At 47.5% G+C, this 1153433-nt stretch overlaps 3 protein-coding genes across 6 annotated transcripts in view; 1 reads left to right on the top strand and 2 right to left on the bottom strand.

The window, feature by feature from the left end:
* Positions 1 to 326473, bottom strand: part of TRAPPC9 (trafficking protein particle complex subunit 9) — a 2424721-nt gene extending 2098248 nt beyond the window's left edge. Inside the window, exons 1-9 of the mRNA XM_078686702.1 lie at positions 325734 to 326473; positions 226191 to 226788; positions 180406 to 180551; positions 179819 to 179947; positions 178666 to 178692; positions 177988 to 178109; positions 175186 to 175311; positions 108543 to 108759; positions 41033 to 41176 (exon numbers count right to left, since the gene is read on the bottom strand). Of these exons, the coding sequence (XP_078542828.1) occupies positions 41033 to 41176; positions 108543 to 108759; positions 175186 to 175311; positions 177988 to 178109; positions 178666 to 178692; positions 179819 to 179947; positions 180406 to 180551; positions 226191 to 226771 (1492 nt within the window). The 5' untranslated portion in view covers positions 226772 to 226788; positions 325734 to 326473. The remainder of the gene's footprint in view (positions 1 to 41032; positions 41177 to 108542; positions 108760 to 175185; positions 175312 to 177987; positions 178110 to 178665; positions 178693 to 179818; positions 179948 to 180405; positions 180552 to 226190; positions 226789 to 325733) is intronic.
* A 77-nt stretch (positions 326474 to 326550) lies between these two features.
* CHRAC1 (chromatin accessibility complex subunit 1) lies at positions 326551 to 448911 on the top strand. The gene is made up of 3 exons (XM_078686703.1): positions 326551 to 326729; positions 405845 to 405971; positions 448025 to 448911. The coding sequence occupies exons 1-3, from the start codon at positions 326601 to 326603 to the stop codon at positions 448255 to 448257; spliced, it is 489 nt and encodes a 162-aa protein (XP_078542829.1). The 5' UTR covers positions 326551 to 326600; the 3' UTR covers positions 448258 to 448911.
* A 215973-nt stretch (positions 448912 to 664884) lies between these two features.
* Positions 664885 to 1137787, bottom strand: AGO2 (argonaute RISC catalytic component 2). 4 transcript variants are annotated; one of them, XM_078686698.1, is made up of 19 exons: positions 1137517 to 1137787; positions 1069536 to 1069728; positions 1030500 to 1030620; positions 1014833 to 1015014; positions 995418 to 995554; positions 995120 to 995254; positions 992977 to 993064; positions 990880 to 991027; positions 958863 to 958982; positions 916047 to 916196; positions 878544 to 878677; positions 808790 to 808974; positions 777140 to 777299; positions 758625 to 758715; positions 757245 to 757439; positions 731484 to 731618; positions 707172 to 707273; positions 675466 to 675665; positions 664885 to 667864 (listed from the first exon to the last, which is right to left on the bottom strand). In XM_078686698.1, exons 1-19 carry the CDS (start codon positions 1137536 to 1137538, stop codon positions 667756 to 667758), a joined length of 2607 nt encoding a protein of 868 aa, XP_078542824.1. In that variant the 5' UTR covers positions 1137539 to 1137787; the 3' UTR covers positions 664885 to 667755. The 4 variants fall into 4 exon arrangements, with proteins under 4 accessions (XP_078542824.1, XP_078542827.1, XP_078542823.1 ...); XM_078686701.1 differs by having other exon boundaries at positions 916074 to 916196; XM_078686697.1 differs by having other exon boundaries at positions 1014833 to 1015017; positions 1137517 to 1137687.
* Between the last annotated feature and the right edge of the window lie 15646 nt (positions 1137788 to 1153433).

Below are 1153433 nucleotides of genomic sequence, written 5' to 3'. Positions count from 1 at the left end.
ATGGCTTTTGAGATGCTATCAGAAGAGTCTGCAGCTAACGCTTCGCAGAATTATTACAAGTCTTTCTAAGAACCGACTTCATTATTTCGCCCAGAATGGCTCGTTGAGCCACATCAAATCAAATCGTTTGGCTTCCCAGGGCCACCAAGGGGAATTGCTAATGCGACATAGCCCGGTAGCGGATACAATTTAACTAACTACGCATGGTTTATTGTACTAGGGTCCGGCAGTGGAATATCAAAAGGGATTACTCGCCAACTGTGCTGTCATTTGGAGAGGGAATATGTCTTACACACTCTATAGGGTTGTGTGGTTTTCCAAGTTTCCTGGAATTTTCTCAAGTTCTGTCTGATGGGCTGGGTTAGAGGCTCACAAGACTCGTACACTAGCTGTTCTGTTTGCTGACCTGGATAAAGAGAGAAGTGGAAATATGTTTATGCAACCGGGGCTGCTGATCACCAAAAGAGACAATGCACAGAAATGGAAGGATGCATGTTTGCATTAAAGGCATGTATATCTGCCTGGTCGTGCAGGTGCCTATATATCGTTTCTGGAGCAGGACCAACATACTTGAGTGATTCTGGGGACCGAGGATGTCTCCCTTCAATGTCAATGTGTCAAGAATATAGGTGGGACCTGGCGAGTGGTCTACCAGTCACATCTCCATGTCTCAATCCCATCAATCCAAAAACCTGGCAGTGTGCCAGATTGATAGTGATGCATTCTAATAGAATTTCAACTATGGATGTGAGGGGATGTATCACCATATACATTTATCTTGAATGCAAGATTTGAAATGCTAATAGAAAATGTTTAAAACAGTTTCCTTTCGCCAATCTGCTTTTTGCAAAAAGTGAACATTTGAAGCACTGGGAGTCAGGAAACAAATGTAAACTTAAATACAATTTAAGATAAAGTGAAATTCTTCCAGGAACGAAATAAGGTGGCTTCATGCAGCTTTTTCAGACAGAGACTGAGGACACCCGAGGTTGCTAAGTCTGAAAATGAAAGTATATTTTCAGATGACAATGGCCCGAAGGAAGTTTTCAGTGAACCACATTTTATGGGGAAATTTCATAGTTTAACGGCACTAAACAACAAAGTTGGTTTTATATGGGCACATTTCTTTTTGCCTGTGGCGCGAGTGCTGCCCTCATTCTACATTTGCTGAAGACGATACAGGAAATGCAGATCTTTGCATTTTTAAGTCAAATTCTTGAGCGCCCAGATGCTCAGTGGATCTCCACCAGCTTCAAAGACTCACCCAGTGCTTCTAGCCTCAACTGCTTTCTTCTCTTTATCCAGGCATGGGCTTCAGCTGCCATCTTGCAAACACGGTCACTGGCTTAATTATGAGCACTTATCACCTCCGAGGAGTCATTCTGCTCGCCAAGATAACCGTTTACATCTGTGAGGACATTTATGCTAATTGTGGTCAAGGTATTTTATTTAAGTTACAAAGCACTGTTAATCTAGGGGCCTGATTTAGATTGAGCTGCAGATGTCCTGTCGTTCACCCTATTTAGAGAAAAAAAGCAGCGGATGACCCGTTTACCTCATTTCGAGACAAAAACAGTGGATGACCAATTTACCCTATTTAGAGAAAAAAGCAGTAGATGACCCGTTTACCCGATTTAGATAAAAAAGCAGCGGGTGTCCCGTCCACCATATCTAGAAACAAAAGCAGCGGATGACCCGTTCACCCGCGGATGACCAGTTTACCCTATTTAAAGAAAAAAGCAGCGGATGACCCATTTACCCTATTTAGAGAAAAAAGCAGTGGATGACCCGTTTACCCTATTTACAGAAAAAAAGCAGTGGATGACCCGTTAACCCTATTTAGAGAAAAAAGCAGTGGATGTCCCGTCCACCATATCTAGAGACAAAAGCAGCAGATTAGCCGTTTACCCTATTCAGAGAAAAAGCGGCGGATTACCCGTCCACCATATCTAGAGACAAAAGCAGCGGATTAGCCGTTTACCCTATTTAGAAACAAAAGCAGCGGTTGACCCGTTTACTCTATTTAGAGAGAAAAGCAGCCGATGACCAGTTTACCCTATTTAGAGACAAAAGAAGCAGATGTCCGGTCCACCCTTTTTAGAGACAAAAGCAGGGGATGAACAGTTTACCCCATTTAGAGAAAAAAGCAGCGGATGCATACCTAAATGGGAACTGTATTTGAGATAAAAATGTAAATTTTCAGAACTCATTCGCTGAGGTTCCAAGAAAAAAGGCTACATTTTCAAAACATATTTAAAGCATGCCATTGGCCAAACGTATTACTATTATCATAACCTTGGTTTCAGGGGCATTCCAGCTATCGCTGCTATGTCATACTCTGGTTGAGGCACTTAAAATTGATAAAGCCTTGCTTACAATACTGCTGGCAATCCTGCCTGATGCACTGAGGGGATCACAGCTTGTAATCTTGTATACAGTGACCACTAATGGAATCTTGCCGGATATGGTCACTAATACAATGCAAATACTATGAGGAGCTTGGGATGATATTCTTTGCACCTAAGTAGCTCTTGTTACAGAAAAGGTTGAAGACCCTTGAGTTCGACAATAGTACTAGTGAACTTTGCATTGACGAACCGCCACAATGGTAGCTTACCCTGATTGACGATTATCGTCACATCATATTGGGGTGTGGGAGTTTTAACACAATACCTGGTGGATTTAGAAATGTTCAAAGAAGATGGGCGCCTGCTGTCTGATTCTCCTGCTCAATGTACATTTAGGAATTGGGATAGCCTCATCGACTATTTGTTTATAAATCTGGAATCTCAGCAGTTGGTTGGTGACATTCATGTTCAGAGAAGATTTCTTCAAGGAGCACTAGACAAGGAACAGGCCCAGAGTATTGATAAATCATAAACTGTATGTTTCAAGAAACAGGAAAACCACTGCTTGGCAATGTACTGACATCAAGATACTGATCATCAACTATCCTATAATCACTGAGATCTGGGGTGCAAAGAATATCTAGAGATTAGAGATATCTGTGGTGCAGAGATAACTCCGAAGCTTGAAAATTAATAGAGACAACTCATAGGCTAGGTACCTCTTGATCCACTCCATCATGTAGCCCCATTGATAATTAGAATTCTTTGAGGATTAACTGGTTCGGTGGGGAATGCCATAAGCTGGAGCAATTCTTAGCAACTACTCTGAAGCACAGGCACTTAGAGCCAGATGGCAAATTAAAACTGAAATCATTAAGGCATGGGGTGCAAACGTCTCATCAAACACAAGAGAAGGTGTCTTCACATAAATGCATGACTGGCCCTCAGGGATTCACTAAGAACCAGGAACACCAAGAGATTTCTGTAACTGGTTAGATGGGGCTCCAAAGGCAGCATGAGTAATCTACACACATGTATTCCTGGTATAATTATTTATCGACTCTGTACAGTACAGCTTGCTTGAACACTTAACCATCTGAGGCAAATCCTGGCCTGGTCTTCAATAAATAACATCAGTGTGGCAGCTCAATGCCTCTTTTCATTACAGCACCAGCTGCCACTGAACACTGCACAGAATTGACAGAAGATGAGGGCCAAGAAGTCAATTTCAGCCAAAAGCTACAGAAGGCTTCTGTCCCTGATGGAGTACCAGCTGACACTTTTTGGTCTAATCTATCAGTCTGGGTACCCATCTTAACTATTGCTTACAACACAATTTGGCTCCTCGGAAGGCAGCAATTATTATATTACTTCACAAAAAAGGCTTGCAGAATGATCCTGCCAACTACCTACCGATTTCTTTGCTCGACTGAGTCAGAAGGATCTATGCCAAACTGTTACTTACTCGTTTGGAAAACAGACTGGACCAGGGACAATAAGATTATTTCATCATCACAAGCAGCCTTTAGAAAAGGCCAAGGCACAAGTGATCAGGGAAAGAGATTTTATAATATAGGTCTGAAATACACAAATAATAAGCCCAAGGTTACACTTAACATGTATTGACCTTAAAACAGTTTTTGATTCTGTTGATCAACAATTGCTGTGGTGGAATCTACTAAGCTTGGGGTGCGCAGAGACTGGTGTCTGCAACAAAACTTCTCTACAAGGAGAATTTGTCATCAGTTAGATATGGACGCAGAGACAACCCCAAATTCTGTAATAAATGTTAGCCGTGAGACAGGGCTGTGTCTTGGCCCCAGCTTTGTTTAATATTTTCATCAAAGACATTGGCAAATTCTTGCTTGCCATGAATGTTTAAATACCAGCCTGTGGTGGGCAAAACACTATCATCTTGTTATTTGCCAATTGCGAAGTTCTTCTGTCTCACACCGAACTTGCAATGCATAAACTCCTTAGAGGATTATTGCAAATTAAAGAACCTCTCATTCAACACCTCAAAAACAAAGTATATGATACTACATTACAGACACAACCCAAGCAACACATTTAAAATATATGGAACGCCATTGGATCGTGTGAATTTTGATGATTATTTGGGGGCCAGATTTGAAGCAAAAATGGCTTGGTCTCCTCAATTATCGAAAAGTTAGATAATCTCGAGTCAATACGACAACTCTGTCCGATGACTGTCAAATAATTGTGGCACCAGGTTAATGGCCCCTGCTCTCGAGGCATATCAAGTAACGGCAGCAGCAGCAGTAATCTATGGGACTGAGTTGTGCAGGCACAAGAAAGATACTGGCCTGGTGATATCTGAGAACAGCTTTCTATGTCGCTTCCTTCATCGTGCTACCTGGTCTCCTATCGATGCTCTCAGGTCGGGGCTGGGCATAGTTTCTGCTGACCAGAGTGGATCAATTGCATTGGGATCAGAATTTGGACAAAGCCCTACCTGAGCAGCTACTTGAAAATCTTGTGCTTGCTTTGGTCAAATGCTAAGTCAACCAAATTACCTTGGAATAATCATGGTGCTGCCATTTTGAATTCTTGAGGCTGCTCCAAGTTCTTATCCAACCCGTAGAGTATGTCCTCTACAAGTGTGCAGTTCTAGGATTACAATATCGCACTATCGCACATCAAATTGGCAAACTAGCAATGCGTCACCAAGTTTTTAAACCTTTCCCTGTCTATGAACATTTCTTGGACCAGTTAAACCCCGAAAGGAAAATATCATTGCATCCAAGTTTCAGGTTAGGTACAAGGCCACTAATGACAAACACAAGCAAGAGGCCAGATGAACTTAGAAGTACTGCTCTTAGCAGCTGTGAATTGGGGGAGAAAAATCCATTACACATTTTATGTTGCTTTTCACCAACTCGCTGCAGGCTAGGAGAAAACATCTTCATCCTCTTTTTAACAGCAATAACATTAGACATTGCAAGGATGCACTGACCTTTTGCATGCGCACAGACACTAAACTAACTTTTAACCAGGTATTCTCATATACCGATGCTGCTTGAGATGTTAATAGGCCTCTTCTCAATTTTAAACATACTAGTCTCCACATATGATTCCACAGGTGGTACTCGTTAGAAAGTCATTCTTTTTGCGTTGCTCACCCCCATTTGTTGAATGATACTGGTGGTAACTGACTTTGACTGTGCCCCAGACTCTGCTAACCAGGTCCAGGTCCAGGACCAGTGCTCTGATGAAAATGTTATATGATAATTAGGTATAATTACAATTGGAAATGACAGACCCCTGTAAGTCCCTAGTATATAATAAAGCAAGAGAGATTCAAACTACCTACATGTCCCTAGTATATAATAAGGCAGAGTGGTTTAGAGTCACAGTAGATTTCCTGCACGGGAGTGTGCACTGCTGTGTTCCCTGCAGTCATTTTTAAAGGTAGCCCTGCTTTGCAGACTGTCTTTAAAAGTAAATTATATGCAAATTCGATTTTGGAATTAAAGCTATTTCCCAAGTGGTAATCTAGCTTATTTTTACATATAAGTCACCCTAAGGTCTCCCCTAGAAGGAAACAATGCCAATTTAGTTCTTCCCATTGTAGATTAGTAGCTCCATAGGCTAACATTGGAATACTTTAATTAAGTATAAATATTGCTGGGAAGAAATTAAAATGTCATTCAAAGACTTAAAAGATTGGTAATGATGAAACCAACAACGTGTCTTTGTTGAATTGTTGAATTTATCATAACTAGTACAGAAAATAAGATGTAGACTTATTTTTCCTGTGAGCCAAAATCCAGCCTTCTAGCTGTGAGAAGTTAGCCTGGCATATGATGTCCACTATTCTAGTGGGCACCTTGCACCAGTCTAATCGACCCTTATTGATGGTGGTTGTAAAGTCAACCTTATAGACAAGCTATCCTAGTGGCAGCATGGACCAGCAGTCATAGGCTAAGACTTCAGAGAGCATGTGAAGCCAGCTGTTTTACCAATTATAATCCCTTGAATACCAAATGAAAGGACACCACACAAGGTATATATCAAATATATATGTATTTATTCTAAACACAACCCCTCTGCACTCTTTATGAGGTCAGAGGTAAAAGTACATCACAAGTTACTCAATTAGCATACGATAAGTTGACAAATACAGTTATGCCCTAGGGGCCTCACAAACCATATACTAAAGAAGTGGTATAAGAACCACGTGAGAGTTAGACAGCAGCCCTAGGGCCTGTAGAATCGCTGGGACTACACTAAACAACCAAAGGTTAGGAAGTAGGAGGCCCACGGGAGATGCGTGCAGTGTCTAAACACAGTCGCGAGTTACCATTGACTTATAATGGGAAACTAAGAAGTTACAAAGTTACTGTTTAAGGGCACTTCCGTTTGGACTACGATAAAACCTCTTTAGACTAGGACACTTCGGGAGTCAAGACCCACGGGAGCACCGGAGTACTCGTGTTACCTCACCCAGGGAAGCCGGGTGCATAGGTGCCTTTTGGTGTCGGGTTTCGTCTTCGTTTTCTATGGAGATCTGCAAAGAAGTGCTGCAGGCGACCAGAGGAAAAGTGTCCGGGTGGATCCAAGGGTGGATCGACGATGTGAAGAACCTGAAAGCAGCGGGGACAGAGTCTGGGTCACTAGCCAGTGACCAGGAAGGAACCAGGAAGGAACCAGGCGATGTAGCGTGCTTGAAGGTGAAGAAGGTGAGCTTGTCTCTTCAGCCACGAGGTCCAGGAGGCATTGACGATGACCAGGCGCTGGATTCGAGCTGTCCCACGAAGGATCTAGTTGACTGCGGTGTCGATATCCAGATTGGACCCAACAAGCCTTGGCAACCGCAACCCTCGCAGGATGTCGAGATTGGCTCTGTTGCAGACCAGCAAGGTCTGTGGCGCTTCTCCTTTGAAGGGAAGCTGGAGCAAACCTGGAGCAACCAGGAAAGCAGTTTAGTTCAAAAGGAAAGTCTTCAGGGGGCTCACTAGCCAACGGGCAAGGAACTGGGAAGACGTGTCAAGCTGAAATGCAAGAGCGGGCCCCACGCGGCACTCGTGGAGTGTGGAGGGCTGAGCTTCGGTGCAAATGGTGCTCAGGTCTGGGGATTCTCTTACCTCAATGCACAACTGCGAGGGTACCTCGGTAGTCGAGCAGTTAGCAAAATGCAGGATGTCCAGGGTGTCAGGTCCCACGTCTCTCGTGTCCGTCACGGGTCTCAGCTTTGCTGTGGATTTGGGTCGGAGTGAGAGAAGTCTGAGAGTCCTGTTCCTGCATCTCTGAGTCTTCGGGTTCCAGCGGGAGCGTCGACAAAGGAGACCGGCAAGTTACTGGTGGTGCCTGTTTGCACAGGGTGGTCACTCCTTAACCACAAGGGAGATGTCTTCCGTCCTCTAGTCAGAATAGAAAGTCGAAGGTCCAAGAGTTCTGTATCAAAGTTTCTTTCCAGGATAATCTAAAGTCCTGGGGACACAGCTCCTATACTTATACTAAGCTAAGGGGCTGGATTACCTGCCTAGGTCCCTCCTATGGGTGGACCTGAGAAGGGGGTGGTTACACCCCTTTCCCTTTGTCCAGATTCGCGCTGGGGCTGGAGTGCGCCAGCAACTGGTTTGAACCGGGCTATGCATGGAGCACCTTGTGTGCCCCAGGCAGTGTCTAGATGCATTCACTGAATGCAACCCTCCCTGCCCCAATACACAAAACCCTTGTCTGGGGAGGTGCTGGCACCTCCCTGGACAGGAAACCTATTGTCCTAGGCCACCCTTGCTGGAGTTTCCCCCAGCAACAGGAGGTCAGACTCGTGTCTATGGCAGCAGCATCCATTTTGTGATGCTGAGGTTCTGTTTAACTTTAACTGGGTAAAGCAGTAACATACGTGTCTTTTCCCTCTAGAAGGGTGGAATGCTAGCCCCGCTGCCAGAATTGGCGGGGGGGGGTAGTATTCCAAAGCATATGTCACCTTACACGACATGTTTTGATAAAGCCAAACCAAAGTTAGCATTAACCGCGAGGATTATAATGCACTTAAGAGTATATGGTATGGCTATATCATAGAACAGCTATAAGGAGATGGTTCCGAAGACTGCAGAGGGGCTCAGCTCATGCTAGGGCACCCTCTCACATAAAACCAAGCACTCTGCTTCCAGGATTGTCGAGGCGGCCTACCATAGGAGTGACTTATAGGTGCATATGTGTCTATATATAAGGTAGATATAGGTATACTTTACCTAAGTAGGGTTTGATTACACCACTTTACCCAAGCTGAGTGATCAGCCTGTGGTGTCAGTTTGGAGGGCCAGCCTAGGGTGGCATAATACGTGCTGCAGCCCCTGGTAGGCCTTGGATGCACCTATGCCTTGGGTACCTATGGTACAAAGGTGACCCAATACCCAATCTGGTATGTACCTAAAGTACATGGCATCAATTTAGAGAGAGAACAGCTGGGCTGTGGGTCTGATTAGCAGGCCCACAGCCACACTAGAGTCGAAAAACCAGAAAATCACAGCAAAAAGTGGGGGTGGCCATAGGAAGCAGACCCTACTCTCCTACACTAGAAGCCTCTCCTGATTGGTCAGCCTTAACAGGCTTAACCCAGTCGTTTTTCTGAGGTGATAAGTGGCTTGCATACAGCACAGGTTATCTGATGGGTGGGGGAGCTCTGCAGCTGCAGAGAACAGGTCAGGAGCTGCAGAGAACAGGTCAGGATGAGGGCTGGGTAAATCAAACTGGGCTTCAAAGAGAGCAGAACAGTAAGGAATGTCAGCCAGGCCTACGCCCTCTTCCTGTACCCCAGGACTGGAATTTTTAGGCAGTCTGGAAAGGGAGTGTTAAGGGGAATGAGCCACACCAGTGGGTTGGTTAAGCCAGCTCTTCCTCCAAAAGAGAGACTATCTCCATATTGAATTTTAAATTCAGTGCTTTGTGGGACAACCATATGCCACACTTTGGAGGAAGTCGTCATGCTTTTGGGTGGCACCCTGCACCTCATTGGACAGGCCCCCCCTGCTTGTCGTCCCAGATCACTGAATAAATATGTGAGAGTTGCCTAGCAACTCTGATTTGCTGCCTGAAAATACAAGGAAAAAAGGACTGCCAAGATGGAACTCTGGTCTGCACTCCCAAAGGATTGCAATCTGAAGGACTGCTCCTGCTGCACACTTGGAACTACAGCCCTGAGGACTTTGCCTTGCTTCAAAAAGGATTAAGGAGTGGAGTCCATGAAAGCAACAGGTTAACAGAGCTTCCCTGCACCATCTCACTCTAAAAGTCCCCAGCTTGGAGTGCGTCCAGTGGACTTTTAAGGATCTGGCCAGGTGCAGTGTGGGAATTGTAGTCCCAAAATTCCAAGGGCTATCTTAGAGCTTCAATGCCAGTGGAATTATGTTTTGGACATTTTGAACCCTCAAGAGGAACTTCAGGAAGAAGTTCTAGGAATCTGGAGACGTTTGGTACAACTTTTGGAAAAAGCTCCATAAGTGGACCGACCCGACGTCGCGAGTCAAGCAGACTACCTTCAACCGCGACCCGGCCTGGGTTTAAGGTTCATCCTGCTGAAAGCTTCGGAGTGAAAGACTTCCAGGAGCTGACCGGGAGCTCCTGCGGAAAAAAGCCAGTGAACTGCAGCGATTCCGGCCTAATGAAATGCCTTGCTCACCGTTGAGAGAAAATCCTCCAGAAAAGTTTCTAAGTATGAAGGTAACATTTTTACCTCAAACTTTGACTTTGTCCTGGTCAATTGTGAAAAGATTTCCAAAGATGGTGCTATATGTTTTAAGCACCAGAAAGTGTAAAGTTTGTGTGACCCAACACTAGGAATACCATTGAGCCAGATCTGGCTAAACTCAACAAACTCAACGTGGCTGAGCTTAGGGTTCAGTGTGTTTTCAGGGGGCTACCTAATAGCAACAAGATCAGGAAGTCAGAGTTGATTAAGTCCCTTAAGGCCTGGGCACAAACAGTTCCAGAGAAGGAAGGGGAGGATGACCCCTTCAACCACCTCCAGGAGGTGGATGATGATAACTTTTCCATTTCTTCTAGCACCAGGTTTATACATCCAGCTCATGGGGGAGGGGGAGGGGGGAGTGGGGAGGATGGACAGGCCCAACTGATCTCTATTAGAAAGATTGAGCTTGTGGCTCGGTTAGCTTTCAAAGCTTTGGAAGAGAGGATGGTGGCCCTAGAGGAAAAGAAGTGGGCAAGGAAGAAAGAGAAGAGAAGTGGAGGCAGCAACAATGAAGAAGATGTTGAGATGCCGAGGAGTGGTGGGTTTAATCCCAGGCTTTACGAGGGAATAGTTTCCATCTACACGGATGGGGGTGATATTGACAAATGGCTGACGGCATTTGAAAAGGCCCTTGAAATGAGAGTGGTCCATTCTAAGTATTGGGGTTCGCTCCTGTGGGAAGTGTTCCAGTAGCTGGGAGGGATAGGCTCCTGACCCTGCAGGGGATGAGGAAAAATCTTACTCCCATATGAGGCAATGTTTATTCAGAAAATTTGGTCTGACCCCAGAGCAGTACAGGGTGAAGCACAGGGACACCAAGAAAGGTAACACACAGTCCATGAGTGGTCTTTGTGGACATCTCAGTGAAGGCACTATAAGTCTGGATTAGTGGCAACCAGGTGAGCACTTATAAGGGGCTGTACAATTTATTGTTGAAAGAGCACATCCTGACTCATTGTGCACAAGAGATGTTACGCCAGTAGCCAGTGAAGTGATGAGTGGTTCAGAACGCAGGCTTCCAATCAGCAATAGGTTGTTACCAGAAGGGAGGACAGTCCACCCCTGTTATATTTCATGTCATATTTCGTTGTACAGTGTAGCTTTAAGTGAATTGTCATGCTCAGCTGTCATTTACTTTATGATGTCATCTGCATCTTGTACATGGTGGAATGTTATGTTTCAAGACTTAAGAAACTGGTGAAGCTCAGATGACACTGGCAGATGAAGAGCTGTGTAGGTTTTAACTGAATAAATCTCATCTACTCATATTACTGAGTCATGGATCTACTACATAATTTGGCGACGAGGGCCTACACAGCTGAACCCACGCATCCAACTTCAACTCGACATAAAGATTTTTTATCAACTTCAAGCCATCTGCCTCAACTGTCATACTCCTCAAAGACATTTTCAAATCTTCAGGAGAACTTTCTACCCTTCAAAGAAATCTTCAACTTCTTTTTGTCAATTTCAACCATCTTTGAAGATCGTCTCCTTTTTCAAAACGAACTTTCAATTTATGGAACATTTCGACATCTCCAGATAAGTGACTCTTATATTATTTCTATATCTCCCAGCTAACTAATCTCCAGCATGTCATTCCTCGTTAACTTCACTGCAGCGTGTCAATTTCTAATGCCGTGTATGTGTTAAACTGTTGGCATTTTCTCTTCTAAAAACGGAGCGATATTTCTCCTCTAACTCGCACTCATGTGTACTGGATCCTGGCATTATTATTAATAAATAAAAATAAAAAAAAGGAGTTATATCTTATTATGCCCTGCGCTTCTGCCCATCGTTCATTCATTTTTATTCAACCTGAGTGAACGACTGTGACGTTTACTTAGTGTATTTTAAAGATATACACTTCACCCTCACCAGTAACGTCTCAGGGCAAGCCTTGGAGCGAGACCTCTGCACAAGTGTCTGGAGTGCGAACGAACAGGAACGAGCTGTGCGCGAGTGCCTGGAGCGCAGAGAAGCAAGGACGAGTGTCTCGAGCGCTTAAGAAATAATCCTTTGTTCAAGACATTCTCGGCTAACCACGTCATTACGCACGCAGGCATACTACGTCTGCTCTCTTCCTGTTCCTGTTACGCTTGCTCTTTTGTTTTGCCAATCACTTGTCTGCCAACCACGCAATGATTCGAGGAAACATTCTTTGTTTTCAACCACGCTGATTAAATTTTTCTCACGCTTTTCATTTTATCAAAGGAGGATATTGTGACATCATTACTTCTTCTATACTAATTCTTTTCTTGAATAGTCGAGTTCTACATTCATTTTTTGAGATTCCATCAACAATGCCTAACATTATTTCTCAAATGATGCTTTGTTTCTTTAGTCTTTGACAATTATTTCTGAAGGAAAGCATTATTTTCAAAGACTTTGGAAGGATTCTTTGATCTTAACACAGATATTCTGTCTACCACAAAGGAGAACACATCTGAGAGTTCATTTCATCTATAAGACATTGTATTTCCGTTTACAGGTTTTTCTTTGTTTAAATTTTTAATGTCTTCTTTACAGTCTATCAATGCTCCTCCTTCTTTCCTTGACACTCCGGGTGATCCTCCCGTGAAGTGGGACATCTGGTTTGACGCTTTTGAAACATATTTAGGTGCCATTGGAGCTTCAAGGTACCGTCCTGAGAGAAAGAAATGTTTATTATTGCATTCTCTTGGTTTTGAAGGCAGATCAATTTTTAAACACTTACCTGATCCTCCTGCAGACAATGAAGTCATTGATGAGTATCAAACTACTATCACTAAACTAAAACTTAGGTTTGATAAGAAACCCAATTTAATTGTCCTTAGGCATACATTTTTTATGAGGAAGCAGTCTGAAAGTGAGGATGTTGATTCTTATTTTTCTACTCTCAGGAAGCTGGCTTCTGTCTGTCTTTTTGAAAACTTTACAGAACAATTAATTTGTGATCAATTTGTTGGTCATTGTAAAGACAAACAGACTAGACAGAAGTTACTCACCATGGACAATCCCACTCTTGATGAAACTATTAAAGTTGCAAAAAGCATAGAAACTTCTCATATTTCGCTTAAAGAATTAGAAGACAAACCAGTAGATAGTATCAATTTTGTTGGTAGTTCCAAGAAAGTCAGGAATAAATCCACTAAAACTGTGAATAATTTCTCTCAAAAATTCAAAGATGGTGTTTTTGTACCTAACAATATTTGTTTACGATGTGGAAGTTCAATTCATAGTAAAGGTGCGAAATGTCCAGCGATAAATTCTACGTGTAACTACTGTAAAAAAGTAGGACATTTTGCCACTGTTTGTTTAAAGAGAAAATTTCAAAAGAAAACCATAGCATGTGTCATAGAATCAGATAATGACTCAGACACTGAAACCATCTCTATGGTCACTGACCATATAGAGACTGACGACACATCAATACCTCTCACAGGTGATCCCTCGACCTGTGTGGATCCTGTTGTTGAGATACTCGTTGGTGATAAGAAACTTGATCTTTTAGTAGATTCAGGTGCAAGGATCACCATGATTACTGAGGAACTGTTTCAGGAAACATGGGGTGAGAGAGTTTTGTTTCCTCCTGACAGAAAACCTATTTCCTATGAGAAACGTAGAATTGCTCTGTTAGGATTTTTCGAGGATTATTTAGAGTTCAAGGGTAGGAGAATTAGGGGAAAAGTTTACGTAGCTGTCAAAGGACTTAATATTTAAGATTGGTTTCATCAAGGTCTTTTTGGCATGCAGCTTAGACCAGGCATGAAGGAACAGGTTTTACTTGTTTCTTGCGAAGAAGAAAGCACAAGGTGGGTCAATGAATTTCCTTCAGTGTTTAGTGATCAACTTGGTAAGATCACTGGTTTCAAACACAAAATTATTGTTAAGGATGGTGCAACTCCTATTAAACACAAACTCAGGAGTGTTCCTTTTAGCATTAAGGAAGACCTTAATAAAGAAATAACGATGTTATGTGAGAAAGGAATAATAGAACCTACTGACTCTTCATTGTGGTTATCTCCCCTTGTTGTCGCACAGAAGAGAGATGAGAAACTCAGAGTTTGTGTGGATCTCAGATCCTTAAACAAGGAGATCTGGGTTGCCTCCCATCCTTTACCCAAAATTACAGACCTGTTTACTAGCATCAAAGGTGCGAACACCTTTTCGAAATTAGACCTAGCTAGTGCCTATCATCAAATAGAACTTCACCCTGAATCACGATCATTAACTGCTTTTGTGTCCCCACTTGGTACGTTCCGCTACAAAAGGATGCCTTTTGGGCTTGCTTCAGCGGCTTCTGTCTTTCAGAGGGTGATGCAAAATTTATTAAGAGATGTTGAGGGGGTTCTTGTTTTTCAAGATGATGTTTTGATTTATGCCAAGGATGATGAAACTCATGATAATATTGTTAGGAAAGTCTTAGAAATTTTTAAGAAAAGTGGAGTTGTACTAAAAAAAGAGAAGTGCAAGTTTAGTTGCAGTGAGATAGAATACCTTGGTCACTTACTCTCTTTTAAAGGAATCAAACCAGGGCAAGGACTAATTGATGCTATCATGAAGGCACCTATACCTAAGGACAGGTCTGGAGTTAAGTCTTTGCTTGGGTTGTTGGAATACTATTCGAGATTTGTCCCTGGGTATGCGTCAATAGTTAAACTCATTAGTAATCTGCTCAAATTTTCTACAAAGTTTTCTTGGACAGGTGACTGTGATCGTGCTTTCATGGAAGTGAAAGATATTTTGAAGAAAAGTGATGCCCTTACTCCATTTGACCCAGATTTGCCTTGTTTTATAACTGTAGATGCGAGCAAAGTGGGTCTGGGAGCTATTCTTACTCAACGTTCAGGTGAAAAAGAATATACAGTTGCTTTTGCCTCCAGGGTTCTTAGGAATGCTGAAATTCAATACTCTGTAATAAAGAAAGAACTGTTAGCCTGTGTATGGGCTATTGACAAGTATCGACCTTATATTTGGGGTAGGCATTTCAATTTGATTACTGACCACAAACCATTAGTGTCTATTTTGTCTGCTGGTCCTAGCAAATGTTGTACACCTAGGATCACTAGAATGGTAACTAAATTACTTCAATATCAGTTTGATGTCACACATATTTCTTTTTTTTTTCCTTTTTTTTGGCAGAGGCAAAAAAAAACCATACAAAAACAAAGCAGTATCTGATCAACAACAATCATTCACATTATTTCTAGTACATTATCGGTATAAAAAAAATATCATTACAATAAACGATAATTATTAGATTTATATCCAATTTTCAATAGGGAACCATAAATTCCTAGCGAAGATCTTCTTTTTCTGTCCCTTCAGTTTATAAACTGCTTTGTCCATTCTATATATATTTAGCAACTTTCCCAGCCATTGTTCAAATGTGGGCGAATCTATATCCAGCCATCTAGAAGTAATGCAAAAACGATATACAGCCATTCCAATAAACAGAAAATATTCCTGATTAACAGTTAGGTTTTCAGAAGGAAAATAGATACCAAAAATTATCAAAGAAGGGCATAGCTTAATATTGACATTGAGCAAATTAGTCAAGAATTTTTCAATCTTATCTATATATAACGCCAATTTGAGACAGCTATAAAACATATGACATGAGTCCGCTGCTAAGATTCCACAACGGCTACAATTAATACCCTTCGTTGCCTTCCATTTGGCTAGTTTCGCGGGTGTGTAGTATAGGTCCAGGGTAGCCATATAGTGTTGGCTCTTAAGAGAGCTATTAATTAGTACCTTCTTACTCATCTCAAAGGCCCTTGCCAAATCTATTCCTTCTGTGCCCAATTTTCTTTGCCATTTCTGGGCCTGCTGATCTAGATCATCATGCAACCTATTAACCATTAATTGATAAATCGTACCAATACGGCTATTCGTCCTGCAACTTTCTAAAATATCAACAGTCTCCATAGCATCATTATGTAACAGATTTTTTTTTCTCCAAAAAGCTACGGATCTGTAAATATTTAAAGAATTCATTCCTAGAGAGGCCAAATGTTTCTTGGAGTTCAGAAAAGGACACAAAAATCCCGCTTTGATACAGTTGCCCCAGTAGATAAATCTGTCTCATTTGCCATCGATATATTGGCGTATCTTGAAAAATCCCCGATAATGACATATTACCAGAAATAGGTGTATAAAAATTGAGCTTTGAGATTATCCGCAGGGTTTTATTGATTTGTCTCCAAACTAAAAAAGCGGACAAAAACACCTTGAATTTTGTTCTCTTATAATAGCTTGGTTCCATGAACTTCAGTAGACATTGACGAGCTTCTGTGCCCATTAGCATTTCAAAAATAGAGGGTGCCATAGAAGGTTCGGTAACATGATCATGGAATAATAGCACCCTAATTGCTTTAAGAGTAATAGCCCAATAATACAATCTAAAATTCGGAAATCCCAACCCAGCACGTTCTTGTGGAAGAGTACACCACTTTAAAGATCTTCTTGAGCGACGGTACCCCCACAAGAATCTGGACAGCATCCTATCAATCTTGTTAAAAAGAGACATCGAAAAAAATAAAGGAATAGTTCGGAAAAAATAAAGAAATTTTGGGAAAATCATCATCTTGATGACATTGGTACGACCGTGTAAAGATAAGTGTAAATTGTTTACCCTTTCTAAAGTTCTGTTAGTTGATATAAGCAAAGGATCCAGATTTAATCCAACAATGTCATCAATTTTAGAAGAAATAGTTACGCCAAGATATGTACCAGTAGAATTTAATGGAATATCAGTAGGTATACCAGTCTCAGAATGTATAATCTGGGTCTTTAAAATATTAAGTCTGTAACCAGAGAATTTGCCATATTCTTGAGCTACTTCAATTATTTTAGGTAGCGCAGTGGTAGCATCGGAAGTTACAATGGCCACATCATCTGCGTACGCGAAAACTTTATGATCTACCTCGTGAAGTTGAACTGGTGGAATGTCAGGTTCCATAATTAATCTGTCCAAATAGGGTTCTAAGTAAAGAGCGAATAAAAGCAGGGAGCAAGGGCAACCCTGTCTGGTCCCCCTAGTAATTGAAAAAGGTTTAGAAGTATCAGTGCCTAATCTTATTACACCCTTGGGGTTAGAATAGAGTGCTTGTATCTCTCTAATAAATTGTGGCGGAAAACCCTTCCATTGTAGCACCGTCCAAAGGAACCCCCAGTCGACCCTATCGAATGCTTTTTCAGCATCAAGTAGAATCACCCCGACTGGAGATTCCTTTGCCTGAGCCCAGTCCAATAATGTGATAACCCGTTTAAAGTGATCTGTAGTATCCCTGTGTCTAATAAAGCCGTGTTGAATATGGGAGACCAGGCCTGCCATTACATCATTTAATCTGTTTGCAAGGATTTTGGAATAAATCTTGCTATCTGCGGTGATAAGGGAGATAGGGCGATAGGACCCTAATTCTTTTGAGTCCTTATTCTTTTTTACAAAGACAACTATAGTGGCCATAGACCAAGAATCGGGAGATTTACCTTGAAACGCTAAATTAAAAAATTTTAACAGCTCGGGTTTAAGCATATGTCTAAATGTCCGATAAAATTCAAGAGGTATCTGGTCTGGCCCCATCGCTTTACCTGCCGCAAGACTCATAATGGCTTTCTCAATCTCGTCCCAGCTTATTGGCCTTATAAATGAGTCTGCCTCTTCAGGACACAGTGAGAGCTGGTTAGCACATCTAAGATAATCTACAGGATCAAGAGTCTTGTCAACTTCGTTATTGAGATCATTATACAGTGTCTTATAAAAATCATGGAATGCCTCTAATATTTCTTCCCTACGTTCATGAAAAACACCATTCATGTCTTTAATACACTGTATTTCATTGGCTGAGGCTTTTTGTCGCAGGCGTTGAGCTAAGACTTGTCCGGTGCATTCACTGTATTCATACCGTTCAGTTTTATATTGCTTAAATTTCGCGGCTACTTCATCAGCGATATGGGTACAGAGACCAGAGCGCTCAGTAACTAGATGTAATTGTGCGTCCTCTATTCCTACGTTGTTTTTACAGGCAATAGCTAAATTCATCTCGGCTATCCTAATCTTATTTAGCCTCTCCTTAAAATCTGTTTGGATTTTCTTCCTCTTATAATTTGCAAAGCTGATTGTCTCTCCCCGTACAATGGATTTAAATGAGTCCCACACTATTTGTGGAGAGGCAGTATCATTATTTATTAAGAAATAATCTTCAATAATTATAGCCATGGATTGAAGATATTCTTCATCTAGTAGCAGATTTCTCTGAAATGACCACAGTCTAATTGGATTTGGACAATCAGTGGGAAACTGAATCTCAGCGATCATAGGATTATGATCTGAGATAACTTGAGGTAGTATTTCAATATGAATTTTCTCTAAAAATATAGAGGATACAAAAAAATAGTCTAAACGGACGAATTTCCGATGAGAAATCGAGAAAAAAGTATATCCTGGATCTTTAAAATAACATTTATTCCATGCATCAGTTAGCCCATTACTTAACACCAAATCTCTAAGTGCTCTATAAGTTCTAGCCTTGCGGCCCGTGTATCTCATCCCTAATTTAATATTCCAATCAGCTGCCAAGTGGATATTTAAGTCCCCACATACTATTATTGGCTGCGTCCATGTAGCTAGCTCTGCATTCATAGTGTTAAATACTTCGGCGTCATCTAGATTAGGGCCATAAATACAGCATATAGTAAATTTGCAGCTTCCAATAATTAATTCAGCGAGCCCCCATCTACCCCATTTATCAGCTAATGTTTTCGAGCACTTCCCAACTCCCTTTCGCATACATATTGCTACGCCTCTTTTTATACCCATTTGTTTTGACGTGACCAAGACTTCTAATCCCAGATTATTCAAAAGAGAACGCTTGTCCCATGAAATATGCGTTTCCTGAATACATAGTAGATCAATATATAAAGTGGAGTTGTACTAAAAAAAGAGAAGTGCAAGTTTAGTTGCAGTGAGATAGAATACCTTGGTCACTTACTCTCTTTTAAAGGAATCAAACCAGGGCAAGGACTAATTGATGCTATCATGAAGGCACCTATACCTAAGGACAGGTCTGGAGTTAAGTCTTTGCTTGGGTTGTTGGAATACTATTCGAGATTTGTCCCTGGGTATGCGTCAATAGTTAAACTCATTAGTAATCTGCTCAAATTTTCTACAAAGTTTTCTTGGACAGGTGACTGTGATCGTGCTTTCATGGAAGTGAAAGATATTTTGAAGAAAAGTGATGCCCTTACTCCATTTGACCCAGATTTGCCTTGTTTTATAACTGTAGATGCGAGCAAAGTGGGTCTGGGAGCTATTCTTACTCAACGTTCAGGTGAAAAAGAATATACAGTTGCTTTTGCCTCCAGGGTTCTTAGGAGTGCTGAAATTCAATACTCTGTAATAGAGAAAGAACTGTTAGCCTGTGTATGGGCTATTGACAAGTATTGACCTTATATTTGGGGTAGGCATTTCAATTTGATAACTGACCACAAACCATTAGTGTCTATTTTGTCTGCTGGTCCTAGCAAATGTTGTACACCTAGGATCACTAGAATGGTAACTAAATTACTTCAATATCAGTTTGATGTCACACATATTTCTGGTGGTAAAAACACACGTGCTGACTTTTTGTCACGATATCCCCAGAATAATGATATGAGTGAAGGTACAAGTTTCCAGGATTTGAATGATGAAGATGAGGAGGATTGTTTCGTGGCGTCAATAGATGTGCCCATTTTAGCTGTAGGGTCTGAGGAAAATTGGAGAGAATGTTTATTAAAGGACAAGGTGTTACAAGAAGTGTTCAATTTTGTCAAGAATGGGTGGCCCAAGGAGAAGTCCTTGTCTTCTGTGTTACAACCTTATTGGAAAGTGGAGTCTGAAATTTCGATTGAAGATGGTTTAATACTGAGATGTGAGAAACTTATTCCACCTCATTGTCTCAGACCCACTATCATGAAGGAAGCCAATGAGGGGCATTTAGGGATTTCTCTTACAATTCGTCGAGTGCGACAGGATTTTTGGTGGCCAAGCATGGACAATGAGATCCGAATGTTTGTTGAGAATTGTCCAGTGTGTTCTTCATCTGAAAAATCACTCAAGGTTGTTGTTCCACCTTTGTCTCCCATTGAATGTCCTACAAGTCCTTGGGTTAAAGTGGGAATTGACATAATGGGTCCTTATGAAGTTTTACCTTTGGGAATGAGATTCATTATTGTCTTGATGGATTATACATCGAAATGGCCTGAAGTTAAGGTTGTAAAGGAGGCCAATTCTTCTAGTGTTATCAAATTTCTCAAGGAAGCATTTTTGAGAGAAGGGTTTCCTGAATTTATCATTTCTGACAATGGGACTCAGTTTGTTAGTGTAGAGTTCCAATCCTTTCTTAAATCTTGTGGAGTCAAACACCTTAGCAGCTCACTTTATTATCCGCAAACAAACGGTCTTGTGGAAAGGATGAACCGTGTTGTGGGTGATTGTGTTAAGTGGGCAGTTGGGGGAAGACATGATGTTTTTGCATCCATTGAAAGTATGCTTTGGTTTTATAGGACAACGCCACACTCCTCCACGAAGGTCTCACCTTTTGAAGTGTTAAGGGGGAGGAAAGCTAATACCAGTTTTCGACCAGGATGGATGTCTAAATGGTCTCATCCTTTAGTTGATGTTGAGTCTGTTTTGGAAACAGTTAAGACTAATTCCACTTTAGCGCAGAATAAGGAGAAAATGTGGTTTGATCAAAAGAAGAATGCCAAGATGGTCTTGTTGAATGTGGGGGACTTTGTTAAAATTTAAGAATTCCACACATACGAAGAAAGGGAAGAATAAATATAGTGAACCTATTAAAATTGTGAGAATTGGTGGAAATGGTGTTCAAGTAGAAGGTGGGTGTTGGTGGAATATTTCGAAAGTTGTAAAAGTGAAAGAAAGTGTTGCTTCTAGAAAACGTGATGTACATGTAAGCAATACGAACTCCTCTCGTAGGAAGAGTACTAGACTCATTAATTTGCCGTGTAGATTTCGTGATTAAACACTGCTTAATACTGCTCTTTATTGTACACTTAAATTGTTTTCCTTTCCTCCATGAAATGTTTAATTTTGTTTTCTCTGATTGTTCTTTTTATTTTGTTTTCTTTCAAGAAGAAAAGGAGGTATGTTATATTTCATGTCATATTTAGTTGTACACTGTAGCTTTAAGTGAATTGTCATGCTCAGCTGTCATTTACTTTATGATGTCATCTGCATCTTGTACATGGTGGAATGTTATGTTTCAAGACTTAAGAAACTGGTGAAGCTCAGATGACACTGGCAGATGAAGAGCTGTGTAGGTTGTAACTGAATAAATCTCATCTACTCATATTACTGAGTCATGGATCTACTACAACCCCCTCTAGGGGAAAGCCCAGGAGAAAGAAGGTCAAAAACAGAAAGAGTTCACAAGATCCACAAAAACGTGCGCAGGGGGAGGGATCCCGAGCCAAGCCTCTTTCAAGAAGAGGGGATATCAGGGGAAGTCCTTTGATCATGCAAAGGCAGGAAAATTCTGTGACCTTATGAAGGAAGGTCAGTATTTTGGTTGTTTTCAGTCAGGACACAATAGAGGAGATGCTATCTGTACAAAGAAGCACCCACTGGTGGGCAGTCCCAGGGGATTGGCAGCAGAGGTGTAGGGGGTGCAGACTTTACCAGAGCTGGGGAAGGGGTTGACAGAGTCTACTTTCAGAAGCATCATCTGTGCTGACTCTTGTGACTAGCTGCGAGAATGTGAATGTCTGGGATGTCCCAACCTTGGTGACGCAATCTAATGAGGACTCTCGTCCATCTGTCTCAGATTACTACTATTTAGGTGCTCTCTGCGTAAGCCCTGACGAAGTTCTCGTGGCACTAGGGGAACGAAACGCGTTGGCTGTGCCGTTTTTATGAAAAGAATGATTACGAATAAAGAGAAGAACTTTCAAATAAACCTTTCGCACAACTGATTTTATTGGAGTGCACCTTCCTTTTCCTATGAACATTTTGTTTCTTACACATCCTCTGGCAGCGGGTGTTGGGAGAAGTTGCACCAACGTATAATTGAAACTGACGGAATTGATGTGCTTGACCTTGGTCTGCTGCTGTGCTTTTTGTACCGTACTCCCTTGAGTAAATCAAACATCACATTTCACTTAAATGCCAAGTACACCCAAGTATACGTGAAAGTCACCGCCCACAATGACATAATTGCACTGAGAAGAGTGATGAAAGAGCTACAGTCATGGGTGACCCAACATCACCTCCAACTAAATTATCAGAAGACAGAATTCCTTCAGATCTCACCACCTCAATGGAACACTCCAGTACAAACTTGATTAGAAGCCTCAAGCGCTCTCAACTGTAGGAATGCTACTGTCGAGACAGCAAAATCCCTGGGCTTCACCCATGACAAGACAGAGTATGTATGCGAATGTCAATGCAATAGCAAGGAAGATGCAGCACCAAATCAGATTACTTTAAAACGTAAAACTTTTCATTGCAACCGCCGATTTCTCTTGCCCTCACAAAATTGACTAAAGAAATGTTGTTTTGACCATCATTGCCAAAATTCACCTAGCTCCTCAACAGCTTTGACAACCAACCCGGAAGGCAACCCACCCTACCATCAGCTGACCATCTTCCCCCCGTTAACACCCTTAACGCCTGGAACCCAATCTCCACTGAGGACACCATCCGCCTGATGAACTCCATCCACTCTGGATCCCCCACAGACCCATGCCCCCACCACATCTTCAACAAAGCAGACTCCGTCATAGCTCCGCACCTCCGAGACGTCATCAACTGCTCCTTCAACTCCGCTACCTTCCCAGAAGACTGGAAACACGCTGAACTCACCGCCCTTCTGAAAAAACCAACAGCAGACCCCACCGAACTCAAAAACTACCGCCCCATCTCACTTCTTCCATTCCCGGCCAAAGTCATCGAGAAAGCTGTCAACAACCAGCTCTCCGCCTTCCTCGAAGCCAACAAATCACTCGACCCCTCACAATCTGGCTTCCGAGCCAAACACAGCACTGAGACCGCACTCATGGCAGCAACAGACGACATTCGAACTCTACTGGACAATGGAGACACAGTCGCCCTCATCCTCCTCGACCTCTCTGCAGCCTTCGACACAGTCTGCCACAGCACCCTTTTACAACGCCTCAGAAACATCGGAATCCAAGGAAAGGCACTGGAATGGATCACCTCGTTCCTCACCGGAAGAACCCAGAGAGTCCGCCTCCCACCATTCAAGTCCGAGGCCTCTGAAATCATCTGCGGCGTACCACAAGGATCCTCACTCAGTCCCACCCTCTTCAACGTATACATGAGCCCCCTCGCGGCCATCGCCCGCCAACACAACCTCAACATCATCTCTTACGCGGATGACACTCAACTGATCCTATCTCTTACCAAGGACCCCAGCACCGCCAAAACTAACCTACACGAAGGAATGAAAGAAGTCTCCGAATGGATGAAACAAAGCCGTCTGAAACTGAACTCAGACAAAACAGAAGTCCTCATCTTAGGTAAATCCCCCTCTGCATGGGACGATTCCTGGTGGCCGAAAGCCCTCGGGAATGCACCCATCCCGACAGACCACGCACGGAACCTTGGCGTCATCCTGGATTCTTCACTCTCAATGAACAGACAAGTCAGCGCCGTATCCTCTTCCTGCTTTAACATTCTTCGCATGCTCAGAAAAACATTTCGCTGGATCCCCTCCGAAACAAGGAAAACAGTCACCCACGCTCTAGTCACGAGCCGACTGGACTACGGAAACACCCTCTACGCAGGTACCACCGCTAAACTCCAGAAGAAACTACAACGAATCCAAAACGCCTCAGCCAGGCTCATATTAGACATCCCACGCAACGAACACATCTCTGGTCACCTTAAAGACCTCCACTGGCTACCCGTCAATAAGAGGATTACTTTCCGACTGCTTACCCACGCACACAAATCACTCTACGACATCGGACCAGATTGCCTCAACTCTCGACTGTCCTTCTACTCCCCCTCCCGCCAACTTCGCTCTTCCAGCCAAGCCTTCGCCACTGTACCTCGCATCAACAAGACCACCATGGGAGGCAGATCCTTCTCATACCTGGCTGCCAAAACATGGAATTCACTCCCCACTTACCTTCGCCTCACCCAGAATCACCTAGCGTTCAGAAAGCAGCTTAAAACGTGGATATTTGACAAATAATCCACCTCCCCTTCCTAAGCGCCTTGAAACCCTCTGGGTATGTAGTGCGCTATATAAATGTTATGACTTGACTTGACTTGACTCCTCTAGGAGGGGAAACGGCCACTACAACGCGGCCGTTTCCACGAAATCCTTTACCACGCATGCATTACAACGCATGCGTGGTTACAACAAGAGGTTTTACCACGCATACCTTTACTACGAAATACGTAGTAAAGGCATGTGTGGTAAATGAAAAGAAAAAAAAGGGGGGGTTTGTGGGGTCTCCCCATAAAAAAAAAAAATAAAGCGTAGGAATAAAAAGGGGGGCTGGGGGGGTCTCCCCCCCAAAAACAAAACTAACCTGAAGAGCCGAAGCTGATGCAATCAACGTCGTTAGAGAGGAAACGGAAAGTAACTTCCGCTTCCTCTTAACGACGTACGATCGACGTAACCAAAGAAGATGGAGAGAAGGCGAGTTAAAAGGTAAGGGGCATTTTAGTAAAAAAAAATATATATATATTAAGGGTGAAGGGCAGGGGTAAATATAAGGAGTGGAGGCTGGGGGCATGTAAGGGGAGAGTTATAACCTTTATCGAGAGTATGCCCTCACCATGCATAAATTTACAACGAAAAACGTTGAAAATGTATGCGTGGTAAAGGAATATTCGAGGTAAATGTTATGCGTGGAAAACGAATTCCGTTGTAACGCATGCGTGGTAAAGGCATGCGTTGCAACGGAATTCGTTGTAACGTCATACAATCCTCTAGGAGCGGCTCTTAAGCCTGCAGTCCACTTGGTAACAGGAGACAACAAACTGGCTCCAATCCACGCCAGAAGTCAATTGAAACTAGCCTGTATTACCCACAGGACTCTACATAGAGGGACAGCAAGCTACCTAGCCTATATAATTATTATTTGGGGGGGAAGAGAATCCAAAATCTCAGAAGTATAGACTTTGTATCAAAAACCCTCTCTCCGAACAATCCCGCACACAGATCTAATCCTTTTTAGACATTGCGTCAAAGACCTGAAACTATTCCTCCAGCTATAAGAACCAACTTCTCTTTCGCCACATTTAATAAATAACTTGAACACCTTCTATTTGCTCAGTATTTTCAGTCATAATATGCTGTCATCTGGTTACACTTAGCTGGGTATTCACCGTAGACAAAGAAGAAGTCAAGTCGAATACAATAAAGTGTCTTAGGAGACTGCGTCTAACACACTACATTAAAGACAGCTCTTCGACCTGCATCCGGCCTACCTACACCAGCATCACCATTTTGCAACAGACAAATACAAATCTCCTCCTATTTACTCCTGTCACCTCTCACCATACATCCTTCTTATGTAAACATATATGTTCTTTATAAATATCTACCTTTTCTCCACATACTTCATGTACATCAAGCCTACCCTCAATATGGACATGCAGAACCATATACTCTTTAGGTTTAACACCATTACACCTTAATCCTATGCTGGAAAGTACTTTGATACCCAAGTAGGTCTGGTTAGCACTATATACAACCGTAAAAAATAAACTACTGTTGCAAATTTAGCCACAAGGACAAAACTTCGAAATTCAGAGGTACATTTTGCAGCTTCTGTTTGCAATGTGCTTTGTGGAGGGCATAGTTAATTGGCTACTTCAGGCCTACTGCAAGAGGCTACCTCTGGTAGTATTTTGCTTGTGAGAGCACTCTTCTACGGTAAGGGCTGAAAGGTGAGCAGTAGGTAAGGCCTCTTTCACTGTACCTCCAGGCATGGCCATGCACTGAAATCGTCTCTCAATGCACAGATTAACCCTTTCTACTCATGTTTGGCTAACTTCTCAGCCACAGTGTCTGTGAGAATTGAATTGTTAAATTTGGGCCTTGCTCCTTTATACAAAACAGACATTTTATTAAACCTGCTCAATTAACGGTGTCCAGCCGTAGGTCACACGTTTGAATATCCAGGCAGTGCCAACTCTGCTTTTAGTGATTTGCATGTTCTTAAAATATGTATCCTGAGTGGACTAAACATTGCACCAATCTACACACTGCATGGATGCTGAGTTTGGCTGAAACAGAAAACTTAAAATGCTATCATTAACTACTGTTTGTCTGCTTTCTATGTTTAGTGACAGTGTGAAGAAGGGAGGACAGAAACCAGACACAGACAGCTGAGTGGACAGACGGGTGCCAAGAGCCTTTTTTAGGTCTTGCCAAGGCAGCGCTTGCGCTGTCTGTTCAAGACATTCTGTATTCAGGATACGGGCTTTAAGCTCCATCCACTGCCTGCCCATGTTTTTAATTGGCTCTTGTGACTGTCTTTTATAAATGCTTTTTTCTTTGGTCAGTTTGCTCAGTAGTCACTCCTTACTCCTTCCTTTTCTACTCTTGTAACCTCCGATAATGACTGGCCCTCTTGCATGTGCTCTTAATCTGTGTGTTTCATTTACAATTGCAGAGCACTACTTTCTTAATAACCTGGAGTTGCAGGCACAAAGCTACCACTTCCTGACCGCATTTCCCAGACCCTAATAGTATTTTTAATGTATTTTATTTGTTTTGGTGCAGTCCGGCATGCTACGCTTTATCTTGAAGTATGGCGGACACGCCTTTCTCTTGTTCTGCACAGCGCGGGTCGCCCAAATCCTTTTTTTAAGTAAAGAACTGAAAACATATTTTTACTGTCAGCGCGTGGCCTGTTTCATGAGCATCACGCTTTATCTTTTAGTTGCTGCTCCAGTGCCGACCTCCATTTTTAAAATAAAGAATTTTAAACATACTTTTACTCCAGCACTGCATCTCTTTAATTTCAGCCGGCCAGTGTGCTTGCTTGTTTTGTTGCAGCGTGGCATGTTTGCAGAAACATATCTAATGGCATTTTTTATTTACTTTCTTTTGTCGCTGAGCATGATACATCCTAGGGTGCAGTACCTTATGTGACCAAAAGGTGTCCCCAAGGTACAACTAGTGATATCCTGGGACATTGCACCCTTTTACTGCTTCGTGCACATGAAATAGTTGTCGCCCTGTCAGCGCGGCACCCATTTCACACCCGCTGCGCTTTATCTTTTAGCTGCAGCTTGGGCGCGCTCGCCAATCTTAATTTTAAATAATAAAGAACTTAAAACATACTTTTACACCAGCGACACATCTCTTTCACCTCAGCCGCCCGCCATACTTGTGTCTTTTGTTGCAGCACGGCATGTTTGCAGAAACGTATCTAATGCCATTTTTTAATTATTTATTCATTTTCTTTTGTCGCATAGCATGATCCCTCACAGAGTGCAGTACCTTATGTGGGCAAAAGGTGTCCCAAGGGACACCTAGTGGTAACTTGTGGTACTGCATCCTTTCACTGCTTGTGCACATTAAACAAACGTTGCAGTACCCAGAAAACTGTGCTGCATAGCTAAATACTTATAAGATCCCAAAGGCGAGACCTAATGCTTTGCAAACACTTGCTGTTCACATGTTGTCGGGCAGTAACAGCTGTTAATTATCTTTCTTGTCTTTGGGCGCATGCGACATCGGCTCAAGGCCCTTAGCTGCGGGCCAGGCATGTTAATGTCCGCTGAAATGGAATTTGACAACTGTTAGCACCCTGAACAAAGGGCAATAATGTTTAATTATTTACATGTGTGGAGTAATATTGTGCTTGTCACTATATTAATAGCCTGTTACAGTTAACATTATCATTTTAGCCAATGGGATTCAGCAGTGAGCAATACCGATAAAAAAGGAACAGTCTGTCTGGTTTCCAAATAAACTTAAACTGCGTCTTTTAAACATACAACAAATATGATTCCACTGCATGCCAGCTCACCAGCAATGCTTAGAACATTTATGATACAGAGAAGATGGTTCTTAACAAGTGATAATGAGTCAAGAGAAAACATGCTGGCGCCAATAAGAAGCTGGTCACCCTTTTATGAGATGCTTACAAGGCGCTTAATCGTGGAGCTATTCCTGAAGGCTCCGTGGGAGCACTTCTGATGGTTTCTGACAGAGCGCATAAACTCCCGCCAAACTGATACGTCAATGTGTGTTGTGCCAACAGCGGATGCGTAACAGAGACTCGTATGGGAGATAGGCTGCTATTAACAGACGCGCCAGAGTTTGAGGAGGTCATGATATTTCTTAATGGCCCAACAAAGACCAAGTAGTAATGAAAAGGGGACTTGTATACAGACCCAGCTGCGCCAAAAGACAAGGAGGAAGCAGTATTAGTAGGCTACCAATCAGTTGCGCAAATTTAATGCATACAGCCTAAAAATGACCATTATGGTGTATGAAAAGCGCTCCAGGCAGCAAAAGTTGGTTTTTGGCCAAAACATCCGGCTAGTTCCTGCTGGATAGCCTTGAAGGCAGATGTAATGCAATATTTCTGCACACTCTTTCTTCAATCAATCAAACAGGAGTTTTAAAGCGCTGCTTATCACCCGTAAGGGGGTCCAGGCGCTAGGGGTATTCTGCTGCTGGATGTCGTCAGTTGAACAGCCAGGTCTTTGGGCCATTTGTGAATTCTTGCAGTGTGGGGGAAGCCTTGAAGGGGAGGCTGTTCCAGGCTTTGGCTGCCAGGTAGAAGAAGGAGTGGCCACCTATCCCGCTGCGGCGGTACTGAGGAGTGTGGGCGGGGGCAGTTGTCTGGTGGAAGTTCAGGCTTTCTTAAACCAAAAACATATTTTAAACTTCAGTTATTTACATAGCCTTCATACTGGCCTTTAGCCTATTTCTAAATGCTTAACAAAGTACAAAGAGATTAAAATAATGTGTCCAAGATCACAGAATGTGGTTAGCTGATGAAGCAGAGGAGGAGTGCTCTGGTCTCTTGGATCCAAAGCCAAGGACTTGGCCCTGAGAACCCATTTGTGTCAATTCAGTACACACAACACCATAACTCTGTTCTATCTTACTGTGAAGGGTTGATTTTAGTTTGAGTTAATTACCAAACAGATGGCATTTCATAATCCCCTTTCCGAGCTGGATTGATCAATCTTGAAAACGGTGTGACGATAAAAGGCTCAAATTGTACGTTACGCCGACATGACAGCTACTGAAAGTATTGGGGAAATTGAATATCACGCTAGCACTGTATAACATGTTCTTAATGGGTTTATGGGTACATGTTGAGATAGTGTGCCACATAATGCTTTCCTAAATAGAATGTTGCAATACGTAATGTACAGTGCTGGTAACATGTCTGTTCACTTGCCTATATGATAAATGCCAATAAAAATGTTTTTAAAAAAAAACCTCTGTTCTACAACAGAGTAAACAAACACAAACCCACAAGAAATCGTCCTAAAAAGACCAATGAAAAGAATTCCTTAACCAAAATATTCTGTGTTATAAGGACATGTGCTGCTGTGCAACATGGCTTAATGTAAATAAAAACAAAGTGCTATGGCGCAGACAGAGTTCACAGAGTCATAGCCCTTTTTGTTTACTTTAAGCCATGTTGCATAGCAACCTGTGCTACTTTGCAACATCTTTAAAAACATTACCAAAGCCAAATAGCTCTTTGAGGGCTATTATATTGTATTGTTTTTTTTCACAACACATTTTATTTGTTTTTAAAGATACAAAATGGGCAAATTGCATTACATATAATGAATAAGACATAGCGTACCAAGTTTTAGAGTTCCATAACAATTTGGCCTGTAGAACATCAGACCTGTCAACTAATAAACTGCACCGAACCCTACTAATTGTTTGTAACTGCAAGTGTTTAGGAGTGTGTCTTTTATTATTCAAAGTTACATGTCTATGACGTACAGATGTGCCACACATGTTTCTAGGGGAATTATGGAAAGTCTGAATGCGGCAGTGGGGGTAGATCAATGCCTCGATATATCGCCCAGCGGGACCAGATCTTTCTGTGCTTCTGTGGGCCACCCCATGCTTGAAAGACTACAATTTCGGTCCCCATGCACCTATCCATTGCTTTTTTCCATCCCCCTAAACTCGGCGGAGAAGTAGCTTTCCATTTCTGAGCTATGTCCCTTTTGTCCAGGGTTAGGTCCAGGAACAGGAGGTGCTGTTTATAGCGGTTTCCTCCAATCTTCTCCATGCTGTGAGCAGCAGCAGTCTGGGGTCCTGTGGAATGGTCCAGGCCAGGGCCCGACCCAGACAGGACGCAACATTCCTCAAGAATGGCTGTATCGTTTCGCAACTCCACACCGTGTGCAGAAAAGTGTCCTCATCATCTGTACAGCGGAGACACTCGGGGGACTGGATGACTCCTATTCTCCACAACCGGGATCGAGTGTAATATGCACAATGGAGATACTTAGATTGTATGAGGCGGTATCACGAGGAGATCACCGCGTGCCGGCGACTAGCTAGGGCCTCGGTCGAGTCATCATCTGTCAAGGTCGGCACATCGACCTCCCAACCTGCTCTGGTCTTGTGTAGTGTGTTGCGTGTGTGAGTGATCAAAGTCTGATAAATTTGTTTTTATCTTGTGCGCCCCCCAGGTCCATCATTAATAAACGACCTTCGAGGGGGTGGAATTCTCGTATAGCCTCAAATTGGAGGATATGAGGGTTTAAAGCATGTCGCATTTGTAGGAACGGCAATTTGCGCAAATGAAACTCGTTTTGTAATTGCTGAAAGGATTTAAGGATACAGTCATTATTATATTATGATGTAATTGCATTTATATAGCGCTTACTACCCCTGTCGAAGAGTCAAAGCATTTTTTCGGCAAGTAGCACGCTACTCCGGAACCCAGAGAGGATTAGTGGTGAATTAGTATAGGGAGGTATTAAATTAATTTGAGCGGTAGACATGTGAGTTGGTTATTTGGATTGAAAAAAGATAGTGGAGGAATAGAAGAGGGAAGGATTTGCATTTATTTGGAGCTTGCTACCCTTGATGTTGAAGTGCTTTTCTGCGAGTAGCAGTCTACTCTGGAGCCCAAACAGGATTAGTGGGGAATTAGAATAGGGGAATATGAAACAAATTTGAGCGGTGGACATGTTAGTCAGTTAGCTGGATGGAAAAGGATAGTGAAGGGATAAAAGAAGGAAGGGTCTAGAAGTTCTTTTTTGGGGGGGCTCAGCTACGTTACTGTTTATTTGTGGTAGAAGGGAGGGCCAGAGGGGGCATTACAAGACAATACAGAAAACAAGCCAAACAAGGGAGTTGTGGGATGGTGGGGAGGGAGGGCGCCCGAACAATGGTCAGTGATGGGATGTCATATTTAAAACCAGTTATTTACATAGCGCTTCAGACTGGCCTTTATCCTATTTTTAAATGCTTCACAAAGTACAGAGAGATTAAAATAATGAGAGTGACGGAGCACTAACAATGGTCAGTGGTCGGGGTGGGAGAGTTTAAAGCAACACCAGGGAGAAGGAGGAGAGCGGCACATGGACTGCAGAGATATGCGTTCTTCAAGAGTTGATGTCCAGTGCCTGCTGGAGCCTGAGGCCAGTGGACGGACACTGGCAGCAGACAGGAAGCTGTACTAGGTCCATGCTCTATGGCAGACACTATGCGGAAGTTCCGGTAGGAAGCAGAAAGGAGCAGGAGGGGAAGACCAATCAGAAGCAAGGATACAAGAGTGAAGTGTAAGCCAACCAATGGTAAGTAATAGGTAGGTTCTAAGCCCCTTTTCAGTTTTGTATTTTCGTTTACAAGAGAATTTGCAAGGGCTATGGACGCGAAACCTAAAAAGGGAAGTCTAGGGGTGGGTCTAGTTGTCCGGCAAGGAATGGCAATACCGCGGGCCCATGTCAATGGAAGATGCAGGGCATGGTTCTTTAGTTTCTTCTCAGAATAAAAAAGAGCCGGGTTTTGAAAGTAAATAGAGTAATCAAGAGTCCAACCCTGGCTATGCAAAACGAGGTAACAAATGCTGCAGCGCCGGACTGGAGGTGTAGCGTTGTAAATACATGTGTTTACTAGAGCTTGACAAATCCACTTGAGAGAAACTTTGGATGCAAAAAGCCTCAGTAATGCAGGCCGGAAAACAAGTCCGAATTAATTTAGAGCACACACTCCCAAAAAGGGAGCAGTTTTAAGTCTGTTTTTCTGCATTAATGATCAATCTGCGTAAAGCTCTCTCCCAGCCAAGGATGTATGAACCAATAGTCGCACAATGAGGCTCTCTTCTCTGTCACTAACCCTCGTCCTCCGAGAGTTTCTGCTGAATTCCCCGTGGATCAACTTTGATACCTGGCTGCTCCATCTTCTTCTGCAGTATTTAATGACCAGACGTCAGTGCTGCATAAAATGCGTCATTTTAATTTGTTTTGACACAAAGACACCGCGGTTGTTCCGCGTTGTCTTCAACATCAAACTTTATTTGGGTTAATATAACCATAAAAGTACACAGAAAATTATGTGAAAAACCACAAAATAGACAGTTCATAAAAGTACAAAATGCAGAAATATGATTTGCTAAATCCATACAACATCCTAGGCATGTTGATTTAAATGAAAAATAAAAGAGAGAAAATACTAGATAGATTTACTAAACAAGTATAAAACCAGTCTGCAAAAACCTCAAAAGTGTCCGCTATGCTCACCGGAAAAACATTGAAAAACACACAAGTATACTATTTGATCATTTGCTGGGCTTTGGCCCAGACAATTAGCTAGCAACCAATTCTCTCTTATAAGTTCATACTATTTAAAAATGCAAACAGCAAAACCCTATTATGTAGGGGGAATTCACTGCTGAGAAAACCTATGTAAAAATTAATTCAGATAATAATATCTAAAGTGCTCTGTGCTTTTGAGGTATGTCTAGAAATCATAATATAATACAAGGAGATGATGGACGGCGCGCGGAAACTTTTCAGACACTCGCCCCAAGTCACAGATCTGGGTTGAATCCATCATCGTTCTGATAGATCAGCTCGCGGCAGTACTTCGAACGGTGGTACTCCTGGACTATCCACTATGCTTCCTTCTCGGGAATCTTTCATTGGCTTTCCTGGATCCACTTCAAGCTCAGCATGAAAAATAACAGCAACCTGGTCCCGAAGATGACCAGAACACTTTAAAGGTCGAAACGCTGTTGTCCTTCCAGCGCAATCCTTGGCTTAAATCTACTGTTCACGAAATTGTGTATCCCTTGTAAAACAACTTTTACTAAAATCAATCGTGAAACAGAAAGTATCTTGTATATATTATTAATTGTTTTCACTCTGCGCTGTTCCTCGCTGTGTCACTTGTCACATGCGCCACTCACCATTTGTTCCACGAGCACTTGTGCACAAGTCTTTTCGGGTTACACCCACATTTATTGTAAACAGTGTTGATACTGTTCTCTTGCTTACAATTTGTCTTTAATACAGATTGCTCCTTGTTAGATTTGGGGGTCTCTAGTTGGCACAGGTAGGTACTTGTGACAAGAAGGGACCCTCTCCTCTAGTCAGGGTAAGGGGGATTACACTCCTAAATTAACCCCTGCTCTCCCTCTAGGTTGCGTGGCGCGAGCAGTCAAGGCTTATTTCAGAGGCGTTGTAAATTAAGTAGTTGTGACCACATACAGTAACCCAGTGACAACACTACAAATGGACACCACACAGGTTTTATATAAACAAATAAGTAGACTTTATATAGAGTTACCACAAGACCATTAAACGACAAAAAAACACACTATGATTACTTTAAGATGGTAGATTTAAGCTTAGTTCAGCTCAGTTCTTAGATGCGACACTCTGCGTCACTGTACCTTAAGTTGCGTTGAGCTTCCATGCCAAGCAATGTCGCAGCGATGGGGAATGCGGCAAAGTCAGGTGCAAAGAAATAAAGACGTGAAGAACTTCCAGATGCGGCGCGCTTTTCGGGGATGCGAGAAACTCTCGGTTCGATGCGTGGACTGTAGCGGCGACACCCTTACGATGCGACAGCAACAGCTCCAGCGGCGACGCTCTTCTCTACGATGCGTGAAGTTTCCGCTCGATGCGACAACTACAGCGGCGACATCCAAGATGCGACGGCAGCAGCTCAGACGGCGGCGCGCTTCTCGGGGATGCGAGGTGCTCTTGGTCGATGTGGTGCAATTTGACAGTTCCAGCGGCGACACCTTCCGGCTTGCGACAGCAGGCACAGCGACGGCGACACGCTCCAAACTCGTTGCGAGATTATTCTCCTGATGTGGTGCAGTGCGACAGCTCCAGCGGCGACACCCTCCTTCTTCGGAGTTGCGACGGCAGCAGCAGCGACGGCAACACGCTTCCTCTTAGTTGCGGCACGCTTCTCTCCGATGCGGTGCAGTGCGACAGTTCCAGCGACGACACCCTCCTTTCTCCGGAGTTGCGACGACAGGCACAGCGACGGCGACACGCTTCTTCTTGTTGAGTGACGCTTCCAGCTCCTTGCGACACGCAGTTCCTCAGAAGGCCCAAAACAGCAGCAGGCACTTCCACAAGAGCTCTTGGGAGCTGGGGGGTGAAGTCTGTTGTCCCTGAGACTTCAGCAGGAGGCAAGCTATTTTACAAGTCCTTGGACATCCTTCACAAGTTGAAAGCAAAGTACTCAAAGTTCCTTTCTCCTTCCTTTGGCAGTAAGGCAACCACTGCAGGCCAACCCCCCAAGCAGCACTTCAGCTTGGGAATAGTCTCTCCTCCGTTTCTTCAGGTTCCTCTCCTCAGTAAAGGTTTCTTTTTGTAGTCTATAAGTGATCTAATTTCATAGGATCAGGGTCCCAATATTTATACCCAGAAATCCTTTGTTCTCTGAGGGGAGAGGGACCTTTGCCCAGTCCAAACCAGTTGGCAGTCTGTTTACGAGACTTCTCCTTTCCTTTCACAGTGCAGGGCATGCACATCAGACGCCCCACAGGAGGTGGATCCAGCATTGTGGAAGGCAAGTACAGTCCTGGAGCACTCTGTTGACAGGACTCCTTCTCTTCTTTCAGTGTGCAGGGGAAAGACATCAGCCGCTCCCCAGGGGGTGGAGCCAGCATTGTGGAAGGCAGGCACAGCCCTATTCAGAGTTCAGGTGTACTCCTCCCTCCCATCAAGATGCAGATCTCTCTATTCACCACTGGGTGACTCAGCCTGTCTCTTGGAATTCCCCAGCCCCGTCACTCACAGAAACCAGACATAGGAATACACAAACTAGCAGAGGCAGGTTTGAATACCTACTTTCTAAAAGTGGTATTTGCAAACACAGAATATTAAAATAAACTTTACTAAAAGATGTATTTTATTATTCTGAGTTCAGGCATACTAAACTCGAATTTCTACCATGTTCTCTGAGCCTGTTAGGATTTTAAAATGTAACAGTTCTAACAGCCCATTCTGGCCTATGGAGAACAGGTAGCCTTGCAATAGTGAAAAACGAAAATGGCTGTAATTCACTATTAGGACATGCCACACACATCAGGGCTTGTCCTACCTAATACTTACAATGCACCCTGCCCTTGGGCCTACCATAGGGGTGACTGATATGAAGAAAAGGGAAGGTTTAGGGACTGGGAAATGGGTGCACTTGCCCAGTCAGCATGACAGTACCAGACTGCACGTAGGCTCTGCAATGGCAGACCGTAGACACATTTTACAAGGCTGCTTCTGTGGGTGGCAACCAGTGCTGCAGGCCCACCAGCAGCATTTGGATTTACACGCCCTAGGCACACTCAGTGCACTAGACTAGGGTCTGATAAGTAAACCAAATAGCCAAACATGGAACCACTGATTAGTACATCAATTTACAGTAGGGAGCACTTGCACTGTGGCATTAAATAGCAGTGGCACAGTGCCCAAAGCATCTAACACCAGCAAAAACACATGAGGCAACAGCAAAAATGAGAGGGAGACCCACGCGAATGGTGCCAGGTCTAACACTCCTTGCATCTCTTACCTACCTTGGAGTCTCTCTTTTCTTTTTTTGCAACTTTATGTGCATATTGTATTGAACGGCCTTACAAACATTACCTGTTGAGACACTGTTTATTGTTATATAAAGCTCAATTACATCACAGCCGGAGGAGGCATCAAGGTCAAGTCATAGCAGTGACACCTGCTACTGGCGCAGGAAAGGTATTTCAATTTTATAATGTGTACATAAGGATTAAATTAACCTGGCTCAGAAATAGACTGCACTTGTAAAGCACCTGCCGCAGTTCCACCGTGTGACCCTCCAGTCCCAAATAAAATGGCTCAATAGGTAAATGATGCAAGTTAATTACTGCATGGTCCTTTCTCCACCCCCACCTGGGTATCAGGTCCGCGGCAGATCACCGGTCAGATCACCCTTTCCAGGCCTCCCTCTGAAGTTTGTCAAAGCAGGCATTAAAGGAACAGGCAAGGGACTTATCCATATGCCATTTACCCAAAATGCCTAAGTGCCACTAAACCAACAGCTAGAAGTGAGCAAAATACTTTTAAAAAAATCTCTTTGTTGGATGGGGTCCGCCCGGTATGGGAGTATGTTGTCTGCATGTAGAGATATTGGGTCTACCCAGTCCAGGTCCCGGTTTTGGGTATCTCTGCATCCAGCACGCAAGCCGCTCAAGAGCAATGGCAAACAGCAACATGAGGCAGCAAACAACCCTGCCTGACAACCCATCCTATCGGTATTTCCTCGAACAGCATATCATTCACTTTTACCCGGCCACAGGATTTCGATATAGCAATTTGACCGACCACATGAAAGACATGAATCCCATTTTCCTCAGGACCGCCCTTAAGTATGGCCATTTCATGGAGTCAAATGCCTTTTCGGCGTCCAGTAATAAGAGCATCACTGGATCCCCAATCATCCCACTGCACAGCAGGCAGCCAAACAAGCAGCTGAGATTTTGTTTTTTAAATATATGTTTGGGGGCATTTAACCATAGTAATACAAAAATGCATACAGGAGCAAAATTCAGTACATGAGACACTCATTTGGATATTTCAGACTACACCCTGTTGCCATGCCAGTTCAGCTGTTAACATGCAACACATGATGACATCCTAACGTCCGATTAAACAAGGATCATAACTTATTATTCACATTTTATTCATAACACTCAGGTTCAGAGGGGCCACTTGTGTTACATAATGATGAATACCATGGGAAGGAATCAGTGTTCTTGTCTATTCCTATGTCCACATGTAATATCTGATGGGAGTTATAGATCTGGGCCCATTCATGCCAGAGTGCAAATAAGTAAAATCGTTCAATTTTAAAGAAAAGCAACTAAAGAGATAACAAAACAGCTATGAGGGTCTGAACACCAGGGAGACCTTTTGGGGCCCATTTTAGTTCCTATGGCTCCCAGGGTCCCGAGGTGCATGTGTCGGTATGTTGGGGATAAGAGAGGGGGAGGGGAGGATGTTTCGGAGGTAACTCGACTATCTAATCAAGCAAGCAAATATTCAGGGTGTTCCATGGCAACCGCCCCCTTGCTGCGTCGTATATTTTTTATTAGCCCCCTGTACAGCACCTCTTGGGACTCAATTTCTGTATATCTCAATCAAAAAGCCTTCTCCTGATCATCCAGACCACCTGGGGGGTCCACAGTGCCCCCATCTCATGAGGGGCCATCCCCAGGCTGTCCCTCAGTACCATCTCTTCTGCTATCCCATGCTCCAGGTACTTCTGCCCAAGGGCCTGCCAATGGGCGACGTCGTAACCCTTGTGCATTGTCTCTAATCAGAGTTCCTCTTCTGCTCTAGTCCATATGTCAACATCCCTCTCCCATGTCTCAATCGCTGGGGCCATCCTGGCCTGCCACAGCATTGCCATCTCTATGAGGCAAACCTCCATTGTACAGGGTACTGTGCGGTCTTGTACTCAATTAAGTGTGGCAACAACTGTATCCCAAAATTCCTGCAACCCTGACAGCTCCACGCCATGGTCTAAAATCCGCCTCAAGCTCCATGCACCGCCTCAGCTCTCCCCCATACATGCCCTGTAATCTATTGGGGGGGGTCAGATAGGTCATGTGTACATGAGTAAATTGGACATATTTAAATCTAGTATTCCTAGAAATAAGCTTAGGGCTGTCCATAATCTTACCCCAGCCTGAGACCGACAAGTCTCTACTCAGTAACGCTCCCCACTTTTCCCGGATCTTTACCAACGGTTTCGTAATCATCTCCAGCTGTGCCCTATAAAACCACTGCCCCAGCTGGCGTGCAGAGCCTAAGATCATCATCACCTGAAGAACAGCATGGGTCTCAGTCTCCTGCCTGCCCTCGGACCACAGGTCTCAAACGTCCTTATTAAAGCATGGTAGATCAGGAATTGTCTCGGAGGCAGCGCACATTGTGACATTAAGTCATCTAGTGGGATGAGTTTTCCCACATGGTAGCAATCACACAACGTAATCAAGCACACCATCATCCAGTCGGATAGCTGTTGTCTCGTAAAGGGAAAAGGGGGTCAAGTCTGGGGCATATAAAGTGGTCCCAGTCATTCTCTCAGACATGTCCGCCAGCACAGCAGTGCTACTAATGTTCCCTGTTGTGGAATTACCACTTTCGGATCAAGGAGTTTTGCGAACAGAAGCCACTGGTTGCCAACCAATCCAACTGAACCCAACGTCTCAAGGCCCTCGCCATCCAACCACTGGGCCAACCATTGAAGTTGGGCAGCCAAATAGTATAATTCAAAATCGGTGGCTCCAGGTCCGCTCTGTCCCGGATCTCTCCGGAGAATTGTCAGGGAGACTCTGTTGCACTCTCCATCCCATATCAACTCTGAGATTAAAGTATCTAAGTGGTTGAACCATGAGCGCGTTATTGTGATAAGGAGGTTGGCAAATTAGTATAAAAGTCGAGGCAGAATAATAATCTTGGATAAAGAAATGCGAGCCATCACCGGCAGTTTCAAAAGCGTCAGAACTGGACGCTGAACTTAAGAGAACAAACCGCTGGCCCTAAGTTACCTTCTTTAAGATCATCTAAGGCATGGAATACTTGAATTTCCAAGTATTCGCTTTTTCCCTGGACAAACGGTTGTTGTTTTCATGTTTAATGTTCCCTTGTTCTGCTAGGGGCAGCAGTGTGTGACCTAGTTGGCCTGACAGGTAGTCAGATATAGAAACTCTCTGGGATTTGAGAGCCCGTGTGCTTTTCCACTTATAAGGTCATGTCCCTCTTTACATCCAGCAGCTGTTGTCTGCTCTCTGGCATCTGTCAACTCTATATACACAAACCTTGAGACACTTTCTTCTTCTCTCGCAAGTACCACTGACACTTTAGTCGCCATTTTGTTTGCTCATTGCTCTTTTAATCTTTGCAACCCTCTTGGGTGGCAAACTGTAATCAATACTGAAAATATAAAAATGATCCATCTTGGTCAAACATTTGAGTTCTTCCATTTAGCTACAGTGTCTATTTCACACTTCATGAACATTATGGAACCTCATGCTTCTGTCTCTGTACTAAATTGTGTTGGTTTTGTGTTTCTTACATTCTAGGTGATGCCAGAGTTCTGTGTACATTAGAGATTCATGAACATTAAAGAATATTACACAAAGCTTATAGCCAGGGGTCAGTGCTTCACTGCCGTAAAGTGTATTACAATGTGCTTAGCTGTTATCATTTTCTACCTAGGATTACCTTTCTTAACATATAATTGCTTGCTCTGTGCACCGTACGGAGTTACATTTTATAATGTATTTTTAATATGATTTCAATTAGCTATTTTCAGCTGTAGATTGTACTGTAAATGTCTACTAGGAGAGTGAGAGGCATGGGGGGGTCCATTTTCTGTTGCTGACTTGGTGAACACTGGTTAAGCAGGGGCCCTAAGCCTTCTCTCTTACAGACAACTCAGTGGTCCGTGTGCCTGCGTGCTTCTCAGAACCCGGCTTGACAGAAATCATCAATGCAATGCATCACAGTTAAGGTATTGACAGCAGGGCCGGCCAATCCCCATACAGCAACACTGAGGAAATTAAATTTGGCACCCATTATGACCCTCCTCTTGACATCTTACCCATCTGCACCTCCCATTGGAAACCCTAGTAGGGGCTATGTGTGCTCACCAGTCATACCCTGCAGAGTATCTCAGAGCAAAGACCGGCCTATAAACAAACATCTGAAACTGATCTCCTTAACTGAATCACCCATTGAGTTGCTAAACTGGAGCTGAGAGTCAATGGGAGGGGGCGAGAGGGAGAAAGAAGGGCAAGTGGGGACAAAGGGGAATTAAAGCATTATATAATGTGGCTCGTGAAGTCAGCTGCATGTGTGCCCCTCTAAATCTAGGTGTCCTGGGAGCAGCTCAATCTTACAAAACCCAGTCCTGATTGACAGATACCCATATACAGTCATAAGCCTGTGTTTAATATGAAAAGACACATGTTAATAGGATGGGCGGTGATAACTTATCTTTTTATTTTAGGACCATTTAAAATAATATTAAATTGAAAAATAAAGCAGGTCAATGACCAAATCAATAGAAATACTACTTTTGGTAGTCACCAACTAACACTCAGTCCTAAACACTTAAAATTGCACTCAGAGAGAGATTTGGCAACACCACACACAACACACACCAGAATTCAATGATTTACAAATGATTAAGACATGCTTACTGAAAATAGTAATAAACCCACCATCTCGCCACTAATTATACAGCGGCACAAGACAAAACAGACTCTGGTCTGACCTGGAATTCTCAAAACCGAGGTTGGAAGATACCCAGACTCCATCAGCGATACAAGTTCATACTTACGATACAAAGCATACAATATAAACGGCTTACATAACATTTACTTTATCTTTTACTTAATATTCAAACCAGTAACAAAGCGATCTAACATGCATGTACATTGAGATAAAAAAAAAACACACAAAAAACCTTCACTGTAATTTGCAACAGACCTTGATCAGAGAGGAAATCCAACATGGTCTGCAAGAGAAAGGACAGATGCCGCACGGAGAGAGCAGGGTTTCCCATCCTTCTGGAGGCATACACCAACTCGTGAAGCAGGCGCATCTGCACTGCAGCCCATCCTTTGTGTGACCCTGCCAAAAAAAGAAATCCATGTCAAAATCTGATGCTGAATTGGAAACACAAAGAATTTCACTGAATCAATTCTGAAATAGAACTTTGGGATTCGAGGATGGAAAATTGAAAGGTAAGCTAAAGCTCTCAACAGAAGTTTCAAGGCGGTATCGTTGACCACCCGTAGACCCGTCCGTCTGCAGCTTTAGATCAGTTTTTAGGCTGCTGCTCCTCTAAACATCAGCTTTCATCGTCCACAGACGGCTTTTTTTTTTTATTTCAAGTCATTTTTATTGAATTTTCCAAAAATGAACAGATAAGTAAATAAATACAGTGATAATGATAGACAATAAGAAAACACAATGATAATGATAGAACAATAAGAAATACAAAGAAAATAAAAATAGACCCAACAAATATCAGGTTGCTCAAGTGCCTTACCAAGGGAGTTGCCGTGATGCTGTAATGACATACCGGTGGTCAAACAATGACAGTTACAGCCGAATAATAGTGTAAAATACAATACATTACAGGGTTATCGTGTAAGCACAATTACCCCATAGTAACAATAGAATACATAATAAAATACATTACAGGTGCCGCACATTTGAAATTGCGTTCGGTATGCATTATCTTGTGTGAAGTGTTAGACAGTTTTCACGGTGGGTCATATGAGAAAGAGAAGGCATCTAGGGAATCCAAAGCTTCCTGTGTGACTTGCGCCAAGGAAAGGCATGGCGTGTAACGTTAGCAGCTCCTCTTAGGAAGGATAACCATTCTTGCCACATCCTAAAGGAGACTTCTTTGGAATTTTTTCACTTACTCAAAACAATTTTACAGGCTACAGTAAGCATGAGATCTAATAAGTACCGATCATTCACATCTTTAATCTTAGGGTCAAGGGCACCTATAAGAATGTAGGAAAATTCCCTTGGGGGGGCAATGTTGAAAGTATTATTTATACATTCGTAGATCTTATCCCAATATGGTTTTAAGATAGGGCATTGGAAGAGCATGTGGCCAAGATAACCAACTTGAGACTTACAATTCCAGCAAGTGGGCCTTTCGCTGAGTTTAAGTTTAAAGATCTTCTCTGGGGTCCAATATGTCCTATAAGCATAAGCTTTGTTTGCGATAATATTGGGGACATTTTATTAGAAAAGGGGGTTATATGGATTTTCTCCCAGTCGAATGATATGTTGCTAGAGTTAGTCATGGCTTCCCATTTTGCATCATATTTCCTGTGGGATTTGCGAGGCTTAGGGGATAGGAGTTTATAAACTATAGATGCGGTATGACCTGACTTTAGAAGCTGATGCATCTTTGAGAGAATCAACGGATCGGAAGGCTTAATAGAGCGCAACGTGAGGAGTGATTTTAGTTTTAGAAATTTATCAAAATCTATTGGATGTAAACCGTGTTGAGACTGAAACTCGGCGAAAGGTTGGGGAGGGTCCCTTAAAAAGATTTTTGAATAGATTTATGACGCTTTTGGACCAGTGTTCCCAATAGAGCGTCTCTCCATCGACCTTCAGGTTCGGGTTGTGCGAGAGAGGTCTAGTTGGATTTGTTAGTTTTTAGTACGGATAAGTGTTCTAAACGTAGAAGGGCTCTTTTAGTGTCAAGCTAAATATATTTAGAATGGGGGATGGAAGATATATCCATGGTTAGGAGAGCAGACAAAGGCATATCGTTGATGATTGATCTTTCTATGTCCACACCAGGCAGGTGTGGACATAGAAAGGGGGAGTAGCCAGTTAGATCCCTGTTTACAAAGAAATGCAGTTTGATAGTTCCTAAAGTTTTGGAAGGCCCAGAGCACCTTTATCTTTGGGCAATTTAAGTTTTTTCATAGATATTCTGGGTCTCTTACGTTGCCAGAGGAACGTGTTAAAAAGCTTATAGATCCTATTCAGGAAATCATTTGAGAGTGTCATTGGTAGCATGCTGGCCAGATAGTTAACAAGAGGAGTAATTATCATTTTTAATGTCTTGGCTCTTCCCCACCAAGATAAAAATGTAGGTGACCAACCATCTAGTAATGAAGAGATTTTCTTGAAGAAAGCATTTTCATGGAGGGTGGTGATCAGATCTCTCGTAAAGTCTAAGCCAGGATATTTGAAGCAGTTAGGTTGCCACAGGAGACCCGAGTTGCCAATAATTTCTTTCCCTCCTCGGTTGTTCAGGCTTTTTACTTCTTTTCCTTATTTAATTCTTAGCCTGATACTGCAGCAAATTCATCTATTGAAGACATAAGAGCAGGGATAGCAGCCTCCGCATTCTGAAACAACTAATATGTCGTCTACGTAAGCAGTTATCTTGACCGTGCAGTTGTTGAAGCGTATCCCTGTGATCTGATTATTGTTCCTGAGCTGATAGAGGAAGGGATCAATTGTAAGAAGGAATAGAGACGGAGAGAGAGGGCAGCCTTGTCTAGTTCCCTGTTCTAACTTCAAGGAAGATGAGAGGCAACCTCCCGCTCAGACTCTGGCCGAGGGGTTTGAGTAAAGAGACATAATCATCCATGTAAAGTACTCACCCAGGTTGAATTTATCTAGTGTTGCTTTCATGTAGGTCCAATCAACATTGTCAAAAGCCTTTATGGCATCCAAAGTGATAGCAACTGTTGGTGAGTCAGTAAGTTAGGCTTTCTCAAGGACATGCGCTAGAATACGAGTATTATCACTAGAAAGTCTGTTTTTTTAAAAAGCCAACTTGTGAAGGGTGGATGAGTTTGAGTAAAAAATTTTTGGAGGCGCTTAGCGAGGATCATTGCGTAAATTTTGCAGTCTAAATTAATTAGAGATATCGGTCTATAGTTTTAAGGGGGGGATGGGTCTTTTCCCTCTTTGGGAATTACTGCTATAATAGCTTCTGCTGGCGTCCCAGTGATCTGACCAGAGTCACTGAATTAGTTGAACACATCTAGAAGTGGGAGAATCAGTGTCGAGGATAAGTACTTGTAGAATTTAGCGTTAAACCCATCAGGGCCCGGGGCCTTCCCTACTTTAAGGGCATTAATCATGTCTTTTAATTCTATAGTGGAAATTGGGCTGTTAATTTCAGTTTTTTCTTTCTTGCTCTGAGAGGGAGGGCAGAGTACATTTATTGAGATAGTCCTCTATTTTTGTGTTGTCCAGATCCTGGTTCTTACTATATAGTGTACTATAGGAATCTTCAAAAACATCTGAATTTTATTGGGGACAGAATGGGCTAAACCTTTTTGGTCAAATAGATTTTTAATCGTGATCTTCTGATGTTTGAATTTTAAGTATGACTCTTCCTCGCATTGTTGGATTCACAAAGCTTAATGCTTTTTTGTTTGTTCAAATCCCTGCCCTGTCACTAACTATTTTATTATACTCATATTTCTTTTTCACTATTTCATTTAAGACTGATGTGACTCTGGATATTAGATGCTTCTCTTCCACAGATGGCTTTAACTGCAATAAATTATTTCAGTTCAGAGAGCTTCATATTCACATACTATATTTAAGGGCTGCCTTTACCTTTTGGTGGAAGTCCTTTAGCATGAGGTCAATAAATTACCTTAAGACCATGTCAATGGGAATCAAGACCAACAAATTTCCCCTTGTCCTCTATAATAAAGGACACAAACCTAGTGTGTGTTCAACTATTTCATTTCTATTTACGTACAATCCGTGCAGATGTTGCTCTTTCAAAAAGGGATTTCAACTACCTTCAGATTGAACAAGCACTGGGAAACCCAGCAGGTCTGCGATTAATCTCTTACCGAACATTGAGTTAGCACATTAGAATGAGACACACAAGAGGGAGCCTGCAGGAGAGGACAGTAAAGGCTATAGTTGTAAAGCAGTACCTTATGCAGTTGAATGCAAGCGCTAGAGTGGAGGAGGAAGAATGCTTCCAAATAACCAATATTATTAGGTGAAAGTAAATACTGCAGTGGGATAAGCTATGATGTGATTGACACATTTTCTAGCCAATGGTATAAAGAGACTTGTCGAACAGACACAATAATTAAAAGTGGTGTACACAGAGATCATTCTGTGTATATTTCTAGCAACAGATCATTTTGACAGATGTGTTGTCATAACGCTGACTAAAATAGCTCATAGATAAGAAACAAATATTCAGGCAGGGTTAAATTCGAATCTATATCTCGTTCTCTTTAGGATATAAAAACGTAGCGCATATCTATTATTTCCCCCCGTTTGATACACTGTTACATCTGCCACAAACAACTGCTCTGCTACTTTTTCTCAATAATGGTTTAAGCTCCTGCAGGGTGGGAATTAAGAGTAGTCTTGGACCCACTGATCCATAATTACAAGTTGTGGGCTCCACTGCGCCCCCGCAGGCACTGGTGTCGCCTCATTACATTTCACATTTGTTGATGTTAAGAAGAAATGTGGAGAGTGCAAGAGCAGACTCTGGTTAGAGATCTACAGGTCTGTGTTGTTCAGCAGTCCTTGCAGTGCTCTGTGTGCGTTTTGGTGCACATACACAAAGGGGGGTGTACGGTTTTAAGCAGCCAAGCAAATCTTAACCTATAGTGAATAACAGTGGAAAAGGATGGCCTTTTTTTTTTTAACTTATGTTCTCCCGGCAGAGCTCTTAAGTGGCGGCTGGCATATAAGGAGGGTGCGTGAGCACAAAAATAAAAGTAAAAAATAAGTGAGGAAAAAATAATTCCACTTACCTTCCTGGCACGACGTCCTCCTCCTCGCTCGGGTCTTCTCCAGGCAGACAGGCAGGCTCAGGAAACTGCATGAACCAATCATGGCGCTGCTCTCATGCTGCATGAGAGCAGCACCAGGATTGGATGGAGCAGCCTCTCTCGCCGCTCCCGAGGACCCTGGAGCCCTAGGCTGTCTCTATGCAGGGCTTGGCAGAGGGAGGGTGCAGGGCTTGGCAGAGGGAGGGTGCAGAGCTTGGCAGAGGGAGGGTGGAAAGCATTGCAGAGGGTTTGTGCAAAGTATGGTGGCAGAGGGTTTGTGCAAAGCATGGTGGCAGAGGGTGTAGGCAAAGCATGGTGGCAGAGGGTGTAGGCAGAGGGTGTGTGCAGGGCTTGGCAGAGGGTGTGTGTGCATGGCTTGCCAGAGGGTGTGTGCGCAGGGCTTGGTAGAGGGGGTGTGTGCAGGGCTTGGCAGAGGGGGTGTGTGCAGGGCTTGGCAGAGGGGGTGTGTGCATGGCTTGGCAGAGGGGTTGTGTACAGGGCTTGGCTGCAGAGGGTGGGTGCAAAGCATGGCAGAGGGTTTGTGCAAAGCATGGCGGCAGAGTGTTTGTGCAAAGCATGGTGGCAGAGGGTGTAGGCAGAGGGTGTAGGTAGAGGGTGTGTGCAGGGCTTGGGATAGGGTGTGTGTGCAGGCGTGGTAGAGGGTGAGTGTGCAGGGCTTGGCAGAGGGGGTGTGTGCAGGGCTTGGCAGAGGGGGGTGTGCAGGACTTGGCAGAGGGGGGTGTGCAGGGCTTGGCAGAGGGAGTGTGCAGGGCTTGGCAGAGGGGCTGTGCAGGGCTTAGCAGAGGGTGTGTGCAGGGCTTGGCAGAGGGTGTGTGCAGGGCTTGGCAGAGGGTGTGTGCAGGGCTTGGCAGAGGGTGTGTGCAGGGCTTGGCAGAGGGTGTGTGCAGGGCTTGGCAGAGGGGTTGTGCAGGGCTTGGCAGAGGGGTTGTGCAGGGCTTGGCAGAGGGTGTGTGCAGGGCTTGGCAGAGGGTGTGTGCAGGGCTTGGCAGAGGGTGTGTGCAGGGCTTGGCAGAGGGTGTGTGCAGGGCTTGGCAGAGGGTGTGTGCAGGGCTTGGCAGAGGGCGTGTGCACATCACGGCAGAGGGTGTGAGGAGAGTTTGAATAGGTGTGCTTAGACAGTAGTAGGAGTTAGGGGGTGCAGAGCATTACTATGTTTGACTATGGCATGTGGAAAGTATGTCTCAGAGTGTGTGCGGTGCTTGTCTAGCGATTTGACAGTAGCGAGGGTGATGAGGGGGTGAGAAGGAGCAGAGTATGACTATGTGTATGGTTGTAGTCTGCGTTGGGCAGGATGTGCAGCGCATGGCTAAAAGTGAGGACATAGAGGATGTGCAGTGATTGACAAGGATCTGCCTAGAGTGTCAAACACACAAAAGCTGATGGGAAATGCTTACAATTTGTCTAACTAATGACAATCGCTCTGTTTAGCATTCCAACCTATTGTTCATTTGCTCTCTATGTCATTTCAGTTTGATGCAAATCAGTCTTGATCCTGCTCCAATAGGAACAGTCCAGCTTCAACTGCAAGGACAAGTCCTTGAACCAGAACACAAGCAACCCAAGACCAGTTTCACCCTGATCAGGGCAAATCAGTCAAGTATAGCATGGTTCTGTTGCAGGGATTCTGCACATACACAGAACTATGCGCAGGATTAGGAGACCTCTGTGTATAGGGGCTTAGCCTTCCTACCACCTTAGTGCCCACGAGCCCAGGACTGCCTACTATTGTGTCTCACTCGCTCTCCTACTCACAAACGGAGAAACCAATGATTAGACATCTCAGAACACTACTCTCCCAGGTCACTCAGGAATCGCTGTAACAAGACACACCTTTTCGCTCACAATCTCGTACTTGTCCACAATAAGATCTGACAGAGAAACGAAGATAGTTTAAAATATTTATTTTAACTAACGTGCTCTAAAATGCAGTATACGTGCCACAACAAGCATAAAGATGCATAACACCAATATTGTTAGCATTGCAGTAATGCCATATATCATAAAGGGAGACGTCATTAAACTAAGACTATGGCGAAAGGACTATAGTGCCTATGCTCCCTCCCCTTGGTAAACAGAAGTATTATTATATAATAGAAGAACTCTGGGCTTTGTCAGCAGACCCCATACCCCAGGCAATAGATCATATTTCTACATCACAGGTGCGTGTTGCTCTTCTCACTGTAAAGGTCCCTTTCCAAGTGTGTGTTACCTAAACATGCATCCCATAATATCAAGGTACGAGTCTCCAGCAAAAACAGCTGCATTGGTATATCTTGTCTAAGTGCTAGGGCCTGACCAGAACAGAATAACAAGAGGCAGTTCTTATCGACCTTGCTCACAATGTTCAGATTAAACTCCAGGAACAGGCAGAGAACGAGCACAGCAGAGAGTTCTCATGTGAAAGGCATCAACAGAGTTTTGCAAAAATAAAGACATTTAGTATTATGCGCAAAAGCAGCATCATGCTACCAGGCTCATGCTAACTTAAAGATGTCGACACTGCCCCTAGCAACCAGGTGACAGTTCCAGTGCCATAGTGAGTACCCATGTCTGAGCATACCCTTACCACTTAGTACATCCAACACAAACCAAGATGAGAGGATGGCTTGCAATTTGTCTAACCACTGGCTATAGCTTGGGGCAACATCCCAACCCCTCGTTTTATAGGCGTTGTTAGAAATGGGGGTCTCTAGCTGGCAGAGGTAGGTACCTTTGTCCAAATAGGGACACTTCCTTCTAGTCAGGGTAAGGGGGATACACTTCTAAAATAACCCCTGCTCACCCCCTTGGTAGATTGGCACGAACAGGCTTATCTCAGAGGCAGTGTGTAAAGCATTTGTGAACACACACAGTAATACAGTGAAAACACTACAAATGGACACCACACCAGTTTAGAAAAATAAGTAATCTTTATCTAAAAAAAACAAGACCAAATGACAAAAATCCACAATATAGTACTAAAAATATGACTTCCAACAGTTCAGTTCCAAGAAATTGTGTGATGGAACACTTTTTACACAAAGTACCTTGGGACACAAAAGCAAATATGTCGCCGTCTGGAAAGGAGGTGGAGATCATCACTCGACCCAGAAATTAAAGCTAATTATAAATCTGCTTTACTGGAGTATAAAAAACTCATTTTTAAAGAAAAAACTATTTCACAACGGCCATATTGACAGCAAAAAACTCATCAAAAGAACTGTTTTTCACAGTCAATCGATTAGCCAAAGGCGCTGAGGCCGCTGAATCGCCAAAAACTCAGGCATATTGCGACAAGGTGGCTACGTTCTTTCAAGATAAAGTGAAGGCGGTCTACAGCTGTTGCTCCAAAACTATAGATCAAGAAATAGCTGTTATTCCCGACATATTAGTTAAACCTCGGTTTGCCCGAACCACTTCCAGGATTGACTCTGAACTTAGGGATTCTCCTGAATTATCTACTTTTCCGACGCTCACAATGGAAGCAACAATTGACCTGCTAAGATCTATTAAATCAGGCTCTTCTTTGGATTTATATCCTCCAAAAATGCTTCATCTTTATTCTGAGACTTTTACGTCTCACCTGTTGCCTATTCTTAATCAAATATTTTCCGCTGGCACTTTACCCACCAGCTGGAAGTTGGCCTCTGTGCTCCCCCTTTTAAAGAAACCAAATCTGGACTATACTGATCCCAATAATTACTGTCCAATCTCTAGACTGCCGTTACCAGCGAAAATGGATGAGAACTCAATGAATAGTATCCTGTCTGAATACATTGAAAGGAATGATTTTTTAGATGACACTCAGTTCGGGTTTCAAAGCACCACAGCACCGAATTAGCATTGATCAGAGCATTGGAAATGATTAGGCAAACAGTTGATGCAGGAGGCAGTGTAGCACTTGTGCTGCTTGACCCGTCGGCCGCGTTTGACACGGTGAACCATCAGAAGCTCTTGGAAGTTCTAAGGAGTATTAGCATCAAAGGGAAGGCACTTACCCTACTTAACTCTTTAGTGTCAGACAGGGAACAATTTGTGGCGTTAGATAACCTTAGGTCGCCCAATTTTACATTGCCATGTGGGGTGCCACAGGGCTCTTCCCTGAGCCCGACCCTTTTTAACATTTATGTTGTTCCATTGGCAAAGTTGATCAGGTCCTTGGGCTTTTCGGCTGTTTTTTATGCAGACGATACGCAGATTATCATCTCTATATCAGGATTCCCCACTGACACTTTGAAACTATTCCACGCTTGCCTTCATCAGGTTGGAGAATGGATGACCTCTAATTGTTTGAAACTTAACTCTAGCAAGACAGAGGTCCTACTCTTCGGTGCACATACTAACTTCTGGTCACCGGATATTTGGCCCCTGGAATTTGAGCCATTACTGATGCCGGTGACCAAGGTTAAGAACCTGGGAGTCATCTTTGAATCCAAACTTTCATTCGAAAATCATGTAAACCAGGTTACCTCCTTCTCTTTCTATATGCTAAAACTTCTATGAAAAATCCTCCCTTTCATTCCGGTTGAGCTTTGTGAATTAGTGGTCTCAGCACTTGTCCTTCCCAGGGCCGACTACTGCAATGGGTTCTTTATCAACCTGCGGAAATAATGTCTAGCGTAACTGCAGGTTGTGCAGAATGCAGCGGCTAGGCTCTTGCTGAATATCCCAAGACACAAATCTGTGTTAAAGATACTCAAGGACCTACATTGGTTGCTAATAAGCAAACCTATTGAGTTTAAGGCTTTGTGTATGGTCTTTAAAACCACACAGGGAATAGGACCAAGTTTTTAAAAACGGAACTGGATACCCTACATCCCAGCACGCAATCTTTGTTCATCCTCTGCACATGATCTTATTGTTCCCAGGTTGAAAAAATGTTCCTGGGGGGGAAGAAGCTTTGTGTTAGGCGCAACTAAATTGTGGAATTCTCTACCTATAAAATTGAAACAGGAGACACATCTGTCAGCCTTCAGAGAAGCGCTAAAGACCTGGTTGTTTATTCATTAAAGCGCCTGTGAACTCTTCAGTCAAATTCAATGAGTAAGCGCCTTGACACCCTAGGGTGATTGTTTCGCGTTCTATAAATCACCATTTTATTTCATGCATCGAAAAATGCAAGCAAAATGGGTCACAATGAATTTGATGAGTCAGTTCCTTACACTCAGGAAAGTGATGATTCGGTTCCTTGCTCCAGGAGAGGTGATGCGTCGGTTCCTTACTACTGCACAGAGGAGGTGATGCGTCAGTTCGTTACTGGAGAGGAGGTGATGCGTTGGTTTCTTACTGCGTGGGAAGGGGATGCGTCGGTTTCTTACTGCATCCCCCAACGATGCGACAGACTTGGAGCTTTGACGCGATGCGTGACGATCCGTTGCGATGCATTGGTACTTCTCCAACCGGGTCTGCTTCAGAATCAGTGCGGTGATCTCGGACGTCTGTGCACAGGATTCGTCGCATGGCAGACACTTCAGCTGCGAGCAGGCGCTTCGCAGAAATCTTCTCTTGCACCACTGCAATGCGTTGCAAACAGGCGAGGCGTCAATTTTCACAGTTCTTGTAGTCTCCAGTCCCAAAACAACCTCCAGAGGCCCAGAACACTGGCAGGCACCACTCAGCAAGTCAGAACTCCCAATAGAAGAGTTCAGGGGCCTGGGGTGAAGTCTTTGTGTCCCTGAGACTTCAGAACAGGCGGCAAGCTCGATTCAAGACCTTGGAGATCTTCCTAAAGCAGGGGACACAGCAAACAGAAAAGTACTTTCTCCTTTCCTTGGCAGGAAGTAGCCACTGCTGGCCAACCCCAGACAGCAAACAGCACAGGGGCAGTATTCCTCCTCAGCTTCTCCTTGGCAAAGGTTCCTCTTGATTCCCAGAAGTGATGTAAAGTTCTGGGCCCCAATATTTATACAGCAAAATCATTTGTCTTATGGTGTCAGAGAAGCAGTGAGCTCAGTCAAAACCAGTTCTGTCATCTCTGGTGCAGCTTCCTGGCAGGAGGTGGAGACAGCATTGTGGAAGGCAGACCAGACCCATTCAGGTGAAAGGAAATCTCCTCCCCCTACTCTAAATGCAGCCCAGGTCTATTCTGCCCAGCCCTGACCCATCCAGACTCTTTAGAGCCACTGCACCTCCCCAGCCCCTGTCACTCCAAAGCCAGACATTCAATACACATCCTAGCAGAGGCACACTGTATGACCTACTTTCTAAATACCTACTTTCTAAAAGTGGTATTTTCAAACACAGAATGTAAAAATCACCCTCACTAAAAGATGCATTTTAATATTCTGAGTTCAGGCATACTCCACTGTATTTGCCTGCCTTGTTCCCAGGGATAGTTATGTTTATAAGGTATTATAAGCAAACTCCGCATTCTATCCTATGGGAACAGGTAGCCTTGCAACAAAATTGGCAGTATTTCACTATCAGGACATGCCACACACATCAGGGCATGTCCTATCTTTCACATACACTACAGCCTGCCCACAGGGGTACCGTGGGCCTACCTTAGGAGTGACTAACATGTAAGAAAAGGGAAGGTTAGGGCCTGGCAAGTGGGTACATTACCAGGTCGACATGGCAGTACTAGACAGCAAATAGTTTCTGCAATGGCAGGTCTGAGTTACATTTACAGGCTGCGTCTGTGGGTGGCACATTCAGTGCTGCAGCCCATTAGCAGCATTTGATTTACAGGCCCTGGGCACACACAGTGCACTGTACTAGGGACTGACTAGTAAATCAAATATGCCAATCATGGAATCACCAATCCATAACAATAATTTACAAAGGGAGCACTTGCACTTTGGCACTGAACAGCATAGAGAAAGTGCCCAAAGCATCTAGACTAGCAAAATGGAGTCCAACCCACAGCAAAAACACAGGAGGTAAAGGCAAAAAAATACAGGGGAAACCCACGTCAATGTTGCAAAGTCTAACCGGAGTGATTAGAGTGTAGCAGGGGTAAAAGAGGGAAGAGAGGGTGCAGAACTTAAGGATGTGTTTTGCATTGGGCAGGATGTGGCTGAGGGTGGTAAGGGGAGTACAGGAGTGCAGAACATATGGAGGATGCTTCATGCATGGGACGGGGCATGCAAAGTATGGCTCAAAGTGTTTGTCATTTAGTTTTTGGGTGCTTAAGTGTAAAAGGGAGTGCCGACCGGCGGGCTTGAGGGAGCTGCCGACAGGCCGTCTGGGGCTGAAGCCAGAGACCGCAATGCAGGCCCGCAGGTCTTGGCAGCCAGGAGGTGAACGGTGGTGCACTACCCCAGCCCAAAAAACTATATATGGGGCAGTTCTTCCTCCTGTTGGCTTGACCGCAGCACTGCCGCTAACCCCCCTAGACTTGGGCTTAAGCAGGGGCACCCTACACTCAACAGAGGCCACAAGGGTGTGAGTGGCACCGTCTGGAGCCCCATGTTTTGATGAGAGCAGCAGAAAGGTGCCTATCACTTAAAGGAGGCCCCAAACGTCCAGGATAGGAGTTACTAGGAGCAGACGGCGAGAGCATGGGGCTGTTGGCCCTAGGCTGCGTCATAGGGCAATCGACATCCGCAGGCTCCCGCTGCTTGTGCCGTCCACACCTTGGTCAAGGCAAGGCTGGCGGGCTGGAGTCTGAGCGTTCTACACCTTGCCGTCCTCTTGGGGTTACTGGGAGCCCAACCAGTGAGATCAAGATCTGGTGAAGCACCATGGGTCAAGACAGACCTTCATCCACTACAATGAAGGAGTGGAGGGCAGGCATGGACCACTCTGCAAAATTGGAGGAACCAATTTATCTAGATTGTGGTTGCCTCAGGAAGCACCAAAAGATATGGGGGAAATGGTGGGAGCATTACAGAGTAGAGACTGCTTTTGGTGAAGTAGGTTGAACGAGGGTCATTATCCTGCAATGTATTGCAGAGTCTCTGCTGGGCTTTGTGTTGGGTGGGAAAATTATGTGCCTACAATAAAACTAATTAAGTGTTGTTATAGGAGAAACAAAGTATGAACCAGTCTTCTTTAGAACACAATACTAATCCCAATATTAAACAATGACCACTAACCTTGGGGTCTGAATAGTGCTTAATTTGAGCTGGTGGTTTCCGGTGCTCAACACCTGCGCTTTTCATGTGCACCAGTTAAAGACACATTCACATTCATGTATGGTAGGCACGGAGAGATGAAGTGATTTGCCCAGAATCACAGGATGTTGAGCGACGACGAGAATCGAACCTGTTTCCACAGCTCCAAAGTCGAGCTCTTTCGTGATTGGTAGTTGGCTCTGTTTTAGGTGGAGCTAACAGGAGAAATGGGCTGGTGCAAGCTGTCGCCTGATCGGAGCCCCGGCACTTCTTTTTTTTTTTTTTTTACAAATTAAGCACTGGTTCTGAAGCACTTTATAAGTGCAATTACAATTACTCCTGGAGCGCTAGTGCTGATCTGACAAGTACCCAGGGCTTTATGTGGGCCGGGTCTCACCGGATCTGGGCACCGGCAGTTTTTTAAAGGGGGCCTCGAAACGGGTCTCTACCGGGCTCCATTTTGTGCCCTGGCACAGGCAGTCCGTGTTGTTTCCGGACTGCAGTGACTGTAGGCACATCGATGTGCGCTGCTCACACTGCTCACTTCTAACTAGTGGAGAAGTTACAGCATGACGTCATGCCAGGTGAGCTCTGTAAGGGGAAGGAAAATCCTTTAAAGAGAGTCATTTTCTCTCTGGATTTCCCTTCTCTTTTTGAAACTCAGGAGCAGCAACATTGTCATGGTGTCACATGCAACTAACAACCATTGACAAAGCCAATAGTCCTGACTTGTTGTAGGTATGATGTTACTTGCATAATATATCTGGATCAGAGCACAAGTCCTAAAAAAATAAGTGGGGGGACGCTGTCACCGGAAGGGACGTCACGAAAGGAAGTAACGTCACAAAAGGTGGCTTGCACCATTGGGCTCATTGCCTCCCCTCGCTCACCCCTCTGTTCATTTTTTTTTTTAACAAAATGTATTGAGTTTTGCCGGCCAGTACAATATATATTCTACCTCCGTTCATGGCACCATCTTTTTGGTAGTTCCTCCTGTACTTTTATGGCTCGAGCATGGATGGTAGTCGTTCTTCTGTGTTTAGCGCGCCAGTTCTTGGTCATCTCCTTTCTATGCCTGTGGCTCCACAGTTTGTTGCGGTTGCATCTGAGAAGCCAGCGCGTGAGCAGCGCGCTGTGAGCTTCGATCTCGCCCCTGAGAGGCCAAAGAGTGAAGTCCAGCTGTTTGGCTGGGGGGACAGCGTCCACCCAGTAAAATAAGTGGGGGGGGACGCCGTCCACCCGCGTGGTACCCCGACTCGAGCCCTGATCTGGATGCAATGACAGAAGCAGCACAGTACAAGTCTGGCGGCACTCTTTGCTAAACACAGATTTTTAGCTTACGTGTTTTAAGCCACGCCCTAATTACATTGGCCACGCCCCCTTTGAGAGACCCTCCCGTTTTTTCATCCCACTTAAAGCCCTGCACTCAAACTGACCGAAAGCATCGATTCCGCCTGGGCCTCGATACGGCCGGTTCCAGCGCGTCACCGCCCTAAGACCCAGACACCGAAGTTTGAACCGTGTCGACTGCCCATAAACCACCGCGCGGCTCCGTGAATTTCGGACTGCAGATGCGCACGTTACACACCGAAATGGAAGAAATAATCACAACGCGAGCTTAACGAGCCTCCATTTGCAATAATGTCCACTCTGCTCCGAGTCATAAGTGCTTTTTAATGCGCCTAAACATGCGCGCACAGACGGTAATGTTGCTCGCGCGCTTCCGCGCCGTTTGTGGCTCTTACCACATCATTAGTCAGTGACAAACTTGCAAATTAGAGCAAACAGAATTAACTTCATTTCAACAGCATGATCTTTTAATAACTGGTGCGCACACACTGACATCAGTTATAAGCAAGGACGCCGGGGGTTACACAGTGAGACAGCCCAAGAGAAGGAAGGGGCTTCATTCCAAGGTTCTGATATAAATAACAATATATTCGGTAGCTCCTTAGTTCCTGAGGGTGCCTCTTTCTTCTAGCCATCCCAGCCTCAAATATACCACATTAGGTTGTGCAGGAGACGCCGTCCCTCCGGAAGAGCACAGTCACATTTCCAAAATTCAACAGAAATTGAACTACCCTGAGAAATTACTCTTTCTGCAAATTTATGGCTGGGCGCAATAACTCGATACATGGTATAACACCCACAAGCATTGAATCCGCCAGAGTTGAGGTTGTCCAGCACCCCATAAAAATACCACCACCCATAAGAGAGTGGTAAACATTTGGTACCATCAAAAAAACCAACATCTAAGCACATACATCCGATGTATAAAGTGCTGCTGAGAGGCAAATGATGCTGTACATCTTTCCTGAATAGATAGTGAACATTTCTTTATATGCAAAGAATTGAGGACTAATGTGTCTTTGACCAGCGGCCCAAGAAGAAGCCCCTCGCTGTCACGTTGTCTAGCCATTTGGGGCCGCAGCAGTTTATCACTGCGGCGGTGCAAACATGGGTGCCAAGTCACGGAACATTAGTGTTATAGTTTTCAAGCATGTTTAACCGCTGCTCTTCTTATACGTTTTTTTCCCCACAACACTTTTTATTAGTCTGCACAAATATAAATGCAAAGCCCCGGTCACTGGGTTCTGTTGCATACATCAATGAAGCAAGCACAGTAGTGTCAGACATTTTTATGAAATACAAACACCCTCCCCACCCCCACCCCCCCCCCCCCACCCCGGTTGTGCTGCTACTATGTCCCAGTCTCTTCTTATACGTTTTTAATACAGGTTTAAGTAGGCTCCGAATGCGGTAATACTAGCACGAGGAGATATTTTTAAGTAAGTAGCACCAGATTGGGGTACGATTCAGAACTTGTTGCATTGGTAAGTTGAATTTGGGTGCCTAAAAAGGCCCCTTAAAAACACAAATTCCCAATCCCAAGACGTAAATTAACAAAAAAAGGATTTATTAATGTATTAATTCCGCATGTACTGCAGCATTTGCTGGATTCGAGACGGGTCATGGTGAGTTTCTGAGTTGACATACCAGTGAAGGGTTCCCTCTCTGGAATTGCATTAATAATTGCTAACAAATTCAGGAGTAAATGTTTATAAAGGGGGCAGAGGGGCAGGGGAAGAAACTCATATAATAGTTAATGAGGGTACAGGGGAGTTCCATAGAATAAAAAGTGTTAGCCATACACTGTATTTTCCACTTGATGGACTTCTGCATGTGTTACCGACTGACTTAGTCAAGGATAGCTATGAAGAAATGTGCTCCAAACATAAGTCAGTTAACCTTCTGCATTTATATTCATTCATTTATTGCATTCGGGCCTCAGAGTTTAAATAATGTAGCTTAAATGGCCGGTCAAAATGTTCCTATCATTTCTCAAGAATGAACGGAGTGCATTGAATGCATTGCTAACATGTCCATCAATAGATCTTTTTGCATTCGTCACCCAGAGTGGGACGGGTATGCTCAGACGTGATGAGTCCCTTGCGCTCCACACCACTAGAATCAAGCTATCCTGGCTGAAGAGGGGTGAAACCCCGAAACCGGTCTTAGGATGCTTGTTTCTGATCAAGGGAAGACCTGGCCTGGCAGTTCGGGCTGGACTGTTCCCATTGAGAGCAGGGTCAAGACTGATTTGTGTATGGCTGGGTCCAAACTGGAATGGCATGGTGAGCAAAAAAACGATGGATTTAGGCCCAGATCTCTGTACTGGGGTGAATGTATGACATAGTTCTGCATTCTGTCTATTAATAGTTCTTTTTGCACATGTTTGCAGCATTACAGCAAGTGTGCGGGTTTCACAACTCTGCTGAAGACGCTATGCACAGCTCCCATCAGCTCTGGGGGTGATCCCAGCTCTGCAGCTCGCCTGCGAAGGTGGGAAACTTTGTTCAGTGCAATACAGGCAACTGTGCCCGAGCTACACCCAACACTTCTTCTGCACAACATGGGCAGGACATCTGACAGCGGGAGGAAAAGATAGGGGTACAAAGTTATATCGATCATAGCGGCTTATTGATGATCAATCATTGCGCCTACAGTGATGAAGTCTAAAAAATCGAAAGCAACAAAAATATAACAGGTAATAATAAGAAGAAGCAAAGAAACCCTAGCCCCCTCTCTCCCCGCCCCCACTGACCGAACAACATAAGATCCGACTGGACGTTTCCTTCGGCTTCATCCACTCTGGGGTGTCCTGCACCCTTTATTTTTCTCGGGTCCTTGGAATCTGAGTTAGTTCTAAAAAGAGGAGTATAATCCAAGCTCTGTGTCTGAACTCTCAGCCTTAATGAGTAAAATGAATCATAAATGTTCCAGGAGCTTAACGCAGGCGTGGTATCCCCACACTCCAGAGCTTCATCTCCAGACTGCCCAGGTTGCGTGTTACTTTGTCCATTGCCATGACTTGCATGCAGAAAACCACTGCATGCATCTAGTGGCTCCATTGCTTTCCAGGGTAATGCAATCGACACGTTAGCAGCCACTTCCAGCATTTGTAACAAAAGTGTGCAATTTGCTCTGTTCGTACTCTCAAACTGATGCCTCACCCCATTTACAGACCTACGTCCTCTGGCAAGCTCTTGATATGAATTTCATTCCAGTACATCTGTATGCATGAACATTTTCACAACCTATGTGGGAAGGTTCCCTGGCCTGCTCAATACCTCAAACATGTATCGGGTACATGGTGAAACACTGTGCAGGGACATTGCACCATGTCCTGTACGCAGATTCCCTGGATGTAGTTACTGGTGAAAGGGTTGTAAGGCAGGTTGGATACTACAGTCACTACTCAGGGGCTTACCCTCCTGTACAGATCCTCCGTAGCTTCTATGACGACATCTGTGCCATGGCATTACCCACTTTGGAGCAACACAAGCATGGGCGCCCTTACAAAGGGGTGTTGAAGGTAGGCTTCGTAGTCACAGCAATGGTCAATTAAGAACATTGCTTCCATGAGAACAGCTAATGTCACAAAAACCCATCTGTTCAAAGGGCTTCTGTGTTAGGCGCCACAGGACAAGGTTGAGCTCTTATCTGGTAGTGGATATTCTCAACGGAGGGAGTAAATGCGCGAGATCAGTCAGATGACGTCCAATAGTATTGCTGGAGGTAGTAAACAATCCTTGGGCCTAATTCTTTGTCTCCGATACGATGGATATTTTACAAGCACCTACTTGGATACTGCACGCCACCACGTTTCAGAAGAATGATATCAAGTCATCAGTCAAACAAGTTAATCCAGTGGCAATAATTCCAACCACTGTTTTGGGCATTGAAACACAGCAGTGGATTTCTTGGCAGAGTTCAAGGTGATCAGAGAAGAATAGGTGGGCAAAGACTAGTTCATTAAGAACAAGGCAATCAATCTGCTAGTTCGTAAAGAACCCTCCCTCATTCATGGACAAAAAGTCTTGCACGAGAATAAGCTGGATGACTCATTCAGAATGAGGTGCAGGAAATACAAGAATTCTACTTGAGGGGCAAGGTTGTGGCCACTAAGAAGGCCAATGACCATGCCTATCTTTTTGTTCTTAAGGACTCCTGAAATCAGATTTGTTGGGGGAAAGGCATACACAAACCTCTGTGGCCAGACTGTCAGATGCAGTTGCATTTTGTGTTCAGATGAGCAACACACTTGTTTATGTCTCACTGCTGCAGATCCTCGAAGATGGAGTCATGGCCTCCCCAGTTCAGCTCCCAGTTATAGGGTGCAAATACACACTCTTTAGGCTGTCTGGCCTCAGCCTGATAATCCCTACTATGTGGGAGGCTGTTTGCATAAGTCCTTGTTTTAACACATAATAGATGACTGTGATGTTGTTGTGTGTATCACACCCATGGTAAACCTGACCCCTGGGAGGAATGCCTTAAAGGCCAGAAACACTAAATTTAACAAGTTTGCATATTGGAAGTAAAATGTTAATGAACAGGCCTCAGTGCTGGCCCTCCATACATTGTGGGGTGAGCTTTCTTGACCAGGAGCTGTAGACAGAAAAGAAACCCAACCAACAGCTAAGGAGCTGGAAACACACTGAGCTGGTGTGTTCTAGAGAGAGATCCAGTGTCTTTTGATGAAGGTCACACTTTCTAGGGCAGGGAAGGCTCTCACAATACACAGGTCCAGAATGACCCAGATGAACTGAATTCTCTTGGTGGCACCAAAATACATGTTTGTATGTTCACAGTGAACCCACCATCGAGGAGGTTTAGGAGAACTAAAGAGGGCATGCAGCCACAAATGTACATTATTGGCTGTTCCAGATAGGAGATACAATGGCAGTTTGCAGTCTCTATAATATTAGTAAATACTTGTGAGGAAGCGCTCAGGCAAAAAGGCAAAGTTCTGCACCCGTAACACTAGGGCTCCATTCTGAGCGGACTCAACATAATGCGATTTTAATTGCGGGCACATAAAACTATCCTCTGGGGAGCATAACCATTTATTTTAAACTGCAGGCAGGACCAGGGACACAACCTCTTGAAACTCTGGAGAGGGAGAATGAAAAGAGGACTGATGATTTCATGATGATCCGTCAAACAGAACACATGACAAAGTACATGAGATCAGCAATTTGGTACTAGAATATTCTATGCATTGCATGGAGTCTTGTCCTAGAGCAGTACACAGTATCTATATACTACAGAGATTCAATACAACCTAGCAAAGCATAGCACCTGACTTCTTTCCTTATATTAAAATGTAGGCACAACGCCAGGACAGTTTCTGCACTAAAATGGTGGAAGGAATTAGAATGCCCAAGCCATCAATGGAAGAACCGGAATCAGAGGTTTTCCAAATTACACTCTCTATGAAGTTCCAATGACTGGGCTTCTGGGAATGTTAGCAAAGCTTTCTGGAGTCCTCTCGGAAGCTGAGAGATCCTACTACCGGTCAGTTAAACCCAGCATAAAACCTCTGATTACAACAGGGAGACAAGTGGAATGCAACTTGTAGGCACTCTGAGTAATCTCCAGACAAGAGCAGGGAAATCAAAGCAGGACCTCAGGTATAAAATACAAGGCCAAATGGTACCTTACGAGAAATATAACATCTGGCCACCACAGGACCTGCTTTCTGATCAAAAGACTCTGTACCGGAATGACTTCCGGGGAAATATTTGTGAACCGCCATGTGAGGCCCTGACCCCCGAGAGTAGCCCATGAGTATAGGAAGACCTGACAATCTGTAGGTACCCGGAGCTGGTGTAAGGGGAAGGGGGGAGGAAGAAGAAGGGAGGTGGGGTAAGAATCATGGGACTTGAAGAATGTTGCTATGTATGGTGTCTACAAAGTGTATTCGATGAAATAGTACTATGTCTAAACTTACAATGGAGATGACTGTAGTTAATGGTTGTATGTAAACTCCTGAAACTAGAATGGAAATAATAAAAAAAAATTCTTTAAACAAAAAAAAAAAAAGACTCTGTACCGGGGCTAAGAAACAGAAGTTACCTTTCGTCTTGTTGTTACTTAAGAAACCCCTGCTTTCTTCTACAGAGCTCCAAAGTGCCTAGATTCCATTTTTCAGGCACTAAAGAGATGAGCTCATCCTGGCACATTATTGTGAAACGTGCAGTACTGAGCTCGGGATTGCCTGGTCATTTGGTGAACAGTTCTTAAGGTTATCTTGAATAGTGCCGTGCAATGTTCGACGTCAGGCAAACTTTTCTTTTTTTGAGTTGAAGAATCACCACTTGGGTAACTAGGCCTTAGGGAATCCTACGGTGGGACCACTCCTCCAACTTTGATCACCAAAGCTATTAAAACCCACCTGAAAATTTCACTGTCTACTTTTCTGTCTCACCGAGAGTGCCCGTCAGATCCATGGCACTCTTTGGCAAATCTCTACCATCTACTGCAGCTGGAGATATTTCTGCTTCAGAGGAGAAAGAGAAAGGTTCCTTAACAGTTATCAGAACCCTGCTTTAGGCCAACCAGGTGCCCCCAAAGCCATACTGTGTAGCGTATGGCCCATCTGTAAGTCCATAAGATTTTTTCAGTACCTATCCATCTTCTTGGACTTGAAACAGTAAGCTAACTTTAGGAGAGATCAGTAAACACTCAGTTTTTAACATCACCTTCCACCTTTCTTCACACACAGTTTTAAGAAATCCAATCATCTTTTAATAAATACCATTACACGAGCCTGGTCTTCGATCGAACTTAACTGTGATTTTTCTTCTTGCTTTCTATATCCACGCACCTCTAAAAGAGTAAGCCTTCTCAGCTGCACACCCAAGGGTGAGTCAACGAATACACCTAAAAGGTCTAAACTACCGGATGTGGGTGATGCGGGAGATCAGCTAGAGTATGTTTCAAAGTCCTTGCTCAGCCATGTCGTTTCTCACAACCAGATCCTGTGAAATGCATCCACTCAGCGTGCTGCAGAGGTACAAACACAGCTCTCTCAAACTTGCTTATTTGTTACCTTAGTAATCTGCAGCTCCATACAGCTCATTGCCCAAATCCCCTTCGAGGAGACAGGAGCTCAATAACAAAATAGTGCTAGCATGCTAGTTTATAATACACACGACTGGAGCAGCCCTGAATACCTGCACCAGGGGCAAATCATACTGAATCCTAACAAAGGTTCAAGACATCACTACATAAATCAAACATAGTTACATCCGACAAAATGTAATATCTGAAAACATCAGTGCAAAGAAAAAAAGAGAAGAAAGAGAAAGAACAAGCATTTGCAATGCAATAGGTGTCGCATTAGGAAAGTTTGAGCTATTGGTATTGTAAATGACACATTTTTTATTTATGTGTTGGTTTTGAAAATAGCAAAATTAATAGCTTTGCCATTTACAATGCCAACAGTTATAACTTTTGCAAATGTGACACCTATAGCATTTGTAATGCAATATGTGTTGTATTTACGTGACTTACATGTATTGATATTACAAATGTTATGTTATGTTCTGTTATAAGCTGTTTTGTAACGCGCTTAATTACTACCAGAGTATCCTGGCGCGGTATACCGCTGGGGAACCCGTCCTGGCTTTCCCTGTGGGATGGTCCCTACTGGGAGTCCCCAAGGTGAAGCCAGGCATCCCCGGCGTTGATGGGGCCGTTGTGGAGATTAGGCAAGCTAATGCCCAGAGTTGCCGAGTGGGACCCTTGGTTAGAGTAGGCACCGAGACGAGAATTATCGAGTCCGCTGACCCTGGTCCACGACCCTGCCGTGTCGGAAATTGAACCCTGGTCCCGGGCCGACTCCTGCTTCTGGGTCTGCCGCCTCTAACCAGTGAGCCACACCACTCCACACCAAATAACAATGGCTTTTATTTGTTTTTAATAATTAATACAAATTAAAGTTATTGTAATTTATAATGGCAATAGCTTAATCTTTTGTAAATAACTTTTGTGAAGATTATGTTCAGTGTATTTTATTGTGATGAAAATCCAAGAACAGAAGTGAAATATTAACATCTTTTTGTGACATTTGTAATAAAGCTTGAAACATTGAGAGAACATATTTGAACCAGTTGTTGTTGAATGGTTGCACAGATTGAATTCTGTGGTGGCACTGAGTGATGTTGTGGTGGTGAACGAGTGATGCTGTGGCGTTCAGTGATGCCATGGTAGCGCATAGTGATGTTGTGGTACCCCTGAGTGATGATGTGGTGGTGCTGAGTGATGCCGTATGCTATGTTTTGTTATCCTATGTTTTGTTTTGTTATGCTATGCTATGTTTTGCTATCCTATGCTTTGATTTGTTATGCTATGCTATGCTGTCTTTTGTTATGCTATGCTATGTTTTGTTATGCTATGCTATGTTTTGCTATGCAATGTAATGCAATGTTCTGTTTTGTTATGCTATGCTATGTTTTGTTGTGTTGTGTTTTGTTATGCTATGCTATGCTTTGTTATGTTGTGCTATGTTTTGTACTGCTATGTTTTGTTGTGTTTTGTTATTCTATGCTATGTTTTGTTATGCTATGCTATGTTTTGTTTTGCTATGCTTTGTTATGTTGTGCTATGCGTTGTTTTGTTATGCTATGTTTTGTTATGCTATGTTTTGTTGTGTTTTGTTATGCTATGTTTTGTTTTGTTATGCTATGTTTTGTTTTGCTATCCTATGCTTTTTTTGTTATGCTATGCTATGTTTTGCTATCCTATGCTTTGTTTTGTTATGCTATGCTATGCTATGTTTTGTGATGCTATGCTATGTTTTGTTATGCTATGCTATACTGTGTTTTGCTATGCTATGCTTTGTTATGTTATGCTATGCTATGTTTTGTTGTGCTTTATTATGCTATGCTTTGTTTTGCTATGCTATGTTTTGTTATTCTATGCTATGTTTTGTTATGCTATGCTATGTTTTGTTGTGTTTTATTATGCTTTGCTTTGTTTTGCTATGCTATGTTTTGGTATGTTATGCTTTCTTATGCTATCTTTTGTTATATTTTGCTTTGTTTTACTATGTTTTTTTATCAGTAGAAATCAAGACTGTCAATTCATTACAAAAAAGTGAAAACATGAAATAACAATAGTGCATCGGATAATTCTGTACAGAAAATACAAAAAAAAGCAGGAAAGAAAGCATTGTTAACCAATAAAAACTACATGAATAAAGTCAAATCAAATCAATTCAGATCAGATCAAGAGGGACATCTTACATTAGAGTACCAATCTGAAATTGGGGCCCAGATCTGCTTTGCTTTGTTTTGCTATGCTATGCTATGTTTTGTTGTGTTTTATTATGCTATGTTTTGTTTTGCTATGCTATGTTTTGTTATGCTATACTATGTTTTGTTATGCTATGCTATGTTTTGTTATGCTATGTTTTGTTATGCTATGCTATGTTTTGTTTTGCTATGCTATGTTTTGCTATCCTGGTGTTGTGTGTGTGGTTGTGTGTGTGTGAGGCTGACTGTGTGGGGTTGTGTATATGTGGGGTTGTGTGTATATGTGGGGTTGTGTGTGTGGGGGGTTCTGTGTGTGGGGTTGTGTGTGTGTGGGGTTGTGTGTGTGTGTAGTTTTGCACGTGTGTGTGGTTTTGTGTGTGTGTTGTGTGTGTGTGTGTAGGGTTTTGTGTGTGTGGTTGTGTAATTGTGTGTCTGGGGAGTTGTGTGTGTGGGGGGTGTGTGTGAGTGGTCTGTGTGTGAGTGGTCTGTGTGTGAGTGGGCAGTGTGTGAGTGGGCAGTGTGTGAGTGGTTTTGTGTGGGTGTGTGGGGCTGTGTGTGTGGGGGTTTGTGTGTGTGTGTGGTTGTGTGTGTGTGAGGTTGTGTGTGCGTGGGGTTGTGTGTGTGTGGGGTTATTTGTGTGTGGGGTTGTGTGTGGGGGGGTTGTGCATGTGTGTGGGGTTGTGTGTGTGGTTGTATCTTTGTGTGTGTGGGGGGTTGTGTGTGGGGGGGTGTGAGGGGCAGTGTGTGAGGGGCAGTGTGAGAGTGGGTTGTGTGTGAGTGCGCAGTGTGTGAGGGGGCAGTATTTGTAAGCAAGCTGGATGGAAGGGTGATGGAGCAGAGTTCATCTGCAGTCAGGCATTGTTTTATTTTTGTGCTACAGACAGACTGCATTGAAATTGCCACGCACATTTTGGTGCTAATTAAAAACATGGCACATGAAAAATATGAAAGTGAGGCCTAGCCAGTCTGAAATGCTTGTGCTGAATTAACATGTGTTTTTTTTTACAGTCTAGAGAAAAGTGGCCTTTTTAGCTTTGAAGATTAATAGAATGTGTTTCTCTCTTCCCAGCTCATCCCATGCAATCTAAATTCACTATTTCTGTCTTAAAAGACTTTGCCTTGTTGCATATTTTGATAAATATTTTCAGTTCATAACACCTCTTTTTATAATGTGTGTGAATTAATAATGTACAAAACACTATTTAGGGGGCTAAATGCTTTTTTGCATGAAAAGCTATCTAAAACACTAAAGCATGTTGCTGTGTGTGTTGTATTAACTGTGTGCGCTATATTAACTGTGTGTGCTTTTAAAATTTACACTAAAGCATGAAAACGCTATGTTGCACATTGCACATTTATTTTGCATGTTGTCATAAATAATAGAAAAGCCGTTTGAAACTAATAGCTTGGCTAGGTAAACATTTATAAGGGGTATTAGTATGGAGTTGGGAAACATAATGGGCTGATTTACATGAAATTAATATTATCTTTGTGTTTGTTTTATTTTTGGGGCCTACAATTAAATGGCTGCCTGTGAATCCAGCAAGGCTATGACTTGTAAAGAGAAGGGTGCATGCGCAGACTGAGCCAGCTTTCCTCATGACAAGAAGTCAAGGACATCTTGAACTATACATTCTTGTGACTGTGCCAATGTACCAGTTAGTTAAAAGTGTCCATCTGACTGCACTGTGGAAGGAAGGAAGGACGAAATAGAATGAAACATTTTTCCTAGTAAATGTTGCAAATGTTTATAAATGTAGTTATTCATGTATGCTTCTCTTGTTAAAACTGGTAAAGTCAGGTTTTTAGAATGAGTGAGAACTCATGCAATCATGACTGACCAATCACGTACAAGTTTTCCTTAAGATGCTACATCTTTGTGTAGACTGCCAAGGTTTAGAGTATAAATACTGACCTCTCCGGAGGAGGGGCTGGCTTTCTCAGCTCAGCAGGCTTCTAGGCTCATTAGGGGGGTGTGTGAGCTCTTGAGAGAAGGAACAGATTAGGCCAGACATCCTATAGGTTAGGTACGAGAAACGTCCCGGGAGATTGCTGAAGGGCAGAGTTGCGTCCGAGGAGAGTCAGGGGGAGGTTTCTTGCTTCCACGTCATATATTGGCACTGCAGGCCACATTCCTTTGAGGCCTGTGAAGGGCGGGCTGCTTTCCTCTTTAGACACAGATGCACAGAGCAGCAACAGATAGAAAGGCTCTTTAGATTTAGATGCTAAACGTTAGGTTTATGTTTTGACCAATTACTTAGGTCTAAAAAGATTTATTTGTTTTATGCATTTATTTCTCTTAATGGGAGATTTTTGCCAACTATTTCATTATTGATTAGCTTTGCAAGACTATTTTTGTTACAAACTTTTTAAGAATTTTGCGCCACATTTTCTTTCCTACATGTAATGCTTATATGCAGACTGTAATGTGTTCTGTATTAATGCTATTTTTCCTGTTATCCAAATTCTGTAACCTGATTGATATTTTACTAATGAATAAAGGGTCAGAGAAAAATTAACTTTTGACTAGAAAATAAAACCCTTTAAAATACTCAACAACTCTCTTTATTGGCTTGAATAATAATTGCAGTTTTTACTGTTCATGGTTATTTAAAATCTCCTGAAGGTAATACATGGTGTGAAGGGCCCAACACCTTTTGAGCGGTAAATTAGAGGTAGCATGAAGGTTTTACATTGAGAAACTACCAGAAGAAATTACCGCTCCATCAAGGGTGAAAAGTTTGCCAGGTGAAAAGGTGAATAGATGCAACGACAGAAGAATGGACAGATGGGAAACAGTGAATGAGAGGATATATATATGAAAGGATGAATGGACGGAGGAATGAAAAAGGTTGGATGGGGCAGCGAATGGGCTGTTAGAAATGTGAAGCGATGGCAAATATATTAATAGATCAAAGGGTGAAAGCATTGATGGATGAAAGGAGTGACAGCCTTCCTCGCATTCCACACTCGGTAATATTAGACAAGTGTTTCAAGTGGGCTGGGATATTTATTTTCTGACTAGAAAGGCACCCAAAGCTGCATTTAAGATAAAATATGTAATATTTTGATATCTGCATATCTGATACTTTTCTGTTCTAAGACAGCGCATTCCAGTTTTCACACTAGGAATACGATTTGCTAAAGGGAAAACAATATCTTGGATGCAAACGGAAAACAAGGGGATCCGAGTTGCAATGCACACATATCCGATTCCCTGCAATGCACTGTGAGGTTGGTGGTGGACGGGACCCAAGAAAAATACACGATGTGGGCTTGAAAGCTACAATATCAGGACTCACCACACTGAGAACACCATGCCACAAAGACATGGATGGACACTAGCTCAGATGAAAGATGCTGCTGAAGTAATGCAGAGAATTGTGGACAAATGAGTGGACGACGCAGCAGCTGTACAGTGCGTGACAAGTAGAGCAAGAGGGGGGGGGAAGTCGAGCCAGAGTGATATGAAGCAGACAGACGAAGATGGGAGGCACCTGAAAAGAAAGTGACTAATGATGTGCAAACACGCGAGAGGGATAAAGGAGGAATATTTGAAAAAGAATAAAGTGACAAAGTTATCAAATGGCAAGCTTTGCAGAGCCAATGAGTCCGTGTAGAATATCGTGACACGTGGCGTAAGCACACAGTAGCATGTCACACAGAAGGAGCAAGTAGAGGCTGGCAGGGAGGGCTAGAGTTGTAAAGTAGACCTTTATGCAATTCATTGCAAACACTTAAGTGGATATAGAAGGATGCACCCAAATAACCACAAGCATTAGGTGAAAGATGAATGCTCCACTCGGCTGACCCCGTATGTAATTGGCATAGTCTCAAGCCGATGGCTAAACGAGGTTGGTTGAAGAAAGCCAGTGGTTAAATTTGGCATACCCAAAGCCCCCTCTTTTTATTTTGTTAGCCACAGGTCTGTTCGACAGCCGCGTTGTCCAAGCATTTACAATGCAATGGTTTCGCCTTTGGAAAAGTTAGAGCCATTGGCATTGCTCACACACAGAGCCCCACACACAAATACACACACACACACACACAGAGCCGGACACACACACACAGATCCAGACACACACACACAGATCCAGACACACACACACAGATCCAGACACACACACACAGATCCAGACACACACACACAGATCCAGACACACACACACAGATCCAGACACACACACACAGATCCAGACACACACACACAGATCCAGACACACACACACACAGAGCCAGACACACACACACACAGAGCCAGACACACACACACAGAGCCAGACACACACACACACACACACAGAGCCAGACACACACACACAGAGCCAGACACACACACACAGAGCCAGACACACACACACAGAGCCAGACACACACACACACACAGAGCCAGACACACACACACAGAGCCAGACACACACACAGAGCCAGACACACACACACACAGAGCCACACACACACACACAGAGCCAGACACACACACACAGAGCCAGACACACACACACAGAGCCAGACACACACAGAGCCAGACACACACACACAGAGCCAGACACACACACACAGAGCCAGACACACACACACATACAGCCAGACACACACACACAGCCAGACACACACACACACACACAGAGCCAGACACACACACACACAGAGCCAGACACACACACACACACACAGAGCCAGACACACACACACACAGAGCCAGACACACACACACACACAGAGCCAGACACACATACACAGAGGCAGACACACACACAGAGCCAGACACACACACACACAGAGCCAGACACACACACACAGAGCCAGACACACACACACACACACAGAGCCAGACAGACACACACACACAGAGCCAGACACACACACAGAGCCAGACACACACACACAGAGCCAGACACACACACACACACAGAGCCAGACACACACACACAGAGCCAGACACACACACACAGAGCCAGACACACACACACACACAGAGCCAGACACACACAGAGCCAGACACACACACACACACACAGAGCCAGACACACACACACACACACACAGAGCCAGACACACACACAGAGCCAGACACACACACACACAGAGCCAGACACACACACACAGAGCCAGACACACACACACAGAGCCAGACACACACACACAGAGCCAGACACACACACACAGAGCCAGACACACACACACATACAGCCAGACACACACACACAGCCAGACACACACACACACAGAGCCAGACACACACACACACAGAGCCAGACACACACACACACACAGAGCCAGACACACATACACACAGAGCCAGACACACACACACACACAGAGCCAGACACACATACACAGAGGCAGACACACACACAGAGCCAGACACACACACACACAGAGCCAGACACACACACACAGAGCCAGACACACACACACACACACAGAGCCAGACACACACACACACACACAGAGCCAGACAGACACACACACACAGAGCCAGACACACACACACACACACACAGAGCCAGACAGACACACACACACAGAGCCAGACACACACACACACACAGAGCCAGACACACACACACAGAGCCAGACACACACACACACAGCCAGACACACACACACAGAGCCAGACACACACACACAGAGCCAGACACACACACAGAGCCAGACACACACACACAGAGCCAGACACACACACACAGAGCCAGACACACACACACAGAGCCACACACACACACACAGAGCCAGACACACACACACAGAGCCAGACACACACACACAGAGCCAGACACACACACACAGAGCCAGACACACACACACAGAGCCAGACACACACACACAGAGCCAGACACACACACACAGAGCCAGACACACACACACACAGAGCCAGACACACACACAGAGCCAGACACACACACACAGAGCCAGACACACACACACAGAGCCAGACACACACACACAGAGCCAGACACACACACACACAGAGCCAGACACACACACACACAGAGCCAGACACACACACACACAGAGCCAGACACACACACACACAGAGCCAGACACACACACACACAGAGCCAGACACACACACACACAGCCAGACACACACACACACAGAGCCAGACACACACACACACAGAGCCAGACACACACACACACAGAGCCAGACACACACACACACAGAGCCAGACACACACACACAGAGCCAGACACACACACACACAGAGCCAGACACACACACACACAGAGCCAGACACACACACACACAGAGCCAGACACACACACACACACAGAGCCAGACACACACACACACACAGAGCCAGACACACACACACACAGAGCCAGACACACACACAGAGCCAGACACACACACACAGAGCCAGACACACACAGAGCCAGACACACACACACAGAGCCAGACACACACACACAGAGCCAGACACACACACACAGAGCCAGACACACACACACAGAGCCAGACACACACACACAGAGCCAGACACACACACACAGAGCCATATACACACACAGAGCCAGACACACACACAGAGCCAGACACACACACACACAGAGCCAGACACACACACACAGAGCCAGACACACACACACAGAGCCAGACACACACACACAGAGCCAGACACACACACACAGATCCAGACACACACACACAGATCCAGACACACACACACAGATCCAGACACACACACACAGATCCAGACACACACACACAGATCCAGACACACACACACAGATCCAGACACACACACACACACACAGAGCCAGACACACACACACACACAGAGCCAGACACACACACACAGAGCCAGACACACACACACAGAGCCAGACACACACACACACACACAGAGCCAGACACACACACACACACACAGAGCCAGACACACACACACAGAGCCAGACACACACACACACACACAGAGCCAGACACACACACACACACAGAGCCAGACACACACACAGAGCCAGACACACACACACACAGAGCCACACACACACACACAGAGCCAGACACACACACACAGAGCCAGACACACACACACAGAGCCAGACACACACACACAGAGCCAGACACACACACACAGAGCCAGACACACACACACACATACAGCCAGACACACACACACAGCCAGACACACACACACACAGAGCCAGACACACACACACACAGAGCCAGACACACACACACACACAGAGCCAGACACACACACACACAGAGCCAGACACACACACACACACAGAGCCAGACACACATACACAGAGGCAGACACACACACAGAGCCAGACACACACACACACAGAGCCAGACACACACACACAGAGCCAGACACACACACACACACACAGAGCCAGACAGACACACACACACAGAGCCAGACACACACACAGAGCCAGACACACACACACAGAGCCAGACACACACACAGAGCCAGACACACACACACAGAGCCAGACACACACACACAGAGCCAGACACACACACACAGAGCCAGACACACACACACACACAGAGCCAGACACACACAGAGCCAGACACACACACACACACACAGAGCCAGACACACACACACACACACACAGAGCCAAACACACACACAGAGCCAGACACACACACACACAGAGCCAGACACACACACACAGAGCCAGACACACACACACAGAGCCAGACACACACACACAGAGCCAGACACACACACACAGAGCCAGACACACACACACGGAGCCAGACACACACACACATACAGCCAGACACACACACACAGCCAGACACACACACACACAGAGCCAGACACACACACACACAGAGCCAGACACACACACACACACAGAGCCAGACACACATACACAGAGGCAGACACACACACAGAGCCAGACACACACACACACAGAGCCAGACACACACACACACAGAGCCAGACACACACACACAGAGCCAGACACACACACACACACACAGAGCCAGACAGACACACACACACAGAGCCAGACACACACACACACACACAGAGCCAGACAGACACACACACACAGAGCCAGACACACACACACAGAGCCAGACACACACACACACAGAGCCAGACACACACACACAGAGCCAGACACACACACACAGAGCCAGACACACACACAGATCCAGACACACACACACAGAGCCAGACACACACACACAGAGACAGACACACACACACAGAGCCAGACACACACACACAGAGCCAGACACACACACACAGAGCCAGACACACACACACAGAGCCAGACACACACACACAGAGCCAGACACACACACACAGAGCCAGACACACACACACAGAGCCAGACACACACACACAGAGCCAGACACACACACACAGAGCCAGACACACACACACAGAGCCAGACACACACACACACAGAGCCAGACACACACACACACAGAGCCAGACACACACACACAGAGCCAGACACACACACACACAGAGCCAGACACACACACACACAGAGCCAGACACACACACACACAGAGCCAGACACACACACACACAGAGCCAGACACACACACACAGAGCCAGACACACACACACACAGAGCCAGACACACACACACACAGAGCCAGACACACACACACACAGAGCCAGACACACACACACACAGAGCCAGACACACACACACACAGAGCAAGACACACACACACAGAGCCAGACACACACACACAGAGCCAGACACACACACACACAGAGCCAGACACACACACACACAGAGCCAGACACACACACACACACACAGAGCCAGACACACACACACACACAGAGCCAGACACACACACACACACAGAGCCAGACACACACACACAGAGCCAGACACACACAGAGCCAGACACACACACACAGAGCCAGACACACACACACAGAGCCAGACACACACACACAGAGCCAGACACACACACACAGAGCCAGACACACACACACAGAGCCATATACACACACAGAGCCAGACACACACACAGAGCCAGACACACACACACACAGAGCCAGACACACACACACAGAGCCAGACACACACACACAGAGCCAGACACACACACACAGAGCCAGACACACACACACAGAGCCAGACACACACACACAGAGCCAGACACACACACACAGAGCCAGACACACACACACAGAGCCAGACACACACACAGAGCCAGACACACACACACAGAGCCAGACACACACACACACAGAGCCAGACACACACACACACAGAGCCAGACACACACACACAGAGCCAGACACACACACACAGAGCCAGACACACACACACAGAGCCAGACACACACACAGAGCCAGACACACACACAGAGCCAGACACACACACAGAGCCAGACACACACACACAGAGCCAGACACACACACACAGAGCCAGACACACACACACAGAGCCAGACACACACACACAGAGCCAGACACCCATTCCTAAATATAATATTTCTACCATGAATAGTTTGCAGGTTTTGCTCTGAAGCATCTGGACGCGACATACTATATTTTTCGTGAAATTGTAAAATAAAGGTTGATCGGGTTGTGATGCGAGTTCTTCCCATTAATAGTGCTACCCGTTCACAGCAGTCTAGCGGAGGAACAGGCGACCTTTCTGCAGCATCCGTCTGGTATTTAACTCCTGCCGCTCTGAAGCACAGCAAAAAGAAAAGAAAGGGAGCGGGTGCGGCGTAACAACCAGAGCTGGCGACTTTAGAACGGAGGAACCAGGTTGCAATCTCGGCGTGGGCTGAACATCCTGGGACTCTGGACAAATCACGTAATCTCCCCGTGCTTACAAAAATTAACGAGTCCTTGTGTAAGGTAACTGGTGCTCGTGTAAAGCGCTCCAATACCGTCGGGTCGAGTTCATGCTATTTAAAACAGCAACAACAAAAAACGAAAAAGCTGCCCAAGTATACAAACGAATGAACATTAATTAAAACAAGTGAGCTATTGAGGAGGGTGGGGGCAGTTGTAGCCTACACTGCATCAAACAACGAATTTCACCACGGATCTCCTCCACTCTGTGCCCGGCAAAGCGCTTTAATTGCCAAGTCGGGCTGAGCGGATTCTGTGGCCGACTGAAGGATCCGAGTTTTCAAGCAGGGAGGGTTAGTGCACGAGGGGCAGAAGACTCATCGGATGAGGGACAGTGAAGAAGAAATCGTGGGTAAGTGATGGTACGTAAACAAACCACACGTGATTCGCAAGTGCGGAGGAGCAAGGTGAATGGGAGGGTACCCATTGATGCGTAGGGAGGGCACCGTGAACCAGTGAAGATACGATAATGTAGGCGAGTGACAAGAGGCCACCACGGGTGAAAAGCTGTTGATGTGGAAGACGCCACAAGTAGAGAAGCAGAGACCAACAAGAGATTGGCAGGTGACGGCTCGGAGGCCAGTTTCGATTGGCTATCAGGTGCTTGAGGGGCACAACATCGATATGGGTGAGGGTTCAACCGTGGCTAGGAACAACTGCTCCGTCACTTTCCGTCCTGCTGTAACAGTTTGTGCTGCCCTATGCTATGCATGGAGACGAGTGGCGCATCTCTAAGTACACACCGCAGACTGAGAAGCAGCTGCAGAGGGAGATATATAGATTGTACACGCGGTCCGGTTGAGTCAGCGTGGGGAGTAGAGGGAGGCTGAAGTGGGGCTGTTTTCCCGCGCAGCCGGGTTAGGTGCTGTCAGATGGCGGGAGCTCTGCAGCGCCTTCTTGTTCCACGCCCTCCAAGCCAGCCCTACAGCTGCAAACACCGCTATCCGAAAGCGACCAGTCTTTTAAAGGATCAAGGTTGCCGCGAGAACGGTGCCTTCTGTTTCCCACAACAGGAACTTACCCGCCATTTGAGCGCCTTGGTAGCAACTAAACCAGAGCCAGCAGGAAGAGCGAATCAGCCACGCGCGCTCCGTTTCAGACGCCACCTGACGTACTTCCGGCGGTGTTGGGAAAAACAAACGCCTCCTAAAGCTCAGCATCAGAATGAGAGTGCAGGAAAGAGGCGAGAGAGCCGAGCCTGCTAGGCGCGATTGCACGTTTTGGAAAGAACACATGACTTTTGCGCGCTTTGGCATAGATCGTTTACAAAGCTTTCGGAAATGTTGTTCTCCCTTTGGTACTATACATTTGCAACCGCACGCAACTTTGGGGAAAACGAAGGCGAAAACTCGTCCGAAAGCATGCCAACAAGTAGTTAACCTCCGAATGTTTCCGAGGAGGCTGTGATGTAAGGTGCCGAGCGATGGGCCAATCCCAGCGCGGCCCTGAGGCGAGCCCCCCCGATGACGTCAGAGCTCCTTGACCAATCGGTGCGCGGCTCCCGCGTGCCAGCAGCCTATCAGAGCACGGCTCCTGCGTGCCAGCCACCAATAAGCTAGCTGCCCCTTCGGTTTGGTCTCCGTGGCTCTGGGGGCATTTTTGGTCGTTTAATAACATAACACGAACAAAAAATGAGTTCTAAACTCTTTTTTCAATATGCGCTATCGAAGCCTGCTTAAAAACAAGCACCTACGGGCACACGGGGAGGGGGGGCGGGTACGGACAGCGGGATGGGGGGGGTGGGAACGGTGCATGGACAGCGGGAGGGAGGGGGACTGCGCATGGACAGCGGGAGGGGGGCGGGAAAGAAACGGACAGCGGGAGGGGGGGGGCGGGAACGAAACGGACAGCGGGAGGGGGGGGCGGGAAAGGAACGCACTCACCTGGACTTCTTCCGGCGGCCGTGGTCGGCATAATGACGGACAAAAACACCCCAAAAAAAAAACGAAACTCCGCCCACCGCCCGATGACTACACAGAGGGAACGCCCAGGGAAAAAATCTCGGGAACGCCCCCGAATCTGGTCCGGCCTTGACGGACAGATCTCTGTTCCAATGGCTAGCCTCCATTTATGGAGCTAGCCAATGGAACAGAGGGCGTATTCCAAGAGTCCCTTACTGAAGACTAGAGATTTCTCTGGGGGCGGAGCTAACGCTCCGTGCCCCAGGCGAAACCTAAAAAGGGGTGAAGACCATGTACAAATGATTATAAAAGTATAACAAATGTGTTCAGTTCATTAAATACTAAAACATATAAGACAAATGTGTTGGTTCAGTTTTGTCCTGAACTCCCCATGTTTGCATAATTCCTTCCGTCAGCCATCTGTCTGGTTATACACTGTATTGTTTATTTATTCTTTGTTACCAGTCTATTGTTTTGAGCACCCTTTGTCTTATATGTTTCAGTATTTAATTAACTGAATACATTTGTTATACTTTTATAATCAATTGTACATGGGTTTCACCCTCTTTCTTTCTCTTTCTTCTCTTGTTTTTTTTTGCACTGATGTTTTCAGATGTTACATTTTGTCGGTAGCAACTATGTTTGTTGTATGTAGTGATATCTTGAACCTTTGTTAGGATTCAGGCTTAAGGATAACGGCTTAAAGTGCATCACAGGGACGCTAACTACAGGTTTGTCCTTATAAATCAATACAAAACAACACAGATAAACTGACATTTACAGCATAAAACATAATCCCAGGAAGGTCGATTTTACTCTTAGAGAAAAAGCATATATCATTGTATAGTAGAGCTTTTGTTTGCAGGGTCAATTTTCAGCCAGGGCTGCAGTGCATAGGTGCCACATGTCAACTAAGGTTGAAAAATAAAGAAAAAAAATTCGCAAGCAGATGATTCTCACTTTTTTTTAAAAAGGGATACGTGATCACGAACAATGCGGCAACTACAGAAGGCCCTTCATTTCTTAAGTAGAAATGTTACAGAGCCTGTGAGATCATTAGAAGTAAAGAGACATCACATCATTATTTTACTGCATGCAGCACCTTGTCTTGGCCTGTCTCTGAACACTGGATTGTTTCCTAAGGTGTCAAGTAATGAGGTTTCAACGTACGCCACTAACAAGGTACATACACGGCACATACCTCTCACAGACCCACAGGCAAAACCGTGGAATGGCAGATTTACATAAGGTCTGGAAGCATTTTGTTTGGTACCAGATAATTACAAAAAAGACACCGTGGTGATAATAGCATCTTCTCACACAAGCAATCCTCAAAAACACAGAAATGTCATTAAAGGGGAGCCAGTGAATAACTGTTGGATGAAAGGAAGAAGGTGCAATATAGCGGAGTCTAGGCATCTAAGCAAAGAAAGTACAGTATGGCGTATTCTAAGTAATGAAAGTACACTATGACAGACTAAGCAAAGAAAGTACAGTATGGCGTATTCTAAGTAATGAAAGTACACTATGGCTGACTAAGCAAAGAAAGTACAGTATGGCGTATTCTAAGTAATGAAAGTACACTATGGCTGACTAAGCAAAGAAAGTACAGTATGGCGTATTCTAAGTAATGAAAGTACACTATGGCTGACTAAGCAAAGAAAGTACAGTATGGCGTATTCTAAGTAATGAAAGTACACTATGGCTGACTCTAAGCAAAGAAAGTACAGTATGGCGTATTCTAAGTAATGAAAGTACACTATGGCTGACTCTAAGCAAAGAAAGTACAGTATGGCGTATTCTAAGTAATGAAAGTACACTATGGCTGACTCTAAGCAAAGAAAGTACAGTATGGCTGATTCTAAGTAATGAAAGTACACAATGGCTGATTCTAAGCAAAAGAAGAACAGTACGGCTGATTATAAGCAAAGGAAGTACTGTATGGCTGATTATAAGCAAAGAAAGTACAATAGGGCTGATTCTAAGTAATTAAAATACAGTATGGCTAATTCTATGCAAAGGAAAAACAGCCTGGCTGATTCTAAGCAAAGAAAGTACAATATGGGAGGAGCTTTGCGCGCATCCGAGATGGCCGCGTGAGCACAGGGCTCCCGAGACCCTCACCACCTCCCGCATCTATCCTGAATTTTATCCTGATTACAACGATGGGTTATTGAAGACGCAACCCAGCTGATATAATAGCTGCTTTCAGAAATCGAATTGGACTCCGGGAACCGCAACTACGATACTTTGAACTTTTGTGGCCCACTCCACGGAGCTGCCCGGGGCTCGAGTCATTGTGGTGCCCAGGCAGTAGTTAAACAACATCGGCCTGCGGGGCTCTGTCCACAACCTTGGAGTTAACTTTCAGTTTCGTTTTTGGTTCCTTGGCCTCCTCCCATCTCAGGACCGCACTGGTAGCCCGGAGTACGGCCGGACCTCGCAACCTCACCGTGTGCCAACTGCTGAGTGTTTATGGTTGTGGTGATATCCTGCTGAAATTCGCTTTTGGAGATCCCGGTGGGTGAATTGTGTTGAGCCATTTTTACCAGGTCTCAAAGGCCCCTCCGGGGCGCAATACCTACTATGGCGGGCAAACCCGATAGCGAGAAACGAAAGACCAAGACCATTCATCGGGGGGGCACTATTCAATTGAATGTTATGGATCGCTATACCCATCCTAAGGGGTCCCCCGGTGGTGCGAGTAGGTCTCTGGAAGTGGCGGGTGACGGCCCAGCTGCGTCGGATGATTTGACTCTACAGGATGTCATGGGCGCCATTGCTAGTATGAAGACTTCCATTGGCCAGCAATATGAGGCTCTGGCCCTTAAGCTTGACACTGTGGCAATTGACGTCAATCTGATCAGGGTGGACTTATCAAAGACTAACGAAAAGGTAAAATCCTTAGATTTGAGGACCTCCAGCCTTACGACTGATGTGTCCGAGTTACAGACTGAGGTTCGCAACCTACGATCCTCCAATGATCTCTTTGCTCGTCGGCTGGCGGATTTTGAAAGTCGGGCCAGACGCAATAATGTACGTATTATTGGGGTCCCTGAAAAATCGGAAGAACCAGCTGCGGATCTCCTTGTCGAGGACCTCATCCTAAATCATCTCGCCCCCAAAGGCCTGAGCAACTTCTTTGCAGTGGAACGTGCACACAGAGTGCCGGGTGGGAAGCCGAAGCAGGGTGCCCCTCCGCGGCCTATCATCGCCAGAATTTTCAACTTCAGAGATAGAGACGCTATCCTGCAGGCATCTTGGGTGGGCGGCCCCACGAAGTTCGAAAACACTACGGTGAGCTTCTACCCAGACTTCACCCAGTTCGTTCAGAAGCAAAGGATGGGGTTCCAGGGGGTGAAGCGACGACTGAGAGACATGGGTATGAAATATGCGATGCTTTTCCCAACTCGGCTACGTGTTGAATACAAGGATCGGACGTTTTTCTTTGATCGCCCTGAGGGAGTGAGTGACTGGCTTGATACATTGCCTACGCAGCGTGATCGCACGGAACAATCTGGAGGAGCTGAGGGTGGCCCGATGGAGCAAGAATGAGAAGTGGTTTCTGGTTTCCGGACTTTGAGTATAACTTGCAGCTGTGGTTCGCTGACTTTTACACTTGCGTTATTTATGGTGGGATACCCAGGGGTGGCGGGGGGAGTGGGACTCTTTCCTCCTCCTGGTTTCTTTTTGTAGACTAGTTTAATGTTAGGGCGACAGGCACACTGCAAGTTGGGGTGGCTTTTGAGTCTAACGCAGGGGTGCAGGGTGGGGGGTTGTATCGGGTACTTGTTGGGGGTTGGGGGAGGGGGTTTGGGTGTGTTGCATGTTTTCTCAAGGCAACGTATTGTTCTACTTCTGGATCTGGGTGTTGTGTTCGCTATGGGGTGGGTTCTGCATTCACTTCTGGGATGGGGGTAGGGGGTTGAAGTTACTGTGTTGGAATGTTAACGGGTTGGGGGATAGGATAAAACGTGGGGTAGTGTTGCAACTACTGAGACGCCTCTCCCCTGATATAGTTTTACTGCAAGAGACACATCTGATTGGAAACACATGCCATGCTATGAATCGGCGAGGATATCGTCTTGTTGCACACTCCGGATTCACTACTGGTTCTAGGGGGGTGGGTATTCTAGTTAAGAGCTCCCTCCCCCTGGAGGTAGACGACATAATCCTCGACGACAGGAGGCGCTATGCTGCTCTCACTGGTAGGTGGGAGGGGAAGACCGTCTCATTGCATTCTGTATACGTCCCACCTGGTCTGCAGACCACGACTTTTGCTGATTTGGGGAGAGTAGTTCTGGGACTTCCAGATGGCATTCTGGTGATGGGTGGAGACTTTAATTCTGTCGTCTCTGGCAGGGAGGACCGCTACCCCCCCAGGGACCTCATGAGATCGCAGTCATGGCTGAGTGGCTTTCTGGAGACGCTGGGACTGGTAGATTGTTGGAGGCTGCTTTTTGGAGGCTGCTCCATCCGGGACAGGCGCAATACACCTTCCACTCTGGTGCTCACGGTAGTCACTCTAGATTTGACTATGTCTTGATGCCAGCAGCACAGGCCTTGTCAGTTAGGGAAGTTCGACACCTGGCTCGGGGTATTTCAGATCACTCCCCACTGTGGCTTTTGATGGACACGAGGTTGGGGGCTGAGGGTCGAGTGACGCCGATTAATCCTTGGTATCTTCGTAACCCCAAAACCCGGGCAGAGTTGGTCAAGTCTCTGGATCAGTATTTTACTGAGAATGTGGGATCTGTGTCCTCTTCTGTTTCACTGTGGGAGGCTTTCAAGACGGTTATCCGTGGACAGGCGCTATCGTTAATCGCTGGTGCCAAAAAAAGCAAAAATGAAGCAGTGGTCCGCCTTGAGACCGAATTAGCTGAGTTGGAAGGGGATTTGGAATTGGGTATCACTCATGATAGGGTTCATGTCCTCAGTCTCAAACAACTTGATTATAGGGCGTTGGTAACGGACGCTGCCAGAGTTATGAGTAGAGAGCAGCAGGGACAGCTATATGATGTGGGAGACAAGGCTGGGAAACTGATTGCTTGGTTAGACAGAAAGGAGAGGGCGAGTCGTGTGGTCCCTGTGATTGAGGGAACAGATGGAGTGCGAGTGACTGACCCTGTTGAGAATGTTGAGTGTTTTGCTGAACATTTTCGAAAAGTGTATTCCCCAGTTTCCGACAGACCAGAGGAAGATTCACATCAGCTGTTACGAGACATCGCGTTGCCTTGCTTGTTGGATTCAGACAGGGACCTGATGGATGCAGCACTTTCAGTTGACGAGGTGGCTCTCGCTATTCGTTCCATCCGTTCGGGAAAAGCTATGGGTCCTAATGGTCTCCCCATTGAGCTTTACAAGCTGCGTCCTGACAAAATGGCACCGTATCTTCGTGATATGTTTCTGGAATCGCGAGACATCGGCTCCCTCCCCCGTGATCAGCGACTTGCGACCATTGTGGTTATTCATAAGGAAGGGAAGCCGCGGGATCGCTGTGCTTCTTATAGGCCTATTTCGCTTCTAAATGCGGAGCCCAAGATCCTCGCAAAGTTGCTTGCTAACCGCTTGATAAAAGTAATCAGTGACCTGATCCATCCGGATCAATCTGGTTTCATTCCACATCGTAATACAGCATTGAACTTGCGGCGCTTGCATGGCGTTCTCGCGAGAGTAGCGTCACTGCGTGAACCGGCCATCTTGGCTTCCTTGGATGCTACGATGGGCTTTGATACAGTGGAATGGCCGTATCTTTGGGCTGCCCTTGCAAAGTTTGGTTTTGGTCCTGGTTTCATTGGCTGGGTGAAACTTTTGTATAAGGGACCATTGGCTCAGATTGTGGTGAATGGTCGAGTTTCTGAGTCCATTGTTCTTGGGAGGGGCACGCAGCAGGGATGTCCGTTGTCCCCGCTTCTTTTTGCCCTCGCCTTGGAACCTCTTGCGGCCTGGCTGCGGTGGGAGCCATCGATGAGGGGTATTCAGTGGACCCCAGACTTTGAGGATCGAATATCACTCTATGCAGACGACATCACATCGCCTCGAAAGTCGCTGATTGTACTGTTTGATGTGCTGAACTCCGGCCTTGTGATTCATTGGGCCAGGTTTTGTGTCTACGTCCTCTCTGGTGACGCTCCCTCTTTGCTGCGCGGTTGCCCCATACAGGTGACGCAGAAGGGATTTAAGTATTTGGGGGTCTTTATTACATTAGACCTAGGGGTCCGTTATGATCGTAATCTGCTTCCTCCGCTCGAACGGTTAAAATCTGACGTTGTGGCCTGGCGCAAACTGCCACTGTCCCCCCTCGGGCGTGCGGCTCTTTTTAAAATGATGTCCTTGCCGCCGTTTTTATACGTTTGAGGTCATTCCGGCGAGTTATTTCCGGGAGGTGGAGAGTCTGCAGAGGCGGTTGATATGGGATGGGCGTTCACGTATCGCCCTCGCCAAACTGACGCTTCCCTGGTATGACTGCGGTATCGCACTTCCGGATATTAGGCGATACTATTGGGCCTCGCAGCTGGGGGCGATTAACCATGCAATGTACGGTCCTGCGTTAAATCCTGCGTTTGCGATGGATAAGTGGCTGCTACTGGGTGGTGATTATAACAGGGCGCTTTATTCCAAATCTGCTGGACGGATGCTTTCGGGACCCACTAAGATAGCGGTGCGAGTGTGGCAATGTGCGAATGCGGCAATGGGATGGAGGGATCGACTGACCCGGGTGACTCCGCTCTATGTGTCTGACAGACTGGGCAGCTTGAGGCAGACGAAAGGTTTTGAGAAGTGGGATATGATCGGTATTTGCAAGGTGAGTGATCTCTGGGCCAAGGGTAGGATTAAGACCTTTGAAAAGTTGAAGGTAGAATACGAGCTGAGTGACAAGGAGTTCTTCCGTTATTTACAGATTCGCCACGCGTTAAGTTCGGTTTTTCCTGAAGGTACTGTTATCCCGGAATCATCTCCACTCGAAGATCGGGTGCTTGACGGATATGTTCCCGACAGCACCATTTCTTTGATATATAAGAAATTGATTAACGATCGGGTTGACCTGTTGGTGCAACTCAGAGAGGTTTGGACCAGTGACGGTTTAGAGTTGGATGACGAGGACTGGCAATCGGCATCCTCACCTAAGGAGGTCGCGTTTCCGGCCCGTCTCCGGCTCGTACAGCTTAAGATCCTGCATCGGATTTATGTGACCGGCCCTCGCCTGATTCGTATGGGTTATTCTGTGGATGGGTTGTGTAAGCGTGGATGCGGTTTAATTGGTACTTTCCTCCACATAATTTGGGAGTGTCCGGAAGTGGTAGTGTTTTGGAATCGAGTGCATGCTGTGATGGAGGAGGTCACGGGTATTGCGCTGTTGCCTGAAGCCAGGCGTTGTTTGTTGAATGTTTGGGGACCGACTGATTATGATGTGGCGCAGACTCAGTGGGCGACCCTTGGGAATATGGTTGCCAAGAGAGATATTGCGCAGTTGTGGGGTTCCCTGAGACCGCCCACGGTCTTGGCATAGAAGGAGAACATGGACTGGTGTATGTTTAGAGAGAAGACGGTCTATGTGGCGCGCGGCAGACCTAAAAAGTGGGGTAAAATCTGGGGCCAATGGAACTCCTACCGGGGTGATATATGTACACCTCCCCTCGCTGATATACCGGATGTTCCTCTTTCCCCCTGACCCGACATTCCTAGTGTTGTTTAAGCCTCAATGTGTAATGACTCTGATTTCCCCTCTGCCCCCCCTTGCATTGATGATTTCTATTACATTGTAATGCACTTTCCTTCCTCCCTGAACGCATATCCAGCTGTATTGCTTTTATTGCCTTGTTTGTTTATGTTTTATTAATAATAAAAAGAGTTACAAAAAAAAAGAAAGTACAATATGGATGATTATCAGCAAAGGAAGTACAGTATGGCTGATTCTAAGCAAAGAAAGTAAAGAATGGCTGATTCTAAGTAATTAAAGTATAGTATGGCTGATTCTAAGCAAAGGAAGTACAGCCTGGCTGATTCTAAGCAAAGAAAGTACAATATGGATGATTTTAAGCAAATAAAGTACAGCCTGGCTGATTCTAAGCAAATAAAGTACAATATGGATGATTCTAAACACTGGAAGTACAGCCTGGCTGATTCTAAGCAAAGAAAGTACAATATGGATGATTCTAAGCAAAGGAAGTACAGTGTGGCTGATTCTAATCAAAGGAAGTACAGTCTGGCTGATTCTTTGCCCTTTTCACAGGTTCATGCAAGAATCTATTTTAAAATCTGCTGTTGGATCTTTTAAAGCTTACAATGTCTGGCATGTAAACACTTGAAACATAAAATCGAAAATACACTTCAAAAACAGCACTGGGATCTAGGACCAAGACCGTGTGCAGCCACAATCACATTATGTGGGGAGATGTGACAGAAGACAATTCATTTTGTACCCAACTTGACTGGTCAATGCATAGAACATTTGCTTTGTGTGAGAAAGTTATTTATTAGTTGGGGTGGATTGGTATCCATCACAGGTGAAAAAGGTCACTATCCTGTTAGGTTTGGTCAAAGTTTTCACTAATTTAAACTTGAGCCCAATTCCTGGTAGCTATGGCACAGAGTAGACAGGCTTAACTTAATGAAAATGTGTGAAAAGCATTTAGAAGCTCTAAAACAGTTAAAAAGTAAAAAAATACAACACAATAAAAATCTAACTCCAACTTATAAAAATATAGTAAAATTCAATGAACACAATTGTGCCAAAACAACAAAAATCCAATAAGGGAATCGGGGAGATAAATTATTTAAAGATTTAAGAGAAAATTGTACTTAGAAGCGCACATCACAAAGTGTGGTCAGTGGTTGTGGTAGACCAGGGCCTAGGTGCAATTTGAAGCTGACCATAATATAGCTAGGGGTTGGATACACCCAGCAGATTAGCCCCGCCTTGAAGGCCATTGAAGTGGCGAAGTTCAAATTCCTAATCTGAAAAAAGACTCTGTAGTTTCTCTGAAAAAAAACTCTTCTCCACATGGTGACCAGAAATTCAGTCCCAAGAAACGGAACTGCCAATTGGATAATTGTCGCAGCTGGTACCCTTGAAACTCTAAAGCAAACATTTTGAAAAGGTCCCCAAACTTCTGTTGGTACCAAAATGAATACAGAAGTATACTTCCAAAGTCTCCAGGACCTCAGAGGGAGCCTTTCGAGACTATCAGGGTGTCAGACAGAAGGCAACAGCAAAATACAGTCCAGGCCCAGTTGTCACTGATTAACTGGGATTTTTCACAGGAATGCCCTCTTCAGCTTTTTCCTGTTCATGGAGCCACCCAAAGGTTCAGCTTTATGAGCCCTGGAGATCTTTCTGTCCTTGGATTCAAAGTGGAAGGGGCCTCCACCGGTCTTTCTCACAGGCCACAGCTGTCAAGTGTAGCCTGTTCAGTCAACGTGGTATTGAGCAAGTCAGGCAGTGTTCTCAGAAAAGCTGGGTGAGGGTCCAGCTTTATAGAGCCTAGCAGCCTCTGAGCAAGGGACATCCATATACACTCATTGTCCTACTCTGAGTAATTTAGTAAATGTTCCCAGGCTCGAACTACCTACATAGGCAGTAGTTCCTGTATGCTCTATTGCAAACAGTCCCAAAAATGCATTGTATCAGGACAAATCCAAGATGGCCATTGTCTTCAACCACATTAAACTTCAGCTCGGAGGCTAGGTGTGTGCGTGAGGAGGGTACTATGGTAATTGTCTTCCCAAACCTACCACTAAAATCCTGTTTGAAGCAGGCACTGTACCCACAACAAATTCAGAGACAGAATGAAGTCTGGTAAGTCCAAAGCAGGGACTTTTCAGCATAAATTCGAAGATACACAAGAATTGCCCTGACATACTGTTTGATCTCTTTGAGAGGCACAACACTTGTACATGTGCTTCAGATCAGACACACCTGTCATGCAGATTTGATAGCGTGGTTTCACTCAGTGTGGCATAAACCCCATCCTGCATATTCTATTGAGCTCAGTGGAGTCATCTCTCCACATTCAGGTCAGCCTATTGTGTGCTCCTGGAAGGAATTTCAAACTTCCTTCTAGGCTGAACACAAGTTGGGGGTTGACAGAGGTTAATGTGTATTAGCATTCTGATAGTTCTGGCAGGTAAAGGGAAACTTTCTAAAAGTAAATTTTCCTTAATATTTATTATATTTGCCATGAATGTAACTTCATAAATGAATTGGATTTTCAATAACTAATAAACATAGTGGTTTAATTATTTTCTAGCTGGTAATCTTCCCAAGATACAGTATTAAAATTTTAATTTGCACTCTGGTTTTCTACATAGGGTAGCTTGGCATGCCACAGGGAAAATAGCATTTAGGGCCCGGTCACTGTAGGGACATAACTTTAATTTTCTACATCTTCTTTTAAATATCATAAGCCCTACCTTGTGGTCTACAAAGCTTCTACAGAGGTGGCGTAGTACTATTGAAACGGGAGTCTTTTACCTGTTAAAAAGTATTATTTTAATAGTTATTTTAACAAGTTGCACTCTAGGTTTAAGCTCCAGCAGTCAAGCTACAATGTTGAAAAATATCTTGAATATCACAGGTGGATTGAGTTTTTTCCACTCTATGAAGGACTTTCCACCTTAGCCCTAATAAAAGCTTGTAAGGCAAAAATTATACTTTTGGCCTCATATCGCTTCCCTGCATTGTTTCTGGGTCTGTAGTTTAATTATGAATGCCTCAAAGGTAGATTTTTGAAACATGCATCATTCCTTCCTCACTCTGCAATTGTCCAGGTGTCTCATGCTGAACTAGCATGGTTTTATTCACACACTGATGCCCAGACCATATTTTGTTATGCTAATTAAATAAAAGCAAATATCAATTGATGGGGCATGTTTGTCGTATCTTATCTCTGTGTGGATATTTACACATGGAGAAGCTCCTACAATCACCTGATTGATAATCAATTACCACGTATGCCCTTGATTTTGTATCAAAGATTAGATCCAACTTTAGACTGAACAAGAAACTTTTAAAATAAACTGCTTTCATCGAGTTCATGGTCAGAGCTGGAACTATGCCTCGGGTAAAAAGGGTTTGCAACTATGGGCACACTTTAAAACCTTTGTAGGAGTCAGTCAATATTTAACATCTAACATCTTAACCCTAACCATAGGTTCTTATTATTTGAGGATGTGGCTTGGCCTAAGTATATGTGGTATATGGAGTGATGGTACTTCTGACTGTGATCTAAGCAATATTTCTAATCTTACCCAAGTACTGTTTATTTGTTAAAAGTTTTAGGGCACAAGGAGGGCTATTCTATGATATTTGTACAATCGTAATTCTATGAGAACTACTAAAGCTGCAATAGTCCCCACTAATCATAACTCAATTTGTTTTGTCTGTAGGATTTTATCTGAGACAGCTAAAAACAATTTTATAATGTAGATGTATTTTTAATATTAGTTACTATATTCTGTCTGAGACCTTTTTCTCAATGTTTACATTAACATTATAGTACAGTGGTTCTTAACCTGTGGTCCGGGAACACCACGGCCTTCATGAGCCGACTTAGAAGGTACGCGACTGCTTAGGAAATTAACCAATTTATAACAGATTAATAAAGTGTATATAAATAAAGATAAATAAAGAAGCAAAATGTACAACAGAATTTTTGTTTTAATAATGTGAATGCATTTCAAATTGGAAGATAACATTTAAGTTAGTCCCCTCAAATTGATTTGTGGGAGCAGTGCATGTGCATCAAACAGAATATACTGTAGACAGGTGAGTGGCCTCAACTTAATTTAGAAAAGCTCCAACCTTTCTATTAAATTTACAATTTTGTTTTTATATTTGTTTGCAAATTATATAAAATATTTAATAATTTATGAATTTGTTTGGTGAATGCTTGTTTCTGTATTTTTTTGTATACTGTTTTGCAGTTTAAATCATTGAAAATACTTAGGCCGGAGTCCCCGACTGCCAGTAATGACTCAGTGGGGGTCCCCAGATTCCAATAATGTTTAAGTGGGGGTCCACAGAAGTCAAAAGGTTAAGAACCAAAGTAGTGACTTTTGATGTTGATGGGCAAGAAAAAATAGAGCCCATCTAGTAGTTGAACTACACAACGTAAAACCAAAAAATCTGGGGTCAATCCCGCTTTCTCGCTTGAACAAATTCTGTGATTCTAGGCAAATATGTTATGTCATCGAGTCTCTGTTTTCTTCACTTTTTTGTTTGAATCTGTTTATTGTAGTTTTTGTCTTACATTTTCGTACAATACAGCAGCAGGGCAAGAACACCATGCTTTATTATCACAAATGAAGATAAATTCAAATGCCTGCTTGTGTTTGACTTAACAGACTATAATGTTGCTCCATTATAATAAGAATCTACGACACATATGGGGCGCACACAGCTGAACAGTCTCTGAAGTCACTAGAGGAATTGCCATGGGGAGAAAATAATATTTGTAAGTTTATGTTTTAAAGTTACCACTTAGGGATCAACTGGCAACTCGTAAAGGGTGGACGACCTTCCCCTCGCCCATGACACCAATAGTGGACAACCCCGCCTTCCCTCCTGGGCTTGCTTCTCCGGTCTTTCATCGCTGCCGCGAGAAAGACTGTAAGAGGGTGGGCATGCTTTTTGATCTGGAGGGGCTTGTCCCCTTTGCGGAGCTTCGGGCTGAGCATTCCCTAACGGATGTAGCAGACAGCTTCGCCTATGCGCAGGTGGCTCACTGGGTGTCCAGCCTGGCCAATATGGCGCTGATGCCGCGCTCCCTCACGGCATTCGAGCAATGGCTTATGCGTAAAAAGAACGATCGGAGTCTCATCTCTGAAATATATGCCATGATTCGACGCGATACACAGCGGCCCCGCACAAAGGCGCAGGTGCGATGGGAGGTGGAGTTGGGGAGGCCGCTTTCGCAGAAGGAGTGGGAACAGGCATTTTATCGCGCACACCAAACGACAGTCAACACAACGGGCTCGGAGTCGGCCTACAAGCTTACGACTTACTGGTACTACACACCATCTCGCGTTGCGTCTTGGGATAAGGCCAAGTCTAGTCTTTGCTGGAGGGGATGCGGCATGTCGGGCACCCTTCTGCACTTGTTATGGCACTGCCCCAAACTGGAACGATATTGGAAAACAGTTCTTGATTAACTAGATGCGGCGTTCCAGATCACACTACCCAGACTACCTGAGCACACACTGCTAGGCCTCCCGCACTCGGCTTGCTTCCCTCTTCGCACTCCACTAGGGCGACAAATAGCAATGGGTTTGCTGAATGCACGTCCGGTCCTGCTAGCGCGCTGGGGCTCCCCGGATGTCCCAGATATACGCGATTGGTTGATGCGTCTGTGGCATGCCCTGGCGATGGAACGGCTTACCCTGAATGTAGACGGGAGAGGGTCTGAATATGCCACCCTGAGGGCTCCGTTCTTGAGTCTTCTATCTAAAGAATTCAGAGAAATTACGTGCCCAAAGTATTTGCAGGTCCTTCAGCTTATTCCTTTGGATCCAAGGGGAGCTGTCCCAGGGACCTGAATTCCTGGATTCTAGGGTGGGTCTGGCTGAGTTGGAACGTTGTGAGTGAGATATGGACGTGGGCTGATGGTGGATGCGGAGTTGGGAGGGGGGATGGAGGGTCTTGGGGGGGTTTCCTAGGGGAGGAGGGGCGGGGGGTTTGTTCTTGGGTTTTCTTTCTTTGTTTTGGCCGACGTTCTTACTTTTGAAAACTGCGGACTTGGCTATGCCGGTGGAGACTGTTCATGGACTTTATTGCACAGGACCGCCCTCCGGGTTGTAGGTCCAAATGCTGTGTTTAACTGTTGCCTGTTTACGCCCTGCCGACGAATCGATGTAGGCAGCTGGGCTGTGTATGGAATTTGACGCACAATAAAATGTTTGATTCTAAAGCTACCACTTGTATTAAATGCCTCTCAATGTAGTGACGTAATCTGAAGTATAAAGGTAAAATACATCCACAAGTAAAAGAAATGCTTTCAAAAGCAACGTTATCAATTTTGTATATGATGTATATTGCATTATATACAGGCCACATATTTTTATCTCTCAGCGTGAAAACAGACTTATAGAGTCAACTCGACCTTGCTTGGTTCTGGCTCCACTCTCCCTGTTGCTATGTTAGCTTCCCACCTCTACCCAGTCTGCAGGAACAGTGACTTGTCACTGTTTATACTATCAGACCAATAACGACTAAGAACGTATAAGGGGGTGCCCCACCCCATACACCCGCCTCCCCCCCTCAGCTACATTCCCTGTTTTGTGTTCACTATTCTACTGATGGGTTTACTCTCAACTGGTACACTTCCTGTGTGCAGATTATTCACCTCATGAACTATTTTTGCTTTCACATTGTGCCAATTTCCTCAATTAAGTACTGTCCTTTTCAATTTTGATCAATGCATGCTCAGATTTGAGTCACAATATCACTGTAACCGAAGACGGCATGGTCATTGTAATATGGAAGTTTTCACCTACTCAAGGACGGTCCACACAGATCATCAGCTGCTATATTAGACGCCTCAGGTCCTCCTCATATCTGTATCCACGTACAGTTAGGCAGTACTTTCAATGGCATCCCACACAGGCTGGATGTCAAAAGTTTGAAAACATATGTGCTTGTCCCTGCAGTAATACTCATTTGCCTACCCTGGCACAACTTCACAAGACTATTAGACTATTAGTACGCTTAAATTCGGACCGCATACAGTGGCTTTCTGTTGGTGGGGTGATATGCTCCACATTTTAGAGACTTCTGGCGAACATAATATGGGTGTTACCCTTTCGTTGAAAGGAACAATGGAACTGTACGTGTTCGGTTTGAATATAAAACCAGGATTGCCTTCAGTAACATATAAATGGGATACATCAAGGAAGGGACTACATGAGCCGTGTGGCTGCTGTTAAGTAGGAAAATTGGATGTACTGTAAGGTTCGAATAGGTGTAATGACTTATTCTTCCGTATTTTTGACAGCAATTGGATGGAATACAGCCCAGAACAATAGAGGGTTCGATAACCTTTGGCAGAGACGGAATAAAAATATACCGTCAAAAGAAAGAAAAAGATTTTAAGGTACCTATATAATGGCCTAAACAGATAAATGAAGGATTCATGTGAACTTCGCTAGAGTACCCTCTGAGACAGTCGTATTGGTTTTCATATTTTGTATGGAATATGCTACTTACCAGTATGCATCTGTTCTTGGCATGTAGGGCTGCTGATATTCATATCTTGTGCATAGATCGCCGCCTAGTGTTGGGTCCGGATGATTGCACATTGTTGTCCTGGAAGAGTCTTCGAAGTATCACGAGATAAGTGGCTCCTCCCCTGGACTACAGTGCGCATGGGCATCCTCTCCATCCTCAGATTGTTTTTGCCATTGTGGCAGGGATGGAGTATGATACAGTAAGTGATGTCCATGCTAGAGATTAATTCTGAGAGCTACAGCTGCGACAGGCACCGGGGAGGAGGGAGGGCGATATGAATATCAGCAGCCCTACATGCCAAGAACAGATGCATACTGGTAAGTAGCATATTCCGTTCAAGGCATGTGGGCTGCTGAATTCATATCTTGTGCATAGAATGTATAGCAGTCTCCCTGTTAGCGGTGGTTGCCCGTTCCAGCTGCGGCAGTCTGAAAAAGAGTCTTGAGAACAGCCTGCCCTACAGCTGCTTGCTGTTTGGAGTGTACATCTACGCAGTAGTGTTTGGTAAATGTGTGTATGGTAGTCCATGTGGCTGCTCTACATAGGTCTTCTAGAGGAATGTTCCCTAGGAAAGCCATGGATGCCCCTAATTTGCGTGTTGAATGCGCTCTTGGGGGTACTGTTAATGTGCGTTTAGCTTTTTGATAACAAATTTGTATGCACTTAACAATTCACCTGGCTTTACCTGATTTGGAAATGAGGTTGCCTTTGTGCTGTGGTGAAAAGGCAACAAACAGTTGCTTAGTTTTTCTGAAAAGTTTTGTCCTGTCTATATAGTACAGGAGAGCTCGTTTAACGTCTAAGGTATGCAGAGCTCTTTCTGCCACTGAATCTGGATTTGGGAAGAACACTGGCAGTTCTATAGCTTGATTGATGTGAAACTGAGATACCACCTTTGGCATAAATTTAGGGTTTGTTCGTAGCACAACCCTATTTGCGTGAATTTGTATGAATGGCTCCTGAATAGTTAGAGCTTGTAGCTCACTAACTCTTCTAAGGGATGTAATTGCCACTAGAAAGGCTACTTTCCACATTAGGAACTGTATCTCACATGAGTGTAGCGGTTCAAAAGGGGGTCCCATCAGTCTGGTGAGAACAATGTTCAAGTTCCAGACAGGTGAAGGTGGGTGTCTAGGAGGAATTACTCGTTTGAGTCCCTCCATGAAAGCTTTAATAGCAGGCACTCTGAAGAGCGAAAGGTGCTGCCTGTTCTGAAGATAAGCTGCCACAGCAGCTAAATGTATGCGTATGGAACTGTAAGCCAGATTGCATCTGTGTAAATGCAACAGGTAGCATATGATGTTTTGAGTAGATGTGTCGAGCGGATTTATGTCATTATTGGTACAATAGATGACAAACCGTTTCCACTTCGCCGCATAGCATGCCCTGGTAGTAGGTCTTCTTGCCTCTTTGATAATATTCATACAGTCAGGAGGCAAGTTCAGGTAACCAAACTGACTTCAGGAGCCAGATCGCAAGGTTCAACTGTCGCGGATCTGGGTGCTGAATGTCGCCATGGCTCTGCGTTAAAAGACTGGGTGTTTATTTTAGCTTTTGATGAGGCACCACGGCAAGTTCTAGGAACGTGGTGTACCATGGTTGCCTTGCCCACGTTGGAGCAACTAGGATGAGTGTCATGGAGTGTTGTCGCAGTTTCCGTGCCACTAGTGGTATGAGCGGGTCTGGTGGAAAAGCATACGCAAATCTGCCTGACCAGTTCATCCATATCGCATTGCCCTGAGACTGCGGATGTGGAAATCTGGCGTCGAAGCTTTGGCATTTTGAGTTTTCCTTTGTGGCGAACAGGTCTATCTCTGGGCGACCCCACTGCTGGAAGTACGGGTGCAGCACTGAGGGATGTATCTCCCACTCGTGCATTTGGTGGCTGTGTCTGCTGAGCAGATCCGCCATCTGGTTGTCCTTGCCTGGGAGGTGTTCCGCCATGAGGAAGATGTTCCTCTGAATGGCCCACTTCCACATGCTTTGCGCTAGATGTGACAATTGTGGAGAGTGTGTCCCTCCCTGCTTCTGTATGTAGTACATGGCAGTCATGTTGTCCGTCCGGATCAGCACGACTTTGTTGCACAAATGTACTTTGAACGCCTTCATTGCCATGAAGATTGCCATCAGTTCCGGCAGGTTGATGTGCATCTTCTTCTGTTGGGTTGTCCACAGCCCCTGGACAGTGTAATGGAGGACATGCGCTCCCCAAACAGGAGAGATGCGTCCGTCGTCAGCACTATTTGTGGTACAGGCTCTTGGAACGGTCGACCCTTGCAAAGGTTTTGTGGGTTCCACCAATGCAGAGAGTTGTATGAGCGACCGGTCACCAACACTAGGTCTTTCAATTGTCCGTGAGCCTGGTTCCACTGTTGTGCTAAGCACTCCTGAAGCGGACGCATGTGTAGTCTGGCGTGGGGGACTATGAAGATGCAGGAGGCCATCATGCCTATCAACTGCATAAACACCCATGCCGGGAGCGAGTGTTGGGGTCGGAATCCCTGGATCAGCGATTGAATGCTGTTGATTCTTGCTGAGTTTGGCTGAGCCTTTGCTGCCAGAGTGTCTATTGTCGCTCCCAGGTACTGTTGTACGTGTGCGGGTTGGAGATGAGACTTTGTGTAGTTTAATGAGAATCCGAGGCTGTGCAGGAGGTGAATAGTGCGGGACATGTGGTCGGCACATTGCTGGGCTGACTTTGCTTGGATAAGCCAGTCGTCCAGATAGGGGTAGACGTGAAAATGGTGCCTCCACAGGTGCGCCGCTACTGTCGCTAGGCACTTGGTAAACACCCTTGGGGCAGTTGTCACCCCGAAAGGCAGTACCTTGAACTGGTAGTGCTGATTTAGTATGGTAAACCTGAGATACTTCCGGTGTGCTGGATGTATTGGTATGTGGAAATACGCATCCTTCAGGTCTAATGTTGCGAGGAAGTCTCCCTGACGGAGTAATGGTAGAACCTGCTGTAAAGTGAGCATGTGAAAGTGTTCTGACAAGATGTATTGGTTTAGGGGCCTGAGGTCCAGTATTGGCCTGAGAGACCCGACCTTTTTGGGGGGATAAGAAGTACAGCGAGTACACCCCGGTACCCTGTTGCTCTATAGGGACGAGTTCTATGGCCCCTTTTTGCAGCATGCTGATGACTTCCTGCTGCAATAAGTGTATTTGCTCTACGGACATAGGACGGTGTCTTGGGGGTATGTTGGGTGGAGTGGACGTTAGCTCTAGACAATAGCCGTACTGAATAAGTTGCCTCACCCACCTGTCTGTGGTAATGCTCTCCCAGACTGGGTGGAACTGTTGTAATCGTCCCCCGACCGGTGTTATATGGTCTGGGGGCAGTGACAGGGCGTCACTGTTTAGTATTGGCGGAGGATCTGGTGTTGTTATTCCCTCGTCCTCTGCCCTTGTTGCTGTTGCCACGGTAACCACCTCTATTGTTCTTATTATAGGCGGTTGGCGTGCTCCCTTTACTGTATGGAGTTTGCTGTGATGCCTGGCCTCTTGTAGCTCCTCTGTTACCGGAGCGACGAAAGGAACCGCCTCTGAATTGTTGTGACTGCGAGGCACCCATGGATTTGGCTGTCTCTGTGTCCTTTTTAATTTTTTCTAAGATTATGTCCACATCAGGACTAAATAGAAAATCTGGGTTTACAGGCTGATTTAATAATGTGGTTTGAATCTCTTGTTTGAACCCTGAAATGCGCAACCAAGCATGCCTTCTGAACATGACACTTGTGTTGATGGCCCTGGCTGCAGTGTCTGCTAGATCCAGAGCACATTTAATGGATGCGTTGGATATCAGTTTCCCTTCCTGTATTAGAGTTTCCGCCCCTTCCTTGTAGGCATCAGGCAAATGTTGTAGCAGTTGCTCTAATGTGTCATAATGTGCCATAATGTGCCCTATCTTATCTGGCTAATAGGTGTGTTGGAAATTCTCCAGATGTTAGCTGCTTGAGCAGCCACCCTTTTTCCAGAAGCTTCTAATACTTTAGACTCTTTGTCTGGAGGGGGAGCATCACCCGTAATTTGGGAGTTGGCACGTTTACGAGCATTGGATACCACCAAAGAGTCCAACGGCAGCTGTCCCCGAATGTATGTAGGGTCCACAGGCGCCGGTCTCTATTTTCGTTCAATTCTGGGGTTAACAACCCTTGCTCTTGAGGTTTCCTTGAAAATGTCTCCAGCGTGTTTGAGGACTCCCTTTAATAGTGGCAATGTCTTAACTGATTTTTCAGAAGTGGAGAAAGTGTCAAACAAGAAATCCTCCTCAATTGGGTCAGCATGCATGTCCACATCATGATTTTGTGCTGCCCTCTCTATTAACGCGTTAAACGTGGCTGTATCCTCTGCTGGCGAAGTTTTTACAGGGTAAGAAGGAGTTTCAGGGATAGGTTGTGACTCCCCCTGGTCAATAGGGTCTGTCCAGGTGTGCGTCTGGTCCTCCTGCTCATCGCCTGCAGGGTAACTATATTGTTCATCATAGTCATACCCCATATCCTCATTAGAGCGTGTGGGTGAGCCTGCAGAAGTGTCCTGGCTATAGTACCTTACAGCTTCAAAATGGACAGGTGAGGTTGAAGAATCCCTTTTCTTCTTCAGTGGGATTTTATATGACTCCAGAGGATTTTCCGACCTGATCTTTCTTTGATAAACCATAAGTTTACCTATGTCGGCGTCGATATGGAGTTTCGACTGATTATCATAGGAGGGCTCCTGGTACAGAACATCCTCTTCTAGTGGATGACTCCTTTTCCCAAGTGACACCGATTTGGTCGGTTCGATCCTTGTCTTCGGATCGATCACCTTAGGCCGTGCTGTTGGGGGCAGTCCGAACTTTATCGGCGGCTTTGTGCCCGATGTCGATATCGGACTGACGGACTTCACCTTGTCGTTATGCTTTTGGGGACTTCGGTGTCTGTTGCGTCGGAGGCGCGCTCTTTTTCTTCGGTTCGACTTGCTCCTTCGAGGCGCCTTTAGGTTTCAGCTCGGGTGTTTTGCCGAGCTGTTGTTGTTCGACTCGGTGCCTCGGGCGAGGGCTTTCCGAGACTCGAGTCCTTTGTTTGTGTCGCTGTCCGTGGACACCGACCTCGTCGGTTCGACGTACTTGGCTTTAGCGATGGACTTTAGCGCACCAATCTTTGTCTTGACACCCTTTGTGGTCGACCCCGCAGGGTCGTCGACACTTGTCTTCGGCGTCGAGACTGATGTGGTCGCACTCTTCGATCCGAGGACTGTTTTCAGCAGTTTCGGTTTCGTTATTGTCTCGATAGCTTTCGGTTTCGCTTTCTGTAGGGCAACCGATGGCTCGTGTGAGATATTCTTAGCCGGGCCGAGACGCGGGGCTATAGAATGTTTGTCAAGATCTTGGCTAAGGCCTTGTGGCGATGCCTCGACCTGAGCCTTTGAAAGTCTTTGAGTGTCTTTTTGAGGCCCAGTACCCACTGTTGGGCCTGGTTCATCACTCGAGTCGTCATCGAGGGCTCCGATGGGGGACACGTCGTCCCTTACCTCTTCGACGTGTTGTTCCTCGACGCGTTCTTCTTCGTCTTCATAGTAGGTGGAGTCGTGCTCCGAACCTGGATCCGACGCTTGTTCCGGATCCTCAGTCTCGACGACCTCATCGTCGTCTTCATCGAAGATATTCACCGGGTCGGGCGCTGGCTTCGTCATCGTTTGTCTTGCTGCACATCGGAACCGAAGCGTCTTCTTCGACCGGAATCGAGCACAAGCTAGACAGTTGTCCTCGTTGTGGTCAGGTGATAAGCACTTGTTGCACACCGGGTGGACATCGATGTGCGGGTATTTCGAGTTACAAAGGGGGCATCGTTTGAACGGGCTCCGTTCCATCGACGATCGGGCCTCTGGTGTCGAAAAGGCCACGCGGCTCTCCTCGACGTCCTGCTTCGAAAAGAACTGGAACAAGAACTCGGCACCGATCGAATTAACAATACCGACGACCCCGAAAGCCTTTTGGCCTCATAGAAAAGTTTCCGAACTTGAGTAAAGAAAAGTACATCCGAACCCAATGGCGGAAAAAAACAATCTGAGGATGGAGAGGATGGAGAGGATGCCCATGCGCACTGTATTCCAGGGGAGGAGCCACCTATCTCGTGATACTTCGAAGACTCTTCCAGGACAACAATGTGCAATCATCCAGCCCCAACACTAGGCGGCGATCTATGCACAAGATATGAATTCAGCAGCCCACATGCCTCGAACATACAGGTTCCTTATCTTACGCAGGATAAATCTGCTAGCAACGGACATAAGCGAACTACAGATGTCATGGTCGTTGGGGACAATCAAAGGTAATGTCCTCAGATACAACGTTTGTAGGCTGAATGACCTACCCTCTCTGCCAGGGTAGAGATGTAACCTTTCCTCGTCAGGGAAAGATCGTGATGATGTTTCACAAACATAACTTTGAATTCTAGGGTAGAAGAATACATTTATTACACAATCTTTCCTAGACAAATCTTACAAAAATAAAAGATTTTAAGCCATGCCAAAATGTGAGCTCTTAAACCTATCCTCAACCATTTGGCTAGAGTAAATTGTATTACAGCTGGAATTTTTCTGCCGGCTAGCTTTTGACATTTGCAACAATCATACTGATGGCTGAAAAAGGGTAAATATTTTACATTTGAACGCTGAAGTGGATGATGTATCCGTGGGGATATAAAGGGCACTGGAAGAGCATAGTACTGGTGCCCATCACCTTTTAGAAGAAGCTGCCCAGAGCAAATACTGGTGACTAAAGACATATTGTGGGACCAGTGAACGAGGATCAATCACAAGAAGCCAAATTGATAGTCATCTAATCTACCTGGCTGAACACCAGCAGAGGGTGAGGCTTAGAGGGGAGAGCTACACATAGGAACAGTTCCTTCATGAACACATTGAAACACCCTCTTATTTATATTTTCTATGCCAAATGTTACTTGACACAATATTCAGACCCCAGTACAATACCATGAATTGGACTTAAGAAGAGGAGATAATTCCACATACCACACTTTATGCACCTCATAAGGTAATTGAACACATCAGATGTTCTTAGGGGTTATATAGTTTTGTTGGGGATATCTGAGGAGGCATTCAGTAAAAGGACTAGGGGTAAACTAGTGTTTACTTCTTGGGATGACTATCTTGTGGTACTATATTGCACCCCCTAAATTGTTCCAATTCCGATACACACACACACTATGAGGTACTGCACCCTAAACCCTAGCAATATCCTTGACTGTGACAATGTGATCTATGAGAGATCTTCAATAAAAGCTGTTGCTGAGCAGAGAAAAGATAAGTCAAAGTGTGTCTTAATCTCAAGAAATAAACACTTTTTCTCCTTCATATAAGTCAATGACCTTGTAACTGGTTTCTCTCTTTCTACTTCACGCTAAGGCTGGCATGATCCTTTAGTACTTGGAAGTACATTCAGGGGTTCTTAAAACTATGCTATTTTATGGTGTAAATGTTTAAATCCAAGACCCAAATTAAATTTGTGTTTAAGATTTGTGACAGTGAAAGCACTCACCTAGTTGCACACAACTAAAAAACAACAATGAATGCAGCAACTTAACCACGTTCTTGCACTCTGATCAATCAGGATATGATGTAAGACCTCTACATACCAAAGAATCCACTTTGTGTCGTTATTGGGAAAAGCATCACTTTATAAAATGATTACCCTCCCCAAATGTCTTTATATGTTTCAAAATACACCGTACGAAATATTAGAGACTTATTCAGGGCAACGGATGCGGTGACAAACCAGCTACTAAGGACGGGAGAGTCTCCTAAAATATCTTTGTCAACCATGACCAGGAACCCATATGACGGGGCATAGCACTCCCAGATCTGAAACTGTATTTCTGGGCAGCAGCTTCAGGTAGTGAACGACTGGTCAGAAGGAGGAAATGAAATTCAAGGACATCACGCTACTGCAGACATTAGTAAAGAGCAATGCAGAGCGGCAAGTGGTTAAAGATCAATATATGCCTTGGTTTCATAAAGATGCAATATAGGTTAAAGTTCATCAGAAAGCAAAAACACGAGTTCAGCAGGTTTTTTGTTAAATAGAAAAATATGTTTACAAGCCTTGAAGAGATTATAATCACAGCACACAAGTCCATTCTCGTTTTTAATTGAAACATGGTTAAAAAAATGTTGGTCAAAGGGGACTTTAGTCTAAAGCATACAGAGTCAGATACGTAGTCTTGGGAACAGAGCATTAAACTGTACACACTCAGAGAAAGGTGGTAAAGGTTTCATAAAAAGGTTGTTAGAATTATCTTCAATCTTCAATTGATCTTTATTTCGACTTTTTCAGCCATAAAAGATACATGTAAAACAGAACAGCCTAACACACAACATATATATAGCATATCCAATTTAAAATACATCTTATTATAAAATACTAAGATCATTTCCAATAAAAAAATAAAAATACATAATACATAATAAAAGAGTTATGTCACCAATTGCATTATTCCTCAAAGGGCAAAGTCATACACCATATTAGTTGGCGGAGTATTTACATAGTTTAGCTACTCATAACGGTTGACCAACCTTCCTTCTTGAATAATAAACTGATAGGAGAAATCTGCTAATACTAAATACGACAATTTGTAGGGTATTTGTCTTTGCAATCCTATACGCCTGAGAGCATGTTCTTATTCCTAGGATATTGCACAAGGCTTTAACCCATTTTTTTCTTGCTTTGTCGTACGCTGAGCAGAAGAAAAGGATATGTCTCTCGTCTTCCATATACGAGCCTGGGCACATCACACACTTCCCCCGTATAGAGTCAACCCCGTCCCCATTTTTCTTAGACCAGCGTTCAACATTACTGCTTGTCATAAGATTCCCGTACCTAAACTTCAGGAATAGAGACTTTGCGAGCGGAGGCTCAATCTCGTCCAGAAAAGACTCGAAAAAAGGCTCTTCCTTAAACTTTAGGAAGCTTTGGGTAAGGGATCCATTACTGTTACCGGTTACTAGACGGGTTGAGATGAAAGACCAAAATATGTGTTTCACCATGAGTTTTGCATTAAATGGTAACCCTTCCGGGCATTCCCAAAACTGTGATAGGCCCAGGATAAAGAACCATTTTTTTTATATGTTTGAGCCATACAATGGAATGTAGAGAATCAAGACCCAATATCTCCTGGAGTCCTTTCCTATAATCAATTAGTTCAGGGGTGGACCATAGACGTACCCAGAACATTAGTGGTCTTAAGGTTGCATAATTATCAGTTCTTTTAAAGTTCAAATCCATTTGGAGTGGAATCAAGGGGGTGCTTTTAGGGACCCTTACGATTGATCTCATGAATCTGTTATCCGGTCCATAAAAGCTATCTTTCGACCACGCTCCCCAGATCTCGGCCCCATAAAGGGCAGCAGACTGTGTTTTGAATTTGAATAGCTCAAGTGCAGGAGTAATACTTTTACTTGAGCAGTTTTTTAGTTTGCTGATAATTGGTCTAACATTATGGGCATATGACATCTTGCTTTTCTCAATTTGGTCTTTCCAGGTTAGGTTCGAATCTAACACTACACCCAGATAGGAAAAGTTATCCACTATTTCTAAGGTTTGGCCATCCAAACTTAGGGTCCCCCTATCAGGCTTGGGTGGGTTTAGAGCCATACATTTGGTTTTATTAATGTTTATCTCTAAGCCCTTCTTCATACAGTATATGCTAAAGGAATTCAGAAGGGTTTGCAGACCCTTCTTTGTTTGTGATACCAAAATGGTGTCGTCCGCGAAAAGTAACGCCGGCACCAACTCCCCATTAAGTTTTGGTGAATCGCTGGAACTACTGCTCAAATAATCAGGGATATCATTAACAAAGAGCGAAAATAAAGTAGGTGCCAGGACGCATCCTTGGCGTACTCCACGCTCTATGGGGATATCACGTGTCAGTTCTCCACATGGTCCCAACCTAATATTGGCATGATTCCCATCATGTAGATGGATTAGTTGGGCCAGGAGACATCCAGGAAGACCAGCTTCACTGAGTGACCTCCAGAGCAGATTACGAGGAACGAGGTCGAAAGCCGCCCTCAAATCCACGAAGGCGACGTACAAACGACCCTTCCTGATAAGCACATACTTCCAATATATACAGCAAAATCTAAACACCTGGTCTATGGTGCTGATCTTACCTCTAAAACCAGCTTGTAATTTGGTAAGTATGGCGTTTTCCTCAATCCACTCATTCATTCGAAACAATAAGTGTTTGGAATAAAGCTTTTGCAAAATGTCCATCAAGCTAATCGGTCTGTAGTTCGACGGAACCGACCTACTGCCCTTTTTAAATATAAGAACAACCTCTGCAGCACGCCAACTGCCTGGGAATTGGCAATTGCTAGACAGGGCATTGAACAGGTGATTTATATAAGGAGCCCAAACTTCGACCTCATGTTTATACAAATCACCTGGTATTTTGTCTGGGCCTGGGGCTTTGCTGCTTTTTAGGTCAGCAATGGCTCTTTCTGTCTCATTGATTGTAAAATTCATGCACTCGATTGGTGGGGAGGACCAGGGGGTGACATCAGACCCATTGTCATACTGTTTGTAGAGAGATGTAAAGTGATTTACCCAGGTCAGCTCATCTAAAAAAACATCCTTCACAACTCTACCTGCATGGGACCCATTAGCCACCAACCTCCAGAACCCCACATTATCTTTTGCTTTAGCTGCAGTCAGCATCTCTGCCCAAATCGACTCCTCCCAACTTCTTCTTGAGTTGTTTTGGGTAGACTTATAGAATTCCCTAGCCACTCTAACATCCTCCTTTGATTTGTTTTTTATTGCCATCAATAGATCCCTCTTGGCTGCTCTACAAGACTTGTCATACCATAGTTTTCCATGACACCCCATTCTCACATTTTGTTGGTTTTTTTTCGGCATTTTTGTCAAACATATTTTTAGTTTTTCAAAGAATACATGGTGGAGTTCAATAAAACTATCATAACATTCGGGTGAAAGAGAGTGATCATCTAGGGACCCAAAGATTGAGTCAAAGATTGAGTATACATTTGCCAGTGCATTTTCATGTTCAAGTACTTGGCACCATTTCAGCGCACGCCTATTATTACTGATATGATGCTCATCACATGAATTTAGGTTTGAAACCTCAGTTGTTACTTGGGAAGGGGTTTCACTGAACAAAGTACCATCAACCAATAGTTCCAGTGGGTAATGATCACTCGCACCCCTAATAGACACCACGAAATCCAACATATGTTGCCAAATGCACAATGAAACAAATATAAAGTCCAGATTGCTTGTCATATTGGACCTTACAAACGTGGGACATTTTAAGAGATCAGAGGGGAAACGACCATTGCATGCTCTAAGACTGTGGTCGATTGTTAATCTTACCAATTGTACGACCAATACAGAGCAATTGACAAATTTTGTGCTCTCAAGTTGGGGGATATTATTTGCAAGGTCTTCCTCCTCAAGAATGTCCGCGAATCCCAGGACGGGTTCGAAATTACAATTAATATCTCCGCCCATAATTACTGGGACCTCACTAACCACCCTTTTTAAAAAGTCATCTAAAACTTCAATAGTGGGAGATTTTTTAGAGTGCATGGAAGGTCTATTATAGATATTGATCAGATAACATTCTTCATTTTTTACAGATGTAATTCTCAACGCCAGGATGTCCAATGAGCCTGTGTCAATTATTTTGATCTTAATCTTTAACGTGACTTTGGCCCATATGATAAGACCCCCCGAGGGTCTTCCCCTACTTGCTTGGACAGCCTCAGTACCATAGGTTTTGTATCTCATCCTATGGGGTATATCTATTGCCCAAGTTTCTTGTAAGAAGCAAAAATCACAGGAATCTATGTATTCTGCCCATTCCGGGTCCCTCAGATTTTTACATACCCCCGCAATATTCCAGGAGATAATAAGCAAAGATGATTTTGCCCCGTTTGCAGTGCAGATGGGATTTACAATCAATTCTGGTCCCATCGTTGGGTCTTTGACTGTTTCATCACCATGGTACGGAACTAAATCAAATGGCCGGTCCACTACACAGTTAGGTACAACATCAACTGAACCAATCTGATTTTCCCCTCGATTATTCATACTTGGCGCAGTACCATGCTGCATATCTAAGGCCCCTTTTTTAGCTTGACAATCCTTAACACCCTCTCCAACTCGAGTCATTGTTTTTGAATTGACAGATTTACTGGAGATACCCTCAGTATCAACTAGGCGATCACTGGCGTGTCCACTAGGGGGCCCAATTCTCTGTATAGGGAGTCAATCAACTCCATCCAGGGGACTGAACCTATTGTAGGTAGAAACACCATTCCACCCAATGCCAGTGCCATGTCTGCCATGTCGCGTACCAGGCATGGAACGGTAATTAACCGTAGTCCAATTGCCTCCATTGTTCGCATGCCTCAAAGGAGGATAAAAGAATGACAGGGGCCTTACTTCGGGCGTGGAACGGTAATTAACCGTAGTCCAGTTGCCTCCGTTGTTCGCATGCCTCAAAGGAGGATAGAAGAATGTCAGGGGCCTTACTTCAATGGGGGATGTGCCTGCATAAGCAGTTTGTGAGCAAATATGTTGGGCGGTAAGAGAACCTTCAAAAGAAACGACAATACAGTCTCCCACGATGGTTTTATGTGTAGGACCGATCCACGGTACCCTTCTTACCATGAGGATTTTACTTTTAGTATCATTTGAAATGGGCTTATTCTCATTTAACCAATATATTTTTCAGGGACAAAAATGTTTCCTCATATTGGTTATCTAGCTCGGGAACCCCAGTTAGTACAATTACAAAGGGGCTTGCATCAGGTGGAAGATCTATAAATCCCCCCCTGGGAATTTTGCTAGATTGGGAAGTCTGGTCGTTTTGTATAGTCTTTTCCAATTTTTTGTTTAAAGGGGTCACCCTAGGGGTAGATGCTACACATACAGGGGGTTTGGGAACAATCAATTTGATAGGGCACGCATTTTTGGTACCCGCAGATCCTGCATTTGCTACAAAGGCAGGACCTTTGCCATTCTGGTTAATTGCATTATTACCTTTTGGAGGGACCAAGGGAGTAGCAGAAAAAGTATAAACTTGGGTCGCTCCACGATCAGCTACTTGGGGAACACTCATTATAGTAGTTTGTTTAACACCCATATTTGTTGTAGTAGGCACGGGGCAAGTGGAAACATGAGAGCTGCTAAGGGCAGCGTCTGGAGGCTGTGGTTTTATGCCACAAGTGTCTAAGCTAATACTGGACAGGGTGATAATACTTTTCTCCAATTCCAATAGTTGGTTTTCGATACTAGATAACCTAACTTCGAGTGGCTTTAATAGCTTTTTTAGAGTCTCCCATACAGTTTTAACAAAATCCTCCTTCCCCCCTTCCAATTCTAGCAGAGATGTACCTGTTTTCTCTACCATTGGGGCATCATGCACATCAATAATAGCGACATCGGCTGTACTATTAGTTTCCATCACATTATCTTTTTTAGACAACTCTATGCTGGGTAATGACTGAGAAAATAGATTGTTCGTACCCCCCTTCGGATTTGACCAAGCTGTTAAACACTGGCTTTTTGCCACTTTAGTTTTTTTCCTAAGGTACGCTGACCCAAACTTACATTTTCTCTTTAGTGTTAGCATTACCTTAGTGGGATACAAAACTTTGTTGATGCCCTCAGTGTCTTTGGTTTCATTGTCCTTCAGTGTCATATACATATTAGGAGATGGTACAGGTAACGTCCTCTCGTGCGTTTTCTCAGAATGATCCGGTGAGACATTAACAAATGGCAAAATTTCCTCGGGAGCTGGATGAACTTCGACCGGTATAACAAAAGATTTAGTAGCAGCAGAGCGTTCCGGAGTCTTAGCTAAGGCAATGCTACCTAAGGAAGATTTTTTGGCCAATCCTAAATCAATAGATAGTCTCCTTGCTTCCTCCAGCTCCAAGGAAACTCTGTGCTGGAGTTTGGAGATCTCATTATCAATGCTTGTGTTGGTCCTTGTTATAAAATCATCCAGAGTTCCCGTGACTTTTTTAACATTCTTAGCCGTGTGACGAGTTACACGTGTAGACATTGTTCGAAAAGTTACCCTGGTCAAGAAGATGGGGCAGTAAAGGATAATACAAACAGATAAATCAGCCACTCAGCCAAGAGGAATGGCCCGGTCCGGTCTCTCTCGGTCTAGAACGGGCCCGCCCTTGTCCCGGGCTTCTCCCGGCGCCCTCCCGCGCGCTCCCGCGCAGCGGGTTGAGTCACTTGTTTATGTTTGTTGCTTGTGAGAGGGGCGGAGCGTGCAGGGAGAGCGGCCCAGGTGCTTACAATTGGGTCTGGCGGGCGCTCCTGGGACTTGAAGTCCTGCGCCCGCACTCGCTCGCAGCCCTGCACGTGTCCCCGCTGTCCCTACCTCCCAGATGAAACACTGGCCCACGGGTGCTGTTCTTTGGCTGGCAAGCCCCCAAGGGCGAAGCGGGACCCGCGGAGCGGGTACCGCGAGCTGTGGCAGAAAGTCCGGTGAGGAAGCAGGAAAGCAGTTGCTAGAAGCGCTATGCCTTGAAATAAACACGAAGTGGTGACACGGCGGTATCAGGCAGTGTTGAGGCATAAATACTGATGAATGGGAATGGTGGGGCGGAGCGTGCAGGGAGAGCGGCCCAGGTGCTTACAATTGGGTCTGGCGGGCGCTCCTGGGACTTGAAGTCCTGCGCCCGCACTCGCTCGCAGCCCTGCACGCGTCCCCGCTGTCCCTACCTCCCAGATGAAACACTGGCCCACGGGTGCTGTTCTTTGGCTGGCAAGCCCCCAAGGGCGGAGCGGGTACCGCGAGCTGTGGCAGAAAGTCCGGTGAGGAAGCAGGAAAGCAGTTGCTAGAAGCGCTATGCCTTGAAATAAACACGAAGTGGTGAATTATGATAAAGAGAATGTAGAGAAAATGTTACAAGTTTAAAGGACACAGATGAGGATGTTTTTGTAAAAGTATATTATTAACTTTTGAACCGGTCTTGACGTGTTATTGACTTTTTATGACAATCGTGCGTAAGTCATTAATTTTTCAGCTATATAAACAGATGCCAGCATGCGGCAAACTAAGATCAGCTTTCAAAGCTCCACGGAGGCGACTGATCTGCTGGCTGTAATAAGTAAACCTACTTCTGCTTGCCAAGAGAAGTCTTGTCTCTTTTATTCCAGTTTTCCTTCAACACTGGGCATGTGCCTCCCAACAGGATCCGAGCCAATGGGCAGATAGGCACAGTACGGTACTAAGGTGTCTACGCAAGCCAGCTCTATGGTAGCGGCAAAATCAGGGGAGATCTGACCCTGACGAAGGCAGTTGTTCAAATATGGAGGAAATCCATGTGAGCAATGGGATGGGAGGGAGAGGTGATATTAAAAAAAACCTTATTGGGATCGCCCGTTTTGGCACATCTGCAGGGCATAAATGGCAGAAGGCAGTGGACATACTGAGCATTTTGAAGCTGCGGGACATATGGGACTCCCTGGGAGTACTCCCATTCAAAGAACTGAAATAACAGTACGAACAGTCAAAAACACAGCATTACTGGTACACCCAGGGGGAATATGTCCTGAGGAAATACATAGACAGGTTCATGGATGTGCTTGAGCAAATGCCATTGGAATTTGGTATATTGGCAACACCTCTCCACAAAAATGTCATATCCCAGATTTACCATCCACTTGTGAGTAATACTCACCTGCCGACATGGCATTCAGGAACACGTGGAAGAGCGATTTAGATAGCTTTCAAGACAAAGACTGCGTGGAGGTGTGTCTATACCCATGGGAGGTAGCCATTAGAGCTGGGTTCCATTAAATGCAGTACAAGATTTTACAATGTGCATATGACTCAAGGAACAGGTTGCATCGCATGGGGAGGACAAACACAGACTGTTGCCTTAGAGGCTGCGGTAAATTGGGCACACTTCTCCATAGACTTTGGGAATGTCCATGCATACAGCTCGTTTGGTAAATGGTGAGCCATAGAATTTCCTCAGCAATGAGGTAAGACCGGTCACTGGGCTCCCATGGCTACATGTGGTATTTGGAGGGGGCAGACCAGGTCAAAAAGTAATTTACTATGGTGCAATGTGACCTTTGAGGTGGCCAGGAGAGGTATTGTTAGACTGTGGGGCAGCCCGGAGATTCCGGGAGTGGAACGGTGGACTAGATATATCGGGTACATGGCTGACCCAGAAAGTTTGATAAGGTGTGGAGCCCCAAGCGGCCATTACGAAACATAGACAAATCTAATTCACCAGATGGATGGCATGGAAATGGTCACTTTGTGGCCATGGATTGTAAAGGTTGGCATTCCGATGGGTTGAGAGGTGGGGAAATGTGTTCTGTCCAGTATGCTGTTCAAAATGAAAGATTTCCCTTTTTATTTCGAACTCTCCTTTAAAAACTTTGTGTTATGTAAAACCTCATGTCGGACAGTTGCTCACTTTGAATTGTTTATTATCATTGCAATCTCGAACAAAGATTAATAAAAAATAGTAAAAAATAAATAAAAAAAGAAAATGCTTTGCGTACTTAACCTTTTATTATGTAACCAAAATTCAGGATATTCAATTACTTGCTATATATGGTCTTGACAGTGTATGTTTGGAATTCGATTAGCAATCTATATAATCTATACATTTATTCTTAAAACCTTTATTTATGCAGTTTCATATTTCAACCTAAAGTGCAACGTTAACAAGTGCCATCATCACATTCAAAGAAGAAACTTAGGTATGTAACTACCCATCAGTAAATCAAAATAATTTTCCAGCGGTCAAGACATATCATAAAATATAAATATTAAATTTGCAATCAAAACGCACTTGATATATAAACTATATTAACGCACAATTTCATTGTTGTCCTAGGTATAGCTAAATACAAAGATATAAGCGTTCCCACACTGATCAATATTAAAAGATACAAAGTCAAACAATCTGACACAATTGTTCCATAGCTCAGGATGTCACTAAGGTGAAATAGAGGCCTGTGTTACTTGTTTTGGTGTATAGCACACCAATGCCCTCATGCTTACCCTTACTGAAATCTTTGGGATCGAGGGAGAGGCTGTAACCAGGAAGAGTCTCCAGGAGAAGTTTATAGCAGGCCCTCCAGCCCGGGTCGGATATGCTTGGCGCCACGCACTGCATCGCTGCCACGCGTTTGAAGAAGGCGGACTTTCTGTGGAAGCCAATGAGCTCATAGAGCTCAGACAGGATGCTGTACCGCTGGATCTTCTCCTCTTCTGAAAGCTTCAGCACAGAAAAATAAAGAGGGAACAAGTTAAACCTTCTTATTGCATCTACACATCTCATAATAAGTCTTCAAAGGAGGTTAGACTATTAGTTGAAAACGGTATAAGACACTTCATTTATCAGTACCTCTGTAGAACTACAAATCTCCAGACTGAAACACTTCTTAAAACAAAGTTGGATTTGTGTTGCAAGAATTAGAACTATCCAACAACAGAAGACCCACCATAATCATGCATAATCAACCATGCCTTGCATTTGTTGGTGCTACATCCATTGTGCAATTCACCTTCACAACAGGAAACCTAGGTTGTATAGTCACTTTCTCCAGTGACACTCTTCTATTCACTATTTTATAACTATATGCTATATTACAAGGTATAGGGCCACATATACTGCATCAAATGTTGCTCCATTTCTACAATGTCATGAGAAAAACCCCAAGTATTTTCTTTAACGGAAGACCAAATTAACTAAACATCTTCTGTGCTTTGTTTGCAATCACAATGTGACACACCAAACTAATACCAAAGGAACTATCTTATAATTGAGATTTTAATTTATTGAAAGGTACCGCAGTTGCCCAGAAGCACAATAGCGGATGGGCAGCATGCTACACGATAGGGTGTGCTTGGTTGTTCGACTGTTGAATTGTAGTGCGGCCTATGTAAGAAATGCATCGGTGCCTTGCGTGAGGACCAGAGTGAGGTGACATTGCTTGCTGCGCTTCAGCGTGTACTGGAGTGACGACTGAGGGAAAGAACACCCAAGCTTTATATGAATGTATTGTTTCAAGTGGTTGGTAGGGTGTGGGTTATAACTGCAGCCTATTGTAGGGCTGTAAAGTAAATCTGATTTATTCTGGCATGTGAGCACGATAACACAAAATTACGTTTCTTAAACGTAAAGTGTGGCCAGTCGTACCACATGTGATTGACTTGTGGAGTACAAATGTGTGAAGTTCTACGTAGTCACATGAAACTAACTTACTACAATTTTATACTCCATGATTAAGAAAAAAACTCACCACAAGGCAATAATGTGTTTAATGGCCTAATTGCCCCCTCGGTTACATTGACAGCGATATCAGACAGAACAACTGTCTTGGGGAGATGGGGAAATGGACATTCTGCAATTAGCTCCAACTGAAAACTCAAAAGGTAGCAGATTTTGTGGCTTCCCAAACTAAGGTGCAGTCTTGTGTCCTTCACTGGTTCAAACCAAACGCCTGCACACAGAATTTGCCAAAGAGTTAATTCAAGACATCTTATTCTGTAAATAAATAACTGCCCGAGTGAAAAAAGATCCTTTACAAGTTCATGAACAACTGAAAAATTGGCATCTCAAATCAAGCCACTTAGAGATTTAAAAAAAAATTGTTTATTATTATTAATTTTCTAGGAAAACGATACAAAAAGGAAAAACAACACGGCACAGTACACTGCATCATTGAGGCACATAATCACGGTTACATCATTCCTTCGCATTATGTAGTACAATAGAAGGGATCTTAGATCCGAAAGGCACAGTGTCTAAACCTGGGTACCCAGGAAGAAGTTAAGGTGGGGGTTGTTCGGGGAGCGGGGGGGGGCAAGTGCAATAGACAGTAGGGCCAGCAGTGGCGCTATCGCTAATGGCCGGTGTGTCTCCTACGGGGGAACTCGAAGAAGCCACTTACATAAATTTGCTCTAAATTCAGCCATAAGACTGGGTGTACCATTAATGACTCTAATGTGACTGGTTCTCACAAACCAAATCTTTTCCCTTAGAGATTTTATGACAAAACTGTCCAGGCCCACCAGGAATGACAGTGATCGTGCATTGCACCAAAGACAGGGATTTAAACAAGTACTGAAGATCATAATGTAAACATATTTAACTACACGCCAACTAGCACTGCCACACCTCCTCAGATACATTTCAAACATGATGAAATCAATACAAAGAGCTGAACTGTGATATATAAGATCCACAATGCAACGCAAAACTAAATAGAGAGGAAGGGCTAGTAATGCCCTGGCACACACCCATAAGACATTGATGCTGGCATGTAGGGGCAACCTATGCGTTTAGATTGGTGGATACGGGGGCACCGCCTTCACCTTACAACCAGGATACTGAGCAGGAGGCTGGCTTCATTAATCACGTGGGATGACAAGTCAGAAGATTTCAGGATTGCTATCCTTAAGAAGGTCTGGATTTCTGGACTTCGGTCAAGATTGCCTTCCAGAATCTGATCAGTTTTAGACCGCTGATGATCATATACTATGGCGCGCAAGTAGCACTCTTACAGTGTCAGCAGGCAGGAGAGGCGAGAAGGTTGTTTTTAATGTCTTTTCTTGCATCCATATATGAAGTGCTGAAGGGAGCATGGAGGGCTCTTTAATGGGACTCTCCTTATCATGCCAGTTAACTTTTGTTGTTTTGGAGTTTGCAAATTTGTTGGTTTAGGGATTCGTAAATTATTAATGCTTTTTAAGGGTGTGTGTGTAGGTGTGTAGGAGTGTAGGAGTGTAGGTGTGTGTGTGTAGGAGTGTAGGTGTGTGTGTGTAGGAGTGTAGGAGTGTAGGTGTGTAGGTGTGTAGGTGTGTGTGTGTAGGAGTGTAGGTGTGTGTGTGTAGGAGTGTAGGTGTGTGTGTGTGTGTAGGAGTGTGTGTGTGTGTGTGTGTGTGTGTGTGCGTGTGTGTGTAGGTGTATGTGTGTGTAGGTGTGTAGGTGTGTGTAGATATATATATATATACATCCAATATGCTAAAACATACATATAAATAAAGGAGTGGGCAGCAGCCCAGGCACACCTGTGACTGTAGGACACATATATATATATATTTTTTTTTTATTGCCGACATGCCAAGACCAGACCAACTGGCTTTGCCAGTGCTTGATTAGTATTAGGCCCAATGTCAAAATCTTTTTTTGTAGGTATGCTCTTTATGGTCCGTCAATGGTCCTATCTCTTTTATTCAGCGTTTCGAACGATCACTTGAATGTGCGACTTTGGCGCTAAGCATCTCCTTTCTTACCTTAAATAATGTACTACTCCTTCAAGTTATTCATAATAATGAGTGTTACTTACTTAGTAGCCACACTAAGTTATAGCAAAACCAGGGAAGATACATATGTCCTCTCGCTTTCTGAGTTCAGATGATGCGCTGCTTTAACAGGATCTCTTTTGTTACCCAGGAACTGGATTATTTTATTCCACGAATAGGGTAGCAAATACATGGAATACCCTCCCAGCAAAAAAGGATAAGGCTTATTTATTTTTCAGGTCTCCTTCGACCCCGCAGTATATATTAATTTTTTTGTGCTACGAGCCACTCGGGTTAGCCTCGGTGTGCTATGTATGAGAAATATTGGTAGAGGGATTAAGGGCCTGACTTCGATCTTGGCAAACGGGTTACTCCATCACAACGGTGACTGATATATCATCTACCGATATAAAAATCCCATTATATTCTATGGGATTTATATTTCGGTGGTTGGGATATCGGATCGCAGTTGTGACGCAGTAACCCATCCTCCAAGTCTAAATCAGGCCCTAAATAATTGTATAGTTTGCAAAGATAGCAATTATGGCAAATAATCCGAGACGAAGATGTAAAAGTCTTAGGTAGAGTCAGAAGATGGGCCTCGGGTGGAGTGGCTTGTTTTATGGCTTAACTCGGTTTAATTTGAGTTATATAGCTACATGTACACTCACCTACAGCCAGAGGCTGGTGGGCTACATCAATGCTGCAACAGTAAGACATATAGAAAATCAAAAAACACATCTCTACCCCCAACTCCATCACCTATACTCCAGCGACCACTGCTAAGAAGAGACATGACAATAAACAAAATAGTCCAGCCAGCAATGGGAAATGGTGGAGTCCATCTCAAGGCGAACCCTCTCCCTGGTAGCTCCGGGCAGGGCTCGTTCGTTACTCCGCGCCATAGGATTGTGTGATACGGGTAAGCTCCCTAAACTCATGAACCAAGAAAGTTATGCTTTGGTTCCAAACTTTCTCACAATGACCCTCTCTCCCCTCCAAGCCAGCTGAGGTTTTGTCCATTCCCAGCAGTTCCCACATTCAAGTGAGCCATGCTCTGTATTTCAGGGCCTTCTCCTTCCCCCATACTGCAGTGGAGTGGCCAATCAGCAGGCCCAGGTCTTCGGGAGTCAGGCGGCCAGCTGCTTGATGCTAGCATAGGTCTAAGCAGAGTTAAACAGGACAGAAAGTAATTTAGAATATGTAGGCGGACTGTCCTTTTTTACTACCAAAACCTGTTTTGGCCTTGCTTTGGCTGAATATTAAAATATCTCATCCAGTGGTGAATTTGTATAAAACACAAGTGCCAGGGCTCTCGCCAGGAGGCAGCTTGCACCAGGCCATTTCTCCTGAAACACCACCGCCTCAAACATGAAAGTGGGGTGAGGATGTGGCGTAATGGTGGTGCCGCCTTCAGTGCTGGGGAACGAGGTTCTAGTCTTGACATCAGGTCAACATCTGTGACTCAGCGCAAATCACTTAATCTCACCGTGCCTACCAAAAATGAGTATGTCCTTGAATTGGTGCTCATGAAACTATAGTGTTGTGTTGACGATTAAGTGCCGGTGCTGAGCCCCAGAAACCCCTGGCTCAAATTAAGCGCTGATCTCATCACTTGAACACATTTTTAATGAATTGGACAAAACTTCCTCCTGAATCCCACTTCCAGCAGTAGTAAAGCATACAAAAAGATGTGAAGGGTACGCCAATGTTACCTGGAACTAGGAAACTGGGGATTGCTGGAGACCAGATCTGAAGTACCGCAGACTGGGACTCCACATGCCAGGTATGCTACCTTGAAATGCCAGGTGTGATCACTCAGGTTCTGTGGATGGCGCTCAGACTATTACTGGTCTTAAGCGCCACCTGTCCTTGCTGAGCACCCAGAATACTTTGCTTGCATGCTCACAAAGCAAGCGGCTGCAGACTGTACATCAATGGTCCACGTCATGGGCGGCTCTGCTGGATAGTGGTCCCTGCTCATGCTTGGGTGCTACGTGTGGACATATAGTAGACAGTCTGGGTGTCACCACAGCTACCAACAGAGAAATGCGATCACTGGCCGAAATGCGGCCTATTCTATATATTGTTGGAATTCTAGTGTAATGATGACCAGCCTTAATGCAATGCTTCCACTGACATAACAATGGCAACTCGCAGCATCTCTATAATATTATCATACTGTTGTCTGAGGACTTAGCCTATAGAACTTGTGGATCTGACTGCATCTATTCATGCATGCACTCACCCATTCATCCAGCCACATATTGTATTGTAATTGCTTTTTTATAGCACTTACTACCCTTGACGAGGCGTTGAAGCGCTTTTTCGGCGTGTAGCACTCTACTCCGGAACCCATAATGGATTAGTGGTGCATTAGTATAGTAAAATATGAAAATCCAATTGAGTGGTGAATAGGTTAGTCAATTATTTGCACTGAGAAGGATAGTGGAGGGATAGAAGAGGGGAAAAGGTTTGCATTTATATAGCGCTCAACACCCCTGATGGGGTGTTGAAGCGTTTTTTTGGCGAGTAGCACGCTACTCCGGAACCCATAAAGGATTAGTGGTGAATTAGTATAGTGAAATATGAAATTCATTTGAAGGGTTTCAATGCATGCATCCACTTCTTCAGTCAATCACCCATTCATCAATCTATCCACTCATCCATTCACTAATGGCTCATTCCCACATCCACACATAAATCTGTGAAGAACCGCTACTTCTTACAAAATAGCCAGAATTATTGTGTCTGAATATGGTTGATAAAAGTATCAGCAGGCATAAATATTTACTTGAATATTGTTTACAAAATATCCCGTATGAGGTTAAATATCAGTTTTTACCTTGAATGGAGAAATAATGTTTTGTAAAAGATACTGAGGACACAATATTTTTGTCAGACGATATTTAGCTCAAGTTAGCCACATATCCCAGAGCCCTTGGCTTTCCCAATGCTTGTTCTTTACAGCCGGAACTCCCCATTCATAAGTGCTCTGGCGGCCCGGTTTCAATTGTGCTACGGTTATTTCATTAAAAGAATTAATAGCGCAAATATGGCCGATCAAATTGTTTACTGCATCTGTGCCAGCCTCGAATGTGCAGCCGGCCAGCCGCGTGGGAGTTGCATTAGTCGGGAAAGAAGAAAACAACATAAAAAATAAGCAGAGATGTGCGTTTGTTAACGTGGAATCAGGCACAAGCGATCTAGGCAGAGGGAAAATAACCGAACTTGAGGCAAACTTAAAGGACTTCCTAACCTAGTATACTACGCGCAGCGCAGTAGAATGGGTGTTTTTTTTTGCCTGTCGCAAAGCTTCAAACGTTTCCAAGTTTATCTTGGTCTTTGTGAAGTTATCCTCTGTACTGAGAGACCCTTTTCACTGCACAGCGAGGTCCTTTTCACGCTAGACGAAGCCAGCCATGTTGGAAAATGCGTCCAGACGGTTTTCAGCGAGTTTACATGTTCACACCTGCCAACTCACACGGTGGTACCGTGTGACACACGAGAACGGCACCCAGTCCCATCACACGGTCTCTCCCTGTGTGGAGTCGATATCACACGTTAATAGAGAAAATTATCTGAAAACCACTGCAAATAGTGGTTTCCCAGCTCGTTGTCCGAGGCTTTGAACTGCCAGTACACCTGCAACAGCAAGCTTTTTTGGGGGGGAGGGAGGGTGTTCAAAAGTGCCTCGTAGATACTTCTCGGCACGCGGCGTCGCCCCTTTCAATACCCCACCATTCCTCACAAAGGATAACGAAAGACCGTAACTAAAAGTAACGGGAAGCAGGACTAGGGTGAGAACGGGGTTCGTACTTTAATAAGGATTCCCAGATGTGGATTACTGCGCCACGCAGAGTTTCCCGACATGAGTTATGCGTGCCCAGTAAAAAAGGTTTGGGAGGGGGGTGGGGCGAGGGAAGAGAGAGACAGTGAGAGTGAAGAGAGAGTTTTTGCGAGTGTGCATGTGTGTGTGTTTCACATTCTGAGATCCTCTCCTCGACGGGTAAAAACACACATTACTGAGTTATTCCCCATTCCAGCAATGAACATACGCAAAGATCACACCTCAGTGTCTGTATTTCCCAGGTGCGATATTTCTGCACCAAAGAAGCAGTAAAAAATAATCTCCTATCTACTGTTTGGAAGATATATTGTTTCCATTTTAATTTTACTCAAACATGCCGTCGATTACGAACAAAATACGCTTTAAAAAAGTGTGCATGTTTCTTGCGTGAGCTATTTGAAGCTGAACTATGGTCTCACAGCTAGACTGCCGACTTTGGAGCTGGGAAACCAAGGTTCGAGCCTTGGGGACGCGTCCACATCCTGTGATTCTGGGCAAATCACTTAATCTCCCCGTGCCTACCAACAAGCATTTGCAATGCAATAGGTCTCGCATTAGGAAAGTTTGAGCTGTTGGTATTGTAAATGACAAATTTTATATTTATGTGTTGGTTTTAAAAATAGCGAAATTAATAGCTTTGTTATTTACAATGCCAATAGTTTTAACTTTCGCAAATGTGACACCTATAGCATTTGTAATGCAATATGTGTTGTATTTACGTGACTTAAATGTATTGATATTACTAATAACAATGTAGGATAATTATGTGGCAATGAGTGGTATTGTGTGGAGTGTGTTGCATTCAGTACAGTGTAATTATGTGGTGTGTAATTATGTGGCACTGAGTGGTATTTGGAGTGTATGTTGCATCAAGTGCAGTGTAATTATGTGGCATGTAATTATGTGGCACTGAGTGGTATTTGGAGTGTATGTTGCATTGAGGGCAGTGTAATTATGTGGCGTGTAATTATGTGGCACTGAGTGGTATTTGGAGTGTATGTTGCATTGAGTGTAGTGTAATTATGGGGTGTGTAATTATGTGGCACTGAGAGGTATTTGGAGTGTATGTTGCATTGAGCGCAGTCTAATTATTTAGCATATAATTATGTGACACTGAGTGGTATTGTCTGGAGTGTATTTTGTATTCAGTAGAGTCTAAATATGTGGCATGTAATTATGTGGCACTGAGTGGTATTGTTTGGAGTGTATGTTGCATTGAGTGCAGTGTAGTTATGAAGCATAATTATGTGGCACTGAGTGGTATTGTGTGGTGTGTTGCATTCAGTAGAGTGTAATTATGTGGTGTGTAATTATGTGGCACTGAGTGGTATTTGGAGTGTATTTTGCATTGAGTGCAATGTAATTATGTGGCGTGTAATTATGTGGCACTGAGTGGTATTTGGAGTGTATGTTGCATTGAGTGCAATGTAGTTATGAAGCATAATTATGTGGCACTGAGTGGTATTGTGTGGAGTGTGTTGCATTCAGTAGAGTGTAATTATGTGGCGTGTAATTATGTGACACAGTGGTATTTGGAGTGTATGTTGCGTTGAGTGCAGTGTAATTATGTGGCGTGTAATTATGTGGCACTGATTGGTATTTGGAGTGTATGTTGCATTGAGTGCAGTGTAATTATGTGGCTTGTAATGTGGCACAGAGTGGTATTTGGAGTGTACGTTGCATTGAGTGCAGTGTAATTATGTGGCGTGTAATTGTGGCACTGAGTGGTATTCTGTGGAGTGTGTGTTGCATTCAGTAGAGTGTAATTATGTGGCGTGTAATTATGTGGCACAGAGTGGTATTTGGAATGTATGTTGCATTGAGTGCAGTGTAATTATGTGACGTGTAATTATGTGGTGCGGAGTGGTATTTGGAGTGTATGTTGCGTTGAGCACAGTGGAATTACGTATTATGTGGAGTGTATGTTGTATTCAGTAGAGTGTAATTGTGTGGCGTGTAATTATGTGTTGCTCTGACTTGTTACAACCATGGCAAATCAATGTCAAGCTATGAAAAATTGAATCCTTTCTTTGTCTAAAACATTTTAAAGGATGTGCTTTTAGTGAGACAACCAACTTATACTAATTTTACTTTTAGCTACATAACAATGTACAGTTATCGTCCGGGCTTTTCTTTAGAGACGGACTTGTCACTTTTTGCAGCTCTATTTACATATGTTGATTAACTATTTGTTGCTTTCTTCAAGCTCCCGAACTCACAATACCATGTGAATGGGTGCCTTTAGAAACGGGCTCCACTCAGCCACTAATGCCGCAAACGTTTATCATGCCGGGTGGAGGGCCGTGGGCACAACTATTGCAGTAACAGAGTGTGGATCTAACCACTGCCACTTACACCCAAGGTCAGTACATGCTACACAGATACCTAGTAAGCGTTAGAGAACGCCCACCGCGTGCCCGGGCTACCCAAATTGCGTCCCATATGACAGCTAACTAACTGGCCTGCTGTCTAAAGGAAACAGATAACTCCAACCACACGCGGAGGCCCTGACGGGTCCAACCAGCGTTCCCTCCACGGATCCTTCATGCTGTCACGGTGTCACCCCCAAACCCCGGGTTAGCTTCCAAATTCGAAGGCGGGCAGCCCTTTTCGGCTGAGACGTGTAAAGCTAGCACACGTACCTGCACAACACCTTTGAAGCGCTACCTGGCAATCTATATTTCCCCCAACTCACTTAAACAACACCAGAAACGGCGTTGTGTCCTTTCCACGGACGACTTTTCTTGAGCATTCTTTCTAAGATGAGCACTGCCATCTGCAGAAATGGAGGGAACATCTGGAAGATATTCTGTGCTCCGTGACGCGAATGGGAGAAAGATGATGTTTTTTTAAGCAGAGAAATGGTGGGGAAATCCTAATAACTGTGAAAAACGCGAACAAAGCAACAAATACTCTCTAGCTACCTCAAAATATTGTGTATTCCGCACAAAAAGCCCGTGTTTCATTTTGCAAAGGCCCGCTCCTTCATTTGGCCAAATCAACTCGGCATAAAAAAAAAGGCACAAGGTCCTCTAAAAAAATTGCTAAACTCTGGCCGGTGGCTCCTGCCCAAAGAAACACAAAGTTTAAAGGCTGGCACAAGGTTATCTACAAAAATAAGATTTTGAAAACAGGGATCAAAGCTGCCTAAAAATGCACACAAAAAAAAAGTCCCTGTCCCAAAGAAGAAATTGTTAGAAACGCAGGCAAATAAAATTCCTTAATGGAGGTTCCTTCCTACGAATCAGGTTTAAACCCGCGTGCCAGCCAGTCCCGAATACCCCTGGACGAAAAGTGATGCCTCTGTCCATTCACAACTTATACACTATGATGTGAGAGCATAACAAGACGTTCCTTTTAAACATGAATAACTGCCAAGTGAGAGTTAAAAAAACACAGCTTTCTTCCACCAGGTGAGAGTAAAAAAAAAATAGCTTTCTTCCACTCCACGAGGAAACCAGCTTGCCACCTTTAAGCCCTCACACTCCGTCTAGACGGGAGCAGGGGTGTAAACATTGCACAATATCCCGGAGCCGCGCGGGGCTGGTGGCAGACAATCACTGGAGGCCGTGCCATCCTTCCCTGCTCTGAGGGAGGGGGATCAGCAACAGTTGGCATCGCTTGCCCGGTGCCAGGCACGCCCACAGCTGACAAACCTACCGGGGGTCCCTGGTGTCCAGTCTGCGCTGGGGGGGTCCAGGGGCTGCCGTGACGTGCCGGGGCTTGGAGCGGGCGTCCTCTTCGCGCTGCTGGAGCTGAGTGTTGTTTTCAGAGCGAGTCCTCTCTCTCTCGCACCACTCCCGTCCCTCCCCCGCCCTCTCCTGCTGAAGGGTGAGGTCACAGGCGGAGGGTGTGGAAAGAAAATAAAGAGCGCTCCCTGGAACTTAAAACAAGCCGTGAGCGTGCACTCTCCCGAACTTCCGGTCTTGGGATGTGCACGCTCACGGCAGTCGTGGGGCGGGACTTCCGACTTTGCGAGAAGCCCGCGCCCACAGAGTGGATGGCAGCAGAAATAAGGAGAGGCGGCTGAGGCGGTAAGTGGGGCTTGGCACCTGTGTGTGAGCGTGTGTGTATGCAGTGTGTGTGTGTGTGCGATGGCGGCGGCGGGGGGTCTTTGTATGTGTGCGTCGTGCGTGAGTGTAGGTGCGCTGGTGTATGTGTGGGGGGTCTCTGTGTGTGCGTGTAGGTGCGCTAGTGTGTGTGTGTGTGTGTAGGTGCGGGGGCGATGCGGGGGGTGTGCCTGTGTATGCGTGTGGCTGTGATGTGCGCATGCATGAATGTGGGTGCGCGTGCGCGCAGTGTAATCCAGCCGAAGAGAAGCTCGTGGCAGTTTCTTGTCCTTCATTCCCCCGAGTCAGCTAGCTATAAGTCTCCACCTGGACGCATCCTTTGGATGCGAATTCCAGGCTCGACCTAAAAATGAATGTGTCCTTGTGTAAAGTAACTGGTGCTCATGTAAAGCGCTCCAATACCTTCGGGTCGAGTTCGGGTTATATAAATCTGCCAAAAAAGACCGTAAGTCCTCGAATTGCATTCACCAATGCCTGTTGCGGAGAGGGGCGCCTACTCTGCGTGGTCAGGGTCAGCCTCAGCCACTTCGGGGAAGGGAGAGCTCCTGGACCGCCCCTACTGGTTACAACTCACGAGTCAGACTACACCAAGGAGTCAACTTGAAGTATCTGCTTGGGGCAGAGGTGGGTACAGAGGAGAGTAGGGGCTCAAAGAAGAGGCTATGGAGAGTAGGAGAGGGCCTCCTGGCTGGCTCGCCCTACTGACGGTGAGCGTGGCTGAACCTGTGAAATAGAGGCAGTAAGAGGGAGGCAAGGTGGGGGAGGGGAGGAGTGGACGATAGTGGAGTGCAGTAGATAGGGGACAAGTAAGGTGTGCAGGTGGAGAACGTGTCCTCCAGTTCGTTCATCAGTCTGCAAGTCCTTAATTCCAGTCAAAGCGGTACAAAAGGGGGTGATGATGGACGGAGCATCTGAACCAATCAAACACTCACACCCAGTCAACAGATCTGGGTTTAATCCATCACCGTTCTTTAGCCCACTCTGCCACCCCAGTTCAGACATGGTCATATGCAAATCAGTCTGACCCTGTGCCTCATGGGAACAGTTCAGCCCGAACTGCCAAGCCATGCCTTCCCTGGACCGGAAACAAGCTTCCTAGGATCGGTTTCTGGCATTTCAGCCGTCTTCAGCCAGGCTTGCTTGAATCCAGTGGCAAAGTGAGCAAGGGACTCACGTCTGAGCATACCCTGCCACACTTATGGCGAATAAAGCGGTACAAAAGGGTAGTCCCTTGCTCACTTTGAGTGTGGATGTGTTAGGCAAACCAGAGTTTGGTTCTAGACGCATCCTCCCTCCACCCAACACCACTTCACAAACTGGTTTGTATCTAGCATCCCTACTTAAGGTACAAACACAGGCTTAACCTGTTTCCACACATGACATACCGCAGAGCATGCCACTAGCTCAAGGCGGTGCTTGGAAATGGCTTTGCTATTAGAGGTGCACACTTCACCAACAGTGCTGGAAAACCATCTCCCCAACACATAGATCCAGACATCTCAGTGCACACAAAGCAGTGCATCATCTATAGGTCGCCAACCGACAATTTACTCTCTGGGCCATCCGGTCATCCAGGAAGTTGAAGGAAGAGGGCTGGCACCTTTACAGTGGTTTTGTTTGTCAACAAGGCTATAACTCGTCACCAAAACTGGAAGGATGACAACTCATTTATGGCAAGTCCTTTATTGCAGTTCAGGTGCAAAACACCCTCCTTCATCAAAAGCAAGCTTTCTAGTGTGATGTAAAAGAATACACTGTTGGGCATATGCGGCCATCAACACACCAGCTCTTCAGGTTACTTCAGAAGTTGGAGGTGTTTTTTAATAAACATTACTAGGGGCCCTCATTGGTCTCGAGTAATCCTCTAGAGTCTAACTGGTTAACTCAAGCTGATGCCACCAATTTGATTCCGCACACTCTGTGTAATTTGCAGACACCCACCCGCACGGTTGGAGCACAGCATGTTCTCCTCTAGGTGTGCCACTCCTCAGTCATAGACGTGGCCCACTCTCACCAGCCTTCACCAGCAATGAGATTCCCAAGTGGCCATAACAGCTTTCCCCTCCCTATTTCTTTTGCAGCAAGAAGGTCTCCCCCTTGAGGGGGATGTATGATGTATGACGTTACAACGCATGCATTTACAACGCATGCCATCACAACGTAACTTTTACCCCGCAGATTCCATTACAACGCATGGCATTACAACGTAGGTGCTTTTACAACGCATGCCATTACAACGTAAGTATAGGTAAGTATTTTTTTTATATTAATTTAATTTTAATTAAATTACAAAAATTATTCAATAAATAATTGTAATTAATTTTAATTTGTAAATATATTTTTTAATTATTAATTTTAACTCCTTGGGTTTGTAATAGTAGGGTAAGTGGTGGATAATGTAGGGGTAAAATTTACTATTCTAACTCCAGGGGGTGTAATAGTAGGGTAAGTGTTGGATAGTGTAGGGGTAAAAATTACTATTCTAACTCCAGGGGGGTGTAATAGTAGGGTAAGTGTTGGATAGTGTAGGGGTAAAAATTACTATTTTAACTCCAGGGGGGTGTAATAGTAGGTTAAGTGTTGGATAGTGTAGGGGTAAAAATTACTATTCTAACTCCGGGGGGGTGTAATAGTAGGGTAAGTGTTGGATAGTGTAGGGGTAAAAATTACTATTCTAAAAAAAAATGTAATACAAAAATTAAAAATTAATAAAAAAAATTAAATATAATTTAAAAAAAAATTAAATATATTAAAAATGTTATAATTATTTTAAATACATTAATACTTACCTTACCTATACTTACGTTGTAATGGCATGCGTTGTAAAAGCGCCTACGTTGTAATGCCATGCGTTGTAATGGAATGCGTTGTAATGGCACCTGCGGGGTAAAAGTTGCGTTGTGATGGTACTTCGTTGTAAAAGTTGCGTTGTAAAGGTCGTTCCCCCTTGAGGGTTGTAGATCCTCAAGACAGAAATGTTGATCTTCTCCCCATCACATCAAACTTACAAGTATCCCACCTATTACTGATGGAGCTAGGACTCGCAGAAAAGAGACTTGCTTGTACTTGATCCACTCCTTTACCTCACTAACATGGTATTAAATGCGTTTTGTGAATAAGTAATGTGCACCATACAAACACACAGGTTAGTGAAGCTTGCATATGTGTTTGCTAACATTAACAACTTGAACGAATTACTAAAACCGCTTTAATGGGGAAATCTTTACTGTGCATGCGTGAACTGCATCTACGCAGTGTGACGAAATAACGCTTGGAGGGAAATTCTTGCGCATGAGCAGAAGGCACTACAATGGAGTCTTAAAGTCTCGCGTGCATGGCACCGGCTTAGCTAAAGCAAAGATTAACTATTTTACTAATGCTAATGCGGGGAAAGTATTAATAAATAAAGGGGAATAGAGTGGAGATGGGTGGTATACAGTGAAACCATTCATTTTTCAAATTAACATTTGTCTTTCTGAATTTATCAATAGTGCGCATTCGGGCCTATCGTGTATAGCTGAAGTAAGCCGAGTCATATGACAGCTGCGCATGACTATTGAGTGTGGACCAGGAAGGATGACACAGACGGTCGGAAGAGAGACAAAGTCACAGAATGTCCGAGACTGAGAACAGGCAGTGAAAAGTTCAAATGAATGGGTCTACATGTTAGATTTTTAACAAATGTTGCAGATGAAATGTGAATGCGGGTGGGAAATAAAGATCATGAATAAAAATTAAGGGGATGGGTCTGTGAACAATGGGCTAACTGAAAAAGGGATCTGTAAGCATGGTGTGATGACCTCCCCCTCCCGACCAATTAGATTTCGTATTTTTACAATACTGAAACTTTAGTGGGTTGTACATGAAGAACGAAAGGCATAATTGAGATAGTTTTAGTTAGTCAGATGAAGATTTGCTGAATGCTGCAGAGCTCAGGATGCTGTTGGTGTAGCGGGTGATGCTGATGTCAGGAGAGATGCTGTGAGATGCTGATGAAGAATTGAATGCCAAGCCTGAAGCAAAACTTTCTATCCTAATTAAATTGGGTTAGTTAAGAAGATCGTGGAAGAATCTCGTGGAGGAAGAGAGCGTCAGAGAGGGGTGCGGCGCAATCGTCGGTTCTAGAGAGGTCAACTATCCTGTCCTGAATCCTGTCCTGAAGTCTTTGTCTCCTGAACTGTCCCAGGGGACCCTTACCAGCCCTTTGGCCAGGGGGTTGGTCTTCACACCATTCTTGGTAAATATGGTAAATATAACTTTGTGCATTTGCAGATGTTCTTTTCTCTCTGACCTCTCCCTTTCTGAGCATAAGTCATTGCAAGAGTTCAAAGTATGTGTTTGATGATTATTTAATTGAATTTTCTCTCCGAGTGATGGTGTCTGTACTGTGTTTTAGAAATGGTTCACATGCATTTAATGTAGATAAAAACTTAAAATTTTCATGAGTCAGTGGTTATTTATTTCAAGGTATAGAAAAGAAAGTTAGAATTATGTTCATTATCACCATCAATTAGTTCAACTAATGGTCCATCGACCAGAGGAAAGAACTTTTTGATCAGTGAAAGGTTAGTTAAGGATAGTCAATAACTAATCCTGATATTGTGATCACACATAAAACTTTGACTCCAGCGGTTTACTCAATTGTGTGTTTTATGGGCCCAGGTGAGTGTACGGTAGTAGATTATCTGTTGTTGGTACGCTGCTGGATCAGTATATCGGGTGTAATCACTTCTAGATGGGGAAAGAGAAAGGGGGGTACATAACGTATCCCCTGTGGCTCCGCGCTATTCAGTGCGGTGAAGGAAAAAAATATTTTTTTTATATTTAACCCTCACAAACTCTAGTAGTGTCATGCTTCATTATCAGGTTCACCAAGACTCATTTTTTTTTAAACAGAGTTTATTAGTTTTTTGCAAGAAAGCCATTTAAACCACAGTAAACAAGGCCGCCATTGCGCAGATGGCTCGTGCTGCCACAGGATAAAAGCAAACATCGAATACTCATCCCTCTCCCCAAAACGCCCCTCCCCCTGCCCCTACCCTCCCCCCGCCAGTGTGCCCCACTTAGGTCGATCATAGGAATAGCAGCCAACTACCCATCTACACAGCCGTGTAAACCACCTAGAATCAGATGTAGCAACATGGTAAAGTGCCTTCACAAGATAATCAGAGCCCTGCAGCCCCATCTAAGGTCGCAAGCGCAATCAATCCTGGATCACCGTCAGGTGCCCCTCCAATTCACACGCACGTCTCAGTCCCACTCAACGCGCTCTCCACCTGTCTGGCTCTGGCAATCAGACCCCCCGACTAGTCTCAGCATTCTCCCCACCATCCTCCTCCCCGGTATCTGCAGATGGGGTCTGCAGTTCGGTCACCAGTGCCACCCACGCTCTCGCTGTTTCTAACGCCTTCTCATTAGACGAGCGTCTAGCCAACTGCAGGCGGAGGGTGCCTTCGCTGCCCGCCCAGGTCAAGAAGCTCGTCCGCCATCTCTGATAGTTAGGGCCCGTCCTAGACTTCCAATGCATGATGAGTTCCCTTTTTGCCATGATCAGCCCCAAGTCGTAGAATTTACTAGTAACTTTGGTACAGGAGGTATGTGGAAACCAGAGCAGCAGGCAAGTAGCCATCTCAGCCTCCAGTGCCCGCCCCGTCACACGATTCAGGCACGTCACCACCTCTTCCCAATAGGATCCCAACCCCGCGCAGGTCCAGAACATGTGCAGGAAATCGGCACCGTCCGCGGTGAATCTCGGACACGTTGAGTGGGGAACCCCAAAATACCTCAGAATCTTGGCCGGAGTCAGGTACGCCCTATGGAGCGTGAAAAACTGTACCAACTGGAACCGGGCATTACGCGTACCCTTCCAGGTTCGCCGCAGTAGGTGGGGCCACGTCGTCTCCGGTATGGGCCTGCCGATGTCCGTCTCCCACTTACCTTTTAAGGTATCTAGTAACGATAAGTGCTCAGTCGACAGGCGTCGGTAGAGGCAAGTGACGGCTTTAAAAGTGCCCGCCGCCATGGTGACATACTGGCAACCCAGCGAGGACGGAGGTTCCTGCAGCCCCGCCTTCCAGCAGCGCTGCAGTCCCACCACCAACGCAGCATGTAATAAATAGTCTCCTCTTGGCAACCCAAACGTGTCTTGTAAATCCTGAAAGGACAGCAACACGCCATCTCTATACAGATCTCCCACCATATGGAGGCCCAGCTCCTCCCAAACTGCCAGCGCAGTTCAGTTACCCCCGTGGGGGAGGGCCGTACACATGCCCAACGGTATCTCCGGGGCATACGGGAAGGAGCAACCAACCCTGACTCCGATTCCAGCACAAGCGAAGAGTGCGCTCTTCAAGAGTGAGCTGGCTAAGATCGATCTTTTGTTGGAGGACTATGAAAGACAAAACGTGTCGAGGGATCACTCTGCCACAGAGTCCCTCAGGTCCCCGAAACTCCCGAGCCACCGCCAGCGTAAGCCACTGAGGCTGCGTCGCCAGGTAGTACCATTCAAAATCAGGTACCGCCAGTCCCCCATCAGTCCGTGGACGCATCAGGGTGGTAAGCGCAACACGCCGCCTACCCGCGCCCCAAAGGAAACCCGTGGTCATAGCCCGAAGTGTCCGGAAGACCGAGGTCGAGATCCACACAGGCAATGTGCGGAAAAAGTAAAGCAAGCGCTGCAGCGCCACCATCTTTAAGAGTGCCACTCGGCCCGCAACCAACAGAGGAAGAGAGCTCCAAAAAGCCATACTGCCCCTCAGGCCCCTTATCGCCTTGTGCACGTTACCTTCCAAGAGATCAGACTGTGTATGATAAATACGGGTGCCCAGATAAGGCAGGCAGCAGGGCTCCCACCTCAAGTCCTCCCCTGCGGGGGGTTGCCGTCCAGTCGGGGTCAAAGGGAATAGGCAGGTTTTGTTCCAATTCACACACAGGCCTGACAGTCGACCAAACTGCTGAAGCAGCGCTCTGGCACCCCGTAGTGCCTCGTTTTCTCCTGACAAGAACATCAGGAGATTATCAGCGTATAGAGAAATGTAATGGGCCTCTCCACGCAACGACAGGCCATCATACGACCTCCCCAACCTAGCATGTGCAGCCAGCGGCTCGATCGCGAGTGCAAATAATAGCGGGGATAATGAGCAGCCCTGCCGGGTGCCCCTCCCCACCTGTCAACCAGCTGATATGGTCGGCCCCGTTTTGACCCTGGCGGAGGCTGAGTTGTACAGTAACGCTGTCCACTGCACAAACTGATCTCCCAAGCCGAGTTCTCTTAAGACCTGAAACATATAAGGCCATTCCACGCTATCAAAGGCCTTCTCAATATCTACTGAAAGCACAGCAGCGTTCGGAACATCCTGGCAACCCCCCTCCATAACTCGGAGCAATCGACGTATACACGTCACCGTGTTCCTGGTAGGGATAAAGCCTGTCTGATCTGGATGCACCAAAGTCGTCATGTGCTCCAGAAGCCGGGTCGTGAGGATTTCACTGAGTATTTTATAATCCACCGTAAGCATAGAGAGCGGACGGTACGCTGAGCGCAAGCTGGCATCTCTGCCCTTCTTCAGCAACTGTATAATAATTGCCTCTCTGGCAGATGCAGGCAGCATTCCCAGATCCCAAGCTTCCCTATATACCAAGAGCAGTCTTTGCGCTAGGAGGTCCAAATGTTATGTTATGTTATGTTATGCACTTTTGTATTGCGCACAGCTGCCCCAGCTAAGGGGCGTCCTGGCGCATGGCAGGCAAAGTGCAACAGGTAGCAGAAACACAACACCGATAAAAAAAATTATTTAAAAAGAAAAGTTTTCAGGGCTTTGCGAAAGGCCAAGAGGTCAGCCAGTAGCCGCAAGTCCACTGGGAGGGAATTCCAGAGTTCAGCCGCCCTCACCCGAAAAGAGCGACCACCAACCCGACACAGCCTGTATCGGGGAACCACCGCGAGCGCCTGGCTTCCCGATCTCAGAGCGCGGGAAGGAACATACCACGACAGGAGATCAGCAAGAATTGGCGGACCTACTCCCCTCAAGATCTTAAACGCCAAGCACAACACCTTAAACTGAATGCGTGATTTAATGGGGAGCCAATGCAAAGATCTCAAGACTCCTGAAACAGAGCTCCTTCGGGGTAGGCCAACAATGGCTCTCGCCGCGGCATTCTGCACTCGTTGGAGGCGGGTAGTCTCCGCCACATTGGTCCCTACCAAAAGCGAGCTGGCATAGTCCAGGCGAGATAATACCGTGGCCTGGACTATCAGCTGCCTGGTACCACGGTCGAAGAACTTAAGAATGGGCCTCAGCGACCGCAAGATGCCAAAACAGCAGGCCGCGATTTTCTTCGAGTGGCCCTCGTAACTGAGAGCGGGATCCATCCACACCCCCAGGTTCCTAAGTTCAGTGACCGGGAGAGGGACCGGCCCCAGTTCAACTGGCCACCACTTGTCCCCCCACAGTTCCGCCCTCCTGCCAACGATCATGATCTCAGTTTTCTTCGCGTTGAGCTGGAGACAGTTGTTCTTCATCCAGCTTGCCACCGCCCTAAGTCCACTCTGAAACCTGGGGGCATCCCGGTCCGCATCCCCGCTGATAGTAACCGCTAGCTGAGTATCGTCAGCATACGAGACCATAGTCATGTCCCATTGCTTGACGATCTCAGCCAGCGGTCTCACATACAGATTGAACAGCGTGGGACTCAGCGAGGAGCCTTGCGGGACCCCCTGTCTCAGAGGAAGGAATTGGGACTGGTACGGTGGCAACGCAACGCTAAAGAAACGATCGTTCAGGAAGGAGCGGAACCACTGGAGGGCAGCGCCACCCAGCCCGACCTCCTCCAGGCGATGCAACAGGATAGGATGGGACACAGTGTCGAACGCGGCGCTCAGATCTAATAAAACGAGCGCCGCTGTCTGCCCGCATCCATCACTGTGAGAAGGTATTCAGCCATGGAGAGAAGGGCGGACTCCGTGCTGTGACCAGCTCGGAAGCCATTTTGGGTGGGATCCAAGATGTTAAACTGGATAAAGTGCGCCGAAAGAACTTTGTTAACATGGGCCTCCATTACTTTGGTAGGCCAGGGAAGCAAAGAGATAGGCCGATAGTTTTCAGGCTTGTCTGGGTCCAGTGAGGGTTTTTTTAAGATGGGGGAAACCATCGCCCGCTTCCAACTACGGGGGACCGTGCCCGACTCCAACGAGATGTTGATCAGGGAGTGTACCACGGTCTGACCCACGAACGACTCATCTCTAAAGAGAGCCGAGCTAAGAGGGTCGGCGGGGGACCCAGATTTCACCTGCTTTGCCAAGATGTTAAACCCTTCCAATGTCAACAGGGGCAGCGAGTGCAGGGGCGTGTCTCCACAGATGGAAATCGGAGACTCAACAGGAGGTGCTGTGGATGGAAAGGTCATGTAGATGTTTTGGACCTTTTCCTGAAAGAACGCCGCAAGGGCCTCACAATGAGCAGTAGAGCCCGTTGTCGGAGCATCAGGGCGCTTAGCTAGAAGGTCCTTCATCAATTTGAAAATAGTTTTCGAGGGGTTAGAGCTGTTGCCGACTTCGGCAGTATAATACGTTGCCCGAGCACGGCACACAGCCCGATGGTATACTTTGACGGAGGCGAGATAGATAGCTTTTTTCCCTGAATCGTACGCCTTCCGCCAAGCCCTCTCTGCACGCCTACAACTGCCCTTGAGCGCACGTAGGGCGCCATCGTACCATGGGCTAGATTCTCTAGCACTGGTCTTACAGGCGGTGAGTGGAATAAGCGCATCTAGCGCCTTGGAGATCCACGCGCAGAACCCATCGTAACCTGAATCAACAGTTACAAGCGGATCTAATGGCTCTGCAGCGAGGACACGGTGCAGATCTTCCAACCGTAATTTGCCCCAATGCCGCCTTACGACCAGCTTGGCAGGAGGGATGACAGTCCTATCTGGTAAAGGGGTACTAATGGCGACCAACGAGTGGTCAGTCCAACCCAGGGGCGAGACGGCAGTGACAGAGGCATCTGTCAAATTAGTGAAGAAGGGATCTAGCGTGTGGCCACCACTGTGGGTGGACTGCTGCACAAGCTGCAACAACTGTAAGGCCTCCAGATCCGCGAGAATGCCACTGACCACAGGTAGATTAGGTCTATCGAAATGGAGATTAAGGTCCCCCAAAATCGAAAAATTGGGACACCCCACCACCAAGGAGCTGACCACATCAGGGAAAGCAGCGCGAAACGCCACCTCGCTCCCTGGGGGACGATAGACCACCATCCCCGAGAGTGAAAAGTGAGGAGTAACCAGAATCTTAAACAGCGCACTTTCACATCCCGCAATGGTCAGTGCGGTCCAGGAGCAAGTGAAACTAGAACGGATAGCCAGGGCAATTCCACCTCCCCTAGAAGATCGATTAAGGGTACGGACTATATAGTCCGGGGGGAATGCCAGATTAATGATGGCTGCGTCCTCGTCTTTCAGCCATGTTTCAGTGATAGCCACGATGTCCGGGCTTTCCTCCTGCAACAGGTCAAATACTGCCTGATAGTGCGACACCAGAGACCTAGCATTGAAACTAAAAATGCGGAGCACATGCTCCGAGCGAGTATTGCAAACGGCTGCCACCGGAGGTGTGGAAGCGATGGAAGTAGCTCGCTCCAAAAGCCACTGACAGCCAGCGCAATAATAAGGACCATCCAATGGGTGTAGGAGAGGTAAACCACAGCCAGCAGTCCGGCGTCCCAGGTCACGCAGGGTGTCACCGGAGTATGTCAACATGGCTGTGAAAAGACCACCCGCACACCGCACCAGCAGGGCCCTGCCCGAGTCCTGCACGTCCTTAGCGCGGACGGGCGCAGACGGGCAGGACTCAGGCACGACTCCGGCTAAGCGACGGCGTCCCAGCTGCGCGTTCCCGCTGCGCGGAGAGGACGACTTTAAATAGGCGTCCCCTGGACTGAAATATTTTGTGTAAAACTCTACCGGGAGACCATCAGCCCCGGCGTCTTCCGTCGCGCCATATGCTTGATCGTAGTTCGAATTTCACTCAGGGAAATAGCTTCCCCCAACTTGTCTCCCTGAACAGGGTCCAATCGTGGGAGCTGGGCCGCTAAGAGGAAGTCCTGGGTCTCCCCCGGTAGGTCCGGCACCGCGCTCCGATAGAGCGCAGTGTAGTAGCTAAAGAACTGATCATTGATCTCCGTCTGCGATTACACAAGGTCCCCAGCAGCCGCGCTCAAGGACAAAATCGGTGTGCCCCGGGCCGCCGGGTTCGCTAGCCATGCTAATAAAGAACCCACTTTGTTCTTTTCTGCATGGGCCCTCACCAGATATTCCTTGTAGTCAAGACAACGCAGGCCCTTCACCTGAGTGGCCACCGCCTCACGTGCCTCCAGCACTGCCGTCCTGCCCGCCGCATCAGTATGGCTAGCCCTTTCAGCGTGACGTAGCCGGTCTTCCTCCCGCGTGATATCCCGCAACAACATCTTGCGGGCTCCCGCCATGGCCGAGATGCACACCCCTCTCATCACCACCTTAAACGCGTCCCACTCATGGGCTCTACTAGACGCCGTTCCTGCATTTTCAGTGAAATAATGTTCTATGCTATCGTTAACCTCAGCACTAAAAACAGGGTCTTCCAAGGCCATGGGATTCAACCGCCACGTGGGTATCGCCTGGTGCTGCCACGTCCACCGCACCGCAATTAGGCAAGGGCTGTGATCCGATAGCATCCTTGCCAGATACTCACTGTGATAGACCATGCCCTGGGCTTCCGGTGAACACAGGATACCATCTATTCGCACATGTAAATCATGCGGTACGGAGTAGAACGAGTAGTCCTAATCCGTTGGGTGATGGGCCCGCCACGCGTCCACCAGGCCCCATGTACTCTGCCAGTCCCGCCGCATCCTCGCTATCCTATGTACCGGCGACTGGGCCAGTGGAGGATGGGAGCGATCCAAGCCCACATCAGCGACCGAATTGAAATCGCCCCCCAAAAACACCGTGCCAGTCAGGAGGGTCGCCAGCTTTCCAGACAGGCGCGAGAAAAAGGCCGACTGTTCTACATTTGGAGCATACACACTGCACAGGGCCACCTCCCTTCCATCCATACGCCCCTGCACTGCTACAAACCTCCCCTCGGGGTCAATCACTGTGGTCAAAGGCTGGAAAGGCACACCCGCACGCACCCAAATCAATGCACCTCGCGCGTACGCAGAATATGTAGAATAAAACAATTGACCCCGCCATCTACGCTGCAGCGCCCGACCTTCAGATTGAACAATATGGGTCTCCTGCAGGAAAGCTACCTGGATCCTCCTGCGCACTAGATATGCATGCACCTTACACCGTTTCCTCATGGAGTTCAGCCCTCGTACGTTCCAGGAAATGCATTTCAATTCAAGGTGGGTCCCCATAGTGGAGCACGTCAAGGCACGACTTCTCCCTCTCCCAAGAGGGCACACTGGCAACACCCCAATACCCCAAACATCCCCAACCAACCCCCCTCCCTCCCTTCCCCAGAACAGGCGCTAAACTGCAGTTACCCATCCAAACTTGGTCCCAAGAGCGGGAACTCTCTGGCAACTACCAGAGTCTCACACCTAGCGTGAGTATGGGGGGGTGTCTCTACACCTGAACGGGCAAGGCGAAAATAACACCCTACGCTATCAGCGCTCAGCCTTTAACATAAATCCCCTAGGTCCTCAGCACCCCGCCCCGAAGGGACTCCCCAGCAAACTCCGACAGCGGCCATCCCCTCCTAACACAAATAAAACAATAGGAATATTCACCCATCCAGACGACAGTCCCCCCCGGCTCTCATCCCAACAGGGCATCCCAAGTCCAGGTTAACACCCCCTTACTGTACACAAGCTGGGCAGAGAGGAGTCACTCGTCCATGAGGCCATCAGCAGTTCCCGGCGTGACATGCGGCAGGGCCCGACCGTCCACATCAGAACCCTCAGTTATTAGGTCCTCCGACCCCTGCTGGGAGCCCGAGTCCACCACAGGCTCTACGACCACTGCCCCCGAAATGGCGGAAACCGCCTGGAGGGCCGCCCGGCGGTCCAGTTCCGTCTGTGATTGTGATGGCGTTCGGGTAGATGGCTTCGGGCTGGTCTCCGCCGTCTTCTCCACTGCCTTCTCCGTCACTTCGTCGCCATCTCTGCCAGCCCTATATGTTTCCAGCCAACACCAAGCATCCTCAGGAGAGTCAAAAAAGTACGTTTTCCCATCCACCAGTAGCCTCAGCCGTGCAGGGAAAAGGAGAGAGTACCGTATGCCCTCCTCGCGAAGGGCCTTCTTGACCGCCAGGAAAGTGGACGGCTACGCTGGACATCATATGAATAGTCAGGATAAATGGACACAGATGCATTATCCACCCGGTAAGGACCCAGTGCTCGCGCCTTCTGCAGTATGACATCCCGGTCTTTAAAATGTAACAGCCGTGCCACCACAGGCCGGGGAGGGCGGCCGACGGCTGGTGGGCGGGCAGGCACTCGGTGGGCTCGCTCCAGAGTGTAAAACTGCGACAGACCCTCAGGGGCCACCACCTCACGCAGCCAGGCCTCCAGGTAGGCGACCATGTCGTTCCCCTCGATTTTTTCCGGCAGGCCCACCACCCGGACAATGTTCCGCCTGTTGCGGCCTTCAGCATCCTCCGCCCTATTCTCCAGGTGTTGCACCCTGCGCAGCAGGTCTCCCACCGCTGTATCAGTCGCTTTGTGCGCTGGCTCCAGGACCTCCAAAGTCAGTTCTGTGGCCTTAACTCTGTCGGCCAGCTTGCCATGATCCGCCCTCAACAGGCCCAAGTTCGTGGACACCTGCGTGATGTTGTGATGCAACGCCTCTCTCGTGGCTGTGATAGCTTGTAGGATCTGCTCCAGCTGTTGCTGTTGTAGTCCCGGATTCCTGATCCTGGCCCACCGACATCTCCTCTACGGGATCGGGAGGTGGCACCCCTGGTTTTGCCTTCGGCTTCCCCATGTCCCCCCGGTGCCCGTGCACCTCTCAAGGCCGTTCAAGCGGTGGCCACACAATGCGCTCTTATCCGTGGCAACAAGAGAAGTACAAGGTCAGGCCCTCGCCCCACACCAGGCCAAAGTCACAAGCCCCTACCAGCCGCCTCACCACTAGGCCGCCCCTGGGACAGATGGGTATCACAGGCGCGAGGCGCGGCCTCCCAGCGTCCGCCCTCCCCGGCGGTGTCTCCATCCCCAAATTGTTAGGTTAGCGCTATCGTGGGGCAGCCGCCGTCGCTCCACGCAGTCCTGAGGTGGTGTCACTAGTTCCCCAGGCGACCATAATCCGGGGCCGCTCCGCCACTCCAGGCCTCCCCTACGTGGCCCCAGCCGGGTCATGCTCCTCACCGTCGCCGCCAGGACCAGGCAGCAGGGCTATCACTCCCACCGGGGTGCCCCTCACAGACCCCAACGTAGGGTCCCCGTTTGCAGATGAGGTAGGGTCCGGTCACACCCACGGCGAAGCGCCGCCGCCGTCCGCCACCCGGCCGCCGAGCAGGCCGTCAGACAGCCAAGGCCCAACCTTGAAGCCCCAATGCGGGCAAATCCGCAGATAATGAGGAGCCTCCGGCTCAGGCTTGACCCATGACCACCATTTAGGGGCCCCGCTCAGTATCGGGCACAGGAATCAACCAGTGATGCATGCAATCCTAGTCCCAAGGCCCAGCTGGAGCAAGCGTCGTAAAGTGCTTTCCTCGACGTCACAGGGCCACGGTGGGAGGCCCCACAGCCATCCGGGTCCGCCACCAAGGAGGGCGATCCCCGCGGTAGCAGCCCCGCTGTCTCTCCACCGCTGCCGCCGGCCGCGGCAGGAAAAGTCCGATTCGGCCGCAAGATGGCCGCTCCACCTCCGCGACGGCCTCCTGAGCACGCGAGGCCGGGGATGAAGTGCTGGGAACAGGCCCCACCAAGATGGCCGATCGTCCGACTGCAGGTCCACGACAGTTTTCGCTCCGGTGGCGGCAGTGGGCTTCGTCGGCCCCCTCCGGTCAGCGCAGCGGCATCCCTACAGCTTAGGGAGCCCCTCCAGGACCCAGGCGCCGCACCCCAGGTATGATGACAGGATAAATCCACCGAGGCATGCGCGGAGCTCCGAGCTCAAGCAGCCATGCCCGTCGATGGTCAAGCCACTCCCCCAGGTTCACCAAGACTCAAAGGTAAGGGTGGGCTCAACCGTCTTCCAGGGAGCTCTCAAATATCTTGTTTTAAGCAATCCCACTATATTGCAATTATTCATTTTGTTTTTTTCATATTGAACCATCTGACAGGACCAGGAAAAATGAGATATTTCACTCCATTTGCCATAATGCGATTCATGTACCATGACCCAAAGTTTACAGACCACACACGACAAAACCTTTGGGACATCATTCTGTGTTAGGGCGAGCAGGTCTCGGCATTCGTGCCAATGGGGATGAAAGAACAGTCGGGGGGGGGGGGGCTACAATGTCGTTAGTACCAAAAATCTGAAAATGCCACAAAGTTCTAGAACATGGGTGCGAGATTTGTAAAACCGTGTCAATGGCGATTAGAAAGTCAAAAAGGTTTACAAACATAGCCCTGAACCAATCATGGTCGTCAAATCACGTCTTTTTCACTGACCATGATCAATCACATTTCATCAAACACAAAAACCCATTCACAAAGCGAAACTCCTTAAATGAGCAAAGCTCCCAAAGCACTCGCCCCGCTCCAGAAACTTCTAAACAATGACAAAACATGGGAAACAGATTTTACAAACCAGTTTCGATCACAGACACTACAGTGTGTGAGCGCTCTAGGTGTCTGTCTGTCTGGAGGATGTATGAGAACCAGTGCCCTGGAGACCTCTGTAGGCGTGACTTGCTGGAATGTAAGGTTAGAAGAATGTGGACATGGGTCTGGAGTACAATATGCAACAGTTTCACAAAAATTCCAACTGTAACCAGTTTTATGAAGACTGTATAGCTGGGTCTGGTGGCTTACTGGACTAATGCGTCCACTGCAGGGGCCTGTGGTCACAGGTTCAAATCCCAGCGGGTCCACTCAGCCTTTCATCTGTCTGAGGTCGATAAAATGAGTACCATTGAGTTGGGTAACAATAAACATCTGTTATGCAGCGTCTAGATGCCCTTCTAGGTGGAAGTGTGTGTTACAAATGCACGCGTGTTACAAATGCGCACGTTATGTAATTACACATGCGCTTCCGTGCTCAGGGTGAATGAGTGCAGCGTAGGTGGTGGGAACGTTCTGTGATTGGTAGAGCACCACTGGAATGAGATGAAGAGTGAGAATGGAGATGGACTGATCAGTGCATTCCTGCTAGCTGCTGATGGGGTGCTCATAAGAAACTTGCGAAGATGCAACTGGTATTGCAGGCACAACACACTGATATTCATAAAAAGCAGCACACCTCCCTCCAGCCCTTCCAATGCCAGCCCAGGAGAGGAACAAAGGCAGCCGGTTGTTGAGTGAGAGAAGCTCCAGGCCAGGAGAGGGACAGACAGTAGGGAGCTGCAGAAGCGCAAACCTTCAAAAAAGGCTTTGCCAGCTACTCCCACGAGATGATGTTGCTGCTCCAGAAGGGAACTGAGGCAGCTTTAGCAATAGTCAGCAGAGATGTTTTAAGGCATGGGCATAGTGGGTTCTGGCCCAAGGCCTCAGCCATCCAGGGAGGTCCCCTAATAGAGCCAACTATGTTCTGCAGACAGTCTTGCCCTGATTACCTTGAATTATTTATTAAACAGATTGTTGTAAATAGCGTTTTTCTATCATTCATTTTTTATGTGTGAGAGTCTATTACAGACATTTTGCAGACAAAAGGTTTGTTTCATGCAACATCCATATACATTTTTTTTCTTTTAGATCAGTATAGGACCCGACATGAGAAATGGGATGGGGTCACAGAGAATATTTGCAGTAATATTAGTGAGCTGCTGCTGTGTTACAATACTGAGAATACACATCACTATCCCTGAATATCCGATGTACACACATTTAGAATTTGACCAAAGAGGGCATGAAAGAGCTGAAACTGGATCATAAAATCTAAATTGTTCCCAACAGGGACCCCAAAATTACATTTGGCCCAGTGTTGTGTTTACTGTTCTCAGTACCATGCAATGCACCAGCACGCTCCTCGTGCTGGATGGTTCATGACGTCAGTGTGTTCTGATGTGGAACGCTGGCAATGTTATGACAGTTGGGGTGATGACAGTTACTGGAGGGCTCTTAGCAGATGATACGTCCCTGGGTGTCAGTGCGCTTCATGAATAAAGCTTTTACCAACTTACCTGTCTCACGGGACATCTCTACAATTTGGCGACGATATGGGATCACTGACACCGCGACAAACTCACGTGTGGTCAGCTGTTCAACATTTTCATCAGAGGACGTCTTTGTGTTGCTGACTCCTGCCATTCTTGCTTTCCTTCTTAATCGTCAGGGAGTTACACGCTCTGTGATACTTTCTGTCTTCTATGGCAAGTTCTTCATGGTAGCTATCCAGTCGTCCTGTACTGTGTGACGGCCATCCCTGCAAGCAAGATATGGTCATCATTCCTGTCAGCGATTGTTGAGCCGGTGAGTGTTGCTGCTGCCGGACAGCTGAGGGAGGACTCTGCGTGCTGTCGGAGTCCCTAGTTCCGTGCTCACCGATTGCCAAACTGGTGAGTGTTTCTCCTGCCGGACAGTTGAGGGAAGATTCTGCGCGCTGTCAGAGTCCCTGGTCCTGTGGTCGGAGACCCGAGGTGAGGGTGCTGTCGCCTTAATGGGGACCTGTGTTGGCCATATCTGACCAGTGTGAAAATTTTGTTGGGTAACTTCACTCGCTGCCCGTTCCTGTCAGGGCTCCTGGCGTACCTCAGGCGAATGGCGCATTTCCCTCAGGACGAGCTATGACGTCAGTGGAACGCATACGCTGATCGACGTCTGGCGGCCATTTTGGGAAGGGAGTTCTATCTCAGAGTGTCTCCCACTACGGTGACACGCACACCAATCCTTTTAGGAATTTTAAAGCGCAATTCCTACGGTGCAGTTTGTGCACGTTGCAACGGTGACACGCACACCTGTTATGGCATAATTTAGCGTGTCTATAATTTAGCGTGTCTCCAGCGGTGATACGCACACCTGTGGCTAACATAATCTGTGGTTGTTCCTACATCGGTGACACGCACACCAATTCCTGTAATTATTTCATGGAACTAATATAGGCATCAGAGACATACACTCTCCTGGGTTACTTTTTATTTACATCCATTTAGAAACCCATCTACAGATTCACACTTATATAATTCTGATTGGGCCATTAAGGAACTATTGGAGGCGTTACCTAACTGGGATACACATAGTGGAGGATTGCTCACACGCTATTCACAAAGTTAGCGAACCAAAGTACTTTATCTTCTGTTTCTACAGTCATGGCTTCTGGGAATGTGTGGAATCTGTCTCCGCCGCTACCTTTCATTCCTTCAACGGGTGATGATGCACTTAAATGGGAAGAGTGGCGGGAATATTTCGAGAACTACATGTCTACTTTCGAGGATGAAGAAGAATTGACTCCTGAAAAGAAGAAAAACATTATTTTTCATTGTTTAGGAGCTAAAGCTATGAAAATTTACAATCGTATTAACAAAAAACCTAGAGTAGGTTATGTATATACAATCGCGTTGGAAGATTTAACTATGTATTTCAAGCCCACTATTTCTATTTCAGTTAACAGGTTTAAGTTTTTTCAACGTAAACAGGGCCCAGAAGAGTCGGTAGAAGATTATGTGGCAGCGTTGAAAAACTTAGCGCTTACTTGCAGGTTTGGGGCATTACATGATGAATTAATTTGCGACCAAGTTGTCATGAGGTCCTCTAATAAACATGTTCAAGAGAAATTGTGGGCTAAAGGCGAATTGCCTTTAGAGGAAGTAGTGGAAATTGTTAAATGTACTGAGCTCACTGGAAGATGTGCCAAAGCTGTGTTGAAGGAAGAACAATCTTCCACGGAAGACAAATCCACTGTTGCAAAAGTAATAGCTTCTAAAAATACTAACAGCAAACCCGGTGCTAGTTATGTACAAAGAAAAGATTCAAATTATAAGGTTAAACTTTCTGATGATAGGAAATGATTTAGATGTGGTAGCAGATACCATTTGGCAAATGACAAATCTTGTCCAGCTTTGAGGCAAAAGTGTTCAAATTGTGGGGGAGTTGGGCATTTCATTGCAATGTGTCCGAAGAAACAGAAAGGAGGAAGAAATGTAAAAGCAATTGTGCTTGATGAACAAGAAGATAGCATCTTTTCGGATGAGGATGATATCAATTTATTTGTGTTGAATGTTGATGATGGAGGAAGCAAAAGGAAGAAATCGATTTGTCACATGAATATTGGTGGGGTGGACATTTCAATAGTAGCTGATTCGGGTTCACCTCATACCATCGTTAACGAAATGGTGTGGTTGGAAAAATGTGTTCCTGTTATAGGCAGAGAATTACAAAGTCCTGACATTTTTCCTAAATCTTTTACATACGAACCTATCGAAATGTTGGGTTTCAGAGAGTTACAATTTCAATTTAAGTCCCGTCAAATACTAGGAAAACTGTATATCTCCAAGGTTGGTCTGTCTGTATGAGGATGGATCGATCAAGGAGAATTAGGAATAATTCTGGATCCTAATAGCCCAGATCCTGTCCTGATTTTACAAACTGAGGAAGAGTGTAACAATTTCTTTATGAAAAGATATCCCAAGGTGTTTTCAGAGAAAGTTGGAAAACTTAAAGGTTTTGCTCATGAGATCAAACTCAAAGAAAATGCGGTCCCTTGCATACACAAATCTAGGAACATACCGTTTTCCATCATTGGTGAAGTAGAAGATGAATTAAAGAGATTACAAAAAGAGGGTATTATTGAGCCGGTAGAATCAGCGGAATTGGTTTCGCCTTTGGTTATCGCGAAGAAATCCAATGGCAAACTTCGTCTATGTGTTGATCTACGCGATCTCAATAAGAACATCTTGGTTGACCAATTTCCCTTGTCGAAGATTAGTGAGATGCTTTCCCACACTAATGGAGCAAAGTGGTTTTCCACGATTGATTTGAGCTCAGCCTACCACCAAGTGGCTTTGCATCCTAGAAGTAGGAGTCTCACCACGTTTGTAACGCCTTTGGGATGTTTTAGGTTTAAGAGGGTACCTTTCGGACTGGCTTTGGCTGCGGCCATGTTCCAAAGGTTAATGAGCACACTCTTTAAGGAAGAGAAGGATCTCTTAATTTTTCAGGATGACATTATGGTAACAGGCGCCACCAGAAGAGAACATGATGAGAAATTGAACAGAGTCTTAGGGGTACTAGAACACCATGGCCTTACGGCCGATTTGTGTAAGTGTAAATTTGCTACAAATAAGGTTACTTATTTGGGACACGAAATTGATGGCAGTGGCATAAAACCTAAGAAATAACTGTTGTCGGCCATTAGGGAAGCTCCCTCACCCAAGAACAAGGAGGAATTTTATGCCAAATTTGTGCGTAATTTTTCTGCAAAGACTTTTCACTTAAGAGAACTTATGAAACAAAAAAACAAATTTGAATGGGGTGCCACGTGTGAGGAATCCTTTATAAGGATTAAAGATGATATTTGCAAAGCTCCATCCCTCCAGGGGTTTAATCCCTCTTTCCACAGCGTGGTCACCACAGATGCGAGTAATAAAGGGCTGGGAGCTGTATTGTCAAAGATAACTGAAGAGGGAAAGGAGGTGACTGTAGCCTTTGCCTCACGATCGATCACACCCACAGAAGAAAGGTATTCTGTGATTGAGAGAGAGGCACTGGCGTGTGCTTGGGGTTTGGATCATTTTAGGCAGTACATTTGGGGTTACAAGTTCACCCTAAGGAGTGATCATAAACCTCTTATTAAGGTACTTTCTACAAAAGGTCTCCAAATTGCATCCCCCCGCTTAGCTCGCATCTCCATGAAGCTGCTTGAGTTTAACTATGAGGTTGAGTATCTCGCTGGGATTAAAAATAAGGTTGCTTACTGTCTAAGTCGTTTACCTTTACCCAACAATAATGGCCAGGTCTCGGACATTGATACTTTTTGCATAGCCAACATTGTAGATGAGATACCATGCATTTCGGGTGCAGATTGGTCTGCAGCTATGGAGGAAGACGTTGTTCTCCTTAAATATATAAGAGCTGGTTGGCCGGCAACGAAAAGAGTTCCGGAACATTTACGTTCATTTTGGGAACTCAAGGATGAACTGTCTGTGGAAGGAGATTTGGTACTGAGGAATGGCAAGGTTGTTCCTCCCAAGTGTTTACGTGCCAAACTTCTAGAGATTTGTCATGAGGGGCACCTGGGAATAGGTAAAACCAAGAGTAGAGTCAGAAACTCGTACTGGTGGCCCGGGTATGACATCGAAATTGAAAGGAGTGTCAGGAATTGTGTGGCATGTGAGAATTCGGACAAATCTAAACACACATTGAGGCCACCCCTTCAACCCCTTTCTTGTCCATCCATGCCCTGGGTTAGACTAGGTATTAACATTTGTGGCCCATTCGAGAACACGATGAACTTTTGTACCTTATTGTGTTGGTAGACCATTTTTCGAAGTGGCCAGAGGTAGAAGTGGTCCAGAACGCTGAGGCCAAAAGTGTGGTAGGATTCTTACGCAAGTTATTCCTTAGAGAAGGCCTCCCAAATTGTATAGTATCGGACAATGGTCCACAATTTACGTCTGCAGTATTTAAAGAATTCATTTCTAAACATGGAATCAAACATAAAACCACTTCTGTGTACCATCCTGCAGGTAATGGCGCAGTTGAGAGGTTCAATCGAGTGATTAAAGGAGTCATTCAACTGGCTAACCAAAATGACCTGTCATGGAGAAAGCAACAGGCCCGGACTGGGAATGCCGGGCACCGGGCAATCCCCCGGTCGGCTGGAGGGGGTGGGGGCCGGTTTTCAAAAAGGGGGGGCCGGTTTTGTGGCTGGGGGCCGATTTTCAGTCCGCCCGTCACAGCCTGTGACGGTCGGACTGAAAATCGGCCCCCAGCAGAGTCACGTCAGTCACTCACTTAGAAGAAGCCACAAGACTCTCTCTCTCAGCCAGACTTCCAAGTTAGTTACAGACAGTTCCGATGCAGGCCTGCCTGCCCCGGCCCCCGAATAGTAGCGCCGCCGGCGCCGCCAGCAAGCCTGATTGACCGGTGCATGTGTGCACTGTACTCAATGTGCAACCTAACCTAAATTAAACAAACAGAGCGAGGAGGAGGAGGTGCCTGTGCGCAGCGCGCAGAATTCCATTTCCGGCCCCTGCATAATTTTATTCCTACAGTGGCTACTGGCAGTGGCTAGGAAGCGCCGCCGCCTACCCCCGACCCCCCTGTGTCTGCCATAGTGCCAGTGCCACCCCGTCCCGTGACCCCACCAACAGCAGGCTTCAAGACGGCAAACGCGGTATAAAACCAGCAAGGTAAATGTCCGGTTGGACGTTAAAAGACTTTCATAATGGCAGACTCACTATAGGGTGGAAAAGCAGTGTATGAATTACCTGATTGCTGCCAGTGCATAAGGGCTGGAAGAGAACGAGTACTCCACCAGCTTGCTTTTTCATGAGCTGGGACTGAAGCTCTTCGGTTAGGCTGGGGAGGGGGGCCATGGACTGCAGCAGCAAATGGCAGTTTAAGGATGACCCAAGTGTCTGAATATAATTTGGACAGATATGAGTCACAGGCAGCTCCTCGACCAGAGCTCCTCAGCCGGCAGCAGGGAAACTAATTATTTGAATAATTCCTACGTGAGATAGTCACATCGCAATTTCAAATTGTGATGTGACTTGTTGAAAGAAATTATTTAAATATTTTAGCACCTCTGCTGCCAGCCAACCCGCTTCCAGTGTTTACAGGCTCCCCATGCATGTCAGAGGTTTCTTGGGGTGGAAATCTGCTTCTGTGTTCCTTTCGCCAAGATGCCACCCACGCCAGCAAAAGACCCCAACTTCCATAACTCACAACTTAGCCGCCTGACCGTGCTAGATGGGAAGCAGCTAGACGTGCGTGTCAGAGGGGGCACTGGCTGGGGCCGCAGAGGGAGCACAGTTTGTTTTTGTGGGGAATGTAAAATAATGTATCCTACTGTGCCGATCCACGTCACCATAACAACGAGTCGGTGTGAATAGATTTAGCGCTGTGCTCCAGTTTTGTTTTTCTGAGCGACACATTAGCCCCAAAGCATGTCAGAGTGCTCTCTATGCGTGGCAATACATTTTCATGCAGTGATGTCGACACCAACATCAAAATGCAATTTGTCTAATTCCTGATGTGTGGTACTTGTTAGAGTTGTGTGATGATGTACTTGACTATTTATTGTCTGTCGCAAATTAAAGGTGCGCATTAACATTTACAGGAGGTGTGGTGCAGCCGCCACGGTGACTGGACGCTAGGGATCACGGTTCGATCCCCGGCTCCGGTAGGGATCTGCCCCGCACCATGTGACTCTGGGCAATAGCAGTCGCTTAATCTTCCCAACAGCCCCCAGCGCCTTGACACCTTCGAGTAATGGTTCGCGCTTTACAAATACTGGACATGGACACATAGCTGCCAAGTTTTCAGGTTGCTTATGTGTGACATTTCCGTGGTTTCAGTGTACCTATGAGAGGCATTCTACAACCGACAATTTGAGTGACCCTTTCTCGCCAGTAGAATTAAATAACAAAGCCCATATAAAGTGCTAAATACAGACATTACCAACCTTTCTGCAATGAGAAGCACTAGCCTGACTATATATGGTCCATTCTAGCCCCATTAACACACGTTGGAATTAGCCTTAACAATCCCAGTCCATTCTAAAACTCCATTAACGCTCATCAGAGTGTTTGAGTTTTAAGTATGCATTGAGAGGAGCTTTACGTGAGTTTCCTTTATTTGTGTGCCAACCAGGGTATTCAAGTACTGGTCAGGCAGGTAAAAAATCACAGCCATGTTGCAACCCAGTGGTAATACTCGATAGATATGGGGCTAGAATGGTGTGAGCTGGTATTTGAACACACAGGGTGGGGATGGCTGTCTTAGATGGGAATGGGGCTTCTAGTGGGGACTGGACAGGACCACACTAATTTGTATAAAAGAATTTTAGTAAGAACAACATTGTATGTCCAACCGTATGAGTATAGATAATCCGTTTCACAACTGTTTCTATGACGAAATATATTTTATGTTTTCTCCTAGTTTTAATTCATTTATTTGTCCTGAAGAATGTGGGATAAAGCTCAAGGTCCCACTGAAACACTGCGTCTACACAATAACTTTTTTTGTGTTTTTATTGTATACACTTGTATTCTAAGTTATTTTTGGACCACATATTTTTGATAATGTATTTGGTCCAATGCATGATGAACTATATTAACAAATGTAGTATTTTATGTGTATTTTGGGAGAATTATTGGTTATTTTTTTACTTTGAAGTTCTGTTCTTCTTATGTTGATAAGCATCCACATAGCAAAAATCTGGATTTTAACAAGTCCAGGGGAAAAACTTTTGTATTGGTTTAGCTGAATCCTATCCCTTGTGCCTTTATAAAATGGGGTTCTCTCTAAATTGTTGATAAAGAGTTGTATGTCGGCCATACCCATCACCCCCATTGTGCACTGAGAGGCGACATTTATCCATACCAATGCGAGGCTGTTGGCCTGCACAGAGAAAGGAGTGGATCCCAAACTTTAGGTTTTTTTAAACCATGTGCTGGGTATCATCAGTGGGAAGATTTGGAGTACATATAGGAATCGCAGGAGTATCATCATTTTAATAAGGACTACTCAGCCAAGTATGTTTAGCAGCTGGAGTGCCCTTCGCTGGAGAATTCTTTTCGTTTTTGCCCGGAGGGGAATAAGGTTGAGGCTCCATATAAGGCCTGGTCCCCAAGATGTAGCGAGGCCCAGGTATTGGAAGATAATGCACCTAATAGGAATCGAGGAATGCCATTCAAGATCTTGCTGTTCCCCTGAGTGGAGACCAGCAGGGATTTACTTTTGTTCACTTTGAGGCGAGAGGCCTTCTTGTAGAGTTATAAGAGGGAAAGGCAGTGGGGTCTGGACGCCATCTGTGTATAGCACGATTCTGTCCTCATCCCCACCCTTCCATTGGCAGTCGTGATTTTGAGCATCACAGCCTACCAGTCTGGTCAGGGATGATGGCTTGCACCAAAAGGAGTGGGGAGAGCGGGCATCCTTGTCAGGTACCACAACGAATAGGAAAAGAGGCCAACAACACACCATTTATTTGCACCCGTTCAAGGGTTGGAAATAGAGTAGTTTAGCATACCTACGAAAACATGGGCCTAAGCCCATACGTTCGAGAACCCCACCCAAAAAGCTGCAGTCTATTCAATGAAACTCCTCCTCAAAGTCAACTAGAAGAAGGGCACACGGGTCTTGACATTTCTGTAGTCCGGCCAGCGCTATATGCACCGCTGAATACAGTAGCAGATTCTAGGGCCAGGCATAAAGCTGCATTGATCCGGGTGGACAAGATCGGGCAGAATGTATTTAAGCCTTTTTGCAAAGATTTTTGAGCTCAGTGTTTATTACGGAAATGGAACAACATGCCGCGCAATGGTGGCGACTTAGGGATGACGGCAATTGTGGCCGAATCCAGGTCCACCAGTAAGGCTCCAGTCACGAACGCTTCTTAATAAAGGGCAAGTAAATGAAGGGAGAGGATATCACGGAATCTATGGTAATTCTCAATTAGGAAGCCACTGGGTCAGGTGTCTTACTGTGTTCATCCAGAGGACTGTGTGCTCTATGTCTTCAACAGCGAGGGGTGCATCTAGGTGAAATCTAGATGCTATGGAGAGTACAGGGAGTGGGATCATTGAGAGCAAGGGTTGGTGGTGTTCACAGGATGGCCTTGGGTGGTATGCAAAAAGGTTACAGTAGTAGTTGAAAAGGACTGCTACTATTTCGGTGGAGTGACTAGTGGTGTCGCCCGCAAAGTCTCAGATCGCAAGGATAAATCTGAAGGTCAGATGCCTTGTGACCAGTCTGTATAATAGTTTGCCAGTCTTGTCCCTGTTTTCATATACCTTATTTGTTGAGGATCTCTAACACTGCTGGGCCTAGTCATTAGCGATTTGGCGCAGGGAGATTCTTGCAAGTTCTAGCCAGCAGTGAAGGTTTTCTGTTTCGCCCTCTTGACACTGAGGTTTCAGCTGTAATATTTGAATTTTGTGGGTGGTAATGTGGTATAATCTGTCGCTCTCTTGGTGCCAGATGTACCCTTACACAACACCTCTCATGGTGGCTTTACCTGCCACCTATAGTTTATTAGGAGAGGTGACTGTGCCCAGGTTGTCTGCTGATTCTCCTCCTGAATGTTCAAATTGGTAGATATTTGGAATACAGGCTCTGTTCACTGTGGCCTTTCCGAATTTCGCCACCACTTTCCCCAATACCCTTGTCAAAAACATTTGATAAGGCACAATCCCACAGCTACATCGGTCTCAATTTATACTAGCCTATTATTAGTATGATCGCACTTTCCCTGGCTTCAAGAGCAAAGGGAAACACCCTACTTTTCTGGAGTGCCTGTCAACTATTCCCCTTGTAATTTGACCACCCAATTTGAATATGTGATGAAAATGTGCTGTAAAATTCACCATTTTGGTCTGTCGTTTTCCAAAAATTTCCCCCAAACCCCCCTAGTAATAGTCGGGCTCGCTCGCTGCGCTCACTCGCTACGCGCCGGACGGGGGCTGGATAGCTACGTGCCGGATGGGGGCTGGTCTGACAAAATTTGCCAGGGCTGCTTTCAGTTCCCAGTCCGGCCCTGGAAAGCAACTCATCAACAACCTTTGGGCTTTCCGAGTAACTCCTTGTGAATCCACGGGTGCCAGTCCTTTTGTGCTCTTGAGAGGGAGGACCCCTATAACTAAGGACAATGTGGGTTGGGCTATCCCCAAAAGAGAGTGTTGGTCCCCCGATGAAGTTCAAAGAAATTTGCGGGAGTCACAAATGGTGGGGAAAAGATACTATGACTCCAAACATGCTTGCAAAGAGGTTTCCATCCAGGTGGAAGACAAAGTTAGAGTGAAGAAATCGAAGTGCTCAAGCAAAGGGCAGAATCACTACTCACAACCTATGAAAGTGAAGAAAGTTTTTTGTAATTCGGCGCTACTGAGTGATGGTAAAACATGGCATTTTTCCTCATTGTCAATGTGTAAAGAAGGGGTGGCCACGTCTCATCCTCAGTGTGTACCTGTTGACCGAGATGGTTCCTATGCTCAAGACTACGATTGGATTCTGGATCGTGAGGTGTGTGGAGGCTCTCACCCACATGGTACAAATGATGTATCTTCGGGCACAATTGATGTATCTTCTGGGTGCGAGCATACTTCTGACAGTTCACTGATTCGTGTGGACAGTAGTAGTAGATTGAGCAAGGAGTTATCGGAAGTGTACAAAGGATATCAGACCACTAGTGATACCAATGTTGATTTAGAGGATTCCGTTGATGAAGATCTTACGGCTCGTGACATCAGTTTAAATGGCGAGCCTACTGTGAGCAGATTTGGGAGAGTGGTCAAACCGCCAGCTAAGTTACACGATTTTGTGTGCGACTAGTGTTGGTCTCATCTCTGTTCCAAGCGGTCTCACATGTTGATTCCACACAGTCCTGTTCTGTTTTATTGATAAGGAGATGTGTTGTGTTTACTGTTCTCAGTACCATGCAATGCACCAGCACGCTCCTCGTGCTGGATGGTTTATGACGTCAGTGTGTTCTGATGTGGAACGCTGGCAATGTTATGACAGTTGGGGTGATGACAGTTACTGTTGGGCTCTTGGCAGATGAGACGTCCCTGGGTGTTGTTGTGTTCTTGGTGGCTGCTGATCGGGGAACCCTAGGGGCTGTAGCTGGGACCCTACTCTCAGGGGGCACCTGGAGTGATTACAGGCCTCACACCTGGCCTAGAAATAACACAGGCGGACACTAATAGACTGCTTGCTGGCTCTCTGCTCCGCACCCGAATGAACGTGCGTGCGTGCGTGCCCCTTTTATTATAGGAGGTCACATGACCTAACGTTGTGCGCTGGGGGCGTCATGAGCGCATAATAAACAGGAACACAACATTCCTCCTAAAACATGAAAAACAAAACAAAGTGCTTCTTCGGTTCAACAGTTCAAACTTGATCAGGCACAATTGGCATCCTTTGTATATCATGATTTAGCTTAAACAGTAGCAACATGTCCCGGGTGACACCACGATGCCACACTGGTCTATGAAACAAATTGGAACAGTCTTACGTGAAATAATTTCGCAGCCGACAGGAAGGCTCTGGATTTCTTCTCAGGCGGTACTGCGAACTCTCCCGCCCGGTGACAGTTCCTTCACTGGTCCCATCGGTGAGTGGATGACTGTTCGGTATCTCATCGGACGCCTCCTGAGCTCCAGTATCACTGACCATTTCTTCTCCTTCACTGCCAGAGTCATCAGAAGGAACGTCTCTCCAAGAGTCCTCCGAGCTGGCCATGGGATCTGCACAGACTGACCCATCCTTCGCCTTTTGCACCGTGTCCTCATGGGGGCTCACCATTGGATTCAGTTCCGTGTGAAAATGCTTGAAGTGCGACACATTCCTAGTTACTGTTTCTCGTCCTCTGGTGGCCATTATGCGGGTACCCTTCACACTGATCACCCGCCAGGGACCTTTTTCATAAGTTAGCCTGAACTTGCCACTGGTCACTCTGTTCTTCAATAGCACCACATCTCCTATACGGAATTTCACTGCGGTGGCTCTCCGTCTTTGGCTGACCTGGGCATACGCTCTTCTCCGGCTGTTCGCAATCTTATCTTCATCCGTCTGCTCCGGCATCCAGCTGGGGTGATGAGGAATGGAGTCCCTTACCACACGTCCCATGAGGATGTGCGCCGGAGCCACTCCAGTGGTAGTGTGAGGTGTTTGGCGGTAACTTCGGAGAAATGTGAATATAGCCATTTCCACTGACTGCCCTTTATCATGCGCAATCCTTATCACCTTGTTAAGGGTTCTCATGAACCGTTCCGCTTCTCCGTTCGCCTGCGGCCAGCGGGGAGTTATCCGACGATGTCGCACACCGAGAGAGTTCAGATAGGTGGCTAGTTCCTGGCCTTGAAACGGGGGTCCATTGTCAGTGCGCAATTCTCTCATTACTCCATGAGCAGCTATTATCTTTTCTAGTTTGGGGATTACTTCCGCAGCACTTGTATTGGCTATGATTTCAACCTCCGGGTACTTGGAGTGATCGTCAATCACCACCATGGTGTGTCGTCCATCTGGAAGACTGCCAAAGTCCATGCTGACCTGCTTCCACGGTTGTTGCGGACGGGGCTCCACTATGACCGGTGCTTCCCGCGGTACATCCCCCGTGACCTGGCAGGCAGTGCAGGATCTTACCATCTTCTCCACTAATTCATCCATGAGAGGGAACCACACCTTGGCTCTCAGACGTGTCTTGGTCTTGACAATTCCTTGGTGACCAACGTGGGCCAGTTGAACGACCTGTTCCGTTAGTGCTGAAGGTATTACCAACCGATGTCCTCTAAGTATACAACCAGTGTTATCTTCATTCAGATCATCCTTCACATGGTAGAGACTCTCCATGATTCGTTGAGCTTCTGGTGTGAGTGTCTTCCAGCTCTCCTTGACTCTGTGCCAGTTTCGCTTCTGCATTGCTTCCCTGGCCCTTTGGAGGCAAGTGTCTTGGGTGGTGGCCTCTGCCACTTCACTGACAGAGATGGAGCGGGGACACGACCTGGCCATTACGCACTTGACATACGCTTCAGTTTCTTCAGCCTCTTCTATCTCTTCAGGCGTTGCAGCCCGAGGGTGTCGTGAAAGATAGTCAGCCGGATTCTTGACTCCTGGTTGATATTCAATGTTACAGTTGTACTCTTGTAGTTGCAGCATCCACTATTCTATGCGGGGTGGTGGTTTCGTTGAGGTCCCCGAGAACAGGGCCACCAGCGGTTTGTGATCTGTTATGATAGTAAATGGTTTTCCATACAGATAGAGATGAAAATGTCTGCAACCCCAATGTATGGCTATGGCCTCCTTTTCAATTTGGGAATAACGTTGCTCAGTGTCCGTGAGTGAACGACTCGCAAAAGCCACCGGCATCCAGTCCAACTCATCCCGCTGTTTCTGCATGAGTACTGCGCCCAAACCTGCGGGACCGGCATCTACGGCCACCAGGGTGAGATTTCGGGGGTCAAAGAAAGCGAGAGTGGTGTTATCCGACAGCGCCGCCTTGATACTCTCGAATGCCTTTTCTTGTTCCGGTCCCCATGTCCAGGGAGTGGAGTCCTTCGTAAGTTCTCTCAAAGGAAGTGTTAGATTGGCAAGATCTCTAATGAATCTTCCACAGTAGTTGACCATTCCTAGAAAACTACGGACTTCGGTGACCGTGGAGGGAGGTTTGGCATCCTTAACATCTTTGACTTTCTCCGGGTCCGGTTGAACTCCATCGACCGAGAACGTGTATCCAAAGAACCCTATTTTCCGCCTCAGGAACTCACATTTTTCTCGATGTAGGGTTAGTCCAGCCTCTCTTAATCTTCTGAACACTTGTGCCAGTCGCTGATTGTGTTCCCCAATGGTTCTCGCGTGTACCATGATGTCATCACTGACATTGATCACCCTAGGTATGTCTGCAATCAGTTCCTGGATCACATTTTGAAATACTTCAGCCGCACTGGATATTCCAAAACTGAGTCTGGTGTATCTTCTGAGGCCTACATGTGTTGAGAACGTCGTGATGTTCCTCGACTCTTTGTCCAACACCAGTTGATGGTACCCCGACCGAAGGTCCAGTTTTGAGAACCAACAGGCCCCGGCCATTTCTCCGATGAGGTCATCGATTGTGGGTGTGATGTGTCTTTCTCGTTTGATGGCAGCATTAGGGAGGCGCATGTCTACACAGATCCGAACAGCTCCTGGTTGCTTCGGCTTCCTTGTTACCACGATGGGTGACACCCAGGGAGTGGGGCCTGTGACTTTTTCAATGATGCCTGCTGCCTCCAGTTTTCTGAGTTCCTCTTCCACCAGAGGCCTGAGATGGAAGGCTATGCGGCGGTGTCGCAATGCGACTGGCTGCACTGTCGGGTCCACGTGAAGATGTATCTCACGCCCTGTGAAGCGTCCTATGCCGTGGAAGATATCGGAGAAGTCCATTATAAGTTGCTGCACCGATTCTTCATGGACTCCAAACGCAAAGGTGATGACGCCTAAATCTTCAGCCGCTCGGCATCCCAGTAGCATGCCCTGCCCATCTTCCGAGACAAATACGTTGGTATTGATGGTTTTATCCCCATGAGTAATGGATGTCCGGAACTTTCCCCTTATTCTGAGGGGTGTCTCCTGACCATATGCAAAGACCGTGATGGGTGAGGGATGTAGATCCGGAGGGCGAGCCAATGTTCTGTACAGAGCGGCACTCATGAGATTGATGGTGGCCCCTGTGTCTACCACGGCCATTATTTCCTGCTCCGCCACTCTGAGTGAGCATTGTGGCAGTTTCCTGGTACGACGTGCAGCTGTTCCTATCATGTGTACCTTGTGCACCGCCCTTTCTTCCTCCTCATCATCATCCATATCACTTTGACTCTGATCCCCTTCCGGCAGTGCGTTTACTCTTTGTCGGGGCTTGCGAAACTTCTTCGAGCGGCACACTTTTTCAAAATGGTTGAGTTTGCCACATCCTGAGCACCGCTTCCCTCGAGCTGGACATTCTTGTGCTGGATGAGTCGGGCCTCCACAGTACCCACACGGGGAACCAGAGGCGCCTGCCTGTGTCCTCGCAGGTTTCTTGGTCCACTTGGCCGGCGCTCGCACTTGGAGCTTATTGACTGGTTCAGCCTTGACCGGTGCTTGTAGGGCTGCCTCCATGTGGGCGGCTCGTGCTTTGGACAGTTCCTTGGTACGCCCAAGGGTCAGGATGTCAGCTAGCGGCTTACCCGACTCTTCCAAAATCCGTTCTCTCAGCTTGGCCGATGCGCAGCCTTGAATGATTTGACCCCGTATCTCCTCGGTGGCATCCGCAAACCCACAGGACAGCGCCAGTCTCTTAAGCCTGGTGTGGTACGTGTCCAACGACTCCTCGGGCAATTGCCTCGCTTGCCTGAACACAAATCTTTCATAGTCCTGATTAGCCATGGGTTAAAAATGAGCATTCAGGGCATTGATGAGTGTGTGATGAGTTTTGGGAGTAGCTTCTACCAGCGTTCTGGCAATGGAGTGCACGTCCTTGCCGCCTAGGTGGAGCATCATGGCCCGCTTCTGTTCTTTGTGGACTTTCGCGGCTTCAAAAAATACCAAGAGTCGATCCACCCATTCCTTCCACTTGGGGGCTAATGACGACGGCGATCCCTCTACCACAAACGGTTCGATCGGCGGAATTGTGGCCATGTCGTGACTGGTGAACGGTAGGGCCCTTCGTGACAGGTGGGGCGGTGAGCGTTACTCGTAGGCCTCGTGATGGACCCCACAACCCGTTGCCTCGCGTGTGGGTGGGTGGGTGGGTGTACCCCCTTGTCAGGATCGTCCACAGTATTGGGGTGTCTTGTGCACAGGTCCTTCTTTCCTTCCACGAGGAGCCCCCCCCAACAGAGCACGGCGACGCAGCAGCGGCCAGACGCCGAACACCGCGTCCGCACGATGCGTGGGAGACGGCAGGGCGCGGCCCCGTGGAGGAGCGTCGGCCGGACGGGGCCAGACAAGAGCGCGCTTCACGCACCAGCAGGGAAGCCGAGTGCGGCGCTGATTCAGGAGCACCGTGGCCCCACCAGGCAGCCCACGGACCAAGGGAGCACGGGGCGCATGCCACGTAGGGCACCAAGACGGAATGAGAGCGCGGCAGGCCTTAAACGGGGGCGGCGATCCAGCTCACCTGCACGCCCAACCGGCGAAAGTCCGTGGATGTGTGTGCGCACAGCGTGTGGGCAGCAGTGTGGCACGAGCACCGCGAGCGGAAACACACGCTCGCGGCCGCCGCACAAAGGGGCTGGCACCACCCACACGTGGCGAGGGTTCGATCAACCACCCTCGTCGCCAATTGTTGTGTTCTTGGTGGCTGCTGATCGGGGAACCCTAGGGGCTGTAGCTGGGACCCTACTCTCAGGGGGCACCTGGAGTGATTACAGGCCTCACACCTGGCCTAGAAATAACACAGGCGGACACTAATAGACTGCTTGCTGGCTCTCTGCTCCGCACCCGAATGAACGTGCGTGCGTGCCCCTTTTATTATAGGAGGTCACATGACCTAACGTTGTGCGCTGGGGGCGTCATGAGCGCATAATAAACAGGAACACAACAGGTGTCAGTGCGCTTCATGAATAAAGCTTTTACCAACTTACCTGTCTCACGGGTCATCTCTACACCCAGGGCCCCCAAAATCCTTAAAACGTCCCTGACAGTCAGTTCTGAGGCTGCTGAAGAAGAAGAGGGGTAAGCTCTGGTGGAACAGCTGGACAGGAGAGTGCACTCCAAGAAAGGACAGATTTCGGTCCTGGGTAGGGCAACAAGAGAAGCCGCGGTGTGTTAAAAAGTCTTCTATGAAACTAGCTACAAGAGATGGAGGCATGGCGTCCTAACGATGCTGGTGTGTGTTACGCACGCAGCGCCATGGCAGGGCGTCAGCAGGAGTTTACGTGAACGTAGGAGCGCGGTGACGTCACCTGCCCTTCACTTTTAGGCTACACCAGAGCCTCCTGTGGTCACAAAGGTGCCTTGAGGAGCGAATTACTGCTCTGTGCCTTGTGAGGCAAGCTGACAGCAATAGTTGGGTGTCTGAGCCTCACCGGTTCAATATCATGTTGGGGCAGCCCGCTACTGTGACGCGGTTGGGGGACTTTGGAAGCCATGGTTGTGAGCTGCACAGTGCATTTTGAGTGTGCGTCAGGATAGGTAAGCGATGGAAGTGGTCAGTATTTCAACAATTACTGCCTTCTAGTGAAACTATTTGTCTAGAAACATGGAACTACGAAAGAAACTCTGCTTTCAGGAAAAACGTTTATTTTGCGACAGTTTCAGAGAAAATTCCACAAATGTTTCGTCTTTTGAAAATTTAATGCACTTGTAGATTTTACACAGTACTTTATAGAAGTTTACGATTTTTGATGTTGAGAATTACAACACACTGACATGCATTTATTACCCTAGCGATTAGAAACATGTGATACAAAGCCAAAAGCGGAGTCCTGCAGGCTTCAAAAGTCAAACATAGTCATAAACACTATTTATTTTTCTATAATTCTTACATGCAAAAAAACTGTCAAAAAAAATGTAGCCCATGTATTCTGCCACGCGTGAAGTTTTTTCCGTGGCAAGAGTCACAAATGTCCCATCACTTTTTATGCATATTGACGTCATTTGGCCTCTTCAACAATAATTGATGTATTACATTCAATTTCGCCGTTAGATTAAAAATAAACTCTTATATTACGATAATACAGTATATTACATATAAAGACTTCACCGGATTTTAGTCTTTAAGTATTACTTTAAACGCATCGTCCCAGCCCCCTTATTCAATTTAATTCCCTTCTAACTTGGACGTGTCTCTGAACAAGTAAACGTAGCATGGAAATAGGCAGTTCTATAGCGCCACCCAGTGGACATTTTCTTGTTGACACTACGCATGCTTCTTTTGTAGCTCCGATACACAGCTAGGATTAGCGGTACACCGAAGCGAGGGACCCGCGAGCTAATTTCAGATAATTTCGGGATAATTTCAGAGAAGCTGTAATTTTCCTTCAGTCTGAGTCTGCAGCTCCCTGCTGCCATTCAGTCTTATTAACCTTTAGCTGTCTCGTGTTCCATCTCTTCCCACAAAACAAATGTTGTCCTCACTGGCCCTATCCTGTCCTCATCCCGCTATTACTGTAGCTGCCATATTTCTGGACTGCTTGTGTGTGGCATTTTCATGTTTTCAGCGGGGGTAGACGTGGCATTTCATCCTTTATGACTGACACTTTATCACTAATAGCCTTTGCTAAACACAGATAAAAAATCTCAGAACTTACAAAAGAGCAACGTTCTTAAACTTTGAGGCCAAGCAGGAGTGGGGCAGGAATTCTAGGAGGCTGCAACCTCTGTTGACTCCTCTGACAAATAACCGTGCCATATCTGGGCGGGATTATTACCTTTGTATTACTAAATACTTATACTTTATTTGTTACTTTTTTTCTCTAATGAACTTTCTGGCTGAATTCAGATTCTGTACAGTGGTCATTTTTGTAAAACTGTAAGTGCCAGGGCCCTCATCAGCAGGACACAGCAGGTTGTACCATCCATTGCCCCTACCAGCGCGGCCAATCACAGTACCAACACAACTACTAACATCACACTCCTACAAGTGTAACAATTCAGACTATTCCAGGCCCTCAAAGCTGTAAGAATGACTTGGGTGGCACGTATTAGGGATTTTTAATATATATTACATTAATAAACAGTTGTAGCTGTGCTCATACCCAAGTTTGGCTAGACAGCGCCATTCCTCTAGCCCAGACCAACACCCCCCTGCCCGATCCCAAGCTCTGGCCTCTTTTCCGACAATCGGCAAAGAACATACAATACTATTATTAGGTCAAATAAAGTCTGGCTCTCCACTTAATCCTGCTCCCCCTCACATTTTACCGCAGGGCAGAGAGACCCTATTCTCTCGACTATGGCAGAACTTATCTCACTATCACTGAGCCACTAGGATAGTCCCCAAGACGTGGAAACACGCCATTGTGAAGCCTCTGTTGAAAAACCCCAACTGGATCCAGGTGAGTATAAGGTAGTAGAGTATCTGTTTTGGGGAACTTTCGCCCCATATCATTACTACCCATTCTGGGGAAAGTCACAGAAAAGCATTTCAAAAGCATCATCTCACAGTTCCTGGAGGAAAACAAAATCCTGCACCAGACACAAATGAGGTTCTGTCCAGGACATAGCACAGAGTCAGTACTTTTAATTACAACCAATAAATTGAAAATGATACTGGACCAAGGGGGCTCCGCCGCCGTTCTACTTCTGGACCGAGTGCGGCGTTTGACACCGTGGACCACAATATCCTAATTCAGAGATTAGGCGAAATTGGCATCCAGGAAACAGCCAAAAAATGGCTTACATCCTTCCTAAGCGACAAGTCATTGCATAGAATCGGCAAATTTCTCCAAAACTGTTATGGCTCCCCATGGTGTACCTAAAGGCTTGGCACTCAGCCGGACCCTGTTCAATGTCTACCTGACTCCTCTAGTTCAAATTGTTCAGGAGCTTGGACTTACCAGTGTGTCCTACACTGCCCGAAAAAGATAGCCAAATGGATGGCTAACCCCTATCTAAAACTGAACGGGGACCAAACTGACCTGAAGTTCCTGGGCAACTCCCAGGGCTTTGGTCAAGGATCAGCTGACCAAAGGACTGGGGTGCAACTCCTACCCCAAAGTGCTCCATAAAAAACTGGGGATGTGGCTGTACCACAACCTTTCGATGGAAACCCAAGCAAACAAGACTTTCCTCAGTTTGTTTCATTATCATGCAGATGATCGGCAAGATCCTGAGCCTCTTACCAGAATAGGCATGGAGAACAGTGGTCCAGGCCCTAGTGATATCAAGACTGGATTACGGCAACTCTCTGTATCTGGGTTCCCCTAAATACGTGACCAACAGGCTACAAGTTGTTCAGAACGCCGCAGCAAGGATGCTCCTGAAGATCCCTAGACAGGAGTCAGCAAGATCCTCACTGAAAAAACTGCACTGGCTCCCCCATTCAGTCAAGGGTCAGGTTCAAAGCTCTATGCCTAGCTCACAGAGCAATGTCTGACAAGGGCCTAGCTCTGATAAAAACCATTGTCACCCCATATGTCCCCAACAGAACTCTCAGGTCCTCATCCGACCACCTTTTGAACACCATAAGGATAAAGAGATGTAGATGGGGAGGGAGATCCCTCTCACACCTTACTCTAAAGTTATGGTACTCTATGACCAAGGAACTGAGACTGACCAGAGATGAGAGAAGTTTCAGGAAAAAACTCAAGATGTAGTTGGTTCCTTAAGCTCCCTCCTCTACACTAAGTCTCTACACTGTGCCCTCTCTCGGTAGCGCTAGGAAGCCCCTGGGCAGCCATGAGCTCTATAAATCTCACAAACATAAACATGTGGCAGACTGTCACAAACGCCGGTGCGAAGAATTAAGTGCTGGCGCCGAGCACCAGAAACCACCGGCTCAAATTAAGCAGAGAGTAACATTTAGAATTTGATGTGGTTTAAAACATGAGAAAAAAACATCATGAGCAATGTAATACCTCGTTTACATAATTAAACAGATCTGTTTTTTTCTGTGTGAGCTCGATTACACATTTAATTGACACCGGATTTGAGTTACATATCAGAATGAAGGTTAAGTACCAAGTGGACTTGGGGGCGTGGCTTGGTGGCCGATGGAGGAAGACGTGTGAGCGCTGAGCTCCACAGCGGCCTTCCCCCATTAATCCTGTCGTGGCTGATCCTGGAGGCCCTGGCGCCCTGAGACTGCCCGTGTCTCCTCCCGCACTCCTGGGGACCTGACCGGAGGCAGCGGAGGCGAGCCCCCGGCTGCGTGGAGCCCGCGCCGCACCGACGGGCTGGTGGGCGGCGCCGGCCATATTGCGGCCTTGCAGATCAGCCGCGTCCCCGGCCTCGGGTACTCCGGCGGCCGACCTGCGACGTTACTTGGCCGGCCACTGACTGCCGAGTGACCTGGAGTTCTGGGCGAGGATTTCACCGCAGTGGCGGAATTTGACCCGCTTCCTTGTGGGGTGCCTGCGAGGACCCGTCGGGGGTTCCTGCACGCGGGGGATCCAGGTGAGGCGCCCGGCCCGGGGGGGGCCCTACTGCTGCCCGACCGGGAGGCTCACGCTTGGAATCGGACCTCTTCCTGCACGGCCCACCAGGGAAGCGGCGACCGGCGCTGCCCCCTCCCGGCTTGCTTTGGGGCCCCCGCTGTGCACCGCCTGTGGAGCGCAGGCTTGGAGTGCGGACCGGCCCGGTGACAGCAGGAGGAGTGGAGTGCTGCGGGCCCCGGGATTGTGGTGCATCCGGACTGTGAGGCCGCCGACCTAGGGGGGGATGCCCCTGCGCGACCCCTGGTCATCCTAAGTTGAGGGACCCTACCACCACTGACTGGCAAACTGGTGCCCGGCGCCTGAGGACGCCCGGGGGCTCCTCTCTTGGGGCCCGGGCACGCTATACCTTGGCCCTCGTGCACTTGGGTCCCTGCAGGGCCGCCCTGCCGCCATTTTGGACTGCCGGAACTGCATGTCGCAGTTGGATTTGAGGGAGTGCTGCCGCTAGGGGGGCCCTTGGTGGCCGGCGGACTGGATTGTTTCGAGGGGGTCCCGGGCATCGTCGGAGAGTGGCTGGCTTTGAGGACCGGCGGACCCGGAGGGAGTGCCGCACGTCAAGAGGCCCCGTGGATTGCGATCTGGCGAGCTGTACGCGGGGTAAGGCGTTGACCCTGGTGCTGCGGGGGAGAGACGCGGCTGCCCCCATGGGGAAGCGCCCCTTGAAGCCCCCCCCGGAGGCTGCTGGGGGGCCTGTGGTTGATGGGGGCCCCACACCGGACGCTAACCCGGCGGCGGGTCTGCCGCAAAGTCAGCTGGAGCAGATCCTGAAGGCCATCGCTGATACCAGGGAGGCCTTGCATCGTGATATCGGGCAGGTGTCCACGAGCCTGGGCCTACTACGTGCAGACCACGGCAAACTGGCAGATCGGGTCAAAGTGACCGAAACCCGGATTGAGGCGCTGGAACCTTCATCGAAAGCGGCTGGCGCCTTGCTGGGGGAGCTGCAGCAGCGGGTGCACCTGCTGGAACAGAGGGCGGAGGACGCAGAAGGGCGAAACCGCCGCAATAACATTCGCGTGGTGGGCCTGCCGGAGAAAATCGAGGGGGCCGACATGCTGGGCTACCTGGAGGTCTGGCTACGGGACGTGGTTGTCCCGGAGGGGCTGTCGCAGTTCTACACCCTAGAGCGTGCCCACCGCGTGCCAGCTCGCCCCCCGGCCGAGGGCAGGCCTCCCCGCCCGGTGGTGGCGCGATTGCTGCATTACAGAGATCGGGACCTCATTCTGCAAAGGGCGCGAGCTTTGGGACCCTATAAAGTGGACAACGCCCAGGTCTCCATTTATCCTGATTACTCCTTGGAGGTCCAGCGGCAGCGATCTACTTTTCTGGCGGTCAAGAAGGCGCTTCGGGAGGAGGGCGTCCGCTACTCTCTCTTGTTCCCAGCCCGCCTCCGGATCATGCTTGATGGCAAATCCTCCTTCTATGACAACCCCGGTGATGTCTGGGACTGGCTGGAGCTCTACAAGACCGGTGCGGATGCACATCACGCGCCTGGGGAACAGCGGCGGGCGCCACCGAGACCTAGACGGGGCAGGCGACGCAAGAAACGACCGCCGAAGGTTCGGACTCCCACGGTCTCACAGACTGAGCAGGAACGCAGGGATGCCCTCCAGGCGGTCTCCGACATCTCCCAGGCGTTGGACTCCGCGACGGCGGTGGAGTCGGGGTCTCGAGGTGGCACTGATGGGGGGACCTCGGAGGAATCGGTGATTGGGGACCCCGCACCGCCGCATGTCACGCCTGGGACTGCAGATGGTCTGATGGACGAGTGAAGCTACTGCTCTCCTGAACTGGTATCGTATGACCTGCTGTGTTCGTGCCCTGGGATGGCTACACTGGCCTACTGGGCCTGGGACTGGAATTGGGCAGCCACCACCTGTAGTGTTGATTGTTTTACTTGTGGAGGGGATGCGGGCGGCGTGGGGCGCGTAGGGGAGGCCTCACTGACTCGGGGGAGTGTGCTGCTGGCGGTCTGGCGAGAGAGGCAACAGGCCACCCCCTCATTTTTTCCCACACTTACTGTGGGACTCTGGTAGTTACCAGGGATTGTTGCTGTTGGGTGCTACTTATTTGGATGGGTTTCTGCTGTTGGGGACCTATTCTGGGGAGGGGTGGGATCTGGGGCTGTTGGGGTGTGTCGGGGTTCATTTCATGGGGAGTAGCCAGTGTGCGTGCGGAAGTTGCCTTCTTTGGGGTTGTGCTTGTTCTGAGATATGGGGACCCTCCTTGACCTGAAGTGTGTGACCTGGAATGTGAGGTGTCTGAATTCCATGTTGAAACGCCACAGGGTCCATGCACATCTTGTCCGCAGGGGGGTGCAGATCGCCTTCCTGCAGGAAACTCACATTGATCAATCTGAGGGGCGGGCCCTACAGCGCAGGTGGCGGGGGCATGTGTTTTGTACCACTTACTCGGCGTTTGCACGGGGGGCTCTGATATGGGTTCGGGCGGGGGTTCCCTTTCAGCCTCTGGTGACGATAATTGATCCTGAGGGAAGGTTTGTTGCTGTACAGGGCCGCCTGGATGGGAGGGACGTGACACTCTGCAGTATCTACGCTCTGAATGTGGACCAGCTTGCCTTCTTTGCGCGACTGTCTGGGAAACTGGCGACTGTTCTGGCCGGCACGGTCCTGCTTGGGGGGGATTTTAACTCTGTGTTGGACGTGGAACTGGATCGATCACACCCGCCACTGGCGCAGGCTGCGGCTCACAAGTTAGCGCAGGGTAGGAGGGATTGGCAGGGTAGCTGGGGCCTACTCGATGCGTGGCGGACCCACCACCCGTCGGAAAGAGATTACTCCTTTTATCCCCCCCCGCACGATCTACATGTTCGCTTAGACAGCATTCTGTGCTCACTGGACATCCAGAGCCTGATCCGCCATAGCGAGTATTTGACTAGAACGGTGTCTGACCACAACCCTTGCCTGGTGTCGGTACAGTGGATGCGACGACGCCAAGCTATTCCAACGTGGCGGTTGAACCCACTGACGCTGGAGGACCCGGCATTTAAGGCAAGTGTGCGTAGTGGGGTGGAGGGGTATTTTGACACCAATGTGGACACGGCCTCCAGCAGAGCTGTGGAGTGGGACGCCTTTAAGGCGGTGGTTAGGGGCGTCTGCATCTCGGCCACCGCGGGTGTCCGCAAGACCCTGCTGCAGGATGTGGAACGCAGTGAGGACCGCTTGCGTGCGGAGGAACGGCGCAACCACTCGGACCCCGAGGCTGGTGGCGCGGTGTCGGAGGCGCGAGAGGTGGTGGCGACGGCGTTGGAAAAGCTGCGCTGCTTTGATTATAAGGAGTTCCTGGTCCGAGCTCACGCTGAGCGGGACAAAGTGGGTTCGTTACTGGCGTGGTTGGCCAGTCCTGGGGCCCGTGGCTCCCCTATAGTGGCGCTTGCCACCCCGGAGGGGCGCATGGTCTACACGCAGTTAGACATTAACGACCAATTCCTTCAGTATTATGAACACCTTTACGTGAGCAGGATGCCGGGCCTCCCGGCAGGGCTGGAGGAGTTCCTGGTGTCGGCGCAGTTACCCAAGCTCGACCCGGAGCACGTGACGCAGCTGGGCGGAGATGTCTCCGAGGGTGAGATCAGGGTGGCCATCAAACACATGGCTCGCCGAAAGACTCCGGGTACGGATGGCCTCCCGATAGAATTTTATGCGGCCTACGCGGATGTGCTGGTCCCCCGACTGCGGGCGGTTTACCAAGAGGCCTGGGATCTGGGGCGCCTGCCGGCGTCTACTCGCGAGGCCTTGGTGATACCCTTACTGAAGAGAGGGGGTGAGGCGAGCTGCCGTTGGGCGTACCGCCCGCTCTCAATGCTCACCACGGATTATAAGATCCTCAGCCGGGCTCTCGCGACGCGGCTTTTGACCCACATGCGCTCCCTGGTGCATAGCGACCAAGCGGGCTTTATTCCTCAGCGCACCACTGCCACCTGTGTGCGCCGGCTGCTCAGGATCATGGGGGGTGAGGCCGCCAGCTTTCCGGATGCCGCAATCCTCTCAATTGACATCGAGAAGGCGTTCGACAGCGTCGAATGGCCATACCTGCTCCGTGTCCTGGAGACATTTGGGCTGGGTGAACGCTTTGTGAAGTGGACTGCTTTGCTCTATGCTGCGGCCACAGCCCGGGTCAAAACGGGGTCCACCATTTCGGCCTCGTATGTGGTGGGGAGAGGAACCCGACAGGGGTGCTCTCTGTCACCCCTGTTATTTGCACTGGCCATAGAACCGCTGGCGGCGCATGCCCGGCTGGGACGGGCGTATGCAGGGCTCCCGCTGAGGGGCGACGCCCACTACATCTCTCTCTATGCGGATGATTGCCTGTTGTTCTTGGCAGACGCGGACGATTCTCTACGCGGGGCCGAACAGCTCCTGTCGGACTTTGGTCACCTCTCGGGGCTGCGAATCAACTGGGGGAAGTCTTGCCTCTTCCCGTTGATTCCGAGGGCCGATGACACCCAGCTGGAGGGTGTCTTGCAGTGGGAGCACCACTGTCTCCCCTATCTGGGCACACACATCTATCACTCGCCTGCGGCCCTCCTAGACGGTAACATCAACAGGGCAATTCGGAACCTACGGGGTTGCATGGGCTTCTGGCAGACGCTGCCGCTCTCGGCCGCGGGTCGAGTCGCGCTGCTGAAGATGGTAGCGCTTCCCCGATTGCTATATCTATTCCGCACTCTGCCGGTCTCGATACCCGTATCGGTTTTCAGTGGACTCCGTTCCCTGATGACGGGGTTCATCTGGGGCTCGGGCAGGAGGCGGGTTGCGCTGACCACGCTGATGCGCCCCAGGGCGGACGGGGGCCTTGCAGCCCCGGACTTCGAGTGGTACTATCTGGCAGCGCAGTTGCAGTGGCTGACCCAGGCAGTGGCTTTGGAGTTCCGTGGACCGGAGGACGCGCCAGGCAAAGTGTTCCCGAGACATTTCATCTCTTTTACTGTTTTGGGACAGAAACTGGACCTTGCTCTGCTTACGTTGGAGGAGCGGACGATCCGCAGCTGCTGGCTTCGGGCGCACAAGCGCTCCGGTGCTGTTCGCCCTTACGCCCCAGACATCCCGCTCGGGATGTGCACTGCCCTCCCTCATGGTGGCGACTGGTCCGCCCTAGCAGTCTGGGAGGAACTCGGCCTGCATGTGGTCGGCGACCTCTACAGGGACAGCTCGCTGCTCCCGTTTCAGGAGCTGCGGGACTCCTACGGTCTGCCGAGGGGTGGATACCTGCTGCATGCTGCGTTGGTGGCAGGTATTCGTCGATATTGGAGGAGTGGGCTCACTGAACCCCCGACCTCGGAGTGCTGCCAGTACGTGGTGACGGCCGCTGGCACTTATAAGGCCGTCACGTGCCTTTACCGGCGGCTGACATCTACGGCCTTGCGACCCTTAGACGGGCTGCGAGCCAAATGGGAAGGGGACATCGGGCGTCCTATCCCTGACACGGTGTGGCCACAGTTACTGCGCAGAGCATGGAAGGGCACAAGGAACGCTAGGTTTCAAATGGTCCAGTTTTTCACTCTACACCGAGCGTACCTGACACCGACGAAGCTCTCGCAGTATTTCGAGGGGGCTTCCTCGCTTTGCCCCAGATGTGGGACCGCGGATGCGGACTTCGCCCACATGTTCTGGACTTGCACCAAGCTAGCGGATTACTGGGAGGCGGTAATGTCTTGCCTGAATGCTGTCACGGACCGGCAGATCGATCTTGACATGGGCGTATGCCTTTTGTTGTGGTTCCCTCACACCCCACGCAACCGAGTTACCAGCAAATTTTGCGACCTGGGTTTAATACTGGCTAAGCGGGAGATCTCCATGCATTGGAAGTCAATTCAAGGCCCCAGCTACCTGCGCTGGAAGACCACACTAGAGCGCTGGGCGAAAGCGGAGAGTACATTGCGGCTGCGACAGGCTAGGAGTCTTGACAATGACAATGCGCTGGAGGTGGCCAGGGCGTGGGAGGCCCTGGTGGTAGCGCTCCAATTGCCGGATGGCGACCAGAGCGAGGATGAGGGGGGGACCCCGAGGTGAGGGCACCGAACTTGGGATTCTCTACACTCCCCAAGGTGCACACACTAATTACACTCACTGCTGACTGATCTGGGGGGCGGGACTCTCCGTTGAGGGGGGCCTCTTACCCTCCACTGTGGGCCTTATTTAGGACGAGTGCTGTTAACACGTCATCGACTGGAAGGGGAGAGCACGACACACTGGCTACAGGGGGGGGGGAATATGGGAGAGGGGGGGATTAGTTGGGGACTGTTCATCATAAAAGGTGTCTTGTTGGAGCTGTGCCGTTTTATCGCATCGTTACCTGATGCCTGCATTGCTTTATCCTGTAATGTATCTTTCCACCTGATTGCCAATAAAAACCGTTTTTGCAAAAAAAAAGTACCAAGTGGACTTAAACATGAAATTAACCATATTTATTTCTTATTTAACCTTCACATCACTAATATAGCCACAGACACCACAAAAAAGGCAAAGAGAAAAGTAACGTGAGCAAAGAAATAAAACCTCCACATGGTGCTATCCAATAATAATGTTTCTGACCTTGATGTGCCATACATTATGATGCCTCGACACTCTGTGTGCTTCCAGCCAATTAAACTAACAGCGCTGGCAGCGCATGGAAACTCAGTCACAGCTATAGGGCACTGAGATTAGCTTTCCCCTGGTTCATAGAAGTGTCTCTGCAACTGCTCCCATGGCTTTTCCTTCCCTGCATCTCGTCCTTACCCACATCTCCGAAGGAGCGAATTAAGCTGCCCCTTTGAATCTCATGTGCAGCATATGTAGCTACCTATCCCCTACAACTGTGTTTTAGGTTGGTGACAAATGCAAAAATAACTATTGATGGACAGAATGCAGAACAATGTCATACATTCACCCCAGTACAGAGATCTGGGCCAAAATCCATCTTTTTTTTTGCTCACCATGCCATTCCAGTTTGAACTCAGCCATATGCAAATCAGTCTTGACTCTGCGCCCAATGGGAACAGTCCAGCCCAAACTGATGAGCAAAAGAATGATGGATTAAACCCAGATCCTTGTGACTGGGGTGAATGCTTGCATTGTCCAGCATTCTGCCCATCAATTGTTCCTTTCTCACTTTGCCACTGGATTCAAGATAGCCTGGCTGATGAGGGTTATGAACCCGAAACCGGTCCCAGGATGCTTGTTTCCGGTCCAGGGAAGACATTGCTTGGCAGTTCGGGCTGGACTTTTCCCATGAGGCACAGGGTCAGACTGATTTGCATATGGCCATGTCTGAACTGGGGTGGCAGAGCGAGCTAAAGAATGATGATGGAATAAACCCAGATCAGTTGACTGGGGGTGAGTGCTTGCATTGTTCAACACTCCGTCCATCATCCCCTTTGGTTATGCTTTGTTCGCCCTAAGTTGGCAGGGTATGCCCAGACGTGGGTCCCTTGCTCACTTTGCCACTGGATTCATGCTAGCCTGGCTGATTAGCCAGAAACCGGTTCCACAATGTTTGTTTCCGGTCCTGGGAGGACATGGCTTGGCAGTTCGGGCTGGACTGTTCCCATGAGGCCCAGGGTCAGACTGATTTGCATACGGCTGTGTCTGAACTGGGGTGGCGGAGTGAGCTAAAGAATGATGATGGAATAAACCCAGATCAGTTGACTGGGGGTGAGTGCTTGCATTGTTCAACACTCCGTCCATCATCCCCTTTGGTTTTGCTTAGGTTGGTGAGGCGGAGCTACCCACCATGCCATGAGGATGTGGATGGTGCGAGTTCTTTGCGGACTGTGAACTCCTGGCATCTTGGAGCCACAGCACACACCTGCTAGGCCCAGCGGCATGCCCCTAGTCTGCTGTGAACACAGCAGGGCCTGCAGAGGACTGACCAGCATTCTGGACTCATCGCTCTCAATGACCCAGCAAGTCAATGCCATCTTCTCCTCCTCCTGCTTCAACACCCTCCGCATGCGCTGCAAGATCTACAGATGGATCCCCACCGGAACCAGCAGGACGGTCACACATGCCCTCGTGAGCAGCAGACTAGACTACTGCAACGCCCTCTACGCAGGGACCACAATCAAACTCTAGAAGAGGCTCCAACACAAACAAAACGCCTCTACATGCCTCATCCTCGACCTTCCACGCCACACCCACATCACTGCCCCCCTGAAAGACCTGCACTGGCTCCCAGTCAAGAAGAGGATCACCTTCAAGCTCCTCACCCACAAAGCACTACACAACGCCGGACCAGCATACCTCAACAAGCGTCTCACCTTCTACACCCCGAAAAACCAGCTTCGCTCCACCGTTCTCGTCTTCGCCACTGTCCCACGCATCCACAGGACCTCCATCGGTGGCAGATCCTTCTCCTACCTCGCTGCCAAGACATGGAACACCCTCCCCACACAGCTGCGACAGACCCAGGACCTGCTGACCTTCAGGAGACTTCTCAAGACCTGGCTGTTCGAGTAGTAGCTGCATCCCCACCCCGCTAAGTGCGACCTCACGGGCGATTAGTGCGCTCTACAAATAATTGACTGATTGATTGCTGTGGGAGACGACGGAACCTGCTCCGCTGCGGCGCCGCCCGCTCTCAAGATGGCAGCCTGTGACAATTGCGAGGGCCGGGAAGAAGATGGCACAGCACTCTTACGATCCCTACTCGTGTCCCTCTGAACACTTGTTGCTCGAAGGGTTCTTTCTACTTCAGCTCATACCCCGCTCTCTCGCATTGCACTACTGGTGTCTGGGTAGAGAGGATAAACCGGTCACCTGAGGTCTTGGGAAACTGGATAGTAGACAACTCCGTAGCTAACCCCAGCCTCCACTTGTTGCTGCTAGGGCTTCCCTCACTACCACTGCCATTAAAGATCCTCTGTTGGATGATTGTGACTGGTTGGCCGATATCTCAGGGCCCTGATACTGTTGACGATCACTGCTGTTATTCTCTTGCAGTTGCCCCCTGTGTGTCCAAAGCTGCCATGGGTCGACCTCAGCGAGCCAAGGAGGCTATTTTGGCCGGCACCTCCCAAAAGGTGGATCAAGCAGGGCGCGATTGATACCGCTCACACTGACCGTAATTTTGACAAATTCCTGCCCGTGATCGATGCCCCTGGGGCTGTCTGGAGGGTCAGATATTTTTAATTGCAGTGGAACTGGGTCAAATCCGAGAGGACTCCAGAAAATTATCTGAGAGCGTCACCGCTTTAGAGTTCTCTCTGCAGACGTTAGCACCTGCAGCCTAAAACACGTAACGTCGCCTCAGAGAACTAAAGGCCCATACACAAAGGTTGGCTGCTAGGCTGAATGATCAAGAGGGGAGAGCCTGCCAGAACAACATCCAGGTTCTGGGGCTATCGAAGGAAATTGAGGGTGGCTCTATGCTGGGCTTACTGGAAACTTGGCTCCAGGAGGTGGTGGCCTAAGTTCTGTGCCCTGGAACAGGTTCATGCGGTGCCTGCAAATCCACCTCACTATAGTGGACCACCTTCTATATTTTCGGTACAGAGACCATCTGCTGCAGCAGGCCCGTAATCATGGACCCTTAATCATGGCACCTTTGTGGTTAACAATGTACCCAGACTTCACCCTCCAGGTCCATACCCAGAGGGCCTTGTTCCTTCCAGTTAAGAGGAAGCTGCACAAACTGGGATGCTCTGCTCTTTGTTGTTTCCGGCATGGTTGAGGATTTAGAGGTGATCAGGAACAATTCTACACAGAACCAGCTGCAGCATTGGATTTAAAAAAAAACTTTTGTTTATTGTTTTACAGCTCTTAACTTTACATTGACAGTACAACAGTATTCTCTCCCTTCTAAAGTAATGTCAGCAGTATGATGCTCGCAACAATAGTTGCCATATTACGTAACAGTGCATTCAGTTGTCGTAATAGGTAACATATAATGCAACTCTTAATCAGATTCCCAACATTAAGATAAATCTGATGTGCTCATCTATTCTTGCATTACATTTCCCACCCCATGCATTTACGTGCATCCTTGCCCCTCCCACCTTTGATCCAATGTTCCACCGTGATTACTGGACACCCTCCTCACAAGCCCTGCTACGCAAATAGTCTCTCAGAGGTTGCCAAATGTCTCTGGGTCTTGACGTAGGGGGTGGTGGGGGGTTGCACCTTGGCATATAGTTCACTATTGGTATCACAGTACGTCAAACTTTTAAGCCACTGTGCTACCATTGGCATGCTCTACTAACCCCAGTGTATGGTCAACTCTCTCTTTGCCATGAGCAAAGCAATTCCAACATACCTGCGCATCGCCTTGGGAATGTCCGCAGCATACCCCCAACAGGGCCAGTAAAGGAGACTGCCCAATCTGTAAACTAGTCATGTGTTGTAGTGCACGAAAACTTTGTTCCCAATATTCTGCTATCCTACTGCATGCCAACGTCATGTGAATAAAGTCTGCTGCTGGGGCCTGGCATTTAGGGCATTGTGCCATGCGGGATGGTTCTATGCGTGCCATCTTTACCGGTGTCATGTAGATCCTACGTAAGTATTTGTAATGTAAACGTTTATGACTGTGATTGCAGGACACTGTGCAGGTGAATTTGCAGCATTCCTGCCACATCTAATCTGTGAGTGGGTGTCCCAGGTCTGTTGTCCATATAGTTCTTACTTTGGCGTCATGCGTGGGCATTACCTCCAGACAGCGCAATACAATTTCGAGATTAGCCTGTCCCCCTCACTGTCTGATATAAGCAGCGTGAAGGTGTCAGGCTCTAGTGGATAAGAAGGCATAGGGCCCATATTGCATTCTGGAGTCTGGCTAATACGAAATGGTCTAGATGCGGGGCATCTACGAAACTGGTGCCCTCGGTGCGCGAAAATATGTGACCCCTGGGAAGGCATCCCCAAATGTATATAGTCCATACCATTGCAACATGCGCTTTACTAATGGTCGTGACGTAGTAGGCAACCATGAGTTATCAATCACTTTTCCGTTGACATCCACCCACAGCTGTAGATCATTCCTTAGCGTAAACCAAGATTGCGTAGCGTTGCCTTCACACCTGCATACTTTCGTCGAGCCCCCTGCACTACTATGGTGAAGTCTGGGATTAAGGATAATGCAGATCCTTGCCAAGTTAATGGACCTTTTTACCTCGCCAATCTCAGGGCGGTTTCACGGTCTCTGAAGTTTAACAGTCTTGCAATGATTGGCCGGGACGGAAGGTCCGGATTAGGATACGGTCCAAAAGCCCGATGAGCGCGTCCCACACGAATGCAGAAGTGAAGGATTCTGCGCTGAACAATTCAGTCAGCAACCGCTCAACAAACTGGTCCATGCGTCCGCGGTTTGTGGACTCTGGTACCCCAAGGATGTGTATATTATTTCTCCTGCCCCTCGCTTCCGAGTCTTTGCTCTTCATAGCTAGCGTCTTGACTTCTTTCTCAAATTTTTCCACCCTTTTTGCCGTTTGAGCCGCCCCATCCTCCAGGTCTGCCACTCTGCTCTCTGCCACAACTAATGTCTTCTCATGGCTGTCCAGGTGCTCATGCATCTTGTCTAATCTTTTGTCGAGTGGATCAAATCTACCATCTAGCGCTTTGAAGCCACTTCGCAGTTCTGTCAGAAGCACTTCTGCACTCAACAGCGCCACTTCCCCAGCTAGCCCAGAGGCCGCAGTCTCAGCACAAGATAACATTGACTTTTTTTTTATAGCATTGAAGGGCGGCTTACGCTGTTTTGGGTCTTTTCGAGCCATATCTTCTCTCATTGAGGTGTCGGGCCCGCCCACCGGTCCAGTCGTAACACACCAGCATGAACACTGCTGGTAACCACCAAGTAGGGGGCTGTCCCCTTTGTCCAGCTATGCAGGCTCAGTTGAGGGCCCGCAGCACCACAGCCCCAACCGCGGATAACAGCTGGCAGAGACCAGAATCAGGTAAGCCGGACGGCCCACCTGCTAAGGCCGGGAACCAATCTCCTGCCACCTCTTGCCTACCGGCAAGCGCCACTTCTTCGTGCTCCCTCTCGCCTCAGCCCAACCTTTCAGATATCTTGTCTTCAGCCACACAATGGCCTATGCCCTGGCGTGGAGGGAGCGCAAGGGTATAGGCAGTCTCTCTCTGCACCCACGCACTAAGCAGTCCGCTGGACCCCACAGGCAAAGCACAGAGATGAGGCAAGCCTGCACCAGCGCCTCAAGTATATATTGAGCTGCACCCACCTTGCCGGTGCACACCGCCGCAGATCGCTGGCCCGCACCACTCATCAGCTCTGTTCCGGTGCCAGAGCAGCACCTCACTGCAGTGCCACCCCACTCAGGCCTCGGCCGGCTGTCCACTGATTCTTCTGACCCGAGTATATCCGACGGGCGGAAGACCCACACAGGAGCAGCAGCTCTTCCTTTCATGCACTGATCCTATGAACGTCTCAGGCCAGCTTCCAGGACGCGGGCAGGGTGCACATATTCCATAGCTTCTCTTCAGTGGCGTCAACACAAGCTCAAAGCAGGCCGCAGCCAGACACCGCCTCCTCACCCCGGGGTCCAGCTCTCACTAATCACATTCCGTCCCTCAAAAGGCATCGGTTTTCTTACAGGCCATGTTTGGGCATACTTGCTAGGGCATTCGCACAAGTGCAGCTGCGTTACATGCCCCTGGGGGCCCGGATTCGCAGGATGGCCGACGGAGCTTCAACTCCACGTCTGCCACGCCCCTCCGCTGCAGCATTGGAATAGACGGAGTTGCATGAAAAAGACATTGTAAAACCAGAACTGGCAGAACAATGGAGACTACCACTCCAGCGGCGGCAGTGTTCTTGCTGCAGAGGGGCACACAGGCCTACTTGATCACAGGTGACACTAGAATGGATGAGGGCAGTGGAGACTGCTGCGTCTATAGGGGCTAGTGAAGGCTCCTCACGGTGTGCATCATCTGTCCGTCGAAGCTCTACCATTAGCTCGGAAGACTCAGTGGTGCTGAGACATATTTCCAGGGGTTACCCCGGGCACAGCAGACAACCTCATTGGACACTTGGCTTGGTGTCGATAGCTGATAATGAGCTCACTACCTTGACTGTGGTAGGGTGTTAGGTGACAGCAATTCTTACAGTAATATCGATTTCTCTAGTATAGTCATTTTTATGGGCTGTGGGGAGCTGGACAGGGGGTTTGTACTGAGTGTCCTGTTATACTGTTCTCCTTTCCTCGACTACATCATTCAGTTATAGAACTAGTTAGCTCCTTTGTTGGGCTTTAGTTAGCTGGTTGGTGAGCTTTTCACCATCCATTGTTTGGACAGGATGTCTCTATATCACATTTTGGGTGGGGGGGTATTGGGATATTGTTGTTTGAGTTTACTTATCCGTTTTATATTTTGCTCTCTTTTAGTGGGGTCTGTATGGCAGAGGGAGTTGAGCTGTGTGACTGATGAAAGTGGCTCAGATCAATTGGTGGGCGCAGTGTGGAGTGACCCACAGGTCTATGAATGGTACTGGCTAATTGGCGGACCAGATTAGATTGATTACTTGGAATGTGCAGGGCCTATTAACTCCCTCCAAACATTATAATGTCAAGGCGCACTTAAAGCATAGAGGGGCGCAGGTTGCATTTTTAAAGAAACCCATCTGACTGAAACCGAGGGTCGAGCCCTTGATAAGCTGTGAAGGGGGCAGCTATATAACATTACTCATTCCACTTTTCCATGGGGAGCCTTGGTATGGATTAGACCTGAAGTGCCCTTTCAATTGCAAAGGGCAGTAATTGACCCTGATTGTTATGTGTTGGTTCTGGGCTGACTGGATTGTAGAGATGTTGCGCTGTTGAATGTATATGCCCCGAATGTGTACCAGTTGGCTTTCCTGTTCAGCTTGACCCCTCTCCTCCCACTGATGCTTCCTTATTTATGTATAGTGGGAGGTGACTTTAGTTGTGTAGCAGACCTTGACTTGGATAGATCAAATCCCCCACTACGCACTGCACCAGCGCATAGTTTGGCGGAGGCTTTCCATGCCTGGGCTGCGCAGTGGGCCTTCAATGATTGCTGGAGGGTGTGGAACCCAGAAGCACGGGTGTATTCCTACTGCTCTAGATTACATTACTTGGAAGGGAGACTAGATGGAATCTTAATCTGCACAGGGATGTGTGAAAGAGTGTTAGATGTAGAGTATTTGGCGAGAACGCATTTCCACCATTCCTCCCTGCTGTGTTCCTTTAGATGGTCCTCACATAGTCCAAGTGTCCCCACTTGGCACCTAGACCCGACCCTGCTTGGCAACCAGGCCTTTCTGGCGTCTCTGGGTGATCAAATTGCCCGTTATTGGCTTGATAACACAGGTTTGGTCTCGTCAGTGGGGATGGAACGGGAGGCCATGAAGGTGGTGATACGGTGTTACTGCCTCTCTAACAAGATTGGGGTACGCCCCCAGTTACACTATAACATTAAATGTCAGGAAGCGGATCTTGATGAACTCGCCCATGCCATAGAGGTGACCCCAGAGGGTAGGGAATGCATTCTAGATGAAATGGAGAAATGATTCAATATGGAGGAATGCCTGCAGCAATAAAACTATAGAATATATGTTACCAGGGCACATGCTGAGCGAGAGAAATCTGTGAGAATGATTGCTTGGCTCTCACTTGGCTTGGTGTGATGTCTTTACTCAGTAAGAGATTACTACTGCAAAGTGAGGAAGGGACCAACTTAGGGCAAACAAAGCAAACACAAGGAGATGATGAACGGAGCGCTGAAACTTTTCAGACACTCACCCCCAGTCACAGATCTGAGTTGAATCCATCATCGTTTCTTTAGCTCACTATGCCACCCCAGTTCAGACACAGTCTGGATTTGGGATTTCCCATAGCTAGTTTTCATTTATTGTTTCTGCACCTATGTTCACTTGTGATCCCATACTGTTTCTACTTACGTGTTGTATTGTCTCCCCCCTCCCTTTTGCTCCACCTCCAGCGTTGGTCTGCACAAAGGTGTGTTAGCAGCCCTATGATGAAGCATGACACAGGTTTCTGTGTGTGAGGGCAGTTTTAAAATGCTTCAGCGTTCCCCACCAACCTTAGATCACAGCGATCATTAACACAAAGTCCCCCTTCTATTTGTGTGCATAATCCTACAATTAGGTCCGATTGGAAGTTCAAACTGCTTGGTCATCGTTGCCACACTAACCCTTGTTTCTGATGTCACCAGATAGTAACTTAGTGCAGATGAGGAATGATGACATCAAAGGAAATATCTTCCCCAGTCTACTAGGTATCCTTATTAGCGAGGATCTCTCGCTAAAAAGACAGGTTGGAGCGGTGGTATCCTCCAGTATCTTCCAACTGAAGAAAATAAAAAAAATCGCTCGTTTTTTTTCCTCAGCAGCCCTCGCACAGATTGTCATCTCCTTGGTTCTGTCCAGGCTTGACTTTTCTAACAGCCTCTATCTTGGCCTACAAATTGGAGAGCTCAAACGTCTCCAGCTTGTTCAGAACCAAGCCGCCAGGCTTCTTTTGAATATACCTAGGAGGCAATCTATTAGACCTGGCCTTAAACAGCTTCACTGGTTGCCAGTTGAGCAGCGTGTGGCCTTCAAGGCCGGGTGCATACTGTTCAGGTCTCTGAATGACTCTGGCCCTTTATTCATCAGAGATCTATTCAAAAAATACTGCCCTTCCCGTCATCTCCGTTCGACCTATAAATCACTTCTGATCGTACCCCCATTTAAAAGGAAACGCCTTGGAGGCAGTTGTTTCGACCACCTTGCTGCAGGTCTTTGGAACTCTCTCCCCCTCCATATAAAACTCAACGATAACATCCTCAGTTTCAGACACTCTCTGAAAACCTGGCTTTTCACTCAAGCTCACTATTGATAGCACAGTTCCTTCTATTGTCTGCCTGCTTAGTTCATTTTCTATAGCGCCATGAAGCCTCCGGGCGTACGAGCGCTCAATAAATTTCCAATTAACATTAACATTAACTCATGGGGCACCCGCTGCGTTGTATCTGTGATATGTTTTCCTACTATTTTCTGTTTCATTTTGTGACTCCCAGAGTTTTACAGTTTTCTCTCTCTGACCGTCTCATTTTGCCGACAACAGCGGGCTTAGACTCATGTGCAGAGGTTGAAAGACAAGTAAGTGTGTATGACGCACTGCACTAGTTATGGGGCCCGCCAGTGGTGACGGGTAGCAGTGAAAAGGGGCGCTGTGGTCAGCAGCCAGGTGCTCTCCTCACTCGGTCTGCCTTCGGTCCTCACAGAGGTCTGAACTCCCTGAGGCCACATTCGCCATACAAGCACAGCAACAGCATGTTAGAGCACACGTGTAAGGCAGGCCTAGCCAAACTCAACCAATCACACAGCGCCGTGAGCAGGATATGAGGCGCTCAGCGGGGATGACCTATCAGCAGGGCCACTGGAATTATTATGCTGGGAAAGGTCAAATAATGAGGCAGGCGAGGGTAAATTTTTGAATATTTGAACCGTTTGAGCTAAAAACAATTTTTTTGTCAAATCTGCAGATTATGCAAATTCAGCAAATCTACAAGTATGCGAAAATCTGCTCACTGTCACATAATTCCAATGGCCCTGCCTATCAGATACACAGATGTAAACTTTTTTCTGTTTGGCTATCTGCACCACGGCGAGGAAGAAAACGTTCAAGGACCGAAAAACAGGATTTTTAAAGAACACATAATTCTCGAATTTCCATGAGACATCTGAACTGTTGCGTTAATGCATGCAAGTACAAAGAATGAGTTTCTCTAACCCTCAATGAGTAAGACTTGGCAGGGTTGTATCATTTCCACTCATGGACACATCTTACACATGCCTGCTCGCTGCGCCCCCTGCCTGCTCTTCCCTTGACTACAGGGGCGACTACACAAGGACCAGAGGCATTATTTATGTCTGTCTCTCAAAGGGATGTAGCTTAAATCCCTTTAACTCATTAAGGTTGGTGGATTTATACATATCACTTTTACAACATAGTGATTAGTGTTTCTTGACATAGTATTAGAAAAGATGTCTGATATAAACATTAAGTTCTGTAATATCCAATTAAAGTGTCTTTTGCACATCTACTTACTGACAATACACTGTAGACATGCTACTTGCTTCCAAAAATGTTGCAAGAGTGATATATGTGCACGAGCGCACAACCACCGAATGTTCTTTGCTATTGTCTCACCTGTGAATGAGTCTCACTGACACCTAGTTATGCACCAAAAACAATAACTAGCCAGACCTTTGAAACTGCATGAATTTAGACCTTGATGAGCTGCTTAAAACTAATGGCAAGAGCTTCCTGGGTTAGTTTTGCTTACATGAGTATGTACCTAAAATCAAGGTTTGTATGTGCAGAAGAAAATTCACTGAAACATTCTTTTTGTATCTTTTTGTTTCAAGCTCTGCAAAATCAAACTTTGTAAAGATTAAAAATGAGTGTGGAAAGGTTCTAATTGCCATTTACCTTATGTATGCATCCAGTATTCAAGGATGGGTTCCCTGCTGAGCAGGAGTGACACTGAGGGGATACTACAGTACTATAGAAAAGGGCCTGAGGAATTGAATGATCATACTGAAGAGAGACACGCGTGAACCAAGAGAGTTGTTTATCTTCCACTGCTTGAGAAAGGCTGGTATGTGTTGCACACTTACCTGTCGGAGGTTGATGTAAACTGCGTTCTGCAAGAACTCCGAAGCCTCCATGCTTCTCTTTTGTATCGCTAGAACCCTCACGGCTTTAACACAAGCTTCCAGCTCGATCACTCCAGCATTCTTGTACTGTTGAATAACAAAAGTTACAGTGTAACAGATGCAGCAAATTGACTTTTTCACTACTGAAGAAGTAACAACTCTGATAGCAAACCAAGAGTAGACATTTTGACTTCAATTCCCCCTTTTCGCTAATTCAGCAAGTAATGATATAGTTTGATGGGCATCTGGTGGTTATGTCTAGATGTCTTGGACAGATCAAACCCTTCAGAAACAAGACTTATCATAACTGAACATGTTCAACTGACGTCACTGGCCCTCGTGTCTTCTTGAGAAGTCTAGCATGACATTCTCATCACCCGCAGCGGGTGGAATTGTTCTTAATGTGAACGTCTTGTCAAAAGCCCGACATTTAATACAGACATAGTCGCATTTTTGTCCGACATTTACAATGGAAACCTATTGATTATAAATAGTTGGTTGGTTATATATATATATATATATATACACATATAGAGTAGGTGAGTATATTGAGTAGGTGGTTGGAGCAAACTATTTCCTCAGCTAATGAGGTTCAGAAAGGAGTTTTTTCAAAACATTTCTTAACAATAATTTGCAGCCTTCACCCAAGAACTGAACAGTGGCAGCCTTAGTCACAATAACTGTATTAAACAAGAAGTGAGCCAATGTTGGCATGTAATACAGAGTGGCACTGTTCATTTGGTGATTAGATCTCACATGAAGGACTGAACTAATAGCCTCATGTAGGTAATTCTTTGCAATCACAACGCTTGCGAATCACACAAAAAACAGGCTCTGTGACCACATCAGAGCGTTTTTTATCATGTACAAACCCCATTTTATGAGCCAGAAAAGTCTTTCTGACTTGTAGGCGGGGATTTGTCAATGAAAGGGACACCCCATCCTATTTGGGAGATGCAATGCAATGTATTAATGCTTTGAGACCACATTCACGGTCATAAACCAATAATTACATACCTCAAAGGGGATGGTTGTCTGATTTGGAAAGGGAAAGCTGTCCTGCTCCGACAGCTTACCCTTTTGGAAATTGTGTACGGTAGCCTTGGGAGGAGCAGGTAGTGATGGTTCCCTGGTGTATTCCCAAATGTAGAACATTTATTTTGTAAAAGCAGCACTGATCCATTCAATAAACACTGATTGCTTCAAAAGAAAAAGTCTACTGTTTGGAAAAGCCAATACAAGGATGATGGTCTGCTTTCCCTTGCAGGCCAGCAACCATGCTTGTGAAGCCATTCACAAGTGATTACCTAATGGCGACCTACCTATTAATATTTGTTTGGGAGGTTGGTTTGCATCCATCCTCCCCCCTAGAATGTACAATGTGTGACATGACCTTTTAATATACAAGTCACATCGTAAACTGCATTACCATTTACAAACCAGTTGGTGAGCTAATTGCACAGCGTGGTTTGTGGATGGATATTTGTACCTCAGGGCCTATATGTATCTAACCTTGATCCATTAGCGGTCAATGAAATTTGAGGATTGCAACTGTTTCGGTCTCAAAATTATGAAAAACTCTCAGATGACTGCATAGTGCACCTTTCGTAAACCGCACAGGAGTACCATTACTGAACTGCATGCCAGGTAACCACCTGCAGGTTGATGCACCACAGGGAACTCCAAAATACAATAATTATCCTAGAGGTCTCTATGGTCCATGAGCAGCAGAGCATGGGAAAGAATTCCCCAGTGGTCAAGCTTAAGCAGAACTTCTTTTCAGTTCACCGCACCGGGCCAGTTTGACAGCATGCTTTTGATTGAACTCAGTGTTCATTTCCTAGGGAGAGCTCTACATGAAATAAGTTAGATTTCCTGTTGTGCATTTGTGAGGTGTGACAGCAGTGTAAAACAGCATACAAGGATGCATCGACATCACGCAAAAAATATATATTATATGGTTTTTCTTAAAGACTTTGTGGGAAGCAGTTTCCGTAAAGCCATCTGAAAAGAACATCTTTCAGATATCTTTCTAAGGGATGCACGTTCTTCCTACCCATTGCATTTTAATCTCATCGGTACTGGGTACCTATTCATGCCTCGACAAAGTTCAGTTCTGAACAGAGAATAAAATGTGTGATAAGTTGCTTTGTGTCATTCCAGGGTAGCTAGAATTCCATTTCCCTAGAGGTGTATGATCTGCATGGGATGATGAATGTTTAAGTCATGTTCTTCCTTGATATGAGTTCAGTAATTTAAGAAGGCAAAACAGAGAGTCTCAAATAAACTGGTGTGTTTCGCTTGTGTTGCTTACTCCCTGGAAAGGGATTCTCCCAAAACTCTAGGAGCACCAATGGTTAAGTCTTTCATCATCTTCAAAAAGGAAAGCACTCCAAGTACACTAAAAATAAAATGGATGCTGCACGTCTTAAAGCCTAAAAGTTCTAATGTCTATTCTTTATCGGTACATGAGGTGTACCATTCAGGAAGATGGTGCATATCTGTACTAAAATACTACAAGAGAAGAGCAGCTCCTTCCAGGTAAGAGTTTGTGGGCAAGGGAGCAGCAATATTTATAGAAAAAAGGCTTTTGAAAAGTATTAAAGACCAGCAAAGGTGAGAAAATAAAAGAAAGCACTTATTTCCCCTATTTTCTTGACAAAATGTCAAGTAATTTAAGCATTGTATTCAAAGCATCATAGCATGAAAGAATGAGAGCACAAGCCAGGATTTGCCCTTTCATTCGCCAGTCCTTGGTCTTACCTTGCCGTAGTAGGAGATTGCCTCTTTGTATTTATCAATGATATCTTCAGGGCTCAGGCAGTTCTTTGCACGCCCTATTTCGGTGCTAGTGTCTGCATTTATTCCATTGGACGTCAGAGCACCTAGGAAAGGAAAACACATTTTAAGAATCCCACTAGTTGCCCAACTGAATGATATTCTATCACTCATACAGATTCTATTTTGCAAAGATGTGACACAGATCCTGAAATCTCTTAGGAAACAGGAAGCTCACACTCATTGAGCTTGACTTATGAAGGTAGAAGCCTGAAGGCGGCTTTTAACCTGACAATCCCTAGATTTTATCAGTGATGTGTCGATTAGGGTTCACTTTCAAACAAGGCTCCAACCACTGAGGCAGAAATCCATCGATTACTCCATACTGGGTCAGGCAGGCTACCATGATGATGTGAATCATCCCTTAAGCACCACAGGCTATTTAATAGAACAAATGTAATCCAATCACTGATGCTATTACACCGTGACGAAGGCTAACACTTTAGATCAGAGACAATCAGCAAAATTTGGGAGCACTGTATCACTTAACACACCTGGCGGAAGCTCCTTGCCATAGGGACACAAGCATCGAGTATCTCCATTTTGGGAAAAACACAATTTTGGAACATTTCAACTAAATCATATTGCTGTAATGATGATTACCTGGATCAATGAGAACTTCCTGAGCACCTAGAAAAAGAAACAAACGGATCATTGAGGTTACACAAGGTTACAGTCACATATAAAAAAGACATGATGTACAAATTCTTTATTGCATTTGTCTATAGTGTTCTATATTGCTCTGCATGCGGGAGAAGTCACCGCAGAGACCTTGCCTACAAGGTGCACAGTCTTTTTTTTAGCAACATTTAATTAATTTGTCTTTGGCTATGATTTTCCCTTGACAGGCTGTTAGTGATTACCTAATTGCTTTACCATATATTAGCTTTATGACAAACGATGTGTCCTTGCAAGCGCACTTGAATGTATGTTTGGCTGAAGAAAATTTGAGGCAATTCATAAGAATATGTAAATCTTTCACTGAAGTGCTGACGATAAGTGTCTATTCTGTGGTCATTCCTAGTAGCCGTGCACCAATTCATTACGAATCTAGTATCCTGAAAATGCATCAAAGAAATGACGATTTCCAACTCGAGTTTTCATCAACACATAGAATAGCAGTGCAGAGGTCTGTACCGATAGTGGCATCAAACAACTTCATGAAAACATAGTCCAAAAGTCTTTATTTGTTGCAGGACATGGACCAAGTTCATGACTGGTTCATTTTGAAAAGTGTTAGTTGAATGCTCAAGTCATGGACATTTTGTGATGGGATTGGGCGATGTAGTCAATGTGATGTTAGGGGAGGCTGTACCAATAGTGGAGAGCTTGAAGATAGAAATACATGACTCGAGAAGAGGCACTGGAGATGTTCAGGGACAGGGAGGCACTGGGTGGTTGTGACCAGAGAGAGTAAATGGTGTTGTTGGGGTGAGGGTTAAGCATCGGATAGAAAGTTGAAGGACATGAAGACTAAGGTTAAAAACTTGAAAATTGATCAACTAGTCTATAGGGCTCAGTTTCCAAACTTTAGTACTTTGTGGATGGACTTAAAGAGTAAATATGGATTCGAAGAATGAGACTGATATAGTATGTGTTTAATGCAAATCCAAATGTTGACACAGATTTCAGCTGCCTCAGAGGCGAGTAGAGATTTTGCAGATGTTTAGTACTAGACATGGGACTAAAAACAAAACTCAAATTGGTTTTGCCTAAGCTTACATACTTTATTATCAATCCAATATACTGCACGTACCTGGTCTGTGCCTCTTTCCAGCTTCTGCAGGGACCGGGGCTCCTGACGCATTTCTAGCTCCAGCTTTGCCACCTGTACCACCAGGGTAGAGTGAAATGACCGAAACAGAGCATAATCCTTCCAGGGCAGCTGAGGATGATGAAGTATGAGGGAAGAAATCAGAATTTCACGTCAAAGGAATTGTGATACCAGATTAATTCCCGCAAACAATTACACCCACTCCTGGGGGAATAATATCACATATTACTAAAGTACATTTTATCAATTAATACCATAAAAGAAAAGGGCATCGGAAAAAATCTTGCCTCATGGAAGCATTGACTAAACAGCATTTCTAAGAGCCAGGAAGTCCCAAATTCAATCTGTCTGTTCAGAATAAAGACCCTAACTTAGTAGTGAAGACTTGGAGTATGCAAGGAAAATAAGAGGCTTAGGCTAGTTGCGGAAGTTAGTGCCTTCTGCTTGATAAATCACTTTATTTTAAATGAAAAACCTGGGTGGGGGAATTGGAGAAGAGTACTGCACTAGTCACATAGAAATTTAAAGAATTGGTGCCTTTGGAAAAAATTTCTGTCACCCAAAATTACCTCCAAGCCATAAAAAGTCATTGACAGCCCGAAGAAGCTCAACAGCCATGTGATAATGTACCAGGGCATCCTGCAGCATCCCCGCCTGGAGACACAGGTCACCAACATGTTTCCGCATACGACCTTGGCACCGCTTTTTATAATGTCTGAAAAGCAAGAAACACGCTATGAATCATCCTGGCTGCAAGAAAACAGCATGATTTAACACACTAGAAAATCCACAATATTTTCTCAAGATGAGGGCAGTTTGTGAACAAATGGGTTATATTTGGCCACATATTCATGTACTACCATTTGTCAATAAAAGGTACAGCTTGGAAAAAAACTTCCTCTCAAACATTAACATGGAGGGCCATGGGCCAAGTGGCCAGCCTGTAATTCCCATCCAATCTCGGAGTACATCAGACAAGCAACACAGCAGCACAACCCCACAAGTACAATTCCTTCTACCCTCAAACTGTTTTTTTACACAACCGATATATTTCTTCCTTGTTTCATCAGGTCAAGATCAACTGAATGCTTCATTGAGTTGAAATGAAAATTCAGTCTTCCCTCCTGGACGCATCTCCAGATAAAATCCAGAAAGTGTACAAGGGCTATCACTGGTTATCAACAATTCCCTTTGTTGAGGCTGAAAGTGGTTATTTCTCCCCTGCTAAAAAATCCCTCTCTCAAATTTTAAACATTACTGCCAATTTCAAATAACCAAATTGTAGCCAACATGCAAGACAATGTTATGATAACTGTTCCTTCATCACCCTACAGGATAATTGCCAGCTAGGTCGAGGTAAAAAATTGCTCATGGTATAATGATTATTGGCATACGCAGTATGGTGGTGGTGTGTCTACATTTTGATCCATGTGTCTGTCTAAGCAACCATTGACATTTCCAACCTTGGCGTTTTGGAGACTGACGGTCTACAGATGTTGGACTCAAAAATTAACTTCAGTGTTCCTGGTATTCGTTAATACTGATAAATGTAGAATTCACTTGATTTAAGAGCACCTTCATTCCATTCGATCAATATCAATATTCTTTGACAGATAATATGTGGACCATATTTACATTTTATATGTATGCTAATATACAAGAGGTTGAACAGAGGTCGGAGAGCAACACAAAATCAATGCTGGCCAGTGTTTCCATGCTGCTGATAAAGCAAATAAAGCAAAACTGCAAGCACGGGCAGTGCCATTATGTCTGGCTTATAACTGAAAGTGCCTCTTCAGTCACTGTTAAGTCTAGGGTAGGGGTCTCCAAACTTTTGTGTAATTAGAGCGACTTATGTTCAGTGAAAATCATCGTGAGCTACTAATATTAGTGTTGTAATAGTGACCACATTAGACAAGATCATATTAGTAGGCGACCATATGCAAGATGACGAACAGTGGGGGAGATGTCGAGCAGGCTAAGATGGCAGTGATGCCTCGCTGACCTCCTCAACCCAACCTGCACAATCGGTCAATATCCTATTCTTCGATGGCTGTCCAGTCATGAAGAACGAAGCCTCTGACGCTGATGACTGATTCCTAGTCGACAGCCACCCCAGTGGAGAGAGCTGCAGTGAGCGTGTCCATGACACGAAGGTGTGCTCGGCACCAGTGTCAGAAAGAGGAAGGTGACAGACTACCCGTAGGAGAAAGACACTTGAGCGGGTCCCCCTTTAGAAACAACGGCGGCATGCACCGAAGACCATGGGGAGCACCCTACCCACACAGATGGCAGGGAGCAGCAAAGGGAGAGTCACGAGGTGCGGTGCACGGTTCGATGTGCTGTGGCAGGCGGGCACTGATTAGGGGTCCCAGTGTGGTCGAATGCTAAACCACCCAAAGCTATGAGGCAGAGGAGAGGCGCAGCCGGCAATACCTGTGAAGCTGAGGAGTTCAGACATAACATGGTGTGGAAACATGTGCCTTTCTAATGCCCCTCTGGCCCAGCCTGAGCAGGGAAGCCAGGCTTCATGCAACAGGCACTGTGAGCCTGGAGACAGCCCCTCTGTGAACCTGGCTGCAGGAAGGACCGATTTGCAAACTGGCCTGGTCTGATTTTCCTGGTCCCCTAGAGAACAGGGCCACAGCGGGCAGTTGGCAACAACTGGCAAAGAGATGACAACGCAGTGGTACACATCTGACCGTCCCATGAGCCCACTGTGTAGGGACACGCATACAATCAAGTGTAAGTTAGCATGACTCAAGCACTAACTTTAATGATGTGAACATCAATGGGCTGTTGAACAAAATTAAGAGCGGATTTGTCTCTAGGATGCCAACACAATCCAAACCGGATGTGGTCTCCTGCAGGAAGCACGCCTCATTGGAACATGTTATGTTATATTGATTTGTATGGCGCACTAATTTCCAGAGAGGGCAACCAGGGTGCTATGCCACTGCGGGTTCACATCAGTCTTCAGAGGGGAGGCAATACTAATCAGGAAATCAGTTAATTTTTACCCCTCACAAGTATAGATAGACCACAGCGGTAATTGGGCATTGGAAGGAGACTCGCCTATTGCTAATGTGCATTTACGTGCACCAAGGCCTGCAGACAGACACACTACAGACACCGACACAGCTACTGTCTCCATAAATGGATCTAAGGATGCGCAGGAGGTAAAGAAATGGTTGATTCTTAAGTGGGAGTTATGCGCAGTTGAGTAATAGGAATCACATCATTCCTTTGGGTGTGGTGTTCTACATAGGTCAGCCATACCCATTGCCGGTAGGAAACCCTTCCAGTTTTCCCATCGTATTTTGGATTGGATGACTGGATCCAGTCCGATCTAGCTGTGGGTGGACTACCATGTTGAAATACCCTCCCAGGACTGTCAGAGAACGAAGACAAACTCACTGAGGAGGAGATAGGAAAGTCAATCGCACAATTGCAAACGGAGAAAATTCCTGGACGTGATGGTCTATTCATTATTTTTTTTATTATTTTTAAATGGCAACTAAGGTGATTAAGCCACTACACGATATGCATAAGAAAGTATTTCAGTCACAGATATTCACAACGGACTTATGAACAGCAAAAATAGAGCTGATCCACAAAGAGGGTAAACCCAGGAACGCCTTCTGTTGGGCTTAGCCCTTTCGGCAGGGCATGTACTTTTTGGGTATTTATAAGGCACACCCTCATCCCAAAGGTGATATTCTGGCGCTAGATCATACTTTGCTGGTTCCAATCAAGACCTTAACGCGAGTACAACCAGGTCTTCCATGGTCTCCGAAATGCTAGTAAATCTGGCACTGTACGTTAATTCTGGGGAAGATTATTCCAGTGTGTTGCTACCAGAAAGTTAAAACTGTGGCCACCCATCTTGGATTTCATAATTCTTTTGCAAGCTATTAAGGCTTGATTAGAGGATTGAAGGTTTCAAGCAGACTTGTAAAAAGTGACTCTAGTCAATAAAATTGCTGGGCCATTATTATGGAGAGCTTTGGCATATTAGCTTAAATACAGCTCTTTTTCAAACTGGCAGCCAGTGCAACTGATTGCAACAGGCTGAGGTCCTGTTTGTTGAAAGCCAATTTTGCTGCCATATTCTGAATAATGGAGCCGTGTAAACAGGTACTCTGCCATGCCAACATACAGCACGTTTTCGAAGTCCAGCCTACTCAAATAAGGCTTGGACGACATTCATTCTCCATGCCACTGAAATCCACTGAAATAATTTCCAACGGGTACGTAAAAGACCGAAACTGGTCCCGCATACCCTAGTTACTGGTTTCAACAATCAAAGATTCCTTAACACCTTTTTGGTACTGGAGCAGAGTCTTGCAAAGCCAGCCACCACAAGTCATTCCAGACTCCCTCAAGATCAGCATTTCTGTGTTATCTGCATTAAGTTTTAGGCAATGCGTCCGTAGCCAGTTGGCCACGTCTGAAAGGCAATCATTTTAGATTTTCCTGAATCTCCGCCTGCTTGTCATCAATGGAGATAATCAGCTGGGTATTATCGGCGTACATAATAATCTCGAAGCCCCATGCCCTTACAATGCTTGACAAGGGTGCCAAATAGATATTACAATAAGTGGAGCTTAATGAAAATCCCTGAGGCACCCCGCAATGCAGATTACGAGGGCTTGATCGAAAAGGGGGTATCTGCACCGTAAAGGATCTATTGTGCAGGAATTAACTAAACCACTGCAAAGTGGAAGAGTGAAAACCACCTTCATGCATCTTTAAAAGCAAATGCTGGTGAGACGCTGTGTTGAGAGCTGCCAACAGATTTAAAAGAATTAGTGCAGCAGCTTTGCCTTGGTCTACTAGGGATCTAACACTGTCCATCATCGTCAATAAGGTGGACTATGTACAATTTCTAGCCTTTAAACTATGTGCGAGAGGGATCTAACAAATTATTGCACTCCAGATATTGGGTCAATTGGCGATTGATTAATCTTTCCAATACTTTAGTCAAATAAGGCAACATGGAGATGGGACGATAATTTGATAGAGTATAGGCGTCCTCGTGAGTTTTCTTTGCCAATGGTACCAATAAAGCTGGTTTGCAAGCTGCTGGACACTTTGCCCCCTGCAGGGATTTGTTCAAAAGAGCTGTTTCATGTGGTGCAAGTATGGTGGTTAAGAGGGAATAAATGAAGTGTGGACAAGGATCCAATGAGGATCCTGATGTCACCTCCACTGAAAAATCGGCAAACATACTCCAGCTGGAAGAGGCTTCAAGGTGTGGTCTGATATTTTCAAGCTATTCCTCCTCCATTGGAGGGTTGATCCTCAAATGTTGTATAGATGTTCATAATTTTGTTTACATAGAAAGTAGCCAGTTCCTCACTAAAGGAAGCGGAGACTTTAGTTGACTGATCCAGGGCCAGTGGATATTCTAACTCTTACTATTTTGAACAGTTCTCTGGATGAGTTACTGTTTTCTTTAAGTCAGTTTACACAATATTGTCTCTTGGCTAGTCTCAATTGTTTATAGTAATCTTTCAAACGATTTTCATAGTTCACTCAGTCCTCTATTCTTAGTACATCTTCACTTGCGTTCAAGGCCTTTGTAATTTCTTTTTATACCCTTCAATTCACTGGCCCATCCCCAGACTGTTTGCCTTCCTCCTCCTATTTTTTGCTGAATTCATTTTTGTTGGCCTTAGGACTCTGTGCATTTTACCACTGCTGACCAGTGCTAAAGTGCTTGTGCTCTCTTCTTTAAACATGGTAGCATTGGCTTACACCCAATTGGCATATATAATTTACTTATAAGCCTCTAGTAAAGTGGTACTACATGTACAGGTGTGGCTACAGCACTGATTGTGCAACGCACTTAAGTAGCACTTTAAACATGTCTCATTCCTACCATTGCAGCTTTTGTGTGCAGTTTTAAACTGCTGTGTCAACCTGGCAAACTAAACTATTTGCCAAGCCCAAACCTTCCTTATTAAACCATAAAAGTCGCCCTTCGTGCAAGCCCTGGACATACCCAGGGCAGGGTGCATTGTATTTAAAAAGCTCGACATGTACTTTTAAGTTTTACACGTCCTGGTACTGAAAAACTCTTCGATTTGCGCTTCACTACTTCAAGGTCTTCCATCTCCCATAGGACACTATTGGGATTAACTGAATACATTTAATAAAGACTAATTTACAAATGTTTACCATTTCAACAAAGTGTTTCTTGGGAATACTTGCAAGGGTGTGTTTTAAAATTAGACTTAGGGACATAGTTAGATAAGACTGAGGTCTTGTTTTGTAGTCAGGCACCCCCCGTTCGTGCCTCTGGTGGCCCATGAGTTCATACGGACTCAGCAAGAAACCTTGGCATCAGGTAGGAGACAGATCTATCTTTTACGGCACATGTTTGACAGGTTTCGTCAGCATGTTTTGGGACGCTGAGAATCATTAGGTAATTCTTACATTTGCTGCCGGAGGAGAGCCGCAGGATCACGGTTCATGCCCAATTCATAGACTTCGGATGGTCCAGAACACGGAGGTGAGGCTAATTCGCCGGGTCCCCTTTTGTCATCATATCTCCCCCCACCTGAGACGGTTGCATTGGATCCCGGTGGCTAGGAAGATCGAAATTAAGGCACTGACCCTTGCTTTTCGAGCAATGTGCGGCATGTGCCCAGGCTATCTTAAGCTAAGGGCTCAGACCATATCGATAGGAGCGGGCTTTGAGATCCAACTACCAGCGACTGATTTTTGTTCCACGATACTCCAAGACCCGACAATGTGGCAGGTCCTTTTCGGTTAGGTCTGCAAATTTGTGGAACTCTTGCCAACCCAGTTACGCCAGAACATGAGTTTAGGAGTGCCCTAAAAACCTGGCTCTTTAGGCAAGGGTAGTATTATTGGCTATTCTCTCACTGTAGTCTGCGTAGTGCTGGGACACCTCTGATGGAGGTCGCTGCGCTTTATAAATGACGATTGATTGATATATATATTACTAAAGCATGGTGTGGTTGCGCACTGTCCATTACATACAGAACATTTTCCATTAAAATGGCCACTAATTTTGCACAGTCATTCCGTTTCACTGATAAAACTATATAGCACACAAATATATGTGGAAATCGGGTTTCTGTGAATATTTATTATTTGTACATCACCAAGTGTCTTGATTTGTTTCTGATCCTATCAACATTCCATCACAATTCAGAACGCAAAAAAACATTTGTTTAATTTTTGCTTTCCAGATTGCAGGTATACTCTGAAATATGTGCACTTATCATTTACAAGTATTTACATTTTGTCTGTTACAAACACCGATAACCTGCAGCCTTCCCTTTGACACTCCTTGTCCTCCAGGAAGATTGATACATATTTCAAATAACAGACTCCTCTCACTTTGCAGTCAGAGCCAAAAAGTAAACACCCATCTCCATGTTAAAAGAGTAGGTAGCAATTTGCCTGTCATTTGACCTCTGTCTTTGGTAGCACATCATGTATGACAAAATGTAATGGCCTCTTCATTTATTCTCTTTCGCATCCCATCAGAAATGGGCTAGGAACCCACCAGTGAGTTGTGACCCACAGTTTGGGAAACACTGCCTTGCAAATGGCCGCATGCTACTTCATAGCTGCCTTCTCTCATTCAGGTAGGTGAATAATACTCAAATGGGCTCAACCAAAGATGGGAGCCCAATATAAGATATTTTCCTGGGCATGTGCATGGTTCCGATTGTATACAACTGACTATGGGTAAACCAAGATTTCTCTTTTTTCATTAATTGGGTACCCATGTCACAATAAAAAGCAAGGGACTCATTACGATGTCGGGCAGAAGGCCATCCGACAACTCATTGGTGGCGGTCCGCCGAACATCTGAGGCATCAGTCCAACCCCGTGTTACAATACAGGCGGTCCAACCAATCCCTGCAGGAGGGAATCCACTCTGCCTCCGATAGGCTACAGGAGCCCGTTGGAGCTGCGGGTGGATCGTAATCTCCAAAATGGAGGCGGTGCCTGCTCAAGCACTGCCATGGAGATTACGATGCACCTTTCGACAGCCTTTTCATGTTGGTTCTGTCACCATGAAAAGACTGGTGGAAAGGGTCTTTTGGGGCCCTAGCAGGGCCCTTGTCCCCTGTGGCCCTCTGCTATGGGCCCTGGGTTACTCATGTGGTGCCCCCTAAATATCCATGCATCGTGTGGCAGGCACCGCATGGTGTCTGCACACGGTACATGGATGTTGCAACAGTGTATTTTACATGACAGTCCACTCTGCTGTACGACACATCACTTCACTGTATGATCCGCCACTCAACTGTACAACACGCCATTCCACTCTTTGGCAAACTACTCTACTCTACATCCCTACACTCTACTCTATGACATACCACTCTACTTCACTGTATGACACGCCACACCACTCTACTCTACAACACGTCATTTCATTCTAAAACACACCACTCTATAACACACTAATCCAATCTACGACACGCCACTCCACTCTACGACATGCCACTCCACTCCATGACATGCCTATAACACGCCATTCCACTCTACGACAAGCCCCTCCACGACACTCCAAACATATATTAAAAAAATATATAAAACCATATAAATACTTTTCCGTGCCTATACAGACTTTGCTAAAGTCCCTCATTTCTTCCTCTAGCTTAGAACAACAGTAATCATTCAGTACTTGTAGAGCGTAGCTTGTCACTCGTGAGGTTTTCCAGGCCTGGATTTGGTCAAAAAGCCAGGTCTTGAGTAACTAACTGAAGTCCATCAGCAAGGGTGATGTTCAGAGGTGGAGAGGGAGGGCGTTCCAAGACTTGGCGGAGAGGTGGGAGAAGGAGCGGTCTCCGCTGGGGCTATGATGGATGCATGGTGTCTGTGCAAGGGTGAGGTAGGCGGAGTGAAGGCTTCTGAATGATTGGTGGAAGTTCAGGCGGTGGGTCGTGTATGCTGGTCCTTGGTCGTGGAGGGCTTTGTAGGCGTGTGATAGTAATTTCAATTGCAATCTTTTCTGGACGGGGAGCCAGTGGTAGTTCCTCAGATGCTGGGTGATGTTGGTCCATTTGGGCAGGTTGAGGATCAGTCTGGCCGCTGAATTCTGTATTGTCTGGAGCCTTCTCATGAGTTAGGTGGTGGTTCCTGCATACAGTGCATTGCCATAGTCCAGAAGGCTTGCGATTAGGGCTTGGGTTTTTCTCGTGCTTATGGAGAATCAATTGAAGATTCTTCAGAGCATGTGAAGGGTGTGGAAACAGGCAGAGGAGACTGTGTTTATCTATTGTTTCATGGTGAGTTTGTTGTCCAGGATGATGGCGAGGTTGTGGGCGTTGTCTTTTGGTGTGGAGGTGGGTCCGGGTTTAGTGAGCTACCAGATGTCGTTACAGAGGGAGGTATGGCTGCCAAAAATCAGGACTTCTGGCTTGCCTCCGTGTTGAACTTCAGAAAGTTGTCCTTCATCCATGCAGTGACGTTCTTTTTTTAAAAACATTTTTATTCATGATTTTAAAGAGACCGCAGTGAAAAATAAGAGACAGTTACATGCACCTTATGCCATACCACAAATATGTCAGTACATAAGATATTCGCAATGTCCACAGATGGTGTAGAGACATGACAAAAAAAAATACAACAAGTTACAAAGTACAAAAAGTTGGAAGGCAAAATGTCATATACGCAAATCCATTCAGGGCACTACCTCTGAGGATATTGTAGCAAAACCTGAAGCAAAGGCTCAGCAAAAGGGTTTCATATGATCTGTTCATTAGCGACCTACCAATGTGAAGTGTAAACCAAACCCCTACGAGGCGGAGGCCTGTGAGCCAGCAGATGGCATTGGTCGAACAGCATTGTTCACAGAGGTGTCCCTCGTCCTAAGCCAGATCGTGAAAGGCTTCCAAATGTCTTTAGGGCAAGATACCAAAGGCATGAGGTCCTAGTAATTCGCCAGTTGTTCCTACCAATAAACACGTGGGCAGCTAGGGGCACCCCAGTTTAAAGTGAATCTTCGCCGTGGGAGTACCAATAACATTGCAGTTAGACAACGTATCTCAGGTGGGGCCTGCTCCACATATCCCAGCAGCATCACTAGCGGAGAACACTCAAGGGTCTGACCTGTGATGACCTGTATGATGTCACACACCACCCCCCAGTAGCGAAAGACAACAGGGCATTCCCATGCAATGTGTAAAAAGGCAGCACCCTCTCTTCTGCAATTCCAACAATTGTAGTCCGCTCTCAACTTCAACTTAAATAATTGTAAAGGAGTACGATAGTAGCGATGATGAACTTTAAAGTGTATGAGCTTTAACTTGTAGTTGGGGGATAAGTTCTTCATTTGTGAGCAGCAAAACGCCCATTGCTCGTCCGTGGGCTGATCCGAAAGTTCCGATCTTCACTGTCCACGCCCTCGGATCCGCCCACGGAGTGTGTGCCGACGTATGAACATATAGCCTGGTAACTAATTTATTGGGGGAGGGTGTGACTAATAAGTGTTCTAGCGGGTGCAAGGTGTCTGGGGAAAGCGGAAAAGCAGGGTGTAACACCCTGCAGGAGGCCTTGAGTTGGTGGTATAATAACCATTCCAGTACTGGTGTCCGTTCCCCGGCCTGCTTCAAAAAATTACCTTGTGGGTAAAGATCACCTAATATCCCAATGCCCATTTTAAGTGCCTGATCAATGGTGCCCTTGTCATGTAAAAAGGGAAAATGTGGGTGAAATGCAATTAGTATGGAGGGAGCGCAAAGCAGCGGGGTCTGTATATGCTTTCCTAAGCCATCCCATGCCCATCTCACAGTTTCAACAGTATTAATTTCGTTTGGAGTCCTATGGTAGGGCTGATACACAGCCATGTACAAAGGAGTAGGGTCCGCTATATCTTTCTCAGTGGCCACGTGGGGTTGAAAAGGGACTGGGTAGATCCAGTAATGTAAAAATTGAGCTGCGCACTCAGAGCATAGCGTTCGAAGTCTGGTGCGCCCAGACCGCTCCTTGACAGAGGACTAGTCAACAAATCCCAGCTGATTCTGGGTTGGCCTCCAGCGCAAACCATTGCGATAGCAGTAGAATGCAAAGCTTGGGTGAGTGGTATGGGTATATTTACAAATCGATACAACAACTTAGGGAGGACAATCATTTTCAATATGGCAATCCTACCCACCAGTGACAAGGGCAGTGCAGACCAAAATTAGATTTTATCTACGAACCAGGATTGTAGACATCCAAAGTTTAAGCGCCAGATGTGCTGGAAGTCTCTGCATAGCCAGATGCCCAAATATTTGACAGCGTCATCAGCCCATGACAGCTGAAAGTCCAATGAAGTATCTAATGGGGCATCGGTAAGGGGCAGTACAGAAGACTTGGTCCAGTTTATGTTAATACCAGACATTCCACCAAATCGTAGCACCTCCCGCAGAACCGGGTTTAGATTATCATCTGGATGTCTAACATACAATGTGATATCGTCGGCTTACATGGAAATGTTAAATTTCTATCCGTAAAAACCAAGCCTCGGGTGGAGTGATACTGGCGAATTCTAGCAGCCAGTGGCTCCATAGCCACAGCAAATAAAAGGGGTGACGAAGGACACCCCTGCCTGGTACCACGAGAGATGGAGAAGGCATCCGATATCAGACCATTGGCCTGAAGACAGGCAGTGGGTTTGGTATACAGCAACTGTATCAATTTAACTAAATTGGGACTAAACCCTAATCTGGGAAGCATAGTGAAAAGAAAGAGCCATTCCTGAGAATCAACAGCCTTAGAGGCGTCAAGAAAAACTGCGACAGTGGGGAGTTTAGAGTCAATCTGGTGGAGTATGGAGAAAAAGGTGCACAAATTGTGGGCCGTCGACCTGCCCGGTATAAAACCGGACTGGCCAGGTCAGGCAATAAGGGGCATCAACGGCTGTAATCCATTTGCTATTAATTTGGCTAATATTTTGGCATCCACATTTATTAGGGATAGGGGTCTGTAGGGATCACAGAGGCAGTGACGTTCTTCATGCAGTTGTGGAAGCTGGTCTAGGTGGTGGCAGGGTCTGCTGAGAGCGAGAGGATGAACTCGGTGTCATTGGCATAGAATATGATGCTGATATTGGGATGATAGAGGGTGGGCTGAGGGATGAGCCTTGAGCCTTGAGGGATGCTGCAGATGGTGCTCGTGGGTACCGAGGTGAAGGGGAGGCAGATTCGCTGCATGTGTCCCATAAGGAATGATGCAATCCATCTGAGTGTGTCTCCCTTGATTCTAATCTGGTGCAGTCTTTTGATGAGTGTGTGTTGTGGGAAATGGCCTTGAAGGGTGCGGAGAGGTCTAGAAGGATCAGGGCAGCCGATTCTCCTATGTCTTACTCGATGTCGAACAAGGTGGACTCGGTGCTGAGTTTGGCTCAGAAGCCGAATTGGGAGGCATCTAGCAGGTTGTTTCTCTCTAGGTATTTGGTGAGCTGACATTTGATGGACGTCTCCAGGACTTTGGTGGGAAACGGAAGGAGCAAGATGGGGCAATAGTTCTGGAGTTTCCTGGGGTCTGTGGAAGGTTTCTTGTGGTGAGGTCTGACGTCTACGTGTTTCCATGCACCAGGAAAGGTGGATGTGGTGGTGGATGCGTTGAGGAAGGTAGTGAGTTGGTGGCTGATATCGTTACTTACTAGGTTGACGAAGTGGTGGGGGGCAGGGGTTGGTGAGTGCTCCAGTGTGGATAGAGTTCATTATGGCTGTGGTTTCCGGTGTGGTGAACTGTTCCCCTGCAGTGAGATGTTGGTTGGGGGAGGCTTCCGTTGAAGTGAGGAAGCAGAGGATGTCAGTGGGCTGTGGCTGAAGTTCATGTAGATGGTGGATTTCTTGTTATGGAAGTGGTTCGCTGGAGCATCGCAGAGGATCGTGTTGTGTTCTCGGTTGCTGTTGGGCAGGGGAGCTCTCTGACGATGGTGAAGAGTTCCTTGTTGTGGTTGGCGCTAGCCTTGATGTGGTCCTTTTTCATTGTTTTGAGGCGTTGGTGGTATTTCTTGAGGGCTAACTGGAAGGTGGCTTGGTCTGTATAGTCTCTGCTGGTGCACCATCTTGTCTCCAGTTGTTTGCAGCAGTGTTACATTGTGCTGAGTTCCGGTGTGTACCAGCTGGCTTGTTTGGTGGATTGGCGGGTTTTGGCTGGTTTGATGAGGGCAACTCGGTCAGCGGCATTGGCGATCCAGGTGTTGCCGTTTTCGACTGCCTGTTTCAGGTTGGTTGCGTCATCAGGCTGGGTGGTGTTGAGGGCGTCCGTCCATTGGTTCTGTGCCACTTCGGTCCAGCTGTGGTAGGAGGTGCTTGAAGGGTTGGGGTGGTGCGAGGTGGTCCTGTGATGGTGAAGTGGACGATGAAGTGGTCGGTCCAGGTGAGTTCCGTTGTGTGGCTGTATTTGACTCTATTGCTGGACGAGAATATAGGGTCCAGTATGTGTCCTAGTAATAAGCTATATATCACATTCAAACACAGAACAAACACAAGTGTGGTCTGAACATTATGGTTGGATTTTTATTTTGCAGGGGCTTCCATTAACTAATAATATTGTGTTTCGTCACTGCTATGTATCATAATATACTGCGCAATTACTGCAGTATACCGCGGCCCAATATATCACAAACATTTTGGCCCTTAGGAATTAAAGCCTAATGAACTAATTTGGATTAAATACAAAAACGACCCTTTCCACACCATAATCCAATATTTCTGCAAAATTTCATAAAAATCCATTCCACCATTTTGCCACTACATGTGTTTAAAAGGTCTATGAAGATGCCACACCACTGCACTCTACGCTACTCTGATCTTATCATCACCACTCTAGTGTACGCCACTGCCCTGTATCCCACTGCACTCTATGCCACTCTGCTCAACACTACTGCACTCTACTCTGCACCACTCAATTGTACGCTACTGCACTCCATGACACTCTACTGCACTGTAAACAATTGCACTCTACTATACTCTGCACCACTGTACTCTACGCCACTGCACTCTAATCAGCACCAATGTACATCACTGTACTCTACGCCACTGGACTCTACTGTACACTACTACACTCTATGCCTCTGCACTATATGCCACTGCACTGTACTCTGCACCTCTCTACGCTACTGCACTCTAATGGATGCCACTGCACTCTACACCACTGTAGACTGCACCACTCTACTGTACGTCACTCTACGCCACTCCACACAGTATCACTTACCCCACTCCACAGAATGCCACTCTACTCTAAGCCACTGCACTGTACGCCAATCTACTCTACGCCACTCTACAGCACCAGACTCTATGCCAGTGCACTCTACTTGGCACCACTCTACTGTAACCCATTGCACTCTGATCTACAACACTACACTCTACACCACTATACTACATTCTGCATCACTGCACTCTATGGTACTCTACTCTACTACACTGTAAACCATTTCTTTCTACTATACTTGGACAATTGTACTCTATACCACTGCACTCTTCTCGGCACCACTCTTCTTTACACTACTGCACTCTACACCACTGTACTCTGCGCCGACCTACTGTACACTATTGCACTATATAGCGCTGCAAACAACTGCACTCTACTATACTCTGCATCACTGAATTCAGCGCCACTACACTCTAATCGGCACCACTGTACATCACTGAACTCTACACCACTGTACTCTATGCCACTGTACACTACTGCACTCCATGCCACTGCACTCAACACCATTGCACTCTACGCCACTGCACTGTACTCTGCACCACTCTACACCACTGCACTCTATTGTACGCCATTCCACGCTAATCTACTCTACAACACTTTATTCCATGCCACTGCACTGTACTCTGCACCACTCCACTGAATGCCACAGAACTCTATTGTACACCACTCCACGCCACTCTCTAATGCTCCACTCTTCGCCATGCTCTCCATCCTATGCCTCGTCACTCCACAGAAAACCACTCGACTCTCAAAAGGGATCCTGCTTTGCATCATATAATTAATACGGTGAGCCACACTTGAGGATAAACATCACTAACATCCACTCCAGCATTGCAGAATGTTCTTTTCAATGTTAGCACTATTTACCCATAAATCTTCTCACATTGCGATGTTCATGAGAAAACTGCTTCCGTCAAGCACAGCCTGAAGCTCGATACTTCTTGGTATATGTATACAAACGTTACTTTATGTTTTCTTGACCTAGTCATAGCCCAGCAGTGGACAAACAGTTCTTCTGATTCTAGTGCCCATCAAAAGAATCACTATCATCATTTACAAATTATGCTCTTTCTTCCTACAACCTGCATCCTCAAATTGCATGCAATTTCAAAAAGCAACATCTATATTTCTAAATCCAGAATACAAACTAACCCAACTTTTGACTGTTGCCTCTCCTTTTTTAGGTCCAGCCTGGAAGATATGATGTATGTACTTTGTGGGATCTGGGGATCAGCCCTAGGACTTGTATGCCTCCACCTTTGCTTAGGGACTTTTTTCTGTTCAACTGCCTCTATTTAACTGTCTTGATAGGAAACGACCAGAAGAGGTCAGTAAAATACTGGAATTGCTTCCTGCTTGTTCAATTGCCTCTAATTAACTCTCTAATTAACTCTCTTGATTGAAAATGACCAGTAGAGGTCGGTAAAATACCAGAATTGCTTTCTACATAAGGGATTTTCTTTTTTTTTTTTTTCAGGCAACTGCCTCTATTTTACTTTCTTGATAAAAAACGACCCGCAGAGGTCAGTAAAATACCAGAATCACTTTAGCATTCCCTAGATTCCAGGCCACAGAAACTTGTACGAGCACCCATAGATAATAATATTTTTTTTATTCTTGTATTTTCAGTGATACGACCACTGATGGGGTGGATTTTATATTAAAAACTGAGCTTTGGACAATACAATTTCCCGTTGATAGGCAGTATTTCTCTCCATGTATTCCCATATCTGGCGTTTTCCACAGTTTGGTGCTTACTTTCCCTCCAAGTTAAAGAACAGTAGATGTTTCAGCACCCAGGCTAATGTGCTGCAATGCTAAATACATATAAGATCCCATAGGTGAGACCAATTGCATTGCAAATGCTTGTTCTTTCAAATTGTCCTCTCCTTACTTCCCAGCCTCTGCAAGCCTCCTTCCTCGGAGCACAATCTGCTCTTAGTCACATTCATTTTTGCCTTAATCTCCATGATTACATCTCTGAAAACTGCCCACAACTCATATCAAAGATCACAACCTCCCCTTCTTTCGAAGTCATACCCATGCAACCTAACAATACCTTAAGTCCTCAAGCTCATCCACTGGCCCCACCGACCATCTGCATGAACTCACATACTCCCAGAACCCTAATGATCCCTTCTAACTACAGTTAATGCAATCTATCACTAAGAGACTGCAATAAATGCATGGAATGGTTGCTGAGCAGACAAGACTAATCCCAATAACTAACAATACTAAACTTAGCACCACTGTACACTATGCCATTGTAGTCTGCTCTGCACCACTCTACTGTACGCCACTGCACTCTACTCTGCACCATTGCACTGTACTCTACGCCACTGCACTCTACTGTGCACACCTGTACTTTATGGCGCATCACTCTACTCAGCACTACTCTGCTGCACTCTACGCCACTGCACTCTACACCACTGCACCACTCAACTGTACGCCACTCCACTCTACTCTGCACCATTGCACTGTAAACCACTGCCATACTCAGCTCTAGCGTACTCTATGCCACTGTACTTTACTCAACACCACTGTACGTCACTGCACTGTACTCTGCACACCTGTACTTTGCGCCACTGGACTCTTTTCAGCACCACTCTACAGTACACACCTGCACTCTACTCCACTGCACTCTATGCCACTGCACTGTACTCCGTATCACTCCACGCCACTCTACTCTATGATGCTCCAATTTATGCCACTCTACTGTACGCACTCTAATCCGCACTCTATTCCACGCTACCCCACTCCACACAATGCAACTCTACTCTGCCCCATTTCACTGTACACCACTGAACTGTACACAACTGTACTGTACGCCAATCTACTGGACTCTAACCCACTCTACTGGATTCTAGACCACTGGACTCAATTCCAGTCCACTCTAAGCCACTGTAGTCTGCACTACTAAACACCACTGCACTGTACACAACACTACTGTATGCCACTACAGTGTACACCAGTGCACTCTGCGCCACTGTGCTCTTCTTTGCACCACTCTACTATAAACCACTGCACTCTATGCCACTCTACACAATTGGGGTGATTGTATGACATTGCTCTGCATTCTGTCCATTAATTGTTCTTTTTAGGTCTCGCCTGGCGTTAGCAGCGTGCATGTGCTGCTCTCGCCATGTGAGGGCTTCTTGGAATCAATACGGTTTCAGAAGTCGTGTCTCTGCTCCGCCTGCAATTTTCATTTGTGCGCGTCGTTTGACGTCATGGATTATGCAAAACATAGTGTAATGATTGCACCGGAGGCATTTTAATCCTTCTGGTTGCCACCCTGTCCGCTTTTGGCCCTGCTCACCGGGATTTGATCTTTTACTTGCGGCGGGAGACAGTGTCTCTTAATTAGCCACTAAGCATTTTTTTTTACTATTACCGCATTTATCTTCAACAATGGCTGCCACGCCTTTCATTTCTCAGGCGCGGCTTGTTTTTTAAACCAGCCCCACACGTCTGATGTTTCTTTTCTCTGAAGAGGCAGCATGGGATGCGAGGGGCCGTAGTATATGTCAACCTTTTTTTTCTTCAATAAGGTGCTAGCATGGCACCCTGGTGCATTTCTGTGAACGCAGACAACAATGGCAGCCGCAGCTTAAAGACACCCATCCCGCTCCCGGACACCGCACTTTAGCTTTAACATGAGCGCCGCGCACTTTGCAGCATTCCAGGCCTTTTAGTACTTGGCACAGCAGGTGCCCTCATTTTCGCACTTTATTTCTACATCCTTTTTTTACCCCTACCATATCTGGATTGTCAGTAGTGGGTCCACAAATAAGGCTGCCAGTGTGCTTGTAACCCTTTTATTTAACATCCGTTTCCCTACGATATCAGTGCCAGGGGGCTGCAAACGAGAGCGTCGTTCATGCCCGATCAGAATGACTCGCAGACTGAGGTAAGACGAGTGAGCGGCTTCGAGTGGTACAGCTCTTGGGCTCTAAGGAAAGTGCCTTCTACATGGGCCGGCTATTACTGTGAGTGTGATAAAGGCCGAGCATGAAGTGTGGCTTTGAAGCTACTGTGCGGCTGTTATGACTTGGAGTTGTGCTTTGGGGGTTCCTTCCAGAAGAGCCCCTCCAGTACCATCCTGTCTGCACCTTAACTTTGTACGCTAGGTCCTTTTTGGCCTCTTTTTTTCAGTCCAAGCTGTGAATGTTGTTGCCCCACCTCTGCCGTGGAGTGGTAGTTCCGAGTATTTATCATTGCCAGTTGTTTGTGGCCACGAAGTTGTGTTTTTTTTCTGATGAATGATGTTACACTGCTGCCAGAGGAATTAAGCCCGTTGGACGGGGCTTTCTTTTACACTTCATATGAAGTAGCGGGATTACGGAACCCGGAAAGCCTTTGCAGAATGGCACCCCTAAAGCCGACTCTGAAAAGGGCCTTCGTCCCCCCCTGCCACGGGGTCGTCCTCACACCAAGAGCAGAAGCGGGCCCAAAGTGATGATGAAAATTGCGCTTTGTGTAAAGTAAAACAAGCATTAAAAATGCAACAGGTCTCGCCCTTCATTAAGTTAAAACCATTTGCTTTGCTACACAATACCATTAGCAACGCAAATGGCTTTAACTTAATCAAAGGCAAGACCTATTGCATATTCAATGCTTGTTACATTTGTTACCCCAAATGGGACAGGTATGCCCAGACGGGGGCCCCGTGCCACTGGAGTCAAGCTAGCCTGGATGATGATGGGTGAACCCCTAAAACAGGTCCTAGGATGCTTGTTTTCAGTATAGGGAGGACCTGGCCTGGCAGATCGGGCTGGACTGTTCACATTGGGAGCAGGGTCAAGCCTGATTTGCATATAGCTGGGTTCAAACTGGAATGACATGGGGAGCAAAAATACAATAGACTTAGGTCCCGATCTTTGTACTGGCATGAATGTATGACATTGTTCTGCATTCTGTCCATTAACTCCATTAACTGTTCTTTTTGCATTTGTCACCCAGAGTGGGACGGGTATGCCCAGACGTGGGTCACATACTCTCCATGCCACTGGAGTCAAGCTAGCCTGGCTGATGAGGTGTGAAACCCCAAAACCGGTCCTAGGATGCTTGTTTCCAGTATAGGGAGGACTTGGCCTGGCAGATCGGGCTGGACTGTTCACATTGGGAGCAGGGTCAAGCCTGATTGCATATGGCTGGGTTGAAACTGGAATGACATGGGGAGCAAAGAAAGAATGGATTTAGGTCCAGATCTTTGTACTGGCGTGAATATATGAAATTGTTTTGCATTCTGTCCATTAATTGTTCTTTTTGCATTTGTCACCCAGAGTGGGACGGGTATGCCCAGATGTGGGTCCCATGCTCTCCATGCCACTTGTGTCTAGCTAGCCTGGCTGATGAGGGGTGAAACCCCAAAACCGGTCCTAGGATGCTTGTTTCCAGTCCAGGGAGGACCTGGCCTGGCAGTTAGGGGTGGACTGTCCCCATTGGGAGCAGGGTCAAACTGATTTGCATATGGCTAGGTTCAAACTAGAATGGCATGGGGAGCAAAAAAACTATGGATTTATGCCCTGATCTTTGAACTTGGGTGGATGTATGACATTTTCTGCATTCTGACCATTAATTGTTCTTTTTGCATTTGTCACCCAGAGTGGAACGGGTATGCCCAAACTTGGGTCCCGTGCTCTCCATGTCTCTGGAGTCAAGCTAGCCTGGCTGATGAGGGGTGAAAACCAGAAGCTGGTGCTAGGATGCTTGTTTCCAGTCCAGGAAGGACCTGGCCTTGCAGCTCGGGCTGGACTGTTCCCATTAGGCACAGGGTCAAGACTGACTTACATACGACTGGGTTCAAACTGGAATGGCATAGGGAGCAAAACAACAATAGATTTAGGCCCAGATCTTTGCACTAGGGTGAATGTTTGACATTGCTCTGCGTTCTGTACGTTAATTGTTCTTTTTGCACTCTACAAAATTCAGTACCAATGCACTCTATGTCACTCTACCATATAATGCACAACTGCACTCTACGCCACTACACTTTATGCCACTGCTCTCTACAAAACTGCACTGTGCACCAATCTACACCACTGCACTCTACTCTACACCACTCTACTGTACGCCCCTACACTCTACTTTGCGCTACTGCACTCTGCGCCACTCTACTGTGCATCACTCTACACCACTGCACTGTATGCCACTGCAAGCCAGAGCACTCTACTCTGCACCACTCTACTGTACGCCACTGTGCTCTACGCTAATGTACTCTACACCACTGTATTGTATGACACTGCACTCTATGCCACTGTAGTCTATGCCAGTGGACTGTACTACGCACAACTGCACTGTATGCCACTCTACTCTACTAAACCCCATGCCACTCTACATCACTGTACTCTATGGCACTGCACTCTATGCCACTAGAGTCTGCACCACTGCTGTGTATAGCACTCTACTGTACTCTACGTCACTGTACTCCACTGCACTCTCCCCCAGCGCACTATATATATATATATATATATATATATATATATATATATATATATATATATATATATATGTATATATATATATGTATATATATATATATATATATATATATGCATTTGATTTAATCCCACGGGCACTGCTGTGGGAATCATTGAAGCAACAATTGGTCCCTAACAACCTGCTTGACTTAATAGTAAGACTGCATAATGATAATTATGCGAAAGTAAGGTGGTGGATGAGGGGCAAACTAACTGAAGCAATACCCATAAAAAGGGGGGTTCACCAAGGACGTGTACTGGCCCCCACATTATTCTCATTGTATGTAAACAATATACCAGACTTTTTAAATATATATGAGAATGATGCACCTAAGTTGGAGGGTGAGAGGGTGCCTGTCCTTTTATTCGCAGACAACACCATACTAATATCCCAAACCCCAATGGGGCTGCAATGCCTAGTTAACACATTCGACAAATATTGTAAAACCAAGGGCCTCGAAATCAAGATTAGTAAAACAAAATATATGGCCATAAATCCCGACAAAACATTCCAGGAAAATTTAGCCCTGAATGGTCAAAAGCTGGAGTATATACAGAGCTTTAGTTATTTGGGTATATCTTTAGATGCAAAATTGTCTTGGAAGGCCCAAATAAAGAAAAGTAAGCTAGCTCTCGTTCAAACTTCATTCCCAATAATGACACTGTTTGGACACTTTTTTGTTTCTTGAGATAAATTGACTACCGATGATGAGAACAGTGGGCTTATCTGGCCAGTACCTGCCAGTTACCCCCTTGGTGGTTCGTCCGTGAGGGGTCACTTTGTCTTCTCACATTTTTTCACCAAGAGATGGTGTGTTTTGCTTATTGAGAAGCTGATTGGTGTACTTAGTAGATTGAGAAATGTGTATAAATCAGTCACCATTTTTTCCTTCTGGAGGACTGTCAGTGGAAAGAGAGTTTTAAAATATTAGGCAAGAGAATGTTGCTAATAACCATAAGAAAGAAGGGGGTTTTTGCTTTAGAAAATAAAAAAATAAAATATGAGGTGATGTACACACCGCGCTGAGTAGGAAACCAAAGCGATTGACACACTTTACACTTTGCCTTAGAGAACGAGTTTTGTTCTTTTTGTGATTTATGAGTGGAGGGCAACCCGTAATCTCTTCCACCCTCTGGGCTCCTTTTTTGAAGATATAGCATTCATAACAAGACAAATGACATGTTTAATGACATGTATCATGAGAATACTGTGCATGGTAGAGTGCCGAGTTACAGTTTCATCGAATTTAGGTTTTCAGGAACTGAACGTTGGGGAACTGCTTAAGGGAACTGGACAGGTGGATGGCTGGGTTCTGTTGACTGCAATGGGCCGGCGTGCAATAGAGAAAATCAAAAGCAGTATTTGAGTAGTCAGTCCACACCCTCTGACCTTGGAAGGTTTGGTGTATTGAAACAGATGAATTCCAGTATGTCTCCCTTTATGTGTGCTGGGAGAGTGGCTTTCAAGCTACTTTTGGCATTACTGTGTTCCCTACTGGAAACAATCCCACAGTGCCCCTCACTCACTAAATCCAAGCTGGGGAAACCCTTGTACAGCTCCTGTACATCCAGCCAGAGGTGTGGCCAGGGTAATGAGCTGCCCTATCTCGGTTGTCACACCAGTTCAGTTAGGGGGACAGCTTTCCCCCGCTGGGTTTAGAGCCTGTCTTACTGGGAGGACAATGCAACGGACCTTTGCAGATGTTATTTGGTAATCGATTCTGAAAGTAAATTAATTCCTAGGCACAGCCCAACTGTTCTTCCTGCCAGAAGAACAAAAACTCCTCCTCACACCAGGGCTATTGTCTCTGCTCTGGGTGCAGTTTTCACACCTCATCAGGGCTATTAACCAGCTGGGTGACAGTGGGAGGTAAATACATATTAGCCTCCTGGAGCTTCGGGCAAGAAAAGGTTAACTTTCTAAAAGTCGATTTCCTTAATATTTATTAAAAAGCCGACTTCACCGTTAAGTTGGGCTTTTAATCAATATTAAAAATAGTTGGTTCATGATTTTTCTAGTTGGCCCCTAGACTGAGCTAGTAGAATTAAAATGTAATATTGCTTCTGAGTGTCTTCTATGGGCCTGCCAACCTTCCTACAGTAAAAATTGATTTTGGGTGCTAATCACTGTAAGGACGTCACCTTTAAATTTCTACATGTCTTACTTTTAAATACCATACACCCTGCCTTGTGGGCTACAAGGCATACATAGGTGTGACCTATTAATATATAAACGGGTGGTTTTCTCCTGTCAAAAGGGTTGACTTTAATAGGCTGGGTTGCAGTTTTAATACCTCAGCTGCCAGGCTACAGTGGTAGGCCTGGTGTCATGTCATACTAAATGGTATTTCATACGTGCCATTTAACTTTCGATACCATGTGTGTACTTGGGCAGCATAAACTATCGCCTTTTAGCCAATGTTAATGTGTTTTGGGGGTTAGAGCACATACACTGAGCATTGGACAGCAATGCCCAGAGTGCAGAGTCTAAAAAACAGCAAAACAATTAAGCCACAAATGGGGATGACTACACAAAAAGGAGCAATGCTGAAAAGCCTTCTCACTACATGCATGCAGACAGCTCATCAACACAGCCAAGGCTAAATAGTACACTAACTCCATCAGCAAAGACTACAACACCAGAAAAAATCAGCAACATGTTCAAACATTGTATGAAGCACACCTCATATCGCACAAGCCCCAAAAAAAAATTCAACCTCATTGCTATTTTGGATACTTTGTGGAAACTCTTTGCAAGACACTTAGGTATACTATAAATAAATTGGTACTTGCGGAAAACTGGCAACTTTGGTCCCCAGTAGACTTTAGACTTGGCATGAGCACCATTTATAGGTTTATGTCCTTGGTAATATCATCATTTCGAACATTTGAAAAAACACAGTGCTCCCAGCCTATAGTTCTACATTTGGTAATGTGGATCAGAGTAGACTGTGAAACAAGTTGTATACTTTTGGGATTGTTTACGTTGCGGATGATTAGGAGTCTCAATGCACCGACCGGTGTAATGGAACAGGTTAGGAACAAATATTCAATGTAACGAGAGAATTAGCAAACATAATGGCTGCTTGCTTTTTCACCTTATTTTTATATGATTTGCCTCAGAAAAACAAAGGACCTCATTTGGTTGAACTACAAATCCTACAATTTCTGGATTGAGCAGAATCAATCGGCTACATTTCTTCCATCATAAGGGATGATATTGCAAAGGAAATTCACCCGGTGGATTCTATTTATATTTAAGAATTCCCTCCAAAATTGGAGGACTTTCAGTTGACTCCCCAAAATTAGGCAAGAAATTGATAACTGATTTCTCTACATATCTATATTAAAAAATAACTATTTGGGGAGGAACTTGTTAAAAGAGAAAGATCTGTGCTGTAGCATCAAAGTGTAATACAGCTTGTTCTTGGGTAGTGGAGGGAATTCAGATCAAAATGGCCACTGAATAGGACTATTCGGGAATTAGTTTTAATTCAGCATTGTCTCAGGGCCCCAAAACTCAAATTATCTGCAAATAAATGTTCTGGAGATCTGCAATCTGTAAATTACAGTCCTTTCGATGGCAGTGTACGTGACTACTGCCTTGTGTTTATTCTTAGCTATTGAACTATCAATCCCATCCTATGGTGGATACAGTGCTATAGAGTGGGCTTTGTAGGAAAAAATTTAGATCAACTTCAGCAGAAGTGCTTTAATCAATAATGAAATTCAGGAAAAGGTCTCCTCGAGTGGTAAATCGTCTGAGGTTGGCCCATACAACTATAAGAAATAAGGTGTTGAAATATCTCTCAAATACGTCTATGCTACCCCTGCTCCTTAAATGACATGGGTCACATGATATAAAAAGTATCTTTGAGGATGATTTCTGTTACGTACAAGTGAGGGCATTCCCAATAACTGGATTTCCTTTTGAAAAAGATATGAGCTAGAAACATTATCACTTAGAAATTCTTTTATAACACAGGAGCACTCCTACATTATCAATATGCGTTTTAGCGCAGTTTTACATGCGGATGGTCATGCAAACTTTTGAAGCAGCAGTGGCAATTAGCTACAACTGTCCTGCTGCTCAAACTTAATTGTAAATCGCTGTATGTTCAGTATGTCATAAAATATTTTGATTTAGACTACAATATACACTGCAAGCTATTGTTGGGGCCCACTGGCCCCATCTAGCAAGCTGGCAAGGTACAGGTGTGCTACTCACTGAGAAAGTGAATGAGCAATAAAGATGCCTTTAAATCTTTAACTTATGTTGTCACATTTGCTCTGGATTTAAAGATGGAGGGCAATGTCAGGTTATGTCGTCTGACATTTTATCCTAGAGATTGGCGTTTTGTTTGAGTAAAAAGTCAGAGGATTTTGCAATGTGAACAATCATACTGGGCTCACAGCATTTAAATAGATTGTAAATGAACAGTACAAATGTTTCAAAATATATTTCAGTTCTCAGGAAAGCATTTTTTTGTAAATCTGATGTGCGATGGAAACAAAGATTTTAATATCAGAATACATTATTTGGTGATGTACAAATGATAAATATTTCAGAAACCCGATTGCCCCACATTATTGTTTGTACCTATATGCTTTCATCAATAGAACTGCATGTCACTGGGAAAGTTTGTGGTTATTTCAATGTCAAATTTTGTCTGTACATGACAGTGTGCTACTACACCATACTTTAGTGATATATTTGTTAAATGTGAGAGTTTTTAAATATAAACTGAGACACATTCCTGCCCTCGCCCTGATGACAATTCTATTACTGAACTACGAGGCAAGTCTGGGGCCATGTGCACAGTATATGTGGGCTAGGTTTTTATTATACATACAACAAAGGTTTAGCCAATTAAATCAAACAAAAAGAGGTGTTTTGTACAGCAGACATGCTGAACTCACATATTTGAAGGTGGTCTTGTATGTGGTAATAAAAAAGTGACTCAGTGAAATAAAATATTTGCCTAGGATCACACAATTTGAGACGAGTTCATGGGTCATGCGCATTACAGTTAGGTCAAGTAGATTATTCAATTCACTAGACATGCAGGCCTGGTAAAAAAAATTCTGATTTTTGAGGCCTGAAGAAGAAAAAATAAAAACAACCATAGGCAGACATGTATCTTATTTTAGTTTTCCACCTTTTATATGAATTAAATGCTGTTTCCATTTGATGGCGAGAGAAAAATAGCAACCACTAAACAAGTTTTTTTGTAATTTGTTTATGCTGCTTTTCTAATAACATGTTTATTTTTGGGGCGTGGCTTAAGGGACAATGACGATGGTCGTGTGAGCTAAGAGCTCCGCGCCAACCCCGGCATTTCTCCTGCTTAGGGACCGACTCAGTCCCAGCAAAACGGAGCTGGCGGTGTGCTGCGCCTCCCTCGTGTTGACTGCGGTGCCTACAGGGGACGAGATCGTTGCAGAGGGAAACCGGAGGCGATATGATGCCGGGATCCCGGGCGCTCAAGATGGCGGCGGTCAAGGAGGAGCTCTGAGCCAATCTCGGGTGGAAGCAGCTGGTAAGAAGGAGAGCCGGACTGCTGTAAGCTGCCCACTGGGTGGAGGAGCCTGAGGAGTGGTCCCGGCAACTAGCGGTAGCGGAGGTACCGGGGCGGCGGCGGCTGCCGCAGAGCTCTCCCTTCCCCCACCCCTCTGGCCTCGGTTCTCCTGGAGCAGCGCGGGGAGGCTAGAGCGGCTGCGGCAAGAGAAGCACAGTGCGGTGGAGCGCAGAAAGCCAGAGATGCCCTGCGGGGTAGCGCTGCAACACGCATGGACTGGGAGGTTCCCAATAAAAAAAAAATATATATATATATTTTTTTTTAAGTGCAACCGCAACTGTATGATTACGTGGAATACATGCCGCAGTCAGTGAATCAACCCTATATTTTTTCTACCAGACTCAGTCCAGAGGTTTGTTTGTTTGTTTTTACAATGGACCGTTGTCGTGGAGCAACACGGGGAGGCTAGGGCAGCTGCAACAAGAGAGGCACAGTGCAGCGGAGTGCAGAAGGGCAGGGACGCCCTGAAATGGTAGCGCTGCAGCATACACAGTCCGGGAGTGGAGGTGGGTGCAGAAAGTTTATGGCGAGCGTGCGGCCATCATTGAATGAATAAAGAATTGTGACACCATTGAGGGCCAGGAGGCAGGTGTGAGTTCGGCGCTTGCCCTGGAGGCATAAAAGTAGGGGGTGAACCCCCTGTGGGAGAATACTGCCTCAGATGGACCCTGAGATGCGATGGGACTCGCATGGAGACTCATTGAGAAGCCTGGGGTGATGGCTAGTTGAGCTGCTGACTTGGAGACTGAGGGGGTGCGAAGAGGCGGCGGAATGTTATGTTATGTTATATGAATCTTTTATAGCGCACGGCTACTCCAAGGAGTGTCCCGGCGCTTTTATTGTAAACCTGTAGCAGATAACACAACAAGGAAAATAAGAGGCCCCGACAACCGAAAAAAAGAGTGTAGCTAAAGAGCAAAAAGCCAAGTTTTAAGGCCCTTCCTAAAAGTCAACAGATTGGGAGTACTACGCAATGCCAAGGGCAGAGTATTCCAGAGCTGTGGCGCCAACAGCCTGAAGGACCGGCCCCCAATGCGAGCCCTTTTTACTCGAGGGACGACGGCAAGGAACAGAGACTCAGATCTCAGAGATCGGGCAGGATGGTAGAAGGCTAACCTCTTTTGGAGATATTTCGCTCCAGAAGCGTGAAGAGCCTTGTGGGCCAAGGCCAAGGCCTTAAAAACTATCCGCTTCCGGATAGGCAGCCAGTGAAGTGACTGCAGAAGGCCAGAAGCTCTAGCTCGCCTGTAAAGGCCAAAAATGGCCCGTGCAGCCGAGTTCTGAACCACCTGCAGCCGTTGCAGGAGATACTCCGGCAGGCCGAGATAAAGGACATTCGAATAGTCCAGTCTCGAGCCAATTAAGGCCTGCACCGTAATCTTCCTATGATCTTCCGAAAGCAAAGGAAGAAACTTACGGAGCATCCTGAGGAGGCCAAAGCATGTACCCGTTAGACCCAGGATCTGTGATCTCAACGTCAGGCCATTATCGATCTTAATCCCCAGATTCTTGGCTAGCTGGGAAGAGCCCGCTGGAGGAAACATGTTGATAGGCCACCATTCCTGCCAGTCTGGGTCAGACCGGCAGCCGAAGAAGAGTACCTCAGATTTATCTGAGTTGCACTTGAGGCTGTTAAGCTAGAACCAGTTAAAAACAGCCCCAAGGCACCCGCGAATACTCTCTCCATCAAAATCTGCTCCTTTCCCACACGTAAAGAGGAGCTGGGTATCATCGGCATAGGATACGATCTGGGCCCCAAAAGACTCCGCCAGTGCCGCCAGAGGGGTCATAAAGATGTTAAACAGAGTCGGGCTCAACACTGAGCCCTGCGGGACTCCGACTCCCAATGGCGGCATCACGGCAGAGCTAGGAGAGGCCCAGACCGTTTGTCGGCGGCCAGCCAAAAACGATCTAAACCAGCTGAACACCGTCCCCCTCAGACCGATCTCATGAAGTCTAGCGAGGAGACCCTCATGGGGGACGGTGTCAAAAGCCGCCGACAGGTCAAGCATCACAAGCATAGCTTTGCCTCCTGAATCCAGTACTTCCTTGATAGCTTCCGACACCTCCAAAAGCGTCGTCTCGGTGCTTAGGTTGGTGCGGAAGCCGGATTGGGTGGAATGCAGCAAATTGTGGGACTCCAAAAAGTTGGAGAGCACAATATGCGCATGCTTCTCCAAGATCTGAGCAAGCGCAGGCAGGAGAGAGATGGGCCTGTAATTGGCCAAAACCTCAGGATCTAGACCAGGCTTCTTGAGAAGGGGAATGATCATCGCCTGCTTCCAGGCCTGCGGGACCACCCCCCCACTCAAGGAAAGATTCAGAATTGGATTCACCAAAGGATTAATGACTTCCGCCATTTTCGCCAAAAATTTGGCAGGGCACGGGTCAAGAGGCGACCCATATTTAAGTTTGGCCATAAGTGCCAGAGACGAGGAAACTGAGAGTGGCGGAAAGTCTGCCAGGACCGGATCCAGACAGGCCGTTAGATCTGGCCCACCCTCAGTACTGGGAAACACTCCAGCCACCCTCAGGGGGAAAGAGTCCTGGATCAATTTTATCTTGGTGGTGAAAAAGTTGGCAAGGGCACTTACCCACGGCTCAGAAGGAGCTGCCTGGGTCGAATTAGAGCGTGGGGCCGTAAATTCCCTCACGATAGTAAAAATCTCTTTGCACAAATTAGAGGCAGTCTCAATCCTCTTTGCAAAATAACCTTTTTTTTCAAGGAGGATGTCACGTTGGTAAGCTATCACAGCCATCCTGTAAGCAAACCTGGCCACGGAATCATACTGTGAGCGCCAGGCCCTCTCAGCCACTTTGCACTGCCGTCGAGATGCCGCCAGTGCTTCAGTAAACGAAGGGGCAGAAACCCGTTTGGCTGTTTTTCGGGGGGCCATCACAGGGGCAAGGTCGTTCAGCCTGTCCGTCAGCCACGCCTGCAGAGACTCTAGATCCCTTTCCAGGTCTCCTGTCAGAGGACAGGGATGATCCAGACATGCCTGTGCCATCATTTCTGGAGTCACCCGATGATACGCCCTAGGTGCTTGACCCTGCTGCCAAAGAGCAGCACTCGATGGTTTCTTTGTACCCAACACATGAAATTTGATCAGCCTGTGATCCGACCAGAGCACCGGCAAAGGTGCCAGCACCTCTATAAGAGTCGTAGAGAAGACCTGATCCAGGGTATGCCTCTTTCATGCGTCGGTCCAAAGAGATAAGGGGAGAGGCCTAGAGGAGCCATAACATCAATCATTTAAATCGTGTCAGGGTCCAAACCCTCGTCCATATGGAAATTAAAGTCCCTGGCCAATACACAATGCTCGGACCTCAACACCAAAGCAGAAACTGCCGACTGGAGCTCTTCAAAACAAGGAGCCTATCGGGCCTGTAGACTACAAGCCCTTTAAAGGATTGGTGAGGCGTTAATGCTATGGAAAAGGCAAGAGATTCAGATCCTGTGATAACATCCATAGGGATAGTGGAACATGTGGCGAGTTTATTCACCACAAGTGCCACACCACCGCCCCTCCCCTTCAATCCATCTTGCCTGAAGATATTATACTCAGGGGGAATTGCTGTAGTAATATCGGGATTAGACGACTCCCCTAACCACGTCTCTGTCAACATCAGACATAGAGGCTTTTCCGTGACCAGGAGATCGTAAATATCCTGAGCATGTCTGCTCAGTGATCGAGTATTTAAGAGCAGGCAGAGATGCTTCACACTGTCTACCTCCCTGTCAGATATAGTAGCCGGGGCATTGCCTGGCAACCACCCACAGCCAGGGCACCGCCTCTTACCCCTATATCGACCCGGAAAAACTTTATAACAGGAGCACGCAACCTTTTGCAGGGACCGAAGCTCCAGCGATGTATAGCAGACCATAGTGGCGGCAGGAGTAGATATCCCCAAATAGACCACCCTGCGGGTGCTACCCGGATCGGTTGCCTGAGCTGACCTGGGGCAGTGGAAAGCTGTGAGTGGAGGTTACCCGGGTGCCCCAGTGCTTAAAAGGCCTGCATCTGACGGCGAGAGAGAGCACATTGATGGGCTGCCATTGACGTTGCGGCAAGGAGGCTTAAATCTGTGGGGACGGCACGGCGAGCAGGGACTGAGCCCTGGGCGACGGTGTGCGCCAGAACAACGGTGGGCATGCTTGTGGTTGCTGACCGTGTGCCCAGGATTTGAGGTGGGGCAGCCAGAGACTGTTGGTCTGGGACCCAGACCATGGTGATGTACACTCAGGAAAGTGATGGCCTAGGGGACCAAGTGGACAGTTGAGCGCCACACTGTGTAGCACCACGAGCTGAGAGGAGCAACCAGGGGAGTGACCTGGGCATATTGAGGGCTGACTGGCAGCTGGCCCTCTACGGCGGAGGACGAGCGGGGCACTTCGAGGCGTGGACCATTGCGAAGACTCTCCGGTGGCGGAGGAGGATGGGGGAAGATGAAGAACGGCACCGGCTTGGAGTTTTTAGACTGCAAGGAGGACGACCATGGGCAAGCCACGGGGCAAACAGGGGCGGGGGGTGTACCCCTGGAACAAGAGGAAGAGGCGGTGGAACACCGCAAAACGGAGGCATCGGAGTCTCACCCAGAGAGGGATGTTGCAGCAACAGGTGGAGGTGATACTTAAAGCCATCCCGGACACTAGAGAAGCTCTTCAGAAGGATACGATACAGAAAAGGGGGGTGGTGATGAACAGAGTGTCTGAATTAAGCAGACCACTCTTACCCAGTCCAAAGATCAGGGCTTGATCCATCACCGTTATTTAGCTCACTGCCCCATCCCAGCTCAGAACCTGGCTATATGCAAATTAGTCTGTCCCTGGCCCAGTGCATCATGGGAACAGGGCAGACCAAACTACCAAGCCAATTCTTCACCAGAAAGGAAACAAGCTACCGGGGACCGGTTTCTGGCATTTCAGCCTCGTCGGCCCGGCTTGCTTGAATCCTGATGGAGCAGTGAGCAAGGGACTCATGTCTGAGTATACCCTGCCACACCTATAGTGGCCAAAAACGATACAGAAAAGGGGGTGGTGATGAACAGAGTGTCTGAATTAAGCAGACCACTCTTACCCAGTCCAAAGATCAGGGCTTGATCCTTCACCGTTATTTAGCTCACTGCCCCATCCCAGCTCAGAACCTGGCTATATGCAAATTAGTCTGTCCCTGGCCCAGTGCATCATGGGAACAGGGCAGACCAAACTACCAAGCCAATTCTTCACCAGAAAGAAGACAAGCTACCGGGGACCGGTTTCTGGCATTTCAGCCTCGTCGGCCCGGCTTGCTTGAATCCTGATGGAGCAGTGAGCAAGGGACTCATGTCTGAGTATACCCTGCCGCACCTATAGTGGCCAAAAACGATACAGAAAAGGGGGTGGTGATGAACAGAGTGTCTGAATTAAGCATACCACTCTTACCCAGTCCAAAGATCAGGGCTTGATCCACCCCTAGTTGTTAAATATTTTGTCCATCCCAAGCAAGCCGGGCCGACGACGGCTGAAATGCCAGAAACCGGTCCCCGGAAGCTTGTTTCCTTCCCAGTGTAAGAATTGGCTTGGTAGTTTGGTTTGCCCTGTTCCCATCATGCACTGGGACAGGAACAGACTAATTTGCATATAGCCAGGTTCTGAACTGGGATGGTGCAGTGAGCTAAAAAACGGTGTTGGATCTAGCCCTGATCTCTTGACTGGGTGAGAGTATTCTGCTTAATTCAGAAACTCTGTCCATCACCACCCCTTGTTGTTAAATATTTAGTCCACCCTAAGCGTGGAAGGGTATACTCAGATGTGAGTCCCTTGCTCATTGCACCATCAGGATTCAAGCAAGCCGGGCCGACGACGGCTGAAATGCCAGAAACCGGTCCCCGGAAGCTTGTTTCCTTCCCAGTGTAAGAATTGGCTTGGTAGTTTGGTTTGCCCTGTTCCCATCATGCACTGGGACAGGAACAGACTAATTTGCATATAGCCAGGTTCTGAACTGGGATGGTGCAGTGAGCTAAAAAATGGTGTTGGATCTAGCCCTGATCTCTTGACTGGGTGAGATTATTCTGCTTGATTCAGAAACTCTGTCCATCACCACCCCTTGTTGTTAAATATTTTGTCCACCCTAAGCGTGGAAGGGTATACTCAGATGTGAGTCCCTTGCTCATTGCACCATCAGGATTCAAGCAAGCCGGGCTGACGACGGCTGAAATGCCAGAAACCGGTCCCCGGAAGCTTGTTTCCTTCCCAGTGTAAGAATTGGCTTGGTAGTTTGGTTTGCCCTGTTCCCATCATGCACTGGGACAGGAACAGACTAATTTGCATATAGCCAGGTTCTGAACTGGGATGGTGCAGTGAGCTAAAAAACGGTGTTGGTTCTAGCCCTGATCTCTTGACTGGGTGAGAGTATTCTGCTTAATTCAGAAACTCTGTCCATCACCACCCCTTGTTGTTAAATATTTTGTCCACCCTAAGCGTGGAAGGGTATACTCAGATGTGAGTCCCTTGCTCATTGCACCATCAGGATTCAAGCAAGCCGGGCCGACGACGGCTGAAATGCCAGAAACCGGTCCCCGGAAGCTTGTTTCCTTCCCAGTGTAAGAATTGGCTTGGTAGTTTGGTTTGCCCTGTTCCCATCATGCACTGGGACAGGAACAGACTAATTTGCATATAGCCAGGTTCTGAACTGGGATGGTGCAGTGAGCTAAAAAACGGTGTTGGATCTAGCCCTGAACTCTTGACTGGGTGAGAGTATTCTGCTTAATTCAGAAACTCTGTCCATCACCACCCCTTGTTGTTAAATACTTTGTCCACCCTAAGCGTGGAAGGGTATACTCAGATGTGAGTCCCTTGCTCATTGCACCATCAGGATTCAAGCAAGCCGGGCCGACGACGGCTGAAATGCCAGAAACCGGTCCCCGGAAGCTTGTTTCCTTCCCAGTGTAAGAATTGGCTTGGTAGTTTGGTTTGCCCTGTTCCCATCATGCACTGGGACAGGAACAGACTAATTTGCATATAGCCAGGTTCTGAACTGGGATGGTGCAGTGAGCTAAAAAATGGTGTTGGATCTAGCCCTGATCTCTTGACTGGGTGAGAGTATTTTGCTTAATTCAGAAACTCTGTCCATCACCACCCCTTGTTGTTAAATATTTTGTCCACCCTAAGCGTGGAAGGGTATACTCAGATGTGAGTCCCTTGCTCATTGCACCATCAGGATTCAAGCAAGCCGGGCCGACGACGGCTGAAATGCCAGTAACTGGTCCCCGGAAGCTTGTTTCCTTCCCAGTGTAAGAATTGGCTTGGTAGTTTAGTTTGCCCTGTTCCCATCATGCACTGGGACAGGAACAGACTAATTTGCATATAGCCAGGTTCTGAACTGGAATGGTGCAGTGAGCTAAAAAACGGTGTTGGATCTAGCCCTGATCTCTTGACTGGGTGAGAGTATTCTGCTTAATTCAGAAACTCTGTCCATCACCACCCCTTGTTGTTAAATATTTTGTCCACCCTAAGCGTGGAAGGGTATACTCAGATGTGAGTCCCTTGCTCATTGCACCATCAGGATTCAAGCAAGCCGGGCCGACGACGGCTGAAATGCCAGAAACCGGTCCCCGGAAGCTTGTTTCTTTCCCAGTGTAAGAATTGGCTTGGTAGTTTGGTTTGCCCTGTTCCCATCATGCACTGGGACAGGAACAGACTAATTTGCATATAGCCAGGTTCTGAACTGGGATGGTGCAGTGAGCTAAAAAACGGTGTTGGATCTAGCCCTGATCTCTTGACTGGGTGAGAGTATTCTGCTTAACTCAGAAACTCTGTCCATCACCACCCCTTGTTGTTAAATATTTTGTCCACCCTAAGCGTGGAAGGGTATACTCAGATGTGAGTCCCTTGCTCATTGCACCATCAGGATTCAAGCAAGCCGGGCTGACGACGGCTGAAATGCCAGAAACCGGTCCCCGGAAGCTTGTTTCCTTCCCAGTGTAAGAATTGGCTTGGTAGTTTGGTTTGCCCTGTTCCCATCATGCACTGGGACAGGAACAGACTAATTTGCATATAGCCAGGTTCTGAACTGGGATGGTGCAGTGAGCTAAAAAACGGTGTTGGATCTAGCCCTGATCTCTTGACTGGGTGAGAGTATTCTGCTTAATTCAGAAACTCTGTCCATCACCACCCCTTGTTGTTAAATATTTTGTCCACCCTAAGCGTGGAAGGGTATACTCAGATGTGAGTCCCTTGCTCATTGCACCATCAGGATTCAAGCAAGCCGGGCCGACGACGGCTGAAATGCCAGAAACCGGTCCCCGGAAGCTTGTTTCCTTCCCATTGTAAGAATTGGCTTGGTAGTTTGGTTTGCCCTGTTCCCATCATGCACTGGGACAGGAACAGACTAATTTGCATATAGCCAGGTTCTGAACTGGGATGGTGCAGTGAGCTAAAAAACGGCGTTGGATCTAGCCCTGATCTTTTGACTGGGTGAGAGTATTCTGCTTAATTCAGAAACTCTGTCCATCACCACCCCTTGTTGTTAAATACTTCAGAAGGATATAGCATAGGTGTCCCTGGGGCTGGGCATTCTCCGTGCTGATCACACAAAACTAATTAATTCAAAAGGTAATTACCTGGTCTTGATTAATTAAAGGCTGTTCTTTATTTAAAGCAGACGGTATACCTCGATACATCTATTCGTAGGTACTGACGTGTTTATCATCAACAATTTTTTACACATGTCAATTTCCACAATTGTTACTTTCAAAATGATTAAGTTGTCCTACCTGGTCGTGTAAGGACAAGACCCCCCTTCGGTTACGGATCACACAAAACTGGCAGACCGGGTGAAAATAACCGAAGTCACGCTGGGAGATCTGGAGCCGGCGCACAAAGCTCTTGAGGCATAGATGGGGGACGTGCGCCGACGCCTGCAAGCCTTGGAGAAGAGGGCGGAGGATGCCGAGGGGAGGAACAGAAGGAATAATGTAGGCGTGGTGGGCCTGCCTGAAGGAGTGGAAGGAGACAGTATGGTGGACTATCTGGAGGCCGCGTTGAAGACGGAAGTTGCGCCAGAGGGACTATCCTCTTTCTTTGCCCTGGAGAGGGCGCATAGGGTGCCGGCGCGCCCATTAAACCCTGGGAGTCCGCCCAGACCTGTTGTGGCATGCCTATTACACTACAGAGATAGAGACCTGCTTCTGAACAGAACGCGCACCGTGGGCCCCTTCAGGGTGGAAAATGGCCCTGTGACGTTGTTTCCTGACTATACGTTCGAGGTGCAGCAGGCCTCCTTCCTGGAAATATAGAAGGCACTCCACACAGAAGGGTTACAATAATCCCTGATGTTTCCAGCGCGATTGAGGGAGGCCTTGGACAACAAGACCTTTTTCTTTAGCACCCCTGAGGAAGCATGGGACTGGCTGGAATCCTACAGGACAGGACAGGGAGAGGCTGGCCGTGGCTCGGAGGCTGCCTGGGGGGCCCCGCGCCCTCCCCGACCAAGGCGCACTGGAAGGCGGAGGCTCAGATCCCAGAAGCCGACGGTCTCTCAGACGGAGACAGAACGCTTAGCAGCGCTGAAAGCAGTGACAGAGATATCTCATGAACAGGAGCCGGAACAGGGGGGCGCGACTGACCCCGAGAAGGGATCGGCCGGGTCGGCGTCTGAAGAATCGGACTCGGCGAGTGTTACTATGCGTCATGTCACTCCAGGGACTGCTGATGAGATTGCTGATGCATAGTACAGTAAGACCCTTTCCAACACTGGAGGGTGCTGTTGGTTACAAACATTATTCCTCTTTTCTTTTTGTTGTTGTATTATAGGATGTGATGTGGTGGAGGTGGGGGGGTGGATAGGGAGGAGTTCCCTTAATTCGGGGGTCTACAGTGGTGCTGTAGCATTAGCGGGGATGGGGGTAAGGCGTGAGATGGTTGACAGAGTTGGAATCGGGCCGTGTGGTACTTGGCCACTTCCCCTCTATTGTGAGTAGAGATCCATGGTAGCTACCGGGGAAACGGTTTAGTTGAGAGTTTGGATGGGTCCTGCTTTGTTGGGACCTGTTCTGGGGTGGGGCTGTTGGGGACAGTTAAATGGTTTGATTGGAGTTGTGGGGGCTGCCGCTGTGTCAGTGGGGAAAGTGCAGAGGTACTGAGGGATAACGGATCAACATGGGGACAATACTTGATTTTAAATGCCGGACGTGGAACGTGAGAGCGATGTATACGATGAGAAAGTGCCACAGGGTACACGCTTATTTGATATTGAGAGGGGTGCCGTGGCCTTTCTGTAGGAAACCCACATTAATAAAGCGGAGGGCAGCGCATTGCAACTTAGATAGCGTCGCAAGTTTATTGTACAACATATTCGTGTTTGCGAGGGGGTCGCTCATATGGGTTACGGCAGAAGTAGCCTTCCAGATGACCCGCCAATTTGTTGACCCGGACGGGAGGTTTGTGGTGGTGGGGGGGCATCTGAACGGCCTGGATGTAACATTGTGTAGCATATACGCCCCTAATGTTGAGCAGGTGGCCTTTTTTGAACGGTTGTCGGGAAAACTGGCGCCTTACCTGACCGGATCTGTGATATTGGGAGGGGACTTTAATTCGATAGCTGATGTTGTTATGGATCGGTCACACCCATTATTGCCGGAGGCTCCGACACACAGGATTGCTAGCGCCAGGAGGGATTGGCAGGAGAAGTGGGGGCTTGTAGACACATGGCGAATGCAACACCTAGACGACCATGACTATTATTTCTTCTCAGCCTTGCACGACTTGCATGTGCGCCTGGATGCAATATTATGCACTCCGGATGTACATGCAAAAGTTCTTAACAGTGAGTATTTGGCGAGAACGCTCTCGGATCATAATCCGCTATTGCTAACGATTAGCTGGGTTCGAGAGAGACCTGCGATACCACTGTGGCGACTACGCCCAGAGGTGCTGGAGGACGTGGCCTTCCGTAAGGATATAGACGCGGGCATTAAACAGTTTTTACAGAAAATGGGGGGACGGCATCTAATATAGCGATGGAGTGAGACGCCTTCAACGTGGTGACGAGAGGATTGTGCATTTCTAAATCGGCGGGAGTCCGGAGGACGGTGCTAAATGAGGTGGAAGCAGCAGAAAACAGGTTGCACAAAGTTGAGAGGGAGAGGCCAGAGCACCCCGAGCAGCAGGAAGAAATGGTGGGGGCCAGGGAAGAGGTGGCGACTCAGATAGAGAGATTACGATGCTATGATCACAGGGCTTATCTGGCACGGGCGCATGCAGAGCGGGACAAGGCGAGCACGTTGCTTGCTTGGTTGGCTAATCCGGCGCCTCGGGCACACCTATCTTGGCGTTAAATTAATCGTTGGGAACACCGTTCTACACCCACAGAGGGATTAACGATTTGTTCTTAGAGTATTGCGAGGGCTTATATAGGAGTCGGTTGGAGGGCACTGGCGAAGTCCCGGAAGACTTCATGGCCGATATTACCCTGCCCCAGCTGGAAGAGGAACAAGCGCAATCGTTGGGGCAAGACGTTAAATACATGGCTCGTAATAAAACACCGGGTACTGACAGTCTGCCCATTGACTTTTATTCCACTTATATTGATTTACTTGCTCCGCAATTGGTGGTGGTTTATAAAGAGGCGCGGGCCAAGGGGAGGCTCCCAGCTTCCATGAGCAAGGCCATTGTTATCCCACTTCCGAAACCAGGAAGGGACCCATTAGACAGATCGTCGTATCGCCCGTTATCTATGCTGACATCTGACTATAAGATATTAAGCAGAATTCTGGCGACTCGGCTCTTACCCTACATGGTACAACGGTCCACTGTGACCAGGCGGGCTTTATCCCGACCTGGTGTATGGCTGTTAATGTGCGACGCTTACTTCCCATACTGGACGCAGATCATAGGGATGCTCCAAATGCTTCAGTATTGTCGGCGGACATAGAGAAGGCATTTGATAGCCTGGAGTGGCCTTATTTGTACCGAGTAATGCGTGCATTCGGCCTTGGGGTGGCATTTGTGGGATGGGCGGGATTATTGTATAGGGCGGCTACTGATAGGGTGCAGACGGGGATGGTGATATCCTCCCCCTGCTCAGTAGAAAGAAGAAGGCAACAGGGATGTCCATTGTCCCCACTGCTGTTTGCATTGGCCATCGAACCGTTGGCTGAGCATGCTAGGAGGGGGTGGTACTATAGGGGCCTGACCTTGCAAGGCGAGGAACTGTGGAAAATTAGTACGATTTTGGTAAACATTATCTGCGCCATCTTGCCTTTCCCCCTGATGCCACACTTTTTGTCGTGCGCGCCCGCCATTTTAGGTGCCTCGATCAGAACAGCCCTTTTGCATGCCACAGGCCCCCGACATAGCCCTTCGCCCTCACCAAGCCTGCACGCTGACCAACCCCCCTTGCTCGCACCTGCCTTGAGTCATAAACCCCTCTTCAGCGCAGCTCTGCCTCAAAGCCCCATCCTGTTCCCAGCGCGACACCTCCCTTCGTTCCTTTCATAGTCCCAGATCCTTTGATGCAAAGACCCCTTTCCTGTGCCCGCTTGTCTTCCTCGTTCCCAGGCTAACACCTAGCCCTGCCGATACTGTTTGTTGCCCCTCCCCGTACAGTAGAAAGCTTCCCTCGTCAAAGGACCCCCGAGTTGATCAAAGCCCCCACCCTATGAGATCCGATCGAACCCCCACATTCCGCGAATCGGCGGAATATCCAGCTGCGCGATAATCAGCACCTGTTGTGACCGGGGTGGGGACTTCAACTGTAAATATGTGTGGGAACGGGCTTGGAGCGGGGATTCCGAGAAAGTCTTTCCGTACATCAAAGTATTTCCAAGAATGTGTTATATGTAATAAAGCTATAAACCTGTATATAAGAGGCCAGTCCTCAGAGATGTAGTTAGAGCACCTCGTGACGATATTTGCTGTCCGAACCGATGTGTTCTCCTCCGGAGAGAATAAACCTTGTTTCCTGACTTCCCGTCTCCAGCGCCTGCCTCTTCATTGGTTAATATTCTGTGGGTTCAAGTGGCGACACCGCCGGGCAATACTTAAGGATCTTGTTCACCAGTTGTCCGTGACCCTTTTTTACAGAACTGTATATATCTCTGTAAGGCTGACGATCTACTTGTCTTCTTGGCTGACACTGGAGAGGCACTGGAGGGGACGACGAGCCTGCTGAGGATATTTGGGGGGATTTCGGGGCACCTGCTGATTTACTGGACGGGAACGTGGGAAGGGCTTCACGGGGACTGCCAGGTAACTTGGCCTTTTGGAGCACTCTCCCACTGTGTGGCTGGCAGGGTGGCACTCCCGAAGATGGTGGCGCTCCCCCGCTTGCTATATTATTTTAAGACATTGCCATTGTGGATACCAGGGGCCATCTTCAAGCAGATCAGATCCATAGTTAGCGGTTTCATAAGGGGACACGGGAGACGGCGGGTGGGTTTGCCTACAATGATGAGGCCGCGGTCGGATGGGGGTTTAGCGGTACCGGACTTTCAATTTTATTACTGGACGGCTCAGCTGCAATGGCTTACTCAGGCGGTGGTTCTGAAGTTCAGGGGTCCAGAGGTCCGGTGGATACAGCTCCACGTGCTATTGTTTACAATATTACAGCAGGGTCTGCATGCCGGGTCACTAACCGCGGAAGAGCGGACACTGAGACAGTGTTGGAACCAGAGCCAGCGTAGAGCGGGCATTAGTCGCCCGTATGCTCCGGAGATACCCCTGGACATGTGTACTGCCCTACCGCATGGAGGGGATTGGTCGGCACTGGCAGACTGGGAGACGATGGGAGTCCAGGTGCTGGGGGATTTGTATGACGATGGGGTATTATTGCCTTTTCAAACGCTACACGAAAGGTACGACCTGCCGCGAGGGGATTATTTATTGCATGCAGCCCTGGTCTCAGCGATACAATGCCACTGGAAGGGAGGGCTATTGGAACCACAGACCTCTATAGCATGTCAATATGTAGTGATGGCGGCGGGAATGTTTAAGCGGTCACTTGTATTTACAGGCGACTGGTCACTGAAGGCCTGCAACCTTTGCAAGACCTGCAGAGAAAGTGGGAGGTGGACCTTGAGAAGGAAATACCGGATGCTATGTGGGCGCAGTTGACCCGGAGGGCTTGGAAGAGTTCTAGAAACGCTAGGTTTCAATTAATACATTTCTTTATACTGCATAGGGCCTATTTGACGCCGGCCAAGATTAATCGGTATTTCCAGATAGAAACGGCCCATTGCCCGCGCTGTAACCTGGAGGGGGCAGAGCAGCACCATATGTTGTGGAGCTGCGGACAGTTAGAAATGTACAGGCAGGTGGTTGGCCTGCTATGTGGAGTCACATAGCGACAAATAGAGGCTGACATAGGCACCTGTATTTTGCATTGGTTTCCTCATACTCCCAAAACGAAAATCACTAGCAAGTTTATAGATCTAGGTCTGCTACTGGCTAAGAGAGAGATCACGGCCCAATGGAAGTCACGGCGACGGTCTAGCATAGGGAAGTGGAAATCAGAACTACTTACGTGGGCTAGGAGTGAGGGCACAGTTAGATTGCAGCAGGCTATACGCACTAATAATGAGAAGGCGATGCAGGCAGCAAGGGCGTGGGAGGCACTAGTGATAACGCTGCAGATTCCAGAGACTGGCTCGGAAGGGGATCCAGTTGGGGAGAGTCTGATGGCTCCCCATGAGGAACCAAGAACTGAGATAGGAATATAGATCTAGCCCTGTGACAATGGAATGGGGGGTTCAGAGGAGTACCGGGACCAAGAGGTACTGTCCACCCACCGTCCCGAATCAACACGAGAAGGAACGTATGTTGTTACTATAATAGGTGATTAGGGGTTCGGACACACTGGCGGCAGTGGGATGGGGGAGGGTGTTTGATTGTGATGGCTTATTGTAAATTATACGACTTGTATTGGTAATTGAAGGCATTTAAGAACCTAACACCCTGTTTTATTACAGCACTCATGAGCTCTTTGGGAAGATTATCGCGGATGGGATAATACTGTATTAACATTGTAAAATAATAGTGGCTTAGTGAGGAAGGTCATTAGGGTGCTGGGATGGATAATATGATGAGAATTATGGAAGGTGATCATTGTTGTACACTGGCCATGTGCTGATTTGTAACTTAATAAAAAATAAAAAAAATAGATTAAAAAAAATATATATATGTTTATTTTTCTTACTAACAATTGCTGGATGAAAGCCAACTGTAGAACCCTCTACACCAGGTTCACCAACCATCCAGAACTCTGCAACCAGACTCATTCTCAACCTCCACACAGAACTCGCATCACGCCACACCACAGGGAGCTCCACTGGCTCCAGGTAAACAAACATGCTCATTTCAAAAGTCCTCACATACATATTCAAGCCACTACAAAACTGAACCCCCATCTATCTGAACAGTCGCACCCCCATCTCTACCCACCCAGGCTCCTCGGCACAGCAGGACTCTTACTTACACACATCCCACGCATAAACGGAACCAGGTCAGGAGGATGGGCGTTCTCTTACATCGCTTCTAAAGCGTGAAATCCACATCAGAGCCTGTTCCTCGCTTCTTGAATCTTGCAAAACCTGGCTTTTCAATTAATGTTATGTTATATAGAATTTATAAAGTGCAGCTTTCACTCCGAGGAGCATCATGGCTCTATTCGGGTCCCCACATAAAGTAAAGGCATAGCTCAGAGAGCTCAGATAAGTGAGACGCATAAAGCGTCGGGAGCACCAAAAATCCAAGTTTACAGGGCTTTTCTGAAGTTAGTCTCTGTTTCAATGAAACGAAGTTGACTAGGAAGAAGGTTCCAGGCTTTGGTCCCTAGGACGGCAACTGATTGGCCACCCTTGGTGATGCACCTTAAGCTAGGGGGCTTAAGGAGGTTGGATGACGAGGATCTGAGGGGGCCCTGCGTCACATAGGGAGTGAGCCTGGACCTTAGGTATTTAGGTTCCGAGGATCTGAAAGCTCTATCAGTAATTACCATGATCTTGAACAGGACGCTTTTGTGGATAGGCAGCCAGTGTAATGATTCTAGGGCAGCTGAGGCTAGGGACACACACGCTTAGCGGCAGGATTACCCTCGTGGGAGACAGTGCACTTTAAAAATACACTTGACATAACAATTGCTTCCTTGCAACAAGTCACTGTAATGCGAGGATGATGCAACACAGATCCCATCTTCAATGCCGAGGACGTTGCCATCAACAAGTGAGCAGTGATACGGCTCGTCCTGCAATCAGAGGACATTGATAAGACTTACTCAGCTATCACAACTAATTTCTGCTTCAATGCGCTTTATGTTCAAGCGGCGCTTGATTTTTAATAGTGTCTGGGGGTCACCAATGAAAACAACAACTGGATTTAGACGTAAAAACGTTAAACAAGCACAAAGCCACTCTTCCTTACACAATCTCAAAGCAATTCTACATGCCAATCCCCAGTCTATTCGTGTGTGACACATGTAATAATTTACCATCGATGGCGTAAATCCCATTAAGTTAATTATGCTGAGGTACAGATCTGTATCACAGCCACACACATCAGATCAGCGTCAGATCAGCATCAGCTGGTGAAAACACAATTTCACACTGAAAATCTACTCCACGACCACGGGAGGTCGCTATCCTTCCAAATATTAATGTCGCTCGAATAGGTCCTTAATTCTCTCACACCGAATAGGAGTGGAATGCATTGTATTTCTTCTCTTCATCTCCTTGAGTGTCTGGAACAAATGACGGCAGAGGCAGAAAACCATGTATCATTGCGATTAGGCCGAACAATTCGGCAAGCTGAGAGGTTGAAAATACCCATGGATACATATGTTTAATAAAGAAGACTCCTGTGTGTGGGAGAGAGTGAGAGAGTGTTGCAAGAGTGACAGAGGTTATTCTAAACATTGAGACACCTTATATTATATTTTGTTTTTATCACAGGAACACACCACCTCCTATTAGTCAACCACCATCAACGCGGTATACTACAAGTCATTTTATCGTGATGCTGTAAAAATGTATGATCAGGTAAAAGCTACAATTCTCCAGACCTTATACCTTTAGGTTTTACCTTTGCGATTATATATTGATACCAACAGTCCTCTTTGCATTATATCGTTCATTCAGGATTGATTTTACTCATCAATTGTTCACATATGAACAACACCATACGCATAGAGGTGGTTACTACGGCGCCATATCTCCTCATTAGGCGTGCATAATTTTGAGGTAACAATGACATATCAAATAAACCTTACTTAGATTATCTGGTTGTTCTGTTTGCGGTTTACCACGTCATTATTCTTGTGATTTCACAGGTTTACTTATCCCACAGAGGAATGTAACCGGAAACATCTTTTTCCGACAATTTTAATATACTGATCCTAAAAAGTATAAATGAAACATTTGCATAGGCACTTTTCATCACCTCTGTTGTCATAGGAACAACAATGGGAATTTTGGCTTTTTTCTTTCCCTTGGTTCGAATTCACTTTCTCATTATTCTTTATTTTTCTGTTCTTTTCTTAATGTTTTAAAAAATAAGGTTATCAATGAAGGTATATAAATAATTATCTGTATAGTGAATCTTGGTCAGTATGTGTATTTCTTTAGAGAGTAACGTACCATAGTTGTTTTAATTGAATGCAAAATTATCAACACATGTACTGTTACTTAGCGTAATCTTTTTTATCAATTTCAGGTGTTGTGTGGCTATTCCTGACGAAGGCGTGTTTCACGCCGAAACACACGAAGACTTATTATTCATTTGCCAAAGTATTGTGTTTTTATATTACATTTTCAGCTTAGCAATATTATGTGTATAGCATAAGTTTAGAGAAATAATTGTGTCAATAAACTTGTGTTTTTAATCTGTACAATGAAATCATATGATCTAAATTTTGAAGAATTTTTCATTAAAATTTTGCATTTTTTATAGTTGGGTCGCTACATTGTCTCTATTTTCAGTACATTCAGAATGAGGAATGTTGTTTAATTATATTGCCTAGGAATGTATTTTTCATTGTATATGGCTAAATTATAACATTTTAGTATACTAGGAAAACGGCACTACACGTACTAATGGGGAAACCATGTTAAAGTTCAGATGTACATCAGAGTTGATGTTGTTTTTGTCCTTGTTCACATGAACTCAGAAAGAGTCCTTTCTGTAGTACAGTGGTAGAGTAGAAGGAGTCTGTCCAGTTAGGTAGCGGACAGAGAGACCATCCTGGGCTTCCTCTTGCACATTAAGGTACCATTAGCCAAATAGTTTCAACGCCTCGGAGCCAGCTAACACATGCTAGCCTAGATGACCCCCATCTTCTTTAAACTCAGTCCAACCAAGTCCAAATGCGTCTTGATCAAAGACCGCACACTTGAACCACAGATCCCGGAACTGCTAAAGTGCGTGGACATCAGTGGCTTTTCATCTGCCCTTATATCCTTTCAGTTTACAAACCCAAACCAAGTTAAGATCATTTTGCCAGTATAATACTCAATCCTGGAACCTTTAGCCAGGATGGACTCTTTAAGTAAAGACTTCAGAGTATTTTTAGATTAAGAATGTAGTTCTTAGAAAGGTTTAAATTAAGATTTGTGACTGATAGAACATATTTTGCTTTAATCATGCTGCTCCTTAAAAAGTGATGCAATGTTCTAGGGTTTTTCTAATAATGCCAGGGAAAAAACTAAGAAAAAAAAAAATATATATTTACCTTATTGAACTAGGTCACTGAACTGGCCTGAATTAAGAGGCAGACAGCCCGAAGCATAAACGGCCTTGAATCTAAAGCAGCCAGTTGTTGAGAATGGATCACAAAATGCAGTTTAAGTTAGAAGTTAGCAGACTTAGTGTCAGAAAAAGAAGGGTGTTCACTGGCAGCGACTGCCATTACATTAGAATTTTTTTTATTGGAACGTATGGTGCCAATAGAGATTAACGCATGCAAATGGATGCAGACGGGTGTGGGCAAAGCAAAGGAATAAAGGAGAGAAAAGAGTGAATATTGTGGATTGGCTCATTCTGTTGAGGATCATTTTAAAGAGGAGAACGTAAACCCCCCTTGATATGGTACTGAGAAAGCCTACCCTCTTTCAAATGTCAGGCAGTCAAACACCATTAACCTACATAGAGTGTATTGTGTCATTTAGGCACAGAATAACCATCTAGGAAACATGTCAACATGTGTAATTTGTCCAAAACCACCTAGCACATACAAACCATTATCTGAGCATCAGCCTTTCAAGAGATTCTCTAGACTGTCTTTAGGCAGTCTCTAATCAACAACCTGGAAGGAGGGAGCTCCACTATTGAGCCTGGAAAAATATGACAATAATTCTCTGAACTCTTGAGTATACATTGTTCTTTTCATCATTTATTGTCCCATCAGTCCAAAAAGTTGCTAATTACAGACAGGTCATTCAAGTGAGGACACCATCTCAATAAAAATGGTTGTACAAGCCCATGTTCTATAGCCCAGAGTGGATCACAGCAGATACACCATACCAAGCAATGAGCGACTCCCACTGGCCAACATCTACCTTCACAGCCCCTCACCGGATTACACAACGTAAATAAAAGTATGGGTTATGTCTGCCCTCTTTTAACTCTACAGAACCATAGCTACATAGGGGTGTACAACACTACCTACCTTTAATAATAATCCACATTTGTAAAGCGCACAATCACCCGTAAGGGTCTCTAGGCGCTGGGGGCCGTCGGGAAGATTAAGCAAGCTATTGCCCAGAGTCACATGGTGCTGGGCTAATCTGCCGCCGGTGCCGGGGATCGAACCGTGATCCCCAGATTCCGGAGTCAGTCGCCCTGGCCGCGGCGCCACACCTCTTCCACCTTTGGTAAAATGACTCCTCTGCCCCGCTGGCGATACCGCAGATTTACAAAAATGATGCCATAAACCACATAGATCAGCAGGCAGAGTCCATCACAGATAGTTAGTAACTGCATGGAATTTCCTTTTCATGTGTTTAAGCTAATCAACATATGTACAAACCAGAATAAATATCAACACAAAAAACAAATATATTTAAAAATGCTACAAACAAGTCCCACGTATCCTCAGAAACTGAAAGAACGACATTTATAGAATGACTCACCTATTATCAGTGTCAAGACCTACGAAGTCTTTCTTTTCAAAAGGAACACAAAGCAGAATCTTATCTCCAGACTTGTCGGTTGCCCGGTCGAGACGCTTGGATTCCAGCACGATGAAAAGAGATTCGATGAAATCTTCCACTCGCTTCTCTATGTTGTCGCATTCTTCATAGCTCGGGTAGAAAGCTACGTCGGTGCGGGGCTGGTCTGCGATCTCCCCCTGTAGCCCAAAGACGAAGAGCCGCGAGTCATACAGCGTGGAGCCATAGATCTCCTTCTGCAGGTGGAACTTCTCAAAGGTTTGGGGCCAGTCTTTGGTGTGGCTGCAGTCCGTGATGGTAATGAGTCCCACAACTTTACGGTGAGCTTGGAAATCGCCCCAGTCATTGTTTTCTGGAGGATAATGGTGGCGGTAGCGGATGTAGAGGACACGTTGGTTGTCACGGACACTGACCTGGGAAACAGTGGAAATTCTCTTAAATATCTTGAAGAAGCTCTCCTCTGGGATAACCCCAACAGGCTGAACTGCCACTAAGAGTGTTTGGTGGTCTTCAGCACACTGCAGATAATCTGGCACACTCATGGTCAAACCAGTGCAAGCTGAAAAATAGAGACAAAAGTGAGATGTTAAATGACATTTTGATACTAGACTCAACGAACAATCAATGCAAAGGATCGCAAGACTCCTTCAACATACGTATGAATCAATGTATTACTTACTTGACCTATATTCCCTGCCCTTTCCCTGCATGATATAGAGTCTGGTTCCCCTGCCATGAATGTGTGTACCTAGTATGCTGATTTTGTATGTTGACCTGGCCATGAAACTAATCTAATATACTAAGAGGCCTAGGAATGACCTATGACATGAGTAGGTCCTGGGTCTGTCCTGAAGGTGCGCACCAAGCACGCCCTCAAAAACTGTCCCTGGGGGGGCGTGGCCGAGACTGCGATGTGAGCAGACGCGTCTCGTGTGAGCTCCGTCGCCCCGCTGCTCCGCTAAGCCTGTTTAAGCGAAGTCCCGGGGGGCAACTGCTCCTGGGGATCCCCTGACCGCTGCCGCCCTGCTAGCGATCCCCTCCAGTGGCGGACTGCAGCCGTTGAGATCCACGCCACCGGAGATCAGAGCCCGGAGACCTCCGAGATCGGCCTCTGGCCGCCATCTTGCCGCGGGGTTTGCTGGCGGGACGCCTGTCCCGATCCCTGCGGAGTGGGTTGGAGTGACGGTCTGCGGGAGACACCGGAGGCCCCCTAACCCCTTCAGCGGCTGTGTCCCTGCAGCGGACCCCCATCGGCTGCCTGCACGGCTAATCTGGGGCTGCGGGTGCCGGACTGCCTCCAGCGACGGACGCAGCGACCGCCCGGACGCCACTGCTACGTGAGGCCCCGGCTTTGGCGGGAACACCAGGCCTGACCCGGAGAGATCACCGGAGGACCCTCCCGCGAGTGCCGACCACGACCTCCACACCCGTCGAGGGATCTCCCGGTGAGCTGCAGAGCGCCGCCCCCCCCTCCCCCTGTCTTTCCCTGGAGGGGCCCGGCGGTGGGGGGCCTGATCGCGGATCTGCCCGCCATCTTTGCCCCTAGGTGAGCTCTTGGCTGCAACGAATCTGGGCATCTGGGGAAAGTGACTTGGCTCCCCTGTACACGCGATCCCTGCCTGCGCTCCTTGCTACCCTGGACTCATCGGCGGCGGGCTGAGGGGCTGTTTGGGGATCGAGTGTGGGTGAGGCCCGGGCCTTGAGGGCCCCAGCGCTATAAGCCTCTGCTCCTGGCCGTTTCTCCCACACAGCCCTACCGGACCATTGCCTCAGCCACCTTCTGCCTAGCAGCCTGACGCCCCCGCCTATCGTTGGGTCGGTGGCGCTTTTGGGGGACCCCCTTGGCCGCACTCTCCGGTTACAGCCGCAGGACCACGCTGGCCCTGCCTCAGGCAGAACCAGGAGGCTGAGCCCCGCCGCAAGCCTTCGGTGGCTCTCTGCCTGTGGGCCCTGGACACAACTCATCGCGGGACATCCGCCGGCGGCGGCCCTCCGCCGCCCCCCCTGCCAGCGTACTTCCCTGCCTCCCCGGCTGGGCCGCCTTGCCTGCACAAGCGACCCCCCAGCGTCCTGGACCCCTGCTGCTCGGGCGAGCCTAACCTGCCACCAACGAGCCGGGCCTGCCCTACCTCGGGCTTGTGGAGGTTGTCCCTCGCCGTCTCCGGATTCCCGGCCTTGAACCCCTGATTGTAGGACCGGGACTGCTTGACCACCGGGGCGCCGGTGCGGCCTCCCTTGAACTTTTCTTCTTCACGACCCGGAGGCTCCACGCAGCAGCCTGCCCTACCTCTCACTATCCCTGGTTACTCTGAGTAGATCATGACTCGGGGCAGAGGGACCAAGCCGGAACCCCCCCCAGCGACGACCAGGGGTACATCCGTGGCTTCCATGTGGGGTAAGGCGGGTTCGTCGCCATCTTCTGGGGGTCCCCCGTCATCGGGGGGAAGCCTCTGCCGCCGGCCGACTCCCCTCCGGTGACCCAGGCCTTCATGTCCTCCTTCATGGCAGATCTTAAGTCCGAAATTGGGTCCCTCAGGACGGAGGTTCACACATGCGTCAAGGAACTGCGCAAGGAGGTCACCGATCTCGGCGACCGGGTTGATGGCCTGGAGAAGACGGTCGATTCCCGCACCGACGACCTCGAGCAGCTCTGGCAGAGAGTGGCGACCCTCGAAGAGCAACACATCCAGCTCCAGATCAAGCAGGAGGATTTGGAAAACAGGGGGCGCCGCAACAACCTCCGCATACGGGGTGTGCCACTCGGAGAAGAGGGGACTAATACCATGGCCTATGTGGCGCTACTCCTGCAAGCGGTGTGGGGCGAAGAGGACGCACCCCCGCCGCGTCTTGACCGCGCGCACCGAGTCTTTGGAGCGGGGGGCAAAGCCGGCCTCCTCCCAGACATTGTCGCCAGACTTCATTACTTCACGGAGAAGGAGGCCATACTCAAGGCGGCTAGGGACGCCCCTGACCTGCGGTACGAAGGCCACAAGATCCAGATCTACCAGGACCTGGCCCCCACAACGCTCCACAGGAGGAAAGTCTTCCGCCCGATCACGGAGAAGCTCCGGACCCTCAACATTTCCTATCAATGGGGCCATCCTTTTGCTCTCATCTTCAAATGGGAGGGCAAACGAAGGGCCCTCCGGTCCTACCAGGAAGCGGCGCAATTGCTTGAAATGCCGGAGTCCCCGGATCACAGCCCAGCCCGCTCCCACTACCCAGAGAAGGCTCCTCCGCGCCCCGACTGGTCCACTGTGCGTAAACGTCGCCGGTCCCCCCCTGTGGACGCCCTCTCTGCCTCGCAGACCAAGCAGGACATTATTGCTCACATTCGCTCCCTCGAGGGCGACTGCGGGGAGCAGAACTCACAGCTTCCCGCTTCTGGCGCTGAGGGCGGGGACCGTCCTATGACACCAGAAGACCACTGATTGTGACCACTGAGGCCCGAGCTGCCTTAAGCCTCCACTCGCCCCTTGGGCACACGGACTTACCCTATCGCGCCACGGCGGCCTGTTCCTACTGCTTTTGGGGGGGGACCTCCCCTTCTCTCTAGCGGGCCGCCCCTGTGGCTTCCCCCCCCTGTGGGGGTCGGGAACATCTGGCACTGGACAACACCTCTCCTGGGTCTTGCACCACACCACTGAGCTTCGATGCCCTCTCGGCAGCGGGTCTGCGCATGCGGGCCCATGACTCACCCCCGGACTACCTAGCGGCAGCGGGGTGGACGAGCTGCGAGACGACTGGACTTCACTTCATCTACCCAGATCTCTGCTCCCTCCCTTTGTCCCATAGGAAGTGACATTCCTGAGTTCATCCAAACCCTCGGGTGGAGGATGCCTGGTACCTGGGACAATGTACACTGGCCCTGTTGGCCTGTTTTGGTTATGCCTCTTCCCTGTGCCCTTTATATTCCTTCTCTCTCATCTCTTCCTACTTTTCTCTTGCTCTGCCTTCTCTTACTGTTCTCTCCCCGCGCCTGCGGAGGGATGGCATGGTGGGTCTTACGGGGGTTGGCACGCTGGGGGCGAGGTGAGGCTGCCCCTACCCTGACTGCGGGGGGTTTTGCTACACTGGGTCTTGCGCTGCTCCACTCCCCCTTGGCACTATGACAGCGAACATCCCTACACCCTTGAGGGTCCTCTCACTCAATGTCAAAGGGCTCAACTCCCCCAACAAGCGGAATCAGATATGGCGCTACCTCCTACACCACTCCCCTGACATTATCCTCCTCCAGGAGACGCACCTTCTCAAGGGGGACACCAAACGCATGGCACACCCTAGATACCCCACACAGTTCTGGGCATCCTCTGACACCAAGACAGCGGGGGTGGCAATTCTCTGCAGGGCTGGCATTAGGCGGGGACCCACGAAACCCTTCAAGAGTGCTGACGGGCGTTTCCTCCGAGCCACGGTACAGGTGGGTCGTATGCAGCTCACCCTCGGATGTGTATATGCGCCCAACCAGTCGCAGGACAAATACCTCCAGACACTCCTGCGGGATCAGTTCCCTTCGGGTGACCCCAACGTGATCCTGGGTGGAGACTTCAATCTTGTCTGGGACCCTGAGTTGGATCGTGCGGGGGCCTCCTTCAATGGCACGGGAGCGATGTCCGCTACCCTTAGAACGCAGCTTACAGACCTGGGACTCGTGGATGTGTGGCGCTACCACAACCCGGGGACCCGGGACTACTCCTTCTATTCACACTCCCATCGGACATACTCCCGAATCGACTATCTCTTCACATCCCTTGAATTGGCCCGAGACTCCTTGGCTGCCGCTATATCCGACATTTCCCTGTCAGACCACGCCCACGTGGAACTTTTGTAGCAGGACCCCCTGGCCCGTGCCACTCGTGAGCGCCGGTGGGTGCTCCCGCCGAGAGTCCTTCGGGACCCAGAGGACGTCGCCAGCATCCGTGACGCCATAGACTCGTATTTCGCCGTTAATGACACCCCTGACCTGCCCTTTCATACGATCTGGGATGCCTTCAAGGCCACCATTCGGGGTCATATCACCTCCCTGGCGGTGGCGCGGAGGAAGGAGGCGTTCAGGATGGAAACCGACCTGGCTAGCGAGATCAAACAAGCGGAGGCCCGGGACCGGGACTCCCCTTCACGGGCGTCGAGGAGAACTCTCGCCAACCTCAGGGGGCAACTCCGCGCTCTGCGCACCAACAAGGCGGAACACTCCCTACTGGCGCTCAAACAACGCTACTACGAGGGCGGGGACAAAGTTGGCCGTCTGCTGGCCGGCAGGCTGCGGGCACGTGCTGCTAGGGCCCACATCGCCAATGTCAGGCGGCTAGACGGCACCTGCGCCACCACTGAGAAAGCCAAGCAGGCCGCCTTTGTTGCTTACTACACTTCTCTATATGCTGAGGAGCCTACCTCCGAGGAGGCACGGGAGGCCGTTCTTGCGGATTTCGAGGGGTCTCCACTGTCTCCGGCGTGTGCAGCTACACTAGAGGGCCCCCTGCAGGAGGAGGAAGTAACGGAAGCTGTTAAAGACCTTCCCACTGGGAAAACCCCGGGACCGGACGGCCTGCCGTTGGCCTTCTATCGCCTGTTCCTGACCCAGCTCCGCCCGCACCTGCTGCGGCTCTACGGTTCCTTCTCGGACACCACCGGCCCGTCCCCTGACATGGGCCTGGCGGAAATCGCCCTGATCCCCAAGCCTGGGAAGGACCCCACCTTATGTGCCTCTTATCGCCCCATCGCCCTCCTGAACACTGATCTTAAGATTTACACTAAGATCCTGGCTAAACGGCTGGACCCGTACATGCCGGGTTTGGTAAACCCGGATCAGGTTGGTTTTATACGGGATCGTCAGGGGGCCGACAATGTTCGCAGGCTGGCACATTTAGTGGGGAAGGTGTGGCATTGGGATATCCCGGCCTGCCTCCTCTCCCTAGACGCGGAAAAGGCCTTCGACCGGGTAGATTGGTCCTTCCTGCGGGCGGTCCTCCGGAAACTAGGCCTAGGCCCTACCATGATATCTAGGTGCATGGCCCCGTACCTCGGGCCGCAGGCCAGAATTCGGGTCAACGGCCAACTGACATCGCCGCTCTCGATCCACAGGGGCACGAGGCAAGGATGCCCGCTTTCACCGCTCCTGTTCGCCCTAGCGGTGGAACCCCTGGCGGAGCTGATTAGGCGCACTCCTGACATTCACGGGATCCCCCACGGGGGGCGCTCCAACAAGGTAGCACTGTTCGCGGACGATCTGATCCTTACTCTTACGCGCCCTCGGGACTCTCTCCCAGCGGTGCATAAAGCCCTCACACTATTTGAACAAGCGTCCGGCCTTAAGGTTAACCACACCAAATCTTGGGCACTTAACCTTACCATCCCCGAGGAGGAGGTCTCTTTCCTGAAGGGGGTCGCGCCCTACCGTTGGGCGGAAGACCACATTAAATACCTGGGTCTGGACCTCACGCCCCACCTCGACTCGTGGTCCTCGAGGAACTGGGCCTCTTGCCGCAAGGAGGTTCTGGCGGACCTGCGGAAATGGAAGCCCTTGATGATTTCTTGGCTGGGGCGACTAAATGCGGTCAAGATGTCGGTCCTCCCCCGTATTCTATATGTTTTCCAGTGCCTACCCACCCCGATCCCGCTCCACTGCATTAGGAATCTCCAACGTGACCTCACATCCTTCATATGGGGTGGCAAGCGACCCCGGTTCTCGCAGAAGGTCCTCATGGAACCGAGAGACAGGGGCGGTCTCGCCTGCCCAAATCTCCTCCACTACTACTGGGCGGCGCATCTCCGGTTCGTGATAGAATGGGGTGCACGCGAAAGCGACAAGCACTGGTTCCACATGGACCGAGTAGTCACGGGGCGCACCATATGGGATCTCCCTTGGCTGCCGCGTGTGGCGCGCTCCAGAAGTGCATACATGGCGGTCCCGACGAAGACGGTTCTTGACGTGTGGGACAGCGTGGCAGTGCCCAAGGGCCTAACCACGTTCCCCTCTCCGCACACCCCCATTGCAGGTAATCCGCACTTCCCTCCTGCTGCCCGGACCCGGGCTTTTGAGAGCTGGACACAAGGGGACTGCAGGGTTGCAGGGGACCTCTTTCTTGGAGGGTTGCCTAAGTCATGGCCAGACTGCAGGGAAGAATTTAACCTCCCTTTAACGGGCAGCTTACAGTATGCGCAACTGCGCCACTGGACTTCGGGCGACGACATGTATCGGGCTGCTACCAGGGCATACACTCCATTCGAGAAGTTGGCACGCTCCCTAGGGGGACTGAAGCGGCTCATCTCCCAGATCTACAACATCCTGCAGCACCCCACCGCTCCGCCCGCACACCCCTACCAAAGGCAGTGGCAATCGGCAACTGGCGCCGATATCACACCTTCTCAGTGGGCTAGGCTGTGGACTGACATTCCCAGAACCTATCGCAGCATCCCGCAGAGGGAAAACGCATACAAGATGCTCACGCAATGGTACTACACCCCCCTGCGACTCAGCAAAATGTTCCCCACTTCCTCCCCACTGTGCTGGAGGTGCGGCACTGCGACTGGCGACTTCGTACACATCTGGTGGTCGTGCTCTACCCTGGCTGTCTTCTGGAAAGAGGTCCTTAGTCACATCAAGAAGGTGTTGGGTTTCCCCCTCCCTGAGGAGGTTTCCACGCTCCTGCTGGGCATTCGACCCCCCACACTTAGGGCCCTCACGCGCAGCGACTGGATCCTCACCCTTCACATGTTAGGCGCTGCCAAACAACTCATTGCTCTGTACTGGAAGCGGGCTGAGGCACCGCCGATAGCTTCCTGGTTTGTGCGCCTCTGGCAGGTCCTGACTATGGAGCTGCTCACGGCGCGGATACAATCGAGGGGGGTGCGCTTCAAGGCGGTGTGGGAACCTCTTGTGCGCCATCTGTGCTCCATCAGCTATGCCCGCCATCTGCCTCCCAGACTTCGTGCCCTGCAGTTATTTGAGGACGCCCTCATCCCTGCTGATCCGAGCAGACTTGGCTCTTAGCCGCTTCCCCCGGAGCAGGCTTGCGTCCCCTGTCCCCGACCGGCGACTGCAGTTTCTCCCCCTAGACCCCTCTCCGTCTTGCTACTGCTCAATCCTCTTCCGACTTTTTCTTCTTTCCTACTTGCCTCTCTGGCTTCCGCCCCTCTATGGGGCAGTTTGGGCCCCGTTAGGCCTTTTGAAAATGTGACATCACTGCTCTCCCTTCTATACGCGCCTCCCCCGCACAACGATGCATCGCCAGCGTATGGCCGCCTCTTGCCATCATTGCCCCTAAGCCATGCAGCCGGCCCCCTCTAGGGGTTGTAGGCAGGGCGCTGTGTTAATGCTTCATCCTCCCCTGGCTACATGAGTCTACACACTCTTTTTTGCGCGGCCGGCCCCGACATGGGGTTGTAGGCTTATCGCTGTGTTCACAATAAAACAGTTTTGAACAAAAAAAACTGTCCCTGTCACTGGTTTTGCATACAGCACTGCTGGCAGCGTATAACAGTCTATTGAGATTCCATAATGTCACCTGACCTAGTTATTTACAACAGAGGAAGGAGGCCTACTGCCTCACTCTTTTAAAGTTCCACTTCTGTGTGCTTAGCCAGTTCCTACTGCTGACATCCCTAGTATATGTCGTGTGTGCTTATGTGTGGGTAGATTGCATGATACATGCATGGTGATTGAGCCAGAGTAATAGAGGCCTGTGGGCCCTTTTCTGGACACCCCAGGCCTGGCCTTTGCACAAGATGGAGATGAGGCTGTTTCCCTGACAGGTAAAGTGCATTGCTTGCATTCTTGAAGCGGAGGGAAACCTAAACACTGAGGTGAGGGAAGTGGAGGCAGGGCAACTTTGATTACGCTTTTTACTAGAAAGGAACTGATTAGTCTTGCTGAATACTCCAATTTGCTGGATGGTAGGAGAGAGGAGTGGGACTGTAGACATTGCTATGGCAAAGTGAGGAAACCTTTAGGTGAGTCCCAGGCCTTTTGTCTCTGCCTGATTACTCTTTCAGTTGGCGGTTGTGAGCCAGGAGCAGGAAGCTCATACCTATTTGTGTCTCTGATGGGGCGCTCTAAGATGGAGACTACCCTGCTCTGTGAAACATCACTCTACACAAAAGCGGTGTCTGGAGAGCAGCTTGGAAAGAACACTTAAAGGAGAAAGACCTCATAGTGGTTCTACAGTTGCAGACACACCTTTCCTGTCTGATTAAAAGTGGGACCCCTCTACTCCAATTGTTTTAGTTCCAATTCCTCTATGGCCAAGCAAGGGCGTGTTTCAAAAAGTACTCAGAGGACAGGTGTGCAGCCAGCACTAGTGTCTGCATGCTAGTCAGCTTCCCATAGGGGAGGAAACAAGACCCAATTTGGATCTCTTGCTGGATGGGCTATATACCAGTCCCGAAGAGCCTAAAAGCCTGCCTGCTTGCGTGCTGGGAGAGGATAGGAGCCTGCTAACCCAGCAGAAGGAGTGAGTGCATAAGGTGGTTGAGCAACAACAGCAGAGTGGCCCAAACGGAGATTTGAGATGGACAGCTCCCAAGAATGAACTGGAGCTATTGAATCCAAAGTATTTCGGTCTAAGGCACAGGAAAAACTTGCCACAGTGATTACACATATGAGCTCAGATTATATTATTTGATTAATCATATAAGTACATTGTTGTGATCAGAAAGTCACACATGATGCTTTGAGGATCTTTGGGCAGGAAGGGAGGGCCGACTAGCTCACAGGGAAGAACAGATCATAACCGACATAGAGCAATACCTGAAGTATGTTTGGATCGACCATCTCAAACAATATGGTTTGAATTATCCGAACAGACATATTTTAGTTCAATGTTCATTTCTTATGTTTACAAGGAGGAGACTGCTTTAGTCGCTTCTTTGGCAGGGCAGTTGATAATTGTTTCATGGGTGCTGGAGCTAATGCAACATGCTCTGCTGCAGAAATGGAATGTTGCATTAATGTGTTACATAGCAATGCTGGTATTGATACTACCATGGGGGACAGGTCTTTCCAGTTCTTGCTACATATGCAGGGCTAAAAAAAATCCACTCGCTATGGCGAACCAGATTTAATCAGGATGAGCTATTTTTAGGGACTATGCGCCCATTTTGGCGAGCTGACAACAGGTATTCTGCTTGCTCACAAAGTGAATGAGCAATAAAGATGCTGTTAAACCTTGTTATCTTGCCACATTTGCTCTGCTTTCAGAGACAGAGGTCAAAAGTCAGTTGTGTTCCTACATTTACTTTTCTTTCTGTGACTGAAGTTAAAGGATTTAGTAAAGTGAACTGTGTGACAATCGCGCGCGGTGCAAAGCATGTGAAATGAAAGGCTGTAAGATTTCAGGCTTTTTTTAACACAACACTAAAATAGCTAATAAGTGAACTATTCAAACAGTTGTTATATTTCACTAGTTATGAAGACACATTTTTGTAATTATGTGGTAAAAAAAGGTTTTTGTAGGATCAAAACAAATCAGAACACTTTACTTGGTGATATGCAAATTTAAAATATTTTTGCTGAAACCCAATTTCCAAAAATTGTTTATGCTCAATATAGTTTTATCAGTAAAACTACATGTTAGGGGGAATGTTTTGTGGCCATTATAATGGAAAATATGCTGTCTGTAAAACATGAACTGGGCAACATTCCTGCCCCTGTCAGATGACAATGTAGTGAACTAAGAGGCAAGCCAGAGATCATGTTTATATGTGAGCTTGATTCTTATTATAAATGGAGCACATTTGGTCTAGCAAATATAGTTTTTTGTACAGTAGAAATTGTGAACTTGCTTATTTGAAGGTGCTCTCTTATATGATAATGAAGAAAAAGGCGGCTCCATTAGACAAAATATTTGCCTAGTATCACACAATTTTAAACAAGTTCACGGGTCAATTACATTACAGTCGAGTAGATTATTAACGTTACTGCAGGTCTAGGAACATGTTTATGATTTTTCAAGCCCTGATTTGATATCTACTTGTGGCAAGCCACGTACTTATAGAATTTTGACTTGAAATGGGAGGGGAATAGGAGCGGATAGCAAACGGCACCAGATATTTGCCAATCTGACAAGGCATCATGTAGATATATCTTATATCCAAGTAACACCTAAACACGATAGAACTAATTAGACTAGCTAAGAGATGGAGGGGCCAGATTGTTGAAACAACCTATTTGTTATATTCCAGAAGCACACTGATATGGGTGACCCCAGGAGTGCCAAATGTCATGAGTCACATGACAGCAGACAGCGAGGGCAGGTATGCGGTCCTTAAAGGAAGTTTACACAGAAGCCTTAGCGTCAGCTTGTACATATGCCCCAGACACTAAACATGCAGCATATTTGGACACACTAAATCGAAATAATTTTGCAATCCCTGCACAAATTGTATATGGGCTGGGGATTTCCACTGGGGTTTCTGATTCAACTTATATCACTCATTCCCACAATTACAAAGAGCATTGTTCAAAGGATTATAGAAAATTTCAATGCATCAGGAACACATAGACTTTTGAAAGAAATATGGATTATCATGCACCGAACAGCAAAACAGCAAGAGAGTACTCCTTCTCCACCGGTACACCAATAAAACACAATAACTAAAATTGATTATAAATAGGGCTCCCGGTTTCATGGTATTTATTTTTTGGCCATTTCCGCCTGTTTTTATCCATTTGTATTTGTTGCTAATTTAATCAGTATTTATCCATATTTATGTGGGGTTTGTGGAAAAATTAAGCTGAAATTAGTATATTTCCACATTTATTTAACATATAAATATGCACTCATGCTTGACTGTCTGGCAAGTTTCAGTGCTGTGAATACCTGCAAAAGATAAATCAGTGCACTTATATGAAGATATGCAAATTTCAGTATCAACCTTGTGCATGTCTACTGCTCTTAAAGCCTCTGTTTGTTTGTGTCCCAGGGCATGAGTGCTATGCTCTGGCGTCCTGCTTGAATTTGCTGCTAAAAACTGACCGCCCATACTGCTGCTAAATTGTTCGCTCTCATAACGATTTTAATTGCATTTCTTTGCGGCGTGTTTTAAACAAACATTATTGTTTTTAAACTCACTTGTGTACTGTACTACCTTCCTGTCTGTGCCCCGTTCCACCACGGGTTCTCCCGTTTGAGTGGAGGGCACGTTGACAGACATCGGGTCCCCGCTCCCATTGGCTGGTGGCAGTCAGGTGGGATGCGAGAGCTGACTCTTGAAAAACTGGGCGAGTCTGAAGCCTCGGCTTGTTTGTGTCCCAGGGCATGAGTGCTATGCTCTGGCGTCCTGCTTGAACTTGCTGCTAAAAACTGACCGCCCCTACTGCTGCTAAATTGTTCGCTCTAATAACGATTTTAATTGCATTTCTTTGCGGCGTGTTTTAAACAAACATTATTGTTTTTAAACTCACTTGTGTACTGTACTACCTTCCTGTCTGTGCCCCGTTCCACCACGGGTTCTCCCGTTTGAGTGGAGGGCACGTTGACAGACATCGGGTCCCCGCTCCCATTGGCTGGTGGCAGTCAGGTGCGACGCGAGAGCTGACTCTTGAAAAACTGGGCGAGTCTGAAGCCTCGGCTTGTTTGTGTCCCAGGGCATGAGTTCTATGCTCTGGCGTCCCGCTTGAATTTGCTGCTAAAAACGGACCGCCCATACTGCTGCTAAATTGTTCGCTCTCAAAACGATTTTAATTGCATTTCTTTGCAGCGTGTTTTAAACAAACATTATTGTTTTTAAACTCACTTGTGTACTGTACTACCTTCCTGTCTGTGCCCCGTTCCACCACGGGTTCTCCCGTTTGAGTGGAGGGCACGTTGACAGACATCGGGTCCCCGCTCCCATTGGCTGGTGGCAGTCAGGTGGGACGCGAGAGCTGACTCAACTCACTTATCTAGGATGACGTTATTCGCGTACAGCGAATGCGCACAGCGAATATGCGCCGAAGTTGCGCCTAAGTAAAGCCCGTCTGCGCCCGTCCGCGCTGAGGACGGGCTGCAGGACGGGCTGCACAGGGAGGAAACCCCGACATCGCTGGGCAGCCAGGTAACGTGGTCCTATGCCTATAGGGATATAGTCACACTTAAACCCCCCTTCCTACCCTGCCACCACAGTCTCACCCCGGAAGCTTTCCTTTTCTTTCCCCCATGTTTCTGCTTTCTTAGCCACACGGAGCCCTCTTACTCTCAATGCCTGAACAGAAGCACTACGGTAAAAACGTCTTTCATGCCTACTGCTCATACTGAAAAAGGTTTTCTTATCAATGCTAGGTCATTGATCAAAAACAATATCGCGTTTCACGACTTTGTCACTGCCGGAACCCCTCATGGGTTTTTATCACCGAAACCTGGGCATCTGATTCCTCTGGTCCAGACCTCTTGCATGCAATCCCTGAGGGCTATGCGTTACATAGATTGGATAGAGTAGGTCGCAGGGGTGGAGGGTTGGCGATTCTTTACAAGGTCTCTGATGTCTGTCGTATTACAACTCTTTCCTCCCCATCAGATCCTTTTCAGGCTATTCATTTCGTTATATCCTCCTCTCCCTCTGCTTCTTTTTCCGGTCTTCTTATCTACAGACCCCCTGGCCCTAGATCCAGTTTTAGTCATAAACTCCTTAAAATCTTGGAACCGTATTTTGGCAAATCTCATCTTACGGTTATGGGGGACTTAAACTTTCATCTAGATGATCGTTGTTCGAAGGACACCCTCTCCTTAGTGGATCTTATGGCCGCTTGCGGCCTTCACCAGTTGGTGAATAGTTCTACTCATCTGGCCGGCCACATTCTAGACGGGGTGTTCTCCAACGACCCCCATCTCTCTACGGGCCAGCCCATTCCTCTGGCATGGTCTGACCATCTGGCGGTACCTTTGGAACTTGAACTCCCCCTCTCCCCTTCTCTGTGCCATGGGTTCACTAACAGGGCACTTAAACGGAACTATAGGGGCATTACGAACGACTCCCTTTCCCCTCTTGTAGCGCAGACTACCACGTTAGCTGCAACGGATGCCAGTGATGCTGCGCGGGAGTTTGCTTATTCTATCTCCAGAGCAGTTGATCTTCTGGCCCCTGCCTCCTATCGCTATTCAGTGAGGCGGAAACCTTCAGCCCCCTGGTTCACTGAGCCTCTTAGGCTCCTAAGACAGAGCTGTAGGAGGCAGGAAAAGCTATGGCGGACAACTTGGAACTCCAAAGACAGAGAAAGACATAAGCTCCCGCTGGTAGATGTCAAAATAAGGGTTATCAAAGAAAAACAGGCTTACTTCTCTAAGCTCACAACGTCCCTTACCTCCTCTAGGGATCTATTCAAGACCGTTGACTCTCTCTGCTCCTTATAAACCCCTGATCCTATCATAGGCTCCCAAGAATTGCAGTTCTTCCACACTAAAATTGCTGACATTTACTCCACTCTTGAAGCACAGAGAGCCCTAATGAGCCCTCCTCCTCTTCCGACTCAACCTGCCTTAGAATGTTGGGGAAAAGTTCCTTCAAAGATCCTGTCCGGCTTCCCACCCCTTACCCTTGAGCAACTAGATTCTCTCCTAAATAGGATCAAGTCAGGCTCGCCACTGGATCCCTGCCCTCTGAAGATCCTGAAAGAATGTAGGGAAACCTTGTTGCCCCCTATTTTGGAGATAATGAATTGCGCTATGATTCAGGGCACCTTCCCAGCTGTTTAGAAAAAGGCCATAGTAAAGCCACTGCTTAAAAAGCCGACTCTGGATCCTGAACTTCTTAAACATTTTAGACCAATATCGCTGCTGCCTGCCCCTGCTAAAATGCTTGAACTCCATCTTAATCAGCATCTGACCTCTTTCCTGGAGGTCTCTGGGTTTTTGGACCAATCTCAGCACGGCTTTCGAAAGCTCCATAGTACGGAGTCGGCCCTTACGGTGGTGGTCAACAATATTCGATCTAAGGTTGACCAAGGCAAGACTATTCTGCTGGTCCTACTCGACCGGACTGCAGCTTTTGACACCCTATCTCCCCTGACCTTAACAGCTCGGCTAAGGGAGATAGGGGTGGAAGGCCCAGCACAGAGCCTCTTGTCCTCCTTTCTCAGTCAAAGAGAGCAGAGGGTCGAGCTAGGAGAGTTCCTCTCCCCTGCTAAACCTGTGCAGTGTGGGGTTCCACAGGGGTCGGCCTTGAGCCCGACCCTTTTCAACATCTATGTGGCCCCACTTGTCAGGTTAGTAAGATCGCACGGTATGGAGGTGGTGTCATACGCCGATGACACGCAGATCATGGTGTCCCTCTCCCACTCGGTGAGTACCTCCGCTTTCAGCTTCAGGAACTGCATGCAGGCAGTCTCCGAATGGATGATTTTAAACTCACTGAAGCTGAACGGAGAGAAAACCGAGGTCCTGATCTTCGGCAAAGATCTGGACATATGGTCCAGTGACTGGTGGCCCCCTTCTCTGGGAGTATGTCCTGTGCCTGTAAAATCAGCCCGCAATTTGGGCGTGATTATTGATACGTCACTGGACATGACGCAGCAGGTTAATCGAACTGTGTCCACCTGTTGGGGAGTCATTAAGATTCTAAGGAAAATAGCCCATTATCTTTCCCCTCAAGCCCGTAAACAGACCGTGGTTGGCTTGGTGACATCACGGCTGGATTACTGTAACGCACTGTATGCGGAAATAAATAAGAGCCTCATTTTACGCCTTCAGTCCGTTCAGAACGCAGCTGCTAAATTTGTCCTGGCCGTTCCCTACACCTCTTCTGCCACCACCGCCAGGAAGAGTCTGCACTGGCTCCCGGTCCATCTTATGGAACACTGTTAAAATTCTATGCCTGGTTTTCAGTGCTTTATCAGGTGGAGGCTCAGAAGCCATTAGTTCCCTTCTTGTCCCTTACACCCCCAGCAGAAGCCTTCGTTCTGCCTCCAAGAATCTCCTATCTACCCCTCGAATAAACAGAGTCAGATGGGGTGGAAGGACCTTCTCCTTTATGGCACCCAGACTATGGAATGACCTCCCTCCCGAGTTGAAAGCACAAACCTCTATGGCCCTCTTTAAAAAAGCTCTAAAAACTCGGCTCTTCATTGAGGCCTATCAGTAGCATGCTCTCTGACTCTGGACTATGTTTGGTTAGGCGCCTTGACGCCCGTTGGGCAAAGTTGCGCGATATAAGTTATGTTTCATTTCATTTACTAAAATTCCTTTCTTTTTTAAATGGCCTTATCTATCAATCCACACATCAATTGTCTTGACCGTCATGGCAGACAGTATTTAGAATTACTCAAAAAGCAAACCAATTTCCGCTTTTATCCACATTTTAAAATAAATACAGACAAGAAAATGAATGTTTTCTGTCTGTATTTATCTGTAAAAAAACAGTAAAAACGGAAAACAGGGAGCCTTAATTATAAAGCATACACAGGTAGAAGTCTCACAGAAGGAGCCAGGGCTGTCAAGATGCTTACCCGACTCCCAAAGTCGGTAGCCCCTAGAACCCCATATCCTCAATTCGAACAAAAACAAGTGATATATGCTACATACAGACTGACAGAATGACACCACATTTGCTTACAAATTTTACACCACATTTTACACAAATATACCCCTGAAAGTTCAGGTGCCCAGACAGAAGTATATGTAGAGGCCATTACCATGAAGACCCTCACCTCAAAACAATGCAGTTGGTGGAAGCAAAAATGATGGTCGAAGAACTTAACTAAGCAATTGATCAATTCGCAAGATGGTTTCCTGGTAATTGTATACTTGCTACAAATCCAAAATAACATCCAAATTATTGAAAGTATATCAGATAACTGAGCTACAGGGGGCCATACTAAACTAGTCCATGAGGGAAGCAGTTCTAACCATCCTACCGAAGGCGGGATGAGATCCCTCTAATTTTGTCTAGGATCACCCTTTATCCTTTTTAAACTTAGATTATAAGATTCTGGGAAAGTCACTGGCAATTAGAATAATGGTAATAGCAGAAGACATTACACACCTTTACCAGACCAGATTTATTGACAGAAAAAATGTCTCAACCTGAGGAGACTGTTTCATGTCATGGGCAGGTTCTCAATGGGAGAATGGTCTAAGTGGCCTCCCTAGATATAGAGAAGGCCTTTGATACACTACATTGGCCTTACCTACTGACAGTACTTTAAGAAAACCGGTGTGGTTCCCACCTTCCTGTAGCTGTAACGTTATTATACATAGGATTTGTAGGAGTCTGGCTTAGTATATGGTGCACACTTATTTACGTGAAGCACCTTGCACTAATCCAGGCAACCCTTGTGGTGATTTTAATGGTCTTATACAACCTTGGAGAGCTCTCTAAGTGGTAGCTGTGGAGAGCAGCCTTCAGGCTTATCCAGAAGGAGTGTTAAGCAGCTTGTTTTACCAATTCTAATCATGCAGTGTAGGTTAAACAAAAAAAGAACCACACTGAATATATATATAAAAAGATGACTATTTGTTACACAACACTCACTAACAAATTGGTATATCTCCTATCCGCAGATATCACTACAAATACATAACAATACTTCAATTGAAAGAGGCAAGTAAGCACAATACACAGTGGTCTCCATGGGGAGACCAAACCATATACTAAAAAAGTGAAATGCGAACTGTGACCGAAGTCGGGACTTGGACCAGTGTTATGAGCCCCAATGTACCCCAATAAAGGCCAAGGTAGTTGCACAACCTTTTACCTACATTTGTCCCACCCTGCTCTACATAACAGCTCTGGCGCTGACCTTTTACCTAGTTAGGTGCCGAATAAATGTTGTAGGGTTTTCTTCAAAAACTAACCTAATTTATTATGCATGAGGATTCTTAGTTTTACAGCAGAATTACCATCTTCTGCATAATAACTCTATACAAAAGTCACTGCTACAGTCATCCTTGCCCGACATGCCCACAGTACTATGACACATCAAGGTAGATCCCCTGAGCTCCCGGCCGGGCAGTTCCTACTCCATGCGTCGGTACTGCGGGCATACACTGACTCCTGGGGTGACATCCAGGTTGAGCCGCCGATGCACCACCTGGTCCAATATCTACATGTAATGGGCAGAGGATCGCACATCACGCATTGGTTAGCGCAGGCGCTTCTCATCCACACGCAAACACCCACACAGCAGATCAGGGCTAAGTGGGCGGCGCACCGTGGGAGGGATTGGACGGATAAGGAGTGGAACATGGTACTAGCTAGCCCCGTAAACATCCCCCGCAACTCCCGCTTCCGCATCATCCAACTGTACATATTGCACCAGGCATACCTAACGCCAGATAGAATAAACAGATACTTCGCGATCGACACTGCCGTTTGTCCCAGATGCGACCTGTTGGGCGCAGATATCCTGCACATGCTTTGGCACTGCCCAACCCTGACCACGTACTGGGGGGAGGTGACCTCACTCCTGAATCACAGCACGGGCCCGGGCCTGCCAGACACGTGGGAGGCGTGCATTCTCGGACTCTATAACAGAACCAAACTGAACAAACCACAGGCACGATTCTGGGATTTGGGCCTCATCACGGCCAAACGGCTGCTTACGCGACACTGGAAACGGCGGGAACCGCCTACCCCAAAACACTGGTTCGCATCCTTTACAAACTGGGCCAGGGCGGAAGGCACGGCGCTCCACCGGGAAGAAATAGCGGGTCTGCGGCAGTTCCCGATAGCACAGCTCTGGGATGGCATCCTGGGGACCATGCAGGGGGAGGGCACTGCCAGAGGGCTCACGTAGAATAAGTGAAACCGGAGGTGGGTCACAGAGGCTAATGCTGTATCGCAGGAACCACCGCAAGCGACGCCCCCCCCCCCCTCCTGACACAGACAAGAATCAGCCAGCGCGTAGACCTCGGATACGACCCAACGCCAATGCGGGCGCCCATCAGCAGCCATTGCCCAGCAGCGCGCCCCAAGCACAGAGTTGCTGACATCGCCCCCGCAAGCACACTCCACCCCCCCCCCCCACCCACTTTCACATATATGTTTACATGTTTACAGTATCGGACCCCTGCTCACAGACGGTGGCCTCCCTGACCCCCCCGTGTTGAAGTGGGTAGGAGCCACTGGCGGCACTACAGACGGCGACTGCAGGCGTAGACGCCGATAACCACACTGACAGCGAGGCTCCTCCACCTGATTGCAACATGCTCCACTAACAAGGCCGGCGACCGATGACACATCATGGCCCACAGGGGCTGTCCCACTCTAAGTTCAGGCACACTTGCGCACACACACCTCTGACCTCCAGTTGCACTGTAACAGCATCGGCAAACAACACACCGGTCAGAGGTGGTTCCTACTAACACCGTTCTTCGAGTGGGGAAGTCGCGAAAGGAACATTGGGACATACCGATACGAACTGTTTTGTTTAGTTTGCCGATTTCATGGCTAAGTTCTAGGAAAAAAAAGAAAAACAAGGCGTCATTTATGGACTTTTCCTTTCTAGACTTACGAAAATGTGACTATCTTATCCATGTCCTAGCACACCGGGGACACGAGGGACGCAATGACATGCCCTTTTATGATGACCCACACCCTCACGATTCACCGTTCATTTGCAGCCGGCCCGCAGGGTTGTAGGCTTTGCTATATGTACTGTACCTTTGAACACTAATAAACGTCTTAAAAAAAAAAAATAAAAAAAATAAAAAAAAAGGTAGATCCCCTGACAGTACCTTTCAGTTATACAAGTACCGCATCTTCGCTGGGCAAACCACAGAAGCTTCCATGCTGAAACGCTGACATGAGACACTGACGTTTCTGCACGCAGACACTCCAGCACACAGTGGTCTGACATCCCTTGCGGGGTGTGCAACTCGACACCAGAACGGGGTCCATCGCTCTCTCACATCAAGTAATAGGGTTGGTTCTTTCCTAGGCGGATTCTTGGCTATACACCTACATACATGCGAGGTACACTTAGGTACACCCATTTAGGGTTTGCTTCATAGGTGTACTTATAATTACTGCCATGTATCTATATGCCTGCTTATATTCAGTTTCAGCACCATGGTAGAATTCTACCTTTTTTTTACTCAGTTGATGCTTATACTCAAAGGTTCAAAATATGCTTTATTCGATATTCAGCAATGAAATATCATATAAGCGAATAGTTTCATAAAATATCATACAAACATACAATTACAAAAATAATTTAAAACAAAGAATTTGGTCAATTCATTAAAATGAGTAAATGGTAACCAATTAAAAAGCAAGATCTGGAAAACCAAACTTAGAGTGATAACTAAAAAAGGAGCAATCAATTAGGCCTTGATGCATAAAGACAAAATGACATAGCATGTACAACAGGATACATATATACAATTATTAAGAACAAAATGGGCTTTTTCCATTTTACATGTCTGAGTAAAACACATGGTGGCCAGAGTCCCCTTTCACCAATTGTTATTATTCATTACTCTGGGACCCGGGTAAAAATCGAACAAGTCCCAAGTAGAAATAGGGGCATCACCGGGTTTTGGTTGAGAAAGTCTTAAAAAGGGGACAATGTTCCTGTGTTTAAATCTGATCAATATCAGATCTCCCGAGATGTCTTTAGGCAGTCTGCCTAACCACCCCACCCTCCTGACGCTCACAATTCCGCCATCTAGGGCGGGCGGCAGCGGTCTATTGTTGTGAAGCCAAAAGATGGTCTTATTTAGCAGCTCCTCGGTTGTTTCATGATTTCCCTGACCAAGTTCAGGCACCCCGGAAAGAACGTACACGTAGGGGGCAGCTTCAGGGGGTAAATTAATTCTATGCCTTCTTGGCTGAGGATATCTAGGGGCTTTAAAAGGGGCACTAGTGGGGTTAGGAGCGTTATTATGGCCCCTTGGGAAGGGTATACTCAGGGCAGGGTCAATTGTTCGTGCTTTTCTGAGTTCAATAGGTTCAATAGGCTTGTCCGGGTTTATACAGAGCGTGGAACGTGGGGAAACAGCAGAATTTACAGTAGGTGGATAAGACCTTTTTACTATTAGTTCAACACTGGTCAACCTGTCTCCCAACTCCTTAATTTTAGTGACCAGGGGTAACAAAGCAACATTCAACAATCGCTCAAATTCGGCCAATAGGGTCGATTGAAAGGGGGAAACAGGATTATTTAATGTAGACCCTGCTTTATGTGGCGTTAACACATTTGGATTGGCAGGGAGGGATGGGGAGCTACGACACATTAGATTAACATTTAATGGAATTTCCTCATTGTGGAATTGGATTAAATCAGGGGATACAGGCACAATCTGGGTGGTACAGTTTATGAGATCATTGTCTTTGCCCAGTCTGGGGGGAGTTAATATATCAGGGACATAGTTAGTGCCGCACACGACATTGAGCTCTTCCCAAAAAGACATCATGGGAGGACTATGTATGGCCCGTCGACGACACTGGACAATGGAACATAGATAAGTAAACTGTATGGTGTCTCTGTACCTCTTATGTTAGGACCAAGTGGGGTGGCCCGCCCCGGCCTCCTCTGGCCTCCGAGGGCCACAGAGGGCCCGCCCTTTGCCCGGGCTTAGCCCGGCGCCCGCGCGCGTCCCGCGACGCGGGGGGAGTGTCCTCTTCAAGTAGCGCCTCCGGGCGCGCTGTGGGCGGAGTCAGGAAGTGGGCGCTAAGCTCCCTGGGAGCTGTAGTCTCAAGCCGCGAGGTGGAAAGCGGTGGCGGCGAGACTGCAGCGTCAGGGACCCAGGAGCTACTGTGCCAGCGTGTACCCTCCGGTAAGAAGCCCTCCGGCTGGATTAACACCCCCGCTCCACCGAGGGAGCGTCCTCTTCAAGTAGCGCCTCCGGGCGTGCTGTGGGCGGAGTCAGGAAGTGGGCGCTAAGCTCCCTGGGAGCTGTAGTCTCAAGCCGCGAGGTGGAAAGCGGTGGCGGCGAGACTGCAGCGTCAGGGACCCAGGAGCTACTGTGCCAGCGTGTACCCTCCGGTAAGAAGCCCTCCGGCTGGATTAACACCCCCGCTCCACCGAGGGAGCGTCCTCTTCAAGTAGCGCCTCCGGGCGCGCTGTGGGCGGAGTCAGGAAGTGGGCGCTAAGCTCCCTGGGAGCTGTAGTCTCAAGCCGCGAGGTGGAAAGCGGTGGCGGCGAGACTGCAGCGTCAGGGACCCAGGAGCTACTGTGCCAGCGTGTACCCTCCGGTAAGAAGCCCTCCGGCTGGATTAACATGCTTATACTCATATATCTCTGTTTCTGTCTAATGGTTGTCGCAGCACACGTATTTTATACTAGAATAAAGCTGGATCAATAAATACTTACTGAAGAAAAAAAAATGTTTATTCTGTGTATCTCTCTGAGAAACAGTGAGCACGAGTGACTGAGCGAAAAGTACTGTAGCCACGATGCCTGAGGGGTCAGGGTTGTCATATTCGATAGTTGCCAGAAACTATTCGCTCCTTGGTAAGGTTGTGGGGCTTATAGTGGCACTTTGAGCTAGCTGGTCTACAGGCGAACATATCCTCTGTGGGTGTTTGGAATCAGTCTGGTCACCAATGCTGTAGTTTATGTTGTTTAAACGAGCAGATTCTATATAGATTTGTAGGAACTATATGACACCAGGAGACTCAGAAGAGCTGGGCACACAAGGAAAGGCCCAAGGTAAGTACCCAGGAACCCCACTGAGGCTGTGTGAAGAGTGGAAACACAGCTGCGTACTCAATAGAAGTCAACTGGAAAGTCGCAGTTGCAGTTTTAAAGAAGAAGGACCCTTCCCAGTGGACCTTGATGAAACCCTGTGGAAAACAGAAGGTTGGAGAGTCACCCCACCCGAGGTAACCCCAGGATCTAGAAAACCTACACCAGGGAAGGCGGGTGCATAGGTGCGAAGTGACGTTGGGAACCGCCGTAGACCACAATGGAGGACTTCAGTAAAGATGTCGCTGGCGAAGACTGTGTAAGAGTCCGGTGGAATCAAAGGATGAATTCTTGAAATGAAGAACCTGCAAGCAGTGGGGACAGTGTCTATGCCACTCGGAGGTGACCAGGAGGCACGGAAGAGCAATGCCCACCAATGTCGGAAGATGCAGGAGTAATGATGGTGACCTTGTCGCTGCAGCTGTGAGGAGCAGACAACGCTGAGGAAGACCAGGAGCTGTGCTCAAGCTGTCCCACATCGGAAGTCAGGAATCAGGTGGTTGTTGTCCAGCGGGAGCACCAACAAGCCTTGGAAGCTGCAAGAGGCGTGTAAGGCAAAGGAGCAACTTTGGAACAAGCAAGGTCAAAGTGACTCAACACAAGCAGGGGAATCAGAGCAGGCCCCAAGCAAGCAGGGGAGCCCACAGAAGCAGGAGAAGACCCTCAGGACGAACCATAAGCCAAAGGCACAGGAGTGGCAAGAGGACCTCAAGCATCTCACCAAAGATGAAGGCCCACGGTGCAGAGGATGCAGTGAGGATGCTGATCTTGGCAGTAAGAGATGCTGGAGACTGGAGCTTCTAGTAGCCCGAAAATCTCTGCAGTGCAGAACCAACAACTTGGCAACGGCAAGTCAAAGCAGTATTCAGGGGTTCATCTCCACCTGTTCTAACAAGGGATACTGGCCTCAAAATTGCAGAGGGGAGAGGTCAGGCCTCGAGGGAGTTGCAGAACCACCACCTGTGTTGCTCAGCAAGTCGAAGTCCGTGGGACATCAGGACCAGCAGAACGGTCAGCTTTGGTGCGGTGCCTGCAGATGCAGGGTAGGGACTCCTTCACTTCAAGGGAGATTACTTTGGGTGTCCTTGATGCCCACAGGTCTGTTGAAGATCCTGGAAGAAGCACAGACACAGATGATGAAGAAGACTTGCATAACAGCGAGACCAGGAGCAGCATGTGTCTTCCTTGATGCAGTCTCAGTTCCAGGCGAAGTCCAGCAAAGTCCAAGTGTCCAGACTGTTGAAGAGTGACGTGGTTTCATGCTTGAGTCCGGTCCCACTACGAGGGATACTGGCCTCAAAATTGCAGAGAGGACAGGTCAGGCCTCGAGGGAGTTGCAGAACCACCACCTGTGTTGCTCAGCAAGTCGAAGTCCGTGGGACGTCAGGACCAGCAGAACGGTCAGCTTTGGTGCAGTGCCTGCAGATGCAGGGTAGGGACTCCTTCACTCCAAGGGAGATTACTTTGGGTGTCCTTGATGCCCACAGGTCAGTTGAAGATCCTGGAAGAAGCACAGACACAGATGATGAAGAAGATTTGCAGAACAGCGAGACCAGGAGCAGCAGGTGTCTTCCTTGATGCAGTCTCAGTTCCAGGTGAAGTCCAGCAAAGTCCAATTGTCCAGACGGTCGAAGAGTGATGTGGTTTCATGCTTGAGTCCTGTCCCACTACGAATCTGAGGACCCACCCACAGGTAAGCCCTTTTACACCCTAAGAAAGGGGTTATGATGACTCCGGGGTCCCTCCCAGAGGAGGGGCGGGACAGAGGGGAGGATACTCCCATGTCCTTTGTTCAGTTTGGCGCCTGAGCAGGAGCCAAGGACTCCCTGAGCTGGCTCAAGCTGGAGTATGCAAGGAAAGCACCAAATGTGCCCTTCAAAACAGTCTGGTTGCCCTGGCAAGCACCTCCACCCCAGTCCAATACAATAAGTCCCGTCTGGGAGGTGGTCACACCTCCCTGTGACAGGAAACCTATTGTTCTACTTTCCCCTGCTCAAGTTCAGCAGGAGGAGGACATAATCATGTCTGGGGTCGGTAGCAGCACTAGCTTGCTGGCAGACCCTGGAAGGCTGTTACCGGGAGTACTGGGGGCTGCCCGGAGGAGGCCCCCAGTGCATGCAATCCTACCTCCAACACCGATAAAGGTGTTGGGGTATGATTCCAACATGTTTGATACCCAACTTGCCTATGGTCGGCGCAGTCACTTTATAGTTAGCCATTGTCTAATGACGGATGGCCACTATATGTATAAAAAATGCTGACCTCACTTACAAAGCTTGGAGAATCGACTCTGGGGTGTGTAGGGGTGTCCTGCTCATGCAAGGGCACCCACACACATATAACCCAGCACATTACTATCAGGATTGAAAGGCCTGTCTTTTTTAAGTTTTAAGTGTAGTGACCTCATATATAAGAAACCTTATTTATGTCGTAAGTGGGGCTAGCAACAGCTTACACAGGCTGCCATGGCTGGCCTGTAGTCACAGTTTGAGAGGTCTCTCAGCAGCAGCACAATACATGCTGCAGTCCATGGGAAACCCATGGTGTACCTATGCCCTGGTTACCTCAATGCCATATGCTAAGGACGTATAGGGGTCCAGCAGTAGCCAATTGTGTAAGGTACAGAAGTACTTACCATGTCAAATTTAGGGAGGAAGCACGGTGACTGGGGTCATAATTAGCAGGATCCCTGTCAGACTTGTCAAATCAAATCAAAAGTGAGCTTTATTCGATTGTTGACAGGCAATCATAAAAGCGCATAAAGCATATAATTACTACAACATTACATGTGTGTTACAAAAACAAATTCATTACATTAAGAAATGTTTAGCATTCCATGGGGAATAAGTCATTATTAAATTGTTAGTTCACCTCAAGTTAAAAGGTAATAACGATACTATCTATGAAACAGGTTCATATTAAAATCATTAAAACAAATTTTTATGTTCCCACTGTAATTTAAAAGTACATTTTGATAAGGATTTATTTCCCTAAACTAAGAACCTTTTTCAGGAAAAAAAGTCATCCTATAAACGCTGTGTACATTATCTGGATATTGCAATGCCAAAAGGGCGGTACGACAAGGACGGAAACCCAAGACTTTTCAGCACAGGGAGCAGACACAATTTCCTCACGGGAGAATAACATTTACAAACAAGCATTGGCATAGCCAATAGGTCTCGCCTTTGGGACCCTATAAGTGTTCAGCCATGCAGCAGTTGATGTTGTTGCACCAAGGATATTGTGCTGCATAACTAAATACTTATAAGGTCCCAAAAGCGAGACCTATTGGCTATGCCAATGCTTGGTGGTATTGGTAGTATTGGTGGTGGTATTGGTAGTGTTGGTGGTGGTGGTGGTACTGGTAGTACTGGTGGTGGTGGTACTGGTAGTATTGGTGGTGGTACTGGTAGTGGTAGTATTGGTGGTGGTGGTACTGGTAGTGGTAGTACTGGTGGTGGTGGTACTGATAGTGGCAGTATTGGTGGTGGTGGTACTGGTAGTAGTATTAGTGGTAGTGGTGGTACTGGTGGTGGTGGTACTGGTGGTGGTGGTACTGGTGGTGGTAGTACTGGTAGTGGTAGTATTGGTAGTGGTAGTACTGGTGGTGGTGGTACTGGTGGTGGTAGTACTGGTGGTGGTGGTACTGGTGGTGGTGGAACAGGTGGTGGTGGTACTGGTGGTGGTGGTACTGGTAGTACTGGTGGTAGTGGTAGTACTGGTGGCTGTAGTACTGGTAGTACTGGTGGTGGTGGTACTGGTAGTGGTAGTACTGGTGGTGGTACTGGTAGTACTGGTGGTGGTAGTACTGGTGGTGGTGGTACTGGTACTGGTGGTGGTGGTGGTAGTGGTACTGGTAGTACTGGTAGTGGTAGTACTGGTAGTGGTAGTACTGGTAGTGGTAGTACTGGTGGTGGTGGTACTGGTTGTACTGGTGGTGGTGGTAGTACTGGTGGTGGTGGTAGTGGTAGTACTGGTGGCTGTAGTAGTGGTAGTACTGGTGGTGGTAGTACTGGTGGTGGTAGTACTGGTAGTACTGGTGGTGGTAGTACTGGTAGTACTGGTGGTGGTGGTGGTGGTACTGGTAGTGGTAGTACTGGTGGTGGTGGTAGTGGTAGTACTGGTGGTGGTGGTACTGGTAGTACTGGTGGTGGTGGTACTGGTAGTACTGGTGGTGGTGGTACTGGTAGTGGTAGTAGTGGTAGTACTGGAGGTGGTGGTACTGGTGGTGGTAGCACTGGTGGTGGTAGTACTGGTGGTGGTGGTACTGGTGGTGGTGGTACTGGTGGTGGTAGTACTGGTGGTGGTAGTACTGGTGGTGGTAGTACTGGCGGTGGTGGTACTGGCGGTGGTAGTACTGGTAGTGGTGGTACTGGTGGTGGTGGTACTGGTGGTGGTGGTACTGGTAGTGGTAGTACTGGTGGTAGTGGTGGTACTGGTGGTGGTGGTACTGGTGGTGGTGGTACTGGTGGTGGTAGTACTGGTAGTGGTAGTATTGGTAGTGGTAGTACTGGTGGTGGTGGTACTGGTGGTGGTAGTACTGGTGGTGGTGGTACTGGTAGTGGTAGTACTGGTAGTGGTAGTACTGGTGGTGGTGGTAGTGGTAGTACTGGTGGCTGTAGTACTGGTAGTAATGGTGGTGGTGGTACTGGTAGTGGTAGTACTGGTGGTGGTGGTGGTACTGGTAGTACTGGTGGCGGTAGTACTGGTGGTGGTGGTGGTACTGGTAGTACTGGTAGTTGTAGTGCTGGTAGTGGTAGTACTGGTAGTGGTAGTACTGGTGGTGGTAGTAGTGGTAGTACTGGTGGCTGTAGTAGTGGTAGTACTGGTGGCTGTAGTAGTGGTAGTACTGGTGGTGGTAGTTCTGGTGGTGGTAGTACTGGTAGTACTGGTGGTGGTAGTACTGGTAGTACTGGTGGTGGTGGTGGTGGTACTGGTAGTGGTAGTACTGGTGGTGGTGGTACTGGTAGTGGTAGTACTGGTGGTCGTGGTACTGGTGGTGGTGGTAGTACTGGTGGCTGTAGTACTGGTAGTACTGGTGGCTGTAGTACTGGTAGTACTGGTGGTGGTGGTGGTACTGGTAGTACTGGTAGTACTGGTGGTGGTGGTGGTACTGGTAGTACTGGTGGTGGTAGTGATGTAGCAAGATTTCGCATATTACGCGACTTGCTTGAATTCATGAACCTCGAATAACATATAATAAAATAACTCAACCTGTACGTCTTACTAATATCCCTTTTATTTTACACTTGGGGTGTCCTAGCGACGCTTGCCTATGTGTTTTACTAACTCCATAACCCTTGTTCCTAAAATGGCTGCTGCTTGGCGGGTTTCTACTGCGCATGCGTTAGTCACACTCACGTGACGTGACGTAGTTGCAGTTCTGGTGGGAATCTTTGCACCTGCGTAATTACTTCCAAGATGGCTGTTGGTGTCCTAACGAGGTGAAGCTTGCGCAGATGCTTTCGTGTTATTGTCTGTTTGCACTAATCACACACGCAATAGTATATTATGGAGTAAGGGGTATAGAGTAGCTAATCATGGTATACAGTGAATCATTTATTTCTATGTTTTTAATTTGTTCTCGCTTACTTTTCATGTACCGCGATATTGGGGGTCTGAGTGAGACGGGAACCATCTTGAAAGTCCCTACTGCGCATGTCGCGCGGCCAGGGAGAAGACAACCTTGAGCAGTGGAACTCTGCCAGCTGGCAGTCACAGTCAAGATGCTCCTGTGAACACAACCTCTGACCCAGAGGGATGGGGTTGAACAGTTCCTAACTCGCAACAATTGTTATTTTCTATTGTATTCTGTCAAAATCTCTCATGGGAACCCCAAACCTGCTAGGCTGTTCCATAAAATGTTAATTTAGGCTTGTAGAAGCTTGTTCTGATTGGTGTGTAGACATGGCCTACTTGGGAACCAATCGAAAATTGGGGATTCTGACACTTGCAACATTTTGGGGGTGGTACACTGACCCGAAAACAGTATAACTAGCCTAGGTTTAGCTAGAGAAATTGTCCGACTTGTCTGAATAGCTGACCTGTCACTGACCCAACGCACTCAATAGGTGACTGATACAGAGGTGCTGCGGAGCACTCTGTCCGAAATATAACATAGACTCTGGAGGTCTTACTGAACCTTAAGTGCTGGCGGAGCACTTTGCTGGGGAATTCGCTAACCCAATCGGGGTTCTGGCTGATAGCTGCAGAGAGGGTGGAGCGCAGGCGTTGCTTCCAAACTGCGGGTGCTGGTCGTTCCTTGGTGTCCTGTCCTGATCCTAATCTGGTTTCCCTGTCCTGTCCTGGGGTGTCCATTCTGCACCTGCTGTCCCATTGATGACGGTCCTTCCTTGGGGTATTTCATGTCCTTTGACTGATCCGTGGCCAGGGTTGGTCTTCACACCATTCTAGGTAAATATATATAGTGCTGAGAACTCTATACTGCACCTTTCTATTTTTCTGTCTTTGCTTTAATAAAGACATACCTTTGCGCATAATTGATTTTCCTTGCTTTTGCAAAGCTACTGACTGAAAGCACACATGTTATTGCGGTTTTCTTAGCATGTTCCTATGTTACCCTTCCTTTATGCACCTTTCTCTATACTGTTCATGACATATAGATGTGGTTTATAATTTTCTCTTTTGTTCCAAGCTGATTGAAGTAAAGTTGCTAGAACCTAGCGTGTTCCATTTCCCCCCCTACCTATAGATGCATAGGATTTTCCAAAACTTTATTCAACCTTTGTAGTATTTCCCAGTAGTACATTTCTAGTACATGCATGAATTTGCCCTTTATAGATATTCATTATCGAATTCCAAATTCCTGAAATCTGTTTAGCATATTTCTCATGTTCTTACCCTCTTTAGACTCATAAATGGTTGCCCTGATATATTTTCTATATGGTTATGTGCTTTTCGTTATCTTGATTATCGATTGCCTTTTGACTGTAAACTTGATGCTTTCCGAATCTGATTTCTAGATAAACCTTTAAAACTTCCCAGTTGTCTGTGGTTATTTGATGAATACAGAAGAAATAAAAGTCGGTATTGTATTTTGCCTGCCTTTCTTTTACAGCTAGCTCCCTGATCCATTGTGGTCATAGGTACCCGTAACGGTGGATTGGTAAGTCGGGTACACTAGAAATAAATAGAAGGAATCAGGGTTACTGGTAGTAGAAAGTAAGGTCACCTGATTAATGTATATATGGTGAATTGAAGTTGTATGGGCCCGAAACGCATATGGTAAAATTGTTGGTCGGGTGACCTGCGATGTCTATCAGTAATTTTCTGGTTGCAGAGCTATGGTTAGGGACTAGTTAAAGTTAGGTAGGACTAGTTAAGCTAGATAAATTGGATGCTGCTAGAATTTATTGCTGCTAGTCGGAAAAAAAAATTATTGCTGCTAAAAAGGTAAACATTTTGGTGAACTGATCACTCACGTGAAATGCTTTGCTTTGAAAAATTATGAAATGTTTTAAACTGTTTTTCTTATTGATATACTGATATATGTATTAACCTACTCGTTAGTAAAGAGTTTTTTATGTTTGTTGGGAATCCCCGGGGAATTGAATAGTGAGTGGTGAAGAGAATCCACTTGCTTTGAGGTCACTGGCTCAAGAAAAGTTGGTGCAGGTTAGGCAGAACTGGAAGCACTGATTAGGGTTTTTCTGAATGAATAGTTGAATAAATGATAGCAACGAGTTCGCTGGCAAAACTTCTATTGTGATATAAACCTACTAAGGGTCGCACCGGAAGGAGTAGCAGGTTCGTCGGAGCTTGGGTGATAGCAAAGGGGTTCGCTGGTGAAACTTTAGACTTAGTATATGTCCCGGAAAGAAGTGGATAAGTCTAATAAGTAGCAGGTTCCCTAATGTTTGAGTGAAGGGTAGGCAGAAGAGATCTATCCGTAGTGTGTGAAAAGTAAATGGAAGTAGTTTACTTGCAGTGAAACAAATCTTTACTGTCTAGACACTTGAGTACAGTGGCGAATGTGTTTATGTTGTTAAAATACTAAAGCACTTGCACTTTAAAAGAGAAATCAAGTTTCCGTTACCTTGTAAAGGAGGGAGTCAGTTGCGAAGCTGCTCTGACGTCACTCTGTGCCGCGCTGGGATAGGTCGAGACAGCGGGTGTGTAGCGGAGCTGAAATTGTAAAGGAGGGGTGAGTGCCGAAGCGTGAGAACTGTCTCACAAAAAGGCCGCTCACCCATTGGTCGAGATTATTTAAACCGTGCACTTCATTGGTCGCACAAAAATAAAAGACGCATTTAGATTGGAAGTGATTTTGTAAACAAAGTCACTCGCAGTAATCGTATGTGGCACACGTATAGACCGCATACTAGACCTGATCCAAGACAGTTAGGGTTCGAGAAAGATCAGTTTAAAGGTCATAACACTAGCATAATGTACGGAAATAAGAGAAAATTGTCTCTTGTAAACAAAGTGAAGAATTATTTCAAGAAAGACAAGCCTATTAGAACTCGAGAAGGTGTTGTCATTCCGCCACCGAATACTCCCGCATCTTTCATGATGTTTGATAAAGGGTACCACTCGTATGTATGGTTGGAAAACTGGGCGGAATACACCAAGGATGACGGAATTTTGGCTTTTCCGTTAGAAGGTACATTTAATGGCAGGATTCTATTTAATTTGAGAACCCGGATGAATGATTTACATCCCAGACCTAGATTAACGCAGTACGAAGCACTAGAGGAATGGGAGATTGAGGCTTTTGAAAGAGACAAGCCCCGCATGGATAAAGGTTTAACAAAATGGTATCCGAAACTGAAACAAGAGACCCGAGACAAAAAGATGAAACAGTGGAGACAGAATATGATTGTAGAAGGACTGTTTCCAATGATGCCAATGGGTGGTCCTCCGGCGGGGGAGAAGAAAACAGAAAAGTGCAAACATTGGGTGCCCATTGGGGAGTCGGATGATGAATTATTAGATGACCTGTTTATGAGAAGTCCGCCTCTTTATAATGAAAGAAATAAACCCTCTAGTGTAGGGAATACTTCCCAACAACCTCCGTGTCAGGAAGGGAATAGATCTGTAAACCCAAGAGACAGTTGCCCAAGGCCTGCTTATAATGAGGGCCTAGGACCCATAGGTGCTAAAGATACCTGTTCAAGACTACCATTTAGTGGGGAATCAGGATACTCAGGTGAGAGAGATTTCAGTCCCAGACCACCCTATGAAGGTGAGGCAAGACCCCCAAATACAGGGAATCCGTTCTCAAGACCTCCATATACGGAAGAACCAAGATCCTTAAGCACAGGAAGTTTGTTCCCGAAACCCAATTATGGTGAAGGATCTAGTATGACGCACCCAACTGCCCCAACATTGACTCCGCAAATAGTACCTGAAATAAGCCTGGATAGACTACTGCAGGAAAGAGAGCGAGAAGCTCTAGCTCAACAAAGAACTGAGATAATTCAGAAAATTTCCCAGTTAAATACAAGTCCTGAAGCATTGACAATTCCGGTAACTATCGGACCAGTGGTTCCGTTGTATGGGGACCGACAAGGGAGTCCAAAAACTCCAGTTATTACCCCAGTTATAGCACAGCTGAGACCAGAGCCCTTGATAGTGGATGACCAGACCAGTGAATGCGAATCTGAGGTCTCGCTAATGGATCTACCCATTAGGAATGCAGGGAAAAGATTACAGAAAAGACATAATCCTTTCGATACAAGGGAGATTCAAATGGAATCAACTTCGGGTACTAAGAGTGTCACGTTAGTGACTCCTGAAGAAATTGAAAGATGGAGTCGCGAATTAGAAAAACAGGCTCCTCAGACGAAACCTTTATATATCTACAAACTGAGAGTAGAAATAGAAGAACTGATGGCAGGAAACGTAGGTTTAGATAGATTAAATACCTATTCTGAAGAAGAGCTGCTGTTTATAGTTAAGAGTCTTACCCGAAATGCCCGAGTGCTTCATGAGAAACTAACAGACACTGCAGCTAGTATGGGAATAGATATTTCAAAATCAAAACCCTTGCAAAAACCATACAGAGCAGATTTTTCGGACAAAGATTTGGAAAACCTGAATGTGTCAGGAAAAAAGGCACAGGTCAAAGAATTATTGACAGTGCTGCAAAAATGGGGAGATGCAGAAAGATGGAAAGCCAGATGGGCCAAGAAAAAAGATGAGGCTAGATCCAAACAGGCAACTCCTGAATTCGTTCTAAAAGAAGCTGACAAACCAGAGCAGTTATACCCTATGCGCAAAGTGCCAGGTGGAAAATATGTGCACGTTCCATGGTCCAGACAGGATATTGTGTCCTTTACCAATGACTTTCCAAAATTACGAGGGAAGCCTGTGGACTGGTACAGGCAGGTGGAAAGGTTTGTAAAGGTGCAAAAATGCCTATGGAAAGACCTGGATGTTTTTTTCGATATAGTAGTTCCTGTGGATTTATGGACCGAGTGTAAGGTTGCCATTGGTTGGCCTAGTGAGGAATACCCGAGGGACCCTATTACAGGAGCTCCTTCCAATGAGGTAATGAAAAAATACGAACAGGTAATGTTACACCTGAAGGGAAAGGTGCCTGCAAAGGAAACTGATTGGACCAAGATAGATAGAACCACGCAGGAAAGGGACGAAACTGTGCACTCCTTTTATGAGAGACTGTTACAAGTGTTTAAAACGTACAGTGGTATAGATAACATCGAGATGAAGGATATGACCCACTTCATTTACAGGTTTGTAAACGGTTTAAGACCCGAAATTTGTCAGTGGATCAAAGACAATAAAATCTGTTGGCAGTCTAAGAAAATGGATGAGGTCTTGCGATATGCAAAGTATTGCGAGGATGAGATGGCAGACAAGCGAAAGGCTCTAAAGGAGAAGGTTATGTGGGCACAGGTGAAGTTGGCAGAACAACAGGAAAAACAATTGAATAAAATGAATAAGAATACCCAAAATCAAGGCTCTGGGGGTGGAGGGAAGCCCAAAGTAAAAATGAGCAGAGAAGAAGCTAAAAAGAAATTTCCCTGCCACCAGTGCGGAGAAATTGGGCATTGGAGAGACGAGTGTCCATATTTACAGCCTGATAATACCCAAACCCCTGATTTAACTCCACAGACGCAGAATGAGAAACCAAGAAAGACCCAGCATCAGGTAAAGGCAAGTCAATTGCCCCGTGCGCCAAAACCGAATTATAAGGGAAAATCACCGCAGGGTGATGACATAGAAATCTGGGGAGGCAATGAGAATAGGAATGCAGCAACTTCACAGTTTCTGTTGAATGACACTTTTTTCTGTAACGATCAATACTGACGGGGCCTGAGAGGGGAGGACGAGGAGTGCGTGCTTGTCGCCTCCTTGCCGGTAGACCAGTCAGGGCCATACATTGAAGGAAGGGTTGATGGAAATGATGTCACCTTTCTATTCGACACTGGTGCTACCCGTTCTACTGTGAGAACAGCAGACGTTCCAAACCTACCCCTCTCGGGAGAAGCAATCCAAGTAGTGGGTGTGTCTAATCAATTGATTAGTACTCCAGTTACTGAGCCCATGGAGATCACAATAGGGAATTTCAAAGAAATGCATAGATTTGTAGTTTGTGATACCAGTCCAGTAAACTTACTGGGACGTGATTTGTTGTGCAAAATGAACTGTACCATCTTTTGCACACCAAAGGGCGTCGAAATTCAAACCCCTGACGAGGATGGCATATACAAATTAATGTTAATCAGACCTGACTCAGAAATTAAACAAATGACTATACAAGACTTACCCGAAGAACTCCAAAAGACAGTGAAACCAGAGGTATGGGACTTTACTGGAAAGGATGTAGGATTAATGGCAAATGTAGACCCAATCCAAATAGCTATGAAAGAAAATGCAGTTCACCCCAATACCAAGCCTTACAAAATGAGTGCAGAAGTGAGAGCAGGAGTTGCCATTGAAATAAAAAGATTGCTAGAAGCAAACATCATACAAGAAGTGATGAGTAGCCCATGTAACTCACCCATACTTGGAATCAAGAAACCTAGTGGCAAGTACATGGTAGTGCAGGACCTGAGAAAGGTAAACAAGATCGTTGTTCCTTGCTGTCCTATTGTCCCAAACCCAGCAGTGATCCTGTATCAGATCCCCTGGGATGCTGAGTGGTTCACCGTGATTGACTTGTGTCACGCATTCTTTACGATCCCATTGCATCCAGACAGCAAATTTCTTTTCTCATTTGCTTTCGACAGTCACGTGTTCGTTTGGAATCGCGTCCCTCAAGGGTATACTGAAAGCCCTTCTATCTTTAATCAGATCCTGAAAAAGTGCCTTGAATCTCTACTCTTACCGGGAAAATCAGTTTTGGTGCAATATATAGACGACCTCTTGGTGGCATCTAAAAGTCAGAGAGATTGTGTTGTTGACACCATTGCCTTACTGAATCACCTAGGTGAAAAAGGACATAAAGTGTCACCTGACAAATTGCAGTTCTGTACAAAGTCAGTGAAATATCTGGGGCACCAGATAGAAAAGGGCATCAGAAAGGTTACCTCAGAGAGAGTCAAGATAATTCGGAACATGCAGTTACCCCGTACTCAGAAAGAAGTCAGAATGTTCCTTGGAGTTGTAGGTTATTGCAGGCAATGGATTGTGGGATTTGCAGTCCTAGCAAAGCCTTTGATAAAAATGACCAAGAAAGGAGCAAAGGATCCCGTGGAATGGGATGATGAAAGCTTAACCGCCTTTACTAAATTACGAGAATGTCTGTGTACAGCCCCTGCATTAGGGATGCCTGATTATTCTAAAGAATTTGCTCTATTCTGTGACACACGAGATAATTGTGCACTATCAGTCTTAACTCAGGAGCATGGTTTGACTAGACGTCCAGTGGCATATTTTTCTGCCACATTGGATCCAGTGGCTGCTGGATTACCTGGATGTCTGAAAGCAGTAGCTGCAACTTGCACGAGTCTAGAACAGAGTGAATCTATTGTTATGGGACATCCTGTAACTGTGTATGTTCCACATGCCGTTGTAATTTTACTGACCAGAACTAAAACCCAGTATCTCACCCCTAGTCGGCTGACTAAATACGAGAGGATTCTCGTGGGTGCTGCAAATGTAGTCATTACTCGGTGCAATATTCTGAATCCAGCCACCCTGCTCCCTGACTCCATGATTGTAGAAGCTCAGGGAGAGGACGAGCATGACTGCATTGACCTGACCGAATTCAGTACTAAACCACGCCCAGACATTAAGGAGGTGCCTTTGTCTGTGGAAGATGAAGAATTTTTTGTGGACGGCTCATGTATGAGACACAAACTTGTAGGCCTAAGTGCTGCTTATGCTGTAGTCTCACTAAACCGCATTGAAGAAGCATCTTGTCTATATGGAGTAAAGTCTGCACAAGTAGCCGAATTAATTGCGTTGACAAGGGCCTGTAAAATTGGGAAAAACAAAAGAATAACAGTATATACTGATAGTCAATACTGTTATGGGGTTGTGCATGACTTCGGCCAATTGTGGCTGCAGAGGGAGTTTCTGACTTCTTCAGGTACTCCCATTAGAAATGGAAAAGTTGTACAAGACTTACTGGAGGCAATCCAATTACCAAAAGAATTGGCAGTGGTCAAATGTGCTGCTCACAAATCTGGCACTGATCCTGTAACCTTAGGAAATGGATTTGCTGATGAAGTGGCCCAGCATTGTGCCAGAAATCGCATGTCTGTAAATATCAAATTGGGGGGACCTGGAAACAGCTGCCAACTTATGATGTTTGAGGATGTGCCTACCTGGGATGAGTTGAGAGATTGGCAGCATGCTGTGCCATCAAAGGAAAAGGAAAAATGGAGGAAACTTGGTTGTCGACCGAGAAGTGAGGATGGTGTCATTGTGGGCCCAAATGGTATGCCTGTGTTGCCTAGACATCTGCTTGCTTCAATGGCCAGGTTGATACATGGAGATTCACACATTGGTAGGGACGCCATGGTTCTGGTTTTCCAACAAACATGGTATAATCCGAAGTTCAGGAAGGTAGCAGAGTCACTCTGCCAGAGGTGCTTGACATGTCAGCAGTTCAACGCTGGGAAAAGAACAGTAGTTGAATTAGGGAAAATTGGGAAATCAGGGGGTCCCTTTGTAAGAGTACAGATTGATTTCATCACCCTGCCCTGCTGTGAGGGAATGAGATATGTCCTTGTCATTGTCTGCCTATTTTCAAAATGGGTGGAAGCCTACCCTGCCAAAAAGAATGACGCCATAACGGTAGCCAAATTATTGCTGCGAGAATTGATACCTAGATTCGGGGTGCCAGTCACAATTGAATCAGATAGAGGCGGACATTTCCAGAATGAGGTAATCGATCAGCTTTGTAAAGCATTCAAGATCACACAAATACTGCACTATGCATATCGTCCAGAGGCTTCTGGAGTGGTGGAACAAATAAATGGCACTATAAAATCAAGATTAGGAAAGATGTGTGAATCTACTGGCATGAACTGGATAAATGCTTTACCTCTTGTTCAGATGGGACTCAGAAGTATTCCAGACCGAAAAACAGGCCTGAGCCCTCATGAAATCCTGATGGGAAGAGTAATGAGACAGGCATGGGTACCAGGATACAAACTGTTAAGCATTTCTGATGATTTAGTACTTGAGTACTGCAAGCAACTGGGTGACCAAGTGCGTTCTATCTCTCGCCAGATTGGGGAAGACGCCGTCGCCAATCCAACAACCCCAGTCCACAAATTGGTTCCTGGCGACTGGGTTGTACTCAAGAAACATACTCGTTCAAGTTGCCTTGCACCGAGGTGGGGAAAGCAACGCCAGGTGATACTGGTGACCACGACAGCGGTGAAGTGTGCCGGCGTTCCAAAGTGGATCCATGCCAGCCATACACAGAAGGCGATTCCAGACGAGAAAACTGACGCTGAAGGTTGTCCAGCTGAGGGGTCTCCAGACGATGGTCCTGAAGTAGCTGACGACGAACAACCGAGCACCAGTCGAGATGAGTGGATACCCATAATCGACCTGACTGACGACCCCATCAGAACAAGAAGTCGAACACAAGCAGATAGAGAGTGGGATAGAGAGGAAGAGACAGGCACAGGCGAAGACTATCAGATTATCGAAATCAATGTAAAATCTGAAAACGAAGAAGGTCAGACAGGGACAGAGCAAGTGATTGATACACCTCCACAAACTCCTGAAGTTGAAAAGGGACAGTCTAGAACTAGTGAAAAGGTTCAAGCAGAAGAAAATCAAGGAATCGCAGTGCTTGAACAGGATCAGACAGAACTAGAAGAACGTGTTCAGGACACAGAAACCGAAACACCCAAAAGCCAAAATCAGAATACACCTGAACAAGGCCAGCTTAGTGATCAGGCAGAAGACACTGAAGTAAGACCTGAAACTAGTCAGACAGGAAGGGAAGAAACAGAAGCAAAAGTGCCACAAACCAATGAAAATAAAAGAGCATTAGAAGAAAGCCAAACCACAGTGCCAGCTAAAAGACTAAAGAAAAAGAAGCATATCGAACCAAGATATATTAAAAGATTGAGGCTGAGAATAAAAACAGTAGAAGAAAAACTTGAAGAAAAAAGGAGAAGTTCGCGTATAGCAGAAAAAACTGAGGAGAGCTCCAAAAGGAGAAGTGATCGAATAAAAAGACTGAACGAAAAGTACCAAGACCCTGAATGGACGTATCTGATATTGGAGGAGTTTGAGGATCTTGATATAACTGACCAAAGTGACGAAGAACAGATTGCTGATCAGTCTGCTGAAGAAGAAGAACCAACTTGAAGTTGCTCAGTGTAAGCTACCTGTGCAAAGTTACAAAGAGGGGTTGAAAACTTCTTCTGTGCGAAAATGTCTGATTCAAGTGTGAATGGAAGACCTAAACGTAGTTGTTGTAAAACATGCTGCCAAGTATGTTTATGTAGTGTAGCAATAGTACTGATCCTTTGGATAGGACTAACTGTAACCCTTCTTTCCCTGATGAGTAAAAACCCAAGTTTGTACCCGAATAATAACTTACCTGACGACACTGTAGAAACACATACTAAGAATGCACCACGAAGAATAGACACCTTGGACAAACCCCTGAGCCTGAAACGGAGACAGTTAACTTTAGAAGCACCAGATGAGGAAGCATTACACTTCAATAAGATTAAGAACAAGACTCATTTAAACGTTTTCGCAAACCTATTATTGCATTATGTAGAGACCATGGAAATAGACGACTGTTATGTCTGCATGAAGCTACCTACTTCTGTAGCTGAAGGCGTGACCTATCATCACTTACCCTTAACATGGAATTTCCTGTAGTATACTGACTAGCTTATTTTACAAAAAAGGACCCCTACAGTATCTCTATTCAAATCATGACGTCACTTTTTCTGAACTTCCTGTTCAAAGAACTCTAACCCCTGTAAAGACAACTAGAAATGTAGCTAAGTTCATGAGTGATTATTTTCTACATGAAAAGGAAAAGGAGTTCCTGGACATGGTAGAGAAGAGAAGAGAGAGTTTTCAAAAGAAAGCCAAAGACAGGAACCATAAAGTTCCTAAATGGTCCGAAAATATAGAGAGTACCTCAGATGGTGGAGCTACTGCTGCTATACTCCTTGACTTCGAGAAAAAGGGGAAACTCTGTCTTAAAAGGGAAATGACTAGTTATTATAACAATGTTTTCATCGGTTCCAGTGAGTGCGAACATAATTACAAGGTAATTGGGGGTTGGGGGTTTCAAAGATGGGACCGAGCCTGTGTTTCCTGGAATCTATTTTATTTGTGGGAACAAGGCTTACTTCAAATTGCCCGACCATTGGTACGGGAGTTGCTACTTTGGTATTGTCTTCCCAAAGATATACCATGTGGGAAAAATCACTGGAAGCAATGAAGAAACTAACCCATTAGTACGCAATAGAAGAGAAACTGCTGGAGAGATTGTAGGAGATATTTTTAGCGCAATAATACCTGCAGTGGGAGTGGTTCTGAACTCAAACAAACTTTGCAAATTGTCTACAGTAGTAGATCGGTTATCTACCGACACTGCTGGGGGTTTCCTGATGGTCAATACCGAAATGGTTGCGATCAGATCAATGGTTTTACAGAACAGACTTGCGCTTGACACCTTATTAGCAAAAGAGGGCGGAGTCTGCAGAATATTGAAAATGCAACATTGTTGCACTTACATACCTGACAAAAGTGTAGGAATTCAAAGGTATGTGAGGAACATTACAAATTTGGAGCAAGAACTTAAACCACTGGAGGTTGACAGTGCCTGGAAAAGACTCACTGATGGTCTCTCTGCTGTAGGACATTGGTTTGCCCAATTAGGTAGAGGTTTGTTGTTTAAAGTACTGATGCCAATTGCCATAATAGGTTTCGTCATAGTCCTTATATTTGTCTGTTGCAAATGTCGTAAGCACACCAAAAGGTACACTGTAAATAAGAGAGGTGTGAAACGAAGTGTGGATGAACTTGAATTGGAAGAACTGAATAATCAGATTTACAAAAAGGTGAAAAATGCTCACCCTAACAAAGATGTGAAAGAGAAATTGAATCGAATGCTGGAAGAGATTGAGATGAACAAAGTGTGAGAGAAGTTGGCATCTGATTCCATTAGTTTGTGATGATAGTAAATATCATCAAAGAGGGGATTGATGAAGCAAGATTTCGCATATTACGCGACTTGCTTGAATTCATGAACCTCGAATAACATATAATAAAATAACTCAACCTGTACGTCTTACTAATATCCCTTTTATTTTACACTTGGGGTGTCCTAGCGACGCTTGCCTATGTGTTTTACTAACTCCATAACCCTTGTTCCTAAAATGGCCGCTGCTTGGCGGGTTTCTACTGCGCATGCGTTAGTCACACTCACGTGACGTGACGTAGTTGCAGTTCTGGTGGGAATCTTTGCGCCTGCGTAATTACTTCCAAGATGGCTGTTGGTGTCCTAACGAGGTGAAGCTTGCGCAGATGCTTTCGTGTTATTGTCTGTTTGCACTAATCACACACGCAATAGTATATTATGGAGTAAGGGGTATAGAGTAGCTAATCATGGTATACAGTGAATCATTTATTTCTATGTTTTTAATTTGTTCTCGCTTACTTTTCATGTACCGCGATATTGGGGGTCTGAGTGAGACGGGAACCATCTTGAAAGTCCCTACTGCGCATGTCGCGCGGCCAGGGAGAAGACAACCTTGAGCAGTGGAACTCCGCCAGCTGGCAGTCACAGTCAAGATGCTCCTGTGAACACAACCTCTGACCCAGAGGGATGGGGTTGAACAGTTCCTAACTCGCAACAATTGTTATTTTCTATTGTATTCTGTCAAAATCTCTCATGGGAACCCCAAACCTGCAAGGCGGTTCCATAAAATGTTAATTTAGGCTTGTAGAAGCTTGTTCTGATTGGTGTGTAGACCTGGCCTACTTGGGAACCAATCGAAATTGGGGATTCTGACACTTGCAACATTTTGGGGGTGGTACACTGACCCGAAAACAGTATAACTAGCCTAGGTTTAGCTAGAGAAATTGTCCGACTTGTCTGAATAGCTGACCTGTCACTGACCCAACGCACTCAATAGGTGACTGATACAGAGGTGCTGCGGAGCACTCTGTCCGAAATATACCATAGACTCTGGAGGTTTTACTGAACCTTAAGTGCTGGCGGAGCACTTTGCTGGGGAATTCGCTAACCCAATCGGGGTTCTGGCTGATAGCTGCAGAGAGGGTGGAGCGCAGGCGTTGCTTCCAAACTGCGGGTGCTGGTCGTTCCTTGGTGGTCCTGTCCTGATCCTAATCTGGTTTCCCTGTCCTGTCCTGGGGTGTCCATTCTGCACCTGCTGTCCCATTGATGACGGTCCTTCCTTGGGGTATTTCCTGTCCTTGACTGATCCGTGGCCAGGGTTGGTCTTCACACCATTCTAGGTAAATATATATAGTGCTGAGAACTCTATACTGCACCTTTCTATTTTTCTGTCTTTGCTTTAATAAAGACATACCTTTGCGCATAATTGATTTTCCTTGCTTTTGCAAGGCTACTGACTGAAAGCACACATGTTATTGCGGTTTTCTTAGCATGTTCCTATGTTACCCTTCCTTTATGCACCTTTCTCCATACTGTTCATGACATATAGATGTGGTTTATAATTTTCTCTTTTGTTCCAAGCTGATTGAAGTAAAGTTGCTAGAACCTAGCGTGTTCCATTTTCCCCCCCTACCTATAGATGCATAGGATTTTCCAAAACTTTATTCAACCTTTGTAGTATTTCCCAGTAGTACATTTCTAGTACATGCATGAATTTGCCCTTTATAGATATTCATTATCGAATTCCAAATTCCTGAAATCTGTTTAGCATATTTCTCATGTTCTTACCCTCTTTAGACTCATAAATGGTTGCCCTGATATATTTTCTATATGGTTATGTGCTTTTCGTTATCTTGATTATCGATTGCCTTTTGACTGTAAACTTGATGCTTTCCGAATCTGATTTCTAGATAAACCTTTAAAACTTCCCAGTTGTCTGTGGTTATTTGATGAATACAGAAGAAATAAAAGTCGGTATTGTATTTTGCCTGCCTTTCTTTTACAGCTAGCTCCCTGATCCATTGTGGTCATAGGTACCCGTAACGGTGGATTGGTAAGTCGGGTACACTAGAAATAAATAGGAAGGAATCAGGGTTACTGGTAGTAGAAAGTAAGGTCACCTGATTAATGTATATATGGTGAATTGAAGTTGTATGGGCCCGAAACGCATATGGTAAAATTGTTGGTCGGGTGACCTGCGATCTCTATCAGTAGTACTGGTGGTGGTAGTAGTGGTACTGGTAGTACTGGTAGTGGTAGTACTGGTAGTGCTAGTACTGGTAGTGGTAGTACTGGTAGTGGTAGTACTGGTAGTGGTAGTACTGGTGGTGTTGGTGGTAGTAGTGGTGGTGGTAGTGGTAGTACTGGTGGCTGTAGTAGTGGTAGTACTGGTGGCTGTAGTAGTGGTAGTACTGGTGGTGGTAGTACTGGTGGTGGTAGTACTGGTAGTACTGTGGTAAATAAATAATTACCAGTACTATTTTTCTATGCATTAACTGAAACAGATAGCTCAATAAATAAGAGGCAGGATCCGTGATATCTGAGTCAGAATGGGCTTTAATCAGATGGCTCGAGCCAATGGACCATCGTGTTCCATCACCTGCAAAGGTTCAGGAAGGGACAGACACAAGAAAAGGGGACTGGCATGGAATGGCAGCTGCAGCAACAGGAACGGGACAGCTAGCATCTCATTAACATTATACAGTATATATAGTAAAACAGTACAATTACATTGAGTACAGTAGGCGTAACAAGTGACAAACGAAAGATAAGAACACATGGGCGTGAAAAGAAGGCGTGCACAGGGCGTGCACGGAGACATGTGATGTAAACGTCACAGAAGTGTCATAAATGGGTGGATACATGGAGGGGGCTACCTGGGCAGCTGGAACCTTTAACCTACTGGTGCGCGCAAACGGGCCATGACGTGTAACTAGGGAGAGCTGGGGGCTCTGACTTCTGGCACTAGAAGAGGAGACTAAAGTCTGGGATGTCAAGACGACATGTACCTATAGCATATCTGATATCTCGTGTTTGGAGAACATGTTGATAGAATCTAAAAGTCATCAGGGTACAGGCTACTGGACACTAAGGCTGGTGCATGCATATATTTCTTACTGTATTGCGTGTGCTATGAATCTTCTATGGATATTAATTCAGCAATTCTCTTGTATGGAGACAGGAAGACTAGACTATAGCTGAAGATGTTTATGCGGTTCGTTAGCTTAGGAATGTGAAGCCGGGGAGCTGAACTGATAACTAGAGGCATAACATATTCTTGGCAGACAGGCAGGCAGGCCAGGCCGGGCACCGCGCTGCTTGGCAGAAAGTAAGTGAAGGGTCAGGGATGCGGGAGGGGCTGCATCGCTCCTCAGAGTGGTTTCAGGAGACTGGAGCTTGAATCTGGTGTACGGGCCTTATGAGGCCTAGAAACGGGGACAACTCGATGAATTAACGTGCACAATGTGAAACGTTGGCAACATAGGCCTAATACTTGTTGCTTTCACGAGAACTGGATAACTGGCATACTAACGTTGGACACAACTATAATTGCGTCTTTATTCGGGCAAGGGGGTAAATATGCATATCGATCACGCACATATAACATATAATGGGGAACACGTAGGGACACATGACAGGGCAAAATTCAATTTTCCTCATTCCCTCCTTGTTCCCTACGTTTCCTTCAAGAAACATCAATATTCATGATACCATCTATCTGTTCATAGAGCATCATTTGCTCGTCTCTTATCTTCCTGGAATGGGACTTAGGACTTGGAATACAAGAGGTAGCGCACAAGCCGCAAATCGCAGGGCCACATTGTAAACATAGGCAACAACTGAATATGATCATTACTACTATTCCTAGGAATGACAATACTTTCCATCCCCAGGCAGATATTATACTCCAGAGCCAACCGGACCATGTCCAGGTGCCTGGATTCTGGTGCAACTGATGGGCTATTTTATGAAGTCTGGTTATAGCTGAATAAACAGACGGTGCATTATTAGGAATGAAAATGCAACAACTAGATCCGATGACTCTACAAGCTCCGCCCCTATCGGCCAGTATGACGTCAAGAACAAGGCGGTTTTGAAGAACGACAAATCTGATAGCAGATTGTTCTTCTGTTAAGTTACCTAGAGCGGAAGTAGTCTCATTCACTACTGCTTCAAGGGTTCTGGTTAACCTACGTATTAGCTTACTATTCTGGACAGGTCCTATGAAGAAAAAGAAACCTTTATTGAAATCTGTATACTGTTCTAATGCAGTTTCAGTTTGATCGACAATTGGGGACTCGATCTCCCTTCTATGTCTGACGTGTACTAGATGTGTATTCCTGTGATAATCAGATGGGGCTAGGAAGACTGGTAGCAGTAGGAAGGCAATGTAACATGTTCCATCCCAATCCAGGGGCAGACGTACATATGCGGTCTGACCACATACAAAATACGAATGACGTGAGGCTTTGAAAGTAGACTTCCCACTGTCACTATACTCGACCACAGTATTACAATCACTGTGTCCTAGATGTACTGAACCATTCTTTCTGACACATAATTCGCCTTTCACTGGTAGAACTGTAATAGCAGGTAAGTCTGGAGTTGTCTCGGACTGAAAATTCAAAACCATGAAATTAGAGGAAAAGTTACCTAGATCATATACTTCATTTTCTAGATCTAACCCTGTTCTATGGGAAAGACCCTCCTTGTCTGGGAAACATGTTCTATTCAAAAGGGACTTATCGTCTGAGGATGATGTTAACGTAAACCATGCTCCACACGAACCATTGTGTGAAAACGGATAGGGAAAGAGTGGCAGAACTCCCTTCGGTGTCTGGAAAGGGGGGAGTCGACCACACACCCAACAATTAGTGGCATTGCTGGTCTGGTGTGAATAGTGTAGCATACGGATAAAAGTATTGTTGCGCATGGCAAGTCGGTAGGATAACTCGTGAGGAGGTAGTTCACTAAAAGTATGCTCTACTGTATCATTAGAGGACAAATGTACATGTGAATCAATAGGAGGAAAAAATACATGTAAAGCATAACTTATGCATGTAATCGTAAGACTCAGAAATAACATAAACAATAAGGTAATCGCACATCTGCTGCGCAGATTTTTACAATAACGTATTTTCTTGGAGTTTCGACTAACTCTCTCACTATGGGGGTCTATCTCATACATGTCAGGAACCTGTCTAACCGCTTCACCCGAGAGGGACTTAAACAATTAAACTGTCTGACTTGCTAGACCGGAGCTTAAGTTTATACTCCTGCTGCGGAGTTTTCTCTAACAGGGGAAGTTTAGAGTCAGTATCGGGGCAGTCCTTGAAAAAAGTCTTTGGACGGAGTCCACGAAAACGTTTGACGTGACTGGAGTGAAGCCAGCCCTTGCGGCCCTCCACTTTGACGGCGGTCCTTGTGGTCATCAGAACGAGTTTCGGCTCCTTCCAGCGGGGCTCCAGCGGGCTTGAACGATCAAAGTTCCTAATCAGAACGAGGTCGCCTGGAATGACCTCGTGCGGTTTCACTTGGGTGTTGTCTGGAAAGGCAGCCGCGACCTGTGAACGACAAGAGAGTAGTGCAGACATCAAGGAAGCCAGGTAATCTGTCAGCATAGTACTGTCAACATCAGTAATTTTACGTGGCATCGGTGTACCCCACATGTTCGGGGGACGACTGAAAACAACCTCAAAAGGGGACAGACCTGAACGGGAGTGAGCGACCATTCTCATGTAAAAAAGGGCGACTGGCAGTGCTACCATCCAATCTACGCCTTTCTCGGCACAGACCTTTGCAATGCGGATTTTCAGAGTTTGATTATGTCTCTCGACGAGGCCAGCTGCCTCGGGGTGTCGTACACAGTGGAACTTCCACTGGTACCCTAACAGAAGAGATACTGGTTTCATAAGTTCGGATGAGAATGGCTGGCCGTTGTCTGAATACACGACCCTGGGCAAACCATAGCGGGGAAAATACTCACGAACCAACTGCCTGGCAGTGGTCGCGGCAGTGTAATCTGGAACTGGATATGCTTCTGTCCATCTGGACAAAGCGCATACAACTACGAGGACATACTTGAAACCTCGACATCGATCCATCTGAATATAATCCATCTGAAGGACTTCGAAAGGGTGGTCAGGAGGATGGAATCCACCTTGTTCCACCGGAACACCTTTACCTGGATTGAATTGACAACAGATCATGCAGGTACGCACTTTCTGCTTCGCTGCTGCTCGTAAATGCTTGTTAAACCAGAGGTTCTGGATGCTGTCTAACATGGCTTTTTCTCCTAAATGTGCTGGGCTATGTGCGGTATTGATAATAACTTGAACCATAGAGTCGGGGAGAAACCATGTGGCTTTTCCCTTCGTCAACCATCCCTGATCTGTCTGGACCCCTCCTTGTTCAGACCATTTCTTGATTTCATCGGGAGTAGCATGTGTCTGTATGTCTAGTACGTCTTGTGTAGGGTCCTTAACTGTCATACAAGTAGTCTGATCGAGAACACCTGTCTTTGTCGTGTTAACTGGAATGTCTGGAGTCTGAGCTGTAAGCTTGGCTGTTCGATCTGCTAGATCGTTACCTTGGGAAATGGTGTCAGTGGCTTTCGTATGTGCTTTGCACTTCATAATGGCAATGGCTGTCGGTAAATGTATTGCTTCTAACAGAGCTTGAATGAGGGGGCCATGCTGAATCTTGGCTCCATGAGAGGTCATGAAACCTCTTTCTTGCCAGAGGACTCCAAAGTCGTGAACGACTCCGAATGCATAACGTGAATCTGTATATATGTTTACTTTCAGGTTCTTAGCTCGTATGCAGGCTTGGGTCAGAGCGATGAGCTCTGCTGCTTGAGCAGACAAGGTGTCAATACGATGTGTTTCTATAACTTCAGTTTCAGTAGTCACTGCATACGCGGCTACTAACTTTCCTGTACTTGTTCTCATACATGAACCATCCACGTAAAGTGTCAGGTCTGGATCAGGTAATGCAATATCCGTCAAGTCTTGTCTTGGCTTTGTCATAATGTTAACAACTTCCACACATTTTTGAAAAAGCACACACCCAGGCAGACTTAGGCTACAAGGAACTGGCTAAATCACAACACATTTGTGTGAACACATTATGATAAATACACAAAAAGAACAATTAGTACAACAGACTGTTATGATATCAAAAAATATATTTTTAATTTCGATTTCTTTTAAAACATTATAAAAAGAAGAGTTAGTGAGTATCACTTGATTATATATGGTGTATATAGTTATGAATTTGATACATTGATAATGAATAACAATTCCATGGTATATTGATAAAATCAGAACAGAAAAGAAAACAGTTAAAATTCAGTTTCAGAGTTATTTCTCCAAATTTTTGGCAGACTTGGGCTGTGTCAACGCGTTTCGACAATCTTTTGTCTTCATCAGGACTTTTTAGAATATGCAGCCACTTTTTCTCTAAACAGAATAAAACAATATTTTTTTTTTTTTTTTTTTTTTTTTTTTTTGGTAAGACATTTATTGTGCATTGTCAAAGAAAAATTACAGTCAATCTCGCCTACAACCTTAAGAGGCCGGCTTTGCAAAGTACGCAAGAATAAATGCACAGTTCATCCATACACAGCCCATCAGCCGACAACCATAGGTCCGGCGGCGCATGTTCTGTAGTAGCGTAGGCGGTGGTTTCGACAGTGCATCCGCATGGTAAATTTGCCTTAACAGTCTTACATTTTGTGGTATTTTTACAAAATCCCCCATAACCTAGTGGGGACAAAACAAACAACAAAGCAATAACCCCCTGTAAATCTTAAAGCACTGTGTCACAGCATTCTCCCCCCCTCATATGCCTAACAAGTGTAGCTCATAGCGGCAACATGTCTTTAAAAAAAGGAGCGCTCAGCCCTCATTATCAGCAGATGCCATTGACACCATATATTGTTGAAAGGGCTCCCAAAAGTCTCTGGGGCGGGATCCCATAGGCAACTCTTCCTCATACGTGACTAAGGTGTCTCTACAATAGGTCAGATCTTCCAGCCAAGTTCTCACTTTAGGCTTTCGCCTACTGTTCCAGTGTAGGGATATTCGTCTCTTCGCCATTAATAACGCAATCACACAAAGTTTGCGCCGTCTCGCTCGCAAGTGCGGCACCAATCCCAGGAGACAAACTTTAGCAGTACACGGCAATTGGGCTCCCAACATAGCGTTGAGTGTCCGTATCACCTGGTCCCAGTATTGTGTTACAGCCTCACAGTGCCACGCCAAGTGTATGAAGTCCGCGTGTTCCCGCCCACACCTAGTGCAATTAGAGTTGTCTCTCAGCCCATATCTGTGCAGTCGTGCAGGGGTGTGGTACATCTGGTGCAAATATTTGTAATGGATCAGTCTAAGGTTCCCGTTGGGTGTTAGCATCCCCGTGAGCATGCAGGAGGCCTCCCAGTCCTCTTCCGTAAGATCCTCCCCCAGTACCGCTTGCCATTTCTCCCTGGCTCTTGCAGTGTCACCACCATTGCTAGCTTGTGCGCAGCGGTACAGTCGGGATACCAGGTGTGCAGCTGAGGGGGTGTTGATCATGAGTGTCAGTGGCTCTAGTGCCTGCGGTTCTGCTGGGAAAGACACAAAGTGTTTCTTCACCGCCCTCTGGAGCCTATAATAGGTGAAGCTAAACAACAGAGTTGGATTCTGGATATATGTGAGTTGGTTCAGCTGCACAAAGTGCCCTTCCCTGTACAAATCCCCAAGGGTGTCTATGCCAGCCCGTTTAAGGAGGTCCATCCCTACCTGTTCTTGCGTGACAGACAGCGCCGGGTGGTGAGCCAACGGGAGTGTCGGTGCATAGAGTGGTGTGCAACGCGCCATCCTACTGAGTGTCTTCCATGCTTCCACCGTGGTGTTCACTGGGTTAATGTCGTGGGCGTGTAATCTGGGACGTTTGTGTGTCAATATACTCGTTAGTGGGATGGGGTCAGCATCTCCATGCTCGACAGCCACATGGGTGAGGAAAGGTATCTCGTGAAACCAGTAATGCGCGTATTGCGCCTGAGCACACTGATAGTATAGATAGATGTCTGGCACCTTGAATCCCCCTCTAGCGTATGGGAGCGTCAGAGTCTGCAGGTCTAGTCTAGCCTGTTTACCCGCCCAGATTAAGGAGAGCATGAGAGATTTAATGTTACGAAACACCTCCGCCGGGGGCTTGATAGGGATATTATTAAAAAGATATAAAAATTTGGGCAGGAGCACCATCTTCACAATGGCAAGTCTGTCCGCCAGAGAGAGCGGTAGTCGTATCCATCTCTTGACCTTGTCCTCCAAAGCAGAGACAGCCCTCCCGTAGTTGGTGCGGATGACTAGCTCTGGGTCCCTGTGGAACCAGACTCCTAGATATTTCGTCGGCTCCTCCTGCCATTCCAGGGGATAGTCCAGAGGCGCGGGTTGGGTGCTATCCGTCAGTGGGAGTATGAGGGATTTGTTCCAGTTAATTTGGAGCCCTGCATATTGACCGAATCTAATGTATTCCCGCATTAGGGCGTTGAGGTTTGACTCCGGGTTTTTCACATATAAGACCATGTCGTCCGCATACAGGGCAATGTGTATGGGCCGCGTAGGTAACTGAATGGCTGAGTAGTGGTGGTGCTGTCTTATTTTGCACGCCAAGGGTTCCAATATAAGGGCAAAAAGCATAGGCGATAGAGGGCACCCTTGTCTGGTGCCGCGTCGGATGTCAATCGGGGATGAGAGATGTTTGTTCACCCGTATGCGGGCCGTCAGGCCCGAGTACAGCATCGTGATCCAGCCAATGAATAAGGGGGGGAATCCCATCCGGAGCAGAACTGCGTGCAGGAACGGCCAGTCAATCGTATCGAATGCCTTAGCCGCGTCCAGCAAGACAGCAACCGCCTTGATATCCGGGGCCAAGTAGTGCGCCAAGGCAAAGAGGGTGCGAGTGTTGTGTGCGGTCGACCGGTCTGGGATGAACCCCGCCTGGTCTGGTCTTATTAACATCGGCATTAATGGCTTCAGTCGGTCCGCCAGTATGCTGGCTAGGATCTTGGTGTCAACGTTTATCAATGAGAGAGGACGGTAGGAGTCGCACTGTTCTTCATCCTTACCAGGTTTCAGAATGGCGATAATCAACGCCTCTCTCATAGACGGTGGCAGAGTCTGGGCTTCATGAGCGGCCTCGTATAGATTCACCAGATGTGGTGCTAGCGTGCTAGCGTATGTTTTATAGAATTCTATAACGAAGCCATCCGGGCCCGGTGCCTTGCCTTTGGGGAGCCTTTTGATGGTGTCCATGATTTCTTGTGTCGTGAGGGGCCTAGCTAGGTATTCCCTGTGCCCGTCTGCCAGCCAGGCAATCTCTACGTCAGCCATGTATTCCAGTATCTCCTCCCGTGGCACCTGTGGTCTGGCCTCGTATAGAGCCCCGTAGGTTTCCCTGAATTCGCCCATAATGGTCGGTATGTCGTGCGCGCGTGTGCCTTGTTTGGTGCGTATAGATGCTATATGTTGCGGTGCCCTTCCCGAGCAAATCTTTTCTGCTAGGGCCCTGCCCGGCCTACCCCCTTCCCCATATCTCCTGGCCGTAGTCCTCTTAAATATGTATTTGAGTTCGTCATCAGCAAACGTGTTGTACTCCAACAGTATGGATTGTATGTCGCTTAGTAGCGCCGTGTCCCCAGTGTTTGTGTAGCGCTGTTCCAGATCTCGGAGCATCTCCTCCCTCCTGGTAAGTTGGTGGCGAATATCTTTCAGTATACCAGCAGACGTGGTAATGCACACGCCCCGTATTGTCGCTTTAAATGCTTCCCATAGAAGGCACGGGTCCTCTGTGGTAGGGGCATTTAGCTCGAAGTAGTCAGTGATCGCCGTTTGGAGGGTATCTACATAAAGCGGGTCGCGCAAGGCCTGTGCGTTGAAGCGCCATGTGTAGGGTGGTGGGACATAGTGTGGGATCCGTACCCGTAGGAGCACGGGACTGTGATCTGACAGTGTTCTAGGGAGATGTGTAATCTGCTCCACCCAGGCAAGGACGTCCTGTGTGGCTAGCCAAAAGTCTAGTCTGGACCAGCTCCTATTTACAGCATTGATGTGTGTGGCTGCCTGTTCCCCCGGATGCAGTAACCTCCACAGGTCACCGACGTGCAAATCAGACATTGCGTCAAGCAGCATTTCTCTCGCCTTGGTATGGTGCTCAGGCGTGTGTGCTGCCCTGTCAAGCCCGTCCCTGAGTGTGACGTTGAAGTCCCCTCCCCAGAGAACATTGTCCGCACGTACATCAGCTACAATATGCCATAGCCTTTCAAAGAAGTCTGCATCGTCCACGTTCGGACCATATACATTAACAAGAGCCAGTCTATGATGCCTCGTCTCGCCTACTACTATTACATATCGGCCCCCCGGGTCAGTGTGCGTGTCTGTGATTTTGAAATGAGTGCCTTTTTTTACCAGTATACTAACGCCACGGGAGTATGATGAGTAGTATGAGCCAGTTGTGGATTCTGCCCATTTGTTACCCAGCCCGTGCGTGGAATTGGGTGCAAGGTGAGTTTCTTGTAGGAAGGCCACATCGACCTTGAGCCTGTCAAAGTACGCAAACATTTGCCGTTTCTTTTTCGGGTTCCCCAGCCCCCTGACATTCCACGTGATGAGGTTGAGTGTGTCAAAGCGCGCCATTAGCGTGTGGTCCGGCGGAAATGTGTATCGCGTGATCTGTGTGGCCACCTATGAAACAGCACAATCCTAACATTCGCTATGCAGGCAACAACGGAGTTCGCAATGCTTCTCAGACACAGTGCAAATACAGTAACTTCAATCAGCTTCCCCATCCCCCCACCACCCACTTTAGCACCCAAACTTCGCCAAAGCCATTCCCCCCCGAACTTCAGAACAGTGAGTAAACTTTTTGTGGGGAACACCCTCCTGGGGGTGCCGCCCGGAACACACATCTCCATCCACATAGTGGATGTGGACGGGCGCGATTAGCGTGCTATAACATCATCAATACGAACTTCCTATCCCCCCCACCCCATCCCCGATCCCCCGCAGGCACGTAGTGACCTCAACAATTTTCCAAACTCCCCCCCCCAAAGTACAAGACCACTCTTAGGTAGTGTCGAGCACCCTCAATGCCAGTGTCTCAGGGCTACACAGTGAAAGGCAGGTAGCGTACCTAGTTAGTTTTCTGTCAATAGTTAGTGGAGGCCCAGTGCTCCTGTGCTGGTTCTGTATTAACAGTTCCCCATATTACTCACTGCGCTACCGCCAAGTACGATTCCCATCCAGGGTCCGCCAGCAGTGGGTGTCACAGTCTCGTGGCTCGCCACGCGAAGCTTCACCCAATTTGTAGTGTCCGTCGTGTGTCGTCCACAGTGCTGAATTAGTCCGAAGAGGCACACGTTGAGCCATCGCGCTTTCAGTCGTTGTCGCTCATTCTGCTCGCATTCTCCTGATTCTTCCGACGTTTGGTGAGGGTCTTGACGTACTCTTGTGCAGCTTGCACCGTCGTGAGGACCACCGGCTTACCATCCGTCAGGATTTTGAGTTTTGCAGGGTACAGCATCGCGTACCCAATGTCCAGCTCGCGGAGCTTCTTCTTGACTGTAGCAAATTCCTTCCTGGCCTGTTGCACCGCCATGGTGTGGTCAGGGTAGAACTCCAGCGAGTTGCCCTGATGGTTAATGGCGCCTTTTTCCCTCGCAAGCCGGAGTATAGTGTCTCTGTCCCTGTAGTTGAGTACCCGGGCGATGATTATTCGAGGCGGAGCCCCTGGTTTCGGAACGGGGGCCAGAGAGCGATGAGCGCGCTCAATCAGGAAGACGTCAGAGAAGCAGTCAGCCCCGAAGATGTCCTTCAGCATATTTTCCACGTACGTCTCCATCTTGCCCGTGTTGGTGGATTCCGGCAGGCCCGAGATGCGCACGTTGTTGCGGCGGGACCTCGCTTCCTGGTCCTCCACCTTCGCCTTCAGGGTTGCCAGGGTCCCCTCAAGGGCGCTGTGCGTTTTTGCGATGTCTCTGGAGTGATCCTCCACTGAGGAGATCCTGCGCTCCGCCTCCACCAGCCTCTCCTCGTGGTTTTCCAGCTTGTTAGACAGGGAGTCCACCCGCGCCACGACACTGTCCATCTTGCCATTCATGTCATGGAGACTCTGTTGGATAGCCCGCAGTACCGCCTCCATGCCGGCGCCCTCCTCCAGTACCTGGTCTCCAGCAGCGTCCTGAGCAGCGCCTGATTTCGTCGCTTGCTTCCTTGCTTCAAAGGGCAGCCTTGACTGTTGTTTGTCCGGCTTGCCCATCGCGCTCGGGGAGCCAACTGGGCTAGTGAGTTGCGGGCTCGTAGGTAGTGCTGTCGCAGTCGCTGTCCGTGCGCGTCGCAGCCGTGTTCCAGACGTCCTCCACGTCTGGGCCCTGCTCATTGGGCCATGTGGCGGGCTCTACGGAGGTGCGGGTCTGCTCAGTGCGCCACGCAGGAGTGTCATGTGCCAATGCGTGCAGTGCAGGGCGCTGACCGTGTCCCCCTATCTCCCCGGCCGTGTGGAGCGGACTCGCTGGTGATAGCGGGTCAAGTTCGCGCCGTCAAGGCAGCGGTCAGCATCAGAAAGCAGCTTCTGACGTGCACGCCCCTCTCCAGCTCACCTCCGGTCGATACTCCTCCCAAGGCACCGCAGTGGCCGCACAAAGTGTCACGGTAGGGAGCTGGCAGTGTCCGGCGCAGGGTCGCCGAGTGTGCGTGTCACCGCCGTCGCCATTTTGGCCGCCGTGGAACGCATACAGTCCGCCGCGATTCCTGCAGGTTGTACAGGTACACCGTACCTGCAAGCCGCCGATATTAGTGTTCCACAGCTAGCGCGTTGAGGGGGGGTTTGTCCAGTGGTCGTCTAAAGGCGGCACCGTGTGGTTTCATCCGCGGTCCCTGCAGTCGCGCGCCGCCATTTTGGGCAGTCGGCCCGCTTCATGGGAAGTCATGCCGGTTCTCTGCGGCGTGCGGTCCGTTTCCCAGCCGAGATCGCCACAGAGTGAAGGCGAGTCTCTCAGCCGTCCATTCCGCCGTTTTTCGCTGGAATCGGGGCAGGTTTAGGGCCAGGGGTTCCGAGGAGACGCGCCCGTCCGGCGGAGCCGACTTAGAAGTCAGCCATCTCGCAGTGCGCCCTCTAGCGCCCCCCCAATAAAACAATATTTTTAGATAAATATTTGGCCAACACTTTCTAGGTTACAGTCAGCAACTCTTATTTTAAATAACCGAGGGTGACTAGCAAAATACAACAGTTCATAACAGTCCATTGATAATTAAAAATATTATACATCCGCTCTAAAAGAGTCAAAAATAAATTCATTTTCTTAGCCAGACTTGTATTTGTATATACGTGATAATACAGAATCGAAGAAACCAACAGAGCGCATTCATTTTATTAATAATGACTACATTATTCTATATCTGAGTTCTAGAGAAACCAGATGGCAGAAACCAACAGAGCGCATTCATTTTATTAATAATGACTACATTATTCTATATTTGAGTTCTAGAGAAACCAGATGGGTAACCATTGTCTCAAGATGATAGATGAAACAGAGGGAAGATAGGTATATGGCGAGGCGGGAGTTTTTTAAAAAAAAAATTTTGTCTACATATGTTATCTAACCATTAGGGGCTTATTTTTCTTAGACAAGATCAAAAGTCATTGAGAGAATTGTCATCCCAGTATTGTTATAATACATTATTAAGTAACCAAGCAAATCGCAGTATATATTCACCATTATTTTGTTGCAGCTATTCGAAAAACTGCAGTTGGGAGTGAGGCACCTTCTCTATACTAGATGTGGACGGTATGTGATATCTGTTTAATAAAGAGACAAACCATATTGGAATTTAAGGTTCTTAATGCATATTTTAATTTTACTAAGTCACACGAGTTTCCAACTTTGACCCCTATTTTTTTATATTCATTGGAGGTTTTACCTGATATAGCAGTATTCACTGCAAGCTTCTCACCCCCTCCTCTGTTAACTTCTCATGAGTCTTCAGCATTAAATAAGGCCACGACTCGATTTCTGTAGCCGTAGGTAAAGTAGCGGTCCACTTAATCGTTACAAGTGGGAAAGTTCCTGTGCAAATACAACATGAATAGACTCAAATCTATTTATTCCGTTAATATTGCTATTTATTAGTCTTAGGTAATGTTCACTGTTATTATTCTCTACTTCTTCATAATTTACCTTATTTGTTGGATATAGTTGTTCTAAATCAGAGAGTGCGTGTTGAAGACTCGGTATCTGTCAGGAGCTGCGATTTTTAGGGGCGTGGTTCAGCCTCGCCGTACCCGGCGTCTTACGAATAATTTTGGTCGAAGTTAGGGCTACTGATTGTTATACTCTTCCAAGATCATTCTAAAATAAGGGAGAGGGAAAGAGTAACAGTCATTTGTTGTTTATCCCTTAGGTTTGGTCGATGGTCGGTCCAGTTAATTAGAATCCTTTCGCCCTAGTCCTTTAGTGTTTTGTTTACCTGGCGGATTCAATCCGATTTGATGAACGGAGACGGAGGCGTTCTTATGTTTATTTGCTTTCCAGGGTCCTATCGCTGTACGGTGTCCCCGCAAAGGTATCAAATGCGTTATGCCGGGTGCCCGTTACGTTGTGGTATTGGCCCAAGATTCTGGGGGAGATATAAAAAAGAAGAATATACTGTCCTTAGTGACTATTTTATGGTTACTAATCATTAAGTCCCCAAGATGGAGCCTCACTAAAGCGGCTTCCAGTCCAAATAGAACACGGTAATCTGCAGAGGGGCAGGTATAGCGCGGAGTTGAGTCGGCTCTTACCGTGTTCGGGATAGCAAGATTCGGCGCGTCTCCTTCCGTCAGGGCTTCAAGCGAATGAATGAAAGATCACGAGAAGTCCTTCTTCTACTTCTTTAAATATAATTCCAAAGGAGGAGGCGGGCTCAGAATTTAAAAGGATATTACCTGATTCACAGTATAGGTTAATCCACAAGATTGAGGAGGGCGGGTCTCAAGATTTAAACGCATATGCCCCAATTCTGCGACCAATAATTAAATATTCAAATATTAGATATTTGAAGTTAGGTCGTTTGAAGTTAGGTCGTGGGGAATGCGCTTAATAACGATTAACTATGTTTTTAGATTATTGCGTTCTCCCAGGGTAGATCTTGGTTCAAACCCTGGTCAAACGTCCCAAGGGTGAAGATCCAAAAGACCTCACGTTTCTTTCGAATTTGATTGCCACCTTGGTTTTCTTGCAAATGTATTTTCTCCAAGATGCGCCATCTTATGTCCTCCGGTTTATGTTTATACTCCACAAAATGACTCACAAGTGGGGCTGCCAGTCGTTTTGTTTTCACTGCTGACCTATGTTCGGTAAGTCTTGTTTTAATCATGCGTGAAGTCTACCCGACATAGCCCAAATTGCAGGGGCATATGATCAGATATATCACGTTTTTCGTGTTACAGTTCCATAGCTCCTTTGCTCGAATGGTTGTCCCATTAAATTGCATGCTGTCACCAGTTATAATGCTATCACATGAGTGACAAGACCCACACCGTGAGGTACCTCTCACTGCGTTTGTTCCAGTAATCGATTTCTGGATAAATGTGGTATTCTGTGTTTTGAACTTGTGTCGAGAATGAACTATCTGATCCTTTAGATTCCGATTGCGTCTATGTGCATACATAGGTTTCTGGATTTTCTCTTGGTCATCTGAGGAGTTTAGTAGATGCCAATTGGAGTTGATTATTTGTCTTATTGTTGAATCCATCGTTGAATGTTTTGTTATGCACACTAATTTGGGATCAGTTTTTTGTTTTTGGGAATTCAATAAAGTGTCTCGATCGTAGAAACGAGCTCTTTTGTAGGCTGTTCTTACTAAACGGTGCGGATAGCCTCTCTGTATGAATTTCTCTTTCATTTTTACTGCTTGGGCATCAAAATCTTTGATGTTTGTGCAGTTCCGTCTGACTCTCAAAAATTGAGAGAACGGTATACTATCTTTCTGACACCGCGGGTGGTAACTGCTGAAGTGTAAGAGTGTGTTCCGGGCAGTAGGCTTAGAGTATAGGTTGACCTCAAGGGAGCCCCCATTGTTTTGTATATAGATGTCCAAAAATTCAACTTTTGACTCGTCTATATGTGCGGTAAAATGTAGGTTATTATCGGTGAGGTTCAACCAGAGGAGGAATTCCTTCAGAGTCTGTTCCCCATCGGTCCATCCAAAAAAGATGTCGTCTATGTACCGGGACCAATGGGAAACAGACTCGAAGAATGGTGCCATTTCATTATAGATGAATTTGCTCTCAAAAAAAATCATGTAGATATTGGCTATCGAGGGCGCCATTGAAGCACCCATGCTTACGCCCTTGGTTTGCAAGAATAGATCACTGCCAAATTCAAAGAAATTTTCTTTTAAAACCATAGTTAGACATTCTTCAATGAATGTCTTGCAGCAAGGGATCTGATGTAAGTCAATAAACCATGAGGTGGCTTCAATGGCTTCTTTCTGAGGTATATTGCTATACAATGACTCTATGTCTAGGGTCACAAGTAGATCTCTGCCCTCATTGAATGGCAAATTCTCCACTTTTTTAATGATGTCGCCTGTATCTCTCACGTAAGATGGTGACAATGAGATATACGGTCGTAGAACCTGATCTAAAAACTTGGAAATTGCTTCCAACGGAGTCCCAATTGTTGAAACAATTGGCCTGTAGGGTGGATTTGTTTGATCCTTGTGGATCTTGGGTAATCCATATATGCAAGAGGTTTTTCTTTCCGAATTATTTAGATATTCGAATTCCTTTTTGTTTATGATACCCTCATTTAAAGCTTTTGTCGTTAGTTTGTTTATGGTTTTGACTATTCTTTCCGTAGGATTCGAGTGGATCCTTTTATAGAAATTTGTGTCATTAAGCATCTTTCGCATATTTTCCTCATATATGGTACAGTCCAAAAGGACTATCCCTCCACCCTTGTCACTACTCTTTACTATTATCGTGTTGTCATTTTTCAATTTTTCAAGGGAGTCATGCTCATCTTTGGATATATTGTATTTTGGTTTAGGGATAAACTTAAGGGCCTGTTCTAGTCTTTCGAATTATCCCAGGACTCTTTGTAGACATCAAGTCCTTTCTAATAAAGTGGAGCATGATAGCGAGCCGCTGCTCAAGAGACCTGATGATTTTAATCATCTCCACATCAAAAGAATTAGCAGCTGATATTAGGAAGGAAATAGAGGTACTTGAGGATAAACTAAAAAAGTCTACTACCCTAGATGAAGCAGATAAACAGCTGGACTCTATCAAAAAAGATATACATCTTACGTGAGAGATACAGGCGACATCATTAAAAAAGTGGAGAATTTGCCATTCAATGAGGGCAGAGATCTACTTGTGACCCTAGACATAGAGTCATTGTATAGCAATATACCTCAGAAAGAAGCCATTGAAGCCACCTCATGGTTTATTGACTTACATCAGATCCCTTGCTGCAAGACATTCATTGAAGAATGTCTAACTATGGTTTTAAAAGAAAATTTCTTTGAATTTGGCAGTGATCTATTCTTGCAAACCAAGGGCGTAAGCATGGGTGCTTCAATGGCGCCCTCGATAGCCAATATCTACATGATTTTTTTTGAGAGCAAATTCATCTATAATGAAATGGCACCATTCTTCGAGTCTGTTTCCCATTGGTCCCGGTACATAGACGACATCTTTTTTGTATGGACCGATGGGGAACAGACTCTGAAGGAATTCCTCCTCTGGTTGAACCTCACTGATAATAACCTACATTTTACCGCACATATAGACGAGTCAAAAGTTGAATTTTTGGACATCTATATACAAAACAATGGGGGCTCCCTTGAGGTCAACCTATACTCTAAGCCTACTGCCCGGAACACACTCTTACACTTTAGCAGTTACCACCCGCGGTGTCAGAAAGATAGTATACCGTTCTCTCAATTTTTGAGAGTCAGACGGAACTGCACAAACATCAAAGATTTTGATGCCCAAGCAGTAAAAATGAAAGAGAAATTCATACAGAGAGGCTATCCGCACCGTTTAGTAAGAACAGCCTACAAAAGAGCTCGTTTCTACGATCGAGACACTTTATTGAATTCCCAAAAACAAAAAACTGATCCCAAATTAGTGTGCATAACAAAACATTCAACGATGGATTCAACAATAAGACAAATAATCAACTCCAATTGGCATCTACTAAACTCCTCAGATGACCAAGAGAAAATCCAGAAACCTATGTATGCACATAGACGCAATTGGAATCTAAAGGATCAGATAGTTCATTCTCGACACAAGTTCAAAACACAGAATACCACATTTATCCAGAAATCAATTACTGGAACAAACGCAGTGAGAGGTACCTCACGGTGTGGGTCTTGTCACTCATGTGATAGCATTATAACTGGTGACAGCATGCAATTTAATGGGACAACCATTCGAGCAAAGGAGCTATGGAACTGTAACACGAAAAACGTGATATATCTGATCATATGCCCCTGCAATTTGGGCTATGTCGGGGAGACTTCACGCATGATTAAAACAAGACTTACCGAACATAGGTCAGCAGTGAAAACAAAACGACTGGCAGCCCCACTTGTGAGTCATTTTGTGGAGTATAAACATAAACCGGAGGACATAAGATGGCGCATCTTGGAGAAAATACATTTGCAAGAAAACCAAGGTGGCAATCAAATTCGAAAGAAACGTGAGGTCTTTTGGATCTTCACCCTTGGGACGTTTGACCAGGGTTTGAACCAAGATCTACCCTGGGAGAACGTAATAATCTAAAAACATAGTTAATCGTTATTAAGCGCATTCCCCACGACCTAACTTCAAACGACCTAACTTCAAATATCTAATATTTGCATATTTAATTATTGGTCGCAGAATTGGGGCATATGCGTTTAAATCTTGAGACCCGCCCTCCTCAATCTTGTGGATTAACCTATACTGTGAATCAGGTAATATCCTTTTAAATTCTGAGCCCGCCTCCTCCTTTGGAATTATATTTAAAGAAGTAGAAGAAGGACTTCTCGTGATCTTTCATTCATTCGCTTGAAGCCCTGACGGAAGGAGACGCGCCGAATCTTGCTATCCCGAACACGGTAAGAGCCGACTCAACTCCGCGCTATACCTGCCCCTCTGCAGATTACCGTGTTCTATTTGGACTGGAAGCCGCTTTAGTGAGGCTCCATCTTGGGGACTTAATGATTAGTAACCATAAAATAGTCACTAAGGACAGTATATTCTTCTTTTTTATATCTCCCCCAGAATCTTGGGCCAATACCACAACGTAACGGGCACCCGGCATAACGCATTTGATACCTTTGCGGGGACACCGTACAGCGATAGGACCCTGGAAAGCAAATAAACATAAGAACGCCTCCGTCTCCGTTCATCAAATCGGATTGAATCCGCCAGGTAAACAAAACACTAAAGGACTAGGGCGAAAGGATTCTAATTAACTGGACCGACCATCGACCAAACCTAAGGGATAAACAACAAATGACTGTTACTCTTTCCCTCTCCCTTATTTTAGAATGATCTTGGAAGAGTATAACAATCAGTAGCCCTAACTTCGACCAAAATTATTCGTAAGACGCCGGGTACGGCGAGGCTGAACCACGCCCCTAAAAATCGCAGCTCCTGACAGATACCGAGTCTTCAACACGCACTCTCTGATTTAGAACAACTATATCCAACAAATAAGGTAAATTATGAAGAAGTAGAGAATAATAACAGTGAACATTACCTAAGACTAATAAATAGCAATATTAACGGAATAAATAGATTTGAGTCTATTCATGTTGTATTTGCACAGGAACTTTCCCACTTGTAACGATTAAGTGGACCGCTACTTTACCTACGGCTACAGAAATCGAGTCGTGGCCTTATTTAATGCTGAAGACTCATGAGAAGTTAACAGAGGAGGGGGTGAGAAGCTTGCAGTGAATACTGCTATATCAGGTAAAACCTCCAATGAATATAAAAAAATAGGGGTCAAAGTTGGAAACTCGTGTGACTTAGTAAAATTAAAATATGCATTAAGAACCTTAAATTCCAATATGGTTTGTCTCTTTATTAAACAGATATCACATACCGTCCACATCTAGTATAGAGAAGGTGCCTCACTCCCAACTGCAGTTTTTCGAATAGCTGCAACAAAATAATGGTGAATATATACTGCGATTTGCTTGGTTACTTAATAATGTATTATAACAATACTGGGATGACAATTCTCTCAATGACTTTTGATCTTGTCTAAGAAAAATAAGCCCCTAATGGTTAGATAACATATGTAGACAAAATTTTTTTTTTTAAAAACTCCCGCCTCGCCATATACCTATCTTCCCTCTGTTTCATCTATCATCTTGAGACAATGGTTACCCATCTGGTTTCTCTAGAACTCAAATATAGAATAATGTAGTCATTATTAATAAAATGAATGCGCTCTGTTGGTTTCTGCCATCTGGTTTCTCTAGAACTCAGATATAGAATAATGTAGTCATTATTAATAAAATGAATGCGCTCTGTTGGTTTCTTCGATTCTGTATTATCACGTATATACAAATACAAGTCTGGCTAAGAAAATGAATTTATTTTTGACTCTTTTAGAGCGGATGTATAATATTTTTAATTATCAATGGACTGTTATGAACTGTTGTATTTTGCTGGTCACCATCGGTTATTTAAAATAAGAGTTGCTGACTGTAACCTAGAAAGTGTTGGCCAAATATTTATCTAAAAATATTGTTTTATTCTGTTTAGAGAAAAAGTGGCTGCATATTCTAAAAAGTCCTGATGAAGACAAAAGATTGTCGAAACGCGTTGACACAGCCCAAGTCTGACAAAAATTTGGAGAAATAACTCTGAAACTGAATTTTAACTGTTTTCTTTTCTGTTCTGATTTTATCAATATACCATGGAATTGTTATTCATTATCAATGTATCAAATTCATAACTATATACACCATATATAATCAAGTGATACTCACTAACTCTTCTTTTTATAATGTTTTAAAAGAAATCGAAATTAAAAATATATTTTTTGATATCATAACAGTCTGTTGTACTAATTGTTCTTTTTGTGTATTTATCATAATGTGTTCACACAAATGTGTTGTGATTTAGCCAGTTCCTTGTAGCCTAAGTCTGCCTGGGTGTGTGCTTTTTCAAAATTGTTGTTTCCCTGACCCAGGAGTCGATCCTTAACAGGGGGTCCCTGATACTTACCTTAAAAAAACAACTTCCACACAGTCATGTGTGGCAGGGTTTGATGTAATTGAGGGTAACAGTGTAGCAGGATTTAAAATGTTGCAGCGTCTGATTTCTATGTGTGGCTGAAACAGTGTCAGTTCATATCCTGTTAAACGTGCAATTGTCAGGTGTTGAGTCTGCGTTCGGTTTAAAAGAACTTCCACGGAGTGTGGAACTTGAACTGTCAGGGAGTGTCCTAACACTATGGAATCACTTTGTCTGATAGCTAGAGCTGTGGCTGCAACTGACTTGAGGCACGCAGGCAGAGCCTGGGCTACTGGATCTAATGTGCTAGAAAAATAAGCACAAGGCTTGTGTTGTCCTGCTTGATCTTGCGTGAGGACAGACAATGCTGTACCATCACGCTCAGTGACAAAAAGTGTAAAAGGCTTACTGTAGTTTGGTGTCGCTAATACAGGTGCATTACATAAAGCTTTCTTTAACTTATTGAAAACAAGTGTATGTTCCTGGGTCCAAGGGAGGACAGTCGATGTGGCTGCCTCCTGTGTCGTTAACTGTATCAGTGGTTTGGCTAGACATGCATACTGAGGAATCCATTGTCTGCAGTAAGAAGTGAGGCCGATAAAAGCTCGCACCTCCTTCTGTGTCTTGGGCTGTGGAAGATGTGCTATTAACTGGATACGGTCAGGTGTCAACTGTCTACCCCTCTTGGACAGTAAGTGTCCTAGGTATACCACTTGCTGGACACAGAATTGCAGTTTCGAAGGGGACACCTTGTGCCCCATGTCTGCCAGGAAATACAAGACTGTCAGTGACGCACGTTCGCAGTCACGTTCTGTACGGGCTGTGATCAATAAATCATCGACATACTGGAGCAGGGCAGTGTCAGTTGGCATGTGAATACTGTCTAGTTGTCTTTTAAGTGCTTGACTGTAAATACTAGGACTTTCTGTGAAACCTTGAGGAGCTCGTGTAAATTTATAGCTTCTTCCATTTAAACAGAATCCGAAAAGAAACTGGCTGTCTGGATGAATGGGGACACTAAAGAATGCGTTCTTGAGATCAATAACAGTAAAGAACGTAGCTTCAGAATCAATGGCAGTTAATAGAGAAGAGATATCTGGAACCACTGGGTACTGGGGTATGATACATTTATTAAGTTCTCGGAGATCAATCACTAATCGATAAACTGGAGGTGCATTTGGATCAGTACGTTTAAGAATCGGAATGATAGGAGAATTACATACATTGGAGTCAGTTTCTACAACTACTCCTTGGGCAATGAGCTCGTCAATAATTTTCGATAAGGCTGCTACAGCCTCAGGTGGCAATTTGTACTGTCTGATTCGTGGTAATACAACACCTTGTTTCAGAGTGACACGATAGGGTGTAATATGCATACAACCTACATCAGTTGGACCTTGCGCCCATAAATGCTGTGGTACATTCAATAATCTTGGATCAAAATCACGTAACACATAATGACCTTTAAAATCACGTAAAAACAAGCTCACTCCTTCCGGAGAACAGCATATGACTGCACCTAATTCTTTCAATGTTTTAATACCTAGTAAATTTTCAGGACATGATTTCGTAAGTAACAAGTCTGTAGTTCGGGACAATGGACCAACTTCTAGGGAAACTGGTTTCGATATTTCATTAACAATAGGCTTTCCTGAAAATCCCAGGGAAACATTTCTTGAGCCTGAGAGTGGAGCCCCTGGAACCTCGTCATGACTGATGGTAGTCCTACTTGCCCCTGTATCAATCAGAAACTTTCTGTCTTTCCCTAATACTTGACTGTGTACATAGGGACCCTCTTGATCTACAGGAACCTCGATGAGAGGCAAGCCAACCTCCCTCTCTAGGCTGTTTCATGAATACTGCTGATATTCTGGATAATCTGACTGTGCGTACTGGTACATCTGTTGTGTAACGTGTTGTGTGGCAGCTATAGGCTGCGGTACTGTAACTGTCTGTTGTGCGTTCTGCGGTGGTTGCGTATTCTGCGGAACATGTTCTTGTCTAGGAGGACGCAGTCTCTCTTTCATCTTACCAGTAGCTATGTTGTGTTTCAGAACTGCACATTCATTTATATAATGACCTGGCTGTTTACAGTAATTGCATGTCCCTTTAACGGGAGCTGCAGAATGACTAGTTTGATTCGTACCCCTCTTCTGACCATCTGCTGGAACAGACTGTGCAACTAGTACTTTCATTTTCGTGTCTTTCATACGTCTCTTTTCGTGTTCCTGCTCTTCCCTGATTCTGTTCTGGTGATACTGTAGCATCTGGAGCATCTGTGACGGGGTATTAGCTTGCCATGTACTCTCGACTTTCAATACTCGATTTTTAACTTGTGGTAAAGAATTATCAACTAGTTTGGTAACAAAGAGATGTGGATACGACTCACTACTTGTTTTCAGACCGCTATTAATAATGAAACATTTCTCAAATCTGGAATAAAAATCACTAGTGTCTTCGTCTTGTTTCCGTTTACAGGCTGAGATGGCATCCCAATCTTCCTTTTTCGTGGCTAGTAATCTTGGCAAGACTTGTATTAACAGTTCGGGCAACGCTTTAGCTTTTTCCCCAAGACCAGTACCTGGGACTCGTGTATTATCTTCGTTTTCTAACGCGGTCCAGTCAATCTTTTTCTCTCCCACCTCCCATTCTTTTTCCTTAAGTTTTTCATATATGCCCGCGGGCAACAGGACCTTTAACATTTTGATGATATCAGGATACGTGTATTCTCCCATACGGAGCATGTCTTTTAACTCCCGGTGGAACCCTGCTGGATCTTTATCGTGACAGGGCACTAACTTTTTCATTTCTAGTAGTTCTATTTTCGTTATAGGGGTGTAAACAAATACTCGTTCGAGCTCACCCCCCGTTCCCTTAACAGGATGCACTTCTCGCAACGGATTCTGTCTATCTATGTAGAATGGGGGTGAAACAGGAACAAAATGCGGAGTCAGGAACGTTCTGTATTTGTGGCGCTGTTCTAAAATGACACTAATTAAATCGGTACCTAGACCTCTCCATCTGTTTAGGAGTAACTCGTTTAGTACATTATATAACGGACCTGGATCAGAATGTTGACTCTCATACAGTGTAATGAGGTGCTGGATCATGTACATACCCACCAGTCGCTGCTCGGCTGGGGGCAGTTTCAGAAACATTTGAGCCACTACTTCGTCCGGAAACGTGGTAGAATCACTAGTCCATCGAACTGCTGATCGGGCTAGTTCTTGTTCATGCATGGTACTAAGCTCACTATACCTATTCGTAATTTCAGAACTTTATCGGTAGCCTGGAATAATTGTTCAAGAGAACACTGTTCTGGTACGGGAGAAGGAAAAGCTTTCTTGTAATCTAGGCGTGTGTGTCTATCAGAAGGTCTCGTCCTACCTACATACGCTATTCTGGTGGGATTCTCGTTGTCTACATCTTCGTCTGAAGATTCATTCTCTTTCTCTGCTACTATTCTTGCTTTCTCCCTCTCGTGTATGCCTATAATTTCTTTACGAATCTTTCTGTACATGGTTTCTATACTATTTTGTGTCTTGTGTTTTCCTTCGGCTATATTGTCGCTCCATCTTGTCAGGACTTTCATCTCGTCTTTTTCTTTATCAGGATGATCTTGCTCTCTTATTAAACAATTTATCAAGAACTGTAAAATCATGCTTTGAATCTCGACCTTTCTGTGTGCCATAGCTTCGTGAATACTTTCTGGATTCTCCCCTGTTCGGATAAAATGATATATTCTGTCTAGATGTTCTTTCATATCTGATATAGTCATCAAGAAGTTTGCAACTCGTCGTAAACGTACGGAATACAAGATCATGTGATCTTCACCTGGCACTGGATCATATCTACAATCATATTTACTATCAGTAAGGAACTTTTTGAGGGCTTCGTACGTAGCTACGTTTGGTGTGTGTTGTAACGCTGCGTCTCTCAGCGTCAGTCGTTTTGTTTGAGGCGGGGTGATAGGAGTACCTCCCCCTGCTCCTCCTGAACTGGAATCGTCAGTTAATACTGAATGTGCTGATGAAGTGACCGGTAAAGTAGGCATACGTAATGTGGGTTGGTCCTGGGGTACTGGCGGATTAACGGGATTCCCTGGACCAATGGCTGGAGGCACAGTAATTACATTATTAACAGGAGGTGGAAGTTGAACAGGTGGAGTAGGATTCGTATTAGCATATTCTGGGACCGTGTCATCTAAATAGGAAGAAAGGAAAATTTCAGCTGCAGTCGGTTTATGACGTAGCTTAGTCGGGACCAATGGTGGCGGTAAATTACAGGGCGTTTCCGGGGTCGCCTTCGGCAAACCCTCGGCGAGAAGAGGATACATACCTTTAATAAGGGCATTTCTCTGTCTGTCTGACTGTTCTGCTCTAACTCGTTCACCTTCTTCTAGTAATTCCCTTTCTTGGGCTTTTTCGGAGGATTCCCTACTTAATTCTGCTTTTCTGAATTCTTTTTCTGTTCTTTTATGAGATTCTTTACGCCATAATTCTATGGCATCTTTCTGGGATTGTCTGGCTTTCTTTTTCCATAATGCTTCTTCTACTCTCATGATGCACTCGGCATCCCATGTTCCTGAAACAGGCCATCTATATTTCTCTTCGAGATGCTTGGTGTAATCAACCCATAAATCTAGATACAGTATGGCATCTAAGCCATGCTTATGATACATGAAATGTCCAGGTGACAGGAACTGATTCTTCGAGTAACCCTTTTCTGGTTTTTATCTGACGTAACTTAGAAAACAGCGGCATATTTGAACCGTACTTGAACTTGAACACAATACACAATAAACACAGTAATGAATAGCAAAACAATCATTCATACCACGACATCAAGAACACATAAATAACAGTTCGAACAGAATACTACCTGATACATTAAAAACACAATACTTGAATTTCTCGAGAACAGACTTACTAGAATTACTGGATGCACTGCTAAAACAGTACAGAACATACCGGTCTCCTACAGAGACACGTCATACCGTATCCACCTAGGTGAACACGTCGGACCGGATCTGTGTACCCAAACCCGTCGGACCGGGGACAAATTAATGAACCCGTCTAGATACCCCCAGCAACGGTACTCACCGGGAAGCAAACTGAAGGCCTCGGACTGGACTGGACTGCTACGACGTCTGGTTACTACGCACTACGCATGCGCCTCGGGCTTCGGGCTTCGGTTACAGGTGGGCCTCCGGATACCTCGGACCTTGCTTGCTCTCTCAGCTTGGGCTCTGGTCGGGACGACCCGCCTTCCTCACCGCCTCGTCTGGATGCCGGACCGCAGTCTCCGTCTCCTCCGTGGGCCTGAGGGAGACTTAAAGCAGAAATATCTGCAGGTGCGCAGTAGGGGTCCGTCACGGCTGTAGAAGGGTCAGGGGGCCTGCGTTACATCGCCGGCGCATGGGGAAGGGGCTCGTCCCTGTTCGGGCGCCATTTATGTGGTAAATAAATAAATAATTACCGGTACTATTTTTCTATGCATTAACTGAAACAGATAGCTCAATAAATAAGAGGCAGGATCCGTGATATCTGAGTCAGAATGGGCTTTAATCAGATGGCTCGAGCCAATGGACCATCGTGTTCCATCACCTGCAAAGGTTCAGGAAGGGACAGACACAAGAAAAGGGGACTGGCATGGAATGGCAGCTGCAGCAACAGGAACGGGACAGCTAGCATCTCATTAACATTATACAGTATATATAGTAAAACAGTACAATTACATTGAGTACAGTAGGCGTAACAAGTGACAAACGAAAGATAAGAACACATGGGCGTGAAAAGAAGGCGTGCACAGGGCGTGCACGGAGACATGTGATGTAAACGTCACAGAAGTGTCATAAATGGGTGGATACATGGAGGGGGCTACCTGGGCAGCTGGAACCTTTAACCTACTGGTGCGCGCAAACGGGCCATGACGTGTAACTAGGGAGAGCTGGGGGCTCTGACTTCTGGCACTAGAAGAGGAGACTAAAGTCTGGGATGTCAAGACGACATGTACCTATAGCATATCTGATATCTTGTGTTTGGAGAACATGTTGATAGAATCTAAAAGTCATCAGGGTACAGGCTACTGGACACTAAGGCTGGTGCATGCATATATTTCTTACTGTATTGCGTGTGCTATGAATCTTCTATGGATATTAATTCAGCAATTCTCTTGTATGGAGACAGGAAGACTAGACTAGACTATAGCTGAAGATGTTTATGCGGTTCGTTAGCTTAGGAATGTGAAGCCGGGGAGCTGAACTGATAACTAGAGGCATAACATATTCTTGGCAGACAGGCAGGCAGGCCAGGCCGGGCACCGCGCTGCTTGGCAGAAAGTAAGTGAAGGGTCAGGGATGCGGGAGGGGCTGCATCGCTCCTCATAGTGGTTTAAGGAGACTGGAGCTTGAATCTGGTGTCCGGGCCTTATGAGGCCTAGAAACGGGGACAACTCGATGAATTAACGTGCACAATGTGAAACGTTGGCAACATAGGCCTAATACTTGTTGCTTTCACGAGAACTGGATAACTGGCATACTAACGTTGGACACAACTATAATTGCGTCTTTATTCGGGCAAGGGGGTAAATATGCATATCGATCACGCACATAGAACATATAATGGGGAACACGTAGGGACACATGACAGGGCAAAATTCAATTTTCCTCAGTACTGGTGGTGGTAGTACTGGTAGTACTGCTGGTGGTGGTGGTGGTACTGGTAGTGGTAGTACTGGTGGTGGTGGTACTGGTAGTGGTGGTACTGGTAGTGGTAGTACTGGTGTGGTGGTAATGGTAGCACTGGTGGTGGTACTGGTAGTGGTAGTACTGGAGGTGGTGGTACTGGTGGTGGTAGTACTGGTGGTGGTAGTACTGGTAGTGGTGGTACTGGTGGTGGTACTGGTAGTGGTAGTACTGGTGGTAGTGGTAGTACTGGTGGTGGTGGTACTGGTAGTACTGGTGGTAGTGGTAGTACTGGTGGTGGTGGTACTGGTAGTACTGGTGGTGGTGGTACTGGTAGTGGTAGTAGTGGTAGTACTGGAGGTGGTGGTACTGGTGGTGGTAGTACTGGTGGTGGTAGTACTGGTGGTGGTGGTACTGGTGGTGGTGGTACTGGTGGAGGTAGTACTGGTAGTGGTAGTACTGGTAGTGGTAGTACTGGTAGTGGTGGTAGTGGTAGTACTGGTAGTGGTAGTACTGGTGGTGGTGGTAGTGGTAGTACTGGTGGTGGTAGTATTGGTAGTACTGGTGGTGGTGGTGGTACTGGTAGTGGTAGTACTGGTGGTGGTGGTACTGGTAGTGGTAGTACTGGTGGTGGTGGTACTGGTGGTACTGGTGGTGGTGGTACTGGTACTAGTGGTAGTACTGGAGGTGGTGGTACTGGTGGTGGTAGTACTGGTGGTGGTAGTACTGGTGGTGGTAGTACTGGTGGTGGTAGTACTGGTGGTGGTAGTACTGGTGGTGGTGGTACTGGTGGTGGTGGTAGTGGTACTGGTAGTACTGGTAGTGGTAGTACTGGTAGAGGTGGTAGTGGTAGTACTGGTGGTGGTGGTACTGGTAGTACTGGTGGTGGTGGTAGTGGTAGTACTGGTGGCTGTAGTAGTGGTAGTACTGGTGGCTGTAGTAGTGGTAGTACTGGTGGTGGTAGTACTTGTGGTGGTAGTACTGGTAGTACTGGTGGTGGTAGTATTGGTAGTACTGGTGGTGGTGGTGGTACTGGTAGTGGTAGTACTGGTGGTGGTGGTACTGGTAGTGGTAGTACTGGTGGTGGTGGTACTGGTAGTACTGGTGGTGGTGGTACTGGTAGTGGTAGTAGTGGTAGTACTGGAGGTGGTGGTACTGGTGGTGGTAGTACTGGTGGTGGTAGTACTGGTAGTACTGATGGTGGTGGTGGTGGTACTGGTAGTACTGGTGGTGGTGGTACTGGTAGTGGTAGTACTGGTGGTCGTGGTACTGGTAGTACTGGTGGTGGTAGTACTGGTGGCTGTAGTACTGGTAGTACTGGTGGTGGTGGTGGTACTGGTAGTGGTAGTACTGGTGCTGGTGGTGGTACTGGTGGTGGTGGTACTGGTGGTGGTAGTACTGGTGGTGGTGGTAGTGGTACTGGTAGTACTGGTAGTGGTAGTACTGGTGGTGGTGGTGGTGGTAGTAGTGGTGGTGGTGGTAGTGGTAGTACTGGTGGCTGTAGTGGTAGTACTGGTGGCTGTAGTAGTGGTAGTACTGGTGGTGGTAGTACTGGTGGTGGTAGTACTGGTAGTACTGGTGGTGGTAGTACTGGTAGTACTGGTGGTGGTGGTGGTACTGGTAGTGGTAGTACTGGTGATGGTGGTAGTGGTAGTACTGATGGTGGTGGTACTGGTAGTAGTGGTGGTGGTGGTACTGGTAGTGGTAGTACTGGAGGTGGTGGTACTGGTGGTGGTAGTACTGGTGGTGGTAGTACTGGTGGTGGTAGTACTGGTGGTGGTAGTGGTACTGTTGGTACTGGTAGTGGTAGTACTGGTGGTAGTGGTGGTACTGGTGGTGGTGGTACTGGTGGTGGTAGTACTGGTGGTGGTACTGGTAGTGGTAGTACTGGTAGTGGTAGTACTGGTGGTCGCGGTACTAGTAGTACTGGTGGTGGTGGTACTGGTGGTGGTAGTACTGGTGGTGGTGGTGGTAGTAGTGGTAGTGGTAGTACTGGTGGCTGTAGTAGTGGTAGTACTGGTGGCTGTAGTAGTGGTAGTACTGGTGGTGGTAGTACTAGTGGTGGTAGTACTGGTAGTACTGGTGGTGGTAGTACTGGTAGTACTGGTGGTGGTGGTGGTGGTACTGGTAGTGGTAGTACTCGTGGTGGTGGTACTGGTAGTGGTAGTACTGGTGGTAGTGGTGGTGGTAGTGGTAGTACTGGTGGCTGTAGTAGTGGTAGTACTGGTGGCTGTAGTAGTGGTAGTACTGGTGGTGGTAGTATTGGTGGTGGTAGTACTGGTAGTACTGGTGGTGGTAGTACTGGTGGTGGTGGTGGTACTGGTAGTGGTAGTACTGGTGTTGGTGGTACTGGTAGTGGTAGTACTGTTGGTCGTGGTACTGGTAGTACTGGTGGTGGTAGTGGTAGTACTGGTGGCTGTAGTACTGGTGGTGGTGGTGGTACTGGTAGTGGTGGTGGTACTGGTAGTACTGGTGGTGGTAGTACTGGTGGTGGTGGTGGTAGTGGTACTGGTAGTGGTAGTACTGGTAGTGGTAGTACTGGTGGTGGTAGTGGTAGTACTGGTGGCTGTAGTAGTGGTAGTACTGGTGGTGGTAGTACTGGTGGTGGTAGTACTGGTAGTACTGGTGGTGGTAGTACTGGTGGTGGTGGTACTGGTAGTGGTAGTACTGGTGGTGGTGGTACTGGTAGTACTGGTGGTGGTGGTACTGGTAGTACTGGTGGTGGTGGTACTGGTAGTACTGGTGGTACTGGTAGTGGTAGTACTGGTGGTGGTAGTACTGGTAGTGGTGGTACTGGTAGTGGTAGTACTGGTGGTAGTGGTACTGGTGGTGGTGGTACTGGTGGTGGTAGTACTGGTAGTGGTAGAACTGGTGGTGGTGGTACTGGTGGTGGTGGTACTGGTGGTGGTAGTACTGGTGGTGGTGGTACTGGTAGTGGTAGTAGTGGTAGTACTGGTGGTCGTGGTACTGGTAGTACTGGTGGTGGTGGTAGTGGTAGTACTGGTGGCTGTAGTACTGGTAGTACTGGTGGTGGTACTGGTAGAGGTAGTACTGGTGGTGGTACTGGTAGTACTGGTGGTGGTAGTACTGGTGGTGGTGGTAGTGGTACTGGTAGTACTGGTAGTGGTAGTACTGGTAGTGGTAGTACTGGTAGTGGTAGTACTGGTGGTGGTGGTACTGGTGGTGGTGGTAGTACTGGTGGTGGTGGTGGTAGTACTGGTGGTGGTAGTACTGGTGGTGGTGGTACTGGTACTGGTGGTGGTGGTAGTGGTACTGGTAGTACTGGTAGTGGTAGTACTGGTAGTGGTAGTACTGGTAGTGGTAGTACTGGTGGTGGTGGTACTGGTAGTACTGGTGGTAGTACTGGTGGTGGTGGTAGTGGTAGTACTGGTGGCTGTAGTAGAGGTAGTACTGGTGGCTGTAGTAGTGGTAGTACTGGTGGTGGTAGTACTGGTGGTGGTAGTACTGGTGGTGGTACTGGTAGTGGTAGTACTGGTGGTGGTGGTAGTGGTAGTACTGGTGGTGGTGGTACTGGTAGTACTGGTGGTGGTGGTACTGGTAGTGGTAGTAGTGGTAGTACTGGAGGTGGTGGTACTGGTGGTGGTAGTACTGGTGGTGGTGGTAGTGGTGGAGGTAGTACTGGTAGTGGTAGTACTGGTAGTGGTGGTAGTAGTAGTACTGGTAGTGGTAGTACTGGTGGTGGTGGTAGTACTGGTGGCTGTAGTAGTGGTAGTACTGGTGGCTGTAGTAGTGGTAGTACTGGTGGTGGTAGTACTGGTAGTACTGGTGGTGGTAGTATTGGTAGTACTGGTGGTGGTGGTGGTACTGGTAGTGGTAGTACTGGTGGTGGTGGTACTGGTAGTGGTAGTACTGGTGGTGGTGGTACTGGTAGTACTGGTGGTGGTGGTACTGGTAGTGGTAGTAGTGGTAGTACTGGAGGTGGTGGTACTGGTGGTGGTAGTACTGGTGGTGGTAGTACTGGTGGTGTAGTACTGGTGGTGGTGGTACTGGTAGTACTGGTGGGGGTAGTATTGGTAGTACTGGTGGTGGTGGTGGTAGTGGTAGTACTGGTGGTGGTGGTACTGGTAGTGGTAGTACTGGTGGTGGTGGTACTGGTAGTACTGGTGGTGGTGGTACTGGTAGTGGTAGTAGTGGTAGTACTGGAGGTGGTGGTACTGGTGGTGGTAGTACTGGTGGTGGTGGTAGTACTGGTAGTACTGGTGGTGGTGGTACTGGTAGTACTGGTGGTGGTGGTACTGGTAGTGGTAGTACTGGTGGTCGTGGTACTGGTGGTGGTAGTACTGGTGGCTGTAGTACTGGTAGTACTGGTGGTGGTGGTGGTGGTACTGGTAGTTGTAGTACTGGTGGTGGTGGTGGTACTGGTAGTACTGGTGGTGGTAGTACTGGTGGTGATGGTAGTGGTACTGGTAGTACTGGTAGTGGTAGTACTGGTAGTGGTAGTACTGGTAGTGGTAGTACTGGTGGTGGTGGTGGTAGTAGTGGTGGTGGCGGTAGTGGTAGTACTGGTGGCTGTAGTGGTAGTACTGGTGGCTGTAGTTGTGGTAGTACTGGTGGTGGTAGTACTGGTAGTGGTAGTACTGGTGGTGGTGGTACTGGTAGTGGTAGTACTGATGGTGGTGGTACTGGTAGTACTGGTGGTGGTGGTACTGGTAGTGGTAGTACTGGAGGTGGTGGTACTGGTGGTGGTAGTACTGGTGGTGGTAGTACTGGTGGTGGTAGTGGTACTGGTGGTGGTGGTACTGGTAGTGGTAGTACTGGTGGTAGTGGTGGTACTGGTGGTGGTGGTACTGGTGGTGGTAGTGGTGGTACTGGTAGTGGTAGTACTGGTAGTGGTAGTACTGGTAGTCGCGGTACTAGTAGTACTGGTGGTGGTGGTACTGGTGGTGGTAGTACTGGTGGTGGTAGTACTGGTGGTGGTGGTGGTGGTAGTACTGGTGGCTGTAGTAGTGGTAGTACTGGTGGTGGTAGTACTGGTGGTGGTAGTAATGGTAGTGGTAGTACTGGTAGTACTGGTGGTGGTAGTACTGGTAGTACTGGTGGTGGTGGTGGTACTGGTAGTGGTAGTACTGGTGGTGGTGGTACTGGTAGTGGTAGTACTGGTGGTAGTGGTGGTGGTAGTGGTAGTACTGGTGGCTGTAGTAGTGGTAGTACTGGTGGCTGTAGTAGTGGTATTACTGGTGGTGGTAGTACTGGTGGTGGTAGTACTGGTAGTACTGGTGGTGGTAGTACTGGTAGTACTGGTAGTACTGGTGGTGGTGGTTGTGGTACTGGTGGTGCTAGTACTGGTGGTGGTAGTACTGGTGGTGGTAGTACTGGTGGTGGTGGTACTGATGGTGGTAGTACTGGTAGTACTGGTGGTGGTACTGGTAGTGGTAGTACTGGTGGTGGTGGTACTGGTAGTGGTAGAAGTGGTAGTACTGGAGGTGGTGGTACTGGTGGTGGCAGTACTGGTGGTGGCAGTACTGGTGGTGGTAGTACTGGTGGTTGTGGTACTGGTGGTTGTGGTACTGGTGGTGGTAGTACTGGTGGTGGTAGTACTGGTAGTGGTAGTACTGGTAGTGGTAGTACTGGTGGTGGTGGTACTGGTGGTGGTGGTACTGGTAGTACTGGTGGCTGTAGTACTGGTGGTGGTGGTGGTACTGGTAGTGGTGGTGGTACTGGTAGTACTGGTGGTGGTAGTACTGGTGGTGGTAGTGGTACTGGTAGTGGTAGTACTGGTAGTGGTAGTAGTGGTGGTGGTGGTAGTAGTGGTGGTGGTAGTAGTGGTAGTACTGGTGGCTGTAGTAGTGGTAGTACTGGTGGTGGTAGTACTGGTAGTACTGGTGGTGGTAGTACTGGTGGTGGTGGTACTGGTAGTGGTAGTACTGGTGGTGGTGGTACTGGTAGTACTGGTGGTGGTGGTACTGGTAGTACTGGTGGTGGTGGTACTGGTAGTGGTAGTACTGGAGGTGGTGGTACTGGTGGTGGTAGTACTGGTGGTGGTAGTACTGGTGGTGGTAGTACTGGTGGTGGTAGTACTGGTGGTGGTGGTACTGGTGGTGGTAGTACTGGTGGTGGTGGTACTGGTGGTGGTGGTACTGGTAGTGGTAGTAGTGGTAGTACTGGTAGTCGTGGTACTGGTAGTACTGGTGGTGGTGGTAGTGGTAGTACTGGTGGCTGTAGTATTGGTAGTACTGGTGGTGGTACTGGTAGTGGTAGTACTGGTGGTGGTACTGGTAGTACTGGTGGTGGTAGTACTGGTGGTGGTGGTAGTGGTAGTACTGGTAGTGGTAGTACTGGTGGTGGTGGTGGTACTGGTAGTACTGGTGGTGGTGGTAGTACTGGTGGTGGTGGTGGTACTGGTAGTACTGGTGGTGGTAGTACTGGTGGTGGTGGTACTGGTGGTGGTGGTAGTGGTACTGGTAGTACTGGTAGTGGTAGTACTGATAGTGGTAGTACTGGTGGTGGTGGTACTGGTAGTACTGGCGGTGGTGGTAGTACTGGTGGTGGTGGTAGTGGTAGTACTGGTGGCTGTAGTAGTGGTAGTACTGTTGGCTGTAATAGTGGTAGTACTGGTGGTGGTAGTACTGGTGGTGGTAGTACTGGTAGTACTGGTGGTGGTATTACTGGTAGTACTGGTGGTGGTAGTGGTGGTACTGGCAGTGGTAGTACTGGTGGTGGTGGTGGTGGTACTACTGGTAGTGGTAGTATTGGTGGTGGTGGTACTGGTAGTACTGGTGGTGGTGGTACTGGTAGTGGTGGTACTGGAGGTGGTGGTACTGGTGGTGCTAGTACTGGTGGTGGTGGTAGTACTGGTGGTGGTAGTACTGGTAGTACTGGTGGTGGTACTGGTAGTGGTAGTACTGGTGGTGGTGGTACTGGTAGTACTGGTGGTGGTGGTACTGGTGGTGGTGGTACTGGTAGTGGTAGTAGTGGTAGTACTGGAGGTGGTGGTACTGGTGGTGCTAGTACTGGTGGTGGTAGTACTGGTGGTGGTAGTACTGGTGGTTGTGGTACTGGTGGTTGTGGTACTGGTGGTGGTGGTACTGGTGGTGGTAGTACTGGTGGTGGTAGTACTGGTGGTGGTAGTACTGGTGGTGGTGGTACTGGCGGTGGTAGTACTGGTAGTGGTGGTACTGGTGGAGGTGGTACTGGTAGTGGTAGTACTGGTGGTAGTGGTGGTACTGGTGGTGGTGGTACTGGTGGTGGTGGTACTGGTGGTGGTAGTACTGGTAGTGGTAGTATTGGTAGTGGTAGTACTGGTGGTGGTGGTAGTACTGGTGGTGGTGGCACTGGTAGTGGTAGTACTGGTAGTGGTAGTACTGGTAGTGGTAGTACTGGTGGTCGTGGTACTGATAGTACTGGTGGTGGTGGTAGTGGTAGTACTGGTGGCTGTAGTACTGGTAGTACTGGTGGTGGTGGTGGTACTGGTAGTGGTAGTACTGGTGGTGGTGGTGGTACTGGTAGTACTGGTGGTGGTAGTACTGGTGGTGGTGGTAGTGGTACTGGTAGTACTGGTAGTGGTAGTACTGGTAGTGGTAGTACTGGTGGTGGTAGTAGTGGTAGTACTAGTGGCTGTAGTAGTGGTAGTACTGGTGGCGGTAGTAGTGGTAGTACTAGTGGCTGTAGTAGTGGTAGTACTGGTGGCTGTAGTAGTGGTAGTACTGGTGGTGGTAGTACTGGTGGTGGTGGTACTGGTGGTGGTAGTACTGGTGGTGGTGGTGGTGGTGGTGGTGGTACTGGTGGTACTGGTGGTAGTACTGGTGGTCGTGGTACTGGTAGTACTGGTGGTGGTGGTAGTGGTAGTACTGGTGGCTGTAGTACTGGTAGTACTGGTGGTGGTGGTGGTGGTACTGGTAGTACTGGTGGTGGTACTGGTAGTACTGGTGGTGGTAGTACTGGTGGTGGTGGTAGTGGTACTGGTAGTACTGGCAGTGGTAGTACTGGTAGTGCTAGTACTGGTAGTGCTAGTACTGGTAGTGCTAGTACTGGTAGTGCTAGTACTGGTAGTGCTGGTAGTGGTAGTACTGGTGGTGGTGGTGGTAGTGGTGGTAGTGATAGTACTGGTGGCTGTAGTACTGGTAGTACTGGTGGCTGTAGTAGTGGTAGTACTAGTAGTGGTAGTACTGGTGGTGGTAGTACTGGTAGTACTGGTGGTGGTAGTACTGGTAGTACTGGTGGTGGTAGTACTGGTAGTACTGGTGGTGCTGGCAGTGGTAGTACTGGTGGTGGTGGTACTGGTAGTGGTAGTACTGGTGGTGGTGGTACTGGTAGTGGTGGTAGTGGTAGTGGTGGTAGTGGTAGTGCTGGTGGTAGTGGTGGTACTGGTGGTGGTGGTACTGGTGGTCGTGGTACTGGTGGTGGCAGTATTGGTAGTGGTAGTATTGGTAGTGGTAGTACTGGTGGTGGTGGTACTTGTGGTGGTAGTACTGGTAGTACTGGTAGTGGTAGTGGTAGTACTGGTGGCTGTAGTACTGGTGGTGGTGGTACTGGTAGTGGTAGTACTGGTGGTGGTGGTGGTGGTGGTACTGGTAGTACTGGTGGTGGTAGTACTGGTGGTGGTGGTAGTGGTACTGGTAGTACTGGTAGTGGTAGTACTGGTAGTGGTAGCGGTGGTGGTACTGGTAGTACTGGTGGTGGTGGTAGTACTGGTGGTGGTGGTGGTGGTGGTGGTACTGGTGGTGGTGGTGGTACTGTTAGTACTGGTGGTGGTAGTACTGGTGGTGGTGGTACTGGTACTGGTGGTGGTGGTACTGGTAGTGGTAGTACTGGTGGTCATGGTACTGGTAGTACTGGTGGTAGTGGTAGTACTGGTGGCTGTAGTACTGGTAGTACTGGTGGTGGTGGTGGTGGTACTGGTAGTGGAAGTACTGGTGGTGGTGGTACTGGTAGTACTGGTGGTGGTAGTACTGGTGGTGGTGGTAGTGGTACTGGTAGTACTGGTAGTGGTAGTACTGGTAGTGGTAGCACTGGTGGTGGTGGTACTGGTAGTGGTAGTACTGGTAGTGGTAGTTCTGGTGGTGGTGGTACTGGTAGTACTGGTGGTGGTGGTAGTACTGGTGGTGGTGGTAGTACTGGTGGCTGTAGTAGTGGTAGTACTGGTGGCTGTAGTAGTGGTAGTACTGGTGGTGGTAGTACTGGTGGTGGTAGTACTGGTAGTACTGGTGGTGGTAGTACTGGTAGTACTGGTGGTGGTGGTACTGGTAGTGGTAGTACTGGTGGTGGTACTGGTAGTGGTAGTACTGGTGGTGGTGGTACTGGTAGTACTGGTGGTGGTGGTACTGGTAGTGGTAGTAGTGGTAGTACTGGAGGTGGTGGGACTGGTGGTGCTAGTACTGGTGGTGGTAGTACTGGTGGTGGTGGTACTGGTGGTGGTGGTACTGGTGGTGGTGGTACTGGTGGTGGTGGTGGTGGTACTGGTAGTGGTAGTACTGGTGGTCGTGGTACTGCTAGTACTGGTGGTGGTAGTACTGGTGGCTGAGTACTGGTAGTACTGGTGGTGGTGGTACTGGTATTGGTAGTACTGGTGGTGGTACTGGTAGTACTGGTGGTGGTGGTAGTGGTACTGGTAGTACTGGTAGTGGTGGTACTGGTAGTGGTAGTACTGGTGGTGGTGGTAGTAGTGGTGGTGGTAGTGGTAGTACTGGTGGCTGTAGTAGTGGTAGTACTGGTGGCTGTAGTAGTGGTAGTACTGGTAGTACTGGTGGTGGTAATACTGGTAGTACTGTTGGTGGTAGTACTGGTAGTACTGGTGGTGGTGGTGGTGGTACTGGTAGTGGTAGTACTGGTGGTGGTGGTAGTGGTAGTACTGGTGGTGGTGGTACTGGTAGTACTGGTGGTGGTAGTACTGGTGGTGGTGGTAGTAGTGGTAGTACTGGTAGTGGTAGCACTGGTGGTGGTGGTACTGGTAGTACTGGTGGTGGTGGTAGTACTGGTGGTGGTACTGGTGGTGGTACGGGTAGTACGGGTGGTGGTAGTACTGGTGGTGGTAGTACTGGTGGTGGTGGTAGTGGTACTGGTGGTGGTGGTAGTGGTAGTACTGGTAGTACTGGTAGTGGTAGTACTGGTAGTGGTGGTACTGGTAGTACTGGTGGTGGTGGTACTGGTAGTGGTAGTACGGGAGGTGATGGTACTGGTGGTGGTAGTACTGGTGGTGGTAGTACTGGTGGTGGTGGTGGTACTGGTAGTGCTAGTACTGGTGGTAGTGGTGGTACTGGTGGTGGTGGTACTGGTGGTGGTGGTACTGGTGGTGGTGGTACTGGTGGTGGTGGTACTGGTATTGGTAGTATTGGTAGTGGTAGTACTGGTGGTGGTGGTACTGGTAGTGGTAGTACTGGTAGTGGTAGTACTGGTGGTCGTGGTACTGGTAGTACTGGTGGTGGTGGTAGTGGTAGTATTGGTGGCTGTAGTACTGGTAGTACTGGTGGTGGTGGTACTGGTAGTGGTAGTACTGGTGGTGGTACTGGTAGTAATGGTGGTGGTAGTACTGGTGGTGGTAGTACTGGTAGTGGTAGTACTGGTAGTGGTAGTACTGGTGTTACTGGTAGTACTGGTGGTGGTGGTAGTACTGGTGGTGGTACTGGTAGTACTGGTGGTGGTAGTACTGGTGGTGGTGGTACTGGTACTGATGGTGGTGGTAGAGGTACTGGTAGTACTGGTAGTGGTAGTACTGGTAGTGGTAGTACTGGTAGTGGTACTGGTAGTACTGGTGGTGGTGGTAGTACTGGTGGTGGTGGTAGTGGTAGTACTGGTGGCTGTAGTAGTGGTAGTACTGGTGGCTCTAGTAGTGGTAGTACTGGTACTGGTAGTACTGGTAGTACTGTGGGTACTGGTGGTGGTAGTACTGGTAGTACTGGTGGTGGTGGTACTGGTAGTGGTAGTATTGGTGGTGGTGGTACTGGTAGTGGTAGTACTGGTGGTGGTGGTACTGGTAGTACTGGTGGTGGTGGTACTGGTAGTGGTAGTAGTGGTAGTACTGGAGGTGGTGGTACTGGTGGTGCTAGTACTGGTGGTGGTAGTACTGGTGGTGGTGGTACTGGTGGTGGTAGTACTGGTGGTGGTGGTGGTGGTACTGGTAGTGGTAGTACTGGTGGTCGTGGTACTGCTAGTACTGGTGGTGGTAGTACTGGTGGCCGTAGTACTGGTAGTACTGGTGGTGGTGGTACTGGTAGTGGTAGTACTGGTGGTGGTACTGGTAGTACTGGTGGTGGTGGTGGTAGTGGTACTGGTAGTACTGGTAGTGGTGGTACTGGTAGTGGTAGTACTGGTGGTGGTGGTGGTAGTAGTGGTGGTGGTAGTGGTAGTACTGGTGGCTGTAGTAGTGGTAGTACTGGTGGCTGTAGTAGTGGTAGTACTGGTAGTACTGGTGGTGGTAATACTGGTAGTACTGGTGGTGGTAGTACTGGTAGTACTGGTGGTGGTGGTGGTGGTACTGGTAGTGGTAGTACTGGTGGTGGTGGTACTGGTAGTGGTAGTACTGGTGGTGGTGGTACTGGTAGTACTGGTGGTGGTAGTACTGGTGGTAGTGGTAGTACTGGTAGTGGTAGCACTGGTGGTGGAGGTACTGGTAGTACTGGTGGTGGTGGTAGTACTGGTGGTGGTGGTACTGGTGGTGGTACTGGTAGTACGGGTGGTGGTAGTACTGGTGGTGGTAGTACTGGTGGTGGTGGTACTGGTACTGGTGGTGGTGGTAGTGGTAGTACTGGTAGTGGTAGTACTGGTAGTGGTAGTACTGGTAGTGGTGGTACTGGTAGTACTGGTGGTACTGGTAGTACTGGTGGTGGTGGTACTGGTAGTGGTAGTACTGGAGGTGGTGGTACTGGTGGTGGTAGTACTGGTGGTGGTAGTACTGGTGGTGGTGGTGGTGGTACTGGTAGTGATAGTACTGGTGGTAGTGGTGGTAATGGTGGTGGTGGTGGTGGTACTGGTGGTGGTGGTACTGGTATTGGTAGTATTGGTAGTGGTAGTACTGGTGGTGGTGGTACTGGTGGTACTGGTAGTGGTAGTACTGGTAGTGGTAGTACTGGTGGTCGTGGTACTGGTAGTACTGGTGGTGGTGGTAGTGGTAGTATTGGTGGCTGTAGTACTGGTAGTACTGGTGGTGGTGGTGGTACTGGTAGTGGTAGTACTGGTGGTGGTGGTACTGGTAGTGGTAGTACTGGTGGTAGTGGTGGTGGTAGTGGTAGTACTGGTGGCTGTAGTAGTGGTAGTACTGGTGGCTGTAGTAGTGGTATTACTGGTGGTGGTAGTACTGGTGGTGGTAGTACTGGTAGTACTGGTGGTGGTAGTACTGGTAGTACTGGTGGTGGTGGTTGTGGTACTGGTGGTGCTAGTACTGGTGGTGGTAGTACTGGTGGTGGTAGTACTGGTGGTGGTGGTACTGATGGTGGTAGTACTGGTAGTACTGGTGGTGGTACTGGTAGTGGTAGTACTGGTGGTGGTGGTACTGGTAGTGGTAGAAGTGGTAGTACTGGAGGTGGTGGTACTGGTGGTGGCAGTACTGGTGGTGGTAGTACTGGTGGTTGTGGTACTGGTGGTGGTGGTACTGGTGGTGGTAGTACTGGTAGTGGTAGTACTGGTAGTGGTAGTACTGGTGGTGGTGGTACTGGTGGTCGTGGTACTGGTAGTACTGGTGGCTGTAGTACTGGTGGTGGTGGTGGTACTGGTAGTGGTGGTGGTACTGGTAGTACTGGTGGTGGTAGTACTGGTGGTGGTAGTGGTACTGGTAGTGGTAGTACTGGTAGTGGTAGTAGTGGTGGTGGTGGTAGTAGTGGTGGTGGTAGTAGTGGTAGTACTGGTGGCTGTAGTAGTGGTAGTACTGGTGGTGGTAGTACTGGTGGTGGTAGTACTGGTAGTACTGGTGGTGGTAGTACTGGTGGTGGTGGTACTGGTAGTGGTAGTACTGGTGGTGGTGGTACTGGTAGTACTGGTGGTGGTGGTACTGGTAGTACTGGTGGTGGTGGTACTGGTAGTGGTAGTACTGGAGGTGGTGGTACTGGTGGTGGTAGTACTGGTGGTGGTAGTACTGGTGGTGGTAGTACTGGTGGTGGTAGTACTGGTGGTACTGGTGGTGGTAGTACTGGTGGTGGTGGTACTGGTGGTGGTGGTACTGGTAGTGGTAGTAGTGGTAGTACTGGTAGTCGTGGTACTGGTAGTACTGGTGGTGGTGGTAGTGGTAGTACTGGTGGCTGTAGTATTGGTAGTACTGGTGGTGGTACTGGTAGTGGTAGTACTGGTGGTGGTACTGGTAGTACTGGTGGTGGTAGTACTGGTGGTGGTGGTAGTGGTAGTACTGGTAGTGGTAGTACTGGTGGTGGTGGTGGTACTGGTAGTACTGGTGGTGGTGGTAGTACTGGTGGTGGTGGTGGTACTGGTAGTACTGGTGGTGGTAGTACTGGTGGTGGTGGTACTGGTACTGGTGGTGGTGGTAGTGGTACTGGTAGTACTGGTAGTGGTAGTACTGATAGTGGTAGTACTGGTGGTGGTGGTACTGGTAGTACTGGCGGTGGTGGTAGTACTGGTGGTGGTGGTAGTGGTAGTACTGGTGGCTGTAGTAGTGGTAGTACTGGTGGCTGTAATAGTGGTAGTACTGGTGGTGGTAGTACTGGTGGTGGTAGTACTGGTAGTACTGGTGGTGGTATTACTGGTAGTACTGGTGGTGGTAGTGGTGGTACTGGCAGTGGTAGTACTGGTGGTGGTGGTGGTGGTGGTACTGGTAGTGGTAGTATTGGTGGTGGTGGTACTGGTAGTACTGGTGGTGGTGGTACTGGTAGTGGTGGTACTGGAGGTGGTGGTACTGGTGGTGCTAGTACTGGTGGTGGTGGTACTGGTGGTGGTAGTACTGGTGGTGGTAGTACTGGTAGTACTGGTGGTGGTACTGGTAGTGGTAGTACTGGTGGTGGTGGTACTGGTAGTACTGGTGGTGGTGGTACTGGTGGTGGTGGTACTGGTAGTGGTAGTAGTGGTAGTACTGGAGGTGGTGGTACTGGTGGTGCTAGTACTGGTGGTGGTAGTACTGGTGGTGGTGGTACTGGTGGTGGTAGTACTGGTGGTGGTAGTACTGGTGGTGGTAGTACTGGTGGTGGTGGTACTGGCGGTGGTAGTACTGGTAGTGGTGGTACTGGTGGAGGTGGTACTGGTAGTGGTAGTACTGGTGGTAGTGGTGGTACTGGTGGTGGTGGTACTGGTGGTGGTAGTACTGGTAGTGGTAGTATTGGTAGTGGTAGTACTGGTGATGGTGGTACTGGTGGTGGTAGTACTGGTGGTGGTGGCACTGGTAGTGGTAGTACTGGTAGTGGTAGTACTGGTAGTGGTAGTACTGGTGGTCGTGGTACTGGTAGTACTGGTGGTGGTGGTAGTGGTAGTACTGGTGGCTGTAGTACTGGTAGTACTGGTGGTGGTGGTGGTACTGGTAGTGGTAGTACTGGTGGTGGTACTGGTAGTACTGGTGGTGGTAGTACTGGTGGTGGTGGTAGTGGTACTGGTAGTACTGGTAGTGGTAGTACTGGTAGTGGTAGTACTGGTGGTGGTAGTAGTGGTAGTACTAGTGGCTGTAGTAGTGGTAGTACTGGTGGCGGTAGTAGTGGTAGTACTAGTGGCTGTAGTAGTGGTAGTACTGGTGGCTGTAGTAGTGGTAGTACTGGTGGTGGTGGTAGTGGTAGTACTGGTAGTGGTAGTACTGGTAGTGGTAGTACTGGTAGTGGTGGTACTGGTAGTACTGGTGGTACTGGTAGTACTGGTGGTGGTGGTACTGGTAGTGGTAGTACTGGAGGTGGTGGTACTGGTGGTGGTAGTACTGGTGGTGGTAGTACTGGTGGTGGTGGTGGTGGTACTGGTAGTGATAGTACTGGTGGTAGTGGTGGTAATGGTGGTGGTGGTACTGGTGGTGGTGGTACTGGTGGTGGTGGTACTGGTATTGGTAGTATTGGTAGTGGTAGTACTGGTGGTGGTGGTACTGGTGGTACTGGTAGTGGTAGTACTGGTAGTGGTAGTACTGGTGGTCGTGGTACTGGTAGTACTGGTGGTGGTGGTAGTGGTAGTATTGGTGGCTGTAGTACTGGTAGTACTGGTGGTGGTGGTGGTACTGGTAGTGGTAGTACTGGTGGTGGTGGTGGTGGTACTGGTAGTACTGGTGGTGGTAGTACTGGTGGTGGTAGTACTGGTAGTGGTAATACTGGCAGTGGTAGTACTGGTGTTACTGGTAGTACTGGTGGTGGTGGTGGTAGTACTGGTGGTGGTGGTAGTACTGGTGGTGGTACTGGTAGTACTGGTGGTGGTAGTACTGGTGGTGGTGGTACTGGTACTGATGGTGGTGGTAGAGGTACTGGTGGTAGAGGTACTGGTAGTGGTAGTACTGGTAGTGGTAGTACTGGTAGTGGTACTGGTAGTACTGGTGGTGGTGGTAGTAGTGGTAGTACTGGTGGCTCTAGTAGTGGTAGTACTGGTACTGGTAGTACTGGTGGTGGTAGTACTGGTAGTACTGGTGGTGGTGGTACTGGTAGTGGTAGTACTGGTGGTGGTGGTACTGGTAGTGGTAGTACTGGTGGTGGTGGTACTGGTAGTACTGGTGGTGGTGGTACTGGTAGTACTGGTGGTGGTGGCACTGGTAGTGGTGGTAGTACTGAAGGTGGTGGTACTGGTGGTGCTAGTACTGGTGGTGGTAGTACTGGTGGTGGCAGTACTGGTGGTGGTAGTACTGGTGGTGGTGGTACTGGTGGTGGTAGTACTGGTGTTGGTAGTACTGGTGTTGGTAGTACTGGTGGTGGTAGTACTGGTGGTGGTACTGGTAGTGGTAGTAGTGCAGTTCAGTTCATCTAACAAAGAAGAAGAAGGTACCTTTGGGAGAGGCGGGGCAAGGGAAGCTCAGTAGGACGTGTCTCCGATAGGTCGAGTGAATAGGCGTTTATATTTGATATTTAGTGGAGTAACATTTGTCACCCAACAGTTAAAGACATGTTATGATAAATCAATGCGTAAAGACACTGAAGCAAAAGGGGGTGACAGAAGGGGAAACCGAATGATCAAACAAGACGGAGGGCATTGCTGTGGGGAGGGGGGAGGAGAAATGCGACACGGCGGGCCGGGGAGGGGGCTGAGCGGGGAGAGCGGCATGAGGGTGTGAAGCAGCAGGGGCCTGAGACGCGCCGCCTTTGATGTGGTAATGCGAGGCAGACAGGCAAGCGGCTGGTGGCATTGTGCATGCGCTCTTTAGGGCTTGCGCTTGCGCAATGACCTAAAAAGCACATGCACTGCAACAAATCGCCAATGGAATCGCCAGTTAGGTAAACTCTTGATAAGCCCCTTTATATCTCGCTAGGTCGCTCGACCTAAAAAGGATAACATGGAACAAAGTTTGTTCAGAAATGTTATCACAAGGGCACAGCTGGAGGTTTTGAGACCAGTCATTTACGATGGGAAAAGTGACTAGCCTATGGAAAACCCCCAACCGAAATCGGATTAGAAGGACCTATTGTATGCCCCCAGGACATAAGTAAGATAGGGTTGAATATTAAAAGTAATTAAAATTGTCTGATTGTGTAGGACAGTGTGCTTTACTATCTCAGATGTCAATCTGATAGTATCCAACATAGATAAGGCCATTTTTAGGTCTCGCCTGTCGATGCGCATGCGCATCGAGCAAGCGAGACTATAGGGGCTCATCGACTCTTTATCTAACTTGCAAGGAATCGTGGCGATTCCTTGCAGTGCCCGTGACTTTTAAGCTCAATGCGCATGTGCATTGAGCTTAAAAGCGCGTGCACAGCCGCCCGCATTCCTCCGACACCTTTGAAGTGAAGCTTAGCTTCACTTCAAAGGCCCGGCTTCTTCACACCCACATGCCGCTCTGCCCCGCTCCGCCCCCTCCCCTGAGTCATCCTGCCTGCCCTCGACGTTCCCCCCGCCCCCTCCCGCCACGCAATGCCGAGAGCTTGTTTGTGTAACTGTCACCATCACAATCACCACGACCTACTGAGGCCCAATAGAAGACAAATACCCTCATGCAATATATTTCTTCCCATAGATGCAGCGTATTTACGTAAGCAATCTCCTGATTACTGGCGTCTTTTGCTTTTTTTCTTGCGGCCACGTTTAAAGCATATTTGCTGCCGCATCGAATGTATACTCGCGGCCGCGTTTCATGTTTAATTGCGGCCGCGTTTAGTGTTAAGTCTCGTGGCCGGCGTTTGATGTTTAATTGCGGCCGCGTTTAATGTTAAGTCTCGCGCCGCATTCATTGTTTATATTTCTCTTTTTTTCAACACTATTTTCTATCTTTGCCTTCTTATTGTCTTACTTTTCTGCTTCTCACTGGGTCAAAGTTTAGTGACGAGAAACAAGTTTACAGACATGGGAGCCGGCGTTCACTACCTGCACATACAGAACTGCTCCGTGTGCATACTGTGTAATATATTAACTGCCGCGTTTAGTGTTAAGTCTCGTGGCCGGCGTTTGATGTTTAATTGCGGCCGCGTTTAATGTGAAGTCTCGCGCCGCATTCATTGTTTATATTTCTCTTTTTTTCAGCACTATTTTCTATCTTTGCCTTCTTATTGTCTTACTTTTCTGCTTCTCACTGGGTCAAAGTTTAGTGACGAGAAACAAGTTTACAGACATGGGAGCCGGCGTTCACTACCTGCACAAACAGAACTGCTCCGTGTGCATACTGTGTAATATATTAACTGCCGCGTTTAGTGTTAAGTCTCGTGGCCGGCGTTTGATGTTTAATTGCGGCCGCGTTTAATGTGAAGTCTCGCGCCGCATTCATTGTTTATATTTCTCTTTTTTTCAGCACTATTTTCTATCTTTGCCTTCTTATTGTCTTACTTTTCTGCTTCTCACTGGGTCAAAGTTTAGTGACGAGAAACAAGTTTACAGACATGGGAGCCGGCGTTCACTACCTGCACATACAGAACTGCTCCGTGTGCATACTGTGTAATATATTAACTGCCGCGTTTAGTGTTAAGTCTCGTGGCCGGCGTTTGATGTTTAATTGCGGCCGCGTTTAATGTTAAGTCTCGCGCCGCATTCATTGTTTATATTTCTCTTTTTTTCAGCACTATTTTCTATCTTTGCCTTCTTATTGTCTTACTTTTCTGCTTCTCACTGGGTCAAAGTTTAGTGACGAGAAACAAGTTTACAGACATGGGAGCCAGCGTTCATTACCTGCACATACAGAACTGCTCCGTGTGCATACTGTGTAATATATTAACTCAGAACTTAAAGTGCTAAGGAAAACCGAACGGTGAACAATACCTACGAACGCTATAGAACACCTAAGCATTTGAGAGTCAGGGGAATAAATGGCAAGACTGCATTTAGAAGGGATAGCACTGCTCCGATGCTTTTAATGAGAGAGTACTGACACATCTCAGTACCAAATAGGTACTCTGTAACAAGGAGTACCTGTACTTCAAAATTTCGATTTCAATCACTGGGCACCACATTTTATTGTAAACCTTGTACTTCCCCTCACCCCGGCCTTCAAACATCGTTTCATAGCGTAGAAACCTCTTCAGCTAGTTAACTGAACAACTCATAACTTCTGGTCCATACCCTTCCCAAGAGAAAAACAAACACTAGATTCCAGTGTGCTCAATGATCCCTCGAAGACTTCCCTGAGTGCTCCCTCGTTTATTCTTTAGCAGAATATCTGTAGCAGGTCCCCGTCTGGTAGGATCGTAGTACCTATGGCTCACACTCACCCTCACTCACCCTCACCCTCACCCTCACCCTTACTCACCCTCACTCACCCTCACCCTCAACCCCTCACCCTCACTCACCCTCACCCACCCTCACTCACCCTCACTCACCCTCAACCCCTCACCCTCACACAGTGGAATAGGTCTCGGAGCATTTGAGTTAGAGCTTTTAGAAATGTTTATGGGTTTTTTTTTTTAATTCTTTAGCATTGGCTACAGGAAACAAAAATGCTAAAGATTTACAAAAAAACCCATAAACAATTCTAAAAGCACTAACTCTAATGCTGCGAGACCTATTGCATTTCCAATGCTTGTTTTTAGATCCTTCCTAGTTATGTTCCCAATGGAGCTAGGATTAGTAAAATACTCTGGGTGGCCAAGATCTTGTAGAAAGTTACGAACGTAATTTAGCCATGGGATCCTCAGGGCCCCTTCCAAACTCAAGACATCCAGGAGTATATCTCTGCTTAATTTTACCTCTTCTTTTGTCCAGAGTCTGTGCCATAACAGCACAGGCTAAAGTTTAATCAAATCGGAAATAAAAGTGAGGCCCAGCTCCGCATGACATATGTATGTTGAGGAACCATTTGGAACGGATATAATATATTTTTAAAAATAATTTTCTACTTTTTGAATGGGAAGCAGGTCAACTGGCGCCCATACCCCAGTCCCGTAAACAGCTGCAGAGACACATTTTGCTTTATAAATCTTAATAAGTTCCTCCGGAGGCCTCTTGCCTGGTTTTTTAGCAAAGGAACTAATAGCAGATGTACTACGTTATAATACTAGTTTTTTTGCAGCCACAGCCTGTGTCCATAAATCATTGTTGGCAAAAAGAATGCCCAAATAAGAAAATGTTTTAGTAGGCCTTATCTTTTGTCCAGATACAAACATGTCTTTGGATTTTATGTTGCCAGAACCGCAATGTATTATAAAAGTTTTTGAGGAGTTAACTCTTAACCCTAAATCATTCATAAAATTGGTGAAATTATTTAGTACCTTCTGAAGTCCTACTTGAGTGCGGGACATAAGCACCGCCTCATCTGCATACAAGAGGGCTGGATTCGGGCGTCTCGAAACTTGGGGAGGGTCATAATTATCGTTTAAAAGGGCCTCCCCGGGGGAGGAGCCTAGACGGCGGCCAAAATGGCCGCATAGACGCCCGGCTCCGCCGCGCGCCCTCACCTCCCATGCCATCCTGGCGTCGATCCTGCATCCCGATTGCGGCCAAGTGTGTATGAATGCCCGTGGAGCCCGGCTGTGTTATTCCGGCACGAAATCTGCCTCTGATGGCCGAGATACATCGTCTCAAACTTCCCGGCCCTTGCGCTGAGTGAGCTGGGACCTCGAGTGACGCTGCATCCGGTGCGCGACTGAACAACATCGGCTCCGACCGGCCGGCTTCGCCCGGTTGCCCAGACCGGGACCTGTGATTAGACGCGGCCAGAGACGGCTGGTCGGAGATTGGCGCTGGCACCCCTGAACAGCCCAACAAAGGTTTATGCCGGTGCCTGCTATCGATCATACACTCGGCTACACCCACCGACATACGGCCAGGCTTTGCCCTGTCCCGGGAACTGCCGGCGACCGATGGATCTCCTTGCAATTCTGTTTTAAGGGAGGAATCGGATGCGCCTGGTAAGCGACTTCTACAGTGGTGGGGGATCGTGGTCTTGAGTGTGCCTGCTAAGACCCGCTATTTTGCTGTGGGCGGCGGTTGACTTTCTGGCTACCGGTGGTGCTTGCTTCCCCTTCTGCCCTGGGGTTCCTTGGACGAGAGGTGCACTACAGTGACCTGTGGAGTGGCGATGGAACCCACACTGCGAGACGTCCTACTGGCTCTCACGAATTTGCACTCCTTTTTGAGCTGCCGCTGGATGCTCGTTGATGACCCGCAGGCGGCGGCGAGTTGTACAATGGCGGACGGCCAAAGTATCGATCCGGAGCCCGACCTTCCCCGGTCTGCCGATGCTGAGGACCCCTTGAAGTGCGTGGAACTGGACAGTGGACTTGGTGGATCATGCGGCTGAGCCTATGTGTCTGCTGACTTTCTCACCCTCCAACTGGCTATCACCGCTCCTGACTTGCATTACCCTGTTTTCTTGCCGGCTGGTGTGTCATGGAGTCGCACTATCGCATTTACTTTTTTGCTTTTACCTACTGCCACATTAGTTCCAAAAGGGACTGTGGACTCATTGAACCTGCCTTCCCTTGCTGTGCGACGCCTTACTACCTCAACTCGGACCGGACAAGGCTGAACCTGAACTGTTTAAGTATTTGCTGGATGTTCTTGGTGCCGGACTGTGACATGGCTTTTGATGGTATCTTGGGGTGATTCGGATGACCCTACATTGCTGTTTGCCCTCCGTTATGGTGGGCTTACTTGTTTTTCAGGATGGGTGGGGGGGCGTGTCTGGGGCTGGAGCTGGGGCCCTCCTCCTCTTTTTCGGGGTTTCCTGGGGCGATAGGCATGCCTATGGGGGGGGGTGGGCCGTGGCCTTCCGCTGCATGCAGGGTGGGGGGTGGGGGTGGGACGTGTGTTTGCTTCTTCTTTGTCTCTATGGCCCACTTTTTCTCCTTTCTTTTCTTGGTCCTTCTTGGTAAATCTTCCTTTTTTATGTTTTTTGTGGTTGGAGTCGGGGGGTTGGGTTCCTTGGGAGGATCATTGCTTGTGTCCTTGTATGTTACAAAATACTGTTAACATTGCTCGATTCGTGAGCGGGTCACTATGGTTCGGTGGGATTGTTCTCAGACTTATGTTTTCCTGTTGTTCTTTCAATGGTACGCTCGATTGCATGCTGTTGTCCTGTCCTGTGATTAGCTTGGTAACCGGTGTCGTCCTGTGGGTCAGGTTTTGTTTTTTGGGAAGAATTTTGCATTTTGTGCTCATGTTTTTTCGCATTGTTTATTGATTCTCTGGATGTGCCTCTCGTGCTTAGCCACTGAATGCTTACATGTCCTGCTTTTTACTTCCCACTTCTACTTCTATTTGAGGGCGATTAGCTTGTTACATGACTTGCTCCACGTAAGGTTTTGCTTTATTGTATGTCACTGGATCCTTCCATCTCTGCTATAGACTGAACCCTCTCACATCCTATTATACGTGGACAGACTGAACTGTAACTCCTACGGTGTTATACCGATTGGGCGGGCACTGACTGGTGCGTACTGCAATTCCGCGCTTGGGTATCCTGCTTGCGATATCTCACGCCAGTATCCCGATTATTGTCGTTCCACTAGTGGATATCCTGTTATATGGCTCGCCCTATTGGCTCTCTGGCCTGACTCTGTGACACTTCCGCAAAATTATAAAATTAAACCTACGTTCTCCTTTTCCTGCCATTTTGTACCACTGCATCGTAATGTTATTATTTTTAGCTTTTTCCGCAGCGCAAGGTGGCCTGAAATGTTGTTATTTGTCATAGCGGCCGGCCCGCAGTGGTTGTAGGCAGAAGCTGTGTACTGTGCATACGATAAATAAAGGTTTTAATAAAAAAATAAAAGGGCCTCCCCAAGTCCGTTTAAGTACAAGTTAAAAAGAAACGGAGCAAGAACACACCCTTGCCTAACACCACTTCTTATATGTAGGGCGCTGATCGTTCACCCTTTAGACCACAGCGCACTCGCGCATTAGCGTTGCAGTAAAAATGTTTAAGAAAATAAATAATCTGTTTATCAACCCGCATTGCTTCTAAAATTGACCAGAGTTTGTTGTGGATCACGCAATCAAATGCGGCTGTAAGGTCAACAAATGCTAAAAATTGGTGCCCCTTCTTTGCCCTTGTGTATTTACCTACCAGGAGAGACAGATTTACTCCCTGCTCCACGGTTCCTACACCAGCTCGGAAACCATATTGCAGGTCTGACAGGATGGAATTTTCGTCTGCCCAGTCCTGGATAGGCTCCAATATTATTCTACGCGCAATTTTCGTTATGGCGTCTAATAAGGAAATTGGCCTATAGCACGCCGGATCTTGTCTGTCCCCCTTTTTAAAAACGGGCACAATTGTTGATTCTACCCAGGTAGGTGGAAAAGCTGCACTACAGCTAGAGTTTAAAACTTGCGTTAAAAGAGGGGCCCACAGAGGAATATTAGATTTGAACAGGTCTACAGGGACCCCATCGGGGCCAGACGCTTTACCAGCCTTACTTACAGAGAGAGCCCGCTCTACCTCCTCTAACCTGAATAACAGGGCGGAGTGTTGAATAAAAGAGCTAGAGTTGTGATCATCCAATGCACAACTATTTGACCTGTCTAGATTACCCTCGCCCTGATATACTTTTGCAAAGTGGGCTATCCATTGGTCTTCTGCTGTTGCTATTTCAAGCGAAGGACCAACTTCTGAAGACAAGAAAGGGGCCCTGATAATTTTCCAGAAAACCGTACTATCATTGGCCAGGGAGGCAGAGTGCAAAGCATCCCACGCCTCCTGCTTTAGTGTGGTTATCTGTCCCTGATTGCGAGTTTGTAGGCTTCTCTAGCCATCCTCACGTTACTTATATTTCTCAGATTATTATGTAACTCAGATTTTAAATAAGAGTAAGCTTTAGTGCATCTAGTGTCAAACCAGCCCTTCTGCCGTCCCTTACCGCGATTCTGTCTAGTAAGTGACTCATTAATCATGCTAGTTATTACCTTAAATGAGGCTAGAATTTTTTCTGGGGTGTCAGACTCGCTTAAACATGTTTCAATAGCTGGGTTACATTTCCCCACCACAGTTTTAACCAGTTTAGCTTGATCCACTAAAGACCAGCGTAAAGAGTAACCATTGGTATTTCCTATGGCTATATTTTCTATCTGTTGATTTTTCTTGTTATTTCTTAACATTGTGGTGGACGGAAGAAAAAAGCTAGACTTGTCAAAAAAACATACTGACACCAGCAAAAAGTGGGGGTAACCATGAAAGCAGATCCGACCTTCCTACAGGACCCACAGGCAGGGTTCAGAAACATAAATTCTCAGGCGGAAACCAGTACTGGGTTGCTTATGTTGCAAGAGTGATTGCCAGTGGTCAGACTTATTGCATGCATTTGTCCTATTACCTCTTGTGTGAATCAAATAATCTCTACAACATGGGACCTGAAAAGGGAACTAGACAGGGCGAACCCCTCCCTCCTATATTGCTCACTGTGGCCATTGAACCATTGGCCTGCATGGTGCAGCAAATTAATCCAGAATTGGGGATCCGAGTGGACAACCGCTGGCATGCTATCTCTTTATATGCGAATTATGCATATTGTACCTGCAAGAAGAAAATCCGGCTTAAAGTAGTTGATGAACTTACTAGATGAGTTTGGTGTGATGTCAGGAATGTCTTTTCCCACTTCACTCACTGTCTGAGACTGAACATATGCGCAACACGCCTAACTGCCTGGAGTTAAGTTTTGGTATCTTTAAGTATATAGGTGTCCGGATTTACTATTCTTCAGACCACTTTATTAAAGGTAAATTTGGAAAGGTCATCAACATGACTAAACAACTGATTCCACTTTTTACCAAACATCCATCGTCTCCAATGGGTAGGGTAGCAATAGCCAAAATGTTAGTGCTGCCCAGATTACAGTTTTGTAGGTCTTGCCTAGCGACGCAGCGCATGCGCTGCCCGCCTTGGCAAGATCTATTGTTGTCGTTTTAGTTGCAGAAGGGGGACAGGACATGTGCACGTGTGCAGAGGACAGGAGTTGTGCACACGAGCAGAGGACAGGAGCTGTGCACGCATACGCACATCTCCTGCCCCGCGCTTTCACTCTCACTGCGACAGCTTGTTCACACTGGGGGCGCTTTCATTTTGCAAGTGTGCAACAGTGCTCTTTGTACCTCCCTAACTTGGCAGCTCTGAAATCAGTTAACCATTTCTGTTGTGGGAGTTCTGTACATATCACTCACCCTATCGCTTGGAGTCCCCGTAGTCCCCACTTATTTGGGGCAGATGTTTAGTAATCCCACCTTCTCTAACACTACAAAATGAGAGGTCCTGGGATATAAACCCTTGCCTGAAAGTTTATGGCTGACGGGCGGCTGTCATACCGCCTACCCCTCAATGTACAATTCTGACGGGTTCGGACACTGTATCATTTTTAAACCATCCTCTCATTTAAAAATAAAGGAATGTGACCAGGGGTATGTCAACACCCTCCACATGTTTATTTCCATCTCACCCCAGAATCTTTTTTTTCTCTATTTCCATGGTCAGATACAGTGATAACAATAGAGAACGGACCATCGTTTTTCGAGGTAGCACCGCCTCCTCCTCCCTGATTACTTCAGCTAGTTCTTTGCGGCGCACGCGCGCCCACCTTTCGCCTGCGTGCCTCTAGCAACGTACAGAGCGTCAGTCGCCTCGTAACATAGGGACGGGGTCTGGTTCTGCCTGGACTGAGGAGGGAGCCCTCAGAAACTGGATGCTGGAATAACAAGCATTTGCAATGCAATAGGTCTTACATCTGCAAGAGTTTGATCTATTGGCATTGTAAATGAAAATGCCTTTAATTTATGTTTTTTGTAAACCTGCAAGCGGTGGGTAAACACGCACTTTGTTCTTATAGTCCTTACTTACGGGAAGCAAGAATAGCAGTTAAGAGGTGCAGTTACTGCCAGCCTTGCTTCTCGTAAGCAACGACTATAAGTACAAAGTGTGTGTCTACACACTGCTGGATCAAAAAACATAAATAAAAGGCATTGTAATTTACAATGCCAATCTCTCAAACTCTTGCAAATGCGAGACCTATTGCATTGCAAATGCTTGTTTCTTCAGCATTGCCAGTGATATTAAATGCAGTCTTCTTTCTCGAATTATATGGGATGCTGTTGGACTTGATAGGCACACAGATAGACCTCCCATCACGTTTTACAAGACACAGTGGACTATTCAAGGAGGAGCACTGGGTGCCCCTATTTATAAAGTTTACTTCCTGGCAAGCCATTTGCAATGGATGATGAGATGGGTGGGAGATCACAGTAACTAAGAGTAAGACAACATACAAGCGGCACTACCTAGGGGCATGAAACTGGGCTGGCTACTGAGTGCTACAAGACTTCCACCCTCTCGCCAGATCTTGTTCCGAATAGCTAGAACCTGTTGGCATTGTTTTCTATAGTGGGTGGGTAAAACTGTGCTGTACTCGCTGGACATCCCTCATTAGTGTCTACCCATGTTTCACAAGATCACAAGCACAGGATAACAGACTGGGCTAGAAGCAGGCCTTACAATAATGGGGGACATATTCGACCAGGGACAGTGCTTAATTTGTAAAAGGGTATGTGCCAGGGCCCTTCTCTGGAGGCCACTGCATCTTGCACCACCCATTGCCTCTGCCAGTGCTGCCAATGACAGACCCAACACAACTACTAAACCCCACACTCCAACAAGTGTGACTGTTCAGACTTTTCCAGCAACCCAAAAGGTATGAGAATGGTGTGGGTGCAGGTAAAAGTCATTTTAAATGTATAGTGACTGATTAAACAAAAGTTGTTGTGCACATCTCAAAATAAGACAGCTGCGCCACCATGTGGCAGACTGTCATAAAAGCTGGTGCTGAGAATTAAGTGCTGGTGCCAAGCACCAGAAAACACCGGCTCACATTGAACTATGAGCAGGGATCTCTACGCATGTTTGATAATGTGCTAGTGATCACATATTGACAGAGCACCCACTGGAACTATTCTACGCGCATCTACTTTCTGCTCACACATGGACAGAGTAAAAAGTTCATTATTGTACTATGCACCGCGATACTATCTCAATACCTGCATGGAAACTGAAGTCTGAAATTGAAATGGGAAATGAAGGCTGGCTACACGATGTAGGAAAGCTAATCGATTAAACGTCTAGATACACCAAAACTGTTTCCACAAATCCATGGTTGAAGTACACTCAGTTTAACTACCCCCATCATATATTCTTTTCACACAAATGCATTAGTCAATGCATGAGGGAGCGAACTAGGAATGTTTTAGGTATAGAACAGCGGATGCAGACTTCTACCATACAGTATGGGCATTCCCTGCTATTATAAAATATTGGGAGTAAATACTTAAGTAGTGTTGGAAATAACAGACAAGAATATAATATTCAACCCACTAATACTAAATCTTGCAATTGAAAGAAACTAAATATATATATAAATTGGTTGACCTTATTATAGTATAAAGGATAATAGTAATGACTTGCAAAGTAACTTATAGAAGAAGGATGTTAAAAATGGGCTAAAGCTGAAGACAGACATGCTAAAGCGTATTCACAATCGAGAAGGCAAACATGTGGCATACAACCCCTGGGATGTGCTGATGATTAAATTAGAAGCAAAGTCAAAAAAACGCCCTCAATTAGCGTGTAAGTAAAATTGGATTCTTGATATATTAATTATTCCGGTGATGAGGAAGAATGAGTATGCATATATAAATTGCACTCAGTTTTTTTTTCTTCTTGCTCACACATGATAATCTTGGAATATAATAATGTAAACATGGCTAAGCATGTGCATATTAAATTATAGGAAGATCATAGCCGTATACTTGGTGCCTCGGCGGTGGCTAGAGTTCGGTCGGGCCCGCTGATTTCCCAATGATACCCAGTGGAACGGGGCACGAGACAGGGATGCTCGCTGTCCCCGCTGCTGTTTGCCCTTGCGGTGGAACCTTTGGCGCTATCGGTCCGCACCGGGGCCTATTACAGGGGACTACGGGCCTTGTCGGGACAACAATACATTTCCCTCTATGCTGACGACCTGCTGCTTTTCCTTGAGGATGCTGATGCAGCCTTGGCCGGGGCCGACGCAGTACTCACTGCTTTCGGCGAGGTGTCAGGCCTCAGAGTGAATTGGGCGAAAACTTGCCTGTTCCCGGTTCGCAGAGATGAACCCCAACCGGACACTCCCAGGGCGATCAGATGGGAACCGAGCTGTTTTAAATATCTAGGGGTGTACGTTTATCATAGCCCTGCTGACATCCTTGAGGGCAACATTGCCAGATGTGTCCGGGCATTGAAGGGTAGTATGTCCTTTTGGGCCACCCTGCCGCTGTCGGTGGCAGGACGGATCGCACTGTTGAAAATGGTGGCGCTCCCTCGGCTATTATATTACTTTAGGACACTTCCGGTCTGGATTCCACCGGCTGTCTTTCGGAACCTGGATTCCTTGATTGTGGCGTTCCTTTGGGGATTGGGCCGCCGCAGAGTGGCGCTCAAGACCCTGATGAGACCAAAAGCGGAGGGGGGGTTGGCCGTACCCGACTTTGAAACATATTTTATGGCTGCCCAACTGCAGACTTACACTCAGGAGATAGCGCGGCAGTTTCGAGGCCCGGAGGAGGCACGGGGGCGTGGTATACCCAGGCACGTTCTATCCTATATCGCGCTGCAACAAAGACTAGCTTTGAGGGACCTCACTCAAGAAGAACGCACGATACGATCGTGCTGGAACCGGGTACACCGCAGGTTGGGAGTGACACGTCCTTATGCCCCGGAGATTCCGCTAGGGATGCTCACTGCACTACCGCATGGCGGCGACTGGTCGCAGCTGCGGGTTTGGGAGGACGCGGGCATACAGCTCATGGGCGACCTTTATGAGGATGGAGTGCTGCTGCCTTTTCCGGTGCTTCTGGACCGCTTTGACATCCCCCAGGGCGACTTCTTGCTTCACGCGGCGATCACGAGGGCACTCCAAGCACACTGGAAGAATGGTCCTGAGGAACCGCAGTTGTCAGCGGCGTGTCAGTACGTCATGATCAAGTTTTTTTTTTTTTTTTTTTTTTTAGTACGTCATGATGACGGCAGGGACGGTCAAAGCAGTAACGTGCTTGTATTCCAGGATGGTCAGCGAGAGGCTATCCCCCCTGGACACACTCAGGACCCGATGGGGGGTAGACATAGGGAAGGACATCCCGGAGACCACATGGGCCCAGCTGATACGCCGGGCCTGGAAAAGTACGCGTAATGCTCGATTCCAATTGGTCCACTTTTATATACTGCATCGGGCCTACTTGACCCCGGAGAAAATACAGAAATACTTCGCCTCGGACACGGCAGCCTGCCCTAGATGCCGGACGCTCGGGCCGACCTCATTCATATGTTATGGTCCTGCTCCGCGTTGACCTTATATTGGACGTTCATAGGGAACACGCTTAACAGGGTAACTGAAAGGTCCCTGCAGTTTGACGACGCAGTGGGGATTCTGCACTGGTTCCCGCATACCCCCAAAAATAAACTTTCTAGTAAGTTCATCGACTTGGGGCTGCTCCTGGCGAAGCGGGAAATAACCAGACACTGGAAGGCACGGCTTGGTCCAACAGGCACTAAATGGCGCAATGAACTTCTTAAGTGGGCAGGGGGGCGAGAGTACCTTGCGATACCAGCTGGCGAGGCGGCAACAGAACGAGCAGGCGCTAGAGGCGGCGCAGGCGTGGGAGGCATTGGTGCATGCCCTGCGCGATCATGACACACCCACTGACACTGATAGTGTTGATGGTGACCAGCCTCCGTCCCTGTAGAGTAACACGGATGTGGTGTTCCCGTCAGAAAGGATAATGTCTCTTACCACACGCTCTTTGAACTTATACTAGGTCACCGATGGCGGGGTGGGAGGGGGAGGTGGATAGAGGGAGGGGGAGCGTTATCAGCTTCCGTGAGCACTGGAGACTCATGGCACTGAAGATTTGGAACTTAGCCCTCTGAGGGGGTCTGTTTATTTGGGAGGGGAAGGGAGTTTTGTTTTGTTTTTCCTTTTTATTTATTTTTTCAGGTTGTTTAGAAAAGCAGAAGAGAACCTTTCATTTTCACCTGTTCAATATTGACGGACCGCTGGGCCCTTATGCAACGATTCGATGTAAACGCCGCCCGACCTCCGGGTTGTGGGCTGAATGGCCGTGTTTGGGTGTTATTACATTGTCGATGCTTACATCGCAGATTACTATACGGGTGACCAATTTGTACCTTTGACTGATTCCTGCAATAAAATATATTTTAAAAAAAAAATCATAGCCGTATACTTGGGACCGAGTGTTTGGTGTTATAGAAAAGGGTTTGTTGAACATGGTGATGTATGGCTTTCGAACATGTAACAAGTGGAGTCACATTTGGGCAAGAGAGTAGAACTTGCTATGTGTGCTATAAACGTACAAAAATGAATAAAGAGCTGTGAAACAAAAAAAACGTAAGTGACTGAGGGAAAACGGCCTGATTATGTACCGTTAATCTTCATTACTCTAAATCCTACTTCCACTCGTCCCAATCATTACCTTTTGTCCACATCCTTACTATGTGAGGCATACCAAAGCAATAAAGGACTTTGATTTAAAAGAATCGTTCTCACCAATATAATGCAACAAACATAATTTTAATACACAAAGGTGAAACGACATGTGAAACAATTAAAAGAGCAAAATCAATCATATTTCCAGCTCTTAATAAACAAGCGTGCAAACCATATTAAGCTGCTGTATAATGGAAACACCATGCCCAAGTTCTCCCCAATAAACAAACGTGCAAACTAGATTAAGCTACTGCATAATGCAAACCCCACGCCAAAGTTCTCCTCAATATTACAAATATTCTGCAGGGAATGTTATGTCCTATACAGCGTCTAGCTTAGGTTTAAGTTCAATAATCCATCAGAGAACAACTGTCACAAGCTCCAAACAGCAGCATAGTAAGGGGCAACTGTCTACGAGAGTATAGCGTGTGCATCTCACCTATCTCAGTTCTTGTCCCTTCCGATCCACTGGCACCGGCTGCAGAAACCAGCTGCTCCCGCGTCTGACCCAAACAGACAGCACAGGTCCCCCTCACCAGTCACGTGATAAAAAGTAAGCCATCTTTGAATGGTACATATATTTCATTCTGTGTGATAAAATGTTCATACAAATAGGATTTAGAGAAAGAACTGCTCAAAAGTTAATTTTGATAGGTTTGTAAAGTACTTTTAAATCTAAGCATAAAAAATCCACGTAAAAATGTGAATACAGCCAAGGTACGGAATTCGATCTAAATGTCCACGAAAACGTTGATGTTTTCCTTCACCGTCAACTAAGCAGTGTGTCCATTCTATCGCACAGCATGCCACACTTCACAGCAAACTTGCTCCCTTCAGTGAAAAGCGGCCGCAAGGATTTGCGCAACCTACACAATAGTTGCACATTTCAGTCCCCTTTTAGTTTCTATTTTCCTCTTCTTTCTTCATTGAAAGATCTGTCCACAATTTCTTACTTCCGGATTTGTAGAGACCAAAACAAACCACCTCTTCCTCGTTTACGGGCTGGAAACACCAGCCGTTCCAGAAATCTAGGCCGCAAGTCACAAATTCTGTGACGCCATATTGCATGTGTAACCTGGCCTCAATTTACCATTCATACGTTTCCCAAACACCAAAGATGGTCGTAATAACGGTTAGCGCTCTAGTTTATAACGTGACGGGTTTTAACTGTAGAGCGCGTAGCCCATAGAGTTTGTTCTATTGTGTTGATGAGCTCACAATGCTCCCGGTATTCTGCTGATTGGCTAAGCTGTGATGTTTCGACCACTGTACTGCGCCTGCTCGCTTTACTGGTCAAAGGAAGAAGATGGCGGGTACCGGTGGCGAGAACCGGCTGATGTCGCTACCAATGTCCCGCATTCGTGTCATCATGAAAAGTTCCCCAGATGTGTCCAACATCAACCAGGACGCGTTGCTTCTCACCACAAAAGCCACGGTGAGGGTGGCAGGTGAGGGAGGGACGGGACGTGGGGTAGAACGGTCCCTGAAGTTTATAGACATGATTCGGAATGGGGTGGCCAGAAACGATGCGTCCAAGGTGCTGGAGAAAGGGTGTGGGAGACAATAGATGGGGGGTACCGTAAACTCTGACCGTTTATCAACCACTCTAATTAAGGGCTACACAATGATAACCTGTCTCGGGAGGTAAAGATCACTCACTCCAATACTCTCTGTGCAATTCTTCAGTGGGGATTGGACGCAGAAATGAGGACAATTTCCTATGTGAGCTAAATGAGAGATCTCTTGTTTTCCTATTTACCTCTTTTTTTTCCCCATAGTACTGATTATCTCAAAACGTGTTATTCCGTAAATTATTTAAGTAGGCTGATTGCCAAGTTTTTTTTCTTCAAAGTATTTTTACGGGGTCAAAAGTTATAGATAGTTAAAAAAAATGCTTTTCAACGGAAACGCTGTCCAAACCTTAATTGCACAGTGGCGAATGCCATTCTGGCAGAGGTATAATGTCTGTATAACAAAATAAGGAGTACCACCAAAGACAAGGCTTGGAAACCAATATCGGTGGGATGAGACTCTAATGTAAAAAAAGAAGAAGTCCTTCTTTGTTTTTAAGGAACCCCTCACTCACCGACCTGGTCGGTGACATGCTTCATCATCGGGGCCACCCTGACAGCCGAGTGCCGTCAAGGTGTGCTGCAACACCTGAGATACAGTGGAGCGGGTATGTGAGTGATGAATGTAATGAAAAAAAGTCAGTGAATTAAAAATTGTCCTGGTATGACTTATCCAAAGATTATTTATTCTAAGACTACTGGACAATGTTAAAAAAAGGTGTATGTCGATACAGTGAAGGCTTAATTAGGACCTAATGTATCTGTGGTATGTGTTAGGTCTACATGTTTCAAACCAACAAGGGGAATTTACCGGTTTTTCTTCAGGACCAAAAAATTAAAAGGAGTTGGGTGGTCAGGGTACACTAACACCCTGCCATACCTGCAATCCTTTTTAGACCCAAACTAGCAATTTGCCAAGTGGGTAGAGAAAAAAGTAACCCAGAAGTGGTTACATTTAAAATGCAAAAAACCTGTGAAGAAAGAGAGGATCATAAGTCATAAAAACTGGTTACATGCCTGCAACGTAGTGAAGTGACGTAGTCCGCTCTATCTGTGAATCATCCCACATTCAATTAATGCGAATTATCCATAGTGCGGTGTATCAGCATTGCTTCTGAGTGGAAGTTTTTTAGATTCTACCAGAACACACATATCAATATAAGTGTGAAGGTGAACACGCATAGATATATTTTTTAGCCAGTTTGTTACAAGCTAGATAGTGCGTGACTAAGTCATAACTATATATTAATAGTGCCAGGGATTACCGACGTGATAATAGTACAACTTGATCCAAAGTTACATACAATACAAGACAGACGACACATTAGACACACATTGCCAAATAATGAAAGAAGTGCTCACTCCTCAATGGGGGAATGTTGGCTGCACGGGGATTGAGGGGAGAGATCACAAAGCTCGAAACGTATTCTGTGAATTCAAAGAGAGAGGGGAGCAAATCAGTTTGCAATCCGGCAGAGAATACCTCATTGTACTCCTTCTGTTCGAAAGAAAAGGCAAGGAAACGAACGCGTTTCCTACTGTTACAATCTCTACTTACAGTTTCTGATGTTCAACATCGACCATCAACCTATGCCGCCCCTCCGCGCACCCGTGAGGAAACGAAGGCAGCGCCAAAGGTAAAGGCGGCCGCCATTGGGGGCGTGGTGGGCGTGGTTAGCGATGCGTGCTGTAGTCACGTGGTAGTAGTACGGGAGCCCGTTTGGAAAAAAGGGGGAGGGTTGCCAAAGGAACGCAGGTAAACAAACCTCCGTTCCGCGTGAAACTACGGGCAAATCCAAATGAATATTTCACAAGACCATGCAAGAAGTATTCTACAAAAGATTATGCAAGGAGTATTTCACAGAAGGGAAAAGGGGCCCCATTAATATAAATGACTGCTCAACTGGTATAGATCGGGGCAAGCAGTAAGAATCATGGCAAAGAACTGGAGTTGGGGTGTTTATTTAAGAGAATGGGGCGAACCCGTAAAAATGTCTCCGACTGCTCAGCGACACGAGAAACTATCAAGTTTTAAACACTGATCCCACGAGTGATTTGAAAGCTGAAATCTGTCAATTAGTTGAAATTGCAGAATCCAATGGTGCAATATCTAAACAAGAAGCGGATTATCTATGTACTACTGAAGGAAAAATCCCCTATTTTTACATCTCACCTAAGATGCATAAGGGTAGATTACCCCCCCCCCCAGGACGTCCTATTGTTTCTGGTATTGGCTCCTTGTTAGAACCTCTCTCTAGGTTCTGTGATTTTTTTCCCTAAGACTATTGTACAAAAATCAACCACCTATTTGCAAGATACAAAGAGCTTACTAAACCTGTTACAGAATGTGGAGGTTGATGAAAATACTGTGTTACTAAGTTTTGATATTGAGAGCTTATACACAAGCATACCCCAGGACGATACCATCCGAGTCCTGGGCAACACCCTAGAGAATGCAGACTGGCCTTTTCACACTCCTAGGGCCTTTATTTTGGAATGTGCCACTTTGGCCCTGAAACGCAATTACTTCGAATTTGAGGGAACACTGTTTCTACAGACCGGGGGCACTTCAATGGGCAGCGTTTTTGCCCCCAGCATAGCTGGTATGTACGTGTATGACTTCGAAAGCAAATTTGTTCTGAACAACACAAATCCATATCGCGAAAATTTGACTTTTTGGAGACGTTACATTGATGACGTCCTTGCCATCTGGCAAGGACCGACTGAACTCCTTGAGCAATTCATAGCTTGGATTAACACCTGTGACAACAACCTCAGGTTCACTAATTGCTACGACAAAGAGGAAATTGTTTTTCTCGACGTAGTAATAAGCAAAGAAGGCAATCATCTGGAGACCAGAACTCATTACAAACCGACCTCAAAAAACAATCTCTTAAGGTTCGAAAGTTTCCACCCTCGACCACTAAGGGAGAATCTACCATATGGGCAATTTTTAAGACTGCGCAGAAACTGCAGCAAACTGTCTGAATACAAAAGACAGGCGGAGGACCTATCTTTGAAATTAGGGAACCGTGGATATCCTAATAAGATAGTGAAAAAATGCCAAAAGAGGGCCAGGAACCAGCCCAGAGATGCACTCCTTGAAGAAAAGACCAGCACCGATGAGGAAATACCTCTAACATGTGTGACAACGTTCAACTCAATATCAAACCAGGTGACCAGAAGTATAAACAAACATTGGAATATCATAAACACTGGCAATCTACACTGGGAAAAACCTTTGTTTTCTTTCAAGAAGTCACAGAGCTTAAAAGACACTCTTGTCAACACCAGACCAAAAATAAAGATGGCTCCTACCACACAATCCATTACCAAAATTTGGGGTCTACCTGATGTAACCGGTCATTATCGCTGCGGAGATTGCAGTGTGTGCCATTTAACTAGGAATACAAAAACTCTGGACTTAGAAATTGGGAAAACCTGGAGGCAAATTTCACATACTAACTGCAACAGTGAAAATGTAGTATACTTGATCGAATGCACTTGTAAGAAACGGTACATCGGGATGACAACTCGAAAGGTCAAACAGAGGATATGTGAACATCGCAGCACCATACGCTGCAAGAAAAATGCAACCCGATTGACTGACCATTTTCTTGAGAAAGGCCACACACCTAATGATATGTTTTGGACTATCATTGAGCAAGTAACTCCGGGACCAAACATACAGAAACGCCTATATGAGAAGGAGCAGAGATGGGTATACAGACTATCTACCCACAAACATGGTCTGAATGACAATATACCCTGGGCAACTGTGCTTTCTTGAACATCCCACCCAACCCTCATGGTCTGTGTTTGCCCAGCTAGATAATGATAAACAGTCCCTTCATGATATTACAATGCTGTACAGAATCCACTTGGTTCTGCTCTGGACACAGCCCCTTTGTCCACTAGTTTTAATACACCTCTTCACTTAGACTTATTCCAGTCTGTTGCTAAGCCCCGGATTTATAGAGAATTCCTCTATTTTTACGGGTTCGCCCCATTCTCTTAAATAAACACCCCAACTCCAGTTCTTTGCCATGATTCTTACTGCTTGCCCCGATCTATACCAGTTGAGCAGTCATTTATATTAATGGGGCCCCTTTTCCCTTCTGTGAAATACTCCTTGCATGATCTTTTGTAGAATACTTCTTGCATGGTCTTGTGAAATATTCATTTGGATTTGCCCGTAGTTTCACGCGGAACTGAGGTTTGTTTACCTGCGTTCCTTTGGCAACCCTCCCCCTATTTTCCAAACGGGCTCCCGTACTACTATCACGTGACTACGTGACGACAGCACGCATCGCTAACCACGCCCCCAATGGCGGCCGCCTTTACCTTCGGCGCTGCCTTCGTTTCCTCACGGGTGCGCGGAGGGGCGGCATAGGTTGATGGTCGATGTTGAACATCAGAAACTGTAAGTAGAGATTGTAACAGTAGGAAACGCGTTCGTTTCCTTGCCTTTTCTTTCGAACAGAAGGAGTACAATGCGGTATTCTCTGCCGGATTGCGAACTGATTTGCTCCCCTCTCTCTTTGAATTCACAGAATACGTTTCGAGCTTTGTGATCTCTCCCCTCAATCCCCATGCAGCCAACATTCCCCCATTGAGGAGTGAGCACTTCTTTCATTATTTGGCAATGTGTGTCTAATGTGTCGTCTGTCTTGTATTGTATGTAACTTTGGATCAAGTTGTACTATTATCACGTCGGTAATCCCTGGCACTATTAATATATAGTTATGACTTAGTCACGCACTATCTAGCTTGTAACAAACTGGCTAAAAAATATATCTATGCGTGTTCACCTTCACACTTATATTGATATGTGTGTTCTGGTAGAATCTAAAAAACTTCCACTCAGAAGCAATGCTGATACACCGCACTATGGATAATTCGCATTAATTGAATGTGGGATGATTCACAGATAGAGCGGACTACGTCACTTCACTACGTTGCAGGCATGTAACCAGTTTTTATGACTTATGATCCTCTCTTTCTTCACAGGTTTTTTGCATTTTAAATGTAACCACTTCAGGGTTACTTTTTTCTCTACCCACTTGGCAAATTGCTAGTTTGGGTCTAAAAAGGATGGCAGGTATGGCAGGGTGTTAGTGTACCCTGACCACCCAACTCCTTTTAATTTTTTGGTCCTGAAGAAAAACCGGTAAATTCCCCTTGTTGGTTTGAAACATGTAGACCTAACACATACCACAGATACATTAGGTCCTAATTGAGCCTTCACTGTATCGACATACACCTTTTTTTAACATTGTCCAGTAGTCTTAGAATAAATAATCTTTGGATAAGTCATACCAGGACAATTTTTAATTCACTGACTTTTTTTCATTACATTCATCACTCACATACCCGCTCCACTGTATCTCAGGTGTTGCAGCACACCTTGACGGCACTCGGCTGTCAGGGTGGCCCCGATGATGAAGCATGTCACCGACCAGGTCGGTGAGTGAGGGGTTCCTTAAAAACAAAGAAGGACTTCTTCTTTTTTTACATTAGAGTCTCATCCCACCGATATTGGTTTCCAAGCCTTGTCTTTGGTGGTACTCCTTATTTTGTTATACAGCTACCTAACCAGGGGATCGGGAGTACCCTTCCGTCCACCTAGGTGGATAAAAATCCCTTTGCTCTCTAATTTTGTTTAATACAGAGGTATAATGTCTGCATCGCATCACACTCTCCAAGGTCGCCTGCACTGCAAACCAGATTCTAGCATCTGTAACCAAGACCACTGTGTTCATTGATGTCATCAAGATTAGCAATATCTGCACTGGCTCTCGAGCCACTGGCGGTCTGGATCTAGGGGGGAATTAAAAGGGGGGGGGGGGCTGATACATGGCCTTAGCTGGTCGGCAGACTGAGGAGATAGAATATTAATTTTTTGCCGATGATATCCTCCTGTTTGTGTCTTCGCCCAGAGCCTCCATCGCCAGAATCCTAAATGTCTTCGTCACCTACCGAAAGTTCTCTGGATACACGAACAACTGGTAAAAATCGGTGGTCCTCATTCTACACGGGCAGGCACAGAGAGTGCCAAAAGATTGCGAGGCACAGGTGGTGACAGATGGGTTCCGATACCTGGGCATTTTTGTTACAGCCAACCGTGAACCGTTTATGGCTAAAAAATCTACACTCTTTCTTACCCCCCCCCCAATTCCGATTGAAGGAAGACGTGCACCACTGGGGAGCACTTCCTCTCTCCCTGTTGGGAGAGAGGAAGTGCCATCAAAATGATGGCACTGCCACGCTTTCTCTATGTCCTTCAAAACACTCATTTCCCGGTGCCGGAAGACTATTTCAAATCCATACAGGGCGAGATAAGAAAGTTGTGGTGGGATGGGGGGGGGAGGGTCTCCAAGAATAGCACTGAATAAACTCACTAAGGGATGGTATGACTGGGGGATAGTTCTCCCTGATATTCGGAACTACCACAGAGCAGCACAAGTAATGGTAGTTAATCATTGGGCCCACATGCCCATGACCGAAACGGCATACCAGATGGACCGGCTAACCCTGGGTCCCCGAGGGTACCTCCGTGCTATACACCCTGCCGAAAAAACTCCAACTATTGGTACCTACGGCTCTCACATTCCAGACTTGGCACTCGACATTGGGGGAGATGTGATGGAAAAAGAAAATCATGCAAGTGACACCCTTGTGGGAATCCCAACTCCTTGACAGCCTGAGAGAGAGAGACAGGGGTACGACAAGTGGGACCTTCTGGGCAGTGAGAGAAGTGTGGAGGGGAGGGAGAATAAAACCATTCACAGAACTACAGAAGGAGTGCAACCTAGCTCCCACTGAGGCGTTCCGCTACTTACGATTCCGACACGCCCTGCAGACAGTCCTGCCAAAGGGTGTGCCTCTCCCAGAATCCTCCCCTCTTGCAAACAGATTATTGGAGGAACATATCACAAAAAAGGCGATCTTACTAACATATCGGAAATTGATGAATCATGCACCAGAGCAGTTAACCAACTTAAGTGGGAAATGGGAGAAAGACATCCCAGATATGCAAGATGAGCAGTGGCTGGAGGCACTTGGTTCCCCTCGGGAGGTGGCTATAGAGCCCATTTTCGCCTGGTGCATCTTAAAATCCTCCATAGGGCCTACATCTCATGCACCACATTGGTAAAGATGGAGAAACTAACCAATGCTTTCTGTCGTAGGGGCTCTAGATTGGAAGGGACATTCTTTCATATAATATGGGCTTGCCCTAAAATTCAAGAGTATTGGATGGCAATAATTCAATGTTTAAATGAAGTGTAAAGGGGTGAGTTGCTAATTTCGTCAAAATGGTGTCTCCTCAATGTATGTGAGTCAACGGATTTGGGGAGTGGAGACCAAACAGGGGTGACTTGCACAGATGATTGCCAAAAGAAATATAGCACATGCCTGGGGTTCTGATGTGACTCCCTCCTTGAGGGACTGGAAGAGGGATATGGACTGTTGTATGGTTGTGGAGAAGGAGGTGTATACCAATAAAGGATGCCACCGCAAATGAGGGAAGGTCTGGAATAAATGGAATGACTTTAGAGGCAACCCATGTACGGCTCCAGAGCCACACAGGAGGTGGGAGGAAATGCAGGAGGGAATTGATTAAGGAGGAAACAACGGAGGACACCTTGCATAGTGGGGTTGTAAAGATCGTTGAGAATGTTAAAGTTGTAACCAGGAGAAGTGACAGTATATTACATTTGTGGTGAATGTAACTGCTTTGTTAGTTTTTGAAATAAAGATATGATACATAAAAAAAGATTAGCAATAGCTATCTTTTTTTACCCTGTGATCTCGGCAACAAAACAAATTCCAAAACCTGGCCTAACGCACTACCCCCTTCAGAGCTTGTAAAATTGCCTTTAATTTTGTAATCCTAGCCATGCCATTTATTTTGAAATCCTAGAGAACAAAAGCTGATCTCACACCTACTTAAATAGTATTAGAGGGTCGAAACTATCATATTTGTGGTCCCACTAACTTGAAAAAATAGATCACGTGACTAACCTAATGCAGCAGTTTACGACAACAGTTGAACGTGGCTTTTATGAAAGATCCGACCACATTGGTTGAAGTCACATAGGTTTAGTCTCAGGGGCAAGGTAGGTCTTGTCGCTGTCTGTCTCAACCGTCCCCTTCCCCCCCCCCCGCCCCCCATCCATCTTCCCACATTCAGTTCTATCACAGAGTATTCTAAGACTGACCTAACACACACACCCCTTTCTTTTGTTTTTCATTCTTTTGAAACGTATGCCCTACCCCAAAAATACCATAAAATGAACACCTGTAATTCTGCAAAATAACACGTAATTTCTTCCCACAAGAACTTTTTCAAATAAATTACACGCTACAAAGGAAAATTATCAGAGATATAATCTTCCAACCATACTGGTGGTAGCTTTTAACGTTTTATTTGTTCTCCTCAAATTAAGTGCATCCTTCAGACAAATGTTCCTTTTCTCTATCCTCTTGGGAAGAAAATTCACGGACAGTAACCTCTCTAAATGCATTAACATCCTCCTGTACAGGTATAGTAACTTCAGGAACATTTCTGTCGGCATTTTTGTCAACTCTGTTCTCATCAAATACACAATCCATTACACACCCCTTATCTGCAGTAACATTTCCCGTGGATGACGGAATAGAGCGTTTAGCAATCCTTTCCAAATTCCATACCTTTCCATTACTTAGTTGTACTGCATTATTCAATTCTTCTGCAACCTCCATAGGCTCATAAAACCTACTTTCCTCTTTTGGGACCTTTCCATGTTTTATTCTCTCACCCATTGTCCAACAACAATCTTACATTGTTTAGTTAAATGCATATTATCATACTACTTTATTTTAGATTGCATTGATTCCAGCCTCTCTTTTTAATGAATCCTCTGGCCATTGTACAATACGGGATTTGAATAACCATCCTGGTGCATACTTTTTCCTTGGGTTTCTCCCTCTCATAAAAGTAAAAGAAAAATACCCTGTAACTTCGCATACCGATACCCTGTAAGCCCAAACCATTTTATCGAGCTGCACTTCCCAATCTCAATTTCTTTTGTACAGCATACTGAATGGTGTTTTTTAATGACACGATTAAAGCGCTCAACCATGCCAATACTATTGGGATTGTACAAAGCTGTTGTCCTGTGTTTAATTCCTAATCCTTTCAAAATATTCTCTGCCCTTGACCAATGTCAATTGCACCTCATTATCACTGATAAGACTTGCCGGAATTCCTTGTACCAAAAATACATGATCCAAAAATGTCAACACTTAAGTGGTATCCACTTTCTCTTAGATCCTAAAGATGAGCCATCTAGAATACATGTCAATTAGTACAGTGATGTACTTGTGATTTGTACCAATCGGTCCCATAACATAAATTGTCACACAGAATGTTGGGTACTTGACTTGCTTTCATTGGAGGCCTCAAAGTGACTTAAAGATTTATCAGCTGTTGTACATACTTCACAATTCCGAACATATCTTTCAATTTCCACGTTCCTACCAGGCCACCAAAATGATGCTTTTACAATTTGTTTAGTTCTAACAATGACAAAATGTGCTTCATGACATAGGTTTACCATTGAATCTCCAAAACTTGTTGGTGGAACCACTCTCTCTCCTCTCAAAACATATTCTGCCCGCACACCTAGTTCATATCTCACTTCCCAAAACAATTAGCACATTTTCCAATCTGACTTTACCTGCCCATCCTTTTTAGGTTTCGCTGGAGGGCGGAGCTCTTAGCTCCGCCTCCAGAGAAATCTCTTGATTCCAGTAAGGAAAATGGAATACGCCCCCCTGTCCCATTGGCTAGCTCCATAAATGGAGGCTAGCCATTGGAACAGAGATCTGTCCGTCAAGGCCGGACCAGATTCGGGGGAGTTCCCGAGATTTTTTCCCAGGGCGGAGTTACGTTTTTTCCCGTTCCCTCCCCTTTCACTGAAAGTCTGTCCATTCCCGCCCCCTCCGTGTGCCTTTCCGCCCCCCCCTCGCTGTCCTGTGCACGTTTCCCGCCGTCCGTGTCCTCTCCCGCCCCCTCCCGCCGTCCGTGTCCACTCCCGCCCTAATAATGATTGCTAACATTGAAAAGACTAACGAGATGATTACAAAATGAGTATAAGGGATACAATAGTAATTTAATTGTGAAACCGCTATTGGAAACTATTAATTAAATGTGGTGTTTGGCAAACAATCAAAATAAGACTAAGTTTCAAATGGGATTTTTTGTAAACAATATATATTTGTGAAAATCCTTGACAGTGCAAGATGGCCGCTCCTGTAACTCCGATCGAAAAGAAAGCACGCTTGGTAAATGCCTAGGCAACCAGACAACAGGTCTGCGTAATAAAGTGGCCATTATGAAACAGAAGTAGGGTCTGCATAAGTGGTAATTTAAATAAAACATGCACAAAGAATCAATAATTAATCAATAACAAAACATGCTCCTAATACTTACTCGTTCCTTAAATAATTGCCGTTTTCTAACAGTATTGCTTTCTTGATATTGATAAGTAATACAGTTATAGTCATATGTTATTTCCTTGTCAAGTGATGCTGAAACAAATTGACTCCAGCAAACGTTAGTCATAAATACCTCATAGTTTACATGTTATATGCGGTGATTTAGTCACTCTTGAAACCTCATTGGGACACTGCTTTTGCCAATGTGATCCGTTTCAAGATGTCCGCTATGCTGCTGTGCGTCCCGAGGGGGCGGTGCGCTCCAAGAGTCCTCTCTCCACCTTCCTATGTTTGGCCACGTCCCCGGGCCACGTCGCTCGTCGCTCGCCATTTTCAGACCTACCCCAGCTGCAGTACGGAACCGGGCCCTTTCATTGCCAGGTGTGCAGTCAGTCAGCGTTATTTCACCAGGGCCCTGGTCGCAGCAACCCCCTCATCATGAACGTCTTCAGACTTACTGGAGATCTGTCTCACCTGGCGGCTATTATCATCCTTCTGCTCAAGATATGGAAGACCCGGTCTTGCGCAGGTAAGAGGGGCCAGCAGGTGCAGACAGTATTACTTCGCAGATCCATGGGACCTTCCCAGCCTGCAGTGTCTGACAGTTCCAGGGAACTCCCCTGCTGCAGGATATTCCCTTCCAGGAACCTCATTTCTCTACACTCCCTGCAGCATCCAGGAAATCTCCAACACTTAACAGTTTTGTGCACCAACATACTGCACTGCCTGCTGTGAAAAGTAATACAATGTCTTCTTTTTCGTAGGGCATTTGGATGCCCCAGTCTGTTTTTTTCTGCTAGATTAAGGACACCGCAACTTGCTTTACCTGCCAGATACTTGAGCCACCCAGTGTCCGTTGTGTGCAAGATGTCTTGCCAACTTGGATTAAGAAGTAAGACACTAATTTTCAGACTGCTTGACTGTATGTCAAATACCCTCTGGTGCTTCCCACCAGTGCGTGTCAGTTTCTTAGATTAGATCCGTCACTGCACAGCATCTTTTTATTTCAGCGTAACCACCCGAGACGTGGGTGTGTTAAAATTCGGAGATCCCCTTTCCTGTAGACTTTCAGGAATGTGTCTCATGACCTAGTACTTCCCATCACCATGACTGCCTTTTTTATTACACCTTGCTTTTTACTCTACGTAGTTTGTCTGGTACTCCTGCCTCTCCCATTACGGAACTTTCATACTTGTGACCGGTATCTAAAAGATTTCCTCTCTCTTGTAATTAATTGATTGTGAGATTCAGAATGCACAAAATGAACGGATCCAAAATTTATATTTTTTTACTGTGTCCCTGAGGGATTGTATTGTGTGCATGCATCCGGCTCCGGCAGGATTGGGGTCAGGCTTAGTTGAAGTGGGAACCACACCTATTTTAAGATGTCAGAGCCACTCCATATGCTGATTGTATTGTCCCTGTTGTGTTGCGATCTTGTGTGACTCCCGTTATTAAATCAGAACACATTAGCTGACCCTAGGCAGTTCTGCAGGGCGCTGTTTAAAACTCACAAGTTTCCAGTTCTATGCAGGATTAGCGCTTTCATTGTGTTTTTGCTTTGCAATCTGGGACTTGTAGTGCACGTTTTGCCATTGCGATAAACAGGACTAGAAGTTCCAGGATGTAAAGTAAAACACCGGACTGCGTGAGATAGTCACGTAAGGAGCTGGTGGTACAATTGAGCGCTCTAGCATTGCAGGTAACTTGGGTTGAAGCATTGTAAAACTAGTGAATGCTATAGTACATTGTATAGTCTTCTGTTAAGGATCTCACCAGAGTGTCATAAACGGTCCAACAGAAATAGAAGGGATGTCATACTGTATTTACAGTATACCTAAGCTTATGTCTGCCATCGATGTGGCAAGAGTGACATTCACCACCCCGGACATTTGCCCTCTTCCTAGAGAGTGCAGGTGTCACGGGCGAGAGCTTGAATACATTCGAGGTCGGCGATCGATTGGTAGGCCTGGTCCCCCTCTGACGTGGCGGCTTCCTCTGTGCTGTAACCCGCAGGCATTACATTTCAGAGTGGGATGGGAGTAGGAATGCCGTTGTGGCACATGAGGGCACTCTGCTCGGGGCTGATCAAAACCTACTAGCAAGCTTTTTGCTCCTTCCATACACAGCACTCATGCCACCGGGGGAGGTGTCAGGCGCATCGCCCCTGATGTAGCAGATTTTATTATTTTTCTGCTCTCTCCAAAAATAACTTCCTCCGTTCATTTCTATGTGAGCAGTGGTTGATGTCAAAAACTCCAGTCCCGCCTTTGAGTTTGTTTTACTCGTTGCCGAATGGTTTCATTAACAATAAATTATCGCACACGATTCATAATTGGGTTAAATATGAATCTTGTTAAGTTCACGGCTATTGCTTTGCTACTGACAAAGCGAGAGATTGCATTACATTGGGACAGTAAATGTTGCCCGCGCGTTACTGCTTGGTTGAGCATCCCGACCTTTCGAGAGACCACCTGTGAAATCTGTGCTGTGACAGTCCCCCTCTGCTCGGCCTAAAGACATTTGGCAGCCACTTCGAGAATACCTACCGTCTCTGGAGACCCGGACGGAGTGACATGCGAGGCTACTATGTCTATGTATGTGCCACCGGTTGTATTTGTCATATCCGAAAATATACTGTTGTAACCGTTCTAAAATGTGTCAAGGTCACTACCACTTTATCTTCCCACCCCCTTTATTTCTTTGACTCACTTATGTTGCGATGGTCTTACTGCTCCTAATGGCCCTTTCCGATACACGAATTTTGTAAAGATTTTAATTAATCACATACAAATAAAATATTTACTTACTTACTGATACACGAATGCACTACTCTTGTTACTCTGTTACCCATGTAGTGTGTTGTTTATTTGCAAGGTTCCGTGGCTTACCTGAAAATGATGAATAAAGTAAAACACAAAAATCTGGATCTTGTATTCCAAACCCGAATCTCCTTCTTGTTGTAGTAGCCTCCATCCATTAACTATCGCGGGCACTGTCAAGGGTGCATTGTTTTCCTGCGTGGGTCAGGCAAGCCTCCTTTGCAGTCGTGGGTGGGTTTCTAACGACCATTTGTACACATGAGTGCGAGATTGCGTGGCTCATCAAGCTCCTGTGGCACCCATGAACCCTCTGCACCAGCACTGTGAAATATGTACCTAAGTGGGGCATAGACTGAGCCCTACTGGTGAAACACTCACTCACAGAAGCATAGGTGCTGACATCAGACTTTAACCAAATGGGTGGCTCTACCAAACCAATCTGCATCCGTGATTTGTGTGGTGTCAGACCCGTGTGCTTCTAATAACGGGCTCTTGAAGCTATGCTTTGCACTAATGAATGAGTGGCTACCAGAGAGAGCCCTTAGCATCTTTGTCGTTTCCAGATCCATCTGCATAGATTGCTAGGGTGGTTCCAGACCCTCTGCACCCACAGGTGGCTCTTGCAGTAACTTGGACGGAGTTGCAGATTGAATCCCTTGCATCCTGACAATCGTTGATCACTCCACTTAAGGAACTCGTGTCAAAGTAACTTTCAGAGAAGTTTGGAGGGGTCTGTAACATGATCGAAAGGCAGGAATTATCTTTTAATTCAATAAACTACATTTGAGAATAGATTCATTTGGATCCACTTTTTGAATGCTATTAAGATTTCTTGGCCTGATGAGCTTGAAGACAGTGTGCACTCCAGCTTCCATGGTGCCCCTGCCCACACCACAAATATTTGAAGTCTGCAGGGTCCCTTGTGGTAGAGTAGTTCTACTATGAGCATAGCTGAGGGGGTAGGAAGTGTTTGAGGTTTTCGTTGACAGATTGCCAAACACCACGACGGGGGAGTCTCTGAGGCAGCCCACACCGCTGGGGTATGGTGATTTCCCCATTTCTAAAGCAGACACTTTACAAGAAGAGTTCCCCAAAAGGCTTGCCGGACTATGGCGACCTCCTCAGCATTATTTTGTTTTTGTGGAACAATCCCTAAACTGGGGGCTAGCTTATAAACAAAAGTAGAACTCCTAACAGCATATTGGGCCACGGTCATGAGAATAATGTCGCAGGTGGTGAAGGAATCTGTAGTCCCGGAGCCAAGGCGCTGTCTACTGAACATCTGGGAGCCAAACGATCTTATCCAACCTGTCCAAGATTGGGTGACATTGGGTATAATGTACGCCAAACAAAATATAGCCAAATATTGGGCATCTGGGGAGGTACCGGCACTTGTAGACTGGTGCAGAGACCTTGACGCAGCAATGTTGGCAGAGAGAGTGGTGTACCTGCACCCGGGGTGCCCTCGGAAATGGGACAAACTTTGGGGTGCCTGGAATGAATATAGAGGGTATCTGTGCGATCCACCAACGACAGATGGAGGGAGTGATTCGGATTAGGAGACGGGAAGGACTTGGGGACTCGAGAGTTGTACCAACGGAAACGGATTTAAGCCATTTTTGTCTATTGCAAAATGTACTGACATTGTTTTATAGAATGCTCTGCCATACCCAGTGTAGGTACCTTTTATCTGTCTTGAGCCCTGCTATTGTTATTTATGCCAATAAAAATATTACCCCCCAAAAAAAGTAGAACTCCTAAAGTTTCTGGCATGGTGACGGTTTCCTCCTAACGTAAAGGACTTTTTGGTCATTCTTCATACCTCGGGTCACTATCATAAGGCCTTGTGTGGCGGGCCAAGAAAGAAAAAAATATCAGAAAGCGCACCTTAATTAGGGTGGGCTTGGAAAACTGAAGAGCTTTCCAACAAGTAGTGCTAGCTGTTTGCCCACTAGCTAAAACCCAGAAGTTTTCCTCCGCCTCTGAACGAGATGAGGGAGCTGTGGCTTCGGCTGAGTGGCACATGCAATGGTTTACAACAGATGTAAAACTTCTACCCAGCTCTGACCCACCCCCTTCGTAGCATTCAGTGTGTTCTTTCTTCTGTAGCTGGCAAGAGAGTTATGGCTAGTGGCTTTAGATTACTAAAAGCTCGGAAGATCTGTCAGACAATTGATGATCAATCTTTTTTTAGATGGCAAAAGTGCATCTTATTTGGAATTTTCCAGAAAATAGCATTGTATCCTGACACGTGACATACCCAGCATGTGTTTTTTTCCTGCATGCAAGTATTAGGTTACTCCCTGAATTACCTTTAATACTTCCCAAAGTGTGAAACAGCATTGGTAGCAGCCTTTATTAATTTTTAAGCAGCATGGTCTAAGCAACATGGTCTAACTATTCACAAACCAAAAGGGTGTAAATGCATGGCAGTAGCACCTCTTTGTTGTCACCCCCGTTTTGCAAGATCTGCCGGCTCCATCCTAATTCATGGCAAACGTGGGGTCTGTCAGACTGTTAAATCTTGCCCGGATCGTGCATGTTTGGGAAGCCAAAGACTCACTTTTTGGCCTGAGTTTTGCTTTTTGTTAATTTAGAATATACTTTAGTGCTGTTATTGTGATAAGTTCCAACTTTGCGGCCACTAAGAGCCATGCTGCAGTGTTGCAGACATCTTTTTTGCTAGTTTGTGAGGATGCGCATAGTGGAAGTCCTTCCGTACAATCTTTACTGTATGAGAGATAGATAGCATTGACCTCTCATCCTGGCTATAGAAAGGGAGAATCAATTTGTTTACGGGGCGTTGGGGTATCCTGGTAATGTGGAGTTGGAAAGAGGATGACTAGATCTTGAAACTCAGGATCCACCCGAAAGTAGACTCCTATTTTAAAAAAAAAAAAATAGGAATTTAACCGTGCGTAGGTATCTCTTTATTAGTCTTGTATGCTCAAACGTCACTCTAAAATAATCGCCTACTTTTACTTCTACTCCTCCCGTACAATCGGTGTGTGCACGCGCACTACTAATTTTCAAACAAGTTTACCTATGACAGGACCTTATTCCTTTGGTGGGATCATTAACCGAGGATCCACCAGAGCCGTTCCTGTACTGCTTTAAATGGGCTGATGCAGTCTGTTTTAAGAGATGACCTACGTTCCATACTAGAGCCACACCCGTGGAAGTCAAATGCTCCCTCCCTCTTTTAAAATAATACGATCTGTATTTGAAGTTGCTAAAATCACCGTAGCAAGCTTCTGAAAACCAATACGGCCTCGTGAAATATGGGACATCTGGTCACTCTCATTCATTGCAGTTTTATATAGCGCGGACATTGACCAAAGGTGTCCGAGTGCTTTACAATAGCGCCATAACCTTAACAAGCATTTACAATGCAACGGTTTCGCCTTTGGAAAAGTTTGAGCTATTGGCATTGTAAATGACAACATTTGTATTTGTGTTGGTTTTGAAAACAGATAAATAAATGGCATTGTCCTTTACATTGCCAATCGCTCTAACTTTTCCAAAGGCGAAACCGTTGCATTGTAAATGCTTGTTCTAGATTTTCCCTAACTTTGGTTAACAGTTCGTCCTTAATGTACTCGGTATCCCATATTTCTTTTCTTATACCCCTATCTCCTAGGTTATGTACATACGCTATTTGGTCTGAATTCCACAACTCATCCTCACAAACATCCAGTTGCTTAGGCATCCTTGACAGGAAATCATCGATCACATTTTCCTATCCTAGAACAAATTCAAATGTGTAATTGTAGTCCTGTAGTTTAATAGACAAGCTCGTCACTCTAGCAGACGTATTGATTGTGCCCTTGGTTGTAAGGATTTTCATCGATGGTTTGTGGTCACATCTCCACGTGAAACATTTTCCCCACACAAATGCCCTAAAATGTTTTGTCACCAAAACACAAGCAAAAGTTTCCTTTTCTATTACGGAATGCTTTTCCTTAGTTGGTGAAAGTGATCTGGAGGCATAAGCGATCACATTTTCCTTTGTCATCCCTTACCTGGGACAGGACAGCCCCCAATCCCTTACTTGTTGCGTCTGTAGTAATTACACTATGGTCAAAGAAGCCACATTCGTATTGCAATCTTTTAAATTACAAAACTCTTACTCGCACTCTGGAGACCACTCAAACTTGCACTTCTTCTTCAACAGTTATATTGTATATTCTTGTTGCAAAAGTGGAAATATACTTTGAGCAGAATTCTATCCAATCTGTTCTTCCTGTACAGTAGTATGTCATCTTGAAAACCTTTTCACCCTTAATCTTGTCAAATAACTGGTTCATCAACCATTGAAGCATGACCGCTGCCAAAGCCACACCAAATGGCATCGTCCTATATTGGTAACAGCCTTGCGGCATGATGAATGCAGTGTATTGCTTGCTCTCACTTGACAATGGTATCTTGTGATACCATTTTGTTCCTTTTTAGCAATGACAACATTTTGTTGATCTTTGGCCAGGGAAATTGATCAACTATAATGTTATTTACGTGGCGCCAGTGAATACCTAGCAAATACAAGGAGATGATGATTCATAATCTCAGTTTCCCATTACTCTTGCATGCCACTACCAAATGTGAAACCCAAGGGGGTGCCTCAATAGGTTCTATTATCCCTGCATTAACAAATTCTTTCACCACATCCTTTTTCAGTGATGTATGAATATTCCTGACTTTGTGTATTCATAGAAAATTCAGGTTTTTTCTACATGTCCAAACATCCATACGAGATATTCTAAACTAGTTTACTTCTCAATTCCAAACTAGATTCCGAATAGCCTTCATCATTACTAGTAGTATCACCATCTGATTCTTCATATTCCTGTACACATTTCACTTGTTTATTTCTCGTCCTGCAAATCTTTACATAGTGTTCAACGCACCACATGTGCTACATTTTACTTTTCTAGCAGGGCACTATTTCGCAGACGCTAAATGTTCAGCACTACCACACCTATAACGCTTGGGCTGTTCCTTATGTTTTCACACGTGTAGAAGTACTGCCTGGATTTTTCTGCTTCACATTTGCTTTAATCTTTGCTATAACTTCTGATAGAGATTTTTCTTCCGTCCTCAATGCACTCGCACACCTACTAGAAGTTTCAGCCTTGCGTTAATTTGATAGTATATCCTCCAAACATGCATCTTCATTCATCCACAATCTTTCTTGAATTGCAGGATTTGACACATGCATAATCACCTGATCACGGATCAGATCCTCTAGCAATCCACTAAACGCACAGTCTGTCGCCAATTTCCTTAATTTGCTCACATAGTCGTCAATGGACTCGGACTTAAGTAGTTTCCTCTGGAAAAATGTTAACCTTGTTATCCCTATGCAAACTTTTGGTGAAAAATGCTTACCCAAGGCAAAAATAAAAGCATTTCTACCTCATCACCCTACCCTCAACCGTTTTGTAAATTTAGTTTTAAGACTCTGTGGGGCTAAAGAATGTCACAAAATCCGTTTTTTGTGTTTTGGAAACATTTTACCATCAAACTGTACATTGAAGTCGTAGTTCAAGAAATACTCTTTCCATTCTCTCCATCTCAACCCAGGTTCCGATCACGCAGCTCAAAACGCCTGTGGTGACTTACCGAAAATGTTTAACGCATTGTAGTAACAATCCAGTGCACACAGTAAATTAAATGTAGTGACTGGAATTTTTCTGTGTGCAGCAATATACAGAAACACACGGTCCTTTCTTCACCACAAATTAATTATGTACCTTTCTGCTACAAATCCAGATGTAATCACCCAAGCAGGAGTAATGAATTCAAACCCTTCCTGAAATAAAACTTGCTGTGATGAAAATTATGTTCAATTATCCATAGTGTGCGTAACTAGTGTCTGCTAATTTGACAATTAGCACAGGAAATGTCCAAAATGTTGCACCGCTTCAAACCTATCTTCATATGGAAATGGAAACGCATGAACTGCTAACTTCCTTGAAAGGACGAAAAATGTGTAAAAATTGGTCTTCCAAAAATGGTCACTCAGCACGTCACGACACTGTAGAGCTAACGCTATCCTGCCGGCGGCACCTTAAAACATGTAGATTACAAATCTGTTTGCAACTTGGGACTCCCAAGTTCAATGTTGCTGCAAGATTTCTCTTCTTGCTCTCTTCCTCTACGTGAGATTCGACCACACTGGTTGCAGTCACAAGTTTATTCTCATTAGAAGCAGCAGGTACAAACGGATGCAACCCCACACAGGTCCTGTCGCTCTTTCTCAGCTGTCCCAGCATCCATTCTTCCACCATCATCCCACATTCTATTCTATTACAGGGTATACTAATAATTACATAACAGTGGCCTTTTCCCTTGTTTTCTGACTACTAAAAGCACATTAAAGTGCATGTAGACTCAGGTGGAGTTAGAGTTTTGAGAGAGATGAAATTCTCACATGCTTCCAGATTAGGACATGAGGCATCTGTGGCTCAGTCCCAGAAAGTATGATTTCATGTTGCTAGGCCCTGTACATTATTCAGGGATAGGGGACGCCCTTAATTGGACAACAGGACATGCAGGACACTGATAGTTGTGATGTGTGCGTTCAATGATCTCCGATACAGATAGTTGGTCTGATATATTATTTTTACCCTCTTTTTTTTATTCACTTACAGAAAAATATTCATTGCAGTTTCTTAGTTATAATTAGGGCTCCCGGTTTTATGGTATTTTTTTTTTTTTTTTGCCATTTCCGCCTGTATTTATCCATATTTATTTTTGGGACATTTTTTCTGTATTTATCCACATTTAATTTTGCCACAAGCAAAATACGACGGTACAGCTAGTATTTTTCCACATTTATTTAAAGTGACACTGCACTCTAACTACACAGGGAGAGAATTGAGTAACACCAATCTAGTAACAAGCATATGATGATCATCCTTCGGTGTTAGCAAGTATTATGGCACATATTTGTATTAAAAAATAAAAAAAATATCTATTGCACCAGTTTGCGAGAGTCAGACCTATTGACTTTGCCATTGCTTGTTTTCCTTCGACGTTATATGTTGCATTAAATAGCTGTACTGCAAGTGAAGTGACAGAATCGGAGTCTGGCCAGGTGTGGTTTTGAACTGTGGATGACAGATGCAGTCAGTAGGACCTAGCCAGGTGTGATCTTGTTTACTTTTTATCCTGCCCAGCCCATTCTGGGGATTGAGAACGTCGTGGTGAAAAATGGCTGCATTCTTTGACTACCATGCAGATATCTGCGGCCAAGGATAATACATTCTTCAAATACCCTCTGATTCCCTGACGTCCTTGCTGCTGAAATAGCTCATACGGTTAAGCGCCAGCTGCTGAAATCTGCTGAAATCTATGTTCACACTGCTATTACGGGTTCCTATCCTGGCTGGTCTACTCAGCCTTTCATCCGTGTGAGGTCGATACAAGCCATTGAGTTTAACAACAAAGCATATATTACAATGCAGCTGCCTGTATGTTATGCTATCTGGTGCCCCAGCTGGAAGTTGGTCTTATTGCCTGTGGACCAGGTGCTGCTTAGTATGGCACATGCCATGTGTGATTATGTTCTCTGACTGCCATGTGTAGCCTCGTTGGAGGTACGTCACCAGGGTTTACCTTGTTCCCCGGATAAAATGTGTGACCAGCTTGAAGGGGGCTTGCCCCGTATCAATCGTCCTGCCTTCTGCCAATCGTAGCTGCGCTAAATTGAGCACGCCAGGTGTGATCTTTTTTCCAGACTGCCACGGGTTGCTAAGCAGATCACGTGCCAGGTGTGAGCGTGCTGTCTCTGACTCCTCGTGGTGAGGTCTACTGTCCAGAGCGACTGTTGCTCTTCTCTGCCTGGCATTTCTTAACAGCGTGTAGGAGGAGACTGCTCTCATTCCAGAGAGAGCCCCCCCTCCTCTGCCCCACTCTCCCCCTGCCCCCTCTCTATGTGGTCCCTCGGCTTGCTGAGATCAGAGAAGGATGCTAATCACACCTCTGCTGCCAGCCACGGGAGTGAAGTGCAGAGCATTTTAACAGACTACGTCGTGCAGCCCCAGAAGAGAGTGATCAGAAAAAAACTCTAATGGGACACAGGGAGAGTGTAAGGAAATGGTAACTAAATAAGAAAATATTTTTTAACACATTATTAACATTGTACAATGTCTTCCTCCTCCCATTCCCCCCGACGTCACCCAGTCAAACAAGCTTCCGAGGACCGGTTTCTGGCATTCCAGCCGTCTTCAGCCCAGCTTGCTTGAATCCAGTGGTAAAGTGATCAAGGGACTCGCGTCTGAGCATACCCTGCCACACTTATGGCGGCCAAAAGCGGTACAAAAGGGAGTGGTGATGGACGGAGCATCTGAATCAATCAAACACTCACACCCAGTCAAAAGATCTGGGTTTAATCCATCACCGTTCTTTAGCCCACTCTGCCACCCCAGTTCAGATATGGCTATATGCAAATCAGTCTGACCCTGTGCTTCATGGGAACAGTCCAGCCCGAACTGCCAAGCCATGCGGCTGTAATGCCAGAAACCGGTCCTCGGAAGCTTGTTTCCGGTCCAGGGAAAGCATGGCTTGGCAGTTCGGGCTGGACTGTTCCCATGAAGCACAGGGTCAGACTGATTTGCATATAGCCATATCTGAACTGGGGTGGCAGAGTGGGCTAAAGAACGGTGATGGATTAAACCCAGATCTTTTGACTGGGTGTGAGTGTTTGATTGGTTCAGATGCTCCGTCCATTACCACCCCCTTTTGTACCGCTCTTTTACAAGGAGCATTTTGGCAAACAAAGTAGTTTTGTTCAGTGCCCGGAACTGCTGTGGCAATGTGTGCTTTTTGAGACCAAAAACTATTTTTGTTTTTGCCAATGCTTGTTAGAACGGTGAGGGCCCGGCAGCTCCAACACCAAAAAGGTTTTACAAAAACCATGCCAAAGCAAGTCACACATTGAAAAAAACAAAAGCCTGACCACCAATTTCAGAGCTACTGACTTTGCCACTGCTCGTTTATTTTTGTGTCCCACAATCGTATTTTAACTGGTTACACTGATTTTCCATTATGAATATTTTGGGGAAATAAAAGCATAAATCAACATGTTACTAAATGATGCTGCAAAGATATGGTACCAAACATCTTACAGTAGTTTAGCAAAAAAGAATTTTCCTACTTGCATTTTTTTGTGAACATTTTATTTTGAAAGTAAAGAATCATCTCTGTTGCTTTCAAGCTTCTGGAAATATTTACATATAATCAGAGAGCATTGTGAGAGCATTATAGATAGCCTCATATTACTAAACTTTGAAAACGTGCGTACACGTTTATACTGGAACCACCGTCCGTAGTGCAGGCCGAGATTACAACATTGACTTTTAGTGGAGGAGGGCGTGGCTTGGCCACCAACGAAAATGGACGTGTGAGCGCTATGCTCCGTACCCGCCTTCCCCCTTTATCCTGATCACCCTTATCCTGGTGTCCCTGGTGGACTGGGACCGTTCACCCACCCAGCCGTGAACGTCGAGGATCGGCCCGGAGCGGTGGGGCCAGCTCGGCGGCGGTGGTGCAGCGCGCCGCAGGCGGCGCCGGCCATCTTTTCTGCGGCCTGTGCGCCCGGCCTCATCCCCGGCCTCGATTGGTTGGCTAGCCGCCTTGAGGTGGGGGCCGGCCGGTCTCCGGTTGCAGTGGGGGTCGGAGCTCCGGCGTCGCCCCCAGACGGCGGCGATTGGCGGCAAGACGATCCGGGATCCTGTGGAAGACCTCCGTGGTGCCCAGTGGGGTGCGCGATCGGTGGAGGGGCCTCGCACCTCCCGTTGCTGCTGGGACCCGGCGGACGCGGTCACGGTGGGGCTGCGCACTTGAGTCATTGCAACTTGTGCCCCTCGGCGAGCCACCATCCGGGACCTGGAGGTTTGGGTGCATCCCCGGACCTATCTGGCTCTGCCGTGACTTTGTGGAGGTGGTTGGCTGGACCGAGGCGCTGGTGGGCCCTGCCGGTCACTGAGGGCCTGGGGGGTCGGCGTTGCGGGCTCCGGCGGTGGCGTGGACAGTCTGCCGCGGCCTGCGGAGTCGCGCTCCTCTCCGGCTTTGGGACTGTGGTGTGGACCTGCCGGCTGCTGTTGGCGGGGGACGTTGGAGCTCCGGTGAGGTGCCTGGCGGGGCCTAGTTGTGGAGGCGGCCGATTGACGAAGAGTGAGGGTATTGGCGCCTTATAACTGGGGCGGGCGACGTCCGCCATTGGGACAGTAGGGCTGCGGCGGCCGCGCCCGCCACCACAAACCCGGTTTGCCTCTGATTCTACGCGGGGGGCGGCTCGGCCTTGGAACTTTCTTGTGGCGTCTGCCCTGGGCTGCGCACCGCAGCTGGTCGGATCTGGGAGCGGAGGCATTAGTCTGTAGGTCCGCGGCAGCGCTGGCACGTGCACGACCTTGGGAAGCGGACCTTGGTTCATGTGACTGAGTACCTGACCTCAGTGGGGGCCCCTGGTGGATCTACCTCGGGGGACACCCCACGCCTACAGGCCGAGCGCTGGAAGACGGCTGCTATCATGGGGAAGCTGCGCCAGAAACCGCCTCCCGACCCTGCGGAGGACTCATCGGGCAGTCGGGACCTTGCCCCACCCGGTGACTCTGCGGTGGGCCTTCCGCAAAGCCAACTGGATCAGATCCTGAAAGCCATCACCGACACAAGGGAGGCCTTACACCACGACATCGCTCAGGTGTCCACGAGTTTGGGGCTTCTACGGGCGGACCACGGCAAACTAGCGGACCGGGTCAAGCAAACTGAGGCTCGGTTGGATATGCTGGAACACACTCACAAGGTGTCGGAGGCCTCCCTGGGAGATCTGCAGCAGCAGGTACAGTTGCTTGAAAAGAGGGCAGAGGATGCAGAAGGACACAATCGCCGTAACAATATACGCGTGGTGGGCCTGCCTGAAAAAATTGAAGGCACTGACATGCTAGGCTACCTTGAAACCTGGCTCCAAGACGTGGTTGTCCCGGAGGGCCTGACGCCATTTTACACACTGGAGCGAGCTCACCGCGTGCTGGCCCGCCCTCCTGCTGCTGGTCGACCCCCTCGGCCGGTGGTGGCGTGCCTCTTGCACTTCAGGGACCGAGACATTATCTTACAGAGAGCGCTGGCACTGGGGCCCTACCAAGTGGACAATGCCCGAGTTTCCATCTACCCGGACTATTCCCTTGAGGTCCAGAGGCTGCGCTCCACCTTCTTGGCGGTCAAGAAGGCTCTCCGTGAGGATGGTATCCGCTACTCCCTTTTCTTCCCGGCCCGACTGCGGATCATGATGGAGGGCAACTCCTCCTTCTACAACTCTCCTGAAGAGGTGTGGGACTGGTTGGAATTGTACAGGGCCGGTGCGGACGCTCATCCGACATCTGGGGAGGTGCGGGACGCTGCTCCGAAGCCTCGACGAAACAGGAGAACCAGGAGACGGCCGACGGCTACTCGGACCCCCTCCATGTCGCAAACTGAACTGGAACGCAAGGAGGGCCCTCAGGGCGGTCTCTACTATTTCCAGAGCGGCGGAGTCGATGGCGGCGGTGGAGTCTGGCTCCCACAGAGGCTCTGAGGATGGGACATCGGAGGGTTCGGGAGGTGGTGGCCCTGCGCCACCTCATGTCACGCCGGGGACTGCAGATGGCCTGCTTGACGAATGACCCCTGTATCTCCCTCGATGTGGTATTGTAAATGTTGATGTGATTTATGCTATGGGACGGGGGGGAAATGTTTACCCCGGGCTGGCTGGGGGTTGTTGGGCTGATGCCGCGTATACTTAGTGGCTCTTGCCACTGACAAAGTGGGGGTATGGGACACCCGGGGAGTAATGTGGGAGGCCGGGCTAACGACATACGTGAGTTAACTGTCCGTGTGGTGTGGTGCCGACCCCCCCCCCCCGATGTCACACTTATTGTGAGACTCTGGTAGTTGCCAGAGACTGTTTTCATTGGGGATTCTGTATTTGGATGGGTTCCTGCGGTTTAGTGCCTATTCTGGGGGTGGGTGGGAAGATGGTTTGTTGGGTTGTTTCAGGACTCAGGTTTTGGGGTATTGTCAGTGCGCCTGGGGCTTTACCACTAACTCGAACTGTATCTGCTATTTTGAATGGGGACCCTACCTGAATTGAAATGTGTAACTTGGAATATACGGGGACTGAACTCCATGCTGAAACGTCATAAAGTGCATGCCTATCTTGTTCGCAGAGGGATCCAAGTAGCTTTCATGCAAGAAACGCATATTGACCAGACGGAGGGGCGGGCTTTGCAGCGTAGGTGGCGAGGCCAACTGTTTTACACTACGTACTCGGCCTTTGCACGTGGGGGTTTTAATCTGGGTGAGAGCAGGGGTTCCTTTTCAGCCCTTGGTGACGGTGGTGGATCCTGAGGGGAGATTTGTGGCTGTGCAGGGCCGACTAGATGGGAGGGATTTGATGCTTTGCAGTGTTTATGCCCCGAATGTAGAGCAGTCTGCCTTCTTCACGCGATTATCGGGGAAACTGGGGCAGTCTTAGCAAGCACGGTCTTGCTTGGAGGGGATTTTAATTCAGCGTTAGATGTGGAGTTAGACAGATCACACCCACCACTGACGCAGTCTGCGGTTCATAGGCTGGCGAAGAGCAGGCGAGAGTGGCAAGGTAGATGGGGCCTGGTTGATGCATGGCGCACACAACACCCTGCTGAGAGGGATTATTCCTTTTACTCCGCCCCCCCCCCACACGCTCTGCATGTCCGACTTAACAGCATTCTCTGCTCACCAGACGTTCAGTGTTTGATCTGCCACAGCGAGTATTTGGCTAAAACGATATCTGACCATAACCCTTGCTTGGTGGTGGTCCAGTGGACTCGGCAGCGTCAAGCTTTCCCCACGTGGCGGCTGAACCTGCTGGCGCTGGAAGACACGGCTTTTAAGGCTGCTGTGCAAACTGGGGTGGAGAGCTATTTTGCCGCAAACGAGGGCACGGCGTCGAGTAGGGCCCTGGAGTGGGACGCCTTTAAGGCGGTAATTAGGGGAGTTTGTATCTCTGCTACCGCAGGAGCCCACAAGACCCTCCTGCAGGATCTCACACTGAGCGAGGATCGCTTACGCGCGGCAGAGCGAACTAGCCATGAGGATCCTGAGGCTCATGGGGCCGTTTCGGCTGCGCGCGAGGAAGTTGCGTCGCAGATGGAGAAGCTCCGCTGCTTTGATCATAAGGAGTTTCTTGTTAGGGCCCATGCTGAGCGCGACAAGGTGGGCTCCCTACTGGCTTGGCTGGCCAACCCTGGGACTCATGGTACTCCGATCGTGGTTTTAGCTACAGCGGAGGGGCGCCTGGTCTACACTCAATCAGAGATCAACGCCCAGTTCCTCGAGTACTATGAGCACCTCTATAGGAGCACGATGCCAAGTGCACCTGCGGAGCTTGACGACTTCTTGCTTGCGGCGCGGCTCCCCCAGCTCGATCCGGACCGCTTGGGCGGGGAGATCTCTGAAGGGGAGATACGCGCAGCTATTAAACACATGGCTCGCCGCAAGACCCCTGGCGTGGATGGTCTACCGATTGAGTTTTATGCAGCTTATGCGGATGTGTTGCTCCCACGATTACATGCTGTTTTCCGGGAGGCCTGGGATACCGGGGCTTTACCTGCGACTGCACGTGAGGCTTTAGTGATACCCTTAGTGAAACGTGGTGGCGACGACAGCTCTCGCTCGGCCTATCGCCCGCTCTCCATGCTCACGACGGACTACAAGATCCTGAGTAACGTCCTCGCGACGCGGCTTCTTGCTCATATGTGGGCTTTGGTACATTCCGATCAGGCGGGCTTCATTCCCCAACGCACCACTGCCACCTTTGTGCGTCGACTGCTTCGGGTCATGGGGGGGCGATGTTGGAGACCTCCCGGAGGCCGCTGTACTTTCGATTGACATCGAGAAGGCCTTTGACAGCGTGGAATGGCCGTACCTGCTCCGTGTGTTGGAAGCATTTGGACTGGGTGAGCGGTTTGTGAAGTGGACTGCCTTGCTTTATACTGCAGCCACGGCTCGAGTCAAGACGGGTGCCACGATCTCGGCCCCATACCAGGTTGGTCGTGGGACGCGACAGGGATGCTCCTTATCCCCTCTATTGTTCGCGCTGGCCATTGAACCACTTGCGGCTCATGCCCGGATGGGCCGGGCTTATGGAGGCTTATCGCTGAGGGGTGACTCCCATTACATTTCCCTCTGTGCGGACGATTTGTTGATGTTCTTGGCGAATACCGGCAGTTCACTTCGTGGTGCAGACGCTTGCTCCTTGACTTTGGCTGCCTCTCGGGACTGCGAGTCAACTGGGGAAAGTTTTGCCTTTTCCCGGTGACTCCGAATGAGGACGAACCCCAGCTGGAGGGGGACCTTCGCTGGGAACACCGTTGTCTCCCCTTCCTGGGCACGCATATCTATCACTCTTCACTAGCTCTTTTAGAGGGTAACATCAATAGAGCGATCAGAAACTTGCAGGGCTCCATGGGATTCTGGCGGACACTGCCCCTGTCGGTCGCGGGCCGGGTGGCGTTGCTGAAAATGGTGGCGCTCCCCCGCTTATTGTATTTGTTCCGCACCCTGCCAGTCTAGGTTACAGCAACGGTTTTTCGCTGACTCCGATCTTTAACCTCAGGGTTTGTCTGGGGATCGGGCAGGCGTCGTGTTGCTCTGACCACTTTGATGCGCCCTAGGGTGGATGGGGGGCTTGCGGTCCCGGATTTCGAATGGTATTACCTAGCGGCGCAACTACAGTGGCTTACCCAGGCGGTGGCTCGGGAATTCCGGGGACCAGAGGGGCTGCAGGGCAGGCTGTTTCCCAGGCATATCATCTCTTTTATAATCCTGGGCCAGAAGTTGGACCTAACTCAGCTCGCACTTGAGGAGCGTACTCTCCGTAGTTGTTGGCTTCGCTGCCACAGGCGCTCGGGTACCGCTCGCCCCTATGCCCCTGAAATTCCTTTGGGGATGTGCACGGCCCTCCCGCATGGGGGTGATTGGTCGGCGCTGGCAACCTGGGAGGAACTGGGACTGCATATGATTGGAGACCTTTACAACGATGGTGCGCTACTCACGTTCCAAGAGTTGCAAGACACTTATGACCTCCCGAGAGGAGATTATTTGCTACATGCCGCCCTGGTGGCCAGTATTCAGAAACACTGGAGGGGGGAACTCACTGAACCACCGACATCTGCGGGTTGCCAGTATGTGGTCATGGCGGCTGGTACGTTCAAGGCCATCACTTGCCTCTATCGGAGGCTCTCGACCGAAACCCTCTTACCCATGGATGGACTACGAATCAAATGGGAACGTGACATTGGGCGACCGATCCCCGAGACAACATGGCCGCAGTTGGTGCGCCGCGCCTGGAAGGGCACTAGAAATGCCAGGTTCCAGTTGGTTCAGTTCTTTACGCTGCACCGCGCATACTTGACGCCTGGTAAGATTTCACAATATTTTGCGGGCGCATCATCGCTCTGTCCGCGTTGTGGGACGGCCAGGGCTGATTTCGCTCATATGTTTTGGTCTGTGTTGGGTTAACTGGTTACTGGGGAGCGGTGCTGGCTTGCCTGAATGCTGTCACGGACCGGCAGATAGAGGTGGATATGGGCACCTGCTTGTTACTGTGGTTCCCTCACACCCCCCGAGCAAGGGTCACTAGCAAGTTCTATGATTTGGGCCTGATTTTGGCTAAAAGGGAGATCGCCATGCACTGGAAATCCAGCCAGGGTCCCAGCTACTTGCGATGGAAAGCCACTCTTCAGCGCTGGGCGAGGGCTGAGTGTACACTTAGAATGCAGCAGGCCAGGCGCTTAGACGACGACAAAGCCTTGGATGTAGCCAGAGCATGGGAGGCCTTGGTAGTGGCGCTTCAGCGACCTGAGGTAGCTCAAGCGAGGAGGAGGAGGAGGAGGCAGCGTAGAGTTGGCATTCTGGAGGGTAGCCTACTTCCGAAGAAAACGCATGACTGGCGCACACACGGCATGGGATCTGGGGTACCGGTCTCCCCGCTACGATTGACTGTGCTTGGAAGCAATACTGGAGGAAGAGTTTAAACTGATATTATGTTTATTTAAGAGTGACTGAGGGCGCACTGACAGGGGTGGGAGGGGTGGAGGGTGGGGAATCTCCTGGGGTTTGTTCTATAAACGGCATAAATACAAAATGTGATATCATCCTGGGTTGTTAATGACTGAGGCACTGTGTTGCCAAATGTACCTTTTTTGGATTTGCTTGCCAATACATTTTTTTTTTTTACAAAAAAAACATTTACTTTTAGTGCTCACCCTAATAATAAGGCTTTGCATTAATGAACCATAAATACAAGTTTGAACAGCATTAACACACGGACACATATATTACCTTAACTGTGGACAATGCCCTTCCTTGATCCACAATGTGGCACTGTAAACTGGCAGCCAAAGGGTTTGTGCTACAGGAGGTTGGGCCTTCTTGTCCCAAGGACAAAATACACAGGAAAACTTGTTGCCCTTGACCCCAAACAATATGTCCCGGGCGTCGGGCTATAGGAATTCCACATCTTTGCAGGCATCTGGATCAATCCCCCTTCACTTATCTTTCCACTACAACCCGTAGCTTAGGGCGGTGGAGTGAGTCCAGCTCCAGTCTCTTTCATAAGTCTTGCCTATGTGGGAATATCATTTCCCTCTCTACATTATCCAGCGGCTCCTGGCTGTGCCTCTGTTGTATGGCTCATGTGTTGCCCTGTATTTACTAGTTGCAGGCTTAGCAATGTTTGATAAAAGCGGCTAGGACTTTCTTCCCGCAGATATGTTATAGGCCGTCCTCAGAGTCCACTCTTCTCTTCCCCTAGTACTTCTATACCCTCAGCATTATGTATTAGCTGGGCCATCTGCCATATTAAAATGGTGGTAGCTACCTTGCAATTGAGATTTTTTATTAGGAAACCCAATGCAATATTAAGTTTTGCCAAGCACCACGCATCAGGTGTTGGATTAACGCATTTTAATGCGGCTGTCCGCATCACCGCATTATCACGCATTTTCAGTTTCTGATGTCCACCTGCGCTGGATGTGAAGCTTTGTGAACAATTCGACTCTGTATATTACAATATGTAACACCATATCGTAATATAGAGAGTTGAATGGTTCAGTTAACCGCTGCCGCGCCGTTTTCACAGGGGCGTAACGCAGGCCCCTACAGCCCCCGCAGTGCGGGAGGGCCTCGAGCTGCAGGGGGCCCCCTCAGCACGGGAAACGGCCTTTACAACGAGGCCGTTTCCACGAAATCTTTAACCACGCATGCAGTACAACGCATGCGTGGTTACCACTAATGCCTTTACCACGCATGCCTTTACTACGATGTTTGTAGTAAAGGCATATGTGGTAAAGGTAAAAAAAAAAAGGGGCGGGCTTGGGGGGGGTCTCCCCCCCCCCAAATAAAACAACTCACCTGAAGTCACGTCGGCATCAGAGTCGATTAAGAGAAATCGGGAAAAAATGCTGTTTTCTCTTAACGACGTATGACGTCACCACGCAAATAGTCGAGGAAATGTTTATGCGTGGTAAACTAATTCCGTTGTAACGCATGCGTGGTAAAGGCATGCGTTGCAACGGAATTCGTTGTATCGTCATATATTCCTCAGCACAGTACTGCGGCCCGAGAGCTCTAGATGAAATCCGTAGCGGGGGCCTCACTATAGTTGATGTAATCAAACCGAAGAGAAAACTACAGCGAGCACAATATACATGTGCCCAAGTATTTAAGAACATACTTCCATTTATTGAGAAAGAAAAACGCAAATGCCACCATGCTCGTGCAACTAGCATTTCCTATCTGCCGTTCTGCCTAGCATTCCCCCCCATCACCGAAACTATGGTAAATGAGTGTTAAAATATTCACTCTTGGAAGCTAGCTCTCAGGATCAAACTAAATCAATAGAATGGTATTTGCCTGCCACAGCAAAACAAAACACCTCTGTGTTCGGCAAAATATTTAAGCATTGGTAAAGCCAATACGTCTGGCTATAGGCTTCACTGGCATTGCCTCTTTATTGCCGAGTTTGTGCTGTTTTAGTGGCTTCATTGGTGAATCTGACAATGTACAAAATGTTGAATGGGTGTGTACATGAATGGATAAAAGAGTGTTTCAATGAATGGATAATTGATAGATAAGTGAATAAATGCATGTTTGGGTATTTGAATGGGTAATTGCTTGAAAGAATAGTAAAATAAAATGTATAATGGATGAATGTGTGATGGCAAGGATAGGTGCAGAGAGGTTAAACCAATCAATGGCAGAATTGATAATGTTATTAATATGCTAGGGATTGACAATATTATTCCAGTGCAAGCATAACACCAAGCTAAGGCACTATTATACCAACAATGTCCACAATATATAAAGAATAACCTCAAATATGCCATTTCAGTCATCTCATAGGAGTGAGCAGTATCATGCCATGGGGGTCAAAGCTGTTCCAAAGAATTGCAGCCCTAAGGCTATAGCCAGCATTGGGCAAAGGTAAAGTTAGGCTTTTGGTGTAAGTTTTGAACAAAAGGCTAACTTTACTACTTTTTGTTTTTCACAAATATAAGTTACGAGTAGTCCCTCTATGATTGAGGAGTTTCCTCACTCAGGTGGACCTCTGCTCCAAGTGTGGAGATTCCACTCCGAGTGCAGCGACTCTGCTATGAGTGTGAAAACTCTGCAGTCGTAAAGATTTTACTGGCAACTTATGTTGTGCACACCGAAAAGTAGTAAAGTTGGACTTTTGGTCTAAACCTAGACCAAAAGTCTAACTTTGCCTTTGTGAATTGGGCCTGTTGTGTTTGAGGTGGTTATGAACATATCAGTAGACAGAGGTAGACAGGAGCAGGCAGGGGCTGTCAGGAGAAGGCAGGGGAAGACAGGAGCAGGCAGGGGCAGGTAGGAGCAGACAGGAGCAGGCAGGGGCAGACAGGAGCAGGCATGGTCTGACAAGGTCGGACACAACCAGGCAGACAGAGGCTGGGACAGGCAGGAGTAGGCAGGACCTGACAGGAGGATTCAGGGGCAGACAGGAGCAGGCAGTGTCTGACTGGAGCAGGCAGGGGCAGACAGGAGCAGAGCAGGCATGGTCTCACACAGACAGGCAGACAGAGGCAGGCAGGACCTGACAAGAGCCAGCAGCAGGCAGGACCTGACAAGAGCAGGCAGGGGCAGACGGGAGCAGTCAGAATCTGACAGGAGCAGGCAGGGGCAGACAGGAGCAGGGAAGGCCTGATAGGAGTAGGGGCAGACAGGAGTAGGCAGGGGCAGATAGTAGCATGCGGGGCCTAACAAGAGCAGGCAAGGTCAGACTGGAGCAGTCAGGGCCAGACAAGAGCAGTCAGGGCCAGACAGGAGCAGTCAGGGTCTGACAGGAGCAGTGAGGATCTGACAGGAGCAGTCAGGGGCAAGCAAGGTCTGACAGGAGCAGGCAGGGGCAGACAGTAGAAGGCAGGGCTTAACAAGAGCAGGCAGGGGCAAACAGGAGCAGGCAGCACAGGCAGGGTCTGACAGGAGCAGGCGGGGTAGGCAGGGTCTGACAGAAGCAGGCAGGAGCAAACAGGAGCAGTCTGGATCTGACAGGAGGAGGCAGGGGCAGGCAGGAGGAGGCAGGGGCAGACGGGTGCAGTCAGGATCTGACAGGAGCAGACAGGCGCAGCTTGTTCCACACAGGAGACCGTTATCCAGCCATGGGCTTCACACTGTCCGCAGGGCTGACATTTGGGTGCCGCCGTCTGCCTCCAGTGATAGATCTAACTTCTGGGCCATGCTTTGCAGGGGGCTGTGGAGCTTTCCAGGAACTCTCAAGTATTTCCAGCAAACTGCAAATCCAGTCGAGAAAGGTATAAACATTGCTTTCTCCCGCGAGTGTTTGAAGATCTTGGAAAAGTAATGTTTCAATTAACTGACCCAGAATGGTGAGAGAGAGATTGGACTGAAGTTAATAATATCCAGAGGGTGCAGCAAACCTTTTTCAGGAGGGGTTTCACAGCGGCATTTTTCCAGGCAGTGAGGAAGGTGCCTTGTCCTAAAGGAGGACTCAACAATTCCAACAAGGGGATCTTGAGAAGCAGAAACAGAGCTCCTTTAGCTTCTCCGGGCAGAATCTGAAGGGGGTCTTGTGGGAGCAGCCTGCAAGGTTGGCAGCAAGGTTGGTTGCATCAACACGTGCACAGGAGGTGCAATATCAAGGTTGGTTGCATCAACAGGTGCAAAGGAGGTACAGGTGGTACGATCTTGAAGAAAGATTGTTGGGTGTAGGCATTATTTCAGTCAGAATGTTTTCACATATTTGTTTAATCTTAAAAAGAAAGTGCCAGACCGTTGCAAAGTTATTGAGACTTTTAGAGAGTACCTGAACAAATATTGGGAGATTGCGATCTCTCTAATAAATGAATTGACTCTTTCGAGAGGTTCAGAGCTGGAGAAATGCAATCTAAAAAGCACTTGGGAGAGGGTCTCTGCCACAAATAAGTGACGAGAGACAAAGATGAAGGCCTAGTAAGAGAGCAGCAGAATGAATGGTGTGTTCAATAAATGCAAATTCCCAGAGTCCACATCATGTGAACATGTAAGAGCTGCACCATCAGGATACTCCCGCCATAAACTGAGGTCTCCCAGGACCACCAGGAGACTTCAGCCATAACCTGAGGTCTCACAGGAACATTAAGAGACTCCAGCCATAACCTGAGTTCTCCCAGGACCATCAGGAGACTCCAGATGGAGCCTGAGGTCTCCCAGGACCATCTGAAGACTCCAAATATATACCAGGACACCATCAGGAGACTCAAGCCGTAGTCCGAGGTCTCCTAGGACCATCAGAAGCCTTCAACCATACGCTGAGGTCTCCCAGGACCAGCAGATGTCCTTTCTGGGGGCCAGAATAGAACGTTCCTCCACCAAGGAGGAAACATTCAGACCCCGACATTGCCATATCAGAACTGGTTTGTGAAGACCGGGGGCATATTTGTGAGAGCCTTGTGGCAGTGGCATAACAATGCCCCCGCTGCCTCTGCAATGCTCCTAGGGTCCCCTTCAGGTCAGTGGCCTGGCCTGAAAGATCCTGAGTGAGTCCGTAGGGGGGCCCCTCCATGTACTTTGCAGGGGGCCCCCCTCATGTTTTGTTACGCCACTGCGTTTTCTATTTTGAGGATGTTTGTGTCTGCGTCATCATGTCCTCTTTCAAAATAGGTTGCTGACTGAAGCCGCTGTAGCTGCACACGTCGTGGCAGAACTGTTATTGATGTCACAGGAGGGGCCCAATGGCTGCTCCTGAGACAGGCACGAGCGTGCGCACTGTGCGCAGGCTTGATATTAAATTGGTTGGGCTAGCAATCGCGGGAGCGCAGATCACGGTGCCCGTGGGCCCAACAGGAGAACATCAGCCCTCTAGATCATTAGTCCTGCCCGAGCATTCCATTGCCGCGGGGCAAGGGCTTGGGCTGTACCTGCAGACTTACACTTGCCACTAGCTGCCAACTCTGCAGGTGGCATGGTTTGGCAGCACCCGTTGGGTCAGGACTTCTTGGACACAAGGCAGCGCTCGTAGAAGGTGATTCAATTAGATGCATCTTCATTTGCAAAGCTGTTCCACTATAATCTTTTTATTTTTGTTATAGCTGGTTGAACTGAAAATGTAAAATGCTATATCGTGTGCTAAGGCGCTGTGCTAAATGAAATGCAAATTGTATCCTGTGATACTGGGTTGAACGATGACTAGCAGCTTACGCCCTTAATCTATTGACTTATTTTCCAAATTTGGCCCTTGGTAGGAGCGAACATTTTCTATGTAGAAATGCACATATCCTGACTGTACTGGCTTCTTTCACCTCCTGCCTCCGGTAAAGCTTTATATTTTCTAGTCTCAGCTTTTTCCTCGTGGAACTGTTCCCCTTTTCCAGCCTGTTAGCCTTTGGAAGTTTCCCCATGGTCGCCTCCAGCGGAATACCTAAATATCCGTTTATTCATGAGACTTTCCCTCTGATTGTTTACGTGGCTCGACCTCTGGAAGGTAACTATGGATGGCTGTTCTTTATCAATGGAGGACGATTACAATCAATTCGGACCAAATACGTTGTTAATGACTATAAGTAGTGTGCGCCGTGTTTGCAAGTATTTTAGTTTTACACCTACTGCCGCCTTCCTTTCCTCCAGAAATGATCATACAACTATAACAAGCACTGGCGTTGCCAATAGGTCTCGCAGTAGGAAAGTTGGAGCTATTACAATTGCAAATAACAATGCCTTTTATTTTTCTTTTCATTTTAAAAACATAAAGGGCTTTGTCATTTACAAAACCAATAGCTCCAACTTTCCTACTGCGAGACCTATTGGCAACGCCAGTGCTTGTTTCATGTTGGATTTGGAGGGTGGAGTTGGAGGGTGGAGTTGGAGGGTGGAGTTGGAGGGTGGAGTTGGAGGGTGGAGTTGGAGGGTGGAGTTGGAGGGTGGAGTTGGAGGGTGGAGTTGGAGGGTGGAGTTGGAGGGTGGAGTTGGAGGGTGGAGTTGGAGGGTGGAGTTGGAGGGTGGAGTTGGAGGGTGGAGTTGGAGGGTGGAGTTGGAGGGTGGAGCTGGAGGGTGGAGCTGGAGGGTGGAGCTGGAGGGTGAAGTTGGGAGTTGGAGAGTGGAGTTGGAGGGTGGAGTTGGAGGGTGGAGTTGGAGGGTGGAGTTGGAGGGTGGAGTTGGAGGGTGGAGTTGGAGGGTGGAGTTGGAGGGTGGAGTTGGAGGGTGGAGTTGGAGGGTGGAGTTGGAGGGTGGAGTTGGAGGGTGGAGTTGGAGGGTGGGGTGAGGGTGTGAGGGGGCGTGAGGGTGAGGGGGCGTGAGGGTGAGAGAGGGTGTATGAGGATGAGGGTGTGAGGGTGTGATGGTGAGAGAGGGTGTATGAGGATGAGGGTGTGAGAGTGAGGGTGTGATGGTGAGAGAGGGTGTTATGAGGATGAGGGTGTGAGAGTGAGGGTGTGATGGTGAGAGAGGGTGTATGAGGATGAGGGTGTGAGAGTGAGGGTGTGATGGTGAGAGAGGGTGTATGAGGATGAGGGTGTGAGAGTGAGGGTGTGATGGTGAGTGATGGTGTGTGAGGGTGAGGGTGTGAGGGTGAGTGAGGGTGTGTGGGTGTGAGGGTGTGTCTAGCAGAGAATATACATTAAAATATATTTGTTCAATTCACTTGGTAGAAGCAATCTTATAAATCGGCTGCTTTTTCCCTTTGACTTTAAAGGCTACAAATATCTGGCAGCGTATAGCACCTTTCATTTAAAAAGTAAATAGTACATGTTCTAAGTGCAAGCGGGCACATATAAATATAAAAGGGCTTGAGAATAGCGAAGGCCGAAACAAGATGCTTTACTCAGAAATATGGCCTGCAGCATCCCCTAGTCCATGACGGGGGAGGGGGGTAAAACTATTCCAGCCCAATGAGAGTTGCACGCCTTTCTTGGCTCTCCTGTTAGAAAAAAACTCCAATCAGAAAAAAACTTTGCTAAGGGCTGGATGGGATAATCTGCTTCACAGTCGCAGGGCAGCGTTTTGTACAGCATAGGTGAGAAGGGCGTAGTGAAGTGGGGTCAAAGGTCCATGGTGCAAATTCTGACAAGTTCGTCAAAAGGGGCACAAAAGACAGGCTGAAACAGGGGTGGTTAATTGTTTGAAGCAGGAATCAAATGGGAGTAAAGGATAGTGTACAAGCGTGTCAAGCTTGATGGGGAGGATACAAGATTTTTTTATTTTGGTCAGTAAAGCCACAGATGCCCTTGCAGTGTCGCTGTATGTTGAGTCTATGAAAAGAAAAAAAATGTAGAATACATGCAAAGCTGATACAACAGGAAGTCAAGGTCTCACCAAGAGAGGCGAAAGAGGAAGTTATGTGATTGTAGACCGGAAAACAGGGCATATAACATCGACAAATTATTTATACACCGGAAGTGTTGATTAGCGCCATGAAACCCTTCAAGCTTATGAGCAATTACATAATCGCATATATAGTAGCCTGCCGAGAAGAGCCGCCATCTTCAGGTGGCACCATTCCATCCGTTTCAGAAAGTAAACATTGTGTAGCTAAAGAAACGCGAGCTGCCGCCATTAAGATCAAGCATGGTATGCCCCTGCATAACAAAGTATAATTTAAAAAAAAATATTTGTTGAGCCACACTATAAGAAAGGCACGCGGCAGACACTGTTCCAGCTGAAACGCGGCATGCCAGTGTGGTTGAAAAAGTTTAGCAAGGCGCACATAACAAAACTAAACAAGTATTGAGAGCCTGGTGGGGGGGGGGGGGGGGCGAGGGAGCCAGCGAGTGGGAGGGATGGGGAAAGGAGCATATGGGGATGGGGTGTGAGTGAGGGGCAGTGAAACCGGCAGTGAAAAAAGCTTTGCTGTGGCGGGGGGTGGGGAGCATTCCTTTGACGACTGATGCGGCGGGCGGCGGAGCGGCAGCCTTTCCTTGAAGTCTGAGGTGGCGGGCACGTGATAGGCTGGCAGCACTGTAAACAAGTCTTTGGAGGAGGGCTGATTACGGTACAAATATCTGGCAGCGTATCGCACCTTTCATATAAAAAGTAAATAGTACATGTTCTAAGTGCAAGCGGGCACATATAAATATAAAAGGGATTGAGAATAGTGAAGGCCCAAACAGGATGCTTTACTCAGAAATATGGCCTGCGGCATCCCCCAGTCCATGACGGGGGTGGAGTGACTGGAGAAGCAAAGAGGAGAAAAGAAATGCGACACGGCGGGCAGGGGAGGGGGCGGAGCGGGTAAAAAAAAAAAACAAGACGGAGGGAAAGGCAGATAAGGGGAGGGGGGAGGAGAAATGCGACACGGCGGGCAGGGGAGGGGGCGGAGCGGGGAGAGGGTGTGAAAACAGCAGGGGCCTGGAGTGCGGCTGAGGGAACTGATGTGCACGCGCTTTTAAGCTCAATGCACATGCGCATTGAGCTTAAAAGTCACGGGCACTGCAAGGAATCGCCACGATTCCTTGCAAGTTAGTTAAAGAGTGGTTAAGCCCCAATAGTCTCGCAAGCTCGATGCGCATGCGCATCGACAGGCGAGACCTAAAAACGTCACGCTAACTCTGTGATTAATGTCCTTCCTGGAATGTGATCATTATGTCTAGGGGAAGTTTTGACTGATTATAAAGTAGAGCAAAGGGTTAATATGCCTGCTGCGAAGTACATGTTCCATGCAGATCACGGAGTGCATATAATGTAAATAGGTCAGTGCTTTGTTCCAAAGATTCTTTTTTACGTGCAGTGTATAAGGTAAAATCACGATATAGAAGTGTGCTAATAACTGCCATAAAAGAGCTGCCTGTAAATTGCAAGGTATAGATTAGAGCCCGTCCTTCTTATTAAAATGTTGCAAAAGGGGTTCATTTTGGTAAAAAAAATCAGTTCTGCTTATTAAAGAGAACCCTCAACCACAGTGTAAATGTTTTAAATTCTGAGTTTGTGCTTCTCCAGACAAGCACTCAAACTATACTGTGTATCGTTCTGGATGACATGTGACTCGTACACCTGGTAGCCCTCTGTCTTATGTAACATTCCTATACACTGATTTACACATTTTTTTTTGTAGAGTTTTATATAGCGCGAACTAGACCCGAACCGAATCAGGTATCCGAGCGCTTTACATAGCACAAGTTACGTTTTACATGAGGAAACACACTTCCATTTTTTTTTTTTAGGCACTGGGAGATTAAGTGATTTGCCCAGAATCACAGGAGGTTTGGGGGTTGTTACCGAGACTCGAACCCAGGTCCGAGGTCGAGCGCCTTAGCCATTAGGCTAACTCCTCTCCCCTATTTTGATTGATTGTCTCTGTATAATGTGTGAGTGATGTAAAGTGTTCTGACACACTTCACTTGTATGACTAGCACTGTAAACCTAATAAGTGCATGTGAGCGAGAGAGTGGTTATGGAGACTTGAGGGGCACTGTTAAAGGGTGGTATTGAGGGGATCTGTACTGAAGGTGGTCATTGGGGTGTCAACAAACAAACAAGCATGCATGGATCCAATAATATTCGTACATCGGACAACAAGCAGAGTGCTCTTCTGCAATGGCCAGTCATACAACTAAATTGAATTACCGCCTGTCTTAGTGACTCCACTGCTGATTGAGCGTTCGTCTAGTATTAACAGGATTGAGAGCAGCAATGAGCGCCCTCGCTGGCTGTAACCTATGTGTGCCTCAGCCTCACTCTCCTCGGAAATGCTCGATGTGGAGTGTCTTCCACTGACTGATCAGTTTACAAGGGCAGTAGGTTAGTGCCCTTCCATTTCTGGTGCTTTGCATATATGTTTTAAGATCTTCTTAAGAGTTTCTCATTGCTCAAATGGGTGTCATTTCTGATAATTGTATGTTTCCCTCGTCTTCATTACTTGATTTTACTCGTGAAAAAGTGTCACTCATAGTTATTTAAATCTCACTCATAATGACACTGAAATTGACACACTCATAGCAATCTGAAACCTTGGCAGCTATAAATATTGCTGATTATGCATGCGTACACATGCACTTCCAATTTTAAAAAAGCATTGGCAAAGTCAACTGCCCTGCCTTATTGAGCCTAGACTTAATGGCTTTGCCAGTGCGTGTGTGTTACAACAAGAAACAAGCATTTGCAATGCAATAGGTCTCGCAGCATTTAAGTTTGAGTTGCTGGCATTGTAAATAACAATGCTTTGCATAATTTTTTTTTGTTGGTGTCCGTGTGTGCATGGCAGTGGTGGTGTCTGTGTGTGCATGCCTGTGGTGGTGTCTGTGTGTGCATGGCAGTGGTGGTGTCCGTGTGTGTATGGGAGTGGTGGTGTCCATGTGTGCATGGCAGTGGTGGTGTCCGTGTGTGTATGGGAGTGGTGGTGTCCGTATGTGTATGGGAGTGGTGGTGTCCGTATGTGCATGGCAGTGGTGGTGTCCGTATGTGCATGGCAGTGGTGGTGTCCGTGTGCATGGCAGTGGTGGTGTCCGTGTGTGCATGGCAGTGGTGGTGTCCGTGTGTGTGTATGGCAGTGGTGGTGTCCGTGTGTGCACGGCAGTGGCGGTTTCCCTGTGTGTATGGCAGTGGTGTTGTTGCTGCTGCTGTAGTATTTTGACTGGTGGTGCTGGTAACGCGTGGTATTGATTGCACTAGTATTGCAGCTGCTAGACCTGCTGGTGGTGCTACTGGTAGTGGTTGTTTTACTGCAGAGACTTTTTCTGCTGCAGGTAGTGGTGGTCCTCCTGCTGTCAGTGGTGGTACTTCTAGTGGAGCTACAGCGGTGCTGCTGCTTTTGGTGGTGTCCCTGCTGCTTGTGTTGTTGGGGCTGGTACTGCTGCCTCTGGTGGAGTTTTAGTGCTGCAGCAACCCCTTGCTGGTAGGGCTGCTCACACACTGCCCCTGCACACTCACACACTGCCCCTACACACACACAGACTGAAGATGTATAGGTGCCCGAGTCATCATTCACACGCATGTATGCATCATAATGCACTAGTGACCCGAGCGTGGTGATGTACTCACGCATGGACCGCCAGGCATGTGTACATTTGTTACAACTGAAATGTTTTCCCCCTTTTTTTAATGCACCGTTCCAAGATGGCGTTCGGTCATCTTGGACCGCTAAAGTAAAAAATAATATGAAACGCTGCTGAGAGGAGCAGCCCAGCAGCAAATTGCAGCTGCTGGGACGTCTGAAATATAATCAAATAGGGAGGGGTGGGGAGTGCTCAGCGAGCGTAGAGGAACGGTAAATAGAGAGGGATGGGGGAGCAGAGGAGATATGAGTGGGGAAAAAAGTGTAACTTGACAGGGTGGAAGCAACGTGTGAGCTGAGCAAGAGTGAGTGCAACAGGTAAAGTGCATGGCGAGGAGAGGGGAGAGCAAGGAAAAGTAGAAGGGAAAAAAATAAAGCCCTGGCGTAAGTTACCAAATCAAAAGGATGGTAAGAGGCAGAAACACAAGTGGAGGAAAGAAAGCTATTGATTAAGAAGCCAGCAAATGAGATCGGCAAGAGAGCCAAGCAATGATAATGGGCTGACGCTGTAAACATTGGTAGTGCCTATATGTGGGCGAGATATGAAAACATAATTTCCCTACCTTAAATCTTAACCTTTTTGTGCTGGTAGGAGCAGTGTTGTTCTGTCATTTTATACAAAATTATGTTTGTGGGATGGAAAACATAGATGTTCGCCCTGGTCAGGTACTGTGCTGCTGCAGACTTCACGCGTATGGGGCGTGGCTGTCTGTGCCTGGGTGTCTCCTGGTACATCCGCCCTATGTACGGGTGCACCTGGGCAAATATTACGTCGAAGGGGGGCAATTCATCCGTTGGCATATAACAATTCGTTGAATAATACAAACGAAACGGCCCTTGCTCTGCAGAAGGAATAGTCCCCGCGTCACCTGGTGGAGTCACGTTATGGGGCGCGGTGGGTGTTTCGGGGTGTCCATGGAGTAGGGGACCGCGGCGGCGGCCTCGGGGTGCTCGTGGCGGCTGCTCCGTCTCGGAGGAGGCCCTGGTCCCTGCCGCCGAGGCCAGGTCTGCCCAGCGCCGAAGCAGGAAGGCCTGATAAGGCTGGAGCACTGAAAGCCGCGTCTTATCTCGGGCCGCACATGGCCCGAGAGTGCATCCTTTTCCTGTGCTGGACGGGAGACGTAAACTGGCCGTCTCCTGACAGCCAGGGGCCTCGGGCGCCGCCCCCGCTCTGCGCGGCCGGAGGGGCCAGCTCGCCGAAGGAATGGCAAGTCAATAGTAATGTTTCTTATAGATGGAGCATCCTTACGGTCTGTTAATTCAAATATAAAAGGTGCTTGCGCAGCGCACACCATGAACTAATAAAGAAAAATGGTCTCGATCTCCACTCCCATGACGGCAGCTGGGAAAAGAAAAGGGGGTGTCCTCGCGCGGGCTGGCTCTGGCTGGCACCCCGGGCTGGGACGTGCTCGTGATGCCTTGGCGGGGCTTGCTGGGCTTGCTTGTGTGCTTCCCAGAGAGACAGGAGATTGGGAACGCGCGCGCGCGGCCGGCTCCGATCGCTTTCCTGAGCGTGCGCGCGCCAGTCTCTGTCTCCTGGGAAGCAGACTCCGCAACTATAGTATCGCGCCTGCGCGATGCATATGGCTTCGCCATATGCATCGCAGGCGCGAGACCTAAAAAATGAATTTAAATCTTCATACGCTGTTAATTTAGTTTTAACCTTTAGGTGGCGATATTGAGCTATCTTCAAGCATCTGTTTTACTGCTTTTCACTTAACTCTTTTTTGCACGTGTTCAGCAATTCATCCTCGCTGTTAATATGAGAGAACACAAAGCTTGAATAGTAATGTGAATGCTGGTTAGGGGAAGGGAAATGTTTTATTTTCAGTGGGATGCAGCATTGGGTTCATTTTGCTGGTACTTTTTAGGTCTTGGCTGGCGTGGCTGCGCACATGCGCAGCTCGCTCGGCGAGATTTTATGTTTTTGAGGAGCTTTCAGTCACTAATTTTAAGCCCCGCCACTCTTTCCCATTGGCCGGCGTCACCGTTTATGCTAAACGGTGGCCAGCCATTGGAAACGAGCTCTTTGTGATGTGTTCTTTTCTCTTTTTGAGCCGTCCCACTTGGGCGGGCTCACCTGCCTTCCTCCCGTCGCAAAAGATTTCTTATCTTTATGGGGCCATGTGTTTCAAACACATGGCCCCATAAAGACAAGAGGTCACCGCCGGGAGCTTCATTGGCTGTGGGCTCCTACGTCACCGCGAGCCACGCAGGGATTGGCCCAGCGTCGCAGGTTGCCTAGCAGCGGAGGAGGGCTCGTCTCTTGTTTTAATTTCAGGCCAGGGGCTCCTATTGGGATTTAGTTCTTTTATCTGCCCGCTCCTGCCCTTTGCCACTCTCTCTGAGTCAAGTCAAAATGTAGTCCATAGGCACTTAGTTTCAGGCCAGGGTCCCCGGCTGGGTAATAACCACCACAGTGACACGGCCTGCAAACAACCAGATCGAGTCTCCTAAACTGGGAGCCACGTAAAACTAAACCCCACCTCAGTCCTACAATTGTAGTTAATGACTAATGCCCAGGGGATGCTCTCACTTTAACAGTAATTAGCTTGCGTAGTGCACATGTTTGATAGCCGAGTCAGGTTGCTATGATCTGCAGCTGTCCTCTGCTGGCCCCCAGGGAATAGGATGTTTTACCTTTAAGGCACAGGCTCCACTCTTGCTCCAAAGCTGTGTGCTGTAGGCTGTCCCTTTAAGGGGTGGGGGCGCGCCTCTGCCTAATCTCTTCTCTTGCCTGACTGATAACAATGAAACCGGCCACTGCCGCTCACCGCTATGGTGGTCCTCAAAGCCTTCCCCCGGCTACCTGAACGTGGTAGCTATGGGCCCTCGCGATGTTAGCCTTGAAGAGTCGCGTCTCCACAATTAAGCAGCGGTCCTCTGCCCATAACTAGCCTGGGTTCTCCAATTGCTAAGGACAGCAATGGACCCGCGTGCGGTTGGCCACGCAGAGTCACATCGCCACACTAAGTAGTGGTCCTCTGCCTGCAATGGGCCTGGGTCAGGTCGATGAGTCACTCTCCTGTCTTCTGCATGCAGTCCCAGTATTGAAGCGAAGAGCCTGCGGAAGGGCCAGGAATCGTCCATCTGAATTTTTAGCAAGGAAGTGTCCAGATACCTTCACACAAGGCCAGCATTGCATGAGGTGAGCTCGGGCAACAGTTTTGTTGACCCCGTGGCGCTGTCCCAGCATTAACAGTGATGGGTACGGGCCTTGATGCCCAGCGGTCACCTTTCAAATCCGCACTCTCCCCCTATTGGCCTGCAGGTTTTGTGCCACTCTTTTCCATTTTGGCGCTTCCCCTCCCCCCACACGCCTCTCTGTTTGTTCTAGGGGGTGGGGTGTCCTTTCCTGCCATTTGTGTCCCCTCCCAGTGATAAACTGTTAAGAGCAAAATAATGTGGGTGTTTCTCTGCAACTTTAATAGGGAGGGATCACACATGAGCACACAGGCACTCAGTCTGAGGACTGCACAACCGGTAGTGACCTTTAAGAGTAAGTCACTCGACTGTAGTGACGAGTTCTCTTTTTTTAGCCGGACCGCTGCAGTTTCATAAGGTGCAGTAAATCTGGCTCTCTTGACATAATGTTGAGGAAAGGTGTGTATCCGATCTTTCAGCCTGCTGGGGAGGCAGGGCCAAGTCCTGCGCACGTGCTTCTTTATATCTGCTAAGGATTTTATAAATAAACTTTCATGGAATAATAAGTCCACCCACAAGTGTTTGGCTTTTTTAAACAAATTCCATGGGAAGAGCCCCCCTTGACCCCTGACTGACTGACACGCTGACTGACTGACACGCTGACTGACTGACACGCTGACTGACTGACACGCTGACTGACTGACACGCTGACTGACTGACACGCTGACTGACTGACACGCTGACTGACTGACACGCTGACTGACTGACACGCTGACTGACTGACACGCTGACTGACTGACACGCTGGCTGGCTGACACGCTGGCTGGCTGACACGCTGGCTGGCTGACACGCTGGCTGACTGACACGCTGGCTGGCTGACACGCTGGCTGGCTGACACGCTGACTGACTGACACGCTGGCTGACTGACACGCTGACTGACTGACACGCTGACTGACTGACACGCTGACTGACTGACACGCTGACTGACTGACACGCTGGCTGGCTGACACGCTGGCTGGCTGACACGCTGGCTGGCTGACACGCTGGCTGGCTGACACGCTGGCTGGCTGACACGCTGGCTGGCTGACACGCTGGCTGGCTGACACGCTGGCTGGCTGACACGCTGGCTGGCTGACACGCTGGCTGGCTGACACGCTGGCTGGCTGACACGCTGGCTGGCTGACACGCTGGCTGACTGACACGCTGGCTGACTGACACGCTGGCTGACTGACACTGACTGACACTGACTGACACTGACTGACACTGACTGACACTGACTGACACTGACTGACACTGACTGACACTGACTGACACTGACTGACTGACACTGACTGACTGACACTGACTGACTGACACTGACTGACTGACACTGACTGACTGACACTGACTGACTGACTGACACTGACTGACTGACACTGACTGACTGACTGACACTGACTGACTGACACTGACTGACTGACTGACACTGACTGACACTGACTGACTGACTGACACTGACTGACACTGACTGACTGACTGACACTGACTGACACTGACTGACACTGACTGACACTGACTGACTGACTGACACTGACTGACTGACTGACACTGACTGACTGACTGACACTGACTGACTGACTGACACTGACTGACTGACTGACACTGACTGACTGACTGACACTGACTGACTGACTGACACTGACTGACTGACTGACACTGACTGACTGACTGACACTGACTGACTGAAACTGACTGACTGACTGACACTGACTGACTGACACTGACTGACTGACACTGACTGACTGACACTGACTGACTGACACTGACTGACTGACAGACACTGACTGACTGACACTGACTGACTGACACTGACTGACTGAAACTGACTGACTGAAACTGACTGACTGACACTGACTGACTGACACTGACTGACTGACACTGACTGACTGACACTGACTGACTGACACTGACTGACTGACACTGACTGACTGACACTGACTGACACTGACTGACACTGACTGACTGACACTGACTGACTGACACTGACTGACTGACTGACACTGACTGACTGACTGACACTGACTGACTGACTGACACTGACTGACTGACTGACACTGACTGACACTGACTGACTGACTGACACTGACTGACTGACTGACACTGACTGACTGACACTGACTGACTGACACTGACTGACTGACACTGACTGACTGACACTGACTGACTGACACTGACTGACTGACACTGACTGACACTGACTGACACTGACTGACTGACACTGACTGACTGACACTGACTGACTGACTGACACTGACTGACTGACTGACACTGACTGACTGACTGACACTGACTGACTGACTGACACTGACTGACACTGACTGACTGACTGACACTGACTGACTGACTGACACTGACTGACTGACACTGACTGACTGACACTGACTGACTGACACTGACTGACTGACACTGACTGACTGAAACTGACTGACACTGACTGACTGACACTGACTGACTGACACTGACTGACTGACACTGACTGACACTGACTGACTGACTGACTGACACTGACTGACTGACTGACACTGACTGACTGACTGACACTGACTGACTGACACTGACTGACTGACACTGACTGACTGACACTGACTGACTGACTGACACTGACTGACTGACACTGACTGACTGAAACTGACTGACTGACTGACACTGACTGACTGACACTGACTGACTGACACTGACTGACTGACACTGACTGACTGACACTGACTGACTGACACTGACTGACACTGACTGACTGACACTGACTGACTGACTGACTGACACTGACTGACTGACACTGACTGACTGACTGACACTGACTGACTGACTGACACTGACTGACTGACTGACACTGACTGACTGACTGACACTGACTGACTGACACTGACTGACTGACTGACACTGACTGACTGACACTGACTGACTGAAACTGACTGACTGAAACTGACTGACTGACACTGACTGACTGACACTGACTGACTGACACTGACTGACTGACACTGACTGACTGACACTGACTGACTGACACTGACTGACTGACACTGACTGACACTGACTGACTGACTGACTGACACTGACTGACTGACTGACACTGACTGACTGACTGACACTGACTGACTGACTGAAACTGACTGACTGACACTGACTGACTGACTGACACTGACTGACTGACTGAAACTGACTGACTGACTGAAACTGACTGACTGAAACTGACTGACTGAAACTGACTGACTGACACTGACTGACTGACTGACACTGACTGACACTGACTGACTGACACTGACTGACTGACACTGACTGACACTGACTGACTGACACTGACTGACTGACACTGACTGACTGACACTGACTGACTGACACTGACTGACTGACACTGACTGACTGACACTGACTGACTGACTGACACTGACTGACTGACACTGACTGACTGACTGACTGACACTGACTGACTGACTGACTGACACTGACTGACTGACACTGACTGACTGACTGAAACTGACTGACACTGACTGACTGACACTGACTGACTGACTGAAACTGACTGACACTGACTGACACTGACTGACTGACACTGACTGACTGACACTGACTGACTGACACTGACTGACTGACTGACTGACTGACACTGACTCTGACTGACACTGACTCTGACTGACACTGACTCTGACTGACACTGACTCTGACTGACACTGACTGACTGACACTGACTGACACTGACTGACACTGACTGACACTGACTGACACTGACTGACACTGACTGACACTGACTGACACTGACTGACACTGACTGACACTGACTGACTGACTGACTGACACTGACTGACTGAAACTGACTGACTGAAACTGACTGACTGAAACTGACTGACTGAAACTGACTGACACTGACTGACTGACACTGACTGACACTGACTGACTGACTGACACTGACTGACTGACACTGACTGAAACTGACTGACTGACACTGACTGACTGACACTGACTGACTGACACTGACTGACACTGACTGACTGACACTGACTGACACTGACTGACACTGACTGACTGACTGACACTGACTGACTGACTGACACTGACTGACACTGACTGACTGACTGACACTGACTGACACTGACTGACTGACTGACACTGACTGACACTGACTGACACTGACTGACACTGACTGACACTGACTGACACTGACTGACTGACACTGACTGACTGACTGACACTGACTGACTGACACTGACTGACACTGACTGACACTGACTGACTGACTGACACTGACTGACACTGACTGACTGACTGACACTGACTGACTGACACTGACTGACTGACTGACACTGACTGACACTGACTGACTGACTGACACTGACTGACACTGACTGACTGACACTGACTGACTGACACTGACTGACACTGACTGACTGACACTGACTGACTGACTGACACTGACTGACTGACTGACTGACTGACTGACTGACTGACTGACTGACACTGACTGACACTGACTGACTGACTGACACTGACTGACACTGACTGACTGACACTGACTGACTGACTGACACTGACTGACTGACACTGACTGACTGACACTGACTGACTGACACTGACTGACTGACTGACACTGACTGACTGACACTGACTGACTGACACTGACTGACTGACACTGACTGACACTGACTGACTGACTGACTGACACTGACTGACTGACACTGACTGACACTGACTGACTGACACTGACTGACTGACACTGACTAACACTGACTGACTGACACTGACTGACTGACACTGACTGACTGACACTGACTGACTGACTGAAACTGACTGACTGACTGAAACTGACTGACTGACTGAAACTGACTGACTGACTGAAACTGACTGACTGACTGAAACTGACTGACTGACTGACACTGACTGACTGACTGACTGACTGACTGACTGACTGACTGACTGAAAGACTGACACTGACTGACTGACTGAAAGACTGACACTGACTGACTGACTGAAACTGACTGACTGACACTGACTGACACTGACTGACTGACACTGACTGACTGACACTGACTGACACTGACTGACTGACACTGCCTGACTGAGACTGACTGACTGACTGACTGACACTGACTGACTGACACTGACTGACTGACACTGACTGACTGACTGACACTGACTGACTGACTGACTGACACTGACTGACTGACACTGACTGACTGACACTGATGACTGACACTGATGACTGACACTGACTGACACTGACTGACTGACACTGACTGACTGACTGACACTGACTGACTGACTGACACTGACTGACTGACACTGACTGACACTGACTGACTGACTGACTGACTGACACTGACTGACACTGACTGACTGACTGACACTGACTGACACTGACTGACTGACACTGACTGACTGACTGACACTGACTGACTGACTGACACTGACTGACTGACACTGACTGACTGACACTGACTGACACTGACTGACTGACACTGACTGACTGACTGACTGACACTGACTGACTGACTGACTGAAACTGACTGACTGACTGAAACTGACTGAAACTGACTGACACTGACTGAAACTGACTGACTGACTGAAACTGACTGACTGACTGACACTGACTGACACTGACTGACACTGACTGAAACTGACTGAAACTGACTGAAACTGACTGAAACTGACTGACACTGACTGAAACTGACTGACTGAAACTGACTGACTGAAACTGACTGACTGAAACTGACTGACTGAAACTGACTGACTGAAACTGACTGACTGACTGACACTGACTGACACTGACTGACACTGACTGACACTGACTGACTGACACTGACTGACTGACTGACACTGACTGACTGACACTGACTGACTGACACTGACTGACTGACACTGACTGACTGACACTGACTGACTGACACTGACTGACTGACACTGACTGACTGACTGACACTGACTGACTGACACTGACTGACTGACTGACACTGACTGACTGACACTGACTGACTGACTGACACTGACTGACTGACTGACTGAAACTGACTGACTGAAACTGACTGACTGAAACTGACTGACTGAAACTGACTGACTGACTGACACTGACTGACTGACACTGACTGACTGATTGACACTGACTGACACTGACTGACTGACTGACTGACACTTACTGACACTGACTGACACTGACTGACTGACTGAAACTGACTGACTGAAACTGACTGACTGACACTGACTGAAACTGACTGACTGAAACTGACTGAAACTGACTGACTGACTGACTGACACTGACTGACTGACTGACTGACACTGACTGACTGACACTGACTGACTGACACTGACTGACTGACACTGACTGACACTGACTGACACTGACTGACACTGACTGACTGACTGACTGACTGACACTGACTGACTGACACTGACTGACTGACACTGACTGACACTGACTGACACTGACTGACACTGACTGACTGACTGACTGACACTGACTGACTGACACTGACTGACTGACACTGACTGACTGACTGACACTGACTGACTGACACTGACTGACTGACACTGACTGACTGACACTGACTGACTGACACTGACTGACTGACTGACACTGACTGACTGACTGACACTGACTGACTGACTGACACTGACTGACTGACTGACACTGACTGACTGACTGACACTGACTGACTGACTGACTGACTGAAACTGACTGACTGAAACTGACTGACTGACACTGACTGAAACTGACTGACTGAAACTGACTGACTGACTGACTGACTGACTGACTGACACTGACTGACACACACTGACTGACACTGACTGACTGACACTGACTGACACTGACTGACTGACACTGACTGACTGACACTGACTGACTGACACTGACTGACTGACACTGACTGACTGACTGACACTGACTGACTGACACTGACTGACTGACACTGACTGACTGACACTGACTGACTGACACTGACTGACTGAAACTGACTGACTGAAACTGACTGACTGACACTGACTGACTGACACTGACTGACTGAAACTGACTGACTGAAACTGACTGACTGACACTGACTGAAACTGACTGACTGAAACCGACTGACTGACTGACTGACTGACACTGACTGACACTGACTGACTGACTGACACTGACTGACTGACACTGACTGACTGACACTGACTGACTGACACTGACTGACTGACACTGACTGACTGACTGACTGACACTGACTGACTGACACTGACTGACTGACACTGACTGACTGACACTGACTGACACTGACTGACTGACTGACACTGACTGACTGACACTGACTGACTGAAACTGACTGACTGAAACTGACTGACTGACACTGACTGAAACTGACTGACTGAAACTGACTGACTGACACTGACTGACTGACACTGACTGACTGACACTGACTGACTGACACTGACTGACTGACACTGACTGACTGACACTGACTGACACTGACTGACACTGACTGACACTGACTGACACTGACTGACTGACACTGACTGACACTGACTGACTGACTGACACTGACTGACACTGACTGACACTGACTGACTGACTGACTGACTGACTCTGACTGACTGACTGACTGACTGACTGACTCTGACTGACTGACACTGACTGACACTGACTGACACTGACTGACACTGACTGACACTGACTGACACTGACTGACACTGACTGACTGACACTGACTGACTGACACTGACTGACTGACACTGACTGACTGACACTGACTGACACTGACTGACACTGACTGACACTGACTGACACTGACTGACTGACTGACACTGACTGACTGACTGACACTGACTGACACTGACTGACTCTGACTGACTCTGACTGACTCTGACTGACTCTGACTGACTCTGACTGACTCTGACTGACTCTGACTGACTGACACTGACTGACTGACACTGACTGACTGACACTGACTGACTGATTGACACTGACTGACACTGACTGACTGACTGACTGACTGACACTTACTGACACTGACTGACACTGACTGACTGACTGAAACTGACTGACTGAAACTGACTGACTGACACTGACTGAAACTGACTGACTGAAACTGACTGAAACTGACTGACTGACTGACTGACACTGACTGACTGACTGACTGACTGACACTGACTGACTGACACTGACTGACTGACACTGACTGACTGACACTGACTGACACTGACTGACACTGACTGACACTGACTGACACTGACTGACACTGACTGACTGACTGACTGACACTGACTGACTGACACTGACTGACTGACACTGACTGACTGACACTGACTGACTGACTCTGACTGACTGACTCTGACTGACTCTGACTGACTGACTCTGACTGACTGACTGAAACTGACTGACTGAAACTGACTGACTGAATCTGACTGACTCTGGCTGACTCTGGCTGACACTGACTGACAGACTCACACTGACAGACTCACACTGACAGACTCACACTGACAGACTCACACTGACAGACTCACACTGACTGACTCACACTGACAGACTCACACTGACAGACTCACACTGACAGACTCACACTGACTGACTCACACTGACTGACTCACACTGACTGACTCACACTGACTGACTCACACTGACTGACTCACACTGACTGACTCACACTGACTGACTCACACTGACTGACTCACACTGACTGACTCACACTGACTGACTCACACTGACTGACTCACACTGACTGACTCACACTGACTGACTCACACTGACTGACTCACACTGACTGACTCACACTGACTGACTGACTCACACTGACTGACTGACTCACACTGACTGACTGACTCACACTGACTGACTGACTCACACTGACTGACTGACTCACACTGACTGACTGACTCACACTGACTGACTGACTCACACTGACTGACTGACTCACACTGACTGACTGACTCACACTGACTGACTGACTCACACTGACTGACTGACTCACACTGACTGACTGACTCACACTGACTGACTGACTCACACTGACTGACTGACTGACTCTGACTGACTGACTCTGACTGACTGACTCTGACTGACTCTGACTAACATTAGGTCTCACCTTTCATTAAGTTAAAGCCATTTTCTTTGCTATACAATACCATTAGCAAAGCAAATGGCTTTAACTTAATCAAAGGCGAGACCTATTGCATTTTCAATGCTTGTTTTTTTTTTGTTAGTCTGGTGTTTGAATGAAAGGTAATAGTGTAGATTCAGTGGAACGTCTCACATTTTATGGGTGTGAAACCCTCAGGGTGCATTTCAGATAGCTAGGCATCAGTTTATTGTTCGTGGTAATTACTCTTGTCATTGCATCTAATTTAAGGCATATCATAAACTTAAGAGCCTTCCTGTTGCATAGCCCTAATTGTTTTATTTTTACTTAAACACATATATATATGTGTGTATATATATATATATACATTACCTACTGGCAGTCGCCAGTAGGTATATATAGTTAGGATTTTTTCTCTATGGGATTTTTGAAAATTCTATGTCTAATAACTTTGGCGTTTTGTGGACGGAATTGGCTGAAATTTTCAGGAAAATGGAACATTTTGTTTCTGAGCAGCCCCTGAAAATTTGGGGGGGTTTGTCAAGGGGGGGCCGAGAAAAAAGGGGGGTCCCAAAACGTGTTTTTCCCATTCATTTTTCCATAGGGCGGTTGGCCTCACTTTTAGCCCGAACGGCTGAATGGATTTGCACGAAACTTGGCAAAATTGTAGGGACTGGTAGCCCGATGTGCCTTTGCTAGGTCTCAATATATGTGCTCCAGTGGATTTTGAGAAATTAACGTTCAAAAAAATATATATATCTGTAAGCGCGCTCCGGGCAGTGCCCCGGTTCGCGTACCTGACGCGTAACGGAACTTCGCGAAGCGAAGCTGATTGGCTCTCCGGTGTCTGTCAACATTCTAAACAGTCCGGAGCGGCAGCCATCTTGTCTCTCGGTAGGATCGAGAGACAAGAGGAGGCCAAAACAAAGGGGGAAATGACCATAAGGGGGCATAGTAGATCCTCCCTGACCCCCTAGGTTTGATGTGGAGGCTTTAAAAGGGGCCCCGCGGGGCAAAAAAAAACAAAACTTTTTTTTGCGTCGAGAGCGCCCGGTACGCGCACCGGGAAGCGGTCCGAGGAGCGTACTATGAGGAAAAAAGAAAGACAGGGTATAAAAATGTTAGCAATTTTGTTATAAATGGAAGGTAGTTCTGGAAAGAACTGTTTTTTTATTTTTTTTATTAATTTTCTGAACAATTTTTAGATTTTTTTTTTTTTGATTTTTGAAAACTATTTTGTGTTTTTTTAGGGGAAATAACAAAAAAGCAGGGTTTGAACATGTCTCAACAGGAGCAAAAAAAAATAAAAAGGATTCATTGTTTTCTCATCTTGTTGCATTTATGATTTTCTCCAGCTCGGTTAATCAAAGTAATACTCTTCTCTCCATAACAAATAGTTCCTCCACAATATATACAAACTATTTTGTAGTGTTCAAAAGGAGCTTGAATATTGTGGATTATTTCTCGGCCTTCTGGTCCGGCGAATGAGCTTTGTCCACTGGAGGTGCTGGGGATGACATTTGGGGGGTTGGCAGCAAGATCCCTTACTTGTGCTTGGGAAAGATTATTAGGATGCCATCGCTCCATGTGGCGGATCATTGTATGATTCCCAAAGCTGTATTTCTTGTTGGGGTTGCCACGAGAAAGTGTATTTTTACATATCAAACAAGACACCTGGGGTGCATTGACCTTCTTTTGTCCAGGTGGAATTTTAAAAAATTGCCATATGTAGTGCTCTTTAATATGGCTCTGCCTTGGTGTTTCTGGCAGGAACTGCCTTACTTGCTCTTCCTCCTCCTCCTCCTCTTCGTCCTCATTATCTTCCTCTCTACCAAAGTCCAGTGTTGGAGGTGGTCCTGGTGGTGGTGGTGGTGGTGGTTGCTGAGAAGCACCAGCTGCAGCTATTACAGAAGCCATTGTCAAAAATAGGTCTTGCTCTCTGGAAGTAGAAAGTAAGAATGAGGTAAAAACAAGGAGGGGTTTTCATCATTTGGGGAAAAAAAATAGTTCTAAACCAATGAAAAGTGTTATTTTTAGGTCACATGACCTAGCCTAACAACATTAGGAAACCAAAAGTGAAATGAACCAATGAAAAGTGTTATTAACAAGTCACATGACCTGTTATGCTTACGTTACGCGCTCCGCGCCCCGGATCGCTTCCGGGAAGCTGCGCTTCGCGCCTCGCTTCGCGGACCGGAGCGCTTCCAGGTGCGCTAACGCGACGCATTACGCGACAACGCGACACGTCGCGTTTACGCGACGCGTCACGATGTTGTTTTCTAACACGGTAGTTGCGCAAACGGAACGTTTACCGGTTCGCGGACCGAGTCGCGGCACCAAATTGAGCTAACGGGAAGCTCACCGGTTCGTGTACCGGGAGCAAAACAAAAAAATAATTAAAAAAAAAAATACATTTAAAAATTGTATTAAAAACATATAAAATATATTTTTCGATTTAAAGAAGAATACATTTTACAGCTTTTGATATTTGCTATTAAAAAACCATTGAAATTCACTGAAAAAAACATAGGTTATAGACCATATATAGTTAGGAATTAGCATTTACAAACCTTGAAAATTCACTGAAAAAAACATAGGTTATAGACCATATATAGTTAGGAATTAGCATTTAAAAAACCTTATTTTACTCACACAAAACCATTGAAATTCCATATATAGTTAGTTGCACTAACTATATATCGCGCACCCGCAATCCACTGCTGATGATGTCACATATTACATCATTCATGACATGGTCAGTGACATCACTGGTGACATCTCAAATGACATCACTGATGACATCACTGATGACATCTCATTTGACATCAATGACCACATCACTGATGATATCATTCATGTGACAATACAATGCATCTCCTCACATTTTAATATAACCTCTGTTACACCCAGTGTTAAATACAGAGTATAATTTTTTAAACCATTGACACACCAATACTAGTTACTACATACGCACTCACTGATTCCTACGTCTACACACACATTCACTCATTCACCCATACAATCATTCATACATACAATCACTCATCTTTACAACACTATCATATGCACTCATACACCTATACAGACACTCACACTCTGCCACTCATCCATGGAGTTACTCACACACCTAGTCAGTACTGTAAAGAATCAATCACACTTCCATTTTCTTGTCTATACAGTTAAACATAGAGCACCTTACATTTTCAAACATATACGAACACATACTTACTCTCTTATACAATCATTGATACAAGTACACATTCATCTGCACAGAGTCACACACCTCCCAGCCAGCCACACACACACTCAGTCTCCCATACAAATACTTGGGCAACCAATCAATAACCCATATAGTTACTCATATAGCTACTGATCAACACATGCAGCAGTTTACAGAACAACAGACATAATGATGCACAAATTAAGACAGTTTAGTCACTAACCCATGCACTTAGTGAGACACATTTAATCACTCACTCATACATTCAGTCATGCACCTACTAAATCCTTCGTCCAGACACTTATACTTCCACTCATTCTTCAATATGTAAGACATATTTTAACTTTACAGAAACATAGTCACTGGATGTTGTCATCAGTGATGTCATCAGTGATGTCATTTGAGATGTCATCAGTGATGTCACTGACCATGTCATGAATGATGTAATATGTGACATCATCAGCAGTGAATTGCGGGTGCGCGATATATAGTTAGTGCAACTAACTATATATGGAATTTCAATGGTTTTGTGTGAGTAAAATAAGGTTTTTTAAATGCTAATTCCTAACTATATATGGTCTATAACCTATGGGTTTTTCAGTGAAAAAAAAAAAAAAAATATATATATATATATATATATATATATATATATATATATATATCATATACAAAAAAAAACTAATAAAGCAACCCTCCCCACTCGTTGTTGTCCTAGTCACCCACACTGAATATTAATTTAAAAAGAAACATACATTTGAATACTACACACTGGTTTGAATCATCTCGGCATACTTGTATCTACACCACATGAAAACTGTTTGCGGTGTACTCCTACAATTACATTGTTTTGCATTTCACAACCAGCACGGTAATACTTTATTTCCTTAATATCCGTTATTTACATTTATAAAAGTGAAGCAGAGTAGTGGAAAATAAGAACATTAATGGAAGGTTTCATCTGATTTTAGTGAATGTCTCCAACGTGATTTCCCCTGCTTGTCATTTTATACGTTTGGTTGCTTACGTGATAGCAGAGTGTAAGGTTGACCGCTCAAATATTTGCCGTCATAAGCATATAGATATCACCAGACAAGAACCAGCTACATACATGCCATTAACTGCCCCTTATCACCGGAAATGTTTGGCTACTAGTCTGTAGCAAGTGCAGATAGGAGACAGGTACCACCTCTGCCTTGCACCTCATTTCAACCACCTGTCCGTAAATTAACATGCTGGAGAAAGAGCTGGTAAGATAGATGTTGATCTTAAAATAGAGAGATTAACAGGAGTTGCTAGAGATGTTGGTATCTAGGTGACATTGATATTGTGCCTTATAGATTACTGCCAAGTCTCCTCCAGGCATGCCTAATGAATGAATAAGGATTAAGAAGTTGGACGGAATGGCATCCACTTGATCAGGCCCGAAGCTTCATTGTAAAAACTCAGTCAGGGTTGAACATCAACAGAAAGTCTCCTAGTTCTACCTTGTGTTTTATCATTGATAAAGCATTGATTAGGAACTCTTTAAGCGAGGGTTCCAACCTCCCTGTATTGTCACATAACCCAGCTGGTTTAGTAACACTATGAAAATTACCCAATGAACCAGTAGGCAAATGGGATGTCCTAAAACCACATGTATTACAACCACTGTGCCTATGATCCTACATTTCAACACTGCTAAATGCAGTACAGAGGTTAAGCTTACCGACTACAAGTGGACTCAGAAGCTGCATTCTAAAGTATACTATGGGAGAAGATGTGCGAGCGCCGATCGGACCAGAGGTCCGGATGCAGACTGGCTGGCCTTTGGCGTGTCTTCAACATGTCTGCGATCGCATAGCCCTTAAGTAGCATTTCTGTCAGAACGATTTAAGCGATAACTATCTGAAAATGGCCTCCTGAAATACAACCAGGAAGTGGGCAGTAACAGGCCTTTCCCACCACCACAATCGGTTCAGCCGAACCGCGGTGGACCAAGGAAAATGTAGGCAAAGTGCAGTGCAACATAAAAATATTCAGTATATATTTCAAAACATCCTTATTGACGTGTAAATGTCTTCATAGTGTGATTATTAGAAATGGAGGTGGGGGTTTGAAGTATATTTGGAGTCCCTTCCCTTTTGACACGGTATCTCCCCCACCCCCACTGAAAACAAAGTACTGTTATCAGCATAGTGCTTCTTTTGGCCAGCGCCTGGTGCCCTCCCCCCTGGGATCACTTGAGATCTCCCCCAATCCCCCCCCCCCCAGTATAAAGACCCCTGCGCTATTGGATGGTGGCTGATGATATGGTGCCGCATTGCGACCCAACATGAGAAAGTGAGTTATTCAAGACCTCAACCGCAGTGGCAGACATGCGCTACATCACCAGGGGACCCTCCCCCGCTGGACCCGCCGTAGAGTGTGGGCACGCGGTCAGCCCCTGACATCCCTTCCAACCATGACCCTACACACCTGTCCATCATTGTTGTGTTTGCAGTTACCGCTCTAAGTGTACTGGGGATGCTCAGACGTGAGTCCCAGGCACTCCACACCACTGGAATCAAGCTAGCCGGGCTGAAGAGAGGTGTTACCTCGAAACCGGGCCGGTCCTCGGATGCTTGTTTCCGTTCTGGGAAGGACATGGCTTTTGTAGTTCGGACTGGACTGTTCCCATGGGGCACAGGGTCAGCGCTGATTTGCATATCGCCATTGTCTAACCCAGGGTGGTGTGGAGTGGAAAAACGATGGATTTGGGCCCAGATCTTTGGACTGGGGTGAATGTGTGACATTGATCCACATTCTGTCCATCATTGTTGTGTTTGCAGTTACCGCTCTAAGTGTACTGGGGATGCTCAGACGTGAGTCCCAGGCACTCCACACCACTGGAATCAAGCTAGCCAGGCTGAAGAGAGGTGTTACCTCGAAACCGGGCCGGTCCTCGGATGCTTGTTTCCGTTCTGGGAAGGACATGGCTTTTGTAGTTCGGACTGGACTGTTTCCATGGGGCACAGGGTCAGCGCTGATTTGCATATCGCCATTGTCTAACCCAGGGTGGTGTGGAGTGGAAAAACGATGGATTTGGGCCCAGATCTTTGGACTGGGGTGAATGTGTGACATTGATCCACATTCTGTCCATCATTGTTGTGTTTGCAGTTACCGCTCTAAGTGTACTGGGGATGCTCAGACGTGAGTCCCAGGCACTCCACACCACTGGAATCAAGCTAGCCGGGCTGAAGAGAGGTGTTACCTCGAAACCGGGCCGGTCCTCGGATGCTTGTTTCCGTTCTGGGAAGGACATGGCTTTTGTAGTTCGGACTGGACTGTTCCCATGGGGCACAGGGTCAGCGCTGATTTGCATATCGCCATTGTCTAACCCAGGGTGGTGTGGAGTGGAAAAACGATGGATTTGGGCCCAGATCTTTGGACTGGGGTGAATGTGTGACATTGATCCACATTCTGTCCATCATTGTTGTGTTTGCAGTTACCGCTCTAAGTGTACTGGGGATGCTCAGACGTGAGTCCCAGGCACTCCACACCACTGGAATCAAGCTAGCGGGGCTGAAGAGAGGTGTTACCTCGAAACCGGGCCGGTCCTCGGATGCTTGTTTCCGTTCTGGGAAGGACATGGCTTTTGTAGTTCGGACTGGACTGTTCCCATGGGGCACAGGGTCAGCGCTGATTTGCATATCGCCATTGTCTAACCCAGGGTGGTGTGGAGTGGAAAAACGATGGATTTGGGCCCAGATCTTTGGACTGGGGTGAATGTGTGACATTGATCTACATTCTGTCCATCATTGTTGTGTTTGCAGTTACCGCTCTAAGTGTACTGGGGATGCTCAGACGTGAGTCCCAGGCACTCCACACCACTGGAATCAAGCTAGCTGGGCTGAAGAGAGGTGTTACCTCGAAACCGGGCCGGTCCTCGGATGCTTGTTTCCGTTCTGGGAAGGACATGGCTTTTGTAGTTCGGACTGGACTGTTCCCATGGGGCACAGGGTCAGCGCTGATTTGCATATCGCCATTGTCTAACCCAGGGTGGTGTGGAGTGGAAAAACGATGGATTTGGGCCCAGATCTTTGGACTGGGGTGAATGTGTGACATTGATCCACATTCTGTCCATCATTGTTGTGTTTGCAGTTACCTACACACTAATGAGGCATGGTACGGTTGGGATGCGGGACGAGACGCTTGTCTACACTTTGGCTGGCTGGGCTCTCGGTTTGTTAATAGCGCCCCTCCTGACTAACCACGCTGGTTTATTGGCTCTCCTCATTACATGCGAGTGCCTGGCTTGCCGGCACTTTTGGGATAATCATCCTTTACGCACCATTAATTTGTGATACTATGACCTCCAGCATCACAATCTCGTTATACCATTACTTCTCTTAGGACACTGGAAATTCCACAATGCTTGACCTGTCGGACTCTAATGGGGCCAGGCTATTTTAGCTTCTAGGTGAGTGTGAGAAGTTGGCCTGATGTGCAGTGCTCACTATTCTAGTGATCACTATATATCAGTCCAAACAACCCTTATTGATGATTGGTTGTAAGTCAACCTTATAGACCAGCTATCCTAGTAGCATGGATACGAGCAGTCTAAGGCTAAGACTCTAGAGGGCGTGTTAAGCCAGCTGTTTTACCATCACATTACCCCTTGAACACCCAGTGAAAGGACACCACACAAGTGTTATGAAAATAAACAGTGTATTTATTAGAATCACAACAACCCTGTACTCTTTATGAGGACAGGGTGCTAGGCACACAACAAAACTCTTACGAAAATACTTAAGTTAGCACGTTATACACAAATGCCCGAGGGGCACGAAAAACCATATACTTTAAAAGTGGAATGCGAATTACTAGCAGGTAAGTAACCGTTCTAATAGGCTTTGGAATCGCTAGGACTTGACTAGGGAATCGTTAGATTACTACTAGGAGGCCCAGGGGACTCTGGTGCAGAGTGTGCACTCTCACGCGGGATGCGGGACAAAGTCTATGGAGGCTAGTAAAGGCAAAGTTAGTGTTCACGGGCGAACCCGGCCTGGTAGGAAGAAAACGACAGTGGATCCTGACCCTAGGATAGTGAGGCTATGCTGGGACACCGAAGTGCCGAAGTTACCTAGCCCAGGGGCTGCAGCTGCATAGGTCTGAAAAGACGTCGGGGATCTCGTTGCCGGACCAGGAGCCTGGAAGGAAGAAGTTGCTGGCAGGCGACCAGTGAAGAAAAGTTCGATGGATCCAAGCCTGGATCAAGGAAGAAGAAAACCTGAAAGCAGAGGGGACCAAGTTCTTGAATCACTAGCCAGTGATTAAGTGGGCACCAGGATGGCACCGGGCGAAGTCACCGCAGTCAGGTGAGTGGGCGCTGCTGGGCTCTGCAGTCTCTCGGACCAGGAGGCGTTGTCGGCGACCAGGATGGAGGTGCGAGCTGTCCCACGAAGGTTCTTGCTGTCGACGTCGCTGGACCCAGGATTGGGCAACAAGTCTTGGCAAATGCAAGGCCCACGCGGTGGACCTAAAATGGCGTCTTGGGTGGACCAGGAGGGTCCAGGGTACTTCTCCGATGGAGGGAAGCAAGGGCCAGTCTGGAGCAACCAGACCAGCAGCAGAAATGTCGTCGGGCGTCGTCAGGAGGGCCACAAGCCAGCGGGCTAGTAGCCAAACAACGCGGTGAGCAGTAAAAAGCAGAAGGGCCCCACGCAGATCGTGGAGATGCTGGGGGGCTGCTCTTCGGTGCTGGAGCTGCTCAGGGTGGGGGCTTCTCGGACCCCAAAGCACTCACCAGGAATTCACTCGGCGGGCTTGCTGGAAAGAAGTCGTGCAGTCTTGAAGATGGCCGGTCCCTCGAGGTCTCGTCACACCCACGAATCTCAGCGTGACTGATGATGCAGGTAGAGGTCAGAGGTGCCAGGGAAGCCGGTTCTCGTCGAGCTGGGCAGTCGGATTCCGGAGGAAGGACTTGCAGCAGACCGCAGTGTTCTTAGATGGTGCCTGCGGGTGCAGGGTGACTACTCCTTAGTCACAAGGGAGAAATCTTAGGAAGAAGTCTTGAGTTCCTTTCGTGGAAAGTAGTTTCAGGATTCAAAGATGATCTGATTTGGAAGGGGGCCAGTCTCTACCTTTATCCTGTAAAAAGGGGCTGGCACGCGACTAAGTCCTGCCCTATGGGTGGGACTAGGAGGGGGGTGGTTACACCCACTTCCTTGGCGGGCTTTTCCCCAGCACAGGGTCTGGAGTGACCCTGGAACTGGTTCCAGCCAGCCTATGCACAGTGAGCACCGGGGTGCCACGTGCAGTCACCTTCCTCTAAAGCCCTGCCTACCTACAATACACAAAATCCTGTCTGGGACGGTGCTGGCACCGCCCCTGGCAGGAAACCCTTTGTCCTTATCTCCTGCTCTGGGAGGACTCCCAGCAGCAGGAGGGCAGACTTGTGTCTCGGTGGCAGCATCCATTTTGTGGATGCTAAGGCTCTGTCTGACTTTAACCGGGGTTAGGGGTTACATACATGTCGTGTCCCTCTAGAAGGGTGGAATGCTAACCCCGTCGCCAGAATTGGCGAGGGGTTAGTATTCCAATTCGTATGACACCTTACTCGACATGTTTTGATAAAGCGATACCAGAGTTGGCATATAACCGCGAGGATTATAATGCACTTAAGAGTATATGGTATGCGATATCATGGAAACGGCTAAGGGATGGATCCCGAAAGCCGCAGACAGGCTCAGCTCATGCCAGAGCACCATCTCACACGATTCCAAGCACTCTGCCTTCAGGATTGTTAAGGCCTGCCATAGGAGTGACTGATAGGAGATCTGTGTGTCCATTTTTAGGGTTAGATATAGGTATACTATATCTAAAGCAAAGGGTGATTACACCACCTTGCCCCAGCTGTCAAGCAGCCAGTTGTGTCAGATTTGGATGGCCAGCCAGGGGTGGCATAATACATGCTGCAGCCCCTGGTAGGCCCTGGGTACACCTATGCCCTGGGTACCTAAGGTACACTGTACAGGGACTGATAGGGTGACTCAGTATCCAATTTAGATATGTACCTAAGGTACATGGAATCCATTTTACAGAGAGAGCAGTAGGCCTGGGGCCCTGAATAGCAGGGTCCCAGGTCAACTAAGTCAGAAAACCAGCAAAACACCAGGCAAAAAGTTGGGGGCAACCATAGTCAGGGTTCTACCTTCCTACAGTGAGTCAAATGGCTGGTGATACGCGTAAGCTACCATCTTAAATACAGGATATCCACCCTGGCTGTATTTTTTGTGTTTTTAGCACTTTACAATTACTGGTTGCCATGCAAACATCATACCGATTACTATGTTAGTTTTTATCCACCACAATTCTTGCCTTTATGTCAGAGATCACTCTGACATAAAGGCAAGAAACATGTTGACCACATGAGGCTGTGTGCAACACCCTGACACATAGCATCAGGTAGCCGCCACTTTTATTTTAACCAGGTTGGGAGCCAGTTCCATTAAAATGTAATTAGTCTGGACTTCCTTCCCTATTTTAACTCACTCTACACATCTACTCTCAGTAGGGCCCTCACACCCTCGGCACCATACAGCAAGGAATAAAAGATCTCCACTAAAGAGCCCCTCATGGGCTGACCGTCAGGTATTGCAGCTCCGACCTGGCTAGGAGTATGCCCTATGATCAGTGGTTGAAGTGGGCGGGAACGGCAGGGCACTGCGTGCCCCTACTTCTTTAATTCTGTAGATTCCGTTCCCCTACTTTTTAGGTTTCGACTGGCCGAAAGCTGCGCAGTGCGCAGCTTTTCGGCGCAGCCGAAATCTTATGTCTACAGTATGTGGCTTGGGAATCCGCCCTCTGTTCCATTGGCTAGCTCCATAAATGGAGGCTAGCCATTGGAACAGAGATCTGTCCGTCAATTGCGGAGCAGATTCGGGGGCGTTCCCGAGAATTTTAGGCTTTCTGCCCACGTCATGCGGCTGTGGGCGTGTTTATTATTTTTTTTACAGCTTTGTTTTCGCCATTTCGGAAGTGTCCTTTGCAGGGATGGGTTGCGCGATGTCCCGCTGTCCGTTCCCCCCCCCCCTCCCGCTGTCCGTGTGCCCGTTCCTGCCCCCCCCTCCCGCTGTTTGTGTTCCCGCCCCCCCTCCCGCTGTCCGTGTGCCCGTAGGTGCTTGTTTAATACATGAAGTGGAACTTGCTTTTATAGCTTCATGTTGCGGCAACGGGGATCGCTAAATAAATAATACACTACGGTCACAAATATACGTGCGCATCATCTGACTCTAGTGCACTGTATAAAGCTTAGAAACACTTAAACTTCTCTCCCCAAAAGTACGTTTTCCAGCAGCCCCCGGACAGACCCCCTCGCTGCCTCTGTTGACAGTGTGAGGGAAGGAATGCCGGCTCTCGGGTTACAACAAAAGCCTGTGATATCACCAGCGCCGCCTGAAATGGCTCTACCTGCAGGGGGTGTGCTCTGGGATGGGATGGGGCGTTTCCTCAAAGGCTAGTGAAAGCTGCCAGGAGAAAGTCTGGCCGAATTTCTGCAAGACGGGTCGTACATACTAGGAGCACCTCAGAGCATGCCGGTCCGCGAGCTCAGGACAAGACAGGAAAGTGGACATTTCCAGCCGGCAAATGAGAGCTGGTGAAAGAGAAGGTAGCTGCAGAGGGACGGCGAGCTGTTCAACGTAAGTGCCCCTGGACCATTCAAAGTTTCTGACTGCATGTGGAATGGGGGTGCCTTTGTCGTCCTTTATTCAAAATCGTATTTTTGTGGGAGAGTTGCGATTGCTGACGGGCTCACGTGCTTTATAAACTCAGCTTCTAGATCTTTCAAACTAACTATCTTAAAAAAAGTATAAAACATTTTACAAACAATCATTTATTTTTAGGGCTCTTTCTGTCACGGACTGGAAGCTCGTAGCACTAAATAGCACATGCTACTTTTACCCAATGCACCAACTAGGATTCGAACCTTTGACCTTCGGTTTGCACACACAGACATGGGGAATGTTTGCATCAATCCACGGATCCGTTTTAGCTGCTGGTTTTCCAGATTCAGATGAGAACCACAGTAGCTCATATTCTGTTCAGAGACAGATGGGCTGGGGAGTCGGAAGAGCAAGGATAGTTCCGGCCGACAGGCTGCGTCCTGCCCAGCGCGGGAGGGTGCGCCACCATGGCACCCTGGCACCCACCGCCGCAGCGAGCCCTGCTCTGGCTGACCTTTGGGATCCTGTGCTGCGCGCCCAGACCGGTAAGGGGGCAGCTGATGGCGGGTGGTGACCCGGGGCACTGCTGTTAGGAGGTGCTTGTTTGCCGACTCTGAACTGCCTCTCCAGTGGCATCCGGGCTGTACAATGTGTTGTGGGTGACTCTGAGCAAGATGTAAGGGGGGCAGAGTGGCATGTCGTGATCGTGCCCTCAGAGGTTGTCATTAAGACAGGCTCGCATCATGTGCAGAATGTAACCCTGGGTTTGGCATCATGGCCCCCTGGCAGAGTTCAGAGGTGTTTAAAGGAGAGGATGGAATGTACCAAGTGCTTTCATGACTTGTCATTAAGTTAAGATGGCATGCCCAAAGTAAGCATGGGTTTGAATGAGGGCACCATGGCATGTGCTGGGTATTCCTCTGAGGTAGGCATTACGTGCTGAATGTGTCTTTCCAGTTGCCATAAGGTAGGAAGCCACGTGCTGAGTGTTACTCTGAGGTTGGCATTAACGAGGAATGGCATACGAAGAGTGTTTTCTTGGTTTGACATGCGAGTAGGCTGGCATGGGCTGAATGTGTCTGCGTGGCTGGCATAAGGGGCATGTGCTGATGGCGTCTTTGCGGTTGGTGTTAAGATTGTGTCACTTGGAATAGCCACAGGACCGGCTGGTATGTGATGAAGGTGACTCTGGGGCTGGCATCATGACACCGGTGTTGCCCTGAGTTTCACGTCATGACATCATGTGACGCATTATGGGTGTTTAGGGGGCATTTTAACTAGGCAAGGAGGAAATGTGCCAGGTGTGTCACAGGTGTGAGCTACGTATTAAAGGTAATGTTGAGTGTTTCTCTGACGCTGGTACAAAGGTCAATCAATCAGTCAAATAACTTTATTCGCAGTAAATGCATAAAAGTACAAGTAGTTATCACAGTACGAATTGATCAAGGAATAATTCAAAACAGTTAAAAATTAATTGTATACATTTTTCCTTTTAAAAGATATCAACATTTATATGCATCCACATTACTGGAGCAAGCAGCTATACATTTATGAGAGGAATATTTGCAGTAATCAATTTATGATGGTAACACCCTCACGTGTGGTTTGTTCAGAATAGCCAAGCACTGGAAACATGGCTTCCCTGCCCCCTGGCTGTGCTTGCTTCCCTGCCCCCTGTCTGTGCTTGCTTCCCTGCCCCCTGTCTGTGCTTGCTTCCCTGCCCCCTGTCTGTGCTTGCTTCCCTGCCCCCTGGCTGTGCTTGCTTCCCTGCCCCCTGGCTGTGCTTGCTTCCCTGCCCCCTGGCTGTGCTTGCTTCCCTGCCCCCTGGCTGTGCTTGCTTCCCTGCCCCTGGCTGTGCTTGCTTCCCTGCCCCCTGGCTGTGCTTGCTTCCCTGGCTGTGCTTGCTTCCCTGCCCCCTGGCTGTGCTTGCTTCCCTGCCCCCTGGCTGTGCTTGCTTCCCTGCCCCCTGGCTGTGCTTGCTTCCCTGCCCCCTGGCTGTGCTTGCTTCCCTGCCCCCTGGCTGTGCTTTTTTCCCTGCCCCCTGGCTGTGCTTTTTTTCCCTGCCCCCTGGCTGTGCTTTCTTCCCTGCCCCCTGGCTGTGCTTTCTTCCCTGCCCCCTGGCTGTGCTTTCTTCCCCGCCCCCTGGCTGTGCTTGCTTCCCCGCCCCCTGGCTGTGCTTGCTTCCCCGCCCCCTGGCTGTGCTTGCTTCCCCGCCCCCTGGCTGTGCTTGCTTCCCCGCCCCCTGGCTGTGCTTGCTTCCCCGCCCCCTGGCTGTGCTTGCTTCCCCGCCCCCTGGCTGTGCTTGCTTCCCCGCCCCCTGGCTGTGCTTGCTTCCCCGCCCCCTGGCTGTGCTTGCTTCCCCGCCCCCTGGCTGTGCTTGCTTCCCCGCCCCCTGGCTGTGCTTGCTTCCCCGCCCCCTGGCTGTGCTTGCTCCCCCGCCCCCTGGTTCCCCGCCCCCTGGTTGTGCTTGCTTCCCTGCCCCCTCGCTGTGCTTGCTTCCCTGCCCCCTCGCTGTGCTTGCTTCCCTGCCCCCTCGCTGTGCTTGCTCTCCTGGGTGGGTGTGTGTGGCTCTGGGTGGGTGTGTGTGGCTCTGGGTGGGTGTGTGTGGCTCTGGGTGGGTGTGTGTGGCTCTGGGTGGGTGTGTGTGGCTCTGGGTGGGTGTGTGTGGCTCTGGGTGGGTGTGTGTGGCTCTGGGTGGGTGTGTGTGGCTCTGGGTGGGTGTGTGTGGCTCTGGGTGGGTGTGTGTGGCTCTGGGTGGGTGTGTGTGGCTCTGGGTGGGTGTGGGTGGCTCTGGGTGGGTGTGGGTGGCTCTGGGTGGGTGTGGGTGGCTCTGGGTGGGTGTGGGTGGCTCTGGGTGGGTGTGGGTGGCTCTGGGTGGGTGTGTGTGGCTCGGTGTGGGTGTGTGTGGCTCTGGGTGGGTGTGGGTGTGTGTGTGGCTCTGGGTGTGTGTGGGTGTGTGTGTGTGTGTGTGTGTGGCTCTGGGTGGGTGTGTGTGTGTGTGGCTCTGGGTGTGTGTGTGTGTGGCTGGCTCTGGGTGTGTGTGTCTGTGGCTCTGGGTGGGTGTGTCTGTGGCTCTGGGTGGGTGTGTCTGTGGCTCTAGGTGTGTGTGTGTGGTAGTAATTGCTGTCTGCTGAGCTTGTCCGTAGGGTACAATAGGTCTCACATTCGCGAGAGATTAAGCTAATGGCAATGTAAATGACAATGCCATTTATTTATTTGTTTTCAAAACCAACACATAAATACAAATTTTGTCATTTACAATGCCAATAGCTCTAAATTTTCCAAAGGCGAAACCATTGCATTGTAAATGCTTGTTTTATTATGAACACGCGTCCCTGGACGTCAGAAATATTCTGTTCGTGGACGGGCGGGGAGCAGAGAAAGGAAAGGTCAATGTCTCTTCCTTCCTGCCCAGACAAGACAAGGAAGGTGTCCACTTCTGCTAGGCCGCTGGCAGCTGCCCCTCTTTCTTACTCCTATTCCCTCTCGTTCTGTCTAACTCCTTCTCACTTACCGAAAATCATGAATCAAGAAATGGTTCTCACCGTCTCTTCCTGTCGTCCATTTGTACCCCTGTGAAATGGATGCAAAAAAGAAAACCACTTTTGCTGGAAATGCCGTTTTTACATTTTTCTATTCCAAAGTGCAGCCTCGGAAATAAAATGTTCAAACTCTGAAAAATAATTAAATAAAGCAAGATGGAGTGTTCTTAAAGTGGCCAGATTATTTTTTTAAAACCCCAACACATTAGCGCCACTTTACAGAGTTTGCCAGTAAAGAGCTACTTTTGGTTTCTTGTCTTTCTTTGAACAGCATTGTTTTCCTCCAGTACCTCCTACCTGGAGGTACTGCAATACCTTGTTGATGGGTGGATTGGAAAACAAAATATGTTCGCGGCTTTGTGTTCACAAATGTGGTATTTGAAACCATACTGCTTACGTTTTGTAAGCATATAAGCAGTGGACATAGAAATGGGTCCTTTCTGGGCCCTGTTATGTCCCTAACTTTTCAGTGAAAAATACTTGTTGATTTCTGAATAATGACTGTAAAAGCGTTAAGTTCACCATGTTCCTGCTTACATTTTACATGCTTTATTAAATCTTTCATTCCTTGTGAGTGTTTGCTTTTTCCAGAATGTTGTTACCTTTTCTTTTAGGCAGCATATTGCTCTTGCCTAGTGCGTAATTTGAATTGAGTCGCATCCAGTTATTTATAGCAGGTCAAATTGGATTGTAGTTGAAGGCAGTATGAGTTTGTCTCAGTGGGGCAGTATGGTGTTCAGTGAGGGAGCAGATGTAGCACTGGGGGCAGAGTTGCTGAATTTAGAACTGGGGAACCAGGTTCAGCCTTCATGAACAGTCCCCCGGACCACTCTCCTGAGGGAGCACATTCCCATGCTAGACCTTAGAAGGCAACAGAAAAGCCCTGATGTGTTGTCACTGCTAGGGTCCACCTGATGGTGCTAAGTGTGGGTTCACCTTGAAGGCTTGCTCACCACAATCCATACTGAAGTTCACCTCCAGTCTTGCGGGCAGGCCTACGAAGTAGCAGACCCTAGAGCAACAGTGACTCTGTCACTGAGGTCACAGGACCCCTGAGAAGAGCTGGCTCTAGGGCAGTGCGACTGGTGTGATCGCAACGGGCGCTGACTTTGAGTGGGGCGTCGTATATTATGGTTTTAAAAGCACTTGCTGCCTCCTTCCTGGCCGCCAGCTATTTTCGGCAATAATAAAAATGTCATGATAACTCTGATGAATAAACTTCTTCCTAGAGCGAGATCGGAGATTTGTCTAGTGTAAGTTTTGACTCATGGAAAGATAGCACGGAGGGTTAATGTACCTGCTGCAAAGAAAATGTACCAGACCCCTCACAAAGTGCACATAGTGTAAGTAGGTCAGTGGGTTACTGCTTATGTCAGTGAGATCCTTTTGCTACTTGCATTTTATAAGTTAAAATCCTAACAAAGGGGGGCGTGGCCAAGACGGCAAGCATGACGGACGTAGCCTGAGAGAGCTCCGTCCCGCCGGCGAAATATCCGACTACTTATCCTGCATCACCCCAACCCAGAGGTGTCCTGACTGGGTGAACCGCTATCGGAGGTGACGGGCGAGCCCTGACAGCGATCTGGGCGAAATTGGCGCACGGACAGCGGCGGACCGGGCCCTGAAACGGTGTGGCCTGCGCGCGCACAGAAGCCGGGACCTCGAGTTTGGTGGGCCTGGGCGGAAGTGCAGCGACGCTGGGGCCGGCGAGGAGCAGTGCGCCTGATTTCATTTCCGGGCGAAAGGGGTCCGAGGCTACGGACTTCAGCGGGTAGACATCGCAGGACAGAGGCGGCGGTGAGACCTGCACATCGCCGTTGCGTTGGGGCACTGGCGGATGCGGGGTAAGCTGGCGATGAGAGGCGAGCGGCCTTGAGGGGGGAGGGGGGTACACCCTCAGGAGCAGCGCCGCAGCGAGAGGAGCTGATCCCATTCGGCGGTCGTGCCGGACCGCGGTGGGCTGGTGGGCTGGGGGTGCCGGGGGGCTTCTGTCTTAATCTTTCTCCGCCCCCCCCCCCCCCTTTCCTCCAGCGGATACCGGAGTGCCGGGGCGGCGCGCGTTGCTGCTGAGGTTGGCGGCTAGATACAGGCCCGGGTGGGGCCCGTGTACCGCTGTGTGCCAGATGCAGTACGCCATCAGATACCCCCCATTCGGCGGTTAGGTCGGACCGCGGGGTAGGCCTTCGGGAACGGGAGTGATTGGGAATCGACGCCTGAGCCCTAAACAGTGATAGCCCAGCAGTGGCGGGGGAGACAGCAGAGGCGGGGGCAGATCATCTCCCACTGGCCCTGGAGCTGGCCAGGCATACGAGGCTGCATAAAACCGCGAGAGGGAACCTTTGCAGAGGGGTGAACGCATCCCCGGAGTGGTCCTCGGACTAAGGCAGGGCATACATCTGGTGCCGGGGATGGATCTACCGAACACGGCAATAGTGGAGGGGGGTGACGACGTATTGGAGTGAGGTGGCAAGTCACTACAAGCAGACGTACAGGCCACTCGAGAAGTAGGGACAGAACCCTCTGGGCCCGGGAGAGGCCCTGACAGCGACTCCCAACTTGAGCGGCGAGTGCAGCCGCCCAACACCCCCCACAACAGGTTCAGGCCTTGTACCCGTATTCGCGGACCATCATGACGAGGGGCGGAAACAGTGGCGGAGCTACGAAACAAGGACCTATTGACAAGTTTACAGGGCCGAATGGAGGAGCAGGGGCCTCGGGGGGCCATCAGGCGCCGGGACCGGACAACGCGGCCCTTATGGCGGCGATAACACAATCTAGAGACATGCTGGATGCAAAAATTGGGGCAGTTGGGGCGGATGTTACTTTGCTACGCCAGGACTTGCGGAATGCCGTTGCCCGCATTACTGACACTGAAACCAGGTTTACGGGTGTGGAGGATGACGTGGCGACCCTAAAGAAGAAGGTAGCCAACATGGAAGGAATTTAAAAGGGCCTTGCACTCTGAGCTGAGGATGCGGAAGGGCGGGCTCGGCGAAACAACCTGCGGTTTGTGGGATTCCCGGAGGGCTGTGAGAAGGGCAACATGGAGGCCTTCCTGACCCAGTGGTTGGAGGGATGGCTCCCTCCGGAGTCCCTCTCGCGATGCTTTGTAATTGAGCGAGCGCACCGAGCACTTGTCCAAAAGCCACCGGTTGGAGCTCGCCCTCGACCAGTGATAGCCAAACTGCTCAATTACCACGATCGAGACACTATCCTGCGGCAAGCGCGAGCAAAGGAGCCCCTTCTATGCGAGAATCACAAAATCCTGATATTCCCGGACTACACTAGGCTGGTGCAGCAACAATGACAGTCCTTTACCGCGGCTAAAGCGCGCTTGAGAAACCTTAATGTCCAATACGCCCTACTCTACCCGGCCCGCCTGCGAGTGGTTTTTCAGTCCCGGACCCATTTCTTTAACACTCCGGAAGAGGTCTTCACTTGGACCGATGAGACGGTCAAGGTCAGGGTGCATACCCCCCGGGCCGCGACTCTGACTCATCCTCCACGGCAGGGCCCCCGAGGACTCCCCGGCGGTCGCTAAGCAGGAGCAACTGGAGATCGTGTTCTAAGAAGGAGCCTCCTCCCAGTGATGGGGCGACGGAGGCAACCAATGTTACTGACGCTCAGACTCTGGAGGCATGAGGCCCTGTGATGCCCTGCGGATCTTTGGCATAGGGCCCCCGAGGATAGCTGGTGGGGCGTGCTCACATCATGGGCCCAGGAAACTCTTGGGATTCACCATCAGTGATTTTGACTAACAGTAGATGTATAACTATGGGATGTGGAATGGAGGGTTGGGGGATGTCGAAGAGAGGGCAGACACAACCCCTGACTTTTAGCGGAGTTAGTTGGGTAGGGGGTGATTTGGGTCTGAGTGGGTAGTTCATGGGGATCCATTGGGATAGTGGGTCTCCGGCCTCCTGTTGGGGGTTGGATATAATCTATACCGCGACAGATACTTCAATGTTGCTGAGGTATGGGGGGGGGGGGGTGGCGGGAGAGTTGCAGGGGTAGTTTGGGGCGGGGGGAAGGTAGGGGGCTGTTGGGGAGAATCTGGGAGAGAGTTGAGGGGGGAATGGAGGGGTGGGAGTAGCTTTCAGCGGCACAGAGTCCATTGAAGTCCTATTTGAAATGTATGTGTGTGTGTGGTCCCTGACACCTAGGCCATTAACTTTTCTGCCCGTAGATGGCGGTTGACACCCCCATGACAGGCCTTCCGAAGGCATCGCTGTGCGTTGTGAGCTGGAATGTACGGGGGATGCTTGATAAAATAAAGAGGGGCGCAGTTCTGCAGCTAGGGAAGAAAGAAAAGGCAGATGTACTACTATTGCAGGAGACTCACCTCCTGGGCACCAAAACCCTTAGCTTGCAACGTTATGGATACCAGCAGGTGTATCATGCTGGTTTTGTGAGGGGGTCCCGGGGGGTAGCAGTCTTGATACATCGCAGACTGTCCTATGTTCATGAGACGCAATGGGTCGATGTGCAGGGCAGATTTGTTTTTGTTAAAGGAATGATAGGTGATGAGCCGATGGTCTTTGATAGTGGTAGTGTATATGCCCCGCCCCCATTGCAAGGGGCACTCATAGAAAGGCTGTTTGGTGTATGGGCCGAGATCCCGGACGTGATGGCTGTAGTGGGCGGTGACTGGAATGACGTAATGAATGGGCGGCTGGACCGTCATAGGCCGGGGGGGTGCTACCAGCGGACACACCCACTAAACTGAGCGACATGGTGAGAGGGATGGGCTGGATAGATACATGGCGCTACCAACACACCCGTAGCCGTGAATATACCTACGTTTCTGCGGTACATAAGTCCTTTTCCAGGATTTATTACTTGTTTGTTCCCCACAACTGGATAGGGAGGGTGGACTCCACATCCATGCTGCCACGCGGCCTGTCAGACCACTCCCCGACAACAGTAGACTTACACCTAGATAGGAGGCGGCAGCCATTTAGGTGGCGCCTCTCCACGTGGCATCTGCAACAAGACAGTTATCAGACGCGTATGAGGGAGGCCATAGCCCATTACTGGGACGACAATGATAGGTCCGACACTGATGACATGACCCTCTGGGAGGCTCTGAAACCCACGCTCCGCGGAGTGGATATCGCCTGGTGTGCGGCAGCCCGAAGGGCACGCAGGGAGGATATAGAAGAGGCAGCGGGTCGGGTTCGAGACCTTGAGGAGAAATGCCATGCAGTAGGGGATGCAGAAGACGTTGGACAGTTGCTACTGACGCAGCAGTCATATACCTCTCTGCTACTTGATGAGGCTCGACAGCTGTCGCTGGCAACACAGAGCATAATATATCAGTGGGGCGATAAGTCCAGCACAATGCTTTATAGGCTTTGCCAGGGTACCTACCAGGCGCAGTCCCTACCGGGACTTCGTGATGAGGCAGGGGAAGCCATGACGGCCCCAGCAGACCTAGCAGCCAGCTTTGCACGATATTACGCGGCCCAATATACCCCCCCCCGGGAATCTCTCCCAGCGGAAGACATTGGCAAATTCCTTGCGGACCTCCCGCCACGGGCAATTTCGGATGAGGGACGTGCTCGTCTTGAGCTCCCACTGTCGGCTGAGGAACTGGGCACAGCCCTCGGAGAGCTGAATGCTGGTAAGGCCCCCGGACCCAAAGGGTTCCCATGTGAATTCTTTAAGAAATTTCATCTCCAGCTAGGGATGTACTATAAAAGGGCACTGGAGGCGGCCAGAGACTGTGGCCGACTACCGGCAGACTGGCGACATGCTGAAATCGTGGTCTTTTGTAAACCGGGAAGGCCCCCTGAACACCATGAATCTTACAGGCCAATATCGCTCCTGAATATTGAAGCGAAAATACTGGCGAAGGCACTAGCCAATCGTCTCCTCCCCTACATCACCGACCTTGTCCACCCGGACCAAGCCGGGTTTATGCCCCACAGGGCGACGAGACACAATAATCAGACGCGCGCAGGTGGCAGTAGAGGCGTCCCGGGCTGCCGAGATCCAGGCGGCACTCCTTCTGGCCGACATAGATAGGGCCTTCGACTCGTTAAGTTGGGTCTACCTCCGTGCGCTCCTATCCCACCTAAACCTCGGGCCCATTTCCTATCGTATCTGCAGCTGTTATACACGGATCTGACGGCGTCGGTGAGAGTGGCTGGGGCGGTGTCTGACCCCTTCTCAATAGGCCGAGGCACCCGACAGGGATGCCCCCTATCGCCATATCTGTTTGCCCTGGCCATGGAGCCATTGACGGCGTGGGTACGGATGGACGCACAGATGCGAGGCATCGAGTGGGAAGCGGGCCCATCAGACAGAATTGCGCTCTATGCCGATGACATCCTTTTCTTCCTCACAGATCTGAACAGATCAGGGCCGAGGGTCCTCGAAATAATGGGGATATTCGGAGAAGTGTCGGGTCTCCATTTAAACTTGCGGAAATCCACACTGTGGGTATTGGGAGAGCGCAGGGGCCTGGGATCCTGGGCGTCAGCGTTGCAGGAGGTGGCCGGAGGCCTTCAATATCTGGGCGTATTCCTGACAGACCTACATGAGATATCCTGGATGCGTAATGTTTTGCCTGTCTGGGACCGAGTCCCCTCGGACATGAAAATATGGTCCCGCATGCCCCTGAACATATATGGCCGTTCGGCCATATTCAAGATGGTGGCTCTCCCGCGTTTACTATACCAACTGCAAAATCATCCCTATCCTATCTCACCGCTGTGGTTCAAACAGGTGGATTCGGGGCTGGGACAGTTTCTCTGGGCTGGGGGGGCGGCGAGAGTGGCACTCCGCACTTGTTTCCTCTCCACATATTGTGGTGGTTTGGCAACATCAGATATTTTGTCCTACTATCAGGCGTCTCACCTATTGGTACTGAACGAATGGTGGTATGGGGATCGGGGCGACCCGGCCTATGCCCTTGAGAGATACATGATGGACCCGGACACGCTGCACACTATATTATACTCGGCTGCGAAGAGAAAGAGGCTCCCGGCTGTCACTCAAGTGGTTTTCCGGATATGGCGCGGGGCACTACACCGTATGGGGTGGTGGAATACACTGACAAGAGAAACCCCATTGTGGCAGAATGGGCAGCTGCCGGCACTGTCGTCCTTGCAGGGATTCCGCGGCTGGGATGCAATTGGAATATCGGCATTGGGCCACGTTCTGAAAGGCACGACCCTTAAATCGTTTCAAGAGCTGAGGGAAGAATATGACATGCCCCGAACCCAGTTCTTTAAATACCTGCAGTTCCGTCACGCCATAGCACCCGCCTCAAACGGCCTAGACTCATTGCCTGAATTTAGCCCCTTGGAAGCTAAGGTGTTTATGGGGGACTTGGAAAATAAGAAAATATATTGTATCTACCAGACACTGGTTACGCATTTCTCCTCTTCCCTAGACAAGCTGCGGACTAAATGGGAGGGAGACATAGGGGAGTTGGAGGAAGAAGACTGGAGAGAAGCCCTTGAGGCCCCAAGGGGAGCGGCTATTGCAGTACGCCTGCGATTTATTCAATTCAAATACCTACATAGAGCGTACTACACTAGGGAAAGGCTATGGAGGGCTGGCTTGATTGCATTCCCTGATTGTCTGAGGTGTGGTCGAGAGGCGGGCACATTTATGCATACGGTGTGGTCATGCGATAGACTGATGAGGTTCTGGACTGGTGTGTGGGACTGCCCGTCTGAAGTGTTGGGCTGGGAGCTCCCCCGCTCACCGCAGTTGGGCCTTCTTCATGTAATGGAACAAGTGGGGGGCAATATTTATAAACGGCATCTGTTGCTCCTGGGCCTCACGGTGGCCAAGAGAGATGTGGCCCGGGCCTGGAAAGACCCCAGGGCCCCCCTGGTGGGAGTGTGGAAAAAGGGATTAGATTTTTACATGGGACTGGAACGCCCGGTCTTCGAGGCCAGGGGCTGCCCCCGAAAACATTATAAAATATGGAAGAGATGGGCAGACTATCGAGGACTATGGTTGGAACCACCAGTGCAACATAATGTTGATGCAGGACAATTGAGTTTAGATCCTGGGTGAAGAGGAGTACACACCGAATGTTTCTCAACATGCTTTCTGATCTTGGACCAAGTAGACACTGTGCAGGGGGCTGGGGTGGGATCCGGGTTGGGGGAGTGGGAGGGGGATGGGAGGGGGGACTCTGGGAGGTTAATCTATTTTAAATTGTTGATTGAATTGCCTATATGTGATTGTTACTCACCTGCTCACAGCTCCTCCGGCGCCCGAAGAGCTGTGCCTTCTTTGCAATCTCTCAATAATACAATAAAAATTTTGTTCTGAAAAAAAAAATCCTAACAAAGAACATTGAGCTATTAACTTTCATCTAAGAGCTGCATCCAAACTGCAAGGTATAAACTAGAGCGTTATGGTTTTTTCCCTAAGCCTTTGATTAACCTAATGTTGCAAAAAGTGTTATTTTATGATAGAAATCAATAATGATTATTAAAGAGATCCCCCAATCATGGTATTAAGTTTTAAATTCTGAGTTTGTCTTTCTCCAGGCCAATCACTATTAAACTATACTGTCTACTAGTATGGTTATCACGTGACTCCTACACCTTGTAGTTATTTGTCTTATGTAACATTTCCTATACAGGGATTTACACATGTAAAATTGATTGTCTCTGTGTATATTGCTGACGACAGAAACTCCATGGCTCGGAAACAAATGGCTTGTGCTTCCACTTTTAAGCATATATGGGACATTCTGTGATTAGAAACATATTCCACTTTGTGAATTTATTTTAATGTCAATAGCTCATATCAATAGTTAAATAATCATGTGTATCCATTGGTTGAATTACATAACATAATAAGCTGTGACTGGTCAGTGAAATGCCAAACAAATAATAAAGATTGGGATGCTTTGCGCATCCTGGCCACACCTCTAACTCCGCCCACTGATCTAATCCTCAGTTTATTCCCGCCCTCTGATTCTCCGCCCACAGTTCCCCTACTTTTTTCCCCCACTTCGACCACTGCCTATGATGAAGCATTACACCCAGCTGGCGGGGTGTGTGAAGGCCCAAATTCCGAAAGGAGGGAGTCCCCTTTCGCAACAGGACATCCTATTGTTCTTTGATTCACGCTCGCCCTTCTTATCTCACGGACCTACATAGGACTGCATACCCTTTTTGGTTGTTGGAATTGTCTGGGCATGTATGCTGGGCCTTAAATAAGCCATTGCCCCCCCCTCTTTGGTTTGACTGATGATATGCTAACACACAACTCATGGGGAGGAAAAAGGAGCGGAGTGAACTTGGCAAACTGAAATGTGGAGATGAAGAGGAAGGTCTAACGATCGCAGCTGCGGAATGCTATAACTTGGCAAGACCACAAACATTTTTAATTGGGTGGTGTGATGAGAGGGAGAGCAAGGATTCGGATTTAGTAGCTAGATTGAGTACCATAGCAGATTTGGGTAAATCTCCACTGGCCCCAGACCAACTCCACCATGGAATCCCGTTTTAAAATGACTTGGCATCTAAACATTGAATTACATTTACAAAAAAAATAATAGGCAACTTTTTTACTGAAATTGGTACTACCACGGGACCTCCCTAAGTTAAATAAATCACTAAGTAATGGTAAAATGGGTGGATGGAGGATGTGTTCAGAAGGGAGATTCACAGTAGACCGTGATTAAGGGGCAATTTCACAGATCTTCTAGCCTGTGCAACAATAAGACGAGTGAGTTGAAGATTGGAGATAAACAGAAAAGGGATTGTGAGGTAGTGTAAATGAAACTGGAGCGGATAAAAGCTTGTTAACTTATTTCAAGGCCGTCTAGTAATGCATAATTTAAGTTGGTACAGTGTAATTTTTTGCATCAAGTGTACACTACCCGTAGTCCAGTGTATAAAATAGGACAAGGACACACATTGGAAAAAAACAATGGATAGGGATCTACATTCAAGTAAAGCACAAATTCGGACTCAAACGGTACAAGATTTGTTTTGAGATAACTTCAACGGCCAGCCTAGTTAATTATTGTTAATATGAACACAAAGATATTATTGTGGTATGAACAGAACCATGTACTGTTTGGAAATGGGTGCTATTTGTTAACTAATAAATAGACCTTTAAAAAAGATGTCAGATATTGAAGAACTCATTTTATGAATTCAAAGATATGTGGTGTTGGTTGCGCTACAACATAATCTTTGACAGTATTCGCTTAGCCTTTTGACCATGTGTTTACTCCCGCATTTTCAGTTTAATACCGGCTGTATCCTCTTTCATTAGAAGTTACGCACACATTGAGGGCGCCATGAAGCCGTCCTATCGCACGCATCATTCCAGTTAGCAGCTGACGTCTCCTACATTTATACCTTCCATGAATAAACATGTTGTTGACTTCTGTAAGAACTGCCACAGTTAGAGGACATTAATGTTAATGGTTACTATGCTTTACTCATGGTGTAATACATCGCTACATTGACCTGTTTTGAAATATTCGTAGTCTAAACATTTTCTCATTTTTAGGAACTTTTCGTTCGGTATTTGGCTGCTTACTCCTATAAGAATGGCACCGGGAAACAGAACAAAGAGCTAACATATGATGACCTTTCCAGCACAGCTGAAGAATCGGATGTATTTCAGTTTCTTGCCGGTATGTAGAAATTTCAAGTCTAATGTAGCACAACCACAGGGGACCACTACAGCATTATGGGGCTTAGTAAAACTGTTAAATTCACTATGTAGGAGTTACCACATGTTCAGTGTAGCATTTTGTTGTAGTGGTGCTTTAATGCCGCTAGCTGGATACCTTTCAGCGGTATTACTGAACATGTTTGAGGGACAGCAAGTTAGTAGAGACTTCACTGCCTTGCTGTGCCATGGAGAGGGGAGCAAAGGACACTCGTGGAAGCTCAATGGAGGGATTTTTATCTTTAATGTGAAATTTTACATCACCATTTTGGAGCGGCAGCCATTTCATTCATGAGGAAGTTGTTGCTAATGAGGGGTGGTGATTTTGTGGGATGTGGCTGACTGACTAAAATGGCGAACGCTTTCTAAGCCCACTCCGCATCCCTTCCCCTAATTATCCTGATTTATCTACACGAGTTGAGCATCTGACAGCCAGTCCATCGCTGCTGATGCCACCCTACCATAGCTGCCAAGGTTTCAGGTTGCTTATGTGTGACATTTCCATAATTTCAGTGTAATTATGAGTGACATTCAACGACTATGAGTGACACTTTCTTGTGAGCAAAATAAAAGCACTAAAACCTCTTCGAACTGCTCAAAATCCCTGAAATGGAAACTTAAGATACAGATACCGATGAAACATATGTTCGGTAGCAGTCAGAAAGGTAATATCAATAGTGCTGAATGTTAGCCAAGGGCTACAGAGTGTGCAAGGGGAAGCTTGTCTGTAGGATAAAACTGTGGAGACAGCTGTGTGTTACCGCGCTACCACGCCTACCCTCGACTCGAGCCCTGGCTAGCCTGCTGTCTGGGAATACCCCTCAGCCTTGCGGTTTTTAAGCCTGTGGGGCCTAATAGCTAACTCAAAGTGTCGATTCCTCTCCTGCTTTTGGCCCCCAGACCCACCAGTTAACACAGGAGTGTTAACAGTAGACCTACCCAGGGCTTCAGTCGCAGCCAGTAGGGCTGGATCGGGGGTCCGTAACTGACCAGGCTGTATTTTCGGTGTCCTGCTCTGATTGTTCTGTATAATGAAAGGAGGCCAAATAGTACCTGCCCTCTTCATCCTCTCTGCACGGATTGGCCTCTCGTCATTTTACAGAACAATCAGAGGAGGAAACCGAAAATACAGCCAGGTCAGTTTTGTTGCATTGCTTCGTCTTGAGTCCGTGGCGTTAGCAACAGGTTGTGGTCCTGGGATGATCAATGACGAGACTAGAGATGATCGGGAGCGGCGGGACTTGGTTCCCTGACATGACAGCAAAACAAAAAGCAGCAGCAACTATACAATTTTACTGGAACTGTGAACATTATTCACAACTTCGTTACTTATTCTGCCAGAAAATATCCCCTCTTTGGAATCTTGTGGGGTGCGGCGACTGGCACAGACTTGATTAGTCCGCCTCCTACTCTCCTCTTTTCACAGCGATTGATTACGTTTCCTTTACACTTTTGGTCTCGCCTAGGTGCTGGACCTCGTGTGGACTCTTCTGAAACCCATGTACAGCTGCTCTTCTAGTAACAGGGGCAGACAGCAGCACGTACCCCCGGGCACTCTGGGCACGACAACCTCAGGCACGTACTTGGTCACACACTCCCCACCGGCTGCCTGCAGCCATGTTTGGGCAACAGAACTCTGAGCTACAGGAATATTTCGAGATTTTTGTTGTTTCTCATTTAATGGACGGTTTACCAAAAGAGTAGTTGTTCTAGGTTTTATGCTTACGTCGTGAAAACCTCTTCTCTAGTCGAACTCCAGGACTAGGCTGATTGGAGACACAATTTAATGCCGTCTCACTTACATTCGTCAACAAATCAGTGTCAGGAGTGCAGTCCAAGTGACTCTAAAAGTCACTGAAACCAAATCCCTAACTCCGGTTATATGAACTTCCCTGAATAAATAGCAAATGAGAAAATCCTGTGAGTGTCCCAAACTTTATAGAGCGTGGCAATTAATTGCTACATTTCTATGTGTCACTCTTCAATTAAAAAAAGAACACGGGGGGCGTGGCTAGCAGCCGGAGATGGCGGCAGCATAGAAGGAGCGCTCCGTGGTTGAAGTGGCCTCCTTGACAATCCGAATACTGATCCGGTGACATTTTATTCCCTGCGGGCAGGTTCCAAAGCCCAGGACCGGGCGGCGCACACTGAGACCAGCGGAGAGTCATTCCGCCGGGCGGAGGTCGAGTTACGTGAGTGACCCACTAAGGCCGTGCATAGACACTGAAGCAGGGGAGCTGCCTGACGAGGCGAACGGACCGGAAGTGCAGCGAGCTCAGCGTTGCGGCGCCGGAAGCGCCCGCTTGTAACAGTGCACGGAGGGTCGGAGGTCGAAGCGACTTGGCGCTGACATCGGACTGAAAGTGCCCGGGAGCGAAGGAACTGCCGGCACTGCGGGCGCCTTGGCGAGCTGCGAGGGAACACCAGGTTGGAGGCGGACCCGGACGGCCCCGCTGATTCAAGGACCGGGGCCGCCATCTTGCCGCTGACTGCGGTGCGGCCCGGAGCATAGGGCTGTGAGGGAGCCGACCCGTTGACCAAGACCCCAGGTGAGACCTGGTCCTGATTCCAGGGGCCCGCGCCAGCCGGTGGCCGTTGTTGATAACGGGGCGCCGGTGCATCTCCCCGTGTTGGTCCCCGTTGGTGGGGAGCGGAGTTCCGCTTGACATATTGAGCCCCAGACTGTTGCAGCCGGATTGTGGTGCGGACGCCCTCTGCTTTGGGTCGCACTGCAGGGCGGACCTCGTTACCGACGAAAATACTCCGAGAGCAGCGCTTGAGGACCCCCACGCACGCTTCCCCAGCGGCAGATGCACTGAGGGGGCCACATTGAGAACGACCTCCAGGCCTCATCCACCACAAACTCCGACCCCACGGGTGCCGTGCGCCGCTGCGGCAAAGGGGTAAGACGGCTGTTGGCCTTCAGCAGCCCTGGACACTTGCCCTGAACCATAGGCGGCCTGTGTGCGGAATCGGCCAGTACTCTCTCCCGCTGGCGACCTGGGGTAACTCCGCCGACAGGTGATCGCTATCACTGATCGATCAGAGCAATCCGACGGCCCAGTCACCGGCCGGAGGCCTACACCGGGGCTTCTTCTCGTCAAACCCCAACTCCGCGGGCAGCGATCCCACAGTAGCCAGGGACGTGCTCACCAAGATGGCCGGCAAAGGAACGAAGGGAGGGACCACGCAATCCCGTCTTGATAAATTCGCCTATGATAAAGCACCTTCCTCCCCAACGGACGCCAGAACGCAAACGGGCAAAACCGCTGAAACAGCGGGGGGGAAAAGAGCGACCCTGGACGATGTGATGCGCGCCCTGACCCAGGTTCAGGCAACGGTGGGATCGATCTCAGCGGAAATAACTCTGATAAGAGCGGACTTTCACAAAATGTCCGAGAAAGTGAAGACAATGGAAGTAGTGACCAAGTCCTTGGTGGAGGATGTCTCGGAACTGCAGCTGAGTGTGGAACGGATCTCGAAGGAAAACAAAGACCTGCGTGACAAGCTGGACGATCAGGAGGGGCGCTCGAGGCGGAATAACGTCCGCATTTTAGGGGTTCCAGAATCGGAAGACACGAGGGCGATGGACCTGTATGTGGAGGAACTGATCAAACAACACTTGAAGCCTAAAGGTCTATCTGCCTTTTTCACAGTGGAGAGGGCGCACCGAGTCCCGGGGGGTCGCCCGAAAACGGGCGCTAGCCCCAGACCGATCATTGCTCGACTCTTTAATTTTAGAGACAGAGATGCGATCCTACAAGCGGCGAGGAACTCACCCCCGTCAAACTCCAGAATTCCACCCTGGCGTTCTTTCCTGATTATACGGCGGAGGTTGCCCGCAGGAGGAGGACATTCTTTGAGGTCAAGAAGGAACTGAGGGCGAGAGAGATTCCGTATTCCATGCTCTTTCCAGCCAAATTGAGGGTGGTAGCAGACAATAAAACGTGGTTCTTTGACTCACCGGAGGCAGCACGAGACTGGCTGGAGGGTTGGAGAACGGCGGGGCAGCCTCGCCGCTCTACCAGACCAAACAAGTACCGCGCCAATGGAGCCCGTCTGAGCTCAGAGGCATCAGGAGGAGAATCCGAATTGCACTCACCGCTGACCAACTTGCCAGAAACGGAAGAAACTGAAGATCAATGACCTGCCGCTGTGGATACTGTAGACTGACTGTAAAGATGAACAGAAGCGCCGCCAAGGACACTGGGCAGAGGTCCTCCGTGGATAAGGAAGGGGGCCGCCGACTCCGGAGAGTCTTTCACCCCAGCGAGCAAGTACTGTGTTTTGGGATTGGGTCAGGCACTCTGCTGAGTTGGGCGGGCGGGCAGTTCTACGTCCGTCTAGCAGGGGGGCAGGGAGGGGGGGAGTTGGGTATTGGGAGTTAGGGCAGTTTTTAGTTAGTTACACTGGTCTAGATTGGAATAACATGGAACAGGCACGTAGTATATGGCACACATTTACTGTCAACCACAGAAGCTATGGCACACACCACACGAGCTGACGCGGGGAGGGGGGATCTAGCACGGGGCCAACGACACCGTTGCAACTTATGTCTTGGAATGTGAGGGGACTGGGAGACAAGGTCAAACGAGGTTTGGTACTGCATAGCATAAGAAGATTTAATCCGGCCCTGGTCCTACTACAAGAAACGCATCTAGTGGGCTCAGCAACACATGCACTAGATAGAAGAGGTTACCATATGATTGTTCACTCCGAATTCACTAGAGGGTCCCGGGGTACGGGGATTCTAATGCACCGGTCTTCTAACTACATAGTCCAGTCCACGAGGGTAGACGCTCAGGGACGCTTTGCGGCGGTACATGGACAATGGGAAGGGAGGTCGCTGAATGTGGTCTCGGTGTATATCCCGCCGGCGCTGCACGCAGTCGCTCTCCCGGAACTAGGGAGATTCCTGCTCGACCTCCCGGAGGGAGACCTTATCTTGGGTGGGGACTTTAATGCAGTGGCGCACAACACACTAGATAGATTCCCAGCTAGTGCACGGACTTCCGGGCCGTTCCGGCTGCATGGTTTTCTAGAAGCGCAGGGTCTGGTGGACATATGGAGGCAGTTACACCCGGGCGACCGGCAATACACATACCACTCGGCGGTCCATGACAGTCTGTCGCGCATTGACTACTTTCTGACACTGGGAGAGGGACTCCTTACCATAACCGACGTTCAAATCAAACCTAGGGGTGTCTCAGATCACTCCCCGTTGACACTAGTTCTCTCCGTCCCGGAGAGGACCCGAAGACATATATACCCGATATACCCAGGATACCTTAAGGTGCCACTGGTGGCTAAAGCTCTGAAAAAAGCGACGAGGTGCTACCTCGCAGAAAACACCGGCTCGGTTTCGTCCCCCTCAGTCTTGTGGGAAGCTTACAAGACGGTACTCCGGGGGCAGGCCATATCCACCATAACACGACACAAGCACACCCAAGGGCAGGAATTAATAGATCTAGAGGATAAACTCGCCAGGGCTAACGAAGCACATACGGCTACACCGTCGTGTGAAACGCTGCACACGCTCCGGATGAGTCAACGGCGTCATACCGATTTTGTACGCCAGAAAGTGATAGGAAATATAGCGACCACAGCACACAGGGTGTATGATGTCGGGGATAAGGCTAATAAGCTCCTGGCCTGGCTAGAGAAAAAGCAGAGAGGACAAAGAAATATACTACAGCTGAGGGACCCTGCGGGTGTACTACAGACCCGTCCATCACGGATAGTGGAACTATTGGCAGACCATTTCCAGAGGGTCTACTCCCCTGAGATGGAAGTCACGCGAGAGATGACGGAAACGGCTCTCGTGGACGTACCCACCCGCACCTTGTCGCGAGACGTGATGGAGGAGCTGGAGATGGACCTGACCGTTGAGGAGCTGCAGGCGGCCATTGCGGCACTGCACTCGGGGAAGGCACTGGGCCCCAACGGGATACCAATTGAGTGGTACAAAACTATGTCGGACTCACTCGGTACGCCCCTACTTAATATGTTTGCTGACAGTCTGGGGCGCGGACAGTTGCCGCCTGACCAATGTTTGGCTACCATAGTGGCGATCCCGAAACCCGGCAAGCCACCGGAGGATTGCGCCTCATACCGTCCAATTTCCCTCCTTAACGCTGAAAGCTAAATTTTGGCGAAATTATTGGCCACTAGATTACTGCCTCATCTATCACACCTAATACATCCAGATCAGTCGGGGTTTATGCCGCATAGGAGTACGGCGATGAACCTCAGACGGCTACATGGTGTGATGGCACAGGCTCCATTATTGACGGAGCCGGCGGCAATCCTCTCGCTTGACGCCAAAATGGCGTTTGACTTGGTGGAATGGAGTTACCTCTTTGCGGTACTGGAGCATATGGGTTTCGGGCCGAAATTCATAGCGTGGATTAAATTATTGTATAGTAACCCTGTGGCGCGAGTGGCGGCGAACGGCCACCTCTCCAGAGAAATACCACTAGCTCGGGGTACGAGACAAGGCTGTCCGCTCTCGCCGCTGTTATTCGCCTTGGTGCTGGAGCCGTTGGCCACCATCATTAGATCTACCAGGCTACTGCGGGGCATCGATTGGGGAGACGGTTGGGAAGACAGGGTGTCGCTGTACGCCGACGATATGTTAATATATCTGACGGACCTGGAGGTGGGGATTCCAGTGCTACTAGCGTTGTGTGAGAGACACGGGGTGGCCTCAGGTTATACAATTAACTGGTCGAAGTCGGTGGTCTACATGCTGCAAGGAGCGCCACCTAACATTGTAGGGGGCTGCCCACTAATATTTGAGACTGCATCCTTCCGATATTTGGGGATCCAAATCACGAAGAACCACACGTCGTTCCAGGACCTGAATCTCAAGCCGCTGCTCGACAGGTTGAAAACAGATGTCAAACACTGGAAAACCCTCCCGCTAACACTGTTGGGCAGAGCGGCACTATTCAAGATGTTGGCACTGCCCCGTTTCCTGTACGTCCTGGAAAACACGCCAGCGATGGTCCCATCATCGTTTTTCAGACAAGTAGCAAGTCAACTGTCGGGCCTACTATGGGGAACCCAGCCAGCTAGGGTTGCTCAGGTGAAAATGGTCAGGGACTGGTATAGTGGGGGAGTGGCACTCCCCAATCTGGAATTATATTACTGGGCGGCTCACCTCAAGGTGATCAACCAATGGCTGCATGCACCACAGGATGATCCGGCGTATTTGGCAGACAGGAGACAGCTAGGTACTAACACCCTTCTGGCCCCTCTCTACAACAAGAGACTGGTGACAACACTGACTGGCCCGACTAAACACACAGCATTGCTATGGCATAGAGCGCAGATACGGCTGAAATGGGAGGGGGTGATTACACAGCTCACACCCTTGTGGGACTCCAAAGCCCTGGGTAATCTACGACAAAGTAAAGGGTTCACCCAATGGGATAATATTGGGATATCCACTGTAGGTGATATGTGGACGAAGTATGGAGTGGTTACATTTGAGACCCTGAGGGAACAATATGATCTGGGTGTTACTGAAACATACCGTTACATACAGATTAGGCATGTGTTAATGAATGCAATTGCACCAGGTACCAGGGTCCCAGAATCTGCTCCGCTTGAAGACCGCCTACTCACAGGCTTTATGGAAGCCAGCGCCACTTCTCTCACCTACCGCAAATTGATAAACAATCTACCTGACCCACTGCGGAAGCTGAGAGAAAAATGGGAGGAGGAACTGGGGGAGATGGATGATACACACTGGAATGCAGCTATGGCGTCACCCAAAGAAGCTGGTATCTCCATGAGATTTCGGCTGGTGCAATTTAAAATATTACACCGGGTGTATTACACACGCAGCACCCTACATAAAATACAGAGGGCAGATCACCCTTATTGCTTGAGGAACTGTGGGGCAGAGGGTACACTGTTACATACGTTGTGGTCCTGCCCCAGTGTGGCGGACTATTGGAGGCGCATAACACGCACTATGGCCCAAACACTACAACTGTCCGTCACGCCTGATCCTAGAGTGTGTTTATTGAATGTGTGGGGTCCAACCAACCTGAAGTTGCACGGACGGCAGTGGGTGGTTATTGGAATGATGTTGGCGAAGCGAGATATAGCGCAAAAATGGGGGGCATCGGAAACACCAACCTTAGCGCAGTGGTGCAGGAACATGGATATGCTCATGGTGACAGAAAGGGCGGTCTATCAGCAGAGAGCTAACCCACGTAAATGGAATAAAATATGGACACCCTGGAACAAGTATAGAGGAGATCTGTGTGAGCCGCTGCCCGAAGAGGAAGAGTTAGATAGTTCGGGGGAGGAAGATGAGGTGGATATGACCAACTAGTGGGGGCGGGGACATACAAGGTAGGGGGTGCTCCAAGATTCCCGGGATCTTCCGTTATGAACGGTGGCTATGCGAACTGTGACATACGAAACTTTACTCGAAATACTACCCTGACTGGAAGTTTTAATGTGTATATTACTTACTGCTAAGATTCCAATCTATAACCATGTAAGTTGGAAGTTTCATACAATTAAACCGGCTGCATTAGCGGTTGGGAGTGGCTGAATGTTGACGCTACCCTGACGAATGTTTGATCATACTGATTTATGTGTTTTGCAGCAACAATAAAAACAATTTAAAAAACACAAAAAAAAAGAACACGGGAAACTTACCGAGCCGAGGATCTGTCGAATGCAGAAATTAAAGGCAAAAGTTAACACCAGTATGAATCGGCCAGGTGACAGTCCCCCGCCGCTTCTACCTCACTTCCTCTTCCTCTGGACATGACGCCACTAGTACGGTCACATCAGGTAATCCCGGGCCCCCATGGTGTGCCACAGTGACAGCCAGTAGTAACCATTGCTGAGAGGGCAGGCCCCCTCCCCCCTCGGTAATTGGCAGCAGTGTGTCAAAGCCGCACAGTGCTGCAGTAATTGTTATGCAGCCTGAGCCAGGCACCAGCAGGCTGAGCAGATTTGTAACATTGTAGCGCTCTCAGCCACTCCAGAGCTGAGAGCAGATAATCTTAACTCTTTATGCACTGACTGAGTCCAGCAAGCAGCTGCAGGCAGCACGTCTCGGAGTAGCAGATCCAGGGCACAGGTGCCGCCGGTGGTGCTCGCTGGCGAGTGACATTAAATGCATGACGATGCATTTCAGTGCGGTGACACCACACTGAAATGCATGAGCGTCACACCTGATGCGTGATACTTGGCAGGCATGCCCTACGGTTGTTGACTCTACTGCCCAGATAACCACAGGCCCCCTCCCCCTGTAGATGTACCTGCTGGGGCTGTGGCCTGGTCATGCGCTGCCACCATGACTCACCTCTCCTTTTGGTCTCCGCCCCAGCCCTTGTGAGTTGTACGGCCGGAGAGGAGCTTGGTGCCTCGTCTCTCCGGGCTCTGCCGCCGTGAGGCACCCTCACATCAGCTGTGCCGTGCAGACGTCTTGCTGGTGTCCGGTGCCGGATCGGGCCACCTACAGGCCTGCAATGTGAAAACCCGAGCTGGGCATCATGGCGCCGGGGTTCTCAATACTCGAGCCTGGGCGGCGCCTCGCCATCCTGTTATCAGAGGTCGGGCCTGGGGCTGCCTGCCCCCTCGCTTCAACGGTCTGCGTGCGGGTTGCCTCCGCCTGGTTCCCCGGACCCGGCAACCCACCTGGCTGTGGAAAGTGAGTCCATTGGGGCGCCACTGCCAGAGCGGACCTGTGCAGCTGGGGTGCCCGGAGGTCATTCGGGCCTATGGTTGGTGGGGGTCCCTCTGCTGGTAACATCTCGGCAGGCCCTGGGCCGCACAGTCTCACGCCCCACAAATCACGGTTACTGGTGTGCTGACAGAGGTGGGGGGCCGTGTCAGGCCCACGCTGCTTCTCTCCTCCTTCCTACTGCTGGCATAACCCACCAGGCCTCGCACTTACGGGCGAGGTCCGGGCATTGCACCGGATCTAGGTAATTCCCTCTGCCGCATATCCTTTGGATGGTCTGAGCCACGGGGACTGGCCGGGCCTGGGCCTCTGCAGCACAACGAGTTGGCACTTACACGATAATGACATGGCCAGCTGTCCTATCGCTCACAAGGAGTCGCTGCAGGGCTGTCCTGGTGTCAGCTGTGATCCCTTCGCGCTTACTGGTGGGTACTAGAGGCGATCCTGGTCACTGCTTGTGGCTGGTCCCTCACCTATTGCTCACCTGACTCCATCCAGACAACCTCTCTGCAGGCCGTATTGTCTCCTCTTCACTGCCCGGACTTTGCCTGCTTTCACAGTTTATACATGAGGTCAAACCACTCATTGCCTTGGAAGGGGGGGGACAATCTGGGAGTCGAGTTAGACCAAGCTCGCCCCCGCTTCATTCTACCTGACGCCACGACCCACAGCTCCAACACTGCCGCGGGGTGCCTCCTCTGCACACAGCCACTGACCACCATTATTGGCACCATTTTCACTCCTGCACGCCTGGGTCCTGTCTGCTGCTACCTGGGGCACTCCTTAAGGGGCATACGCTCAGCTGCCGGGTGTAGTGGCTGGGATGTCACTGGAATAGCTGCCATGATTCCCCCCTCTGCACTCCCTCCACTCACCCCTGGGTTCCTGCTATATAACTCACTGGGGCCAGCAAGCACATCCCTTGCATACTCTCTTATTATATGCCCACTGCGCAACAACTGGTCCTGGGCTTCCTCCTCTCCACCACTCCACACCTCAACAGCAATCAGGAGATGGGAAGATCTTCCACCATCTGCCATCTCAGCCAAGCTCGACTTGTTCCTCATGGCTGTGGAGAAGATTGGAACGGTGCTAAACCATGCGTGCATATCACTGGGGGTGAAAATGGACAAAGTGGTGTCAGACTTTAATCTGTTGAAAAACGACCATCAAAAACTCGCTGAAAGGGTGCGCAAGACCGAACTTACACTTACCGATTTGCGTCCCCAGTCTCGCAACCACACCAACGCGCTACAGGATCTGCTGGACTGGGTGTGCACTTTGGAGTGTAGTGTAGTTCCTATAGTCCCAATAGGCTCTGCGCATTGGAATAATATCTTCAGTAGTGTAGACGTAGGACTGCGGTTATCTAGGTCTCTACTGACTATATTAGACTTAAGTGTTTGCCAGCTAGCTCAGAGTTCACTAGAAACTTTCTCGAATAAGCGAGGAGGAGTCTAACCTCCCTGGATAGACAAGAAGGGATTTAGTTTCTGACAACCATAAAACATAACAACTTTGCTCTCCCTGAATAAGAGTATATCTCTAGAGTCGTGTGAAAACAAAAGACAGCTATTTCACTCAGTCAATAAGTGCGTACTTAGTTTCGCCAGATTGCAGAGAAAAAGAGAGACGGGCGTTTTCAATAAAAGGTGTTATTTATTGAGCAGTCTCTTTCCTCATACAAGAGAAATGAATTGCTACAATTGCAATACCTATAGTTAAGTAGAGTGCATACAGTAAAAGCAGGATTATGAAATAATACTGTAAAAGCATTGATATGGTTTCTTAGCCATATGATACTTTAAAATGGATAAAATAGATACATACATATATACATTGACTAATCGTACTCAACTGGTGCTTCTGACTAAGCCTACCCCGGTGTACCTGACCTAAGCCTAATACGTGGGAAGGAGTAAGTAAGTAGCAGGTTAAGTTCAGTTTGGTTTGCCAAGAATCTGACTCAAGAATTCTCTGTAAGGGTTTAGTCAGTTCAGTACCTGGGTAATAGAAGGCAGGAGGGCTGGTATCTCTCTCTCAGGACTCGATATCCCAGTCACCCGCAAGGGTATGCTGGAAACGCCGGAGGCTGGATTTCTCGGCAAGAGAAAAGACAGCGTCTTTCTCAGCGCGTCAAAAGGGAGGGGCAGCGTCCGTGGGCTCTCGCATCAGCTGGGCTCTCGGGCAAGTAGTCGGTGCTCCAGATTCGCCACCACCGTGTGTTTGCTTAAGGCAGCGTTGGTATATTTATACCTGAAAGGTGCCGGGGTTGACGTAAGGATGGACATAAGACGTCAATAAAGATGTCACTAAGAACTGGTCGTTCTTACAGTGCTTTACAGGAGTTCTCGGACGAAATCAAAACAATAGCAGGCGGGGATTTCCCAGGTTGCTGGAGGCTTGGATTTGTTTAAGAACTCTGTGTGCTTTCTAGGGGGCTGGAGGAATAGGCTTGCTTAATGTGACAGCAGGCGCTATGACCGAATTATGAAAAGGGTTTCTGTGCCGTTGCAGGGATATTATTGATTTATAACCGGACAAGGGCAAAGAATAGGATATTGATTCAGGTACCTAGATAAAACACACTACACCCACTCCACGAATTCATGTCCATAATTACTAAACTAAGCAATAGTAAAGATATCCAACGGTGCATGTGTATACCGATCACCCCAAAATACATTATTTTGCATCTGAAATGGTATATGCGAAATACACGAAAATGAGTATAGGTACTGTATGCTTTCAAGCAGTGTAATCATTCATTAAAAGGATGCACATATATTTCAGCATGAATGATTTGCGAAAATTACACATGAAATGGCTCTTAAAACAGAAAAGAAAAGTGCGAGACCACTTCATCACATATAAATACAGTTATTTTTAAATATGCTAGAGGCTGAGGTAATATATTGTCTCTAGAGTTCCTAAAAATAGAAGCTCTGTTCTCTAAGAATAGTTCTACTTTAAGCAGAGGATAAGTGCCAAAAATAAAAGGTAAATATTTTGGAATCGGGGAAAAAAATAATTTCGTTTTCAAGGGAAGAAGTCAAAACAGTTCCAAATATTTTCAGAAGCTTTTGTTTTTCAAAGCTGAAGGCCAAATCCAGAGTTCAGGGAACGCTGAGTGCTCATTTGCTTAAAAGTTTATTCTTTCTGTTCGGGCGAGAACATCATTTCAGACAGACTTTCAAAAAAGCAGTTTACCGCTTCAGGTGAAAGTTCGACCAAGTTGGAAAATGCCGCAACTGTGCAGTCGTGAGAATGATTGCTATCATCGATGACAGGATCAGCAGTGCTCACAGAGGGTCGTACCTGGTTGATGCTGCTCTCATCTTACACTTCACTACCCTTCAATCGCAGTGGTGAAGTCTCAACGAATGCCGTCATCAGGATGGGTAACCGCTGGGGACAACACAATGCATGAGCCTTTACTGGACTGAGCAAAGTATCTGTATCCAATGGTACTTCTGATTGTAGTGTAAGACAGACGTCTAACACGCATTCTTCTCCGCACAGCATACATCTTAACACAGGTAAGATACAATTTTGCCAGATGGGTCTGAATGAAAGAAACCAGGTCATATTCAGATCTCTTAGCCGGGCTAATCCAAGGACTTTAGTTAAGCGGTCCCGATAGCATATAGCAAGGATCGTTTCTTCCATTGTAGCTGGAGTCTTGTCTGCGTTTTGGCTTGCCATAACGAAGCAGGTGAGTCAAAAAAAAATGCCTGCTACGAGTCCCAACAGGAGTGGAAGGCCACCAAAGAGTGAATGGACAAAATTAGGAAAAATGCCCAGGACTGCTTTGAAAGGTGTCAACAGTCCCGAAAAAAATTGTCTTAAATACACTCGCGATACCATTCGTATCAGAAATGTTTAAGATTTCGTTTAGCATTTCTGCGAAGTGTAGGGGGCAATTTGTTGATAAAAGGTTATGAATCTCTACTCCTATAACACTACACCTATACCCTTAATCCGCTGCTGTATGTACACGTGCATGGGGGGGTGGGGTAGGGGGGAGTTGCTGGGAGTTGGGGGGGGACAGGGGTCGTGGGGTCGGGTGGGTTCGGGGTTTGTTAATGTCGAGCTTATTTTCACTGCATACTTGAATACTTGCTACTTATCTGATATACTGTGCCTGTAATGTTGGTGGTGATCTCCGATTGGTGGGATGCCACTCTCTTATTGCCTACTTGCTCAATAAAATTGGTTTTGAAAAAAAAGGTTATGAATCTCTGCCGTTGTCCTTGCAACTTGGAGATCATACGTTTCTTTCGATGACATCAAAGGCACTGGCGTCTGTAGAAGCACAGTCTTCATTCTGCTTAAAGTATCAATTCGAATAGAAGAGATTTTCAGACTGGGCCAAATATTTTCCTCCCTGTCTGGAGTGTCGTTTGGAAACAATACTCGCATACAACAAGTGACCATGGAACTTACGCTTACTAGATAAGCTTTTCCTGGCACCATGCCACAACATCTGTGGTCCACAATTAGAATATAGCTCCCGTTAGAAAGCCGTTTAAAGAATGGCTCTAATCGAGTTGCAGGTGTGCCAAGCTGGTGACATGAAAGGTTATTTGAAGTCCCCTCACAGGCCCCATGTAAATTTATACCCTGACACAGAAGTATACCACTTAGTGATTTTTCACAATTATTACCACTAAAAAATACATTCTGTCCTTTTTCACTATAACATGTGTGTGTGTAAGGTAATTCCCATGTTGACTTAATGTATCCTTTACCCAATCTTTCATACTGGCCTGCCTGTATATACTGTTGGCAGTATCGAAATTGGAAAGTCGTTATAGGAATAGTTATTATCCCATGTATTATCCATTCAATGACCGGTCGTTCTGACATTGTCAATGGTAATCTCTCAAGTTTTTCAATGCTCAGAATTGTATATTCTGCTCCCTTTTGTGCCAAGCTGATTTGTATATCAGTAAGGTTAAAGATAGAGAATAATGACGTTGTGTTGATTAAACGCCAAGGCACGTAGCCTGAACGCAGATTCTGTAACGTCCAGCCAAGCTGTACAATAGAACGCAATTGGGACTGACCATGTTGTAACATTAGCATGTCCTGTTCTATTATATCGATTGCAGATGATACAATACTGTCCAGTGAATATATTCTGGAAGACAGTCATTAACCCATTGTCCACAACAGAAAGTGTTTTTTCCAAATTAATACGGTCAATTTCCCGTATTTTCTCTGTTGTTTCAATTTGAGTTACTTTCCAAGCTTCGTTGTAAGCTGCATATATAGAGGCCGCTATGAAACGCTTTTGACGCTGTTTGCGTGGTCCCATAATGAAATCACGCAAGTCAGCACCTTCTTTAAGTAAAGTCAAGTGTTGCTTAATTTCTGCCAGTGTGGATGTATGTAGCCATTCGAGGCACAGTTTTCCTACATTGTATGTTGTTACAATCCCTGGATGTTGTCTCTGGGAGTATCTAGGGTCTGGCCTGGTCAATTTGAACCCCTGTATTTTGTTCAGCAATCTATCTTGACAGTTATTTGTGTCTGTGGGCCAGATCAACCATTTCTTTCAATCAGGATGTGTTCTGTTTTGGTTTAAAATATGGGATACGTCTATCTCAACCTCTGTAGTGCTATTACTGTCAGGTGTTGGCTTTGGAATAGACGGTTTGTTTAAGTCTTTAATTTTGGCTAGGCCAAAACAGGATGTTTGTTGAATTGTGTCATTCAAAAATATAATTTGTTCTGGGATCATGCAGGCTCTGAATAATGAATCTATACCTTGGACCTGCCAATCTCTGGTACCCCAGATTGTTTTTGTTTCAATGTTTTTGTTCCAAAAATCAAAACCAAATGTATTCACTTTTTCATAAAATGATTCTGAATAGATTAATTTTGTATTTGTTAGCATGGGTTTCATTCCTGTCTTATTTAACAGTTTGAAATAAAATGTTTCTGCGTCACTTGTGTTAAACCCTGAGAAGTATGGAAATTTCTCATAGAATGTCTTCGAGCTATCTTTTGGTGGAGTTGCACAATGTTCCCATTGATTATAATTTAAAACATTTCTAGGCTGAGCAGATTTATGCAAATAATGGTTACCATAGTGGTTGTAGCAGTACATCTGATCATAATTTGATGAACCCTGTAAATAATCATGTTCTGTAAATTTTGCTGACATAACTAAGTCTGACATCATATCATTAATACTTTCAAAGTCCCATTCATCAGAGAATGTACTCGGTTTTACAAAGTCACTTAATGAAACCTTAAATTGATGAGGATACTTCAAGAGTTCGACCGGGCCATATATATCGTAATCTGTTTTGTCCCATGCTACCCCACCGGGTAATGGATTGGCTGTGAAGTTTACTGAAGAAAGTTCTCTTTTCTCGATGTGTGAAGAGTTGTGTGGCTTTAGGACCAGGTTGATGTGCTGGCTTGCTGTGTCCATTGTAACATATTTTCCTTCAATGAAGTGTCCCAAGCATAGTACCATGATGAGCCAAAGCAGGAGAAAAAGTACACCTAGCACCACCCAAAATTCAATCCATGGAGAAATCAGATAGGTTTCTTGTAGTTGATGAAAGAGTTCTTTAGCTTTGTCTTTAAAAGTTTTTGTTGTTGTTGGCTGTTCCTCAGGTTCGCTCGGATCCTCAGAAAAGTCTTCGAAATTCATGAAGTAGCCTGATGCAGTTCTGTCAATTGTTGGATTGCTTCTGGATTTTCTTTGTTTCATTAGCATATTCTGTGGCTACATCGTTGTAGACAGGTGTTTCTTGACGAATTGTTGTAATTTGGGTTTCAAGAGGAATAAGTTCCATGGCTTTGTTGCATAGTCCTTGTTGATTCACTGTAGGTTTATCAAATGTGATTAGTCTCTCAGTTTGAACCTCTAGATTTGTAGCAAACTTTGGTGTTCTGCTATTTCTTGGGAGTCCACTTGGCCTACTACTTAATATTGGCCACATGATTGTGGTTTAACCAGGTCGATGGATACTACTCGGTTCTCCTTTTTACCAGCAAGGGGCGGTAGTACAACTGATCTTGTTCCGTTGACAGCTAAGACAGGTACTGCTTTTCTGTAAGAAGGCCCCAATTCCTTCTTCACCGCGATTTTCTCTCTGACCAGATCCCCAATCTTTGGAATCCAGACAGGCCTTGCTGGGACAGGTGGTTTCTCTTCAGTGGCTGTTGGCTGTTGTTTCAACTTTATGTTGCTCAGGTCTTTTCTTGTTTCATTTAAGTCCTGTAAAATAGCCAAACGATCTTTGATATCAAAGCATTTTCCTTCCACCACTGAAGTTTGACTATCGAGGTCCTGGATTTGCATTCTAGTCCCGAACAATAGTTCGTACGGACTGAGACCTCTCAGAGAATTTCTTGGCAGATTATTAAGACTACGTTGGACACTTATTAAATGTTTGACCCACCCAACACCCGAACCTAATACCTTTGCCGTTATAGATTGCTTTATGTCTCGGTTTTTTCTTTCCACAAGGCCGTTTCCCTCAGGATGGAAGGGACAAGAATACCACAATGCAATGCCCATGCTGGTCATGGCCTCCTTATAAGCTCGAGAGCTAAAAGCAGGACCCTGGTCAGAATGTAGCATGCCAATTGCGTATGTGCCGCTATAGACTCGCAAATCTTTTTATAACAGTTCAGACGTCAGCCGAGAGCTGGGGTCTACGTTTTAAGTGAAACTTCTCTATATGTTAATATGACGCATTATTCCTACTGGGTTTGCATATAGATAGCATTGTCCTATCTAAGCGAAGGGCCAAGGCAATACACCGGCCGGTTCGCCACTGCGATCTCTGTTGCAGTCTGGGCAGTTTATTGCGAATTTGTGATGTTGCAGGCTCATTCCTGGCCACCAGTATATTGATTGTAATTCTTTCAGAGATTCCTTAATCTTAAGGTGTCTAAGACCCTCACCCATGTGTGCGTCTGCTATTAACAAGTTTCTCCTGTTCGTGTTTGGAATTACCCTATCCCCCACTCCAGGGATTTGAGCAAACGGAACGGAGTTTGCATCGATTATGTATGTATAATTGAGTGGATAGTTGATGGGTAGCGCTGCACAGTCGCCTTTTGATGACGTTTTCACCGCCAGCATGGTTTCCCCATCTATGTATTTTTCTGAACGCTTTTTTGTAGCTACGGAAGCCTGTTTAGTTGCTTCCACTGTGGCTGTCTCAGCCAATGAATTCCCTGAAACGTGAACGCCATCACGTTGATGACTCAGTGTATGTATCACGTGAGTTTTTTGTAGTTCCTTTTGTAAAAGAACTACTTGTTCCCAAAGCGTTTATGATTGATTGTGCCACCCTTTGCATCTTTGAAACCATTTTGAACCCAATTTTGCAAGTATTCATTATAAGACTGAACGCAATAATATGAATCGCACACTATGAGTGTGGGGAATTCTCGATCGGTATTTTCAAGCGCCATCTTAAATGCTAGTAGTTCAGCTCGCTGAGCTGTGCAATCTCCTAGAGATTGTGTTTTAGTGACCAGTGGTCTGAATTTCCCTTCGTGCCAACAACCTTTAACAATCGCGCATGCAGCACTGTAAGCTTGTTTACCCCCAACTGCGGGCTGTGCTGATCCGTCTGTATATATTATACAGCCGTAGTGCTCAAGAGGCAAGATTTCGGTCGGCAGAGGACATTCAAATTCATATTGGAGAAATTCTTGTGTTTTTAAATTGGGATCAAATTCGTAGACCACGTCTGTTGCAGCAAGAGAATTAACCCATTGTATCCATTTTGCATTTAATGCCATAGTAGGTAAATTACATGGGCTTGTTAGTGCCTCAAAGGCTGATTCTGCTGTTCTAACAGTAATCCGTCTGCCTTCAGCCTGGGCTCTTTCTTTTGCTACAGCTGTTTGAACCGCATGTACAATGTTTTCCTTAATACTGAATGTTTTTTCAGCTTCTGTGTACAAATGTGATTTGTATGCTATTGGTACAGTTTCTCCCTCATTAGAGGTTAGGTATGTGAATCCGCATCTTCCTGGGATGACTCGAATCACAAGGTTGCGCGTGTTATCGCGTGTTTGCAATTTTGTTTTAGCTAACATGTCTGTTTGCAATGATCTCAAAATTTCTGTGTGTTTTTGAGTCCAATTGATTGTTTTAAAATCTGGTTTTATTAGTTCATAGAGAGGTTTAACCCTCTCTGCATAATTTAGAATGTAAGTTCTTCCGAAATTCAGGAAACCTAGAATTGATTGTAAGTTTTTCAGCGTTCTTGGTGCTTGGATTACAGCACATTTCTCTAAGAAATTGTCTGCCAGGCTTTTGCCTTCACTTGATAATTCATATCCTAAAAACAGGACAGTTAGATGGGCAATTCGTGACTTTTTAAAGTTGAATTTGTAACCCTCTGCTGCGAACCCAAGTATTATGGTGTTCACTCTTTTCAAGTGAGTATCCAAGTCATCATCTGTAAGATAATGTCATCGACATAAGATAATGCCTCATCATCATACATTTGTAGTAACTCTGTTACTCTTGCTGAGAATAATCCTGGGCTGTTCTTGAACCCCTGTGGGAGTCGACAGAATTTTTTTCTGTGAGCCCATTATTGAGAAAGCGGTCAAATACCTGCTTTCAGGTGCAATGTTTTGACAAAAGAATCCATTAGAGATATCTAATGTTGTTTTGTATTTTTTGCGCACAATGTTATTCATTAGTGCTGCACTATGTGAGTTTTGTACTGCAAATGTTTTGCAACATGAGTTAAGGTGTCTGTAGTCCAAAACTAGACGATATGACTCGTCTGGTTTGGAGACAGGAAACAAAGGATTGTTCATTTGTGAGGTGCATGTTTCAATCACCCCCTGGTATTCAAGTTGATCTACGATCTCCCTGACCTGTTTTTTAGCTTCTTGCTTAATTGGGTACTGCCTCTGTGCAGTTGGTTGACATTTTAACTGGATTTTGTGAGGAGAGTCCTCATCCCATCCAACATGATTTTTATATAATGCAGGAGCTTGGGCTACTGCCCACTTTCTTGCAAGTGTATATTTTTTATGAATTGGAATGTGATTTGAGAAGGCAGGCATAATCATTTCTTCGCCATGAGGGCACTCCCTTACAAACTCCGGTGGCCAGTCTTTTTCAGCTAAAAGGATGTCATAGCCTTTGGAGAGGTTATCCCAAAATAGACCCCTTATTTTCCTAGTCTTATCTCCCTCTATACGTAATGTTATTTCGTATATCTTATGAGGTTTGCTATCTCTGGTGTCTGCAGTTTCCACCTGAATGTATTCATTCGTGTCCACTGTCTCCAGATGATTCATCAGGATCTTGCGAGCTATGCCCACTTCTGCTGCGCTGTCGAGCATTGTCTGAGCCCACTCTCAGTTTTTCAGCTGTGTCCTCAGGATCCTCGGCATGTTTGATTACTTTAATGCTAGCTACCTTCTTTTTTGGAAATTGTAATTTTTTACTTTGATGAGCAGGTTCTTTGTCTTTGGACTTGACGTGCTCTTCCCTGTGTTCTGACCGTCCTCTTCTTTCCGATTTCTGCGAGGAAGTCTGAAAAGATCGAGAGGGACGTGTATCAATATCTTGATATCTATCAGGTTTCTTTAGATTATCCCTATTTCTAAGGTTGTATCTTTTCTCAGAGGGCTCCCTCTGGGGAGACTTGTGTCCTTGGTTCGGAGATCTTTCTCTCCGCCGAGGAGACTTTCCTCTGGACTGGAATCTTTTTTCTTTGGGAGTGGATTGTTTATTTCCATCCCAGCTCTTTTTGGAGTGTTTAGATTATTTTTAATAAATATTTTTTCAGGATTTTCAGTTAGTTGGGGTTTCACTGATTTCCCACCCAAACTATCTCTTCCTAGCTCTTCATAGGATTTTTCTATGATTCTGGCAAGTTCAAATGGTTGTTCTGCTATATCTGTTTCTTTCAACTTCTGGAGGAAAGTTATATCCTCAGTTGCCAATTGAACTAAGTCTCTATATGCCTCTGTTAATTGTTTTATTTTAACTAAGAGTTCTTCGCTTGACATTTTATTAATGTCAGGATGTGGTGTGTAGCTGGCTAGAACCGGCCACGTTGCTCCTGGTCTACCTAGTGGACCGAGCCTGGTGATGTGATTATTATGTTTTAGGGCGCCTTTAAACCAGAGCAGATGCTCTTGGTATTTTAATGGGATTTCCACCTCCTCGAAAGGAGTGTAGTCATCCGGAGGTTCCTCTATTTTGTAATAGTGGAACTCACGTGTGACAGCGTTTGCTGCTGGAAAGTTTATCCATGAATAGAATACCTCTGTCTGCCGATATTCATGTGCCTCAATTACGAATATGACTGTACCACCTCTCGATGTTAGTCCATTTTCTATTAGTTTAAGAGTTATAGTTTTTCTTATGTTGACCGGGATGAGTATTGCATCCGGGTCAGTCTGTAGGAGACTATTGTCTTCCTCTAGGAGTCGAGCTGCTATTCTAGCTGCCTCCCTTTCTTCTTCACCGTCTGACATTTTTACTGACAGGAAGGTTTTTGTTGCAGATTAAGTTTTCAAGGAAACAAAGATTAGGTGCACAATATTTTGGAACACTGTATCCTTCAATGTTGAATAAACCAAAAACTATACATAGAAATCTCTTCCTACTAAGTTTCGGCGGATTTTTAACCTTTGACCCACTCCAGACGTCTTTGGAGTATTTACGGGAGAAAGGGTCTGTGTGAAAAAGCACGACTGAGTTACTCTAATGTCTTGCGTTAGATTTATCGCCTTACCAAACGTTGGGCGCCATGTAGTGTAGTTCCTATAGTCCCAATAGGCTCTGCGCATTGGAATAATATCTTCAGTAGTGTAAACGTATGACTGAGTTTATCTAGGTCTCTACTGACTATATTAGACTTAAGTGTTTGCCAGCTAGCTCAGAGTTCACTAGAAACTTTCTCGAATAAGCGAGGAGGAGTCTAACCTCCCTGGATAGACAAGAAGGGATTTAGTTTCTGACAACCATAAAACATGACAACTTTGCTCTCTCTGAATAAGAGTATATCTCTAGAGTCGTGTGAAAACAAAAGACAGCTATTTCACTCAGTCAATAAGTGCGTACTTAGTTTCACCAGATTGCAGAGAAAAAGAGAGACGGACGTTTTCAATAAAAAGTGTTATTTATTGAGCAGTCTCTTTCCTCATACAAGAGAAATGAATTGCTACAAGTGCAATACTTATAGTTAAGTGGAGTGCATACAGTAAAAGCAGGATTATGAAATAATACTGTAAAAGCATTGATATGGTTTCTTAGCCATATGATACTTTAAAATGGATAAAATAGATACATACATATATACATTGACTAATCGTACTCAACTGGTGCTTCTGACTAAGCCTACCCCGGTGTACCTGACCTAAGCCTAATACGTGGGAAGGAGTAAGTAAGTAGCAGTTTAAGTTAAGTTTGGTTTGCCAAGAATCTGACTCAAGAATTCTCTGTAAGGGTTTAGTCAGTTCAGTACCTGGGTAATAGAAGGCAGGAGGGCTGGTATCTCTCTCTCAGGACTCGATATCCCAGTCACCCGCAAGGGTAAGCTGGAAACGCCGGAGGCTGGATTTCTCGGCAAGAGAAAAGACAGCGTCTTTCTCAGCGCGTCAAAAGGGAGGGGCAGCGTCTGTGGGCTCTCGCGTCAGCTGGGCTCTCGGGCAAGTAGTCGCTGCTCCAGATTCGCCACCACCATGTGTTTGCTTAAGGCAGCGTTGGGATATTTATACCTGAAAGGCGCCGGGGTTGACGTAAGGATGGACATAAGACGTCAATAAAGATGTCACTAAGAACTGGTCGTTCTTACAGTGCTTTACAGGAGTTCTCGGACGAAATCAAAACAATAGCAGGCGGGGATTTCCCAGGTTGCCGGAGGCTTGGATTTGTTTAAGAACTCGGTGTGCTTTCTAGGGGGCTGGAGGAATAGGCTTGCTTAATGTGACAGCAGGCGCTATGACCGAATTATGAAAAGGGTTTCTGTGCCGTTGCAGGGATATTATTGATTTATAACCGGACAAGGGCAAAGAATAGGATATTGATTCAGGTACCTAGATAAAACACACTACAGGAGGACAACGTCACTCAGGGTTGCTCACGTTGCAACAATGTGCAAGTGGTGGGTCTGCCCGTGGGCGCAGAGGGCCGTGACCTGATCAGTTACACCGAGTGCTGGCTAGCGGAGTTACTTCATCCGGGAGTCCTGTCTTCTCAATTTGTAGTGGAGCGTGCACATCAGGTCTCGGCTCGGAGGCCTCTGCCTGGCGCCGTCCGCTGCCCTTCCTGTTTTGGCTATTAAATTTCAGAGACGCGATCCTCGGAGAAATCAGGAAGCTGTCAGGAGTCACTGTCCAGAATGCTTCTATCATGTTTTTCCCGGACTACACCACTCAGGTTCAAAGGTGCCGTGACTCCTTTGCCTTGTTGAAGCGCCAGCTGCAGGATCTCAAGGTAAAATATTCCTTATTGTTCCCGGCCCGACTGAGGATGGTGTAAGATGGTACCACCTGTTTTTTTGACACTCCCTCCAACGTTTGGGATTGGCTGGAGGAGGCTGGCCTGTCCGCGGCTCCCAGACCTGCTAAGGCCCCCCTGGCACCCAGACGCAACAGGCGTGGCTGCTGAAGGTGCAGCCTACGCCATTGCATCCCTTCGGATGGTCCCCCGGACTGTGAACAGATAATATCTGAGCGCCAGGTGGCGCTGCATTCGGCGGCAACACTCCGCAGCACGAATCCTATTCCGGAACCAAGACTGTCACCACCTCAACCACTCAGCGCGGAGGACTTGCTGCAGGCATGGTCTGAGGACCCGGACTCACCCATTCCCACCCCTGTTGTGCCCCCCCCCCCCCCCCCCCCCCCCCCCCCCCCCCCCCCGGGACCTCGGGCAATATCATTTGATTGCTCTGTCTATACTGTTTCCCAGTGGGTGGGTTGACCCTCCCTCTCCTGCACTATACCCTGGCACACAGTTGGCCATCGAGATGACACGGGGTGGCTGGGGAAGTAGAGGGATCATGCTGTATATTGTGCTGGGACCGCCCGAGCTCTGTATTATGGCCCATCTTGGCATTGTACAGGGTCTCACCATGTTAACAGTATAAGATATCTCTCCCATTTGCTCAATCCAACATTAGGGGATAGGAGTTTGACTTTGACAACACACACACACACACACACACACCTGAGGCGCAAGCCGGGAGTTAGCTGTAATTCTTTTTAAAATTTTGTGTGTCACTTATAAATATTGCTGATTTTAAAAGCACCTACCTGCCCAGGCACCACAGGACTCGGATCCTGAGCACACCGCACAGCTGTCTCTGCGCTGTCAGCGGACTTTAAAACTACAAATAATTCACGGCGCCATTGCCAGCGTGCAGATAGGCCACGCCCCCTTGGAGGCCACGCCCCCTTTCTCGCTCGGTATATAACGCTGAATACAAGCGCTGTCTGCCAGAACCACGTTCCTCCTGAGGCGGAAGCCGGGAGTTAGCTGTAATTCTTTTTAAAATTTTGTGTGTCACTTATAAATATTGCTGATTTTAAAAGCACCTACCTGCCCAGGCACCACAGGACTCGGATCCTGAGCACACCGCACAGCTGTCTCTGCGCTGTCAGCGGACTTAAAAACTACAAACAATTCACGGCGCCATTGCCGGCGTGCAGATAGGCCATGCCCCCTTGGAGGCCACGCCCCCTTTCTCGCTCGGTATATAACGCTGAATACAAGCGCTGTCTGCCAGAACCTCGTTCCTCCTGAGGCGGAAGCCGGGAGTTGGCTGTAATTCTTTTTAAAATTTTGTGTGTCACTTATAAATATTGCTGATTTTAAAAGCACCTACCTGCCCAGGCACCACAGGACTCGGATCCTGAGCACACCGCACAGCTGTCTCTGCGCTGTCAGCGGACTTAAAAACTACAAACAATTCACGGCGCCATTGCCGGCGTGCAGATAGGCCACGCCCCCTTGGAGGCCACGCCCATCGCCCCCTCTCCCTCGATAAAGTATGTGCTTTCACCGTACGCGCAGCGGACGGGCGCAGCGGGCTCGCCGTTTGCGCGCCAAAGGCGCGCCTAAGGCAAGCCCGTCTTCGCCCGTCATCGCCAAGTCATCGCCTCTCGCCGGTCCCCCTGCTCAAATTACACGGACGGCATACCACTATGATAAAAACTATCTCCTTGCACTTAACCCGGGCCAACGCTGTGACAAGCTAGTGGGCTGCATTGGCCAGACTGATCTTCATTGTAAATCCTGTAACTTAGTCATATCTAAGCCGAGCCTACTTCGACACAAAGCCAGTATAAGAAAACATACTCTGCTCACGATTTTTCAGCTTAATGTCAGGTCCCTGGTAAAGCACCATCCTGAGGTCAATACTCTATTGACCGATGAGAACCCAGACATATTATTCTTGTGCGAAACCTGGCTCAAGGACGAGCTAACCAGCATTCCTAACCTTACGTTGCCGGATGGATTCTCTGATATCCATCAATAGAGACTCTAGGGGAGGCGGCATTGCCGTTATCTACAGAACGCCATACTCTTGCTCCTTTCTGAAGGAAGACATCACGGGATGTGAGTGCGCCCGTTTCAAAATCACCACTAGCCCTCATTTCTCCCTCTCTGGCCTTTTCATCTACCGACCCCCGGGGCCCACCTCTAAATTTACGGAGGAACTTTTAGAGGTAGCCCACGCTCTGGTTATGAGCTCCGCCAACTTTACTATTTTGGGAGACCTAAATCTCCACTTTGACTCCACCGCGGATCCTACCATCAGTAATCTCCTGGCGGACCTAACAGCCCTACAGCTGATCCCTCTTATACAGTCCACTACACACTCTGCTGGTCACTTACTCGACCCTGTTTTCACCAATATCCTGGAAGCCAGAGCTGATCCACCCAAACCCATGGGCTGGACTGACCACTTTCTCATCAAATTTGTGATATCGGCCGATACCCAATCCAACAAGGATTCGCCTTCCTCCTGTCTGAAACGGCCCTGGCATAAACTCCAAAATAAGGATCTCTCCGCTATCTTAGGAGAACCTAACCTCGCAATCACTAACAACATCAATACGTCGTATGCCTCCTTTCAGGACTGGATCACTAAAGGACTCGACGCCCTCATACCTGCCAAATGGACTAGAGGACGTAGCACCCCCTCTAATCCATGGTATGACGAAAATTTGAAACTTCTTAGAAAGGAATGCAAAGTAGCTGAACGTTACTGGAGAAAGGACTATAAGGACAAGGACAAAGCTTTTTACCTGTCCAAACTTAAATCATATCATAAAGCTATACGCGCGGCCCGTGCATCCTTCTATGCCAAGGAAATCGACTCCAGCTCCAACCCTACGAAAACCATTTTTAAACTGGTTCAAAAGCTGAAAAACTGTGGCAATCCTGCCTCGTGTATCTCTTCCACTCAGCAGTGTGAGGACCTCGCCACCTTCTTTATTGAAAAGGTGAGGAAAATTTACAACACCTTCTCACAGCATCCTTCCGACCGCACTAGTTCCTCCAACTCCCCCTTTAAAGGCACCAGACTTACTTGTTTACCTGCTACCTCTCACGAGGATCTAGCTAAACTCTGCAGAAAGGTGAAATCCGGTGCCCCTTCAGATCCCATGAGACCGGCTGAATTTTTAGAGGCTCTGGACTTCTTTCTTCCATCCCTGGCCACACTCCTCAACCTCTCCTTCTCCTCGGCAACCGTTCCTACATGTTGGAAACAGGCATGGGTCACTCCCATTATCAAAAAGCCTACCCTGGACCCCACAAAGCCGGAGAACTATAGGCCCATCTCACTGCTCCCCTGGGTGTCCAAACTAGCAGAAGCCCATGCTAACACCGTACTATCAGACCACATGGCCCAAAATAACATCTTGGACCCTTCCCAACACGGGTTCAGGCCAGGGCATAGTACGGAGTCCGCCCTTCTATCCACCACCGAACATCTCCGGAGGGTACTAGATACCGGTCAAAGTGCTGCGCTGATACTACTCGATCTCAGCGCAGCCTTTGACATGGTTTCCCATAATATCTTGCTGAGTCGCCTGGAAAACATAGGGATCAGTGATCTGACCTTCGAATGGTTCCGCTCGTTCCTGACAAGCAGATCCTTCCGTGTCTCAGCACCCCCGTTCACCTCCCGATCACACTCTATCGGCCAAGGAGTTCCGCAGGGTTCGGCTCAGTCCATCCCTTTTTAACCTGTATATGCAGCCTCTCGCGGCAGTGGCCAAAGAATGGGACCTCACGCTGGTGTCGTACGCTGACGACACACAGCTGGTAATTACCCTCACTGAGGCGCCCTCAACCTCTGCCACGAGATTCAGGGATGGACTGGCTGCAGTCGCCCATTGGATGACGGCTAACTGCTTACAATTGAACGCAGGGAAAACCGAGGTGCTGCTCCTGGGTAAGAACCCCAGCTGTTGGAGCGACCACTGGTGGCCCCCCTTGCTGGGCCCCATCCCTCCTTCTAAATCTCTGGTAAAAAACCTGGGAGTTTGGTTGGACTCCTCGCTGAGCTACCAAACTCACACCAAAAGAGTAGCAGCTACGTGTATCGGGCTGCTGAGAAGCCTTAATTCCATTCTAGGGTTCTTCGACCCCAAAACACGGCAGCTTATAGTCCAATCCACCATCCTTTCCCGGTTAGACTATGCTAGCGTCCTACTGTTAGGCGCTAACAAAGCTGAAACAACCAGGCTTCAACGAATTCAGAATTCTGCGGCCAGGGCAATAGTTGGCCTTCCTAGAAGATGCTCTGCTAGAGCCACCATACAAAGACTCCACTGGCTCCCAGTGGAAGCCCGAATCCAATTTAAGGCCCTTACCACTGCCTTTAAAATCCTCAAAACTGATGGCCCTGAACTCCTCCGTCCGCTTCTAACACCCTACACCCCCCAGCGTAACCTCCGCTCCCTAGGTCAACATTTAGTAGTGGTCCCCCGCACGAAACTCTGCCGTGTCGGGGGTCGCTCTTTCAGACTTTTGGGAGCAAAACTCTGGAATTCCCTTCCCCTGAGCATCCGCCGCCTTGACAACTTGTCCGCTTTTCGCAAGGCAATAAAAGCTCACCTGTTCCCACTATTGTAAGCCTCTGGCCTCCCCACCCCCTCCCAGTAGGTTATGCTATGGTTTCTCAGCGCCGGGACGCCCCGTTGCTGGGGCAGCTGTCGCGCTTTAACAAACTCGTAACATAACATAACATAACACACACACCCACCCACCCACCCACCCACCTCAGCCGAGTCACCTTGCCCGTTTGTTGCCATGGTTAGGCTCTCCTGTTTAGGTCAGCTCGCGTTGCGAGTTCGCTCTTATAAAGTTACACATTATAATGCCAGCTTGTTATGTCCTTCCCAAATAGTTGCATTCGCTGAGCCTGTCTGCTCTTCCCTCACAATACCACAATGCTGACTGAACCCAGACACTACTACCATCCCTTATGGCCAACATTAATGTCATCACCTGGAACGTGAGAGGTCTTCACTCCGCCTCAAGCAGGAACTCCATCTTCGCATACCTACACCGTAGGTCCACTGGCATTGCACTGCTCCAGGAGACACATCTCACTTCTCTTGAAGCAGAGCGGCTGCGCCGCCGCTAGTGGGATCACGTGTATAGCACTAATTTTTCCTCTTCAGCTAGAGGCACTCTGATATGGGTGAGGTGGGGGCTCCCTGCGAAGTGGAGGAGGTCGAGGTTGATGCAAAGGGCAGATGTATTTCTCAAAGGTACACTAAACTGCCAGCCCCTCCTTATTGGTTCGATTTGCGCTCCCAGCGTAGACCAAAACTCCTTTCTAGGGTACTAGCCTGCTGGAGCGGCCAGCCCTAGATTATAGGGGGTGATTTCAATTCTGTTCTCAACGTCTCTCTGGTCCCGCCCCTGACGTGCACCTCTGCAACATCCAACGCTCAAGCTCTGCGCGCATGGCTCAATCACTGGTCCCTAATGACTCTATGGCGCTCCCGCAGCCCTGATGCCCGTATCTACTCCTAGAGTAGATACGGGCATCTTCATGCCCCTCACCTCTGCCTTGGTCCATCCGGATCTGAATGGGTTTGTCTGCATTAACCGACGCACGAATGACCTTTTCGACAGAAACCTGGGCAGAGCGATGTCAGCTATTCGTGCTCAGCTCACGTTTTGGGATACTCTATCGATATCTGTCACGGGTTGGATTGCTTTCACCAAGTTGGTGATCCTTCCTCTGCTCCTCTATTATTTTACTAATTTTCCTATCTATGTTCCCCCTCCTTTCTTTACTAGATTGGAAAAAATAATCAGAGATTTTATTTGAGGCACCTCCCACCATTGTGCTTCCATTAAGAAGCTTTACTTTTCCACGGATCGGGCGGCCTTGCAGCTCCTAACTTGGTGCATAACTATCTTGCTGCACAATTACAAAGGATTGCCAGCTTGGTGGCCTCTCTTCACCTCACCGACACAGCTATACTTAGCCCGCCCCTACCACACTCTTCCCTACTTCACCTGTTCCACCCTTGTTCGAAGCCCGGGGCCATAGACTCCATGTTGCCTAGAGTTGCACACAAATGCTACATCAGAATCCTCTTTGTCACCCGCTCCACAATACCATATGCCCCCACCATACCACTTCAGGGAATGCCCAGACGGTTACTGGTCACCATGGCGGCCGAACTGCACAACTGGGGGAGGGGGGCTGAAATCCATGAAACTGGGGATCTCTTCAAGAAGGGGTCCCTTATACCGTACACCACACTTGTCTCAAAGGAGGGGCTACACCCGGGCTGCTTCCTGCTCCACTGTTCCCTTATAACGGCCCTTGCGGTTCACTGGGGAGACTTGACCACAGTTAGATCTGGGGGTCTCTAGTTGGCAATGGTTATCACCTTTGTCCAAATAGGGACCCTTACTTCTAAGTCAGGACAAGGGGATTACTCTCCTTAATAACCCCTGCTCACCCCCTTGGTAGCTTGGCACAAGCAGACAGGCTTATCTCAGAGGCAGTGTGTTAAGCAGACCCCCCAGGATATAGCGGCATGGATTAGCAAATTTAGCGGCACAAAAATGGAAATTTAGCGGCACAAAAATGGAAATTTAGCGGCAATTTTGCGGCATTTATTTGGCCCTGGACCTTGATAAAGCGGCCTCCAGTGACCCCATTTGTCACCCGTCCTTCCTTACACTCTTTCTGCCTCCAATTTCTCCCTCTCTTAGTTGTGTTTTGCCGCTTTTAGCTCCTCTATCTTCCTTCCTGTTGCACTCTTTCCACTGTCCCATTCAGCTTTCTGTTTCTCATGCCCCTTCCTTTCTGTGCCTCATTCACTCATCCTCTCTCACACACACACATCTTTCTCTCCTTATCGATATCTCTCTCATCAGCCCAGTCTCTTATCCCCTGTCCCTCTCTCTTTCCATCTTCGGATCTCTCTAGCACCCTGCCTCTCTAGTTCTCTCTTGTCTCCCTCTCTCCCTTCCTCGCCCTCTCTTCTCTCTCTAACTCTCATACTTTCGTTCTTCCAGACACTGTCTTTCTTCCCCTTCCTCTCTCGCCCTCTTTCTCGCGCATTCACCCTCCCTCTTTCTCTCCTGCTCACTCCTCTCTACTTTTCTCCACCTTTCAGTTTCATTCGCCCAGTTTCTCTCACCCCATACTACCCTTTCCTTCTTTCCCACCTCTGACTTCTTTGCTCACCCCCCCTCTCTTTCACCCCTTCTTTCTCGTCTCACCTGCCCCATACCCTCAGTTTTCATTCTTGCTCCTCCTCTTTACCTTTGCGCTCCACCTTTCACCTTTATCCTTCCATTTTCTTTTACCCCTTCCCTTTCCTTCTAAATGCCCCACTCTCCCTTGCTTTCACCCCTTTCCTCACACATGTGCCCCCAGCCACTCCTCCTTTCTTTCACCCCTTTCTTCTCCTCACACGTACCTCCAACCCCTCTTTCTCTCTCCCTCCGGTCTGTGATCCTCCGTGCAGGAAGCCGACTGTCTGATGAAAGCTTGCACCACCGCAATCCCCTGACACCTGCCAGAGCCGAGGATAACAGGCGGGGGCGTGAAAAACTAAGCCTCATTAACAAGTGAAAGGTCTTTAAATGACCTGTGAAGTACTCGGGTGCGGCTGGCAGTTTTGAACTGCCAGCAGCACCCGAGTACTTCACAGGTCATTTAAAGACCTTTCACTTGTTAATGAGGCTTAGTCTGACTCTCTGTGTGTGTCCCGGGAAGCTGCTGACACACACGAGTGGGGGGGGGGGGCGGCGCGCACAGCCAGGCATTCTTTGTTTTGCTGTCTCACTTGTTAATATCGCGGCCAATATGGTTTTTATCGCGGCCATCGCGGTAATCTGCCGATTTCGCGATTTTTTCGTGAATCGCGAAATCGCGATAAACTGGAGGGTCTGGTTAAGCATTTGTGAATATACACAGCAATACAGTGATGGCACTACAGATGGACACAACAGAGGTTTTATAAAAATAGGTATTCTTTATATAGACTTAAACACAAGACCACAAATGACAAAAATCCACAATACTATACTAAAGGTTACTTAAAGGATGATAAAAGTCTCTTAGTTCAAGTTGTTGGTAAATGCGACAAAGTTCTCAACAAAGTACTTGGATGCGGCACGCAAAGTAAACAAAAGGCTCGCAGAAGGGGAGATGTGTCGGTTCCGTGACCCGGGGGAACGGTTGCGTCCTTCCTCAATGCTTGCGCAGAGTAGGGGACTCGTCGTGAGCCTTACCGGTGCGGAGGTGATGTGTAGATTCTCAACCTGTTGCGGTCCGCAAGATGGTGCCTTGATGCGATGCCGATGCGATGATCCAGTTGTGATGCGAGAAGATGGCGCCCTTGATGCGGCGATGCGATGACACCCTGGCAGCCTTGCGACGACTCTGTACTTTGGAGCCGGGACAGGCCCTGCAATGCGCTTCTCCGGTGATGCGATGACAGCTCTCTCGATGCGTCGCGCTTCTCTGGCGATGCGACAGCAGACAACTTCGATGAACACACGCTTCCAGGGAGATGTGATGTACTCTCGCGTCTCCGGCGTTGTGATGATTTTAGCTGCGGCGGCGACACGCTTATTCTCGATGCGTCGCGCTCCCAGCGGCACGCAAGTGACTGGAGTCAGGATTCCCAGCAAGGAAATTCAGGAGGGAGCTGGGGGTGAAGTCTTTTTGGCCCTGAGACTTCAGCAGGAGGCAAGCACAGTTCAAGCCCTTGGAGAATATTCTGTAGATGAAAGTCCTTACAAAGTTCCTTCTCCTACAAAGTTCCTTCTCCTTTCCCTTGGCAATGAAGTAACCACTGCAGGCCAACCCAGCAAACAGCACACTGGCAAAGGGGCAGTCCAAACTCCTGCAGCTTCCTTGGTTCTTCTCCTTGGCAGAAAGGTTTCTTGTTCCAGAAGTGACCTAAAGTCTGTGGGACTGGGTCCCAATATTTATACCCCAAAATCCTTTGTTCTTTGAAGGCAGAGAGGCCTCTGCCTAGTTCAAACCAGTTCCTGAGCCCTGTGTTTACATGACTCTTCTCTTCCTTTCACTGTGCAGGGCAGAAACATCAGACGCCCCACAGGAGGTGGAGCCAGCACAGGGTAGGGAAGATGCAGCTCTGGAGCACTCTGTTGACAGGATTCCCCTTCTCCTTTCACTGTGCAGGGCAGAGACATCAGACAAGCCACAGGGGGTGGAGCCAGCATTGTGGAGGGAAGGCCCAGCCTATTCAGGTCCCAGGTGCACTCTCCCCCTCCCATCTGGAGGTAAATCTCCCTATTCACCGCTGGGCTGTCCCAGACTGTCTCCTGGAATTTCCCCAGCCCTGTCACACACAAACCCAGACAAGGAATACACAAGTCCGCAGAGGCGGGCTCAAATGGTTAGGCAAGCAAATACCTACTTTCTAAAAAGTGGTATTTGCAAACACAGAATATTAAAATAAACTTTACTAAAAGATGTATTTTATTATTCTGAGTTCAGGCATACTACACTCGAATTTCTACTATGTTCCCTGAGTCAGTTAGGATTGTAGGGATGTAACAATCTTCACTGCCCATTCTAGTCTATGGGAACAGGTAGCCTTCAATAGTGAAAAACGAAAATGGCTGTAATTCACTACTAGAACATGCTACACACATCAGAGCATGTCCTACCTTATACGTACAATGCACCCTGCCCTTGGGCCTACCATAGGGGTGTCCAATAGGAAGCAAAGGGAAGGTTTGGGGGCTGGCAAGTGGGTGCACTTGGCCAAGTCGACATGGTAGTCACAGACTACACACAGGCCTTGCAATGGCAGGCCTGAGACACACTTTACAAGCTGCTTCTGTGGGTGGCACAACCAGTGCTGCAAGCCCACCAGCAGCATTTGCTCTACAAGCCCTGGGCACACATCGTGCACTGTACTAGGGGCTGACAGTAGATCAAATAAGCCAATCATGGAATCCAATCGGTATATCAATTTAACATAGGGAGCATTTGCACTGTGGCACTGATTAGCAGTGGCACAGGTCCCAAAACATACAACCAGCAAAAATAGGTCAAAACAGAGGAGGCAATCCGTCAAAAATGGAAGGGAGACTCACGCCAATGATGTCAGGTCTAACAACCACCAAGACCTCCACACATCTCACGATTCAGTACTTACATGTGATGGGTACTGTTGTGCATCTCACTCAATGGTTCGCAGCCTCCATTAGACAACCTGCTGCAGTCTCATTAGATCCTCTAAAGCTGCGCAGGGAGGCAGACCTAGAACGCCCTTTCACTGACTGAATGGGCAAAGGCCTTGGAGATCACACCCATATACCCTGCAATCATCGCTTCCGCCAGATCCAATTTTTAGTTTTGAACAGAGCGCGTCTCACCCCAGCTAAGATTAACAGATATTTCCACTGCACAGACACTGCCTGAGCCCGTTGCCTGATGGTCGACGCTGACCTTCTACATATGTTGTAGCAGTGTCCTGACCTTGGCAGATACTGGAGCAAAGTGGCCAGCATCCTTGCCCGCTGTATCGGGCGAGCCGTCCCCTTGCGCTGGGAATCCTACATCTCTCTGTCGGAAGTAAAAAACACAAGGTCACATTCCACTTCCTGGATCTGGGTTTGGCAACTGCCAGATGACTGATCACCAGGAGATGGAAATCCCCTGAGTCCCCACATGCCCTTGGTGGTGCGCTTTATTAAAATGGGCCAAGGCGGAGAGCATCTCCCTGCATATGGAAGACTTACTGGGTCTCTGCGGGCTCCCACTGGTGGTCAGTTGGGATGTAATATTTGATGCCCTGCTCGGCGACAGTAGCGCAGATTTGGGGGGTTCGTCTCTGGATCGGTAAACGACCGCTGAGGTGTCAAGCGCTTAGGGTATAGTGAGCAAAAAGGGTATGGAGTGCCTCCGAATCAGTGAATGAACGTAAAGATGCAGATGGGAGTCGCACCAATTGATGGTCCTCCCACCTGGAGTAGAAACGGGGGGGAGAGAGGGATCTCTCTTGTCAGAACAAGGGCTCTCACACACCTAGCAAGCTAGGTGTCATGCTACATCATATGAGCCTGTCCCTCGTCCGGTCGGACCTGCAATACCTGACTGGCACCCATTACGGGGCTCTTTGGCGGGGATCGTCTGCTCCTGCCGTTGGGTGTAATGGGGGTAAGAGGCCTCGTGTGTATGTGTAGATGTGAAGTGAGTGGATTAAAACAGGTCACCCAGTCCTAATAGTAATTTATTCGGGAAGGTAAACTGCCTGGCTAAAACAGGAAGAGCGGCAGTGAACTACATGTTATGTTGACCACTAGAGAGTAGACCTGTTTCGTGCTCTCAGCGTCGGGAGGATCAAAGCACTTCATCAGGACCAAATAAACTATCTACACAACGTGATAAGTGAAAAACCTACATACCACGTATTAAGATAGGTACCCAAAGTTGCTTTCTAAGTAGGCTTGCAACGGAGTCCGGCTATCGTTCGGACACCAATGTGTGTCCCACGTTCAGTGAATGCTGGTTTCTTGACCTACCCTGGCGCCGGATCCAGTGAATAACCATTCTGTTTCATAGTTCCATGTCCCAAAGCAGTCATTGTGCATTTGTGACAGTTAACTTGAATTATATCTGTTCTTAATCTGAGTAAAACACCTTTCAGAGGCTGTAACTTCTAGTCAGACCAGATCTGCCACAGCAGGGCTTGCATTGTGAATAAAGGGCATGTCATAATATGGAGGCCAAGTGGCTGAGTATGTCTAGCAGTCCTGAAACCACATCCAATGTACAATCTAGGAGACCTTAACCTAAAATAATCTGGGTATTTTTACCAGAGTAGGTGGAGTTAATCACCAAAGTATTTACCTTTCTATAGGAGAAATTTGGAGTAGAGGGTAAGTCTGTTATTAAATCCTCTGTGTGTTTTTGTTAATGGACCAGATAGAATTAAACAAAAATGTAATAGCCCATGGTTTTTAGGTCTCGACCTAAAGCATTGCTTGTTTATCGAGATTCTAGTAAGCGGTCCGAAAACTCTACCAAAACTGCGGATTAGCCACAGTTCATGTGACACAGGCGCGTGCACAAACAAACCACCATTTGTCTGTGCCGCGCATCAGACTTCAAAGCTGCCTCTCCCCCGCCATCATACTTCAAAGGCTGCCGCTCCCCCACCCCCGCATCAGACTTTAAAGGAATGCCCTTCTCTCCCTATACAGTGTCTTTCCCTGCTCTCGCGTTGGTCTGGCAGTGTTTTGCATCTCCAGCCCCCTCCTCCCACACCGTGTCTAGGCCCTCCCCAGCCGCCCCTCCCCAGCCCCCTCCGCATCGCTGGCTCAATCTCTGCCTCTATCTTACTTGCCCATCCTCCTCCACAGAGCGCGTCTCACCACCACTCGCCCTTTCCCTCACTCGCTTTTTAGGTTGAGCCTATAACGGCGCATGCGCTGTTTGCTCAACTTTAAGTAAAAGGGGAGCTCAAAAGTGCTACCCACGTTTGCTGGCTGGCAGTGGCTAGAAGCTTCAGTGTGCGTGCACGCGCGGCTATCTGCCTTTCCTCATGGAGCCTCTCACAACTGCCCCTCCCCCACCATAGAGCTCGTCTCGCGGCCGTGTCGCCATTTATCACTTTCACGGCCGCGCGGCCGTGTCTCTTTATTAATGTCTTTTTTATGAAGGCGCCTCCTCTGCACGCGCTCAGATCTGCTCATGTAAGACGCCCTAACTTTTTATGTGTTTTTGCAGATTATACAGCGCGAGTTCGACCCGAAGGTTTCATAGCGCTTTACACGAGCAAATTCATATTTGTTAGGCGCAGGCAGATCCCTTTCACCCTTCTGTCCCCTCTCCCTCCTCCTACACATCCCTCCCCTGCAAATCAAAGTACTTGGCTGAACTGACCTGCACACCCTCCGGCTCACACTCAACTTCAGAGCCGCCGGAGCAGACGGGCAGCAGGGCCAGCAGCCCCCAGATGCAGCCGTGCAGGGTGCCGTGCAGTGCCATGTGCCTCGTTCTTTTTTTTTTTTTCTTGACGTAAGTGAAAGCCTACCGTGCTTGTTTGCAGTAGCCTTGCTCCTCAAATGCTGTTGCTGTGTTGCCCTCTCTCTAGTTTTCCTCTGTGCCGCTTCTTAGGTTAGATAGCGAGTTCACCATTCCTCCACGCTCGCTCCCGCCCGCCCCCCCCCCCCCTTGTGCTTTCACCCCGACCGGCCGTGCATGCCTACTGGCTTTGTCACCATTCCTCCACGCTCACTCCCGCCCCCCTTGCGCGTTCACCTCGACCGGCCGTGCATGCCTACTGGCTTTGCCCCAGTCTCACACGATCAATGACTGTGCCCCAGCCGACTCTGTCCCAGCCTCACATAGCACCGACTCTGCCCCAGCCTCGATTCTACCCTTGAAGGATAGATCTGACTGGCCCTCATGACTCCGCCTGTGCTCAGCCATCCTCACCTGTACCCTCCAGGCGAGGCGCAGATCTAGTGCTTCGCCCCCCTTTCAGCTCTATGAGGCACTGAGAAGTGTATGCCCTCCCCGCCTGCAGCTGGCCTTGTTTAGTAAAGGTGTGCGTTATATATTTTAAAAGCCTTTCGATTTGTTTTATAAATTAATTTATTTACATCCGAAAAGGGCAAGGTAGCGTGTGTGTGTGTGTGTGTGTGTGCATGTTTCAAAGCATCCCCCCACCCCCTTCTTCCGGCTTATGTTTGTTACTGCCCGCCTTCGGTGCATGTTCAAATCTCTCCGGACTCACAGGGTAAGTCTTGTTATATGTAAAAGCATCTGAAAGCTACCACTTCCCCTCCTAACGTGGTGGCTCGTCTCATATGGCATTTGCAGGTTTCTTCTGTGCCTTTTGCGTGCTTCAGTTACCTATTTGTATCATTTGTTCAAGTAAGAAGCTGGCGTTGTTATTAGTTGAATGCCCTTGTTTGCATTTGGGCCAATGGCACCCTGGCGACATCACAGTAAGGGCTACAGTTCAAAGTGCTGCAAGCACTACACAAGCTCAGGGCATGATTAGAAGTCTGACTGGTGGATTACTGTCACAAATGCGGCGGATATCTTGTATGTCTTATTACCAGTGCCAGGATATAATGCACTTGAAGTAAGGCGGATGGGTCAGAGTAATTAGTCCACAGTGCTGAGTACAGTTGCCAAAGCTCTGTTTTGAAGATCTAGGCCTACTGGTATTTAATGCTGGCGCACCAGTTACCAAGGCTGGTTGGTCTTGAAGCCCCACCCTCACAAACCTCTCACCCTCACTCACCCTCACAACCCTCTCACCCACCCTCACCCTCACACCCACACACACACACTCACCCCCCCTCACCCTCACCCCCTCACCCTCACCCCTCCACACCCTCACCCCCCCCACATCCCCTCACCCTCTCACCCCCTCACCCTCTCACCCCCACACACCCTCACCCTCTCACCCCCACACCCCCTCACCCCCCCTCACCCTCACACCCCCTCACCCTCACACCCCCTCACCCTCACACCCCCTCACCCTCACACCCCATCACCCTCACACCCCATCACCCTCACACCCCATCACCCTCACCCCCCACATACCCCCTCACCCCCCACATACCCCCTCACCCCCCACATACCCCCTCACACACCCCCTCACCCCCACATACCCCCTCACCCCCACATACCCCCTCACCCCCACATACCCCCTCACCACCACATACCCCCTCACCCCCACATACTCCCTCACACCCCCTCACACACCCTCACCCACCCTCACACCCCCTCACCCTCACCCCCCCTCACCCTCACCCCCGCTCACCCTCACCCCCGCTCACCCTCACACCCCTCACCCTCACAACCCTCACACCCCCACACCCTCACCCCCTCACCTTCACACACCCCTCACCTTCACACACCCTCACACCCCTCACCCTCCTCACCCTCTCACCTCACATCACTCAGCGACACCACAGCACCCCCACACACCCTCACCCCCAACATACCCCCTCACCCCCAACATACCCCCTCACCCCCAACATACACCCTCACCCCCAACATACCCCCTCACCCCCAACATACCCCCTCACCCCCAACATACCCCCTCACCCCCACATACCCCCTCACCCCCACATACCCCCTCACCCCACATACCCCCTCACCCCCACATACCCCCTCACCCCCACATACCCCCTCACCCCCACATACCCCCTCACCCTCCCTCACCCACCCTCACCCACCCTCACCTACCCTCACCCACCCTCACCTACCCTCACCCACCCTCACCTACCCTCACCCACCCTCACAACCCTCTCACCCTCACAACCCTCTCACTCTTACAACCCTCTCACCCTCACCCCCTCACCTTCACACACCCCTCACCTTCACACACCCCTCACCTTCACACACCCTCACACCCCTTCACCCTTTCACCTCACATCACTCAGCGGCACCACAGCAACAATCTGTGCAATCGTTCAACAACAACTGTTCAAATATGTTCTCTCAATAATTGAAGCTTTATTACAAATGTCACAAAAAGATGTTATTTCACTTATGTTCTTGGATTTTTGTCTCAATAAAATACACTGAACATAATCTTCACAAAAGTTATTTACAAAAGTTTAAGCTATTGCCATTATAAATTACAATAACTTTTATTTAAGTATTAATTATTTAAAAAAATTAAAAGCCTTTGTTAATTGTAACATCAATACATGTAAGTCACGTAAATACAAAACATTGCATTACAAATGCTATAGGTGTCACATTTGGGAAAATTATAACTGCTGGCATTGTAAATGACAAAGCTATTAATTTCGCGATTTTCAAAAACAAAACATGAATAAAAAATGTGTAATTTACAATACCAATATCTCAAACTTTCCTAATGCGAGACCTATTGCGTTGCAAATGCTTGTTACTCGTATGCATTCATTACACTTATGAGGTAATCTAATGCTTTTCCTGAGCATTGCCACTCAAACATATATTTAGATTAGGTGAAGCCTTTCAGAACTCAGAATGACTGGCGTAGAAGCATCTTGACACTTATTTCAGCTCCATTGCAACCAAACTCAACATAACATTTGTTCCGGAGTAGCATGCTACCTGCCACTTCAGATGTAGTAAGTGCTGTGGAGATACAATTATAGTGCTATACTTCCTTACCCTGAAGTAGGACAAATGTATGCTGGGAATTTTACTTTGAAGCCTTTTCGCGTAACTAGCTTTTTAGGTCTCGCGACCTATCCATGCGCATCGAGCGGAGCGAGAATTCAAGCGGCGAAAACATCATGAAACCACCAGCTTTTTGCTGGCGTTTTCATGAAGTTCATGTGAACCACGTGTTCAAACCTGAACGCGCATCAGCCTCCCTCCATTTGCTGCACAGCACATCAAAGGGCTTCGCCCAGCGTGCGCTCTGCGGCTTCTCCTCCCCTAATTACGCCGCACACAGCCTTCCTTTCATTTCTCCTCCCCCTCCCCAGCCATCTTCCCCCAGGCCGTGTTCCCTCAGATATGCTATTGCATATCGTTTTCTACCTCTTGTATTTTGTTGCTCTTGATACTTGCACAACTGTCACTATTGTCTCATGTAACGTAACGTTTGCTTTTGTAACATGCTCACTTGTAATTTTTGCTTCATGTATCACTACTGTTGTCCTCGCTTTATAAAAACTGCTCCCTCGCTCTTCTGCCGCCGCCATCGCCTTGGGCTCTCGCGCTCCTTTCTCCCTCTCTCCCGCTGCCTAGTCCTCCCACCCCCTCCCTCTCCAGCGCGCGCTCCACTCGCATCTGCCTGCTGCTCCGACCCAGCAATGCCGAGAAGCTTGTTTCCTCTAAGAACATATCGTTTGCTACCTCTTGTATTTTGTTTGCTCTTGATACTTGCACAACTGTCACTATTGTCTCATGTAACGTAACGTTTGCTTTTGTAACATGCTCACTTGTAATTTTTGCTTCATGTATCACTACTGTTGTCCGCACTATATAACAAGCATTGGCATAGCCAATAGGTCTCGCTTGTGGGACCTTAAAAGTATTTAGTTTTGCAGCACAATATCCTTGTTGCATAATCGGATATTGTGCTGCAAAACTAAATACTTCTAAGGTCCCACAAGCGAGACCTATTGGCTATGCCAATGCTTGTTTAGAAAGCTAGTTACGCGAAAAGGCTTCAAAGTAATTTATTACTGCCTCTTAAAATACTGTGCCATCCTTATAACAAATTTGTCATTTTATTGGGAGGATCGACATTCCCCCTTATTCATCTTAGAATTAAAGCATGTTGGCCTTAGCATTTATATAACCGGGATAGACCATGTTAAAAACAATAAAAATAACGAAGAAATATGTAGACCAAGTTTATTTAATGTATGACTCTGTTTTCCGGAACCCTAGATTTCGATTGTCATTTTCACAGTGGAACGTCAGTGGCTCCCTAAAGATGGTGCCTCCAGTATCTCTTACCAAACTGTCTAATTTTCTGCTGTTTTCAAGAGAAGTAGACCACTAAGAGTCTCCGGTGAGCCGTGGGATTTAGGTAAAAGTAGGGCCCCGGTTGAGTAAGCAGAAGCACCGCCCATAATGATGAATTGGGAGAACATGCTCTGGTAGTTTCCATACAACAGTGGTGGCATACAGTATCCCAAAAGAACCATAGAACTCTTGGGTCTTTTCATTCCAGTGGAACAATTGCTCTTTTCCTAGTAGAAAAATCAAAGGATAATTGACTTCACAATAATGGGTAATGATTCAACAATTCGTGTTTTTAACCCCAGTACACGTTTCTTGCACAGTTCCCATCTTCTGCCTCTTCTTTATTAGTGCTATATTCAAACTTTATTGGTACAGATGTACCAGCATGCCTTTTCTGGCAATATGTACTTAATCTCTTCTGTGAAGCTAACCACTATGCAGCATAGACACTCCAATAGCATAACAGCAAACCCATTGAAATTCATGTCCCAGATGGTATTGGTTCTAATATCTGAAATAATAAACGTTTGTGTTTATTGTTGGGGGATACTCACATTTTTTATCGTATTGACAATCTGCATAATAAGCAAGGAATTCCAATCATCTCTCTGGCTTCATAAAGGTTTTTTTTGGTTTATCACACAGCCCAGCATCATTACCCCTCTGGTAAGCAAGAATTTAATGTAATAATGTCAACATGTTTTATGCTGAGCCTCTGCATAATATCAATATTAATATACAGTCCGAACCTGAGAACGCGAATGCATGCCTTCGCTATCCAAACACTGGGCACACATTTACATATCTATGCTTCACGAAAGATACTTTCAAATATGCCCCGTTATGATGCTTCACAGCATAAGTGAAACATTGTTGTGCATGACTTTTGGGGAATGGAGGAGCTAATAATTCGGGGTCACACAAATAAGGTGGCATCTGAACACCTTATGCAAAACTTGTAAATGCCAAAAAATAACTAGAGAACTCAAAGTGAAAAACCGGGAATACAAGTTAATGTGCGGGATGAGTGCTTAAACCGTCCTTCTTCAAAGCTCTGTTAATTTCATGTTATTTCGAAATGCCCCTAACAGTATTAATCTGCAGTTTAATTACAATTTCATTCTAATTAACCTTATCAACTCCACTTCAATACAATTAGTATAAAGTTGATTATGTAGTGAAGTGACAGTACTCATTAATGGTTTCTTCTCTTATGGAAAAAAGGAATCTGTCTTGGTCCCTCGTGCCACTGACCTTCATCTTTAAATTAAAGAGCACAGAAATTAAATTTCTGCACAACCTTTCATGATGGTTTGCAAGGTGTATATCTGATGTCGGTCTCTTTGTGTCTTTAAGATATACTACCTAAGAAAATTTCAATTGCTGAATATCTCCAGCTACTGAAGAAAGAGCAAGACGGTATAGACAACGAGGAAGAGGTGACAGAAGTGGAAATTGATGTGGACCAAGAGAACAATGACGAAGATGAGGATGAGGAAGATGATGGTGAGGGAGAGGGAGAGGAGGAGGAGGAGGAGGAGGAAGAGGATGAAGACGACGGTGAAGATGGAGAAGATACAGATACTTAGGATGGCGTTGTGTGGGGATGTTTGAAGCAGTTGTTGACCTGAGCAGCTCAAAGTAGCCTTGATGTAAACATTTTATATTTCCGAACATGAAAGCTGGTTACTACGTTTCTTAAAACCTGTGGAGATTTCTGAAGTGCAGTTTGACCAAAATGGGACCATCACCTGAACGTGTGTAATCTGGAATGTTATGTTGTATACGCATTGTTAGTCTTTGAAAAAGGAACATGCTAGCAATCCGCCCTTTTTTCTGTTCAGTAGTAGAAAAGAAGGGTTGAACCATAGTGGTAAGTAAATATGGTGGATAGCCTGCTTTTTCTAGTAGAATTATGGGAGGAGGGGGGTTTGTATTTTTTGGGAATGTATTTGTTTGAGTTCAGGTATCATATCAAAAATGCAGTTTGGTGTGATCCGTTTTCTTTAGTTATCTAGTGTGCTTATTTTGCTAAATGTACTTTAGGGAATATACTAATTGTGGGCTCATTAAATTATATTTAATATTTTAGAAGTGCATTTCAAGTGCTTTCATCTCTTAATGTTTGGGTGTTTAGATACTGTTATCGAGTGTGATATGGTGAATTAAATATACATTTTTGTATAAGAAGAAAATGCTATTTCACTGTGTGAACTATATTAAATTGCCAGAAATATCCATCACATTTTTGTTGCTGTATTGCATTTTTTTCTGTTTTGTAAATATATAGCTATATGTTTTGTAATTCCTTATGAAACCTGCAATACTGGAATAAAGTGAATTTAAGAACTAAGAATGTACTTTATCTGTGGTTGAGCTGCATAAGAGAACATTAGAGCTTATAAACAGGTAAGCAGACACGTCAAATTAAGGCTATAAATGATCACTGCTATGGCCCTGTAGAAGAACGGATAGCTGTCATTTTATAATTTGTTTAATATTGTGTCTAATTCTTTGCGACTCTTTTGAGACCCCGCTCATGCAACAACAGTGAGCTTGCTACGGGTCTTGTGAGTATTTGTATGGGAGGAACAGTAAAGACCTTTCTTTCCTCCCTGAGTCAGTGGTTGAGACGTTTAGGACATGGAATGCCCCGCGCTTCATTTGTGCTAATGATTGCAGAATGTGGACATGAATGCACATTTTTGAGACTTCTTTTTCATTGTCAGACTTTGATCTGGAGCAGGAGAATGAAAAGCTGCAAAGATGATCTAAAGAGGAATATAAAGATAGAAAAATAATGGCCAAGGGAGAAAGAAGATGTGAATAAAGAAGCACTGTCAGAGTAGAGCACAAAGGCCTATGTTGGATTGAGGACTAAACAGCCTTGGTATTCAGCAACCCCAGCATTCTGCCCCTGCGCTTATTTATTGTACTAACTAAGCACTTGGACTACTAATCCCATATACTTTTCCCTGTACACCAACAACGCTCATCTCCTCCAACCCCACCTACTGCTTTGTATATTTTGCCTTGTCATTGCTATATATCGTGTTTTTTGGGCTCTAATGCTGATGTAAATTCAAATCTATAAAAGCACAACGATGACAAATTAATTCTTAGTCTGTGCTTAAATAATAGCTGTCACTTTAAACCATGTAAAGGGGGCTTGCTAGGTTCATCAGTGGATGATGGAAAGGAGAGCTGAACATCACCTGCAGGTCTCGGATTGTGCATTCAGTCTCTCAGCTGTCGTAGCAGATGACAAAAGGTTCTGATTAGCAAAATATTCTCCCGATTCAAGTTTGTTCATTGGCGTCAGTAATATTTTAGAACACTTTTGTTTTTTAATTTGAAGGCGGCTAAACATAATACAAAAATGATTTCTCGTTATTGGATTAGCACCCATATGTTCCAACAACTGCTTCTTGAGTTTGTATTTTCTGTTGTAAAGGATCTCTGGCTACTCGCCTTTGTTTTTTTTTTTTCTTCATGTGGCAGTTCAGTGTAATTGCGGTGTCCTTTTCATGTGATTTCCCGTTTTGTTTCCCTCCAGAATGTCGTTCTTCTGGCAATAATTTGTTGGTCTGGCCAAAGAGAGCATTCATTCATTTTGTTGATCGCATAAGACAAGTCAAAGTGGGGGCCATATTATGCTGCCATGAGAACTTTCATCGGTGTGAAAAGGCAGCGTCAATTAAATCTTGTTTCCATGATGTGTACACACTGCATCAGATTCAATATAGTGACATACCCTTCTATCGGGCCCAAGTATATATTTAACAGTCAGGCAAGTACATGGTTAGTGATGGAGTTAGGTTGAAAATAATTGTTAAATTTTAATATATGTATATAGAGATACCCTAGGATTTGAAAGTTATGTCAAATCAGATGAATTATCATTTTGATCTACTTATAAGCCCTACGTAATAAAACGTAAAGTAATTGTGTAGGATTTAGTGCAACTTGAAATGGGTAATCACCAGGTGACCATGCAAAAAAAGAAAACAAACAATTGCAAATAAGTAGGCCACAATGTTTTTTACTTTTGTTTTTTTTTATTTGCAGTTGAGTTATCATATTGCATAGCACTATTAGCAATGTTATAAAAAAGCAAAAGTTACTCATTTTCAACACCAATAGCTCTAATTTTAACAAATGCAAGACCTATTTTATTGGAAATGCAGTCGGTCTCCGAGTGTTGGAGTTATTGTAATTAGAAATGCCAATGTTTTTTTACCAAGGCAGGGTGCAGTACCATATGTGGCCAAAAGAACTGGGGACCTCCTTTGGTCACACATGGTACTGCACCCTGCAGAAGATATGGTAAATCCACTTTACCTATAATGCATCACATGCAAGACAGAACCACAAGTATATTGAAATAGCTATGTGCATATATACAATTAGTACCTTTGAAATGGGACAAAATAATTATTATATTAATTCTGGATTAAGTTGTACTCTGTGTGGAGCTGATGAAGGTACATTTATAGAAGGTCTCCTATAAATGTGAGAAGTGCTAGTGAGTAAAGTAACCACTGCCAGCCTTACTTAGGACAAAGGTGTGTCCTGCTTGAAGCCCTAAAAGAAAATAGTGATTTGAGGGTGTAATTAAAACCTTGGGAGTAACAACACATGTAACATGGGGTGTCCTTGTCCTCATGGGAGGTTACAAGGAGAGACAAGGCAGTACTAAGGAGGACTACTATTGACCAATGAAAAGCCACCATTTACAAAGGACAGCAGTCAATTAAAAAAAATGTGGGCAAAGTTTTATGCCCGTATCCTGAGAGACAGCGCAACCTTCCATGGTTTGATGGTAGGAGATCTAAAACTCTAAGAAAAGAAAACATTATTGTGGGATCAAATGATAGCCTGGCAAGCATCAACTGGGTTAGGTATTGTGGGACATATTTATTAACGGTTTGCAATATATTTTTTTGAGGGGTGGGATTTAATTTCCAGCACAAAACAGTTGCCTAACTGTAACTCCAGGTAGCACTGCGCTGCTTTGCATTATTTTCCATAAAGATAGCGTTTCATGGGTGGTACATGGGCATTGCCATGCAACCACCCATGGTTTTTGATGCATGGCTTTTTGTCAAACAGTAGCCCCTCTTTGAGCTAGGTGTTAAAAAGAACTGTACAGCACACCTCCAGAACGGGAAACGTTTTATGTTTGTAGAGTGTACCCTCCCAGTGCAAACCTATACTAGACATCACACAGACACCTTTGCAGAGCTTGTGGCTCCAGTAATCGTGATTGTGCACAAACGGTAGAAAAAGGATCAGGTGTGCCCTATTTTAGTAGATCTAGTTCTGTCCTTCTCTCGCAACCCAGTGCAGTAACTTTGGTTGCTGCACTCTATCTCATGACAGCTTAATAAATCTGCCTCATAGAGTATCTTTTTAGGTCTCGCCTGATCCAGCGCATACACTGGTCTGGCTGAGACATTTAGTAGGTGAGTTTTCAAGTGCTACTGGCGTGGGGGGCGCTAGGTGGCACACGGGTGGAATGGCCGCCATGGAGTGAGGCTCCCACAGACCGACTGTTAATATCCGGCATTTATCCTTCCACTCGAACACATTTTGAATGCAAAAGTGTGGTATGACATCCTGAAACTCTGGGCATCGCGGCGGTACCGGAATATTGCTGAGCACAGGTGATCGGAGCAGCTGCAGAGAGAGCACGGTATGCGCCGGGAGAGGCGCTGGCTGCCTTTGGAGCAGGCAGGGGGAGTGGCTGTCTACGCAAGCTCCTGGCTCACCACGAGGTGACTAGGCCAGGACGGGGCCGCATTGGAGAGTCCCTGAGGTGACGAGAGGTGGTTGCTGTATGCTGGTTAGCGCCCGAGGCGTCTCTGATGAGCGACAAATGAGGTGCGGTAAGGAGAAAATCGGCTGTGCTGTGCCGATGGTGTCCTGACCTGCCAGCTTGCTAGCGGAGGGAGCATAATCAGCGGCCGAGCTAAGCGGCCATATTGACAGCTAGTGACTCGGACCTGGCGCTGCTAGTATCCTATTCAGCGCGCCATCTACTACCGCCGTAATTCCCCATTACTGACCCCGGGGGCAGATCGGTGCAATCCTGATTCCCTGCTTTGCAGTCTGCCTCGGAGGGAATCGGCGGGGTGAACGCACTGCGGGGGCGCGAGAGAGGAGCAGCTGTCCATAGCGCTTAAGCCCGAAGAAGGTGCCTTGTGCTTTGCGATCTGTGGTGCATTGTGCTGAAGGATTACACAGGTGTGGGGGCTGGCAGCTGATAATCCACAGCTCCGTGGGGATAGAAGATTTATCCAAAGCCCTGCCACAGTTACCGTGAGGAATGCTGAAGGGGGAAATGCTTAAATGGTGGAACCATTTAAGCATGGCCTAGGGACTGCCATTGCACACAATACTCAGCGGTCTGGCAAAGTAGACGCTCTGCAGGGGGTGCGGACGTGGCCCTCGCTCCAGTTTGAAGGGGGCAACTATTGACTGGCGCTTCTGTGTACACCCCATTGGAGCACTGTAAACGGGTGTGGGGGCTTTAAGATACCAGCCAGAAACATAGTGAGGTGAGGAACCTGGTATATTGACCTGCCGCAGCTGTCACGAGTAGTATTGGAGGAGGGGAGTGGCATCACCTACAAGCTCTTCCAAGGGGGCAGTGCAGTGCAAATACAATGAGGCGCTGAGGAGACAGCAGACTAAGGTCTATATTCGCCTATCTGCGGTGGAGTGGCTGGTTGCAGTAGCTAACTTATACAGGTACGCTGGGAAGCAGATTGTACTTGACCGGGTATACCTGAATCTCGTTCGCCCTCTGCTTGCTGCATTGCAGTGGGTTATACCAGGCGACTCGGTGGGGTTCACTAGTGACGCCAAAGCTGCATCGTCGAGAGGGAAGAGATCTGTTAGTGCCAGGCACAGGAGCTACAATGGGGAGGCCAGAAGCCCACCAACCGCGCCTAACTTTTGAAAGCTCGAAAAAAAACGCCAAGCACCAAAATGTGGAGGAGGACCCTGAAGCTAGTGCCCCTCAGCAAGAACCTCAACAGGGATCTGGGGACGACCTCAAATCGCTCCTAAACTAAGTCCGACAAGGCTTTGCAAATATGGCTGATAATATCGACACAGTCTCCACGTAGATGGACGCCATTGTCCGGACAATAGAAGGACATGAGACATGACTTAAAGAAGCGGAGCAACATGTGTCAGATTTGGAGGACCCCACCGTTAAATTGAAAAAGGCGACCGCACAAATGGACAAGTTGCTCAAAGTTATCGCGGCAAAGAGCGAGGACATTGAAGCTCGCAGCCGGCGGAATAACATACGGATTTTAGGAGTGCCGGAGAGTACAACGAAATACTGGCATGATTGGGATGCTTCAGTGGGAGGTAGGGGGGACAGTTTGAATGTCACAGTGGGAGGAATACACGGTTTTCTTTTCTTGGAGAGCTATGGTCACAATTGCAGGTATTGCAATGTAACTCCTTATGTTAGATAGATCTGATGGGGGCAGTTGGCTCTGACACAGGAGGATAGTAACAACACAAGGGTAATTTCTTGGAATATCCGGGGCCTTGGAGACTCGAGGAAAAGGCGACAAGTACTGGCCTATTCAGATAGGCAACGCATTCAGGTGGCTCTTTTGCAGGAAACACACATAGTGCTGAGTGCCACTATAGCCTTTGCAAGTCGATGGGCGAGCTGCCGTTTTTTTTCCTCCTATTTATATGCCCGGGGTACGGCTATACTTTTCAGTAAATACACAAAATTTGAGAAAATAGGGGTTCTGGAGGATCCACAAGGGCGGTACATCATATTATGGGGACGTCTGGGTGGTGACACTGTTACAATATTGAATTGTTATGGTCCCAACACTGACTGCCCAGATTTTTTCACGAACCTCGGGCAAAATTTTGTTGGCAGGTTCGACTCACATAATCTGGGGGGGTTGACTTTAATGTTGCGTTACACCCGCACGCAGATAGATCCAATGCGGGTCCACAGCATTACAGGAGGGCACAGGATGTTATGCAGGGAATCCTAGCGGAGGGCGGGCTAATAGATAGTTGGAGGCACATACATCCCTTACAGCGTGAGGGCACACATTTTACATCCTACAAGGGTACCTTGGCGCCCATAGATTATTGCTTGCTAACTAGAGAGCTATGTCCAACTATTGTAAGTGCTGTACATCTTGCTCGGACATTTTCGGACCATTGCCCAGTTATGGCCTCCCGCTCACTTCCAGGATATGGTAGACCTTGGCCGTGCTGGCGGTTGCAACCTGTGGCTCTTCTGGATCTGGTTTTCCGCACAGAGCTAGGGAAGGACATTAAAAACGTCTTTGTCCGCAACAAAGGCTCTGTGGATAGTGTTGAGGTAATATGGGAGGCGTTGAAAGTTACGGTTCGCGGGTTCTGTATGTGTAGGAGTTTGTGGGTACTGAGGGATTTACAAAATAAGCTACGTAAGCTGGATCGAGAGTTGAAAGACATGGAGAGGCGCTTGGCAAGGGGGAGGAGGGGCAAGTACTTAAGGATTTTCGCAAAACACTGACTGAATACGAAGAAACTGCGCATAGAGAGGCGAAATTTCGGGGCAAGTACTGGACAGCGCGCAGATATGGGGAGGGGGAAAGGCCAGGAAAGGTGCTGGCTACACTGACCCCTCGGTGTAATGCGCATGTTATAGAAATACAAGGGATGGGGGGGCAAACGCATAGAGACTCGAAGAGCATTCTGGAGGCATTCACTACACATTACTCTGCATTGTATGCGTCTCAAAGGCGGGGCACTGTAGAGCTGGAAAGGTTTCTGGGTGAGGTGGCGCTCAGGGACACGCAGCGGAAGTTTTTAAGCATCCCATTTGAACTTGACAAAATCAGGGAGGCTATTATGCAGCTCCTGAATGTGAAAGCGCCGGGGTCAGACGGCCTTCCGGCTGAGTTCTATAAGGCCTATATAGACATCATGGCTCCAGTGCTTAAGGAGGTGTATGAGGAGTCATTGGAAGTGGGTACGCTACTGCCCTCAATGAGAGAGGCGATAGTCACATCATTGCTAAAACCTGGAAAGCCACCTGAGTCTTGTGATTCCTATAGGCCGTTATCCCTAATGAATTGCGAAAATTCTGGCGAAAGTTTTAGCCAATAGACTGTCTCTGTTGCTCGATAAGCTTGTATTGCCTGACCAGTCGGGCTTTGTGACTGGTAGGGCCACATCGCATAATCTTCGGACCCTCTTCTCACTTATCCAGAATGTTGCGCCCGACTTCCCGCTCACCACAGTCTTTTTAGAGGCCACTAAGGCGTTTGACTCGGTAGAGTGGAACTATTTGTTTGGGGTGATGCGGCATATGGGCTTCCCTACAATATTCATGTCCTGGATCGAGCTGCTGTATCGCCTACCCACGGCCTAGGTGTTAATAAATGGTTACCTAAACCGACCACTCGTAATTTCTAGGGGCACCCGCAGGGTTGCCCGTTGTCCAGTCTCCTTTTTGCCCTTGCAGTGGAGCCCTTGGCTTGCCGACTTAGACAGCTGCATCAGGAAAAGGCGTTTTGCTGCTGCTTGCAACCACTATTGGTGTCGATGTACGCTGACGATATTACGCTTTATGTCAGAGACCCACAACTAAATATTAATACAATTTTACTTGACTTTGTGAGGTTTGGGTATTTGTCTGGTATGGCATCAATTGGAGGAAATCCCAGATCTTTCCGCTTACGTCGGTGGTCTCCAAGTTCCCGCTGGACTTCCCAATAGAGTGGTGTGAGTCAGAATTGCAGTACCTGGGTATACAAATCACAACTGATCGAGAGGAAACCCTACGTGCAAACTACGACACAGCCAGCGAATGTAACGCAATGGATTTTGTTGCCTCTTTCCCTAACGGGTAGAGCCTCACTAATAAAAATGGTTGTTCTGCCTCAGTTCCTTTACTTGTTCCTTAATATTCCCTATGCCCCGGGGAGATTTTTTGTAAAACATTGCGCACTGAGTTGCTCAGATTATTGTGGGGGGGAGACAGGCGAGGCTTAAGTGGTCAATATTGACGAAGCCATATGAGCAGGGAGGCTTCGATGTCCCTGATTTTGAATTATACTATTTGAGTGCGCAGGCACACTTCACATACTATTGGATAAAGCCATCTCATTATATGCCGCAAATAGCTGTGGCGGATTGGCTTGCTGAGCCTATACCGCTAACTGGTGCGATACATGGTCCTGTTAATACACGGGCGACATCCCCTACCACAGTCTCGTGTACGGTGACTGCCTGGCACCAGATCAGGGAAGTTATTGATCTACCTATTCTTTATTCGTCGTGTCTTCCGCTCTCGTATCGCCCGGATCTCTCATTTCTACAGGAGAAGGGATTTCAGGGACTGTGCAAGCGTGCTAAAATTACTACCTGGGGAGATCTCTTTCATGATGGGCACTTCCGATCTCTAGAGCACCTTCTTCAGGGACTGCCATCAACACCTCTAGATGTCTTTTTATATGTACTGCTTAGACCGGGGATGCGGTCTATACTCTCCGATTTCCCCTGTGAGCCGATGAACCTTCTCCCACTTCACCAGATGCTAGGGTAGGCTGATGGGAAGCATCTGGTGTCAGGATTATATAAAAGCATCCGAGAGAATAGACAATGGCTGCATGATGGATCCCGGGAGCGCTGGGGGGAGGAGTTGGGGTGGGAGTTTACTGATGTGCAGTGGCAGTACTGTTGTAGACAAGCGGCACAGATTTCTGCTAGCAGTCGCTTGCGTGTTATACATTACAAATATCTTCATAGATTGTATTATATGCCGGTGAAGAAACTTAGGTTTAAGTTGGCTGCCACAGACAGGTGTGATAGATGTAAGCAATCAGGGCGGGATTTCTTCACCTGGCATGGGAGTACCCGGCTATACGGGACTTTTGGGAGCAGGTACTGTTGGCGCTGGATAGCATGACGGGCACTGGTCTGGAGAGGGATCGGTTGCTCGCCCTGTTTGGGCATACAGCGCAGATCGCTGCTTCCCACAGGAAGTTAGTTGCTCTGTTTCTGCTTCTGGCTAAGCGTAGAGTGGCATGCAGGTGGGGAAGGGGCAGAGCCCCAAAGTTCAAGGAGTGGATTGCTGACCTACTCTACTGTCAGGAACAATATACCATATATGCGGAGTTGCTACCACCCACCTCTAGGCCATAGATATATGGGGGCATCTCCAGGAATATATCTTCTCACACGGGGATACAGAGCCTACTGATGAGTCTTTTATTGTCATGTAAACAAACCTGTCGATACAACCAGATAGACATTGTGCTTTAGAAAATGTGTACCACTTTATTCGCTATTGCTTTGTATGTATTGCTACACTCATGTAGTGATTACTTTGTGGTTTGTGTATTACCCTGACAAGGAATGCTGAATGACTGATGTCAAGTTAGGTGACCATGGAATGGGCGGGTTAATGAGATGCTGTGCTTATTCACTGTGACCATTGTTATTTACTGTGCGATGTTCTTTGAAAACTACAAATAAAGTTTTTAAAAAAATGCTACTGACGTGCCACACGCTTGCGTTTACGCACGCAACCGCCATCTGTCTCCTCTGTCATGGGTCATTAAGTTGCTTGTTTTTATTTCCCGTGCTTTCCCCTCTGCCTCCGTCCGATCACTTTCACTTTCATTTGAATCCAAATGTAAATTACCATGGTGTGCAAACTTTTTCGAGTTGCATCAAAATAGTCTTATTATTATTAGTCTTATGAATAAACTTATTGGTCTCAAACTTTGTAGTCTCTTCCGTGCATGACCACGTATTTACTCTGCTCGTCAATGCCTACCAACTATACAAATTGGTATCGGACCTAATTTAATTGCTCCCAACATGCAACTTGCATGGATTACAGCATGCGCACACACACAACCACACAAAACCACACCCACACACACAACCACAAAACCACACACACGCCCAGCCACACACACAACCACACACACGACCACAACCATGCCCCTACCACACACACAACCACATACACACAACCATGCGCATACAATCACACACGACCACACACAACTATACACACCACCACACACAACCACACACACACACCACCACACACACACAACCACACGCACACAACCACAACCACCACACACACACACACACACACACACCACACCACACACACACCCACAACCCCAACCCCACACACAACCACAACAAAAGGTTTTAAGAAAAATTGACTCTTAAAAATTCTGATTCCACCAGAATCCGACTCCTCCACAACACCTTTTTTCTGGCTGTCAGATGTGAAAAGGAGACCAATATGGCCCCCATTTTTACTATTCTGATCCTCGGTTCAATTGTGGGGTGCTTTTTTAACTTTTCTCTAGTTCATTGCAAATCTTACCGTTATTAATTCAAATTGTGTTAGCTTTGGCTTATTTGCAATGCAAACTTTATCTCTATAAGTTGCTGTAACAAGCTGCAAGTCCGCTACGGAAGTCTATTCATTTGCTAATTATTTTCCACATAAGGTTGCAAGACCATGAAGCGTAGTAGTCAGGATTTTGAATAGTTTCTTGTTTTAAGATGTTACTCTCTCCTGCGCACCCCACTCCTGTACTAAGGTTACAAGTGACGTGGCACCTGCCTTTCAGAGGTTCGTGCATCTACCCAAGTCTGGCCTGGCACACACCGGGTGATGATCTCCGCACCTCCTTCTAGACCCCAGCTCACTACTGTTTGCAGTCTGTCACTCACCCCTCACCTACCTGGCACTCACCCTTCACCCACCTGGCACTCACCCTTCACCCCTCAGGCCTGGCAGTCACTCCTCGCACCTGGCATCCACCCTTCTTCCTCTCTGGCACTCAGCATTGACTCTGCATGACACTCAACTGTCCCCTCCCTGACACTCACCCATGTCCCTCCTGGCATTCACTACTCGCCCCCTTGGCACTCACCCTTCACCTCCATGGCACGAGCCCTTCATCCCCCTGGCCTGGCAGCTACCCTTCACCCCTTGCACACCCCCTTCCCCTCCCTGGCACTCACCCTTGACCCTCCTAACTCTTATGTCTCACCTGCATGGCACTCACCCTTCATCCCCCTGACCTGGCACTCAACCTTCACCTCTGTGGCACTAGCCCTTCACCCCCCTGGCCTGGCAGCTACCCCTCACCCCTGGCACTCATACTTCCCCCTTCTCTGCACTCACCCTTGACCCTCCTGACTTTTGCGTCTCATCTCCCTGGCACTCACTCCTCACCGGCACTCACCCTTCACCCCATAGCCTGACAGTCACCCTTGTCCCTCTTGGCATTCACTCCTCACCTCCCTGTCACTCACCCTTGACCCTCCTGGCACTAGCCCGGTTTCCCCCAAGAACAAAAAATAACAAACATTGGCATAGCCAATAGGTCTCGCCTTTGGGACCTTATAAGTGTTTAGCTACGCAACAGTTGATGTTGTTGCACCAAGGATATTGTGCTGCATAACTAAATACGTAGAAGGTCCCAAAAGCGAGACCTATTGGCTATTCCGATGCTTGTTCTAACCTGTATTGGATCCAGGAGGACATTTTTAGCAGCGTGAGCTCTATTACCAGACAAATAATGGGGTGCCAGATCTTTGGCACTGGCGTCGTCCTGAGTGTGGTGTTGGGCCTCAGGCCCACATCACTGAAATAATGGACACAGATACCGGTGAATATATGGTAGTAACTGGCCTCGAGCGCGTGCGCTCGGCCCCCTTTATTGACCGGGTCACCTGACTCGTGACGCCGGTGTAGGGGGGGGGGTGTATAGTGTGGGCTGTACGTCAAGAAAGACTAGAACGTGTCCAGCAGGACACTACATTCCTCCCAAACTTTAATAAAAATTGAAAAGAACAAAGTCCGAACCTGCGGGAGGAAATAGACATATAATATACTATTGTCACAATTTTACAAAAGTCTCTTCAGCTTCTTGACGGATGACGGCGGTGGAAACTTGCAGCTGGAACTACTAGTTCACATGGGCACGACGTCCTGGTGCTCGGTAGATGTACCCTTCTGGACTTTAAGACGCGCTCTCGTGGTGACGACAAACAGATGACAAAGATGGTAGATCTGATGGATGTTGTTCTCTACCAGTCCGTCTGGTTTTTTCACTGGTGGCAGCGGGGCTTTACTTTGCAAAGGAGCGAGTAGTTGAAAGACATCTTTCTCACTAGGACGCCCCTCTCGTGGGTGTTCTCCTGCCACGAGATATCCCGGAGGCCCTCTTCATCAGGTTTCCACTGGGCCGGGCATTCTCCGCAGCGTTGCTCCAACTCCACAGTCTGCGTGTGAATGGAGGAGACGATGAGAGTACTACCTCAAAGTCCGTAGCTCCACCTGGAGGGTGGTTGTTGACTCCTGCCTTTGTGCACAAGTTCCTCTTCTTCCTGGGACGTGCAGGATGGACGGCGGTGGATCCCTCTCTCTTGTCGGGACCCTCTGCCACAGGTGTCCCTGAGGCCTTTGCCCCTTGGATATCCATGGGCTGGTGTGGAGTGGTCAGTTCTCCCTCTGCCGGACGTCTGAGCGCTCTCCCCATCCAGACTTCCGCTCAATCCCAAAGGTGGGTGTTGACAATAGTCCAGCCTGTTCATTCCTGCATCCGACAGGTTGTCAGAGGACTTGTAAGTAGATGCCTGTTCTTCTTCTAGTGCTACCGATGTTCCCCTGGACTTGTAAGTCCTTGTATTCGATGTTGTGGCGCGTGTCACCTCTTCTGGTGCGTGTTGGCTTGCCACACCTCTTCACATCTTCCAGGACGTTGTTGTTTCTGGTGGCGCCATGCCCTTCGATTGCTTTCTTCCTCGCGACGCGGTCCGGTCATCTTGCTGCTCATGTCCTCCTGACCAGGCTTCTCCGAGCGGCATGCACTCCGCCCGTTTCCCTCTGGTCTTGTCCTAGCTCTAGGACACTGTCTTCTTTTCACTCTGTGACTGGACCAGTCGCCGCGACCTTCTTCTGTTAATAGTTTTACTTCTGGTTCTTGATGATGTCGAAGTTCGTTGGTCCATGTTCACGGACCACGTCTTATTTGAACTTCTCGGACCTCTTGCCAGTCCCCTCTGCCGATCTCTGGCAGTGGTGGTGTTTGGCGCAGGTGCTGATGGCTGGGGTGATGGTGGTTGCCAGCCATGTAGTGACTCAGGATGACAGGTGTTGGTGACTTGCTGGGAGTGTTGGATGTCCGGAGAGACTTGCCAGCCATGTGCCTCCGCCTTGCTGAGGTGGAGTGTCTGTGGCGGCTTGACACGTAGAGTGCGGGGATCCTCTCTTGCCTGTTGTGGGGCCACTGCCGACTCCATCTTGAGGCGGTGTGAGGTTGGGCACTCAGTGCTGATCTTCACCTGTGGCATCTGCGGACAGGAGCAGGGATGCGCTTGACTTAGACTGCCGACGCTCAGGGACGGTGGGTCGCCTGGGGAAGCGTTAGGATGAGACGCGGTTGGCGTATGCTGCGGCTTACGTTGGTTCATCCGTGAAGCTGTACCCAGGGACGTCGGTTCGCCTTGGTAGCTGTCTGGTGTGTCAGGGTGTGCTTCTTGGCTGGCTGTGAGTCCTCTGTCTTCTCCCTTTGTTGGCTTGTTCAGCCCACCCGTGCTCATCCGGTCTTCGGGGTGACAGGGCTGTCACTCCTCTTCATTTCTTCGAGGGCGTTGCGTTTGGACCCCGAGGCGGCGCTGTCATGGCGCCGGCTTCTGAATTTGCTCTAGCATGCTTGTCTGGACTAGTCACTTGGTGAGGTGCTCCTTGCTTGCTGGGCGACGTGACGTCCTGTCTTGTGTCGCTGTTCATTGGAGCGCATGGTGCTGTGGCGGCCTGCCACGTGGGGTGTGCGACTCCTCTCTTGCCAATCTTGGGTCGCAGCCGACTCCGTCTTGAGGCAGTGTGAGGGAGGACACCGTGTGTGGTCTTCGGCCTACTGCGGGGCTTCGCTGGGGCGGTGGAGACGTGGGTGCTCTCCTACCTGCATTCAGCAGTGCTTCTTTGTGGAGAGGTCTCCTTCTTGGACGCTTTCTCCTGGCACTTGGGGTGCCTGTGGTGTGTTTGGTGGTTGTGCCTATTCACCAGTAGCAGTGGGTAATGCGACCTCTACACTGGTGGTGGCGTTGGGCAGCCACGTGTGGCGTGTGCTCCGCACCAGACTTTTTTGTGCTTGTAGTAGGGTAGTTACCTTGAGGTGTTGCTGTCTGGCTGCTCGTCTACTCTTACTGGTGGGGCTTGTATCGCCGTGTTCTTGCTTGAGGTAGTCATGTATCAACAACAGGAGCAACAACCCGTCAACCGTGTTGGGATTGGGGTATAGTATAATAGAAACATATGATATCTCAACTGGTATTATTCGAAGGCAATTAGTAAGGATATGAGTTCAACATTATCAACAAGGAGACTCTATATGATTGTAGCATGTGCTCAGGGCATCATTTATATAAAAACATTTTAGAAAATACAAGGAAGAGCATTTAGCAGTTATTACAGCGCTGCAGTATACAAATAATAAAGTTGAAAACAACCCAAGATTGCACGTGGTGCTCAAGGTGTGCGAGTGAAAACCAAAGTAGCGACGCATGTGACAATGTGGACAGCGTGGGCGGCGCAAAGTGACTGGTGAAAAAATATACAGTGAATCATTTGGTACAAAATAGTTCCAGGTAACTTCAGGAGGTTGTATCTTATTTTGGTTATATGTAATGTTCGTGAACCACTTCGTATATCGCGCCTATGATCGCGCTGGATGGTCGACGGCGTTTCGATCCACAGAAATCAGGATCTTCATCAGGACTGGGTCGAGGGCAGTGCAGGAGCACTGGTGTGGGATCCGCTGATGAGGGGGAGCAGGGTCCGTGGAATTAATGAGCGTCAGGGCTATCGGATAAGTCACGTAGTAGGTGGGGGCCTGAGGAGGAGGAAATCCATGTGATCGATCCGTCAATGATCGGAGGGGAGAGACTGGATCGGTTTGTCGAGCAGCTTCACTGGAGTTCGAGTGGTAGCTGGCGTTTCCTAGAGGTAGAGTCAGGCAGCCACCGGTGGTGCGCGCTTGGCTCTAGTTTTCCCTGTGCCTCAAGGTGTGGCCGCTACCTGGAGACTTTGCTGTCTTTAAGAGTGTTCTTGGTGCTGTCATTTGCAGCGTGCAGAGGGCCGCTCTCTGGGCATTCCTCTCTGAGGGCACGTCTTGTTGCTCCTGGCGCAGTCTGTCTCAGCAACTGGGTTTGAGTAGGCAGTCCTTCTCCTAGTGGCGGTGTGCACTCTTGGACCTGGTGATTTTTTTTTATTTATAGCAGGGTCTTGCGGTGCTTCAGGAACCACTGTGTTGCCTGTCTGCGTTGAGAGAGGAGGTTTGGCGTACTCTTTGGTGACCAAGGTATGGTTGCACAAGGCTGTTAAAAATATGGCCATTGATTTGTAGACTTGTGCTGTGGTACCCTTAGTCTTCAGATGGCACTGCAGCCATAGTCCTCAATGTTGTGCCTTTGACTGTTGGTCGCTTTGGGCAGCCAGCTTGCGTAATTGTTCTTCAGGACATGAGCCTGGATCTGGGGAGAATAGGTTGTGAGGGCAGGCTGGCGATTTGTTCAGGCCAGGCAGTATGTCTGCTTCTCACAGCATTGCTTCTGGGAGGCCATCCGGTGGCGCTGTGGTCGTTTCTCGGCAGTCACGGCAGTCCTAACTCCTGCTGGTGGCCTTGGGGGTGGCTGAACACGCCGGTGCAGAGCCATGCGACACCAGGACAACTCGTCCTTCTTTCAGGATGTTGGACGCACCTGATGACTTCCGGTGGGCAAATGCAGTAACTTTGCATGGAAGCAATGCGGCAGTCTCCCCCACGCTGCAGCCTTACTTTGCAGGGGGTGCGCGTCCGCTGTTACTGCGTCAGGGAGAATTGACTTCCCCTCCAGTGCTCATGGGGCAGTGGCTATGTAGCACGCGCAGCTTCTACGCTGGGTAGGTTCAGTCCTACCTCCGGTGATCACTGGACTTCCCTTGCTGCCGGGAGTGCTGAGCAGGCAGGTGCTAGGTGGCGCTGTGGTCCGTTTGCCGCAGGCTTTCCGTTGTGTGGTGCAGGTACCTGGAGACGTGAGCACTGGCCTGCGGTAGCGCTCTTATCAGGGGCGCGGGAGGGCTCTACAATCTCAGGCCTACCTGCTGCGAGGATGCATCGGGCTGGATCGTCTGCAGGGCCTCCTCTCTTGCCTTCACGCGGTGCTTGACGTCTTCCCTTTCAATAGGCAATGTCCGGAACGAGCACAGGCTAGGCACTTTCTCCCGCTGTCCCCAGGGCCGCTGCACGATGTGTGCCCTCGTAACTCTATTGCGGGCGCTACCGGGGACAGGCGCGGCCTCGCAGGTTAGTCGGTGCTGGCTCCCTTTCTTCGCCGCAGGGAGGGTGTTGTCAGGCGGGGGCGCCGCTGGCTTTGTCGTGCTGGGAGGCAGTAGGAGCGCTGGAGGCACCGGTGCCGGCACACACCTCGTGGTGCGCTTCAGACCTGGTGAGGTGCTGGGTCCTGGTCTGCTCGCTGCCCTGTGGGGGTCATCTGGATGCCCCTTACATGCGATGGAGTCCTCCTGGATTTACCCGCGGCAGCCGATGCTTCTGGCCGGAGTTAGAGTCCGATCGGTGCAGCCTCCATTCTTGTTTTCGCCGTGACGGCCTTAGTGCTGGATGGCAGGGCGATGCAGGCAGTGCTCGTCTAACCTTTTGGAGCCGGCATTCAGTGTTTCCCTGCATCCGCCAATAGCGCTAGTTGCCGTGTGTTCTGTCCAGGGCAGACGACAGTGCCCATGTCGTCGCAGTCACCCTCCACAAACACGCGAGGGGCAGACCCGCCTCGTCGCCAATGTGGTGTTGGGCCTCAGGCCCACATCACCGAAATAATGGACACAGACACCGGTGAATATATGGTAGTAACTGGCCTCGAGCACGTGTGCTCGGCCCCCTTTATTGACCGGGTCACCTGACTCGTGATGCCGGTGGTGGGTGGGTGGGTGTATAGTGTGGGCTGTACTTCAAGAAAGACTAGAATGTGTCCAGCAGGACACTACACTGAGAATTGCCGTAGTATGTTCTGCTACGTGCAGGGGCATAACACAGGCCCCTGCAGCCCCTGCAGTGCGGGTGGTCCGAGCAGCAGGGGACCCCCTCAGCATAGTAATCTGTAGCTGCTCGGAGTTCCTGCATGTCGGTGCTTAATTTGTGCCTGTGGTTTCCGGTGCTAAGCAGCACCAGCACTTCATTTTCAGGGCCGGCTCTACACTCGATATTGGCTGCTCATTAAATTCACTCTGGTTTCCCGGGGAAGAGCTGATCTAGCATGCGATTGTGTGTAAACTATTACAACTTGGACGCTGCAGCAGCTCGCCTTTTGAGGCAGACACTCAGAAACTGCCAGGGTCCCTGCCTCGTTGTAAATTACAGGTTACTCCAATCAAGCGCTATCAATGATGACCGTTTACAAACTATATTACTTGCCCGCTCTGTCCGTACTTGGCAATGGGGTCCTCGGGGGAAGTGAGCGCTAAGCGGTCTTCTCCCGAGGATTTTCGCCCGGGTGGTACAGGCCAACAAAGCTGATTGTCTAGGAGGCAGGGAGCAGCGCGAGTCAGGTAGGGACGTTAGTTTAGGCGGGGAGTGAGCGCCGTAATTGCGCAGTTTAGTGAGGAGAGTAGGAGGGTTTTTTCTGCGAGGCAGAACAGCGGCTGCCAGAATATAAAATATAAAAAACGAAAGCCTAAGCATCATGGTAACCCAGGAAGCACTGCGAGAGGCGGTTCGACTTATTGAGCAGGCAGGGAGAAGTGACCTGCTGTTTCACAATATTGAGGATGTCGCTGCCCCCCCCCCGGTGAAGCCGCCAAGGAGGAATGTGGCGAGTGGTGTACAGCGTGCAGTGGAGGCTTGCCGTCCGGGGTCAGCGCATCGAAGCGGCCTGAGGAGAGCGCGCTCGGCGAGAGGTCGAAGGACGCTAACAGCGAGAGGCGGCCACCTGTCGTCTTCAGGAGGAAGGAGGACTTATTCGCTTTCCCCGGCGTTGTTGAGGGGGAACAACTGGCGCGGAGGGTTGCTGGGTGAGTCGTGCAGGGTCACTGGGAAGAGGGGTATCGTAGTTAGGGGAGGCCCTTCAACCGAGCGGAGGGACATAGGAGGAGGGAGGAGCCGTGGTACAGGAACAAGTTTGGTAAGGCTGACCAGACCTAGACCGGTGGCGGTTTTTAGTGTGCCTCAGAGTGCAGTCATTGCTCAAGGGACTGACGCTGACCAGCAGGAGCCAGGTAGCCTACTTCCAGGAGAGGAAGGGGTTCAACCTCTGGCGCTGGTTGATTATTCAAGTGGCAGTGAGGAGGAACTTGCAGAGCTGCACCAGCAGGTAGAGGCTGGTATAGTGCAAAAGAATATGGGGCCAGCAATTTTCATTAGCAAGGAAGCAAAAGACACGGGGGGATATGGCTGGCGTGGGGCAATTTAAAATTGTCAAGAATACCAAAGATGCTGCACGAGATAGGAAGGCATCTGAGAAAGAGCGTCTGGGTCCACAGGATAAGGGACAAAGATGGCTGGTGAAGGAGGGTTTGCACCAAGGGAGTACTCATGAGGATTACATAGATTTCATGTATGACAAGGGATTGGAGCATACTCGTTTTAACAGGGAATACATTTTTCCTGTTGCGCGAAAGGCGGCTGTGGTCCGGAGGAGCAAGACTTGGAAGAGAGTTTAGATGGTCAATGGGTGTGGGTGGAACATGCTCCAGCGGGGGACATGCGCTGTCACAAGAGCAACAAAGGGGACACCAGTAGAGGTGTTGTTTCGGTGGGCAGACAGGAGGAGAGGTCACGGAACAGTATACCTACTCACAATAGGGCCAGGAAGCAGACAGGCACAGACGGAGGATATGGCAGAGCAGCTGAGGCAACAAGAGCGGCCACTGAGCAAAGTGGTTTCAATGTTGAATTTTCAGCGGATTCATCACAAGCGGGCAGGCTTTTAGAGCGAAGGCCTGTTTTGAATTGGAAAACTTATGATGGGGGAGTGGGAGATGGAGAACGTCCAGGAAGAAGCCAGCAAATTATTTTTCCCCAGAGCACGTGGGCAAGGGATCATGAGATTGAGATAGATTGGGGGGAGGGGGGATGGGAGGAGGATGTTTGGGACAATATGGAGGTTGTCCCGAATAAAGAAAAGAATAAGGGGAGTGGGACAGCAAACTCTGCTCAATCATTTAAGGTTGAGCGTGAAGATGCGGCATCCTTGGATCAACAAGAGAATCCTGAGCGGATATCTCAAATGGATGTGAGGAGGAGAGCGGAGCAACTACCAAAGGGTAAGCCGCAATGGTGGGGGGCGTGGGATGTAGGGGCAAAAATGGGGGGGGGAAGCAGCTGGGGGGCATCGAGCAGGATATACCGATGCAGGAGGTGGCGCATCCACCAACAGGTGAGGAGGTTGGTAGTGAGGGTCAAGGTAAAAGGCAAGAAGACCTTAAAGAGGGGGCAAGTTTACCAAAAAGATTGCCTTATATGGGTTTGGCAATGCCTTTCGGCTCGCATTTGTCACTTAAAACTAAACAGAAAATATGGCAGCATGAGTATGTTGATGTTTTTCGTTTGCTGCATCGGGATGTCCAAGCAAAGGAAGGTTCAAAAGAGGAAGAAATGGAAATAGCAAGGCGTCCCAGAGTCCCTCGTAGTATAGACAATTGGACATCGGCCTTTTTAATATTTGCCAGCATTTATTGCGAGAGATGCCCTGAGAGGGCGGTATCATTATTTAAATACATAGATGTAGTGCGGAAAGCACACATGCATTTTGGGGTTTTTTCATGGTTAAACTATGATGAGGAGTTTAGGGCAAGGATGGGGCTGGCTGGAGACAGACCATGGGGTGACATAGACGCTGAACTGTTGCTTCAGTGGATGTCCTCTTCACACCCTCCGGCAACGACACACACAGCTAGTGGGCTGCCAGTGACGTACCGGCTATTTCTGGGACGCGCCGCCCAGGGAGGGGCGGGGATGATGGCTAGAGGGCAAACAAGTGGTCTGGGAGCCTTCTGGAATTACAACAGGGGTTATTGCAGCTGGCCATACTGCCGATTCAAACATGAATGTTCACAATGTGGGGGTAGGCCCACACTCTCTCAATGCTTTACAGCAGCGCCAAGTGCGATGGGACATAAGTTTCAAGAGCAAGGACAAGCAGCAAGGGGGAGAGGCGCACCACTTCATCCTTTATCAAAGGGCTTTTACCCCAATTAAGTGGGAATTGCTTATCCCTTGGCTTAATTCTTACCCAGACAGGCCGGCGGCAGCTAAACTATATTGGGGATTTAAAGAAGGCTTTAGAATAGGCTACCAAGGTCCTAGAATCAAACGATGGGCTGACAACCTGAAGTCTGCAAAAGAATTCCCAGAAGTGGTGAGGAAAAAATTGGAAGAAGAGGTAAGGTTAGGTAGAGTGGCAGGCCCTTTCCTCAATTGCCCTTTGGAAATTTTATAGTTTCCCCGTTGGGGGTCATTCCCAAGAAAACACTGGGGGAGTATCGAATGATACAGCACCTCTCATGGCCAGAGGGCATGTCTATTAATGATTTCATTGCGGCTGAAAATACCTCAGTTTCATACACCACAGTGGACGAGGCAATGAGAATGGTCAGAGAGTTGGGAGAGAATGCGGAGCTATTAAAATGCGACATCCAATCAGCGTTCAGATTGATCCCGATACATCCAGCAGACTTTGAATTAATGGGAATGCAATTTGAAGGCTATTTCTATTTTGACAAAGTTCTCCCAATGGGATGTGCAGTTTCTTGTGCTCTTTTTGAACTGTTTAGCTCATTTTTGCAGTGGGTTTTCCAACAGTTGTGTAGCACAGGAAAAATTTGTCATTACTTGGATGTTTTTTTATTCATGGGGAAGGCACAGTCTAGGCATTGTGAATTCGCTTTGAATACTTTTCAGAGCATGTCCACGGAATTTGGGGTACCTCTGGCGCCAGACAAAACAGAAGGCCCAGCTACAACAATTACATTTTTGGGCATAGCAATTGATACAGCTGAGATGATGGTAAGGCTTTCACAGAACAAGTTGGTGGAGATTAGAGCATGTGTCACAGATGCGTTGCAGGTGGACAAGTTACAGTTACGACAGGTGCAGCATTTATTAGGCTATTTAAACTTTGCGTGCGGAGTTGTGAGGGCAGGCAGGACTTTCTGCAGACAACTAGGTATGGCCATGTCGGGTGTAACTATGACGCATCACAGGATCTGACTCACTAAAAGCATGAAGGAAGATTTGAGAATATGGCTTTTGTTCCTTGAAGACTTTAATGGAGTGTCCTTAAATTTTATTGCGGAAGGTATGCTTTGGCAGGTACAGCTTTATTCAGACGCATCAGGTTCAAATGGATTTGGGATTTTTTGGGATGGACGTTGGTGCGCGGAAGAGTGGCCTGACAGGTGGAAGACACAAGGCCGTAGTATCACGTTCCTTGAGCTATTCCCACTATTAGTAGCACTGCTGGTATGGGGATCTGAACTTAGTAACAGGACGATACTGTTCCACGTGGATAATATGGCGGTGGTTAACTTAGTCAACAGACAGAAAGCAAAAGACCTGAGAGTTCTGAGCTTACTGAGGGCTTTCATGTTGTTGAGCCTTAGATTGAATATAGTGTTCAAGGCAAAACACATCTCAGGAGTAAATAACACAATCGTTGATGCACTTTCTCATTCCCAGTGGGAAAGATTTCGGTCGCTGGCCCCGGGAAGCAGCAGTCATGAAAACACCTATTCCTCGCAGCGTATGGGCCCTAGGGGATTGAGGATCGTGCAGCTTGTGGAACAATCTATAGCGCCAGCCACTCAACGGAGTTACATGCTGGCATGGCACGAATTTATAAGTTATGGCAAGATTTTTAACCATATACAACGTGATGAGATGTTGTGTGTATATCAAACCTAGGCCTTTAAAACAACATTGAGGGAAACAGGATTGCAAAAAAAGGGAGCAATTAAGACAAAATCTATTAAAAAGCTGTATTATCTTTAATTAGACATACATATAATAAAAAACATAATTCATATTTAACAAAATACAATTATAAACAATTAATTACAAAAAGTCATATACAACTTATCAGAATAGTCTATTAAAATCAAAAAGTGGCGATCATTAGTATCGACGCGCGTTTTGGCGTTGGAAGAACGCCTTCTTCAGGAGCCACAGATATTTTAAAAAAAGAAGAGAGGTTGATTTCATTTATCAGTATTCAATATCGTGATAACGATGGCCTGATTTAATTTTTGAGTCGGAAATAGCCGTGTTGGAGATATCACAGTCTGTGCCGATTAAAATAAACCAGTCATAATATCTTAAAAATTGGGTCCTTCACGGGAACGAAGCAACGACGGATTGCAGATATATTTTCTTCAAGGTGGTGCTTTCTAAATATTAAGACTGTTGTCTTCTCAATCATTACAATTGTCCTCAAGTGGGTTTCTCTCTTTTTATATTTTCTTTAGGTTAAAACCATGTGCAATCGAAAGATAGTCGGTAGCACGTATTACAGACGAATCGATTGGAACTCCTTAACATGAGATGTCATAAGGGGTTTCAATATAATCACCTATGTGATAGTAATGAATTCGTATAATTTCTACGGGACAAACAAAGATGTACATTCAAATGCGACTTCGTATTTCATAGTCGAATGCCGTGGTACAGGCTCAAACTGTGCGAGTCGAGATGCGGCCGTTTGTCTGGTTAACAAGAGCCGGGACAGAAGATGGCTGTCGGCGTCCTCTGGCGGTTAAATTCAACAAAGCTAAGCGGTGTTCCCCTGAGGATTTTCGCCCGGGTGGTACAGGCCAACAAAGCTGATTGGCTAGGAGGCAGGGAGCAACGCGAGCCAGGTAGGGACGTTAGTTTAGGCGGGGAGTGAGCGCCATAATTGTGCAGTTTAGTGAGGAGAGTAGGAGGGTTTTTTCTGTGAGGCCCACCCACCCAAAAAAAAAAAATTTAAAGAATAAAAAAACAAAAAACAAAAAAAGAGATAAAAGAAGAGAAGGGTGTTATAAGTCCCAATGCCACTATAGGACAGGCAATTTGCTCTAATCTATAGTCCACAGGCGGAATGGGGGGAGGTCAATGTCTAGAGCGGACTTGATCGTCCTTCATGAGAGAGGGTGGGGGGAGGATCAGGATGGGAAAAGGAAAGGAAAAACCAGCAAATTGAAATATGTTTGAAATATGGGGTGAATTCATAAAATGAAGCTTATGGTTGGTTTTGGTCAAAACAGTTATAAGGGAATAAAGTTTGAAATGAAATATAAGGTTTTGGTTTATAATTCAAAATTGTACGGTTTCGAAGAAAAATATAAAACATTGATTTAATATTTTGATATTAGAAAATTGCCTGATCTTATGAATAAAGTGGCCTTTTATGCTACAAGTGATGTTGTTTGTGTTTGTTGTGGTCTGGATCATTTTGGGCGATGGCAAATCAGCAAGTGTGTGTCCAGAGTCGGACCAATGGGATCAGTATTTTCATCGCGCCCACCCAAGCCTACTGCGCAGCCGCAGCTCTTTTCGAATGAAGAAAGCAGCGTGTTCCGCAGCAGGCCTCAGAATAATTAAAACCTAAAGGCAGTCCCAGTAAGTGGCGATTTTGTAGCATGATGCTAGTAGTAGAGTTTGTGAACTGTGAAGGCAAAGCAAGTATGGAATGTCAAATGTACGCTATGTTGCATGTCTTATCATTGTGTAGTAGGTGGTGTCTCAAGATATATTAGCTTGGAAATTCCCAGGACAGTCAGAGAGTTCTTTTGCACATTGTGTGTATTATTTATTTATTCTGCCCTCCCTCCGTTTTAAGTCTCTCCTCGCACACCACCTCTGCACTGAAACGATAACTCTAGCAGGCGCCATCCGTGGGCCCTAGCTGCTCGCCCCCTCTCTTGAGGTTGAATCGAAGAGACGTGCGCTTATTTTGTCGGTAATGTTCTCAGCGCACCCTCCTTTCTGTCTGCTTTCCCCTCTGTCATCCAGAGGCAGTCGCTCACCTGGGGAAATATGACACCTTCCCAACAAGCCTCTGAAAGGATAGAAGAGCTGGGAAGGAGTCAGTCTGGTATTACATCTGTGGTCACAAAACTCAATACTGATTTTATGTGCCTCATCAGTGACAGGACTACAGGATGTCACCTCATGTTACATAGGATTGGCGGAACCCTATTGCAAGGTCATTAACCTCAAATATTAGTTAGAGCCCCCTACAGTTAATGCCTGGCTAAAATGTGATTCTTCCCGCTAAGCTACAAGGGTTTCGTGTCTCCTCACTTGAAAGCCTCATTATTCAGAAAGCAAAGGCCACGTTTCACTGCCTCAGGCCCAGATGGGGATGTGTGAGGAGAACAGTCAAGCTCAGCCACGGAACCACAAGTCTTCCTGTGGCTGAATAAAGCCACATGTCATGCAGCCTGACTCGGGCTGTGCAGATAGTTATAACTCAGCAACAACAGATCTGTGTACAAGTCATGACTGATACGAACTAAATACATTTTGTTTGCAAACCCAGTGTAAGAAGTGCAGACTTTCCGGGCCTCCAGTTGTCAAACTTGATTGTAGGGCCGTCAAACTTGATCGTAGGGCCGTCAAGACCTTCTTATTTCCTTAAATTGTAGTATCCTTAGTTTCCCACTTTTTAGCTGTGTTGTGTTGTTACCTTGTCGGGCGCCAGGACGCTCCTTTGCTGGAGCAGCTGTGTGCTTAATAAATGCACATAACATAACATTGAGGAGCACTGACTGTTGGATATATTGTGCCTCAGGTAACAGTCTATCAAATGTGTTACACTTTAAACTGTTATTTTTCCTAAGGTGGACTGCCCTGCATGCAAATCGGAAGATTTTGTGATAGATCAAAATGGAACAAGACAGAAAAACTGTGACTAGGGGAAACCAGCATTGGCATTTGGGACCTTATAAGTGTTTAGCCATTCAACAGTTGGTGTTGTTGCACCACGGATATTCTGCTACATAACTAAATACTTATAGGGTCCAGAAAGCGAGCCCTATTGGCTATGCCAATGCTTGTTGTTATCTGAGATGGAGAATGAAAAAATACCAGAATAATTTGTACAGAAGTTAAATCAGAATGATGTTGATTATATACTGTTGCATTACGTACATGCAAATAAAATGTAATGCCTGGATATTTACCTCAACTAAAACCCCACATAAGTGTCCTAAGCTTCCCAAATTGTTTACTGCAAGCAACATACATCAAAAACACCTCAAGGTGGAGTATTCTGCTGGAACATACCGAATGTTAAGATGTTACTACTAACTAGAGTCTGTGATGGAAGCTAACAGAAGGGATAGTGAGAAAAGGCAAACTAATAAATGAATAACATTCATGAAACGTCTCTTTAGAGTCTCTCTGAAGACATAATTAGAAGCCAGAAGTAGTATTTTCAGAACCTATAAGATTCAAAACAAATGTAACTGTCGAGCAGAATAAATGAAGATGATTCACCAAGGAAAGTGTCAACTCTGTAAGGGCATATGCATCATGATGCTGAGCCTTTTAAAAAATATATCTTTTATAATTTGTTTATTGTTCTAGATGATGGATGCCAATCTTGGAGATTGTTTTTTTTATGTGTGCATTACAGATAAGAGGGGCCTGGTACAAAATCGCAGCTACTAAGTTTTCCTAAAATGGGAAAACCACAGTGGGAAGGGGTGAGAGGAGCTGGTGGAGGATGCATGTCAGCACCATTGTGAGAGCATGCGGATGAGGGCGCAACAGGGGAACTGGGGGAGGGCAGAGTAACACTGGGAGTATAGGGGTGGGGATGTGAAGGAAAAGCTGCACACAGAGAAGCGAGCATAAAAACGCTTACACTCCCACGGAGTGCTGAAAACTGAAGAAACTAGAACTTTTTTTGTGTGGAGCTGTGGATGGATACAAGTCATCCACTTGATAGAATCATAAAGAAACTTTGCTGCACGAGAGGGACAAACAAAAGAACATGAAGAAAAGCCATTGATTAAGGTGCAAGCAAATGATAGAGTCAAGAAAGCCAACCAATGGTAGGTAGTAGGCTGACCTTGCACCCACTGTAAGTATTGGCATTGTCTACACTAGTGTTGTGAGCCTCCCAATTTACCAGGCGCACCAAGTTAAATCACCTTAGCAAAGCAACAATGCATGGCAGACCCCCTTTGGAGAAAAGGAAAGCAGACAGGTGTGTTTAACTCTTTTCTGTGATGAATTGAGCTCATCCAGATTCTGTTTTATCAGTCTGACAACCCTTCCAGAGAAACTGGTATCTGCAGGGGGGATATCTACATATGTGTACACCCTCACCCCATCTCCTACAAACAATTGACAAACACAGCTGTTGCTATTTTACAATAAGAGGTTATACATTATGCACAATCAGTGTATAAACCTCATGTATAGGTATGATCATAAATATTATGGTAATCTCAGAAGTCATTATACAAAACAAAATGATCATTATTAAATCCCAAAGTATTTTGCATCACACATCCCTACTTCCCCCTTAGAGATTAGTCTAATCCCTACCTAGCATCTGTCTATGTTGCTAAATTTATAGTATCACATTATGTGAAATGTTTGAATTCACCATAACTACTTTATGTCAAGCTCAGTATCTATCCCTGCTTACCTCAGAAAGCTGTGGGGCATGCCGTCGGATAATGGTACTCTGGCATGTCCCATCTAGCAGTTAGTAGGATCTGGTTTTATGGTAAGCCCCACTTTTTGCCTGTTGCTATGCTGTTTCTGACTAGTCTAACTGGGACCCCAGTGTCAGTGCTTTCTCCCCTAAATTGGTATGGTAAGTACTTAGGTACATCCTAGATTGGACACTGGTGTACCCTTATAAGTCCCTAGTATATGGTACGGAGGTACCCAGGGCATAGGTCCACCAGGGGTCACCCCATGGGCTGAAGCATGCATTATGCCACCCATGGGAGACCACTCAAACTGTAACTACAGGCCTGCCATTGCAGCCTGCACTTACTAAAGATATAGGTTTCCCTATATCTAAGGTCACTGCACTTAAAACCTATAATTCACCCCTAAACCAGGTTGTTAGAACTGGGGTCACCAATTCCACCACGGTAGCTTGGCGTGAGGCAGGAAGGCACCCGAAGGCAATGTGTAAATCAGAAGTGCAGCACACACACACACACTGAGACAGGGAGGCACACGCAATAAAATGACACCACACCGGATTGTTGCTTCAAACAAGACTCTTTATCTAGACTTTCTTCAGGGCAGGTAAGTAACTTTTCCTAGGTACTAGGCATCAATTCAGGTATTCAACATTTCTCATACATCAGGCGAATTTCACTGTTCAAGCATAGGCAATTGGGGTCAACCTCTCTAGTACCAATTCAATGAACATAACACTCTGCTCAGGGCAGACTAGGCAATAACATTTCCAGCAAACATAAGTATCAACAGGGTTTACTCCTGAACATGCACCTCTGCTACTATTCAGGGGAGATGGCAAGAACAACATTAACATTCCCTAGGAAGGGATTTGGCATACATTAACATTCCCTAGGCATCATTACCAGTTCCCAGGCAGGAACGCTCTCAAAAGGACATTCCCCTAGCAAGGGGTGACTTTAAACACAGTACTTCCCTCTCACTCTAGGTCTTTAGGGTTAATCAGGGCCAACGAGGCCCAACTACAGTCTCCGGCAGGGAGGGGTGGTCGCGGGGCTGCCTCTCTGTTCTCTCGAGGCTCCTCAGCAGCCCCCACTGTCACTGCAGTCCCTCGCCTTCCCCCGGGGGTGTTACCTGTGTTTTATAGCCTCCTTGAGGCCCTTGCTGCGTGGTCCAGGCCTGGGCAGGTCGGGGGCTCGCGCTCTCCTATGAGCCCCCTCGCCGGTATTCCGGGCCTACTGGTGCTCCCTCCGGCCCAGGGATCAGTAGGGATGCGGCCTGAGGGAGGCGCGGCAGCCTCAGCCAATGGCTGCGCAGCACCCGAGGGCCAGCCACCAGAGCCAATCAGAGGGTGGCTCCTGGTAGGCGCGTCCCGAGGAACCAATCGGGCCGCGCCTGCCTCCTTGCACAGCCGATGAGGTCGGCCTCAGAGAACGCTCCGGGGCCTAGTGCGGCCTTCCTTCAACCACAGCGGCCCTCCCCAAGCTCCAGGGGCGGCAGAGGGAATCCTCAGCAGCGCCTCCTCTCACGCGGTATTCGGCGCCTCCTGTTCTAGCGACCCCAAGGTCTTGGCGGTGATGTCGACAGGTAGCGCTTCTCCCAGCAGGGCCAGATCCCCGGTACCGGGCTGCGGCGGTGATTGGGAGGTAGATAGTGCGCTCACATCACACAGCACTTCTGGAGCACAGCGCCAGGGGGCCGGCCCAGTGTGTAATGCAAGTAGCACCTAGAGGCCCCAGCAGCCGGGGGTAGTTCTGGACCGGCACATCGCGCGTAAGGGGCAAGCAGTTCTTCCAGGCCCAGTTCAGGCAGATAGCGCTTAGGAATCACTGCGCTTTGCAGGTAGAGCCCGGTATGACCTTTGGGCATCCAGCAGCAGCCTTCAGCAGTTCAGCGCTAGGTGGGCATACAGCGCTTTAGGAGCACAGCACAGGGGGGCACAGCGCTGGCAGCACAGTTCTGTCAGGAAAGCACTTAGTTGGTGCAGCACGGTTTACCAGGTTGATCCCCCAGCAGGGCTCTCAGCAGGCAGTCCAAGTCTCCTTGACAGCATGACAGCACTGGATGGACGCAGAGCCTTTCTTGGGGGAATGAATAGCAGGTCCTTGTGTAGGTTCTTGGGGGGAAGTAGGGGGTTGAGTTGGTGGGCTTCAGAGGCAGGATGGTTCCCTGCAGCACACTGGAGATGGTTTCCTGGGTCCCCCCTTGCTGGGCTAGATCAGCAGGCTAGCAGAGTCCCTCATCTAACTTAGAACAGCAGTGCCTAGGCCCAGTCAGTCCCAGTAGTGTAGGTTCCTCCCCTAGGCCCAACCGCCTATACTCCTGCAGAGGTTCCCCCAGGTACAGTGGTGCCCCAACTGACAATCAGGTTTCCCTCCTTTACTCTTATATCCCTAGGTCAGGTGATCCTCCTCTAAAGGCGGCAAAGCGTAACCCCTCCCATGGCTGGAAGGTTTCAGGAGCTTCCACATATTAGGCTATGGAACAAAAAAGCGGGATGGCAGTGATACTGTAACATGATGTCCCAGCCTGCTCCTAACTACTAGTGCGTGTCTACAGAGGCCACTCTGCAGTAGCAGGGGCCTGTGGCAGCCATGTTGTTAGGAGAGAGCACCTGCACCTCAGCACTGTTTGGCAGTAGTAAGGCGCCCAGAGACCTAGGTCCAACAAAAGACGGTGGCAAAAATAAGGCAAAAAGGACAAATAAAACAGGGTAAGACCTCCCTAGGGCTGACAGGCCTAACACAGGTGTTTCAATCTTGAAGACCAGGTGCTCTGTTCTAAGTGTGAGAGTGCATCTGCATGAGCAGGACACCCCTACAACCTTCGGAGTCCATTCTCCCGGGTTGTAAGTGCATCAGCCATTACGATACATAGAGTGGCCATGCATCATTACGTGATGAACGTCTCTAAGCTGGCTGGACAGAACCCTGTCATGTTTAGTATCAAACATGTTGGAATCATACAAACGATGTGGGAGGTACGTTTCCATGCACTATAATGCTCGTCTGGAAGGCCCTAAGTTCTCCCAGTACCAGTGTTCTAGACCCGGACAGCACAACATAGCTGCTGCCGACCACAGACATGATTCTGGCCTCCTGCTTCTGAGCCAAGCTCGAGCAGCCGAAGGAAGAACAATAGGTATTCTGTCACTGGGAGGTCTGACCACCGCCCAGACAGGGTTTAATGTATTTGGGACTGGTGGGAGCGCTTGCCAGCTCCACTCAGTCTGCTTGAAGGGCACATTTAGTGCCCTCCTTGTATAGTCCAGTTCAAACCAGCTCAGGGAGCTGTTGGCTCGGCGCGAAACTGGGCAAAGGACATGGGAGTATCCTCCCCACTGTCCGGCCTCCCCCCTGGGAGGGAACCCTGAATCATCCCAACCATTTCCTTAGGGTACTTGAAGGCTTGCCTGGAGGTGGGTCCCTAGATTCTTTGTGGGACAAGATTTATGTCAAGACACCACTTATTCGATCGTCTGGGCTCTCTGGACTTCGCTCTGGGCATCAAGACTGCAACTAGGAAGACTCCTGCTGCTCCTGGTCTTGTCGCCCTGCTCGTCTGCTGCAACCAACATCTGTATTCCTTGCAGGAACCTACCAAGGCCTGTGGACAGCCAAGACACCTGGAGGAACCTCCCTTGAAGTGAAGAAGTCACTTCCCTGTATCTGCAGGCACTTCAATGAAGCTGACCGGTCTGCTTATCCTGAGCTCCCACAGACTCTGAAAGGCTCAGCAACGCAGGTGGTGGTTCTTCACATCCCTTGAGGCCTGCCCTTTCCTCTCACCAAGTTTTAGGCCAGTATCCCTCCTCGGAGCTGCAGGTACTGAACCTCTGTGGACCGCGTCGACTTGCTGTTGCAAAGGCTTGTTAGCTTCCTTCCTCCAAGATCATTGTGCTCCAAGCAGCCCCAACCTCCAGCATCTCCAGTGCCCAAGATTTTCTTCCTTACCGCAATTCTTGCATTGTTGGCTTGCATCTTTGGTGAGCTGCTCAAGGTCCTCTCACGACTCCAGTGCCGCCGGCCTGTGGGTCCTCTTGAGGGTCATCATTGAATTCAGCAGGCACCCCTGATTGCTCGAGGCCTGCCCTGACTCCCCTGTTTGTGGTGAGTCACCTGACCCTTGCTGGTCCTGACACAGAACCTTCTTTACTTTCCATGTTGGTTGCAGTTGCAAAGGCTTGTTGGTGCTCCCAACAGACACCATCCCCTCAACTCTCGACATCCGACAATCCGACATGGGACAACTTGTGCACGCTTCCTGGTCTTCCACAGCATCTCCTGGTCCCCACAGCTGCTTTTTCAAGGTCACCATCAGCTCTCCTGCAGCACTAGACATCGGTAGGCAATCTTTTTCTGTGCCTCCTGGTCACTCCTGAGTGGCATGGACTGTGTCCCCACTGCTTGCAGGTGCTTCTAAACTTGAATCCACCTTTGGGTTCCACCAGACACTTTCACTTTCCCCAGCAGCGGCATCTTCCTGGAGTTCTCCATTGAGTTTGACTGTGGTTTCCGATGCCACTTCACACCTATGCACCCGGCTTGCATGGTGTAGGTATCCTGGTTCCCAGGGTATCCACGGGTGAGGTCCGCTGGCAAGGGTCCATCTTTAAAATTACAACTGCGACTTACCAATTGACTTGTATTGAGCCCACGGTCATGTTCTCACACAACCTCTGTGGGGTTCCTAGTTACAAACCTTGTGTGGTTCTTTGGGTCCCCGGCACTTCTAAGCCTCCTAGGTATAGTCTTGGCTTGAGTCGTGGTTCGCACACCACTATTTTAGTATATGGTTTGGTCTCCTCCTGGTGACCACTGTGTATTCCTTCTACTTACCTGTTTCCATTGAAAAGTATTGTGTGCATTCTCTATATCTCTGTCAAGGAGATATCTGTATGTGTTAGTGAGTGTCTTATAATAAATACATATTTTTATAAATACAATGTGTGGTTCTTTTTCACTTTATCTATACTATAAGATTGCATTCTGGTAAAACAAGCTGCTTTACACTCCTTCTGGACTAAGCCTGATGACTGCTCTCCACAGCTACCACTTAGAGAGCTTTCTAAGGTTGTCTAAGACCACTAAAATCATCACTATAAGGGTTGTCTGGATTAGTGCAGGGTTCCCACTTACATAAGTGTGCACCATATACTAAGCCAGCCTTTCACAGTCTCCCTGTCTGTTTTTTCCAAATTCCTGTCTCTTTATACTTTTCTTCCCCATGATTCCTTATGGAGAGGGGAGGGAGAGTTCCTGTGCAGCCTCTTGTATCTGCACTCTAGAGCACATACAATGTTTCTGTTACGGATGCACTTGAAAGGCAACCAGCTGGAGCTGACTCTGCTTCAACCTTCCATCCAATCTTGCTCTGCCTGAGGCCGAGTGGTGTTGCAGTATTAATCACAACACATTGTTCTCCATACATCAGACTTGAAGATTACTCTCTACTATGTGATATTTTTGTTAGCGAGGATATTGGTCTGCTACTAAATATTGTGGTTTAGCACACACCTACACACTTGTTGGCCAACATTACTATTCACAGTATAAGTTCTCTAGGCCCTAATCATCATAACTTAATAACATAATAGTGTTGGAATACAATTAGGCCTGGTTTGTAAGTTGTAACATGTATGCATTACCAGAAAAGCCCTGCCATACACACCAGCAGATCTACAACAACAGTGAAAAGTTGTTTGTAGACATTACCTAAAAACAAAACTTGAAAACTAAAGATGCGAGTGTAGTACTGTGTTTTCATATTTTTTTAGAGGTAATCTGATATATAAACTACCCGGTGTCAGTCACCACCTTACCACTGGGTAGTTATCATTAGGACCATGTTTTCATAGGAAATAGATTTTTTGGTTTGCTAATTTCTTTGGTGCAGTTTGGCGAATCTTTACAGAACTTTCCCAAAAAGTCTCCTCCACCTCTGCTTCTTCCTGGAAAGTTTTGAGATGATCGATCAAGCGGGGGTCAAGAAAAAGGGTGGAGATCCCCAAATGTTTTTTTTTCATTCAGTTTTCCATAGGAAAATTAGACACAGCTACAGCGAAAATGCCAAACGAAATGACACCAAATTTGACAGAAAGCTAGATATTGGTCCAGAAAGACTACACCCTCTAAATTCTCAACCCATGTGGGGGTTGGGCATATCCCTGATCCTGATCGGAGGAGTCCCACTGTAGGAAAGTAGTATCTGCTTCTTATGGTTACCCCCACTTTTTGCTGGTGTCACACTGTTTTTTGTGCTAGTCTGACTGGGACCCTGCTATCCAGGACCCCAGTCTATCTGCTTTCTCCCTTAAATTGCAATACATGTACATCTGAAAGAAACAAGTTAGTATTAGATTCCTTACCTTAGAATATCCCCAGGCGTCAGTCTGGATCCGGAAACTTTTGCGTAGCAGTACCCCTGCGCGTCGGTAGGCGTCGTCTGCAGGCGTCCCCTGCGGCTCCGCGTCGTCGGCGCCGTGCGCCGTGATGACGTCGCTGGAGTATATAGACGCCGCCTCTGCGTGCTGACGTCAGTTCTTCTTTTTTCCGCGCCAGTTAGCGCAGATCCGAAGAGCAGTACTCCGGTCTTTTGACCAAGTTTTTTGTTAACTCTAACTCTTTCGGTGCCGGTAGGATGCCCGGTTTTAAAAATTGTGACGGGTGCGACCGCCTGATGTCGGTCACTGACCACCATCGACTCTGCCTCCGGTGCCTGGGCGCGTCGAGTCCTGCGTCGACTGCCGGGCCTTGACGAGTAAGGCTAGGCGGGAGCGGTCCCGCAAGCTGCTCGAGTTCCGGATGTCGGCCCCGCGTCGAGAGCGGTCCCTGTCCGGCCGGAGGTCGAGGGAGCGGTCGAGAGAACGGTTGCGGAGCCGCCACGAGCGCTCCGGAAGTCGTCACCATTCCTCCGGTTCCTCAGGTAAGCGACACAAGAAGTCGGGGCGTCGTCATCGCACCCCCGACGCTCGCGCGATGCGGCCGGGGGTTCGGGTGATCCCACCCCCGCTGCTCCGCGTGGGTCGCCAACGCTGCCTGCTCCATACCCGTCAGTCCCTGGGCAAGGCGCGTCGCGCGAGGAAATAGAGGAGTTCCTCATGGCCATGAGGGCGCTGTCTCCGACGGGGCCTACGGCGCCTGCGGGCCCGGTGGTCCCGTCCGGGGGCCCGAGCAGTTCGGGTGCTCCCGCCCCGGCGCCGTCTGGTGCTCCGGCCCCGGCGCCGCCGTCGGCTCCGGCCCCGGCGCCGCTGGGCCCTTCAGGGTCGTCGCCGGCTGGTCAACCGGCCTCTCCGGCGCCGATTCCATCGGGGCAACCCGTGGTGCCGCCTCCGCGCGGCGCCGTGACTCCGACGCCGGTTCCGGCTGGCGTCGGGGCTCCGGCGCCGGCCCCGGGCGGCACCACCCCCATTCCCTCTCCAATTCCGGACGCGGAGTCGGACCGGCGTCGCCCGACGCCGGCGCCGATGGGGCCCATTGACCCCGAGGAGCCGGTCTACATCGTTGAATCCGAGTATGGTGATGATGTAGATTATGGAGAGGGTTGGGAGGGGTCTGAGGACCCTCTGTCACGCGAGTGCCAGTACGACGTGGACTGGACAGGTGACTTGGGTGATGCCAGTGGTCTGGACGAATCTCCTAACCCTGGTTTTGTCTCGTCTCCCACTGTGGCGTCGGAGGCTGGGGCTGCCTACTCTGTGGTGCTGATGAGGGCTGCCAAGGCCTTGAACCTTGAGCTCCCCGTCGCAAAGGTGAAGCCTAACATCCTCACCGAGGTCTTCAAACCGCAGTCATGCCCACAGGAGCCTCTGCTGCCGTTTAATGAAGCCTTGACGGACGTTCTGTTGGGCACGTGGTCCAGGCCCGCTTCAGGTTCGCCTGTTGATAGGAACGTTGCCAGGCGCCACCGTCCGTGTACGGACGACCCTAAGTTCCTGTCCACCCATCCCACCCCTGAGAGTCTGGTGATCCAGGCCTCAACATCCCAATCCGCATTCCCGTCGGCCCCGCCCGACCGGGAATCTAAGAGGTACGACCAGTATGGCAAGAAGGTCTTCTCGTCCCTGAGTGCGGGACTGCGGTCTTGCAATACCGCATGCCTCTTGGGCCGCTACACCCACTCTCTGTGGGATACGGTCGCGGAGTGTCTGCCGCAATGCCCGCAGGAGGTACGGGACAAGCTCAGCCAGGCTATGGTTGAAGGCCGAGACGCGGCGAGGTATTCCATCAGGTGTGGTCTTGATACGACCGACTCGCTGGGCAGAGCAATGTCCACGACGGTGGCGATTCGTCGCCACGCCTGGCTGAGATCCGCCAATTTTTCGCCGGATGTCCAAAATGCCTTGATGGACATGCTGTTCGATGGCAGTCGCCTGTTTGGCGACAAAGCGGACAACGCGCTTGAGCGCTTCAAGGACTCCAGGGTCACGGGCAAGTCCTTGGGTCTCTCGACCCAGCGCCAGCAAATGGGTTCGTTTCGCTCCTTTCGTGGCCAAGGAAGGGGCGGTCCCACACGTGCTGCCAGCCACGCACCGCAGAACACTTCTCAACGCGGTGGCGGCCGTGGATTCCGCCGTGGTGGCGGTCGGGGACAGCGGGCCACACCTCCACCCGCAGCAGCCTCCAAATCCTCCTAGTCCGAGCTTTCAGGCCCATGCGACGCCAGTGGGTGGCAGGGTTCGCCATCACCACTCCCGCTGGCGCTCTATCACGTCGGACAGGTGGGTGCTGCAGCTCGTCCGAACGGGCTACTCCCTCCCCTTCGAGACCACTCCTCCAGCCATGCCACCGCAGAACCACCGTGTGTCGGGGGACCACTTGACACTTCTGCAGGAGGAAGTTACGGCCCTCTTGGCCAAGGGGGCCATCGAGCGCGTTCCTGGGCCAGAAGTAGGGTGTGGTTGCTATTCCCACTACTTTCTGGTACCCAAGAAGGACAAGGGGGGCCTGCGCCCTATCTTGGATCTACGGAACGTCAACGGCTTCCTCCGGAAGGAGAAGTTCAAGATGTTGACTTTGGCTCAGGTCTTGGCTGCTCTAGACCCACTAGACTGGATGGTAGCGTTGGACTTGCAGGATGCGTATTTTCACATCCCCGTCCTGCCGGCCCACCGGCGTTACCTGCGGTTCACGGTAGGCCACGAGCACTTTCAGTTTATCGTGCTCCCATTCGGCCTTACCAGCGCCCCACGGGTGTTCACGAAGGTGATGGCGGTGGTCGCAGCTCATCTGCGCCGGTTAGGGGTTTCAGTCTTCCCCTACCTCGACGACTGGTTGTTGAAGGCGGGCTCGCCCCAGACAGTCGTCCACCACCTTCAGATGACGGCAGACCTCCTGCACGAGCTGGGGTTTTCCATCAATGTGCCGAAATCACACCTGTGTCCCTCCCAAAAGCTCCTTTTCATCGGAGCGGTTCTCGACTCGGCGCAGTTTCGGGTTTATCCTCCGGAACGGCGGGTCCGGGATATTCAGGCTCTGATTCCCATCTTTCAGCCGTTGTCCCGGGTCTCGGTCAGGTTGACGCTGCGGCTTCTGGGGCTGATGGCCTCCTGCATCCTTCTGGTGCATCACGTCAGGTGGCGGATGCGGGCTCTGCAGTGGGACCTGAAGTTTCAGTGGGCCCAGCATCAGGGCAACCTATCCAACCATGTCCTGATCTCGGAGGGCACTGCGAGACAGTTGCAGTGGTGGCTTACGGACCGCGATTGGGTCAGAGGCAGGTCCCTCTCCCTTCCCCAACCGGAGCACGTAGTTGTGACGGACGCGTCCCTCCAGGGCTGGGGAGGCCACTTGGGAGAGGCGGAGATCAGAGGCATCTGGTCTCCGGCGGAGTCCCGGCTCCATATCAACATGTTAGAGCTGCGGGCGATTCGCCTAGCACTGAAGGCATTCCTCCCCTTTGTCAACGGGAGTGTAGTGCAGGTGTTCACGGACAACACCACCGCCATGTGGTACTGCAACAAACAGGGCGGAGTGGGGTCGTGGACCCTTTGCCAGGAGGCTCTGCGCCTCTGGCAATGGCTGGAACGTCAGGGCGTGACTCTGACGGTTCAACACCTGGCAGGTTCTCTGAACGCCAGGGCGGACGAGCTCAGCCGTCGGTGCTCGGTGGATCACGAATGGCGTCTGAACTCGGACGTGGCGAAAGGCCTCTTTCTGCAATGGGGAGAGCCTTGGTTAGATCTATTCGCCACCGAAGAGAACGCGCAATGTCATCAGTTCTGCGCGTTGGAGTTTCCAAGACGGCACTCGCTCGGCGACGCCTTTCGGCGCGAGTGGAGTTGCGGTCTGTTGTACGCCTTTCCGCCTATACCACTTCTGCCCAGAGTGCTGAAGAAGATCAGGCGCGACCGGGCCCAAGTCATCCTTGTGGCTCCGGACTGGGCTCGAAGGTACTGGTATCCCGAGCTACTCAGCATGTCAGTCGGTCCCTCGATCCGCCTGCCCCTTCAGGAGGACCTTCTGTCGCAGCAGCAGGGGACGGTCCTCCACCCGAACCTGTCCAGTCTCCACCTCCATGCTTGGAGATTGAGCGGCGACAGTTGAGGCCATTTGACTTGCCTCCTGAAGTCTGTGATGTGATTCTGGCAGCCAGGCGTCCCTCCACGAAGTCGGTATACGCCTGCCGGTGGAACAGATTTGTGGCATGGTGCACAGCAAAGGAAGTAGTTTCTGCTTTTCACATCGGGCAGTCCATCACCTTACCCTCCTTCTTCCCGCCTCCGCATCCTTCAAAAGATGAAGAGCGGCTCCATCGTCTGGACCCAAAACGTGCGCTTTTATTTTATATGGATCGCACACGCCAGTTCCGGGTGGATGACCAACTGTTTGTTGGCTACGTGGGTGAGAAGAAGGGAAGGGCGGTACAGAAACGAACCATCTCTCGGTGGGTCGTCCTGTGCATCAAAGCATGCTACTCTTTGGCTCGGAAGGAGCCTCCTGTTGGGCTGAGGGCCCATTCCACTCGGGCCACGGCGGCTACTGCTGCCCTGGGCCGGGGAGTCCCTTTGCAGGACATTTGCCAGGCGGCTACGTGGGCCTCGCTGCACACCTTTGCGAGGCATTACTGCCTGGACAGTCAAGTCCGGAGGGACGGCTTTTTTGGCTGTGCGGTCCTCCAGGATTTTCTGGTGTAGGATTGTATTGGTTCGCAGACCCACCACCGGGGTTGGTATTGCTGGGGTATCTATTCTAAGGTAAGGAATCTAATACTAATCTGTTTCTTTCAGATGAACAAGTTACTTACCTTCGGTAACGATATATCTGTAAGAAACAGTAGTTAGTATTAGATTCCTTACCGCCCCACCCGTCCTCCCCGTTCTGCGAACTGATACCTAGGGTTAAGGACATCCCTTTCAGGGCCCTAGTTTCACATGGCACCAGTGTTGGTTCTCACATGGCTCTGCGTGTTCTGGCGCGGAAAAGCTGTGTGCAAAGAACTGACGTCAGCGCGCGGAGGCGGCGTCTATATACTCCAGCGACGTCATCACGGCGCACGACGACGCAGAGCCGCAGGGGACGCCTGCAGACGACGCCTACCGACGCGCAGGGGTACTGCTACGCAAAAGTTTCCGGATCCAGACTGACGCCTGGGGATATTCTAAGGTAAGGAATCTAATACTAACTACTGTTTCTTACAGATATATCGTTACCGAAGGTAAGTAACTTGTTCTTTAGGTACACTCCGGGTTGGATCCTGGGGTACCCTTATCAGTCCCTAGTATATGTTACCCCATGTACCCAGGGCGTTGGTATCCCAGAGGCCTCCCATGGGATGAAGCATGTATTATGCCACCCCTGGGAGGCCATCCAAATTGACACGACCAGCCTGCTACAGCAGACTGTGTAAGCTGGTGCCTGCACCATCTACTTAAGATATAGGCTCACTATATGTATTTAAATCTCTACACTTAAATACCTATCAGTCACCCCTATGGCTGGCCTTAACAATCCTGAAAGCAGGGTTTTACGTTAGAGGGTGCCACTGCATAAGCAGAGCCCCTCTGCAACTTTCAGAGACCATTCTCCGGGGCTGTCTGTGATGCAGCCAGACATATATGTTTAAGTGTATTATAACCTTGTGGTAAATGCTAACTTTAAAACGGCTGCTTAGAAACATGTTGTGTTTGGTGTCAAACACCTTGGAATCATACCTCCACACCAGTAGCTGGTGTGGAGGTATGATTCCACCCTTCTAGAACCACTACTGTGGGTCACCGGTCAAACCGGTACCAGCTTTCTCGACCTGGGCAGCACAAAATGGATGCTGCCAGCCACAGACACGGGTCTACCCTCCTGCTGCTGAGTCAAGCTCGCGCAGAGGAAGTCATGACAATAGGCATCTTGTCACAGGGAGGTGTAACCACCTCCCAGAAAGGATTTGGTGTATTTGAGCTGGGTGTGGCCACCCCTCTATCCTGCCCCGTCCACAGAATCTGCCCAATCCCTTCCCATGGGTATAAAGTAGGTTAGCTGACTACAGGACTTTAGATTTTACCTGGACAAGATTCTGCTAAGAAGAAACAAAGGGGCATAATATCAAGCACGGTGTTAACATTATCGCCACTTTAGCGGCTGAAAACGGCAGCTTGATAATACGCCGTAGAGAATGCCCATAGAAGCCCATGTTCACACCAGAACATGGGCTTCCATGGGAATTCACAAGGGTGTATTATCAAGCCCATTATTGCCACGTTAGGGGCAGTTTTCTGCCGCTAAAGCGGCGATAATGTTAACGCTGTTTCTTGATAATATGCCCCAAAGTACTTCGACTGCCTGCTCAACGCTGGATAACTGAAGAATCTCCCTTGGAGTAAAGGAGTTACACCCCTGCAAAAGCAGGCACCTAAACGCATCTGACCGGTTTGCTTCTCCCTAGCTCCTGAGGACTCCGAAAATTTCAGCAAAACAGGAGGTGGGTTCCCGAAGGTCCCTGAGGTTGATCTGCCCGCTCAGCGATTCTGAGACCAGTATCCCTCGGATGGATCGTGCAACCCGAACCCCTGTGCACTGCGTACATTTGTAGTTACATAGGCTTAGTGATGATTCCTGAGCCTGTGCAGTGCACTCTGTGTAGTCCCGACCAGAGTAGTATTTGCACCGAAGATTTCTGGCCTCCACTCTCCGAGTGTCCTGTGGGCTGCTCCTTTGCAAACTCGCGATCTCTAGTCCGTTGGCCTGTGTGTCCTGGTGGGGGTCACCTTGTTTGTTCTAGGGCTTACCTGGTTGCTCCAGATGTGCCCTGAGTCTTCATTGATTGGAGAGTCCCCTGGAACTTGCTGGTCAACTCTGTAACCTGTTTCCTCTGACCGTGTGGGTTGCATTTGCCAAGGCTTGTTAGTGCTCCAGCCGGACATCAACCCCTCAGCACTCAACATCCTTTGTGGGACAGCTCACCTACGAATCCTGGTCGTCCTCGTCATCTCCTGGTCCTCATTGGCTGCAGAGTCAAGCAACCCTTCTTTGCACCTGAAGCACCCGACATCGGTGGGCATTCGACTACCGACCCCTAGGTCACCTGAAGTGACCCAGACTCTGTCCCCTCTGCTTTCAGGTTCCTCTCACCTTGAATCCAGGCTTTGATTCCACTGGACAAACTTCACCTTTCCGGCAGCAGTACTTCTTTGCAGCGCTCCATTGAAAACGAGGTTACCGAAACCACTTGACCCCTTTCCACCCGGCTCCACTTTTATAGCTAACACGGGTGCCTCAGTACTCACTGGTGGGATGACCTTAGAACATCCTATGTCCCAAAGGGTTTGCTCAAAGTCCTCGTAGAAGTGTCCTTAAACTTTAAGGGCCTCATTTATGAGAAGTGATGCATCGCTGCGTGAAGTCAGCGATGCGTCACTTCTCAGTGCGCCCTCCTTGCGACATGTTGGATGCGTCATATTTACTATATGACACATCATGTTGCAAGGAGCAACGGATACGTCAGTACTTCTGATGTATCTGTAGGCGCAAAAGTGAAGCATTGCTGGAGTGTGTCACAAAAGTGATGCAACTCCAGCAATGTGTCCTTTCACATTGGGCAAGCCCCGCGTCAGTCTTACTCCTGCTGTGAAGCAGGCGTAAGATTTTGACACATTTGCACCCTAGAAGTGGAGCAGTGAAATCTCGTAGATTTCACTGCGTCACTTCTACGAGGCTTACTTACGTGGGAACACCCACCCTGCATACATTATACCGGACGCAGGTATAATGTAGCGCAGGGAATTACAAAGTGACGCATCTGCTTACATGCGTCACTTTGTAAATAGGGCGCACCAGGAGGCATGTTTTATGCCGCCGATGCATCACAAAAAGTGACGCAACGGAAGCGGAAAAGCGGTCGCAAGGCCTCATAAATAAGGTTCTAAATTTGCAACTGCGACTTTCCCATAGAGTTGTACGGAGCACGCATCTGTGTTTCCTCACTGCACCCGTCCTCCTTGGGCTTCCTGTGTCACTCCTCTGGGTGGTTCCAGCGATTCTACGTGCTCTAGGCACTGGGTCTAGTTAAGTCGTTGTTATACCATTTATTTAGTATATGTTTCTGCCTCCCCCTGGAGCCTGCTGTATATTGTGCTATTTACAAATGTTCTATTGATTCAGTATTGTGTGCTTTGTGCCCTAGTCTCACATAGAGACTAATAGAGAGTGTTATATTTATAAGTACATATTAGTTATATAAACACTGTGTGGTTCTCCTTTCATTTAGTCATTTGGGAGGTGATATTCTGGTAAAACAAGCTGCTTTACATTCCTACAAGATTAGCTGCCCCCCATAGCTACCACTAGGATAGGTTTCAATAAGGTTATCTTTGGCCTCATACATCATAAGGGTCGTGTGGACTGGTACAGGGTCCCCACTTTAATTAGTGGACAGCATATAATAGGCCACTCTCTCACACCCACCATTTTCAAGAATGTGGGCACTGAAAAGTGGACGTAACCTTGCCTCCAGCACCTGAGGGATGAGGTTAGCAGAGGGGTCACACCTGCTCCCTCCAACAGGAGAGGCACAGGTCGCAATACAAAAGCTCCCTGCTACGGATGGCTCCTACTGACCAGGAGGAGGTGTGAACACCTCCACCCAGGAAAATCATTCTTCTTGGCCTCAGAGTGCACCTGCTCTCTCCCTATGAGGTCATAACACTGTCTGGTGGTAGCAGGCTGCCTAAGGCCAGTCAGTGACCACATTAAGGATTTACAGGTTTGTTAGACATGGATTTGATGCTCTGCGCCTCCTGGCCTGGTCACCCCCACGCTCCTGTGCCTGCCTGCTCAGCCCCAGCCACCGAGGGCCGCCGAGCACTCCAGCCTCCCGCCACCCCAGCCACCCGAGGCCCGCCGAGGCCGCGCCAGATTTTCCCGCCACCCCAGCCACCCGAGGCCCGCCGAGGCCGCGCCAGATTTTCCCGCCGCCCTAGCCCGCGGCCCCGCCCCTCCCGCCAGCCGATTGGCTCCCGCTCCCGCCCTCCCGCAGACCCTCCCGACCGGCTCCCTTTTTATGACGCCCCCAGAGCGACCGCGCAGCGGACGCGCGCAGCGGGAGCACCGACTGAGCGCCGAAGGTGCGCCAAAGGTAAGCCCGTCTGCCACCGTCCGCGCCTGGACCGCGCCCAGGGCCAAGACCCCTGGCCCCCGCCGGACGTACGACGCCGCCACCCTCAACGCACTCAACACCGGCCGAATCCCGGGATGCTACCGAGCCACCCCGAGACGAGCCCACGGACCCTTCAGCTGCCACGCCTGCAAGTTCACCTGCATCCGGACCTGCCCCGCCAGCGCCCGCCAAGCCGAACACCAGCAGCAACCACCTCAAGTGCATCCTACTCAACACCCGCTCCGTCCACAGACACGCCATCGAACTCTGGAACCTCCTCGACACCACAGCTCCTGACGTCGCCTTCCTCACGGAAACCTGGATGAACGACTCCTCAGCGCCCGACATCGCCATCGCCATCCCAGAGGGCTACAAGATCACCCGAAGAGACCGCGGCAACCAGACTGGAGGAGGCATCGCCATCATCTACAGAGACACCATCCGCATCGCGACCAACACCGACGACACCCTGACAACCGCCGAACACCTGCACTTCCAGATCCACACGGACCCCAAAACCACCCTCAGAGGCACCCTCATCTACCGACCCCCGGGACCACGCACACAATTCAGCGAAGACATCGCCGACTTCATCAGCCCGCACGCCCTCCCCTCCGCTGACTTCATCCTCCTGGGGGACATCAACTTCCACCTGGAGAACAACAACGACCGCAACACCACCACCCTGCTTGACAACCTCGCCATCCTCGGACTCCAGCAGCTGGTGACCACCCCCACCCACCTCGCCGGACACACACTCGACGCTGTCTTCTCTTCCAGCAAGGACATCGTCTTCAGCCACGCCACCGGACTCCACTGGAGGGACCACAGCTGCGTCCACTTCACCTTCAGAAGATCCACGATCCACCACCACCAGCAACAGGTTGCTCAAAGAAACTGGAACAAGATCACAGCAGACCAGCTCGCCACTTCCCTGAGCCAACACCCTCCCGCCAGCTCAGCGAACCCCAGCCAGGCCGCCGACAACCTCACGAAGTGGATCAGCAACTGCGCAGACTACCTCGCCCCACTGAGGACCCCGCCTAGCAGGCCCGGCAGCAAGAAGGCCCCATGGTTCACCGACGAACTCAAGAGCTCCAAGAAGAACTGCCGAGCCCTCGAGAAAGCCTGGAGAAGGGAGCCAACACCGGACAACATGACCACCCTCAAGCTCGCCACCCAGAAGCACCATCAACTGATCCACGCCACCAAGAAATCAGCATTCAAGGACCGGCTGGACGGGGGCGTGGCCAACCAGGCAGCGAAATGGCCGCTCTGTAAGCGTGCTCCGCCGGCTACAAAGATAAATCCTAAATAATCCTTCTCCTGATCCCAGAATTGCCTCACTACAACAACGCCTTGGCAGAAGACGCTTACCTCCACCTCCGACCCGAGACTGGTGCGTGCTGGTAGCTGCGGACCACGGGTGCAGCCTCCCGTATTTACAGCGACCTACACTCCTTGACGGACCTCGCCGCTGTGGAGCCGCCGCTGGGCTGAACTTCCGGCTACAGGCCGGGGATTGGCGGGCCCTCCGGCGCCCGGGCGGGATTGCTACGTGGTTCGCGGAGATTCTGCGCCACCACCTGTGCGGACTACCGCTGGATCGCGGATGCGCTGGGACGCGACAGAGAGCCAGAAGAGTCCCCGTGGCTCTGGTCGGACTGCCGCTGGAAGTCCCGGAGAACGCTGAGGGTGCGGACCTGCGGTGAGCCCGCCATTTTTAAGGCGTATTTGATTCGCGCGGCGGCTGAGACCTGAGCCGGCTCCCGCGACTGGGGGGCCGCGTTGTTGGGAACTATCTGGTTCTGGGGAGGCCCCCGTGACATGGCCCTCTAGACCTCCTTATTGCACCCCTGCTGCAGATAGAGCCCGCTTCTGCCGTGCCAGTTCCTTCACCCGGCTGATGGGACAGACGTCCTGAGTCTGCTAGTCGACCTAATTAGAATCCTACGTGGCGCAACATTGCTGGGGGCCTCGATCCTACTGGTGAGTGCAGAGACTTTACTATTGCCGCCATTTTGGGAGCTTGAAGCGCCCGCCTAAGCCCACGCTGCGATCCTTTCACCCCCTGTCTGCCTGCACTAATTGCTGACATTCGTGCATAGGCTAGAAGACCTAACAGGGCTGGGTGTGATACGACCCTTTGGAAACCTAAGCCTAAAGCTGCCCTGATCTTCGCTGGGAGTGCCACCACAAGCTCGTTCCACTGTGTAACGTCTCACGCGCCACTCCCTTAGCTGCAACATGGGGAAAAACGACGCAAGGCAGCCCAAGATAACTTTTGAGCAAAAGCGCTCTGATAAACATAATCCGGCAGACCAAGCTGAGAGCGCTCAAATGCCGCAAGGCTCAGGCGCGGACATTGACTTTAGTGCATTGATGATGGAGGTGCGTGCGAGCCTCAAGAGCATTGACGCCAAACTAGATGCGATGGCCTCACAACTAGAATCCGTTAAGGCGAAAGTGGATACTCACGAAACGAGGCTAGATTGCTTGGAGAACAGGCAAACCGAGTGCAGCGAATTTCAGCAACACACCAAACAGCACGCCACTAGCGTCGAAAAGGAACTAGAGGCCCTACGAGCCAAGGCAGATGATTTGGAGGCGCGCTCCAGGAGGTCGAATATCCGCATCACGGGAATTCCTGAGACGGACAACACTGGCAAGATGGAGGTGTTTGTGACGGATCTTCTCCACGAACTCTTCGACCCTCACCTCTCACAGGTCTTCACGGTTGAGCGAGCACACAGGTCGCTTGGGAAGGTACCGGCACCGGGCACACCGCCCCGTCCTATTCTTGCCAAACTGCTTAATTTCCAAGACAGGGACCTCATCCTACGCCTCGCGAGGGAGAAGGGTAAGATTACACATAAAGGTAATAACATCTCATTTTACCCGGACTTTACCCCCCTGGTCCAAGCGGCGCGAAAAGAGTTCATGCCAGCAAAGAAAATACTGCTGCAAGCTAACATCAAGTACGCACTTCTGTACCCAGCTAAGTTGAGGGTAATTCATGAACACACCTCACACTTTTTCACTGACGCGAAATCAGCACTCAAGTTTGCAAAACACATTAGTGGGCCTGGAGCGAGGCGAAAGTCGCCTAGACTTGAAACCGATTCTGATCGAATGAGTGATAATGACTAATGTGCTGATATTGATACATTATTGAGCTTGCTATCTCCATTCTCTAGTTTTGCCGTACTGACTTAGGCCCCCCTTTTCACTCTACTATCACGTGTACCTTGCCTGAAGGGGGAGGAGGGATCCGAATTGCTACCCTGAAGCGTTGAAAAGTCTTATGGGGCGCATGTTTTTTTTTTCTGTTTTTTTTTCAGTGTTTGATATATAATCCTGTTGAGGCCCTATGTACTGATAGCCATATGAGACATGGAGATTCATACTTGAGTGTAGCCACCCTGTGAAAACAGGGGTGAAAACCTGGAGCACCACGCCTCACGGGGTGTATCCCACTGTTTGAGTGTCTAGTTTGCGACACGACATGGGTTTTGATAGATGGGCTTTGTCACGACCTGATTGTTAATTGTTCAAAGTTGGTGCTTTACTGGATACGATCGTAATGCTGACACAAATGCAGAATTACTACATTCAAATTGGGCGGGGAGGATTGGTGTAGAGAGTGCAGAAACCGGCCTAATAATTGCTGTGCTATCTGTAAAGCGACATGGGGAGTGTTAAACTGTGGACTTGGAACATTAGAGGTCTGGGGGATCACAAGAAGGCCAGACTGATGCATGGCATGCTTGCTAGACACAATGTGGATATATGTTTTTTGCAGGAGACTCATGTAAATTCTACCCCTTCATCCAGATTGAAACACTCGAGATGGGCACAGGTGTATTCTGCGATTTATTCAAATTATGCTAGAGGAGTAACGGTGCTTATTCGCAGAGGCCTGGATTGGCGAGAACATGAGGTTGTACTGGATGGGGAGGGCAGGTATGTCATTGTGCATGGTTCTCTACAGGGCAGGCCACTGGTACTTGCTGCCATCTATGGCCCGAATGTGGATGACCCGGAGTTTTTTAGAAATGTCTGGGCCCGGATAATGCTGTTGGATTGCTCACGTGTTGTCCTCGGGGGGGACTTTAATGTTACACTCAATGATGATTTGGACCGAAGAGGGGTGGGCAGGCCTACGCACACTGGGGCCAGACAGGCCATTCTTGATGTGATGGAGGAGGGGGCGCTGTCTGACGTGTGGAGAGCTAGACATCCAGCTGACACTGTGGGTACGTGTATAACCGGCCACCATGCAGCCTGGTCCCGGCTGGACTACTGGCTGGTGTCACCGGTCGTGGCATCGTGGACGATCGACACTTCCATACGGGCTAGATCACTCTCTGACCATGCCCCTTGCCAGTTGGAATTTAGCATACCCGGGGTCCCTAAACGGGCGTTTACATGGCGACTGCCCCCACATGCCCTAACTGACACTGCCTTCACAGAGGAGATCCGAGCGGACATTGTGAACTATTTTGTAGAGACTGAGGGGTCGACGTCTGCGGTAGCTACGGTATGGGACGCCTTCAATGCGGTTATCCGCGGACAATGCATTGCTAGACAAGCCGGAGTGCTACGCTCTATACGTCTTTCGCTAGCTAACCTTGAATCGGAGTTGCGGGAACTAGACCTGACATTCTGCCGGGATCCGTCTCCGGAAACGGCAGGTCGGATGAAGGCAAAATTGCTCGCTTTTAATGAGGAAGCCCAACGAGAGATTGCCTTCCTGGGCAAACATGCTGAGGCCCGTAGATATGGTGAGGGAGACAGGCCGAGCAGGACACTGGCACGTATGATAGCTCCTCGCACTCAATCTCACTACATACACTCCATTAGAAGGGGGGATGGAACTATGGTTGTTGGTCAGGAGGAAGTGCTGGGAACGTTTGCTGCATTTTACGAATCTTTATACACCTCCAGGCAACCCACGGTCCCTGAGTCACTGGAAGACTTTTTAGACTCCATTGCCATTGTCTGGTTCAATGACTTCCACCGCCAATACATGGACGTCCCCATTACTGTCCAAGATATAGCTCAGGTGATTAAAAGCATGCCTGCAAGCAAGGCCCCGGGCCCAGACGGTCTAACTGCGGCGCCTTCTACTAGGCATATGCCGAGGAATTGGCGCCCAAGCTGCATTCTGTCTTTGTTGAGGCTCTGGAGGTGGGTTCTCTACCCGAGACAATGCGTGAAGCTTTAATTATAGCGTTGCTCAAACCAGATAAGGACAGCCTGAACCTAGATTCATACCGCCCTCTTTCCTTAATCAACGTAGATGCGAAGATCTATGCCAAGATCATTGCGGACAGGCTGCAGTCTTTGCTACCGATGGTGGCACTACCTGACCAGTCTGGCTTTATCCCTGGCAGAGCGACGTCCCACAACCTCAGGACAATTTTTTCCGTTCTTCACTACTTGCACCCTTCTACACAGGCTGCGGTGGTGTTTTTGGATGCTACCAAAGCATTTGATTCACTAGAATGGCCCTTCCTTTTCAGGATTCTGGCACGAATGGGATTCAGTCCCCTCTTTATAAACTTGATTAAGTTGCTATACGTCGCGCCTAGAGCTAGAGTGAGCATAAATGGGCTTGTCTCGGAATCATTTGCCATATCCCGCGGGACCAGACAGGGCTGTCCTTTATCCCCGCTACTATTTGCGATAGCAATGGAGCCCCTTGCCGCTCGGATTCGACAACACCACACAGCGAGAGGGATCGGATTCAGTTCGCGAAGCCTGCTTATATCCATGTACGCTGACGATGTCACGCTGTACGTCCTCGATCCCTTGGAGAACCTAAACCCCCTATTGCGTGAATTTGTCCGTTTTGAAGGCTTGGCTGGGATATCCATAAACTGGTCGAAGTCCGTAGTCTTCCCTCTCACTGATACCACACGTGAGACGCCCTCTGATTACCCGCTGCGCTGGGAAGTTGATGCTGTAAAATACCTGGGGGTTTGGATAAGCCGTGATTTGCAGGAATTGTGGTCTCTTAACTTTGGGAGAGCAGTAAACTGGCTGGAGGGCAAGGTGGAAATATGGAACAAACTACCCTTATCACTGGTAGCAAGAATAGCTCTGGCGAAGATGATTTTATAGCAAAGGCTAAGGACGACGTTGGGTTTACTGCGGTGCACTAGGGATAGTACACTAAAAATAACACTGTTAAACACTCCACCAACTACCGGGGCACCGTCCCACCCCGGGTGAAACTGAGCTAATACAAAAAAAGAGAGCTGGGAGTGCAATATTTATGTCAGAAACAGTTTAGGTATTTTAATTTGCAAAAAGAATCATAAATCCATTACTGTACAAGGTACAAGATCCTAAATTACGAAAATACAATCAAAATTCTTCTTTTTCTTGTTTTTTCTGCAGCCGACGCGTTTCGTCCTAGAGGCAGGACGTCATCAGGGCTGCAATAGCAAACACACAATACAGATCCATCAGTATATGTATACAATATCACTCAGTGATCTTAGTAACCTGTGAAATAAAACAATACATCTTCAGATGGCATATACAATCCAATACAGCTCATTGTGCCAAATGGTACTGTCCTAATATTGTTCAAATTAACAGTTTCTACAGATCAACGGGAAAACATTCCTCAAATCATCAAGTTCAATTCAGCAAGTATATATTCCACAGCATATTTGTTGTGCCTATTATGCACACTTACATATTTAATCTACATCCTGTGATGAAGTGCTAGCAAACTGTTGTACATGTGTTAAAAACAATCCTTAGTGGATAGTGGACCGCTCACCTAATATTATTGAAATAGGACTCTTCTTTTATATATGGCTCCTAGTTTTGAACCAGTGGTCTAGGCAACAATTGCTTCAAGAGGCCGATTCTTCATATAGACTCTAGTAGTATTATCAGGCTGGGGTGAAGCAGAAAGAAGTAGAGACCAATAAGTTATCCAATCAATTTCTTAGTATCCACCCAGATGTAACCTCCACTACTCCCAATCTTTTTTAATCCTGTACTACCTCCATGTGCCAAACTTTAGTAGCATCCATACCTTTTCAAACTTAGCGTTTCGTCCTCTCTCTAAATCGATTTAACCATTCTTTAAATCGAGAGTCACTTAAAAACGATCCACCCGTGGCTTCTCGCACCTATGAAATGTCCAAGATACAATAATGTAATTTAGAGTGCTCTGTTTGCCCTCTTCAATATAAGCCCAGGTTATGTTCCTATTAACTCACCGCTTTCCAATATAGAGTAGCCCAGCGGGAAAATAACTTCTATGTCTGCAGTCACAGTATCCGTTTGTTCATAAACTGCTCATTCTAAAAGATAATTTTAACAAAAACGGAACAAATGCTATAAACTTGGCAGATCTTGTATCAAAATTTCTCTCTTACATTTAACGCTACCTAAGTTTTTAGCTTACCTTCGTAATCTCGCCTCCTGAGCCTATGACCATGCCAACCGGGTGCGATAAATCCCGGAAGTGCGGTTACTCCCATCTCCCTTTGTTAAAAAGAGTTCAACGCCCAATCAGAACTCTCGAAAATTCCGCGCGCATACTCATGCCATGCACCTGTGACAGAATATGAGTTTCCATTCAGGTCCGCTACCTTTTTGTTGCCGCTTTGTCGTTTCCGATCATGCGCATTGCACTGTTACGCGCGCATTGACATCCCGTTCACCCGTCAGTGAAAATAAGTTCTCATTCAGGTCCGCTACCCCTTAGTTGCCGCTTATGCTTTCCGTTCATGCGCATTACCCTGTTACGAGGTGGGTCGCTACCTCTGTTTTTTACTGGTTCATCATTCGGCTGTGCGCAACAGACTATCCTTCAAGTCAATAAGTGCACCATAGTGTTTCCGGTCCTGCGCATTCAATGCGTATAAGTTTCCAGTCTGGTCCGCCATGCATAAGAAAATATCTTAATGTGTACTGAACGGAGGTTTTCCCTGAATAATCCTTATCAGCTCTGCGTGATGAATAACCCTAATGATACGCATATGCGCCCTCGTCTACAATCATGAAAAACCATTATCACATACTCGTTTCTAGTAAGGGCTCCTGATCCGATGCCAGCGTACATCATTATCCTTTCTGCGCTAGTTTGCATCTTTTGGTAAACACTAACACGTTCGATTAAAATCTCCAAAACCAATCCACAAACTTTCATCAGCAGAGGAGTATATCCATAAAATACCTCCGTGTACCAGCACACTTATAACGAAAATACCGTTGCGACCTCTACCTCTTATTATTATTGCTATGCTTATTTATTCACTTTTAAGTCAATAATTGGTGAGTGTGTTTACATATAAATAATTATCATACCGGGACATATTTATGTAATGTTTCCATATTATTTCGAAGAACTTGTAGTCTGGTTGATCTAATGATAGATATATATATGTCTACACTCGATAAGAAAGCATCTTATAAGGAAAGTATCACCTGGTTGATCTAATAATAGATTATATATATCTACACTCGATAAGAAAGTATCCTATACGCAACCAACAGTTTGCCTGCTCAACATCTCAGGATGTGTACAATAAACACATAAAGTCTACAATTGATACGAAAGTATCAACAAAGAAAACAATGATCCTTAATGATTTATGCCAAAAAATAGTGTAGTTCAGAATCAATATTTAAACCATGAGTCATACTACGACATCTGATTATCCAACGTGCTTCTGTTTGTCGAATTCGTAGTTCCCAATTCCCCCCCCTTACATGCTGCGGCACCTTTTGTATACCATGGAATTTAAATCCCAGGTTGGCACCATGTTCCTTTTCCATATGCACGTAGAGTGGGGATCTGGTATCCCGATTCATTATCGCTCGTCTATGCTCCTGCATTCTTGTTTTTAAGGGTCTTTTGGTGCTGCCTATATATACTCTGTCACAGCTACAAATAATGACATAGATTATTCCTACACTGTTGCAATTAATGAAATCATTAATGTGAAATAGCTTGGATCCATTGAAGCTGAAAGTTTTTGTTTTATTGATTCCGTGCGAGCATATAACACAGGATCCACAGGTGTAAAAGCCTTTCGGCTGGGTGGATAACCAATCTGTCGTTGGTTTCTTTATCGGACGAATATAATTCGTCGAAACTTTGTCCCTAATAGTCGGACATTTTTTGAACGTAATTGCGGGTCTATCATCTAGTATCATAGATAGACCCGGGACACCTTTCAACAGGGTCCAATTTCTACTTAGTGCTTGTCTGATTTTTTCTTTTTGCACACAGTACGCTGTGACAAAGGAAAGTTTGTGCCTGACCAATTCTCTCTTTTTTGAAAGTAAAGTAGTTGCTCTGTCAATTTGAGACACTTTCTCACTAGCCCTTGCTAGATCTTTTTTGGCATAACCTCTTTTACTGAGTCTCAGTTTCAATTGATTGAGTTCATGAGTATAGTCTTCGTCCCGACTACAATTTCTGCGGGTTCTGACCATTTCACCGTAAGGTATTCCCCCAATCACAGATCCAGGGTGAAAACTGTCTGCTCTTAAGATGGAGTTGGTGGCCGTTGCTTTTCTAAATAGAGTGCTGTTGATTTTATCACCAACCACTGTCAGTGTCACATCTAAGTATTCTATACTAGATGTACTTTGATTCATTGTCAGTTTTACATTGAAATCATTTATATTCAAGTAGTGCAAATACTTTTTTAGATCATCCGAAGTACCTCTCCATATTATTAGGATGTCGTCGATGAATCTGGCCCAAAATACCACCAGATCCATCCACTCGCCAGCTCTGCGGCTCCAGGCGTGCTCCCTCTCATACCAGCCCATGAAAAGATTGGCATAAGAGGGAGCAAACCTGGATCCCATCGCCGTCCCCCTGATCTGGTGGAACCATTCATCCTCAAATAGGAAATAATTATTTTTCAAAATAAGCTGACTCATTTGAATTAACATTTTTGAGTGGTGTCTTAGGCTCGCACTTCTGCTACCCAAAAAGTGCTCTAGCGCTTGAATACCCTTGTCCATCTCGATGCAGGTATACAGACCCACCACATCTAATGTTGCCAAAATCATCCCATCTTCCCACTTGAAATCCTGCAATTTATTAAGAATGTCGGTGGTGTCCCTTACGTATGAAGGTAAGTTCACCACTAACGGCTTAATAAAGCCATCAACAAACTCTGACATGTGTTCTGTGACACTGCCAATGCTGGAGACTATGGGCCTGCCTGGTGGATTAGCTCTGTCCTTGTGAATTTTCGGTAATGTGTAAAGGAAGGGAGACATTGGATAGCTAACATTTAAATACTTATATTCTGAATCTTCTATCAGTCCTTCCTCTTTCCATACACATAAGTGTTCCAAAATATTTAGGGAAATCTCTTTCAACGGATTGGTTTTAACTTTTTTATAACAGTTCTCATCCTTGAGTTGTTCCCTTATCTCTACCACATAATTTGCCCTATTCATCACGACGATGTTCCCCCCCTTATCAGCTTCCCTGATGATTATTGAGGGGTCTTGTTTTAAATTTGATAGGGCTAGTCTTTCTAGCCGGGACAGATTATCTTTATAATGGTGGTTCAATGTGTAATTGTCTTGTAATTTGAAAAATTCATGTAAAGTCTTTTCCATGAAAAGGTCGATTGCTGTGTATTGGCTACCATGGGGAATAAACTTAGATTTACTGCGCAGTCCACTAGTGCATTGGTAATTTGTTTCTATTTCACATAGACTTGCAACATCATCTACGGTAAGATCCATTTCCCCCGACAAAGTCATTAACAAATGAACATCTTCTAACTCAGATAATGTCATTTCAGAGTCTTTATTCAGTATTTTCTTCTGCACATTTACATCCAGTGTTGAAAAAAAACTTTTCAATTTTAAGTTCCTACAAAATTTGAACAAATCAATGTGTAACTCAGTGTAATCACAATTAAATACAGGACAATACTTCAATCCTTTTTGTAATACTGAAACCTCATGTTCATTAAGATGCCTATCCGACAGATTAATGACTTCCAATTCCCCAGGGGCAGCCTGACACTGTTCTAGTTCTTGTTCCTGTTTTGACTCCTGGTGCCCATCCTTGTATTTGTGGGATTTCCTCCTCCCCCTTCTAGTCCTCCTGTGAACTTTTTCCGACCTTTCTTGATCATTTTTAGTTCGTCGCAAAAAGAAGAATTCTTTTTCGGTGCTCCTCCTGCAGCACCCATCGTATTATCCTCAATAGAGGAAATGCTAGAACTACTATAGTTTGTAGATGTGCTTAATTCACCTGATTGTGCTGCCCCAGCCATTTGATTCGATTTCGGTTTAGGTTTGGCCACCTCATCGTACCCTCGGGCAAAAGTGAAGATTCTTCCCTCATTATAGTCCCGCTCATCTCTTTTTAGTTTACTTAGTTTTTTATCCTTAATTTGCAGTTGATGTTTGTTAATAACATCTTTAAGAATAAGATAATTTTTGTCTGTAAGTTCAGGTAGATTCATCTCTTTGATTTCCTTTTCTAAATCAGCTATTTGTAGTCTTAATTTCTCTACTTTTCTGTCCGAATTCTTGATCAGAATATTCATCATAGTAAATGATGAGGCGTACAGATTCTCTTCCCACTCCTTCAAGTGGTCTTCCTCAAGATCATCATAAGTTGGGAATATGAGGATACGGAGTCCTCGAGGTACCCTCTTTTGTTCCATATAATTTTTGAGGGTTACACCATCCCACCATTTACTCAACTCGGATTTGCGAAGCCTCTCTAATTTCAAAAATTTATCTCTAAGACTGATCTTGGTGTCAGTTCTTTTAGTACCTGCGGCACCATTGGGCTGTCTGCTCTGAAAAACTTCTGCGGCTAGTTTATCTCTGTCATCATCCATAACTTTACAGGTCCCTGTGCTACTACCACCCCAATAATAATTTTATAGCAAAGGCTAAGGACGACGTTGGGTTTACTGCGGTGCACTAGGGATAGTACACTAAAAATAACACTGTTAAACACTCCACCAACTACCGGGGCACCGTCCCACCCCGGGTGAAACTGAGCTAATACAAAAAAAGAGAGCTGGGAGTGCAATATTTATGTCAGAAACAGTTTAGGTATTTTAATTTGCAAAAAGAATCATAAATCCATTACTGTACAAGGTACAAGATCCTAAATTACGAAAATACAATCAAAATTCTTCTTTTTCTTGTTTTTTCTGCAGCCGACGCGTTTCGTCCTAGAGGCAGGACGTCATCAGGGCTGCAATAGCAAACACACAATACAGATCCATCAGTATATGTATACAATATCACTCAGTGATCTTAGTAACCTGTGAAATAAAACAATACATCTTCAGATGGCATATACAATCCAATACAGCTCATTGTGCCAAATGGTACTGTCCTAATATTGTTCAAATTAACAGTTTCTACAGATCAACGGGAAAACATTCCTCAAATCATCAAGTTCAATTCAGCAAGTATATATTCCACAGCATATTTGTTGTGCCTATTATGCACACTTACATATTTAATCTACATCCTGTGATGAAGTGCTAGCAAACTGTTGTACATGTGTTAAAAACAATCCTTAGTGGATAGTGGACCGCTCACCTAATATTATTGAAATAGGACTCTTCTTTTATATATGGCTCCTAGTTTTGAACCAGTGGTCTAGGCAACAATTGCTTCAAGAGGCCGATTCTTCATATAGACTCTAGTAGTATTATCAGGCTGGGGTGAAGCAGAAAGAAGTAGAGACCAATAAGTTATCCAATCAATTTCTTAGTATCCACCCAGATGTAACCTCCACTACTCCCAATCTTTTTTAATCCTGTACTACCTCCATGTGCCAAACTTTAGTAGCATCCATACCTTTTCAAACTTAGCGTTTCGTCCTCTCTCTAAATCGATTTAACCATTCTTTAAATCGAGAGTCACTTAAAAACGATCCACCCGTGGCTTCTCGCACCTATGAAATGTCCAAGATACAATAATGTAATTTAGAGTGCTCTGTTTGCCCTCTTCAATATAAGCCCAGGTTATGTTCCTATTAACTCACCGCTTTCCAATATAGAGTAGCCCAGCGGGAAAATAACTTCTATGTCTGCAGTCACAGTATCCGTTTGTTCATAAACTGCTCATTCTAAAAGATAATTTTAACAAAAACGGAACAAATGCTATAAACTTGGCAGATCTTGTATCAAAATTTCTCTCTTACATTTAACGCTACCTAAGTTTTTAGCTTACCTTCGTAATCTCGCCTCCTGAGCCTATGACCATGCCAACCGGGTGCGATAAATCCCGGAAGTGCGGTTACTCCCATCTCCCTTTGTTAAAAAGAGTTCAACGCCCAATCAGAACTCTCGAAAATTCCGCGCGCATACTCATGCCATGCACCTGTGACAGAATATGAGTTTCCATTCAGGTCCGCTACCTTTTTGTTGCCGCTTTGTCGTTTCCGATCATGCGCATTGCACTGTTACGCGCGCATTGACATCCCGTTCACCCGTCAGTGAAAATAAGTTCTCATTCAGGTCCGCTACCCCTTAGTTGCCGCTTATGCTTTCCGTTCATGCGCATTACCCTGTTACGAGGTGGGTCGCTACCTCTGTTTTTTACTAGTTCATCATTCGGCTGTGCGCAACAGACTATCCTTCAAGTCAATAAGTGCACCATAGTGTTTCCGGTCCTGCGCATTCAATGCGTATAAGTTTCCAGTCTGGTCCGCCATGCATAAGAAAATATCTTAATGTGTACTGAACGGAGGTTTTCCCTGAATAATCCTTATCAGCTCTGCGTGATGAATAACCCTAATGATACGCATATGCGCCCTCGTCTACAATCATGAAAAACCATTATCACATACTCGTTTCTAGTAAGGGCTCCTGATCCGATGCCAGCGTACATCATTATCCTTTCTGCGCTAGTTTGCATCTTTTGGTAAACACTAACACGTTCGATTAAAATCTCCAAAACCAATCCACAAACTTTCATCAGCAGAGGAGTATATCCATAAAATACCTCCGTGTACCAGCACACTTATAACGAAAATACCGTTGCGACCTCTACCTCTTATTATTATTGCTATGCTTATTTATTCACTTTTAAGTCAATAATTGGTGAGTGTGTTTACATATAAATAATTATCATACCGGGACATATTTATGTAATGTTTCCATATTATTTCGAAGAACTTGTAGTCTGGTTGATCTAATGATAGATATATATATGTCTACACTCGATAAGAGTTGAGCTGAGATGTTGAGCAGGCAAACTGTTGGTTGCGTATAGGATACTTTCTTATCGAGTGTAGATATATATAATCTATTATTAGATCAACCAGGTGATACTTTCCTTATAAGATGCTTTCTTATCGAGTGTAGACATATATATATCTATCATTAGATCAACCAGACTACAAGTTCTTCGAAATAATATGGAAACATTACATAAATATGTCCCGGTATGATAATTATTTATATGTAAACACACTCACCAATTATTGACTTAAAAGTGAATAAATAAGCATAGCAATAATAATAAGAGGTAGAGGTCGCAACGGTATTTTCGTTATAAGTGTGCTGGTACACGGAGGTATTTTATGGATATACTCCTCTGCTGATGAAAGTTTGTGGATTGGTTTTGGAGATTTTAATCGAACGTGTTAGTGTTTACCAAAAGATGCAAACTAGCGCAGAAAGGATAATGATGTACGCTGGCATCGGATCAGGAGCCCTTACTAGAAACGAGTATGTGATAATGGTTTTTCATGATTGTAGACGAGGGCGCATATGCGTATCATTAGGGTTATTCATCACGCAGAGCTGATAAGGATTATTCAGGGAAAACCTCCGTTCAGTACACATTAAGATATTTTCTTATGCATGGCGGACCAGACTGGAAACTTATACGCATTGAATGCGCAGGACCGGAAACACTATGGTGCACTTATTGACTTGAAGGATAGTCTGTTGCGCACAGCCGAATGATGAACCAGTAAAAAACAGAGGTAGCGACCCACCTCGTAACAGGGTAATGCGCATGAACGGAAAGCATAAGCGGCAACTAAGGGGTAGCGGACCTGAATGAGAACTTATTTTCACTGACGGGTGAACGGGATGTCAATGCGCGCGTAACAGTGCAATGCGCATGATCGGAAACGACAAAGCGGCAACAAAAAGGTAGCGGACCTGAATGGAAACTCATATTCTGTCACAGGTGCATGGCATGAGTATGCGCGCGGAATTTTCGAGAGTTCTGATTGGGCGTTGAACTCTTTTTAACAAAGGGAGATGGGAGTAACCGCACTTCCGGGATTTATCGCACCCGGTTGGCATGGTCATAGGCTCAGGAGGCGAGATTACGAAGGTAAGCTAAAAACTTAGGTAGCGTTAAATGTAAGAGAGAAATTTTGATACAAGATCTGCCAAGTTTATAGCATTTGTTCCGTTTTTGTTAAAATTATCTTTTAGAATGAGCAGTTTATGAACAAACGGATACTGTGACTGCAGACATAGAAGTTATTTTCCCGCTGGGCTACTCTATATTGGAAAGCGGTGAGTTAATAGGAACATAACCTGGGCTTATATTGAAGAGGGCAAACAGAGCACTCTAAATTACATTATTGTATCTTGGACATTTCATAGGTGCGAGAAGCCACGGGTGGATCGTTTTTAAGTGACTCTCGATTTAAAGAATGGTTAAATCGATTTAGAGAGAGGACGAAACGCTAAGTTTGAAAAGGTATGGATGCTACTAAAGTTTGGCACATGGAGGTAGTACAGGATTAAAAAAGATTGGGAGTAGTGGAGGTTACATCTGGGTGGATACTAAGAAATTGATTGGATAACTTATTGGTCTCTACTTCTTTCTGCTTCACCCCAGCCTGATAATACTACTAGAGTCTATATGAAGAATCGGCCTCTTGAAGCAATTGTTGCCTAGACCACTGGTTCAAAACTAGGAGCCATATATAAAAGAAGAGTCCTATTTCAATAATATTAGGTGAGCGGTCCACTATCCACTAAGGATTGTTTTTAACACATGTACAACAGTTTGCTAGCACTTCATCACAGGATGTAGATTAAATATGTAAGTGTGCATAATAGGCACAACAAATATGCTGTGGAATATATACTTGCTGAATTGAACTTGATGATTTGAGGAATGTTTTCCCGTTGATCTGTAGAAACTGTTAATTTGAACAATATTAGGACAGTACCATTTGGCACAATGAGCTGTATTGGATTGTATATGCCATCTGAAGATGTATTGTTTTATTTCACAGGTTACTAAGATCACTGAGTGATATTGTATACATATACTGATGGATCTGTATTGTGTGTTTGCTATTGCAGCCCTGATGACGTCCTGCCTCTAGGACGAAACGCGTCGGCTGCAGAAAAAACAAGAAAAAGAAGAATTTTGATTGTATTTTCGTAATTTAGGATCTTGTACCTTGTACAGTAATGGATTTATGATTCTTTTTGCAAATTAAAATACCTAAACTGTTTCTGACATAAATATTGCACTCCCAGCTCTCTTTTTTTGTATTAGCTCAGTTTCACCCGGGGTGGGACGGTGCCCCGGTAGTTGGTGGAGTGTTTAACAGTGTTATTTTTAGTGTACTATCCCTAGTGCACCGCAGTAAACCCAACGTCGTCCTTAGCCTTTGCTATAAAATTATTATTGGGGTGGTAGTAGCACAGGGACCTGTAAAGTTATGGATGATGACAGAGATAAACTAGCCGCAGAAGTTTTTCAGAGCAGACAGCCCAATGGTGCCGCAGGTACTAAAAGAACTGACACCAAGATCAGTCTTAGAGATAAATTTTTGAAATTAGAGAGGCTTCGCAAATCCGAGTTGAGTAAATGGTGGGATGGTGTAACCCTCAAAAATTATATGGAACAAAAGAGGGTACCTCGAGGACTCCGTATCCTCATATTCCCAACTTATGATGATCTTGAGGAAGACCACTTGAAGGAGTGGGAAGAGAATCTGTACGCCTCATCATTTACTATGATGAATATTCTGATCAAGAATTCGGACAGAAAAGTAGAGAAATTAAGACTACAAATAGCTGATTTAGAAAAGGAAATCAAAGAGATGAATCTACCTGAACTTACAGACAAAAATTATCTTATTCTTAAAGATGTTATTAACAAACATCAACTGCAAATTAAGGATAAAAAACTAAGTAAACTAAAAAGAGATGAGCGGGACTATAATGAGGGAAGAATCTTCACTTTTGCCCGAGGGTACGATGAGGTGGCCAAACCTAAACCGAAATCGAATCAAATGGCTGGGGCAGCACAATCAGGTGAATTAAGCACATCTACAAACTATAGTAGTTCTAGCATTTCCTCTATTGAGGATAATACGATGGGTGCTGCAGGAGGAGCACCGAAAAAGAATTCTTCTTTTTGCGACGAACTAAAAATGATCAAGAAAGGTCGGAAAAAGTTCACAGGAGGACTAGAAGGGGGAGGAGGAAATCCCACAAATACAAGGATGGGCACCAGGAGTCAAAACAGGAACAAGAACTAGAACAGTGTCAGGCTGCCCCTGGGGAATTGGAAGTCATTAATCTGTCGGATAGGCATCTTAATGAACATGAGGTTTCAGTATTACAAAAAGGATTGAAGTATTGTCCTGTATTTAATTGTGATTACACTGAGTTACACATTGATTTGTTCAAATTTTGTAGGAACTTAAAATTGAAAAGTTTTTTTTCAACACTGGATGTAAATGTGCAGAAGAAAATACTGAATAAAGACTCTGAAATGACATTATCTGAGTTAGAAGATGTTCATTTGTTAATGACTTTGTCGGGGGAAATGGATCTTACCGTAGATGATGTTGCAAGTCTATGTGAAATAGAAACAAATTACCAATGCACTAGTGGACTGCGCAGTAAATCTAAGTTTATTCCCCATGGTAGCCAATACACAGCAATCGACCTTTTCATGGAAAAGACTTTACATGAATTTTTCAAATTACAAGACAATTACACATTGAACCACCATTATAAAGATAATCTGTCCCGGCTAGAAAGACTAGCCCTATCAAATTTAAAACAAGACCCCTCAATAATCATCAGGGAAGCTGATAAGGGGGGGAACATCGTCGTGATGAATAGGGCAAATTATGTGGTAGAGATAAGGGAACAACTCAAGGATGAGAACTGTTATAAAAAAGTTAAAACCAATCCGTTGAAAGAGATTTCCCTAAATATTTTGGAACACTTATGTGTATGGAAAGAGGAAGGACTGATAGAAGATTCAGAATATAAGTATTTAAATGTTAGCTATCCAATGTCTCCCTTCCTTTACACATTACCGAAAATTCACAAGGACAGAGCTAATCCACCAGGCAGGCCCATAGTCTCCAGCATTGGCAGTGTCACAGAACACATGTCAGAGTTTGTTGATGGCTTTATTAAGCCGTTAGTGGTGAACTTACCTTCATACGTAAGGGACACCACCGACATTCTTAATAAATTGCAGGATTTCAAGTGGGAAGATGGGATGATTTTGGCAACATTAGATGTGGTGGGTCTGTATACCTGCATCGAGATGGACAAGGGTATTCAAGCGCTAGAGCACTTTTTGGGTAGCAGAAGTGCGAGCCTAAGACACCACTCAAAAATGTTAATTCAAATGAGTCAGCTTATTTTGAAAAATAATTATTTCCTATTTGAGGATGAATGGTTCCACCAGATCAGGGGGACGGCGATGGGATCCAGGTTTGCTCCCTCTTATGCCAATCTTTTCATGGGCTGGTATGAGAGGGAGCACGCCTGGAGCCGCAGAGCTGGCGAGTGGATGGATCTGGTGGTATTTTGGGCCAGATTCATCGACGACATCCTAATAATATGGAGAGGTACTTCGGATGATCTAAAAAAGTATTTGCACTACTTGAATATAAATGATTTCAATGTAAAACTGACAATGAATCAAAGTACATCTAGTATAGAATACTTAGATGTGACACTGACAGTGGTTGGTGATAAAATCAACAGCACTCTATTTAGAAAAGCAACGGCCACCAACTCCATCTTAAGAGCAGACAGTTTTCACCCTGGATCTGTGATTGGGGGAATACCTTACGGTGAAATGGTCAGAACCCGCAGAAATTGTAGTCGGGACGAAGACTATACTCATGAACTCAATCAATTGAAACTGAGACTCAGTAAAAGAGGTTATGCCAAAAAAGATCTAGCAAGGGCTAGTGAGAAAGTGTCTCAAATTGACAGAGCAACTACTTTACTTTCAAAAAAGAGAGAATTGGTCAGGCACAAACTTTCCTTTGTCACAGCGTACTGTGTGCAAAAAGAAAAAATCAGACAAGCACTAAGTAGAAATTGGACCCTGTTGAAAGGTGTCCCGGGTCTATCTATGATACTAGATGATAGACCCGCAATTACGTTCAAAAAATGTCCGACTATTAGGGACAAAGTTTCGACGAATTATATTCGTCCGATAAAGAAACCAACGACAGATTGGTTATCCACCCAGCCGAAAGGCTTTTACACCTGTGGATCCTGTGTTATATGCTCGCACGGAATCAATAAAACAAAAACTTTCAGCTTCAATGGATCCAAGCTATTTCACATTAATGATTTCATTAATTGCAACAGTGTAGGAATAATCTATGTCATTATTTGTAGCTGTGACAGAGTATATATAGGCAGCACCAAAAGACCCTTAAAAACAAGAATGCAGGAGCATAGACGAGCGATAATGAATCGGGATACCAGATCCCCACTCTACGTGCATATGGAAAAGGAACATGGTGCCAACCTGGGATTTAAATTCCATGGTATACAAAAGGTGCCGCAGCATGTAAGGGGGGGGAATTGGGAACTACGAATTCGACAAACAGAAGCACGTTGGATAATCAGATGTCGTAGTATGACTCATGGTTTAAATATTGATTCTGAACTACACTATTTTTTGGCATAAATCATTAAGGATCATTGTTTTCTTTGTTGATACTTTCGTATCAATTGTAGACTTTATGTGTTTATTGTACACATCCTGAGATGTTGAGCAGGCAAACTGTTGGTTGCGTATAGGATACTTTCTTATCGAGTGTAGATAGATATAATCTATTATTAGATCAACCAGGTGATACTTTCCTTATAAGATGCTTTCTTATCGAGTGTAGACATATATATATCTATCATTAGATCAACCAGACTACAAGTTCTTCGAAATAATATGGAAACATTACATAAATATGTCCCGGTATGATAATTATTTATATGTAAACACACTCACCAATTATTGACTTAAAAGTGAATAAATAAGCATAGCAATAATAATAAGAGGTAGAGGTCGCAACGGTATTTTCGTTATAAGTGTGCTGGTACACGGAGGTATTTTATGGATATACTCCTCTGCTGATGAAAGTTTGTGGATTGGTTTTGGAGATTTTAATCGAACGTGTTAGTGTTTACCAAAAGATGCAAACTAGCGCAGAAAGGATAATGATGTACGCTGGCATCGGATCAGGAGCCCTTACTAGAAACGAGTATGTGATAATGGTTTTTCATGATTGTAGACGAGGGCGCATATGCGTATCATTAGGGTTATTCATCACGCAGAGCTGATAAGGATTATTCAGGGAAAACCTCCGTTCAGTACACATTAAGATATTTTCTTATGCATGGCGGACCAGACTGGAAACTTATACGCATTGAATGCGCAGGACCGGAAACACTATGGTGCACTTATTGACTTGAAGGATAGTCTGTTGCGCACAGCCGAATGATGAACCAGTAAAAAACAGAGGTAGCGACCCACCTCGTAACAGGGTAATGCGCATGAACGGAAAGCATAAGCGGCAACTAAGGGGTAGCGGACCTGAATGAGAACTTATTTTCACTGACGGGTGAACGGGATGTCAATGCGCGCGTAACAGTGCAATGCGCATGATCGGAAACGACAAAGCGGCAACAAAAAGGTAGCGGACCTGAATGGAAACTCATATTCTGTCACAGGTGCATGGCATGAGTATGCGCGCGGAATTTTCGAGAGTTCTGATTGGGCGTTGAACTCTTTTTAACAAAGGGAGATGGGAGTAACCGCACTTCCGGGATTTATCGCACCCGGTTGGCATGGTCATAGGCTCAGGAGGCGAGATTACGAAGGTAAGATAAAAACTTAGGTAGCGTTAAATGTAAGAGAGAAATTTTGATACAAGATCTGCCAAGTTTATAGCATTTGTTCCGTTTTTGTTAAAATTATCTTTTAGAATGAGCAGTTTATGAACAAACGGATACTGTGACTGCAGACATAGAAGTTATTTTCCCGCTGGGCTACTCTATATTGGAAAGCGGTGAGTTAATAGGAACATAACCTGGGCTTATATTGAAGAGGGCAAACAGAGCACTCTAAATTACATTATTGTATCTTGGACATTTCATAGGTGCGAGAAGCCACGGGTGGATCGTTTTTAAGTGACTCTCGATTTAAAGAATGGTTAAATCGATTTAGAGAGAGGACGAAACGCTAAGTTTGAAAAGGTATGGATGCTACTAAAGTTTGGCACATGGAGGTAGTACAGGATTAAAAAAGATTGGGAGTAGTGGAGGTTACATCTGGGTGGATACTAAGAAATTGATTGGATAACTTATTGGTCTCTACTTCTTTCTGCTTCACCCCAGCCTGATAATACTACTAGAGTCTATATGAAGAATCGGCCTCTTGAAGCAATTGTTGCCTAGACCACTGGTTCAAAACTAGGAGCCATATATAAAAGAAGAGTCCTATTTCAATAATATTAGGTGAGCGGTCCACTATCCACTAAGGATTGTTTTTAACACATGTACAACAGTTTGCTAGCACTTCATCACAGGATGTAGATTAAATATGTAAGTGTGCATAATAGGCACAACAAATATGCTGTGGAATATATACTTGCTGAATTGAACTTGATGATTTGAGGAATGTTTTCCCGTTGATCTGTAGAAACTGTTAATTTGAACAATATTAGGACAGTACCATTTGGCACAATGAGCTGTATTGGATTGTATATGCCATCTGAAGATGTATTGTTTTATTTCACAGGTTACTAAGATCACTGAGTGATATTGTATACATATACTGATGGATCTGTATTGTGTGTTTGCTATTGCAGCCCTGATGACGTCCTGCCTCTAGGACGAAACGCGTCGGCTGCAGAAAAAACAAGAAAAAGAAGAATTTTGATTGTATTTTCGTAATTTAGGATCTTGTACCTTGTACAGTAATGGATTTATGATTCTTTTTGCAAATTAAAATACCTAAACTGTTTCTGACATAAATATTGCACTCCCAGCTCTCTTTTTTTGTATTAGCTCTGGCGAAGATGGTTGTCCTCCCCAAATTCCTCTACCTATTTGTCAATCTTCCCATACCACTAACGGCGCACTTTCATGCAAGAGTACGATCGCTACTTCTGACACTTGTGTGGGCTGGTGGCCAGGCGAGAGCATCTTGGGCGCTACTCACGCTTCCGCTGCAGCAGGGCGGTCTGGGAGCTCCGGACATGAAATTATATTCATTATGTGCACAGGCGCAGTTTCTGCACTTCTGGGCTTTTCCTACCCCTTACCAGCCGCATGTTGCGGTGGAGATGGCTGTGGCGGCCCCATCCCCCCTTGCCGTAGCGTTGTATGGCAAGGTGTCTCGCCCTTCGAAAGACGTAGACACGGTGGATATGCTTCGCTGGACGTGGCGAGAATTGTGAAAAAGGGCCAAACTACCCCTGCTATATGCGCCAGCGATCCCGCTGCGAGGAAACCCTATGTTACCCTGCTTGTGTATGGGCGGAGGCGTACTTAGGCTTCGAGGGCAGACACTACACACATTTGCTGATCTTTACCCAGGAGGCTCCTTTAGAGACCTGGGTCCATGCGAGGAGGGACACCCGGAGTCATTTTCTGACTTACTTTTATACCACTCGCTGAAGGCGACCTGCAAGGCGATGTGGCCCCAGTTCCCCGACGAACCGCCGCAACTCGTGGCTCTTCAGAATCTGCTCTCAAGACCCTCCCCCAGAAAGCTTGTGTCCCGATTGTACAACTGTATGCAGGACCAGTCCCCCGTCATAGTGCCTTCTTCCATGCAGGCTTGGAATGCGGAGCTGGAAGTGCCCCTTACAGAGGAGCAGTGGGAATTCTGTTGCGGACAACTTACGATGTTATCGCCCAATTACAGGCTAAGATTAGTACATTTTAAGTTTCTGCATAGGTATTACCGCACGTCGATCTCGCTACACCGCATGGGCCTTAAGGATGACTCTGGGTGTTGGAAGTGCGGCCGCGAGAGTGCCTCTTTTCTACATGTGGCATGGAGTTGCCCTGAACTGGAGCAATACTGGCTAGATATCTTCACTGCTATTAACCAGATACTCCATAGGTCAGACGCACCGTCCCCGCTCCTGGGACTACTAGGTTGGGTTCATAGCACATTGCCTGCACACAGAAAGCTACACGCGATATTGCTCCTTTATGCTAAGAGACAGGTAGCGGTGCACTGGGGCAGGCGAGCGACTCCTTCATTCGCTGCATGGGTTCGAGATGTGACATACGGTAACGCGCAGCTTGAATGCTACTGGGAATTGATGCCTTCCGCCTCCAGGCCTAACGACATCTGGGAGCCATTTCTGCTGTGGACGCGTGAGCGCCATTCCTCACCTAACTCTACACAATCGCTGCCAGGAGAGATATCAGATGATATGGGATGATCCCTCTTTCCCTGCAGCTGCGACGGCGAGCCCTGGGGAGACGCTGCAATTTATGTGTGTGATCCAGTTATGTTGGGGTCGTGCGAGTGGCTTTGCGTCTGTGAACGGCTGGGGAGTGGTCTGCCTCTCCGGAACGCTGGACCTTCTCCCCCCTCCTGCACGAATAGACTCCTCTTCTTCCTCTGCGCTTCCATGCCCCCCCTCCACTGCATGGACTTCTGCTTCTACCGGTATGTTCACTCTGTGTCACCCCGCCCAAAGACATTAATACTTCCCTACACCTGACCTACTGCCTGTTAGTAGTTTTATCCCACGCACCAAAGTTTGGTTTTGTTCCTGTTTTTCTTTAGGAAGAGGGAGGGGGAGGGAGGGTGGGGGGAGTAACTGGTAGATGGACATTGCCAGATTTGAACTGTGCTGCTTTCTGCTTTTAAGGCGTTCGTATATATGCAGTCACCCTGTACTCCTTTTTCATTACCTACGGAATGCTGCATGCCTATCTACCGGATACTTGTAAACGTTAATGATTTTTTTGCTGTTGCATATGCTCATTGTTGATGCGCCTGAGATGCTGCTGCTGTTCGCCTATTGCATACTGTAACTGTAATACATCCTTAATGTCGATCTGTTGCTTAATAGCGGCCGGCCTCAGGGTTGTTGGCATGACGCTGTGTGACTATAATGTGATCTCAATAAAAACTTTAAAAAAAAAAAAAAAAAAAAAAAAAGGACCGGCTGGACAACAACGCACACAACTGCAAGGAACTCTTCAACATCGTGAAAGAGCTCTCCAACCCAACGCCGGAATCAACGACATCACCCCGTCGCAAGACCTCTGCAACTCCCTCGCCTCCTACTTCCACAACAAGATCGCTGACATACACAACAGCTTCAGCCCACAAACAACGCTCCCCACGACCGCACCAACGCCCCCCACCACCACCCTCAGCGCCTGGACCCAGATCAACACAGAAGACACCATCTGCACGATGAACTCTATCCACTCCGGATCTCCGACAGACCCCTGCCCTCACCACGTCTTCAACAAGGCCGACGCTGTCATCGCACCCCACCTGCGGGACATCATCAACACCTCCTTCGACACCGCCACCTTCCCTGAGAGCTGGAAGCACGCCGAAATCAGCGCTCTACTAAAGAAACCAACAGCGGACCCCACCGAACTCAAGAATTACCGCCCCATCTCGCTCCTCCCGTTTCCAGCCAAAGTCATCGAGAAGACCGTCAACAAGCAGCTGGCCGCCTTCCTCGAGACGAATGGATCCCTCGACCCCTCACAGTCTGGCTTCCGAGCCAACCACAGCACCGAGACCGCCCTCATCGCTGCCACCGATGACATCCGAGCCCTGCTGGACAACGGTGAAACAGCAGCCCTCATCCTCCTAGACCTCTCCGCGGCGTTCGACACTGTTTGCCACCGCACCCTAGTGCAGCGCCTCAGCAACATCGGAATCCAGGAAAAGGCTCTGGAGTGGATCATCTCCTTCCTCGCTGGAAGGACACAGAGAGTACGCCTGCCACCGTTCAGATCTGCAGCCACGGAAGTCATCTGCGGCGTTCCTCAGGGCTCCTCGCTCAGCCCCACCCTCTTCAACGTCTACATGAGCCCCCTTGCGGCCATCGCACGCCAACACAACCTCAACATCATCTCCTACGCCGACGACACCCAGCTGATCCTCTCCCTGACCAACGACCCCGCCGCCGCCAGAACCAACCTCCACGAAGGGATGAAAGACGTAGCCGAGTGGATGACGACCAGCCGCCTGAAACTGAACTCAGACAAGACGGAAGTCCTCATCCTAGGCTCCTCGCCCTCCGCCTGGGACGACTCCTGGTGGCCCCCCGCCCTGGGCACCGCACCCAAACCGACAGACCACGCACGCAACCTGGGCTTCATCCTGGACTCCTCCCTCTCCATGACCAGACAAGTCAACGCCGTCTCCGCGTCCTGTTTCAACATCCTGCGCATGCTACGGAAGATCTTCCGGTGGATCCCCACCGAGACCAGGAAGACGGTCACCCAGGCCCTCGTCACCAGCCGACTGGACTACGGCAATGCCCTCTACGCCGGAACCTCCGCCAAGCTCCAGAAGAGACTCCAGCGGATCCAGAACGCCTCAGCCAGACTCATCCTCGACATCCCCCGACGCAGCCACATCTCCGGACATCTGAGAGACCTGCACTGGCTCCCCGTCAACAAGAGAATCACCTTCTGTCTCCTCACCCACGCACACAAAGCCCTACACGACCAAGGCCCGAGCTACCTCAACAACCGCCTCAACTTCTACGCTCCCAAACGCCACCTCCGATCGACCAACCACGCCCTCGCCGCCGTCCCCCGCATCCGAAGAGCGACAACAGGAGGAAGGTCCTTCTCCTACCTGGCCGCCAAGACCTGGAACACCCTCCCTCCCGACCTTCGCCTGACCCAAGACCACCTCTCCTTCAGGAAGAAGCTCAAGACCTGGCTGTTCGAGCAGTAGCGGCACCCCCTTCAAGCGCCTTGAGACCCTCCGGGTGAGTAGTGCGCTCTATAAATGCCTTGATTGATTGATTGATTGTTCATTAGATGCTGTCATGTCCCTTGCGCGCTCCCAGTGATGTAACTGGGAAGACACATAGGCACCCTACTGCTAGATATTTGAACCTTGCCCAACATGGCTACAGACTAACCCTGCTGGGCACACCTGCTTACTCCTGTGCCTCAGTGAGCTATACTACTACACATATTGCCACTTCACGGACAGCAACGCTGACTCAGCATTGGAGACACATCTACTGCCGAACCCCCTCCCCATTACCGACTAACCACGGCTGACTCTTACATGGCCTGCGGGACCTTGGGAGGCTACCATCATGGCGCCACTGCTGGGTGAACATTGCGAAACGAATTTTGATGAGAAATTGCAAAACCATGAGATCTAACACTTATATCACTAGACGACAGATGGTTATACATGTTATCGCATGGAATTCGCCGCCGGACCCCCGGGTTGTCGGCTGAATGGCTGTGTCATCCTGTCCAGAACCTACCTGACTGTTATACGTTCACACAGTCTTTGAGAGGCGTAAATTGTACAATGTATGATAACCACTTACTGCATAATAAAGGTCTTCTGAAAACCAAAAAAAAATAAAAAATTAAGGATTTACAGGTTTCTGGGCCACCTGTATGCCCAGGTACCTAAAATTCCCAGTCTCCCATCTCAGGCCCAGTTGGGGGAGAGACTCCTCGCAGCGGCCAACCAAACTTGCCAGGGGAAATACCAAAGATTGTAACCTATTTAGCCACAGCCTGGAGCACCTGCCAAACTCCTCCAGCACCGATAGCAGTCTCGGAACAGCTTCCTGAGGTGAGGAGACATATAATAATGCGTAATCTGCATACAGTGATATTACCTGGGATGTCCCGCCAACATTGATACTTCAACAGGCCAGGTACCTGCGCACCCAGATTGGAAGGGGCTCTATTGCCAGTGCGAAAAGTAGTGGGAAAAGTGGGCAGCCCAGTTGCATCCCCCCTTCAACCTCCACTCGCCTGACAGGCTATGTCCCACCCGGACTCTAGCGCTGTGTGCCATGTTTAGGATCTGCACCCATCGTCTAAAATACGGGCCAAATCCAGCCACCCTAAGCACCTCCAACAAATACCCCCAATCCACAGAATCAAAGGCCTTTTTCAAATCTATTGAAACTAAGGCTAGGTCCTCGTCTCTTTGTCATACTTTGTGCAGGATGTGGGATAACCTTCTGAATTTCATGCCCATATGTACCAAGTGATTCATATGAGGTGGCCAGTCTAGCAGCCAGAACTTTGCATAATATTTTAAAATCCAAGTTAATCTTCGTAATGGGTCGGTATGCTGAGGGATCCTGATTCTTTCCTGGCTTAAGAAGCACAATGATTTCACCTTTGCACATTGAGAGGGTAGCACCCCTACCTCAAAGGCCTCCTCATATTCCTGCAGAAGGGTTGTACAAGCTGATCTGAGTAGGCCTGCAAAAAAGCCATGGATAACCCATCCACCACACGGACCTTGATTCCCGGCATGGCTCGAAGCGCCTTCTGGCCTTCTTCAACAGTGATTTGGGTGTCGAACACCTCTGCGCCATTAGACCAGAGTTGCGGAAGCGCCAAGCACTCACGATTGTGACTTACCTTTCCGCTGTTACTCCAGGATCTTTAGTATTGACCAACTGAAAATGTTACTGTTACACCTCCAAAACGCCAGCGATGGTATGGACAAGTCTCCCTCCCTCGGCTTTCAAAGTGGTGGTCAAAGTGGGAGCCTGCTTCCTTTGTAATATCCACGCCAGCAAGCGACCTGACTTATCACCCTCAGCATGCACCAGCTGGTAGTAATATGTCAGGGTATACTTATCCCACCTATCCCAGATGTCAGCTATATGCTTGTGCTGTTAGCGTTCCCTCTTGCCTGCATAAAGGTCAGTTAGGCTCCCCACCTCTATAGCAACCAATGTCTTCTCAATCAAGATCCCAAAGCAATTGCCTCCTCACCTAGTGATGAGCCCCACACTCGCACCGTGTGTCACTGCTCTTAAAGCCTCCCACTCTGTGGCCCCTCCAGTTCGTCTCTAGATAATCTGTGATCGACTTTTCTAATGCAGCATTCCCCACTTCATCTTCCAATAGGTCGGGCGGGAATTTCCAATCCCTCAGACCCAGAATAGGAGTCCCCCACCTCACTGTGCATTGCACAGGGGAATGATCAGACAAGCGTGCCAAATGAGTTACCTCCACCTCCGGGAATGCCGGCACACCGGACACCAACACTCTGTCCAACCTGCTCTGTGTTCCTTTCGTCAGTGATTGGCAGGTGAATAATGGAAGTGTGGGATGTGTCTCCCTCCATATATCATGAGCCCCCAAATCATGCACGACCTTGCTGAGCATCTGCGACATTCTGGGTTTTGTTCCAGTCTTAGGGGGAATGCCAATATTCAGATGCTTGAATCTAATTCTCCAGTCCCCCTCCCTTGGACGGACCACTTTCTGGTCCCTTTCTCTTGGCAGGTCAGGAATGATCTTCCTCGAACCCCGGTTTTATACACTTATGACAGAGCTTGGTCCAAGCTATCCGTTGAAAATTGGATGCACAAATTGGAACAGACTGATCCCCTTCACGACCCTGATCCTGTGAAGGCGGACGGTGTGAGAAGTTGGCCTGATATGCAGTGCTCACTATTCTAGTGATCACTATGTATCAGTCCAAACAACCCTTATTGATGATTGGTTGTAAGTCAACCTTATAGACCAGCTATCCTAGTAGCATGGATACGAGCAGTCTAAGGCTAAGACTCTAGAGGGCATGTTAAGCCAGCTGTTTTACCATCACATTACCCTTTGAACACCAAGTGAAAGGACACCACACAAGTTGTTATGAAAATAAATAGATATTTATTTATAACAAGACTACCCTGAACTCTTTATGAGTCAGGGAGCTAAGCACACAACAAAACTCTTATGAAAATACTTTAAGTCGCACAATTTACACAGATGCCCTAGGGGCACGAAAAACCATATACTCAGTAAGTGGAATGCGAACTTGCTAGCAGGTAAGTAATACTTTTCTAGACTCAGGAATCGCTAGGCCTACAATTCTAAACACTGGGAATAGATGCAGGAGGCCTGTGGACGTCGTGTGCAGAGTGGGAACTCTCACGCGTAAGGCGGGAAAAAGTCTATGGAGGCTAGCAGTTGCAAAGTTACTGTTCTCGGGCGAACCCGACTAGGTGGGTCGAAAACGGGAGTGGATCCGAACACTTAGGGTGTTGGACTACGCTGGAGTACCGGAGTACTCAGTTTACCTAGCCCAGGGGCTGCGGCTGCATAGGGTTGAAGTTGCGTCGGAAACCCACGTTGAAGAACCAGGAGCCTGAAGAAAGAAGTTGCTGGCAGGCGGCCAGTGAAGAAAGTTCGTGGAGATCCAAGCCTGGATCAGGGAAGAAGAAACCTGTAAGCAGAGGGGACCAAGTTCTGAATCACTAGCCAGTGATTTAGGTGGGCACCAGTGTGGTAAATAAATAATTAATTACCGGTACTATTTTTGAATACAGTGAATAAAACAGATAGCTCAATAAATAAGAGACAGGATTCGAGGTATCTTGAGTCTACAGGCTTTAATCAGGCATAAGGGACAGGAACAGGACAGCCTGCATGGGAATAGACGGATGGCAGCTGCCGGGGAAATGGGAATCGAGGAATTGGGGTAACTTTTAGTAACAGTGCACAGTATATATACTTAAACAAATACATTACATTCAATACAGTAGGCGTAGCAGTAGGCGTAACTAGTAGCAGTCGCGAAAGATAAGGACAAAATGATGTAACAAGAAGGCGTGTACAGGGCGTATACATAGACATGTGATGTAAATGTAACAGAAGTGTCACAAACGGGGCGGAAACATGGAGGGGGCTACCTGAGCAGCCGGGACCTTTAACCTAGTGGTGCGCGCAAACGGGCAATGACGTGTTACCAGGAGGTACTGGGGGCTATGACTTCTGCGCTAGAAGAGGAGACTACAGTCTGCAGTGTCAGAACGACATGTACCTAAAGCATATCTGGTATCTAGTGTTTGGAATACATATTGATAGAATCCAAAAGTTATCAGGGCAAAGGCTACTTGACACTAAGACTGGTGCATGCATAATTCTACATGTATTGCGTGTGCTAGGAATATTCTATGAATATTAATACAGTATTTCTCTTACATGGAGACAGTAAGGCTAGACCATGGCTGAAACTGTTGATGCGATTCAGTAGCTTAGGAATGCAGAGAAGGAGGGCTGGACTGATAACTAGAAGCATAACATACTCTTGGCAGACTGGCAGGCAGAGCCAGGCCGGGCCGGGCACTGTGAGGCAGGAAGTAAGTGAAGGGTCAGGGATGCAGGTGGGGGCTGTATCGCTCCTCGGAGAGGGTTCAGGATACAGGAGCTGAAACTGGTGTCCGGGCCCTTTTGAGGCCTAGAAACGGGGACAATTCAATGAATTAACGTGCACACTGTAAAACGTGGCAACATAGGCCTAATACTCGTTGCTTTCACGAGAACTGGAAACTGACATACTAGAGATGGACACAACTGTAATTGCGTCTTTAATCGATCATAGGGGGATACATGCATATCGATCATGCACATATAGCATAAGATGGGGAACACGTAGGCACATATGACATGGCAAAATTTACTTTTCCACATTCCCTCCTTGTGCCCTACGTTTCCATCAGGAAACATCAATATTCATGATACCATCTATCATTTCATATAGCATCATTTGCTCGTCTCGAATTGTCTTGGAACGGGATTTAGGGCTAGGAATACAAGAGGTAGCACACATGCCGCAAATCGCAGGGCCACATTGTATACAGAGGCAGCAACTGAAAATGATCATTACTGCAATACCTAGGAATGACAATACTTTCCATCCCCAGGCAGATATGATACTCCAGAGCCAACCGGACCATGTCCAGGAGCCTGGATTCTGGTGTAACTGATGGGCAATTTTATGAAGTCTGGTTATAGCTGAATAAACAGACGGCGCGTTATTAGGAATGAAAATGCAGCAACTAGATCCGATGACTCTACATGCTCCTCCTCTATCGGCCAGTATGACATCAAGAACGAGACAATTTTGGAGCACGACAAATCTCATAGCAGATTGCTCTTCGGTTAAGTTACCTAGAGCAGAAGTAGTCTCATTCACTACTGCTTCAAGGGTTCTGGTTAACCTACGTATTAACTTACTATTCTGGACAGGTCCTATAAAGAAGAAGAAACCTTTATTGAAGTCTTGATATTGTTCTAGAGCAGTTTCAGTTTGATCGACAATTGGGGACTCGATCTCCCTTCTATGTCTGACGTGTACTAGATGTGTGTTTCTGTGATAATCAGATGGGGCTAGAAAAACTGGTGGCAGTAGGAAGGCAATGTAACATGTTCCATCCCAATCGAGGGGCAGACGAACATATGCGGTCTGACCACAAACAAAATAAGAATGACGTGAGGCTTTGAAAATAGATTTCCCACTGTCACTATACTTGACAGTAGTAGTACAATCACTATGTCCTACATGTGCGGAACCATTCTTTCTGACACATAATTCGGCTTTGACTGGTAGTACTGTAATAGCAGGCAAATCTGGAGTAGTATCGGACTGAACATTCAGGACCATGAAATTCGAGGAATAATTACCTAAATCATATACTTCATTTTCTAGATCTAACCCTGTTCTATGGGAAAGACCTTGCTTGTCTGGGAAACATGTTCGATTCAGAAGGGACATATCAGTTGAAGATGACGTTAACGTGGACCATGCTCCACACGAACCATTATGTGAAAACGGATAAGGAAAGAGTGGCAGAACTCCCTTCGGTGTCTGGAAAGGGGGGAGTCGACCACACACCCAACAATTAGTGGCATTGCTGGTCTGGTGTGAATAGTGCAACATTCGGATGAATGTGTTGTTACGCATAGCAAGACGATAGGATAGCTCGTGAGGAGGCAGATCACTAAATGTGTGCTCTACTGTAGCATTAGAAAACATATGTACATGTGAAATTGGAAAACATAAATGTAAAGCATAACTTGTGCATGTAACCATAAGACTCAAAAATAACAAAAAGAATAGAACGATAATACATCTTTTAGAGTTTTGACTAACTCTCTCACTGTGTGGGTCTGTCTCATACATGTCAGGAACCTGTCTAACCGTTTCACCCGAGAGGGACTTAGACAATTAAACTGGCTGACTTATTTTACTAGACCGGAGTTTATCTTTATACTCCTGCTGCGGAGTTTCCTCTAACAGGGGAAGCTTGAGTTCAGAGTCTGTTTTTAGGCAGTCTTTAGGAATAAGGCAGTCCTTAAGAAATGTCCTTTGTCGTAATCCATGGAATTTCTTGATATGGCTGGTGTGGACCCACCCCTTCCGGCCCTCTAGCTTGACCGCGGTCCTTGTTGTCAACAACACCATTCAAGGCTCTTTCCACCGGGCTCCAGCGGACTTGAACGATCAAAATTTCGGACCAAAACATATTCTCCAGGAACGACTTCATGCGGTTTCACCTCGGTGTCGTCTGGAAATGCAGCGGCAACCTGTGAACGACAAGAGTGTAGGGCAGACATCAAGGAAGCTAGGTAATCTGTCAGCATATTACTGGAAACGTCTGTAATACTACGGGGTCTAGGTGTACCCCACATGTTTGGAGGGCGGCCGAATACGACCTCATACGGGGACAGACCTGATCTGGAATGTGCAACCATCCTCATATAAAACAGAGCAACTGGCAGAGCTACTAGCCAGTCTACACCTTTTTCTCTACATACTTTAGCAATTCGGATTTTCAAAGTCTGATTATGTCTCTCTACGAGACCGGCTGCTTCAGGATGGCGTACACAATGGAACTTCCACTGGTACCCTAACAGAAGGGAAACATGTTTCATGAGCTCGGATGAGAATGGCTGGCCGTTATCAGAATACACGACCCTAGGGAGTCCATAGCGGGGAAAGAACTCACGAACCAACTGCCTGGCAGTGGTCGAGGCTGTGTAATCTGGAACTGGATATGCTTCTGTCCACCTGGACAAAGCGCATACAACTACGAGGACATACTTGAAACCTCGACATCGCTCCATCTGAATATAATCCATCTGGAGAACTTCAAAAGGGTGGTCAGGAGGTTGGAATCCCCCTTGTTCCACCGGGACACTTTTACCTGGATTGAACTGACAACATATCATACAGGTACGGACTTTCTGCTTGGCTGCAGCTCGTAAATGCTTGTTGAACCAAAGGTTCTGAATACTGTCTAACATAGCTGTTTCTCCTAGATGTGCTGGACTATGTGCGGTATTGATAATGACTTGAACCATAGAGTCGGGGAGAAACCATGTGGCTTTTCCCTTCGTCAACCATCCTTGATCTGTCTGGACCCCTCCTTGTTCGGACCATTTCTTTATTTCTTCGGGAGTAGCATGTAACTGTATGTCTATGACATCTTGTGTAGGGTCCTTAACTGTCATACAAGTAGTCTGATCTGGAGTGAGTGTCTGTGTCGTGTTAACTGGAATGTCTGGAGTCTGAGCTGTAAGCTTGGCTGTTCGATCTGCTAGATCGTTACCTTGGGAAATGATGTCAGTGACTTTCGTATGTGCTTTGCATTTCATGATGGCGATGGCTGTCGGTAAATGTATTGCATCTAACAGAGCTTGAATGAGGAGACCATGCTGAATCTTGGTTCCATGAGAAGTCATAAAACCTCGTTCTTGCCAGAGCACTCCAAAGTCGTGTACGACTCCGAATGCATAACGTGAGTCTGTGTATATGTTTACTTTCAGGTTCTTGGCACGTATGCAGGCTTGGGTCAGAGCGACTAGCTCTGCTGCTTGAGCAGACAGGATGTCAATACGATGTGTTTCTATAACTTCGGTTTCAGTAGTCACTGCATACGCGGCTACTAGTTCTCCTGTACTTGTTCTCATACATGAACCATCCACATAAAGTGTCAGGTCTGGATTAGGTAATGCAATATCTGTCAAATCTTGTCTTGGCTTAGTCATGGTGTTAACAACTTCCACACAGTCATGTGTGGCAGGATTTGAAGTAACTGACGGTAACAGTGTAGCAGGATTTAAAATGTTGCAGCGTCTGATTTCTATGTGTGGCTGAAACAGTGTCAGTTCATAACCTGTTAAACGTGCAATTGTCAAGTGCTGAGTCTGGGTTCGGTTTAAAAGAACTTCCACGGAGTGTGGAACTTGTACTGTCAGGGAATGTCCTAACACTATGGAATCACTTTGTCTGATAGCTAGAGCTGTGGCTGCAACTGACTTGAGGCACGCAGGCAGCGCCTGGGCCACCAGATCTAATGTGCTCGAAAAATAAGCACAGGGCTTGTATTATCCTGCTTGATCTTGTGTGAGAACAGATAATGCAGTACCATCACGTTCTGTGACAAAAAGTGTAAAAGGCTTACTGTAGTTCGGTGTTGCTAGGACAGGTGCTTGGCATAAGGCTTTCTTTAACTCATTAAAAACAAGTGTATGTTCCTGGGTCCAAGGGAGGACAGTCGATACGGCTGCCTCCTGTGTCGTTAACTGTATCAGTGGCTTGGCTAGAAATGCATACTGAGGAATCCATTGTCTGCAGTAAGAAGTAAGGCCGATAAAAGCTCGTACCTCCTTCTGTGTCCTGGGCTGTGGAAGACTTGCTATTAACTGGATACGGTCAGGTGTCAACTGCCTACCCCACTTGGACAGTAAGTGTCCCAAGTAGACCACTTGCTGGACACAGAATTGTAATTTGGAAGGGGACACCTTGTGCCCCATCTCGGCCAGAAAATACAGGACTGTAAGTGACGCTCGCTCGCAGTCACGTTCAGAACGGGCTGTGATCAGTAGATCATCGACATACTGGAGCAGGGCAGTGTCAGTTGGCATGTGAATATTGTCTAGTTGTCTCTTAAGTGCTTGACTGTAAATGCTAGGACTTTCTGTAAAACCTTGAGGAGCTCGTGTGAATTTATAGCTTCTTCCATTTAAACAGAAACCGAAAAGGTACTGGCTGTCTGGATGAATGGGGACACTGAAGAATGCGTTCTTGAGATCGATAACTGTGAAGAACGTAGCTTCAGAATCAATGGCTGTCAATAGGGATGAAATATCTGGGACTACTGGATATTGTGGTATGATACATTTATTAAGCTCTCGAAGGTCAATCACTAATCGATATACTGGAGGTGCATTTGGATCAGTACGTTTCAGGACTGGAATGATAGGAGAATTACATACATTGGAGTCAGTTTCTACAACCACTCCTTGAGCAATAAGCTCGTCAATAATTTTGGATAAGGCTGCTACAGCCTCAGGTGGCAATCTGTACTGTCTGATTCGTGGCAAAACTACACCTTGTTTCAGAGTCACACGATGGGGTGTGATATGCATACAACCTACATCAGTTGGACCTTGCGCCCATAAATGCTGTGGTACATTCAATAATCTTGGATCAAAATCACGTAATACATAATGACCTTTGAAGTCTCTCAAAAACAAGCGAACCCCCTCTGGGGAACAACAAATAACTGCTCCTAATTCTTTCAATGTCTTAATGTCTAACAAATTTTCTGGACAAGATTTCGTGAGTAACAAATCAGTAGTTCGGGACAATGGACCGACTTCTAGAGTAACTGGTTTTGATATTTCATTAACAATCGGCTTTCCTGAAAATCCAAGGGAAACATTTCTAGAGCCTGAGAGCGGAGCCCCTGGAACCTCGTCATGACTGATAGTAGTCCTACTTGCCCCTGTATCAATCAGAAACTTTCTGTCTTTCCCTAATACTTGACTGTGTACATAGGGACCCTCTTGATCTACAGGTATCTCGATGAGAGGCAAGCCTACCTCCCTCTCTAGGCTGTTTCATGAATACGGCTGATAATCTGGATATTCTGTCTGGGCATACTGGTACATCTGCTGTGTAACATTCTGTGTTGCAGCGATAGGCTGCGGTGCTGGAACTGTCTGTTGTGCATTCTGTGGTGGCTGAGAAGTCTGTGAAACTTGTTCTTGTCTAGGCGGACGTGGTCTTTCTTTAGTTTTACCAGTAGCTATGTTGTGTTTCAGAACTGCACACTCGTTTATAAAATGAGCTGGCTGTTTACAGTAGTTGCAGGTCCCTTTAGCGGGAGCTGCAGGATGACTGGCTTGATTCGGACCCCTCTTCTGACTGTCTTGTGGAACAGATTGTGCAACTAATACTTTCATTTTCGTGTCTTTCATACGTCTCCTTTCGTGTTCTTGCTCTTCCCTGATTCTATTCTGGTGATACTGGAGCATTTGTAACATTTGTGACGGAGTATTAGCTTGCCAAGTACTTTCGACTTTCAAAACTCGATTTTTAACTTGTGGACTTGAATTCTCGACTAGTTTGGTAACAAAGAGATGAGGGTAAGATTCACTACTTGTTTTCAGACCACTGTTAATAATAAAACATTTTTCGAATCTAGAATAAAAATCACTAGTATCTTCATCTTGTTTCTGTTTACAAGCTGAAATGGCATCCCAATCTTCCTTTTTCGTGGCTAGTAATCTTGGCAAAACTTGTATCAATAACTCGGGCAAATCTTTACATTTCTCCCCAAGACCGGTACCTGGTACTCGTAAATTATCTTCAGCTTCTAGAGCTGTCCAATCTATCTTTTTCTCTCCCACCTCCCATTCTTTTTCCTTAAGTTTTTCATATACCCCTGCGGGCAACAGGACCTTTAACATTTTAATGATATCAGGATACGTGTATTCTCCCATACGGAGCATGTCTTTTAATTCGCGGTGGAACCCTGCTGGATCTTTATCGTGACAGGGTATTAACTTTTTCATTTCTAAGAGTTCCATTTTCGTGATAGGGGTGTAAACAAATACTCGTTCTAGATCACCACCCGTTCCTCTAACTGGGTGTACTTCTCGTAACGGATTCTGTCTATCTATGTAGAATGATTTACTTTCTGGGGGTGAGACGTGAACAAAATGCGGATTCAAAAACGTTCGATATTTGTGGCGCTGTTCTAGAATGATACTAATTAAATCAGTACCTAGACCTCTCCATCTGTACTGGAGTAACTCGTTCAAAACATCATGTAGTGGACCTGGATCAGAATGCTGTCCCTCATACAGTGTAATGAGGTGTTGGATCATATACATACCCACCAGTCGCTGCTCGGCTGGGGGCAGTTTCAGAAACATTTGTGCCACTATTTCGTCTGGAAAAGTGGTAGAATCAGTAGTCCATCGGACTGCTGATCGGGCTAGTTCTTGTTCATGCATTGTACTAAGCTCACTATAGCCTATTCGTGATTTCAGAATGTGATCGGTAGCTTGGAATACTTGCTCAAGAGAACCTTGTTCTGGTACGGGAGGAGGGAAAACTTTCTTGTGATCTAGGCGTAAATGTCGGTCGGGAAGTCTAGTTCTACCTACATACGCTATTCTGGAGGGATTCTCGTCGTCTACCTCTTCATTATCAGAGTTGTCTTCTTTCTCGGTTACTTGTGTTGCTTCTCGTTTCTCGTGTAACTTTATTATTTCCCTACGGATTTTCTTGTACATACTCTCTATACAGTTCTGTGTCTTGTGTCTTCCCTCGGTTATATGGTCACTCCACCTGGTCAAGACTTTCATTTCTTCTGGATCTTTATCCGGATAATCTTGTTCTCTTATTAAACAATTAATTAGAAACTTTAAAAGCATAAGCTGAATCTCGACTTTTCTTTGAATCATGGCGTCGCGAACACTTTCTGGATCCACTCCTGTACGGATAAAACGATATATTCTGTCTAGATATTCTTTCATATTGGGCAGGGTGTCCAAATATTCGGTCACCCGTCTTAAACGTAATGAATATATGACCATATTACCATCGCCTGGAACTGGATCATAACGACATTCGGTAAGTGCTCGCTTGATATCTGTAAATGTTTGAGTTTTCGGCGTACGCTGTAACGCTCGTTCATGTAGCTCAAGTAGCGTCATACGTCTGTTGAGGCGGGGTTCCAGGAGGACTTCCCCCCGCGGCTCCTAAACTAGAATCGTCGGTGGGTACTGTACGGGCTGGCAGAGTGACTGATGTAGTGGGCACATGTACTCTGGGCTGGACCGGGGGTGCCGTAACAGATGCTGTAACGGGTGCCCCGGTGGCTGGAGGAACAGGAATTACATTATTTACGGGAGCAGGCGGAACAGGATTTGCATATTCTGGGACTGTATCGTCCAAATAGGACGAGAGAAAAATATCAGCTGCGGTCGGTTTGTGACGTAGCTTGATCGGAACTAATGGCGGCGGAAAATTACATGGTGCTTCCGGGGTTGCTTTTGGCAAGCCCTCGGCAAGAAGAGGATACATACCCTTCATAAGGGCATTTCTCTGTCTGTCTGACTGTTCTGCTTTAACTCGTTCACCTACTTCGATCAATTCCCTTTCTTGGGCTCTTTCTGAGGATTCCCTACTTAATTCTGTTTTTCTGATTTCTTTTTCGGTTCTTCTATGAGATTCTTTGCGCCATAACTCGATGGCATCTTTCTGGGACTGTCTGGCTTTCTTTTTCCATAATGCTTCTTCTACTCGCATGATGCACTCGGCATCCCATGTACCTGACATGGGCCATCTATATTTCTCTTCTAACTCCTTGGTATAATCCACCCATAAGTCTAGATATAATATGGCACTTAAGCCATGCTTGTGATACATAAAATGACCTGGACTGTCCCTAGGCGGAACAGGAACTGCTTCCTCTAGCAACCCTTTTCGGGTTTTTAACTGACATAACTTGGAGAATAGAGGCATTGTCTAGGCTGGAATTCGAACACAATACAATACACGATAAACACAATAATGACTGGAAAAACAAATCATTCATACCACAACATTGAAAACATATTAAATAACATTTAGAATAACAGTTCGGACAGAAATATTACCTGGTGTACTGAAAACAGAGACATGAATTTCTCGAGAACGGAACTTACTAGAATTACTAGATGCACTGCTAAAACAGTACGAAACATACCGGTCCCATAAAGAGACACGTCAGGACCCGCATCCACCTAGGTGAACACTTCGGATTGGATCTGCGTACCCAAACCCACGGACCAGAGACAAATTAATTGACCCTGTCTAGATACTACCCCAGCAACGGTACTCACCGGGCAGCAAGAACGGAAGGCCTCGGACTGGACTGGACGGCTACGACGACGGACTATGAACTTCGGACTTCAGTTACAGGTGGGCCTCCGGATACCTCGGACCTTGGACTCTCGGCTTGGGCTCTGGTCGGGACTCGTCGCGTTCCTCACCGCCTCGTCTGGATGCTGGACCGCAACCTCCGTCTCCTCCATGGGCCTGAGGGATACTTGAAGCAGAAATATCTGCCGGTGCGCAGTAGAGTTCCGTCACGGCTGCAGAGGGTCAGGGGGCCTGCGTGGCTTCGCCGGCGCGTGGGGAAAGGGCAAGTCCCTATTCGGGCGCCATTTTGTGGTAAATAAATAATTAATTACCGGTACTATTTTTGAATACAGTGAATAAAACAGATAGCTCAATAAATAAGAGACAGGATTCGAGGTATCTTGAGTCTACAGGCTTTAATCAGGCATAAGGGACAGGAACAGGACAGCCTGCATGGGAATAGACGGATGGCAGCTGCCGGGGAAATGGGAATCGAGGAATTGGGGTAACTTTTAGTAACAGTGCACAGTATATATACTTAAACAAATACATTACATTCAATACAGTAGGCGTAGCAGTAGGCGTAACTAGTAGCAGTCGCGAAAGATAAGGACAAAATGATGTAACAAGAAGGCGTGTACAGGGCGTATACATAGACATGTGATGTAAATGTAACAGAAGTGTCACAAACGGGGCGGAAACATGGAGGGGGCTACCTGAGCAGCCGGGACCTTTAACCTAGTGGTGCGCGCAAACGGGCAATGACGTGTTACCAGGAGGTACTGGGGGCTATGACTTCTGCGCTAGAAGAGGAGACTACAGTCTGCAGTGTCAGAACGACATGTACCTAAAGCATATCTGGTATCTAGTGTTTGGAATACATATTGATAGAATCCAAAAGTTATCAGGGCAAAGGCTACTTGACACTAAGACTGGTGCATGCATAATTCTACATGTATTGCGTGTGCTAGGAATATTCTATGAATATTAATACAGTATTTCTCTTACATGGAGACAGTAAGGCTAGACCATGGCTGAAACTGTTGATGCGATTCAGTAGCTTAGGAATGCAGAGAAGGAGGGCTGGACTGATAACTAGAAGCATAACATACTCTTGGCAGACTGGCAGGCAGAGCCAGGCCGGGCCGGGCACTGTGAGGCAGGAAGTAAGTGAAGGGTCAGGGATGCAGGTGGGGGCTGTATCGCTCCTCGGAGAGGGTTCAGGATACAGGAGCTGAAACTGGTGTCCGGGCCCTTTTGAGGCCTAGAAACGGGGACAATTCAATGAATTAACGTGCACACTGTAAAACGTGGCAACATAGGCCTAATACTCGTTGCTTTCACGAGAACTGGAAACTGACATACTAGAGATGGACACAACTGTAATTGCGTCTTTAATCGATCATAGGGGGATACATGCATATCGATCATGCACATATAGCATAAGATGGGGAACACGTAGGCACATATGACATGGCAAAATTTACTTTTCCACACCAGGATGGCACCGGACGAAGTCACCTCAGCCAGGTGAGTGGGCGCTGCTGGGCTCTGCAGTCTCTCGGACCAGGAGGCGTTGTCGGCGACCAGGATGGAGGTGCGAGCTGTCCCATGAAGGTACTTGCTGTCGACGTCGCTGGACCCAGGATTGGGGCAACAAGTCTTGGCAAATGCAAGGCCCACGCGGTGGACCTAAAATGGCGTCTTGAGGGGACCAGGAGGGTCCAGGGTGCTTCTCTGAAGAAGGGAAGCAAGGGTCAGTCTGGAGCAACCAGACCAGCATTCTTTGTCGTCGTGGAGCGTCGTGAGGGGGCCACTAGCCAACGGGCAAGCGACCTGGACAACGCGGTGAGCAGCAAAAAGCAGAAGGGCCCCACGCAGATCTCGTGGATGCAGGGGGACTGAACTTCGGTGCTGGAGCTGCTCAGGGTCGGGGCTTCTCTCACCCCAAAGCACTCGGTCGAGGGTCACTCGGTGGTCGTGCTGGACAAGCGTTGTGCAGTTCTGAAGATGGCCGGTCCCTCGAGGTCTCGTCGCACCCACGGATCACAGCTGGGCTGATGATGTAGGTTGAGGTCAGAGGTGCCAGGGAAGCCGGTTCTCGTCGTGCTGGAGCAGTCTTGATCCGAAGGAGAGACTGGCAACAAACCGCGATGCTTGGTTGGTGCCTGCTGCTGCAGGGTGACTACTCCTTAGTCACAAGGGAGAATCTTGGGAAGAAGTCTTGAGTTCCTTTCGTGGAAAGTAGTTTCAGGATTCAAAGATGATCTAATTTGGAAGGGGGCCTGCTCCTACCTTTATCCTGAAAAAGGGGGCTGGCACGCGACTAAGTCCTGCCCTATGGGTGGGACCAGGAGGGGGGTGGTTACACCCCTCTCCTTTGGCGGGCTTTCCCCAGCTCAGGGTCTGGTGTGCCCCTGGAACTGGTTCAAGCCGGCCTATGCACAGTGAGCACCGGGGTGCCACTTGCAGTCACCTTCCTCTAAAGCCCTGCCTACCTAGAATACACAAAACCCTGTCTGGGACGGTGCTGGCACCGCCCCTGGCAGGAAACCCTTTGTCCTTGCCTCCTGCTCTGGGAGGACTCCCAGCAGCAGGAGGGCAGACTTGTGTCTCGGTGGCAGCATCCATTTTGTGGATGCTAAGGCTCTGTCTGACTTTAACCGGGGTTATAGGTTACATACATGTCGTGTCCCTCTAGAAGGGTGGAATGCTAACCCCGTCGCCAGAATTGGCGAGGGGTTAGTATTCCAATTCGTATGACACCTTACTCGACATGTTTTGATAAAGCGATACCAGAGTTGGCATATAACCGCGAGGATTATAATGCACTTAAGAGTATATGGTACGCGTTATCATGGAACAGCTATTAGGACTAGGTTCCGCAAGCTGCAAACGGGCTCAGCTCATGCCAGAGCACCATTTCACATTATTCCAAGCACTCTGCCTTCAGGATTGTTAAGGCCTGCCATAGGAGTGACTGATAGGAATATAGATGTCCATTTTAGGGTTAGATATAGGAATACTATATCTAAAGCAAAGGGTGATTACACCACCTTGCCCCAGCTGTCGTGCAGCCAGTTGTGTCAGGTTTGGATGGTCAGCCAGGGGTGGCATAATACATGCTGCAGCCCCTGGTAGGCCCTGGGTACACCTATGCCCTGGGTACCTAAGGTACACTGTACAGGGACTGATAAGGTGACTCAGTATCCAATTAGATATGTACCTAAGGTACATGGAATCCATTTTACAGAGAGAGCAGTAGGCCTGGGGTCCTGAATAGCAGGGCCCCAGGTCAACTAAGTCAGAAAACCAGCAAAACACCAGGTAAAAAGTTGGGGGCAACCATAGTCAGGGATCAACCTTCCTACATACCCCCCCCCCAAACGAAAGGAGATAAGGCTATCCTTGACCAGGTAAGCCTATATTGCCTAAGTGGCCATATAAGGAAGTACCAGCACTGGCATGGTTACCCCCTATCTCATGGTCCACTAAGCAATCCCTCCCCCTAAGGGTATCTGAGGGTCTCCACCATAGGGAATCTCTACCTGTGGTGTGTTTTGGCAAAGTAAAAGACTGGTGCTGGGATGGAGTACTGAAGTGAGACTCCACTAATGTTGGGCTCAACTTCCTCCAATCACCATCTACCATGTGTGCCTTTCTTTCCAGGACTGAGTTGCTATGAGCTCTCAGGGTCAACCTCTGGCTACCTAAAGCTGGAGGCTGGGTCCCTCTGTTTGGCTTACTGGAGGGACAGGTCAGGTCTGGGGCCCTCAGGTCCCAAGTTTAGCTGTGCCCAGCAGTGTCCATCTGTGGGAGGTCCCTAACTAATTTTAAGGGGGATCCCTCAGGAGTTTGTTTTATTTTCACTTGGCTAGGACTACTAGCTTCAGTGCCCTTAATCTGCTGATTGGGGAATTCTTTCGGACAGGGGGCCCTTTGGGGTCCAACACTGGCCTCCCTGACCTCTACAGCCCTGGGCTGACTGAGGCAGGGTAGAGAGGGGCAGGTTACCTGCTCCAGACTGGGTCCCACCTTGGAAGGGTCCACTGACATCAGGGGTTCTGCCAGGCTAGGCCTGACTACCTCTGGGGCAGTTTCTTCACAAGGGGTCAGATCAGTTCCCTGAGGAGGCTGATCCTTTCCTAAAGTCTGGTGGGAGGGAGATTTCTCTTCCTCCTCAATGCTCTCTGTCTGAGTGGAGTGATCCATAGTTTCAGGCTTCACGACACTATTATCTGTCTGAGTTTGAGCTGTGGCCATCACAACTCTACCAACCTTTTCAGGAGGGGACTCAGTTTGGGTATGGGCTGTGACCATCACAGCCTTGACAACCTGTTCTGGGAAGGAAGTTGTCTGAGATTGGGTTGTGACTGGCCCAACCCTCCTGACCTGTTCAGGGAGGACATCTTGGACTGGGGCTGTGGCTATCACTGCCCCACTAACCTTACCATGGAGGTTTACCATTTTAGAATGGGTTTCTTGCTCTACTTCAGCCCAGGCTGAGAGCTCTAAATCATTCCCCAGTAGGCAATCTACAGGCAGGTTTGGTGACACTGCCACTCTCTTGTGGCCAGTGACACCTCCCCAGCTGAGATTAACCACTGCCATGGGATGATCTCTCTGTACTCCATCAATATTGGTCACCTGGTATGTGGCACCAGGTAAAAGTTGCCTTGAGGGGACTAGACTCTCAGTCACCATGGTGATGCTAGCCCCTGTATCTCTATAGGCCTCAACTTTTATACCATTGATGAGGGGCTCCTGTCTGTACTTGCCCAAAGTGTTGGGACAAGTTGTGAAGTTGGCAAACCCCATGCCAGTCTCACAGACAAGAGTATCTAAGTTTGGGGACCTGGTTAGGCCAGAGTCCCCAGGAACTCCCAAAGTAAATGCACCCAAATTCTTGGGGGCACTCCCACCACCTGGGGGATTACTACTAGTAGTAACAGGAGGTTTGGGAATGTTACTTGGGGGTATGTTCTCCTTATTGTTGTTCTTTGGGCAACTGCTGTCAGTTTTTAAATGACCCACCTGTTTACAGGGATAACAATAAGGTTTCTTCTGGTTAGTAGAAGGATTCTGGGACCCACCCCCCTCAGAGGATTTTTGGGGCCCTGATGTGGTTTGATCTGTAGATTTATTCCCACCCTTCTCTTGAGGCTTGGTTGGTTCCTTTTTCTGGTCACCACCTTGGTTCTTAGGCCTAATCCTGGTTCTGACCCATTTGTCTGCCCTCTTACCCAATTCTTGTGGAGAGGTCAGATCAGAGTCTACCAGGTGCTGGTGTAATAACTGGTTCTGACAATTATTTAAGACTTGCTCTCTCATAATTAGATTATACAATCCTTTGAAATCAGTAACCTTACTACCCAGTAGCCAGCCTTCCAAAGCCTTAGTGGCACAATCAACAAAGTCAGACCAGTCCTGAGACTGAGTTTTCTGGGTGTCTCTGAACAGCAACCTGTACTGCTCAGTGGTTAAGCCAAACCCATCAACCAGTGCATTTTTCAGGACCTGGTAATTGTTAGCATCCTCAACTCTAGTAGTGAGGAGCTTATCTCTACCTTTGCCATCAAAGGAGAGCCACAGTATAGCTGCCCACTGACTCTGGGGAATGCACTGCACAGTGCAGGCCCTCTCCAAAGCAGCCATCCATTTCTGGATGTCATCCCCTTGTTTAAAGGGGGGCACTATCTTTGTCAGGTGTTTAGTATCTAAACCCTTCTCTTTATCTCTTGGGAGATTGCTGCCACCAGTGGGAACTATCCCACTCATCTGCTGCTCTCTAGCAAAGGCAAGCTTCTCTTTGGCCAGGGCAAGTTCTTCCCTTTCAATCCTCCGTTTAGCTTGTCTCATCCTTGCTTCATGCTCTCTTCTCTGAGGGGAAGTCAATCTCCTCTGGGGAGAGTTCCTTCTCCCCTGAGAAGAGGCATTAGAGTGCAGAGATCTAATGGAGTCCCTAGAAGGAGATCTATCTCTCCTAACTCCAATGTTAGGCCTGATTAGGGTCAGTACTGGGGGGCCCCCAGTTCCTTCCCCAAGCAGGTCTAAGTTGGCCCTAGTTAGCCTTCTGACTACCTCAAGACCTTTGTCTACCTCATCCCCAGAGAGTTCCTCTTGATACTCCTCCTCAACTGCATTTGCAGTGTTGGGGAGGTCTGGATCCCCAGAGGTACCCTCTAAGGCTGGCATATTCCCATCTAGCTGAGAAATCTTTCTCGCATCATAAGTCTCTAAGAGACCTATCAGAAAGGGAATGGTGGGGTTAGACCCCTGTTTCAGTTTCCTGGAGGTACACACTTGTCTCATCTCCTGGAAACTGAGAGCTGCATATCTTGAAGTGACCTGTGGAGGGTCAATAACCACAAGGGGGGTCTCAGTAGACTCTCCCTGGGTAGACATGCTTTTCTAGTGAGGTCTAAGTGGTGCACTTACCTACACTATATGTTTGCCTACTGATCCCTTGCTAGAGTTGTAGTTTAGGGTGTGCTAGGCCCTAGGAGCTACAACAGCTGGTTCAGTAGAACTCAGAGTATTCTAAGCTAAGTTATATGTACCTCAGTACTTATGTGATCTTTCAAATGATATTCTTAGGATATGTGTGGTAAAACAACAGCAAGCTCAAATCCCACTGCTGCCACCAATGTGAGAAGTTGGCTTGATATGCAGTGCTCACTATTCTAGTGATCACTATGTATCAGTCCAAACAACCCTTATTGATGATTGGTTGTAAGTCAACCTTATAGACCAGCTATCCTAGTAGCATGGATACGAGCAGTCTAAGGCTAAGACTCTAGAGGGCGTGTTAAGCCAGCTGTTTTACCATCACATTACCCTTTGAACACCAAGTGAAAGGACACCACACAAGTTGTTATGAAAATAAACAGATATTTATTTATAACAAGACTACCCTGAACTCTTTATGAGTCAGGGAGCTAAGCACACAACAAAACTCTTATGAAAATACTTTAAGTCGCACAATTTACACAGATGCCCTAGGGGCACGAAAAACCATATACTCAGTAAGTGGAATGCGAACTTGCTAGCAGGTAAGTAATACTTTTCTAGACTCAGGAATCGCTAGGCCTACAATTCTAAACACTGGGAATAGATGCAGGAGGCCTGTGGACGTCGTGTGCAGAGTGGGAACTCTCACGCGTAAGGCGGGAAAAAGTCTATGGAGGCTAGCAGTTGCAAAGTTACTGTTCTCGGGCGAACCCGACTAGGTGGGTCGAAAACGGGAGTGGATCCGAACACTTAGGGTGTTGGACTACGCTGGAGTACCGGAGTACTCAGTTTACCTAGCCCAGGGGCTGCGGCTGCATAGGGTTGAAGTTGCGTCGGAAACCCACGTTGAAGAACCAGGAGCCTGAAGAAAGAAGTTGCTGGCAGGCGGCCAGTGAAGAAAGTTCGTGGAGATCCAAGCCTGGATCAGGGAAGAAGAAACCTGTAAGCAGAGGGGACCAAGTTCTGAATCACTAGCCAGTGATTTAGGTGGGCACCAGGATGGCACCGGACGATGTCACCTCTGCCAGGTGAGTGGGCGCTGCTGGGCTCTGCAGTCTCTCGGACCAGGAGGCGTTGTCGGCGACCAGGATGGAGGTGCGAGCTGTCCCACGAAGGTACTTGCTGTCGACGTCGCTGGACCCAGGATTGGGGCAACAAGTCTTGGCAAATGCAAGGCCCACGCGGTGGACCTAAAATGGCGTCTTGAGGGGACCAGGAGGGTCCAGGGTGCTTCTCTGAAGAAGGGAAGCAAGGGCCAGTCTGAAGCAACCAGACCAGCAGTCTTTGTCGTCGTGGAGCGTCGTGAGGGGGCCACTAGCCAACGGGCAAGCGACCTGGACAACGCGGTGAGCAGCAAAAAGCAGAAGGGCCCCACGCAGATCTCGTGGATGCAGGGGGGCTGAACTTCGGTGCTGGAGCTGCTCAGGGTCGGGGCTTCTCTCACCCCAAAGCACTCGGTCGAGGGTCACTCGGTGGTCGTGCTGGACAAGCGTCGTGCAGTTCTGAAGATGGCCGGTCCCTCGAGGTCTCGTCGCACCCACGGATCACAGCTGGGCTGATGATGTAGGTTGAGGTCAGAGTTGCCAGGGAAGCCGGTTCTCGTCTTGCTGGAGCAGTCTTGATCCGAAGGAGAGACTGGCAACAAACCGCGATGCTTGGTTGGTGCCTGCTGCTGCAGGGTGACTACTCCTTAGTCACAAGGGAGAATCTTGGGAAGAAGTCTTGAGTTCCTTTCGTGGAAAGTAGTTTCAGGATTCAAAGATGATCTAATTTGGAAGGGGGCCTGCTCCTACCTTTATCCTGAAAAAGGGGGCTGGCACGCGACTAAGTCCTGCCCTATGGGTGGGACCAGGAGGGGGGTGGTTACACCCCTCTCCTTTGGCGGGCTTTCCTCAGCTCAGGGTCTGGTGTGCCCCTGGAACTGGTTCAAGCCGGCCTATGCACAGTGAGCACCGGGGTGCCACTTGCAGTCACCTTCCTCTAAAGCCCTGCCTACCTAGAATACACAAAACCCTGTCTGGGACGGTGCTGGCACCACCCCTGGCAGGAAACCCTTTGTCCTTGCCTCCTGCTCTGGGAGGACTCCCAGCAGCAGGAGGGCAGACTTGTGTCTTGGTGGCAGCATCCATTTTGTGGATGCTAAGGCTCTGTCTGACTTTAACCGGGGTTATAGGTTACATACATGTCGTGTCCCTCTAGAAGGGTGGAATGCTAACCCCGTCGCCAGAATTGGCGAGGGGTTAGTATTCCAATTCGTATGACACCTTACTCGACATGTTTTGATAAAGCGATACCAGAGTTGGCATATAACCGCGAGGATTATAATGCACTTAAGAGTATATGGTACGCGTTATCATGGAACAGCTATTAGGACTTGGTTCCGCAAGCTGCAAACGGGCTCAGCTCATGCCAGAGCACCATTTCACATTATTCCAAGCACTCTGCCTTCAGGATTGTTAAGGCCTGCCATAGGAGTGACTGATAGGAATATAGGTGTCCATTTTAGGGTTAGATATAGGAATACTATATCTAAAGCAAAGGGTGATTACACCACCTTGCCCCAGCTGTCGTGCAGCCAGTTGTGTCAGGTTTGGATGGTCAGCCAGGGGTGGCATAATACATGCTGCAGCCCCTGGTAGGCCCTGGGTACACCTATGCCCTGGGTACCTAAGGTACACTGTACAGGGACTGATAAGGTGACTCAGTATCCTATTAGATATGTACCTAAGGTACATGGAATCCATTTTACAGAGAGAGCAGTAGGCATGGGGTCCTGAATAGCAGGGCCCCAGGTCAACTAAGTCAGAAAACCAGCAAAACACCAGGCAAAAAGTTGGGGGCAACCATAGTCAGGGATCTACCTTCCTACAGACGGAAACTTCAGGAGCTGGCTTGTCAGCTCACTGGATGTAGTTCTGCCTAAGAAAAAAATTGAGAAAAAGGGCAGAGGGTCTAAATCCTCTTGGTACACCCTGGAACTCAGGGCCCAGAGGAAAAAGTGCAAGAGACTTGAGCGTATCTGGAGGAAGGACTGGGCTGACCACAGTAAGATAACCTACCGGGTGCCGATTAGAGCCTATAAAGTCTCTCTTAAGAATGCCAAGAGTGCATTCTTTGAAGAGAGAATTAGGACATCCTCCAATTCATCGAGAGAAACTTTTCAGATCATTAAGGAATTACTAAAGATCCCTGACCCCCCTCTGGCCCCGGACATCTCGGGATTGAAATTTAATCAGCTTGCAGTGTTCTTGGACTCTAAAATTCAGAACATTTTAACCCTGCCGCAATCAGGGGACACTCCAGACTTAAGTACTAAGTCTCATGCACATGGCCCACAGATGAATACCTTTGCTCCAGTTGCAGTGGAAGACGTGGAAAAATGCCTAATAGCTATGAAAAGCGGGTCGCCGAGTGACCCTGCACCAATGTACATTCTTAAACAGGTCTGTGCCACTATATCACCTCCTGCCACTGGCTTAATTAATGCCTCGCTCTGTCAAGGCACTGTTCCTCCCAGCTGGAAAGGCGCGATCGTAAAAGCTTTACTAAAAAGCCTCAGATGGATCCCACAGACCTGGCCAATTTTAGACCCATATCACTGTTACCAGGACTTAGTAAGATTGCGGAGAAGATGGTGAATCAGCAACTATCCCCTTTTCTGGAATCTAACGAGCTACTTCGGAGCTCGCAGACAGGTTTCCGACCTGGTCAGGGAACAAAAACGGCCCTGATAGCAGTTATGGAAGAGGCGAGGTGCATTCTGGACTCAGGAGGATCAGTGGCAGTGATCCTCCTGGACCTGAGTGCAGCCTTTGATACAGTTAACCACCGTATCTTAATTCAGCGCCTATCGAACATCGGAGTTTCAGGCATGGCATTGGCATGGCTAACTTCCTTCCTTGACAATCGGACCTATCAAGTCTGGGAAGGAAATGCACGATCTAGTCTGATCCCCCTCCAGTGTGGTGTACCGCAGGGCTCCTCATTGAGCCCTACCTTATTCAACGTGTACATGTCCCCACTGGAGGAGGTGGTCGCTCCGTTCGGGATAAAAATAGTGAGCTACGCCGACGACACCCAACTCGTCGTCTCACTTACCCAACGGGACCAAAGTTCTGGAACCCTCCATTCATGCCGTGCCGAAATACATACATGGATGAGTAAGTCCGCTCTCAAACTTAATGGCTCAAAAACTGAGCTAATGCTCTTGGGGCATAAGATGACATCATTGCCCGACGCCATTTGGCCGGCCTGTCTGGGTGACCCCCTGCCCCCTAAAAGTGAAATCAAAAGTTTGGGAGTGTGGATTGATCAGGACCTCTCATTTAAAGTTCAAGCCAAGAAAACTGCTGGCATCTGTTTTAGCTTGCTTCGTTCAGCCCGTAAGGTCCTCCTCCTCCTTCTTCCCGCCCCCTCTAAGAAACTTCTGATTCAGGGATTGATCCTTTCAAGGTTAGACTTCAGCAACGCCTTATATTTGGGCGCTCCTGAAGCTACTATTAATAAGCTACAATATATCCAGAATTCAGCAGCCAGGCTGCTAACAGGTACTCGAGCAAGGTCATCAGCAAAACCAGCCCTTAGAATGCTGCACTGGCTGCCTGTTCGCGAAAGGATAAAGTTTAAATCCCTTTGTATTGCCCATAAATCACTACAAGGCAAAGGTCCCCCTATTTTGAAAGACCTAGTACTCCCCTATAAAGCTAATAGGCCCCTTCGCTCAGACCATGAGTGTCGAGCCAAAGTCCACAGAGCGAAAAAGGCGCGATCAGGTGGCTGGCGGTTTTCCATTAATGCAGCAACCCTGTGGAATTCCTTACCGCTTAAGCTCCGAGCGGAACCTAGCCTTCTTCGGTTCCGAAAGCTCCTAAAAACATTTCTGTTCCCTCAGGGCCTTTAATTCCCCCTCCTGTCCTCAGTAGTCTGGGTGTTTGCAGCGCTGGGACGCTCCAGGGTAACCACACGCTTTATAAATCTGCATCCAATCCAATCCAATAGCTATCAAGGGCTGAATCCAGAATGCAGTTAAAGTTCCCCATCCATATGATTGGAGCATCTAATTCATTGGACAATAATTCCTGGGTGACCTGGGAAAAAGAGGGATCATCTATATTAGGCGCATATGTATTCAATATGACAATTTCCCTACCATCTAGCGAGCCTTGCAGCAGTACATATCTGAGATTCACATAAGATTCACTATATGTTGTGGTAAATGGTATGCCCCATGGCCACCCAAATCATTGTACCCCTGGTGTAGGTAGAATAGGTAGAGTGATGCATCTGTCCTCACCACTTCATTGCTACTCTAGCTGCACAGCTATCATCCAGGTGCATGCCCTGAAGGCAAGCAATTGATATAAGATTACGTTTAAGAAATGTTAACACCCTGTGCCTGTTGGTACTGGTACTCAGTCCCCCACATTCCAGGTCAGGAATTTATACTGATTCCCCATTGCGGAGTGTACTCATTTCAGCCACCAGTGCTGAACCCTGCCCACCCTTGCATTTGTCACTACAGTGCACACTTTCTGAACAAACCAACACAAATTAACTAATAGCACCCAAACCCATCCCCCCACCCACGGACATTTGCAAACAACAATCTGGTTGTCTGTATACACACTCAAGCCACCCTATATGAAGAAATCTGAACATAACAGCCCCCACACCCTGAATTTCGTCCTCATCAAGTATAAGTATCCTGTGTCATGAATTCAGCTGTCGCCGAATAGGAGCAAACAACACTTATTGGTCGTCGTCCCCCCCCAGCGCCCATGACAAGCTCCCGCCCTTCCAATGTAAAAGCTCGCTTCTGTCTTTAAATATTTTGCTTATTGATGATGTGTCTCCCAAGCCAGCCCTGCCCAGCAGCCCCTACACAACCCCTGCCCCATGTCCCCCACCGGCATCCCCCTCCTGATCGAGCAGCGTTTCCGGGACCACATCCACCAATGCATTTGGCCATTGTCTGGGTTAACAGTGTCTCCCTCGGCCTCCAGGGTCGGAAGAGTGTCCGCACTCATATGCAGAGTTCCATGGCTCCCAACTGTGATCCTTTTGTCCGGACCTGTGTCCTCGGTAAGTGACCCTTCTTCTCCCCCCCTTGTTTGTGTTGCTTGTAGGGATCTGGTGCCCCATTTCTTGTTCCGAGTCCGAGGCTCTCGCAGAGGGAATGCATGCCTCCTTATCTCCAACCATTCCCACACTTCATCAGTGTTCTCGAAGTACGCCTCTTCCTGCATCAGGACCTTTAGCTTCGTGAGGAACAGTAGCATGTATTGCATGTGCAGGTCCCTCAATTTCCTCTTTACATGTAGAAACGATTTCCGTTGCTCCTGTACATGCTTGGTATAATCAGGATAAATGGATATCTTACTGTTTTCGAAGAAGAGGTCTTGTCATTCTCTGATGGCCGGGAGGATGCAGTCCCTATCTCTATAGTTCAAGATTTTCACGACGAACGCCTGCAGGGGCGCTAGGGGGTTGAGGAGGCACCAGTGCCCTATGTGCCCTTTCAATGGCAAACATGTCTGATAAGCCCTCTGGGCACAACTGGGCCCTGATCCATTGCTCCAGAAACGACTCTACTGTCCTCCACTCTGCCCTTTCGGGGAAGCCCAAAATGCGGATGTTACTTCGTCGGGCTCGGCCCTCCGCATCTTCCGCAAGGCGCTCCAGAGCTTTCGCTGTGGAGAATAATTGAGACACTTGCTTCTTGAGGGTGGCCACTTCTCCCTTGAGGCCAGATTCATCCTCTTCAACCACTGTGACCTTGTCCGCTACTTTGCGGAGGTCTGCCCGTAGGAGATTGACATCAATGGAGACGGTATCAATCCGGGCCTCCAGCGCCTTTTGGGATCCCTGTATGGTGGCCAATAGCTCCGTTCATGTCGGCTCCACCTCCCCTCCACCATCTTCCTCGTCGTTGACGGCGGTTTGACATGTTATGCGCTGCATGGGATGACGCAGCGTAGTATATTAAGTGATGGTGTTGGATGCCCCTGCTCAGGCTGCTTTATCTTTGCCCATGTCAATGTGCAATTAAGGCCACCCCGTGTCAAGCTGTGGATCCTCACTCTCCCTACAATGTAGTTGTGTCAAATAGGTCCAACTTCTATTATCGCCGCGCCGTTTCTGTGTGGACTGCCTCCGATCCAGCAGGCCCATTGGTTCACATGTCTCGGCCACGAGGATTAGCCCCAGACCAGGTTTAGTTCAGGTGTAATGTACCTTTTGTGATAGTGGGCCCACCTTCGCTGATAACCACGTTCTTATATAAAAGCCAGCCACCACATACACATCGTGCCTCAGTGCACAGCCAGTGTTTAACTCACAGTTCAGCATGGGTGGGCACCTTTGGGATTATCCTGGGTGGCAGCTGCGCCCAATGGAGTCCGACTGGCTCTCCTCCTCCTCAATTCGCACTAGGCCCCCGCAGTTTCTCCGTACCGTGTACTGCAAACTCCTGCGTGTGGAGCCTCCCTGGGATGTAGGCAAGGCTCCTGTCCCAGCCACCACAGCCGTACTGGCAAGAGAGCACACCCAATTCCACACACTCCTGCAATATTATGCCGAGCCCTTCCGCCATGTCGAGGCCCAACCCTGATGCTCCTTCCGCTCTATCGGGACTGACCCAGGACGTTAAGACATGTCCCACAGTCGGTGGGGGGCGTGGCTAGCCAGCCATCATTGCGGACGAGACCTGCTAGTGCTCTAGCATAAGTCCCCTAATTATCCTGCAAAATCTCCTTAAGGGGTGTCTAGGGCGATTCTCATACGTGGGGAACGTTGCAGGGACACAGAGGGGAGCTTGTGAGGCCCAGAGGCTCCCGAACGGAGAGAGCAGAGAAGGAAAACGCAGGACGACTGCTGTTGAGCGGCCCCGGGGCCGTGGGCGCGAAGTGAGCTCCGAGGCTCAGCGGCTGCTGGTGTGCCCTGCGGCGGCGCTGTGACACTGCCGCGGACGCTAGGAGCTGTCCAGGTGCCAACTCGGCAGAGTCTGGTGCCTCTGAGTAAGCAGCTAGACGGAGCGGCTGGTGACTTTGGCTGGGCCCGTTGTCCTGGGCTGCTGGCGCCTTCTGCTTGTGGTGCGCGGCCCGGAGTGGGCGGCGGGCGGAAGGCGCACGCGAGCGCTGAGACAGCAGCGGGGAGGCCCAGACTCGAGGCCGGTGCGGCCTACTGAGGAGGTATCGGCGGAGCCTGGGATCTGGAGGTCATCCCTGCGCTGAGGCAGGGGACTGCAGTGGAGGCAGGCGCTGGAGTAGAGAACGGCTGGGGAGCCCCTCAAAATTCCCCCAGTTTCGGTGAGACGGAGCTGCGGTCTGGGCCCCTCATCGCCCAACGCTGAGGCCTACTGTGAGCTGCGGGCCTGGCTTGTCTGCCGCTCGTTTGATACCCCAGGTGAGGAGTGCGGACCCGGGGCGAAAGGAGGGCCTGGGAGGACTTGGCGGCACCGTACCCTGCGGAGAGTGCACCAGGCACTGCATCTGAGACCTGCGCGGCCATCTGTGACCCCGGGGGGCCCGCTGTCATCTACCTGCTGGAACGAAGCTGTGAGGAGACGCTCCTGAGGTAGCTGTAGCACCTGCAGTCTGTGGCCATTGTACCAGCAAGCTTGGAGGCGGAGTGAGCCAGCGATCCCCCCGCAGCTGATGGCATAGTGGAGTTTGTGGGGACTATAGCAGATGGTGGATGGTGTGGTGCAGTCCTGGTGAGAGCCCTGATGGAAGATTGAGGAAGGCCGCGATAGCCATTCTGAGGCGTTCGCTGAGTGTGTGAAAAGGACCCCTCTCCCCCTCCCCGGTGAGACAGTGCCTGTGACGCCGCGCCACGCCGCGCCGTGCCTGCTGTGTTAACCAAGAAGTAGTCTGCGGGTGCAAGGGAATAGGGCTACTGGTGGGTCAGCAGTGCCCGGAGGTGCTGCAACAGCCCCAGCCGGTGCGGCCTCAGCGGCTGTGGCCCGTCATCTTACGCCCTGGGCGCCATTTTGGAGGCGGAGACAGTTTGGGCGCGACTGCAGCAGCGGTGACACACCCCCTGCGTGAGAGATACACCGTGCAGAGAGGAGGCCTTGTGAAGTCAGTGGTGGCCTGGGTGTGCTGTGCCCACCCTCTTGTGGTGCTGTGAAACCTCGTAGGCGATGGGTGATGGCTAGAACTGTGCGGTGCTGTGTGAAGGGGCGAGAGCAGCGAGACACCAACTGGTGAAGTGCACGAAGAAACATCCCTGGGCCACAAGCGGTGCATGAGTTACTAATCAGGTCGCTCACTGGCTGAGTAGCTCCTTGACCCCTCAGGAGAGATCTAGGTCCAGGTGACCAGTGTTTGATAGAGCTCGCCTGAGCCAATGACCGCCTACGGATGCCAACGGCGCAACAATTAGCAATGGGCCGGCTGAGGGACAAACCGAAAGTTGGACAACAAAAGACTGACAATCTTGATTCCCCCTCGGGACATCAGAGTGGAAGCATGGAGCCCCAGACGGCGGCCCTTGCGGCTAAGATGGATACCGTGCTGGCAGCGGTGGAGCGGATCGGAATCACCCTGGAGCAAATGAAAGAGTTGCTAGAATGACGGATTGATAAAGTCAGGTCGGACTTCTCTCTCTTTCATGCCGATCATCGCAAGTTAGCGAACTCAGTTGCCTTGCAAAACCAGACGCTCCAAGAGATTCAACCAGTGGTGCAAAATCACACTACAGCGCTCCAGGATATGATCGACCGAGTCCATGCACTTGAGGATCGCATCGAGGATGCAGAAGGGCGCTCTCGGCACAACAATGTCCGTGTGGTGGGCCTTCTAGAGGGCGAGGAGGGCAGAAACCCGGAACAGTATGTCTAGAACTGGTTGTGTGACCTTCTGCCCCATGGGGTGCTGTCGCCGCAATTTGTGGTGGAGAGGGTGCATAGAGTGCCGGCGCAGAAGCCCAAACCCGGAGCTAGACCTCGTCCATTCCTCTTCAGACTCCTTAACTTTCGGGACCGAGATGTGGTGCTCCGTGAAACCAGGAAGCTAGGCGACATCAGGGTGGGAAGTGGTCTGGTGATGTTCTTTCCGGACTACACAGCAGCGGTTCAGAGACGGAGGAGCACCTACATGGCGGTGAAGCACCAACTGCGGGAGCTGGAGCTGCCATACTCCCTGTTATTCCCATTGAGGCAAAGAGTGATCTCAAAGGAGGGCGCACATTTTTACGATACTCCGGACATCTGAGACTGGCTGGAGGAGACGGTGCAGTGGAAAGGAGCAAGGCTCACAGGCCTGGACGACGGTGGTTGGCAGGAGAAGAGGTTGCACAGGGGTGCTCGCCGAGGAACGGAGTTAGGTACAGTTGCGCCCATTCCAGGGAAGATTAGACTGGAAAGGCAGGAAGTTCTTGAGGCGGTGGCGACTCTTGGAACAGTGAACAATACTCGCAGTGTGGAGTCGCGGACACACAGTGACCCGGAAACCAGTGGTTCATCATCCCCATCCACCGTGTTCTCAGAAGATTCGAATATGCCAGTAGTGCCACCCCAGATGGCCGACCAGATCATGTGACTGAGAGGTGATATGTTGCTTTCCTCCATGGCCTACACACACGTGTGCACTGCATGTTGTCTCTCTTTAGTATGTTCGCATATGCTCTTGAGGTTCCGTGACGATTTTAACCCGTGTTTTCATCATTGTCGTAAACACATGATTTTGGTATCAGTGAACCGCAAATGATCCATTTAGTATATCCTGGTGTTTTCGCTATGCCTCGAGCAAGAGCACTCCTGTTATGAACACATTTCTGATCTACCCGTGGCATCCATCTTAGAACACGGAAGCCATTTTGTATTCCTTGCCCTCACATAGTCAATGGACACGCAATGACCTCTTTTCATTTAAGGACACGTAGGCTTTAGCCGGCGATTCACCTTGCGAGGGACACGTGCACCTTAGGCCAGCAACGCTGTGGCAGCATGACTCGGCAAGAACTGCCTCCCCAGCCTGAGGCCAGTCCTGCTATACTGGTTCTTGTGTTCGTTAGCCTGATCATGATTAGGTGGCCGAAGCTGGTAACCGTGCCCATTTACGACCCACAAACATCTCTTATCCTGTCTTTCTATCTTCTGCACCTGGCTCTGCTCCTTTCCTTCTGGGCCTTTATTAGGGGGAGGTAACGAAATTTACGATGAGGCGGTCCGGGTCTTGAATGAGAAATTGACATGGGATTATGATGAAATAGTGGGAACCCCTCATTCGTAATGTTTTGACATCAGATACTGTTGACGAGTCCTGTGCAACGCCAAATATTTATTGTTTAAGACACGAATGTTTAGAATTGTGGTAACATGTAAAGAATTTGCCCCGAGCAGAATATTTAGTATTTAAGGAGTAACCCTCTTTGTACAAATTGAACAGGCTCCTAGACGCTGCCCGTGTGCAGTTTCTGTGACTTCTGTGTCCCTGCAGTAATAAACCTTTGGTCTTTGACGCCACCATCGAGAAGCCCGTGTTTCTGTTTATTTGTGCACCGAGACAGGTAGAACTCCGGGGTCTTCGGATGTTATCCCTGACACCTCTGGACAGAACCAAAAAGTCCAGAACTCCAATTGGCGCCCAACGTGGGGCGACGTCATTCGGTACCGGTCCAAAAGCCTGAAGAGTTCGAGGAGCTTCGTGTGAAGATTTCAGAGGGAGGCGCCCCACTTCATCGATCCCGGCATATCGCAAAAGTGGCCCGACGTTCTCTTCCACGAGGGTTCCCGTTCAGACGGCTGCAGTGGTCCGTTGCCTTGACCGTCGCCCTGTCTTGGACCCGAGGTGCAGTCCTCAGTACGGCGAGACGTGACGGGTTTCTCCTTGGTGACGTCTTCAGTGCCTCAGTTAAGTATTTTGTGAGGGTTGCTCCTGTTTGGATAATCCTTTTAGTTCTCAGTTCAGTTCAGTTCTGTAAGATTATCACTGGTTATTCTGGTTACGATAATCATTCTGTTCAGTTCAGGTATCGATACATTTGTCAGTTCTGGTAGGCCTAAGTTCTTGGTTCGAGTGCGCACCTTTTTTTGTTTGTATTTTGTCTGTTCTGTGTTCCGGATTATAAAATGGTAAGTCGGAAAAATTGTATGTTGTCTTGTTTTAGTTGCAACAGTGATTCCCAGTTGGAGGACTCGTGTTTGGTTCCTCCGATTGGAACTCCCCTTTATGATCTATATTGCAAGTTTGGTGTGGGCCCTATCTCTTATAACGAGGTATGGATCCACTATACAGAGAAAGATGGTGTCCTTAGTTGGCCACTACATGGTAGTTTTGAACCTGAAGTTCTCGATAATCTAGAAAGAAGGTTGTTTAAGAAGAAAGCCCGGCCGGCAATGTTTGATTCTTTCCGTTATTGGCGAAAAGAATCTAAACAAAGAGAAATTAAAAAGTTGAAGAAAGAACAGAAAGAGCAAGAGTTGACTTTAGAACAGTCTGCTAAGCAGCTGCAACTCAACGAGTCTGAGAAGGCAATGGAGGTGGCCAATAGAGAACGTAATTTAGCGATAGACAAGTGCTATCCTGCTTTGCCATCGAGTACGGCTAAGATAGTAGAGGACCCTGAAAAGGATCCCCTGTTGTCTTACTTGTTACGATCACCCCCACCGTATGCACAGGGTGCTACGGCTCCACCTATACCGAATGTTCAATTACCGGTTGCTGGACAACCTGGTGTCCCTGTTCCCGCTCCCCTGAATCAAGTTCCTGTACCTCCTGTGGTCAATGTTAATGTTCCTTTGACAACCCCTCTTCCAGGGTTGCCGGCTTCTTTGCCTATGCCTGTGTCGCTCACACCTGCTAGTTCACAAGCTATTTTGCCTATTACTCCGACTGTTCCTGATCTATCTGTTCCAACTGCTACTCTATTTACTGCTTCTGCTAATATTATGACTCCACTTTCTGTTCGTCGGAGAATCACTGATTCTGTCTCTAATATTCTATCTCCCTTCTATAAAACTCTGATTAAGACTCCTACCTCTGACTCTGTGCAGAGACGTAGTCAGCTACCCAGTACTGAAGAAAGAGGAATATTAGATTCCACTGCTCTTAGATGGGTTTCAAAAGTTGGAAGATATAATGTACAAGATGTATTAGATACATTTATGCAATGGAATGAACCGACACAACGATATGTGTTCGATGAAATGTGTTTCCTTCTACGTGAGGAATTGGAAGAGGATGACCCTGAATCAAATCTAGGAGAATTAATTAATGTTCAGAAAGAATTTGCTGCAGGTATGATAGTTGGTCAAAATATAAAAGAAGCGATGGAACTAATTTTAAGTTATAGGAATGACCCATCCCTTCGTTCACCAAGAGAGTTAGGAAAACGTAGTACGAAACAAAATCGTCAATATCCAATGAGAGAGGTTCCACCAATTTGGCGTGAAGCTGTGCAAGCTAATGCACCGCTTGGTATTGCAGCCGCTCCGGCACAATTCCAGAGAGTATGGATACATATTCCATGGAAGCGAGCTGAAGTATTAGCAGTGAAACAGGCCTTGCCAGATCCACGTAAAAATCCTGCAGGGTACTACAAAGAGTTGGCTCAAACAGTTGACGCTTGTGTATTGAATCTTGCTGACATAGATCTGCTATTTGGTAATGTAGTACCACAACCAATTTGGGCTAAAATTCATAAAGAGAATCATCCGGTTGCCCTAGGTGGTGATTGGGCAGCTATAATTGCAGCGGATGGTCAACAAATAGGTGGTTCTAAACCTGAACCCTTAATTGCTAATTTGCCCGGTAGAATAATCGACTTAATGAAAACCTTGATGCCAGCATTGCGCGTTAACTGGGACAAATTGTCCGCGTGCAAACAGAAGAAAGACGAAAGCGTCTCCGACTTTTTCACAAGATTCGAAGAGACTTTCGTGGATCATAGTGGTCAGGATATGAGCACAGAAGGAGGCCAGAGATTATTTGTTGATAAATTTGTGCACAATCTGTTGCCGGAACTTAGTGGTAAATTAAAGAATTCTGAAAGTGCGTGGGCTGTCTCTACGACTGCGCAAATACTTGCGACTGCCCAGTACTATGAAAATAGGGATAAAGAAGAGAAGGAAAAATCAGATAAAAAGACGAAAGATTTAAAAACTAAAGTACTTTTACAGCAAGCATATCCGCCTCGCACGAATCAGACTAACATGCAGCAAGGGTCATATCAAAGAACGGATTATAATTTTCAAAGGCCACAATACCAATGGAATCAATGTGCTTATTGCAAAATGGAAGGTCATTACAAAAATGAGTGTCCAGTTCGAACGCAAAATAATACTGCGGCTGCTCAGAGAGGTCGTGGTAGTTCTATGCAAAACTCTAGAGGTCGAGGACGAGGTGCTATGCCTCCGCAGACGAGTGATCGCCCTTCTAATTATTTCGACCAGCGAAATGGACAATCTGCCCAACAGAATAGGTCTCCACAGTATCATGTTGAAGACTATTATGAAGCTAGTGAGGAAGTTCAGCAAAGTGAGTACTAGGACAGCCATGGACAAAGAGAGGGAGTAGTATCAGTTCCAGTAGATCAGAGTGGGCCTTATGTCGCAGTAGCAACATCAGGTATAGTCGAACCGTTTCTGTTGGATACTGGTGCAGCAAAAAGCTCTATCATACATGCGAAACTCCCTGGCGCACCTTTGTCTGGCTCAACAAACGTTTCAGTAGGTTTTTCTGGCGCCCCTGTTCACAACCCTGTTTCTGGTCCTTTGTCTATTTCTGTTGGACCCTGCCACTTGAAAGCACCCCTGATTTTGACGACAGGTTGTAACGAAAATCTGCTTGGTTTAGACTTGTTAAAACGCCTGTACGCGACATTGTACTGTTCTCCAGCAGGAGTACAGCTTACGTTGGGTAAAAGAATAATCTCTCCGATGTACTTGTCGATGAATGCGCTCCCACCAGAGCTGCGTTCACTCCCTGATACTCTTTGGGCGACTGGTCCTAATGATGTAGGTCTATTGGAAATTCCACCCTATGTAGTAACTTTGAAAGCAAATGTCAAACTTCCACGAATTCCACAATACAGAATCTCTAGTGAAGGTGAGCGTGCGCTCCTACTGATAGTACAAGATCTGATCAAGAAGGACGTTATAGAAGAAACTAGAGGTAATGTCTGTAATAGTCCTGTACTGCCTATTTTAAAACGAACTGACCCAACAAAACCTCCAGTATATAGGTTTGTAATTGATCTTAGAGAGGTTAATAAAATTGTGATTCCACAGTTTCCTGTGGTTCCAGACATTACTGCATTGTTAACATTGATTCCTGCTACAGCAGCATGGTTTTCGGTTGTCGACTTGAAAAATGCCTTTTTCAGCATTCCGATAGCTGAGGAAAGCAGAGATATCTTCGGTTTCTCTCTAGGAGGACGAAGCTTCAGGTTTAAACGCGCTCCACAAGGCTATTGTGAAAGCCCATCCATTTACAGTCAAACATTAAAAAGCCAGTTAGATTCCTTCGTACTTCCTCCTGGTTCTGCTTTAATACAATATGTTGATGATCTTCTAGTGGCTGCCGATGACAAGGAAACATGCAAAACAGCTACAATTTCTTTATTGCATCACTTGTCAGATTTGAATCACAAGGTGTCACCTTCAAAAATGCAATACTGTTGCCAAGAAGTGACCTACCTAGGTCATCTCTTGTCAAAGGAGGGACGGAAGTTGACCCCAGAGAGAATAAAAGCAATTATACAGATGAATGTTCCTAGCACGCAGAGAGAAGTACGTGCCTTTTTAGGTATTACCTCATATTGTAGGCAATGGATCCCAAATTTTTCTCTTTTAGCAAAACCATTGGTAGCCTTGACTGGGAAAGGTGTTCCGAGTCCGGTACCATGGTCTGCTGAATGTCAGCAGAGTTTTTCTGAATTGCGAAATGCACTGTGTTCAGCACCTGTATTGGGTACACCCGACTACAGTAAGCCATTCACGCTCTATGTCCACGAGAGAGAAGGTTGTGCATTGAGTGTTTTGACGCAGAAATTTGGTGATAAACAACGCCCTTGTGCGTATTTTTCATCAACGTTAGATCCGGTAGCCAGAGCATTGCCTAGTTGTTTGAGAGCTACAGCCGCAGCTGCAGCTTCCATTCGACAATCTGCTGGTGTAGTAATGAACAACATGCTAGTGGTCATGGTTCCTCATGCTGTGGATACACTCATGAACCGAACCAAGACGCAGCACCTTACCAGTGCTAGATTATCAGGTTATGAACTGACACTGTTAGCTAGTCACATTCAGATCAAGAGATGCAATATATTGAATCCAGCAACATTGTTGCCGACTAGCCAAGAGTCGAGTGATTCCGAACCACACGACTGTTGTTTCAAAACTGAGGAAGAAACAAAAGGACGAATTGATCTAAAAGACACTCCGTTATCAGATCCAGATGGCACGCTGTATGTTGATGGGTCTTGCTTTAAATTGGAGAATGGTGATGTGACTGCTGCTTATGCAGTAACGACTTTGAGTACGATTGTGGAGACTGCAAGAGTGAGTCAGAATTCTGCCCAGGCTGCAGAATTGATTGCGCTAACAAGAGCGTGCGTTTTAGCTAAGGGAAAGAGAGTGAATGTGTTCACAGATAGTCAGTACGCGTTCGGCGTGGCCCATAGTTTTGGCCGTTTGTGGAAAGAGAGAGGTTTCATTACGTCCCATGGGACTAAGATTCAACATGGCCAGCTAGTTAATGACTTGTTGGAATCTCTAACCTTGCCGACTGAAGTTGCGATTGTGAAATGCAGTGCTCATAAAGCAATCACGGATGATGTTGGTCGTGGGAATGCTTTTGCTGATGAGACTGCAAAACAGACAGCTAGAAATATGATGAGTAGAATGTATGTTGCAACGTCTGCAAGATGGATTTCTGAGTCTGGAATGTGTGAGGACACAGTGGAAAGCGTGAAGGAAATTCAGAAAGAGGCGACTGAGGAGGAAAAGCGTGCATGGAAAGAGAGCACGGGTAAATTGGACTCGAGTGGGTGTTGGATTGACTTGTCGGAACAACAGCGTTGGATGTTGCCTGATGCGTATGTGCTTGCAGTAGTAACGATGGCACATGGAACAGCGCACATCAGTTCAAAAGGGATTTGTAAGATGTTGGCTCCGGTCTGGAAGAATGATGGGATTAGTAAGTATGCAGAGAGAGTGGTGAGAAATTGTATGGTATGCTTGATGCATAATCCTGGCAAGGGAATCCCCACACCTGCAGGTCATTTCGCTCCTCCTTCCTGCCCCTTTGAAGTGATCCAGCTAGACTTCATTCACATGGATCGTTGTAATAACCTAAAGTACGTCCTAGTGGTAGTTTGTGCTTTCTCCAGATGGATCGAAGCATACCCGCTAAAGGACAATACTGCCTTATCCACTGCCAAAATTCTTCTTAAAGAATACTTCCCCAGATACGGAATGCCACGGATTGTATGGTCAGATAACGGAAGTGAGTTCGTAGGGAAAGTTATGCAGAGTGTGTGTGCCGGCCTAGGGATTAGACAGAAGTTTCATAGTGCGAATCATCCCCAGTCCGCGGGTTTAGTCGAGGGTTACAATGGCACCCTTAAACTGAAACTTGCTAAGATACAAGCATCCACGGGTTTGCCCTGGCCAGATGCACTGCCTTTGGCTTTGTTATCAACAAGAGCAACTGTACATTCTAGAGTAGGGCTTAGTCCATATGAAATAGTTTTTGGTCGTCCTGCAAATGTTTGGGCGGTACCTAGACCAAAAGAATTCAAGCAGCTGGAATACCCAATGTTAATTGATTACCTTTTCGACTTGACTGCTAAATTGAGTCTTATTCACCAACAGGTTTTCGATGCATTGCCAAAGCCACCGGAGAGTCCAGGCCATCAGCTGAAACCGGGTGACCAGGTGGTCATTAGAAATTTTGCAAGAACGAAAAATCTTCAACCCAGATTCATTGGCCCTTTCCAAGTCTTACTAGCAACGAGAACTGCTATTCGTGTGGCCGGAAGGAAGAACTGGATCCATACGACACATGTCAAACGTGTGCCTCTGCCACTTCCTTACGACAACTGGGTAAAGAAAGGAATCGGTACCTCTGAAACAGAACAAGTCCCCAGGTTCATACCTTTCAGCGATGCAGAACTGATCACGGATACATCAAACACTGACTCTCCTCCTGAAACTGCTCTTTTGAACCCTGAACATTTGTCATCTGAAAACGTGAACATTGCAACGTCGGCTGAAAATACACTGTTTCCAGATCAGACAGCTCCTGCAAAACTGAGATACAACTTGCGACCTCGCAATATGGACAAATAAAGCAGGAAACTGCCTATTTTCACATTTTTGAATTTTCGGTACCTTGCCTCCAGCCAGGAAGTTTGCTATTATTTTGTTGTTTTAAATTTTGCCTTGCCGTCTGGGTAGCCGTAGGGTCGTGGCTGTGTGCCTAGTTGAATCTGCGGGGGTCAGACACAAGGTCGATCTTTCTGTTAGTTCTGGGAACTCCCAGGGCTGATAGAGGCATTTTCATCTACGTACACATCATCAGTGGTCGCGAACGGTCGTAGAAGATGGAGCTTCCTGAGCTGCAAAGAAAGAATGTAATTTATGTTCGCAGAAATAGACTGTACAGAATACTTCACAGCAAATGCTTTCTAATGCAATGTGCAGTTACATTTTTAATTGTTTTGATAACGTTGGTGGGTGGAATCATCTTTGGTGTGCATTTGATTTTTATGCCAGTAACTACAGTACCTCCCCTTGATCCTACTACTTCTACGGTTTCTTCTATGCATTCTTTTCACTCATTTCCTGAACACGAACAAGCTCGACGCTCAGAATTTATTAACAATACATTTGTACAGCTCTTGCATCAACACCAACTGGTAGTTAATACTACAGACTGCTGGGTGTGTGGCTTGATACCTCACACTATGGATAAAGGCATTCCCTATCTAGTCTTGCCTTTTAGCTATAATGGATCATTTCAGGCCTTTCAGACCATTTTTTCATATGCCCTTGAGACCTATCCTCCGCGTCCACCACGGTCCACTAAATACAACTCAGCCAACAAAGCTTTAGTCCAGGGAATTATTGACATGATTAAAGACGTCAATAATACTCCATCTTACCCTAGAGATGAATTACGGGTGTATTTAAGTTGGAACTCTACAGAGTATCGCCTTAGTTTGGGAGAAAGCAAGCGTAAAAGCTCCACTTCAGTTTGGGTCGTGCCTCACCGAGGTCAGGTCTGTTTGCAAGGAAATGGGAGAAATCTGAGAGCTCAGCTAGGGAGGAGTGAGTGCGTTGAGACTTACGTATTTCCATCTAACTCCTCCCCTGCCTTCCTTACTGCTAGAGGTACCTACTTCATCTGTCAGGACAGAGCATATACATGGCTGCCTGCTGACTTTTCAGGTTCATGTTATATTGCTCGATTGTTACCTCCGACATACACTGCTTCTTCAGATTATCACAAGACCAGAGTAGCAAGAGGTGTCTTCAGCAAGGAAGATACCGCTGGTCAGGAAGCTGGAGACTTCTTCAAAGGTTTCCTTCCGTTTTGGGGGCCTATGGCCAATAGTAGAAATCTATGTCAACTAACACGGGTAGTTGAATCTACTATCACAGAAACGGCTGGTGCCCTTAGTAACTTAACAGCTGAGCTTCAGGCGGATCGTCTCATGACGTTGCAGAACCGAATGGTTCTAGACGTAATACTTGCAGATCGAGGTGGGGTATGCAGAATGATCCAATCGAGCTGCTGTGTTTTTATTCCCAATAATGCACCGACTGTCTATGAAGCGATCTCTAAGCTACACAAGATTTCCGACTCTATACACGTAGACAAGGGAAACTGGTCCTTCATGGAGTGGTTTTGGACTCTGGTATCAGCGTGGGGATGGAAGGTCCTGATGGTCATTGGCGCCATCCTAGTATTTCTGTTCTCGTGCTGCCTTATTATCCAATGTGGTCCCGCTCTGTGTAGTCTCTGTGCTGCAACCTGTTTCAGAAAACCACCTGCATTAGGAGAAAAGGCACGGGACAGGATGATGGTGCAACAACATGTCACTGACCTAATGAGCATAGAGTTAGACTCTGACATAGACTGAGTAATTGCCTATGTAAGGGCAAAAGGAGGGTCTGAGGTTCCGTGACGATTTTAACCCGTGTTTTCATCATTGTCGTAAACACATGATTTTGGTATCAGTGAACCGCAAATGATCCATTTAGTATATCCTGGTGTTTTCGCTATGCCACGAGCAAGAGCACTCCTGTTATGAACACATTTCTGATCTACCCGTGGCATCCATCTTAGAACACGGAAGCCATTTTGTATTCCTTGCCCTCACATAGTCAATGGACACGCAATGACCTCTTTTCATTTAAGGACACGTAGGCTTTAGCCGGCGATTCACCTTGCGAGGGACACGTGCACCTTAGGCCAGCAACGCTGTGGCAGCATGACTCGGCAAGAACTGCCTCCCCAGCCTGAGGCCAGTCCTGCTATACTGGTTCTTGTGTTCGTTAGCCTGATCATGATTAGGTGGCCGAAGCTGGTAACCGTGCCCATTTACGACCCACAAACATCTCTTATCCTGTCTTTCTATCTTCTGCACCTGGCTCTGCTCCTTTCCTTCTGGGCCTTTATTAGGGGGAGGTAACGAAATTTACGATGAGGCGGTCCGGGTCTTGAATGAGAAATTGACATGGGATTATGATGAAATAGTGGGAACCCCTCATTCGTAATGTTTTGACATCAGATACTGTTGACGAGTCCTGTGCAACGCCAAATATTTATTGTTTAAGACACGAATGTTTAGAATTGTGGTAACATGTAAAGAATTTGCCCCGAGCAGAATATTTAGTATTTAAGGAGTGACCCTCTTTGTACAAATTGAACAGGCTCCTAGACGCTGCCCGTGTGCAGTTTCTGTGACTTCTGTGTCCCTGCAGTAATAAACCTTTGGTCTTTGACGCCACCATCGAGAAGCCCGTGTTTCTGTTTATTTGTGCACCGAGACAGGTAGAACTCCGGGGTCTTCGGGTGTTATCCCTGACACCTCTGGACAGAACCAAAAAGTCCAGAACTCCACTCTGTTGATATATGTTATTCGTTTGAAGCGCTTTTGTCACACGAAGTAATGCATGTAGATGTCTAAGAAATGTCTCACTGGTTGAAAGGCGGGATGTGCCGCGCAGCTGTTGCATTTTTCGTAGTCTCCCACAGCGGTGATCCGCACTGAACCTGCACGGTTACACACTCTGTGACACAATGTACACCTCTTGCGAGCACGACAGGCTTGAGACAGGGGCGCAGCGCAGACTAGTTGTGGATACTACACGCACCCCACCGGTTCCTATTCTGGACTAGCACTTCATTGCAAGTGGTTTCGCTTGCGGTTTGGACGTATGCCATTTCGGGGATTCGCCCCACTAGTTGCATTGTTCTTGGTTTTTGTTATGTTTACGCTGCGACACACAGATACGCTCCCCATGGTTAGTACCTCTGGCCCCCCTGGGAAAACTCCTTCGCCGTGCGCTGCGCTAACTACTCCAGAGACATGACACGTACTAACATCGCGACCTGGAATATCCGTGGTATGTACACACCGTCTGTTAGACCTGGCACCTTGGCGTGAGTTTCCCTTACACTTTTTGCTGATGTGCCTCAGATGTTTTTGCTGGTGTCCGCCGCTCAGGGCACTGCGCCACGGCCAACCCGTGCCGCAGTGCAAGTGCTCCCTATGAAAAGTATAACTGTGATTGGTATACCTGATTGGTTCATTGAATTTACTGTCAGTCCCCAGTAGAGTGCGCCAGGAGTGCCAGGGCTTGTGAATGCCAATACTGCTAGTGGGCCTGCAGCGCTGGTTGCGCCACCCACAGAAGCAGCCTTAAAATGTGTCTAGGGTCTGCCATTGCAGACCCTGTGTGCAGTCTGGTACTGTCATGCTGGCTGGGCAAGTGCACCCACTTGCCAGCCCCTAAACCTTCCCTTAACTTCATATTAGTCACCCCTATGGTAGGCCCAAGGGCAGGGTGCATTGTAAGTGTAAGGTAGGACATGCTCTGATGAGTGTGGCATGTCCTAATAGTGAATTACAGCCAAATTCGTTTTTCACTATTGTAAGGCTACCTGTTCCCTTTAGGCCAGATGGGCTGCTGGAATTATTACACTCTATAATCCCAGCAGGCTCAGGGAACATGGTAGAGAATAATATTTAGTATGCCTGAACTCAGAATAATAAAATACTTCTTTTAGTAAAGTTTTTTTTAATATCCTGTGTTTGCAAATGCTACTTTTAGAAAGTTAGCATTTGCTTGCCTAACCATTTCAGCCCGCCTCTGCAGTATGTGTATCTGACTGTCTGGGTTGTGTGAGTGACAGGGCTGGGGGATGACAGGTGGTGAATGAAAGGATTACACCTTAGTGGGAGGTAGGAGTGGCCCTGGACTCTTCATCAGGCTGTGCTCTGCCACCACAATGCTGGCTCCGCCCCCCTGGGGGGCGACTGATGACTCAGCCTGCTCCTGGCCCAGGAAGGGCGAAGCACTGTCAACAAGGTACTCCTGGCAGCCCCTGTCCCCACAATGCTGGCTCCGCCCCCCTGGGGAGCGTCTGACGTGCCTGCCCTCACACTGAAAGCAACAGCCAGAGTACACCCAACAAGTGCTCAGAGACTGAAAGGAATTATGCAGAGGCCCCCCTGGTCTGGAAAGACAAAGGAAATGGTGTATAAAAGTAGGAGCCCTGCTCCTTGTAAATTAGATCCTGTTTGCGCAACAAAGAAGAAGCTCTGCCTGAAGAGAAGGACCCTGGAAGCTGCATGGAGAAGTACTGACTCTGACCCCAAGAGACTGGCCTGTGGTGGGTGCCTTGCTGCTGAAGGAGAGCAGGAGAGAAAGACTGAAAAGACTTTGCTTTATTTTTGAACTTGTGCCAAACTCCTGAAAAGATCTCCAAGCGCTTGCTGTGGAACTTGCCCCCTGAACTGCGCCCCAGGAACAGTGGGCGCTACCCCCCCCCCGAAGGAAGCTGCTGCTGGCGTGGGTTGTCTGTCCCTGCAGCGCCGAGTGAAGGAGAGCTGAGAGCGTCGTGCTTCTACGCCGCGCTCTCTACCAATTTGAGCATCTGTGTCCCCTGAGCACCGTGACTGTGGCCTGATCGTGTGCCAGCTGCAAAGTGAAGATCAGCCCCACGCTGGTCCGAGCACCGTGACTGCCCCCGTTCTGAGCCGTAGCTCACACCGTGAAGGAGGACCTGTCCGGTCTGAGCATCGCCGCCTGCTGATCCCCGTGTTGCAGGCTGCCCAGCAAAGACGGACTCTGCCTGTGATTGTGCCCTCCGTGACCCGTGCGCTGAGACCCGCTCCCCGTAGCTGTGAAGTGAAGTGCTGCGGGGCCGCGCCTGGCTGGTACCTCTGGTTCAGTGGATTGTACCCCCATCGGCCCCGCCTGCAGCCGCTCCCCCTCCAGGGTCGAAGCGTACGCTGCGGGTACGTCTGTTTGCCCCACAACGCACCGTCCTTTGAGAGCCCTTCGCCTACGTCTGACGAGCCGTAGCCCGCCTTGCCCCCAAGGAGCACCGCGACGTGACCAGACCTGACCCCCGCTGCTGGGCCCTTTGCATCACCCCCAAGAAGGTACTGTGACTGTGTGTAAAGTGCGTGGCGCTCAGGACCCGAAGTCCGTGAGGCACGCACTCCCTCGAGCCCCCTGAGGCCCCTCCGCTGTGTGGCCGTACCTGCGAGACGTCCCCATCCTGTCTCCCAGCTTCGGTACGACTCGCACAGCTCCAGTGCCCAGTACGCCTCGCATCCCCTTCTTCAGCGCCGTACGCTTCTCACGCGAGATGCGTGAGGTTTAGCGGGGCCGCGCTGGATTTACCGAAGAAGACGATCTAAAGCTCTGTGAAGCGTACCTAAGGGAGCAAAAGGGGTACACACGCAGCCCACGGTGCCTGGACCATTGTAAGCCTAAAGTAAGCTGGGAAAGGTCATTTTTCACCCAGTAACATTGGTCCAAGAAATAAGAACTATTTTTAAAGCTGAATAAGAACTACCATTGCTTTTGGAACCTGTGACATATTTAGAGAGTAACTGGAACCGCTTCTTGCAATCTGAAAGACTGTATTTACAAGGCACTACTTGAAGAGTATATGTACAACCTGAACAAGTAACTGGAACCATTTTGAACTGTACAAAGACCATATTTACAAGCCTGCTTAAATCTATATAAAAGATATATTTTTACAAGAATACAGTCTGGAGTCATTGTGTGGGGGGTTGATGGTTATTGTGTGTGATACTGCAAATGTTTAACCCTATGTACTCCAGAGTTTAGCCTAGACTGCTTGCGCCACACTACCTAGAGGGTGAGCAGGGGTTATTTCTGGGAGTAATCCTTTGCCCTGACTTAGAGGAGAGGGTCCCTGCTTGTCGCCAGTGCTGCACTGCGCCAACCAGAGATCCCCAATTCTAACATTGGACGCAGCGGTAAGGATCATGAATTTACATTTGCAGTGTCCATGCAGTGATTGTTGACTATTGCACAGTGATTACCGTCCAGTAACTAATCCACAGAGTTTCTTTTTGCTTTGCTGAAGAAGAAGATCCCTAGTGTTGAAATCATGCCTGGCCCAAACAGCGTGGACAGGGCGGAATCTGAAACCTCTGAAGTATTGGAAATAGAATGGGATGAGTCAAAGTTGAATGACTACTTGAAAAAAGAACTGAGGTTCTTTTGCAAGAAATTCAAGGTTCCACATGCAGGATGCAGAAACAAACCAGAGTTCTACAAGGCACTGAAAGCCTGGATGGAATCAAGGAATGCACCTGAGGATCAGAATACCCCTGAGGATATTGTTGTACCTGAGCGACCAGAGAGCGTCCATAGCTTTGGCAGAGGCCTGTCGCCAGAGGAGCTGGCAGACAGACAAGCAACCAGGGATCATGAAATGAAGCTGGCAGAATTAAAATTGAAGGGCCAACTGGAGCTTGAGAGCAAAAGAATGGCTCTGGAAGAGCGAAGAATCCAAATGGATCATGAAGTGAAATTGAGGGAGATGAGTCTAAAGGAGAAAAGTTTGGAGCATCCTCCCTCTGGTGGCAGCACAACGCCGGTGCAGGTAGAGTCCAGGGTGTACATCCCCAAGGATGTAGTTAAGGAGTTCTTTAGGGGGGATGACATAGGACAGTGGTTTAGGGCTTATGAAGTAGCCATGTCCGCCCACCGGGTCCCTGACAAGGATTGGGGAGCGGGGTTGTGGGGGAGGTTCCTTAGCGAAGGGCGAGATACCCTGCTAGATTTGCCCACTGAAGAACAGAGTTCCTATCCCCGCATGAAAGAGGCCTTAATGACCAGGTATGGGCTTACCCCTGAAATGCATAGACAGAGGTTCAGGGGGTGTGAAAAGCGTCCTGGGAATACATATGTGGAGTATGTGACTTTTTTTTGCAGAGCCCTGGATGGTTGGGTGAAGGGTAATAAGGTGAATGATTTTCAAGGTCTCTTTGATTTAATTGCATGGGTGCACTTGTCTGGTAATTGTTTTCCTGAGCTACGCCAGCACCTGATTGATAGCAAGCTGTCCAACCCGAGGAAGCTTGCTGAGGAGGCGGACCGCTGGCTCAGCACCAGGGTCCACAAGGGTCCAGTGGGAGACTCCGCCAAGGGTGGTCAGGGTCCCCAGCAGAAGAGTGGGGGGGACAGGGGTAAACAGAAAGGGTTCCCTAAAGGCCCCCAAAGTAATCCCCAGGGGAACCAGCAGAAAGGTTCTCAGCCTCCCCCACCACCGAAGCAGAACGGGGCCCCGACAGGTAGACCTGTTCCAAAGGGGCCCTTCAATTGTTACAGATGTGGTGACCCGGGGCACATTGCCAGTGACCCCAAGTGTCGCCTGTTTGGTAAAACAGCACCCACTGGTGCTCCACCCCGGCAAGTAACTAGTGTTAATTTGGGGGAAGAAGTAATAGTCCCTGGGGGTGGAGATCCTGTTCAGATGACCCTAGTCTCACTAGGAGACAGTGAGATGGTCCCTACGAACTACCTGCCCTCTAACACTAAGAAATATGGGCAGGTGGTGACCATCAATGGTAGGAAAGCTGAGGCTCTTAGAGACACAGGGGCCAGTGTGACTGCAGTGAGGCAGCACCTGGTGTCTCAAGAGCAGGTTGTACCCCATGCCTACTGTAGGGTTGTCAATGCTGACAACTCAGAGAGTCAATGTCCAATGGCTCAAGTTCCCTTTGAGTGGGCGGGGTCTCTGGTACTCTGTAGGTCTGTGTGAGGGAAGCCATGCCTGTAGACTGTTTGCTAGGGAATGACTTGGAAGACTCCCCTTGGGGAAAGGTGGAGAAGACGACTCACCTGAGGATGGTGGGTCTGCCTGACTGGGCGTGCGTGACCACCCGGTCAATGGCAGCCAGTAGGGGTGCTCAAGAGGTCCTGGGGCCTGAAGGAGAGCCCAGGAACCGGCCTTAGGGAGAAGGCGCAGGGGGCGTGGGAAACCGGCCCCTGTAGTTCCCACGGTCCAGGAGGAAGCAGACCTTGAGGGGGATGCCCTGGAGCCTACAGGGGAACAGATTGCTGAACTGGGGGACCTGCCTGAGCTGACCCATTGGCAGCAAGAAGGAGGCCCCTCCAGGGAGGAATTCTGCAGGGAGCAGAAAGAATGCCCTTCTCTCGTGGGTATGCGGCAGCAGGCTGCAGACCAGGCCAATGGTGTTCAGGCAAAAACACATTATGTGTACTGGGAGAATGACCTCCTGTATTCAGAGCCTAAGGCTGCTGAACCTGGGACAGCCCGTGTGCTGGTGGTACCCCAGAAGTTCAGAGCCTTCCTACTGGGGCTGGCTCATGATGTGCCATTAGCAGGACATTTGGGGATGGACAAGACCTATGACAGACTTGTCACCCACTTTTACTGGCCCCAAATGCACAAGAGCTCAGACGCTCATTGTAGATCCTGTCAGACTTGCCAGGCAAGTGGTAAGAGCGGAGGGAAGCACAAGGCTCCTCTGCAACCCTTCCCCGTGGTCAGTACTCCATTCCAACGAGTGGGTATTGACATTGTTGGGCCTCTGGACCCCAAGACAGCCATGGGCAACAGGTTCATCCTGGTCTTGGTGGACCATGCCACCCGGTACCCTGAAGCCATCCCTCTGAGGACAGTGACGGCCCCCGTGGTGGGACGGGCACTGATGGGAATTTTCTCACGAGTGGGATTCCCTATAGAGGTGGTGAGTGACAGGGGGACCAACTTCATATCCAAGTACATGAAGTCCCTTTGGCAAGAGTGTGGTGTAACCTACAAGTTCACCACCCCTTACCATCCCCAAGGAAATGGGTTGGTTGAGAGATTCAACCGAACCCTGAAAGGCATGATCATGGGCCTAGAAGGTCCAATGAGGCGTAAGTGGGGCGTCCTCTTGCCATGCCTTCTGTTTGCATACCGTGAGGTGCCACAGAAGTCCCTAAGGTTCAGCCCCTTTGAACTACTGTATGGTCACCCAGTGAGAGGACCTCTGAGTTTGGTAAAGGAAGGCTGGGAGCAATCTCCCAGGAAACCTCCCGAGAATGTATACAGTTACATGCTGGCCTTCAGAAACCAGATCAGGCGATTCAGGCAACTTGCTGAGGCAAATTTGGAAGCCAGCCAGGAAGAGATGAAGCGGTGGTACGACCAGAATGCCACTCTGGTGGAGCTTCAACCTGGACAAAAGGTGTAGGTCTTGGCCCCAGTGGAGCCTTATGCACTTCAGGATAAGTGGACAGGTCCATTTGAGGTTGTGGAGCGCAAAAGTCCTGTCACCTACTTGGTGGACATACAGTCTCCCAGGAACCCTTTGAGGGTCCTACATGTTAACCGCCTTAAGCCCCACTTGAAGAGGTCCGAAGTGGGCATGTTGTTGGCAACTGATGATGGGATGGAGGAGGAGACTGAGCCTCTTCCTGACCTCTTAGTAGCCTCTGAGAAAGATGGGTCAGTGGATGGAGACAACCTCTCACCCACCCTGACGCCTGAGCAACAGGAGGACTGCCGCCAATTGCTGGGGCAGTTTCCAGATCTGTTCTCCCTGGTTCCTGGTGTCACAGATTGGTGCATCCATGATGTGGACACAGGAGACAGCTTACCTGTGAGGCATAAGGCCTACAGAGTAACTGACAGGGTCAGGGCCTGCATCAAGGAGGAGGTCTCCAAGATGCTTGCTCTTAGGGTGGTCGAGTCCTCCAGCAGTCCTTGGTCCAGCCCCGTGGTCTTGGTCCCCAAGGCTGCTGCGCTGGGAGCCACACCTGAACTCCGGTTCTGTGTGGACTACAGAGGGCTCAATTCAGTCACCAAGACTGACGCGCACCCTATCCCCAGAGCTGATGAGCTCATTGGTCGGCTAGGGGCTGCCCGGTTCTTCAGCACGTTTGATTTAACGTCTGGGTACTGGCAGATCACCTTGACCGATGGGGCAAAGGAGAGGTCAGCATTCTCCACACCAGATGGGCATTTCCAGTTCCCGGTTATGCCATTTGGAATGAAGAATGCCCCTGCCACCTTTCAGAGGTTGGTCAACCAGGTGTTGGCTGAGCTGGATGAGTTCAGTGCCGCCTACCTGGATGACATTGCAGTGTTCATTGGTACCTGGCCAGAACACCTGCGACACCTCTGGGAAGTGTTGCCGGCCCTGCGCAAGGCAGGCCTCACAATCAAGGCAAGCAAGTGCCAGATTGGGCAGGGTTCAGTGGTGTACTTGGGACACCAAGTGGGGAGTGGCAAGGTGGTACCCTTGCAACCCAAAATTGAGACCATCCTGGCTTGGGAACCCCCCAAGACCCAGACTGCAGTGAGAGCCTTCCTGGGGCTCACTGGGTATTACAGGAGGTTTGTCAAGGGCTATGGCACTATTGTGACCCCCTTGACAGAGCTGACTTCCAAGAAGCAGCCCAGGAATGTGATTTGGACTGACACCTGTCAGAAGGCTTTTGACACCCTGAAAACTGCCATGTGCACGGCGCCCGTGCTCTTGGCTCCTGATTTTTCCAAGGAATTTCTAGTGCAAACAGACGCTTCAGAGCATGGTGTAGGGGCTGTTCTCTCACAGATGACTGAGGAGGGCTGGGACCAACCTGTAGCCTTCATCAGTAGGAGGTTACTTCCACAGGAAAGTAGGTGGAGTGCAATAGAGCGAGAAGCATTTGCTGTGGTCTGGGCACTGAAGAAGGTAAGACCCTACTTGTTTGGGTCTCACTTCCGGGTTCAGACAGACCACAGGCCCCTCAGATGGTTGATGCAAATGAGGGGTGAAAACCCAAAACTGTTGAGGTGGTCCATCTCCCTACAGGGTATGGACTTCACGGTGGAACATCGCCCTGGCACAGATCACGCCAATGCTGATGGTCTGTCCAGGTTTTTCCGCCTTAGTGATGAGGAACTCCCTGGGGAAGGGTAGTTCCCCCCACATTTCAGCTGGAGGGGACACGTGTTAGACCTGGCACCTTGGCGTGAGTTTCCCTTCCACTTTTTGCTGATGCACCTCAGATGTTTTTGCTGGTGTCCGCCGCTCAGGGCACTGCGCCACGGCCAACCCGTGCCGCAGTGCAAGTGCTCCCTATGAAAAGTATAACTGTGATTGGTATACCCGATTGGTTCATTGGATTTACTGTCAGTCCCCAGTAGAGTGCACCAGGAGTGCCAGGGCTTGTGAATGCCAATACTGCTAGTGGGCCTGCAGCGCTGGTTGCGCCACCCACAGAAGCAGCCTTAAAATGTGTCTAGGGTCTGCCATTGCAGACCCTGTGTGCAGTCTGGTACTGTCATGCTGGCTGGGCAAGTGCACCCACTTGTCAGCCCCTAAACCTTCCCTTAACTTCATATTAGTCACCCCTATGGTAGGCCCAAGGGCAGGGTGCATTGTAAGTGTAAGGTAGGACATGCTCTGATGAGTGTGGCATGTCCTAATAGTGAATTACAGCCAAATTCGTTTTTCACTATTGTAAGGCTACCTGTTCCCTTTAGGCCAGGTGGGCTGCTGGAATTATTACACTCTATAATCCCAGCAGGCTCAGGGAACATGGTAGAGAATAATGTTTAGTATGCCTGAACTCAGAATAATAAAATACTTCTTTTAGTAAAGTTTATTTTAATATCCTGTGTTTGCAAATGCTACTTTTAGAAAGTTAGCATTTGCTTGCCTAACCATTTCAGCCCGCCTCTGCAGTATGTGTATCTGACTGTCTGGGTTGTGTGAGTGACAGTGCTGGGGGATGACAGGTGGTGAATGAAAGGATTACACCTTAGTAGGAGGTAGGAGTGGCCCTGGACTCTTCATCAGGCTGTGCTCTGCCACCACAATGCTGGCTCCGCCCCCCTGGGGGGCGACTGATGACTCAGCCTGCACCTGGCCCAGGAAGGGCGAAGCACTGTCAACAAGGTACTCCTGGCAGCCCCTGTCCCCACAATGCTGGCTCTGCCCCCCTGGGGAGCGTCTGACGTGCCTGCCCTCACACTGAAAGCAACAGCCAGAGTACACCCAACAAGTGCTCAGAGACTGAAAGGAATTATGCAGAGGCCCCCCTGGCCTGGAAAGACAAAGGAAATGGTGTATAAAAGTAGGAGACCTGCTCCTTGTAAATTAGATCCTGTTTGCGCAACAAAGAAGAAGCTCTGCCTGAAGAGAAGGACCCTGGAAGCTGCATGGAGAAGTACTGACTCTGACCCCAAGAGACTGGCCTGTGGTGAGTGCCTTGCTGCTGAAGGAGAGCAGGAGAGAAAGACTGAAAAGACTTTGCTTTATTTTTGAACTTGTGCCAAACTCCTGAAAAGATCTCCAAGGGCTTGCTGTGGAACTTGCCCCCTGAACTGCGCCCCAGGAACAGTGGGCGCTACCCCCCCCCTGAAGGAAGCTGCTGCTGGCGTGGGTTGTCTGTCCCTGCAGCGCCGAGTGAAGGAGAGCTGAGAGCGTCGTGCTTCTACGCCGCGCTCTCTACCAATTTGAGCATCTGTGTCCCCTGAGCACCGTGACTGTGGCCTGATCGTGTGCCAGCTGCAAAGTGAAGATCAGCCCCACGCTGGTCCGAGCACCGTGACTGCCCCCGTTCTGAGCCATAGCTCACACCGTGAAAGAGGACCTGTCCGGTCTGAGCATCGCCGCCTGCTGATCCCCGTGTTGCAGGCTGCCCAGCAAAGACGGACTCTGCCTGTGATTGTGCCCTCCGTGACCCGTGCGCGGAGACCCGCTCCCCGCAGCTGTGAAGTGAAGTGCTGCGGGGCCGCGCCTGGCTGGTACCTCTGGTTCAGTGGATTGAACCCCCATCGGCCCCGCCTGCAGCCGCTCCCCCTCCAGGGTCGAAGCGTACGCTGCGGGTACGTCTGTTTGCCCCACAACGCACCGTCCTTTGAGAGCCCTGCGCCTACGTCTGAGGAGCCGTAGCCCGCCTTGCCCCCAAGGAGCATCGCGACGTGACCAGACCTGACCCCCGCTGCTGGGCCCTTCGCATCACCCCCAAGAAGGTACTGTGACTGTGTGTAAAGTGCGTGGCGCTCAGGACCCGAAGTCCGTGAGGCACGCACTCCCTCGAGCCTCCTGAGGCCCCTCCGCTGTGTGGCCGTACCTGCGAGACGTCCCCATCCTGTCTCCCAGCTTCGGTACGACTCGCACAGCTCCAGTGCCCAGTACGCCTCGCATCCCCTTCTTCAGCGCCGTACGCTTCTCACGCGAGATGCGTGAGGTTTAGCGGGGCCGCGCTGGATTTACCGAAGAAGACGATCTAAAGCTCTGTGAAGCGTACCTACGGGAGCAAAAGGGGTACACACGCAGCGCACGGTGCCTGGACCATTGTAAGCCTAAAGTAAGCTGGGAAAGGTCATTTTTCACCCAGTAACATTGGTCCAAGAATTAAGAACTATTTTTAAAGCTGAATAAGAACTACCATTGCTTTTGGAACCTGTGACATATTTAGAGAGTAACTGGAACCGCTTCTTGCAATCTGAAAGACTGTATTTACAAGGCACTACTTGAAGAGTATATGTACAACCTGAACAAGTAACTGGAACCATTTTGAACTGTACAAAGACCATATTTACAAGCCTGCTTAAATCTATATAAAAGATATATTTTTACAAGAATACAGTCTGGAGTCATTGTGTGGGGTGTTGATGGTTATTGTGTGTGATACTGCAAATGTTTAACCCTATGTACTCCAGAGTTTAGCCTAGACTGCTTGCGCCACACTACCTAGAGGGTGAGCAGGGGTTATTTCTGGGAGTAATCCTTTGCCCTGACTTAGAGGAGAGGGTCCCTGCTTGTCGCCAGTGCTGTACTGCGCCAACCAGAGATCCCCAATTCTAACACCGTCAAAACATTACTCGATCTTCTCCTATTTGCAGCGCCACGCGATAGGGGTTGCCCTCCTGCAAAAGACCCACATGACACAGATTGAACTAGACAAACTCTGCAGGCGTTGGAGAGGGCAAATCTATGGCACTGTCTTCACAGCGCATGCGCGAGGCACCCTGGTATGGGTAAGAGCGGGAATTCCCTTCATTTGTGAGGAAACGAAGATAGATCAGAAAGGCAGGTACTCCCTGGTGCGGGGGAAACTAAATGGTCAGGAGGTGCTATTAGGATCGGTTTATGCCCTGAATGTAGATCAACCCTCCTTCCTAGCACGACTGACCCAGGCCCTCCACCCTTATGCTGGGCTTTCTTGGCTACTTGGCGGAGATTTTAATATGGTGCTGGACGTTGTGAGAAGTTGGCCTGATATGTGATGTCCACTATTCTAGTGGGCACCCTGTATCAGTCCAAACAACCCTTATGGTGATGGTTGTAAAGTCAACCTTATAGACCAGCTATCCTATTGGTAGCATGGACAAAGCAGTCTTAGGCTAAACTCAAGAGGGCATGTGAAGCCAGCTGTTTTACCATATGTAACCCCTTTAATACCAAATGAAGGAAGTTGAAACAGGGTTCCAACCCTACCCTTCAGCACCTGATAGAACTCTTAGAAGAATCTGAGGTTCTTAAGGCCTCTAGCACAGGGCCTACAGGGAATGCAGAAGGCATGCCCTCCACAGAAGATGACCCCCCTGTCCTAGAAAGTGAGGAAGAGGAGGTTGAAGAAGATTCTGAGGAAGGGGTAGACAGCCAGGTCCAAGTTAGGAGACTTAGCCAGGCTAGCCTAAGCCTACATGGGGCTGGAGAGGGGCATGGCCCATACAGACCTATCAGTAGACTTAACCAGAGGTATAGGAGGGAAAGATCCCACTCAGGGGAATCTCTCCACTCCAATGCCTCAAGGGGTTCTCAGAGGGGAATGACTTCCCCTCAGAGGAGAGAACACCAGGCTAGGATGAGGGAAGTCCAAATCAGGATAGAGAGGGAAGAACTTGCCCTAGCCCAAGCAAAACTTGCTCTGGCAAGGGAGCAAAAGTTAAGTGGACTAGAGTACACTGGTGGCAGCAATATCCCTAAGGATAAAGACAGGTCCTATGACAATAGACACCTGAGTAAGATTGTGCCCCCCTACAAAGTTGGGGATGATATCCACAAATGGATAACTGCTTTGGAGAGGGCCTGCAAAGTACAGGAGGTACCCCAAAGTCAGTGGGCAGCAATCTTGTGGCTCTCCTGTGCAGAAAAAGGAAGAGACAAGCTCCTCACAGTTAGTGATGATGATGCTAACAATTACACTGTCATGACGAGTGCTCTGATTGATGGGTTTGGCCTAACCACTGAACAGTACAGGTTGATGTTCAGAGATACCCAGAATACAGACTCAGGTTTGGACTGATTTTGTTGATTGTGCCACTAAGGCCCTGGAAGGCTGGTTGCTGGGAAGTAAAGTTAAGGACTATACAGGATTGTATAATTTGATCATGAGAGAGCAAATACTTAACAATTGTTAGAACCAGTTGTTGCACCAACACCTGATTGACTCAGATCTGACCTCTCCCCAAGAATTGGGAAAGAAGGCAGACAAGTGGGTCAGAACCAGGGTTAAGCAGAAAAACCAGGTCCAAGGTGGTGATCAGAAAAAGGCAGACCAAAAAGGTGGGGATCAGAAACCAAAAGACCAGAAGTCTTCATCAGGCCCCCAAACGTCTAATGAGGGGGGTGGGGGGTGGGGGGGGGGGCAAACTTTCAAGAAGAAGAAGAAAGAAGGTCCAAAGAAACCTTGGTGTAATTATTGTAAAACTGCCCTCGCTGGTTTAGTGAGTGCACCAAGAAAGGTACAGCCCCTACCACTGTAGCCCCTAAGGCATCTGCACCCCCTAGTACAGTTAACAGTGGTAGTTCCCAACCCAAGGCTATAGTGGGGTTAACCGTGGGTACTGAGGTGGATTCTGGCTTAGTCAGGATACCAACCCAGGCTGTTCTCGTCTTTAATGTGGACATGGCTATGTCCTCTACTGTGAGTCCCAGTACTCTGGGCAAGTACAGGCAAACACCTTTGATCAATGATAAAGTGGCTCAGGCCTACAGGGACACATGTGCCAGTGTCACCATGTGACACCTAACGTTGTGGACCCTGGACAGATTGTACTGGGTGATAATTACCTGGTGACCAATGCAAGCAATGTCAATACTACACTTACGGGCACATGCATCATTCATACATTTTGCATTTCTTAATTTGCGAAAATTACCGAATCGCAAATTAAGAATTGCAAAATGCTATGCATCATTTTTTTCGGTATTTGTTTGTGATTCGGTAAAAATCGCAATTTTTACCGAATTGCAAATAAATACCGAATTCCTAACTGCTTTTTCGCAAATCCCATTGATTCCTATGGGCCAAAAGGCCCATAGGAGTCAATGGGAAGGCATTTACGAATTCGCAATTTGTTGATGCATTCCAAGGGTGCAGGGGGGGTCCAAAGGACCCCCCCCTGCACCCCTGAAATGTATTTGAAAGTGCATGTTTCAAACACACATGTCCTAAGGACATGTGTGTCTGTAACATGACAGTGTAAAAAATGCATTTTTTTGCATTTTGAAAGATTTTCGCAAATTAACACGAGGGTCAACCTCGTGTTAATTTGCACTTCCAATTTCAAAATTCGCATTTTTTTTAAATTGATGCATTGCATTTAAGGAATCGCACAAATGCGATTCCTTAAATGCATTCGCATTTTTAAGAAATGCAAAAAAATGCGAATATTGAAAAAGTGTTTGATGCATCCCAAAAACGTATTTAGGAAGTGCAAACGGCCGAATTTACCGATTCGCACCGTTTGCACTTCCTAAATAGGTTGATGCATGTGGGGGATAGTGTGGTAGTTGTTAACTTCTCCTGGGGAGGGGTAACTGGCCTCAAACGAGTTGTGGTAAGTGCAGACCTCCCAGTTGAATGTTTGTTCGGCAATGATCTTGAATCCTCAGTATGGTCAGAAGTGGAGTATAGGACTCACGCAGAGATGTTAGGCATATCAGCTCATGTCCTTGCTGTGACCAGGTCACAGGCCAAAAAGTGCCAAACTGAACAGGTCTTGGATCCTGTAACTATGGACCAAGTACCACCCAAGAGAAAGAGCAGTAGGGTTAAGGCAGTGCCTTCCCCCCTGCCCTCAAGTGAGGATCAGCCTTCTCAGGAAGCTGATTGTGAGACACCTGAAGGAACTGTCCTAGAAGAACTTGAACCTGACCAGATTGAGTTTCTTGTTCGTGACGTGGTTCTTATACCACTATTTTAGTATATGGTTTTACGTGCCCCTAGGGCTCTACTGTATTTTGCGCAACTTATTGTATGATAATTAAGTCTCTTGTTATGTGCTTGTGACTCTGACCTCATAAAGAGTTCAGAGGATTCATTTAGTAATAAATACATATATATTGTATATATATAACCTGTGTGGTGTCCTTTCATTTGGTATTAAAGGGGTTACATATGGTAAAACAGCTGGCTTCACATGCCCTCTTAAGTTTAGCCTAAGACTGCTTTGTCCGTAGTACCACTAGGATAGCTGGTCTATAAGGTTGACTTTACAACCATCACCATAAGGGTTGTTTGGACTGATACAGGGTGCCCACTAGAATAGTGGATATCACATATCAGGCCAACTTCTCACAGACGTGAACCTGGATAGGGCCCCCCCCCCTCAGAGCTGCAGTGGTAGAGTCCAACACGCAGGCGTTTCGCAATTGGCTTACACACTGGGCGATACAGGACCTGTGGCGAGTGCAGCACCCGGTAGATAGAATCTATTCGTATTACTCATCAGTCCGCGACTTACATGTCCGGTTGGACAGGATAGTGGGTTCCCAGTCCCTGCTCCCACTCATCACACAGTCAGAGTACCTGGGTAGAACACATTCCGATCATAATCCCCTGCGGTTCCGGATTAGTTGGGAGGCGGACCGACCACCCATTCCCACGTGGAGGCTACAACCTACGGCGTTAGAGGACGCAGAGTTTCGCTCATCGCTGGGCACGGCCATCCTTGCGTACTTCGATGCCAACGAAGGGACAGCAAGCAACGCCTTGATAGAATGGGATGCGTATAAGGTGGCCGTTCAGGGACACTGCCTGGGACCACTTGGAACATACGCAGAACGTTCTCTGACTTTCTGGCGCGTCTGGAGGCTGAGCTCCTGCAATATGAGCGGGAAGGGGGGTGGTGGGCACTCACTCAGACTGGGGGACCTTCGCACTAGACACGCGGAGCTTCTAGAGAGGCTGAGATGCCATAACTATGCGGCACACACAGCCAGAACACACGCCAAGGCAGACAGGGTAGGCCACTATTGGCCTGGTTGATAAAGCAGGAGGGGCGTGGTGCCCCAATAGGGGCCCTTCGCACAGCTGGGGGAGGGATGGTGTTCACGCAATGTGAGAAACACCGTGCCCTGACGGATCACTATACGCAGCTGTACAAGGCCCAGGGCACTGGCCCGAGGCACGTCTTGGAGGAGTTCTTGGACTCTGTCCTATTGCCCACGGCCTCGGAGAATCACAAAGGGGCACTTAATGCGCCCTTCTAGCTGGAAGAGGTTGGGGAGGTGATTCAGTCCATGGCATCCGGGAAGACCCCGGGGCCAGATGGCTTACTAGCGGAATATTACAAAGCATATTGGGAAACCCTGACACCACTGCTCCACAAAATGTACACTACAAGGATCGCTGCCCTCTTCAATGAGGGAGGCGTTTCTGGTTTTTCTGCCTAAGCCAGACAGAGACCCCACAACCCTGGGCTCATACAGGCCTCTGGCGATGCTCAACGTGGACTATAAAGTCTTTGCTAAGGGGCTGGCGGAGCGATTGGCGCCGGTACTTCCCCACCTGGTACACACTGACCAACGGGTGTGTCCCAGCGAGATCTATGTCGCTCAACCTTAGAACATACTTCAGGGTGGCAGCTGAGGCTACGTGGGAGTGGCCTAGGGCGGGATGCCTGATATTGGATTTGGAAAAGGCATTTGATTGCCTGGAATGGGGATATCTATCGGCAGTGTTACTGCGCTACGGATTGGAGGTAGACTTCCTCCAAATGATAGACTTGCTATATAGAAATCCCGTAGTCCGAGTGCGGTTGGGCCCTTACATCTCAGAAGCTGTGGCGGTGGGCAGAGGCACTCGGCAGGGGTGCCCTCTGTCCCCGCTGCTATTCGCGCTGGCAATCGAACCCCTGGCAGCGGCCATACGACAGACTCGGAGATGGTATTCTGTTGGGAGACGCAATATATCAGGTATCGCTGACTACCTTTTGATATTCGTGAGGGATTTGGGGTGCATACCGGAACGGCTGACCCAGCTGCTGCGCACGTTTGCTGGAGACTCGGGACTCCGTGTGAATGCGAGTAAATCCTGCCTTTTTGCTTTTAGTGAAGGGACCGGAGACCCTGGGTATTACCTCGAGGGCACACGAGTCAGTGGAAAGCAGATACCTTTAGGTACCTAGGGATACAGATATACCACCAGCCGGGTGATTTGTTCGATGGAAATCTTGTAAGGGCGGTCGCAGCACTCAGGTCCCAGATACGCTTTTGGAATACGCTCCCGCTAACAACCACAGGCAGAGTGGCACTTGCCAAAATGGTCATGCTTCCCCGCCTGCTGTGCTATTTTGTCAACTTGCCGCTCTTTGTCCCGGCCTACTTCATCTGGGGCACTTCTAGGCACAGGCTGGCACTGGCTAAGCTTGTCCTGCCAACAGACCGGGGAGGATTGGTTGCCCCTTGCTTTGAGCATTACTACCTAGCAGCACAGCTGAAGTGGGTTGCTCGTTGGTTGGCAGACAAGGGCAGAGAGGACACAGCCACGGTGCTACCGCCATACTCCCTAGAGAGTATAACAAAACTTTCCATCCAATAGCAGTGACTTGGTGCCCACACCGCTCCTTTTGGCGGTGGCATTTAAATGTTACCGGAGAGCCTTATACCTCACACGCACCACGAAGCCTTATGCGCCTGCAATACCATTGGAGGGTTCACCCAGTGGCGACGGGGTACTCACAGCCTCCATGCTTGCGGAGTGGCGGGAGGCTGACATACACACGCTTGGGGACCTGTATAGGGAAGGGGATCTCACGGCATACGAGACACTGGTAGTAGAAGAGGGACTTCCACCCGGGGGGTTCTTAATGCACAGCTCTCTGATCGCAAAACTGACTGCCAATTGGGGAGATGTTGCAACGGAACCCAAACAGCATCTAACTATGCAGTATCTCCACGTCATGGGGAGGGGCAGACACTTGATCCGCTGGTTTGCGGCTTCACTAAGGGAGCACGCAGCGATTAGTCTAGATCCCCTCAGAGGCAAATAGGAGCTAGATCTGGGGCGACCATTAGCAGACAAGGAATGGGAAAGAGTCCTTAAAAGCCCAGTGCGCATCCCCAGAAACATGCGATTCGGACAGATACAACTTTTCATTATTCATAGGGCCTACCGTACACCCAAATTGATCAACAAATACTTCTGTTGCGATGATGCGCGCTGCCCCAGGTGTAACGAGCTAGGAGCGGGGCTTCTGCACATGCTGTGGAGCTGTCCCGGGCTGGGCGCTTACTGGCGAATGATCAGTGAGATGCTGCAGAACTGCACAGGTAGAACCATACCCTTTGATTGGCCCGAATATATACTACACCACTTCAGGAGAACCCTCAAAAATAAGGTGGCATCCCGATTCCTGGACCTGGGGCTGGTAGTGGCACAGCACCTACTCACGAGGAGATGGAAGGCGCATGATCCGCCATGTGCCTGGGCGTGGACCTCCTCCTTCCAGGCATGGGCCAGGGTGGAAGGGAACGCCATACGTAGGGAAGAGACAGTGGGGCTTCGGAAGGAACCCATGGCGGCACTCTGGGGGCAAATGCTTGATGCATTACAGCAGGCAAATAGGGAGGGGGCCGCGGATGGCGCAACGGGGATGGGAGGCACACATGGGGGCAGGTGCATACCACAAGTCGTTCTCCTGCCGAGATAGTCTGATGTGTTCATTTCCTGGTCCAAGTGGGCGTATGAATGCTCACGTCACAGCAGTCATGGCTGAGGGGCACGTGCGACGGGGTGGAAGCTGGGGCTGGGGGGGAAGAGCGGGGAGAGACAGTCCATGAATGAGAGCCACAATACCGGGTGGGGGGGAGGGGGGATTTTGTTACCGCAGCTTACGTTTTTCTTTCCCGTTGTTTCAAATATAATTCATCTGTTTGCAAGCTCAATTTGGAGGGTCAGCCCTGAACTACATGGGCTATTGAGAAGTCAACGCATTGGCCCCCCTGGACAACCTCAGAGTCTGAGCCTGCATAACGGCAGACGCACTACAATCCAAATGACTCTGGGCAAACATCGCATGTCTCATCTATTGTAACAAGTGAATGATGGTACCATGACGTGCTAATGCGACAACGCATACATGGCCGATGTGCCACCGCCTATGAGCTTATATATTGATGATTGTAATGTAATGTAAAGTGCAATCTTTCTAAAATGCTAATAAAAACAGATTTGAAAAAAAAAAAAGACATGTCCCACAGTCACGGGTGGGCCCCACTATGAACAGACCATGGCCCCCAGGTCACGTAGGCTCTCCTGCAGCAATCCACCTCTCCCCCTCTGCCAACACACCAAAGGAGGGGGAGGGGCAAAGTCAAGGTTTCACTGGCAGTGCTGGGCCCAGCTGCGAGCGTCCGCTCCAATTTCCAAATAGTTGCGTTCCCTCTTGGGCCTCTGCGTCACAGCACACCATCTAGGACCGGGCCCAGTGAGGCTTCGCTCACAGCTCCTCCATTCAGCCGGTCGCGTGTCCCGGGTGCACCACGGATTACTGGATACACAGTGGTGGTCTGGGCTGGTAATAAGGTCCAGACTTCAGGATTATTGAAGGATTTTACTGCGGGCCAGCCGGAAGCTCAAGAGCTCACGTCCTGTCGTACAAGTTACTTACCTTCGGTAACGATGCATCTGGTAGAGATGATTCTAGCCGCAGATTCCTTAATGTAGAATTATCCCCAAGCGTGAGACTGGATCCGGAATTTTTTTTGCCACAGCATCCCTGCGCGCCGGGGGGACAACATCGCGCGACTCCGCCCAGGCGTCGTCCGCGCACGTGACGTCAGTGAGGTCACATAAGTCCCACCCCGGCGCGTCTACTTCCGTTTTCTTCTGAGAACTTTTCGGCGCCACAACGCGGAGCCACCCGACAAACCGTGGGAACATGGGAACAGTGTGAGAAATATCAGAACATTTGGAAACAAGCATTTACAATGCAATGGTTTCGCCTTTGGAAAAGTTAGAGCTATTGGCTTTGTAAATGACAAAATTTGTATTTATGTGTTGGTTTTGAAAACAGATAAATAAATGGCATTGTCATTTACATTGCCATTAGCTGACTCTCTCGCAAATGTGAGACCTATTGTACCCTACAGACGAGCTCAGCAGACAGCAATTACTACCACACACACACACACCCAGAGCCACACACACACCCAGATCCAGCCACACACACACACCCAGATCCAGCCACACACACACACACACCCAGAGACACACACACCCAGAGCCACACACACACCCAGAGCCACACACACACCCAGAGCCACACACACACACACACACACCCACCCAGAGCCACACACACACACACACACACACACACACACACACACACACACACACACACCCAGACAATGAGGACGACCAAGTGTAAGAGTCACATGTCATCCACACTGGTAGGTATCAGATATTAAGAGTGCTTGTTCTGGATTGAAGACTCTGGAGGAAGATGGCGGCAGGCTGACGCCGGCTGCGAGAGCTCTGTCCCGAGCGAGTGAATGCCAGACGGATAGGAGTGCCTCGATGCGGAGAGAACGGAATTAAAAGACTCCAACTAATACTTTAATGCGGTGAGATTATGGGGGGGGTTCGGCCGTAACGCTGAATCATTTCCGTGTGTTAATTGGCTTTGTGCCTTACATTCATTCTTTTTCGAGCTGGGAAGTGGTGAGCGCTAAGAACTTGGAGTCGGCGGGCGGCCTGGCCTGGACTGGGAGGCAAACCCGAGCACGGAAGCAAGGTAGCAGATGACGTGGCTTTGGACGGCGGAGGCGGAGAACAGCAGGAGCAGTGTGTGGAGTAGCGTGTGGGGCGCAAATCGTGCCAAAGCCTGGTGCAAAATTCGTACAGCAGCAGCACGAGTCTACCCACGGCATGCTACAGTAGCGGTGAGCCAGTATTGTTCCAAATTTAGCCCGAAGTGGAAAAGTCAGCCTTGTGCCCCTGATGTTTTCAATATCATAAAATCAAATATTGAGGTGATTGTTAAGGCAGCGGGGGAGTTAGATTCTTCAGAGCCGGAAGGCAGTAGGGGAATGGACATTACAACTGAAGGTACCCCCCCTCATGTACAAGCAGAATCTCCTGGTCAGAGGGAAATCGGAAGAGGGTTGGAGGTTGGAAAGGGGGAGAGAACAGTAGGGGGTGCATTTCAGTTAATTGTGCCGGCTCAATCAGCTCAATCAGCTGTCCCTATTGTTAGGAATAGATATCTCTTACGTTCACAACCAGAGAGAGCCTTGTTAGGCCCTGCAGCAAATCAGATTACTAATCAACGGGTTCCTTTGACCCTGCGTAGGAAGAAGAGGGAAAGAAGGGAGCGAAGTAAAACAGAGGAGACAAAAAAATCAAAGGGAGGCTTCACCACATTAAAACCTAAACCGACTCCCTCTTTAACCCCTTCGCTGCTAGGCCTTTTACCCTCCTGTGCTAAGCCTTTTTTTGGCGATTTGGGGTAGTGCGCGCTTAGGCCCCTGTAACTATTTGACCACATAAGGTATCCACGCCAAATTTGCGTCCTTTTCTTCCAACATCATGTGGATTCTAAAGGTGCCCAGGGTTTGTGGATTTCATTGGAGGGGTCCCAGAAATTAACCAAAATATGGTGAAATATTTGTTTTTTTCAGAAAAATGGGAAAAACGGGCTGCAAATGAAAGCCTCTGGGTTTTTCCCTGCAAATGGTATCAAAAAAGGGTTTGTGGGGCTGAAATCTCCATTTTCTCAGCCTTTAGGGAATGACAGTCTTTTGTCAGAGAACCAACATTTTTCACACAGTTTTGGCATTTTTCTGGGACATAGTCTATTTTTGCTATTTTTAGAGCTTTTCACCTCCTTCCAGTTAATGGTAGAAATGAGTTTGAAAGCAATAATGGATCCTGGAAAGCTATACAGTTTCGAAAAGTAGACAAATTTCTGAATTTAAAAAGGGGTCATTTGTCTAAATCCATAAAGGTTGCTTTGTAGAAACTAACAGTTAAATATTGGAATAATTGAAAATTTGTTGAAAAAAACAGCCTTTTGTCTCAACGTTTTCACCTATAACTTCTTGTAACTTTGACAGCTCTTGGAAAGCAATGTACCATTACATTCGTTAGACCTTCTTGGTCGACGGGTTATATAGGACTTGTAGTTTCTCCAAGAACCCGACGAACCCAGATCTAAACACTGAGCAGCAACTTGTAATGATTTTTTTTATTTACTGGGTATAGAGCACTTATTCTTGGAAAATGTATATGTGGATAAATCGGTATGAAAGACACCTATGTATTTCTGAATTGGGTACAAATTATAGAGTCTATAAACAGTATATAATTGCACATTTTCAAAATTGGGAATACTCATACTAGCATGAGAATTATTGGTCATTTTTGAAAAATGTTTTTTTTTTACACAATGTCTTTCATTGGGAAGGGAGAAATGCATGAAAACTCAATTGGTAATAACAGTTGATTTACAAATCTGAATTAACCTAAGTCTCCTGATAAAAACGGTACCTCACTTGTGTGGGTCAGCCTTGTGCCTGCGACAGGAAATGGCGCAAAATGCAACATGGTCACACCTCAATTTTGCAGTTAAAAATTGACCCTTTTATGGCAAAGTGCCTACCTGTAGTTTTTGCACCCTAGCTCTGCCGGCACCTAGGGAAACCTAGCAAACCTATACATTTTTAAAAATTAGACACCCAGGGGAATTCAGGATAGGGTGACTCGACTGCCTACCACCAGCTTTTGTTACCCAGAATCCCTTGCAAAGCTAAGAATTTGACCCAAAAAAACACATTTTCCTCACATTTCTGTGGTGGAAAGTTCTGGAATCTGCGTGGATCAACAAATTTCCACCCACCCAGCGTTCCCCCAGGTCTCCCGAAAAAAATGGTACCTCACTCGCGTGGGTAGGCATAGTGGCTGCGACATGAAACAGCGCAAAACGCAACGTGGTCGCACCTCAATTTCCCAGTGAAATCTTGCCCTTTTTGGACAAAGAGACTACCTTTTGTTTTTGAGCCCTAGCTCTGCCAGCACCTAGGGAAACCTAGCAAACCTATACATTTTTGAAAACTAGACACCCAGGGGAATTCAGGATGGGGTGATCCGACTGCCTACCACCAGGTTTTGTTACCCAGAATCCCTTGCAAAGCTAAGAATTTGACAAAAAAACATTTTCCTCACATTTCTGTGGTGGAAAGTTCTGGAATCTGCGTGGATCAACAAATTTCCATCCACCCAGCGTTCCCCCAGGTCTTCCCAAAAAATGGTACCTCACTTGCGTGGGTAGGCATAGTGGCTGCGACATGAAACAGCGCAAAACGCAAAGTGGTCGCACCTCAATTTCCCAGTGAAATCTTGCCCTTTTTGGACAAAGAGACTACCTTTTGTTTTTGAGCCCTAGCTCTGCCAGCACCTAGGGAAACCTAGCAAACCTATACATTTTTTTTAAACTAGACACCCAGGGAAATTCAGGATGGGGTGACTCGACTGCCTACCACCACGTTTTGTTACCCAGAATCCCTTGCAAAGCTAAGAATTTGACAAAAAACACATTTTCCTCACATTTCTGTGGTGGAAAGTTCTGGAATCTGCGTGGATCAACAAATTTCCACCCACCCAGCGTTCCCCCAGGTCTCCCGAAAAAAATGGTACCTCACTTGCGTGGGTAGGCAAGGTGGCTGCGACATGAAACAGCGCAAAACGCAACGTGGTCGCACCTCAATTTCCCAGTGAAATTCTGCCCTTTTTGGACAAAGAGACTACCTTTTGTTTTTGAGCCCTAGCTCTGCCAGCACCTAGGGAAACCTAGCAAACCTATACATTTCTGAAAACTAGACACCCAGGGGAATTTAGGATGGGGTGACTCGACTGCCTACCACCAGGTTTTGTTACCCAGAATCCTTTACAAAGCTAAGAATTTGACAAAAAAAAATTTCCTCACATTTCTGTGTTGGAAAGTTCTGGAATCTGCGTGGATCAACAAATTTCCACCCACCCAGGGTTTCCCCAAGGTCTCCCGGAAAAAATGGTAACTCCCTTGCGTGGGTAGGCATAGTGGCTGCAACAGGAAAAGGTTCAAATCGTACGGTGGTGAATTTACAATACCCTATAGCAAAACTACCTTGATTTTTGGGGGGGGCACCTGAGTTTGTGGCCCGGGGCTCAGTGGCCATCTTTTGAAACTACCAAACCCAAACAGTTCTGAAAACTAGACACCCGGGGGCTTCCAGGGAGGTATGGCTTGCGTGGGTCCTCCAACGTTCCTTTACCCAGAATCCCTTGCAAACCTCAATTTTAGCTGAAAAAAACAGTTTTTTCGCTCTTTTTGTGTGTGGGAAAGCGTGGCATCACTGGGCTCACACACATTTCCTCCCACCCAGCGTTCCCCCAGGTCTCCCGATAAAAATGGTACCTCACTTGCGTGGTTAGGCATAGTGGCTGCAACAGGAAAAGGTCCAAATCGTACCCTATAGCAAAACTACCTTGATTTTGGGGGGGGGGCACCTGAGTTTTTGACCCGGGGCTCGGCGGCCATCTTTGGAAACTACCAAACCCAAACAGTTCTGAAAACTAGATACCCAGGGGAGTCCAGGGAGGTATGGCATGCGTGGGTCCCCCAATGTATTCCTACCCAGAATTCCTTGCAAACCTTAAAATTAGGTAAAAAAAACACTTTTCCAAACTTTTTTGCGTGGGATCTCCGTGCCGGCAAAAATGTCCTACCACCCAGCGTTCCCCTTGTTCTCCAGAGTAAAATGATACCTCACGTGTGTGGGTGCCCCAAAGCAGAACAGGCTAAAAATGAATTTAAAAAAATCTAGTACAGATGTTTGACAAATTAAGCACCCCAACCTTAGTCACAGGGCTTTGGCCCACCCACACAAGTGAGGTATCATTTTACTCGGGAGATCAAGGGGAACGCTGGGTGGTAGGATATTTGTGCCGGCAGGGAGATCCCACCCAAAAATGTATGGAAAAGTGGTTTTTATAACCTAAATTTAAGGTTTGCAGGGATTTCTGGGTAGGAAAACATTGGGGGACCCACGCATGCCATACCTCCCTGGACTCCCCCGGGTGTCTAGTTTTCAGAACTGTTTGGGTTTGGTAGTTTCCAAAGATGCCCGCCAAGCCCCGGGACAAAAGCTCAGGTGACCCGCTCAAAAAATAAGATAGTTTTGCTAAAGGTAATTTTTAAGTCTCCACCGTACGAATTGGGCCTTTTCCTGTTGCAGCCACTATGCCTACCCACGCAAAAATCAGATTTTTCACACATTTTTGTGTGGGAAAGCGTGGCATCACTGGGCTCACACAAATTTCCTCCCACCCAGCGTTCCCCAAGGTCTCCCGATAAAATGGCACCTCACTTGCGTGGGTAGGCATAGTGGCTGCAACAGGAAAAGGTCCAAATCGTACGGTGGAGAATTAAGTTTTCAATTTGAGAGCGTGCGATTCAAGGGACAATATTACATGGAAATTGTGACAGACAATTTCAAGTTTGCAGGAGATTGTGGATAAAAATCAACATTAGAATTCACCAGAAAGACATGATTGTCTAACAATAATATCTAAATTTAGTAAGTTATTTATAGCTATAATGTACACCTTAACAGAGTTACTCAAAAGTCAAACATTCAAGCACGGCTATCTATTCCTCAAAGACACACACATACAGGTTGGATTTGGCACGAGGGCGAGTGATGGTTCAGTACATAAAATTTTATTAACAAGATATTTCAAAAAATAAAATGCTCTGTCAATAAATAAATGCATAAAAACCGAACCAGTGACTCGCAACTCGTGAGCTGTACAGCCACGACAAGGCACCAACCGTTTTACAGGCCATTCACGCACCTTTCATACCTGATACAAACCAGACCATTGACACCATCCGGAAGGAACAGCAACACATTACAACAATCACAATAAGGGACAAGGTACACCCTACTTCAGAAAGAGATAAAAGACAAATATTACTGCACAGCCATCTATTCCGCAAGCACACACACATACTGGTTGGATTTGGCACGAGGGTGAGTGATGATTCAGTACATACAATTGTATTCGCAAGTAATTTCACAAAAATGAAATACACTGCGTATAATTGAAAGTATGATAAACTGAACCACTGACTCACAGCTCGTGAGCTGTAAAGCCACGTCAAGGCACCAACCTCTTTACAGGCCATTCATACACCTTTCGTACGTGTGACACATACACAGCATTCACACCGCCAGCCGCGGACCCATCACATTTCAATACTCACACCAGCAGACAGCGCCATTCAAGGGCCCATCACTTTCACACGGCCACATTTCTGACATTGCAACAACACAAAATGATGGACTGCGTGGAGTGTCACTCAACTAGCAGTGTGTGTAGTGACCAACAGAAAGTAACTACTCACACACCGCCAGCCGAGCGCCAGTCCACCCACACCACCATCCAAGCACCAGACCATGCACACCGCCAGCCAAACACCACTCAGCGCACACCGACAGCCAAGTACCACTCCACACACACCACCAGCCAAGCACCACTCCACGCACACTGCAAGCCAAGCGCCACTCCACACACACCCCCAGCCAAGCACCACTCCGTGCACAGACAGCCAAGTACCACTCCACACACACCATCCAGCCAAGCGCCACTCCACACACACCGCCAGCCAAGCGCCACTCCACGCACACCGCCATCCAAGCACCAGACAATGCACACCACCAGCCAAACACCACTCAGCGCACACTGACAGCCAAGTACCACTCCACACACACCACCAGCCAAGCACCACTCCACGCACACCGCAAGCCAAGCACCACTCCGTGCACAGACAGCCAAGTACCACTCCACGCACACCACCAGCCAAGCGCAACTCCACACACACCGCCAGCCAAGCACCACTCCGTGCACAGACAGCCAAGTATCACTCCACGCACACCACCAGCCAAGCGCCACTCCACACACACCACCAGCCAAGCACCACTCCATGCACACCACCAGCCAAGGACAAATCCAAACACAACACCAGGCAAGCGCAAGAGCACGCACACCGCCAACCAAACACTAGACCACGCACACCGCCAGCCAAGCACCAGCCCACAGACACCGCCAGACAAGCACCAGTCTACAGACACCGGCAGCCAAGCGCCAAACCATGCACACCGTCAGACAATGGACACTACACTCAAACCAACATCATACTTTAATTTTTTTTGTAAATAAAAGAAAAACAAAAACAAATTGCAAATTGATACAAATCTACTAACTCAACAACTAAATCTAAAAAGACTACACAAATGCAAACTTTGAAACTGAACAATAAGACCAACCTGTTCACTTTACCACTCATTGATACTCCCAAAACTTCTTTTGCGTGTGGTACAATCTAAAACAAGCAGGTACACACAGCCCGGGGTTTGAAGGGCAGTCGGGGCAGTACATACGAACCTCCTTCCGCAAACCTCTTCGCCAACAGACTCTACATCTCCGACTGGGAAAGTCTTTTAAGATTGTAGGAGGAATTGTATCAGGAAAGTGGCGATCTTTCAATCTGGCAATATCCTCCACCACTCCAACTCTAGGAACACTTGCCTGTTTCACTAAAACAAGGCTGCCATTTACAGACTCCTGAAACTTTACAAAAGTCATCTTTGACTGGGGACAAGATTTCTGGAACACAACAAAAGCATTAAAGGTTGCCAAGTGGAAAAGATGGATAGCCAACTTCTTGTACCAAATGTAAGCCTTACGAAGAGCAGCATACGGTTCCAACCTCTGATCTACTCTGTCAACACCACCCATGTACTTATTGTAGTGCATTATGCACACAGGTTTGCGCACTTCTGCAACCTGACCCCAAACAGGCACCGGTTCAGTGCTTTCATCATGTATTGTAGTCAACATGTAGACATCTCTCCTGTCTGAAAACTTCACAGCTAGAAGCTCCTCACAACGCAATGCACTGCACTGTCCCCGAGCAAGCTTTAGACAAGCAAGTTCTTTTGGGAAACCTTTACGGTTTGAGCGGATTGTGCCACAATCAACAGTGTCCACTTTGGCCAATTCCCTGAACAACCGCACACCAGTGTAGAAGTTATCGACATACAAATGATGGCCTTTGTTAAAAAATCCACGACCAAGTTCCCACACAATTTTCTCAGTCACTCCAAAAGTCGACGGACAACCAGGGGGGTTAATCCTGGATTCCTTACCAGTGTACACCCTGAAATTAGAGACATATCCAGTCTCACTGTCACACAGCATATACAGTTTCATTCCATAGCGTGCCCTCTTACTAGGAATGTATTGCCGAAATACCAAGCGGCCCTTGAACAACAGCAAAGACTCATCCACTGCAATTTCTTTCCCAGGATAAAAGATCTCAGAAAATCGATCAACAAAATGATCAATGACAGGCCGAATCTTGAAAAGACGGTCACAATCAGGGTGATCTTGTGGCAAAGCAAGACTATTGTCAACAAAATGCATCATCCGAAGCAGAAGCAAATACCTATCACGACTCATGACTGCCGGAAATATAGCTGTTGCCATCAAGGGACTAGTAGACCAATATGAAGCCATTGATGGTTTCCTAAGCAAGCCCATCAAAAAAGTTAAACCCAAAAACTTTTTCATGTCCTCCAAATTTGTGGAGTCCACCAGGTAGCTCTAGCGTGGGGCTTAAGGCTGGCACTGTTCACACATCATCCATAAACAACTTGAAAAAATCAATAGGCAAAAAGTTTTCAGTGTTCACCCTACACCCTGGAACACCAGTAAATTCAGGCAATGCCGGCTGCACCATGCCTGGTGCAAACCAGAGGTCGGAACTTTCAACGTCAAGTCTTGCAGCCGCAGGCTGCCGCCCAGCTGCCTCTTGTCTCACTACACCAACTGGAAGTCTAGCAGCCCCAGGCTGCAGCCCAGATGTCTCTTGCCGCACTATTGGCATAGCAATGTCCTCCGTCCTCCGCAACCACAGGCACATCATCCACACCAAAAGTAGCTTCATCAGCACTCAAAGTGTCTTCATCATCAGATGAAGCCATGTGTAGAGAAAACTCACTACCTGAATCTTCACCTCCCACCTCTGGCTCAGAATCAGAGTCAGTCTCTGGACCATGGTCAGAGGAAGAATTAAAAAGTATTCCAACAACTTGCTGAGCAGTAATCCGGCGGCTAGCCATTATCCTTACAAATAAAGGAGTCTGCACAAACAACTCAACAACCCCAACACTGCGCAAAGTAAGATAAAAAATGTAAGCCTTTTTCACAAAAAACTATATTTAGAAAAAATATACAATTCACTTACAAGACACAACTACACTCACCAGCACCTACTCTGCAAAGACACAGCAAATAGGCAACGATATCCCACTAGAAAGAAGAAAAAAAAACTTACATCTACAGAAGGACACATCAAAAACAAATGCAAAACATGTTTTACAATCACAACAAACAGAAACCAAACATACTCGTATTACTACACACTTTGCAAAATAAACAATTACATCACAATTGAACAAAAAAAAGGTCTCTTACCAAACACATGCAACTACAGAAACAGCAGAACAACAGACCACCAGTAACGGAACCGCACACTGCAACAATCTAAAGAGAAAAAAAAACAATACACATTAGAAGAAACAAAAACAACACACATTACAACAGGCTATGTCACAAATGGGGTGTCTGTCCCCATGGGGGCAGAATATAAATCATTATAAACGTGGGCCCCCTGGAAGCAACCCCACGGAGGGCAGAGAGGCCAAATAAAGACACGGCAGAACATACTTTTGAAAACAAATGGGCCCAAGGAAGCAACCCTTAGCCAAGGGGTCGCTCCCTATATAAAAAAAATAAAATAAAAAAAACCCTGGAGTCTAGTGGGATTTTCTATTCCTCCCTGGGTCCAGAAACGGTAAAAAAAAACAGCCAATCTGCCCCCAGGGGGGGCAGAACAGTCTACAATATTTATAATGCCCCCTGGAAGCGACCCTTGCCCAAGGGGTCGCTTCCTTTATAAATATAATAAAATCCCTGGTGTCTAGTGGGCTTTTCTACCCTCCCCTGGGTCCAGATGCGGCCCAAAAAACAGCTGATCTTCCCCCAGGGGGGGCAGACAAGTTTAAAAAAAATAAGGGCCACTAGGAAGCAACCCTTCCCTAAGGGGTCGCTTCCTTTTCAATTATAAACAAATCCCTGGTGACTAGTGGGCTTTTCTGCCCCCCCTGGGTGCAGATCGGCCAAAAAGACTGCCGATCTGCCCCGGGGGGGGGCAGAAAAGTCTGAAAAATATTTTATCCCCCTAAGGAAGCGACCCTTGCCCAAGGGGTCGCTTCCTTTATAAATATAATTCAATCCCTGGTGTCTAGTGGGCTTTTCTGCCCCCCCTGGGTCCAGATGCGGCCCAAGAAAACGGCGGAAAAGTAAAAAAAAACCATTAGGGCCACTAGGAAGCGACCCTTCCCCAAGGGGTCGCTTCCTTTTCAAATACAAACAAATCCCTGGTGACTAGTGGGCTTTTCTGCCCCCCCTGGATGCAGATCGGCCAGAAAAACGGCCGATCTGCCCCAGGGGGGGGCAGAAAAGTCTGATAAATAATATGGCCCAAACAGGAAGCGACCGTTGCCCAAGGGGTCGCTTCCTCAACAAATAATTATGCCCAAACAGAATCCCTGGTGTCTAGTGGGGCATTCCTGGTGCACGATCGCGACGCTGTGCGCGATCGTGCACCAGGAATGCCGTGCATTGGGACATCAGGGGAGAGGAAACACAGTTTTCTCCCCCCCGATGCCTCAAGGCACCGAAAAACGCCCCCCCGCCCCACCGGAGCACCAAACACTGACCTGTCTGCTGGACGCGCTGGAAACAAATGGCTTCCAGCGCGTCCAGCGCTTCCTGATGACGTCGGCGCGCGCTGTGCGCACTGACATCACCAGGAAGCGTGGGGGGCCAGGGGGTGGCAGTGGAAAGTCTTCCGCTGCCACCCCAGGTACAAGCACCAACATCGATGCCCCAGGGGGGGGGAGCGCCAGCGCTCCCCCCCCCCAGGGCTGTACTGATGACGGAGCGGTTCCGTCATCAGCACAGCCCAACCGATGCTGATGACGGAACCGCTCCGTCATCAGCATCGAAGGGGTTAAAGACCTACTTCAATATAATGGAAAGAGCCGTATCAGCTGCAGGAGGGGGAGGAACATCAGTAGAATCGCAATCAGGATTACAGAAGATTCCTCTACCTCAGAGTAAAGCACCTGTTGTATTGCAAAATAAATATGCCCCGCTTCTGTCTGAGCCGGAGGCTGACTTAGGCGAGGGTGGCATATTAGCTTCCGATTCAGAGTGTCCAGAGGTTAGCATAGAGGGAGACTCCCAGCCTCCGCTCCAGCCACTGGTAGCTACCTCTCAGCCCCTAGATATTCCTATCATCGCATCAACTATAGGGGTGCAATGCAAAGAAAATGAAACTTGCAACATGGAGAGTTTATTTAGATCCCTACATGAAGACCTATTGGCAAAACTACTCCCCAAATTTGAAATCTCAGAGGGAAATCAGCGAGAGATAGCCGAAAAATGCACTAATCTAGAGAGCAAATTGGATGACATCTGTTCCCGAATGGAGGTCTTGGAAGAGGAAGTGGCTGTCCTCTCTAGGGTCTCCCAGGCGCACTCTAAGACTATTTCCAAACTAAAAGCTCATAATAAATCCCTACAACTGGATATGGAACGTCTGGAGATACATGCCAGGAGGAATAATCTCACATTTTTAAAAATCCCTGAAGGAGCGGAAAATGGAGATGTGAAATCCCTAATATGTAAATTACTGAGAGAAGGTGTATTGAATGACAGACCAGATATCCACCTTGAGGGTGAGATTCAACGGGCCCATAGGGATCCCTTCCGCCGGCATCCCGATAGAAGTGCCCCAAGGAAGATTCTGGTCAATGTCCAGACATATTCAGTAAAAGAGCTAATATTGACTAGAGCTCTGGTAGATCCATCTCTCCAGATTGACTCCTCTAAATATTTAATCCGTTCGGATGTGGGGAGGGCCACTGCACATAGGCACTGGGAGTTGGGGTCTCGTATGACTGACCTGAGAAGCCAAGGAGCACAGGTCATGATGAAATTTCACGCAGCATTAAAAGTAGTTTGGAGGAATAAAACATACAATTTCACCTCCACCCTAGAAGTAGACAGTTTCCTAATTAGTATGAAAGAATGAGCATCAGAAAAGTGATTTCTTATACATCCAACAGTGGTAGCCCCTGTGCTAAATGAATGGATTCGGAAATGAATACTGTAGATTAGACTCCTAGATTTAAGGCATAAGGTTTAAGGTTTATCAGTATATAGGAGTAGCTAAACACAAATGGGCGGTTAGGGGTAGATAATTTTAGCAGGAACAAAACGCATAACAATCACATTAAATGGGGAAAAAAAAGGGGGAGGGAGGAGAAAGTAATGAAAATATTCAGGTTTAAGCCCTTCGATGCTCATGACGAGCTCAGCTTGTCATGCAGTACACTGCTCGTGTGCTCATGATGAGCTGAGCTCGTCATGAAACAATGGATTTACATATTATTCAGCACAGCAGAATAATCTCCCTAGCAGCCAAGGTGTTATGGGTAGTAGGCACACCACTTAGTAAATACATGTAAGGAGGCAGAATCCGAGCTTGGGACAGGGTCTCACAATGGCGGCATGATCGCCAAAGTTCAAGCGGGGGGGTTCCTCAAGGGGGAGGGGGTGGGAGGGGAGGGAGAGGGGTTGATAATAGAAAAATATATTCCTCATAGAACTAAAAAACTGGAGAAACCTCTATCAAATAGAAATGTTAGGCCTAGTGTCGAGATATATTTGAAATACTCATCTAAATCTAATGGGTAGTACTACTAACAAAGTAAAAATAATAACATGGAACGTGAATGGCCTGAGGGAGAGAAAGAAGTTGAATAGAATTTGCGAGTTCTTGAATAAATCGGGGGCGCACATTTTGTTGTTAGAAGAGACCCATCTTGAATCATTAGAATGTAAGGAAGCTTTTAAAAATCAAAAGTGGATTCAAGACTTGCTTTGTTCTAGACAAAGTGGAAGCACTAAGGGGGTGGCAGTGATTATTTGGGCTAATTGTGGTATCCGAGTAGAAAGGTATGAAACAGATTGTTCAGGCAGATGGCTAACTGTCTCTCTGATTATGGATAATGTTAGATTTGCCTGCGCAACATATTATGGACCTAATTTAGACTCTTCAGAGGCCCTTCTAAATTTGAAAATTAGCCTTTCTGATAGGAGTATACCTGTCATTCTTGGAGGCGATTTTAATTTAGTTTTCGATCCAAGTTTAGATCGTACCTCCAGGGCCGTTTTTTCCCCTCCTTACAAATCGAAAAGAGAATTGAAAAATATTATGAAAGATTTTAATTTAATCGATGTCTGGAGGATTAAAAATAGGGAAAAAAGGGATTATTCGTTCTACAGCCATAGACATAGACACCATTCACGTATCGATTTTTTTTTAGTAGAACAAGGTTTTTTTTTCCGCAGTTGATACTATTTCTTATATCCCTGCTATTCTATCTGACCACTCAATAGTTGAGTTAGGTATTAAGATCCAGCAAGAGACGCGGAGTAGACGGTGGACTCTAGATAGATCTTTACTACTCCAAGAAGATCTAAAAGATGGTATCTTGAAGCAGATGGCAGAATATTTCAGATTTAATAGTGCCACTGCATCCGACCAAATAGTGTGGGAAGCTTTTAAATCGTACTTAAGGGGTTACCTCACTACCGCCATGATCAGCAGGAATAAGGCCAGGAGAAAAGCGGAGGAGGACTGTATCCTCAATAAAACAAAAGGAACAGCAGCTGCAGACAGCATCGTTAGATCAGCAGCAGAACCTGGTTTCTATCCAGAAAGAGCTGGAGGGATTAAAAGCTAAATATCAGGCTAGTCTAGACAAGATTATTAAGGATAGATGGGATGCGAGTAAGTTGCAGAACTTCTCGTACAGAGAAAAGTGTGGACATCTCTTAGCATGAAAGGCTAGGATGGATAGAGCCAGAAACCAAATAAGTGGGTTAAAAATCAATAGTACAGGTACCATATCATATAGTAAAGCTATATGCAGGGAATAGCGACCCGTTACCCCAAAGTGCAGGGAATTGGTTGGAACAACTTGACTTACCTCAGCTAACAGCGGCGGATAGTTCCTTTCTGAGTTCCATTATTAAGGAGGGAGAGGTATATAACCAGCTGATAAAAATGGCGAAGGGAAAGGCAGCAGGCCCAGATGGGCTTCCAATTGAAGTTTACCAAATAGGTTCAGACATCGTAGTGCCTGTCCTCACAACTTTATTTAATAAAATATATTTGACAGGAGATCCTATTCCTCAAACTTGGTTGGAGGCCACAGTTACGTTGGTTTTGAAACCTAATAAAGATCCTCTGGCTATAGAGTCTTACCGGCCGATCTCGCTGCTCAACACGGATTATAAAATCTTTGCTGGGGTCTTGGCAGCGAGATTGGCTAAGGTAATTAAATCAGTTGTGCACGAGGATCAGAGAGGGTTCATGCCAGGGAGGCAGCTGAATGAATTAACCTTCCAGGCTATTGCCGCAATAGATTATGCCACCGACAAGAAACTCCCCTTAACAATTGTGGCGATAGATGCCGCTAAGGCATTTGACCAAGTTAGCTGGCCATACCTCTGGGAAGCTTTGACTGGATTTGGATTCCCCAAAAATGTTATATCTTCAATCCAAATGTTATATCTAAACCCAAAAGCCAGAATTTTAGTTAATGGCGCTCTCACAGATTGGGTGAAAATATCTCGAGGTACAAGGCAGGAGTGTCCCCTATCCCCTTTATTGTTTAATTTATATATTGAACCGCTGGCCACCCAGTTAAGATCAGATATGTTGATTACGCCTTTTCTTTTGCATGAACTAGTTTTAAAAATTGCATTATATGCAGATGACCTTTTAATGTTTACTACCAATCCTGAAGTGGCAATTCCCCGACTTTTTGATCAAGCTGAGGCTTTTGGTGAAATTTCAGGATATAAAATAAACAAGGATAAAACGGAGATCATGCAGTGGAATCAGGCAGCAGGATTGCATATAGCGAAGCCGCAGATGAGATATCTCGGAGTTCTTTTGACACAAGATATTTCAGAGATATCAAGAACAAATCTCAGCAAAGTGCATAAAGAGGTCTGTGGGCTCTTACAGCGTTGGTCTGGCCTTCCCTTAAATATCTTCGGGAGAGTAAACCTGATAAAAATGGTCATCTTGCCTAAGGTGACCTTTTTGTTTAATTCAATACCACTGAGTTTTAGCCCCAAGGTTATAGCGATCATTCAGAGGAAAATAGGTTCCTTTATATGGAATTCAAAATCCCCTCGTATCTCCTGGAAAAAACTAAGGAGGAAATTTAGGATGGGAGGGCTGGCACTACCGGACATATTAATCTACTGTCATTCATTCCATCTTAAAAACTTTAGGTTAATGGCAGATAAAGCAGACACGTCCTCAATGGGTAGGTTATTTCAGGCGCTATTGCAGGGTATTCCGCAAGGTCATGAATATTTCCTGTTTAAATTTGGGGATCCTAGATTTTACAAAAAAGTGAGGTTGAAGATATTGGATACAGCCCTGAAGAATTGGGTATTCTTCAGGAGAAAGCTAGGAATACCGTATTATATGCCTCAGGCTCCAATATGGGATTCCCCAGGGACACCTGAATGCCTGAAAGACCAATTATCAATTCCCCTTAGAATGGCGGGCATTTCACAATGGCAAGATCTCCAAAATAACTCACAGCTTTTAGATTGGGATACCATTTCTAATTTGACGGCTGGAACCTTAACTCGATTTAAGTACTACCAGCTGTCTAGCTGGTGGGCTACAATATCATGGGCCCCAGATGATTTAGTAGGTAAGGTAGATTTAGTAAATAGAAAGGGAAGGTGGAAAAGAGAGGTATCCTATTGGTACGAGACTATGTTAGAGACAGAGGGAATAACGCAACAAGAACTCCATAAACTATGGGGTGGGGTAGCGGTTTTGGATTTTAATAATCTAGAAAACTTGTGGAAGGATTCATTCATGATGCTACATACAATAGTGAAGTCCGCACCCCTAAAAAGGAATCACTTATTGACTCTGTATAGAGTATACTTTTCACCCAAAAAACTTGCCAAGATCACAAATTCAGAATACCTCTGTCCAAGATGTAAAGCCCCCGCTGCGGATGACCTACACATGTTTTTAGAATGCCCTAGGCTCACAAATTTTTGGTCACAAATAGAAGGATTCATAGCAGAAGTGTTGGACATACAATTTTCAATTACAGTTGTGACAGTTTTGTTTGGGCTGATTCCAGAGTACCAGCTTAATGACCTGGAGACCAAATTTGTTTTCTATCGAATGGTCTTAGCAAGAAGGGAAATATGTAAGGCATGGAAGAATATCAATCCACCTGTTTTTGCTGAATGTTTAAAATACATCATTTACATCTTGGAATTGGACATAGCCTGCGATAGTATCAGCTATGATAAAATCTGGGCGGCCTTAGTGGCGTGGCGGAATAGATGAGCAAAAACTATATTCCGATGATTTCACCTGGGCTCTGCCTCCAGTTAAACCGAGGGCCATAGACATACGAAGAACTGGAGTGGAAAGCAAGCAGAAGTGACCAGTGGGGTCTCCCAAATCTCTTTATTCTCCTCTGTTGTACATTGCTGAGGGTGGAACATCGTAACATTGGAGAGAAGAGAGGGGTTACCCCATCTGGTAAACCCATCATTGGTATATGAGGAATAAAAAAATAAAAAAAAGAGTGCTTGTTCTGGAAGAACAAAGTGGCAGATTTAATAAGTTTTCCCACAGTATAGCAAACAAAGTTGCTGCACTGTTTTGCATGAAATGGAGAGACCACAACACCACCAACTCTACTAAGATATATCAGCACTAGAGGAGAGACCAACAGCACCATATCACAAGAGATATGATGCTGCTGTGGTCTCTCCTCTAGTGCTGGCGAACCTTAGGCTGCCTTGCGCCAATGTACACAGCCTTGCACTGCAGTGCAAGGGTGTGTGCATGCTGTCAAGCATATTTTTTTTTATACTTTTGGCACATAATTATTTGCCTTGACAAAGTTAAACAGGTTACCACTTTGTATGTGTGTTGTAAGGTGAAGCACACGTGGAAAGGTTTAAAAGATTTGGAGAAAATAAATATTTACTCAAACTTTACGTGTGCATCAAGGAGCGTAATTTTTGGATGCATATCGCTTTCAACCAATGTAAGTTTATTAGAATCAAAATCTTTGGGTGGGTGCAAAGGCACGTCTCCTGGGTGCAAAGTAGCGCACAGTGCTACTTTGTGTTGCTTTAGGGCACCCTCTCCATCCTCCTGTGTCTCCCGACCGGAAGTTAACAGTGGCCACTTTAACAAGTTCCGCCCAGACTAACACTGTGGCTGGATACGGGCATGGGTTGCGGGCAGAGGTATGCCCAGCAACTACCCCGTCTCTGCAGCGCCACGGGACGAGCAGATACTTCTCCCCTAGCATCTTTTCTGCCCTTCCAGGCCCTTGCTCACCCCTCCACAACTGCCCCTGACCCACAAATCAAAGTAGCTGGTGAATGTCAGCGGAAATGACCGGTTAGGATAATGTGGCTCAGAAATGGCGGCCGACTCATTTTGAAGCACTATATCTGCAGATATAACATGTGGCAAAGCAGACGAGCGGGAGAATACTTTCATGGTCGCCTTATCCCTCTCACCAAACAACCAAACAGGGCCCTTAAGAATGTGGAACGGAACATTAAAAAAGCAATGGGAGGGTCGGAACGGAGACGCGGGGGAAGGCAGGACAGCAAGCACGAACAGGGGGGGGGCAGGACATCAGCAAGCCCAGACTAACACTGTGGCTGGAGACGGGCATGGGTTGCGGGCAGAGGTATGCCCAGCAACTGCCCCGTCTCTGCAGCGCCACGGAACGAGCAGATACTTCTCCCCTAGCATCTTTTCAGCCCTTCCAGACCCTTGCTCACCCCTCCACAACTGCCCCTGACCCACAAATCAAAGCAGCTGGTAAATGTCAGCGGAAATGACCGGTTATGATAATGTGGCTCAGAAATGGCGGCCGACTCATTTCGAAGCACTACATCTGCAGATACGACATGTGGCAAAGCAGACGAGCGGGAGAATACTTTCATGGTCGCCTTATCCCTCTCACCAAACAGGGCCCTTAAGAATGTGGAACGGAACATTAAAAAAGCAATGGAGGGGGCGTGGGAACGGAGACACGGACAGCGGGAGGTGGGGGCGGGGGAAGGCTGGACAGCAAGCACGAACAGGGGAAGGGGGGGCAGGACAGCAGCAAGCCCAGACTAACACTATGGCTGGAGACGGGCATGGGTTGCGGGCAGAGGTATGCCCAGCAACTGCCCCGTCTCTGCAGCGCCACGGGACGAGCAGATACTTCTCCCCTAGCGTCTTTTCTGCCCTTCCAGGCCCTTGCTCACCCCTCCACAACTGCCCTTGACCCACAAATCAAAGCAGCTGGTAAATGTCAGCGGAAATGACCGGTTATGATAATGTGGCTCAGAAATGGCGGCCGACTCATTTCGAACCCCTATATCTGCAGATATAACATGTGGCAAAGCAGACGAGCTGGATAATACTTTCATGGTCGCCTTATCCCTCTCACCAAACAGGGCCCTTAAGAATGTGGAACGGAACATTAAACGAGAAATACAAACATGTGACCTTCACTCATAGACTAAAGAGGTCGGCTACGAGAATGAAACTATTTGGGTTAGGAATTCCTTGAAAAAATACGCTCAAACTTACCCACTTTTCTGGAAGCCTACTCTGGCACTTCCAGGTACTCTCTGATTGTCAGAAGCAGTTCCCAGAGGCCGTTATGTGCCACCACAGCCTTCACTCAGGGGGTGAAGAGATCAAGCTCAGGCGTCCACAGACAAGGGAGAGTCACGGAAGTAGAGCCAGGCAAGGACAGAGGTACACCCCCGCTGCGGTGACTCCTGCCGTCTGCAGCTCGCACCCGACACCACACTGCTGCGGTGACTCCTGCCATCTGCAGCTCGTCTGACATCGGCCAGCAGCCTCAGTGCGCAGCCCACCCCTTCCAAAGACACGTCCAAAATGGCCAAAACATGCCGAGACAAAAAAATAAAAATAATCTCCGCCCACCGCCGGAATGACGTCACAAAGGGGCGGGATGAGAAAAATTCGACGGAACGCCCACGAATCGCCTTGCACAATGACGGACGCCTCTCTCTTCCAATGGCTAGCCTCCATTGATGGAGCTAGCCAATGGAAGACAGAGGCGGGACAAAGCCACATACTATTCTCAAAAGATTTCGCCTGCGCGAACGCTGCTGCGCAGCGGATCGCCAGGCGAAACCTAAAAAGGAGCAGTGCCAGACACTGCAGTACCCAAAACCAGGGAAAAGAATAAAGAGTAAAGAACAGAGCCCAGCCCTGTACCGTCACCCTGACAGAATGTAGACCGTACACCCCTGAGAAAAGGCAGACATACAAAATGTCATGACAACCTGTTCAGGAATATAATCCCAACCAAGAACAACGAAGGGGAACCAGTTCCAAGTCAAACAGAGAACGACAACCCCCAAGGAAAGAAAGAGCCAAGCACTGCCAGGAGACCCCAAAGGATAGCAGATGGGCCAGAAAGCTAGAAACAAGAGGGAGGAAGGGGAGGGACGAGAGCAAAGGCAGGCCCATAACCTGAAGCAACCAGGACAGAGGGGCACAGGAGTACCTATAGGCTCATCCCCTAAATTGCAAAGAGGAGGAGGGACAAGAAACAAGACAAAAACATCTGTCAAAGAGCGAAGAATGCACTCACAGAAACATAGCCATCCACCGGAAGGCGAATGCAGAAGGCCAAGCTAAAAGGGGCCTCACAGAACGGGGAGGAAGGGGGGCCATGAAGGAATCTGCGGCTAGAATTGTCTCTACCAGATACATCGTTACTGTTAGATTTGGGGGTCTCTAGTTGGCACAGGTACTTGTGACAAATAGGGACCATTGCCTCTAGTCAGGGTAAAGGGGATACACTCCTAAAATAACCCCTTCTTACCCCCTTGGTAGCTTGGCACGAGCAGACAGGCTTATCTCAGAGGCTGTGTGTAAAGCATTTGTGACCACATACAGTAACCCAGTGACAACACTACAGATGGACACCGCACAGTTGTATATTAAAAATAAGTATTCTTTATATAGACTTAACACAAGACCATTAAACGACAAAAATCCACAATACTATACTTAAAGAATGGCAGTTTAGCTTAGTTCAGTTCAGTTCTTAAGATGCGACACGTTGCGTCAATGTACCTTACGAGGCGTTGCGCTTCCACAACATGTAATGTTGCAGTGATGGAAATGCGACAAAGTTCCGGTGCAAAGAAATAAAGACGTGAAGATCTTCCAGATGCGGCACACTCCTCGAGGATGCAAGGAGTCTTGGTTCGATGCGTCAGCTGCAGCGGCAACACCCTTGTTCAGCGATGCGACAGCAACAGCCTTGGCTGCAGCACTCTTCTCCGACGTTGCGAGAGGCTTCCGCACAATGCGACAACTACAGTGCCGACATCCACAATGCGACGGCAGCAGTTCTGACGGTGGGGCGCTTCTCCGGGGATGCAATGCGTTTTTCTCGATGTGGTGCAATAAGACAGCTACAGCGCCAACATCCTCGATGCAACGCCAGCGACGGCGACACGCTTCTCCTTCGTTGCAAGACTCTTCTCCTGATGCGGTGCAATAAGACAGCTACAGTGGCGACACCCTCCCCTTGGAGTTGCGACGGCAGCAGCAGCGACGGCGACAAGCTTCCTCTTCGTTGCGAGACGCTTCTCTCGATGCGGTGCAATACGACAGCTACAGCGCTGACATTCATGATGCGACGGCAGCAGCAGCGACAGCGACACGCTTCTTCCTCGTTGAGTCGCGCTTCCAACTCCTTGCGACACGCAGTCCCTCAGAAGGCCCAAAACAGCAGCAGGTACATCCAAAGAACTCTGGGGAGCTGGGGTTTGAAGTCTATTGTCCCTGAGACTTCAGCAGGAGGCAAGCTCTTCTCCAAGCCCTTGGAGATCCTTCACAAGTTGACAATAAAGTATACAAAGTTCCTTTCTCCTTTCTTTGGCAGTCAGGCAACCACTGCAGGCCAATCCCCTAAGCAGCACTTCAGCTTACGAATAGTCTCTCCTCAGTTTCTTCAGGTTCCTCAGCTCAGCAAAAGTTTCTTCTTGTAGTCCAAAAGTGATCTAATTTCTTGGGATCAGGGTCCCAATATTTATACACCAAAATCCTTTGTTCTCTGAGGGGAGAGGGGCCTTTGCCTAGTCCAATCCAATTCTGGAGCACTCTGTTTACAAGACTCCTTCTTTCCTTTCACAGTGCAGGGCAGAAACATCAGACGCCCCACAGGAGGTGGAGCCAGCATTGTGGAGGTAAAGCACAGCCCTGGCGCACTTTGCTGACAGGATTCCTTCTCTTCTTTCACTGTGCAGGGCAGAGACATCATCCGCACCCCAGGAGGTGGAGCCAGCATTGTGGAAGGCAGGCACAGCCCTATTCAAGGTTCAGGTGCAACTCCTCCCTCCCACCCATCTAGATGCAGATCCTTCTATTCGCCACTGGGCTGACTCATTCTGTCTCCTGGAATCCCCCAGCCCTGTCACTCACAAACTCCAGACAAGGAATACACAACCTAGCAGAGGCAGGCTTGAAAGGTGAGGTAAGAAAATACCTACTTTCTAAGTGGTATTTTCAAACACAGAATGTTAAAACCAACTTCACTAAAAGATGCATTTTATCATTCCGAGTTTAGGCATACTAAACTCGAATTTCCACCATGTTCCCTGAGTCAGTTAGGATTATAAGAATGTAATAATCTAACTGCCCATTCTGGCCTATGGAGAACAGGTAGCCTTGCAATAGTGACAAACGAAAATGGCTGGAATTCACTATTAGGACATGCCACACACACCAGGGCATGTCCTACCTTATACTTACAAGGCACCCTGACCTTGGGCCTACCATAGGGGTGTCTGTTAAGAAGAAAAGGGAAGGTTTAGGGACTGGCAAGTGGGTGCACTTGCCCAGTCAGCATGACAGTACCAGACTGCACGCAGGCTCTGCAATGGCAGACCTTAGACACATTTTACAATGCTGATTCTGTGGGTGGCACAAACAGTGCTGCCAGCCCACCAGCAGCATTTGGTATACAAGCCCTGGGCACTCCTGGTGCACTGTACTTGGGTCTCACAGGTAAACCAACCTAGCCAATCATGGAACCACTGATCAATACATTAATTTACAGTAGGGAGCACTTCCACTGCGGCACTGGACAGCAGTGGCACAGTGCCCACAGCATCTAACACCAGCAAAAACACATGAAGCAAAAGCAAACATGGAAGGGAGACCCACACCAATGGTGCCAGGTCTAACACGTGCCCCCTCCAGCTAAAATGTGGGGAGAACTACCCTAATTCCTGGGAGTTCTCATCACTAAGGCGGAAAAATCTGGACAGACAATCAGCGTTGGCGTGTTCTGTACCAGGGTGGTGTTCCACCGTAAAGTCCATACCCAGTAGGGAAATGGACCACCTCAACAGCTTTGGATTCTCACCGCTAATTTGCATTAACCATCTGAGGGGCATGTGCTCTGAGCCCGGAAGTGAGTCCCAAACAGGTATGGTCTCCACTTTTTCAGTGCCCAGACCACAGCAAATGCCTCACGCTCAATAGCACTCCACCTCTGTTCCCTTGGAAGTAACCTCCTACTGATGAAGGCTACAGGTTGATCTAGGCCCTCCTCATTCATCTGTGACAAAACAGCCCCCACACCATGCTCTGCAGCGTCTGTCTGAACGATAAATTCTCTGGAGAAGTTGGGTGCCAGGAGCACGGGCGCCATGCACATGGCAGCTTTCAGGGCCTCAAAAGCTTTCTGACAGTTGTTAGTCCAAATCACTTTCTTGGGCTGCTTCCTGGAAGTCAGCTCTGCCAAGGGTGCAACAGTGTTGCCATGCCCCTTGACAAACCTCCTGTAATACCCTGTGAGTCCTAAAAAGGCTCTCACCTCTGTCTGGGTTTTGGGGGGCTCCCAAGCCAGGATGGTTTCAATCTTGGGTCGTAGGGGCGCCATCTGGCCGCTCCCAACTTGGTGTCCCAAGTACACCACGGAACCCTGCCTCATCAGGCACTTACTCGCCTTGATCGTGAGGCCTGCCTTCCGCAGCGCCAACAACACTTCCCAGAGGTGGCGCAGATGTTCCTCTCAACTGGCACTGAACACTTTGATGTCATCCAGGTAGGCGGCACTGAACTCATCCAGTCCAACCAACACCTGGTTGACCGACCTCTGATAGGTGGCAGGGGCATTCTTCATCCCAAAGGGCATAACACGGAACTGGAAATGCCCATCTGGTGTGGAGAAAGCTGACCTCTCCTTTGCCCCATCAGTCAAGGCGATCTGCCAGTACCCAGACTTCAAGTCAAACATGCGGAGGTACCGTGCAGCCCCATGCCGATCAATGAGCTCATCAGCTCTGGGGATGGGGTGCGTGTCAGTCTTCGTGACTGAATTGAGCCCACTGTAGTCCACACAGAAGCGGAGTTCGGGTGTGTCACCCGGTGCTGCAGCCTTTGGGACCAAGACCACTAGGCTGGCCCAAGGACTGCTAGAGGACTCAATCACCCCTAGCGCAGCATCTTTGAGACCTCCTCTTTGATGCAAGCCCTCACCCTGTCAGTTACCCTGTAAGTTTTGTGCTTCACAGGTAAGCTGTCTCCTGTGTCCACATCATGGATGCACCAATCTGTGACACCAGGAACCAGGGAGAACAGATCAGAAAACTGTCCCAGCAACTGGCGGCAGTCATTCTGTTGCTCCGGGGTCAGGGTGGATGAGAGGTTAACACCATCCACTGACCCATCTTGCTCTGTTGCAGACAGGAGGTCAGGAAGAGGCTCAGTCTCCTCTTCCATTCCAGCATCAGTTGCTAAGAGCATACCCACTTCAGACCTCTCTCAGTGGGGCTGAATGGGATTGACATGCAGGACCCTCAAGGGGTTCCTGGGAGACCGCAAGTCCACCAAATAGGTGACAGGACTTTTGCGCTCCACAACCTCAAATGGTCCGGCCCACTTATCCTGGAGCATGCAGGGCTCCACTGGAGCCATGATCCACACTTTCTGGCCAGGTTGAAGCTCTTCCAGAGTGGCATTCTGGTCATACCATCGCTTCATCTCCTCTTGGCTGGCTTCCAGATTTGCCTCTGCGAGTTGCCTGAAACGCCTTGTCTGGTTCCTGAAGGCCAGCATGTAGCTATGTACATCCTGGGGAGATTTCCTGGGAGATTGCTTCCAGCCTTCTTTGACCAGACTCAGAGGTCCTCTGACGGGGTGTCCATAGAGAAGCTCAAAGGGACTGAACCCTAGAGATTTCTGTGGCACCTCATGGTATGCAAAGAGTAGGCATGGTAAGAGGACTTCCCACTTACGCCTCATGGGTTCCTCAAGACCCAGTGCCATGCCTTTCAGGGTTCGGTTGAACCTTTCAACCAACCCGTTTCCTTGGGGGTGGTAAGGAGTGATGAACTTGTAAGTTACCCCACACTCCTGCCACAGGGACTTCATATACTTAGAAATTAAGTTAGTTTCCCGGTCAGACACTACCTCGCGGGGGAATCCTACTCGTGAGAAAATTCCCATCAGTGCTCATCCCACCACGGGGGCCGTCACTGTCCTCAGAGGTATGGCTTCTGGGTACCAGGTGCCATGGTCCACCAAGACCAGGATGAACCGGTTGCCCATGGCTGTCTTGGGGTCCAGTGGCGCCACAATGTCAATCCTCACTCGCTCAAAAGGGGTACTGACCACAGGGAAAGGCTGGAGAGGAGCCTTCTGCTTCCTCCCACTCTTTCCACTTGCCTGGCAAGTCTGACATGTCCTGCAATGAGTGTCTGAACTCTTGCGCATTTGGGGCCAATGAAAGTGGGTGACAAGCCTTTCAAAGCTCTTGTCCTACCCCAAATGTCCTGCCAACGGCACATCATGAGCCAGATCCAGTAGGAAGGCTCTGAAACTCTGGGGTACCACCAGCACACGGGCTAACCCAGGCTCAGCAACCTTAGGCTCACTATACAGGAGACCATTCTCCCAGTAGATCCAATGTGATCCTGACTGATCGCCTGCTGCCTGGCTTACGGCCTGTCGTCGCAGGCCCTAAAGAGAAGGGCATTCTCTCTGCTCCTTGCAGAATTCTTCCCTGGAAGGGCCTCCTTCCTGCTGCCAATGGGTCAGCTCAGGCAGGTCCTCCAGTTCAGCTACCTGTTCCCCGGTAGGGCATTCCGCTCAGGATCTACCTCCTCCTGGGCCGTGGGAACTTTGGGGGTCGGTTTCCCGGGCTCCCTGCCTCTTCTCTCTGAGGAAGGTTCCTGGGCCTCCCTCTCAAGCTCCAGGTCCTCTTGAGCACCCCTACTGGCTGCCATTGACCGGGTGGTCACACACACCCAGTCAATCAGACCCACGATCTCGAAGTGAGCACTCTTCTCCACCTTTCCCCAAGGTGAGCTCTCTGAATCGTTCCCCAACAAACAGTCAACAGGCATGGCGGGCCTCACAGCTACCTGAAGAGTACCAGAGACCCCCCTCCCCCACTCAAAGGGAGCCTGAGCCATAGGACAATGGCTCTCTGTGTTGTCAGAGCCAACAACTCGGCAAAATGCATGAGGGACAACCTGCTCTTGAGATACCAGTTGACACTTGACAGCTGTCACACTGGCTCCTGTGTCTCTAAGAGCCTCCACCTTATGGCCATTGATGGTCACCCACTGCCATATTTCTTAGGGTTCCTGGGCAGTGGAGTCTCTCGGACCACATCACAGTCTCCTAAAGAGACAAGGCCCATTTTTGCGGGACCCCACCCACCTTGGACACCAATCTCCTCCCCCAAGGCTGCACAAGCCATCTGCCGGGGTGGAGCACTAGTGGGTGCTGCTTTTCCAAATAGGTGGCACCTGGTGTCACTCGCCTTGTGACCCAGGTCGCCACATTTCTAACATCTCAGGGGTCCCTGTGGAACAGGACTACCTGTCGGGCCTCCTTGCTTTCTCTCAGGGGGAGGCTGGGAACCCTTCCCTTGGGGACTACTTTAGGGCCCGTTGTGGAACTCCTTTTGTTTACCCTTCTCCCCCCCTTGCTGGGGACCCTGCCTACCTTTGGCTGAGTCTCCCATGTGACCCTTGTGGACCCGGGAGCTCACCCAGTGGTCCGCCTCCTCAGCAAGCTTCCTAGGGTTAGTCAGCTTGCAATCAATCAGGTGCTGGCGCAGCTCTGGAAAACAATTACTAGACAAGTGCTCCCATGCAATCAAATCAAGAAGCCTCTGAAAATCATTCACTTTGCTGCCCTTCACCCAACCATCCAATGCTCTGCAAAAGAAAGTGACGTATTCAACCCAGGTACCATTCTCCATCTTCTTACAAGACCTGAACCTCTGCCTATAGAGTTCAGGGGTCAAACCATACCTAGACATCAATGCATCCTTCATGTGGCTGTATGAATTGTGGACTTCAGAAGGCAAGTCTAACAGTGTGTCCCGCCCCTCACTAAGGAACCTTCCCTACAACCCCACTCCCCAATTTCTCTCAGGGACCCAGTGGGAAGACATAGGTACCTCATAGGCTCTGAACCACTGCCCAATATCATCATTTTTATAAAACTCTTTCACCACATCTTTGGGAATATACACTCTAGCTTCCACAGGCACGGACGGTATGCTGCCACTAGAGGGAGTACTCTCTAAACTCTTGGTTTTAAATTCCAACTCCCTCAAAACCTTTTCATGCTCAAACTGTAATTTCTTTTCCTCTATGTCTAATCTCCTATTTTCTATCTCTAGTTGCCTATTCACCTTGAACTTTATCATCTCCATTTGGTGCCTCCTAGATCTCTCTCTGTCCTCCAGCTCCTCTGGAGACAGACTCTTGCTACCAGCGGGGGAAGGTGCTTTCGTTCCTCCTGGACCCAATGGCCCTCCCAGCTGCACATCTGCATGGTCATCCCCTTCCTCAATCTCATGGGCTTTCCTTGCTTCTACCCAGGCCCTCAGCGCCTTGTAGAACTCCTCCTTTCTTCTGAATCCAGCAGTGGAGACATTGAATTTCTTGCAGAAGTGATCCAGCTGTGTTACTTTATAGCTATCTAGCCTCTATTCTTCCCACTCACAATCATTAGAGGCTATGGATTCTGTTTCCTCCATGACAACTGAATCTGGCATCTTTCAAAAATAGAAAATCCAAAAAGGAATCTACCAAAAAGTATGTGGTTGCGTTATGGTCTGCACTCACTAAGTAGTGTTCACCAATCACTGTACATGAGTCACAAATGCAAGTCCAGAATCCCACCGCTGCCACCAATGTTAGATTTGGGGGGCTCTAGTTGGCACAGGTAGGTACTTGTGACAAATAGGGACCCTTGCCTCTAGTCAGGGTAAAGGGGATACACTCCGAAAATAACCCCTGCTCACCCCCTTGGTAGCTTGGCACAAGCAGACAGGCTTATCTCAGAGGCAGTGTGTAAAGCATTTGTGACCACATAAAGTAGCCCAGTGACAACACTACAGATAGACACCACACAGTTGTATATTAAAAATAAGTATTCTTTATATAGACTTAACACAAGACCATTAAACGACAAAAATCCACAATACTATACTTAAAGAATGGCAGTTTAGCTTAGTTCAGTTCAGTTCTTAAGATGCGACACTTTGCGTCAATGTACCTTACGAGGCGTTGCGCTTCCACAACAAGTAATGTTGCAGCGATGGAAGTGCGGCAAAGTTGCGGTGCAAAGAAATAAAGATGGGAAGATCTTCCAGATGCGGCACGCTTCTCCGAGGACGCGAGAGTCTCTGTTCGATGCGTCAGCTGCAGCAGCGATACCCTTGGTCAGCGATGCGACGGCAACAGCCTTGGCCACGGCACTCTTTTCTGACGTTGCGAGAGGCTTCCGCAAATTGCGACAACTACAGCGCCGACATCCACGATGCGACGGCAGCAGCTTCTCCAGGGATGCGAGGCGCTTTTCTCGATGCGGTGCAATATGACAGCTACAGCGCCGACATCCACGATGCGACGGCAGCAACAGCGATGGTGACACGCTTCTCCTTCGTTGCGAGACTCTTCTCCTGATGCGGTGCAATACGACAGCTACAGCGGCGACACCCTCCCTTGGAGTTGCGCCGGCAGCGACGGCGACACGCTTCCTCTTCGTTCGAGACGCTTCTCTCGATGCAGTGCAATACGACAGCTACAGCGCCGACATTCACGATGCAACGGCAGCAGCAGCCTCGGTGACACGCTTCTTCCTCGTTGAGTCGTGCTTCCAGCTCCTTGCGACGCGCAGTCCCTCAGAAGGCCCAAAACAGCAGCAGGCACTTCCAAAGAACTCGGGCGAGCTGGGGTTTGAAGTAGGTTGTCCCTGAGACTTCAGCAGGAGGCAAGTTCTTTTCCAAGCCCTTGGAGATCCTTCACAAGTTGAAAATAAAGTACACAAAGTTCCTTTCTCCTTTCTTTGGCAGTCAGGCAACCACTGCAGGTCAATCCCCTAAGCAGCAATTCAGCTTAGGAATAGTCTCTCCTCAGTTTCTTCAGGTTCTTCTCCTCAGCAAAGGTTTCTTCTTGTAGTCCAAAAGTGATCTAATTTCTTGGGATCAGGGTCCCAATATTTATACCCCAAAATCGTTTGTTCTCTGAGGGGAGAGTGGTCTTTGCCTAATCCAAACCAGTTCTGGAGTACTCTGTTTACAAGACTCCTTCTTTCCTTTCACAGTGCAGGGCAGAAACATCAGACGCCCCACAGGAGGTGGAGCCAGCATTGTGGAGGTAAAGCACAGCCCTGGCGCACTTTGCTGACAGGATTCCTTCTCTTCTTTCACTGTGCAGGGCAGAGACATCAGCCGCACCCTAGAAGGTGGAACCAGTATTGTCGAAGGCAGGCACAGCCCTATTCAAGGTTCAGGTGCAACTCCTCCCACCCATCTAGATGCAGATCTCTCTATTCACCACTGGGCTGACTTATTCTGCCTCCTGGAATCCCCCAGCCCTGTTACTCACAAACTCCATACAAGGAATACACAACCTAGCAGAGGCAAGCTTGAAAGGTTAGACAAGAAAATGCCTACTTTCTAAAAGTGGTATTTTCAAACACAGAATTTTAAAACCAACTTCACTAAAAGATGTATTTTTATCATTCTGAGTTCAGGCACACTAAACTCAAATTTCCACCATGTTCCCCGAGTCAGTTAGGATTATAGGAATGTAATATTCTAACTGTCCATTCTGGCCTATGGAGAACAGGTAGCCTTGCAATAGTGAAAAACGGCTGTAATTCACTATTAGGACATGCCACTCACACCAGGGCATGTCCTACCTTATACTTACAATGCACCCTGCCCTTGGGCCTACCATAGGGGTGTCTGATATGAAGAAAAGGGGAGGGTTAGGGACTGGCAAGTGGGTGCACTTGCCCAGTCGGCATGACAGTACCAGACTGCACGCAGGATCTGTAATGGCAGACCGTAGACACATTTTACAGGGCTGCTTCTGTGGGTGGCACAATCAGTGCTGCAAACCCACCAGCAGCATTTGGTTTACAAGCCCTGGGCACTCCTGGTGCACTGTACTAGGGTCTAACAGGTAAACCAAACCAGCCAATCATGGAACCACTGATCAATACATTAATTTACAGTAGGGAGCACTTGCACTGTGGTACTGGACAGCAGTGGCACAGTGCCCAAAGCATCTAACACCAGCAAAAGCACATGATGCAACAGCAAAAATGGAAGGGAGACCCACGCCAATGGTGCCAGGTCTAACAGTTACCAAAGGTAAGTAACTCGTACATCTGATAGAGACTGCTAGCAGTAGATTCCTCAACGTAGAATAGATACCCTAGCCATACCCACGGGGAAGGAGGATCTGCGAAAGGACCCCACCAGCCTGGACATACCAGAAGAACCTACAGGGTACCAGTCCAATGGACAGGGTGAGGAGCCCCTCTCCCCAGGCAAGGGGAACCCCACAAGCAGAACCCCCGACCCCTAGAGGGGTGTGGGAAGAAGAACAGAGAACGAGAAACCCGTTCGCACTTAACAGAGGAAAGAAGGCCGGGGGAGGCCGAAGCACCCCATGCCTCTAACAAGGCAACCGGACCTCCATCCATTTCCAGGAAAGGAAGAGGAAGAAGAAGAAGCCTAGAGGGCCCAAAGAAACGAGGAAAAAGAAGGCGAGACAACCATATTCGGAAATCAACAGATCAGACAGTGCGGCGCCGGCAGCAATAAGCAGACGGAAAACAGAAAGAAGAGCCCGGGGGCCCCAGGAAGACCAGGCAGGCTACACCTGAAAAAGGGAAAAGCATGAAACCATCCCAACCTCCAGGACAGGAGCATGAAGGCGAGGAAATGATCGGACACACCACCACGACGGGTCCGCGCACACGACCTAAAGAAGCATCTGCAAAATACATAAACGCCATGGAGAGCAGAGGCTCGAAGGCAACCACAACCCCCTAGCACAGCGCAAGCTATAGAACAGCTACCACTATCCCACATAGGGTACGTTAAGTCCCAAGACATGGGAACCCTCTTTGGAAGAAACTTCCGCAGCAGAGGAAAAACTAAAGAGCCGCGGGGAAAAAACCCCAGCAGAAGACTTGTCAAGCAGCCCAAGAGAAAACAGAAGGCCTAATAGTCAGGGCAGATAACTCAAGCAAAAAACACACACACACAGGCAACAAGGGCCGTCCAGCAGCCAACAAGCCACAATCCCAGCAAGGAGGGCTCAAGTGACCATAAAACACACAGCACAACAAGGGCGACTCACCCAAAAGGAGGTCCAAGAACCAGATCAACTCACCAGTCACTGAGGGGGAGAAGGAGGCGGCGGAGGAGGAGGAGGAGGACGAAGCATTGCCAAGAACCTCTGGATGGCCGAGTCTGCCCGGGCATGAAATAACAGGGTGCCGTCGAAGGGAAGATCAACCAGTCTTTCCCTAACATTCTCAGGGAACACACTGTACAGAAGCCAAGCGTGGCGGTGAAGGGTAACCGAAGAGGTCATGGCACGACCAAGCACCTCTGATATGTCCAGCGCGGAGCGAAGAATGAACGCCGCCAGCTCCCGGCCATCCAGCGCGTGATGCCGCACGTCAAGCTGATCAGTCTCCTGTGAAGCGGCGGATCCCAAGAACTCAGCCGATTCCCGGTGGCCCTGGCCAACACACATAAGGTGTTAAGGGCCCGCAGAGCGGCGCTCGTCGAGGTGAACATGTTGCGCCCCCAAGAGTCCAGCCAGCGGGCCTTCCGGGACGCTGGAGACAACAGTGGCGGCAGGGAGGGAAAAGCAGTCCACAAAAGAGGGCTGGAAGCAGAGGGGTGGAGGTCACTCGGAGCTGAAAGGTGCAGGAGGTGATGGGGCACTGGGTCCCTAGTGGCGGGATGCCCCCAAGTCCCCATCAGGGAAGAAAGGAGCAAACCCTCAAAGGGAAGCAACAGCTCCCTCCCACCAGAGCCCTGGTGGAGAACCTCCAGAAGATGATCTGCAGGAAAATGAGCAACCGGGTCACACATGCGCAAAATATCCACAGCCGTGGACACAGCGCGATCGAAGACCCGCCTCCGTAGGGCCCCGCGGTGGAGAAAGCAGCTCCTCTGTGGGGGACGGCTGCAAACTAAGGCAGACGTCCCCGAAGCCAAGCGGGACAGGCAAAGGCCGGACCTGAAATGTAGAAGGAGGGACCGAGGAGTGGGGGACCTGTTGCTCCGCTGGTGAAAACTATGGTCTCGGAATGGTGGGGAGCTGCCTTTTGATGACGCCAGGTAAAAAGCCACCACGCTGCGGCCCGACTCCGGGGAGGACAACACTAGCAGGCACCCAACCTCTGGAGAAGAGGGAATGTCCTAAGACGAGTCCGCAACTCTACGCCTGTCCGGTACCGTAGAGTCCGCAGCCTGAGGCAGGACGTCATCACCATCCGGCGCCAAAGGAGACGCCGGACAGGCCTCTCCCACGTACACACAGCGCCAAGGACCGGAGCTGAGCCGGAACCGGAGTGGCCAAGGGACGGTGCCGGAACGGCACCGACTCGACCTCCGACGAGGCAGCTGCCTGCGTGGAGGGACGAGAGGGACCGGGGGAGTGACAAGAAGCCCTCCACCAGCCTCGACCCAGAATGGGACGTAGGGAATCCGCCGACCTATGCGGTACCGCCAAGGCCGATTTAACGTCCAATGAGGCAGCCACCTGCGTGGAGGGACGAGAGGGGCCCGGAGGGGGACGAGGGGTCTCCTTTCAGCCTCGACCCATAGCGGGACGAGGGGGGGTCCACCGACCCCTGTAGCACCGCCCGGGCCAGCAGCTGCAGGCGCTGTAGCGGCATCACCTCAGCCATGGACAAGGCCGCCGCCTGTCCAGAGGGCCGAGAGGGGCTTGGGAATGCGACCCGAGCCCCGGCGACCTCCAGCAACACCACAGGGACTCCCGCTGGAGTTTGCGGCGAGGCAGAGGCGCTGTGGTCTGAAGGAGGGACCCTCGAAGGGCCGCACCCCAACGGCACAACATCCTCCAAGCCTGGAGCCAAGCCAGCCGGTCCGGTGACGCCGCGGACGGCCCATCGCAATGCAAGGGATCCGCCGACGTCCCAGGAGGGGAAGGAGAAGGAGAAGCCAGCGAGGCCTGCAAGGCTGCCGCATACAACTCCATCTGGGCTCTCGATAACCCCACACCGGGAAACAGTGGATAGGGGTGAAACGCGGGCCGGATCACCCGCGGAGAGTCTCCCCCCCCCCCCAACAGGCCGGAACACAACTCGCGGGGACAAGCTGCGACACTTACCCACCGGGGAGCGACGCACATGCGGCACAGGAGAGGGATGAGGACGATGACGGCCGCTCCGAAAACCTTCCGCAGAAGCTGATCGAGTAGATGAAGCCGACCTTGAGAGACGCGCCGAGAGCAGTTTCATCCAACGCTCCCGCCGCGACTTCGGCTTCAAGTGTTGGCACGCCTCGCAATCAGTGGAGCCGTGATCTTCCCCCAAACACCACATGCAAATGAGGCGAGGGTCCTTCGCCGACATAAGGCGCCCACACGACGTGCAAGTATTAAATCCCGAAGGCTTTCGCACACTGTTCCACACAGATAACCACAATAGTAGAGAGAAAAGGGGCCTTAACAGGCCCGGAACAGAGACCGGATCTGCGTTGCATGCAAAAAGGAAAAAACTGACGTAGGCGCGCCGGGGTGGGACTTATGTGACCTTGCTGACATCACGTGCGCGGACGCCTGGGCGGAGTCACGCAAGGCCGTCCCCCCGGAGCGCAGGGATGCTGTGGCAAAACAAATTCTGCATCCAATCTCACGCCTGAGGTTAATTCCACGTTAAGGAATCTGCGTCTAGTAGTCTATCAGATTATCATGTTGCTAGGCCACGCACCTCTATTTCCACCACACTTAAGAATGACAAAACAAGCATTCTTCATTTCATCTTTCCCAATTCTGACGCATTCTTAAATATCAGCACCATTCATTTTTGCTGTGTGCTAGAAAAAAACAACATCCTACAGCCCCCACTCACATAAGTATCCAGCAGGATTGTCACATAAATTCTCACACTTTGAAGTCAGAGAAAAGTAAACATAAGCTCCCTCAAGAGGCAAATCGTGACAGTTGACCTCTGTCTTTGAACACCCAACAAATGTGACAAGATAAGAACAAGATTTAAAGGCCTGGGAAGAGAGTGCTCAGAAGGATACAGTAGTCAAGGTATGCTCCATGGGAGGGAATAACTCAAGATGGACATGCTAAAACAAATAAAGCCAGCTAATAGAAGACAATCAACTAAGTCACAAACCACAACACCAATAGTAAGCAATGGGCGAAATGTATTCACAGTGAAGCTTTCAGAAGGCCCACAAGATGCCGCTAGCAAACTTTGACCTAAAAAAGGACAACATTTGTGGGGACCATTTAAACAATGAATTGCTCATTTATAGTGTGTAGGATATATTATTATGTAAAGTGGCTAATGATAATGATATTACCCTGGCTGACTCTGTAAAATCGCTGGGAATCACCCTCGATTCAAAACTTGACATAGCCAAGTACATCAAAATCTCTGCAAAAAGCGCCTTCCTCAACTTGAAACTACTCAACAAAATAAAACCCTATATCCCGCCTAAGGACCTCAAGCAAGCTACTCAAGCACTAGTGCTATCCAGACTAGACTACGGCAATGCAGCCCTCACAGGTACAGCTAAATGCCACTTAGCTCCTCTCAGAACGTCATTCTGCAGCCAGAATGATCACAGGAGCAAAGAAATACGAACACATATCACCTGCACTCAAAGAGCTAAAATGGCTCCCAGTCGAAATGTGTGCCAATTTCAGAACTGCTTGCCTCACGCATAAAGCCCTGCACACCGGGAAACCAGCCTACTTGGCCTCCAAACTTAAGAAGGTCGTCCAGACTATGACCTTCAGGAGCTCCAATACGCTTCTCCTCATCCCACCGAAAATCCGTAAACAAAAAACCGCAGCCCACTCCTTTTCTGGAAACACGCACAAAATCTGGAATTCCATCCCAGTCCACAGCAGAACTACCCCATCCTTTCCAAAATGTAAAATGCAGCTCAAAGACCTCTTTCTCAATCGTCCGCCCATGTATTGATAGCTGCCAATGGAGCACACTAGCCAGAACCGGATGGATGCCAGATTCTCTGCCATCAAGTCAAATACCTCTGCCAAGCCACCGGACACCTACCTCATACCCACACCCATAAAGGGGGCTGGCTTGAGCCAACGTGCACACAACTATGACTCCATCTGACCTCCTTTCTTCAAGGCGGTACAGCGTACCCATGCCTAAACAAAGCGCCAGGATCCATTATACCATTATATATACTACCACGCTATTATGTTTTCCTCAAGACTAGTGCGTTTATGGGATTTCCTGACTCATATGTTGTAAAGCGCTCTGATACCCATGGGTCTGGCCAGCGCTATATAAAGCTCTCAAATAAATAGAATATCTTTGCTAAATTTATCTTAGAATGAATAGGCATGTATTTTTATATCCCATTTCATAATTAAAAATTCATAAGTTAAAAAAACTCTAAAGTTAGAAAAATGAATGGTTAAATTCACAAAATTGGAATGTAGAATTGCCACTCCCTGAAATAAGAGGTCCTGAAAAGGAAGCTGAATTGGAGGACAAAGATGGAGTGATGAAGAAAAGGTATTGGAGGAAAGGAATCGTGTAGTAGGAAAATCATCTGACTATACCTTGTGGAGGAAAATCGTAGGGCACCCTCAGTTTCCAACCAGGATACACATTGTGGAATAACCTAGGGGCAGTCTGCCCTCATAATGCCATCAGGAAGTAATGCTCCAACCCCTGGCCTTAGGAGGAATGCTGCAAGGAGCCCCCCCAATGCTTGTGCCCATGACCAAAGGTCAGGAGGACCTGCAAAAACTCATGGGTCTGGGCTCAGACCGACCCCCAGGCCAGAGTACTCATGGATGCCTTTATTGCCCAGTATGTGAGAAACTGGGTCCCAGGTAGACCTTCATCCACTGGAGAGTCCATTGTGCGTAGTATGCCATCTGCATATGCCACCCACAGTTTACATGCCTGCCTCTAGCCACTGTTCCAGTCTACGCTCCGTGATGTATCCCACACGACACTTAGGGTGGTCCACCAGTGGAATCGCCGGTGGTGCAGTCTCGGTACATACCTGCCAACTTGGAGAACAATCTCAGTGTGAGGGGGGGCCTTGGAGGGGGAAGGGACTGGCACGATTAGTACCTAGGAGTCACTTTTGAATCCCACCCGCCTCCAAGCCCCCTCCTCACAATAAAAGCTTGCTGAGACTGGTCCTGATGTCTTTTCACAACCTTGAATGAACGTCGGCTGTTCAAAACCTCTCGAAAACGACCTGGAAAACCACTATTTACAGCTGCTTTCAGCTTGTTTTCCCTGCCACAGTGTGGTTTCGGCTGCTCACAAAGTGACCATGGGATGGGAGCAGATATTGTGTGTCACATAGTGGCACCGTGTGAGTTGGCAGGGATGTCGTTGCCAAAGCTCTCCAGCAACTCATTGCAAAAGTCAGAAGTCTAGACTAACGGTGACATCATGTAGTAGGAAAAGCATCTGACTAGGACCTTGTGGAGGGAAGGTTGGATCAAAATGGAGCACACTAGCCAGAACCGGATGGATGCCAGATTCTCTGCCATCAAGTCAAATACCTCTGCCAAGCCACCGGACACCTACCTCATACCCACACCCATAAAGGGGGCTGGCTTGAGCCAACGTGCACACAACTATGACTCCATCTGACCTCCTTTCTTCAAGGCGGTACAGCGTACCCATGCCTAAACAAAGCGCCAGGATCCATTATACCATTATATATACTACCACGCTATTATGTTTTCCTCAAGACTAGTGCGTTTATGGGATTTCCTGACTCATATGTTGTAAAGCGCTCTGATACCCATGGGTCTGGCCAGCGCTATATAAAGCTCTCAAATAAATAGAATATCTTTGCTAAATTTATCTTAGAATGAATAGGCATGTATTTTTATATCCCATTTCATAATTAAAAATTCATAAGTTAAAAAAACTCTAAAGTTAGAAAAATGAATGGTTAAATTCACAAAATTGGAATGTAGAATTGCCACTCCCTGAAATAAGAGGTCCTGAAAAGGAAGCTGAATTGGAGGACAAAGATGGAGTGATGAAGAAAAGGTATTGGAGGAAAGGAATCGTGTAGTAGGAGAATCATCTGACTATACCTTGTGGAGGAAAATCGTAGGGCACCCTCAGTTTCCAACCAGGATACACATTGTGGAATAACCTAGGGGCAGTCTGCCCTCATAATGCCATCAGGAAGTAATGCTCCAACCCCTGGCCTTAGGAGGAATGCTGCAAGGAGCCCCCCCAATGCTTGTGCCCATGACCAAAGGTCAGGAGGACCTGCAAAAACTCATGGGTCTGGGCTCAGACCGACCCCCAGGCCAGAGTACTCATGGATGCCTTTATTGCCCAGTATGTGAGAAACTGGGTCCCAGGTAGACCTTCATCCACTGGAGAGTCCATTGTGCGTAGTATGCCATCTGCATATGCCACCCACAGTTTACATGCCTGCCTCTAGCCACTGTTCCAGTCTACGCTCCGTGATGTATCCCACACGACACTTAGGGTGGTCCACCAGTGGAATCGCCGGTGGTGCAGTCTCGGTACATACCTGCCAACTTGGAGAACAATCTCAGTGTGAGGGGGGGCCTTGGAGGGGGAAGGGACTGGCACGATTAGTACCTAGGAGTCACTTTTGAATCCCACCCGCCTCCAAGCCCCCTCCTCACAATAAAAGCTTGCTGAGACTGGTCCTGATGTCTTTTCACAACCTTGAATGAACGTCGGCTGTTCAAAACCTCTCGAAAACGACCTGGAAAACCACTATTTACAGCTGCTTTCAGCTTGTTTTCCCTGCCACAGTGTGGTTTCGGCTGCTCACAAAGTGACCATGGGATGGGAGCAGATATTGTGTGTCACATAGTGGCACCGTGTGAGTTGGCAGGGTTGTCGTTGCCAAAGCTCTCCAGCAACTCATTGCAAAAGTCAGAAGTCTAGACTAACGGTGACATCATGTAGTAGGAAAAGCATCTGACTAGGACCTTGTGGAGGGAAGGTTGGATCAAAACAGATAGCATTTCCTGTTCCAGAAGTAACAATAGGTTCAACTGGGAAACCCAAGGTCTGAAACATCAGAGACAAAACACTCAAAAAATATCCCATTCATAAGCTTTTTGTTGTATTGTTTTTATTGACTTTTCTGCAAAGAAATAAGAGACACAGGGCAGGCATGCCCTGGCAGAAATATGCATCACATCAACAGCTAATGGATAATCATAGGGCCCCCCCCCACCACTCCCAACCAGGGTTCAAATTGTGGAATAACCTAGGGTCAGTCTCCCTGCATAATACGACCATAGGATGTGTCATATCGACCAGAGATGCCAACTTTGGCGATGGTCAACAAGGTTTGAGGCTCAGCATCCTGTGATTCTGGACAAATCATTTAATCTCCCTGAGCCTACTGAAAATGAATTTGCCCTTATGTAATGTAACTGGTGCCCATGTAAAGTGCTCTAATACCTTCCATTCAGCAAAGGGACAATGATAATGATTGGGGGGGCATCTGTATCCCCCAGGGGAACGGTGGCAACGCAGCCACTTGGGCCGTGACGGAAGGGGAGGGGGGTCCCAAACTCCTTTGACCCTCCTTCCCCACACCTCTTATGTGTCAACGAGTTATGGATCGGAATCCCTTCCTCGTCACTAGTCATAAAAGCCTCCAGAACCTCTAGCCATGGGCCTGTCAGAGGTTGTCTCTGCGTCTCTCTTCGTCCCTCAATGCACAACCTCTGTGTGCAGGCCCAAGGCTCCAGGGACAATCATTAGCGAGTATGCAGAAGACCTTCCAGCGACCTGCAACTGAGCGCAATTTCCCGCTTTGCCAGGACCGTTGTTAAATCTAGAAACCGATCCCCAACCTTGAGTAGCTTATTCCACGTGTAAATGCTAAAAAAAAGCAGACCCCCAGGGTACCAAAATCCCTCCTGTTCAGTGTGCACTCCACGGGGCAGATTTACAAGCCCCTTGTGCCACTTTTGTGTCACTTTTCCCATGTTAAAAATGATGTAGAAAGTGTCGCCAGGGTCTTATAAATAAGCCCCAAGTCTGTAGCCACTGAGTGCCAGAAGAACCTGACCACAGGTCATTCCCAAACCATGTATATAAGACACCAGCATTCCGAGAGCAAATCTAGGGCACAGCAGGTGTTCCGACAGCCTCAAAACATTTATTCTGTGGGGTCAGGTAAGTGGTGAGTATGTAATTGAATTGTGTGTATTTGAAACCAGCGTTTCGAGAAACCTTGTGAACCTGCTCCAAGGCCATCATCCATTCGCTGTCTTGAAGTCTCCTGCCCAGTGCCGCCTCCCACCACTCACACCTATGAGGCAGTTTATCTGCAGTCATTTCTTCCACTGATTTGCAGACCCATGAGATCAGCTTGTGCCCATGACCCATCAGGTGGACCTGCAGGAACTCATGGGTCTGGGACTCTTACGGACCCCCAACCCAGAGACCCCTCATGGTCACCTCTATTGGCCCATGTGAGAAACTGGATCCCAGGTAGGCCCTCCTCTTTCACCGGGGAGTCCACACTTATTTGTATATATATTTCAAACTCAAGAACTTATTTTCAAGGTAAGCACAGTTTTCTATAAAAATTAACAGGCAAGTAAAGCGTTTAAACCTGTGCGCTTTTAAGTGCAAATGCAATCCTATGAGAGAAAAAGTGAAAGATGCATATTCGGTAGGTACCGTTGGTTTCAGGGGTTCACCTTCTGGAATTGTAATAGTAGTGGGCAAGGTTCAAAGTACTACCAGCAGTTCTTTGGGAACCACCCGGGTTCTACCAGGAGCAGAGTGCTGGTGAGGCTGGTAGCTGGCACGCCATGGTGAAGGGGGGCCAGAGGAAAAGAGGCTGTACAGGGGGACTTGCGGGCAAGTCCAAGGGATTCCAAATGGTGCTCAGGTCGCAAGGGGTCTTGGCACACAGGGGTACAGCCGGTTCGTCGAGAACTGGGCTTGGGAGCAGAATGGTTTGTTCGGCTGGACTGGTGCACAAAGGAGCACCTCACGGTCAGGGACAAACAGCTGGAAGAGGAGAAATCAAGGCAGCTGGGCCTCTCTCGAAGTCGGTCTCAGTGATGCTGACATTCTTCAATGGCTGCTCTGTCTTTGGTGCAGGACGTCCGGTACCCCAGGGGTTGGTGCTGCAAGGCTCTGGTTGGTCCTGGTGTCTTCACACTCGGTGAAGAGACATCGGACCTTCCAGAGCATGAGTTTTTTTCCTGGTCACCTGCGGCCGTCGGTTGGGCAGGGGAGCTGCAAGGCGGTGGACCAGACTTTGCTGGTCAGTGCCTGCGGACTGCAGGGGATTAGCTCCTCTACTCCAAGGGAGACTTTGTTGAAGTGTTGGCAGGCTACACAAGGCTTTAAAAGTGCTCCGGCAAGCAGGATGAGTCACTCTGTTGCGATTATCAAGAGAGGACAGGGTTCCATGCCAAAGGTCTGCTGCAGTTCTCGCTAGGCAGTGATTCATCTTCATCCTTCTGTTGATATGTCGAATCTGAGTTCTTGGGTTCAGGGGTGCCATCTAAATACTCAATTTAGGGGTGTTATGGGGAGTGACAGGTAGTACCCAATGGGCTACCTACCTTTAGTGTGTCTACACCCTCTGTATGACCACTTGCTGTGAGAAGTGGGCATAAACCTGACCCTAGAAGGTTAATTCCTGCCAAAACAACATGGAGGAATCTGAAAAGTGGGGTCCACATCAGCTGGCTCACCCTACAGGTGGTATAGGCTGAAGATGGTCACACCTCCTAGTCTAACTAATTTTCACACCTGTCTTGCCACCAAAAATTGAGTTCAGGACAGGGGGGTGGGCATCTCCACTATCTGGAGAGGACCGAGGTCACATTAAGGTGGCAGAGCCTTTAAAGCTTCCCGCCCTGGAATGACCATCCTGCTTGGAGGAGGAGTGAAAACCTCCGCCCAGAGCAGGCTTTGTTTCTGTCCTCCGAGAGTGAAGGCTCTCTTCACCAGGAGATCAGAAACCGGTTTATGGTGGATGGCGGGTCGAGCCAATCAGTCAACACACTAGTAGTCGGTAGGTTTTCAGTGGCACCTCTAAGATTCCCTATGTGTGAATTTATCAATAAATCCAGCACTGGCATCAGTGTGGGTTTAATAAGACTAGTTCTCTGGCACCAAACATCTTGGGGTACAGTAAAGCCATCATGTAGCTGGGTAACTCGAAATTACAAATGTCCAGCCCATGTTCTCGTTATGACGTTCATGTGCACTGGTAATATTGAAGGATGAACTTAGATATCACCAGGACATATAATCTCTCGCAGATATGCCCTCACATGGGTATAGTGCACCCTGCCTTAGGGCTGCAAGGCCTGCTGTGGGGGGGTGGGTCTTACCTATGCCACATATAGTGCTGATAGGTATGGCACACAGGGATGTGTGCCATGTCGACCCTTTGGTTGGACCCAGTCTGTAATGCATGAGCTTGGTGAGGGGTCCCTTAGGGTGGCACAATTTGTGGTGCAGCCCTTAAGGACCCTCTTTAGGTCCAATACCCTAGGTACCAGGGGTGCCACCTACTAAGGACTTAAAAAGGATTCTAATGGGCTGCCAATTGTGGAACAATCGTACAAATTAAGGAAAGAACACTGGTGCTGGAGACCTGGTTAGCAGCAACCCAGTACTCTTTCAGTCAAAAATGCACCAGATATCAGGCTAATAGTGGGGGGTAACCATGTCAAAAGGGACACATCCCTACACCTCTGAAAACAGTCACCCACAGTTTCTGTTCCACCTCAAACCACTGTTCTAGGCTATGCTCTGTGAAGTATTCAACCTAAAGGGTAGGAAGTTCCACCAGTGGAATCACCAGACCATAAAGCATTGAGTGGTGCATGCTTGTTGTCAAAGCTCTCCAGTATCTCATTGCAAAAGTCAAAAATTGAGACTGGGGGTGGGGGAGCCCCCTTGGATCCGGGCCCAGCAACCAGTCAAACACCCCCAGGCCCTGCACATCTCTGCAAGCTAACCACCTCGTCAGCCACTGTAGCTGTGCAGACAAGAAGAATAGTAGGCAAATGTAAAGTGGCAAGAGGCACTCGATTTGCACCCCTCCAAATCCCAGATTAATTCCTGGATCATCACCAAGGGCATGAAACCAACTCTGAGGTATTAAAATTGGGAGATTGTCAAAATAATCTAAGACCCTTGGAAGGAGCACCCTCTTATTAAGAGCTACTCTCACCATAATGGGGAGTTTAAGGGGCCGGCAGAATTTCACAGTTGGCCTCGCTCGTATCCTCCTCATCACAAAACCGTTCTGATTGCATTGCACAAGTGCAGGCAGATGATCGTGCAACTGGTCCGCAAGTATTTTACTCAAAATCTTATAATCAATGTTTAACATTGAGAACAGCCTATAAGCCCCTACTTCCTCAGTACCCCCCCCCCACCTGTTTGGGCACTGATACAGTTAAAGCCTCCTAACACGAGGCCAACTGGCGTGCCGCCTCCTCCAGCGTGTGATCAGAGTGTAGTAATCCTGGGGGGCAGATTTCAGACACAAGTGCAGTAAAATTGAACTGGCAAAACATCCGTGCCTGGCTGCCAATCTTCCAGTAGGAATTGCAGAGATGCTCCTCCCTGTCAGGCCCAGTATAACTGGGTTATGGTCAGAGAGTCTGCACACATCCAACACATCTCACACGAGGAATTTAAGGACATGGTCAAAGCAAGCAGGCCTGCCGGCAGCTCTTCGGATCCCTGTCCACCATAAACTTTTAAGACAATTCTTTTAACAACCTCTGCTGTCACTCCAGTAAGAAGAATCATGAACGATTCCTTAACTACCGTAATACTTCCAGAAGAACTCAAAAAGTTACACATATGCCCTTTACTGAAGAAAACAAACTTGGACCTGCTGAACCCTGCCACTACAGACCCATTACAAATGGACCTTTCCTGGGTAAACTGATAGAAAGAGCAGCGTTTGACCAGATGTCACAATTCATTGAAGAGAATGACGTACTTTCAGACTTCCAAACAGGATTCCGTCCTGGAAGAGGCACTAAATCTGCCCTCCTTGCCATCTGGGATGACCTGAAGAATACAGCAGACCGCAACGGGTTTACTGCGCTACTCCGCTTGGCCTTCTCGGTTGCCTTTGACACTCTAAACAAAGACTTTATGAGGTCGGCATATAGGGAACTGCTCGAGACTGGATTGCGTCCCACCTTCAAAACAGAACTAATGTCATCCATAGCACACCTTTCTAGTCAAAACCATACTCCACAAAAGAAGGGGTGCCTCAAGGCTCTATCATCTCGCCCATACTTTTCAACATCTACATGAAGTCATTACCGGAACGGATCAATTTTACCTCACGTGCTATGACTATGCAGATGACACGCAAATACTCCTTCAACTGGAATGCCTCAAAGACATTGGAAACGCCCCAATTTTCAGTTCTCCGAGAGCCGTGGATCAGTGGATGACTTGGAGCCATCTCAAATTGAATGCTTCCAAAATGGAAATACTCACACGTGGCGATTGGAGATATTATGACCCGCATGCCACCTGACCTGATGAATTGGGATCACCACCTAAAGTATCGAAGGAAGTAAGAAACCTCAGAATGACCATGGACTCCAAGCTGTTGATGAATGCCCAAGTGGACAAACTAGCAAGATCAAGCTTTGTCACTATAAAACCGCTACAACAAATGTTTCCTTATTTGGGATTTCCACAGAAAGTCCTAGCTACCATCTCCCTTGTTCTGTCCAAACTCTATTACGGCAAGAGCCTCTACCACGTTAACCAGCCAAGATATCTGTCAACAAAGATGATCTTTTGCTGCAGTGTTTATTTCACGACTCAATTAATGACCTAAAATTGGGCATTCTCAGTCAATAGAAGCCCTTCATGAACAGAAAATTCAACATGTAAGACAGTTAAGACCACTAGCATTTTGTAGGTACATGAAAATGGATGCGTCTGAATCCATGCAGGAAGTAAATAACTAACCTAACTGTTACCATTGTCTCTCTCCCAAAAGAGATTAATTTCTGAACTGGATGAAAATCAGAGCCAAATACACAACACATTCCCCCCATGAACTCCAGTACAATAGTATGTCTAGAAATCTTGTCTCTTTTATATGGAAACACAGAAGTCCGAGCCACCCCTAAAACCTAAGCTGATGTTCTCTTCACTGTATTCTGTGCAAAGCAGACTTTTCTACTAGTGCTTCTTTTTTCCATGTCAGTAATGACTTTGGGCATTAAGGATCCACCAAAGCAGCAGAGGAAGTCAAGACCTATGCTGAAGCCACCAGGCTTCACAATGGTCCCAGGATCTGTCACTAAAAGTGGCGGCTTGTGACATTTAAAATTGGTGCGGCGTAAATGTTGGGCATTATTTTTATATAGCAAGCGATGTGAACAAGGTCTATGGACAAACCTGGGGTCCAGGGGGAGTCCCTCTCCTGAGAAAGAAATGAAAAAAAGATTGGCAAATGGTGCATTTTAAAGCAAATGAATGTAGTGGGAACGTATAGTCTTGACATATTAAACACATTAATAACTGCCCCATATCTTCTTGCATTCATTTGTTCAACTTTGTAAAGTGTAAATTGTTCTGCATGACAACTTTAGCCATTTAAAATGTATGCACAGCATGCAGCATTAACTTTGGAAAAATATGTCAGACTTCGAAAAGCACCCACAGATGCTAGCTGTAACCAGTCATATTCATATAGAAATATGTGCAGACAGGTCTTTAAGTGAGATGAAACAGGTGGGTGCTCTCTATAAAGGAACATGCCAAATACATTTCTGTGATTCCCATAGTGTGCCATCAGACCAGTATTTTGCTTTCTCTCTGAGATGTAATTTTATCCAGATAAATGGCACAGCAACTGACATACGCCTAAAGTGTGTCAGTATGATTGGCTTTGTCACTGGGTGTTAGCTGTTTAAGTTAAATGAGTAACAACGATTTCTTATAAATAATTAACATTGGAAATATTTAAATTCTGAAATAGTGAGTCTGTGAATTAAATAGCATTGAGGCCTGTGGAAGGAGTTTTGGCCTTCAATTATGTGTGCTGTATCCTCTTTTTCTCTGCATATCCTGTCCATCTGCACATCTTCAACCCCCTCTCTTTTCTCTTCAGCATCCTCTTTTCACTCTTCCCTGAATGCCCTTCCTCGCATCTGTGAGCTCACCAGCCCCCAACATGCACTGCACTCCCTCAAATGTAAGCACATCAGTGTACCCCCTTGTGAGAAAGTGCCCTCTTTCTGCATGGTTGCCCCCACTTTTTGCTGAACTGCTGATGTGCTTTGACTGAGTGTGCCCTGGGCTCCTGCCAATCAGGTAACCAGGGCCTATGTTCTTTCCCTAAACCTGGATTAAAAACAAAGCCCCATTGGCATCTTGGGCCCCAGGTCAGCCCCTGGCACCCAGGGCACTGTGACCAGGGAAGACCTCTAAGAGCTGCAGCACTTATTGTGTCACCCTTGAAGACCCTGTACCATTACACTCACACACTGCCTTTTAAGGCTGCGTGTCTAGGTGCAGAACAAAGTGAAGAGTTGACATGGCACACAACACTGTGCCATGCCATCAAATCACTGCCCTGGCATAGATCAGTCACCCCTCTAGCTGGGAGCCCTATGCCAGTAGTGAGGGTACAGGTGCATGAGCCCTGTACCCCTACAGTGTCTAAGTCCATTCTTAGACATTGTAAGTGCAGTGCTGCCATTAAGAGTATATGGTGCTGGGAGTTTGTCATTACGAACTACACAGCACCATAATGGCTACACTGAAAACTGTGAAGGTTGGATTTATCAAACTTCTCAGCACATTAAAGCCACACTGATGCCAGTGAGGTATTTAATGAAAAATGCACACTGAGAGCATCTTAGAGAAGCCCCTAAAAAACGACCTACCACTAGTGTCCAGGCTGAGAGGCTCCTTCAGCTGCCACCACCAGACAGGTTCTTGGACACCTGAATCGAGAGCCTGCTGCTCTCAGGGGCCTGAAACAATGCACATCCTGATACGAGGTGCCAAGCCACCTCCCCCAAGATGGGTAGGGTGCATGAAGGGGAAGCTTCAAAGCCTAGCCGCCTTTGTGAGCTTCCCCAGCCACTTGCTGCTTTCAGCAACTGGTCCCCTCTAGTTCTGACCACCACTTTGGGTGGGAGAACTGGCAGGAAAAACAAGTGAGGAAGAGAGGTGTGCCTACCTCTGTCAACCCCACCCCTTAGGTGGGGGAGGAGAGGTGAAGCACAACTCTCAGCCTCGCCATCTTGCAGATGGGGGGGCCCCAGCCAACCAGGGAAAGGTTTATGCCCCTCTCCACCTGGAGTGTGGCATAAAAGGGGGTGTACCCACCCCAGGGAAGGGACCCATTGGTCTCAACCTTATACCTACCTGCAACTCCCCTAAATCTAGTATTAAGGAGCATCCCTGAACCTTGCTTCCTCAGACAAGAAATCAGAAGAAGAAAAGAAGAAGAGGACCGAACAGCCCTGCCGAAGCTAACAAGAGGATGACGCCCACTGACTTGGCCCCAGCCCTTCTGGCCTGTCCCCACCTTGAACGTGCTCCAGTGAAATCCTGGTGTGTCGTGCAGCCAGCAACCGCCAGAAACCCGGAGGACCTGCCTGTCTTCCATCCCAAAGACTGTCTCCCATGAACACTGTATTTGTTCAACAGACTCCAGCTCCGCATGGATCTGCGTGTTTGCACCACTGGGCACCGGACGACCACAGGCCAAGACTGAGTGGCCCAACACCAAGAGGAGGTCTCCCCAGCGATCCTGACCCGAGATCTGGTGACCCCTGACCTGCCTCAAGCCACCAGCCGACACCTGCAGCTTCAAACCAGAAGGCCCCTCCCCATGAGCTGGTAAGAATATCCTTCCCTAAAAGGCACCCCTCCACCTGACGCCCCACGGCCTTGGGTGGCCCAACTGACGGTGCCTAACCAACCACCAACATTCCAACTTAACTCTCCAATTGATGGTCGCAATCACAAGGCCTTCAACCCGAGCCTGCAGTGTGTTTGCAAACCAGAGACTCTCCATTGAAAGCTACAGGGCACCCGATGCCAAAACAGCACTCTGCACCCGGCCGCCCGAGTGCCGCTGAGGGTGCATCTTTTGTGCTGGCCTAAACCCCCATTTGCCCTGAGCTTAAGTCCAAGAGCTTTGCTCCCACAACCCAGTGGCCTACTCGACAGCAGCCACCAACTGGAGGCCCCCTATCCTCATTGGGCCTCAGCACTCTGCACCCGGACACCCTAGTGCCGCTGAGGGTTTAACAAGAGTGCATCCTTGACCCTGGGGGACCCAGAGTCAAACCCCAGAATACCAATTCCCACAAAACAGTACTTACCTTTGAACTGATAACACTATTTTCCTCCATAGGATAACATTGACTGTTTTTCTATGAAAAGTTTCTAAGTGTGGAGTTGGAAAATCTAAGGTATACTACAATGTGTAAGAAAAGTAATCTGAAAGTAATGTACTGGTCATTTTACTAAAAAGCCCATTCAAAGTATATGTACTGTATTTCCAAAGCATTTAATTTCTCAGTAACAGTACTGTAAATCAAAATAAAGTGCATATACAATTACAATCCAAACTGTGTTATAGCTGTATCTTTACTGCAAAGTATTTATCACTTACCTGTGGCAGGCTTGCTTGGTTCTAGGAAATAAAATAATTAAAAGAATATTTTTATACAAAAACAATTGGTCTGAAGTTCAGTCTCTGAGTGTGTGAATTAATTTGCTGACCGAGTGTGTACAACAAATGCTTAACACTGTCCTCTGATAAAGCCTTACTGCTCGACCACACCACCACAAATAGAGTGTGAGGTGCTATCTACTTTACCTCTGCATACCTTTTGGGTTCCACTGGACTCTGAGCACACTATACCTCACTTTGGTGTAGTATATACAGAGCCAGCTTTCTGTGTGCTCTCCAACCCACTGACAGGCACTTTGTTTGGCTTTAGCCTAAGCGCCTGAGCGCTCAATCAAAGCCACGCATAAACATCTGGCATGGCTTCAAGCTTCAAAGTATGCACAGAAAAAAATACAGATAAACAACATTATAAAATAGCGAACTTGTGAGGAATGCAAGATTAAGTAAAACGTTAAATAAGAGAGGAACTGAATCGATGAAATGCATTCCCTTGATGTTTTAAACATTCATTGTTTCAAAGTCAATCCATGTTTTTAGCATCACTGTTAACTTAGGGGCATGTACACAGGGCCAATGTTAATTTCATACACCAGAGAACTGGCCACTGTAAGCACGTTACACAGTAGGCACATATCTCTCGCTTTGGGCCGGACTCTGCTATTTGGATCCATTACGCAAGGGAACAAGAGCGAACCCTGCTCCTTATTTGGATCCATTTCACAAGGGAGCAAATGCCGCAGCTCCACTTCTAAAGCAGCAAGCAATGTGCAGCGAGGGCCTGGGGTGTCACAGTGGGGGAATTAGAGTGATGAGGGGTCTCAGCACAATATACAGAACACAGCATTAGCTTGCAATCCTTTACCATTACCGAGAACAAGGCACCGGATCAGAAGTGCTTGCATCCACTCTCACGTATGACAGAAGGGTGGGATCTATGTCTTTGAATGACGGATGTCTGAAATCACGCAGGGAAGAAGTCTCTGGCCTACAGTGTGCATACAACCAGAGACCCCAATGGCAATGAAGTTATATATCAAAAAACAAATGATGCCTAGGACACCAATAGAACACTTTTAGTATTAGGTGAGATAGCTAAATTGTTCCATCCTATGACAAATATATTATCTTTAACAAAATGACTTCTTTTATTTCTTTTTGTAAGGATTCCCACCTCCACACAGAGCACACAATATATTCTTTTTTTCTTATTTGCTTTTCAATTTAATTATTCACTTATTTTTAAGCCCATTTCGTAAGTATAAACAAACACATATATGAACACAACACTTTTTACATAAATATATACAAACAAATATACATATATTGATCCATTGGCATTTCTTTTTCAAATGTTGTAGCCCAATTTCTTTCTAAAGGATGCTTGCTACATGTAAAGACTCAGCATTCCTTCTCAAGTAAGATCAACCAGACCTATCAACAAGGAGAATAACAAGTCTATATCTTTTTTAGACCTATCTTAAGTCCTTTGCTCCTTGCAAAAAAAATGTTTTCTTCACAACTTAATATACTTTGGCTGGAGTCTTCTTTGAACAAAATATCGACGCGTTTCAGCCCTCACAGTATGGGCCTCATCAGGACTCGGGCTAATAGGATATTCCGTCTACGGGATCAAAAAATCATATATAACTATATACATCCTATAGTAAGTATGTTAAGAGATCATGGTTTTATATTAAATATTTACATATATACATATTCGAATACCAAAGTAGCCTCGAAGTGGTCAGACTAGATAAGGAATCACACCCTTAGTGCCTTCACTCTAAAACGTGTGTGCACCCCGTGCATTTCAACTTTCAACAGACCTTCCACGTTGCTGTGAATGAATAAACCACCCTGTGTCGTGTTTCAATAAAAAGCCACAAGTAACAAGCCACCTTCATGCACCTATAGTCGTCCGTGCAAAAACCTATTTACCGTTGTATTTGCCTTCAGTAATGTATGTGTCCTCTTAAAATGGACTTTCAATGAAACGCATTTATTCCGTCATGGAGAACTAGAAAAAACAGCCACCGACACCTTTTAGATACTGCTTGTGTCGTTTTTAAGACCACATTGGCCACAACTCTTAAATATGGCTCACCTATTGTGTCCGTGGGAGTCACTGGACATAACTCCGTAGCTGATTCTCTTAATTTTCGCGTATGGGCCCCCTTGCAATATGGTCCCCTTTCAACAATTTCCCAGCTCTTGTTCTCGAAGTACACTAGTAAAACATGGAAGAGCGGGAGAAATAACGGATATGCCATGGCGTACAAAAACGTTTTTCTTATATAGAGCCCGCAGCTGGGAAATGCCACTTACTTAATATCATCCAGAGAAATCCAGCTACTTAATGTGCACACTGCCATACAAGAGTGAGCTTGCTCATCCTGCATTTAAATCGTATCCGGGCTCTTCCTCTCTACGAACCCTAATAGTACAAGGGAAACGTGATTAGTTCTTGTCACACTATAGCATTTAAAACCACTTTCTGTTACTGGGCCCAACAACCAATGCCACTTACTTTATTTTTTTCGGAGCAATCCATAGTTTATACACCTTCACTCAAACGCGAGCCGGTTCCTACTGCCGATCACGTGACACGAAACAAACTCCTCACTACTCGACACTAAAAAAGGACTCCGTAGCCTGTTTTCATGATAGATATAGAAAACAGAGGCTGTGTAGAATTAAAAGAGACTCAAAGTATAACTCTATACTACGCGCCCACTCTCCAAATATGTTTTAATTGTGGCTGAATGAAAATAGAATGAATAAAACTACCACATAGTAACTAATAAGAACAAGCATTTGCAATGCAAAAGGTCTCGCATTAGGAAAGTTTGAGCTATTGGTATTGTAAATTACATTTTTTATTTATGTGTTGGTATTGAAAATAGCGAAATTAATAGCTTTGTAATTTACAATGCCAATAGTTTTAACTTTCGCAAATGTGACACCTATCGCATTTGTAATGCAATATGTGTATTATTTACGTGACTTAGATGTATTGATATTACAAATAAAAATTGCTTTTATTATTTGTTTAATAATTAATACTTAAATAAAAGATATTGTAATTTATAATGGCAATGGCTTAAACTTTTGTAAATAACTTTTGTGAAGATTATGTTCAGTGTATTTTATTGTGACGAAAATCCAATAACAGAAGTGAAATATTAACATATTTTTGTGACATTTGTAATAAAGCTTGAAACATTGAGAGAACATATTTGAACCAGTTGTTGTTAAATGGTTGCACAGATTGATGCTGTGGTGGCGCTGAGTGATGTTGTGGTGGCGACGAGTGATGCTGTGGCGTTCAGTGATGCTGTGGTAGCGCATAGTGATGCTGTGGTGCCCCTGAGTGATGCTGTGGTGGTGCTGAGTGATGCTGTGGTGATGCGATAGAGTGAGTGTGATAGATAGATAGAGGGAGGGCGATAGATAGAGGGAGGGCGATAGATAGATAGAGGGAGGGCGATAGATAGATAGAGGGAGGGCGATAGATAGATAGAGGGAGGGCGATAGATGGAGGGCGATAGATAGATAGAGGGAGGGCGATAGATGGAGGGCGATAGATAGATAGAGGGAGGGCGATAGATAGAGGGAGGGCGATAGATAGAGGGAGGGCGATAGATAGAGGGAGGGCAATAGGTAGATAGTGATGGCGATAGAGTGAGTGCGATAGAGTGAGTGCGATAGACAGATAGAGTGATGGCGATCGATAGATAGAGGGCGACAGATAGATAGAGTGAGGGCGACAGATAGATAGAGTGAGGGCGACAGATAGATAGAGTGAGGGTGACAGATAGATAGAGTGAGGGCGACATAGATAGATAGTGAGTGCGATAGATAGTGAGTGCGATAGATAGAGTGAGGTGGCCTTGTGGTGGACGTGGATGTGGTGGTGGTGGTGAATGTAGTGGTGGACTTGGTGGCGGACTTGGTGGTGGCAGTGGATGTGGTGGTGGTGGAGATAGACGTGGTGGTAGACGTGGTAGTGGCCTCGTGGTGGACGTGGTGGTGGCCATGGTGGCCATGGTGCTGGTGGTGGACGTGGTGCTGGTGGTGGACGACGTGGTGGTGGTGGACGTGGTGGTGGTGGACGTGGTGGAGGTGGACGTGGTGGTGGTGGACGTGGTGGTGGTGGACGCGGTGGTGGTGGACGCGGTGGTGGTGGACGTGGTGGCGGTGGACGTGGTGGCGGTGGACGTGGACGTGGTGGTGGTGGATGTGGTGGTGGTGGAGGTAGAAGTGGTGGTGGTGGAGGTAGACGTGGTGGTAGACGTGGTAGTGGCCTCGTGGTGGCCGTGGTGGCGGACATGGTTGTGGTGGTGGACGTGGTGGTGGTGGTGGCTGTGGTGGTGGCTGTGGTGGTGGTGGTGGCTGTGGTGGTGGCTGTGGAGGTGGTGGCTGTGGAGGTGTAGGTGGTGGCTGTGGACGTGGTGGGGGACGTGGTGGTGGTGGTGGATGTGGTGGTAGTGGATGTAGTGGTGGTGGACGTGGTGGTGGACGCGGTGGTGGTGGACATGGTCATGGTGGTGGTGGACATGGTGGTGGCGGTGGACGTAGTGGGGGTGGACGTAGTGGTGTTGGACGTAGTGGTGGTGGACCTGGTGGTGGTGGACGTGGTGGTGGTGGTGGTGGTGGTGGTGGTGGTGGTAGACGTGGTGGTGGTGGTGGACGTGGTGGTGGTGGTGGACGTGGTGGTGGTGGTGGACGTGGTGGTGGTGGACGTGGTGGTGGTGGTGGACGTGGTGGTGGATGTGGTGGTGGTGGTGGACGTGGTGGATGTTGTGGTGGTGGATGTGGTGGTGGTGGACCTGGTGGTGGTGGACGTGGTGGTGGTGGAGGTGGTGGTGGTGGATTGCTAGAGAATATAGTATTTAAGTTAAAGCAGTAGTTAGGACATGGACAGGCTAGAATTCACTTGTCATCACTATAGCGCCTCTCTATGGATCTTTGCAAAGCAGGAGTTTCCTCCAGGTAGCATAGGTTGCATAGACTAGATAAGCCAGTTTATATGACCAAGGCGCATAATTTAGTGTGCCGACTAAATTTCTGCTTCTGTTTTCTGCGTTTTTGTATGTCTCTAGTTGCTTAACATTCTTACAGGTGGCAGTAAGTCAGCAAATTGCTGTAAAAAACTAATTTGTAAGAACAATGCGACTCTGGAATCTTGGTCGTTATAAATGGCCATGCATTATCATACATGCATATAAAACACTTCTAGTCTCAACAACGGTGCCTACAGAAACAGCATCTAAAGCAGAGCACAGCTACAGATGAAAAACATATGCATATTAAGCCAATCATTACTACCTCCTTGAAATGGTCTCACTCCTAATGACGGAAGAAGCGCAAAGCACATTTTGGACACATGGAATGCAGCTTTAGTTTTCTGTAAGTGACTGCAAACAGAGGGTGAAAAAAAAGCAGGTGTTGTTTGCTTTGACCTCATAGGTAATGTGTACAGTGTGCTGCCAGTTGGACATATTCTCATGAAGCGAGGCAGTGCACCCACACTAGTTGAAAAAATAATCCAGCAGAAGCGGATTTAAGAATCACAACGTTTCCCGTAGACTTCACATAGTGCCCGTTCAAGTCAGAGTTGCACACACATTTGTAAGACTCAGGGCTCGTGATGCACTCTAAGATATAGTTCTATGTCAGGACGGAGGCTCCGATTATGCTGTCTCTATTCTTTACTACCAAAATACAGCAGCCAATCACAACAGTAAAGAAAAAACAATAAACTACATATCCCATGAACCCCGAGGATACCATAGAGTAGGTGTAGTATAAAAGGTATCCTAGAGGACAGTCCTTCCTCTTTCTTTGCTGCTCCCGCAGCCAGTTAAGTGCATTTTGTCTTTATTCCTTGCGCTTTGTGCTTTTCTCTTGGCGCTTTGGTTACTTTTGACTGCAGTTAATGTGTGTTTGCTCCGCTTACATTATTACACTGTTTTAACCGATTGCTATTGTTGCATTTGTTGTAGCGCTTGCCTTCGCGCTGGTTTTACCTTGGGGGCGTGTGGTCACCCCCCGCTTGTGGGCTTGCTCTTCTGCGCTCGTTTTTGGAACTTGTGGAGTGGGAGTGGGAGCTGAGAGACGCGCCTTCCTCGCGCGTCTCATTTTCAGCCGGCGTTTTTGTCCTTCTGTGTCGCGCATGCGCAGTACCTTCGTCTAGCGCTTCAGGCGACCGTCGGTACTGCGCATTTCTTGCATTCCTGGCTTTTGTAGGAAGGGAATAGCAGCGCGTCTTCACAATTCTGTCAGAAGACACTGAATTCGGCTTTCTAAGCCTCTGCCCACCTGCCGGCTGTCAGGCTCCAGACGCCCTTTTGTCAGTAAGGACTGGGGGTTGTAAAATTTAAAGTAGGCTTCGCCTAGAGTGCTACAAGCCCTCCCTCCACATTCAAATTGTTCATTCAGGTCAGTTTTTCCTTGCCTGAGGCTTGTTATTGGGGTCGCACTCCCCCTGAATACCCTAAGGGTGTGAATTTTCGGTCCTTTCCTCTGTGGGCTACTTTACTATTCTTTGTTTACCAAAGATGGGAGATTATTATGACAAGGAGGACTTCTACCATGGTGAAGAGGAACCTTCTGGTTCCATGGATATGGAGTATGAAGGACAAGCTTATTCCACTCTTGTTCCTTTCCAGTTACACCTCGCAGAATATGCATCTCAGCAGGGATGGAAGACGTCTTCTGGGCGTTCCTCTAGATCTCCCAAGAATCCGCATGTGGCGGACTTTGTTAAACTGGCGCATTCTCTGGCTACACCCAAATCCTCTAGGAAGGGGAAACGCTCTAAAAAAACTTGCAATCCTTCCCCTTCCACTTCAAACTCCTCTGACTCTCCATCTTCTGACTCCGAGGCGCCCCCTCCTAAGAAGAAGGCTCGTAAAGAGCACTTTGTTGATGCCCCGTCTAAACCTCCGGTGCTAGATTTTGAGCCCACTGAAATTGTGCATCCTAATTCTACAGCCTGGTTGCCTTCCCCTGAAGTGGCTGCTTATGTTCAGTCTAATATCAGGAGATCTTTAGACAATACCGTACGGGCACGTTTAAGATCTGAGTGTCCCCGTCCTGATCTTTCCGACAAGTTGGCGGACACTCCTGATGTGGACCCTACAATGGTCACCTATCTACGGAAGTATTCCAAGGATCCAAAAAAGGGTCTCGACAGGTCCTGGAGATCCTGTCAGGATAAGATGCTAGATCTTCTTGGCCCTCTCACAAAAATTTTGGATTTGGCTTTTCGAGCGAAAGACTCTGACGCCCTGATTGATCCGGAGGAGATGGTAGGATGGGCTCAGCGGGCTATATGCATGCTTGGTAATGCTAACTGCGCCCTGAATAGTGAACGCCGTCGATCAATTCTCATGAAGCTTGATCCTAAGCTCACTGATCTGGCTCCTTCGGAGTCTGGGCCTCTAGCTCAAGGTTTACTCTTTGGTCAGCCGTTTTTAAAAGAACTCTCCAGTTTTGTAGCCACCTTCTGCGGCTTGGACAGGGCGCAGGCCAACCTGCGTAGAGCTTTCCGTCCGGTTTTCGGTCGGGCTGGACGAAGGGGGCGTTCATCCGGCCGTGGAAATTCCCAACCTACTCAGAGAGGAGGTCAGTCTCACAGAGGAGGCGGACAGGAGTCCTACAATTCTGGAAAATCAAAGTTCTACCCTTCAAGAAAAGGTCGGGGTCAGTACTCCAAAGGTGGATACGGAGGAGCCCAAGGTGGTCGACCGGATTCCTCAGGTGAGATTAATTCTGTCTTCAGAAGTCATTTTGGGGGGCAGGTTGAGATATTTCCTTCCGAATTGGCAGTTAATCTCCAGCGATGCTTGGGTGTTGGAGACGGTCCAGGGCTACAAACTCGAGTTTTACGCTCACCCTCTCCAACACCATCCTCCTTCTCCCCATGTTTTTTCCCTAAGAGATCAGGAATTCATCTCCACAGAGATAGAGTCTCTTCTGGCGAAAGGGGCCATAGTCCTTTCTTCCCCTCATCCAGACGGCTTCGTCAGCAATGTCTTTCTAGTGGAAAAGAAAGGAGGGGGTTCTCGTCTGGTCCTCAACCTCAAGGACTTCAACGGCGGAGTGGTGTACCGTCACTTCAAAATGGAGGGTATTTACCTTCTAAGGGACCTTTTGCGGGAAGGAGACTGGATGGTTCGTCTGGACTTGAAGGATGCGTATCTTTCAGTTCCAATCTATGCTCCACATCGTCGCTTTCTCCAGTTTCAGTGGCTGGGAAAGTGGCACGAGTACACGGTCCTTCCGTTCGGTCTGTCTTCAGCTCCGTGGTGCTTCACGAAGCTATTGCGTCCAGTTGTAGAGTCCTTGCGGGCCCGTGGGGTCAGATTGATTGTTTACCTGGACGATTTTCTTTTGATGGCCCAGTGTCCTCTCCTTTTACAACGACATCTGCATTGGTCCATCGATCTTTTGCAATCTCTGGGATTTCTTGTGAATCCACAGAAGTCGGACTTTCGTCCCTCTCAAACCATGGATTTTCTAGGGTTCAAAATCAACTCAGTTGCTGGTCAGCTTCTGCTCCCGGGACAGAAGATCAGAGCGATCAAGCGGGAATTGCGTTTGGTTTTGTCCAAACAGATGGTTTCTTTGCGATCGGTAGCTCGGATTGTGGGTCTGTTGTCCTCATCAATTCAAGCAATCTTTCCAGGTCCTCTACACTATCGGGCCTTTCAGCGTCTCAAAATCCGTCACCTTCAGAAGGGCTTGCGGTATTCCGATATGGTTCCTCTTTCAGAGGACGCCAAGTGGGAAATGCTGTGGTGGTTAGACCACATGGAATCCTGGAACGGACGTGCTCTTTTCAGTCAGACTCCAGAGGTTGTGATCGAGTCAGATGCGAGTCTTTGGGGATGGGGGGCTCGGTGCGGCTCTCTGACGACAGGGGGGCGTTGGTCTCCAGAGGAGTTGTCCCTCCATATCAATTGCTTAGAGCTTCTGGCGGGCTCTTTTGCGATTCGTTGTCTGACTCCCCATGCAACGAACTGTTGCATTCTTCTACGCATGGACAACATTTCGGCTGTAAGGTATGTCAACAAGCTCGGAGGTACGAAGTCCATGCTCCTGGCAGAAATTGCCAAGGAGTTCTGGCACCTGTGTCTGCAGCGTCAGATCACGGTTATTGCCGAATACCTTCCAGGTCGCCAAAATCAAGTGGCGGATTGGAATTCTCGCCATCTGAGGGATGCCAGCGATTGGAGGCTTCACCCTCGGGTGTTTCGGCTCCTGTCCCGAACTTGGGGTCCATGTCATCTGGATCTCTTTGCTTCTCGGCTGAACACGCAGGTTCCTCAATTTTACGGTTGGAGACCGGATCCCGAGGCTCTGGCCACGGATGCGTTCCTTCAGACCTGGCCTCCTCTTCTATGCTATGCCTTCCCTCCCTTCATAATGATTCCGAGGGTTCTGGCCCGCGCGAGGCTCTTTCTGTCGGAATTGATTCTGGTCACTCCTCTGTGGAGGGCCCAACCGTGGTTTCCGATTCTTCTGGAGATGAGTTGCTCTCCTCCCATTCTGCTTCCCGACCTGCAGAATCTGTTGCTGGACCCTCTGAGAAATCCCCACCCTCTCATTCTGTCGGGTCAGCTTCGGTTAGTGGCGTGGCGGATTTCGGGGGACGTTGGCAAGTCCCTGGGCTTTCTTCGGAGGCTGCCCGATTTATCGGGGAAGCTTGGGCTCCCAACACACACAAGCGTTATGCTTCATCTTGGAAACGATGGTGTGATTGGTGTGCTCAGCGGTCAGTGGATCCCTCTTCTGCAGATGTCACTTTAGTTTCCAATTTCCTGGCTTCTCTGGCTTCTTTGGGTTTGGCTTACAGGACGATTAACAACTTTCGATCTGCGATTTCAGCTGGTCATGTCCCTGTTGATAGTAAACCTATTGGTGAGCATCCTCTTATTTGCAAATTACTCAGAGGCATTCGGATGGTAAAACCTCCTTGCCCAAAGTATGTCGCCTTATGGGATGTTTCCGTGGTTTTACGTTTCTTGGATTCATGGCCTTCTAATTCATTGCTCTCTCGCAAACAGTTATCTGCCAAACTGACCATGTTGTTGTGTTTGCTTTCTTGCAAACGTGTATCTGATGTTCGTGCCTTAGATCTGGCTGGACGTCTTTTCACCCCAGAAGGGGTTGCCTTTACTATTTCTCGCCGTACTAAGTCTAACACTTCTTGTGTCTCATATCCTTCTTTTCCTCACAATCCCAAACTCTGTGTGGTTCAATGCATCAGAGATTATGAGGTGAGTACTGCTCCTTTTCGTAGCAATCTCCAAGGTCAACTGCTTATAGCTTTACAGAAACCGTTTAAGCCTGTTTGTCCTGCCACTTTAGCAAGATGGGTTCGTTGGCTCATGAAGGAGGCGGGCATTGATGTCTCTGTTTTTGGTGCCCACTCGGCTAGAGGAGCTATGGCCTCTAAGGCTTTTTCCTTGGGTGCCGGCCTCCAAGACATCTTGAAGGCTGCTGATTGGTCTTCAGAGTCAGTGTTTAAAACTTTTTATTTTAAACCTATTATGCATGTTGCTTCTGTTGTGGTGGAACAGCTTTAAAAAAGCATAATCGGAGCCTCCGTCCTGACATAGAATTTAAAATTTGCTAACATTCGTGCCAAGAATTTTCAATTCTATTAAGGACAGGAGGCGAGGATTATCCCACCCTTATTTATTTATATATATGCCTTGTATTGCTCATTGCTTTTACACTTGTATTCTATGCATATGTTGTATTTTTTCCCTCCCTTATCCTTTCTCCATGCTTCCTTCATCTGGTAGTTTTGGATATTACGGATTTGTTTTTTCATTTCAGGTTCTGATCCTAAATGATTGCATTTGGTCGTGTCCCACGGGCCAGCGGTGGCTATTCTTCGGACGGTTTCTCCAGTTGCAGCATTCTGTTTAGGACGACCTGGACCCTTGGCCATCCGTCTTTCTTCTGGTTCATTGTTCTGCTCCCCGAAGACTGGGTTTCGTGTTTATCTTCATTTTATCTTGTTGGATTCCTGGAATTTTTACTTGTATGACTTTACTTATGACTGAACTGTTCTACACAAAGAAAGAGGAAGGACTGTCCTCTAGGATACCTTTTATACTACACCTACTCTATGGTATCCTCGGGGTTCATGGGATATGTAGTTTATTGTTTTTTCTTTACTGTTGTGATTGGCTGCTGTATTTTGGTAGTAAAGAAATGAGACAGCATAATCCTCGCCTCCTGTCCTTAATAGAATTGAAAATTCTTGGCACGAATGTTAGCAAATTTTAAATTCGTATGGAGCTTGGTCGGCATTTGCAGCCATGTCGTGGATACAAAAAAGGACTGGTCTGCATCAATGTAATTGCGCTTGCATTTATATAGCGCTTAGTACCCCTGCCGAGGCTTCGAAGTGCTTTTCGGCGAGTAGCCAAAAGTATAATGGTGGATTAGAATAGGGAAATAAGTTAACCCAAATCGTTTAACAAAGTCCACGGAACATTTCCGACGCGGAAAACGAAAAATGCCAGACTCTGAAAAATGCATTCTAAAGCCTGAAAATGCTTACATAATGCCTAACAGTGCAGTGCTAAAAGCAGGCAACATTTCTATAAACAGTGACTGATTCATTCCCTTGAAAACTCCGGGGTGCCGTGTATTGTGTTTTGATTTTTAAGTAATTTGTTGGCAGGAGGATTAGCGCGGCGTCGCTGTATTTTACGCCGGTTGTGTACTGTCGTTTCTACTGGATGTCACGCGAGAACATGAAATAAGGGGATATACACAGGGCAAGGTAATTTTAATTTCAGATCATGGTCTCAGCAGCACTATTCTATAGAGGGTTCAGGGACCCTTTAATTTGTACTGCATTTCTTTTAACGGTGTGAACAAAAAACGGTGCATCAAAGACAAGCCTGTGATTTTCATTCAGCATTTAACCATCACACGTGGCATTAAACACTTTCGCCAGTGGCTGTTATAAATGCATTTTTAAACATTTAAATAAACTGAGCACACGCAATGTGATTTTAAATAAATAAAGGGAGGAGTACAGAATGGAAGAGTGGAGTCGGGAAAGAAGCTTTTAGGGGCGGGACTGCAGACCCCTTTGAAGCACGGCCTCGCGGCCGTGAACAGGGATGTAATTAGGGGGAGGAGAAGTGGAGAAGTGAGGCTGAGCAACAGATGGCTTTGAAGTGGATGCGCTCGAGGCAGGCGGAATCGCTCTCACCTATGGGCAAACTATTTGCTTTGGCAATCAGGTGGGGTTGGAAAAGCAAAGGTGGGTGGAGATGGATAACAGGAGGTCAGATGGGGTGGAAAACAGGAAGGTATAACAATAATTCATTAAACAAGCATTGGCATAGCCAATAGGTCTCGCATTTGGGACCTTAAAAGTGTTTAGCCATGCAACAGTTGGTGTTGTTGCACCAAGGATATTCTGCTGCATAACTAAATACTTATAGGGTCCAAAAAGCGAGACCTATTGGCTATGCCAATGCTTGTTTACTTTTATGTTAGCGAATACAATACCTAACCAAAAGTGTGAACGCACACAGTGCTCCAAAATGATAATCATGGAAAAGCCCAACTTCAAAGCTGGAGTTTGGAACTACAATCCAAAACTCACCACTGCCTTTTCTTTTCACAAGGCCCCTGTGGGCTTCCCGTTCATTGGTGAAGGGGGTGTGATATTATAGCGCCCACTGGTGTGTGCAGAGCTTGCCTTTGTGTCGGCCTGCTCCAATTAAAGGGAGAAGGTGTTGGCTTCCCCCAGTCACACCCAAGGGCACTTTTGGTGGCCCTGCGATAAAAGTGACAGCACTTGGAAGGAGCACTTTAGCAGGCTGGTGAGACTTCTTCCTAATTCATTTGCCCCCACCCCTTCCCTCCCCCCTTAATTGCTGATCACCCTCTAAGCTTCGGCGCTTCCTTACCGGGGGAGGCTGGTAATGCTGATCTCAGGGGTCCCAGCTGGGAATCCTAGCCTTGTTTGTGGAAGGAAGCGCCGCCTGCGCTTATCTGATGCTTCGAGGCCCCTGCGTCTGTCTAGGCGGCCGATAGCGTTCTCCGTCTCCGAGGCCCCTTCGGAGATGTTGCTGGCAACATTAAAGTTTAAGAAGCAAAGAAAGACACGCAATCCTTCCCTAAACACCGGCCCCTCCCCCGTCGTTTCACTATCGGTCATGTTTTTATTTATTTATGCATTTTTATATAGCGCGGACTTTACCCGAAGGTGTCAGAGCGCTTCACAAAAGGAACAGAAATGAAACATAATGAGAAACATTACAAAAGAACAGATTACAAAAGCATACGTTACGTTACATAAGGTAATAGTGACTATTGTGAGCAAACAAAATACATGAGGTAGTAAAAATTGTGAGCAACCATATGAGCATCTTGACTACAAGTCCCAGAATTCATTGCAGAGTTAAATAAAATCCCATGACTACAACACGGTGTCCTTGATGACAGGGAGTCATCTGGTTAGTGGCCCTTTCTTCTAATGACAGACATGTTCTTTAAACAACCCAATGTGACCTTTCCCCAAAAAAACGAGTGTTTCTCTAATTATTTGTCCAATTGTCGGAACAGGATTTGGAATGCTCTGGCGCTGGCTGCATTAAGGGGGCAGGGAGGCGGAGTTCCCGGAGTCAGCAGGGGTGCGAATCTGTTTGCAATCTGAGGTACAATGTCTGCTGCATTCGGACAGCCAATCAGCAAATGATGCAAGGGAGGAGTAAGTATTGAAGAGGCATTGTCGCCTTATTAAGGGAAATAAATAGGTTGGGTGCAAAAAAACACTATTGTAGTGAAAGTAAATAAAGAGCGTTCTGGGCGAAGCACTAATGCGATTTAAAAGTAACGCTTTTGCTGCACTGTATTATCCGAGCTTCAACATAGCATCCGTCAATGGCTTGAATGCGACTTCCATTACCATTACATTCTCTCTTTTTTGTTTGCTGATATCATACATATTAATAAGGAATGCGTGTTTTACGTTGGATTGGCAAAAAAGTATGTCATTTGGAAGAAAAAGTAAAGCGTGAGCAGGAGGGGGCAAAGGGAGAGAAAGAGAGAGAGAGCAGAGAGAGAGAAAAGTAAAGCGCGAGCCAGAGAGAGACAAGGGCGTGAACAGGGATGTAATTAGGGGGGGAGGAGGGACGGAACTGAAGTGCTGGTGGGCAGAAAGGACGGCCGTGGGAGGCGGATTAGGGAGATGCGCGTGCTTGTGTGGTCACGTGACCCGCTTTTGTGGCCACGTGACCTCACATGCACTGTGAAGAAACGCCAGTGGTTTCACGAGTCGGATCAAGCACTTGAATTCGATCCTATCCATTCCTGCGGAATGGGACAGGCTCGACCTAAAAATGCCACTTTTAAATGTTATAGGTCCCTAAAAACACAAATGTAAAATATTCCATTTGGGCCTGGACAGAGAAAGTCAAGTAGGAATCCCATCGGACTCCAGGGGAGGACTTTAATTTTTTGGGCAGGCATTCAAAGACGAATGAGGTATTAGTAAACACGCCTCTTGCTGCTCAGGGCCTGGGTTTAAGGTATCGAGATTGGACATTTTGGTACTAGCGGAAGAAAGCAGGGTTAGCGCACTAGTGCTTACTGTTTTCCGGCATGCTAGTGCCGACGCAGATCCTGTTCTACCGCTTCAAAATGCCACAGAGAATCCATTCCCCCGGCAAAGAGGCGCAGACAGGACAATATCCTTAAAGTTACGCGCAAGTGTCCATGTTACTGCTGATGTGGGGGGAAGAGGGCATACTTTGTATGGGGCGGGGTAAAAACTGCCTATGACCCCAATCTTTCGGCATAGTTTGTCCAAGTACCCGTCTTTGCACCAATAAACCCGTCCTCCTGCCGGATGTCAGGAACCACACATGACATCTCTGGACCCTGGGAATGGGTGGCTGCACAAATCCAGTTGCAACCAGCGGTTTTGTTGTGTAAATAGAAAACAACATATTTGCATATTTGTTAAAGATGAACCCAGCCAAACCGACTGGAAATCTCTTCAGAGCAGCAGCTACGGCAGGAGGGGCAAGCGGCCGGGTTATTTTAGGGAGTCAGATTTAACACAGGGCGTCTTTAATAAAAACATGAGCCAGCTCCTGTCGAGCAGGCTGAATTTTCAAAACATTTCCTCATATCCTGAGAAAAGCGCGGAAAAAAGGTCTTAAAGTGTAGGGAAAACAGACGGATAGAAAGCAGGCTCCACTCTGGCCTGTGAAATGTGGTCTGGGTGGGAGAGAGGCGACGGGCACAGACGCTCAGAAAAGAGAAGAAATAGGAAGAGGGGCAGAAAAGACAAGAGGGAGCCAGAGGGGAAACGAGCATGGAGGGGAAACAAAGAACAGAGAGAGATACGAAGAAAGGAAGGGAAGAAAAGAAGGTGTGGAAAGGGAAACAAGGCAGCGCTGGGAGGGGGGCTGGGCACGAAGGAAGGAGAAATGCGAGTCACGGCCTGGCGGCCGTGAAGTGTGAAGCAGTGGGCGGGGAAGCAGATCCCTTTGAAGCTCTCGGAGGCAGGAGCAAATGGTAAGGGGAGGAGAAATGCTGCTGGAAGGCTCGGGCAAGCTCGTGCACGAGGACGTGCACTTCTGGAAATCCGCTTTGCTTTTGAGAGCTTAGTTTAGCTCTTGGTTTCACCCCAATAGGGCTCGCCTATTATATCCCTGCGGGATATTAATAGGCGAGCCCTAAAAAACAAAAAGTGCTTGAAACATACTACATTTTCTTAGAAAAACAAGTGAAAGAATCTGCCACTCCTAACAATCTAATAATTACATTATATGTCAGCACTTGGTCTATACAGTTTGTTTAAAATAGAGGGAAATACACTCAATCAGCTCAATTCAATGTTAACATTCGGGACATAATATCAGGTACAGAACAGTAAAGACGTCTGATTTATGAAAGCTAGTACACTCAAATCAACGCCCAAATTTCATCTCTATCATTTAGACCAATACTCGCCGTCTTATATTTTTCTATTAGTCTAGCCTCCAACCTGTCCAACTTGATTTTAATTTCCTCCTGTTTCATTTTTCTTAGTACATATAGGACTGTCCAAGTCATATCATTTTCTGTATGTTGATGGGTTTCATAATGATGCACTAGGGGGGCTCCTTGTACCTTACATTTAACCCTGGATTTATGCTGGAGAATAAATTTCTTCACAGCTTGGGTGGTCTGTCCAATATAAAATTTATTACATGGACACTTAATACAGTATATCGTATTCTTTGTGTTACAGTTCGAGAAACTCTTTTGGTGATGTTTATATCCATTAATTTCAAACTCTTTTGTATCAGTAGTTAGGTTACATGCCACACAGTTTTGACACCTATAATGTCCTATTATGGGTGGTAGATTCAGGAGTCCTCGTAAATCTTGAGGTGGAGAGTCAACTTTTCTTGTTGCTCTTACTAGGGATTGTCTTATGTTTTTGCCTTTTTTAAAAGCAAAAAGAGGCTTTTTTATTCCTAGATGTTCAATAAGCTTCCAATGTTTTTGAATTACTTTTTTTTACTTTATTAGCTTTAGGATCGTAGGTCAGTACGCATGTAAGAGGAGTATCTTTTTCTTTAATTTTTGGCACCAAAAGAACCTCTCTGGGGTAAATCAAGCCCTTTTCAAGGCGATCTTAACTAGCAGTTTAGGGTAACCTCTGGCTACTAGTTTGTCCTTCAAAATCTCTGCATTCTTGAAATATTCCTCTTTTTTACTGCAATTCTCCTTACACGGAGAAATTGCCCATACGGCAAATTCTCCTTAAGGGTACGAGGGTGACAGCTCGTAAAATGTAGCAGAGTATTACAATCAGTACTTTTAGTATACAAACTTACTTCCAGGTGGCCATTGTCATCTTGGATGTTAACATCCAGAAAATTCAATTTTGTTTGGTTACTGGACATGGTAAAATTCAGTTCTAGAGTTCTTGAATTCAACCAGTAGTGGAATTCTTGCAATAGTGTGTCGTTACCATTCCACACCATAAAAATATCAATATAGCGACACCAAAAATTTACCTCGTTCTTAAAAGGATTGGTGTCGCTATATAACCACTTTTTCACAAATTCCGCCATCACCAAATTGGCGATTTCCGGAGAAAAACTGCATCCCATGGTGTGGAAAATTAGTACGGTTTGGTAAACATTATCTGCGCCATCTTGCCTCTTCCCCTGATGCCACACTTTTTGTCGTGCGCACCCGCCATTTTTAGGTGCCTCGATCAGAACAACCCTTTTTTTGCATGCCACTGACCCCCGGCATAGCCCTCCTCCCTCACAAAGCCCGCACTCTGACAAACCCCCCGCTCGCACATGCCTTGGGTCATAAACCCCTCTTCAGCGCAGCGTTGCCTCAGAACCCCATCCTGTTCCCAGCGCGACACCTCCCTTCATTCCTTTCATGGTCCCAGGCCCTTTTGATGCAAACCCCTTTTACTGTGTGCCCGTTTGTCCTCCTCGTTCCCAGGCCAACACCTAGCCCTGCCGATACTGTTTATTGCCCCTCCCCGTACAGTAGAAAGCTTCCCTCATCAAAGGACCCCCGAATCGATCAAAGCCCCCACCCTATGAGATCCGATCAAACCCCCACATTCCATGAATCGGCGGAATGTCCAGCTGCGCGATAATCATCACCTGTTGTGACCGGGGTGGGACTTCTGCTGTATACGTGTGTGGGAACGGGCTTGAAGCGGGGGTTCCGAGAATGTCTTTCCGTACATCAAAGCATTGCCATGAATATGTAATATGTAATAAAGTAATAAACCTGTGTATAAGAGGCCAGGCCTCAGAGATGCGGGTAGAGCACCTCATGACGATACCTGCTGTCTGAATTGTTGTGTTCTCCTCCGGAGAGAATAAACCTTGTTTCCTGCCTTCCCGTCTCCAGCGCCTGCCTCTTCATTGATTAATAATTCGTGGGTTAAAGAGGCGATACCGCCGGGCAAATATCGATTGTCCCCGACCTAGATTCAACAATTGGCGTCCCAAGCGTGGGGCCCATCAGCGACTCGTGGATCCAGTGGGAGAGGTCCTGACGACAGAGTGAACGACTGCAACGATCGGGAGAGCTCTTGCCCAATAGACCCTCGTCTGGCAGCCGATCATCCGAACTTCACTGGTTCCGAACAGACCTCTCTCGAGTGATCTACGGTCCTGACTGGGAACCATCAGGAGTGCTGCGAGGAATACAAAGACAAGAGGACGATCGGGCGCTGGATTCGGAAGACAAGAAACTGTCCATACGGTCCGGGTAAGGTCGTGTAGACACGACGAATCACGAAATAATTGTTGATTGTTCAGAAAATACTAGTATTACTCTTTGTTGACCTATTTGGAGATTCACTGTCTGCACACGAAGAAACAGTAGGCTCTTTTCTCTTTGCAAACAGTGAAGGATAGGTAACGCAGCCGTCGTGCCTATCTTCCTCCCCCACTGCATTAATTATTTATTAACGGCCACTGATTAACTGTTTTTGACCCCGAACTACTGTTCGCGGATTGTTTTCTGGAGATTCTCTGTCTACAAACAGGAAAGAACAGGTTCCCCTTTGCAGATAGTGAAAGGGTAGAGGAAGCAGACCTTTTGCGAATCTACTTATTCTTCCCATTGAATTGTTTTTTTATTTTTATTGGTTCATGAGGTATTCACTGCCTGCAAACAACGTAGAATAGAAATATTCTGTCTAGTCTTTGCGCGCAGTGATAAGATAGGCAGTGCTGACTTTTTGTCCCTCGTCGTGAGCTGTCATGTCTGTCTTCTCCCCACTGGTCGATAGCTGGTTCAGCCCGGACCGTTTATTAGAGGTGGATCATCTAGCTCCGACTGGAAGGCACCCCTAATAAAGACATGTTCGTAAACTATGGATTAGTTACCATAGCCTATAGTAAACTGTGGCACAGGTATACCAAAGAAAGCCAAGAGAAACAGTGGCCACTGATAGGATCCTTCGATCTTGATAAAATAGAAACGTTAGAAATAGCCCTTCGTGATAATAAGACAAGGCCTGTTATGCTCGACTGCCTCGGTATGTGGCGCAAAGAAGCAATGCAACGAAAGAATAGAGACGAGGACAGAGCAGGTAAAGGAACATATCGACAGGACGACCTCAGAACACAACGTCCCGAAAGTAATCCCCCGACACTACGCACAGGACGGCCAGACTTAGGGCAAAACCAATGTGCTTTTTGTAGATATGCCGGGCACTGGAAAGCCCAATGCCCGACTCTACTGAGCGTGAATAGGAGCAGAGGACCGACAGGAATAACAGGCCGGCAGAAAGGGAAAAGGCGCGAGACAAAAATGAATCAGACTGACTTGAACAGGCCAGATAGAACCACCACGTTCGATTATGCCCGATGGCACAGATTTCGCCAAGCCGATTTCAGCGACATGTTCGAGTCCTCATAGATCCAACAACGATAAGACGGGAAAACCCAGTGTAGCTCTAAATTGACAGACGACAAACCCCAAAGAAAACAGAAAGAATAATGTACACACACATGATCAAGCATCCTTACGTTTAGCCAAGTAGGGAAAAGTTTAGGGTATTTCGAGGTAAGGGTTACACAAGTATCCTTCGCCGATAGGACTAGGGATATTGCCTATGTCTGAAGACCTACTACCTCCTTTCTTCCGCATCCTTATAGGCATATAACTAAAGCCTGCCCCATTGCTCTAACAAAAAGTATGCGCAGCATATAGAAATAAGATAATTATGGCCAATAACTGTTTTATGTTTGTCTTGGGTCTTTTTATAATAATATTTGTACTGTCTCCCCGTCTGAGTTTGTGTGTACGTAATGCATGAATCTGCGTCATCCCTCTGCCTGCGTTGTCATGGTACTTAAACTTCTGTTAACAGAAGCTTTTTATGGAACAACCTGGAAAGAAAGGAGTGGGAAAACGAAATCCGTAGGCCACTTATGAACTTGAACTTTTATTTAACATAACGAACAAGAAACAAATAACAATACGTAATGATAACACCTATTAATGCTCTAACAACAGAAAACGTTTGAAACAAGAACGGTAAACTAGAAAATGAAAGTCAGCAGAACATTCGCCCCCACACTCTGGAACCTTCCAAAGTAGGGCAGGGTTACGGCTACGCCCAGCCGGCAGCAACCCATATAAGGCGGGCCCTGCTGCCAACAATCGGTCAGGAAATCATAACATAGGGTGGAGCCGGAGGAGAGACAGGGGTCGGCAGAGTCCGGCCGCAGCGGCCCTGGGTAGCTGCAGGTAGTCCCGCCACATGTCCTCCCGGTCCGGCCACCAATGGCCAGGGACTGGGGCCAACTGGATCCGGCTGCAGCCGATAACCGAAGGAACCCGTTCATGGGGCCAGAGCAAGGGGCGTCCGGCCGACCTCCACCGGAAGCCCGGCCCAGAGAAGGACGGGACACTTCTTTCTTTTCCCCTCCGTAATGGCCGCAGCAGCACGCCCGGCGCCACTTCTGTCATGAACAATGGCCGCGACAACTCTGGGCGGCGGGATGTCTTGTACATACCTCCACGAAAATTAGTCCAGGTCGGGCTGGGAGGGAGAGGCGACGCGGACGAGCCTCTTCCACCTCCACGGAAAGGAGGTTTCCCAGCCCCCGGCCCAACGCCGAACTCCTCCAGCCAGGCGGTGGTGCCAATACCTGCGTAGCACCGAACATACCATGGTGGCGCCCCAGTACTTGCGCAGCACCGAACATGCGCCGCAGGTGGCCATACTTCCGCAGCACTGGGCATGGGACTTGTGGAGCACAGGGTGTGGAGAGACCATCGTGCATGCCCATGAAAGAGAGCGGCATGGAGTGCACCGGGAGAGGGAGATGGCGCGAACGAGTCTCCCTCGCCCCCCAGGTGGGGGCACCACAGCTGCGCCCTAGCCGAACGTCCTGCTTCCACAACACGGAGTTCCATTCTCTATTTGTCCCCAGAAAGGTCTCTTCCACTCTTGCAGACTCGACGAGGGGGGCTGCTGCAGGCCTCAAAATGGCGTCTGGGTCCGCTGGAAGGCGGGTCTCGGCTGCTAGAGTGACTTTGAACAGCAATATAACTCGGGCACTTGCCCACCGGGGCACGAGCCCCCACCTCCGACAGCACCCCCACAGCCTTGAAGATTCTACAAACGTCCCAGGAGCCCTCGGCCCCTGCAGGCTTCCGGTAAGGGACAACTGCCTTGATCGCTAACGAAACAAGCATGACATTGCCACTCTTTCTGTTAGCATGAATTCTCAAACTGCCGAAAAGGACTCTGGTCCAACTGCCGGTTGTAGGAAACATTTTTTTCCTGATGCTACTTCCGGACTAACCCGGCCCCGCCCAAAATGGCGCCGGTAACAATAGGAACTTACGAACGCCACGTGGTGTTTTCTTTTTGCTAATAAAGAAAAACTTGATGTTCTGAGACATGTATCTGATCCTTTTGTACACTTGACGAGAAAGAAAGAGAGTTCACTCGACGAACATATAAAAGGACTCCGTTAAAAATGTTGATTACAAATGTACGATGTATTATATTTTTTATAGCTGATGTATAACCTCGCTTATGACGCACGTACACGGTATGCATATAGGAAATCTGATTGCAACTAGTCTGACGGTGCTTCTAAATTATGAAATAAATGCCCCCCGATCCCCCAACCAATTTATAGACGTTTTAGTTTCCTACGAGTGAATGAATAAACCTTTCTAATGTTTTTTAATGCTGCAAAATAACCCCCTACTGTACGCACTTTAGCCATTGCCGTGTCCGGCCAAGTACGACTGCACCTTCATAAACCTACATGCTGAATGATTTTGCAAAATAAAGGTTTTTCAAACTATGAACGGGTATTACATGCTTTATTTAAAATATGGGATCGGCGGGAGAGTTCTTTTCTGTGCACCCTACTCTGCTCTCTCTTTAAGGTTAATAGAAGATGGTTGCCCAGCCCCGGATGGAGGATCGAATCTGAGACACGACACTCTGCCGTCAAATATGCGACTGACTCAGGGACTCGCGCATGGAGAAGGACCTCGACTTCTGGGGATGGGTAAAAGCGAAATGGTGTAAAAGATGGAATATAAAGGTTGGGTAAAGTGAAACGATGTAAATGATAAAATATTATAAAGATACGACACTCAAAGGTACTAGGGAACAGAGTTGACCGAAGAGCTGATAAACCTTAGAACATCACAGCGTTGAAAGAGGTCAAAGGACCCCAATAGCTAAATACACCTACCGACTGGAAACCTCGCACTAAGTGCTTCTGATTCTCCAACGTTTCCCTACTCACAGCCTATAAGGACACACTGCCCCCCCCCCCCCTTGGCTCCAGAAACCAAAACCCCAGGGATTCTATCCCGAGGAGATAAGACGAGTATGAGGTAAGTAAAAGACTTTCGTACCCGTACTTTTGATATGCTCGAATGTTGTCCCCCTCCCCTCCTTTTTCCCCCTCTACAGGCCACATCGGAATCACGACCGAAGTATGGTGAAGATCTGAAGCCTCGCCATGTCTGATACACGAAGCGGACTAACACTGCCTGGTGGCACCTAAACACACCCACAAACTGCTCTTTTTTACCAAAAGAGCCAATAAAGTTTATGACATGATGAAAGCGATCACCCTTGATCCGTGTTGCGTGAATGGACACCTGTCACGTATGTCTGAAACTATGAGATGATGTTTGTGTATGACTGACGCGTTGACTTAACTGATTAACGGACCGAGAATGCAAGAAATGCGACACAATGGTGCCCTTTTTTACTCGATGCATGTCCCCTGTACCCGGCCTAATGCTCGTCCATCCCAAACTGCATGCTTTCAAAATTCTAACACAGACCCGTAATGCCTTATGTTGCGTAATGCGCTGAATAGCCTGTCTTAATGCACGGCCACTCCCCATGTCGCACGTGTACTATTTAGCCTGTTGTTGCACATCTCTCTCTCTCTCTCTCGCTCTTCCGAACGACTAGCACCTAAATTGGCAAACCGCCACCCCTAGTGCCCCACCAATTGGCCCCAAATACCACAAGTATTTGCTCAAAATTTATCCTAAATAAAAATCACCCTGACGCCGTGTCACTACCTCTCCTTTCTGCTAAAAAATTGATGAAACCGAGATTTGGCCATTAAGGGAAAGGACAGGTAAGACGACTGAGGTTCCCTAATCTGACCCGAAAAAAGGGAACTACATGTCAGCGGCTCCTGTGTTATAAAAAGATGCCTCAGATAACGCGACCTTCCCCGTCCCGAATTGTCGCAATACCCAAACAGTAAAGGTGATCGAAACATCCCCATCTTCCCAGAACACCCCCAGTTTCGTATCAGCTGCCCCAGACGGGAGTTTAAAACTGCCCCTCACCCCCGGTTGTAAGAGATGGGTCGATTTACGCCCTTACCACAGTTTTCTATGTCCCTAGTTGTTTTCCACAAGACCCCGGTTTTTAACTAAGTAGTCAGGTTGTAAAAGGCTATGTAGGAACTAGAACGATGTTTGCAAAATTAAGATTAGACCGAAGTGAAGAAATCGTTGCAATGAACCCTGTTGAAAGTAAAATGTTTAGCTGAAAGGCAGGTGCATTGATAGAATGAAAAATGTTTAGCCTATGTTCATCTCTCAGAAAGATACCTATCAGACCATGGTGATAGCACATTGCGTTTTTTGATATAAAGCCCAGGAGAACGGTATAGCTTTGTAAGGCTCGTGCTAGGAAGGTGGGTCTCCGTCAGAAGAGCTGACGTAACTGTAATGCAATGAAAGGTACCAGATCTCGTACCATGACCAGGCAGAAAACACCATTGCATTCTCATTTACCTGGAGCTGGGAGAGAAATAGACTTATGTGATTACCTTCCTCTGCCAATTCTCTAAAGACTGTCTTTTCAAACTCATTTAAGGGTACGACTGTCGGAGGAAAGAAGGACCGGATGTGGGAGCACGTGGCCTGACTACAGACTATGGAACATCTGCGACACTGGCCAAGGCGAGACCGCGGCAGTAAGGAGCTGCAGGACGAGGCACTGTTTTCGACAAGATAAGAGGAAAGGGCTGACCTGATGCCCCTGCTCGATGTCTAATGTATGCCGAAAAGTCCCCGCTCTCTAAACTCGGTCATGAGCCCGCCTACCTGAAATTTTCCGTCCCCCTAGTCTGTTCCCGATCTGGCCCTGCTCCATCCCCCTTTTTTCTCCGACCTACCCTAAAGGACTGCTCACACGCACATTTCTTCCATCTGAACCTTTTTGACAATCAACTCAAAGGACACAGGGCGAAAAGGACCTTTTTGACCAGAAACGCGAGGAAAAGGTCGTGCCCTGCAACGCGGGACCTAGAATAGAGCTGGACCCTTAGCTCCACCGCCGGTGCTCCACAGCGACAACAAAAGACGACAAAGAATGCTGAGAACTCATTAACTTCGAACATTGACACCCTCAATCATCGTTTCTGCTACGTCTCATTTCTCTCCCAGCCACCATTGTATTAATTATGCTCCACCATTGTAACATAAACAGAACTCACATATGTAATGGCCTATCAATTCACATTCCAAACGACTATACGCAACTATGAGATGTACTCAATGCTCTCACTACAGAATCATTTTTTTGTCTGTTATCGCATTACTATGACTTTCCTGCAAACGAGTTTTTATCGATAGACCCGCCTCCTAAGATGAAAGATTTCAAATTGTAATGTCTATAACTCCTTCACCTGGGTACCTACTTCTTTTCCTATGACCACCGCAGTCGACATGAATTGGAAATAGGCCAGCAAGATGTCTTGGATATGTTAAAGGGAGGACTGTGGAAAATTAGTACGGTTTGGTAAACATTATCTGCGCCATCTTGCCTCTTCCCCTGATGCCACACTTTTTGTCGTGCGCACCCGCCATTTTTAGGTGCCTCGATCAGAACAACCCTTTTTTTGCATGCCACTGACCCCCGGCATAGCCCTCCTCCCTCACAAAGCCCGCACTCTGACAAACCCCCCGCTCGCACATGCCTTGGGTCATAAACCCCTCTTCAGCGCAGCGTTGCCTCAGAACCCCATCCTGTTCCCAGCGCGACACCTCCCTTCATTCCTTTCATGGTCCCAGGCCCTTTTGATGCAAACCCCTTTTCCTGTGTGCCCGTTTGTCCTCCTCGTTCCCAGGCCGACACCTAGCCCTGCCGATACTGTTTATTGCCCCTCCCCGTACAGTAGAAAGCTTCCCTCATCAAAGGACCCCCGAATCGATCAAAGCCCCCACCCTATGAGATCCGATCAAACCCCCACATTCCATGAATCGGCGGAATGTCCAGCTGCGCGATAATCATCACCTGTTGTGACCGGGGTGGGACTTCTGCTGTATACGTGTGTGGGAACGGGCTTGAAGCGGGGGTTCCGAGAATGTCTTTCCGTACATCAAAGCATTGCCATGAATATGTAATATGTAATAAAGTAATAAACCTGTGTATAAGAGGCCAGGCCTCAGAGATGCGGGTAGAGCACCTCATGACGATACCTGCTGTCTGAATTGTTGTGTTCTCCTCCGGAGAGAATAAACCTTGTTTCCTGCCTTCCCGTCTCCAGCGCCTGCCTCTTCATTGATTAATAATTCGTGGGTTAAAGAGGCGATACCGCCGGGCAAATATCGATTGTCCCCGACCTAGATTCAACAATGGCCACACCACAGATTTGTAAATATAACTGGCCTTTGAAGTTGAAAAAATTGTTTTTTACACAAATAGTAGCCAGTGACACAAGAAAATCTGTAGGTACTTGGTGTGGACGTTCCCTCTGTTCTAATACGCATCTCATTACTGCAATAGCCTCATTTTGGGGGATATTAGTATACAATGATTCGATATCGAATGATACTAATAGTTGGTTGTCACAGTTAAAAGGCCGATCCTCTATTTTTGTTATAAAGTCCATAGTGTCCTTTATATACGATTGGGTTTCTTTGACCAATGGGATAAGAAAAAAAGTCTATATATTTTGCCAATGGTTCTAACATAGAACCACAGGCCGATACTAAGGGCCTTCCCGGAGGATCGATTGTGGATTTGTGCACTTTAGGCAATACATATATGTTTGGTACTTTATTCTGTTCTGAATTGAGGTAATTGAATTCCTTTTGACATAACCATCCTTGTTATAAGCCTTCCGTTGTTATGTTTAGAATTTTTTCTTTTAACCTCCCTGTCGGATCACCATCTAATTTTCTATAATGATTTGCATTAGATAGTTGTCTATTCACCTCTTGGTCATATTTGTCGATATCCCAAAGGACAATTCCCCCACCTTTATCCGCCGGTTAGATTACCAACGACGGATTATCTGAGAGATTTTTAAGGGCTATTTTTTCTGCCTTATCACAGTTAGAGTTGAAATGAATTTTCTTAGATTGTAGTTCATCCAATTCCCTAAGCACCACATCCTCAAATACTAAAATTTCTGGTAGTAGTAATACACTTTCTGGGACAAACTTAGACTTGTTCTTCAAACCACTAATGTTGTTTGACTCATTTGATTCTCTTTCTAAAAAGAAAGCTTTTAATCGAATCTTTCTGAGAAAAGTCAAAATCTCTTTTTTGGTCTCAATAGGGTTTTGTAAGGCTGACGGAACAAAGGACAATCCTTTTGATAAAATGGAAATTTCTGCTTCAGTGGGGGTGTAATTGGAGAGATTATAAATTGGTATCGTATTCAATTTATTACTATCCCTTGTCCTATTCACCGTCTGTATGTTTTCTTGCGTGTTCTGAATGGTTCGTTCTCTTGAATCGGATATGGGTCGGGTTGTGGAAACTGACCTGGGGGTGGAAAGTGCCCTATCTGTTGGTTGTATCCTCTCCATCTCGAACCTCCTCCCCTTGGTCGAATTCTGCCTCTGTTTAGAAAAGGTGGGAAGGATCTGGGGTATTGGGGATACTGGTAATAGCCACCCGATGGTCCTTGATCTGAGTCCGAGGAGCTCTCTGAGAAAGTAATGAATTTATTTCTTGATCTCCCTCTATATTGTAAGTTCAGAGCACTAGGATTGTTGTTCGCAAAAAAGTCTTCTTTTAGATACGGGTATACCTCAGCTAATTTAAAGCTTTTTATATCTCGTCCTACTTTATTGATTTTTAAATTAGTGTTATGTGCTGTAAAATCTGCAAGGGTTTTTTCGACTGCCTCCAATAATTGTTTGGCATCTGTAATCGTGGAATCATCCAATATTTCTTTTTCTAATGCTTCAATTTCTTTTAATTCCTCCTCATTTAGTCTTAATGCGGTTTCTACTGACAAGACCATCCAATCAATGGAACATTTTGTTCCTGCCCTCCAAATCTATTTAGATAGGTTTTGTCTGTAATAAAGATGACGGGTATATTCTTGACCTGAAGTCCTACTGGGATTGTTTTACTTTTAAGATGTTCCGACAGTACATTAGCATGTAATTGGGTTCTGATATTTTTCTTTTTTCATTGTTTCAACTTTCCAATTTTGTCCAAGTTAGTAGTTTGTGAAATAGCTTGATTACCACTTAGACGTGATGGTGTCCTTTGTAGAATAGCATCAATTTTCTCAGTGCTGTAACTAACCGTTACTGGTTCTGACATTGCCCAGAAATCATGTAGAATTTTTTTTTAAACTCAAGAAATTTGAAAAAAATTCAAAAATTATATTCAAAATAGTATATACATCCCTGACTCCTAACATACGTAGCTTAGCAAATAAATCACTAACATATATACATTTATCATAGAGTGCACTCTATTAGGATACCTGGGAAGAGAAATAACCAAAGTACCTTTACTCTGGTCTGGTGAATCCACTAGGACTCCAGTAAAGCAATCTGAACTGCACAACCTCACACTTAACCAAGTGTAACAAAATACTTCTTCAAAAATAGGGGAAAACCCGGTAAACCTTTGGCATCTGGGTAAATAAAGTTATATATCAAAAAACACATTTTTTTTATATATAACTTTATTTACCCAGATGCCAAAGGTTTACCGGGTTTTCCCCTATTTTCGAAGAACCAATGGCAATGAAGGGCTTTAAAACAGAAAGCCCAGCGTCAGGCGTCACGTTAAGAAAGTTGATTTACTGCCTGTCTTCCGTCTCCTGCTTTAGGGCGAGGCAGGGCAGGTAGCCTGAAACAGACAACCCAGACTTAAATGCATCAATTCATTTTGAGATACAATTGTATCTCTAAATAGATCGATCTATTTTACATTTTTGTAATGTAAATGTGTAGGAATTTTCAGAGGGGCGCAGCCCCATAGCCCTAATGGAAAAAACACCCATGGTCACTAGAGCTATTACCGGAAACATTCATTATACCCTGCCTAAAGGTCAGAACCTGCTCTGCACTAGATCAAGCAGTAGGGAATACTGGCTGGTGGAACGGCTACAGAACCTGGAAAATTAAGAAGAAAGGATTATGTTACTTAACTTGTAAGCATCTGTTTGTGGCATGTAGTGTTGTAGCTTAACATGCTCTGCATACTCCTGACATATAGTGCTGGGTCTGGATTTGTACAAGTAGTTTTTCTTCAAAGAAGTCTCTCGAGCCACAAGGTAAAGTGACTCCCCCTCTTGGTGATACTGTGCATGGGCATCGACTCCACTGTTAGATTGTTTTACTGCAGTCGGGTGAGAATGGAGATTGAGTATTATTAAAAACATGACCTTGCATATTGATAGTGTAACTAGGTACAGCAACGGCCACAGATGTCCGGGAGGAGGGCAGGCGCATGTGAATCTACAGCACTACATACCACGTACAAATGCTGACCGGTTAGGTCCATTCAATGGCATGTTTGGCTGTAGATGCACATTCTCTGCATAGACTATAATGCGGTGTCTGTAGGAAAGTACTCCTTTAGGCATGGTTACCCCCCCCCACACAATCTGTGCCAGACTTTGATGCATCTTTGACTGAATGTGCACTGGGTTTCTGCTAACCAGGTTCCCAGTGCCTGTGTTCTTTCCCAAAACTGTACCTTTGTTTCCACAATTGGCACACAGAGGGTGGGGCATCCTTAGGAAGCCATAATTTTGGTGGAAACCGAATGTCTCTTAGTAAGCTGAGCAGGGACATGGGTACTCGCACCATGTTATCCTGAAGGCAAGTCCTGTATCTGGAGGCCAGGCTCTATTTCAGATGTGGAGTTTGAACTGTAAAAGGACTATTCCTCTGGTGCAGAAGCCTGGTGCAGTTCCTGCTCCTGTCTGTTTGACATTGTGTTGGCCAAAGATGTCGGATGTCTCTTTCAGATCTCTGCGCTGCATCTCTTTCTGACGCACCAGACGGTCCTGCCACGTTTTCTTTGATTGAAAAGTTCAACAGGCCTCAGTTTTCCTCATTGTAGTCAGGAGAGAGACACAGGTTGCAAACCTGATGGTCTGAATGCGGGTATTTTGCGTGACAGTTGGGACAGAACCGAAATGGAGTTCGGCCCATCAGCAATACATTGTTGGTGGAATCCGATGGAAAAGGCTCTAATAGGGGAGGCCCAAAAGCCTCGACTGGACAACGTTGAAACGACGATCGAGGGATTGCTTCTGTTTTCGAAAGGCACTGTGAGCGAAAACAATATCGATAAGTAAAGACGTGAACAACGAACTGAAGACAGCCCGAAAGCGGTCTCGAACCGGAGTGCTGGAGAAATCGTCCTAACGTGATGGTGGGAAGAAAATCTAATAATGGAATCTATGCCCATGTGAAATATCACTAAGGAGAGGAGTCACTTTACCACATGACTCAAGAGACTTCTTCGAAGAAAAACAACTTGCATACATCTAGACACAACACTATATGGCAGGAGTATGCAGAGCATGTGCATCTAGAGCCACACATGCCACTGAACATGATGTTCCCTAAAATTCTTACCATGAAAATGTCTATGGGCCGCCACGCTGTGCTTCTTATGCTTCCTGGACAAAGAATGGCTTCAAGACAAGAGTGGGTCTGTGTGTTCCTTCTAGAACAGGAACAAGATTTGCACTTTATAAGAAGCCGCCTCTTTTTGGTTTCTATCTTTCAAATGATCTTTGAGTGGACTAGAGCCCCTAATGAGCAAGAAGTGGTGTTGTGAAAATGGCCCAGACACCACAAGCAATGAGAGTGTGGACCAGTGACTGAAACTGATTGATGACACTTGGAGCAGCCTAAAGACTTTGGTGGGGGGGTGGGCGGGGCATTGTCTCGAAACAGCAAAAAACAACTTGTCAAATATCAAAAGAAAACAGACTAAACCTCAGTGGCTCTAAATATATTGATGAAAAAGTGGAGAAAAAAAAACCCGGATCACCAGAAACCAGGTGTTCTTTATGCAAGTGGGAAGTAACTTTTGATGGAGTCACACACCTTGATCTAGTACATCACTCAGTGACCTTATGTAGCTATGAAAAAGTCTGTGGATTCAGTCTGGCACCCTTAAGAGGGTTTCAGTAAAGGAAACTGCATAAGTAAGCATCCATTAGAACAAGACTTTAGTGGGCTATCCTAGCTTTAAGGATGTGGCACATAATTAATGATGTGCTGTGTACAAGATTCAACTTGAGCTAAAATTGAGTCGATCAGAGCACTATATTGCTGCTTTGTGGAATCACAAGAGATCTTCAACTCAGTTAAAGGCAGACTAAGATGATTGTACTTTCGGTCTGGATTTGTAGCAGTTATTCAACAATTACACAATGCTAAGTTAACTGGCTGAAGTCGAAGGTTTAGAAATTGTAAAACTCACCTCAAAGGTAGCCATTAAAAATTAGCTGAAGGAGGGCTGCTTACTGGCCACAAAATTTTTCTTTCATTAAATACTTTATTGTGTTATAACAGTGACAGGAGGAGCACCAATTACATGGTCCATAGCACATTTTCCAAAAACATTTCAACTATCTTGACAGTGAAACGCTAAGCCTTATGAGAAGACAAATTGTATATAGCACAGCACGGTTTAGAACATGCAAAATTAGACAGTCCCACTCCAGCTCATATCCACCTCTCATAGTAGGGCTACCAGAAAGCGGCACATCACCACTGGCTTACAAGGGCACAATCTCGGGGTATCTCACCCGCTCCCTCATACACATAGTACCCTGTGAGAGCAAGCCGGAACCCCGCACGCCATACCAGGAACGGTAAATTACAGAGTCATGTATTACTTGACCGTCTGTCACCCGGGGGGTCCCCGTCAATCCGACTGTCTGGCCTGATACATAGTATACAGTGCCCAAAAATTCTTAGGTCTATTGCGGGGGGTAGGAGATTATTGGCCACAACCTTATTCACCATAGTTATTGGAACCCCACTCACAGGTATGTATCCACTTATGTTATTCCAAAAAATGCGTAATAGTCATGTAGGGGTACCCTGTTTGAAGATGATCTGGCAATTTAAAACTTTCACCCTAACTGGATTTATTGAGAAACAGATGTCCTTCAAAAGCTTTGCACCTGCAACTTATAATTAACGTTGTCAAAAGAAAAGTAATAATTAGAGAAAACATGACCTGGTCTTGAACGATGGTTAGAGAACAAACTTGTTGGCTGACATTTAAGGGATCTCTACCATAGGTCAGCAACTTTGGGTAAGTTAGAGCTGAATCTGGCATGATGTAGGCAGATTTAATAACGCTCAATGCCATATAATAGCGGATTCTCAATTTCCCTGGCTTACTAAAGCCATGTAGGGAAGGAAAGGATTATGCTATTGATGTTACAGATGAGTTAGATGTTAGCCCTGGACAACTCCTTTTTTGTAAACAAACTTTATTGGGTTTTGCACCGATAATCAAGTGTATTCATATTTAGTCATCCTGTTAGATTAATCAGCTTCTAAATCTAGTGGTTCTGCCCAGTCTTTATTTAAGTTATAGGCAAGAAAACTGCCTTAAGTTCTGAAACGCAATAGATAAGCTTATTTTATAAACATGTGAATCTCCAGAATAAAAGCTCCGTCTGTCTAATGAAGAATTACTTTGGGAACCTAATTGTCTGGAAAATCTTCAAAGAGTTCCTGTGTGTAAAACTGCAGAGGAAACCTTTTTATCTTAAACCCACACCACTTGTTTTTACAACCAAAGTTCATAAAATATCAGGTGAGATATCGACACATAGCAACCGTGCTGTTGGGTCAGAAGGGTTATTTTGGTGTATCTATTATTTTGGGGAAAATTCTGCTGTATGTAAAGTCTAATAATTTAAATTTCACATTCATATTATGAATACTGCACTGTTGAACTGTATTTTTTGTTAGGTTTCTTTTTATAGAGATAAACAATAAAATAATTTGATTTGAATTCATTGTTTTGAGGATGGGAAAGTTACAGTGGATCCCATGTTTTGCTTGCTAGCTTTGAGTAAAATCCACAATTGTTATGCAAATCCAATTTGTACAAGCTGGTTACTGAGTAGGAGCACAAGTTATAGTTTGTTAAGAAAACCGGTGGTGCTACCAATATATATATAATGTCTTCAAGTCAAACTTTCAATCTGCTATGCATTTTGTTGCATCTTTAATTTTTCTGTGTACACATTTTGGTGCCTCGCAGAGTATTGCTCACAATGTTTGAAACTTATACTTCCAAGTGGCTTGGCATAGCTGTTAGTAGTAATCAATGTACTGAAATGTGCCCATCATGCCACTAAAAGGGGATCAATGATTTCATGATACAAACCATACAGAGGTTTAATACTGCTCGTATTTTATACTATTACTCACTACAGTTTCTGCTTTGTTTCAATTCTTTGAGTTACTGCACCTTTCTTCACAATGGTCTCAGGATTTGTCACAAGAGTGTTCTTATGGGTGGTATCTTGCAAATTCCATTTGAGTTAATCAAATTAATTCAATCAACAAACAACTTCAAAACACATTATCTTTTTAAGATCATAGAAATAAATAATTTCAAAACCTAGTGAAAGAAACATATCTGGAAACTAAAATGTGAAGAAGGATTTTTATTTTACATACTTTGAGGCAAAACAAAATATACACCATACAAAATAACTTCATAAAATATCATTCACATCAGACTGTCAGGATTTTACAGCATTTTGAGCTTCTTACAAGTTTTATGTATGGAGGTGAACAAAATACTAGTCTAAAGCTTTAGTAATAATTTATATACAGCATGAAACAAAACAGAAATAAACTGTTATTTTTCATGATTTTATTGCAAAAAAGTAGTGCAAACTATTTCATCTAGCAAGCTGTAAAACAAACTTGAAAAAGGACCCGGTTAAGTGTAATCAAAAACAACAAAGGCTCCATTTCATTGCCTGCATCTCCTTCGACAGCACAGTGTGCCCCAATGTGCGTGTTTTGGAAGCAACATTGATACACGATAGTGCACTTTTTATTTGCTGTTTAAATTGCCTGGCTGCTTTATTGCTACAGACGTAACTAGTAAGTGGTGATAATCACATTCAATAATATTATGACTGGTCATTTTTTCTGTACATGTTTCACATTTTTAGAAAAAGCAGCAACTGAACTGCTCTAAATTGCAAAATACTAAACCATCAAAATAACTTTTGTGGGCAATCAAAAGCTGCATATGCCAGCTTAAGAATGTGCTAAAAGAAGCAACAGGCAAGAAGGCATGGGAAGCACATTGCATACTGTTCATTTATCAAATGCAGTATCCTTTTTAACACTACCGTACTGAAGTAAATTTTATTCCAAATATGACAACGCAAACACAAAAAGGATACTACCTTACAACAATAACAGCTCACATGGGTCCAGAAAACAAAACAAAGTATGTAATTATATATAACAAAAATTACAAGCAGAAAACACAAAACACTGGGTATTAAGTAAAAATAAAATAAAATAAAAGTCAATGCAGCATGTTCAGGCATTTTTATTTTCTTGAGGTACCTAGAGAAATTTTACCTTTTGCCCAAAGTACTATTGTTCGCTAAAAACTCTAAGGTTCGTCCATATGATGAGCTAATCGCAGGGCATTCGTTATTGAGAAAGTGCAATAATGCTGATAAGTTTTATGCAGCATATTAAAGGATGATTAGTCTTTAAAAAATATAGCTTACATATCGACCTGATGGTGCAGTTTTATAAAAAAGTTTAACAGAGGCAATTTTGCTCGTTGGGTGCCAACAGCAAAATTCCACACATTTCCCCCCCTTTCTTCGAACATTAAAAGTCCTGCCACCAAGGAATGTCAGTAATATACTCTAAACAGGCAATCATAGTTCTGATTTAAATAAAAAATAGACTCCTACTACCTAATATATTATGGATGTAAATCATTTTCAACAAGTATTACCTAATAAATACCAATTGCAATGGTATACTTTTTATTTAACTTCTGTCCGCACAATTTGAATCTACTGGTCTGTTTTTACTGTCCTTATTTTGATCTTTTTAATGTAGAAAACTACTGCAAGGAAGAATATAAGTAAGTTTCTTGTCTTTCTAAACACCAAGGAAAATATAGCACCAGGCTATAGAACGAAAATATAAAGTGCTGATACCTCAGTTAATAGGATCAGAAACAAAGAAAGTTCAATTGAAAAACGGAATATGCAGTCCGAGCATATGAAATGACCATCCTAAACTTAGACACAGAGTTCAAGTACAAACATCATACAGTGTAGGGAAATGCTCAAGAATGGCTTACAGAATTGTCATTTTCAATGTTTTTCTTATACCCCACTTACGTTTCTCTCTAAGCACGTATATCAACAAATACGTTAAGTACATAAAAGCACGATTTAGTAGTATTTGAATATTTGCATCTGTTCTGTTTTTTAAGAAAATATTTTCCAGTCTATTTCTAAAACATTTTATTTGAGTATCATGATCAACTTGTGCCACGCACAAATTCATATATGTATACATAGTACATATATATTGCTGCTAAACTAATATTTATTATTTTGTGATTAGTTATGTCTTGTACATGATGGGACTGCTTAAAAGGCACAGAGTATATCCAGCACAAAGTCTGGAAGGCATATGGCAGCATTAACCTGCTTTGATCCTGCCTCCTGTATTTGGGCCTCTGGTCTGCATCTATCGAGACTCCAGAGGGTGCACTGCCTTATGCATAATTCCCGCCAACACTTTCCACACCACAGAATTTGAAAATAAACAGAACTATGGTTGCTATGATATTGTCTAGCACAGCAGAGTTACAGAAACAAGCCATTTGGTCACTTTCTCTGAAAACGTTCACATATTGTTTATTTCAAAATAGCACCCAACTGTTTAAATGAGGTAGTTACAAACTGTAAAGAGCTGGGTCCCCTACGCTTCGTCTGATGCCAAATTAAAATACTGAATAAAAACACTGCATAAATAGTTACAAGTGGAAATGATGGCACAAACCAAATGAATCTTGGGACAGCAGGAAGGTGGCAAACTACAATCCTAGCCATTTGCAAATAAAAAAATATTCGAAGACTTCAAAACCAATTCTCCACATCTCTAAAACAGGCAAATATTCTAACCTGCAATAGATTTTAATAGTTGGCCTATGAGCAACAAGTGGCAGCCACAGGACAGAATAGCAATCACAGTTTGAGCTACACATTCCCTTTATTTCTCATGTCAGGACTAACTTTGTTTTGATTTTTTTCTAGCGCCCTATAAATAAAGTAATTGCATTACAGAGGAAACCATTTGTTTTAAATGACCTATGTTGTGTTTCAACAGTTTTGCCTTTTTTGTTTTTAATAGATATGCAAATTCGTAATAAGCAAAATGGGTAAGCAAAACAATGACTTAAGGCTTAAAGTGGAAGCAGACCACACCAATTTGAGTAAAGGGTATCTAAACGTCTATTCAGATAAAATAGAAACTAATTTGAATATTAACCTGGTCAAGTTCTAAAACAAACCACATAGTTTCAGTAACTTTTAATGGACTATTAAACAAATAGAAAGTTTTAACTATAGATAAATGCATAGTTATATGGACATTTATTAATCAATACAAAAATGGGCTTTTAAGAGAGTGCTGCAGTTATTTCCAAAATACCACCATGAGTGCATAGCAAAGACACAAAACCAATTTCCCATGTATTCAGTACCGCTTGAAATTAGGTTTTTACTTTCCTTAAAAAATGTAAACTTTGAACAGTCAGTTTTCTTTATTCAAAATGTAATTTAAAATATATTGGTAAAAGAAAACAAAATCCATGTGTAATTTTAAAGGAACTGTTTTTTTCCTCTTTCTTTTGTAAATAAAGTATTTAAAATTAAGTGTTTTAAACCACAAGTACTTTTTTATAAGCCAACCGAAGTCTTGTCAAGAAGATAAACCTGGATGTGTAAAGTACAATCTTTCATGTTTAAACATATAACCTCTTGGCTCTCAGTTACATTTTATTGCTGAAAAACTCGGCTTTCTTGTACGGTCATGTGACGTCCCAAGCTAAGGATCGTTAATCACCTGTGATTAATTAAATGCATGTGTCACAGTCCGTTCCGTTTCACATATATTACACACAAAAAGGAACAACTATCTGCATCATGGATATGAAAGCTAACAAAAGGATATTTTACAATGTAACAAAACGGAATTTATTATAAGCACCATTAATTTAAGTAGTTTTGTTCTCAATTTATATTATATTCTCATATAATTTGCCGGTCAATAAAAAAAAAAAATCTAATATCAAAACAAATGCCAAACATAGAATTACTTGGGTTAAATTCAAGTAATTTGATAAACTGCCCCTTAAGTCACTAGAATGGTTCAGGTGCATTCTTTTTGTACGGTAGATGCTCCTCTTAGACTGATAAATACATATGAAGGGAATGTAGTATGAGATTAACGCACAACTAGGCAGCCTAATTTATCACAACTTGAATGTATTTAATAGCCCAGAATGAAACTTGGACCTGCGAGGAATGAAGGGTTAAATTACCACTACTTTAAAATGTGGTAATGTTCCTTTTTACATAAAGGTACACCTTTACATTTTAAGTATACTTTTCTTTGTAGGTTATCAAGTAAATACTAGATTATGTTCATATATACCACTATAAGGCTAGGTTCACTCAAAACCCCACCTGCAAGCAAATTAGCATCAAGACCAAAACAATAAAAGCAATGGTGCTTCAATGCAAACTGAAAATCCGGTCTGCCTAACAGGGGTCGAACAAAGACTGGGTTAGAGGCGCAACAGCCACTGATTCATATTTACTCTGCAAATATATAGACTACCTTTTCTATTTTTCTTTTGCAAAGATAACAAGCAAAAAGACAATTTACGTGTAAAATGGGTTCCATGATTTGCATTTGTATTATGGTGTTAAAACTGGCAAATTAACACACACATTCCATTCTGTACTTGAGCACTGTGAGGTAAGTAAAAGCAAATGCACTCAGCATTCAATACTCTTCAGTGCAGTATTAATGTGATTTCTATGCATAAACAGATAGTCGATTATTTCCAATATTTTAGCACCTGTACAGTGTTCTGTTTATGAATGGAAATATACTTGTAATATGCATCTGTAAATATAAATTGTTGCTCTAAACAGGATATCTACCTAAATTATACAGAGATCAGAACCTCCATCAGCACTTATTATGCTCTTTTAAAACCAGACAGCACAAGGGGAAAGTCAATGGCAACCATAATCCTATCACCCTTGCATTCTTAACAAACAGCCCTCACAGCTTTCAGTAAAAGTCTATTACAGTGCAAGACGTTTACAAGAGTGAAATATGGCACACAAGCTCTTGAAAGAAAATAGACTCAATGTCTAGAAACCTTTAACTTTCAATGACATTTTGGCTGTTGTCTTGAAGGGCTGCTTTTCAAGCACATAAATACAACTTCCTATCAGTTCATTATCTTAGAGGTAGCCGTTAACTGCACCTACTTGTTCATCCCAAAGGTAGTATTAAGTGTACATTTACAGTAATTCGGGATACCTAGTACATTCACGTCAGAAGAACAGTCAGGCTGTGTGAAAGTAAGTAGTGGAAAAGATATGGAAAGAAGTTCAAATATGACCTGGTGAGCAACATACGACAAACATTGACGATAACTTTGGGACCCAAAGAAATTAATAAATCACACTCAAGAATGCCAACTCCCACAGAACAAAATCAGTTTGGTTTTGGATTGGCACTTGTATGCATTATGATATTAATTAGCACCAATATGGATGGCTCCAATGACGTTTCCCATTGTGAAGACCAAAAAAAAGGCAATTTGGTAAATTAGAGCAATCTTTCAAACATTATCAAACTTGTTCTTCAGCTTTCCGATGCTAAGCTCAAGTAATGAAAGCTGCAAGGACAGTATTAGTCTACTAACAAATGTGAAGTGCAACAAGCAAAGACATTCACATAAAGTTTATACACAACCCCTTGGTTGCACATACCTTACAGATGTTTGCCTTAAGAAACGTAACAGACACCAGAGACAAAAGCCAGTAATCAAGGGTTCTGCTCCATTTTAAACCTCTGGTTGATCAAGAGAAAAAACGTTTGAAAATAAAAAAAGGCAGCCTGTCCCTCACAATCTAGTTGAAAATAAATATGAGACTCTCCTTCATGACTTATCTACAGGTGGGTTACCAAAATGATAAAAAAAAACAATATCACACAAGTCCATCTTCAAAACAAAGCTTAATACTGAACTGCAAAATATGGCAGTTTCCTCAAACAAAAAACTTGTATTTCTACATTTCTATGTAAACTCTACCTTAACATATTTACAGTATTTTAAAAGATACAGCAGATGCAAAATATGTCCACACAGTAAAAAGGAAGTCTTCAAAACTCAGTGCAATTATTGTTGGGTATGAATTGCAGCTCTTACAAAAAGATTGTATGCATGTGTCAAGGAGCAAGATAACACCATATAAAAGGTCAGAAAAGTACTGTGTATAAATCAGGAGAAGTCACGTAGCTGCATTAGCTAGTATGACATTTATATTACAGGGGAAGAGATTATAAGTATATGTATGCATGTATATATATATGTATATAGATGAAAGCATGTCGTTGCTTATAGTGATTGATGGTTTATGTAGAAAGCATACATGAATATTAATGTACAATTCTTTGTCTTGTGTAAGGAGGAGATGCATTGTTATGCACAACAGATTATGGCTTTCTTCTGCTGCTTCAAAAGCTTTTAGGGCCATGTCACTAAACAAGTAACTGAATGCTTACAATGAAGAATTTACATTTTGAAATTGAAACTGCTGTTTGCAAACTACTGTGTATATAATGTTAACTTTTCAAATGAGCGCAATCTTTTCCTAACATTTCTGCAGACACTGGGAAGAAACCAAATGTCATCTATTATCACTCAGACAATATCGCTACTCTACACTGAAACACGCAGCATAACAGGAAAAACTTATCTGAAGAGAGAAATAAATTAAACTTTCTCCAAGAACACATTTGTTTGAATATTTCATTGTAGATTATGTAACCTCTAATAATTAAACAGTCAAGCAAAGCCTTAAAAGTCATGGGTTTTTAAAGACGTAAACTACAAGCAGAGCCTGTGACTATTATTACAAAATAGTTTTGTTACTTGGTGTGATAACAAACACATCCATTCTAGCATTCATAATAATAGGGCCAGCAGCAATAGCAACCTGTTTGATTTACATTTAAAAAGCTATTATTCAAATTAGGCAGAAATTAACGAAAAAGTCTAGATATCCACTTCTCAAATTGGTATAATCATGGAACGTTATTAAAACATTCCAATCAATGTTTAATCATTGCTTGGAACCATATCTGACCTATTTTTTGTAATTCAGACATTTTCCTCCTTATGGTACAATAAAACTGTGTGATCAGTAGTAAAGTAGGGGTTTGTTATTGGATGAACTCATGCAATGCACATGTATAACTTTGGTTTTCAATGGGTGAAAGAAGTTTCCCTTTGAATGTCAATTGTTACTTCTCCATACACGAAAAACTGCTCAGAATAATGTATCCCTTGCTTTATGACTTGAATTAATAAGCAGATACATTACTTGAAATGATCAAAAGCAAATAAATAGAATCTGAATAAAGTAAATCATGATGTAGAATAACAAGCGAGAGTCCCACTACAGTGCAACAACTATTGTTACACTGAAGCAGTGAAGGCAGGGTATGTGCTGTACAGTATTACATATAAATGAAAAGGCAGTGTGACCTGCAAACCACAAAGTCCTGCAACAAATTTAGACTAACAGATGTGATAAATAAACTGAGGGAAACACAAACATGTTTCAATAAAATATAAAGTTCCACCCTAATCCTTTCATATTATTATTAATAATGATGCCACTATTAGTGCAATGGGTATATGGATATATGTTTCACACAGGTGGAACGTAAATGCCATTATGTAAATAAAATAGTTTGTTTAGACTTGAAAAAGACGTATATGCATCTAAAATAAATATATCTGAAATCACTAACACAAAATATGTCCACTTTTTTCATGTCATGAGGCCTGTGTAAGTAAACAGTTTGCAGTAAAACTGTCAATAATTAATTGAAGCAGTATCTGGCCAACTACAAGATTATGTCTCAAATCACCAGATTCACCCTACACTAAATTAATAGAATATCTGATTTCATGGAGTTGCATTGTTTAATTACACTTAAGAATGCTAGGATGCCTACTAGCATAATAACTCAAAATTTAGCATTCCTAAAAAGGGATAACGTAATGCCAAGAAATCCTCTATCCAGGAATGCGTGTAAATATTTAGTTGCATAAACATACATTGATTTCACACTTACCCACATCCATACACAAAACTCTTTATATCTATATGCACTTCAGCCATATTGACGAGACAAAAATAATTGTGAGCTAAATCTGACCACTACATTATTTTGTACATTTTGGAACAATATGCACTAGGAGACCGTGTAACAATAGTTTATGCCACTATGAACGATTGCTTAAGAAGTGAAATAAATGCCACAATGCATTGCCTGCTGAAACATACATTTTACATAAGACACCTAAGATCCAACAATGCATAAACCCATCCGTCAAAATGAACACTTTTAGGGTGACCAGTTATTGGGTGTCAGCATAAAAAGATCATAGATCTTACAATAGATCGACAAAGGAGTGTATTTCTTGCCTTACTTAACTTGTGCACTCCAGAGAATTAAAAACATACTCCATATCAAAAATAACCTAATGAAAGCATAAAGGAGAACACATTCCTATTCCACTTATGAGACAACTGACAGCAAGTCTGCAAAACAAACTTAGGCTGCTCTGGTTTGTACTGCGATATTATACTTATTCCTTCATTTGGAAAGAGGAATCATGGTTTACCTTAGATTTTTGTTTGTGAACGTCTTCCAAATAGTACCTGGTCTCCACAGTCAGAACTAGCAATTAGTGCCATAATGCAAGCAAACTGAAAGTCATTACAGGAGCTCAACATGGTAATGACGCTACACAGATATCGCTTAACTATCTGATCAAAGCCACTTGCATATTTCAGAATTTAAACATTAGGGTCCGCTTGACACATTTTTGCTGTAAGAAGTCAAATATATGCTTGATATGTTATTAGAATTATGATGCATACTCCTTTAGTAAATATAATAAATATAATCTAATCTCACATTAATACTGTGAAACAATGGCTACATTATTTTAAACAGTGAAAAAAAGATTGTACTGTATTTATTACCATAGACCCGTATTGTTTAAAAACTTTGGAAAGCAATTAATAGTCCAAGAAGACTATTTTTATATTTAGTTTTCAGGTTTCCCCCAATCTTTCATTTCACAACAATCTTTTAAAAATGGCACAAAATTAGTTACATTTTTGCCAACTTACACTACACTTCGGTTTAAAAACAAGTATTGGTTTTCTCTGCAGTTATATCATAGATTGTTCTATGAACTACTGCTCTGAAAGCAGCAAAATGAAAAACAAAATAGACTAAGAAGCAAACCTGCCCTTTGACACACAAAGTCCACAAACACAAGACAAAAATATTAGAAGAAATTCGCATTGCCCTTACAAATATTTCAAGACAAGTTCCAGACTTTCAAGGCTTTAACATCCAAGCTAGTGTTTTGATTTAGTAAAACGCTCACTCTGAACAAATGATTTGCTTCATTTTCGCCAACATGTTATTAGCATGTGTCCAATTTGTACTAATGGAAAACAATTATTTGATCAGCCATACACAAATAGATCGATATTTTTGCTTTTTACCCTGAGAGCCACAGCATTCAATTGTAATGACCAAAATCTTTTTTAACATTTCGTAGGAGCAGCTTTGAGTTTGGCAAACCTCTTTAATAAACAGACAAAAATAAAACTCTTGAAGGTTCTTTGTGTGTGTATGTGTGTGTGTAAACGTTCTCACAAACGCAGGACCGCAGCTCAAATAAGTCTGAAATTCTGGACGGAAGGCTTTTCTTCAGAATGAGCAGGAACTGAGCAGATGGATGAATGACACTTTTGCTGGCTGTCACTGGCGTTTGAGCAACTGTTGGTCTAAGTGCAGCTGGTCTGGCGTGAATCCACCTCCTGTACGACAGGAACTGCTGAACATTAAAACATGTCAAGCAAAGTACATGGTGCGCAGTGTGTCCTGGTGAACTTGAACTGCTTTTGCAAGTGCTTGGTGATCTCTGCCATTACTCTGGCCAGATGTGTGGCTGCCCTCAGCACTGATAAAAGAAGGGAAAATGTATAAGAGATTTAGCAATTGAATCCAGTAGCTTCATAAATTAGAGTACTATAAAAAAAATATTAGAAACATTAACAGTTTATTAGGTAATTCTTACTGGCACTGCAAATTAGAAATGTAGAATAATTTACTTGCCTTCGATTACACTGTTTCTGCTGGATACTTTAATCTCAGATTCCTCACATTTAGAATAAAGTCAGACTGGCTTCGGAAAACTTCAACAGCTAGGGGCTCTTCATTGGCTTCAAAGCACTCCGGAAGGGATGGAGCAAAGTTTCACATTAGCACCTGTACTGCACTCTGACAGTTTCTTGCCACCTTATCTTTCTGCTCCTTCAGATGCCGAATGTAGAACTGTTGGTGACAGTGTGCCGATTTCTTAACTTGGGACCTTTTCAGATGTTCGAGCTCTCCTAGAACAGGGTGATGGTAGGGCAGCGAGAGATCTGAAGTTAGAGTATCGACCAAAATGAACGTTATTAAAGGTAACTTGTTCTTCTGACAAATACTTCTAACAGCGGATTCCTCACTTTTAGGGCAGATACCAAACCAGTACCTTCCAAAGGTGGAGGGGCTGGGGAGAGGTCTCAGAACAAAAAGTCCTGCAAGACCCAGTGAGCGAAGTGACCTTCTCGTCAGATCTGGCTGAAGGCAATACTGCTTCCTAAATATTTGTACAGACACCCATGATGCAGCCTGACAGATATCAAGAACATACACCCCCCCCCATGCCAATGCTGTTGTAGTGGTCTTGGTGGCATGGGCGTAGCAGATCTTAATGCAGATAACTATCCAACTTGACAGAGTCCTCTTTTGCACCACCATTAGCTTTTTTGCACCAAGGAAGCCAACAAAGAGTCTACCTGAAAATAATTTTTTTTGGGCAATGTAAAAGCTCAACTCCCTCTTTGGATCAAGGCAACGGAGCATCTTCTCTATTGAGGGATGAGGCAGAGAGAAAAATCTCCATGCAAGGTGATTGATTGGCCAACATGTAAGAGTATCAAAAAAAGGGACAGGACACCACATGACACTTTTGTCGAAAACAGATTCCCTTTGGGATTCCTCATTGGCATACCATTCTACTCACTACCACATTCAAACTATCATTTAGTCACCAGAAAATATAGTTATAGCCAAAAGGTACCAATATAACAAACTGTTTATTAAATAGATATATTTGGTAAGTTAAAAATTGTTTAAAATACACAATATATGTTGTAGCAAACAAAAACAATATTCCACATGAATTCATTACATGTCATACAGAGAATGGAAAACATACAAACAATATTCAATTGCAAGTAAATATACACAACCCAACCAATCGTTATAGCAGGTTCACCAAATAGTAGATTTTGTTCATAGGAACCCCTAAATAACGATAGGGCAAAAGGGACCAAAAAGCAACGCGTTTCGGTGGTATCAAAGGGTCAGACCACATTCTTCAGGCTTAATAAATAATGTCTCCAAGCACTCTTATCTAATTTAAAAATGTATATAAATATATATTACAATCAAAACACAGGTAGTGAGTAGTATGGTATGCCATTGAGGAATCCCAAAGGGAATCTGTTTGACAAAAGCAACATGTAAGAGTGTCCCAAAATTAGGACAGAAACTGACCTGTTCATCAACCCCAACTTGTCCAGAAAGAAGGTAGAGTATGTTGATTGTACTGACAGCATCTGCAGCTCACTCACGCTGTGCTGATGCGATGTTAATAAGGAAGACTGTTTTCAGAGTCAAGAGCTTTAAGGATCAGCTGTGCACAGGCTCGAAGGGCGTGCACATAATGTCAAGACAAGATTTATGTCCGACCGGGACATCACAAATGGTTTGGGAGGAAACATCTGTTACATCTCTTAAATTAAAGGTATCACAATCGATGACAAACATGGATGACTGGTACATTCAACAGAGAAAAGCGCCGATGGGTAACCTTTCACTGTGCCCCCTGCCAGTCATTCCTGAGCTACAAAAGGAACAGAAAGTTTGGCTTGTAAGGGGTCACTGTCTCTGCCACCACACCAAGCAATACATGTTTCCCAGCACTCAGTGTAGATGGACTTCAGGGAAGGGCGTCTGGGAGCAATCATACTTTCCACCACCTCTTTGCACAATTCAAACACAGTTAACTGCTGTCATGCAATCTCCACGCACGGTGGTCTAAGTTGTGGAGATTTGAATGCAGGACCTTGCCCTGTTGCTAAGACAAGAGGCCCTTCCAAAACCGAAGCCAGACTGGAGTACAAAAGCTCAGGGAGTGAAGCTCTGATGACCAATCTCTCTTGGCCGAGTGTGTGACAATCATGATGACTTGGACCCAGTCTTCAGAGCCCAAAGCAGGAGCGGTATCTGTTTGAAGGTGTTCAAAAGTCCTAGCACCATTCAAGCAGGAATACTGCTCCAAACAAAGCGCATTGGAGGACATTTTCTGTCACTGCATGTTCCAGAAAGTGCTGAATAGATCAAGCCAAGGCTCACCCAAGTGTTCAAAGAAAAGATACCCTCCTGTCCACCATTTTGGGATGGAGATGCATCTTGTGTTCCAAGAAAAGACTCCAACTCAGTGCATTCACAATAGCATTAAGGGTCCAAGTAGGTGACAACCAGAAAGATATTCTGTTGTACTAGCTACTTTTAGAGGCACTGAAACTCCTGGAACGGGGCACAAGTCCCGACTCAGCCATGCTTCTAGCAGTACAACATAATGGTAGCGTCTGTGGGTACCTGCACCAGTTTTCCTTATAAAAAAAAGCTTAGAGGGCGAGGCGAAATGCTGACTGCTGCAGCAAGCGGATGTGGAGCCAGATCTCTGCCAGAGACAAAAGGTCTCCTATCTTGGCTATCCCTAGTTGACTCTCTACCACAACCCAGCAGCGATGCTTCTTTCACAACTGTGAGCTCTGGGTGGGAAAGGGTGATTGGCCTACTACAGTTTGGATCAGTATCTCACAGCCAACACTGCAGACCCTTAGTCTCCCCCTTGAGACCTGAACGGAGTCAAAGAGGCAGCCCTATGCTGAGCCCACAGCGATCTGAGGTTCAATTGCAGCACCTGCATGTACCACCTGGTGGTGTGAAGGAGTAAAATGCACAAGGCCAAGAAGACTCAAAGCCATTCTCATCGAATGAATCTGAGTTTCTACATACATCTCCCACAGCTCTGGGAACCAATGCCTTCAGGGCCATGCTAGTGCTAAAATAATCACTGTGCAATGTCAATCCTTCCTCTCACATCAAATCCTGGGTATTACTGAAAACAAAAGAAATGTATAGGGGAACTTGCAATACCAGTTTGTGGAAAAGGCATCCCACAGAGACCCTTGGCACTTCCATCTACAGGTGAACAGAAGCTGGTATGGCATCTTGCAAACAGTTCCAAATGTTGGGCCCCTGCACTGGAAGTTATAAACAGCCCTGCTGGCCTGCTCTTACTTATAGTTGGATATTTGTTGTCTGCTCTGTACATCTCAATGGACCTTAAGAGAGACGTGCGGAGTCTAGCGGAGGCATGTAAAAAGAAAATTACAAAAAGAACTCCAATACTAAAAAGATAAATTGTCTCACGCAAGAACAAACTGTATTGGGGTATGATTAGAAAATCAAGAGATGCCTCTTAGGGGGGAGGAGCCAAGCTCGCGTCCGAGATGGCCGCGTTTTAGCTCGGCTCCGTTCGCCTGCCTGTTTTTATCATCTATCCTGCCGTTATCCTGCCCCGGGAAGCCCTCTTTGCTGTGCTGTAGTGCTCAGACGCCTTGCAGGCACTCACCTTTTCCTCCGGTGGTCCTGGGTGCCGTGGATCCTGTGCTGCGCTCCCGCTCGCTTCGGGGCCTCCGGGGCGGGCTGGCCTGGACCTGCTTGGCGGCGCCCGGACGGGACGGAGCACGATGATCGGCCCTTGATGGCGCAGTGGACGTGGTCGTGGAGGCCGTTGTGCGTGTAGGCCGGCTGTGCTTGCTGGCCGGCTCCGGTGGGCCGGAGGCCTTGGGTGGAGGCGCTGCCTTCCATTGACGGGGCTACTCGTATATCCGGCTTGCTCCCCCTTTGTTCTCCGGTCCGGCCATTTTGATTTCCTCCGCCCGAACTCGGAGAACGGGACCGGCGGCACTGGGGAGCCGGCGAGTCCCCATCTTCTGGTGGCCCCCCTTCCTGCCCCGGGGTGCCCTGCCGCCGGTCGGCTGGTCTTCATTTGCCTCGCTGCTGCCCCGACGGAGGTTGACGGCCGCCGCGGCCTCGCCGGGCTTCCAAGATGGCGGCCGACCCTGAGTGTCTCAGCCGGGCCTGGACGAGCGCTGGAGGCCCGCCGCAAGGCCCGGGTGCCGGATACTGTAAAGGTTTTCCTACACTTAAGGATATCCTGGACGCCCTGCACTCCTGGCGAGCTTCTGTGGCTGCACCCGTCTTCACCCTGGAGGTGGATCCTCTCTTCGGGCCGTTCGGGCCCCCAAAACCGGGTGTGGCTTCACCGTTGCAGGGTGCGACTGGAACTATCCTAGGAAAAGTGGCCCCGGCGACAGCTGCGTCTGTGGGTATGCGGAGTTCCGTTGCCCTTCATCGTCCTGTGCTGTCTCCTTTGCCGCTGGTCCGAGGGCCGGATTCCGTCTGGCCTGGACTCAATGACTTTTCCTGCCTCATTTCGCCTCGACCGACCGGCCATGGTTCCTGTGCCAACCCAGTTGGGTCGGCCTCTCTTGAACTGTCCCTGAAACTGTGCCTGCATTGTGTGCGATGTTCCATGACTTTCCTGGATCTTCCGTGTTTTCCTCCACGTGTCTTATTTGGACTGCCGTCTGATCTCCCTGTTCTATGCCTTCGGTTCTTCGCGGTCTGGTTCTTAGTGGATCGGACCGCTACAACTTTGGACAAACAAGGACAGGGCTGATACAAATTTGCCTCTGTGTGCGGTAGTCTTGTACTGGTTGGATGATCGGCATGTAACGGTATGATTATATGTGACTTTATGGTACTCCTGTAGTGTATCCTGATACTTTTTGACTTCCCGAGGGCTCTGCCCTTTGTTTCAGGCGGGTGGGTGGGTGCAGATAATACTGTCTCTTGGCCCTCTCCCGTGTGTGTTCTTTTCCCTTTTTCCCTTCCCCTCCCCTCCCCCGTTTTTGTCTTTTGTTTCCGTCTTTTCTTTGCTCTTCTATATTTCGGGTTCTAATTAGGGCGACAGGCACGCTGCTGGGGGGTAGGCCATAGCCTTCTGCAGGGGTGCAGGGTGGGCTTGAGGGGTGGGTGGGGGGGGGTCTGTCACTTTGGGGGGTCTTTCCCCCCCCCCTTTTTTCTCCCTTTTTTTTGTTCTATGGCTCTTGAGTATTCGCTTTTTCGGGACTCTGTCTCGTCATGTGTCCCCCTGGGGTGTTTCTGATGCATTGACCTTCCGGTCGTATTGTGATTATGGTTCGCTATGTGTTCTGTCATCGACCTTCAATGTATGCCGTGTACCGGTTTCTGTTTTCCTGCTTTGTCGCCGGGGGGCGCGTGGTTGGGTGGGAGTCCCTTCTTTTTTCCTTTTTCTTCCTTCCCCTCCCTCTTTCATGGGGGATTTCCTTCCTTTTGTTGGGGTGCGTATCGTATTGCTTTTTACGGTGGGGTCTTTTTAGTTATGTTTGTTAAGTCGGGTTGTTGCTGTGGTGGGTGGGCGCTGGACGGCGAACGCCATTGCCTCTCCTTGTGGTACTCCAATTGTGCTTGTATTTATCGATATGTTTACTTCGTGTTGGCTTTCTCCTGTATTTTTATGATCGCCGGATCGCGGCTCACCACGGCCCCTCCCTTGTTGTTTGACTCACTGCCCATCATGATCCTGTACTCCCCGTTCCCGTAAAAGAAAATCAACCTTCCAATATCCTGTCCCTGCTGATTGCTCTATGGCTTTTGGTTTATCTCCTGTGTTTTTGCTGTCATATCCTGTGGACAAACTTGTATTGCTAATTTTGCTTCTACTATGTGGTGGCCAGCCCGTTGGGTTGTAGGCCCGTATTTGTGAGCACTCTTTGTACAATAAAGGTTAAAAAAAAAAAAAAAAAAAAAAAAAAAAAAAAAAAAGAGATGCCTCTTGCAGATCGATCTTAGTAGTTGAGACTATTACAAGATTCTTCTCAAATTAACACAGTGGTATTCGTTAAGACTTGGAAAGCGAGCACAAGCATGACAGGTTTAAAAGGGAAGCTTATGAGGGGAAATACCCATTCAGGGGGAGAATGCCTATGGGAGGACACCCGACTACCTAGAATGTGCACTATATCCTACATGCCATGCATTGCTGCCTTAATGTGGCTCAGCAAGAATTCAAGGAATGGTCATCCATTGATTTTAATTGAGGAAAATGTTACAATAATTGTTCAGTGTTCTTACTCATCAGTTGTCATTTTGCATTTTGTGTAGAATGATCTTGTCTGTAGGCGCAGGTATAACTGGGTAGGCACCAATGTCCTCAAAATGAGAATCATTTTGCAGTTCAAAACACTCTTCATGTGTAAGCCAATGAGGGTCTTCTGTTGCCATTATGCTCTACATAAGACATGTGGGTCCCACTGAAAGCAGCTATATAGTTATTGTGGCTAGTCACAGCGGAGTAGGTTTCCCCTAGAGCCTTTTTTGTGTCTTTTCTGGTACGGTTCAAGGCACCAATGTACCATCGCCATGATCCTCGTGTCCTTCAACATGCCAACTGAGTGTTTCAGGCTTGTTACCTGCAAACTCTGGATTTTTTTTTTTAAATGAATGCAGGGTGCATATTTTGGGGATATGTAGTTCACTTAACTTGAGGTTGTGTAGCCCCGGACAAAATAAGTTCTGATGCAGTTGCATCTCAAGGTTTTCTACATGGAGCCTGATAACCTTGCTCTAGCATGGAGTCTTCATACTTTATTTTTGGTCTCTTTACAATGGCCTTTTCCATTTCCACATGCTCATGTAGCATTTCAGAGATAGCTGAGAGTTTAGGGATCTTTCCCAAATGGCCTGTGGACTTCTTCGACCAGCTGAACCTCAAACCAGTACCTGACACTACTGAACATAATTCCCAGCATTCCCCTCTCTGAGTTTTTAATGTCTTTGGTATGAGAAGAGAAAAAGCATGACTCGTTATGGTATAGTGGACGATAAAGACTGAATGCTCGGTCTATCCACATGAACCACTGATGACACGTGGGTGAAACAGGACTGGAGCCTTGTCCATTCAAGACAAAAGCAACAAATTAAATACATTTATTCCATATTACCTGTATGGTTAATTCCTGAGGTCTAACTGCCTTCAAAATCAGTCTGTTGCCTAATTATATCTGTTTTTCTATCTAATGTTTATTCCCCCAGTGCTGCTTGTGCTTGTAAACATAGCCCTGGAGAAAACAGAAACCTGTACGGCATCCACGATGTGGTACACTGTAGGTGTTGAGGCAACATCATGGGCAGTCTTTTGAGAAATTAATAAACTCAACATTTAAAGTAAAAAAACTGTATCAGGAGTCCAACAATCAGAATTATGCATTGCATCAAAAGGTTGACAAATAAAACTGAATAGCCAATGAGAGTTTCATAACAGGAAACAAATTGAACCAAAATTTTCACCTGTCATGTTCCTTGTCCACTAAATGATACCTTGCACGAAAGGCAACCAAATGTGCATAGTATGCTGGTGCTGGGATTGAAACGGAACGAGTACAGCGCACATATGTATGACATAGCTGGTAGGTGAGTATCTGCAACTCATCCGAAGAAAAACGATTGTCATCCCAGAGAACATGGTAGTGAGAAGGTCTGCTTGTACCCTACATAAAAAAAAAACCCAAGCTCAGGAAAATAACATAATGTGGCTGTCACAATTTAAGTAGACAACAGAAAAACATGCAATATTAAGTGTTCAATTTAATAGAGTAATTTATATTTGCCCACTGAAATCTATGGTAGAATCAATACAAGTCAGAAAATAACTAAAGGAAAAATGTACTTACCTCGGGTAATTCTTTCTGTTGACTACTCTACCTGCAGATTCCTCACTTTCTGAATATCCCAGTCGCCAGTATGGATCCAGAACCACTTCAATTGCTTTCCCATGCCGATAGGGAGTGCAGGCTCCACTTCTACGTCATTTGGCATCCCTGTGACGTCACAGGGTCCATAAGGCCTTCAAGTCAGAAAGATGAGACTAACATTAAGAGGACATATTGGATAATCAGCCATGCAACAGGGATGTGGGTGGGTTGGTGAGGAATCTGCAGAAACAGTATTCATCAGAAAAAACATTACTGAAGGTAATTTATTCTTCTGATGGATACTATTACCTGAAAATTGCTGTCCTTTTGAATATATTCCGCAAACAGACCTCAACCAAATGTGGGTGCATTGCTGTTTATATAAAAAAAATGCAGAAGGATGGAGCGTGTGTAGTGGCCTTCCTTCATCACTTTTTATCCAAACAGTATTGCATTATAAAAGTGTGGAGGGAAGGCCATGTCGCCTCTTTACAGATGTTTGCTACCGGAACCCCTTTTGCCAGTGCGGCGGCAGAACATTGTGCTCTGGTTCCGCGAGCTTGTGCATCTTCTGGTGGGTCTTTGTGTACTAAGGCATAGCACTTTTTGATGTACAGGATTATTCATCTTGATTAGGTCCTCTTGTGCACTGCCTTGGCTTTTATCTTCCCCACATAGCAATGAAGAGCTGATTGTCAAGTCAACGTAAAAGCGGACAGCTCTCTTTATATTAGTCTGTGTAGTCTTTCTTCTTCCTTTGTTGGATGTCGGGGAGGGTGAAAGGCTTGTGAGGTGATGGACTGTCATATGTGGAAAGGGGAAACAAATGTAGGCAGGAAAACAGCTCTTGTTCTTAGCACCAACTTGTCAGAAAATAAAGAGGTGAAGGTGTAGTGTAGTTCCTATTATCCCAATAGGCTCTGCGCATTGGAATAATACCTTCAATAGTATAGGCCTAGACCAGACGTTAACTAGGTCTTCTACTGTCGATATTAGACTTAAAGTTTTGGGTTTGCCAGCTAGCTCAGAGTTCACTAGAAACTTTCTCGAATAGGCAAGGAGGAGTTGAACCTCCCTGGATAGACAAGAAGGGATTTAGTTTCTGACAACCATAGAACATGACAACTTTGCTCTCCCCTAATCAAGAGTGTATCTCTAGAGTCGTGTGAAAACAAAAGACAACTTATTTTACTCAGTCAGTACGTGCATTCTTAGTTTCACCAGATTGTAGAGAAAAGGAAGAGACGGGCGTGTTCAATAAAAGATGTTATTTATTGATCAGTCTCTTTTCTCATACAAGAGAAATGGATCGATATTATCGCAATACTTATGGTTAAGTAAAGTGCATACAATAAAAGCAGAAGTATAAAATAATACTGTAAAAACATTTATATGGTTTCTAAGCCATATGAAGGTTTAAAATGGATAACATAGATATATACATATATACATTTGACTAATCGTACTCAACTGGTGTTTCTAACTACGCCTACCCCAGTGTACCTGACCTAAGCCTAATACGTGGGCGGGAATAGAAAGTAGCAGTTTAAGTTAAGTTTGTTTTGCCAAGTGACTGACTCAAGAATTCTCTGCGAGGGGTTATTCAGTTCTGTACCTGGAATTTAGGATGAATGAGGGATGGTATCTCTCGTCTCTGGTCTCGATATTCCAGGCTGCCTGCGAGGGCTGCTTGGAAGCGCCGGAGCTGGATTTCTCGGCAGGAGAAAGGCAGCGTCTCGTTCTCAGCGCGTCAGGAAGGCGGGGCTGCGCCAGCGGGGTCTGCTCTGGGCTTCGGCAAGTCTGGCTGCTCCGATCTCGTCACCACCGCGTGTGTTTGCTTAAGGCAATACCGGTAATATTTATACCTGTAAGGTGCCGAGATTGACGTAAGGATGGACATAGATACGTCAATAAGGATGTCATACGACTTGGTCGTTAGCACATTCTTTTGCTGAAGTTCTCGGTGAAATCAAAACAATGGCCGCAGGGTTTTTCCCAGGTTGTCATAGGTTTGATTTGTTTTGAGAACTCCGTATGCCTTATCAGGGGCTGGAGGAATATCGCTTGTCTAATTAGATGGCAAGCGTTATGACCTAATCAGATAACACGTTCCTGTGCCGTAGTGTGGCTTAATCAGATAACGGTTTCTGCATCATGGGATGGCTGCTAGTTAACTTGTTGACCAGAACAGGGTCAGGAATAGGGGGATCGATACAGAACCTATAGGAATACATCACAAAGGGGGCTTTACACTCAATGCTTGCAATCCGCTTACATGCCTGACTGACGTGATGGCAATTAAAAAGACTGTTTTGAAAGTAAGCAGCCAAAACGAGCAACTGTGCAATGGTTCAAAAGGAGAACTCATTAAAAAAGTAACAGGAAAGTTGAGATCCCATTGAGGCATTATGAAAGGAGTTGGTGGAAACTTGTTTGTAAACCTCTTTAAGAACCCTTATGACTATGGGTGAATTGAAAAGAGACAGATAATCAGGTAGGTAGAGGAAGGCGGACAAGTTACCCTTAACAGTGGCATGCGCACCCCTGCTAGGCCAGCAATAGGGAAAAACATAGGATGTCAGCCAGACAGGACTGAAGATGGTATACTGAGTTGTCTGCACCACACTTGACAAATAAACCCTATCTGCTTGAGTACACCGTCTTGGTGGAGTGTATACAGGAGCATAAAATAACATGCATCACTTTAGGAGGCAAAAAAACGATTGCTGGTTACCCCACTTAATCTCCAGACATGGAGGATCTGGAGGTTGGGGTGCAGAACCTTACGCGCATGCGAATGTGAGGTGGTCTACTCATGTGAGGAAGACGGAGCAGTGGGCACAAGGAAAGATGAATGAGGTCTGCAGAACACACCATTCGTTAAGCCCTCCAGCAAGATAATTTGCTACTAGGTAGATCAGATGATCCCAAGCACAGGACCAGACATGCAGAGCTTCTCGACAGAGAAGGTAGGACCTTACTCCCACTTGACTGTTGCTGTACCTTTTTGCATCTGTATTGTCTGCCACAATCTGGACAGCTTGACTGCAATGGGACAGCAGGAAGGTCTTAAGGGCCAGATATAATGCCCTTAATTCAAACAAATTGATATAGACTATCATTCTTCTGGACGCCAGAAGCTTCTGATCTCCAATTTCTCCATATGAGCTCTGCATCCTAAAGTAAAGGCATCCGTGATAACTGCTGTCACACCAGAGGAGGAAACTGCTTTCCTTGAGGAATGTTTTCTTCCACACTCCACTGCTGTAGGTCCGCCACATTATCCCTGGAGCTTTAGAGATCTCTACTGTACTGGATCCATTGCCTGAAGACCACTCGTGCCAGCGTGACCACCAGACATAAGACTGTCAGGACTGAAAAGATCACTCAGTTCTAAAACCTAGGAATATAAGCCTGAATGTTCTGGACCCTTCGAGAAGGAAGGAAGCTTTAACTCGATGTGGACTACCCTTAAAAATAGGGGCTTGTTGACCAAAAAGCCCAGAATTAACAACAACGCAGCTGTAGTTTGTAGGTGACAAGACACCATCTCTGGAGAGCTGGCCTTGATGAGCCAGTTGTCCAGGTAAGTGACAACTGGGATTCTTAGACTGGCCGCAACCACCGCCATTACCTTTGTGAAGACTCGTGCTGCAGAAGTGAGGCCAAATGGAAGGACCAAAAACTGGTAGTGTTCGGGTTAGAATGTGTGAAGCAAAGATACTTCCTGTGTGACCTCAGGATAGGTGTGGAAATGGGCATCTTGTAGGTCGACATCTAATCTTCAGCTACCAGTGCCAACAGGACTGGAGCCAGGGACAGCACCTTGAACTTTTCGTTTTTGAGAAACCAGTTCAGATCCTCGAGGTATAGGACTGAACTAACACCGCCAACATCTTTAGGGGACCAGGAAGTACCAAGAGTAGCACCCCTGACCCCATTCCCACTCTGGAACCAACTCCACTTGCACCCTTTTGCAGCAAAGATAAAACTCCTTGCTGTAGGTGGTCTAGAGGGAGTGCATCGGTTCAAGGGTAAAGGAAGAAGGGTGTTACTGGAATGGTAGGTCTTCCTTTAGAATTTTCATACATTATGGAGTTAACTGAAGGTACCCAAATTCTGCTGCCTAAGGAGCCAGGTGCCTGACTCTGTCCTGCTGCGAGTTAGAAGATCTGGAATGTTGGGACGAATCTCGTGATGCAATAGGGAGAGCTCCATGAATCGTTTGCACCATGGTTGTCATGTGCATGTTGGAGCTATGAGTATCATCCTTAGTAATGTTTATACGAGTTTCCGGACCACATAAGGAATGAGTGGGAGAGGTGGACAAGAGTATGCAAATATCCCTGACCAGTTCATCCATAGAGCATTGCTTTTGGATTGTGGCTTTAGATACCTGGTTGGGAAGTTTTGACATTTTGCATTTTCTACGGTGGTGAAAATATCTATTGTTGGAGTTCCCCACCATTTTAAGTACTTTTTTGAGATTTGAGTGTGCACTCCCCACTCAAGGACTTTTTGATGCATCCTGCTTAGCATGTCTGCTATCGGGTTGTCCACCTCTGGTATGTATTGTGGACTTTGTAATTGATGGGCCATTTTCATATGATCTGTGCTAGTTGAGAGATTTGCAATAAATGGGTCCTGCTTGGTTTCTGGATGCAGCACATTGTCTGTGCAGAACAGAACATGTTTCCCTTTTATGTTGGGTAGAAATGCTTTGAGAACCATTTGTATAGCTAGTAGCTCTAGAATACTGATGTGAAATGCTTGTTGTTTTGCAGACCAGTGCCCTTGTACAAGAATGCCCTCTATTTGAACACCCCCAATCAACGAGTGGTGCATCCCTTGTGACTGTTACCTGCAGGATTGGGTCCTTGAAAGCTCCTTCCATTTGTGTTTCCACCATTCTAGTGCCTGATGGATCTAGAGTGAAACCAACGCTAGATGCTCTATGTTGCCCCCCTGCTTGTGACTATTCTGATGCTAAGCGCTCTTGTAGGGGTCTCATATGTAATCTGGCATGTGGAATTATCGCAATGCAATAAACCATCACACCCAGAAGGCGCATCACCATTTTGACTGATAGGCGACAATGTGGCTGAAAAAGAGGCAGTTAGTGCTAGAGATTAAGAACCATTTGTGGATTGGGGTAAGCTTTTGGTGTAACTGAACTAAGTATGGCTCCAAGATAAAGCTGTGTCTGGAGTGTGTTTAGATGGGATTTGGTGCCATTTATTGTGAATCCCAAATTGAGGAACGAGTTACTTACCTTCGGTAAGGATGTATCAGTAAGAGAAATATGTAGTTATAGATTCCTTACCTTTAGAATTACCCCAGGCGTCAGACTGGATCCGGAGTTTTTTCTTTAGCAGTACCCCTGCACGTCGGTAGGTGGCATCGGTTAACTCCGCGTCCATGGTTGGCACCGTGGTCGGCGGAAGGACGTTGTAATGTAATGTAAGAGACTCTTGTGTAGCGCGGGCTTCACTCCAAGGAGCATCTTGGCGCTTTGCTTTAGAGAGGACAAGACAGGGGGCAGCGGGGCTTGTTGATGTTAAAATAGAGGTCAGCATATTCAGATTAGGCTTTTGCAGTGGGTATCGGATAGGTTGTATATCCAAGTTTTAAGGGTCTTTCTGAAGGCTGTTTCTGTAGTAATTTGCCGGAGGGGTGGCGGGAGTATGTTCCCAAGCTTTGGAGCCCAAAACTGCCAAGGCCTGACACGTTGCAGTGTCTACTTAGACGCCGCCCCTGCGCGCTGACGTCAGTTCTGATACGACTTTCCACGCTGGAAGCGCAGAGCCTTCCAAGACACTGACTACTGGTGCACATAACTAGGGCCCTGGAAGGGAGACCCTATTCCTATAAGTCAGTTCGCAGAATGGAGAGGATGTGTGGGGCGGTAAGGAATCTATAACTAACATATGTTTCTTACAGACACATCGTTACTGAAGGTGAGTAACTTGTTCATCTGCAAGAGACTGTTATAGATTCCTTACCTAAGAATAGATACCCAAGCAATGCCAACCCCGGAGGTGGGTCTGCGAACTAAGTTCACACCAGAAAGTCCTGGAGAACAGACTGGCCAAAGTACCCGTCTCTCCGAACTTGGCTATCTAGGCAATAATGTTTGGTGAACGTGTGCAAGGATTCCCATGTGGCTGCCTGGCAGATGTCCAGGAGTGGAACTCCTCTCCCCAATGCAGTATTAGCCGCATTAGCCCGGGTGGAGCTTCCTTTTTAGCTAAGGAGTAGCAGATCTTAATGCACAGGAAACCCATCGAGAGATTGTGCGTTTTTGCACAGCCTGACCTTTCTGGGCACCCTCCTAGCCAACAAGGTGTCGATCGTCCACTGGGAAATCATTCATGCGGTCTTGATAAAAAAGACAGTGCATGTTTTGGGTCCAGACGGTGGAGTCTCTCTTCCTCTTTAGAAGGGTGCGGAGGAGAGAAAAAGGTGGGCAGAGTGATGGTCTGTCCTATGTGGAAAGAGATAACTACTTAGGGAAGAAAAGAACAATAGTTACTTACCTGTAAACTGTGGTTCTCCAGTATTGGTGTCTTTCATAGATTCACATGCTTGAATAATTCCCCGTCGTCGAAGTGGGAGTCCCAGGGTACATAAAATAGTAGTAGAAACATATATACATAAAGTACATACATATATAGATATGCACACAAACCACTTCTTCTGAGGAAAAACGAGGCAGAGACCCTGGAGGAACCGTTTGGAAGCCTTTTTAATCTTGAACAGGCAAATGCATTTCGGCAGCACTTCTGCCTTCCTCAGCGCCCAAAGCAACCAAATCGGTATTGACACACGCTGATTGTAAGTCCCTCCTTTATGTGTCTTGCACTCACACACCCGCTCCGCCCTCTGTAGTTCTTATGCACAGCTGTGTGGAGTCCCACGGGTAGGACAGGACTCCAAATCCCATAGTCCGTCATGGACCCTCGGAATTGCGGTGCAACAGGGAAATGCTGGATAGTCCAATGTCACAGCGGGGGTGTGGGGAACAGCGTGAGCCCGACTTGAAAAGGAGATGAAATTTCCTGCTTTGGTTTCAACATTGCGAAGTACTTCCTCCGGTCCTCCGTACCACCTCAGCCACTTAGCCCGGGAGTCCAATGAGCAGGGACTGTGTAAGAATTACACTGCCGGGCATGAGATTAAATAATCTCAAAACTGCCTTATTTCCTCCCAGATTTCGTGGCGGACTCCTGACCATCCAACCACCGTTGGTAACAATACGAACTGCAGCAGTCCAGGTACCAGTAAAGTCAGGTGCCCTAAGCGAGGTAGGGATCTCTGGAAAGCGTCTGTGGCTGACGCGAATTGATGCACACAAACCACTTCTTCCGAGGAAAAACGAGGCAGAGACCCTGGAGGAACCGTTTGGAAGCCTTTTTATAGATATATACATAAGTATATAAATAGATATCAAAATGTATCCAAAAGAAATAAAACCTTAAAGTACCATAGAACAACATTAGCTCATAGAAAGCATTGAGGGAGAGTTCACTTTAGTAACATATCCATGTCCTTATAATAGTCCACATTCCAGCCACTCAGGCTGTAACACCCTCTAGAACCTTCTCATCAGAAACTCAAGCCCTCAGATTTTCGTGGCACAAGAGTGACCAAGAGTGCATGAGGAGAAGAGAGCCTCTGAGGGGAGGAAGGGTGGGTCGCATGTGAATCTATGAAAGACACCAATCCTGGAGAACCAGTTTACAGGTAAGTAACTATTGTTCTTCTCCAGTATTAGGGGTGTCTTTCATAGATTCACATGCTTGAATAAGAATAGAAAGCAGTATGCCATAATACCAAAGTCATAAAAAGCAAAAAATAAAGAGCAAGCAAATCAATACACATTTGCAACATGTACATGAATGCACAATAAAACCTTTTATGACAGGAGGCAGGAAGCAACAGAGGCTCACCTTTATTTGAAGAGATTCCGTAGCACCGCTTGACCCACAGCAGTATCCGCAGCAGAAGCTGCCTCCAGACAATAGTGCCTCTTAAACGTGTGCCTGCTAGACCACGTTGCCGCCCTGCAGATCTGATGCAGAGGCACTCCAGCAAATAGGGCAGTAGAGGATGCTACTGCTCTCGTTGAATGTGCTCGCACCGGAGCAGAAAGAGGCTTGCCAGCTCGTTGATGGCAGTAGGATATGGCAGAAGAAATCCAACGAGTGATGGTCTGTTTAGTCACTGGATGTCCCTTGCGCATCCGTCCATAAGCCACAAAGAGCTGGGCTGACCTTCGAAAGGCAGCAGTACGATGGATGTAGAATTTGAGGCATCGTTTCAAGTCCAGGGAAAGAAGAGTACGCTCAGCAGGAGACTGAGGGTTAGGGAAAAAGGTTTTGAGTGTGACAGGTTCGTTAAGGTGGAAGTCCGAAGGGACCTTGGGCATAAACTTAGAGTTTGTACGTAGTACAACAGCGTCCTTGGAAAACTGAAGAAACGGAGGCTGGATTGTAAAAGTGTGCATGTCGATCACTCGCCTGGAGGACGTCAGTGCGAGGTGGAGGGAAACCTTCCAAGTAAGGAATTTCAAATCCGCTGAGTGGATTGGTTTAAATGGAGGCTTAAGAAGCTGGGCCAAAACAAGATTCAGACGCCAAGAAGGTGGAGGACGCCGGATAGTTAGAAACATCCGGAACAGACCTTTAAAGAATTGGCGAATGATCCGTGAGGAATACAGAGATGTGGAACTATGCCGAAAATGTGAAAGTGCAGCCAGGAAAACCTTGACAGTGGAATGTGTAAGTCACGACTTTGCCAAAAGGAGGAAGAAAGCCACTTTTAACAACACCATCTTGTGGCCTCCCTGTATGGGTCTCGGGCCCACTCCAAAATCTGAAATAAAAACCCTTGGCTTCTGGCTTGACACGGAACTGTCTCTCAAAATACAGGCAAGAAAGACTGTAGCCACTTGCTTTGGCTTAACTAAAACAATTCGGAAAATCCTCCCTCAGCTACCAGAAGCTGCAAAAAAAACCATAGTCCAGTCGCTTATTTTATCAAGGCTGGACTATGGGAATGCACTCTATCTGGGCGCCCCCATTTCAGTTATACGACAACTTCAGATCGCCCAGAATTCCGCAGCAAGACTACTTACCGGAACCAGTCACCGCATATCAGCTGCACCATCACTTAGGACTTTGCACTGGCTCCCCATAAAGGAGCGGGTGCACTTTAAATCTCTCTGTCTGGTCCACAAAACTTTTTATGGGAATGGCCCTCCCATCTTAAAAGACATGGTCATACCATACAGACCATCTAGGGAACTCCGTTCAAAACAGCAAAACCTCCTCACAATCCCCAGGACCTACAGAGCTCGAACAGGGGACCGCCTGTTCTCGCGTAATGCAGCTAGATTGTGGAATGCCCTCCCTCTTCCACTTCGCTTAGAGCCCAGTTTGACTGTCTTTCGGAAAAAGATAAAAACTATTCTGTTTCCCAACACATAATTACATTCGCCCAGTCTACGTCAGATCTTTATTTCTCTCTCTCTCTTTCTGGTTAACTATCAAGCGCTGGGATGCTCTCGAGTAGCCATGCGCTATAGAAGAACCTTTTCAATTCAATTCAATTCAATTCAAGGCAAGATCTGCTCAGGAGTAGTGAGCAAAGGATCAATGTTTTGCGAGTGGCACCAAACACAAAACCGCTTCCATTTCAATTTATAGGTTTTGTAGTTGAGAAAGTCCGCGCGTGAGCAAGGACCTCTCTGCAGTCCGGATCAATATTTAGATGGGCAAACTCGCGGTGCTCAGGTTTCCAAGCGTGAAGCTGGAGAGATGCCGGGTCTGGATGGCATATCTGCCTGTGGTTCATGGTGAGATGAGGCAGGGGGCGAAGAGGGATCAGATCGCACTGGGGAAAAAGAAGAAGATCCGTGAACCATGGTCGACGCGGCCACCTGGGCGCAATCAACAGGATGTGACATGGTTGAAGTCTCATCCTGTGCAGGAGGTGAGGTATCAGAGGGATCGTCGGAAAAGCGTATACAAATTTTTTCGACCAGTTGATCGAAAATGCATTCCCGCTCGACCCTTTGTGGGAATGCCAACTTGCGTAGCGTAGGCATTTGCGGTTGAGTGGAGTTGCAAACAGATCCAGCTCCGGCTGGCCCCATAGGCGAAATACATACTCCAGAGTTGGCTGATGGAGTTCCCACTCGTGATTGTCTGTGGCCGTTCTGCTGAGAGAGTCTGCAAGGGTGTTGGAGATGCCCGGTACGTGACCTGCAGTTAACTGGACTCGATGTTGAATTGCCCATTCCCAGATCTGTTGTGCCTGTCTGGAGAGCAGAAGAGATCTCATACCCCCTTGCTTGTTGAGGTAGTGCATACTGGTGGTGTTGTGCGTACGCACCAACAGTGACTCTCCTTCCACCAGCAGACGGAAAGATTGTAGGGCGAGAAAAATAGCCAAGAGTTCCAGCCGATTGATGTGCCACTTGCGCTGGTCTGCCGTCCATTTGCCGTTGACTGACAACCCTTCGAGGTGCGCACCCCAACCCTCTAAGGAAGCGTCCGTCGTAGGGGTAAGCGTGGGGGCTGTTTCCTGAAACAGACGCCCTGTTGCAATGTTTGGAAGGTGAGCCCACTATTCCAATGCACCCTGGATGCGAGGGGTCAGGAAGACTTTGTCATTGAATGTCCCCGAGACCTGCTGCCATTGTTTGTCCAATTCTTCTTGGAGGACTCGCATGTGTAACCTGCAATTGGGAATCAGTGGTATGCAGGACGAGATCATGCCCAGAAAGGATTTTAACATCCGGACAGAAATCGACTTTCTTGAGCCTAGAAGAGCCACCAGTTTGGCAATGTGATCTTGGCGCTCCTGCGAAACAAACCCCTTTGCTAGATGTGTATCTTTTTGTCGAGGCGTGGAAGCACGGCCGGGATTGAGTTAGGTCGTTCCATGAGTTTGAGTCCCTCCTTCCAAATGAATTCAATGATTGGAATGGTATGCACTTGCTTTAAAGGCTGATCCTTGAAATCATAAAGAAACCAGTCTTGTTGTTTGACGGCCATGAGCAAGTGTAAACGCTTCGCGGCTCTCATCATTAAAAGGTGGAACCCCCCAATGTCCACTGGGGGAGAAGCCAGAGGAGAGGTAGGAGGAGCAGACGGAGTCTGGGCCTGATAGTTGTCCCAATTCGCTAGGACAGTGTCATCATCCTGGTCTGTATCATTCAGAATATCATCATCAGTATCAGGATCCTGAGGAACTGGTAACCGTGCCTGTGCAACTTGTAGTGGACTCCCGTGTCGGAGGAGGCGGATTTGGAGAGGCCTGCGAAGAAGGTGGGAAACGACGATTGTAATCGTCTAGCATGTGCTGAAGGTTAGAGATCAAAGTCACAGGTATCCGTGCCATAGGAACCTCGGGGTCAACATCCTGCTGGTCATCTCGAACTGAGATGTGCGATCCCCTCTCATCACTATCATCATAGTCTTGATACTTTATATGTAGCTCCGATGGGCTACTTGCAGGACGAAAGGTGTCATCAGCGTAAGAGCCATCAGAAGATTCCTCCTCTGCAGACGCAAAGAGTTGAGCAGGGGGACCTGTTCCATGTTGGATAGGACTCCGAAGCAGTGGAGCCGGACGTTTTACAGTAGTAGCTGTCACCACTGTGAAGGTGGTCGCAGTTGCCAGAGAATACTGCTCCGTCGACAGACCCGTAGAAGAGTTCGTCGTCGAAGTCGTCTTCGAGGGATGCGTCAATGATGAACTAGGAGTCGACGAAGAAGCGGATGCCGTCGACGGAGCCGAGGCCTGTCGACGGCGCTGCCGCCGCCGAAGATGTCATTGTCGTGGACAAGGTCTTCAATGTCGACGGAGCCATCGACGACGAGGTGGACGTCGACGAGGTACTCTACGTCGACGAGGCTACAGTCGACGAGTGACGCGTCGACGAATCCTTTGTCGACGAGTGACGCTTTGGTAAGGTCGTCGACGAGACGGATTTCTTCGCCGTCGATGACATCTTCACAATGGATGATATAGGCCTGACTTTTTGGTGCATCGTCGACGATGCAGATGTCGTGGTCGACAGAGCAGGTTGTCGAAGTAGGCACAACGTCGACGGATCTTGTCGTCGACGGGCGCTGGCACTCGTTTTGGATGACGAGGGCATGGAATAGGACTGCGACGCCAGATAACTAGGTCTCGTAGGCACAGAGGCCGGCAGATCCCGTGGGGAGGCGGACTTGGGAGCGTCCACAAGCTTCTTTTTAAGAAAAGGAGAAGGAAGCTCGGTCTCTGACCCACGCTTCAGAGAGGTCTTACAATGGCAGGAAGACACACTCTCTATATCAGACACGGGGTTGTCTGAAGTCTTCAACCTCTGTAGCCACAGAAGGAGACGGGCCTCTCTATCCTTTAGGGTCTTTGAAGAAAACGTTCTGCAAAACTTGCAGTTCCTCACCTCATGGTCCGGGTACAAACAGTAGATGCATTTTTTATGAGGGTCCTCATGGAAAAGGCGAAGTTTACCACAGGCAGAACAAGGCCGGAATAAAGATTTCTTTGTAGAAGACATGTTGTAGAAGATAGATGGTTTGTAGAATGAAGAAACTGGGCAGAGCTCAGGGAGACTCCCTTCACATGACGTGCGGTAGCAAATCTGAGGGCTTGAGCTTCTGAGGAGAAGGTTCTAGAGGGTGTTGCAGCCTGATTGGCTGGAATGTGGACTATTATAATGACATGGATATGTTACTAAAGTGAACTCTCCCTCAATGCTTTCTATGGGCTAATGGTGTTCTATAGTACTTTACGGTTTTATTTCTTTTGGATATATTTTGCTATCTATTTATATACTTATGTATATATCTATATATGTATATATGTTCCTACTACTACTATTTTATGTACCGCGGGACTCCCACCTCGACGACGGGGAATCATTCAAGCATGTGAATCTATGAAAGACACCCCTAATACTGGAGAAGAGGTCCTTGTGGGAAGAACTACTTTGTCCGGATAAACAGCCAGAAAAGGAGTTTTGGAGGACAGAGCTTCAAGCATCAGAGGTGATGGCGACAAGGAAGGCAGTCTTCAGAGTAATGAGTCTGATAGGGCAGATATGTAGAGGCTCAAAGGGAGCACACATAAGTAACGTCAAGACAAGATTCAAGTCCCACTGTGGCATAATGAAAGGAGAAGGAGGAAAGAGATGAGTAATGCTCTTCAGAAATCTATTTACAATAAGGGTCTTGAAAAGAGACAGATTATCAGGAAGGCGAGGAAAGGCAGATATGGCTGAAAGCTAGCCTTTAAGAGTGCCTAGGGCAGAGCTCTGCTGGGCTAAAGTGAGGATGAACAAGAGTACCTCCAAAAGGGGGGCAGAAAGGGAATCCACAGCCTTTGCTGTGCACCATGCCACAAACTTGTTCCATCTACAGGCATATTCAGTCTTGGTTGAAGGACGCCTGGCTGCCAAGATGACATTACAGACTTTAGGTGGAAGGTCAAAAGCCGTCACCTGCTGCCGCTCAATCTCCACGCAAGGAGACGGAGGCTGGACAGGTTTGGGTGGAGGACCATCCCCTGCTGCTGCGACAGAAGACCCTCCAGAATAGGCAGTCTGATCAGAGGTTCGATGGCCATGCTCAAGGGTGCTGGGTACCAGACTCTTCGTGCCGAGTCCGGAGCCACAAGAATGACTTGGGCCCGGTTGCGCTTCATCTTCCTCAGCACTCGGGTCAGAAGTGATACAGGTGGAAAAGAGTACTGGAGGCCGCAAGTCCACTCCTGACGAAAAACGTTGCCATGTGGATGCCGCCTTGGAAATGCCATCGCACAGAACTGCTGACATTGCATGTTGTTTTCATGGCGAACAGATCTAACCAAGGCTCTCTCCACTGCTGAAAGAGACATTGCACCACCTCTGAGTGAAGACGCCATTCGTGATCCATTATGCACTGACATCTGAGCTAGTCCGCCTTGGAGTTCAGGGAACCTGCGTGGTGTTGAACTACCAGGGGCTTGCCCTGATCTTACAGCCATGTCTAAAGGTAAAGAGCCTCCTGACATAGGGTCCACGATAACTACCCTGCCCTGTTTGTTGCATTACCACATGGCGGTGGTGTTACCTGAACACCTGCACTACACTTCCTTTGATAGTGGGAAGGAATGCCTTCAGTGCCAGACGAATCGCCCAGAGCTCCAAAAGGTTGGTGTGGAGGCCAGACTCTTCCGGAGACCAGAGTCCTCTGATCTCCGCCTCTCCCAGGTGGCCCCCCACATCCCAGGAGTGACGCATAGGTCACCACTGTCAGCTCTGGTTGGGTAAGAGAGAGGGATCTGCTGCTGACCAAATCTTGGTTCGTTAACCACCACTGCAATTGACGAGCAATCCCCTCCGAGATCTGGACAACGTTGGAAAGATTGCCCCGATGCTGCACCCACCGGAAAGTCAGGTCCCACTGCATAGCCCGCATATGCCACTTGGCATGATCCACCAGCAGGATGCAGGCGGCCATGAGGCCCAGCAACCTCAGGGTCATTCTCACCGAAATCCGGGATAGAGGCCGAATCATCGGTATCATAGCCTGAGTATCCCGGCCTATCTGTTCGGGGTGGGTGGGGGGGTAAACCCGAAACTGCGCAGCATGAACAATAGTTACTTACCTGTAATCTGTGGTTCTCCAGTATTGGTGTCTTTCATAGATTTACATGCCTGAATCATTCCCCGTCGTCGGAGTGGGAGTCCCACGGTACATAAAAAAGCAATAATATGCTATAAATACATAGTAAATACCAATAACAACAATCCAGGAAGTAAAGTAGCCAAAGCAACAGTAGAAAAAACTTCCACACCTATGACTATCCTAGTCATTTTGTATAGTCCAAAATACAGCCAATCAGGCGCCAGCACCCACCAGAAGGTTCTCCCCAGAGGCTCAGGCTCTCAGATTTTCTCGCAAGGAGTGAAGGTAAACCAATATAGCCTAAAAGCCTCTGAGGGGAGGTGGGCGGGTTGCATGTGAAACTATAAAAGACACCAATACTGGAGAACCACAGATTACAGGTAAGTAACTATTGTTCTTCTCCAGTATTAGGGGTGTCTTTCATAGATTCACATGCCTGAATCAGAGTAGCTAGCAGTACATCCGTGCTAGGCAGACGCCAATTGTAGTTAAGCTTGTCAGCATATAGGGCATATAACAGTGCAAACTGAAAATACACATCATTTTAAGCATAGCAGAGTGCAATCATGCAAGCATGTGTAACAAAAAGAACATAGGAAGCGTCTGACAGCAGTAAAAGGAGGTGGGAAACAGAGGCTCACCTTAGTTGAAAAGATTCCGTAGAACTGCTCGACCAACAGAAGTATCAGCTTCGCTGGTTGCCTCCAGACAATAATGTCTGGTAAATGTATGGCGACTGGCCGAAGTAGCCGCCCTGCAGATCTGCTGAAGGGGAACTCCAGCAAATAAAGCCGTAGATGACGACATTGCTCTTGTAGAGTGCGCTCTAGGAGCTGCTTGCAACAGTCGTCCTGCTTGTGCATGGCAAAAGGCAATGGCAGAAGATATCCATCTTGCAATAGTCTGTTTAGAAACTGCCTGCCCCCTACGAATTGAACCGTAGGTGATGAATAGTTGGTCAGAACTGCGCAAAGCGGATGTTCTCTGCAGATAAAATTTAAGACACCTTTTGACGTCCAGCGTATGCAACGCTCTTTCCGCCGGTGTTTGCGGGTTAGGAAAGAATGACTTTAGAATTATCGTTTTGTTGAGGTGAAAATCCGAAGGTACTTTGGGGATATACTTCGGATTAGTGCGGAGCATTACAGAGTCACTTGTAAACTGCAGGAAAGGATGGTGAACAGTGAAAGCCTGGATATCACGGACTCTCCTGGAGGACGTTAAAGCCAGCAGCAATGATACCTTCCACGAGAGATATTTCAGGTCTGCCTTGTGGATGGGTTCGAATGGGTGACGCATGAGTTGCGCCAGGACCACATTTAGATGCCACGCCGAAGGTGGACGGCGTACTGGAGGGAACATTCTAAAGAGGCCCTTAAAGAATTGTTGTATAATCCTCGCAGAATAAAGGGAATTGGTCCCATCCTGTCGATACCTTGAGATCGCAGCCAGAAAGACCTTCAAGGTTGCGTGAGACAGGCCTGATCTTGCTAATTGCAGGAAGAAAGGCAGAATCTCCTCCGGCTTTGCTGAAAAAGGGTCAACCCCGGTTGAGCGACACCAGATGCAAAAACGCTTCCATTTAAGACTGTATGTCTTTATGGTAGCGGACGCCCTTGCCTTGGCCAGAACCTCTTTGCAGTCTTCCGGGATGTTTAGGTGGGCGAACTCACGGTACTCAGGCGCCATCTCAATGATGTTGGATCCGGATGGTAAACCTGTCCGTTCTGAATGCTGAGTAAGTTTGGGATTGGATTCAGCTGAATCGGTTCGCACTCCGACAGAAGAAGGAACTCTGTAAATCAATACTGGCGTGGCCATCTGGGAGCAATTAGAATCAGTCGGCACGGTTCCCTCTTCATTTTCCGCAGGACCTTGGGGACTAGTGGAATTGGTGGAAAAGTGTATGCATATGTCAGAGACCAATCTATCGAAAACGCATTCCCTGAGAGTTCTTTTGGGGATGCCAGCTTGCGAAGAATTGGCATTTGCTGTTGGTCTTTGTCGCAAATAGGTCTAGGTTTGGTCGACCCCACAGGTGAAAGATGCGCTCCACTGTCTGCTGATGCAGTTCCCACTCGTGAGTGGAGACCGTCGTCCTGCTGAGTACGTCTGCCAGGACTTTCTCTGTTCCCGGAACATGCACTGCTTGAAGATTTATGTTGTGCTTTAAAGCCCATGCCCATAGGTCTTGTGCTTCTTGGGACAGGAGAAGTGATCGTGTTCCTCCCTGCTTGTTGACGTAGGGCATGCATGTTGTGTTGTCTGTTCTCACCAACATATTGGCATCCTGAATGATTGCACAAAACGCCTTGAGTGCAAGAAAAATGGCTCTCAGTGCCAGACGGTTGATGTGCCACCGCCTTTGTTGAGCAGTCCACTTGCCGCTGATTGTGAGGCCTTGAAGATGTGCTCCCCAGGCCTCGAGAGACACATCTGTAGTGATGGTAAGGCTTGGTGCCTCTTGAAGGAATACACACACCTGCTGGAGATGTCGCTTTTGTGTCCACCAGAGGAGAGAATTCCGCATGAGCGGTGTGATCCTGATGAGATCTTTGAAGGTGCCGGAGACCTGTAGCCACTGTAGGCTCAGTTCTTCCTGAAGCGGTCTCATCCTGAGGCGGCAGTTTGGTATTAATGGGATGCAAGAAGATATCATCCCCAGAAAAGACTTGTACAGTCGAACTGAAACTAATCTTCTTGATAGCAGATTCTGCGCCATGTGTTTGATCTTCATTTGCCTTTCCTCCGAGACAAAGGCTTGGAGCTTTTGGTTGTCCAATGTTGCTCCTAGGAAAGCTCGTCTTTGAGAAGGTTTGATTTGGGATTTGTCGAGGTTGACGGACAGACCCAGAGACTGAAACAGGTGTAGACACTGTTGTAAATGATAATGTGCAACCTCGCGAGAACTGGCCTTTATAAGGCAGTCGTCTAAATATGGGAAAATTTGAATTCCCTCCAGCCGGAGGTGCGCCGCCACCGGGGCCAAAACTTTCGTAAATACTCTTGGCGCTGACCGTAGTCCGAAAGGTAGGACTTTGAATTGGTAATCCCTGCCAGCCACCATGAAGCACAGGAATTTCCTGTGGCGAGGTAGAATGGGGATATGGAAATATGCATCTTGGAGATCTAAGGTGACCATGAAATCTCCTGCTGCCAAAAGATGTAATATTTCCTGAAGCGATAACATCCTGAATGTTAACTTCTCTAAATACTTGTTTAGAGCGCGAAGATCTAGGATCGGGCGCCACTCTCCGTTTTTCTTCTTTATTAGGAAAAATCTGGAGTAAAACCCATTGCCCCTCATCTTCTGAGGTACGCTCTCGATCGCTCCTGTAGGAAGGTAGATCCCTGACTATGGTTGCCCCCAACTTTTTGCCTGGTGTTTTGCTGGTTTTCTGACTTAGTTGACCTGGGGCCCTGCTAATCAGGACCCCAGGCCTACTGCTCTCTCTGTAAAATGGATTCCATGTACCTTAGGTACATATCTAATTGGATACTGAGTCACCTTGTCAGTCCCTGTACAGTGTACCTTAGGTACCCAGGGCATAGGTGTACCCAGGGCTACCAGGGGCTGCAGCATGTATTATGCCACCCCTGGCTAGCCATCCAAAATCTGACACAACTGGCTGCTTGACAGCTGGGGCAAGGTGGTGTAATCACCCTTTGCTTTAGATATAGTATACCTATATCTAACCCTAAAAATGGACACACAGATCTCCTATCAGTCACTCCTATGGCAGGCCTTAACAATCCTGAAGGCAGAGTGCTTGGAATCGTGTGAGATGGTGCTCTGGCATGAGCTGAGCCTGTCTGCGGCTTTCGGGATCCATCCCTTAGCCGTTTCCATGATATCGCATACCATATACTCTTAAGTGCATTATAATCCTCGCGGTTATATGCCAACTCTGGTATCGCTTTATCAAAACATGTCGAGTAAGGTGTCATACGAATTGGAATACTAACCCCTCGCCAATTCTGGCGACGGGGTTAGCATTCCACCCTTCTAGAGGGACACGACATGTATGTAACCCCTAACCCCGGTTAAAGTCAAACAGAGCCTCAGCTCCACAAAATGGATGCTGCCACCGAGACACAAGTCTGCCCTCCTGCTGCTGGGAGTCCTCCCAGAGCAGGAGATAAGGACAAAGGGTTTCCTGCCAGGGGCGGTGCCAGCACCGTCCCAGACAGGGTTTTGTGTATTGTAGGTAGGCAGGGCTTTAGAGGAAGGTGACCGCACGTGGCACCCCGGTGCTCACTGTGCATAGGCTGGCTGGAACCAGTTCCAGGGTCACTCCAGACCCTGTGCTGGGGAAAAGCCCGCCAAGGAAGTGGGTGTAACCACCCCCCTCCTAGTCCCACCCCTAGGGCAGGACTTAGTCGCGTGCCAGCCCCTTTTTACAGGATAAAGGTAGGAACTGGCCCCCTTCCAAATCAGATCATCTTTGAATCCTGAAACTACTTTCCACGAAAGGAACTCAAGACTTCTTCCTAAGATTTCTCCCTTGTGACTAAGGAGTAGTCACCCTGCATCCGCAGGCACCATCTTAAGAACACTGCGGTCTGCTGCAAGTCTCTCCTCCGGATCAAGACTGCCCAGCTCGACGAGAACCGGCTTCCCTGGCACCTCTGACCTCTACCTACATCATCAGTCACGCTGAGATTCGTGGGTGTGACGAGACCTCGAGGGACCGGCCATCTTCAAGACTGCACGACTTCTGCACAGCAAGCCCGCCGAGTAATTTCCTGGTGAGTGCTTTGGGGACCGAGAAGCCCCGACCCTGAGCAGCTCCAGCACCGAAGAGTAGCCCCCCAGCATCTCCACGATCGGCGTGGGGCCCTTCTGCTTTTTGCTGCTCACCGCGTTGTTTGGCTACTAGCCCGCTGGCTGGTGGCCTCCTGAACGACACCCGACGACATCCCTGCTGCTGGTCTGGTTGCTCCAGGCTGGCCCTTGCTCCCTTCCAAAAGAGGAGCACCCCGGACCCTCCTGGTCCACTCAAGACGCCATTTTGAGTCCACCGCGTGGGCTTGAATTAGCCAAGGCTTGTTGCCCAATCCTGGGTAACTTCGACGCCGACAGCTTCATCCATCGTGGGACAGCTCGCCTCTCCATCCTGGTCGCCGACAACGCCTCCTGGTCCGTGAGATCTGCAGAGCCAGCGTCGCCCACTCACCTAGTCGAGGTGACTTCGCCCGGTGCCATCCTGGTGCCCACTTAATCACTGGCTAGTGATTCAAGAACTTGGTCCCCTCTGCTTTCAGGTTTTCTTCTTCCTTGATCCAGGCTTGGATCCATCGAACTTTCCTTCACTGGTCGCCTGCCAGCAACTTCCTTCTTCCAGGCTCCTGGTCCGGCAACGAGATTCCCGACGTCTTTTCAGACCTATGCAGCTGCAGCCCCTGGGCTAGGTAACTTCGGCACTTCGGTGTCCCAGCATAGCCTCACTATCCAAGGGTCAGGATCCACTGTCATTTTTTCCCTACCAGGTCGGGTTCGCCCGTGAACACTAACTTTGTGAATTCTAGCTCCCATAGACTTTGTCCCGCATCCCGCGTGAGAGTGCACACTCTGCACCCGAGTCCCCTGGGCCTCCTAGTAGTAATCTAACGATTCCCTAGTCAAGTCCTAGCGATTCCAAAGCCTATTAGTACTGTTACTTACCTGCTAGTAATTCGCATTCCACTTTTAGAGTATATGGTTTTTCGTGCCCCTCGGGCATTTGTGTATAACGTGCTAACTTAAGTATTTTCATAAGAGTTTTGTTGTGTGCTTAGCACCCTGTCCTCATAAAGAGTACAGGGTTGTTGTGATTCTAATAAATACATTGTTTATTTTCATAACACTTGTGTGGTGTCCTTTCACTGGGTGTTCAAGGGGTAATGTGATGGTAAAACAGCTGGCTTAACACGCCCTCTAGAGTCTTAGCCTTAGACTGCTCGTATCCATGCTACTAGGATAGCTGGTCTATAAGGTTGACTTACAACCAATCATCAATAAGGGTTGTTTGGACTGATATATAGTGATCACTAGAATAGTGAACACTGCACATCAGGCCAACTTCTCACAGCTCCTTTTTGAATCATCAATTTGATTTGGGCAAACAACTCCTTCAGGTGAGCTGGAGGTGGTCCTTTCGGTGGGACATTTGGAGGAAATTTCTCGAATTCTAGGGCATGGCCCCTGGCCACGATCTCCAGGACCCATTTGTCCGACGTTATCGACAGCCAATTGGAGTAAAATTTTGATATTCGTCCTCCAATTTTTTCTCGGGAGTGGGGCTGTGGTGGTGGCAGGTGAAATGTCTCATTGGCGCTTATCCTTTCCACGGTAATTTGTCTTTCCCCTGTTTTGGGTATAAGTAGACTTTCTCTGGCCATAAGATTGGTAGCGCTGAGTGTGAAAGCCCTGATTGCCCTGTCTGTAGGAGGATTGCTGGTTATATCCACCTCTGTTGGAGGACGATCCCCGTCCTCTCGCTCCTCGAAAGAGCGCTTGCGGAATTGAAGGCTGCCCAAGGATTTCGCGGTTTCCCTAATCCTTTTTAATCGTCTGCAAGGCTTCCTCCACTTGGGGGCCAAACAGATATTCACCATCATATGGCATGTCAAATACCTTATTCTGGACCTCTTGTCTGAAGGAAGTGGAACGTAGCCACCCCTGCCTACGGAGGACCGCAGCACCCGCTAGTTGTCGAAAGCCAGTTGAGGCTACATCAACTGCTGAATCAATAATCTCTTCTGAGATTCTTTGGCCTTCTTGTAGGATCTTCAGCGCCTCAGCCTTGGAAGGCTCAGGAAGGAGGTCAATGAACGGTGCGATGTCCGACCACATCTGTCGGTCATATCTTCCCAATGAATTAGCCGCTCGAACAGTCGTAGCCGCCATGGTGGAGACGCGCTTCCCAATAGAATCTAGGCGTTTGCCATCTCTGTCCGGTGGAGCTGTAACAGGAAAGGAAGGATTTCTAGCCCTCTTTTGTGCTGCTTGGACAATTACAGAGTCAAGCTTAGGCTGTCTAATAAGGCACGCAGGTGATTTGTCCAGTGCCCTGTACTTTTTCTCCATCCGTGGCAGGACTGGAGGAATGGACGCGGGGGTTGCCATGACCTTAATCCCCTCCTGCCAAATAAAGTCAATGATGGGTATAGACTTGATCTGTTTTCTGGGCTGGTCTTTAAAATCATATAGAAAACAGTCTTGTTCCATGTGTTCCATATTAATATGAAAGCGTTTAGTAGCACGCTCCATCAAAAGGTGGAAACTGCCCACGTCCACCGGCGGTAAAATTGAGACAGTCTGAGGTGAAGGAGAAGGAGTTTGCACCTGGTATTCATCCCACCCCGACTCATCCTGTACCTCTCCTTCTTCTCTTTGATCATCTTCATCCGAAGACTGAACATCCACAGGCTGATTGTGTGGTGGAGGTGAAGAAGGATTTTCTGGTTGAGAAACTGGCAAAGGCGCTTCAGTAGCCGGAGTAACAGGCACCGAGCCTGTAGATTCAGATGGTGGAAACCTTCTATAATAATCATCCAACATATATTGTAAGTTGGTAAGTAAAGCAACTGGCACTTGCGAGACAGGGACTCTAGCTACAGGAGACGCCATACGTACAGGTGATTGTATATACTCCTGTTCTTCTTCTTGATATTTTATATTTAACTCAGAAGGACTAGTGGCTGCTCCGAATGTCCTTTGAACCACTTCATCCTCACTGTCAGAGTCTAAAAGCTGGTCCGGAACCTGCGACGGCGACTTCTGAGGTGAAATATGTAGGGGTGAGAGCTGGAAAGCTGGTTCACGCCTTTGAACTAAAGACTGTTTTGGTATCAAGAGCACCGTAGACGGTGACCAGACTTGCAACGCAGTGCAAGATGACAATTGCGGTGTCGACAGTGCGTCCACCGTTGCGGCAGACGTCAATGGTTCCGTCGTCGACGGCATAGACTTCGTTGACGAAACAGGCTTTGTCGACGGCACAGGCTTCGGACGAAAAGGACTTCGCCGACGGAACGAGCTTCGCCGACGGTACTGACTTCGTCGACGGTACAGGCTTCGTCGACTGTATAGACTTCGTCGCCGGTATAGACTTCGTCGACGGTATAGACTTCGTCGACGGTATAGACTTCGTCGACGGGACAGGCTTCGTCGACGGGACAGGCTTCGTCGACGGTATGGCAGTCGTCAACAGATTGGGCTTGGTCGACGGTAGGATCGTCGACGACGGTATCGGCTTCGTCAATGCCTTCGTCGACGGTGGCAACTTCGTCGACGGTACGGAGCTCGCTGACGAGCCAGTCAACGGTATCTTCTTCGTCGACGGTAGAGCTTTCAGAGGAGTCGACGACGAGGCGTCGACGACGGCCGTCGTCGACGATAGAGGTCTAACGGATACATAGACCATAGTTGGTGAAGAAGCTGCCGTCGACATGATCATCTGGGGCTTGGGAGATGAGAATGTCACCGTCGACGCAGATGTAGAGTTGACGGAGGTCCAAGCCGTGCCTTCCCTGGACCGGAAACAAGCTTCCTAAGACCGGTTTCTGGCTGATGAGGATTATGAATCCGAAACCGGTCCCAGGATGCTTGTTTCCGGTCCAGGGAAGACATGGCTTGGCAGTTCGGGCTGGACTGTTCCCATGAGGCACAGGGTCAGACTGATTTGCATATGGCCATGTCTGAACTGGGGTGGCTGAGTGGGCTAAAGAATGGTGATGGATTAAACCCAGATCAGTTGACTGGGGGTGAGTGTTTGATTTGCTCAAATACTCCCTCCATCATCTCCTTTTGTACATCTTTATCGGGAGGCACAGAGGATGATGCCGCTCCTGTCTGATATTTACGAGCCGCTGAGACGATGACTGAATCAGGTTGTGGCTCAGACCTCAGAAAGAACGGATCATTGTCCGGAGCTTTATATTTCTTTGCGATCCGCGAAGGAACCACTCCCAAGGATGCCGGGGTTAAGAATTTGTGCTCCGCAGGTTCCAACAGACCTGGAACCAGAGGAAGTAAAGGTCTTGATGATAACTTCTGATGTAAGGTCTCGAAAATGAGCGTTGTCTTGGCAGTAGAGACAGGCATCTCGATATGAAGTTTCGCTGCACCACGACAGAGAACCTCATTAAAAGTAATCACGCCATCAATTGGTGAAATCCTACTCGGAGGAGTTGATGACAGCGTTGGAGAGTAGTTCCTCTTTGAATTCGTAGATCTTGTCGAAGATCTAGTATCGCGTCTTCTAGAAGAGTGATGACGAGAAGACCTAGGAGATGGTGAACTTCGCCTCCTCTCCGATGGAGACTTTCTCGGCGGAGTACGCTCACGTCTTCTTGGAGAGTGTACCACCCGTACCAGAGGTGACCTCTATCTTGCAGACACCGGAGACCTGGAACGAGACCTTGAAAGGTTAATTTTTCTTATCTTCCAGTCTCTGAGTTCCCCTAGCCATCGTGGCGAGATATTAGCCCCTGTAGGTGAAGGCGCTCTTGAAGGCTCTGGAGAGATTTGTACAATCCGCAGCCCAGGGGAGGAAGAGGACCTCCCAGAAGAGACAGAAACCTTAGACCGGTCTTTGGATACTGTTCTAGGCCTCTTTGCAGCAGGAGACGGCGACGACATTCTCGTCGACGTCGATTTTTCCGACGGCGATTTCCTCGGCGGCGATTTCCTCGGCGGCGATCTCCTCGGCGGCGATCTCCTCGGCGGCGATCTCCTCGGCGGCGACGAATGCCTCTTCGGCGTCGACATCAGGCGCCTCGACGGCGATGATTTTCTCGGCGTCGTGTGCCTCGACGTCGCATGACTGGGGCTCTTCGACGTCGAAACCTCTACTGCCCGGTTCGACGTCGACGTCATGCCACCTCTCAACAGCGACCTTGACTGATGTTTCGAGCCTCTCGACGGCGACCGTCGACGTCGATGAGACGACGTCGAGTCCCGTCCTCTTGCAGTCATAGGCGAGCCAGACCGGGACCGCCTACGCTCATGTCGCTTCTCACCTTGCTTCGACGGCGAATTCTTCGACGGCGAGGGATGCTTCGACATCGACGTATGCCGCGACTGTGATTTCGATGCTGATTTTGAGCACACAGGTACCTTGGAAGAAGATCTGTCCCTCGAAGTTGAAGGAGACCGATGTTTTCACTTCTCCCCTTTGTCCTTGCGCTCTTTGTGCTGAGAAGAAGGCTTACTGGAGTGAACATCTTCTCTTCCACTCACAGTTTCTCCTCTGTCATGCAGGGACTGAAGCCTGCTCTTCTCTCTCTCTCTCAAAGTTCTACTTGAAAGCTTGCTGCAGTGGTAGCAAAGTTCTGGCTTGTGAGAAGATGGTAGACAAGCTACACAGACCGAATGAGGGTCTGTCTTAGCCATTTTTTTACCACAGGCCGGACACTTAGCAAATAAGGCCGGCATTGTGACTGGAAAAATAGCCAAAAAACAGCAAAATATTGTTGGATTAGTCAGATAATGACTAAAGACGTCGAGTAAAGACAAAAAAATTTTGAGAAAAACCAGAAGAAAGTGAAAATATATCCGAACTGGCGAACTCAATGCTCCAGGATCCTCACAGAAGGAGCCGGAAAAAAGAACTGACCTGTCACCTGTGGTACATGATGGGAGCCTGGAGGCTCACAGAGGTCTTAAAGGCACGGCGCCAGATTTTTCTGTTGTTACAATGCAGCCTATCTAGGCTAAAGCTGCCTCTATGATCCTGCCTGTTTTTACCTTTGAAAATAAAGGTTGTGTGTTTCAAAGAAAACCTAGGCAGTGTTTTCTTCTTTACATTATCATATAATGTGTTTTATATGTCTTTATTTAGCAAATGTAAAGATTTTACAGGCTATTGTGGCAGTTTTTTTAGCCTAGTATGGTTATTTTGGGCTGCATATGTATATGTATATGCATATTATCTATATATATATGGTTATTTTATGCGTATTTATACATATATATATATATATATATATATACACACATATATGTGTAGATATATGCATATTATTGGCTATTGCTCCGGGGTCCCGCACGTGGGCGGGACTTTTCAGTGCTTAGGACCATTGATGAGTATCCCCTGGAAGAGAACCTCTGATCTGTGCAGAAGAGGTGAGGCCACCGCCATCACTTTCGTGAACACCCAAGTGGCGCTTGTAAGGCCAAAAGGGAGCACGGTGAACTGAAAATGCTCGTGGCCCACCATGAACCCTAGGTAACACCTGTGGGCCGACAGGCAGGGATATGGAAATAGGCAATTGTCAAGTTCAATGCTACCATCCAGTCTCCGGGGTCAAGGGCAGATAGGACCTGAGCCAACATGAGCATCTTGAACTTCTCCATACCTGAGGAATCGGTTGAGGGCCCTGAAGTCTAAGATAGAATGCAACCCTTTGTCCTTCTTGGGTACTAAAATGTAGAGGGTATAGCAACTACAACCTACTTCTGGCACAGGGACCCTTTCAATAGCTGACCTGGCCAAGAGAGCTGCAACTTCCTGGCAAAGAAGGGCCAAATGATCCACCGACATGCGAAGGAAGGATGGTGGATGGAGGGAGGGGTAGTCTCGAAGGGGAGGGAGTAGCCCCTTCGGACTATCTGCAATACCCACCTTCCCAACGTGATGGTGTGCTACTGGGGAAGGTGATGGTGAATCCTGCCACCCACTGGCCTCTGGTGGCCTGAGTGGTCGGACTAGGTGAGTTTGAAGGCTGCTGGAGGGGAGTTATGGGTGAACTGGCGCGCCCGCTGGCCACCAGACATGCATCGATGGGTACCACGTCTACAGACAAGCACAGGCTGGGCAGCTTGCGCAAACCGGTGGCTAGACTGGGACGAACGAGGTGGGGCACGTGTGAAAGGCGTGCCGACAGTCGGGCTGCCCAAAGAAGCTGTGAAGTGCTTCGCAGAAAGCTTGAAGATGGGCAGGGGGTGCTCCGGCACTGGGAAAAGGAGGGAAGTGCTAGGGCCGTCCCAGGAGCAGACTCTGAAGACGTAGCTGGTGAGCGACGACGCTCCGGGTCCTGCATTGCGTCGGCCGACAGACTGGGATAAGCGAAGAGCAACGCTGCTTCTTCACCTTCTTCTTGTGCTTCGACTTACCCGAAGACGAATGATGGTGGTGTCTCCATGACCGGTCCCGAGACCTTACTCTCGACTGGGACCTCGAACGACGCGGAGCAGACTGCTGGGCCTCCAAGAGTTTTCGTGACCGCTCCCCCATCGACTTAGTATTCATGGCCCGGCAGTTGGAGCACGACTTCGGGTCATGGTCACGCCCCAGGCACCAGAGGCACACGAGGTGGGGGTCTGTAACAGACATCAGACGGTTACAGGCCTTTAACGGTTTGAACCCTGTCCGTCGATGGGTCATCCCTCGTACACCAGGAGTCGAAAGACTCAAAAAAGAATTCAACAAATGTAGTGAAAAAACGTAGTAAAAAAATTACTAAAGGGGTAGCTCTCTCCGGATCTGCGCAAGGCTGCCGTCTAAGTAGACACCGCAATATCATTCCGATGACCACAACGCTGATGGACGCGGAGTCGACTGACACCACCTACTGACGCGGGTACTGTTAAAGAAAAATCTCCAGATCCAGTCTGGGGGTAATTCTAAGGTAAGGAATCTATAACAAGAGTCTCTTTCAGATTAAGAGGTTGTTTGTAGTTTGGGTGTAACTGTAGACATTTCAGTTGGCTGGAATTCATGATCAGCAAATTGTTCAGATAACAAAAGACATGTATGTTTTACCTTCTTAGATTTGCTGCTACTACAGCTAATCATTTTGTGAATACGTGTGGGGCTGTTACGCTGGATGGTAGGACTTTGAACGGATAGTGACGTCCACTTACCACAAACCGGAGGTATTGGTGATGTGCCAGATGGATATTAAAGTATGCATCCTTCAGATGTAATTGAGCCATGGAGTCGTCTTTTTGTAGTAGAGGTATCACATTCTGAAGTGTTACCATGTGAAAGTGTTTGGATATTATGTACTGATTGCGTGTGCATAAGTCCAGAAAGGGACAGAGCGTTTCATCCTTCTTGAGTATTTGGAAGTATAGGGAGTATACTCCTTGTCCTTGATATTTGAATGGGACAGGTTCTAGGCCCCCTTTTGTAATATTGCTGTTACTACTTCTTTCAGCAGGTGTAGATGTTGTGGATTTAGGATGTGTTTTTTTTTAGTGGGATATTTGGCAGTTGTTGTTTGAACTATAGAAAATATCCCTGAGTGATGGCGTCTAACACCCACTGGTCTAATGCCACTTCTGGCAACAACTGATGGAAGTGTTGTAGCCCTCCCAAACAGGTGTTGTGTGGTCGGTGGGAATGGTTCGGGAGTCACTGTTTGGTGGTAGAAGCTCCCTTTTTGGGCGTTCCTCTACCTTGTGATTTATAGTCACCTCAGTAATAGCCTTTTCCTGACTGCTGGTGGTATTGCGGTTTCTGGCTTTGGTAGCTTGGGGTTTGCAGAGTGGTATACTTTGAGGGTCCCCTTCCATTGTTAGTGCCAAAAGAGCCGTTTTTGGGTTGTGGACTGCAAGACTCCCATTGACTTGGCTGTTTCTGTATCTTTTTTTATCTTTTCAAGTTGCGTGTCAAACTCTGGGCCAAAAAGATGTTCATCAAAAGGAATGTTCAAAATGTGCTTATGGTTTGAACCTAGATATACGAAACCATGTCTACGGAGCATTACTGATGAATTAATGCCTTGTGCTGCGGTGTCTGCTCTAGCTAACGCACATTTGATGGTTGCGTTTGTTATCTGTCTCCCTTCCGCAACTAGATTTTCCCCTTTTTCCTATACTGTTCTTGGATATGTTGTAGTAAGGCCTCCATCTCATCCCATGTGCCCCAGTTACAGCGTGACAATAGGCCCACATCATTTGCAATCCACCAGTTATTAGCGGGTCCTGTAGCCACCCTTTCCCCCGCTGCATCAAAACGCGTAATCTCTTTGTCAGGAGGTGGAGATTCTCCTGTGTCTTGCGATGCAGTCTTTTACGAGCTGTAGTGACAACTATGGAGTCCGCAGTAGGGTGTCCCCTGATAAATACAGGGTCTGATGGGGAAGGCCTGTATTTGCGTTTTATCCTCCGTGTAAGCACTCTTGACTTGACAGGATCTTTAAAAATGTCCTTGGATACATTTAAAATAGAACCCATCATCAGTAGATATTGTACTCTACATTCAGTTTTCGAAAGTGTTTCCAACAAGAAATCAGTTTCCTCTTCTGTGGTCTGCATGGGTAGTTTACGGTATTCCACAGCCCTTTGGATAGGGGGACAGTGTTGCCCATACCTCCCCAAGCCTAGTTAGGACCTGGGGACCTCATCCCCCAGGGCCATTTCTAAAATCAAAATGGGGAGGGGGCTGCGCGGCCTGACCCCTTCCTGAGCTGTTATCAGTCGCCTGGACCTCCATCAGAAACCTTTTTAGGCCCTCAGGACCCATTCTCCTAGGGTCACTTATTTAAATAATGAGTGAGGGGGGATGGGGTGGCGCGCATGGCTCTCCTCCTCGGGCCTTATTCAGCTCCGGGGACCTCATCTCCCAGGGTTGAGTGTGAATAAGGGCAAGGGGAACGCGCCCCACGTCCCTGGGCTGTTTTCGGCCCGGGGACCCATTTCCCAGCATGAGTATTAGGGGAGCACGAAGCATATTCCAGCCTCAGGGACCCCATCCACCAGGGCCTTGCGTAATTGGGGAGGAAGGCATGTGCCCCGCCCTCCCCTCCCTGCCAGGGGTGAAAATGGCCCCAGGGACCCCATCCACCAGGGCCCTGTGACATTTTGCAGGAGAAGGATGGCAAGTGGCTCCCACTTTCGGCCTTGGGGCCCTCAAACACATAGATGGGTGCCCACCCAGGGCACCCACTATAGTCTCCAGTATGGCCCCACCCCCATGTAATCAAATTACGACCTGAGTGTGGGCTCATCGGGCCGGTGGGGGGGGGGGGGGGGGGGGGGGGGCTGAATGTCCCCTCTTTCTCTCTTTCTAAATAAATATTGGCCCTGGGGTGGGCTCAGGGAAGAGGGCCATGCAGCCCCCGCCCTCTCATGAATACAGCCAGTGGAGTGGACTTTCCCGGGCTTATAATTATTGACTGTGGCTTGGCCACCATTTCCCCCCCCGATCCCACGAGTCTCGCAGGATCACTGCATTTTTTGCTATTTTTTTTCTTTTTCTGGACACATGGGAGGTCCCTTCCATGAGGCCTAGCCACCCAAAAAGGGAACACTTTGCAGCACAGGGAAGATATATATTGGATAAAGAGAATAGGCTACATGGCCTCCTCTTTCCTGCCCCAGGACAGAAGCAGTGTAGATACAGGCTGGCATGTCCGAGATGGACGTCATTAGCTCAACTGAAAAGAGATCACTGTTTTTATCCAACACAGTTCACACAACCAAAACAGACCTCATCTTTCACCATGAATGCACAAATATATATAAGTAGGGCTAAAAAAATATAAACATTTTACTAGACCTCAGGTCGAGTAACTTGAAAAATCTACTGAACATAAATGTAATGTACTAGACCTCTGTCTCTGAAAGCGGAGCAACTGTGACACGATAACAAGATTTAAAGGCATCTTTATTGCTCATTCACTTTGTGAGCAATAAAGATGCCTTTAAAACTTATCTTGTCACATTTGCTCCACTTTCAGAGACAGAGGTCAAAAGTCAGTTTGTCTTCCTACTCGCCCGCCAGAAAGGGAGAGTAGGCCCTAAGAAGAGCTCATTCTGATCAAATCTGGCTTGCCATGATTTTTAGAATACTTTTAAAGGGGAGAACCTGAAAGGAGTCTCTCCACATGGGTAAAGGTAAAAAGGCCTGAGCCTGTGAACTACAATGTTGCCTCCACCATCTTCTGTCACTGCACAGAATATGATTGGACAGTAGCCACCCTTACTGAAAAAGGAGAATATTGTTTTCCTGAGATCAACACACAGCTTTGATGTCAACAAGCATGAAAACCAGCATGGAGTTTCTTCAGTGGAATTGCATGACTATTAAGCTCACTGGAAAAGAAAACCAGGATGCCCAGTTAACATAGAAGGGCAGAATTTCACAGGTTTTCGAAGCCATGCAAAGGACTTCCTTCTCAGCACATACTCTCAACACTACCCACAATGATTAAACACAATTTTCATATACAAAAATAGTACTTAAAATGGCAAGAATGAATAATATGTTGCAACTACGCCCCCCGCCCCCGAGTCTCTACCAGGACGCTAACATCGGTGCAACTGAACTGGTAGCTTAAGAGTCGAGGGTAATTTTTGCTGCAAGGTAAAATTGCTTCAAATAATATAGTCAATATAAAGGACTACTGAAAAAGAAACAGTGAGGGAATAGGTCAATTCAGAGGCTGAGAGTGAAGGCTCACAGAAGCAGTGGAGCTCAAAATGCAGTAGATTTCAGATTATGTGCAGGCCAGTCTTTGGAAGGCGACAACTGTAGTGCAAAAGAATTAAGAAAGCATGGCCATATATAAAGGCAGCGCTCAAATATCAAACTGATGGAACAGCTATTCTAGCAATTCACATAAAGCACTTGCATCAACTCACTGGATTGCTGTGTAAATAGGGCAACATAACGAAAGGAAATACCTGTATACCAGCATGACTGCACAGGTAGAAGTCAAACTCTGACGGATGAGTGATTTTGGTATCCACTGTAGTGCCGGCTGGAATGTTCCCACTCTTTCCAACCTAAAAATATAGACATCACGCAATTTAGTAGGAATATTCATTTTAACTTACATTCATTGACGGATTGATTTTAAGCATGTAGTACAGACTGACTGGGTAGCTCTGGTTAACAGGCATCCACACACATTGCATTTTGGGTACTAGTGACCTTAATACCTTTGATTATTTTTACATTTCCACAGATAACAAGATAGACGGGCAGGTAATATAGGGACACAACTAACAAAACTCGCATATAACAATTTTTGCACAGCCTGTCTTCAAACAAAAAAAAGATCTGATTTATAATGTGTTACAGGATGTGGTTAAATGAGCACTCAAGTAGCAAACATTAAAATGAATTCTTCTAGGCATTAACCGATAACTATATGCAATCCTAAATACTTTACAAGAAAGAGTACATTTCACTTTGCAAAATCAACCAAACCATTGGCTCAATAGTCTCAGTTCAAAATGGTTTTAGCCCGACACGGCAAAAATTCTCGCTTAGGCAGGTCAGGCCTAGGGGTTTACTCAGTGCAGTAACAGAGACCAGTAACTAAACTCTCAGCTTAGTTTCAACTGAGACACGAAATTGAGTTGAGGTACAAAGGCCACAAGCCTCTAAGGAATCAAAGCAATACATCTCTCTTGTGAACATTTCCTTCCTCTGACCTGCACTGTCAGGGTAAACTAGAATCACTTCCTCTGCATGTGCAAAACCAGAGCAGTTGCCCATTTTTTCTTGAAGATCTAGATAATATCCAAACAGGATGTCGCCTAAGAAGGTGATGGGGATGTACGCATTCAGGAGCCATATGAGGAGTTGAAGGTGCCCCTGAAAACTGGCACCTCATTTGCAACTGTAAAACTATAAGGTTAGGCCTGGGGAAATAGTAACCTCACAGGTTGTGGAGGTTCCTGCTGAACACCTGAAAAGGACCTCAGAGGAGTTTAAGGAGCAATGGGGTTTGGGGAGGCCTAAAAGCGCCAAAAAATATAATGATGGCTCTATGGGGTGCCTTGGAAGACAAAAATGAGATGGTAGAAGATGAATAGTCAAGTTTTTATTAATACACTGCACTAAAGAACAGCTCCTCAACAGGTCCTCAAAAACAAAATGACAAGTAAACATATCTAAGACAATGCTGTTAAGAGGGTATCTAAGACAATTCTGCTAAGAGAGAAGGTGAAAAGCAATACAAAATAAACAGAAAAATTATTTTAAAACAATGTAAGCTCCAATAAGCAGTCTCTGCAAAGCATTGACACATGCATTGAAGTCAATCCAGAGCAGTCCATCTCTTACTGCTAGCATTTTGTTGTCAAATTCCATTTGCTTGTTAAAGGATAACCAGAGTGTAGTGAAATGAGTTCTGCCTATTTAAGGCACCTGGAATTTTTACTTTTACATCAACCGGTTATGGACTTTAACTGTGGATAAGCCTCACAAGTTGCGTCTCGCCCATGATAATCACACTGTAAACAGAGTGTGCATATTTAGCGCTAATGTTGCGCCTTTTAAGTTAAGGCTGCTGTGATGTAGAAAAGGTAAGGGGCACTTGACTGATTACATATGAACACGTGTGAAGGCTGCACATAGCCTGCCATCATACACAGCCAGATAACTGCGCACAGGTAGCCTGGTACAGAGGTGACTCAGCAGGGTTAGATACTGACCTGGGTCAGGCCCTATATTAGTGTTCACTCAAAGGGAAAGCCAGTATGGTTGACTGTTCTGTCTGCAGATACACTTTGTTATACCCATAGGGGGAAATCTGCCATTGAGTGAAGTTTCACTTTCCTTTGGCCTACAAAGTCCTGCGAGACATCGAATTGGATTGGGGTGAAAAGTGTGCACTGAAGGGGACGCGGACACAAACACACACGTTAATTATATTTCTCCCCACTAGAGGGAATAAAGGCATACCCACACCAATGGAGCAATTGAACAAGTAATTACTTTCGGTATCGATTCCATACCTTTGAATTTCCCAGGCATTAGACTGGATCTGGAGATTTTTTGCAGAACCCCGACGTGCCAGAAGGTGGCACTGATCGGCTCCACGCGGCATGGCCCGCACTGGAAGTGACGTCTGTATCACCTATATAGGCGCCGCCTCGATGCGCTGACCGCAGTTACTTTTCACACCCGGAGCGCGGAGCCATGAAGTGCACTGACAGGTTTGTCCAAACTAGGGCTCTGAAAGTGATCAGCCCTGACCCTAGAAATATGTCTGCAGAGCGGGGAGGATGGGTGGGTTGGTAAGAAATCTGCAGCTGGATCCTGACTCTACCAGATAATGACTTACCGAAGATAAGTCGGTAAGAAGTGTGGCTCACTGGTTAGCAGCGGCAGACCCTAAAGCAGAGGTCGGCCCGGGACCAGGGTTCAATTCCCGAAGCGGCAGGGTCTTGGGTCAATGTCCGCGGACTCGATAATTCTCGCCTAGGTGCCTACGCTAACCATGGGCCCCACTCTGCAACTCTGGGCAATAGCTTGCTTAATCTCCACAACGGCCCTAGCAGCGCCGGGTATGCCTGGCTTCACCTTGGGGGTGCCCTCTCACAGGGAAAGCCAGGACGGGTTCTCTAGCGGTATACAGCGCCAGGACACCACGTAACGAGGTAACAGTGCGCTTTACAAGTATACATACATTACATTACTTTAAATAAGTAACTTGTTAATCTGATAGAGACATCTAGCTGCACATTCCTAACCTCTCAATAGATACCAACCCCGGTGGTGTACCAACCCCGGTGGTGTGCAGAGAATGACCCTGCGCAAAATAGTTTATTTCTTTACCGCTCGACCCTTCTTCGCTCCAACATACCCCACAAAGAGTTGGTCATCCTCCCAGAACTTTCATGTCGATCAAGGTAGAACGACAACGCTCTTTTCGGATCCAAGCGGTGGAGTCTCTCCTCTTCTTTTGAGGGATGTGGAGGAGCGTAGAACGCGGTCAAGGTGACGGACTGGGCCACATGCAATGGTGGTACCACCTTCTGCAGGAAATGAGTAAAAGCAACTCCCGACACAGTGTTTTACTCTACTAAGTAGTTAGGGGGTTGCTTTTACTCATTTCAGGTTGGCTTGGTTGGTATTTTACCAATTCAAAGCTGTAATACTGTGCCTGGAGTGGTAAGGAAAATGCTACTTACCAGTATGCATCTGTTCTTGGCATGTAGGGCTGCTGACATTCATATCTTCACATAGATCGCCGCCTAGTGTTGGGTCCGGATGTTTGCACCTTGTTGTCCTGGAAGAGTCTTCGAAGTATCACGAGATAGGTGACTCCTACCCTGGACTACAGTGCACATGGGCATTTTCTCCATCATCAGATTGTTTTTCGCCAAAGATGGAGTATAGAAAAGTAAGAAATGACCATGTAAGTGTATGTAGAAAGATTACTGCAGCTGTGACAGGCACCGGGGAGGAGGGTGGGCGATATGAATGTCAGCAGCCCTAAATGCCAAGAACAGATGCTTACTGGTAAGTAGCATTTTCTGTTCGTGGCATGTGGGCTGCTGAATTCATATCTTAGCATAGACTGTATAGCAGTATCTCCACTAGCGGTGGTCACCTGCACCAGCTGAAGCAGTTTGAAAAAGAATTTTAAGGACAGCCTGGCCTACAGCAGCTTGCTGCTTTGTTTGCACATCGACACAGTAGTGTTTAGTGAAAGTGTGTATGGTAGACCATGTAGCTGCCCTACATATGTCTTCTAGGGGAATATTTCCTAGGAAAGCCATGGATGCCCCCATTTTACGCGTAGAGTGGGCTGTTGGGGGGAACTGTTAAGAGTGCGCTTAGCTTTTTGATAGCATATTTGAATGCATTTAACTATCCATCTGGCTGTTCCTGATTTTGAAATGGGATTACCTTTATGTTGTGGAGAAAAAGCAACAAATAGTGGCTTTGTTTTCCTGAATGATTTAGTCCTGTCAACATAATATAGCAGAGCTCTTCTTACATCTAGTGTGTGTAGGGCTCTTTCAGTCACTGACTGCGGGTTTTGGAAGAAAACTGGCAATTCTATTGACTGATTGATATGGAAAGTGGATATAACCTTTGTCATGAATTTAGGGTTAGTACGAAGCACTACCTTATTGCTATGTATTTGCATGAAAGGTTCTTGAATGGTTGGTGCCTGTAGCTCACTCACTCGCCTAAGGGAGGTAATGGCATTCAAGAATGCTACCTTCCATGTTAAGAATTGTAATTCACATGAATGGAGTGGTTCGTAGGGAGGTCCCATATGTCTGGTAAGTACTATGTTTAAGTTCCAGACTGGTGAAGGTGGATGCTTTGGAGGGATTATTCTTTTAAGTCCTTCCATAAAAGCTTTGATCGGTGGTACTCTGAACAAGGACATGTGTTGTCTGTTTTAAAGATATGCTGCTATTGCAGCAAGATGTAGCCTCATGGAAGTGTATGCTAGATTGCATCTTTGAAGATGTAACAGGTAACAGATAATGTTTTGGATGGAAGCATCTAATGGATCGATTTGGTTACTATTACAATAAATGACAAATCTTTTCCATTTAGCTGCATAGCATGCTCTAGTAGTTGGGTGCCTTGCCTCCTTGATAATGCTCATGCAATCTGGAGGCAAGTTAAGGCATCCGAACTCTAAGACTTCAGGAGCCAGATCGCTAGGTTCATCTGATTGGGATCTGGGTGCCTGATTTCTCAATGGTTCTGAGTTAAAAGATGTGGCGAGAGGCGCAGTCTTTGATGGGGAACTACTGAAAGTTCTAGGAGCGTTGTGTACCATGGCTGTCTTGCCCATGTAGGAGCAACCAGGATCATTGTTGTAGGAAGGTAGATCCCGGACTATGGTTGCCCCCAACTTTTTGCCTGGTGTTTTGCTGGTTTTCTGACTTAGTTGACCTGGGGCCCTGCTAATCAGGACCCCAGGCCCACTGCTCTCTCTGTTAAAATGGATTCCATGTACCCTAGGTACATATCCAATTGGCACTGGGCCCTCTCCAAGTCCCTGTACCCAGGGCTGAGGTGCACCCAGAAGTCTCCCAGGGGCTGCAGCATGTATTATGCCACCCCTGGGCTGACTAACTAAATCTGACACAACTGGCTGCACGACAGCTGGGGCAGAGTGGTGTACTCACCCTCTGCTGTAGATATAGTATTCCTATATCTCAACCTAAATGGACACACAGATCTCCTATCAGTCACTCCTATGGCAGGCCTTAACAATCCTGAAGGCAGAGTGCTTGGAATTGTGTGAGATGGTGCTCTGGCATGAGCTGAGCCTGTCTGCGGCTTTCGGGATCTATCCCATAGCCGTTTCCATGATATCGCATACCATGTACTCTTAAGTGCATTATAATCCTCGCGGTTATATGCCAACTCTGGTATCGCTTTATCAAAACATGTCGAGTAAGGTGTCATACGAATTGGAATACTAACCCCTCGCCAATTCTGGCGACGGGGTTAGCATTCCACCCTTCTAGAGGGACACGACATGTATGTAACCTGTAACCCCGGTTAAAGTCAGACAGAGCCTTAGCTCCACAAAATGGATGCTGCCACCGAGACACAAGTCTGCCCTCCTGCTGCTAGGAGTCCTCCCAGAGCAGGAGGCAAGGACAAAGGGTTTCCTGCCAGGGGCGGTGCCAGCACCGTCCCAGACAGGATTTTGTGTATTCTAGGTAGGCAGGGCTTTAGAGGAAGGTGCTCACTGTGCATAGGCCGGCTGGAACCAGTTCCAGGGGCACTCCAGCCCCTGGCCTGGGGAAAGCCCGCCAAAGGAGAGGGGTGTAACCACCCCCCTCCTAGCCCACCCATAGGGCAGGACTTAGTCGCGTGCCAGCCCCCTTTTGTAGGATAAAGGTAGGAACTGGCCCCCTTCCAAATCAGATCATCTTTGGAATCAAGACACGGCTTTCTACGAAAGGACTTCAAGATTTCTTCTTCAAGATTCTCCCTTGTGACTAAGGAGTAGTCACCCTGCATCCGCAGGCACCATCTTAAGAACACTGCGGTCTGCTGCAAGTCCTTCCTCCGGAATCCGAATGCCCATCTCGACGAGAACCGGCTTCCCTGGCACCTCTGACCTCTACCCACCTCTACAGCTAAGCTGAGAACCGTGGGTGAGACGAGACCTCGAGGGACCGGCCATCTTCAAGACTGCACGACTTCTTTCTAGCACAACCGCCGAGGAATCCTCTGGTGAGTGCTTTGGGGTCCGAGAAGCCCCGACCCTGAGCAGCCCCGGCACCGAAGTTCAGCCTCCCAGCATCTCCACGATCTGCGTGGGGCCCTTCTGCTTTTTGCTGCTCACCGCGTTGTTTGGCTACTAGCCCGCTGGCTTGTGGCCTTCTTAACGACGCCCGACGACATCACTGCTGCTGGTCTGGTTGCTCCAGACTGGCCCTTGCTCCCTTCCAAGAGAGGAGCACCCCGGACCCTCCTGGTCCACTCCAGACGCCATTTTAGGTCCACCGCGTGGGCTTGAATTTGCCAAGACTTGTTGCCCCAATCCTGGGTCCAGCGACGTCGACAGCATCATCCATCGTGGGACAGCTCGCACCTCCATCCTGGTCGCCGACAACGCCTCCTGGTCCGTGAGACTGCAGAGCCCAGCGTCGCCCACTCACCTAGTCGAGGTGACTACCATCCGGTGCCCTCCTGGTGCCACCTGACTACTGGCTAGTAGTCACGAACTTGGTCCCCTCTGCTTTCAGGTGTCATCCATCTTCGATCCAGGCTTGGATCACCCTAACAATCTTCACTGGTCGCCTGCCAGCAACTCCTTTCTTCAGGCTCCTGGTTCGTCAACGAAGAATCCTGACGTCTTTTCAGACCTATGCAGCCGCAGCCCCTGGGCTAGGTAACTTCGGCATTTCGGTGCCCCAGCATAGCCTCACTATCCAAGGGTCCAGATCCACTGTCGTTTTTGACCTACCTAGTCGGGTTCGCCCGAGAACACTAACTTTGTCTTTACTAGCCTTCATAGACTTTGTCCCGCTTCCCGCGTGAGAGTGCACACTCTGCACCCGAGTCCCCTAGGCCTCCTATTCGTAATCTAAGGGTTCAGTAGTCCAGTCCTAGCGATTCCAAAGCCTATTAGTCCAGTACTTACCTTCTAGTAATTTCGCATTCCACTTTTAGAGTATATGGTTTGTCGTGCCCCTCGGGCATTTGTGTAAATTGTGCAACTTAAAGTATTTTCATAAGAGTTTTGTTGTGTGCTTAGCTCCCTGTCTCATAAAGAGCCAGGGTAGTCTTGTTATAAATAAATACACTGTTTATTTTCATAACAACTTGTGTGGTGTCCTTTCACTTGGTGTTCAAGGGGTAATGTGATGGTAAAACAGCTGGCTTAACACGCCCTCTAGAGTCTTAGCCTTAGACTGCTCGTATCCATGCTACTAGGATAGCTGGTCTATAAGGTTGACTTACAACCAATCATCAATAAGGGTTGTTTGGACTGATATATAGTGATCACTAGAATAGTGAGCACTGCACATCAGGCCAACTTCTCACAATTGTGAGTGACTGTTGGCGTAGTTTGTGTGCCACTAGCAGAATCAGTGGGGCTGGCAGAAAAGCGTACGCAAATCTGCCTGACCAGTTCATCCATATTGCATTGCCTTGTGACCACGGATGTGGGAACCTGGCGGCAAAGTACTGGCATTTTGAGTTTTCTTTTGTGGCAAACAGATCTATCTCTGGATGCGCCCATTCTAGAAAGAATGGTTGGAGAACTTGAGGGTGAATCTCCCATTTGTATAGCTGTTTGCTGTGTCTGCTTAGCAGATCTGCTATTTGATTGTCTTTCCCTGGTAGGTGTTCTGCGAGGAGAAAAATGTTTTTGGGAATTGCCCACCTCCATATGCTTTGTGCTAGGTGAGAGCTGTGGAGAGTGTGTCCCTCCTTGTTTCTGGATGTAGTACATGTCTGTCATGTTGTCCGTCCGGATTAACACAGCCTTGTTGTACAAGTATTTCTGGAATGCATTCAGTGCTAGAAATACTGCTAGCAACTCTAAGTGGTTGATATGTAGTGTCTTCTGTTTGATTTTCCAGAGGCCTTGGACTGTGTTTTGCAGTAGATGGGCCCCCCAACCTGTCAGTGAAGCGTCCGCTGTCAATACTACTTGTGGAACTGGCTCTTGGAACAGTCGCCCCTTGGAAAGGTTTTGTGGGTTCCACCACTGCAGAGAGTTGTAAGTGCGACTGTCTACCAACACTAGGTCTTTTAGTTGTCCTTGAGCTTGGTTCCACTGCCGTGCTAGGCATTCTTGCAATGGACGCATTTGAAGTCGGGTATGAGCGACAATGAATATGCAGGAGGCCATCATGCCTATGGACTGCATGAACACTCGAGCTGGCAGAGAGTGTTGTGGCTGAAACTTGAATGAGAGTTTGCATGCTGGCTATCCTGGTTGTATTTGGATATGCCTTTGCTACTGAGGTATTTATTGTAGCTCCCAGAAATTGCTGTATGTGGGAGGGCTGTAGATGTGACTTTAGGTAATTGATGGAAAAACCCAGACTGTGCAGCAGCTGGATGGTCTGAGACGTATGGCTTGCACACTGTGCGTAGGATTTGGCTTTTATGAGCCAATCGTCTAGGTATGGAAACACGTGGATGAGTTGCCTTCTGAGGTGTGCCGCTCCCACTGCTAGGCATTTCGTGAACACCCTTGGTGATGTAGTTACCCCGAAGGGGAGCACTTTGAATTGGTAATGTTGACCTTCTATTGTGAACCTGAGATATTTCCTGTGAGCTGGATGTATAGGTATGTGAAAATATGCATCTTTGAGGTCTAATGTAGCAAGGAAGTCGCCTTGCTGTAGTAACGGGAGGACTTGTTGTAGAGTAATCATATGGAAATGCTCTGAGTGTATGTATTGGTTAAGAGGTCTGAGGTCTAGTATGGGTCTGAGGGATCCATCTTTTTTGGGAATTAGGAAGTATAGAGAATATACTCCTGTTCCTTGGTGGTGAAAGGGGACTGGCTCTATGGCTCCTTTTTGTAGCATGGATGTGACCTCTTGTTGTAACAGCGTGATGCTTTTTTGGACATAGGACGGTGTTTGGGTGTTATGTTGGGTGGAGTAGAAGGGAGTTCCTGGCAATAACCATACTGGATAATTTGTCTCACCCACCTGTCTGTGGTAATGTTGTTCCAGGCTGGTAGGAATTGGTTTAGTCTGCCTCCGACCGGTGTTGAGTGGTCTGGAGGGAGTGTGAGCAAGTCACTGTTTGGTGGCGGTGGTGGCGGTGGAGGCTCTGGTGTTGTTGCTGCCACGTCCTCTGCCCTTGTTATTATTGCCTCTATAACCCCCTCTGTTTGAGCCTTTATTAAAGGTACTCTGGGTGTTACTTTTGAATGTTGAAGAAGTATGTGATGTGTTGCCTCTCCCTGAGCCTCTGAAGGAGGAGCGACAAAAGGAACTTCTGAGTTGTTGAAACTGAAGTGCGCCCATAGACTTAGCAGTTTCAGTATCTTTTTTCATTTTTTCCAAGATGGTATCTACTGCAGGGCCAAACAGGAAATCTTGGTTAACTGGTTGGATGAGGATGGTGGATTGCACTTCGTTTTTAAAGCCAGAGATGCGTAGCCACGCGTGCCGGCGTAGTAATACGCTAGTATTAATGGACCTGGCTGCTGTGTCAGCTGCGTCAAGTGCACATTTAATGGAAGCGTTAGTTATAAGTTTGCCTTCCTGTATCAGGTCGTTCGCTTTAACTTTGAAAGGTTCTGGAAGGTGTAGTAAACCTTCAAGTTGGTCATAATGTGCTCTATCGTAGCGTGCTAATAGAGCTTGTGTATTTGCAATCCTACAGGAATTTGCTGCCTGTGAAGCTACTCTTTTGCCTGAGGCTTCTTTGTCAGTAGGGGGAGCATCTCCTGTTTGTGAATTAGCTCTCTTTCGAGCGTTTGCCTTAACTAGTGAGTCTAATGGCAACTGTGACTTAATATAAGGGTCTGTAAGGGCTGATTTATACCTTTTCTCAATTCTGGGATTGAGTACACGTGCTCTGGCTGGGTCTTTGAATATGTCTGGCGCGTGTTTTAGTACCCCTTTTAACATAGGAAGTGTCCGTACACTTTTTTCAGAAGTAGGAAAAGTGTCAAATAGAAAATCTTCCTCTATTGGGTCAGTGTGCATGTCTACACCATGGTATTTCGCTGCCCTATCTAGTAATTGGTTAAAAACAATAGTGTTGTCAGTAGGTGACGGCTTTGTAGGGTATGGGGAAGTGTCAGGGATGGGTTGCGGTTCATATGTATCATAAGGATCATTCTGGTCATCCCATGTGTCATCCTGTACATAGTGATCCTCAGGTTCTCCAAAATGATCCTGAGGATCTTTACCCATGTTGTCTGCCTCATCATAGTTTGAATGTGTAGGAGAGTAAGGCACAAAAGGCATGTTAGGGAAGAAAGGAGGAGGAGTAAAAGGCCTTGAAGGAGATGTTTCAAAGTCTTTTTTCTTTGGAGGAACAGGGGAAGGAGTATCAGTGTCCAATGATCTCTTTGTCTGTGGTAAACTGTAACGTGTCCTGTTTCAAGGTCTATATACAGTTTAGGTTGTTCCTCGCTCACTGGATCAGGATGGAAAAGTTCTTCCTCAACTGTCCTTGGTTTCAGAGCCGATGGTTTTGGCTTAGTCACTTGTTTGTGGTGAGTCTTTGGCTCAAGGGCCTTTGGCTGTGGAGCTTTTATCGGTTAGACTGCTGTTTTCGGATCGGCAACCTTTTTTGATTCAACGACTTTTTTTCTTCGACGTGTTTAGCCGGTTGTATTGCCTTTTTTGGTTCGGCGACCTTCTTTGGTTCGACGACCTTTTTTGGTTCGGCGACCTTCTTTAGTCAGACGACCTTTTTCTAATCGACCGGATTCTTCGGTTCGATGACTTTTGATGGTTAAGCGTGTTTTTTGTGCTCGACGACCTTTTTCGGCTCGATGTTCTTTGTCGAGTCGACTGCTTTCTTCGGGTAGACAGGCTTTTTAGTGTGATCCTGTTTTTATGGATTGACACTCTTTTTGGACTCGACTGCCTTTTTTGCGTCGACTGTTCTTTTCGGATCGATGACCCTCTTTGGTCGAGGCCCTTTTTTGGCTCGATGGCTTTCGGCTCGACAACCCTTTTCGGTTCGATGACCTTTTTGGGAAGAGTGTTGCTCGCTTCCGGGGTATCAGAAGGCTTGGGTGTGGGCTTCGGAGCAGAGCCGGAAGGCGGGGTCTCTAAAGGAGTTTGTCGATCTCGGCTAAGGCCTTTAGGCGATGCTTCGACCGGAGCCTTGTGTTTGGGTATAAGCGGGGTTGGGGGCTCGGTACTCACTTTTTGCCCTGGTGTGATCTGCTCATTGGAGTCCGACTGGTCCTCTACGGTGACGATTTCGAGGTCGGAGTCCGCCGCCTCTGGGAAGTCGTGTTCGTCATCGAAAATGTTTTCCGGTTCCGGTACCTGCCGCTGCATCTCTTGCCGAGCGGCCCGTCGGTTCCGGATAGTTTTCTTCGATCGGAACTGAGCACACGCTGGACAATTATCTTCATTGCGCTAGGGAGATAAGCACTTGTTGCATACTGTGTGTTTGTCAGTATGTGGGAATTTGGAGTGACATTGTGGGCACCTTTTAAACGGGCTCCTTTCCATCGACAGCAGGCCCATGTGGCGTCGCAAAGGCCCAACGGCCCGCGTCGATGACCGGATTGAGATGGAAAGTTTGATCGAGTCAAGGGGTACCGAACGAGAACAATACCATCAAGGTAGAAGGCCTTTTGGCCTTAGAAAGTTGCAAAGTATCGGTTCGGAAGTTGGAGTAGAGGAATAGCATCCGAACCCAATGGCGGAAAAAAACAATCTGATGATGGAGAGAATGCCCATGCGCACTGTAGTCCAGGGGAGGAGTCACCTATCTCGTGATACTTCGAAGACTCTTCCAGGACAACAAGGTGCAAACATCCGGACCCAACAGTAGACGGCGATCTATGCTAAGATATGAATGTCAGCAGCCCACATGCCTCGAACATGGCTTTTCTAATTTTACAGCTTGGCCTGGGCATCATTGTACTTGTGCTATGCTTAAAGACTTTGCAGTAGAAATGGCAAAAGACTTTGTCCCTTTCTATCTCGGCGTGGATGGCACTGTGCTAATCCTATGCTTAAAGACTGATAGAAAAGCAGATATTTCAGGTGAGCAGATCTAGAGTGTCGCTGGTGTTGAGAGTGCTCTATACAGGAGCTGCTTTCCTTTCCACCTAAACTTGAGAACTACCCAGAGTTCTCTTCTTTTTTGCATAATTTATGCATCACTCTATGCCTGAAAGGGTACATATATATATATATATATATATATATATATATATACACATACACACACTCACATTATTTACTGGCAGTCGCCAGTAGGTAGTTATAGTTATGACCTAGTTTCCATAGGAAATCCGCAACATTCTTTGGCGCCGGTTGATGAATCTTCGCAAAGTTCTCAAAGAAGATGGGGCGCTGCACTCCTTCCCTGAAAGGTTCGGGGTGATTCGTGAAGCGGGAGCCGAGAAAAAAGGGAAGTTCCAAAACATGTTTTCCCCATGCAATTTGTCATAGGGACCCTTGGACACGGCTACAGCCCACTGAACTGCTGAACAGAATTACACCAAATTTGGCAAAAAGGTAGAGTATGGTTCGTAGATTGTGCTTTTTGCTAAATGCTGTAAATTCGTTCAGTAGTTCCTGAGAAAATCAAAAGGAAAATCATATTTGCAAAGTTGTACCGTACGCGTACCGTCCGAGGGTTATACGCGTACCATTACGAGCACGAGCTGCATGCTAATTGGCTGTAAACTGTCTGTCAACACTCCAAACCAGGAAGTGTTGGCAGCCATCTTGTGCCTCGGTAGAACCGAGGCACAAGAAAGCTCAAGCCCCCCCACACGTTCCGGGGACCACCACCTCCCTGGGGCACTAATATTCAAAATAGGGGGGTCCGTGACGAACCCCCTAGCCCCGGGGACCACCACCCCCCGGGGCTTTTAACTGTTGGGAGGGGGGACGCGCGGCCCCCCTCCTGGAGCCCTTGATGGCCCTGGGGACTGCCACCCCCCCAAGGCCGGCTCCTGCAGTGTCCCGGATTTCTCTCAACAGTTCCGGTCGGGGGGGACCCTTCAAGTTGAGGCTGCAGGCATCGTGGGGAAGCTCAGGAGAGGTTGTCTAATGCCAGATCCTAGGTCAGGATCGCCAGGGAAACATTACTAGGTCGGTGAGCCACATGGACTCGGGCGGTGGCCACCGGTGCTGAGTGGCGCAGGGGTCGTGGATCCACCTGGATCCGGAGTCCTGGGTTTAGGTTCTTGCTGGACTAATCCGGTGACCGCAGGAGAAAAGAGTCACTGTTGAAGACAGCACAAGTCTTTGGGGTTCTTGGAGGGTGCTAACTGCAGGCCACGTCGGTTTCTTCGGGCCGGGTTGCTAGAGGAGGGGACAGGCCGGTAGGGCAGGGACCAAGTCAGGCGTTGCCTTCTTCTCTAGTGCTGCACGGATTTTTGGTCCTTCTTCGTAGGTCGTTGAATCTGAGGAACACGGTTCAGGGGAGCCCTTAAGTACTAAATTTAAGGGTGTTACTGAAGTTGGAGGGCAGTAGCCAATGGCTACAGTCCCTTAGGGTGACTACACCCTTCAGATGCCCCTCTCTTTGGCAAGAAGGGCACACACCTGTTCCTATTGGGCCTAACTCTTCAATTCAAGATGGAGAATTTTTAAGAGAGGGGCTCACCTCAGCTCCAGGTAAGGAAAGACGTAGACACCGCTCCTTCTAAGGTGAGAGGCAACCTCAGCCAAACACTCTGTAAGTACCATGGGAGCTAAGGCTACTCCAAAGGGAAGCACTTTGAATTCATAATGCTGAGCACTTACCACAAACTGAAGGGGAATGGGTATGTGAAAGTAGGCACCATTCAGGTTATGACGTCATAAAGCTGCCTTGCTGCAGTAGGGGAATTGTATCCTAGAGCGTCACCATGTGGAAGTACTCTGACAGAAGGTACTTGTTGAGGGACTGAGGGTCCTGTCTTTTTTGGGGATCAGGAAGGTGTTGTGGTGGCACAGGTTCTATAGCCCCCTTGCAAAGTAGTGCATGCATCTCCTCTTCGGAGTAGATACTGATATTCTGAGGAGAGGGTCTCAGCGGTACGGGCTTTAGGCAAAGGGCGTTTGGTGGTGTTTGTGTCAGCCCTCTGCTGTAATATCTAGAACCCACTGGTCCGAGGTTCTTGGCCCAGCGGGGTAGACACACCTGCAACCTATCCCAGACAGGTGCTAGATGGTTAGAGGGAAGAGAGTCACTGCTTGGCAGGAACGACCCCTTTGAAGTTTGCTCTATTTTTCCTATCACACCCGTTGTTGCCCTTGTATCCTTCCCTGTAGGAACCCTGTGCCCCCGACATGCATTAGATGGTTGGAGGGGGGTGGAGTGTCACTTCTTGGCAGGTGTATCCCTCTTGGGGGCGGCAGCTTTTTGCCTACTATACCCATTGTTGCCCTTGTATCCTCCCTTTTAGCAACCCCATAGGGGTGTTTGCTGTTGTTGGGGCCCGGGAAAGGAGCTGGATGCCTCGGAAGTGGTGGTTTTGGTTCGCAAAAAAGATGTTCATCCATCTCAGCTGCTTCATGTAACGTTTTATGTTGATCTGTCTAGCAGGGGCCGATAAAAACAAGCATTGGCATAGCCAATAGGTCTCGCTTTTTGGACCCTATAAGCGTTTAGTTATGCAGCAGAATATCCTTGGTGCAATAACACCAACTGTTGCATGGCTAAACACTTATAAGGTCCAAAATGCGAGACCTATTGGCTATGCCAATGCTCGTTATAAGTTCAGGCAGAGTTGATGTCTGTCAATTAGTGACTAAAATGTCTGTGTAACCAGGAGAGTGAATATGCTACTTACCAGTATGCATCTGTTCTTGGCATGTAGGGCTGCTAACATTCATATCTATTGCATAGATCGCCGCCTAGTGTTGGGTCCGGATGATTGCACATTGTTGTCCTGGAAGAGTCTTCGAAGTATCACGAGATAGGTGGCTCCTCCCCTGGACTACAGTACGCATGGGCATCGGCTCCATCCCCAGATTGTTTTTAGCCATTGTGGCAGAGATGGAGTGAAATAGTGTAAATGATGTCCATGCTAATGATGAATGCAAGAGAGTGTCTGCAGCCGCTACGGGCACCGGGGAGGAGGGCGGGCGATATGAATGTTAGCAGCCCTACATGCCAAGAACAGATGCATACTGGTAAGTAGCATATTCAGTTCGAGGCATGTGGGCTGCTAAATTCATATCTATTGCATAGAATACACAGCAGTCCCTCCATTAAGAGCGGTTGCCCGTGCCAGCTGCAGAAGCTTGAAAAAGTGTTTTGAGAACAGCCTGTCCTACAGCTGATTGCTGTTTGGAATGCACATCTACACAGTAATGTTTGGTAAACGTGTGTGGTGTAGCCCAAGTGGCTGCTCTACAAATGTCTTCTAAGGGAATGTTCCCCAGGAAAGCCATGGAGGCCCCCAATTTGCGTGTGGAGTGCGCCCTTGGGGGTATTGTTAAAGTGCGTTTAGCTTTTTGATAACAGATTTGAATGCACTTAACGATCCATCTGGCTATTCCTGCTTTGGAAATGGGGTTGCCTTTGTGCTGTGGTGAGAAGGCAACAAAAAGTTGTTGTGTCTTTCTAAAGTGTTGAGTTCTGTCAATGTAGTACATTAGCGCCCTCCTAACGTCTAATGTATGAAGCATTCTTTCTGCTACCGTTTGTGGGTTTTGGAAGAATGCAGGCAGGTCAATAGTTTGGTTGATATGAAACTGTGACACCACTTTTGGAAGGAATTTGGGGTTAGTGCGGAGCACTACCCTGTTAGAATGTATTTGGATGAATGGCTCTTGGATTGTGAGCGCTTGCAGCTCGCTAACACGTCTGAGCGATGTGATAGCAATGAGAAAAGCCACTTTCCACGTCAGAAATTGAATTTCGCAGGAGTGCAGTGGCTCGAAAGGTGGGCCCATCAGCCTAGTGAGGACTACATTGAGGTTCCACACTGGAGCTGGTGGTGTTCTTGGAGGAATGACTCGCTTCAGTCCCTCCAGGAAGGCTTTAATGGCAGGCACCCTGAAAACAGAGAGGTGCTGCCTATTCTGGAGATAAGCCGCTATGGCGGATAAATGTATCCGAATGGAAGCGTACGCTAGATTGCATTTGTAAAGATGTAACAAATAGCAGATGATGTTAGGAATGGATGCATCTAGCGGGTTGATATTGTTGTCAGTACAGTAAATGACAAACCGCTTCCATTTCGCTGCATAGCAAGCTCTGGTCGTGGGCTTTCTTGCCTCTCGGATGATGTCCATGCATTCTGGAGGCAGGTTGAGGTAGCCAAATTCTAAGACCTCAGGAGCCAGATCGCCAGATTGAGCTGTTGCGGATCTGGATGCTGAATGTCGCCATGGTTCTGCGTCAAGAGCCTGGATGTGAGATGCAGCCTTTGATGCGGTACCACGGAAAGTTCTAGAAACGTGGTGTACCATGGTTGGCGTGCCCATGTTGGAGCAACCAGGATGAGAGTCATCGAGTGTTGCTTTAGCTTTCTTGCCACCAGCGGAATGAGAGGCGCTGGGGGAAAAGCGTACGCAAATTTGCCTGACCAGTTCATCCATATCGCATTCCCTTGCGATTCCGGGTGAGGGAACCTGGCGGCAAAGCTTTGGCATTTTGCGTTTTCCCTTGTGGCAAACAGGTCTATCTCTGGATGACCCCACTGCTGGAAGTACGGGTGGAGTACTGATGGATGTATCTCCCACTTGTGCATTTGATGGCTGTATCTGCTGAGCAGATCCGCCATCTGATTGTCCTTGCCCGGGAGGTGTTCTGCCATGAGGAAGATGTTCCTCTGAATGGCCCACTTCCACATGCTCTGAGCCAGATGAGACAGCTGTGGTGAGTGAGTACCGCCCTGCTTTTGGATGTAGTACATGGCTGTCATGTTGTCCGTCCGGATCAACAAGACCTTGTTGCACAGATGTACTTTGAAGGACTTGAGCGCCATGAAGATTGCCATCAATTCCAGGTAGTTGATGTGCAATCGTTGTTGCTGGGTTGACCACAGTCCCTGCACCGTGTAGTGGAGCACATGCGCTCCCCACCCTTGGAGAGATGTGTCCGTTGTTAGGACAATCTGTGGCACAGGCTCTTGGAACGGTCGTCCCTTGCAAAGGTTGTGTGGATTCCACCAATGCAGAGAGTTGTATGCCCGACCGGTCACCAACACTAGGTCTGTCAGTTGTCCCTGAGCCGGTGTCCATTGATTTGCCAAGCATTCTTGGAGGGGACGCATGTGCAACCTTGCGTGCGGGACTATGAAGATGCAGGAGGCCATCATGCCTATCAACTGCATGAACACTCTCGCTGGCAGGGAGTGTTGCGGTCTGAACCTTTGAATCAGCGACTGAATGCTGTTGATTCTGACTGTGTTTGGCTGAGCCATAGCAGTCAGGGTGTTTATTGTCGCGCCCAGATACTGCCGCACATGGGCTGGTTGAAGGTGCGACTTTGGGTAGTTTAGGGAGAACCCCAGGCTGTGAAGGAGTTGAATAGTGTGGGACATGTGTGAGGCGCACTGTCTTTCCGACTTTGCTTGAACGAGCCAGTCGTCGAGGTACGGGTAGACATGTATGTTTTGTCTCCTGAGGTGCGCCGCCACTGTCGCCAGACACTTTGTAAACACTCTGGGGGCAGTAGTCACCCCGAAGGGTAGGACTGTGAACTGATAGTGCTTGTTGAGAATGGTGAACCTGAGGTATTTTCTGTGGGACGGGTGGAGTGGGATGTGGAAGTAAGCATCCTTGAGGTCTAATGCTGCCAGGAAGTCCCCTTGGTTTAGAAGGGGAAGGATCTGTTGCAGTGTCAGCATGTGAAAGTGTTCTGACAGTATATACATGTTGAGAGGGCGTAGATCCAGAATGGGTCTGAGGGATCCGTCCTTCTTTGGGATGAGGAAGTACAGAGAATAGACCCCTGTTCCTTCCTCCTCCACTGACACGAGTTCGATTTCTCCTTTTTGCAGCATTACTAGCACTTCCTGCTGCAATAAGTGCAAGTGCTCTGCCGACATAGGACGTTGTCTTGGGGGAATGTTGGGAGGAGTGGATGTTAACTCCAAACAATAACCGTACTGGATTAGTTTTCTCACCCACCTGTCTGTGGTGATGGACGTCCAGACCGGCAGGAACTGCTGGAGTCTCCCCCCGACAGGTGTTGGATGGTCGGGGGGCAGTGACTGAGTCACTGTTTGTTTGCGGCAGAGGAACGGGAGTTGTTGTTCCCTCTGCCCCTGCCTTTGGCACTGTTACCTCGGTAACCCCCTCTACTTTGCTTGGGGTACGAGGATTGTGCACCACCTTTTGTGAATTGTGTTTGTTGACCCAATTGTCCTCTGGTAACACCACGCGCTCCTGAGCGACGAAAAGTGTTTCCCCTGAATTGTTGAGACTGAAGTGCCCCCATCGATTTAGCAGTCTCATTGTCCTTTTTAATTTTTTCTAGGGTGGTGTCAACATCTTGCCCAAACAGTCTGTCAGGATTGACAGGCTGATTGAGTATTGTTGTCTGAATATCGGGCTTAAATCCAGATATGCGAAGCCAAGCCTGTCTTCTCAGCATGACACTGGTGTTAATACCCCTAGCCGCTGTATCAGCCACATCAAGCGCACACTTTATTGCAGCGTTTGAGATGAGTTTTCCCTCTTGTATGAGCATCTCGGCCCCTTCCTTAAACTGATCAGGTAGGTGTTGAAGGAGCTGTTCTAGGGTGTCGTAATGCGCCCTATCGTAACGTGCCAATAGTGCCTGTGTTTGCTATACGCCAGACATTGGCAGCCTGCGCAGCCACCCTCTTGCCGGATGCCTCAAGCACTTTCGACTCCTTGTCGGGGGGAGGAGCTGCACCGGTCGTTTGGGAGTTGGCCCTCTTGCGGGCATTTGCGACCACCAAGGAGTCTAGAGGCAACTGTCCCCGAATATAGGCAGGGTCCCCAGGTGCTGGCCTGTATTTTTTCTCAATACGTGGGTTCACCACTCTTGCCCTTGTAGGTTCTTTAAAGATCTCTGGTGCATGTTTAAGGACCCCTTTTAACATAGGAAGTGTTTTGACTGTTCTTTCGGAGACAGAGAAAGTGTCAAACAGGAAATCTTCCTCCACCGGGTCAGCATGCATGTCTACATTATGATTTGCAGCTGCTCGCTCTATCAAAGCATTGAATGCTGCCGAATCCTCAGTAGGTGATGTACGTGTCCCAAAACCCTGTGGGTCCTGTATCACTTGATGACTTCCCTGGTCCCCAGCGTCGTCATATGGGTCCTGTTGTACATCAGGGTCATTGCCAGCAGGGAAGTTGTATTGGTCATCTTGGTCATCATCGTCACCCCCTGATTGGTTGGGGGAAGGTGATGGACTCCTTCTCGGAGGTGGCTGAAGAGGTACAACAGAGGCAGGTATGTCCTTTGGTGCCTTTTTCTTCTTTAGTGGAATAACATATGACTCCATTGGCTGGGAAGTGATCTTTCTTTTGTAAAGTGTCAATTTCCCTGTGTGGGCATCGATGTAATGCTCTGATTGGTCCTCTGACGCTGGTTGTCGAGCCAAATGCCCACTGGGCGTCGAATATTCCGACATTTCTGTGTTTTTCGGCACCGGTCTGGGTGCAAACGCCTTCGGCGCCACCTTCGGTGGTAGAGTGTAGAGTAGCTTGGAGGACGTCTTTGCAGGTGTGTCCACCGGTCTCGGATCCGATGGCGCGGTAGACGCCGACGGCAGAGATTTCTCCCGAATACGTTGGAGGGAGTCGGTGACCTGTTTTGGGAATGAAGCCGAGGGTTTGGCAGCCGATGCTTCATGCTCGTCCGCTTCGGAGGACTTCGGCGTGGCTGAAGGGGCCACCGATGAATCCTCGACTCCTACGGTTCGCGGCCCTGTGGTAGACTGAGGCGCCGACGCCGTTGATGCAGATCCGGCATCTTTGTGCCGATGCACAGTGCCTCCGGCCTTTGGGTCGTGGGCCTTAGTGGACTTTGCTTCGACCGTGCGTTTGGTGGTCGACGCTGCAGCCGTTGAGACGTGATGGACTACCTTCTTGGAGGACGTGTCCTTGGCCACCGTTTGTGGCGCTGGAGACTCGACAGCCTTCTTCGACTTCGGAGGGCCTGAGGGCGACGGAGTCGAAGATGGAGCAGGCTTTGTTAATTTGGCTGGGACATCGGCCATTTTAGATGTAGTTGAAGCCGTAGGTTTTGGTTTCGTTTTCGCCGGGACGTCGGCCATTTTAGGTGTTGCCGAGACCGATGGTTTCGGTGGGACGTCGGCCATCTTTGACGATGTCGCCTGCAACGGTTGCGGTTTTGTTTTCGATACGCGCAATGGCGGCTCCACCGGTGTATCCGTGGCCGGGCCAGAAGGCGGGGCTGGGGATAGCGGTGCAGGGTCGTGGGTAAGGCCGAGTGGCGATCCCGTGACCTGAGCCTGAGGCATGTAATGTTCGGGGCATAGCTCTTCCTCTGAGCTATCTTCCGCGGCCCCATAGACTTCTTCGTCGTCCCCTACCTCCTCGACGTATTCAAGGTCTTGGCCCTGTTCTTCGATGTATTCGTCTGGATCGGGCTCGACCTCCGTCGACGGCGGTGAAATTTCAAGATGATGGCTTCTGCCTTCCTCTGCGGGGTCGTAGAAGATGTCATCGGGTTCCGGAGCCGCTCGCTGGGCCTCGAGGCGCGCCGCGCGCCGAAGCTTGAGCGTTTTCTTGGACCTGAACTTTGAGCAGGCCATGCAGTTGTCCTCGTCGTGGTCCGGCGAGAGGCATTTATTACAGACTGGGTGCACGTCGATGTGTGGATATTTGGATCCACAGACGGGGCAGCACTTGAACGGAGTCCATTCCATGATCAGGTCGTCGGGGTCTTGCTGCGAGTACAGGGCCTCGATGTCCGAAGAGTAAAGTACTCCGCAGAATTCCGACACGAAGAGTCGGACGATGCTCGGGACCGATCGCATACAATACCGACGCCAATAGAGAAGGCCTTTTGGCCTTAAGGAAGTACGTTTTTCGATTCCGACAAGGAGACATCGAAATCACATCCGAACCCAATGGCGGAAAAAAACAATCTGGGGATGGAGCCGATGCCCATGCGCACTGTAGTCCAGGGGAGGAGCCACCTATCTCGTGATACTTCGAAGACTCTTCCAGGACAACAATGTGCAATCATCCGGACCCAAGACTAGGCGGCGATCTATGCAATAGATATGAATTTAGCAGCCCACATGCCTCGAACGCCAGGTTACTACGAGCAGGGACAGATAAGAAACTGCAGGTCTGTCAGGAATTTTAAACTGAGAAAGGTACAGCGTGTTCACCACAACAAATATTAAAACAGTTCGATCCAACGTTAAGGTTTTATTCTTGTTTTACAACTCAATCCCCTTTGTAATCCAAATGTTATTTAGATATTAATGGTTGCGCGAACAGAATAACTGGGTCGACCAAAGCGAAAAGATTTCAGTCGAGTTAATACACAATGAAGCATGGTAACAACATTGCTTGAAGTCACTACCCCTCTGCCTCTCACTCGTGTTTTCTTTGGCAGCTTCGTGACGCATTCTTGTCAACTTTTGTTGTCTGGTAGTCCGCAGGTCAACGCGAGCCTCGCATGCATTTGTTATCTTCGGTTTGCTTGGAGTAGGAAGTGACTATTGTCAAATAAATGTCCCCTCTTATTGTCAACCCTCCTCCGCCCGCATTCGCTACGCCATTGCGGAGAAAATGGGACATTTGATGTTTGCAGTTATTTCTTTGATGTATAATAAAGATGCATTTGCAGAAGGCCACTGAGACTATACACATTAGACAAAGTTTTCAAGCTTCCCTTTTTATCCCATTATTGATTCAGGACTACAAGTCCCGTAATGCAAATAAAACAAGCATTGGCCGCGCAGACATAAAAGTAACGGGCTGCACGGCCGTGAAAGGGGACGCGTTCTGTGGTGTGGGAGAAGCGGCGCGAGGAAAGGCAGATTGTGGTGCCGCGAAAGCTAAAGTAAACGCGGTGCCGCGAAAGCTAAAGTAAACGCGGCGCCACAAAGTGAAAGTAATCTCGCCTGCGCGCGTAACCGCTCGCTGGTGGCCGGAGAAAGGCTTTTGGTAGCACTTCAAAATGAAATCTGTTTCTCTAAGGGCATCAACTTCTAATCCTGATCTTTCCACCAGTCGCTGTCTGTCTGTGCCACTCGGCTGCTAGAAACAGCAGTAGCCAGAAGAAGCCCATCAGAGTCCTTGCCAAGCCACCTGTGCCAGAAAGGTTTGAATCATTGAAACTAGTAAGCAGTGACAGGCGATTCATTAACAATTCTCAAGTAACTGCTCATTAAGGGTCAGAGCTTACTATATTCACTTTTTACTTAGAAAAATGACCAACGCCTTATTAAATGTTCATCTAGCCAAAGCAACTTAATCTAAAGTTTTAGTGGTAATTACGTTTCATTATCAGCGGTTACTCGATGTAGAACATAGATTACTACAGCAAAATTAGCGAGGACATATTTATACATAACAAATTTAATGCCGAGCTGAACTATTTTCATAATAGAACAATCTAAACTGATTTTACACAACTTAATGACAGGCATAGTGCTGGAAATTCAAGTACATGTTGAAGTACCACAACTTGACATGCAAGTCTTTGTCAGGTAACAAGAATAGTAATGTTAAAATGCTGTTTGCAAGCAGAGTCTGTACACTGAGCAATAGAAATGGCGGTGCCTTAGCAGCAGCCCCACCAAACATGCCCAACAACATTTTACCAGGGGTAGGGTGCGGTCAGGTGTTCAGTATCAAATCAAAGGGAATCCTTTAATTAGCAGCAAAGCAAATACATTTTCTGATGTTCAGTAGAGACATTACAGTTCATTTTTCCTCTACAGGGATAGCATATCCAAAAGCTGTTCTACTTTTCTAAAGCCGGAAGATAATTCTGCTGCTTAAGATAGAAATATTAGATACTTTGGAAGAAGCAGAATTTACAGAGCATTTTTGCTGGTTTAGTCGTGGCACTCCTAAATTAAAATATTACATAATCAAGCAAGTAGTAATATTTGCATCTTCTCTAAAACATTAACCCCACCTTCTGATGAAGTGCAGTTAGATCACGACTACGAGCTTCTGCATACAACTGAGAAAGCCTTCCATGAAAATACATGGTCAAAGGTTAAAATAGACAAACTGGACAACCACTGACATGGTGCCAACATAAAAAGTATTTAAAAAGCCAACAGTTTCAACTTTTGTATTGTGAAACAAATAACACATCTACACCCATAAGCAGGTTACATCTTAAATTAATTAGATAAATGACCATCTGTTTCGATGGCTCTCCAAAGATAGCATGTTGACAGCAGAAAATAAACTCTACAGAGGCTTGTGCGATTACCATCACCATGTTTAGGAGGCCAAACCAAGGAGAACGTTTCAAAGAAATGGTCTTATTCTTGAGTTCTGGGTGTATCTGCTCGGAAATCGGCGCCGCGAAAGTGAAAGTAATTGCGCGTGTAACCTCTTGCTGGTGGCCGGAGAAAGCCTTTTGGTAGCACTTCAAAATGCCAGTTACTAAATGTCTCGCCAGTCCAGCGCATGTGCTGGCTCTAGCGAGACCTAAAAACAGGGAGGGGAGGAAGGGGGGAGGAGGGGGGTTGGAGCCACCACAGTGCGAATTCCCACAGGAAACTATGCTCTCTAATACAGAAAAAAATACTGAAAGCCCCATCCCCTCCTCCCCACAGGGACCAAAATGTTGTTCATGAAAACTTTACGGTACTGCAGTACTATGAGGGTGAACCTGCAATAAATGTAAAAATAATTAACAGATTCGGCAAATGGTATCAAAGCCATACTCGCACATTCCAAAGTAAAAACATTTTTTTAACTTGCCTATATGTTTGGCGCTGTTACACATACATCCACACCTCACACACAAAGAGCAAGTGGGAAAATACTTTTAACTCCAACACTTGCCAACATTTTGATTTTTTTATAGACCACCTGCTTTTAACAATTCTAAGAATAGGTTTGTCGCCATTGTAAATTGAGGTTCAGCATTCCACGCACTTGAGAACAATGCCATGATGGGCAGCCAAGTCTCACAAAGATACAAGCAAAGAGGGTACATACCCGTTCATTTCTGTCAGTACAGAAGAGTCTGGTGTGATGCCTTTTCTGCACAACAATAAAAGTGATTCCTGGCTGATAGTCCTTTTCTAATTTAATGCAAGCCTCCCTGATGGCCAACAATTCATGATGCAGTACCTGAGGGAGAATATAAAACATTACAAAGGCACATTAGGAAAGCGATCTCTGAAAGAACAAATCTAAATTCATATACGTAGAACATCTAAAAGACCAAGGTTGACTGCACACTTATAACTCAATTAAATGTGAAGTGAATAATTACTAAGAACAGATTACTATTGCTAATCAGAGTGATATGCCTAGATATCTCACAGACATTTCCTAGACAAAAGGTGAGTAAATCACTTAGCACATTTGCAGTTTTCCCAATGTTCCATACAAACCAACTCCACACTTAGAACGATTTTCAAAAAAAGCAGTCAATGCAATCCAATGGAAGGAAATTGAGGTATCTTTTTAAAGGTAAGTATAGGTTTGTGGCAGTTTGTAGTCGGGGTGAGTACCACGGTTCCCCCAGGGTCAAGGATGCACCCTTGAAACACCCTCAGTGGCACTAGGGCGGCCGGTGCAGAGTACTGAGGCCCAATGTTATCCAATGGGGATAGAGGACCTCTGGTTGGTGGCTGCTCATGAGCAGGCCAGAAGGTTGTGGGAGGAAAGCCCCTGGTGTTAGGCTTAGGGCAAAGGGGGAGCAGAGTTAGTACCCAGAGTTCAGCGGCAGCTGGGTGCAGGGTGCTGTTTTGGCGTTGGGTGCCCTGTTTTCAATGGGGAATGTCTGGTTGTAACAAAGACTGCAGGCTCGGGACGAAGATCTTCTGGAGGTGACCATCAGTTGGAGAGGTAAGTTGGGATGCTGGGACACTGTCGGTTGGGCCACCCAAGGTCGTGGAACTTCGGGGGCAGGTGTGTCTTTAGGAGTCTGGACTGACTTGGAGCCCAGGCTGCCTGCTGCACCTGACCCTTGTGGGGACACCGACTCGTCCTGCCGCTGTGCAGACTCCAAGAAACCCAGAGGGCTACCAGTACTCCGCAAATCACCAGAGAACACCCTTGGAGTAGAGGAGCTACTACCCTGCAGCCACAGGCACCAAAGATGCTAAGTATGGTTCACCGTCCTTCCACTTACCGGGACTACCAACAGTGCAGCCGCCCAAGAAGAGGTCACCTCGCTCCCACAGGTCGGATACATCCTCCTTTCCAGTGTGGGGACGCCATGGCCAACCGGAGCCACACAACACCAATACCTGGCGTACCAGACCCATTGCAGCAACAAAGGCTTGTTGTGTCCAGCCCGGACACTAACGCCGAGGAAAACTGGCCTGCGCATCGAGGGACTTCAGTGACACCCCTATTGAGAGTGGCCCAGCTGTCCTGTTTGCCCCTTTCTGCACAACCAAAGACAAAGAGTGTGGCTCCGACTGCCGCCACCTGACACCTCAAAGCACATCTGCACCCACGCCCCACAGTCCGAGGGAGATGACCATGCCAACGGGGTCCAGAGACCCTCAAAGGCTAAGCCCACCTGCAGCCTCTTTGTGCAGGCACCCTCAACCAAGAGTGTCTCTGCAGCACGAACCCAACGCCTAAATGCACTACTGACCCGAGCCCACAGCCTGAGGAGAAGTGGACCAATTAGTCCTTGAGATGCTTTGGCATGTAGGGACACGAGCCCCCCTGTGGGTTCACCCATACTGGCCTCCCAGACCCAACTTGCAGCCTCTTTTCAACCGAACCGTTAGCCGTTGAAGTGAACATGGCACAGGATGCTGAAACACACCTCTACACCTAGCTGCCCCATTGCTGCCTGAGGTGGCCTGTTGGTGTTGCTTTGGACACCGTAAGTCGCTGACAAGTGCCCGAATGCAATACATGTTGTTCCCCCATAGGACAACATTACCGGTCTAGAAATTGCTCTGTCAGCTTTTGAAACATATAACAAATCATATCATGAAAAGTACTTACCTGATCTAATTAATCTAAAAATAAGTATTATTTTTATAAATTGGTGTCTGATTTCTTTGTTGACTGTGTGTCTCACTTTCTGCCTTTGAATGGGCAATAAATGCTAAGCACTAGCCTCTAAGCCTAACTGCTCGCTCACACTATCACAAAAGCGAGCAGTTGGGTTATTTGTGCTTCTGTAAACCAATTGGGGTTTGCCTGGACTCTTTACACAGTGTACCTCATTTTGGTCCCCCATATAAAGAGCCAGCTTCCTACATTGGTGGTTCAGCGGTGGGATATAAGAGTTTGCATTTGCTATACCACTGTCAGTATTGTGTAGGAAAATGCCCTCTTTTTGCATAGTTGCCCCCACTTTTTGCTAAACTGCTAATGTACTTTGACTGAGTGTCCCCTGGGTTTCTGCCACACAGGTGCCTAGGGCCTGTGCTCTTTTCTAAAAACTGTATGAAGACAAAACCCAATTGGCACTCTTTGGCCACAGGTCAGTCCCTTGCAAATGAAACCAAGGGTACTATGGCCAGGGAAGGCCTCCAATGGCTGCTGCACTTATTGTGCCACCCTTCAGGTTCTGTACCTTTACACACAAACACAATGCCTTTGCAGGCTGCATGTTATGGTGCCGAGCAAAGTGAAGAGTCGATGTGGCACACATCCCTGGGCTGGACTGTTCCCATGAGGCACAGGGTCAGACTGATTTGCATATTGCCATGTCTGAACTGGGGTGGCAGAGTGGGCTAAAGAACGGTGATGGATTAAACCCAGATCTGTTGACTGGGTGTGAGTGTTTGATTGGTTCAGATGCTCCGTCACCACCACCCCCTTTTGTAACACATCCCTGTGTGCCATGCCTATGACCCACTGCCCTGACACAGGTCAGCAACCCCTCCAGCTGGGTGCACTAGACCAGTTGTGAGGGGGCAGGGTCATGAGCCCTGTACCCCTAAAGTGTCTAAGTCCATTCTTAGACATTGTAAGTGTAGTAAAGCCATAAAGAGTATATGGTCTGGGAGTTGGTCTTTACCATCTGGCGATCCCTCACCTCCCCCAAGCTTAGAGAAGATACCTGCAGCTTCAACCGGAAGGCACAATCCGAGGTGCCCTCTGGGTGCATGTCATAAGATGTTTGATATGACACACCATAGGTTTCAGTAAAGCCATCATGTAGCTGGGGAACTCTTAATGACCAGTGCCCAGTACATATACTTAAGATGGCTTCCCTGTTCATGTGGACAATCTAGTAGTTGGACAGCACAGGGGTATGTATGCTGATGCAGATATGCCCTCCCCTGTAATGTAATATACCCTGCCTTAGAGCTACAAGGCCTGCTGTCAGGGTGACCTGCATATATTCCATGTAGTGACTTTAGCATGGCACACATGGAGTGTGCCATGTCGTGTTTCCACTCATGGTTTGCACCATGACATGCAGTGGCAGGCTGCATGCAATTTGTATGGGGGGACCCCTTAGGGTGGCATAATACATGCTGAAGCCCTTAGGGACCCTCTTTGGTACCCATGGCCTAGGTACCAGGGTTACCACTTACTAAAAACTTACAGGGGTGCCAAAATGTGTTGTATTTGTGTTACAATTAGACCATTTTACCTTGTTTTAGGGAAAGAGCACTAGCACTGGGGCCTGGTTAGCAAGTATCCAGTGCACATCAGTCGAAAAACATCAGTACCAGTGGCAAAGGGTGGGGTTGACCATGACAAAAATTGGCACATTCCTACACCATAATTCTTGTACAATGAGCCTTGACTGTCCTTGTAAGCGTTCTCACAACTTTCATATGGCAGAAAGCAATTGTTGCTGTTACCAATCTGGAAATTCGCTGTTACGATAATAGAAAACCTTGACGTGGATTGGAGATTTTAACCAGTAACTGGTTAGACTTTCTGAATTGACATGTTGAAACAGAACTTTGGGAATCTCAGTACATCAAGTGACTTTTTAAGAAGTAATAGCTAAAAGAGCGGTTTTCTATAAGAGATTTAATATGAGATCTGTGAATTGATTGACATGGGCTTTGCATCAGTTGGAAGAAGACTGGGTTGAGCTCCCATTTAAGTGTCGGACTTCTTGAAGGAGGGAAAGCAAAGGTGGACGTCAATGGAGGCGTTCCTCAGGCCTGAAAGAGCCAATAGGTATGGAAAGAGTGGATGAGGTTGAACTGAGAGGGAATGTAGACCTTTTAATGAATACCACACATGGCTATATACATGTTATTTAGTGCTAAGACCTGTGCTAGGATGCTTTACAATCTGCTGAAATGTCTACATTCTGGGATTCATTAAATTCAGCATCCAAGTTGACAACTGCTTTGCCCAATTTGAGGCGATCAAGATCATTTGGCAAGGGTCCTGTTTCAGCCTCTGAGAACTAGTGAAAGAGGGAGGAAAAGCATATGCACATGTCCTGGACAATGCGATTAAAAATGCATTGCCCATGATCCTTCCTGTGGATGCCCATTTACATAAGACTGGCCTTTCTTGTATGTTTTTGTTGCAAAAAAGTCTATCTTCGGTTTCCCCCAAGTATTGAATATTTGTTTTCCATAACATGACTGTTAAGCTCCCATTCGTGGCAATTTTGAGCTGTACACTTTTTTTTTTTTTAACATGCAAAGTGCAGGAACATAACAGCCAAACACACAGGTAGTTCAAACTGGACTGTTCTTACAAGAAACAGGGTCAAGACTGATTTGCATATGGCTGGGTACAAACTGAGGTGGTATGGGGAGCAAAATAATGATGGATTTAACCCAGATCCTTGTGACTGGATGTGAATGTTTGCATTGTCCAGCATTCCGTCCATCAATTTTTTCATTTGCATATGTTGCCTTAAGTGGGAAGGGTATGCCCAGACGTGGGTCCCGTGCCCACTGCACCACTGGTTTCAAGTTAGCCTGGCTGATGAAGGGTGATGCCCTGAAACCGGTCCCAGGATGCCTATTTCCGGTCCAGGGAGGGCCTGGCGTGGCAGTTCGGGCTGGACTGTTCCAACAAGGAACAGGGTCAAGACTGATTTGCATATGGTTGGGTCCAAAACAAGGGTGGTGTGGTGAGCAAAAGAATGAGGGATTAAATCCAGATCCTTGTGACTGGGGGGTGAATGTTTGCATTGTTCAGCATTCCCTCCATCAATTTCTTTTGCAAACACATTATTACGATCAGTGTACACCTTTAGGAGACCCACTAAATGCACAGTTTTAACATTGAACCTCTCTGCGAAGCCGGCTCCCCTAACTCTGGTTGCAGTCCCACCAATACCATTAGTTTCCATAAAGTGTATGTCATGAACCCTTTATGTTCCCCAGGACATCCATATTTTCTCCCACTTTTTGGGTAACCTTTTCCTTCCTACACCTGTTTTTCAGCCAGCATGCACCAGTCCATATATTTCTTACACGTTTCAAGAGCCACATCTGGGGCTGCGCCCTACTGTCTAATTATATTCCTTCTCACCACCATGAGCCTCACCCTACAGACGACCTTCAGGAACCTCTGTAGCATCGCTTCCCCCCACATGTCCAATACAGGTAATTTTGCAGTGGACAAACAAAACAAAAAAAGCTAGAACAATCAGTAAAGATTTCACACTACCCTTCAAGAAATTCCCTAATTAAGGGCAGTCCCGTATTGTGTGGATGTAACTGCCTCTCTGCCCACATTTATTATTTAGCTATCAGTCGTTCCACTTCCCATCTCCCATAGGAGTTTTCTGATGAGGTACGATCCATGGAATAGTTTAAGATGAATCAAAGAAAACAAGCATTGGCATTGCCAATAGGTCTCGCTTGTGGGACCTTATAAGTATTTAGTTTTGCAGCACAATATCCTTGTTGCACCAAGGATATTGTGCTGCAAAACTAAATACTTATAAGGTCCCACAAGCGAGACCTATTGGCTATGCCAATGCTTGTTGTAAGTTAGCGCTGCATACGAGAGAATAGACTTGCAAGCTGTTAGAACCGTGCGCTATCAATCCCATCGAGAGGACAGACGGCGGCTTTGTTTAACTATCAGCACAAAGAGAGGGAAGCCAGACAGTTGTTTAAATGTCATTCACGGCTGTGTGTTTGATGTATCAGGAATGCATAAGAGTCAGGCATTACAAAAGAAACCTGGCAACCAGCCCACACCTAATAGCAGTCTAAAGGCAATTTGGTGAAATGAATTAACATGCTAATTGCCAGGCTGTGGATGGTGCGGACTGCGGAGGCATATTCTGCTTACGCGGGAGAAGCCCGCTTCAATAAAAAAAAAAAGTGTGGAAACGAACTTGGGGGGCGTATTCAATTTGTATCTCTCTGACACCCCTGGGTTACGGCCCTCGCTATATAGAGCTGCTAATAAATCAGCCACAGCGATGCAGAGCTGCAGTCCTTCATGGTGACTGTTAATTTGTCCTTCATTATTAAAGCGCTCTGGTCGCCTTGCCGCAGTCGGCTGAGGAGCCATTTCTGAGGATGTCGTGTGTGGTTCTCGTCAAGCAGCATTATGTGTATTGTGAATGGGCTTGTCATACGCAAATCCTTAAATGTGTGTTGTTGTACCCGACGGTAATAACATGCTCTAAGTAGTAATTGCAGGAAATTGGTCAGTATTTGCTGCTCTCAGATTACAGGCGGCTGTGCAAGTTGCTGCCGTGATTGCAATAGCTGTCAGTTTCCGCAGCAGTTTAAAAACGGTCTACCTAAGGAAACACTGAAGGAAAGGAAACTGCCAAGGCTTGTTTCATGGCAGCGTCTTCAAAGGATTGCTATGAAATGCGACACGGCGGGCAGGGGAGGGGGCCCGAGTGGGGAGAGCGGCGAAAATGACTAATTAGGGGAGGAGAAGCCGAGAAGCCGCAGAGCGCACGCTGGGCGAAGCCCTTTGATGTGCTCTGCGGCAAGATGCAATTAGGAGGGAGGGAGGCTGATGCGCGTTCGTGTTTGATCACGTGAACTTCATGAAAACGCCAGCAAAAAGCTGGTGGTTTCACGAGCAGTTTGCCTACTTGAATTCTCGCTCCGCTCGATGCGCTTGCGCGCATCGATAGGTCGCGAGACCTAAAAACTGCCCTCATGGATACTTCTTTTGAGTAGCTGATTGGTTCCTCCCATTTCCATTCTTGGAATACTCCTAGGTGTGTCTACTTTTCCTTTAATTTCTCTAGCAAATCTGGGGTATCATGAATTATCTTTCTGCATATTAGGGATATTGCTGTGTGCGGGAGAGGCTCCGGTAGTGTCCCATCTTCCAACAGGAAGGAGACTTCAATTGTCATTCCTCTTGGAATATGGGCTGCCAGGCCATGTCTATTTATGTTTCTGAGACTGTCAATGTATAAATCTTTTGAGGGTCTCCAGCAGGGCCAGTCTGTCACTCCCCCCGCATTCATCTTTCATCTTCCAGATTCCCCATTATATCAGATTTATGAGGTTGCTCACCTCTCTCAATAGGAAAGCATCTCTTTTGTCAGAATACCTCCCCTTTTTAACCCCTTCAGTGCTAATGACAAGGGTAACTCGTCATGGAGTTTCCATTGATTTCAATGGAAATTCAATGGTCCTCCTAGCACACCCCTTAGCATCCAAGTGGTTAAGTACTGTGTGGGCCTCCCTTGCCTAAGCATTGATAATGATTTAGTAGTGCCGCTCTGCTCCGTCTTCTAAACAGTACAGCAAGACAGCTCTGTGGCCACTGGGGCAACGACCAACTCATACAGTCAACGGCTAGGACATCCAATAATATGCCTGGATATCGGAGAGGGTGATTTTCCCCCTTGTACACCCATCTAACTTTCCAAGAGTAATTCTTGGTCGGCTTTCCTTCCCATAACAACACTTTTTTTTTTTAAGTTTTCAAAAACCTTTATTTGCATCAAAAGTAAAGACACAGCCAGAGCGCCTACAACCCTGGGGCCGGCGGCGGGCAGCTATCGTGTTGCAAATTCTTTCAGTTGTTACACAGCCCATCAGCCGACAACCCTGAGGTCCGGCGGCAATGCGAATACAAACATACATAATTCTAGTTGCGTCATCAAAAATCAGAGACTGCAAGTATTGCTATTTACGACCAGGATGAAAGTATGCATATACTCGGCATTTCCGCAGTCTGCCCTATTAAGGGAACATAACTTGGCCATAGGTACCACACAGTCTATGCCAGGATGAGACATGTCATAACTTAAAAGAAGAAGAAAAAAAAAAACCAGGAGAAGCCCCCCCCCCGTCCCCCCCCCAGTTCACGCACACAGTACCACGCCCAGGCTAGTCATTGTAGAAAAACAGTTTTAAATAAGGACAATCAGGTGTACCTGTACACAAGTACACCCCATGCACCGTAATGTCACACACTTCGCTGTAATATCCGCTGCACAGACCACCATTCAAGACACTTTTGCTCACCCCCTCCAGATTCATTTCTGCAATGGGGTGACCCCCTCATCAGGTACTACTCCTCCACTCCCACCTCTGGGCCCATTTGGTGCATCTCAGCATCGGCTTCCGAAGCAGTGTCCCCCCTAGTTTGGCGTCAGTGAGGTAAGATTGATACAATCCCCAGAAATTTTTAGGGCGACTCGTGGGAGGTAAGAGTTCGCTGTAGTGTTCAGTTTGTGTACAACAATAAAGCATGTCTCTGGCCCATCGGGCAACAGTGGGGAGCGGTCCTCTCATCCAACAGAGAGCCACTACTCTTTTTGCCATTAACATCCCCATGTCTGTTACTCGCCGGATTGCCACCGGGAGCCCCCGGGAGTGACCTATGAGCGCCAGTGCCGGGTCCAGAGTGAGCACCACATCCTGAATCCTACTCATTTCGGTAAAGATCACCGTCCAATATGTCTGCACTCTCGGGCAACTCCAGGCTAAGTGCAAGAAATCAGCGATTGGAGCGTGGCACCTCTCGCAGACTGGAGTAGGCCGAAGACCATACCTGTGCAGCCTCTCGGGGGTATAATATACCCTTTGGAGGAATTTGAAATGAATCAATCTGTGCTTTCCATTTAAGGAGATCTTTTTAATGTTGACACAGCAGTATTGCCACATAGCATCGTCAATAGTGATTTTCAGATCCCTCTGCCAAGCCATCCTAGCTTTAACAAATTGATGCTCCTCCTGTATCAATGCAGTCTTATATAAATTTGTCACTAATTTACGAGGGGATTCAGTTTTATTGATGTATGTCAGCTCCGGGACCCCCGGGGGCTCCGCCAAATCAGGACCCAGCAAGTCTAGGAAAGCACTGCGCACTCTATGATACTGGAATCGATGCATGAGTGTGCGGGCCTCTCCCTCGCCAGTCAGTTGCTCCCACGTTTTCACCTTGCCATCGCTGAAGAAATCCCCAGCGAGGTGGATGCGAAGTTGTTTCATTGCTCGGACCACTCCCTCCTCGCAAACAGGGGGCAGTCACACCGTCCAGTCCACGGGCATGTGTGGCGAGTACAGCAGCGCCATCCCCCTCCGGGAGAGAAGCATGTGCCACGCATGGTTAATGGATGTGAGGGAGTCAAGTATCCCAGTTCGGCGGTCTAATGGTTGGAAGACCGTGATCGGGAGGGCCAATGGCTTCGCAAAGAGTCTTTCCAGGGTTACATGCGGAATGCGCTGATCGCCATGCACCCACCTGTGTAGATGCGACGCCTGCGCCACCCGATAGTAAATTTCCAGGTTTGGGGCACCGAGGCCCCCCTTGGTGTATGGGAGTGTGAGGGTCGTCCATTTCACTCTGGGCTGTTTGCCTGCCCAGGCTAGATGAACCATCAGCTGTGTCAAGCTTTGGAAGAAGGACTTGGACAGGACAATCGGGATGGCATTAAAAAGGAACAGAAGTCTCGGCAAGACCACCATCTTCATTATGGCAATGCGTCCCATCAAGGAAAGAGGAAGCCTGCTCCAGGTAGCGACATCGTCCTCCAGTTTGCTCACCGTTACTCCGTAATTCTCCCTAAGGAGAAGCTCCGAATCAGTGTGAAGGCGGACCCCTAAATATCTGACCGGTTCCTCCGTCCATTGAAGAGGGTAGTCTATGTCAAATTTATGAGTGACTGGAGTTAGGGGGAAGGCCAATGACTTAGACCAGTTTACTTTTAGGCCCGAGAGGGCTCCATAGTGGACAACTTCTCTAAGCATCGGTGACAGATTATTTTCGGGGTTATGCACATATAACAGAGTGTCGTCCGCGTACATGGAGACGACTATTTTGTACGTGGGGAAGCGGATACCTCTGTCACCGTGATATTCTCTCAAAGCGCATGCCCGTGGCTCCGCCGCCAGTGCGTACAACAATGGAGAGAGGGGGCAGCCCTGTCTAGTGCCTCTACAAATAGCGAATAAACCAGTCACCAGGTTACCGATTCGCACTCTGGCCGAGGGCTTGTGGTAGAGTGCCCCTATCATTTGGAGAAAAGGTTCGCCCTGTCCCATCCGCTGCAGGACTTGCCTTAGGAAAGGCCACTCTATGGATTCGAACGCCTTCTCCATGTCCAAAAACACGGCGATGGACTTCGCGTCCTGTTTGACATGCTGCATTGTGCCCAAGACGGTACGGACATTGTAAGTTAAATTCCGGCTAGGTATGAAACCCGCTTGCTATGGGGCGACCAGGTCAGGGGCCAACAGGGCCAGGCGGGTTGCCAGCACCTTAGCATAAAGTTTGGTGTCTACATTTAACAGAGAGAGCGGCCTGTAGGAACTGCACTCGTCATGTGCCTTACCCGGTTTTGGTATTGCAACAAGCAAAACCTCCCTCATGGATTGAGGCATGCTGCCCTCCACGCAGACATCATCAAAGAGTGCAGACAGGTGGGGAAGAAGTTGCTCCTGAAAAGCTTTGTAAAATTCCACCGTGAGGCCGTCCACTCCCGGGGCACTGCCAGTGCGCATGGATGCTAGGGCCTCTAATATTTCCTCCTTCTCTATGGGGAGCATTAGGAATTCTCTGTCCCGGCGAGAGAGCATAGGCAGGTCTATATGCTCCAGATAGTCCCCAATCTCGTCCGTTTGACCATCACTCTTTGAAGCATAGAGGTCCGAGTAATAGTTTCGGAAAGCATTAGCTATCTCTTGTTCGTCAGTTGGGGTGCGGTCGTGAGAAGTCTTCAGCTCAGTCACCTGCGACCTCCCCTTTCTGCCCTTCAGGAGTCTAGCAAGGACAGAGCCAGGCCTCTCACCCTCTCCATAGGAGCGTGCAGTTGCGTATTTACCCATATGCTTAACCTCCCTGTCTGCCTCCTCGTGGTATTCCGCCAAGAGGGACCCTATGTCCTCAGCTATGGTTGTATTGGGGTTCCTCAGTTGTCGCCCCCTCTAGTGTCTGCAGTTGTCGTTCTAATTCTGAAAGCCTCTGCCTGATGGACGTTAGCACGCTAGAGTGTTTGGACATGGCTACTCCTCAGATATATACCTTGAAGGCCTCCCAGACCGTGTGAAAACTATCCACCGAACCCACGTTGGTCTCAAAGAAGACTTCTATAGCCTCCGCCAGTTCAACTCTGAACACAGGGTAGAGGAGCGAGAACGGCGGGAAGCGCCACGTGAAGGGGGGGGGGGGGGGGGGGAATTGCCGTCTTGGGGGTGTCTAATACCAGCAGCAGTGGTGAGTGATCCGAAAGTGTGCGCGGTAGGATCTTGCAGTCCCTAACACGGCTCATCACCGTGGAGGAAGTTAGCCAATAGTCAATCCTAGTGTGAATGTCGCAGTAGGCCGAGTAGTGGGTGTACCCCCCCTGTGCCAGGTGCCTGTACCTCCATACATCCTCCATGTCCAAGCTTATGAGCAGTGTGCTTATCTGTCCAGGTCTGGGTTTAGTACTAAATTAAGGTCACCACCCCAAAGGACTTGTGCAGTACTGTGAGTGCGAATAATATCTCCAACTGATTGGAAGAAGTCTGTCATAGGGAAGGAATCACCCCCTGTTCGAAGTGTGCTCAGTGGCGGCATAGGTAGTGTAGTGTACGATTGTGCAGTATGCATGTAAGTTCAGCCTGACCAGTGTACGGAATCGGTGTACAAGAACAACCCCCCTCCCCCATACCACAATAAGCAAACAAACAATTCCCCCCCCCCACCCACAGTCGACCCTCCCCAACTGGGCCGTACAGATCCCCCTACGCTCCCCCCCCCCCCGACCCGCAACTCTAACATGGCAGTCTCAATAGAGACTAATCAGGTGGTGTGCACACGGGGGCCAAGGTTGCCAGGCACCAACTAGGAGTGCGAACGCGCACTACTCTGGGACCTCCCTCGCCCCCACCCGCAGTAGTTTATAGTGTGCATCAATGAGGTTACTTCGACCCCCAGTAGGACTGTACAGTTCCTCAGGACCTAAGAATGGGCTCCGCAGGGTCGAAGTACCCCCGCAACTGAGGGGTAAAGAGTCTGTCCCCTTCCGGGCATCGGCAATCTCAATACATAGGTGTATGGAGGTGGCCGGGGGGGACCACCAAGTCTGGAAAGAGTCTGATCCCAGCGCAGTCAAATGTGAAAGGGACAACCGTAAGGTAGAACAGCCGCAAGGCGGGCAACAACACCCGCCCCGGACCACAGGATCTCAACCATACCAAGTCGATCAGACATCCGGCACGGCGCAGCTACTCACGCTCCTCTAGCAGCTCACCACCCTCCGCAGGCACGTTTGCCTCCTTGCTCTTCTCTTTGGACCAGGTCTTTAAGGCTTGCTTCAATGCTCTAGGGTCGGTGAACAGATGCGAGTGGTCATGCCGATTGACACGGAGCTTTGCAGGGTAGAGCATGGCAAAGTGTTTGCGGGCTTCCTGCACTTTGGAGGTAAAGTCAGGGTAGAGTGATATCTCCGAACCCTCATAATGTAGAGTTTTTCTTTCCCTCGCTTGTCTCAGAGCTGCATCCCTGTCTCTGTAATTGAGCAGTTTTGCTATGATGGGGCGCGGTGGGACACGCGGACGCGGGCCTAAGGAGCGATGGGCACGCTCCACCACAAACATCGAGGAGAAGGCGTCGGCTCCAAGCAGGGTGGTTAGCAGCTTCTCAATGAAGAGCTCCATATTGCCAGTTTGTGTTGTTTCCGGCAGGCCCGTTATTAGGAGGTTACAACGACGGGAGCGGGTCTCCAAATCTTCCGTTTTATCCTGCAACGCCTGCATCATCTTGTCTAATCTCTTATGATCAGCGCCCAACTCCGTCTGCGCCTCCTCTGCCTCAGTTAGCCTCCTCTCCGACATGTCCAGGCGCTCTGCATGCTTATCAATGCGCTCTGCATGCTTATCAATGCGCTCTGCCATTCTGTCCATTCTGTATGTGAGGGCGTTCAGCTTTGACCCCAGCGACTACATGCTACTTTGCAGGCCCTTTTCCATCGCCAAGAGCAAGTTCTTGATCTCCGCACCCTCCGATGGGTCCCCATCCTCCTGCTCGGCGTCCTTGTCCGCGCCCGTTGAACTCTGAGATCTGGAGCGCCGGTGCTCAAAGGTGAGCTTGCTCAGCGTCTTGTCGCCCTTGCCCATTTTCCCGCGCAGCGGCCCACACACCAGGCGCTACGGCGTGGTTACCGCTTCTCGGATTCCTGATCAGGATAGTCGACGGGGAAGGTCTTCAACTGCATTCAATTGTAGATCAGGGGGTCCGTCATCCTATACCCCGGCGATCCCAGGGTGGTCGCCTCCTCCCCTCGTCCCTGGTGTTGATCGATGCTCCACGAAGCACCGCGGTGGTAGGCACGCTTGTCGCAGCTCGCGACTAGGCCTCAGCCGCCTCTCCAGGTCCGTGGGGGGCAGACTAATCGCCCACCACCTCTCCAGCAGTGCGTGGGTCAAGCGCCAAGGTGTCCTCGCCCTCCGGCGTTCGGCGGTGTCGAGTAAGTCGGGGCCCCCGGTCAGGCTTCTGGACGCCGCCGCACGTACGGTGACGTCGCCCGGGCAGCGCAGGCACTCCAGGCCGTTGGTTCTAGGCCTTCCGCCTCGCAGTGGCGCAGTGTCAGGGGAACGCCCGTGCACAGCACCAAACAGCTGTTGAGACGGTTCGTTAGAAAGCCCTTTTCTTCACCTCAACTGAGGTCCGTGTGGAGGACTTAATTCGCCTCAAGGATGCAGGATAATTGCAGGATTGTTTAGTAGCGGGCAGGAGCTACGGGATCATGCGGCCATCTTCGCTGCCAGCAATCTCCGCCCCCCCCCTCCCTCCCTCCCTCCCTCCCATAACAACACTCTTATCTGGCCTTCCACTCTTCTAAAAAATTCTGCTAGGACTTGTTGGCACGCATTACACAATAAATAATTCTATGCTTATAATTAATATTATGGAGTCTTAACTAATAAGTTTAATATAACAATGTTTAGGCTTGACATTGGTAGGACTTGGCCTACTCGCATTTTCAGATTGTACATGCAGAGCTCGTTGACTTATTTACCTTGTAGCTGCATATTAATTAGATTTGGGCTTAGTTTCCACTACCAATAATATTCAAACATTATTGGCATTTACAAATATTTTGATTTGAATAACTAAATGTATTTTTTCTTCTGTATTGATTGCTCAAACTTGTAATAAACCTTCATAATTTGTACTTTGAAACTTGCCTTGTGTGGATTTTTATATGTGATTGTTCTGGGGTTTAATGATTTATGTTGAGGGTTTTCGTCCCAAGGTACTCACACACAGTCTTAATATATCCTTTAATGCCGAAAAAGAGTTTTTGTAGAAGAGGACGGATAGAACGAACTAGATGGTTTTGAGTTGCTTGGATAAACCAGTTCTGTTGGAACAGTTGCCGAGGTTGCATTATGCAAGTATAACTATGGCTTGTCTTGTGTGCAAGGTGTTTTGTAATGTGGGTTGTTATGCTGCATGAGTTGTGTGATTCTGAGTGTATAATTGTTTTGCGTTGTGGTGGCTTCTGTCTTGTTAATGCTGCTTAGTCGTCCATATGCCTCAATCGCGTTGAATTTTAAATTGCCATTTCATTGTAATGATTTCCATAAACTGTTGACGTTTTGAAGTGTGCTTATTGAAACGTTGTAATTTTGCGTTTCAAGTCTCATTTTTTAAACTAAATTCTGATTGGTTAGCTGCTTGTGTTGGTCAGCTTAATTTGACTGAAAAAGGTTACTATTTGACAAAAGGTCACAACTGTTTGATTACCTGTTCATTACATGTTGATAAATCCAGGTCTTCATAGCGCTCTATTACTCTGTAAATGGGATAATATTTCTACTGATGATAAACGTATTTAAGTTCCTTTGAATGGTACTTTTAAAGTAAATAAGATGGCGTATCTGAGGCATACTATGTACAAGGCAAAACCACACACTAGACTTGCACAGTTCGAGGCACTGACTGAATGGGCTTTTGCGGCAAATGAGAAGGAACAAAATGTTGACCGGTCAGGTTAGAAAAGCAGTGAGTCATTAGACAGATGATAGAAGGCAAATGCAAAAAAGAGCATGGAGATAAGACACGATCGAGGGTGTGCAAGTATTTCTTGTGATTGTTATGGAAACAGATAAAAATAAAATAAATGAAAAAAATTCATCTAAAGACGAAAAAAAGAAAGTAAAAAAATTGCTTTCTGGTAGTTCAGATGAGGAGGATGGATTTTTAAGTGATTTGCGGTATTTTAGTCCACCTCCGTGTAGTGATGGTGAAAGTCCGCTCTGACAGGAGAGAGGAGCTGGAGAACAGAGTTCCATTATGCTAAGCCTAAGTACCAGGGCAATTGTTTTACCAGTACAGAGAAGGCCAGAGGAAACTGTCAGACTTAAATCGATTTGGGGAAAATTGTAAATGGTACTGTTCATGAAGATAACACTGTACTATAATGAAGAACTGAGATATTTGAGAAAAGAAGGAGCAAAGTGTGCATTTAACACCTTTGAGAATCTTAAATATGCGGATGAGTTTGCTGTGGATTTGCACAAGAAGAAATTGTGCAAAAAATGTAGAATGAAACGGAGTGATAAAGAAATACAAGAAACGGGACGTGGGAGCTTGAGACTGATTGTAAAGGAATTAGCAAGACTTATAAATGGATGGGAGAACATGAAAGTATACGGAGAAAACTGGTTGAAAAAAGAGGAAAGCTGAAACAAAAGAGAGAAAGAAGAAGAAACACGAGCGAGTGACTCGAGTGTGGAGTAATTTCAGAATATTCATTGAGAGAAGTATATGAAGGTGCATAATGTCATTACATAATAGAACAAACTCTTAATTTCAAGAGACTCTGGATGATCTTATACTGCTTTAGCTCACTAAAGTAAATGAGTCATATCAACTGACGAGATAGCAGCAGACAAACACCATCCAAGACAAACACCAACCACCTGCTGAGATACTAATAAATTGAGGCAGAATCCAATGCACAAGCTTTTCCCCTATGCACTCTATTCACAAAGCGTGGAAAACGTATCTCCTCAAACAAATCATTGGATCACTATCTATTCATCACAAAAATCGGCAACGGTCTACCTCATCTAATGCTTTTATTTGAAGGAGCATCCTCTCCAATGCACTACCTCACCGACTGGTAAGTTATCTGAAGTAGCTACGAGGCAGTCTTACTGCACTACAATAACACAATCATTTCTGGCCTAAATTACGCCTATTAGCTTGAGCTTAGGCAATCGACCAACGGAATGAACAAAAATGTCAGAGTCCTCTTTGGCCTGTGGGAAGGAAACACCATTTTACAAGCTTCCAATGTCATCTAGAGTAACATTTGCTACGTTTCATCCTCATCTTGAAATCTGGCCCACACTCTCTCTGGAATTAACTCCATAACCTGATAGTGCAGCATAAGACATCAAACTTTTCTGTGCTCAGCTAATCAGAAGCTCTGGGACTGTATAATGAACAATGAGAGTTGGTGCAAAAACTTGTCTGCGCATCCTTTGTTTGGACATGTGATCCAATGCTGAGATTTATGCATCTTATCAGCAACCCTATCTTATGATCAGTCCAAATGCACAATTACATTTTTCATCCGTTAGGCCGCATGAAATAAAGATAAAAGAAAAGCAAACATTGTTTTGTCACATTCTCAGTTCATGAACTGTGCAGTCATGAACGATAAATGTTAAACAAGTATGTCTGCTAATCGCAGTAAAAGTTATGAGGGAACGCTAATGATCAGATGCATAAATCACACAAAAAAGGATGCAACTGTGTAACTGAGGGTGCATGACCAATTTTGCACATTGTTCATGATACAGCCCCTGTTCTTGAGCATAATTAAAACCAAGCACTGTAGATGGCTGTCTAGCATCATCTCCTGGTGTGGTCTGTCTAATCTTGCAGGAAATCTCTGAAAGTAGAGGTCAGAAAGGCCTTAATCCCACCTGTTTTACCACTGATGTCTTTTGCAGGCAGCTATCACATACACACGTTCAAACTGAATACCAGTCAGGAGATCAATACCAGTGTTTTTAATTACTTAGGATAAATGAGATACAAGTTTGAAACAAGCATTTACAATGCAATGGTTTCGCCTTTGGAAAATGTAGAGCTATTGGCATTGTAAATGACAACATTTGTATTTATGTGTTGGTTTTGAAAACAGATAAATAAATTGCATTATTATTTACATTGCACACACCCAGAGCCCCCCCCCCACACACACACACCCAGAGCCACACACACACACCCAGAGCCACACACACACACCCAGAGCCACACACACACACCCAGAGCCACACACACACACACACACACACACACAGAGCCACACACACACACACCCAGAGCCACACACACACACACACACCCCCAGAGCCACACACACACACACACACACCCAGAGCAACACACACACACACCCAGAGCCGCCCACACAAACACACACCCACATACACCCACCCAGAGCCACACACACCCACCCAGAGCCACACACCCACCCAGAGCCACACACACCCACCCAGAGCCACACACACCCACCCAGAGCCACACACACCCACCCAGAGCCACACACACCCATCCAGAGCCACACACACCCATCCAGAGCCACACACACCCATCCAGAGCCACACACACCCATCCAGAGCCACACACACCCACCCAGAGCCACACACACCCACCCAGAGCCACACACACCCACCCACCCAGAGCCACACACACCCACCCAGAGCCACAATTCAATTAAATTAATTTGTATAGCGTGCTACATACCCAGAGGGTCTCAAGGCGCTTGAAGAAGGGTGGGGGATTACTTGTCGAATATCCATGTTTTAAGTTGCTTTCTGAATGCTAGGTGGTTCTGAGTGAGGCGAAGGTGAGTGGGAAGTGAGTTCCAGGTTTTAGCCGCCAGGTAGGAGAAGGATCTTCCTCCCATGGTGGTTTTGTTGATGCGAGGTACAGCAGCAAGGGCTTGGTTGGAGGAGCGTAGCTGGCGGGAGGGGGTGTAGAAGGAGAGTCGTGTGTTGAGGCATTCGGGTCCAAGTTCGTAAAGTGCTTTGTGTGCGTGGGTTAGGAGGCGGAATGTTATCCTCTTATTGACGGGGAGCCAGGGGAGGATTTTCAGGTGGCCAGAAATGTGGTCTTTACGCGGGATGTCTAGTATGAGTCTGGCTGATGCGTTCTGGATGCGTTGGAGTTTTTTCTGAAGTTTTGCGGTGGTACCGGCGTATAGGGTGTTTCCGTAGTCCAGGCGGCTTGTAACCAGAGCGTGGGTGACCGTTTTTCTAGTTTCGGTGGGGATCCAGCGAAATGTTTTTTTGAGCATGCGAAGAATGTTGAAGCAAGATGATGAAACGGCGTTGACTTGTCTGGTCATCAAGAGTGAGGAGTCCAGGATGACGCCCAGGTTCCGTGCGTGGTCCGTCGGGATAGGTGCTTTTCCAAGGGCCTCTGGCCACCAAGAGTCGTCCCAGGCGGAGGGGGAGGTACCTAAGATAAGGACTTCTGTTTTGTCTGAATTCAGTTTCAGACGGCTGTGCTTCATCCACTCGGCTACTTCTTTCATACCTTCATGTAGGTTTGTTTTGGCGGTGTTAGGGTCTTTGGTGAGTGAGAGGATCAGTTGAGTGTCATCAGCGTAGGAGATGATATTGAGGTTGTGTTGGCGTGCAATGGCCGTGAGGGGGCTCATGTATACGTTGAAAGGGTGGGGCTGAGTGAAGATCCTTGTGGTACGCCGCAAATGACTTCAGTGGCCTCTGGCTTGAATGGTGGGAGGCGGACTCTCTGAGTTCTTCCGGCAAGGAATGAGGTGATCCATTCCAGTGCTTTTCCTTGGATTCCGATGTTTCTGAGGCGTTGTAACAGGGTGCTATGACAGACTGTGTCGAAGGCTGCGGAGAGGTCGAGGCGGATGAGGGCGACTGTCACCATTGTCCAGTAGAGTTCGAATGTCGTCTGTTGCTGCGATGAGTGCGGTCTCAGTGCTGTGTTTGGCCCGGAAGCCGGACTGTGAGGAGTCGAGGGATTTGTTGGTTTCGAGGAAGGCGGCGAGCTGGTTGTTGACGGCTTTCTCGATGACTTTGGCCGGGAATGGAAGGAGCGAGATGGGGCGGTAGTTTTTGAGTTCGGTGGGGTCAGCTGTGGGTTTTTTCAGAAGGGCGCTGAGTTCGGCGTGTTTCCAGCTTTCCGGGAATGTGGCTGAGTTGAGGGAGCAGTTGATGACGTCTCGGAGGTGTGGAGCTATGATGGAATCTGCTTTGTTGAAGATGTGGTGAGGGCATGGGTCTGTGGGGGATCCTGAGTGGATGGAGTTCATCAGGCGGATGGTGTCCTGAGTGGAGATTGGGTTCCAGTCCTTAAGGATGTTCAAGGGGGGTGAAGGTACTGCAGAAGGTTGGGGTTGTTGGTCTCCGGGTTGGTTGCCTAAGCTGCTGTGGATGTCTGCGATTTTGTCGTGGAAGAACGAGGCTAGGGAGTCGCAAAGGGCTTGAGAGGGAGTGATATCGTTGGAGTTGGCTGTGGGGTTGGTAAACTCTTTGACGATGTTGAATAATTCCTTGCTGTTGTGGGCGTTGTTGTCAAGTCGGTCTTTGAAAGCAGCTTTCTTGGCAGTCCGGATCAGTTGGTGGTGTCTGCGGGTGGCGCTTTTGAAGGCGTCCCTGGTGCTGGTGTTTGGGTCTTTTTTCCAGGCCTTCTCAAGGGAGCGGCAGAGTTTCTTGGATTTCTTAAGATCATCGTTGAACCAGGGGGCGTATTTGCTGCCTAGTTTGATTTGACGTTTTTTCAGGGGTGCTAGGTTGTCGGCGCTGTTTGTTAGCCAATGAGTGAGGTTAATGGCTGCTTGGTTGGCGTTTGAGGAGTGGGCAGGGGGGTTTTGAAGAAGCGATGAGGAGATTTGGTCGATGGTGATTTTGTTCCAGTTTCTTCGCAGAGTGGGTAGAGGGTGGTTGTGGGTTGTGGTCTTTTTGTAGATAAAGTGAACGCAGCTGTGGTCCGTCCAATGGAGAGCTGTGGTGTGACTGAAGGAGATATGTTTGCTGGAGGTGAAGATAGGGTAGAGTGTGTGACCTGCGTAGTGAGTGGGGGTATTAACAAGTTGTTTGAGTTCGAGGTTGGCGAGATTGTCCAGAAGGGTGGTGGTGGTGTTGTCGTTGCTCTTCTCCAGGTGAAAATTGAGATCTCCCAATAGAATGTAGTCCTCGGAGGGGAGGGCGTGTGGGGTGATGAAGTCAGTGATGTCTTCACTGAATTGTGCACGGGGTCCTGGCGGCCTGTAGAGGAGGGTGCCTCTGAGTGTGGTCTTGGGGTCGGTGTGGATCTGGAAGTGAAGGTGTTCGGCGCTAGCGAGGTAGACGTCTGAGCTGGTTGAGATGCGGATGGAATTCTTATGGACGATAGCGATGCCTCCTCCTGTTTGGTTGGTGCGGTCTTTTCGGATGATCTTGTAGCCTTCCGGGATGGCGATGGTGATGTCTGGGGCTGAGGAGGCGTTCATCCATGTTTCTGTTAGGAAGGCGACGTCCGGGGAGATGGTGTCTAGTAGATTCCAAAGGTCGATGGCGTGTTTGTGGACCGAGCGAGTGTTGAGCAGGATGCATTGTAGGTGGTTGGTGTCAGATATCTGTTTGGTGTTAGTGGAAGGGGAGTTGGTCTTGGTGCTGTCATACTTGCAGGAGTTGCATGTAAATGGTCCATGGGTGTGTCCAGGGGCGGCTTGGGCGCCGTTGGGGAGTCGACCTGGGTTTAGGGCTAAGAGGGTGGAGGGGTCGTATGTAATGGGGGTGGGGTGGGTGGTACAGGGGCCAGGGGGTCTGGCGCTGGGCGTGGTCCAGGCGCGGACGGGCGCAGACGGGCTTACCTTTGGCGCACCTTCGGCGTGACAGGGGCGCGAACGCTGCGCGGGAAAGCTCCTGTCATATATGGATGGTGGAGGGGGCGGGGGCGAGGGAGGATCAATCTGGGAGGCGGGGGCGTGGTGGGGAGGCTGGCTGCAGGCACAACAAACAAAATGGCAACGATACCCCGAGTGAAACTGGCCGAGATTGGGGCACAGAGGTGGAATGTGCTATCGTCTCGGTGCAATCAGGCCAAATTAAAGAAGTTGCGTTCCCACGTTCCCAAAAGCAGACCCACACTAAACATGCAAGTTGTGCAATTCGATCGCGGAATAAAGTACAAAGCGCTACAATATCTAGGCACAAAGCAGGCAATGGGGAGAGCGCTACGATATCAGAGGCAGTCAGTAATAAGCAGGCAATGGGGAGAGCGCTACGATACCAGAGGCAGTCAGTAATCAGGCAGGCAGTGTGAGCAGCAATGCGGGGCGAGCAGGGAGCGACCGCTTCTCACGGTGCAGCGAGAGAGCCACACACACACTCATACCAATCGTGAATGTTCCCTAATTCGAACATGGCCACTACACCTTTGCAGAGCCCACCTGATAAGAGAGACATCCCCTGACATGGTCATTTCTGTAATAAGCAACTGGCATGCCTGCCGAGACCTGCTAAAGAAGCAGCATGCCTTCCCTTCGCACTGGTAGCCCGCCAGCCCCCAGATGAAGTCCGTGCAGTGATGACAGAATGTCGGCTTGGTCAGGGTCACTTTCTTGAAGCTGTGTCCTGGGCAGATAAGCACCTGTTGCTGGTGTTTGGCCACCGGCGAGGAGGAGGTGGTGGTCTGTGGAGGGTGAGGTGGGGGTGCCGGTGGCTGTTGCTGGGTACGATTTTTGCTTCTGCCAAGCTTTGGGCTTGACGCCGGGCTGCAGTGACCCAGGTTGCCAAAACGGGACCGAGCTCCGTCTGCCATGTCCTCATCCGCAAGCCCTGGGGTGCAAACTTATAGCAGGTACAAATTCCTCTGAGAGGAAGCGAATCTGGGCCTCCAATAAATGAACAGTAAGAAAGAGGCGGTGTTGCCAGGAGATACAGAGACCAGCCTCGGTGGCTCTACAGGCAGGGCATGAGTCCTCCGAGAGCGGCCATCATATAGTTTGAGGAAGTCCACCCCTGGAGCACCGGTGATCCCTCGGCCTCAGGAGAGGCAATAGGTGCCTGCAGGCTCCCCGGGGAATGCCAGGCGCAGCGGTTGCTGCCTCATCCTGAAGGGTAGGCGCTCTGACAGGTGATCATTTCCGTGCAAGATGTAGAAGAGGTTTCAAATGACTTTCACTTCCTTTCAAGTGTTGGATCCAAACATCCTATTAAAAAAAAAGAAAGGAAAACTGAGAGGAGGGGGCGGCAGTGTCTGGCTGCGCTGGCCGGCGGAGCTGCTGCGGCTCCTGTCATAAAGGGTGGGGGCTCTGATGCAGAGCAGAGGATGGTTTCTTCTGCGAGGCGGGGGCTGGGGATTTGAAGGTAGGGGATCCACGCCTCCCGGGGTGGCCACGGGAAAACGCCGGCAATCGCTGGGTGTTTTATTGATGAACCTTTCCCTGTCGGAGCTGCGGTTGGGACTGCTGGGTGAGTCAGTGTGGGGGCACGTACCCGCAGCACCCCCGGCCTCCACCGATCCTTCAGATGTCAGGCATCAGTCCCTCCTTTTCCTCTAAACCTTACGCAAAGCTGCAGCAAGGAGAGCAGAGGTTCGGGCAGCTTCCGAGGGGCTCTGTCACAATCCACAAGTGGCCAGAGAGCCTCCGAGGTGCACAGTCGCGCCGCCTCCTGGTGAGGGAACCTCATCCTGCCGCCCATACAGTTAGCCCACATGTGTTCCAAAATGCGGACATACATAATCCACCAGCTCCCTCAAACGAACACACTGACCTCAGTATCTCTTCAGAATAAAATACCCCCGTCGAGTCAACTCAAGCAGAGAGAGTGGCTGGCAATTCTGAGCATTATGGATTTCCCGTATTGTTTGTTTAGAAGAAGTGAGTCTGGCCTATTTTTGTAACGCTGAATGACAGTGAGAGGAAGGAAAATGTGGCGAGGAACCGCAGAAATGTTGGTATCTCACAGTCCTAGTAACAAGCCGAGGTGCCGTGACAGCGGGAGGGGGGCGGGAACGGGCACACGCTGGTTCAAGACGGCACGGCGGAGCTTCTCAAGTAAGCTACTGCCCGGCCGCCATCTTCGGACCTCTTCCTTTATAGGAGTAAACTCGTTACCTTTGCGGACTTTCCATCAATGAAACGGAATGTGCACATCGCTCCTGCCGACTTGACCCAAGCGGTACAAAAGGGGGTGGTGATGGACGGAGCATCTGAACCAATCAAACACTCACACCCAGTCAACAGATATGGGTACACTTGACCAAAGCGGCACTGCAGGGAACCAATCCCATCCCTGCTTACAGAAGTAGAACTTTAATGCACACACCAAGGTCTGCTCACTTCAGAGAAGTAAGCATTGATATACATCAAAGGATTGCCACTAATACTCCGATTCCCGCTTCCTTTACGGGAGCTGCTCTCCCATGTACACGCCTCTTCCCTAATTACGGTGCATAAGTAAAACTGTAATTTTAGACAATGTATCCGATCTTACTTTACATAAACAAAAATAGAACCTACACTCACAGCCCTGTTTACACTAGTGACCCTGAAATGCACCCCCCCTCTTCGATTATAGGAGTACAGCTGCCTGCACACTCAATACAAGTTACACTGTAATGTGCGCATTTCATCCATGCTTTGTAATAGAAGTGAAGGGTAAGTAACCGCCCGAATGCAGGCAGTAATACGACTAACACACACACACCACCTGCTGCGTACAGTACGCAGGTGAAACTGATATGTGCCCTTTATTTCCCTGCATTCTGTATAAAAGGACAGCGATGATCAGAGCGCCCTGCTCATTTTACAAAAGTAAAACGGACAAACATATATTATATTTCTGAAGAAAAAACGTTATTTACACACTTTACAATAAATGAAACCGTACAGAGGACATCACGTCTCCACCGACCTCACACAGGTAAAGTACACACCCCTGCATACTTTATAAAGTAAAGCCGTACTGCGCGCATCCGAGCCCTGCTTCCTTTATAAAGTAAAGCTGCTCGGCGTGCATCGGCGCGCCGTTTCCTTTATAGAGTAAAGCTGTACTGCGCGCCTCTGAGCCCTGCTTCATTTATAGAGTAAAGCTGTATTGCGCACACGGAGCCCTGTTTCCTTTATAGAGTAAAGCTGTACTGCGCGCCTCTGAGCACTGCTTCCTTTATAGAGTAAAGCTGTACTGCGCGCATTGGAGCCCTGCTTACTTTACAAAAACGAAACTGTACAGGGGACATCACATCCCTGCCGACCTCCCACATGTAAAGGTGTAAATACCGCCTGCTTACTTTAAGAAGTAAAGCTGTTGGGCGCGCATCGGATCCCTGCTTATTTTATAAAAGTACAACTCCAGACTGAAATGCATAATTTACCCAAGTAAAATGCAATCTACGCATCCCGTGCTTCAAATCTGCATTGCACTCCTCATGGCCTTGCCTCCTCTCTGAAAGTAAAGCTGCAATGTACATGTCACACCCCTGCTTACGGCACACAAGTAAACCCTGCTGAACACACCCTGCCCTCCTTACTCCGCAACAGTGAAACCGTAGCCTGCACCCCCACCCAGCTTTCTTTCACAGACCGCCGCTGCCTGCACCCCCTGCTCGCATCCTGCCCGGCTTCCTGTACGGGCATAACCCTGTAATGCACACACCTCATCCGTGCTTCCTCCATGGAAGTAAGCCCATCGGCCCTGCCCCCCTTACACCTCCTTGGCTGCGGCTCCCAAGATCCTTTGTGCGGTTCAAGAGATGCGCTTTGGATAAACAGAACAGCTGCAAAGCAACACGTCTAACTTTAAAGCGCTCTGTGGGGAAAAGTGAAACGGAATATAAAACTGGTCTAAACATGACACGCAACCGGGAATTATGCGGCAGAATCCGGGCCCGTTCGGGTCGGGTCGCACACTTGGATCCTCACCAGTTGTGAGCGCAAACGGACAGTTAAACAAGGGTTGTTTGAGGGGAGCCTGTCAGATTGACAATGTAAATGTGTAACACGCACACAGCCCGAGAGAGCGGGCGGTCTGAGGGTGGGAGAGCGCTGGCTCGGGGTCAGTCGCACGGAGATTAAGTTTCTTCTAAATTAGATCAGAGCTGTGGGAAACGGCACCTCCCAAACACACACTTTCGCACGGGGGTGGGGGTGGGGGGGGTGATCCACTATTAAGGGCATCTCGCAGGAGCTAACTGCGAACTTAATTACTGTCTAACTCACCACAAGATGCGTGCCAGCATCTACAGTCCATGGAGATCGACCCGCCCGCCCCAGCTCCACGAAAAAAATGGCGGCCGCATTGCCAGGCGAAACCTAAAAAGATGTTGGGGGTGGTATCTGATGTTCAAGCCCAAGCTACACTAATAAAACTGTTTTTAGTCAAGTTTAGGTGATTGCTTAACACATGTATGCTTAACACATGTATGTCTTACCTGTTGAAACTGTCCCTCTGACACACCATCTCGGTAAAAAATTATCCGGGTGGGTTTGAAACGTGTTGATTTGTAGAACTGAATCAGCAGTTCCCGGACCATGGCAGCTAGATCTTGTATAATTTCCTGGCGATGCTGCTGCACTCTGACTGTAGCACAGTATCGATTCGGATGTGCATCCATACTGCCCACAACCTATTTCAGAAATAATGAAAATATTGGAGACTGTAAAATCACTACTAAACAATTGTTACAACTGTAATGAACACGGCAACTTATAGCAAATGTGAGAAACAAAAGGCTTGGGCTGCGTCTAGGAATATAGAAAATGCTGGTTTAGATGAAATATATTAAACACTTAAGATCAATTTAATTTTGGCTATAGGGTGGATCACAAGTGAACCTAAAGCATACCATTATGGGGAATATATAAGTGGAGGGAAAAATCATCTTTAGAAGGGCGTGGTTTGCAGATTCACATGCTTCACAATTTATTTTCAGGACAACAAGCTACCAGAGTACATGCTTAGCACCATTTTTCAGACAATACTCGTGTCTCAAAAAGGACTGGCACGAATATAGTTGATAGTAAAATGTTAAATCTAAGTAGCCACTCTGAAGTCAATCTGAGCTATATAATGCCCATATAGAACATACTTTGATTTGAACCATTTTTCACTCAAACATTCTCCCAGAAACAAACTGTAGTTCACATCCTGGCTAGAATTGCCTGAAATACAATTCTTGAAAAACCTCAATGCATAAACCGAGCAAAACATGTGTTTGCTATGTCTTAAGCCAATCTAGTTTTAAATATTGCTAAACTATTCTTATGTTGGAACCTACATATTTGTGTTTATTTTATTATCTCAGGCTCTCTCACTTGGAATATGTGAGTGATACAATCTCAGCAAACTGCTACAAGTCTCCAAAGATACTCCTCTACATCGGATTCACCTGAATGTTATTCACAGCATGTGTACAACAAAGTCCACGTTCTCACCTAAAAGTATCTAATTCTACTACAAGAAATAACACTTTCTACCTAGGAGTATGCTTTACTGAAGAACCTTTATCGAAGGGCCCAGCTGCTTTAAAAAAAAACCCAGTGCTTCCGGTAGACCTGGTCACGCTGATCTGTAACAAATTTTGTTTCGGTATGTACTCATGAGTAGGTGTAATTTAAAAAAATTATATCCTCGCCCACGCGGTCATCTTAATTACTTCATAAAATGAATAATTAGAACCGTATGCTGTTAAGTCTAAAAGTAAAAGTAGAAACCAGGTGCATTATTAACTGAACACCCATACTTTAAAAAATGTAATTTACTATAAAACATGTCTAAGTGTGTGGGAATAGAAAACTAGTTATGTACTTACTGCAGCAATTGACGGTTTTTTCCCATCTCCTGCTGGTGGATGTGTTACGTCTGCCCCAAGAAATATAACCGGTTGCTGAAACACTGGTGGTCTAATGAGTAAAAAAAACACACTGGTATAATTTCTACAACGTTTACAGATGAGACAAGGCATGTAGAGTGACAACATCACTGATATTGCACAAATGTAAAGCGACAGAACAGTAGTAAGCTTGTCAAAATGTATAGGACAACAATGTACTGCACTGGCTCGAGGGAGGGATAGACATTGTTAGCATTACTAATAAGTTTGTTTATAAAAACCATGTTTACACATAATACAAAAACATGGTGACAATTTATCTGACACTGCTCTTCCGTTAATTGTGCGTCACACTTCTGGTAATAAAGCCTACATCAATGGTTTTGCAGTATGGATGCAATGTACAGATCTGTATCGTGTAACTGTTCTCCAGATTTGAGCTGGAGCATACCAGAACCACTCCCCACCCCTTTTTAATCGAACACTTAATTTAATTAATAAAAATGATCACATACAGAATCAAATGTCAAGCAGTAGGCCTTAGAGGGTTCTTCTAGTTTCCTGTTGGTGGACCTAGAAGAAAAGCATGGCTTTCAGTGTCCTCTTTTGGGGTAGCAAAAATCAGAGTATTACATACAACACCCTTTATTTGGGTGCCCCTGCTGCTACTTTATCCAAACTCCAAATCACCCAAAACCGGGCGGCAAGACTTCTACAGGATATTCCGAACCATCAATCTACCAGACCAGCTCTTAAAACTCTTCACTGGTTGCCAGTCCATGAGAGAGTTAAGTTCAAGAGCTTGTGCACGGTTCACAGGCTGTTGTTCAATTCTGGTCCCCCGATCCTTCAAGACATCATTCAGCCCTATGAACCCAAAAGATCCCTTCGCTCAGAAAATCAGAACCTGGCCACCATTCCCAGGATTCGTAAGGCCAGAAGCGGAGGTCGATCTTTTTCAGCCAATGCTTCTAGACTCTGGATCTTCCTTTTTCCCTACGCTCTGAACCCAACCATCTTTTATTCCGAAAAGCTTTGAACACACGTATTTTTCCTAACTGAGTGATTCCTTTCCACTGCAAGCGCTGGGATGCCTCCGAGTAGCCATGCGCTATATTGAATATGCTACTTACCAGTATGCATCTGTTCTTGGCATGTAGGGCTGCTAACATTCATATCTTTGCATTAGATCGCCGCCTAGTGTTGGGTCCGGATGATCGCACATTGTTGTCCTGGAAGAGTCTTCGAAGTATCCTGAGATAGGTGGCTCCTCCCCTGGACTACAGTGCGCATGGGCATCGGCTCCATCCCCAGATTGTTTTTAGCCATTGTGGCAGAGATGGAGTGTAAGGTGTAAAGGATGTCCATGCTAATGATTGAATGCAAGAGTATGTCTGCAGCTGCGACAGGCACCGGGGAGGAGGGTGGGCGATATGAATGTTAGCAGCCCTACATGCCAAGAACAGATGCATACTGGTAAGTAGCATATTCAGTTCGAGGCATGTGGGCTGCTAAATTCATATCTTTGCATAGAATACATAGCAGTCCCTCCATTAGCGGCGGTTGCCCGTGCCAGCTGCAGAAACCTGAAAAAGTGTCTTGAGAACAGCCTGTCCTACAGCAGCTTGCTGCTTGGAATGCACATCAACACAGTAGTGTTTTGTGAAGGTATGTGGTGTAACCCACGTGGCTGCTCTGCAAATGTCTTCCAAAGGAATGTTCCCCAGGAAAGCCATGGATGCCCCCAATTTGCTTGTGGAGTGCGCTCTTGGGGGTATTGTTAAAGTACGCTTTGCCTTTTGATAACAGATTTGAATGCACTTAACAATCCACCTGGCTATTCCTGCTTTGGAAATAGGGTTTCCTTTGTGTTGTGGTGAGAAGGCAACAAAAAGTTGTTTTGTTTTCCTAAAGTGTTGTGTCCTGTCAATATAGTACATCAACGCCCTCCTAACGTCCAAAGTATGGAGCATTCTTTCCGCCTTCGTTTGAATGTTTTGGAAGAATGCAGGCAAGTCAATAGTTTGGTTGAGATGAAACTGTGACACCACCTTCGGAAGGAATTTGGGGTTAGTGCGTAGTACTACCCTATTTGGATGAATCTGTATGAATGGCTCTTGTATTGTGAGCGCTTGCAGCTCACTGACACGTCTCAGTGAAGTGATAGCAATAAGGAAAGCCACTTTCCACGTTAGGAACTGGAGTTCACACGAGTGTAGTGGCTCAAAAGGTGGTCCCATCAGCCTGGTGAGGACCACATTGAGGTTCCACACCGGAGCTGGCGGTATTCTTGGGGGAATGACTCGTTTCAGACCTTCAAGGAAGGCCTTAATGGCAGGCACTCTGAAGACAGAGAGATGCTGCCTGTTCTGAAGATAAGCTGCTATGGCGGATAGATGTATCCGAATGGAAGTGTACGCTAGATTGCACTTGTAAAGATGTAACAGATAGCAAATGATGTTAGGGATAGAAGCATCTAGCGGGTTTATGCCAATGGCTGTACAGTGAATGACGAAACGCTTCCATTTAGCAGCATAGCATGCTCTGGTAGTTGGCTTCCTTGCCTCCTTGATGATGTCCATGCATTCTGGAGGTAGGTGAAGGTAGCCAAACTCTAGGACTTCAGGAGCCAGATCGCCAGGTTGAGCTGTTGCGGATCTGGATGCTGAATGTCTCCATGGTTCTGCGTCAAAAGCCTGGGCGTTAGGCGCAACCTTTGATGCGGAACCACCGAGAGTTCCAGAAACGTGGTGTACCATGCTTGGCGCGCCCACGTTGGAGCAACTAGGATGAGTGTCATCGAGTGCTGCCTTAGTTTTCTTGCCACTAGCGGTATCAGAGGTGCTGGTGGAAAAGCGTACGCAAATTTGCCTGACCAGTTCATCCATATCGCATTCCCCTGCGACTGTGGGTGAGGGAACCTGGCGGCAAAGTGTTGGCATTTTGCGTTTTCGTTTGTGGCAAACAGGTCTATCTCCGGATGACCCCACTGCTGGAAGTACGGGCGGAGTACTGATGGATGTATCTCCCACTCGTGCATCTGATGGCTGTATCTGCTGAGCAGATCCGCCATCTGATTGTCCTTGCCCGGGAGGTGTTCTGCCATGAGGAAAATGTTCCTCTGAATGGCCCACTTCCACATGGTCTGAGCTAGATGAGACAGCTGCGGCGAGTGGGTGCCTCCCTGCTTTTGAATGTAGTACATCGCTGTCATGTTGTCCGTCCGGACTAACACCACTTTGTTGCACAGATGTACATTGAAGGACTTGAGCGCCATGAAGATTGCCATCAGTTCTAGATAGTTGATGTGCATCTTCTGTTGCTGCGTCGTCCATAGTCCCTGCACAGTGTAAGTGAGCAGATGAGCTCCCCATCCCTGGAGAGATGCGTCCGTTGTCAGGGTAATCTGTGGCACTGGCTCTTGGAACAGTCGGCCCTTGCAAAGGTTTTGTGGATTCCACCAATGCAGAGAGTTGTATGCCCGACTGGTAACCAACACTAGGTCTGTCAATTGTCCTTGAGCCTGTGTCCACTGATTTGCTAAGCACTCCTGGAGCGGACGCATATGTAACCTTGCGTGAGGGACTATGAAGATGCAGGAGGCCATCATGCCAATCAACTGCATGAATACTCGCGCTGGAAGCGAGTGTTGCGGTCTGAACTTTTGGATTAGAGACAGCATGCTGTCTATCCTGACCTTGTTTGGTTGAGCCTTGGCTGTCAGGGTATTTATGGTCGCGCCCAGAAACTGCCGCACGTGTGCTGGTTGAAGGTGCGACTTTGGGTAGTTCAGCGAGAAGCCCAGATTGTGAAGGAGGTGAATGGTAGTCGACATGTCCGCGGCGCACTGTTTTTCCGACTTGGCTTGAACGAGCCAGTCGTCCAGGTAGGGGTAGACATGGATGTTCTGCCTCCTGAGGTGCGCCGCTACCGTCGCCAGACACTTGGTAAACACTCTCGGGGCGGTAGTCACTCCGAAGGGTAGGACTTTGAACTGATAATGCCTGCCTTGGATAGTGAACCTGAGATATTTCCTGTGGGATGGGTGTAGTGGTATGTGGAAATAAGCATCCTTGAGGTCTAAGGTTGCCAAGAAGTCCCCTTGATTTAACAGGGGAAGAATCTGTTGCAGTGTGAGCATATGGAAATGTTCAGACAGTATATACAGGTTGAGGGGACGCAGATCTAGAATGGGTCTGAGAGATCCGTCCTTCTTTGGAATAAGGAAGTACAGGGAATATACCCCTGTGTCTTCCTCCTCCACTGGCACGAGCTCGATAGCGCCTTTTTGCAGCATCACTACTACCTCTTGCTGCAATAAGTGCAAGTGCTCTGCGGACATAGGCCGTTGCCTTGGTGGAATGTTGGGTGGAGTGGACTTTAACTCTAGACAATAACCGTACTGGACAAGTTGTCGTACCCACCTGTCTGTGGTGATGTTTGTCCAGACTGGCAGGAACTGCTGGAGTCTCCCCCCGACAGGTGTTAAATGGTCGGGGGCAGTGACAGAGAGTCATTGTTTGTTTGGGGCAGAGGAACGGGAGTTGTTGTTTCCTCTGCCACGTCCTCTGGTGCTGTTTCCGCGATAACCCCCTTTATTCTGTTTGGGGTACGAGGACTGTGCTCCACCTCTAGTGAACTGCGATTGTTGACCCATCTGTCCTCGGGTGACACCACGTGCACCTGAGCGACGAAAAGTGTTGCCCCGGAACTGTTGTGACTGAAGGGCTCCCATAGACTTAGCCGTCTCATTGTCTTTTTTAATCTTTTCGAGGGTGGTGTCAACATCAGGACCAAACAGTCTATCAGGATTGACGGGCTGGTTGAGTATGGTTGTTTGAATGCCTGGTTTAAACCCTGATATGCGTAGCCACGCTTGTCGTCTCAGCATGACGCTAGTGTTAATAGCCCTAGCTGCTGTGTCTGCGGCATCAAGTGCACACTTTATGGCTGCGTTGGAGATGAGTTTTCCCTCTTCTATAAGCAGTTTTGTACCCTCTTGAAACTGCGGAGGCAGGTGTTGTAAAACTTGTTCTAGGGTGTCATAATGCGCCCTGTCATAACGCGCCAATAGCGCCTGTGTATTTGCAATACGCCAGAAATTGGCAGCCTGCGCAGCTACTCTTTTGCCCCCTGCCTCAAGCACTTTGGACTCCTTGTCTGGGGGAGGAGCTTCACCCGTCGTCTGGGAGTTAGCCCTTTTTCTGGCATTTGCGACCACAAGAGAGTCCAGTGGCAGCTGCCCCCGAATGGATGCAGGGTCCGCAGGTGCTGGTCTGTACTTTTTTCGATGCGTGGATTGACCACCCTTGCCCTAGTAGGCTCTTTAAAGATTTCTGCAGCATGCTTAAGGACACCCTTGAGCATAGGAAGTGTCTTGACTGTCCTTTCAGAGATTGAAAAAGTGTCAAACAGGAAATCTTCTTCCACTGGGTCTGCATGCATGTCCACATCATGATTAGCAGCTGCCCGTTCAATGAGTGCATGAAAACCTGCAGAGTCTTCTGTGGGGGATGCACGTGCACTGAAAGGCTGTGGGTCTTGTCCCACATTCTGGATTCCCTGGTCACCCACGTCGTCATAGGAATCCTGTTGTGCATCTGGGTCATTGATGGGGAAAGTGTACTGGTCATCTTGTCCATATTCCTCTCCCTCTGAGTGGTCAGGGGAAGGTGTTGGACTCCTTCTAGGAGCAGGCTGGATAGGCTCAATCAGGGCTGGAGCGTCCTGAACAGGCCTTTTCTTCTTTAGTGGAATGACATAGGAGTCCACTGGTTGGGAAGTGATCTTTCTTTTGTAAAGGCTCAACTTGCCCGTGTCAGCGTCGATAAAACGCTCCGAATCGTCTCCCGAGTCGAGTTGTCGACCTAAAACACCAGCAGACGTGGACGATTCCGATGTCTTTGGCGCCGTTTTAGGCGCAAAGGCCTTTGGCGCCTCTTTTGGCGGCAGAATAAAGAGAAGTTTTCCAGCCGGCTTTGACGGCATGTCAATCGGCTTCTGGGGCGACGGCGTTGGAGCCGACGTCGCAGAGTCCTTATCCCGAATTCTTTGTAGCGAAGTGGCGATGAGGGATGCGTCACTCACAGCGGCACTTGGCGCCGACGAGGAGGCCTTCACTTTGCCTCCGCTTTCGACGGCTTGTAGGCCCTTCGTAGGTTTAGCCGTTGATGCTGCAGCCGCCGACACAGAGTCCTTGGACCGATGTGTTGAGGCTCCGCTCTTCGATCCCTGTTGTTTTGCAGGTTCCGTAGGCACTGCAGACTTGTCCCCGACTTTTTTGGACTTCGACGGCGTTTCCCCGGTCGAGCCATGCCGGGCGACCTTCTTAGAGGATGCCTCCTCCGTTGACGCCTTCGGCACTGTCGAGTCGACAGTTTTCTTCGACTTCTGGAGACCGGAGGTCGATGGAGTCGATGAGGTAGCAGGCTTTGGCGTTTTTGTTGAAGCGGCCGCCATCTTAGATGCACTCGAATCCGTAAGTTTCGGTTCGGCCATTTTAGGTGTCGTCGATACCGATGGTTTCAGATTCGGTTTCGATATGGGCTGCGTAGCAAGGGTGTCCGTGGCCGGGCCTGAAGGCGGGGCCGTGGCTTGCGGTGCAGGGTATTGGGTAAGGCCGAGTGGCGATCCTGTGACCCGAGCCTGATCCTCGTAACTTTCGGGGCATAGCTCATCCCCTGAGCTATCTTCCGCGGCCCCATAAACTTCTTCGACGTCCCCTACCTCGTCGACGTATTCAAGGCCTTGATCCACGACTCCGTGATCTATGACTCCGTCGTCGTCTTCCGGATCTGACTCGACCTCCGTCTCGGGCGGGGAGATCTCAAGATCACGGCTTAGGCCCTCTTCTTCCTGGTCGCCGAAGATGTTATCTGGAGCTGGGGCCGCTTGTCTGGCCTCAAGGCGCACCGCGCGCCGGAGCTTAAGCGTCTTCTTCGACCTGAATCTGGAGCAGGCCATGCAGTTGTCCTCGTTATGGTCTGGCGACAAGCATTTGTTGCAGACCGGGTGCACGTCGATGTGTGGGTATTTGGACCCACAGACGGGACAGTATTTAAACGGGCTCCGCTCCATGTTGAAAACTTTCGGTCGTGTTGCGATGAGAAGGCCCCGATGTCCGTAGAGTAATTCGACTCCGCAGATTCCGGCTCCAAAAGACGGAAGCACTCGAGCCCGTACGCAAACAATACCGACGTAAATAAACGAAGGCCTTTTGGCCTTAAAGAAGCTATTTTTCTCGGTTCCGACAGAGAGACGTCGAGACCGCATCCGAACCCAATGGCGGAAAAAAACAATCTGGGGATGGAGCCGATGCCCATGCGCACTGTAGTCCAGGGGAGGAGCCACCTATCTCAGGATACTTCGAAGACTCTTCCAGGACAACAATGTGCGATCATCCGGACCCAACACTAGGCGGCGATCTAATGCAAAGATATGAATTTAGCAGCCCACATGCCTCGAACAAGTGTATCTACAATACAATGCTGAGGGACAGCTAAGGAAGCGGACGAGGAAGGGTGCAAGCAGCAACACAAACAAGGGAGGATAAGGTTCAACCATGATGAACGGAGGAAGGCATGAGGAACGGGGGTGGGGGGCTAGTACACAAGGGAGGCAGCTGAAAAAAATGCACTCTGGTAGAGCGCTTAAGCACAAAAAAGTAGCACCTAAAAAATGAGCAATGGAAAGACATGAGTAATGCAAAAGGGAGGGACAAACACATGAAGCCTAAATCAGGTGACCAATAAGAAGCAAGCAAATGAGTGACAATGAATCCAACCAATAGCAAGAAATGAGTCGCTATGAACCACACGGTTATATAACAAAAGGTCTTCACGAGGCGGTGCATGCACTAGCTAGGGGAATTGGAATCAGAGGGATTCGATTCCGAAGCGGGCTTGTGTAGACTCAAACCCAGCCGGAAAGCTTGACTGAGTGTTTCGGATCAGAGCCCGAAAGCGGGGCATTTGAAACGTCGTCTCTGTGCCGACCTTGGGCAGAAAGCAGAGGTGGTGCAGAAGTCTTAGATTTTTTTGTGTGTGGGTTGTTGGGGCAAGGGGTCTTCTGTACTTACCTCATCCTGTCCCTACGGAAGTTCTCGGACGTCTATATCGAGCTACGAATCTGACTCCAGCATTGAGAAGGCCTCTCCCTCTTCCGCCAATGATAACCCAATAACTTCTTGACCGGACTCTTAACAGAAGATATCCTGCGTATTTTCAATGTTTCGACACTACATCTCTTCACGTCGTACCCCGGCGATCGCAAAGGGTTTTCTTCAACCAAAACGATCTACAAGCGTCGCAGTCGTCTTCTTTGTGCTTCGGACACTAGCACAAGTTACACACCTGGTGAGAGACAGTGCGCGGATACTTTGCGTGGCATCGAGGACCGAATTTGAACGGTGTCCGTTACATCGATGGCAAGCTGGACCGACGCGGTTAGGCCTGAAGACCGTCCACGAAGCTTTCCAATGGAGAAGTAGATTCTGTGGACCGAAACGATATGTGAAGAGTTGGGAAAAGCGTACGAAACAATATCGTCGAGGGTAGAGAGGATTGCGCACTGAGGGGATCCTGAAGAACGGTTTCAAACCAGAGTGCAGCAATACCTGTCCGAACCCTAAAGAGGAAAAATACTAATTAACAATGGAGTCGATGCCCATGCGCACTATCACCGAAAGGAGTCAACTTACCTCGTGAGTAGGAAAGACGTCTTCGGAGAAAAACAACTTGCAAACATCCGGAGCGAACACTAGATGGCAAGAGTATGCAAAGCATGTGTATCTACAGCACACATGCCTCGAACATACATTTTTCCAACTGGACAAGTTGGCATTCATGCAGCTCAATATGGTTATTAAAAAGCTAAGCCCAAAGCTTTGCACTATATTGCAAATGCGTCAGCAGCAGAGAACTGCCTCAGCTAACGCGGTCATTTGGGCACTCTTAAGGGTAATCTTTCAGCTATCTATGCCTTTGAGACTTCCAGATCAGCACTCTTTGTTCAAATCTCCCACTGATAATAGGTTTCTTAAGGACCTTACTCACTTGTTTCCTCAGTCTCCTTTCATAATGCCTCAATGGGATTTAAATTTGGTTTTGACTTTTCTTATGTGTGCTCCCTTCAAGTCTCTTCGTAATTGCCTCTTCAAACTTCAAACCCTTAAGACTGCTATTCTCATTTTCTTCACCTCTGCTTTCATAGTTAGCAAGCTCAAGGCTTTATCATCCAAGCCTCCCTATCTCTGTCCATCCAGATAAAGTGGTGCTTCGAACAAAAGCTTTGATCCTCCCTAAAGTGGTCTCTCCCTTTCATGTGGGACAATCCATTAATTTGCCCACCATTTACCCACCCACACATCCCTCCAAGGAAGAGGAAAGACTTCACCCCCTGGAACTAAAACGTGTGTTGTTTTTCTATCTTGATCGTACCAATAACTTACGGGTGAACGATCAACTCTTCATTGGCTACGTGGGTGCCAAGAAAGGTTGGGCAGTACAGAAAAGGACCATCTCTCGATGGGTGGGTTGTCCTCTGCATTAAATTGTGCTACGCATTGTCAAAGAAGGTACCTCCTGTGTGGTTACGTGCTCACTCTACCTAGAGCAACAACGGCAACCAATGCATTAGCACATGGTGTCCCAGTCATGGGTATCTGTCAGGCGGCAACGTGGGCATCCCTGCACACGCTTACCAGACACTACTGCCTGAACAGCCAAGTCCAGAGTGATGCGTACTTTGCCCGTTTGGTACTCCAGGACTTCCTAGTGTGATCTTGGTTAACAGACCCTCCTTCGGGGTTGGTATTCCTGGGGTATCTATTCTAAAGGTAAGGAATATACAACTACAAGTCTGTAGCAGATGAGCAAGTTACTTACCTTCGGTAATGATGTATCTAATAGATATATGTTCTAGTTTCCTTACCGCCCCACCCATCCTCCCTACTCTGCTGCCAACTGATTTCTAGAGATAGGGACTCTCTAAAGGGCCCTAGTTTTGAACACACCAGTGGTCAGTGTCTTTCATGGCTCTGCGCTTCTGGCATGGAAAGTCTTGTTAAGAACAGATTTCAGCGCACCTGGGTGGGGTCTATATAGGTCCTGCGATGTAATTTCCAAAACACACGGCGCTGATGACGGACACGGAGCAGACTGACACCGCCTGACACGCAGGGGTACTGCTGATGAAAAATCTCTGGAGCCATACTGACTCCTGGGGGAAATTCTAAATGGTGAGGAATCTACAAATATAAGTCTCTATCAGATACTTTACTTTCAAAGCAAAACTACCTTTCGCATCCACGCCCAACACCAGATGGCTGGAGTTGCAGAGTATAATGTCCACCTGAACACATGCTGCAAACAAAACTATACCCTCTTGATTGAACTGTTGTCACCAAGGTTTCATTTTTGTCCTATAATAAGGTAGGAGGAGCCATGTTCAATCAGGTTTGTGGTCTTCTTTGGGTGGAAGAGCATCTCTCTCCTGGCCAATAGAACAGTAAATATGTAGAACACTTGTAGAGGTCTTGCAGACTGCCAAATTCACAGGAAGAAAAGACAGTACATACTAGAAAAAAACTGGGCAATAAAGCACAGAGTTTCCAATCTATGCATTAGACAGAATCCTTAACCCTAATAAAAAAAAATACAAAGTAATAACACTTACTGCTGCTGAAAACAATCCAAGGCCAAAAGCTTAGGACCTGTTCCGGGTCAAAGATTTATCAATACATTCCTAATAACAGAGGGAAACCAATTCATCATGCTTCCTCTGCCGCAGACTCCACATCCAGGAAGGGATGTGGCTGTGGATAACAAGCCCTCAAGGTTGCCTACTTGATTTTTCCACATAAGCATGGCAGTATTCAATTCTCACGTTCATCTATGTACACTTGGACGAATGGCTGACTAGGTCAAGTACATATCAAGGAGGAACAGAATTCCCTCTTGTGTAGATCATCCTTTCTACCACACCGGATGGAAACTAACAATTGAGAGAAATCCTTCCCAAATCTTTCTACAAAGGTTGCTTTTATTGGAACCATTCTGTACACTACACAGAGGGAGCTAAAGTGTTCCTTTTTAAGGGGATGATTACTGATTGCCCATTACGATCTAGACAATTTTAAGAGGCCGGGTGTTCCCATAGCTGAGATTACTAGAAACACTCATTAAAACTGCATGCAGCTCCGGGCAGGGGCAGCAAACAGAAGCAAACCCAGCTTCTACAAACACCATATGGGAAGCATGAACTTTCACCCCTCAAGCCACTCTAAAGCCAGACATGACACCCTCTCAGTCCCGCATAATGACCCCTATTGGCCCACTCATCCATTTACCACATGCTCTTGGCAGGTGATACACAGGAGCAGAAAAGTCAATGAAACCGAGAAGCATGTAAAAGGAATATGCTACTTACCAGTATGCATCTGTTCTTGGCATAGAGGGCTGCAGAGTGGTACATTTATGAATAGATCGCCATCTGGTGTTGGGCTCGGATGATTGCACTTGTTTTTCTCTTGGAGAAGTCTTTGTCGTCACGAGATCGATGACTCCTCCTTTGGGTGCTAGTGCGCATGGGCATCGGCTCCATCCTTAGATTGTTTTGCCATAGTAGGGTTAGATGGAGTAGTGTACTAGAATACAGAAAGAGATGCCCATGTAAGTGTATCTAAATAAGATAATGTTGGGACAGACACAGGTTTCCGGGGAGGCAGGGAGGGCATGTACCACTCTGCAGCCCTCTATGCCAAGAACAGATGCATACTGGTAAGTAGCATATTCCGTTCGAGGCATATGGGCTGCAGAGGGTACATTTATGAATAGATTATACAGCAGTTACCTCCCTAGCGGTGGTTACCCGTGTCTGTCGCAACCGTTTGAAATAAAGTTTTTAATACAGCTTGGCCCACTCTGGCTTGTTGTGTAGCCTGCACATCAACACAGTAGTGTTTTGTGAAGGTATGTGGTGTAGACCAAGTTGCTGCTCTGCATATGTCATCTAGGGGAATGTTTCCTAAGAATGCCATAGATGCTCCTAGCTTACGTGTAGAATGAGCTCTAGGAGGAACAGCTAATGTTCTCTTTGCTTCTATGTAACATATTTGTATACATCTTACAATCCATCTGGCAATGCCCGCTTTAGAGATAGGATTGCCCTTATGTGTTGGGGAAAACGCTACAAATAGTTGTTTGGTTTTCCTGAAATTTTGTGTCCTTTCTATGTAGTACAATATTGCCCTTTTTACATCTAATGTATGTAAGGCCCTTTCTGCTACCGTCTGTGGTTTTGGGAAAAAGACTGGTAGTTCCACTGGTTGATTGATGTGAAATGCTGAAATTACTTTAGGCAAGAACTTTGGGTTTGTTCTAAGAACCACTTTATTCTGGTGTAACTGTAGGAATGGTTCTTGTATTGTCAATGCCTGTAATTCGCTTACTCTCCTGAGGGAGGTAATGGCTATACGGAAGGCCACCTTCCATGTAAGGAATTGTATTTCACACCTATGCATAGGTTCGAAAGGTGGTCCCATTAGTCTGGTGAGTACTATGTTGAGGTTCCAGACCGGGGAAGGTGGTAATCTTGGTGGAATGACTCTTTTAAGACCTTCCAAGAAGGCTTTGATTGCTGGCACTCTAAACAGGGATAGGTGTTGCCTGTTTTGTAGGTACGCTGCTATAGCTGCTAGATGTACTCTGATAGATGTGTACGCCAGATTACATTGCTGTAAGTGTAGTAAATAGCAAATCTCTTTTGTTGATACGTCCAGAGGGTTGATGTTATTACTGGTACAGTATACAGCAAACCTTTTCCACTTCGCTGCGTAGCATGCTCTGGTGGTGGGACGTCTCGCCTGCTTAATGATCTCCATACAATTTGGGGGTAGATCTAAGTATCCAAATTCTAGGATTTCAGGACCAGATCGCTAGGTTCAGTTGTTTGGGATCTGGGTGCATTATTTCTCCATGGTTCTGTGTAAGGTGCATGGGTAAAATTCTTAGCTTTTGGAACGGCACCTGTGAGAGTTTTTGGAGCGTGGTGAACCACGGCTGTCGTGCCCACGTGGGTGCTACTAGTATCATGGTCATTGAGTGTTGTTGCAGCTTTCGGACCACTAATGGGATTAGTGGGAGAGGGGGAAAAGTGTATGCAAATTTGTTTGACCAATTTATCCATAACGCATTGCCCTGTGACAGGTGGTGTGGGTACCTGGATGCGAAGCTTTGACATTTTGCGTTCTGATGGGTGGCAAAGAGATCTATCTCTGGTTGTCCCCATCTTTGGAAGAATGACTGCAGTATTTGGTGGTGCAGTTCCCATTCGTGTATTTGTTCTGACTGTCTGCTTAAGATGTCTGCTATCTGATTTTGAACTCCTGGTAGGTGTTCGGCTAATAGATAGATGTTTTGAGGAATGGCCCATCTCCAGATTTCCTGCGCTAGTCTGGATAGTTGGAGAGAGTGCGTCCCCCCCTGTTTTTGAATATAATACATTGCTGTCATGTTGTCTGTTCTGATCAGGACTGCTTTGTTGATAACGTGCATTTGAAAGGCTTTCAATGCTAGAAACACTGCTAGTAGTTCTAGATGATTGATGTGCAGTCTTTTTTCCTGCACACTCCATCTTCCCTGTACTGTATATTTCTCCATATGCGCTCCCCATCCAGTGAGTGATGCATCCGCTGTTATTATCACCTGTGGAATTGGTTCTAGGAACGACCGCCCCTTGGCAATGTTTGTTGTGTTCCACCACTTCAGAGAGCGGTGTGTGCGGTCGTCTACCAACACCAGATCTGTAATCTGTCCTCGAGCCGGATTCCACTGTGTCGCTAAGCATTCTTGCAGCGGACGCATTTGTAGTTTGGCATATGGTATTAGCAGTATGCAGGATGACATCATCCCTAATAGCTGCATGAACACTCGCGCTGTTAGTGAGTGTTGTGGTTGGAATTTTTGAATGACTAAGCATTGTTTGGATCCTGACTGGATTGGGATATACTTTGGCTTTTTCTGTGTCTATAGCAGCCCCTAGATATTGTTGAACCTTGCTTGGTTGCAGGTGTGACTTTGTGTAGTTCACCGTGAACCCTAGCTGGTGCAGCAGCTGAATTGTCTTTTGTGTGTTCTGAAGACATTCTTCTTGTGACTTGGCCTTTATTAGCCAGTCGTCCAAGTAAGGGAAGACATGTATTTGTTGTCTTCTTAGGTGAGCTGCAACCACTGCTAGGCATTTTGTGAACACCCTTGGTGCCGTTGTGACACCAAACGGAAGGACTTTGAACTGATAATGTTGTCCTTCTACCACAAACCTGAGGTATTGCCTGTGGGCTTTGTGAATAGGGATATGAAAGTAAGCGTGTTTTAGATCCAGTGTAGAAAGAAAGTCCCCTTTCTTCAGTAAAGGAAGCACTTGTTGGAGCGTGACCATGTGGAAATGTTCCGAATTTATGTATGCATTGAGAGGTCTGAGGTCTAGTATTGGCCTTAGAGACCCGTCTTTTTTGGGGATCAGGAAGTATAGGGAGTATACTCCTGTTCCTTGTTGGTGTTGTGGAACCTTCTCTATGGCATGCTTTTCTAGCAGGGATAGTACTTCTTGTTTTAACAGTGTTAGGTGATCTTGTCTCATTGGACGCTGTTTGGGGGGGATGTTTGGTGGGGTAGCTGTGAGTTCCAGGCAATAACCATGTTGGATAATTTGTCTCACCCACCTGTCTGATGTGATGTTTTCCCAGACAGGTAGGAACTGTGATAGGCGTCCCCCGACCGGTGTTATATGGTCTGGGGGGAGCTGTATGAAGTCACTGCTTTGGGGTTGGAGAGTTGCGGTTGTTGTTGTTGTTTCCGCGACCTCTACCTTTGTTGTTGTTACCTCTGTAACTGCCTCTAGAATTACCTCTGGGTGATGTCGGTGTAAAAGAGATTGGTTGCTGGCTTGTACCTGTATTTTTGGATCCTCCTCTATAGGTGGACCTACGAAAGAAACCTCTTTGGGTTGGCTGTTGCAATGCTCCCATTGATTTAGCCGTTTCCGTATCTTTTTTCATCTTTTCTAAGGCCTCATCTGTCCCTGAGCCGAAAAGTGTTTTCTCATCAAAAGGTTGGTTCAATAATGATGTTTGTACCTCTTGTTTGAACCCTGAAACTCTGAGCCATGCATGTCTCCTTAGCATGATGCTTGTGTTTATGGATCTTGCTGCAGTGTCTGCTGCGTCTAGGGCGCACTTAATGGAAGTATTAGTTATTATCTTTCCCTCTTGTATGAGTTGATCTGCCTTCTTTTGATGTTCTTTAGGGAGATGCGTGATGAGTTTTTCTAATTCATCAAAATGAGCTCTGTCATACCGTGCAAGTAGCGCTTGCGTATTAGCTATGCGCCAGCTGTTTGCCGCTTGTGATGCTACTCTCTTGCCGGAGGCATCTATTAGCTTAGACTCTTTGTCAGGAGGTGGAGCTTCTCCTGTAGTTAAAGAGTTTGCTCTCTTACGAGCGTTTGTGACCACTAGTGAGTCCAGAGGAATTTGTCCCTTGATAAATATTGGGTCTTTTGGAGCTGCCTTATATTTTTTATCAATTCTTGGGTTTAATACCCTAGCCCTCACCGGGTCTTTGAATATTTCTGATGTGTGATTGAGGAGACCCTTAAGCATTGGTAGTGTTCCTGATGTTTTGTGCAGCAGGTAGTGTTTCTAACAGGAAATCCTCTATTTGAGGTTCTGCATGTAGCTCTACCTTGTGGTATTTTGCTGCCCTATTAATTAGTTGTGCAAAACCTGTATTATCATCAGGTGGTGAAGGTTTTGAGGGATACAGTTCAGGGTCGTTATCATTATCTGACCCTACATTATAATCTTCCCATGGGTCTGCATCCTCTGGGATCGTGTCTTCATCATCCCTAGGATGTTCTCCCTCTCCTGTGTCACTTTCTACATCTGTTATAGGTGTAGATGGGCATGGTGTGAAAGGAGTAGTTGGCCTAGTGTGAAGAAGAGGAGAAGAGGGTGTGTCTCTAGGTTGTGGAGAAAGGGGAGGAGTTGTATTCGTCCCCATTGTTCTCTTCTTAGGAGGAGGAGTTTTGTCGTCCAACTGTTCATTCTTCCTCTTTTTAGGTAGTTCTGTCACTACCTTGCCAGTTTGTGGATCAATAAACAGAGTCTTTTGTTTAGGATCGGTTTGATGCTCCTGTGTCGGTACCGAAATTTTGGTTCCGAAAGGTGCTTTTTCTTCTGACTGTCCATTTGTGTTTTCGGCACCGAAAGTTTATTCGAATCCGATGTTTTCGGTGTCGAGGATGTCTTCGGTGTCGAGGTTGTCTTCGACGTCGAAGCATGTTTCGGTTTCGACATGGACTGTTTCGACTTCGAGCTTTCCTTTGTATGGAGCTTCGGTGTCGATGTGGGCCGTTTTTCGGATCCACCATGGTGGGAGACCGAGTGTTTCGGTTTCGTTGCCGGGCCCGAAGGCGGGGCGTCTGAAACTTTTTTCGGTTGTCTGACCGGGCTCGAAGGCGGGGTCGACACCGTGCGGGGTCTGTTCTTTGGTAAAGGGACGTCGTCACTCACGGTTTGATGAACGTCGATTTCCTCGACGTCGGACTCGTCCGCTTCTGACCCCGCCTCGTCCTCCTCTTCTTCCTCCTCTTCGGGGTGCTGGTCCTCGAACAGCTCCGGGATTGCCTGTGACTGCATTCTCGATACCTCGTGTCTTCGGGCTCGACGGTTTCTAATCATCGACTTGGAGGAGAATGCCGCGCAGGCTTCACAGTCCCTGGATTCGTGTTCAGGGGACAAGCAGAGGTTGCACACCTCGTGTAGGTCCTTGTGTGGAAACTTAGCACCACACGGACATTTTTTGAATGGAGTCCTTTCCATGGACTCCGGGCTGGACTACGTCGAGATGGGCCTCTTGGTCTCGTCGACGTAGCAGTTGGAAATCTCGTTGTTGACGTCCAAACGCGTCGAAATGGAAGTGTAGCCGCGTTCGATAACAATACCGTCGAATTGGAAAGGGAATACGCGCCGAATATAACTTTCTTTGTCGAAGTCGATCCGGAGCGCTTCGATCCTCATCCGAACCCGATGGCGGAAAAAAACAATCTAAGGATGGAGCCGATGCCCATGCGCACTAGCACCCAAAGGAGGAGTTATCGATCTCGTGACGACAAAGACTTCTCCAAGAGAAAAACAAGTGCAATCATCCGAGCCCAACACCAGATGGCGATCTATTCATAAATGTACCATCTGCAGCCCATATGCCTCGAACAGGAACCAGTAACTCTGGGTCTGCATGGTTACTTCCCATTCCCAGACTGAAACTAATGACAGCATGGTGCATTATAACCAATTAAGGCACTGGGTTCAGCTCCCCTCCCCCTTTAGCATCAGGTGCAGAAAAAACACTCACTCAATTAAAAAAAAAATACTAAAGAAAAGACTTTGGCTCACATCTGGGTTCAGACATCTATAAAACATTAATGCAGTAACGTGAAAGGGAAAAGGATATTATGAACATTTTTGGCAAAGGGAAATGGAGATGAGAAATTTAACCATAACAAGGGTGAATAGTGGAACTACATATCTGGGGATCGGAGTGGGGGGACAAAGCACAATCACATGTTAATCCACAGATAGCACTGCTATTACATAATAAATGCAAGGCAGCAGACAAGCGCAGTGGAGGGTGTGGGAAGAAGGGAATGCTGGTTATTGCATTTCTAAGCATTGTGGAGATGATTAAAACATTTTGGGAAAGAGATGCTGACCTCTGTATACAACATTTTGAAATTGATATAGGTCATTCTCGTAGGGCCACTGGAATATGGCCAATATCATCCTACAATCCTGGAAATAAAACCTAAAAGTGCCAATGGAACAGGCAACGGGTATATACTGGGAGGAGAGGTGCTCTCAGAGACGGATACATAAATACACCACATAGGACACTTCTTCTCTATGGAAAAGATAGATCGCAAAATAGAAGATTAAAAGGGACTGTATTACTAACAGTTAAATGTTTTCCTGATGGTTAGAAGACCTCACTTGGCCTTGATATTTGAGAATGTTGCAAGAAGTGAAGGATAAGGAGGTGGGCAGAAGATAAACCAAAAAAGGCGAGCAGGTGAATAGACAATGGTGCTCAAAAGTTTAAAAGTGATGATACTGATAGTGCAGTCTTTGCAAAGAGTTTAGGGTAGGAAAGTGAAGGAAGGAAAGAGATGACATTTGCTTGAAATATTTAAGCATAAAACCAATAATTAATTATACAGATTAGGCTGGTAACAGTAGAACATGCCCCAGAAAAAAATATGTGTATGAATTCACACTGCACAAAAGATGGGATGTGGATGGACTACAGCAGAACACATTTGAATCTGACGGTCACTGATGAGATCTGGGATGGCGCACCCCTGTCTTTCTGATAGAAAGCAGTTGAGATCAACTGCTATAAAGACCTTTTTTTATCCAATACAGATGATGTATAGCTTACCTTCCCTGTGGCAATAAGATGTTATTTACCCCTCCCAGTTTTACATTGATCTTCAAGCAAAGGTTGGATAACGTCTGAGGTGTTGTTCGTTGCACGTTTTTCATCTGTACACACTGCGTAGCCATGCCAAGCACAGTGTCTCCAACACGCTTGACTTCAGCTATTGTGGAGAAAGAAAAATGAAGAACAAGGTAAACTTTCCTTCCATTAATCATACTTTAATACTTGTCAAAAAGCTCTCTTTTAGAATAGATACAGTATTTGGTATCTACACTTCTTCAGGGTTAACACTTTATCATACGATTCTTTTTTTAGACAGTTTGGTTTTCCAAATTGCAATTCGCGTTACCTTCCCACTTACATGATTCATGGCTTTTCGCTCTCTATGAGAGAACTGCATCCAACAGGCCCCTTTGCAGTCTTCATTTAGCCTGTTCTTTCTCTCGTACTCCTCAAATTTCAATACAACTCTCCTTATACTGGGATTTGCAAGTTTCTACAATCTTTCCTCTCCTTAATTCAATTGCGTTCATGTTGAATTGAGTATGGGCTGGACTGACCATCTGCTGGTTAAAGTGATATGTCCCCTTGACAATCCTCAACTTAAACCTGTTGACAAACAGACTCTAAAGCGCAATTGGCGCAAACTTAAGCTAGAGGAGTTTGTCAGGATTTTGGAGGCGCAACCGCTAGGCAAACTGCAGAATGCAGAACAGGGATATGAACAGTTCTGCAATTGGGTCCTTACTGCCCTCGATTCTCTTATACCTTTGCGTTGGGCAAAATGTCATGCTAAAAATAGGAGCCCTTGGTATAATGAGACCCTTGCCGAGCTCAAGAGAACCTGCCGGCAAGCAGAGAGGGCTTGGAGAAAATCTTTTGATCCTATGTTAAAATCACTGTACTTTGTTCAGCTTAAGATCTACCATAGAGCTATTTGTCAAACCCGGGCCGCATATTATGCAGCTGAGTTTTCCAATAGCCCTAACCCCTCTAAGTTAATCTTTAAAGTACTTAAAGACTTGATGGGGAAACGGGCTACCTCGCAAGTAATATGCACGGACTCGCACTGCGAAAACCTGGCAGACTTTTTCGTAGAGAAGGTGCAGAAAATCTACCGTGCTTTTATTCCACCTGATCCCGGGGATACTCTGAATGATGTGAAGGTCTTGGTGTCCGAAACTCTGTCCACCTTGCAGGCCATGTCTAACGGGGTATTTGACACTCTGAGCCTCAAAATTAAATCGGGCTCCCCCTTAGACCCTCTGAAGCCGGAGCTCTTCGCCCGCCTTCCGCCTCTCTGTCGGGAGCCCATTTTGGACTTGATCAATCTCTCCCTCAGTGAGGGCATGGTGCCGTCATCCTGGAAGCAAGCTGTGGTCAGCCCTATTTTGAAGAAAACCAACTCTGACCCCTTGCCATTTCTCTCTTACCTTGGACCGCCAAGGTCACTGAGGCGCACGTGAATTCTATTCTGTCTGCTCACCTCTCTCGCAATAACATTCTTGACGAGAGCCAAAATGGGTTTCGTGCTCAACACAGCACTGAAACTGCTTTGCTCTTTATGATCGAGCATTTGCGGTCGGTGCTGGACGTGGGGCAGACTGCGGCGCTCCTATTGTTAGATCTGAGCGCCGCGTTCGACACGGTGTCTCATGACATTCTGTTGCGGCGATTGGAGGAAGTGGGTATTGTGGGGAAGGCCCTTCAGTGGTTCCGCTCCTTCCTCTCGGACCGGTCTTTCAAGGTAGCTATACCACCTGGCCAGTCCTTGCTTCACCCTTTGGAACTGGGAGTCCCTCAGGGCTCTGCTCTTAGCCCCACCTTATTCAACCTGTATGTGAAGCCGCTGGCTGCTGTCGTCAGGCAATTTGGCCTTACCATGACATCGTATGCTGACGACACGCAGCTGGCGGTGACACTCAGTGGGGACCCTGAGGTGACTGCGCTCAGATTCCGGGCAGGACTTATAGCTGTGGCTAGCTGGATGCGTAACAACTGCCTACAGCTTAATGCCAAGAAGACCGAGGTCCTGGTAGTAGGGAAGCAGGCGGACCTCTGGGGAGATCAGTGGTGGCCCTCCGAACTAGGGGTGACCCCCCTTCCAGCGGCCGAAGTTAAAAATCTGGGGGTCTGGCTGGATTCTAATCTATCTTTTACCAGCCACACGAAGAAGACAGCAGCTACCTGTTATGGTATTCTGCGAGGACTGAGACCTGTCCTCAAATTCTTCGACCCCCCCACTCGGCAACTGGTGGTTCAGGCCTCCATCCTTTCCCGGATTGACTACGGGAGCGCCTTGCTGCTAGGAGTCAACCAGGCGGAGGCTACTAGGCTTCAGAGGGTGCAGAATGCTGCTGCACGGGCCATTGTCGGCATTCCTAGACGGTGTTCGGTTTCGACTGTTCTGACCTCTCTTCACTGGCTTCCGGTCAGACAGAGAATCAAATTCAAGGCTCTCTGTCTGACATTTAAGATTCTGAAGCTTTCTTCTCCCCCCGCCTTGGTGGGCCTCATCTCTTCTTACGTCCCCACGCGGTCCCTCAGATCTGAATCACTCCATTTGGTGAGTAAGCCTAGGTTCAGGCTGAGCAGGATGGGAGGACGTTCCTTCCGTGTTCTGGCGGCTGATCTGTGGAATTCTATTCCTGTGCACATTCGTGCCCTTAATAGTCTGACTCTTTTTAGACGGGCCATTAAAACCCATTTGTTTTCCCCTGTTATCTGATCTTCCCTTTTTTCAGCCCTGATCTGTTGTGTTGTGTACATGATCTGGCGCCAGGACGCCCCTTTGCTGGGGCAGCTTTTGCGCCTAATAAATGTTATTAACATAACATAACATAACATAACAGTATGCTTCTCTGCATACACCCTCCATGGCCCCTTTTGTTTTTCAGTCTCTCACTTTTCCATTGTTCATGTGCTAGATTTTAGGGTTCTATTACAGCATTTAGAAACTCTCAGGAAACTCCCAGCACTATAAAGGAACACATGTTCACTAGCAATCCCATTTCATTTCAAATTCAGTTGCTTAGCAAATTCCATGCGACTAACAATGACCCAGAAGAATAAGTTACTTACCTTCGCTAACACTCTTTCAGCTGGGTATTCGAACCGCAGATTACTCACAACGTGAATATTCCCCAGGGTTTCTTTCAGACTGGATCCGGAAACTTCAAAGCAATACTTCTGAGTGCCTGTAGGTAGGTGGCATAGTGAGGCTCTGTACCGACGTCATTTCACTCCAGAAGTGAAGAGAGGAGCGGCATACAAATGAGCTGAGATGAGTTACTTTCTTAGGTTGCCTGTGCCCTCGGACACAGAGCCCATCATTTCACAGAATGGGGTAGTGGAAGTGAAATCTGCAGTTAGACCAGAAAGAGCATTACGGAAGGTAAGTAACTTGTTCTTCTGGATACTTTTAACCACAGAACCCTTAGCTTGTTAATAGATGCCATAGCAGTACCTTCCCAGGTGGTGGGTATGTGAACTTGCTTATCCCAAAATGTCCTGCAGAACTGAGCATGCAAAATGCTCATCTTAACAGACATGACTGTTGAGGCAGCAGTGCTTCGTAAAGGTTTGCACCGACACCCATGTAGCTGCCTGACAAGTATCAAGTAGAACAAGTTACTTACCTTTGGTAACGACTTTTCTGGTAAAGACTGTCTAAATGCAGATTCCTGATCTTAGAACACTACCCAGGCATTACTGGTTCCGGACAATCTTCAGCAGTACACCTCTGTGCGCCAGTAGATGGCGTAGACGGCTCCACATCAACATTGTCAGTGCAGATGTGACATACAGGATGCATATATAAGCACCACCCCGGCGCGCTGACATCAGTTTCTTTCAGGACAGATTACACACCTATAGAAGAGGAGCCTGGATCTAAGAGGACCTTCCATATGAGAAAGCACAGTTCTAAGCGCAGGGAGGAAAGGAGGGTCAGTAAGAAATCTGTGGTTTGATAAGTGTCCAGAAAAGGCATTACAAAACATAAGTAGCTTGATCTTCTGGAACAGACTTCTAACTGCAGATTCCACACCTTAGAATATATACCACATCAACAACCTCCCGAACGTCGGGGGTGTGAACAAACTTAAACCAAGAAGTCATGCAGGACCGCGCAGGGAAAGTGCCCCTCTCGAAGTACGTCCAGGCAGTAGTGCTTCATGAACATATAAAGCAACACGCATGTAAATGTCTGTCAAATGTCGACGACAGGGACTCTGCATGCTAACGCAATAATCGCAGTCTTGGCCCTTGTAGAGTAATCACTCAAGCCTTCCGAAGGCTGCTTCTCCGCCACAGCGCAGCAAATTTTTATGGAGAGATGGTCTTCTTATGTGCGGTTTTACCTTCTTTGCTCTGACTAATCCAACAAAAACCTGATGATCCGGTCGGTGATCCTTGGTACAACCGATATACAAACTAAGGGCCCTCTTAGGGTCCAAAATATGGAGCCTCTCAAACACCGTAGAGAGGTGAGCGAGAGGTGAGGTGGAGCAAAGAACACTGTAAGGGTGGTCACTTGATCAATACGGAAGGGAGCCACTGCCTTCGGTAGGAAAGAGACATACGTTCAGAGAACCAGTTTGCCTTGGAAAGGTAGTAGTATCTGGTGGGTGGACAGAGAGAGCCTGAAGCTTGCTCACCCCTTGGACCAATGCGATGGCCACCAAAAAGACCTGTTCTGATAGTAGGAAGCCTGAGGGGACAGTTATGCATGGACTCAAAAGGGGAGCCCATCAGAAAGGGGAGGACCAGATATAAGTCCCACTCGGATATAATGTAAGGAGAAGTCGTAAACATGCGCAGCAAATCTTTCAGAAACAGTCACAACAGGTGAATTAAACAAAGGAGACTAATCTGACAACTTCACAGAATTGGATAGCACCGTCAAATAACCTTTAACAGTGCCCAGCACTAGGACCTGCCAGGCCAAGTTCACAAAGAGCAACACCCCAGTCAGATGGTCATGAAGTGGGTCGATGTGCTTCTCTGAACACCAAGCCACAAATCTGTCCCAACAGCAGGCATCCACAGACTTTCAGGAGCGCCTGGCTGCCAGAACAACATTTAAAACCTCAGGAACAAGGTCAAAAGTGATCAAAAGCTGTCACCACTCAATCTACGTGTATGAAGATGGAGTGCGCGCAGGTTGGGGAATAGGGCCCAACTCTGCTGCTGCAACAGGAGATCCTCCCAAAGGGGCAGTCTGATCGGAGGACAGATGCTCAGGCCCAGGAGCTCTAAAACCAATGTCTCCATGCCCAGACCAGAGCCACTAGGATGACTGGAGCCTGGTTGGTCCGGATCTTTTAGAGGACCTGGGGCAGGAGTGGTATCGGAGGAAAGGCATATAGGAGTCTTGCGTGCCACTCCATGCGGAGCGCATCTCCTAGAGAGAGACGGTTTGCAAACTCCAACACACAAAAGTACTGATAGAGCCAAGATTATGACTATTCTTGGACCCCCAGGTGTTGAATGCCATTCGTGGTTCGCAAATTGTCAACAGCGGAGTTAGTCTGCACTGGCGTTCAAAGATCCAACCAGGTGCTGTTTGTCATGAAAAATTTTCTGAAGTTCCAGCCATTTCCAGAGACACAAAGCCTCCTGGAACAGGGTTCAAAACCTCAACCTTTTGAACACCTGAGCCAGCCTCCCTTTGATGGATGGCAAGAAGACTTTCAACACCAAACGGATGACCTACAACTCCAACAAGTTGATGTGGAGGAGGACTTCAGCTGGCGACCAGAGTCTTCTGATCTCCACCGCTCCCAGGTGGCCACCCTACCCCAGAAGTGATGCATTGTTCACCTTTACCAACTCTGGGAGGAGAAGGGAGATAGGTCTGCCAATTACAAGATTGTGGTACAATAGCCACCACTGCAAGCTCTTGCAGTATCTTCCGAAATCTGGACCCAGCCGTAGAGATTCCCCTGATGGTGCTTCCACTGGGACTTCAAATCCCACAGCAGAGTCCACATACACCATCTGGTGTGTTTCACCACCAGGATGAAGGAATTTGAGGAAATGGGGTGAGACCTTCGTGTAATACATTAACCAACCCCTTTAGAAGCATTCAATTTGTTAAATCCTCTAGCTCAACCCTGTGTAGCTGTGGATCTGACCAGCAACGGAACAGTGTAAAGCATTTAAACAGGAGAAAAACATCTGAATACATCAACGAAAAACGTAAGAAATCCGACACCAATTCATAAATATGGACTGTATTTTTAGACACCACAAAGAAAAGGATCCACAGGTGGGTCTGGAGATATAACAATTACAAGGTGTAGTACATATGCACTTTTTAACTTAACCCTGAACAAGCATTGGTAGTTTCAACAAATTTGACACTTCCAAACTATTTTCAAGAAAACTTGGGCAGATATCAATGCGGTTACTTTGAGAGACCAACTCGGGCAGGGAGGCAGTCAGTGAATCCAGCTGGAAGTTCCAAGCACTTTTATTCCCTTGCATATGGAAGTGGCCCTGATGCAATGGATACACGATGTTGAAGATGCTCCATGATGCTTTGATGGGGTCAAAGGATCTTCCTGAGGCTACTCCACGGCCCATAAAATTGGTGACGCAAGCCTGGCCATATGAGTCAAAGTCCAACGAAAACCACTCGTTCCTGTTAGAATTTCAGTTGCCACTAGGCTATCATTTTCCCGGTATTGTGGCCCCAGCCAAATCCTTCCATGGACAATAACTTGACAATAACCAAAACATCAACCACATCTGGTACACAGCATCTGGCTCTGTAGAATATACACCCAACGGACTATCTGTAAACACGACGACTGTGTAACTGGCAGTTACGCACACCATGCTTGACCCTAAGATGGCGGCATTTTAATGAACCATTCGCCTAACATAAGTAGGAATTAACTGTAGATTCTGAAATCGGAAAGGACGAGGAAGCCGAAGAACCGGGTAGCGACCCATCACTGCGCTAAGAACATCGAGAATCCACTTTCAACCCTCGGTGGCAAGGCGATCCGTGGGTCCAAGATGGCGCCCACCCACTAACCACTCCTGAGACAGCCGACACAGCCAAAACCAACGTGGGGTGCACTGCGAACCCGCCGAGCCCGATGATTGCATTGCGAACACGGGGGGATCAGTCCTGGAACAAAAGAGAAACCCCCCGATACCACCACCGACAGCGCTGTGAGTGCGGCAGTTTCAATGTCAGTGAGGCGACTCTTACGCCCCACCACCACCTCCTTCTGCCCTGATGAAACCCCCGGTGGGTTCAGTAAGGGGGTAGTAGCGGGGAAATCCAGAACCTAGACATCCCCGAAAAAAAAAAAAAAGATAAAAACCAGAAACAAAACTGAAACCCAACACCGGGCAGCCGCCATTTTTGTGTGGGAAGTTTTCGCAACAATGAAGCGAGCTAAGACGGAAGTGAGCGATGTATTAAGCGGAGGCCACAAGCACAAGCTCCTCCCCCCAGGGTCAACACCACGAGTGCGAGTGAGCGTCACAAGATGTTTGCAGCCATCGCTGAGTAGCCAAGGCTCTGTGAGACAACACAATACATCAGGGGCAGAATAGTGAGCAGCGGACTACCAGCGCAGGCAAAGAAGTCACGCAACCCCTCCCCCACAAAAGTTAAGAACGCGACGGAGTACCAGGTAATCCCTGGCGAACACCACATGAGCGAGTGGGCGGCACAAGTGGAGAGTTGTGAGCTGCGTGGAGAGTTGTGAGCTGTTGGCAGACTCCGCCGATTAGCCAAGGTTCGGCGAAGCAACACAGTACTACGAGGGCAGATTAGCATACTGATGATTTCCTGAGACCCTCCTGCGCATTTCAGCTTTGATGTGCCCCTGCGCGTACACCACCCCTGCTAGGAGATCCAATGCAGCAAACTCATCTAGGCTGAAACATCCCATGATGGCGACTGACAGCCCTGGGGAGAAAAGCTGAGACCCAGCTACTTCTGTATGATGCCCGGTGGAGCTACCTCGCTAGCTATGGGGGAGATTGACTTTGGGCTCCCTCCTTTGACTATTCACCTACACAGCCGGACTTCGGGCTAACGCTCCCGCGTCTCTCCTGACCTTACCTTCCCCCTCTTCCTTCCCCCAACACTGCCCCCTCTCCGCTCCTACTCTTTCCAGCTTTTGTCCTCTGCCCACACATGCCCTTGCCCTTTGTTCCCCACCCTGTTTTTCTGTGAACCTCTTCCCTCGCCACCTGAGACTGAACTAAATTGTCTGATGCCCGATGGAGCTACTTGGTTTAGCTATAGGAGAGATGTGCCGTGGATTCCCGCCTTGGTCGTCACCTACCCAGTCGGTCTTTAGACAGACTTGCTTTCGTCTCTACGGTTGTCTCTTCCCTTATCCTCACTTTCCCTCCTTCCCCACCCCCCCTACCTTTTCACTCCTCTCTCTCCTCCCCTAATGTATTGCTGATTGTTTGATATAATGTTTACTTGTTTGATCTTTTCCTGATATATTGTTGAACCACATTGTTGCACTTCCTTTCGTCTCTCCGGCAGTCTCCTACCGCATCCGCCCTCTATTTATGTCTATCCTTCCCTCCTCTCTCAATGTATTGAGACTGAACTATTTTGTCTGATGCCCGATGGAGCTACTTGGTTTAGCTATAGGGGAGATGGGCCGTGGATTCCCTCCTTGGTCGTCACCTACCAGTCGGTCTTTAGACAGACTTCTTTTCGTCTCTCCTTATTGTCTCGTCCCTAGCTACTATCCCCTCTCCCCCGAATCTCTCCCCTTGCCTGCTACTCTGCCTACCCCCCTGTCCTTTGTGCCCTTTGACTAAGCACTCCTTCTCCCCTTGTTGGGGAAAGATCCAATATTTACACTCTGGAGTCTCAGCGAACCCGCTGAGTGAGCCACTGCGCCAAGGGAGCCACTCAAACTTGAGGTTTGGTATGGCACCCCTTGCCAAATCACTCCCTCTCCCCTTTCTGGGTAAGGATCCAGTATGTAGGCCTTGGAGTCTCAGAGACCACTCTGAGAGAGTCCACTGCGCAAAGGGAGCCTCTCGCAACAGAGTTAGGGAAGTGATACCACTTCCCCTGGGATCACAGCTTACTGGACTTTGGACGTTTTGCCTTGACTCGTCTACCGGTTTGTGTCCCCGTCACCCTTCCCCTCCTCTCACGCTGTGTCTCTCACCCTACCCTCCTCTTTCCCACCTTCATTATCGGTCTACTTCCCCTGCTCCAACCCCCCCTCCCCTGAATCTCTCACCTTGCCTGCTTTTCCCCTTTCGTATTTGTGCTTATTGTTTATCTCGACCTTACAAGTTACTATGTGGCCATGCTGTACGAACTATGTAACCTTTGTAACGATGTAACCTGTAACTATAATCTGATGCTCATGTAAAGCGCTCTGATACCTCCGGGTCTAGCCAGCGCTATATAAAACTTTTGAAATAAAAAAAATAAAAAAATAGTTGACAACTGTATCCATTGATAATTATTGGTGTCACTTAGGCCGCAGTGTCCTGCTTTTCCCGCGCCAATGAACTTGCATAATTTGGTCACATGTGCGTTAGTAGTTTTTTTTTTAGGATTTTGTGTGCCAGTGCATTCCTTTCTTTTTTTTGCAGTAGTTTGAAACCTTGTCACTATGTTTAACTCCCGATCATGGCATTTGTACGTGCAGTGAGTGATTACTATTAGGTTTTTGCTGCAGTTTTTAAAGAAATGGAGTCAGGCTAGTAAGTTGTGAGCATTTTTTATTGAATGTGTACTTTGCTTCGTTTATCCACGGGAGTGCGGCAAAATAAATTACTCTCTTAAACCATCATTACCAAAGTCCTTATATTCACGTAGAACTGCCCCTCACGCATGTGTTTTGCAGCTATTGCGTAAATTAGACATGACTTGTGAGGAAAACCTATGTGACCACGATGCTTTTACACACATTAGAGACAATCCGAGGACAGAGGAGTGGGCCTGTGGTACAAAAGCAAGAAAAACAAACGCAGTTTGGTCCCCGCCATGATAACCCAAGTACAGAAACAAGCAGCTTACGCTGAGGCAGGTGGAAAATAAAATACCTGCCGAGGGCTTCTCTGACCCAAAGTTTCCATTCACATTTTCCATAGGATGTTTTACATTCTAAGTCTTAAAAATGAAATGAAATGAAAGTGTGAAAGTGTGTCTTGTAAAGCGCACTGCTACCCGCACCGCAGGCCTCGTAGCGCTATAGACCGCTGGGGAACCCGTCCTGGCTTTCCCTGTGAGATAGTTCCTCTTGGGAGTCTCCAAGGTGAAGCCAGGCATCCCTGACGTTTGTGAGGGGCCGTTGTGGAGATGAGGCAAGCTTAATGCCCAGAGTTACCGAGTGTGGTCCCTGGATAGAGTAGGCACCGAGGCGAGAATTATCGAGTCCGCTGATCCTGGTCCAAGACCCTGCCACGTCGGGAATCGAACCCTGGTCCCAGCCCGTTTTCTGCTCTCGGGTCTGCCGCCTCTAACTAGTGAGCCACACCACTCCAAAAATCTGGAGCTCATTTTATTTTTTTCTTGGAAGTCTAAATACTTTAGGCTGAATTTATCATGGGCTGCAATTAGGGTTGGATGGGCTGGTCTGACGGATCAGTGTGTGGGACGTTTTTGGGTCAAGCCTGGGTAGCAAATGTGCTACTCAGTGAGGCATGCTGTATTAGAGTATGAACTTGATGCTCCGCCCATATTTTTCATTCGGTTGTGTCATTGTCCATTGTAAATACTGGCTTTTGATTCGCTAATAGGTTTGTTAGTCCCTCCTTACTACCGCCTTGATTTCATTTGTAACCTCCCATGAGGACTGGCCCTTTTACTTTAGTTGTTACATGTTTTGTCTTATTTAGTCTGTAAGCACAATTTTCTTCAACGAGTTTCTCCTACGGCAGGCACAATATGATTTCCTGCAACATTCAGCATGCCATGAGCGCTTACACTTTTCAAGCAGACCCAGACAATGGGGACCGCTTCAAAAGTGGGTACACCAATGCTGCGAAACATCCACACACACTAGCCATGCAGTGACTATTTCAATCGAAGGAGGTTAATAAATAATGCAGGCGTTCATTGTCTCTTCTCCTGGGAGTCATTGCCTCATGTCTCAAGGAGGGCAGATAGCTGTCTCGGGGAGAGTCTCTTTGCTGTTCAGAGCACTGAAGAGTAAAGGCAACTTTGTATAAGTTGCACACAACCTGTTCCATTAATTTCGACTAGAGAATACAGTCTGGCTTAGTCTAACGAGTTATTTGATACCTTGGAAGTATCAACTTTGTTCGCACCGTTCAGAAGTTAGCAAAGCTGAGGGGTCAGGGTGTAACCCTGCACCCACTAATGGGGCGACCAAATATTTACACAGTAAAAATGACAGTTTCGCCTTTTTACTGTCAGAACATGTGAAATATGCCACAACGTGCCTTAGGGGTGACGTACACATATTGCAGGGGAAGGCTCCGTTTCGCCATTGCTTTAAATGGCAAATCGGGGCTACCCGTTTGAAACTGCTCTACCAGTCTGCAATGACAGACTGGGAGACTTGTTTTACCTGTGTCACATGAATGAATAAGAAGATTTATTGAGCCTGAACAAATGCCCGGAGCCGTCTTGGCGCTAATCCAGTGCTGCAATACCTGGGGTGATATTTAAACTTACATGCCCTTGGTACTAGGGACGTATAGGTAAGTTAGCTTATGCTAATTGGGTATAAGCCAATTAAAACAAACATATTTTAGAGTGGGGACACTGGCACTGAGATCTGCTTGGCAGGCCTCAGTGCACTCCAAGTCGAAGAACCAGCAGTATCAATCCACAAACTGGAGGCTGACGATATAAAATTAGACACTTCCTAACATGGAGGCTATCGGACCCGCCTCAGAGTCCGTCTCACCGAAATCAGGATCATAGCCCAACAGATCTGGACACTCCACGCTGGAGGGTAGGCAGAAACTGTACCATGCCCAGAATGGCTGCGATGAAAGGGATAGTTTGGGAAGGAATCAGGTGTGACTTCAGCATGTTGATAGTCAACCCCGACGAATGAAGGTTTGTTATAGTCTGGAGGTGGGTAACGTCTGTTTGGAGCGAGCCCACCTCTAGCTGTCAATTCTCAAGGTAGGTAAAGACTGGGGTCCCCAACCTATGAGGGTGAGCAACAATCATCACATTCATGAACACCAGAGGCGCACTAGTAAGCCCAAAAGGAAGCACAGCAAATTGAAAGTGCCCGGAGCTCACTGTGAACCGCAGCCAACGCCTGTGGGCCTGTAGTATTAATATATATAAACCAGCATCCTACAGGTCCAATGCAACCATCCGGTCTCCAGGGCAGACGACCTGGGCAAGGATGAACATCTTGAAACTGTCCTTTTTGAGGGAGGGTGGAGATCTAGAATAGAACAGAGAACTTCATCATTTTCAGCAATAGGAAGAAGCGGAAATAACCACCACCTACTTCTGGTGTCGGAACCCTCTCAATGGCTCCTTTGGACAAAATAAAACAGCACCTCTTGGTGTTACAAGGATAGCTGATCGTCTGACAACAGCTGTACAGATGGTGGAATGGGTGGGGGGTCTCGAGGAATGGAAGTTTGAAACCCCTCCGCACAATCTTTAACACTCATATGTCCGAGGGGACTACTTGTCATGCAAGTAGGATGTGCCGTATCATGCCTCCTACTGGATGACAGTGCACCAAGGAGGGCAAACTAAAAAGGTTTTGCGGGGCAGTAGTGGGAGTGGTGAATTTGCAGTCCTTGTCGCTTGTGGAACCATTAATCTTGTTCACAAAAAGGTGTGGGAGACGGCGGGTCTTGCGTATTTTGGGTGGTATTGGCAAGACGAAATCCTAAACTGTAACCACAGCAGGGACTAAAGGAGGAATGCTGCTGGCAAGGGGGAGCAGCCAATCCTAAGGAGCGAGTTGTGACCCCACTGTCAAAGAGCTCCAATGCCAGCTGCAGATGGTGAATATTCTAGAGTAAGGACCGCAGTGTACGCACCATTTTTTTGGTCTTAACATTCAGAGAATTACAACTTGGTAGGCAGCCTACAATCTTGTAGTATAGACTGATTTATTGATTAGTGTTCTTTTGCGCTGCTTGTGCTCTAATTTGGTACTTTTTTTGTGCTTTTGCTTGCACGACAATTTGAAACCATCTAAGTTGAAGCTTGCGCTTTCTAGTATTTCAGCTCAGTGTCCGAAGGGCCCGTCTGACGGCTGGGGAATATTCTAGAGTAAGGACAACAGTGTTAGCACCATTTTATTGGTCCTACATTCAGAAAATGACAACTTGGTAGGCAGCCTACAATCTTGCTTCTGAACCAATCGGAGGAAATAGAATTTGAAGATAGTAGCTATACTGGGACATGGTGGCGTTCCAATAAACACCTTAGTAAGTCATAAAGGCTCCACCTATGGTTGATGCCCAATGATAAAACTTTATTTCAAAGAATTTGCTGACCCAACCACTAAATGATGCGCAAAGCATATGTTGTTACAAGAGGTTCATGTAGCAAAATTAGCTAAAGATTTTCGTCACTGTTAGCAGGAACACAAGATTTTAGTGACTGAATACTATTTTCTCAGGAAGGACAACCTGTGGCGAATCGGAATTCCAGTTTTTCTCGGGAACATCGGCAACTTGACATTGGGATGTTCAGCATACTAATGTATATTTGGGGACGTTGTTTTACAAAATTGATCTCTGGGTCTAGAGTCAACAGGTAATTTCCATCTCTTTAGGTCTTGCCTGTGACAGTATACGCATAGTCGCTTGAAACAAACGGTTTAAAAATAAATAAATAATGTTCTGCTTTAATCCCACCCATTAATTACCATTGGTTGTCGCTCTTATTTTCTCTTTTCAGTCGTGTGCATGTGTCGGTGAGTGTCAGATTCACTTTGACCCTGTGTTTGTTTTCTTCCCTGGAGCATGAAGCAAGTATTGTTTAGAAGATTGTTCACAGAAAAGCAGTCAATGCAGTCCTATGGGAGAAAATAGTGTTATCGGTTTACGGGTAAGTACTCTGTCTTGAGAGTTGGTTTTCTGAGTTTATAAGCAGGGTTCCCCCAGGGTCAAAGATGCACTCCTAAAGCACCCCCAGCGGCACTAGGGCAGTCGGGTGCAGAGGTCCAATGTTACCCAATGGGGGTTGGGGGGCCTCCGGTTGGTGGCTGCTCACAAGCAGGTCACAAGGTTGTGGAAGCAAAGCTCCTGGTGTTAGGCTCGGGGCAAAGGGGGACCCACAGCGGCTGATTTGGCATCTGGTGCCCTGTTGTTTTCAATTGGGATTGCCGGTTTTGTTTTTTGGCTTCAGGCTTGGTCCAGGAAGACTTCAGGGAGGAACCAATAGCTGGGCAGGTAAGTTAGACGGCTCGAGGACATGGGTGCACCTCAGGTTCTCTTCTCCGTGGTGCAGGGAGGCTGGATGCAAGGGTGTCTTTTGAGGTCATATTTCACCTTACTGGGCCACTAGCAGTTGGGGGGTCCCGTGCAGAGGCTGCAGGCGACGCCATGGAGTCCTGGAGAGGTCTACCCACTGGGGACTCGGAACCCTGGAGCTCTGGGGGACCTCGCTGGGCTCAGTGGGCTACTCTGATTCGTGCAGTAGGCGTCGGTCACAGTGGTTGTTCTAGGCGTCGGGTTTCTTTGTCCTCTGCAGGCCCAGAGTCTTTTGTGGCTTTTTCTTTTGAACAGAGCTGCTGTTCACAGAAGATCGGGTCTTTGTGGAAGGCAGTCTGTCCTACCAGGAGTTCTGGAGGTCACTGGTTGCAAAACAAAGGGACTTTTGGCGCAAGTTCTCTGGAAACTGCAGACGGGCAGATAGGGGTGGGGCCAAGTCAGTTGTTCTCTACAGTCTCCTCTGCTTGTCGTCCTCTTTCGTCCTTATTTGTAGGTTGCGGTAATCTGTCTTCTTGGTTCAGGGATACCCCCTAAATACTGTATTTAGGGGGCATTTTAGAGGTCTTGAGGTCAGTAGCCAATGAGCAACTGACCTTAGGGTGACTACACCCTTGGTTTGCTCACCCCACGTGGGGGAGTGGGCACAATCCCTAATCCTGATTGGAGAGTGCCTGCCATCTCCAAGATGGTGGGCACTGAAGAGTGGGCTTCACCTCGCCTCCCCCACCTGAGGGGTGGGGTTGGCAGAGGTGGGCACACCTTCTTGGCTGTTCTAATCTTTCTCGCCTGTCTTCCTGACGAAAAGGAGGGGAGATGGGCCTTCTCCTGTTAGCAGGAGAGGCTGGGCGTTGCGTTACAAAGGCAGCAAGGCCTTTGAAGATCCCCTGCCACAGATGGCTCCTCCTGGCCTGGGGGAGGTGTGACCACCTCCGCCCGGAAAAGGTTTTGTTCCTGGGCTCAGGGAGCAAAGGCTACCATCCCATGGGTCCAAAACATGTCTCGTGGTGTCAGGCTGGTGTTTACAAGCCGGAGGACCCAGCAGAGGTTGGTCAAATTTTCAGGGGGCAGCTCTTAGATGCCCTCTGAGTGCTTTGTATAATACATCCTACACTGGCATCAGTGTGGGTTTATTATGCAGAGAAGTTAGATACCAAACTTACCAGAATTCAGTAAAACCATTATGGTGCTGTGGAGTTTGTAATTACAAACTCCCAGACCATATACTCTTTATTGCTTTACTGCACTTACAATGTCTAAGCATGAACTTATACACTGTAGGGGTACAGGGCTTATGCACCTGTACCCTTACTAGTGGCCTAGTGCACCCAGTAAGAGGGGCGGCTAACCTATGCCATAGGCAGTGGGTTGTTGGCATGGCACACAGAGGTGTGTCATGTTGACTCCTCACTTTTCACTGCACCAAAACACACAACCTGCAATTTCAGTGTGTATGTGTTAAGGTACAGGACCTCTATGGGTGGCACAACGTGTGCTGTAGCCTTTTGACGCCTTCCCTGGTCACAGTGCACTTGGTCCCCATGGTACCTTTTTACAAGGGACATACATGTGGCCAGAGAAGTGCCAACTGGGGGTACAAAGGTAAGGTTTGGGAAAGAACACAGGCCATGGGAACCTGATTAGCAGGGACCCAGGGCACTTCAAGCAAAAGTGCAGCGGAAATCTGGCAAAAAGTGGGGGGTTACTGCAACAGAAACCCAGCGTCCTACACGGACCAATAGGGCAAACTTCAGCGCAAGTTTATTTTCTCCCTTGAATTCCTTGTGTATCTGTGAGTGTTAGAAGGTGGTTTTGACACTCTGAATTGCCTGGATGTTTCGCTTTTTGAGCACCTATTTGTTGAACTTTTACTGGGGGAGAGCCTCATAAGTTGGGACTCGCCCACAGTGAACTCATGATTAAAGACTGCATGTGGATTTTACTGGTGTCCCCCTAGCTTGACTAGGCCGCTGCGCAGCAGGTGGAGTAAGGGGCACCAGGCTGGTTACATGCAGACACACAAACATGTGTGTGCACGCGTGTACGGGCTGCGCAGGGGAGATTCCTAGCGTGCGCAGCCTAGGGGCAGCTACAAAGTGAATGGTTTGACAGGACTTTTGCAGCATTGGGTGGTGACATGGAATAGGCTTTATACAGTGGGAAGAAACATGCCAGGAAAAGTCAGTGTGTTTTACTGTTTTCACTTCCTTATTCTCTTACGGGGATGGGGAGCCCAGGGGCTAGATTTACATTCCTAGGGCCTACAAATTCCAGACACGCACTAAAGTCGACAGTAACTTGTGTGAGAAGATGTATTCTGCAGAGTCCAAAGTCCTTTTTGTACTGCTTTTGGGTCATTCATCCTGGGATCCTCACCCTCCGCCTGGGACGACTCCTGTTGGCCCCCCGCCCTGGGCAGCGCACCCAAACCAACTGACCACGCACGCAACCTGGGCTTCATCCTGGACTCCTCCCTCTCCATGACCAGACAAGTCAACGCCGTCTCCTCTTCGTGCTTCCACATCCTGCGAATGCTACGCAAGATCTTCAGATGGATCCCCACCGAGACCAGGAAGACGGTCACCCAGGCCCTCGTCACCAGCCGTCTGGACTACGGCAACTCCCTCTACGCCGGAACCACCGCCAAACTCCAGAAGAGACTCCAGCGGATCCAGAACACCTCAGCACGACTCATCCTGGACATCCCCCGCCGCAGCCACATCTCCGGACACCTGAGAGACCTGCACTGGCTCCCGGTCAACAAGAGAATCACCTTCCGGCTCCTCACCCACGCACACAAAGCCCTACACAACCAAGGACCAGGATACCTCAACAGCCGCCTCAACTTCTACGCTCCCACGCGCCAGCTTCGATCGACCAGCCACGCCCTCGCCGCCGTCCCCCGCATCCGAAGAGCCACCACAGGAGGAAGGTCCTTCTCCTACCTGGCCTCCAAGACTTGGAACTCCCTTCCGACCCACCTCCGCCTGACCCAGGACCACCTCGCCTTCAGGAAGCAGCTCAAGACCTGGCTATTCGAGCAGTAGCGGACCACCCCCCCCCCCCCCCCCCCCCAGCGCCTTGAGACCCTCCGGGTGAGTAGTGCGCTATACAAATGTTCTGATTGATTGATTGATTGATTCAGAAATGTCATATTTCTCTGAATCAGCCCATAACCAGGGCCTGGCTGAGGGCTGACCCCAGCAGGCTGGATTAATGACCTTCCTTCCGAGAGCAAAGGCCTCCTCTCCAAAGAAGAGAAGATGGGTGGAGCTACAGGCTCACCCATCAGCAGCTGTCACCGGGTGCCAGGCACCAGGCTGCTCAAGGGAGAAGGCAGCGTGGGGAAGGGACTTTCAGAGACCATGTGGCAGGAGACCCGGACGACGCCATCTTGAACCAACCCAGAGGCCTGGGCAGGAAGGAGGGAGCAGGGGCAGTGAAGTGATGTGTTGATAGGACAATCAGACTTCCTATCAGTCCCCTGCCAAACTTTAAAAAGTGTTTGCACAGGAAGAGAAGCTCCTGGCCCCGCCTAAGACGGGGAGCGCCGCCACGCTCCCCGCAAGAATGCCGGTGCAGTGGAAGATGGAGCTGAACAGGAGGGGGGTGTTTAGCTGCCGCGCAAGCCCCCTCGCGGCTGAAAAGTAGTTGGGCAAGTGGGGTGCCAGGAGCCAACCCTGGCCCCCAACAAGAAGGCGGAAGTCGGGGGCCCTGTCGTGCCCCCTACCCCCCCATGAAGACTGCTTGGGGGCCCGGGACCCTAACTCTGGGCCCTGAAGAGGAGGAAGACAAGTTGGGATGTGCCATTGTGCTCCCTGTGAAGAATGGCCCCTGGGGGCCCAGGGTCCCATCCCCGGGCGCCGCTGAGAAGAGGGAAGACGGGGGAGTGCTGTAGCACTCCCCCGCGGCTGCAGGAAGGAAGGGGGAGTGCCACCGCACTCCCAGAGGCCAGCTGGATCAGCGCTGGCCTCCTTGTCTGCCCGCAGGCAGAGCAGAACTGCGATGCTGGCTCCCGCTGCAGTACGCCAGGGTGCTGGCTGGGCGGGGAGCCGGCAGGGCAGCCAGGGGTGGGCTCCTCGGGCTGCCTCCACCATGGAAAGCCTGCGGGTGCCCTGTTGGGACCGGGACCCGTACACTCACGGAAGGGTCTGGTAGGACCGGGCCCCTAAAAATCAGCATAGGTGGCCGGGGGTGGGCTCCCTGAGCCGTATCACTCACCTGGGGGTCTGGGTGGGACCGGACCCTCCAACAGAAGGCAGACGTGGCCGCAGGCTCACAGCGGGGGTCTCCCCAGAGCAGCGGGGGAGCTGCTGCTCTAATATGCAAGAGCCCCCATAATGCCTTGCAGGCCCGGACCGAAATGCAAGGAAAAGTCAGCATTTCTCTACTTGGTGGCCCCAGGAGGACGGGGTCACCACCACATGTGTGACAGGGTGCAGGGGGAGCTGCAGGAGTAACACAGTCTCCCCCAGCACAATGCAAATAAGTCTCTCCCTAAGTCTCATGGGCACTAAAAAGAATAACCACTCAAGGGCTCTGCCATGAGTCATCTGCATCCCCATGGCTGGAACTTTTGTTCTACAGCTGGGGGTGCCTTAGGGACTGCCTCAAGGAAGTGAAGGGCTGAGTTGGGGATGTCTGGAAAAGGGCATCCCCTGGAGGTGAAGAGGTGTAATTGCACCCGCATTGCATTTGCTAATGTTATTTCTTTCAGAGGGACTGAAAGTCACATGCGTAATGTGAAGTACCTGTGTAAGGTGATGTCATAAGCCAAGTGGGGTTAGGTTGCCAGACATTCCCGCTAGGATGTCTAGTTGTATATGCTTAATCCTGTGATGCCTTTAGGGGCTGTAATTGCAATGCATTCTTATGATCAACAAAGGCGTTGAGTACTGTCATTCTAAAGTGATGCTTAAACATGTATTCTTGCTGCTGCGCTTAGGTGAAGAACCCAGACTGTTAGCTCTTAAGATGTAGAGGTGTATACTTCATGGTCAGTAGGAAATACTCAGTCAGGGTTGTGTGTCACCAGAGCAGGTGTGCCTATTTTAAATGCTTGTTGAGGTAATGGGGTGGGTCGCCACTGGGATGATGCCAGCGCACAGGGCCCTCGCTCCAGGTTTGTTCAACTAACTGCATTGGGGGGGCAAGATGATGTGCATACATAGGAGTGGTGGTACTAGCCCACCCCCTCCCCCCGCGGGAGGGGTGGAGATGTTATGCAATGTCACAAAGTAATTCCAACAGCTTATGTATATTTGTAAATTGGTGCATAGTATGGAGTAGTGCGTGAATTTAATAAATGTACTCTTACTTTTATAAAGCAAAGTACAGACTGGACAATCAATTATTGAGTGTTATTGCTTCGCACCTGTAATGGCGATTACTAGCCCACATCACCTCCCTTCAGTAAGCCTCAGACTGCTCTGCAACGCTACAATTTGGTGTTTGGTTTCCAGTGAAGGACAAATGAAGCCATGTTATTTGTTCAGGCCTCACAGATACTGCCTCGTTTTCCAACATTGAGTTTCAGACATCGCACCTGTCCCAGGATCCTTCTCACTTTTGACAATTTCAAACCGCTTGCAGCACTCACACCAGTTAACATTTATTTATGTTATTGCTTAATTTGTATTTTACCTTCAGCCTTACATTTCTTGTCTCTATTAAAAAAAAGATGGATTGATGCATAAATGTGTATTTTAATTTCTTGTTGGTTTACGTTTGTGGAAAAGGTGTTATTGTAATTTGTTCCTGAAAAACCCTAGCGATAGATGCTTTCTTTGAACTTCAACAGGCAATCTCCACCACACAGTTCTCTCTATTCATTATAATTTGGAGGATGGCAGAAGAGATCCGCAGACTGCATGTGGATTTGAGCCTAGTGATGCCACTCAAATTCATGAGTATAGTTGCCAGTGTTACTGGCACCATCTACAACTTCTCTAACCAGTCTACCAAGGTTCTGTAAGAAGCCCTTTGCTCCAGTGTTTGCTCCAAATTTAGGATACTGGATCAGAAAGATTAAGAAGGAAGCTGGTAAACATACTGAGAGGTTTGGTGCTCAACACAGGCTATTTTTGCATGAGTTAGAATAGTCATTAAGTCAGCATACAGGCCATGTGAATTTGTTTACAAAAGATTTTTATTATAAACCAATTTGAGCTACTGCTATGATGAGTGTAAAACAAACTACAAACAATCAGAATACTCACCGCAAGTTCTGCCAGTGTACAATTTCACAGCTGAATGTTTCATTAGCTACATATTGGTACAGATTATCCACTCAAAAGTTTTAGGAATTATCATTAAAGTACACTGCTCTGTTTGCAGTGTTGAAATACATTTTGCTCTCATTCCCTTCCTTGTTGAGATATGCCTGTTATGGTTTACATGATAAAATGTCCCTGTGGACTTTTATACATAGGCAAGACAGAGAGGAACATCAAAGTCAGACTGTCTGAACATAAAAGCAGGATTCGAAACAAAAGCACAACATCTCCACTTGCGCTACATTGGATTGAACATCGACATACAATAGAGCAACTTAAATTCCAAATTATTGAACAAGTTCCACAGAAACTCTGCTTTGACAACTCCAAAATCTTGCTACAGCGAGAAGTATTCTGGATAAAAAAATTACAAACTTTGGCACCTCTGGGATTAAATGACAAATTAGACATGGTATGTTTTCTATAACCAACGCATACACCAGAGCCCAGTAGATTACAACAGGTTCCCTATCGCACATAACAAGAAAGAACAATAGTTACTTACCTGTAATCTGTGGTTCTCCAGTATTGGTGTCTTTCATAGATTCACATGCCTGAATCATTCCCCGTCGTCGGAGTGGGAGTCCCACGGTATATAAAAAAGCAATAATATGCTATAAATACATAGTAAATACCAATAAAAAACAAACCAGGAAGTAAAGTAGCCAAGCTACAGAAGAAAAAACTTCCACATTAGTGACTATCTCTGTCATTTTGTGTAGCCCAAACTGCAGCCAATCAGGCGGCAGCACCCACCAGAAGGTTCCCCCCAGAGGCTCAGGCTGTCAGATTTTGTCGCACGGAGTGATAGTAAACCAAAGTATGCTAAGAGCCTCTGAAGGGGAGGTGGGCGGGTGCATGTGAATCTATGAAAGACACCAATACTGGAGAACCACAGATTACAGGTAAGTAACTATTGTTCTTCTCCAGTATTAGGGGTGTCTTTCATAGATTCACATGCCTGAATCAGAGTAGATAGCAGTAAAAATCCTTGCTAGGCAGACGCCATAGAAACCCAGCTTGTGAAACTGTGCACATTATATGAATTATATATAAAATGCCTTAACATAGCTTGGAGCATGATAAAATGCATCTAGTGAAAAATGTGCACTCTGAAAACGGTAGCAGAAGCGTCTGACTGCAGGAAAAACTGAGGTGGGAACAGAGGCTCACCTTAGCTGAAAATATTACATAGAACTGCTGGACACATGGAAACATCGGTCTTACTGGCTGCCGTAAACAGTAGTGATTGGAGAAAGCAAGGCTGCTAACCAAGGCTGCCGCTCTGCCGAGGTGCTGGAGAAGAACTCCATCAAACAGAGCAGTTGAGGAAGACATTGGCTTGGTAGAGTGCGTTCTAGGGGCTGCTAGCAAAGCTGTTCAACTTGTGGATGGCAAAATATTGATCGGAGCAAAAGATCAATACTGCAACTGTTCGCCCGGACCCTGTTGGGGTTTAACTAATCGTACTTTAGTAATAAAGTGAGCAGGTCTGTGAAAACCGAACTATCCCTTGTAAACAGAACATTTGAAACCTTTTCTATTATCAAGTGTATGGAAAAAACCCATTTTGTTGATCGTGGTGGAGGCAAAGATGCAGTTGAATTTACAGGCTCGATCCGAAATAAATTCCGGAGGCACGTGAAGTATGAATTCCAGAGTAACTCGAACCACCATAGAGTTATAGAGAACTGTATGAAAAAAAGGCTAAAGAACCGAAAGATCTGAACCTAACTGACTCTAATAGAGGACTGTTAAAGCCAATAAAAAAAAAGAAAATGACACCTTTCTAAGTCATCGTAGATCATCACTGAGGAAAGGTTGAAAGGATATCACCTGAACTGCCCTATTACCACACTGAGATGTCTCGATGGTAAAGGGCGAAGTGGCGGAGAGAAAATAATCTGACATTTTCTTGAAGGATTGAGTTATATTTTTTGAGGAATAAAAAGATGTGATCTCATCTTGTCGGCATCTGGAGCCGCTGCCAGTTAAGGCACTAGTAGAATTGCATGAGGCAATCCTGAACTTGACAGCTAAATGAGAACAAACTGGAAGATTCTGTCTATTAAGAGTAAAAGGATGAATTCTAGCCGAACAATATCAGATACCGCAAAAATATTTGCGTTGGAGAACTTGTCCCTGTTATGGCTAACACTCCCTTGCAAACCGCAGGGATGTTGAGATAGGCGAACCAAAAGTAATCAGGGACTAGGCCACTGACCTCAAAGATGGCTGTTCCGAGTGATAAACCTGGCCGCTCTGGAAGAAAATAGATTCGGAGGTGGACACGTCCGAATTGATTCGCACTCCGACCGGAAAAAGGAGAAACTCAGTAAACCAGTCTTGGCGAAGCCATGAGGGGTGAAGAGGGACACTCGACACCACGCCATTTTGTTCTTTCGGAGAACTCTGGGACCCAAAGGTATCGGTGGAAAATGGAATCAGAGTGAGATCAGTTGGACGACAAACGCATTTCCCTGTACATTCTTGTGGTGATGCCAACTTGAAAAGCACCAGTATGTGCTGTACTTCTTGGTCGCGAAGAGACCAGATCTGGAAGCACCCTACTGCCGAAATTTGAATCCACATTCCGTAGTGGAAAAACTCACTCGAGAGTGGAAATTGTCGTCCTGCTGAGAGTGCCTGTTAGACTGTGTCTTGTACCAGGAACGAGGAATCGTCAGAAAGTTGTGTGCGTTCTATCGCTCATGCACATAGATCACCGGCTTCCTGAGGCAACAAAGCTGATATAGCCCCTTGTGTTTAGTGACATAGAGTACACCAGTTGTATTGTCTATGCGCCACAATACAGTTGTCTCCTTGAAATTATTGCGCAACAAAATTGGAGGGCAAGGAAGATGGCTCTTCGGTCAGCAGGATGATGTACCAAACCTCATATGAGGGCTCATTTCCCGAAGACCTTCAGCCCCGAAATAGTGCTCCCCAATACCTGAGGGATGTGTCCATGGTGATTGTGCAATTTGATACCTTTTTGAGGGGAAAAAACACACCTTGTGTATAAATTTCTGTCTTGGATTCACCCAAGAAAAAACCTCTTGCATCGAGGAGGGATTGTAATGAGATCTCCAAATGAATCAGAGACGTGAAACCAATGTTGATGCAGTTGCTGTAGTAGCGTTATCCTGTGCAGAAGGACACGCACAGGAAGGAGGTGGAGGTCATGGCCAGCTGAAATTTGGAGAATGTAATGAAATAGACTAATGTACTCAAAAGGAATAGCAAGAAAGAGCTGCAGGCTTCTCAATCGTAAGAGACAAACACCCTTGCTGAATTAGCATGGACTGTTGTTCCTAGAAAATCCTGTGTCGTAACTAGGAATAATTGGGACTTGACATGGTATATTGAGAAAAAAAAAAACAGGCATTGAAACAGTGACTACAAAGTCTGGGTGAACTGGATTGCTTATTAAGAAGAGTGATCCTCTGTAAATAAACCCGTCTCAGAAATGATGAATGCGTATGTATTGCAGACACAGATAGGCTGCCAGAATCTACATAAGAATCACGTGGAGTGGACCGAGAGTCCTGACAGACAGGCCTGTGATATAACTTAGAGTATAGATCAACCACGTCCCTTGCTGTGGAAGCATTGTTACCTAAACCTTGACACTCTGGAGGTCGAGTACACATGTTAGGTCACTGGCAGTAATATTTGAAAAACTTGCATGATGTACAACCTTTGAAGAATGTTTGCGCAGAGATGACAAAAATCCGGCACTACATATCTGACCAGCTAGTTGAAGAGGATCTGAGAGGAAAAAACCTAACTCCTTATTAGATTCAGAACCACTCCGACGGTCCCTGATGTATCCATAAGTGAATTTGTAAATGACTCGCGCAGATGAGCTGAATGCGATCACCATGAAGGCAATTGCCAAATGCTAAAGCATGCTCTTTTGACATCACACTTAGAATTTTCCATAGATAAATCGCAGTGGTGACCAAATGAAATCTTAGAGATATGCCCCCTTATCCCACTTGGAATGGAGTCATGATGGGATTTAAAGTAAGTCGTAGTGTCCTGGAAAAAAGACTTCCTGTATACGATTTAGAGTCGAATCATACAGTAGCATATCAGGTACTGGGTGGAACTTTTTTGGATTAAAATGCGAAAACTGTCCTCGGGCACCCCGAAAGAGTTAATCCCCGTACTGTGGAGAATCGAAGGTGCGGTATTGTCTGGTCAATATGATGGCCCAGAAGTAACAACTATAAAAAGGTACGGCCATTATCTCCGTATGGACTTGTGGGCGAGGAACTAAGGGTTCTTCCAACCTTAACTCCGCAACACAATACTGAAAAACTTGGAGCTGTAATGTACACTGCACGGTGTTATGTTGATGATTATCTTTTGTCCATCCTTTTTGTTAAAATAAAAATTCTAGAATCGCCAGTGTAGGGGTATTCAAGGATACGCACATTCTGTGCCCCCCTGTTAAAATTGATCCTGTCCAGAGAGCTAAAAGATTGCCCGAGAGTCACCAGCGCCAATCTTTTGGCTTAAGCATAGCTTAAAATCTCTGTCAATACAATATTGAAAGAGAAAGAAACCGTCCGCCTCTATCCTGGTGATAAGGGCTTGATGAAAGCGCGTCACCGTTCCTTACATGAGGAGGGTATATCCGTCGACATCCGCCGGGGGATAGAAGAATAAAGAATCATGCAAGATCCCGTAACTTGCTGAAAAGTGGCTACGACTAATAAGTAGGGCAAAGTAACACTGTAATAAGCCCAACTGGACGAAGCGTCGACTAACTGGACCATGGACTGGGTCCTGCATCAGAGGTCAACAAGAAAATGTGACCCTCAGTGTCCGCAGAGGAAAACTGTTGCAGACTTAAACTACTGTGGAGGTGACTGCTGACGCTGTCAGTCTACAAGTCCTCCGTAGACGTACTTCTTGTTGGCAACGAAAACTGATCCTTAACTTGGCCAACATTCCACAAGAAAACTCACCATCACTGAGGATGATTGATGAATCGAGTAGTGTGTCAACTTTGAAAGTTGTCGACGAGCCTGCTAGTGATTAAGAGAACTGTCGTCAATGTGCCAACTGTGTACGGACCTAAAGCCTGCGTGGCAACTGCCAATGTGCCCACTGTGAATGGCCCCAACTGCACTGTGTATAGGTCCACTGTTGGTAGCGTAGAGATGCCAGGTCCACTGCCAATGGACAAGCGTCGATGGATCACATGTCAGAAGGGCCACTGTCAGTGGCCCACTGCTAATGAGTCAACCGTCGCCCAAGCTTGCAGTTGACGATGTCAGCTGAATAGGCTCTCAAACGCCGACGAGGCTCCTCACCGTCGATGACTGCTCTTCAGCGTCGACGAGGGACACACTGCACCGTCGATGAGGCACCTCAACTCACCGTCGATGAGGCACCTCAACTCACCGTCGACGAGGTACCCCTCCGTCGACGAGGCTCCTCACCGTCGACGAGGCACCCCTCCGTCGACGAGGTACCCCTCCGTCGACGAGGCTCCTCACCGTCGACGAGGCACCCCTCCGTCGACGAGGCTCCTCACCGTCGACGAGGCACTCCTCCGTCGACGAGGCCCCTCACCGTCGACCAGGCTCCCCACCGTCGACGATTCTTCTTCAGCGTCGACGACGGACACCTTGCACCGTCGACGAGGTTACCCACCGTCGACGAGGCATCTCGCCGTCGACGAGGTCCTTCACCGTCGACGAGGCACCCCTCCGTCGACGAGGCTTCCCACCGTCGACGAGGCTCCTCACCGTCGACAACTGTACTTCAGCGTCGACGAGGGACACCTCTCACCGTCGACGAGGCTCGCCCTCAACGCGGCTCGCCGTCGACGGAGCTTCCTCGTCGTCGACGAGGCTCGTCGTCGACGCAGCCCCCTCGTCGTGGACAAAAGGTTCCCGTCGACGATGCCATCTTCACCGTCGACGTTGCCCGTCGTAGACGCGGCAAAACTCGTCGTCGAGGCTCAACATTGACGAGGCAAATTTGCATTTTGTGAAAAGGCTCTTGGTCAACGAAGCTCCTTGTCGGCTGCGCAGCTTCCTGCGACTTACAACCAGTGCATTTGAGGGCTCTGTCAACAGGATCCTGTAGCCCTGTGACACCGTAGATCACAAGTGACGGCAGAGATTGCCGTCGTAGAATACCAAGAGCGTCCAGTGAACCAGCTGGCACCTCCTCAGAAGAAAAATGCACAGAACGAGTCTAAACGCCTGAGAGTAAATCTCGTGGGCGTAGATGTGGGAGGCAGACTCGCAGCAGGTCAAAGACCCTTACCTTTGAAGGAACCTCATCTGGTGAAGTAAAGCCCAAAAACATACTGCACAGAAAGGCGCCATATAAACATCGAAAATCCTCCCACATCAGAAGGGGGGTAGGCAAAACACAAGAACATCCCCTTCTATCCTACCATGTAGCAACAGGCAGACAAAATAATCCATGGAAACGATCCCAGCTTTTCACCATTGACACAGGGTCAACAAATAGATTTTGTGGGAGAAAATATCACAAAATTTAATAGATATATATAATATAAATTAAGAAACTGAGCAGAGCTCAGGGAGACTCCCTGCACACGACGTGCGGTAAAAAATCTGACAGCCTGAGCCTCTGGGGGGAACCTTCTGGTGGGTGCTGCCGCCTGATTGGCTGCAGTTTGGGCTACACAAAATGACAGAGATAGTCACTAATGTGGAAGTTTTTTCTTCTGTAGCTTGGCTACTTTACTTCCTGGTTTGTTTTTTATTGGTATTTACTATGTATTTATAGCATATTATTGCTTTTTTATATACCGTGGGACTCCCACTCCGACGACGGGGAATGATTCAGGCATGTGAATCTATGAAAGACACCCCTAATACTGGAGAACACAATTTCCCTGAATTGCATTTAAACACACAGAATTTTTGAAATGACATGTATTTGAAATGCAATATGTTTTTACACCTAGTTGATTCAGTGAACACACAAGTCATTCCCTTAATATGATCAAACCCGTTTAGACTAACATAACAGTGACAGTTCACCTAAATCAGTAGCAATAAAGTTCGTTCGCTATTGTCTGTATTCAGAGGTCGCTATCACTAGTCCTCTTTCTATTTTCACTTTATTTCTAAATTCTTTGTTCAATTCTTTTCGAACACATTTTTGTCTACTTCATCTGTTTCTTTCATCAGTGTTATTCTTTGAACTAATTACGTGTTTTATACACAAAACCCATTCGAAGACATCTTATTTACTCGAACCAGTCCTATTTCTATGTCGTCTAAACACAACCCGCATCAAATCTCGAAAACGGACTCTTTCTTCGCGTAATCGCACGGAGATGACACAGTCGTCAGCTGGAATTCACCGATGCTAGCGGGTAAGCCCTTCTAATCGGCACTTAAACTTGAGTCTTTCACGACTATACACACACTCTGGTTGAGAGTGTTAAAACTCATTTTTTCCCATATTTCCCTCCAGTTGCTGCTATCCACGGAACTTCACTCAAAGAACTCCGAATTTGATTTTACTCATGCAGGTGAGCCACACCAACTGTCTGGTTTAATGCTTCGGTATTCTTACAATACTTTGAAATATACTAACAACCTGCATTATTTTTCAGGTTGCCATCTAATACTATTGAAACCTGTCAATACAGGTAAGCTCTGAAACCTTAGGGACTTGACTACTTTCACACAATTGTGATGGCTCACGCCTAAACGTTGTATTCCCCCCCCCTTTTCTTATATGCAGATTCCGAGAGTGTTTTACGAATGGCATTATGCGTGTTTTAGCACTACCATTCTTTTCAACTAGGTAAGACATATCTCTTTATTCACATTAAATCAGTAAACTCTACAAATGAGTTTCATTAAACATAGAATAGTACTTACAAATCCGTAGGCATCAAACTAAAATGTTTCCTTTATTGTTTTTTGACAGAACCCCTGACGAAGGAACCTAGTGTTCCGAAATGCATTGGGGGGTCATGAATTGAAATGTATTATGGTTTTTCATTGTCAAAGCAAAATTATTGTGAAGCATCATGAAAAGTAACACATGCTTGTACACCAAATATGTTTATTGAAATGTTGATTGTTGACATGATTAAAATGTTTATAATTAATATTTTCTCACTGTGGTTGCATGCCAGAGTCATAGCAGCCAATTGGTGCTAGGCCACTTTCATATGTTATGGAAAATTGTCAGATTGCTGATGTGAAATATGATTTACAAAGGAAGAGCAGATATTACAATAGTTTGGGAATCTGACTGGGATTGGAGCACAAGGGCGAGGATTGTGCCTATTTTGTATCTGACAGTTAGGGCATCTGACTTGCAGTATTATTTCATGAAGCCCCATGGGTTTTGAAAAGTATTGTTGTAATGTATGCGTTTCACAATGAAGGCTTCTATGAGTTAAATAAAGAAAATAAATGTAGAATGCTTGCCCCTGTGCCCTTAATAAAACCAAAACCTTTCAGTCACGAAAGCTAGGAGATATTATTTTCTTGCAAAAGATGTACATAAGTGCATTAACTGATTTCCCTTAAGGAACAGCCTCTGAGAATACGCACAAGGATGAGAACTAACCTTTTCTCCACCACCATAAGATAAAAAACAAACAGAATATTGGGGTTATTCTGGGGTGTAAGAATGAGGGATCAGTTCCTGTCACTTAATGCTTGAATTTTCTGAGAATTGAGGTGCTAATAGGAAAAGGATAAGGTTAACATAACCCCATATCAATATACTCTCTTTGGAAAACAAGAAGCAGTATAGGCAGTATTAGTATATCAGGGACCAAGTTATTATACAGTATTTGAGAGAAAAAAGGGGAGTCGTCATTATGCTGATCTACAAGTAGGATTAACCAATAAAACTTCAAGCATGCAGACATTTCGAAAGAGTTGATACCTTTGTTTTTTTCACTTCACCATTCGAAAAAAACTTATGTTAGGTTTTGTCCTTCACCACCCTAAAAAATGCAGTTGGATTTTTTTTTAATTGGCTTGACAAAATTATGATTCACAGTGTCACTCTATACAGGATGAACTTGTGCTCCGGGGCTATTTCTAAGTGGGCAGAAGATGAGGCGACCACTCGTTTCTAGGGTAATCAATCCGATTTCTAGCACACTGCAAAATGCAGTTTTCCTTTCTTCAAGAAGTTTACACATTATTGGAAACTAAGGAAGTACTGATAAAAAGCAAATCCCTCTGTCCTGGAAAAAATACTTACATCGTTTACAAAAACATACTATAAAAATTATCTTTGTCCGCATGCAAAGTCTTGCCTGAGCTTAAGACTGCAATTGTTATACTATTACCTAATTATTTGCTCCTCAATTTCACAAAGCTTATTCGAGAGAGCAGCTAGATGAGAATGCATGAAAGCAAGGAGTTATAATCAAATTTAGGCTCTACTCTCTGGTGCAACCCTTTGAACTCATCAGAGCAGACCGACTAGATGTGTTACAGGTCACAGGAAAGAGCCATTTTAATGGAAGGAGTCTGTAGCATCACGCAGAGAAAGCGCTTAGCTCTTTCCCATTGTGCAACACCACCTCAGGCCATCAATTACTAGACTTGTAGAGAGACTAAACCATATAGTAAAAGACAACACTGGAACAGTTGAAGGGCTACTTCCCACAGGCCACTGTGTTGGGCACCAGAAGAAAAATTGCCTGCTTAACTGGGTTACCTTCACAATCTTAAGGTTATTTGCACACCTATCATTCAGCCTATGAGTGTTATGCACATGGTAGTACAGGAGCAGAACATGGTGCCTCACGACCTCAATGACAGGAAGGTTGCTCAGGACAATGCCCTGTTTGAGCCACAGTACTCACCTCTCAACTAAAGGACATGCACTGCTCTGTGTACCTGCAGATCCCTCACCTAATGAATATCCCCAGGCACCAGACTGGATCCAGCCTGGGGGTAGTCAACATGTAGGGAATCTGCAAGTAGAAGTATTAAGCAGAAATGCTGAGCTTGTAAGGGGCAGCTGCTGGAGCTAGTGGCACAAAAACATGGCTTAAAACAGGAGCATTGAAGCAAAATAGGTCAGTCCCAACAGCTAAGTATATATACAAAAATTAAAAGACGAAAGAATACATTAGCACGTTATAACAGGATGTGTGCTTGCATGCATGCTACGGGTCTTACAAAACAACCATTGAAAGGCTTTTAAAGCCATTACAAGACTCCACACTTACTGGTGTGGATCCCACGGGTTGCAGGTGGGGGAGCTAACATGAAAACCCTTTTCAGCTCCAGCATAAGATGATTGTATGTCTTGTGAAACAAAATATGTCATCAAATGACTAAAGCCTCCCATCACCGGTAGCTGCAACTTACTTGCCGACTCATGCAAGCAGCAATCTTTCTGCTTATTGTGTACACTGACAGATGGCAGTGTGTCTTTCTCTCTAGTGGACTGAAGGCTTTCTCATCTGTGAAGACTATGTACGCAGGTTACATTGGATAGGCACACTACAAAACAGGCAAGTTGTTGTTCGAACATAAGTGCATCTTGAATTGTTAATTTAGGAAGAGAGGAATTAGAACAAAGTTAATAGATGTACTTGTAGCAGAGCTAGTAAAAATACATTGCACGCTGTAACAGACATGCTTTTTTAAAATTAAAATGAGTAGCTATAACATTCAATTAAAGGCTTCAAGAAAGAGAAACCGATGACTTCTAGGAGAGGCTTACAAATCTTTTTAGTGTAAGATACAATGACAGAATTCAAATGGTACGAATTGGCTGAAAAATGAGCATGTTTCTAGATCAAAGGCTTAGTTGGAGATTACACAAACTATTGCGTGATGTATGATAACATCTTCTTAAACAATCACTGTTTAAATTGATGCAATCAATAATTTGATTTAGTACCAAATAATACCTCCAACACTTCCTATACAAATCTCACTCATGCAACACAAGGTGATTTTCAATGTAAACTGACCATAAACAGGCGTTTTCCCAGGAAGAATCACAACCACCAGCTGTAGACCAGAATATGTATTCTTTAGATGTCTGAACATGGGTTCCACGCTATCTGCTCCCTGTGCATATTTACAGAAACAAGGTTGGCCCTGGATGGGCATTCCAGCATCTCGGGAAATCTTTCTCAATTGTTCCGTAAAAGATCTGAAAGATGTGCATTAAATGGAAAGGGTCAGCATGAAGAACATAACCATAATTTTTGCTTAACACTACATTAATTCTCGTGCACTGAAGCTTGGAGGAATTGAGTGTCAGGTTTTACACCATCAATAAACCACCACAAAAGCCATTTTTAAAGGATGAAAACATTAGATTAGACGATTTATCTTGAAAGTACATGGGCTGCACATATTGTGAAGGACAAGATGATAACTGCGCATGTCAACAGAATTAAAGAAAACCTTTGATATCATAAGATGAGGGATTTTGGTCATGTGCTTCAGCTGCCACCTCAGGCTCCAGAGCAGTAAGCAAAATGGCATAGGTAGCTACTGCTTCAAGTTGCTGGAGTGCAATGTTTGATGCAGGAGGTGGATGCAGTATTGTGAAAGGGCAAATCAATAATACAATTTCTGATAAATACTTAGAGCCAACTTTGATTACCCTAGTTTATACAAACTTTTACTTTTACATTTACAAGTTATTATTTCTGTATGATCATGATTCAGTAGAACATGTGAACAATTTGGAGTGATCATAATATCCTACAACACCTTGAGAACACAACTATTCAAATCGCTGACTCAGATTGTGCACTTTTGATACGTTATAAGGGGCTATGAGTCCAGGTCAACCTGATGAGAAATGAACTCCATCTTACACTTGAGTCCATGACTTGACCAGAACAGCTCAGTTTCTGGTAGCAAGATTTGTTGAAGCCACAGTGAAGTTAAACATGCACACTCCTTCCTGCATCATGGCCTAGCAGAGAGGTTCTTCAACATAGGTAGGATTAGACTGGAGACAAATCTAAACTGAAACACTATCTCAACATCGTGTTTTCACAAACTGAAAGATAGGAATAAAATGTTTTTGCTTTGGAAAACTGTTTCACTATGAACATGGCAAGATGTTATTAGGAAACATTTAAGGCATAGCTATCACATGCCTGAGAGAACTTGTAATCAAAAGGAGTCCTGTGAGTGACTCTATTTCAAATAATAGGGTAAATCTGAGAACAGATGAGATCATAGCTATAGTACAGAACCCATGACCAGGAAGCATGCAGTAGGAAAACAGATGAGGAAGGTTCTGGCATTATTTATAAGGAATGAAGAGAGCCTGGATACACAGAAGAAACAAACAAAACCTATTGAATGATAATTGGAAAATCAATTTAGCATTTATAAATGTCAAATCTAACTTTATGTACATTGAAACAAATGGTGAATTTCATAACGTTGCGGTTGATATTACAAGGATACACATCACTTAGACCCCCACGATGGCTACTGTGGATTGGAGTTCTGTGTCTGGGTAGTCAGGGCATAGGGTTTTGCAGGTACTAAGAAGAGACACTTACTCCAAAACTCACAAGGGCAACAGAAGGGCACAGTTTATTTTTGGTACAAAGATGCATGGTAATTTGAGAAGAAAGTATGACTTTATAATTTTAGATAATGGGGGCTCCTAAACACTTGTGATAACCACTGATGTTGAGAAGGCATTAACTCCAGAATCATGCCTATTCTTGGGCAGCACTCAAAAGGTTCATTCGGAAGCTGCTAATCTGAGAAATAATTTGCAGAGGGTAAAATCAGCATTTAATGTTAAGGTAGACAGGTGAAAAAGGTTCCCACTTTCTATGGAGAGCAGGATATCCATGGTAAAAATGTTACTTCCCAAGTTTCTTCACAGCTTTGGTAATGCACAGTATGCACCTAGCAGGATTTTTGCTTTTTACATAACTTTTGGAGGCTATAGGTTAAATTGAGGCACTCGACTACTACCTGTGGCGGAGCTGTTCATCTGCAGCTCTAATCTAAGATTATTCCAACATAAACCTGTTATTATACCCTCCAAGTGGGCTACTGTGCTGCTAACGGGACTCCAAAACTGCAAGACCATTGACAATCAAGTACTGTTAGAAATATGCAATAAAGTTACATTAATAAGAAACACATGAAAGAAAACACTAATAGTAAATGATACCAAACCCACCAAACGCACTGAGCACAAAATTATACAACTCTGCAGTCCCATAGCCTCATTAGAAGCATTTAACAATCCCCAATGAAGGGGTGACTGTGGCTCAGCATATTATCAAATCAGCCAGGTGAATACTGAATCCAGTCTCTAAATTACCACTTCTAAAACCACCCAATGAGTCACCTATCTGAATAAGAAACTTTTTTTGTCTTCACTGCGCAGGATGTGTGTCATTCAGCAACTGCGTGAAGTGCTTGGTTGCTGTGTGAGCTGAGGTTTAATCCAGTTTCCCTGGGAATATCCCCTTCTTAAGTTCAGCAGTGGCATCCTATCTTTAACTGCAATCTAAATGCATTGAAAATGAATGGTTCAAATTGGCCTTCATACAATCCATGTGGGTGATGTTACCACATCATTATTCTTGGAACCTCAATGCACAGAACTGGACTGTGTTGAAATCCAATATTCCATGTGCAGTCATTCACTTGATCCCCTTCTATGCATTACACCAAGTGTTTAATAAACCTTGGTTAACAAGCTTGTATAAATAATCAAATTGCCGGTTCAACCAGACTTAAGCTAATATGATTAAAGACATTTTTAACTTACAAGACTCATCTTCAGAGTGAATGTTTAGGCAACGTGACTTGTCCCCTTAATTGTGGGCATATGGATAATGTAAGTGAACGCAGGATCATTTTTAAGTTACATACTTAAGTATATGACATCCTGATAGGATAATTTTGTATTTCATCTCGTATGAACTTGGTACAAATTTGTTGGTGGTTTAAAAACACAATAGTTATTATGAATTAAAGAGAGATAGGCAGTTAGGAAACCTGGAGGAAGGGTCTACTTGGATGGGATGTAGCCGATGAACCGCATTTCAGGAATATTAGAGGAGATGAGAAATTGACAGAAGACCTAGTGGATTGGGCTGAAATTTTAATGAAACTGACAAATCCACCAAACAATACATAGCCTTGAATCTTGAATTAGAACACATATAGAATGAATTATATGGCAAAACATATTGCAATGGGGAAGAGATGAAGGACATGGAAGGTGGTGGTTTTGACAGACATCCATAAATGCAAAGGGGATACTATAAATGTCTTTGTATCCGGATAAGTAGGGTGGGCTGGGTGTCTGGTATTGGCGTGTATTGATACTGATGGGTTGTGTCTTCCTTTCTATTTTTGTTTATGTTTAGCTTATGAATCAAAAGCAATACTGTATATAAGGAATACTGAGATGGGTAGATAGTGCTGAATGTGTGTAGAGCTACTAATAGCACAGAGCAGTGCCACCTACTCTGGCCCAAAGGTAATTTTTGTAAGGAAATGCCTCTTTTTGTATGGTCACACCCAAGTTTTTGGTCTAAAGCTGCTGGTTTTCCGACGCCAGTGCCCTGACCCCAAAACGTGCATGTCAAATGGCTCATTCCAGATTGGAATAGGCTAACCTACTTGTAAGCCCCAACTATACGGTAACAAGGGTGCCAAGGGCATGTAGGCTAGAGAGTCACCCCAGGGACTGCAGATCGGACTGAGCCACCCTGAATGTGACCAAGGTAAAACCCATCTCCCAGTCCGTCACTACAGAGAGTAAGTACAGTTTTGAATTGCTATTCCGACTGTCATTTAAAGCAACAGCAAAGTCAAGCCCACCAGAAATATTTTGTAGTCACCCGTAAGCTAGGTCTACCGAGCCCTAAGCAGAGTGCAGCATATTGCATGGGCAGAACATACATCTTACATGTCCTGGCAGTAAAAATGCAAAACTGTTGATTTTACTGTGGGGAGCCTTGATCGCCCTTTATTGAGCATAGGGTTACATGCTGACCCCTCAGCTGTGCTAACTCCTTAACAGTGCGAACAAAGTAGATACTCCAAGGTATCAAACAGCTTGTTACACTGAGCCCACCTAGATACTCTAGTTTAAAGTAGTGTGATAGATTGTGTTGTGAAACTTTTACGAAGTTGTCATTTTGTTAGCTTTAGTCTCTTGTGCCCTTAACGGTTACACAAGGAGACAGCTTTCTGCTCTCCTGGTGACACACGCTAACGACTCCCAGGAACAGACAATAGAAGCCTGCACCGGAAAGAGAATATCTCCCTCCTGCATGAAGTTACTTGAGCGTTGATCCAAAAAGTGAGTGTGAGAAAGTGCTTCTTTTTGCATGGTTAGCCCCGACCTTTTGCCTGGTGTTGATGTGGTTTCCATTGTAGTGCACAAAGTCCCTGCCAACTAGGTCCCCTGTGCCGCAAGTGCTTCTTCCCTACAAACAAATCCCCAATTAGTACTTCTACTCTCTGTAAGTCCCTAGTAAATGGTACCCAGAGTACCTAGGGTGTGGGGGCTAAAGAGGGTCCCCTGTGACCCTCCTCACTGGGTCCATGCCATTGCCTTTGCAGCTTGAGGAGAAAACAACAAATGCCCGAGTGCCATGCCAACCAGCACTACCTGAAGGCATAGGTAAGTCACCCCCCTAGCAGGCCTCACAGCCCTAAAGCAGGGTGCACTATACCACAGGCGAAGGCATATCTGCAGGAGCAGATATGCCCCTAAACATTGTGGTCCATTCCTTAATATTGTAAGTGCCAGGGAAGCCATAGAGTACACATAGGCTGGAAACTAGGCATCTCTAGTTCCACAGCACCATGGTGGAGAAGTGTGGCTCAGTGGTTAGAGGCGGCAGACCCGGAAGCTGAGATCAGCCGTGGACCAGGGTTCGATTCCCCGCCTCGGTGGGTCTCTGGCTAAAAAATTCCACGGACTCGATAATTCTCGCTCCGGTGCCTACTCGACTCACGGGGTCACACTCTGCGACTCTGGGCAATAGCTTGCTTAATCTCCACTACGGCCCCTCGCGGCGGGATGCCTGGCTTTCACCTTGTGAATACCCTGCCGGGGTATCTCTCACAGGGGAATACCAGGACGGGTTCCCTAAGCAAGCGCCTTGAGACCCCTGGGTGAATCGTGCGCTATATAAATCGAAATACATTTACCATAATGGCTTCACTGAACACAGGAGTGTTTGGTACCAAACTACTCCTTTCAATAAATCCACTCTGATGCCAGTGTGGGATGTATTGTACCATATGCCCAGAGGGCATCTCAGAGGTGGTCCCTTAAAACCTACCAACCCTAATGCGGTCTCTGATCGGCTGTAGGCAGCCAGCCAACACCAGACATGTTTCTGGACTCCCAGGGTAGAGAGCCCCTGCTCTCTAAGATCAGAAACAATGTACATCCTGGGCAGAGGTGTCATGCCTCCTCCTCCAGGATGGGCAAGTGTTCAAGAAGTGAGGCTTTAAAGGCCTGCCACCTTTGTAATGCGACCTCCAGCCTATGCTGCTAGCAGCAGATGGCAGCCCCTGGTTTAAACCCCTACTTTGGGCGGAAAAACCAGCAGAATTGGAGGCGAGAATAAACATTTTTCAGTGCCCACCATCTTGAAGATGGGGAGACTCCTACAATCAGGGCTAGGTCTATGCTCACCACTCCCCAATCCCACAGGAGAGTGGCAAAATAGAGGGTGTAGTCACCCAAGGTATGCCCAATGGCCCTACCTGCTAATCCCCTAAAACACCCCTAAATCTAGCATTTAGGTTGTTTCCTCAGACCGCGACAGGCTCTGGTAAGAAGACTCCTACGTCAAAAGGCACCCCTGCACCCGAAGCCCCTGGGCCTTGGTGAACAGAACCGAAGGTGCCCCTAAGACCGCCTACATCTACTTACCTCTGCTGTTGTTTGTCTCCCTATTGCAACCCTTTAATGCCATGCCTGCAGCCTCTCTGCCGAAAGAAGAATCCTCATTAGAAGCATTGAGCAGCCGATGTTGAAATTGCACCCGCCTGCCTCTGTGCCACCGGTGCTGTACGTTTGGTGCTGCTCTCACTCCGCCCCCATGCTGGTGCTATCCCCCAAAGCCTGGTCCCTGCAACCTATTTACTTTTCTCAAGCAGTTGGGCTCCAGCGACCCCTCACCCCACGTCTCCATTGAAAAGCATTAGGACGAACTCTGATTTTGACCTCTGCACCCGGCTGCCCCTTGCCTTTGCTGGTGCAGTTTTGGTACTCACCTGACCTTTGGACCTTGCTGACTTTTGGTTCTGAAGACTGGGATCTAAGTGTCTTACTTACCTGTTTAACTACAATATTGTTTACCTCATAGGATACCACTGAACTGTGCCGAAATGTTTCTGGGTCGATTTTTCAAAGTAAAAAGTATTTTTAATTAAAAACAGACTGATGAAGATCTTGAACTTAAAAGAAAGTACAAACAGTAATTTTTTTAATTGGTCTGGATCTCCTTTTTGAGTCTTGTGTCCATTATTGATCACTGTTGTGCAATAAATGCCTTACACTCCTCTATGTCAGGCCTATGGCTGCTTGTCCACACTACCACTAATAGAGCACTTTGAGTTTTACATTAAGCCCTGTACACTTTTGAGGAATCCCTGGACTCAGTGCACGGTATAACCGCCTAGTGGTGATACCACATCCAGAGCCAGATTCCAACAGTGAGCTTTAAAGGAGAAGCCGCCTATGAAGGACAAATGGGCAACACTTGGAAAAGGAGCTGCTCAATTGTTTAAGCAGACATGCTGGCACTAAGGACGGGGAAACCAGCTGCCACATATAAGAGCACCTTCAAATATGAGAGTTCATCATTTTTGCTATACAAAAAACCTTTTTTTATTTAACAGACTAAACGTTTGCTCCAAGTATAATAAGAATCGAGCCCAGATATATGGTATGTAGGAAGCTGGCTTTGTTATAGTCTACCAAAAAGAGGTACACTGTTCATAAAGTCCAGTCGATCCTAACTGGTTTACAGGGGCTTGTTTTAACAATCCCAAAGTGCTCCATTTTGTGGTAGTGTAATCAAGCAGCTTTAGGCTCATCAGAGGGGAGTGTTGAGCATTTGTTGTCCACACAGAGTCAGAAATGAAACTAGAGACCAATTTTGAAAAATAATAGATTTTTATATTGAATTAGACACTAAGATCATCAAAATCAGGTAAGTACTTAGGAGTTATCGTTTTTACAGCAAAACAGTAGAATAGAAAAAGGTGTCAGATTTGAGGCATGAGCCTTGAACGCTGTAATGTTGTCCTATGGGAGAAACATACACTGCATAGGTATACTTGCTAACGGTTGTTAGGGGTTGATCTCTTAGACTTAAGGTGGATAGGGGCCAAGGTCCATAGAACCACCAGCAGTTGTGTTTTTCCTCCTTTGGTGTGCCCAGCTGCAGACCAGCTGGTCGAAATGGTAGCCTCGAGCGCTACATGGTATAGTCAATAGAGAAACCTGTAACAAGAAAAAGGCTGCAAGTGGGGACTTGGGGACAATTCCGGCAGAAATTAAATGGGGATTGGCTTTTGCGGGTCTCTGGAGCAAGGGGGCACAGTCAGTAGGCTCAGACTCTGGCTGTGAGGCTCAGGTGCAGAGGTGTTTTGTCCAGTGGGTCACTTGCATTGGAGGCTCTCACTTCCTAGGCTCTACCTGGTGATGGGGCAAACATAACAGCAGGGCCACTCTCGGTGTTGGCCTCGGTGATGCAGACGTCCCTTGTCGGTAGATCGCTCTTGGAAGGGTTTGTGTCCGGCTGCCGCAAGGGCTCCGGAACACAGGTTATTGGTGATAGTTGGGTCCAGGAGCTGGAAACTCGCTGGGGAAATGGGGCGGACCTCTGGACGCAAAAAATCCTTCTCCTGGGATGCTGCTTTTTCGGTGGACCTAGGGATCAGCAAAACAGTGTACCCATCACTATAGTGCTAGGCGTTGCGGGCGGTGTGCCATAGTCGCGCACAGGTTCCTCTGAGTGGAGGTAATTCCCACAACTTGTGGTTTGTGTTGTTTTCTTGCACAATTTTTTACACATAGAGCAATTTTTAACTTTCACGTCCTCTGGTTAGGGTGGGCCTTGGCGTGCCCATACCGCCGAGGTACACGCTACACAGTCCGGACTAATGCCCATGTAAATCTTACACTTCTAAGGGCAGAAACATGTTGACCCCACTTTAAGTGGAAACTCCCATCATAATTTGTGGTAGTTCTCCCACACATACCTTTTAACCATATCTAAACTGACCAGTGAATAAATTATTTGTGGTTGGTACAGTTTCAGACATTTTTAACATCACTTTTCACATCACTGTCACTAAATCCAGCTCCGCAGTAATCTGGCGTTGTAGCACACCAGGGAGGCATTCGGCTTGTTATGTTATGTTATGTTAATTTAGTCTTTAATAGCGCGCGGCTACTCCATAGAGTGTCCCGGCGCTTTTATTGACAGCCTGTAACAGACAAACACAACACAGTAAAATAAAAGCGGACCCAGCAAAAAGGAAGAAGAGCGCACTAAAGGGCAAAAAGCCAAGTTTTAAGGCCCTTCCTAAAAGTCAGAAAATTAGAGGTGCTGCGTAATGCCAAAGGCAAAGTATTCCAAAGCTGTGGTGCCAGCAGCCTAAAAGAGCGACCTCCAATGCGGGCCTTTTTTACTCGAGGGACCACAGCAAGGAACAATGATTCAGATCTCAGAGATCGGGACGGATGGTAAAAGGCAAGCCTCCTTTGGAGATATTTTGCTCCCGAGGCGTGGAGAGCCTTGTGGGCCAAGGTCAAGGCCTTAAAAACTATCCGCTTCCGGATAGGCAGCCAGTGGAGCGACTGCAAAAGGCCGGAGACTCTGGCTCGCCTGTGAAGGCCAAAAATGGCCCGCGCTGCCGAGTTCTGGACCACCTGCAGCCGTTGCAGGAGATACTCCGGCAGGCCAAGATATAGGACGTTGGAATAGTCCAGTCTTGAACCAATTAAGGCCTGCACCGTAGTCTTCCTATGATCTTCTGAGAGCAAAGGAAGGAACTTACGGAGCATCCTGAGGAGGCCAAAGCATGTTCCTGTGAGACCAAGGATCTGGGATCTTAACGTCAGACCATTATCGATCTTGATCCCCAAATTCTTTGCTAGCTGGGACGAGCACGCTGGAGGAAACATATTAACAGGCCACCATTCCTGCCAGTCTGGGTCAGATGGACAGCCGAAGAAGAGTACCTCAGATTTGTCGGAGTTGCACTTGAGGCTGTTAAGCTGGAACCATTTAAAAAGCCCCAAGGCACTCACGGATACTCTCTCCATCAAAATCTTCTCCTTTCCCGCACGTAAAGAGGAGCTGGGTATCGTCGGCATAAGATACGATCTGGGCCCCAAAAGACTCCGCCAATGCCACCAGAGGGGTCATAAAGATGTTGAAGAGTCGGGCTCAACACAGAGCCCTGCGGGACTCCGACTCCCAAAGGTGGCACCACGGCAGAGCTAGGTGAGGCCCAGACCGTTTGTCGACGGCCAGCCAGGAATGATCTAAACCAGCTGAGCACCGTCCCCTTCAGACCGATCTCATGAAGTCTGGCGAGGAGACCCTCATGGGGGACGGTGTCAAAGGCCGCCGACAGGTCAAGCATTACAAGCATAGCTTTGCCTCCCGAATCCAGTGCCTCTTTAATAGCTTCAGACACCTCCAAAAGCGCCGTCTCGGTGCTTAGATTGGGGCGGGAGCTAGATTGAGCGGAGTGTAGCAAATTGTGGGATTCCAAAAAATTGGAAAGCACGATATGCACATGCTTCTTCAAGATCTTAACCAGCGCAGGGAGAAGAGAGATGGGCCTGTAGTTGGCCAAAGCCTCAGGGTCTAGGCCAGGCTTCTTGAGAAGGGGAATGACCATCGCCTGCTTCCAAGCCTGGGGGACCACCCCCCGACTCAAGGAGAGATTCAAAAGTGAGTTCGCCAACGGATTTACAATTACCGCCATTTTCGCCAGAAATTTGGCCGGGCATGGGTCAAGAGGCGACCCGGATTTAAGGTTGGCCATAAGTGCCAGTGACGAAGAAACTGAAATTGGCGGAAAATCTACCAAGACTGAACCCGAAGGGGCCGGTGGAGCTGACCCGCCCTCGAAGCTGGGAGGTACTTCAACCACCCTCAAGGGAAAAGAGTCCTGGATCAGTTTTATCTTGGTAGTAAAAAAGTTGGCAAGGGCAGAAACCCACGGCTCGGAAGGAACGGCCTCCTGGTGGGCCCGATGATGAAGCAGGTCACCAACCAGGTTGGTGAGTGAGGGCTTCTAAAAAATCCCTTGAAGGTTTCCACTGTGTCCTTGAGAGGGTATTTCTTTACAGTCTTTGCCTCTGTGCTTTCACACAGACCCCTTTGCGCATGACTCTTCCTTTGTTTTACATACTCAACCCGGGGGACTAAGAGTGCCTCCTACCCTCTCTCTCTAATTGTTTCATGATATGCATTACTACACCATTCATCCGATCGCCATGAAACTTTGGGAAGTTGTGGAGTACACTTCCATGAAGGTTTCTGGCATAATTGTTTTTTTTTTAATATTGGCCCCCCAGGGCCCTCAATCTTTCGAATACTGCATTTTTCCATTTATGTATCCACAAGCACCCGAATAAATAAATAGAATTAAAACAACACTTTTAAATGATTTCCATATTAAAATGAATAAGTTTCAATACAAATGACACAATGTAAATTGAATGTTATCATAACAAGTTTCCTTGATTTTCATTTCTTCTGAGATCGCGCAACGCGCGACGGGTAAGCTAGTGCAACATAAGATGTACAAATAATGTGTGAACTCAGCCAATCTTTGTTCATTGAATTCATTTTCGAACCACAAAAAATGACATTGTGCATAGTAAGGACAAAACGACTAATAAATGTTACAAATAAAAAAATTAAAAAAAGATCGGTCATTACTACAATCCATTTAATTGAGTGAAAAGATTACATTACAGATTTGCGAGCCTCCAAAGCATCACATACGTTATATTTGGAAACAAAGGCGTTAAAAAGTGACTATGTGCATTCTGTAAACGCAGGACAAACAAAGCTTACATAATTAAGATCTTGAATATGTAAAAAAAAGACCTTGCACTTTCTCTCCTTTTTCAGGACTTCAGCTCAAATACCAGTTATGACGAGAGGGAAGCAACAACTCGGATCCACCAGAATTTCAACCTGGATCACTAGTAAATGTTTAAAAAGTATCTAAAGAAACAATAGATTACTAAAAATATTTCATTGGGTGGAAACATTACAGATTTGCGAACCTCCAAAGAGGAATGTAAGCTGTTTTGAGAAACGGAGGCCTTAGAAAGTAATGCGGTGCATTTGTAACGCAGGACAAACAAAGATTACATGGTTAAGATCTTGAATGCGTAACTGGAAGAGAGCACACATTATCTCTTTTCTCTGAAGGTTGTACCAGATACTAGTAATAACAAAGGGGGAGCAAATCCATCCTCAGTAAAAGGTTCCATCATTTAACCCCATGAGGCAGGTTCAAGGATAAATAAAGCTGAGGTTTATTCCCCAAATTTCTCTATGTAGGTAAGTGCCCTTTTTGATATTGTCACCCCCACTTTGTGCCCCTGTGCTTATGCTTTGTGACTGAAGGTGAACTGGGTCCCTGCTAACCAGGCCCCCAGTGCTAGTGCTCTTTCACCTAAAACAAGGTAAACGTCTAATTGTGACACAATTGGCAAGGACTTTAGCAACCCTGTAAGTCCCTAGTAAATGGTATCCAGGGCCTGGGTACTTAAGAGGGCCCCTATGGGTTGCAGTATGTATTATGACACCCAAAGGGACGCACACAGAAACTGCATGCAGACTGCCATTGCATGAAATAGTGCAAACCATTTTGGAAAACGACATGGAACACTCAATGTGTGCCGTGCCAATGTACACTGCACATACTGTATGTAAGTCACCCCTACATCAGGCTTTAGAGCCCTACGACAGGGTGCCTATTATATTATAAGTAGGGGTACATTTGCATGAGCAGATAGGCCCAGGACCCTCTGATATCTTGCTCTATAACAAGATATTGCAAGTGATCAGGTAGCCATCTTAAGGACATGTACTGGGCACTAGTCATTATGAGTTACCCAGCTACATGATGGCTGCACTAAACCCAATGGTGTTTGGTATGAAACTTGTTTTCTTAATAATGCCAGTACTAGAATTATTATGACATGCACCCAGAGGTCACCTTAGAGGTGGCCCCTGAAAACCTACTAGTCTGCTGGCTGACTGGTATCGTCCAGCCTGCCACCACAGATTGGTTTCTGACCCCTGGAAGTTGAGAGTCAGCGCTCTTAGGCCACGAACAAGGTCTGTCCAAAGGAAGGTGTTCACACCTCTTTCTGCAGGATGGCTAGTGAATTGTCATGTCACACTAGAGGCCTCAAAGCCTCTGCAGCCGTAGATATGCGACATTGGCTTAAGGCTGGGCACATCTACTGAGAGCGCCTCATACATTACCAGCATCTCTTCGTCTACTTGAAGCGCCAGATAGATATCTACCTCAGTGTTACTAGATTATAGCAGAGAAATGTATCCCACCCATGCATTTTCTGGGAAAGGAACTTCAAGTGCATTCACTCTGGCACCACAATATTCGACAATCAAGGGTCAATATTTCCTAGAGTACCCAGATTTCGCAGCCTCTCTAGGCTGATACATTTGAAATCATATTCCCTCCTGCACTCTTGTAATTTAAGTCGACATCTTATGCGTTTAAGGTGGTCAATTTTATGCGGTCTTAACTAACAAAATAGCAAATACTGTTTTCTTATCAAGAAATATCTGTGCTGATTTAATACCTTCAGTTTGGAGTTGCACTTTTTCAACAACCGAGGGCCTTCAAAACTAGAGGTCAATTTGCGAAATTCATCCCTATGAGAGTCATCGAAAGATACAGGATCATCCCATACAGATCCTGTAAGGTCGGTGCACTTAAGGTCACAATATTATTAGCAGTCCACAAGGTACGACCATTTGACTTATTTAATCCGATTTTGCCCAAGGAAATATTCCCAGAAACAAATTCATGGAAGTTATAGGCCACAGTTATACCAACAAAGCTGAGATCACTCATCTCAGTTGAATAAACAGTACATTTCTCACAAGACCCAAGTATTTGAAAGGATACTATAACAATCTAGTAGACTCTGTGTGGAAATTGAGTAAAAGGTATAAAAGGCTACTTCACCCACTGGAGAGCTTCCATTTAGAATAATCAAGTCATATTTTACCAGAACTTTAAGTAATAAAAAACATTGTTTGTCTGTTCTAATTTTCTCTTGGGGTGGGGGTGGGGGGGGTGGGGGGGGATGAATAGTTTTTTACCTGTCGGTGTAGTTTTCCCAGGATTCTTTGTGATGTTCAACAATATGGAATGAAGCTGCCCTAGCAATGACTTGTTGGAAAGAAGTGGTGTCTTCTTGAGGAGAGGAACAAGCGGGATATAGATTTGGATCGCTGGGGGTAAAGGGATCAGTGTCTTATGCATTACATAGGTCAGGATCCCCTAATGATCCTTGTATTCTGCCCCCCCCCCCCCAATCATCTGCACCTGGTGACACTGGAAGTGTAGCATCAAGTGGGTCATGTGCTGGAGGTGAAGGAGGGGGTGGAACTGGTGGTGGATGAGGAGGAGATATGTAGGACTGGTGGCTTTGTCCTTCATCTTCCTCTTTTGAAGGATAGGGTAGTCTAGTGCTTCTTTGAAGGACAGTTTGGTGGTGAAGCAAGGATTCGTCCTGTACCTTCCTAGACCAGACCTAACCACTGTTTAATGTCCATTTTCTCAAGAATGGGTTGGACTGGAGACATGGAAGCTGATGAAAACGTAGAAATTAGGCTAGTTAATTTTCGGACCAGAGTATTTCGGTGTGGAACCAAGTTTTTTGGTCGGCACTGAGGTAGATGTGGTTGGTTGCTGGCTCAATCCCGAATGTCGGTCTCAGTCGATGCCGAAGGCTTGGCCTTGGTATCTGTTTTCAGTGCAGGCCCAGAGGGTGATGCATCTGAAACAGTCCTTCAGATCCAAACATGACATGAAGGCAGTGGTGGTGCGGTGATCTGTTTGAGGAGGTTTAGAAATGTGCTTGGGTGTTGGAGCAGGGTCAGGATAAATAGTACTCAAACGCTGACCAGATGGAAGGCTACGCATCTCCATATCTATTTTGACATCAGAGTCAGGGCTTTCATCAGGGGAGAAGATGCCTTGTTCATCTTCCGCAGCTGGATCTTCTTGGACATGTTACTCGCTGAAAATGACAGGGGTATCCTCTTTAATTCCGAAGGGTATTTGACCGAAAAGGCTTACACACATCACAGTCGGCCTCACAATGGTCCGGCGAAAGACAAGTTGCACACAAGGTATTGGTCGGTGTGTGGACACTTTGCATGTCAACGCGGGCAAATTCTGTAAGGTGTGGGTTCCATCAAAAAGGCGCCCTTGAAGGAAACAAGGGCACGTGGGAGTAAGGCCAGAGAAAGGCGGCGCCCGAAGGGCAGCTGGTCGAAGCTCGAACATACGATATCTGAGAGCAGCGCAGAAGTGGAAAGCACGAAACAATACCATCAAAGACAGTAAAAAGAACCGAACAGTCGTACCAAATGGAATTGACAGAGCAGAACATGTCCTAACCAAACAGCAGATAGAAAACAATCTAACAAAGGAGTCGATGCCTATGCACAGTATCACCGAGAGGAGGAATCACTTGGGCTCGCGACTCGAGGAAAAGCAACTTGCACAACTCCGGACCCAACACTAGATGGCAGGAGTATGCAGAGCATGTGTATCTACAGCCACACATGCCATCGAAAGTTGGGTTGTCGTTTACAATCAATGTACTGAATATGGTCTACATTAATATGGTGCCTAAATTGTTGGCCCACTGCAGAGCAGACACAACGTAACGTTTCATAAATGATTAAGTCTTAACAAAAAGATTTACACAAAAAAAACTTTTCCTTTGACAAATGCTGCTGCAGACATCCACAGTTACAGTAGCAGGCCTGCAGATACGCATTTATAGTTTCTCATGTGAGTAGTGTAAAAGTACACTGAAGCCCACCTTTGACATTTAAGTTTTACACCACAGTTGAAGTTTCTAAGCCACATAACTGTGACAATACGTAAAAGTGATCTATGCCAACTGGAGTTAGGTAATCTTTAAAAAAAAGATCATTTTAACAAGCATTTCTCACAACATAGTGATCCAGCATGTGTACATTACATTGCCGATCTATGGTCTCCATTGCCTCTTTCTATCTCATCTAATCTATGAAAATTGCCCAATGCACTCATGGAAACCAAGTTGAGCCCATTCTCTAAAACAATACTTGATCTTATCCTAATAGCAATATGCAACAAGAATTTGCAGTGCAATAATTTCGCATTGCTGAAAGCTTGAGCTATTGGCATTGCATTATTATTTGCAATGCCAATAAGTCAAACTTTCTGTAATGCGATACCTATTGCATTGCAAATGCTTGTTTAATCTTGATCTTACCTCAGGGATCTTATGACGTTCTTCAGCAGGCCAGTGGCCTGTAGAAAAGGTCCTAAATATCCCCCTCTAGATAACGACATGGATGCACGCTGCATTTGCGTGTGATGGAGGGGGGGTTATGCTGTGCAAGCGAGGAGTCAATAGATGGCCAGAGCTGGCCAACCAAAAGATCAATTGGTGATGTCCGCTGGGAGGGAACCAAGCACTTAATGGCGGGACAGATGCACAATATCAACTAATCGGAGAAAAGGAATTAAATAAGCAGCCCAACTAACATAACAAAAGAGGTGGGTGTGGCCAAAGTCCCCTAAAGCCCATATACTGAATACAGCATGCCTCGCTGATAAAACTGTTTGGATGAGGGGGGTGAAATGCACATTGATAAATTCAAAGAACTACTCATTCCAAGAGCGCAAACAGCAGAACATAACTTTATGGAGGAGTCACTGAATATTGTAACCTTCACCTCATCTCAGGCTGACATGACAGTAGCACAGATTTTTCCCTCCCACTAGGACCAGTTATTCTTTACCAGCCTCTCCATAGCCGTAATTCCTTTCTTCAAGGCCAGCCAACAGAGAATGGCTTTTTTCCCACACCGCCTACTTTTTTACAGCCCACAGCTGAAACTGGTATCTTTTCAAATTCTCCTCCCGATTACATGTGTATTCCGACCGTAGGTGGTTGTTGTATCTACCTTAGGCTTGCAATTTGGCTTCAAGCTGCTTTCTGGGAGAACTCGTGGATTTTGCCTTTTTTTTAACCATCATGCAGCCCATTTTACAAAAACACTTTCAAGAGCACCACATGTCTTTAATTCAGTTTTCTGGACCATCAACGTGGCACCAATCTATTTCTGACCACGCGAGCAGGAGATTCCAACAGGACTCATTTGGGCCATACTGCCATCTGGCATTAACGCTTCCCAGTCGGACTGCAGCTGTAGGTCTACTACAGATTGAACATACCACAATAACCTTGCAAGTGGTTCTCTCCTTCACCCATGCACTTCAAGGGATAGACATTTCCATTAAGATTACTGGTTCTCGCCATAGCTGAATATAAACCGAAACCATATGCCCACTAGGCAGGGTTCCTCGATCATAAGACTTAATACATCAGACCATCTCTGTCACTGAATGTTGTCTTAATAAAAATGTGCTCACCACAATCCTTTCTGTCCTGATGACTATCTACTGTAGGGTCAAAACGCCATCGACATTTTGAGGTGTAACAACTATTCTTAAAACAAAGGCAGTAAGGAGCAATGAACTTTGATTTATGTGTAATAATGAAACATGCTCTGCAACAAACAGCGTATTGACTTATTTCTATCACCACATTTAAAATGTTAGCACTTTTTTCCGTCTTTGTTCAGTTATTATTTGCCTCACTCTGCAACCGTGTGACTACTTACAGTGATGCAAAAAGAACAATTGATGGACTGAATGCTGAAAAATGCCAAACACTAACACATTACAAAGATCTGGGCCTAAATCCATTGCTTTTTTGCTCACCACGCCACCCCATTTTGGATGCAGCCATTTGTAAATCCGTCTTGACCCAGCTCCCCATGGATACAGTAGAGCCCATACTGCCAGGCCAGGTCCTCCCTGGACCTGAAACAAGAATCCTAGGACCGGTTTAGGGTTATCACCCCATATCAGCCAGGATAGCCTGAATCAAGTGGCATGGCGAGCACAGGCCCAAGTCTAGGAATTCCGGTACAACCTGGAGGTCACAAATTGTAGGAATTTGCTCTGTATATACCATACCAAAACGAGGCACAGTGTGCACCGAGTCCAGTGAAACCCCAAAGGTAGGCAGAGGTAAGTAGATAGCACCTTACACTCTATTTGTGGTAGTGTGGGATGAGCAGTAAGGCTTTATCAGAGGGTAGTGTTAAGCCTTTGTTGTACACACTCGGGCAGCAAATGATGTCACACACTCAAAGAATGAACCCAGACTAAGTTGTTTGTATAAAAATATTATTTCGTTATTTTAATTCTAGAACCAAGCAAAGCCTGGTGCAGGTAAGTGAAATAATACTTTGCAAAATCTTATGCAGTGATTTACTTCCAGTTGAATGCAGGTTCAAATGCAGTTGGTTTAATTACAGGCAAGTCAATAGTTCGAAATTACTTTTCAGTTACTTTACAGATTACTGTGCAGGTTACTTTTTAGATTACTTTTAAAATAAATTACTTTTGCTAATCAGTGGGATATGCCTAGATATCACACGGATACATTTCCTAGACAAAAGTTAATTCATTTATTTTGTATTTTTTTTTGTTAACACCTTTATTGTTATATTCAGGTACATACACGGCTTGCTGCCTACAACCCCCCAGGGCCGGCAAAGCAACGGTTCATACAGTTCCAGCAATTATCCGGACATTGATACACAGCCATTTGCAGTCAACCCTGGGGTACGGCGGCGCACGGGTTCCTAAAAGAAGATATTATAACCACAGTGAGCAGTTGGAACCATGTCAGAGCATTGTGCAGAAGTGCACACCAATGGTACAGTAGTGCCGTGTGAGCCTTATTCTCGGAAACAAGCAGTGAAGGTGCATTTTTACTAAAGTTTGTTTCAAACTAATGAAGAAGAAAAGAACCTAAAAAGAAAGAAAATGGAAAAAAGACCCCCCCCCAAGGTAAACTCCCCCCACCCTCTACATACTGAAACTACTGAAGCCCCCCTCCCCCCCAACTAGGCAACTGGTTCGCTGGCCTGCATGCTGCAAATTGCCTCGCTACGCTACGCTCCTGTTCTCGTGTCCCCCCGATCCTTAACCAATGTGTAAATTACTGTGCTTCCTCCACCTCCTCCTGCTGTGTATCCACAGTGTCGTCTCTAGTGTTCCTAAAGGTGTTGTATAGACCCCAGAAGTTTTTCGGGCAGCTGGTAGGGGGGAAGAAGCTCGCTGTAGTGTTCCGATTGGGTGCAGCAGTATACCATGTCTCTGGCCCACCTTTTCTTGGTTGGTGTCGGACCCCTCATCCAGCACTGTGCTACTGTAAGTCTTGCCAACAATAGGCCCATATCCGTCAATCGTCTGAATGCCACTGGCAATGTCTTTGAATATCCCAGCAGCGCTAAGGCCGGGTCAATGGGAAGTTCGTAGTTTAGTATCTCACCCAGCTCCGCTATCACCGCTACCCAGAACTCATATATCCTGTGACAACCCCACGCCAAGTGGAGGAAATCGGCAACAGGCACATGGCATCGCTCACACTCGGGGGATTGCAGAAGGCCGTATCGGTGTAGCCGCTCCGGGGTGTAGTACACCCTCAGCAAGAATTTAAAATGGATCAACCGGTGACGTCCATTCAAGGACAGCTTTCTAGTGTTAACACAGCAATATTTCCACATGGAGTCATCTATCGTGATCTGTTGGTCGCACTGCCAGGCAAGTCGGGCCTTAGAGGGTTCCTGCGCTCTATGTGGAGTAATGGCCTTGTATAGGTGCGCTGTCATATTACGGGAAGGTTTTGTGTCTATAACATGGGAGAGTTCCGGGAGCTCCGGCGGCTCCTCTAATTCTGGGCCCAAAACTTCCATTAAGGCACTTCGGACTCTGTGAATTTGAAACCGCTGTAGCAGCGATGGACCATCCGCTCCCTGGGCTGCCTGGTCCCAAGTTTTAACTTTTCCTTCAGCGAACAGCGCACCCGCAGTCCCAATTCCCAGCCCGTGTAAGGCACGGATAAAACCCCTCTCCTCGATAGGCGGTAGCCACTGCATCCATTCCACCTCCAAGGGGGAGTAGATCAACTCGCCTCCCCTGGCCCTCAGCAACGAGTTCCAGGCATGTTTTGTAGCAGTAATAGAGTCCAGCTCTCCTATTCTACGATCCACAGGAGTGCAGATCGTGGCAGGAAGCGGTAGAGGGTTGTTCCATCCTCACGTGCGGGATGTTCCTCTCACCATGGATCTCAAGGTCCGGGGCGCCAAGGCCACCTAACTCATACGGTAGCGTGAGCCTGCGCCATTTCACCCGTGGCTGCTTACCACCCCAGGCCAAGCGGACCATAAGTTTCGTCAAGTTCCCGAAGAAGGCCTTCGAGAGTATGATGGGCAAAGTGTTGAACAGGAAGAGAAACCGCGGTAAAATCACCATCTTCATGATGGCTATTCGACCCATCAGCGATAGCGGGAGTCTGCACCACTTTTCCACATCGTCTTCGCATTTACTGAATGCCACGCCATAATTCTCGCGGAACAGTACCTCTGCGTCCGTGTGAATCATTATACCTAGGTATCGCACCGGGTCCGTCGACCAATGCAGAGGATATTCCATGTCGAAGTGGTTGGTCACCGGAAACACCACTGATTTCCCCCAATTGATCTGAAGTCCGGAGAGAGCACCAAATCGCACCACCTCCTGTAATACTGGGGTCAGGTTCGTCTCCGGATTACGCACATAGAGTAGCGTGTCATCGGCGTAGGTCGAGATGACTATCTTGTATGTCGGGAAGCTGACTCCCCAGTGCCAGTGATACTCCCGTAACGCGCAGGCCAGTGGCTCAGCGACAAGCGCGTACAGCAACGGGGATAGTGGGCAGCCCTGTCAAGTGCCTCTACTGATGACAAAAGGATCCGAAACACGGTCCCCAAGGCGCACCCTGTCCGATGGTCTCCAGTACAAGGCCCCAATCATTTGCAGGAATGGCTCCCCCAATCCCAGCCTGCGCAGGACCCTCAGCATGAATGACCATTCCACGGAGTCGAAGGCCTTCTCCATATCCAGAAAGATGGCGATGGCCTTCGCGTTCTGCCTCACGTGTTGCAAGGTGCCAAACACCGTGCGTATGTTGTAGGTCAAGTTCCTACCAGGCACAAAGCCTGACTGTTCCGGGGCCACCACTTCAGGTGCTATGAGAGCAAGTCGAGTGGCCAAAACTTTAGCGTAGAGTTTGGCGTCCACATTCAATAGGGACAATGGCCTATACGAGCTGCAGATATTAGGAGGTCTACCAGGTTTCAAGATGGTAACTAATAAGGCCTCTCTCATAGTCTGTGGCATGCTGCCCTCCTCGCATATCTCATCAAATAATGAAGACAGGTGGGGAATAAGTTTGTCCTTGAACGCCTTATAGAACCCCACCGTCAATCCATCTATCCCAGGGGCGCTATGTACACGCATGCTAGCTAATGCGTCAGATATCTTGTCTGCCTGTATAGGGGACATTAGAAACTCTCTGTCCGACTGTGCTAGGAATAGCAATTGAATGTTCTCCAGGTAGTCATCCATGTCAGACTCTAGGTTTTCGGTTTTTGTAATGTATAGATTAGAGTAGTATTCCCGGAATTCCGACATGATCTCCTCATCTGTCGTGACAGTGTACCCTCCCGACGTAGCAAGTGCAGTCAGTTTTGGGGCCCTCCTGTTGTTGCGCAATATTCTGGCTAATAGTGAGCTAGGACGCTCGCTCTCACCATAGGTTCTTGCCGTTGCAGATTTCCATATATAGCATACTTCCCTATCCGCCTCCTCGTTAAAGTCCGAAATAAGGGATCGAATTCTGTCTGTTATAGAGGGGTCTGGGTTAGTCAGTTGTTGTTTCTCCAAATCAGCCAGTTGAGACTCCAGGTAGCGCAGTCGCTGTCGGATGGCCTTCAAGACACTAGAATGTTTGGTCATAGCTATCCCGCGGATAAAGACCTTAAACGCCTCCCAAACCGTATGAAAGGTATCGACAGAGCCTATGTTCTTTTCAAAAAATGATATCCATTTCTTCTGCTAGTTCCCCTCTGAAGGCGTCATCTAGCAACGCGTACGGGGGAAAGCGCCATGTAAACGGAGGGATCCTACGTGTTGGCGTCTCCAGAACCAGCAAGATTGGCGAAAGATCGGATAAGGTGCGTGCGAGTACCATGCATGACAACATTTGGCTAGTGATGGAATAGGAGGCCAACCAGTAGTCTATCCTGGTGTGGATGTTGTGGTATGAAGAGTAGTGAGTGCACCCCCCCCCCCCCCCCCTGTCGGCGTTCCTTCCCCTCCATTCATCTACCAGGTCTAATGTCAGCAGCTCAGCCTGGAGTGTCATAGCAGCCGCTGAAGGCCTGCGTTGAGGCCCAGAGGACCTATCCAACTCCGGATCCAGTACCAAGTTGAAGTCCCCTCCCCAGAGCATGTGTGCGGTAGAATATTCCCTACAGCATCGAGCTAGCTGGTCATAGAACTCAGGAGAGTCGTAATTCGGACCATACACATTAACTACAATCGAGTCATGGCCCTTCCCTGTGCATCTAGATATTAGAAATCGCCCCTCTGCATCAGCCTGAAATAGTCGTAAATCTAGGTTAGATCGTGGATTAACCCACGTCAGGACTCCTCTAGAGTGTGTGGTGAACCCTGCTATTGTTGTGTGTCCCGCTAGACCCCTGTGTTGCAGCATTGTACTCGCTAGTGGTAGATGGGTTTCTTGTATAAGAGCTAGGTCAATGTGGTGTCTCTGTAAGTAATGTAGCACTTTCCTCAACTTCCTGTGATCATTCAAGCCTCTGACATTCCAGGTCAACGCCCTAAGGGTGCTTACTGGATTCTCCGAAGTCGTTACCGGAACACTAGACATCTGAGACAGTAGGAACAGTAGAGAATCATCACAGCGCAGCATTCACACTTTTGGCCAGCTTTAGGGATCAGCAACAAGTCTACAAACATGAACCTCAACTTCCCATCCCTCCATCCCCCCACCCACAGCAGACCCATCCCAACCTGGTCCGACAGAAGGCCATTGCCCACCCCGCTCCCCAGCTCCAATACCCCAACTTTGATCATCAACATCACCAGTGTGCTTAACGCACGGGGCGCAGGTAGCCCGGGGTCATAGTCACTACCTAAGTTTCAGAACAATTGAGTGGCCTTCCACCCGCCCCCGCCATGCACTGTGTCCGTGAGTAGAGAAACGTTTTCCTAACCGTTAGTTTAGCTTATGCTCTCTAAGTCGCTCCGTCTCCAACGCAAATCACTCCCTAATCAATGTTCCCAGTGTAATGCGGATCAGCATTCAAAGTACTAACTTAGATCCCAGGAAGTAGAATGTTGGAACAACGGGGACCTGCATGAATGTCTTTATGCATCAAATTCAACAAGTTTCACCACCCCCCTCCCGCTCCCCGTACCACTCATCTGCACAGATTGTCTCTTTCGCAGGCCGGGCCGACCTCCCCGGTTTCGCCACCGTGGCGTGCCCTCAAAGGTCTCCCCAGATTGTCTCCGATCTGATGCTCAGTCAGTTCCCCTGCAATCATGGAACTCAGTCCTGGTCGTCCATACGGTTGCCGCCTCCCTCCGCTCCCAGAGTCTCCTCGCTGGCTGGGTCCTGTTCCCTCGCCCAGCGCTTCATTGCTTGCTGAAGTGCCTTAGGGTCCGTGAATATATGCGAATGGCCACGTCTGTTGACACGTAGCTTGGCTGGATATAGCAGAGCATAGTCCAAACCCAACTCCCTGAGGTGCTTTTTATGCAGAATGAATGGTTTGCGCTCTTCCTGTACCTTCGCAGTGAAGTCTGGGTACAACGATATGGCGGATCCTTCATATTGCAATTGTTGTTTGGACCTCGCTAGTCGGAGTGCGGTGTCCCCGTCTGTGAGAAGTTGGCCTGATATGCAGTGCTCACTATTCTAGTGATCACTATGTATCAGTCCAGGCAACCCTTATTGATGATTGGTTGTAAGTCAACCTTATAGACCAGCTATCCTAGTAGCATGGATACGAGCAGTCCAAGGCTAAGACTCTAGAGGGCGTGTTAAGCCAGCTGTTTCACCATCACATATACCCCTTGAACACCAAGTGAAAGGACACCACACAAGTTGTTATGAAAATAAATGTATATTTATTTCTAACAAGACTACCCTGGCTCTTTATGAGACAGGGAGCTAAGCACACAACAAAACTCTTACGAAAATACTTAACACCTTGGGAGCTTGTAAATAGACCTCCCCAGTGCTGCGCTGTCCATTATCCAGTGCTGAACTGGACGTCCAGCGGTCGCACGCAGCACTGGGGAGGTAGTGCCCGTGACGACCGTTGGCCGACGGCAGCACCTAAAGGGTTAAAGTCGCACAATTTACACAAATGCCCGAGGGGCACGAAAAACCATATACACAAGAAGTGGAATACGAAATTACTAGCAGGTAAGTACTATTCTCATAGGCTTTAGAATCGCTAGGACTGGACTACTGAACCTTTAGATTACAAGCAGGAGGCCTAGGGACGTCGTGTGCAGAGTGGGAACTCTCACGCGTAAGGCGGGAAAAAGTCTATGGAGGCTAGTAAAGACAAAGTTACTGTTCTCGGGAGAACCCGACTAGGTAGGTCAAAAACGAAAGTGGATCCGGACACTTAGAGTGTTGGACTATGCTTGAGCACCGGAGTACTCGGTTTACCTAGCCCAGGGGCTGCGGCTGCATAGGGTTCAAGTTGCGTCGGAAACCCTCGTTGACAAACCAGGAGCCTGAAGAAAGAAGTTGCTGGCAGGCGGCCAGTGAAGAAGTTCGTGGTGATCCAAGCCTGGATCAGGGAAGAAGAAGACCTGTAAGCAGAGGGGACCAAGTTCTGAATCACTAGCCAGTGATTTAGGTGGGCACCAGGATGGCACCGGACGAAGTCACCTCGACCAGGTGAGTGGGCGCTGCTGGGCTCTGCAGTCTCTCGGACCAGGAGGCGTTGTCGGCGACCAGGATGGAGGTGCGAGCTGTCCCACGAAGGTCTCTGCTGTCGACGTCGCTGGACCCAGGATTGGGGCAACAAGTCTTGGCAAATGCAAGCCCACGCGGTGGACTTAAAATGGCGTCTGGAGTGTACCAGGAGGGTCCAGGGTGCTTCTCTGCTGGAGGGGAGCAAGGGCTAGTCTGGAGCAACCAGACCAGCGGTGTTTGTCGTCGTGAAGCGTCGTAAAAGGGCCACTAGCCAACGGGCAAGTGATCTGGACAACGCGGTGAGCAGCAAAGAGCAGAAGGGCCCCACGCAGATCTCGTGGATGCAGGGGGGCTGAACTTCGGTGCTGGAGCTGCTCAGGGTCGGGACTTCTCTTACCCCAAAGCACTCAGTCGAGGGTCACTCGGTGGTCGTGCTGGACAAGCGTCGTGCAGTCTTGATGATGGCCGGTCCCTCGAGGTCTAGTCGCACCCACGGGTCTCAGCTGGGCTGAAGATGTAGGTTGAGGTCAGAGGTGCCAGGGAAGCCGGTTCTCGTCGAGCTGGGCAGTCTTGATCCGGAGGAGAGACTTACAGCAGACCGCGATGCTTGGTTGGTGCCTGCTGCTGCAGGGTGACTACTCCTTAGTCACAAGGGAGAAATCTTAGGAAGAGTCTTGAGTTCCTCTCGTAGAAAGTCGGTTCAGGATTCAAAGATTGATCTAGTTTGGAAGGGGGCCTGCTCCTACCTTTATCCTGCAAAAGGGGGCTGGCACGCGACTAAGTCCTGCCCTATGGGTGGGACTAGGAAGGGGGGTGGTTACACCCCTCTCCCATGCCGGGCTTTCCCCAGCTCAGGGGCTGGTGTGCCCATGGAACTGGTTCTAGCCAGTATATGCACTGTGAGCACCGGGGTGCTACTTGCAGTCACCTTCCTCTAAAGCCCTGCCTACCTAGAATACACAAAATCCTGTCTGGGACGGTGCTGGCACCGCCCTTGACAGGAAACCCTTTGTCCTTGCCTCCTGCGCTGGGAGGACTCCCAGCAACAGGAGGGCAGACTTGTGTCTCGGTGGCAGCATCCATCTTGTGGAGCTGAGGCTATGTCTGACTTTAACCGGGGTTACAGGTTACCAACATGTCGTGTCCCTCTAGAAGGGTGGAATGCTAACCCCGTCTCCAGAATTGGCGAGGAGTTAGTATTCCAATTCGTATGACACCTTACTCGACATGTTTTGATAATGTTATACCAAAGTTAGCATATGACCGCGAGGTACATAATGCACTTAAGAGTATATGGTATAGCGTTATCATGGAACAGCTATTAGGACTTGGTTCCGCAAGCTGCAAACGGGCTCAGCTCATGCCAGAGCACCATTTCACATTATTCCAAGCACTCTGCCTTCAGGATTGTTAAGGCCTGCCATAGGAGTGACTGATAGGAATATATGTGTCCATTTTAGGGTTAGATATAGGAATACTATATCTAAAGCAAAGGGTGATTACACCACCTTGCCCCAGCTGTCAAGCAGCCAGTTGTGTCAGTTTTGGATGGCCAGCCAGGGGTGGCATAATACATGCTTCAGCCCCTGGTAGGCCCTGGGTACACCTATGCCCTGGATACCTAAGGTATACTGTACAGGGACTGATAAGGTGACTCAGTATCCAATCAGATATGTACCTAGGGTACATGGAATCCATTTTAACAGAGAGAGCAGTGGGCCTGGGGTCCTGAATAGCAGGGCCCCAGGTCAACTAAGTCAGAAAACCAGCAAAACACCAGGCAAAAAGTTGGGGGCAACCATAGTCAGGGATCTACCTTCCTACACTGTCCCGGTAGTTAAGTAGTTTCGCTATAATGGGACGGGGAGGTGCCCCAGGTTTTGGGCGCGGGGCCAGTGACCTGTGTGCCCTCTCCACCGTGAACATTGCAGAGAATACTCTCTCGCCCAGAAGCGTTGTAAGTAATTTTTCCACGAACCGCTCCATTGGGCCCGTCTGTGTGCTCTCTGGAAGGCCCGTGATGCGTAGGTTGCACAGTCGTGACCGCGCCTCTAAATCCTCGGTTTTGTCCTGTAATACTTGCATCATTCTTTCTAGCTTTTTGTTTGTCGTGTTCAGGTATGTTTGCGCCTCTTCCACTTCGGTCATCCTCCTTTCCGCCATGTCGTGTCGCTCTGCGTGCTTATCCAGCCGTTCCGCCATGCGGTCCATTCTGTAAGACATCGCGTCCATTTTGGTGCCTAGAGCGGAGATACTAGACTGTAGGCTTTGCTCCATAGAGAGTAGCATGGCCTTAATATCCGAATTCGCACCCTGGGTTTCCTCAGTGCGCGGCGCTGCCCCACCCTCCGTCTGTGGGCTCTGTTGTAGTAGCCGCTTCTGCGCAAAGGTTAATTTGCTTTGAGTTCTGTCCCCTTTTCCCATCTTGTGGCCGGCAGCACTCACTGTCAATGGGGGGGGTCGTGTTGTCCGATTGGCGGCCCGCAGTACTTGCAGTAGTTACACCCTGCTCCCCGGAGTATGTCACAGCACCTCTCACTGCCGCAACGCAGGGCCTCTCAAAGGTCTTGAGTGGGGTCGATGCCTTCCTCTCTCAACTCCACCGCGTCGCCAGATCCGGCCTAGGCGCTGGTATGTGACAGATACTGCTTGTGGGTACTCTCCTGAGTGGACTCGTGACAGGCTCAGGGGGCCTCTCGTGATGGCGGCCGGACACCAAGTGATAGCTCCACCAAAGGAACCTGAGGGGCGTACACTCCCCGTAAGTCTCTGTGCCACCAGGTCCGGGGGAATGCTCAGGGGGCCCAATGCACCTCAACCACGCTCGGCATAGGGACAGAGGAGGCAGATTATCACTTAACTTATTCACGGATGGGGTATCGTCCGCTCCAGTTGTAGACCGCCCCTCTGGCAGATCCCGGGGACCGACTGTCCGATGCCCGTTCCAGTGACCGGGGCTCTCCCTGCTCGTTGGTAACTCTAGGCGGGTATGGAGTCTGCTTCAGGGGGCCAGGACCGAGGAGCCGTGGTGCGGGAAGCCGCCTGCACCGACACGGATCTCGCGGCAGTTATCGCACCCAGCGTCGGGCTCACACCGGGGATCCGGCTCGCACCACCTTCGGCGGCCGCACGTCGCGCTATGTCGTGCGGGCCCTGTACGCACTCAAGACCGCAGCTTCACGGCCCTTAGTGCGGGATCGTCGCCTGGGCTCTGCACTCTCCTGTGCGCGTTACTTTGCTGCCGCTGTGGCCGTCGCTAGTCGGCCGCACCTCAGGCGGTCCAGGGAAGCAGGAAACGGGCTTCAAGCAGTTCTCTCCCTACATAAGTTTAGGATAAATGAATCGTGCACAGCGGAGCCGCAGTTTCAGGCGGCCATCACGCTTGCTGGCTAGCTCCGCCCCCCTCAGACAAAAGTTAATTAATTCACTTTTAGTACAGTTGCAGTATTTCAGTGTTTCATTCAAACCAGCTCCATACTTAAAAGAATTCTCAAGGAAAAACAGTCAATGTTATCCTATGGAAGTTAACAGTTTGCAGGTGTTAGACCTGTCTGCTTCTGAGAGTCCCCTCACACTATGATTTATTTTGTTCCCCCGTGCCTCCTAAAATTTGTCGCTTTTTCTTTGTCTACCAGGACCTTTTTGTGTGTTGTCCCATGGGGCTAGATGCTCTTTGATGCCCAGTTGCTCACCAAGTTCCTGGCACCTATGTACAAGGCGCCTGACGGAACCAGTGGCATAACCAACTGGGGTTGTCAACCCTAAAATGGAGGACACCATTGTCCCCTATGAGAGTGACTCCCATTGGAGCCCCTCTGACCCTTTGAAGGTTTTGGCGCACTTTGTGTAACCTGCAAACCTGACAGGAATCCCCTCAGGAGTTACAAGTACACAAAATGGCTGCCTTAGGAAGCCCAGTACGGTGGCTCCTAATGACCAAAAAGATACCTTGAAAGGGCCATGTCATTGATATAGCCAGGGAAGGTTCTAGAACCTTCTGGCTCGTGCTGGCATCCTAGGGCACGGGCTATAAAAGGCCCAGTCCCTGGCGGCCATAAAAAGAATGATCAAAGAACACCAGAAGAAGAGGACTTGACCCCAGATTGACACCTGCCCTGTTAACCCCCTGAGGCAGCTGATAGCGCAGGCAGAAGAGCAGCAGAGGTTGCTGGCGTGGACCCTGACTGGCGTTCCAGTCAGAAGCGTGAGCAGTGACCTCTAGCCTTCAGCGCCTGGTCAGCGAGTGCCCAATTGCCCCTCAGAGACTTTGGCCATAGTTAGAGCCTCCCCGCCCCCCCAGTGGTGAGATCGCAACTGCAACTCTTAAAAGTGCCACCTTCAACTTAAGTGCCTCCTGGCGGGCGTTCGGACGTCTCCGAACCCACCACCGTTGACGCGCTGTTTGTGGATAGAAGGTGAGGTGCTGCGCTGGGGCGGGGAAAGGTTGGCTTCATTTGGGCGAGATTACTGTCTCTGCCCTGCCCGAGTGACTTGGGAGCTGGTGTGTGGGCGGGAACCCCCCCGTGAGTGAGCTCGGAGGGAGGATCGCGGAGCCCCTGGAACCCCCCTTCGCCCTTGGGAGAAGTGCCATACTGACTGGAGCGCTTACCGGCGCCGCCAAAGTGAGGTGGGCCGTCTCTACCCCTGAAGTTGCCGCGTTGTTGTGGAACTGTGATGCGGTCTCATTTTGAACTGTGCGCACAGGTGTTTTGGCCCCTCCGGCAGCCCGTTCGACGGTCCCAAGACTCGTGAACTGGAGCCGCCTTCGGAAACCCCGCCTGCGCTGACAGAAGCGCACAGACTCCTCCGGCAGCAGTAGCATTGAACCGGCTGGCCGCGGAGTGTAATTGCCGTAGTCATTTTATGCCTTTATCTTCCAGATATACGCGCAATGAGTTGTGAGTGCAACTAAGGGATTATCACGCGTATCTTGTGCCAGAGAGCCCGAACCCGTGAACACTTCAAAAACTGTAAGAGCACGCATTCCGCATTGAATGACAAACGTAATGTGTTTACCCTGAAAGTGATTAATTGGTGGCAGCGATACCAGAATGACCATGTGATATTTATGTGAAACGATCAGTATCTAACCTGCTAGGAAACTGTCCAGTCATTGCTGATATTTATTCCAGTCATTGCTGATATTTATTCCAGTCATTGCTGATATTTATTCCAGTCATTGCTGATATTTATTCCAGTCATTGCTGATATTTATTCCAGTCATTGCTAATATTTATTCCAGTCAGTGCTGATATTTATTCCAGTCAGTGCTGATATTTATTCTAATGTATTGAATCCTGATATTTATCCAGTATATTTATTTATTAGAGTCCAACTATTTATTCCTGAGAAACCAGTACACAGCTAATCAAACCCATGTAAGAAATGTGAATGTGATTACCTAAGTGAACTTCCTTCAAACCCAGAGAACTTTTACATAAACGAAACGTATTTTTCTATAACAGTGGTGTGGTGTCCTTCTTTTTGTGTGGTGTGCAGGGAGTTATTATTTGGTCATAGCCGGCTTAACACAACAGCCTTCTACCGCCTTGTCACTCAAGCCAAGCTACCCCCCTTTGTGCTGGGCTTGCCTATCGCAGGTCCAACAGCAGGTAAGTACTTATTTGTGGCAGATGGTATTCTGGGGTTAGAACCAGGGTTCCCCCCAGGGTTGAGGATGCACTTTTGGAACACCCTCAGCGGCACTAGGGCGGCCGGGTGCAGTGTGTTGTGGCCCAATGTTATCTAATAGGGGATAGGGGACCTTCGATTAGTAGCTGCTCACGAGCAGGTCAAAAGGTTGTGGAAGCAAAGCTCCTGGGGTAAGGCTCAGGGCAAAGGGGGATCATAGTTGGCACCTAAGGTACACCCGCAGCGGCACAGGGGCAGCTGGGTACAGGGTGCTGTTTTGGCATTGGGTGCCTGTGAGAAAGTGCCATCTTTCTTGCATGGTATGCCCCCACTTTTTGCTGAATTGCTGATGTACTCTGAGAGTGCCCTGGGCTCCTGCCAATCAGGTGCCCAGGGCCTGTGTTCCTTCCCTAAAACTGTATTAAAACCTAAATCCAATTGGCATCTCTGGCCACGTCAGCCCCTGGTAAATGGTACCCTAGGTAACCATGGCACTGTGACCAGAGAAGGCCCCTAAGGTCTGCAGCACTTATTGTGCCACCCTTAGGGGTCCTGTACCCTGACACACACACACACTGCCTTTGCAGGCTGAGTGTATTGGTGCAGAACAAAACAAAGCGTCGACATGGTACCTAGGGTACCATTAACCAGGGTCTGACCTATGGTCAGAGATGCCAATTGGGTTTGTTTTTGGGGAAGGAACACATCCCTGGGAACCGGATTTGCAGGGACCCAGGGTACACCAAGGAAAAGAGCATCAGGCAAAAAGTGGGGGGGTTACTACAACAGAAACCCACTTCCCTACAGAAACCAATTGCTGTCTGAGTGTGTACAAGTGCTTTACGCTGTCCTCTGATACTGCTTTACTGCTCGACCAAGCTACCAGATTAGAGAGTAAGGTTAGATCTAACTTTAGCCTCTGCCAAACCTCTGGGGACTGTAGACTGTGCACACTGTACCTTACTTTGGAACAGTATATACAGAGCCACTTTCTTACAGTGCCCTGTTTTCTATGTGAGTTGCCGGTTTTGGATTTTGGCTGCAGGTTCGGTCCAGGAAGACTTCCGGGAGGAACCAACTGCTGGGCAGGTAAGTTGGAGGGCTTGGGAACATAGGTGCACCTTGGGTGCACCATTCTTCAGGGCGGCTGGATGCAGGGGTGTCTTTTGAGGTCGAATTTCACCTTACTGGGCCACTCGCGGTAGAGGGTCTCCGTGCAGAGGCTGCACGCGAAGTCTGGGAGTCCTGAAGGTGTTAACCCATGGTGGACTTGGACTCTGGATGACCTCGCTGGGACGGTGGGCCACTTGGATTCGAGCCGTAGGCGTCGGGTACAGTAGTGGTTCCAGGCGTCGGGTTCTGTGTCCTCAGCAGGCTCAGAGTCTGTCTTGGGAGTTTCTTTTGAACATAGCTGCTGTTCACAGGAGATCCAGTCTTTATTGAAGTCAATCAGTTCTCTCGGAGTTCTGGAGGTCGATGGCTGAAGGACAATGTGAATTTTGATCTCTGGAAACTGCAGACGGGCCGGTAGATCAACTCGCCTCCCCTGGCCCTCAGCAACGAGTTCCAGGCATGTTTTGTAGCAGTAATAGAGTCCAGCTCTCCTATTCTACGATCCACAGGAGTGCAGATCGTGGCAGGAAGCGGTAGAGGGTTGTTCCATCCTCACGTGCGGGATGTTCCTCTCACCATGGATCCACGTGTGCAAGTGGGCAGCCTGAGCCACCCTATAGTAACGCTCAAGGTCCGGGGCGCCAAGGCCATCTAACTCATACGGTAGCGTGAGCGTGCGCCATTTCACCCGTGGCTGCTTACCACCCCAGGCCAAGCGGACCATAAGTTTCGTCAAGTTCCCGAAGAAGGCCTTCGAGAGTATGATGGGCAAAGTGTTGAACAGGAAGAGAAACCGCGGTAAAATCACCATCTTCATGATGGCTATTCGACCTATCAGCGATAGCGGGAGTCTGCACCACTTTTCCACATCGTCTTCGCATTTACTGAATGCCACGCCATAATTCTCGCGGAACAGTACCTCTGCGTCCGTGTGAATCATTATACCTAGGTATCGCACCGGGTCCGTCGACCAATGCAGAGGATATTCCATGTCGAAGTGGTTGGTCACCGGAAACACCACTGATTTCCCCCAATTGATCTGAAGTCCGGAGAGAGCACCAAATCGCACCACCTCCTGTAATACTGGGGTCAGGTTCGTCTCCGGATTACGCACATAGAGTAGCGTGTCATCGGCGTAGGTCGAGATGACTATCTTGTATGTCGGGAAGCTGACTCCCCAGTGCCAGTGATACTCCCGTAACGCGCAGGCCAGTGGCTCAGCGACAAGCGCGTACAGCAACGGGGATAGTGGGCAGCCCTGTCAAGTGCCTCTACTGATGACAAAAGGATCCGAAACACGGTCCCCAAGGCGCACCCCTGTCCGATGGTCTCCAGTACAAGGCCCCAATCATTTGCAGGAATGGCTCCCCCAATCCCAGCCTGCGCAGGACCCTCAGCATGAATGACCATTCCACGGAGTCGAAGGCCTTCTCCATATCCAGAAAGATGGCGATGGCCTTCGCGTTCTGCCTCACGTGTTGCAAGGTGCCAAACACCGTGCGTATGTTGTAGGTCAAGTTCCTACCAGGCACAAAGCCTGACTGTTCCGGGGCCACCACTTCAGGTGCTATGAGAGCAAGTCGAGTGGCCAAAACTTTAGCGTAGAGTTTGGCGTCCACATTCAATAGGGACAATGGCCTATACGAGCTGCAGATATTAGGAGGTCTACCAGGTTTCAAGATGGTAACTAATAAGGCCTCTCTCATAGTCTGTGGCATGCTGCCCTCCTCGCATATCTCATCAAATAATGAAGACAGGTGGGGAATAAGTTTGTCCTTGAACGCCTTATAGAACCCCACCGTCAATCCATCTATCCCAGGGGCGCTATGTACACGCATGCTAGCTAATGCGTCAGATATCTTGTCTGCCTGTATAGGGGACATTAGAAACTCTCTGTCCGACTGTGCTAGGAATAGCAATTGAATGTTCTCCAGGTAGTCATCCATGTCAGACTCTAGGTTTTCGGTTTTTGTAATGTATAGATTAGAGTAGTATTCCCGGAATTCCGACATGATCTCCTCATCTGTCGTGACAGTGTACCCTCCCGACGTAGCAAGTGCAGTCAGTTTTGGGGCCCTCCTGTTGTTGCGCAATATTCTGGCTAATAGTGAGCTAGGACGCTCGCTCTCACCATAGGTTCTTGCCGTTGCAGATTTCCCCATATAGCATACTTCCCTATCTGCCTCCTCGTTAAAGTCCGAAATAAGGGATCGAATTCTGTCTGTTATAGAGGGGTCTGGGTTAGTCAGTTGTTGTTTCTCCAAATCAGCCAGTTGAGACTCCAGGTAGCGCAGTCGCTGTCGGATGGCCTTCAAGACACTAGAATGTTTGGTCATAGCTATCCCGCGGATAAAGACCTTAAACGCCTCCCAAACCGTATGAAAGGTCTCGACAGAGCCTATGTTCTTTTCAAAAAATGATATCCATTTCTTCTGCTAGTTCCCCTCTGAAGGCGTCATCTAGCAACGCGTACGGGGGAAAGCGCCATGTAAACGGAGGGATCCTACGTGTTGGCGTCTCCAGAACCAGCAAGATTGGCGAATGATCGGATAAGGTGCGTGCGAGTACCATGCATGACAACATTTGGCTAGTGATGGAATAGGAGGCCAACCAGTAGTCTATCCTGGTGTGGATGTTGTGGTATGAAGAGTAGTGAGTGTACCCCCCCCCCCCCCCTGTCGGCGTTCCTTCCCCTCCATTCATCGACCAGGTCTAATGTCAGCAGCTCAGCCTGGAGTGTCATAGCAGCCGCTGAAGGCCTGCGTTGAGGCCCAGAGGACCTATCCAACTCCGGATCCAGTACCAAGTTGAAGTCCCCTCCCCAGAGCATGTGTGCGGTAGAATATTCCCTACAGCATCGAGCTAGCTGTTCATAGAACTCAGGAGAGTCGTAATTCGGACCATACACATTAACTACAATCGAGTCATGGCCCTTCCCTGTGCATCTAGATATTAGAAATCGCCCCTCTGCATCAGCCTGAAATAGTCGTAAATCTAGGTTAGATCGTGGATTAACCCACGTCAGGACTCCTCTAGAGTGTGTGGTGAACCCTGCTATTGTTGTGTGTCCCGCTAGACCCCTGTGTTGCAGCATTGTACTCGCTAGTGGTAGATGGGTTTCTTGTATAAGAGCTAGGTCAATGTGGTGTCTCTGTAAGTAATGTAGCACTTTCCTCAACTTCCTGTGATCATTCAAGCCTCTGACATTCCAGGTCAACGCCCTAAGGGTGCTTACTGGATTCTCCGAAGTCGTTACCGGAACACTAGACATCTGAGACAGTAGGAACAGTAGAGAATCATCACAGCGCAGCATTCACACTTTTGGCCAGCTTTAGGGATCAGCAACAAGTCTACAAACATGAACCTCAACTTCCCATCGCTCCATCCCCCCACCCACAGCAGACCCATCCCAACCTGGTCCGACAGAAGGCCATTGCCCACCCCGCTCCCCAGCTCCAATACCCCAACTTTGATCATCAACATCACCAGTGTGCTTAACGCACGGGGCGCAGGTAGCCCGGGGTCATAGTCACTACCTAAGTTTCAGAACAATTGAGTGGCCTTCCACCCGCCCCCGCCATGCACTGTGTCCGTGAGTAGAGAAACGTTTTCCTAACCGTTAGTTTAGCTTATGCTCTCTAAGTCGCTCCGTCTCCAACGCAAATCACTCCCTAATCAATGTTCCCAGTGTAATGCGGATCAGCATTCAAAGTACTAACTTAGATCCCAGGAAGTAGAATGTTGGAACAACGGGGACCTGCATGAATGTCTTTATGCATCAAATTCAACAAGTTTCACCACCCCCCTCCCGCTCCCCGTACCACTCATCTGCACAGATTGTCTCCTTCGCAGGCCGGGCCGACCTCCCCGGTTTCGCCACCGTGGCGTGCCCTCAAAGGTCTCCCCAGATTGTCTCCGATCTGATGCTCAGTCAGTTCCCCTGCAATCATGGAACTCAGTCCTGGTCGTCCATACGGTTGCCGCCTCCCTCCGCTCCCAGAGTCTCCTCGCTGGCTGGGTCCTGTTCCCTCGCCCAGCGCTTCATTGCTTGCTGAAGTGCCTTAGGGTCCGTGAATATATGCGAATGGCCACGTCTGTTGACACGTAGCTTGGCTGGATATAGCAGAGCATAGTCCAAACCCAACTCCCTGAGGTGCTTTTTATGCAGAATGAATGGTTTGCGCTCTTCCTGTACCTTTGCAGTGAAGTCTGGGTACAACGATATGGCGGATCCTTCATATTGCAATTGTTGTTTGGACCTCGCTAGTCGGAGTGCGGTGTCCCCGTCTGTGAGAAGTTGGCCTGATATGCAGTGCTCACTATTCTAGTGATCACTATGTATCAGTCCAGGCAACCCTTATTGATGATTGGTTGTAAGTCAACCTTATAGACCAGCTATCCTAGTATCATGGATACGAGCAGTCCAAGGCTAAGACTGTAGAGGGCGTGTTAAGCCAGCTGTTTCACCATCACATATACCCCTTGAACACCAAGTGAAAGGACACCACACAAGTTATGAAAATAAATGTATATTTATTTCTAACAAGACTACCCTGGCTCTTTATGAGACAGGGAGCTAAGCACACAACAAAACTCTCACGAAAATACTTAACACCTTGGGAGCTTGTAAATAGACCTCCCCAGTGCTGCGCTGTCCATTATCCAGTGCTGAACTGGACGTCCAGCGGTCGCACGCAGCACTGGGGAGGTAGTGCCCGTGACGACCGTTGGCCGACGGCAGCACCTAAAGGGTTAAAGTCGCACAATTTACACAAATGCCCGAGGGGCACGAAAAACCATATACACAAGAAGTGGAATGCGAAATTACTAGCAGGTAAGTACTATTCTCATAGGCTTTAGAATCGCTAGGACTGGACTACTGAACCTTTAGATTACAAGCAGGAGGCCTAGGGACGTCGTGTGCAGAGTGGGAACTCTCACGCGTAAGGCGGGAAAAAGTCTATGGAGGCTAGTAAAGACAAAGTTACTGTTCTCGGGAGAACCCGACTAGGTAGGTCAAAAACGAAAGTGGATCCGGACACTTAGAGTGTTGGACTATGCTTGAGCACCGGAGTACTCGGTTTACCTAGCCCTGGGGCTGCGGCTGCATAGGGTTCAAGTTGCGTCGGAAACCCTCGTTGACAAACCAGGAGCCTGAAGAAAGAAGTTGCTGGCAGGCGGCCAGTGAAGAAGTTCGTGGTGATCCAAGCCTGGATCAGGGAAGAAGAAGACCTGTAAGCAGAGGGGACCAAGTTCTGAATCACTAGCCAGTGATTTAGGTGGGCACCAGGATGGCACCGGACGAAGTCACCTCGACCAGGTGAGTGGGCGCTGCTGGGCTCTGCAGTCTCTCGGACCAGGAGGCGTTGTCGGCGACCAGGATGGAGGTGCGAGCTGTCCCACGAAGGTCTCTGCTGTCGACATCGCTGGACCCAGGATTGGGGCAACAAGTCTTGGCAAATGCAAGCCCACGCGGTGGACTTAAAATGGCGTCTGGAGTGGACCAGGAGGGTCCAGGGTGCTCCTCTGCTGGAGGGGAGCAAGGGCTAGTCTGGAGCAACCAGACCAGCGGTGTTTGTCGTCGTGAAGCGTCGTAAAAGGGCCACTAGCCAACGGGCAAGTGATCTGGACAACGCGGTGAGCAGCAAAGAGCAGAAGGGCCCCACGCAGATCTCGTGGATGCAGGGGGGCTGAACTTCGGTGCTGGAGCTGCTCAGGGTCGGGACTTCTCTTACCCCAAAGCACTCAGTCGAGGGTCACTCGGTGGTCGTGCTGGACAAGCGTCGTGCAGTCTTGATGATGGCCGGTCCCTCGAGGTCTAGTCGCACCCACGGGTCTCAGCTGGGCTGAAGATGTAGGTTGAGGTCAGAGGTGCCAGGGAAGCCGGTTCTCGTCGAGCTGGGCAGTCTTGATCCGGAGGAGAGACTTAGAGCAGACCGCGATGCTTGGTTGGTGCCTGCTGCTGCAGGGTGACTACTCCTTCGTCACAAGGGAGAAATCTTAGGAAGAGTCTTGAGTTCCTCTCGTAGAAAGTCGGTTCAGGATTCAAAGATTGATCTAGTTTGGAAGGGGGCCTGCTCCTACCTTTATCCTGCAAAAGGGGGCTGGCACGCGACTATGTGCTGCCCTATGGGTGGGACTAGGAAGGGGGGTGGTTACACCCCTCTCCCATGCCGGGCTTTCCCCAGCTCAGGGGCTGGTGTGCCCATGGAACTGGTTCTAGCCGGTATATGCACTGTGAGCACCGGGGTGCTACTTGCAGTCACCTTCCTCTAAAGCCCTGCCTACCTAGAATACACAAAATCCTGTCTGGGACGGTGCTGGCACCGCCCCTGACAGGAAACCCTTTGTCCTTGCCTCCTGCGCTGGGAGGACTCCCAGCAACAGGAGGGCAGACTTGTGTCTCGGTGGCAGCATCCATCTTGTGGAGCTGAGGCTATGTCTGACTTTAACCAGGGTTACAGGTTACCAACATGTCGTGTCCCTCTAGAAGGGTGGAATGCTAACCCCGTCTCCAGAATTGGCGAGGAGTTAGTATTCCAATTCGTATGACACCTTACTCGACATGTTTTGATAATGTTATACCAAAGTTAGCATATGACCGCGAGGTACATAATGCACTTAAGAGTATATGGTATAGCGTTATCATGGAACAGCTATTAGGACTTGGTTCCGCAAGCTGCAAACGGGCTCAGCTCATGCCAGAGCACCATTTCACATTATTCCAAGCACTCTGCCTTCAGGATTGTTAAGGCCTGCCATAGGAGTGACTGATAGGAATATATGTGTCCATTTTAGGGTTAGATATAGGAATACTATATCTAAAGCAAAGGGTGATTACACCACCTTGCCCCAGCTGTCAAGCAGCCAGTTGTGTCAGTTTTGGATGGCCAGCCAGGGGTGGCATAATACATGCTTCAGTCCCTGGTAGGCCCTGGGTACACCTATGCCCTGGATACCTAAGGTATACTGTACAGGGACTGATAAGGTGACTCAGTATCCAATCAGATATGTACCTAGGGTACATGGAATCCATTTTAACAGAGAGAGCAGTGGGCCTGGGGTCCTGAATAGCAGGGCCCCAGGTCAACTAAGTCAGAAAACCAGCAAAACACCAGGCAAAAAGTTGGGGGCAACCATAGTCAGGGATCTACCTTCCTACACTGTCCCGGTAGTTAAGTAGTTTCGCTATAATGGGACGGGGAGGTGCCCCAGGTTTTGGGCGCGGGGCCAGTGACCTGTGTGCCCTCTCCACCGTGAACATTGCAGAGAATACTCTCTCGCCCAGAAGCGTTGTAAGTAATTTTTCCACGAACCGCTCCATTGGGCCCGTCTGTGTGCTCTCTGGAAGGCCCGTGATGCGTAGGTTGCACAGTCGTGACCGCGCCTCCAAATCCTCGGTTTTGTCCTGTAATACTTGCATCATTCTTTCTAGCTTTTTGTTTGTCGTGTTCAGGTATGTTTGCGCCTCTTCCACTTCGGTCATCCTCCTTTCCGCCATGTCGTGTCGCTCTGCGTGCTTATCCAGCCGTTCCGCCATGCGGTCCATTCTGTAAGACATCGCGTCCATTTTGGTGCCTAGAGCGGAGATACTAGACTGTAGGCTTTGCTCCATAGAGAGTAGCATGGCCTTAATATCCGAATTCGCACCCTGGGTTTCCTCAGTGCGCGGCGCTGCCCCACCCTCCGCCTGTGGGCTCTGTGTTAGTAGCCGCTTCTGCGCAAAGGTTAATTTGCTTTGAGTTCTGTCCCCTTTTCCCATCTTGTGGCCGGCAGCACTCACTGTCAATGGGGGGGGTCGTGTTGTCCGATTGGCGGCCCGCAGTACTTGCAGTAGTTACACCCCGCTCCCCGGAGTATGTCACAGCACCTCTCACTGCCGCAACGCAGGGCCTCTCAAAGGTCTTGAGTGGGGTCGATGCCTTCCTCTCTCAACTCCACCGCGTCGCCAGATCCGGCCTAGGCGCTGGTATGTGACAGATACTGCTTGTGGGTACTCTCCTGAGTGGACTCGTGACCGGCTCAGGGGGCCTCTCGTGATGGCGGCCGGACACCAAGTGATAGCTCCACCAAAGGAACCTGAGGGGCGTACACTCCCCGTAAGTCTCTGTGCCACCAGGTCCGGGGGAATGCTCAGGGGGCCCAATGCACCTCAACCACGCTCGGCATAGGGACAGAGGAGGCAGATTATCACTTAACTTATTCACGGATGGGGTATCGTCCGCTCCAGTTGTAGACCGCCCCTCTGGCAGATCCCGGGGACCGACTGTCCGATGCCCGTTCCAGTGACCGGGGCTCTCCCTGCTCGTTGGTAACTCTAGGGGGGTATGGAGTCTGCTTCAGGGGGCCAGGACCGAGGAGCCGTGGTGCGGGAAGCCGCCTGCACCGACACGGATCTCGCGGCAGTTATCGCACCCTGCGTCGGGCTCACACCGGGGATCCGGCTCGCACCACCTTCGGCGGCCGCACGTCGCGCTATGTCGTGCGGGCCCTGTGCGCACTCAAGACCGCAGCTTCACGGCCCTTAGTGCGGGATCGTCGCCTGGGCTCTGCACTCTCCTGTGCGCGTTACTTTGCTGCCGCTGTGGCCGTCGCTAGTCGGCCGCACCTCAGGCGGTCCAGGGAAGCAGGAAACGGGCGTCAAGCAGTTCTCTCCCTACATAAGTTTAGGATAAATGAATCGTGCACAGCGGAGCCGCAGTTTCAGGCGGCCATCACGCTTGCTGGCTAGCTCCGCCCCCCTCAGACAAAAGTTAATTAATTCACTTTTAGTACAGTTGCAGTATTTCAGTGTTTCATTCAAACCAGCTCACTACTTAAAAGAATTCTCAAGGAAAAACAGTCAATGTTATCCTATGGAAGTTAACAGTTTGCAGGTGTTAGACCTGTCTGCTTCTGAGAGTCCCCTCACACTATGATTTATTTTGTTCCCCCGTGCCTCCTAAAATGTGTCGCTTTTTCTTTGTCTACCAGGACCTTTTTGTGTGTTGTCCCATGGGGCTAGATGCTCTTTGATGCCCAGTTGCTCACCAAGTTCCTGGCACCTATGTACAAGGCGCCTGACGGAACCAGTGGCATAACCAACTGGGGTTGTCAACCCTAAAATGGTGGACACCATTGTCCCCTATGAGAGTGACTCCCATTGGAGCCCCTCTGACCTCTGACCCTTTGAAGGTTTTGGCGCACTTTGTGTAACCTGCAAACCTGACAGGAATCCCCTCAGGAGTTACAAGTACACAAAATGGCTGCCTTAGGAAGCCCAGTACGGTGGCTCCTAATGACCAAAAAGATACCTTGAAAGGGCCATGTCACTGATTTTTCATCAAACATTTTCCCAAGATGGCCGCCTGGTAGGAGCTCCAGCTCCGGAGCTCCTAGTGCTTGGGATCCCTCTCCTGGATTTATCCCCTGATAACACACGGCATCTTTGGAACGTATACAAGTAACTGGAGTGTTAAAGTAACTGGATTCTAAGAGTAACTGGATTGTCGCTGTAACTGGACTGCTTGGATTACTAGGTCCCCCGCAACGGAACAGCGGAGGAGCACTGGACGACAGGAGCTGACCACCGGAGTTCTCTTCCACACCACACGAAGAGTCCAATGGAGAAAAGTGTTCTGCACCTTACTCACCGTCTCCTCTACCAGGAAATCCGCTCATGGCTCAACACTCTCCATCACACCATCTCAACTCTTCCCAGGCAGAACCACCATCACTATCTACAATAAAGGCATTGTCCTAATTCAATCCACAGACAGGAACCTGGAACTACTAGACAACATGTTCACCACCTTCAAACAGCACCTCTCCAACCCACGGACCCCCACTCACAGCACCCCCAGTCCTCACATCCCTAACCGCACAGCCTCCAATCACAACCCAGCTAACATAGCTCAGCCCCAAAACGACACGCACCTCTCCGCTACCCCCAGCACCTTATTCACCCACCCACCTTCTGTAGCTACCCCACACTCCTTAATCACAGACATAGATCTCTCCCCCTCTACCCCCTGCACCTTAATCACCCACCGACCTATTGTAGCTGCCCCACACCTCTCAATCACAGACATAGACCTCTCCCCCATATACACCAACCGCACCCCATCACAGCTGAGAAACATCTCACAGCTCTCCCCTCCCCAATCCGCGGTAATCAGTCACCCTCCTGATCATACTTCCCATTTCATACCACCCGCTCATATCCCCCAAATTCCTCCATGCACTAGCGAAGATCACCCCCCTTTGCTCACTCCCGTTATCCCCACCCTCCTCACCCCCCACCACACAACCTCTGCAAACGTCGCAGATGCTGCTGTAATCGATCACCCATCCGATCTCACTTCCCCACACCCCTCATGCATTGGTGATTATCATCCCCCATCACACATCCCCAATACCCCCACCCTCCTTACTCCCCACCCCACTCCTCACACAACTCGCGCAGAACCCACCTCCACCACCTTGAGCATACCTCCCGCGCCCCGCGACATGACCAACCCTCACCCCCTCTCCCCCCCCACTCTCACTCCCCACTACCCCACCCCATCGACCAGACTCACGGAACACACCACCTCCCTCAACCTAACCCCTTATCCTCTATCCCCTCCCATTCTCAGCCCTCACCCCCCTATTGTCACTCCTTCCTTCTCCAGTCTACATTCATCCCCCAACTCACCCACACCGCCTTCCACAAGCGCCATCACTCACGCTATCAACCGCCCCCTGTCCTCATCCCCGCCCCCTGTTCACAAACTCTCTCTTCCTCCGAACGCTACCCCACCTACTCGGACCGCAGAGCCCTGCTCCATCGCGCGCACATCCCGTCACATTCGATCCAGTTCCCACCCCATTACCCGACTCAAACACTCACCCCCTGCTCTCACTTCCAATTCCATCCCCAATCCAACACTGGACATGATCATCTCCACCCTCCTACAAGTCAAGGAAGAGCTCCATACCATCAAAGAACTTCTTCTCACACACCCCAGGCACCCACTACCCTACACTTCCCCGCCCAACAAGGACTCCATGCGCCCCTCAAACCGTTCCACCCTGCTCTCCCCGCGCTGGCCCTCTATCCCTGATCGCAAGGCCACTGGCCGTCCCCGTCGCACCCTAAACACCCTCTCGGGCCGAGACTTACACAATCTACTCTGCTCTTATGGCCCAGGTCCCACAAAACGCTCACCCACAACACACCTCCCCATACCCACGATTCTCACAAATCCCCTCAGGCCACCCACACTGAGCGACAGAAGTTCTGTCCCCTGTAATCTCAAAAATATCCCCCTCTCCTTAGAACATTCTCCCACCCTCCTCACCCCTAGACTAAAGTGTTTCCTGCTCAACTGCAGATCGGCCCGGAGACCCTCCTCTGGCATCGCGGAGCTCATCTTATCAAGGGGCATTGATCTAGCCATTCTGACTGAAACGTGGTTAACTGAAACATCCACACCTATAATGGACATACTAGTCCCCCCCAACTATCTCATTATTAGACTCGACAGGAACGGCAAGACGGGCGGGGGAATCGCTTGCATCTACAGGAGCAACCTAGCTGTCACTGAAGGCCCCTCCCCCTCCCTCTCCTCCTGCGAACTCATCTGCCTTGATATTACTAGTGAGGGCAAACCTGTGTGCTCCCTTCATGTTATTTACCACCCACCCGGTGACAACTTCATCTTCTCCCAACAACTAATGGACACGATATCCACCAACGCCGGTCGACAGCTCAATCAAATTTACCTGGGAGACTTCAACCTCCACTGGAATGACCAGAAAGACACTGTGGTGAAGAGCCTTAAGACTTTCCTCGACGCGCTTGACCTCACCCAAATCTGCAACGGTCCGACACATGAAAAAGGCTCTATCATTGACCTTATCATCGCCAAAGAAGACTCTACCCAACTAGTCGCAATCGAACCATGCGACTGGTCAGACCACCACATCATCACCTTCTTCATCAACGAAAAGGTCAAACTTAACCCGGCGCAACCTGCCAAAACCAAGATTTGGAAGAGGGACCTGAAGAACCTTAACCCAAAGTCCTTGCCTGCCCACACAGGCAGTCTCCTTCTTCCCCCGACGGACGTCTCTGATGTGCATTCATTGACCAACCTCTACCTAGACTCCATGTCTACAATAATCAACGAAGCCGCACCCTTGCAATTGAAGAGAGTCTCCACCAAGAACTCGAACCCATGGTACGATGGCAGACTCAATGAAGACAGACGTGTGATGCGCTTAGCTGAACGCGCGTGGCGATCTGACCCCTCAGCACTGAACCTTAGAACGCTTAAGAATAAGAGAAACGCTTACTTCAGAAAAATCAAACGCTCGAAATCAATATTCTTTAGCCAACAGCTGGATCAAGCTAAAAACCGACCAAAAAAACTGTTCGAGTTAGTCAAAACCCAAACCAAAACGCAACCTCCACAACCCAACAACTTAACAAAGGCTATCCCAAGTTGCGAAGACTTCTCTGCTTTCTTCAAGCAAAAGAACAACACTATAAGAAGCGATCTCATCAAGGATGTAAGTCGATTCGCCGGCTCCATATGCATAACTAACACTCATGCTAAAAACAACGCTTCATGGACGTCCTTCGACACCTATTCCGAAGAATCAATTCACAAGCTGCTGGTCACCTTGAAACCCGCCAATCATCACACAGACCCCCTACCTGCCAATGCTGGTAAAGTCCTCACCCCCCTGTTCCTCCCACTCTGGACTAAAATCATCAACTGTTCCCTGCAACAAGGGCTCATCCCAGATTCCCTCAAGATTGGGCAAGTCACGCCTATACTCAAGAAACCCACAGCTGACCCGGCCGACCTAAACAACTATCGTCCTATCACCAATATCACCACTCTAGCAAAACTGTTAGAAAAATGCGTACAACTCCAACTGACAAAACACATTGAGCAGTTTGACCTCCTCAACTCTCACCAATCCGGATTCAGAGCAAAGCATAGCACGGAAACGGCCATGACACACATAATAGATGATGCCCTCCAAATCCTTGATCACAATGAGTCTTGCCTCCTCATCCTTCTTGACCTCTCTTCAGCATTTGATACGGTCAAACACGAGAATCTACTGGAGCTCCTAAATACCAGAATGGGCATATCCGGGACGGTTCTCAAATGGTTCACGTCCTTTCTGCACAACCGTTCTCAGAGGTTCAAGATCAACAACGCACTGTCCTCGCCTGTGCCAGTAACACTGGGCGTCCCGCAAGGTTCCTCCCTATCCCCCACATTGTTCAACCTCGTCATGGAACCACTCACCACCTTGCTTCAATCTTCTAAGGTACATTTCCATATGTACGCCGATGACACTCAGCTCTACCTCAAGCTTCAATCCCCTGAAGACATCAAACTGTTGAATGCCACACTAAGAAACACCCAAGCTTGGCTGGCCGACAATCACCTCAAACTAAATGCTCTGAAAACTGAGTTCCTTCTGATCTCTCCTCCTGCGAAAAAGGCCATCACCCAAACCTGGCTCAATCATCTAACCGCACTCAATGTCCAACCCACCATCGTGGACTCAGCGAAATCCCTTGGCATCACACTGGACTGCAATCTCGACATGCAGCAGCATATTACCATAGCAACTAAAGGAGCCAACTTCCAAATCAACACGCTGAGAAAACTCAAACCCTTCCTACCACCCAAGGACTTCCAAACTGTGGTACAAGCCTTAGTCATTCCTCGCATAGACTACGGAATTGTGGCTCTCAGCGGGCTCCCCCTGACAACAACGGCTCCCCTAAGAGCCTCCCTGAACGCGGCCGCGAGACTCATCACTGGCTCAAGAAAACACTCGCATATATCCCCTGACTTAAAAACCCTGAACTGGCTGCCTATTGAAGCCAGAATTCAGTTGAAAATTGCCTGTATGACACACTCGGCCGTACACCACAAGGCACCCAACTACCTCTCTCATAAGCTGACCATATCAGGAGGCTCAAGATCCAACAGAAGCACAAACACTCTCCTCCTGAAACCACGGAGATTCCGGAAGGAAAAAACATACAAACGCTCCTTCTCTGGAACGGCACCTAGGATCTGGAATGCACTTCCACCAGAAACCAGGCTTATCCCGTCCACTATACTCTTCAAGAAAGAGGTGAAGGCCATCCTTATGGCTAAATACACCTGAACACTATTGATACTGGAACAATGACAGTATTTGGCCCCCACATTATCGGCTGTATGAATACTTATCTATGTCAGTCCATTTTTTGTCTGCTTCTGGATCTAATTCATTGCACGGATGCTATACTATTGATTTCCAACTTGTTTATTGGGTTGTACACTAGGACTTGAGTGCCTCAATAACCTGCAACGCACCCACTACTGACTACTTCTCACTGTCTACGGAATCTCATATTGATTTAAGAGTCTTGTTTATCCTACCTACTGTTTCTGTAAAGCGCTCTGATATCTGCAAAGATCTTGTTCGCGCTATATAAAACTTTAAAAATAAAATAAAAAATAAAATAAAAATAAATAAATTGATATAGCCAGGGAAGGTTCTAGAACCTTCTGGCTCGTGCTGGCATCCTAGGGCACGGGCTATAAAAGGCCCAGTCCCTGGCGGCCATAAAAAGAATGATCAAAGAACACCAGAAGAAGAGGATTTGACCCCAGATTGACACCTGCCCTGTTAACCCCCTGAGGCAGCTGATAGCGCAGGCAGAAGAGCAGCAGAGGTTGCTGGCGTGGACCCTGACTGGCGTTCCAGTCAGAAGCGTGAGCAGTGACCTCTAGCCTTCAGCGCCTGGTCAGCGAGTGCCCAATTGCCCCTCAGAGACTTTGGCCATAGTTAGAGCCTCCCCGCCCCCCCAGTGGTGAGATCGCAACTGCAACTCTTAAAAGTGCCACCTTCAACTTAAGTGCCTCCTGGCGGGCGTTCGGACGTCTCCGAACCCACCGCCGTCGACGCGCTGTTTGTGGATAGAAGGTGAGGTGCTGCGCTGGGGCGGGGAAAGGTTGGCTTCATTTGGGCGAGATTACTGTCTCTGCCCTGCCCGAGTGACTTGGGAGCTGGTGTGTGGGCGGGAACCCCCCCGTGAGTGAGCTCGGAGGGAGGATCGCGGAGCCCCTGGAACCCCCCTTCGCCCTTGGGAGAAGTGCCATACTGACTGGAGCGCTTACCGGCGCCGCCGAAGTGAGGTGGGCCGTCTCTACCCCTGAAGTTGCCGCGTTGTTGTGGAACTGTGATGCGGTCTCATTTTGAACTGTGCGCACAGGTGTTTTGGCCCCTCCGGCAGCCCGTTCGACGGTCCCAAGACTCGTGAACTGGAGCCGCCTTCGGAAACCCCGCCTGCGCTGACAGAAGCGCACAGACTCCTCCGGCAGCAGTAGCATTGAACCGGCTGGCCGCGGAGTGTAATTGCCGTAGTCATTTTATGCCTTTATCTTCCAGATATACGCGCAATGAGTTGTGAGTGCAACTAAGGGATTATCACGCGTATCTTGTGCCAGAGAGCCCGAACCCGTGAACACTTCAAAAACTGTAAGAGCACGCATTCCGCATTGAATGACAAACGTAATGTGTTTACCCTGAAAGTGATTAATTGGTGGCAGCGATACCAGAATGACCCTGTGATATTTATGTGAAACGATCAGTATCTAACCTGCTAGGAAACTGTCCAGTCATTGCTGATATTTATTCCAGTCATTGCTGATATTTATTCCAGTCATTGCTGATATTTATTCCAGTCATTGCTGATATTTATTCCAGTCATTGCTGATATTTATTCCAGTCATTGCTGATATTTATTGCAGTCATTGCTGATATTTATTGCAGTCATTGCTGATATTTATTCTAATGTATTGAATCCTGATATTTATCCAGTATATTTATTTATTAGAGTCCAACTATTTATTCCTGAGAAACCAGTACACAGCTAATCAAACCCATGTAAGAAATGTGAATGTGATTACCTAAGTGAACTTCCTTCAAACCCAGAGAACTTTTACATAAACGAAACGTATTTTTCTATAACAGTGGTGTGGTGTCCTTCTTTTTGTGTGGTGTGCAGGGAGTTATTATTTGGTCATAGCCGGCTTAACACAACAGCCTTCTACCGCCTTGTCACTCAAGCCAAGCTACCCCCCTTTGTGCTGGGCTTGCCTATCGCAGGTCCAACAGCAGGTAAGTACTTATTTGTGGCAGATGGTATTCTGGGGTTAGAACCAGGGTTCCCCCCAGGGTTGAGGATGCACTTTTGGAACACCCTCAGCGGCACTAGGGCGGCCGGGTGCAGAGTGTTGTGGCCCAATGTTATCTAATAGGGGATAGGGGACCTCCGATTAGTAGCTGCTCACGAGCAGGTCAAAAGGTTGTGGAAGCAAAGCTCCTGGGGTAAGGCTCAGGGCAAAGGGGGATCATAGTTGGCACCTAAGGTACACCCGCAGCGGCACAGGGGCAGCTGGGTACAGGGTGCTGTTTTGGCATTGGGTGCCTGTGAGAAAGTGCCATCTTTCTTGCATGGTATGCCCCCACTTTTTGCTGAATTGCTGATGTACTCTGAGAGTGCCCTGGGCTCCTGCCAATCAGGTGCCCAGGGCCTGTGTTCCTTCCCTAAAACTGTATTAAAACCTAAATCCAATTGGCATCTCTGGCCACGTCAGCCCCTGGTAAATGGTACCCTAGGTAACCATGGCACTGTGACCAGAGAAGGCCCCTAAGGTCTGCAGCACTTATTGTGCCACCCTTAGGGGTCCTGTACCCTGACACACACACACACTGCCTTTGCAGGCTGAGTGTATTGGTGCAGAACAAAACAAAGCGTCGACATGGTACCTAGGGTACCATTAACCAGGGTCTGACCTATGGTCAGAGATGCCAATTGGGTTTGTTTTTGGGGAAGGAACACATCCCTGGGAACCGGATTTGCAGGGACCCAGGGTACACCAAGGAAAAGAGCATCAGGCAAAAAGTGGGGGGGTTACTACAACAGAAACCCACTTCCCTACAGAAACCAATTGCTGTCTGAGTGTGTACAAGTGCTTTACGCTGTCCTCTGATACTGCTTTACTGCTCGACCAAGCTACCAGATTAAGAGAGTAAGGTTAGATCTAACTTTAGCCTCTGCCAAACCTCTGGGGACTGTAGACTGTGCACACTGTACCTTACTTTGGAACAGTATATACAGAGCCACTTTCTTACAGTGCCCTGTTTTCTATGTGAGTTGCCGGTTTTGGATTTTGGCTGCAGGTTCGGTCCAGGAAGACTTCCGGGAGGAACCAACTGCTGGGCAGGTAAGTTGGAGGGCTTGGGAACATAGGTGCACCATTCTTCAGGGCGGCTGGATGCAGGGGTGTCTTTTGAGGTCGAATTTCACCTTACTGGGCCACTCGCGGTAGAGGGTCTCCGTGCAGAGGCTGCACGCGAAGTCTGGGAGTCCTGAAGGTGTTAACCCATGGTGGACTTGGACTCTGGATGACCTCGCTGGGACGGTGGGCCACTTGGATTCGAGCAGTAGGCGTCGGGTACAGTAGTGGTTCCAGGCGTCGGGTTCTGTGTCCTCAGCAGGCTCAGAGTCTGTCTTGGGAGTTTCTTTTGAACATAGCTGCTGTTCACAGGAGATCCAGTCTTTATTGAAGTCAATCAGTTCTCTCGGAGTTCTGGAGGTCGATGGCTGAAGGACAATGCGAATTTTGATCTCTGGAAACTGCAGACGGGCCGGTAGGGCTGGACCCAAGTCAGTACTTCTCTGCAGTCTCCTCTGCTGGGCGTCGTCTTTCGTCCTTCTTCGGTTGCGGAAATGTATCTTCTTGGTTCAGGGCTGCCCACTAAATACTGTAATTAGGGGGCGTTTTAGGGGTCTTGGGGTCAGTAGTCAACGGGCTACTGACCTTAGGGTGACTACACCCTTGGTGTGTTGACCCCACGAGGGGAAGTAGGCACAATCCCTAATCCTGATTGGAGAGTGTCTGCCATCTGCAAGATGGCGGGCACTAAAGAGTGGGCTTCACCTCGCCTCCCCCACCTGAGGGCTGGCCTAATTCTTCCCACCTGTTTTAACACCAAAAAGGAGGGGAGGCAGGAAGGGGGCTTGCTCAGGATAGCAGGAGAGGCTGGGGTTTGCATTACAAAGGCGGCAATACCTTTGAAGCTCTTCTTGACCTGGGGGAGGTGTGATTACCCGAAGGTGGCAGGCTTGTGTGTACCATTCAGGGAACCCACCATAGGCTGGTCATTTTTCAGGGGGCATCTCTAAGATGCCCTCCGAGTGCATTTTTAATTAAATAACACACTGGCATCAGTGTGGGTTTATTGTTTTCAGTAAAGCCATTATGGTGCTGTGGAGTACGTAATGACAAACTCCCAGCACCATATACTCCTAATGGTATTACTGCACTTACAATGTCTAAGAATTGGTCTAAACACTATAGGGGTACAGGGCTCATGCACCAGTACCCTTGCCACTGGTATAGGGCACCAAGTTAGCGGGGTGGCTGACCTATGAAAGGGCAGTGGGTTGTAGGCATGGCACACAGGGATGTGTGCCATGTCGACTCTTCACTTGGTTTACCACCAAAACAAGCAGCCTGTACTGGCAGTGTGGGTGTGTAAAGGTACAGGGCCTCTAAGGGTGGCACAATAAGCGCTGCAACCCGTAAAGGCCTTCCCTGGCCACAGTGCTCTTGGTACCCATGGTACCTTTTACAAGGGACTGACGTGGCCAGAGAGGTGCCAATTGGGGGTACAAAGTACAGTTTTGAGAAAGAACACAGGCCCTGGGAACCTGAACGGAAATGACCCAGGACACATCTAGTGTAAGTGCATCGGTAGTCTGGAGGGGGAGAAGGGGGGGGGGGGGGGAGGGGAGTACTGCAACAGAAACCCTGCTTCCTACACAAATGCAAGAAGAACAATTGATGGACGGAATGCTAAACAATGTGAACACTCACCCCAGTACAGAGATCTGGGCCTAAATCCATCATGTACTTTCTCACCATGCCATGCCAGTCTGGACCCAACCATATGCAAATTGTGTAGAGCTCTTTCTGCGACTGTTTGAGGCTGCGAGAAAAATACGGGCAGCTCAACTGATTGGTTTAGATGGAATGGTGAAATGACTTTAGGAAGGAACTTAGGATTAGTACGAAGAACTACTTTGTTGTGATGCATTTGCAAAAAGGGTTCTTGAATGGTAAATGCTTGTAGTTCACTAACCCTTCTGAGAGAAGTAATTGCTACTAGGAAAGCTACTTTCCAGGTTAGGAATTGCAATTCACATTTATGTAATGGTTCGAAGGGAGGACCCATTAATCTTGTAAGAACAATGTTCAAGTTCCACACTGGTGCCGGTGGCGCTCAGGGAGGAATTATTCTTTTGAGTCCTTCCATGAAAGCTTTTATAGCTGGTACTCTAAAAAGAGATAGATGTTGTCTATTTTGTAAGTATGCTGCAATGGCAGCAAGGTGTAGTCTGATAGACGTATAGGCTAAATTACACTTTTGAAGGTGTAATAGATATCCTATGATGTGTTGAATAGACAAGTCTAAGGGATTTATTTGGTTGTTGTGGCAGTATATGACAAAGCGTTTCCACTTAGCAGCATAACATGCTCTAGTAGTGGGGCGTCTAGCTTCTTTAATAATGTTCATGCATTCTGGAGGAAGGTTGAGGTAACCAAACTATGACCTCAGGAGCCAGATCGCTAGGTTGAGCTGAGCTGGGTCCGGGTGTCTGATCTCTCTATGGTTCTGTGTGGAGATAGGTTTAGTTTTTGGTGTGGTACTACAGACATCTGCAACAGTGTGGTGTACCACAGTTGTCTGGCCCAAGTTGGAGCGACTAGAATGAGCGTCGGGGAATGTTGTTGTAGTTTGCGTACCACTAACGGAAGTAGTGGAAGAGGAGGAAAAGCGTACGCAAATAGTTTTGACCAGTTCATCCATATCGCATTGCCTTTGGACAATGGGTGTGGGTATCTGGTGGCAAAGTTTGGGCATTTTGCGTTTTCGTGGGTGGCAAAGAGGTCTATCTGAGGTTGTCCCCACATTTGAAAGAACGGATGAAGAACTTGCGGATGAAGTTCCCACTCGTGGATCTGCTGTGTTTGTCGACTTAGCAGATCTGCCATAGTGTTTTGTACTCCTGGGACGTGTTGGGCTAAGAGGAAGATCTTTAGCGGTATAGCCCATCTCCATATCTGCTGTGCTAACTGAGAGAGCTGCAGAGAGTGTGTTCCCCCTGGTTTGTTTATGTAGTACATCGCTGTCATATTGTCTGTGCGGACTAAGACCGCTTTGCCTGACACTTGCATTTGAAATGCTTTTAGCGCTAGAAACACAGCTAGCAACTCCAAATGATTGATGTGGAGTAACTTCTGTTGCGGTGTCCACCTGCCTTTTTTTTTTTGCAGAGTTTTATATAGCGCGAACTAGAACCGAACCGAATCAGTTATCAGAGCGCTTTACATAGCACCAGTTACGTTACATGAGGACACACTTTCATTTTAGGCACGGGGGGATTAAGTGATTTGCCCAAAATCACTGGGGTTTTTTGGTGTCGTTACCGAGACTCGAACCAAGTTCCCCAGGTCCGAGGTCGAGCGCCTTAGCCGTGATGCAGTAGGTGCGCTCCCCAGCCGGAGAGCGATGCATCCGCTGTCATGACTATTTGAGGAACTGGCTCTAAAACTGTCGCCATTTGGAAAGGTTTTTGGTGTTCCACCATTGCAGAGAACGATGAGTCCGTCCGTCTACCAACACTAGGTCCGTTAGTTGACCTTGAGCCTGATTCAATTGGCGTGCTAGGCACTTTTGAAGTGGATGCATTTGCAGTCTTGCGTGAGGTACTACAAATATGCAAGATGCCATCATTCCTATGAGCTGCATGAACACTCGAGCTGGTAGCGAGTGTTGCGGTTTGAATTTTGTTAGGAGAGTTTGTACACTTGTTATCCTGGCTGGAGAGGGATAAGCTAGTGTTAGTTGGGTGTTTATTGTAGCGCCGAGATACTGTTGTATGTGCGAGGGTTGCAGATGCGATTTGGTGTGATTTACTGTGAATCCCAAGTCGTGAAGCAGTTGATTAGTAGCGTGAGTGTGTTGTACACACTGGCTGTATGAGCTGGCTTTTATGAGCCAGTCGTCTAGATATGGGAAGACATGAATATGTTGTCTTCTTAAGTGTGCTGCTACTACTGCTAGGCATTTGGTAAACACCCTTGGCGCTGTTGTGACTCCGAATGGGAGCACTTTGAACTGGTAGTGCTGCCCGTCTAGCACAAATCTGAGATATTTTCTGTGCGCTGTGTGGATGGAAATATGGAAGTAGGCGTCCTTGAGATCTAGGGTGACCAGGAAGTCGTTTAGTACCAGAAGTGGAAGGACTTGTTGGAGTGTGACCATGTGAAAATGGTCCGACTGTATAAAAATGTTTAGAGGCCTGAGGTCTAGGATGGGTCTTAAAGAGCCGTCCTTCTTTGGTATTAGGAAATATAGTGAGTATACTCCTTTGTTTTTCTGATGCTCTGGGACTATTTCTATTGCATTTTTCTGCACGAGGGATATTACTTTCTGTCTGAGTAGTGTTAAATGTTCTTGTGACATTGGACGTTTCTTGGGTGGTGTGAGAAGTTGGCCTGATATATGATGTTCACTAGTTCTAGTGACCACCTTGTATCAGTCCAAACAACCCTTATGGTGATTGGTTGTAAGTCAACCTTATAGACCAGCTATCCTAATGGTAGCATGGAACAAGCAGTCTTAGGCTAAACTCTTTTGGCATGTGAAGCCGGCTGTTTTACCACAATATAACCCCTTGAATACCAGATGAAAGGACACCACACAGGTTGTTATGAAAATAAACAGTCTATTTATTAATAACAACACCTCTGAACTCTTTATGAGGTCAGAGGGCTAAGCACATGACAATACTACAAGGGAAATACGAGTTCGCACAATATTTACACGTGTGCCTTAGGGGCACGACAAACCATATACTCAAAACAATGAAATGTGAGGAAAGAAAATACTGTAAGGAGATCCAGAGGCTGGAGGATCGCTGGGACTACGCTACGAACTAGGTAAGTACGGAGCAGGAGGCCCACGGGACTCACGTGCAGAGTGGAAACTCTCACGCGGGATGCGTACCAACGTCTATGGATGCTACAGTTTAGAAAGTTACGGATTCCGGACGAACCCGGCTGGATGGAGGGAAAACAACAGTGGACCTGAACACTAGGATAGTGCACACAGTCTTCAGCACCTAGGAGCTTTTGTCGTGTATTTCTATAGGTTCTGAATCGATCCCCCTATTCCTGACCCTATTCTGGTTAAACTACCTAGCTAGTTAACTAACAGTCAGCCCATGAGGCAAGAAATTCCCCATGATGCAGATACCGTTATCTGACGCAGTCACACTACGGCACAGGAACGTGTTATCTGATTAGGTCATAACGCTTGAGATCTAATTAGACAAGCGATATTCCTCCAGCCCCTGATAAGGCATACGACGTTCTCATAACAAATCAAACCTATGACAACCTGGATAATCCGTGCGGCCATTGTTTTGATTTCACAGAGAACTTTAGTAAAGAATGTGCTAACGAGCAAGTCGTATGACATCTTTATTGACGTACCTATGTCCATCCTTACGTCAATCCCGGCACCTTTAAGGTATAAATATTGCCGATCTTGCCCTATGCTAAACACACGCGTGGTGACAAGACGGAGCAGCCACACTTGCCGAAGCCGAGAGCAGAAGCAGACCCCGCAGGCAGCAGCCCCGCCTTCCTGACGCGCTGAGAGACGCGCTGCTATCTCAAGCCGAGAGACCCAGCACCGGCGCTTCCGGGTAGCCCTCGCAGGCAGCCTGGAATATCGAGAGCAGAGAAAGAGATACCATTCCTCATTCATCCTAAATTCCAGGTACAGAACTGAATAACCCCTCCTAGAGAATTCTTTAGTTATTCACTTGGCAAAAACAAACTTAACTTAAACTGTAACTTTCTATTCCCGCCCACGCATTAGACTTAGGTCAGGTACACGGGGTAGGCGTATTTAGAAACACCAGTTGAGTACGTTTAGTCAAATGTATATGTGTATGTAAATATATTTTAATCATTTTAAACATCATATGGCTCAGAAACCATATCAATGTTTTTACAGTATTATTTTATACTATTGCTTTTAATGTATGCACTTTACTTAACTATAAGTATCGCAATAATATCGATCCATATCTCTTGTACGAGAAAAGAGACTGATCAATAAATAACACCTTTTATTGAACACGCCCGTCTCTTCCTTTTCTCTACATTCTGATGAGACTAAGAATGCACGTACTGACTGAGTAAAATAATTGCCTTGTGCTCACACGACTCTCGAGATTGACTCTTGATTAGGGGAGAGCAAAGTTGTCATGTTCTATGGTTGTCAGAAACTAAATCCCTTCTTGTCTAATCAGGGAAGTTAATCCTTCCTTGAACATTCGAGAAAGTTTCTAGCGAACTCTGAGCTTAGCTGGCAAACCCAAAAATTAAGTCTAGTATCGACAGTAGTAGACCTAGTTAACGTCTGGCCTAGGCCTTTACTGCTGTAGGTACTATTCCAATGCGCAGAGCCTATTGGGAAAATAGGAACTACACTACATGGCGCCCAACGCGTTTGGAAAGGGCGATAAAACTAACGTAAGACATTTAGAGTAACTCAGTCGTGCTTTCTCACTCAGACCCCTTTTCCCAAAATACTCCAAAGACGTCTGGAGTGGGTGAAAGGTTATTATATCCTCCAAAACCTCGCAGGAGGGAACTCCTATGTATGGTTCTTGGTCTAGTCAACGTTGAAGGATAAAACAGTTCCAGAATATTGTGCATCTAATCTCTGTTTCCATAAAGAAACCTGATCTGCAAATAAAAATAATACCATCCTGTCAGTAAAATGGGAGACAGTGATGGAGAAAGAGAGGCAATTAGATTAGCTACTGAAATAGCAGATGCTGATGCTACCATGCAAACAGCAGACCCGGATATAATACTCATCCAGGTCGCCAAAAGGAGATCTATAACCTTAAAACTTATAGAAAATGGACTGACACCTAGAGGTGGCACAGTCATATTCGTAATTGAGGCACACGAATATCGGCAGACAGAGGTATACTATACATGGATACATTTTCCAGCAGCAAATGCTGTAACAAAGTACTTCCACTATTACAAAGTAGAGGAACCTCCTGAAACGTACACTCCTTTCGAGGAGGTGGAAGTACCACTCAAATTCCAAGAGCATTTGCTCTTATTTGATGGCGCCCTAAAACATAATAATCACATTACAAGGCTCGGTCCTTTAGGAAGACCAGGAGCAACGTGGCCGGTCTTAGCCGGATACACACCACATCCAGACATCGACGAGATGACTGCACCAGAGCTATTAATACAGCTAAAACAACTACTAAAAATTCACAGACAATTAGTTCAGTATGTAATGCGGACTTCTACAATTCAGCCAGCGATTAAACTACCACAGCTGACCTCTCACCAGGGGAACACAAATAAAATTACACCACAGAACATCCAATCCTGCCTAGGTAAGGTTCCAGCTAAAAGGGAACAGATACCATTCTGGTTGGCACAGAAAATCACCCAAATAGAGGCGGTGTTTCCTGACACCACCCCGCTAGAAAAACACAGGATTCTGACTATATGTCTCCCAATGGGAATCGCACCACACATTGAGGACTGTGACACTTGGGGTACAGTCTTTGCTTCCATCTACACAAAAACGCACGGTGTTCCATCCATTTCGGTAATACCAGATGTGCTAAAGCAAATTCAAGATGAATATGGTCCAGAACCTGCTTTAACTCTTGGTATGAAATTACTGAAAGACTTCAAGCAGGTCTCGGCTATATTACTAGCCAACATAAAGGGTGAAGCAGCAAACGTGGCGATCCGCCAGAGGTTAAAAGAGACAGATATAGCAGACCAACCAGCTGAAATTGCCAGAATCATAGAAAAATCCTATGAAGAACTAGGCAGAGATAGTCTAGGTGGAATACCAGTAAAACCGCAACTGACTACAAGTCCAGAAAAAATGTTTTTTAATAATAATAATAATTCACCAAAAAAGAACTGGGATGGGAACAAACAATCCAATCCTAAAGAAAAGAAATTCCAGTCCAGAGGAAGGTCTCCTAGGCGAAGAGAGAAATCTCCAAACCCGAGACAAAGGTCACCTCAGAGTGAACCCTCTGGGAATAGATATAACCTTAGAAATAGGGATAATATTAAAAAACCTGATAGATATCAAGACATTGATACACGTCCCTCTCAATCTTTTCAGAATTCCTCGCAGAAATCGGAAAGAAGAGGACGATCAGAAGAGCACGCCAAGTCCAAAGACAAGGAACCTGCTCAACTGAAAAAGAAATCACAATTTCCAAAAAAGAAGGTAGCCAGTATCAAGGTAGTTAACAATGCCGAGAATACTGAGGACACAATTGAAAAACGGAGAGTGGGTCCAGACAATGCTAGACAGCGCAGCAGAGGTGAGCATAGCTCGCAAAGTCCTTATGAATCATCTGGAGACAGTGGACACGAATGAATACCTTCAAGTGGAAACTGCAGATACCAGAGTTAGCAAGCCCCACAAAATATACGAGATAACATTACGTATAGAGGGAGATAAGACTAGGAAAATAAGGGGACTATTTTGGGATAACCTATCCAAGGGCTATGACATCCTTCTAGCTGAAAAAGACTGGCCACCGGAGTTTGTCAGGGAGTGCCCTCATGGCGAAGAAGTAATTATGCCTGCCTTCTCGAATCAAATACCGATTCATAAAAAATACACACTTGCTAGAAAGTGGGCAGTGGCCTTAGCACCTGCTTTATATAAAAATCACGTAGGATGGGATGAGGATTCTCCTCCTCACAAAGTCCAGTTAAAATCACAACCAACTGCACAAAGGCAGTACCCAATTAAGCAAGAAGCTAAAAAACAAGTAAATGAAATACTAGATCAGCTAGAATACCAAGGGGTGATTGAAACTTGCACCTCACAAATGAACAATCCTTTGTTTCCGGTCTCCAAACCAGACAATTCGTACCGTCTAGTTTTGGATTACCGACACCTTAACACATGTTGCAAAACTTTTGCAGTGCAAAACTCACACAGTGCTGCACTAATGAATAACATAGTGCGCAAAAAATACAAAACAACCTTGGACATCTCCAACGGATTCTTTTGTCAAAACATAGCACCAGAGAGCAGATATTTAACTGCATTCTCAGTAAATGGCACTCAAAAACAATTCTGTCGGTTAGCCCAGGGGTACAAGAATAGCCCGGGGGTATTCTCAGCGAGAGTAACAGAATTACTACAACAATATGATGATGAAGCATTATCTTATGTCGATGACATTTACTTAACAGATGATGACTTGGAGACTCACTTGAAAAGAGTGAACACCATAATACTTGGTTTCGCTGCAGAGGGTTACAAATTCAACTTCAAAAAATCCAGAATTGCCCATCTGAAAATCCAGTACGGAGGATATGAATTATCAAGTATTGCCTGGTTGACAGTCTTTTAAGAACTAGAAGAATTGAAAAATCTAAAATATGAAAAAACGTATCCTCTGCCAATCGACATTCTGCCTCTAAGACATTACGCCTGTGTAATCTATACAGACGGACATGCTCAACCCTCCGTTTGGGGAGAACATGCATACAATCCCACATGTGAGATTACAAAAGAAGTGTGGCACGGAGGTAAACTAAGACCTCTATTAACAAAATCACACTCAGTAGAAACTAATTCAGAACTACAAACTGAAATATTAGCTTTGAAAATGGCGCTAGATAATGCGGATCGCGAATTCCCGACACTTATAGTGTCAGATTCATATTTCTGCGTCAAAGCATATAACAAGGATTTGCAGACATGGATTCAGAACGGTTACAAAGATGACACAGGTGCACCAATAAAGCAGAGACTTCTCTGGGAACAAGTAGCTCTTTTGAAGAAAGAACTACCAAAGACTCACGTGACTCACTCACTGAGTCATCAACGTGATGGCGTTCACGTTGTGGGGAATTCATTGGCTGAGACAGCCGCAGCGGCAGCCACTAAATCGGCTCCCGTAGATCGAAAAAAGCGTACATTAAAATACATTGACGGCGAAACATTGCTGGCGGTGAAAACGTCATCAAAAGGCGACTGCTCAGCGTTACCGATCAACTATCCACTCAATTATACATACATAATCGATGCAAACTCCGTCCCTTTTGCTCGAATCCCTGGAGTGGGGGATAGAGTGATTCCAAACATGGACAGGAGAAACTTGTTAATCGCAGACGCACACATGGGCGAGGGTCACAGACACCTTAAATTAAAAGATTCTCTGGAAGAATTACAATCACGGTACTGGTGGCCAGGCATGAGCCTGCACTACACCATGTTTGTAAAAAACTGCCCAAACTGCAACAGAGATCGCAGTGAGGAGAGAAGCAGTTTAATACCTCGTCGTATCAAGGCAGATAACATCTCCACTAAAAAGAATGGCTTGCGATTAACATATACAGGCTAGTTCCCACTTATAATGTAGATCCACAGCACTCGGCTGACGTCCGGACTGTTATACAAGATTTGCGAGTCTAAATGGCATATACGCTAAGAGCATGCTACGTTTGACCATTTTTTTTTCTTTTTCTCAGGCAATCCAGCCTGGGGGGGGGAAAGAATGGCCAAATGAGCACAGCCCAGCGGGAATCTTCTCACTTCCTTCCTGAGGGTATGGGATGGTGTAAAGAAAAAACCAAGACAGAAAGCAATCTATAATAGAAAGGATATTAGGTTCGGGAGCTTGGTGGGTCAAACATCTAATAAGTGTCCAACGTAGTCTAAATAACTTGCCAAGAAATTCTCTGAAGGGATTCAGTCCGTACGAATTATTATTCGGAACTAGGATGTTGATCTCTGACCTTGATAGTCAGACTTCAGTGGTAATAGAAAAAACCTTTGATGTCAAAGACCGTTTGGCTATTTTGCAGGACTTAAACAAAACAAGAAAAGACCTGAGCAACATACAGTTGAAACAACAGCCAACAACCACTGAAGAATCACCACCTGTCCCAGCAAGACCTGTCTGGATTCCAAAAGTCGGGGATCTAGTCAGGGAAAAGATCGCGGTAAAGAAGGAATTTGGGCCATATTACAGAAAAGCAGTTCCTGTCTTGTCTGTCAACGGGACAAGATCAGTTGTACTACCGCCACTTGCTGGAAAAAAGGAGAACCGAGTTGTATCCATCGACCTGGTAAAACCACAACATGTGGCCGATAACAAACAGTAGGCCAAGTGGACTCCCAATAAGTAGCAGAACACCAAGGTTTGCTACCAGTACAGAGGTCCTATCAAAGAGGCTCATCACATTCGAAACGCCTACAGAAGAACAACAAGGACTATGCAACAATGCAATAGAACTTAGACCTCTGAAAACCCAAATAAAGACATTTAGTAGAGACACACCAATCTATACAGAAGTACCAAGTGAAAATGCAAGAAACAAAAATCCTGAACCAATTGGAACAATTGACAGAACTGCATCCGGTTACTTCATCAACTTCGATGATTCCTCTGACGGTTTCAGCGAACAAAAGACACAGCCATCATCAAAATCCTTTAAAGACAAAGCGAAGGAACTTTTGAAACAACTAAAAGAAACATATCTGATTTCTCCATGGATTGAATTTTGGGTGGGTTTTGGTGCATTTATCCTCATACTTTGGCTCATCATGGTATTTACCTTGGGACGCTTCATTGAGGGAAAATATGCTAAAATGGACACAGCAAGTCAGAACATCAACTTGGTCCTCAAACCACACACATCTTCACACGTCGAGAAACGAGAACTTTCTTCAGAACTTTCTTCAGCCAACTTCACAGCAATTCCAATACCTGGTGGGGTAGCCTGGGACAACACTGACTATGAAATTTATGGTCCGGTCGAGATCCTGAAATATCCACACCAAATCAAGATCTCTTTGAGTGACTTTGCAAAACCAAACTCATTTGCTGATGATTGGGACTTTGAAAGTATTAACAATATGATGTCTGACTTAGTAATGTCTGCTAAATTTACAAAACATGATTATTTGCAGGGTTCTACAAATTATGATAGTATGTATTGCTATAACCACTATGGTAACCATTTCTTGCATAAATCTGCACAACCTAGAAATGTTTTAAGTTATAATCAATGGGAACATTGTGCTACACCTCCAAAAGGGAGCTCTAGAACCGTATATGACAAATATTCATATTTTTCAGGTTTTAACATAACTAATGCTGAAACATTTTATTACAAATTGTCAAACAAAACAGGGATGAAAACCATGATAACCAACACAAAATTGATATATTCCGATTCTTTCTTTGAAAAAATGAATACTTTTGGATTTGATTATTGGGACAAACATGTTGATTTGAAAAGTGTTTGGGGTACAAAAGAATGGCAAGTACAGGGTTTAGAAGCTTTGTTTAGAGCCTGCATGATCCCAGAACAAATGATATTTTTAAATGACACCGTCCAACAAACCACCTGTCTTGGCCTAGCAAAAATCAAAGATTTAAATAACCTATCTATTCCAAAGCCAACAATGTTTAGCAATAACTCTGATACAGATGAAGGAATAGACATAAACCATATACTTAACCAAAACAGAACACATCCTGATTGGAAACAATGGTTGATCTGGCCCACAGATACAAATAACTGTCAAGATAGATTCCTGAATAAAACACAGGGTTTCAAAATGACCAGGCCAGACCCTAGATATCCCCAAAGACATCACCCAGGGATAATAACAACCTACAGTGTGGGCAAATTATGCCTTCAATGGCTACAAACTTCCACACTGCCTGAAATTAAGCAACACCTAACTTTACTTACTGATGGTGCTGACTTGCGTGATTTCATACTGGGACCACGCAAACAGCGTCATAAGCGTTTCATAGCAGCCTTTGTATATGCAGCATACAATGAGGCCTGGAAGGTTACTCAAATTGAGACAGCAGAAAGAATACGGGAAATTGACCGTATTAATTTGGAAAAATCACTTTCTGTAGTGGACAATGGGTTAATGACTCTGTCCTCCAGAATTTTTTCATTGGACAGCATTGTGTCTTCAGCAATCGATATATTATCGCAAGACTTACTATTATTACAACATGGTCAGTCACAATTGCGTTCTATTGTACAGCTTGGTTGGACGTTACAAAATCTGCGTTCAGGCTATGTGCCTTGGCGTTTAATCAACACAACGTCACTATTCCAAATCTTTAACCTTACTGATAGACAAATCGGTATGGCGCAGAAGGGTGCTGATTATACAATCTTGAGCATTGAAAAACTAGAAAGATTACCAATGACAATGTCAGAACGACCTGTCAGTGAATGGATAATGCACGGAATCATAAATATTCCAATCTCAACCTTCAGGTTTCAATACTGCCAAAAATATATACAGGCTGGCATGTACGAGAAATTGGTAAAAGGGTACCTTAAAACAACTTGGAACCTGCCCTATTCACATGCATGTGTCAGTAACAAAGGACAGAAAGTGTTTCTTAGTGGCAACAATTGTGCTATGTCACTGAGCGGCACGCTTCTGTGTAACGGTATTAGTTTGCACGGAGCCTGTGAAGGGAATTCATACAACCTTTCATGTCACCAGCAAGGCGCACCTGCAACTGAAATAGAACCATTCTTTCAAAGACTCTATAATGGGAGTTACATTCTTATTGTAGACCGCAGATGCTGTAGTCTTATGCCCGGGACTCCTTATCTCGTCACTACGATGGCGAAGGTCAAGTGCTGTGGACGTTCTTTGTTCCCCAGCTCCTTTCCAGACAGGGAGGCAAGGGCATGGCCCGGTCTGAAAATTACTTCTATTCGAATAGACACTTTAAGCAGAATGAAAACAGTGCTTCTTCAGACGCCTACAAGGCTCACGTCATCTAAAGAAACGTATGATCTACAAGTCGCAAGGACGACTGCAGAGATACATACATTATTATCAACCAATTCCCCCGTACATTTCGCGGAAATCCTGAGCGAAATCTTAAATATTTCTGATACCACAGGGTCTCAAAGGTATTTAAGACAGTATTTTCGATGGCATTAACACCATTCAAAGCCATACTGGGTATTTTTCCAGACTTCGTCCATTCGATTTTTGGCGGACTTCCCCTGATCCTAGGACTAATTGCAGGAATCCTATTCCTAGTCCTTATTTTTCGTTATGGCAACCCATGTCACAGAACAAAATCTCACGACAATGGAAGATACGATCCTAGCCATTGGATACCGGGACCGGATATCAAAAATCCTGGGACTCTCCCGGCTTAGAGACCTAAACATGACTTGGTTTCTATCATTTCGACCAATGTGGCAAAGGTGTGTTTTACCTGTACTAAGGTGTCTGCTATGCGGAGAAGAATGCGTGTTAGACACCTGTCTGACGCTACAATCGGATGCGCCAGTGGATGCAGATACACTGTTGGTTCCTACCAAGGTTCACGGACTGTGCTGCCCTCAAAGGCTGCCAATTCTGATGACGGCATTCCTGGAATCTTCACCACTGCGATTGAAGAGTAGTGAAGTTCAAGATGAAAGCAGCATCGAACAGGTACGACCTTCTGTCAGCAATGCAAATCAGAATGTCAATGGAGACAATCATGCGCATGAATGCATGGTTACCCCTATTTCCGACTTAGTGGAACTTTCCCATGAAGCTGTTGACAGTTTTTTCGAAAGCCTGCATGATATGATGTTCTCTCCGGAACAGAAATAGAGACTTTTGAGTAAACTCGCACACGGCGTTCCCTGAATTCGGCCTTCAACTTTAAAAATAAAGTCACATGAACAATTACAATCCAGTTCACGGACAGCAACTTTTTTCAGCAAGCCCCTAAAATATTTTTCTATATATTTTTTCCCGGGACACTGATCTTCTGCTTAAAGTAAGAAACTATTCCTAGAGAACTAAGATTTCTATTTTTTTAGATTCTTTATAGACTTTATATAGACTTTAGCTGCCCACTGGTATGTTCACAATATATTTTATGTGATGAAATGGTTTCGACTTTTTTTCTGTATACCCATATTAAGAGCCATTTCATGTGTATTTATCATATACCAACAAACAATAATGCATAACAATGCGTGTTTACTTTTGCATTTGATTCATAGCTTAAGTGCATACGATATATATGACTGCAATTTTTCAGTATATTTGAAAATTTCAAAATGCATTTATGTATTTTGGGGTGGTAAGGTATACACTATACTCTATAGTATGTTGTACTATGTTATACTATGCATAGATTAGTAGATATGACCATAGTTAGCGTGGAGTGGGTGTCGTGTATTTCTATAGGTTCTGAATCGATCCCCCTATTCCTGACCCTATTCTGGTTAAACTACCTAGCTAGTTAACTAACAGTCAGCCCATGAGGCAAGAAATTCCCCATGATGCAGATACCGTTATCTGACGCAGTCACACTACGGCACAGGAACGTGTTATCTGATTAGGTCATAACGCTTGAGATCTAATTAGACAAGCGATATTCCTCCAGCCCCTGATAAGGCATACGACGTTCTCATAACAAATCAAACCTATGACAACCTGGATAATCCGTGCGGCCATTGTTTTGATTTCACAGAGAACTTTAGTAAAGAATGTGCTAACGAGCAAGTCGTATGACATCTTTATTGACGTACCTATGTCCATCCTTACGTCAATCCCGGCACCTTTAAGGTATAAATATTGCCGATCTTGCCCTATGCAAAACACACGCGTGGTGACAAGACGGAGCAGCCACACTTGCCGAAGCCGAGAGCAGAAGCAGACCCCGCAGGCAGCAGCCCCGCCTTCCTGACGCGCTGAGAGACGCGCTGCTATCTCAAGCCGAGAGACCCAGCACCGGCGCTTCCGGGTAGCCCTCGCAGGCAGCCTGGAATATCGAGAGCAGAGAAAGAGATACCATTCCTCATTCATCCTAAATTCCAGGTACAGAACTGAATAACCCCTCCTAGAGAATTCTTTAGTTATTCACTTGGCAAAAACAAACTTAACTTAAACTGTAACTTTCTATTCCCGCCCACGCATTAGACTTAGGTCAGGTACACGGGGTAGGCGTATTTAGAAACACCAGTTGAGTACGTTTAGTCAAATGTATATGTGTATGTAAATATATTTTAATCATTTTAAACATCATATGGCTCAGAAACCATATCAATGTTTTTACAGTATTATTTTATACTATTGCTTTTAATGTATGCACTTTACTTAACTATAAGTATCGCAATAATATCGATCCATTTCTCTTGTACGAGAAAAGAGACTGATCAATAAATAACACCTTTTATTGAACACGCCCGTCTCTTCCTTTTCTCTACATTCTGATGAGACTAAGAATGCACGTACTGACTGAGTAAAATAATTGCCTTGTGCTCACACGACTCTCGAGATTGACTCTTGATTAGGGGAGAGCAAAGTTGTCATGTTCTATGGTTGTCAGAAACTAAATCCCTTCTTGTCTAATCAGGGAAGTTAATCCTTCCTTGAACATTCGAGAAAGTTTCTAGCGAACTCTGAGCTTAGCTGGCAAACCCAAAAATTAAGTCTAGTATCGACAGTAGTAGACCTAGTTAACGTCTGGCCTAGGCCTTTACTGCTGTAGGTACTATTCCAATGCGCAGAGCCTATTGGGAAAATAGGAACTACACTACACTTTAGTTACCTAACCCACAGGCTGCGGGTGCATAGGGCTGAAGTTGCGTCGGGTTTGCTGCGTTGATCCCGATGATGCCTGAAACAAGGAGTTGCTGGCAGGCAGCCAGATGGAGGAGTCCGGTGGTTCCAAGGATGGAACTTGAAGGAAGAAGTCCTGAAAGGGAAGGGGACAGAGTCTTGGTCACTAGCCAGTGACGGTGCTGGAACCAGGAGGGAACCAGATGCTGTCGCCGCAGTCAGGTGAAGGAAGGGTCGCTTCTCTCTGTAGCTGCGCAGACCAGGAGCTGCTCTTCACGACCAGGCTGGAGGCACGAGCTGTCCCACGTAGTCTGCTGCTGTCGGCGGTGTCGGATCGTCGATCTGGACAACAGGCCTTGGCTAATGCAAGTCACGCGGTGAAACAGAGATGGCGTCTGGTGCGGACCAGGAGGGTCCGGGGTGCTTCTCGTTCACAGGGAAGCAAGGGCCAGTCTGAGGGACCAGACTAGCAGTGTTGGATTCTTCGGATCGTCGTCTCAGAGGTCACGAGCCAGCCGGCAAGTGACCAGACAACAGGAGATGCAGCAACCAGGCAAAAGGGCCCCACGCAGATCTCGTGGATGCTGGGGGGCTGGTCTTTGGTGCAGGGGCTGCGTCGGTGTAGGGCTTCTCAGACCCTGATGCACTCACTCGAGGATCCCTCGGCGGTCGTGCTGGAAGCGCTGTGCAGGTTTCTTAAGATGGCCGTCTCCACGTTGCTCGTCGCACCCACGGGTCCCAGCTGTGCTGTGGATGTGGGTAGAGGTCAGAGAGGTCTGGAGGTCCGGGTCTTGTCGAGCTGGGTCGTCGGATTCCGGGATGGAAGAACTTGCAGCAAACCGCACAGGAGCTTGATGGTGCCTGCGAAGCAGGATGGTCACTCCCTGACCATAGGGGAGATTCTTCAGTCTTCTGATGTTCAGGAGGTCGAAGGTCAAGAGTTTCTTCGTGGAAGTTGTCAAGATTAATCTAAATCTGGAATGGGACCAGCTCCTACCATTATTCAGCTAAAGGGGGCTGCACTACGACTAGGTCCCTCCTCTGGGTGGGACCAGGAAGGGGGGTGATTACACCCCCTATCCTTTGTCCAGTTTCCCCGCTGGGGCTGGAGTGCCCCAGCAACTGGTTGGAACTGGTGTATGCACAGGGCACCTTGTGTGCCCCAGGCATGTCTCATTCCTTTCAGCCCTGGCCTACCTAATACACAAAATCCTGTCTGGGGTGGTGCTAGCACCTCCCAAGGCAGGAAACCCTTTGTCTGAGCCTCCCTCGCTGGAAGGACTCCCAGCAGCAGGAGGTCAGACTTGTGTCTGTGGTGGCAGCATCCATTTTGTGATGCGGAGGCTTGAGTTAACTTTAACCGGGGTTTACAGTTACATACATGTCGTGTCCCTCTAGAAGGGTGGAATGCTACCCCCGTCGCCAGAACTGGCGAGGGGGTAGTATTCCAATTCGTATGACACCTTACTCGACATGTTTTGATAATGTTATACCAGAGTTCGCATTTAACCACGAGGATTATAATGCACTTAAGAGTATATGGTATAGCGTTATCATGGAACAGCTATTAGGACTTGGTTCCGCAAGCTGCAAAAGGCTCAGCTCATGCCAGGGCACCATCTCACATAATTCCAAGCACTCTGCCTTCAGGATTGATAAGGCCTTCCATAGGAGTGACTGATAGGAATATATGTGTCCATTTTAGGTTTAGATATAGGTAACTATATCTAAAGCAAAGGGTGATTACACCACCTTGCCCCAGCTGTCCTGCAGCCAGTTGTGTCAGTTTTGGATGGCCAGCCAGGGGTGGCATAATACATGCTGCAGCCCCTGGTAGGCCCTGGGTACACCTGTGCCCTGGGTACCTAAGGTACACTGTACAGGGACTGATACGGTGACTCAGTATCCAATTAGATATGTACCTAGGGTACATGGAGTCCATTTTAACAGAGAGAGCAGGAAGCCTGGGGTCCTGAATAGCAGGATCCCAGGCCAACTAAATCAAAAAACCAGCAAAACACTAGGCAAAAAGTTGGGGGTAACCATAGTCAGATATCCACCTTCCTACAGGTGGTATGTTTGGGGGGGTGGATGTTAGTTCTAGACAGTAACCTGACTGAATTATTTGGAGCACCCACCTGTCTGATGTGATGTTTTCCCAAGCTCGACGGTATTGTTGAAGTCTTCCCCCGACAGGAGTGGAATGGGAAAGGGGAAGGGAGTCATTGGGCAGTGATAGAGGCAGAGGCGGAGCTGGAGTTGTTATTTTTACCTCTGCCTTTGTTATTGTTACCCCTGTAACCACCCCTTTGGTAGCCCTTGCTGTAAGTGGACTGTGTAGGGGCTTTGTACGAGGTAGAAGCTGTGTCAGAAGAGTATCCCCTGGTGGCACCTCAAAAGGATGAGCGACGAAATGAACGTCTGGGAGCCTGCGACTGCAGGGCTCCCATAGATTTGGCGTTATCTGTATCCTTTTTCATTTTTTCTAGTGATACATCTACGTTAGGTCCGAATAGGCGTTGCTCATCAAAGGGTTGATTAAGAATGGCACTTTGTACTTCATGTTTGAACCCTGATATGCGTAGCCAGGCATGTCTACGTAATAGGACGCTGGTGTTACCTGCCCTAGAGGCAGTATCTGCTGCATTTAGTGCACACCGAATAGAGGTGTTTGTGATGTTTTTCCCCTCTTGGATAAGTTCATTTGCTCTATCTTTGTACTTATCCCGGAGGTGCCTCATTAATGATTCTAATTCATCATAATGTGCCCTGTCGTATATGGCTAATAATGCCTGTGTATTGGCGATATGCCACATGTTTGCTGCTTGAGACGCTGTTCTTTTCCCTGATGCGTCAAGCAGCTTAGACTCTATCTGGTGGTGGAGCTTCACCTGATGTTTGTGAGTTTGCTCTCTTGCGTGCATTGTAAACTACAAGTGAGTCTAGTGGCACAGGACCTTTAATATAGGCTGGGTCTGAGGGAGCAGCTTTATATTTTTTCTCTATGTGAGGGTTAATGACCAGAGCTCTGACTGGGTCTTAGAAGATTACAGGAGCATGCTTAATCACTCCTTTAAGCATTGGTAAGATGGATGAGGACTTTTGTGCACTATCAAAGGTATCCATTAAGAAGTCTTCATCTACAGGGTCTGTATGCATGTCTACCCCATGATATTGCGCAGCCCTGTGAATTAATTGATTGAAACCCATAGTGTCTTCTGGTGGGGAAGGCCTTGAGAGGTATATGTCATCCTGAGGGACATCTGGGGTGTTATAATCATCCCACGGGTCGGGTGATACTGTAGGAGTAGCTGGATCAGGCATGTTACCCCCCCGGGTCATCAGAGCTATCATCCCTGTTGTCATTGTCTGGTATGATAGAGGATGCTGGGGAATGTTGTGGTATGGGAGGGTGTGGTGATGGTACAGGTGAAAGAGAAGGGGAAGGCAGTCAGAAGGGGAAGGCAGTCTTAAGGGAGAGGCAGCCATGTCCTCCTCCTTTGAATGCAGAGCTGGAGCTGGAGTGTTCAGTGGTCGCTTTTTTGAAGCCAAAATCAGCTGTCCAGTGATTGGATCTTTAGCTAGAGTCTTTTGAGCAGGGTCTGGATAAGGTAAGTCCTCTGCAGGAGGCCGATCTTTTGGTGCGGAGGAAGGCTTTGGCACCGAAGCGGTTTGTTTTGGCTTTTTGGCAATGTCTTTAACCGGAGAAGCAGGAGTCTTTTTCGGCTCCGAAACTTTTTTCGGTTCCGATGTTTTTTTCGGTTCAGTTTTTTTTTTTGGATCCGATGTTTTTTTCCGGTTCCTGTGGTTATTTCGTATCCGAAGCGGGTTTGCCTGTTTCCGACCTGGGTTTCGGTGCCGAAGGAGTAGTGGTATGTTTCGGCACCGATGGTTTGGATGTTGGCATGGCCGGTGAAGTTGTCTTTTTCGGTGCCTGTAAGTGTGCGCCGGCACTGTGCTAAGGCCGACTCCAGCCCGAGTCGCCTGAAGGCTTCATTAGCTTCTTTGCCGGGCCCGAAGGTGGGGCAGTAGAAGCAGTGCGTCGGTGTGCACCCGAGGGCGAGGGTGTGACGGGGGCCTTCTTTGGGTGTGTCGAGGAAGGGTCGGGGGTCGACAGTCTTACTTACGACCCGCTGTGCTGGAGTGATGTCCTCGACATCGGAGTCTTCTGCCTCGGAATTGCTGTCGACGTCGTGTTGTTCTGGAACGTGGACGCCTTCCTCGAAGATGTCGTCCGGGATGAAAGAGAAGATCGAGCCATTGTTCGCCTCGCTCTTCGGTCCCGGATAGTCTTCTTGGAGCGGAAAGAGGCACAAGCGGAACAGTCTCTGGCCTCATGCTCCGGGGAGAGACAAAGGTTACACACTTCATGAAGGTCGGTGTGGGGAAACTTCGACCCACATTGAGGACACTTTTTAAATGGCGTCCTTTCCATGAGCTGGAGTCGAGGCCTAGTTAGGCCCGAAGGCCGTCGATGACGACCGGAATAGAAGTTTTCGGTGTTGAAGAGTAGCGTCGACTGGAAAAGCGTTCGATACTTAATTTCTGTAAGTTGGTGAGGATTGCGCGCCGAAGGAAATCGGTTCCAACACGGAGCGCTGGAAACACACCCGAGCCCGGTGGCAGAAAAAAAACCAATCTGGGGATGGAGCCGATGCCCATGCGCAGTATCACCCAAAGGAGGAGTCACCTATCCCGTGACTCCCAAAGACTTTTCTACAACAAAACAAACTGCAAACATCCGGGCCCAACACTAGGTGGCCATCTATGCATAGTGTGTAATCTGCAGCTCATATGCCTCGAACATAATATTTTCCTCTTTAAACATTCCTCTCTTCCCATTCTTTAGTGAAAACAAAATTAGAGAACCCTAGCGACTTTAATATAGCTTGCGCCTTGTACTTCCCAACTGTTTGATTTGAAATGGACAGTAGAACAATAGGCAAAAATAAAAAAAAAGGAAAGAAAAAAATTGCACTTACTTCAGATGAACTTCAGTGCACTGTCGCTGTGGTGCAAAACAAGCAATTGCCCAGACCTTTATCTCAATTCCTGTGTGAAACTGTTTATTTCTCATGTCCCACACCCCTTGTACAGGAGTAGCAATTGCTTTATTCTGGAAATAAAAACAAGGTTACAACCCTATGGTGCGATAATACTCTTCCATGATGCACATCAATAACAACAAATCAGATGGTTCCCACTTCATGTACAATAAATTAGTTCAATGGGTTATCAGGAAGGTTTTAAAAATAACTTCAATCAGCATGAAGCTGAGGCCCTATCAAACACAAAGCAGATAATTAAAAAATGAGTGACTCAACTTCGGCATTGAACAAATAACATTATTATACATGAGTGGGACATATTTGGTGAAATTTGTGGCACAATGACCAAACACATTTGTGATGAACTCCACAAGTGAAATGTTTCTACAAAGACAAACAACACTTATCAACCATGTACACAAGTTTGTGGGTGCTTATGTGCTGAACTGGAGTAATTTTGTTAAGCCAACTGAGCTCTAAATCTAGGGTATCTTCACACTAACTGACTACTCTCAGTAGTCTCTGCATTACATAATACAAAAGAAATGTTTAACATTAATATTTACAATCTGTAGAATAAAACCTTGTTTTACAATCAATAGTCTCCCACAGTGCCTTTTTAACCTGCATTTCCTTTGCCCTTTTCACAAATACATATGCAACCAATTGCAGAAAGGAAATATAACAAAGGATTATTTGACCCAGAATATAAATTAGTCTTAGATGAGGTGTTTATGTTTCAGACTTCGAACAATGAGTCAATCCTAATGGCAACTGGTAAATTTGCTTTCTAACCTGTATGTTGTAGAGGAGCTAGTAGTGTTTTAGGCTTCTGTGTATCATTAGCTTCTTTGTGACAGTCACCTATGAGCCAATTTAACCTTTATCCACATATTACAATACAAAAATTTGGTAGCCCTAAGACCCCATCTAGCGAGTTTTAGGCAAAGCTTATTATGATATAAACCATTGAAAGCAGAGGAATAAGTTGGTTTCTTATGTTCCGTTGACCCGTGTATTAGCATTATCTGTCTTAGCATTCAAACATGAGGGGGGGGGGGGAATAAAGCTTTTGTGTTTATGGGTTTTCATTCAACATGTGACCAATGCAAGCAAAACAAAGAGTTTTAAAAATTAAAATACGTCTATAAAAAACACTGTTGGGACCTTTTGGAGAGCTGACCGGGTAATCCGATAAATTCCAACTTTTGAAGGCAATATGGGGAACCCAAATGCATGAGAAACACAGCTATCTGCACAATAATTTTCACCGACATTATATAGCCCGGTTACAATCACCATAAAAAGAACACTGAGATGAACACAAACAATAAAAACCTTGCTTCATTTCCCAACGATGGCACCTAGCAAGGTCACTATGACAGGCATACTGAGAAACATGCTATATCTGGGGGCACCGAAGAGGAGCATATATATGCTCCAATGGGTGCAAATAGGCAGCAGCTCAGATGCTGTTAAATATCCCTAGAGTCTCACCAACTGGTAATGCTCTGGAGACTCTCCACTGGATCCCTATTGAGGAGAGGATCTCTTTTAAAGCCTTGTGCTACGTCCACAGAATATTGCAAGGCGAGTGCCAAAAGTGTCTTCGCCCCATAATACACTCCTACCACCCTACACGCTGTCCACAATCGGCCGGAACTGGCTTGGTCTGCATTCCAAAACTCAACAGAAAAAGCTTTGGGAGAATCTCCTTTAGATACCTGGCAGCAAAGCGGTGGAATTATCCATCTCTGTAGCCAAGACTGGAGACATCAGAATCTACCTTAAGGAAACTGCTTAAAACTTGGCTGTTTAGGAAAAATCTTCGTACCTAGTTTTCACCGCCCATATCCCCATAGGTATGTTTTTAGCCTTGACTGGAATTCAGTGAGGGGACACTCCGTAATGGAGTAACAAGTGCACTTTACAAGCTGCCATAACAAAACAAACAGAAAATGGGAACACCTAACTCCTCTCTCTAGTTTGGTTCACTCAATTGGTCAGCTAAAGGGTCACCAGACCCCTCCCAGTCCTCCTCGTCCTCCTCTGGCTGCCACTCAGGCCGAAAAGGAACCCCAGGATAGAACAATGGTACAAATGTGTTGGTCGACGCAGGTCCGGCTCAGTGTCCAGGTCAGGGTGGAGGCCGGGGTTGATGTCGGCCGGGGAAACGACCGACGTCGGAGGGGGCGGAGGTGTCGACAGTGGATTTGATGCCGGAGGTGTCCTAAGGTCGACCGGCGCTGATCCGGATTAAGGCCTGGATCCCTGGGGGCCCTGCAGCGCCAGGGCCAAAGCCGCCCTGTTCGAAGGCCTAGAACCTGTAGCCCAGTCCGCGGGGCCAAAAGGCGCGCTGGTGGGGTCGGGCTGCCCAAAGATCGAGTGGAGGGCTTTGTAAAAACTACAACATTGGGCAGGGGTCGCTCCGGCTCCCGGGAAGGGAGTGAGGCTCAGAGTCGATCCAACAGGCTCCGTGGGCGGAGCTGGAAGACTACCATCCGCAACCAGCGTAACATCGGCCGATCGACGGGGAGAACGCAAGGAGCAATGATGCTTCTTCACCTTCTTTTTGTGCTTAGACTTTTTTTTTTTTGAGAGTTTTATATAGCGCGAACTTGAACCGAACCGAATCAGTTATCAGAGCGCTTTACATAGCACCAGTTACGTTACATGAGGACACACTTTCATTTTTTAGGCACGGGCGATTAAGTGATTTGCCCAGAATCACAGGGGGGTTTTGGCGTCGTTACCGAGACTCGAACCAAGTTCCCCAGGTCCGAGGTCGAGCGCCTTAGCCGTTCGGCCAACCCCTCTCCCCCATACTTACCCGAAGACAAAGACTTCGACGATAAGTGGTGGTGATGACTCCACGCCGGTCCCGGGACCTCCCTCTCGACCGGGACCTCGAATGGGGCAGAGCGGATTGCCAGGTCTCGAGAAGATTTTGGGACTGTTCCCGCAAAGACTTTGGGTTCATGGCCCAGCAGTCTGAGCACGACTTCAGGTCGTGGTCTCGCTCCAAACACCAAAGGCGCACGAGGTGGGGGTCCATAACCAACATCAATTTGTGACAGGAGTCGCAAGCATTGAAGCCGGTTCAAGGACGGAACATCCCTACGTGCACCAGGACTCGAAAAGAAGTCGGCAAAAGTAAAAAAAAGTAGTAGTCAAAAAGTGACTAAAGGTACTGCTTTCTCCGGATCTGTGCTGGCTGGCGCGGAAAAAGTAAGAACTGACGTCAGCATGTGAGGGCGCCATCTAAGTAGATTCCACAACGTCACCCCGGAGATCACGACGCCGGAGTCAACCGACGCCACCAAGCGACGAGCAGGGGTACTGCTACGAAAAAAATTCTCCAGATCCAGTCTGACTCCTAGGGGTGATTCTAAGGTAAGGTATCTATATCCAATAGTCTCTTTCGGATATAGATTCATCCTCGAACTGCAAAAGTTTGCCCCACCAACCGCCATCACCTTAGTAAACACCTGAGTAGCCGAGGTGAAGCCAAAATGTGGAACAGCAAAATTGGCAAGTCTAGAACCCCCACTATGTATCAGGTTGCAACTGTGGGACTACAGGACAGCCACATGAGTGCATGCTTCCTGCAACACCAAAGATACCATCTAATGCTTCTAGTCCAGACATTAAGAACTTTGGCCACCAGGATGATTTGGAATTTGTTCTTCTATAAAAAGATATTCAGGCAGAGTAGAGCTAGCACCCACTGATCTGCAGTGATAGATGTGCAACAAGGTAGGCAAAACTAAATTCTGTACCCTACCGGTTGTGAATGGTTTTGCAAAGTGAAATCGAAGCAGTTTGGAATAAGCTACGGGAAAAGAGGTGGAGTAAGACAGCTGCCATTGGTGGCTTCCGTGGCCTCTGGCACCACCACGACCTCTGAAGCCACGAAAAACCTGGACCGGCTGCTAAACTAGTTGTGAGGGCGGCGACTGTCGACAGGCTAGACTCCACAAGTAACTTTTTAATTTTCTGTACTGGTGATGAAACTGGCAGGCCCATGAGATCAAGCCTAGGAAGAAGTGATCTGAAGAGTATTAGCACAGAGTTTGTCTTTTCTCCAAAAACTCTTAATCCATTGAAGGGCATAGGGACGCCTGATAATAATACTGGGTACAATGGCATGGCAAACACAATCCATTGTGGAGACAGTCCCATAACACATATCTGGCAGTGTCTTGTCTGTCCTGAAGTGTTTGGGGAAGGAATATGCTACTTACCAGAATGCATCTGTTCTTGGCATGTAGGGCTGCTGACATTCATATCTGTGCATAGATCGCCACCTAGTGTTGGGTCCGGATGATTGCACTTTGTTGTCCTGGAACAGTCTTCGAAGTATCACGAGATAGGTGACTCCTCCCCTGGACTACAGTGCGCCTGTGCATCTTCTCCATCCTCAGATTGTTTTTCGCCATTGTGGCAGAGATGGAGATATGAAAGTAAGAGATGGCCATGCCAGAGAGAATGCTGCAGCTGCTACAGGCACCGGGGAGGAGGGCGGGCGCGATATGAATGTGAGCAGCCCTACATGCCAAGAACAGATGCATACAGGTAAGTAGCATATTCCGTTCGAGGCATGTGGGCTGCTGAATTCATATCTGTGCATAGACTGAATAGCAGTATCTCCTCTAGCGGTGGCCACCTGTGCCAGCTGCAGCAGTTTGGAAAAGAGTTTTGAGGACAGCCTGGCCTACAGCAGCTTGCTGTTTTGCTTGTACGTCTACACAGTAGTGTTTAGTGAAGGTGTGTATGGTGGACCATGTGGCTGCCTTACAGATGTCTTCAAGAGGAATATTCCCTAGGAAAGCCATGGATGCCCCCATTTTGCGTGTAGAGTGTGCTCTAGGGGGGACAGTTAAAGTGCGTTTAGCTTTTAGATAACGTATTGGAATGCATTTAACTATCCATCTGGCTATTCCTGACTTTGAAATGGGATTCCTTTGTGTTGTGGTGCAAAAGCAACAAAGGGTTGTTTTGTTTTCCTAAATGATTTAGTTCTGTCGACATAGTAGAGTAGAGCTCTCCTTACATCTAGTGTGTGCAGGCCTCTCTCCGCTACGGACTGTGGATTCTGAAAGAATACTGGCAGTTCAATTGCTTGATTGATATGGAAATTGGACACTACTTTGGGCATGAATTTAGGGTTTGTTCGAAGGACTACCCTGTTAGCATGGACCTGCATGAAAGGTTCCTGAATTGTTAATGCTTGGAGTTCGCTCACTCTTCTGAGTGAGGTAATGGCAATTAGGAATGCAACTTTCCATGTTAAGAATTGTAATTCGCATGAATGTAGAGGTTCGAAAGGAGGTCCCATGAGTCTGGTGAGCACTGCATTGAGATTCCAGACTGGGGAAGGGGGGTGTCTCGGAGGGATCACCCTCTTTAAGCCTTCTATGAAGGCTTTGATTGCTGGCACTTTAAACAGTGAAAGGTGCTGCCTGTTTTGAAGGTATGCTGCTATAGCGGCAAGGTGTAGTCGTATAGAAGAGTATGCGAAGTTAGATCTTTGTAAATGCAGCAGGTAACATATAATGATCTGTATGGAAGCATCTAACGGGTTGATTTGGTTATTGTTGCAGTAAATAACAAATCTCTTCCATTTAGCTGCATAGCACGCTCGCGTGGTTGGTTTTCTTGCCTCCCTAATGATGTTCATGCAGTCTGGGGGCAAGTTAAGGTATCCGAACTCTAAGACCTCAGTAGCCAGATCGCTAGGTTAAGCTGATTGGGATCTGGGTGTCTTATTTCTCCATGGTTCTGAGTTAGAAGATGGGGAGCAAGGCACAGTCTTTGATGAGGAACTACTGAAAGTTCCAGGAAGGTTGTGTACCATGGTTGTCTGGCCCACGTGGGAGCAACTAGTATGAGGGTGAGCGAGTGTTGCCGCAGTTTGCGTGCCACCAGCGGAATCAGCGGTGCTGGGGGAAAAGCATACGCAAATCTGCCTGACCAGTTCATCCATATCGCATTGCCCAGTGACTGCGGATGTGGGAACCTGGTGACAAAGTACTGGCATTTGGAGTTTCTTTTGTGGCAAACAGGTCTACCTCTGGGTGACCCCATTCCTCGAAGAACGGCTGGAGAACCTGGGGGTGAATCTCCCATTCGTGTATTTGTTGGCTGTGCCTGCTGAGCAGGTCGGCAATCTGATTGTCCTTCCCTGGAAGGTGTTCTGCTAGGAGAAAGATGTTCTTTGGGATCGCCCACTTCCATATGCTCTGCGCCAGATGGGACAGCTGTGGAGAGTGAGTCCCCCCCTGTTTTTGGATATATTACATTGCGGTCATGTTGTCCGTCCGGATCAACACTGTCTTGTTGTACACGTATTTTTGAAAGGCTTTTAGGGCTAGGAATATCGCTAGCAACTCTAGTTGGTTGATATGCAAGTTTTTCTGTTTGGTTGTCCAGAGCCCTTGTACCGTATATTGGAGGAGAGGGGCTCCCCAGCCTGTCAGTGATGCGTCCGCTGTTAGTACTAGTTGTGGAACCGGCTCTTGGAACAGTCGCCCTTTGGAAAGGTTTTGTGGGTTCCATCACTGCAGAGAGTTCTGAGCGCGACTGTCCACCAACACTAGGTCTTTTAGTTGTCCACGAGCCTGGTTCCATTGCCTTGCTAGGCATTCCTGTAATGGGCGCATCTGAAGTCTGGCATGGGGGACAATGAATATGCAGGAGGCCATCATGCCTATGAGCTGCATGAAGACTTGAGCTGGCAGGGAGTGTTTTGGCTGGAATTTGCGAATTGAGTGTCTGCATGCTGGCTATCCTTGCTGTGTTTGGATATGCCTTTGCCACTGAGGTATTTATAGTGGCTCCCAGGTATTGCTGTACGTGGGAAGGTTGCAGATGCGATTTGGTGTAGTTGATTGAAAAGCCTAGGCTGGATTGTTTGGGATGTGTGTGCTGCACATTGTTGGTACGATTTCGCTTGTATTAGCCAATCGTCCAGGTAAGGGTACACATGGATGTGTTGCCTCCTGAGATACGCTGCCACGGTCGCTCAGACGTGAGTCCCTTGCTCACTTTGCCACTGGATTCAAGCAAGCCGGGCTGAAGACGGCTGGAATGCTGGAAACCGGTCCTCGGAAGCTTGTTTCCGGTCCTGGGAAGGCATGGCTTGGCAGTTTGGGCTGGACTGTTCCCATGAGGCACAGGGTCAGACTGATTTGCATATAGCCATGTCTGAACTGGGGTGGCAGAGTGGGCTAAAGAACGGTGATGGATCAAACTCAGATCTTTTGACTGGGTGTGAGTGTTTGATTCGTTCAGATGCTCCGTCCATCACCACCCCCTTTTGTTCCGCCACGGTCGCTAAGCATTTTGTAAATACTCTTGGAGCCGTGGTAACCCCGAAGGGCAAAACCTTGAATTGGTAGTGTTGACCTTCTATTGTGAACCTGAAGTATTTTCTGTGGGCTGGATGGATGGGTATGTGAAAGTACGCATCTTTGAGGTCTAGCGTTGCTAGGAAGTCTCCTTGCTGTAGCAACGGGAGCACTTGTTGTAGTGTGATCATATGGAAGTGCTCCGATAGTATGTATTGATTCAGGGGCCTGAGGTCCAATATTGGTCTGAGAGACCCGTCCTTCTTTGGAATAAGGAAGTATAGGGAGTATACTCCTTTCCCTTGTTGGTGGAAAGGGACTTGCTCTATGGCCCCCTTTTCCAGCATGCATTCTACCTCTTGTTGTTGAAGGGTGAGGTGCTATGCGGACATCGGACGATGTCTGGGTGGTATGTTTGGTGGTGTAGAAGTCAGTTCTAGGCAATAACCAGACGGGATAATTTCTCTCATCCACCTGTCCGTGGAAATTGCGTGCCAGACAGGTAGGAACTGTTGTAGTCTGCCTCCGACTGGTGTTAAGTGGTCTGGAGGCAGCGTAATGAAGTCACTGTTTTGTGGCAGTGGAGGCCCTGGTGTTATTGCCTCCACGTCCTCTTCCCTTATTACTGTTACCTCTGTAACCACCGCTGGCTGTGTTCTTTGTGAAGGAGCCTTGTGTGTTACCCTTGTATGAGGCAGATGTTTGTGAAGCATTCCCTCGTGTATTTGCTCTGTATGAGGAGCGACGAAAGGAGCCCCTATGTTGCAGAAATTGCAATGCACCCATATATTTTGCGGTTTCTGGGTCCTTTTTCATTTTATCCAAGATGGTGTCTACCGCAGGGCCTAATAGGAAGTCTTGATTGACAGGTTGGTTGAGAATGGTGGACTGCACCTCATTCTTAAAACCGGAAATACGCAGCCATGCATGTCTGCGTAGCAGGAAACTAGTATTAATAGACCTAGCTGCGGTGTCTGCAGCGTCGAGCGCACATTTGATGGAGGCGTTTGATATGAATTTACCCTCCTGAATGAGATCATTGGCCTGTGCTTTGAAAGGCTCGGGCAAGTGTTGCATAAGGCTCTCGAGCTGATCATAGTGTGCCCTGTCGTAACGAGCCAGTAGGGCTTGTGTGTTAGCAATCCTCCAGGAGTTGGATGCTTGTGCAGCTACCCTTTTGCCTGATGCCTCTAGGATTTTTGACTCCTTGTCAGGGGGAGGTGCTTCCCCTGTTGTCGGAGTTGGCTCGTTTTCGTGCGTTAGCAACTACCAGTGAGTCTAGAGGCAACTGTCCCTTGATGTAAGTAGGGTCTGAAAGAGCCGGTCTATATATTTTTTCTATTCTGGGATTGATTACCGGTGCCCTGGCTGTGTCCTTAAATACGTCGGGTGCGTGTTTTAGAACTCCCTTTAACATGGGAAGAGTTTTGACACTTTTTTCTGCAGTAGTAAATGTGTCAAACAGGAAGTCTTCTTCTACAGGGTCGCTGTGCATGTCCACGCTGTGGAATTGTGCTGCCCTGTCAATAAGCTGGTTGAAAACTACTGAGTCATCAGCGGGTGATGGCCTAGTAGGGTAAGTGGGAACATCAGGGATGGGATGGGTGTCATAAGGGTCTGTTGGTTCTTCCTAAGGTTCCTCCTGAGGAGGATCTTGTGGGAAATCATATAGAGGTTGTGGTTCATACCCTGCGTCCCCCTCACCGTCCCAGTGGTAAGAAGGTGATGTAGGTGCAAAAGGTGTGGCAGGCATAATGGGTTGAAAAGGGCTGATGGGTCTTGATGGAGAAGTCCCAAAGTCCTTTCTCTTTAGTGGAGTAGGTGAATCAGGTTGAAAGTCCAAGGGCCTCTTTTTCCTATGTAGGACGGTAACTTTACCAGTCTCTGGGTTAATATATATTTTGGCTTGGTCGTCTGATGGATCTGGGTGGAATAGTTCTTCCTCTACAGTCCTGGGTTTAGTGTTTGACTTCTTGTGGTCAGCAACACTAGTTTTTTCGATGACTTTTGGAATTTTGTTGGACTTTTTAGGCTCGGGGCCTGATTTCAGGTCGACAAATTTTTTCGCTTCTGTAGGAGAGTAGAGTCTGCAATCCTATGATCACCCAGATTTTTGCTTTTTGCTTCACTGGTTTACGACTTTCCCTGGCTGTGGGCCTGCTAATCAGACCCACAGCCTAGCTGTTCTCTCTATCCAAATTGTACTCAGGTACTGAATTGGCCCTGGGCCCTCTCTGAGTCCCTGTACCCAGGGCTGAGGGGCACCCAGAAGTCTCCCAGGGGCTGCATCATGTATTATGCCACCCTGGGCTGACTAACTAAATCTGACACAACTGGCTGCACGACAGCTGGGGCAAGGTGGTGTAATCACCCTTTGCTGTAGATATAGTATTCCTATATCTAAACCTAAATGGGCACACAGATCTCCTATCAGTCACTCCTATGGCAGGCCTTAACAATCCTGAAGGCAGAGTGCTTGGAATCGTGTGAGATGGTGCTCTGTCATGAGCTGAGCCAGACCCCATCTAGCGAGTTTTAGGCAAAGCTTATTATGATATAAACCATTGAAAGCAGAGGAATAAGTTGGTTTCTTATGTTCCGTTGACCCGTGTATTAGCATTATCTGTCTTAGCATTCAAACATGAGGGGGGGGGGGGGGAATAAAGCTTTTGTGTTTATGGGTTTTCATTCAACATGTGACCAATGCAAGCAAAACAAAGAGTTTTAAAAATTAAAATACGTCTATAAAAAACACTGTTGGGACCTTTTGGAGAGCTGACCGGGTATTCCGATAAATTCCAACTTTTGAAGGCAATATGGGGAACCCAAATGCATGAGAAACACAGCTATCTGCACAATAATTTTCACCGACATTATATAGCCCGGTTACAATCACCATAAAAAGAACACTGAGATGAACACAAACAATAAAAACCTTGCTTCATTTCCCAACGATGGCACCTAGCAAGGTCACTATGACAGGCATACTGAGAAACATGCTATATCTGGGGGCACCGAAGAGGAGCATATATATGCCCCAATGGGTGCAAATAGGCAGCAGCTCAGATGCTGTTAAATATCCCTAGAGTCTCACCAACTGGTAATGCTCTGGAGACTCTCCACTGGATCCCTATTGAGGAGAGGATCTCTTTTAAAGCCTTGTGCTACGTCCACAGAATATTGCAAGGCGAGTGCCAAAAGTGTCTTCGCCCCATAATACACTCCTACCACCCTACACGCTGTCCACAATCGGCCGGAACTGGCTTGGTCTGCATTCCAAAACTCAACAGAAAAAGCTTTGGGAGAATCTCCTTTAGATACCTGGCAGCAAAGCGGTGGAATTATCCATCTCTGTAGCCAAGACTGGAGACATCAGAATCTACCTTAAGGAAACTGCTTAAAACTTGGCTGTTTAGGAAAAATCTTCGTACCTAGTTTTCACCGCCCATATCCCCATAGGTATGTTTTTAGCCTTGACTGGAATTCAGTGAGGGGACACTCCGTAATGGAGTAACAAGTGCACTTTACAAGCTGCCATAACAAAACAAACAGAAAATGGGAACACCTAACTCCTCTCTCTAGTTTGGTTCACTCAATTGGTCAGCTAAAGGGTCACCAGACCCCTCCCAGTCCTCCTCGTCCTCCTCTGGCTGCCACTCAGGCCGAAAAGGAACCCCAGGATAGAACAATGGTACAAATGTGTTGGTCGACGCAGGTCCGGCTCCGTGTCCAGGTCAGGGTGGAGGCCGGGGTTGATGTCGGCCGGGGAAACGACCGACGTCGGAGGGGGCGGAGGTGTCGACAGTGGATTTGATGCCGGAGGTGTCCTAAGGTCGACCGGCGCTGATCCGGATTAAGGCCTGGATCCCTGGGGGCCCTGCAGCGCCAGGGCCAAAGCCGCCCTGTTCGAAGGCCTAGAACCTGTAGCCCAGTCCGCGGGGCCAAAAGGCGCGCTGGTGGGGTCGGGCTGCCCAAAGATCGAGTGGAGGGCTTTGTAAAAACTACAACATTGGGCAGGGGTCGCTCCGGCTCCCGGGAAGGGAGTGAGGCTCAGAGTCGATCCAACAGGCTCCGTGGGCGGAGCTGGAAGACTACCATCCGCAACCAGCGTAACATCGGCCGATCGACGGGGAGAACGCAAGGAGCAATGATGCTTCTTCACCTTCTTTTTGTGCTTAGACTTTTTTTTTTTTGAGAGTTTTATATAGCGCGAACTTGAACCGAACCGAATCAGTTATCAGAGCGCTTTACATAGCACCAGTTACGTTACATGAGGACACACTTTCATTTTTTAGGCACGGGCGATTAAGTGATTTGCCCAGAATCACAGGGGGGTTTTGGCGTCGTTACCGAGACTCGAACCAAGTTCCCCAGGTCCGAGGTCGAGCGCCTTAGCCGTTCGGCCAACCCCTCTCCCCCATACTTACCCGAAGACAAAGACTTCGACGATAAGTGGTGGTGATGACTCCACGCCGGTCCCGGGACCTCCCTCTCGACCGGGACCTCGAATGGGGCAGAGCGGATTGCCAGGTCTCGAGAAGATTTTGGGACTGTTCCCGCAAAGACTTTGGGTTCATGGCCCAGCAGTCTGAGCACGACTTCAGGTCGTGGTCTCGCTCCAAACACCAAAGGCGCACGAGGTGGGGGTCCATAACCAACATCAATTTGTGACAGGAGTCGCAAGCCTTGAAGCCGGTTCAAGGACGGAACATCCCTACGTGCACCAGGACTCGAAAAGAAGTCGGCAAAAGTAAAAAAAAGTAGTAGTCAAAAAGTGACTAAAGGTACTGCTTTCTCCGGATCTGTGCTGGCTGGCGCGGAAAAAGTAAGAACTGACGTCAGCATGTGAGGGCGCCATCTAAGTAGATTCCACAACGTCACCCCGGAGATCACGACGCCGGAGTCAACCGACGCCACCAAGCGACGAGCAGGGGTACTGCTACGAAAAAAATTCTCCAGATCCAGTCTGACTCCTAGGGGTGATTCTAAGGTAAGGTATCTATATCCAATAGTCTCTTTCGGATATAGATTCATCCTCGAACTGCAAAAGTTTGCCCCACCAACCGCCATCACCTTAGTAAACACCTGAGTAGCCGAGGTGAAGCCAAAATGTGGAACAGCAAAATTGGCAAGTCTAGAACCCCCACTATGTATCAGGTTGCAACTGTGGGACTACAGGACAGCCACATGAGTGCATGCTTCCTGCAACACCAAAGATACCATCTAATGCTTCTAGTCCAGACATTAAGAACTTTGGCCACCAGGATGATTTGGAATTTGTTCTTCTATAAAAAGATATTCAGGCAGAGTAGAGCTAGCACCCACTGATCTGCAGTGATAGATGTGCAACAAGGTAGGCAAAACTAAATTCTGTACCCTACCGGTTGTGAATGGTTTTGCAAAGTGAAATCGAAGCAGTTTGGAATAAGCTACGGGAAAAGAGGTGGAGTAAGACAGCTGCCATTGGTGGCTTCCGTGGCCTCTGGCACCACCACGACCTCTGAAGCCACGAAAAACCTGGACCGGCTGCTAAACTAGTTGTGAGGGCGGCGACTGTCGACAGGCTAGACTCCACAAGTAACTTTTTAATTTTCTGTACTGGTGATGAAACTGGCAGGCCCATGAGATCAAGCCTAGGAAGAAGTGATCTGAAGAGTATTAGCACAGAGTTTGTCTTTTCTCCAAAAACTCTTAATCCATTGAAGGGCATAGGGACGCCTGATAATAATACTGGGTACAATGGCATGGCAAACACAATCCATTGTGGAGACAGTCCCATAACACATATCTGGCAGTGTCTTGTCTGTCCTGAAGTGTTTGGGGAAGGAATATGCTACTTACCAGAATGCATCTGTTCTTGGCATGTAGGGCTGCTGACATTCATATCTGTGCATAGATCGCCACCTAGTGTTGGGTCCGGATGATTGCACTTTGTTGTCCTGGAACAGTCTTCGAAGTATCACGAGATAGGTGACTCCTCCCCTGGACTACAGTGCGCCTGTGCATCTTCTCCATCCTCAGATTGTTTTTCGCCATTGTGGCAGAGATGGAGATATGAAAGTAAGAGATGGCCATGCCAGAGAGAATGCTGCAGCTGCTACAGGCACCGGGGAGGAGGGCGGGCGCGATATGAATGTGAGCAGCCCTACATGCCAAGAACAGATGCATACAGGTAAGTAGCATATTCCGTTCGAGGCATGTGGGCTGCTGAATTCATATCTGTGCATAGACTGAATAGCAGTATCTCCTCTAGCGGTGGCCACCTGTGCCAGCTGCAGCAGTTTGGAAAAGAGTTTTGAGGACAGCCTGGCCTACAGCAGCTTGCTGTTTTGCTTGTACGTCTACACAGTAGTGTTTAGTGAAGGTGTGTATGGTGGACCATGTGGCTGCCTTACAGATGTCTTCAAGAGGAATATTCCCTAGGAAAGCCATGGATGCCCCCATTTTGCGTGTAGAGTGTGCTCTAGGGGGGACAGTTAAAGTGCGTTTAGCTTTTAGATAACGTATTGGAATGCATTTAACTATCCATCTGGCTATTCCTGACTTTGAAATGGGATTCCTTTGTGTTGTGGTGCAAAAGCAACAAAGGGTTGTTTTGTTTTCCTAAATGATTTAGTTCTGTCGACATAGTAGAGTAGAGCTCTCCTTACATCTAGTGTGTGCAGGCCTCTCTCCGCTACGGACTGTGGATTCTGAAAGAATACTGGCAGTTCAATTGCTTGATTGATATGGAAATTGGACACTACTTTGGGCATGAATTTAGGGTTTGTTCGAAGGACTACCCTGTTAGCATGGACCTGCATGAAAGGTTCCTGAATTGTTAATGCTTGGAGTTCGCTCACTCTTCTGAGTGAGGTAATGGCAATTAGGAATGCAACTTTCCATGTTAAGAATTGTAATTCGCATGAATGTAGAGGTTCGAAAGGAGGTCCCATGAGTCTGGTGAGCACTGCATTGAGATTCCAGACTGGGGAAGGGGGGTGTCTCGGAGGGATCACCCTCTTTAAGCCTTCTATGAAGGCTTTGATTGCTGGCACTTTAAACAGTGAAAGGTGCTGCCTGTTTTGAAGGTATGCTGCTATAGCGGCAAGGTGTAGTCGTATAGAAGAGTATGCGAAGTTAGATCTTTGTAAATGCAGCAGGTAACATATAATGATCTGTATGGAAGCATCTAACGGGTTGATTTGGTTATTGTTGCAGTAAATAACAAATCTCTTCCATTTAGCTGCATAGCACGCTCGCGTGGTTGGTTTTCTTGCCTCCCTAATGATGTTCATGCAGTCTGGGGGCAAGTTAAGGTATCCGAACTCTAAGACCTCAGTAGCCAGATCGCTAGGTTAAGCTGATTGGGATCTGGGTGTCTTATTTCTCCATGGTTCTGAGTTAGAAGATGGGGAGCAAGGCACAGTCTTTGAAGAGGAACTACTGAAAGTTCCAGGAAGGTTGTGTACCATGGTTGTCTGGCCCACGTGGGAGCAACTAGTATGAGGGTGAGCGAGTGTTGCCGCAGTTTGCGTGCCACCAGCGGAATCAGCGGTGCTGGGGGAAAAGCATACGCAAATCTGCCTGACCAGTTCATCCATATCGCATTGCCCAGTGACTGCGGATGTGGGAACCTGGTGGCAAAGTACTGGCATTTGGAGTTTCTTTTGTGGCAAACAGGTCTACCTCTGGGTGACCCCATTCCTCGAAGAACGGCTGGAGAACCTGGGGGTGAATCTCCCATTCGTGTATTTGTTGGCTGTGCCTGCTGAGCAGGTCGGCAATCTGATTGTCCTTCCCTGGAAGGTGTTCTGCTAGGAGAAAGATGTTCTTTGGGATCGCCCACTTCCATATGCTCTGCGCCAGATGGGACAGCTGTGGAGAGTGAGTCCCCCCCTGTTTTTGGATATATTACATTGCGGTCATGTTGTCCGTCCGGATCAACACTGTCTTGTTGTACACGTATTTTTGAAAGGCTTTTAGGGCTAGGAATATCGCTAGCAACTCTAGTTGGTTGATATGCAAGTTTTTCTGTTTGGTTGTCCAGAGCCCTTGTACCGTATATTGGAGGAGAGGGGCTCCCCAGCCTGTCAGTGATGCGTCCGCTGTTAGTACTAGTTGTGGAACCGGCTCTTGGAACAGTCGCCCTTTGGAAAGGTTTTGTGGGTTCCATCACTGCAGAGAGTTCTGAGCGCGACTGTCCACCAACACTAGGTCTTTTAGTTGTCCACGAGCCTGGTTCCATTGCCTTGCTAGGCATTCCTGTAATGGGCGCATCTGAAGTCTGGCATGGGGGACAATGAATATGCAGGAGGCCATCATGCCTATGAGCTGCATGAAGACTTGAGCTGGCAGGGAGTGTTTTGGCTGGAATTTGCGAATTGAGTGTCTGCATGCTGGCTATCCTTGCTGTGTTTGGATATGCCTTTGCCACTGAGGTATTTATAGTGGCTCCCAGGTATTGCTGTACGTGGGAAGGTTGCAGATGCGATTTGGTGTAGTTGATTGAAAAGCCTAGGCTGGATTGTTTGGGATGTGTGTGCTGCACATTGTTGGTACGATTTCGCTTGTATTAGCCAATCGTCCAGGTAAGGGTACACATGGATGTGTTGCCTCCTGAGATACGCTGCCACGGTCGCTCAGACGTGAGTCCCTTGCTCACTTTGCCACTGGATTCAAGCAAGCCGGGCTGAAGACGGCTGGAATGCCGGAAACCGGTCCTCGGAAGCTTGTTTTCGGTCCTGGGAAGGCATGGCTTGGCAGTTTGGGCTGGACTGTTCCCATGAGGCACAGGGTCAGACTGATTTGCATATAGCCATGTCTGAACTGGGGTGGCAGAGTGGGCTAAAGAACGGTGATGGATCAAACTCAGATCTTTTGACTGGGTGTGAGTGTTTGATTCGTTCAGATGCTCCGTCCATCACCACCCCCTTTTGTTCCGCCACGGTCGCTAAGCATTTTGTAAATACTCTTGGAGCCGTGGTAACCCCGAAGGGCAAAACCTTGAATTGGTAGTGTTGACCTTCTATTGTGAACCTGAAGTATTTTCTGTGGGCTGGATGGATGGGTATGTGAAAGTACGCATCTTTGAGGTCTAGCGTTGCTAGGAAGTCTCCTTGCTGTAGCAACGGGAGCACTTGTTGTAGTGTGATCATATGGAAGTGCTCCGATAGTATGTATTGATTCAGGGGCCTGAGGTCCAATATTGGTCTGAGAGACCCGTCCTTCTTTGGAATAAGGAAGTATAGGGAGTATACTCCTTTCCCTTGTTGGTGGAAAGGGACTTGCTCTATGGCCCCCTTTTCCAGCATGCATTCTACCTCTTGTTGTTGAAGGGTGAGGTGCTATGCGGACATCGGACGATGTCTGGGTGGTATGTTTGGTGGTGTAGAAGTCAGTTCTAGGCAATAACCAGACTGGATAATTTCTCTCATCCACCTGTCCGTGGAAATTGCGTGCCAGACAGGTAGGAACTGTTGTAGTCTGCCTCCGACTGGTGTTAAGTGGTCTGGAGGCAGCGTAATGAAGTCACTGTTTTGTGGCAGTGGAGGCCCTGGTGTTATTGCCTCCACGTCCTCTTCCCTTATTACTGTTACCTCTGTAACCACCGCTGGCTGTGTTCTTTGTGAAGGAGCCTTGTGTGTTACCCTTGTATGAGGCAGATGTTTGTGAAGCATTCCCTCGTGTATTTGCTCTGTATGAGGAGCGACGAAAGGAGCCCCTATGTTGCAGAAATTGCAATGCACCCATATATTTTGCGGTTTCTGGGTCCTTTTTCATTTTATCCAAGATGGTGTCTACCGCAGGGCCTAATAGGAAGTCTTGATTGACAGGTTGGTTGAGAATGGTGGACTGCACCTCATTCTTAAAACCGGAAATACGCAGCCATGCATGTCTGCGTAGCAGGAAACTAGTATTAATAGACCTAGCTGCGGTGTCTGCAGCGTCGAGCGCACATTTGATGGAGGCGTTTGATATGAATTTACCCTCCTGAATGAGATCATTGGCCTGTGCTTTGAAAGGCTCGGGCAAGTGTTGCATAAGGCTCTCGAGCTGATCATAGTGTGCCCTGTCGTAACGAGCCAGTAGGGCTTGTGTGTTAGCAATCCTCCAGGAGTTGGATGCTTGTGCAGCTACCCTTTTGCCTGATGCCTCTAGGATTTTTGACTCCTTGTCAGGGGGAGGTGCTTCCCCTGTTGTCGGAGTTGGCTCGTTTTCGTGCGTTAGCAACTACCAGTGAGTCTAGAGGCAACTGTCCCTTGATGTAAGTAGGGTCTGAAAGAGCCGGTCTATATATTTTTTCTATTCTGGGATTGATAACCGGTGCCCTGGCTGTGTCCTTAAATACGTCGGGTGCGTGTTTTAGAACTCCCTTTAACATGGGAAGAGTTTTGACACTTTTTTCTGCAGTAGTAAATGTGTCAAACAGGAAGTCTTCTTCTACAGGGTCGCTGTGCATGTCCACGCTGTGGAATTGTGCTGCCCTGTCAATAAGCTGGTTGAAAACTACTGAGTCATCAGCGGGTGATGGCCTAGTAGGGTAAGTGGGAACATCAGGGATGGGATGGGTGTCATAAGGGTCTGTTGGTTCTTCCTAAGGTTCCTCCTGAGGAGGATCTTGTGGGAAATCATATAGAGGTTGTGGTTCATACCCTGCGTCCCCCTCACCGTCCCAGTGGTAAGAAGGTGATGTAGGTGCAAAAGGTGTGGCAGGCATAATGGGTTGAAAAGGGCTGATGGGTCTTGATGGAGAAGTCCCAAAGTCCTTTCTCTTTAGTGGAGTAGGTGAATCAGGTTGAAAGTCCAAGGGCCTCTTTTTCCTATGTAGGACGGTAACTTTACCAGTCTCTGGGTTAATATATATTTTGGCTTGGTCGTCTGATGGATCTGGGTGGAATAGTTCTTCCTCTACAGTCCTGGGTTTAGTGTTTGACTTCTTGTGGTCAGCAACACTAGTTTTTTCGATGACTTTTGGAATTTTGTTGGACTTTTTAGGCTCGGGGCCTGATTTCAGGTCGACAAATTTTTTCGCTTCTGTAGGAGAGTAGGGTCTGCAATCCTATGATCACCCAGATTTTTGCTTTTTGCTTCACTGGTTTACGACTTTCCCTGGCTGTGGGCCTGCTAATCAGACCCACAGCCTAGCTGTTCTCTCTATCCAAATTGTACTCAGGTACTGAATTGGCCCTGGGCCCTCTCTGAGTCCCTGTACCCAGGGCTGAGGGGCACCCAGAAGTCTCCCAGGGGCTGCATCATGTATTATGCCACCCTGGGCTGACTAACTAAATCTGACACAACTGGCTGCACGACAGCTGGGGCAAGGTGGTGTAATCACCCTTTGCTGTAGATATAGTATTCCTATATCTAAACCTAAATGGGCACACAGATCTCCTATCAGTCACTCCTATGGCAGGCCTTAACAATCCTGAAGGCAGAGTGCTTGGAATCGTGTGAGATGGTGCTCTGTCATGAGCTGAGCCTGTCTGCGGCTTTCGGGATCTATCCCATAGCCGTTTCCATGATATCGCATACCATATACTCTTAAGTGCATTATAATCCTCGCGGTTATATGCCAACTCTGGTATCGCTTTATCAAAACATGTCGAGTAAGGTGTCATACGAATTGGAATACTAACCCCTCGCCAATTCTGGCGACGGGGTTAGCATTCCACCCTTCTAGAGGGACACGACATGTATGTAACCTGTAACCCCGGTTAAAGTCAGACAGAGCCTTAGCTCCACAAAATGGATGCTGCCACCGAGACACACGTCTGCCCTCCTGCTGCTGGGAGTCCTCCCAGGGCAGGAGGCAAAGACAAAGGGTTTCCTGCCAGGGGCAGTGCCAGCACCGTCCCAGACAGGGTTTTGTGTATTCTAGGTAGGCAGGGCTTCAGAGGAAGGTGACTGCAAGTGGCACCCCGGTGCTCACTGTGCATAGGCCGGCTGAAACCAGTTCCAGGGGCACTCCAGCCCCTGGCCTGGGGAAAGCCCGCCAAAGGAGAGGGGTGTAACCACCCCCTTCCTAGTCCCACCCATAGGGCAGGACTTAGTCGCGTGCCAGCCCCCTTTTTTAGGATAAAGGTAGGAACTGGCCCCCTTCCAAATTAGATCATCTTTGGAATCAAGACACGACTTTCTACGAAAGGACTTCAAGATTTCTTCTTCAAGATTCTCCCTTGTGACTAAGGAGTAGTCACCCTGCATCCGCAGGCACCATCTTAAGAACACTGCGGTCTGCTGCAAGTCCTTCCTCCGGAATCCGACTGCCCAGCTCGACGAGAACCGGCTTCCCTGGCACCTCTGACCTCTACAGCTGAGCTGAGAACTGTGGGTGCGACGAGACCTCGAGGGACCGGCCATCTTCAAGACTGCACGACTTCTTTCCAGCACGACCGCCGAGGAATCCTTTGGTGAGTGCTTTGGGGTCCGAGAAGCCCCAACCCTGAGCAGCCCCAGCACCGAAGTTCAGCCTCCCAGCATCTCCACGATCTGCGTGGGGCCCTTCTGCTTTTTGCTGCTCACCGCGTTGTTTGGCTACTAGCCCGCTGGCTTGTGGCCTTCTTAACGACGCCCGACGACATCACTGCTGCTGGTCTGGTTGCTCCAGACTGGCCCTTGCTCCCTTCCAAGAGAGGAGCACCCCGGACCCTCCTGGTCCACTCCAGACGCCATTTTAGGTCCACCGCGTGGGCTTGAATTTGCCAAGACTTGTTGCCCCAATCCTGGGTCCAGCGACGTCGACAGCATCATCCATCGTGGGACAGCTCGCACCTCCGTCCTGGTCGCCGACAACGCCTCCTGGTCCGTGAGACTGCAGAGCCCAGCGTCGACCCACTCACCTAGTCGAGGTGACTACCATCCGGTGCCCTCCTGGTGCCACCTGACTACTGGCTAGTAGTCACGAACTTGGTCCCCTCTGCTTTCAGGTGTCATCCATCTTCGATCCAGGCTTGGATCACCCGAACAATCTTCACTGGTCGCCTGCCAGCAACTCCTTTTCTTCAGGCTCCTGGTTCGTCAACGAGGAATCCCGACGTCTTTTCAGACCTATGCAGCCGCAGCCCCTGGGCTAGGTAACTTCGGCATTTCGGTGCCCCAGCATAGCCTCACTATCCAAGGGTCCAGATCCACTGTCGTTTTCGACCTACCTAGTCGGGTTCGCCCGAGAACAGTAACTTTGTGAATTCTAGCTTCCATAGGCTTTTTCCCGCCTTACGCGTGAGAGTTCCCACTCTGCACGTGGCTCCCCTAGGCCTCCAGCTCCTAACCTGAGTGTTCAGTATTGTAGGCCTAGCGTTCCTAAAGCCTCTGAGAATCGTTACTTACCTGCTAGTAATTCGCATTCCACTTTTGTAGTATATGGTTTTTCGTGCCCCTCGGGCATTTGTGTAAATTGTGCGACTTAAAGTATTTTCATAAGAGTTTTGTTGTGTGCTTAGCTCCCTGTCTCATAAAGAGTTCAGGGTAGACTTGTTAGAAATAAATATACATTTATTTTCATAACAACTTGTGTGGTGTCCTTTCACTGGGTGTTCAAGGGGTAATGTGATGGTAAAACAGCTGGCTTAACACGCCCTCTAGAGTCTTAGCCTTAGACTGCTCGTATCCATGCTACTAGGATAGCTGGTCTATAAGGTTGACTTACAACCAATCATCAATAAGGGTTGTTTGGACTGATATATAGTGATCACTAGAATAGTGAGCACTGCACATCAGGCCAACTTCTCACAGCTTCGACCGGAGTTTTCTGGTCGACACGTTTTTTATGCTCCGTAGGCTTCTTCGGAGGAGTGTCTTTCACCGGGCTTCTTTGGATCGACTGGTGTTTTTGGAGCCGTTGGCTTCGGGTCGACCGGTTTGTCCGGCTTCGATGGTTTCTGTACGACACCGGATGCCGGGTCGACGGGTTTTGGAACGGCAGGCTTGTTCGCGTCGACGACCTTCTTCGGTTCGGCACCCTTCGGCTGCGTGCTTTTGTTCGGGTCGACTGATTTTTTGGGGTCGACGGCTTTTGGCTGAACGGCCTTTATGGGGTCGACAGTCTTTTTTGGCTCAGCGCACTTTGGCTGTGCTGCCTTTTTTGGATCGACGCCCTTTGGGTCGGTGACCTTTTTTGGCTCTGGAACCTTCTTCGGGGCGATGGTACTGGGCCCTGGGGTTTCTGAAGGTTTCGGTTTCGTTTTCGGAGCCGAGCCGGAAGGCGGGGCTGTCAAAAGTCTTTTATGATCTTGACTAAGGCCTTTTGGCGATGCCTCGACCGGAGCCTTTGGTAACGGGACAGTTGGTGTCGGGGGTGTTGTACTCACGATTTGTCCCGACGGGAGTTCGTCGTCGGAGTCAGAGTAGTCCTCGACGGTGACGATTTCTAGGTCCGAGTCCTGAGCGTCCGGTAGTTCCAGGTCATCATCAAAGATGTTGTCCGGTTCCGGTGCCTGTCGCTGCATTTCTTGCCTAGCGGCCCGTTGGATTCTTATAGTTTTCTTCAACCGAAACTGGGCGTAGGCCGAGCAGGTTTCTTCCCTATGGTCTGGGGAAAGGCACTTGTTGCATACTGAATGTTTATCAGTATGTGGGAACTTGGATTGGCATTGTGGGCACCTTTTGGAAGGGCTTCTTTCCATCGACGGTCGGCTCACGTGGCGTCGAAAAGGCCCAACGGCCCGCGTCGACAACCGGATCGAGATGGAGGTTTGGATCGAGTAGAGAGGTACCGAACGAGAACAATACCGTCGGGTCCTAAGGCCTTTAGAAAAGTTTAGTTTTCGATTCAGAGTTGGAGTATAGGATTTTGCATCCGAACCCAATGGCGGAAAAAACAATCTGAGGATGGAGAAGATGCCCATGCGCACTGTAGTCCAGGGGAGGAGTCACCTATCTCGTGATACTTCGAAGACTCTTCCAGGACAACAAAGTGCAATCATCCGGACCCAACACTAGGCGGCGATCTATGCACAGATATGAATTCAGCAGCCCACATGCCTCGAACAGGCTGTTCTGATTTTGTCAGGCACTCCAGGTAGCTCTCGCTGGCCAGGTCTCAGAGACCACGTGCATAATAGCCTAGAAGACAGCCCACAGCACAGACGCAAATTAGAGGAGGAAAAAAATCTTAGGCCAAATGGTTTTATGTGCTTTAATACCCTATAAGGCAGCACACCATTTTTACCTGTTTTGGAATAGCAACATGGGGAATAAACTTGTGTCTTGTCCCAGATTTCATGTAACAGCTGCTGCCCAATCTAGAGCGGGATTGATTATCAAGCGCAACCTCGTCTTCTGTTAATTTCCCGCTCCCTGCTAGCCTTTTAGTGCATCAGGGAGCAATTGTTGCACAGCGTCAAGTCATGACGAGATACTAGGCATCACAAACATTCTGCAGGTCAGTCACTGGCTTTCTGTTTAAAACCTGTAGTAACACATGAAGAGTACAAAGTTCCCCGATGAGAGTGTGAAATACACGCGAGTGTAAATGCGTGAGTAGCGTAGAAGAAGGTGAAAAGGGAGGGGGATTCCCTTTTTGGAACTAAAACCCTCACACACCCAGCAAGCTAGGTGTCATGCTTCATCAAATGGGTTCTGCTCCTCGTCAGACTGGCGCTGCAATGTCTGACAGGCACCCACGAAGGGGCTCTTTATCGGACATCTTTTGTTCCAGCCATATGGTGCATGCGTGTGAGAGGGCAAGTGAAAGTGTAGTCGTGAAGTGGTGGTGAATAAAAAAGGTGAGTCAGTCCACAGAGAACTTTATTGGCATGGCTAACTCCCTTGATTAAAAAGGGGTGGGAGGGGAGATAAATGCTGAGACAGATTCACAACAAAATATCTACCACCATCAGGTCAGGTCAACATGTTTCTTGCCGTCATGGCAATTCTTCAGGACCTAAGTGCTCAGCACTACACAGTGAAAAAAGTAAATGAATGTAAATTACAACCTTATTCCTTGCGGTCAATAAGTAGGCAGGCCAATTGGTCCTGCTTATGCGATGCGATCTAGAGGAAATATACACAGCAGAAGAGTGTGATCAATGTAAGGTTCCATTGTTTCCTAGGTCACATGAATTCTACGCTATTCAAACACACTAGTGAAAATTAATTAAAACAACAGAAAACACTGCAGTAGTGGGTAGAATCATAACTGGGATTCACAGACGAAGACATGAGGGCTAATGAAGTGAGGGTGAGGCAGGTTGATGCTTACCCTAAGCAGTTCCCTAAGGTGCCCCACAGTCTGCTCCCGTGGGACCAGCAACAGTGAGTAAGGTACCTGGGGAGAGAGAAGACGCACAACAGAAGGGCTACCTTAGAACCATAGGGAGAAATGCTTTGAGTGTGTACATCACAAGGGGACCACCAGGCGTTGCTCATGGAGGTGAGCACCCCATGTATTGCCCCGCACCTAATCCGCATTGCGAGTGTAATTGCCTGTCAGCCAGACGGGGGCCGTTGAAGCAGTACATCACTCGTAGAACCACCAGCACAACGAGCAGCCCCCGATCAGGCCCCGCCACCCCACACGTCAGAGACAGTGGAGGCTGGGATATTACGGCGTCAAACCCATGTACCAACAGTCCCACTAAGCATAGTAACTCCGCCCAACGAGGACCATGTGGTGGAGTCAGGCCCCGCAAACTCGACCACGTCGGTAGGACGGTGCTATCGTGAGAGGTAAAGCACACACTGCCAGTAGCGTCACCGGCGTGATAACGGCTATGACCCGCGAGGGACTCGCAAAACACTAACCCAAGCGGCGTGCAGTCCTCGCCGTCAAACCTACCCCCAGCACCTTCTGGTCAGGACGAGGAGCGACTGGTGGCAAACCACGGGAACTCCCGTAGTACTTGTAGCCATCGTCCTCCCGTCTTGCCAATCCCGTGAGTGGGTGTGGCAGTAGCGGGTTGGTACTACGCATGCGCATTGCTAGTGAGAGGATGCAATGCACCACTAAGTCAAGCCATTGAATCTTGCGTCCAGAAGCGGCGGCCATCTTGAAAGTAGTAAGTGAAACATGGGACTCGATTCCCAGTAGGATTTGGCAGGGAAGGGATCACTTGTTAGTGGGTTAACCGGTTACCACTTAGAGTAACCACCAGATGGAAAAGTTCAATCGGAGGGTAGAGGCCCTAACGGTGTAGTGGCAACAAATATGTTTCCAGGGTTGACAAGGGAGGAGTGTAATGCCGTAGATTGACGCTCATAGGCACCCCGGTCATGAACACCTCCCATAGGCAGAGGAGGTTGTAAAATTATGGGGTAAAGTGATGTAGCGGTTACCCTTAGTGATTCACTTCAATGTCTATGAAGGTATGTAATCGGGTCCTCCGTGTCAGGACCAGTGTCAGTTAGTCCCAGGTACGATCTAGCGTGCCAATGACGACCAAGGTACAGAATCATTGAGACCCCTTGAATCCAGTTTCAACTGGTGGACCCATCTTTGTTCAATCCTGAACAGTGCCTGCGGGGTAATGGCAGGGTGGGATTCTAGAACCAACCAACGTACACTGTCTGCTGGATGGCCTTGTTGTTTATAATGTTCGTATAGTCTAGTATGTGTCTTCAAGCATCTGATATTGCTTTTAGGCTCCATAATTCTCAGTTTCACTTGCCTCATCGTCATCCCAATGTAATGTTTATCACAGGGGCAAGTAAGCAAGTATATGCATCTTGTGCTGTTGCAGTTGGTATGCCTCTGGAGGCTCCACAAGAACGTGTCTGTAAGCCTGATTTCTTTACATTGAACTGTTTGGGGGCATACAGCACAACCTCCACATGGCAAGTGACCCATCACAGGGGGGAGGCCCCACAAGGTGCTCTGGCTGCTGGTTTTTTGTTTTCTGGGTCGTGTATGGATCAGGCATCCTTTAGGTTAGATGTCCGTTTGAACACAAATCGAGGGCGTGGGATATCTAAACCACTCGAATTGATAATATTCCAATGTTTGTTTATTGTGCTTTTGATGAAAGCTGAGTTCTTAGTGAAACAAGTGACACAGGTTATCACTTCTTCGGACTCTTTGGGGTGTGTCTCTAGTAGTGCTTCCCTTGGATTATTCAGGGCCGTTTACAGGAATTGTGAATGAGCCTAGTTGGGTACCCTCGGTCCTGTAGTTTGTGTTGAAGAAGACTAGCTTCTTGTTTGAAATCCGCCCTGTTAGTGCAAGTCCTGCGAACCCTGAGGAACTGTCCAAAGGGGAGATTGTCCCTCAGGGCTCTCGGATGGTAGCTCTCATAAAGCAGGAGGCTGTTCCTGTCAGTGTTCTTGCGGTATAGGGTAGTGCTGAGCCCAACAGGGTTAAGACTGATGCTCAAGTCTAGAAAGGGGATAGCAGTCTCAGAGATGGTGCCGGTGAATTTAAGGAATGGATTCTGCAAATTAATCCATGTGCAGAAGGCCTCACAGGTCACCCGGTCCCCTTTCCATAGCACGAGGATGTCGTCTATGTATCTGCGCCAGAGTGTTATGTTGTCGCAGAAGGGGTTGTGTGTGGCCCGTATCACACTTTCTTCAAATGTAGCCATATAAATACAGGCCAAGCTGGGGGCAAAGGTCGAACCCATAGAGGTCCCCCGAATTTGGTGGCAGAGTTGTGTCCCATATTGGAAAAAAAATTCAGTCAAGGCTATGGTTGCACAGGCTATTATGAAGGAAACTGGTGTAGGTGAAGACCACTCTTCCTGTAGGAGAGTCGATTCAACAGCTTCCAGGGTGGCCTCTTGTGGGATGTTAGTATACAGTGCTTCAACGTCTAGTATGAGGAGGAGGTCAACACCCTCCCTCCCCTCGATGTTATCAATAAGGCGGAGCACGTCCCTTGTATCTTGTAAGAAAGATGGTATTTTCCTAACCACAGGTTGTAGGAAGGAATCGCAAAATTTGGAGAGTGGCTCAAGTAATGAGCCAATCCCAGAAACAATTGGCCTTCCAGGCACTGGTGTCTGCCCCTTGTGAATCTTGGGGAGAGTGTAAAAGTATGGTATCACCGGGTCTGTAGTGAGTAAGAATGCGGCCTCATTCTTGGTGATCCACTCGTTAGTTTCACTCTCCAGAATAAGGCTCATGATGGTTGTGGTGAGCCTTCTGGTAGGGTCCACAGGCAAAGGTCTGTAATGAGTTGTGTTGGCTAGTTGGCGTTTACACTCCGTCATAGTCATGGCTATTTTGGATCACAGTAGCGCCCCCTTTGTCCGCCTGCTTGATAACAATGGTTGTATCATTGGCTAGAGACTGGACAGCCTGTCTTTCAGCTCTGCTCAAGTTGTTAAAGCTGCTAGTGTCGGGTTTGTTTTCTAAACTCCTAAGGACTGCCCTCTCGAAGGCTAACACCTCAGGTGGGACCATGTTATCTGTGGGGGTGAAGGTTGATGGTTTACGTAGCCCCGTGTCAGTTTTCTCGTTTTCAGGTTCGTCATGAAAGAAGGAATGCAACCGTACCTTTCTAAACAGTTGTTTAATCTCGCACATGTCATTGAAGTTATCAAGGGTCGGTGTAGGAACAAAGCCCAATCCCTTTTCAAGGGCCTTGGTTTCAATGGGAGATAATGTCCTGACATAGAGGTGGACTATTAAACTCTCCTTCCCCTGGTCGTGCTCCGGGTTTCCACCCAGGATGCGGTGGTTGGCTGGTCTTGCCACTGTACACCCTTTTGAGCTCCTCGCTTGCGCCCTCTTCCTCTGCCCCAACCTCTGTCTAAAAAAGGGGGGTTCATTGGGTAGAACTGTGGCGGACCCTGTGGATAGAACGGGTATTGCCAAGGGGGGCATCATTTGTGGTGGCCCCTGGAATGTTGGTCCATTGTATTACCCTTGGTTCCAATTGGCACGCCGTTGATTACGGTTGTTTTTGGGCGGGTAGCTGCCACTCGAGTCACTACCAGTGGATCCCCTCCAGCTCCCAGTGTCTGAGCTTTCATCAGAGGAGTAGCCGTTTCTGTTGTTGGTGTACCCATCTTTAAGGTAGGGATAAACCTTTTCCTTATCGAATCTGGCCACATCTTTTTGTAGTTTGGTCATTTTCTGTTTTAGGAGGAACTCTTGGTTCTCTGCGATCTCTTGATTAATCTCTGCCAGTTTGGTTGTGAAGGGGGTCTTAGTTAGCGTCCCTCTAATGGCCGTCTCCATGGCTGTGATCTTCACCAGTAAAGCATCTGCCAATCTCTTGGCTGTTTTCACGATTAGGAACAGTAAGTCTTTAGTACATTTCCACGAGACTTGGCACCAATCTACCTTGAATTGGCCATCCTCGAGGAAGAGTCTCGGCATGATGTTAACAATAAGTCCCTGTGGAGCGATGTTGGCTCTCAAATACTCGGTCATCATAGCCCCATGGACAGTAATCCTGAGCCACTCTTTTTTCATTATGGTGAGTGTTGCCCAATCTTCATTCGTAGAGCCCGAGGCGGTAGACCCTCCTGCACCGAAGAGGGAGGGAGCTGACCTTAAGGCCTCGGCTATTGAGTCTTCGTCAAAACTTAAACCTGGAACGTCCTCCATGGTTGGTAGGTGCGGTTAAATTCAAGTTAAAGATGAGGTTTAAGCGGAAAACAAGGTGGAATGCCCTGGAGTACCGGGTTGGTATCACCAGAGACCCAATGGTCCTCTCAGTAAGGTGTTACTGTAGGTATCCTCAATGGTTCCACGTGAGATATCCCGCGCACAATCTATCAACAAAGGGGGGGGGACAGTGGGCGGACTATATTTAACGGGGTCCAGTGTACATGTCCAAAAGACTAGTAACACAAGAAGAGTACAAAGTTCCCCGATGAGAGTGTGAAATACACGTGAGTGTAAATGCGTGAGTAGCGTAGAAGATGGTGAAAAGGGAGGGGGGATTCCCTTTTTGGAACTAAAACCCTCAGGTCAGGTCAACATGTTTCTTGCCGTCATGGCAATTCTTCAGGACCTAACTGAGCACTTAGGTGACCACATTGTGGCCACGAGATTGGATTCCCAAAGTGAAAACTGGAGAGATTTGGTTCTAAGGATAAAATAGTCAAATCTCATTTGGGGTACTTAAAGATGTCCACGCACATCAAATCATTCACACACTTTAGCAAAGAGTATGAATTTCACCTTTCTTACGATTCATGCAGATTAGACATGCTCTGGACAACTGATAAACACATTTCTTACCCTTTTTCAGCACGATGGAATCTATGCAGAATTAAAAAAAAAAATGAAAATATGGGTGTCTCCTGAAAATATTGGGTGGTGCTGATTAACACACCTGACCAAATTCTGCAGCTGAGAGGTGGGATGCAGATTTAGACACCCTTGAAGATGCTGATTGGCAGGAGGCAAAAATGGCTGAGAGAGAGTACAATTTCAGCTAGATAGATTACGTCGGATTTATTCAATTTAAATATTTCCATAGGTCTGAGATGATCGCATAATCTGTGAATGTCCTATAATTCAGGAGAACTGGTCTCAGATTAATGCTAGCTAGGAGATGGTGATTGCAGTTCCCTTCATGTGGAATCTTAGAAAATGTTTATTTGGAATATCACTGGAGTGGGATTGAGAATCTACTGTACAGTAAGTAACTTGTGGCAAAGAACGGCAGTGTCAGACATTGCAGCACAACCACTACGCCGAAAATGACAATGGTTATGGTGTATGGACTATTGTGACTTGGTGGAAGAATCAGTGTTCAAGAGTAGGGAATGCCTGAGAGAACAGAAAATTATTTGAAAAAATGGTGGAAACACTTTCAGTATGTATACCTAACATAAAAAAAGACACTATATGTTCTGTGGTAATGTAAAGAGAAATGTGAGAAGAAACGTGAATGTATCGGACTAGCCTGGGCGTTTTATACTTTGTTGTACTGTTTATGCATGTAAGACTTGTCATGTGTTAGTAGTTCACAAAACAAAAAGGTTTTAATAAATCACCCATCATCCTATTTAATGTCTTGTACGATTCTAACATTTAAAAATATCAAATACAATTTCATGTATATCCAACCCAATCTGCTCTGTTCCCAGATTATGAACATTTGGGTGAACAGATTCACAACTGAACTAGTTTATTTTTTTCCCATCCTATAATTTGTCACACAATTTAGTTCTGTGTTAAATATTAATGGAATTAATCCAAGAGATCTCATAGGACTAGGAAGGAAGGAGTGTGTTACTTACCCTTACTTGGGACTCTATTTTGTAGTATGTAGTGCTGGTAATTCAAAGGCTATGCACACTCCTGCCATCTAGTGTTGGGCTCGGACTTTACTATTTGTTTTTCTTGAGGAAGTCTTTTATGGGTGTCGTAGTGCATCACTTCAACTCCTCCTCTAGGCATGCGCATGTTCAGATCTAATTCTGTCAGGAAGGTATCTTCTTTAAGTAATGATGTCACATCCTGTAATGTCACCATGTGGAAGTGTGACCATAGGTCCAGTATGGGACAGTGCGTTCCATCCTTTTTATGTATAAAGAAGTATAGGGAGTAAAATACCTTTTCTTGATATTTGAATGTGAAAGGTTCTATGACCACTTTTTTTAGTGGAGCTTTTAACTATTATTTGAGCAGGTGCAGATGAGGACGGAGGGGGTGCTTTCTTGGTGGGATATTTGGTGGATGAGTTTTCAGCTCTAGGCAATATTCCTGACTGATGATATTCAACTCCCACTAGTCTGATGTTACTTCCGGCACAACCAATGGAATCGTTGTAGCCTTCCCCGAAAGTTGATGTGTGATCGGGGAGAATGATTGGTAAGTCACTATTTTGAGGTAGAGATTTCCTTTGCTGCTGTTCCTCTACCTTTACCTCTGGATTTAAAACCACCTCTGTAATATTCTTTCCACGATTGCTGGTGGTATTGTTGCTGCTGTAAATGGTAACTTCGGGTCTCTGTGGTGTTATTCTTTGAGGCCCCTCTTCTTTGGTATTTCCGAAAAAGCTGGTGTTTTTCCATAGCAGACTGGAAGGCTCCCTTTGATTTTGCGCTCTGAGTCCTTATTGATTTTTTTCAAGTTGCTTGTGAACTTCTAGACCAAAGAGGTTGCCGTCAAATGGGATGTTCAAAATGTGCTGCTGCACTTCTGGTTTAAAACCTGACCTGAAGTCATGAATGTCAACGGAGCATCAACAAGGAATTAATCCCTCTTGCAGCCGTGACTACACTATATAGAGCACACCAGAATGTGGATTATATATTTGTATTCCCTCTGCAACCAAATCTTCCTCTTTCTTCTTGTATTGCCCAGGGGTGTGCTGTAATAGTTATTCCATTTCATCCCATGTAGCTCTATTGTAGCATTCTAGGAGGTCCACCGAACGTTCACTTTGCCAATGATTGGCATGTCCTTTTGCAACCGTATTCCCTGCAGCGTTAAAACGCTTATTTTTCTTGTCGGGAGGTGGAGAATCACCAGTGCTTTGTGATGCTGCTCGGTTATGCGCTGTAGTCACGTCTAAGTTGTCTGCAGTAGGGTGACCTCTGATGTAGAGTGTCTGAAGGCGAAGGCTTGTACTTTCTCTCAATTCTGGCTGTAAGCACCCTTAAATTAACTGGGTCTTTAAACATCTCCTTAGATACTTTAATCATACAGCTTATCATTGGTAGGTACTGAACTGTGCGTTCTGTTCTGGAAAGTTTCTCTGCTAGGAAATTGGTCTCCTACTCTGCACTTTGCATTAGCAATGTGTGATACTCTGCTGCCTTTTCTATTACACTATGATACGCAGAGTAATCATTCGGACGAGATGCATTGGCTGGTTCTGTATCCATATCTGAATGGACATCATCGTAATTCCATGGGTCAGGTCTTTGCATGACTATGTGTGTTAAAGTATTAACCCCTTATGTGTAGGGCTGTTTCTGCACTCCAGTTTTTGAGTGGGTTAAGGATGCCTGGTGATATTGGGCAACTATGTGGCATTGGGTTTGTGGCTCTATGCTCTGTTGCCACCTTTTTCGGCAGTGGCTGCGGAACATCCAAGTCTAGACTTTGTCACTTGGAAGGTTCTTAATGACACAGTTTCTGCATAAATTCTCCAAGTCTTCCAAAAACGTTGCCTTCTTCCTCTTGCATTAGAGATTTTCATGGTGTCTGCCTGTTTCTCTGGCATGGTTGTGGCTGCCGAAGAAGGCGTCCGTCTTTGGCATCGTAGGAGCCAAGGTTTTCTTCTGCGTTATAAAGTGACCATGGTATTTTACCAGTGTCAGAGTCTAGAAGTGTTTCAATTCCGTATGGCTAGACATTGATCTCTTGATCGGCGCCGAAGCATGAAGTGGAGGTTTTGCTCGAGCTGATTTGTTATGTTATAAGAGACTTATAACGCGCACAACTACTCAGGAGTAGCCTGGCGCGAAACGGACTCAGACGTGTGAAAGTGGAAAATTAAAAGAAAGCTTGATTAAAAAAGTGGGTTTTGAGAAGTCTCTTAAAAACACCTAGATCCTGCGTGTGACGTAAGGCGACTGGAAGACTATTCCAGAGCATGGCTACCTTAACCGAGAGTGACTGACCACCCAATCTGGAGCGCCGGAAGCGGGGGGCGGGCATCAAACGGTGAGAGGCAGAGCGCAAAGAGCGCTGAGGAGTATAAAAGGCCACACGTTTCCTAATATAAGTGGGTACCGAGTCATACAGGGCTCTGTGTGCTAAGGTAAGGGCCTTAAACTGCACTCTCTGGGCCACAGGCAGCAAGTGGAGGTCACTAAGGCGTGCCCTTATGCTTGTTCTATTAGAGATGTTAAATAAGAGTCTGGCCACCGTGTTTTGAATCAGTTGGAGTTTATTAGGTAGCCCGGAATGCCAATAAAAAGCGCATTAGCATAATCTAAACGGGCCAGAATAAGTGCCCTAGCCACCATTTCCTTGGCTGGCTGAGGAAGCAGAGGGAAGAATCTGCGAAGTGACTTGAGTGTACCAAAACAGACACCCGTAAGTCTCTTGATGTGATCAAAGAATCTAAGATCCTCCCCGAACCAAACCCCCCAATTTTTTGCCGGGCCTCCCTCCGAAAGTGGACGGGGAAAATCGGAGGGCCATAGAGCCACGACAAAATTTGGCGGAAATTTGTGTGCCAAGGTCGATGGGTGTTTTAGCATCGATGTTAGCCTGTGTCGGCTCCAAGCCTCTCTTTAGGCCTTGCTGCCTGATCGAGAACGATCTCATCCTGTATCGGCTCCAAGGTTCGCTCTCGGGGTTAACAGGAGCCTAAAGACTGTGGTTACCCTGGTGTTGAGGGGGAGGTTTATGTAGTAGACTTTTCAAATAGGGTGGATCAATTGTCCGCACGACCCGTGGTGTCAGGGCCGGTCCTAGGAATTGTGGGGCCCTGGGCGAAATGGAAGATGCGAGGCCCCTCTAATTTGCAGGTGACATCCCAAGAAGTGACATCATAGAAAACCGACATCCAGTGGAGGAAGAGGGTCGCCCCACTGCTTTTAAGCAGTATCACTTAAGTAATATTAAATTATAATAGCTAAGTTATTATTTCATTTTTTTCATTATTGCTGCAGCTTTGTGGGAGGGACGGGCATGGCTGCTCTGCTGACAGAGCAGGGGACTGGAGGAGTGGTTTGCACTCCCTAACGTGCAAATGAACGTTTGGTCGGCCATGGGGGCCGGCCTAACAATAATGTACACTTTGCATGTTCTCCTTGCAGGCTGCATTACAGCCTGCATGGAGAACATGCCCAGCCTCCCATTCTCTGGCTGAGCTCCGATCCATGGTGCCCAGACCAGTCACAACGCTGCAGTGTAGCTTTGTGATTGGCCAGCAGGAGGCTGGGAGCGGGATGCATCCGGCTTCCTGCCCTGGAAGCGGGGAAGAAGACCGAGAGGAGACGGAAGTGATGGCGAGCGGCAGACAGGTAAGTGTGTATTTTTATTTTTATTTCATTCCCTTTCCCCCGCTCCATGAAGTGTGTTTGTGCTCTGTACATGCAACAAACGAGGCTAAATAAGTGCAAGGCCTGGATCCTTGTGTGTGATCGTTAATAATTGAGTAATTGGTTTGGATAGTAAATCTGTTGACCAACAAAGCCGCGAGAGGAGGCAAGCAAAGGCCTCTGTTTCGTCACAGATGATAGCAGAATAGTTTGGTGAGTTGCACTCTGGCTGTATAAATGCAGATCAGTAATTTGAATCTAAGTGATGCACAATCATTCTTCCAGACACCATTATCTGAGCGTCATTAAATAGTATAATAGCAACTCCTTACAAAAAGTGGAATTAAACACTTTGATATGGTAGTGGTAATTCAAATGACAGCTAAAAATACCTTTGGCACACCACCACATATGTATTGTGCTTTTCACCACTGTGTTAATACCCAATGTGTTGTGTGGATCTTTTCTTGGTAAATATTCTAGGCAAAGTCTCAGAATAACATCACCATTAACAAGCGCTGGCAAAGCCAATAGGTCTCGCCTATAAGAGCAATTGGCTTTGACAATGTGTATTTGGCATGTTGTACACTAGCGTGGCTGCTGTTCAGCATGGTTAAAAGTTAGTGGCACAGGGTGCCCTTGAGTGGAGTGGTGTGAGTAGGGTGTCATAGACTGGATTTGTTGGAGTAGAGTGTTGCAGTGTGGAGTAGGGGGAGTACAGTGTCATACAGTCGAGTAGAGGGGAGTAGAGTTCAGTGGTTCTGTGGCAGAGTGCAGTGTTGTATAGTGCAGTACGATAGAGGAGTACCGTGGAGTGGGTTGGGTTGGAATCGGGTGGAGTGAGGAAGATAGGGGTGGATTGGACTGTAGAGTGAGTTTGATTGAGTGAAGTGAGTTTGATTGAGTGGAGTGAGGTTGATTGGAGTGGATGGACTGGATTGGATTGTAGAGGGGTGGATTGAAATGGGGTGAGTTGGATTGGATTGAGGTGGATTGGAGTAGGGTGTATTAGATTGGTTTGGGGTAGGGTGGATTGGATTGGTGGATTGGATTAGAGTAGGGTGGTTTGGAGTGGGGTGAATTTGAGTGGACTGGAGGGAGTGGATTGGACTGTTCTGGAGGACGTGGATTGGACTGGTGTAGTGGGGTGGATTGGACTGGATTGGGGTGAATTGGAATGTGGAGGGCTGGAGGGATTGGATTTTGTGGGGTGGATTGAACTGGGGCAGGTGGATTAGATTGGGGTAGTGTGGGGTGGATTGGAGTGGGGTGGATTGGAGTGGGGTAAATTGGAGTGGGGTAAATTGGAGTGGGGCAGATTGTTTTGGATTGGAGTTGGGCAGATTGTTTTGGATTGGAGTGGGGCAGATTGTTTTGGATTGGAGTGGGGCAGATTGTTTTGGATTGGAGTGGGGAAATTGGAGTGGGGCAGATTGTTTTGGATTGGAGTTGGGCAGATTGTTTTGGATTGGAGTGGGGCAGTTTGTTTTGGATTGGAGTGGGGCAGATTGTTTTGGATTGGAGTGGGGTAAATTAGAGTGAGGCAGGTTGTTTTGGATTGGAGTGGGGCAGATTGTTTAGGAGTGTGGTGGAGTAGGGCAGATTGTTCTGGATTGAAGTGGGGTAAATTGGAGTGGGGCAGATTAGGGTGGGAGGATTGGAATGTGGTGGAGTGGGGTGGATTGGTTTGGTGTGGATTGTATTAAGTGGAGTGGATTGGTGTGGGGTGAGGTGTGGTGAAGTGGGGTGGGGTGGATTGGGGTGTACTGCACAATTACGTGTCAAAGCATAATTTCAGAAAATACACAAACAACGTTGTGCTTTGTAATACAATAATCCTTGTCTTTTGAGAACAGTGTCCACAAGCAAAAACAAAAGAAAGCATGAGTGCCAATTAAGAAAAGAAGACTTGGCAAAATAAAAGCAACTTGACTATAGAAAATACATTTTTGCAATGGTTTGTCCTGCTGGGCATGTTCATACCAGTCGCATGCCTTCTACTTGCAGGGCACTAAAACAGAACAGAATAGTACCTCAATGACGTCCAGAGCAATGGACAGGCACTGATTAAGTTGACACAATCAGTGCTTGGTCACTCATAATTTCAAGGAAGTTGCTTGCTATTCCTACATTTGAAGAGGCAGGTAGCGAGGTTTCGTGGCTGCTGGCTGACCTTGTCTAGCTACAGTAGGTCCTTTCTGTCTGCCCCCTGCACTGCACCCTCGCTGCCTGCCCTGTTAAACAAGACCCAGGAGCAGCACTCGCCATGGGCCTTCAAAATTGTATCTATGAAATCTCCTACAAGAAATTATATGGACAAGAAATTACTAATGCACAGCCCCTGGGACATAAATGGGTTGGGGGACTCAAAGTGCGTCATGGAGCACTTAATCTGCTACAATCGTGAAAAGAGCTCCCTGCTGGGGAATTGGGTAGTTATCAGTTACCTCTCTGATCCTCTAAGTTTAGCACTGGTGGCCTGGTCTGGGAAGCTAACATGCTAGTCCCTCTGTGGAATAAAATGTAGTGATCTCACAGTATAGCACTGCGAGGCCAAGGACAGGGCCCTCCTGCCCTGGGCCTCCCATCACTACATAATGGATATAGGGCCCTGCAAAGGGGGCCCCACACCAGGACCGTGCAGCCAAATGGAATGCTGTGAGGCCCATCTGCCCTGGGCTTCGCAAGTCTCAGGAAAGGGGCCCCACAGATGACATTGTAGCCTGATCCAGTGCTTCGAGGCCCATGGGATGGAAAAACACCTCCCCTGTTCCTCAAAGCAGTAGCAAGACACTTTGCTAAACACTGTTCTAGTGTGCCCTGCCAGTCTGATCTGGATGCTCCCTCCTCCCCTCAGCCACCTCTCCTTACTTGTTAATGTCCGGCTATTCCGTGAAACAAAGGAGCCTTCTGTTGCCGGGTAAACGGAATACACAAAGGGCAGACAGGTTTTTAACAGAGGTGCTTCCCCGCCCTTGAGCCTCTGAGGCGGCATAATTGCTAGCCTTGCTGCCGTCACCTCCTCTACCTAGTCTTTTCCCCACCCCCCACCACTGCACCTCTATGAATGACCCCACGCTGTGAGCAGGGAAGTCGAGACACCTCACTTAAAAACACATTAGCAGTGTGATTGCTTTGGGGAGGGGGCCCTGAAGGAGCAGGAGGGCTAACTGGGAAAGTGTGACTTTTCACAGTCACACAGAAAAGGGCCCCCATGTTTCTGAGCTGAGCGCGAGGCCCTGGGCAGCTGCCCACACTGTCCGTGCCTAGCACCGGCCCTGCGTGGTGTCCTGGGGCCCGGACCCTGGCAGCGGAGTTTGGTGCGTAATGTCCTTAACCTGCACTTCCGATTCGTCTCCCTTGCTAAACTTGTCAGAAGCTTTGTAGGGAGGGCTGGCGCTGACATACCCCCAGGGCCAGACTGGGAACTCCAAGCAGCCCTCGCAATTTTGTCGGACCAGCCCCGTGGGGGTGCAAGTGTGAACCACTGCTGCATTTTTTTTTACCGGATGCCGATATTGCAGCACCACTGCAAATCAGGCCCCAGTGACAACACCAGCCCCCATCACTGGAAAACGGGCGCCTACCCTACCAGCCTCTCTGGGAAACACCCAGCGGTATTTCGCCCCGCACCAAGGGCACGTTCTAAAAAGGCTGTCCTCCTAGCTTCCATTAACCAGAGAGAAAACATCCTCAATGGGATTGTGGAAGGTGATCGTGTCGAAGTCAGCTGAATCGGTCCTTCCGATCGAATCCAACATGGTTCCAACTGTCGCAGGAGCCTTGTGTATGTTTCCATTGTTGATTTGCAATATGTTGTAGCTATTAGACATCCATGGGCCACACAGGCATTGAAACTTCACAGAGCTCCAACAAAGTCAGTTCAATCCCTAAGGCAGAATACAATTATGTAACAAAGGAGCTGTTGAACATGCATATTGCCATGAGGAGGAGATACGATGTAGACAATAAAAGACTTCCTCGAGAAAAACAAATTGTAGAGTCCGGTCGCAACACTAGATGACAGGACAGCGCATATCATGTGTATCTGCAGCAAACACATGCTACTAATCTGTAATTTCCCCTTTAAAAAAATCAAACCAAATGATACAGTTTTACTAACAAACTATGTTTTACTCTCACTGTTAAGTACTGTAGGGGAGACGTGCCATTAGTTGTGAAGTATTTACCACACACAAAAACTATGAATCACACACAGCAAGCATATCAAGACACCATGTAGAAAGCAATAACTTGAAGATCACTACCAATAGAGCATTTGGCTCTTCCCATACCCTGCCTCCGTAAAGGATTGAAGGAGGTTGAAGGACACGACCAGTAACATCAGTCATGTCATCTTTGACCAATATTCCAAATTCTCTGACATAAGGATCAGTATTGAAACTTGCACTTCGCATCTAAGAAAAGACAAGACAAGGAAATAAAGAGGTCAATACATTGTGATAAGGGTTAATTATCAAGAAACAACACTAACAAATTATACATGCACAGAAATATAAAATTTGCTTTTGAGACTGTACAGACTGCCTAACATTGAATCTTTTTTAATTCACTGGCAGACCTTTTGATCACAGTTCCACTGGTAACTATTAAAACAGATTGTTTTGTAAATACTTCAAAGAAACTCCCCTTGGAGCTCAAATTACCAAACATCATACCAATTTAAATAGGCGCTCAAGAAATATTACTTGACAACTGTTAAGTATTGAGTTTGTAAAGTACTTTATTTTCTTTAAAAAAAACAAGCATTGAAAATGCAATAGGTCTCACCCTAGTTTAAATTAAAGCAATTCGGTTTGTAATTAGGAGGCTTTTTAGCTTTGCTTTTATTAGTGTTTTTCAAACTTTCATGTACATAACATGCATATGTATATGTATATGTATGCATGCATTTATATTTGTATCCATATAGATATGGCCCTGGTACTATGCAAGGAGAATCAGTTTTATACATTAGTCATGTCATTCTCTATGCTACATTACACAGACGTGTTACAAGTAGCCATTAGGCTAATACAAATATAGGTGGAAGATAGCCACGTACATACTAGAAAATGTAAGTAAATAAATCACATCACCAATCTTTACAATGAACGACATTGCCCATCATTACCTATGCTTAAAGAAAAAAAAACAATCATACATGATTGTGTACTGATACACTAGTTCAAAAGAATAAATTCATTATCTGAGTTTGGGGGGAGAGGTGACTTCGCCGAGCCGCAGTATCGCTGCCCTCTAGAGGGGCTTCGCTGGCCAGGTCACATTATCATTAAAATATTGCCACTCGCACGCCGGATCTGCTGCCATAAGCGGAGGGAATTCACTAATGACACTCGCGGTAGCAAACGTGTGGCTTTACTAGCGTGAGGGTGAAGCCGTCACTGAAGTATCGCAAAATAGCCACCGCAGTGCTGTAAAGCAGATAGGACTATCCACACTCACCTGGGCTTCCCTCTGCTTTGGCAGGGCTGTGGTGTTCTGTCGAGAGCGGCGCCATGGCTGGACCATCTGTGCCAGTGTGTTCTTACTGTAAACTGTGGTTGGACTGGCGTGCGAGGTGCGGTGGGATCGAAGTGGCCGCCAACGAACTGTGAGTCCCGGACCGTTACGGACTCTTGAGAGGCGCCTGCCAATGTGGAGCTGCGGCTGCCGTCCTGGCCCTGTAATTGCTGAAGCAGGGTGATGGTGCCACCGGGTGCGGTGAGTGTGGGCCGGGGATGGGGATGCGCATGGCCGTGTGCGCCTCCAATGCTTGGGCCTAGCCTCCTGGAGCAAATTGCTTGTCGGGGCTGGGCTCAGGCTGCTGTGGTACACATCGGGGCCCAGGCTTAGCCACGCACAGCCCGAGTAGCTGCACTTAAGGGGCACTAGAGACCACGGCCTCCCCTTGCGTGCGGTGGACTTGTGAGCTAACCTCTATACCCGACCCGTGCTGTGAGAGGTTGTGACTGGGGTATTGGGGCTGCCCTCTCCTTCTGCCGCTGGGGGAGTGACTCGTAGGCTGCTCTCCCTTTGTCTTTCAGTATAACGGGCACTGTGGCAGTGCTAGCTGTTTGAGTAAGCGCACTTCTTCTTGAATAACCCTTTGTTTTAATAGTATATGTTTGTGTCTTTTAACATGATGTGATGAAATTGTGTTTTAACGTTTTATACATTTTAATTGTCACCTTCCTAGCAGCTTCTTTGTGCAGTGCAGTTTCTGCTCCCATGGTCCGCTGCAGCTGTCAGCCAATTGCTGCAGAGGGGAGCAGTCCCTCCCCTTCCTTAGAACTTCCAGTGGGAAGGTCACAGGACACCTCAGGCCGGTGATAACAAGCGCTCGCAGCCGACGGCGACTTTTTTTTTTATTTATTTCTGCCGTCCCACTTGGATGGCCTGGCCAGGTTTGTTATCTTTATGGGGCCATGTGTTTCGTCCCATAAAGATAACAAAGCTTTTACGCCAGCAGTAAGTCAGGGCAGCCAGTCCAAGTGGGACGGCTCTAACAGAGAAAAGTGTGCGTCACTGGAATCTCTTTTCCAATGGCTGGCAACCGTTTAGCCTAAACGGTGACGCCGGCCAATGGGAAAGAGGGACGGGGCTTAAAGCCCGCTAGTAAACCCTCCTGATGACACTAAATCTCGCCAGCGAGCCTGCGCATACTTAAGCTAGGCTTCGACCTAAAAAAAACACAAGCACTTGACAGGACAGTGAAGTTATTGCGTGTGTTCATGACTTGTTAAGTTTTGAGCTTATGCCCCTGACACTACCATAGTAAGAAGTCCCTGTCTGCTTGCTCAAGCGACCCGGACAGTGAAGTGCAGAAAAGAGATGAACTTTGCATAACCATACTAGAATAGACAAGAGGAAGCCAGTGGCAAACAACCGCAATCAACACAGCTGTTGAACAGTAGCATGTGTACCCTGGCAACCCTTGAACGAAGTCTAACAATATGCATTCTAAATTGCAAATGGGGTGGGGTCGCACACTACTCTCACACTGGCGGTGTCGCCCCTAAGGACTCTGGTCAATGTAGTTAAGTGTTCGCGATGCATCATCTTTCGATCTTCTGCTATCTTCGCTGTCTTCGCCATCCCTGGACACGTGTTTCGGGGTATTACCCCTGACGTGCCTGGGATCCCGCACCTACGCGCCTGAGTGGTACTATACCTGGCAGATATTGGCAGCCATCGGCAACCCCAGTACACGGCCTATCCCTGCTGATGAGGGGTAATACCCCGAAACACGTGTCCAGGGATGGCGAAGACAGCGAAGATAGCAGAAGATCGAAAGATGATGCATCGCGAACACTTAACTACATTGACCAGAGTCCTTAGGGGCGACACCGCCGGTGTGTGAGTAGTGTGCGACCCCACCCCCATTTGTAACTTTAAAGCTCCCGTGAGCAGTGGGCTGACGAGCCTGGGATACCGCACCTACGCGCCCGAGTGGTACTATACCTGGCAGATATTGGCAGCCATCGGCAACCCCAGTACACGGCCTATCCCTGCTGATGAGGGGTAATACCCCGAAACACGTGTCCAGGGATGGCGAAGACAGCGAAGATAGCAGAAGATCGAAAGATGATGCATCGCGAACACTTAACTACATTGACCAGAGTCCTTAGGGGCGACACCGCCGGTGTGTGAGTAGTGTGCGACCCCACCCCCATTTGCATTCTAAATTGTTCAATGTGTTCAGCTACAGTGGCAGGCAAAGTGTGAAATTACTTCAACATCACAAAAAGCTCATCAGATTTCAGCGCGATATCTCAACTGCACTCTTGGATTATTTAAAGTGTCTCACTCAGACATTCTCCCTTATGTTCACAAGAATTTGCCTCTAGGATGGAAAATGCTCAGATTCAAGTTCTATTTAGTGATACTATAAACGTGGCATGTTCAGCTATTGTGGATTAACATTAAATGTTTTATTATTTACGGCATTACTTCCCAGTTGACTGCACAACTATTATGCAGCCTAGATAGAGAATGGCAATGCAATCCTTCTCAGAAAAAACATTTTCAGCCACAGCACCAATGCCTGAAGTAGTGAACAAAAGGGAGTACCTCATATTGATGCCTCATCTCTTTTACTGACCAAACTAGATTAAAATACCATAATATAACTAACAGGTGTACTTGTAGATCACACATTCACACAGAGATGGTCTCTTGGCACTAGTGACAGAGAACAGATGTTTACTGTTACCCAACGAATGTACTCATATCAACCTCGGAAGGATGAAAAGCTGACAGACCAGCCAGAATTTAAACATTGGGCCAAGGATTCAAGCAGAGATCCCTGCTGCAGATTAGTTTATTGAGCCACCAGAGCATACATAAACCATCCATCACTCGAGGCACCTAATCCTCCTCATCATCATCTCCTTTAATTAACCATTCACCTTGCTACGCCACAAAAAGGAAGCTAGGCGCACTTCATGTAAGATCTACCTTCTGGGGGGAAAAATGGGCACCAGAAACACATTTGAATAAAAATCCTGAACAAGTGGCCACTGTTGCACGAGTATGTTAACCTGCATGTAAGTATCTGGTATTTGTACAGTGCAAACCTAGCCAAAAGGCAGCAGATTGCTGTACAGGGTCAAAGGCAGGTATACAGTTAATGAGTGATAAACAAGGTATTTTTCCTCGGTCATGCCTTACCTGGTAGAGACTATTTAGCCGCAGATTCCTTACCTTAAAATATTCCCCAGGCATCAGACTGGATACAGAAAATCTTGAGCAGTAGGTGTGGATGCTGGTAGGAGAGGTCAATCAGTTCTGCGTCAGAGGTTGTAACTGTGCTATATATGACCAGCACGGTGCAAATATAGGCACAATCCCAGCACGCTGAAAGTTTCTTTTCATGACATTTCTGTGCTAGAGGCACGGAGCCACAGCAGACAGCTGATGGACCAGTGTGCAGACACTAAGGACCTACAGAGACCATTCTAGAGCTGACAAATCGGTTCGCAGAAGCTGGGAGGTTGGGAGAATCAGTAAGGAACATGCAGCTGGATAGAATCTCTACCAAATGGCGTTACCAAAGGTAAATAACTTGTTCATCTGAGAGAGACTTCTCACAGCAGATTCCTTACCTTAGAATAGATACCCAAGGAATACCTCCCAAGAAGAGAGTCTGTGAACAGGTTTAGACTAAAATGTTTGGAGGGCAATAGACCGGACTGTCCAAAACAGTAGTGTTTGGTAAAAATGTGCAGAGATGCCCATTTAGCAGCCTAACAGTTGTCCAGGGCAGGGTCTCCGTGAGCTTCTAAGCCCTCAGGGATCTGCTTCTTGGCAAATGTGTAGCAGATCTCAATGCAGAGCACAATCCATCTGGAGGTGGTCTGTTTCGGGACTGCTTTCCATTCTTTGCCCCGGCGAATCCTACAAAGAGTTGGTCAGCCACCTGGTGGTTCTCTGGTGAATGTAGAAAGCCAACGGTCTTTTTGGGTCCAGGCAATGTAATCTCGCCTCATTAAAAGGGAGTGAAGAATGTCACTGCGTGATGCCTTGGCTGACGTGGAAAGGTGTCACCACTTTCAGGAGAAAAGAGGCACAGGTACAGAGAACTAGTTCATCTGGAAAGAAGTTGGTGTATGTAGGGTGTACAGAAAGCGTATGGTGGCACCAGAACCGGTACCATTGGAAAGGATTCGTGGGAAGGTCGCCAGCTTGCGGCCAGAGCCGGGAACAGACCCAAATGGCCCAACTATTATCGAAGGTGAACCTGCCGGCAGAAATCCATACGTGGCACCTGCTGAACCCATGGGGCCCAAAGGCACTCCAGAGTGGTCGGCTCAACCACATATGAGGTGCATGGCCTCGTAAAATTCTATGAGCTGGGCAGGGGTCACCGACTCCAAGAATCTCTGGGAGGTATGGAGTGGACCAAGACTCTAGCTCCGAAGTGGACTGTGGGATTGGGGCCTAGATTTGTGGTGTGGACACTTTGGATTTCTTAGATTTCTTGCGGGAATTGCATGAGGATGACTTGGAGCGTGACAGACTGGTAGGCACTACTCAGAGAGCAACCGGGACCTGGAGCGGTGCAGAGTCGTCCAGTGTCAGGCGACCAGGATCTTCAGAGCACGTTACCCAACCACCTTAGAATTCATCACTCAACAGACTGAGAAAGCTTTGGAGTTATGGTCTGGCTCCAAGCACCACGAGCAAACCAGGTGGGGATCTGTCCCAAACATCTGCCTGTGACAGGAACCACGGTTTAAACCCCACAAGATTTTTCGGGGACATCCCTTTGCACACTGTGAGCACAGCTCAAAAAGAATAGACAAAAAGTTGGCAAACGTAGTCCAAAAAGGGACTGAGGTAGCTTCTTTTGGAAAAAAAAGAAAGAAAAGAAGTGACAGCATGCTGAGCTAATGCCTATACTGGTGTACAGTTACTGCACTGTGAGGTCTTTGAAGAGATGTGTCTCACTTTTTAGGTCTCGCCTAGCGGCGCAGCGCATGTGCTGCACGCCTTTGCGAGACCTATAGTCGTCTGTTTGGTGGCCGAAAGGGGACAGGGATGTGCACGCTCACGGCGCCCAGACGGCCCATGTGCACACTCACGGCGTCAGTCTCTTTGTATTAGCAGCACGCTCTCACTTTCACAAGGTGCTTGCCGACCCAAGAAGTACTCACGGGACGCCAGTAATTATCAGTAAGCACTCGTGTTTTTACAAACTTTATCTTTTGTCAGATTTTTGTTTTCTGTGATGCATTTGGGAGTAATATCCTCCCTTTAAAAGACTTAAGAATAAGACGAGGAAGAAGGAGATTGAATAGCTGTAGTCGTTAGCCATTGATAGTGCTGAGGGGGGGTGGTGGGGCCGCTGGATGGAACGGGCTGATAATTTAGGGACAACTTGAGGTTAGGGGTGGGTGCGATAACTGTCTAGACTGGACAAACACTATAATAGAAAAGCGGCTGGCTGCGAAACTGTACGTTGTCTACCTTACTATTGAGTCATAAGTTGAGTTACGTTTGCATAAAATATAAAACCGAGAGGAAATCTGTTTTTTGATATAAAAGTGATGTAGTATTGGTTGCCGCTATGATTGACTTTGCTGCCGGACCGGAAGTTGTCGGCTGAACAGCCGTGTATCCTTTATCTGAAACGAAATTTAAGTGTGGCAGCCGGCCTCAGGGTTGTAGGCGTAATGTTGTATATTGTTGGCAATTTTCAATAAAGTCTTGCGAACCAAAAAAAAAAAAAAAAAGACTTAAGAATACACCGATCGAGGTCATTCCACTATCTCTTTGTGCTTTATGTAAATGACGTGCTAAAAGCCCACTCTAAAAAGGGTGTCTTAGTACATTACTAACTTTACATTGGTTCCGTGAGTTTTCTTTAATTTACGGGGGCTTTGGATTGGATTTGAAAAATATAAAACATATGCATTTCTCTTGTGTTGTAAATCCCTTTCCCTTTAAGGAGAGTTGGTTCTCCTCCCCTTTTTTGGGGATGCATGCATGCATGCACTCCCCTTTAAGAAAGATGTTATGACTCTCTTTCCTTTTAAGTGAAGTTGGAGTGACGTCAACACGAGTGTGTCGAGCCAAGCCTTGAGAGCCCAGAACCGAAGCAGTGTCGTTCGATCTGCCCTTCCAAAGGAGGCGCACCTTCAGTGAGAGGCCCTGGGGGGGGGTTGGGTCCAGGACTATTGCTCCTACCTAGATAGCTGATCTTCCACACTAGGTCAGCAGTCCGCAGCCCGCATACTGCATTGCCTGCATAATCACCTATGTTTCCTCTACATTATGGCAGTGATTTGTGTATTTTTGCACAAAGAGACCTGCACTGTGCAGCGGGAGGTCTCTTGAACCTAATCTCACTTGCTGTTTAGCATTGCTTGCTCTTTACCTGTGCGAGGACTACAGGACTGGTTGTAGCAGGTGATTTCTTATTTGTTCAGCACATTCACTGAATGCCTCCTGACTTCTGTGTGTGGATAACTAGTGGCGTCTTGTGCAGCAGTATCTTACTAGGTAGTCTCGCACTTTTACCTATGAAGCATTTCACGAGTATCCAGCTGCACTAAAAGACCTTACTTTTAACCCTCCCCTGGTTATGATTTTGCTGGTTTTTTCTGCAGCCACAAAAACATTGCTGATGTGTAACTTTGTTTTTTATTACTGATGTTTGGGGCCCAGTTCATCACAAACATTCGTTTGTGGTTTCTGACTTCCTTTTCAATTAATCCTGCAGGGGGGGGGGGTATCAAGTTACACTGTTCGCAAATTGCACGTGTGAACCACAACCTAGTCTGTAGTGCATTCTGTCCGACATACACACTTCTTCCCCTTTGTCAATCGCACCAGTACATCTTGAGAGGAACCAGTGTTCTGAGAAGGGTGGGGGAGTGTGTGCTTTACAGGTGCATCAGTAAAACACCTGTCACATGCATCAATATTTGGCAGGTCCTTTTCGTGCACAGGACAACAATTTTATTCTGCTTGAATTACACCCCAGATGCATGCTGGGTGTGTCTGTGTGCTAGACTGATGTCTCTGTGTCTAGAGTCTGTACACCATAACATTGCTGTACATCACAGTGAAAGTGTCAACCCTGCTGTTGGTTGCGAAATCCCTGCCTTGGGAAGAGTGTTGGTGCATGGAGTGCTGCTCAGAAGACTGCAGCATGAGCTTTGGTGCACCTCATACAAAGGCAAATAACAAGAAAAAAACAAGCAATTGCAATGCAATAGGTCTGGCATTTGCCAGAGTTTGAGCTATTGGCATTGTAATTGACAATGCATTTTATTTATCTGTTTTCAAAACCAGCACATAAATAAAAGGCATTGTCATTTACAATGCCAATAGCTTAATCTCTTGCAAATGTGAGACCTATTGCATTGCAAATGCTTGTTCTAAACTGGAGCAGTGCTGGCATGTTCCTGATGGAAACTAGGATGTAGTGTAACATCCTGGCTGCATAGATGGGATAAGATTATTGCCTTGCTTTTCCTTTTACACACTTTTTAGTCTCAAGTATGATGGCATCCTGATAGCGTTCTGGCTGCTATTGTGCAGATAGCCACCAAAGATGGCAAGCTGGTCTGCGAGATAAGCGAGATTGCTTGTCATGATGGCATTTTAAATGATGCAGCTAGTTTCGAAGATGGTGCGTCTAGCCAGAGGAGCCAATGAAGTTCCATCAGAATGTAGGTGATGTGATCATATTTCTTCAGGCCCTGTGTGAAATGTGCTATTCAAACATAGTAAGACTGACTCTGCACAGCTCTTAAACACTAATCGATTAACTATGGGTATCAAGTCACTACACATTGAACCACAGAGTAAATGCAGGTTTAATGGGGGTTGCTTTTCTAAGAATTTCGGTACGGCTCTGCGACTAGGATTTCTGACAGAAATGACAACAAGCATTTACAATGCAATGGTTTTGCCTTTGTTAAAGTTAGAGCTATTGGCATTGCTCTTGACATTATTTTTATTTGTTTTTTTTTTAACATAAATAAATGGCATAGTCATTTACAATAGCAAATTCAACCACTCATCTAACCCATCTGAACACCCAGCCACTGATCCACCCGCTCATCTATCTACGCATGCACTTGCCAATCTCTTCATTCACCCACCCAGCTGCCCACTTGTCCATTCTGGTACCCACTCATCTATCAAAGCAGGCGCCCGCCGACCTCATCATACATCCGCTCCCTCGTCCCTCCCTCCAGCTGCCCACCTACTCATCCATCCACTCATCCTTCCACCTATTCATCCATCCGCACACACATCCAACCGCCCACTCATCAATCTGCTCATCCTTCCACCCGCTCATCCATCCTCTCACTCATCCATATGCTCATCCTTCCACCCACCCATCCATATGCTCATCCTTCCACCCACCCATCCACCCGCTCATCCTTCCACCTACTCATCCATCCACTCATCCTTCCACCTACTCATCCACTCATCCATCCGCTCATCCTTCCACCTACTCATCCATCTGCCCACTCATCCATCCGCCCACTCATCCATCCGCCCACTCATCCATCCGCCCACTCATCCATCCGCCCACTCATCCATCCACCCACTCATCCATCCGCTCATCCTTCCACCTACTCATCCATCCGCTCATCCTTCCACCACCTCATCCATCCACCCACTCATCCATCCACTCATCCTTCCACCTACTGATCCATCCACTCATCCTTCCACCTACTCATCCATCCGCTCACACATCCATCCGCCCACTCATCAATCTGCTCATCCTTCCACCCGCTCATCCATCCTCTCACTCATCCATCCTCTCACTCATCCATCCTCTCACTCATCCATCCTCTCACTCATCCATCCTCTCACTCATCCATCCTCTCACTCATCCATCCTCTCACTCATCCATCCTCTCACTCATCCATCCTCTCACTCATCCATCCTCTCACTCATCCATCCTCTCACTCATCCATCCACTCATCCATCCGCTCATCCATCCGCTCATCCTTCCACCCACGCATCCATCCGCTCATCCTTCCACCTACTCATCCATCCGCTCATCCTTCCACCTACTCATCCATCCACCCACTCATCCTTCCACCTACTCATCCATCCACCTACTCATCCTTCCACCCACTCATCCTTCCACCCACTCATCCTTCCACCCACTCATCCTTCCACCCACTCATCCTTCCACCCACTCATCCATCCGTTCATCCTTCCACCTACTCATCCTTCCACCTACTCATCCTTCCACCTACTCATCCTTCCACCCACTCATCCTTCCACCCACTCATCCTTCCACCCACTCATCCATCCGTTCATCCTTCCACCTACTCATCCTTCCACCTACTCATCCTTCCACCCACTCATTCATCCGTTCATCCTTCCACCTACTCATCCTTCCACCTACTCATCCTTCCACCCACTCATTCATCCGTTCATCCTTCCACCTACTCATCCTTCCACCTACTCATCCTTCCACCCACTTATTCATCCGCTCATCCTCCCACCCACAGGGGAAATATTTCCTTTTGGTGAAAAAGGTACAGTGAAAAGCTGCGAACATGCATTTCCGCCATGTATTCTCCAGCGGATTTTTCCTCCTCGTGGATAAAGCAAACACTTGATTGTATGTGGCACAATACACGTCGATTTATCACTTAAGTTCTGCAGCGCAGCGGTTATACGTGATTTGTGCGGCATCCCCTGTACATGGAGAGTGACATATAGCCATGTATCGGAGTGCAGACATTCATGTTTTTATCAGATTTATTTTCTGTGTATTGCACTGTTCCCTACTTGAACAGCAGACACGAGTAAACAGAAAGTGGCAGTTCAGAAATATCACAATCTGAGGGCGGCATGGGGGAAAAAATAAAACGATTTCACTGCGTGTCAAAAACATCGCAACACATTTTCCATTGAGCCAAGAAACCTATAGAATGTTTGCTTCTATGTAATATTTGCAGCGGTCCACATGAAAGAAAACTAATAGCAACTGAGCCCCGCTAATTTTATTTTCACTATTATGTAACTCCTGACTTTTACAGTCACTCTCACGTTTCCATCACCTTTCTTTCGCTGCTAAAACACCCGATTTTAATTTAATCTTAAAATTGTACTTCTATTTCAAGCGAATACTTTCACATGCTCTCTGCTTAGCTGGGAGGCATCTACATTTTTGAACCACCCGCAGTCCATTCATGATTCACAAGCCCAGACCTTTCATCTGTCCGTGCTCCAGCCTAACGCGCGCTGATCATAGTTTTACTCTACGTTTGAAACACTTCAGCTCTGGATATGAAGATGACACCGGTAGGTAGGTGCACACGTGTACAGTTCATTCATTGCACACGATTCTGCTGCAATCACCCATGACATTCGCAGGCCGAGTGCTTTTTACAGACCCAGGTATGCTCGCTGTTCTCATATAAAAAGTGAGAAAATAGATATTTACATTCCACCACAAGAGTTAGAGGCATTTTCTAATAAACGCATAGCCCACGTGGTTGTCGAAAAATAAAAGAACCGTCCGTTCTCAAACGAGAGAGCGGGATGTATCCATAACACGGAGTTTTTTTAAGCCACATCCAAGACGCTCGAAACAACACCCACACCACACGAAATACACATCTCACTCCATGCAGAGAGGAAATACACCTCACACCATGCACGGAGGCCAAATGTACACATCTGCCCACAACCCCGAGCAGGAAGGCGGGTGCCGGCAATGCCGGACCAGATTCGGGGGCGTTCCCGAGGACAGGCTTTCGGCTGACGTCGCCAAAAGCCAAAAATTCTCAGGAACGCCCCCGAATCTGGTCCGGGATTGACGGACAGAGCCGTCTTTCAATGGCTAGCCTCCATTTATGGAGCTAGCCAATGAAAGACGGGGGCGGATTCCCAGCCCCATACTATACTCATTAGGTTTTCGCCTAGCGAAACGATGCTTTCGCATCGTTTTCGCCAGGCAAAACCTAAAAATGAAACCCTATTTTAGGAGTAGAGGAAATCAAGGGGACAGAGGGCAAACAACTATGAACGTTGGGGTACAATTGGAGGAAACATGTAGTGAGAAAATATGGGAATGAGGAAAATCTTTCCTCAATGAGTCCCAAGTCTCACTGAAACAAAGTACACCTTGACAAAAAAAAAAGGTGAGGTCACCCATAGCACCCTGTAGTGAAAGAGGCACTCTTGTGGTTTGGCACCCTATGATGACTTTGGAGTACCACCATTTTAACTAACTTTAGTGTGTTATTTTACCCTAGCCTTAATGTAGGACTGTCCTGCATATGACTGCTTCTCTTCTGTCTTGTAATCTTGCTGTCTTTTAGTGGGAGCTGTTACGGAGTGGACAGCCTTGCCAAGAGCAGAGCGTGTGTGATGTGCATTTGAAGGCGTGAGAGGGAGAGAGAGGTGTGGAATGTCGAAGTGCAGTGTTGTGAGCGGTGGTGCACACGTGTGCTTGGTGTTGTACATTGAGAGATAAGTATGTGATGCTATAAGCAGTTGTGCAGAAATGTGCATTGTGTTCTACAGTTATGAGAATTAGGAGTTCTTACTATTGGCGTTGACATGGCCTCATGTCATCTTGTTTTCTTACTTTGCCTTGCTTCTGCGTGCACAGCAGTGCTTGCAAGTTATTAATGATAAGTTCTTACTATTGGCTTTGACATGGCCTCATGTCATCTTGCTTTGCTGCTCGCACGTAGCTGCAAAGTGTGGATGGCATGTTTCTGCTCCTCACTTATTTTTCGCTCTTCACTGACCAGAGTGAACTGGATATTATCTGTAGAATGTGCAACTCTACCTCGTAGTCAAAATACGGGAGCTTGGCCAGCCTCCGTCTTGACCTTGACGCAGACTGGCACAGCCAGCTCGTTTCTTTCTCACGAGAAGGGAGCGAGGTTTTCTAGAAGCTTCGTCTCATGTTTAGTAATGATATTGAATATGCTACTTACCAGTATGCATCTGTTCTTGGCATGTAGGGCTGCTAACATTCATATCTATTGCATAGATCGCCGCCTAGTGTTGGGTCCGGATGATTGCACATTGTTGTCCTGGAAGAGTCTTCGAAGTATCACGAGATAGGTGGCTCCTCCCCTGGACTACAGTGCGCATGGGCATCGACTCCATCCCCAGATTGTTTTTAGCCATTGTGGCGAAGATGGAGTGTAATAGTGTAAATGATGTCCATGTTAATGATGAATGCAAGAGAGTGTCTGCAGCCGCTACGGGCACCGGGGAGGAGGGCAGGCGATATGAATGTTAGCAGCCCTACATGCCAAGAACAGATGCATACTGGTAAGTAGCATATTCGGTTTGAGGCATGTGGGCTGCTAAATTCATATCTATTGCATAGAATACACAGCAGTCCCTCCATTAAGAGCGGTTGCCCATGCCAGCTGCAGAAGCTTGAAAAAGTGTTTTGAGAACAGCCTGTCCTACAGCTGCTTGCTGTTTGGAATGCACATCTACACAGTAATGTTTGGTAAACGTGTGTGGTGTAGCCCAAGTGGCTGCTCTACAAATGTCTTCCAAGGGAATGTTCCCCAGGAAAGCCATGGAGGCCCCCAATTTGCGTATGGAGTGCGCCCTTGGGGGTATTGTTAAAGTGCGTTTAGCCTTTTGATAACAGATTTGAATGCACTTAACGATCCATCTGGCTATTCCTGCTTTGGAAATGGGGTTGCCTTTGTGCTGTGGAGAGAAGGCAACAAAAAGTTGTTGTGTCTTTCTAAAGTGTTGAGTTCTGTCAATGTAGTATCAATCAATCAATCAATGACATTTATAGAGCGCACTACTTACCCGGAGGGTCTCAAGGCGCTTGGGGGGGGGGGGGGGGGGGTGCTGCTACTGCTCGAACAGCCAGGTCTTGAGCTTCTTCCTGAAGGAGAGGTGGTCTTGGGTCAGGCGCAGGTCGGGAGGGAGGGAGTTCCAGGTCTTGGCGGCCAGGTAGGAGAAGGACCTTCCTCCTGTTGTCGTTCTTCGGATGCGGGGGGACTACGGCGAGGGCGTGACTGGCTGATCGGAGGTGGCGTTTGGGAGCGTAGAAGTTGATGCGGTTGTTGAGGTAGCTTGGGCCTTGATCGTGTAGGGCTTTGTGTGCGTGGGTGAGGAGACGGAAGGTGATTCTTTTGTTGACGGGGAGCCAGTGCAGGTTTCTCAGATGTCCGGAGATGTGGCTGTGTCGTGGGATGTCGAGGATGAGTCTGGCCGAGGCGTTCTGGATCCGCTGGAGTCTCTTCTGGAGCTTGGCGGTGGTTCCGGCGTAGAGGGCGTTGCCGTAGTCCAGTCGGCTGGTGACGAGGGCTTGGGTGACCGTCTTCCTGGTCTCGGTGGGGATCCACCGGAAGATCTTCCGTAGCATGCGCAGGATGTTGAAGCACGACGAGGAGACGGCGTTGACCTGTCTGGTCATGGAGAGGGAGGAGTCCAGGCTGAAGCCCAGGTTGCGTGCGTGGTCTGTCGGTTTGGGTGCGGTGCCCAGGGCGGGGGGCCACCAGGAGTCGTCCCAGGCGGAGGGCGAGGAGCCCAGGATGAGGACTTCCGTCTTGTCCGAGTTCAGTTTCAGGCGGCTGGTCGTCATCCACTCGGCTACGTCTTTCATCCCTTCGTGCAGGTTGGCTCTGGCGGCGGCGGGGTCGTTGGTCAGGGAGAGGATCAGCTGGTTGTCGTCGGCGTAGGAGAGGATGTTGAGGTTGTGTTGGCGTGCGATGGCCGCGAGGGGGCTCATGTAGACGTTGAAGAGGGTGGGGCTCAGCGAGGATCCTTGAGGGACGCCGCAGATGATTCCGGTGGCCTCTGACTTGTACGGTGGTAGGCGGACTCTCTGTGTTCTTCCGTCGAGGAAGGAGATGATCCATTCCAGTGCCTTCTCCTGGATTCCGACGTTGCTGAGGCGCTGCACTAGGGTGCGGTGGCAGATAGTGTTGAATGCCGCGGAGAGGTCTAGGAGGATGAGGGCCGCTGTTTCTCCGTTGTCCATCAGGGCTCGGATGTCGTCGGTGGCAGCGATGAGGGCGGTCTCTGTGCTGTGGTTGGCTCGGAAGCCCGACTGTGAGGGGTCGAGGGATCCATTCGTCTCGAGGAAGGCGGCCAGCTGTCTGTTGACGGTCTTCTCGATGACTTTGGCTGGAAACGGGAGGAGCGAGATGGGGCGGTAATTCTTGAGTTCGGTGGGGTCCGCTGATGGATTCTTTAGTAGAGCACTGAGTTTGGCGTGCTTCCAGCTCTCCGGGAAGGTGGCGGTATCGAAGGAGGTGTTGATGATGTCCCGCAGGTGGGGTGTGATGACAGCGTCGGCCTTGTTGAAGACGTGGTGAGGGCAGGGGTCGGTCGGAGATCGGGAGTGGATAGAGTTCATCATGCCGATGGTGTCTTATGTGTTGATCTGGGTCCAGGCGCGGAGGGTGGTGGTGGGGGGCGTTGGTGCGGTCGTGGCGTGCGTCGGTTGAGTGCTGAAGCTGTTGTGTATGTCCGCGATCTTGTTGTGGAAGTAGGAGGCGAGGGAGTTGCAGAGGTCTTGCGATGGGGTAATGTCGTTGTTTCCGGCGTTGGGGTTGGAGAGCTCTTTCACGATGTTGAAGAGTTCCTTGCAGTTGTGTGCGTTGTTGTCCAGCCGGTCCTTGAATGCAGTTTTCTTGGTGGCGCGGATCAGTTGGTGGTGCTTCCGGGTGGCAAGCTTGAGGGTGGTCATGTTGTCCGGTGTTGGTTCCCTTCTCCAGGCGTTCGAGGGCTCGGCAGTTCTTCTTGGAGCTCTTGAGTTCGTCGGTGAACCATGGGGCCTTCTTGCTGCCGGGTCTGCTGGATGGGGTCCTCAGTGGGGCGAGTTCATCCGCGCAGTTGCTGATCCACTTCGTGAGGTTGTCGGCGGCCTGGCTGGGGTTCGCTGAGCTGGCGGGAGGGTGCTGGCTCAGGGAAGCGGCGAGCTGGTCGGCTGTGATCTTGTTCCAGCTTCGAGCAACCTGTTGCTGGTGGTGGTGGATCGTCGTTCTTCTGAAGGTGAAGTGGACGCAGCTGTGGTCCGTCCAGTGGAGTCCTGTGGCGTGGCTGAAGGCGATGTCTTTGCTGGATGAGAAGATGGCGTCGAGTGTGTGTCCAGCGAGGTGGGTGGGGGTGGACACCAGCTGCTTGAGTCCGAGCAGTCTGAGTAGTACATAAGCGCCCTCCTAACGTCTAATGTATGAAGCATTCTTTCTGCTACCGTTTGTGGGTTTTGGAAGAATGCAGGCAGGTCAATAGTTTGGTTGATATGAAACTGTGACACCACTTTTGGAAGGAATTTGGGGTTAGTGCGGAGCACTACCCTGTTAGAATGTATTTGGATGAATGGCTCTTGAATTGTGAGCGCTTGCAGCTCGCTAACACGTCTGAGCGATGTGATAGCAATGAGAAAAGCCACTTTCCACGTCAGAAATTGAATTTCGCAGGAGTGCAGTGGCTCGAAAGGTGGGCCCATCAGCCTAGTGAGGACTACATTGAGGTTCCATACTGGAGCTGGTGGTGTTCTTGGAGGAATGACTCGCTTCAGTCCCTCCAGGAAGGCTTTAACGGCAGGCACCCTGAAAACAGAGAGGTGCTGCCTATTCTGGAGATAAGCCGCTATGGCGGATAAATGTATCCGAATGGAAGCGTACGCTAGATTGCATTTGTAGAGATGTAACAAATAGCAGATGATGTTAGGAATGGATGCATCTAGCGGGTTGATTTTGTTGTCAGTACAGTAAATGACAAACCGCTTCCATTTCGCTGCATAGCAAGCTCTGGTCGTGGGCTTTCTTGCCTCCCGGATGATGTCCATGCATTCTGGAGGCAGGTTGAGGTAGCCAAATTCTAAGACCTCAGGAGCCAGATCGCCAGGTTGAGCTGTTGCGGATCTGGATGCTGAATGTCGCCATGGTTCTGCGTCAAGAGCCTGGATGTGAGATGCAGCCTTTGATGCGGTACCGCGGAAAGTTCTAGAAACGTGGTGTACCATGGTTGGCGTGCCCATGTTGGAGCAACCAGGATGAGAGTCATTGAGTGTTGCTTTAGCTTTCTTGCCACCAGCGGAATGAGAGGCGCTGGGGGAAAAGCGTACAATTTGCCTGACCAGTTCATCCATATCGCATTCCCTTGCGATTCCAGGTGAGGGAACCTGGCGGCAAAGCTTTGGCATTTTGCGTTTTCCCTTGTGGCAAACAGGTCAATCTCTGGATGACCCCACTGCAGGAAGTACGGGTGGAGTACTGATGGATGTATCTCCCACTCGTGCATTTGATGGCTGTATCTGCTGAGCAGATCCGCCATCTGATTGTCCTTGCCCGGGAGGTGTTCTGCCATGAGGAAGATGTTCCTCTGAATGGCCCATTTCCACATGCTCTGAGCCAGATGAGACAGCTGTGGCGAGTGAGTACCTCCCTGCTTCTGGATGTAGTACATGGCTGTCATGTTGTCCGTCCGGATCAACACGACCTTGTTGCACAGATGTACTTTGAAGGACTTGAGCGCCATGAAGATTGCCATCAATTCCAGGTAGTTGATGTGCAATCGTTGTTGCTGGGTTGACCACAGTCCCTGCACAGTGTAGTGGAGCACATGCGCTCCCCACCCTTGGAGAGATGTGTCCGTTGTTAGGACAATCTGTGGCACAGGCTCTTGGAACGGTCGTCCCTTGCAAAGGTTGTGTGGATTCCACCAATGCAGAGAGTTGTATGCCCGACCGGTCACCAACACTAGGTCTGTCAGTTGTCCCTGAGCCTGTGTCCATTGATTTGCTAAGCATTCTTGGAGGGGACGCATGTGCAACCTTGCGTGCGGGACTATGGAGATGCAGGAGGCCATCATGCCTATCAACTGCATGAACACTCTCGCTGGCAGGGAGTGTTGCGGTCTGAATCTTTGGATCAGCGACTGAATGCTGTTGATTCTGACTGTGTTTGGCTGAGCCATAGCAGTCAGGGTGTTTATTGTCGCGCCCAGATACTGCCGCACATGGGCTGGTTGAAGGTGCGACTTTGGGTAGTTTAGCGAGAACCCCAGGCTGTGAAGGAGTTGAATAGTGTGGGACATGTGTGAGGCGCACTGTCTTTCCGACTTTGCTTGAACGAGCCAGTCGTCGAGGTACGGGTAGACATGTATGTTTTGTCTCCTGAGGTGCGCCGCCACTGTCGCCAGACACTTTGTAAACACTCTGGGGGCAGTAGTCACCCCGAAGGGTAGGACTTTGAACTGATAGTGCTTGTTCTGAATGGTGAACCTGAGGTATTTTCTGTGGGAGGGGTGGAGTGGGATGTGGAAGTAAGCATCCTTGAGGTCTATGGTTGCCAGGAAGTCCCCTTGGTTTAGAAGGGGAAGGATCTGTTGCAGTGTCAACATGTGAAAGTGTTCTGACAGTATATACATGTTGAGAGGGCGTAGATCCAGAATGGGTCTGAGGGATCCGTCCTTTTTTGGGATGAGGAAGTACAGGGAATAGACCCCTGTTCCTTCCTCCTCCTCTGGCACGAGTTCTATTGCTCCTTTTTGCAGCATTACTAGCACTTCCTGCTGCAATAAGTGCAAGTGCTCTGCCGACATAGGACGGTGTCTTGGGGGAATGTTGGGAGGAGTGGATGTTAACTCCAAACAATAACCGTACTGGATTAGTTTTCTCACCCACCTGTCTGTGGTGATGGACGTCCAGACTGGCAGGAACTGCTGGAGTCTCCCCCCGACAGGTGTTGGATGGTCGGGGGGCAGTGACAGGGAGTCACTGTTTGTTTGCGGCAGAGGAACGGGAGTTGTTGTTCCCTCTGCCCCTGCCTTGTTTGGGGTACGAGGATTGTGCACCACCTTTTGTGAATTGTGTTTGTTGACCCAATTGTCCTCTGGTAACACCAAGCGCTCCTGAGCGACGAAAAGTGTGTCCCCTGAATTGTTGAGACTGAAGTGCCCCCATCGATTTAGCAGTCTCATTGTCCTTTTTAATTTTTTCTAGGGTGGTGTCAACATCTGGACCAAACAGTCTGTCAGGATTGACGGGCTGATTGAGGATTGTTGTCTGAATATCGGGCTTAAATCCAGATATGCGAAGCCAAGCCTGTCTTCTCAGCATGACACTGGTGTTAATACCCCTAGCCGCTGTATCAGCCACATCAAGCGCACACTTAATTGCTGCGTTTGAGATGAGTTTTCCCTCTTGTATGAGCATTTCGGCCGCTTCCTTAAACTGATCAGGTAGGTGTTGAAGGAGCTGTTCTAGGGTGTCGTAATGCGCTCTATCGTAACGTGCCAATAGTGCCTGTGTGTTTGCTATACGCCAGACATTGGCAGCCTGCGCAGCCACCCTCTTGCCGGATGCCTCAAGCACTTTCGACTCCTTGTCTGGGGGAGGAGCTTCACCCGTCGTTTGGGAGTTGGCCCTCTTGCGGGCATTTGCGACCACCAAGGAATCTAGAGGCAACTGTCCCCGAATATAGGCAGGGTCCCCAGGTGCTGGCCTGTATTTTTTCTCAATACGTGGGTTTACCACTCTTGCCCTTGTAGGTTCTTTAAAGATCTCTGGTGCATGTTTAAGGACCCCTTTTAACATAGGAAGAGTTTTAACTGTTCTTTCGGAGACAGAGAAAGTGTCAAACAGGAAATCTTCCTCCACCGGGTCAGCATGCATATCTACATTATGATTTGCAGCTGCTCGCTCTATCAAAGCATTGAATGCCGCCGAATCCTCAGTAGGTGATGTACGATTCCCGAAACCCTGTGGGTCCAGTATCACTTGGTGACTTCCCTGGTCCCCAGCCTCGTCATATGGGTCCTGTTGTACATCAGGGTCATTGCCAGCAGGGAAGTGGTATTGGTCATCTTGGTCATCATCCTCACCCCCTGATTGGTTGGGGGAAGGTGATGGACTCCTCCTCGGAGGTGGCTGAAGAGGTACAACAGGGGCAGGTATGTCCTGTGGTAGCGTTTTCTTCTTTAGTGGAATAACATATGACTCCAATGGCTGGGAAGTGATCTTTCTTTTGTAAAGTGTCAATTTCCCTGTGTGGGCATCGATGTAATGCTCTGCTTGGTCCTCCGACGCTGGTTGTGGAGCCAAATGTCCTCTGGGCGTCGAATATTCCGATGTTTCAGTGTTTTTCGGCACCGATCTGGGTGCAAACGCCTTCGGCGCCACCTTCGGTGGTAGAGTGTAGAGAAGCTTGGAGGACGTCTTTGCAGGTGTGTCCACCGGTCTCGGATCCGATGGCGCGGTAGACGCCGACGGCAGAGATTTGTCCCGAATACGTTTGAGGGAGTCGGTGACTTGTTTTGTGAAGGAAGCCGAGGGTTTGGCAGCCGACGCTTCATGCTCGTCCGCTTCGGAGGACTTCGGCGTGGTTGAAGGGGCCACCGATGAATCCTCGACTCCTACGGTTCGCGGCTCTGTGGTAGACTGAGGCGCCGACGCCGTTGATGCAGATCCGGCATCCTTGTGCCGATGCGCAGTGCCTCCGGCCTTCGGCTCGTGGGCCTTAGTGGACTTCGCTTCGATTGTGCGTTTGGTGGTCGACGCTGCAGCCGTCGAGACGTGATGGACTACCTTCTTGGAGGACGTGTCCTTGACCACCGTCTGTGGCGCTGGTGACTCGACAGCCTTCTTCGACTTCGGAGGGCCTGAGGGCGACGGAGTCGAAGATGGAGCAGGCTTTGTTAATTTGGCTGGGACATCGGCCATTTTAGATGTAGTCGAAGCCGTAGGTTTCGGTTTCGTTTTCGCCGGGACGTCGGCCATCTTAGGTGTTGTCGAGACCGATGGTTTCGGTTTCGTTTTAGGTGGGACGTCGGCCATCTTTGACGATGTCGCCTGCAACGGTTGCGGTTTCGTTTTCGATACGCGCAATGGCGGCTCTGCCGGTGTATCCGTGGCCGGGCCAGAAGGCGGGGCTGGGGATAGCGGTGCAGGGTCGTGGGTAAGGCCGAGTGGCAATCCCGTGACCTGAGCCTGAGGCATGTAATGTTCGGGGCATAGCTCTTCCCCTGAGCTATCTTCCGCGGCCCCATAGACTTCTTTGTCGTCCCCTACCTCCTCGACGTATTCAAGGTCTTGGCCCTGTCCTTCGATGTATTCTTCTGGATCGGGCTCTACCTCCGTCGACGGCGGTGAAATTTCAAGATGATGGCTTCTGCCTTATTCTGCGGGGTCGAATATGTCATCGGGTGCCGGAGCCGCTCGCTGGGCCTCGAGGCGCGCCGCGCGCCGATGCTGGAGTGTTTTCTTGGACCTGAATTTTGAGCAGGCCATGCAGTTGTCCTCGTCGTGGTCCGGCGAGAGGCATTTATTACAGACTGGGTGCACGTCGATGTGTGGATATTTGGATCCACAGACGGGGCAGCACTTGAACGGAGTCCGTTCCATGCTCAGGTCGTCGGGGTCTTGCTGCGAGTACAGGGCCTCGATGTCCGAAGAGTAAAGTACTCCGCAGAATTCCGACACGAAGAGTCGGACGATGCTCGGGACCGATCGCAAACAATACCGACGCCAATAGAGAAGGCCTTTTGGCCTTAAGGAAGTAAGTTTTTCGATTCCGACAAGGAGACGTCGAAATCACATCCGAACCCAATGGCGGGAAAAAACAATCTGGGGATGGAGTCGATGCCCATGCGCACTGTAGTCCAGGGGAGGAGCCACCTATCTCGTGATACTTCGAAGACTCTTCCAGGACAACAATGTGCAATCATCCGGACCCAACACTAGGCGGCGATCTATGCAATAGATATGAATTTAGCAGCCCACATGCCTCGAACTTAAGCTGTAACCCTTCGAGTGCCAGGTGGAAGTTCACCACAGAATAGACTTATTGCTGTGGAGGTGACGGAACTTGAGTCCTGGTTGAACTCCTTCATGGGATGGTGACGGGCTTTCCCCAGCTTGAATTGGCAAGGATGATGCAAATTCAATCGGTGAGATGTTCCCAACCATTTTATGTATATATATATATTTTCTACTCTTTGCTATTTGTATATACTGATTCTATTTCATTTGTTCATTTAATTGTTTACTTGATATTTGGGAGTCTGCAATTACTGATATATTCGGCCTGCCTTTCTAAAATATTGCATTAATAAACCTGTGTGTTATTTTACATGCACCTGGATTTGTTTTCTTACCTCGCCTTAAGGGTTTGCTGGGTCTTTGCCTCGTCTCTTGGGAGTGTTGCTCAAACATGTATTATTTAAAGGTGCAGCAGTAAACTTGCCTCATCTAAAGGGAGTGCTGCTTAAAGTATATTATTTAAAGGTGCAGTGGTAGATTTGCCTCCAAAGTGGGAGTGCAGGGTTTGGGTGTGGCTTATTGGTGAGAAGTCACATTCATTACACACCCCTGAATAGAGACACTGCCTATAATTCTAGGTCAAAAATAAACACTTCATACTTGAAATTGTAGCTTCAAACATCAAACCACGATACGTTCACTCACCAACTTCAAATGTATACAGAAGGGCACCATAGATGTTGTACATAAAAATAGAAAGATAATAACATATCTACCCATTCTAGTTAGAGCAGATGCAAAAACAACAAGGTGATGGAAGGAATGCTACAATGAATCTCAGCCGCTGTAATCGCTCAGGCGGCATCTCAATCTATTGTTTTTCGCCCACCATGCCACTTCAGATTGGACCCAGCCATATGCAAATCAGTCTTGACCCTGCTCCTCATGGGACCTGTCCAGCCCAAACTGCCAGGCTAGGTCCTCCCTGTACCGGAACACAAGCAGGAATATGCTACTTACCAGTATGCATCTGTTCTTGGCATATAGGGCTGCTGACATTCATATCTGTGCATAGATCGCCGCCTAGTGCTGGGTCCGGATGATTGCACATTGTTGTCCTGGAAGAGTCTTCGATGTATCACGAGATAGGTGGCTCCTCCCCTGGACTACAGTGCGCATGGGCATCCTCTCCATCCTTAGATTGTTTTTCGCCATTGTGGCAGAGGTGGAGTGTTGTACAGTAATGGATGTCCATGCAAGTAAAAGAGAGTTAGAATGAATGCTACAGCTGCGACAGGCACCGGGGGAGGAGAGTGGGCGATATGAATGTCAGCAGCCCTACATGCCAAGAACAGATGCATACTGGTAAGTAGCATATTCCGTTCGAGGCATGTGAGCTGCTGAATTCATATCTGTGCATAGAATGTATAGCAGTCTCTCCCTTAGCGGTGGCTACCTGTGCCAGCTGCCGCAGTCTGAAACAGAGTTTTTAGAACAGTCTGTCCTACAGCAGCTTGCTGTTTGGAATGTACATCCACACAATAGTGTTTTGTGAGTGTATGTATGGTAGACCATGTGGCTGCTTTACATATTTCTTCTAGAGGGATGTTTCCTAAGAAAGCCATGGATGCCCCCATTTTGCGCGTTGAATGTGCCCTTGGGGGAACTGTTAAAGTGCGCGTAGCCTTAAGATAACATATCTGAATGCACTTAACAATCCACCTGGCTAAGCCGGATTTAGAAATAGGGTTGCCTTTGTGTTGTGGTGAAAAGGCAACAAACAACTGTTTTGTCTTCCTAAAATCTTTTGTCCTGTCAATGTAATATAGGAGAGCCCTTTTAACATCTAGTGTGTGGAGGGCCCTTTCTGGTACTGACTGTGGGTTTGGGAAGAACACTGGCAGTTCTATTGTCTGATTGATGTGGAAGTGAGACACCACTTTGGGCATAAATTTAGGGTTTGTTCCAAGCACGACCCTATTAGCGTGGATTTGGAAGAATGGCTCATGAATAGTTAGGGCTTGAAGTTCGCTAACTCGTCTAAGCAAAGTAATAGCCACGAGAAATGCCACCTTCCATGTTTAAAATTGAATTTCACACGAGTGTGGAGGTTCAAAAGGAGGTCCCATTAGTCTGGTTAATACTATGTTTAGGTTCCAGACAGGTGAAGGTGGGTGTCTTGGGGGGATTACTCGTTTGAGTCCTCCATGAATGCTTTAATTGCAGGCACTCTGAATAGGGAAAGGTGTTGCCTGTTTTGAAGGTAAGCTGCGATGGCAGCTAAGTGTATTCTTATAGATGTATAGGCTAGATTGCAGCGGTGTAGGTGCAAAAGATAGCATATGATATTTTGAGTTGATGCGTCTAGTGGGTTTATGTCATTGTTGTTACAGTAAATGACAAAACGTTTCCACTTTGCAGCATAGCATGCTCTTGTGGTAGGTCTTCTTGCCTCCTTGATAATGTTCATGCAGTCAGGAGGTAAGTTTAGGTAGCCAAACTCTATAACTTCAGGAGCCAGATTGCAAGGTTCAGCTGCTGTGGATCTGGGTGCTGAATGTCTCCATGGCTCTGCGTTAAGAGACTGGGTGTTAGCTTTAGTCTTTGATGAGGCACCACGGAAAGCTCTAGGAATGTGGTGTACCACGGTTGCCTCGGCCATGTTGGGAGCAACTAGGATTAGCGTCATGGAGTGCTGGCGCAGTTTGCGTGCCACTAGCGGTATCAACGGTGGTGGTGGAAAAGCGTAGGCAAATTTGCCTGACCAGTTCATCCATATCGCATTGCCCTGAGACTGCGGGTGTGGGAACCTTGCGGCGAAGTACCGGCATTTTGAGTTTTGTTTTGTGGCGAACAGGTCTATCTCTGGTTGTCCCCACTGTTGGAAGTATGGTTGAAGAACTGTGGGATGATCTCCCACTCGTGCATCTGTTGGCTGTGTCTGCTGAGCAGATCCGCTATCTGATTGTCCTTGCCTGGGAGGTGTTCGGCCATGAGAAAAATGTTTCTTTGAATGGCCCACTTCCACATGCTTTGAGCCAGATGTGACAGCTGTGGAGAGTGTGTTCCTCCCTGCTTCTGTATGTAGTACATCGCAGTCATGTTGTCCGTCCGGATCAACACAGTTTTGTTGCACAGATGTACTTTGAAGGCTTTCATTGCCATAAAAATTGCCATCAGCTCCAGTAGGTTGATGTGCATTTTTTTCTGCTGCGTGGTCCATAAGCCCTGTACTGTGTGGTGGAGGACATGGGCTCCCCACCCTATCAGGGATGCGTCCGTTGTTAGGACTATTTGTGGTACAGGCTCTTGGAACAGTCGTCCTTTGCAAAGGTTTTGTGGATTCCACCAATGCAGAGAGTTGTATGCACGACTGGTCACCAACACTAGGTCGTTTAATTGTCCTTGAGCCTGGTTTCACTGACGTGCTAGGCACTCCTGCAGCGGACGCATGTGTAGTCTTGCGTGGGGGACTATGAAAATGCATGAGGCCATCATACCTATCAGTTGCATAAACACTCGGGCTGGGAGCGAGTGTTGGGGCGTGAACCTTCGGATTAGCGTCTGAATGCTGTTTATTCTGACAGAATTCGGCTGTGCTTTCCCTGCCAGGGTGTCTATCATCGCTCCCAGGTATTGTTGTACGTGGGCAGGCTGAAGATGGGACTTTGGGTAGTTCAGCGAGAAACCTAAACTGTGCAGGAGGTGAATAGTGTGTGACATGTGGCTGGCACATTGCTGGGCTGACTGTGCTTGTATTAGCCAGTCGTCCAGATATGGATAGACATGAATATACTGTCTTCTGAGATGTGCTGCTACTGTCGCTAGGCACTTGGTAAATACTCTCGGGCTGTGGTCACCCCGAAAGGAAGGACTTTGAATTGATAGTGCTGATTTTGTATTGTAACCTGAGATATTTCCTGTGTGCTGGGTGTACAGGTATATGGAAATATGCCTCTTTCAGGTCTAGTGTTGCGAGGAAGTCTCCTTGACGCAACAGTGGTAACACCTGCTGTAGAGTGAGCATGTGGAAATGCTCTGATAAAATGTATTGGTTTAAGGGCCTGAGGTCCAAGATTGGCCTGAGAGACCCGTCCTTTTTGGGGATTAGGAAGTATAGTGAGTATACTCCTGTACCCTGGTGTTCTAAGGGTACTGGTTCTATGGCCCCCTTTTGAAGCATGCCGATGACTTCCTGCTGCAATAAGTGTAGGTGTTCTGCGGACATAGGACGGTGTTTTGGGGGTATGTTGGGAGGTGTGGAGATTAATTCTAGGCAATAGCCATGCTGGATAATTTGCCTCACCCACCTGTCTGTAGTGATATTTTCCCAGACGTGTAGGAACTGCTGTAATCTTCCCCCGACCGGTGTTACATGGTCTGGGGGTAGTGACAAGAAGTCACTGTTTGGTATTGGTAGAGGATCTGGTGGTGTTATTCCCTCGTCCTCTACCTTTGCTGTTATTGCCACGGTATCCACCTCTACTGTTTTTGTTGTAGGTGTTTTGCGTGTTCCCTTTGTTGTATGAGGTTTGCTGCGCTGAGCCTCCTCTTGCAGCTCCTCTGTTGCCGGAGCGATGAAAGGAGCCGCTTCTGTATGGTTGTGACTGCAAGGCTCCCATAGACTTGGCTGTCTCGGTATCCTTTTTCATCTTGTCTAATATTGTGTCCACATTAGGCCCAAACAAATAATCAGGGTTCACTGGCTGATTAAATAAAGTGCTCTGAACCTAATTTTTAAAGCCAGAGATGCGGAGCCACGCATGTCGTCTGAGCAGGACACTGGTATTGATAGCCCTGGCTGCTGTGTCTGCAGCGTCTAGCGCGCATTAGATGGAGGAGTTAGATATCAACTTTCCCTCTTGTATTAGGAATTCTGCCTGTTCTTTATAAAGGTCAGGTAGATGTTGGAGAAGGTGCTCAAGTGTGTTGTAGTGTGCCCTGTCATACCTAGCTAACAGGGCTTGAGTGTTTGAAATTCTCCATATGTTAGCTGCTTGAGCAGCTACTCTTTTGCCAGAAGCTTCCAAAATTTTAGACTCTTTGTCTGGAGGTGGAGCTTTGCCAGTGGTTTGAGAATTAGCACGTTTGCGTGCATTGGATACTACCAAGGAGTCCAAGGGCAGCTGTCCCTTAATATATGTAGGGTCCCCTGGTGCTGGACTGTATTTCTTTTCTATCCTGGGGTTAATGACTCTTGCCCTAGTAGTTTCTTTAAATATGTCCCCAGCGTGTTTAAGCACTCCTTTCAACATTGGCAATGTTTTCACTGATCTTTCAGAAGTGTTGAAAGTGTCAAAAAGGAAGTCTTCTTCAATGGGGTCCGCATGCATTTCCACGTGGTGGTTGTATGCCGCTCTTTCAATGAATGCATTGAAGGCTGCTGTGTCCTCTGTAGGCGAAGTTTTTACAGGGTATGCATTATTGTCTTGCGTGGGCTGAGAATCTGCAGGATCTACAGCATCAGTCCATGGTTGATTTTGGTTATCCTCATTGTCCACTGGATAATTATACAGTTCACTATCGTCATATTCCACATCCTCATCTGTGTGGGAGGGAGAATATGTATAGGTTTCTTGCAGCTGTGTTCTGATAGGCTCAAAGAGAATTGGAGATGTAGAAGAGTCTCTTTTCTTTTTGAGTGGTATTTTGTAGTGTTCAGCAGAAGTGTCTGGTCTGATTTTCCTTTTCAATAGGGTAATTGTGCCAGTATCTGGGTCCACATACAGTTTAGACTGTTCTTCTGTTGAGGGCTCTTGCTCTTCATGTGCTTGAGCTCTTTTCCTTTGTATAGCCTTTTTTGTTTGTGTCGGTTCGATCTCCGTTGTTAGTTCGACCGATCTTTGCCGCATGTGCACCGGAAGTCCGAATTTTATCGGTCCGAGGGGCTTTGGTGCTTCGACGGTCTTTTTCGGCTGTATGACTTTTCTCGATGCCGTGATTGGTATCGACACAACTGTTTTTGTTTGGTCGATAACCACTTTTTTGCTTGGAGTCGTCTTCGGAGCTTGTTGCTTCGAATCGATATTTTTCCTCGGCTCGATCGACCCCTTGGCCTCGACCCTCGTCTTCGGCTCGAGTGTTCTTGTTTGCAACGTCTTCGGCTTGTCGACTTTTTGTTTCGGTTCGACAACCATCTTCTGCTGGAGTCCTTTGTTTGTGTTGCTTGGCGTCGGTATCGATCTTGTCGGCTCGACGGCCTTTAGCTTAGGCATGTCCCTGGGCGTACTGGCTCTCGGCTCGACAGCCCTGATATGCGACGCATCCCTCTCGGCGGCCATTTTGTGGTTGGTCGGCGCCGATGGATTTGCGTCTTTTGGTCCGGTTTCGGTTTTGCCTCTGGAACATTCGGTTTCGATATTACCAGGGAATGGTAATGTTGCACCGATGGCTCTTGCCTTACAGACTTGCGGGACTATAGAATCGATGTTTTGATCTTGGCTAAGGCCTTCCGGCGATGCCTCGACCTGAGCCTTTGGAAGCGTTTCATTGTATGTACTGGGCTCCGTACTCCCGGTTGGCCCCATGTCCTCGCCGGAGTTGTCCTCGGCGGCTCCGATGCCTTGATCGTCGTCCCCTACCTCGACGATGTCGTCTTCCTCGTCGACGTAGTAGTCGGAGTCATGATCCGACCCCTGCTCCGAATGCTGGTCTGAGTCCTCAGCTTCGACGACCTCTTCGCCGTCTTCAAAGATGTTCTCAGGGTCAGGCGCTGGCTTCTGCATCGTCTGCATAGCTGCTCTTCGAATCCGAAGTGTTTTCTTTGACGAAACTGCGCACAAGCTAAGCAGTCGGCTTCATTGTGTTCAGGTGATAAACACTTGTTACACACAGGGTGTTTATGGGAGAGGGTGGCGCCGCGGCCAGGGCGACTGACGCTGGAATCTGGGGACCACGGTTCGATCCCCGGCTCCGGTGGCAGGTTAGCCCAGCACCATGTGACTCTGGGCAATAGCTCGCTTAATCTTCCCGACGGCCCCCAGCGCCTAGAGACCCTTACGGGTGATTGTGCGCTTTACAAATGTGGACTTTACTTTACTTTATCTATGTGTGGGAATTTTGAGTTACAATTGGTGATCTTTTGAACGGACTTCGTTCCATCGACGAAAGGCCTCTGGTGTCGTAGAAAGCCCCCTGGCCCGATTTGACGCTGTGAGTAGAAAATAATAGAAAGAAAGTTGTCGTCACCGATCGAATAACAATACAGACGACCCCGAAGGACTTTTGGCCTATTAGAAAAGTTTTTTATCGATTCCGAACTCAGAGTTGGAAATCACATCCGAACCCAATGGCGGAAAAAAACAATCTAAGGATGGAGAGGATGCCCATGCGCACTGTAGTCCAGGGGAGGAGCCACCTATCTTGTGATACTTCGAAAACTCTTCCAGGACAACAATGTGCAATCATCCGGACCCAACACTAGGCGGCGATCTATGCACAGATGAATTCAGCAGCCCACATGCCTCGAACACATAGTACTGGTAAAATAACAATGTATTGAGATGTGAGTAACTGCTAGTAGCTGAGATTAGTTTAAACATTCCATCCATCACTTTTTTGTATACTTCAGTGTGTTGCCCTAGGTTTGAAGGGTATGCCCAGACAGGCGTCTCATGCACACGGTCACTGGAACCAAACTGTACCTGGCTGAAGAGCCCATAACTAGGGCGAAACCAGTCCTGGGTTGCTTGTGTTCCGGTTCAGGGAGGACCTGGCTTTGCAGTTTGGGCTGGACTGTAACAACTGGAGCAAGGTCAAGACTGATTTGCATATAGCTGGGTCCAAACTGAGGTGACATGGTGTGCAAAATAACAATGGATTTCGATGTGCCTGGAGTAATTACCAGTGGGTGAGATTAATTCAAGCATTTCTTCCATCACTTTTTTGTATACTTTAGTATGGTTAGGTTCAGGACATAAAGACCCAAAACCCCTTGCATACCACGTCACACATACAGAGGCTACTGTGAAAGGTCAGAAGTCCCTTCCTCCTGAACCCCACCGTACTCCAAAAATAGATCATCACTGTGGAAATATCCCTTGTGATTCAAGCCACCTCGATCACATTCACCTGGGCCAAAAGACAGTCAATCTTCCTCCCAGAGACCTTCCACTGGAGGAACCCCTCAAATACAGACTAAAGTTGGATTCTAAAACAAAGTGCCAAAGTATTCCACAATAAACACTGGGCCATGCCGCCTTAAATGCACAATAATCCAAATGCACAAGTTACTACTTGTGTAGCGATATATCTGTAAGAGACATTAGTTAGTGATAGATTCCTTACCTTAGAATTTCCCCAGGCGTCAGACTGGATCTGGAAATTTTTGCGTAGCAGTACCCTTGCGCGTCGGTAGGCGTCGTCTGCGGCTCTGCGTCCATCGTCGGCGTCGTGGGAGCCGTGATGACGTCGTCGGAGTACTTAGACGCCGCCTCCACGTGCTGACGTCAGTTCTTAGACACAGCTTTTCCGCGCCAGAAGCGCTGAGCCATGCCAAAAACCAACACTGGTGCCATTGAAACTAGGGCCCTGAAAGGGAGTAACCCTAACCCTAGATATCGGTTCGCAGAACGAGGAGGATGGGCGGGTCGGTAAGGAATATATCACTAACTAATGTCTCTTACAGATATATCGTTACACAAGTAGTAACTTGTGCATCTGAAGGAGACACGTTAGTGATAGATTCCTTACCTTAGAATAGATACCCCAGCAATACCAACCCCGGTGGTGGGTCTGCGAACCAATAATCACACCAGAAAGTCCTGGAGGACAGAACGGCCAAAGAAGCCATCCCTCCGGACTTGGCTGTCCAGGCAGTAGTGTCTTGCAAACGTGTGCAGCGATGCCCACGTAGCTGCCTGACAGATGTTTTGTAAGGGCACTCCCCGGCCCAGGGCAGCTGTTGTCGCCGTGGCTCGGGTGGAGTGAGACCGCAATCCAACAGTGGGCTCCTTTCTAGCCAAGGAGTAGCATGCCTGGATACACAAGATGATCCACCGGGAGATGGTCCTCTTGTGTACCGCTTTCCCCTTCTTAGCGCCCACGTAGCCAACAAAGAGTTGGTCATCCACCCGGAACTGGCGTGTGCGATCCAAGTAGAATGAGAGCGCACGTTTTGGGTCCAGACGGTGGAGCCGCTCTTCCTCTTTAGAGGGGTGCGGTGGCAGAAAGAAGGTTGGCAAAGTGATAGACTGCCCGATGTGGAAGGCTGTGACAACCTTGGGCAGGAAAGATGGCTTAGTACGCAACACAACCTTGTCCGGATGGACAGAAAGGAAAGGATGAGTACAAGAAAGGGCCTGGAGCTCACTCACTCTCCTGGCAGAGGTGATGGCAACCAGGAAAGCAGTCTTCAGAGTAAGAAGGTGGAGAGGACAGTTGTGAAGTGGCTCAAAGGAGCGCACATCAGAAACGTAAGAACAAGGTTCAAGTCCCAAACGGAACAGGAGGGAACGTGTGTGAGATGCCCTTAAGAAATCTATTTACAATGGGAGACTTGAACAAAGAAGGTTGATCAGGCAGCCTCAGAAAGGCTGAAAGGGCAGAAAGGTAGTTCTTGATAGTGCCCAGAGCAGAGCCCTGCTGGGCAAGAGAAAGAAGGAAGAGGAGAACCTCAGAAAGAGGGGCAGAGAGGGGATCCACAGCCTTTGCTGTGCACCATGCCACAAATCTGTTCCACCTGCAGGCGTATACCGACTTTGTGGAGGGACGCCTGGCTGCCAGAATGATATTACAGACTTCAGGAGGCAAGTCAAATGGCCTCAACTGCCGCAGCTCGATCTCCAAGCAAGGAGGTGGAGACTGGACAGGTTCGGGTGGAGGACCGTCCCCTGCTGCTGCGACAGGAGGTCCTCCCGAAGAGGCAGACGTACCGGGGGATCAACTGACATACTGAGCAGCTCTGGATACCAGTACCTTCGAGCCCAGTCCGGAGCCACAAGGATGACTTGGGCCCGGTCGCGCTTGATCTTCTTCAGCACTCTGGGCAGAAGTGGTATAGGCGGAAAGGCGTACAACAGACCGCAACTCCACTCGCGACGAAAAGCGTCTCCGAGCGAGTGCCGCCTTGGAAATTCCAACGCGCAGAACAGATGACATTGCGCGTTCTCTTCGGTGGCGAATAGATCTAACCAAGGCTCTCCCAATTGCTGAAAGACGCCTTGCGCCACGTCCGAGTTCAGACGCCACTCGTGATCCATCATGCACCGACGGCTGAGCTCGTCCGCCTTGGCGTTCAGAGAACCTGACAGGTGTTGAGCCACCAGGGTCACGCCCTGGCGTTCCAGCCATTGCCAGAGGCGCAGAGCCTCCTGGCAAAGGGTCCACGACCCCACCCCGCCCTGTTTGTTGCAGTACCACATGGTGGTAGTGTTGTCCGTGAACACCTGCACTACACTCCCCCGGACAGAGGGGAGGAATGCCTTCAGTGCTAGACGAATCGCCCGCAACTCCCAACAGGTTGATGTGGAGCCGAGCCTCCGCCGGAGACCAGAGGCCTCTGATCTCCACCTCTCCCATGTGGCCTCCCCAGCCCTGAAGGGACGCCTCCGTCACAACTACGTGCTCCGGTTGGGGAAGGGAGAGGGATCTGCCGCTGACCCAATCGCGGTCCGTGAGCCACCACTGCAGCTGTCTCGCAGTGCCCTCCGAGATCAGGACGTGGTCGAACAGGTTGCCCTGATGCTGGGCCCACTGAAACTTCAGGTCCCACTGCAGAGCCCGCATCCGCCACCAGGCATGATGCACCAGTAGGATGCAGGAGGCCATCAGCCCCAGAAGCCGCAGCGTCAACCTGACCGAGACCCGGGATAACGGCTGAAAGATGGGAATCAGAGCCTGAATATCCCGGACCCGCTGTTCGGGTGGATAAACCTGAAACCGCGCCGAGTCTAGAACCGCTCCGATGAAGAGGAGCTTCTGAGAGGGGCACAGGTGTGACTTTGGCACAATGATGGGGAACCCCAGCTGGTGCAGGAGATCTTCCGTAGTCTGGAGGTGGCTGACGACTGTCTGGGGCGAGCCCGCCTTCAACAACCAGTCGTCGAGGTAGGGGAAGACTGAAACCCCTAACCTGCGCAGATGAGCTGCGACCACCGCCATCACGTTTGTGAACACCCGTGGGGCGCTGGTAAGGCCGAAGGGGAGCACGGTATACTGAAAGTGCTTGTGGCCAACCGTGAACCGCAGGTAGCGCCGGTGGGCCGGCAGGACGGGGATGTGGAAATAAGCGTCCTGCAAGTCCAACGCTACCATCCAGTCTCCTGGGTCCAGGGCAGCTAAGACCTGAGCCAGTGTCAGCATTTTGAACTTCTCCTCCCGGAGGAAGCCGTTGACGTTCCGTAGGTCCAAGATAGGGCGTAGGCCCCCTTTGCCCTTCTTGGGTACCAGAAAGTAGTGGGAGTAGCAACCACACCCTACTTCTGGCCCAGGAACGCGCATGATGGCCCCCTTGGCCAAGAGGGCCTTAACTTCCACCTGCAGAAGTCGCAAATGATCCCCCGATACACGGTGGGTTTGCGGTGGCATGACTGGAGGAGTCGCCTCGAAGGGGAGGGAGTAGCCTCTTCGGACGATCTGCAGCACCCACCTGTCTGACGTGACAGTGCGCCAGTGGAGGTGGTGATGGCGAACCCTGCCCCCCACTGGCGTCCAATGGGCCTGAAAGCACGGACTAGGAGGGTTTTGAGGCGGAGGCTGCGGTAGGTTGCCCCCTCCTCCGTAGCCACGATAGGAGGTGAGACAAAGCCAGTGTCAGGCGAAGTGTCTATACCACTGGCCTCCCCAAGTTCACCTGCCCAGTCCTCTTGAGACTGACATTCACGTGCCAGAGGGTCCTCGGACCCCTCCCAATCCTCCTAATCACCCATCTCCTGGTACTCAGGGTTAGCAAAGGATGGGGCCGGTTCATGGAAAGTGAACTCTCCGAACGGCGTCTGAAGCGGCGCCGCTCCGGCGCCAAAACCGGGTCGAGGGAGGCGTCGGGGACAGCGCCGCCCGAGGACGGCACCGGTGGTGACACCTGAGGGGTCAGCACCGGGGAGGTCGTTAAGTCCACCGGCGACGACCCGGATCCGGAACCGGATCCCGCGGGGACCTGCGGCGCCGGGCCCGAAGGCGCCGGCGGCGGCGGAACCGAAGCACCAGACAGCGTCGGGGCCGAAGCCCCTGACCCGCTAGGACCCCCAGACGGGTCCGCTGGGCCCGAAGGCACCGCGGAGCCCGTCGGAGGAGAGAGGGACCTCATGGCCATGAGGAACAGCTCGATCTCCTCCGGCGCTGCGTTAGGCCCAGGGACCGGAGGGTATGAGGCCGGACGCGGCGCCTGCAACTCCGACGGAGCCGCGTGGGCGGTGCCAACTGAACCCCCGGCCGCGTCGCGCGAGCGTCGGGGGGGGAGTCGGAAGAGCGATGACGTCTCTTCGACTTCTTGTGCTTACCTGATTACTTCGACCCTGAGGAGTGATGTCGACTCCCGGAGCTATGATGGCTCCGCTCCCGCGGCCGGTCCCTCGACCTCCGTCCGGACCGGGACCTCTCTTGGCGCGGGGCAGACTGCTGGAGTTCGAGTCGCTTACGGGACCGCTCCCGTCTAGCCTTCGAAGTCAGGGCCCGGCAGTCGGAACAGGTCTTGTCGTCGTGGTCGACGCCGAGACAGTGGAGACACCGACGGTGAGGGTCCGTGACAGACATCAGCCGGTCGCAATCCTCACAGGGCTTAAAACCAGGCATCCCTACCGGCACCATTTCGGAGTCGAAGACTCGAAAAAGGAAGATCAAAAGATCAAAAAGTTTTAGTCAAAAAGTGACTAAGATACCACTTTTTCCGGATCTGCGCTTCTGGCGCGGAAAAAAGAAGAACTGACGTCAGCACGCGGAGGCGGCGTCTAAGTACTCCGACGACGTCATCACGGCGCCCACGACGGACGCGGAGACGCAGACGACGCCTACCGATGCGCAAGGGTACTGCTTTTTTTTTTGCAAAAACACTTTTTATTGGTAATCAAGTGCCGAGCATACATTACAAAATAAAAGCATCTCAGACATCAGCCAACGATGTATTAAATCAGCTCAGGTCAATCAAGACACCTTTTATGTAGAACTGTCCCCAACTTACCCGCCCCACCCCGCATTCCCCCCCTCGTAGCCAGTGTGCCGCTTTCCTCCATCCCAGTCATTAACACGCTATCCCTATCTGCCCAGGACAGGGACCTCAATGAAGGGTAAGTGGTGTCATTCAACGGAGTGTCAAAACCCCCCAGGACTGCCATCAGTAATTGTAAGTAGTGTGTGTGCCTTGGTGAGTGTGAGAGATCCCAGGCTCAGTGCCCTCACTCTGAGGTCCCTCCCTCATCTCCACTTTGGTCTCCATCCGGCTGTTGGAGCGCTACCACCAGGGCCTCCCACGCCCTGGCCACCTCCAGCGCCTTGTCATTATCTAGGCTCCTAGCTTGTCGCAGCCGCAATGTACTCTCCGCTTTCGCCCAGCGCTCTAGTGTGGTCTTCCAACGCGGGTAGCTGGGGCCTTGAATAGATTTCCAGTGCATGGAGATTTCACGTTTAGCCAATATCAAGCCCAGGTCGCAGAATTTGCTGGTGACTCGAGTGCGAGGGGTGTGAGGGAACCACAGTAATAGGCATGTACCTATGTCAGGAGCGATCTGCCGGTCCGTGACAGCATTCAGGCAGGACATTACCGCCTCCCAGTAACCCGTCAGTTTGATGCAAGACCAAAACATGTGGGCGAAGTCCGCATCCGCAGTCCCACATCGGGGGCAAAGCGAGGAAGCACCCTCAAAATATTGCGAGATTTTCGTCGGCGTTAGGTACGCTCTGTGTAGGGTAAAAAACTGGACCAACTGGAACCTGGCGTTCCTCGTACCCTTCCATGCTCTGCGCAGTAGCTGTGGCCACGCCGTGTCAGGAATAGATCGCCCGATGTCCGCCTCCCACTTGGCTCGCAGCCCATCCATGGGCCGCAGGGCAGCTGTCGACAGCCGCCGATAAAGACATGTGACAGCCTTGTAAGTGCCAGCGGCCATCACCACATACTGACAGCACTCCGATGTCGGCGGTTCAGTGAGCCCACATTTCCAGTATCGGCGAATACCAGCCACTAAAGCGGCGTGGAGCAGATATCCACCTCTCGGCAGATCGTAAGAGTCCCGCAGCTCCTGAAACGGGAGCAGCGAGCCATCCTTGTAAAGGTCGCCGACCATCTGCAGGCCAAGCTCCTCCCAGACCGCCAGTGCCGACCAGTCACCGCCATGCGGGAAGGCTGTGCACATCCCGAGTGGAATTTCGGGGGCGTAAGGGCGAACGGCACCGGAGCGCTTGTGGGCCCGAAGCCAACAGCTGCGAATCGTCCGTTCCTCCAAAGTGAGCTGAGCTAGGTCCAGCTTCTGGCCCATGACTATAAAGGAGAGGAAATGTCTCGGGAACAATTTGCCTGACACATCGTCCGGGCCGCGGAACTCCAAAGCCACCGCCTGGGTGAGCCACTGCAGCTGCGCGGCCAGGTAGTACCACTCAAAATCCGGGGCCGCAAGGCCCCCGTCCGCTCTGGGGCGCATCAGCGTAGTCAGCGCAACCCGTCGTCTACCCGAACCCCAGATGAACCCCGTCGTTAGGGAGCGGAGTCTGCCGAAAACTGACGCGGGAATCCAGACCGGCAGGGTGCGAAACAGGTACAACAGTCGGGGGAGTGCCACCATCCTCAGCAACGCGACTCGTCCCGCGACTGAAAGCGGCAGCGTCCGCCAGAAACCCATGCATCCCTGTAGATTCCGAATCGCCCTGTTGATGTTACCGTCCAGGAGGGCCGCGGGCGAGTGGTAGATGAGAGTGCCCAGATAGGGGAGGCAATGGCGCTCCCATCGCAAGGCACCCTCCGGCTGGATGTCATCGGCCTCCGGAGTCAGCGGGAAGAGGCAAGACTTCCCCCAGTTGACTCTCAGCCCCGAGAGACGACCAAAATCCGCCAGGAGCCGTTCGGCCCCGCATAGGGAATCTCCCGTGTCCGCCAGAAACAACAGACAATCGTCCGCATAAAGAGAGATGTAGTGGGTGTCGGCTCTCAGCGGTAGTCCTGCATACGCTCGGCCCATCCGGGCGTGCGCAGCCAGCGGCTCTATGGCCAATGCAAATAACAAGGGGGATAGAGAACACCCCTGACGGGTCCCCCTACCCACCGCGTAAGAGGCTGAAATGGTGGTCCCCGTTTTGACACGGGCCGTTGCCCCGGCATATAGCAAGGCAGTCCATTTCACAAAGCGTTCGCCCAGACCAAAGGCCTCTAGGACGCGGAGCAGGTATGGCCACTCGACGCTGTCAAATGCTTTCTCGATGTCAATCGAGAGGATCGCAGCACCTGGAAAGTCAGCGGCCTCTCCCCCCATGATCCGGAGCAACCGGCGCACACAGGTGGCAGTGGTGCGTTGAGGAATAAAGCCCGCCTGGTCGCCATGCACCAAGGAGCGCATGTGGGTTAGGAGCCGCGTCGCGAGGATCCGGCTCAGGATCTTGTAGTCCGTGGTGAGCATGGAGAGCGGGCGGTACGCCGAACGGCTGCTCGCATCACCCTCTCGCTTCAGTAAAGGTATCACTAAGGCCTCCCGTGTAGACGCCGGCAAGCATCCCGAATCCCAGGCCTCTTGGTAAACCGCCTGCAGACGCGGAACCAACACATCCGTGTAGGCCACATAAAATTCGATCGGGAGCCCATCTGTACCCGGAGTCTTGCGGCGGGCCATGTGTTTGATGGCCACCCTGATTTCTCCCACGGAGATATCGCCGCCCAACTGATTCGCATGCTCCGGGTCGAGCCTGGGCAGCTGCGCCGCCGCCAGGAACCCCTCCAGCTCCTCCGGAGGGTCCGGCATCCTGCTCCTATAGAGGTGTTTGTAATACTGATGGAATTGGTCGTTAATGTCCACTTGCGTGTAGACCATGCGCCCCTCCGGGGTGGTCAGTGCCACTATTGGGGAGCCTCGGGTCCCAGGACTGGCCAACCACGCCAATAGCGAACCCACTTTGTCTCTTTCGGCGTGAGCCCGGACAAGGAACTCTTTATAATCGAAGCAGCGCAGTTTTTCCAACGCTGCCGCCACTACCTCCCGAGCCTCTGAGACCGCTCCAAGAGCTCCAGGGTCCGCGTGGCTGCGCCTTTCCTCAGCACGCAACCTGTCCTCACCGCGCTCCACATCCTGTAGTAGGGTTTTTCGGACACCCGCGGTGGCCGAGATACAGACGCCCCGAACCACCGCCTTAAAGGCGTCCCACTCCAGTGCCCGGCTGGAAGCCGTGCCCACATTGGCGTCAAAGTACCCTTCCACCCCGCTACGCACACTGGCCTTAAATGCTGGGTCCTCCAGCGTCAGTGGGTTCAACCGCCACGTTGGGATAGCTTGACGTTGCCTCATCCACCGCATCGACACCAGGCAGGGGTTGTGGTCAGACACCGTCCTGGTCAAGTACTCGCTGTGGTGGACCAGGCCCTGGATGTCCATTGAACACAGAATGCTGTCTAGGCGAACATGCAGATCGTGTGGAGGGGAGTAAAAGGAGAAATCCCTTTCCGTTGGATGTTGGGTCCTCCATGCATCGACTAGGCCCCAGCTACCCTGCCATGCTCTCCTACTCTGCGCCAACTTGTGAGCCGCTGCCTGCGCTAATGGTGGGTGAGAGCGATCCAGGTCCACGTCCAGCACTGAGTTAAAATCCCCCCCAAGCAGGACCGTACCAGCCAGGACAGTCGCCAGCTTCCCAGACAGTCGCGCAAAGAAGGCAGGCTGGTCTACGTTGGGGGCGTAGACGCTGCAGAGCGTCACGTCCCTCCCATCTAGGCGGCCCTGCACAGCAACAAACCTCCCCTCGGGGTCAACTATCGTCACCAGAGGCTGGAAGGGAACCCCCGCCCGGACCCATATCAAAGCCCCCCGTGCGAAGGCCGAGTAGGTGGTGTAAAACATATGCCCCCGCCATCTGCGCTGCAGGGCCCGCCCCTCGGTTTGATCAATATGGGTTTCCTGCAGGAAGGCAACCTGAACCCCCCTGCGGACAAGATGGGCATGAACCCTGTGGCGTTTCAGCATGGAATTCAGACCCCTCACATTCCAGGTCACACACTTCAGGTCAAGGAGGGTCCCCATTCCTTACGACACACACTATTCCAATGAAAGCAACTTTCGCACGCACACCGGCTACTCCCCAAGAAACGAACCCGGACATTCCCCAACAACCCCGTGTCCCACCCCTCCCCAGAATAGGTCCCCAACAGTAGAAACCCATCCAAATGAGCAAGTCCCAACAGTAACAGTCTCTGGCAACAACCAGAGTCCCACAGTAGTTATGGGAGAAGAGGGGGTGGCCTGTCGCCCTTCCCAACAGACCGCAAGCAGCTCGCTCTTTTAAGCCAGTTAGGCCTCCCCCTCGTGCCCCAAGTGTCCCGCATCCCCTCTGCTAGGAAGGCGATCCGCACCTCAAAGGCTGGCCGCCCAGCTCCAGTCCCAGGCCCAACAAGTCAATGCCGCCACTGCCCCAAACCCCGGACAGGAACACAGCAGGCTATACGATACCACTGCAGGGGAGCATCAGCCTCATTCGTCCAGCAAACCATCTGCAGTCCCAGGCGTGACATGGGGTGGCGCGGGGTCTCCAACCACCGACTCCTCCGATGTCCCCCCGTCCGTGCCACCTCGAGATCCCGACTCCACAACCGTCGCGGCGTCCAAGGTCCGGGAGATATCAGTGACCGCCCGGAGGGCCTCCCCGCGCTCCAGCTCAGTCTGTGATGCCGTAGGTGTCCGAACCTTCGGTGGTCGTTTCTTGCGCCTCTTACCCCGTCTGGGTCTTGGCGGTGCCTGCCGCTGTTCCCCGGTCGCATGAAGTGCATCCGCGCCAGTCTTGTAGAGCTCCAGCCAGTCCCAAACGTCGTCGGGAGTGTCATAGAAGGAAGATTTGCCATCGAGCATGATCCGTAGGCGGGCTGGGAACAGGAGAGAGTAGCGGATGCCCTCCTCCCGGAGCGCCTTCTTGACCGCCAGAAAGGTCGACCGCTGTCTCTGGACTTCCAAGGAGTAATCCGGATATATAGAGACCTGGGCGTTGGCCACTCTATAGGGCCCCAGAGCTCGCGCCTTTTGCAGGATGAGGTCCCGGTCCCTGTAATGCAGCAACCGCGCCACCACCGGACGGGGAGGCCGGCCCTCGGCCGGGGGACGAGCCGGCACGCGGTGAGCATGCTCTAGAGTGTAGAACGGCGAGAGCCCCTCCGGGACGACCACATCTCGCAGCCAGGCCTCCAGGTAGCCCAACATGTCGGTCCCCTCAATTTTCTCTGGTAGGCCCACCACACGAACGTTGTTGCGGCGGTTGCGCCCTTCTGCATCCACCGCCCTCTGCTCCAGTATGTGCACCCTCTGTCGCAGTTCCCCCAGCAAGGCGTCCGCCGCTTTCGACGAAGGTTCCAGCTCAGCAATCCGGGTCTCGGTCTCCTTGACCCGATCCGCCAACTTGCTGTGGTCAGCACGCAAGAGGCCCAGGCTCGTAGACACCTGCCCGATGTCATGATGCAGGGCCTCCCTGGTGTCCGCGATGGCCTTCAGGATCTGCTCCAGCTGGTTTTGCGGCAGCCCCGCCGCCGGGACGGTGTCCGGAATGGGGCCCTGGTCAGCCGCCGGCCCCTCAGCAGCGTCAGGCGGGGGTTTTAGTGGGCGTTTCCCCATGGGGGTGGTTGCGTCTCGTCCCCGCAGCAACAGGGTCGGCGTCCCCACCTGCGTCCGACTCACCAGGCCGCAATCCACAGGGTCGGTCGCCGCGCTGCACTCCCCCTGGGTCCGCCGGCCCCCGTGACCAGCAGCTCTCCAATGGCTCCTTGATCCAACTTGTCGCCTCGCAGTCCACCAAGCACAAGGTGCCCCGTTGAGTGCACCGCGCCCCTAAGTCCGCAAGCAATGTACAGGTCACCAGTCCAAAATGGCGACAGGGGCGGCCCTCCTGGGTGCCACGGAAGCGGGGTCAGGGAGTGGCGCGCCCGGGCTCCAAGAAACAGTTCCCCCTGAGGGTCCCCGAAGCCAGGCCACTAGGCTCCACGGCGCCAGCAGGGTCCCTCGACGGCCACAGGCCTGGGGTCAGCGCAAGATCCCCTCCACTCAGGACGGTGGCACAGGGTCCGGCCCCATCTCAATCCCGGGGCCCGAGGACTGCGGCTCCGCACTCCGCCAGGCCGCGCAGGGCTGGTCAGCACCCCAAGCCCGCGCTCCACAGCTTGCGCACAGTGGGGTCTCCCAAAGTCAGGCTGGCAGGGGTCAGTGCCGAGTAGATGCGACCCCGGTGGGCCCAAGCACCGTCACACGCTCCTCATCCGGCCAGCAGCAGGCCCCCCCGGGCCGGGGCCGTAGCAGGACTCCCCACCCGTAGGTGCCCCCACCTTGCCTCCGCCGATATGCCGCAGGAAGGCAGTCCGAGCCCCGCCGCCGCAGCGAGCCCAAATGTCCGGGGCTCCGGGTCCTGTGGCAGTCGGCGGCCGGCCAAGCACCGCCTCGGGCCGGCCTCTGGACTACTCGAGGCCGGGGATGCGGCCGAGCGTCAAGGCCGCAAGATGGCCGGCGCCGCCCAGCAAACTCCGGGCGCGGCGCGGGTACCGCGCGGCCGGGGATCCGTCTCCTCCGTCTCCGGTCAGGCCCCCAGGCGTGCAGGAGGAGATGCGGGCCAACTCAGGGCTTCTAGGCCGCCAGGATCATCAACGCCAGGATTACTGGGGAGGCCGCGGCGGAGCTCAGCGCTCACACGTCCACCTCCATCGGCTGCCAAGCCACGCCCCGCGCAAGGGTACTGCTACGCAAAAATTTCCGGATCCAGTCTGACGCTTGGGGATATTCTAAGGTAAGGAATCTATCACTAACGTGTCTCTTTCAGATAAAGAGTTGTTAAGAGACCCTGACCACTCTGTACATTCCTATTAAATTGCAAGGTTAATGCAGCCATTTTCCTCATCATAACACGACACATTAAGGCAAAAGAGAGTAAAGTGAGGACAAAACCTTTCCACTCAAGGCCATGTAGCTGTCTTTAAAATCCAACAGTGGACAACTATTTGCAAGTACCACAAGATGTTAACCATACCACACTATGGTATACAACATATGGTTGCTTACAATATTAATGTACAACACAGGGGTCCTGTAAATATGGACGATGTAATGTACTGTTACATTTTGATATTTATAACATCAAAACAATGAAAACAATTACAAAAATAAATAAGTGATAAAGTAATTGGCATAACTTTGCTACAAAAAACTGTAGCAAAAAAGTGTAACATTTAGAACTTAGATACCTTCCCTTGTTTGGCCTTTGTACTAAACACAGTAGTGAAGTGTAGATTATGTGGGTACAGAGTCTTATTAGGTGCAACTCCTCCCCCCATAAAAAGGCTCTCCGAATTGTGGTTATTCAAGTTTTCCACTGCATATTCCAATCTGTAATGCCAGCTAATAGGTTTATGTGCATCACAACTTGTGACCTCTATAGCGATACAGATTCACACAAGTTCAAAGAGACACTTTCAATAGTTAATTAACCTTTAGCATAGAGATTAAGGTGCATGTCCATATTTTCAGCAAAATAATAAAAAAATAGATAAAGTTCTTTATAGCTGAAACCATAAAGAAGTGCATATGGTTCAGCCAGCTATATAATTACTCTAAAGAAAGATAATTAAGGAGAGCAATGTAGTGTAACATTAACACCTGAATGTAAAGAAAATTAAATGTGCTGGTAAAAGAATAAAAAGCAAACAGCAAAGAGACACCCGCAGCTATACTCATTGTTCCAAAAGACCTGCATATTATAGTAAACGGTGTTCATAATGAATCCTGTGAAAAATACTCACTAATTTACTGATCTCTTCTTGACGATCAGGTGCTGACCTGGCAGTTGCCCGTATCATAGTGGAGGTTTGATTGTCAGTAAGTTTCTTTATACATCTCTGTCCTGCCACTATATTACATACCTAGGAGGAGAAAAGAATTTGTTATTACGTCACTTAAACTATATATCACGTACAGTGAACGGTATGTGCTTAATAAAAATGTCCAATCACAAAACTGAGATGAGAAAACCATGCAGCGTGTGGCAAGGTGTTTTCCAGCCCAAGGTGATGGAGAGGGACACAGGACATAGGTGAACATGTTTAAAAATATAGACTTTCACAACAAAAGCTTCATAAAGAAACATTTTAACTAATTTCGTTTAACTCCATGCAAAACATCAGGTTAATAGAATTTATTAAGGATAAGCAAAGTATCTATCACTGCAACTAATAAAGACAAAAAAAGTTACTGCTTCTCCAGCATAAGAATCTTATAAACCTAGGATAGCACTTTATTCTTGCTTTATGCTAGGACCTCGTTAATAGAGAAAAAAATATTTTTTAAAAACTCTCATTCAAACTGGCTTCAAAATATGATTTTCTTTTTTAAACTATTTTGAAAAAATATATATAAACTAAGATGTTCTGTACTTATGAGAACAGATTTTCAATCTATCCGCTTTTTAAACATAAAAGAAATTTTACAAAATGCCTGCAAATACATACATAACTCCAGGATTAGCATGCAGAGCAAAAAGTGCATTGTATCATTAAGGCTGAGTTTGGACTGCATAAGGCACAAATCAAGCCAGTTGAACTTCAGTCATCTTGATGTTCCCAGTTATTCAGCTGCTGTATATAACGTGCTAGCAAATAAACTAAGCCCTCCAGGACAGGAGAAGACAACGTTTTTTTCATGAATTTAGTACCAATTCCTATGATGAAGAGCAGGTAATTCATGGTATGAACTTTTACATCCGTCTCATAGGATCTTTGCTGATATTCATAAACACTTAAAAGAATAGAAAGCTGTCTCTACTTAAGTGATACTGATAGATTCAACAGGATCATATAGCAAAGGAATTGACCTCTGTGTAAGCAAACAGGTTACAATAAGGGACTTGGGCACCCATGCTGGAGTTTAAACAATAATATTTCGCAAATGTATAAACATACAGGTAGATTACTGCTTTACAAAGCTCTACCATCAATACATTCTTTGGCAAAGCTGTAGAGTGTACTGCAGCTTTGATCAAGAATGTTATCCCATGCTGAATAGATTTTCACCCTTTTTAAAAAATATTAGTTTTTGTAAAAGTGACAGCACATAAAAAGGGTGCCAATACAACAAAGGAATACATTGTTGGACTCACAACATTGGCAGCGAGCAAGGCTAACCCGGCACTAGTAGACTGAGGGGGAGAGGTGATAAAAGGGGTACTTGCAAGAGTAACAACAAAGCAGGCTGATTGGGCATAGAGAAGGGAATTGAGCATCTGGCATCCCTACCGCCACCTTGGAGACGCAAAGAGACAGTTTTGGACCTATGGAGCAACGTGCAAAGTGGCACCTAACAAGCACCAGTAGTGGTAGAGCAGGAGACAAGGAATGGTAGGAGCGGGCTAAAAAAAACCAAACCCTTAACGTAGTACACTCAAAATACGGTAACTGTTAGAATAAGAGCGCACTGCAAGTAAAGGAATGTCAAAATATATACAGTATGTGTGGTGCTCAAGATGAAAATTAGTCGGTTACCACGACCAAATCAATGTGCTAACAAGTTAGCTCAGACAAAACCTAATGTTTTCATCGAGCACTCAAAGTCCAAAGAAGTATCAGTATTGTAATATCAATTTTAATCTTGAAATTTTCCAATTATCATCTTCATTGGAAACAGTATTCAGTATTAAATATTGAATACTGAGGATTGTTTCCAATGAAGATGATAATTGGAAAATTTCAAGCTTAAAATTGATATTACAATACTGATACACTTTTTGGACTTTGAGTGCTCGATGAAAACATTAGGTTTTGCCTTAACGTAGTATTTTCTAAGGCCTCCAGCCTTCTTCTCAGCTTATGCCCAGACCTGGAGGGAGCGCTTCCATGTCGACAGATAAGAGGGGTGCGAGCCCTACAGCAGCATGTGATTATTCACTTGGCCACAACCAAGGCCAGATCCTGGCAGCGCACAACAGTTCTATTCCTCAGAGGACGTGGGCAATAACCCAGGGATCAAACCTCCAATCTGTGAAGAGGAAGGAATTTAGTTGTACAAGCATTGTAGTAACTGCAGCACCGAACTGAAGGAGGAACACGCACCCCCACAGCATATGATGTCGATCAGCGTCCTAGGCGTGACATTGGGGACAGCTAGCATTCACCACAGCAAAAAAAAAAAAGATTAATCTTGGCTGTTGACAGGTAAGCTCTTTGCAGGATGAAAAATTGGATGGGCTTGAGCCTAGCATTCTTGGAGAGCAGCCTCTCCATTTCAGGGTGGGTATTTTCATTTTCCATCTCTCGCAGAGTCCGGCCACTGAGGTCGGTCTGTGCTCCCTGAGGGCTGCTGATGAGCCAGCAGCCACTTCCCATGGTATAAAGATATAGTTCAAGAGCGTGAGTAGGGGTTCTGCTGATATGATGTACAAATTGAGACACAGGACCAGGGCATGATATGCTAGGAATCGCCATTTTAGGAAATCTGCACTGATCAACTAGCACATCAAAATGTGCTAAAGCACCGTCCTAGAAAAAAGAAAAATTGTCCGAAATCGTCACCCACCCCCACAACCATTCCTAAAGAGAGGAAGACCACTATAGCCCCAGGTGTACATAGATTTCTGAGGGGAATGGCCAAAGCAAAGGGGAGGGTTGAAGCAGTAATGCCTATGTCTTCAAAAACACCGAAATGCCACATGGAGCTGATGCAGAGCACCAAGCGTCAAGTCTGCAAGGGATCAACAGTGCTGGAAGGGTACAATAGGGGCTCCTAGACTGCCCTGACGGTTACTTTACAGGAACCTTGGGGGTTGGGAGGGGTGCTGTAACCGTCTAGACTGAATTTCGGTGTAGACGACTGACTAAATGGTTGCGATGCTTTACGATGTCTACCAAAACTACTGAGTCACAAGTTGAGTTATGTTTATAAAAATATAAAAGTGGGACGTTCTTTGATTTTGACAAGAACCTGATATATTTATTGCCATTAAGTTAAAATTTGCTGCCGGACCGGAGGTTGTTGGCTGAAAAGCTGTGTATCAATTATCTTCGACAAACGTTAAGTATTGCTGCCGGCCTCAGGGTTGTAGGCATAATGCTGTGTATTATTGGCAAATGAAAATAAGAGTCTTACGTCAAAAAAAAACAAAAAAAAAAGTCTGCATGGGATGAAACAGGCACAGTAGTCTGTCCAGCTTTCAGGGAGGGTGTGTTGAGGCAGTGTTGTCTAAATGGCGTATCGTGAACCAGCAGCACACCCACTGTAGCTGAGCTGCCAGATAATAATGTTCATAATCAGGAGCGCCAATGCCAACCTTCGCTGTGGCAAACCTCAGTTGAGACAGCACAACTCGGCTACAGTCCCCTCGCCAGACGAGGCCATCCAGCAGGCCATCCAAAGAACTGAAGATTAGCAAAGTAATACAACAGCCACAAGTGTTTTACCTTTGTTAGTGCTATTTTAACTTAGAGTGAAGGGGTTTGCCAAAAAGAGATCTGGTTACGTATTATCGATACCGCCCTGCTAAGATTGCCACCCACCAGATCCAAATCATAGATCTGAGGTTCTTAAATATTTAGTGCTGTCTATCAGATACCTCAACCCTTTTCTAACATCCAGAGTGCTCATGGATTTCTCATCAGGAGAATTGATTTAGGAAAAACACTAGTAGAGAAATAGATTGATTAACATGGGAATCTAACATTAATTTCGGCAGGAATGAAGGGCAAGTTTTAAGTACCACTACAAGATATATCTTACTGCTCATTTTTGAAAAGCCAATTTATTAAAGAGAAAAATGCTTATGGCAGTCTAATGCAAGCTTTAATGGACATATTTCATTATAACTAACAGAGTGAGAGGCTAATTAACATAAGTGACAAGAGGACTATTTCACAGACCTTTTTAAAGGAAAGATTTGAGAATAGATGGATAATGGAGCCAAACACATTGCAGCCTGGAAAGGCTGTAAAAACAACTAAGCTCTTTTAGCAGAAACCCATCATGCTCTGTCAGCAGAAGTTAAGCCAGAGAAAAGTAGTAAATTTCTTCGTCTCATCATCAGGGGGAAGGTCTATACTGATTGGTGTAAACCTTACATTTCTGTACGGTCGACCTGTATTTTTTGCCTTTTGTTGAACCCTATATTGTTGCTGGCTGTAGAACTCTGTGTACTTTACCCCTGCTAGCCAGTATTAAAGTGCCTATGCTTATCCTTTCAATAATGACGAGATTGGTATACTCCTATTTGGTATATTTAATTTCCTACAAAGCCTGTGTGTATGGTACAAAATGTACCCAGGGCCTATAAGTCGAATGTAACTAGTGGATTCCAGTACCTATTGTACCATCCACTACAGGGACAGTAAAAAACATGGCTCCAGGCCTACCACTATAGTTTTACTGTGGCAGTTTAAACACTAATATGACCTGTCAAAATAAACCCTTTTGACAGGTAAAAATCTCACTTTTCATTATGAATATGGCATATGCAAATCTTGTAGTTTGCAAGGCAGTTTGCATGTTATTTAAAAGTAAGTCATGTAGAAGTTTAATGGTAACATGTCCTTACAGTGACTAACACCCAATAGCTATCTTTCACTTTGTCATGCCTTGCTGTCCCATATGAAAATTCCAGAGTACAGTTTAAAATCCTAATGCTGTATCTCAGGACAGGACTAGCTTGAAAAATAAAGAAACAACTATTTTTAATAGTTACTTAAAATATTAAATGATGAAGTAGGATTTTTAATAACATATTAAGGTAAAACGCTTTTAGAAAGTTACCTTTACCTGACTAAAGCTCTTAGAGGCTACATTTCCTCTCCTACTTCTGCCAGGCAGTAATCAGCATTTGAATAGGTCTTAAAACGGCACTAAGTCCCAGAAGCAAACAATAGGCTGACTTGAATGGGCAGTGATGACTCCTCTGAACCTGACAGATTGGTGCTATGAGCATTCTTTTGACACAAAAGAGCATTTTCTTTGGTGACATTACAGGGTCAAATCCTGCTCGATGCCAACATCTACTTGACCAGTCTGCTTTGCTTTTACTTCAATGGCAGGGAAACTGATGTGTTTGAATTAATGGAAAATAAAAACTGAGAAACCACATTGGAGGAAACCAAATCGTAAAGTGATTATTTTAAGGAAAAACGATTTTAAGGAAATAAAAAAAAAATCTAAAGGAAACATTTTAAAGGAAAGAATTTCAAGGAAAAATCTAAAATTACATTAAGCTTGGGTGGAGCTTTTGGGTTCAGAGGTGGGTAATGTTTAGGGTGCTGAGGGTTTTCAGGAGTCAGTAATAATTGAAATTTGGCCACAGAAATGCATTTTTGAGGGTTTGAGATGGGTGGAGGGCAGGGGTTGGTGAGGGATTTATAGAGTTCATGGCTGAGTGGTGTTTAGGTGTGTGAGGTGCTTTTAGGTTTCAGGAATGGGTGGAGAATAAGGGTGCTGAGGTGTTTTAGTGTTCATGGATGGGCAGAGTTTGGGGCTATTGAGGGTTTTTAAGGTTCAATTATGGGTAGTGGCTGAGGTAGCGAAGAGTTTTTAGGGCTCAGGATGGGGTGAAGTTTAGCTTTGTGAGGGGTTTTAAGAATTCAGGTATGCGTGAAATTTAGAAGTAGAAAGGTTTTTTTAGGGTTGAGGGCCGAGTAGGTTAGGGTGAGGAATTCTTATGCGTCATTGATGGCTGGTGTTTAAGGGTGATGAGGGGTTTATAGGGTTCAGGGATGGGTGGGTTTTAGGCATAGAATAGGGTTTTCTAGGGTTCAGGAATGGGTGGAGTTCGGGGTAGTGAGTGATTTTATGGTTCATGCCAGTGGTATGGTGGATTTTTGGGGTAAAATGGGCGTTTAGGCTTCAGGGATGAGTGTAATTTAGGTGTGGTGAGGTGTTCTGGGGGGATAGATGGTGTTTAAGGGTTGTGCAGGGGCAGCGATGGATGGTGTTTACGGTTGGTAACGAGACAGCCAACTAAAAGCATCAGAAGTAATTGATTGAGGGTTTAATAGATATACTTATGAAATAATGTCCCCTGAAGTAAAGCAATAAAGTAAATATCTATGACAAAACTGTTAGTTAAAGTAAGACCTGCAACCATTGCATTTATAATTAAAAATAAGCATTCAAAAGCCAATTTTAAACTTGAAAGGAAGGGAAACGGGATGCCAAAACAAGTCATGCGTATCCACTTTCTGGTTGCTGGACAACTCTATTTTTGTTCAACCAGACTTCAGTGTCCGTTTTTTTGTGGGTACAGTGACTGCCCAGAACTGGATTTTAGTGTTAGATGTGAGAGGACATTAGGTTTACTATAGTACACTCCCCACACACACTCCCAGCTCTCAGTGCCCAACCTTCGCACTGCTTAAGACTTTTGCATTTTAAATATGTTCAAAGTGGGTAAGTGTGTCCCGGGAACTTTTACCCACTTGGTTAGGCCATGCCCACAAGTCATTACCACACGAAAAATAGTGCCAGGCATAAATGTGACACCCCAGGCACCCACCTCAAAATACTGCTGGACCTGTGGAAGATTAGAAGAGGACTGATCCTGAGAAGAGTCCTCGAGAACTGGACCTGTTCCCTCTTGTACCCAAGACAAATAATGTAACTGCAAGGGTCATAAGGCTGGCATCCTATTAAAGCTACAGGGACACAACAAGCCACAAGAGGTGCATTTTCCTGCAAATGCCAGGCTAACTAGTGGCACCTGGAGTGGACCCTGCTGTTTGGCCTCTGCCACACACCCTGCGAGTGCCATCCCTGAGGTCTTGGAGAGCTTAAGAAGTGTACTACTGTGCTGGATTAGGACTTAAAGGACTTAAGTCAGAAGTTAGACTCTTTGACCAGAACGAACCTGGTTGGTGTATCAGACCAAAGAGCCATCACGGTCAGTGTCAAACTGCACCTAGGTGCCGGGTCTATCACAACCATTGACTAATATTGTACTTTATGCTTCTTTGAGCTATTCCTACTTAAAACTCTTGAAATTCTCATCTCTGGTTCCCCTTATTGGATTTTTGTGATTTTGGTGTCATTAAATCATTAACTTTATTCTATTTTCCTAAATTAGATTAAGATTTTTATTGTTTTGCCTTTTGATTTTATTACTGTTTTGGAACTTCATAAATACTTTACACATTACCTAAAGTTCAGTCGGTTTTCTCTGTGCCACACCTGCACGGGGCTGAGCTCAGATTAATTTAATGACTTTAAGGATTCAACCTGACAAGGGTTGTGATTGTTCCTTGAGGTAGGTAGTGACGCACCCCAAATATTACATCAATTTATTCAAATTCTAATTAAAATTACCCTGAAGGAGAACTAGGATCACAGATAGGTAACCATACCATTTTCTCCATGTGATCATCAACAGTCTTATTCACAGAGTAGAGTTGCAAGCTTATCTCTTAGATAAAAGAGACAAGGAGAAAGAAGAATTCTCTACCCCAAAAGAGTGTGCAAGGATCCTTGGCCCACTTGGGCATCAGCCTTGGAATCGGAAAGAAGACAATGTTGCATACACATATGCATGCACAGACAAGTGGCTGTGTTACACATTTTAGAAATGGAACTAGTCCTTAGTAATGCAGCAGTAGCGGCTTAACCCCATGCACAACAGGATAACAGAAAGCTTTATTAGCAATGTGTAAGAAAGTGGCTCTGTATATAACGGACCAAAGTAAGGTACAGTGTGCACACAGTCCCCAGATGTATGGCAGAGGCTAAAGTTAGATATAACCTTACTCTCCAAAGTGGTAGCTTGGGCGAGCAGTAAGACAGTATCAGAGGACAGTGTAAAGCATTTGTTGTACACACTCAGTCAGCAAATGGTCTCACACACTCAAGAACTGAACTCTAGGTCAATTGTTTTGTATATAAAAATATATAGTTGTTTATTTTAGAACCACAGTAGGTATCATAAATACTTTCTCAGAATGAGATGTTGCAATTGAATACTTTCAAAAAGCAATAGACTTTTACATGCAATAGATACAGTTGTTTCAATATGCAACACAAGTTAAACACAAAATAACATTGAGCTCAATAGGAGTTTTTAAGTGAATGCAATAAAATTACTTTCTATTTTATTTATTCAAAGTTTTATATAGCGCGAACAAGATCTTTGCAGATATCAGAGCAAAGAGACAGGGGTGGGGGCAGCAGGTGAGTGACTAAACATATTATTGGGTACAGTATAATAGTCAATATCACAATAGGATAGCAGTCATGTGCTGATAAAATACCAATAAACAATCAGGTAAGCAATAATATAAGACGGTGCAAAGTCATTAAATCAATTACAATAGAGATCAGGAGAGCTTAGGCTATGGGGATGGCTTATACCACTTTCTTAGAATTACAGAGAACAGGGGGTGGGGACATCAAGAGGGTGATTCAACAAACTAGTGTGAACAATAGAATAGGCAGTAAGTGAGTAGCATAATAGGTCACAATCATGTAAGAATAGAATAACATTGGACAGTCAGGTAACCAATGATACAAAAGCGGTGCAAAGTCTCTGATCCACCAAACAATAAAGTTCAGGTGAACTTGGCCATAAGGATGGCTTTCACCTCTTTCTTGAAGAATGCTGTGGAGGAGATAAGCCTGGTTTCAGGAGGGAGTGCATTCCAGATCCTGGGTGCCATTCCTGAGAAGGAGCGTTTGTAGGTTTTTTCCTTCCGGAATCTGCGAGGTTTCAGGAGTAGACTTTTTGTACTTCTATTGGATCTCGAACCTCCTGATATGACAACTTTTGAGTGAGGTAGTTGGGTGCCTTGTGGTGTACGGCAGAGTGTCATAACGGCAATTTTCAGCTGTATTCTGGCTTCAAAGGGCAGCCATTTCAGGGATTTGAAGTCAGGGGATATATGTGAGTGTTTCCTTGAGCCAGTAATGAGTCTCGCGGCAGCGTTCAAGGCGGCTTTTAGGGGTGCGGTTGTTGATAGAGGGAGTCCGCTGAGGGCCAGAATTCCATAGTCTATGCGGGGGATGACTAGGGCTTGTACTGCAGTTTGGAAGTCTTTGGCTGGGAGGAAGGGTTTAAGTTTCCTCAATGTGTTGATTTGGAAATTAGCTCCTTTCGTAGCTTTGCTAATGTGCTGTTGCATGTTGAGCTTGGCGTCAAGTGTGATGCCTAAGGATTTCGCAGAATCCACGATGGTGGGTCGGACATTGAGTGCTGTTAGGTGATTGAGCCAGATTTGGGTGGTGGTAATTTTCGCAGGAGGTGAGATCAGAAGGAACTCAGTTTTCAGAGCATTTAGTTTGAGGTGATTGACGGCCAACCACGATTGGGTGTTTCTAAGTGTGTAGTTCAGAAGTTTGATATCTTCCGGGGATTGTACCTTTAGGTAAAGTGGAGTGTCATCGGCATACATGTGGAAGTGAACATTGGATGCTTGGAGCAAGGTGGCGAGTGGTTCCATGACGAGGTTGAACAGTGTGGGTGAAAGGGAAGATCCTTGTGGGACGCCTAAGTCTACTGGCACAGGTGAGGACAGCACATTGTTGATCTTGAACTTCTGAGACCGGTTATGTAGGAAGGAAGTGAACCATTTGAGAACGGTCCCAGATAAACCCATTCTAGTGTTTAGCAGCTCCAGTAGGTTCTCATGTTTGTAGGTTTTTCTTACTCAGGGCTGGATCCTGGATTCAGCCCTGGTGCATTTCCTGTAAACAGTTGAAAGAAATCGTTTTTGTTATACAGGCGATTTTTAAGGAATATTTGTAAGTTTGAAAAATCGACACTTAGAAGACTTTCTGGTAAAAACCAGACAATGGGTTCCTATGGAGGAAAATTGGGTTAACAGTAAATACCGGTTATAATTACTTTTCAGGTTCAGTACTGTGCTCAAAGATACAGCACTGGGATATCTCCTGATTGCAGGTGAGTAATTTCGTTGTTGATGTTCGGGCGATTTTTAAAGAATATTTCAAAGTTGTGAAAATCGACACCAGCCAATGTTACCCTATGGGGAAAATCAAGTTATCGGTCTTTGGGTAAGTACTCGGCTGGCAGAGTTATGGTTCTGGGGGTAGACTCATGGGTCTCCCATGGTCAGGTACGTACAGTTGTTACACCCTCCGCGGCACAGGGGCAGCCGGGTGCAGAGTGAGTAGGCCTAATGTAATCCTATTAAGGATAGGGGGCCTTTGATTGGTGGCTGCTAGCAGGCAGACCACGAGGCTCTGTATATGGCATACTACCTGGTGGTTATACCATGCAGAGATTCCTCCAATAGTGTACAGGGCTCAATGCAAACCCAAAGTGCTCCATTTATGGTAGCGCGGGCAAGCGGCCTTATGCCTAACACAGAGGAGTGTAAGACATTTGTTGTGACACAATGACCAATAAATGACACGCGACTCCAAAATTAGATCCACACCAATTTTTAAAAAATAAGCTTTGCTCAAGATTTATTTTAAGACCAAGATCTGCGCAAAAAGGTAATTACATTTTTATATAGGAATTCTTACAAATTCAAAAGCGGACACAGCAATTTTCAGTCTTTGCAATGTTGACCGAGGGAGGAAAATAATGACGTGGTTTTACAGGGTCAGTATAGGGCCAGGAAGGCCAAAACACCGCACCACCAGCGGCACAGTAGTGGCCGGGAGCAGAGGTCAAAGTTGAGGATCATGCTCAATGTTACCCAATGGAGACTGGGGGTGCTTGAAGCCACACTGCTTACAAGAAAGTAAAATGGTTGCAGGCCTCAAGCTTTGGGGTTTTAGACAAGCACGGGGGGCCACAATGCACCCCCAAATATACACCACCAGTGGCACAGGCCCAGACAGATGCAGGGTTTAAACACAACGCTGCACACCCAATGCAAACCAATGGGAGAACATGGATTTGAATACAGGCGACGAGCTGAAGGCTACAGGCAGTAGATCAGAGATAGCAACGGTATGGGAAAATGCTATAGGTCGTAGGGACACAATCAGTCGAGCTCTCCAAAGCCCAGGGGCTTCAGGTGCAGAGGTGTCTTTTGACGTTGGGTTTTCCAACCGGAGGCAGTCACAGTAGGGGAAATCCTTTGTGTTCACACTGCAGGCGGCGGTGTGGAGTCCAGGAGTGCTCAGCCAACACTGCACTTGGACTTAGGATCGCTGGGAACCTTTTGTGGATTGGTGGGCTAACTGGACAAAGGTGTCTGGTGCAGCATGGTCAAAGATCGCAGATCCGAAGGGCACCAGAGTCCTTGGTGTTGTTTTCATGTGGACAGAGCCGCTGTCCTTGGGAGGTCTGGGCTTTTTCAAAGGTAGGCAGTTGTGGAGGTTGCTGACAGCTGGACAGGTGTTGTTTCTTTGCAGGATTTTAAAGGGCGGCAGCCAGGCTGGTAGGGTTGGGGCCAAGTCAGTAGGCGTCTTCAGATTTCTTCTGCACCGCGTATCCATCCTTTTAGGTCTCGCCAGCGCGCATGCGCTGCTCTGCAAGGGTTCTAGTAAGGACCCCATCTCACACATCTTTTCCTCATGTTTTTTTTCCCGGCCACGCATTTGATTGGCCATTTGGGTAAGCCTTCCACAAAAGAAAGCATGCAAATGGCCAAAGGCTCGGGTATGTCCCGCCTTATCTTTAAATGTTCCCTCCCACTGCTTATGTCTCGGGAGCGAGCAGCGGCGCCATCATTTTCCAATTATTGCGCTGGTTTACATTTGCCTGTCTCGCGGTCGCGTAAACTGGAAACAGATGGCGCCGCTGTTTGCTCCCGAGACACATAGGCTATGTAAATGTAAGGGTGGGACTTACAGCGCATTGTCTTACAGGCAGCCAGAGCTCCTTTTCAATTAATGTTTGCTTCTTAGAAACAGATTTAGTTTATACTTATAGCCATATAATTTGAGATAAGAGCTTTGTTTCCATATATTTTATTTTTGGCCAGCATGTGTGATAACAAACTTCTCAGTTTTCAGTGTAGCCATTAAGGGGCGGTGGAGTACGTAATGACAAACTCCCATCATCATATGCTCTTAATGGCAGCACTGCACTTACAATGTCTAAGAATGGACTTAGAAACTGTAGGAGTACAGGACTCATGCGCCCTCACCACTGGTATAGTGCACCCAGCTAGAGGGGTGACTGATCTATGCCAGGGCAGTGGGTTGTAGGCATGGCACACAGGGATGTGTGCGTCTCTTCACTTTGTGCTGCACCAAGACACGCAGCCTGCAAAGGCAGTATGTGTGTGTGTGTGTGTATAGGAGAGTAGGGTCTGCAATCCTATGATCACCCAGATTTTTGCTTTTTGCTGCACTGGTTTACGACTTTCCCTGGCTGTGGGCCTGCTAATCAGACCCACAGCCTAGCTGTTCTCTCTATCCAAATTGTACTCAGGTACTGAATTGGCACTGGGCCCTCTCCAAGTCCCTGTACCCAGGGCTGAGGTGCACCCAGAAGTCTCCCAGGGGCTGAAGCATGTATTGTGCCACCCCTGGACTGACTAACTAAACTGACACAACTGGCTGCACGACAGCTGGGGCAAGGTGGTGTACTCACCCTTTGCTTTAGATATAGTATACCTATATCTAACCCTAAAAATGGACACACAGATCTCCTATCAGTCACTCCTATGGCAGGCCTTAACAATCCTGAAGGCAGAGTGCTTGGAATCGTGTGAGATGGTGCTCTGGCATGAGCTGAGCCTGTCTGCGGCTTTCGGGATCTATCCCTTAGCCGTTTCCATGATATCGCATACCATATACTCTTAAGTGCATTATAATCCTCGCGGTTATATGCCAACTCTGGTATCGCTTTATCAAAACATGTCGAGTAAGGTGTCATACGAATTGGAATACTAATCCCTCGCCAATTCTGGCGACGGGGTTAGCATTCCACCCTTCTAGAGGGACACGACATGTATGTAACCTCTAACCCCGGTTAAAGTCAAACAGAGCCTAAGCTCCACAAAATGGATGCTGCCACCGAGACACAAGTCTGCCCTCCTGCTGCTGGGAGTCCTCCCAGAGCAGGAGATAAGGACAAAGGGTTTCCTGCCAGGGGCGGTGCCAGCACCATCCCAGACAGGATTTTGTGTATCCTAGGTAGGCAGGGCTTCAGAGGAAGGTGACTGCAAGTGGCATCCCGGTGCTCACTGTGCATAGGCCGGCTGAAACCAGTTCCAGGGGCACTCCAGCCCCTGGCCTGGGGAAAGCCCGCCAAAGGAGAGGGGTGTAACCACCCCCCTCCTGGTCCCACCCATAGGGCAGGACTTAGTCGCGTGCCAGCCCCCTTTTCCCAGATAAAGGTAGGAGCAGGCCCCCTTCCAAATTAGATCATCTTTGGAATCAAGACACGACTTTCTGCGAAAGGACTTCAAGATTTCTTCTTCAAGATTCTCCCTTGTGGCTAAGGAGTAGTCACCCTGCATCCGCAGGCACCATCTTAAGAACACTGCGGTCTGCTGCGAGTCCTTCCTCCGGAATCAGACTGCCCAGCTCGACAAGACCCGGCTTCCCTGGCACCTCCGACCTCTACAGCCAAGCTGAGAACCGTGAGTGCGACGAGACCTCAAGGGACCGACTATTGCCAAGACTGCACGACTTCTTCACAGCAAGCCCGCCGGGTAATCTACTGGCGAGTGCTTTGGGGTCCGAGAAGCCCCGACCCTGAGCAGCTCCAGCACCGAAGAGCAGCCCCCCAGCATCTCCACGATCGGCGTGGGGCCCTTCTGCTTTTTGCTGTTCACCGCGTTGTTTGGCTACTAGCCCGCTGGCTTTAACTTTACTAGCTATCATAGACTTTGTCCCGCATCCCGCGTGAGAGTGCACACTCTGCACCTGAGTCCCCTGGGCCTCCTAGAAGTAATCTAACGATTCTATAGTCAAGTCCTAGCGATTCCAAAGCCTATTAGTACTGTACTTACCTGCTAGTAATTTCGCATTCCACTTTCAGAGTATATGGTTTTCCGTGCCCCTCGGGCATTTGTATATACTGTGCTAACTTAAGTATTTTCGTAAGAGTTTTGTTGTGTGCTTAGCTCCCTGACTCATAAAGAGTTCAGGGTAGTCTTGTTATAAATAAATACACTGTTTATTTTCATAACAACTTGTGTGGTGTCCTTTCACTGGGTGTTCAAGGGGTAATGTGATGGTAAAACAGCTGGCTTAACACGCCCTCTAGAGTCTTAGCCTTAGACTGCTCGTATCCATGCTACTAGGATAGCTGGTCTATAAGGTTGACTTACAACCAATCAATAAGGGTTGTTTGGACTGATATATAGTGATCACTAGAATAGTGAACACTGCACATCAGGCCAACTTCTCACAGTGTGTGTAAAGGTACAGGGCCTCTAAGGGTGGCACAATAAGTGCTGCAGCCCTTAGAGGTCTTTCCTGGTCACTGTGCCCTGGGTACCTGTGGTACCATTTACCAGGGGCTGTCCTGTGGCCATAGATGGAGATTGTGTTTAGGTTTCAATGCAGTTTTAGGGAAAGAATATAGGCCCTGGGTACCTGATTAGTAGGAGCCCAGTGCACCCTCAGTCAAAGCACATCAGCGGTTCAGCAAAAAGTGGGGGCAACTATGCAGAAAGATGGCACTTTCTCACAGTTTCTCGCAGTTATTTTCTGCTTTTCCCCCAAAGGCGGCTTTGTGGATGCTTGAATTGAAGTCTGCCTTAGATTGGGAGCCAATTCAGAACAGGTATGACATGGTCTTAATGAAGCTGATCACACATTCTGGTGGCTCACTTTTGTAGCTTCCGTAGTCTGGAAATGAATGATTTGGGAAGGTCGGAATAAAATATGTCAGAATTCAGGCCTCTGCTCAACTCGACTGGATGGTCGTTTTTAGGTCTCGGCTATAACGCGCTGAAAAGCGCGTTCTCGCCAGAGAACTATTGTCGGCGTCTCAGCAGTCTGAGAACACCGAAGTGAGACAAGATCTGGCCGCGCGCAGCGTTTCCCCATAGGATAACGTTGTGCGCGCGGCCAGGTCTTGTCTCTACAGCATTCCATGCAGAGCGCGTTGCGCGCCTCTCTGGAATGCAGGGGGAGTCTGCAGAGAGGCGCGCGGCGCTGATAATCAGCCATGCTTTTTTTCTTTTCGTGCCGTCTCTGAGCGTGGAATGCGGCTGTATTGAACGCCAGTTCTCTTAATCGTCCTTGTTAAAAACGCAGGGAAGCAACTCAGTTGAAAGCATGCAAATTACAAGAGTTATATGCTACAGGAAGAACAAAAAACACCCTGAAAATACTTAACACACTTTGATAATGCAAGGTTAAGCAAAACGTGCACTATAAACAAGAAGTAAATTGGTGGCATGGATTATTTTAATGCGTTGTACTTAAAGCCTTGTCTCTGTGAGCAATCTTGTGCGCCACAAAGCAAAACCTGCTCAAGACTAAAAGATACAAATTAACAGATTTAAACTGTACCATATATCGAAGTTTATTTCTAAAATGCAGCATGCATGATACAGAGAAGGTCGATCGCCATCAGCCTCAGAGCAAGAAGCCCATTTCCTAAATGTTACAACAACTAGATCACAGTACCACGCAAGGAGCAGTGATGCTCACTGAACTCCGATCAAGGACCAAAGGCAGCGAGCAATGGCTGAGCTCACAGTGGTCTACAACACTCTCACGTCATCATAATAAACACTTCATCGTCACCATGAAACAGAAGTATATGACATGCTACCCTAGGGCTGGAGAACATACAGACATTCAGGCAGAACTCAGGCATACACACGACAGATGTAAACACTTCTCCCCTCATCCACACGGGGACAAAGTACAGGAAAATACACGGATTACGTGGACAACACAACAGCTTCGGGCTACACCTTCAAAACAAAGCAAAACCAAAAGACTGATATACTGTCATTGTAAACTGAATTTATATAGCACTTACTAGCACTAGTAATATCTTCACTCGCCCTCTATGAAGAACAAGCCCACCCACACACTGCCATGCACACACAGACACCACCACTGCCATACACACACGGACACCACCACTGCCATGCACAAACAGACACCACCACTGCCATGCACAAACAGACACCACCACTGCCATGCACACACGGACACCACCACTGCCATGCACACACGGACACCACCACTGCCATGCACACACGGACACCACCACTGCCATGCACACACGGACACCACCACTGCCATGCACACACGGACACCACCACTGCCATGCACACACGGACACCACCACTGCCATGCACACACGGACACCACCACTGCCATGCACACACGGACACCACCACTGCCATGCACACACGGACACCACCACTGCCATGCACACACAGACACCACCACTGCCAAACGAAGGAAGACAACACACGCGGTCTACACACCAGAGATACCGATATACGATACCTCTATCAGTCCCCACGCTGCACCGCTCGAGACAGACAATTAAAGTTGTGAAAGTTTGCCGAGTATCTCTTCATCTGGCCCGCCGTGAGACTCATGAGATCTTCATTCCTTTAAGCCTGGCCGTTCCCCTGCACATCCGCGTGCTATACCGAATTCTCGGATTAGATTGGCTAATAAAATCGACTCGGGTCGGCTACACGTGCGGTCTACAGCATGCATCAGTGTTTCTCTAAGCCATAAACTGAAAGAGGACAGTTCGTTTATCATCCTACAGCATATGCGACTATACGAGGTTCACTACCAACTAGACACGAAACACCTAATTTAAGATATTAAGTCTCTTTGTATCTCTATGACCTGCGTGTTCCTACGGTTTTTACCCGCTTTTTAACAAGATACACCTATAGTATATCCACGTCAGTCCTTGACACACTAGAAGAATATCGATGGTACAGTCCTGAAGAAGACACAGCTCACGTGTCGAAACGCGTCGACAGGAAACCGTCTATTTTTATATTGTCCAATGAAATTTTAAGCATGACAAATTATGTATATTTACAATGAAGTTTGCATTTCCCCTGAACATTGTAATACATTTTTATCGTATGATATTTTATGAAAACCTAAAAGAAATTAAAACCAAGTTTATTGGAGAAATCAGTTGTTTAATGTTCTTGTAGATAATCTCATCTGCACGTGTACATGCTAGTCACTTATGTGCATGCCTGGGAATTTTTGTTTACATATACCACCACTGCCATACACACACGGACACCACCACTGCCATGCACACACAGACACCACCACCACCCATGCACACACGGACACTGCCATGCACACACGGACACCACCACTGCCATACACACACAGATACCACCACTGCCATACACACACAGATACCACCACTGCCATACACACACGGATACCACCACTGCCATGCACACACAGATACCACCACTGCCATGCACACACAGATACCACCACTGCCATGCACACACAGACACCACCACTGCCGCACACACAGACACCACCACTGCCGTACACACACGGACACCACCACTGCCGTGCACACACGGACACCACCACTGCCATGCACACACGGACACCACCACTGCCATGCACACACGGACACCACCACTGCCATGCACACACGGACACCACCACTGCCATGCACACACGGACACCACCACTGCCATGCACACACGGACACCACCACTGCCATGCACACACGGACACCACCACTGCCATACACACACGGACACCACCACTGCCATGCACACACGGACACCACCACTGCCATGCACACACGGACACCACCACTCCCATGCACACACGGACACCACCACTCCCATGCACACACGGACACCACCACTGCCATGCAGACACGGACACCATTCGTGCTTAATTTGTAATAAAAATGAAGTGGCAGGGCTTTCATTTGTAAAAAATTAAGTGAAAGGGCACTCGTCAGGAGGCTACTGTAGTTTGCCATACACATTACGCGACTTTAAGCTATTGGCATTGTAAATGACAATGACTTTTATTTATGTTTTGGTTTTTAAAACATATATAAAAGACCTTGTCATTTACAATGTCAAGACCTTAAACTCGCGTTCATTTACAATGCTAATAGCTCTAACTTTTGCAATGCCGAGACCGTTGCATTGTAAATACTTGTTAATAATTGGAGGATTTATGGAGTAGAGAGAGCTGGAGATTGATCACATACCCCCAGACCCTCTTCCAGATTCCCTCTTAATACTAACGTACTTAAAGTTTTAAATTAAGGTTAAACACCTATTGCAGTCTGTTAAATTACTTTGTGCCAAAAAAGCCTCCACAAAACGGTCTGCAATCCAACAAAACATACTAGGCAGAACACTACAAATTCATCCAATACACCACAGATGCGCAGTTAAGCAAAGAGTTCTCACAACAGTACTCACTAAAGCAAATACACTCAACAGCCAAATAACAGGCTCTATACTTTCAGCACAGGTCACAAAAGCACTAACTATTAAAATACAATATGCACACAACATATACAACTTCCAACACAAAAATGTTAATAGAACACTACACTAACATCCAAAACAGGGCACATAAACCATATAGTTGGGGATCACTGTGCTCAAAACAGCCCACCTTGAAACTCCTTACTCAAATTTAAAACGGAACACTGAGAGAACTCCTAACACCAATGCAACACCATCAAGATAGGCAGATAGAGAGCTACAATGGTTTCCAACAGCATCCACAAGATAGGTATGTATATGTGTAAGAAATGTGTTACTTACCTGTAACTGCAGTTATCCAGTATTGGTATCTTTCATAGATTCACATGCCTGAATCATTCCCCGTCGTCAGGGTGGGAGTCCCCGGTACATAAAAGGAGTAATGTCATATAGACATATACATAGTAATAGGCCAGAGGACACATTAGTAACATATCCATGTCCTTTTGTAAAAAGGACCAAACTTTGGCCAAGAGCCAATCAGGTATCACCACCCTCTAGAACCTTCCTGGAAGGAGCCCTAGTACCTCAGATTTTCGTAAGCACAGTGCTAAGTAGTACCTACTGAGAGAACCAAGGTGAGCCCTTCCAGGGGAGGCGGGTGGGTTGCATGTGAATCTATGAAAGATACCAATACTGGATAACTGCAGTTACAGGTAAGTAACGCATTTCTTATCCAGTATTATAGGTATCTTTCATAGATTCACATGCCTGAATCAGAGTAGCAAGCAATAACCAGCACATTTTGTATAGAACAACATGTAAAATCACTTGATAATAGAATATAATTCGTGAAATACAGCAAGTAATACGATACTCTAAACATAGAGAAATGTGCAAGAAGGTAATAGGATAGAGGGATGAAAGGAAGAAGGCTCACCTCTAGTGAAATAGATGGCGGAGCACTGCTTGACCCACTGCTGCATCCTTCATCAGCTCTGAATCCAAGCAGTAGTGCTTGGTGAATGTATGAGGTGTCTTCCATGTCGCCGCTCTGCATATGTCGATGATGGGTACTCCAGCGAAGAGCGCCATAGAGGTGGAGACCGCTCTAGTGGAGTGGGCCCGGACTTTAGAATGCAGAGGATGTCCTGCCTGCTGGTGGCAGAAAGTAATGGCTGCCGAGATCCACCTTGAGATGGACTGCTTTGTTAATGGAAGAACTTTCCTGGGCCTGCTAAAGGCAAATAGTTGGTTGGATTTTCAAAATTGTTCTGTTCTATGGATGTAGAACTTCAGACATCTCTCTAGGTCTAAGGAATGGAGAGACCTTTCTGCTGCGGTGCTTGGGTTCGGGAAGAAGGACCTCAGAACTATAGGTTCATTCAGGTGAAAGTTGGATGGAACCTTTGGTATGAATTTAGGATTAGTTCTTAAGATAACTCTGTCCTGTTTGAACTGTAAGAAAGAGTCTTGAATGGAGAAGGCTTGGCACTCACTCACTCTCCTTGCTGATGTGAGCGCTAGTAAGAGAGCTGCTTTCCATGACAGATATTTGATGTCAGCTTTGTGTATTGGCTCAAAGGGATGTTTCATTAACCGAGCCAGTACGATGTTGAGCTGCCAGGTGGGTGGCAAAGCCCTCACTGGAGGGAATGTCTTGAACAATCCTTTCAGAAACTGCTTGATCAGTCTATTGGACCAGAGAGAAGCACCAGACGAACGCCTATACCGAGATATAGCTGCCAGGTGAACTTTTATTGAGGCGTGGGCCAACCCCGAGTGAGCCAAATGAAGCAGATAAGGCAGGATCTGTGCCGGCGAAGATTCAAATGGGTGTATCTTGTTTGTCTTACACCATATACAGAATCTTTTCCACTCCAGGGAATACGTCTTGTTGGTACTGTCGGCCCGGGCCAAGACTACCCTGCATTCTTGAGGAATGTCTACGTTCTGGAACTCTCTGTACTCAGGAGCCAAGCCGATAATTTGAGAGATTGTGGATCTGGATGTTGGACTTGCCCGTGGTTCATTGTCAGGAGAGTCGGGCTTGGCCTGAATGGAATTGGCAGTTCCAGCGACTGGAGGTGAAGTTCCGTAAACCAGTGTTGGCGTGGCCACGCCGGGGCTATCAGGATTAGGGTGCAATGCTCCGCCTTCATTTTCCTGAGAACCCTGGGAATCAGGGGAAATGGAGGAAATGCGTAAGCGAAGACGTTGCACCATGCAATGGAAAATACATTCCCGAGAGACCCCTTCTGGGGATGCCAGCTTGCGTAGTATTGGCATTTTGCGTTGAGTTGTGTCGCAAATAGATCCAGGTGAGGCTTGCCCCAACGGGAGAATACCGTGTTGAGAAGATGTTGATCCAGCTCCCACTCGTGGCAGATGGAGCGTTGCCTGCTTAGAGAGTCCGCCAGGGTATAGTCTGCCCCTGGGACATACTCTGCCCGTAAACAAATGTTGTTTTGAAGTAGCCACTTCCAAATACGTTGAGATTCTAGCGACAGCGTCAGAGATCGAGTTCCCCCTTGTTTGTTCAGATCGTGCATTGTGGTGGTGTTGTCCGTTCTCACAAGCACTGGGGAATCCTTGATCCGGGGCAGGAATGCTCTTAGTGCCAGGTAGACTGCCCTCAATTCGAGAAGGTTGATATGCAGCTGCTTTTCTGTCCGAGCCCATAGCCCATTGATCTGGAGTTCTTGCAGAAACGCACCCCATCCCTCCAATGAAGCATCTGTGGTGATCACATGTGGTGAGATTGGAAGTAGGAATGGAAGGCCCTGGTCCAGATTTTGAGGTTGAAGCCACCAGTCTAGGGCCTGCACCATGGATGGAGTGATCCGGATTAGATCGTCGAAGGATCCTGCACACTGGATCCACTGAGTGGATAGTGCCTCCTGCAGCGGCCGCATACGAAGACGGCAGTGTGGGATCAGCAGGATGTTGGAGGACATCATCCCCAACAATGACTTGTACAGGCGCACCGTGATGGTCTTTTTGGCCTGAATCCAGGCTGCTAGAGACCGGAGTTTGAGCTGACGTTCCTGTGAAGGAAAGGCTTTTTCCCGATCCGTATCCAGGACTGCCCCCAAGAAAGTGAGGCGTTGGGAAGGCTAAAGTACAGACTTTTCTTGATTGAGAGTGAGTCCCAGGTTTTCGAAGAGTTGCAGACAGGCGTCTGAGGACCTGCTCACGCCTGCGAAAGGAGGTGCCTTGACGAGTTAGTCATCCAAGTATGAGAAGACTTGGTGATGGTGTTGGAGAAGATATGCTGCCACCGGAGACAGGCATTTTGTAAAAATGCGAGGAGCCGATTTCAGTCCGAAGGGCAGCACCCGGAATTGGTAATGTCTGCCCGTCACCGCAAACCTGAGGATTGTCTGTGGTTTTTGTGGATCGGTATGTGGAAATAGGCGTCTTGTAGGTCTAAAGACACCATGAAGTCTTTTGGATCGAGGAGTTGCAGGACCTCCTGAATGGACACCATACGGAACGACTGTTTCTTGAGGTATCCGTTGAGGTCTCGTAAGTCCAATATAGGTCTCCATTTTTTCTCCTTTTTCCGTATTAGGAAGAATCGGGAATAGAATCCTTTGCCTTTCTGATCCTGAGGTACTTTTTCTATAGCTCTTTTGTGGAGCATTATAGAGAGTTCTTTTTGTAGGAGATGTAGATTCTTGTGGTTCATTGGAAGTGGAGGATTCGAAGGAGGAGTTTCCACAAACTCCAATGAATGTCCGCACTGGACTAGCTGAAGGACCCAGCGATCCGTTGTAATTTGCTGCCAATTGTGGGGAAAGATGAGATTTTTCCTCCAACTGCGTATGGTGGAGAAGAAATGGAGGCCTGCGGTAGAAAGAGGTCATTGCCTTCTGGCTGTGTCTTTCTTCCCTCCTCGTCCACGAAAGGAAGATTTGTTGTATGATGACTGATTTTGTTGCTGCTGCCTTTGTTGGTACTGGGGTTTGTACTGCTGGTTTGAGCTGTACGATGATTTGTACCCCTGATAGCTACCTCGTGAAGGTTGTCCTCTTCCTCTGGAGCCCCGAAAGGAAGTATTTCTGAACTGGAGAGTACTTAGGGCTTTCGCGGTATCAGTATCTTTTTTGATATCTTGCAGCATCTCATCTAGGTCTTTCCCAAACAGTAGGTGGCCATCGAACGGCATGTTCAATATCTAGGGCTGCACTTCCGGTCGGAAAGATGTGGCCTTAAGCCATCCTTGGCGCCTTAGGACCGCAGCCCCTGCCAATTGTCTGAATCCTGTGGAGGCGATATCCATTGCCACGTCGATCATTTCCGAAGCTGAACGTTCGCCCTCTAGGAGAATCTTTTTTGCTTCCTCTTTTTGGTCTTCTGGGATAGAACCCAAATATGGAGCAATATCCGCCCACATTTGGCGGTTATAGCGCTCTAACAGGGCTAAGGAGTTAGCCGCTCGTACAGTGAGGGCCGACATGGATGAAAACCTCTTGCCAATATTATCCAGTTTACGACCCTCCTTATCTGGTGGCGCAGTCAACGCCGCCAATGGATTATTAGATTTACGCTGCGCAGCCTGGGTAATGACAGAGTCTGGTTTTGTGTGACTTGTAAGGCATGGAGGAGCTGTGTCAGGAGCCTTATGCTTTTTGATGAGCCTGGGTAGGACTGGAGGCAAAGATGAAGGATTCTTCATTATTTTCACCCCCTGATCCCAAATATATTCAATAATGGGAATGGATCTCACACCTTTTGAAATGGCTCTTTAAAGTCATACAGGAAGCAATCCTGAGGTTGCGTGGTCATTTGGATTTTGAATCTTGAAGCCGTCCTTTCCAAGATGTTATGGAACCCTCCAATGTCTTCCGGAGGCGAGTCTGCCTGTGCTTGATCAGGGGAAGCCGGATCTGGAATAACGAATAGTTTTCTTACCTGTCGGTGTAGTTTTGCAGCTTGAAGATCTTTCTGGATTCACTATGCTGTGCATTATTCCGCGGTCTTGTGGTTGGGTCCGGATTCGTAGTCTTTTCTTTTTTTCTTTCTCTTAGCCCAGGTGGGCGTCGGCGTCACACCCCCTTGGGTGTATTTCCGGTGACGTCGGCATGCTTCCTGCGGAAGCTCCCACTCTTGGGCGCCATCTTCGGGTTCTTTTTTTCCGTGTTTCTTTCGTTTCCGAAGTAATGGCAATGTTCTATTTAGTTTGTATTTACCGCTTTGTACTTTCAAAGTCCATTCTTTAGTTAACCACCTCTTCTCTCTCCAGCCTCATCTTTCTGGCGGAGGTGGGTGGGTTCGCTAGTGAATCCAGAAAGATCTTCAAGCTGCAAAACTACACCGACAGGTAAGAAAACTATTCGTTTTGCAGCGTGAATCTTTCTGGATTCACTATGCTGTGCATAGATTTTGTAGCGGTTTCTCATCTCTGTGGCGGCTGGGTGGAAGATGAGCGTTGGGTGTTGAATATGTGCTGTAGCACCTTCTGTCCCACTTGAGCTTCCTTGTTCATTTGTATGTCCACACAGTAGTGCTTCGTGAACGTGTGCACTGAAGCCCATGTTGCCGCCAGGCATATGTCCTCTATGGGTGTGTTAGCCAGGAAGGCTATTGTAGCGCCCTTCTTCCTGGTGGAGTGGGCACGTGTCCCCTCAGCCAGTTCCTGTCCTGCACGTTTGTGGCAGAGTTGAATTGTCTGTGCGATCCACCGTGCAATGGTCTTTTTGGTTACTGCTTTGCCCATGAAGCTGTTTGCGAATGACACAAAAAACTGTTTTGTTTTCCTGTGTCCCTTTGTCCTTTCAATGTAGTGCATGACTGCCCTTCTGGCGTCCAGGGTGTGCAGAGCTCGCTCTGCGCTGGTTGTAGGTTTTTGGAAAAAACTCGGTATCTGTATAGACTGGTTCATGTGAAATTTGGATACCACCTTCGGCATGAAGTGTGGGTCAGTCCTCATCACAACTCTATTGTTGTGTATTTGTATGTATGGTTCTTGTAGCGTCAGCGCTTGAAGCTCGCTTACTCTGCGTAAGGACGTTATTGCAACCAGGAAGGCTGTTTTCATAGTTAGCATCTTTAGGGAGGCCTTGTGAAGTGGTTCAAAGGGCTCTTTCATGAGTTCCGTTAGGACTGTGTTCAAGTTCCATGCAGGTGGCGGCACCCGCTTGGGTGGTGCGATCCTTTTCGCTCCTTCTAGGAATCTCTTCACCACTTGTGATGTGAAGAAACTCCTGCAAGTTTCTCCCCTTGTGTAGGCGACTATCGCTGCCAAGTGGACTCTTAAAGAGGATGAGCTAAGGCTCTTCTCCAGCAAGTGCGCCAGGTACCTTAGCACTGTGGAGTCCCTCTTCATTCGATTGTGTAGTCTTTCCTGTCTGCACCATATTGTGAATCTTTTCCATTTCGCAACGTAGCACTTTCGAGTGCTGGGCCTTCGTGCCTCCCTAAGTACTCTCAGGGTGCTTTCTGGTAGTCTCAAATGTGCGAACTCTATGTCCTCAGGAGCCACGCCACTAGGCTCATGCTCTCTGGCTCTGGATGTAGCACCTCTCCGTTCTGCATGGAGAGTAGGTCTTTCCTCCTGCTGAATCTGTGGGGTGCACACTGTGTCATCTCCATGATCTGTGAGTACCATGTCTGCCTCGCCCACTGTGGTGCGACCAGTATCAGTGTCATGTTGCTCGCTCTGCACTTGCTCAGCACTCTGTGCATCAGTGGTATCGGGGGAAAGGCGTAAGCAAATGTCCTTGACCAATCTATCCATAGGGCATTCCCCAGTGACCCCTCCTGGGGCTGCCTTGATGCGAAGTTTTGGCATTTTGCATTTTGGCGTGTGGCAAACAGGTCCACCGATGGTGTCCCCCACCTGTCGAACAGGCACCTTGTCTCCTGAGCATTGAGCTCCCACTCGTGGGATGCCGATGTCTGCCTGCTGAGCCAATCGGCTTGTATGTTGTCCTTCCCTGGTAGGTGTATGGCTAGCAGGTCTATCTTGAGAGGGATGGCCCATCTCCATATCTCCTGCGCCAGCGTTGAAAGCGGTGCTGACTGTGTGCCCCCCTGCTTGTTGATGTAGAACATCGCAGTGGTGTTGTCTGTTTGTATCAATACCTTGTGTTTGTAGTCTTGTTTGAAAGGCTTTCAGTGCAAAGAAGATCGTCTTCAGTTCTAGGTAATTGATGTGCTTTGCCGCATCTGTTGTCGTCCACAGTCCCCTCACCTTGAGCTCCTCCATGTGAGCGCCCCATCCCTTCAGGGATGCGTCTGTGGTGATGGTCACTGTTGGCGTTGGGGGCGTTAGAGGCTTTCCCCTTGTTATGTTCTCCATGGTCCACCATGCCATCTCCTTCTTCACTGCGTGTGTTACAACCACTAGATCCTCCCAACCGCCTGTGGCTTGTGACCATTGCTCTTGCAACCATTCTTGAATGGGTCTCATGTGGAGTCGTACATTTGGTACCAGGTGGATGCATGATGCCATCATGCCCATGATCTTGCTCGCAGTCCTCACTGTCCGAGCTTGTCCCTTCCGGTAGAGGCGAGTTTCCTTCACCAGCGCCCTCGCCCTCTTCTCGCTGGGGAACACCTTGCCCTGTAAGGTGTTGATCTGTGCTCCCAGGAAGATTTTTACCTGTTCCGGCTCCATTGATGATTTTTTCCAATGGATGGAGAACCCCAGGTTTATGAGCGTGCTCGTCACTGTATGTGCGTGCTGCTTGCATTTCTGGTATTAGTTTGCTTTCACCAGCCAGTCGTCCAGATAAGGGTACACGTGTATACCTTGCCTTCGTAGGTGCGCTGCGACTGCTGCAAGGCACTTTGTGCAAACTCTTGGTGCTGATTTTAGTCCGAAGGCCAGTGTCGTGAACTGGTAGTGACTTTCTCCAATGGTGAACCTGAGCATGTGTTTGTGCTTTCTGTTCATTGGGATGTGCAGGTAGGCGTCTTTGAGGTTTATTGTGACCATGAAGTCCCCGGTCTGCAACTGTGGGAGCACCTCTTGCAGGGAGGTCATTTTGAATTTTTGCGTGCTTATGAATTTGTTCAGGAACCGTAAGTCTAGAATGGGCCTCATTGTCTCGTCTACCTTTGGTACCAGGAAGTACGTTGAGTATATTCCTGTGTTTCTTTCCTTGAAGGGTACCCGTTCTATGGCCTGTTTCCGCAGGAGTTCCTTCGCCTCCTCCTGAAGACACTGCAGCTGCTTGCCTGCTAGTGGCTTTCTTTTTGGTTTTCTGCTTGTTGGTCTCCCCTCCAATTCTATGCAGTATCCGAATTGGATAATGTTGAGGATCCATTTGTCTGATGTGATTTCTCTCCACTCTCGGAGGTAAAATCTTAATCTTCCTCCCACTGGTGTCATGTGGTCGTAGGTGTCTAGTTTGTCTTGACCCATCTGTACGTGCTGCCCCTGGGACCTTTTTTGTGGGCGGGCACACGGAGTTTTTTGAAGTCACTTAGAGGTGGGCTGCTGCCCTCCTCTCCTATTTTGTCCCCGTCCATTTCTCCCTCGAAAGGACTGGCCTCTTTGTTGGTACTGCCAGGACTGCTTCTGCTGACCATGCTGAGCTTGCGGGTCTGACTGGTGCGTTTGCTGGAAAGCCTGGTGTGATGTACCTGGCTGGTTTCCGCCTCTCCCGCCGGGCCTCCGTGACGAAGTGCCCCTCTTGTTCCCTCTGAACTGCAATGCTCCCATGGATCTTGCTGTTTCGTTATCTTTTTTCAGTTGGCTGAGCGTTTCATCAACTGTTGTCCCGAAAAGCGTGCTGCCGTTGAACGGTGTGTTAAGGAAGCTGTGTTGCACCTCCGGTTTGAAACCTGAAATCCTGAGCCAGGCGTGCCTCCTTTCCGTGACACCCATCATCATGAGCCTGCTGGCTGTGTCTGCCCCATCCAGGGCCGTCTTAAGGCAAGAATTAGCTGCGTTCTTTCCCTCTTCAACCAGCTTTTCGGCCTTCTGCATGGCATCCTGGGGCAGGTCCTCCACCAACTGCCCCAGCCCCTCCATGATCTGGTACATGTGCCTGTTTATCAGGGCGTTGGAATTAGCCATACGCCAGTGGGTCGCGGCATTCCGTTCGATCCTTCTGCCCACCAGATCCATCCTTTTGCTCTCCTTATCCGGTGGCGGGCCCGAGGTAGTGGGTACGTTAGCCCTCCTCCTTGCTGTGGCCGTGATAATGGAGTCTGCGGAGACCGTGCCCTGAATGTAGGCCGGGTCCTTTGCGGCATGTTTGTACTTTTTCTCAGTTCTGGGAGTTACTGCTTTGCATGTTGCGGGCTCCCTGAATGCTTCCTTCCCCTGAGCCAAGACGCTTTCGAGCATTGGAAGGAATTGGCTCCTCGTTTGTGTTGGGAGCAATGTTTCTAGAAGAAAGTCTGCTTTCTGCTTCTCTTCGTCGAGCTTGAGCTTGAAAGCTGCTGCGGCAGATTGTATCACCGAGTTGTAGGCCCCGATGTCGTCCGGCAGCGAGGGCCTCGAGGGGTAAGTGTCGACCACCTCCTCCGGGCTGTCGGTGTCGACATCGATGTAATCTACCTCCTGAAGGTCCGAGGGTGCCGACTCTGTGTCTGTCCTGCCATCCTCTTCCTCCCCATAGTTGTAACTATCGTAGGGATTCTCGTACTCCTCCTGGTCGTCGATCACCTCGACGTCCTGGTCTTGTTCCTCGGTGACTTCGGCGATCTCCTCTTCCTCCTCGACCGCCTCCACCACCGGTGGCTTGGTCTTGTGAGGGATTGTGAAGGCTTTCATCTTTGCGTCGAAATCTTTCTTCCGCTGCATGATGTTCTCCATTTCTGCCTCGAGGCGCCTTCTTTTCTTCTCCATCTCGGCCGCGTGTTCCGCGTCGGATGGGTCGGCCGCTCTCTTCGGCGGATGGCTCGTCGCCGTGCCTCTTGGAGTCGAAGTTTTCGACGTCGAACCGGATTTTGGGTCTCTGGTCGTCGTCGTCAGTTTTGGGTCTTTCTCCCTCTGCGTCGATCGATCCTTTTCGGGGACGATTTTCGACGTTTTCTGCTGATCAGCAGCTCTCGGCGCCGGGGACTCCTTCTCGGAGGATCCGCTGGGCCTGGGAGTAGTCGCGGACGCCGCCTTTTTTGGCGTCGGCGCTTTCGGGGTCTTGCCCTCGATTTTTCTAGACTCAGAGTCTCTCGGGTTCTTGGGGGCCGAAGAGTCTCCTACCTTGTCAGAAGTCTTCGTGTAATCGGTCTCTACAACCGTGTAGCTGTCGTCTTCGGCGGCAGCGTTGTCTTCTTCCTCGGAGGACATCCCCAGCTCGTAGAGTGACGGAGTCGGGGCCTTCCCCTGCAGGGCGGCGTGTGCTACCCTCTGCCTCTCTCTCACACGAAGGGTCTTCGGGGTGAAGGCGGAACAGGCGTTGCAGTCTCCGCTTTCGTGGTCCACCGGTAGGCAAAGGTTGCATACCGGGTGCTGGTCCTTCTGAGCGTACTTGTGGGGGCAGTTACGGCAGAACTTGAACGGCGTGTTGTCCATCATCGAGCGTCCAGGGCCTCTCTGGTCGCATGTTCGTCGACGGTCGTCGAAGATCTCGATGGAAAACGCCTTATCCTTGCTGGTTTTTCGTCGATGAAGTCCCCTGGAGTCTTCAGATGACTTTTCCTCGTATTTTCTGTATTTTCTTTCTTCTTTCTCCAAAAATGTCTGGAGCCCAAACGGGAACGGTCCAGACCCGACAGCGGAAAAAAAGAATCTGAAGATGGCGCCCAAGAGTGGGAGCTTCCGCAGGAAGCATGCCGACGTCACCGAAAATACACCCAAGGGGGTGTGACGCCGACGCCCACCTGGGCTAAGAGAAAAAAAAAGAAAAAAAAAAAAAAAAGACTACGAATACGGACCAAACCAAAAGACCGCGGAATAATGCACAGCATAGTGAATCCAGAAAGATTCACGCTGCAAAACTTATACATTCCATTCCTCTTCCTGCAGTTCTCCGTCATCTTGCTGTTCGCCCTCTTGTGCTCCTCCTTCCTCTTCTTCATCAAAAGACGGTAAAGGAGGCAAATAAGCAGTGTCCGGTTGAATGACCAGCGGAGGCGGCCTAGGGCGAGGTGAAGGGGTAGGTGCCACAAGTGGCGGATGCGGCCCTACTGGAGGAGGCGGATTGGAAGGAAAACGCTGCTTATAATCCGCAATGAGAAATTGTAAATCCGTCACTATGGATGCTGGAAGACACACCATAGGTAGTAAAGGAGGAGGACTAGAGTGATTTCCTCCTGAAAAGCCATTCCTTCCTGATCCAGGTCTTCACACTCAGAACTTTCATGGATTTGAATGTTAAGTTCTGATGGGTTGGTAGCAGTCTGAAACAGTGAGCCATCCTCAGAATCCTCCGTGTCCAACAAATGAGCCGGCGGCAGTGGCTGGACTCTACTTGGTGACGTCAATTCTGGCGTCAAAGTACGCTTAGTTATCTTGAAGTGTGTGTACGAGTACTTCAATGAAGGTGATCCGGTCGTCGGCGAGCCAGTCGACGGTGTGGTCGTCGACGGGGGAACGTCGACGGTGGCGTCCTCGTTGACGATGGAACTATCGACGGCAGCGTCGTCGACGGTGTTTTGTTCGTCGACGGCAGCATCGACGCTGGAGACGTCGTCGATGGTCCCGTCGACTGCTTCGCTCTCGTCAACGCTGGTGTCGATGGTCTCGTCGGCGGCTTGGTCGACGATGGAACTGTCGACGGAGGCTTCACGGACGTCGACGAGGATTTCGTCGATGATGAAGTTTTCATAGACGTCGATGGGGCTTTAGTCATCGACGATGATTTTTGTTTGGTCGACGAGGAAGCGCTGGTCGACGGGGGCTTCGTCGTCGATTTTTTTATTATTATTACAGATGGAATGGACCTACCCGTCGACGACGAGGCTGAAGTAGTCGTCGACGTTGAGGAGAATGACGATGCCATCGATGTGGAGAATGACGATGCCATCGATGTGGAGATTGTGGTCGTCGACGTTGTTACAGTCACCACTGAAGATGTCCTGATAGGCTTTTTGAAGGTAGTATCCTGAAGAGAAACCTTCTCAGCCATGGCCTTTGAACGAACCTCTGAAGACTTGGGCGTCTTGCTTTGAGGTGGCTCCAAAGACGGTCCTGGGGATGACGTTCTAGGCCTTTTGGGAGAGGAATGAGTACTTTTGATGGAACACTCACTCTCCCCTGAAGAGACAACCCGGTCCTTGTCTTTAAGTCTCTGGAGCCAGAGCAGCAGGCGTCCCTCTCTGTTCTTCAGAGTTTTTGTCAAAAAAGTGCGGCAGACCTTGCAATCCTTTGCACAGTGGTCAGGATAGAGACAGTAAAGGCAGTCTTCATGCCTGTCATTAACATGAAGCCTCTTTTCCCCACAAGAGGCACAGGATCTAAATAGCCCCTTTTTAGGAGTGTCATCCATGTTCAACTGAAGAACTCCTCACAGAGAATAATGTCGGAGAGAAAAATATTGAAAAAGGTAAAGAATACCAGAAAAACTGAGCAGAGCTCAGAGGAGACTCCCTTATTTATTTATTTATTTATTTATTATTTATTTAGCGATTTATAAAGCGCCTGGTGACCCGGAGGCATCCCCGCGCTAATGATACAACGTGCGGTAGAAACTCTGAGGGACTAGAGCTCCTTCCAGGAAGGTTCTAGAGGGTGGTGATATCTGATTGGCTCTTGGCCAAAGTTTGGTCCTTTTTACAAAAGGACATGGATGTGTTACTAATGTGAGGCCTCTGGCCTTTTACTATGTATATGTCTATATGACATTACTCTTTTTATGTACCGGTGACTCACACCCCGACGACGGGGAATGATTCAGGCATGTGAATCTATGAAAGATACCTATAATACTGGATAAGCAAGCGAACAAGATAGGTAGCAGAGAACGATGTACATTATTTGGTAATGTTGGGAGATGGAGCAAGATCATTTACACCACAAGGCGGTTAACTTCTTTTCACAATTACATTTCCAATATTATGTTTTTATTAATGCTCAGGGAGAGATTAAGTGACTTGTTCGCACGATGGGCGTCTGAGAAAAGAGGCTGAAATCAAACTCAGCACCCCATGGTCTAAAGTCAGCAGCATAGCTACTAGACTAGACCACGAAACTTCACTCACCAAGTAAATGCTTGGCAATTCATATCCCAATCTAAATTACAACAAATCCATTTGGTAAGACCCTGGAAACACCCATCATAAACGGTCACTGATTGACTTATCAATAATTAAGACAAGCCAAGTGAAAATTGTAAAAATATTTTTAAAAAATCACATACAACACTGATGAGAATTTCAAAGGTAAAACGTAGTACCGTGCTTGTGAATGAATCCTCAAAATCAAGTTAGAGCTGCAACTCAACACCTACATCAGAACAGAAGAAGCACTGCACAAATATTACAACACAAGAAAAGTTAAACATTTTCAAGACTGCATGAGTTCTCAGAAACTGGTCTAGCCACATAAATAATAAGCCAACTGAAGTGACACAAAGAAATAAAAAAAATTGAGATAAACACTACTTGCCTCAAGAGGAAGGTATGTATGCTTTTGCTCCTGTCCGACTTGTAAACATGGAAGATGAGGGTAACGCAGGACAAGCTTGTGCCGGTCCTTAAAGTACTGAGCTACAGTGCATTCTACTGTCTGTCCACTCTCTTGCTGAAGTGGAAATCTGAAGCAAAAACAAAAAGACAAGAACTTACATATCCTGGAAGCCTTTACAAATCGAGGATAATTTCACACTGACATTTCCATTTGGATAATGCTGCAGCTTAATAGCCAAATTATTTTCATTATATTTGCATTATCAGATCATTTGAAACAAATGATTGATAAACCCAAGGTTGACTTTACTCGCGTGTCAAACAGTATCATAACAAATGAATCCACATGTGGGGGTGGATGTTCAGCGGTTGAAAGAGAAACAGTCATTCCACTCATGCAAAGAGCCCTAAGGGGGCTTCAAAAGTGCTCACTTCTCCTGGTCCTCAGTTTAATAAGTGTCTAATATGTGTGCCAGTGAAAAATGAGTAGGCAGCACTGAGTGAAGCATCCGAGGGCTGGTGTGTAAGAAATTGAAGATTTTAAGAAATGAGTAAAAGGGACTTGAGGCAGTGGCACTGTAAGCCCTAAAGGTTCTGCTGAAAGAGGAAAGAGCAACTAATCTGTCTTCAACTAGTCTAATTCATTAATACCCACAAGAACTCTCAAGATCTGTTGGGTTTGGCACGAAGCCTCCAAATAATTATGATCATAAGATCTGTAAAAATGGGATGACCAAATGTATGTCTTCTTCGTCCCTGTAATGTGGATTAAGGTACTGGGGTTCATGGTGTGGACTATCATAACATCACCCTCCTCCTGGCACTTTGTATGGATTTGTGTGGGCTGGTGAAGGGGTTCAAAGGGACCTTCATCCTGCGATATTCCTTCAATGCCTTGGAAGAGTCTTGGGAGGAAAAAGGGATCCTTTGCTTGGCAAAGTATCCTGTGGAATCAGGTTAGGAGACCTGTGGCTAGCTTCAGAGTACAGAGTACCTGGCCTATTCGGTGTAGAGCTGTAAACTACCCAAGTGCCAATGATAAGAAGCACCACTCACATGGTCTGTGTCTGAGACAAAGCAACAGCAGCTCCGGTATAATTGGTCAACAAAAATGTGGCAATGGTAGATACAGAGTGTGTCACTGACAATGGTTTTGATTTGATTTTGGATGCTAGAGGAGCCTTAGTAGGCACTTTGTTTGGCCTGCCTGGCTGTCTATCTTCTCATCTCACCTTCTTAGGTGGTTCTCCTCAACTGCATGTGGAGGACGCTGCCTTTTGAAAATGTTGGCTACCTTCTAAATACCATTTGGCAATCGTTTTGATTTCAGCTGACTATTTTTTACCAGAGGATGATTGTTCAATTGCCTTTTTATTATGAAGGACTCCCAGGAGCAGACCGTTTAAGTAAAAAAAAAATGTGCAGCACATTTCATATCCCTTGGTCATATGCCTCATACAAAGGCAGGAAATGAGGACCATCAATAAATGGTGTCTTTTGCCACACGAAGCACAGGCTTGAAATAAACTTTTCTTAGATGACATCCTTGATGGAGGGACTTTCATAAAAAAGTATCGGGACGGCTTTCAAAACAATAGTTCTTAATAAACTAAGTCTGAAAACAGAATTCAAATGAATGTGATTCTAAAAATCAAATTTCCAATGGGACAAAGTATCCTGAGCAGTGCCATGAGAGGAACCTTCTGCACAACATGTGGTAAAAAGTCGGAATTATGGTGGCCTCCAGCAAGAGTGAAGTTCAATGCTGTCTCAGCTCAATGATTAGGCTCTGTGTCTTTTCAAATTAGTTGTTTGGGCTTCTGAAGCAAAACTGTTTTATGTTTATTTCTATGTCACTGTTTCACTCCTAACTACTGTGCCCTTCCCAGGTCGATGGCAGGGAATGATTCAAAGCATGTGAATTGATGAAAAATCACCCAAAGCTGGAGAAACCTGGATATCAAAAGGTGAAAGCACCAGTATAGAGGCACTTTTGAAAGAAGCACTATATCGAACACATAAGCTGCAGACATTTAAGTCCAAAACATTACATTTTAAAACTGAGACAGTCTCTTACGTTTGGTGGCTTGCTGGTCGTCTCGTGACATTGCACACTCTATATTTTCTTTTCATTTGCCCACAGTGTGTTATCTCTACTTTTAGACCTAGTAGTTAAAGAGGAGAATAAAAAAAGTTATTAAAATGTGCGAATGGGCAACCACATGCTGTATAAAATGACAATTATACATTTTCTTTTAATGCTATTATTCAATGAGTTTCATAAGTTGTATTATATCATATACTAATTTACTGAGGAAGGGCAGATGCCCACACCCTTGAGTTTTTATGATGTCAACGCCACTGTGTCTGTCACATTAGATTACATAACTGGAAGCAATCCTGACTTGATGCTTAATGGAGACCAGGTCTATGTGATGGGAGTAGAATTGAGAAAAAAAAGCCTATGCACGGGTCAGACAGGCCTGGCATCTTTTCCAACTCCTGCATACATATCAAGTTAACAATTTCAGTTACATTTTGGTAAAATATCTGGCAGGTAGGATTCTAGACTCATGCTAACAAGACTAAAAGTGCCCAAAATCAATATGCCACTGGATTCAAGCTATCCTATCTGATGAAGGGTGAAACACCGAAACCGGTTCTAGGATACTTGTTTTCGGTCCAGGGAGGACTTGGCTTGGCAGTTCGGGCTGGACTGTTCCCATGAGGCACAGAGTCAAGACTGATTTGCATATGGCCAGGTCTAAACTGGGGTGGCATGGTGAGCAAAAGAATGATGGACTTCACCCAGATCTCTTGACTGGGGGTGAATGTTTTGATTTGTTCCGCATCAATTGTGTGTCAAAATCAAGATAGAAACATTAGATAGTAAGGATTACCAGACCTGGGCCACACTAAATGAGAGAACAGCGTATTGCTACTCCCTCTATTCACTAATTCTAAGTGTATACCTAGGTACACAGCTTTAAACGAATTAAGCCAAATTTGTAAAACCTGCGGCTACTTCAACGGAGTGTCCCCAGCACTACTCTACCTCAGTCTGTACACCGCTCACAATCAACACAGAGAGAATAAAGGTGTTTTCAATACTTTCCTAAAACGGGCCTCATCCTGAACTGAACGAAAAGAAATCAGGAGTTTGTTCCAAGCTATGCCTGCCAAAACTGAAAATAGCGCCCTCCAGGCCTGACCAGGCAAAACCTAGGGCTGTTTACCCACAAAGCTGTGGCAAAGTAAAGAGAACTCGGAGGATTTTAATGGAAGATTCTTTTATTCAAGTATATAGGACCATGGTTATAAATGCCACGATAGACAAAGAAATGCTTTAAACAGAATGTTCTTCTTGAAGGGTAGATAATGCAGTTCCCTCAACCAAGACGAAACAGAGTCTCTCCTAGAAACACCCAAGATAAGCTGAGCAGCTGCTTTTTGGACTATCTGCCGTTTTCTGATCTTATAATCGGGTACTCCGATAGAGGCCATTTGAGTAGTCCAGCCTAGCTGTTATAAAGGCATAGACTGCTGTTCTGCGGGCCTTAGCAGTTAAGATATTAAAAACATGTCCTTATACATTGTAGCAGACTAAAGCAGGGTCAGGCTACTGACCAAATCTGGGAGTCCTATTTTTACTTCCAGATTCTTTGCTTCCGTCATTGGTGTGGGAGTGGAAGGGGGATAGAATATCCCACGGTCAGCTGAGGTTGGTTTAGAGGCTTTTGGCATTGCCATTGAGGGCTTCTGGCATTGCCATAGAGGAGAACTTTGTGCTAAAATTAATTCTAGCATCAGACTTAGGAACTGGACTAATAACCATGTGAAAAGGACACAAGCAAAAAAAACAATACCACTTGTTTTATTAACCTGATGATAAAAGCCTGAGTCAATCCATTTGGATTTATATCTAATCAGTATCTGGCAGGAAGATCTATTTAGCAAGTATTTAACGCCAATAAGTTATCTCAAATCAGCTTTTCCTTACAATCTGCATCACCCTTTAAGACATTTTCCCCTCCACTACACACATTATAGCAAGAGACTCAAAAACGGTACGAAGCTACAGTCAATTTGTAGTGTGGCACACAACAGAAACACAGGAAAAATTAGCATCTTGCTTGACAATCGGAGTTCTAAAGTAGAGGATTCACTAAGAGACAACATCAAGATACTTAAAACCATAAAAGTAAGAAGCATGAATGTACCTTTTATTTCTTTGGTAAACTTAACCCTTTGGGAATCTGTCAGAGGTTTCTGTTGCTCTTCAATACTTTTGAAGTCTAGAACTTCACACATGAATTCTATTACTGGTTGTGCTTTATAAAATGCTGTTGCTGAGACTGTAAAAAGAAAACACACCTTTTAACACAGAGGTATAATAAAATGTAGAAATATAAAGACAAATGAGATGTTTGTTTTAACATTTCTTGCTTTTCTGAATGTTGCAACACTTTTTGAAAGTGGTCTCTTATCTCAATGGCGCACAAGAAGCATATTACTTACCATCTATATTAAGCATCATTTTCCAAAGTGAGGGTCTAACTGACTGATGAAAGCCAAACCAAACTTCCCTGCCACCGCCCAGGGGGTTGGCGCATCCTTCTGAGGCAGTGAAGAACGACCGCCCAACAGGAGTATACCTACAAGTAAGAGAAAACAAATGCTGTTCTGTGATCTTTAGTTATGCTTCAAATCTGACAAAAAGTATCATTAGCAAATACAACAGAACAGAGTGGATACTTTTAAAGTGAAAATTAATCAGAGGATATAAGGAAAAGCAGATCTGCTCAAGAATGGGTGGAGTAACTCCACTCTGGTCAAATTTGGATTCGGTCCTAACTGTAGGAAATAGGTGGCATTATTATACAATTACCCCAAAGCGGCAGTACGGAGGAATCGCAAACTCTCAGAGGGCACCCTGTCCCCACTCTTGTTCGCCTTGATAGTGGAATCCTTAGCGTGCATGATTGATCAGAGAGCACCCAGAGGTGAATGGCTTTAGGGCTACTCCAGACGACCATGAGAAAGAGAAGATAAACCTGTGTGCAGACGACATTCTCCTATTTGTAACGGAACCACACACAATTCCCACCCTGTTCCAAATAGCTATCAAATAAGCACGGTATTGTGCATGTTTAGGGAGAAGACGGTCTATGTGGCACGAGGGCGACCCAGGAAATGGGGGTAAGATCTGGGGTCATTGGAACATTTACCGTGGAGACATTTGCACTCCTCCTCTTGTGGATACCCTAACCTGCCATTACTTGTATTATATCATGCATATTTTGTTTGAGCTCGTCTCTCCCCAGCTTCCCTCCCCTAATATTGTTTGTATACCTTACTGTATTGCTTTTCCCCTCCTCACTCGGACAGATATCCTACTGTATCGTGTTTATTGCCTTGTTTGTTTATTTAATTTTCAATAAAAAGATTTTAAAAAAAATAAAAATAAGCACGGTATTCAGGCTATAAGATGAACTAGAACAAATAAATAGCGTATAGCCCTAGACTGATAGTGGAGTGGCCTCCCCTACCAGGAGATCTACAAGTGGCTACCGGGGGCTTTAAATACCTTGGTATATTTCTTACACCCCATATCGAGGTCTGCCACAGCCACAACATCCAGCGGGTGTTGACTAAATTAAAGGAGAATGCAGACAGATGGAGAGACTTGCCCCTCACCATAATGGGCTGGGTGGCCATGTTTAAAATAACTGCTCTGCCCCAGTTTCTTTATGTCCTCAAGAATACTTAACAGCCTCTCCCCAAAACGATATTTATGGAAACAGACTCCGAGCTATGGCTAGGGAGGCACCCAAGGATCACCCTAGGAACATTACAACATAAGCCATAGGGTTGGCATTGCTGGATATTGAGGCCTATTACTGCGCAGAGCATCTAACCCCCATCAATAACTGGATACACGTAGCATGGGATCACCCCACAAACACGCTAGAATGGGAGACACTGACACCGCACACATTCTTTCACTTTATACGGGGAAAGAGAACACATGGGTTGCTCCCAGCGACACAAGTCACCCTAGAAGGGTAGAAAAGAGCAACTATAATACTGGGGTGGGTCCATAAGACTACCAGGGCAACGCGACTGGGGAAAGGGAACTGGCTCAAGGAAGTGCCTAAGCTACGGAGCTTTGGAACTTGGGATATGCTGGGGTCGTTATTGACAAGGGCAAATTCAAATCTTTCTCCACCTTCGGGACTGAATTCAAGCTTCATAGATCCCAATTCTTCAAATATACCCAGCTGCACCATGCATGGCTGGCGGAAGGATTGGTGGGGACAGATGTACCAGAATATGCACCACTCTAAAGGTGATTACTACAAGAAGAGCTCAAAACTAAAGCAGTGTCACTTACATAAAAAACATTGAACAACATGCCAGACAACCTTGGAAAGCATGGCAGGGTGAGTTGGGTACTATGGAGGACGTACATTTGGGAGGGGGCCCTGATGCACCACTAGAGAGGTGGCGATCACACCTAGACAGTGCATCATTCAGTATATAATCCTTCACATGTTATACTACAATACAGCCAGTCTACATAAAATGGGTCGTACTGGAACCCCGAGCTGCCAGCGCTGCCAGGCCGCAGTGGGAGACTTCTTTCACACACTACGGGGCTGCCCCATCATACAGTCATACTTGGATCCAATAATTAGAGGACCCAAAGTTCATCCTTCTGGGCATCCCATGTGATGTCGATGTGGCCAGGCCTCAAATGCTCTTTTGCGCCCTGGGCTTAGCGGTAGCGTGGCAAGACGTTGGAGTACACAAGAAACTCTGACACTTCATGAATGGAAATGGGGATGGACTTATACATGGCAGCTGAAAGAGTCACATATAACAAACCCCACAGGATTTTGTGGCTTTGAGTGGCAAATTTTGCGGCAATAAAAAGCCACATTTGCAACCCATACCTAAAAATTTGCAGTATTTTTGCATTGGGCAAAATATGTGCCAGCCACAAAAATACTGCAGACTTGTGCTTTCAAATGGACTGCAGGGGGCCCACAAAGGTGTGAGGCGGCCTGCAGGTTAATTGCTCAGGAGGGGGCGAGGTGCATTTGAAAAGCAGGCGACAGAGGAATTTACCACCTCTGCTACCTGCCTGTTGCTCACCCTCCCTTTAATGGCTAGACAGCAGCACAGAGCCAGTAAAGAGAGGGGGAATGCTGTTGTATTTGATTTATAAGATCCATTGTATTAATCTGAACATGTTCATTATCTGTCTGGCTGTTGCTCGTTTTCTTTATGGGGCTGTTCATGTAGGAAATTCTTCTATCTATTCCAAATTACTCTACTGTATTTTCATTTTTAGTTATTGGTTCTGTATGTGACTTTACTGATATTTGTGGAATATGAATTGTCATGCATTTAACGCGAATATGCTAAATGAGAGTCAATTAGTCATAATTTAGATCACTTGGTTCAGTTTGGTATCTTTTTGTCATATTTTAAAGATTTATAGATGATGTATGTGGTATTTCTGTAGCGCGATCCTAGCAAAAACGCAGCAGAGCGATGCACAGGGTAAAAGAGAAGAACAAAGTCAAGTAACAAGAGAGGTACCTAATTTGTGGACTGTTAAAGCATTGTGATATAGTGATCTTTAAAGAGGAGCACCTTCAACTCTTTCCTAATTTGGCTGGTACTGATCATTTTGTAGATGGTATGGACAGCTTTTGACAAACCAGGAGTCTATGTATGGATAGGTGAGGTGTCCTATACATCTAGGATGAGCAGGCATGGGATCATGTGTTCTGAACATTTTCTGGATTCTGAGCGAAGGCCAAAAGGTAGAGTGCAAACTTGGTAATAGTGACAGGCTACCTCAGATGTTAGGAATTTGCAGTGTTTTCAGTCAACAGGTATGTGGAAGTGTATGCCATTCTTCATGACCATATGCATTACCATTCTGAACAATTCCTTCCTTCAAAATGGGTTGAGCGGTCTGAGAACTAGAAGGGTCTCTCTCTTTTGAGGTCCTTGGACTAGAATCCAACTTTTTGATGTTTCAGGACCATTTCTATGTCTCCCTTCTGTGGCATGTTGCAAATCTATGTTTCAACAAAGCCATGTGACTTTTGGCGGAGGTGCTTATGGTGATGCTCGTTGGACTCCAGTGTTTGGCCAAAGTTATGGGTGACATCTAGGCCTCATCTACCCAAGGTGATTTTTCCCCACTTCTTAAATGCTGATATTGTGCCCCATACAGGGCCTGAAACACAGGGTGGTTGGAAGACAGTAGCCAGTGCCTTGAAGTTGTGAATGACTTCTAGTGTCCTGTCCGTTTTATTATTCGCCTCTACACGTGGAAGAGGTTCTACTGTAGGCGTGGGTATGGGATGGTCTGTACAGTGGTGGTTATTCTTGAGGGGGCATAGTATGGCTGATACGGATATGTGTATTTGTAATGCACACCATCACTCGTCAGGATATCCAAGGGGCTGAGTAGATGTGTGCCCAGCCCTGCCTATGGTACATTGGTGAATTAAAAAGGCAGGCATTCAGTTTCTTTCGAATTCAAGAAGAGAGGAAGACACTCTGATGTGGAGTAGGAGGACGTTCCGGATACTGGATAACGAATAGTTTTCTTACCTGTCGGTGTAGTTTTGCAGCTTGAAGATCTTTCTGGATTCACTATGCTGTGTATTATTCCGCGGTCTTGTGGTTGGGTCCGGATTCGTAGTCTTTTCTTTGTTTTGTTTTTTTTTTTTCTTAGCCCAGGTGGGCGTCGGCGTCACACCCCCATGGGTGTATTTCCGGTGACGTCGGCATGCTTCCTGCGGAAGCTCCCACTCTTGGGCGCCATCTTCGGGTTCTTTTTTTCCGTGTTTCTTTTCGTTTCCGAAGTAATGGCAATGTTCTATTTAGTTGGTATTTTACCGCTTTGTACTTTTTTTAAAACCTCTTTTGTTAACCACCTCTTCTCTCTCCAGCCTCATCTTTCTGGCGGAGGTGGGTGGGTTCGCTAGTGAATCCAGAAAGATCTTCAAGCTGCAAAACTACACCGACAGGTAAGAAAACTATTCGTTTTGCAGCGTGAATCTTTCTGGATTCACTATGCTGTGCATAGATTTCGTAGCGGTTTCTCATTTCTGTGGCGGTTGGGTGGAAGATGAGCGTTGGGTATTGAATATGTGTTGTAGCACCTTCTGTCCAACTTGAGCTTCCTTGTTCATCTGTATGTCCACACAGTAGTGCTTCGTGAACGTGTGCACCGAAGCCCATGTTGCCGCCAGGCATATGTCTTGTATGGGTGTGTTAGCCAGGAAGGCTATTGTAGCGCCCTTTTTCCTAGTGGAGTGGGCACGTGTCCCCTCTGCTAGCTCTTGTCCTGCACGCTTGTGGCAGAGTTGGATTGTCTGTGCGATCCATCGTGCAATTGTCTTTTTGGTTACTGCTTTTCCCATGTAACTGTTGGCAAATGACACAAAGAACTGTTTTGTTTTCCTGTGTCCCTTCGTCCTTTCGATGTAGTGCATGACTGCCCTTCTGGCGTCCAGGGTGTGCAGAGCTCGCTCAGCGGCAGTTGTTGGTTTTTGGAAAAAACTCGGTATCTGTATAGACTGGTTCATGTGGAATTTAGATACCACCTTCGGCATGAAGTTTGGGTCAGTCCTCATCACAACCCTGTCATTGTGTATTTGTATGTAGGGTTCTTGTAGCGTCAGAGCCTGAAGCTCGCTTACTCTGCGTAGGGACGTTATTGCAACCAGAAAAGCTGTTTTCATAGTCAGCATCTTTAAGGACGCCTTGTGGAGCGGTTCAAAGGGCTCTTTCATGAGTTCCGTTAGGACTATGTTCAAGTTCCATGCAGGTGGCGGCACCCGCTTGGGCGGTGCGATCCTTTTCGCCCCTTCTAGGAATCTCTTCACCACCTGTGATGTGAAGAAACTCCTGCACGTTTCACCCCTTGTGTAGGCGACTATTGCTGCTAAGTGAACCCTCAAGGAGGATGAGCTAAGGTTCTTCTCTAGCAAGTGCGTCAGGTACTTTAGCACTGTGGAGTCCCTCTTCATTTTATTGTGAAGTCTTTCTTGTCTACACCATATTGTGAACCTCTTCCATTTCGCAACATAGCACTTCCGAGTGCTAGGCCTTCTTGCCTCCCGCAGGACCTTCAGTGTACTTTCTGGCAACCTTAAATGTGCGAACTCTATGTCCTCAGGAGCCACGCTACTAGGCTCATGCTCTCTGGCTCTGGGTGCAGCACCTCTCCGTTCTGCATGGAGAGTAAGTCTTTCCTCCTGCTGAATCTGTGGGGTGCACACTGTGTCATCTCCATGATCTGCGAGTACCATGTCTGCCTCGCCCACTGTGGTGCGACCAGTATCAGTGTCATGTTGCTCGCTCTGCACTTGCTCAGTACTCTGTGCATCAGTGGTATCGGGGGAAAGGCGTAGGCAAATGTCCCTGACCAATCTATCCATAGGGCATTCCTCAGTGACCCCTCCTCGGGCAGCCTGGATGCGAAGTTTCGGCATTTTGCATTCTGGCGTGTGGCAAACAGGTCCACCGATGGAGTTCCCCATCTGTCGAATAGGTGCCTTGTCTCCTGAGCATTGAGCTCCCACTCGTGGGATGCTGAAGTCTGCCTGCTGAGCCAATCTGCTTGTATGTTGTCCTTCCCTGGCAGGTGTATGGCCAGCAGGTCTATCTTGAGAGGGATTGCCCACCTCCATATCTCCTGTGCTAGCGTTGAAAGCGGGGCTGACTGGGTGCCCCCCTGCTTGTTGATGTAGAACATCGCAGTGGTATTGTCTGTTTGTATCAACACCTTGTGATTGTACAGTCTTGTCTGGAAGGCTTTCAGTGCAAGGAAGATTGTCTTCAATTCTAAGTAATTGATGTGTTTTGTGGCATCCGTCGGTGTCCACAGTCCTCTCACCTTGAGCTCCTCCATGTGAGCGCCCCATCCCTTCAGGGATGCGTCTGTGGTGATGGTCACTGTTGGCGTTGGGGGCGTTAGAGGCTTTCCCCTTGCTATGTTCTCCATGGTCCACCATGTCATCTCCTTCTGCACTTCGTGCGTTACAACCACTAGATCCTCCCAACTGCCTGTAGCTTGTGACCATTGCTCCTGTAGCCATTCTTGAATGGGTCTCATGTGGAGTCGTACATTCGGTACCAGGTGGATGCATGATGCCATCATCCCCATGATCTTGCTCGCAGTCCTCACTGTCCGAGCTTGTCCCTTCCGGTAGAGGCGAGTTTCCTTCACCAGCGCCCTCGCCCTCTTCTCGCTGGGGAACACCTTGCCCTGTAAGGTGTTGATCTGTGCTCCCAGGAAGATCTTCACTTGTTCTGGCTCCATTGATGATTTCTTCCAATGGATGGAGAACCCCAGGTTTATGAGCGTGCTGGTCACTGTATGTGCGTGCAGCTTGCATTTCTGGTATGAGTTTGCTTTCACCAGCCAGTCGTCCAGGTAAGGGTATACGTGTATCCCTTGCCTTCTTAGGTGCGCTGCGACTGCTGCGAGGCACTTTGTGAAAACTCTTGGTGCCGATTTCAGACCGAAGGCCAGTGTCGTGAACTGGTAGTGGCTTTCTCCGACGGTGAACCTGAGCATGTGTTTGTGCTTTCTGTTCATTGGGATGTGCAGGTATGCGTCTTTGAGGTCTATAGTGACCATGAAGTCCCCGATCTGCAATTGTGGGAGCACCTCTTGCAGGGAGGTCATTTTGAATTTTTGCGTTCTTATGAATTTGTTCATGAACCTTAAGTCGAGAATGGGTCTCATTGTCTCGTCTACTTTTGGTACCAGGAAGTACGTTGAGTATACTCCTGTGTTTCTTTCCTTGAAGGGTACCCGTTCTATGGCCTGCTTCTGCAGGAGTTCTTTTGCTTCTTCCTGAAGGCACTGTAGCTGCTTGCCTGCTAGTGGCTTTCTTTTTTGTTTTTTGCTTGTTGGCCTCCCCTCCAACTCTATGCAGTATCCGAATTGGATAATGTTGAGGATCCATTTGTCTGATGTGATTTCTCTCCACTCCTGGAGGTGGTATCTTAATCTTCCTCCCACTGGTGTCCTGTGGTCGTAGGTGTCTAGTTTGTCTTGACCCATCTGTACGTGCTGCCCCCTGGGTTCTTTTTTGCGGGCGGGCACACGGAGTTTTTTGAAGTCACTTGGAGGTGGGCTGCTGGCTCCCTCTTCTATTTTGCCCCCGTCCATTTCTCCCTCGAAAGGACTGGCCTCTTTGTTGGTACTGCCAGGGCTGCTTCTGATGACCCTGCTGAGTCTGCGAGTCTGCCTGGTGCGTTTGCTGGAAAGCCTGGTGTGATGTACCTGGCTGGTTTCCGCCTCTCCCGCCGGGCCTCCGTGACGGGGTGCCCCTCTTGTTCCCTCTGAACTGCAATGCCCCCATGGATCTTGCTGTTTTGTTATCTTTCTTCAGTTGGCTGAGTTGTTCATCAACTGTTGGTCCGAAAAGCGTGCTGCCGTTGAACGGTGTGTTCAGGATGCTGTGTTGCACCTCCGGTTTGAAACCGGATATCCTGAGCCAGGCGTGCCTCCTTTCCGTGACGCCCATCATCATGAGCCTGCTGGCGGTGTCTGCCCCATCCAGGGCCGTCTTAAGGCAAGAATTTGCTGCATTCTTCCCCTCTTCAATCAGCTTTTCGGCTTTCTGCCTGGCATCCTGGGGCAAGTCCTTCACCAACTGCCCCAGTCCCTCCATGATTTGGTACATGTGCCTGTTTATCAGGGCGTTGGAATTAGCCATGCGCCAGTGGGTCGCGGCATTCCGTTCGATCCTTCTGCCCACCAGATCCATCCTTTTGCTCTCCTTATCCGGTGGTGGGCCCGAGGTAGTGGGTACGTTAGCCCTCCTCCTTGCTGTGGCCGTGATAATGGAGTCTGCGGAGACCGTGCCCTGAATGTAGGCCGGGTCCTTTGTGGCATGCTTGTACTTCTTCTCAGTTCTGGGAGTTACTGCCTTGCATGTTGCGGGCTCCCTGAAAGCTTCCTTCCCCTGAGCCAAGACGCTCTCGAGCATTGGAAGGAACTGGCTCCTCGTTTGTGTTGGGAGTAATATTTCTAGAAGGAAGTCTGCTTTCTGCTTCTCTTCGTCGAGCTTGAGCTTGAAAGCTGCTGCGGCAGATTGTATCACCGAGTTGTAGGCCCCGATGTCGTCCGGCGGCGAGGGCCTCGAGGGGTAGGTGTCGACCACCTCCTCCGGGCTGTCGGTGTCGACATCGATGTAATCTACCTCCTGAAGGTCAGAGGGTGCCGACTCTGTGTCTGTCCTGCCCTCATCTTCCTCCCCATAGCTGTAACTTTCGTAGGGATTCTCGTACTCCTCCTGGTCGTCGATCACCTCGACGTCCTGGTCTTGCTCGGTGACTTCGGCGATCTCTTCTTCCTCCTCGACCGCCTCCATCACTGGTGGCTTGGTCTTGTGAGGGATCGTGAAGGCTTTCATCTTTGCGTCGAAATCTTTCTTCCGCTGCATGATGTTCTCCATTTCTGCCTCGAGGCGCCTTCTTTTCTTTTCCATCTCGGCCGCGTGTTCCGCGTCGGATGGGTCGGCCGCTCTCTTCGACGGATGGCTCGTCGCCGTGCCTCTCGGAGTCGAAGTTTTCGACCTCGAACCGGATTTCGGGTCTCTGGTCGTCGTCGTCAGTTTCGGGTCTTTCTCCCTCGTCGATCGATCCTTTTCGGGGACGATTTTCGACGTTTTCTGCTGATCAGCAGCTCTCGGCGCCGGGGACTCCTTCTCGGAGGATCCGCTGGGCCTGGGAGTAGTCGCGGACGCCGCCTTTTTTGGCGTCGGCGCTTTCGGGGTCTTGCCCTCGATTTTTCTAGACTCAGAGTCTCTCGGGTTCTTGGGGGCCGAAGAGTCTCCTACCTTGTCAGAAGTCTTCGTGTAATCGGTCTCTACGACAATGTAGCTGTCGTCTTCGGCGGCAGCGTTGTCTTCTTCCTCGGAGGACATCCCCAGCTCGTAGAGTGACGGAGTCGGGGCCTTCCCCTGCAGGGCGGCGTGTGCTACCCTCTGCCTCTCTCTCACACGAAGGGTCTTCGGGGTGAAGGCGGAACAGGCGTTGCAGTCTCCGCTTTCGTGGTCCACCGGTAGGCAAAGGTTGCATACCGGGTGCTGGTCCTTCTGCGCGTACTTGTGGTGGCAGTTACGGCAGAACTTGAACGGCGTGTTGTCCATCCTCGTGCGTCCAGGGCCTCTCTGGTCGCGTGTTCGTCGACGGTCGTCGAAGATCTCGATGGAAAACGCCTTATCCTTGCTTGTTTTTCGTCGGTGAAGTCCCCTGGAGTCTTCAGATGACTTCTCCTCGTCTTTTCTGTATTTTCTTTCTTCTTTCTCCAAAAATGTCTGGAGCCCAAACGGGAACGATCCAGACGCGACCGCGGAAAAAAAGAATCTGAAGATGGCGCCCAAGAGTGGGAGCTTCCGCAGGAAGCATGCCGACGTCACCGGAAATACACCCATGGGGGTGTGACGCCGACGCCCACCTGGGCTAAGAAAAAAAAAAAAAAAAAACCAAAGAAAAGACTATGAATCCGGACCCAACCACAAGACCGCGGAATAATGCACAGCATAGTGAATCCAGAAAGATTCACGCTGCAAAACTGAAGTTACAGGTAAGTAACTTGTTTTCTTATCCATTATACTGGATACTGGCTACTGGATAACTGAGGTTACAGGTAAGTAACTTGTTTTCTTATCCAGTATTGGGGTATCTTTCATAGATTCACATGCCTGAATCAGAGTAGCAAGCAGTATGCCAAGTGTATAGTCGGTTGCGGATGGTGGGAGACTTGTACTGATAAACTCCCAGTTGCATCCATAAATAAACAACAAGTGCATAGTAACTCAACTTTTACATGTAAAACATGATTAGAAATGTAAAGAAAACACTCAAAGCAATAAAGTCATGGATATCTAAACGTCATGCACCTTACATATACATTATACATATATATTATACATATATATATTTATTTATTTTTGCGATTTATAGAGCGCACAAATACCCGGGGTGTCTCGGCGCTACGGACAGCAGTAGGTGGATCCTGATAGAGAGCTTATTGATTAAACAACCATGTTTTTAACATTCTTCTGAATGTGAGAAGAGATTGACATGATCTGATCTCAAGCGGGACCGTATTCCAGAGCTTAGCCGTGGTGACCACAAACCTTCTGTCGCCCTAGCAGGCTGATTTTGTGCGTGGCACCATTAGCAGAAGGGCAGTGGATGAGCCGAGTGCCCAAATGGGCGCGTGAATTTTTAAGTGGTCAATTAGGAATTCGGGGCCATTGTTACGAGATGCTTTAAAGGCAATGCACAGAGTCTTGAACTTTATCCGTTTTTTTACTGACAGCCAGTGATAGTTTTTGTATATATATATATATTTATTATATATAGTTAGCTACATATATCTCTTGTAAATATAAAGAGTAAAAGAACACAGGTTACCTGAAGATGTTCTTAAAGAAAAAGGTGTCGTAAGACAGCCTGACCAACTGCCGCATCATCTTGACTTATGGATTAAAGGCAGTAATGTCTCGTGAACGTGTGGACATTCTTCCATGTCGCAGCACGGCAGATATTTTCCAGCGTCACTCCCGCAAACAACGCTGTAGACGCTGCCACAGCTCTTGTGGAGTGGGCCTTGACTTTCCTTAGTAATGGCCTGTTAGATTTGATATGACAGAAATGGATTGCGGAAGCTATCCATCTAGAAATTGTGGCTTTTGTGACCGCCGTACCCAGTGTGGTCTGACTGTAAGCCACAAATAGTTGATCAGATTTTCTAAAGGCTTTTGTTCTTTGTAGATAGAATTTTAAACATCTTTTGATGTCCAGAGAATGCAAGGTTCTTTCTGCCGGTGTAGTAGGGCTTGGAAAGAAAGTTCGCAACTTCACTGGTTCATTTAGGTGGAACTATGGTGGTACCTTAGGTATAAATGTAGGGTTAGTTCGAAGAGTGTCATAATCCTTAGAGAAATGCAAAAAAGGTTCCTTAACCTGGAGAGAGCAGCTAAATGGACTTTTACTGATGAAAAGGAGAGTCCAGAGCGAGCCAGATGCAGAAGATAAGGAAGAATTTGTTCTGCAGGGGTTTCAATCGGGTGTACCCTGTTAGATTCACACCAACAGCAAAACCTCTTCCATTTAAGATGATAATTCTTAAGTGTGCTTTGGGCTCGTGATTTTGCTAAGATGTCACTGCAATCCTGAGTAATATGAAGGTCCTTAAATTCTAGGAAGTCAGGAGCCATGCGTGTAAATTTAGAGACCGAGGATCTGGGTGAAGTATCTGCCCCTTGTTCCTCGACAGCATTGTAGGTGTTGGAAAAGACGAATTGGCCGGTCCTGGGATAGCAAAAGAAGTTCTTGGAACCAGTACTGGCGTGGCCACCGGGGGGCAATCAGCATGAGACGGCCGCCATCCCACTTCATCTTGCGTAACAGCTTTGGTATCTGAGGGATTGGGGGAAAAGTGTAAGCACAGATCCCTGACCATCACATGGACAGCGCATTCCCTCTTGATGCCTGTTGAGGATATCTGCTGGCGTAATATTGGCATTTTTTGTTCTGCTTTGTTGCAAACAAATCCAATGTCGGTTTGCCCCAAGCCTGGAATACTCTGTTCAGCTGGACTTGGTCTAATTCCCACTCTTGGCAGTCTGATAGGGATCTGCTGAGCGTGTCCGGTAGGGTATTGTGGAGGTCTCTGACATGTTCCGCCTTGAGGGTTATGTTGTGGGGTGTGATCCATTCCTATAACTCCTGAGCCTCCTTTGACAACGTTGCCGATCTTGTCCCTCCTTGTTTGTTCAGGTAAAACATGCTGGTGGTATTGTCGGTTCGAACTAGTATCGATGATCCTGTAATCCTTGGAAGGAAAGCTTGCAACGATAGAAAGATTGCTCGCAATTCCAGGCTGTTGATGAGTCGTCTGTACTTCTGAGACCACTTGCCTTGTATTTGTAAATCTTGGAGATGACCTCCCCATCCCTCCATGGACGCATCTGTCTGGGGGATTTTGTATGAACGTGAGACCTTGTGCCAGATAGGTCAACTGTGCCCACCAGTGGAGAGCATCCACCATGCGCGGTGTGACCTTGATGATGTTCTTGAAGCAACCTGTCGCTTGCTGCCATTGAAGATGTAGTTCCTCCTGTAAAGGTCTCATTCTGAGACGTGCCAAGGGAATGAGATTTATGGCCGAAGAGCACATTCCCAGGAGTGAAGCGAACATGCAAACAGAAAGTGACTTTCTTTTTGAGACCCAGATTGCTAGCTTTTGGAGGTGAAGTTGTCTTTCTTGAGACAAGAATTCCTTGCACTGGATCGTGTCCAGACGTGCTACAAGGGAAGGCAGGATTTGCTTCAGATGTAACTGGGATTTGCTTCTGTTCACAGTTAACCCCAGAGAGGCAAATAGATTGCGACATGTTGAAATGGCAGTCTCTACAGTGTGCTCCGAAGGACCTTTGATTAACCAATCGTCCAAGTACGGGAAGACCTGCATTCCCCAAGAATGCAACGTTGCCGCTACCGGTGCCAGGTACTTTGTGAAGATCCTTGGAGACTATTTTAGTCCAAACGGGAGCACCTTGAACTGATAATGGGCACCAGCCACAGTAAAGCTGAGATACTTGCGATGTTTTTGATGGATTGGTAGTAAGCGTCTTCCATGTCTAAACAAGCCATAAAATCTCCCTCGTTCAGGCAGCTTAGAATCTCTGAGCGGGTGACCATGCGAAACCCTTGTTATTTTGAGGAATCTGTTGAGATTGTGAAGGTCCAGGATTGGTCGCCATTCCCTGGATTTCTTTTTGATTAGGAAAAAACGGGAGTAGAAACCTGTCAGTTTCTGATGTACTGGGACCTTTTCTATAGCATTCTTGAGGAGCATTCTATAAGCTTCTTTGAACAATAAGTGAAGACGAGGGGGAGGGGGTCCCCTGGGCGGAGTGGTTGGTGGCTTGTTGACAAATTCTAGGATGTGTCCATTTTTCACTAGGTCTTACACCCATTGGTCGGAGGTAATTTCTTGCAACTGGTCCAGATGAGATGAAATTTTCGCACGCACGGGGAGGGAGGAAATGTGATTGGCGCCCGGCTGAACTCACTGTTTTCTGTTAGAGTCTCGCCCTTGATTGTTGGAACGTTTTCGGCCTCCTTGGCGAGAGAAAGCAGCCGTATTGGATTGGCGGTATGATGATTGGTAATTTTGCCGATATTGAGGCTGATATTGCCTGTTTTGTTGTGTATTGTAACCTTCTCTAAAGGAATAGCCACGCCCCCTAGCGCCTCTGACTGTTCCACGCTTGTATTGTTGGATAGTGAAAGTGCGAGTGAAAATATGAATGAGCGCATCCTGATGGCCCTTATTAAGGTGGCACCTCGGTTTCTGAAGAAATCTGAAGGCCGAGCCAGTAAGTCCGCTCCCTGGTTTACGCCGGCCTTACAGAAGGCTAAGGCGGAATGTAAAAAACTAGAGAGGGGCTGGAGAAAGGGTTTCAGATCACAGGAGAGGAGATTGTACCGAGAAGGCCAGAGGAAATACCACGTCTTGCTTAGAGGGGCGAAGGCCGCCCATTATCAAACCAGAATAAGGGAGGCTGAAAATTCCTCAAAGGAGCTCTTCAGAATCTATAAGGAGATTTCCATTGTGGCTGGCTCGAACGCCCCCAATAACGACTCGGTGGAGAAATGTAATAAAGTAGCCGACTACTTCTCGCTGAAGGTGAGGACGATATACTCCTCATTTACCAGTAAGCCAGTAAGTGGACATGATTTAGAGGAAGTGCTAGGAGAAAATGTAGCGGAACGGAAGTTGGAACGCTTCACGGTACCCCCCCCTGAAACCTTAAGGAGTATCTGTCGCAGTATTAAATCGGGCTCCCCTAGAGATCCTGCTCCCGCTAAGGTGCTAGTAGGGAGTGTGGAGACGTTGGAGCCATACATCAGGCATGTCTTGGAGGTCTCCTTTGCATCTCAAACATTGCCAATCAGAAAAAAAACACTCTCAGCCATGATATTCTTGAGAACCTAAGACCCATCTCGCTGCTGCCTTATGTGGCAAAGGTAGCGGAGAAGGTGGCTAACATTCAACTCATGGCGCATTTGGAGGCAGCTAATCTTCTGCACCCTTCTCAGTCAGGGTTTCGGGCGGGTTATTCCGCAGAAACCGCTCTGTTAAGAGCCACGGAATCCATTAGGCAAGGGGTGTACACAGGGCACACCATGGCACTGATAATGTTAGACCTCAGTGCGGCGTTCGACACTGTAGCACATTACATTTTGCTGCAGTGTCTGCACAGAGGTGGTGTCCTGGGGCTGGCGCTAGGCTGGCTGAAGTCCTTCCTGACACGGCGTAGGTTTCAGGTCCGTCGAGGGGCTTTTCAGTCCAAAGAAGTTGCTCTGGAGCAGGGGGGCCTCAGGGCTCTGCCCTGAGCCCCACTCTATTCAACCTGTACCTGGATCCCCTGGCTGAGGTGGTACAGAGGTTTGGGGTGGAATTAGTCACATATGCAGATGACACTCAACTGCGGATCTCCCTTTCCCAGGCACCCTCGGCCGAGGCCACCAACTTTAGGACGTGCATGCAGGAGCTTGCCTCCTGGATGAATAAAAACTGCTTAAAGTTAAATGGAGGCAAGACCGAGGTAATGGTGGTGGGTAGAGATAAATCCTGCTGGACTACAGATTGGTGGCCTCAATGTCTAGGCCCGACTCCTGTACCCTGTTCGGAGGCCAAGAATCTAGGGGTGTGGGTGGATTCGACCCTCTCCTATGAAGGTCATATCTGCCGGCTAGTGGGGAAATGTTTTGGGGTGTTAAAAACTCTACACAAGACTTTGAACCTGCTCCCGCTAGATGCTAGCAAAACTATGACACACGCCCTCATTACTTCCCGCCTGGATTATGGGAATGTGTTGTACTTGGGTGCCCCGGACAAGAATCTCAAATGCCTACAAGTCCTGCAAAATGCGGCGGCACGCCTTATTTTGAGACTTCCTAGACAGGCGGCGTCAAAGGCAGCATTGGACTCTCTCCATTGGCTTCCTGTCAAGAAGAGGGTGCTGTTTAAATCCCCTTTTTTTTTGCCATCGTATCCTCGGGCACAAGGCCCCTGCCTACCTGGGAGATCTGATCACCATGTATGTCCCGGGCAGAGCTCTGAGGTCGGAAGGGACTGGGCAGCTTGTCATCCCCAGGATTAAGAAAGCGAGAATGGGTGGACGCTCATTCCGCCTCTTGGCCGCTCAAAATTGGAATAAACTCCTTGCCTATTTGAGGAGGGAGAAGTCAGAGATCAGGTTTAGGAGTCTGCTCAAAACATACCTGTTCGCCAACTAGTGGCTACGATTAGCCGGGACGTGGCTCTTCTTGCCCGCCGGGCTAGTTTCTTCTCCACCGCGCGGGGACACGCCGGGATGGCGTAGCCAGGAGCTCTACAAATGTCTTTATTATGATTATTACTGTAGGGAACCTAAAGATCTTGCCGTATGATTGTCAGTCTTGATTGCTTGGAGGGCTTTGTCAATATGTTTGCCAAACAAAGATTCGCCATCGTAGGCCATGTCTAATATTTTTGTTTAGACTTTAGGTTGGAAGGTGGTAGCTTTTACCCAACCCTGGCGCCTGAGAACTGCAGCCCCAGCTAATTGCCTTAAATTTGTATTGACAATGTTCAGAGCGCAATCGATAGTCTCTGCTGCTGCGCGCTCTCCCTCCAGTAGAATTTTCCAAGCTTCCTGTTGTTTCTCCTCTGGAATGAGGTCAATCAGACCAGATATATCCGACCACATTTGGCGATCATAACGCCCTATGACCGCTAATAAGTTTGCTGCCCTGAAGGAAGAAGCAGCCATGATTGAAAACTTTTTACCTATGAAATCAAGACAACGTCACTCTTTGTCCGGCGGTGTAGTGATGGGCGTTGCTGGATTTTTGGACCTTTGTTGGGCGGTCTGTGAAATGACAGAATCTGGCCTAGGGTGGACGATGAGACAGGATGGACTGTTGGCCGGAGCACGATATTTTTTATCTACCCGTGGAAGCACAGCAAGCACGGATGCAGGGTTTTTCATAATCTTGATGCCCTCATTCCATATATAATATATGATCGGAATGGCTCTGGTAATTTTCCTAGTCTACTCTTTAAAATCGTGTAGGAAACATTCAGTTTGTTCCACAGTTACTGGAAGTTGAAGTCTAGTAGCAGCTCGCTGCATGAGGTTATGAAATCCACCTATATCTTCTGGTGGTGAGTCCGATGGTTGTGGAGTTGGTGGTGAATGCATAGGGATAATATAAGAATCCCATGGGTCCAAGTGGGGATTTTCTGGCACGTCACCTTCTTCCACTTCCTCATCTGAAGAAGTGTCTGGAGTTCGAGGAGGCTGAGGAGGCTGGTGCTCCTGAGAAGGTTCTGTAACTGGAGACATTGGCGTCGGAACCTCGGGTGGAGGAACAGGATCTGGAACCACCACAGGCTGAGGTGGTGGAATGACCTGCTGCGGGGGAAAGCGCTGCCTATAATCAGCTAACATGGCTTGCAAGTCCTGAATAAGGTTAGAAGGCAGATGGCTGGAATCCAAAAGCCGAGAATGCCTCTGGTATTCCGTGTGATGAGGAACAACAATGTCCTCTTGGTAGTAGTGCTCATTGTAGATATCCTCATCTTCCTCTTCATCTTGACATTTAATATTCAGTTCGGAAGGATGACGAGCTACCCCAAAAGCTCCTTCATCATCATCGTCACAATAGTCATCATCCTCCTCTTGGGCATATGTCTCAAGGAGGTGAGATGGAGTAAGAGGAGAGACATATGAACAGTCATGTCTTTGGTATGATTTAAGCTGAAAACTTTGATGAAATAGGCGTTGAAAAAGTTGCCGCCGCTAAAACCTTAGTTGGAGCAGGTTCCATCACTGTAACTGGTACCGTCGTCGACGGGATCATTGCAAATTGAGTTACCGTCGATAGACTTTATTTTAATCGTCGACGGGCTCGACGTCGACAGGACCATCGGTCGACAGACTCAACGGGATAGTCGTCGACTGGCTTGGTTTCTTCGTCGACGGGGCACTCGTAGACAGCATAGTAGAAACCTGTGTCTTAGTCGACGAAAGTTTCACCGACGGTGGAAGCTTCGTCGACGGTACCTTCGTCAATGAGTGTTTTGACAACTTCATCGATAAGGTCTTCGTCGACGAGTCTTTGACTACGGTCTTCATAGTCACAATAGAAATCCTCGTCGAAAGAATAGGAGGAGTGATAAAAGTGGTAGATATAGTTGCCGTCGATGAAGGAGCTGAAGACGTGACAGAAATAGTCAACGATATAGGTAAAGCGGAGGAAATAGAACAGCTTTTACTCACAGTTTTGGAGGATTCCCTTTTAGAGTCCTTGAGAGCTGTAGCCTGTGGAGACTGTATAGGCCCAGATGAAGTAGAGGGAGATCTCTGAGAAGGGCCAGAAGTAGAGTGGGAGGATTTATGATGTTTTCTCCCCTCACTTGACGAACTGTCCTGAGATCTTGCTCTCTTGCTGGAAGTGGAGGCTCTATCATCATCTTCAGCTGAAGAAGATTTAAGCCACAACAGGTCTCTTGCCTCCCTGTCCCTTAGAATTTTAGAAGGGAAGGTTCGGCAAATCTTACAATCTTTTGCCTCATGTTTAGGGTAGAGGCAGTAAATGCAGTCCTTATGTTGATCATCAACATTGACTCTCTTTTTGTCGCAGGTTCTACAAGGTTTGAACAAGGCCTTCTTGTGAGACATCTTGAAGGATAAACTGGGTTGACACTACAGGAGACTCACTTTCACACGACGTGCAGTGAAAATCTGAGGAGAACTGGCTCTGCAGAGAGTGTTCTAAAGGGTGCTGATAGCGGATTGGTTGGGACAAAGACTTTGGTCTTTTTAGCATCATGATGTAGAAAGGCTACCAGGATCTAGGCCTCAGGCTTTTTTCTTGGGGCCTGCTACTATCATTTACTTTTGGCACTGCTTTTTTATTTACCGTGGGACTCCCGCCTCGGCGACGGGGAATGATTCAGGCAAGTGAATCTATGAAAGATACCCCAATATTGGATAACCTGCGGCACCCTATGTGGGGACTGCTTCCAGGGTCATGACCTGTCATACAAATGTGCTTTTTTCACCACCTCGTACACTTACACGGGTGAAGGTTTGGCCTTTAATTCCTATTTTTATGTGAACTTCGATAGTCTGAGCAGACTGAAAACCTTAGTTTCAGAAGAAAGTTTCTTTAACATCTGCAGAAGAAAGGTTTGTTCTTCTAAAATTCAAAGGCTACTATGCACTAACCTCCCACAACACTTCGGAGAACTTATGCACTGCATATTTAATGCTTCAAATACAGGTGGAGTAGTAAATGCTTTTTTTTTTCTTTCTTTTTTTAAACGATTGGGTCTTGGTTTGTTCGTACTATCCATACTGTCTATGGAGTGCTTCCATCTTTCATACAGTCCCTGGTTTCCAGTGTCTTACTGAATTAGTAGGAACTGCACAACATTACATGCTTCTATTTACTGAATTAGACAGATATTTTAGGACTTTAATGTTATTTTGGTTCTACTTAAAACACTTTTTTTCAGAACAATCCTGCTAATTTGTGCCATTGCTAGCAGTGGTAAGGCCAGGTTTTCTCTTTGTATAGAGTCATACTATCAAAGACCTTATCACTATTATTGGAGATCTACTGATCTAGTCATCAATCCTGGACTAGTCTGAAGTCATTTTAAGAGCTGGAAAGTTAAGAAATCTACACAAACAAGTTCACCTCAATGAAATAATAATGACAATGAAAACGGATATGCACCCATTTTCCCCAATAGAACATAAAACATTTTACCTTTGCTTTAATTGCTTTGCCAGTCAGTTTCTTACCTCATAGAGGGTAAATGTCTCATCACTACGTCTAATGCCTGGATTGTTTCAAAAGGGACACTAGGCAACCGCCCAGAGAGAGCATCGTGTAAAGCCTGCAGACTCACACAGGCCATCCACTTTATAGCAACCTTAAAAATCCTGTCTTTCCCTTCTCCTGGTAATGTGACCTCCAACTCCACCTGCAACAATGCGAAATCAAGACAAGATGATTCTTTCTGCTTTGAAACAAACATAAGGATATATAACATGTTAAACGTTTTATGGAATGAAACTTTCCGTATCTCCTCAAGCATGAAGAAAAGGGATTTCCATGAACAAAAGAAATTAAGACAAAACCGTAATCTATTGTGAGCAATTTAGAGAACAAAAAAAAGATAAGCAGTGTTGGAATTGGGGGTTGCCCAAGTCTCAAAGGGGGTAGCATGGCATCAAGCGGGCAGGCCAAACTTGGAGGACATGTGAAGCACTCACGCAGTACCCTCAGTCAACACACCAGGCACACCACAAAAGAGGCAGGACACCAATTTGAGTTGGAAAAAGATACGTCGTTTAGTAGGGTTTCCAACCTGCAAGGCAAAAATGCATTAACAGTGTCATCATAACACGGCGCCAACTGGCACCCAAGCCAAGTATTTCAGTGGGGGATTATTTACATGGGACAAAAAGGGGTTAGTCCATAGTCCATAGTGTCTAGCTGAAATATAAACAGGTTAGCATTTGGCACGGAACATCAGTGACCCCTATATAAGGGAAAAATGCACTTGGCGTATTCGCCCATTAAACATGCAATCAAACATTAGGGATAAGAACCCAAAATAGCTGGCATTGGCGACTCCTGCAAGAAAGAATAGGAATCACCTGGCATTAACATTAGGTAGGAACACCTGTAATAAAACATCAGGTTTCTTCCCCCCTCCCTCTAGGGAACTATGCGTCAGGCGGGGCCAACTCAGGCCTTCATCCTTGGTAGCGGCTGTAATTACAGCAGACAGCATCCTGCATAACCCCTGTAAGAAAAGACATCATGGCCTACCAGCATCCACTAGCAGGCGGGAATAACCATAGGACTATTAAGCCACCTTCGCAAGCTCTACAGGGCATACAGAACCCCAGTGCTATAGCCTTAGGGAAAAGACCTGGGGAACATGACTTCTTAGCCCCCAACCTGCAACACAAACATCAGGTAGTGCATTGGCATCAATAACATTTGAACCAGGCTTGGATCCCACTGCACTTGGGCATCAATCCCCTAGCTTAGGCGTAACACTGGGCATGTCATCACAGCACATTATCATTGGACCCCCATCACCAAAGACATTAATTACAATATGTCATTAAACAACTCATAGGCAAGTACATTACCCCACAGCACTTAGGTATCTGCTCAACTCAACAGAATGACCTGGTTGTAGAACTTCACAGCATTACCCACCAGTAATGTGACTAAAAGGGGAGACACAATAATATTAGCAAGGTACCCCCCACTCTAATGTATAGGCACACTTATCTGGTAGAGGTTCTACTTCTTCAATTATCAATAAACTATAAGGGTTTTTACTCAGGAACCCTGTGGTTCTCTGCACAGCTTCCACCTCTCTCTTCTGAGCCAATTATTGGTTACTTAAGCCTGGTTTAGGCAGTTCAGTAGCCCGCTTCCTGAAGTCAGGCTTCTCTGGACTGTTCAGTCACTTGTGTGGGTCGTAGCCCCACTGTCCTGCTTCCTTCACCCGGGGCTGCCGCCTCCCGTTCCCACACTACCCGGCTTACTTGTAGACTTGTAGGCGTGTCACACTTGGGTCCTCCACACGCGATGGAGCCCGGCAGCAGACGGCTGTTGGGGAAGGTCGGGGAAGGTTTTCCTGGCCCCAAGGCTCCCTACCGCAACGTCCGCTGTGGCGCTTCTGCCTCCTCAAAGGGGCGGGGGTCGAACACCTGAAGCTCCGACGCGGTCGGCTTCCTTGTTGACGCGACCGGCTCTCCTCAGGCGGCACTACTCCGCCAGGCATGCGCGGAAGCGCTCGCTCTTCTCCCGCCTCCGCACTCACTCCAAGGAAGGACGCTGCTCTTCCGGTGACGCTGCTCTCCCGGGCCTGCCCGATCCTAGGCCCCTCCTGCCTCCACAGAAGCGTTCGCGCTCAAGGCATGCGCGGCAGCGCTTCCTTCACGGATTGACGCGGCTGGTGCCCCCGGGGTCCCACAGCCGATCGCAGCAGCGCCGCTGCTCCTGGTCAGTCACTTCTCACTCCGGCCTCTCAGGAAGGATGTGCACACACGGCGCCTTCGCTCCTCAGGTCGCTAGGGTGCCACAGACACCCGCCTTCACTACAGCTGCTCCACAGCACCGGTAAGCGCAGCGCTGGGTGTGCGTAGTCAGGGATACCCTCAGTTAAGGGTGTCCTGAGAGGATTCACTGGGGCTCCAATGCAGAAGGATCTTCTTCCTCAAGTAGCTTACTGTTCTTATCAGCAATTGATGTTTTGAGAGAGGGATCGGTTGAAGGGGGAACAATCCTCTGAAGAAACTGTCAGCCTCAGAGACAAACTAGCTGCTCTCAGTGTGTCCACCTCCTCTCACCACTGCCTCACTCCTCTACTCTGGGGTCAGCACTTCGAGGGCCACACCAATCACAGGGCACAGTCCCTTGGGGGCACAATCCTCCCCTCCTGGGCGCTTCCTCACGCAATGCTGGCGTGGTACCCGGTCCAAACAGCGTCAGTGACCTGGGTTGGGGCCCTCCCTTGTCAGGGGCCCAGGGGACAGCAGAGGGGGGTTTTAGGGGTACAGGGCCCAGCTCACAGGCCCCTGTGGCGGTAGCACCTCACAGCAGGTCCCCCTCCCTTCCTTGTCCCAGCGCTGACTGACTCTCTGGTGACACTTCACCCTATTTATACCCTCCTCCCAGGCAGTGCCAGGACCTTCTAGAATGTTGGCACATCTAGCCTAAACTGGTTCTAGGGGAGGGGGTGAGCACCCTGGGTGCCAGGCTTTCCCTCCAAAAGCTAGGGGTAGCTGGGTAATATTATCTAGACTGCTGACCTATGTCAGTCCAGTGGCAAAACCCATGGCCATGGCATCCATTTTAAAAGCAATACATTTCAGTCAGGTACATTTTCAAAATGGGGGTGCAGTTTTAAAATGGGGGATTTTACAAGTGCTCACATTATGTCAGGTAATTACATTTTCACAAGGTGTCTCACACCACTCATGGCCTATACAGGTTTAATCCCATGGGGGAGACAATCCAGATAAGGGGGTCAAAAGCGAAAAATTTTGGGGGGAAAAGGCCAAGTCCAACACGACTCCCCCCAAGCCAAAAGCCAGGGTAGACATATCAATGCCTTGATGGGCTTCCCTGCTTGGGGCGGTAAAAGGTGGACGCAGGCCTGCAACTACAGGAGCACCTGCAGTCTCTCCTCCACTCTGGAACCCAATGGTTCTCTTTCGCAACCCTCCCTTCACCAACAAAACCACCCCACTGGTGTTCCCTAGTGGGATGTTCCTCCTTCCTAGAGTGGGAGGCTCTAGCCTCAGGCTTGTAATTCCCTTGGACCACTCTCTTCTCTCCAAACTGCCACTGGTCCACCCATCTGGGGTCTACACCCTCAGACTGACCAGCCCTTAGGGGCGAGGCTCTCCTCCCCCTACTTCTCCTCCAAGGGTTCCTCCATCTCCTACGCTGGGGGACACCCTCACACAACTCTCTCCCCAACCTGGAGCCGAAACCCACAGGCTGAACTGGTGACAGGGGCGAGTCCTCCCTCCCCCTGCACCCCCTCCCAGAGTTCCGCACCCTCCTAACTGGAGTAGTACCCCTGAGAGTCAACTTTGGGGGGACCCTGATTACAGAGGTCCCTCCCACCAGGGCAGGCAAACCCTGTCCCTGGCCACCCAACCCAGGATCTGCGCCCTGTGGCTGAGCCGGTGACAGAGAAGAGACCTTCCTCCCTCTGCACCCCCTCCCAGAGTTCCGCACCCTCCCACTGGGAGTAGTACCCCTGGGAGTCAAAGTGGTAGGGACCTGAATTACAGGTACCCCACCCTCCAGGTCAGGCAACCCCTTAACCTGGAACCCCAGTCCAGGATCTAAACCCTGTGACTGGTCAAACCCCCGAACCACTGGAGCTCCAATTAATGATGCTCCGGGTCCTCCTGACATGAGGGGATCCCTTCCTCTGGATGACACATCGGGACAGCCTAGACTCCCAGCCTGGGGTTCTCTAAAAGAACTCTCCAGGCCCTGTGACTGCAGTTGGGGCATCTCGGGACACCTCCCCGTCTCACTCCCTCCTTTAGATGGGATGTGAGGCCCTACAACCCGCTCACTATCCTGGGACCTAGCTGGGCTTCTCACCTCTCCCGCCACGCTGGGTCGGAAATTCCCTGCACCACTCCTTTCTGGATCACTCCCCAATGTCTTCCCAGACGCTCTGGCACTTACCCAGAGGTCTGCCTCCCGTGCAAGTTCCCTGGGGTCTGAGAACCCGCACCGCAACAGATGGTGACGCAGTCTTGGGAAACAACTTCTCAGCATGTGCTCCCGGATAACGGCATGGCACAGCCCTTCCCAATCCTCCACTGCTCTCCTCACCACCCAATCCTCCAGTACAGTCCAACACTCCTCCTCAAACTCTCCCCAGGACTGATGGAACAGCTTTCCCCTGCCCCTAAACACTAACCCGTCCTCCTCTTCCGGGGAATCAGGCACAGTCTCTTGGGCTTCGGGAGTGGGACTCCTTGCACTGGCTCTACACTCGCTGCCACCACTGGATCCCACCCTCTTCGGTGAATCCAGACTCCTAAAACCACTCTCAGGGGACAACCTACCCACCTGAGCTGATCTCTCCCTGGCGAAGGCCCTCTCCGCCTCCGCCATCCTCTCCAGCGCTAGGACTTTTTCAGTCTCCAGTCGCTGCTCTTCTACCCTCAGCTGCGCTAAGCCCTCGGCATGCCGGAGCTTTGCCAGCGCCAGCTGATACTCCCTCTCTTCCCTCCTATCTACCCACTCTTCTGGGGACAGGGAAAGGGATGGGGCAGTGCCCCCGGGACTGGACCCAGTGCGAGACTCCCTATCTTCGGTGTCCTCCACAGCTACTGGCGTCTCTGCCCTGCTAGACTCTTCCTCCTCCTCATCGGAGCAACTACCTCCCAGGGTTCTGGATGGGGAGCCCTCTCTCTGGTCTCTAACCCACTGACCCTTCAAAACTTCGGGGGGGTAGTCAGACAAGTCCCCATTAATCTCTAAGGGCTCTCCCCTCTTGAGGGCCTCATAGAGAAACAAATTCCTCCTAATGTTCCCTACTGGGGGTATCCCTCTCTCCAGGAGGAAGTCTATCACCTCCTGTTCGGTGTACTCCTTCAGTTCCACTTCCTGGTAAATCAACCCCATCGTGGCGAGGTACACCCGGGACACACCCTCCCAGTGGAACAAGGGGACAGTTCAGAACACTCTTCAGGAGGAAGCAATTTAGCACACAACAATAATCCCCACAACAAGGCTCTACTTGTGGTGTAACCTGTGGCCGCTGTGGTACTGCGCAAACACAAGTCCTATCCCACCGCTCTGCCACCAAATGTTGGAATTGGGGGTTGCCCAAGTCTCAAAGGGGGTAGCATGGCATCAAGCGGGCAGGCCAAACTTGGAGGACATGTGAAGCACTCACGCAGTACCCTCAGTCAACACACCAGGCACACCACAAAAGAGGCAGGACACCAATTTGAGTTGGAAAAAGATACGTCGTTTAGTAGGGTTTCCAACCTGCAAGGCAAAAATGCATTAACAGTGTCATCATAACACGGCGCCAACTGGCACCCAAGCCAAGTATTTCAGTGGGGGATTATTTACATGGGACAAAAAGGGGTTAGTCCATAGTCCATAGTGTCTAGCTGAAATATAAACAGGTTAGCATTTGGCACGGAACATCAGTGACCCCTATATAAGGGAAAAATGCACTTGGCGTATTCGCCCATTAAACATGCAATCAAACATTAGGGATAAGAACCCAAAATAGCTGGCATTGGCGACTCCTGCAAGAAAGAATAGGAATCACCTGGCATTAACATTAGGTAGGAACACCTGTAATAAAACATCAGGTTTCTTCCCCCCTCCCTCTAGGGAACTATGCGTCAGGCGGGGCCAACTCAGGCCTTCATCCTTGGTAGCGGCTGTAATTACAGCAGACAGCATCCTGCATAACCCCTGTAAGAAAAGACATCATGGCCTACCAGCATCCACTAGCAGGCGGGAATAACCATAGGACTATTAAGCCACCTTCGCAAGCTCTACAGGGCATACAGAACCCCAGTGCTATAGCCTTAGGGAAAAGACCTGGGGAACATGACTTCTTAGCCCCCAACCTGCAACACAAACATCAGGTAGTGCATTGGCATCAATAACATTTGAACCAGGCTTGGATCCCACTGCACTTGGGCATCAATCCCCTAGCTTAGGCGTAACACTGGGCATGTCATCACAGCACATTATCATTGGACCCCCATCACCAAAGACATTAATTACAATATGTCATTAAACAACTCATAGGCAAGTACATTACCCCACAGCACTTAGGTATCTGCTCAACTCAACAGAATGACCTGGTTGTAGAACTTCACAGCATTACCCACCAGTAATGTGACTAAAAGGGGAGACACAATAATATTAGCAAGGTACCCCCCACTCTAATGTATAGGCACACTTATCTGGTAGAGGTTCTACTTCTTCAATTAACAATAAACTATAAGGGTTTTTACTCAGGAACCCTGTGGTTCTCTGCACAGCTTCCACCTCTCTCTTCTGAGCCAATTATTGGTTACTTAAGCCTGGTTTAGGCAGTTCAGTAGCCCGCTTCCTGAAGTCAGGCTTCTCTGGACTGTTCAGTCACTTGTGTGGGTCGTAGCCCCACTGTCCTGCTTCCTTCACCCGGGGCTGCCGCCTCCCGTTCCCACACTACCCGGCTTACTTGTAGACTTGTAGGCGTGTCACACTTGGGTCCTCCACACGCGATGGAGCCCGGCAGCAGACGGCTGTTGGGGAAGGTCGGGGAAGGTTTTCCTGGCCCCAAGGCTCCCTACCGCAACGTCCGCTGTGGCGCTTCTGCCTCCTCAAAGGGGCGGGGGTCGAACACCTGAAGCTCCGACGCGGTCGGCTTCCTTGTTGACGCGACCGGCTCTCCTCAGGCGGCACTACTCCGCCGGGCATGCGCGGAAGCGCTCGCTCTTCTCCCGCCTCCGCACTCACTCCAAGGAAGGACGCTGCTCTTCCGGTGACGCTGCTCTCCCGGGCCTGCCCGATCCTAGGCCCCTCCTGCCTCCACAGAAGCGTTCGCGCTCAAGGCATGCGCGGCAGCGCTTCCTTCACGGATTGACGCGGCTGGTGCCCCCGGGGTCCCACAGCCGATCGCAGCAGCGCCGCTGCTCCTGGTCAGTCACTTCTCACTCCGGCCTCTCAGGAAGGATGTGCACACACGGCGCCTTCGCTCCTCAGGTCGCTAGGGTGCCACAGACACCCGCCTTCACTACAGCTGCTCCACAGCACCGGTAAGCGCAGCGCTGGGTGTGCGTAGTCAGGGATACCCTCAGTTAAGGGTGTCCTGAGAGGATTCACTGGGGCTCCAATGCAGAAGGATCTTCTTCCTCAAGTAGCTTACTGTTCTTATCAGCAATTGATGTTTTGAGAGAGGGATCGGTCAAAGGTTGAAGGGGGAACAATCCTCTGAAGAAACTGTCAGCCTCAGAGACAAACTAGCTGCTCTCAGTGTGTCCACCTCCTCTCACCACTGCCTCACTCCTCTACTCTGGGGTCAGCACTTCGAGGGCCACACCAATCACAGGGCACAGTCCCTTGGGGGCACAATCCTCCCCTCCTGGGCGCTTCCTCACGCAATGCTGGCGTGGTACCCGGTCCAAACAGCGTCAGTGACCTGGGTTGGGGCCCTCCCTTGTCAGGGGCCCAGGGGACAGCAGAGGGGGGTTTTAGGGGTACAGGGCCCAGCTCACAGGCCCCTGTGGCGGTAGCACCTCACAGCAGGTCCCCCTCCCTTCCTTGTCCCAGCGCTGACTGACTCTCTGGTGACACTTCACCCTATTTATACCCTCCTCCCAGGCAGTGCCAGGACCTTCTAGAATGTTGGCACATCTAGCCTAAACTGGTTCTAGGGGAGGGGGTGAGCACCCTGGGTGCCAGGCTTTCCCTCCAAAAGCTAGGGGTAGCTGGGTAATATTATCTAGACTGCTGACCTATGTCAGTCCAGTGGCAAAACCCATGGCCATGGCATCCATTTTAAAAGCAATACATTTCAGTCAGGTACATTTTCAAAATGGGGGTGCAGTTTTAAAATGGGGGATTTTACAAGTGCTCACATTATGTCAGGTAATTACATTTTCACAAGGTGTCTCACACCACTCATGGCCTATACAGGTTTAATCCCATGGGGGAGACAATCCAGATAAGGGGGTCAAAAGCGAAAAATTTTGGGGGGAAAAGGCCAAGTCCAACAAGCAGCATCTGAAATTTTAAGCAAATGGAAGACCTAAAAGGCATATTACAAAACTCTTTATTTCCATCTATGATGAACTAGATAACAAAGACCTCTCTTCCCAACTTAAGGGGTTTCTGCACCCACTTGATTTACTTGCTTTAGTTTTGAAGGAGGGTCTCATGTTGGAGCAGGATTTATCTAGTGAGCATACATGCTTTTATTTGATAGGGAGATGTTATGCTCTACCAGGCTCTATCAACAAAAGATCAGGGCAGGACAAAAGTATTAGGGTGAATTTGCTGTGAGAACTGAAAAGGTGAATGCCCGTGAATAGTAGTAATAGGATGGCGGAGCACTTGCCTACACCCACCTTGGTGTGCAGCCTTCAGGTGTGGCCCACTAGACCCCTGCTTTGTGGCTGGCAAAATAAATGAGACTGTAGTACCCAATGCAAATGGCCAGAAGAGTGGAATGTAAGCCCCTAGAGCTGCTGAGATGTCGGAGCCTGGCCTCACTGGGGTGAGGAATAAAAGAACTCTCAGCGTGCTGAGGAGCGATATATGAAGTGGAAAGTCACTTATAATTGATCAGGAACAAAAAGTCCTGAGTATTCTACACACTGTTCATTATGGATGGCAGGGATTGGAAATGGGCAGACCGCACTACAGTCTGATGGAACACTTCAGGTACTACTTCAGGCACCAGGTTTTTGCAGGTAGGAGGCGATCATCATACTGACAATCTCAACTGCGAGGCTACCACAAATAGAGCAGTCAAACTGAATATAAAGCAGGACCCAGCAGCAACTGGAGGGACAACTGGCAAAAACAAAAACACTCCCTTGGTCTCCTTGCACTAGTTCTAACTTTCCATCCATCCATTCTCTGTCCTTCTTTCATCCATCCTCTGTCCTTCTCTCCCCTCTCTCTTCTCACTATCGGATTGCTTGCTGTCTACGTTCCGCCTCCCTCCTCCTTTTTCTCTCACTCTTTTGAAGTCTCCCCGTTCCTGCTACAATTAACTGCGTGGAGATGGGGAAAGTGACAGAGGGACCAGGAGCTTTCAAGCCCTTCCACCCTCTCAAGGTTTTCCAGCACATTGGGGAAGTGCTTGGGAGAGAAAAAAAAACACCTGCCCGGCCCTCTGACAGGAGCACCAGGAGCCATGAAAAAAACAAACACAAGCTTGGCACAACTTCAACTGAATATATGTGTTCGTCCACAACAAGCCTCAAGAAGATACAAGTGACCGTCACAACAAACAGCAATGGATGACCAATCCCCATCGCCATCGTAACCTATATTAAAAAGAGATGCTACTGGCAATTTGTGCCTAAAAAAGCTTCAGAGCAAAAATTTGACAGTCAAAATTGATGTAAACTAGCCCACCCGGCAAACACCAATATGGCATTGCAAGTGGTTACATGAACTTCATAAACTTACAGGCTTTAAACGGTGGGACGATATTGGAATCTCCACAATTGGAGACGTGATCGCTGGAGGGGAGCTGAAGCCCTTTCAGGCCTTGAGAACAGAATTTGGGCTCCAGCACTCACAGCTCTTCAAATACACCCAGCTACGACGTGCGTGGAGGGCGCATAATATACACTTAGAGGGCCTGCCGGAATACGCGCCACTGGAGGGTAGACTCCGGCAGGAACAGATACAGTGTAAGGCAGTATCACTCATCTACAAAACATTAACCCACAATATGTTGGGGGACCTGGCGAAGCTTAGAGTAACCTGGGAAGGGGAGGTCGGTGCACTTGAGGATATAGACTGGGAAGTAGTGTTAATGCACCCGCGTGAGGTGGCGATTAAGTCTAGACTCCGCCTCATTCAATACAACGTGCTGCACAGGACCTACTACGATAGGGTGAGACTGCACAGAATGGGGAAAGCAGTAGACACTAATTGCCTCCGATGCCAAGGGGAGAATGGGGATTTCTATCACATAATATGGTCATGTGAAGTGATACAAACCTACTGGACCCACATCTTTATGGAGCTCAGTGAGGTATTAGCGGCGCCGATTACACAAGAGCCCAAGCTGGCCCTACTAGGGATGACCAATGATGTTGACCTACCACCCCCACTCCTGGTATTCCTGGTTCTGGCCCTAGTGGTGGCAAAGAGAGACATTGCAAAGCACTGGGGCTCATCAACCCCCCCGAATGTAGAGGAGTGGAGAAGAGGACTAGACCTCTATATGGCGGCGGAGAGGGTAACCTATAAGGCACGGGGTTGTCCTCGGAAGTTTAAAAAGGTTTGGTCTAAGTGGAGGCACTACCATGGTCTTGATGGGGGGTCGGGGGTAGGTGGCACACAACGTTTTACGATTTGGCATGGGCAAGGAGGGAGGGGTAGGGAGGGATTACTGAGAATTGCCTGTTTTTAGGATAAATGGACAATGCACCTGTAACAAGCTGAAGACGTAAAAGCAGAGTACCATTGGGAAGGTCGGGAGGGGGATAAGGGGATTTCATGTTGCCAATTGCATGACTGTATTGTTGAGTTATGAACAAAATGCAAATAAACAATTTAAAAAAAAATTGATGTAAACTTATTGAGGACGGATTTTAAGAAGATGAACTAAGGAATAGAACAATGTAAAAATAACCTAACTAGCCTGAGCATAGAAATTAAGGCGGAAACAGATGCAGAGTCTCATAGGGGAATCATTCTTCACCACAGATAACACCCAAGGGTCTTTTGTGATGCTTTGTCACTCTGCCAAGTGGCAGGATTACATTTCCCCCACCTGACTAGCTAGAGGTGAGAGTGCAGTAGGTAAGTCAAGGACTTGTATTTGATGGACCTTTACCATTGATGGTAAAAGCTGATGATTTTTAACGCTCAACCATCTCTGCCTGTCCTGGGAGCATGGATGCAATCATTTCCCTTTAGGCGTGCCAGCCAAAATGCTGAACCCACTAGTACTTACTGTTTAAATGTATGTAATAAGGAAAATAAAAATAAAAACTAGCCTCTCTGCCTTCAAGGTATATGCCTCTTCTTCCCTTGTCTGCACCTCAGCATCGGAGTGGATTCCGAAGAGAGTTGAGAATAGAAGACTTCTTTCTGATGGGCGTCTAGTTTTATGCCACACATTTGCCCAAAAGGCACGCCCAATAACAACCTGTGGAGGTACCCATATGCTACAACATCAGGAACATAAAGTGCCACACTTTAGATCTGGTTGCAAGCCACTATCCTTTCATTCACAACATCTATTAAGTCACCCCTTTCCTCTACTGGAAGGGGGTCAGCAAATCCGATTAATAAAAAAAATTGTCTAAATAAAGAAAATGACTTTAAATTATACAGGCTTGTTAGTTTAGGTCATGTTTTTCCCAAAGACCCGATTTTCTCTTTAAAAAGTGTTTTAGGATCTGACAGAGGCAGAAATATTAAGCGTTTGGAAATATCAGCAAAGATCCAAGAGGGTGACGTGAGGGTCACCTGGGGTGCAAAGGAGCTTTAGCACCTGATGGCAGGCATGCAATTGAGGGTTCTGAACATGAGCAAGATCTAAGAGTGACTAACTAAATCAGGCGATTTTAGGGCGACGAGATTCTTAGACCTGGAGATGAGCACCAGAAGATCTTCGGACAGAGTTGATGTAAAATAATGGCCTTTACAGTTTGATGAATATTATCCACATACTTTAAACTGCTTTACTAACCACCAACGTGTCCCAAAACGTTAACGACAACAACCGTTTCAAAAAACATAACTATGAGCAACTTTAGACCTACTTTGTAGAGTGCCTGGACTCGTTTTTGGCCTAAATCCAAATAAGTTTCCACACACAAACACACAGGTCGTATGAAATACTTTTACAATCTCCTACTCACACCACTTCTTGCTCAGACCTGGCTTCTACTGTGCAAGTCTACCCATCAATCCAAGTCTCCAATTTGCTCTCTGTGATTAGGTACACATTTTACCTAGTCATTTTTTTTACTGCACTCTGGTTCAATTTTGTTTCCTTGTCAAGGTAAATGTCCTTTGTCTGGATTAAGAAAGCTGTGCTGTCCTGTTTATGTACGTTTTGATGACCAATCCTTTTATTTTCTCCAGTGAACTGGACAATCATGAAAGCACAATTACGTGATATATGTATTTTTCTTTTTTGTCAACATTAGAGCTGTGCTCTGAAGTGTGGGGACATTAAAAAACGAACTTCCATTTTGCGTGAGAATGGCTACAGCGGTCTTCACTTAGGATATGCAGAACCCGTGTTCAAAGTATAATCATACCCTTGGGTAGAAAATGTTTTTTTGCCATTAGCCCTCTCGGGAGCCTATGAAGGACTCGCCAGTAAACTTTGGTTCATTTCGTCCCTTACCCAACTGTGGACCACTACTTTCATCATCATTCAGATATGAATATAGACAGTACTTAAAGTGGGAAAACAAAACTTAGAGACCAGGAAGCTTCCAAAAGGGGCATGGCAACAGACGCATAACTAAGAATTATTTTCAAAAGTTGTGGTCAATAGAACGAAGAGATTGGCTTAACATACATCAAAAAAACTAAATCCCTTGCGTCAAACAGGGTGCTCCATGACCAGTATTTGGGTGCCTGTTTATGAATTTTCAGTTTCTGTAGCCAATCTCACAACAATGAACATGTGGCCTAAAACAAGACACACATTTGCTTTGCCAATTCTTGTAAGCACTATTAGTGACATGAGTAACAATTTGATGTGAAAATGAAAAAAACTCAAAATATAGGGAGAGTGGCCTTTGGAGAGTCACATTTTCAGTGTCATACCACGTTCCTATATATTATCTCGGTTAGATTCTTATGCCCTTTTTCTCCTCATCTGTCTGAAATCCACCATCTGCTCATTTCACACGTGCTCTGTCTGCAGGTAGTTTTTTTCTGATACTTCGACTTGACCACGTCCCCTCTCTCACACACTTTCTCTCTCTTCTCATCAAAGTACATCACTCCTTTTCTTTGATGGTGTCACAATTTAAACTCTGCTTACCTACTTCACATGCTTTCCTACACAGTGCAGATTATAAACGACACGTCTATCACTCTGTGTGCAAGGATTCGATGAGCAAGTAGCATGAACACCTTTATGACCCACCGACAGTCACTGTGAGAAACTCGCACTGACTTTAGTCTCAGCTCAAGAGCTCTCAATCGTGCCCGATCGTAAACTCTCACAACCCACAACCTGAACTCACTAACAAACCTTGAGATGACTCAGGGCTCAGTATACACAATACAAGTCTCTTCGCTCCCTGCACTGGCTGCAAGTGAAAGAACGAATTAGCTTCAAAACCCTCTGCATCATCCACAGATCCCTGCAGGGGATGGGCCCTCCCCTAATCACAGCCATGATTCGCCTGTATAAAGCAAGGAGGAAGCTTCGCTCAGACGAACTTCACTTACTTGACACCCCCAGAATTAAAAGGTCCAGAAGCGGCATCAGACGTTTCTCTCTCAATGACAGAAATCTGTGGAACACACTGCCACTCCACCTTCGGAAAGAGCCCAGCCATCTTGCCTTCCATAAACAACTAAAAACCCTTCTGTTTCCCTAATTTTCCTCTTCCCGATCACTGGTCATGCCTAGCACTGGGAGGCCTCCGGGTAGCCTTGCGCTTTACAAATGCCCTTTTCATTTCATTTTATTTAATTTCAAGTCTATCACATTTAGGAAAATTTTGATATATAGAGACAAAATGTGAAACGTAAATAGGGACTGCATCGCTGACATGGATTACCATAAGGTTTTTCAGTCATTCGATCATTGTTTTGACTGTAAAGTTAAGGACATAGATATAGGCTCCAATAAGAAACTGTTTGAAAGTCAGTTTTTAATGTCTGCCAGGTCGGTGACATGACAGGTCCCGCTTCTCCTTCAAAGCTCTGGATGCAGAGTGTATGTTGTGCAGGTGTATTTCAAGTATCTATTTGTACTGTGTATTTTTGAAGTGCAGTGGGTGTGTGAGTAGAGAAGAAATTGCAGTTTCCTACCATATGTGGAGAGCTGGTAGGGACCATCTCTGGCATCCCAGCCTGCACATACGGCCCTGCAGCTCCCACTCCCCCTCCACCCCCCCAAAAAAACTTCCCCTAGAACACCTTGACCAGTTGTAATTGGTTCAACCACAGGGATGGGCTCAGAAGTGAGCAACAAGACCAGGATACACTGCTAGGAGTGGATGTGCCCAGACCCATCTGGATCTGGCACTTTGCCCTAGACACCAAAATATAATTATCAGTTGGCCCCTGTGAAACTATGCAAGGGTAGGAGAAAAACACAACATGACCAGGGGTGGACTGTCTTTGCTGGTCTGTTAACCTCCCACCAGCCTATAGTCTCCATCCTTTTGCGACCTGGTAAAGAAGAAAAATTGACCTGCCTGTGGAGAAGCTTGAATGTCCTGCCAAGAGAAGTGAACTGATAACTAGGAAGACTGGAGGGCAGCTCTGAGAACTGCAACTGCCCAGGAACCAAAAAAAGCATCCTAGGCCAGCAGCATGGGAAGATACAATGTTAGGTTGGTCATATGTCTGTGCCAGAAGGTGCTAGTACCTTCTAGATTGTGTTGACCTTACATTTTAACTGAACATTCATCATGTTAAACATAGTTCAACCCTTTCCCTAAAGTAAAGTAATTATAGTTACAGAGTGTTAGTTACTGTGTCATTCTTAACTGGTGTTTCCAAATCCGTCTACCAGACGACTTCACTACCCTATGAAATGAGGTGCCTAAAGGGAGGAACTAGCATTACCAAAGGAAAAGCTACAGTACTCTGGCCCTGTGACACCAGGAGTAGGAGGCAATACCTGCACATTAGGCTGCTCAGAAACCGCAAGAAAAGGCCTCTCTCAATACTCTCATCCCTCTTTCTAGCTGCTGTTCTTTCACTAGTTCACGCGACATAAAGCGCCGGGACACTCTTGTTGAGTAGCCGTGCGCTATATAAATAAACTTATAACATAACATAACACATAACATAACTAGTTGGCTCTTGTGGCAGTTCTATCCCTCTACCTTTAGCCCCATCAAGTGTACAACTTATTTTTCCTATGACAGAGCAAAAATATATGTGATAATACATTGTCTCCTAGTATAAAATAATGCAATGTAATATTAATGCAGAATACAATAGCAAACGACAATTACGCACATTAGAGAAACAACGTTATTAAAAACTTACTTTGTCTCTTCCAATTGGAAGTGGCATGGCTGTATACAGGTTTTTCCGACCATCAAATACTGGTTTACGATCCCCGAAGATCTGAGTCTTAAAGTGCTGGACCATGTGCTCAACTATCTCTCTAGAGAAAAATAATGAAAGTATTGAAAAAAACACATAATAGATTTAGGCTATATACCCTACCAAGAGTCTCAACATTTAAGCATTTCCTTAATACATAACAGACTAAATAGGCAGGCTGACCATTTGCCGTGCGACACAATCATACAGATTGAAATAATATTTGTCTTGCGTGATTGAATGTCAGACGGACAACTATTGCAACTTTTTTTTATAATTAAGATTTGACAGAGCCCAATGTATTCAAACATACTGAAATAGAAAAAAAGAAAAAAAACACAATAGCAATCTTCAATGTACTCAAGTAACATACGAACCATTCAAAGACTGGTGGTTCCGCCCGGCACCTGCAGGCATCTTGGGATTAACTAACAGAAATATATCGACTGAAAACAGAAGAGGCGTCCCATACTACCTGCGCACTTTGGCACCAGCTCACGAGGGTTCCAGCTACTCCTCGCCGCATCGCTGGTCAGGCCCGGCGCATCAGCTTCGTGGGAGCACACGCAAAGCGGAAAGGCGGTAAGGGGCGCGAGGCACCAGCAGGGCTGCGAGCGTGCAGGGACTTCATTTCCCAGAAGTCCCTGCGAGACCAAGGAAGAGCTTCCGGTCCGCTCTCCCTGCTGGCCCGCCCCCCGCCCAAATCTCTATCTATGAAACGCCATCTCACTCCCGCAGCGCGGGACGCAGCCCGGGCTAAGACGGGGCAAAGACAGGGCCGTTTCAGGCCGTTACAGACCGATTAAGACCGGACCGGGCCATCTCCCTTGGTTGTGGTTCTTCCAAAACGCAGTAAAACCTGTCTATATTATAATTTCTTAAGGGCCACACTCCCATCCTCCAACATGTCTGTTCGAGCGACACGAAGCAAAACCACAAATAATGGCAAAAAGGCTACTGGGACACTTGATGATTTCATCACACGGACTAGCCTGTCAATTGATAACGAGATTACTAAGCTCCAGCACAGAGTTTCTCTAGAGCTGGAGTCTGCTAGGAAATTGTCAATAGAACTGGCACTGAAAAAGAAATCATCTTTGGGTCATATTGCTAACTCTAAAACGCCCGAGCGCGCTACCGGCCCTGTTCCCATAATCGCCTTGGCTGAAATACACTCTATCAATGAGGGGGTAGCTTCTGCTGATATTATAGAAGTATGCAGCCAAGATGTATCTGATAGTATAGTTCTAGAAAACACCTTACCCCCTGAACCTTCTATTGAGTCCAACAAGGGGGACAAAGTACTGGGGGGAACTGGCCCAAATGTTACTTGTGACAATGTTAAACCTCCACCCAAACGCAAACGCAATAATCTCTCAGTTTATGCTAGAAAGAAGGCCAAGGTAGCATCAAACCAATTTTTTTCGGGGGGTCTTGAACAGCTAACCATTAGCACAACTACAGGGACTGATCCTACTCCCCCTATTATTAACCAATGTAGCACAGACAATACAGGGCTGTCCAACCTGGCACAAAGTATGGTTACATCAATAGAAGAGAGTGAGAATATCTCCACATCTAGGTATTCTACACAAGGGGACAGGGAAGAATTTTTGAAAATAGTGTGGGAAACGCTTAAAGTATTATTGAAGCCATTAGAAGTCAGGTTAGCTGGTATTGAAAACCAATTACTTGAAGTAGAGAAGAGGGTTATTACATTAGCAAGTATAAGCCTTAATGGTAATGACGGGCCCATACATGCTCAAACTCTACCAGTGGGTGTTACCCCAAATACTAACCCATTTAGCGTTTTAAAACAAAAAGAAGGGGTAGCCAAAAACAATAATTCTAACTCGAAAACTACCACCCAAATAGCACCTATTTCTACAGCTTTGAATGGGCCACCGGCAAATACAACTGCATCTCAGCCCTCTGGGACTGCTCAAAGTAAAAAACCACAGCCAGCAAACACCTCCACAACTAATCCTCTGGCCACTAAATCTTCTGTTCCCCAGAAGCCAGCGGAGACAACCAGACCCCACCAGGGCTCTAACAAATTCACGCACGATAGGTCCCAAACACATAGAACTGACTTATATAACCACCAGACAGCCTATCCCAAAAATAATTTCAGGGGAGGATATATAGATTTACCACCAGACGCTAGTCCATTTGTTATAGTCCTCACTGGTGTCCCTGAATTACAAAATTACAATGAAGAGAATTTTGCTTCATTAAAAAACAAGGTGATTTATTGGTTAAATTCAAACAAACCGATTCCAAATCACATGAGAAGCAAAATTCTGATGGTACGCAGAGTGCCATGGGTTGGGCAAATGACTAAGCCAGTTCCGGGCGACTGTATAGTTGTCTCGTTTGAGGAACCGTATAGTGCGGAACAAATCTGTGCATGGAAATCGTATGGAGACACATTCCCTATTATAGCTAGACCCCTTTCTTTTTTTTACCCTCCTCCTAGAATTCCAAAGCATGGCCCTAGTTGGAACACTCCTAATCTGTTGCATGGCTATGCACCAAATACAGCCAGACAAACAGAGCTTAATGCGTGGTCTGGGGTCCCAACATTCAATAGATTTAGTTGTTTGGACGCAGTGGACTGACTGAAAATTATGCCCAACTGTATTCCTACGCTCTATGATCTGTACTGTACATTGGGAGTGGGCCAGGATCTCCATAGATCAGGAATAATAACTCCACAAAACCAATCCAGTTCTGAAGGCAACTTAGTATGTACCAGCATGCCGACAGAACGACATGATGAAATTCCTATTTGTACAATAGGGGAAGTGGCACCCAATGTTGAGAACAAAACAAACAATATACATTTAATTACTATTGCTCCTATACCATCCCTAGTAGTGCCTACAGCTAACGGTGACCCTTCTGATAAATCATTAATTCCTGAATTAAAATTTTTATCTTGGAATATTGCTGGAGTTGGTAAAAATTTGAAGGACCCTGATTGGGCGGATTATATTGATTCTGGTGAAATCTGCCTTTTGCAGGAAACATGGGCCATGGAAACCCCACATAGGATGGGCTTTAAAACTTTTGACAAAGTGGCAACTCAATCAGAGAGGGGAAGGCCAGCGGGGGGTTTAATTATTTGGATTAAAATTACACTAACTATAAAAACTGAAAGCATAGATACAGGAACTCCGGATATCCTAGCCTTAAAGATCACTACTGCAATGGGGCATCAATATTATATTATTAATATTTACAATAGACCTATAGGTCGCTTTAGAGTTTCACCCACGTTGGAAATTTTGGATTCTTTCCTTAAAACAGTAGTCGGTGATGCCCCAGTAATTTTGGGGGGTGACTTGAATTGTAATTTTGAACCCATTCTTGGCATTACTGAAGCCCTCGAGGATGAAGACCATGCCTATAACATCCCCCAGCTTGATACTGCCATACACGTTAAGTGCACTACGTTAGCAGTCCAACTTCTAAGGCTAACAGTTGAACACGGTTTGCGAGCTTGTAATGGCCGCCTTCCTTCTGACCTATCCAAACAACCAACCTTTGTAAAGTCTGAAAGTAGGCTCGATTTTATTCTTGTATCATTAAGCATTTGGCACTTTATGATGGACTTTAGAGTATCTAACAGGGTTGAGAGTGATCATTTTCCCCTGGAACTCCATATTGAAGCACATATGTTTAGTGATTTTATGCCCACTGAAGTTGCAGATGTACCATGCGAATCTGTTCACATTAATAATAATAGACGTGCGCTAAAATGGCCGCATCTGCTATCAGATGGCACAACCCTTGCAGCTGTTTATTCTCTCTTTGATTCAACCTTTGGCCCCATAGCTGGCTCTCCACTCCTATCTGAGAACTATGCACATTTTGTTGAACTGCATAAAACCTTCTTTGACAAACTCAAGGTCTATATGTCTAAGATGCCAAAGAAGAACCAGCAAAACATAAGAATGGGTTGCCATGGGAAGCTTTGGTTCAATCGCTCGTGTAAGATGGCCAAAAGGAGTCTTCTAACTGCAATCAAGGAGGGCTCTAAATTGGATGTCAAACTTGCAAGGGAAGAATACAAGCACATCCTAAAAGATTCAAAAAAAGCCTGGGAAGAGCTTCTTTGGGCAGATATGCTGGGTGCTGCCAAAGCAAACGACAATGTTGGCTTTTGGAGGTTGGTTGCTAATGGGGGGCATGCAGGAAGAGCAGTCAAGGACACTTTTCTGGATGAACTAACATGGGTAAACCACTTCACATCTCTGTATAAACAATATGATAGTGCTGCTGTTGAGGACACTTGGTTACCCCCACCTCCTGAATGCCTTGATTTTACCTTGGAAGAAACAACGAAGGCAATTAACGATCTAAAAAGCAGTAAAGCCCCCGGTCCGGATAAAATACCTGGCGACCTCTACAAACATGCAATCGAAGTTTGGGCTCCTTATATTAATTGTTTATTTAATGTGTTGTCTATTGATTGTTCGTTTCCTGAAAGCTGGCGTGCAGCAGAAGTTGTACTAATTTTTAAAAAGGGTAGTAAATCCGATCCCTCTAATTATAGACCTATTAGCTTAATGGACACCCTGCAGAAACTCTATGCCAAACATTTATTATTTAGAATGAACGACTGGCTGGAGGAGTCAAAAATATTTACTAAATATCAGGCAGGCTTTAGGTCTAAGACCAGTACACTAGACCAGGTCTTCAGATTCTGTTGTATTTACTGGAAGTACGTACATATTAGGAAGGGTCATTTGTATGTAGCGTTTGTTGACCTTAGAGCTGCATTTGATCTTGTTCCTAGAAAATTGCTCTGGAGTTCCTTAAACAAAGCCGGGATGCCAGGGTGCCTGTTAAGTCAGATAATTGAGTTACATGCTAGAAACCATGCAAATATTAGATGGGGACCAAACGGCGAACTGTCTCGCGATATTCCAATCGAGCGCGGCGTTCGTCAGGGTTGTGTCCTGGCCCCCACTCTATTTTCCATATTTGTTAATGATGTTCCTGAACATTTAAATGCCTGTAACAACGACTCACCTCAGCTAAATGGAGAGAGAGTACCTGCGTTGCTCTTCGCGGACGACACCATCCTCATCTCCCAGACCAAGAGGGGCCTCCAGATACTCTTAAACTCATTTAGTGGTTACTGTGAAAAAAAAGGCCTGGAAATAAACACTAACAAAACTAAATGTATGGCATTAAACCCTAGCAGACCAGATAGAGGGACTTTGACTCTAAATGGACAAACTCTTGGGGTCGTTGATAACTTTTCTTACCTGGGGGTGGTAATTGACTCAAAGCTAACATGGAAGGCCCAACTTGAGAAGAGTAGGGTGGTATATGCTCAAAATGTCAAACCTATAATGAGTAAATTGAATGCTAGTATAAGTAAGAGTGCAACACCTGCTCTTGAACTCTTCAAATTTAAAATCCAATCTGCCACTCTATATGGGGCTGAAATATGGGGTCCCTGGGCCAGAGAGTGTTTCCAAGGATTGGATAATAAATTTATGAGATCTATTGTAAGGGTTCCTACTAGCACCCCCCTAACCCCCCTCCAATTTGACCTAAATTTTAAACGAACTGATCATTTTACAATTTTAAGACCGTTGATGTTCTGGATTAGAGTTTGGTCCACCCCAGAATTGTTGGATTATAGGAACTGTCTTCAAGAGGTATTAAACCTCGACACTTTTAATTCCATCCCATGGTATGGGCACATACAAAAATGGTTTAGATTGTTGGGGTTGCATTCTTTATGGGAACACCCTGAGAATCTGCCACCTTCTGCAAAAACCATGGTGAAGAGAGCTTTCTGGTCCTATATGTATAACAAGGTTGTACACGAGAGTAGAACTGGCACTTTAACTAAAGAATTCCTATTGTTTAAAGTTGAACCTTGTTTTGAAACATTTCTGGACGAAATTGAGCCTCCTGTGGCTAAGACCCTTTCCCTGAAATTCAGATACGGGACTCTTATGCTAACCTCTAACCTTGAACGATGGTCAAAGAAAAATGCTGATAGTACAATTGACAATAACAGAATATGTCCTATGTGCTCTGTCTCCTGTTTGGAGAATGAAATGCACATGCTCTTTGTATGCAATGCTTACACAAAAGCACGGAAAAAATGGTTAAAACCTATGTGTGCTCTCCTAGGAACTAGAAGTAGTCGTATTGCATATAGGATTGTTAAAACGAATACTGACCAGTTCATTGTGTTCAGTACTAGCAGATTTTTAACTTCAGTTTTCTTTATTCGAAAACAATTGGGTCAAATGTTTTAAGAAATTGTATCAGATTCTCCAAAGAGGTATACCCTGTAGTGCAATTCTGTTGCTAAACTGAATCATGTTAAATGAATTATTCTTGATTGGTGACCCTTTTTAAGGAAAATGCTTATGCATGATCTATATGAGTTGTTAATTGGAATTCAAATTCTTTTTATGTATGTATGTTCATGTGTCTTTTATGGCTATTTTGCCGAAATAAAGATTTAAAAAAAAAAAAAAAGAAACCCAGGGCAAAATGCATAACTGTTGTACACTGGGTGACACCGAATAGACAAGAGCAAAAGTTGGAGTGGTCTACTATGTCACTCAGAAACCAGTGGTGAAAAACATCCGTTATTCACTTTCTTTCCCATCTATGTCATGTATAAACTCGATAATTATCTGCGGGTGCTGTTGTGTCACGGAAGTGTAGTAATGGGGCAGCTGTGCATCTATGTCATGTATAAACTCGATAATTATCTGCGGGTGCTGTTGTGTCACGGAAGTGTAGTAATGGGGCAGCTGTGCATAACATGGCCTTTCCTCTCAGTTTTAAATGTAAAATAAATATCACCCTCTGTTCCATCCCTCCCCCTACTGAGGGTGAGTTCTCTACTCTTAAAAAAGCCCCATCAGAGCAACTTGGAATTCCTTTGTTTCTTAAGGGGGTTTAGAATCACAACAGTGGTGCTCAGTGAGAACTATACACAATATACAGAATTATAGATTATTAACTGTGAATAAAGGGAATGTCATGAACTAGGAGTTCTGAGAGACAATCTATGCAATACGAGCAAATAACCCTTATGTAAATCGGTTACCTGCCCTCTATAATTTTATATCGAAAATGCCCCCGACCCCCAAATTCCCTGCCCCCGTTTTAAAACATATGCAGGGGCAAAGGAGTATTAGGGGAACCATAAACAAGCATTTCAAAATACAAAAGGCCTGCAGCACCCCACCCTCACCACTCTCTGACCAACAACCCCCCCACCACCACCACTCTTTCCAACATAAATTGAAGAAACAATGCCCCAGCCTTCTGCATGGCACCCATACCACTATTTTAATATATCCACCAAATCCCTCCCTCTCAAGAAGAGAAGCCCACAAATATACATGGTCTTCTGTCACCCTCCCTCTGAGCAGTTTCACCCATCCCTAGCTCAAAGCAACAGTCTCCACTCCCACATCGGGAGTGGAGAGATGGTACCACGCTGACGAGCGGCTAGAAGAGAACAGATTGTCTGCATTGCTTCATTCCTCCATAGAGGCGACAGAACAAGCATTTGCAATGCAATAGGTCTCGCATTTACCAGAGTTTGAGCTATTGGCATTGTAAATGACAATGCCTTTTATTTATGTGTTGATTTTTAAAACATAAATAAAAGGCATTTAACAATGCCAATAGCTTAAACTCTCTCAAATACGTGACCTATTGCATTGCAAATGCTTGTTTAACTTTCACGCTGTAGGATCTTGGAATAACTGTACAAATAGTAACAATTTTAATAACGACATCTTGAATGTAGTGAAAATTATCTTCATCTTTGTGGGACTTAACACAAGTTTAATTGCGGTTCAGTTACCGACATCTGGAATGAGGAAGTCCTGCATCACAGCTGCTACCCATAGCGCTTTGGTGTTTACTGCAAGATTGATCAAGAAACTAGTGGGCATAATATAGGAACAGCGATAGGGTGGTCCTATGACTCACCATGGTACCTTAAGAGAGCCATCAGCTACAAGAGGCGAAAGCAGGCACACAGCTCAGTAGCCCGCTGCTGGCTGGTCTACATAGGGACAAGCAGAGGAACCACGTCAGACTGAATTGGTAAGTAGAAACTGGGACCAAGACAAAGCAGGCCGTAAACCATGCGACTAAAGAGAGTGCAGATCAGTGTTCGAGGGGTTGGGTGGAGTGCACATGTATGTCCTCCCACCCAAGCACCAATCAAAGTAACAGCAGTTATTGCGACGTCAGCGCGCTGCACATGACAGTAAGAAAAAGAACAAAAAAATACTTACGCGCTGAAAACTGCATGTACCGAAAACAGAAGCTGTGCCCGAAGAAAAGCACAAAAAAGGATCGATCGGTTTCCAGGCTGAAGATGCCAATTTAAATAAGTAAACTGAGACTGGAGCGTTTAACTCGACCTGAAGGTATTGGAGCGCTTTACATGAGCTCCGGTTACGTTACACAAGGACAAACTTTTTTTTTTTTTAGGTCTCGCCTGTCGATGCGCATGCGCATCGAGCAAGCGAGACTATAGGGGCTCATCCAGACTTTATCTAACTTGCAAGGAATCGTGGCGATTCCTTGCAGTGCCCGTGACTTTTAAGCTCAATGCGCATGTGCATTGAGCTTAAAAGCGCGTGCACATGCACCCAGCCGCCTACTCTCTCTCTCAGCCTTCCCACAACTCCGCCCCCTCACTACTTGATTGCACGGCCGCTAGGCCGTGCCTCCCCTACTCTCCTCCCCCCTCCTCCTCTCCTCCCATGCCTGCCTGCCTCAACTCTCCGCCTCCCGCCCCCTCCCCCTAGTTTACAACGGATGCATGCAAACATGTTTTTTCAGATTGCAACGTTATTTTCTGCATTTGAACTGCTGAATGCTAAAGCTGACATGGATTGCAAGGAGTGGCGGTTTGCTCGGAGCCGAGTTCAGTCCTACACTGACTGCTTGGCTTCTTTGTTTCACACACTACAGAAAACATGGTGAAGGGAGGGGGAGGGCTTGGAGCTGCGAGGTTTGTCCCCTTCCGGTCTGACATCCGAGAACCGGATTCCTGGGTTGCTGTTCGGTTCATTCACTCCAGGATCAACCGTTGGCTGCTGTTCTTGGCAGCGTTCCCGAGGGGGTGAATTTTTAAAGCCATATTCATATTGCATTGGTTGGGCGGGTTGCCATGGACACTGGTAAGTGAGGCTTTAAGTGCAGCGCGCAAATAAGGTTGCTTATCGTAGAATGTGAAGCAGTATTGGGATTTTTGTTGTGGAGAAGGTACGACAAAACGAACGCGTTGGATGAATTCATTTTATTACCTGTTTAGTATTGATTGGTCGCCGTGCAGTGAACTCGAGGTTTGGGTCAAAGGTCGTCGCCAGGGACCAGGCTTTGCATTTCGCGCAATAAAGGCTGTTTGTAGCCATACGCTTTATAAGTGTTTCATGTTGTTCTTTTCTTTGGTGATGAATTATTTAGGCAACTGGACACGATCCCGAGCTGTTTTTTTCGTACCTTCAAAATAATTTTGTTTGTTGGGTAAGAAGGCCGGATGTATTTCTTCCCTCAATCCAGAAACTTTTATTCTTTTTCCAATGCAAGGAGGCACGTGCAATCTAGAGTTGCTTTCGCTTTCTCCTCCAGTTCAAAACAGGGTTGGCTGGTTGGGAACCGCGTTACACACTGGACGTGCACCTCCCCCCTCCCCTTCTCTGCCTTCCCTCCGTCTTGTTTTTTTACTGCCTCATTAGTTAACCGCCCCACCTCCACTTTGTTGTCTAGTTGGCACTCAGCTGAGAGGCCAACAACTGAATGGGTGCATGCAATAGGTCTCGGAGCATTTGAGTTAGAGCTTTTAGATTTGTTTATGGCTTTTTTTCTTTGTAATTCTTTAGCATTGCCTACAGGAAACAAAAATGCTAAAGATAAAAAAAAAAAAACATAAACAATTCTAAAAGCACAAACTCTAATGCTGCGAGACCTATTGCATTTCCAATGCTTGTTTGCTAGGCTGAGATTAAATGATTTGCCCCCACATACCTTTCAGATCTGACGGTATGGTCGTCAGCGTTGCTGCATGCTCTGCAGTTCTCTGCTTGTGCTCTCTGCCCCCCCCCCCCCACTCCCCTGTCTCCATCGGAGCGGAGTCTCAACCATGGGAGGGGGGGGCAGACACAGGCACACACAACACCAGCCGCGGCACCCGCGATTTACTTATAACATTTTAGTAGTAATGCGCGGGTGCCGCGATTATACCAAAATGAAAGAAATAGAAAAAGCATCTATTTCTTTCATTTTGGTATAATCACGGCACCCACGCATTACTTTTAAAATGTTATAAGTAAAGCGCGAGTGCTGCGATTATACTAAAATGAAAGAAATAATTGTTTTTTCTATTTCTTTCATTTTGGTATAATCGTGGCACCCGCGCTTTACTTATAACATTTTTAAAGTAATGCGCGGGTGAGTCAGATAGTTCTTATAAATTGAATGTTTGCTTGACTTTCCCATTAACGAAAAAAATAATTATACCAGACGTTTAAAAGATCACCAGCTCACGGGCTGTCTATGAAACAAAACAACTTTACAAATTAAAGTGGTCTTTTAACTTTGTCAATTAACCTCCCTGATCAATTATACACGTGTGTTTTTTCAGACAGAGCTAAATGACAAATATTCACTTTGAAAAAGTCCGTAGATGCTAACAGTATTTAAAAACATTAGCTAAACCACTGATACTATTTCAGAACAAGCCATAGTTGCTGCTTAATTATCTTATGCAACTAACAACTATTTACAAAGCCAATAGTCCTGACTTGTAGGTATGATGTTACTTCTCGTATCATATATATCTGGATGCAATTACATGAACAGCAAAATACAAGTCAGGCGGCATACTATACTAAGCATAGACTTTTAGCTTACGTGTTTTTTCATTGTCCACGCCCCTTTGAGAGACTCCCCGTTTTTTCATCCCAGTTAAAGCCCTGACCTGAACTATATTACATTTATGCTTATTAATGTGACTCCTTATATCGGCATTAATTCCATTTCTAAGCACTAGCGCTTTCGGCAGATACAGGAAAGAGCCGTTGATGTGCAGAGGATCACACAGTAGTCCGTTGGAGAAATTCAGGGTACGTCCCGTAGGTGGATGCTATATAGGCAAAAACGCACCCACAAGACTACAACACCCTTATTTGCCAACTTCATTGTGTGAACCTCCAGATGATGAAAGGCTGCGCCGCTCAGGTAGTAAGCAGAAAGGTAACTTGCAGATTTGCACAGATCCCTTCGTTAAGTGTGCGCCCCGCTGAGATTAGCCCCCACCGAGGAGCCTTCACTGAGCCTTCACCAGGCGCTGGAACCGCGAACGTCCGATCTAAGCGGGAGGCCATCAGCACTGAGTACTGTCCGTGGAGCAAGGCTGCCAGAGAGGATTTCTTTCGGGCGGAGCGCCCCGGCCCCCTCCGTCCCCTTGCCTCAGGGCGCTGGTGCGCAGCTCAAAACTCTCCATAAGGCACTCGTGATTAACAACCCTGGGGGTCCGGTCTGAGCGTGAGGGGCTTCAGCACCAAACTCAGTGGCGCGATAAAGCTGTTAAGAGGCATCCAGAGCGGAGCACCCACAGCCTGTAACAGCAGCCCCCCTCCCCGCTCAGTACTGAGTAATGGGCGTGGGGATGCGGGGTGCACTGCTCAAAGCCGGACAGAGGACACAGGAATGTGCATTTTCCAATCCCATTATTTCTATTTCACTGCGAGAGAGGGTGGCGTTAGTGGTACTTACGGTAAATACAGGAAACATGTGAAAGTGCTGCGGCTGCTCCCTAAAGGAAGGACTACCCCCCTCTGGTGCCACATCCTGCAAGCAAAACGGTGGCGGTTTGGGGGGAGGGTGGGGGTGGTATATGCATTACCCAAATATTATCATCGGCTCTGATCCTTTAAGTAGACATTTCCTCAAGAATCATTTAAATATGTATTGGTTTTCGTCAACTACTACCCGACTCATTGTGCTAAAAAACTCATGCCCACAGAATACACGTGCTTCGAGGATCCCGAGACGCTTTTCACGGCACTACATTTTTGAGGATTACGTTTTGCAATCAACTTGAATTATATTATTCCCTCGCTCACTTCAATCTGTTCGATCGAATGATCCTCGCCCTGTACCAAAATCATAAATGCCAGCATCTGACAAACAAAGAGGGAGAGTTAAATGGGAAAATGAATGTCCCTAACCAGCGGCCCAATGCTTTATTGTTTATTATGCAACTCAGGCAGCGTCATTGTCGCTTAATATCTATATAGAAATACAAACATAAAATCATTTTAAACTAGCGTGTGGCGAGGTCAACAGGTGAACGTACACATTTCTCTTTTAGAGCCGTCCCACTTGGACGGGCTCGGGTTGACTTGCTGCTGGCGTAAAAGGTTTATCATCTTCTTTATAGGACCATCTGTTTCACCCCATAAAGAAGATAAGAAACCTTTTACCACAGCAGTAAGTCAAGGAAGCCAGTCTGAGAAGGACGGGGCTAAAAGAGAAAAGAATACGTCACTGGAACCTCTTTTCCAATGGCTGGCCACCGTTTAGCATGAACAGTGACGCCAGCCAATGGAAAAGAGGGGCGGGGCTTAACCCTCGCTAGTGAAACTACCTCTAAAACATTAAATTTCGCGAGCTCGACTGCGCATGTGTGCAGCCGACGCCAGCTCGACCTAAAAAAATGGTTGGGGCAGAACAGTACACCTGCCTTCTCATCTCCTTGGGTTTGTAATGATGAGGAGAGGTGGGAGAAGGCAGGTTCTCCAGTATTACATCTTTCATAGATTCACATGCTTGTATCTTCCCCGTCGTCATGGTGGGAGTCTCACGGTAACAGAATGACCAAGCAGTATCATAGAGAAGAAAAACTGCCTAGAAAATCCCCATAAGGGCTGTATTATTTGGTAACCAGACCATATCTTTGTTTGGACCAAAAGCCAGCCAATCAGCATTGCTGCCCTGCCCTCACACTCCCCAGCAGAAGCTTCCTGCCTCAGATTTCCAACCGCCTTCGTGTGATAAGGAGTCTCCCTGAGCTCTGCTCAGTTTTCTTTCTGTTCCTGAGTGAACTTTTGACCCTTTGGAATCTTGTTTCCTGTCTACTACATTGAGGTATTGTGTGTACTTATTTCTCTTATAATGGCTGACGGCTCTAAAAAGAGGCTGTTCAGGCCATGCAGGTCCTGTGGGAAGGCCAGACTTTTCTCTGAGGACCCACATGAGGACTGCCTTTACTGTCTCTACCCTAAACACCTTGTGAAAGACTGTAAGCTTTGTAGAAAATTTTCTGACAAAACTAAAAGAGACAGAGAGGCTAGACTACTGCTATGGCTTCAGAAAAAGAAGGCCACATCAGGCTCAGATTCTGAGGGGGAATCTTCTCATTCAACTCCCAAGAAAAGAAAGGCTTCTGTTTCTGTGGAGAGAGTGGAGTCTAAAAAGAGTAAGCCTAAGGAGAAATTTACCTCATCTCTTCCTATTACTCCTGTGGTGAAACAGTCCAGTCTTAAGGAACCTGGGTCTGCACCCTCTACCAGCTCGCTGGCTTCTGCTCCAAGGCCTGTGGTGAAGACTTCGGCTCCGTCGACGACGACTTCGTCGACGACTATGGCTTCGTCGACGATAAGGTCTAAAGCTACGTCGACGACTGCGACGTCTACGCTTACAACATCGACGAGTAAAATCTCAATGTCGACGAACAGGCCGTCGACGACGACCACGACGACTCCGTCGACGACAGGTTCGACGTCGAAGATGTCGACGGGGGCCCCGTCGACGAAGGTCCCGTCGACGGGGGCCCCGTCGACGAAGGTCCCGTCGACGAAGGTCCCGTCGACGAAGGTCCCGTCGACGAAGGTCCCGTCGACGAAGGTCCCGTCGACGAAGGTCCCGTCGACGATGGTTCCGTCGACGATGGTTCCGTCGACGATGGTTCCGTCGACGATGGTTCCGTCGACGAAGGTCCCGTCGACGAAGGTCCCGTCGACGAAGGTCCCGTCAACGATGGTTCCGTCGACGAAAGTCCCGTCGACGAAAGTCCCGTCGACGATGGTTCCGTCGCCGAAAGTCCCGTCGACGACGGTTCCGTCGACGAAAATCGTGCTATCGTCCGCAAAAGCATTCAAATCACCGCAGTCGAAGACCATGATCTCGATCCGGTCTTTTCAGTCTACAAGAGGTTCATCTACCATCAGTGAAGCTGCAGAGTTCACCTCATGGACAAAGATTTCACCTTTGCCGCCGTCCTCATTGCTAGAGCAGGACTCAGATGGCGAGGAGTCCTCAGGTGCCGCCTACAGTCCTTCTCAGCTGCAGATAAAGAGCCAAGACACGGATGAAGAGGAGGTTTATTCCTTCAAGGACAGACCACAATCTTCCAGATATGAGTCATTTCAGGAATCTGGTGATTACGATGAAGAAGAGGAGGAGCAGCATGAGGACTCGAGGGAGGAAGATCATCAGGAGACGATGTCTATACCCCTCAACCTTGTCTCTGATCTTAGGTTGATGTTGAACAACTACTACCGTCGCTTCCCAGAGGCGAATTCCTCGCAACCAGCTAGGCAGACGCCTTCCTCTCAGACACCTGAAGCACCTGCTCACCAAGAACAGGGGGTGAGATCGCCGCAGGTTGTTACTATAAGGGACGACCTAACGGAATCAGACGAGGATGAGCAGCCCGAAGAGGGAGAACTCGTTCAGGATGCTTCGGGACAGGAATGGGACGAATACATTTTACCATCGACTGCATCGCCTGAACCACTCAAATCTACCTCCCCTCCTCAAGATATCGGAGGTTTTCATGATCTCATGGAAAGGGCGGCCAAAAGATTCAATCTGGATGTGGAGGTACAACAGACGGATTGTTTCTTGTATGACTTCAAAGATGAAAACAAGAGGTCGCTTCGCTCTATTCCAATTATCCCTCACATCTGGGAGGAGGGACTGAAGATTTTGAAAACACCTGCGTCTATAGCGGTTTCAGTTCCCCGCATTGACAAGAAATACAGAGCCCCAGAGTCCACAAAAGCCTGCCTCATTGGGCACCCCAGGCCTGAATCAGTTGTGACGCAGGCGGCACAAAGAAATTCTAAGAACCCGGTGGCTACTTCCCTAGTGCCACCTGACAAGGAGGGAAGGAGAATGGATGGGGCAGGTAAGAGGTTTGCGGTCATGGCTGCCTCTACCATTAAAGCGGCAAATGCTATGGCACTGCTTGGACGATACAACAGGCAAATGTGGTCTGATATTGCACCCATACTTTCTGCTCTCCCAGAGGATAGAAAGGAGGAAGCGGCAGCCATACTTAAGGAAGGATCTAAATCTGCTGCCGAATCCATCGACATCGCCATGGATGTTTCGTCCATGGCCTTCAGGCAGATGGCTGGAGCGGTTTCGCTTCGCAGGCAGGGCTGGCTCAAGGCGACGTCTTTTCGTCCAGAGGTGCAGGCGAAAATCGTTGATATGCCTTTTGACGGTGAAAACTTATTTGGAAAGCATATCGATGAGGCGTTGCAAGGCATAAAGTCGGACACGGACACAGCTCGAGCGCTGGGATCGCTTCAGCAAGGAAGGTTTCAGTCCTTTCGGAAGAGAGGTTCAAGAGGTCAATTTAATCAAAGATCCTCTTTTCAATCCAACCGATATCAGCCGTATAATCAGCAAGGATATCGACAGTATAACACTAACAACCAATTCAGGTCCTCCAACTCCTCTTACCAACAACAGTCCAGAGGCAAATCTAACGCCAGGGGGAAACCTCAGCAGTCTAATAGACGTCAATGATTTCAGGCCGGCGCTCCCCACACAACGGATCCACGACAAAGACCACTATCTGTCTCAATTTTACAACAACTGGATGTCCATTACATCGGACAAATGGGTTTTAGATGTCATAAGCAGGGGCCACATTCTGGAATTTGTGGAAATACCTCCGGATCAACCCCCAGTACTCAGGCTCAACAAACATCGCCAGGAAATGCAGAAGGAAGTTCTCTCGCTTCTGCAAAAGGGAACCATAGAGGAAGTGCCGCAACATCTCAGAGGGAGAGGCTTTTACTCGCACTTCTTCCTCATCAAAAAGAAACAAACCCGGAAATGGAGACAGGTATTGGACTTAAGGGATCTAAATCGATACATAAAAAAGATACCCTTCAGAATGTTATCATTACAAGAAATTCTTCTACTGATAAAAGAAAACGACTACATGGCCTCCTTAGATCTCATGGATGCGTACTTCCATATTCCAATTCTTCGGAAGCACAGGAAGTATCTCAGATTTGTCGTGGAGAGTCGCCACTTCCAGTTCAAGGTACTGCCATTCGGACTCAAGTCAGCCCCGAGGGTATTCACCAAATGCATGGCCCCGGTGGCAGCCCATTTACGACTGCAAGGGCATTACGTTTACCCATATCTGGACGACTGGCTGGTGACAGGTCCATCTTTCAGGGATGCAGCAACATCTCTTCAGAGCTGCATCCGGCTGTTTCAGCGATTGGGCCTGAAGACCAACTTAGAGAAATCCTCGCTGACTCCGGCCAAGGGCATCCAGTTCCTGGGGGCATGGATATGCACCAGTGCAGGGAAAGCCTACCCTTCCGAAGAACGAATGGGAAAGATCATGAGGCTAACGGCAGCTCTTCAAGCAAAAAGGTCCACTTCAGTGAGGATATACAAATCCATGTTGGGGATGATGTCATCCTGCATCCCACTGGTGCCAAACTGTCGGCTTCGAATGAGGCCTTTGCAGGAACAACTGGACGAGCAGTGGGTCCAGGCCAAAGGTACCTTCGAGGATCGCATTACCATCACGAGCCATATGAAGGTGGCAATGTCATGGTGGAAGATTCGAAAGAATCTGGTTCAAGGCTTGAGCTTCATTCCTCTAGATCACGACTTCGTGATGACAACGGACGCTTCGCTGACAGGATGGGGTGCGCATCTTCAGGAGCTGGAAATTCAGGGCCTTTGGTCAGACTGGGAAGCCCAGCTTCACATAAACATGTTGGAGCTCAAAGCGGTGTTCCTAGGCCTTCAAGCATTTCTTCCCAGAATACGCCAATCGTCAGTACTGATCCAAACGGACAGCACCACTACCATGTTTTACCTACTAAAGCAGGGCGGAACGAGATCCAAACAACTGTCGACATTGGCGCAAAGAATCTGGAAATGGCTCATAACCAACGGAATTTCAATTCAGGTTCAGCATATCCAGGGAGTCCTCAACACACGGGCGGACGCCCTGAGCCGTACTACCAAGGCGACACACGAGTGGGAACTACACCACACTCAGATTCGCGTCCTGTTTCAAAGGTGGGGCACTCCCACATTAGATTTGTTCGCAACGCAAAACAACTCAAAGTGCGTTCAATTTGCGTCCAGATACCATCAACAGGGCTCCAAGGGAAATGCATTCCACATGGATTGGACAGGAAGGTTTGCATACGCGTTCCCTCCCTTCCCGTTGATACCGCGAATACTGCGCAAGATGAGATTGGAACCGTGCCGGATCATATTGATAGCACCAGCCTGGCCGAGACAGGCGTGGTTTTCAGACCTACTTCTTTTGTCGAGGGGCGAAAAAATCCAGCTCCCGACATTTCAAGACCTCATCTCCATGAAAGAAGGGCAAATTCTGCATCCGAATCTGCAATCTCTAAAATTGTCAGCATGGAACCTCACGAGCGGGAGTTTCAAAATCTAGATATTTCGCAAGAATGCAGACATGTTCTCTCACAAGCTAGAGCTGTATCAACAAACAAAACATATGCAGCGAAATGGTCCCGTTTTTGCCATTGGTGCAGCAGACAAAACTTGCATCCGTTTGAAGTACAACCTGAAGGTATCCTTCCTTACCTGCTGTCGCTATCTAAGGCAGGTCTGTCGCATGCCTCGGTCAAGGTACACTTGGCAGCAATATCGCGCTTCCGGCGGAAGCCAAATGAACCATCTCTCTGGTCCTCCAGAATAATAAAGGAGTTTATCAAGGGACTTTTTAGGGTTTATCCACCCATCCAACGCCCTCCTGTGCCGTGGCACCTCAACACAGTACTATCGCAGCTTATGAGGCCTCCTTTCGAGCCTATTCACAAGTCAGATTTGCAGTTCCTGTCATGGAAAACGGCCCTCCTTCTCGCCTTAACATCAGCAAGGAGGGTTAGTGAAATCCAGGCCTTTTCAGTGGAGGAACCCTTCTTACAATTTCGTCAAGACAGGGTTATACTAAGGACAAATCCTACCTTTATTCCCAAGGTGGCAACATCTTTTCACCTCAATGAACCCATTATTTTGCCTACTTTTTTCAGCAATCCTTCATCGGAGGCAGAAAGAGCCTTACACTCTTTAGACATTTCCAGATGCCTAAAGTTCTACATTGAAAGGACAAAAACGTTCCGCAGGTCCAAGCAATTGTTCATTGCTTTTGAAGGGCAAAGGAAGGGTCTTCCTTTGTCAAGACTGAGCATTGCCAGATGGATCTCCTCAGCTATCCTGAAATGTCATGAAAAAGCGGGGAAGCCGCTAGATTCTAAGGTACATGCACATTCCACAAGGAAGATGGCAACTTCGATGGCCTTGTTTGCAGGAGTGGCGCTGCCTGACATCTGCAGAGCAGCAACGTGGAAGAGCGTGCACTCATTTACGAGACACTACTGTCTGGACACTGCGTGGAAAGAGGACACGGCAGTGGGACAAGCTGTTCTGAAACGTCTTTTTCAGTAAGGTATGACATAATGGCATGATTTGTTGTCTATGCAATACTTTGATTTATGTGTCAACATGCATTTATCGTATTTCTTATATACTGATGTGTATGGTTATACCTTTGTCTTACGGCAGAGCTTCCTTTTTAGTTCTGTCCTGGAAACGCTACAAATTTGGTGAGCACTGCTTACTACTCTGATACAAGCATGTGAATCTATGAAAGATGTAATACTGGAGAAGGAATTCGTTACTTACCTGTACACTATAGTTCTCCAGTATTATCTTTCATAGATTCACATGCGCCCGCCCGCCTCCCCGTTTCTCAGGCAGATCCTGTTTCTCGGTATTTATCCATGTCTCTCACTCGGGGACGGAAATCCGAGGCAGGAAGCTTCTGCTGGGGAGTGTGAGGGCAGGGCAGCAATGCTGATTGGCTGGCTTTTGGTCCAAACAAAGATATGGTCTGGTTACCAAATAATACAGCCCTTATGGGGATTTTCTAGGCAGTTTTTCTTCTCTATGATACTGCTTGGTCATTCTGTTACCGTGAGACTCCCACCATGACGACGGGGAAGATACAAGCATGTGAATCTATGAAAGATAATACTGGAGAACTATAGTGTACAGGTAAGTAACTAATTCCTTTCTTTAAACACTGTTTTGACGACACAGCAGTAAATAATTGGATTCCGGGTGGTGTTCTATCCAATAGCAAAAGGGCAGGCACATAAGATGTTTAAACATGTGCAGGTATAAGCACAGCCTCAGCTTCAGACAATTCCTCTAGAATATTCAACCCACTTTTATAGCGACACTGGACTTCTCTTTTGGCACATTAGAACATCAATACCACAAACTTGTGTTTTATTTTAATTCCCCTTGTTGTAGGTACCAAAAACAACACACATGCCTATCGCGACTTTGGGAATATCCATGTCAGAACGAATAGTTTTCTTACCTGTCGGTGTAGTTTTGCAGCTTGAAGATCTTTCTGGATTCACTATGCTGTGCATTATTCCGCGGTCTTGTGGTTGGGTCCGGATTCGTAGTCTTTTCTTTGTTTTTTTTTTTTTTTTTCTCTTTGCCCAGGTGGGCGTCGGCGTCACACCCCCTTTGGGTGTATTTCCGGTGACGTCGGCATGCTTCCTGCGGAAGCTCCCACTCTTGGGCGCCATCTTCGGGTTCTTTTTTTCCGTGTTTCTTTCGTTTCCGAAGTAATGGCAATGTTCTTCTTAGTTTGTATTTACCGCTTTGTATTTTCAAAGTCTATTCTTTAGTTAACCACCTCTTCTCTCTCCAGCCTCATCTTTCTGGCGGAGGTGGGTGGGTTCGCTAGTGAATCCAGAAAGATCTTCAAGCTGCAAAACTACACCGACAGGTAAGAAAACTATTCGTTTTGCAGCGTGAATCTTTCTGGATTCACTATGCTGTGCATAGATTTTGTAGCGGTTTCTCATCTCTGTGGCGGCTGGGTGGAAGATGAGCGTTGGGTGTTGAATATGTGCTGTAGCACCTTCTGTCCCACTTGAGCTTCCTTGTTCATTTGTATGTCCACACAGTAGTGCTTCGTGAACGTGTGCACCGAAGCCCATGTTGCCGCCAGGCATATGTCCTCTATGGGTGTGTTAGCCAGGAAGGCTATTGTAGCGCCCTTCTTCCTGGTGGAGTGGGCACGTGTCCCCTCAGCCAGTTCCTGTCCTGCCCGTTTGTGGCAGAGTTGGATTGTTTGTGCGATCCATCGTGCAATGGTCCTTTTGGTTACTGCTTTGCCCATGAAGCTGTTTGCGAAGGACACAAAAAACTGTTTCGTTTTCCTGTGCCCCTTTGTCCTTTCAATGTAGTGCATGACTGCCCTTCTGGCGTCCAGGGTGTGCAGAGCTCTCTCTGCGCTGGTTGTGGGTTTTTGGAAAAAACTCGGTATCTGTATAGACTGGTTCATGTGAAAATTGGATACCACCTTCGGCATGAAGTGTGGGTCAGTCCTCATCACAACTCTATCGTTGTGTATTTGTATGTATGGTTCTTGTAGCGTCAGCGCTTGAAGCTCGCTTACTCTGCGTAAGGACGTTATCGCAACCAGGAAGGCTGTTTTCATAGTTAGCATCTTTAGGGAGGCCTTGTGAAGTGGTTCAAAGGGCTCTTTCATGAGTTCCGTTAGGACTGTGTTCAAGTTCCATGCAGGTGGCGGCACCCGCTTGGGTGGTGCGATCCTTTTCGCTCCTTCTAGGAATCTCTTCACCACCTGTGATGTGAAGAAGCTCCTGCACGTTTCTCCCCTTGTGTAGGCTACTATCGCTGCCAAGTGAACTCTTAACGAGGATGAGCTAAGGTTCTTCTCCAGTAAGTGCGTCAGGTACCTTAGCACTGTGGAGTCCCTCTTCATCTTATTGTGGAGTCTTTCCTGTCTGCACCATATTGTGAATCTTTTCCATTTCGCAACGTAGCACTTTCGAGTGCTGGGCCTTCGTGCCTCCCGAAGTACCCTCAGGGTGCTTTCTGGTAGTCTCAAATGTGCGAACTCTATGTCCTCAGGAGCCACGCTACTAGGCTCATGCTCTCTGGCTCTGGATGCAGTACCTCTCCGTTCTGCATGGACAGTAGATCTTTCCTCCTGCTGAATCTGTGGGGTGCACACTGTGTCATCTCCATGATCTGCGAGTACCAGGTCTGCCTCGCCCACTGCGGTGCGACCAGTATCAGTGTCATGTTGCTCGCTCTGCACTTGCTCAGTACTCTGTGCATCAGTGGTATCGGGGGAAAGGCGTAGGCAAATGTCCTTGACCAATCTATCCATAGGGCATTCCCCAGTGTCCCCTCCTCGGGCTGCCTGGATGCGAAGTTTTGGCATTTTGCATTCTGGCGTGTGGCAAACAGGTCCACCGATGGTGTCCCCCACCTGTCGAACAGGTATCTTGTCTCCTGAGCATTGAGCTCCCACTCGTGGGATGCCGATGTCTGCCTGCTGAGCCAATCGGCTTGTATGTTGTCCTTCCCTGGTAGGTGTATGGCTAGCAGGTCTATCTTGAGAGGGATGGCCCATCTCCATATCTCCTGCGCCAGCGTTGAAAGCGGTGCGGACTGTGTGCCCCCCTGCTTGTTGATGTAGAACATCGCAGTGGTGTTGTCTGTTTGTATCAATACCCTGTGCTTGTACAGTCTTGTTTGAAAGGCCTTCAGTGCAAGGAAGATTGTCTTCAATTCTAAGTAATTGATGTGCTTTGTGGCATCCGTCGGTGTCCACAGTCCCCTCACCTTGAGCTCCTCCATGTGAGCGCCCCATCCCTTCAGGGATGCGTCTGTGGTGATGGTCACTGTTGGCGTTGGGGGCGTTAGAGGCTTTCCCCTTGCTATGTTCTCCATGGTCCACCATGTCATCTCCTTCTGCACTGCGTGCGTTACAACCACTAGATCCTCCCAACTGCCTGTAGCTTGTGACCATTGCTCCTGTAGCCATTCTTGAATGGGTCTCATGTGGAGTCGTACATTCGGTACCAGGTGGATGCATGATGCCATCATCCCCATGATCTTGCTCGCCGTCCTCACTGTCCGAGCTTGTCCCTTCCGGTAGAGGCGAGTTTCCTTCACCAGCGCCCTCGCCCTCTTCTCGCTGGGGAACACCTTGCCCTGTAAGGTGTTGATCTGTGCTCCCAGGAAGATCTTCACTTGTTCCGGCTCCATTGATGATTTCTTCCAATGGATGGAGAACCCCAGGTTTATGAGCGTGCTGGTCACTGTATGTGCGTGCAGCTTGCATTTCTGGTATGAGTTTGCTTTCACCAGCCAGTCGTCCAGGTAAGGGTATACATGTATTCCCTGCCTTCTTAGGTGCGCTGCGACTGCTGCGAGGCACTTTGTGAAAACTCTTGGTGCCGATTTTAGACCGAAGGCCAGTGTCGTGAACTGGTAGTGGCTTTCTCCGACGGTGAACCTGAGCATGTGCTTGTGCTTCCTGTTCATTGGGATGTGCAGGTATGCGTCTTTGAGGTCTATAGTGACCATGAAGTCCCCGGTCTGCAACTGTGGGAGCACCTCTTGCAGGGAGGTCATTTTGAATTTTTGCGTTCTTATGAATTTGTTCACGAACCGTAAATCGAGAATGGGCCTCATTGTCTCGTCTACTTTTGGTACCAGGAAGTATGTTGAGTATACTCCTGTGTTTCTTTCCTTGAAGGGTACCCTTTCTATGGCCTGCTTCTGCAGGAGTTCTTTTGCTTCTTCCTGAAGGCACTGCAGCTGCTTGCTTGCTAGCGGCTTTCTTCTTGGTTTTCTGTTTGTTGGCCTCGCCTCCAACTCTATGCAGTATCCGAATTGGATAATGTTGAGGATCCATTTGTCTGATGTGATTCCTCTCCACTCCTGGAGGTGGAATCTTAATCTTCCTCCCACTGGTGTCCTGTGGTCGTAGGTGTCTAGTTTGTCTTGACCCATCTGTACGTGCTGCCCCCTGGGATCTTTTTTGTGGGTGGGCACACGGATTTTTTTTGAAGTCACTTGGAGGTGGGCTGCTGGCCCCCTCTTCTATTTTGTCCCCGTCCATTTCTCCCTCGAAAGGACTGGCCTCTTTGTTGGTACTGCCAGGGCTGTTTCTGATGGCCCTGCTGACCCTGCGAGTCTGCCTGGTGCGTTTGCTGGAAAGCCTGGTGTGATGTACCTGGCTGGTTTCCGCCTCTTCCGCCGGGCCTCCGTGACGGGGTGCCCCTCTTGTTCCCTCTGAACTGCAATGCTCCCATGGATCTTGCTGTTTCGTTATCCTTCTTAAGTTGGCTGAGTTGCTCATCAACTGTTTGTCCGAAAAGCGTACTGCCGTTGAATGGTGTGTTCAGGATGCTGTGTTGCACCTCCGGTTTGAAACCGGATATCCTGAGCCAGGCGTGTCTCCTTTCCGTGACGCCCATCATCATGAGCCTGCTGGCGGTGTCTGCCCCATCCAGGGCCGTCTTAAGGCAAGAATTTGCAGCATTCTTCCCCTCTTCAATTAGCTTTTCGGCTTTCTGCTTGGCATCCTGGGGCAAGTCCTTCACCAACTGCCCCAGTCCCTCCATGATTTGGTACATGTGTCTGTTTACCAGGGCGTTGGAATTAGCCATGCGCCAGTGGGTCGCGGCATTCCGTTCGATCCTTCTGCCCACCAGATCCATCCTTTTGCTCTCTTTATCCGGTGGCGGGCCCGAGGTAGTGGGTACGTTAGCCCTCCTCCTTGCTGTGGCCGTGATAATGGAGTCTGCGGAGACCGTGCCCTGAATGTAGGCCGGGTCCTTTGCGGCATGCTTGTACTTCTTCTCAGTTCTGGGAGTTACTGCCTTGCATGTTGCGGGCTCCCTGAAAGCTTCCTTCCCCTGAGCCAAGACGCTCTCGAGCATCGGGAGGAACTGGCTCCTCGTTTGTGTTGGGAGCAATGTTTCCAGAAGGAAGTCTGCTTTCTGCTTCTCTTCGTCGAGCTTGAGCTTGAAAGCTGCTGCGGCAGATTGTATCACCGCGTTGTAGGCCCCGATGTCGTCCGGCGGCGAGGGCCTCGAGGGGTAGGTGTCGACCACCTCCTCCGGGCTGTCGGTGTCGACATCGATGTAATCTACCTCCTGAAGGTCATAGGGCGCCGACTCTGTGTCTGTCCTGCCCTCATCTTCCTCCCCATAGCTGTAGCTCTCGTGGGGATTCTCGTACTCCTCCTGGTCGTCGAACACCTCGACGTCCTGGTCTTGCTCGGTGACTTCGGCGACCTCTTCTTCTTCCTCCTCGACCGCCTCCAGCACTGGTGGCTTGGTCTTGTGAGGGATCGTGAAGGCCTTCATCCTTGCGTCGAAATCTTTTTTCCGCTGCATGAAGTTCTCCATTTCTGCCTCGAGGCGCCTTCTTTTCTTTTCCATCTCGGCCGCGTGTTCCGCGTCGGATGGTTCCGCCGCTCTCTTCGACGGATGGCTCGTCGCCGTGCCTCTCGGAGTCGAAGTTTTCGACGTCGAACCGGATATCGGGTCTCTGGTCGTCGTCGACAGTTTCGGGTCTTTCTCCCTCGTCGATCGATCCTTTTCGGGGACGATTTTCGACGTCTTCTGCTGATCAGCAGCTCTCGGCGCCGGGGACTCCTTCTCTGAGGATCCGCTGGGCCTGGGAGTAGTCGCGGACGCCGCCTTTTTTGGCGTCGGCGCTTTCGGGGTCTTGCCCTCGATTTTTCGAGACTCAGAGTCTCTCGGGTTCTTGGGGGCCGAAGAGTCTCCTACCTTGTCAGAAGTCTTCGTGTAATCGGTCTCTACGACCGTGTAGCTGTCGTCTTCGGCGGCAGCGTTGTCTTCTTCCTCGGAGGACATCCCCAGCTCGTAGAGCGACGGGGTCGGGGCCTTCCCCTGCAGGGCGGCGTGTGCTACCCTCTGCCTCTCTCTCACACGAAGGGTCTTCGGGGTGAAGGCGGAACAGGCGTTGCAGTCTCCGCTTTCGTGGTCCACCGGTAGGCAAAGGTTGCATACCGGGTGCTGGTCCTTCTGCGCGTACTTGTGGTGGCAGTTACGGCAGAACTTGAACGGCGTGTTGTCCATCCTCGAGCGTCCAGGGCCTCTCTGGTCGCGTGTTCGTCGACGGTCGTCGAAGATCTGGATGGAAAACGCCTTATCTTTGCTTGTCTTTCGTCGGTGAAGTCCCCTGGAGTCTTCAGATGACTTCTCCTCGTCTTTTCTGTATTTTCTTTCTTCTTTCTCCAAAAATGTCTGGAGCCCAAACGGGAACGATCCAGACCCGACCGCGGAAAAAAAGAATCTGAAGATGGCGCCCAAGAGTGGGAGCTTCCGCAGGAAGCATGCCGACGTCACCGGAAATACACCCAAAGGGGGTGTGACGCCGACGCCCACCTGGGCAAAGAGAAAAAAAAAAAAAAAAACAAAGAAAAGACTACGAATCCGGACCCAACCACAAGACCGCGGAATAATGCACAGCATAGTGAATCCAGAAAGATTCACGCTGCAAAACTATATTTAATCCGGTCTAGCTCTTCTTTCAAATATTATTCTACCGTAGGGCATTCGTAGAACAGATTAAGAAGCACACCTGTCCCATTTTGCAATTTGGATATTTTAACATTGTCAAATGTTTGTATCCTCCCGGATTCTTATCACTATATTTTAAGTTACGTTCCCTTTCCATTTAGTCCTCCCACCTATCAAGGTTTTCACTGTGCCCATCATCAGTGATTTGTAGATCAATGAACATGCTTATCACAAATAGCTACTCCTTGCATTCAGGTCAGCCTTCTTCAATCTCCCGATGGATCTCCTATGTGCCCGCTGAAGCCTTTCTCTACCTCTGATATTGCATTTACTGGGTATGTGTGACGTTACAGTAAGACAACTTTAGAAACGTTTGGAAAAATTCCATTCAGAAGCAGGTTGCCGATCAGCATACAATTTCAACAACATACTTTTAATATATCTAGGGGAAAGGCCAAAAAAAAAATGCAAATTAGGCCCAATACTGGTGCCTGCTCTGCAATAGTAGCGTCCCATTTTGGCATAAATGCACATTACACAGAGATTTAGCCAGCAATACCAAATAAGTGTGGGAGTCAATGGTATAAGTAAATTATTCATGCAGTACCCTCTCACCTTATGTTTCCTTTAAAAGAAAACTCAACAGTGTTGGTGCCCTCCCCCATAAAGACTACCACACAAGGAAGGTGTGCACAAGAAATTAACACTAAATCAGGCAGCCGGTCTTCCTCACATTGCTCAGCTTCAATACTTCCTGTTCTCTTTCCTACTCTGGGAATGGCACCACACAGATATGGCAATACATCAGCCACCAATGTTTCCAGCATCTGAAAGCCAAACAGCCTGGGTTCATGCAAATTCATCTAAAGACCCAAGGCCAAGTAAATGCACTCTCTCTCATCTTGCAACTTGGGAACTGAGATCTAAGGGTCAAGAAAATACACCAGCATATTATCACGACAGAATAATAAAATATGTTCTAAATTGCCTACGTGTAAGCCACAGCCTCTTGTTTCTTCAAAACAGATTCACCAGTGGTTCCACTACTAGAGTAAACTGCAATCTAAAGATTAGCAGCCCCTCTTGTTCCTTGCTTAACTTCTCACTACTCGAAAACTACATTACCTGACCTTACTAAAAAAAAGACCCATGTCACAAGGACAGGTTCCGCAGAACATTTTTAATCAGTAGCACCAAAAACTGTGACCATAGCTACATACAACCAGGCAACTTTGGCTACCAAGAGAATTGTTTCTACCAAGACAAATATTCTGTATAGCACACCATTCCACATTTCCTATTCAGTAAGAGCAATAGGGGTTAACATCTTCTTTCCCCCACCACCAACAAAATAACTATGAACAACTTCAAGAGAAAATAGAATGGAACCAACAATAAATGTAATAATCACCACATTTTATAGCACGTCACTGTATCCTTTTCCTATTACCACATCACTTTCACACTCCTTTTCTGCATCCTTCATCCAGCCACCAATTTGCTATGAAAATGCCTAAAGCTATCCTTTCAGCACCCAACATCCCTCCCCCTTTAACTACTGTAGTATTGCCATAAACCTTCAACACCCTTTTAGGAAGTTATAACTTAAGTTCACTTTTCTTAGATCTCACTTCTAAAATGATTTGCACTCTTCTGAAACTCTGATTTTCCTAGTTATAGTCCAACAGGCTTCTTGTTCGGCTTTCACTCTAGCATCAAAGGATTTCTTTTCGTCTACCCTTATTGAGAGGTTTTCCCATCCAAGATGGGCAAACCTTCATAAGCCAGAAAAGTGAAACACCTATTTGTACACTGCAGGGTGGTTCTATAATACCATAACAGTGTTCTAGCCTGAACTTTCCACTTCATCAGGTGCATACTACACTCAACAAACAATTGAATATTTCATGCACACTATTCTCAGGAGGATGATATAATATGGTCTTCGTGATGCTGAAAGCTACATAATTTTAAAAATTCTCAATTTAAATTATGGACCACTGTCTTTGACTCGGATCTCAGAACAACCATCTCTAGCAAAAAAAAAAACGTCTACCAGAACCTGATGCATATCCTCCACGCTTGTCTTTCGGACTAGCTTGACCTCCAATCAATTAAAATAATTATGCACCATGACAAGTGTATCATTTTTACCCAAATCACCATCTGAAAATGGTCTCTAAATATCCATGCCCACTCTCAGCTATGCACATTGCAGGTATGCTGTAGGGCACATGCACTACATATGTTTTGCCAACCTCTTTAAGGAGGCAAAGTGGTCCCACTATTAAATAAAGTTGGGGACGACCAACACATGTTGAAAAACTCTCCACCCCATATCCTTGCTTCCGTACTTACCTAAGGGTCTGGAGGCACATGTGGGCAGTTGCCTAAGTTTCTTTAAAGAGAACACTCATTTACACACAATAAGGAATAATATTCTACTATTGCACTAAATGCATGTACCTTGTTCTTCTACTTTCCTCCTCCGCTGTCACTACAAAAACGTTCTCTTCAGCATTACCTTGGCTTCTTTTGTCTTACACATATACATGCTTCAGGTTCTTCTCATTACCACCAACACAATACACATGGGAAAAATATCAACTCTTACAACTGTAGGATTTGACTTCAGATGCAACACAACTGCTAAATGCTGCCATATTTCAGACTTACACATCTGCAACATTTCAACCATTTATTTACGACTGCTTTTCCTGCATTCACTTTCTGCTTCTTACACCCTGCCATCTTTTTCAAGTCTTGCCTATGAGAGTGCATGCACTGCTTGCACTCTCGCTTGCAAGAGATATTGCATAAACCAAGGGGCTTGGAGCCCGCCCACTGCTTGCATTCGTTGTCTTTGTCACTCTTATTTTCCGTTTCCTAATTGGACAACATGTGCCAGCGTGACTTCCTCTACTTTCCTCAGAAGCATGGGCCAAGTACAGATTATTTCACTTTCATCAGGGTCCATCCGCTGCTGGCTCTGCGACTGAAGTACTATTTTTTACTTCTTTCCATCTAGTTGCTTCTTTTTTCTTTTTCTTGTTCCGGTCATGTTGCTTCTTGCCTCCCACCCCCCCTTGTCCAGGTTGCGTATTTCCTCCCAAACCACTCCCCTCTTGTGCATATTGATTCTTCACTACCAATCCCCCTCCCTACTGTTGCTACTGTTGCTTCTTCCCTCCCATCCTCCTGTTGTCGATGTTGCTTCTTATATCCCACCTCAGCCCCTGTGGTCGGGTGTTGCCACTTACTTCCCAGCCCACCTTGTGGATGTTGCCTCTTAATCTCCCAGTGTCTGTGTTGCCTCTTTCCTGCCACCTCCCTGTTGTCTGTGTAGGCTGCCATAAGGGAAAAAAAACCTAGGATGCGGGCAGCTATGACCAGTTTGTTTAACCTTCCAGCGTCATAATGCTTTCTTTAAAAAATTACTTTTATAGCACCTTTTTAAAATATTTTTTATGGGACTTTAACTACCTTTTCGAGACATTAACAAAACCAATAGCTCTCACAAAACTGAGCACTAATAATTTTGCCAGTGCTTGTTGTTTCTTGGCCCTAATTTTTTAATCAAGCTCACTTCAGCATATTCGTCCAATTTTGGATTCTTTTTATTCAAATTTAACTCTCTCACATATATGGACAGGTTTCTATTCTTCAAACTATAAGTACGGCTTGTCCAAAATGGACCTTTATTTATGGCACTGCATTTTCTCATATATATGGCATTGGGTGTGTACTGCTTTACTGGTTTCTGGTTATCTCTTTGCTAAACTATTTAAACTTGTAAGAAGACACAAACATAAGTCACACAAACCGATCATTTGCCTTCTCCAAGCAACTGTGCCATAAAAATGTTCATGCGTCTTAACCAATATTCACTTTGGCCTCATAATTATTTGCTGGTGCGCTTCTAGCTTGCTCCTATTCATCCTCACCTGCCTCAGCTAGATCCATATTTTCGTTGTCAATTTCTTCTTGGAATAGTCAACTAATTTAGTAAGCTTCCCCTTCACCCCAATACCCTAAGCCATTGTTAACTAATACTTCACTGGCCACACAAGTTTTAAAGGCACCTTCCTTAAAGTCATTAATCTCAGAACATTGAAGCCTACATGCAGAGACACGGACCCTTTCATTTGCATAGATGAATAGCAAATGATTATACCACAGCCTATATGAAAAGCTGTTAGAGCCATTAATGCTCTAGAAGGATCAAGAATTTGGTCTGATAAGTCGGATGCTTGATACTAGGTGATTCTCACAATCCAAACAGACATTTGGCAATTGTATGGCCTTCCAGGCTTGGAGGGAGGGCGGATGTCTTGACCTGTCGAATTTGTACACGAACAACACCGTCATCACATTTGAACATGTGCGTGATGGGTTCGACCTCGGGCAGGGGAGGTATATACAATATGCGGCACTAGTGGAGCTGGTCAGGGTTACATGGCATACGAACCCAAACTTAGTCTTAAGAAGCAGTATACACTGAGGTCCCGTTTTAACAGTCAAGTAACTTTACCTTCTGCAGTGAGTGGCCGTCTATACATTTGAGCTCAGAAAAAAAGACCCCACAATCGAGAATGTATATATTGTATAGAAAAGCTCATTAGAAGATGCTTAGGGTGAGAAGCAGGTGTCCTACTAGAGTAGGTCCTAGCGAAGGACCGCAGGCACTTTCAATTATTCAGCATTTCTTAAGATTTCTGTCCAGGAAATGGACCCAAGAATGTTGCTACGACTGACCTTCAAAATGGGGACTCCCATTTTGTTGTAAAGGGAATCTAACGTAGGAGAGCTGCTGGAGTTGCTGGTTGCGTGATGTACTTGATCCTCCCTCCAAAGTGGATGTGAGGAAGAGATTGGTGTTCCCATAGGGTGATTAGCTTGAGGGACAACATGGTGAATGTCTGGGACTCAAGCAATAACAATGGTACACGTTAGAATTTCCTGTTTGAGCTTGCGGGCAGATTGTCCGGTGGAATTAGGGGAGGGGGGTACTAAAGTAAAAAGCAGATGCTAGATCTTCTGGCTGGTTGAAGGTCGTTGTTCCCTTATGCTATTACCAGGTTCGACCATTCTCTAACTGACGACGCCCGGCCTCCAGGATGTGGGCTCACCGGCTGTGTGGGGATTGCTTAACGATTTATGGGTGGCATTTGGGAATGGCCGGAAAATCGGAATGAACAAATGTATGTTTTCTTTTCTAACTCTGAAATAAAAACACAGTTTAAAATAAATAACAGCACATTAGTGACTTATGCATTACTTCCTAAAACACTTGCCACCAAGTCCCTACTGAGTACAGACAAAACTTCCTCACATATTCTACACAGCTCAGATAGGTAAGTTAGTCTATCAGGTTGCGAACCTGAACTCCCCAGGTATACAAAACAAAAATCTTAATAACATAACTTCGTGCTCTGTGAAGCATGCTCTATTATATCATCTTGTGCAGCATATGTAAAGCTAGCTGGCAGGTCATCTACTTGCTTCCAAAGCCATAACTAAGGAAACAACTAAGTACAAAAAGCAGTCTTCTCATGTCCAAAAATTGCGCACATGCCAAACAAATAAAGCGCAACAGTCTTCAATACCTCACACAGAACAGTAGGGCAAAAGACATTTGTTAGCCACAATTAAAGCTCTAACATCACATCTAACCCACACTTAAATCAGACATTCCAGCTCAATGACTAAGACATGAATACTTACACAACTTCAGTTACCCCCATAGTCTTTCTTGCACCTGAACACAATTCTAGAACTTCACGTTACACAATGGGCAAAAGACAGCACAAGGGTTGTCACTAGGTATGAGAGGAAATCTAGAACCGCATGGAAACCCATATCCCAGAAAGTCCACGTTACAAACCAACACAACTAAGAAATGTGTGCTTTATAAATGCCCATAAAATAACTGACAGTAATAAAAAAATAAGCTACCAGGCTGAAGCATTTCTTATTGCTTAAGGAAAACCTCCTTCTAAATTCCATGGCAAGTTAACAACATGCATATTGAAGAAAACAACCTGAAAAGGAGACTTCCTTCATTGAAAATTATGTTCCTTTGGACAATTGTACTGCAGCCTTAATACAACAAATGTGGCTACACAGACCAAGCCAGCTCCAAAACAAGACTAGCTGGAAAAAGGAAGGCAGCAGTTCGGCAACACCTCTCAAACAGCTATGCTTTTACTATACGTCTGAATGGCTTTACGGCAAAGATGTTGAGCTAATTAATTCGGAACAATGCATTAATGACCGGCAAATCTGGTTCCTAGGAGACTTAGAAGACTAATGAATGGTTAATGATGAAGGAGTGAAAATTGTTGATGTGTTATTTGGCGATTGTTGTTAATGGCTTCACAAACCAGAAATAGCACACTACTCTGAGGAGGAACCTGTGGGGAAACTGTAGAACGTGATCAGGTTCATATGAATGTGCAAGCATTCTAGCCAATCCTTACGAGACCTTGAGATTTCTGGAGAAGGGTGCAATTTGTGGTTGACAAGAAAACTTTCATACAGACCAGTCTTTGTGTGATCAGGGACTGTAAGGTAGTTCCAATCTCAGGCCTGGGGGTTCATGTTCATGGTGCATTACCAGAAATAAATCTGTGATTCAGCTTGCAGGGTGGAGTCCAGAGTAATGGTAAAAATGTTAAGTGCTCGGTTAGGAACATGCTGCATGTGGGTAAGAAATAGGAGAGCTAACCCATAGGAGCAGAGACTGGTGAGAGATGTAAGGGTGCATAGGAGCTTTGTTTCAGCAACACCAATGCTGAGCTTCTTTTCAATCATCCATGAGTGAGCTGCCCTGGCATTGATAGCAGTGATGCGAAAGCAAACTTCAATTGATGCACATATATGGTTACGTTCCAGAAATGTTAGGGCTCTGTGGTATTCCACAGCTCCATGAAACATCTGCTTGAGATTTGAGACGCGTGACTGAGTAGAGGATTCAATCCACTGTGGACCTTAGACAGAAGCCCCGGCTAACGATCATAAAATATGGACAAATATATAGCCCAGGGTATTGAAAGCTTGGAAGAAGTCTACATTTAATTAGAGAACAACCTTTGGAGTCTGTAAAACAATTAATGTTCCATGTTTGCTACCAGAGTTGCTTTCTATGAGAGGAAAGAAGCTAGGCTGTAACTTTCAAAGAAACAAAAGGGAATGGGTGGTGGTAGCGGGAAGAGACAGATTGCTTCTTAAGCTAAGAAATCTGTCAAGAAAGTATGTTTAGCAAATAACTTTCTGCCAAAAGAAGAGTCCCACAAGAACCCAAAATAATTAATTATTTTTATCTGTAACCTATTAAGCAAGAGTATCTCTAATCTTAAGAGCTCTGACAATTAAGATGTTCTCTGCTGTTCTTCAAAACTCCTGTTTTAACCCCCTTTGCTGCGGAGGCTACTTGCTGCCCCCAAGTGCTGATCCCTCTTTATTGTTCTGGAGATTGTTCTGGAGATGCATTTAAGCCTCCATAACCTCTTCCTCATAAAAGTTATTAAGGCCAATTTTGAATTTTTTTATTGTCTCATGTTCGGGTTTCTAAAAGGTGCCCAGGGTTTGTAGACTCCACTACAGGAAACTGAGAAAATAGGCAACATATAGCAAGATTGTGGATTCATTGGGGAAAATTCGATAAAGTACTGCAAGAAATGGCATTTTTCTTTTATAAAAACAATGTCATCAACAACAATTTTGCTGGGCTAGGATCACCATTGTTCCAGCTTTCTGGCACAGGAATAGGTTTGTTTTTTTACCACAGGTTTTGCTTTTTTTTGTGAAAGTTGATTGTTCTTTTCTTCATGGGTTCACCCTAACTGCAGTACGAGGTTGAAACAGCTGTGAATCTAATGAGTAAACCCAGAAAGCTGGACATTCCTGAAAAGTAACCAAAATTTGGAATTCAGCAAGAGGTTATGTGTGTAGCTTGGTCATAGTTTTCCAAAGAAACTAATCGTTGAGATACAAAATTAAGCAAAAAAAATTGAAGAGCAATTGAAATGGGTGACTTTTTCATCTGCAATTACTTGCACCTAATTTATAAAAATAATATGTTGCCTCCATCAGACCCTTTTGGTTGCCAGGCTATATGGTGTTTGTTGGTTGTCCAAAAACACGATAACCAGAGCCAAAAACAGATGCAGCTCAATCATTTTTTACTGTGTACTGGCTATGCATTACTTAATATGATAACATCTAAGGAATGAAAACTGGGTAAGACGGAAACCTATGCATTTATTAAATGTTCCCAATATATGGAGTTTAGGAATAGTAGTGATTTATACAATTCCGAATTTTGGGTTGGTCTGGTGGCTTAGTGGACTAACGCATCCTAGGTAGGGGCCTGTGTTTGACCTCATGGTCACATGTTCAAATTCCAGCGGATCCACTCGGCCTTTTATGCTTCTGTGGTCAATGAAATGAGTACCACTGAGTTGGGTAACAATACACATTTGTTATTCAGCGCCAAGTTACCCTTCTGCGTTAACGTGCGCTTTAAAAATACACGTTATGTTGCCCATATGATCATGCGACAGAGTGAGTTATCCAGATTTGTTTTTTTTCTTGCACAATGGCTTACATTTAAAGTTTTAACAAAAGGAGAGAATTTCGCTGGCCATGTTCAACGGGGCGAGGGACGGTGGGCTGTTGCCACTCGACCAGCGAACTGCAACAATAGTGGTGATCCCCAAAGCCGGCAAGCCGGCAGACCAGTGCGGCTCGTACCGACCGATCTCGTTGCTAAATCTGGAAGTCAAAATTCTGGCCAAATTCTTGGTCAATAGACTCTTGGTGCCCATTTTGAACCTGATCCACACAGACCAATCGGGCTTCATGCCTCGCCAAAGCACTAGACTTAACCTACGACGACTGTATGGGGTCATACACCTAGTTAGAACCAATCCGGGGGTGGAGACGGCTCTACTGTCGCTCGACGCCCGGATGGCGTTTGACAGCATAAAGTGGAACTATCTATTCGAGGTCTTGAAGAGATTCGGCTTTGGCATACGGTTCATTTCTTGGATTCAGGTGCTATATACTCTACCTATGGCAAGGGTTTGTGTTAACGGCGCAATATCTCGCCCTTTCACTCTGCAAAAGGGCACAAGACAGGGATGCCCTATTTCACCGATTCTGTTTGCACTGGCGCTCTAGCCTGTGGCTGCATGGGTCAGAGGGGATCAGATTGCATCAGGCATACAGGGTGGGGACCAGTGGGAAGAAAAGATATCGCTATATGCCGACGACATCCTTCTTTACGCGACAAGGCCCTGGTTTACAATTAAACGGTTGCTCCAGATTTTCTGGTTATTCCAGGGGTACTCAGGGTATCGGATTAACTGGAACAAGTCCCTTTTATATATGGCTATCAGACGTGCCACCGCCAGACCTGGGCGCCGACTCCAAACTCCAGATTAGGAGTAGTTTTAAGTACCTGGGAACTTGATTGACAAATCTGCTGCAGCGTTCATAAAAAGGAATCTAAAGCTGCAGCTGGACCGTTTGAAGAGCGACGTTGCACACTGAAGAAAACTGCCGCTCTCCCTGATGAGTCGTGCGGTGCTCTTCAAGATGATGTCCCTACCTCGGACACTATATGCATTGCAAAATACCCCCTGCCAATTACCAGAAAAATTCTTTAGAGACAGAGAGAGTTGCTGTGGGACGGCGGGAGGGGCACAGATAGCACTAGCCAAACCGCAGAAAGGGGTGTACAAGGGTGGCTTGGCCATTCCTGACCTCCAGAAGTACTACTGGGCCTCACAACTCATGGTCATTAATGACTGGGTCTTTGCAGATAGGAACGACCCGCATATAGAGTTGATCACTGGACAATGGGGGCAGAAGGTTATGTGGGCGTCCTATACAGATGGACGAGATGGACTAGCCCCACATACCCAACTAGTACAAAAGGCTTGAATTAAGGCCAACCAGTTTCTAGGCTGGACGGGGCGGCTGACAGACCAGACCCCCTTATGGAACAGCGACATGCTCCGAGAAGTGGGCTGACTGCAGGGCTTCTCGAAATGGAAGCTCACCGACATTGTACGTTTGAGGGATGTAAGGCGGAGACAGGCAGTGTTGTCGTTTGCAGAGTTGAAGGGAGAATTTCAGCTGGCACCCACGGAGAAATATAAATATCTGCAGCTGCAACACCCATTAAGTCGCCATCTTAAAGACAGGGATCAGCTCCCGGAATACAGTCCACTAGAGGACAGGTTACTGTTAGACCCAATCCAGGAGAAGGCGTTGCCCTGCACATACAAAAAATCATGAATAACTCACCAGAGCTACTAGGCAAGGTACGGGAGGCGTGGGAATCTGATGTGGGCCTATTAGAAGACGACGACTGGAGGGAGGCAGTGCAAAGTCCCGTAGAGGTAGCAATCGGGGCACGATTTAGTCTAGTACAACTACGAATATTACATAGATCCCATTGCACCAGTATCCTCGTGTTCAAATTAATGAGTATCTCGACAGAGGAGTCCAACAGGGGATATACTCAAAAGGGAAAAAATTTCATAACCTGTGAGACTACCCTGTTAACAGACATATTGGATAAAGGTGGTCCGCATCATGTCAGAGGTGTTGGAACAGAAAGTGCCTTTGGACGCTAGATGGCATTCACTGTGCGTGTCTGGTGAACTGACTTGGCCCAAATACCAGAAGATTTGGCTACAAGTGGCTGCCATGGTTGCCAAACAGAATGTTGCCGGGGCATGGGGGACGAGCCAACCGCCTAAAGTCTCTCAGTGGAAACGACACATGGACTGGTGCTGTATGGCGGAAAAGAATTTATGATAACCGGGGATGCCCAAAGAAATGGGAAAAACTCTGGCAACGATGGGTAGACTACAGGGGGCTTGGGGGGTGGCATTAGACATTTAGGGAGGGTGGGCTCCATGACTGGAGGATTCTGACTACTAATACATGATCAAGACGTGTTTAGCGGAATGTGTACGCTAATTAAACTACGTGCAACTTGCTGTAAGCATAGGACCATGTTTGTTAAAGCGGACTATTGTTCAATAAAAAGGTTTATAAAAAAAAAAAAAAAAAAAAAAAAAAAAAAGGAGTATTTCGACTGATAACAAATGTACTATTCTGTATTCCCACACTTCTTCAGATATAAAAGATGTTTTTTCAGTGCATTTAACAAACCGCTCACTACAAAGGTAGTGCACTTGGAATGAATGGTTCATCAAGCACACTTATGAGCTTAACAGAAGGAACCGGTTTGAGAACTAGCACTTGCATCAATACATGAGTAATGAGAGAGCTATGTGAACTGAAAAGTAACAAATGGTATGAAGTAAAAACATGGGCTTCTCATCAGTTTTTCTTAGTTGCTGCATCTAAGGCCTGTTAGGAAGGATTAGTGTACATTCTAATAGGAGTATTTATTCTGTAACAAAGAGACCTAAGGAAAACCTATCAAAAAAGATCATAGTCTTTGCCACCACCAACATGCAGGAGCTGCTCCAGGGAAATTTCATGGAGAGGATGTGGTGTAACGGCCTGAGCTGCTGACTGCAGAGCCAGTGGGAACCAGCGTTGAGTCACTGCATCAACATCATGTGGTTCTGGGCAAATCTCTTAGGGCCAGATTAAGAGTTTGGCAGTGCAGGAGGGGACCGCCATACCGGCGGCCCTCACGCCAAACACGTGATCGGGCCACCTGCAGATTACATGCTTCCTCATGTCTGGCGGGCTGTTTTTGGCATTTCCACGGCAGTGCCTCTGTAAATGGGCACCGCAAAGGGAACACTACAAACAGCATGGACTGTAAAGTTCATGCCATGCCGGAACTGGCGTGCATGCACACAGGGGGGGGACCATGCATCCTCATGCAAACGGGAAACAGGGGGTCCTATAGGGCCCCCTTTGTTTCAGGACCGCCAGCCTTTTCACGGAAGAAAAACCTCCATAACACCACTGACGGTCCAGAAACTTGTTATATGCTTGGCGGTCTCCCACTGATTAATTACTGTAATTCTAAGACTTCGGCCTGAGGATTTGTGCTGATTTTAACCACAAAAGAGTACACAAAAAATACAGAAACAAGCATTCATCAAACAAATACACAAATGATGAGATATTTTATTCAAATCACAATTATATAAAAAAAAACATTAATAGAAAGTTGAGCTTTTCTAAATGCTATTCAGGCCATTCACTGTCCATGCTATATTTTGTTTGATACACTTGCACTGCTCCCACAAATTAATCTGATGACAAACTTACGTTTTAGTCTTCAGTTTCAAATTTCTCCACATTTCCAGAACGTTTAAAAATGTTCCATTGTCAATTTTGCTTCTTTATATATATACACTTCTTTAATATGTTATTTCATTTTCTAACCAGACGTGGTCTCCCTGGGTGGGCTTTGTGGACACCCCTGGGTCCCCGGACCACAGGTTAATAATCACTGTACTACAACATTTTAGGTCCCATAAAAATGGAAAGAAGAACAGTTTATGGGCATTTCCTCTACTTGCACTAGCCAGGCAGTCTTAGCGTGCAGATCAGTCTCACCGATAATCTGTTCTAAATGGCTCAAACACTTCTTTGGTATACCCAAAGTAATGGACACATGTGACATACCTGCATGTGATAAAATATCCTTTCATGCAATTTGAGGGAGAATGACTAAGTAGCGTACCCCTTAACATTAAATCTGGGGTTTTTAACTAAACACCTACCATCAGGAGTAAACATGAACTAGGTGGCAACCAGCATTTCTACATTTTCAAAATGACCAACCAAGATCGGGATCAAGATATCAAATCTAGCCATGCTAATGAGACAAGAGAAGTCATTCTGTTTGAGAAGCATAGTTCTTCATTCCAACTTGAGGTCTGGATGACTGCAAAACCACGCTCTTATCAAATTAACTTGGATCAAAAGGGTAAGAGCAGAGAGTATAAATGACTAACCAACACTGCCTTTTTTTTCTCTTTTTTAAACCATCCAAAATTAAAGTTTCATTTTCCATCTAACAGAAAAGGAAACCATAGTTCATAGATGCAGTTGTCAGGATGTGTTGACTTAGGACTGTGTGAAAACAGCAGCTCCACTTCGTTAACAGATAGTAAATAAGCAAAAAAATATTCTGTGACACTCGGAGCAACAGTACAAGGACAAGTGCACTGTTTTGGTAAATGAAAATAAATATGCGATTATAACACGATGGCTGTGAGCATCACATCAATAGCCTTACCTGTTAACTCTTCTAGGGCATTTCTCTGGCTTGATATCTATTTCATAATGGTAGATATCAATTTTTGGGATTTCCATTTCAAAGAAGTTTGCTTGAAGCTTGATTGTCCTCCCTGAAGTACCAAAGTCTGGTCGAGGAGGAGGTTTGAAAGTATATCCCTGTGGTGGTGGGGGAGGTGCGGGTGGGGCAAGCCCTGTAAGAAAAAAGAAAAGCATTTTAGTCTGTGGGAAAACGTACCAGAGTCTGATTTTTACAGTTTAGGAGAGGAATAAAGGTTCACTCAGCTTCTACCTACTAGGAACATTTTATCCTTTCTCAGACCATTGACGCTAGCTAGTATCAGTAGCAGCAGAAATTCAAAGACCGTTCGCACTAAAATACCAAGTGTATTACTCTACCTGTGCCCCTTTACATCACTAAGATTTCTATTATTCCTTTCGACTCTGCAATTGCCTAAAATCTGATCCTCACGCTTTTATCAATTTCGCAAATTTCTAATTAGACATAAAATGATCTAAGGCCCAAAATGTCCACAATCTCAACTTAATCAGCCACAATAAGAGAAACTGTCTCCCCTTGGTGTTTGTTTTGCTTTCTTGTTTATTAATAAAGCTTACCTTTTGACTGCACATATTGAAGAAATTGAAATCAAAGATATGAGCAAAGACAAAAAAGGCATAGGCTGTCTGTTGCAGTCATATTGTGGCTTACCAAGAACAAAGCGGAGTTAAGAGCCCGCCCATTGCTCATCGTTGATTGCCTTTCCTTATCGTTAATTTGACTGCTTCTTATTCATATCCAATCTTGTGTTTGTCGCTCCCCTAGAGCATTGCCTCTTTACAATCTGACTGGTTGGCATTGATGCTTACACTGCTTGCTATTTAAGCACTACTTTTTTTTTATTTTGTGTGAAGCACTCCATTAGGAGTAGATGTTTTTGTCATCTCCCTCATGATTATTTCTAGCGCTGCACTCCGTGTTACTCTCTTGCCTGCCCTCCTCCATCGAGCGTGCCTGTGTACTTCTCCCCAATGCCTTCCCTACCGCACCCTCCATATTGCTTTCCCCAAACCAGTGTTGCTTTCACATCCTTACCAACCCTCCCCTCCGTAGCTTTCAAGTCCCCTCCCATACAGCTTCTGCATTCCACTCCACCCTCTCCAGTGTTCCTTTCCTCATTTTGTACTGGCCAGGACATTAAGATACTGGTAACATCAGCATAAAATTGGCCACGTAGCAACTCTCACTGCCACAGAATGTACAGAAAAGGTGTTATTCCTGAATCCCTTCCCAACATTCCTGCTTTGGCAAAAGGCAAGTTTCTTTTTATTTTCTTTAACTGTGCAGCACATTATGAGACAAACTGTGGAGATATAACACAAGGAAACAAATATCTTCCCAAAATAGACAAATTTCATATAAACTTCAGATTCAAAGAAATATGCATATATCACTTTCAAACTAGCCCTTTTTGTGTTGTAGGTTTGATTTCTCAGCACTCCGCTTCAAACAGTGCTCTGTCATCCAGGTCGCTATTTCTGAGAGGCAGTTGACTAGGTTATCTCTGGTGTCCTCGTATTTTCCTTCAAAGGCAACTAGTAGCTGTGTATCGTCCTCATAGGAGCAGATGTTGAAGCCCCATCTCCGGACGATCTTCGCGAATGAGGAGACAGACATTAAAGAGAGTTGGGCTTAGAAAGGCTCCCTGCGGGACACCATAATCAATGTTTTTAGAGTAGGAAGAAAAAAGGCTCATTTGAATTTGTTGTGTTCTACTGCGGAGGAAGGAGTTGAACTATTGAAGGGCTTTCGAGTGTAGTCCCTTTTCATGCAGGATTTTCAGCAGAAGACCATGGGATACAGTATTGAAAGCTGTCGACAAGTCAAAGAGGATCAGAGTGGCAGCTTTGCCCTGGTCCACCAAGGATCGGATGATATCCGATACTGCAAGTAGGGTGGCTTCTGTACTGTTCGAGGCTCGGAAGCCAGTTTGGGATGTATCCAAAAGATCATTGAGTTCTAGAAAGTTAACCAATTGTTTGTTGACCAGTTTCTACAACACTTTTGACAAGTATGGCAGTTGGGAAATTGGTTGGTAGTTTACTGGGTTATGGATATCCGTGCCAGATTTCTTTAGTAGCGGAAATATAATAGTTTCCTTCCATAAGTCGAGGAATACTGCAGTATCAAGAGAGTTATTAAAAATCTGTGTGACAAATGGGTTTAGGACTGATGCAAGTTGAGAAAATATGAAGTGGGGACATGGGTCAAGCGGGGTCCTGGTTTTACCTCTGTCATGGCTTTTGCAACCTGCTCTTTGGTGAAAGGGGCTAAGGTGCTTAAGTGGACCTGTGCTTCAGTGTGTGGAGCTAAAGTTTCCCAATCTAGTTTGTCGGAGATGGCCTGGGTTTTGAAAGAGAAGTAGAGTTTATTAGTGAAGAAATTGTTATTTGTCTTGCAGTTGTCACTTAAAGGGGTCATAGTGTGTAACACACAGGTAGGTTTGCATAGTCCTTTCACAATTCTATATAACTCCTTAGGCGAGTTATGATTGTCATGTATTAGTTTTGCATAGTGTTGTGTTTTAACGCTTTTAACCCCTTCCATGCTCATGACGAGCTGAGCTCGTCATGCAGTACACGGCTTGTGTGCTCATGACGAGCTGAGCTCGTCATGAACAATGGGATTTCAAGAAGTTCAGCACCATGGATGAATTGCTGTAGCACTGATAGTATTAAGAGCATTATGATAGATCTTCTGCTCCCCTTTGAAGAGCAGTCTATCGTTAGCTTCTTTAGTCAGTCTCCATTTAGGTTCTAATACTTTGTATTTCTTTTTAATTTGTCTCAATTCAAGAGAATACCATTTCTCCGATGGTGTTTTTCTGTTAGGTATGCTTTCTATCTTGGGAGCGCACTCATCCACTGCAAGAGTGATTTCGGAGTGTAATAATTCAACCTCTGCCTGGGCAGAGAGTGTCCTAGCAGTATTTAGGTTATTTGAGAAGAAGTGGGAGGCGGACGAGTTAGGGGTAAATGATTCATACCCTTCTTTTCGCAAATGGGGCTGTAAGCAAGCCAGTTGGCTTGAGTGGCAGGTTGCAAGAAAAGGCAATCAGAGTGGTCAGTCCAGGGCAGGGGTGTAATCTTGGGAGACATTGATGGATTCGATATTGGAGAACAGCAGGTCAAGTGTGTGCCCTGTAATGTGAGTTGGTCCTATAATCCATTGTTTTAACTGCAGTATCTGCATGTCATTTTCCAAATGTTTAGCCGCAGAGTCACTGGAGTTTTCAAAATGAACATTGAAGTCGCCTATAACTAGAAAATTGCTGTGTTTTAGGCCGGATGGGAATAGGTGAGACAGTAATTTAGTATTAATCAGGCTTGTATCCTAGGGGGTTGTAAATGACTGCTCTCCCTAATAGTGTGTGGTTGCGAATGGACATTTGAAATGTCAGAATCTCATGTTCGCCTATGGAAGCCACCGACTAAGGAAGTGACGCAGCCTTTGAATAAAATAGCTATTCCCCCTCCCTTCCGTCTGTCCCCTTCTACCTCGTTTTTATACGTTTATAGCCTGCTGGTAGGGCGGTTCAATATCTGAGGATTTATTATCATCCATACAAGTTTAAGTAATGAAGGCTAGATCGGGTTTTGAGTCATTTAAAGTGTCCCAGATCTCAAGGCAGTGTTTGGGCATAGACCTAGAATTAGAATAGATGCAATTTAGCTGAGATTCAGCCGGTTTAACACCTTGGCTGCTTGAGATGTTTCTCTGCTGTGCTGGGCCATAATAGAAATAGATGTGGTCATGACGAGCTCAGCTCGCCATGAGCACACAAGAGGTGTACCTCATGAGCACCGAAGGGGTTAAAAACATTCCTAGCTTGCTGATCTAGTAATGCTTGACTAACCCATTTACAATGAAAGCATAAAAAAGGGCCCTCCGTATTCTCTGGGGAGGCTTTCACGCATGGTACATCGTAATACTGCAGGGGTTTGGCCAGCAGCAGCTCCCAAGAGTATTGGTGGCGGTTACTTGGCGCTGGTGTAAAAGGGGCAGGGTTCCTGGCCCCTGGTCACGTTCAGGTGCAGACGGGCTTGCCTTTGGCACTACAGCGCCACACGCCGGTTATGTAGTCGCCCATTACCAAGAAGCTAGAGAGCTGTCCCTCCTCCTGCGCTGCTTCCGGTGACTTCCTGTTGCGCAATACCTCACTCACAGTATGGCGGCTTCTTACCCTCCCAATTTCTCCCCAGTGCAAGTAAGTGTAGCAAGCTTTCTAGCTTTGCTAACTTTTAAAAATACGGATTCAGGACAATTCAGTAAAACTTCAGATTCAGATTCAATAAAACAGTTAAGCAGTTCTATTTTACAAATTCTAAGCATGATGCTCAATTTTAAAGTGCAATAGTGCAGAATCAAATTAGGATCAGGAATCGGCAGATTTACGTTCTATGGCCACAGCCCCGTTTATGTAGTCACCATTACCAAGAAGTTAGAGCGCTGCCCCTCCTACTGCGCTGCTTCCGGTGACTTCCTGTTGCGCAATACCTTACTCGCAGTATGGCAGCTTCCCACCCTTCCGATTTCTCTCCAGTGCAAGTAAGTGCAGCAAGCTTCTAGTTTTTCTAACTTTTAAAAATACGGATTTAGGACAATTCAGGGAAACTTCAGATTCCAATTCAATAAAACAGTTAAGCAGTTCTATTCTAAAATTTCTAAGCGTGAGGCTCAATTTTAAAGTGCAATAGTGTAACTCCTGGTGGCTCGCCTCGCTGGGAGATGCACCAACACCCACCGACCACGCACGCAACCTGGGGCTCATCTTAGACTCATCACTGTCAATGGCCCAGCAAGTCAACGCCGTCTCCTCCTCCTGCTTCAATACCCTCTGCGTGTTTCGCAAGATCTTCAGATGGATCCCCACCGTAACCAGAAGGACGGTCACCCAGGCCCTCGTCACCAGCAGGCTGGACTACGGCAACGCCCTCTATGCAGGAACCACGGCCAAACTTCAGAAGAGACTCCCAACGCATACAGAACGCCCCCGCATGCCTCTTCCTACACATCCCGAGACACAGCCACATCACCGCCCACCTAAGAGACCTACGCTGGCTCCCCGTCAACAAGAGGATCATCTTCAGGCTCCTCACTCACGCTTACAAAGCACTCCATGATGCCGGACCAGCACACCTCAACAAATGACTCACCTTCTACACTCCCAACCGCCAGCTTTGCTCCACTGACCTCGCCACCATTCCACGCATCCACCTAACAACCATCGGCGACAGAGCCTTCTTCCACCTCGCCACCAAGACGTGGTACACCCTCCCCATCCACCTGCGACAGACCCTGGACCTGCTGACTTTCAGGCGACTTCTCAAGACCTAGCTGAGCAAGCAGTAGCAGCTCCCCCCCCCCAGCGCCTTAAGTCCCTCACGGGTGAGTAGTCCACTCTACAAATGGCTGATTGATTGATTGAATAGTGCAGAATAAAATTAGGATCCAGAATCGGCAGCCAAATCCACTCTTTTCTCCGTTCTGCGGACTTGTACCATTGCCGTCTGTCCATGTCTCCCCTTCTCAGATCTACTTACTTTCTCCATGTTTCTTCTCACTTGTGGTTTCTGCCACAGTATACTTCTATCTTTTCCTGTGTGCCCTGTCACTTACCCTTCCTGTCACCATCTAACAGAAAGTTCTGAATCAAGCTCATTCATTTTTCGCATCTCTTTCCTACTACTCAACTAGACAGTTCTTATTCTTCCTGCCTGTTCGGGCACTTTCTCCATTTCCGACAAATCCTTCCTCTGTTGCTTTCGCTTATTCCATTCCCAGTCTCCCATTTACTCTCTAGCTCATGCAAAGTATCCAATTGTGAAAGGTATTCAATTCTACACAGAATATTTTACAGGCCACATTATTGTAAAATTAACAAATGTTTTGAAAAGTTGTTCATTTATGTTTACCTTAACTCCAATAATATGCAAAATGTGAGGGCCTGGGAGGTGTTAGTGGTCCGTCAGATACAGTCCCTGCCTGAATGTGAAACCGTAACATGTGCCATCCGAGAGATGAACTTGGTTTGATACTCCTAATTTATATAGTGTGATTTATGGTGTGATAAGCCCTACAGGAAAGCAACAAATAAATTCTTTCAGCGGTAAGAAACCTCACCCACCAAGGTGGCATGCCTCAACATAGGAATCTTTCCCAGGATAGGCAGGCGGCGCAATGCCTAGTGAGACCTTCAAAGGGGGCTCTATTGGCAGGATCTTTTCATTGTCTGTGTTAAGTGCTTGTGTGTGTCTGTGATAATAATGGGTATAGTGTCTGATGGATTGGAGGATTAGAATGGTCTATATCCCCCCATAGGAATTTAGACCTTAATGTGAACTGGGATTATGTGGCAAGATTAAAAACACAGGGGGGGGGGGGGCGTGGCCAGCAGCATGGAGGAGTAGGGCGTGCGTCGGCTCGGCTCCCGGTGCATTGCAGTGATCCGCCAAATATCCTAGCCAAATTATCCTACCCAACACGAAATATACGGGGAAAGTCATCCGACGTTCCTGCTGCTGAAGATCTGTGCCGCTCGGGCACCCACGGATGGTATTTGGCGGAGAGGAGATCACGCTCCGGAGCGGGGTTGCTTCCCCCAAGATGGCGACCGGGCTCGTACTGGCAGACTGAGTCTGACCGTCCTCCGACTCGGGGGAGTACTGTGGTCGGAGCATCGCCACCAGCGAGATCGGGAGACTCCCCAGCCTAGCGAAGAGGAGCTCCGACGCCCTGCACCCGCTCCCTTCGCTTCATCCCCGGTGAGTGGCCGCCGGAAGGGGGAAGACGAGCAGTGCCGGCAGCGGAGGAGAGAGGCGCCTGGCGGGGCTGGTTGTCAGGGGAGGAGTCCGCCGCGTAGACACGAGGAGCTCCGGGGGACTCACTGCGGGAAAACCCCTACTTACTGCCAGATTGGAGGGCCGCCGAGAGCCGGTGCGGCCGAGGGGACAAGGAGGAGGAAAGCCCCTCCCGCATCGGGTGCCGAGAGCCTTTCCTATCTCACGCCGGGCCTGGGGAGACAACACCGTCACCAAAGACGAGGGCTGGCCGGTATCGAGAACTGCACTAGGGGAAGCACTGCAGGCGAGTGAGTGTTCCTGCGCGCCCCCCCCACACCCTCACACCCACGAGTACAACCCGGGTCTGGGTCCACGCTGAGGGCATACTGTGACCCTGAAAATCGAGTGGGGCACGGCGAGGGGGAGTGCCCATACTCCATACAGTGCTCCGGCCGCAACCTCCGCCCCATTGCCGGAGGGCCCGAATCCCCAGATCCCCGTCATATGAGGGACTGCCCGCAGCTTTTCACCCCAGAGGAGACCATCTGATCCCCGGCTACTGGACTGCCTGTGTGGGTGTGACGGACCCTGGCAGTCATTGCGAGAGAGGAGGCCTCAGTCTTTCTGAATTGCGCAGACACGCTGCTGCCTTGCAGTTGGGAGTGGGCCCCACGAGATTTTTAGCCCGCTACCAGAGACCCCTGTCCAAGACCAAGCCTAGACATGGGGAAAAGAGATCCCCCGCCAAGGCCGGCCAGACAGGAAACTATGGATAGTTATGCTACGACGCGGTCACAGAGGGAGCCCCCTCCTGCGACACTCGACACTCGCATGGACACGGCCATCATCATGGAAGCAATCCTGGACTCCAGGGTGGATATTCAGAGCTCCAGGACGGCACTTGAGACAGACGAAAATAGGCGAAGTGGGTTCGGAGGTCCTTCTACTACGCCAAGACTTCCGGAATTTGACGGAGAGGGTGACTACCACTGAGAACAGGATTGGCGAGGCGGAAGATTCACTTACAGTTCTCCGGAAGGATATGGCCGAGCTGCAAGCATCCCACAGACCACTGCTGTGGAGAGTAGATGATGCCGAAAACAGGGCGAGGCGCAACAACCTCTGCTTCGTGGGCTTTAGAGAAGGAATTGAACACTCTGACGTAGCAGCTTTCCTCCGTGACTGGCTAACTTCGACTTTTCCACAGGCCCATTTTTCGAACTGTTTTATAATAGAGAGGGCGCACAGGGCTCTGCTTATGAAACCGCCGGAGGGGGCTCGGCCACGTCCGATTATCGCCCGCTTCCTTAACTTTGCGGACAGAGATCTCATTCTGAGGGCAGCGAGAAAAAAGGGGGAGCTCAGACTGGACAATACCACTATCATGATATTCCCGGATTATAGCCAGGATGTGCAGAAACAAAGACGCTCCTATGACTCAGTCAAGGCAAAACTACATGACCTCCATATATCCTAAATGCTGCTCTTTCCGGCTAAACTAAAGGTGTTGTTTAAAGGCAGATCACTCTTCTTCAATCGCCCTGAAGAGGCCTGGCAATGGCTGGAGGAACGTCCGCTGCTCCGAGAAGCTGAGGAGGAGGGCCGCAGGATCCGTTCTGAAATGGCGGCGCCCAACTTCCGGAACAGCCCGACGACAACACAGAGATCTCACATCCCGAGAATGCAACGTCACTCACTCTCGTCGACAAACCAGAGGCTACCTGTGGCCCGCAGGGGCGACAGTGACCGGAATGCGTCCTCGAGTGGGAATACGGCCCCGGGATCCAGAGTCAGCAGTCTGGCCCATCCTAGCATCGAAGGGAAGGAGGACACTGAAATTGAGCATATATCAGACTTAGAAGATTCAATGGACGGATCACTACATCCGCTGGTGGCCGCGATCCGTGAGATGGAACAAGGAGCAACGGGAGGTGCAGATGACCATGGCATGGACACGCAAGATTCCCATTCATGACGAACTATGGCACTGATATCCGGGGTGGCAGTGCACCGTTGCCGAGGACACGCAAGTTGCACCTACTACCCTCTACTTATACACTGAAGTTATTGTTACTTGTTTGCTGGGTTATCACCCCTAGGGGCCCTTAGGGCTCGGGTTCCCCTGCACTGTCGTTAAGTGGACAGTCAAGCCGGGGATAACTGCGGCTGAAGCCCTGGTGTTAGGTTAACTGGGAGGGTGAGAGGGTGGGCGATAGACCTCTACTGCCTGGAAGTCCTGTGCTTTGCTAGTTGTGAGTATGGGATGGACGGGAGGAGAAGGTGGGGTTGGGGTGGGGGGGTTCTGGTACGTTCACACTGTTGGTTGGGGAAGTTGTTGGGAAAGGGGGAGGGGGGGACAGTTGCTTGTATACAGTCATGCGTTTGATTGCACCACTCTACGCCCATGCCTTGGGAATCACTCACACTACTGCACTGATACCTCAGAATGGCAAGTACACTAGGGACACACTCTACCGACCACCGTAACCTTAGCATCATGTCTTGGAATGTGAACGGCCTAGGCAGCAAGATAATAAGAGGGCTGGTCAACGCTTATTTCAAAAGAGTAGGACCAGATGTCATTTTTTTACAAGAAACACACCTGAAGGGATCTCATTGCTCCTTCTTAGCCAGAGGGCGCTATAGAGTATTGGCCCACGCGGGCTACACTACGGATTCCAGGGGGGTGGCCATAATCTTAAAGAACTCCTCACCATTCTGCATTACTCGCACTTAGGATGATCCACAGGGGACCTGTATAGGGGTTCAGGGAACATGGCGCAGACGCAAGTACACGCTCATATCAGTATATGCACCTCCCAAACTCCAGGCTAACGCACTTAAAACACTAGCCAACATACTCCTAGAATCGGCAGACACCATCCAACTGGTGGGCGGTGACTTCAACGATGTCATGGATAGGGCGAAAGACCGTTCTGGGTTGCCACCTCCCACAAATACTCAGACCCCACTGGCCCAGCTGATTCACACTATTGGCCTTACTGACATTTGGAGATGGTTACACCCGGACCAACAGGCATACTCCTTCTACTCAGCCTCACACAAGGTATTTTCCCGGCTAGATTACATCTTCATGTCCAGGCAGGACTTGACCCCAGGCACTACTGCAGATTACAAGGCGAGAGGAATCTCGGACCACTCGCCGCTATTGGTACAAGTGGGACCGAACCGACGGCAGGCTGGGGCCGCTTGGCGGCTCGACGCCTGGAACCTTAAAAACCCCGCCGTTTTAAAGGGAATCCGGGCTGATGTACGTGTCTATCTGGCCGACAACGATGGGTCAGTGGACTCGGGAGTCACCCTCTGGGAAGCCTTAAAACCCGTCATGAGAGACAGGATAATGAGCAGACTAAGCGAGGAACGGGTGAAGCTCCAGGGCACGGTGGTAAGGGTGGAAGAGACTATACTAGGCCTAGAAAGGGAACACCTAGCTACGAATTGTTTTTCATAAAAATTGTTTTTCATAAAGTCCCCCACAGTATTGCGGAAACTCAGACGCACAGCGACATTATAGGGACCTAGTGACGGACGAGGCCAAGACTCAGAACCTGGCCACCCTCCATCGTCTATATGACGTGGGGGATAAATCAGGTAGGCTACTGGCGTGGCTCGGCAGAAAGGAACAGGCGGCACGCTGGATAGAGCGAGTTAGAACGGCAGACGACAAACTTGTTGACACCGATACCCTCATTGCTGACACCTTTGCTACCCACTATGAGAGCTTCTACACTTCCAGAGACCTGGGGTCCTGCGATGTTGCGCTTCGTTACATGACCCAGACTGAGGTGCCCACGCTAGACCCAGAGGCTATAAAGACATTGGAGGCCGATATCACAGTTGAAGATATCTCTTTGGCCGTTTCTAGACTGAGATCGGGGAAGACCCCGGGGCCCAATGGTTTCCCGGCAGAATTCTTCAAGTGCACAGTAGATATCCTTGCTCCGCACCTGAGAAATCTCTTCCTACGTGCATTTCAGGATGGCAAACTCCCCACTGATCTGTCCACGTCAATCATCGTCCCAATTTATAAGGAGGGTAAGCCACGAGAGGATTGTGCGTCATACAGGTCTATTTCCCTCCTGAACACAGAGGTGAAACTCCTTGCGACAGTTCTGGCAATGCGACTGCGATCTGTGATACCTGACCTGATACATCTCGACCAGACTGGCTTCCTACCTGACAGGGCCACTAAATTCAACCTTCGACGCACACACAATTGGCTGCAAGAGGTAAAAGACAGAGAATCCCCACATTGGTTTCTCTCCCTCGATGCGGAGAAGGCTTTTGATGCGGTCCATTGGCCATTTTTGGAAGGGGTGCTGGAAAAATTTGGGTTTGGCCCTAACTTTAGAAATTGGGTTCGACTTCTCTACACCGCACCACGAGCCAGAGTACGGGCGAATGGTAGCCTGTCTCGGGAATTCCAGATCCAGAGGGGTATCAGTCAGGGTTGCCCCCTGTCGCCTCTCTTATTCACACTCACCATCGAAATCCTGGCCTCCCGGATTCGACAAAACCCCGTAATTAGTGGATTTAAACTATCGGACTCGGATTTGGCCCAGGAGAAGTTGTCCCTTTATGCAGATGACGTACTGCTGTACATCACTAAACCTGTCACAACCATCCCAGAACTTTTTCTGGAACTGGAAACGTATGGTCAACACTCTGGGTACACAATAAACTGGAGTAAATCCATTCTTTATGACCCGGGGGGGGCTGCCACAGGTCACCACTGCCACGGCAATTAATTACTACTTCTGAAGGCTTCCAATACTTAGGAATTTATATCACCCTGGATAAGACGCTTTCGCTACGGAAAAACATAGAAAGGGTCTTGTTAAACACTGCTGCAGACATGGAAAGATGGAAAAGTTTGCCACTCACGCTCTTAGGCCGCGCGGCCATGTATAAAATGATTGTCCTCCCCAAGTATTTATACGCCCTACAAAACGAGTATTATCCCCTCCCGGCGACACTACTGCGTAAACTCCACTCGGACCTCCGGTCCTTTCTCTGGTTAGGGAAACACCCTAGGATAGCGCTGACCACACTGCAAAGACATCAATACAGTGGCGGAATCTCACTACCAAATCTAGAGGCATATTATTGGGCAGAACACTTGATCCCAATAAATGAATGGCTACACACTCCGGCAGATCATCCCACGTACGTGTTGGAACGACATACACTGTCCACCCACAATATCTATCACTATCTATACGGGGGCCCTGCTAGTCGTTCGCTTCTTCCGGCAACCCTGATAACGCTGCACGCCTGGACTGCTGCCATGAAGCGAACGGGATGGGCTAAGACTCCCACTCGACAAGACACCACTATGGCATTGTGTGTGGCTACATGAAATACACAAACTGAGGGGTTTCAAAAGGTGGGACGACATCGGCATCTCTACTGTCGGAGATGTAATAGCCAATGGAGACTTGAAATCCTTCCAGGCCCTGAGAGCTGACTTTGGACTCCAACACACACAGTTTTTTAAATATACCCAGTTCCGCCATGCCTGGAAGACACAAAATGTACGCCTGTTAGAACTATCAGAATATGCACCATTAGAGGGGAGACTCTTACAGGAACGAATCCAGGGAAAAGATGTCTCACTCACCTACAAAACATTAACAAACAACATGTTGGGAGACCTAGCGAAGCTTAGAAGTACTTGGGGGAGTGAGGTAGGGGTCTTTGAGGACTTAGATTGGGAAATGGTGTTAATGCACCCCAGAGAAGTGGCGATAAAATCCAGGCTCCGCCTCATTCAATACAATGTACTGCACAGAACATATTATGACAGGGTTCGTCTCTATAGGATGGGGAAAACGGAGGATGACAGATGTCTTATATGTCGCAAGATGGGTGGTGATTTTTATCATGTCTTTTGGTCATGTGAGGTGATTCAAACTTATTGGACACACATTTCCTTGGAATTGCAAGAAATACTGGAGATACCAATTCCACAGGAGCCCAAGCTAGCTTTACTGGGAATGTCTAACGACGTGGATCTGACACGCCCCCTCACGATCTTTTTGGTTCTAGCCTTGGTAGTGGCTAAAAGGGACATAGCGAGACGCTGGGGATCTCCGGTTCCCCCAGACGTGCAAGACTGGAGGACCGGGTTAGATATGTACATGCAGCTGGAAGGGTGACCTACAAGTCTAGAGGATGCCCCAAGAAGTTCCGAAGGATTTGGCCCAAGTGGAGACAGTATCATGGACTAGATGGAGGGTTGGGAGATGGCTGAATCTCTTTCTACCTTATTAGATATGATGGTGCTGCTGGAGGGGCGGGGAGATACACTTGAGAACAATTTACTTTGCGATTAACCTTCTTATTCAACCTTGTGAGTTACTTCATGCCAACTGCTCACCATTGCGGGGGAGGAGGGTCAGGGAATAGAGGGGTGAACGTTACTAAATGCATGACTGTACTGTTGAGCTTTACTCAAAATGCAAATAAAAATGTTTTTTAAAAAAAAACACAGGGGACCACTTGTACCAGAGGTGTTGTGTGGTCCTTTTTTAGGGCCTACATGTATGACGCTCTATTGCCTCATATGGTCAAGCGGCGTTTCTTCTGAACCTTAAGGTTGAACCCTACTATATATGATCAGTGCCTCAACTTATACTGATTTTGTGTTTCTGATACAGGCAGTACTGTGTGTATTTTAACCTTGAGCAATATGGCCTGCACTCTCAGGTCCACCAGTAGTTTATTGGGGAGACCGGAAACTTGGCGAGACTGAACGCGTACTAGCCTGAACAAGATGCTGAAATGTATCAGGAGTAGAAAACCATCACAAGCCCTTGATGACTTCTAAATTTCTGAGAAGCACGTCTCAGAGGAGCAACATTTCCCATGAGCCAACAGATCACAAGTTTGGTCAACGTGGTTTTCTTCTGCATTTATGCTTTAAATCAACAAATTACCTTCTAAGATCAGTTATTTCTAACATTAAGGATTCAAGTCTCTGCAAAGGCTATTTTTTCTTTATATTACTTATACGTGAAATCTGTCCCTTTAGTCTTTGCGATTTTGGTACTGTTGCTTTAAAATAGTTTGACCGTTTGACCGTTTTAAAATAAAATTTTACTTGCATCATCCTTAAATATGTGTCAACATTTTAAGAAAAAGATATGGAATTGCATTATTGTTTTATTCATGTCGACAATAGATAACTCAAATCCAATGATCTCTGGGTGCTTAGAACAGTTGTTACTCTGTCAAACCTTAATAATTTGTATAGACTTAAATTGGCTTGGCAATGACTATTCATTAATTTGGCTATGTACACTGGCAGTGAATATTAGTTATTGTGCTCAAATACACTGGGGCCTGAAGGTAAAAAAAAAGCTCAGAACCACAATAGCACTTGTTTTCTCCTTGGGGAGAAAACCTTGGTCACCTTGCCTAAAAAAATCTGAGTTTCCATTCATATTGTAATCTTTTAGACTGATAGCTCCATTGTATAAGTACCTCTCTTTCTTTGATGTGGATGACAGGACAGTGGTCTTCAAGAATATGACTCCAGGAGTTGCTCCTTCTTGATGCTGAAGTTCAAATTAATCAATAGTCAGCGTACCGAAAATATGCAATGCATTACATGTTATGTTAAAAATACTTATAAAGCGCGCGTACACCATACGGTTTCATGGTGCAGGGGTCCAGGGAGTTCTGCCGCTAAATGATTCATCAATATACCTGGCGAAAGAGCCAGGTCTTTAAAAGTTTCCTAAATTGAGGAAGGGATGTCATCGATCTGATATCCCGAGGAGGAGAATTCTAAAATGGAGTGTCCAGGACCGCAAATCTTTGTCCCCCCCAGTTTCTTGCGTTTAAAGGACGGCATATCTAGGAAATTAAGATGGGAAGACCTAACAGCCATTGTGGGGGTATATCTCTGGACCCGAGCAGATACAAACACTAGGCAGTTGCCATGAAGCGCTTTAAAAATGGTGCATCCCAGCCTGAATGCAGTGTGTTTGACTACCGGGAGCCAGTGTAACTTTTTCATAAGAGGGGTGACACAGTGCCATCTAGGCTGGTGATGGATTATTCTAGCAGCCTGATTTTGCACCAGTTGCAATCTTCTAGATTGATGTGCCGGTATACCAAGATTAATCTAGCAGTCTGATGTTGCACTAGTTGCAGTCTTTTAGATTGATATGTCGGTATACCAGAGTAGAGTGAATTAGTGTAGTCAATATGAGAAATGACTAAGACAAAAACTACTTGGGTCAAGGCTTCAGTAGTGAAGAATCTGCTGATCTTTCGGAGCTGAAAGAAGCAGGTAGAGACCACCATCCCAATCTGGGATTTCATAGACAGATCACTGTCAATTGTAACGCCAAGGCTTTTAGTTGATCTAGATTGAAGGGGGGATTTCCCAACTCAGTCGGCCAGAAGTTCGAATTCAAGGGTTTGAGGGCCCACAAATTAGGACCAATTCTGTTTTGTCTGGATTTAATTTCAGGTGGTTACTGTTCAACCAGCTGCTTATATGTGGCATGGTAGATTGAAAGTTAGTGACGGAGGCAGCCAACTTGTCAATGTCAAAGATCAATTGAACATTGTCAGCATAGTTGAAGGTGCATACCTTCCATTCGCCTAAGGATTGAATAAGAGAATACAAGTACAAATTAAAAAGGTACAGCGACAGAGGAGCCCTGTGGCATCCCACATGTTCATTTGACTTTGGGGGTAGAGAATTGGGCGAGGCGTACAGCTGGGGAGCAAGCCTCTAGAAAAGGCGTAAGCCACTTAAGGGCCAGGCCCTGTATCCCTGCCTTATTGACACGGTTCACCAAAAGTTTGTCGACTTTGTTGAATGCTGCAGAGAAATCGAGAAGTACCAGAGCCTGTGTGGTGCCCTTGTCTGCCCCTTTCCTTAGTTCATCTAGAACCGTCAAAATAACATCCTCTGTAGAATGTGAAGGTCGCAAGCCTGCCTGATGGGGGTCAAAAAAGTGGGACTGTTCAATAAAGTAGCAGAGGCAGTTGCAATGTGAGCTTCCAGGACATTGGCTAAGAAGAGAAGTAAGGAAATGAGGCTATAGTTCGTAAGTGCTAGAGGATCTGCCCCTGCTTTCTTCAAGATAGTAACGACTTCTGCTTATTTAAATGCTTTGGGAACTGCCCCCTACATAAGGGAGTTGTTCAATAGTGAGAGAGGAGGGTCGGGACATGTGAGGAAAGCTTCCCTTAAGAAGTGCGGGGCAGCAGTCCGTCGGAGAGCCAGATCCGACCTTCATTAGTACGTTCGAGAAGACATCTCTGCTGATGGAAGATGTTGATGCCATCTTCCAATTCTAATTCATGGTCGCCTAAAATGCTTCAGCATGTGTGTAGTTTGCTAAATGCACCCAAGAGGGGTCTCTTGTGAATATAGAGCTGCAAAACTTTAGTTACAAGTAAACTTTTCCTTTTGCAGTGTCAACTTCATTTTGCATGGTCAACTTCGCCTAGATTCACCTGCTAAACAGCAATTGCCAACTCTATGTCAGTATGTGTGGCGCCCAAGTTCTAGCACTTTACCCAGAAGAATAGCCAATAGAAGGTAAGAATGGCACTTTCTACTTCAAAGAAGGTATTTTTACTGAGCAATTTTGGTCCAGCTAACAAATGCATAAAGCATTGTAAAACATTTTTGATAGTTTGAAAGAGATCAGGCATCATAAAATTGCCATTAATAGAAAGATCATATAGTTGCTCTCCTAGCCTTACTATGAATGTCAGCACATGTCTGAAAGTGGTTAAAATATTCAAACAGACAAACATTCAGCCAGCCAGGATCCAAATGGCATACCTTGCTTTGCAGCATTGTGAAGAGCTGTGCATGTATACTCATCTAGGTGTGCTCACAAGTGTAATGTGGGGCAGTGACCATTTTCTGACCACTGAAGAGGGTAATGAGATTGTTAGGAAAACACAAATATATGCTGTACCAAATAGGCCATTGGGAAATGTTTTAACCTACTTACACAGGTGCTTAGAGATATCATTTAAACAAGTTTTGTGTTTGTTAATATAACTTCTGTGGGAGAAACTATTTTGCCTGAAACATTCTTAAAAATCTAGCTATTATTGTTGGAAGTCTCCCAACTCTTTGTTGCATGTCTCTGCAATGTCACTGACATCCCCTGGGCGATGCTAGGCAACTAGGTGAACTCTTTCATTGCTCGTCCAAAGGCAAATTGCAGTAGAGGATTTAACTCTATCACATTTTTGCTGGTTCAGATACAACACAGTGTATCATTGTCCAACAAGCTCTGAACCAAATTAGATGTATACAAGAGTAAAATGCCTTACACCTCACTTAGGTTCTGGTACTGGGCAAGCATCTGAACATCTGGTCTAATGCTTGGTGGCCAGATAACCATGGTCCCTTACCATCCCCCAAGCCCATGGGTAAGGACCTGGCCATCTGTTTCGATGAGAAGCTCTCGTTCGATGCCCAGATCAATATCCTTTCAGGAAAGTGTTTTGGGATTTTGAGAACCCCCCCCAAAAAATCCTTTACTTTCTCCCAGAATCGGCTAAAAAAACATTAGTCCAGGTGCTGGTTAAATTCTGATTGGACTACTGTAATATTCTGTACTTGGGGGTCTCTCAATCGCAATAATAATAATATAATATAATAAAAATAATATTTGAATAGGCTCCAACGAGTGGAGCACTGCTCGGGCTCCTGTGGCGAGCCTCTATCAGTTCTGCATTGAAGAAACAGCATTGGCTGCCAGTAAAATAGAAAGTTACCTTTAAGGTTCTCTGTTATTGTTAAAAGCACTTTACTGCCAAGGCCCTGCCTATCTGCAGCATATGGTTACTCTCTGTGCTCCAAGCAGAACTTTGAAATCATCTGCAGCCACACTGGCTTTCGTTTAGTTTCCAGAGCCAGGAAAGCTAGAGTTGATAGTTGCGCCTTCAGTTACTTGGCTCCCAAAATTTGGAATTCACTACCTATAGAAGTCCGGCTGGCTCGATCAATTGATATTCAGAAAAAAACTGGAAACATGGCTTTTTGGTTCCAATTAGGCTCCTTCTGTTGTGTTCAATTCTTTTCTGTACTAAGCTTCCTAGCACTGGGACACTTCATGTGAAGTAACCACGCACTTTATAAATTATTAATATTACAAGTTACTTTATTAGTCCCTGCTCTCCACAGATGATCTGCTACTCGATTGTGGAATGTGTCCATTATTCTCTGACCATCAGAATACCTATGTGTTCCCCTACTCTGCATGAGAGTTGCCTCTCATGGGGATGGGAGACTGGATCTTTGAAAGTTCAACCGACTGATATATTTGTAGGTCTAGCAGAAGGAACCATGTCAAACACCAAATCCTTCCAAAGCTTGGGACGAGCTCTGAAGAGATCTCTTAGGAAACCTTGCATGAGGTACAAGATACACGTATGAAACCACCCTTTCCAACGATTTCATCACCTCTCTGTCAAATACCGCTGTTTTGAAAAAAGGACCTACATTCCGAAAGGTCACCTGTGTGAGAAAGTGCCATCTTTCTTGCCTTGGTATGCCCCCACTTTTTGGTGAACTGCTGATGTGCTTTGACTGCGTGTGCCCTGGGCTCCTGCCAACCAGGTGCCCAGGGCTTGTGTTCCTTCCCTAAAGCTGTGTTGAAAAAAAAAAAAAAAATTGGCATCTCTGGCCACCTATCAGCCCCTAGTAAATGGTACCCTAGGCACCCAGGGCATGGTGACCAGAGAAGACCCCTAAGGGCTGCAGCACTTATTGTGCCACCCTTAGGGGCCCTGTACCCTGACACCCACACACTACCTGGGCTCGCTTCCTGCATTCTACCACTGTTTTGTCCTAAGTGTCTTTTGTCTCGCGTTCCAAATTGTATTTTGTATTTTGTTCCCCCTATTGCCTGTTTGCCTGTTACAGTTTGTTGCCTCCGTCTCATCCCTCCCCGCTCCCCGCCACCGCCGCTAACCCCGCCCCTTTCTTCATTCTGTACCCTCCCCGCTCCCGCCTCCCAGCTGCTCCGCCCCCCCCTCGCACTTGGCCATATATGGCGACCGTGCGACGCAGGTGAGTGTGTCCTAGTTGGGACACCCCCCGCGCCGCACGGCCACCAGCTGCTGCGAGTGCCTACCTGCCTACCTGCCTCTCTGCTCTGACTGCCGCCGCGTGACCACGCCCCCTGCTTCGAGCGGCGTGGTCTGGGCTCGCTTCCTGCATTCTACCACTGTTTTGTCCTAAGTGTCTTTTGTCTCGTGTTCCAAATTGTATTTTGTATTTTGTTCCCCCTATTGCCTGTTTGCCTGTTACAGTTTGTTGCCTCCGTCTCATCCCTCCCCGCTCCCCGCTTCCCGCCACCGCCGCTAACCCCGCCCCTTTCTTCATTCTGTACCCTCCCCGCTCCCGCCTCCCAGCTGCTCCGCCCCCCCCTCGCACTTCGCCATATATGGCGACCGTGCGAACGCGCAGCGTTGACGCGCAGCGGGCGCGCCGATTGTGCGCCGAAGGCGCGCCAAAGGTAAGCCCGTCTGCGCCCGTCCGCGCCTGGACCGCGCCCAGTGCCAGGACCCCTGGCCCCCACCGACGGAAGACGACCCGACGAACCTACAACGCCGCCGAACTCATCGCACTCAACACCGGCGGCATCCCGGGATGTCACCGAGCCACCCCGAAGCACACCCACGGACCCTTCAGCTGCCACGCCTGCAAGTTCTCCTGCATCCGGACCTACCCTGCACCCGCCAAGCCGAACACCAGCAGCAACCACCTCAAGTGCATCCTGCTCAACACCCGCTCCGTCCACAGGCACGCCATCGAACTCTGGAACCTCCTCGACACCACAGCCCCTGACGTTGCCTTCCTCACGGAGACCTGGATGAACGCCTCTTCAGCACCCGACATCGCCATCGCCATCCCAGAGGGATACAAGATCACCAGGAGGGACCGCTCCGCCAACCAGATGGGAGGAGGCATCGCCGTCATCCACAAGGACACCATCCGCATCACGACCCACACCGACGACACCCTGACAACCGCCGAACACCTGCACTTCCAGATCCACACCGACCCGAAGACCACTCTCAGAGGCACCCTGATCTACCGACCCCCGGGACCACGCACACATTTCAGCGAGGACATCGCCGACTTCATCAGCCCGCACGCCCTCCCCTCCGCTGACTACATCCTCCTGGGGGACCTCAACTTCCACCTGGAGAACAACAGCGACCGCAACACCACCACCCTGCTCGACAACCTCGCCAACCTCGGACTCAAGCAACTGGTGTCCACCCCCACCCACCTCGCCGGACACACACTCGACGCCATCTTCTCATCCAGCAAAGACATCGCCTTCAGCCACGCCACAGGACTCCACTGGACGGACCACAGCTGCGTCCACTTCACCTTTAAAAGAACGACGACCCACCACCACCAGCCAAAGGTTGCCCGAAGAAGCTGGAACAAAATCACAGCCGACCAGCTCGCCGCTTCCCTGAGCCAGCACCCTCCTGCCAGCTCAGCGAACCCCAGCCAGGCCGCCGACAACCTCACGAAGTGGATCAGCAACTGCGCGGACGAACTCGCCCCACTGAGGACCCCGCCCAGCAGACCCGGCAGCAAGAAGGCCCCATGGTTCACCGACGAACTCAAGAGCTCCAAGAAGAACTGCCGAGCCCTCGAGAAAATCTGGAGAAGGGAACCAACACCGGACAACTTGACCACCCTCAAGCATGCCACCCGGAAGCACCACCAACTGATCCGCGCCGCCAAGAAAACTGCATTCAAAAACCGGCTGGACAACAACGCACACAACTGCAAGGAACTCTTCAACATCGTGAAAGAGCTCTCCAACCCCAACGCCGGAAACAACGACATCACCCCATCGCAAGACCTCTGCAACTCCCTCGCCTGCTACTTCCACAACAAGATCGCGGACATACACAACAGCTTCAGCATCCAACCGACGCACGCCACGACCACAGCAACGCCGCCCACCACCACCCTCCGCGCCTGGACTCAGATCAGCACCGAAGACACCGTCCGCATGATGAACTCCGTCCACTCCGGATCCCCGACCGACCCCTGCCCTCACCACGTCTTCAACAAGGCCGACGCTGTCATCGCACCCCACCTGCGGGACATTATCAACACCTCCTTCGACACCGCCACCTTCCCCGAGAGCTGGAAGCACGCCGAACTCAGCGCTCTACTCAAGAAACCTACAGCGGACCCCACCGAACTCAAGAATTACCGCCCCATCTCGCTCCTCCCGTTCCCAGCCAAAGTCATCGAGAAGACCGTCAACAAACAGCTGGCCGCCTTCCTCGAGACGAACGGATCCCTCGACCCCTCACAGTCTGGCTTCCGAGCCAACCACAGCACCGAGACCGCCCTCATCGCCGCCACCGACGACATCCGAGCCCTGATGGACAACGGAGAAACAGCGGCCCTCATCCTCCTAGACCTCTCCGCAGCATTCGACACTGTCTGCCACCGCACCCTAGTGCAGCGCCTCAGCAACGTCGGAATCCAGGAGAAGGCACTGGAATGGATCATCTCCTTCCTCGACGGAAGAACACAGAGAGTCCGCCTACCACCGTACAAGTCAGAGGCCACCGAAGTCATCTGCGGCGTCCCTCAAGGATCCTCACTGAGCCCCACCCTCTTCAACGTCTACATGAGCCCCCTCGCGGCCATCGCACACCAACACAACCTCAACATAATCTCCTACGCCGACGACACCCAGCTGATCCTCTCCCTGACCAACGACCCCACCGCCGCCAGAGCCAACCTGCACGAAGGGATGAAAGATGTAGCCGAGTGGATGACGACCAGCCGCCTGAAACTGAACTCAGACAAGACGGAGGTCCTCATCCTGGGCTCCTCGCCCTCCGCCTGGGACGACTCCTGGTGGCCCCCCGCCCTGGGCACCGCACCCAAACCGACGGACCACGCACGCAACCTGGGCTTCATCCTGGACTCCTCCCTCTCCATGACCAGACAAGTCAACGCCGTCTCCTCGTCGTGCTTCAACATCCTGCGCATGCTACGGAAGATCTTCTGGTGGATCCCCACGGAGACCAGGAAGACCGTCACTCAGGCCCTCGTCACCAGCCGACTGGACTACGGCAACGCCCTCTACGCCGGAACCACCGCCAAACTCCAGAAGAGACTCCAGCGGATCCAGAACGCCTCAGCCAGACTCATCCTCGACATCCCACGAAACAGCCACATCTCCGGACACCTGAGAGACCTCCATTGGCTCCCCGTCAACAAAAGAATCACCTTCCGTCTCCTCACCCACGCACACAAAGCCCTACACGATCTAGGCCCGAGCTACCTCAACAACCAAATCAACTTCTACGCTCCCAAACGCCACCTCCGATCAGCCAGCCACGCCCTCGCCGCCGTCCCACGCATCCGAAGAGCGACAACAGGAGGAAGGTCCTTCTCCTACCTGGCCGCCAAGACCTGGAACTCCCTCCCGGCCGACCTGCGCTTGACCCAGGACCACCTCTCCTTCAGGAAGAAGCTCAAGACCTGGCTGTTCGAGCAGTAACGGCACGCCCCCCCTCCCAAGCGCCTTGAGACCCTACGGGTGAGTAGTGCGCTCTATAAATGTCTTTGATTGATTGATTGATTGATTACCTTTGCAGGCTGAGTGTCTAAGTACAGAACTAAACAGAGTCGACATGGCGCACACATCCCTGTGTGCCATGCTCACAACCCCACTGCTCTGGTATACATCAGTTACCCCTCTAGCTGGGTGCCCTATGCCAGTGGTGTGGGCACAGATGCATGAGCCCTGTGCCCCAACAGTACCCAGGGCCATTCCTGGGCCCTGTAAGTGCAGTGCTGCCATTTAGGATTATATGGTGCTGGGAGGTCATCATTACGAACTCCACAGCACCATGATGGCTTCACTGAAGACTGAGAAGTTTGGTATCAAACTGCTCAGCACATTAAACCAGCACTGATGCCAGTGTGAGGTTTAATGTAGAATGCATCAGAGGGAGTCTTAGAGATGCCCCCTGAAATCTAACCTACAATCCACGTCTTGACTGAGAGGCTGGCTAGGCTGCCACACAGCAGACATGTTGCTGGACCCCTGGGTGGAGAGCCCACGCTCTCCTGGACCTGCAACAATGCACATCCTGGGCGAGGTGCTAGGTCTCCTCCCCCAGGATGGGCAGGGGGAAGCTTCAAAGACCTGCCGCCTCTGTGAGCTTCTCCAGACCAATTGCTGTACCCAGCAACTGGCCCCCACCAGCTCTGACCCCCCCCACTCTGGCGGGAAGACTGGCGGGAAACCCTACGTCAGGAAGGGAGGTGTGCCAGCCTGTGCTAACCCCACCCTTCAGGGGGAGAGGCGAGGTGAAGCACGACCCAAGGCTCCGGCCATCTTGAAGATGGGGAGCCCTGCCTAATCACAGCTAGGTTCCTGCCCCCTCCCACTGGAGAGGAGCAGACTAGGGGGTGTACCCACCCCAGGACAGTATTTAGTGGCTCCCTGAACCTTCCTTCCTCAGATCCCGTTTTGAAAAACAAGAAGAACAAGAAGAAGGACGACCTGCCGCGCAGCTGCTAACAAGAGGACGACGACAACTGACTTGTTCCCAGCCCTTCCGGCTTGTTGATCCTTGAACCTGCTCCTGCTTAACCCTGGCGTCTCCGGCGGGCAGCAACCTCGAGAACCCCGGAGGACCTGCCTGCCTTGACCTCTTAGAGTCTGGCACTCCCATGAGCAGAGGCTCTGCTCCAACAGCAACACCCCTGGTGCCAGCCAGGAACCGCGAATCCAGCCCACTCTGCCCTCGCCGAGCCCAGCCCGTTCCAAAATGAACCAAGATCACAAGGACGTCCCCCCAGCGACTGGGACCCGAATTCCAGTGCCCAGCGACACTCATTTACGAACCAGACGACGCCTGCAGCCTCAGAGCCAGAGACCCCCCAACCGTGACCAGCAGAGGGTAATATTCCCGAAACCAAAAGACACCCCTGCACCCAGCTCCCTGCAGCCCTCTGTGCCTTCCTTTGGGGTACCTACCTCTTCTCCCAGATCCCTACTTACCTCTCGAAGTGGTGGTCGCACCTGAAGAATCACCGTCTCCGAGTCTGTAGCCTTTGTTCCCTTTTTACCTTTCCCATTGAACAACATTGGGCGCCTGACGGCCAAAAGCACCCTGCACCCAGCCGCCCGAGCGCCGCTGGAAGTGCAACTACTTCCCTACTCTACTTCCCCACTTGCCCTGAGTAAGTGACCAGGAGCTCAGCTCCCACAGCCACGTGGTCTGCTTGCTTGCAGCCACCAACCGAAGGCCCCCTACCCTCCATTGGATAACATTGGGCCTACCTACCTCAGCACCCGGCTGCCCCTGTGCCGCTGAGTATGTACCAACTATACCTACCATACCCTGGGGGACACCTGAGTCTATGCCCAGAACCTTAACTTCACCAGTCGAGTACTCACCTGGAAACCGATAACTTACTTTCCTGCTGTAGGATAACATTGACTGGTTTGACTCGAAAAATCTTCTAAGTGTGAAGTTTTGAAACTCTAAAATATTCCTATAAAATCAGCCGAATACCGAATTACTCACCTGTGATCAGGAGAGAAGCCAGACTGTACCTTGAAGCCCAGTACTGAACCGCAAAAGTAATCCTAACCGGGTTTACTAGTAACCCGTATTTCTTCATAGGAATCCATTGTCTGCTTTTCTATGAATCCATTGTCTGATTTTTTATGAAATTTCTTCAAAGTGTCTACTTTTGAAACCTTGAAATATTCCTTAAAAATCGTACCTACTACAGAAACGTAATTGCTTACCTGTCTTAAGTAGAGATCTCAGTGCTGGACCTAGGAGCCCAGTACTGGATTACAACAGTAACAAGAACGTACTTTACCTGTAACCTGAATTTTCTCCCATTGGGTAACATTGCTAGATTTTCACTGAAAAGTTTGTGTGAACTTTTAAAATACCGTTATATTCCTTAAAAATCATTGCAATAACCAAAACGTTTTTACTAAACTGTTTTCAGCTTAGACCCCAGGAATGAATCTAGGATCCAGTCCTGGAATTAAAAATGTTAATTACAAAGTAATCAGCTGCATTTTGTTGTAGAAAAACCCATTGAGCTCAATGTTAGATTGTGTTTGGAATTGGGTTGCCTACTGCAACCCCTGTACCTGTTGTGTTTCCAAAGTTATTTATTTTCTGCAAAGTAATTACTTGAGACCATCCATAATTGAGAAGAGTATATTTTTGATACCGGTTGGTTCTAAAAATAAAACAACTATATCTTTTGATATAAAAACAATTGGCCTGGAGTTCAGTCCTTGAGTGTGTGAAACCTTTTGCTGACTGAGTGTGTACAACAAATGCTTTACACTGTCTTCTGGTACTGCCTTACTGCTCGACCAAGCTACCACTTTTGAGAGTAAGGTCAGCCCTGACTTTAACCCAGAGTTCTTCAATTTGTGGGGGGCGCCCCCCTGGGGGGGGCCGCCACCATCTATGGGGGGGGGCGCACACTCCACTGCAATCTGACCTTCCTGCCCATGCTTTTGTATTGCTAACTCTCCCAGGAGGGGTTAATTCATAGCGCTGAAATGCTTCAGCTGCAGTGGGAGGCAGAATATCTGCTCTGCTAAAACCGAAACTGTTCCTTGCTCTTTCGATATCATAGCAGAGGAGACCCCTTGCTTCTCACTGCAGCTCTATGAATTAACCCCCTCCTGGGAGAGTTAGCCCTTCCCAGAGAGGAGACACAATTTCAGCAATGTTTTAAAGCATGGGCAAGGTGGGCTCTGGCCCAGGGCACCAGCCTTTCAAAGGAGAGGGGTGGGGGTGGGGGGGGGGGTGAGCGGGGCGATGGTGACTGAAGGGGCGATGGTGACTGAAAGACGGCTCCGTTCTACAGAGTCTTGCCCTCATGACCTTGACATTTTTTAAACAGTGTTGTAAATAGCGTTTTACCATCATTTTTAATGTGTAAGAGTATTTCATGGACATTTTGCAGACAAAATGTGTTTATGTGTCATGCAACATCCATATAAAAAGTTCATTTTAGATCAATACAGAACCTCACATATGAGAAATGGGAGGGTGTGACAGAGATTATTTACAGTAATGTTAGTGAACTGCTATTGTGTTACATACTGAAAACACACGTCACTATCTCTGAATATCCAATGTACACACATTTAGTATTTGACCAAAGAAGGCATGAAAGAGCTGAGACAATCATAAAATCAAAGCTGGTCAGAACTGGGGCCCCCAAAATACATTTGGCCCAGGGTCCCCAAAATCCTTAAAACGTCCCTGAAAGTTTCTCTTAAAATTACAAAGGCAGGCGCGCAAAATACCAAAGAGCCATGTGCTGTTTAAACAGCCTGCAAATTGCTTGACTTGATATTAAATAGTATGTATTCAGGGCCGGCTTTAGCGCTAGCGGCGCCTGGTGCAAGAATAATTTTTGGTGCCCCCACACCCCAGGACCTACCTCCTCAGATTCTCTCACTATCACCAGGCATATGTGCTATTCATAAGTTAATTCATAAGTTATTGCTAATCACAGCGCCTCCCCATGAGGTCAGCGCCGCATCCATAGGTCAGTGCCCAGTACGGCCGCACCTGTTGCACTGCCCTAACGCCAGCCCTGTATGTATTAATTTGAAATGTGACTTTTCTGCCTTTGTTCCCTTTTATTATCAGCCATGGATCATTCAGGCAGCTCTAGAAAACAATTAAAAGTTATTTCTATTTATATTTGCTGTTCCAAGTATGCACAGACAAGTGCTGAAAATACAGCTTTAGGTGACTGCTTATTTTTATACCATCTGTGACATCAAAAATAATGAGCTGGCAACCCTAATCATCCCTTGCTCACTTCGCCACTGGATTCAAGCAAGCCGGGCTGAAGACGGCTGAAATGCCAGAAACCGGTCCTCGGAAGCTTGTTTCCGGTCCAGGGAAGGCATGGCTTGGCAGTTCGGGCTGGACTGTTCCCATGAGACACAGGGTCAGACTGATTTGCATATGGCCATGTCTGAACTGGGGTGGCAGAGTGGGCTAAAGAACGGTGATGAATTAAACCCAGATCTGTTGACTGGGTGTGAGTGTTTGATTGGTTCAGATGCTCCGTTCATCACCACCCCCTTTTGTACCATTTTGTTTGCCATAAGTTGGCAGGGTATGCTCAGATGTGAGACCCGTGCTCACTTTGCCACTGGATTCAAGCAAGCCGGGCTGAAGACGGCTGAAATGCCAGAAACCGGTCCTCGGAAGCCTGTTTCCGGTCCAGGGAAGGCATGGCTTGGCAGTTCGGGCTGGACTGTTCCCATGAGGCACAGGGTCAGACTGATTTGCATATGGCCATTTCTGAACTGGGGTGGCAGAGTGGGCTAAAGAACGGTGATGAACTAAACCCAGATCTGTTGACTGGGTGTGAGTGTTTGATTGGTTCAGATGCTCCGTTCATCACCACCCCCTTTTGTACCAACCCTAATCATAAGACTGGAAGTTTATTGAGGTATGAGCACATTATTTCCTTCTACAACCCTGATCCCTGGTTACTGCCATAATAGCAATAGTTGAACACATTTGAAACCCTACACTGCCGTCAATTACATGCTGAGTTACTTCAAGTGTCTGGGAATGCACCCTGCATTCAGACAACTCGCTCTTCATTCTCGCCCTTCACTTTCACCCTCACCCTGCACTCACACTGATCCTGATACACTCACACCATTCACCCACTTAAGGATTTCTAGAGAAGATTTGTTTCTCGTGTATCAGCTCTGAGCTAGGGAGTGCTCAACAAATCTGACAACACTTGTCTCTCTTACAGTCCCTGTCTTGGCTGAAAATGTCTCCAGAATATTCAGCTTTGGGAGAAACTGCTATCAAAACTCTCTTGCATTTCAGCTCGTCCTATTTATGTGAGATTGGGTTCTCAGCACCTGCAATATTAAAAGTTAAGTACGGTTTAAGACTGGATGTGGAGCACAACCGGAGGATGGCAGTAGCAAAAATCCATCCACAGATTGACCGTCCCTGACAAACAGGCACACCTGTCACATTTATGTTGGTGGTGTTATTATCAATCTATGTCATGTGTAAAACAAAGCATTCTAGTAAAAACCATTGCGCACATTTTATCTTGGAAAGTGGTGTGTTGAGCCTCTGTATTTCACCATACCCACTCACAAACCTGCAGTTTACTAAACACTCTTATTGTATTGAACATTATTTGCTGGATATAACCGGAATATGCGCGTGGGGGGGGGTCTAGTCCAGAAATGTCCCACTCACAAACCTGCAGTTTACTAAACACTCTTATTGTATTGAACATTATTTGCTGGATATAACCGGAATATCCGTCAGGTGGTGGGGGGGCTTAACATCTAAAAAAATTCAGCTGGGGGGCTCAGCCTACAAAAGTTTGAAGACCTCTGCTTTAACCTCTGTTATACCTCTGGGATTGGTTGCCTCTATACACACTGTACCTTACTTTGGTCCAGTACATCTAGAGCCACTTTCTCACAACCTGTGCCTGTATCTGTCTGCTGAACATGGGGAGTATGCGACGTATGCCCAAAAACAATGAAGCCTAACAGTTGAAGAAACAAAATGTTCCAGCTTGTTTTTCGTCAGAAACATGGATGGTTGGTTTTGTTGAATCTAATTTCAGAAATACTTCCTAGCTCTTTTTCCTGGAGAAAAAGCACAAATGTACTATCCTGGAAGGCCAACTAAACCAGAGGAAATGAAGCCTACAGTGGCCTCTGCCGACATTAGGCACAATCTTAAAATCCATAATTAACAAACACAATCCACATTGTGAAAAACTGACATGACAACTGATGCCCAATGATCTTACAGGTCTATAGGAAACAAACAATGGTGCTTTCACTCATTTACTGGCAGTGCAATCCTGGCAGTCTTGGTCAACCCAATAATTGCACTGAGCCCATAACTGCATACAGTAGATGAACTGGTCATAGGAGAAAAAAGTATTTGCAATGAAATAAGTCTCGCATTTACACAAGTTTGAGCTATTGTCATAAACAACAATTCCTTTTATTTTTGTTTTTAAAACATGAATAAAAGGCAGTCATTTAGAATGCCAATAGCTTAAACTTGCGTAAATGGAGACCTAGTGCATTGCAAATGCTTGTTTAAACTTGGCTCACAGACTCGTCTCTCACAATTAGTGTATATTATTTGCACATACGTGTATATTTGGTCAGTTGGTTCTAATGACAGCGAGGTCTTCGCCTAAGGTCGGTGGCTAGTACCCTGGGCAGGGACTTAGGTCAGGGCGCTGTGGGGGCAGAGGGACCCAGGTACCCTGAGTCTGCAGAGCTGTTTGCTGTATAGGGGTGGTCAAAGAATTCCGCTGGCGGAGTTTGTGGAGTTTTGCCCACTCCAAGCAGTGTTCCGAAAAACTCTGAAGTGACGCAGAGTTTTTTCTCTCAAGCAGCTCGCCAACGTTAATTTGCCGAGTGCGCGTGAGACACAATTGCGCGCTAGACCTCCTCCCGGCGAGATTTCTGGACGCTAGTGGTCGCGGCAGGTCACAACCGCTCAGGTTGAGTAATCTGTCGCTCGCGTTGAGGAAGCTACCGCTCGAATAGAAAGTCTACTTGAGCAGCAGAAAGCAGCAGCGCCCTCTACAGTTCGTGGTGATTTTACAGCGCGCAGGAAAAACTCCTGGTGCTAAAAAAACAGTGCAAGCATCATGACTCAACAGACTACGCTGCTGGCGGAACTCAGCGGCGCACGGCAGAGTTTTTCCGGCACATCGTTGATTTCCCAGAAGTACATGTTGCATCTCTGGCACCATATGTCCTCCCACACAGTGGAGTAACATTAGCCACCACAGCCCCCACGATGTGGGGAGCAGCGCTACCTCAAATCTCAAATGATTATTTGCAAATGTGGCGCCCCAATAAAGGTTACAAAATCATGTGAAACGAGAATCTACTGTAGTCATTCCTTTGCAACAGAGATTTTACAATATGTGCTCATTTATTGCAGATACAAATTGTAGAACTTCGCAACATAATTTGCAGAATAAATCAGAGGGCCTAGCATTGCAGCGCAGATGGAGGGGGCAGGTTCTAGCACATCTTATTCGGCGTTTGCGAGGGGGGTGTTGATTTGGGTCAGAGCAGGGGTCCCCTTTCAGATGCTTAGGCAGACGATAGACGGCGAGGGCAGATATGTGGAGGTTGAGGGGCGCTTGTATGGCAGGGAGGTAACCCTATGTAGTATTTATGCTCGAATGTGGATCAGGCTAGGTTTTTTGATCGACTGTCCGGCACATTGGCACATTTCCTGGCGGGTCCGATAATTCTGGGGGAAGATTTCAACTCGATAGTGGATACGGTCCGGGACAGATTGCACCCCCCCTTGCCGGATTCACCGGTTCATAGGCTGTCTAAGTATAGGCTTGATTGGCAGGTTAGGTGGCAGCTGTTGATATATGGAGGTCGCATCATCCGCAGACTAGGGACTATTCCTATTTTTCAGCATTACACGAGCTTCACATTAGACTTGATGCCATACTGTGCTCCCCACAGGTGGTGTCTTCTGTATCCCATTCGGAATATCTCACTAGGACACTCTCCGCAATGCAAGGTAATCCGTTGCTGATTACCTTGCATTGGACGAAGGAAAAAGCTGAAATCCCCACTTAGCGATTGCGCCCCGAGAAGTTAGAGGACCCAGTGTTCCGTAGCGAGGTGGAGGAGGGGGTAACACATTATTAAGGGTTAACTGGACTAAAACATGTTTATTTCCAGTGCAACCAGGGAGGGCAGCACCTCAGATGTCAACAAGCATTTACAATGCAACGGTTTTGCCTTTGCCAAAGTTAGAGCTATTAGCATTGTAAATGACAAATTGTTTATTTATGTGTTGGTTTTGAAAACAGATAAATAAATGGCATTGTCATTTACAATGTCAATAGCTTAATCTAATAGTCCCTCATACAGAAGATGAAACAAAAATACTCCTGTGGCTGATCCAAGATGTGACTGACAATATTTCAAGCCAATGTCTGAAGGTTCTTGAACCAAAGAAGCCACACGCAGAAGGAGGCTGAACCAAAGCCATAGGGAGTATGTATAGAATATATGTTCAGCATGAATGATAAAAGTGCCACTACACGTCATGCCCAATTAAAGTGTATTCTGTAGGTCAGTAGAACTTAATGGCCATGTACACCCCACCCCACCATGGGCCCTCCACTCCTCACCAAGTGACACCTTCTCCACACTCAGAAGACTTGCTAACCCCAAGGGCCTCTCGTTTGCAGCTGCAGAACTTCTGCTTGTATTTAAGGTGTTCCAACTCAGTGATACCTGCATCCGCCTTCCTCTTTCACCCATTGCGCTCCCACTGGCAACTACCAGCTACTGATTCAAATCAGGGGGTTTTAAGCACACACAAGAACTCTCGCGTCGACCCAGAGACCTGCACCATCACCTCTGCAGCTCGGCTTGTTCTCACAGAACCTGTGAGCCACAGTCACATACATGAAGCAGGTATCTGCTTGACAGCCAAGGGACACCTTCGGGACACCCCTGGCATGTGCTACGCTCAAGGGAAAACCACCATCGACCAGAGCCGAGCAGGCCTACCAGACACTAGTGACTACCGGGCAATGACACGAAGAAAGGCTGAGAAGATGTCCATCTCTACCCCATCTCCCCCTAGACCCCTCATGTCATCAACTCCTAGAAGCAATCAGTTACTAGGCGTGACACTCACATGAGTCACTCATTGGGCGTGCTTCTCACGCTTGAGAGCAGTGCTAATCACTAGGGATGGCCCTCACACGAGTGCACCATTACTCTTTTCACACCTGAGCACTGCTCATCACTGGGCAGGATTTGAAACCCTCAAACCTCCCTCACTTTTGTCTGGAGAACTTTATGTTCTAGTTTACACCCCCTCACCTCTGGAATCTTCCATGTACATAAACTCGCAGAAGCCACGCGCTCTTTCCTATGAGGAAAAACAAAGCGTATCACTTTCTCTCCCTCAACCATGTAAAATGTACATTATTTACGAAGAGGACTTGCACTTTTTGAGGCCCTGGAGAGCGTAGTCTCGGCTTCCCCAGTTGAGCAAGTTGTGTGATTTGGACCAAACAGATTTACGGCTCTGCACACCAGTTGTCCTGGTAAAACGGGGTGCAATCGGAAACGAGCTACAGCAGTCACATTTATGCATGCTAAAATACTGTCAACATCAGTTGTTTTATTCCATTCTTTGGTCCATAACATGACTACACTGAGCTGGGCTCAGGTAGATTAACAACTGTCATTTACAGCGGCTCGAAGCAGGAATGCTACACTAAGTTACCATTGCCCTGGGTGCCTGCCTATGTTGCCCAAGTGTACACTCTCTTGTTCCTTACCACTTTCCTCCTCACACTCCACCTTAGCCAGCCACATTTCACTGACTGGCCTGAGTCACGAAGGAAAAACACGAACCAAGCACTTTCAAGCCCGGAGAAAATAAAGCCCACCTCACCCTCTAAACAAAACATGCAAGAGAGAGCGAAGGAAGACCCCCGCAGCCCCCAGCTGCAGACAGTGCTCAAGGGAGAGCACCACGAACGGGGGCCGGTGTCCCCTGCGACCACCAGCTGGGATCCGAGGCGCTGGAGGGTTTCTGCTGCAAGCATGGCTCTCCTCCTGTCACCCACCCGCAGGCAGGCTTTGGGGGCTGCTCTCGGAGGTGAGGAGTTAGCAGTCACGTCTCCTGTGAGACACACAACGTCCACTGCAGACAGACGTCGCTGGGATCCCTGGCACGTCTCCTGTGAGACACACAACACTCTCTTCCTCTGTAGACAGAGGCCCCTGGGATCCCTGGCACGTCTCCTGTGAGACACACAACACTCCCGCTGGGATCCCTGGCACGTCTCCTGTGAGACACACAACTTCCACTGCAGACAGAGGCCGCTGGGATCCCTGGCACGTCTCCTGCGAGACACACAACACTCTCTTCCACTGCAGACAGAGGCCGCTGGGATCCCAGGCACGTCTCCTGCGAGACACACAACACTCTCTTCCACTGCAGACAGAGGCCGCTGGATCCCACCGCCGGGGGGCCGAGGGATTATCCCAAGGGGCCCTGTCCTCGGTTTGACTTCCCTTCATCCACGCCGTGTTTGTGTTTCCTTCCCGTGGCCCGGCTGGCCTTCTTTCTCTCTACACTCGGAGCAGACGGTGGGGGTGGCAGCGACGGCCCCCCGGGGCTGACTTTACCACCTATCCTCCGAGGCTCGGGTGTGAGGTCAAATGAGGTGTGTTGTATTCTTACATTTGCATTCCCCACCCGAACAGTGACATCAACCTCGGCAAACTCGCTCATCTCAGCCAACTCCGTGTGTGCACAGAGGGGGGTCTGCCCCGGCCGTCTCTGTGCACCCACTTCCGTTTTGGCCCCGGACCCATGCCGCGCCCCCTCCCACAAAGTGCAAGCTCAAACCGGGCACCCCTTTTTGCTGCCACACAAGAGGCCCCCTGCCCCTGCTGCCCACTGTGATGTGACGCCGCCTGGCGAGCCTTCTCCACACCGCCAGTGGTCCCCACACCCGGCTCCGCTCCCGGCGTCCTTATTGGCTCTTTAAATCCCTAACATCCATTTTACTCCCGCAGAAGCTAGCCCTGCACCTCCCATTCACTCACACCATCTTCTATCGCAGGACCAAGCCCCGGGCTGTCACCCAGGGCTTCCCTTCGAGGATGCAGAGCTCCGGATCCCTTGAAAGACAACTTCCAGCACCTTGAAGACGCGGGTCACTCTCGCCACACTGGCACCCCCCACCTCTCAGCGGGTACCCCCGGCACCCTCTTACCTTGAAGATCTGCTTCAGGGCATAGGCAGCGTGGCAGTAGCCGGGTCTCCTCTGCAGGTCCGGGTTGACAGTCGGCAACTGCACATGCACTTCCGAGCGGGAGGGGGGCGGGAATGGACCCGAGCCGAGCTCCAGAAACTAATCACTTTCACACGGGGAGGGGGGCGGAACGGACACACGGGGAGGGGGCGGAACGGCACAGACGACATGAGACGCGGGAGGTGGGCGGGGGGGCTCACGGACAGCGGGAGGGGGGAGGGAACGGCAACACTCACCTCGACTTCCTCCAGCGGCGGTCGGCCGCGTAATGGGAAAAACAAACACATTTTTAAAAAAACGTAACTCCGCCCACCGCCGCGATGACGACATCGCAGAGGCGGAGAGGGAAAAAATCTCGGGAACGCCCCCGAATCTGGTCCGGCCTTGACGGACAGATCAGGCTCCCAATGGCTAGCCTCCATTTATGGAGCTAGCCAATGGGAGGAGGGGGCGAGGAGGGGGCGGATACCCGACCCCACAGAGCAAAACATAAGATTTTGCTAGCGCATGCATACTTCGTACGCATTGCGTAGGCAAAACCTAAAAACGGTGAGGTGGGAACCGTCTTGCTTCAAATACCTTGGGATACATGTCTATCATGGAGTTAACGATATGTTAGAAGGCAATATAGGGCAATGTATACGAGCTCAGAAGGGAAACATGGCGTTTTGGAGTACACTCCCGTTATCAGTAATGGGGAGGATAGCCCTGTTGAAGATGGTGGCACTCCCTCGGTTGTTATATTTTTTTAGGCCATACCTATATGGGTGCCATGTTTGGTGTTCGCCAACTTGAAGACTATGATAGTGGGGTTCCTCTGGGCGGTCGGGGAGGCGCAGAGTGGCACTAAAAACACTGATGAGGAATAAGGCAGAGGGCGGATTGGCAGTTCCGGACCTGGAACTGTATTATATAGCGGCCCAATTACAGGTTCTTACACAGGCGGTGGCTTTAGAATTCCGTGGCCCTGAGTCCGTAGGAGGTAGGGGAATACCGAGACATGTCTTATCCTTTATAATAATGCAACAGCGATTGGGCCTAGGAAATCGAACAGTGGAAGAGAAGATTCTGACGTTGTGCTGGAATAGGAGTCAGCGGAGGGCAGGTGTGCGGCACCCCTATGCGCCGGAGATACCACTAGGGATGCTGACGGCATTGCCCCACGGAGGAGATTGGGCGTCATTGTGGGACTGGGAGCGAGCAGGGATCCAAATGATAGGGGATTTGTAGGAGGATGGCGTATTGCTGCCGTATCAGGTGTTGCAGGAGAGGTTTGATCTCCCGAGAGGCGGCTTTCTGATACATGCGGCCTTGGTGCGGGCAATACAGAAGCATTGGCAGGGGGGATTAATAGAGCCTACAGCAACAATGGCAAGTCAGTACGTGGTGATGGCCGCGGGTACGATCAAAGCAGTTTCGTGCTTGTACTCGAGGATGCTGACAGAGGAATTGGCCCTGTTGGATACACTGCGCATAAGATGGGAGGAGAGTATTGAAAAGCCTAAACCGGGGACCACATGGGGACACATCCTGGAAGGGCATGGAAGGGCACAAGGAATGCACGATTCCAACTGGTGCATTTCTTTATATTACCTAGGGCGTACTTGACACCTGGGAAGATCATGAAATACTTAAATGTTCACAATGCGATGTGTCCTAGATGCTCTAGAGTGGGTGCAGAACTGGAGCATATGTTGTGGGACTGCCTGAACTTGGGAGGGCTATTGGGAAGAAGTTGGGGACCTATTAAATTTAATTACGCAACACCAATTAGATTTTGATATGGCTAAATGTATACTGCACTGGTTCCCTCACACCTCCAAGACAAAAGTAACAAGTAGGTTTGTACATATTGGGCTAGTGCTGGCGAAAAGGGAAATAATGCGCTGGAAATCGAAAGAGGGCCCCAGCAGTAAGAGATGGCGGGCTGAGCTGCTTAAATGGGCTAGTGGCGAGGGCGCAGTTCGCCTCCAGCAGGCGCGACGTCAGAATAATGAAAAGGCGCTGGACACTGCTCGAGCATGGGAGGGGTTGGTTCCGATGCTAATAGACCAATTGACTGAAGAAAACAAGGAGTAGTCAGATGGGTGCTCAGGGGAACTGCAATACCCAATGGGAGGCCTCCTGGCATTACGTCAACAAGAACCTTAACTATTGAATTGCTATGGATACACGGAACACACCGGTGGAGGGGTGGGGGGGAAGGGGATAAGGGGAGGGGGCTATTTGTTCAGTTGGTTAGATGTTCTATAGAAACACTGTCGGTTGTAGAACAGCAATGATTGCGGAATGGCGATCTGTTGCAGCTTCCTTTTGTTCAGGAAGAGGAACAATGAACATGGAAATTAGTCAGTAAAAAGGGGGACTTGTGATGGACAAAACTGATGCATAATTTGCCGGGGGGGGGACAAAGGTTGAGTAAATGTGATGATGTATAATTGATTGCTGCAATAAAATTCAATAAAATATGTAAAAAAAACATAATTTGCAGAATTTTAGCTGTTCTGGTTAACTACAAGGATGATTCAGCCTTTCAAGTGTGACCATAATTCGTTTTAAAGGAGTGTGGAACTTTCATTCAGCAATAGCTTCTCTGCTACGGTAGATGCCAGTCTTCAACGTCCAGTCTTCCACTTTAGATACTTATTCACTAAGGAGGCTATTTGCAAACATAACTTAAACTTGGAGTCATTTATATGTGAATTTACTTTTTTCATTAACTTTACTTCAGGCTATTCACAAAATCTTAGTGTAAACTTACTCAAAAGTGATTGTATCCACCCCCCTGGAATAAGGGTGAAGCCAAAATTCCCAGGGTAATTTACTACTTTTAATTAATTCTATACATCATTCTTAATCACTATTAATGGTTAATAAACAATATATATATTTTATTTAAGGTGGAAATGTATTTCTTTTACATAAACTTCAGAAAAACAATTTTATTAAATTAGTATAGTTAAATTATTTAAAGATGTATTTTGAAATTGAGTTATAAGTGCTGTAGTGTTTTTGTTGTGTTCTTTATTTTAAACGAATACATACAAATAATTTACATTCATAATTAACAAAAATATTTTTACTAATTTATTATAAAGTTTAATCAACTTTTTAACATTGTATTTGCATTTACCAAGGGGAGACCGTTGGGGTCTCCCTAAGATAAAGTTTGGGGAAAAGTAAAAATGTTACATACAATAAATTAAATACGAAATTAATTTTCAATCACACCAAAATCTGTGCCTATTTAGAAACCTTAGTTCTACTGATAAAATTGTGGAGCACCTTTAGGGACCCTCTCTGTCGTTCAGCGAAACCTGAACAATAATCTATTGCTGATAATTTAAGGAAGCATCTTTGTGAAGTTATGTGCTAATAAAATGTGTGCAATTGAAGCAAATGTGTAGCAGCTGTGTTGTGAAAATCAACATAATGTGGTTCGTGCAATGCCTGTATCGAACTGTAAATGACACCGAAAGACAGGTGGGCGGAGAAGAGATTGTGACATTGTTGACTTAGCAGTGCTTTAAGAAGGAAGGGCTTTCTATTACAGCGCCTACAAGGTTCTTGATTCTGTCATTAGTCCGAAATCCTTTCTGCCACTGCGGCAAACAGGTATCTATCTTCCTGGTGACAAGATCCCTCGTGTTTACTGTAAACCCACACGTGAAGGGAGAGTGGAGGCGACAGTGGAGTCAGTGTCTGCGGCCATTGATCATGCTCTGAGGCAGCTGTATCAAGACTGACCCAGCCAATCACAGCTGCAGATTCAGTGTAACAGTGGATGGGAGGTTCGTGCACATGTGAAAGAGTGAGATTCAGTAAATAGCTGAATGTTTCAGTCACACAGTTAAAACTTCAATGAGTGAGTGAATCCGCGGATAAGCGAATGAGTGGATTAATTAACCATTGAAAAGTAAACCCGTGAATAGGTAGCTGAGTCGGTGTGTGTGCAGTGCTCGCTGCGAACTGAAACGACTGAGTGAATGCAGCGCATCGCCACTAAATGCATTGCCCTGCGGCTTTAGTCACAGACGTCATTTCACTATTTACAGAGGTTTTCTTTCCCTCCCCACCCAGGCTCCCGGTTACTTTGCCGGTCGCTGCTTAATAAGGTACACATATAGAAAATATGGCACATTGAGCAACGCGCAGAGGGGTCTACAAAGCGACGTCAGTCCTGCACTGTGAATTCATCCTCTAATAATGCATCTGGGAGTTGTAGTGCTGTTTCAATCCCATTGCAGGCCACTCACCTAATAACCAGATTTGTAACCGAAAACCCCAGGCCCTGCCAGCGTGCAGTGAGGGGATAATTCCATTTAAACCTCAGAGTTTTTCATCAGCTTTGGGGGCGGGGGCCCCTTCGGGAGGCGAAGTAGCGGTGTTGCCGAATTTACCACGCTTATTTTTAATCTCTTGGCAACCAAGTGCACAAAGCCTGGTGTTGACGCTTACAAGTCTCATCAGTGTTTATTGGCACCATTGGTAATAACAAGCATTTGCAGTGTAATAGGTCTTGCATTTACGCGAGACCTATTGCATTGAAAAGGATTGGCCTCACGACAACGGGGAGGGCGGGCTGTGGAGAAGGCATGGACAACGGGGAGGGAGGGTGGCCAGCCAGGGGTATTTTGAAGGCACGGACAACGGGAGGGTGGGGAGAGAAGGCACGGACAACGGGAGGGAGGGAGGGAGGGCGGAAGAAGGCACCAAAGCACGTAGGGCCTGCAGTAGAATAGCCTCATTTACTAAAATAGTGCACACAGTCTAAATAACACATACTGTGAAACACTTGAAGTAAAGGGGCCAGTCGCCATGGGAGGTGACAAATAAAGAGGGGGCGGTACTAAGGAGGGACTAACAAGCCTATCGAAGAATCAGAAGCCAGCATTTAGGACAATGATACAAGCCAATCGCAAATATGGGCAGAGAGTGGGCGGAGCTTCCATTCACCTACTCCTCTAATATAAGCCTCGCAGAGCAGCGCATGCGCACTAGCTCTAGGCTCGACCTAAAAAGGAAACTAAATAATTAGCCATCCCTTGCTAAAAACAACTGTAGCTCTTATCTGAAGATCTGACTTAAAGTGTCTCAAAATAACACCAGACTTAAATCCCAACTCTTGAATTATTCAAAACATGTCCAAAATAGATACAAGTCACTCTCCCAGACAACCAGGTCAAGTAAAAACAGCACTGAAAACTCATCTTCCTCAACCAGGCCTGATGCAGCTTCATCTTTAAATCAACAAATGACATTGCTTATTGTCTTCAGATCCACCTTGGTCTTTATTGACTTCAGCAATCAGCTGTAGAAAGGGTTAACCCCCCCCCCCCCAACTTTTTGCCCGACATCTGATGCAACCTGACGGGGTGTGCCATGGGTCCCTGACAATCAGGTTCCCAGGGCTTGCAGTCTTTCCCAAGAGAGTACCTTTGCATCCACAATTGGCACCTCCCTGGCAACAGGTAAGCCCCTTGTAAAAGGTACCATGGGCACCAAGGGCACTGTGGCCAGGGAAGGATTCTTAGGGCTGCAGCACCTATTGTGCCACCCTTGGAGACCCTGCACCTTAACACACACACAGCCACCGCAGGCTGTGTGTTTTGGTGCAGAGAAAAGTAAAGAGCTGACATGGCACACATCCCTGTGTGCCATGTCTGCAATAAACTGCCTGAGCCTAGGTAAAACACCCCTCTAGCCGGGTGCACAAGCCCTGAGGTGAGGGGACAGAGGCAAGAGCCCTGTACCCCTACAATGTCTAAGTCTATTCTTAGACATTCTAAGTGTAGTAAAGCCATATAGAGTTTATGGTCTGGGAGTTGGTCATACGAACTCCACAGCTCCAGGTACAAAAACATGCTGGAAAGAGGATATCAAGATCTGTGTACTTAGATACACAAATTGCTAAAACAGTAAATAGTAAAAAAGGCCTGGGCAATTCATTGCAAGCTTGGACTTTTGTCTCTCAAAAACAGGTCTGTAAATTTAACAGCAACAATAGCGGTAAAAATAGGATTCTTAAATCGAGATTGTCCTTTTACAAGGCATTTCTGGAATACTTTGTATTAAGGTAAAATATTCAGGGATAAGTAGAGAACTTAAGAACAAAGTCAGTGTTCCCAGCAAACTCAAAGGGATAAACACAATCGATCAAGGGATCCTGAAAACCTCTAATGAAAAAAAACATAGGAGTAAAATCAAAGTTGAAAAAGATCTCTATTCCGAAAAGTTGAGGCTTTAGTAATCTACGCACGTAATTACAATTATGTACTAGCTTGTCGTGACACCAAATAGAAGTATGTGCTGTTTGTAAAAATTATGACTATTAGGGTCACTTACTGCTTTAAGGTTAGCCAGTTAAAGGTGGGTAGAGTTACAGCAAACTCAGGCAGCAGTATCATAATGAAGGGAAGCTATGGCCTTGCAAGTTTGAGGTCATTGGAAAACCCTATAAGAAAGTTTTTCATTGAATTGCCACAATCAAAAAGGAGTGCTGGACTCTAAAATTGGACAGGACTCACTAATAGATATTTATATATTTGTTTTATATCAATTAAATGTGATTGTAATACGCGCACAATATGTGAAATGTTAAGACTGTTTGTCTATCTTTATTTTTATGTTCAGTTCGTAAGACACTATGTTTGTTATGCAAACTTGTATAAAAACAATAAACAAACATAGAAAGGCCTATCGAGACTTAAAGTTCCTAAAGGGAATAAGTGTCCAGTGTTATTTTTCTATCAAGGCATGCAAGACTTACCCTTATCTCTTCCAAGACAGCAAAATAGGGAGCAGCCGCTAATTCAACAAGACAGTCTTTGAAAATTCTGGTTTCCAAAGATAAGGTTGCAGGACCAGTGGCAACCACCTCCCTCAAGTAAATTAGCCACTACGTTTTGTGCAAGATATTAAGTATTGTTGTGCTATAAGGGATATAACCTTTACTTTAATAAAAAAGAAAAACTTCAAAGTCCCAAGCGGCTGCCCTGTTCTGAAACATCTTCTGCATAGACAGAGTACCAAGTCTGTGCACCAGAGAACGTCAAATTATGGCATATAATTCCCTATTTCCTGTTCTCTCTAATATCAGTTTCCCGCTTTACGCTGCATTTCTTCACTGCTCTTCCTCATGCAAGTGCCTCTACCACAACACAAATGCTCAACAATAAGCATGCCACCCCAAAAACCCATTTGTTTAAATATCAGGCAATTTTAAGTGCTCAACCTAATATCAATGACAAAGCATAATCTTGTGGTAATTCAATTGATGTTTACAAACAACCAACGCAGTGTTTATGGTATTGTGCATTATAGAGAACGTACAAGAAATGCAAGAGGATAGAGTGGTTACCGACAAGTAGGTTCAGTGCTCGGGGGTGCTAGAGAGCCAGATGCCGGCACTCTTGTGAGGCTCTAGCAGCCCGGGAACAAAATCTGTCAGAATCCCCTATCACAAGGTGGAAACATCATGCCAAAGTACAATCCCAGTTCAGTCGGGACATCGGGAAGTCGCTGAGGTGTAAGAAACACGATGGCCGCACAACTGAAACGGAGCAGCGCATTTCCTCTCTTGAAGACACATCGTCCACAAGTCAAGATCACCTTCCAGGCATGGAAAAATTACTAAAGATCCTCGCAGCGAAAAAGGAGTACTTAGAAGCTCGTTTTTGCAGAAATAATGTGCGCATCGTGGGAGTCCCAGAGTCCATAGCCACGGGCCACATGGAGGACTATGTAGAGCGAATGCTGCTGTGGCTATTTGGCACAGAGGAGTTCTCTTAAGTTCTGGTAGTGGAGAGTGCCCATTGTTCCCTCTCAGCTAGGCTGCTGCGAGCACCCCCCACCTCATCCTGGCACAGCTTCTTAATTACAAAGATCGCAACGCGATACTGAAGCTGGCACGAGACAAAAAGGAGCTAGTGCACGCTAGCGACTCCACTGTGGGACTCCGAGAAGCTGGGTAACTTGTGGATATCAAAGGGGTTCGACAAGTGGGAACTTATCGGGATCTCGCGCATCAAAGACCTCTGGGATAAGAGGGAGGTGAAATCCTTTTCCACATTGCAACAGCAATTCGATTTAGCAGACATGGAGCACTTTCGTTATACACAAGCCCGTCACGCATTACGATCCCTTCTGCCAAAAGGGACCATTCTTCCTGAGTCTTCCCCGCTGGAAGATAGAATACGAAACGCGAAAAAGCTATCTCCTTGATACACAAGAAGTTGATAAATAACATGGTATATCCTCTCCAAGCACAACGGGACGGATGGATGAGGGATGGTATTGAGATGGACGACGAAGAATGGCAGGAGGCAATATCTTCCCCAAAAGCGGTTGCAATCCCAGCGCGACTTAGATTGGTGCAGCTCAAAATCCTCCACAGGGTATATATCACAGGACCCCGTTTGGTACAGATGGGGAGGGCTGACTGGGGGGGAATGTAGATGGGGAGACGGCCACTTAGGAACATTCATGCACATCATATGGGAATGCAACCTCATACGTTCCTTTTGGCAGAAAGTACACAACACATTCAATGCAGTACTGACCGTCCACCTTCACCCAGAGGCCGTAGGTGCCTTCTAAATGTATGGGAACCTACGGATTTGAACGCTCACCTGACGCAATGGGTCATACTGGGGATAATGCTTGCACAAAGGAATATCGCATAGCTATGGGGTTCATCTCACTCACCCACAATAGAGGCCTGGGAAAAAGACCTTGACTGGTGCATGCACAGAGAAAAGACAGTTTATGTGGCATGGGGCAGCCCCTAAAAAAGGTCTCGCATATGGATCCTGTGGAACTCCTACCATGGAGATATATGCCAACCGCCACGTAGTATCAAATATGATGATCCCCTCTCCCCGTAGCCTTTCCATACGATGTAATGTTGTCATTAGCTCTCACTTATTGTCTCCACAGTGTATACTTCTGCCATTTCCTCTGTATCGGGTGTTTGATGCCGATGTATGTTAATAAAAAGATTTATTAAAACATTTTTTAAAAAGGAGCTGGTGCATGAAGGTAACAGACTTTCTATATATCCAGACTGCACTCTGGCAGTACAAGAAGCAGGAAAGAAGTTCCTCCCTGTTAAGTGCAAGCTCCAACAGGCCAATATACCATACTCAATCCTGAATGGATGCGACTCCCCTACCGCGGAAAGACACAGATTTTCGCAAACCCTCAACAAAACACAAGATTTCCTAAAAAACGTGGCACGCCGATCGCCTGCTTCTAGGGACATAGACTCCAGACAGCAAGCTCCAGCTCCTGAAGAGTAATACAAGGTGGATGGTACATGCAAAGCTGCCACCTCCACACCCGATAAGGCTAGGCAAATAACAAGCTGTAGGCCTTCGCAAACAAGCGCATGCCCTCAACGACCCGATTGCCAATAACTCTTGACTATACTAGGTCGGAAGATGAATCTGAGCTCAAAGAGCCCACCACTGACTTCCCGAGCACCCTTGCATACGCGAGGTGCACCAGCGACTTCCCTGGCGCAACCCCCTCCGCCCCCCGTTGGAATTCCTTGGATAACATATCCCGAAGTTTTCTTTCCATTTTCTTCTCTCTCTCTCTATCATGGCTCTCCCAATCTCACCTACTTTTAATAATGTTGTCCTTAACAATTCCCTATCACTCCTGATCACAAGCTATCTGCTGTCCTTTCATTGTTCTTTTATGCAATGCATTCTAATTTTGACTATTTGTGGGGTGAGTTGCTATTCTCCTGATGGTTTGGCCACGGACATGGGAGGGGGGCGGTAGGGGGATTTTACAGTTATATACAGTGGCATTACATGGCAAGAGATTGTATTTCAGAAGTTGTGAATGTGCATACAAGACATTACATATGCTAAACACGACAGAATTTGCATAGATTACCAGCCTCAAATACACCAGTATGGCTACTAATATAGCTAGGCCACCTACGGCCCTCAACTACACCTTCCTGACATGGAATGTACTGGGACTCTGTGATCCCCGCAAGCGCAGACAGGTCCTAGGCTACTTAGATAGACATCAGGTGCAGGTGGCAATGCTGTAGGAGACACATCTAGACCCTAACTCCCCCCCCCCCCCTACACAAACACACAAATTTGGCAAAAAATGGGCAGTGCACAGTTGCTACTCTTCATATTCGACATATGCCAGGGGCATAGCAATTCTAATTAAAGCTAGTCTAAAATACCGTTACAGTCCGGTGAGGACCACAGGGTAGGTTCGGTGTGATGTGGGGAAGACTAGCGGATCATTCAGTAATGTTGGTTAGCCGTTATGCCCCAACAACGACGATGACACTTACTTTGATAGACACTGGGGCCGTGTTCTAGAGTTAGGTTCCTCCTTCATTATATGGGGAGGCGACTTTAATCTAGCTCTGACCCACTGACTGACCGTGCACACGCACTTCCCCCTTACATCCGCAAGCAAATAAACACCTCAGGCATCATGACAGATCACCAGCTCTTTGATGCATGGAGAACCCTTAATCCCACACGCAGGGAAGGTACCTTTTACTCTAGTGTGCATGCCAGCTGGACCCGTATAGACTTTTGGTTGCTATCTAAGAGGCTGGGCACATGGCTTTCTGAGGTGACGCACTTGGCGCGCACCCTCTCGGTCCACTCCCCAAGGCTGATGAAACTGCCCCGCCAGGTAGTGAGTCCATGTATCGCTCTTGTTTTGATCAGCCTCTGCTACTCGTTCTATTCTGTCTGCCCTCCTTCCACACTGAGTGATAATGTAGACAACCCCTCGAAAAGAAAAAACACAGTATTCTTGGTGAACATCCCAGAAGCAGCCACATTCGCTTCAATTACACTTATAAATGTAAATGGCGGCCTCCTATTCCATACAAGACAGAGAAGAGCATTTTCGATATCTTGGTTCCCATATGGGGGTTATGAATGGGATTTGCTAGCCACTCACCTCAACCATACAAAAATGTGAGCACTGCATTACTGCTCCTACTCTTCTTTTACTGGCTCAGACTGCTTGTGTCTTCATACCCAACTGTATGAATACCACCTACCATCATGTCCATCATTATCTTTTATTACTAGGTCCGTCTGCTGGTTTACCAAAAGTGCTACACACACATTTTCAATAGTAAAATTATTGATATGGTTAAATATGCAGTTTGGACTCCACATTTGTACCACAAAAAAATTCACCCAGTTCTAACCTAACATCCAAGAAGACACTAAAATGTTGTTTATGTATATTTTACCCCTATGTATCTTTCCGTTTCTCAAGCCATACCTGAACCATTCAAATCAAGGACACACCAATCAAGTACTAACCTATTCATGCCGCACCTACCAAATCATCGAAATACCCTTCCACTCATCCATCAAAGTACTCGTCTAGACATCCATGTACTCATCCAGAAAGGCATCCAATCACTCATCCAAGCGTTAATCTTTGCAAATATCCATCATTCCAATAATCTATTTACTCAACCACTCACCCATTCATTCATCCCAAACTACACAATTTTTTCTTAATGCCAACATTAAATGGACGGGAGAATCATTGTAGTTCAGAATCATACAAGCACACTCTGGATACAAAGGATAGACGCATGTGCAAACACATATTAAGAATAATGTGCACTTTCTCTGTTGTGCCTGATGCAATTAAGCATATTTCACAAGACTTTTTTTTAAGTGTACGAAGAGACTGTACACAATTGGGTTGCTTCCTGTTGAAAAGAACATTGGCAGCTATCTCCAGGAGCCATACTGTTCTAGCTATCCATATCCATACTTATTATTTTCAAGGGTGCTGAAACTCCAACTACAGCCTCATACTTAAGTCCTTCATGGGTGCTACTGATGGCTCACATCTTGCTACAATTGATTTAAATGCTGCTGGTTCAAAACATGAATGTTGCAACACCACTTTCAAAACACACCATTTACCCCCTCTTCAAATTCCATGTTGTTTATTTGTTTGGTTGCACATGCCAGTCCTCAACTTCATCTTTTAAAACGTATAGCCAATGCATGTGGACCACAGCCACTGCAAGACATAACAGCAGCTGATATTAGACTTTATGTTGTTATTGCTGGGGCCTCAAATGCTCAGAGTCACACACCCGAGCAGCCTGATGGGGTGCTAGGAAAGACTGCCAGACATATCATCTCCTCAAGACCCCAGAGAGTATTTATCCAAGCCTGGTTTCCACCCACTACCGTGCAGTGTTAGGATTCACACTTATTCCTAGAGCAGCTCCATAGATGCTTCCAGTCCGTCCTGAGCTGTGGACTTTATGTGCAGGTTTCACATTGCATCATCCTGTGTGTGCCTGGGAGTCTAAGAATGGCAGCTCCAAGGACCAGGAGACCCATCCCTGCAAGGCGGCTCCGGTACGGATCTCTGCAGACTTGTGCCAGGGGACACCCACCTCAGGTGCTTCTCTGTTTACAGATAAACCAGGAACCAGAGTGGCGTTTACAAACAGCGAGTAAGTTGAATAATGAATTTCCAACAGATGGAACCAGTGCACTCCAACGCCAAAGAGTGATTACGTTTCGAGGCGACGTCCATCTTAGGAGTAGGAAATTGCTGAGCTTACCAGCAATGTAAATCACCATGGGGTGACCCAGTATCCCTCAGAACCTGGGAAATACAATTAAATATAAACAATGGTTCTGTCGGGTATGCGATCTGATTACTTCAAAGAATGCATTATTTCATCACAATTCACAAAAGTCCTTTAATTACTTAAGACTGTGCTCCAAGCCCAGAGCTCGCTCTCAACGCAAATCCAATACCACACGAGTTCAGGGTAACCAATTACTTTTAAACTATGAATTTCATTCTTCATTCATAAATAACCCTGTATACACATGATTTATTTACAGTTTACAACAAACGGCGCAGATTAAAAGGTGAATATAATGTGACATCATGTGAAAATGGTGACATTCAAACGTGGTTATGTACAAGTGAGTGAAAGAGAAGGCAAGGGGGCAGAAACGACTTATTAGGCCAGTTAAAGTTGGTAATTGTAGTTAACCCAGTAATCCATTCAATTGGTTTATCATTAGAACTGGGTATTCAACTGATCCAATGTTTTGAATATCGTCGACGTTTCGACCATGTGGGACGCCTTAGTTGAGGGTCTGGCGCGGGTCTTCTTCAGGACAAGGGGCAGTGGTAAAGCGCCTATGGGTCTCCATACGATAGACCCCAAATGGTTGTAGAAATTATTTCAGGTGTAGGTTACTTGTATATCTTCTAGCTGAATGAGGTGCTTCCCGCCATAGTCTATAATGGGGGTATTCTTTGGGCTTTAAAAGGATCCCTTCTTTCCAAGGTCGCCTTATCAATTGGACTATCTATTTTTAATTCAGATTGTCATCTAGGGGCGAGATCTGTATCATCCGCTCGCTCCTGCGGCATTCCGTCAAAGTCTCATGAGACTTGAGGTGAGTGGCTAGCAAATCCCATTTGGGGTCTATCGTATGGAGACCCATAGGCGCTTTACCACTGCCCCTTGTCCTGAAGAAGACCCGCGCCAGACCCTCAACTAAGGTGTCCCACAGGGTCAAAACGTCGACGATATTCAAAACATTGGATCAGTTGAATACCCAGTTCTAATGATAAACCAATTGAATGGATTACTGGGTTAACTACAATTACCAACTTTAACTGGCCTAATAAGTCGTTTCTGCCCCCTTGCCTTCTCTTTCACTCACTTGTACATAAGCACGTTTGAATGTCACCATTTTCACATGATGTCACATTATATTCACCTTTTAATCTGCGCCGTTTGTTGTAAACTGTAAATAAATCATGTGTATACAGGGTTATTTATGAATGAAGAATGAAATTCATAGATTAAAAGTAATTGGTTACCCTGAACTCGTGTGGTATTGGATTTGCGTTGAGAGCGAGCTCCGGGCTTGGAGCACAGTCTTAAGTAATTAAAGGACTTTTGTGAATTGTGATGAAATAATGCATACTTTGAAGTAATCAGATCGCATACCCGACAGAGCTTACCAGCAATGTTATTTTTTTAAAAATATTTTTATTTTATCAAAACATAACATGGCAATCATGCAATGACTGTGCACATATCCAGGTCCCCCCCCCCCTCCAGATTTGTCCATTTCCATCAAGAGTCGCATCAGGGCGATTTGACACCAATAACAGCATTGCATGGTTCCCCCACAAAATCCCAGTCATAGCCTTCCCGGGAGTGCCCATGGAATTGGATATTCTAGTACATAAAGCAGTCCCTTCACAGCCCCCCATCCAAGCCATGATAGTGTCTCCATTTAGACCAGACCCTACGGAACTTCATCGGGCACCCTCTAGCCTTGTACGTCACCCTCTCGGCGGCCAGGTACATATCTAAGCCTCGTCTCCATTCCTCTATCGCCGGACGTTCCTGGGACCCCCAGTGCTTCGCAAGGTCTCTTTTGGCTACCACCAGCGCCAACACCAAAAAGTTCAAAAAGGGCCTAGTGAGGTCGACATCGTTGGTCATACCCAATAAGGCTAGTCTGGGTTCCGGCTGGAGGGGGACCCCCACGACCTCGCTGAGTTCCAGAAAAATGCAAGTCCAGTAACCGTGGATCGGAGCAAATGTCCATATAAGATGGTAAAAGTCCCCGTCCTCCACTTTACATCTAAGGCATTTTTTGTCCTCCGTTTTACCCATCCTATGGAGTCGCACTCTGTCGTAATATGTTCTGTGGAGCACATTAAATTGGATCAGGCGTAGTCTGGACTTAATTGCAACGTCTCTGGGGTGCATTAAGACTATGTCCCAATCAAGATCGTCCATGTCTCCCACCTCAGTTTCCCATGTCCGTCGAAGTGTCGCCAGATCGCCCAGCATATTATTGGTTAAGGTTTTATATGTGAGTGAGACTGCTTTCCCCTGTATGTGTTCCTGTAGTAGTCTTCCCTCTAATGGTGCATACTCCGGGAGTTCGGCTAACTGGACGTTCTGGGCCTGCCAAGCATGTCTCAGCTGCACATACTTAAAAACCTGCGAGGGATGTAGTCCGAATTCCGTCTTTAATGCCGCAAAGGATTGCAACACCCCCTGTGCTATCACGTCCCCTATGGTGGAGATGCCAATGTCATCCCATTTTTGGAAGCCTGTCAGCTTGTGAAGTTCCGTCAGCCACCTGCAGTGCCAAAGTGGCGTCTGCCGAGTGGGCGTCTTCTCCCAACCCGTGCGTTTTGTAGCTTTATTCCACAGGAGTAGGGTAATAACCGTTGCCGGGAGGAGCGGCTCCCGTCGAGTGCCCCCATAGAGATAGTACAATAAGTTTCGCGAGGACAGTTTGTGTCTTTCAAGGGCATACGTTGGGTGGTCAGCTGGGGCGAGCAACCAGTCATTGATCGGGGCAATATGCTCCGCCCAATAGTAGGCCTCCAGGTTTGGCAGAGAGATTCCCCCACTGTACTGGTGTCTCTGGAGTGTGGTTAAGGCCACTCTAGGCTGCCTACCCAGCCAGAGGAACGCCCTCAGGTCTGCGTGTATTCTGGATAGCACAGTCACTGGGAGAGAGTAGTACTCGTTTTGTAGGGCATAGAGGTACTTGGGTAGGATAACCATCTTATAAATAGCCGCTCGACCTTGGAGAGTAAGTGGGAGCTGCCTCCAGCGATCCATGTCAGCTACTGAGTTCAAGATTACGCGCTCCAAGTTACGTTGGAATGATAGTGTTCTATCTAGGGTTATATAGATTCCGAGGTATTGAAAGCCCTCCACTGTAGTCAGCAATCGTCCCGGTAGTGTCCCCCAGTCTCCCCGCCGAGCTTACCAGCAATGTTGTACCGGACCTGTCACTGCTGGCACAAATAGCATGGCGGGCTATTGTTTTTTTTCCCCGTCAACTCTATGGTTATTATAGTTTGAGGTGCCAGGTTACAGGCGTGGTGCAGGGCAATGGGAGATAATAATGCACCTGCAAAGCATTTTATGAACACTGTACTGAACATAAACTCCAATAAAACTATTTTTGAGAAGACCAACTATTGGCCAATTAAATACTGTACTACTGGCAACCAAGATGTGTGTGGAGCCACAGCCCTTCTCTGTAGTATTCCTGAATGCTCATTTTTAGGTGGACTACAAAAGGTCAAGCGACAGCTGCTATGTCAAACCAGACCTAAAAAAAAATACGACGCCAGTGTGGTCTGAGAAAAGATAAATGGGGAGCGTGAGCCAAAAATAATTTAGTGGGTAGACAAAAAGATTTTAAAGAGGAGTAAGCAAACGAAGGGAGGGCAAAAAGAGTAACCGGAAAAAGATAGTACAAGGAGTAACAGGGCAGGATGCGTAAAGGAACTCACACACAGGGCAAAAGGTTAACAGGGCTTTTCTCCTACAGAACTGAATGTAAGATATTGGATTTAGCTTATTTTACTACACCGGACATAGTCTGAAGGTGGTTCTGAAGGTGGTTTCACTAGGTAAGTTTATTATCTACGCCTGCACAATCCTCAATATATTAGATTAACAAAAGAAAGCTATACACTCCACTTGGACACTTTAATCAACACATATATTCAAATAGAAGTTCTAGCAGTCATTCAAACTCAACCTGAATGACGAAGACATATCAATTCATATGTCAGGAAGGTGCAGAAGCACGTGCATCACCAATAATTTTCAAAAAGCACGGAGGCTTCCAGCATATGGCTATGTTGCATCATCTTGTAAACCCTTCCCAAAGGTCCATGCAGGTTCTATACACAATGGACTGTGTGTTTACATCCAAATATCGTCCCTATCCAAGAGTTCTGCCCTCTTGCATCCTCGATTTGCAATTGCTGCTTTAAATTCTGCCATATACTACCACCGTTTGTATTTTATGTGAGCAGAGAAGCTCTCCATGGTGATTGTATATTCAAAAATGTAATCCAAAAAATAAATATCAACACCTTAAATTGGTGTCTGCGAAAATATATTTTTTTAACAAACGCCTAGCTCTGCTTCACACTGAACGCTCATCAAGTGATCATTAAACGCTGCAGGCCCAATTTACTTTGTCTACGGTTGCTGTTGCAATGATGATGACATGTTTCAGGTGCAACCCATGCAGCTTAACATTCTGTCACCACTACGCAATTTGCAGTCTGTAAAGCCAATACGATGGGAGAAGGAGGGTAGTAATCATTTTATTTTGGCGAGCAAAAACTGAAGGAAATAAAAGTAAATATTGATACAGTAAGCTTAAAATGCAATTATTTAACCTTTCTTCCTTTAGCGCAAGGCTGTCAATGTTCCAATCACTATGGTCTTTAGCTGCCGGCTAGGCTAGAACACAATATAGGCCGGACTAGCTGAGACTGTCCTAAGGAGCACAGACAATACCCATCTAAACCCTACATGTGTTTGCAATTTATCTCAAACAACAACGGCTCTAAAATGGCTAGACTGTGTACAGCTTTTCTGGCATAAAGGGTGATCTTTAACAACAAAAGCTATACAGGTAACCACTGAAGGCGGCAAGGCAGGGCATAGAGCTCCCCACTTTAGCAACTCTTCGGTTACAGGGGGGTGTGGCTTGGCCGGCTGCAAGATGGCCGCACTCTGAGTGGGCTCTGCCAGCCAAGCTTAATAATCCGGCAAAATCCTGCAGGCATCCTAAACTGCACATCACGCTGATTCCTGACTCCGCTTCACGAGAGGCGCCGAACCATCACGCTGCTGTCTCCCAGCTGGGACCTGCGAGGGTCGGCCTTTCCTACTCTGGGCCGCAGTGAACTCCTGGTGCCGCACACAGCCAATGCACGCTCTGGGGACGGCGACCGTCATCACCAGGTGAGTAGCGCCGCCTGTGTGGTTTTGTTGGCGGGGTTGGGGGCCCGCGGGCTGTTCCGCCTGGCCAGGGGTGCCGCGGCATAGGCGCTTTCGCTCTATCACCTCCTTGGCCACGGGCACCCGGTCTCGGTGACATCAGCGGTGGGCCCACCGCAGCTCCCCGCTGGTGCTGCCTCAGTTTGGCGGCCGCCCTCCCTCCCCACTGGCCGCCGTTCTGCCAAGCCGGCGCTGCCCACGGCTGACGTCTAACTGCCCAGCGCCTGGCCCATCTGCTAAACCAACCACCCTCGGCCCTGGATCTCCCCCCGTAGGCCGTGTTGCGGGGTTCGGACCTCAGGCCTGCTGTGGCACCGCTGAGCCTCTCGTCTGACTGTTCCCAGCCAGGGGGGTGCAGCTGGAGCTTGACGAACCCGCCCCCACACCGGCACTGGTCTCATCTCGCCGCCGTTGAGGCCTGCACACGTGAGATCCCGCGCGGAGCGCTTCTATTCCTCTATTGACGGGCACTGTGGCTCCAGCGAGTTCCTAGAGCAGCGTTGGTCCCGGGACTATCCTGCTACCGTGATCAACGCCTGGATGTGCCTTTCTCGCCTGGCCTGGCCCCTTGTAGCCTGTGGAGCGCCCCAAAATCTTCCTGCCCTCGGCGTGTTGTGGCCTGGACTTGCGATCTAGTGTGTGACAAGCGGCCATTTTCGATCATCTCACGGGCTTGTTGGCTGTCAGCTCCTCTGCGTCTCCCCTAACCTCGCTATCCGCGACCCTGTGAGACTGGAAGTTCGCCTATGGTATGTCCATCTGACGCTGGCTTGTGCCTCTGCTGGCCTCCCTCATTTGCCTTTCGTTTAAGCGGGAGGCTGTAAATAAAGTGAAACTTTTTGCTCTACTAACTCACTGCCTTGGATGCCCATTGCCTCTCATATCCCTGGGGTCTTTTCTCCGGACTGCAGCGGCCTCCATTGGGGGGGGTTTTGTTCGGCTTTTATTCGCCTCGCACCACCAGCTGCTGGCAGACAGCGTGCCCCTGTCATCATTTGCTGCCTTTTGTTTCTAGTAGGCCTCACTCCTGTCAGCTGGGTCTCTCGTCATGGGGAAAACTGACCCAAAGCAGCCCAAGATAGCCTTTGAGCTCCGAAGGTCCTCCCGACAGGACGGTGCTGGCTCAGACGGTGCCAACTCTACTGCCACTATGGCCGCCCCCCTCCTAAATCGGGATGACAACCTTAAAGCAATCATGCTCGATGTCAAGTTGACCGTGACTGGAATCGCGACCCAGCTGGACCAACTCTCAGCCTGTCTCGACTCAGTAAAGGCCCGTGTTGACTCCCACGATAATCGTTTACTCCATGTTGAGTCCAGGGTGTCGGAAGCCGAAGATGCTGCCACCCAAGACCTCCAGAAACTACTCCAGAAGGATAAAATCTTGGCAGTCATTCAGGAGAAGAACGAGGATTTAGAGGCCCGCTCCCGCCAGAGCAACCTTGGCATCACAGGCCTTCAAGAACCCACCAACATTTCAGAGATGGAGGACTTTGTGGAACAACTGATCAAGGAGCTCTTCGGCGATGTCCTCTCCCCAGTGTTCATTATGAAGCGTGCACATGGGTCTCTTGGTCCGCGTCCCGGTCCCGGGCTGCCTCCACGTCCCATCATTGCTGAAATCTAGAATTACCGGGTTTGGGACGCCATTCTTCATGCGGCACGAGATAAGGGCACCATCAACCACCAGGGTAACGCACTATCCTTCTACCTGGACTACACCTTCACTGTCCAAGCAGCCCGGCGAGAATTCCTTCCTGCCAAGCGCATTCTTCAGAAGCATGCTGTCTCGCACACCTTGGCCTACCCGGCGAAACTGAGGGTCCGTCAGGGTGCCAAAACACTCATCTTTCCAGATCCAAGAGGCCCTGGCATTTGCCAAGAAACTTAAAAAAGAGGCCCGCTCCTCCCCTCCTAAATCTCAGCTCGACAGCGCTGATCGTCTTAGTGATAATGATTCAAGTGTCCTATATTGGGGACGTGGCTTTACTTTGCCACCGTTGGTTTGTTATGTACTGCTTTCACATGTCTGGACTGCAACACTGCATTGTGCTTCCTGCCTCAAGTCAATTGTTATCCACATTCTATGAAAACACTGCTCCTTTAGTCCCTCCTCCCACTTGCTTGCTGCATTTGCCTGGTCTGTGTGTACAGGGCGCTACCCCTGCTCACCGGCGCAATCTGCATCTTTGCTCCATATCTGCCAGAACAATGCCTGCGTGTTCCCCCATGCTGTCCTGCCAGCAGACGTCCCTGATGCACTGATTGTACCTGCTCGAAGTGCTCCGCACCTGAGCTGCGTAACGTCACACATAAGGGCCACCTCCTCATGACTGACACCGTCTGTTGGACCGGGAATGTCCGTGGCCCAAATGACCACCGTAAGGCCAGGCTGATCCACTCACACTTACAGCGACACAGGGTGGACATATGCCTCTTACAGGAGACACACCTGATGCTTGGCACCCTCTCCAGAATCAAGGCGCGCTATTGGGGGGAATCACACTCTTCTACCTACTCTTCATATGCTAGGGGGGTTTCTACTCTGATACGCAGGGGTCTACCCTGGCACACCGCTCAGGCACTTACGGATCCTGAGGGCAGGTATGTAATCCCCCCCAATGATCACTATTGGCCCAGCCCATGACGATCGCCGCGGTCTACGGTCCCAACTCGGACGATCCAGACTTCTTAAATCACACATGGCACCTCATCTCCACGGGAAGGGGATTTAATGTCACTATCGGCGACACTTGATCCGTCTGGTTCCTATACGTCCCACCCGCGCACCACCGCAGCCCTCACGTCGATGCTTGGCACCACCTTCGGCCTGATGCCCATGAGGGAACCTGTATTACCAGTGCTAGGGGCTGTTGGTCACGGATAGATTTCTGGCTGACCTCCCCATGTGTCTTGATCTGGCTCACCGACGCAACTCACATGGAGCGTACCTTCTCTCACCATGTGCCGGTCCAGATCCGCCTCAGTCTTCCCCACTCCCCGCAACGTGCATTCACCTGGCGTCTCCCCCCAAACGCCTTCCAAGACACTGTCTTTTGAGCGGACATTCAAACTGCTATTACTAATGTTTTTTACTTAAACACGGGATCTGTGGACTCAGCTTCGTTACTCTGGGAAGGTTTCAAGACCGTCTTTCGGGGCGAATGCATTTCCAAACAGGCCAGTGTTCTTCGTTCCATCCATACCCCTCTGGCCAAGCTCGAGACGGAAATAAAAGATCTGGATGCCTCCCAGGCAGCACACCCCAGTCCCGATACGCTGGCACTAATACGCCCAAAACACACAGAATTTTCTGAAGAAGCAGACCGCGAACTTTCCTTCTCGAGCAGGGAGGGCCAGGCTCGCCGCTTCGGTGAAGGCGACCGCCGGGACATACTTTAGCCAATCTCCTCCGCCCACCACATGCAGCTTCCTATATTACAGTCCTTAGCGACGGGGGATCGTCTAGGACTACATGCCCGGAGGAGATGAAGTCCCGCTTCCTAGACTTTTATTCTCAGCTATATTCTGTTGGTTTGTGTGGGCCTCTGGCCCCACGCGCTATCTAGGCACCTGGCTAAGTAGGGACCTGGACGAACTGTAGAGATCTAACTTCGGTTGTGCAGTTGATTGGTTGGAATCCAGGATTCCGACTTGGAGCCGGCTCCCGCTATCCCTGGCTAGCCGGATCGCAATCGATAAGTTGGTGGTCTTGACAACATTTCTCTACCTGTTTTTAACGTTCCTATCCCTCTCATCACTCCTTTTTTCACAAATTGCGCTGCCTAATCATTTCGCTCGTCTGGGCGGGTAAACAGACAAGAGTCGCATACGACATCCTCACTCTCCCCATGTCTGTCAGAGGTTAGGGCGCTCCTGATTTCAAGATCTATGCCTTGTGCGCTCAGGCCAGCTTTCTGCACTTCTTGGATTCATCCTACCCCTTTTCAACCTCATGTCGCCATGGAGACGGATATAGCATCCCCCTGGCCTTTGTCCACAGCATTGTTCGTGCCGGCGGTGTGCCCGCTGGCGGAGGTGGACACAGTCGAGACTTTGCACTGGGCCTGGTACGGCCTTCGCCGGCTCTCCAATCTTCCCTTACTCTCTGCAAATGCTGTGCCAATTGTGAACCACCCGAATTTCCCCCCACTCCAGCCTTCTGGCATGTGACGCATTTGGGTTTGCGGACAGTGGCGGATCTTTACCCAGGGAACACTTTTTACTCCCTTCCTGACTCCTCAGGCCCGTTGGACACGCTTTTATTCTACCAGCTTTGGCTATTTGTCGGAAACTATACTCTACATTCCCTCAGCCCCCACCCACTATGCCGGCTTTTGACTTTATATATACATCCCCACACAAATTAGTCGCCAAATTATACGCTTTTACTCTAACGTCCACCTCCATTTCTACAGACCGTGCGCGGGAGTCATGGGGCTCGGATCTTGGTATGGACATTGCGCAGGCTGACTGGCTATACTGCTGCAACCAGACGAAGAAGCGGTCACCAAATTATCAGCTCCACAAGGCTGTACCGCACCCCCTGCTCCGCTCCACAAGCTCTGGCTCATTCCAAATGACACTAGTATGAATTGTGCTGCCCCCGCTGCGGACTTCGCACATTTAGCGTGGTTATGCCCTAAGGTCTCTGGCAGGTGGTGTGCTCCACTATTTTGGACATTACTAGCACCACAGTGCATCCTGACCCTTCCCTGTGCCTACTTGGTTTCGTAAAATTCTGTCCAGATGCTTCTCGACGCCTGATTGCGATGCTGCTGGTCCTGGCCAGGCGTAGGGTGGCTATGTGTTGGGGTCGCAGACCTGCTCCTATGGTTGAGAGCTCGCTTGAAGAAGCCACTCTGTGTCAGACTCGGTTATCGGACTTACTACCTGCTAAGTCCCGACCTGTTGACATTTGGGGCCCTCTGGTGGCTTACCTCCACTCCCGTATCCTTCCCAGCGGCGCTGCCTCTCCAGCGCTCCCTGACGGCTTTGCACCCGCGGCAGCCGCCGGTGCTGGCTGGTGACTGCCTCCCCCCTCCTTATAGACCCCCCATCCCGCGGCATTCACCATTGAAGTTATAGTCAAATGTGTGACCCCTATGTGGCGAGGGACCCCCGTGCAATGATGCTGTGATTTCAGCCTGAACGTGTTCATGTTACTTACAAGGTGCAGTCGACTTGTTTCTGAATGCTTTACTTGGTCTATACTGTGATAATTTGAACTGCTCTGTAGCACAATGTAATGTGTCTTGCTTAAACTTCTTCAATAAAGGTTATGACTTTTTTTTTAAACTCTATTTGGTTACATTTTACTAATCAGTTTGTTGTTGGTACTTAAATCGAAGGAGACACAAATGGATGAACAATTTCATAAATACAACAGCAGTATTTTGGTGTGGGTGCACGTCTTTAAACAGTCTGGTCAAAATTTACGTTGTTGCTACTTTACTCTCACACTCCAATGTGGTGTTGCTAGGATATGATGTTGCCAGATTTTGGGGTGGAGGTCACAGCTAATACCATGGTTACGGTTCTGACCAAGGAACCATGAGGGTGGTGACAGTTACTTCGGTCAGGGAAGACGTGCATGCTTGCACGCCCTTTGCATTCCCAATAAACCAGCTTTAAACTCAACAATCTGTGTGGCATTGTCACTACAAATTGGTGACAAGTTGAGGACCATCCAGTCCCTACCTGCAGTCTTGTGTTGAAGATTTGTTGAATCTAACGAAGATTCTCGGCGGCCGTCCCATCTTTTGAGCAGGGTCTTCTGGTCAGTGAGAGAGCGTTCTACTTAGGACTTTGTGCCTATCATGCACACTCCTCAGGCAGTAAGGTGAAGGGGGAGAGCAAGCAGAGTGATTGCCAGTTTGAGATCTAACAAGTCATTGCAAGACGGGGAGCTCAGTGCGAGCATTCCCATAAATCAATGCAAGATTGCATGGGTGCTACGCGAGACATCAGCCGCCATTGTGTGTGAAGTCCTACAAGCAATGCACAAGCCAGTACATTGCGTGAAGTAGCCATCTTTGAAGCCCAAGTTCAGTAGCAGCGTGTCGACAGTTGCTTCACTTCAGTTAGCGGTTTCAGCAGTGACAAAACGCATCTCTTGCAGCATGTCGCCAAATTTCACTTCATCGCTAAATTTTATTTAACTGTATAACATGCCTCAGTAGTCAGTTAAAATACTTTATTCTGATTGTTTTAAAACCATAAAAGCATACTACAAATATTATACCAAGGAATTATAAAACCATGAATTACGTATAAAAATAGTAACAGTATGGAAAAAATTTAAATACACAATACATATGTTCAAATTCATTTTGGGCGAATTTCATAAAACCACATTACTGAGCTGAGACAACCATACATTCAATTAATTCAGATAGGTGCTTTGGGGCTGGTTATACATAGCTTATTTTTTCTCATGATTCTTACGGCCGAAGTGAGGAAGCTAGCGACATTAAAAATTTCCCACACATTTAATAATTGCTGGAGGTAAAGAAGAGCTGGCTTAGCTTGTAAAAAGCCTTTATTAGCTAGGATTGGGAGGATAAAACGCCTCCGGATAGCGGTAAAGCGATCACAGAAAAAAATAAAGTGCATTGTATCCTGTGTGGAAAAATCATCACATGAACAAACCCCCAACTCTTCCACCCTCTTCCATCCTGATGACTCTGCAAGGAGGAAATGAACTTGGTTCAGCCTAAATCTGACCAGTAAGAATCGATGGTTGGGGTTTGTAACGCTAACCAAATATGGTTCAATAGACATGGTGGTTTTCCGCAGTTGATGAGCCCTTAGCGTCAGCTTTGCCAACTTCCTATCTTCTCTAGCCATGGCAGCCATTGAGAGATATGAATCCTTGACCCATTTGATGTCCCCCTTCGACAGCTTCTCAGGCGAGTTATATAACTCGGGTCGGCCCAATTGCAATGTCAAGTTATAATCATATCTGAGCCAGGGGAAGCGATTCCCATGGTCGAGAGCTAAACAATCTTTAAAGATTTCCTGGTTTAACTCCTCAGTAAATTAATGGTAATACGCATACTACGTGTATCAACAGGTAATGTTGCATGCTGTCAGTTATACAAAAGGGGATGATGGACGGGGCGTTTCATCAAATCAAACACTCACCCCCAGTCAATTGATCTGGGTTTAATCCATCACCATTCTTTAGTTCACTCAGCCACCCCAGTTCATACATGGCTATATGCAAATCAGTCTGACCCTGTGCCTTGTGGGAACAGTCCAGCCCGAACTGCCAAGCCATGTCTTTCCTGGACCGGAAACAAGCATCCTGGGACCGGTTTCGGATTCATAATCCTCATCAGCCAGGCTATCTTAAATCCAGTGGCCAAGTGAACAAGGGACTCACGTCTGAGCATACCCTGCCACACTTAGGGCGAACAAAGCGATACAAAAGGGGATGATGGACAGAGCGTTTCAACAAATCAAACACTCACCCCCAGTCAATTGATCTGGGTTTAATCCATCACCCTTCTTTAGTTCACTCAGCCACCCCAGTTCAGACATGGCTATATGCAAATCAGTCTGACCCTGTGCCTTGTGGGAACAGTCCAGCCCGAACTGCCAAGCCATGTCTTCCCTGGACCGGAAACAAGCATCCTGGGACCGGTTCCCGATTCATAATCCTCATCAGCCAGGCTATCTTGAATCCAGTGGCCAAGTGAACGAGGGACTCACGTCTGAGCATACCCTGCCACACTTAGGGCGAACAAAGCGATACAAAAGGGGATGATGGACGGAGCGTTTCAACAAATCAAACACTCACCCCCAGTCAATTGATCTGGGTTTAATCCATCACCATTCTTTAGTTCACTCAGCCAACCCAGTTCAGACATGGCTATATGCAAATCAGTCTGACCCTGTGCCTTGTGGGAACAGTCCAGCCCGAACTGCCAAGCCATGTCTTCCCTGGACCGGAAACAAGCATGCTGTCAGTTACCTGTGATACGCACACCTATTGAAGCGTGTTACATACCAAGGCCATGATTGCGCAGGAACTTGGTGGAGATACACAAACCGAGTGCGGCGTGTAAGGATTTTAGCATCATGTGTAACTGCACTAGGCAGTCAATGTACACGTCAATAACAAGTTTCCTTAGTAGTAGATAGCTGTTATTTCATGAAATGTAATGAATTCTGCAACCTGTGATTGTTATGGTTTAACTTTTTAATGCTCGTGTCTAACTCCTTAGTAACTGGGGAATTCTAGATTTTGTACAGGTAGTTGCTGGAGGAGCTGGCACAGCAAGGAGGAGGGTGCAGGCATTCTCATGTATCTTTACCCTGGTGTTCCACTTACCACTAAAGCTCATATTGGACCTTATTTAGTGGAGCTTACTTGCCAAAGTGGCACGAGCACCTGGAACATCGCAGAACTACATGTGAGAATTATGTTCGATTCGTGGAGGATCCTTTTGAAGAACTTTCTAAGGAACAGCAAATAATGACGATTGAAGGTGTCTTTGAACCTCCTGCTGCAGCGGACTCTAGTACTGGTGAGGGGGTTTAAAATGCCTCTTACCGCTTTTCTCCCTGCTTGGCTGTACTGCATTGTTTGAATGTGTATGTGCAAGGGTGCGTGCCTGTGCGGAGTGCCTCTGGTTAACCCGGCATATCTTGGTAACCCAACGTATCTTGGCATGCAGGGCTTTAGCGTTGTCTTGTAAGTTGTGAGGAAACAGTAAAGATGGACCAACGTTTTTACACCAGCGACATCTTGCCAGCAGCTGTCTCGTTTTTGTTTTGTTAGGCGAGCTCCCCACCGCGCAGCTTTCAATTGCCCATGGCCGTTTTGCATGCTATGCGCTCTTTTGGGAATTGACACATTTTGGTCCACATGGTTGGCATGCTATTACTCACAATTGTTATCTGGGCAGTTGATGTTTGGAGAGCTGGGACACCCTGGATACCGTTTTTTTTCTTTTTTATTAATCCTTTGTTTACAGTACATTCCAGTTATACAGTGAAATAGTCCCTCCTGGGGTGAAGGGACACTTTTATTACATTCCTCATTTTGGCTGTGGCGTGTCTGACGGTTAAGTGCAGCAGTAGTCATGAGTACCCAGAATTACCCCAACTCCTCTGCAAGCATTTTGGCCGGCTCGGGGTGAACCATGCATTACATTTCCTGAGTGCAAATCCTATTTTTAGAATCATTTAAACACTATGTACATCGACGGTAAAAGGGAACCTGAACAAAACAAAAAAAAAGACATTGTTGCATTCTGTGGGACCCATAGGGTTAAAAGTGTTTGAACAATTGCTGCAGGCTCTTGGGGGTAGAAATGCATTTGAAAAATATATTGCAATGCTTGATGAGTATTTTGCACAAGATGTATGAATAGGCATAGTTATATGTAAGTTCTTTAAGAGCGAGCAAAAAGGGAATGAGAGTGTGGATGAGTATGTGGCTGCTTTTCGCAAATTATCTATTGATTGCATATTTGATTACAAGAACAGCTTATAAGTGATCAAGTAGTTATGCATATGAAAGACCCTACGATCCAGGAAAGATTATGGGTTAACGGAGATCCAGAAATACAAGAAATGTTAGCAATTATAAGAAAGGGCGAAATGTCTAGCCATTGTGTAAAAGCTGTTACGGGTGAGATTGGCAGCACTCAAGATAAAGTGATAAGTAAAATTAAAGGTAAAGATAAAGGTTATGCATCAGAGATAAACACCAAGTCATAAAAAATAAAGTTTAAAACGCTACCGTTGTGACAGTGATTTCTATATTGCGTAGAGGAAGCCATGCCGTGCAACCAAAGTAAAATGTTCCATTTGTGGTAAGTTTGGGCATTTTGCAAAAGTTCGTAAAAAAAGAAAAATATTAAGGTAAAGAGTGTTGAGGAGGAAGGAGATTCTGATGAGTAGGAGAAAGTCAACTGAATATTTAGCACAAAGGATTCATTTAAATTGAATGTTAATAGTGATAATGACAAATGAAGGAAGAAACCTATTTGCTTAATATAGGTTGGTGAGGTGGATATTCAAATGGATGCAGATCTGGGATCACCCTATACAATCATAAATGAGAATGTATGGAAGGAAAAATGTGTTAACAATTGACAGAGGTTCAGTCGCCAGAAGGCTTCTCTGGCGAGAAAATTGAAATATTGGGTTTCAGACAATTACTTTTCAGATTCAAAATAGAAAAGAGCCCAGGAAAATTGTACATTGCAAGAAAGAGGCCATCTGTGTTTGGGGTGGCACGACCAGGCAAACCATTACATGATATTGAAGCTAAATAGTTGAAAACCAGTAATGATTGTGGGTGACAGTGAGAGGGCTGGTAGTGTAATGCTGGTCAGTGCACTTGACATTTGAAGGCTATTTAAGTATTGCATAGTGCTCTCATGTTGAGTAATGGCAAGGTTTGGAATTTGAAAAGAACTGCTGTACTCAACAGGGAGAACGTATGGAATGATGGTGTTACTTATAAGAGTGTAAGCCTAGAATGGAAAGATGGTGGATTGGCAGCGGATATTGGGAGAAAAAGGGCTGAGCATGAGAGTCAGAAGGAATAAGGAGAAAGGGTGGCAGAGGAAGGAGGTGTGTGGGGAAGACCCAGAGGAGGTAGAAGGTATTACCATGGAGACGCAGGATAGACAAGATGAGGAAAATGAGAGAAAGTTGGTTGTTGTTGGTGGAAGTTTGAATGGTGATTTTGTGTAGGAAAAGGAAAAACGTGTGAGTAGTAGACCAACATGGTTATCAGATTTTGTGTGGGACATAGTAAGTGATTTAAGGTATAAATTTAATTTTGTATTAGTTATTTTAAGATTGTATTTGTTGTATTATTATTTAATAACTTGTGAACGAGGAAGTGGTCATGATATGTTATTTAACACATTCTGAAATCTGCGATTGTGATATTTTAACTTGATAATGCTCGTGCCTAGCTCCTCAGTAACTGGTAAATTAAAGGCTAGTTTTGCATAGGGCAGATACTGGAGGAGCTCGCAGCGCAAGGAGGAGGGTGAAGCTTTTCTTCTGTACCTTTACCCTGTTGTTCCAGTTACCATTAAAGCTCATATTCGACCTTATTTAGTGGAGTTTACTTTACAATAGTGCTTTCATCAAAAGCCATGTATTATGTTCAATCTGGTCTAGGACCAAATTACATACATGTACGTAGAACCCATTTCATATAAATCAATACAGGGTTCCAGTTTCCTTGTTAATTAACACACTGTCATCTTCTTCATAGTAAGATTCAAGCTGTTTAATGTATTCAACAGCCCTTGTTGCTTAACGGGCAGTCAAAGCATGTTTCAACACAGTCTTTTATTTGGCAGTCATGTCCAGGATGTCTTCTGAAGAAAGGGTTGGTTCCAACCGTGACTTTTTACTTCAGCTGTAAAAATTGGCCCTATCTGATGGAAGGTTAAGATGTTCAGAAGGCTCAGGGTATTCGAGTCTCTGAGTTTTAGCAATGTTCCTGTTATTTCTATCAGCAGTGTTTGGTACTGTAAAGCATGGTCGCTTGTTAACCACTTGGTATGGACTTAAATAAATTATAGCCTAGTTTCTCTTCAGAATGACAAAGTGCCCAGGAATGCCACTATTATAAGTGTTTCTTTTAGGCTACTGCATACTCCGAAAACAAAAATCCTCTTCCTGCGTAAAGTTACAAATTCTTTAGCATTGCCTGTCCATGTGTTCTGCCTTCAAGAAGCTAAGCAACAAAAAACATGTGTTTTTTTCTCTCACCTCAATGTGACAAAGTGGAAGTCCCTGTGCTAGTTAAAACTATTAATTATAAAGTTAACAGGCCAAAAAGTCTAAGTAATAGGTCTTTGCCAGTCGGTAGAAAAGTGGGTGTACTAATCAAAACCAATCCATTATTTTCTCACTAATTAGAAGCAATTTACCAAACCGGTCACTATCATTTGAGGATTCTGACAACAGTTTTACCTTTGATGCCTACATTTTCTAAAAGCATCCTGCTGTCTGCTACAGTCGAGGCTAGAGGAATTATGCAATTTCAACTACTGCTGAAAAACCATAAACAGACCACTGTACTCACCCAAGCTGCACCAATATCCCACAAATGCACAACTATATGTTTCAGGACCAAGTCTGCAGCCCTCAGATTTCAAGTGCTGGAGGTATATGTTGTGTAGCATTGTCTCTGGTAGATGGCACTAGTATCTGCAAGTTTCCAACTTCAGGAAGCAAGGTAAGAAAGCAACAACTATGACTGAGACAACCTTCAAGACATCATTATGTCTTGATAAGAGGTTTTCTACTAAAATTGTATGTGCATAATTTTCTTTTAATATGCACCTCAGGTGTTATCAAGTTTAGGTTCAAATCCACCACTGCTGTGGCCTTTTGTTGGTTTTGGTCACCTGTACACAAGCCAGGTTAAATGTTAGAATCCTTTTGCCTCCACAGCAAATGCAAGTTTAGATTTCTACTCTAGCAGTTAAGAAGAGTTTCAAGTGAGAAGCTCTCTTAGGCCTCTTTGTAATGCCTGCAAACTTTTCCAAACATTAGTTCAGACAGCCTTGCATACAACACTCACACCTAGCAGTTGTATAAAAATGTCGAGCACAGAGAGCATGTGAACCACACAAGAAGATATACGGTAAGATTTAGCTGATAACGTAAGTTCCCCTACACAGGCTTACGTTTACGTCAGGCCACTTAGGAGCATAAAGTAAATACAAATGTGTGAACTGATAAAGCTACAACTTGTTTATTACATTTGAACATGAAGACAAAGCGGACATGCTTTTAAGGACACAAAAGGAAAATACTACAACTTGCGGTCTCCTTATTATCTTTGATTTTCAGTACACTCCGTCTGCTCAGCTATTCTTTTCACTGATATTCCGTAGAGCACCAGTCAAATACAACATTTCATGGTCAACTTTCTTAATCTGAAGTCAGTTTTTAAAGCATTCATGCAAGTTAGAACACATAGGGATTTTACTCAACCTGTGAGCTACTCTAAGGTAGTGGGTAAAATGCTTGAACATTAATTCCAAAAAGGAGAGCATTATCTACTATGGTTCCACATCATCGCCAAAGTGAACCGATAACGTTGCTGTACCTTTCATTACCAAACAGCAGACTGCTATGACAATTTCTACAACGCAAGATACTTCGTAGAATTTACAAAAATCCCGTGGCAAATCAATGTATCATCTTTTGGTCCACCTCTGTTCTGCTCACAATCAATCTTTGACCCACAACTTCATACTCAATCCTTAAATCTTAGCTTATTAATGTAAGATCTGATAGTAATTCTTAACGTTAAAGCCTATACTACCGAGGTCTGCACCACAAATACACAAATTGTTTTTTCAACAGCAAACTGGAAAGGACTTGTGCAAAGAAAGTAGATGCAGACAGTCTCTACTATCACTAAGTTACAAAGGTACCCATCACTGTTACCAGATGGAACAAAATTGTCTCCACTGCATCCAACACTCATATTGGAACATCAAGCGTTTACAAATTGTTGTGTTAACCCCAATAAGGACAAAAAGTGTCAGGGATTGTTTATGCAGTCATTCTGACAATAATTTCAGGTACAACAAGTTATTTTAGATGGGCGAAAACGGCATATATTTTGTTTCACTTATAACAGAAAACAAGCAAAAAATTATGAACCAGAAAAGGTAGCTTGGGAAGTGATTATTTTAGTATTTTAAACTTAGTAATACCTTTCTCAGATCTGCGTAAGGAACCGTTGTTCTACACAACGAGCAGCTACTCACCAGCCCGCTAAACTCAAAATCAATTCCAGCACACCAAAAGAAGCTATAGTATCTTCCAACGTGCACCCGTGCCAAACTGATCAAGGTAGTTGCACCCACGTTAGGTGTGACAGCATGTCAATGTTTATCTTGCATTAAGACTACTTGTCAATTTTCTTTTTTTTTTTTTTTAAATGATCCCTCATGACCTGCAACTCTCAGGCCAATCTCCAACCATGTACGTTCTATTTTAAAATGTTGTGTTGACATAACTGATGTTCATTTACATTCGGTGAAAAACATCGGCATCAACAGAATCGTTTTTTCGTGATTTGCGTGTGACTGACAACTATAATAACAGTGTCCCACTTAAACACTGATTTGTAGCTAGCAAGGAGTGAAGACACTAGTACTTTAACCCACACTTCGATCAAACACAGTGTTTGTCTTCACACATCATTTAAACCCTGACTTTCCTTTTCTCCGCAGTTAGATAGTGTAGCACAGCTTTTACTAATATTGGGGAGGTTCTTATTCCAGAGAAACTGCTCAAAGTATGTGTATGCACAACCACTGACTTCATTGATGATGTAGACTCCCTTATTTTCTAAGAATTGTTTTTTTCTTTTTGGCTCTGAGTTATTGGGAAACATTATCTCCCCCACTTCCGCCCATGCAATCTAGTTTTCTTTAAACAAGGAAAGAGATAACAGATGTTGATTTGCAAATCTAAGGTATCTCCGAAGTATGTAAGGTATACAGACCTTTCTACACTCCACTTGATATACCATACTGTATCCTTTCAACCTCCCCAAATGTCTCCAATCCCCATACTCCTGCTACACGCATGTTAACCAACAACTTTCCATTGCTTCTGCTCCTCATATGAGCATTATACTACTACCTGGGGTCCTTAACTCTACCACACGCCTACGCCCAGTCATTTATTAATATTTGGTCCCTTTCTGAATGCAGATCAGTTTCGAAATAGATACAGGCATACATAAAGTGGGTAATTTTTTGACCAACTGGTTATTGTGTTTAAACCCACTGCTCCACATACGCTGCATAATGCTCAATCACTCTTCATTTGACAGCTTAGATGGCGACACTGGGTTTAACGGGTATTGAAAAGGACCATGCCTGGGTCAGAATCAAAATATTGTGACTTGGAGTTTGGCAAGTGCCTGGATAACAAGTCTGTAGTTGGCAGTGTTTTCGCAGCTACACAAATTGCCAATGACACACCTATCAATCGGGGACACAGGGAAGACAGTCACAATATGTACTGACAATACTAATTTTAGATAGGCACTACTGTCAATGAAGCTTACATTTCAGAGTATGCTTTAAAAATAAACAGAACTCTCTCTTTGTCCGCAAGTGTCATATGAAATGATCAGTTGCCTCGTTGCTAAGACAGCAGTAAAATAAAAAATTAGTTGAATAAAACATTGTGTATATCTTGACTCGAATGCTTAATCAATGCTCCGATTGAGCCAATATGAAGGAATTTATATCTTTTGATACTACTGGACGAACCTCAAACTAACTATTTAAATTGTGGTTTCCTTTAAGAGAGCTAGCAGGCCACAATGTAGCTGAAGACGGCAAGTAAACATCAACAACACATAATTATCTAATTATGCCTGAAGTAAAAGATATGGTGAAAAACGTAACCGCAAAAAGATGTTCGATGTATAAATTTAAAACCACTTCAGAAACACTATTTGTGCATCTCGGTTTAAACACTATGGAAGTTGTATAATTGCCAAGACCGTTCTCCAACTCTATAAGAGAATGCTCGATCCCTAGTAATCGGCATTTTGCAGGCACATGGTGGATCAACACGAAAATGTACATCTTGTAGACGGGGGAAGGAAAGTTTATAAGAAACAGAAGTGTAGACATAATACGGGAGGAACGTACAGTAGTAAGATTTACTGGCATGGGTATTACAATAAGCTGCGCCCTTGTCCCTGCTAGGTTGTGGGGCAAAACAACACGGTAGGAGTGCTCTGCACACTACAGATCGTTCCTAACGACACCACCCTGCAACGTCATGCCAGAGTGGGGTGCCCGTCACTCCAGAACATACTGTGGGGTGCTCCCAGACATTACAGCCACAGTAGGATTCGCCCACCATAAACATATAGGACGTAACCATGGTGGGAACACCCTCTATATACAGGGTGGAGTTGTACGCCTAACAGCGAGCACGGCCACAAACATCACTGCGCCACATGATAGACTGTTGTGATTCAGAAAAGCAGCCGACATTGGTCCTTATGAGTAATAGGGCCAGTCTCAAGTGCACCCTGTCGGTGGCGGTGACACACTCGTCTCTCCGTGAGAGATGGCCACTGGAAGCCATGACTCACGGGCCACCCCACCTGTGCCGGTCTCTGATAAACCACCCACCGCCTCTCTTCCACATCTACCACTGCAGGCAGCCAACGGCCAGTCCCTGCCACAAACAACACACACACATAGCGGGCGGCGCGAGGCCGTCCTCGAGCCCAGTGTTCTAGGCTGCAGTCCGAGGGAGCGGCGCGAGCCTTCCACTCGGGCGCGCGGACACAAGAGTAAAGCGAGGACTCACCCGGGCTGGCTCCAGAATACATGTCTGCTGAACTGTGCGATGGGGGGCGCGCAGCCCTGGGGTAGGGAACAAGGTGGAGGTAAAAGTCTTCTGCTGTTCCCTCCCTGGTACGAGGAGCCCCCCCCGGGGCTTCAAAAACAGGCCGCCAGGAGATTTTTAAAAAATATATATAAAAATAAAAACGGCGTCTGCGCGTCCCTTATTAATCAAGACATTAAACTGATAGCGCGAGCTCCTGGAGACCAGGGTACTCAGCTACAGAGGGGGTTGGGGGAAAGACCGGGAAGTGACGTATAGGGAGATGCGACTGGAGGGGCCGTGCACTGGGGGAAACACACAGCGGTTCATGGATGATTACGCACTAGACCGCTAATGGATAACGCGGGAGCCATGATGGATGTAGTAAATCCTCGCGAAGGAGTGCTTCCTCGCCTAGCATGGCCGCACTTTCAAGCCAAGCCAATCCATTTCAAGACGTCCAATGAGACCCTGCGGTTGATCCGATAAAACTAAGAAAGAAGGTTTTAATTATTATTTTATTTTGTTAAAAGACTTAAATAAGGCGGACTAGAGGCAGTCGAAGATAATCATAGGCATTAAAGAAGGACATACGTATTCGTTACCACCAGAGTCAGATATGGCCGCCATCTTTAAATATAAATATATATTTTTTCCAAACGTAGGGAAGTAACAATCACGTGGTTATAGAGTACTTAAAGAAAATAAACAGAACCCATTCGGTTAGTTCCTAATTTCAAAAGTATAGCGATCGTAGTTTGGTAACTGATACAATTTTCATATTTTTAAATTAAAAACATTCTATAGCATTGCAACAAGTTGCTTTTGTAAATGAATACAATCACACATTGGGATTGTTCTTTTGGAGTGTTCGCCAGCCAGGATGGAAATAATGTTTCCGAGAAGGGAATACCGCGATTTATGCGTCATATACCAACGGGTGTTGTGATTCTTTTCCCGTAGTTTTACACGTAGTGGTCATTTTGGAAAGGTGATTTAGGTTGGCTCTTGAAATCGAAACAACCGTATGCCCATATTGAAAATGGCAGCAGCTTTATTGTATGTCAGGTGTTCTTTGATCGCTTACTTCTGTGTATGTTAAGGGACGGCAGTTACATGAACCGCCCTACTTCAGTCGGTAATATTTGAAAATTTGCAAACATTCGTGACAAGAATTTTCAATTCTATTAAGGACACGGAGGCGAGGATTATGCTTTCTCGATTTCTTTACTACAAACAGCAGCCCATAGGAACACAGTAAAGAAACGAAAAACTACAAATCCCATGAGCACTTAGGCAACCATAGAGAGCATATCCCTATATAAAGAACCATAGAGGGCAAGACTTCCTCTTTCTTTGTCCAATAAAATAAATAAATCAGTTAAAGAGTCAATTCACGTGGAACCGAAGAACAGCCTGGAGGAAACATCCGAAGGCAACAGGACAACGATCATCAGGAGACATCCCAAGAAACCAAGGAGCAGGAGACTGGAGCAGGCAGAAGTCCACAGATCCAGAATCCGAAAGGCTGGAACCAAGGCAGGAGAGAACTGAAGGATCTCACTTCTGGTCAGAACCTAAAAGAAAACCAGAGCCGTAATACACCATCCCAGTACCATGGAAGGTAAAATACAAAGGGTAGGGAAATAGTGCAAGAAACATATTACAATGCCATAGCAATGAGAAAAATACATGTCACATGCAGTAAAATACATTTGGGTGGGATAATCCTCGCCTCCGTGTCCTTAATAGAATTGAAAATTCTTGTCACGAATATTTGCAAATTTTTAATTCTATGGCAGGACAGGAGGCTCAGATTATGCTTGTTCAAAGCCGAGCCACCACAACAGAAGCAATATCCACAATGGGTTTGAAATAAAACGTTTTAAACACAGTATCGGAAGACCAATCAGCGGCCTTCATAATGTCCGTCAAACTCACACCAACAGTAAAAGCCTTAGAGGCCATGGCACCCCGAGCGGAATGAGCTCCGAAAATGGAGATATCAATTCCAGCCTCAGACATAAGCCAACGTACCCAACGGGCCAGGGTAGCCGGCGCCACAGGCTTAAAAGTCTTTTGCAAAGCAATCAGCAACTGATCAGACAAATCTTGTCTAAAAGGAGCAGTACTTACCTCATAAGCCTTTATGCATTGGACCACACATAACTGTGGATTCTGAGGAAAAGCTGGATATGTCACAGAAGACATGTTACATTTGGTGCGCCGGGAAATTGTAAAAGTGACCCCGTCCGGAGAAAACGAACGCCCCGCGAGGTCCAACGCCCGCACATCTGAAATGCGTTTGCAAGACACCAAACAAAGTAGCATCGTCAACTTCGCTGAAAGTTGCTTACGAGACAAGGAAGAGTTGGGAGGCGAAGCCTCCAGAAAACGTAAGACAATGGAGACATCCCAAAGAGCAACATACTTTGGACAAGGCGGTTTAACCAGCCGAATGCCACGAAGTAATTTAGAAATCAAGGGATGCTCCCCAACAGGCTTCCCGTCAACAAAATCGTGGCCCGCAGAAACAGCGGAGCGAAAGGAATTAACTGTCCTATAAGCAGACCCAGAAGACGCTATGGAAGCAAGAAAATTAACTACTAAAGTAACATCCGCTGAAGCGGGATCCAAGTTCCGTTCAGAACACCAACCACACCATCGTCGCCAAGCTGATGCATAACGCTTGTGCGTGTTGGGGGCCCAAGCCTCACTGATAAATCGTGTAGCGTCTCCAGATAAGCCAGGGACTTTCCAGCGTTCCCCGAAATTCGCCACGCAACCAGCCGGAGCTGACCTGACAGAACCAGAGGATGCGGGTGGAGCAGAGGATCCAACAATAAGTTCCACTTCTGTGGAAGAAGGAACGGCGTCAAGCAACTCATCTCCAGAAGATCCGGAAACCATGCTTGAGCCCTCCAAAGAGGAGCTATCAGAATGACCTCCGACTGGAAGTGCTTTGCTCGGGCTAAGACTCGCGGAATCATCGCGAACGGGGGAAACGTATAGCAGAGATGAGGGGGCCAAATCTGAAGAAAGGCATCCGTGGCCAGAGCCTCTGGATCCGGACGCCAGCTGTAAAACCTGGGCAGTTGGGCGTTGAGGCGAGAGGCGAACAGATCGATCCAAGGCCGATCCCAGAGGCGAGACAGGCTCCGAAACACCCTGGGATAAAGCCGCCAATCGCTGAAGTCCAGCAGATGGCGAGAGTGCCAATCGGCCACCTGATTCTGGCGACCCGGGAGATACTCTGCAATAAGAGTGATCTTCCTCTGAAGGCAGAAGTGCCAAAAGTCCTTTGCAAGTTCGGCCAAGAGCTTCGACCTCGTCCCTCCCAGTTTGTTCACATACCGCACCGCAGATATGTTGTCCATGCGGAGGAGTATGCAACAGCTGGTGGCCTGAGGAGCAAGACTGCGGATCGCAAACGATCCCGCCAGGAGCTCCAGACAATTGATGGGAGGACTCAGTTCGCCCTGCGACCAACGGCCGCCCGTCGTCACAGACCCGTACCGGGCTCCCCAGCCCCAAAGACTCGCATCCGATTCCAGCACTACATCCAGGGTAGATCCGAACAGGGCTTTCCCGTTCCAAGCTTCCATGTGGTCGAGCCACCACACCTACTCTGACTTCGCGTCTGGTGATAGAGGAACAATATCGGAATAGCGAAGACCTTTCTGCAAGTGTCTGATCTTGAGGCGTTGCAGGGCCCGATAGTGTAAGGGACCCGGAAAGATTGCTTGAATGGACGAAGCCAACAGACCGACAATCCGAGCGATCAATCGTAAGGACACACTCTGTCTGGACAACAGTAATGTCAATCCCTCTTGATAGACCGGATTTTCTGGGAGGGCAAGATCAGTTGACAAGAGACCGAGTCGACTAGGAAGCCCAAGAACTCGATCGACTGAGAGGGATGTAAAAGAGATTTTTGAGGATTCACTAGAAATCCCAGAGATTGCAAGAGCTCGATCGTCCAAGCCAAATGGGACTGCAGTTGAACAGGGCACTGAGCCATCAACAAGATGTCGTCTAGATACACGATCAGACGCACCCCGTGCGCCCTCAGCGATTCCATGACCGGTCTCAGGAGGTTCGTGAAGCACCACGGAGCGGACGAGAGACCGAACGGGAGAACCGTGTACTCGAGCCACGTCCCCAACCATTGGAATTGGAGGAAACGGCGATGAGGCGGAAGATCGGGATGGACAAGTAAGCGTCCTTCAAATACAGGTGAACCATCCAGTCGCCTTTGCGAAGGAGATCCCTGAGAAGATGGATGCCCTCCATCTTGAAATGGCGATAGACCACTCCGTTGTTGAATTCCTTGAGGTTGAGCACCAGGCGCGAACCTCCCCCTTTCTTTTCCACCAGGAACACATTGCTGACGAACCCCTGAGGATGCAGGGAAGTCCACACAATGGCCCCTTTGACCAGAAGGGACTCGATTTCTTTGGAGATGACAGCTTGATCGAGTTGGGAAAAAACGAGGGGAGAAGGGACGAGTGTTTGATGGGGAGGATTGTAAAACTCTATGTGGTAACCTTGAATTGTCTGTAACACCCAAGCATCGTTGGAGATTGTGTGCCAATTGTGAAGGAAAAATTGCACTCGGCCCCCCCAGGACAACTGTATCGTAAGGAATTAAGCTCACCTGTGTTGGCGAAATCCTGACGTCCTCCCTGTTGTCCGCCATATCCGCCTTTAGAGGCCTGCACACGACCTTTGCGGGAGGGGTAGAATTTGGAATGGGATCCAGAATAGGAAGATTGTTAACCACCTCCCTGCTGGGACTGATTGCCACGTTGTTGGCCAGATCCGCGGCCGAACGAACATCCCTCGGAGCGTCCGGCCCTGCCAAAAACCGGGCGGAACGCCCTGTGGAGAGAGTATTGCACCTTATCCAGGACACTGAAAGTAGCGACAAATTTCGTCAACTCCCTTAGGAAAGGCTGACCAAATAGAAGGCCCTGTGCAAGGGGCCCGACTCTGAAGACGCCAGTTCTCTCAAACGAGGGTCCATTTTCAATAAAATGGACCGTCGACGCTCCGTGGAAAGAGCACAATTTGCATTTCCCAACTGGCAAATAGCCCGCTGGGCCCAACCAATGAGCCCGTCTGGGTCGATGCCAGAAGCAGAACCCAGTGCCTGGTAACCCAAGTCTAGAATTTTAGTAAGCGGGCCAAGGGGATCCAACAATTTATCTTGGCACAGGCGCCAAGATCTATCAATGCCCTTCTTGGGGTCTTTCGTGAACTTCTTAAGGTAAGTTAAAATAGTGGGGTCTACCTCAGGAGTCTCAGAGAGTTTGTCCGCCAAATCCGGGCGAGGACATTCGGAACGAAGACGAGAACGTACCTCCTGATCAAATGGTTCACGAATGTGGGCCTGAACGTACTCTGCGACCTCAGGAGCAGGGAGCCAGGATTTCGAATTCGGGTGGACAATGTCCGTGGGCTCAAAGGTAAGCACCGGGGGATGAGAAGACGCGTCAACAAAATGCTCCTTCCTAGACTTCTTAGCAGGAGGACCAGAGGGACCTGAAGAGGAGGACGAGGAAGAGGTATCCTCAGTATCCGGTGTAGAGGGATTAGCCCTCTTGGAACCAGCAGACAGGGATTTAGCTAACTTAACAAAATCTGACTTGTGAGGATTCTTCGGGGATTTAGAGGGGCGCTTAGCAGAAGAAGAAGAAATCCAACCTTGTTGGTGCGCATAGTCAGTCAGATGACGCTTCAATGGTCCAATGGCACGGACCAGCGCGATATTGACCGAGTGTTGCACCCCTTGGTCCAGAGCATCGACCAAATCATATTCAAAGGACTCCTCAGGCTCTTCGCCGTAATAATAATCGTCATCCTCCTCATAGTCAGCCATGGTAGAAAGAATAAGGCTGAAACGAGAGATAGACAAAAGCCCACACAGAAATAATCAGTAGGACACAGGAGTAGCCCAGTCAGGGGGAGTGACAAACCCTCAGCAAGCCAGACTGGAAGAGCCACAGGCTCCTCAGAGGAACAGGTAAAAAGTGGAGGGACAGGCTTGCAATAAAGCCACTCTAGGCAATGCCTCTAACAATTTTATAACCCCAACCCTTGAAAAAGGAAAGGGCGTCAAGTGGGGACTCTCCGGCAGGCAGTGGGCTAGGCTGAGTAGAAAATGCTGCCTCAAGCGTGTCAAGAATCCGTGAGAGACACGGAAAGTAAACAATGGGCCGTCGCGCATGCGCAGACACCCGCCTGAAATGCCCGGATGAGGAGCGACGCGCGACTGCAGCGTGCGACCGCTCGAGTCCCCGTCCCACTCCACCAGATATGCGGGCACAAAGCGCCCGCACAAAGAGAGGCGACCCGCGCTCTCACCACACACACGGCAACAGAGAGGCCGAGGAAAAAACACACAACAATGAGCGCAGCAGCCGCAGACAAGACGCCGAAAACGGCGAAACCAGAAGCGCTGCAATTAGCGTATCGTAATGAACGATAAGGCAAGTAAGACAAGCAGTACAATATACAAGCATGAAAGAAGTAGAAATGACTTAACTGGCTGCGAAGCAGCAAAGAAAGAGGAAGTCTTGCCCTCTACGGTTCTTTATATAGGGATATGCTCTCTATGGTTGCCTAAGTGCTCATGGGATTTGTAGTTTTTCGTTTCTTTACTGTGTTCCTATTGGCTGCTGTTTGTAGTAAAGAAATCGAGAAAGCATAATCTGAGCCTCCTGTCCTGCCATAGAATTGTATGTTTGCGAGAGGAAAACGGTGCGAGCTGGTGAATCATGCCCTTTGTTAGGCAGTACTTCGGAGAGCTGTACATACTAATATCACCGCTTTTTTTGCTGACAAGCGCACCATCTCTCCTAGTTCCTGGCACACCCGCAGCATGGGCATCCCAGATTGCAAATTAAGAAGTTTAAAAAAAGAAAATAACAAGACAACAGGTGTTTTCAATCTATCCACCCAGGATTGGGAACAATATCAGTGGTCTCTAATGTAGGGTGACCACCCGTCCAGTATTTATTTCATAGTTAATGTGCCAAGATGCTCCTTGGAGTGGTAGTGTGCTATATAAATGATCATCACATCACATCACAAGTGACTATATTATCCCTTATAGGCGCCTTTTGACCTTCATTATAGGAATTGCTCTCCGGGCGCAGAGCTACCTGTGGTAAAGCACGAAAGAAGAACAAGGAGGCTCCAGATAAGTTTCAGCAGCATATGTATTTATCAACTCACGCTGCGCCAAATCCTAGAATAATGGCGCTCTGTTCCATTCACAACCGTCACTCACCCCAACCCTCAGCACCAATATTCTAGGCGCGCGCCCTGTGACCAACAGGTAAGAGGTGTAGGAATGACGGGAAGAGGGGAAGGGAGCAGAGAAGAAAACATGGGTAAATACATAATGTAGTAAGCATACGAACATAACACATTTCACTAAGATAAACAATGAATGAGGGAGACTTCAAAATTTGCGAACATTCGTGACAATCATTTTCAATTCTATTAAGGACAAGGAGGCGAGGATTATGCTTTCTCATTTCTTTATTAGAAATGTTCTGCAGCCAATAGAAAAACAGTATATAAAAGTAAAACTACAATACCCATGAACCTCTGGGTATCACATGACATATCATAGAGTCACTAGTATAAAAGGTGCCATAAAGAATACCACATCCTCTTTCTTTGGTGACTTAAACAGTTCAAATATGAAAAATTAACGGCAGTCCAATATGCAGATCCAGAAGGTAGGAACCATACAACAGAATCCATGAAGAGAAGGAAAAACCGGATGCCTGTAGATTTAGACAACTTGGAAGCAAAGGCAATCTTCAAACAGGACAACACGTGCTGGACAGCAACTCCTATTTCGGATCAGATCCTGAAAAGAGAGATATATAGTTGTAATAAACACAGCAAATGTTCAGAAACATAATAGAATAGGGGGGTAAAAACAAGAAATGATAAAGCAAATACCATATGCAAGTAGCAATAATCAATAACAATATAATATGCAAATGCAGAATATGGGTGGGATAATCCTCGCCACCTTGTCCTTAATAGAATTGAAAATTCTTGTTACGAATGTTCGCAAATTTGGAATTCTATGTCAGGACAGGAGGCTCCGATTATGCTTGTTCAAAGCTGATCCACCACCACAGAAGCAATATGATCAATTGGCTTGTAATAAAAGGTTTTAAACACTGAATCAGAAGACCAATCCGCGGCCTTCATAATGTCAAACAAAGTGACACCCATTGAGAATGCTTTGGAAGCCATAGCCCCACGTGCAGAATGTGCACCAAAATTTGAGACATCAATGCCAGCTTCTGACATGAGCCATCTGACCCATGCGGGCCAATGTAGCTGGGGCGACAGGGCGAAAATGCTTCTGCAAAGCAATTAACAATTGACCATGCATATTGGAACGTAAAGGAGCAGTACTCGCCTCGTAATCTTTAACACATTGAACTACGCAAAGTTTGGGATTATTGGGAAAAGAAGGATAGGTAATCGAGGCTGTATATGTCTTTGTGCGTCTGGAAAGAACAAAAGTAACACCTTCAGTCGTAAAACTGCGACCTGCCAAGTCCAGAGACACGCGTTTGCAGGACACAAGGCACAATAACATAGTCAGTTTTGCTGACAGTTGCTTACGAGATAACAAGGGATTGGAAGGCCAGGCCTCCAAAAATCGCAAAACAATGGAAACATCCCAAAAGGACACGTACTTGGGACAAGGAGGTTTCGCCAGTCGAATGCCCTTAAGCAATTTGGAAATCAACGGATGTTCACCCGCAGGTTTACCATCAATATGAATGTGGCCTGCCGAAATGGCGGAACGGAAATTATTAACTGTTCGATAAGCCAAACCGGATGAGGCAATGGAAGCTAGAAAATTAATGATCAGAGAGACATCTGCTGAAGCGGGATCAACCTCCCGTTGAACACACCAATCACACCATCGCTTCCAGGACCCTCTTTAGCGTTTATGAGTGTTGGGTGACCAAGCTTCGCTGATAAACTTGGAAGCGTCTCGCGAAAGGCCTGGGATTGTCCAGCGATCCCTGAAATTCGCCATGCAAGGAGAAGGAGATTGCCTGACTGGATCAGCGGATGCGGATTGCTGAGAGGATTTAGCAAGAGATTCCACTTCTGGGGAAGAAGGAGCGGCACTGAACAACACATTTCCAGGAGAACCGGGAACCAAGCTTGAGCCCTCCACAGAGGAGCAATCAGAATCAGTTCCGACTGATAACGCTTTGTGCAAGCCAGGACTCTGGGAATCATCATGAACAGGGGAAAGGCATAGCACAGGAGCGATGGCCAGGTCTGCAGAAATGCATCCGTGGCCAGGGCTTCCGGGTCCGGCCTCCAGCTGAAAAACAGGGGAAGCTGAGCGTTGAGGCGAGAGGCAAACAGGTCGATCTGACACTGGCCCCAAACCCGGAGGAGAGAACGGAATACGCTAGGATGAAGTCTCCAATCGCTGAAGTCCCGAAGGTGACGTGAATTTCAGTCCGCAATCAGATTGTTGCGACCAGGAAGGTATTCGGCAATAACAGTGATCTTCTTTTGGAGACAAAAATTGCCAAAAAGCCTTGGCGATCTCCGCCAAGATCCTGGACTTCGTCCCGCCTAACTTATTGACATATCGAACCGCCGAAATATTGTCCATGCGGAGAAGAATGCAACAATTGGATCGGTGAGGAGTGAAACAACGGATCGCAAAGGACCCTGCCAGGAGTTCCAGGCAATTTATATGGAGAGACAACTCCTGGGGAGACCACCGACCCCCCCGTCGATACCGGACCGCACTGGGCTCCCCAACCCCACCAGCTGGCATCGGACTCTATCACCATTTCCGGAGACGTTGCGAATAGGGCTCGCCCATTCCAGGTATCCATGTGGTCCAACCACCACTGCATCTCCCACCTCGCTGCCTCTTAAAGAGGGACCAGATCCGAATAGCGAAGGCCTTTCTGGAGATGACGGATCTTCAAACGTTGAAGGGCCCTGTAGTGTAGAGGGCCCCGGAAAATTGCCTGAATCGAGGACGCCAACAGACCGACAACTCGTGATACGGATCTCAGCAATACAGTCTGTCTGGATATAACTGAAGTCAACTCCCTCTTTATGTAACAAATCTTTTGATTGGGTAAGAGAAGTTGACAGGAAAAAGAATTGACTTGAAACCCAGGAATTCTATCACTTGCGATGGAACGAAGACAGACTTCTCAGGATTCACCAGAAATCCCAGAGACTGTAAGAGGTCGATAGACCACTCCAGATGCATCATGAGTTTGATGGGACAATCTGCCATGATCAGAATGTCGTCCAGATATATAATCAAACGAACGCCCCGAGCACGCAAGCATTCCACGACGGGCCTCAGAAGCTTCGCGAAGCACCAAGGGGCTGACGAGAGGCCGAACGGGAGAACTAGGTACTCAAACCGTTTCCCCAGTGATTGGAACTGCAGGAACCAATGGTGTGGGCCGAACATTGGAATCGACAAATACGCGTCTTTGAGGTCGAGGCGGACCATCCAATCCCTTTCCCGAAGAAGATCTCGCAACAGATGAATGCCTTCCATCTTGAAATGGCGATAAACCACCCCTCCGTTGAAATCCTTCAAATTTAGAACCAAACGAGATCCGCCCCCTTTTTTCTGAACCAGAAAAACTGTGCTCACAAAACCCTTTGGATGGCGGGCAGTCCGAAGAATCGCCCCTTTTTGCAGGAGGGAGTCTATCTCTGCTGAAATGAACTTTTGATCGTGAAGGGAGAAAACCAATGGGGTTGGAGGGTGGGTTTGATGCTGGGGCTGGTGAAATTCTAATTTGTAACCTTGAACAGTTTCCAGCACCCAAGCATCGTTGGAGATTAGACGTCAATTGTGTAGAAAAAATTGGATCCTGCCCCCCAGAACAACATCGGAAGCTGGAATCAACCTCACCTGAAGTGTTGGAATCATGGTGTCCTCCTTGATTCCCGCTGAATCTTTCTGTCTTATATTGCCCTCTCCCTTTGCGAGAGGGATAGAAGTTGGAACGATTGTTGTAGCCGGCATCTTGACCACCGCCTCTTTGGGACTGGAATCCCCTTTGGGAATTCTGTTGAGAGCCACGGCCGAACGAGCGTCCCCTGTGTCGTCCGGCCCTGGCAAAAACCGGTCAAAACGCTCGCCTTAGTGAAGCTTGAGCCTTATCAAGCCCACTAAAAGTTGCTACAAAGTTAGTAAGCTCCTTTAGGAAAGGCTAGCCAAATAGCAGTCCTTGTGCCAAGGGTCCAGACTCGGAAGAGGAGAGCTCCACCAGTTTGGGATCTAATTTCAGGAGGATGGAGCGGCGACGCTCACAAAAAATTACGCAATTTGCATTTCCTAATCGACAAATTGCCCGTTGGGACCACTCAATCAACTCATCTGGATCGACAAGACCCGAAGATTCCTTGGCCTGGAAACCCAGGTCCAAGATCTTAGTGAGAGGGCCCAACAAATCAAGCATCTTGTCTTGGCATGAACGCCACGCCCGGTCAATCCCTTTCATAGGGTCCTTGGCATACTTTTTAAGGTATGTGACCATCATAGGGTCAACTTTCAGGGTATCAGCCAAATTGTCAGTCAGATCAGGACGAGGGCACTCCGACCGGAGGCGAGCCCTAACATCCTTTTCAAAGTGCTGGCGAATATGCGCCTGAACATATTCCTCCACCGCCGGGGAGGGAAGCCAGGAAGAAGAATTTGGATGAATTATGTCAGAGGGCTCAAAATTGAGAAGGGAAGGATGTGTGGGAGCATCCACATAATGCTCCTTACAAGCCTTCTTCAAAGGGGGGGGACCATCGTGGTCAGAGGATGAAGAGAAATGAGTGTCATCTAAATCTGTATGTGGAACCTGGGACGTGGAAGCTCCCCCAGAGGACTTCGTAGTAGAATGACCGGTGCATAAGGACTTAGCCAACTTCTGAAAATCGGATCTATGGGGATTAGATGGAGACTTAGAAGAGCTCCGAGAAGAAGGCAACCAACCCTGTTGCTGGGCATACTTAGATAAATGACGTTTCAAGGGAATAATCGCTTGAACCAGAGCCTTATTAACTGACTGTTGTACCCCTTGATCCAAAGCCTCAACCAAATCTTGCTCCATAGAGCCAGAGGCATCATCGTCATAAGAGTAGTCGTCCTCATCATAATAATAATCAGCCATAATCGCACCAAGTTGAGACAATAATGCCCACAGAGGAGACTTAATCAAAATGGCCAAAGGCACAATGCAGGGGAGTGACCAACCCCAAAGCAAGCCAAAAACTCACAGGCAGAGCCTGAAAGACACGGAAATTAAATGTGGAGGGAGGGCTTGCTCAAATCAGCCACTCTAGGCAAAGCCTATGAAAATTATGCAGCCCAAATTAATATTTGCTGAATTTGGGCGTAAGTTGGGGCCAGCTGCAGGCTGTGGGCTATAATGGGCGAGGGCGCCGTGTTAGAAATATCCTCCGGTGCTGGATTGACGAGGAAACTCCGGAAAAATGGCCGCCGCGCATGAGCGGAACAGCCGCCTGACAGCACAATCAAAGAGGCTCGCTCGCGCGCGATGCGAGCTCCCCTGACCCGGTAACTCCCGCTCCACTGAGAAAGAATGCGGGCGCGAAGCGCCTGCACCAAAGAGGCGTACGCGCGCTTCCAAAGCAGTCCGTGAAGGCAATGCAAAGCGCAAAAGGAAATGGAATTGACTCACAGAAAGGCAGATGAAAAACCGGCAAAAGCAGCAGGGAATGAAGCGCAAGCAATGCGGAAACCAAACGGCAACAATGCGCGCTGAACAGCAATACACAGCAAGTACAAATACAATGCCAGAAATAAGCAAGTAAACAAATATGAAAACTGTAGAAATGCACTTAACTGGCTGCGGAGCAGCAAAGAAAGAGGATGTGGTATTCTCTATGGCACCTTTTATACTAGTGACTCTGATATGTCATGTGATACCCAGAGGTTCATGGGTATTGTAGTTTAATTTTTATATACTGTTTTTCTATTGGCTGCTGAGCATTTCTAATAAAGAAATGAGAAAGCATAATCAGAGCCTCCTGTCCTGAGATAGAATTAATCCTCCAACGACATTTTCCTTGATGGAATTCTTGACCTAGGGGCAAATCTCACCCGACTGGCTATAGTGTCCTCATCACTTTATTACCGGGCTGTCAGAGAAAACTGAATCATCTACTGCCAAAGTTTCCTCAGTCATAGTTTTATTCAGTTCAGAACATTTGTCATGTACCTGAGGATTCTCTTCAAGCAATATGGGAACATCCACAAAATTATGTACCGTACCACCTTTGCATTCCCCAGACACCCTCTCACTTTCATCCAGTGTGCAATTGGCCAACATTTGCCATCTTGCTTTATAACACTTCTCGTATTAGTTTTGATCACTCGGATGGGTTCAGAGAATTTGCTCAAGCCTTTACTAATCCTTCTGCCCCACCTAATTCTGTCAAAATCACCTACAGCGATCCTACAAGGTGCAACCTTATGTGCCATGCCATATTGTCTTTTAGATTTATCCTGTATGTCACTAAATTTCTTGACAACAAACATGTTGTGCTTTTTCATAATCTTATGCTTTGAAAATAGTTTGAACCACCAATGACAGATCAACGAAGTGCGTTGTCTTCCTTTCAGAAGCACAAAAGGTGACCCTCCTGTGACAGCATGGGGTGTGATTCTAGACGACCACAATCTTTCACAAACAGATATCATAAAAGTAATCTTTCCTACCACAGCCAAGTGTATACTTTCTGTTAGATAACAATTACATCATTCAACTAAACTGTTGCATTGTGTAAGCAGCGTCGTCGTTGTTGCTGAAGTACTGTAGTCAGCTGATGAACTGGAGTCAATAGCGCCGGCGTCAGTAGGCCAAGTCTGCGGTGCAGGATGGGGGCGGTGCGTCGTGTAACTTTATGAGCGGTGCCCTCGAACCACAGTGCAAGCAGCGGCATCGATTTTTAACCGGTGTCGTCTTAGATACCAAGGCGGTGCGGAGTGCGGTGCCCACAGGTTGTGGTGCGAGCAGTGGCTCAGTGGCGGAGTCAACACGCTTCTTTGGTGAGACCAGGGTCGCAGTGCCCTCTGCGGCGCCAAGGCATCATTGTGAAGCGATGCGGAGTGTGGTGCCCACAGGTCGCTTGCGAGCTGCCGCTCGGTGGTGGCCTCAGCAGGCGTCGTCGGTGAGACCAGGGTCGCGTTGCGGTGGTGCCCTCTGCGTTGCCTTCAGGATACAGAGTCAGCAGCGGTGTGGTTGCTTTTCTTCTGTTGCAGCCCATAACACACAGTCCCCAGTGCTGAGGGCAGAATAGCTTGAAGTCTTTGTTGTTCCTGAGACTTCTTGAACAGGGGGGCAAGCTCTACCTCAAGCCCTTGGAGAAACTCCCAAAGTAGAATGCAGAAAGTTCAGTCCAGTCCTTTCACTGCCCAAGACAGAAGCAGCCACTGCAGGCCAACACAGCAAAGTGGTAGTCCCTCCTCACAGCTTCTCCAGCTCTTCTTAGCAGTCTTCTTTATCCAAAAGAGTTCTAAAGTTCAGGCATCTGGGCCCCAGTATTTGTATCAAAAAATCTTTTGATCCTCTAGGCAGAGGGTGTCTGTGCCCAGCCAGAACCAGTTCTGCCTTCTTTGATGTGATTTCCCAGCAGGGGGTGGAGACTGCATTGTCAGAGGCAGAACAGGCCCATTGAGGTGCAAAGAAATCTCCTCCCTCTTCCCCGATTGCATCCCAGGTCAATTCAGCCCTTTACTGACCTACCTAGACTATCGGGAGCCACCCTTGCTTCCATTCTGTCCTATGGGGAACAGGTAGCCTTGCATTAGTGAAAAACGAAATGGCTGTAATTCACTATCAGGACATGCCACACACACCAGGGCATGTCCTACCTTTCACATACACTGCACCCTGCCCACAGGGGTACTTTGGGCCTACCGTAGGGGTGTCTGACATGTAAGAAAAGGTAAGGTTAGGGATTGGCCAGTGTGTGCACGGGCCAAGTCGACATGAGTTTGGTGCGAGGATTTGTCCTTTTAAAAAAAAAAAAAATAGCAGGGATCCAGGCTAGTCTACGCACTGCCTGTCTCAGTCAGAGTTTTTCAGCCCTAGCACACTCCCCACCTTCCTCTTCCACTATTCACGTTTTCAGGGAACTTTCCCCACCATCTGAAGTCGATACCCTAGCTGTTCTAAAATCCATGAAATCTGGATCACCTACTGACCCCTGTCCCACGCGCGTTCTTGGAGGGGTGGTGGAGGTACTCTGTCATGAGGTCACTGAAATCATAAGTCTCTCCTTTAGGACGGCGACAGTCCCTGATTGCTGGAAGCAGGCTAAACTTCTGCCACTGCTGAAGAAGTCGGGCTTGGACCCGGCAGTTCCAGCTAACTACCGACCAATCTCCCTGCTGCCAGTATTGGCCAAGGTATGCGAGAAGATCGCTTTCCGCCAACTGAACGCTTTTGTTGAAACCTCTCATGCTCTTCACCCTGCTCAATCCGGGTTCCGCGCTGCTTACAGCACGGAATCGGCATTGGTGGAAATGTCTGAGGCCATCAGGGAGTGTCTGGACGCCGGCGGCAGAGTGGCTCTAATATTGTTGGACCTTCAACACGGTTCCTCATCAGCTTCTCCTCACCCGTCTGTCATCCATTGGCGTCACTGGTTCAGCCTTAAAGTGGCTGACTTCATTTCTTCTTAACCAGACCCAGCAGGTTTGGCTACCCCCTTTTCGTCATCGGCCAAGCTTCTTTCAACCGGGGTGCCTCAGGGGTCGACTCTAAGTCCGTTACTATTTAATATTTATCTGACCCCTCTGATTTTCTTGGCTGAACAACTGGGCGCTA

The sequence above is a fragment of the Lissotriton helveticus genome, chromosome 4_1 (genome assembly GCF_964261635.1).
Source record: "Lissotriton helveticus chromosome 4_1, aLisHel1.1, whole genome shotgun sequence".
NCBI classification, from domain to species: domain Eukaryota; kingdom Metazoa; phylum Chordata; class Amphibia; order Caudata; family Salamandridae; genus Lissotriton; species Lissotriton helveticus.
The sequence above is the reverse complement of the archived record's forward strand: the minus strand, read 5'-3'. Positions and strand labels throughout refer to the sequence as shown.

Excerpts from the sequence above, each read along its gene's own strand:
- CHRAC1 (XM_078686703.1), top strand. The coding sequence starts at position 326,601 with ATGGCGGGTACCGGTGGCGAGAACCGGCTGATGTCGCTACCAATGTCC. Across the intron at positions 326,730-405,844 it reads TTCTCACCACAAAAGCCACG|GAACTTTTCGTTCGGTATTT; the intron begins GTGAGGGTGGCA and ends TCTCATTTTTAG. Across the intron at positions 405,972-448,024 it reads TGTATTTCAGTTTCTTGCCG|ATATACTACCTAAGAAAATT; the intron begins GTATGTAGAAAT and ends TGTGTCTTTAAG.
- AGO2 (XM_078686697.1), bottom strand. The coding sequence starts at position 1,137,538 with ATGTATTCTGGAGCCAGCCCGG. Across the intron at positions 993,065-995,119 it reads GTTTACCAAAGAAATAAAAG|GTCTAAAAGTAGAGATAACA; the intron begins GTACATTCATGC and ends TTTAACTACTAG. Across the intron at positions 758,716-777,139 it reads ATCTTATTGCCACAGGGAAG|ACCACCAGTGTTTCAGCAAC; the intron begins GTAAGCTATACA and ends TTTACTCATTAG.